This window comes from Lycorma delicatula, chromosome 3 (assembly GCF_047948215.1).
Source record: "Lycorma delicatula isolate Av1 chromosome 3, ASM4794821v1, whole genome shotgun sequence".
In the NCBI taxonomy this organism is placed as follows: domain Eukaryota; kingdom Metazoa; phylum Arthropoda; class Insecta; order Hemiptera; family Fulgoridae; genus Lycorma; species Lycorma delicatula.
Window position 1 is genome coordinate 71,722,820 of NC_134457.1, and position 1,153,433 is coordinate 72,876,252.

The 1,153,433-nt window shown below is 30.4% G+C and overlaps 18 protein-coding genes across 24 annotated transcripts; 7 read left to right on the forward strand and 11 right to left on the reverse strand.

The window, feature by feature from the left end:
• Window positions 1-767: 767 nt before the first annotated feature.
• On the reverse strand, window positions 768-75,279 carry S1P (membrane-bound transcription factor site-1 protease). 2 transcript variants are annotated; one of them, XM_075359960.1, is made up of 19 exons: window positions 74,832-75,278; window positions 63,971-64,122; window positions 56,710-56,865; window positions 53,338-53,452; window positions 46,073-46,293; window positions 44,444-44,628; window positions 37,653-37,769; window positions 36,627-36,764; window positions 34,068-34,244; window positions 24,067-24,244; window positions 21,226-21,440; window positions 20,628-20,754; window positions 16,819-17,060; window positions 9,157-9,359; window positions 6,181-6,330; window positions 5,901-6,039; window positions 4,472-4,582; window positions 3,238-3,606; window positions 768-1,899 (listed from the first exon to the last, which is right to left on the reverse strand). In XM_075359960.1, the coding sequence occupies exons 1-18, from the start codon at window positions 75,016-75,018 to the stop codon at window positions 3,264-3,266; spliced, it is 3,156 nt and encodes a 1,051-aa protein (XP_075216075.1). In that variant the 5' UTR covers window positions 75,019-75,278; the 3' UTR covers window positions 768-1,899; window positions 3,238-3,263. The 2 variants fall into 2 exon arrangements, with proteins under 2 accessions (XP_075216075.1, XP_075216076.1); XM_075359961.1 differs by lacking the exon at window positions 3,238-3,606 and having other exon boundaries at window positions 74,832-75,279.
• Window positions 75,280-80,186: 4,907 nt separating this feature from the next.
• On the forward strand, window positions 80,187-124,442 carry Rassf (Ras association family member). 2 transcript variants are annotated; one of them, XM_075358893.1, is made up of 9 exons: window positions 80,187-80,375; window positions 85,624-85,718; window positions 90,524-90,663; window positions 93,050-93,125; window positions 107,620-107,775; window positions 111,177-111,398; window positions 112,607-113,261; window positions 121,713-121,932; window positions 123,819-124,442. In XM_075358893.1, exons 1-9 carry the CDS (start codon window positions 80,336-80,338, stop codon window positions 123,877-123,879), a joined length of 1,665 nt encoding a protein of 554 aa, XP_075215008.1. In that variant the 5' UTR covers window positions 80,187-80,335; the 3' UTR covers window positions 123,880-124,442. The 2 variants fall into 2 exon arrangements, with proteins under 2 accessions (XP_075215008.1, XP_075215009.1); XM_075358894.1 differs by lacking the exon at window positions 111,177-111,398.
• Window positions 124,443-152,373: 27,931 nt separating this feature from the next.
• HSPC300 (haematopoietic stem/progenitor cell protein 300) lies at window positions 152,374-168,226 on the forward strand. The gene is made up of 3 exons (XM_075359962.1): window positions 152,374-152,596; window positions 156,233-156,315; window positions 168,077-168,226. Exons 1-3 carry the CDS (start codon window positions 152,476-152,478, stop codon window positions 168,101-168,103), a joined length of 231 nt encoding a protein of 76 aa, XP_075216077.1. The 5' UTR covers window positions 152,374-152,475; the 3' UTR covers window positions 168,104-168,226.
• Window positions 168,227-194,097: 25,871 nt separating this feature from the next.
• Window positions 194,098-229,222, reverse strand: Not11 (CCR4-NOT transcription complex subunit 11). Its single transcript, XM_075359963.1, has 10 exons — window positions 229,054-229,222; window positions 226,596-226,687; window positions 223,887-224,035; window positions 221,097-221,225; window positions 215,163-215,326; window positions 212,667-212,802; window positions 210,758-210,967; window positions 207,174-207,313; window positions 203,755-203,920; window positions 194,098-195,617 (listed from the first exon to the last, which is right to left on the reverse strand). The coding sequence occupies exons 1-10, from the start codon at window positions 229,089-229,091 to the stop codon at window positions 195,462-195,464; spliced, it is 1,380 nt and encodes a 459-aa protein (XP_075216078.1). The 5' UTR covers window positions 229,092-229,222; the 3' UTR covers window positions 194,098-195,461.
• A 466-nt stretch (window positions 229,223-229,688) lies between these two features.
• On the forward strand, window positions 229,689-284,338 carry dpa (disc proliferation abnormal). The gene is made up of 15 exons (XM_075359964.1): window positions 229,689-229,844; window positions 232,578-232,859; window positions 233,892-234,055; window positions 241,420-241,641; window positions 247,964-248,198; window positions 251,075-251,317; window positions 252,243-252,471; window positions 257,720-257,914; window positions 259,609-259,785; window positions 264,049-264,136; window positions 265,629-265,789; window positions 269,358-269,475; window positions 272,577-272,818; window positions 275,230-275,440; window positions 280,601-284,338. The coding sequence occupies exons 2-15, from the start codon at window positions 232,583-232,585 to the stop codon at window positions 280,694-280,696; spliced, it is 2,658 nt and encodes an 885-aa protein (XP_075216079.1). The 5' UTR covers window positions 229,689-229,844; window positions 232,578-232,582; the 3' UTR covers window positions 280,697-284,338.
• Window positions 284,339-291,399: 7,061 nt separating this feature from the next.
• LOC142321682 (WD repeat-containing protein 3) lies at window positions 291,400-353,082 on the forward strand. 2 transcript variants are annotated; one of them, XM_075359965.1, is made up of 15 exons: window positions 291,400-291,485; window positions 295,469-295,663; window positions 296,930-297,139; window positions 305,697-305,894; window positions 307,577-307,726; window positions 308,541-308,743; window positions 313,451-313,592; window positions 321,535-321,722; window positions 324,538-324,733; window positions 333,929-334,156; window positions 336,310-336,579; window positions 339,248-339,493; window positions 343,770-343,939; window positions 346,813-347,032; window positions 352,835-353,082. In XM_075359965.1, exons 2-15 carry the CDS (start codon window positions 295,493-295,495, stop codon window positions 352,997-352,999), a joined length of 2,757 nt encoding a protein of 918 aa, XP_075216080.1. In that variant the 5' UTR covers window positions 291,400-291,485; window positions 295,469-295,492; the 3' UTR covers window positions 353,000-353,082. The 2 variants fall into 2 exon arrangements, with proteins under 2 accessions (XP_075216080.1, XP_075216081.1); XM_075359966.1 differs by lacking the exon at window positions 291,400-291,485 and adding an exon at window positions 291,548-291,666.
• A 115,910-nt stretch (window positions 353,083-468,992) lies between these two features.
• On the reverse strand, window positions 468,993-469,433 carry LOC142321146 (uncharacterized). The gene has a single exon (XM_075359140.1). It carries the CDS (start codon window positions 469,431-469,433, stop codon window positions 468,993-468,995), a length of 441 nt encoding a protein of 146 aa, XP_075215255.1.
• Window positions 469,434-486,299: 16,866 nt separating this feature from the next.
• mrn (general transcription factor IIH subunit 4 marionette) lies at window positions 486,300-521,878 on the reverse strand. Its single transcript, XM_075359967.1, has 9 exons — window positions 521,705-521,878; window positions 520,760-520,864; window positions 520,520-520,651; window positions 512,177-512,362; window positions 510,248-510,428; window positions 507,604-507,687; window positions 499,714-499,898; window positions 489,987-490,302; window positions 486,300-486,517 (listed from the first exon to the last, which is right to left on the reverse strand). The coding sequence occupies exons 1-9, from the start codon at window positions 521,851-521,853 to the stop codon at window positions 486,446-486,448; spliced, it is 1,410 nt and encodes a 469-aa protein (XP_075216082.1). The 5' UTR covers window positions 521,854-521,878; the 3' UTR covers window positions 486,300-486,445.
• On the forward strand, window positions 492,571-496,302 carry LOC142320754 (sperm-associated antigen 6-like). The gene is made up of 2 exons (XM_075358746.1): window positions 492,571-492,595; window positions 494,729-496,302. Exons 1-2 carry the CDS (start codon window positions 492,571-492,573, stop codon window positions 496,300-496,302), a joined length of 1,599 nt encoding a protein of 532 aa, XP_075214861.1.
• Window positions 521,879-522,114: 236 nt separating the features above from the next.
• On the forward strand, window positions 522,115-965,527 carry LOC142321684 (zinc-regulated GTPase metalloprotein activator 1-like). Its single transcript, XM_075359968.1, has 13 exons — window positions 522,115-522,519; window positions 522,870-522,966; window positions 529,657-529,748; window positions 531,619-531,678; window positions 539,183-539,220; window positions 849,309-849,367; window positions 866,159-866,245; window positions 876,539-876,583; window positions 881,212-881,268; window positions 909,890-909,947; window positions 910,534-910,668; window positions 961,216-961,345; window positions 962,583-965,527. The coding sequence occupies exons 1-13, from the start codon at window positions 522,348-522,350 to the stop codon at window positions 962,660-962,662; spliced, it is 1,110 nt and encodes a 369-aa protein (XP_075216083.1). The 5' UTR covers window positions 522,115-522,347; the 3' UTR covers window positions 962,663-965,527.
• Window positions 545,197-572,511, reverse strand: LOC142321685 (alpha-tocopherol transfer protein-like). Its single transcript, XM_075359969.1, has 7 exons — window positions 572,267-572,511; window positions 564,016-564,169; window positions 558,387-558,546; window positions 555,905-556,166; window positions 553,742-553,855; window positions 551,820-551,925; window positions 545,197-545,549 (listed from the first exon to the last, which is right to left on the reverse strand). Exons 1-7 carry the CDS (start codon window positions 572,321-572,323, stop codon window positions 545,398-545,400), a joined length of 1,005 nt encoding a protein of 334 aa, XP_075216084.1. The 5' UTR covers window positions 572,324-572,511; the 3' UTR covers window positions 545,197-545,397.
• LOC142321691 (alpha-tocopherol transfer protein-like) lies at window positions 651,136-663,946 on the reverse strand. Its single transcript, XM_075359978.1, has 6 exons — window positions 663,781-663,946; window positions 660,456-660,615; window positions 655,597-655,846; window positions 654,224-654,334; window positions 652,187-652,289; window positions 651,136-651,384 (listed from the first exon to the last, which is right to left on the reverse strand). The coding sequence occupies exons 1-6, from the start codon at window positions 663,917-663,919 to the stop codon at window positions 651,230-651,232; spliced, it is 918 nt and encodes a 305-aa protein (XP_075216093.1). The 5' UTR covers window positions 663,920-663,946; the 3' UTR covers window positions 651,136-651,229.
• Window positions 679,158-701,682, reverse strand: LOC142321690 (alpha-tocopherol transfer protein-like). Its single transcript, XM_075359977.1, has 6 exons — window positions 701,478-701,682; window positions 697,437-697,596; window positions 690,078-690,327; window positions 687,141-687,251; window positions 682,043-682,145; window positions 679,158-681,372 (listed from the first exon to the last, which is right to left on the reverse strand). The coding sequence occupies exons 1-6, from the start codon at window positions 701,614-701,616 to the stop codon at window positions 681,218-681,220; spliced, it is 918 nt and encodes a 305-aa protein (XP_075216092.1). The 5' UTR covers window positions 701,617-701,682; the 3' UTR covers window positions 679,158-681,217.
• On the reverse strand, window positions 710,886-719,655 carry LOC142321688 (alpha-tocopherol transfer protein-like). 2 transcript variants are annotated; one of them, XM_075359973.1, is made up of 6 exons: window positions 719,442-719,654; window positions 716,884-717,043; window positions 714,730-714,979; window positions 713,447-713,557; window positions 711,322-711,424; window positions 710,886-711,117 (listed from the first exon to the last, which is right to left on the reverse strand). In XM_075359973.1, exons 1-6 carry the CDS (start codon window positions 719,578-719,580, stop codon window positions 710,963-710,965), a joined length of 918 nt encoding a protein of 305 aa, XP_075216088.1. In that variant the 5' UTR covers window positions 719,581-719,654; the 3' UTR covers window positions 710,886-710,962. The 2 variants fall into 2 exon arrangements, with proteins under 2 accessions (XP_075216088.1, XP_075216089.1); XM_075359974.1 differs by lacking the exon at window positions 713,447-713,557 and having other exon boundaries at window positions 719,442-719,655.
• On the reverse strand, window positions 734,247-745,932 carry LOC142321689 (alpha-tocopherol transfer protein-like). The gene is made up of 6 exons (XM_075359976.1): window positions 745,712-745,932; window positions 743,145-743,304; window positions 740,990-741,239; window positions 738,325-738,435; window positions 736,208-736,310; window positions 734,247-734,587 (listed from the first exon to the last, which is right to left on the reverse strand). Exons 1-6 carry the CDS (start codon window positions 745,848-745,850, stop codon window positions 734,433-734,435), a joined length of 918 nt encoding a protein of 305 aa, XP_075216091.1. The 5' UTR covers window positions 745,851-745,932; the 3' UTR covers window positions 734,247-734,432.
• On the reverse strand, window positions 751,431-780,772 carry LOC142320755 (alpha-tocopherol transfer protein-like). Its single transcript, XM_075358747.1, has 6 exons — window positions 780,675-780,772; window positions 773,534-773,789; window positions 761,723-761,833; window positions 754,083-754,188; window positions 752,304-752,488; window positions 751,431-751,684 (listed from the first exon to the last, which is right to left on the reverse strand). Exons 1-5 carry the CDS (start codon window positions 780,770-780,772, stop codon window positions 752,334-752,336), a joined length of 726 nt encoding a protein of 241 aa, XP_075214862.1. The 3' UTR covers window positions 751,431-751,684; window positions 752,304-752,333.
• LOC142321686 (alpha-tocopherol transfer protein-like) lies at window positions 781,448-824,159 on the reverse strand. 3 transcript variants are annotated; one of them, XM_075359971.1, is made up of 6 exons: window positions 823,904-824,159; window positions 810,824-810,983; window positions 805,599-805,851; window positions 798,386-798,496; window positions 796,111-796,216; window positions 781,448-781,597 (listed from the first exon to the last, which is right to left on the reverse strand). In XM_075359971.1, exons 1-6 carry the CDS (start codon window positions 824,040-824,042, stop codon window positions 781,503-781,505), a joined length of 864 nt encoding a protein of 287 aa, XP_075216086.1. In that variant the 5' UTR covers window positions 824,043-824,159; the 3' UTR covers window positions 781,448-781,502. The 3 variants fall into 3 exon arrangements, with proteins under 3 accessions (XP_075216086.1, XP_075216085.1, XP_075216087.1); XM_075359970.1 differs by lacking the exon at window positions 781,448-781,597 and adding an exon at window positions 791,004-792,416 and having other exon boundaries at window positions 823,904-824,154; XM_075359972.1 differs by lacking the exons at window positions 781,448-781,597; window positions 798,386-798,496 and adding an exon at window positions 791,004-792,416 and having other exon boundaries at window positions 823,904-824,156.
• A 112,679-nt stretch (window positions 965,528-1,078,206) lies between the features above and the next one.
• Window positions 1,078,207-1,098,152, forward strand: LOC142321147 (forkhead box protein D3-A-like; the record flags this gene model as incomplete). Its single annotated transcript, XM_075359141.1, has 2 exons — window positions 1,078,207-1,079,299; window positions 1,098,048-1,098,152. A coding segment is annotated over one exon (1,044 nt), but the record flags the coding sequence as incomplete, so codon positions are not given.
• Window positions 1,098,153-1,153,433: the final 55,281 nt, after the last annotated feature.

Below are 1,153,433 nucleotides of genomic sequence, written 5' to 3' on the forward strand. Positions count from 1 at the left end.
TTGTACAAACTCAGGTTGACCATTCCCTGAGATGTGTGGTTAATTGAAACCCAACCACCAAAGCCCCCAACGATTTTGGCGAGTGGGTATTCCAATTAAGCAGAATTTGGCGCTGAAGACAGTCCGTGCATAAGTTTTTCAATTAGACATTTGGTTCAACAATGGAAAGAAAATCACTTCTACTGTTGTGGGGACAATGGATGAACTGATTACTCAGTTAGGACTTCTAGTGTTTAGTTTAAAACAAAATTCAGGAGTAGGCCTGATGAAATATATAACAACACATGAAAAGGAGCTTTGTAGAATATACAAAGGATTTAAAGGACTGATGGAGTTGTCACCACTGAAATATATGTTTTTCTTGGTGGTATTAACTAAAACAAAAAACATCAGAGATAGAAAAAAGAGGAAGGTACTAAGAAATTATGACCTATCTTCAAGGAAGCCTCTACAAGGTAGGTGCACATCTCTGTTACAACCTCTTGAGAAACAAGAGAATTTTAACCCACATGGAACCAGTGCATCACAACAATTTTGAGCTGTACAACCACTTGACAAATTCAGGGTTCCTAGAAGAACAATCTCACCAACCCCACTCACTACAAGAGTTATATGAAGTGAAAGTAGTCAGCTGAACTACAAACTATTCAGTCACACCCCAGCTGGAGGAAAATTGTTAGAAATATCAGGATTGATGTATGAATGGACAGACAGGGATAATTTGAAGACAAAATATTTGTTTGGCTTATGGATAGCAATGAAAAATTTGTAAAATAATTATAAAATTTTATTTTAAGGTTCAATTTATTTTGTCAATTCTGAAAAAAAAATATGTTGTTATATAGGACAAGCTCTCTTTAACAGCCAGATTTTTCTCCATGAAAATCACATTAGATATTATTATGTAATCATTATAACACTACCTAAAAATACTTCTACAATTTCAATTATCTACAATATTAAATATACACAAAATAGATTATAATCATTTCAGATGAAATAATTATTATATAATAATTAATCTATCTAGAAAATTTAGATTTTCTAGGTTTATTATTAACACCGGTTAAATTTCTTCAGAAACTGATTTTTTAATTAGTTATACTGAATTATGGTGACACTTAAATAAATATAAAAAAAGTTTAACTTATAAGTACTTAAAAACAATCATAAACCAACCAATAATTATTGAAACACAAACGTTTAAATTAATACTTACTATTAGTATTAAAAGAAAAATTAAGCTCAAAAATAGATTACATCTTTTCATTCCATAATGTAGTCAATAAAATAAAGTTCATTTACAGATCACAATATTAACAATTACTGATGCTATGCCTCTTTTTGTTAATTTACACAATATTTACCCATTCATAAAAAGAGAGAATGCTTAATACTAGTATAGAACACTGGCAGTGGTATGCAGAACAGACTAAAGTACATTGCCTTCACCCACCATCAAACAGGAAAGATAATGTATTTTCAAGATGATCCAAAACAGCTTCAATATAGTAACAAGACCAAGTTTCTTCCAGTATAACAAAGATTAATCAGGTTCATCCTGATTATCAAAACTTAAGATGGCAAACTTAAGATGTCTTATCTTGAAAATGACAAAGTAACAAAAGTAATCCATTCTGTCACAGAAATACTTAATAAAAACAGACATTTTACTCTTTAATAATAATCAAATATCAGTATTGGCTAATTTACATAATCTTGAAATGTTCAAAGCCATTTGTAATTTAATCATTCATTTAATTTTTCAACAAACTGAACAAGTAGCTCACTTCTCTTCATGCAATAATAACTGTTTGTTATTCAATTAAATGAACATAGTTAGGATGATCACCAGTTTCATCAGTCAAAAAAATTTGCATTTGAACAACTCAATATTACCTGCAAAAATAAAGTTAACTTTAAAGTTAATTTGCTTACTGCAAAATAAGTATAATTATGAAGTAATCACTGTAACTGAGAGATGGGAAGAAAAATGGGAAAGTACAGAACTGTATTCAATGTTTTACAAGCTATATCAAAGAGAAAGATCAGTAACCTATTAACAAAAAAAGAAGGTTGTCCAACAATACAAGATATTGAGTTTTATAGGACAAATACCGATATAATCTGTAAGAAGTGTAAATACATTACAACCTCTTCATCAGAAACAAAAGAAAATGTAAAAATTAACAAATGTCTATGTTGAAAATTAAATTTTTTCTTTAAAAAAATATTCCACTTTAAAAAAAATTGTACAACTAGACTAACAGAGAAAATTCCTCGTCAAAATAAAAAATCATGGAAATCAGAATATTTAGTGAGGAGTATGGCTTGGAATTTCTTTCCAATAATAAGGTTTGAAAAAATAATACACACAAGCCAAATTGAGAACGTCCTCCTTTTACTGAAGTCCATTAAATCTATAATTTCATTCCATCATTCTAATTATTCCCATATTCAATACATATGAATCACAATATGATGGCTACTAACAAACTAGCTGCATTAAATACTTTTAATCTATATTTTTTTATTGACTGATTAATCTCATAAAAGTGCATACCTAAACGGATAAACTGATTTTTATAATTAAGTTAATAAACTCTTATCTACATAATTTAATAGCATCTACTTTATATTAACACCAAATAATGTCAATCTAAAAAAATAAAAAATATTAAAACACTTAATATTTTTAAAGCCCTTAAATCCACTTCTGTTCAACCAGCTCCTATCAGCTCTGGTCATGTGGTTTCTTCTTTATAAATTTATATAAATTAGTAATGAGTGATGGCAGTGAATAAATTTTCTTTAAAAAAAAAGAATGATCAGTGTAAAGAGTTTAAACTCAAAAATTAAGTTAAATAATAAATTTAAACACCTCTTATATACTGTATTTAAGTAGTACTTTAAAATCATTACACACTTCTAATCAACTGTTCAATTTAAAAATTTAATTGATCATTTTAAACTAATCTAAGTTTTATTTTGATATGTTTTAAAAAACTGAATTGCTCCAGTTCTTTACTGCCATGGTCTATAGACATCTAAGTAAAATGAGATTGTTAGACATGATATCACCTTATACATAGTTTCTTTGCAGGCTGTTGGCAGCTATTAGGGGCTAATGAGTATAGCAGTAGTTCATCCTTCTTAAAAGGTAATAAAATAAAAGATAACATTTTTTAATAACCACCAACCTTAAATAACATAACATTGAATTAAAACTGAACTTACCAATGACAGTACTGATAAATAATAAATTAAACAACTGGTGCTCTAAGAACAGACATGATACGCCGTAATCGAGCGGCGCGCCTTCTTCTTGGACGATTGTCAACACGAACACAACGATACACACCAAATAAAACAATAACTGCAAGAATCAACAACACCATAACAGGCAATGAATCTAGTTCTTCTTCGTTTACATAGTCTGAAGTACTAGCACTATCCCCTACCACACTATCCCATAACATGGCTCCCCCTCCACCAATAACTCCTGAACCTAGACCCCCTGCAACATCTTTATTAGAACCTCCTTTCCAAATCGGTAAATCACCCTCAATATTAATTGAAAGTAACTTTTGCGACTTATACAAATTCCTGTAAACAAATATTAAAAAAATCAATGTGATAAAGAAAGAAATGATATAAAAATGAAAGAAATAATAGAAAATGGGAGAAGGGAAAATAGTACACTCTGCTTTTATATGCTTCTGTTCTATAAAAATTAATTCTTATTATTCTTAGAATAATTTTTTTTTCTATTAGCAAAGATCCTATGTAAACACTAACAATAATTTTTTGCAACAACATAATTAGTTAATATTGTCAAATACATAATAAATTTCCAGAGAAATAAAGTAAAAAAGATTTATATTTTTTAAATATTATATACCCTGTATTGTGGACATTTTTTTAAAGTGAAACATATTAACCAAGATATAATCAGACAAAGACATTTGTCTGATTATAGACAAATACAAAACAACTCAGCATAAAATACAAATACAAAACAACTGTATGTGCCATTTTCACACAAACCCTAATAGTCTATAAAATATTTACTGCTTTCCAAGAAATATTATAGCAAGAAACCTGTATTTTGATAAAAAAAAAAAAATTGTTTGGAAAAATAATGTCAACAGTTGCAAGCTACTGAATGTGAGCTAAGCCTTTTAAACTCTTTCAAATTTTATACAGGTAATAAAAATATAAACATTTGTTAACATTATAATTTAAACAAGTACAGAAGATAAAACCAACATGAAAATTTAGCATTTATCAGTTTATATCATGAGCCAAAACTGATTTCAAGACAAAAACTGGTACATTCCATAAGTAATAGGAAATACTAATCTGACCTAGTCTGATCAACCAGTAAAAGACACATGCATACAAGCAAACATTAAAACATTAATACTTTCATTCACACAAACTGATAAACCGAATGGGTAGAGTCACTTACGTTGGTGCTGATTGATTTAATGGATTTGGAAGGCTCCAAATAAGATGTGGACACGGTGGCAATGGTCTAGTCTGAAGTGAACCCATTCTGTTTTCTAAAACTTTTGAATACCTGAAATTACAGATAAAGTAGTTACATTTGGGTTTTTTAGCATGGATAATACTGAAATTGTAATCTATAATTACTATTAAAAAAAACTGCTTAAGTTGTGGGTAAAAACAAATAATTGTAATAAAGAAAGCCTGATGACAAAAAAAAATTTGGAAATCTTCTCATCTTAAGCCATGCTTTAGGTTCACATGATGAATTTCAATCAAAATGGCATTTATTTATAACATTTTTTTCTTTTAATTCTTTTTTCTTATTGATTTTGTTTCACATTAATTAAATTACTAATATTAATTATAATTAACTATAAAAACAAATTATGCCAACACAATAGAGCTTTAAATGGAATGTTATATACAAATGCCTATTTCAATCTCCTGTTTTCATAAGTAATTACATACCTTGTAATATTAAATAATACTATATTTGGAATAACAGTATTACTAGAAGAATATGGAATAACAGGTAATGAATGATAGTTTGGGAGGATAGTTGGCTTGCTTTTATTGAATATCAAATGTTAATCTATCAAATATTCAAATGCCCAACTCATAAAGTAGGACACAAAAATTGTTCTTTTCGAATACAGTATGAATAAATTTTTAATTTTTAAAAGTAAAAATAATTTTGTTTAATTTTAAAACATATCACAAAAGAAAAAAGGGTTGTTTTTACAGTGTTTTATCTTATGAATCACATGAGGGGGAAAAGACTGAGTTTTATACTATATTAAACTTGTTTTGTAGTAAAATATTAAACTTTTGTAGTACTATCAGTATTAAAAAGAAAACATCTGACCAAACGTAAAAAGTCTATTCTATTCTAGGAGATGACAGATTCCCTTCCCAACAATTTTAATGGAAATTCTTCTTTCCTTCAAAAACTATTTTTCATACTGTCATTAACTGAATTTACAAAACTGATAATGTATCATAATAATACTGCTAAACAGGACAGTTCAGTGCAAAAAAAATTCCTACTTATATTGAGGCCAGAAAAACAATATTTTTTTAAATGGCTAGTATATTGAAACAATCATCACTGGAGACATTTTTGTTTAAATTCTTAAAATATAGTTAAAACACTGTTCTTAAATACACTTTAATACTAATATTAGTATACAATCTCTAAACAATCAGGCCTATTAGGAAAATATTAAAAACACACGGGGTACTTTTAAGTACAATAATTAGTACAAGCTTTAAAAATGTAATTCTTTCAATCATGTAGCTCTACAGAAGTAAGTCTTCAAATAAAAGCAGTTTCTTTCATGAAGAAATACTAAAATTACAAATTTAGACATCATTGAACAGGTATTTACCTATATAAATGATTTCCTTCCATTCTTTGAGGTAGATCATTATTCTTACTGGTAAATTTGACTTTATTATCAGCAAACAAACTAATCATATGACCATTTGATGTGAAATCAAGCATTGCACTCAACATCCAAAAACAGTCTGAAAGTAAGAAAAATACTAAAGCATTAATTCATAAGCAACAAATATTTTATTTAATAATCAGGCAAAATTAATTATACATAGAAGATTGTTATTATAAATAACGCATTGCTTGCAAAGTTTTAACTAATTTAAACATACCTTTTTGTAAATGACTATTATCAAGGCAGTTTGAATCTCCATAAACCACTATTCTACCACTAGGTGTTTTATCCAAAGACTGTGTTTGTAGAAGACCTAGTATTGGCACTTTTTCAATATTCTTTACTTCAATTCCTAAAACCTCAGATCCTAAAATGAAAAATATCACATGTCAATTAATAATTGTTTAAACGGTTATACAAAGGGGTAACTAAAAAAACAAAAATTGTTTATTAAAATTTTTGTTATTTAACATAACGTGTTGAAAACATCAATTTCCTTCGAAATACTGTCCATTAGATGTCCATTTTTCATAAAAAACAGGTTAATTTTTAGTTCTGTGCAGCCAGGTGCATTATCATGATGAAACAGCCAGTCCCCCAATCGCCACAATTCACGTCATTTTTTCTCCCTGCCTCACACAATTGCTTCAGAATTCGCAGATAGTAAAAGTTGGTTCACTGTGGTGCCCTGAGGAACAGATTCAAAGTGAACAACTCCTTTGAAGTTGGAAAAACAAACCATCAAAGACTTAACATTTGATTTCACAAAATCAAATCAAAATCAAAAGTAAAAAATTTTCTGTGGTTTTTTTGGTCTTTTTGTGTTTTTTTTTGGTCCACTGGCTGGACTGCCGTTTTATTTCAAGGTATAGCCGTAACACCAAGCAAGATTCATCCCCTGCTATCATTTTTGACAAACAGTCCAGGTCTGTTTGTGCCTGTTCTTTCAATTCCTGGCATACTCTCAGTCAGTTCTCCCTCTGGTTATTGAAAAACAGTTGTGGAACAAACTTTGCATCTCATGTTTAAATCTTCAGTTAGGATTATTTGGCATGAACTCCAGGAAATTCCAGTTATTTCCTCCAATTCGTCAACTGTTCTGTAACAATCAAACATGATGACATCACGCACTTTTTGAACATTTTCGTCTATTCTGGATAATCAGGGGCGACCTGTACAGGGTTAATATTCAAGTGACATTTCACCAATTCTGAACCATCATAAATTCTCACCTGGCTTAAAGCTTCTTCCCATAAGTTTCCTGAATCAATGAAACAGTTTCTGCCACAGTTTTCTTTAACAGGAAACAGAATTTGATGTTGGCATGTTATTCCCTAAATTTTGCCATCACACAATCGCCAAGAGAATTTTGGGAGGGGATTTAAAACAATCACTTTGTCCTCTGCAATGGTTTCTCATGAACATTACCTGGCCAACTGAGCAGGGAGTGTCTAGAAAAACACACCTAGCGAGAAAGGGCAGCACTTCCAACTTACTTGATAACAGAAAACAATTCTTGTTCTTTTTTTTAGCACCACCCTTATTATTTCAAGTATATTAATTATTATTAAAAACATTGTATCAAATTAGGCAGTGATTACTCAAGTCCCATTTTTATTTTAAAATATTATTTAAGAAAGATTTTTTTTTTGTTATAGCTAGGGAAGTGATGAGTAAATAATGTATGATGTGTATATATACATATATGTATATATATAATGAGTATAAATGGTTTGAACTTTTGTTTGTAAAATGGGAATTAATCACAGAAACGTAGGTAGAAGCAGCTTTTTTAATTTTGCATAAAGTTTAAACTGAAAGAGGTAAGGAAGTGAAAGTGATTATATAAGCCAAAAGATTGAGAATTAAGATAATATTGGACTGAAGATCAAAACAACCAGCACGGCCTTCTTTTATTTCTTGAAGCTGGTAGCTGCTTTCCATCACTAAATTTTTAGGGAAGAAGGAGTTACTACTCTCTCTAACCAGTTTGAATTTTTGGAAAAAATATTTTCAATATTTGTTAAAATTTTATTTAAAAATCAAGAATTATTTTTACTGACATCACACTGCACCTCAAACAGAAAATATCCAACAAAATGACTACATTAAAAATAATAACCAGGTTAACTGCATAATGGTTAATTTGTGCTGTTGACCCAATGGCATCACACACAAAAGTCAATTAATTTACTGTAATTCCACCATTACTGAACAGTTATACCATGAGACTGTCTAATAACAAGTCCTGGATTTACACTAGTAAATTCTTTTTACCAGCCAGCATATATCCAAAACAACAGCAAAAGCAAGCAGTAGTGAAAGATTAAACAAGCAAATATAAATTAAATAATCTTAATTGTCTTTATATCTCTACTATATCAATGCAAGTGTTATGAATATTAGTCAAGTCTAAAGACATAATACAAGCTTTTATAAGTCAATTAAGTTATACGGTAGAAAAACATGAAACAATCAGGAGCAGAAAGATGTCGTTGAAAATATAATGTTAACAGGAAAATTTGAGAAATGATAATCTAATGGAATAATAATCCAAACAAAGAAACATCAGATTTATAAGAAAAAGTTTGAGAAAGTGGAGTAAATATCAATAAAAAATTTTTTACGTGAATAAGACAAGGCAAATAATGTTTTACACAGGAAAGTTTAACTATAAAATGAAAAATATTGGTTACAACTTGACATATGCTACATTAAGTAGTCAAATTTAAAATACCAGAGTTAAATATTTTTAGAGTTAATATGAAATGGCAACTTTACTGATAAAAAATTATTCAACGAAAGGGCATTTGATCTCTTAAATGTGACAAAATAGATGTTAACTGCTTTTAAAATTACTTAACACATCATGTTTCACATAGATTTCCAATTAAATTGGTAACTCTTTTTTCATAAAAAATTTATAATAGAATTCCACTGTATTATTGATCTTTAATTTTTTTCAATTTTTTTTTTACAAAATAAAACATAAAAAGAGTACTACAATTAAACAGCAATGACCATTAAAATTAATACAATAATTTCTTAACGGCCATAATAACTATTACAAACTATGACCACATTAGTAATATTTATTTTAAGAGCAATTTAAAAACATAACAAAAGAATAAATGTAACTAATTAGTTTCTAACAGTAAAGTAGTGATAAATAATAAAAAGATAAAACACATACCTTGATCTTTAAGAGGAAATGACAGAACAATACCATTTTCTGGAAACCGAGCAATTGTAGTTCCAGAAGCAAAATAAACAGTATTATCACCAAGAGTAAACTCTCCATCAAATACTCTATCGCCAAGAGCAATACTCCAAGATGACAATAAATCATTTAATGCAGGTACATTAACCCCACCTGTATCCGGCATCCACCATTGTCTGTAATAAATTTATTAAGAACATCACCAAATACCAGTCTTTAATATTACAAAATAAATTTTTTAAGACTACTAAACAACTTAATATTGTTTCATTTATAGCCATTCTGTAACCAAAATTGATGTGAAAAGATTTTATTGTCAATTTTGTTCAGTTTCCTTTAATTTCTTTACAAATTTCACTCTATTCCATGAACTAAACAATTATAACCCCTACAGAATCACAACTCAATTTGGCAACAAGTCAGAGTTTAATTTCTATGTCTTTCATCATATAATGCCAACACACATTAGTGTTGCCACATCTGATACTGTCAAGAGATGTCAGTTAAGGTATTCAGGGCTTTACATCAATTCAATTGTAAATTTTTGTTTGCAGGAGAGGAGCAAGTTAAAAAATATTTTGTTCTTATATTGGAATTTTCCAGTTTCAATTATTATTTTTGTCTTCAAATTAGTATTTACAACAAAAATATTTTATTTTAAGATGGATGACAGTGTAGATTACATATCACGTTTTCTGTGTGAAATAACTATTTAAATAAAATATGCATAAACAGTTTTATCTTCATCATTTCTTACTGGCCATAGATTTAATTTTATACAGAAGCATATTTTCACAAATGGGTTGCTTAATTCTATTAAAACTTTTTACTGAAGAAACTGATTTTTATTTATGTAGTTTACAACATCGTGAAATTACAAAATATGTAGAAACTGAGACAAATTTCAGAAAACCAGCATCTGATTATTCAAAATGCTGAGTATTTAGTACTGTCTGACAAGTAGAGTATTTTAACTTCTTTTCATTTCAATGAATAATGAATATAAATAATATAAATAATTATGTAGAATAACAATGGCATAATGAAATAGGATTTGTGAACATACAAAAGAAGGAATATTTTTGTTAAATTAACTAACTCAATTTTCCTACAAGCTTATTTCATTTGAATAAAAACTGAATACTGTTCAAGAATCAATTATCTTATTAGCTATTATAGAGTTACATACAAAGCATATCTCTTAATTACAAAGTAAGACAGACTCATATTTATTAATATGAGGTGGATCCAGAAAGTAAGTTCCATTTCTAAATATTCCTGCTGCAGCACTACAATTGTAGTGTATGCTGAGTCAGCTGATGAGTTAGGAAGGGTTTGATGCTATTCTTATTCAGTTGTTTAGTCAGTATGATTCTTAATATGCGTTCATACTTAAGAAACTGAGCCACTCACTGTGGCAAGATTAAAGAGAACAGAAAATCTATGATCACATCTCTTTCATACAATTTTCAAAAATTTCACAACTGCTTCTACAGAAAATTGTACCCAGTAACTGAATTATCGGAAATTGTGTGCATACTTGGTGCCTAAGATATTTTTAGAAAATTACAAAATGAAATGATTGTCCAGTGAGTTGGAACTTTTAACTCAGCACAGAGATGATGACTTGTTGAGCTGTATAGTCACTTAGAACAAGACATGGATTTTGCATATAATGCCTGTAAGATATTAACAATCTATGGATTGACATTACACTTGATCATCCAGAAAGACAAAATGCAAGTCAATGTTTTCCACTTGGAAGATCATGTGCAGTGTTTTGGGAGGTAAAAGAAGTTTTGCTTGTCAACTTCTTGCCTCAAGGCTGCACGATCAACAGTGATGTCTACTGCAAAGCACTGAAAAAATTGCATTTTGTGGTCTAGAATAAATGATGTGGTTTTGCTTACTCAGGGCATTGTGTTGATTCACAATAACCTTGCCCGTATGCTGCCACCATGACACAATATTAGACTGGGAATAGTTTGATTATCACCATGCAGTCCAGACCTTGCACCAAGTAACTATAATCTGTTCCTGTATCTTAACACTTTCCTTGCTGGCTGACAGTACTACAATGATAATGAGCTGCTCAAACAAGTTGTTAATATATGGCTTGGGTCACCAGCAGCATCATTCTATGATGAAGGGGTACAACTTCTGGTGCCTCGCTATGTTAAATTGCTCAACAATGGCAAGTACTATGTAGAAAAATATAGTAACATTTGTACTTCAAAAAACATCTTATTAGAGTATGTTCTTTATCCTCTTTAATAGCCCTTCAGAACTTACTTTCTGGATAACCACTTGTATGTTTTAATTTTTTTATAATTACAGTATGGTTGACAAAAGAAGATATCAGAATCTGAACTGTTATAATTTTTAACAAATAAAGAGAAGACATAACTAAAGAGAAATTAAAAAGTCTGGTTGATTTTTCATTATTTTATTAAAAACTCTTTTAAACAGCAACAAATGCATAATTAAGGTTTTCAAATAACTTGACAAAACAATTCTATAAATAAGCAGTTAACATATTTTAAAACGGCCATAAACATCCTCTGCCTTTTATCTTTTCAATCACAAAAATTCAGATCATTTTGGATATTATTGCATGCCAGTTCAATACTAGGATAAAATCAAAACCAAAACCGACAACGATTGTTAATGTCTATATGCCTGCATGCGCCCATGATGATGATAAGGTAGAGTGTGTATACGAAGAGATTGATGAAGCAATTAAACACGTAAAAGGAGTTGAAAATTTAATAATAGTTGGAGATTGGAATGCAAGCATTGGAAAAGGCAAGGAAGGAAATATAGTGGGTGAATACGGGCTGGGCAAAAGGAATGAAAGAGGGAACTGACTTATAGAGTTTTGCACGAAGTATAATTTAGTAATTGCCAACACCCAATTTAAAAATCATAATAGAAGAATATACACTTGGAAAAAGCCAGGCAATACTGCAAGGTATCAGCTAGATTATATCATGGTTAAGCAAAGATTTAGAAATCAACTCGTTGACTGCAAAACTTACCCTGGAGCAGACATTGATAGGACCTTAATTTGGTGATAATGAAATGTAGATTGGGGTTTAAAAACCTGAAGAAAAGGTGTCAGATGAATCGGTGGAATTTAGAGAAGCTTGACGAAGAGGAGGTAAAGAAGATTTTTGAGGAGGACATCGCAAAAGGTCTGAGTAAAAAAGATAAGGTAGAAAATGTAGAAGAAGAATGGGAGAATGTTAAAAAGGAAATTCTTAAATCAGCAGAAGCAAACCTAGGCGGAATAAAGAGAACTGGTAGAAAACCTTGGGTTTCAGACGATATATTGCAGCTGATGGATGAACGTAGAAAATATAAGAATGCTAGTGATGAAGAAAGTAAAAGGAACTATCGGCAATTAAGAAATGCTATAAACAGGAAGTGCAAACTGGCGAAAGAAGAGTGGATTAAAGAAAAGTGTTCAGAAGTGGAAAGAGAAATGAACATTGGTAAAATAGACGGAGCATACAGGAAAGTTAAGGAAAATTTTGGGGTACATAAATTAAAATCTAATAATGTGTTAAACAAAGATGGTACACCAATATATAATACGAAAGGTAAAGTCGATAGATGGGTGGAATATATTGAAGAGTTATATGGAGGAATTGAATTAGAAAATGGTGTTATAGAGGAAGAAGAGGAAGTTGAGGAGGATGAAATGGGAGAAACAATACTGAGATTTGAATTTAAGAGAGCATTAAAAGATTTAAATGGCAGAAAGACTCCTGGAATAGACGGAATACCTGTAGAATTACTGTGCAGTGCAGTTGAGGAAGCGATTGATAGATTATACAAACTGGTGTGTAATATTTATGAAAAAGGGGAATTTCCGTCAGACTTCAAAAAAGTGTTATAGTCATGATACCAAAGAAAGCAGGGGCAGATAAATGTGAAGAATACAGAACAATTAGTTTAACTAGTCATGCATCAAAAATCTTAACTAGAATTCTATACAGAAGAATTGAGAGGAGAGTGGAAGAAGTGTTAGGAGAAAACCAATTTGGTTTCAGGAAAAGTATAGGGACAAGGGAAGCAATTTTAGGCCTCAGATTAATAGTAGAAGGAAGATAAAAGAAAAACAAACCAACATACTTGGCGTTTATAGACCTAGAAAAGGCATTCGATAACGTAGACTGGAAAGAAATGTTCAGAATTTTTAAAAAATTAGGGTTCAAATACAGAGATAGAAGAACAATTGCTAACATGTACAGGAACCAAACAGCAACAGTAACAATTGAAGAACATAAGAAAGAAGCCGTAATAAGAAAGGGGGTCCGACAAGGATGTTCCCTATCTCCGTTACTTTTTAATCTTTACATGGAACTAGCAGTTAATGATGTTAAAGAACAAGATTAGATTAGATTCGGAGTAACAGTACAAGGTGAAAAGATAAAGATGCTATGATTTGCTGATGATATAGTAATTCTAGCAGAGAGTAAAAAGGATTTAGAAGAAACAATGAACGGCATAGATGAAGTCCTACGCAAGAACTATCGCATGAAAATAAACAAGAACAAAACAAAAGTAATGAAATGTAGTAGAAATAACAAACATGGACCACTGAATGTGAAAATAGGAGGAAAAAAGATTATGGAGGTAGAAGAATTTTGTTATTTGGGAAGTAGAATTACTAAAGATGGACGAAGCAGGAGCGATATAAAATGCCGAATAGCACAAGCTAAACGAGCCTTCAGTAAGAAATATAATTTGTTTACATCAAAAATTAATTTAAATCTCAGGAAAAGATTTTTGAAAGTGTATGTTTGGAGTGTCGCTTTATATGGAAGTGAAACTTGGACAATCGGAGTATCTGAGAAGAAAAGATTAGAAGCTTTTGAAATGTGGTGCTATAGGAGAATGTTAAAAATCAGATGGGTGGATAAAGTGACACATGAAGAGGTATTGCGGCAAATAGATGAAGAAAGAAGCATTTGGAAAAATATAGTTAAAAGAAGAGACAGACTTATAGGCCACATACTAAGGCATCCTGGAATAGTCGCTTTAATTTTGGAAGGACAGGTAGAAGGGAAAAATTGTGTAGGCAGGCCACGTTTGGAATATGTAAAACAAATTGTTAGGGATGTAGGATGTAGAGGGTATACTGAAATGAAACGACTAGCACTAGATAGGGAATCTTGGAGAGCTGCATCAAACCAGTCAAATGACTGAAGACAAAAAAAAAATACCAGATATGAAGATTTGAATACATAAAGATACCTATTAATTAATTACCAATCTGTATAATTTTCAATTAGAACTCCCAAAATGACTAGACAGACTCTTAATCTTGGTATTTTAAAAAATGCAACCCACTTCTCTAACAATATAATTAAAGACAATGATTACATCAAAAAATAAAAGCAAAGAAACTAAAATCAGTTACTAGACACAGTATTTTGATTTATTTAGCACACTGCCGATAAGAAATTGAGTTCCCTGAAAGTACACAAGTAGAATTTCCAACCATTAACCCACAATAAAAAAGAGCTTTTCTACCGGCACTATATGACAAAATACAACTCTAAAAATAAAGCAATGATGATGGCTAAAAAAATTCCAATGGTTTTCGTTCAATTTACATGGAGCCGTTCGGAAAATTCTTCTCCTGACATAAAGATGGTGCAAGTATGACCAAATGGCGAATATATTTGTCAAATATTCCCCAGCACGCTGCGAAGTTTCAGACGCGTGCTTTAGTTACTTGTTCATGGCGATCGAATAAAGCAAACAAGTTTTGGTACACTCTGAAAAAAGAATAAAAATGAAGTTCCCGCTGTTATAAAGTAGTTTGTTTTAAAAGATTTAATCCCGACGGACATACAAAAGGAGTTAGATTCCACTTTAAAGGTTTTTCCCTTCGTTTTCGAGAGTAAAGAATTATTGGGCTGCTGAATTTAAACGTGGTCGAAAAGATTGTAGGTGATGAAAGATGAAACGCCCAACCATCACTACGACCGACGAAATCGTCAAAATTCCGTATTTAGTAATAGTTGATTGACGGTAAGCGAGCTAATTCCGCTGAATTTCTTAGACGTTTTATTATAGTCGGACAAAAAAAAAAAAGTTCAATACTTTGATTTATCCAGCGCCATAAAATAACCATCTACGGCAGCAATAACATCATTATTGGTCGATTATCTCTTCCCTCCAAGCCATTTTTTTAAGTCAGGAAACAAGTGATAGTCACTGGGAGCCAGATCACATGAATATGGAGGGTGTTAGAGCAATTCAGACCATAATTCGTTGATTTTTGCTATTGCAATGACTGAAGCGTGAGCTGGATCATTGTCTTGATCAAAAGCCTTTTTTTTCGCCAAATGTGGTTTTTTTCCTTAATTTCATCACAGAGATGCGGCAATAGGGTCGCATAAGATTTTTCAATTACTATTTCACCTTTTTTAAAATAATCAATGAAAATTATTCCATATACATCCAAAAAAAACACTTGCTATAACTTTGTTAACGGATAAAATTGTTTTTGTTTTTTTTGTGCTGGTTGTCCTTTTGCAACATATTTTTTTTAACCGTTGTTTTGTCTCAAGGGTGTAATGATTAACCCATCTCATCAGCTGTCACAAATCGATGTAAAAATTCCTCTGATCATGACAAAAGGGCTTGAGTCAATTGTTTGAAATGTTTTTTCAGCACACTTTTTGGTCGAGCATGACCAAATATGGTACCCATCTAGCGCACAGATTTTTCTTGCCCAAATGTTCATGCAAAATATTGTACACGCGTTCTCTGTTGACAAACCTAACTCTGCTAACTCATTCACTGTAACTCGTCAATCTGCCAAAACAATTTTATGCACTTTTTCTATAATTTCTGGTGTAGTCACTTCAAGGGTATCCACTGCATGGTTCATCACTAATGCGTGTTCAACCAATTTTAAACTCTGCCACCCAGTGTTTAATTGTTATATTTGATGGAGAAGTCTCCTAATGTTGTATCAAGCTCTTCTTTAATTTCCTTTACACTTAAGCCTTTTACAAAAAAGTATAAAATCACTGCACAAATTTCCAGTTTTTCCATCTTCCAAAAAACTCTGTAATTCTCCACTTTAGTGGACTGTAAATACTATATTAAGTGATGCTCAGCAACTAGAAACACTTATAGTAAACTAATGAAGAATGGAATATGTGACACTATCAAGAAGTTAAGCATACTAATGCCATCTCTGTGTGAGGCCCACCAAACTTTTCACTCCACCCTTGTATTAAACATATGTTTTACCTCATAATAATAAACACATTTATTAACAAGTCCTTACTCTTTGTCAAACTATAAAATAAGGGGAAAAATAGGAACTTAAGATTGCACTGAAATTATTAAACTGATAAATAAAATAAGGTTTTAATTCTGATGCCAGCAGGAATTTAACTCAACTTATTAATTTGCCCAAATTTTAATTATGTTCGGCATTATGACCAAGAACTACAAAGTAATTATTACACTAAATGTAATGCAAGCTACAACATATGAGAAAGTAATAAGAAAAGTTAAACATTTTTAAAATCAATTAAAAAAAATAATAATTGAATAAACAAATAAAATACGTATCATAACTAACACTTAAAACATATTTCATACCTTGTATTTTCATCAAAGAATTTCACTTTTCTCATAACTGTAACATTATACCAGTCTGCAAATATTATAACAGATAAACCATTATCAACATCACGTTTCAATTTAGCAACTTCCTCTGGAAAGAATTCTTCTTCCGGATCAACTATAAGTAAAGTTCCATACTGTGATGCATCAAAACAAGTTAATGGAGAACCTAACACTTCAACATAATAACCATTGTTACGGACATGCTGATACATATCCTGTAAAAAAATAAATAATAATCCAATAATTACAGATATATAAAATAAAACATGTAAGCATGATATGTAACTAGGTCATGCATAAACGCATCATTAAGTTCAATGAAAGGCTTTGGTTATTAGTACAGTGCGTTTGGAAAGTTGCTGTGCACTGGAATTATGGAGGTGTAATGAAGAAACTTTCTTAATTATTACTTATATTTTTATTTCATTATTTTATAGAAACGAATATTCTAATAACTGGAAGAGTTTACAAAAGGTGTTCAAAATGACCTCCTCCAACATCAGAAAAACACTGCACACATTTTAATTTGTTTTCAAACACGTAACAAGCTGATGTACTGGAATGTCTTGAACATATGCCATTACTGCATGCCGACCATAAAATGAAATGATTCATCAACCAAAAACATCTGTAAAAAAAGCCATTGATGTGTTAGCTTTATGCACTACGGTGTCAACTTGTTTGGAACCAACTGTGATTGATTTCCACTTCTGTTAACTGATTACTGAAGTTTTTTAAAACAGCACAATAACAATCACACTATTAACTGTACTTTCAAAAAAGATTGGACTCACAATGTGCATTCTACTCATACTGACCCAGACTCCAATTTTTGCAGCGTATAAAGATTATTCGTGTAATTCGTGGGGGTTAGTTGTTGACCACAGTTGTGTATTTTTAAAATTAATATACCTCCCAGATGAAACCATGCTTCATCTGTAAAAAAAAACGTAATATCAAGGAAATCTATAGAATTTTGATCAATAATTTAGTCTTTTGGCATGATCTGTAGGTTTCAGTTCTTAAATACACATCGCTTTGTAGGGAAATAGTTTCAGTTCTTTTCTTAAAGTTTTACATGCAATAGCAAGTCCAATATCTTTTTGTTGTGCTTACTTATGCATTGACTGATGGTATTTTGGCCATAGCGTTCAAAATATCAAGCAGCTTCTGTTCGTTTAGTTTAGGTCTTCCACTTCAATCAGTGTCTTCAGCAGAGACTGTTACCCAAAATTTTTCAAATAAGAATTTGAACTGCATTGTGGTGAGAAACAGGAGTATTTGGAAACTTTTCAGAAAACCTGTGCTTCACTAAATCAGTATACTTGTCATCTTTATGAAAGACGTGTTCAGTAAGAAAAATGCATTCCTCTACCGAAAGAACCATTACATTTTTCGCAACAATTGATTCCGATAAAGAAAACAACAAAACGAAACACATTCAATCAGAACTCAACAAACGACTTTTAAGTTTATTACAGAGCAACACCCAATAAACCCAAAGGGCAACCAACCTAATGCTGAAAGAATAGAATACACCACATAATTCTAAAGCATACTGCACACAACTTTCCAAATGTACTGTATATTAGCTACATATTCATATACATGAAGAATTAATTAGTAATTGTATGCAAAAATTTGTAACAAAGTTTCTAAGCACAAACATTAAGCATGCAACCTGCAACTTTGTTCCACTAAGAATACATTCACACAGTAATTTATTTTCATTTATTAATGTATATTTGCTATAAAATTCATTTCTCATGGGATAAAATGGCAGGTAGACTGAAAAGACAGAAGGTGAGGTCAAATTAGTTTAAAAAAATAATAGAATTGGGTGAAAGTTTTCATACAGAGCATGATTTAAAACAAAAAAAAAACAAATATTTCTCACATAAGATAAATAAATACTTTTGTATAAGATTATTATGAAAAAAGATAGATATAAAGGAATTCATTAAATAATCCAGAGATTAATGATAACTTACTACATTCATGAACAAAGTTCAAAATTTAGCTACCACAAACATAATGTTAAAAAATGTTCACCAAAATATAAAAAATCCAAAGGTCATAATGTGTATATATTTATAAAAAATTAGTTTACTCGGTGTGCAATAATGGGATTGAAAACTAATACCTGAAAAGTCACTGAATTTTCAAGCATTTAATTCAAACCAAGCAATTGATGGTCAATGAGTTCTCAGAAGCTGACAAAAGCAAAAACCATGAATAACAAACAAATGATACATATATTTAAAAACGTACACAGACAAAATAAGAAGTTTAAAAAAGTAGTAAATTTAACAATTTTATTGTGACAAGAAATTAAAATAAACTAGCTGTACTGATGAATGCAGACATATTTCAGAAAAGATAAAAACTAAAATAAGAACATTAATATAAATAAAATATGCTTAAAAGCATGAATACAGGAAAACATTTTTTAATATGAACTTCAATGTTATGATTTAAACATTTCTAAACCATAAACAATATGAAACAGTTTCAACACGTTACTTATTAATTTTAATACAGAAGACTGATTAATTACAGTAAATAATTACTTTTGTATGACTAGAAACGACAGGCTGAAAATCACTGTTAAACATAATAAAAGGATACTAATATAAAAAGACACACTACTTCATTAATAAAAAGTGATAAAAAAAAGGAAATAAAAGAAAAGAGAATTGATTTTTATTCAAGTTCAACAACAATGGCAACCAGATCTACATTGAAAACACAAAGCATTACAGTAATATTCATATCCTTTCATACTGTGGGTTTAAACACAATGGTACTGTAATACTGGGATAAGGTAAATGGCCTAATTATGGTAAATATACCTAATTATTACACACAAGAGATTTACTATTTTATATGGAAGATCAACAAAAAGAGGTTTAACCTTACACTATCAGTTCTTTGAGTGCTTTTCCATTAATTGCTTAATTCTACTTAACGTAAGTAAAGTTTACAAACTGGAAAGAACCATACAACTTTAAATTAAACAGATCTAAGTAACAACTCTAAAGTAAGTAGACCTAAAATACCATGGTCAGGTCATGGAACTTTAGATCAGATTGTTATTTTTAATACTGTTACTTATTTAACTTGTAATCTAGCTTGTTTTTGTTTTGGTCATGAGAATATATCACCATCTTATACACTTCCATTGATACATGGAAGGGCAATCTGACAAAAGTAGTTCTAATTTAATGGATCTAGATATCTTTTTGTACATGTTTTTTAACAACATAGTTATTAAATCATGCACACCCTGTAATGTTTCTTGATACCTGGTCTACTACATTACATGCTTTTTCCAATGAATTACATTTGTATGTAGAATGTAGTTTTTTTTTTGTTAAAATATTCAAAAATGAAATGTAATGTTTGGGTGAATCCAATTTTATTTGCACATAATTATTACAAAAATATTAGTGGCATACATGTATACATAATACTTTTTAAAATCAACTGAAATAATTTCAGAAACATTAAAAATGCAAAAATCAGTCATAAAAATAGTACCGGTATATTTTGCAATTTCTTCACTAATAGAGAAAGATTAGCAGGTGAAAAATTTAATCTGAGTTTTACAAGGTAAGTAAAGCATGAAAATTAGCTAATCTTAAGCATCTCTAAATTAGTTAACCTAAATTTAAAATGAAAAATGCAACAAAAACAAATCTATTTCATTATTAGCCAACTTAATACAAATTAACAACAAAAATGGCATCAAATTTTAAATACCTTAACATTTAAATACTCACTTTGAAATTGGTATGAATGTGATCTCCGTTCCAATCAAGAGGATCATTTTTAGTACGTAAATTGTCACGAGGAAAGTAACCAGGTGGATAACGAAGATTATGATACTGATCCCATAGTATTCGTTTCCTACAGTTCAAAGATATTTTTTGTAATTAAAAAAAGTATTATCATGAAATACACAAACAAAATAATAAAAATGAGAATCATTACACCTTATACCTATTCACTGACATTCAAAAAGTAAAATACTTTTCATAAAATGTACATCAGTGAATGTGCATCTACTAAGTAATATTGCTGGGTAACTTGTGTGATAGTATTGAATGCATTTTATAAACAAAAATTATATTATCATTAAAAATCAATTGAAATCTGGTTTAAACAGATCTTAATGAAAGAATTCCAAAATTATAGACGTTTAAGCATTCTTTTTAAGCTATAAAATGTGGATTAATAAACCCTTCTGCTTGCATCATATATTTCACAAATTTACAATTTCTTATCTCTATTGGTTTGACCACTTATAAATAATTCCACACTACTCATACAACTACAACAATAATCCATGTAATTCAACATTTTGAAGGATATACTGACTGTCTAGGAGGTGTTGGTATAATCTGAACTTTAATAGCAAGTTTAATAGTAGAAGTTCGAGGTTCTGTTTCACCCTCATCAGGTGGAGACTCAACGGTCAACTCAACATGCCCTTGAGCCAGTCCAGTCCATGAAGAAGCTATTCTGGTCACTGATAAACTAACTCCCAACCAACCAGACCATGGCCACAATACCTCACTGTAAGTCAGCGATACCTAAACCAAAAACAAACAATAATGAACATTTATAAATCAATAATTTTTAGAGATCATTATTTAATCAAATGTAAAAAGAATTTTGAAGAAATACAAGATGTCTTATGTTAATAAAAAGAGCCCTATTACCTAGTTTCATTTTGTTGTTATCAGTCAATGTTAAAAATTTAAGTTTCTTTGGCCGGTTACAAATTTATTCAGAAAAATAAGACTAAAATTACTCATATTAAATCTCATTATTTATAAAACAGTGCATAACAGATTAACAGCTAAAACTTGGAAATAGTTCTGATAGCAAATATATTAGCCTCAGCATGTTTTAGCCTGAGACTTACGTTCGATGAGTGGGTACTTCTGTTATTAAAATGGTTTATATCTGTAAAAATAAAATGATATTGTTTAAGAGATAGTAATTTTATAAATATAATACTATACATACAAATACCATTCTCCTGGTTCAACGATGCTTATTATTCAGTTATTTATTAAGCTATTAACAGGCTGCTAAATGGTTTGGAAGACATAACCAACACAAATGTTTAAAAACACAATCATATATAATATATAATTGTATTAAAAGCACTCTACTCTGTTGAAAAGTTTATCTATAAACAGACTGAGACTACATGACCTCATTTTATTTTGAATTATTGATGTTAAATGGGTTTATATTTTAAACACTGCTTATAGATTTTAAAAATTGTTTAAAATTTAAATTTTACTAGAACAAAAATGTTGAATAAAAATAGTTTTTATTCCAATGTAGAGTTCCTTTCTCTTCCAAATAAAACGTGTATTAAGACTTTGATAACTTTTAACTCAACCTAACTTGCTATCTAATTTTAAAATAAAATACCTGACATGTAAAAAAAATCATTCTAAATTCATTCTATATCTCATTTCATTCTAAATTATCATTCCAATAGCTTTCTTTGTTGATTAAGAGCTTTCTTATCTGTTAACAGTCTGCTTTTAACACATTCTCTACTTCATCAATCCTCTAAATAATTTCATTTTTTGAGTAATAAAATTCTGCTACTATCAGTATATTGTAATTTACATGATTTCCTACAACGATAGGAATTAAATTTTTATGACATTTAACTCCTCACTATTCACCTTTCTATTTCATTACTTTTGTTTCACTCTTTACTTTCACACTGAAATCCTACTCCATCAATGAATCTATTCATTACTTTTAACACATTCCTGTTTTCAACTAAATTAAAATCCAAAGCTTATCATTTTTAATTTTTGTCCCAGATTGTTACTCAGCTAACAGGAAAATTAAAAAGCAAAGGGTACACAAATCCCATCCAAGTACATTCCTTTCTGTATTACAGAATACCTTTCACTTTCTACACTTGTTATCAGTACCTGATGGTGTACAAATTTACAAAACCCTTATTTCTCAATATTTCAATTCTATGTTTTACTTCTTAACTTATGACAATCCACTCCATTAAAAATGTTAAAAAATGGTTCTTATATATACATTTTCTGTATAACAGCTTCATCTTCTTTTATCTAGCTTCAAGATAAAAGACTTATATGTAATATACTTGCACAACTGGAGGCTATGTACTTTTAGAATTAATGCATCAGCCATTGAGGTGACTCGCTCACATTTTTTTCTGAGAATTTTCATTTTTTAACCTCACTTAGATTTTAAAAGGAATAGTAAGTTTAGCTTTATTTAATACGTACCTTGGCCCAGGGTTTGGCCTTTTATGCATCCCCTCAGAAAATTTGTTAAAAAAAGAGGCAACTACAATAAACAGACTGGCTACTATTATGTTTCAGCATGGTACCATAGTTGAGCAAACCTCATGGTACTTAAACACAGAAAAAGGTATACAAAGATAATAAAAGGTAAATGGTAGGAAAAGGACTATCAACCCACAGAGGCTGATTGAGGAAGTTCTAATGGATGTCTTGCACAGGATTAGATCCTCATTCACTAATAACTTAATTTAATTTTTAGCATTTTTATAAAAAATAGTAAGATCTATTTACAAAGTTTTCGCCAGTTCATCACACTGCACATCATGCTGTCAGCTTGCTTGCAACATGCTACACCACTAAGGTGTTTAGTAACTAATTTATTTTATAAGTTGTATTATAAACTGGTATGGAGTAATAATGGCGATGAATGTGTTACAATCTTTTATATAATACATTTAACAAATTGGATTTTAAGTACATAACTTTTTATTACGCTTTTGTTGAAACAATAAATGAAAACGGCTTTGAATAATGGTCTTGCACTGTAGAAGATGGACAGGCACAGAAAATGCAAAATATTGCTACACAAGTTTTCTATACAATGAAAATCTGAAATCTGACAAGTTCAGCGTTAGTCTTTGGTCAGCACTACCTTCTAACAAATCCAAGATTAAGTACGTGAGAAATAACATTAAAACGACTTAATTTAAAATCAAGGCACATCACTAAAATTATGCATAAAATACATATAATACAATGTACTAACCAGTTACTGCACGTTACCTTTCACAACAAAAAACTATCCTATGCAGGAATCAGTTATTAAAACAGTTTCCAATTTTACATAAAAACTAATTAACAATTTAAATAATGCAAATTACAATGTAAATTATATAATTACCTCAAGATGTTGACCAAACTGGGGGATGTACGGATACCACTGTGGTTTTCCTAAAATTCTACCAGAAACTCCAAGTCCATTAAGAATAGTAACATTAATAATTGTAGGCATTGCACCATAATATAAAGGTTGTGTGCAATATGGCCACATGTACTGACATTCACTTAGATCAATGTAACTGGAAAAAATATACAAATAAATGTACAGTTAGAAAAAATATGTGAAACAATTTAATTACAAAATCATCTGCAAAGTATCGCTTGCTTGGTGATATGATTGGAATTATGTGAATTATTATGTTTACAAATGTTTTAACTAATACATACATAAACTTCAAATCAATACCGCCATTTGATAGTTAGTTACTACAAAAGCAGTAAATCTGGGTGTAATATTTAAAATAAAAATCAGTTACAAGTATTTAGAACAGTGTTTTAACACCAAACTTAGTAAAAAAATCTGTAAAACTTTAAATGAAACATTGAAGCAGTTGAAAATGGCATATGGTATGAATTTTCCAATAAAATCAAGTGTGTGAGTGGCATAAGAAATTCAAAGATAAGCAAAATGTGAACAACAGCTTCAGAAGGGAGCAAACCAAAACAAAACTGACATATTTGAACAGAGTGTGAGATTTGGTATGGTCCCACAGATGATTAAATATGTAATTAGCAGTTGATGAAAAGATTAATGGGACTGAAAAGATTAAGAGAATCTGTTTACAGGAAGAAATGAATTGTGTTCTGAGAAGTGGATCATCTATCATGGCAATGTACCAAGCTGATCATTGTGAGAGTGTCTAGTCCAAAAATATTATAATAAAATTAGGTTTCCTGCTTATTTACAGATTTAGCTTCTTGTGATTTTTGGCTGTTTTCAAAATTAAAAACTGCACAAAAAGGAAAAAGATATTCTGATATTACTGATATCCAACACAATGTGATAAAGGGATCATGAGTATTCTGGAAAAAGAATTCCAAGCCTGTTTTCACAAATAGGTACACCATCTAAATACAAAGAAAATTCTTCTGAGTAGTATCACTAATGTTCAGTTCCTAACTAATGAAGCACTAATGTTATGCTTCTAACACAACAGTATCACAATGTTCAGTTCTAAACAAGATAGGTATGATCTAGGAATAAACTGTCACACCATACACAAACAAATTGACAATTCAACTTTGAAACCATGAAAACTAATGACAGTGTGTAAAAAAAAATTATATAAATAATAATGTAATATTTTTCTTAAGGAAGAATTAAAGCTCACTGATGTACATTCTGATCACATTTTATTTTAAATGAAAAGAGCAGCTCTACACCTACTCTACTTCCATTTAATAGAACTAAGCCCGTTTATGAATATGTATGTAGTCAACAACACAGAAATGCTGCCCACCAGTAAATACTCTCAACTATTTTTCAGTTTTACATAAAATTTAACACAGAGACTAGTAAGAAACAAGAAATCAAGCAAAATAAAACTGATTTCTGTTTCAATAAACTTACGTTCATGTACAATAACAATCAATTTTTATGATTTTATATATCAAATTCTGCTACAAATGACTAAATACCATCTGAATTACAGGGTGGTGCATGAAATGATCAACATTTAGTTTTGTTAAAAAATAAATCACAATACAGAAAAGTAAAATACATAGTGTTTACTATATAACTGGAGATTATGTTCTGCTTATCACATGTTCAATATGACCACCACCACGTCTAGCAACTTCTTTAACACAAACTCCTATGTTATTAATAACTCAACAATACATATCCTCGGTTATCTCATTGCACACCTCAATGAGCAGCACTTGCAGTTCCATCAGTGTACGAGAATGTTTAGGGAAAATTTCTTCCTTTAGAAATCCCCAAAGAAAATAATCACACAAACTCAAATCAGGACTGTTTGGGGGTCAGTTCTGACCATACGCAAAACGATTAGGAAATCGGTTTGAAATGATGTGTATGTTAAACATTTCATGCAGAAAGTCTAAAACAAGATTAGCTGTATGTGGTCTGGCTCCATCTTGCATGAACCACTCGTTTTCTAATTGAAACCCTTTTGCAAGAAGCTGTGGAACAAAATTATTATGCAGCCTGTTTAGATAACGTTCACTGTTCACTGTCTGTTCAAAAAAGAATGGCCCTATTATCCCATGACTTGAGGTAGTGGCCCATACTGTAATTTTCAGAGTATGATGTACCTTTTCATGAAGTACATGTGGATTTTTGAAAACCCAAACACGCACATTTTGTTTATTAACAACTCTATCTTGGTGAAAATGTGCCTCATCTGTAAAGCAAACATTGTTCAACAATACATCTTGGTTCACAGCCCATTCAGCGAATGACATTCTTTGCTGTTTGTTGTCAACCGTTAATTTAGGCAGCACTGTTATTCTATATGGATACAAATGCAAATCGGTTTTTAAAATTTGCTGCACAGATCACAGAGAAATCCCAAGTAGTGCTGGTGCTTTTCTTGTTGATTTGCCCGGGCTCCTCAGCAACTCTGCTCTGACAGCTTCGACATTCTGTGGAGAACGGACATTGGCAGGCCATTCGCGCTTATTCTCAAATACTGAACTATCACTATTAAATTTTTCTTTAAGTCTACGTATTATTTTAAATGATTGCGACCACCAAGTTTAAAAATGTGCATGAAACCGTCTTTGTGTAAGCACTACACTTTTCGTTTCATTAAAAAACAACACTGTCTTTATGCACTGTTCAACAGTCAGTCTTACTTTGTCAGCCATCTTAGAATGATACACAAACAGTGCACTCAGGAAGAAAACAAACTAATCTTTATGAACTGCTGTCACTTTCGCCAACATAAAACATATAAATAATTATTAACCTAAACAATTATTGCCAAAACATTGTTGGATCATTTCGTGCGCCACGTGTTTATTTATAGAACTGATTAATTAAAGATTTTCTTTCATTGAAACAATATTACTTTGTCAACAAATTTTTAAATAATACTAATTAAAAAATTTTAAAACAAGGCCAAAAATTTCTGCTTCTATTCAACATATATATAATGATGTGGTCAATTATTTTCATTAATTTCTTCTAAATTATGAATTCCTGGCATGATTTACACATGTGTTATTATGTACTAATCACACAAAAGATTGTATACTTATAACTCTTAAAACTAATTTAACAATATACACCTGTGTAAATGTTAGGTCCATAAATTAACAATTACAGGTGATTTGATTAAACACAACTTCCTCCTTCGATATGGTGGCACATCCACCACCTCCTAGATTAACCAACACCCTACATCAAACTTATCAAGGAATGTAAGGAATGAAATAGGTATCCCATTTCTTTATTGAATGTGGCATACCAGCATGCCAATATACTAAAATCCAGGTTTTATACAACCCTACAAGCAATACCTTCACTCTGTTCACCATAGGAACTGCTTGTATAATATGCATCATCATCAAGAGAAAGTATCTCTTGACTAGTGGTAATTTAACTTTAACTAACATACCACAAATGTCTCACAGCAGATATAATCAACAAATTAATGTATTATTAAAAAAAACTGCATTATACGCACTAAGTAGGGTTAAATAATATTATCACTACCTTTTATGTCCACAAGGATCACTTTAGTCAGTCTGTTATCCAAGTCTTTTCAATGGGACTGTTTGGGCCTTGCAGTTCTCCCAGTACTTTTTCATACATTTTGATTTTTGTGCCCTTTCTAGTGTTGAAATTATTCATGGTGTGAGGTTTTTTTTGTGAGTGTGAAGCAAGTGTTTCTGTTCTTCATTTTTTTGTTTAATTTTATCTTATCCATGGTGTCTACTGGTGTAAGGCCAATTTCCTTCAGATCATCTCTTATTTCTCTAATCCATCTGCATCCTGTCTTGTGTTTTTCGAGTTAAGATTGTACTGCACTAGCTGTTTCAGAGTTTTGAATCTTGCATCCTCATGATATGTTCAAAGAATCCTAGACTCCTTGTATGCATGGTATCAGTGATGGGTTCTAATTCTTAGTAGCTGACTTTGTTGGGCACAATCCATCACTGCCCATCTTTCTGATACTTTTTATTGATGCAGGTTTTTCCGATTCTTCTTTTGATTTTCTGGAGTCTTGACTATCTTTGATTGTTCGTTCAGGTGGAATAGTGTTTCTGCTGCATAAGTGGCTTCTGGTTTTATAACTGTTGTAGTCTTATTTTTGAATTTACTGATAAGCATTATTTATTGTATGTGAAACAGATTAATTTTTGAGCTTTAGCTAGTTTGTTTCTTTTTACTTGAACCAAGGTTTTTCAATTAGGTTGTTTGTTACTATTTCTCTGAGATATTTAAATTGGATTACTATTTTGATTTTATTACCTACACTTTATGTTTACTTCTTTTAATTATGTTGGTTTTTGGGGCATAATTTCTGTCTTTTCGAATGATATTTTGAGACCAATTATATTTGCAATGTTTTGAAGTTCTAATATCTATGATTTAACTTCATCAATGTTGTTTGCTAGCAGTGCAAAATATTCAGCAAAACAAGTTTGTTTTAATTTTTCGGCCTATTTTTACTTTTGGGGGCATTTTATGAGCCACTCCCTCATTACCATTTCCAGACTGCAGATGAATAATAGTGAGGAGAACTCATTTGCTTGGCACAGTCCTATTTGGATCTCAAAAGGTTCTGAGGCGAAGCATCGCCTCAAAGCAATCACCTTAACACAGTTTTGATCCCAAAAGATTCTGAGAGCTCACCTCTGAATTTTACCTTTGACTTAGTGTTTGTGACTCCCTCTATGAATCATGAGACCTTGCCAATGGCGAGCGGGCCTGAGTCTCAATGAAACAGAGAAGCTGGACCGAAGGTATACCTTCCTTGGTAAAATATTCCAGAGGTAAACTAGTTCCCCGTTTGGATCTTCGGTTGGGTACTACTAAGGAGGGGTCACCAGAAAAATAAAAAATAACATTCTACGAGTCAGAGTGTGGAATGTTAGCAGTCTAAAAAAGGTTGGTAGCTTAGAAAATTTATAGAGGGGAAATGGATAGGATAAATTTGATGTAGTAGGAATTAGCAAGATTCGGTGGGAAGACGAAAACGACTTTTGGACAGGTGATTTTAGAATAATTAACTAAGCTTCAAATAATGGGCAAGCAGGAGTAGGTTTCGTAATGCACAAGAAGATAGGGAAGAGAGTAAAGTATTTCAAAATACATAGCAATAGAATCATTGTAATAAGGATAAAATCAAAACCAAAACCAATAATGATTGTTAACATCTATATGCCTACAAGCGCCCATGATAATGATGAGGTAGATAGAGTGTGTATAAGAAGAAATTGACAAAACAATTAAACACATAAAAAGGGGATGAAAATTTAATAATGGTTGGAGATTGGAATGCAAGCATTGGAAAAGGCAAGGAAGAAAATATAGTGGGTGAATAGTACCTGAGAAGAAACGATTAGAAGCTTTTAAAAAAGTGGTGCTATAGGAGAACGTTAAAAATCAGATGGGTGGATAGTGACAAATGAAGAGGTATTGCAGCAAATCGATGAAGAAAGAAGCATTTGGAAAAATATAAGAGACAGACTTATAGGCCACATATCAAGGCATCCTGGTATAGTCTCTTTAATATTGGAGGGACAGGTAGAAGAAAAAAATTGTGCAGGTAGGCAACATTTAGAATATGTAAAATAAATTGTTAGGGATGTAGGGGGTATACCGAAATGAAATGACTAGCACTAGTAGGATATCTTGCAGAGCTGCATCAAACCAGTTAAATGACTGAAGACAAAAAAAAAGTGTTTGTAAGGGTCAGTTTTATCATTTTTATTAATTTGATATATAGTTGATATGTCTTAGAATTTTTAGTAGGAATTCTCTGTGGATGCAGTCATAAGTCTTCTTGAAATCTACAAATGTTATCACCAAGTCTCTGTTTCTTTTCCTGTTGTAATTTTTAGCTTGAGACTCATGATCTGGTCTGGACAGCTCCTCCAGGGTCTGAAACCTCCCTGATATTCTCCTAGTTTTTTCTCAAGTTGTGAACCAGTCCTACTGAGGATGATTCTTGAAAGAATTTTGTATGTTGAGTGAGATTCCTCTGTTATTGTTAGGGTCTGTTTTGTCCCCTTTTTTGTGTAGCAGATGGATGAGAGCTGTCATCCAGAATTCTGGATGACAGCCCTCAAGATGAAGATGTTGATGAAGGGAAATTTTTGTTGATCTTCCTGCATGTTTCCAGATCTCTACAAAGTTTAATCTCCTGCTGCTTTGTAATTCTTCATCTCACCCAGTGCTTGGTAGACTTCTTTTGTTATGGAAGGGTTAATGTTTTCTGGTGATGTTATTGGATTGTTGGTGTTGCAGTTTAGATATTCATATTCTGTCGGTTCTTTGCAATTTAGTAGTTTGTTGAAATATTTAGCTACAACTTCCACATTGATTGTTATGGGCTAATTTAGAGTTTTCAATCTTAATTAGCAGGGTTGGGGGTTCATATTTCAAACTGATTTTTAAAGGTTTTGCAGTAGTCTCTCGACTATATTTTAGTGAATTCTTTTTCAATTGACTTCAGTGTGTCTTATTGGTGAAATAGCCATGTTTATGTCTTCCTTCCACTGTTTCATCACATTAGCTGTTCCACCATTGATGTTTTTTACAGGATTTTAATGAGGCCAATTTTTCAGTGATTTGTTTAAGGTAGTTGTTGACTAGATCTTCGACTTTATCCATGATTGTTATTTTTAGGTAGATTTCATAAGAAAGCTGCCAATTGTAATGGGTACCATGATTTGACTTCCAGAAAATTTTGACATACTTCCCGTTTCACATCCCCCAGATCCCAAAACCACCGTCAGTTCAAAATTTATACACATATCATTTTCACTTCCTTGTGAACATGATAATTGCCGTAATTTTGCACCAATCACTTTCAAATTGATTTAAAAATTGATACATAAAAGACCCAAAATCTCAGTCAAGTTCATTAATGGGCAAAATTGGACCATGGGAGTGAAAATGGGAGGGCTTTTTTCAAAAAACAAAATATCACTATAACTTTCTTATTAAGTAAAATATTGAATTCATTTAAAGTTCCTACTATTCTTTGAATAAGGGCCTAAATCTTATCTAAGTAAAGCTTTTTGATATCACCAGGGTGGAAAAATGGGGTTTCAAAGAAAAAAAATCATACCTCCCTTATTAGGCACAGTATCAAATCGGTTTAAGTGCTTGTTAATCCTCTAAACATTACCTAAAACTTTTGTCTGAAACAATTTTTGTTATGACCAATCCTTATGGCAAGGGATAGCCAAAATATTGCTAGAATTGTAAGAAGGTGAGGCTTGTCGTATGCTAAATATGTGAAACTTTTTTTCACATGCAATCATTGTCGTATTGAGTAAATTTGAAGTTTTTGTTAACTTTAAGATGGAAATCTTTATTATTCCCTACTTAGCACCGGTAAAATCTGCCACCACCTTCCAGTGTTCTGAAAGGGATTTTTTCAGTTGCTTTTTGATCATTTTCATTCTTGATTAGTTGGGTAGGGTCCATTTTTCTTTTAGTTTTAGGGGCCTGGTTTTGTTGCTTTCTTTGGATGTACATACACGAGGGATGTTTTTAAAGTAAGTACCATTTTGAAATTCTGCCGTTGCTACGCTGCAGTCAGCATTCCACACATGCGCACTGTGTACCCACACCTATTGGCAAGCCACAGACATCATTACAAAAATATTCAACTGTGTTTACGTTTGATTGTGAGTATTTAAAATGCCTCTGCTGATCGAGAATCCTGTCAACTGTGAAATTCATGGTGCAATTTGTTTTCTTAGTGCTAAAGGCATGAAAGCAGCTGAAATTCATCATCAGATCAGTGAATTGTACGGAGAAAACATTATGAGCGATGGAATGGTATGAAAATGGGTTAGAGCTTTTAAAGATGGCCGCCAGAATGTTCATGATGAGGAACAGAATGAACGACCTTCTGTCATTACTGAAGATTTGGTGCAGAAAGTTGACAAAAAAATGAGAGAGAACAGACGCTTTACCATTTCTTCACTATCTGAAGAGTTTCCTCAAGTTTCAAGAAGTGATGTCTATGAAATTCCGACCAAATGCTTAAATTATTGAAAATTGTGCTCATGCTGGGTACCAAAAATATTGACTGAGGTGTACAAAACCAAACATTTAGGCAGTGCGTTGACTTTTCTTGAGCGGTATGATATACAGGGTGATTTTTTTTAAGCCAAATTGTTACAGGCAATGACACATGGGTGGCTTACATTACATTGGAATCGAAACAGCCAGCAATCCATGGAATGGTGACATTCAACATTGCCCAAGAAAGTGAAGTTTAAGCAGACAATTTAGGCCTGAAAAATCAGGTGTATGGTGTTTTGGGACAGGAGGGGGTGTTGCTGATGAAGTTTTTGCCTTGCGGTGACCCAAACTCTATGACATATTGACTAATATATATAAAAACATGCTGTGTGTGGGTGTGAGCGCATCTATATATATATATATATATTTATTTATAAATTTTATTAATATTTTCCTCTCTCTCTCTCTCTCTCTCTCTCTCTCTCTCTCTCTCTCTCTCTCTCTCTCTCTCTCTCTCCTCTCTCTCTCTCTCTCTCTCTCTCTCTCTCTCTCTCTCTCTCTCTCTCTCTCTCTCTCTCTCTCTCTCTCTCTCTCTCTCTCTCTCTCTCTCTCTCTCTCTCTCTCTCTCTCTCTCTCTCTCTCTCTCTCTCTCTCTCTCTCTCTCTCTCTCTCTCTCTCTCTCTCTCTCTCTCTCTCTCTCTCTCTCTCTCTCTCTCTCTCTCTCTCTCTCTCTCTCTCTCTCTCTCTCTCTCTCTCTCTCTCTCTCTCTCTCTCTCTCTCTCTCTCTCTCTCTCTCTCTCTCTCTCTCTCTCTCTCTCTCTCTCTCTCTCTCTCTCTCTCTCTCTCTCTCTCTCTCTCTCTCTCTCTCTCTCTCTCTCTCTCTCTCTCTCTCTCTCTCTCTCTCTCTCTCTCTCTCTCTCTCTCTCTCTCTCTCTCTCTCTCTCTCTCTCTCTCTCTCTCTCTCTCTCTCTCTCTCTCTCTCTCTCTCTCTCTCTCTGTGTGTGTGTGTGTGTGTGTGTGTGTGTGTGTGTGTGTGTGTGTGTGTGTGTGTGTGTGTGTGTGTGTGTGTGTGTGTGTGTGTGTGTGTGTGTGTGTGTGTGTGAGAGAGAGAGAGAGTGAGAGAGCATCTATATATATATTATATTTATAAGTTTTATTTATATTTCCTAATATAAATAAATATACACAGACTTTTTATTCCATCACCATGGCCACTTCAATTTTCACAGTTCTTTCCTATCAAGGCATTCATAACAAATTCAAATAATTAAGAAATTCCCTCACCCAAAATTTTAATAATTATGGAAACTCCATTTTCTATGATTATCAAATTTTATTTCCTTTTATTTTCTTCTAAATACTTTTCAAAATGTATATAACTTTTTGAGTTTTAAGTACATTTCAAATCTATGTTTTCTTATTTATCTAACTATATATACGTTTGCATTATTTAACTATGCATAGTTTTTACCTAATTAATACATACAATCAACTATTTCAACCGAAATTTTAGTGAATTCAAAAGTTTTCCCTCTTGAAATCCAAATCAATTACTGTGTTTCTGGATAAACAACAAATAAGAATAGGAAAATCAAAATTTAACAAATCACTTTTTACAATTCATTTAAAATAAGAATGATGGTAGTACACAAACCAACTGGTTTTAGCCTGAATGAAATTAGAAGATAAAATTGCTTAGTAAAAACTATACTTATTCAAAACGTATGTCTCCAAAACCAGTACTTTAATAGTTCTTAAACATCATTTTACATTCAAGTATCAGTTATGAATCTAAAAGAACCTCACTTTTACACCTTTTGTATTATCACAATATGGTTCTTAAAAACGGTGTTTTATTACATTAACAAAATATAATAACATAAAATTACCTTGGACTGAAGCTAGCTTGTGGTTTATAGCTATTAAGTATCTGATAAGCTTTCAAAAGGTCTAATTTGCCATGACCCTGCTCAAACATGTTAACACCTGGTAGTCGACGTGCTGATGCCATTAACGCTTGTTTCATACTAGCTGGATTAATGGCATTACCACGATGTAATACACCACTACAGACATTAAAATTTATTTAATTACTACTTAACATATTAATTATAACAGAAAATTAAAAATTGTACTATAAAATTTGAATATATATAATAACATCCTCATAGCACAATAATATCACAATATCTGGGATGTTTCAGCAAGTTACATCCCAGAAAATTAAAGAGAGGAATACGAGTAGAATCCGAATGGTTAAAGTTAATAAATCAGTTGTTTCTTATAGATAACTATAAAAAAACATTGAATGTAGTTCCACCAAATTCTACCGTTCTTTAATACTAATGAAGATATAACAGTAGATGTCTATTAATCTATACTGATGAAACATTTTGTTTATTGTTCATACTGATAGACAGCTGAGTTAACAAAGACATAAGCATAAGCAATAGCATCAAGTCCCTCAAATGGAGATTAATAAATATCGAAGTACAATAAAACTAACTAAATTTTAACAACTTTCAGTTTTAATAAATTTATTCTCTTGAATTGGTCTTTTTTATGAAAAGACCCATCTCAATTAAACACTTTTTCAAGAATATTCTGATACCAGAATATAATATATATAATCTTAGATTCACTTTTTTCACTTCAAAGAAACAATAATGGAACTAAATTGAAGTTTTAAGTGAAATAAAAAATAACAATATTCTTCAACAAAATGCACAAAAATTTAAGTAGGCATTTTAGGTATTAAGCTTGTAAACAACGCTTACAATTCAATGAACATAGAACATGGTGAAATAATTCATATAATCCTTATGATAATTCAAGTAACCCATACAGAATTACAATAACTCCACTATTATGAGATGTTCACAGCAATGTTTTAATAATCAAAAACACTACGTTATGTAAATTTTTAAACTGCTCCAGAGCATATACACCCTCTCCATTAATGAAAGAAGTGTAATCCTCAAACTCACAGAAACACTCATTATATCCATGTATAAACAAACAACAGTTTCTTTGCTTAATTATCTTTAAATTCGCCATTAAACTGGCTTTTTTTTAAAAAATAAGAAATATAAAGAAAAAACAGACAATCACAAATTATATGCTTCTTACTGAAAATTGTAATATCAACTTCAAGACTCAAATTCAAGTGCCTATTTTGAAACAAAGCAGAAATGTTTGCCAAAAAAATCAGAAAATCAGATGATGGAGGTAAACATGTTTTCAAATACCATACTACAGACAACAATCTGAAAACAACAAAAAAGTTAATTAACTTTAAATATATGATTTTCATTGCCACCATAAATAAGTTGAGTGTAAATGTGTTTTATTCATCAGAAACTTTTAAAATACATAATAAATAGAATTTCATCTACTTATTTCACACTTTGACAGGCATTTAATCTGGATGCAAATAATGATTTAACTTGCTAATTAACTGAATTTTTGATTAAATTTACACTTTTCTAACTATATAAGTAAGAATTATATATTATAATAATATAGTAATTAATAGCAAACAACATTATAATAATAGTAAATAATATTAGTAGTTAATATAGTAATCACATAGTATAGTTGGTCACATATTACATTAAAGTTTTTATTTTATTAATTTATACAATATTCCATTGTCCACATATCTAACGTAGTCTTCTTCATTCAAAACACACTGGTGGCTAATCTCTTGTTTGAAAAATGTGTACCAGCAATTTGTTGAATTCATGGAATGCCAGGCCAGTATACGTTACTTAGAACCCAACAACAGTACAGTCTACAGGGCCATGTCAAGGAGAAACATATTTAAATGCAACTGGTTTAGCAACACCTCCCAACTGGAAAGACTAGTGCTTAACCATCTATACCACTACAATATATCTGGTGTAATTGTAATCCCTGCATTACTTTCCATTCCAATTTTTTTTTTCACTTTTTTCTGAATTACTTTTTACTCATTCATCTACAATGTAAATTAAAGTAACACATCTAATAATATTAATTAGAAGAAATAACAAATGAAGCAGAAATCAACTGCAAATGACATAATATTTTATAGACTAAAATAAAATGCTATTGTATAAAATTATAAATCAAATTCTGCTTTTTTAAAAAAAATTATTTTCATTTATACATATATATGAATCTACCATTACTGTTTACACTGAAAATCAAAATCACTAATCTTCAGTTTCACTGAAATGAAAAATGAAAATCTTTCATATCAACTCTGATATTTTTTTAAAAGAATAATAAAAATTTATAAAACTACAAATAAATTTTTTTTTAAATTTTAATATAAAATCCTATTTTCGAAATTTAAGAAAATGATAAAAAAAAGTTAATTTTCTAACATTTAAAACCTTAATTTACTTAATATTAATTAAACAAGGAACTTATTATTGTTCTCAGATGCAAAATTTCTGCCAAACCTTGCAAGAAGTGTAACAGCTCCTGCAACAACTGGTGATGCAACACTTGTTCCAGATAATGTTCTACAACCCCCCTTTATACTGGAACCACGAACTGCTGAACCATAGGTCACAATATCTGGTTTGACACGTCCATATCTAAAACACATGAAAATTCAAAACAAATTTTAATAACACAAATGAAGAGAAATATTACAAAAACCAATGTTCTCTCTCTCTCTCTCTCTCTCGATATATATATATATATATATATATATATATATGTGTGTGTGTGTGTGTGTGTGTGTGTGTGTGTGTGTGTGTGTGTGTGTGTGTGTGTGTGTGTGTGTTATGAAACTAATCAAATTTCTGTTTTATTTTACACTGATATTGGATTACTTCAACAGATTTTATGTACATTATAATTTTTGATATAATACTTCAATATATACCATATACATACACAGTGAAGACTTTGCTAAGCAAAAAACTCCTTAAAATGTACAGTTTCCCAAGTACCAATTTAATCACTTTATTTTTTTACAGGCTATTCTGATTTTTTATTTCCTTTCCATCTTAAGGAATAAATTTAATTTATTCTTTTTAAGGAATAAATTAAAAGTAAAATTCATGTTTCTTTTCCATTTCCATATTATGGAGTTTTCTGTCTTGAAGAGATTAATTTCTACTAAAGTGCTGGGTTTTAGGTACATTTTCAAGGTTAACTAAAACCAGAAATCCACTCTTCTGATGCAATTACTATGACAGAGTTTTTATATGTTGATAGGTCTGGAAAATGTTGTAGTTGATATAATTTGTTCCATACACTTTTTTATGAATGGTGTAATTTAAAACCATTTTCAGTTACTTCAGATAATATAAGCTTTAATTAAGCTAGATTTAGATAATCAGGAATAAACTACACATTGAGGGTGTAATATGAAGACTACAAAAACTAAAACAAAAGTTAATGATGTTTGAAAAATTGATACAGAAATAAATAAAATTTAATCACTAAAATACATTCAAATAAATAAATATATTCACCCTTGAGGAAGTTCCCATGTAGTCATTCCCCTTGAAGAAAATTTAGCAATCTGATCTTCAAAGTTAATTCCTCCAACACCAATGACATCCATCTGATCAGCAGGATTGTTGAGAGTTCTTCACAGAAACAACAATATGGGTAAAATACTTAAGTAAAACAAACACTCGATTCATAATTATGAATCAAATTATACTATATAATACAAATAAAAATATAAAGATAAAATTTTATATTTTTTTACTTATACATCTAATTAATTATTATGAAATTGTGAATACCCAACACAGTAAATTAAAAACTTAGCTCTTATTACATAAAGAAAGTAAGAACCTTCAGAATTCTTGTCATCATCTTCAGTTTTACTGATAAATATGAGTACTGTTAAGTAAAAATGCATATAGCTGTGTAACCAGTTCAAAAACCCCACATTAACTTTGTCAAGGATTAAAATAGCCTGAAATTATTCTGATCTTATGCACCAGCCTGAATTCTTGCACAACTTTATAACAACGCTGCACAAGACAGAAATTCACTTACTGATGAACTAGGTATGAATTATACAGCATATTTTAATCCTAGACATAGTTACCATAGCTTTTTTAAACTACTTATATTTTTGATAGATGTGTGAATCATATTTATCAAAAGAACTTCCTATATGAAAAAAGAGATAAGCGTTTTCAATTCATTTCTTTAAAATGTTAATAATTTTATCATGACAATTACTTTGATTATTCATATTTTTTTACTATATCAGAAAACATTTGATATGGTTTAAACTTATAAAATTTTTCTGCCACATTGAAGTATTTTATTTTACATAAAAGTCAAATCTCTTAATATTTACTTGTTTTAATTGACTTTATATAAATAACTTTTTTCAAAAATTCTTTGTTTATTATTAACAATTTTGCAAAGTTTAACCCAAATCTACCAGAATACCTAAAATTACTAGTATAGAATCAGGATTCATTCTTAATTTACAATGAATAATGAATTTTCATTAGTACATATAATACTGATCCTCTTATTAAATAAACACTAAATTTATAAAATTACATGAATCTGAATAAAAAAATGTGTTATTATACAACTGCCCAAAAAGGAGTGTAATTTTTTTAGGGTGTATGAATGAATGTATGTATGTATGTATGTATGTATGCTTGTTCCCCTGTAGCAGCTCAATGGCTGAACCAATTTAGATGTATAACCCCACGTTGGAATCCTTACGTTACCAGGAGCATCATAGGCTGTATAAATATGTAATATATAAATAAATTTTAAAAAAATGAAAAAATCTATCAGATGAATGAATCATTTTCGAATAACTCACATCTCACGTATGAGATACAAGGTTTCCGAATCATTCAGAATGAAACATTGAGATGCAAGTTATTCAAAAAGACTCATTTATCTGAGAGATTTTTCAAATCTATCATTTGATAGATCAAATGAACAACTTTATTCGCGTAACTACTGTTTTTATACGACTGCCCAAAAGGGAGTGCAATCGTTATTGTTTATATTCAAATGTATGTACATTTGTTTCACCATAGCAGCTCATGGCTGAACCAATTTAGAAGTATGACCACGTGTTGGAATCCTTACATTACCGGGAGTGTCATAGGCTATATAAATATATATATTATATGTTTTAGACATACATATATATATATGTTTAATTAATTTAAAAGATTTTTAAATATATATATACAAAATTGTCACCCGCACATTCTTCAATGATCCTACATTAAAGACCAACATTTGTCAGAAATGTTTTTTAATTTTCAATATTTATCACTTGTTTAATTATTGCTCCTTGAAAGTTTGAATACAATTCCTACTTGAATTTAAAGTTCCTAACTGAATTTTTATAATTCTCCTCACTACACACAGTTTCATAAACTCCTTTGTTTTGCAGATAATATAACAAAACATGTTTAATTATTTTATAAAATTTATTATTATTTTTTTTAACTATCACTTCTAAAAAACTGTTAAATTGTCCCCAAAAAATAAGGGAAACCCCAAAATAAAAAAAAAGTTTTATTTGCAATTTGCAAATTTTGACATTTAAATCTAATTTTGGTAATCATAATCAATAAAAAAAGCCCAGTTGATATGGGGGGCCCCAACATTTTTTAAAATTCAGAAAATTTTGTTTTGTTATTTATATTTAAACATTTTTTATAGAAATAAAAATAAGACTTTTAATGATTGAATTGCAAAGTTTTGCAGTGAAGCCAGAAAGTTTTGCATTGAAAAAGCTGTGTAAGGTACTGTTTACTTGATTGGAACAGCCAGGAAAATCATGCAATATTTGTCAGTCTTTTTCCCTTACAATAGTCAGCAACTTTTCTGATACTACTTTCATTGGATCTATAAGATATATTACATTGTTTATAAAGTACAGATATAGACTTATATAGGCTTCTAAGTGAACATCGCTGCTCTCAGAGATGACTACTCTAACTGTGTCTCTTTAGCCTTGTTTTTACATGCATTATAGTTGTAAAGCACAACTGGGGCATACAGTGCAAAGCTGCAAGTTAATGTGTCCCTTTCTACTTTGAAACAATGGATTATATACAATGCTTCAACTCAGTAGGGAAATTCATGTGCTCATACTGTATAATATTTGGATTTTTTTAGTTGCATAACTAAATAAAGAATATTGATAAAGGATTTTTACTTTTAAATTTTTTTTCTGCATTTTAAAAAAAAATTAAAAATTCAAAAACAAGTTCAAGATCTTAATTAAATATTTTTTAAAGAAGGTAAGTTACTAATAAAATTGAAGACATTTATTTGAACTGGTATGTAACATTATTTGTAATGAAAATATTTTACTTTTCAATATCATGATTAAATTATGTACTACATTTTTTAATAAGTAATTTTATAATTTAGTCAATTTATGTTTAAAAAATCAAGATATTAAAAAAAATATTTAAAATATAATAATAATTCATAGAAATTTGGTTTGTTTATCATTACAAAGTTTAAATTAATATAATTAAAACACTTTAATAGACGAACGGATTTTAATAACACTTTATAGTTATAAAAAGTAGTCAACATTTTGGAATGATAAATTCTTATTAATTTTCTAAATATCACCTTTTAAATGTTTATAAACATCAGGGTTTCATTACTTAAGATTTTTATTTTGTTCTTACCACTAATCTTGGAAAGACTGAAAGTTTTTTTAAATTAAACTAATTTCACTAAATTTCATTCATTTTTCTTCCATATTTTGTTTTTAAATGCGTAAATAATGTTTAAGTTATTTTATTTACAAGTGTTTAGAGAATCCCTGAGATCCATTTTTAAGTATTACTTTTAAGCGAATAATGCTCAATAATTATACACAAAAGCATTTACACAGAAACAAAACTAGTTGAAAAAGGTTTAATCAGTTAATTAGCAACATTTTAAAAAATGCTTTTTTGCTGTTCAAAAGAAAGGTTTTATTAAAACCCAGAGAAACAAGAATTCAGACTTGTAAGGTGTAAATAAACATTTAAAGAACCAAAAGACAATAAATTAAATGATAAATTTATTTTTTGTTTTTTTTTATAAATATTGAAATATTACTTATACAGGAAGCTTTGACTCATTTAAATAATATATTAATTCCAAAAACACTTGTCATCTGAGATTTACTAGGATTTATTTGTAAGCGTCTAACACATTCGTTGTCAAAGTGGACGATAATGCCCCCTTGTGTGTGCTGGAAGCCTTCAGGGGGAGGCGGTAAAGGCCCACAAAAAATTGGGGGCATTCAGGCGGCTAGGAAGGCGATGGCTGATTAAAAAAAAAGAAAAAATTATGTTTTCCTGATATTTCGAACTAAAACTAAATACTTACTACACTAGTACATAAAATTAAAGGGAAACCTATATTTTATAATCAAAAATGATTGTATTCAAACTACATTAACTTTGCAGCCAAGAGGCTTAGATGAATAAAAAAAAATTAAAACTTGAATACTCTACTTTTTGACAGCATACTTCAGATTTCAAAGATCAAATTAAAAAAAAAAAAAATCAGTGAGAAGAAAAGTTTTTCTTAGTGTTTGATCAAACCCATGGGGGAAACAAATTTGTTTTAGTAAACCGCATTAAAATCATTTAAATGCTTAAGACTTTAGCTTTAATTTCTTTTTTTGTATGTCACTATAATTTTTCTGAACCAAAATATTATACTTAAAGAGAAAAGGCCAATTTTGTCTTTAATACTGCATATCTCCCGACCTACGCAACATATTGACACAAATAAATATGGAAATTACAGGGTTTAGATTTAAGGGCAGCAGTTATGCAAACAAAAGGTTCACTCTCTCTAGGCTCATATCTATTTCATAAATACACTAGAGAACCTTGTAGCTCTGGACTATGGCTTGTAATCTTATCAGTATAACACATTATAAAAAGAGCATCATGTTAATAACTTATATTACCACTTTTCATCTATTTTAACCATTCACTTTAAAACAGCATCATTTTAAACACTAAGTCCAGATTAAGGTGTCTACTTATGAATATTAACACATTCTTACCATTCTGGTTAGAATGGTGATTACCATTCTCAAATGAAATGTGAATGAAATCGGTTGATTTCATTCACATTTACTTACAGTTTAGCACTTTTACTTACTTATTTGTCTTACTTACTGTTTAGGACTTGAATCGTAGCATCTGATAAAAATAATCTGATGGAGGAAGAATGTGAAGAAATCCTTGCTATTCTCTTAAATGAAATTTCAGATTATGATAAAATAAACTAAGGTTATATTTAGAAAATAATATCATGTTAGGTAAATTAGACCACATGTAGAAATATGAACAGCCTAAGTATTATGATGGAACAAGGGAAATTGTGGAAGAACCTTGATCAGAATAGAATTACATAATATACAATTAATCGCAGTAAGAAATACATATATTTTTTTCTGGTAATTTTTTATTTTATACTACCTGTCTTCCTTATGGCTTCTACACATCTAAAACACCCATCTGAAGTAAAAAGGCACTAGTCAAGAATTTATTTTTCTGAAAGTCATGATGATCACTATACTACAGCCAGTCCCAGCGATGAACACAATGAAGGTGTCACTTACAGGGGCAGATTATCACTTGCATTTCAGTTGGGTTGACCTATTGATATGCAACTGTATATTTAGTTTGGTAAAGAAGACAACAGGAAAACACGTTGTATCTCATTTTCATTAGCAAGCCCAATATAGGTTGTTTGTTATTCTTGGGAGTGGTTTGGGACTTTAGTCAGATTGACTAAAACTGTTATAGTTATATTACTTAATTTATATACATGTAGGTTGTTAAATTCTACATTAATGCATAAAAATAATCAATACTAGTATATAAAGTAACAGTACCAAATATGTATACTTTAAAAGATAATAAAGAAATTAAAACAGTATAAAAGAAAAACATTACTTAGAAAATTATAATTATAATGATTTAGATTGTGGATAATGGGAAGTGACGTTACAACACATTATTATTATTATTATTATTATTATTATTATTATTATTATTATTATTATTATTATTTGTACACATTAAACAAAAATGACAAAAATTCAGATTTTTAAATAAGCGTTTTAATTACTATTTTTTTAAACTTTTATTTTTTTAATAAAAGATTTTCAACAGTTACGTGGGCTCTATAAAAGAAGATATTTTACTTTAAATAAACTGAATGGAAGTTCTTTATACATAATTAAGTAGATATTAATAAAATAATGATATATGCTTATCTCCATGGTGGAGTAGTAGCATCTCTGCCTTTCATCCTGAAATTCTGGGTTTGAGTTCCAGTAGGCACATCATTTTTCATACACCTAAAAATATTTATAGCCCCAACACAGTAACTGTTACTGGGCATTAGCCTGTTATTGCTGATGAATAAATAAAGAAATTAATAATAAGCCTCTTTCTCAAACAGGAAAGTGTCATGCTTACATAAAAATAGTTATATTACATGATTTTATGGAGATAGAGATTGTTATTTTTTTAGGACTTTTTTCTTTTCGTTCAATTTTTTCACAACTGCCCAAAAAGGAGTGTAATGTATTTAGGGTATGTATGTTTGTTCCACTGCAGCAGCTCAACAGCTGAACTGATTTAGATGTATGACCCTGCATTGTAATCCTTCCATTACCGGAAGCATCATAGACTACATAAAAATGGGTATATATATATATGTATACTTTAAATAAATTTAAAAAATTTGAAAAGATCTATCAGATGAAAAGGTTGTTTTTTTAATAACTCACATCTCAACACTTCATCCTGAACGATTTGGAAACCTCATATCTCATACATTTGAAGTAGTTGCCTTTCTAATATTTTTACACCACTGCCCAAAAAGTATTTACTGCGTATAGAAATATTATAATAATGATAATTTATTTAATATAATTTAAAAATATATATATTACATAAATTATAATTATATATTACATAATATGAAATAACATCATTCCAGTATTGGACAGCAGAATTTGCATATTTGTCAATAATAAATTTCAAAATTTTCAAAAAACAATTTCAACAAATTATAAACAAATATGTTTTAATATAATATAGAATTCAGTACCAACTGAAGATGCAAGATCCTGTGAAAATTGATTATTGGAAATTAATATGGTAAGTTTAGCTTATCTAATTACTGTGTTTTGGTCATTTACATTTCATTAATACAGTGGTCAATATGTTAATGAATTGTTGAAATTTCAAAAAAATATATATATACACATACATACCCATAAAGTGGTCCATCATTGCCAATAGCAGAAACCATAATAACTCTATTTGCAGTTAATTCCCAAACTTTATCTACAAAAGGATGATCCATAAAATCAGGACCACCAATACTTAAATTTAATACACCAATACGCTTAAGAATGGCATAGTTAAACGCATCTAAAAACCATGACGTATAAGAAACCTAAAAAAAGCATTCACACAGTTATAACAACAACACAAATAATGATATCTAAAATAAAAATACATCCACTTTGAGATGGGCTATACACCACATTAACTTTTATAAGAATAAAAAAAAAAAAATATATATATATAAAATGTCATTTATATACAAATAATAAAACATATCTATAATCAGCAATCTAAAACTTTTATTGCAACTGCCTTTCAAAGATTAACTGCATCATAGATGTACAAAAAACTATTACAGAAAAGAATTTATTTGTTTCAACTCAAAAGTTTTAATAAACAGCAAAAATTATCGTTTTCTGCAGTTCATAACTCAGCAAAGTTACATGCTGTGTCAAGAAATACCACGTGATGCAATATTACTTATTAACATTTAGTTTATGTTATTAAAATTGGTTCCTTCAATATTTGTTTTATTTAATTTTATATTCTGATAATTACCAAGACAGTAATACAATTTATTGTTCAATTATAAATTGTGAAAAAGAGTCTTCAACTTATTTAAGAGAAAATTGAGCATTAAAAATATGTATCAATTAAAAGTGGCTAAATTTAGAGAAATATTAAAAATATTGTAAAACATCCCGCTAAACCAAAGCCAATGCCAGCTTAGCAATTCAGCTAACTTATCTGTTTCATAGGTGTTTTCATCCCCTAAAAGACATGGCACAAGCTTATAGCATCCCAAATATTGTTCTTATCAACCAGTGAAAGAATTTCATAAAGCAAAACAGTAATTAATAAAAATATTCAACAACATACATTAAAAATAATAAAGTGATCATTTTTAAGAGTTTATAGAATTTATTTAGAAAGTTTCTAAGTATATCTTTTTAAGAATTGACAATGTTTAATGGAAATCACATTTTGATGGAAAAATTTATAACTGATAATTAAACGAGGATATGACAAAGTACTATGAAATCACTTTTATAGTGATTTATCTTAATTCATGGATTTGGTGGAATAGATTTAAATCTATAGTTTATGCATTTGTACATGCACACACATGCAATGACGACACACATAAATTAACTTTCAAGCACTTAAAAATTAAGGACAAAAAAATAAATATTTTTAACTAATGACAGTTCATTAAAAGAAATAGGTCACATATTACATTTTAGCGATAACAAATCTTATCATAAATAATTATAATTTCTTTTAAAAATCATAATGTATTGAAAATTAGGTTAAACAACTTAAATTAACTTTTTTCAATATAATTTACTGACAGGCATATTATCCAAAACATGAACAATAACTGCCAAACAAAACAAAAGGATAGATTACCAAAACACATAAATCAAAATTTAAATAAAATGTTCATTACAAGAAAACAGTAATCATACAAAGAATGTATCAGTACCTATTAGTTTTTTTTTTTTAGTAACTTATTTAACACAAAAAATAACTACAATACCACTATAACGTACTTGATTATTAGTAAAAACCCTAAAAACATGTATCTCAGCATCTGGAGCAAAACCAAGGCACTCTTTACTAGAACCAATAACACCAGCAACAAATGTTCCATGACCTAACCCATCATCTAATGTTCTTTCATTTGTCCAATCTGTTCGTTCTGCAATACGACGAAAATGAGGATGACTTTTAGACAAGCCTGTATCGAAAACTGCCACTTTCACACCACTACCTGAAATTACATTATAAACATAAGATTAATTCTAAGAATACATAAAATCATTACTAGTACATATTTGCATATGTATAAAATATGTATACATTTAACCAAGCAAATGAATCCATTCTTAATCAACAAAAGGAACAAAAGGTGTTTAGGTTTTTTTTTTCTTTAAATTCAATCTCTACTCTTTAAGAACATGTTTTTTTGATATCTCTTTATAAATCATTCATCTTATAAATAATATGGAATATACAAAAAATTACAAGAGTACATACATATTATTATAAAAATTACAAATTTTAAAAAGTTGATAAATAAAACCTCTATAATTTGAAAGACTCTTCTGTACGGTTCTAGTGCTACTTTAACATAATGAAATCTTTATATTAACCATTTTTTTTTACATTATCCAAATGAAATAGCACAAAAGATTCAAATAGTTTATCTGTAATAATCAAATTTTTTCCACACAAACATTAATAGATCAAAAGCATATCAACAAATGAATTAATTATATCACCAATTTTAACCCCCAATTATATTATATATGCTAGTAACATTAATTTCAATAAATGTGAATATCAAAATAGAAAGTCAACAAAATTTTACCAAACACATTGGCACATGAAATAGTCCTGTATTTGTTTTGTTTTTAAATCTATTTCAGTCACATAAGCATAATACAAAGCAATAATCAAATGGTTACACAGGTCAACAAAATTAAGGGATTTGAAAGTTATTTACAATTTGATAACTGATTTTTATGTAATATTGTGAGCTGATTTCAAATATGGCCACCGTTTATTTTCTATTACGTAAGAATTTTTTACAATACTAAAAAAATTAAATGTAAAAAAGGCATAATGTATATGTATACAAACTTTTAACTTTTGCTTACTAAAAAGTAATACGACCTAAAGAAAGGATTCTTGTACATTTTCTTACCTCTACAAAGACTTGTACTGCCTTTTTCTTCTCCTTTCAGTGCTTCTCAAGCCACCACATTTTCTTTTGTAGTCAGCTTGTGAATTGTCTCTATGGATGCACCAACAGTAGTCTGTAATCATGTTCACATTCCATCTTCCCTGATGTCAGTGTTCCATTTCCTTTATATCTTTGTGAAATCTTTCACCCTGTTCTTCACTTACAGCACCATGAGTTTTGGGGAAGTAATCAGTATGAGAATGCTGAAAATGCACCTTCAAGCTCATCGAACAACCCAAGTCATAGAATTTCATTAGCATGTTTTCCATTATACCTTAAAATTTGGGTCTTTATTGTTCCCAAGGAATTTCTTTACAACTTCTTTAAATGCTATCCATGCTTCTTTTTCAATGTCCTCCATTTTGGTTTGAAGGGCATCATCTTTAAAAAAGTTTATGAATATCTGAACCAGTGAAAATGCCTTCTTTCACTCTGGCTTCTGACAGTTGTAGAAACTTATGGTATATGTATTTAAAACACTCTCCTTCTTTAGTTAAACCCTTTACATATTGTTTCTTCAATCCCAGTTTAATGTGAAGTGGAGGTAGAAGAACTTTCTGTGGATCAACCAAACTTTTCCATATTACATTTTTGCTCCCAGGTTCTAGTAATACCCTACCTGGCCATTCTTTTCTGGTCCAATGTTCTTTCTTGTCCCGGCTATTCCACAAGTCACTCCCGCTATTCCACAAGAAACAAGGATATTTGGTGTATCGTTCCTGCTGCCCAAGAAGCATAGAAATAAAGTAATTTCTATGCTTCTATTTCTATGGTCACTACATATTATCCATTCATGATTGCAATATTTCAGTTTAGACAAAACTAATTCTAAATTCTCGTAGATTCTTTCAGATACATGAAGTGTCCTACTCGCACTGAAGCATATATTTGTTGCCAATATTAAGAATAAAGGCTTTGTGTCTACTTTTGGACGAGTGAATAAACAGCCTTCATTCATTCACATCATACTTTGTGTTCAACTGCTCCATTACATCAGGAACATTGTTAAATTAATCTTCCATCTTCAGAAAAGTACAAAGTAAAGAATTTTCTCTGTATCTGTACCATGAGAAAGAAGGGTCAGGGGGCCATAAGTTTTTTCTTTTAATCTAATTTTATAAGTTCTGCAGAATTTTTAGGAAGACTTAAATCTCTGACCAAGTCATTCAATTCATGCTGTGAAAAAATTTGTGGTTCAAAACTACCTGAGATAAAATCACCATTATCATTGTCATCATCCTGCAACTCTGTTTCAGAGTTGTTCAGTATATCTTCTAGTTTTTCTGAAACTGAAGGTGCAGGTACACTAGGCAGTGAAGTACAGGATGTATTGCCAAATAACAATTTGGGTACACAATTTCTTTCTTATTTTTTTAAATTGAACCCTTGTACATTACAAGAAAAAAAGTAGCAATCATCACTGTGATTTTGTGGTTCTCTCCAGATCATTGCTACTCCAAACCGAAAAGACTTTTTCTTTTCACCTTTTGTCCATTTGCATAGCTCTTCCACACAAATAGAACAAACTGTATGAGGGGCCCATGTTTTATTTTGGTCACTAAGTTTTACCCCAAAATAGGTGTAATACACTTTTTTAACAAAGTTTGTAATATTTCTTTGATGTTTCTTCACCACAAACTACTTGTATTCATTTCATATAACCAAACCAATAATAAATAATAAAGTACCAAAAAAATTCAATGTTTTAAAAGTATAATATATTATTATCGATTTTGAGAATATTTTAATAAATGATTTAGTGAAAAAATGGTATATGATGGAATTTTTTGACTATTTTCCCTGAAACCAGCACACAAAAATCTATAAGAATCTGTTAGTTTTCAAACAACTTTTCCATTGTTGATCTGTGTTATTGGATATTTAGTGAATTACGTGTTCTATATGACCACCATTATGTCTGGGAACTTCTTCAACACAAATTGCGATCTTTGTTGATCGCATACCTACAGTTATCGAATTATAGGCCTGAAAAATTAGTACTCTCAGTTTTATTATTTGTGGCTTTTTCAGGAAAATCATTTCCTTAAAGGGAATCAGGAAATAAATTAACAGAGGTTTAAATTTCGACTATTAGTAGTGGTAATAACCAATTCTGTCTACATGCAAAACGATCAGGAAATTGGTTTGAAATGACTTATTCATTAAATATTTTTGAAGAAATTCCAAAATGTTTGCTAGGTACGGTCTGAGTTTCTAATGCCAAATCTATAACAAGAAGCTAAGGCACAAAAAAACTGTGCAACATGCTTAAAATGTATTCACAATTCAATTTGTTGACATTGACACTATCAGTCCATGATTTGAATGCCAACCCATACCTTAACTGTTGGTGCAGATGAAGTTAATGTGGACTGCATAAAGCTCCAAAACACATATTTTGTTAACTACATTATTCAAGTGAAAGTATGCCTCACCTCCAAAAACTAAGCCTTGTTCAATACAACTTCTTGATTCATACTTCATTCAGAAAATGCTTTCTTTGATGTTTGTTTGAAACTTTAAGTTGGGGCAACATTGTAATTTTGTATGGACACAAATTCAAATTACTTTTTAAAAAAATTTGTTGCACAGATCATCTAGATATTCTTAGTTCACCTGTAGCATTTCTTGTTAATTTACTGGGGATCCTGATGAACTTTAACACCATCAGTATTCTTTACAATATGCACAGGTACAAGCTGTTTATTAAGCCATTCATTACAAAAGATAGACACGGTTCATCTTTCTTTTTTTTTTTCAAGACATATTACGAAAGACAAACCCTGTCTATCACTATATTTGAGCGTGTATCAACTTTCTGTAAATGTAAATATTTACATTTTTCATCATGTACTGATGAAAATGATAAACTGAAAAGAAATTAAACCAATAATAAACTTTTTTTAACAATTTAAAAACACAATTTACACCTAATCAGCACATTTGTGTTGATGAAAGTCTTACTGCTTTCTGGGGAAGGCTGTCTTATACACAGTTCAATCCTTCCAAGCGAGCTCATTTTGCCATAAAGATTTACAAAGGTGTTTATAGTGAAACAGATTGTTATAATTTTAAAATTTATACTGGAAAGGAAAAGTCTGGTACTAGTTATGGCAATGATTTTCTGGCTAATGAAAGCATTGTCCTAAAAATGTGTAGTAATCTTCTAAATGAAAGGAGAATAATATACATTGACAATTGGTACAGCTCTCCTCGTCTGTTTCATGAGCTTCTAAAAAAAATATCTACTGTATTGGAGCAGTTAAAAGTTGCAGGAAAAAAATACCTCCACAAGTAACACAAATAAATTTAAAGAAGAGGGAACTTTCCTTCTTTAGTACAAACAATGTTTTATGCTTGAAATGGAAGGAAAAAGCCTCTGATGTTTTCAACTTTTCAGACAACCAGACTTCATGGAAGTTGTGAGCCAGCGAGAAATTAAAAAATCCTGAAACCTGATATAGTTGTTGGTTATAACAAATAAATGGGAGGGGTAGATAAACAGAACCAAAGGTTGGTATCATTTCCAGTAATGAGAAGGTATGCTATGGGGTATATAAAATTATTTTTTTATCTTTTTGATGTTGCCTTGAATAATGCAAGCATTATTCATAGAAATATAACAAGAAAAATCATAAAATTTAATGATTTTTGGTTAAATTTAAGTGAGCAGATTCTAAATTCAATTCAACTCCAAGATAGGGTCTTCAGTGGTCAACCATCAACTTCAGGGATATCTCCTCTTCAGCTGCAGGGAAAATTTTGGACCCATTTTATAGAAAAAATACTCCCAACTAGTCAGGCTAAACCAACCAAGAGGTGTAAAGTGTGTTCCAGCCAAGGATTAAGAAAAGAAACAATTTATCAGTGTACAAAAAGGAAAATACCATTACATTTAGAAAACTGTTTTGAAATTTACCACACAAGAACAAATATACAAAATTTAGTGTTACTAATAAGCAAGACAAAGAAAATAAGTGTTCAGGATGATATAAAATCAAATTGTAAAGATATTTTCATTAAATTTCTTTTATTTGCATGTTCAGGTAATTGGTTTCATGAAATGACGAATTAAGACAAAAACTTAGTAATAAAACTGCTGATTTAAGTAAATATTCAATAATGGATGGGTAAAACTTTTCATAAAGCATATGTGCTGTGTTTAATGAAGATGAAAATCGCATTTGGAAATGCATACTAAACTGCCTTTGTGTAACCAAAACACCTCATGTTTCATGAAAGAACAAGACTACTGTTTTTCTGTCATGTTCAATTGTCAGCCTCCTTCAACAACAATCTTGGATAAAATGGTGTGAACAGAGAAACAGCATCTTACAAAGCCTCCTTGTAATGGCCTGATAAATGCATATTTACCTTAGTAAATAAAATAGTAAATTCTATGTTCCTCCCCATTACAGTATTCTGAAACTTTCATTGAAATTTCAATAATTGCTTTTATATGAAATTAAAAAATTTTTACATTTTATCATTATTATTTTGAAGGATGAATTTTTTACAGTTATAAAAATAAGAATGTAAGCAAATTTTTTATTATCCACAAGATAAAAAATATTAAAAAGTAACATATTCCACAAATCAAGTGGTTTCCTTCTTAGTAATAATATTATTAACTGTATAAATTTTCATAGTTTATAACGCTTTATTTAAACTGATAATGTTTAATCAAAATTAAAACCCGTAAATAAAATTAAATGTACAAGGTGCTGTCCAAAAGTAAAGGCCAATGAATTATAAATAATAACAACTGATAACATTGACTTGTTCACAAATCCATAGTACCTTTAAATGGTCTGTTTGGCATGTAACCGCCATATTGTCAGTTCATTGTTGTTTGCCTTTGCAAAACAGTGTGTTAAAATGAATGCAGTAATAAAAAATCCTGCCATTTGTGAAGTTCAATCAATGATCAGATTTCTAAATGGAAGAGAAAATAATGCTGCTGAAATTCACTGTCAATTGTGTGAAACTACCATAATGAGTAAAGGAAAAGTGAGGCAATGGCATTGTGAATTTACAGAAGGCCTTCAAATGTTCACGACGAATAGAGAACTAGTAGACCTAATGTCCAGAGTGATGATCTTGTTGAACATGTGAATATAAAAGTGAAAGAAAATCATTGCTTTACGATTAGCAATCCTCTAGAATTTCCAGAATTTTAGAAGACAACATTATAGAATCATGACTGACACTCTAGGCTATCATAAAATGCGTGCATAAGGGCGCCAAAAATTTTAGAAAAGTTCTCACAAAGAATTCAGCGATCTTTGTGATCACAAAGATCACTGAATGACATCTGAATGTGTTTTTCTTGACTGCTTTAACCACGAGGAAGACAAATTTTTTTTCACACATCATCACTGGTGTCAGAACGTGGATTTTGTCAATGCTGAGACGAAACAACAATCTATGCAATGATGTCATTCTGGTTCAACTAAACCAAAAAAAATTCAAACAAGCCTAGTCACAAAGAAAAATCATAGCAAATATATTCTGGGACCAAAAGGGTATTTAGATTGATTTTATTGAACCTGGAACATCCATCTCATAAGTCTATAGTGAGGCACTTACTAAATCGCATTGTGCAAAACCAATGATGGGGAATGCTGAGATCAGGAATAGTTCTTCATGATAACACATGTCCACACAGTACAATAGAACAACTCAAAACTTCAAATGGGATTTTTTTGATCATCCTCCATAGTCCTGATCCTCCACCCAGTAATATCTCTTTCTACACCTCAAAAGCTGGCTTTCATATCAATGATTTCAGGAAAAACAAGAGTTGAAAATTTCAGTACAAAAGTGGTTGCAATCCTAGGCGGTAGAATTTCATGCAGTGTGTTAGAAGCTTGTTTCACAATATCAAAAGTGTTTGGAACAAATGGTAATAATGTACAAAAATAAAGTAAATATGTAAGTATTTGGAACCATTAATACATTTTTTATTTTTTCAACTGCTCTCAGTTTGTTACCAATCAGCCCTTACTTTTGAAATGCGCCTCGTATTTAATTCATTGGATTTGTGAGTCACTAAATAAATAGCTTTACCTGTAATCCCCATGCCCCAGAGAGCATCAGCTTGCATGATTGAAGTAATTTGTCGTGGAATCGCTCTTAAAAGTCTTCTACTTGAATGACGTCCAGTTGAATGCCAAAAATGGCTCTATTAAAATTCAAGAAAATTATTATTAAAAAAAGTATGAAAAAGGAACTATTTCAAATCTACCCATACATGTTTGATTATACAAACTCCTATCTCAGTGATGAAACTTTTTTTTGGCTACTTAAATTTTCTTCTAATGAAAGTGATAATTAACACCAACTAATTGATGTGGAATCAAAGAAGTAATAGTTCTTCTTTAGGTACAAAAAACTACATTTGAAAAATATTTACTTTAACTAGAACATTAGTTTAAGCAGAATTACCGTAATTAATACAGATATGCTTCAGCTGTATAAGCTTTTACCAGTTCTGGGTATTTATTTCACTGATGTAAATAAGTCAAAATACCTTTTTTTAATTTTACACACATTTTTTCACCAATAATATTACTTTTTTCTTATTTATGTAATCTGAACAGTAAACCGTTTTTTCTCTAATAATATTATCATACCATACAGTTAAAAATTACAGGAAATAACAATAAAATATTAGTAATAATGCAGTTGAAACAAATAATATTCATTTTTAACTATACAACAAAATTAATTTTTTTGTAACTGTAATATTACTAAACAATGTATTTTCTACTTAACCAAAAGTTTTTATTGTGCTAAGCAACAATTTAGTAAAATAAATGAGCTTTTTATAGTTACTTAAAAATATTATTCCATTTTATACTCAAGGAACATCACGTCAATTCAGGACTTATGTTAGACTAGAATGTAAATGGAAATTCCTGTACATTCTGTTGGCCGTACACATAAGGTGCAAGTGTCAGCTATTGCTGCATGGTGTGCTGGCGTGAAGCAACATTAAACAAAAACAACAGTCAGTCATAAAGAACATGGAAGTCCAATGCAGTGAATAGATATATGGAACAGTGCATTGTAATGAAATTTTTCGTGAATGAAGTCATAAAACCTCGTGAGATTTATTCGCAACTCCTTGGACAGTATGATGATGAGACTTTTAGTCACAGTAAAACATCTGAGTGGTACAAAAGTTTTAAAGAAGGCCAAACATCAGTGGGTGACAATCCCAGATAAGATGGTTCAGAGCCACCAAAGTCATGACCTCAATTTTTTGGGACAAAAATGGCATCATTCATGTCAATCTTCTACCTCTTGGAGTCAATATTAACAGAGAGTACTACTGAAAAGTTCTCCAAGATGTGCACAATGCTACCAGGAAAAAACGGCCTGGTGTGATCACTAAAGGTGTTCTGTTTCTGCAGAACAACAGAACAACGCACGAATGCTTACTGCCCACCACACAACATACATGCTACAAGATCTCAGCTGGAGTTATTGCCACACAACCCTGGACAGTCTGGACATCGCTCCCAATGAATTTCACCTGTTCAGGCCCTTGAACTTGTTCCTGAGAGGCCAGCATTTCAACAGCAACGATGAGGTGAAGCAGTCAGTCCCATCTTGGTTTCAAGATAATGACAAATTTTTCTACACTGTGGGTATCCAGGCATTAGTGAAACACTGGGATAAAAGTAGCAGGGGATTACATCAAGAAATAAAAGTATTTTTTATTATCATAAGTGTGTTCTACGTTTATTAAAAGTCTGATATGGACACCACATGGACAAGGAAGTCATGCTTCCTTGTACGCATATTAAATTACATATACACATTTTTTTAGCATGAAAAGTACACAAAATTTTACTTTACTAATAACTTCTATTTTTTTTTACTTCCTTGTACAAAGTAAAGGAAATATTGTGATCACAAAAAATTTCAAATTTTCAGATTTTAATGAAAATGTCCATTTCGACCATCTCTCAATCCATTTTGACTAGTTTCGGCATAACATCTGTACATATGAATGTATCTCGCATAACTCAAAAGCGATTAGTCATAGGATGTTGAAATTTTAGATTTTGGCCTTTTTCTTAACTGTAGCAATGCTCTCATTGAAAGCTTTTCAACGATACATCATAAGTGGTACTGATTTTCATTGATTCCAGATGTATAGCCAAATAAAATTTTAATTAATGAAATATTTGGTCTTACAAGGGGAAGGCATATCAGCTCAAATCAGACTTCATTTCCTTTCTTTTTAACTTTTTTTTAAAATTTAAATGTATTAATTTATTAATAATTATTAACCTCTGATTGAAAAAAATTTACAATAAATAATAATTCAATAATAACAATAAAAAAAAATTAAAAAATATCAGAAGTTATTAATAAAATACAATTTTATGTACTTTTCATTTTAAAAAAGTGTATGTAATTTAATAGAAGTACAAGGAAGTCATGAGATGTCTACATCATATTGTTTTTATTATTATTATTTATTGTAAAAATGTTTTTACAATAAATTTTTCAGTTTTCTTATTGTACTGCATCATAATTTTTCCGGTAAACTATATTTAACTTTGTCTTGGGTTTTGATAGACTTATTTTTAGCAGTATACTCTTCAGATAGATTTACAGAAATAGTTTTATAATACAAAAGAATATTAAAAATAATTCAAAAGACATGGGGAACTAGTGGAAGTAAATAGACTTTGTTGTAAAAAAAAAAAATCTGAATAAACACTGATGCACAAATCTCTCTAAACATCAAGTGTAGTTGCAACTATCACTTTTCCAATTAAGGAGGTAAATTTAGCTTTTTTGGGTACCAAAGATGAAGGATCTACAGAATCAACTGATAATTAACTAATTTTTAAGTATTTTTTATATTAAGCATGTCTATTTTGGAGATTTCACAATTGTTCTTATAATCTAGCTTTAAATGATTTGTTTTCCTAAAGATGTTCATGTTCAATTGTCAATTTATTTGGAAAGGAGTATGATTCATCTGCATATTATCACAACACATTCTACCTGATCATGATTTGATCATTGACCAGGGTCAAGAGTTTTGGAATCCAGCTAGCTAAACTTTTTCTCACTACCACACAAAAGTAGTTACTGCCACGAACATGTTATATAAATTTGATTGATTGAGTAATTAGTATCATCATTCAACTACTTTTACATATGCTGCAATATAGATTTAAATGTAACAAAAGCTACAATTATTTTACTAAAACTCATTTAAACGCACAGTCTCCAGATTGATCAGCAAGTGACTGAACAAGACCAACTACCTAACTGAAAGTACAATCTAATTATTCACAATCTAATTAGCACAATCTAATTATTCATTACTATGATAGAACAAACTAATTAAAAAAATAAAATATAAACATGAAAACAAAAAATATATAAATATAAATAAAATTATATACTGACAGATATTGATCTACGACGAGGCCATGTTGTGTTCATGTTTTCGGTCATGGATGTCATTTGCAAATGTCTATGAACAACACGCTGAGGTGTTACTCTACGAACTGCAGGATGCTCTCGCAAAATATCTAAACCGTTTACCCCATCTGGTTCTTCAAGCTTAATTAAAATAAGAAATGAAATCATAAATAGTAAAAATTCAACATGAAAGAATGTTTTGCAAAACTAACACAGAGAATTATATTAATTATACATTGACAACATTTTTTATAGGCTTACTCGTTTGTAAATAACTAACCAAAAGTTAAATTAATGTTGTTGTTTTTTTCAATTTCCCACTACTTTAGAAAAGTCAAAAGAATTAAGCAAGATTACATTTTACCTTTTTTTAACTTTTAAGTATTTTTTACATTACACATATTTATTTTTGAAATTTCTCTATTGTTCTAATAATATAACTTTAAATGATTTGTTTGCTTTCCTAAAAAAAAAAAATATATTTACAGGTAAATGAATGTAATTTTTTTTATACAAGAAAGATTAAGATGTTTCTATTTAATGTTACTAATAAATAATTTATATGACTATTTTTTGGTATAAAACACCAAACATTCAATTTAAAATTATTGTGATAATCTTAAAATATTACAGCAATATTATATTTATTTAGATAAAAATAAGGGAAATTGAGATGTATCACAAATTATATGAGGAACGTGGTCTGTTTATTTTGGCTTCATTGTAAATAAATATCCTGATAGCCTGAGGTAAACTCACCAGTTAGTAGTGTGCTTGAAATTTTCACACGATTAGAAAATACATTAAAAAATACAAATAGGAAAATTTTTTACAGTCACAAAATTGGTTATTTTGTGGTATACCATAAATAACCCCAATATTGTACAATGTTTAGAAAGAAACAAAAACAAGTATTCATTATGTAGAAACCTGGATTTTTTAATAGACCTCTTTATTCATTCTACTTTATGACGTTTGTAAATTACAGGGGATAATCAGAAAGTAACATCTGATTCATTATTAAAAAACACCAAATCATAAAAAAACAATTTATTATATACATCTCTTTGCTACTTCTCTAAATAACTGCTGTCCAAATTAAGGCACTTGTCATTTATGTAAATAAGTTTTTGAATACCCTCATTATAAAACTCTGCTGCCTGTGAATTAAACCAGGTAGTAACACCGTTTTTAACTCCTAGTCATTTTCAAATCACTGTGTCGCTAACCATATCTTCATTTTCAGGAAATGGTGATAATCAGTAGGAGACAAATCAGGGCTTTATGGAGAATGGTTAAACAACTCCCATTTGAAACTGTCAATTTAGCATTGAGTGTATACTGTAGTATAAGGATGAGCATTGTTATTAAGAAAAACAATGCCTGAACACAGCATGCCGTGTCGTATGTTTTGTATGGCCCTTCTCAATTTCTTCAACATCTTGCTGTAAGTTTCAGTGTTATTTCACTCCTAGGCTATTCAAATATTAACTTCCATTGCAATCCTTGGTATTGCAAGTTGTTGAAATACAATGTTACAGGCTTAATTCACAGGCAGTAGAGTTTTATGACGAGAATATTCAAAAACTTGTTTACAGATATGACAGGTGTCTAAATTTGGATGGCAATTATGTAGAAAGTAGCAAGTTGTATATAATAAACTTTTTTTTTATCAATTGCATGTTTTTTAATAATAAATAGGAAGTTACTTTCCAAATAGGCCTCATAATAATGATAAAATGATATAATTAGGTAAAGTATATTTATCAACATATTTGACAAAAATATATAAAATGCTATCTAAGCAAAATTTTGTTCATAATATTATGTAAATTCCAAAAAAAAACTGACAGAGAATACTACTCAGAAAAAAATTCAATGAAAAATGCTTATCATATAACTCAAATATACATAATCATTAAAGCTAAAAGCCCACCAATACACACACCAATACAATAAAAAAAAAATCAATAGAACATACAAGAAAACTCAAAATAAAACTAAAAGAGTAGATCTAACTTATTATAAAAAGAATTACATAACAATGTTACAATACAAATTATATTAACACAGACTGCAAATGTTGGGATTTGCAACATAAATTTACATCTAAGACCAAACAGATGAGAAAATATAAAATTACACAATAAAAATAAAAAAACTCCAAGAGAAAAAACTGTTCAACAGTGAATAAACATTCTTAAAAAAATAAAAATTTTTAAATAATAAAAGGTAATAAATTTCATATATTACTAACTAAAAAAATATATTAATATCATACAACATTATTATTATATTACAATAATATTATTATTATTAAAATCATAAAAGTAAAATTCTAATGTAATACAGCTAAATAACGAACATAAAAATCTGATGTGGACACTACATGACTTCCTTATAAAAACCTATTAAATTACATATACACATTTTTTGCTGCACTTCATTTAAACTTATTACATTTGAAACTAAAATACAATCCTCCAATTCTTTAAAAGAGTGGACAGTTACACAATTGCACTGTGGTGGAGACCACATTGCATCACCTTTTTTTGTAGTTTCCGTATCAGCATTTTACATTAGTTTATATATTAATTTTGTTTCACATCGCTCAAGTAGTTACATGGTGAGAACGTTTCGGATCTGTAACCATGGATACAGACAGCGGTTCAAATCTGACTTCATATACATATTTTTTTAAAAACTTAAATACATTGATTTATTAATAATTATTAGCCCCTGTAAAAATGTTTGAATTAAACTGAAAGTATAAAATTTTATTTCATTAGTAACTTCTGATTTTTTTCATATTTTTCTTTTTATTGATATTACTGAATTATTATTTAGTGTAAAAATCTTTTTACAATCAGAGGCTAATGTTTATTAATAAATCAATATATTTAAATTTAAAAAAAAATATATATGTATATGAAGTTGGATACAAATGGATGTGCCTCCCCTTGTAAAATCAAAATATTTCATTAATTAAAATTTCATTTGGCTAAAACTCGGAACCAATGAAAATCAGTACCACTTATGATATATCATTGAAAAGCTCTCAATGAGGACTTATTATTGCAGTTAAGAAAAAGTCAAAAATCCAAATTCTTTGGATTTTAGGTTTTTTTGGACACTTTTGGTCCCATCTATTGCAATCAAAAGGGGAGGTGCACAACTAGATGTTACTATAATCCTAAATCCAAAATTTCAACATTCTATAGCTAATTGTTTTCGAGTTGCACAAGATACATAAGTACGTATGTATATACAGACATCACACTGAAACTAGCCAAAATGGATCCTGGGATGGTCAAAAGGGATACTTCCGTTGAAATCTGAAAACCAAAATTTTTCGCAATCACAATACTTCCTTTATTTCATACAAAGAAGTAAAAATGACAATGCATAACTGTTCATAATTTAGCTGTACTACATTAAGTATCCACATAATTTATTTTTAAATAATAATATTGTATATATTTGTGTATATTGTATTTTATTATGGCTTTATAATGGATTCTTTATAAAGCTTCATTTGCAATTGTTGATTCATAACAATTTCTTACCTTGAACATAACTCTTACACCCTTAATTAAACTGTATTTATTTTATTCTAACATTACAACTTTGGATGTACTAGACAGTCCATACAAAAGATGAGGTGGATAAAGTAATAGGTAAAAAGATGTAAATTTAAAATATGTTTTAAATACACAGTGAACTAAAAACTTCCTCTGTATAAAGAAGAAGCTTTTTTAATAATAATTAAAAAATTAAAGAATAAACAACAAATACTCAAATTTCATAAATATTTAGTTATTATTATAGGGGATACTTTTAAACAAAGTTATATTGGATTCAAAATACAGTGTTAATGTGTACATAGAACTGGATTACCGAAGGGTTCCAAATGCCTATTGTCATGAATAAAAAAGTATTCAATAAAAGTATGCATTTTTCAGAAAGTTACATAAGGTACATTCCAATTCTCATGCATAAGTTTAAAGTTAGTTATGTGATGAAATAATCATCTAAAAAAAAGTAAATAAAAATAATGAACACATTAATAATTCTAAACAAATTTAATTGTTTCAGAAAAAATTAAAGATTCTCAATTACCTTATTTAAATTGAAAATATACTTCTTAGATGTTAACATAAAAATCAATAATAATCATAATAAAACGTTTGCTTAAAGAAAACTCCCATCAAATATACAGCCATTTATAAGGATTCAAACCAGTCATGGTCACATAAAACTAACACACACACACACGCACAATGAATTGAACAGTATGTAACACACAAAACAAAAACTAGAAAGTAATCAAACAGTTAAAAAAAAAAATTATGCAACATTTAATACAAAGAACAATAAATTACCAATTTATAATCAACAATAAATGATACAATAACAAAAAAAAATTATATAATGTATCCAAAATAAAAATACACAAGCATAATAAAAATATATATATAACAACATTTTCAAATGTACATTCAATACAGACAATCACATTATAAAACATTTTAATAAATTTCTACAAAAAAACATGATAATCTCTCTGGCAAGTTGGCAAGTATAAAATGAAATAAAATAGCTGCAATTGTATTTAAAAACGAAAACAAACACATCATTTAAAGCCAGTTTTTTATACAATATACACAATATTAATTGGTGCTGAACATTTAATAAATAAAAAATAAATATCAAATTTCAAATTATAACCATAACCTAAAAACAAAAGTGAAATTAATAATAATAAAATATAATTAGATAAATATTATAGTTACAAATTTAAAAATAAGGGAAATTTAAGATTTTTTTAAATATTAGAGAATTTTTAAGATTTAAGGGAATTATCAAATTGCATTTAATAAAGACCTTAAATTAATTTTACTGCAATCAAATATTCCATGAGCTAGAAATAAACTGACTAGTTACAAGTATTCTTATATGTTGAATGGTAAGAGATCTTACATTCATTCTGTACACATGGGGAAACATTTTCCTTAGTAAGTAGGTCACATATTACTGTAAAAAGATAGTCACTGAGGTACTTGCCATACAAAAATTTTTTTTCTACATAATTTAAATCAACATTGATATCCATCAACATGGCTTTTCATGCTATATCATTGCTCCAAATTCAGAAACATTTGGAGCTCAGGTAGTTTTTAGCAGACTAGCAAATTAATGTTCCTTAAGGCTAAATTTAAGTTGTAAGGAAAATAATGAAAAAGTCCATGAATTATATCTTGGGTTAACGCAACCACATTAAGTCAGCTGTTGCCATAACAAATAATTCTCCTTTGATCAGTTGGCCTCGACTTTTCTTTTAAGATTGTAGACTGAAACATAATAAAACTTGATAGTGTGATGCAGCATTCACATAAGTTCACTTCAAAAATAGGCTAGCAGCACTCCCAAAACAACATGATCAAAGCCATACCGGCTGAGGATATAGTTGAATTTCTTGTACAATAATGAAGAAATATATTCTGCACTAAATCATGCTTTGATCTATGTTTGTACTTATACAGCTCTAATTCATCCCCACTAACAATCCTGTTAAGCATGTCTACTCCTTCATCAGTGAGCTGAGAGATGTTGCAGAATAGGGTTACTTGATTCCTCAATTTACCTCTTTTCCTTTATTTGATTTTGTATCCTCAGTCAGTTGTCATTGTAACCACCATAAAGAAGCATACTTTTCAGAAATTTAATAATCTATTATGTAGCTGATTGAAATATGAGAACATAACAATAAAGATGCTGTCTACTTGTTACTTGTCTAATAGTTCAAATCATCCCTACACCTGCTGCACTCTTTATTTTATCTAATCTGAAAAGGATAACCAAATTAATCTTTAATAACTTTAAAGCATCCTTTGAGGAATTTATCAACCAAGTTGTGCACCTATACATGATAAACATATAATAAAACATATGTATGATATACATATATATATAAATTAAAGAAATATTTCCAATTTATGACGTTAAATGTTTATCATATATCATACAAACATTTGTATATATATATATATATATATATATATATGTGAATACCCTTTGCACAAAATAACAATATGCTTCTCTTTAATATACTTCTCAAACAGAAATTTGTTTTTATAATTAGTTATATATCCATACATCTCTACCTTTCTTTCTTTTTTTGTTTAGCCTCCGAAACTACCATAAGGTGGTTCCAGATTCAGAGGATGATAGGTATGAATGTAAATGAAGTGTAGTCTACTACAGTCTCAGGTCGACCAACCATTGCTGAGATGTGTGATTACATACAAATCTACTTACCGACAGCTAACTGAATATTATCGATCTGAACTGTGCTGTCATACAATTAAATCTTTAGAAAACTTTCATAACTATTTTCATCTACTTTACTGTGATCTATTTACTGGCCTCCACTCACTTATGATATATTTATGTGTACACAAACACATCCTCAAGCATACACCAAATAAAAATCTAAGCATACAGAAATAAAAATGTAGGATAGAAAGTAATTCCAATCATACCTCAACAAGTAAATGTTAATTATACAAATTTATAGCTAAGATATTCTCCTTTTACTTGGGTTACTGAAATGATAAAAATCAATAATTTTTAGTGATCTATAAATGTGGATAAAAATACAAGACATTAAAAAAAAATTAATAAATTGTGCATTTTACTCATTCAGATATTTTTTTTAAAAATAAGACACAATTGATTTTGTTTGTCTGAAAAGGCTTCTTTTAATATAATTTCATAGTTTTCGTAGCACAATAATATCACACAATGAATTATCATCCCATCATATCCACAATGAACTATAGTACACTAAAACAACAATTAATTGCATCTTATAGAACCACAAAATAAACATAGAGCCAGATAAAATGAAGTATAATATATAAAAACAAAATGTCATTCATTATCTTTACCTAAAAAATACACACTATAATTTATTACAAAAAGTGTACATATAAATGTGTATATGTGCATGGGCATGCACGCGCACAAGGCAAAATGAAAATAATTTTGCTGATAAAAGAATCTTTGAATTCCTAGAAGAAGGTATAAAATTTAAAAAAAAAACACTTTTAAACAACTCTCCAATCAAGAAAATACACTTAAATGAAAAAGAATATTAAAATTATAACCAACACAAAAATAAAACACAATTAATTTAGATAGATAGGTGTACAGGAATATCAAAAATTACAAAACTAATACTCACTGTAACAACATCAAAGTCACTGGGATAATCACTAGCTGCATTATTTCTTTGTAAAATATGCCAGTTGTGTACATTACTGCCATTCAAAGCAGCTGCAACAAACTTTTCTCTTGCTTTCTGTTTATAATACCCTTTGAATGCTACAATATATTCTGGAAAAAAATAGATTGAAAAATAAATCAATGTAAATTAGATATTTAAATAAAGATATTCCAAAATAATCCAAGAAAGTTAGATAAGTTTCATCACCACTCTTTGTATTGCACATAAAATATGAACTGTGAGAAGAAAGACTGAAAGCAGGTTGCAATCCACAAGGATGAAATTCAAGATAAATATCTTAGAAAAACAAGAACAGCCAGAGTTGGTAATAATTTAGCAAGACATATTTAGGACTGGATATCACAGTTGAAAAGTAAAAGATTAAAACTACAGTGGTTCAGATATTTGGGAAAAACAGAAGAGGAAAGCTTACCAAAGAAAATGTTAGTATATTTAAATAAGGAAGATATAAACAAAGATGGATAAGCATGATGATGGGAGAGTATGGGAATACCATTAAACATCACTACTGTTTTACTGAAACAAAATCATCATTTCATTTTAAGTGTACCTATCCATTTGCTTACTCAAATATCAGGTAAATGAAAAGCAAAAGATTTTGCTAATATTTTTTTTTATAAAGGTTAACTAGACATTAGTCCATCTATTTTTTCTAAATAAAAAAGGTAGAATATTTTATTAATTTATAAGAAACTCAAAGAGTAGAATGTTACAATTAAATACTAGCATCAAATGGATATGGGAATTTAATGCATACAGCAGAAAGTGCTTCTTCTTGACTTAGTATTTCAATCCTAATTGATGAAAATGCTGAGGTAGGTTAATAGTTTTCTATTAAAACTTTTGATGCTGTAGTAATTAAAACAACATGATAGTAGTACGCAGAAGAAAGTATAGTCCAAGGTATTAACTTAGAGGCCCCATCACTTAGGTTAGTCTATAAATAATAGCTTACTGGCAAACACATAATAATTTACAGGTGTTGAAAATGACCTACATCCACTTCTATGCACTTGTCAACACATTTGACCTTGTTCCTGGGTACTCTTGTTGGTTACACCAAGTCTACTTCCTGGTTGGCATTGGTAATGTTTGCCTTCAATTCCTGCATGGTGCATGGGTTGCTCCTTAAACAATTTCTTTTAAGTAACCCCACAGAAAGAAGTCTGGACTAGTCAGATCAGGGGATTTTGGTAGCCACAATTCTTTAGAAATGATTCATCTACCAAAAACATCCTGTAGCATCTCCATAGGTAGAGCGAGCTACATGGGCAAGTGGTGCTGTTCTATAGCAACCATCAGCCACACACACTCATTTTATTGCAGTAAGGCTATGAACTGTTGAATAATCTGTTGGTAGACGGCAACATCCACATGTTTTTTTTTTAATTTTAAATAAGGGTTCTATTATTTTCTGTCTTGAAACTGCAGACCAGACACTTATTTTTTATGGGTATAGGGAAGATTCAAAGAAAATGTTCAGGTTTTCAGAACCTGAGGTCCGGTAGTTCTGACTATTAACATAGCCACCAAGGTGAAACCACGCTTTATCTGTGAAAAACACTTGATCTAAAATGCTAATGTTGCCTCTAATGAAGTTCTTGAACCAATGAAAGTAGTGAATCCTTTTAGTATAATCAGCATTAGTTAGCTCATGGAAAACCTGCTTTCCATACGAATAACATTTCAGTATTCTCCTCACTACACTGTGGGCTGAACCAATGAAGTATTCTTTTCCTGGCTTAGTCACTGCAAACATTTATGAGGAAATCTTGTAACTGCCACTTTAATGTCCTGTACAACCTGCGTTGTAAAACTGACCAGTGTCAGGCAACTTCTGATCTAACACGAAACCTGCTTCATGAAATTTTTAACTAACTGCTGAACAACACATTTCACTGGTACTTCCTTTTCAAATTTCTCCCTGAACTTTCACTGACACACAATATGATATTGTATCTCTAAATGTGTTTCAATCACAAACAAACATTTTTCAACAGTTAACTGCATTTTAACAAACAACACACAATTACCCAAACTTGTTCAAAAACCAATGATTAACAGAGTGACACTACTCAAATATGCAGGCAATAAACAGTTCTCCCCACTCCAGCTCTAGTCGAACTAACATCTTCCACATCATTTTACCATCTCACACCAATATATGCATTTAATAGTTATTTCAAACCACTGAGTGATGAACAATCTTTTAAGTTGAACAAACTGTAAAAGTATTGTCTTATGAGATATATTTGATGTTAAACTACTTATGAACAAACCTTTTTATATTTTGATGTTAGGTTCATTACATGCATGACAGAACCTTAATTATTACCACATAACACACAATTAGGTGGCAGAAGGATTTTGAGCCAATGCATATATTTGGCTAGACATTCATGGCTGATGGTTAAACCCATCATTAAATCTGTGTTTGGGTTAAACCCAAACATAGATTTAACTTTAACACAGATTTAATTTTTTTTCTGGATACATCTCTCTTGCCATTTGACACTTCTCTTAATCATTTTTCATTAACAATAACTGTGCAATAGTATAGTTAAATACACTATAGTTGTATTACTATTATGTAATGAAATATTTTACGACCAATAATTCTGCAGTCTACATAAAATAAGTATAATTAAATGATGATCTAAAAGATGTTTGTTTTTTAAAATTAATGCAAATTACACACTCACAACCTTAATTATTATAACAAATAACAGAATTAACATCAGTTAAAAATAAAGGATAATTTAATAACTGATTAAATATCATATAAATGGCACATTAACAGAGAGTAATATATATATTACTCAAAGAAAATGTTCAGGTTTTCAGAACCTGAGGTCCGGTAGTTCTGACTATTAACATAGTCAAAACATATTATAATTAATGAGAAAGGTCATAAAATTTGCTTATATATGAATATTTTATAATTTTAAACCAAAATAGAACAATTTTAAATACTGATTAACAAAACACTTTTCTTGTACTTTTTTAAATGACTTATTAAAAAAACCATTAACATAAAAAAAATAATAATAATAACATTCCTTTATCTTAACAATACTGGGTATCAGCATTTTAAACATGGCTTATCTTTTAAGTTATAGTAAACAAATTCAATAATTTTCAAAACATGCACGATCTTAAAATTTACAAATTAAGAAACTTTAATACATAAACCTCCTGATAAATAACAAAAAATAAAATTAATGACAAAAAGATAGATAAACCACTTTGCAGTTGAATGTGCATATGTGCAAACATCTATTAAAAGAATAAATAAAATGAAGTACTAATACAAAAATATAATTTTAAAAAAACAAACCAAATCTTGTTTTTGGTTATAATAAATAATTTTTAATAAATTACTTAATAACCTTTTTAGTTATGTTTGCAACAAATCTTCAGTGACTATTCTCACCCTCACATCAGCCAATGTTACTACTGGTGGACTTCATTAAATAGATTGATACATATTTGGTATGTGGTCAAACTTGCTGGATTCAAATTGTGTATCATTAAACAAAGACTCAAATAAAATATCACACAAATTAAAAAATCTATTACATTGAGGCCTTCATAACAGCAAAATTAAGAGATCATTACAAACAGAACATAAGCACCAAACAAGCACAATGACACTTGAATAAACTAAACTGTTTTGACTGCACTGTCCCACAGTGGTTAAACAGGATATAGCTTAAATCAACTTTGCAATGAGTCCTTGAACAGCCTCTACACCAAAATAGTCAATATTTATCAACCATTTTAAATAATACTCACAACCTACTAACATTAGTAAGAACCTTAATATTCTACACATATACAAGAATGAAAACTTAACACTCTTAAACATTATGAAATATATAAACACATGATATATTACTAAACAGAAATTATTCGAATCTAACACACTAAGTGTCTGTGTAATTCAAAAACCACTAATAGTAACACCAGGTCAAAACAGGAGAACAAGTTATGTAAGATGGTAGCAAAAACAACTGAAAATGTTTGATATACATTACAAAAAAAAAACTTTAAAAATAAAATCTGGCTAGCTTATCATCGTAAAAGTTAACATTTTAAAAAAATTCTTATCGTCAACCATCACGAACTAAAACTTACTAAATATTTAAAAGAATAAAAGAAAATCATGCTTTCTGTTGGCAGTGTTCAATAAACCAAAAAAAAGGTTTGTTTTAGAATCTCAGATGATTCTGTATTAATTACAAGATGAAAAAAAGTTACAACTTAAATTAATCATAAATTTCCAACCGGCAAAATAACTACTCAGGAGAATTCTGTGGAGTGAAAAAATTCAAGTAAACATTTTTTTGAATATATGTTAGAGGTATTTTGCCAGTTGGTAAATTACTAAATGAACTTTGTTCCTACCACATGGTTTCATACAAATAATACTGTTCTATGGACTTTGACAAAACCAATTTGTTCTATTAAAAATTTATATTTATTTTTATAAAAAATATAATCTCATCTCATTTAGATCAGTCATTCTCAAAGTGGGGATAACGTTGTTATCCCTTAGCATCTAGCGTTCACAACATGAACACTGGAGGCCTACAAGGGGGGGGGGGGTGGGGGGAAGGCCCACAGAAAACTGGGGTATTCAGGCGGTCTAGGAAGACAATGACTGATTAAAAATAGGAAGAAAATTATGTTTTCCTGATATTTCAAACTAAAATTAAATACCTATAACAATAGTACAAAAAATTACAGGGACACCTACATTTTATGATAAAAAATGATTGTATTCAAACTACTTTAACTCTGCAACCAAGAGGCTTGGAGACAAATAAAAAAAATTAAAACTTGAATACTCTACTTTTTGAGAGTAACTTCAGATTTCAAAAATCATCAAATTAAAAAAAACATCAGTGAGAAGAAAAGTTTTAAAAATTTGAAAGTTTTTCTTTGTGAAAATTATGGTCGATTGTTCAACAATTTCTGATAGCATTCCCATCGTCATTTTTGTCTGAACATGGATTTAGTTCTATAACAACACTGCTAACCAAAAAGAGAAATTGGCTGCATGTTACCGAACGCGGCGACTTACAGCTGTTTTTAAATAAATTCGATCCTGATATTAACAAATTCACTAAAGCACATCAGATTCATCCTTCATGTTAATGTAAGTGTAATTTTTTAATTGAAAGCTTTGTTTTAATTATTGTATTGGTATACTGAATATACTCTCACTCTTGTTGTTATATAACTATATAGATAGAATTGTAATTTTTTTGGAAGTAATTTTAATAGATACTTACAAATATGATTAAATATGTGTTTTAATTGATCTCATTTAAAATGTAAGTTTCAACTCAAAAATAGGATATGCCACGTTTAAAAACAATAATTGCAATTGCTGTTTTTAAGAGCCCATCTTAAAAACAGCAATTACAATTATTATTTTTAACAGATGGTAAGTTTAATCATTTAGGGAGGCACTAGAAAATTTTTGATTCTCAATGTGGGCACTAGACGAAAAAATTTGAGAATCAATGATCTAGATGATGAACCCCAGAACTTAGTACTGACCAATGAGTAACAGAAATTATCAATTTACATTACAACTACTCTCATTAATATAACATTTTTTACTGTTATAGTAAAAATGTTTTTTAATTAATTTTTTACAACTATAATGTACATGGTGATTCCCAAAAAGGTTATTATACCACTTAGGTGTAGTGATGATTTGATGATTGTTATTAAGTAATATTAATTAACTTTTTTTCCTATATTCACGTTTAAAGGTAGATTTATTTTAATTTATTACTAAATTACATAACATAAGATCCTGGATTACTGCATATACAGTTGTAGAAGTCTACATAATGTATTTACGTAGGACGTAGGATTTTCAAAGATACACAAAAATATGTTTTTGAAGCTGTTTTAAACATAGTTTTTTTAATCAATATTCCCTCCAGTTACTCACAGATGATTTCATCTTAAAGTAATTCTGATAAATGTAATGTAAAACAATTCACTGAAATTCCATAGAAAATGCTTTATCTTAGTAATGTATTAAGAATAGTATAATATACAATAATAGAAAATTATCACTACTTCTTACTGACTAATTTATTATCATATATTATTTAACAATAAAATTGGTATTTATACATTTACTAGTTCACCTGTTTTTATCTATTAAGCTTAACTAGAAATGAATGTATTCACAATTTGTTTATTATTAAATTTAACCCTTTAATAGTAAAGTTCTTTCAGACCAATAATATTCTTCTGACTGTCTTGAGAAATGGGCATTTCCATTTTTCATTATCATTCGCTTTATCTTCCTAATTTATATCAATGGATATTTTTCTGTAAGTAGAACTAGTTAAATGAGTAATTGCAATGCACAGTTAACTACTATTTTGGTTAAAATTTACAGGTTTGGTTCTACCCATGAAGTGATGCAAAAATTTTTTCAGCTTTTTCAGTCACTCAGTTTTTGTATAGGACCCTGTAAAAAAGTGCAAAAAGCAGGGTTTGGTAACTACAAAATACATTTCTCAGCTCCTATAAGAGGTAAAGTGCTCATTTCGGTATCATTTTAAAGCTCTTGAAATGGGTTTTCATATATGTCACTTGGCAAGGTTTTGTGATATTAACAGTTCAAGGTCACACAAAAAAAAAAAACATTATTTGACTTTGAATATATCCAAGAATCAGGTACAAGTGAGGATGTTTTCATTTTCTAACAACTCAACAGTAGCAAACACAACAAACATTGGGGATGCTCTTGAATTCACAGAAATGGTTGGGTTCTTGATCTGCAGGTATGATGGACACTGGTAGCTGGGGTGTATTCTAGACTCAAATGAGGAAACTCAAACACTGAAGATGAAGTTCTCACATCCACATGGACCTTCACCTTTCCTTCCACTACCTAGACTTTGAGGATGTTCTTAATGTACAAAGGAGTGATGTTACTTCAAAAGTAGATACCAGGATAAATTCAACAGGAAGAGTTTATAACCTCTCAAAGCAAGAAGTGGACAATGCTAACCAGAAATTTTAAAAAGAAGTTTACAGAAGAATTACACTGTGTAATTCTTCTGTAAATATGTTTGGAAGCTATATGAATTACAGTTAAGTGGTGAGTACTCACAAGTTCACTATTTTATTTCACCATGATCACATTGCAATCCCATTATGAAATGTTTACCACATGTATAACACATTCGGAAGCTAAAAATATATTTTTTTAAATTTAAAAAAATACATTTTGGATATATTCAAGGGCAAATAAATTTTTTGGTTACCTTGAAATATTAATATCACAAAATCTTGCCAAGTGATATATCAGATGAAAGCCCATCCCAAGAGCTTTAAAATGACACCAAATTTATCTCTAGCTCTTATAGGAGCTGAGAAAATTGTTTTTTTGTAATTACCTGAACCTTGGTTTTTGGCAATTTTTTCACTTTTTTTACAGGATCCTACACAAAAACCTGAGTGACTGAAAAATCTGAAAATTACATTTTTTCGCATCAGTTTATAGATATGATCAATCCTGTGAATTTTGTTGAAACTGGTGATGGTCAAGTCGTGAGGCTTGTTGATTGGAAATGGAATGACCTATAGATCATTAATATCTGAATGAGTTATCATTTTCTTTGATCATTTGTCACATGAAAAGAAGTACATTTACAAAAATATTTACCATGAACGATGCATTCATGAATAAATTAAATGTTTAAGAACATGAAAAACCAAAAGCTATTTCTAGGAAGCTCTGAGATATAATGTATAATGTAATTCCAAAAATAATATGAAGACTGAATATTACTGAGAAAAATGTAAATCATACTACTGCTCACCAAAATGTTACTGCACTATGCAAAGAAGGTAGAGTTATGGTAAAAAATTTTAAATTAGTAATTTTTCTATTTCATGCTGAATTATTACAACTAAATATTATACTTTAAGAGGCTTAAAAATAACCTAGAAATATTTATAACAAAATATAAATTAAAAAAAAAATTAGAATAATATAATTAATGTTACAAATAAGACAATTATTAATAGGGTTAAATATGACAAAATAAAATAATCAAGATTAATGTAGTACGGATTGATTATGTCACTACAATAGGGGTGCAGTAGAAGAGTATAAACTCAGTGCTTCTTCAAACATTACAATAAATGGGTCAACATCTACTGTGGATTTATATCACATAAACTCCACAAAAAAAACACTTTTTAGAGCCATATTGATTTTTGTTTTTGAATTTCCACACAATTGTTCAATATTTTGTTCATGCACTCAAGTGACCACATCAACAAAACTGAAGCAATAATTAACATTGATATGAGCTAAACTCTCCCACTTTATTCTGAAATTCAGGAACTGATGTTTATTATACCTGCCATTAGGTCAGAGAAAAGAATTAGGTATTGCAGAAAAAATCTTAAGTAGGCAAAAGGTTGCTTTAGTTGCTACTGAAAATAAAGCTTAAAAACCTGTCAAGTGGTATCAGATTCAAAAGCATATTCTATACTGTTGATGAATACCAAGGTTTATTATAGATAAACCGTGAATTAAATATTTTCAAATCAAATCCAGATGAAATTCTTTAGTTTAAGTTGTTGATTTGAGCAATGCAAGAGATGACAAACACAGAAATATGTTTAAATCACTTTCTTATTATAGAAACATAATATAAATATTCCACATACATTAGTTTATGGTAAAAAAAAATTAGTTTATGGTTTATTTTCAAGAATAGAAAAAAAATTTGTTATTAACATACAAGTACCACAATTACTCGTATTAATATTATGTACTGTTTAATATCAGATTACAATTTTCTTTTTTTAAGTTTATACTAAGATTACAACTCAATCACACAGTGCAATGGCCTAGCAAAAAATAAAATCAGACATGCATATAGGTACTAATTGGCTTTGTTCACACTTTATACATGTCTAAGAATATGTTAATAAAACTCAATTCCTATCTTTAAAAAAATAATTTATATCAAACTTCCAACAAAAATTTTTCAACTTAATTTAAAATCTACCTACAACTTGCATCAACTTTAAATTCAACTTAGCCTTGTCATACACTCACTATAGACATTGGTCAAAGTTAGTTTCAAAATTTTTTTAATCAACAAATATTATTTCTTCAATTATTTTTGGAAATAATATGGGATACTATAATGTGTATTTTTTCTTCTGCAATTCACCCATTTATACACTAAACATGCAAATCCTTTTGAAACTTCATTCAATTAATTAACTGAACAAAGGTTTCATACTCTCTGAACTGGCTGATGCAATAAGCATCTTTTGATAATTAAACTAATAAAGAAGAACTAGCAATAAATAATTAAAGAAAAATTATAACCTAAACGGCAATTTTTCAGTAGTATGAATTAGAATGATACAAAAATGTTGGGGCTTGGACTAGAAAAATAAACTAACAAAATTTGCTTTGAAGCAGCTTAACATGTATAAAAAAAAGTAATCATATACAGTTACAGAATCTCCACTGATTTTGATAAAATTTGAAATATAACTTATTACCTAAGTTATTCTTTACAACTGAAATTATTCTTCGGAAACACCTTTCACCTAAATTATGTTCTCATAAGTTACACACTACCTGCACCCAAAATTTCATTATTTTACATATACACAAGTACATACATTATTTGCTGACTAAATAATTTGGTTTTAATTAAATATGGTTAAGAAAATTAAATTTGCTTAGGGTAAAGTTAGGTAAACTTCAGCAGAAGTCTTGAATTGTGATTTCATCAGATAAATGATTTCAGTCAAATTTATAAATTTTTGATAAACAAACCCAATCTAACATAACCTTAAGCTCTAAACTTAATTGAATTTCATTGAAACCAAATTATTTAGTCTGAAAATAAAGTATATTAGTGCTGAATTACAGTAGTTATTACAGACAGAGAATTACACAAGTTTTGGTGAGGGAACTGTATAACTTACAAGGCATGTAACTCAGGTGATAAGTATTTCTGACAAATAATTTCAATTTTAATGAATAACTTATATTACAAATTTCATCAAAATCAGAGGTAGTCCAAAACTGTGTATAATTACTATAAAAAATATAGCAAAGCTTTCCTGTATCTGAAAGCATACCACACAATAACAAGCAACATGAACGGTATTCAAGGGTATGTAAGAACGCCAATGACTACCTATTCGAAAGAATACAGACATTGTATTAAGGTAGTTAGAAAAGCAGCTAATATTTTTATAATTAAAAATAATGTTGCAAATGGGCCATGAAAAGAAGGATGATACTTACTCCATCATGGCCAATTATCTCAATAATTAAAAAAGTGAAAATAATTTTTAAGTTCAAAGGAGTATTCTTTTTCTGGCTGTACCTTTCTGAGAATCTTAATAACATAAAAGGTTAGAACCTTTTATGTAAAATGTTGCTAAAGATTTTCCACTAAAAAAATATACTGTTTCATAAAATTCAAATTTTCTATTATAAGGAAAAGACAGAAATGAATAATATAGCGTGTACAAGGCTAAGATCAATGGAACTCAAGGTACAAAATTAAAATAAATAAAATTGGGCTAAATTACTAAAAAAAAGTTATTTTATTTTATTAACGAAGAAATTAGAAACAATATATCTGTACTCAAATTAACAACAGATACCCAAACAAAAAATTCTTCAACTGAATTTCACATCAGGGCAGAACATACAAAAAAAGTTTTTCATGCACAAGTAAATTTATCAAGCCAACGAGCATAAACTTACCATTTTTAACTATTTGGCTAGAAAACGACACTTTAACTACTTGGGATGAATTGCTATTACAAGGAACTTCAGTAACACTTTCTTCACTTAAATTATCATTAAGTCCCATAGCGTTATGATGCAAAATTAGCAAAAGAAATGGAATCGCTCTGAAGTACCACTGTCGTAAGCGTACTTTTAATTTCATTATTTTCGTTCATAAACAAGTTCATGAGTAAATATAGTGTGTAATAAACATAACCTCAAATTAAATTAGCTACATAACACACAACATGAGATAACAACTAGGTATTTGCACTTTTAAAGCACAGAAACAATCCAATAACACAAATAAGTACATATTTAAAAGGATATTTAATATGTAATAAATCATACACAACATAACTAACTCAACGCAATCAAGTTGATTTCAGACTGCACGCCTCATCTACTACCGAGTATAAGTAGTCAGGCACATTAGACAGGTTAGCCACATTAAAAAATCTCACAGTTTCAGAAACTGTTTTCCATTATTTTATAATAATAAATTTTATCCTTTGTAGATCAACTCTTTTTGTGAAACTTTAATTCCTATAATTAACCAATTAATAACTGCACAAAATGTTTGTTTACGAATATTTCAATCATAAATTTATATTAATCGCAAACAGTAAATAGTTCTCCAGTTTAACACCAGTAACCACATTGAACACTGAAAGCGACGGCATAGCCGTTATTTATACAGTCAACAACTTTTATTGGAAAATTATTTCGGAAGACGATTATATGGGAAATTGAAAATATGATTACATTAAGCTACAAAAACATTTATTTAAAGTAGATTTAGGTCGATTATTAAAAATTAATGATTTAATTCGAATTCCATCCAACAGGTTCCGTTGAATTGTGACCCCCGGAGTCTGTAGATTTACTTTTACAGAATCGTAAATATCATCTAGGTTCTCTTAATTTGACCTGCCCGGCGTGTTCAATTCTTTTACGGAAGTTCCAGAGTTTTTCTTTGTCTCTCTTGTATATTTGTAGTTTCTTCTAGGCCAAAGTTGACCTGCTGCTCAGTTGACCATTACGATAGTGGTTTCTTTGTATTTTTTTAATTTATCATATAGTTACCTACAGTACGAAGCCATCTCTTTATTATGCGAGGATAAAGACCCTTTAACTTCTCACTTTGCTCTCACCTTCTCATTCGTTATTCGGCGTCTCTATTTAAATCTGGCAATTTGGCTCAAAACTTACACATCTTTTCTTCTTTTAGTTAATCACTACTCTCTACAATGAAAAGATAGCATAACTGGTAATTCTACAGTTAAACAAAACCGTGTTTTTAGTTTCATTCCAGTCCTGTAACTTTTTAATTTATTCATTATTGTATATCCTAGCACCATTCTTTCCTGGAGTTCCTCCTAGTAACTATAATAAGAATAAAATATTTATAACTCCTTAACCGTTCCAGTAATTACGAATAACAGAATAGTATTTTTTTTAAATATCCTTTCAATTTTCATAATCTTTGCTTTGAGTTTATGTTAAATTTTAATAGTTCTAGCACATTGCACTGTTGACAGTTTTGTAAAGTAGTACTTCTGCTACTTTTTTTCCAGTATTTTGGAGTTCACTTTTCAACACGCAACTGATTATTGAAGTTAAATATTTTAAGTTAAAGTATTACTTTCTTCCTTTTCTGATACATGATCTATTCATAGTTCCTAGATCCTTGACATGAATATGTTGTAATAGTCAATTTCTTTTTTCCCCATTTTTGGGATTAAAAAAAACCCCTATTCTTAAAGAACGTAACATCAACCCATTGGTGATTTATATATACCTTTTTTTCTTTTTCCTGTTTAGCCTCCGGTAATTACCGTTTAGATAATTCTTCAGAGGATGATATGTAGTATGAGTGCATATGAAGTATAAAGTCTTGTACATTCTCAGTTCGACCATTCCTGAGATGTGTGGTTTAATTGAAACCCAACCACCAAAGAACACCGGTATCCACGATCTAGTATTCAAATCCGTGTAAAAATAACTGGCTTTACTAGGACTTGAACGCTGTAACTCTCGACTTCCAAATCAGCTGATTTGGGAAGACGCGTTAACCGCTAGACCAACCCGGTGGGTGATTATATATACCTATTTTATGATTATATTACATATACCAATGATACGTCTTATGACTACATTATAGTAGCCCCAGAATACGGGCGCCCAAAGAATACATTTATGTTGTTATGTGTTCAATTCTTTCCACTTAAGTTGATTACATGTATAAAAATGCTTAATGACTCAAACTTGTAAACAATAACAGTTCCTAAACGGAATGATTAATGCTCTGATTGGTATTACATACAAGCCTATACAAATTTAAACATGCAGTTAGAAATGATGTCTTTCGTCACGACTATATTTAGATCCGTCATTCGTAGTACACAATGTGTGCGTAAAGAAATAAACAGAATCCAGTTTATATCGTGTTCAGTGAAGGTATTCCGATAACATTTTTGTGCGGTCATATTAATTTATAATTACTCAATGTTATTCGCAAATTTCTTGTAATATATTATTTTGTTGTTTTATTTTTGTTGCTGTATTATTAGTACGGTTTGCTACGGCAGAATTTAAATCCGTAGTTAAGAAAAAAAATTGAGTCAAGCACGTGAAACTACCAATGTTTATGATTTTATGAAAAAAGTAGGTAAATTAACTGACGACAAACATATAATTGGCATTCAAAAATGCGAAGAAAGAACTGCTGCTGCTTGTGGGATATTAAAAAAATCAGTAGAACAGAAGAGAAAAAAACTCAGGTTCAAAAACTCAGAAGAGAAACAAAAAAGACATATTCTTCAGTCAGTATCCCAATCGTGTACTTTCAGCACGCCGAAAAAGTATAAACGACGTTCGAAACCTGTCAGTGGATTGGACAGTTTTGAGTTAGGTGTGGTTAAAAGAACAGTTAATGAATTTCATTCAAAGAAGAATGAATTACCTACTTTAAAAAATAAGATAAGAACTTCATTCATCTATTGATTTTAAAGGCAGTGAATCAACTTTAGCCGTTATTTTGAAAGTTAGGTTTCAAATGGCGTAAAACTGAAAATAACAGAAAACCTTTAATTGAGAAATCCGATATCAGGTGGAAGAGAAATAAATATTTGCAGGCAATGGCTAAGTACAGAAAGCAATGCTACAATTGTTTATTTGAATGAAACGTACGTTTTAAGTTCGCATTATTGGACAGTCATGGTATGATGGTATTGTTGAGGGATTTCATGTGCCGATTAATAAAGGTGACCGTTTAATAGTATAATTCATGCTGGAGGAAAAATCGGTTTTATAGCGAACGCATTACCTACTTAGAAAGCCAATTAGAAAAGCGGCAATTACCATGACAACATGAATACAGAGACTTTCATGAAATGGGCGCGTGAAAATTGATTCCAAATCTTCCACCAATGTCAGTAGTAGTTGTTGATAACGCTCCTTATCACAATTCAGGTTTTGATAAAGCGCTAAATTCTAACTACAGAAGAAAAGATATGACCGATTGGCTGGAGAAAACCCATATTCCGTATAGTCCAAAAATGCTGAAACCACAGTTATATGAATTAGTAACGTTACATAAAACTAAAGTACAAAATATCACTTGGATGAACTTTTGAAAAGACATGGGCATCGTGTTCTTAAACTCCCACCGTACCATCCTTATTTGAATCCGGTCGAGACGGTATGCTCAGCTGTAAAATGTCATAACAACATTTTCTTTCATAAATGTTGAAACATTAACTACGGAGATAATTAATTCCATGAATGAAGATGACTGGAAACTCTATTGTGAAAAAGTAAAAAAGAGTATGTAAAACTGGAACCACTGATAGATGAAATGACAGAACGTTATATTATACGTGTAGACTCTGATAGTGAAAATGAAAGTGATAGTGATTCGTTTAGCGAGGATGGTGAACTTGATAGAAGTTTGAATTTGGAAGATGAAGAAAATTCAAGTAAGCTTTTGTTTATTATTAAAAATTAATAATTTAGTACTAATAAAGGTTATAAAAGAATTAATTACGTATTGTTTATAATTAGTATATGTAAATATGACAGTTATTACCGCGTACAATATGATAATAAGTAATACTTCGAGTTGATATTTACAGGCTGAATAATGATCTATCGGTTAACGTGTCTTCCCAAATCAGTTGATTTGGAAGTCGATAGTTCCAGCGTTCATGTCCTGGTAAAGGCAGTTACTTTTTTACGGATTTAACACTAGATCGTGGATACCGGTGTTCTTTGGTGGTTGGATTTCAATTAACCACACATCTCAGGAATGGTCGAACTGAGAATGTACAAGACTATACTTCATTTACACTCATGCATATCATCCTCTGAAGTAATACCTGAACGGTAATTCCCAGAGGCTAAACAGGAAAAAGAAGTATATATATCTTAGCTATGATTATATAATGTATGAATAAATAGAATTCATTCATTACCTTTTATGTTTTGTTCTTCTTGGTGGTCTACTACTACCAGTTGACTATTCGGCACTGAATTTTTTCAAACATGGCACATAAATTTGTATTGCCTATTTTTGTTATGTCTTCTGAAAGTTACAGATATGACATAGGATATTATATATGAGATAATCATATAAAATATCCTATGATGTAGAATAATCAATATAGGATCTTGTTCCGAGTATACTAGTTTTCTTTTCTAGTAACTACCAGAGCACAATTTCAGGTGTTCAGAACTTACTTGAATCGTGATTTTTATTATTTTACAAAAGTCTAAAATTTTATCACGTTGATTAATAACATCTGGCGTGACCGAATAAAATATAAGTCAGAAATTACTTAAGCTTATCAGACCTGAAACCGATTTGAATATACTTAAGGAATAGAAATCGCTTTTAAAAGGAAAGTATTCTTAGCTATCTCATAATATTTCATCCGGAGGTCTCCAGGAAATCTCGTTGAGACATGGCAATTTCAGACGCTACAAAATTGCCATTTTATCTTGTCCTCTGAAGCAATACCTAAAGGAGGGTTAAATAAATATCTTAAAATATAATATGCACTGAAACAAAATATTGATATTGTCAGCATGGTATCTACCTTTACTATAATGAAATACGCTAAAAAACACCTGATAAAAAACAAATTATTTGTGACCACAAAATTTAACGAAATAAAGTTGATAATAATTTAAAGAAATTTTGTTGCATTTATTACTTATTTTTGAATATTATTATCACTCTCTACCGTAAGAGTGCACCACTAATCTCTAAACCGATGTCCTTAAAATTGGTGGATTTTGTTCGCACTACTAATAAATATCTGTGTAGCGTTGGTGCAATATGATTGAGAGGTGTGTTAGTGTGAGAATTTGAGCTTGAACATAATTGATTGTCATGTTTTGTGATGTTTGTACATAATGATATTGATTTCTAATTTATTTATAGCGTATTTTAAAAATTATAGAATTATTATGTAACTATGTGGAATTGTCATAAGTGTGGAAAACCCGTTTATTTCGGTAAGTATTTGGAAAATCGTGCATTTGACAGATTAATCAAGGTTAATGATCTTACTTAATTATCATGTTTGCTTGTTTGAGATGATAATCTACAGCCCTGTTTTAGAAGTAGGAAGTATTTTTTTTATTTTTAACAAAAACGTTAAATTACAGTACTGGAATAATCTTTTGAATTAATAGCTGCTGCCTTAATACATTTATTTGTTAAAACCTTTTGTTTGTTTTTTGTTAGTATATTATTTTATTTATTGTTAATTCCCAACAAGTTTTTAGAATAACTGAAGTTATTGAAATAATAGAGAATTCTTTTCAAAGAAATAACTTTATTGTTTAATAATAAAGTGTAATTTTACTTAAATAAGTAAAATACAAAATACATTACTTGAGTTTTTGAGGAATGTTGTACATAACAAAAGGTACATGCCTGAGTATAATTTAAATAAGATTTATAATAGCCTAACATTTTGGCTTTCAAGAAAGGTTTTTCATATATTTCCAACAAATATAAACATGCCAGCACTCTTAATGTCCACCCATATCTCTTCCTTCATGTAATTATTCCATTCACCATGCTTCCCAATTATTGAAAGATTCTACCTCCTTTAATGTCGTCCCTACTCCTAAGAGAATCATCAGTATCTCCTTTCCCCTTGCTATCACCATATACTCAGTGCCTTCTTCACCAGGATCCCAACAAACTCTCCCCATTATCCACAAATGCCAGAATTCTCACCATTGCACGAGTTCATACTTCCCTTCCCATTGCTACAACCCTCTTTATTGACTTTTCCAGTACCAGATTAAAGAAATACAATTTTCTTGCTTAACCAGTTTTCTTCTCGTCCACCTTTACTTTACACACTGTTGTCAATGTGCATTCTGACAAGTCTAGCTAATTTATCCGGTATTCCTGCTTCTTCTGTAATCTCAAAAATCCCTTATCTGTACTTTCATATGCTTTCATGAAATCCACAAACACACAGTAAGTCTTTTATTATATTACAAGATCTTCTCAATCATCTGTCTGAGCATGAATATCTGATCCACTATAACTTGTTTGTGCAGAAACCTGCCTGATGTCCTAGGTTTTCCTCAATTTAAGGGCGCAGTTTCTGCTACAACAGTTAGGAGAAGACCTTATATGTACTGCATGGAGTGATATTCCTCTGTAATTCACGCATTCCAACTTCCTTGTATATTGGGCATATTATATATATATCTCTCCACTTCTGGGACACTTTCTCTTACCTCCTCATTTTGATAATCATCCTATACACAGCATCTAAATATGTTTCAGTGGCATATTTTTCTAACTCTATCTTTATGTTATCAGTTCCTCTGCCTTGTTATTTTGAATCCTTTTAAGTACAACCACTATGACTTTTCTCATTGGTTTTTCCATCAGAGATTAAAGTCAAAAATCATTCTTCTGTTCTCAATTCCACAGGATTATTGAGCAGCTCCTGGAGGTAATTTCTCTATAAGTAGAGTTGCTCCCCCACTTCAGTCACCAGCTCGCCCCTTTTGTTCTCCATCATCTTTACAAGTGGTATTAACTTTTTTTAAAGGATCTTATAGCTTTATAAAAGTCACGATAATTGTTTTTACTCCTATTTTTTTGTGCCTTAACCAGGTATTCATTTATAAATTTACATTTCTTTCTTGTGAGTGTATACTGTATGTCTACAGGCTGTTTTTAAATTCCTTTTCATCCTCTTGACCGTTACTTGTCAACACTATCTGCTTGAATTTTTTCCTTTTCATAACAGCTTTCCCCACATTTCTCATTGAATCATGCCTGTTCTATTTCTGACCATCCACTTTTAAATGGCACAACTTCTAATGTACCATCCCTTAAACTTTTCCAATTCCTCATCACAACCATCTCCTGTTGATCATTTAATGTTTGTAAGTTGTTTTTTAGCTGTAGTTTGAAATTTTTCCTCCCCAGCTCATTTCCCAGTAAATTAATATATCTTATTCCACTTTTTCATACCATTTCTTTTGGTAACTAACCAGCAGCTCATCCCCTGTCACTTTAATCAACATTAGCTAATGATCACTACCCTTCTCTGCCCCTCTTATTACGTTCACATTCTCTATTCCACATGCATATCTTCTGCCCACTAATATTAGATGAATTTGATTTACATAACTTCTATCAGAGATCTTCCAAGACCGTAAATGAATACTTTTATGCGAGAACATAGTGCTTATTATTGACGTAATGTTTGCCTCCACAAAACCTTAGGTCATTATTGTTTGTGTTTTCATGCAGGCTGTAGTTCCCCCAGGCGTCTGGTTCCTATCTATTTTTGTATTTGCATCACTTACAACCATCATCATGTCATTTTGTGGTACCCTATTGTAGGCTTGGCCGGCAGTCTCGTAGAATATGCCCTTACCATCTTCCTAATACCTCCTCCCCATCTTCAGTAGAGGCGTGTATTGAAAGAATAGATATGTCTGAACCCCTCCCCACATCCTGAAATAGTATAATCTTTCATTAATTGACTCACATTTGATAACATTCTGAGTTAAAGTGTTTTTAACTGTTATTCCTGTTCCAAACTGTCCTCCTCTTGTTCTCCTGTAGCACTATGAAAGATAGTATAATATTTACACTTATGTATGCCTTATATATGCAATTTTTACTTTTAATTTACACCTAAAAATATTTGAATCTAAGAAAATTTTTATTTTATTTCTGTTTTGATTTAATTGGAAAAGGACTTTTAACAATTTTAAATCTCATGTATAGTATAGGGTTTTTAATTTTAATGTGTAATTTGCAATGAATAATTTGAAAAATTATATAGAGCAACTGATGATGTGAAGTACTTGTGAAAACGCTCTTGCTTGGATTATGGAATAAGGTAGATGTCATCCTATTTTATTTTATTTTATTAATTCTGTACTTGGGTTGGTCTGATTAATATAATTTGTATAGTGCAGAGGAGTTAGATTCCTGAAAGGATCGATTTTGTAAAACAAAATATATATATATATATATATATATATATATATATATATATTTGGATCCGGCAGTACTTCGCTATTGCTGAATAGAGTGTATGAATTAAATAAATTTTGTGTTATATTTAACAAATTATATTTTGAAATTAATAAAATATACAGTATCAATTCAATATTAATTGTATTTCAATTAATTAAATCGAAATCATTGAAATGTTGGGATGTACATTGTTTTTGGTGATTCCTATACGTAACAAACACTGCATGCCAGGCTAACAGATATATGGAACTAATAACATGTAAACACTTCCGGGACAAATAGTAATAAATTGTGTAATTTTCATCGAAATCAGTTAAGTAGTTTTTGAGTTATTAGGGCATTCACAGAATTAAGGTTGTCTTTTATTTGGTCAAAATCCATTATAACAATGAAAAATGCTTCTGTTAGTTATTCTTAGATGGTGCCACCAGAACAATATATTCAAATAAGAAATTATAAGTGTAATCTAACCAAACTTAACCTATGCATACTTCACTCCCTAAACTTGATTAGCAAGTGTAGGTTAGATTATATTTATAATTTTATTTATTTATTTTCTTAATTCAATGTAGCTTTTCAGTAGTGCCATCTAAGAACTAACTACATTAGCGTTGTGGACATATAACAGATTTTGACCTTTATTTATATAGATATATCTATTTAATAGTTACACTTCATTACCTTGTGTTTGACATTCTCAGGTGTTACAGGAAATTTCAATAACTTTTCTTTTTTGTTCTTCTAGTCATTAACAAAACCCATGCATAAATATATTGCAATGTTTAAATTTGTTTTCAGTAATATGAATATGCAATATTACTTTTCTTAATCCTGTAACGCCTTCCAGCTGTTTTCAGTTTTGATCATGGATTATTCTTTTCTGTCTGTTTATATCAAATTTAAAATTTGAGCACAGTTTGCTGAAAATAAGTAATGGGCAATTTGCATAATAAATAGGAAAAACTGAAAAATAATTTATAGTTATCGTAACTTTAAAACCAATAAATTTTCATCACTCACATAATTTTAATTTCTTAAGAGTAGATATAAAACAATAAAAGTTTAGATTTTAGTTATTTGTTGCATACCTTTTGTTGAAACAGTGCAGTTGCCTAACAAACTTGACAGGTTGATGATTAGTACATGCATACCACACCTATATTATTTGCAAGTTATGTAGAGAATACACTACAGTTTACAGTGCATAACATTTAATGGGAAGTTTTAAAATTAAGAAAGTAGCCGAGTCCAATAAACTTAGATTTATACATTTGCTCATACTACACAGTAAATGTAATACAAGTTTACTTTCTTACTTGAGCACAAAAGGAAAAAAATGGGTATAGAATAAATTTATTATTTTTCCTAATTCTTGGTATTAGAACGTCTATATATGGGACATTCAGATATAGGTGGTTTTAGTGTATTAATATAAACAATATTCTCCTTTTATCATGATTTTCTCTTTATTTCCCTTAATTCTTCCATCCTAATGTTGGAGGAATCCCTTTAGTTATTTGCAGTATTTACACCTACTCCTGATATTTTTCATTTGTTATACAGCATAATAAATAACTAGATGCACACTTTTCTATTGAGTTCATATGTATATATATTAACTGATTTCTGCTAGCTTATATTTTCGTCATTAAATTATACTTCTTATAAAAACGAGTTGTTTTTTTGTATGTAATTGTGCTTCTCATTCATGTAGATTAGATTATATTTTGGTTTAAGTTATCTGTTACAATATGGTTACAGAATATATTAAAATATTGTGTATAAGTTGGTTTAAAATTACTTGAATTGATACTTTCAGAAGATCATTTCAGAGCAAAATAAGAAAGTGACTTAGTTATCATTAAAGTTACTTTTGGTGTTATTTGTTAAAGGCACCTGCTTTAAAGCAGCAATTGCTATAAATAACACTTTAAAATGGATGTTATTAACAACCTTTGGTAACTTCACCAATGATGGAGTTGTATATCAAGATTCAACAAGTTCTTTTAAAAGTACAATTTCTTTTTAATTTGAAAATTAGTTGCTAATAATTTATTAACGTTTATTATTATTATGTTTATGTTTAATTGTTTGGCTCTTCTCCAGCACATCTGTTGAAAAGTGAATTTTTCAGTTAAAAAATTAACTGAATTTTTGTTTTACTGTTTTTAATGTCAGATTATTGTAGGTAGATGTGACCTGTTTTTTAACCTAAATTTTTTTTTTTAACAGCAGAAAGAAAGCAGTCACTTGGTTATGATTGGCATCCAGAATGTTTGCGATGTGAGGAGTGTGGTAAACGATTGAATCCTGGTCAGCATGCTGAAGTAAATGAAACAGTTATTATAATAATAATAATTTTGCTAAGCGTGGTCCACTGGTATAAGTGTATAATTAAAGTTAGTGTACAAAAAACTGAACTCGTTAATGTGCCAACAATTGAACTCGAAGCATTCAAGCGCTTTCAAAATTAAATTCCATCTTCAGGAACTCGCATATTTGTCCTATTTGTAATGGTAATATAACTTCACATGTAAATTATAAAATCGTGATATTTTTTTAAAACATAACAGTTGGTTGTCATCTGTTATAAAATTATGTCCTGTAAATTTGGTTGTCTCAACTGTTGTCAACAGGACAACAAGACAGGACATTTACGTTGACATAATTTTATTACATATGATGACCAACTGTTGTTTGGTTGGATGTTTTAAGCAAATATCACGATTTTACAATGTACTTGTGAATATTTATTTACTATTACAAATAAGATGAATATGAGAGTTCCTGAAGTTGGAATTTAATTCCAAAAGTGCTTGAACACTTCGAATTCAATTGTTGGTAAGCTGTTTTTTTGTATGTCAACTTTAATAATAGTTTCTTAAGTACAGCAGTATATTACAAAGAAGTAAATTAAATTATTATTCTTTTAAAATATCACATTTCCAAATCATTTAGTTTATTATGTTAGAATCTATTTATTTATTCATTACAATAATATCTACATAAATACTTTCAATGTTTAGCATTATTCAATGTAAATTCATAAAAATTTATAATAACTTTGGAAAAGGGAAGAAAGAAACAATCGATTAAATGAATATAGCTGCATTATACTAAATATACAAATAATTGTAATGTTTGAATAAAAATCTTCCTGCTAATTCATTCATTAGAAAGAAAACTTTGCAGTTAAAGTGCCTAACAGCTGTACTGAAACAGTTATTGAGGTAAATTAATATGCTGCATTTAAATCATTACATGAAATCTGTTTTTCCCTTTTATTATATAATCACAGTTTATTAAAATAGTATTAGTCTTGAATTTACTCCTTATTTATTAGTGTTAATCTGTTTTATGAATATTTCATCAAAGAAGAATTTTTAAACAAACAAAAGTGAGAAAAGAAAGAGTAAGTGTAGTTTGAACATTGCAGGTAGTGCTTCTAAGGTAGATCTACAATTGTTAATCATGTGGATTGTATTTTGAATTAGGTTCAAGTAAAAAATCCAGAAATCGTTAATACATCCTGTTTGTTGTTGTGAAATCTGAACTATTGATTTTTGATCAGAATTCCATACTACAAGTATTATTATTATCTTTTATGACCGCATAGGATCACTTCAGTCAGCCACCATCAAAGTCTCTTTGATGGGATTGTTTGGGCCTTGTGTTCCTCCCAGTACCCTTTCATATGTTCCAATTTTTGTGCCCTTTCTATTGTTTAAAATGTTTGTGTTGTGAAACGAGTGTCTTTGTTCCTGATTTTCTTGTTTAATTTTACTTTATCTGTGGTATCTTCTGGTGTAAGGCTGATTTCCTTCAGATCCTCTCTTATTCCTCTAATCCATCTGCATCCTGTCTCAGTGTTTTTTGATTTGAGATTGTACTGTATTAGCCATTTCAGAAGTCTTGAATCTTGCATCCTCATGATATGTCCAAAAAAAAATCTAGTTTTCTCTTACACATGGTATCAGTGATGGGTTCTAATTCTTTGTACATAGCTTTGTTGGGTATAGTCGACCTTTGCCTATCTTTCTGGTACTTTTTATTGATCAGGTTCTTCCAATTCTTCTTTTGATTTTCTTCTTTGATCTTTGATTGTTCTTTCAGGTGGAAGAGTTGTTTCTGCTGTATAAGTGGCTTCTGGTTTTATGATTATGTTGTATTGTCTTATTTTTCTGTTTATTGATGGCATTTTTTATTATAAATGTACCAGGTTAATTTTTGAGCTTTAGGTAGTTTGCTTCTTCTTCATTTGGATCGAGGTTTTTTTCATTTAGGTTGATTGTTATTATTTTTCCGAGGTATTTAAATTGGGTTACTATTTTGATTTTATTACTGTTTATGTGTACTTCTTTTAATTGTGTTGGTTTTTGGGACTTAATTTCTGTCTTTTCAAATTATATTTTGAGGCCAATTTTATTTGCAATGGTTTGAGGTTCTAATATCTATGATTTAGCTTTGTCGATGTTGTTTGCCAGCAATGCCAAGTCGTTGGTGAAACAAAGACAGTTTGTTTTGATTTTTTGGCCTATCTTTACTTTAGGGGGGCATTTTTTGAGGCATTCCTTCATTACAATTTCTAGAGTGCAGTTAAACAATAGCAGTGAGAGTCCATTGCCTTGGTGCAGTCCATTTGATCTCAAATGGTTTTGAGAGTTCGCCTCTGAATTTTACCTTTGACTTAGCATTTGTGTGCGTCAGTTTTATCATGTTCATTAATTTGGTTTGTAGCTTGAGCTGTCTTAGAATTTTTAGTAGGGATTTTTGTGGAGAATATATATACTACAAGTTTATGAATAAAAAAATTATTTTTTAAGAATTAGTTTATGAATTTTAATAGATTTGAAATTATAGTTGATTATTTAAATAACAACTTTTTATCAATGTAACGCCTAGAATTATTGCAGTTCTAATCTTAATCTTTTTACATTATTGTGAAGGGAATTGCAAGGAAATTTGAATGAGTTCTTTGACTTTTTTTTTCTTTTTCACCTCATGCAATAGAGCTACTCTTTGTAAACATACTAGCAAAACTGTCCTGTGATTAGTTCTTAGTGTGTGTGTGTGCGTGCACGCGTGTGTGTGTATGAGTTTATTTTAATTACATTTTATTAAATTTTTTCTACACAATTAAAAAATTAATAATAATGAGATAAAATTGTTATTGATAGTTTAAGTAGTAATATAAATATTATGAATGAAATAAAATGTTACTTCAATGACTAAGATAAATATATATAGTTCTATTACCAATTATACTTTTAATCACTTAAAAAAAGTGTCCTTATGAAGCAGAACACTCTGTCAAAGTACTTAACAAAAATAATGAATAAAAACAATAAGTGAACAAAAAATGAATCTTAAAAAGTAATTATATTCTACTGCTAGGATTCAAATTGTAAATTAATAAGTTTGTTACTCTTGAGTAAAAAAAAAATAATGGTGTTCATGTTTTAAATTAGTATCATTATTGTTTTTTATCTTCCTAATGTATTATTGCATGAAGATTAAATTAAAATCAGTATTCTGAATACATACTTTATGTTAATTTCTGAATAAATATTTACATTGTGTTTAAAATGTTAGTAATACAGAGTCCGGCATATAAACCTGATGATTTACGAGGAATAATAATTAAACTATGTTTTGTACTATTAAAACCTTTAATATGTCAAATTAAAGATCAATTTTTGCAATTTATAGTGAATTACTTGCATAGATTTTTTTTTATTTGAATATTATGTCGTCCAAATGTTTTCCATTACTCCTCACACACACACACACTTAACCTCATTCTAAAATTTGACATTGCTCGCTCAATCATCAATTGTGGAACTGCTTCAATTTCTCGTTGAATCGCCTCCTTGAGTTCTGCAATTGACTGTGATCGACTACTGAAAACTTTATGTTTGAGGTACTCCCACCGAAAAAAGTCACAAACAGCCAGATCAAGTGAACGCCAAGGAATGTCGCCAAATCGGAAAATCAAACGTCTAGGAAAGGTTTCTCGCAGAACATCGATTGCGATTCTCGCCATATGGGCGGTGGCACCATCCTGTTGAAACCAAATTTCATGTTCTTGAAAGTCATTCAGTTTCGGTCGCAGAAATTCTTTCAACATGTTTACGTATCGATGAGATTTTACTGTTACTCTGCGATTTAACTTCTCAAAAAAATATGGGCCAATTATGCAGAACTTTGAAACTGCACACCACACTGTAACATATTGACTGTGAAGTGGTTTTCAAGAATATGCCATGAATTATGTGAAGCCCAATAACGGTAATTTTGTTTCACAAATCCCGACAGATGAAAATGTGCCTTGTCACTTAAAAGAATAATGGCATCCTGGTGGACATTTTCAAGGATGACCTCACAAGCTGCTTTGCAAGATACCCAATCATTTGCATTAATTTTCTGCACTAATTAATCCGCATCTTATACGGATGAAATTTCAGGTCGGCTTGAAGAATTCGTCGTACACTTCGATCAGAAATGGCTAGCGCAGCAGCATGTCTCTTTGCTGAACGTCGTGGAGACCGCATAACAGCTAACCTTACAGCGCTAATGTTTTCAGATGTTCTCACTGGCCGTTTTCGTCCTGTTGGTTTCATTTTTAAAGCAGACGATGTGTTCCTAAAATTCTTCACCCACAACAATATCGTATTCCTACAAGGAAGAGATGTGTGTCGATTTAAATTGAAATGTCTGCAAATTAAACGCTGTTACAATAACCGAGTCATTATTTTTAAAATAGGCTTCAATCACAAACGCTCATTGTTCACCCGACCACGACATACTGGCTACTAAAATAGCATGAATAGACCTGTCGATGTACAACACCTTCTCATTGACAATGGTGTCAACATAACAATTACTACAAAATTGTCAGATTTATATTCCAGACCCTGTATTAGGTATTGTTATTAATATTAATAATATATTAATAGTATTTCTCATCAAAATAAATTAACTTTTTTTAATGTTTGAAACTAAACTGGATTATTATGTAGCAAATTATAATGTTGTACATGCTGTGCCATATATTTAATGAATGGATTTTACATTTAGCAAGTTGATTCTTTAATCCTTTAATTCTGATTGTTCATTTTTTGTTTTATAACAGCATAAAGGTGTACCATACTGTCATGTTCCATGTTACGGAGCTCTGTTTGGTCCACAATTATTTGGGCATGGAACAAGAGTGGAGTCACATACTAGCTTTGGAAAAGTTGAAAATAAATCTTGTGGACCAAATATGCCAAGGTATATTTTATCATATGAATTAATTAATTTAAATATTAATTTTAGAAAACTAAAATTAATTTAAATCTTACTGTTCTTGAAGTTTTTTGTTTAATTCTGGATGTCTATTGTTTCATGATGCCTTGCAGTCCAGCTTTAAGGAATTTTTTGCTTCCTTTACCAAAACTGGCTTCATTTATCATCATGTTCATTTTTCCTCTCCAATCTCTCTCAACAACTTGCAACGATCAGTGTTCTGCCCTTCTGCTTTTCTATATCCTCATCATCTTGTTTATCGCAGGTTAGAAATTTCGGAATGCATCTCCACTTCACAGCTATATTTTCATGTTTTTACCCAGTTTATACCTATTAATCCATCTGAAATCCAAGGCATGTTCAGAAGCTTTACAGCAAGTTTTTTTTACTGATGGAATTACAAAAACACTGAACTCGCAACCTGAAGAAATGATGTCTGGTATTTTTATGATCTCCCTAACACTTAAGTGTTGCCAGCTTATATTGCTCAATACTTTTTTATTCCCCTTCTCTTTAGGATATGTTCCTATGAGTATTAAGACTAAAAAGTAGTAATTTCTATTGTGTGTATTGTGTTTTACCTACATTTTACTCATCTTGCAAACCTAAGGGATGAGAAATTACTGTAAGTTTCTTTTGGAGGTAACTAATCCAAAAACCCCCCTCCACCATTTTTTCTTCATTATTTTCAGTATTAATACTGTCTTCACCTTCTCTGTTTTTGTTTATGTCTATCCTAATGTAATAGTATTTCAATTGCAACAAAGTCTTAGTTAATTTGTATAAATAAAATGCTACACCATTGCTACTCAATTTTGAGAAAGCATGTTTTCAGAAACACCCAATTAAGTGAGTTTTTTTTATAAATTCACTAAGTATGTGTGTTCTTGTAGATGTAATTTTACAACTCCCCTTCATTAAAAAAAAAAAGGAAATAAGAATGCTTATTGTGGGAAAAGTAATCAAAAGATGTATCTGATTTTTTGTGTCAACTCGCAGATAAGTATTTTAACTACTTTTTCTTTATCAAGTTTTCTTATTATTCCACAGATTCAGTTTTTATTTAGTTACTGTGGCTTGTGTTTTTTATGTAGTTTATAATTATTTTTGTTTGAAGGATTTCAAAACATAACCTTTGTACCTTTGTTATTTTAATTTTTGGATCTAATGTTATATTACTGAACAAAATTACTTGTAATAACTAATAAGTTTATGATGTATCACATTTTAAATATTAATAGTTTTTGGGTAATTTGATATTGATGTGGATTATTTACATTAAGCAAATGAACTGATGTATCAGCAATTTACTATGAGAGATGATAAGTATCTATCTAAAGACCTTCTAAAGAGTTATTAAATGCGAGAGTATTACCATTCCACTGTAGTGTTACTTACTGGTATGAAGCCACAGATGGAACCAAGTTTGTGACAGACCATGTTTTTCTATAAAATTCACCCATTGAAGAAAGAATCTAGGATTAGAAAAGAAAAAGGAGACAATCAACTTACAGAAAGACTACCTTTGATCAAGGTAGATTGGGATTTTAACTCAGGATTTTTATTTTTTTCTCAAAAGTTTTGGAAATTGCTTTCCTTTTGCAGAAGTAAACCAGACACGTTTGGCTTGCATATAAATAAAACAGACAAACTTGAAATTATTAGGATGATCATCTCTTGAAAATGTTTTATTAGTTAATGGTCTTGTGTACTTTTCTTCTAAGGGAATCTTTTTAAATAAAGATAATTTTTTAAATATTCTGCTATAATACCATTTAAGTATTTATTTCTTAAAAAATGAAGAAATATTCATCTCACTAACACACAGATAGAAAGAGTTGTGATAGAAATTGGGAATTTTTATCCCAACAATCCATATTTGTCATTGGAACTGTTTAAAACAACCCACTTATTTGCTGTGAATTGTTGTTATCTCTACTAGCTAAGGAATATACATTAGTCAGGTCATTTATTTTTTTACTGAAATTAATAATTAAATTAATTTGATTTTAATTTAATTAATAACTTTTTGTTTTGGTTATTTTTTATTAGTCGTGGATTTATATACATTTATATTCTTAAATGATATGTTTATATCTTTATATTTTCTTAAAAAGATTTTTTACTTGAGCCTCTTTTCTTTTAGTTATTTTTGTTGATATTTCATTGCTAAACCTACCTGGAATGCTATAACAGGTTTATTGTTCATCCAATTTATTGAAAGAATAAATAGTATTGTACTATTTATGACTTGTTTTTCATCATGAGAATTTATTATTATGTGCTTTTAATATTGTACATACTTATAAGCGTCAGATGTATTATGTATATTTTTACTAATGTAATTAATTTTTTATATAAAAAATTTCAGATCGCATCTGGAATCAAAATTGAAAGTATTCAATCAGTTCTATGATGGTCGGAGTGGAGAAATAAGAAGTAGGGAGGTGTGTATAGAATTATTTTAAAAGTAATTTAATGTATCATATGCTTTATTATATTTATCAGTTAACTTATTGTTTAAATTTTATTTTTGGTATTATGCTCCCCCATACAGAGAAGACATTTACAAGCGTTCACAGTGGAATAAAAAAAAAACAACAAACAGAATTTTTTTTACAGGATTTAAATTACATTAGTGTAATATTTTAGGATAGTTCATATAATTTTTTCTGTTTACAGTAATTTCTTTAATGAATGTTATTTTATAAAATCATTGATAGTAATACACTAGCAAAAACATAAAATATCTTGGGCATTTTCAGTTGTTAACCTTTCAGATAAATATTAAAAATTAAAAACATTAAAGTCAATATCAAATATTTTAGTTTATGTTTCATCAAAATAAAATTGCTATTTATATAATTGTTGGCACAAGGTTTAATTTTGTTGTTAAATATTTGTGTTAAATCTACAATGGATTGTGGCTTATTAGATAAAATATAATATATTTATTCCTTTCTCCCTATAATTTTAAATAAAACATCTTAGTTATTATTCAGATTGTTTCAAATAACATGTCTGAAACATAAGCTGCAAAGCCTTCCTACTTTAGTTCTGTTTTTTGTATGTGATAATTTTAATACTTTTTATAATATGAAATAAATTATTTATACTAATTATTTGCATTACAAACAAGTAGATCCAACAGTATTTATAATTAATTCTTTTCAATATTTTTACATGCATACTAATATAAGAACATTAGTTTAATGTAACCCACAACATAATACAATAAAGCTCTCTCTTTCTCTGAAAAAATAGAATCATAAAAAATGAATTTTACAAGTAATCCCATTTTAATGTTTTAAATTTCCATCACTGCTGTCCTTGAAGTTTTAGGATTAATCCATTCCAAGTAATTCAGTACTGCTTGCCACACCGTCTCAAAAAAAATTTGTATTTTGTAGGTCCATTCCCTTATGTTTTGGTACTTCAAAACTAATATTTTAAGATTTTTATAGTTTCTGATTCAAAAATGGTGGCCATTTTTTTTTCAAGCCTTGCACTGTTTTTCGTGTTCACAGACATCTACAATTTTCTGAATTACTCAGCACTGGGTTGTCCTAGGCTTTTCAAGTAAACTGCTTTGTGTTCAGTACATTCTGGCCCTACTTACCTACCTAATATGATTTTGTTCATATGCTTTGTAGCCCGAAGTTATTGAATGCAAATAGGAAGTTTCTCATTCTCGTTTGTTTTCTGTGCTTATATAAATGGTTGTAGTTATTTTGTATAAAATATCAATGGTGAGTAGCTTACCCTTTAAAAATTGAATTTTTAAAAATTTTTCAGCTGCAATATCTCTGTTGTGGGACCAGATAAAAATCTGAAAATTGTACATAAAAGATCACTATGGAATTAAACTTCAGTATAAATTTCAACTTTGAGGTTCAACTCAAAGTAAGTATAAGAAAATTGTTAAATCAAGAAAAAATGCTTGATTTACAATTTGGATAAGTGTGCATATGAGTACCCGGTGATTCAAAAAGGATTCCACAACTTTAAAAGTATATAAAAATTTATTGAGATATCATACAGTGAGATCTAATTTCACAGGAAAATACATCAAGTTTGTCACCCAACATTCAGTTTGGTTTCGATATAGCTTCTATTCGTAAAGCGGCATACATCCCACCTAATGTCAATTATATTCCAGACTGTAGCCACCAGGTTGGGCATTACCACTGCAGCTTTGGTCCTAATTTAAAGTCTTAGCTCAACAAGATCAGCAGGCAAAGGTGGTACATAAATCCAATCTTTAACAAAACCCCACAAGAAATAATCTAGTGGGGTCAAATCTGGGGAGTGAGGTGGCTGTGCAATTTGATCCTCACAACCAATCCGCCAACCTGGGAATCAAGTATCAAGAAAATTTCTGACTTTTAGGCAGTAATGAGGTGGTGCCCCATCTTTCTGATAGTATGGTGCCCATCTTGGTCATCATCGTCTAACTGAGGAATTAGAAAATTTTGAAGTATGTCCAGGTAAACGATACCACTTACGGTTGCCTCCTGGAAGAAGAACGGGATATACAATCTTTGTTTGCTTAGGGCTATCACAAATGCGCTGCAAACTTTCATGAGTGTTTTCGGTACCCCATATTCAGCAGTTATAGTTGTTCACCTTGCCACTGATGTGAAATGTTGACTCATCACTAAAAATATATCGTTGTGTGCAATTCTATCCATCATTTCCACACAAAACTGCAATGAGCAACTTTTTCATCATCTGTTATGTATTGAACCATGATTAGTTTGTATTGCTTCAAGTGCAATCATTTACATACTATGTATGCACTAGATAGTCATTTGTGGAATGGCAATCTCACATGATGCACATTGAGTTGATTTCTATGGAGTACATTCAAAGCCTTATCAGAGTCGTTCTACTCAGCTTCAGGGACATATGGGAGTCTTGGTGATTTTGTATGTTAAACAGAACAACCTGTCTCAACAAAGGTTTGGTGCCAAGAGTAAATTATATGCCTACTAGGAGGTTCCCTACCATAATTGCTACAAAAATTACATTGAACTACAGTTGCTGATTGCAAATCATGAAACCAAAACACACAATAAGCATGTTCCACACCAGTTAATGTATTCATTTTTAACAATACTGGTGACAGCACTGGTGGCCAAATTTGGTACTACTGAACATGAGTCAAAATTTTATGTTTTGCTATGAAATAAGACCTCAACCGAATTTGTAAGTTATAAAAATAAATTTTTATACACTTTTAAAGTTATGAATTCCTTTTTGAATCACCCAGTATAATAATTCAATTATTTAAACATGTATCAAACTAAGATAACTATTTTGATAACATTACAGGATGTGCATTAAATTATGTGTGGTAAGTATGCTTGCAATATTATATAATGTTAAATTTAAAGACCATAATGAGAAAATCTTCAAAAACAGAATTAAAATAGCAATCAGGTAAAATAAATAAATTGTTTTTTTTAAACTATTTTTAACTATTTTAACCCTGAAGTAACAGTTAATAAACTGGCAATGATATAGTGTTTCCTTAAAATTAATAAATTGATTTCTTAAACTATTTTAGCCCTGAATTAACAGTTAATAAAATGGCAACAGTATATTGTCTTCTTACCTTTAATCAGTTTTTACTTTAATGTTGATTTAACATCTGTGAGATTTCTTCACAAAGTTTGGGTGTGATGTTAAAAGATGTGCAGACATGGTGGTGATTTCCAGGGGAGTCAGCTTCTTCAATATATTTTTGATTGACACCCAAACTTGGCACTTATTTTTTTTGAATGAAGTTCTTGATCCTGGTGGATGATAAAATATAACATTCACAACTTTTCTTTGATCATCTGCGTTGTTCATTTTCACGATTCACCTCTGACTATCATAAATACTTGTGCCTATTTTGAAGTCAGTGGCACTACTTTTGCAACTTTTCTTTCTTTTTCCTGTTTAGCCTCCGGTAACGGTAGTTACCAGAGGCTAATTTATTGAAACCTAACCACCAAAGAACACCGGTATCCACAATCTAGTATTCAAATCCGTGTAAAAATAACTGGCTTTACTAGGACTTGAACGCTGTAACTCTCGACTTCCAAATCAGCTGATTTGGGAAGACGCGTTAACCACTAGGTGGGTACCCACCTAGTGGTACACTACTTTTGCAACTACCCGGTGGGTACACTACTTTTGCAACTATATGAAGATCACTATCAGATAAGATGTGTACTGAAATTTTAACAAACATTCTGATTGTGGTATAAAACAATGAAATGATCTAGTTAGTGCCTTTAATTTTCTGATAAGTATTATACCTTTCCTCTAAGGTATTGGAACTGAGTTCTTGAAGTTTTTGAAAAACGTACTTGATATTTGATATCAAGTATACTTGAATGCCTTAATATTTTCTTTGCAGAATTTAAATATTTTCTTAGCTGTCAAGATTTGGTCCTTTCAAGGTCACTGTAAACTAGACTTTGTTACAGATCACTTCATACTACCCCCTACATTAACACAGACATTTTTCTCACGACCTGATGCAGAAAGATTCATTCTATGTCAAGTTCAAGATGGGTCAGTCCATATCAAATCATCCAGTCATGAAACACATGGTCTCAGAATGTTATGAAAATGTTTTTATTTGTTCTATTTGTCACCTTTATTAGCCATGTAAAATTTTATTTTGATATCTTAAATACTTTTTAAGTTATTAATTTTTTAAATTTGTTAAAAAATATGTTATTTCTGAGGCTTTTAGTAATTGTGACATTGATTTAGTAAAAAACTCATAACTTTGTCAATTTTGATCATATTACAATGGTTTTTTCACTAAACTTTTCAGAAAAATATACAGAATAAGGTAAAAATGAATTTAGCAACTTATCTCTTAATTTCAGCAGTAAATATAAACTCAAACCTGAATTTCATAATTTTTTTGAAGAAAAAACATAAAATTTAAAAATGCGATTTAAGATAAAAGGCACTACAGTAACCAAAGTATTTTTTTTCTATTTTTTATATAATCCTAAAATTATGAACTAGTAGGTTGTGAAAGAAAATTTGTGGATTTTTGACTGCCAGTATTTTTTAACACTTAAATAACACATTTTACTTCCTGAAAAATGCTTATAATGGTTCATATAAAAGATAGTGAAATTATGTTATGAAACTTTATTTGATCTGAAGTTGTTAAAATATTTATGATACAATCAATTTATCATTGATTTTAGAATTATTATAATTACACTTATTACATTGTGTAAATAAATACAGATAATGCCAGGCAACAAGAAAATGTAAACGATAAAGATTAAGTAGTTGAGTCCTTGTAGGTGTAGGCTTCATTAAAGCATGCTGCTTGTTCTAACATGATTAATTCAGGATTCAACATGAATACCCTCCTCCACCTCCCCAAACTAAAAGCAAATGCCTTCACCTATTAGTTTATTCGGATTGTGATTATTAATGAAAGTTTTTAAAGTGTATTTATTAAAATGTTTGCAAACCAATCTGAACAGTGTAGTGCTGGAAGAGAAAATTGAAATGAATGCCATAAGTTGAGTTATACACAACAGACAAAGCTGGTCAGCTGGTCAGAACAATTAATCTGTGTCTGAGCATCATAGAGCAATTCTCTTAAACTCATTTGAGATTTATCAAAAATTCTGTATGGACCCATTTCAGTCTTACAAGAAAAAAATAGCAAAATCTTTAAGAGTAATAAGTTTGGAACTCTCCCAAAAAATTAACAATTTACAAAAGTGTGTAAAATCAGCTCCTGGGCAGAAAATGTGTGATGTTTGTAGACAAAAAGTTAACAAACATGATACACTATTGCATGATGAAAGTGAAATTGAAGAAATGGTCAGTGATAGTGAAGAGATAAGCAACTTAGAACTATCTATTTCTAAACAACAGAATTTGCAAGAACCAAATTCATCCATGCACAATTTAGGGGAATCCCCATTTAAACTTCATGGAATCCAAATTAAGCTATGCAAAGAGAAAAATTGAATCTGTTACTAAACATTAAAGTCAAAAGTAAGCAAGTTTTTAGAAAAGGAATTTAGCAGATGAATCTTCACTTGCATTGACAAAAGAAATTGAACAAAAAGTAAAGGATATGGACAGAGTAATACACTTACTGCAAGAAAAGCTTAATGTTATCACTTCACAAAGAGAAAAAGCCCAAGGGTATCATTGGACAAGCAACAGCTGTTTTCTTCATCCAGTTGTGATCTACAAATGTCATGAAAACAATAAATACCTAATAGTTTCCAGTTTGTGTGTAGTGTCTGATGACTTGGAGCTTGATGTACCGTTTGTTCATGAAACACAAAAGGTTGTTGTTGAATACTTGAAAAAAAGTTTTCCAAGATGAAAAGTATAATTTATTATTATAGTGATGGATGTGCAGCACAGTATAAAAACTTTCTCAATCTGTGCCTTCATGAAAAGGACTTTGGATTAAAAGCTACAGGTCTTTTATTTGCCACCAGTCATGGGAAGTCACCTTGTGATGGTATTGGTGGCACTGTCAAGTGCATTGTGACAAAAGCAAGCCTCCAACGTAGTCCCGGTAAAGCTGTTGATAATGCCTAAAAATTCTTTGATTTTTGCAAGACAAAATAGAAAACATAAAATTCAGAATGATTAAAAAAGAAACAGTGATATAGGCATGCCAAAAACTAGAGTCTCGTTTCTCCAAAGCCAAGATAGTTCCTGGGAAATGTAGATTTTTCACCACTTTGAACCCAAATCTGAAGACTCAATCGCAGCAAAACATAACAGAAATTCTTTTAGAACAGCTGATACTTCTTACATGATTGGTGTCAACTTGAACTTCAGAAAATTTTGTTTATTCTATTAAACAGGTTTTGTTGTAAGTTTTGATAAAAACTTCGGCACAGTCTTCAATTTTTCTGGAGAACATCCATCAGTAAAGATGTCTGATGTTGGTGTGCACAACTACATTGCCTGCGCTTATGATGCCAGTAAGTTTTTGGATTAGTTTTATCAAAACATGAAGATGAAGGTGACATTAACGTCAAATTTCTGTATCCCCATGGGCCTGCTCCATCTTTTCACTGGCCCTCAAAGAAGATATTTGCTGGATTCCTGTGAGCAACATAATTTCATGTGTTAGCCCCCCAGTCACAAAAGCATCCGGGAGAATGTATTATTTACCTGAGAAGGAAATTAGTTCAGTCAACCTTCAGTGCAACAAGATGTTAAAACAAATAAAAGTCCGTAAATAACAAGGTATTGGTGTTTTGTTCAAAACAGTTTTATTGTAAGAAACATTTCTGTAATTCCACTGACATAACAGCTGTAAATAGTAAATTAGCTTACATCAAGACTTCTAGAAGACTTTGTAAGTTCTTCATTCATTCACTGATTTTATTGAATTCGTTGTATGTTAACTTTTAAAGTTTAGTCAAAATTAAATTATACACTTTCAAGTCTTAATGTTTAAAAAATGGTACCTTGTACACAAACTTATGTATGATTTTATGTGCTAAATTAAATAAATACAGTAGGTAATGTATATTTTAGAAATTAGCCATAAATTGGTTTGTAGGATCTTGATACTATCTCAAGTTGCATCATATTAATGTGAATTATTTGTCAATTGTTTCATGATGTATTAAATGTATTGGCAGTCAAAAAAACACAGATTGTCTTCTAGAACCTATTTGCTCATACTTTTAGAAGTACATGTATAAAAAAAATACTGTGGTTACTGTAATGTCTTTTATCTTAAATCGCATTTTAAAACTTTATGTTTTCTTCCAAAAAATTATGAAATTCAGGTTTGAGCTTATACTTACTGCATCAGTTATGAGATAAGTTGCTAAGTGCATGTTTACCTTATTCTGTATATTTTTCTGAACATTTTAGTGAAAAAACCATTGTGATATGAAAATCAACAAAGTTTTGATTTTTTTACTAAATCAACGTCACAATTTCAAACCCTCAGAAACAACAATAATGTATTTTTTAACAAATTTAAGAAATCAAAATAAAATTTTACATGGTTAATAAGGGTGGAAAATAAAACAAATAAAAGTATTTTGATGCATTTTGAGACCATGGATTTCATTTTAATTTTTAGCTGGATGATTTGAAACGGACTGATCCCTTTGTGATAGCACATATTCATAAAATTCTTGTTATATTTATATTGGCTTGCAACCCCATCAGAGAAATAGATTAATTTTCTTTTATAGAAGGATGTTATTCTTTAATGTAATTAGTTAATTGAAGTTGAAATGCATAGACTGTTGTAGTATTATGTTCTACATGATCACTTATGATACAAAAGCTAAGGATCTTGACTTATTCTAAAACACAAATACTTACTTACTTTAAAACGCAAATGGATGAACTAAATAAAACACAACTGGATGAAATCGCCTGTTTACCACAGTTTACCACTGTGCTTTGTATTGTCCAACAAAGGAATAATTTACTGAAAAGTCAGCCAGAAAATTCATTCATCATCTGACAAGATTTATTTTTGTCTTTAAAAAATTTTTCTTGTGTTTTCTTCAGTCTTCAAATATGTCAACCAAGGCCTGTTTGCCTGGGCATCTTTGACATGTACCCATGATACAGTCATAATTATCTGTTTTGCATACCAAAAGATCTTCATAATCATCTTTAAGATTGGCACCATCAATCATCAACTTTATGCTCTGGGGGTATAAACAGACAAATACATTATGAATACCAGATGCTCCTGCAGCAACACACTATTTTGGTCTTAACTCACAGAATTTTGATCTTCCAATTTTAATATAAGTGTTCTTTTTAAACTTGGAAAATAGCTTATTTAAATTAAAAAGCACTAATAGTTTTGTCTTCGAACCTTAGTACCATTTCTCTTCTATAAAACAATCCTATTTCCCAAGCATCAAACAACTATTTTCGTCATCTTCATAAAAACTTATAACTTTTTTTATTGTGTATTCGCTTATTACATTTGATGCTCTTCTTTTTTTGTAATTCAGGTAAAATACCTTATTCATTTACTAGGTTTCTTAATTTAACCATACATTCTGACACTTTAAATTCATTGCTAAATTTTATCTGGCTCAAAGAATTTGGAAGTAAACTGATAATTTTAATCTTATTCTCTTTGTTGGAAATATGACATTTAGTTTTTAGTTTTCTATCAGATAATCATATTGAGTTTGTAAATTTTAAGGATTGTCATCTGGATCAGAAGTAGGAATTTCCTTTCGAAATGAAACTTCTACATTTTTTTCTGATAGTGGTAGAAATTTGTTCAATATTTGTTTTCAAGGCTACAGATATTTTTTCTTCACAAGTCCTAATTTTACTAGCAGGCAATAAACCAGAGTAGCATAAACTGAATCTACCTTTTTATAGTTTCTGACAAGACGTAAAATTCTTTATCTGAACTTTCACCATCCCTTTCTTTGTCCACAACAAATAATTTAGAGTAACATGTGCTCAATGATATCCCTGATATAGGTTAGAGAGGAATGCGTATATTTGTAGAATAATGATCCGAAGTTATTTCTCTTAAGCCTTTTGTTAAAAGTTTTTCATGTTTTTTGAAAGGATCCAAGCAAAGCCATACAGATGAAGCAATTTTTTCAAGTATTTTTATTTCTTGGTATTTACAAGTAAAATGAGACAAATATTGGTAGAGGGGAAGACAACATAGTGCAGGCTCAGACTTGTACTACTTGCAGATGCTTGAGTGAGCATTTACAATCATGAACCTATGTACAGAGAATTATGACTCATTAACACCATTAAGTAACAAAACTATTAACAATATAAAATGTGTGTATGTATATGTATATAATTATTTATATATATAATTATATGTATATAATTACACAATAGTCATTCATTATAATATTTATTTACTTCTATAATTTAATTGGTTTTCAATTGCTTTACAGATATAGATTAACTTATTGATTAATGACTAAATTAATGTAGGCTTCTTTTTAATAATGACTTAATTTATTATCTTTTATAAACAATTTTTAATATTTAGCTGGCGTATGTCTTGACTTCAGAATTATTTTGATAAAGAGAAACTTTGTATCTAAAATAATTCAAAATTATATATTGGGCAGTCTGCATGCTTATTTATAATAAGATAATAAGTTACTACATTTATTTTTAAGAAAGGTGTTTTTCTTAGTTTAAAATACCTTAGAAATAATAGAATAACTCCTTATGCTCATTTACCCCGGATGTGGAAATTAAGCATTTTTTGCTCGAATTCACAATCTTTTTTATACTTACTTTGAGTTAAATCTCAAAGTTTAAATTTATACTTAAAAGTTTTATGCTATAGAGACCTTTTATGTGTGCTATTTTCAGAATTTTATCTGGTTTCCCAGCAGTGGTATTACAGCTGAAAAATTCAGATTACACTATTGATGTTTTATATAAAGTAAGTGTACTATATATAAAAGCACAGAAAAAAGTTGAGGGTGAGAAACTGTTTTTTCTTTTAAAAATTACCCTACAAAAATTGTATTTTGTTCATTGGCATTTAATAACTTTGGGCTACAAAGCATACATAAACAAAATCATATTAGGTAGATAAATAGGGCTTGATTTGTAGGTCAGGATGTACTCTGAATACATTGCAGTTTATTTGAAAAGTCCAGGACAACCTAATGCTGAGTAATTTAGAAAGTTGTAGGTGCCTGCAAATAGGAAAAACAGCGTGAGGCTTAAAACAAAAAGGGCTGCCATTTTTGAACCAGTTACAAGAAAAATTTTAAAAAGTTAGTTTTGACCAAAACATTAGGGAATGCTCTACAGAATATAAATTCTTTCTTAGATGATCAAGCAACCAATTATTTTTTTTCTGGACTACTTGGACTGGATTACCACCTTATAAAGAAAAATATTTTAGGATATTCAGAGAATAAGTTCCAGTGGGCTGTTTGAAGTACACACTTTGCATTACTTCTCTATTTGGTTTTTACAATTATTTAGGCACTTATTGCTGGGCATCAGGTGTTGGATTTTTTTACGGAACCAAGATATATCTGTGATGTGAAAAACATCAGGTCTATTTGACCTTATCATCATCATGAAACTGCTTCCCACCAAGGAAGCAGGTAAAAATATTAACAGCTGAAAATTACGTGTCTGTTTTCCCTTTAAAAATCTCAGTTGAAAGTGACCAGAATGCATTGCAGTTTTCTAACGACCTCAAAGATATCTTGGAACTTTCTTAATGAAAATAATTAGAGTATTGCCAGTGAAGATACACCTTTTTTGTTTATTTCTGAGCCTATTTTTCAAAGGATGGACACCAACATGGAAGATAATAGTTGAAAAAATTGTGCAAAAAATAAATAAGTAGAATAACATATATTACCATTTATAATGTAAGCAACAAAATTTCTTCAGATGGTAGTATTATATTATATTTCTTCAAATAGCATATTGTCAGTTCAAAAAAGTTATTTTACTTTTTTAATGATTTTAATATAATTTTAATAACCAATTAATTTTTATAGTCTCATTAAGACAAAAGTGGTTTTCAAACAAAATTTCTTTATTTACAAAATATAATTGCTATTAGTTGAAAACATCTCACATATTTTATACATCATTGCTGTCACTTCCATGCAAACTTTTCTCATCATTATTATTGATATTTATATCACTATCTGACATTTTTTCCTCATATCTGACATTTCATTATAATCATTACAAAATAATTTCACTAATACTACAAGGTAGTTGATCGCCAGTGAACCATAAAATTCATATTTATCATCATTATTTAAAACTCATTCGTGCTCTTCTGGTATTAACTGCGATGGAGTGCACTAGTGTCATCTTTGCTAGATACTACAAACATAACGAACTCTTATAATGAGTTGTTCAAATTCAGAATAGCAAGGAATTCGGAACTTTTTGCATCAAGATCTTTTAAATGTTTCTATTTAAATAGTTCATCACTATTTTTTATTTCATTATTTTTCAAAAATAATTTAAATTGAGCTTTATTAATGGTTGTGGATCATTTTGATTCTTACTAGTAATTCCAAACATTGGACAAATAAACTTTTCTTACTTTATCTTCAGCCTGTGACAAATTACTGAACTCTTTAAAGTTTTTTACATTTTTTCAGTCCTGAAGAAATTTAAATGGACACGGTTTTCCCTTTCTATGAAAGTATGGACTATAATCACATCCTGTAAAGGCATGAAATCCTAGTAGTGCTTTGCAGGGAGGTATAGCATTGTCTGCCGAGGGGGGGGATTAACTCATAAATTTTATTAATATTTATTATGTTTCGTTTTCCTGAAACTCCATATTCAATTGAAATATGGATTTAATGTTATGAAAATCTTCTATTAGTTTAACCAAAATATCTGTACCGGAATATTTTATTGAAATATTAGCATTACGATCAGTTTTACAAATATGAAACATTTTCGTATCCGAGTCTTCATGATTAGGACAAGAAAAGTCTTCATCGATTGATGTGAGTTGGCCATTAAGAACTTTGTATGAATAATGCTTATCAAAATTCACAAAAGTAGTTTTATCCTTAATAAATTCAACAAGGTGTTAATTACTCTAGTGATTTATTATAAAATTAATTAATACATTTTTAAATTTACTTTTGTGAAATCACTTGGAAAAATCTGTGAGCCTCGGTTGAGTTTCCCTGAAAATGATGAAGTCACAGTCAGATTAATAGCTTCCTCTTTGTGAACATTCGTAATTTTTAATAGGGTTGAAAGTATCGATCAAAAATTGAATGAATTCCGGATGAACAATTATTAGTGATGGTTTGGAATATCTTTCATAGAATGTAACATATAAAACCCATCCATTATTATTATATCAGGCATTAAAACTCAGCTACTTTCAACCTTTAAACATTTCATCAATTTAGATTTTTGTACTATGAATCGTACCATCTAAATTACAAAAAGATTGTGGAATGGGAGTTAAAAGGGTACATTAAAACCTTCTCAAGGTCAATATTTTGCTGCATTGAAGCCAGAAACAAATGTCCAAGTAAATCTCTCTGCAACCATACTTCTTTTACTTTGTTATTCACGATCATTCTTTTCTTCTGGTTACACAAGACAAAATTAAGAATTTTATTACAAGATGTATTCTCTTCAAACTGAAATTCAGATTCACTACATTGTGAAATTTTTCCTTCAACTCATCGCCTTTTTCTTCTGCACTCAAAAAAAAAATCAGCTACTTCATCTGTAGCAGATCATCCTGTTGCAATTTCATACAGTAATTCATTGCCCATCTCAATACAATCGAAAGGATTCATGTTATTTTGTATAACATATTAGTTTCTTCAAGTGAGTTAAAGTCTGATTGCTTTTATTTTTTCTAATTCTGAAGTAATGTCTTCACTTTCTTTAACCTGGCTTCATTGAAAACATATGAAATTATTTTTTCATCTGATGGCATAACTTCTAGATCATCGTGACGAGCAGATAGTGAATTTGTAAAATGAGTAAAACCAGTAAGTCTTCTAGCAGCATCAGCTTTTATGGTTTGTTCTAAAGTACGATTTACAGGAATTTTCGTAAAAGGTTTTTCTGTTCTTTTTACAGTGAAATCCCTTTTTTTAAATTTGCAGCTAACAATGGATGTGTTTCATTTACTAGCAATAAATTGTAATAATTGCTCAGTAACCATTTAGCATAGGTATAATTATTGAATATAAAAAACAAATTAATGAGTTTTGGAATAATAAATTTATAAAGTTCAAAATCACCAATATGTATACTTCAGGAAAAAATCAAGTAATAATTGAAAAACTCTGTATACTTCATGTAACATTGTGCAGTTTTAACAAACCAACACAGCACCCTGCTGTTTCATTTTGTACTGTTTCAGAAGCAATTTTGGCATCCAGCATGTTCACAACTTCTGATTGGTTTATTTTTTCAGACCAATATTGTGAAAGAAGTGAATGTGAAATTAGGAAAATCCAGGAACAAAGAGGTCATGGTAAATCTTCTGCTGCTTCCACCAAATTGCCATTCTCTAAAAACAGTTACTGCTGTATTTATCATCGTGCATATTTTTGCAACTTTCATTAAAAAGTTGTACCCATCTTCATATCATTAAATCACTTGTATGTTCACCATAAACATCACAAATTTCATAGTGAATTTAGGTGGTTTATGTTCCGTATATTTAAGAAATGATTCACAGACTGAATTTTATACACAGCAGGCTTCTTGATTTGCTTAGACATTACAAATTATGCTTCCCCCCACCCTTGATACAAATCGCAGACCAGAAGTGAATACATTGAAGTGTATACATTATGTACAAGCACTTGTATGTATATGACTTTTGCATCAGTGACTTGCCAACAAATCAACAGACTTGGGCATAAATTAACAACTGCAGGCAATATTTAAAAATTCAGCTTATTTAGAGTAATAATTTCTTCTACTGCTGTGGAAGTGTCATGACACATTATTTCACCACAGAAAGGCTTATATTAATTTATTGCTTTCCCCATCCTCTCTGATGCTTTTGATGGGTATAAAATACCAGAAATACAAGAAGCATCAGTCAGAGTCACTTTCTATATGAGTAATTAAGTTCATGTATACCCGGTGCAATAGATGTCATACTTATAATTTTTTTCTTATATTAGATATCTACAACCATTCTGTTTATTTTACCTAACATATACACAGCATGATTTAAGTAAAAATTCAACGACAAAGTAATATTGTCTCACTTTATATAATGAATATAATGGTTACATTATATACCATAACTATTATTTTTAGCACTTAACATAAAACAGGTACATAAATACTTATGTACAACATAAGTTTATCATATATGTAGTAATTAAGAATGTTTAATCTAATCAACTTGTGCTTGTTATTTTTATTATTTATGTTAAATGAATTTATAAATTTCAGGTAAATGGTCGTCTAGTGTTAGAAGGAGCATTAAGGATCTATTGGGGTGTTACTGGTGTAATTCATCTTAAGGAAGATGATGATCAAAGAACTGTTGTTACTATTCGTAAAAGAAATTCATGTAGGAATTCAGTCTTCAATGGTTTTGATGACAAGGTGCATAGTTTTTTTTTTTTTTTACTGTAAATTGAATTTGTAATTTATTGCTTAAAACTAGTTTTTTTAAATTTATTTTAAATCAATGTCCTGGTTATACAAATTGAATTCACTACTAACATGCAGAATATGTTATTGGACTATTACATTTAAGTTTGGTCTTATAATAGCAAAATACAATTAATTTATTAATGACTAATTTGAGTGTTGCCAATCTCATCTGTTGTTGACATAAAACAACATGCTGATTAATATTTGCTGGTACTGTGAATGTAACAGAAGACTATTGCATACAAGTCTTTCAGAGATATTGTGCATCAGTTTATGATGTAGATTAGGATTGTTCAGTAAGACATAATAGATTATGTAAGTTTTTCTATTAGTCTGTCGGTTTGTTAAAGCCATATCAAATAGCAGTAGTTGATATAACATGAAAATCATATAATTTCAAAAAAATGTTGTTGCCATTCTCAAGAATGAAAATCATCCCACTTCAGGGATTCTGGGAAAAAGTATTAAATTGTTTCCTGTTGTTTTCCTTACCAAGGCAAATTTTCCTTCTCGTATCACTATTCAGAGCACTACAAAATACTGATAGATATTCTTTCTTGTTAGTGACATTGTCCATCTGGCATAAAAAATAGTTATATTGTGAGTCTCGTTACCTTCTAAGAAAACAAACCTATCTAATGTCTCTTTTACTTCAGACCAACTACACATCTCACACATAAGAATGTCTGAAATAAATAGTGTAAAGAAAAATATTTATGTATTACCTTATGAAATAATGCATTATGTAACTACTTTTATTCATTAGAAGAAATTTTTAATCTATATATTTCAAATTAATGTTAAATAAAGCTATCCTTTATATATATTTCTACTTAAGACTGCCATTTTAAATATTTGTGTGAATGTGGAATAATTTCTTCTCAGATTAGGAAGAAAAAGGTATGTTGAGAGGAGTCTCTTGTACCCATCATAACTTGGATGAACAGGTGTTGAATGGATGAAAAATTCATTAAACCGGTAGTTTCTTTTTATTCTGTATTTAAAAATATGCAAAAAAACTTGATAGAAATGCTAATCAAACAATACAGTTTCAAAAACATTTAAATTTACATACCAATTTTTTTTTTTTCTTAACTAATTGTAACTTGTAAAAGTTTTATCACCATGAAATGAATAATTTAAATTATTCTTTTATTATTAGAATTCTTTTTTCTTCTTTTATTATTTGTAGAAACCCTTTAATTACTGCTTTGGATAAACTACCTGATGTGCATTATCCAAAACAGTTTTCTTTAGTTAACAAAAATGTTAAGGAGTTTCAAAGGATACTTAAATCATAAAGTTATCTGTGATTTGTTTGCTTTTCTAATTATTGACCAGTGTTTTACCAAATCTAAGAAGACCTAAATTTGTTTTTACAAACATTTCTTTATCTAATATTTCTACTCTCCTAACTTCTTATCTACTAAAGTCACAACATGTTAATCTTTCTCATTTGTAATTACATACACAATTTAATTGTTAAAATTATGTTAAAAAATTGATAACATTTTACAGTAAATACAGATGCCATAAATAAAAACCAATAAAACTCAATAAAAGATGGATAATAAACGAACTAAGATACTAAATATAAAACAGAAATTTTTACTGGTAACGTAAGTAGAAGGGAGTGAAGAAAATATTGTTTGGCTATAACATGCCAAGAGATTATGGTACTAGCTTAGTCATGATGAAATATATAAGTGTGGGTTTATGGTGCAAGCTTAGTCATGATGAAATATATAAGTGTGGGTATGTACATTGTTAGGATCAGTAAATCAGTGAAAATATAAAATTTAGATAATATCATTTATAAAATTGCACAATACATTTAATCCTTTGCAGTCAGATGGTATATTTAAAATTATTCCACTGGGGTCGGGTGGCCAGTCGTACTGGCCATAGCCATTTTACCTGTCAAGCCAGAATTGTTTGCACAGTCGCGTTCCTTACAGCTCATACGGCTAGTAGTAGTGGCCAGGTTAAAATTCCTTGAACACCCAGATGGCTAGGAATAATGGCTACTCAAAACATATTGCTATAGAAACAGTGTATTTCTTTTGTGTTCTGTGATTAGTACTGTAACTTATCAGACAGTCTTTTAAATAATGTGTATTACATTTCCCAATCTTTTTTCAGTGCAGTTTTTTTTGTTAAAAGACCACTGTTTGCAGTGACAGAAAACCTGGGGAGAAAGCAAACAAAGCAAATTTTTTTGCAAGACCTGTCAGAAACACCCTGGACTATACATGGGCAAATGCTTTGAAAAATACCATTCTGAAAAATAAACCACGGCCTAGCTAGCAAGTTAAACAAATGTGTTGGATAATTTTCTTATACTCAAACATTTAAAAAGTTTCTTTTTAAATATTTTATTTTGTTATATCAGTAAAGTAAAAATTAATCATAACTGTGTTAAGATATTCTTTTTGTGTCAATAAAAAAAAGTTATATTGGCATTGTTTATTTAAAATTAAATGCCTTTGTAAATATTTAGGAATAAATGAAAAACAATTCTGAGCTGGTGGGGCAGAGCAGTCAAGATGGCAGCCAAGCCAAAAATGACAGGTAAGCGGCCAGTCCTGCTTACGGCCTTGGATGGCCGTCCAAGCTGTGAACACTGCTAAGAACTGACTGAGAACAGGCTGTAGCCAGTTATACTGGCTGTCTGATCGCAAAGGGTTAAGAACAGTTTTCTTTTTTTTTAATAATTGTGCAGTAAATTGCATAAAATATTTTACAATTTAATTTAGTTGCGTCAGTACCAAGAGGGTAAGTGTGAGTACAGCAGCTGATCATTTAAGAATAAGTGTCGTGCATATAAATATATATTTCAGAATAACCTTTTATATTATTTACTGTAATTTTATTTTTTTTTTAATTATAAAATGGCTCCTGCCTAATAAAATATAAAATTTTCTCTGACTTTAGATGCTTATTCTCAGCGCAGATGTAGACAAGTTTTGGAGTATTACTGTATTTATTATACTTTCAACTGTAGTGATATTCTTGCAAATTATATTGTTTATTTATTCTAAAATACCATTATAATTACTGTTACATATTTTTACTTTTTTTTATTAAAATAAGAAATCAATTTAAAGAACAAATAAACATCATAGTAATAATTCTGAATATTTCAGGAGTTATGAAAATAATTTATACTCTTTAAACAACTTCAATTTTTTTTATTTATTTTAATGGTGGATCATGAAGGTTAATTTTAAAAAGTAACAGTAGGTTATTTCTTTTTTAACTTTTATATTTTTGATAATTTTCCTGAGAGAGGTCTGATGTAAGCAGATCTTGTAGTATACATTTTATTTATTTGAAGTTATTTATTCTAGGAAGTAGTAGATGATTGTCAGAGTCCTGGAAATGATATTACTGATACTAATACTAATAACCATGATCAGAATGAAGAAGTTGATTCAGAAGGTATTGATATTGATAAGACTGATGTATCATCATCAACAGGTTCGTCTAATCTTTCTGGAAAGTGCCTAACTTTACCTCCTAAATTGGATTTGAGACAGATTGATTGGGATGAACTTGATGAGTTATTACAGGTCAGTATTATTGCTTTTGTTTTTAAATAGACCTCTCTCAATAGTAGGCAGCCATTTTGAATTCTAATTTTGTGGATAATTTTTTTTTTAAGTTTAATAGAGTATAAATCTAAAATTTTAAGTTACAAAGTTAAGTTTTGTCTCAGTTATCTTATATTTTTGTATAATAAATATCTTTGATATTATTATTTCTTCTCAATATATATTTGCAGAAAAATTAATTTTATTTATCTCCTATCTTTCATACAGTCGATATTAAATGAGATTGTGAAAGCTTGGTTTTGTAAAAAATTAGATGGTTAATGTAATTTTTAAAATTACAGTTTTATAATTTATTAGGCAAGGAAATAAAAAATTATGTCATTTTGTATAATTAGTGATTTTTTTTTTTGCATTGTTGTATATGATCATAATTCTTGAAATAGAAATCATATATGCTCTTTAACATCAATATGAATATACCCAGTAATGATGACTTACCAATTTTTCTACTCTTGCAGTTTAATAGGAAAAGATCTTTTCTGCGTAAAACTGTTTATTGAAGTTGGAGCAGGCCATGAACATATACATTGTATAAAGAATAAACTGTGAGTTTAATTTACCAAATTAAAAATTATTTGATTAAAACTGTAACATTAGGTTTTCCTAGCTTTTTATGTCTCTTAATATTTTTTAATTTTCTTTGTTTTTGATATGAAATAGTCATTTTAAATATTGCTATTTTAACAAGGAGTATAAACACTAATAATTTAATGCTGTGTTCCATATTTGTTTACTGATAACATTAGTAAAAAAGTATATAACTTTACTTTTTAAAAAAGTTTGTATTTTTGCTTCCTCATGAGCCATTCATATTATAATTAGAAAAGTTTGTTTGTAGAATTGTTAGTACTTCATGTTAGCAGTACAAACATCATAAGAAAGAAATGTAATTTGTATGATCTCTTATTGTAACAATAAAATTTGCAGAATTACTAACTCTAGAGAACAAAACAAAATTGCTATTATAGCAGATTTGTCTTGCTTGATTCTTAAACTAATAATGTGTATTTTAATTTATATAAAATTAGTTTACAAGAACATTATATTACATTTTATTTTAAAGTTCAGTGTTATTTACCACCTTTGTATTAGAATATAAAAAATTACTCCAGTACTATTTCATGAGTTATTTTTGATAATTTTTTAATAATGTAATATCATTTCAGGTGGAGCGTCATGTCGAAAATAATGAAAAATTATACCAAACAATGCCATGTAATTTAAATTTAAATACGAACTCTTTAAATACAGCTGAATCAAAAAATTGTAAAAATATAGATGATGAAGAAAATGGAAATTTAGTCGTAGATTTAAATGATACAGAAAATGATAAGACTGATCAGCAGCTAAATGATGATAATTCTTTTGTTAATCATGAAAACAAATTAATATCAGATCAAGATTCATATTCACAAAATTTTGAAGAACGTTTAGAAGAAGGAACATCTAATTCAGAAAATACTATTGACAGGTCCCATAGTGTACCTGAAGGATTTGATCTAAGTAGTGATGAGGACATTAATGAAAGGCGATATAGTGAAGATTCAGTAGTAAGAAGAAGAACAGGATCAACAGCCATTAAAAGACGTACTGGTGCTAAGCGGCGTTCTAGAAATGCTAAACTGAAGCGTCGTTGTTCTATAAATGGACATTTTTATAATAGAGAAACAAGTTTTTTTACACCACCTTTTGGAAGTCAGATGTCTGTGTGGGTTACTTCACTTGTTTCTACCCAAGAAGTAATAAATTTAATGTTGGATAAATATAAAGTCGATAGCAAACCAAATAATTTTGCATTATTTGTTGTTCGTGATAATGGTGGTCAGTATTTTTGAATTTTTTGTTTTTGGTTGGTTTTTATTCTTACTGATTTTAATTATAATTATACTTACCAGAATATGTACCTTGAATAGCAGTACCCTTTGAACAAACTTTATAACTTAAATTTTCTCTACTATTTATTGAATTTTTGTCTTCATTTCTAAAAAAAAATCACCAGAATTTCCTAGTCTACTGTATTCTGTAGTTTTTCCTCAGATATATATATTTTTCAATTTATTAGTTTATTGTGACATATAAAAAGCTTTTACACTTGATCATTGTCAGATACTTATTGAAATATTGCCATAACTGAATGGCTGCAGAAAACATGATTAGAATGAATTACTCCAATTAAAATAACCACCACTAGAATAGCAATCATGCTATACTTCTCAGGGAAAATGAATCTTGTTGTTGTTCGCTGTTGTTTTTATCATCGAACTGAATATATTTTTATATCAGCTAGCTAAACTGACAAGATACAGGTGACATCTGAGTTTTCAGTGACACCAGTGATGTTCACTACAGGAATATCTTATACAATGAATATCATTACTCTCTATACAGTAATATCATAAGAAACTTTTGTGCCACTTTTACTTCAATTGCTTTACATACATTACTGCTACAAAAAAGATTTTACCCTGAAACTACAGTTACACTTCTGTATAATAAAATACCATGTGACTGTAAAAAAGTCTATTAAATGGAAAATTTGTAACAGAATATTACAGTAGTAATACTGTAGTAGTGTAATTTTATTTACATAAAGAAATTTTCAAAAAATTTGTACTGTATATAAAAACTGTTATAAATTCTAGATTTAAATACTATATTGTAATTAATTGTCTTTCTTTTTTTTAATAAAAAAATGTACAATATTATATTAATCCAATAGTTTTTTTAATTGACAATAAAATAAAAAAAACAATCAAAAAGTAAAAAAGCAATAAAAAATTAATAAACACGTTAAATTATTGACTACAGTATGTTCAAAGTTGGTAAAACAACTTGCTAGAAAGAAGTATGTAATTTTTGTTTCCAAAGATAATTTTATTTTCAAAAAAAGATTCTAAGTTATTCAAGCAATTAAACATAATATGCAATACATTTTCAAATTAATGAAGAAGCCCATTTCTTATCATATCGAATGATCGCAATAACTCGTCATTTGTAGGTTTAACAGTCATCTATTTCATCTAGTTTATCTTCAATTTATGGGTCTACTAGTTTTTTTGCAACTATGTCTCTGATTATTTCCTCATCATTAGGATGCTCTGCTGCCACTATTCCATCATCTATTATTAGGTATTCATCCGACTGCAGTTCTAATTTCATGTTGCTTTGCAATTTACCTCAGTTATTGGGAAGAAATAACGGAATTTCAAATTCATTTATATCTTCAGTTGTAAAATTATTGTTATTGGTGGCTGTTACTGTCTCATTCTTACTTAACTCAACTTTTTTAAAAGATTTTGAAATTGTTTCAGGGTTACATCATTATATCATGTTTTAGATATTTTAGCAATACTTTTAAAGTTATTAAATTTTTAACCAGAATAGTGCCATTGATACCTTTAAAAAACTTCATTAGAATTCGTTTTCTGTAGTGAACTTTTAAATTTGTAATTATACCCTGGTCCATTGGTTGCAGTTTTGAAGTCTTACCTGGCGGAGAGTAAGCAACAGTTACAGATTTCATGTTTAAATTCACATGGCGGGGGGATGGGCCAGGCAGTTATCAATAAGTTTGAATACTAGTTTAAGAAAATTTGAATACTAGATCGTGGTTTCTGGTGTTCTTTGGTGATTGGGTTTCAATTAACCACCTATCTCAGGAATGGTCGATCTGAGAATGTACAAGACTACACTACATTTACCATTCATACATATCATCCTCATTCATCCTCTGAAGTAATAACTTACAGTGGTTCCAGAGGCTAAACAGTAAAAAGTTATAAGTAAAAGCATTTATGTTTTTGTCTTATCTCATCATCAAGTTTTATTAACCATTTTGTATAAATTTCAGTTGTCATCCAAATTTTTCTGTTGTAATCATAATCTATCTCTAATGATTTGATGCCTTTAAAACAATGAGGACTCTCCGATTACTAGAACTTTGAACTTGTTAGTACCGGTTATCCTGGCAGCTACCATTACAGCAACCCTCTCTTTGCTGTACTTTCCACCAAAACATTTTTTTGTTCTTAAAAGCTAACATTTTGTTGAAGGCATTAATAAAAAAGTAGCCTGGTCTCATCAGCATTAAAAACATTATTTTCATTGCATTTATGCAATGGGTTAAGAAAGATGTTTTCCTTCCATTTTTTATAGATTCTTCTTCTTGTACATGAGCATAAAACTTTTTGTACAAGAGCATTCCATAATTTAAACTTGTCAAGCAAACCAGTACTAGCTTGAAAATCAGAACAATTTAGTGTTTTGGCAGATTCTAAAGCCTTTTCTTTAATAATGGTTTCCAATACCAGTATATTTTTTTCACGAACTACAATTAACCACTTCAATAAACAAAAGCCTCTTCAATAAATAAAAGACTCGATCATAAATAAAAAATTTAAATCACTTTCTATTATTGCCTAAATTTTCTGTTTGTTTTTTAATAGAATCTTTATTTAATATTGTGGAAAGAGAATTTGCTGTTATACCAAAAAGAATTGCTATGTCTTTTTTCTTACCTCCTTTTTCAACTTCATCGATTATCTGCATTTTTTCTTTGACACTCAGACACCTTCTTTTGGAAATTTAAAAAAAATCACATACACAGTATAAGACCAATGCACGGAAAATACAAGTTACACCAGTTCATGGTTCAATACTTTGAAAAAACAACACGGGAAAATATGGTACTCGGAACAACAAAAAATGCATTATACTACTGTATATTCAGTAAGAAAAACATAATCTCCCAAAGATATTGGAACAAAACAAAACCACTAGATCTGATCTGTTTCGTACAGTATGATTAGGATTGAATAGCTATTCATTTACACATTAGGCTTACTTTTGTAGTAGCATAAGACAAATTTAAGAAAGGAATGCGAAAAAATTTTAGTTGCCGATGTTCTGATGCCAGAAAATTCCCGTCGTTCATACAGTACACTAATTGAGAAAAAATAATGTAGGTCTACATAAACACAATACAGTACTTATTCGTTATTTTTATCCAATTTAATTTTTTGCCATTTTCATTTATTATACCCAGTATTTACAACAAAAATCTTCATTATATAGAAATTTGACTTCGCTAAGTAGAGACATTTTGTAATGTAATAATGCCACGTTTTCACCATTCTCCAAAAACTTTCACTAAATGGGAAAATTGGAAAAATTCACAATTTAGACATTTGTTATGAGGGAGTTTGAATGTATATAATATATGAAGAATTTGCTCGTGAATGCTATCTCTTGATCATAAACTGTTTTTTTGTCATTTTCTTACTTGAATGTCATTTTTAGTAAAAAATTAAGATCAAATCCATAAAATTTTGTCATACTTCAACATTTTCTGAATATCAATATTTTTCTATTGTTGCTTCCTTTGGGAAGGTTATTAAATTTTCAAATTTGTCTTAATTAATTTAGTTAATAGATAGTAGGACATACTGAGCCATCAGCTTCTAAACGTGTTCAGTGGATCTGATTTTCATTTTATAAAATGTACTGAATGAAATTATTATGTCCTCATTTCAGTCTTGTCTATACCTGTATATATATATATGTATACATTTTAACTTATAAGGAAAAAATAATCATGGATTTATATGTCAAATTCATGATTTTGTAAATTCATTTTTTCAAAAAAAAAAAGAAGAAACCTCTTCACTGTGAAGAGTAGCATACTACAATTATTCAATTCATTAGAAGTAAGATGATGTGTAAAAATTATAGTTTTTGAAAAGATTTTAAAAATAATTATTGTATGTTATCTGTGTGATACATTTAAATTTATATTAAAGATATATTCAAACCTGTGTATCCAGTCCTTTTTCGCCACATTGCTCCAGCTGTGTCATCAGTATTTGAATCTGATGACACTGACTGAAATGGAAAAAATCATTTCTGATTGCACTTTCTTTAGTATCATATTAAACTGTAAAAACACTAACCTCTCCTTCAGTATATGAAGTGAACAAGACATCACTGACTACAAGGGTGGTTTGAAAAGTCTGTGCAAAAATAAAAGCCGCTAAATAATATGATTGTTCCAACTTGGCAAAATAATCATTTGTTCCTGCAATCACCTCATTTGAATAAAATCTCCGTCCTGCCAGCCATTTTTTCATGTTAGGGAACAAGTAGTAGTCAGAAGGCGCCAAATGTGGAATGAATTTAAACCCTAACTTCATCAATTTTGCAGCTAAAACTATAGAGGAGTGAGCAGGTGGATTATTGTGATGGTAAAGGATCTTTTATGGGCCAATTGTAGACGTTTTTCTTGCAGCTCAATTTTCAGACAGTCTAGTAATGATGTATAGCATTTGCCTGTAATCATTGAACCATTTTCTAAATAGTCAAGAATTATCCATTGTGAATCCCAAAAAAAAGATAGTCATCATAATCTTCCAGCTGAAGGAACAGCCTTTGCCTTTTTTGGTGCAGACTCCTCACTGGAAACCTGTTGTTTGGATTGTTTCTTGATCTCAGGGATGTGGAGGTGTATCCATATTTCATTTACAGTGATGAAGCAACATTTAAAATCCTGTGGATTTCGCTGAAACAGCAGCAAACTGCTTATGGAATACCCCACACAATTTTGTTTTTAGTCAACTGTCAGCAATTGCAGCACCACTTGCAGATAGCTTTTTGTTGCCCAAGTGTTGATACAAAATATTATGTACCCACTCAGTCAAGATGGCTACAGCACTAACAGTTTCATGCACCTTCATTCTTCTATCACCATATCATGAATTTTATCAATCATTTCTGGAATAGTGACCTCAACCAGGTGTCCAGTAAGTTCGGTGTCACTTGTGTTTATATGACCACTTCAGAAACTTTGAGACTACTTATAAACTGTTCTAATTAAAGGTGCAAATTCACCATGATATTTATAAAGTTTCTTTTAGTCTCTAAAGGCAATTTGCCCTTCATAAAATAATGTTTAATCAACACATGAAACTCAACTCCACTTTTTAGAAATCACTCAACTTTCTCAATCCAAATGGATGTCAGACAAAGAGAAATTAACTGATAAGATCAAAATCTGGTGTACATTCTTCCAAAAGATAGTACTAACTGAAAATCCCCTCAATACACATCAATGAAGCCAACTCTCAGACCTTTCAAATCACCCTCATAATTTAGTTTATAATGTTTGATCACTTCAACTTCAACTAGTGCACTGAAGGACCAATTAACACAATATAAGGTAACTGGAGTAAAGATGTCATTCTATCAAGAATGCAAACTATCTCTGTTTTACTTTATTAATGCCTTTTTTTTACACAAACTGTCCACTTGTTTACAGAGACTGTCTGTCACTAACATATTTCTCAATTTTAAAAGAGCATTGGGATGATACTCCTACAACATTTTGCTCAGCAAAAAAACAAAAGTACCTCTGATAGGATGGTAACAAAAAGTTATATTTGAAATAATGCTATGATATAAATTACCATATATCATCAGTATATATAGTTAGATATTAGTTTTTGGAAAGTTAGTTAAGTTTGACAGGTAGGACTGTGGTAAGGAAAGGGTAATATTTTTAATTATCTACATAATTTTATCAATTTTATGTCAGTTACACTAATATAATGATTGCAAGTATGAAAAGCTGATTGTCCCCAGTGTATGTGAAGTTAGCACAGGAAATGAATATAGTGTCAACTCTAGCATATACTGAGATCATAAAGCTGTGTTCTGTATGGAAAATTAATTTTAATCTTTTGTAGAATTATGGGTGTTGTTTTATTTTAATTCTATACAGAAAGTTACCAATAGGCAAGCAGGTAATACGAGTGTATTTTCAAAATATTTGAACAAACTTATGTATATATTTATGTAACAGCATAGAAGGCCAAAATTTACAGATGAACCAAAGTGTAGATTGTTTTTTAAATGCTAGAAATAATAAATAATCGCGTAAATTGCATCCTAGCAGCAAAATATAATTATTAATAAAAATTTATTATTGTGTACATCTTTTTTCTATGATAATTAAAGGCTCTCTCAAAAAATTTCTGCTTCATTAAATTATATAAGATTATACATTTGATTAAAAATAAGTCTTGAAAAATTAAAATACAAAAATGCTTAACATAAAAGTAAAAAAAAGAACAAGAAGCAAGTATATTATAATTGATAATAGCAAACTAAAAATATGTTCTTTGGCTAGATAACTTCATATGTGATTGCAATGCTATGCTTAGATTTGAATACTAAACCATACTTCAAGATTAGCAACAGTAGAAACAGAAGACAAATTAATATTAATATCTAGACTTTTTGAGTATTCCTATCGAGTATACAGTCCATTTCATGGACTGCATTCGCCATCCATTTCAAATAATAATGTTAGATAAGCTCTGAAAGGCCAATTAACACAATATAAGTTAACTGGAGTAACGATGTCATTCTACCAGGAATGCAAACTATCTCTGTTTTACTTTATGAAAGCTTTTTTTTTTACATAAACTGTCCACTTGTTTACAGAGACTGTCTGTCACTAACATATTTCTCAATTTTAAAAGAGCATTGGGATAATACTCCTACAACATTTTGCTCAGTCTAACATTAGGGTGTTATTCACCCATTTTTTCTCTTGTCATCTAACAGTTTCACTAGTTGGTAATTTCTCACTCATTGGAAGAGTTTTTCCTTCAAATAGAAAAAACAATAAAAGTTTTTGCATCTGCAAGTACTTCAAACATGATTAATGATTAATTAATAAACATGATTAATGTTTCTCTTAACTGTAAAGTGTACATAAACAATTTTTATCCTTGATTATGGTAATTGTTGAATCTACTAGCATGTTGAAATAAACAGGATTTAATCAGTAATCCTATTTGCTGCATTGAAAATCATTTTCTTTTTGTAACTGAATTATTTGTCTCCAAAACGTCAGTAATTGTTCCATAAAAAGTACAGTAGACAATGGCAAATATTAGTAATTAGTATTTCATTTTCTCATGGACAGTCCATAACTATCACAAATCAATATAGCCATCCTTTCCTTGACTTTCTTTAAAATGTTCGTATTGGAAGTTGCTTTACTATTTGTATAGCTTTTAATTCTCCCATCTCTGTTGTACAACAAACACTTGCTGGCATCTGCCTTGAATTAAGAAGGCTGTTGCTGTTCTACTTTTGGCAACTTTGTATTCTGCTGCGAAATGATATTCTATTTTCATTATTACTAAGGTTAGTAAGGTTTTGGTATTTAGATAGAACAACTTATCATTTTGGAAAAATTTGTTTATAAATAGTAAATATGAGCTTAAAGAATTAACTGGACAATCAATTGGTCAATATCTTTCTTAGAGCTGTGTGAAGGAGAGGAGCAGTGGAGGGAAATTTCCCATCACCAAGCCATTGTAACTTCAGCTGAATACATGTTCTCTTCTCTAATCTTGAAGCATCATGGTTATTGAGAGCACCCTTCCTTGATTAATAAGAGCACTGCTCATTGCAAGATACCTCACTGCAAAGGTTCTGATTAGGTACCGTTCTTGCTAGCTTCAATTACTCTGCTGTGCTATAGGTAGCAGTAATATTGTCATTCAATTCTGCCTACTCGTAACCTCATTGCTCTATCCTTCTTTTTCCACATAAATAGCTCAGTCATCTAGTCTACTTAGCAGCTTCACATTTATGTTTTATTCCATCTTTACCTCTACTGTTTTTCTCCAAGATAAATTTGAAACTGATATTCAGCTTCGTACCTTTATTAACATACTACTAAATACTTCCTTAAGTCCTGTAGATTTTCATAGTTATTTTTCAACTTTACATTGGTTTTAAGTATAAAATAAGCAAGGTCTGCGATTGATAAAACTACTACTAATAATGATATGTTTATTTCAGCTATTTTTATTGACCCACCGGGTTGGTCTAGTGGTGAACGCGTCTTCCCAAATCACCTGATTTGGAAGTCGAGAGTTCCAGCGTTCAAGTCCTAGTAAAGCCAGCTATTTTTACACGGACTTGAATTCTAGATCATGGATACCGGTGTTCTTTGGTGGTTGGGTTTCAATTAACCACACATCTCAGGAATGGTCGAACTGAGAATGTACAAGACTCATTCACACTCATGTACACTTCATTCACACTCATACATATCATCCTCATTCATCCTCTGAAGTATTATCTAAACGGTAGTTACCAGAGGGTAAACAGGAAAAAGAAAGAAAGGAAGCTATTTTTATTAAAATTTGTTATTTTATTATTTATTTTTCAGTTTTTACATGAAATTTTGACTTATTACAGAACAGAGAAGGTTGCGAGAAGATGAATATCCATTATTAGTGAGAGTAATGCTAGGTCCTCATGAAGATGTAGCTAAGTTATATTTAATGGATCGTCACAGCACAGAAGAAATAAGTTCTGAGGTTGCACAGTTCCTCAATCTTAGCACTACAGAGTGTCGTGCTATACTTGAAAGGTATAATTATGAAGAAGAACGTGAAGCAAAAAGAATTCGTTCTAAGTGAGTGTTTTTTTCATACATTGTGGATTTAGAAATTCAATTTAACTAACCGTGTATTTTTATAAAAATTTATGAAATAAACAAGTTTCATAAATGGATAAGGTGAATAAAAATAGATATTTTTTTATAATGTTCTGCATTTCTTATTAATAACCTTTAAATGAATCCATATCAGTCAATGTGGAATAGGTTAAACTGTATTTTTTCATACTGTTCATGAAGTAGTTTGTAAAGTATAATTTTCCAAATATTTCCTTTTGAAATATGAGTTAAAAATACTTACACTTTAAACTGTTCATTTAGATCTCCATCATCAGATTTTTAGTGCGTTGTGCAAATCTGTCTTCCAAGCTGTTAGCTGTTACACTTCAGTTACCACACATACTGTATGGGAGGCTCATATCCTTCTATCACACTGAATCTCCTATATCTTTATCCTAAAATTATAAATTCATACAAAACTGTTTTTTTCAAATGTGTATGATGCTAATTGAATTTTTTTGTTTTTCATACGTTTCAGCATGCTTAATAATAATGGTTTTTAGCTGTGTGTAATACAAGAAATAAAACAAGGTTAAATTTATTTCATAATACAATTTGATATATTCAATTTTGTCTTAATAGTAAATCATATTCAAATAACTATCAAAACACTTGATACATTATCTGATTTATAATACCTATGTAAAACATTAACTTCTTAGTTTTTTCACAATAATTGGTTTGTTATTCATTGTTTGTAGTGGATTAAAAAAAAACTTACAACACAGAGATATGAGTTTCCAGTCACACTACTTTCTTCTGATGCATGGCTTACACACACAAAACTTAATTTAAAATATTTATAATTTTATTTAAATATAATATTTTTTGTTTATTTAATTCAGTGATTCTAACTAAAGCACAACGCATATGGTATTTCATTCACGTGGGTGTGGCGGTACTAGCAGCCACTTTAAATACTTTATTATCCTTCAAATATTATTCATTTATTTAATTCTACCACTCACCTGTGACAATACAACATAACAGACGATTACAGCAGCTGTACGTCAGTGCTACACTAGCGTTCCTTATGTTGAGAGGGGGTACTAATGATGCACTATGCCCACTTAGCCACTGGTTTATTTAGAGAAATTTTTGGAGTGGCGTTGCGATTTTACAAAAAGATGTTTTTAGAATTATTTTTTAATTGTTAACAAATGTGCCAAAAAAAATTAGATGTATACCTTTTAAGCTGAAAATTTAATGTCATCATTACCCCATATATAGAAGTAATCTGACCAAGTTTGATCAAAATCGGTCGAGTAGTTCTGGAAATACAAGGTATGAAACACTGAACACATACACCTGAACTTTTCCATCTAGTTTTTGTTTTTTTGGGTTCATTAGGTGTCAAAACATAAAGATTCTGTGGAAACGCAGAACAATACGATTACAATACTTCCCTTCTAATGCTATAGCGCTAGGTGGGAAAGTAAAAATTATATACATAATTTATTTTATGATAAAAGTAGTATTTCCTTGTAAGAAATAAATTCATAGATTGTGTGATTTTTAGATGCAGTATTTCGGGTTTTTTTTTATTCTTTCATGCTATGTAACTGCTAATTGATATGTGGTGTCTGCTAGTAAAATCTTTATATTTCTTTCTTCTTTTTTATTTAGTTGTGTGATTCATAAATTATGAGAGCTCAAATACAACTCTGAAAATTTTGATCAGAAACAAACAACAATTAGAAAAAATTGAAATTCCTATTATAAGTTTCTGAACAAATTGATTCAAATTTACAAAAATGTTCTTGCAAATTTTAGGTTAACTGTATTACTTTGTTACCTTTACCTATGTGGCCTAATAATTAATTTTGTTAACTGTTATTTTGCAGGTTTCGAGAGATGCGTAAAAGAATGAAGCAACGTATGGAAGATCTTAAAGTCAGGTTATGATTTAAAATAACATATCTTGTTCCATAATCTTATTTAATTTCCATAATCAAATTAGTTATTAACTACATAGTGAAGTACTTCAAAGTTGTAACTGTTGCAGATTAACTTTTATCTAGATTTCATATAAAATTTGATAATACTTATGAACAAACTAAATTTCATAGTTAACATTTCTTGCAGTTTTAATGATTTTCCTCGTACACATATTTTTTTTATATCATTTTTCCATTCATCATATTTACCCACTGAACAGATTAAAAAATGTTTTTAATGAAATGAAAGCTCAAGTACTTGAACTTTTAAATTAGATAAAAGAATTGTTATAAAAGTTTAAAAATCACATTTTCTTAAATTCATGCAACTGTTTCCCACGCAAATATCATATATGCAATATCATATCTTATGTTTATAGCAGTGTATTTAAAATTATATGCTATCTTAAAAGTTTATCAGCATTAACTATTATTAAGTCTAATCCTGATAGGTACATAGGATTTTTAAATTCACTATTTTTAACCATACCAGGTTACAATTTTATTATATTTAAAAAATATGCTTATGTAATTCGGTACGTTTTAAAATATATTTGCAATAACTAATATATGTATATTTCATTAGAGCCTAAATCAATTATTAATATGTGGTTATTAATAATCATGCCATTGTTATTTCTTATATAAATAATAATTTTATTAGTCTATTTAGTACTAATATTGTACAAATATGTAGTTATATAGTCATTGGTTTTATGAAAGTTTAGTTCAGCGAATTAATTATTTAATTGTCAATTAGGTAGATAGCTAACTTATAAGACTCACTTTTAAGACTTATAGCCAATATAATATTTTCCATGTACAATCATGTATATAAATAGATATACATTCATTTAGAGAATTAGTTATATAAATATTAAGGATTCAGATATCTGTACTGTACCTAAAATTCATTTTATTTACATATATTTTTCATATTCTTTCTGCCAAGACTTTAAAACAAGTATCTTGTCCATTAAAGCAAAATCTTAATAATTATCAACAATTCATATAATTATCAACAATCCAGTTATTCAAATTTAGTGGTATTACATTTGATCTATGTCAGTGTAGCTCTTAATTAACCAGACATTAGCATCTCCAAAACAGTTCTTGAAAAATTGGGTTTTTATTAATAATTAAATTTTTCAAATTTTAATCTGAAATTTGGAGGATTTAAATAAAATTAAAAACAAAGTTTATAATTTTGTCCTAAATAATTTTAATTTGTAAATAACAGTAGTGGAACATTTATAAAGAAGTGGTTATTTTCAGAAGATCCATTATCCTCCTAATCATACACCAAAACACTTGATTCACAAGTGAAAAAAATAAATTGATTGGCAAATTTTATTGTAGTATTTGTTTGGGATATGAATTTAGCACTTGAACTCGTCTCTTACTGATTGAAATCATACCATGTCTCAATTTGATATAAGAACACTCTTAATTAAATGAAAAGCAATTTTTTTGGCATTCTCATTCTCCGTGGACTTAATAAAAAATAAATAAAATAATAAAACCACAAATTAAAAGTCCATACAGTTCGCTACATTTTTTTTTAGAAATATGTTGTTAAATTTTGAACATGAGCCCCAACTATCTTCCAGCAGAAATTTTTTTGTAATTTATTTGCAGAGGATACATCCTCTCTTTTAGGAAAAGATCTTTATGGATATAATTTTATTTATAAACAAAATTAAATTTTCAATTCATATATCATGAAATGCAATTCAGAAAAAAAAACATTTCATATATAGAAATGGAATTAAATTTAAGACTACTTTTACTAAAAATATTTTAATTTTGACTAGAAAATGGGAATTCCAAGCCTTCCTGGCACTTAATACCTTACTCACTGAAGATCTTAGCAGAAAATTCAAGCAAGTATAGTTTTTATACAAATAGTTTTTGAAATTCTAAATGGGACAACCATCCCCTCTTGTGAAGACAATTTCTTTGTTATTTATTTAATAGGAGGAATGCATTTATAAGTCTAAGTAATTTAAAAGTGATTTTCTGTGTGAAGGCAGCAGTTTAGAGTTGCCATTTCACATACTGCAGTAAAAGACAAGCTGTAAAAGAGACGAGTCAGTGAACCAATAAGTCTTAATTTTTGTTATTTTATATTACTATTGATTCACTGTGACAACCTTGAAGTAATGCATAGCAACAATTTTTATTTTTCATTCAACAGAAACTAACCTTTTTTTACATTCGCCCTTCCTTTCTCCTTTGCTCATTTTTACAAGCCGCTAGTGTCAATCACTTTTTTCCTGTTGTGTAAGTTTAGTAATTAAAAAAAGAAAAATTTTGTATGTAATTAATTATTACATAATTTTAAACAAAATTATTCTGGGTAATAAATAAGGACTGGTGTCTGGAAGAAAACTGGTTAATTTAGTTTTTTTAAATATGTATGTGTAAAAAACTTGAATTAACAGTACAGATGCATTTTCCGAAGCTTTTATTATAAGCTACCTTTTTTTAGACTTCTGGCCCTATACTTTTTTTAGAGCTTAGTAAGTTAATCAGTATGCTTAATGAGATATTAAATAACTTAGTAATAAATTTATAGGCAGCACTTATGCTAGTGAATTGTTTTTTCTTAAACTTTCTTCATCGTTATATGCCAATGTTACAATCAATGTCAGGTAGATTTAATGCAATACTGATTATTGCATAACAAAAACAAATACATCAATTCAAGTAGCATGACAACACCCCATCACCTAATATAAAGAAGGCTTTTATTGGAACTATAAAATGACTACTTTTATTAATAAAATAAACAGGAAATATAATGCCAGTATTCTGAAGTCTTACTACAGCCAGTTGTTTACACATGTAGTGGGAGAAGTTTGAGTATACTCATGCTGTTCGGAATGAACTGTTTGGTTAATAATGTTTTTTTTTATAGATTTATATATGTTTTAATCTCATTTTTATTTTTTAATCTCATTATGTTTATTTTATTCCAGTTTAGTAAGCTTTTAGTTACTCTTCTTAGTTTATATGCAGCTTTATTTTATTTTTTTATTGTCTATTCATTATGCATAATGAATCATAACTAGTCTAATTTTTATGTTAAAGAAAATTGCACTGTGGTGTTTGAAGATCATTTTGTAATTTTTGTTTTAAGTATATATTCATAGTAATTTAGCTGATAGTTATATAATGTAATATTCTGTGAAATTTTATTATTCACTAAATAATTGTTATTGAGAATAATATTAATTTTGTTGTACTGAATTAATGCAAGGTTTTATGTATTTCATAAATGTAATTTTGATCTGTTATTTTTTTTTTCATTTGTCATTTTCCCTTTATAAGGGTACATTTCATTTATTTATCTTCCTTTTGTTCTTCTCATTAAGCATTAATTGTAAGGGTAAGCTTTTTGTTATCATTTACCATTAATTTTAATTTATAATTAAGTGTAAATCCCTGTTTATCTAGATAAAATGAGAACCAAATAAATTATATTCTGTGAAGTATGGCTGTATTGTGTAATTTGGTACTGTGCTGTGTTGTCAGTATAATTGTTAATGTAATTATAAAATATATTTGATGCATATTCATCAACATGTTCACTGCTATACAGTCATTAATATGTATATTTTACATAATAAATTTTCGTTTCATTGTCTTGTTCAGATAACGCTGTAATACATGAGCATATTCATTTTATGTGAAAAATGTTCTGTGAGTGAGAAAAAACATAACCACCTGGCTCAGTTGATACACAGTATATAAAATTACAAGCTCAAGCTTATTATATAATTGTGCTTGTCAACCTTTGGTAGAGTGGTAGCATTTCTGTCATTCATCCAGTAAGTTCTGGGTTTTAATCCTGGTCAGGTATGCCATTTTTCACAAATTACAGAATTCATTATTTACTAAAAAAAAAAACGAGTACAGTAATAACTGTAATTGGCAAATTAGGCTGTAGTTGCCAAAGAAAATTAATAAAAAATTTTGCTACTTCGAGCTTCGAGTATTTTTTTTTACTTGCACAAAGCACAAAACATTATAAAACAATTTTATTTCCTATAAAAAAAATAGTATACTTTAAACAATAGGTTATGCAGAGCCTTGGCACTGTGATCTGTTGCTCTGTTTAACTGTACTGCCATATTGTTTATAATCTATTTATGCTAACCTATTATCCTAAGGTACTTGCCTTTAGATTAATATGTTAATCTAAGACATCTTAGATTAACCTAAATTATTCTTTATTCTGCGCTACAAAATTATCTCTAAATATTTTATTTTCTAAATCGACAACATGCAGTCACCTCATAATAATAATAATATGTAAAAATTGTTTTTCCTTGACAATAATAATTATAAAAGATATTTGTTGAAAAATTCTCATTAGTCCTAATCAGTAAGAAATATAAGAAGATATGCATTAGAAAAGGATAACCATGCTTTTAAAAATAAATAGATATAAAAACTTATGATTATTATAGGTATGATAAACTACTGTCATGTTTACCTACACAAATTTAATCCAATTTTATACATCAACTTGCAATAATTGGTGACAGAAAATTAAAGTTGTATCCGCATTTCAGTTTATGAAGTGTAATAATGACATATTGACATATGAGATTTTGACAGTAAAAAAAAGAATTGAAAAAAATTCATCCAGTAGAAATAAACAATTATATATTCCTAAATAATTTTTTTTAAATAATGAAGCAAAAAACACTCATTCGATCAAAAAATGACAATTTTCTTCACTGAAATTTATAATTTAGAAATTGCATATTGAAATTATTTGTATATATTCAGTCTTTCCACAATGAAACAATTTTTTATTTATTTAAAAATGTATGTATAATATTTATTATATTTCTAAATATAAAGTATGGCTTTAAACAATTCTAAGAGTCAAACTTTATAAAAATTAAAATGAAATTAATGTGTTTTTTTTTTTTTTAATTTATAATACATATATTTAATAGTGCAGTATTATAAGTATCATGAAAATCAATTAATTTAGAATTGAATTGTTGTGAACCACATATTTAAAAAAAAATTCTCTAGATGGTATACTTATTTATTTATAAAATTGCTAGTGTAATTTTTAGAAACTTAATCTGTTTATAACATATCAAACAAGTTAAATTTCAATTGCTCACTTTTGCAGAAATAGGTTTACATATTTTATAAATGCTCATATTTTTTTTTTTTTAGTTCAGAATTAAAAACACAAAATTTGAATTTTTTTTATAATACATTAGAAGAGAGATTATATGCTATTTATTAACATGTGACAAAACAATTTTTGGAGCATAAAATATAAGTACTACCATTACCAATAAAGTGTTCTTTACGATCAACAATAAGCAGCTTATTACCCAGAATTGATAAGATAGGTGTGGTGAGAAAGGAGCATGTCCTACACCCGCTAACTGATTTCAAAAGTACTATTATTTGCATAAATTGTAACTGGATAAACAGGGTTTTTCTATATTTTATTTAGAAAATGTTAGTCATCTGTAAGAAAAAATAAATGGAAAATTTCATCAATAATTATTGTATTAAATTTAGTACTTTATCTGGTGTTATAATATTTATTGCTATTTTATCCAGAACGTCTCAATAATATATATTCAATGCACCTTTATTTATTTGAAACTCATTGGTTTATTATATTTATTGATTAGTTCTAACCTAATTATTTATTACACTTTTGTCATTTCACTTTTTATGGTTTGATGTGTAATTAGGTGATTTATAGTTTTTATCAGCTTGACATAATAATAAAGTTTCACTTTGCAGTTTGTGGTCTACTATGTAATTTACTGTACATTAATGTTACATTCTTCTATACTAGTGTGTAGTGCTGCTGCTGCTGCTGAATCCTTTGTAGGCATCAACAAAAAATGACAAATTTTTTAGGATAACTTGAATATTAATATTAAAATGTGAAGGGCATCCCAAAATACTTAAGTCTGATTATGGAAATATTTGCATGGTTTTTTTTTAATATATTACTCTAAAGAAACTTCTACAACATTACATCTAACATACTGCTGTTACATCATTAATATAGAAGGGTTTTGAAAACTTTGACTGCCAGTCACTACACAACTTGTCATATTGATTAGCATAATAGACGCAGTTTTAAGTTATAGTTTCTTCTATTTTTTATAATTTTTAAAAAAATTTTAAGGTGCTGAATTTGCAGAGCATGTTAGTTGCAGAATCAGTTCAAAGAAAACATTATTGAATGCTACAAATGAAGCTCTGGGAATATGTTTTGATGTAACAAGATTCCTTTTTACTTCCTTGTACGAAGTAAAGGAAATATTGTGATCACAAAAAATTTCGGTTTTCAGTTATCAACAGAAATTTCAACGGATTTTGATTAGTTTTGTCGTGACATCTACATAAATTTATATATCTCGCATAACTCAAAAACAATCAGCCATAGGATGTTGAAATTTTAGATTTAGGACTATTGTAATATCTAGTTGTGCATCTCTCCTTCTGATTGCAATCGACTGAACCAAAATTGCCCAAAATTCCAAACAATTTGGATTTTGGACTTTTTTTTAATGGCAGTAATAAGTCTTCATTAAAAGCTTTTCAACGATATAGTGGTACTTATTTTCATTGGTTCCAGAGTTATTGCCAAATAAAATTTTAATTACTGATGTTTTGATCTTACAAGGGAAGACACATATATTCGAATCAACTTCATCTCCTTTTTTTTACCTTTTTTTTTAATTTGTTTTTTCTAACTTTTTTAATTTAAGTAGTAATAATTATTAACCCATGATTGTTAAAAAAAATTACAATAAATAGTTCAATAATAATTATAAAAAGAAATTTTAAATAACATCCAAAGTTATTAGTAAAATAAAATTTTATGTACTTTTAAAAATGTGTGTATATAATTTAATAGGCATTACATATGTGTGTATGTAATAGATTTGGTGAGACTTCTAATTATTTAACATTAATTGAAAATTATAATTTAGAATCGTATTATTTTTTAATTTTCTAGTTTAATTTCGGTTTAATTTTATTTAAATATTCTGAAATTTCTGTTAAATTTTATCTACATTAAAGTTAGTTGCAGAGTAACTGAAAAATAGACCCTCACAAGAACAACATATACACTGAGACATACATGCCCGATCTTTAATAAATTGCAAAAAATTTGTATCTTTTTTAATTCATTACTCCTTTGATATTGTCGGACAATATTCTCCCTAAGTTGAAATTGATCATCATTTCATTTATTTGTTTTTTGTTGTTGCCAATCATTTAATCGCTCTTTGGTTTGATTTAATTCTTCTGATCTTAATTTGTGTACACATTCTTTAGTTTTAAAATTTTCTTTTTCGTTATATTTATCATCTTCTCTTAATCTTTTTATTCTTTCTTTGGTTTTAACATTTTCTTCCTTCTCATATTCATCTACTAGTCGTTTTTTTTAGATATATTTCTTCATGTTATCTTTCTTTTTCCTGTACGATTGTTTCTTTTTCATTTTTGATTATTCACCAAATAATCCAATAATAAAAACTGAATATTTTACACCGTAAAGTCAAAATTAACTTTTATTTATATCACACACCAGAAATCTGAAACTTTTGTTAATCAGCAATTCATGAAGGTATGAATAATACTGATCTAGTAATACAAGTAATAAATATACGTAGTTACTCTATCCTAACATTTCAGCAATTATGTAACTGCCTACTATTAAAGAATTAGAAGATCGTATCTCACTTTCAAATCAAATAAGTTTAAATGAAGTGTGGCAAAAAATGTGTATATGTAATTTAATAGGCGTATAAGGAAGTTATGTGGTGTCCATATCAGTTTTGTTTTTACACTTTGGAATTGCTATGATCCAAACATTCCCCCTCTGATAAACATGGCTATCAGCAAAATTGGTTTTTTGACCTTACAAAATTTTACTGGCATAAAAATGATTTATATGTATTATAAAGTCAATACAATATTATGTAGTCAGGCTTACAATTTTGGGATACTCATCTATTTACTCAAGTATTTTTTCTTTTTTTAATTTTAAGAACTATGAAATTTTCTACAATTAAATAAGTACAAAAGAACCATACCCAACAAAAGAAAATAACTGCTTTGTTGTCTGTGGTATGTTGTTTGATTACTGCCTTCCTTTATCTTATAAGTTTACCTCTTATTAGTTATATATACTAGAAAAAGAGCTCACAAAATAACTTAACTAATATTTTTTTTATAACTTTTGAGTTAGTTTAATACTAATGTTATAATCAATTAAAATTAAAACCATTATTATTATTTTCTTTTTTTTTAATGTTGTGAGGAAATGTATAAGTATAGGAGTGTTGAAAAGTAAAAAAAAAATACTGCTTTATTACAAACTGTTTAAATTTTCATCTCCTTTTCTCCATTTTCAGATACAGGTTAATTTTTGAAAGGAAGAGTAACATTTTCTCAACTAATTTTGTTTGCCTTCCTCAAATGACTTCTCTTGATGAACATTTCCTTCTGACTTCTAATCATGTTATTACAAAACTATAGAAATAATCTTTTAATTTAATTATATTATGCCTATCTAAAAGTTAAAAATTTGGCCTTTAAAATTATATTTTTTTGGTAATTCTAACATTTCCAAGAGAAAGGATAATACAGTATGAGTTTTCTTAAATACAAACTTTATTTCATGCTAGAGATCCAATACTTGTTTTCCAATTTGCCTTTTAATATGAAACAAAACTTTTATAAATGTGTAATATTGAATATGCTATTATAAATGAGTTATTCTTCAAGTTACATTCGTCTCTTTCTTTGTTGTATGTTTTGTAGTAATCGCTGCCAAATTTATAATAATAAACAAAATTTATTGTTTTAGTCTGTTAATAATTTCTTAAAAGATTTTTTAAAGAAAAGATTTTTTTCTGCTGCATTTTATGAATCCTGAATATAGAACTGGATAATATAATGAACATCTTTCTCATTGTACTTAGAAAACTTGTTTCAGACATTAAAAATTCACTTCAGCTGAAGATATCATTTCACTTTAGAAAAATGTATAAACGAACCCTTAATTTTATAACTAAATAATTTTTTTTTTGTCTTCAGTCATTTGACTGGTTTGATGCAGCTCTCCAAGATTCCCTATCTAGTGCTAGTCGTTCCATTTCAGTATACCTTCTACATCCTACATCCCTAACAATTTGTTTTACATATTCCAAACGTGGCCTGACTACACAATTTTTTCCTTCTACCTGTCCTTCCAATATTAAAGAGACTATTCCAGGATGCCTTAGTATGTGGCCTATAAGTCTGTCTCTTCTTTTAACTATATTTTTCCAAATGCTTCTTTCTTTATCTATTTGCCGCAATACCTCTTCATTTGTCACTTTATCCACCCATCTGATTTTTAACATTCTCCTATAGCATCACATTTCAAAAGCTTCTAATCTTTTCTTCTCAGATACTCCGATTGTCCAAGCTTCACTTCCATATAAAGCGACACTCCAAACATATACTTTCAAAAATTTTTTCCTGACATTTAAATTAATTTTTGATGTAAATAAATTACTTCTGACTGAAGGCTCGTTTCGCTTGTGCTATTCAGCATTTTATATCGCTCCTGCTTCGTCTATTTTCAGTAATTCTACTTCCCAAATAACAAAATTCTTCTACCTCCATAATCTTTTCTCCTCCTATTTTCACATTCATTGGTCCATCTTTGTTATTTCTACTACATTTCATTACTTTTGTTTTGTTCTTGTTTATTTTCATGCGATAGTTCTTGCGTAGGACTTCATCTATGCCATTCATTGTTTCTTCTAAATCCTTTTTACTCTCGGCTAGAATTACTATATCATCTGCAAATCATAGCATCTTTATCTTTTCACCTTGTACTGTTACTCCGAATCTAAATTGTTCTTTAACATCATTAACTGCTAGTTCCATGTAAAGATTAAAAAGTAACTTCTTTCTCATGTTCTTCAATTATTACTGTTGCTGTTTGGTTCCTGTACATGTTAGGAATTGTTCTTCTGTCTCTGTATTTGAACCCTAATTTTTTTTTAAATCATGAACATTTTATTCCAGTCTACGTTATCGAATGCCCTTTCTAGGTCTATAAATCCCAAGTATGTTGGTTTGTTTTTCTTTAATCTTCCTTCTACTATTAATCTGAGGCCTAAAATTGCTTCCCTTGTCCCTATACTTTTCCTGAACCCAAATTAGTCTTCTCCTAACACTTCTTCCACTCTCCTCTCAATTCTTCTGTATAGAATTCTAGTTAAGATTTTTGATGCATGACTAGTTAAACTAATTGTTCTGTATTCTTCACATATATTTACCCTTGCTTTCTTTGGTATCATGACTATAACACTCTTTTTGAAGTCTGACGGAACTTCCCCTTTTTCATAAATATTACACACCATTTTGTATAATCTATCAATCGCTTCCTCACCTGCACTGCGCAGTAATTCTACAGGTATTCCGTCTATTCCAGGAGCCTTTCTGGCATTTAAATCTTTTAATGTTCTCTTAAATTCAGATCTCAGTATTGTTTCTCCCATTTCATCCTCCTCAACTTCCTCTTCTTCCTCTATAACATCATTTTCTAATTCATTTCCTCCGTATAACTCTTCAATATATTCCACCCATCTATCGACTTTCCTTTTCATATTATATATGAAAAGGATAATAAACATATTATATACCATCTTTGTTTAACACATTATTAGATTTTAATTTATGTAACCCAAAATTTTCCTTAACTTTCCTGTATGCTCCGTCTATTTTACCAATGTTCATTTCTCTTTCCACTTCTGAACACTTTTCTTTAACTAATTAATATTACCATTTATTTTGTTAGAAAGCAGATGATATCCTGTTAATTTTATTTCTATAATTTAAGAAAGACACTAAAATAATATAAGAATAAGCTCATTAAAAGTGTGTGTGTGTGTGTGTGTGTATGTGAAAAATACCTTATTCGGTAATTCTAATTGATTCAGGATAGAGGTGTGGGTGATGTTCTTAGAGAAGCAAGAATCTTTGAAAATCCATAACTTATGTAAAAACATATATGTACAACTGTAATAATGTATTGATTGATATATCTTACTCATTTATTTAAGTAGATTCAAATTCATTAAAAAAATGCTGATACTAAAAAATTGTTAAAATATTATTACAATATCGTTGTTGATAATAAGTTTATTAGTATATAGAGATTTCTTTGAAAGTAAGATTTTGTATAAGTTAAAATTAAACTTGTTCAAAATAATTTGTGAGCGTCTTTATGTAAATTCTTTGTAATAAATAATTGCAAACTAAGTAACAATATTTTGTCAGTTAATAACTTTCTACCTTGTTCTCCATCTAATCAAGTTAATAAATATTCCGTGTTATTCAATATACAGCAAAATCTTTCTTGATCTTAGTAGTATAACAAGTTTTAGTTTGTTATTTAAGTTTATTTCAGTTATTACAATCATGTTGTGTTTTATATTCAAATCAAATTCAGTCTTGTCTGTAAGTGTACATGTTATGTGTAATTTATCTTAATGCCTTCAATGGCTATAATTGAACAATATAATGTATTCGCTCAAGTTAATTAAACTGGTTACAGTTTGCTTACAATTTAACAATAATTTTCCACATCAAACACCATTAGCAGTTGCAATCCTTGAATGATTCAAGAAAGGTTTTTAACCACCATAGATGTTTTGGTAAAACAAATAAGCAGTGCCTGCATTGGAGGTATAGAATAGCAGACAAAAAGCCGGGGATAAGCAGATGATGTCGTTTTTGCAAAAGATGATGCATCACTCCAGCTTATGTTGAATACAATTGTGAAAGAAGATAAGCCTCTTGGTTTGAGAATTAATGCAGAAAAATGTGTGACTATGGTAGTGAAAAGAACAAATAAAGAATTGCCTGACATAAATTGTAAAGTAAAAATCAAAGGTACCCCAGTAAAAACTGTAGAACATTTTTCCGTTTTGGAAGCTTGATATAACAAATCATGCTTCTTATAACAAAAAAATAAATCTAAAAATGGGCTAAACACAGACAGTATCACTTGCTAACTTAAAGAAAACAGTGTGGAGAACAAGCATCCTCTACTGGAAATGAAAATTAAAGTATTCAAATAAGTCACTCTATCAACCCAATGGTATGGATCTGAAATCTGGATGCTCAAAAACCAAAACAAAGAAATATCAACAGTTTTGCCTCGTGGTGCTTAAAAAAAGTAATGAAAATAAAATGGTGGCATTACTATAAAAACAAGGATCTGTGGATAGAAGCCAATGAAGTGCCACCTACTACAATGGCTCTCTACAGTCGTCTTCATTGGTTTAGTCATATTTCAAGAATGGATAATAACAATACTGTACCAAGTATACAACAGTATTGGCGTTGGGAAGAGATCAAGATGGCGACATCAGTATACTAAATGAAGAATGTAAATTCTCTAAAGTTACAGTTAAAAGTTATATCATAAAATGTATCTGTAATATAAGGTAAATTAGCTTATGGGGTATATCTTAAATCTAAAACAGGTGGACTGATTGTAAAAAATCAGATACAGCAATTTATTGTGATCTAGTTCTGTTCAAGATAACAAAATATTTGTTAGGGGTGTATTATCCCTTTCTGATACGCTAAAAATCTATACAATATAGAAAAACCATTAATAGTTACCAGATGTGAAGGAACTGAATCATGTATACGTATGTTTTCATATCATTAGATTAACTTACATCGTATGTAATATACAAAGAAAAATAAGGCATTAAAAACAGGTCATTGCAACCAGAAGTTTTTGTGTCAAACTTATTGTTTTTTAATCTCCTTTAAAAAGGTATCACAACTCTACCTTTTTCCCATTTAAAATTTTTGAGTTGTCCCCATTTGGGATTGTGACTGCCTCATGCCAGAAAATAGATCACCTGTTGGTAATAAAATTTTTCTAAATCTAATTTTTCTGTTGAAAAGTTATTTAATGGTTCCTGTATTTTATTAACACTGTACATAAGTATATCGAGAGGCCACAAAGTTCCTTTCCATATAAAGAAATAAACATGATTTGTTTTTAAGTAGTTTATTACAATACTAGACATTATTTGCCTGTGTGTATGTTCCCCTTAGCTTAGCACTAGAATGTAACTATCACTATCGGAAAATCCCGATTCATTAGTACATATCTCATGGTGGTCGGGTGTATACTTGTTATATTATTATATATTCTAAATATATATCAAAGTTTTGGGAAAATTTAGTACTTTTTAACTGGATCTCAAAAACGCTTGGTTCAGCTCCCTGAAAATTTTTTCGACCCCCTCTACGATACGCCATCCGCTCCCAGTGGTACCCGTCAGATGATAATATTTTCAGGGGTGCTGTTCAGAAATTGGGGATGGGGTGCCACTGTAATATTTCGGCAACCACTCGTCCGATTTTCACAATTCAAACGGATTATGTATCAGCAGATTGAGCGCTAACTTTTAACGCATTGGGTACACTCTTGATCGACCGGATTTTGATTATTCGGAAATTGACTCGTTTAGCCCTTTGGTTTGGTTGCGCTCACCCACCATAAAATGTACCGATCCAATCTCATTCGCCAAATACACCCAGACCTGTGCGCTAGCACTTATTAAGTTGGTAACTTAATAAGTTTCTAACTTATTAATCATAAGTTAGTATAAACTTAATGAGTGGGGGGGGGGGTTGCAATCACGCAATAGAAAAGATAAACAAAAACATCAAATTTTTAAGTTTAAGCTATGACTTCCCCATAATCTTATATCACTATCAAAGCTTGTTGTCAAATCCATTCTGATATACTGTCCTAAAATTCTTTTATCTTTTGATGCGTTTAATTTATGAGTGGCGTTTTAAAACTTTATACTTATTTTTTATTTATTTATGTGATTGTTTTTCTTCATAAAATAATGAAATATAACCAAAAAGTTAGCACCAGAATGTACCGATCACTAGCGGAGAATTCCAATTTTGACTTATTAAACGTCCACATTTGAAAAAGAGATGATGATGGGAATGACTGTTAGAAAATGTTAAAACTTCCTATACTTTATACTAGCATTTATATATTACTGCATGTATGCACATATGCGCCAAGATAAATAAAATGAAAGAAGATAGCTTTATTTATTATAAATCATGAATTTATACTTGAATAAACAAATTTGTTCATTGATAATTTGTGTAGTAGGAAATGATTTATAGTATTATAAGTTATTCTGTTTATTTTGAAAAATTTTAAATAATATTTTTATAATGAGAGGAAAGTATGAAAAATCTTTCTGTTGAAACAGTAAGGAACCTTATCCTAAGTATCTTAAACATCAGAAACATATTGGCCATAAATGCACAAATACACTAAGAGACGAAATACTAAAATGTCAATTTAAAATAGGACCAGACGTTTAAAAAATATTACATTTAGCTACATCACAATCTTTGCAAATCACCTGATAGAGATTTAAAACAAACGATAAAGGTATTAATCACAGCAAATTTAAAATATAGTGTGTCATTGTAAAAAAGATTGAACAATACAGAAGTTAAAAATGCTCCAAGTTTGACAAAATCAACACATTAAATGAACAAACGTAATATGCGCTAAACAAATTACTTCACCATATGTAAAAGGATTTCAAACTACTTTTAAGATGGTAACTAACTAATCAGTTTACCGTATTTTCCTAGCCAATCACTAATAAGAATACATTTGAGTAATCAAAATGATACTACGATGCACCAGTCACAGTTGTAAAAGGAGTTGAACAATGAATAGGTAGTAAATTTCAACCAATCATCCCATTTTTTTACCAATCCTAAGGTGTGAATAAAACTTATCAGTTAGGATACAAAAAAATTTTCAAGATAAAATACAGACCGCTTCTGAATGCTGCTAACACTATATCATATAAAATAGTCAAACTTTGCATTTTATCCAACACAATGCAGACAGCCATCCAGAATACTATTAATTGTGCCCAAACCAAAGAGGGAGAATTATTATCATCATTACTTTATCCGATTAAACATACCAAAAGTATTTTTAACCAATTCAAATCAATTTATGATACAATATTTATAAATGTATACACAATCGGATGTATACATATATTGTATGATTTCAATTAATTATGAAAAAAACAATGTATTACTATAGATCTAGTAATTTTGACAGATGAAAACAAGAAACTGTTGGTAGGCCATACATAAATGTAAAAGCAGTTTAATTTTCATGTACTTTTAAATGAAAGAGTTATCTTTAGCACTCTTAGGAATGGTATATGGTGTTTGTCGGAATTAGGAATTAAATTTAAAAATTTATAATTTATTTCACATATTTGTTTTAAGAGTCGAATAATCAAACGGCATATACAAGGGTTAAATTTTTTTTGTTCACCTGAAAGGTAAGGTGGTTGATTACACGAGGTCAATTCAAATAAAGTAAATGTTGCAACTTTTACAAAATGATACATCAATGAAAAAAACAGAGAGTATTTAGCTTTTACCCAATAATTGTGAGAGGTCTGCACTGTGCTGCTCCAGAAAATTTTCTTCTGGGCCTTTTCAAGACCATGGTTAAAGTTTTCTGTATCATAAATAATTATGATATATTTCTGGTTGGTGTAAGTTTTCTGTAAATATCTAATTCTACACTTTATCACACTCAAGAATATGGTATACGGTTTTTAAGCACATGTGCTTAAAAACTATGTACCATATTATGGTATTACCATAGTAATACCATAATATGGTATTCGGTATAACCGAATAGTTTATAAAACATCAATACAGATAATATTTGTTAGTATTATTAGATAATAATTTAATAAAATGTTCTGTTAAATGCACAATAGGCCAATGGTGATTAATTTAAATTTATATGTACACAGAAACAAATACTTAAAGTTTTTATTAATTACCTTCTCTTTCGCCCCTCCAGCGTGTTTTTGGTCAGATTTGGCAATCAAAGAACCCTTGCTTTCTACCATCTTCTGATCACTACTGAAAAAACAACTAAACCACTTTCACACTCCTTCCACCGACTAAACTAGAAAAGGAAACGAACAAGGAGCGTTCCATACACACGCAGAGTAAAATTACTTTCTAGTAGCACGCCAGGCCAGGGGCAGCACTGCAAGAGCGACAGTGCTCTCTCTTCCTTGCGTGCAGCTTCCTATATGCGCATGTGCACAACGGCCAACACTACGCCGCAAATTTTTGTATCTTTTTCATTAACTGGTGGATGGCTACTGACATTAAGCTTAACGATTATATATTATACAATTATAAAGAAAGAAAAAAGGACTCATTATATTAAATTTTACTGATAATATCAATGGAAATAGCGAGTGCTGCAATTCCACAGTGCCTATATGTGAGCCACCACTGTTTGGCAGTTTACCAGAATACTAACAGAGAAGTTGTTTTAAAGAATAATGTGTAACCCCTGCTCACTGCTCAATACAGTTCTTAACAAAACTGATTATCCTAGAAATTATTTTCACCTTTCCAGATGTTTCACAATTTTTTTTCAGTAACTTAAAAAACCAAAGTTAAAAATATAAAATTAGATCTGAACCTGTATATCACTACAAGTTAGTTCTTGTGCTAGAAAATGTATACATTTACTGGAGAGAGTTTGCAAATTTTAAAAACCTCCATAGATACTTTACCTGAGAATGGAATTGGAAGTTAATTTGGTTAAAGTTATGTTAATTAACTTAATTTTAATGTTAATAACTTAATGTTAATTAAAGTTAATGTTACAAATTTTTTTTAAATATTCACTTTCATAAAAAATGTCATTAGTTATGAAAAATTGTTTTCTAAATAAAATAGCTCCCTCAGTCATTAGATAAGCTATAAATAACAAATATAAACATTGTTGCCTTATTTTTCATCTTTAAATAATTATGCATTATATAGATCAAATTGCAGGAATAGCCATACCAATTTTATTATCATATAGCAGTTATTCATGACCGTTTATTTTTTAACAATTCATTCTAAAGTAGATCTTAACCTTATTCATTTGTTGACGGTGAACATTTAAAAATAGTAGTAAAATGTGTATTTATTTTTTAACACTTCGGAAATACTCTCATGTCTTGATAAAATGGAAATATTCAGACAAGTATTATTTATATTCCACTATTATGTTGATGACATCCTATGCTTATAATGAGATAAACACCATAAGACAATGTCATGCAGTCTACATTCATTCTTATTACATGTTAACATAGTTCACTGCAGAATATGAACATTGTCTTCCTTAACCTAACCAAAATCAAAATAAACAAGCATACTCGTACTTTCATTATGTATAGACCTGTTATATCCAAATCATATGTAATCATTTACATAAGTATACACATGTTGCATTACTTAATGCATACGCCCATGTCAGCTGTTAACTAAAATGGAAAACAAATAAAAAGAAGCTCATGTTTATGGCTACAGACATGTTCTAAAAGACATGTTATCATTTTTTTGTAAAATAAAGAATAAAGTTTTACCCTTTGAGGTTATTAGTCGTTAATGTTTTGGCTTTTGATGGAAATTATAGATTTGTGATTAATCCACCTCATAAGCTCAAATCATATGTATGGAGATTTTATTTAGTGTACAAAAAATGCCAACCTTTACCAGTTATGAACCAAATACTTTCCAGATGAAGTCCAAGATGCTGCTGTCACTTCAATATTATATAAATAATGTTTTTTTCAAACGAATGAAAAAACTTAAGTGATGCTAAAAAGTGGCCACAAATATTATTTTTTAATAATTTTGTGTTAATTTTTAAATTTTTTATTTAATTGTTTGTTAATTTTCAAAATATATTGCAAGTATGAAACTGATTCAAGCTGAATGCAATAAAACCAAGCCTTCCATTCTTCATGGAATTTCAATCTAAATCAGTAATGTAAATCTTCCCATGAAATCTACTGCATTCGAGGTTTAGAAAATTTAAGTAGTAGTACCTTTCTATAATACTGGACAATAAGTATTAATTTAATTGTGGCCATGTTTTCCAGGGTATGCAGAATTTGTACTGCTATCTCTCTTTAAACTGTTTAAACATCCGTTAATGACATCAAGCTACTGCAGTGGATAATGATGATTATCCATTACAATAATTTGGCACCAAATTATTGCAACAAAAGGTTACAAAACTGCAGTGGTCATTTTCAATCAACCTTGACTCAGTCCAGCGTGATATAAATTGTGATACAACTTTGTATAATCAGTTTTACTTGAAATACAATAAACCATAACATTTTTATATTCAGTAAACTAAGAATACATTAGCAATTAATGCATAAAAAACCATTATGTAAAACCCAGCCAAAACAGTTCTTCAATGAAAGGCCACTCTTTTGTTTTTGACATCCTCCCTCCATATATAAAAATGTTTTCTCAATAATTCTAGATTTATGTACTGGTGTAAGTTACAAACAACAAATAAATATTTAAAAGCAGTCATCACCTGCTCACTGATCTCTAGTTTCATGTAAAAACTGTTTAATATCAACAGTGAAATCAGAGCATTTACAGCCTATTTGTTGCAAGTTAAATCTGCAGTTATTTAAGGTTGAAGAGAAAAAACAGATAATTATTAGTCTTTCATGTTAATAACTGTTATTTTATTAGAATTAGCTAAAGCGCAGTTTTACTAAAATCTAATCAGTCAAATTAGAATTTCATTAATTTTTATTCTAGTACAATATTTTGTATTGAGAAAAGGTGCCAGAATAATTTTTCCTTTATTACAGAGGTTCTTGTATTATTTATCTTTTTTGTGAATTTTTACTTGTGTTATTAAAGAAGATACTGCTAGGTTAATCAATTAAACATGAGATAAAGTCAAGCTAATCATAAATTTAAAAAAAAAAAAAACTAATTGAGAAATGTTTTAACCATTTGAAAGAACTTTAATAAAAGTTTGATAGTTTTTGTAGTATATCACTGGGGAATAAGTATTTCATGCTTTGAGCTATATAGACAAGGCTAGTTTTAGGGATTATTTTTTTAAACTTTTTAGTCAAGTTACAAATATGATAAACAGTTACTTTTAATTGCAAATATTATTCAGCTGGCATCCAGCTACTAATTCAGGAAGAGGTCATCTACCTCTTCCTGATTGAAGCCAGGTCATCTATATTACATTTTTGATAAGGTTCTGCATGATCTGTAAAAAAACTTCACTTGAATATTCCTAATGTTTCAGAGATATTCCAGTATATTAGGAACATTAATGAATAAAAGCCATACTGAGAACTTTCCTTAAGAAATTAAATTACTGTCATTAATCATAATTGTGAGAGAAATAGAGTATAAGCAATAGAAACAGATATTTAATAAATAATTGCCATTGTTTTTTATATATTGTAATATCTGCATTACATAATAGAACATTCATCTAAGTTCTGGAAACCACCATAATAGTACTCATTCACTGACAATATGCTCATGGCACAGTTGACTGAATTTCCTCAACTATTTACAGCTATGTACCTCCTCACCTCAATGTGAAAGCACCACAGTATGAAATTATCATGTGACATAAACTACCATTCTGAGTTCCTCTAAACAGAGACCATTTGCCTGCAATGTTCTTAATAATATATTAAGTGTATACTATAGCTCAGAGCTGAAGCTATCATTTTGAATTTCACCAACCCTTTCTGTTGGTGCCCCAGAACATAGTCTATTGGCCATCCTCTACTCAGCTTGGCCTCTCTTCATCTAAAAAAACATCTTGGCCATTTGATTAGCTTTTTATGGAACCATAAATAAAAAACAAGAGTACTTGGGCAATGCCATAAGTAGTTTCACTGCCCTGGTGGCTGGCTATTAGATGATGCAGCATGACATAATTGGATTTTGCTGACAGCTAACAGAATTTTCACGGTACCTATCTATGAATAAAGAAAAGGAGGTGGTAGAGAGAAGAATGCTATTAACCCATAGCAGAACTACTGGTAATCTGGGTTTTTACTGTCCTGCTCAGGGCAAAGTGGGCAGTTTTGCAGAGGCTAAGAATAATCTATTTCTTACAGCGCTATTATAGATAGTTAATGTTTGATGAAAATTTTATTGTTCTATTTGTTTGGTTTGTTGAACTGTGATATTATTCAATAATGATAATGTGTACAAATGTTTAGTATCATAAATAAATGTCTGTAAATTAAGACATTAAGCCTTTTTAAATTTTGTAATATTTTTGCCCAAAAGATGGAAGCATCTTTATTTAAAAAATGTTTTGGGAAACAACCACCTTGAGCTATTCTGGTAGCTCACCACCTCTTAGTTCCTAGCCCTGAATGGTATTACCTGCAGTCCTCTAAATGCCCTTCTACTTTTTGTGTGACAGTACTTGCCAGGTCTAGATGTCACTCCTCAGCAAAAGCCTCCGGCTTTCTCGGGCGGTGTTTTAAGTCACTGCCCAATGGTAATTCAAATATATCTTAATATATATATATATATATCTATCACCATTCAGCGGTGACTTTATGCTTTGTATGCCCTGCCTACAAAAACCAATCGTAATTTTTAAAAATCAACAACTCAGCAGCTACAAGCCACCCAACCCTAAACAGGGTTCCCGTGAGCTTAAGCAAGAAGAACGACCCAAGGAGCCAATCTTCTCTGGCCCATGGGACTGTCTCTAAATTAAATCTCAGTTCAATTTTTCAGTAAATCCTGTTCTTATTTATAAGCAGGGCATTCGTCCTATCGACCATTGCATTGGGCCGACTCCCCAACCCGAACATAGTTGATTTATGTGGACATCCCTCAGCCTTCTTAATTGAATAGTCCTTAATATAATGTACATTTTTGAGTGTAGCTCCTGCTCCATACAATTTTTTACCACATGTCAAATCTGAACATCTAAAACACCTACTAACTCTCAAATAGTCTCTGACTTTGCACTACAAACGAAAAAGACATAACCCTTTTTCACAAAAACAGTCCTTAGTCGCTTGTCGCACTCGACCACATAGGGTACAATACTATTTTCCCATCAACCAGCTTTAAAAACTACCATAAACAGACCCTTGAATCTAATTTTTAACTGGCAACGGGATGAATCCATTCACCCATCCCGGCTTTAAATCTTTCTGTGTAACTCTGTAATCTATCGGTCTTCTTAACCGTTAAAAATTGCAAATACCGAAGTTTTCGTAATCTGTTTAAAAATCACCGATGAGAATGCCTACTGAATCGGTGGCATCCCAACCGAGTCCTGGCTCATTACTGTGAGGTGTAATATGTTGATGATCAATAAGACGACTCCCGTTAAATCCCATCAGGGATATGTGTGGGGGGGGGGGGTTGTGGCGACCGAAATCATCACAAGGTGGGTGTCTTCTCCTATGGGGGTTGGGATGTACAGGTAGCGTCGCGACGCGAGCTCGGTTAGCTAGTTCAGAGGGTGACGATGTAGGACATTCAAGATGTCCGGACGAGGCCTACAACGAAGGCAATAAGCTGAGTTATTAAATCAGTGATGTAAATCTCTACTGAGGCATTTACATCGGTGGTATCCCAACGAGGCCAGGCTTATTACTATGAGGTGTAAAACGTCAGAGGGCGATAGACGACTCCTGTAAAAGCCAACAGGGCATGAAACGAGTAGAGGTGGTGTGGCGACCGGAACGTCACTAGGCGGGTGTCTTGCCTTACGTACAGGTAGCGAGTTCAACACACGACACGAGTAGGAAAGGTTGAGTTTTTGTGTAGGCTCCGCTATTTGTATATTTATTTGGTGTAACTTTATATTATAGTTTGTTAGTTGATTGTGTTCACTATGGTTTGATTTATGAGTTTGTACTTGTTTTAGAACTTCTGGAGTGTTTTATTAGTCTTTGATATTAATTTGCGATAGCCTATCAGGCTATCTCGGCTAGTATGATGTGTAGTTGAAATTCCCTTTGAAGTGCACAACCGGGGGTGAAACCAACATTTCTACTGTGTTTTGTAGTATATTTGTTTGTTTTTATTGTTTAGAGTTACTTCAGTTTCTGGTATTTATTTATTATTACGTTAGTTGTTATTTTCTCTTTAACTGTTATTGATAGCAACCATCTTTATTTGTACATAGCTTGCTATTGGTCAACTTCATCGGTGTATGTGCTTATTGGCCAATTGTTTTTATGTTTATAGTTTTTAGCAAACATTATTTTGTTTATTTTGTGTTAATTAATTACTAATGTTTAGGATACTGTTTTTGTTGTGTTTATGAAATCAGAAATGTCTGAAACTGAAGTAAAAAAGCATAGTTCCAAGCGGGCTAAACCTCGCGAAGAGATTACGTAGACGATTGAGGTTAGACTCGATGACTGTATTCGTTTCTGTTGGCGAGGGGTTGCGAGTAAGTGCTTCCGGTTCTTTGCGGACTGGGAAGAGTACAAATCAATTAATGATCGAGAAGTTTTCTAAAGGTAGTGGGATGGCTGGAGGTTCAGTCCCGTTAGTGTGAACGTTTGAAGAGAAGTATGACTTATTGATTCAATGTTGAGAACCCAAGAGATGATAAGGCTAATGTGTTAAATAAGAACCTTCCTGGGATCAGGGAACTCAAACCCATTGTTGAGGCCTTGGCTCAAGGCTATGAAAGACTGACTATTAAGCCTTAGGTGAGGGAGATAGTTTCCGCCCCTCCCATGGTTACACAGCAAGGTAAACGCTCCGGGGGGGTGCTGAAAGGGTGGCGGGAGGCTAGTCTGTCCGTAAGTAGTCAGAGAATGTGTTCGTCAACCTATAGGAGGGGGCAACTACTAAAACAACTAAGGAGATGAAGGACGAGTTTCAGGCCGTCCTTCGACATAAGAGGCAGAATCTGAGAATTCGTAATGTTAGTTCGTAAATGAAATTAAATAATTTATCTATGGGTCACTACAATCAGGGAACACGTCATCACAAGGGTTAAAAAGGATTGCATTTACAATATTTTGGCTAACAAAACTGCGATATTTTTGGCAAAAAACAACTGTCTATTGGATTACGTTTCTTTAATGAAAAAGCCAATGAAAACAAAGAAGAATTTTTAGGCTTTGTAGAGTTTGAAAGACTTAATGTTGTGAATAGAATTACCAATATTCTGTCGTTGATTTTGTGACAAGCTTAAACCTAGACACCGAAAATGTGTGGGGTTAGGCTTCGAGTGATGTCCCACCATGTCGGGAAAGGAGATGTGCAAGTGACCTTGAGACAAAAGTGCAAAAAAGTTTTCTACTTTGATTGTTCTTCTCACAAGCTTAACCTTCTCGCGGAACTATCAAGGAGACAATCACATTTTTTAGCGAATCCATTTTATGACCCAAGCTTATTTCTAGTATTCCTAAGTTCCTAAGAAATTCAAGAGCATTTGTGTTTTTAAGGATCATTTTATTGATATTATTAATGCATTAGAGACCTTAGGTGAAAAGGGAAATTCAGCAACAAGAAAAGATGCTTATCAAATACATGCAGATCATTTATTGTGTCAGTAGTATTAATTATTAAGTAATTGCTATACTGGAACCCATAGCAAATGCATTTCAGTTGAAGACACTTGACACAATTAAAGCCAACCAACACATTCAGACTATTCTTGACATGCTACAGGATCATCGGGAAGATGCAGAGAATGTCATGACCAACATTTTAAAAGAAGCAGGCGACATTGCAATTCATTTGAATGTTGATATAGCCACTACTCGCATAGCTGACTGACTATTAATTATAATTTTCATTGGTAAATTTCCAATCGAGTTACATGGTAGGTGTTTCATTGGAGGAATGGAGCGAAAGTACATCATCTTGTGCAACTTTCTACAATTTAGAAGGCATTGAAGGAGAAAGGGAATTGTGGTTTAAAATATGGAATGAGATACAAAAAGCTCCAGACATAATTGAGGTTTTAAAAAAGATTAAATTGTTTTTCCCAGCTATTAGCAAGACTATTGATATTGCTTTCACAACCCTGCTGCACAACAAGTACTATCAAGCATTCATTAAGCTCTCTTCGTTGAATTAAAACATGGCTAAGAAGCATCATTGGTGAAAACAGGTTAAATTGGTTAGCTATGTTAACCATTCACCAACATGAGTTTTCGCTAAAAAGGAGCAATTAGTTGAAGCTGTAGTTGACAGTTTGCACCTAATCTTCATAAACTATTGTTACAAAATTTATTTTTTTTAAATAAATATTTTATTCTTTCTATTTTTGTTGTGTGTTATTGCATATCACTTCATGGACTATCCTTTCCCCATGAAACAAGTTAAATTCAGAACGTCCTCCTTCCGTTTTGAGCTGGATATTGCCCTTTTACTTTCAATGTAATATTTGATAAAATTATATGAATGTATAAAATCATTAAATATAAAATGATAAAATATTCAAATAGTGTGTAATAATTTTTTTTTTTTAATCTAATTATTATTTAATTTTAAATTAATCAAACTAAAGTGAAGAAATTTCAAATTAATGTGTATTCATTTCATTAATATGTATATAGACTTAAACAACTTATTCAATTTAAAAGAGGCTCCATCACTTTGTCTGTAAATAATAGTTTATTGACAAATACATAATAATTTACAGAAGGTGTTGAAAATTATGTTCATTCACTTGTATTCACATTGTATCTGCGTATAAATGAGAGGTTAACCTCGCAAAGATTGTTGATGGAGAATCAGTACGGGTTTTATCTTGGAAACAACCAGTGAAGCCAGTGTTACCTATGGTAACAAAAAGTGAAGCGGAATATGTCCCGGGAATTTTCTTGAACATTTTCAGATCATTTAATAATCTATGGTAGCCTTCTGCTATTTACCAATTCCAAAAAAGTGAATGTACTGTAAATGAATTGCAAGTTATGCAAAGTTACTTCAGTCATCGGGATGTGCTGCTCCGCGAGGGTAGTCATGAGGTTGGCAATCGCTGTCTAAGGGATGTCTCCAGGGCAGTGTATTGGGTCCATTATTGTGGTGGTGTAATTTGATTCTCTTCTGCAGCGGGTGTTGCATGGTGGCTTATGCTGACGATGGGCTTCTGCTGGTTGAAGAGAGCTAGAACTCCGAGCCACTCGGGCTTGCAGGACGCTTGAGCTGTGGGGTTATCAATACAAGATAATGTTTAGCCCGAGAAAGATCACGATCACGCTCCTCAAAGGCCATTTGGCAGTGAGCCGGCATATCCGTGTTTCGATGGCAGGCCAGCGTATAAATTCAAGCTCAATCCTGATTGGGGTCTTAATTTTACTACTAGAGCGAGGCTATTTTACTATCCGCGGCGCCTGTTTGGGCGGATAGGCTAAAATATAAAAGTTATCGGGACATGTTATTAAGGATTCAATGCCTAATATTGTTAACGGTAACGGGTGGTTACCGAACTGTTTCACGGGAGGCAGTCTTGGTGACTGGGTAAGTAAGACTGGTGAAACCGGTAAGTTGGTAGGCGTGAACCGATAGGCTTGATTGCGTCTTGAGATGCAGCAGCGGTACGCTGCTAAGAAGTCCGGTGAGTTGACTTGGATAAAATTCGAGAAATTGATCAACATGGCAATGCCTTGTGGCAGGCTACCGAGGCATTTACATCGGTTGCATCCCAACGAGGCCTGGATATTACTGTGAGATGTAAAAGTTAGAGGGTCAAAAGACGACCTCTATTAAAGCCCATCAGGGCTAAGAACGGGGAGGGGGTGGTGTGGCGACCGAAATCGTCACTAGGCGGGTGTCTTTCCCTACGGGGGTTGGGATCTACATACGTAGCACTTTTCTCTTTCACATTTTATGTGTTCTCCAATAATTTTTCAATTTCAATACAAAGACCATTAAACATTTCAACCAAATTCTTCATAGCTTCAGTAGAAACTAAATCTGAAGAGGCGATCTCAGCCTTCAATTTCTTTAATCTGGCTGTCTCAATCTTTTCGCCTTCATAGGCGTCACAACTTGTTTCGCCCGACCCATGGAGAGACCGAAACGTTCCTCCATCAGCCGAGCATCTGAATCTGTACCAGAATCCCATACTTCTGTTTCACATGACTCTCTCAAATGAGACGGTACCTTTTTCGAACGCTCCCGCTCTTGAAGCAACTTCGGTTATCTACTAGCTTCACAAGCCATACCGACATCTTAATTTGTTTCGTTTGGCTCGTGGAGTGTCCAAAAATTTCCTCCATGAATCGAGTATCAGAATCGGAGTCACGAGCCCACGTCTCACATCGTGACGCCTTCAAAGGAGACGGCTTCTTTTTTAATCGCTCCCACATATATTCTATCTTTTGCGGCTAGACTCACTAGCCGCACTAATGGTATCACCATCGGTAACATCGCTGTTTTCGTCTACAACATCAATTGTCGTCCTCAAGCGAGCCTCCTGTTGTGAAGAGAGCGCTTTACAAAGCAGCAGCTTCTTGGGGAAATTGCATCTTCTTTCTGACTATTCATATCCAAAACTCAAATCCAGAATGCATCCCAACCCCGTAGGGAAAGACACCGCCTTGTGACGCTTCCGGTCGCCACCCTCCCCCGTTCCTGGCCCTGATGGGTTTTAACGGGAGTCGTCTTTCGCCCTCTAACTTTTGCATATCATAGTAATAAGCCAGGCCTCGTTGGGATGCCAGCGATATAAATGCCTTGGTAGACATTTACATCAGTGATTTATAACTCAGCTTTTGCCTTCGCTGCAGGCCTCATTCGATCATCTTGACTGTCCTACATCGTTCCCCTCTGAACTAGCTAACCGAGTTCGCAGAAGCACAAACCTCGCGCCTAGTTCTACACTTTACAGAGAAAATTTGTGCGTAAATGTCTCATAATATTCGAGGCAGTTGAATAAATAACATACCACTACAAAATTTATACGCAACAACGAACAAATAAATTATCAAATTTCAATTTAGAAAAAATTGCAAGTATTGCAAACTCAAAATAATGCTATAGAACTTCAAACATAGTCACCAGTAACGTTGACCCACGCCTTTTCAGAAAGTTAATTTGAAAAATGTGCGCAGGACCATACCGTCTGTGACAAAAATTAATCTACAGACTCACTAACCGACTGTATTATAGAGGTCACTAAACTGAAGTAAACTGCCCCACCTGCCTGTGAGAGATGGGACAACTAGCTCTATATTAACCAGAAAAGGTATACAGTTCACACACTTCCGTCGATGAGCTTTTGTCCAAGATAATGCTGGTGAATCTGCCGGGCGCCGGGCTCGCCATCTGAGTGCATATGGCAGCTCATTACCACAAACCGCAGCAGCGCCTGCTCCAATCAAGTTACAACTGCGGCCGGGGAGAGAAGGACGCCACGATATTGTCGGCTACAAACCTGGCCGAAGCTTAGTACGGAGAATGTACCCTTGTCAACACCCTTTGTATAGGACAGATCTCATCCATCATCATTGCCAATACATTGCTCAAAACCATATCGCACACAGTTTCAATTGACTTTCATCTGTCGTAGTATGCAATCACCATGCTAATGCCTGCCGCATGGAGCCCACTTCTACGCCAATTTGCCCTCTGGTACACACAGAAAGGCATGCCGGGTTCACTCCACCGTAGGTAGAGATCATATCGAGGCTTGTCGCTAAATTAACTCCGACTAAGATAGTATGTTTTTACAACTCCACACAACAGACTCATGACATGGTGGGGAAATAACCAAAAGCTATTAAGTGTCCTACTTGCTTCCCATAGATCCACAACGTAAACAAATAAGAATAACAAAACGTGAAAATTAAACAAGTCAATAAAACAGAATAAACCCGCAAATTAACCCAACAAAATGCCTCAATTAAACAAAGTTTACCCATTAAACAAGAAACAAATTTCAAATTATTCATTTCACAAATCTCAAAGATTACAACAATCAATTAATTTTTGGAAATCACAATTTTACAATTCAGTTAAACCGCAAAGCTCCTGCCGTATCTATCGGTAATATGAATTGCAAATACAAACATTACAGTTTTATCAAACACCCACGCCTGTCGACCAGCATTACAATGATTTAGTAATTTAAAAACCTCAATGTACGGGGCATACGTCAACCGTAATAAGTCAATTACGCCACTACCCTTACGGTGATAACCGCGAAGAGCGCCGCTTCAGAGACACACTACACGCCTAAGCACAAAAGTCGACTTACCAGCGCTCCACGGGTCTACAACAAGGATTCACCAGGACGCTCATCATCTGAATCAACACAAGTAGCAATGCCAGAGTCCCACGGTTTAATTTAAAGATTTCCGCCCCTCGCAGAGACAATGTTTCTTCAAATAAAAATAATTGCATACATTGATCCGTGAGATTTAGTCTGTAAGCGGTTATTACATTGAATAACCCGCCTAATTTATTCAATGTAATTATACATCGATATATCGAGTTGTGTATAATCGCAGTACTCGCATCATAAGTATAGTGCTTACCCATGTTTAGGTTAGGAGATTTAATTTATGTTTAGTTATTGTATGTGTTGTTTTAAATCTTAGGATAAGAAGTAATCACTGCGATGGCTGCTGTTCATCGTGAGGCTATTCAAAAACAAATACAACAGGACTGGGCAAATAGAGAGTATATTGAAGTAATTACGGGAAGTATAAAGAAAATAACAGACTTCCTAAATTCATTTGGTACGTATATTATCAAAACGTATTGGTGTTTGAACTTGGGAATTTTTAATCATTCATGGTTTTTTATTCGTATATCACGATAAGTAACTATTTTAGTACGCCATGGTTATTATATGTAATTACATTAAATACTGTCTATGCATCATACAAGTAGATGATTAATTTGAATACGAAAATTAGTCATGGATAGGAATGTATTATCTATATTGCCATTTTCATTACTACAAGGAAGTAACTGAATTTAATTGAAGTTATATTAACGTAGTTCATCTTACGCTTTGTTTACTGTTTTGAGCATTTTCTGAATGACAAGTCCAGGAATTATGTGTATTAATAAATTTATTTTTTGAAACAGCCGATCTCCGTGGTGGAATGATAGCGTGAAGGCTTCTCAGCCGGAGGTGTAGGTTCGAATCCCGATTAGGTTTGCCATTTTTCGTACGCTATAAATTTCCATCTTCACATTTCCCTCTATAATTTTCTGTGGTGAATTAAATTATCAGTAAAAAAACTAAGAATTTCAGTTTGATAACCTATTCAAATTTTAAGATTGACGAGTGTTTTTCCCAAAATCAAGATGTGTTTATGACGGGTGTCACATATAATATAATATTTATGAAAATCATTATATTAACATAATGAAAAGTATTTGTAAACGGCTGAATAAACAGAAATATGCTTCCTGGTATTTTGTATGTTTAACAATGGTACCATTTGTCTTGAAATTATCTCGGAATTTGTTTTGTAACTAGTGGAGTAGCATACTTAATCCTGTGCTTTGGTTATTGATTTAATATGTTATTTTTGTTGTAATTGTAAGCAATTATTTGTTCATCTTCATTTTTTTCATATATTAATATACCATAGTAGCTATGCTTAGGATCAGGAAAACACAAGATTTAAATGTCAGAAAGCAGGTTTGAGCAGCTAGTGACCCATGCAAGGTCAGAGTTCTGTTCTATTATCAGTACTTTAGTAAACTAGCAATCACGTTTATTATGGCAACCTGTTCAGATGCCAAAGCATTCTGTGGAGAGAGAAAGGATTAAGATTAGAGTTTTGGGGAGATAGGAATAAACCAAAAACTAACCTTAATCATCTGAGTCAGCCATTTATAATGACTGAAAGCACACTTTGTAAGGTTATTATACATCATAAAAATTACTAATAGCACAGAACATGTTTTGTAGTTTCTCTCCATAGTGGCTGTATTTCTGTTAAAACATAAATTCGCCCAGTGTGTACAAGATGGTGTTAATTATTGCCATACCTTTGTAATTTAATCCTAACTCTCTTTCTCCCTCCAACCCTCTCTCACCATGCCACCAACCATCCCTCCAAATCCCTCCACAAAAGTACTTTGTCAACCTAACATCTCGTCAAAAAACAGATTAGAATCTGAACAGGTTCAGATTATAATAATTTTCCAGAAATAATTCACAAAACTGATTGCCAATTGACTAGAGTACTGATATTCCCGTGGAGATTTTTACCTTGCACAAGTCACCCACTTTCCCACATTTACATCTTTTGTTTTCCTGATCCTAAACATATCTTGTGTGGTATATTAAATTATGAACAAAATTGAAGTTGATCAAGTAATTGCTTAGAATTATTACCTTGCATACAGATATCTTTGCAATCCAAATTATGTGATTATTTGCAAAAGTAATGTATGTGATTGGATCATGCGTTTACGTAGTCAGTAATTGAACTTCTATCTAATTTTCCTAATGTAGTAACTGTTTTAGTGCAGTCACTGCAGCCAATTTATACTTATATTTTGCAATGAATATATTTTTGTTCACCAATTATGCATTATGCAAGCAAAAGAAAAATGATTAAATAGTCTTTACTTAGCATAGAAACTGATGCATTAACGCTAAAATAATATTTAATTAATTATCATTAATTATAATGTATTTAATGTATACTTATAGTTGCTGTGTTTATACATGTATGCTTTGTTAGTATGTGATCTTGTTTTTGTTATTGAAAGCAACTTATTTTTTTTTTAAATGTTGATAATTCTGAGTGAATATTATTAGTATCAGCTGTTTTTGAAATTTGTATAATGAAAAAATTCATCACCAAAACAAAAGGATTTTATGGAAGTATTTTTCCAATTTGGTATTTGGAATGCAATTTTCTTTTATGAAAGTTTAAAGTATACTTTATTTTGCTTATCTACTAGTATTATATAAATACTAGCAATTGCTACGTACAATATAATTTTATTTTAAATATTTCAAAAGTTTGTAGGGAAAATTACATATAAATCTGCCAGATGTGGGGGTTCTATTGCAAGAAATTTAGAAATAACATTTTCTCTTAATCAAAGTATTTTTTGGAGTGGCATTATTATGCTGTAATTTATGATGGTAATGTCATCGTTATCATTAGTGACTTTTTTTTATACAAAGGTTTTCATAAAAGTAAGTTTTGTTTGAACATACTTCTTGTGCTTGTGTTCGGCAGCCATATGGAAGTTGTGAAGAGGTAGGGAGGCCAAGATATTTGGGATATGGTTTTGAGCCAGGCCAGTACCGAAGCGGAATGGTGATCGCAATGCACCGGTTCTAAATTTCAAACAGTTGCCCACCTCCCACCTGTGGAGGAGGCTTTACAGCCTCGCGATGGATGCATGGCAGCAAGAATGGCACGCCACATCTAAGGGTAGGTCCTTGTATAGATTTATGCAGGACTTGGGGAAAATGGTAAGCTTTGACAAGCATTCAGTACAATTCTGCAGCAGTTTTCTTTAAATGGTAACAGAGAATCATTGCTGTTCACAGATCGTAGTTTGTAGTTTCGTAGTTTGTAAAACTCGACATGTTCAATACTAATTAAAACTATCCTGTTGTATGAAACTTGTATTGTTGTGAGTTGAAGATCTTTGTCAGCTGTCGAAAGAAAATTGCACCAGTGATGCAGTTTGAAGGTTGACAGGTTGAAATGTTCTAGGTGATTGACAGCTAGAGCCATCTAAGGGCAAATTCCGGTTTCATATTTACACACCTGGTATTAATTTTAACTCCTGATGGCTTCCAGGTAGGATGAAAGATCTAAAGTACATATCAATGTGCTGGGAAGGTTTTTTTACATTAATTGTTAATTTATTCATTTAACATATCAGCAGTACCTTGTTTGAGAAATTGCAAAAAATATTGTAGTGACATAATTTGCTCCATTATTTATTCTAAACTATTGCCTATGACATAAAATATTGATTGTTAAGGATGTTTTTTTAAATTATTTAATTTGTTGTGTCTGGCTGTTCCTACCTCTTATATTCAGTCCTAAATATATCCTCTGATTAAAGTTTCAGTGGTGGCACAGTCCCTTTCAATCAGAAATGTTCCTTTGGTACATCTGAGTAATTTTGTATAATGAATTCAAATTTAGTAATGAAATTTCTTTTACAAATCTATACAACAATGTAAAAATCATTGCTGTAATTGTCATTTTTTTTATGATCATCCTCTAGTAGCCTAAAGCATTGTATGTTTTTTTTGCTGAAATAGTTGTCTGCTATTGAAGAAAGTAACTTTTTTTATATAGAATAAATCTCTAAACTAGCCTTGTTTAGTTATCAGTTTTTTAAATATTTTATTTTTAAAAAAACTGTTTTTTTAGATATGTCTTGTCGTTCACGTTTGGCTGTTTTGAATGAGAAACTTACAACTCTTGAAAGAAGAATTGAATATTTGGAAGCCCGAGTAAGTATTCCTTCCAATACTATTAAAACTTGTAGCAGGGTAGTAGAAACTTTCTGGTATTTATATAGAGCTAAGATTTAATCCTTTTTGAAGTGAAAATTATTATTATTTTACTCTTACAAGTTCCCATAACTCCTTATCAACAAAAAATCTAAACACTTTTAAAATGAACTGTTACATTAGCAAAAATATCACACATTTAATTTTTTGCTCAATTATTCAGTTCTGAAGTACTGTAAAATGCAGTTAAAAACTTCTTAAATGGCAGTACTTTTGGATGTTGGTCCAGTCGATTGCAATCAAAAGAGGAGGTGCACTACTAGATGTTATAACAGTCGTAAATACAAAATTTCAACATTCTACGGGTAATAGTTTTTGACTTATGCAAGATACATACATACATATGTATGTCCAGACATCACACTAAAACTAGTCAAATGAATTCAGGGATGGTCGAAATGGATATTTCCATTGAAATCTGAAAATCAAAATTTTTCAAACAACACAGTGATCAGAATCTTTACATTTCATCGAACTTAACAAGTTGGTTCTTCAGGAAACTTCTATTGGGAAAATTGAACCTTTGTTTCGATGTCATAACCATAACCCATTTTTCATCACCAGTTGTGACTCATTTCAGCAGTTCTGGATCATTTTTCATTTCATTCAACTCCTGAGCATTGTCCATACAACACTGCTTTTGGTCAAGATTCAACAATTATGGAACAAATTTTCTGCCACACATTTCATGTCTAAAACATAAAAAAAAATTGCTTAGCTTGAGCCAAATGATATACCAACATCATCAGCAACCTCTCTGATAGGGATTCAGTGATTGTCCAAAATCATTTTCTTCATTGTTTTGACGTCATGTTGTTGATGTGCTGGGATGTCCAGGGCACTCATCATCTTCAACGTCTTCGTAGTCCTCTTGGAAACATTTATACCACTTGTAAACACTTGTTTTATTCATAGAAGAATTGTCAAAAACAACTTTCAACATTTCCAATGCTGTGCTACACTTTATTACATTCTTCAAGCAAAATTTAGTGCATATTGTTTGTTAAATTTTTTCCACAGATCACCAACCACACCAAAACTCATGCAACCTTTTCAACAGCCAGTAATAAACTAAGCATCCAATATGACAACCAATGTAAATATACGATAAGGACAAGTGCACCAACACAACAACAAAGAAATTGTGACAATTCGACTTATACACCTGGAAAATTAAAAAGTTCTGCATACTTTTTTTTTATCAAACTTCATATGTATAAGTTATGTCAAATTTAATTGGCTCGCTTAAAACTTTTTAATTAATATCTGGCCATTTTCTGTGAAAAAATTTATTATTATGCTTTTTCTAAAATGGTAAACATGACAAGAATTACAGAGGTGCTATGTGAAGCTAGGAATTGTACAATAGTAGGCCTACATATATAATGGTATAACATGGAGATCAAAATGTGTTTCCTTCATTGGTATGTTGGTGTTCCATTTCATTTTCACAGATATTCAAAAGTTAATGCAAGATTAAATACACCAAATAATGGAATCTGAAATTACAGCAGAAACTAACTATTTTTAAATGTTAGAACAAAATAAAACTATTTTAATTAAAGGATGAATGCCAGCCACTACACAAGAAATTAGAATTCCCAAGATTTGTGTCATCAGAATCATAATCATTATCTTCACTGTCACTTTCACTATCTGGTAAAGAAATAATAAATGATTCCATAGTATTGTCAATAATGTGTTCTTGTCCCATACATTCAACTTCTGTTTCCTTAACTTTATCACAATACTCCTTCCAATTTTTTTCATTCATGTTATTCACTTTATTTTCACATAGCCTTTGAACATATTTGATATCAAAAGTTGTGTTATGACTTGCTACATATTATTTAACTTCTGACCAAACCGTCTCAATAGGATTTAATTCCAGCTGGTATGGAGGTAGGCTGAGAATGTCATGCCTTTTTTTTGTACATGTTCGTTAAACACATAGACAGTAAACTCTTTTCTGTTTATAGAATGTGATTAGTTTTCTCAATTCTAAACTTAAATAAAAAGAAACAGAATTTGCACAAATGCTGTTACAGGATCAACAATTGCAGGACAACTAGTTAATTGGATTATACTCAGTCGCTCAATATCAAAGGCATATGGATTGGTAATTATTTATTTTTACATTGGCCTGGCTGTATTTGAAAACTATGAGCACATAGCAAACAATATAGTTTTATTGTTTCTTGATATGATTGTAAGAAAGGTGACTCATTTCTTGAGTTATAATACTTGGCTTGTCTGTGTTTATTTTTACAATAAATAAAATTATAGTAGATTATAATCAATGTTTGTATATGTTAAGACAGTTATAATGTTAATTTATCATTTAGCATTTGTCTAGTTACATAATTATATACTTGTTGAGAATAGGCCTACATTTTTATGACATTTAAAAATATACGATAACATTTTTTTTATGACAAATATTTAATGAAAATATTTAAAAGTAGTCCTTAATACCATCCAGTGACATAAAATAATTGGAAAATAAAATAATTAATGTAAAATAAGTTGTATAAGAAAGCAGTTTGCTTCTGTGCGTGAAAACTAAACTGAATGTTTTCAATTTGGATAACAGGCACTGTACTAGCTGTCATAGTCCAAGCTTCAAGATTCATTGGGGCAGCTCTACTTCTATGAAACAGATCTAAACAGTGGAAGCATATTCCAATCTACATCTAATATATATATATATGTATATAAAACTAAAACATCTAAAAACATATCAATTACAGTTTTAGTTATCTGAAAAATATATTTATGCCAACATTGAATCAAATTCAGTTCCCAAATTTCAGTAATTCATTCCAAATTTTTTTTTCAGTATAAAACATTTTGAAAATTTAGAATTGAAGTTGTTCACCTTTTGACTGTTCAACTAACTCACTAATATCATATTGCAGACATAATAGCATCTGTTTCACCCCTTAGGGCTTGAATATCTTCAGATCTCAGCATACATCAATACCAAAGAACTTTAACCCAAATATATCGTTATAAAAGTTTTTAAAGAACAATTGGTCCCAGGTTTGAACCCGTGGTTACACAAGTTATAGAATATGATTGGAAAAAAAATTAGTAGACCATCTAAAAAACCAAACTGACTCGTCTTTCTGAGGAGCAAAGAATGGGTTACTCTATCAAAACTTTCAGAAAAATTTGTGTGTGGAAAATCAGTCAGTATTACTTTGGAAGCTATCATTCAAACATTCTTAAAATTGCAATAAATTTCTTACAATAAATCTCCCAGTAAAAAAATCTGTGCCTGGTTTTTTTGAAATTTTCAATTTTACCTGCAAAATGATGAAAGCAACAGTTGTTTAAGAATACAGTTGGTCTGTACTTAGAATTATCTAATTTTGTATTTTTTTAAAAAACAGGACAATTTTAGTTAACTTTTGAGACCTTAGGTGAAAAGGGAAATACAGCAACAACAAAAGATGCTTATCAAATACATGCAGATCATTTATTGTGTCAGTAGTATTAATTATTAAGTAATTACTATACTGGAATCCATAGCAAATGCATTTCAGTTGAAGACACTTGACACAATTAAAGCCAACCAACACATTCAAACTATTCTTGACATGCTACAGGATCATCGGGAAGATGCAGAGAATGTCATGACCAACATTTTAAAAGAAGCAGGCGACATTGCAATTCATTTGAATGTTGCTGGCTGGCTGGCTGACAGAAGCAATCTTTCAGCCAAAAATCCATCTGAATTTTGGAGAAGGCTCTAATAATTCCTTACTTGAATTCCATCATATCTTTAGAAGTCAGATTTTCTGCAAACAAATCACCTGCAATTTTTTTTTTGCTTGATTATATTGCCACATAAACTTGAAGCTTGTGCATGGAATATGGAAATTTTCAATCGAGTTACATGGTAGGTGTTTCATTGGAGGAATGGAGTGAAAGTACATCATCTTGTGCAACTTTCTACAATTTAGAAGGCATTGAAGGAGAAAAGGAATTGTGGTTTAAAATATGGAATGAGATACAAGAAGCGCCAGACATAATTGAGGTTTTAAAAAAGATTGAATTGTTTTTCCCAACTATTAGCAAGGCTCTATTGATATTGCTTTCACAACCCTGCTGCACAAGTACTATCAAGCATTCATTTAGCTCCCTTCGTTGAATTAAAACATGGCTAAGAAGCATCATTGGTGAAAACAGGTTAAATGGGTTAGCTATGTTAAGCATTCACTAACAAGGAGCAATTAGTTGAAGCTGTAGTTAGACAGTTTGCACCTAATCTTCGCAAACTATTGTTAGAATTAATTTTTTTTAAATAAATATTTTATTCTTTCTATTTTTGTTGTGTATTATTGCATATCACTTCATTGACTATCCTCTCTCCCCATGAAGCAAGTTAAATTCAGAACATCCTCCTTCCATTTTGAGCTGGATATTCCCCTTTTACTTTCAATATAATATTTGATAAAACTATTTGAATGTATAAAATGATAAAATATTCAAATAGTGTGTAATAATTTTTTTTTTCTAATCTAATTATTATTTAATTTTAAATTAATCAAATTAATGTGTATTCATTTCATTAATATGTATATAAACAACTTATTCAGTTTAAAAGAGTCCCCGTCACTTTGTCTGTAAACAATAGTTTATTGACAAACATAATAATTTAAAGAAGGTGTTGAAAATTATGTTCATTCACTTCTGTGCACTTGTCAACATATTTGACCTTGTTCCTGGCTACTTACACCCTGTCTTGTTTCCTGTATGGCATTGGTAATGTTCATCTTCAATTCCTGCAGAGAATGTGGATTGCTCCTATAAATAATTTGTTTTAAGTAATCTCACAGAAAGAAGTCTTGACTAGTTAGATCAGGGAATCTTGGTAGCCACAATAAAAAAAATCCTGTAAAAAAATCCTGTTGTATCTATCTCCATAATAGATGGCGTTGTCCTGTTGCAACCATTAGCCACACTCATCCTATTGCAGTAAGGCTATAAACTGTTGGATAAATCTCTTGGTAGTTCACACTTCATCTGTGGAAAAATCTTGAACTAAAATGCTAATGTTGCCAATAATGAAGTTCTTGAACTATTGACATGAACTCTTGAAATTTGTGAACTCTTTTAGCATTATCAGCATTAGTTAGTTTATGGAAAACTTACATTCGATAGATAACATTTCAGTATTCTCACTACAGTATAGGCTAAACCAAACAAAATGTCCTTTTCCTGGTCTAGTCTCTCTAGAGGTATATGAGATCTTGTAACTGTCGCTTTAATGTCATGTAAGACCTGTGTCGGTCACATTTCTGGTCTACAACCAAACCTCTTTCATGAAATTTTTTAACACTTCTGAATAATTTTTCACTGGTGTTTTTCTTTTCAGATTTTTTCCTGAACTTTCACGGACACACAACATGAGATTTCATCTTTAAATAAGTTTCCATCACGAATACACATTCCTTCAACAGTTAACTGTATTTTAACAAACAACACATGATTACTCAACCATGTTGAAAAGCCAATGCTTGACACAGACAGGTACTATTCAAATGTGCAGGCAATAAACAGTCCTCCCTACTCCATCACTAGTTGAACCAACAACATCTTCACATTATTTTATCCATTTCACACCAATGTATGCATTTAGTATAAAATACTGTGTAATTGGGGCCTCTTTTAAGTTGAACACCTTGTATAATTGTTCTCTCAAGTTAAATTTGATGTTAAGCTGTTTTTGAACAGTTCTTACAATATCTTAATGTTAGGTTCATTGCGTGTATGACAGATATTTAATTATTACAGACAATTAGATGCAGAAGGATTTTGACCCAATGCAGATGTTTGGATAAACATTCATGTCTGTTGGTTAATCTAAACCCAAACACAGATTCTTTGTAAGATTTGGAATATTTTATGGATGTAATAGCAAATGGCTACATTTCGCTTGCCATTTCACATTTTTCTTAATTATTCACCATTTTGTAATGAAATACTTTAAGAACCAATAATTCTGCAGTCTACATAAAATAAATATAATTTAATGATTTAAAAGATGTTAGTTTTTAAAATTAAAGTAAATTACCCATTTATGAACTTAGCTATTAAAACAAATAGCATAATTAACATCAGTTAAAAATAAAGGATAATCTAATAACTAATTAAATATAATATAAATGGCACATTAACAGGTATATGTTTATCATTCATACAAAACATGTTATAATTAATGAGAAGTCATAAAATTTGCTTTATTAATGAATATTTTGTAATTTTAAACCAAAACAGAAAAATTCTAAATACTCATTAACAAAAACCCTTTTCTTCTAGTTGTATTTATTTTTTAAATGAGATTGATTACATAACTTTAAAATAAAAATAATGAATTGTCTTTATCTTAACATTATTGGATAACAGTGTTTTATACAAGGCTTAACTTAGTTAATATAGTAAAAATATTCTATAACTTTCAGAACATCTTATCTGAAAATTTACAAAATGAGAAACTAATAGATAAACCTCAATTTGGAGTTGAACATAATACCAAAAATCCTGATAAATAACAAAAAAATGAAGTAATTAATGACAAAAAGCCTGATGGATAAACCACTTAGCAGTTGAATATGTATATTTCAGACATCTATCTATTAAAAGAATAAATAAAATACTAATACAAAAATAACATTTTTAAAAACAAACCAAACCAAATTTTATAATAGATCATTTTTATTAGATTACTTAAAAAATTTTTAAATTATGTTTGCAATGAATCTTCATTGACTACGTTATCACCCTATCAGCTGATGTTATTACTAGTTTACTTTAAAAATAGTTTAAAAAAGTTTACTTTTAAAAATAGATAAGTACATATATTATGTGGGCTGGATTCAAATTGTGTCTGTTCATTTTGTGTATCATTAAACAAAGGCTCAAAGAAAATATCTTGCAGATTAAAATCTGGTTATATTGAGACCTTCATAACAAGAAGATGTCACAGATAACAAGTTCAGTGTCACTAGAATAAATAAACTGTTTTGACTGCACTATGTCTGACACTGGTTGAACAGTATACAGCTTAAAACAACTTTGCAATGAGCCCTTGAAAACCCTCTTCAGCAAATGAGTAGATATTTATCAACCATTTTAGATACAATTCACAACCTACCAAAATTGACAACTTTTATATTCTACACATATAAGACAACTTAACACACTTAAACAATATGAAATATATAAATATATAATAATTTACGTAAACAGCAACTATTTTAATAAACACACTTTTCCAACTAAATTATAAACATGTGTCTGTGTAATTCAAAACCACTAACAGTAACATCAATTGACACCAAGGTCAAAACAGTAGATCAAGTTGCTTATATGGTAGAAAAACAACTGAAAATGTTTTGATATATGTTAGTAGAAACATTTTAAATAAAATCTGGGTGGCCTATCACAAAAATTTACATTTTTAAATAATTCTAATTGTCAACCATCTTGAACTAAAACTTACTAAACAGTATTTAAAATATAACTGCACTTTGCTGGTGCTTCCTTTTCAAATTTTTCTTGAACTTTCACCAGCACACAACACTAAATTTCATCTCTGAATATCAGCATAAATTTTTATCTGAGTATTTATTATGGAAATGTATTTAAAGTTTCATTCACAAAAATATGTTCTTTAACAGTTAAACCACAACAAACAAATTATGCAATCTTGTTCAAAAGCCAATAGTCAACACAAACTGGCAATACTCAAAGGTGCAAGCAATAACAATTCCTCCCCACTCCAACTCCAGTTGCACAGTCTCTACATTACTTTACCAATCTCACCAATGTGTGCATTTAGTATAAACTACTGAGACCCAGATTTTAATTTTCTTATGTGGTTGGTTTGTTGTTTTTAGTCAGGCTTCTTTTAAGTTGAACACCCTTTGTTATACTGTTCTTTAATGTAATAATAAAGTGAAAATTATAATTTAATAACAAATTCATTAACATAGAAACCTAATTTACATTAATTTCAAAAGTAACACTAAAATGTATTACTTATTAACCTGTTTACTATTTTTTAACGTGCATGGAAATTTTTTTAAATTAAAATTTCTTCATAAAAAAATATGTTTTCCCCTTTTTATTGATAAATATTGTTCAATTTTTTGTTGTAATGCTACATAGCCTGATTGATGGTAGTGTGATATTCAGTATTTTCACACAAAAAGTTTAAGAATCTTAGGCTAAGAAATAATTTCCTTAATTCCAAAGAAAATTTTGTTCAGTTAAGTAGTAATTTTTTTGTTATTTTGTGTATTCATTTTTTTGTACAGTCAGTGATTTTTTTCACAATTGTTCAAACTTATATTGTAATGTTTTGTTTCCTATAAAATATTAAATTGATTTAAATAAATAAATAAATGCGCGTATAAAGATTATCAATTGAATTATTGATAAAAAGTATAAAATATCTTTGAAAATTTTATCACTTAAAAAATTTTGTATTTATATACATCAGTAAAACTCATTAAAACAAACAAACATATTGTTGATAGCTTTTGAAGTGCAAAAGTATACATGAGACTGTAAAGTTGTTAAGACTTTAACTTACATAACTTAAAAAAAATTTTATACTTATCCTGATTGCAGTTTGGAAAATTGAAAAAGTTCCTTTTTAAATTACTCTCTTATGACATTGTAAATGACACTATTTACATAAATTGAACTTTTTCAATACTGGCTTTTTTATACTGGTCAAAAACTTTCTGTATTTTATCTTCAATTTCTTCTTTGTCAAAATATCATCCATCTTTCAGAACAAATAAAAGCCATAAGGAGCTAAATCAGCACATAGGAGGAATGTGAGATGCCCAGCATTCTATTATGTGCTGAAATTCATATTATAGGCAGTAGTTCAATTACGATCAAGAGCCAGTTATACTTCAACTAGTTTGCACCACAGGTTATTTTTTATTTTTTGCAATGTTGCAATAGAGCGTGGAATTCATTATTCTCATGGGAAGTTGAATTAATGGCAAACAAATTTCTTGAAATAAAAAAAAATGCTAGCTTTGCTTTCAGCTTTGTAAATAATCACTGAATCATAGTCATAAGTCTAACTTTTATTGCCCTAATGAATGAAAGTTAGTTTGATGTTTTATTTCTCAAACCACAGTAAATGTTTTAAAATCCTCTATTAAGATTGCTTGATCTCATCTCTGTTACAGATTGCATGAATGATAGATAACTGTTTTTAGTGATTGTGAAGGCACATGATCCTTCTAAGTGCTGTATCAACTGATTTTGACTATTCTGAAAAGCAAGTTACTTAAACATTTACGCAATGTAAAGTTTGATTTTCAAAAGCCTAACATACATTTAGTTTTCTTGGCATCCTGTTTTCTATTTTTCATTCTTGACAAGTCACCACAGGATCACAGAATATCCCTAGATGAGAAGCTAATCAAAGCATCTACATTATCGAATTCCCAAGCAACTAATTAGATCATTTGCTCTTTTTATACCCCCCTCAATCTTGTTCAGAAATTAGATGAATTTGCCCTTATTACTTCAGTTCAATAATTGTAGAGTCTATATGTTGAAAATGTAAGAGATTTATTTATTGATGGCTCACCTGATTGGATATATGTATACAATTATATAATTTTTCCTCCTAGGTGTTATCCTTTGTACCCTTTAATAAATGGACGAATTTGAATATGGTGTTTAATAGCTAGTTTTTGCTTTCTTACAAAAGAATTCTAGATATTATAATATCTATAAGTAACAGTCATTTTTTACTGTAATTTCCTCCAGTTATGTTTATAGCACTTTTACAATCAAGCCAACACTATTGATAACAGTTCCTCAAAATTTATTTTTATTTTGATAGTTGTTATTTATAGTTTTAGAAATCTGTAATGCTGCATACATTAAATGATGTATGTTTTAAAACATCTAATAGCACATATCCACTTTAAAAGACCTTAAAACTTTTAAAAGACACTTTAAAAGAAAGTTAATTTTTCTGAGAATAATGATATTCTCTATACAGTCAATTTTTGGGGTAGTAGATTAAGAGACTATTACTGGCATTCTGGAGGAGGGATTTGCTAAATTATGCACAAAGTACTCGTAAATTCAGCTCAATGTAGAAGGCAAGGGAAATCTACATAATTCTTCACATTCCCTGATAAGTTTAACATGGGGATATTTTTATTCTAGAGAATTGGTTTCCATATTTTGAGAGCAGTTCATGTTTTATAATAGATTGACTATAACAGCTTTTTTTATTATGAAATTTAACATAATTACATACATATGTGTTGTTCTGTTGTATGTTATATAAATGCAAGCAAGTTAATTGCTTATTATATTTGTATAACTTAAACATGTATATAATACAGAGGATCCAAAAAAATGTACTCGCTGTTTGCTAGTCCATGTATCTTGACAAATTTGACTTGACATTACAATTTATAGCACTGAGAGAGGGTTATGGTATTTGTTCAAAATGACCACCAGCAGCTACTATACAACTGCCATGGCGCCGAACTGCTCATCAAACTACAGCTATTAGTATATCGGGTGGCAGCACATGACTGCAATTTTTTCACATAGCTTGTCCGTTGTTGCTGGTTTTTGTCTATACACGTCATTCTTGACGATCCCCCAGAGATAGAAGTCCAGAGGTGTTAAATCAAGAGACCAAGGAGGGTACTCAACAGCACTTCTTCGACCCATCCATCTTCCAAGTACAGTTTTATCAAGGTTCAACCTTGATAAAACTCCATGGTTCAACCTGACATCTTTGATGGTAGTGAGGCGGGGTTCCATTTTGTTGTATGTAAAAAAGTTCATCACCATACAGGTTTTGGATGGCAGGCAAAATCCTTGTCTGAAGCATATCAAGATACGCCACACCAGTTACAGTCCCCTTGAAGAAGGGACCAATCAAACCATGCACTGATAAAGCACACCACACAGCAACTCCCAGTAAATTCACTGCCCTGTTCACATGAGAGTGAGGATTTTCAGGAGCCCAGTAGACACAACTGTGGCGGTTCATAGTACCATTAAGTTTAAATTGTACCTTGTCTGTCCATACAAACTTCCCTGCAAATTCTTCATCCTCGTCACCATTCACAGTACCTTAACCTTCGATCTGGGTCGTCCTCATTCATAGTGTGTAGCTGTCTTGGAATGTATACTTTCCATTTTGCACTCTTCCAAATGCGTCTTACAATTGACTGGTTCACCCCTTTTTTGCAGTGAATCAGTGAGGTTCACTGATTTTTGCTGTGATCGGGTAAATTGTTAACACCGCAGCACTGGTCACTGAACTTGGTAGCGGTATTCCAAACTCTCTCTGTCACTGCCATTGTACCCTGTGAATGTTCTCATAATTCCAGTACCACTTCAGTACAGCCTTGCGTTCAACAAATGAAAGCGGTTCGCTTTCATGACTGGTTCGTTCTGCCACCAAACCACCTGTACAAGCACAGCATAAATTACCAGCTCCACCTACCATGACAAATTGAAAACCTTATACTATACTGCACATTAGATTAGTGAGTGTAAGTCTTTTTGTTTAGATATTATTTAATTATAAAGAGTGAGTGCAGTTTTTTGGATCCCTCTGTATATTCATGATTTTATAAAATTACTTTTTTGTTACTTATTTTCTACTTCTCATTTTTTTTTGCAGGTTACAAAAGGCGAAACATTAACATGAGAAATGATTACGTTTAAAAAGTGTACTACTAGTAGATTTTTTTATGTAAATATTTATATGTATTATAATTATGTAATTGTATATTTTATTTTATATTAAAATTAAGAAATGTATTGTGCTGTATTGCTGATGTAAGTTTTTCATTAACTCTGAATATGAGAATGATTTGTAACAGAATACAATCCTTTTTTGTACATAATGTAGTTTACTATGCGATGAATTGTTAAGTTATGAGCAATATTCTTGAATTGGTAATTTGCATAATTTTTTCCTTCCTAACAATTTTACTGTAATAACAATGAATTTGGGGCCTATTCCACAAAAGTAAAAGTTACAAATTAAAATTTTACAACTTCAGGTCACTTTACAAGTTAATAGGTGCTACATAAACAATTATAACACTTATTGAATAAAAAGTACAGTTTTACAGGTTGACAGCAAAAGTACAAGTTGTCACATAATTGGATTTGGCCAAAGCCTGGCACTGTCAAGAAAAAGCATACCTGAATGACTTGTGAAGAAAATATTGTTTTGTTCACAGTAAAAAAATTTCAAACAGTTTCTCTCGTTAGTACAATAAAGTTAAGTCATAAAAAAATGTTAGAAAAAAGAAAATTATTGAATAATAAAATCACATACAGAACTATTGGAGAAGGAGAATTATTTGAAAACAATATCAATATTGCAAATGGAAAAAATCTTGGCCTTTCCCCTTAAAAATTACTCAAGACTTTTCAGAATCATCAAGATTAATTGGAGAGAATGTTACATTTACAAATGAATAGATGTAAATAATATTTCTGGAAAATCCACATTTTATGTATAATGAAAAAATTAATATTTTTTATATATATTAAAAAAAAAGCTTTACAATAAAATTTCATTTGTAAAATTTGAATTGTGTTAATTAATTTTAAATCAATTCTCTCATTTACCTTAAATATAGCCTGGTTCAGTCTTTACACACCTGCATCACAATAATAAAATGTTAACATACTTTTGATGACATACAAACTGGTAACTTTTACTGGGAATAATTAAAAACTTGTGTTTTTTTAATGTTTTGATTTTTTTACAGTTGTAGAAAATTCTTGTAACTTGTAAAATTCACACTTGTACTTTATGAAATAGGCCATGCATATAATTTATTACTGTCAAGACTTGTTCCCTGTCAGAATTTTTTTAAGAAAAAAATTGCTGTTTTCTTTATTCCATTTCATGTGACCTTATTTCAGTTTTAGGATACCTCTCTTGAAATTCTTTCTTACCTATATATATATATTATATTTAACATAAGGCCAACCTTTCTTTCATATGTTATAGCATTTAAAACAATTTACTTCTTGGCTAATGTACTAAGCCCTTTATTTTTTTTTTTATTCTTGCTATTATAAGTTATAACTTTAACATTTTGTCATACTTCTTCATTTCATGAATTCACGCTTTTAGTTTGTAATTTAACCAACAAAGTTAAATAGTTCACTTTTTTCAGTTTTATGTACTTAGAATCAACCTGTAGTAGCTGATACAAGCACATTAATTAAATATAGAACCATTAATTTTTCCCTTCAATAAATCTCATATGATGATGATTGAAAAGTCTATGGTCATAAACTGGTAGTACAAACTGAAACCATTTAACTGAATGATACCTCATTTATAAAATTATTTACTATATTTTTCAAGTTTGTCTTCTGAATTTTATTACGATTAAATCCTTAGTGTACGACCTGAAATTCTATTAATTTGTTGTAGCAATAATGAGAAAATGATACTTAATCATACTATGGGCAGCACTATGTAATTTTTTCTACTTAAAAGTAATGAATCAACTTATGCAAATGTAATATTTTCATATTGGACATTGAGTGATTCTTAGTTTCATTTACCTGAGCAAGTTAAGCAAATGAAGCACTATGCAAAGTAGTTATCTGTTACTTCAAGTTAGTCAATAATTATGTTATTTGAAAAAACGTTTTTGTACATAGAGAAATAAAGGGAAAGATAGAAAAAGTTTTACGTCATTTGTCAACAGGGATGTATATGTTAGTTTTCATCTGCAAAATGATGTTATAATGAAGGCTTATAAGGTTAATTTTACTTATTAATAGTGATTAAATATGAAAATTATAATAAATACTGGTATTTTAATACTTATGGTTAAAAAAGAGAAAAATATAAAGTGATCCCAGTGTAATATAAAGAAGTACCAGGAAAATTATTTTTCATTATTAAAATTTTTAATTTCAATTTATTACCTAATATGTATTCAATTTTTAAGACATTTTTAATAAAAATAATTGTAATCAAGTTATTCATCATTATAATTTATAGTAGCTTTAGGGTGTATTTCTTCTCAGTCTGTTTTGCAAAACAAAGTTGTCTCAATGCAAAACAATATTTCTGCATATCACATAGTTCTGGGATGGGTGACTGATTTAATTAAGGTAGGCTTAGTCTATTCTCTAATGACTTCAGTGTCTGAAGGAAAAGCAGTTTGTCACACCATATATTTGACTTCATGCATGACCATAAGTAAGCCTCCCACCGTAGTAAGGTAAAAAAGTAATCTGATCCCCTAAGGGATTGTAGGCAAGATAGATACCCACCGACTGAAGTGGGTCTTTAAGCACTCTGAAGTTATTAATTTTATTTTTAAGTCTTTATAGTAAATAATCATTAATTCACAATTCACCTCTTTTCTTTATTTATCCCTTCTTCTTCAGTTAAATGTGGGGGGTTACAAAGTTGTGGGGATCCATTTTGGGTAACTGTGATTTGGTATGGGTGGCTGTTTTTAAGGACCTATCCTGAAACTCGTCTAAAGGATAAATAGAAAAAACATCCTGAGAAAAATGTGATTGCCTAGCTCTACCCAGGTAAAGCTCCTAAACCTCCTACTGTATGCTTGTGATCAAGTTGCTTTCTTTTAAACAAACACAAGGAACTGTTGAGCTAATCAAAATAATTCTTTTACCAATGTTTTTATTAATACTTCAAAATGGTTAAAAAGGATAAATTTAGATATATAGCTCCATTATTGAATGAAAACCTTAAACATAAAGAATGTCATATTTTAGGGATTATTTATTGTGTAATAATATTTTAAATGCTGACTAAATCATATTCTGTAAAAGATAAAGTATGTAAAATGTGATTCCTTTACATGAAATTTAGATAATTTGATACAATTTTATTTCAGTATTTCATTTATCAATATTTGGTAACTATTTTTTAAAATATCAGCTCTTTAATGGAAGCCTTTACTTAAGATTTTTTAGGAAGGTGATGTAAATTTTCTTCAGCAAGCATTATTACACTTGTAAAGAAAGACATAAGAAAATTATTTTATTATAAATGAATTGAAAAAGGTTTTTTTTTGTGTTTGATGAAATATATATGTTTAATGCATTTGTCTTTGAAATGCTTTACTACCACTACTACATCTTTGTCAAAGAGGAACTTCATAGTAATATATAACAATGTATTATATGTTAAAATAGAATAGTTTGTCAGATTTCCTCACACTTGCATAAACGCAGCAGTTATGGGACTCGCTTTTGAAAGTTTTCTTGGTATTCTGTGAATAATTTTCATTTATGGATTTTATTGTCTCAAATGTTTGTCTTTTTAAATGTTGGTTGTAAAAAACATCAGCAGGGAACTATGTTAAGTGGATGAGGAATGAAACTCATGAATTAGCATCAACTTGAGGACTACACATTGTAATACAGAAGGAATTATAAGTTGTCTAGCCAAAGTTCAGATCTCTCCTCCCTCATATTTTTAAAGACAGATGATTTCTTGATAATAGTAGTTGTTGACTATCGGATATGCAGGAAAAAACTCATGTGGCAATGCCTTTGCTGACAAAAAGACTGCCAACATCACTTATGTGTTTGAATGACTTTTTCATTCCTTTTTTTTATTTCGGTGGTGATTTTCCAAAACTCTATGATGACAGACTTTCTTTTCACATCACATCCACTATTGTCCACAAGGTTTTGTCATCATTTGCATGATTCAAAAGTTCCTGACAGATTGCCAAATGGATTGTCTTTCTGTTTGTGCCAAAGGTTTCAGAACAAACTTGATGGGGGACAAAATGCATTCCTAATTTTTCGGTTAAGATTTTAGGATATGAATCCACCCAAATACCTGTTCCTTCTGTTATCTTGCAAACTTTTGAACATCAGTCTGACTCACCAAATCATTTACTTAGAGAATGTGGGATGAGCATCATCTTTGGTAGATTCTCAACCACTTTTATAATGCTTCTGTCACTCTTAGATGTTAAGTCATATTTTGTTAAAAAAAAAGAATTTTTAAATTTAGGAAAAGAGTAATTGTAATCTATGAAAAAGTAATTATTTTAAAGATATTTACATTAAATTTAATTAAAAGCAATAATATTTTGCCACATTACAATTAAAATACTACTAATTTATTACAGTTAATTATTTTCAAATGAAGAATGTACTGATTAAATGAAAATCAAAATCATTATAGAAATATTTTACTTCCTACCTAAGTTTTAGTAATAAAAGTCAGCATTTAATCTTGAAAATATTAAGAGAATGTCTTTTTTCTTTATTATAATTCCCTTAATTTAAAAAAATTATTCATTCATAACAAATCTCCATAATCAGGAGTGAGTTCAAAGTTTTATGGCTTGTAACCAAATTTTTATAACACTATGGTGTATAGGTGGTATGTACTGTAACATCATAACTTTCTTTTCTGGCACTGAAATTGGTTGAACCTGAGAATACAGTTCATTTTGCACCACTGAAGCAGCAACCTATACTCACCGTCTTACAGAAGATTCCATTAAATTAATACCTTTTTCTACCCCAGCCACAGTTCTGAAAGACCAGTCTCCACAGTCTTCATCAGCAACACCATCATCAATCATTCGACGGAGCTCCGCGCTCCTGACCAGGACGCAGTCCGGTCAAGATAAATGAGAGGGACTGTGAATAGAATTTCTTAATTTATATTGTCAGAGATTCATTTTTAAAAATTGAGCCGGTTTACGTATCTGCCATCAACAGCAAGCTGTCTTGTGGTTCACAGTTAAAAGAAATCTTGATGTTACAATTCAGTAAGCATAAAACAGTTTTTTTTCTACTTGAAAATAAGTCAAATTAAAATCATAAAATAATGGAAAAATATTTTCCATTTTATGTGCATGTTTCTTGATTACACCAAAATCAGAATCATTTGGCAGAAAACTATGCCCTGGCACAAGGAATTTGAAGTCCAAACATTCTGCTGTGCTCTGAAAACTATCCAATAACTTTAATAAGACTTAAAAAGCTTAATATTTATATTTTTCCAGTGCAAAATTCATAAAAGACAACAAAATGCTTACATTTGAGCATTTAAAATTATGTTTTTTAAGCATGCTCTTCTTTGAGACCCTTCAGTCTCAGACCACACATTCATTTATTCCTGATCAGATTTTAAGCAATGGCAACTGTGGTTATAAAGAAAAAGCAATGCACTTATATTAAAGAATAATTTATTGATAAACATCATAGCAGTAGAATATTATAAACTATTAACTAAATAAAGTAAAATATGCACTTACTGCTTTTTCTTTTTTTTAAAAATCCACAAACGTTTTCACACCCTATGTATTGCTTCATCAGTTGAATAATATTAAAATATTAGTTAACTAATATTAAAATTAATTACACTTAGATCGGGTGAATAATATAAAATTGCCTACGTAATTTTATAACATTATTCACCTGATGAAACAACAGTTTGCACTACGAAAATGGTGAATTTAAAAAAAAAGAAAAGTTTTTAAGATTCTCTTTATTTAGTCAATAGTTTATTACACTTATAAAATGCCATGAAGTGGACAATTTAGGATATGGCAGTGCTTTTTGCAAGTCAAATGTAAAAGCATAACTTTCATCACACCTCTATCAGGTTGTAGCTCATTTCTAGCGATTTCTGCTTAAAAAAGATGGAATTCTTTTTTATTCTCTAATATTTTACTTTCTTCTTCATTTTGAGATAACTAGTATTCTGCAGTAACAATCAAAAACCTGCTAAATATCTTTGTTAGGAGGCTTAAAATGAAGAATGAATTTTATAGAAAATACAAGGTAATACATTTTTTCCTTCGCAGGATTTCATCTTTACATTTCTTTGAATGTTTATTTTTTAATTAAAATATATACAGTTAAGATTTTGAGCTCTTGAATAGTGGCTGATATATACTAGAATGATTTTACTTCTATGAGGCTTTGTTCCAGATGATGGGCGATTGCCGACAATGTTTTTAATTTGATATGAGCCTTGTAAAAATATATTCTGTGTTTACAGTTCATACATCTCAAAAAATTCCATTTTCTTTGTTTGGCTGAAATCTTTGAATTACATTTTTGTTTACTGTTAAGAAAATATCTTTAAGTGTTACCTGTACATTTAAGGTACACCACTTACTCGGTTCTTACTTTACCTTTTTTTCCACGTTTTTGAATTTCTGGGCCGTTTTCTCCCTCTTAACAGGTTGTTTATTTTGTTCTAATGACAACTATTAGATCGCTTGGCAACATCATTTTGATGCTCAGACCTACTGCCTGAACAGTCACCCCTATCACTATTGGTAACAGCTACTTCATATAACTTTACAGCTGATATAAAATTAGTGTCTTTATCGATATAAACACTATTGTCTTATTCGCTCATTTTTCTAATTTCTAAATTCAATTGTTCTAAATGTTATTATTAATAAATATGCTAAGTAAACCTTAACTTTACTAAAAATTAGTTTTATTTTTACTAGTTACAATTGCATTCTATAAATAGTCACAACACCTTTTAATTAAATAAGCAACCAGTAATCAGGTGTGAAACAAAATGCAAGTGAATCAGTGTTGCCAGCAATGATTTTTATAAATTAATACAGAAATATTTAAAATAAAGAAATTAACAAGAATAATGTTTTTTACATTTAAAATAAATCATTATTGTACTCTGTTTAACAACAGACAAAATTTTATCTGTCTATGTTTTGTTTGGAGTTAATCAGATAGACAAATAAAAATATTTAATATCTTCAGTTAGAAAGAAAGTGCTGCAATCTGTGATCAAACAATTAAAAGTTAATCAGTATAATTACTGAATATGAATGAATGTGTGTGGTTAATAGCATCCAGTTTTAGCAGCATTTTTTGAAATTGGAGTTAATCACTTTTGAGTATTTCATGTGTAGCTTATATGGAAACTTGTGGAAGAAGGTCATTCAGAGTAATATAAAATATCTAATACAAATATCACATTATAGTTATATGTATAGTGAGCGGCATATTACAGTGCACATAGGCTGATGGCTGGCTTACTGCACTAATGCAACAATAACTATATGACAATGTAATAACTATATGACAATGTATAACTATATAAGTAACGGAGCTGTTTTCATAAAGGGAATGACTATTTAACTGTTCCACCGGTCCTATCAGTCTCTCTCGCATGCAATGTACACAGCTATATGCCACCCGCTATACTGTTACTACTGACTATGAATTTTTTTTTTGTGAGCATCATAGAAACAAATATTTAAATAAATAAAAAAGATACATTTTATTTTTCAATGATAAATACAAATACACATTTATCATTCTTACAACTACAATTTCAGTGCTTATGAACGTAGAACAGCAAATATCACATAAACTCATGAACTGATAAAATAAAATGATAAAAAATTGGCATTTCATAGACATAATTTAATAAGTTAAAAAACCAAGAAAACCATAAAAATAGATATTTTTTGTACATACATCACAAATCGAACTTTGTTTTAAGTTCAAGTAAATATTTATTTAAGAAGTAAATGTGTAAGAAGCAAATGTTTAAAAATGATGTTTAGACTAAATTTTTAAACAATCTTTATTTTTATTTACTAAAATGACTAAGCATAATCTTTACCATGAAATAATATATTGTGAAACAATTACCCTTTCTCTAATTTAAATTTAACTGATTTAATTTATTGTAACTTAACCTTTCAATTTGGGAAAAATATTTAAAAAAAAAATAACAGGTCTGTAAATCTTAAAAATGTCAGAAACATCGCAACTCTTTTGTCACTCATCGCAAAAATCACAATTTCTTTTTACAAAAATTCTCATTTCTATCAGAAAATTTCAAGAACAAAGATATGTTTTTTAAATTATTTTCTAAAAAAACTGTATCAAAACCTCATAATATAATTATTGTTAAATAGAACAAAATAGATAGTTTTTAAAATCAAAGCTATGTAACAGAACCTCATAATAAAATCATTTTTCTTTATATCATGAGACTGAAATTACGCTTCTCAGAATGAATACTATTATGAATAAGTAACATTATATAAATATTTGAGTAATAAAATATGTTGTATAAAAAAAATAAGCATTTTATTCATATTGATATAAAATTATACTTTATATACATCTTGCAGAAAAATATAGATATGCTCTTCTATAAAAAAATGTGAGGTGGAAACTACATGACTTCCTTGTAAGCCTATTAAATTACATACAACATTTTAAAAAAAATGAAAAGTACATAAAATTTTATTTCATTAATAACTTATGATATTTTTCTTTTTTTATTGTTATTATTAATTAAACAATAAATTTAAATTTAAAAAAAGTTAAAAAAACATAAAAAGAGATGAAGTCTGATTCGAATTGATGTGCTTTTCCCTTATAAGATCCAAATATTTATTAACTAAAATTTCATTTAGTTATAAGTCTGGAAGCAATGAAAATAAGTACCACTTATGATTTATCATTGAAAAGCTCTCAATGAGGGTTTATATCTGCAGTTAATAAAAAGTCCAAAATCTAATTTTTTTTTTGATTTTGGGCTTTTTTTGGACACTTTTGGTCCAGATGATTGTAATGAAAATGGGAGGTGCACAATTAGATGTTACAACAGTCCTAAATCCAAAATTTCAACAACCTATGACTAATCATCTTTGAGTTGTGCAAGATACATACGTGCATACATACAGACATCACGCCGAAACTAATCAAAATGGATTCAGGGTGGTCAACATGGATATCTCCATTGAAATCTGGAAACCTAAATTTTTCGCGATCACAATATTTCCATTACTTTGTACAAGGAAGTAAAAAGGAACTTTCACACGATTTGCCTGGACAGATCAAGGGAAACCATGGTAAAACTGTGATCAATATGTATAAATAAAATGTAATCTGATGTAAATGTTTACAATAAACAACATTCTGTATTTCAAACTTGTAGGATCATAGAGTAATTGAATAGAACTGATTGCCACACCTAAGACTTTAGCAAAAAAGAAAAATTACATTCATAATTATATAAATTTTCAATGTATGTTAACCCACATATTATAGTTAAAATGGAAATACTTTTTGTTTTAATAATTTTTCATTTGTGAAATAAGTGTATACAGATGTAAGTAATGGTGGGAGTTACTATGGCACTACACCTACCATGTATAAGTTAAGTTAGCATATACCTGACAATTGATTCTAGACACAAGTCACACATTGAAGTTTAAATGAACTCTTTAAAAGTACAACTGTAAAATACATTTTTTAAATACGTAAATTATTTATGTGAACTATATCATACATTTATTATTTTTACACTACAATATATGAGGTTTGATAAAAAAGTATGTGAAATTTTAGTTCTCAAAAAATCTTTATTTATTGATCAGTATTAATTTTATCACCTTCAAATCTTTTTCAGATAAATACATTTCTGCCAGTGCTTTTTCCAATATCACCTCGGAACGCAATTTTCAGTATGGCGTTTAGCTCCTTCAGCGATTCTGTCTTTATCTCATTAATGTTGGCAAAATGTCATCTTTCATGGTTCTTTTCAGCTTGGGGAATAGGAAAAGTTCACAGGAGGCCATGTCTGGCAAATGCAGAGGCTGAGGCATCATGATTTGTTTCGCCACAAATTCAGGTGTTTTTGTTCGATTGCTATTGGCATAGAACTTCCAGGTAGTAATCCTTATTGACTCTCTGATAGTGATTCAGCATTTGTCCATAATCATTTTCTTCACTTTTTCAATGTTGTCACTGGTTGTTGATGTGCTGGGATATCCAAGGCGCTCATCATATTCAACATCTTCACAATCCTCTTGGAAACATTTGTACCGCTTGTTTTATTCATAAATGAACTGCCACATCAGTTAATGTGTTGGGACGTCCAGGGTGCTCATGATCTTCACAGCTCTCTTGGAGGAATCATTTGTATCACTTGTAAACGCGTTTTATTCTTAGAAGATTTGCCAAAAGCAACATTCAACATTTACAATGCGATGCTGCACTTTATTCCATTCTTACAGCAAAATTTAATGCAAATTCTTTGTTCCATTTTTCCACAAGTTAAAAATCACTAAAACATGTGTAACCTTTTCGACAGCCAACAATAAACTACGCATCCAATATAGCCACCAATGTTAGGGACTATATGTTATAGCCTATATGTTAGGGACAAGTGTACCAACACAACAAAAAAAATTATGATAATTGTACTTATACAGCCTGGAAAATTTAAATATTCCAGTTTTTTTTTATCAAATCTCATATAAAATGACTAAAATGTATCATATTAATATATACTGAATAATAAACAAATTCTGGCATTGTTAGTTAAAAACTGAAATATGTGTGCCTGATCAGTAACATTAATACTAAACCATTTGAACAACAAATACATTGACCAATCCTCCTCAGTTTCCTATTTGGAAAGTCATCATTTTTTTGCCTGTACAAAACAACTAAATATGAACAGATACGAGCATTGGCATTATTAAAGATTTAAATCAAACCTTGTGGTGAACAGGACTGAAAAGAATTAAACATTATAGCAACAGCAAAAATAAAAACTATAAACTATCTAAAATAGACGCCTTTGCTATGTCAAAGGTGTCTATTTTTTAATTTAAAAAAAATGGATTATGATCAAATTAACTTTACTTCATTGTAATTATAATTAAGAATGAAATTTCACAGCAGTTCTGAAGGTAGACCTCACATGACTGAGCTCTCACCTATGTTCCTCATAAATGAAGTCAACACCATAAATGTTGGTTGGGGGTTTTGGATGTTTATGTATTGATAACAGTAATGAAGTTCTTGCATAATAACTTTAAAAGATTCATAAGCCAAGTTCTAACCAATCTTAAATTGAAAGTTTAATAGATTTTATGTACAACTATTATCATGAAACACATTCTTTAAATGTATTAACAATTTGCATACACTACTTCACAAAAGTGCTAAATTTTGCAAAAAAAATACCTTAATTCGTATTTTATAAGTACCTTTATTTTCTGTTTAGCCTCTGGAATCACCATAAGGTATTACTTCAGAGTATGAATATAAATGAAGTGTAAGTCTTGTACAGTCTCAGATCGACCATTCCTGAGATGTGTGGTTAATTGAAACCCAACCACCAAAGAACACCGGTATTCATGATCTAGTATTCAAATCTATATAAAAGTAACTGCCTTTACTAGGATTTGAACTTTAGAATACTTGACTTAAAATAGCTGATTTGTGATGATGAGTTCACCATTAGACCAACCCAATGGGTCATTTTGTAAGTGCCTAAACTGTTTCATTTGTTTACTAAATTAAACAGTTCTTAAACAAAACTTTTTCCCATGAATCTTCTTTTACTATAATCTATACAAACTATGTAAATTTCTGTAATTTAATAATTAAAAAATTACGTTATTTCTTCAAAATAAATACATAAATGTAAAGGCTTATCACAAAAAATGACGAAGTTTCAATAGCTCAAGTCAAGGTATTAAGAACACTAAGAAATTACAATGGTAGCACTCACTGAAAATCTCTAACAAAAGGTTTGTGTAACAGCCATTTTAACCACTGGGTCAGTCTCTGTATTACTGTTGAGGTGCGTTTCTTTGTTTACTATATTTTCTGTTCAAGAAAAAGCACAGTATATTTTGTGGTATGATAAACTGGTCAATAATTTTAATTCAATATGAATTTTGTCATACATATGAAAAGAAGAAGCCTCCACACCAAAACAATATACAATGCTGGTTCAATCAGATAAAAAAATAGGAACTGTTCTCAAATAAGAAATTACATGGAAGGCCTCAAGTATCAAAATAGTGTTAAACAAATTGGACAGTTTGCAGTCAGTAGTCCTAATAAATGCATCACTCATCGAAGCTTTGAAATGCAAATTCCAAAAACAACTGATTATAAAGTTCTACTTGTAAGCAAACAAAATTCAGCTACTTCAAAAAATAAAACCATTGAATACAGAAAAACTTTTTCCGTTAGCTGTTAAATTTTTAGACAAAACTAGTGCACACAAATAATTTTTAAATGATGTCAATTTTTACAGATAAAGCTACTCTTTTCATCTTAATGAATCTGTTAATATAAGCAGTTCATGAATATGATTAGGATCTAACAACAGACATGTAATTTTTTAGAAAACATGTGACACACCTAGTTAATATTTGGTGGGGTTTAATGAAAAATCATGTAATTAGGTCTTTTTTTCTTAGCTGAAAATGCTATTTATGGAAATGTTTATCTTAATATGTTAAATGATCAAATGATTATTACTCTCCTCAAAACAGATGATCTCAATATGTACATTGAATTTATTTCGAACAACTTGGTGCACACTCACCCTTTAATGCGTGTTTTGAATGAAAAACTTCCAGATAGGATAGGATAAGACAGCCCTACACCCTGGTCAAAAGTCCAAACCGCCCCTTCAAATGTAACAGTTTTTTAATAATTAAAATTTCAAAAGGTTTATACATCATAAGAGTGATTAGTATTTCAAATCACCTGTAAACAAGATATTTTAGTAAGTACCATTTTGAAATAAAAAATAAAATTAGGCAAACTTTTTTTTTTTAATTTATATTCACCTGAAAGCCTGGATCTTAATCTACAATTCTATATAATTTCTGCCTACATTAAGGCACTTGTCATATTGTATGAACAGCTTCTGCATTCCAGCTTCATAGAAATCTGCCGTCTGAGAAGATAACCACTGTGAATGGCTTGTTTTGATGCCATGATGCTGACTGCTGAAGTACTGCTTTAAATACTGAACAAGTGGTACTTACTGGGTGCAATGAGCTGTGAGTAGTCAAGCACTGTTGTGAAGCAGCACAATTCCCTTACTGAGCATGCCATGCCTTCTGTTTTGGATTGCAAGACACACCTTAGTCAAGGTCTCATAATAAGTTTCAACATTTTTATAATTTCACCCCAAAGCAAAAAAATCAACAAGGAATGGCTCCTGTCTATCACAAAACACATAATACATGATTTTCTGGACTGACACTGTTTGCTTGAACTTTACTTTCTTGGGAGATGTTGAATGTTTCCATTCCATGGACTGTTGTTTTGATTTCAGCATAATGTGAAATCCGCATGTCTCGTCACTAGTAATAATTCGGCTTAAAATAAAAAAATCGCTTTCATTTCTCCATCTTACTTAAAAACTCAAAACAGTAGCTAAATGTTTGTTTTTTTACAACTCAGTCGGCATTTTTGGCACCCAGCATGAGCATAACTGACACAATTTTATAGGGAACACTTTGTGACATTAAAGAAAATTCATTACATAGTGATGAAATCATAAAGTGTCTATTCTCACAGACTTATCCATTAACTAACTCTATGCACCAGGTCATCAGTAATGACAGACAGTCACCCAATAAATGAATGAAAGGTATAACCATCACATCCAAAGGAAGTGATATTTTAATCTGACTTGTGCTTGTCAGAATATGAACAGACATGTACCTGCTGTTAGTGAAGGTCAATTTCATATTTTTATATAAAAACACCTCAGTTATTAATGCTTAATCATAATAACCTATGTGTGACATGGAACATGTACTTACAGAAAAAAAATTGAATTCCTATATAGCACTCATAACTGGTTTCAGGCAGTAAAAATATCCACCATGAAAAAAAGTTAATTTCTATGAAATAGATCTGCAGTTAGCTTAAAAGTATTTTAATCAACATTAAAAAACACACAACGTAAGCCTTTAAGAGGTACATTATCCAATAGCTATATTTTACTGTGGTTGAAAGTATGATCTGCTAGCTGCTAAAAAGATTTCAAGACACAATATTTATAAATGAGCTTCCATCACTGTGGATAAACCATTTTTCACAATATATACTCAGATAAAACAAAAACTGTGCTAATATCAAAAGAAAAGAGGAGAGATTTTCCTGCCTCAACTCATTCTATTACAATTCCTTTTCACCGATTTCTGTTATAACCTTCTTTCACCTATTCTTTACAGACTGCAAAAAATACTGAAAATAGAAAACAAGAACTTCACCCTCATAATGATCTTATTTTTATACATGTTTAGTTACAATGAACAGAATCTGTGCAACAACAAATACCTTTACGAGTTAATCATTTATTTAATTTTTTTTAGGGAAAAACGGCTGATTTTCAGCAGGTTTATATGTTTTTTATAGACAGTTTAAGCAAAAAGAAAGGTTTAAAGGATACTAATAATTCAACAGTAGATAAGGAATAGCAATTATTTAAAGATAATCAATAGAGGAAGTATAGGCAATCTTGTAAAAACATAATTTTTTTATCAGAAACTTAAAACTGTTTTAAAAAGCTGTTTATTATTAAAAAATTTATCGCACAATAATATTTTTATGAATTTTGAACTTTATTATTATTACTTATTAAATTTACAAGCAATAAAAATACAATACACATATTTTTAATTTGCTTTCTCATAATTTTCAAAAACGTTTAAATTTTGTAATAAAATTTATATTTTAAATTGCAATCTAATTTAGTATCTGGTATAGTAGAATAAAATATTAATCTTCATAAGCAAATAAATTATATATTTCTGTACAGATATAAATTTATCTTTAATGTCAGATATAAATTTTCTTAAACAGATCTCTTATCAGAAAAACATAGCAGTCAGAAAAATTTACAATAATAATAAAAATTACAAGACCTAAGTCAGTGAAAATATTTCAAAAATAATATAAAAACTTTATAAATAATGGAAATACAAATTGGATTATGCATTGACAATAGACAGCAGTCGAGTCAGAACAAAATAAATCATCTGATTTATTAACCCTTTCACTGTCAATGTTCTCTTTTACGAATGTATAGAAAACTCTGTAAAAAGTGGCAATATCCATTTTTACAGATGTAGAGGTTACTGTGTATTAAGTATTAACATCCATTTATAAGGACGACGGGTGTACTATGCATAAAGTGTCAATGTCTGCATAACTAGAAGTCTAGTAAAAATTATATAAAAATACCTAATAAATATTTTTTACACAATATTTGTTATTATTTTATCAGAAAAACTCATATTTCTGTTTTTAATACAATATCATGTAATTGCGTTGTAATGCATTGGATATATCGATTGAAATATCCATTACTTTATTTGCTGTTTTTTGTTTCCTCAACACATGTTTGTTTGTTTGGTTATGTTTTAACTTTAAGTGCGTCTCGTGTTAGTTTGCTTATGGTGTGTTTTGTTCTGGATTTATGATATTTTATCATGCTATATGAACAATGGAATGATCTAGATCTTCAGTTAGTGAAAATGCCTTGAAACAGTTATTAGAAAATAAATATCTGAGCGATAATTCAGTGACTAATTTATTAGATTATGAAGAAAGTGATATTGAAACTAGCGACAGCAGTTCACATCATTCAGTAGTAGATGACACTGACAGTGATCTGAATTATATTCCTCCTGAAGATCGTCCCTCTGCATCAGGAATACGTAATGTAAATGTAACCTTTTCCTCAGCGAATCAGATGATGACATTTGTCCTAATGTTATTAACTCTTCAATTCCTCTATACAACAACCTAAAGGTAGACCTCGTCATAATTTCAGTTTTCAGGAGTTGCCTGGACTGAAATATTATCTCCCTTGCAACTCTCCTCCCATTACTTATTTTCACCTTTTCTTCACGACCACATTACTGGAAAACTTTGTAAAATACACTAACCAATATGCTGATTGGTTCACATCGGCAAATAGGCAGATATAAAAAGTATAGTAGATCAAAGATGTGGAAACCTGTGACAGTGTTAAAAATACAGTCATTTATTTCTATGTTGATAAATAAAAAACTAACACAATTTGCGGTTATTGGTAAGCAGGTTCCAACAGATATATTCTGTGGTTTGGGAGGATGTTTAATCGCAATCGTTTTCAGAACAACCTTCAGTTTTTTCATACAGTAGTACCTGCCCAAACCACATAAACAGAATTACGATCCTTGTGCATGATTCAGCCCTTTAGTTGAACATGATAATCGGTGTTTTAAATTTTACTTTACCACGAGTCAAAATCTTTCAATAGATGATTAGCATAAAGATTCGTTCTCAATTACTTCAAAACATATCAAGGAAGCATCACAGATGGGGAATGAACCTTTGGATGATTTGTGATGCTGTTACCAGTTATTGTTTATCCATAATGGTGCAACAGGAGCGAACAGAAATGAAATAAAACATAATGTCAGGCGTACATTGTTGTACTAAAATTATTATTAAATAAAGGATTTCATGATTTTCTGGATAATTGTTTTATGTCTTTAACCCTTAGAGCCTCAAGGTAACGATATATCATGCATGAGTGCTTGTGCTAAAAGTCTCACCTGTACGATATATTGGTATGTAGTTTTTATGTTCATATATTTCTTTACGTTACTGCTAGATCACTCATATTCTATCTTTTCTTAAAGCTTACAATTCGTAGATATCGATAGTGTAGGTGGTTTTCATTTTACGATACATATTTTAGAGAATAATCGATTTCAAAATTTCGATAATCTCTGATGTAAACAGAAGTTTGTTCCGTGCATTCATGGTTATGTTTTAGTTACTCCGTGTGTTTATAAGGGATTTTTTATAGGTATTATAATATTATTTTATGAAATTAGAGTTTCAATTATAGTGTTAGTTGTAGTTTTAGTTACCATGATCCGTAAAATATTCTGATTTATTCGTTAGTTTGGTGTTTTTTTCTACAATGTCCGGGCCTAGTAGACGTCTTACCGATGCAGAAATTAATAACTTTTTTGTTGATGATACTGACTTTGAATTATCTAGTGACAGTGGGGCTGAAGAAGATGATGAATTAATCACAAGTGATAGTGATAGGGATTCAGAAGAAGATGAAGCATACAGAAACCTCATTGAACCGGAAGATAATGTCCCTCTTCCACATCAATTTTTGGAACTCCCCGGCTCAAAACATATGCCTAATCCAGGTTCCACACCTATAATTTATTTTTATTTATTATTTACACTTAATTTATTTGAACTGATGGTGAAAGAAACCAATAGATCAGCCAATCAATATTTAAATGCAAATAGAGATAAGCTGTCTGAACCATACCGAAAATGGAAAAATATTACCATTTCTGAAATGAAAGGTTTTATAGCTTGCATACTGAATATGGGGATAATTAGAAAGATTAGAGTTACTGGAGTACAGTATAATCACAGGCAACCCCTTGGTTTGGCAAAATGTTTTCAGCGCACCATTTTAGAATTATTTTGAAATTTCAAAGCATAAATGTTACAAAAAAAATGGTAACACAAAAATTTTAATAACTCTGTAAATAATATGAATTTTTAAGTGAAATTTTTTTATTTTGTTCACAAATAAGTTTAGGTTTTAGAAACAGTGATAGATTAGATATAAATAGCAAGGATTTTTTTCAAATAAAGAACAAATTCAGTATTTTTTTTTTAAATGAAAAAAGTTGAATTTTATTTTTTAAATAATTAATCAAGGGTGTAATACCATTTTGGATCGCAGCACCAAATCTACTATGTTTACTGAGTAATTACAATTTTTTTCATAATTTTATCGTGTATATTGTTATTTCTGTGGCATTTCTACCAAACATCTACTTTTTCTGAAAAACATGTTTGAGGCTTTTAACTAGTACTTACAAAATAGGCTTGAGGCCGTAAGGGTTAAAATTAGCCATTTATACTCAAAATCTACATTCTTACCAGGAACTCTTGAAAAAAAAGAAAAGGCATTCCTTCAAGAATGAAAGAAAGGTTTAATGTTGGTGAAACTAAATACATGCGTAAAGGAAGCATGCTCATGCTAGGATACAGACAAAAGAAATCACAGAAAAATCCAGTCTTGGTTCTGTTCACTAATGGTTCTGTAGCAAATGAGAGATCAAAGAAACACGGTAACCAAATGCATATTACAAACAAGCCCAAAATGATTAGGCAATACAATGATTTTATGGGTGGGGTAGATGGCTCAGATCAAATGCTGTACCAGTATTTAGACGTGAGGAAAACAGTTAATCACTGGAAAAAGTAACATTTAACATCTTTGGTCATATGGTTCTTAACTCCTATATAACTTATAAATTAAATACTGATAATTAATCCAGTGTATAGCGGTTTTCCCCTCTAAATTCTTTCCATAAAGATCGAATGAAGTGAAATTTTGACAATTAGTAGGAAATGGCACAAGGAAAATAAGTAATATAGTGCCGATACCTGCTTTTACCCTGGAGGTGGATACCACCCGTTCTAGGTGGTGGACATTTTTTCACTCAAAATATCCCCGGAAATCAATAGAGGGACCAATTTCAAGCAAAAAATGTGGTATGAAGTCTTTTTGATAAATCAATACTTTTTGAGTTATTTGCGGTTGAAAATGTTGATTTTCTACAAAAAAAAGCATGTTTTCGAACGATTTTTTACGAATAACTCAAAAACCTAACATTTTATCAAAAAACGTATAAGCAGCAAAAATGAAGCTAATAAAAACCAATGAAATTAGTTTTTTTATGAGTGCTCTAAGTGCAATACAAAGTGAGTTATGGCTTGTTGAAGGGAATTTATTTTTTGTGAAGGACTTTAGTCGAAGTATTTAACGTCAAATAACAGACAACGGATACATTTTTCAAGAAAAATTCAAAGAACATTTTTTGAAGAGCTTAAAAAGACCTTTAAAATGGGTACTGATAAAAGTCAGAATTCGCTTATATTAAAACTAAGTGAATTATGATGAGAAAAAGATGGGTCGCTCTAATTTTTTAAAAAAAGTGAGCAGTAAAACTAACACCATGTCCACCATAATTAAAATTTATTGTATTACCTCTACGATTCACTTTATTCTTGTATTATTTATGTGATCCAGAAGTTTAACTGGATTAGAAGGCTCAGTTATTTAAAAAATCGATTTAATGAAAAAACTATTTTTTCAATTCTTTGACAAATTCACTTTTTTTCAAAATTACTCAAAAACTAAAGATGTTACGTAAAAAAACACAACAGTAAAAAAATGTATCTTTTTTTAAACAAATATTTTGGTTTATTTTTTTATTTTTCTAGGAAACATTTACCTCAGATATTACTGTTTAAAGTTTATAATCAAGCGCAACCATCAACTTTCTGAAGCACTTTAAACTCAAAACTTTTAAAAACGACGGGTTTAAAGGTTTTTTAATTTAAAGGATCTTGTAGCCCTTAAAATTCCCTGCAAAATGGTTTTTGGATGTTTCAGATAGCTTGAAAATTGACGGAGATAATGCAAAAAACCGATTGTGTTTTTTCAACTACAAATTTTGGACCGTTTTTCTCGTATATATTTTTAGAACAGTGATGTATACCTTTTATATATATATATATATACTGTTATATTGTGTGTGTGTGTGTGTATATATATATATATGTGCATGTGTGTGTGTGTGTGTGTGTGTGTGTGTGTGTGTGTGTGTGTGTGTGTGTGTGTGTGTGTGTGTGTGTGTGTGTGTGTGTGTGTGTGTGTGTGTGTGTGTGTGTGTGTGTGTGTGTGTGTGTGTGTGTGTGTGTGTGTGTAAGCTTCATTGCAAATTATTTTATTTTATATTAATTATATTATATGTTTAATTATAAAAATGTTAAACTTAGCAACTTAATGTTTCAGGATTCGCCCTTTATTAATCATAAGATTACAATTGTTGAATCAGTTTACATTTCGCAATCGATGATAATGGACAATTTACCAAGTTCAAACAGTACCACCCGTGACACTGACATTAATATATGTGGAATTTGCACTTCAACCACCACTGAAAAAGTTTTAAAAGTTACCAATAAAGGTAAATACTCCTTGAAAAAAGTTTCAGTCGAGAGTAAAGATAATTTGTTCGCAAAGCTTATTGAGTGTGTTTCCAAACGGTGTTGAGGTGATAGCTTATGCCGATTGCCGATGACCTCGCGGTTCTCGTGAAAGGCAAGACGATCATGGAGGTGCACGAGAGAGGGAATGCTGCTACTAACATTATATACGAGTGGTTGAGCTCTAGGTTGAGTAGTTGTCTATAGCTGTCTATAGACAAGTGTCGGTGTATCACATTTACGGGCAGAAGAAATTTGGAGCCTATGAACATAAGTATTAATGGTAATATCATAGAGGAAGTTAGTAGCCTGAAATACTTGGGAGTAATACTTCAGAAGAGCTGCCGATACACCGAACATATAGACAGCATTTGCCAGAAAGCAGAGGGTATGATTAAGAGCCTCAACGCAATTATGTCATCACAGAGGGCCCGTAGAGCCTCCAAACGCAGACTACTTGCATCCACTGTTGTGTCCTCGCTAATGTATGCGGTGCCGGCTTGGTGGCATTCCATCTCCATCAGAAGAAACAAGGAAAGATTGGTGAGGACGCACAGAAGAGTGCTCCTGGGTGTGGTAGCAGCATACAGGATCGTTTCTTACGAAGCCCTATGTGTTTTGGCTGGTGTGCCTCCAATAGATTTAATCGCGAGACAACGAGTAGAAAAGTCGCAAGGAAGAGGAGAACAGGAGATCAGAGGTGTTACTATCAACAACTAGCAAGAGAGGTGGGCTGAGGACGGTGTGGCTCGATGGACCAAACCACTAATCCCAGTAATTAAGCCCTGGTTTATGAGAAGACACGGGGACACGGACTACTACTTGACCCAGTTCCTCACAGGACATGCCTGTTTCAACAGTTATTTACACAAAGTGGAAAGGAGGGAAGACCCAAAGTGTATGTACTGTGAGGAACTGGACGACGCAGAGCATACGTTTTTTGCATGGAATAGGTGGGCTACTCTAAGATTCAACGTGGCAATCACCGGGAAAACTCCATCAGAGATAGTAAGATTTATGCTAAGCAGCGAAGCTAACTGGAGAAGAGTTGCAGATTTCGTCAGACAAGTCATCTCTCAAAAAAACACGGATGAGAGAAGCATGGGGTATCAGCTAGGTTAGGGAAGGGTGGACAGCCTTAACGGTGAGGGTTGACATGCCAAGGTGTGTCGGTCTCGATGAGCCGCTGAGGACTCCAGGGGATACATAGGGTTAGGAAGAAATTAACAAAGAAAAGATCCGACACCTCGCCACGACATATCTGGTGTGGCGAGGTGTCTAAAAGGGCAAAAGAAAAAAAGTGTAACTCTCAAAAGAGCTAATCGGTAGGCCGACCTACCATGCCGGTATATAGCCGGTAGGTGGGAAGGCCTATTAGAGGAAATAGACACTCCCCTGGGTGGCGCAATACCACCAAGTCGGACCGGCCCAGGGGAGTGAGATAAAAAAAAAAAAAAAAAGCTTAATGAGTCAGATTCATTGTATGTTCATGCTTCTTGTAGAAGTAAATATATTAATAAAATAAGTGTTAATGCTGCTAAAAGAAATTCTGATCATGAAGAATCAAAGCATAGTCCTACTAAGAAAAAATTGAGAAGATACAGTTCAAATTCTAGTATTGATTTTTTTATCAAATGTATTAAGACTGCTTACCCCATTGACAGATGATTATTATCGAGAAGTATGGAAATGAGTCAGCAATGCAGCAGATCTTATAACTTTGAAAGGAAAGTATCACAAGGAGTGCTATACAAAATTATACGATGCTTATTGAGAGAAAATAAAACAAATAAGTATCAAGTACTCTGATAAAATCGATGAAACAATGGAAAAAAAATCTATGATTTTTTTCTATTTTTAATTCCTAGTGAAGAAACTATTAAGAGTAGTCTCAGACATAGATTTTCAGATTAAATTGTTATTTCAAGTAGAATAGGTGGCACAACATAAGTTTGTTTTTCAAAGAGTTTATATGAGATACTTACAGATTTCTGGTACAATCGAAGAGAAAAAGTATTGAAAAAGAAGAAAATCGATTAATAGATTCTGCTTCAGAGTTGATTCGCCAAAAAATATGAAATACCATTTATCGTACGAATGAGTACCCTGTGAGAGACAAGCTTTTTAATGATATTGATAAAAATATACCATCTCATTTGCACAGATTTTTAAAGAACGTTATATACAAAGATAAAGAGCAAACAGAGAGAAATAAGAAATGTTATTCAAGGAAGATTTCAGCTATCGCTCATGCCATTATGTCTGCTGCTCCGCCTAAAAGTTTTTTATCCCCATTTCAATTGCTACTGGTGGTACATTTTTACAGAAAATTTGGATCAAAAAAAATCATTGATTTACGTTATCAACTTGGATTTTCTTGCAGTTATTCAGAAATTAAATTATATGAAGTTTCTGCAGTGTTTCAAGCAAAGAGAATCCTTAAAATTCCATTTATACAAATTGTATCCGATAAAAGTGATTTCAATATTTGCACTATTGACAGTCGAGGAACCTTCCATAATCTAGGTTCAACTGAGATTATATCTCCATCAGATACTTTGTAGGAGAGAATACCAATTCGGCGTTTCCAACGCTCAGAAATTCCCAAGGAGACACGATTAGTTGAATAAAATAGAGTTGATATACTATTGTATACCAAAAAAGAAGGAAGTGGTTTACAAAACATAATGGTAAAAAGTATTGATGAAACCCCTTCATTCAAGACTACATTAATCGACCGATTAAATAATTTATGGATGTATTATAGGTGTGTAAAAGAGAATATCTTCTTAGGTTGGAACGGATTTATGTCAATGCTAAGTAGTTGTCGATGGAATTATGAAATATCGGTAATAAATTTTTTGCACTTTATAAATGGATCTCCAAGTGATTACAGAACATTATATACCACTTTAAAACACGCTTCTGATAAAAATTTTAAAAGAAAGAATGAAAACTTGCTTCATTACATTTGATCACCCTTATACATTAAGGCACGTGATATTGTCGAAGCAACAATTTTTGACAAAGTTCATTTGGTTGTATGTCTTGGTGGATTTCACCTTTTAATGTCTTATTTAGGAGCCATTGGTGTAATTATGGGAGGAAGTGGAATTAATGAAATTTTATTCATTGTATATGCAGAATTATCTGTAGAAAAAATGTTATCTGGACATTTGTATGCACGTGCAGTACGAGTTCATATTATTTTACAAGAGGCATTATCTCAGTTAATAATGGATGAATTAAAAAAAGAAAATACTGAATTTCAAAAATTTCCCAAAAAGGAAGAGGCTTTTAGTTTCACTATGAATATTGACGACAAGCTTCATTGTATTCTATATTTCAACCAGTTGATATTGCACTAAACAAAGAAACTTCTCATTATATCATCGATGTGGAATACTACTCTACAGGGTTAAATGGCCATCAGATTGCAATTATAACAAAGACTTTGAAGAATATACTGCTTATCTGAAAAGAAATTTTAGAGATCATATAACGATTGTTTTTGACGCTTATGATGGTAAAAGCACTAAAGTAGTGGAAAGAAGCCATACTTCGCGAAAAGTTGCCTCCAAAGAGTATCAATTTGCAAAAGGAATGCCTGTAATAGTTACTCAAGATAAATTTTTATCATATTACAAAAATAAAAGTAGATTTATAAAATTTCTTATGGAGGAATCACAAAAGCAATCTATTAAATGTACTAAAGGTAAAGGCGAAGCAGCCGAACTAATTGTTGAAACAGCCCTGCAGGATAAATCAACTTCACAAAAAGTTATTGTTGTAGAGCATGTAGACATCCTAGTGATTTTGAGTGCTTGAGCTGAAGACAGTGAATCTTGAAATTAGAGAAAAAAAATATTTCTTCTGTTTTGTATTCGTCAACAGGTTTTGAGGTGGAATACCCTAACAGTTCAAAATTGATCCTTTTTGCACATTGCTTCCCTGGGTGGGATACAACGTCTACATTTTATAATAAAGGAAAGAAAAGGTTTTTTGATCTCCTAGAAAAAAGAAATGATTTAAGAGATCAAGTAGAAATCTTTCATAATAAAAATACAGAGCTTAAAGACATTTTAAAAGCCAGTAAATATTGTACGGCTTTATTATATGGAATTGGTAAAGACAAACGGGTGAACAAATTACATTGTATCAAAGATTTTTGAGAAAATGCATTACGAATCCCTTTATCAACGCAACCATGTAATGCAACCAAGTAATGCTGTACAATTATCATCACTTATTCCGACAACTGATGCTATAGATGAGCACGTCAAATGGGTTTACTACCAATCGCAGGTATGGTTGGGAAAAAAAGATATTCGCCTTACTGATTGGAGATGGACCAGTAACAGTGAATCGTTATGCCCAATCAAAATGAAGAAAACGCATGCACCAGAACTTCTGGAAATGATTTTCTGCAATTGCAAAAAAGGATGCAGCGCAGCATGTAATTATTGAAAAGTTGGTCTTTTTTGCAATGCTACGGGACATGTTCCAGCTATAGTTGCAATAACTCCGCTCCCATCACTGATCAAGATGAACAATCGTGTGATGAGAGTGATAATGATGAATGATTCATGTTTTTTATATGATATTTTTGTAATAATATATGATATTTTGTAATAAAAAAAAATGCAGTATTAATCCAGTGCAAGAGATTAAACACCAATTTTTCCCTACATTTCCTTGTAAGGGGTTGTTTTTCAAGGGTGGAAAGGTTACAATAAATCAAATTTCATTGAAAAAACTAAAATAACTTTCTTCAGCATATTTATATATATATATATATATATATATAATAATAAAACATTTAAAACATTTTTTTCTGAATTTTTCTTTATAAGGGGTCCTTTTTAAGGGTTGCAATGTTAAATAACATAACAAATTAAGTTCAAAAACGAAAAAAAAATATTTGTACTACAAAGCTGAGAATTATATTAATGTGTAAATATATTAATGTATAATGTATTAATGTGTTTCAGTTTATTAGTTTTTAATTTTTTTTAATAAGGGGTAGTTTTCACTCTTAAAAAATAAAAATCAGGAATTGGTAATATATAACTTTTGAAGTAGAGGGTCTAATTAGCTTAATTCCAAACTTTCATAAAAATCCATGTTTATGGAAAAAATTGGGAGGTAAGACCCTATTTTTACGCTATACACTGGACTAAATAGACCTCTTTCTCGCTTAGACTATATAGTAAAGTAGTTGAAAAGTTGTCCCAGGGGTGGTTAGCTCTCCAGAAAGATAGATCAATTCTGTATGAACCTACAAACCAACCAAGACGATGGTGGTGGAAACACAGACCCTTCAAAATTTTTCGAAAAGCTCCCAATCAGAAAAGAAAAGAACTGTTGTCTGCACTAAAATGAGCACACAAGCTGGAGGAAAGCGAAAAAATCTACTTTTGTATGCACAAAATGCAAAAGGGGTTTGCATCCAAAATGTCTTCACTTTCATCATTGTTGAATTCTCTTTTCATTACAAAACTGGGCTTAAGATTATAAAAACCTTGATCATTTCATTATTTCTAAAGATAAATGAACAAAGATTGGTATGTATATTTTGAAAAAAAAGTGTCTTTTATATGGTGCGAATAGATTTATGATAGCTATTTTTTATGTGTTTTCTTCCATTGCAAAGTAAACAATTTTGAAAAAACTTTTGACAAAAATGTAAGTAAACTACTTTTTGTAAATATATTCATTGCATAGTTATAAAAAAAAATATTGTATGTAATAAAATAGTTTATTATGAACAAAATAAAAAAAATATAATTTAATTTGGTTAAAAAAACAAAAAATGATGAATTTTTTAAAAAACAGTTGCAAATTAGATAAAAAAGGCAATGTACACTTTAGTGTTACATTCCATTATATACCTGGCATTTTTATGTATATGCATGGAAAAGTAATGGATACTTTTTCTGCATCCTCTTAAAAAATACTCTGGCACTGAAAGGATTAAGCCCACAGAAAAAAAAAAAGGAATGATGCACTTTTTTCTAATTTTTTTTTGCTTCCGTATTTTCAATACTACATATTCTAAAAGTAAGTTTGTACGATAAAAAACAAAATAAATTCTGATGTACAGGTACACTCTTAAAATTTATTACACAGAACAGATATAAAGGCAGTATTCTGGATCCCAATAATATCACACATTTTTAAACTAGTACTTACAAAATATAATACGGGTATCATTGACATATACTGAACAAGTAGGAAGAATTGAAAAGTTCTAATGATACATGAGACCTGCTAGACCCTTATACCAACAACTTTTAAATGAACTAGGATAACATTCTATATTCTGGGTTGCACCATTTTGAAAAGTTACTTTTGAGAACAGACTATGCAAGATAATAAGGGTTGCAAAGGCAAATATTAAGAATTAGATAAGTCAATAAAATTCAAAAATAAGAGGTGCTGAAATGAATGTAGGAACAGAAGTCTGTAGTAGAATTTTTTTAAGAAACAAATTAAATTGAGTGGATATATATTAAGATATCTAGGTTTAATTTTGTTAATAGAGAGATATGTGTAAGAAAAAAACTGTGGAGGGGCTCAAAAATTGGAATATACAAAACAGATAAATGAGAATCAAGGGTGTAATAAATATGCTGAGGTTAAATGATTAGCCCAGAAAAGAAAGCTGGAATACATCAACAATCAATCAAATAGATCAAAAATGTAAAAATATGTTACAATTGGAATTTAACAATTTTTTTTCTCAATTTATCCAAAAAAAAAACATTATAATAATTTTTAAACTCATAGGTAGAATAAAGATGAACATAGTTTTTTTATCATTTTGCAACATGTAATAAGAAAAGAATATGAACTCAAATTTCTTTAGAGTATCACAAAGTGTAACCAATATCTGTTGTTGTACAGGGACCAGCCATGTATTCTACAAGTTGCTTTTACAATTAAGATTAAAATTAGTACAACTATAACTGAGATTAAAGCTAAGAGAATTTTATCTGAACTACTCCCATTATGCTAATTATAAAATATTAATATTATTATTATAAGTATAAAAATAAAAATATTATATTCTGATATTAAATATAATTAATTAATAAATAATTATTATTTAAAACACAATTTTATGCCCTAGTACAAACAAAAGTATAATTTCATGTTTCTAATTTTCCTTTTGCTGGAAGTATACCTGAACTACCTACTCCAGTAGTTTCTCCAGTTTCCAATTGCTTCAATAATCTGAATAATGCAGCTGCTTCTCTTATACGACTGAATTCAATACAAAATGACTGTACTTCAATAAAAAGTTCCTACAACAAACAAAATCATACATAATTCATAAGTGCTACCAGGCTGATATTGACAGAAGGGGAAGGGTACTTATATCACTAAGGTAAACGAAGATGTTGAATGACTTCTGATGAAAAAGGTTAATAACACCAGATCTGTTTTCAAATAGGAAATCCAATCCTGCACTAAGTCTCAATAGACAACATTTGAACCTTATAGGCAAGTACATAAATAATATAGAGTTAAAAAATCACACAAAATGTATAATATACAAAATACACTTATGTATCTTTTATAAAAAAATATAATTAATTTTGCTCTTTCTGTAACAAAAAGGAAAAGTATTTACTTCAATTTAAAGAAAATATTCATTAAAATATAACATAATCCTCAATCTTTAAAAATTACTTTTAAATTTTAAACGGCATCAATTGCTATAGTTAGTTATTAGGCACTAATAGTAAATGTCAGCAGCATGCACGAAAATTATACCTGGAGTTATTAAACTTAAACTTTTGTGATCCGTAGATTCATTTATTAAAATTGATTATGGCTTTTGGTATTTTAAACTTATTTTATAATTTTAAAAATCCTACTCTCTGAACTAATTCAGGTGTTAAAAAACCATTCATTTCAGTGCATTGCTCATTGTCTGAAAACCCAATTACGAGCAAAAATTATTATCAAAGATAAAAATCTTTAATATTAAATTTTAGAATTAACACCAATTTAAAAGTAAGAGGCCTCCCTAACTTTCATTGAAATTTCATTTATTTAATTTAAAAAAAAAGTGTTTCAATAGGTTCATTTCATCAACAAGAAAAAAACCAATGAATGGAATCATGCAACATTAGGAATCTAATTTATTCTTTAAACAAAGAAAGGTCTAAGAAGATATTTTCACTACAGCTGGTTTAATAAAATTGAAGCCAGCTCAAGAAAATTAATGTTTTGTTTTTGATAAGGTAGTTAGTGATAGCACATTTTTGATATAAATATATGAAAAGATGAAAGGGGATTTTTTTAATATTAATTATACTTATTTGACTCTTATTTGTAGTATAAGTTGAATCGGGATTACTTTTTGATTAGGTTTCTTTAAATTGTTTTACAGCTCATTTGGCTGGATTTAACGACACCAACTGAACATAAAATTGCATATGATAACACTATGTGTGTATGGAACAGTGCCAGTGTTGAAGCCAAAAAATTAATGCTGTGTACTTTTAAAAGTACTCTGACACTACAGCAACAACAGCATTCAACAGCAATCCTTTGTTATTAAAAAATAAAGTTTTTGATTTTTAAACATTCACCATGTGTGTGATTTAATGCTCTATTTTGTGGATGGCTTTCATTTTTATTTGTTAACTGTTTACAATTGTTACACTCTTGTGATGGCTAAATTACTTATCATTGCTTAACCATATATTACAATCTCTTTCAAAAAAAAAATAGTGTTTCTTACCACATTTTGTACTCTTAACTAAAAAGGTTATTCATCTTATAAATTTTAAATTTGCATATATATCCAAAATAACATAAATATGTGCAGAAGCACAATTAAAAATAAATAAATAAAAAAATTATTTTATTCCATCAAAAACACGTCTATTTTAAACTCTTTAAATTACGAATACATGTTTAAATACAACTACAACTTTGTATATGAATATCCTATAATGAACTACTGAATTTTAAAATAATAAATTATAATGCAAATAAATAAAAAGATTATTTTATCTCAACTATAGGTTGAATATACTGTATGAACTACTGAATTATAATAAAATAATTGTTTTCAATAAAAAGCCATTTAACTTCTTTCTGTATACTTTTCATTACATAATCTTCTGTTAAAAAAAAAATATATATATATATATTGGAGATATATGAATTACTGTTGGTATATGAGGTCTGTTCAGCAAATAACTGAACTTTAGTTTTTAATCATAATATTAATTTTACAGATTGTTGGTTCTTGTCCCCTTCAAAGTACTTCCCTTTCCTATTCACACATTTTTCAAGCAGTGTTTCCACTTTGCAAAGCAGTCCTGGATAGCTTCATTTGAAATGGCTTTTAAGGTCTGTGGCGCATTTGTTTTAATGTCATTAACAGTCTCAAAACAGCATCCTTTCAACACTGATTTTAATTTTGGAAATAAGCAAAAATTGCCAGGAGCCGGGTCTGGCTAGTAGGGAGGCTGCAATAGGAAAGTCATATGATTTTTGGCACAAAACTGATGAATTGACAAAGCTGTGTGTGCAGGCACATTGTTGTGGTGAAGGGACAGTGAGTTGTCTCGTCACAACTCTGTTCTCTTTTTGTGGATTTTTTCACGTAACCATTGTGAAACGCCTTGATAGTATGCAAGGTTCACTGTTTCACCTTGAGGTAAGAATTCAAAATGCACAATTCCATTACAAAAACAGAGAACATCACTTTGACAATGAATCAAGACTGACCTGCTTTCCTGGGACATGGAATTCCTTTGCCAATCCATTGTGATGACTGAACTTTTGACTCGATGTTGTAGCCATAAACCTAACTTTTTTGTCTCCCATTATGATCCTTTGCATGAATGTTTCATCGTTATTGACTTATTCAAGAAGTTGCTGTTAAACGTCCACTTTATGTTCTTTCTGCTGTCTGATCATCAAACAAGGAACAAATAATGCTGCAACTTGATATATGCTCAATTTTTCAGTCAAAATGTCACAGCATGATTCAATTGAGATGCTAACCTCTTCTGCATGTTCTCCGACTGTCAATCGGTGATTTGCATGTACCAGATCATTGATTTTCTGAATGCGGGTGTCATCAGTTGAAGTCAAAGGCCACCTTTCTGGTCGAGGGTCATTTTCAATTGACTGACGACCACTTTTAAATCATGAAAACCAATCATAATATTGTACACAACCCAGAACATCATCTCTGCATGCTTGTTTCAAAAGTTGAAACGTTTCTGTTAAAGTTTTCCCCAGTTTCACGTATTGTTGCTCCCGAAAATCGCATGTTACAAAAATTGCTACTAACACTTAAACACGTTGCACTCAAATAACAATAACATGAAAACTAAACAAGATATCAACAATCCAAGAACATGAGTTTACAGAGGAGGTTACACGGAACATAATGCTGCCAAACGCATGTCACTAAATATCTCTGTTGGGATGTAATTAAAAAAGTTCAATTATTTTTTGAACAGACCTCGTATATAGATTGGTAAAAAATAAATGGTCTTTTTTTAAGTTTTGTGTCTTAATAAGCCTTTTAACAATAAATAAATAAAAAACAGATTTAAATAAACTGTAAACAATATGCAAAAAAGTTTTTATTCCAATGCTACCAAGTCCAAAAGTTTATTTTGTGTGTATGTCCAATGACCGATTTTCCTAAAATATTGAACCTTCAAGGGGAAAGAATGTGTTAAATTTTCACAAAAATTGGAAAAAGGAATGATAAAGGATGAAAAGGGAGGTGTTATAGCCAAAATAAAAAACAAATGCATGATTCTTTGCATCTTTATGCCATGGGGCACTTCAGCAAAAATATTTTCTTACAAAAGTTTTAAGTTTTTTTATCAAGATCAAAAATTACAAAAATGTTTATTTAATTTTCACTAGCTCAAGAAAAAATAATTTTATATATTTTCTTTTTCATTTTTCTGTAAATAGCTTTAAAAAAGGGGATTAACTAATGGAAGCTTTTTGCATCTACCCTTTCTATACCAATAGGTCTTTAAACAACTACAAAAATGTTTTGCCCATCCCACCCAATGATAATATAAATAATGGTAATAAAAAAATGATTTTTTTTAATTTTAACAAACTTTTTTTAATTTATTTTAAATTTAAATCCTTCTCCATGTTATCTACTGCATCTAAAATGTAAAAATCTTAATTTTTTGATATCCCTTGCTTTTTAGTATTCTTAATAAAAAAAAATCTGATGTGGACACCACATAACTTCCTTATATACCTATTAAATTACATACACATTTTTTTTTTAAAATGAAGTGTATATAAAATTTTATTTCATTAACAAGTTTTGATATTTTCTCTTTTTGTTATTGCCATTATTCAATTATTATTTATTGTAATTTTTTTTTACAATCAGAGGTTAATAAAATTATTAATAAATCAATATTATTAAATTTAAAAAAAAAAGACGATGTTGATTCAAACCGATGTGCCTTCTTCCCTGTCTAAAATCCAAATATTTCATTAATTAAAATTTCATTTGGCTCTAATTCTGGAACCAACGAAAATAAGTACCACTTATGATATATCATTGAAAATCCCTCAATGAGGGCTTATTGCTACAGTTAAGAAAAAGTCCAAAATCCAATTTTGTTTTGATTTTGGGCTTTTTTGGACACTTTTGGTTCAATCAATTGCAATCAAAAAGGAAGGTGCACAACTAGATGTTACAACAGTCTTAAATTCAAAATTTTAACATCCTATGGTTAATCATTTTTGAGTTATGCGAGATACATATGTACGTACATATATAAGTACGTACAGACGTCACCCCGAAACTAGTCAAAATGGATATTTCCATTGAAATCTGAAAACCAAAATTTTCTGGAATCACAATACTTCCTTTACTTCATACAAGGAAGTAAAAATTAGCCAAAAAGTTTCACTACCATCCTAGAAAATTACAACTTTTTTATTTAGAATTATGGCTGTATTTTAAATTGATTGTTCTTTTTTTTAATTTACTATCACTGCTGAAATTATTTTCTTGAAAATTAATTTACCTGAATGCTTGTCTTGAATATCAAAGCCACTACAATGATAAAAACTCTTTTTTGCAATTTCAAATTTTAAGTGCTCAAAAACATTTTGTTAAATAGTCACTAAAATAACTTAATACCGTTTTCTTCATGAGGTTCATTTCTTTTTTGTATTTATCTATTTATTTAACAATGTATTTTTTTTGTCTTCATTTGACTGGTTTGAAGCAGCTCTCCAAGATTCCCTATCTAATGCTAGTCGTTTCATTTCAGTATACCCATGTAGGATGTAACATCCCTAACAATTTGTTTTACATAATCCAAACACTGCCTACCTGCATAATTTTTCCCATCTACAGTCCTTCCAATATCAAAGTAATTATTCTAGGAAGCTTTAAGATGTGGCCTATAGTCTGTCTCTTCTTCTACATTTTTCCAAATGCTTCTTACTTCATCAATTTGCCGCAACATCTCTTCATTTGTCACTTTATCCAGCCATCTGATTTTTAACATTCTCCTACAGGACCACATTTCAAAAGCTTCTAATCTTTTCTTCTAAGGTACTCCAATCATCCAAGTTTCACTTCCATATAAAGCTAAGCTCCAAACACATACTTTCAAAAATCTTTTCCTGGTGTTTATATTAATTTTTGATGTAAGCAAATTATATTTCTGATTGAAAGCTAGTTTCACCTGTTTTACTCAGCATTTTATATCGCTCCTGCTCTGTCCATCTTTAGTGATTCTACTTCCCAAATAACAAAATTCTTCTACCTCCATAGTCTTTTCTCATCCTATTTTTATATTCAGTGGTCCATCTATTTATTTTTACTATCTTTCATTACTTTTATTTTGTTCTTCTTTATTTTCATGTGGTAGTTCTTGCATATGACTTCATCCATGCCATTCATTGTTTCTTCTAAATCTTTTGTACTCTCAGCTAGAATTATTATATCATCAGCAAATCGTAGCATCTTTATCTTTTCACCTTGCACAGTTACTCCGGATCTAAACTGTTCTTTAACATCATTAACTGCTAGTTTAATGTAAAGATTAAAAAATAATGGAGATAGGGAACATACTTGTCTGACTCCCTTTATCACTACTGCTTCTTTCTTATGCTCTTTGATTATTACGCTGCAGTTTGGTTCATGTAAATGTTAGCAATTGTTCTTCTACCCCTATACTTGAACTCTAAATTTTTTTAAATGCTGAACATTTTATTCCATTCTACATTATAAAATGCCTTTTCTAAGTTTACAAATGCCATGTATGTTGGTTTCCTTCTACTATTAATCTGAGCGCTAAAATTGCTTCCCTTGTCCCTGTACTTTTCCTGGAACCAAATTGGTCTTCTCTTAACACTTCTTCCACTCTCCTTTCAATTCTTCTCTACAGAATGCTTGTCAAAATTTTTGACGCATGATTAATTAGGCTAATTGTTCTGTATTATGCACATTTGCTCCTGCTTTCTTTGGTATCATGACAATAACACTCTTTTTGAAGTCTGATGGAACTTCCCCTTTTTCGTAAATATTACCTTTTTTCAAAAGTTTGTATAACCTATCTATCACTTCCTCACCTGCACTGCGCAATAATTCTGCAGATATCCTTCCTATTCCAGGAGCCTTTCTCCCATTCAAATCTTTTAATGCTTTATTAATTTCAGATCTCAGTATTGTATCTCCCTTTTCATCCTCTTCTACTTCCTATTCTTCCTCTATAATACCAGTTTCTAATTCATTTACTTTTCAATCTATTCCACCCATCTATCAACCTTTTCTTTCATGCTATAAATTGGTGTATAATCTCTATTTAACACATTATTAGATTTTAACTTATGTACCACAAAATTCTTCCTAATTTTCCTGCATGCTCTGTCTACTTTACCGATGATCAATGGGAAGGAGAAATGATTATTGGTAAAATAACAATGTTTAGAAATAAATATTTTTATATAAAAATGTGAAAAGAAAGAATTTATAATTTTGGTTATTGTTTTTCAATAAAAAGGAATTATTTTATCATAAAGATCCAAATTGAACTTTAAATGATTGAATTGTTCGATCTTTTTTTAATTTATTGCTATATTATGAACTCAATATTCCACGAATATGAAATCCCTTATATTAATATTTATAAATTTGTAGCTAGTAGTATAAGGCAACAAAAACTGAAAATGTGACTTTTCTAAGCAACAATAAACAAAAATTTAACATGAATAGTTTTTGAGAAATTCAGTTTTGAAAAAATGCAAAGTAGCCCACATTGTGCAGATCTAGGCTTGGTATTTGTCTTAAGACTGTTTAAAATTAATTTTTATCAATTTTACGTGTGAAATTTTCACATGTAAAATGTGAATAAATAAATTATTTATATGTATATTTTTTGCTTTCTTCAAATGTAAGCATATTTTTTACTTTTCTGGTGAATATAAAAAGGAAATTATGGTGATCATGTCAAAAATGAGTATCAGATTTTTTGCAAATCTTTACATTTTAGGGTCCACTAGTTCATCTAGACCAAAAGAAATATATGTATGTAAATACATGTATACGTATGTGTGTCACACTGCTGCTGGCTTTATCTCAGGACTGACCTAACTGATTTTCATCAAATTTGATTCAAATATTTCTATAAATGGAGCATTGTTCATATTAATCTTTTTTTCAAAATTCTTAATGGGAGTGGAGAATATTGTGAAAACCCCAATTTTTATTTTTTCTATATACAGGTAAAAATATGTATTTTACTGAAATTAATCTTTTTAAGATTCATATTATTTCTCTGTACTGTTAAATTATATTTTAAATTCTATTAATAAAAAATACCTAGTACAAAATATCAAGATAAGACATACTTTTTATGAGATCCTGCATCCTCAGTCATGATAGTTAATTAAACTGTAGTTTGAGTTTAATTAAAAATTTCAAATATTTTAATATATGAGTATGACTAATCTAAATATTTCAATCATGACTGAGAACACAGGATCCACGAAAGTACTTTCATGGTAAAATTAAGGTATGATATGTCTTATCTCAATATTTTGTACTAGGTGGTTTATACTAATAGAATTTAAAATATAAAAATACATAATTGCTAATGAATTTGTAATCGAACATCATAGCAGTATAACAAAAAATGATCAATAATAAAAATTATACTTACTGCATTTTGTTTCTTGTGATATGGCCATTTAATTAACTGACCTAGAAGATGAGAAACTTCTTTTCTATTTTAATTTTTTAATAAAAATTTTTTTTATAATATCTGATACAGTAGTGACTATGAAAGCGCTCATATATCACAAGAAACAACATTAAGTGAAATTGATAATTTATATATATATATATAAACTTTGCAATTCAAGCATAATTATAAAATTAAATAAAAATAAGATAGAAAAACATACCTGCACATTGATTATCTTATTTCTAATAAGTGACTGTAGAAATACACAGACCAATCTCACAAGCCTATTTTGCATATAACGATCTTTAATTGTTTCACAAGTTGATATACAGTTTGATATATATAAATGGACAAATTCAGTAGGTAAGTCAACAGTAGTGGTTAACCTTTAACAAAATTATATTATTATAAAAAATTTATAAAACTATTCAATGAAATTGTTTTTTTAAATAATATATAGAAAGAGGTAAATTATAAGTAACAAATATAAGCTTAGTTATCACCTGAAAGCCACAACCAATAATGGAAATATACCTGAATCAATCATCAGTCTATCAATAAGGTAAAATAATAATAACACGAAGCTAACGACTAACTAGTTTTTTCCTAACTGAATGTAGATATTTGTAATTTATTTTTTTAAATTAAAAATAAAAAACAATTAATTCCAAAGTACAATACCAAATCCAAATACAAATTTTATTATTTTTTAAGTAGACTAAAAATAAAGATATCAATAAATCAAAGTAATTTTTGGATGTGAATGACAATATGCAGCTTATATGGTTATTTTTTATTTGAAGTTATTTTATAAATTTTCATTTTCTTTTTAATAGAAGATTAATTTACCGGATAAGCAGTAAGTTTGAGATGGAGCTTGTAAGCGTGGAAATAGCAATAGAAATTTTGTAGCATATAACAATAAACTCATAAAATTATATTAATTCATTTAGAGATATTTTTCTAAAATGAAATGATTTTCTTCTTTTTTCTTTTCAGTTACACAAGCACAATAAATAAAATGAATAGCCTTGGATTAAATGATTACAGTGATTATTTGCTATCCTCATAAATTGTTGTCGAATAATTTACTTCAAGCAGTAATTCATTTCTGGTCAAAGTGTAAGAAAAATTCTCCATGACAACAAGACAAGTTACTACAAGATTCCATAAGTTAAAAATTCCTGCAAGATTCCACTTGTAAGTTTCTAGAAGTTCTCCAGGACAAGTTCCTACATGATTATATTAGTGCAGGAACTCAGTGTAAATGACTGAGTGTCTCATAAAGCAGCATGCAAGTTCATCCTTGAAAATCCACCACGACACCATTATTCTTTCAAGTGATTAGTTACATTTTCATCTCTCTGGATGTGTCAAACAGAATTACTGTAACTGGGCTGCCAATCACCCAAAAGAACTCTAACAACCAGTGACCACTTCACAGTCAGTATGTTACAGCATGGTTTTCAATTTCAATATTCAGCATAATAGGCCCATATTTTTTTGAGGAGTCAAATCACAGAGTAATAATAATGGCTCACTGATATGTAACAAGTTACGCAAAATTTTTCTACCGAAACTGAATGAGCTTGGTGATCGTATTTGGTTCCAGCAAGATGGTACCACCACCCATATGGCGAGTTTACATGGATGTTTTTCTGAGAAACCTTCTGAACGTTTGATTTCACGACACAACATTCCTTGACCAATGCGATCACCTGACCTGGTCATTTGTGACTTTTTCCTTTGAGGCTATCTTAAAGATAAAGTCTTCAGTGGTCGACTGCGTTCAATTACAGAACTCAAGGAAGCCATTCAACAAAAATTGCAGCAGTTCTACAAGTGATGATCGAGCAAGCAATGAAAAATTTTAGAAAGAGGTTAAATAAGTGTATGAGGAAAAACAATAAACATTTGGATGATATAATTATATATACACAACATATATACATAAATAAAAGTAAAATTCAGCTACCCACCAAAGTAGAGAATCCAATAATGTTTCTTATTTTATCTCATTACTTCTTATTCATAATCGAAAGTCCTTTCAAGGGTTACCCTCATTGTCAGTTGATAATAAAATTACAAAACTTAAAATTACACATTAAAAAGTACATCTAGAAATTAAAATTATCACATATATGGTACAATATATGTTGTCAACAATTTAAGAAAAAAATTAAAGATTAATAATTCTTAATAAAATAAAATTTTTTTTTAAATTATTAAATCTCTTAAATATGCTTGTCTAGCCACCACATACAATACTGTACTAATACTTAATGAAATTTACTTAAAATTTACATAAGTGCTGCTGTTTACAGTAGTTTTGATAAGAAAATCATTATCAAACTCTGCAGATTAATGAAGCTGAACTTTTTTCTATATTTGTATGTATAATATTTTTCCAAAATGTCCAATCTTTTATCATTATTAATTATCATATTCTTTTATAATTTCAATTATTCCCAAATTCGTTTCTAAATAAGTAATGGAATGTTTGTTACCTATTAAATGGTCGGCAACATTAGAAAATCCTACCTTATTATTTTTATAATGTCTAAAATGTTTTGCAAGCCTTGCCCTAAATGATCTATTAGTTTTCGCAATATAAATTTTACTACACATTACATGTTATTTTATAGACCCCACATGAATTATTAGAATCATAATTATCATTATGGGATTTTAAATGTTCTATTATATAGTTGTTTGACTTATATATGCTGGTTTATATTTTCATCATTGTAAGCATTAATAAAATTTTCAATAGTATTATTACTATAGAAGTATTTTATATAGATATTGTCATTATAAATATATATATATATATATATATAGATCTTATTTATAGGTTTCAATGGTGTTATATTACTAAATTTTAATTGTTTTTTTATAAATATTATCAACTAATGAAGTACAATATCCATTTTTTACTGCAATACTGTTTATGATATTTATTTCTGTAACTAATTTTTCCCTGTTATTCTGTGTATAATGTATCACTCTACTCAACATATTTGTAAATATATTAATTTTGTGTGACCACGGATGATTTAATCTCCGGTTAACAATTATTTTAATTGTTGTTAGTTTCCTATATGCGAATGTTATAATTTTGTTACTTTTATTAATTTCCATGTCAACATCTAAAAAACCTATTTTATATATATATATATATATATATATATGTGCAGTTTATTCTTGAAGTTCTATGTGTTAATTATTTAGTGTAGTTGTAATTATCAAACTCTGACTTATAGTTAAACATTTATTTGTATTACTTTTTTCTTTCTAGAAAAAAGCAGATGGAGCTGGAACAGACAGATGCTTCTCATTATTGATTTTTATTAGGTTAGAAATACATTTCATTAACCACAATATTTATCAGGTTTTAAAATCACACCCATACACTCTCTCCATGAATATTACATTTCTTTATCCAATTAGAGGAATTGTGAGCAGTCAAGAGAGAGAACATGGTTTATTCCTGTTTTCATTATAATTATAACAACTATTCTTGGGCTAATGACTATAGCTGTTGACGCCCACTCTTTAACAACAGTAACTACTATTCTAATTTTAATAATATGATAATTAATTTTATTATTGTACTTATTTGTTGTTTTATTATCATACCTGTTTACAACTTCCATAGAATGTAATGACATTTCCATGTTAACTAACACACTAAAATATTCAGTTATATGAGATGACTGCATTAACTTTAGTAGTACTTCAATTGCTATGAGTGGGTTATTTTCAACCAGATCAGGTAACTAAAAAAAAAGTAAAACATTAAATAAACAACTGAAAATATCAAATACATGAATGTGCGTTTAATTATCAGCTCATTTTACAACCATGATGAAGTTATATACAAAATGTGGCTATTAAATAACGAGACTAATGCTGCTAACAAGAACTCCACATGTGCCAAATTTGTATGACTAACAGCTGTGTAGTGTGAAACCTTCTCACTCAACTGTTACCACTCCAGTTTCTGTAGACATATTAGTCTGGCCATGGCCTTTGTTTGGTTAACATGTTTTTTTTTTTTTTTTGCTGAAAAATTGATAAGAATTTTATTAGAGCAAAGAATTGTTGTGAAATTTCATATGAAACTTAGAAAAACTGCTACTGAAACTTATCTTTTATTAAAAAAAGTATATGGCAATGAATTTTTATCATGTGCATGGGTTTTTGAGTGCTTTAAGCGTTTCCAAAATGACTGAGAAGACATTGAAGATGATGATCAAAATTCAAAGCGATGATGATTGTTTTTTTCAATATTCATGGGATTGCAAACCTTCACTGGGTTCCTGAAGGTCAAACTGTTAATCAACATTACTACTACCTTGAGGTCCTTGCTCAACTCCATGAAAAAATAAGAAAAAAGCGACCCAAACTGTGGAAAAACAAGTCATGGATTCTTCATCAGGAAGGACAACGCACCGGCTCACACTGCAGTATCTGTCAAGATGTTTCTGGCCAAGTATAACATTCCAGTGTTAGACCATCCACCTTATTTACCTGACCTGGCACTACATGACTTTTATCTGTTCATCATGGTCAAATCTCCATTAAAAGGAACAAGATTTCAGACCGTTGAAGTTGTGAAAGCAAAAGCAGTACGTGCCATGAAAGAGCTCACAGAAGAAGACTTCCAGAACTGTTTTGAACACTGGAAAATTTGCATGGAGCATTGCAGGGTTAAAGGAAGGGTGTATATTAAAGGGGATAATAACTAAATATGTATACATTTAAAATAAGATATTTTACAGCATTAGTTTCATTATTTAACAGCCAAACCTCATATTACAACGAATTAGTTATTTTTCATGTTAATTTATTTAAGTTATGCATCTTTCCTTAATTTTTTTGGTTGTTATTTGTTTGTTTGGAGGGTTTTGATATACTTTACAAATACTATAAAATATACTTGTTTCATATATTAAAACATTTCTATCATGTAAAAACTTAGTTAATAGGATTTTCTGATTGCATGATGTAATTATAACAGTAGTTTTTTTTATACAAAAAGTACTGCTTATACATATTTTCATTGAGGATTTGACTGAAGGGTTTATACAGTTGGCTATTTCCAACTTACAAACTTCCAGAGATAAGCTTAAATCTCTCTCAAGCAAGCAGGGGTATATTCTCGAATAGCCTTTTTAATGTTTAAAGGAATAGCAATTTGTTATAACAAATGTTTGAGATTGTAAACACAAAGTCATTGAACATTATTGTTCAGATTCCACCCTGCATAAAGGTAGTTGGATTTCCAAAACATTGTGTCAGGGATAGATGCCTATGTTTAAGGGAACCTTTTATATCCCCTTCAGGTGTAGTTGTCTGTCTATTAACTTCCTCTGTGGGCATATTTTTCTTTTTTCACTAACCATCCCTTTCTCATCACCTTCCTTCTTCCTGCAAGTTGTTTGTAGATTTTGGCGAAATGTTCACTGGAATAGCGATATGGTCATGGAGACTTTTACTCTACACGTGAGATTTGATGGGGGACTCTCATTTACTCATTTGTATAATTTGATGGAAACTACCCAGCTTTATCACAAACCTATAAGAAACATTGAATCACATTCACTATGACAAAGTTTTGAATATTTCAATCTATAAACCATCTTATTGGATACTTTTTTTTGAGCCGAGTAAAAAATTTACTTATGTATTTATACTAGCCTGATCAGTCAGAATCTTTATTATGAACATGATTCTAGAAGAATGCACATTATAATTCGGATTAGAATACCAAGGTAGAATAATGTGATGAAAAGAATTCAATAACATTTAAATCTCACTTGATCTGTTGGATTTAAAATTTTTATACCAGACTTAAAAAAAAAGCACTGTGCATATGAGAACTTCTTCTGTGTTGAAACTTAGGTTCATGGCTTCAACATCGAGACAAAAGTTCAATCATCACAATAGATTGGCAAAGGAACTCCATGTCCCAGGAAACCATGTCAGTCTCATTCCATTGTCAAAGTGATGCTCTCTGTTTTCTTAATGGAACTGTGCATTTTGAATTATTACCTCAAGGTGAAACAGTGTACCTTGCATACTATCAAGGCGTTTTACAATGATTACATTAAAAAATCCACAAAAAGAGACCAGAGTTGTGGTTTTTGATGTTGGGATAAAATAATTTATTTATTTATTTATTATTTGGGAATTAGAATTACTAAAGATGGACGAAGCAGGAACGATATAAAATGCCGAATAGCACAAGCTAAACGAGCCTTCAGTAAGAAATATAATTTGTTTACATCAAAAATTAATTTAAATGTCAGGAAAAGATTTTTGAAAGTGTATGTTTGGAGTGTCGCTTTATATGGAAGTGAAACTTGGACGATCGGAGTATCTAAGAAGAAAAGATTAGAAGCTTTTGAAATGTGGTGCTATAGGAGAATGTTAAAAATCAGATGGGTGGATAAAGTGACAAATGAAGAGGTATTGCGGCAAATAGATGAAGAAAGAAGCATTTGGAAAAATATAGTTAAAAGAAGAGACAGACTTATAGGCCACATACTAAGGCATCCTGGAATAGTCGCTTTAATATTGGAAGGACAGGTAGAAGGAAAAAATTGTGTAGGCAGGCCAAGTTTGGAATATGTAAAACAAATTGTTAGGGATGTAGGATGTAGAGGGTATACTGAAATGAAACGACTAGCACTAGATAGGGAATCTTGGAGAGTTGCATCAAACCAGTCAAATGACTGAAGACAAAAAAAAAAAATTTATTTATTTTTAATTGTGATTCTGCACATATTTATGTTATTTTGGATATATGCAAATTTCTAAGACGAATAACTTTTTCAGTTACGAGTACAAAATGTGGTATAAAACACTATTTTTTTTTAAAGAGAATGTAATATATGGTTAAGCAATGATAAGTAGTTTAGCCATCACAAGAGTGTAACAATTGTAAACAGTTGACAAATAAAAATGAAAGCCATCCATCAAATAGAGTATTAAATCATACACATGGTGCATGTTTGAAAATCAAAACCCTTATTTTTTAATAACAAAGGATCTGTTGTCTAATTAAATTGCTGCACTCATACCATAATTCTTTTCTTAATGAACTGCAATTTAATTAGTTTAAATATTCATTCAGGGTTAAAATTTAAAAAAAAAAAGGCTATCATTAACGTCAAAAGTTTTCATTAAATCAAATATACAGAAATATGAGTTACTACCTTGTTAGGTGTTAACCCGATATGATATACAAGTTTTGGATCGTTTTCTAGCTCTGCTAACAAATGCTGTTGTTGCTGTAGTGTCAGAGTACTTTTAAAAGCACGGACCATTAATTTTTTGGCTTCAACACTGGCACTGTTCCATACACACATAGTGTTATCATATGCAATTTTATGTTCAGATGGTGTCGTTAAATCCAACCAAATGAGCTGTAAACACAATTTAAAAAAACCTTATCAAAAAATAATCCTGAATCAACTTAAACTACAAACAAGAATCAAATAAGTATAATTAATATTAAAAAAAATTAACCTTTCATCTTTCATACATTTATATTTTTTAAAAATGCTATAACTAGCTAGCTTGTCAATAACAAAATATTAATTTTTTTGAGCTGGCTTCAATTTTATTACATCAACTGTAGTGAAAATGTCTTCTTAGACCTTTCTTTGTTTAAAGAATAAATTAGATTCCAAATGTTGCATGACTCTATTCATTGGTATTTTGCTTGTTGATGAAATAAACCTATTGAAAACACTTCTTTTTTTTTAAATTAAATAAATGAAATTCCAATTTGAGAAAATAAATGAAGTAGATTGAAAGATGTTAAAAATGCACAATTAATTTAAAATTTCAACAAAATTTTAAATATTGAATATTTATTCTCACATGAAAAGAAGGTAGAAACATATATAAAAAATAATATATATTTAATTTTGATAACAAAATTACATGACTGTAAATCAAACATATAAGAATGTGGGTTTTACAAGTAACTGATACACAAAAAAAATAATAACATTGGGTGCAGCAAAATAACTTCTCAGATTTTGCTTCACCACTCTACAGGGGTTATTGTAGTTGAGAATATCAGTGTTCAATATCAGTAGTTTAAGCCTTGCCGTATCAAGTTGCCCTTAGCAAATTGGACGTGTGAGCATAAAGTGTTTGTTGTTTAAACATTTATTAAAAATAACAATTCTGTTATTGCAATACAGAAAAATGTTTAGTGCACACTTCACGCTTGGTCAAAATGTGTACTATATGCTCCACAACTTTCTGGGATCAAAACTCAGAGAGTTCTCGAAAATCCAAATGTGTGGTTTCAGCAAGATGGGGTCATGGCTCACTGCGAGATCAAAGCACTTTTTAAAGAAATGTTACAGGGCAACTAATTTTGTCACAGAGAAGTCGGATGACCTTCATGTTTACCAGCTCTTTCTCCATGTGGCATTTTTCTCAGTAGCTATCTAAAAACTGAAGTCTTCAAACAGCGACCAAGAACTATTGATGACCTGAAAGTTGCTATACACCAAGAAATTAAAAAAATATTGTTGTAAATGACTTAGGTGATGCAAACCTACAGAACTCAATTAGAACTCTGAATAGAAAAAACGGCTACCATTTGAACACTGCAGTTTTTAATGAAACATGAAAAACTATTTTATAATTTTCTTTAAAAAAATAAAATTCTATAGAACATTTACTGTGCATTTTTAATTAAGCTGAAAATTATTAACAGAAGTTATTTTGCCACATCCTATAAATATAAAAAAACATAATAACAGTTTTTTAAAGTTTCCTACAGAAATGAAATAAATAAAAGCAGCTCATATAGTGTATCATTACATATTAAATCCATAACAGAAGACATGGAACAGGATCTTTTATTTTCCTTAGTCTTTCTCCATCTGATAGTTTTAAAGATGCTGCTTATTAAATGTACTTCTTCGGTAACTGCCAATCTGGATGCTTAGCTCAGAGATATGAAAATATCAATTTTAAATTACTATTATAATAATGAGTGAAAAAATCAACTACCAAATAAGAAAAGAATTATCTGAATTAAATTTGAAGTAAAGAATAAATATTACTAATATATAAAATATAATGAAAATTAATACATACTTCATCTTCACAATGATGCAATGGAGGTGCCAATCGGATAACTTCTGGACGATATGTTAAATGAGAAACAGGACTCTGACCACTTAGTAATGATTCTGCAGCTTTCTTAATAAAATTGAGATCACCTGGTGGTACACTAAAAATAAATATTCCTTCAATTAACAGATATATTAAGGCTCCTCAGTATAGGTTCCTGGCCACCATTCAGATAGATTCACAGCACAAACTGGCCTAGTAATCCAGTTACAAAAAGCTCCTGGTACACATACAAGAGCAGTTCAGAAAGTAACCTCTTTTGTAGCATAGTGCTAGTAGTAGTATTAGTGGCACCATCATTGATACATCAGCATACTCTCTGAATCAGTGCACTTCCAGCTGTCAGTGTGAGCCACATAATTTACCCCATTTGCTTGTTATAACCTAGACATGAGCACTGCAATAGAGAATCCCGCGAAATGTGAGGTGCATGCTGTCATAAGATTTCTTGGGGCACAAAATGTTTCGGCAGCAAACTCCATCGTCAGTTGTATACTGTGTTTGGCCCAAACATTATGAGTGATGGTTCAGTGCGACAATGGTCCGATTTTTTAAAAATGGAAGGGCAAATATCCATGAAGAAGAGAAGCGTGGTAGGCCTCCTGTTGTGAGTGATGATCTTGTTAGTGAAATTGACAAAAAAAGTATGTGAAAATTGAAGATTCACCATTCCTGAACTTTCTGAACAATTCCCACAAATTTCCTGTACGGTTTTGTACAAGACTGTCACTGATAAATTAGACTACTGGAAGTTCTGTGCTTGATGGGTTCCAAAAATGCTCACAGAGATCAATCAAATGGGCTCTGCTTTAGGCTTCCTTTCATGCTATGACATGAAAGGAGAATGTTTTTTGAAGAGAATTGTGACTGGGGATGAAACTTGGAAGGCTTATGTGAACATTGAAATGAAACAACAGTTGATGGCCTGGGGCCATACCAGTTCTATGTGCAAGCCAAGGAAATCCTGCCAAACTTTGTCAGCGAGGAAGGTTATGGCTATGGTTATTTGGGATGCCAAGGGAGTTCTAGTCAATGTTATGGAACATGGTACATGGATTTACTTCAGTAGATTACTGTGAAACTGAAGAAACTTAGGCAAGCCATTCAAACAAACATTTCAATATGCTGTCACCTGGTGTTGTTTTTTTGCATGACAACGCTCGTCCTCACAGTGCTCAAAGAACTCAAGAACTTCTGAATAAATTCCAATGGGACATTTTTGATCATCCCCTTTCAACCCGGACTTGGCATCAAGCGATTTTCATCTCTTCACTCATGTGAAGAAATGGCTTGCATTTCAGCAATTTTATGAAGGAGGTATTTGTAAATTAGTGAACGCTATGACAAATTCTTGAATTTAAATGGTGGCTATGTTGAAAAATAGTTAAAAGCTGTAGTTTTAAGTTACATATAATAAATATTTTTATCTATGCAGGTATTTTATTTATAGCCAAACAGAGGTTATTTCCAAACTGCCCTCATATTACATGAACAAGGAATACAACTACATTTAAGCTCAAATCAAGTACCAGTGTATAGCTCCTAAAACCTCTGGAATATCATTAAAATTTATCAATCAAACAATTTTTTTTGTAAACCTCTAAATAACAGGATTTCTACTAGTGGATACTTGGTTAATTTTGAACAACTCAATAATTTTTTATGTTAAGATATATCCAAATAAATATACTACTAATGGTACAGTATTTAATGTATCAATAAATAAAATTAAGAATCCAGGTTATAATTTTTTAATTTAATTTCCAGGTTCTGGAAACTTGACCAAACCCAACTATTTTGGTAAACTTGGTGACTAAATCAGGGTAAAATAATATTACATTACATATATCATAAATACAAATTAATTAATATAATACATTAATATAAATTATTAATACAATACAAATGTTAATAGTATACATCTCTGCCAATTACTAAACCTCTAGGTAATAACATAAAAATAACTTTCATTCTGATCTGTTCATTATGAACATTATACAGATCACAACAGAAGTGGATAGATTTGTTACCATGGTAAAAAAAATGAACTGCGCAGAATTTACCCGGATGGATCAAGGGAAACCTTGATCAGAGCAGCAACACAAAAATACAATTAATTATAAATAAATTAAACATAAGTTAAAATCTTTAATTTTCTAATTATCAATCTACAAGATTCAAACAAATGGGCACCATATAATGATCTGATATCCCATTTTTTCAATGATTATTTACAAGCATTAATGATTGTCTGTTTGGAAGTGTTAATGACTATCATAATTGCATCCATTTAATACAATTAAGTGAAAAATTACTATTTTAATAATTTTATTTAATATCTAAATACCCACACTTTTGGAACATCAATCAATCTTAACAATGATATAATATTTCCTAACGATAATCAATATTAAAATAACATCAGTAAAAAAGGCAAACCAATTTTAAAAAAAAGCTTACGTAGTTCTTGGATCAGGATCTGGCAAAACTACAGGAATAGCAGATTTACCAGTACATGGCAAATCAGCGTTATATTCTGCAACTGCTAACTGTATAGCAGATATATCTGGAATATTGGCAGTTATTTCACTAGCTAGAACTTGTTTTGCTGTCTTTTTTAATACCTGAAAAAAATAATTTGAATTAAGTTACAATTGCAGCATTAATCATAACATTAATATTACAGTTAAAAATCAGACTGAATTAACTGTTTTTACCAGGACCATTTCTATCTAATAGGTCACTTCAGTCATTTGACTGGTTTGATGTAGCTCTCCAAGATTCCCTATCTAGTGCTAGTCGTTTCATTTCAGTATACCTCTTACATCCTACATCCGTAACAATTTGTTTTACATACTCCAAACGTTGCCTGCCTGCATAATTTTTTCCTTCTACCTGTCCCTCCAACATTAAAGCGACTATTCCAGGATCCCTTAATATATGTCTCTTTTTTTAACTATATTTTTCCAAATGCTTCTTTCTTCACATATTTGCCGCAACACCTCTTCATTTGTCACTTTATCCACCCATCTGATTTTTAACATTCTCCTATAACACCACATTTCAAAAGCTTCTAATCTTTTCTTCTCAGGTACTCTGATCGTCCAAGTTTCACTTCCATATTAAGTTACACACCAAACATATACTTTCAAAAATCTTTTCCTGACATTTAAATTAATTTTTGATGTAAATAAATTATACTTCTGACTGAAGGCTCATTTCACCTGTGCTATTCGGCACTTTATATCACTCCTGTTTCATCCATCTATAGTAATTCTACTTTCCAAATAACAAAATTCTTCTACCTCCATAATCTTTTCTCTTCCTATTTTTACATTCCGTGGTCCGCCTTATTATTTCTACTACATTTCATTAGTTTCGTTTTGTTCTTGTTTATTTTCATTTGGTAATTCTTGTGTAGGATTTCAGCCATGCCGTTCATTGTTCCTTCTAAATCCATTTTATTCTCAGCTAGAATTACTATATCATCAGCAAATTGTAGCATCTTTATCTTTTCACCTTGTACTGTTACTCCAGATCTAAATTGTTCCTTAACATCATTAACTGCTAGTTCTATGTAAAGATTACAAAGTAACTGGGATAGGGAACATCCCTGTCGAGCTCCCTTTCTTATTACGGCTCCTTATGTTCTTCAATTATTACTGTTGTTGTTTGGTTCCTGTAAATGTTAGCAATTGTTCTTCTATCTCTGTATTTGAACCCTAATTTTTTTTTAAATCCTGAACATTTTATTCCAGTCTACGTTATCGAATGTCTTTTTTAGGTCTATAAATGCCAAGTAGGTTGGTTTGTTTTTCTTTAATCTTCCTTCTACTATTAATTTGAGCGCTAAAATTGCTTCTCTTGTCCAATAGGTCACTAAGCTTAAAAATATGATAGAACATATGGGAGTTAAAATGGGCTTTTTCCTAATCACTATTATTAATATGCATTTTAGTTTTTTTAAATCCTGTAATACAACATTACAGATTACTCACTTAAGCAGAGTAGAAAAAAAATTATTTCTTTCATAGGAACCTAATGATCTTCTTACCTTGATAATCAAAAGAAGTATTTTTTTTTTTTAGGTGGCTGAAATCCATACATCTTAGCAGCACTGTTCAAGGCATCTGAAGCCAACGTAGAAGTAACAGTTGACAGAAAACATCTCAGAATAATATGTTTTCACCTAGCTTTATAACATTTTTGCTGATAATCATATTAAATGAATAAGATACATAAAACATCATCATACATACAAGGATATTATTGTTTTAATAATAGGCAATATTTAAATATAAAACCACAGCTCATGAAAGAAATTCTTGAAGTTTTTCAACTGATGCAAAGATGAAAGAGATTCCAATTAATCTTACGCTCATTCATCTTGCACAGGAAATGAATGGTATCACATTAATAAGATTAAACTGAATATTGATCATTTAGTCAAATCTGAGGACATTTTAGACAGTAGGCTCTCATCTGGAAAAAGCTAAATGCAAAGTAAGGTGGTCAGTTCCAATTGGCAAATCTTGAACTCTATGGCTGCCAATTATTTCTGTAACTGTAAGAAACAGGGATAAACCACAGCTTGTTTGTGTCAGTTGTCTGTAAGAGAGAGGTCAAAAATGATCAAAACGGAATATTCTATAAATTGTTACTTATCAGCAATTAAATAAAAACATTTACCATTTACAATTATTTAAGGTAGGTGAGGACATAATAATATACTAAACACAGTATAGTATATTCATAGTACATTAAATAAAATTTCAAGCAGATAAATCTTAATCAGATGTATTTTTTTGGGGGGAAACCACCTTAAAAATTTTAATTTAGATAAAAGTTTTTTTACTTACAGTTGAACCTCAACATTAAAAAAACCTCGATTTTACAAATTTTTTGACTGCACCTTAGCATTTTAATAAAACTACATATAAATTTACCTCTATTTAACGTCCTATCCACACCTCTATAACAAAATGGTGACATACTGCACATCAACGTAATAAAGTATATAGTAACATAAAGTAATTTTTACAAAATGTTTTCAAAAAATAATGACATTAAATTTAGTATTTTGGACACCTCTGTGAGTTTAAGGTAGTTATTCTTTCGATTTCTTTACCTAAACTGTACCTGTATATAAAAACAAGTATTCTTGACTGTTGTCTAGTTGACAACAGTCAAGAATAATAGATTATTTTTATTGAACTGGTAAAATGAGACAAAGATTTTTAAACAATTTTCATAGTAAAATTTCAAACTTGGCCTGTCAGTTTCATAAATAAATTTTCCTTGTTATTTACTTCCTTAAGATTAATTTTAGTAAAATATTTTATGGTAACAAAATTAAAACAAAAAAATTCTGAAAAGCTTTCAAACATATTTTTTTTTTTAATTTTGACACAGGATTTAATTAAATCTATAAAAATATTTTAAAATTATTTTATTATAAATAATTAAAAGTAATAATCTTCTACTGAAACTAGGTTGTGAAAATAGGAGTGTGATTTAATAAACGCTACACACGAGCACCCATTGGTTTTCATACCGTATCTTAAGCACGGTATGATGTGTTGAAGAGTAGGTGATGCAAGCATAATTCAAACAGTACTGAACTAAAGAACAAAAAAACGCATCATACATAATCATCAGTAGGCTCCCCGCTTGGTGTTGCTACGGACTCATAGTATATCTAGAATTTTTAAACATCTTTCTTTTAACTACTTTATATGTTTTACCCATGTAAGACAACTATCAAAATGCAAACCTACAAATTTAAAGTCAGGAGAGATTGTAATTGGCTGTGCATTGAGAAGGACTTGTGGAACAAAAGGGTCTCTTAGGTCTTTAAGGGTCTTAGGTCCTACACATTTTGTTTTCTCAGGGGAGAACATGACCTTGGACCAAACTTCACGACAAGATCTATGAACAGTCATACCTCTCACAGAAATAGCCCCCGAGTGTTATTGCCTTTTACTGCAGTAAGTGCGTTTCTTGGAAGCACATTATTAAAGGTTCTTGTGCAGACATCAATATTCTACCACCTTCAATTTGAGACCGAATAGCTCGAATAATCCACTGGATAAAGTTCATAAATGAAGGTAATTGTAGATATAGAATTACAGATACATAAAATTAATTAATGGCAATTGTTTTTCTTTTTAGAATTTCTAATTTTAACAACCTCCTTTGCCCTTGAGTCGGGCGGTTCCTCAACCATATCCTACAGTATATGAGGTGATAGTGGGGGAAATTTTGAAAAATGTGGAAGTTGCAGATGCCAACCAAGAGGGGTTGTCTGTGTGGGGTCCTTAATAGGGAACTGATTGGACAGCTTACTACTAACCGTATTAACTCCTGCCCGTAAAGGCAGAACTTTGGAGGCAGGAGCTTTCGAAGGTATTCTACTAATGTTGTTTTTACTGGCTGCAACTACTGACTTGTTCATCTTAGCTCCGAGATAATGGCTGTGAATGAAGCAACTTGATCAGATAACAGCTGAACAAGCTTTCTACTTCCTTGTACGAAGTAAAGAAAGTATTGTGATGATGAAAAATGTCAGTTTTCAGATTTCAATGGAAATATCCATTTTGATCATCCCTGAATCCATTTTGACTAGTTTCAGCGTGAATTCTGTACATACATATGTATCTCACATAACTCAAAAACTATTAACCGTAGAATGTTGAAGTTGTGAATTTAGGACTGTTGTAACATCTAGTTGTGCACTTCCCCTTTTGATTGCAATCAACTGAACCAAAAGTGTCCAAAAAAAAAACTTTTTTTTAGACTTTTTCTTAAAAAAAACAGCAATAATAAGCCCTCATTGAGAACTTTTCAACGATATACTATAAGTATATCGTTGAAAATTATACTATAAGTATAATAAGTGGTACGTATTTTCACTGGTTCCAGAGTTATAGCCAAATATAATTTTAATTAATGAAATACAAGTATTTGGATCTTACAAGGGCATATCAGTTCGAATCAGACGTCATTTTTTTTTTAACTTTTTTCTTTTTAATTAACTATATTAATTTAATAATTATTAACCTGTGATTGTAAAAAAAGAATACAATAAATAATACTTAAATAACAATAAAAATAAAAAAAATATATGAAAAAAATTGGAAGTTATTAGTAAAATAAAATTTTATATACTTTTAAAAATGTGTATATGTAATTTAATAGGCATTATTACATATGCATATATGTAATAGATGTTGTAAAGCATCTGATTGTTTAATATTAATTGAAAATTATAATTTAGAGTCATACTATTTTTGGATTTTATAGTTTATAATTACAAATCTAATATTTTTAAATATTATTATTTTTGGATAGAATCTGTCACAATTTACATTATCTTCTAAAGAACTGTTATCCTCAACAGAACGCTGATCAAGGCCATTTCATAAGACTATTTTTGGTAGTTTTTTCAGATGGACCACCAACCAGCATGGGGTTTTTTCTGGACTAGCAATTTTGGTCCACGAGTTCCAGAGAAGTACAAGACCACCTCTACAAAGGTGAAACACATACAAAGGCTAGAGCTAAATACAACTGGGTTTGCCTAGGTGCCCAGAGGACATTGTTTGAGACTAACTACATAGAGCCATCCTCCATTGGTATGATAGATTCCACCTTGGGTTATAGTTGCGGTTTCATAGGTGTTGCATCATCACAGAGTGTATATGTATATACAATGTAAAATTTGTTGTGTTGCTGTGTAAGTGTAATGTTGTAATTTGTGTAGTTCTTGTGATGTAGTGTATGTGCATGGTGAAAAAGGTTCTGAACCTCTGTGTGTAGAGGGAAAAAAGATGCATAGGCTAGAGCCAGGGGGACACCAACCCCCAAAGTTTTAAAAAGTAAGATTCTCGATAGGAGTTTTATCGAGGTAGTTCCTCTAGATCCATTATGTTCAGTCAAAACAGGATCACAATTTTCAAATGACTAATGCTTGCTCAAAACAACGTATATCAGTACTGGAAAATGATGCCAACAAAAGTTGAAAATATCAATAGATTTTAAAACTATCAATCAGTTACAAACAAAAAGTGCTTAACAGGGAACAAAGAGAATATTAAAATGTTTCAACCAATGACAAACAGCGATTTTAAGCCATGATGAAGGGTTTAATCATACTGATAAAATCAGCCTTTTCATAAAATGCAGTATTCTCAAAACTTCAGAAAAATCCTTTTCATTACTGGTAAAGTTCCTTGAAAAGTAACAGAAAATAGTAATACATAAAAATTAGATTAAAATGTTGCTTCTTGTTTGAAAACTTGTTTAAGGCAAATATAGTATGGCAGAAATAAAAAGTATATAAAATAAGTCTTAAGAGTAAAAATACAATACAGAAAAAAGTAATTACACACTTACATCTCTTGATCCAGTAATTAAATGTGCTATAAAATGTTTTTCTTGCTTAGTTAAACGAGGTAACTGTCCAGCATATTCCAAAACTTTTCGATTGCCACTAGCGTTTTTTGAAGTACCTTCTGGTGGATGCTGAACAAAAAACATACAAATTTAATATGAATATAAAAAATGTTTTTTAACATTATCAAGTAAATTATATATACTGCTGTTTAACTCTGGTGATCTATGGGAAATGCACTATTAATTAATACACAGGATATTTCTCCCTGAGATATTCTATGTGCTGCAGAACCATCAGGCTGTGAAGGATACAGATTACTGTTTTAACTATAATCTAATGCTACTTTTATTAATCAAAATATATTGTTAAAACCACTATAATGCTCTGACAAAAAGTAAACCAATGCAAAGCACCTTAATTTCATATTTCAGTTTCATTATTAATTATTAAAAGGTAAATAAAAATCCATATGTAGTTTGCTAGTATTTTCATATATTGTAAACAATAAAAACTTCATCTTGGCTATCAGTAATTTACTATCCTCTCTTCATATGTCATCCAAGACTTTGAACTATACATTAAAACAAGGAAATAGTAATTCATGAATATTGTCTGTTTACACTTCATTGGCATTTCCCATAAGTTACATATAATTTTTACATTCTATATAAATCAAAAACAAATAGGCTTTTGCATCAATGGCTTTTTTATTTCAATTTAGACCCATTATCTCAACGAATGTCAATTTACCTGATTATAAGGAATTTCATATGAATGACATATACTGTTTTAACAACACTTGAAGTATAAATTTATTATAACTAGAAAAAGCCATTTACATAACTAAGATCTTAGTAATGTATCTGCTACTTCTCTTTACATAGTTAATATGGATCAATCTCCATGATTAGAAATATACACATTTTTAATTTTATTTTTAAAGATGAACTACAACATGAACCTTAAAAGGGTAAAAGCATTAAATCCTTTCCCTTTTCGGTACAATTTTTTTTTTAATTTGCATGGTCAGGATGCATTTTAGCAAACAGCTTCTTTTGTTGAAAATAAGAGTAAAATAATATTTTCACAGAAATGTTTTTTTAAATTTCAAATGAGGGTCCATAGTTGTTTTGTGATCTACATACTATGTAAACATTTTAAAGGGTGACATGAATTAAATTAAACAAAATTTGAATCCATATACAAATGAAATATACTTTTTTATTTTTACAAAGGACTGAATAATATATTTTGATCTGCTGAATAATGAATAAAATTCTGATACCAAAACAGATAGTTCAACTTGTTATTAATAAAACAAACATGACATCTACATAACAATAATCATGTGGATATTATTAAATAAAATATTTTAATGCATATAGACAATATTTAAAATATATTTGTGTGGTTTAGAGTAAAATAAAAAAATAATAACACCTAAAAATCGAAGTTTGGGTATCATATGACTAGGTCTATTATTCCTAATTAGATTTACCTTCAAACTTCACATAAATCTGATAACATGATGTAAAAATTGTCATAAAAAATTATTTATTATGTAACAAAATTATTTATAATTAAATACTGTTGGTAAGATATTATTACAAGTGTAAAATAATTACATTTTTTTGTTTTTATTTATTTAATATTACTTCCTTGTATGAAGTAATGGAAATATTATAATGGAAAAAAAATTTGATTTTCAGATTTCAACGGAAATATCCATTTTGACTAGTTTCAGCATGATGTCTGTACATACGACCATATGTATCTAAATAACAACCTCGCGTAACTAAAAAACAATTAGATATAGAATGTTGAAATTTTGTATTTAGGACTGTTGTAACATCTAGTTGTGCATCTCCCCTTGTGTATACAGTCAGACCTCAAAATAAATTTGAATTTTAGATTTTTACTGAACTGCAGTAATAAGCCCTTGTTGAGGGCTTTTCAACAATACGCGTAAGTGGTATGTATTTTCATTGGTTCCAGAGTTATAGGCAAATAAAATTTTAATTAATGAAATATTTGGATCTTACAAGGGGAAGGCACATCGATTTGAATCTGACTTCATACACATATTTTTTTTAACTTTTTTTTTTAAATTTAAATATATTGATTTACTAATAATTATTAATCTCTGATTGAATAAAAATTATACAATAAATAATAATTCAATAATAAAATTTAAAAAAAAAAGAATATATATATATTAAAAAGATCAGAAGTTATTAGTGAAATAAAATTTTATATACTTTTCATTTTAATTCAAAAATGTTTACAGTGGTTAATAATTATAAATAAATCAATATATTTAAATTTAAAAAAAATATGTATATGAAGTCAGATTCGAATCGATGTGTACATGGTTACAGATCTGACATGTTCTCACCTACACCGCATAACTACTTGAGAGATGTAAAACAAAATTAATATATTAACTAATATAAAATGCTGATATGGACACACAAAAAATGTGATGCAATGTGGTGTCTACCACAATGTAATTGTGTAACTGTCCACTTTATTAAAGAATTGGAGGATCTTATCTCACTTTCAAATGAAATAAGTTTAAATGAAATGCAGGAAAAAATGTGTATATGTAATTTAATAAGCGTACAAGGAAGTCATGTGCTGTCCACATCGGATTTTTATTTTTAATACAGAAGTTTAATAGATCTTGGGTACTGAATAAAATAAAATCCTTCACTAATAAAATGTTAAACTTATTCTAAATAAATGTCTAATTTAAACACACAATATCACCAGAACAATCAAAACATTACCAGTAAGTGGATGAACACTGAACAGAATGGATTGGTTGCAATTGGATCACCACGATACAATTCATGTAATAAGACAATTGTTACAAGACGTTGCCAAGGTTTTGGTAAAAGATCTGGCTGTTGTAAAAATAGTACCAATGCTGTACCCACTGTAAGGAAAAACAGGCAAACAATTGATAAAAAAAACAAAATCATACATATTTACTTATTTTGCTGCTGTCACCTACGAGGTCTGTAAGTACAGTAATGAGACTGATTCAGAAAAACCTTTTATTTTCAATCCATGTATAATTACATGGACTCTATCACCTTTGAAATAGTACCCTTTAGGAAAACACATAATGCTTCAAACAGTTTTCCCATTCTTCATAGCAGTGCTGGAACTCAGAAACCGGAATATCCTTCAGATGGTCGGTTACATTTTTTTAATGTTTTTTACTGTTCTAAAATGGTGTCCTTTGAGGTGTTTTTTTTAAATCGGGAACAAGAAAAAGTCACAGAGACTCAAGGCAGGTGAATAAGGTGGTCGAGGAACTACTAGTGGAATGTTTTTTCTTTGCCAAAAACTCATTAATTGAGAGTGCAGTATGACAAGGTCATACCAATCTTTGATGATTGGTTTCATGCAAGAAACTCTTTTCCGCAGTCTTTCAAGAATTGAATTTCTCAGTAAACATATTGATTTATAGTCTGTCCTGTAGGCAAAAACTCCTTATGGACATTGCCATTACTATCAAAGAAACAAATTAGCATGGTCTTGATTTTTGATTTGCACATTTTTGCTTTTTTGGGATGTGGTGAATTTGAAGTGTGCCACTCCTTGCTCTGGTATTTTGTTTCTGAGTCGTACTCAAATATTCAAGATTCATCACCAGTACAAACATTTTTTAGAAAATCAGGATCAGTTTCAATTCCCTCTAGAAGATTATGGCATACTTCCACCCTGTTGTTTTTCTGTTCAACAGTGAGGTTTTTTGACACCAATTTTTTCATGTCCAATTTGTTTGTCAAAATTTGATGGACTGTGGTATGGTTCATATTCAATTCCATGCAATCATTCTGACAGTTAATCGCCAATCGTACCGTATCAAGTCTCTGATTCACTAAACATTGTTGTCACGTTTTAATGTTAACGGTCTTCCACAGCATGGATCACACGCAACTGATTCCCAGCCATCTGAAAATGCTTTAAACCACCTAAAAACTTGGGCTCGTGACAGCATCATCTCCACATGCTCTTTTCAATTTTGAAGTTTCAATAGCATTCTCACCAAGTTTAACACAAAACTTGATTGCACAACATTGCTCATAATTAGTATCACTCATTTTTGTTACACACAACAAAAACTCGTTTCACAAAAAGTTTGTTTACGTTTCAGGTGGCAGCAATACACTAAAAATATTAATACCTAATATAAACCAGCTGTTCATATAACCAGTAACTTAATAGTAACTTTACAGTCTCTAGTAACTAGTCTCTACTTTATTTACAAACTTCATATACTGTCAAAAAATGTAAAAATAACCAATTTTTAATAAATATAACTTCTGAAACTTCTATAAATATAACTTTTAATAAACTATAACTTCTATTACTCCTCAAAGCTGGATAGACATTACACAGTTTTTTAAAATTTACACAATCCAATAACCTGAATACTTATGTATTTGTACAGCTGAAAATACCTTTATAATTTATTAACATTTATAAACTAATACAGCATATATAAACACTGTACCATAATAGACACTCCATTGAAACATTAAATATATTTTTAATTTTAAGTGAGAATAAAAAAGTTTAACAATTATAAAAATGTTATTTGAGCTTATAGGAATAAATGAATGGCCAGTACAGAATTAAAAACAGAGTTAACAAAGGTATGATTAATCCAAAAAATCTAAAAACAATTTTTTAAAAGGAACATTAATTTTTTGCTTAAATTATTGTTTACTAACAAAGTTATATTAAATAACTTTAAGCATTCTGAAATTCAGGACATTAAGGAAGAATAGCTTTAGAATGAGAATAGATTCTAAATTTCACACCCTTCCAAAAAGTAACAGTTACAGTATGGACATAAGTGACCATAAAATGATAAAAAAATCCCTGCGAATCCCTGTGATGATAAAAATGACTCCCTGTGAATCTATATTTGGAAGTCTACAGAAGTAAAAAAATTGTCCTTTAAAATGCTGAATGAAGAAAGAGGATACAGCAGGCACGGGAATAGGACTAGATGGCCTTAATAGCTGTAAAAATCCATTCAGTAATAATAATTATAAACAAAATTATTTAAGATTTAACAAACAAGGACTTTGTTGGTATTAATGATAAAAAATTTCAGCAGTTGCTGATCATATTATTTTTTCATTTGAAACAAAAAAACAATGTGAATTTTCAATTTTTTCATTTGAAACAAAAAAACAATGTGAATTTTCAATTTTAGAGTGAATATAAAAAATATTCTATATTTTTTTCTATAAAAAATGAAACAATTTTAACTTAATTGATAATAAACTTAACAATGTTTTGTTTAACCAGCTTTTGTTACATTAAAAATTTTAAAAAATACAATACTTAATCCCTCCAAGGGCAAAATTCATACTTTAACTGATGAAAAAAAAAGCGACTAATAACTATAATTACTGAATCTAAAGCAACACTTAAGACAATTAGAACTTGAATGCAGTTTTTTTAGCTCTCACCTCTGAAGTTATCTTGTTTTGTAAATGATTGAAATAAATGTGTCACAATTGAATCAAATGACTGTGTTTCAGTGTTATCCTCATTTAGTATCCTAAAAATGACAAAAAAAAGGATAAAATTTAATATTTTAAAAGTAATACAAATAGTCACTTAAAGTTTTATAGCAATAACATTTAATAGTTCTCAAATCAATATTTTTATGAAATTCAGAGTTTTAGTGGAATTTCTAGCTTTAATAAAATATATATGCCTCTTAAATTAATGCTTTTAACAACAATAGCAATTTTATAATTTTTAGAAGAGAAGGAAAACATTTTTAAAAATAAGTTCCATAAAAATTTAATTATTAATTACAGAGGTATGAGTTTGTTATATAACTATTTTTCTAGTACTTAACATTAATATAATGAAAATGAAAAAAAAGAGTATAATAAAATTTTTTTAAATGTGCATATGTATACTAAGCCATTGATGGTGATACACCTTATCACCATCAATGGCTCTTTGTAAATTCCTATAGCGCACCCCCAAATATTACGGTACATGATATTATAGGTACCATTCCATTCCAGACTAAATAAGGTTTGATATGTTTTCTTTGTTTCACCCTCATTATCAGGAAGTCTCATACAAAAAATTTTATTTTTCCGAAGTTAACAAAAACTTGGGAAAAATTGAATTCTACATCCAATTACAATCTCATAAGTTAATTCAATACAACTAATATCTTGTTGGAATTAGTAAATTTTGATTCTATATAAGAGAAAGTTCTAAGACAGAGTCTATCTTTTTCTCCTCATTACATCAAGCAACAAACCTCTCCATCAACTTTTTTATTATCTGTGACTGTCTAGAATATTTAGTCCTTTTAAAATCATCAAAACATATCAGTTACAAGTCCCATACAAACAAGTGAAATTAACAATTTATTCACAAAAATGACTAAGTAATTTTCAGGAGCTAGAACAACTTACAAAAAAAAAAGTAAAGGGTTAGAGACCTCATTAACAGTTGAATGTACTATTGCTTATCATAACACTAACATAACCAAAGTAATATATATGATATTCAGCCCTACAAGTGACATATTTTTCTCAAGGAACGTCTATATATATTGGCATATCATTACATTGGAGAAAAAAAAATTCTGATTGATAGTTCTTGTATTAAGGGTCTTTTATTGTGTCAGAAGAATGAAATAAGGCACATACCACAAAGCAGTAATTAATGTATCCTTTACTTACATGACATTATCTAACACATTGTAGGTTGCATTACATATACTTGTACTATACAACTCAATTTCTATTACCCATGAATTCTTTCTTTACTTTATGAATGGAGTTTTCCATCCATCTAGTGCTGAAAATTTTGATTAAATTTCTCTGATACAGTCCCTTAATTTTCTCTGTAATGCATTTCCTATCCATTAAATTATGACTTTTCTTTTCTATATCAAAATATTTCATCAAAATGTTTCTGTTGGTTTACATTATGTATTAATTTTAAATCTCAAGATGATATAATATTTCGCCAATGTAGTCATTTCTACCTATTCCATCTTTGCTGGAAGCCTGAATTCAATTTCCTTTATAAACTTAATCATATATTGTATAGATACAATATCTTTTACTTAAAAATTAGGTAAATACAAATAAAAGCTATAAAATAACTCCACATAAAATTGCCTTTAAGTGAATACATCTAATATTTTATTAGTGACCAAATAAAACTTTGCCTCATTATTCTCTTTGCAGGATTTATAATTCTTAGAAAAACAAACAAAATTAAGATGTTCAAGAACACAAACTCTCTTTCAAAAATACGAACACAAAAAAGTTACTAAATTATAATCCTTTGTGATTATTTTGTACATGGCACTCAGCAGTAAAATTTGATAAAACTATTAATATTTAATAAAAAAATTAATTTATATTTGTCATAATGCTTTCAATTACAACTGCAGCAATCAGAACAATCACTAAAGATGGCCTCATGAGCAAATGAGAACATTACACATTACAGTGTAAATATACAAAATTGTATCTTGAAAAAATAAGTTTTGTTTGTTTAAGTAAACAAAAGCCATGTTCTTCTGGTACATGGCTTGGGTCAATTCATGGAACAATATTAACTTAGCCATCACATAACAGTTGGATTGAATCAAAAAGAAAAATCGGGTTTGGAGAAAATAATCCATAAAGTATTTTAGAGCAGTGAATGTTTTACAAAGATGACAACTGTAAACAACACACAGGTAGGAGTATAACTCCTACAATCAGTGACTACGCTTCAGAAAAAAAACAACATACATCAACATTAAAACATGTTTATTTTAAATAAGTGTTACTACAAAAGTATACAAACGATTACAATATTAAATAAACTGATTATTTTTATTGTATAACCTAGAAAAATCTAATACAAGCCACCTTCATCACAGTTTATAATACTTACCCATACAACGAACCTATTTCTTTAACAGATAAGGCCATTTCCAAAAAAAGATGAATTTATTACAAATAATACAAAAAACATCCTTCAAATTAATACAACAAAATTACTTTTGTCACAATTCATAATTATGACAGCCCGGAATAAAACCGGATTCGACACACGATACTATAGACTGTTTGTATATCATAATCGAAATAGAGAATTTCGATTTTAATCGACAATGAATTCATTCATAATTCAGTCATTTTTGAATGGGATCTTTACCCCAAAAACATTTTCTATGAAATTAATTTTTTCAGCAGTTTTTTAATAAAATATTCTAGAAAAATTCATTAATGATATTAAAAGATGTTAAAGATGTATTGTTAATGATACTTCTTTAAGAGGTTCCATTCATTTCAAAAGTAACTATTTCATAATTTAACTTTTGTTCACATTATGGCAATTGTTTCTTGTTAATACAAATAAAATAAATAATATTTCAACATAATTGTTCATAAGATTGAATATTTAATGGAATAATTTATTTGAAAAACAATATAATAAATATTCAATATAAATGGAAATTTTTGTACAAAAGGTATATTTACAACTATTATGTTAGATATCCTGATCCTAATCCGCGTTCCCGCCTTTCTATACGAGGTTAACTGTTCAGTTTATTGAACTTGGTGTTATGAGTAGTAATTAATTTAATTTCATAAAAATTCGTTACTTTTCTAAAGAGAATTTTCCCTATCAACTTATATTCCATATAATACATTGACTACTTATTGGAAGCTGATAAAAAGGTAAGCGAATTAATACTTTTTATCTAGGAGTGGTCTAAAAAACAATGGTTATTATAAATTATACCTACGTCATGCAAGAAACCTCACTTTAAGGGTTTTTAATTTTGGTTGTCTACATAGTAGGTTTAAATAACGTGGGTCCACAGTTTTTATGTTGACCTTACTTCATTCTAACCAGTTTTTCTGGATGTTTCCTCGTTTCAGGATTTGCAAATAAAAAATGAGTAAAAGCTGGCATTTAATATTTTATATTCACTTTCGAGCCAACACATGAGGGGTTAGTAGTATACTTTAAATAAAAGGAGTGATTACTAGAGTGAAATTTACATTTTCAAAGCCTTGTTAATCCTAACCCTAGCAATTCCTATAGATAACCCAAGTTATATTGCACTGGATTTGGTTTTCATTTGAGCGAATAACTGCTTTGTTGGCATTAGTTTCCTAACATTTAGTGACCAATAAAGTTCTACTGATTTAGAAATAAATCTGTGCTCTAAGATCCATTTTACTCATTAACATTTATAATTGCTGTTAAGGGATCAGATTGTTGCTGCTGAGAAAAATAAATACATTATTCTAAGCATGGGATCTAATTTAATACAGGCATTATAAATGAATCAAGGTGAACTTACTTTATGCCAGCAAAGCATTGTTTCAATATTGCCTTGTACTTCGTGTGACTAGTAATACTAATACAGAATTTAAAAACCTTTTTGACATTTTTAACTTTTCTATCTTTTAATGATTAGAAATGTAAGGTATCAAATTGCCTACTTTTAAATGTGTTTTTGAAGTTCTGAAATCTTGGGTAAAAAAATTGTACAATAAAGATTTAGTATTTTTATTAATTCTGAAACTTAAAAGGGCATTTTTAATTTTGGTAATTATGATCTTTTTTCAACTAGAATTAAATTAGAATAATATTTCAGTAAAAATAAATAAACCATCAGCAGACAACACATTTCTCAGTGTAAATTTGTTTATATAAATTTATACAAGTACAGATAGCATTTAAAAGCCATAAAGCTGTTTAAATATTTGAATTTATTGCTAGTAGCAAAATATAATTTTGTTATTAATACTGCAGTAAAATAAGTAACCTTTTTATTGATTTAAAATCTCAATCTTTTAAATGGAAAGCTAAACAGCCTTGCCATTACATAGTTTGATATATATTTGTATATATGAACAACTAATTCTTCTTAAACTATTTTCCAAGTTCAAATTATTAAGCACTTAGTTTGACTTAGAACATGAAGTAGCAGAATTTAATATAATGTTATTTCTTTCATTAAGTTAAATTAATAAATAAATTATTTTTCAGAATGCTGTAACTTAAAAAAAATTACTTTCCCTATGAGTCAAATATGTTGAAAATTAAGTACCTTTTATAAAGTATGTATTTAATTTGTCAGGGAAAACACAGAAATATATATGGATGATGCTATGTTTATCCCTTTACAAACGGCAGAATGTCAACAAGTCGAGATATTTCAGGAGTAAATCACAGTTGACCACAACATGGATTAATTTTTTTTTTTTAAATTGGAATATCTTGTAAAGTAATATTTGCCTGATCAAGTGACGAAGTTCGTAAAATAACTGAAAGATATAACATTAATATGTTTTAGAATTTAGAAAATCTATAATTACATAACTTGTTAAGCCAAATCCTTTTAATACAGTATATAAATTTAGATATGGTGCTACTAGTCAGCACAATTTAACAGTCGTATGATTGTTTTGATAGAGTTTAGAACAAACAAGGTCTAACCAACATTTTTTCTTATAAAAGTTTATTACTAGCTGGTTATTTAAAATAAATTAGTTGGCATAGTATGCAGTAGCCATCAGTAGTCTTAATCTCATTTCATGCCTGTCTACAATACATTCAATTTAGTGCTAGTAGAAATTACTCGAAGGAAAATTCATATAAATTGTGAAACAACATGATTCACGTTGTATAAGTGGAATAACAAACCAATGTCCACTGAAGATTACACTGTGTATGGTAATAATACAATGAAAGATTGTTGTTCTGAGAGAAGTGCACAGATTTTCAAGAGAGTAAAATATTGATATTTACTGGAGTAGTTGAGATAGAAGATTTTTACCTTCTGCAGTCTGAATTTTGTTACAAGTTATTACTATCTCTTTACCAAAATAAGAACGTTTTGATGAAGTTCTTACTAATAGGTAGTGAAGACCCCTTGAAATCAATAAGGAGCTAATGAACAGGGTTACCAACTGGCTGAATACTGGACAGAGGAATTCTTTAATGATCTACAAATGCTTATGTCATAATACAAGTGCCTGATTGTGAGTGACATCAATTTGGAGAAATAATGTACAAGTGTATGTGGTCAACCTCTGTCATATACAACTTAAAAGTTAATCATCACTTGGTGGTCATTTACAAAATTCGCCATATTTAAGTAAGATGACTTTTTTTTAAAATTATTATGTTAAATTTAAAATGTAATAGTATAACAAATAATGTCACAGAAAAAAATAATTTAGTTCACATTTTCTAAAGAAGCCCCCAATGATTATTTCATGAAATTCCTCAAATGTTAGTGCCAGAAGCATACTAAGCTTTTCCTAAATGTTAGCATTTCTGAACCTGTAATTTAAAAAAAAAATATTAATTGCTATAATATGTTCTACATTGACTACTTAAAGTTCATACGTTAATTAAAATTTTGCTGAACTAATTTTTCTTTCATTTACTAGGAAACATGTCCAGTCCATACCGAAGGAGAAGTTCTAGAACTCCTTCCCGGCAGAGTTCTGAAGCTGATAGAGATCTTCCTCGTACTCCTCGCAGGACACCAACTCGGACACCTAGCCGTAGTTCTCAGTCTACCACTCCAACAACTACTCCCATGCGTTATGGTGGGCAGAGAAGGCAGAATGAAGGTCCAGATTTTATTGTTGAAACATCTGATCCACTATCTATGCCCCCATCATCTCCAGGAGATCCTGTTATTCAACCTACTAGTCCCCTTGGAATTGGTAAGTTATTTTAAAAGACTGTGATGTTACTGTGTTATGTTTTAAGAGAAGAATAAGCATCAGTCTGCCAATGATAACAACAAAAGCCATTAAAGTATTTTAAGTTAAAGGCAGAATAGTGTAGATTATTTGTGCAATTTTCCTCTTTATCTTGAACATCATCAATGATAGGCTGAGAGGTTTCTTTTGTACTATTTTTTTTTTATTCAATTATGAACTTTATCTTAATGTGTGTAAAAACAAAATTAATCTCATTTTGTTCTGTCAATCTGAATTTAATCTTCATGGTATGATTGACAATACTGTTGACAATATTGTTAAGTTTATCAGCTGTTATTTTATTCCCAACAGTAAATCTTGTTTTTACAAATTTTTCACATCACCAAAAGAGAATTTGGTTTTTGTTTACATTAAATAAGTACTTTCTGACAAAGTAGTTATATACTCTTCCTAAATAAAATTAGAATTTTTCTAAGTTTCTTTTATTCAACTTATATAATTTTGTTCAGAATTAAATTCTCTACAAGTTTTATTTAAAAGTTCTATTTATTTATTACTCATTTAATAAAGTTATTAAACTTCAAACACAAGCAGGGTATTTTACTTCAGTTACTGGCACTTACTCCAGATTTCTCAAAAACTGCTGCCGATATGGTTCTGGGACCTCATATATTCGATCTTTTCAGGTCAAAATCTATAAGAAATCACTAATTCTCCTTAATTAATGCCCCAAAAATTTCAGTTCGAAGTCATTTTACCAGGGTAGCTGAAATCCGAGTAAATCTTTCACTAGTCGTAACTTACAAATGAAGCATTTTAGGATATACGTTTTTATTGAATGTTTTCCTTTTTTTAAGAGTAGAATAGGTTATGAAGGCCCCAAGAGAACTTTTTGATATACCTGTACATTATAGATGGATGTTTTTATTTATTTTGAATATAGTGAATTAGAAATTAAAATTAATTTTTAGTTAAAGATTACATTATTGGTAATTATTATTCATAGAAATTATTTGATGATTTGATTTTTAGGAATGAGTGAAATTGACTTGAGTTCACCTCTTAATTATGGTACACCAAGTTCAATGGCTTCAGTTCGTACTCCACGGTCTGGTATTCGTGGTACACCAATTCGTTTGAGACCGGATATTCGTACTGATAGACGAATTCGTCAAGTTAATGTTCAGTCCGATCCAGTAAGCAATGATAATAAAATTTATGTTGAATCTTTATTAATATTTAATTGCAGACATTTAAGATATCAATGAATTTCTCTATTGTACTGTCTATGTTAACAAATTATGCATTAAAAAGTAATATTTTAAAAGACTATTTCTTATGGAAACATTAGGTACAAATGAATATGTTATTAAAATTGATATTAATATGAGATAAAGTATTTTTATTATTTAAACATTATCATAAATATTTGTTACAGTAAATGAAATGAAGCAGTAGATTGGTACAACATGAGCATATGTTATAAATTAATAAGCTGTTGTTTGAAAATCATTGAAAAATATCTGAATTAGTAAAAGAATTAAGAATTCTTTACTGTCTTATTGAGATGCATATTGAAAATATTCAAGTATATTGTTATTCTATTTCTTTTTTCAGTCGTAGACAATTAAAAAATATTTATGTAGCAAATATTTTTGAAAATATATAATTGGAATAATTTTTCTTTGTACTGTGTCCCAATCATCTGATTTTAATTTTTTTTTTCTCAATAAGTCAGAGAAATATCATTTATGTACCCCTCCCCCCCTACGCATAAATAGGGAAGTGTCAGACTTGCACAGTTTCAGCTAGATGTAATTAATTAAGTGCTCATATGTACCTGCACCCGACTGACTAAAACTCTTATCTCACCATTTCTCTCCCCCCCAGGTCAGCCAGCAATTAAGTATTCAATGACCCAGGGGGTGCCTCAGGCTTGGGGGATCAGGAGTCCCCATGCCTCATCACCGACATCCATCCTTCCAATCATGAACGAGCAGCAGCTCAGCATGGAGCTGTCTGTCACCCCTTCGCCCATAAGCTCTTTCGTCATGACTTAGTCACAATAGAGGCATCTTGGAGAGGCCCTTCTGAATCTATGAAGGTATGCACAGAAGCCCCCATGCCCAGACAGGAACTGGGTGAGGTGAAAACCCACCTCACCAAACCCCTGTCTGATTCGAGGGCTCAGTAGTTCCATCTGCCCAGGTTGGTTTTGTCCCATTCGGTTTGAGATTTCCAAAGTAAGAGGGTTCTTGCTTCCTCTGGAACAACACCAGGGTATACCCATTGGAGTTGGGCTGCTCTAAGATGAGCTGGGGGAGACCCAACAATCACATGTACAGCTTCTGATAAGATTGTTTTGTAGGCCGCAGAAATCTGTGTGGCCATCTGTCTTGTTAGGGCTGATATTCCCTAACATTTCTCTGTATCATGGAGGCATCAGCCCACGCCAACACTGCATACAGCAATACCAATGTTGCGGCAGTAAATATCAATCTTCTTACTGGCACGAGGCCCCCGTCTCGGTCCCATCAGCCTACCAAGACTACTAATGATGTTCTCAGTTCTTTCAATCATAGCTTTGATGTGTATTCTTTGACCAACCATAGCAGCAGTGCAGGTTTTATGGGGTGCTAACTTCAACCCTTGTCTCTGTAGCCTGTTACTTATTATCATGGAAATGGCATCCGTCATGTTGGTCTCTACTTCATCTTCCAAATAGCCAGCCGCTAATAGTGCGAGATTGTCTACATAGGTGATAACAGTTGCCTCTCCTAGAAGTTCAAGCCTCAGTAGGGGGTTGGAAACAAGGTCTTATAAGACTGGGCCAACTACTGAGCCTTGTGAAATTCCCCTATGCATCTTAAAATTCACTACTTCATTATCTGTGAGTGTTTGCACTTCCCTATCATGGAGGTAGTCGCTTAGAACTGCTATAATGTAGTCATCCAAATTCTTATCTCTCATTGCATCTAGGATAGTGGACCAGGGAACACTACTGAACACATTTTTAACATCAAGTTATAACATACATGTTATTACTGGAACAATTTGAGTTCTTATTTGCCTTTTTTTTTTACTGGCAATTTATATGCAAGATGAAGCAATCCTTTAAACAATCTTATTCTGACATACAGTATCGATAAGCCGAATTTCAAAGAAACTTCATTAATCTGCTTTGTCATTGTTAAACTGTTAAAATCCTTGGACAAAACTCCACAGATGTAGCATTTCATCATTGATTTAGTGTTCATCTTGGCATTGCATACTTTAGCCTCAACCTCGTTTTTTAGCCTCAGCATCATGACATGTTTTGTTTGTTAGTGTGATTCGAGTTGCTTCCAATGAACTTATTTTATTTTCTACATAACTAACTAATTTCTTCTTTCATGATATCTGCTGTTTCTTTTACAAATCTTATTCAAATTGATCTGCAAAATCGTGTTTTCAAATTTTTGCTTAAATGTTGCTTGCTGAGACCCATCACATCCTCACTTATGCACCAAAGTTTATGTGGTCCTTTCTTCAAAATTCAAATGCTGAACAACTTCAGTCAAGTAGAACAAAAGCCGTGAAGCAGTGTGATTTAAAATATCTTGGAGATTGACGTAGCACAAGTATCTGTAATTCTTAATGATAAGTCTTTTTTTGGCCTGTTGTAGAGCTGTATAGCATGGATAGAATTTTTTAGTGGAGTTCCTTATAATTTCATACTGTTTCCTTGACAGCCCAGCATCAACGAATGTGAACAATGTTAATCGCTGCTTTTGTTCCTTCTTTTTTTAAGTTTCAATGAACGATTTTCTATTTTTTTTGTGCTCGTTGGAGATTGTGTTAAATTTTTTATCACATTTGAAGCATCCATCTTGCCCTCATAGTGTAACTTTATATAAGTGATCACAGTTAACTCTGCAGAGCTCACTTCATTTCAAAGAGCTTCTATTTTTCTTCTTTTGCTTTATTTACTGTCTTCATTAAAAGACTTCTGTGGACGCCTAGGTTGAGTTTTCATTCGTGGTATTTCAAATGTCCCTTGAAGACAATTATCATTTCTTTTAAGAAAAAGCTCTCTGTAATGTGAAGCAATCCATCTATGTTTTATTTCTGATTTTGTGTATGATATATTGTGCTTCATTTCTTTTAGTTGATCTTTTTTGTATTCCTGGGAATCCAACAAAGAAGATTCAGCATGCTGTAATTTTTTTGTTTATATCTTCATCCGGGTGCTCTCTTATTTTGTTGTAGAAACATTTCAGAGTTCTAATTTTGACTCCGGAGGGATCTACAAAGAAAAAGATTATATGCTATAAAAAAAAAAAATTTGTTTATTTTGCTGAGTATGTACTAGTTAGAGCGATTACTTTGGAAGTTGGAAACATTCTGAAGTAGGATGATTATAGCATATCTGTTTCTACATTATGAGATATAAATCATGACCAGGACACAACCAGAAGTATAATAAAACCATTAAAATTTAAAAAGTAAAGGTCAGACAAAAATATTAAAAACTAGTTTTTTAAAAATTGTATCATCTTTCATAATGCATTGTGATGTATTACTACAAAAATTAGTAAAATGTGTTGTTGTATGTACCTGCCTCTGATACATTTATAGTCAATAACTGGTTAACACTTCATTAAGACTTCAAAAATCACTTTGATATATTTGCTATTGCAACAGCCACCGAGAACAGACGCGTATACAATGAGTAACAATTGAATTCCGACTGATAGCGCTGTGAAATGGTGTGGGGGGGGTATGTGTGGTGACGAAAAAGGATCAGCTGCTTATTTACCATCTATTCAAGTATCTGAGGTATAAGGTTATTTTATGATATGGGTAATTCTGTGAAATCCACTTTTGGCCAGGTTTTTGAATCAAATACCCGTACGTGTGGCATGTTCCGAGCCCATGTTAAAACATTGGAGATGCATCCAACGTGGATCTGTTACGTATGAATTCAAATTGCCTCGGTGAAAAACCGCCTCTAGCTTCTATTGCTGCTCAGACTCTCTCTGTGATCAAGGTTTTGTAAAGCTTCCCAATGGTATTTAGCAGGCAAATTGGTCTGAATGTCTCTGTCCTTCTTATGAATTAGAACTAAATGTATCATCTTGCACAGTTTTGAGAACCGGCAAGCAGTAAGAGTACTATTTAAGGAGTTTAGAATCTTTCCTGGGCATCTGGCCAATGTCAGCCCAAGTTCTTCAGTCATGAATCGTTCTTCGTGTATCCAGTCGAATTGTGGGATCCCTTCTTCAGTTAAGTGAACAAGTCCCAGATGGCATAGAATGCACATGATCGAGGTAATGGAGGAAGTTGGTGACCAAACTTTTTCATCAAAGTATGAAAGCAAGCCCCTGTAGGTCACTATTGAGGCCATCCACTAGATGTTCCAGGCTTGCATTTTAGCTCTTTGAATGGCGTAGCTCAGGTGGTTTCTTGCAGTCTTATACTGCTCTTCACCTTTTTTCAATTGTTGAGAGTCTCTTCTCATTCTTTGAAGGAGCTATCTGGCGTGTGTACCACCAGTACACGCTTCGTTTCTTAGGTCCCACTCTGGATTTGAACTGGGAGCATTCTTCCATAATTCAGGAGAAGTCTTCAGGTGTCCAAAATTGCCTGGCATCGAGTCTGTTATCAACAGCTCTGGTAAAAATGTTTATCTGGTGAGCCAACAATTTCCATCTGTAGAAAATATCAGGTGTGGGGTGGTCAGAGTATATACAAAACGTTACACCCTAGTGATCGCTGCCATAGTCTTCATCAATTATGTTCTAACCCATCACATGGGAAATAGATCTCTCAGGAACAGCGATAATGTCTAAAACTGAGCCATGGTCCCTGCCCATGAAAGTAGGGTGGTGAGGGGTGTTTACTACTGCCATGTTGGTCACCCCCAGCATTGTAGCAAGAATGTGGCCTCTTGAATTCAAGTCGCTAGACAAAAAGACAAGTTTGTCTGAGGGATAATCAGATTTTCTAGTTCTATCCTGTCTTAGGTACAGGATAATTCTATCATATCAGTTAGGGGAAATGTAACACCCCGCAAGCAGGTCAGTGGTCAACTCCAACACGAGAAGACCATCTCTTCTATCAGCATGAGTAACGCAAATTTACCAGATACGTTGATGATTGTTACATCTCCATCATGGTCCGTCGGCCAGTCCTGGGAAGCAATTGCTCTCCTGTTAGGTTCTACCGTGATTAGGAAATCTATGTTTCATTCCAGTGGCGCCCTCATATTAGGTCATGAGCGGTGACACTCCTCTTTGTATGTAAAATGACATTCATGATTGAATATGTCGATCGTTAATGTGGTCCTCCTTTCCAAATAGTAAGCACATGGCCGCATTTTTACATTTTGCTCACCAATGGCTGAGTTTATCACAATTGTAACTATTTTGCGTTATATCCACCCCTTTGCAAGTGGACGCAACATGTAAAACACTTGTCTTCGAGCTCCCTGATGACCGCTCTGCAATGAACCCACCTTTTTTTTTTTTTATCCCCTTCTCCCCCCAACCGGATATCCAATTAAGTATAACTCAGTTGTGGGGAGAGTGTCCATTACTCTAAGGAGGCATCCCCCGCCCACCGGTAGTACGCTCGGCACAACAGGTTAGCCTCCCCGGTCTCAGATCTTTACTTCTTTGTTTGCCTGCCTCAAATTCCCCACCTCGGAGATGAGGTCTGGCTACGCTGCCCCCCACCCCCTCAGTAGGGAACCGGGTCTCGGCCTTTTTGCCACGCCTCAAACCGGTGGCACCGACCCCACCAAGTGCCAGGGCACCCACAGGGCTGACACCGCCGGCCGGGACTCGGTCTTTCTTTTACCCAACTTCTTCCCAGGAGTTCCCTCCCTTCTCAGGAACCCGCATACCTCGGCATATGGGCCCTCCACGGAGGGACTGTCCTCCCATCCCTACTACATTCCCCGTCTTCTAGCTTCTTCTTCCTTAGATCGGAGAACTTCACCCGCAAACCTTCTAAACCAATTCCAGTTTACATCACTGAACACCAGCCAGTTGATTAAAATATCCTGTGTTAGCCTGTTTGCAGAGATCTCACTTCTGTTGCGTGCTTATCTGGGACAAACAAAAATAGTATGTTCAGCATTGTCTATCTCTTGGCAGTAATCACACTGCGGTGATTCATCCACCTCTTCTTGTGTCACTGTATTCTTAAGAAATCTCAATAGATTGGCATATGATTTCCCCTCTGCACGTACTATAACTACACTGCTGTTTTGCACCGCAGGGTCGGACCTCCATCTGTCGGGCTTCTTATCACTGTTTAGTTTAGCATCCGTAGGTATGACAAAAGTTTGAACTGGTTCCATAATGTCTCTAAAAGTATATGCAAGTAGTTTCCATGCCAGGCATCTCAGTCTGCCCGTTAACAGTTTGTAGATGGGTGCAGGTGATTCCTCACCTATCTTCCGAATGGCCACGAGAATCTCCTGTGGTGTTTTTTCTTCACTCTCCGAGGAGTCATAATGCACTATGTATTTACTCCTACCAGCCTCCTGGAGTCCTCTCAACCCATGATGGTTGACTGCTCTTTAATTATATCTCCAATCTGAATGTCGCCACAACTGCTCAGTGACCCTTTGGCACGTTCATCGGCTAATTCACGAAAATGGACTACCGCACCAACTTCGGAATTCAGTTCTTTTATCTTTTTCACATTTCTTTTTGCCTCTACAGACCATCTCTGTGTCACTAGATTCACCAACTCGACACTGGGTGTTGGTTCTTTTAAAATCGCAGTCAGATTTTGGTACTCAGTCATCGGTTTGAGTCGCTTGTGTGACGATCATCAATGCCAGCGACATCTCTGATAATTCTTTCGAGGCAGTATGTATCTTAGTAAGTTCCTCCTCATGTTTGAAGATGTACTTCAGATTCGCACTGTAGTTCTGTTGAAGCAGAATAATGAGACCCACTAGTGTATTGGTGATATCTCCCAAACTACCTCACGGAGGTTCCTCTTCTTCTGAAGATAACTGTCTGGATTGCTTTAGCTTCTTATCCTCAGGTTTCCCGGTCGTCTTGTACTCAGACCTGATGCTCGGGTCACCCTAGGTGACCTGGCCGTCTTATCACTCTTTTTAAAAACTCTTCTTTTTCCATTGTTTCATGAGAGTCTGCCATCTATGTAGTTATCCAAATCAAAAAACGGTTACTGGTATTATAAATTCAATAATACCACCACAATAAATAGCTATACTATCAAAGCTACATTAATAGTGATGTTATGTGATATCTTATCAGCTCAAGCTAAAATAAAATTAAAAATGAAATTACCTCATAAATACTTCTATTATCACCGTAGATAACACTAACACTGAAAAACAGAATACAAATAAAAAACCCTGTTCAACACACAAAAATTGTCACACTCAATAATGAGTCTTATTACCACTAGTAATTACCATGTAATTATGGCATTCTATTTTTAATTAGCTTTTCTTATCATCAATTTTATATAAAATGGTGACATAATAATAATTTTATATAAAGTAAAACAATGGTTGTTTTTTTTTTTTTGTTAGGCTGAACCTTCATCAGAAGGAGGTATAGGTTCTGGTGTTTTATCTGGAGAAGATAATTCTGCTCCAAATTTGGTTATATGGGGTACTGATGTGGTTGTATCACGATGCAAGCAGAAATTTAAAAATTTTATTAACAATTTTATTGATCCTAATACTGAAGAAGATGAAAGATTAGAAAATATGGATTCTAATGAGCCACTTTATCTTCAGAAATTAGAAGAGGTAAAATTCTAAATGTATTGTCATTAATAATATTAAGTTTGCTGTAGTTATCATTGAAAATGTATCAATACATACATCTTTCCATTGTTAAATCAAGAAAAGTTAATTTTGAAACTGTGTTTATTAGTCAATCATAAATTTCATATTAATATTAAGAAATGAAATTAAGATATATGTAGACAAAATTACATGTAGTAAAAGTATTAGAAGTTCTTTTTAATTATTAAAAAATTACATTTGTAACAAACTTTAGCAAAAAAATTATTGCTTGGTAGTAAAACTGATATTTTCATTAATCAAATTAATTTTGCATCAACTTCTCAACACTTAATTTTACAGTTTTATTTTTTCATGAAGATCAAAAAATTGAAATTTATGATTAACTTAATTTTACAAATTATATTAACCTTTTGACTTGAAAGAATAAATTAAATGGTTTTTGTTAAGGTCTGTGTCCATCTTGAGTTATAGGATTTCATTGGTAGGAGCATATCTTCAACATAATAATGTGGTTGATTATTGTTCATTTGTCATGTGATGTGTTAAATATAATATGTCTTGTTGTCATTTACTTCTTTCTTTTAACTTAAAATGAACAATCTTCCTTCCACAGCTCCTCTATTGTAATTATACCTGATGGTTTTTTTTTTTCACAGAACTGGTAATTCACAACTTAGTTGTATCGTAACATTTAATTACAAAATGGGTGTATGATGTAATAATTAATAATTTTTAATTAATACTAGTTAAATTATTTGTTATGAAATTTAAAATTACATGCATATCGTAAAAAAAACCTAATGATTAATATAACAGAAATGATTCTATTTCAAAAAGGTTTTAACATATTAAAAAGTATAAAAGTTCATTTTTTAATACTTTTTGTAACACCATGTAGACTTTTTTTATATTTAAATTAAAATAACTGATTGTGTTAATATGTTTCTTATTGAAAAAAATAAATTGTGTGGGTCAGGCGGGAAGTCCCTTTATGCTAGTTATGAAATTATTAGGTTAGGTGTGTTTACTTTCTATGGATCTAAACTCTCTGTGTGGTGGATTCCACCATCTTCAAAGCACAGCTGTATGTGCCTCCATGTCCGGTTGTTCATCTGCAACAGCATACCAGGGTGATCATTTCAAATGCTGACCAAACAGCGACTTGGAGCTGCTCATTGTTGACACATCTTTATTTTCCGACCGCTTCTTTTACAAAACCTCAGAGTGCATTGTCAGGTGTGGTGAGGTCAGGACTTCTTGCCAAGCCAATGGAGCCAGTAACTCATCTGATCCACATCCAATTCAGCGATTCAGAAAAATTTCATCAAGGTGTCTGCAGACATTCAAAACAAAATAAATGCATTGTAACACCATCTTCCTGAAATGTAAGATGTCAGCGATCCTTTTTGCTGTTAATTCTGAAAGCAACCACTAATCAGTCATTCTCAGGTAACTGTTGATTAACTGCACCATCAAAAAAATAAGGACCAAGGAGATGTTCAGCTGTCATCCCAGCCCAAATCATAACACAAAAAGCCCATGAGGTAGTTGGTATTTGAGTTCCTCAAAAAGGTGAGTATTGTCTCTTACCCAGAAAAAAATTTCAGTTACAAGAGCTGTGATAAATCACACACTTGTCTGAGAACACGATATTCTTTTTATCATTTGTTCTCAAAAAGTATTCAAGCAATAACTGACATGCATAACTATATCAATCAAATTCATTGTCATTCAACTCATTAACTGTGGCTGGGCAAAAACATTTAACTTTCAACTCCTTCCACATGTGGTCTTGTATTGTCAGTTTTAGATTGTCTAACTCTGCTGATTGTTTGCACATTGATTTCATCGGTGATCATTGGAATCGATGCCTCTACAGCGGCACACATCTCAGCTCGAGTGCTTGGCCTTCCACTGCGTGGTGCATCAACTTCTCATTGCAAAACCTTCTCCTGTGTCAGTAACATTTGCCATGATAGTGACGATTTTCCAAAACACACAGAAGTCATTTATAACGTTCTCCAATGTTTTACCAATGTGTAGATGTTCATGGACCCGCACACAAGCTAACAAACACTCTTTGATTGTGAACATACTTTTATCTTCTATCGACCCATACTACTATGACTAAGGTCATCCCACCATAAATGAACAACATACTGGACGATCCCTACCACAGCTTATTCACCCCACCTTTTCCAGCAGTGGTGAGAATTGGCAGCAGTAAAGCCCATTTAAATTGGAAAGGAAACATTTTATTACAGTGTAAAGAAACTTCCCGCCCACCCAGTATTTATTTTCTCAATGTATCACTATCTATTTGTGCACTCATGTATGAATGTATACTGGAAATTTTGTGTAGCATAATAAAAAGTGTTCAAAACAACTCTTAAGAAACTAGTTGTGCTTCAAGGAGGAATGCCCAATGTAGATATTCACTAGCTTGAATACTAGATCGTGGATACCGGTGTTCTTTGGTGGTTGGGTTTCAATTAACCACACATCTCAGGATTGGTCGAACTGAGAATGTACAAGACTACACTTCATTCACACCCATACACATCATCCTCATTCATCCTCTGAAGTATTATCTAAACGGTAACTACTGTTACCGGAGGCTAAACAGGAAAAAGAAAGATATTCACTAGCTTGTCTTAAAATAGCCACATTTAAAAAATTAAATGTATTATGAATTAAATCGTATTTGTTAATACATGTACGTTACTGTTCTGAAATCATGTTGAAAATATAATTGAAATTCTTTTCTTATGACAGTTTATATTATTTGTAATTTTCAGTCATGAAATGCTAAACCAAGAGTTGATCATTTAAAAAACACTTGAAAGTATGTCTTTTTTTACTTTCAATTTCTACAGTCATGATTTGCAAACTAAAGTAGAATTTTTGGGAGGCATTTGGAAAATTTAAAACTATTAAATAGCAAAATTAGTAAGGAAAACAACAAAACCTTTTAATTATTAGAGTTTACCAGGTCTGTTCAGAAAATAACTGAACTTTATTTTTTTAAATTAATTTTACAGATTGTTGATTCTTGTCCCCTTCAAACTACTTCCCTCTCCTATTCACACATTTTTCCAGCAGTGTTTCCACTTTGCAAAGTAGTCCTGGATAGCTTCATTTGAAATGGGCTTTAAGGTCCATGAAGAATATGCTTTAATGACATCAATAATCTGAAAACAGTGTCCTTTAATTACTGATTTTAATTTCAGAAATAAAAAAATCACAAGGACCCAGACCAGGCAAATAGGGAGGCTGAGGGAGGACAGTCTTCTGATTTTTGGCACAAAACTGACCAATTGACAAAGCTGAATGTGCAGATGCATTATCATGGCGAAGGAACCATGAGTTGTCTCACCACAACTCTGGTCTCTTTTTGCAGATTTTTTCATGTAACCATTGTAAAACGCCTTGATAGTACGCATGGTTCACAGTTTCAGCTACAGGCAAGAATTCAAAATGCACAATTCCATTAAAATCAAAAAAACAGAGAGCATCACTTTGACATTGAATCAAGACTGACTTGCTTTCTTGAGGCATGAGAATTCTTTGGCAATTCATTGTGATTGAACTTTTGTCTTTATGTCATAGCCATAAACCCAGCTTTTTGTCTCCCATTATGATCCTTTGCATGAATGTATCATTGTCATTGGGTTGTTCAAGAAGTTGATGACAAACATTCATTCACTTGATGTTCATTCTTCTGTTTAGTCATCAAACAAGGAACAAACTTTGCTGCAACTTGAAGCACGTTTAATTTTTTAGTCAAAATGTTATGATTCAGTTAAGATGCCTAACCTCTTCTGCAAGTTCTCTGACAGTTAACCGGCAATTTGCACACACCAAATCATTGATTTTCTGAACGTGGGTGTCGTCAGTTAAAGTCGAAGGCCTTTCTGATCGAGGGTCATCTTCAATTGACTGATGACCATTTTTAAATCATGAAAACCATTCATAATGTTGTGAACGACCTAAGCATCATCTCCACAAGCTTGATTTAAAATGTTATGAATTTCTGTGAAAGTTCCCCAGTTTCACACAAAATTTTACATTGTTTCATTGCTCTCAAAAATCACTAACACTTAAACACATGCAATGAGATATCAACAATCCAAGAACATGTGGTTATAGAGGAAGTTATGTGGGCCATAATGCTGCCAACAGCACATCACTAAATATCTCTGTTGGCGTGTAATTAATAATATTCGGTTACTTTCTGTACAAATCTTGTATTACCCCAGTAATGACATATGTTTCATAGACTTGGCCATTAATAAAGATAATAGATAAAATGCAGAAAACTCAGAGAGCTGACCCCGTAGGGAAAGACACCCTCCACCACCTGCTCTGTTATGAACCCTTATGGGTTTTACCGGAGGTCATCTTTGAAACCTCAGCTTTTGACATATTCCAGTCCACCTTGGCCAGGCTGCCACGAGTGACATTCCCATCAGTGTACTACTAGTTAATGAACTCTAACAAAACACATCTCACCTAGTCTTAAGCAAGACTAAAAGTACCTAACTGACTAAGGAATTGAACTACCTATCTGTAGAAGGTAAAAGTGAGTTCAGCACACAACACAGTAACATTGAAACAAAACACAGGACAAGGACAACAACAAAAACATAATTTATAAAACAAAACATCAACAAAAATTGAATAAAAGAGAAATCCAAGCAGAGCTCTAAATCCCCTCAGCAATCCTTTCCTTTGCTAAGTACACTACAAAACTCTCCATTATTGCCCATTCAGCCTGGCTGCTCCAGTTAACATGGAGATCCCATGCCAACCCAATAAGATCAAGCCGACAGATGGTCTCTGTACATATTAACTCGTATTTTGAGCACTTGTGAAGATCATGTTACGTGCCGTCCAATTGTCCACACTGTTGACACATCCCAGAATCTACCAGGCCAAATTTCTGCAGTGTGTTCCTACACCATGGCTGGAAAGAAATTGTATCACATATTTACCAGGGTGCACCCAAGAGGCATCCCGCAAATCAACAACATATGAAGAGAGATCATGCATATAACGCCCACCATCTGTCTCATCCCATCTGGCCTTCCACAAGGCATTGTCATGTTGTTCAATTTCTTGAACTTTATCCAAAGTCAACTTACCAGACTTCTTAGCAACATACCGCTGCTGTTTCTCAAGACGCAATCAATTCTATCAGTTTCACGCCTGCAATCACCAAGACTGCCCTGCCTCTGAAATAGTACAGTAACCACCTGCTACCGTTACCAATATTAGGCGTTGAGCCCTTAATAATATGTCCCGATAACTTATATTTTAGCCTATCCACCAAAACAGGCGCCGAGTATTGCATAATAGCCTCGCACACACCTTTATACAGGATGCTCATGGTCTTAAAGTTAAGACCCCAATCAGGATTGACCACACATCGAATACTGAAGAAGGCATTGCAGGCCCTCTCCACTACGTATTGAAGGTGCTTCTTAAATTGCAGTTTCTCATCAAGAAATACCCCGAAGTACTTTTGAACCTGAACATATTTTATACGCTGACCTGCCATCGAAACACAGACATGCTGAATGTCATCTTGTGTTGATGACTCCACAGCTCAAGCATACTGTACGCCCGAGTGGCTCAGAGTTCAACCTCCCTCCATGAGCTTCCTTCAACCAGCAGGAGCCCATTGTCACCATATCGTAGAAATAATAACCTAAACCAAATTTAGGAGATGGGTAGACTGATTCCATTCTTAAGAATGCAAAGAGAACTCTCAAATGGTGACAATGTAATTGGAGAGGGGGGGTACATGATGTGAGGAAAGTGGGAGGGAGAAACTGAATGAGGGTGGCACAAAACCACTAGGAATGGAAAAACCATGAAGAGGCCTACTTTACTAATATACTAAGGATCTATAAAGGGTTAAGAAGAAGTAAAAAAGGTTATTAAACTAGATTGTGCATACTACAATCTAGTTTAATAATTTTTTCTGAAGTGATGAAAGAAAGATTTGCTGAGAGTTAAATTTGGGTCAGTTTGAATAAGGTGCCAACTCCACATAAAGTGTTACAAAATTATGATTATATATGTATAGATTTAAAACGTAATATTAAGTATGAAAGTTCATTTTTCGCTGCATGGTGTTATTGTAGGATATTATAACATAATAATATAATAATGATAATATAGGATATCATTATTATGTATGAAAATATTTAATTGTACATTAGGATGCTCAATAATTGTTTTTAGCCAGAATATTAAAATACTGTACCTATGTAATAAACTAAAAAATAAAAACACCATCAATTTATTTATTTTTTAGATTCATATTTTGGAAGAACTGTATTTAAATGTAAATTGTGCTCATCTTGAAACATACGATGCCGAGTTGTATAGACAGTTAATATGCTATCCCCAAGAAGTTATTCCTACATTGGATATGGCTGTTAATGAAATGTTCTTTGATAAGCATCCTGCTGCTGTACTTGCTCATCAGATTCAAGTACGACCGTTCAATGCTCAGAAAACTAAAAACATGCGATCACTTAATCCTGAAGGTAGTGAATGATTTTTGCTTCAGTAACCATACATTTAACTAACCTGATAAGTATAATTTAATACTCATATTATTTTGATTTTTAATCTCCATCTCTTTTTATCCATGAAATCGCATTACATCATTTACTTTAAAAAATGTTTATATTAAGGAGTGAATTTAAAAAAAAAACTATTACAGCATTTAAAAATATTTGGACGTTTTCTGTATGTGTGTGTGTGTGTGTGTATTAATCTGTAAAATATTGAATTTTCAAAACAAAAATTTTTAGAAGTCATATAATATTTTAATAGAGAGTAGAATAGATAAAAAACATACGTCCAGATTGTTTATGCCTGCCTATTAGTAGGTTATACAATTGCTATTCCGATTTTATTACATTGTATTTTAAATTTTAAAAAATATAAATAAGAAAATTATATAATTCAATTATTATTTATTTAAATTAAATTTTTTATAGTCCATATCTACTATGTACTTAAAATCTAGCTAATTATATAATATAAAACTTATTCAGCCACTCCACAAAGTACAGATTTAAAGAACATTCTAACCTTACTTTTTTTTTTTTAGTACTTTTGGGCGTAGCCCATCTTTAGTAATCTTTTTTTATTTTTAGATTTTACTTTTTTTACATTTACACAATAGATAACATGATACATTAAAATTTATAGAATAAGTAGTTTGTTCAGTCAATAAAAAAAAAGTTTTTTTTTAATTTAAAACATTATAATATTAAAATTTCCTTTAACATGCCATCTATATGGTAATACTGTACTGATTATTTAAGTTATTTAAAATTCCTTATCAATTTATTACCAACTTAAAAAATATTTATAAGAATGCCCCCATCAAATTCTGTCTGCAAATTCATTAGGCTGAATTTACGTTTATATTTATAAAAAAAAATGGTTTCTCGAATGTAGCAGACCATTTAATAAGTAAGAAACATAATATAACTAGTTTGAAAAATAATTTAGAAATAATTGAAAAAGTAAACATTGAACAGTAAAAAATTAGAAATTTTAGAAAAATTATATATATATATATATATATATCTTTAAACTATAATCTATAAGCATAAATTCAGCCTAATGACTTTGATGGGAACATTCTTATGAATATTATTTAAGTTGGTAATAAATTGATAAGGAATTTTAAATAAATTAGATAATCAGTACAATGCTGTATTCATATAGATATCACGTTAAAGGAAATTTTTTAATATTATAACATTTTAAATTTAAAAAAATAAATTTTTTTTTTATTGACTGAACAAATACTTGTTTATAAATTTTAATGTATCATGTTATCTATTGTGTAACTGTAAAAAAGTGAAATTTAAAAAATATTACTGAAGATGGGCTTATGCTCGAAAGTACGTTAATGAAAAAAAAGTAACATAAGAATGTTCTTTAATTCTGTGCCACTGTGGAGTGGCTAAATAAGTAAAATTTATATAATTAACCTAATTTAATTATTATGCATATAACATTTTTAAACATAATACTTTTTATTCATTTACTAAAACATGGATCCCACTGGCAGGAAATGTCAGGAAAAATTGCAAAAACTTTCAAAGAATTGCATTTTCAGAGGTGGCTTTTCCATTAACAAATTTCTTGTAGAATTTGTACAAAGAGAATAGTTTATCAATGAAAAGTTTTTGATGCAATTGTAGATGCTGGTGGCAAGGAGAATTTTATTACAAAAAAAAATGCTCACTACAGTGAAAAGCTAAAAGACAATATGAAGAATGTCTTGTAGAAAACAGAAAATACTACTCTCAAGAAGGGCAGAATAGAGCCCTTAAAGGAAAATCCAAACAGAAATTAAAAAACTGGAGGAAGAAAGGAAAAGGTTGAGAGCTGCAATCTTGGCAGGAGAAGAGCTGCTAAAATTAAACTTTTTGGAAAGGGCAACCCATTTTTTTTAGGAGCTTAATATTAAAAAGAAGCTGCCCTGTGATGTATACTTACATAATAAAAAAATACATATATAATGAGATCGCTTGTTTATTTATTTATTTTTTTTTTTTTTTTTGTATATGTTAGAATAATGACAAAATATTTTTCAAATAAATGTTAATAATGTTTGTGTTCTGTACAAAATAATGTGTTTTGTTTTAGTTTTCTTATCTGTATTACTTTTAGTCATTGATTTTAGTTTTCCTTCAGGTTGTGATCATACATATATATTCAAATAATTGTTAAATTGAAATCTGTTTCTTAACATTTTTATGCAGACCAAGTTATTAAATATTGTTTTTTTTTTTTGTTTACGTTGCAAAATAACTTAGGCTAGTTTTTGTGAAAGGTTTTTAAGCAATAGGTGTGAACCAGTTCTTTTTAAAAATTGCTTTAGTTAGTTTTTATTTCTTATGTGATACTTTTAGTTACTATGATGTATCTTTTTATGGAAAAAACTTATTGAATATTGTTTTGTTTTTTTTAATTTTGCAATGTAATTCACTGAAACAATTTATCACAAAAAATAACCTAATTTTAAATGTATATTGTAAAAAAAAAATCATTAAAAAATAAACTTTAAAATGAATATAATAATAATAAAAAAAACGTTGAGTTTGGCAGCTATCGGGTTGGTGGAGGCTGCATAAAAATAAAAAAATGTGTATATATTTTGCAGAGTAAACCGCAGAGGCATAACATTATGAGTCGGGAAAGTTTTACTAAATTGCTCATTAAAAGTCAGGAAAAACTAATGTTAAAGTTCAGTGGAAACTAATGTGGAAGTTCAGCATCAAATGCTCTCTGTGATGCACATGTATATTTATTTTACATATTATGATATTCATTTTGTAATTTATTTTTTAATTGGTTTCTATCATTAAATTATGATATAATTGTTTGATTTTAGATATTGATCAGTTGATTACAATTAGCGGTATGGTTATAAGAACTAGTAATGTAATGCCAGAAATGAGAGAAGCATTCTTCCAGTGTATGGTGTGTGCATTAACTTGTACTGTAGAAATGGATCGCGGTCGTATCGCAGAACCAACACTTTGTTCTAATTGTAATACAAATCATTGTTTTACTCTTATTCATAATAGATCACAGTTCACTGATAAACAGCTCATCAAATTGCAAGAGTCACCAGGTATATTCGTTTTTATAATTTTGTTGTGATACTTAGCGTAAGCTTATTATATTTTTTGGTATTATGTTTGTATTTTATACAGATAATTTGGCTTTGGGCTCACAGGCATCGTAAAATTTACAGTTCTATTCCATGCACAGTGTCTAGATTATCCTCCAATTACTTTAATAGTTCATTAAAAACAGTACTTTTATACATTGACTTTTTAAGATTTGTCAAAATCAGTGTTTTGTCATTTTAAAACTGTAATCCCTATCCTGCATCATTCTGCTACTCCTGTTCAAACATCTCTTCATTGTTTTTTACCCTACTTTTTTTTCTTTTACTTTCCTTTATTTTATCTACCACCTCTTCCATGATCTTCCTCTTACCTTTTCCTCTTTTTTCTCTGTGTAACAGAAAAAAAACATTAAAAAATTGTAAAACTTATTTACTAAATGTCAAAAAAACCTTAATCTAAACATTTTTATTTGTTCATAATATGTTTATTTTTACTTTTTCTTTTATGTATGTATTTCTGATACAATCTCTATGGTGATTGAGATTCTTCTGAGGACATCTTGTTAAATATGATTAATTGATTAGTAGCAGTAGTTAATTATTATTTATTAATGAAAGTAAATTAATACTGAAATCACATTAGATTAGATTTTTTTTTAGGAGCTTCAGCAATAAAATGGCTTCCCTGACAGGGACTGCCACTGTAGTCATTTAAAAAAAAAAAAGGATAAGAAAGAGGAAATATCAAGCTAGAGAAAATCATGTGAGACTTCACTAAAAAAATTTAATTTATTTTTAATATTGTCCTAGAATGTATTAATCGTTGCAGCAGATATAATATGCTCTTATTATTGTGAGAATTATTAATTAAGTTCCCATATTTTCTGTTATTCATCTTTAATTTTATTTCTTATTACTTTGACAGATGATATGCCAGCTGGACAGACTCCTCACACAGTTATTCTGTTTGCACATAATGATCTGGTAGATGCTGTACAACCAGGAGATAGAGTTACAGTTACTGGAATTTATAGGGCTGTTCCAATACAAGTTAATCCTCGTGCTCGTAATGTTCGCAGTGTGTATAAAACACACATTGATGTTGTCCACTTTAGGAGAACAGATTCTAAACGTCTTTATGAACAAGAAGAAGGGTAATACTATTTTCTACAAAATTGTTTACTTTTACTTGATTACTTCATTGTTTTTAACAAACATTAAAACAAGTTTGTTTTTTTTAACAATACTGTATATTTGTTTGTGAATCTACTTTCATGATGGACCCTTTCATTCTGGGTTTTCTTTTTTTAATTCCTTGTTTTGTCATTATTTATCTATAAATTCCCTGTTTGTATGCAGAAATCATATGCTTCATTGTTATCAATAAATTATTTTAAATCTGTCACAATACAGTCATGTTCTTATAACCAAAATAATCACTATTTATAACTGTAAAAATCTGTCATTGATGGAGCTCACTAATCTGTAACAATGGGATCAACAAAATTATCTTTGATAAAGTTTTTTCATTAATATTAATGTTTAATTCTGAAATGTATCTGTACTTAGAAGTCTTGTTCATCACTTTTTTGATTTCTTTAATTTTTCTGGCATTATTTATTTTTCTTATATTTAAGTTATTCATTTTTTTTTAAATTTTTGGAATAAGTTTTCCTTAGTTTTTTTTTAATATATAAATCATCTATTTAAATAGAATAATTGAACAGAATCACTAATGAGATTCTTATGATTCTCATTATTTGTTTATTTTATTACTTCTTTTTCAATTCTTAAATCATCTTCAGTTTGTATTTTTTATTGTAATATACAAATAACAGTTAATTATTATTATTATTGCAGTGGTATGTTTTATAAAATACAAAACACAGAAATTTGTGGTCTGCAAGTACTTTTTTTTTAATATTAAGTTATTAATAAGTAAATTGTATGTATTTCAAGTGCCATTGTGACAGTTGTAGATGGATTTAAAGAAAGAGAAGTGACTAAATAGGAAGTTTATGGTTCATATATATATGTTGAGATCATTATTTCTTTAAATATGCACATTTCTTATATAATTTCTGTTTTTATTTCTTCAAGTTTTGATTGTTCATTGTAATATATATATATATATGGATTAAGCTCCTTTTGTTAAGTGAAGCAGAAGTGTTTTAAATATGCAATTTGGATTTTGTTCTAACATTTCTAAAAAGTTATGTTTCATTTTTATCAATGATCTCAATTTTTCTTCTCAGCAGCTTGCTGTGTCATATGTGATGATGTATGTTATTGGTTAACAACATTCAGAGACTACCTTTTGGTTACTTCACTCGACATGTTTTGGAGATTTAGAGTTAGTACAGAGATTCATCAAGGCAAATCAAATAAACGGGATTTCTTCCTGAGCGTCTACAGTTGGTAGGACAAGGTCTAAGCTTCTAGTATGCTTGGGTGGGGGTCATTAGGAGTGGAGAGAGCCGGCCATTCCACACTCCCAACCAATTCATCAGTAACGCTCACGATGTCAAACCAACAGGTGCACCCCTCTACTGCGCATAATTATAAAATTTCTTGTTCCTGTAGGAGTTCATTGACTGCACAGTTCGGGGACTAAACATTGTCAAGGACTTATCCATTTCCCTGGCATAAAGAGTTCAAGGAGGGACAAGAACGAGTGAAAAATCAGGAACACGATTGCTGTCCTTGGACCAGCATTACAAACAAAAACATTCGTGCGGTTCAAGACATTCTTGATGATTGATGGGTAAGAGTATCCAAATTTGCAGAACAGGTTGAAATAAGTTATGAGAGCTGTCAAGCGATCATCACAAACAACCTACAGTTCCGTAAAGTGTTTGCCAGATGGATCCCTCGCCTTCTGACCGCAGATCTGAAGTGTAGACGTTTGGAGGTCTGTCAAAGGCTTACAACAAGGTTTGCGAAAGAAGGTGATGCATTTTTTAATTGGATCGTCACCTGCAATGAAATGTGGGTCCACCACTACACTCCCCAGTCGAAACAAGCCAGTATGGAGTGGCAGAGGAAAGGGAAGGCAGCCCCAGTGAAAGCCAAGATTTGACTGTTAGTTGGCAAGTTTTCTTTAAACGGGTTTTTTTTCGACCACCGAGGCATATTGCTCATCGATTTTTTGCATGAGCAACATAATCAATGCTGCTTACTACTGTGAGCTGTTGAATGAGTTGAGGGCTGCATATCGCCGCAAAAGATGAGACTAACCAATTCAAGAAGCCATCCTCCACGACGCCAGGCCCCATACTGCAACTCTAACGGTCTTAAAACTAGAAGAAATGCACTGGACTCAACTTGATCATTCTCCCTACAGCCCCAACCTATCACCCTGCAATTTTCATTTGTTTGGGCTGCTTAAAGAAACTCTAGAAGGGCAATGATTTGAAGATGAGGGCGTGGAGGGATTTGTGCGCAATTGTCTCCTGATGCAACCAGCATCATTCTACAATGGTGCTATAAAAAACCTCCCTTCTCACTGGGAAAAATGCATTTCTACAGCAGTAAACTATGTAGAAAAATAGATATTTACCTTTATTTTGTAATAAATAAATGTTTTTTAAAAATAAAATCCCGTTTATATTTGATATACCCTTATATGTGGGGTTCATGCTGTTTGATGATTAGTTTCAGATCATTTTTTATCTCGATGTTGCATCTGCATTTATTTTACATTAACTCAAAAATACAGATGAAATTTGTATTTTACCACATTAATGATATGGTGGTCAGAGGCATTCCTACCAAAACTGTTAACTTATATACTGCAATATTTCTCAAATTACAAGAACAAAAGAGAAAGCCTCCTAAGTTATTTCACATGTATATATCTTAGATAGTTAGATAGTCAAATTGTTTTTGTGTTAATTATTTCATTTTATATTTGTTAAATGCTTATCACTTCTATTGCTGTTTTTTTTTTTTTTCAGTCTCTGATGATTAGATGTTTTAATGTGTAAATTTATTAATTTAAAGAGAGAAATACAATTTTTTCAATTTGCTTTATTTATTGTTATAAGTTTTTTAAAATTCTTTTATCAATGTTTTCAATTAAAAAATTCATTTAAAGGTTTCTTTTTACAATGACATCATTGTTTCTTCCTATCAGTTCTATATGGGACATGTTTAAAGAATTCCTTTCTTATCACCATAATGGCTTTTTTGTCTCTTGTTACTGTTTCATCATTTACAGTAGCATGCAAATTAATTCGAATGCAGATGTTATTTAATAAAAAGTAACTTTATGTAGAAAAAAGATCATACTTATACAATTTGTGAATATCTAGTAATATGTCCTTTATTCTTAATCACTTCATGTATATGATTTCGCATGAATTCAAAAAGTTATGTACTACACAGCTTTTTATTTTATTTCTTCATCATAAAACCATACTGTGTAATTATTGCTTTAATGAGGTAAATTTTTGTGGTACAAATCGTTTTTTGCCTAAACATTTTCAATTGGGTTTAAGTTTGGGGGAGAATTGTCTGGCCATGAGAGCGCTTTAACATTTCATTCTTTGAAAAACGTTTCTACCTTTTTGGCATATGCCATGGTATCATATCTTGTTGGAGCATCCCATTACCTTGTGGGAATTTGTTTTGAAGATGTTACAACCCTTTCCTTCAAAATCTTTATATATTTATCCCTTTTCAACATACCATCTACTGGAAGTAATGAACAAGGACCTTCAAATGTGAAACAAACTCAAAACATTTTTCTCTGGAAATGTTTAACTGATTGTTGAATATGAGCCAGTGATGTGTATTTTCATCTGATGCTTTTCTAACATATGGAACCCCTTACCTCCACTGGCTGCTAATTCTCAATTTATACCCCCAGCAGATAATTTTAAATAAAGTTTATTTTTTCTCATTAATAACCGTCCCTGTGTTCAAGTTGTTTTTCATTTACAACCATATTTGCCTTTCCTTTGAGTTGAAAAGGAATCAGTTTCTTTAAATCCTTTTAAAATAGCATTCACTATCCCTAGTCCAACACCACACTCAGAAGCTATTTGTCGTCATATCGGTATGCTTAGAAAGAGAAGCAATTTTTTAACCCTTTCTTGGAGTTATGTCCATTATTATGTTCTCAAGATATTGTCCAAAAAATTATTTTGTATTAAAAAATTAAATAAACTTTCACAAAACATTTTTTATAACATGAACATTGCTTAATTACCATAGAGCAATAACTTCACATAACACAAACAGCTTAAAGAATGGATGTGATCAAGCAGTGTAGCCACAACAAAGAAATAAGCAAAAAAATTCCTTGTCTTCAGATTAAATAATTATACTTTGTAAATTCTGTTTTAAGAATATCTTATATTAAAATTCCTTAAGTTACTATTAATGTTTCAGAGTGCCTGTTGCTTCGTTCTTCTGTGTTTGCCAATTTTCAGTGATATATTCTTTTATTAAATATCCTTTTTACTTACTTGTACAAAGTAAAGGAAGTATTGTGGTTGTGAAAGATTTTGGGTTTCAGGTTTAACAAATATCCATTTTGACTAGTTTCGGCTTGATGTATGTACATATATATCTCACATAACTTAGTAACTATTAGTCATAGGATGTTGAAATTTTGGATTTAGGACTGTTGTACAATCTAGTTATGCAATTTGATTGCATCTTACTGGACCAAAAGTATCCCAAAAAATTAGGATTTTGGACTTTCTTAATTGCAGTAATAAGCCCTCATTGAGAGCTTTTTCAACTATATATCATAAGTGGTACTTATTTTCATTGGTTCCAGAGTTATGGCCAAATAAAATTATAATTAATGAAATATTTGTATTTTACAAAGGGAAGGCACATGATTTGAATCAACTTCATCTTTTTTTTAATATATTGATTTATTAATAATTAACCTAACCTCTAATTGTAAAAAAAAATTTACGATAAATAATAATAACAACAAAAAAAAAACATATGAAAAAATATCAGAAGTTATTAATGAAATAAAATTTTATTTACTTTTCGTTATAAAAAATTTGTGTATGTAATTTAATAGGTGTACAAGGAAGTTATGTGGTGTCCACATTAAATTTTTTTCTTTGTCAGCTTATTTACGGGTACCTGTCTCTCTACATTTTCCCTCCGTCTGTTTATTTTCCTAAATGTTACGACATTACATCTTACTAACTTTTCTCTGTTTAGTGCAATGATCTGTGAAGCACGATCCTTAGCATTTTTTCCTCTTGCCTCATACTTCTTTTATGTTACTTTCTTACTTTAAGAATTGACTTGATCATTCTTCCTTCAGATGTTTGCAATTTAAATCTGCCCATTTGGTTGCTTTATTGCATTTATACAAATTAGCAGATTTGTTAGTTCAGAATTTCTTAAAATTATTTTTTTTTTACGTAGAAAAGATCACAGATTTTCACCTGAACGTCTTGAGTTGCTTAAATCACTTAGTGAACGGGAAGATTTGTATGAGCGACTTGCTCATGCTATAGCTCCATCTATTTATGAAAATGAAGATATAAAGAAAGGTGTTCTTCTACAGCTTTTTGGTGGCACAAAAAAGACATTTATAACATCTGGACGAGGAAATTTCAGGTAAATATGTATTTATCTTGGGTAATTGTGTTTAAAGGTACACTACTAAGTATTTATTATCAACCTGAAACTGAGAGATATGATATTGAAAAACTGGAATTTGTTGAAAATGCATCCTCTACAATGAATTCATTATTATGAGATGTAATCCTGTATATTACAGTGAAATTTCTCAGTTATTTATTTGATGGGATTATGAAATTTCTTCGTTATAGCAAAATTACATCACAGATAAAGTGAAAAATATTTTTACTTTTAACAGTACCTTAAGAGTAAAAAAAATTTGTTTTCCATTATGGAGTAACTACAGATTGCATGGAATAAAAATAGTTTACATCAAGCTTATATTATTTTTTTGGAGAACTTTCCTCTCGTCTGTGTACCTTTATTACAATATTTTAAGTTTTAAAATTAATTAGATGTTTTATACGTAGTCACCACTAATAACTCCTTTTTTCTGTTTCCCATTACATTTTTGCAAATTATATTGGTTACTCATTCTTTTGACTACTTTCCATCATACTAATTTTCACCTTTAATGAAAAGTAACTTCTCACATTATTGTCTGAAAAATATTATTTTAAATCCTGATTTTTCATTGTTGTTTGAGCCCCTAGATGATAATAGTAATGTCTATTATTTATGCTGAATTTGAGGTGATATTGTTTAAATGTACGCAGTTAGATATCAGAATATATGTAAGTTATATGCTCAGTTTTTCTCCAAAGAATTGTAATTTTATTTTCAACATCTGTCTGTTAACTGGAAACTAAGTTTCATTGTTTCTAAAACCGCTCCAAAACTACCTACTTAACTGGTTGATAGACCAGTAAATTTACCAATGTTCAAATCTTTTTGTATTTTTTTTCTGTTGTTCTGGTGCCTTCATTAATTTTTTTCTGTTGCACCCTGTTATACATACTCTTGTAGGAGTCAGATAAAAATTACAAACAAACCTGTTTATTGTCTATTTTTAATTAATAAATGATTTTAAATTTTCTTTGATGGAAAGTAATGTATGTTTAGTACCCATCATTTTTATATTGTGACACAGTGTAGTGTTTAATCTATAAAAGGTGTTATCTTTTTGTAAGAGGGTAATACTTTTTTAACAGATAGCATTTGATTTTTTATTTACTGTACTTCTTGTACAAAAATTTGAAGCCTTTGTTTCTAGCCTTCACAATAAAAATGTGATTATTGGAAAATATACAACAGTAGCATTGAGTGTAATGAAAGTAGGAGCATCTTCTTGTTACTGAATAGGTGAAGTTATTTTTTAAATGTATAAAGGGAATTAATTAAATCTAATGTGCAAAAGGCAGTGAAACTGGTTTCTATACAAAAAGTTTGAATAATTTTATTATTGACTGATAAGCACCACACCTGTTTCACAAGTGATAACAGAAGATATTATTTGATTATTATATAGAATAATTTTTTTTCAGAATAAAGAAATGATTGTCATAGGATGTCTAATTTAAATTATTGGATAGACAACTCTGCAGATGTATACATATATTTATTTATTTACGGACACATATAAAGACTATTTTCCTACTTCATAACCAATATTATTTTCATTAAGATCATATGGCTGTAATAGATACTTGACAATTATTTATTTGTGAATTAAATGTTATAAAATCTTTGAATGTTTGTTTTATACATTTGTTTTTAATTTTTTTTTAAAGAGCTGAGATCAACATACTATTGTGCGGAGACCCTGGTACAAGTAAATCACAGTTATTGTCTTATGTGTATGACTTGGTCCCAAGAAGTCAGTATACAAATGGCAAGGGTTCTTCTGCAGTAGGTTTGACTGCATATGTCACTAAAGATCCTGAAACACGGCAGTTAGTTTTGCAAACGTAAGTATTGTCTTACAGTTGCTTAGGTGAAACATTTTCTTGCACCAGTTACTCTCATATTTTTGTGTTTTAATTTTATATTTTTATTTTTATATAAAATTGAACTAGCAAATATAAAGTAATTGAACAAAATTTTCTAATTGAGAGGTGCATTTTGTCCAAACCATAACATAGTAGAAAAAAAAAACATTTTAATTACATCAATTAGGCCCTTTTGATTCTAAGCCATTATTATCATCGCCATTGCTGTCAGCCATTAGTGCAGTCATAATATTATAAATTTAAAAAAAAATTGATTATTTCTTTATTTGATTATGTATTGAAGTATAAAGTTAATACAAGCAACATCAGAATTGAAATTTTGTTTAATATAAAACGAAGTTAAATTTTGTTGTTCATAAACTGTTTGTTGGTTCATCAGCTTATATTTTAATGTAAGTTAATTATAAATTATTTTTAAAGCCGTTCAAATCTGATAGTATTCATTATTTTTTCTGTCAGTAATCTAATATTTCTAAATTTCTTAGTATTTCTCAAGCATCTTTTGTATTTCCTTCTTTTTTTATTAATTAAATGTTCAGCTCTGTTAAATGACTTTTTATTCCCAGTTTATATCCCTAAATACATTTTTTTTAAAAAAGACAACATTGAATAATGATTCGGTCTTTTTACAGTTGTTTAATATAATATTTTATGTTATTTATTCCACTTTCATATCTTTCTTAAAGAAATATTTTTTATCCTTTAATTTATTTTCTTTCTTATATTTGTTCTCCCTTAACATGCAGCCGACTCCTACCAATCTAAAGAATCGGGAAAAGTTTTTTATTCTGAGAAAATTTAATATTTAATAATTTTCTCATCTAAATATTTACAGAAATATCTCTTTAAAAAAGTAGATAAAAACATATTTAATCCAAAATATTACACTAATTGAAATAGAAAAAAACATTTGAAAAATTATTACAAATTATGCTGTTTTAATGTGATAATCTGGTGTAATAAATACTCAATTTAATCAGTTTCTTTTAACAAAAAAACATCATAGTAGATAATTCTGTTGTACTGTATAACCCACCGGCCTGGTCTAGTGATGAACTCATCATCCCAAATCAGTTGATTTCAAAGTCGAGAGTTCAAATCCTAGTAAAGGTAATTACTTTTGACTTTTATACTGATTTGAATATTAGATAGTGGATGCCAGTGTTCTTTGGTTGTCGGGTTTCAATTAACCACACATCTCAGGAATGGTCAACCTGAGACTGTACAAGACACTTCATTTACATTCATACATATCATCCTCTGAAGTACTGAAGTAATACCATACGGTATTACTTAACCACCGTAAGGTGGTTCCAGAGGCTAAACAGAAAAAAGAGTATGTACTGTACGTATAGTTGGATGCAGTGCTGTGTTACGATTTTTATAGCTCATAAGTTTTATAAACTGTTGATGACACTTTCATTTCAGTAACAAAATTAGTACACTAATAAATCAGTGCAGTTTTAACTTAATTAAAATCCTATTATAAACATTTTACTCAAGATGATAGAGACAGTTCAGAATTAGATAATATTGTTGGAATAGTTATTATAATTCTGAAACAAATAATTTAAAATAAGTGATAAACTTAATAGAGATGCAGAACACAAATTTCAAATTAAGTCAATGGAATCATTGTCCAAGTATTAAAAATTGTATACAGAGATATTCACAATGATGATTATGTTGAAAATTACATTTTAGGAAGTAAAATTCTAAAATAAGACAATGACAATGCATTTAAAAACGTCAACATATATGTTCACTTGGTGATACTGAACAAGTATTCTGTCTTGGTTTTCAATTATTTTTACTGGTTCAGTTATGAAAATATGCTACATAAAAATCATTAACTAAAAAAAAATGTTAACTTTTTCAAAATAAATAATTTCAGTTTGTATAAAATTATATAAAAATTTACTTCTATGAGTAAATAAATTTATTTTTATAATTTTAGTTTTGTATGGTATTAATTAAAGATGTATAAATATTGATTTCTTAAAATTTATAAACATTAGTTACTGCATTTTTAGTACAACAAGATTAATTTATTTCTACCGTAAATCTTAATTTTTGAATTCCAGAATACTCAACCTCAGAGCATCCAAACTTTAATCTAATTTTAACATACATGTTTTCAACTAATTCAGATTATTGGGAACCTGTTAGGTGAATATTTACCCATTTATTAATGCCACTGTTTGGATAATTATGTTTAATTTACTTAATTTTTTTTTTTAATTAATCAAAGATTAACACAAAAAAAATTTGAAAATATGTGAACTTTCCTGTTGAACCTACAAAATTAAATTATACCTTATTGGAAGTAATGATGCTGTCTATTATTCATAAGTATCCACATTTAGGGGAGATTTTAACTCAGAAAAATAAGATTAAGTAATGTGATTGTTGAATAAAACAAATATTTTATATGGTATACACAGAACCAGAGAGTGTAATTCTTCCGATCTGTGCAGAAATTTTAAAAGAATAAAAAACAGTTAACACTTGAGTTTTACATTCTACCTGTAATCTTTCCAGTAATAAAGTTATATCTCTTAATTCCTGTGAAAAGTGTAATAAAGCTTTACTATATGTAATAAAAACTGTGGTATTAAATGAATAACAACTTTCGAGCTAAATGCATCTCATAGTGGAATGAAAAGCTTAATTTGTTTTAAATTACTGTTAGCAAAATTTGTTACTTGTGTTTCATGATAGAATAATAAAAATAAACGTTTTTAAAAAACAAATGTAAATAAAATATTTAAGATTAAAAAATTAAGTTTTTCTAGTCTTTAGAATTTCAACTTTTAGGTCTTTCTACATTAAAAACCTACAATAGCTTGTTTTCTTTCTTTTGGTGCTGATTTCAAAGAGTTGAATTTTAAGTTGAAAGAGACTTAATATGACCAAAGCTCTCTAGATTGGAGATATATGTAAATCCTAAATTAGCTTGATAGAAAAAAACATTGACTTATTTTTATCCACAAGCACCTGTCAGATGAGAGTGCTAAACAATAACCACATAATCACTGTTTTACAAACACCTAGTTCAGTGAAACTGCTGAACAACATTCTCGTTATATCTTTTTTATAAGCAAAACAAGTGAATTTGTTGAACAAAGTTAGTTGATCACTGCTTATAACGGATGCTACAAATAGAAAATAAAATAGCAGTAGTCAAATGTAAACTACAGGGTGTCCCAAACGTATTGCAGGATTTAAGTTTACAAAATGAACCTTTATGCATGATTTGGGAAAGTTGTGATATACTTTGAAAGAGTAAACACCCTGATTAAATAAGAAAACTAATATTTGGCAAATGTCCTCCATACCTTATACGCAATCTTTTGACAAAATTTGCAATCGCATTTTCACAGACTTGTGGCTCAATTGTTGTGATTTGATCTTGTGAACACAAGATTTTTCTTTTATGTTCAGATTTTTTCTTAAGTTCAGAAATGGTTGGTCTGCATTTGCTGTAAACCTTAGACTTCACAAATTCCCAGAGATAAAAATCACGAAGATTGCATGACCTTGGTAGCCAATTGTGATCACTGTTGTGTGAAATTTCTGCTGTAACAACTCACTGGTTTTGTGTGACATGGCACCATCCTGCTGGAAGAACATCAAAGCCAAATTCCATGACTTCGAACTGAAACCACAAAGATGCTGTTATCTCGTAATAGTGTATACCATTCACAGTTACTGTACTTCTGGACTCGACAGTGATGTTTTCAGCATCCAGTATGAGGATAGCCACTTCTTCTATTGCCCATCACCAAACCTGTTTGTTCAAATTTTTGTACCACTTTTTACAGTCATTCATTTGGCACAATTTTCCACCCAAACATACCATGTAATTTGCATACAGTTTCAGCAAAACACTATATTTGTGATATGTTGACAACAATTATTCTCTCCTGCATCATGTATTTCTCCTTCATGACTAACTCACTAATAACCGGACTATAATTATTACACATGCTTCAGAGAACGCAAAAATAATGGGCCTGCAATTTAAATGCTGTGTTAATTTTGAAATACCTTTTATCAGATGGGACATAACCATTTTATTTCCTTTCAAACCTAGGGAATAAACAGTCAAGCTTTATTTAATTTGAAGTGGAAATAAGAGCTTTATTCTCTGTAATTATGTTGAGGGTAATGGCTATTACAATCCTGTCAACTCATCTTAAGGCATTTGTTATTTTTCAGTGGTGCTTTGGTATTAGCAGATAATGGTATATGCTGCATTGATGAATTTGACAAGATGAATGATTCAACTCGAAGTATACTTCATGAGGTAATTTTTCATTTGTGTTGACTGAATAAAGTTCATTTTATTCTTTATATTTTTCAACAAACGTTTTTTACTGGAAACTTTACATATGCATGTATGATATAGATATTTATGTGTTCTTGATTGCCTATTGTTATCTTCATTCTTTAAGTTCATTTTCAGTGTTTTATAACTTAAAGTGAAATAAGAAAATAATTTACTGCCCATTTGCTATGAGGCTTTAAAAGTATTTTTAACTAATATATAAATGCTGTCTTAATCAAAGGCTGTACCTTTTGAAGAACACATGAGTTATCACTTGGCTACATGTACATATGATATGATATGGCCAGAGTTGTAACCAATGATGTTTAATTTCAACCATCAATTATGATGGCAATTGATGAGATTGACTATGGAGTTATACCTTAGATTATAAATTTTAAAATTTGAAATGACTTGAATCACATTTTTCTACTAGAAAGCCAATACTGAAGTTCTGTCTCAACCCTGAACTGTTAATTTCAAAATTAAAATTTGTATTTTATGTATGAGAAATTTACTTAATTTAATTCTCAATAATTTTATATTTAAATTAAGAAATTAATTTTAATAAAAATAATTTTTATTAATTATTATTATTTGTGCATAGCAGTATAACTTAATGATTTCCTACATCAGAATGGTTAAAACTTTCTAAATTTCCTTTAAAGCATCTAATATTAATTCTATATAATATATCTTGTATTCTGTGTATGTAATCTTATGCATTTAGGGTGTATGTATATATGTATGTTTTCCACCGTAACAGCTCAACGGTTGAACCAATTTAAATGTATTACCCATGTTAGAATACGTGCATTACTGGGAGTGTCACAGACTATATAAATATGTATGTATTGTTTCAAGATTTATCTTTAAATAAATTTAATATTTTGAAGAAAAAGATTTATATTATACGTAAAATAGTCACCCAATACACTCTTTAATTATCCTATATTAAAGAACAGTGTTTGTCAGCAATGTTTTTTTTGCAATCATGTTTTTTAACTTAATATTTTTATATAATTTATAGTTTTTGACAGTCAGTTTTAATTTAGCAGTTGTTTATGTATTAACTCATTTATAATAGTGATGCTAACAATTAAAGAGTGATTTTTGAGAAAGATGCTTTATGGTGAGAAAATAAACATTATCATTATTTGTTTATATATTCATTCATGGAGTTACTACAGGTTGTTACTCATTTAAAGTTATAGATTTTTTATGAGAAATGAATATGTCATAATCTGTTTGTGAGAAGTGAAAATTTTGTGATATTAAAAATACTAGACCTGGTCACGATTTTTAAGTCTGGAATCTTCTGTATGAAAGGATTTAATATTCTTTCATCTGGATGAATTCTTTAACATTCTTTCTTTTGGATTTAATACATTTAAATCCATTTTGGTCATCATGGTGTGGTTTAAATTTTTTATTAAAAAATAATAAAGCACTAAAATCAATTTTTTTGCAGGTTATGGAACAGCAAACATTAAGTATTGCTAAAGCGGGTATTATTTGTCAGTTGAATGCCAGAACTTCAATATTGGCTGCTGCAAATCCTGTTGAGTCTCAATGGAATAAAAATAAAACAATTATAGAAAATATTATGTTGCCACATACTCTTTTATCAAGGTATATTTTATTTTTATTTTTTTATTATAACCAGTATGAAGTATATTTTAATGATAGAATTAAATAAGTGAAATAGTTGGGGTTAAAAATGTTCAATTTAAATGAATATAACTGTAACTGCCTAGTACGAAAGACCACGACTGTATTCTGTTTTTCTTTAGTTTTATCTGCAGTATCTGTTTTATCTGTTAAATATCTATGCTTTGGAAAAATATTGAAAAGGCTGAGAAACTAATGTGCAGTCATCATTATAAAGTAACTTATGTTCTTTACTTCTTCCTTTCCCTTCACATAAAATTTATTGTAATGGTACGATTACTTTAAGATGTCCAAGGATTGAGGCTAATCTAGAAATTGTTTCACTTACATTGTTGCATTAAAAATACTTTTCTTGTTATTGATGATAGCTTACTACCCTTTCAAATTTTCAACTATTCTGATACAAAACTATTTTGAATCTGTTAATAGACATTTTAATTCATGTCTGTTCAAAGAGTAGTCTGCTCATGTTTTTTATATCATTGATTACAGAACATTAATCTGTTTCAATATTTTTGCAGTGGTTTTATGAAATTAATTTTCAGTTAAGTACAATATATATGCTTAATTTCATAACTGTATTTCTTTGGTTGTATGAGATGTGCATGTTTTTGCCATTAGAATGAATGAATGTTAATTGCTAGCTTTTTTTTGTGTTCAGTGAACACAAAATTTGTGGAAGTCTAACCTATGAGTTACAATTTCATACAGCACTGTTCATGATATGTCAGCAAAAAATCTGAATAATTCTGTTATGAAACGATTTTCTCAAATTTTCACTTAACACTTGCAACAAGTTCATCTTTGAGAATTGAGGGTCGACCACTTCTATCACTGTTGTAAATGATTATTTGATCTTTCTGAAACATACAGCACATCATTGCCTTGCTGCACTCTCACTTATGATATTCCCTCCATACACTACACAAAGTTCAAGATGAATTTCAGTAGCTGACAAATTTTTTGCTGAAGGAAACAGATAATGGCACGCACTTCACAGTTGGTGGGATTTTCTATCACAGCAGCTATTTTGAACGAGAGTTTTACAAAAACAAACAATTGAGCGATATTTCTAGTAACACTAATAGAATCGCAATGAACTGGGCTATAACTGTACAAAGATAGAATCGCTACCCCCACTCCTTTGCACAATACCAAGGACCAGAGGTTAATTTCTGAATACCCCTCGTACTATTTACTTCACTAATAATTTTCATTTATTGCCCTAGTTAATGGTTTTTTATAATTATTAGTTGTTGTTTTTTTCATTTCCCTACTTTTTAAATTAAATTTTACAGTTAAAGAATACAACTTAAAGTAAATATGTCTTTAAAAACAGTTATAAAATTCAAATTTTATTTAAATATAATGAGGTCATGTGGTAAATGTTTATTTGCAATTTAAAGATAATAGTGTTTCTTAAGACTAAACAAAGTGCTTGATAACATTGTGACAATATGCAATATCTGCTGTTCTGACATGCAATTTTGTTTATTAATTTTAAAAATTATTTTGTAAATTAATGTTATGTTTCTTATATTTCGGTAGTATTGCATGATTTTTTTTAAGTTTTCTGGCCCCTTGTGCTTTTTTAAGTCAAGAAATTTTTTTTTTAAATTACTCATCTTCAATTAAATCTTAAGATAAATTGAAAAGCAGGGTAATTGGAAATAATTTTAAGCATGGGAGATTGTGTATAAAATTTTAATTACCTCAAATTTAATCATGCTCCTAATTGGAGGAAAACTACAATACTGTTGCCAGCAATCAAACCAGAGCTCAGCTGATCTAGAACCCAGTGTGCTAATGAAAAATAACTGTCAACCATCTATATATCTATGTTAAATAATTTATCCAATCTTCATGACAAAGTTGTAGCATCTTGACCTTTATTTAGAGGTCCCAGATTCAAATTCCAGTCAAGTATGGCATTTTTTTGGACACTACAAAATTCATTATTATCAATCACTGGTAACTAAGTGAGCATAAGCCTGCTGTTATTATACAAATTCAATAATAAAAAGATTGTAACCTAATGGCAGAATTTAATTTTTTTGTCACAATTTAAAAATTTCTTCACTTACTGATTTTTCTGATTTCTGTATCTTGGGAAGTCAGAAATTCACCATGAATTCTAATAATGTAAATTAAATGTTTTCATTTTTGTACACCTGTGTATGTATGTATATATATATATATATATATATATATATATATATATATATATATATATATATATATATATATATATATATATATACATACATGCACACATAAAAATGTATTTTTAAAGTAAAGGTCAATTTTGAAATAAAAACTACTTTTCTAAATAGCTGCCTTCAAATTCAACAAATTTTTCATAGCATTTCATCACCAGTTTCTTCATTCCTTCTTAAAGTAATTTGTCATCATTGTCTAACCTTTTTGATGCAAGCCACTGTTTAAGGTGAAAAAAAAGAAAATAATCGCTAGGAGCTGTCTGGCCTGTAGGGTGGATGACTGAAATTTTTCACTTTCCTCATTGTCTGATTTGTCCTGTGTGGCTGAGCATTATATGCAAAAACAAAATTTGATGTGGTTGGCACCCCATGTTATTTGTTTTATAGCTATAATAAGATTTTTAACAATTTGGAATATGTACCAGCATTCACAGTAGTTGGGCATTCACTAAATTCAACAATCAAGAGGCCCTTTTTGGCCTCAAAAACAGTAGCCATAAGCTTCTTTACCGAACATTCTTTTTTGAATTTCTTTGGTCTAGGAGATGTTAAATGCTGCCATCACCTTGATTGCTGCTTTGTTTCTATCTTCGAATTAGAAATTCAGGTTTCATCTCCAGTAACAATGAGATCAGGCAATTTATACCTTCATTCTCTTAGTACTGCTAAAATTCATGCGCTGCAGCAAGATATTTTTCTTGTATTTGTCAATTAACTGTTTTGGTACCCATCTGGCACAATTTTTTATAGTCCAATTTTTCAGTCAAAACTTTATAACTTTATAGCATGTTTTCTCATATTTTTTCATCAACCTTTTCAATCAAATCATCCGTTATCAGCAGTGGCTGACTGGTACATTTTAAGCATGAAATCACCCTTCCTGAAATGATAGTTACCGTTGTCTTACTTTACCATCACTCATAATATTCGGCCCATAAACATTACTGATTTGCCTGTGAATTCCAGCTGCAGAATTGTTTTTTGCCATCATCAGATTATGCTTGATATTTCACAATTGACAAGATCACAAATTGTAGCACTCACTATAAATGTATGAATATAAATAACTAACAACAGAATAATAGAACTCTTATTCTGAACAGTTGATTATTGATTAAAATAAATGAACTACGCCATCTGTTTACATTGCATACATAAATGGAAAATTAAATAAAAAAAAACCTTACTTGATTGAAAAACACACCTTGTGTGTGTGTGTGTGTTAATTGTGTAATTCTGATTTATTGTTTATATATTCTGTTTAAATGCATTTTTATGAAATAGTTAATATGTTTTGTTTTTTTTTTCAGATTTGACCTTATTTTTCTAATACTTGATCCACAAAGTGAACAGTATGATAGACGTTTGGCCCGACATTTGGTATCATTGTATTACAAAACTAGGAGTGCAGAAGATGATGAACTCATGGTTAATATTAATTTAGTTACTATAATAAGCATGTAATAAACCTGAATCCAAAGGTTACCCTGTTGTCATATTTCTAAACATTAAAATTGTCATATGACACTCCCGTTAGTACTTTTTAAACCAAATATATCTATTTATTTATCAGTTTTATTAGCTTGTGTTGTATGACCATAATTTCAAACTATTTTTGGCTCATATTTATTTTACTAGGTTTTTCACTTAATTTGTATTAATCTACATAATTTTTTACATGACTAAATTGTAGATGTTTATCTTTTTTATCTAAGAAATGGCTTGTGTGATGTCATAGGATTAATGTTCCTGTTCGACAAAGCTGCTTCCTGCACAGGAGAGTGAACTGGCCTAAATTTTTTAATATTCTTTCAGCTAGACTCTGTCTTAGACCGAATTCTGGATGATGTTCACTTGGAGGACCTGGCAGAGAAATTTTCTCTGACATATATTGATGCCATTAAGAATTCAATTCCCCTGTTAGGGAGCAGGGAAATAAAGACCTGCAGAATGTTGTTTATAGAGATCTGGAACATAAAAGAAAGACATTCTTCTGTCAGCTCTCTTGACCCAGGCACGTGTAGTTTTTGACAAAGATCATGTTTTGAATATTTCGTTGAACGATCTCTTGCTAGATGATGTTGAAACCATTGAAACCTTGTATCATCTGCAAGTTCAATAGGAAGTTAATTAACAGAGGACATTTGGTTTACTTGGAATTTCTCCTGCCACCACGCCATTCAGTCGCCCTAAAGCATAAGATCGAATGTCTGTGCCACAAATGGCTACTGAGCCTCGAAACAGTTTAGCGACCAGTGTCCTAACTAGTTCCTAGAGCTCACCTAAAAGCGTGAGCAGAATAAGCATGGTACCATACACCACTTGCTTGCATGTCCCACTGCCCACTTGTCATATATCACTAAAATGGGTAGGCGCACCCCGTCAACTGCTAAAACATATATGACTATCAATAATTAAATTTATCTTTTCAAAGACAGCAATTCGCTGCCACACCTAGGCTGCTGAATGCCAGCAAGTACCTGTCCACCATTAAAGTGCTTGGAGCCTTAATCTGCCTGGTAGTCAGCCATATCTCTCAGTTAGCTTCCTACAGCAGCACAGTAAGAGTCTTTTCCCTTAGGCAAACTACTGATGTCGGTTGAACAAAGCAACCGCATCAAGAAACTCCCACACGGTTTGACAATACAGCTCTCGCCACTTGTGAGTGACCAATTTTTTCCTTGACCTCTAAGTTTCAGGGTGGCCTGAGTTCTGGCCCCCCAAGAGCTGGGCAGTCAAACATCGTGCATTCGTTCGACTGGACCTCCTCGCAGACACACAACTCATCAGTTTCCAGGTGGAACCGAAATAAATATTGGTTTAAATTTACATGGTTGGAGAACACTCACTTTCGTTGCCCTTAAAAACGATGGAGAGGCATACCATCCTCCCAGATCCTCTATAAATTTATACAAGGACCTTCCCTTAGTCATGGCGTGCCATTCTTGCTGCCATGCTTCTATCGCGAGGCTGTAAAGCCTCCACAGGTAAGAGATGGGCAACTATTAGAAATTTAGAATCGGTGCATTGAGATCACCATTCCGCTCTGGTACAGGCCCAACTCAAAACCGCACCCCAAATACCTCGGCCTCCCTGCCTCTTCACAATTTCCACATGGCCACCCAAACTTTCACTACTAAATCGATTGGGAGAACCTTTCTTAATACAGTGGTAGCCTCGGAGGTTGTTTTAATAATACCAGTGCATACAATTAAGGCTCTGTGCTGGGCACTGCTTAAATTTTGAATAAGTGCTCGATTTCTTTCCAACCTATGTGCCCAAATGGACACCACGTAAGAAATCATACTTTCAAAGACACCTTGATACACCATGTACAAATGATGGCCAGACAGCCCGTAATCCTTTCAAGCAATCCTCCTAAGCTTGTGCATCACAGAGACGGCTTCCGCTGCTACTTGCCTAATATGGTTGCTAAACAGCAGCTTCTCATCAAACAAAACACCTAGGTACTTACGAACTCGAACTCAGCTGATTACACAACCTTTATACTTAATATGGGTGTTATGATTGTATGATAATTTGTCTGCACCCTTGAGAAGCATAAACTTTGTCTTGGGCACAGAATTCTTTGTTATTGCCTACAATGAAGGTGATAGCAAAGTTGAGTTAAAACATTGATGGAAATGTCTACTGAGGCATTTGTATCTGCAGCAACCTGACGGAGGCCTCTGATTACTATTATGGAATCAAAGTTAGATGGTCAATAAGATGACTTTTGGTAAAGCCCATCAGAGCTAGAAACGGGGGGATGGTGTAGCGACTGGAATCATCATAAGCTGTCTTCCCCTACGGCAGTCAGGATGTTAAGTTCCATTAACAAACAGTAAGTGATTGACCTGATCTGACAGAAGTCATTAAAAAAAATAACAATGCTATTCCTAAGAATTATGTGTTTCATGTGAAAGTGTGGAACAAATATTGTTATTTAATTGTGATAAACCCCCTTTGTAATGGTGTAAGCTACCTAAAAAGTAATTAAGAAATGTTGATTGATAGTGATTGCTTCTGTTTCAGCCTAACAGTATATACTTTCTTATGTGATTTTTTTATAAATAAAATGTAACTTCTATATCTGCTTTTTATATGATATCAGTTTACTGAAGGATACATTGCACATGCAAAGGAACATGTACATCCTAATTTGACTTACTGACATGTAGGGAAGACACCTCCACCATACCAAGCCCTTATGGGCTTTACCAGAGGTCATCTTCAGAACCTCAGCAAAAAGCATCTCAGCCTTGTTCTTGCCTCAGTCAGGACGCACCGATGCGAATATCCCATATGATATTCCTATTGGTGTATTACTAAGAAATGAACTCAAAAACAAAACTCATCTGTGTTGAGTTTTACAAGACTGAGTGACATGAAGGAACTGAAATTAATGCAACTACCTACCTGATAGATTAGAAGTTGAGTTCAACACGCAACCATAACATAACAAAACAAGAAATAATCTTAATGTTTTTTTATAAATAAAATGTAACCTCTATATCTGCTTTTTATAGGATATGAGTTTACTGAGGGATTACATTGCATATGCAAAGGAACATGTACATCCGAAGTTGACAGATGTTGCCAGCGAAATGTTAGTGAATACTTATGTAGCTATGAGAAAAATGGGTAGTGGACGTGGTCAAATTTCTGCATACCCTCGCCAGTTAGAATCTCTGATTAGACTTTCAGAAGCTCATGCAAAAATGCGACTGTGTGACAAGGTAGAGAAACAAGATGTTGAAGAAGCGTGGAGGTAATTAACATTATTTTTAAATGTTTATATATGTCTGCTTGTTTTACTTTGATACAGTTACAATGAATAGAATTTTATTCAATAAAATATATTTTAGTTTCTGGATTCATCAACGTGTTTCATATCAGGGCTATGCATTTCCAAAATAAGATTAGTAAATCTTTTCTGTTTAACTGATGTGGATATACCAATTAATTGATCATCCTCATACACTTGAAGCCAGTCTATGTACCATTGTAATCATTTTTTCTTTAAATGGGCTGTTCATTTTCACTGATATGGTTTACATTATAAAATGCATATTTTCTTTTAGTCTATAAAATATTAGTTTATAATGTATGTATTGCTTGTTTTAGTGCATGTATTATTAACTACTTTTATAAAAATATATATCTGTGTGTGCCCTTCTGCAATTCTTACATTATTTTTTTAAACATCCCAACCTCGTAGGGGGAAGTACCCACCTTGTAAAGTTACCAGTTGCCACACCACCCCCTCCATTTTGAGCCCTGATGGGCTTTACTAGAGATCTTTAGGCCCTCTTAACTGCGGAAGCGCAGACCCCACACCTAGTCCAAATTTGACACCATCGTTCGTGACTGTGAATGCCTCAGAAAACGTACAGGTTGAAAGTTAATTCAGTGCTACACTCATACCAATCAAAATTATATCTTACGCAACATAGAAATTCAAACCTATGCCCAAATAAGTCAACCAAATTAGGTCATTTAACAAGGGGAACGTAACCTCATACCGGTCCATGCAGAAACCAGGTACAAACCCTGCACCCCCATCTGGTCCCATCATGGTGTCTCGTGCAGCATTACCAAGTCACAATCAGGACCATCACCCGGCGGAATGATGCCATGCCCCCAGTCGCACAGGCTACCATGCCATGTTAGCGTGGCCACCTCCACGAGCTGGAGACCCAAATTAAATCACCAACAATACTAATATAACCATGGCACGATGTCAATGCACCTTCCTCCAACAAATCCAATGCCGAGGCCAAAACCACCTGGGATCTACCACGATCAAATACCTCGATTAAACTCCCTCTGCATATCTACACACCGCAAGGGCGCAAAGAAAACCAGCCACTGCAGACCACTCCTCACGGATCATCCAGTTAATATGGAGATCCAGAAAGGAATGTATTCTCAAAATTTTATTATAATTTGACGTCTAAAAAAAAACCATAACCTTATGAAAATATTTTAAAACAAAAATATGTTTCAATATAAAATCACAGTTTAGTGTAGATTCCTAGATTCATATATTTCATAAAAATAAATTTGGTTAACTTGTATTGACTGAAAAGTCAAACATTTAGTAAAAGGTTAGACCTTATTAAATTTTTCCACTTCTTCGATGAAAACTGCAAGATGAACAAACATTTTTTGTAATCCAATCACAATTTATTGAAAAACTACAAGTTGTGTAGCACTATCTGTTGCACTAGCAATCATGTTGGGTTAATAATATAATTTTTACATTCTTCCATTTTTTATTGTATGAATTAAATTTTTTTAAACAATCAGTTAAAATTCCTTTATGTTCTAAATTTTACAAGATTAAATATTTCGTTCTTGTAATTTTGAAAAATTCAGCATCATATATTATTTCCCACTCACATTGACATATGTTCACAATTTCCCTGCATGAGATCCTGAACATTTTTAACTTAAGTATGATTTTTGGTGGTTATTGGTTTTCAAAGTTGTTCTGTCATAAAAATATTGAATTATAGAATATATTCCTTCAGAAAATTTTTCAAAATGAAACCTTATTGATTTCATTGTTCTACTAGAACAGTTCACAGACATTTAATATTAAAAATCTGATGTACCTATTATCAGGCAATATTGTTTTGTTTCATGATAATGTTCACTGTAACTCTGCTGTAACAACTCATTAAAGCACTTCACAAATTTTGCTGGGATGTATTCAAATGCCCACCATAATCCTGATTTAGCCCAAGTTATTTTCATTTGTTTAAACTAAAAGAGTTATTAGGTGGCATTTAAATTTAGTCTAAGAAGACAACTAGTGTTTGTCAGATATCTTGGAGATGAAACAACTAAACTAGTGACATATGATTATTATTTAACATTAAATGATGATTATCTAGGAACTAAAGTATGTTGTCTCATATTTTCACTACCTTTGTTCAATTTATTATTCCTATATGTTCAGTACTGCTTGGACAACCTTCATAGTATATGTTAAGATCAGTTTAATTACCTTGTATTGTATTTTCAGAACTGAAAGAAACAGTTACTTTTTTCTTGATCTATTTCACATTTATTCATTGTTACTAAGGATTTTCCAATGACTGAAGATAACTTGATTTGTTGTGATTGATTTATTTTGGTTTCAAAGCAGCTTATATTTCTTTCTTTTTTTTTCAGGCTACATCGTGAAGCACTGAAACAGTCAGCAACAGATCCTCTTAGTGGAAAAATTGATGTTGGAATATTAACTACTGGTTTAAGTACTGCTGCACGTAAGAGACGACAAGAATTAACACAATCCATTAAAAAATTATTTACTACCAAAGAAAAAGGAACATCTCTTAATTACCAGAAAGTATTATCTGAAATTCGCGAATCTTCACAACTTGTAAGTATTACTTACTCTGTGGAAACAACATTCAATCATAGATGAGTTTAAAAAAAATTTCCCCAGTTTTACTATAAAAATAATATCAACTCTTACATTTGGTATAGTAATGTATGAACTGTGGCAGATACATTATTTAGTAAACCATTACTCATGCTGTGGAAATTATTAAAATTTTTATTGTTGATTATGTACTAGAAGTTTAGATTATATAATTTGTGTTTTAAAATAACTCTTCTGTGTCAATCTATAACATAATTTTGGGTTAAAATAAAACCATGTAAACATCATTCAGTTTATCTTACAATTTATGTTAATCACTCCTGTAGCAGAAAAAACAATTTTAAATTGATCCTTCTTTTTCTTACAGTGTTTGTAATTAGAGAGAGTGCTGTTTGTAGTATTTGTTTAAAACAGGGGAAAATTTTCCCATCTTGAATTATTAATATGATCAGGATTGTCATAAACATTAACATCTTTTTACACAGTGATTAATTTTGAATGATATTATGTATGTCTTTTCATGTCCATGACATGTTGGAATAGAATCTTTTTTGTTGTAAATGAACACATCTAAGGTAGTAAATGGATATTATTAAGTTGAACCCCTAAACCAAGGAATAAGCATTCCAGTGTATAAAACGGTGTACAATAAAGTTGATAGTTTATTTAAAAGTTATTGAATATTTTGTATAATATCTAAATATATCACCCTGGTTTGTTGTGGTTACTTATCTAATTGTAAAAATTCTGTTCAGAATAATTGGGAAAAAAGTTTAGAAGACAAAATCAAAAAAATAATTAACTCTTTTTAATATAGACTCCCAAATATTGTTAGTTGGAAATTTGCGAAAATGATCAACAGATCAAATATTGACTGTTGGACAAAATATTGTCAGCTGAATATTGGTATGTTTTAGGTACATACTGACCAGAAGAAAATTATTTTGTTAAAATTCAAAATGATGTTTAACAAACGTAATTTTTATCATAAATTAAAAAATGTTTTATAAATTGTAAAATTTCAAAGACTGCATAATGAATCAACTTACAAGCATTACTACCTTATTCCATATGTTCTTACAATTTCTTTTTTACAAAGTTAGATTATTATAGTTCTGCAGTTAATATGGTTATAATTTATTCCCTTTTATGCTTCTTCATCAAGTTATAACCAGTCTGGAATTTATCTAATGCAGGTCACAGTCTGGAAAATGAAAACTATCAGGAAATGATAATGTAAATTTTATTCATAATTTTTTTTTTTTTTGAAAACACTGAAATCTCGTTTCTGTCCCAGCAGGTTCAATTTCAGTTGACTGCTTTAATCTATTTTTCATTTGAAAATATTTTGAATTTAATGATTTGCGAAATAAATTAATATGTTAGATAATATAGCATCATATATGCAGAATATTTCAGCAAAGCATAGGTTAAGTCATTGGTGCCAATTACTATAAGAGAAATAAAGGCTTTTATCATTTTTCTTTTAAATATGGACTTAATAAAAAAAAATCTACATTAAAGTCATTAATCTACAATTGTACACAATCTAAGCCATGATTTAGAAAAATGTTATAAAATTTGAGTCTGACTTTAGCTATTTTCACTTGGTTGATAACCACATTCTTGCCAACTTTAATGAGCCTGAGCATGACTTATTTGCAAGATGGAAGCTGTTAATTGAACATGCCAATCAATTATTCACTTGCTGTCTCACCAATAACTGTTCAATCATTGATGAAAGTTTAATTGGAACAAAATACCACACAAAACTTCTTCAATTCAATATCTACCCAGTAAAAATCACAGTCATTGGGGAATTAAATTTTGTCTATCTGTGACTTTTTCCAATTATTTTCTACAGTTCTGTTGTAAAGGGTCAAAATCAAATCAGTTCATTGTGTTATTTAATTGTTAAAATACAATTTTTTTTTTTTTTTTTAATGTATGATTTAATTAAATTAATTACAAAAGTTAGTTATAAAAAGATCTACAATGTATTGGCAGAATTTTTCAAGCCTCCCACGGCCAATTTGTCTATCAAGGCTTTACTTTCTTTATGATGCTCTAAGAAAAACAAAGGATATACCACAGGTGGCAAAAATCAGCTGAAAGTTGGAGGGAAAGCTTATTTCATAAAAGATCATTAGTTAATGCGTTGCAGAGAAAAAAAGTTGTATAATGCTCTTTTTTTCTTTTAACATATAAACTAAATATTGTGGCATATTATAATTGTTATATGGGTGGTATTGACATCTTACACTTAACATATGTGATGTTTATAGTGTCCCAAGAGGTGATGCCAAACTTAGGGACTGATTACGAACATTAAAATAAACAAAAGAGTTCTTATGGATAAATGACTGGTTTATAAGCTTCATTTTCCCACTATTTGCCGTTTTGTTTTGTTTTGTTTTTCAATAAAAATTTATATATTAAGAACAGATTAAGATATGTGTTTTAATGAAATTTAATGTACATGTATCCAACATCAACAAAATATTTAAATTTGTAATCATTATTAGCCCCATAAATAGTGCTGTTATCAAATTATGTTTTATAAGACGAAATGTGAAGCCTTTTATTATGAACGAAATGACTCCTCATTTGTTCACATTGGTTGATAAACAGGTGAGATATGGGAGAAAAAGTTAAGTGAATCATAAATATTATGCTAACTGACACTTTTATACACATATAAATATATATTTTTTAATTTTATAACCCATACTTATATTTATTTTTATTCTTTATTAAGTTGCACGATGTAATATTTTGTTTTTGCAATTAAAAGTACAAACTTTAAAAAAAATAATGATATTATTTAATGTATGTTTGCTTCATATTAATTGAAAATTTAAATTTATATAGAAAACAAAATTCTAAATAAAACTAAAATTTGGTTTAAAATTTTTTTGTCTTTACTTCCGTGCACAAAGTAAAGTTTTGTGATTATGAAAAAATTTTCTTTTCAGATTTCAATGGAAATAATCATTTTGACTAGTTTCAGCGTGATGTCTGTATAACTTGCATAACTCAAAAAAGACTAGCTGTAGGATGTTAAAATTTTAGATTTAGGACTGCTGTAACATCTAGTTGTGTACCTCCCCTTTTGATTGCAATTGACTGAACCAAAAAAGCCCAAAATCCAAAAAAAAAATTGGATTTGAAGTTTTTCTTAACTGCATTAGTTAATGCAGCCCTCATTGAGATTTTCAATGATATATCATAAATGGTACTTATTTTCATTGGTTTCAGAGTTATAGCCAAATGAAATTTTAATTAATTCTTAAAAGGGAAGACACATCGGTTCAAATCAGACTTAAACTATGATTGTAAAAAAAAAGATGTTTACGATAAATAATAATTCAATAATAAAATAAAAAAATGAAGAAGTTATTAATGAAATAAGATTTTATGTACTTTTCATTTTAAAAAATGTGTATGTGTAATTCAGTTGGCGTACAAGGAAGTCATGTGATGCCCACATCAGATTTTTTTTAAACTTTTATTTGAGATATTAACATATATCTTATGAGAATATATTAGAAATTACAGCCCTTTCTGAGTATAATAAGAATCATGAAAATCCATCAGTATTTAGAGGATTTAAGAATTTTTCCATAACAGCATGCAAAATTCACATTTTGGTTGCATTTTTTTACCCTTTTTTTTTTTACCTCCGGGTCCACCATTAAGTATTGCTTCAGAGATTGAGATGAATAATTTTAGCTTGTGTGAAAATGCCTTGCCTGACTGGGATTCGGACCCAGGACTTTGGATGAAAAGTTGAGATGCTACCACTCACGCCACCGAGGTCAGCTGTAGTCTTTTTACCTAATCTTCCATAATATGTGACAGGTGGTCCCAAAAAAATTTCCATCTTAAAAGAGATAATGTTAAAGCATGAATAATTTAAACTTATTGTTGTTATTATTATTACAATGCTTGCTTCTAACAATTTTGTTTTTATTGTATGATCATTACAGTTGTATAGATACTATTAATTTTTTTATATGTACCGTCAGCTGTATTATCAGATTTTCTTTTACAGAAAATGATATTTTCCCCCTATGATGTGTACAAAAAAGAGAAACTAAACATAAAAGTAGGAATAGTACCACACTTGCATTGCAATAATGTTGTAGAATAGTAATTATAATATTTCAGTATCATTTATTAGTTTTTCACTGATTGTTATTATTACTATTATGTAAGTAGAATTTCATAAATGACAAAAAACTAAATCAAAATTCACATTTTGGCTTTTAAACAATCATTTCAGTAGGATTAGTAAAGATAAATATGAAAACAGACTTTAAATAAAAGAAAGATTTGAAAATTGATCAAATTTTATAGAAAATAAATAGTACTTATGAAATGATATAATAAAATTAAATTAACCCAATCTGCCTATATTTATAAAATACTAAATATTTAGACAGCCCAAGGAAAAAATACATAGTTAACTTAAAAATTATCTAAATTGCTTAAACTCCTGAATCTGATTACGATACTAATGAACAATCCTTAATAGATATAAATTTATCTCACACAGTATTATCAATTAAATAGATGAAAATATATTCTTGTAGATATCTATGAAGTTAAACAAAAAAATAAATAATTTTTTAATGTTCTTGTGTTTCACAAAAAGATTTTTAGTAAATTTAAAAAATGTCAGAAACTGATCGCTTGTGTGGATTAATCACCATTAAATTTTTTCATACTTAATAAATTATGCTATAACTGCCTGTATAACATAGTTTTTTTAAATCTTATTTTAATAAATCTATTTATTGACCATCATGAGCAGTTTCCAGATTAATGTCTACATTAATACTCTTATTCTAAATCTTCATAATCTAAATACTCTTATTCTACTTCCAACATTTCTTTTAGTTTTCTTTGTTAAATTTCAGCATTAGAAAGATTTTTAAATTTACTTTGCTGTGATTTTTAATTTAGAAAGGTTAAATGTGTGTAGGTTAATGCATTTTACACGAGTGTTGGATTTTTAAATAATGTATTATTTTTAATTATAATACTAACTTGTTTTAAATTATATCTAAGTATAATACAGTCTATATTGCATTGCTTAGTAGTGTTTATTTTGATTTTGTTAGCTGTTGATATATCTTCTTTATTTTTTTACAGATGGTGACTAGAGAAATGTTTGAAGACTCTTTGAAAGAACTGCAAGATGAAGGAATTATTACAGTTGTTGGGCGAGCATCTATAAGAATTTGTTGAAGTTAATGCAAAAAGATAAAAAAACATCTGAATGTGCTATGTACTACATCAAAGGATGTGTTACAAGAAATATAATTTAAAAATACTTAAGGTAATGGCACCTATAGATGACACATTAAGGATTTTTTTCTACATCTTGCACCGTGGAAACCACAAATTACAGAATTTTTCATGACTGTTAGTGCTCAAACAGGCTTTGAGTATTTGTCTATCAGCTAGAAAGTTTTCAGCGCCCTACGTTTACATAGATGTAATGGAACTAATTTTTTTTTAATCACTTAATTGGCCCCTATAGATGACATTCAAAATTCATTCGGTTCATAGAGATGACAATGACGGCGCCTAAAGATGACATAGGTTTCTGTGTAAATTAAAAAGCCAAATTAGCAAAAATAATAACACATTTATTTTAATTATAATAAAAAAATTAAAGATTTGCAACTTGGGGCACATCATAAATCTCCCTAGTTGAACTAAATTTGGTGGGCGTTTTTATTTTGCCCACAACATCGTCCCAAGCATAAAATAACCGATCCTCCCTTTGAGGCCATTTCCACAGTCGCCCATGACGCACCATGGCAGTCACGACGACTCCATCTTCTTTGACAACGATTATCCTACCAGGAAAAATATTATTTTCGTATCTTACGGCAACATACTCCCCAACCTCCTTCCTTGGGGCTTGCAGCTCATTATCGGAGGATCCTGAGCTTTTTCATCCTATTCACCTCCAGACGACGATTTCAAACTTCCAGCTTCGTCATTTGATGAAGCATCTGAATCTTCACTTTCTTTAGTTTTTCTAGAATGGGTCAAGAGGCGCCTCGCGGCTTTTTTGCACTTCTCGTCCTCTTTTTCTTGCCTCTTTGTAAGCCTAGCCGCCAATCGTTTTTGTTTCTCCTCATCTTTCTGTTTCTTCAGATCTAACTTTTTCTGGTGATACTCCTGCCACTGAGAGGATGAAATCACCGAAAGGATTTTTTCCTTCGACCTTCTCTTTTTCGGTACCGTACTTTCCTTTGGCCAGAAAAGGCATCTTTTAAAAGGCGACGGGATATAAGATGATGTAGAAGGAATAGGAGTTTCTACAGGAGAAGAAGCTTCTAAAGGAACAGAAACTTCTAAAGAACCCGAAGCCTCTAAAGGAGCAGAAACTTCCAAAGGGACAGGAATTTCCATTCCGTCTTCAACAGAATCTAAAGGAGCAGAAACTTCCAAAGGAGCAGAAATTTCCATTCCATCTTCAACAGGATCTAAAGGAGCAGAAACTTCCAAAGGAGCAGAAATTTCCATTCCGTCTTCAACAGCATTTGCTAAAGGGGCTTCCAAAATAGTCACAGTATTTTTTTCTAATCCTGTTGTCACCTTCTTCCATAGCTCGTACAGGGAATGGTCGGTAACAGGGATGGAATCTTTATCCCCACTAAAAGAAGCAATTTTTTCTGCCCCGATTACTGTCTTCAGCCACGGAATACAATTAGGACAGCACAAATTAGTTTCTGTATTGGGTTCAGTTGCCTTCGGTGGCGCACCAGGCCTAACAGTGACTTCCAAAGGGTTCCAGGGCACTAACCCACATTTTTTGAACCCATTTGTCAAAATTTCTGACCGATACACATCCAATAAAAGTTGATTAAGTAAGGCGCAAAAATTACTTTTTGACACTTCACCACCGCTTAATCGATGTTGTAAAGCTTTCTCCTTCCACGAAGCTTTCAGCGTATGAAATACGGAGACGTCCATCGGTTGCAGCAAATGGGTGGCGTTGGGGTATAACGCCACTAAAACGATGTCATTTTGGCTGCAAAGCTGACTAACCTCCATAGATAGATGGGAGACGTGGCCATCGACAAAAAATAGTACTGGCCGCACTATCTTTTCTTTTTCCAGCCATGGAATGAACTGGTTTCCAATGTACTCATAAAAAATTGCGCAGGTCATCCATCCCTGCTCACTTTTTCCTATAGCCCATGATGTGGGCACATTTACGGTGATATGGAGCGGAATACGCGTATAACAGAAGACTACCAAGGGTGGTGCAAGATCTCCATTAGCATTGCCCGTAAAGAAAACTGTAATGCACTCTTTCTCGTCATTACCAACCGCTTGATAAATATTTTTACAACCGCGTTCAGCCATAACTTTTCCGGCTTTTGGTTGCAAGAAAAATGCTGTCTCATCAGCGTTAAATACGCGTTTGGGGTCATCCAAGACGCTCGCCAATCCGTTTCCCTCTAAATACATATAAACGTCATTCTTCCAGCCGTCTAATTGCTCGTTTGTTATTGAGCTCCTGCTCTTTGTTAAATTTTGGGCAACGCGATTAGAAATCCGAGGGTGTCTACTCATAAAACTGCCATACCACTTTTTGGATGGAACCTTATCACGGAAAATGTCCTTCCCTAATTGAGCGGCTAATCTTTGCATGCTTATTAAAAAGGTTTCTTTCGAAACGGGAAATCCTTTTCTCGCTAATTCAAGGACCCATTCCTCAATTTTCAGTTCCTCATCGGCCGTAAAAGCCGTACGGGCTCCCATTTTTCTTGATATTGGGTTGATCCCTTTGACCTTGCTCCGAAGTGTAGAGCGGGGTATTTTGTACTTCTTAGCAGCCGCGTACACAGGTACCCCGCGCATCACGTCATCCAGGGCTTTTGTCATAACTTCCTCATCATACTGCAGAATTTTTGTGGGAGGCATCGTCTTCATTCACCTAAAAAAATAAAAAGTTAATTAGGGATCGTATGCATAACCTAAAGATGACACGCTAAGAACCTAAGGATGACATAGCTGTCAGCTTAAGGTTCCTGGACAACTATTGCACCGAAATAAAAATCCCACATATTCTTTTTATTTTTTAACTTCTATAGCACTGAAGCATCAATCGGGGCTAAAAAACTTTAAGATGACAATACGATCATCTTTAGGAAACTGCGCCTTTTAAGGAACCTAAACATGACACCGCCTTTGCAACCCCAACCCATAACCAAAATGACTGTGCAAAGCGCTTTGTTGTGAAATTAAGTCTAACAATGACAAAAACTTATTTAGGTATATCTTTGCGATAAATATCGAGATTAAAAAACTTAAATAGTAAATACACTTACCTTAACCAAATCACTAGAATTGAAGCGAAAAACAGCAAATTATACAACCACAAACATAAACAAGACCGTATTATGGAAACCAAAATGGCGTTTGATTGTTTTGTTATGTTGTCTCCAGGGAGAAGAATCAGTGTTGTCAATGCAATAAATAAAATTCCCGCTACTTTTTTAAAACTCTTGTTTTTTGAAAGGTTATGAGACACTGTCATCTTTAGGTGGTATGTCATCTGTAGGTGCCATTACCATATGTATTAACAGATTTTACATGGTTTTGATCATATTAAATCAGTACTTGTAAAAGCAAAATTTTACCATAATTTTTAATAATAGTTTTACTACAGTAATAAAAGTTTGTGTAAATAAAATAGATCTAGATTTATGTTTTTTGTAAACTAATTGTTGCTTTTATATTTACACAAGTAAAGAGAACATTTTATTTTTTACTTATGAATTTTATTTTATTTGTTAAAGGTTTAAATTTTTAACAGCATTTGCAGATTTTAGTGTGTAATTGAAAAAAGCATTAAAATTATACTTTTTGTGACAATTTTTTTTTTGTAATTTAGAATAAACAATTCAATTTCCAAATATACAAATAGGTTACTTTAAATGAAATAGTCTTGCTTTTGTGACATAGCTAGGATTTTAGTCTAAGGTCATTTGGATTCTACTTATTTGTTACCTCCAATCATTTCACATCCTCACCTCTTTCCAGTAGTATAATCTATCACATGTAGTTGTGATGCAACTAAATTAGTAAAGTTGTGTGGAATGTTATGTAATGAAGCTCTCAACACACATTTACAGGACACAACTTCAATCAAAATTACCGTATACACAAGATAAACTCAATTAAATTCACCTTAACTTACATCACAATGATTTTATGTCGCTCTTGAATCTCACTGAAGATGACTACAAGGGCATCTAAGAACATTATAGTGTAAGTTTAAGAAATTTTAATGAAAAGTAAATTTGATTTGCTTTGTCGTAAAAAGTAGTTGTGTATTAATCAAAGTTCTTTAATTATAATTCTGGTTTGGTCTTATTTTTAAAAGGTCTTAACATTTTTGTATTTATAAGTGTATTATTGACCCTCTTAACTAGATTATATATCACAGTTATCAGTTTGACCTCTGTCAGGATACCACTGATGTAAATATCTTTGTAGACATTTCCACTGGTGTTTTAAATCAACTTTGCTGTAGGCTTTACCAAATATTTCCACTCGCCTACTCTAATTTCAGATCCAGATGCAGATTATTGATCAATCATTTTTCATTGATCAGAATGAGTATTTGCTGCCATTAAAAATTGTTTTTCTTTTATTGGTAAATTGGAGCCACCCAAAAATAGTGGAGTTCCTTAAAAGGTATTGCAACTATAAAACCTCTGTGGAAGTGGAAGTACCTCCAAAAAGATGACACAAGAAAATTAATTGTATGATTTTTAAACACTTTTTTAAATATAACATTTGATTAGTAATAACCATATTTTTTTATATTTTAAGATAATTATAAAACTTTTTATCACATTTCATACTGCTGATTAACAAATTTAATCTTGTGAATATCATTAGAATCAAATATTTAAGGATAGTTTTTATAATTTAAGTGATTATTCCTTTATAAAAAAACATATCAGTACTCCGTCTGCAATATTAATTGAGCAGTTTATTTTAATAGCATTTACATAAAAATCAAAAGTCATAAAACCAGATATTGATTTGAGAAGTTAGATTGCATTATATAAACTTGCTTCCTACACTTTATTTTCATATTATTCATAACAATATTGTCAGTTACTTTCACATTGAAATGACCTAATCCTAACTAACAGTTTCAGTATGCTACTTAGTTTATTTGATAGTTCACTGAAGATGTCCTCAATGATTTGGTAAATTGAAAAAAAAAAAAGTTTATGCAGTTATAAAATTATATACTTTAAAAGGGAAAATGGCTATTAAAATAACAAACAAGTTAGTGAGTGTAATCTCATTTAAACTGTTCTAACAGACTGCCAAGTTTTAATATAGTCAAAAGAGCTGTAAAGATGAATGCTTTGGTGGACATCCAAAATTATACCAACCATAGAAATGATTAAAAATACCTTTTTGATAAGTCTTAGATTGAAAGTCAGAGAAACAGCTGAGATGCAAGCACTTCAACTGAATGTGTGGATTACATTCTATATTAATCGAATAATATTTTAATCTACTTCATACAGACTTATAGATTATTTCTAAAAACAATTCTATTTTTGAGTTTTTTATATTTGAGTTAATTATATTTACTTTGAAATTAGAATTTTCAAAAAAAAGTTTATCATTTGTTTGTATTTTATTCATTATATTAATTTCTTCATACCTGATAATAATTGTTTAGCAAATTAAAATTATTATAAATAATCTTTTATATCCATATTACCAGTATCTCTAAATTTGATTACACTTTGACAGATGGTTTTATTCACCATTACATAAATAGACATTTTTATCATTGTTTTCCATGATTTCAGGACAAAATTTAGTACAAAGTATAAACTAGAATCCAAATACCCTCTTAAAAATCTCTCTTCATAATGGTTACAATAAAACCAAACTTATAGACATATCCAGGAGTTTGATTCTGGCCATAATTTAGTAATGAAAAAGTTAAAAAAAAAATTTTGAATAGAATGGGATAGTAAATTATAAGAGAATGGTGTGTTTAAATTTGAGCAACATTTTTTAGAGGCATAGGAGTTAACTAAAAAACTAATTTCAATAGAAAATGAAGGATAATTTAAAAAATATTAACCTTTTGTAAACAAAACAAACAACCATTAACTTTTCATTAGAGAATAACATAAAAATAAATATTAAAAAATCTGTATTTTTACTTCTAATTGCATTTTTCTAAGTTAATTATTTTTGTTTTAATTGAAACATAAGAAATAAGTATTTCTTATTAAATAACAGTTACGATGCAAACTTAATAGATAAATTATATACCAAAATAAAACTAACAAATAATAATACCATAGAACAATACGCTAAAATAGAATATAATATAAATTATAATTAGTTTAATAAAACATTTAAATTAAAAACAGCCGTAATAAATTACGTAAATAATAAGGATCATTTTAAAACAATAAAATATTACAATAAATATGATCTAGAAAAACAAGGAGTATATAGTCTTAAATGTGAAAATTGTGATTTGAAATATATTGGTAAGACAAATCATTCATTCTCAATTAGATTTAGAACACATCAGTTGCATAACTAAAAATAATAAAGATAGATCTCTCTGCTAAACACATTATAGAGAATGGATGTAATTACACTCCAGATGAATTTTTTGAAATATTGGAATACACTAATAACATTCATAAAACTAGTATATTGGAGAATATATATATGAATAATAATAAACTTATAAATGAACAAATGATATTTTATTCAAGCAAGTTGTACAATAATTATTAGGTTGGCTAACTGATTCAATTTTTACTGCATACCAGTTGTAAATATCTTGATAACAAAATGTTTTTCGTTTAATGTTGACTTATTTTAACTATTGACAGTCAACTGTTATGAACATAATAATTTTAAATTTTATTTTCATTTTAATTCTCATTTATAAAAATTTATGTGCACAATTATAAAATTCATAATTAATCCCTGTTGATGCAGTAATAATCCAAAAGCGCTTGGATAGTCAATACAATTGTTGGTAAGTGGATACTCTGTTTTTATATAAATCATAAGAAAATATGAAAAATGTTTGCAACTAGTTCAAAATTTAAGGAACCTTCACTTTTATAAAAGGCTCTCTTTACTTATTTAAATTGAGAAATAATATAAAAAGACTGGCCTAACATAACATGGTTCCCACAGGCATGAAAAATTTCAGAGAATTGCATTTTTGTCACCAATTAAGATTATGTTAGTTATTAATAAAGTACTTTTTAAGTATGCCAAAATATATTTGATATATTATCTGGCGTTGAGAAATGGCGACTCCATCACCCAGCACATTGCAACTACGTGCATCAAGCAGCCACCTAACATGTCCTGTTCTTACATTCCCCAATAAGTTTTTTATATATTAAAGGAGTAATATTCCAAATTGCAGTTAATTTTTTTCACTGGTGAAATTTTAACAAGTAACCATTAAAAAATTTAAAGGTTAATGATTTTCTTGGAATTCTTTCAAACCATAAATTCTTTATGTATTTTAGGTAATTAATTGCTTTTAAATGGCAACAGTCTAAAAAGACTGTTTAATGACCAGTGGTTAGATATAAACTGATACCCAGAATTCAGTTGGTTAAGAAAAGGTAGAGATGTACATAATCCTTTTTATGTGTGTAAAAAACATTTTGGACTGGACAATACAAGCTGAAAGGTAGTGACTTTGCACATAAAGGAAAGAAAGCACCATAATGAAATAATTAAGATAAGGAATTCTCAGCCTTCGCTGAAAACATTTTTATCTCCCAGTGGTATCTAAACTCAGTAGGCTGAAACTTTGATCAACAGTTGTGAGAATGGCTTGTGTGTTCTTTGCCTGGATATCTTCTGTAACTTATAAAATGAATGTATAATAGCATTTCAGCAGCGTGATACATTTGGATCCTCAACTTCATTTACACAAAATGACAGCACAATAACTTCTTTTTGTTATAAAGATGATGTTTCTAAGGCGGAGTTATGTGGGTTCTCAATATTGTACAAAATAAATTATCCTTAACTTTATGTGAAGATATTGGTGCAACTTTTAAAATTATGTTTCCTGATAGTTGAAAAGCATCAAAATTCCAACTTGGACTACTAAATGCTCTTATGTCATTAATGCCTTGCACCATACTTTGATGAAATTCTTCAAATATGCTAGAATTATAATGACAAAATATTTTTCAAGTAAATGTTAACGTTTGTTTTCTGTATAAAATAAGGTGTTCTGTTCAAGTTTTCTTATCTGTATTTCTTTTAGTCACTGATTTTAGTTTTCCTTCAAGTTGTGATGGTAGATATATTGTTTGTTAAATTGAAATCTGTGTTTTTATGTAATTTTATGCATTTTTATGTAAACCAAGTTATTAAATATTGTTTACGTTGTAAACTAATGTAGGCTAGTTTTTGTGAAAAATTTTTAGCAATTTTAGGTGTGAGCAAATTATTTTTAAAAATTGCTTTAGTTTTTATTTTTTATTTATGTTACTTCTAGTTACCATGATGTTCACACAAGAAACACTAAATGTTGTTTTTTATTTGTACTCTGCAATGTAATTTACTGAAAAATGACCTAATTTTAAATGCATATTGTAAAAAAATTATTAAAAATGAATTTAATAATAAAAAAAAAGGGTCTGTTAGACAGCTGTGGGGATGGTGGAGGCTGCAAAAAAATACTATATGTATCTATTTTGCGGAGTATATGGCAGTAGCATAACATTAATCGAGTCAGGAAAAATTAATCTTAAAATTCAGTGGGAACCCTGCATAAGCCATGACTCTATGAAATGGAAGAATGTATTTTTTGTATTAAGTTTATACATGTATATTCATATTTAATACAAGGTAAAAATATTATCCTTTTGTTTTAATTTACTTTAAGGCATATTAACACGAATTATCCAATCAGTTTTGTTGAAAATACGAGGGTTATTTTTTTCAAGGTCCGATCGGTCACAAAATGAAAATAAAAAATTCTTTATTTGTAACAAGTACTTACATAGTTACACTATTTCTCTACATAGTCGCCACTCCAATTTAGACATTTGTTGTAGCTTGGTACCAACTTTCCAATACCCTTGTCATAGAACAGAGCCGCCTGTGTTTTATGCTGGTCTGTGCCAAAATGTTGTCCTCCTAGCCAGCATTTCATGTGAGCAAAGAGGTGAAAATCGGATGGAGCCAAGTCCAGGCTGTATGGTAGGTGATCAAACACTTCCCAACGAAAACGCTGCAGGATCTTCTTTGTTACAGCTGCAGTGTGCGGCCGAGCATCGTCATGGAGAAAGACAATGCCTGATGACAAATTCCTCTCCGCTTATTCTGAATTGCCCTTCGCAGATGTTGAAAAGTTACGCAGTGATGGTCATGCCATGTTCTATGAATTCACCAAGAGAACAACATTCCGCTCCTAGAACACAGTAGCCATACACTTTCTATTGGAGAAGGTTCACTTGAACTTCTTTGGTTTACTGGGAGAATGAGAATGCATCCACTGTTTGGATTGTTCTTCAATTTTGAAATGGACCTGTGTCTCGTCCCTTGTGACAATTTTGTTCAAAAAATCTTCGTTGTGGTAGCGCTGGAGAAACGGTAGGGAGGCACCCATTCTCATTGTTTTGTGATGGTCAGACAGCATCTTGGGAACCCATCTCGCACACAGTTTGGGGTACTGAAGTCTCTCACTCACAATGCTGTAGAGAGCTGACCTTGAAATTTCAGGAAACAAATTACTCAATACAGAAATTGTGAACCGACGATTTTCTCGAATTGTCTCATCCACTCGCTCAACAAGATCATGACTTGACACTCACTTCCTTCCCTGACCGCCTGTATCATGAACATCTGTATATCCTGCTTTAAAGATCCTGTACTTTGCTGTCACTCATTGAAGTTTCACCGTACATATTACTTATTTGTTGATGAATTTCAGCTGCATTACACTCCTCAGCCTGAAGAAATCAAATTACCGCATGCACTTAAAACTTGGCAGGAGATGCTATTGTTGTAGCATGTTTATGTGCTAGCTGCATGTTCAGAAAAACGAAGTGATGCGGCGTGATTGAAGGCCATACTAGAAACGCTGCACAAAGGTTCATCCGATATTTGTGCAGGTTTTTATTCAGGACCGATCGGACCTTGAAAAAATACACTTGTAGTTGAATAATAATGACAATTTAGCAACAAACAAACAAAATATCTTCAAATCCTCCACATAGCCGTAATATTTCATTTTGAAAAATCTTTTACAATTTCTCTGGGAATTATCTAAAAGAAATTCCACCAGATCATCTTACTCTACATAATAGAAGAATTAGAGTATTTGTTAAGTTAAACACAGAATGAAATTCTCCTCTTCTTTAAGTTAATTAAAAATCAAGACTTTGATGGAACGGTAATAGTTGATCAAAACCCCTGAATAATGTGAAATGACAGAAAATTGTATCAACATGTAAGAAAGTAGATTAAAAGAATGTTCAATGTAGCAAATAAAGATTTGTTGTGGAAAAGATTTATAAAAAATAAAGGAAACTGTAACCAAAATATATGGATGGAAACTACTGATAGACAGAGAAGAGTTACCTAATATTTGGCATAGTTCATAGAGAATAAGATTAACAGAAGTGCTTGAGCTGAAAAAAATGTTTTCTTCATTCCACATTTTTGTGCTTTAGCCTTAAACAAGAGGAATTACGTAATTGAACATAATTCTATTATTTTTCAAAGTGATGTTCAACCATATAACATCTATCTAGAAACATAGCATATAAGTTACGTAATTTGTTTGTTAAAAGAAGAATTTGAATTTTCCTCCAATAACAAACTTTAACATAGCTATCGATAGTCGAACCAAATTGCGTGATGTACTTTTCTTTCATTAATTATCGATACTAATGGTATCCGTTGATGCGCAAGAGACGCACGTGTGTGTGGTATATTTGCGAATACAATTTGTTTGGTAAGTAATCTTATTCAATCTGTATAGTTGACAGTTCAATTACTCGTTAAACGACATTAATATCGTCACAAGTTCAATAATTTAAAATTATAGGTTAGTTAACATTCTTAATTGAATTTCAGTTTTGGAAAGTTTTTTCTTGATTTCAACTCAAAGCTTGTGTATGGGGATATAAAGTTAGGTAAACCTTTTTTTCTAATAGTTTTTTCAAAAGTAGTATTTATTTAGGATGTAAAGACAAATAATGTAACGGTGTCAATAATACTGTGTCTATATAGGTACCTTTTAATTGTATTTTAAATAAATTAGCAGAAAGGGTGGATGGATACATGTAAATAGTTTGGTAATTAAAAATTGCAATGGAAGCATTACAAATACCCTTTCTCATTAGCCGAACTAGTACATTGAGTTACAACGAAACAGTTCTGTTATCTGGTATCATAGAAGTGATATTGTTATTTTTTAATAAGCCTGATTATTTCTTTTAGAAAGATTGCACATTCATAAATATTAACACATTAATATTTAACATTTTCTATTTTCTAAACATCTCTGCATGATTCTTGCTCATTGTGCCAAACAAAGGTCTGGCTGCCCATTTTTGTATTTTGAATATTAGTTCTGACTTTTAGGATATTAAACTTTATACTGGAAAATACATAAGCTTTATAAATATTTAATAATTACTAAAAGCTTAGTTGTTTATTAGAACATTTAAAAGCAAAACAATATGTTTTTAAATGAAAGTTTGATTTTACTATCTAACAAAATCAATTTTCATTTAGTAAAACCCAGAAATTTAGCTTTATGGAAACAGAAATATGATAATAAACATTAATAGGAATCAAGAAATAAAGTGAACTAGTAATAATAAAATAAGATTCCTCAGTTCATTTTATTGCACTTGTGCACTTTAGGTGGTACCGCAGTGGCTTACATATTAGCCTGTCGACCAATAAATTGTGAATTTTTGGGTTACTGTTAATATCACCCAATATAACCATTATATTATGATTTTTATGACCATTGATATTTATTTATTTTATAAATTTAACTAAACTTAACGTATGCTCGCAAACCTTGACTAATTAACAATAATGTTAATAATTAGTCGAGGTTAGTGAGCATAGGTTAAGTTTGGTTAATCTATATCTATAATTATAAGCAGCAAACTTTGGGTTATCGTTTGAATAATTATGTTTTTTATTATTGTTTCGACCAAATTGTTTTTAGAGAATTTATTTTTAAATTGTGGTACCACCTAAAGTGCACAAGTGTCTTTATTTCTTCAAATATATTAAGTATGGTCTGTATTATGTTTTTGTTAAGTAATTGTATTTTTTTCAACAGAATTTAAATCTACTACAACTACAGAATACTTTTATTTTAAAATAAAACTTTTAAAAACTATTGCATCTTAGTCAACTTTAGCTTGAAATAAAGCTTCTTCAGAGGCTGCTGTGAGAAGCACTGTGTGTTTTGGTTGCTCCTGTGTGAGGATTTTGTTTTACAGAATCTATGTTATTTATGATTATTATAAAAATATTTAAATTATGTTTGTTTATTTGTTTAGAATGTTTTCTTGTATTTTAATTTACAGAAAATTGTGTGGTTTTTCTTCATTATTGTTTATGTATAAGATTTTTACTTTGTTAAACTTTATTCTTGTGTGATTTGTTTCAATGAGGAGATTTATGAAAGAAAATTAAATGATGGAGTAATGTCACATTGAGTTTTCATTTTATCATTGTAAAAATCTTCACCTTATTTGTCTTTTAGAATTTGTTACAGTTCTAAAAAACTGCATATCCCATAAATCAAATTTTACTTACTTTTATCATTTTTAATTAAAACTATCAACTTTTACTTTCCTGTCTAGCAGTATAGTAGAGTTATAGCTTTAGAAGGGAAAGGATTGTAATCGATCCAATTTAGGCATATACATTATGCCTAAATTATGGGGGTGAGGCTGTAGAGCAAGGTCACCCTCAGTACCTCGAGATTTCGGCTAATTAAGATCTTATTTTTCTTAGGCACCATTTGTTAACAATTAAAAAATAATATTTGCAAAAAATTGTAGCACTGATGTGCAGCTGCTGTAGTCGTTTGCTACGTATTGACGTCACATGTGAGCGGTAGAATTAAATAAATAAATAATATATAAAGTGTAAAAATGTAACTGTTTGGCGGGGATACTCGGTTAGTCGGTACCTGGTGCATTAAGCCTCATGGCTACACCAGTCTGCTGACCATACAAGCGAAATTTGTTCTTTGTAAGTTGTGAAATTACATTAGTGGGATTGGGTTAGTGCCAACCGTCACCGCAAATACCATCACACCCGTGTAGATTAAATAGGTATGCGCACGCACTTTACCTAGAATCATTGAATTAGATTTTTAAAAAAATATTATATTTAAATAAAATGATAAATATTTTAAATAAAGTTGAGTAAGTATGTGTGCTAAGGTGTGCATCAGAAACAATCCACAATTGTAGGACCCCTGGAACACAGCTTTAGCCGTGTGATGGGAAAGTCCTATAACTGTGTTGTTAGCTTTTCTGTAGGAATTTCATTATACACTGTAAATTATTTAAGATAAATATTTTTGCTTATATCTACAAAATTGCAAAGTACAATACTAATGTACTGGACTTTTAGCGCTAATAGCACTTTTGAAGTATCCCTTCCTATTAATCATTTTAAGATTCTTATTATTGCTTTGTACTATTAAATTATATTTTAAATTCCATTAATATAAACCACCTAGTACAGAATATTGAAATAAGACATATCTTACCATGAAAATACTGTAGTGGTTATTGCATCCTCAGTCATGATTGAAATGTTTAGTTAAACTATATATTAAAAATACTAAAATAATGAACATTGCGTATTTATTTATTATATGAGTGCTGCTATCTGTTGCAGTTTTTGTAAAATTGTCAAAGCCTGTATCTAATAATATAACAATCTATAAAAAAATCAAATCACCCTTGGTCTCATAAAATTAACACTCACACAATTACGATGATTATAGAGTAATCAAATACACCCATAGTAACAAAGAAAAGTTAATGAAATAAAACATTGTGAAATGTATAGCGGTTGAAAATAGATATGATGCTTACTGCATTAATTAACAGTGTATCAAAACAAAATAACAACCTTAAAACCAATACATAATAAGACACAAAATATTGAAAAATATACATAAAATATTTATACACTAATAATATCATAAAAACATTACATAAACTTATAATAAAAAAAAATATTTAAACCAGCATGCAAACTGAATAACCACATAAAATATTTAAAAAACAGAAATGTGGTCAATGTCATATCATCACCGCACCATGTAAGAAATCCTTTACAAGCTGCTTACATCCAGCGTCAGACCTATACCAGGTCAGCCGGAATCAGAGCTCGAGAATTGATTGATAAATATGACATCATACTTCCCAGAGTTGTTGAATCAACAGTGTATGAATCACCACTGTGGCTTCTTCAAAATGGCTGCTAGTACTGCTACACTTGCTTGAATGAAATATGGTATGTGCATTAGTTACAATCACTGAATTAAATAAACGTAAAAATATTATATTTAAATAAAATGATAAATATTTTAAATTAAGTTGTGTGTAAACCGTGCATCAGAACAAAGCGGTGACAGGAAAGTCCTACAACTGTGTTGTCAGTTTTTTTAATAATGAACCAAATTAAATTTCCTTACAGAAATTTCTTATTTATCTGAAATCTTCTTCAATCACTTTTGCAGCCTTGTTTATTGAGTATGATTGTCATCCACAAATTAAATTTGATTCATCATAGTCTGTCAAAATGGTGTACAAAAAGAAATAGTTTTGGACAGTTGTGTTGTCAGTCATGAATAATAACATTGTATGTTTTATGTTTTTCACTTTATATTTACAGAATACACATTTTTTCCTTATGAATCTCATAGTAGGAATTTTTTTTCAGAAAATGACAGTTTAAGAGTCTGTAATGGGTTTAACCAAGCAATATTTACGTTATACTCCAGCTAATAAATGTAATATAATTGCCAGTTCTGGATGTAACATTGCCTTTCTTACTTTGAAAGGTGTTGAAGGGCGTTATGTTGCAACTGGTGGTAGTGAAGATGTAATTGTGTGGGATCTTCGCCTAAGTGAAAAGGTGAGGTAATGGAAATTAATTTTTTTTTTCTAATTTATTTAGAAAATTGCCTCAAACGTTTTTTTTTATAGAATTCCCAAATTGATTTTTTTGTCGAATATATAGCACTTTAAAGTAAGTCAGTTGTTTCTAACCCAAATTTTTGCTATTTTCTTCTTTTTGTTATTTTAGTAAAAAAAATTGGCTCGTATTGATTATACAACCATCATTTCTAGTTGACGCATTTTTTTACTGATCTTTTTTACTGCATTTTATCATATATATTTATTCACATTTTAATAGTGTGGATAGTACCATTTTATGCAGGGCATTAACCTTTTTGGTCACCAGGTAACTGGTGTAATTTTTTGGTTTACTACATTAGTTTACTTAGTGATAAATTTTTATTTTTACTCATTTTCTTAATAATTTTTGGTACGTGTTTGTTAAGAAGGAACAGCGTCTTTTTTTCGATTTAAATATTTATCAGTCAACAATATTGTATTAGTTTAATATGATATACTTAAGATATATAGTAATCACTGGTGTGCTGTGTGGCCTGAATCAGATTTTAGCCTCAGGCCAAAATATGATTGAACATGTCTTTATCATGTAATTGTTGCCACCACATGAATTCAACTAAATATTATTCTAGATGATGGCTGTTCCACAATGTGGAACAGGATGCCATTGTTCGAATAACTGTGCCTAAATGCACCTTCCAGTATTCATAACTTATGCCACTGGATCATGTATATGGATGTCTTTCAATAAATACCTTGTTAATGTGATCAATTTATATTTTTATTATATGTAGTTCATAACTTATTTTACATTCTTGATGTTAATTATGATGTATATGTACAATATTTATATTTTAAGAATTATTATATTACTGTATTTTATTTAGATTCACATTTAAGTTACATCTTTAACTGAATTGAATTTTATTAATACATATTTTACTGAATTGAATGACTGAACTGAATTATTAATGCATCTTTAAATGAACTGAATTAATTAACAATAGTATTATAAAGACAAAATATCTATTATAAAACAGCTGCTGAACTCAACTAGATTAATATATTTATATACATTACATACGTAAGAAGAAAAGACTTACATAGTTTGTTTATCATTAATAAGGAGGACATGAAACTAACAGCTACCAGTGTTCTTAATTTTTTTTTTTTTCATTAAATTCATGTTTAGTTTTAATTATTGTGTGAGTATACTATTTTTTAGAATTGATCTTTGATTCTTTATTTTGTTTTTAATTTTTAGGCTTTGGTACTTCCAGGGGAAAAGCATGAAGTTACCTATGTTGCTGTTAATCAATATAGGGAATCAATTGCTGTTGGCTATACTGATGGTACTCTGAAAACTTTTGATCTTGAAAGTGGTGACAATATTAGCATATTTTCTGGTCATAAAACAGCAATAACTACTATTAAATATGATAAACAAGGTCACAGAATGGCTACTGGTGCAAAGGTACTGTTAGTTTTTTGTTTTTATAGTATTACTGTATTTTAAACCAGCTTTAAAAAATGAAGTGATTTCTATGAATCTTTTTTTTTTTTAGGTAACTTTATAATAAGCGGAAGATTTTTTTTAAACAAAAAATTACTTGGTTTATGTAGACAATCTGTGTTTTACTTTTGTGTGTGTGTATATGTAATTTATTTTTTTTAATAATTAAAATAACTCATAAATATTTTAAAAAAAGTATTTGAATTTGTAATCTATATTTGATGTTAGCTTATTTCTTTTCTGCATGATAACTTAGTTGTTTCAGCAACCCCTGTGTTAATAGTTAATTACCAGTATTAATAATTATAATTAATAGTTATCCACATGTTTGTTATTAGTCAATTCCTATTACCTCCCTTTTTTACTATTTCATTACTTTTATTTTTTAAATGAAACTCTCTGCCTGACTTCTAAAATTCATAATTCATGAACCTAAATAAAAATTTTAATCTAAAGATGCAGATGCAGACTATTTTGAGGGAAATAAGAAAAGTAGGATCTCATCCGACTTTGTTATGAAATTAGAAAGTTTATTGTCTTATACAGAACCAGTAATGAATGGATTTTCTACTCTTTAAGAGTAGATGCATAATTATCTCAAAAGATGAACATTGCCTTAGTGTGTAACACTGTTAATTATTAACAGTGTAATAATTAACCAACAGAAAAATGCTATTTCTATTTTCCATAAGTTTGAAAGCTTGCAATAGTGTAATATGCCAAATATATTGTCACGTGTTCGCAACTCAATTAGGATATTAAGAGACTAACAAATACAAATATTTATATAAATACAATGTATTAGTTTAAGAATATAGAAAATAAGCAAATCAATAATAATAATGGCAAAAACAAACAAATAACAACAACAGTAATAATAATAGTGAATAACAACCACAACAATAGTAATAATAATAATAATAATCAATAAATTACATACAAAATAGAATTTTAAATAAGGACAGGATTTATGTAAAGGTAGTTGCATCTTAAAAATCAGAATACAGTCCAATTGAATAAACATTATAATGACCTATAATATTAACACCTTTACAACTAGTATTGTATTAACAACCAGATAAGACTAGATAAGTTTAAGGTTCATACACTTCCATATATGTCCACCCAGAGCTGCAGAACACTACACACACACTAAATTTCAAGTTCACAAACAAATTCTATGATGGTTGGTGGTCCTGCTGATAAAACCACCAACACATGTAAGGCCTCAATCAGCTTTGTCCGATGATGATAACTGTCCCGGAGTAAGTACTGCTGAATTACATCCTATAAAATAAGGCTTTGAATATCTTTAATCCTATGTACTGTCACATCCTTATTTGTAGTGACTCGTGTAGTGCTCAGGCCTTAGAAAATTTTTATTCCTAGTGTCACTGAAGTTTACAATGCAGTCGCTGAGTTAAACCATTGCAACATACAAGTGAGTTTCTGCTGGATCCCTAGTCATGTGGGGATTCTGGGTAATGAACATGCAGATTATGCTGCTAAGGACGCATGTAATCAACCATCCTTCACTACTTGTGTTACTGCATCCGACTTTATTAGCTATGTAAAACTCACTCATTGCGCAAAGTGGCAGGATGACTTGATGGCTACCGTGGGTAACAAACTCTTGTACATTAAAGGTTCTGTGTTGCCATGGGATTCCTCATACAGGAAAATTTGCCATGAGGAAGTGGTCCTCTGCCAATTGCAGATAGGACATACAAGAGCTACTCACAGGTATCTGATGCCAGCAGTGAACACACCAGTGTGTATACGATGCGACTGCCGCTTGACTGTTCGCCACATCCTTGTGGATTGCATGCGTTATTCGGCCTTTTGTCGCAAATTTAAATTGCCCAGTAACATTCATCGAATTCTAGACAATGACAAAGAAGTTTTAAACCGGGTAATTTTATTTCTTTGATGTATTAGTATTTTACATAGTATTTAATGTTATTTTTTTGCAACTATTTATATTTTATGTTATTTATATATATATACTTTTAATATTAGTTATTTTTAAGAATTTTATTTGTGGTAATAGTTATAAGAAATTCTTTAGTTAGCTGTGAGAGGAGTTGTAAGTTTTTCCTTTTTTTATTTTGTTATAAAAATATATTAGTTTAAGTATTTTTTTATTTGTTTTGATTTTTGTGTTTGTTAATTCTATATTTTTGCTTTTTTTACACTTTAAGTTTTTTTATTTTCCAGCCGATGATAATGTGAAAATGTTTTTCACCCTCCCAAAAACAAAAAAAAAAAAACTTCCATTCGTGCAAATATCTTTCCTGTTTACAATAGAACTACTGTAATAATGTATAAATTGATTTAATATTGTCACTTTCACAATTATCTAACAAAATAACTCATCGAACAAAAAAATTAAAGTTAATGTAAACTCTGTTTACATTAACAAATCTTTAAATTTTAAGTCGATAAGTATATCTGCTTTTTGTCCAAATAAAAGAATTTATAACAAAAGTTATAAAGTTGTGTATAGCAAAAAAAAAATTAATTAACTCTCTTTTTACATGAATAAATTTTAATGAACAAAGTTTATTTTTTATGAAAGCTTGAATTATGATATTCAGAAAGGTTTAAAATCTATTTTATTATATTTTTTAAAGGTTAAAATATAAAAACTTAACATACATCTAATAATAATAATAGCAGCCTTTATTGAAATAATATTTACAAACTTAAAATATTTGACAAAAGACAATACTATTTGTTCTACGACCGTCAGAGGAATTGCAGAACTAAAAAAAAAATTAAATTCCTGAATCAAAGAAAATCTATTTTTGCAAGCCATTTTATATTACTTCCTTAATATTGCCCAACCACTTCCAGTAAGATACTGCTGCAGATCTCCATTTCCAAAAATTCCTTGTTAAAAAACTGTAGCCTGATCTCCTGCAGAATAAGACAAAATGCACAATGTCTTTCTCTCTTTGCATATCACACAGAACAAAGCCGAGAGTTAGTCGAAAATGAGTACTTGTTCAGATAAATCAATTCGGCTCTTGTTTTAAAAAACCATATAATTAAATAAAAATTTTCATTACTGTATATGTAATTAAGTGCCAAATCTAGTTCTTTGTAAATTATACGACTGTGACTGATGTTCAGAATACCTATGTAGTCTGATTTCACTTTATTCTTAATCATTTCTATACCAAATTCACTTAGTTTATAGAGTTGAAGTAAACAAACTGCACGTACAAGTGTTCAGCCAGTCGATACATAAGCATCTCCTTTAAAAACTGATGCATATAAAAAAACTACATAACGTTACTATTCAGTAACCATATGCTATTATATCTTACAAAAATATCACATATATTTTAAATTTAAATAAATATATTACACAGTGACATATGAATAATGATTATTGTGTTGTATATAGATACAGCCACGTTGTGAATCGGCACTGATACAAAGGACGTGACTCAGCAGAAACATGACAAAATTACTAATGCAAATGCAATGTTTGTTACTCTTCATTCTACAAACTAACTAAATACAATGTACAATAGAATTCACTTTAAATTCTGGGCAGACATAATTGAGTATAACATAATTGTGTAACACACATACCGTGTGTTACACTTTTGAACAAGCTCTTTCCATTTATCGTAAAAATATATTTTTTTTCTATAATATGCCTTACTGAAACATTTGGATACTTTGTTTCTGGCAGGTTCAAACAATGCTGTACATATTTTAAATGGACTCTAATTGTATGCAAAAAGATAGATTCCAGTCTGGTTTCTAGATACCAACTACAAGCTGGAGTATTTTGGGATAAACAAAACACCGTCTTTAATAAAAAAATCTCTGCAGATTCTCAACCTTATTGTACATCCTAAACCCCCACTTTGGGCAATGTAACAAATTATCAATCCACTCACTGCATTAAAAATAACCAATTTTTTCTCAAATGCAATATTATCGTTGCACAACAGATTACTAAATGTATTCAAGGCCAATTTCACCACTTGTGATTTTTCCTTAAAATGCATTTCTAGAGATAATTTTGATGAAAGTGTTATACCCAAATATTTGTAACTGTATAGAACTTCTATTCGTTCTTTTCCTTACCACCACTTTTCATGTTTTGTTTCTCCCTTTCCAAAAAACCATAATTTTTTATTTACCAGTACTTAACTGTAAATTCCACTTCTGACGGTACAATAGCAATCCACTTATCCTCTGTAACAAAATCAAATCTTCATTAGCATGACAGTATAATCAGTATAAGCTAACACTTTATTAAAATGCCTGCTATAAACTCCCTCTTCCAAAACCATTTCTAGATCATTAACAGAAAGAGAAAAAAAGAAAAGGGCTCAATGAACAACCTTGTTTTAGACCCGTTATTGTTTTAAATTTTTCCGTTAACCCATTAGAACTCCATATTGTCACCTGTGTTCCACTATACATTCTCTTTAGAAACTTAACGATTTGAAATGACATTCCTAGTTCAAACAGTTAATAAAAAAGCGATTGATCTACTCTGTTAATTACAGCAGACAAGTCAATAAAAAGTGCATACAGTTTACGTTTCTGATGCCATTTATTTTTAATGATACTAACTAAATTATGAATATTATATACTGTACTCTAATGTCTTCTGAATCCGACCTGGCATTCCTGCAATATTCCTTGTTCTGCCCAGAGATTAAGCCAATCTAATAACATATTAAAGAATAACTTTCCAATAGTATTTCCGAAAGAAATACCTCTGTTCTCTACGTTACTTAGATCTTCATCTTTATATAATGGGAATATTATTTATTAACATCTTAAAGCATTCATATATTTTAGCAGTTTCATATATTTTATTATAGATATCCAACAATTTATTCGGTAAAACAGTGGGAACATTTTTGAATAACTCATAAGATCTTCAATCTTTTCCCAGCGCTTTATTATTTTTACTTCTTTTGATTATAATATGCACATCTGTTAATTGAGAGGGAACATCCAAGGTTTCATCAGAGAATAAAAGCTCAGAAAAATAATTCTACAAGAAACATTATTTGGATTCAGAGACTTACTAAAATACTACACCCACTCCAAACCTGTAATATCATTCGCAGAGCAAAATATTTTCTGTTTAAGACAGTAGACCAACTTCCAAAACTCTCCAGAGTCTTTCACTTGACTAAATTTAACTATACTGTCCTCCCAATATTTTTTCTCTTTTTTTCACACAGTTCTTGGAGAATTTTATTAAATTCTAGATATTCATGCTTAAAATGTTCTGAATTAGTGCTTTTATGCATTTGCAGAAGTCTAGTCTTTTCTGTGATTTGTGGCACTCGATATCAAACCATTCCTGTTTAAAATTTATCACATTTGTACCTTTTTGACTATCTCCATTATTTATTAATATATCTTTTAAGAATCATGGTCTGGATATCTAAACCAAATACTTTCTCTAATCTGTTGTTTTACTTTGTTTTGGAATACTTTTTCGTTTTCCGTTCTCCACTTCAATTTTGGATGAATTAGTCGTATGTTATATCCAGGATCATTATTGATGATCAACATTTACAGTTATTGGTAAATGATCTGAGAAATATTCCTCCAAAACATGAAAGTTATTTATTATCAACAATAGTTCAACATCCACCACTGCGAGATTAATTATTGAATCACCTTGCGATCCAATAAATGTCATTTCCCCACCAGTATCTCCTCTGAAACAACCATTTAAAACTATTAAACTGACGTCCTCAAACATTTTTATCAGTTGCTTACCATTACCATTTAAAATCTCGTCTTTGGAATTTCTAGACTGGTTCAGTCTCAAAATTCACTAACATGTATTCCATAATTACTTGGTCCAATCACAATCAATTATTGCCACTACGTAATAGACTAAGACCCCCAAGTAGTAGAAACTGTTCATTTTTACACTCCAACAAGAGATTGAATAGCTTTTCAAAGTCTGGGCCCCATGTATTACAATTTAAATAGGCAGGTATATGCACACTATAGGAGGAGAAAGCTATTTTTATAACATCATAATTACCCAGTTTAACAAACTTTAAATTATTTCCATATTTTTTATCCTTTTTAATTCCAATCATACAGCCGTCACTTGCTGTATCAAAGTTGGATGTTTTAATTACAGGAATACACAAAACATTAAAATTATCTAATCTATTTTTAAACATTAACAAATTCTCTCATCCAAGATACAAGTTTCAAACAGAACTAAAACTTCATAATTTCGTAGAAACATTATAAACTCTAAATTATTCATTTTACTTTTTAATCCATATATACTGTATTCTGCAATATTAAAGTTCATGTAACTCGAACTCCCCATTATTAATTATCCTTTGACTTTGATGATGATGCTGAACCAGTTCTTGGATGAAATTACAGCCAACACTACTTCTTTTGAGCTTTTATCTATTTGTTTAACTTTTTCACCTTCCTGACCATCCATATCCTCTCTTTCATCCATAAATTCCCAAATCAATTTGTTGTATCGTCGAAAGTTGCCATTAACAACAATCCATCTCGATGCAACTTTGAATCCTGACCAGTGGAGCACAGAGTTTTCGTAATTGCTAACAAAGCCTTTCTTTTTTCTGTGTTTCCAAGTCATAGTCCTCATTCATGTAGATTCTGCTCCCTTTCAATTAGAAACTATGCCGCAAAATCTTGGTCTTATTAATCCTTGAAACAAAGGAAATTAGCATTGGACTCACCTCCCCCCACCACTGAGCTAAGCCGTCTCACATAATTGAGGTCTGTTGTACACACTTGTACCAACATAATATTGTTAAATATATCTCATTTTATCCTGTAGATTCTCAAAATTCTCCTGTTCTAGTCAACTAACACCATAAAAAATTTAATTATTTTGTCACTGGACAGTTTTCAATATTGCCTGTTATTGTTTAACAGTTCTGTTAAGACCCTCTTTGTGTATGGCTTGCTCTTCAGTTTTCCTATTTTGTTCTTCGAGTATCAAATTGATATTTAACTTTCAAATATCAATTCTTTTATAATATTAAAATTGATATTTTAACTTTTAAAATGTATATATCTAAGTAGTAGTTTTAGCCAAATGTCAAGAATATTCCTACCTCTCTGTCTCATATCTCATGCTTTTACTAAATAAACTAAGAGAAAGTAATTTTATAATACCTCAATCTCTTCTAGTTTAATTGTATGTTATGTCCAAAACCAAAAAATACATAAAATATAACAATAACTTTCACAACTCTTAAAAAATCACAGAACTCATTTAACTAACACTATCATTTAGTTTTTCTTAACATATATTTTTGTTAGCTGTGTGTTAAGAGTAACATGCTCTTCTTTAGAGGCTGAAGTTTTCAAATATCGACTATAGAACACTTTAAGATTAGTTATAAAGTAACTGAACTTTTATCTTTAAAAAGGTGTGCAGAAGTCTGTTTTTAAAAACTTTTTACCAAATGAAAGCATTTAAAGAACATTTTGCAAAAGCATTTTGGCTCAGTTAAAAATATAAGATCAAAAGATTAAAAAACAATGAAACATACAAACTGATCATCATTCTGAATTTTTGCCATACCGCAATTACATCATCGAATTGCTTTATATGTTGAAATAGGTTGGAGTTTTGTTTTTTTTTTGCTTTCTGGACTATGAAGAAAGTCGTGCCTCAGTTCCTATTGGTGATTATCTATAATTCTGTTGTGAAAATGGATGTTTTTAAATTGTAAATCAGTATCTTGATACCATTAGAAAAATATTGGAGTGTTTAATGAAAATCGATTTTGTTGCATAAAAAATGTAAGATATTGCATATCACCGATGAGTTTCAGGCAAACTTATTTAATTTTTTAAGGACTAAATCTGATGTAACACATTGCTTCCCCCAAAAGAAGAGAGGAAATAGAACAAAGTCTTACAAACCTTCTAACCACCCAATCAGGATATTGTTTCTAATGCAGCTTAGCAAATTAAGAGGAAATGATGTCATTGCTAAAAATATAATTAAATTTTCTTGCCTACTGGAGAAGAAAGAATGATGTAGTGAATATAAATTATTCTGAAGATTTATCAAAGGAAAATCATTGCAATACGTACAGATTTTAATATGAGAATGTGATAAAACTGCAATATCAACTTCCATGATTCAGAATAACTGTGTTTAAAGATCACATATAGCTTTTTTTATAGCAGGATGAGTATTAGCTTTCTAATATTTTTTTATACTAGACTCCAGAATTCAGTTCCATTTGCCAAATATGAAAAAAAGTCATGATAAACAATTAACAGAAAAAATGAGAATAAATAATGTTGAAAAATGGGTTACTTCAAAAAATATTGTAAAGTTCGATTTATGATAAAACATTCAAAACGTTTTGGTTTTTATCATTAATATGGTTGATTCTTGTTATATATATATATATATATATATATCTTTAGTAATCATTTTATGATGTACAGTCAGATTTATTGTGATTTGTATAGGTTCTTACATGATTTTTTTTCACAGGACACAGATATTGTTGTTTGGGATGTGGTGGCAGAATGTGGTTTGCAGCGTCTATCTGGTCATAAAGGGATTATAACTCAACTTGAGTTTTATAAAGATCAGAATATACTTATATCAGCATCTAAGGATTCCTTTATAAAATTTTGGAATATTATTGCAGGTCACTGTTTTAAAACGATTGCTGGTCATCTTACAGAGGTAAGGAATAATATAATATTAACTAATTGTAAATGTTAGCAATATTCTAAATATGATTTGTCTCTAAGTTTTCTACTAAGTTGGCTTTTTGCTGGACCATGAATGTAATATTATCTATGGTTTTGTTCATGATGATCAATAATGATATTAATTTAAAAAGCTACACTTTTTCAAAAACAAATTAAATAAAATATTTTTAATAACTTTATTCAAAATGCTTTCAGTAATTTTTTCATCCATTTTTTGTTAACCAAATGGAAACGTTTTGAAATAAATTAAGGTATTTAAAAATTTGATTAAATTTATTGTTGCAAAAGCTTTTATTTTTAGATTTTAATGTTATGTATTTATTCTCATTGATAGTAGCTGTTATTAAGTTAAGTCATTAAGTTTTACTTTATCAGGTAATATATTCAGCCCATCTAGATAACTATTTACATAATACTTATGTTAATAATTTCTCAGGAATCATTCTTTGATCATTTTAGTTTCCTCATATTTTATTTGAGCTGTAATTGTCATTTATTAACTTATTTAAAAACATCTTCCATTGTTCTAGTATGTTTTTAATGTCTCTTGTTTTAATTGTTAAGTTGTAGTACCTAGTAACATACATGTCATACATTTGTCGACAAAATTTTTTATGAGAATGTGCAATCTTTAGCAGTATACTTTGGATGGTGTTTCTCTGCTTTGGTTATCTTCTCTTTTTTATTTCTGTATGACTTCTTTGTTTATCTGAATTTGGATTTACTCTTCTGATTTTTCTTCAGATTGATTCTGATGTTATCCCATCTTTGATTTTCTATTGTCACTCTCTTCTTTTATAGCAAATCATAATTTTTACACATTAAATGCATTTTTATTTGTTTTAGTTTTAGCATTCATGAGTTTTCTTTACTTTCTTCTAGCCTATAATTTTTTTTTAGTTTTAATTCTCTTTTAATTATATGTTGGTGTTTGATCCTTTTTCTTCGTTATCTATAATTCTCAAATTTTGTTGATTCCTTAATGCCCATCCTGTTTAAAGGATTGTATAATTAATTTTCTTCAATAAGTTGTTACAGATTCACATTTTGTTCTACCACATACTGTATACACAAAGTATCTTTTATATACTGTTGATTAGAATATGACTTGTTTGATTCTAGGCAGCATTGACTGAGGTTCAGATTTCTCTTATGTTATTGTGAAGGTAGAAAGTAAAGTAAAAAGTTATTGTGGCCTCAATTTCAGCAATGCTTTTCTACCACATTTATTTATTATTATTCTTTTTTAATTTATTTCCTTTATAGTAAAGTTATGTGTAACTTTTCTAATCTCCTTTGAGTCATTAACAGTCATACAACAACATAACTGTAATTGTTCCTTTTGCTCTTTGATTCTAGCCTTAAATCATACACTTATCAAGAGATATTATAACAAACTAAAACCTAATTTTTTTTTGTATTCCTGGTATTGTACTTGATGTATTAAATATAGTGTATGAAACATGAAATAATCTGCTAACAATAGGAAGAATTCAATATCCTCATTTTGGAAGTTAATCAAGATTGTAAATTTGATTTAACTAAAACGTTCTGTTGAATTTTGTATTAGTACCAAAAATAATATTTACTGAAATTAAAAAAAAAAGTTTTGTAATTAATGTTTTATTTTTTATTCTTGTTTTTCTGTTTTAGGTTTGGGGTTTATGTTTGGTTAGAAATGGAGATTTTGTAATTGCTGGAAGTACAGATTCAGAACTTCGTGTCTGGCAGATAAAACAAAATGATGAGAAAACAGATCACAAAAATTTTAGTTTATTAGGAGAAGATGCACTTGACTTACCAGTAATAATTTTTTCTTTATTATTATTAAGTAATAAATATAAGTAGACAGATTTGATGACAGCTAATTTAGATTGTGTCCAAAGGACTAACTTTGATTTATCTATCTGATATTTTATTTTTTTTATTGAGTTACCTTGTATTTTCTTGCAGCGATAAGAAACCTAGGTGGTAGCAGTTTTATTAAATTTTATTAGTTTTATTAAAAAATATGTGCTGAGAATACAAAAGAAACTGGAAGACCATTAGGTTGTACCACTGGAGCTTACTATGCCACTTTCCTTTATTATTGCTATCAACTGAAAAAAAAAAAAAAATAGTGTTTTTATGTGAACTTATGTACTATTAGTAAAAAACAGAGAAAGGTATAAAGTTGTATATCTTTAAGCTATGTAAAAGGTATCAACGAAAAGTGTAATCTTGTCTTGTTTGTATTTCTGTGTTTGGGCAGTATCATGTAAAAAAAATGTTAGTAATGTATTGTTGGTAGTGCTGGTTGATTGTACATAGACTAATTTAAGTAAATAATTATATTTTTTTGCATATGAATAACATCGCAGAAAAAATCAAGAAAATATAATAAACAGTAAATACTTGCTTTGTTTTCATTATTACAGGTAAATTCATTGAAGTATTTAGTAGCATCATATAATGATGAACAAATATATTTTCAGCAGCTAAAGAATTCATAAAATAAACATAAAAGCAGAAATAATGTTTTTATTAATGAAAGCTTTTCCATTTTAATTATTCAAAGATCTTTAACCAGAATAATTGTAAAGACAGTTTTTAAAAAAGATTGTTTACTTTGTTTCAGTCATCGTTAGAATGTTCAAAGGTGGGTTCAGTGCTGCGTGCAGGTCGTGGCAGAGTTAATTCTATGGTAACTGATACTACAGGTGAAATATTTGCTGTTCATGGTTTAGAAAATAATCTTGAAATATTTCAGTTTCTTTCTGAATCTGAATCAAAGGAAAAATTAAAGAAGCGATTACGTAAAGAAAGGAGTAAAGCTTTGAAGTATGTTTTGTTTTTTTTTTTGTACTGATTACATTTGTTAATGAGTAAAGTATTCTGTAACCAGTGTAAATATTATTAAGTTAATGTTTGTTTTTTGTTTTTTTTAATATACCTTCTAGTTCATAGGAACTGCATAAGTCAGTGATTTTTTCATGGCTGGTGAAAAATACTTTTTGTGTAAGTTGCCAATAAATCATGAACATGGAATATAAAACTTGTATTGTTTTTGTTTTAGGGAAATTTATGTAGATATCTTTTGCTTTTTTAGTCTAACAATATGTTCTTAGATTGAAGTTAAGTAATGGGACAGTTTATTTAAAAATTATACTTTTTTTTACTACTACTTTCAGATTTAGCAGACAGTAAGAGGCAAATTATTTAAATAACTGATTTTAGTGTTTATGGTTAAGCAGGTTATTAATTTAATTTAATTTAGATTCACCCACAAAATATCGAATCCTCATACTTAGACTATCCGAATTTGTTTAGTTGAAGGAGAGAGTAAGTTTTTGTTAAGAAATTCCCATTTAGAAAAAGTTTTATTTCTTAAATAAATAAATATCGCATAAGTTTATTTATATGATAATTGTTTTTTTTTTTTTTTTTTTTTTTTTTTTTTTTTTTTTTTTTTAGTGAATCTCAAATTACTGTAGTATGATAGTATTTATTAATAAAAGTTAATTTTAATTTGAAATTTATTTTTTGAAAACTTTTTCACAGCTCTGTAGAAGGCTGTTTAACTCTTTAACTACCAAACCTTAGTATACTTGTTTTCAGTCAACAATACTGCACATCTAGGTTCATTTTTCACACTCAGTTGCAAGCTTCATTTTTCTGTGTGCTAAATCTGACTATATTCATTGTTTGTAATGACAGTTTGAATACCGAACTGTAAGTGTTGCCTAATATATTTTTTAAACTATGACACAATATGGGTTGAATAATGTTATGTTTTATATCATTGAAATCAAATGAGTTCATAGTGGCTTCATATCTGCAGTGGAGGCGGCAGCTGAAGGCGCCATTCCTAGAGGCACTGGCTGGGAACGTATATCTGGTTGGCAGTCTCTGAATTTGACAGCAATGAAGCAGTTTCTGATTTGACTCAGAAGGGCTGTGCAACGAGAAGGTGATCCCGATTGGCATGCAGCCCTAACTGCAGATTACCGCAGAAGGAGTGCTAGATATTTTCATAGCATTAGGTCCTCCAAGCCTAATTCCTGGCATTCCTTTGTTTAGGAACAAGTGAATAGAGATCCTTGGGGTGTTGTGTATAGAGCTCTTGAACATAAGCACAAGAAAGATGTCTTCTTGTCACCTTTGTCAACCCACGAGGGTGTGGTAATTGATAAGGACCATCTTCTTAATATTTTTCTGAATGATTTGCTCCCGGATGACACTATGGTGGGTGAGATTTCATACCACCGGTGTGTCAGGTGGAAAGTCGTGGTTCTTGAGACTGACTTACAATCTTCCGAGATCACTGAGGCAGAGGTGTCAGGTGATCTGCAGTATGGCATGACACAAGGCCCCCGTATATGATTGTATCACAGTGGATCTCCTTGTCTGAGCGCTTCCAGTAGTTCTTGGTCCTTTAACTAGAATATATAATAGGTTATTTTTTTTTTTTGTCGCCGGCCACTTTCCGGCATGTTTGAAGCATGGAGACTTGGTATTGTTGTTCAAAGGTGGCGACAAAGATCCTACTGTTAGTTCTTTTTGCCCACTAATACTCTTGCCTGTGATTGGTAATGTTTTTGAAAAGGTCTTATATTTGTGTATTAATGTTAGATTGGTTGATCATTTGCTTTTCCAACCAGGCAAGACCACTGAGGATGCCATACTAAAGGTGATGGATGTAGCTTCCTCTAGTTCATGCAAATATGTATTAGGGATTTTTTTGGACATATCCAGGGCATTTAATAACTTACGGTGGCCCTCTGCCCAGTTTCAGATGCAGAAGCGTAAGTGTTCACAAAATGAATTAGAAGTGCTCTCAAGTTATTTCAGCTATCAGACCATTTCCCTGCGTGATGGCTGCTCGGAGGTTCGTAAAACCTTAACTAAAGGATGCCCTCTGGGCAGTGTTCTGAGTCCCCTTCTTTGGATCATAGAATTCGATTCCTTGTTGTGTTTTAGGTTGTTGTGTCCTTGCTTATGCTGACAGCGTCCTGCTACTGATTGAAGGGAATTCACATAACAAGGTAGAGTTCCAAGCTGCTCATGCTTGTGAGATGCTTCAACTTGGAGTCTCAGCCCAGAGAAAACCACAATGATGTTGCTTAAGGGCAGATTGGCTGCTTCCCGACAAATCTGGTTTTGGATGGCTGGTCTCCCCATTCAGTATGTTACAGCTCAAAAATACCTGGGTGTTGTCCTTGATGAGAATTTTTGATTCAAGGAACATCTACAGTATGTAGCAATAAAGGCCGCTCATGTTTTTTATGGACTCTAGTCATTTATCCTGATTGGGGGTTTAATTGCCATACTATGCGTATCCTTTACAAAGGTATCAGTGAGGCTATTATGCTATATGCCGCACCTGTCTGGGCTCTCTGCTTGGCTTTTAGGTATTACGCCGATATTTTGGCTAATGAGTGTAAGGAACACTACATTTCTAAGGTAAATAACCTGTTGAAAACAGAAGATTGAAGACCGGGGCCTTGTGTCTTGGCAGGTCAGGTGGGACGAATTTCCCACAGGTCGCTATACGCTTGGTATATTTCCTGTAGTGTCTGATTTAGGTGTGATTGAATGGATCTCTCTCATTCGGTATATCACACAGTTTCTCCCCAGGCATGGTGCCTTTCGGGTGAGTTTGGCCAGGTTTCATTTGGTGGATTCAAGTCAGTGCCTGGTTGTGGGACTGATTATACAGTGAACCACATCTTCTACTTCTGTCCTCGATATGAGGTCAAATGTTCACAAGCTGTTAGGGAACTTAAGAGAACACATTCCTTTCTGGATCTCTATTAACTGGATGATCCGTGAGGAGTGGTCTATAGTGGTTGGTTTTCTTCATGCCTTGTGTGTAGGTCTGCAGAGTTAGTTTAATCAAGGTATTTGATCATGGTAAGATCCCAGGGGGCTTGGGTTCTGGCCTAGGCATTGGATTGATTGGAGGTAGGCGCATTGGCATCATCCCACGGTTATATTGGTATTGTTTGTGATTCGATCTGAGGCTTCCACTGAAGAGGGTGGCCACGCTGCCGGGGTATGGTAGCCCATGCGATCAGGGGCCTGGATTGTGACTGGGTAATGCCACGCAAGACTACATGATGGGACCGGATGTGGGTGCAGGTTTGTTCCTGGCTCCTGTGTGGACCGGAATGAGGTTACGTTCCCCTTGTTAGATGACCTAAATTGGTCAATTTATTTGGGTGTAGGTCTGAATCTCTATGTTGCGTAAAAAATAATTTTGATTGGTATGAGTGTAGCACCGATTTAACTTTCAACTCGTTTGTTTTCTGAGGCATTCAAAGTCACTAACGATGCTGTCAAATTTAGACTAGGCGCGGAGTTTGCGCTTCCACGGTTTCAGTTAGTTAGTTTGAGGGGATCATGTTAGGTTGGATGTGAAGATGTCTGTTTGAGGCCTACGTGAAGGCAGAATTTGATTTGTATTTTACTGATGCAAATGTCTGTCAAGGCATTTACATCAGTGACATCCCAACCAAGGCCTGGCTGATGACTGTGAGATGTAATCAGTAATCAGTTGGTCTGATGATTACTTCTGGTAAAGCCCCTCAGGGCTTGGAACGGAGGAGGTGGTGTGGTGACCGGTAACATCACAAGATGTCTTCCCCCCTACAGGGTGTCTTCCCCCTACAGGGTTGGGATCTTCATCAGCTATTTAATTTTTGTAAACAGTAAACATAGTTTTATGTAATAGATTGTGTATTAATATTTCAAGTAATGATATCTTTATTTTTTTATTTAAATTCTGATTCAGAATTAAAAGATAGAAAATCAGATTTTTCCTTTTGACTATGATAGTGCTTCTGATTCAGAAAAGTGATTGTGGTGTTCAGGGCCCACTGACAAAATAGTTAAAGAAGGTTAGGATAGTAAATCAAACAGTGCTGACTTAAGGAACAGAATTACTTAGTAAATATATCAAACTTTAAATAAAAAATAATAAAACTTATAAGCTTACTGTAATCATTGAAGCTCCATACAATTTTTAAATTAAATTTTTAAAAATATCCTGGGTTTGGAGATTAACAAGAGGGAATAAGATAATAATCTTTAAGTAAGGATCGATTTTTGTTTGTTATAGAACTCAGTTATACTCTAACCTCATGTAAGTCAAAGTCAATCCAGTTTAAATATTGCTCAGTGTGATGTTTAGTTTTTTCCTCTGTAACTGTAGAACTGATGTATTGATTTGCATGATTAGGTTCATCTCTATTGTTGAGTGATGTGCTTATGTCAATATGGAAAAACAAGAATGGCACAGGTAGACTTAACTTTTTCCAACCTGAAAATCCAAAATTATTTAAAACATATTAAGTAAAATAGTATTTAAAGTGCTATTTTTCTATTATTCAATCACCTTTAGTCTCTATAGTAATGATACTTAACAAAGGGAGTTCATGCCTTTTAAAAAATGAGTACACACTTCATTCAATAGCAGTTATATATGTACCAAAAAAATTTAATTATCAGCTACTATATATAATTTAATGCACATTTAATTATTTTTAGAGCTGGAGAAGAAATAGAGAATAAATCTTCTGATAATATGGCTCCTCTTCTTGTTGACGTTGTACGACGACTGCCTGTCATAAAAGCCACTGGTAAAATTAGATCTGTTGACCTGGTACTTGGAAAAGGCCAAGAATTAAGAGTATGTATACTGTTTAAAGTATTCTATTTGAAATAATATTATATTAAAGGGTTTTTTTTTTGTAAAATGAGTAATTTGTTGGTAACATTTGAATTAGTTTGTAGATTTTATGAATGATGTTATAAACTCTGCCTACTCTCAAAAATTGTTCAATTGAATTTTGTTAAAGAAAATGTACAATGCAGGGATTTTAAGCTTAATTAACATAGTTTCGCTTAACGGTGAACATATAAATTCCAGACTATTTTTGTTTTGTAATTTCTTTTAACTAGATCTTTGTGAATAGTTAACTTATCTTAACATTAGTTATTTCTTTAAAAAGAGGATTTTAAAAGGCACATTTTTTTCCCATTAAACATTTTCTTTGTTTAATAGTCTTTACAAGAAATTGAAAACTTTCTAAAAATTCATTGTTCTTTAAAAAACTTTTTTGCATCTGTTTATAGAAACTATTCAGTTGATTTGCATGAAGGAAATAGAAAGTTATTATGATATAGCACTGATTTAAGGTCCATTTAGTCCTCATTTCATTCTCATCAATGTTTCTTTAGTGTTTCTCTGGTTATATATTGACAATTGTAGGAAGGATTTTGATTTTGTTTCATATACACTTGTTACCATATCACACTTTAAATACTTTAATAATTCTATCTGAAGTTACACGGGTGAAAAAAAGAACCAAAAAATGAAAAATGTTAATCAGATTTTCAATTTAATAAATTCTTAAAGTACAAGATCTGTTTAAAAAAAATAACCAAATCTTTTTTCCATGTTTTGGGACATTCAGCTTGCATCACTGTATAGCATAAGAACCAGTGAATAATCCCCCATCACTCATGTGTGTCTGTGATTAGTTTTTGTTTAGCATTCTTTTGCAGTAAGTGTTGTTTGATTCTTTCAGCAATTTTTGTGATGAATGATTTACATGAAAAAGAATTGCAGTAAAATTTCACATTAAGCTTGGCAAAAATTTAACTGAAACTCAAAATAATTCAAGAAGCTTACGAGGGGATTCTCTGAGCCACATGTATTCCTAGTAAATAGTGGTTCAGCATTTTAAAAGTGATCAAGAATCTACCTAAGGTGGATAATTGTCCAGATAGGCCGTTGATGCCAATGAACATTTCCCACATTGCCCAAATGAATGATTAGATAGTCAAATCAACATTCATGAGCTAGCAGAAAAGAGTGAGATTTTTGTGGGTTCATGTAACAAAATCCTAATTACAACATTAGAATATCATCCTGTCACTACCAATTTCATTCTGAAAATCTTGACACAATACAGCTGATCTCCATGAGAGAGTGGTAGCATCTTGTCCTTTCATTTGGAAGTTCCAGGTTCAAATCAGGCATGGCATTTTTTATACTCTACAAAATTCCATATATGTCAAGTAAAAAAAAAAGAAGCACTTTAGTGAAATCTTTGAAGAACTTTTAAATAATGCAAATGACTGAAACTTTCTAGTCAATGATAACTCTTTGAAGACCACTTAATGATTTTTCATCAGGTTAGTTTTATGCTAAAAAGACCAACTGGCAATTTTTTGTTAATCTCATTTTATGCTAGTAAGATCATTTGGTAAAATTTCATCGTTATCAAAATGAGATTGGTACTGTTCACATGTTTGATTGTCATGGCAGACATGGCTGTCTGCTTATGATAGAGGTTATGTTTGTTATTGTTTAAAATTGCAGATATCATAATTAATATTCAAATGGTAAACAGAAATAATTATTATTTTGAACTTAATGACTGTTTATGTTTTTACTTTTAGAGAATATTTAACTGTGTCCATTGCTTAATACATAAATATCATCCGTTTGTTATTGTTTTGTGTTTGCTATGAAGTCATAGTTTGTTCAGAGTGAAAAGGAATGCAATATTTTATTTATTTAGTTTTTTTTTACAACACTGTATTTATGGATGTGTTGCATAGTACATAGATGAGCCAAGAACATTGTGCATTAATCATTGTTTTTAGTTGTTTGTGATGTTCAGATTGTAACACTTTTAATTTCATCCTAGTCGTTTTATTTTTTCCAGCAATATTTATTAGTGAGTTGCTATGAAATTCAAAATGAGTGATGCATTTTGAATACCGAGTGAAATTGATCAGGAACTTAGGAATGTTCAATCTAATAGTGATTTGTGTACTGACAGTTCTAACCTAAATTTTGATGATACTGATGAAGATCCAAGTTATATTCCTGACTTGCCCCAGTCATTGTCATTTAGAAACTTCATGTTCATTTATAAACATAAGGAATACAGATAGTGAAAATAAAGTTACTGAACGTTTATCAAAACACAAGAACCAATAATTATCACTAGAGCTAGTGATAATGACAAATCTAGGCAAGTTTTGAGTGATGATTCTAAACTGGATGATTGCACAAGTGATAACAATGATTTTGAAAATATGTGAAAAGTTGAAGGTAACTTCACATTTGACCATAATTTTAGTTTTGATGAAAAATCTGGTCCTAAAAATTGCCCTCCAACAGATGCTAAGCTAATTAACTATTTCAAACTTTTTTTACTGCCCCTTTGCTAAAATTATTTGAAAAGAAACTAGTAGATATGCCAGTGATACCACAGCATCAAAAGAAGAGCTTATTTCTCCTTCTAGTGTATTTAGTTCTTCAAAACCAGTGACAGTTAATGAAATCCATGCCTTTATTGTTATTCTAAACATAGGTCTCATAAAAAAACCAACATTAAAATCTAACTGGTCTACATCACCTTCTCGGAGCACTCCGTGGTTCCATAAAATGTTTATTCTAACACATTTTGAATCCAATTCTAACTTTTTTTCATATAGTGAGTAATAGAGTTTTACCAAAACCCAATGAGGTTGATACAATCCTTATCAGAAATTTCAACCTCTACTGGGCCGTGCTAACCATGCTAATAATACTTAAAAAATCTGTACATTTCATGTGAACCAATATCTATTAGATGAGAGTCTAATCGGCCCTAAGAATCATTCATAGTTGATGTAATACCTACCAAACACCATCACAGGTGGGGTATCAAGCTCTGGGTGCTTTGCAATTCTGTTTCTGAATATTACATGAGATTTTTTTGTTACAAAGGATCTAGAATTGAAGCCAGTAAAGATGAAATTAAGAAAAATGGCCTTTGTTTTCATGTAATAAAAAACTTGCTGGCTTTTTGTAATTTTTTGAGCAAAGGGTATCATTTGTTTCGTGATAACTTTTTTCTGGAAAGCAGGTGCTCCTAATTGTGTTAATTGTTTCCATGGTGGGAAGCCTGCGTCTCATGACTGTAGGTCAGATGAATGTCCTGCGTATAGGCGTGCATGGGAGGTGTTGTGTAACAAGACTGATACCTAGATCTAGGTGATTGTACAGGTAGTTCAAATTTCTTTTATATTTATAAAAGAACTTTTATTAACTGTTAGGTTTCTATGTTTTTGTTAATGTGTGTTATCATACTGCTTATTTTGTTTCTGTTTGTATTGTCTCTGTTACTGTCCCTGCTTCTTGCTGTGCGAATTTCCTAATTTTGATATTTTTATAGTTGTTCTCTTGTATGTATACTTTTATAGTTTTGTTATTTTGTTGTAGTTTTTTTCACTTTGTTTGGCTCTTTGTCTTCTTATTAGGGTTTAGTTGGTTTTGTTATTTATTATTTTGTGTTTTAATATTTTTATAGACGTCTCTTGTCTGAATATTTTTATAGTTTTGTTATTTTGTTGTAATTTTATTACTTTGTTTCGCTGCTTGCCTTCTTGTTAGGGTTTAGTTAATTTTGTTACTGTATTTATGTTTTGTTTATTATTTTGTGTTTAGTTGTTTTATTGTTGTCTTTGAATGGTTTTATTGTTCTTGTTTTCTCATTAGTGTCTTCTAATTGTAGGTTTTATGTCTTTTGATTACTTTGTTGTTTTGATTAATGTTTTATTATTGTGGTTTCATGTGTATTAGTTCTTGTTGGTGTTATGTGTTTAACTTATACAATTTAAATAAAAAATAAAAGGCTCAAGATAGGCAATAATCAACTTAAAAGCTAGTCTCCTTTCATATAGGTTGTGAAGCTCAATCGGTGTGATCTCATTGAGACTGATAAATGGTATCAGTTTAGGGTTAGCGTCCATGTTAGATGACATGCACCGATGTGAATGTCACTTGTGGCATTTGTATCGGTGGCATCTTGACAGCAGTTAGACTAAAATATGTCTTGAAGCTATTGAAGTTACCTCTGTTAAAGCCTCTGACTAGATAAGGAGGGGGTGGCGTGGTGGTCAGACCCATCACATGGTGGGTGTCTTTCCCTCAGGGTCAAGTTGGTCTTCCTTAGTAGAATTTTTATATACAAGGAAAACTTTTTTTATGGAACCATTAGAAGAAAAAGGTTTATCCCAGGAGTTAAAGCAGCATCTATCACTCGGCAACAAAATTTACTACACCAAAAATAATGTTGATATGGCATATTTACAGTAAATATCACAGAAACAGCCACTCCTGCTATTATCCAGTAATATAAAACTTGAAGATGAAGTAGTTAAATCTGGAATACATGGAAGGGAGACCATAATGAAAAACCTTGCATTGAGTACAACAAATAGACGGGTGGAATAGATCAGTTCAATATGATGCTGTACATGGATGCTACATGGACGAGTGTAGGACTGACAAATATTGCAAAAATGTAACTTTTAATGAGTTTGCAAAAATGCTGTTAAATGCATTAATTTTATACAAGGAAAATTTTGCCAAAGAAAATTTAAAATTATGTCAAAATACCAGTTTATTATATCCATAATTGAGGAAGTGGCAACACATTAGTTTCAAGAACAGCAGTGTGCAGAGTCTAATGTAACTTGTTCTTGGCCTGTTAGAGGTGGTGGTGGTGATAACTGTGGAGAGGCTAAAACAAGATTACCAGGAAAACAAGAAAAAACATGTGCTGTTTGTTCCACTAAAGGTAAAAGAAGATTCAGGAGAGTCTGTGCAAGGTGTCGTGAAGACTGTCATGGAAAATGTCATTACAGGCATATGTGCAAGTAGTAAATTAGAAAATGTGAAAAAAGTGTACATAAAAACATTGACTTTTATTTAATAATGTGTAAATATAAACTGTTGTATCATTCCTATTGCTTTTATGAAAGGTTTCTGCTAAATTGTTACAAATAGTTATTTTATTATGCAAAGTACTCTAAAGCTTCTAGCACACAAAAAAACTTAATTTTACAAATTTGACTATAATTTTTCAATCTCTTACCAAAAATGATATAATTTTCAGGTTTAATACAAAACAGGACAGCAATTCTAAAAATCATGATTTCTATTGTAAAATTGTTTCTTTATTTTGAGCTAAATAACTGCACTTATTTTTTTGTTTTTTTATTTCTGCTTTTGGGTTCTTTAAATTTTTAGAAAACGTTTTGAATAAGATATGACCACAAAAAGCATTTCTACTTGATAGTGAACTGGTTTTCCTACAATTTAAAAGAAACTGTTAAAAATATTAGTAATAAAAAATGTTATACATTTTTTAGCTCAAGTTTACAAATAGTCACCATACGGCACTGTGCAGTTTTTTTTACCAATAATAATATAAACATAAGATTTTTTTAATCATCCCGTCCTTTTTTAAAAAAGGTCCCGTCCTTAAAAAGGGATAACCAGCAATGAGACAAACGACTATGATGTGAAAACAAAATCTCACTCATTGGAGTGGGTTGGAAAATCATCACCCAAGTTTGAAAAATACATGCAAAAGTCATTCAACAAAGATGATGTTGACAGTCTTTTTGGGATCAAAAGCATTGTCCACTATTATTTTTTACCTGTAGACTGCCCTAGAAGTCATCAGACATCTCCATAAAGAAGAAGAAACATGAGTTTCGGTGTGATAGCCTACGGTTCCTTCATCATGACAATGTGCCGGCCCTTGTAGGGGGCTAATTCATGAGTTCCATATAAAAAATTTGCTCACTATCATCTTTCAGCCGACTAACCCACACTGACTTTATTTCCAAAATTAAAATTAAAAAGGCAAGAGATTTGAGACTGTAGAATCCATAAAATAAAATTCTCAGATGGCTCAGAAAGCTATTTAAAAAGTGTATTCTAAAGCTGCTTTTTGAAGCGAAGGAATATTGAGGAAAAATCTGTGTTTTGAAAGAGATTAATTGCTCAACAAATGTTCTATTGAATAAATACAAAAAATTGCATTTATTACCGTAATTAATGCTTACATTTGAATTTTGTTTTTTTTTTTTTCAATTTAAACTCATGAAACATACTTATTTCAATGGCATGCTTTAACATGGCAATTATCAATTTAAATTTTGAACGTTAAATTATATACACAAAGAAAGGTAAGACATATGCTATATTTTATCAATAAGTACTTTTAATGTCTACTTACCAAATAGAAATCTTTTGTCGTCCAGGTTATTCTGTACCATTTGATATTTTTATTTTAATCAAAAGTTTTTATTTGACTCTTTTCAGTTATCTTTGTTTTAATTATCTATAATAACCTTTTTTCTTTAAACCAGAGGATTTTTCTCATACAACTATGGTTTTAAGCTTTTTATAACATTTCTACAAGTTGTAATAATACAATTCTGTTAGATGCTAAAGCTATAACAGTTGTTGGTAATCTAACGCTAGAAATTCAGTTACTTCTAAAATTCGTATAGCCACCCAGATATAATTTAAATCCCATCCCAGGTGTACAAGGTCTGTTCAAAAAAGATAACTGAATCATTTAATTACACGCCAACAGAGATATTTAGTAATGTGTGGTTGGCAGTATTGTGTTCTGCATAATCTCCTCTGTAACTACATATTCTGGGATTGTTGATATCTTGTTTAGTTTTTGTGTTGTTGTTGTTTGAGTACAACATGTTTAAGTGTTAATAATGATTTTTGTAATGTGTGATTTTTTTTATGATTGAACTTTTGTCTCAATGTCATAGTCATAAATGCAGTTTTCGTCTTCCATCACAATCCTTTGCATGAATGTTTCATCATCATCACCTTGTTCAAGGAGTTGCCAGCAATTGTCCACTCAGTGTTCTTTCTGCTGTTCAGTCATCAGACGAGGAACAAACTTTGCTGCAACTTGATGCATGTTCATTTTTCAATCAAAATGTCATGGCATGATCCAATCAAGATGCTAACCCTTTTTGCAAGTTCTCTGACAGTCAACGGCGATTTTCATGCACCAGTTCGTTGATTTTCTGAACATGTGTCATCAGTTGAAGTCAAAGGCCTTCTTGGTCGAGTGTCATCTTCAATTGACTGACAATCACTTTTAAATAGTGAAAACCATTTGTAGCATTGTGTACAACCTAGAGTATCATCTCTGTAAGTTTGTTTCAAAACCTGAAAAGTTTTGTAAAAGTTTTTCCCAGTTTCATGCAAAATCTTACATTGTATCATTGCTCCTGAAAAATGCACATTACAAAAATTGCTACTAACATTTAAACACGTTGCATTCACATAACAGTAACATGAAAACTAAATGAGAAATCAACAATCCAAGAACATGAGGTTATAGAGGAGGTTATGCGGAACACAGTACTGCCAACAATGTCACTAAATATCTCCGTTGGCAAAGTTCGGTTATTTTTTGAACAGACCTCGTATTCGGGTAATTTAGAAGTGAAGTGGTTTTTCATTGCCTTCTTCACTGAATTCTGTCATAAATTTTGATAGCTTTATCGAAAAGGAATCGTACTACTTGCTGAAAAAAGGAATTATCTGTTTAGTAAATATAAATAGTAAATTACTTTAATTTATATATATATATATATATATATATATATATATATATATATATATATATATATATATATATATATATATTAATATTTAATGCAATTTTTTTGTATAAAAATGTTATTGTGTTATTGTAAAAATAATGTATATTATATTCTGTTCTATTAATTGGTTGTAGGTGGCTGTCTCTTTAAAGACTAATTGTATTGAATTATATTCTATGGTTGTAAAGCAACAAGCCGAGCCGTTGTGTTTACGTAAGATCATTAATCATGGTCATCGTTCTGAAGTTCGAACAGTCGCATTCAGTTCAGACAATCTTGCTTTAGTGTCGGCTAGTTCAGAATCATTAAAGATCTGGAACAGGTATTATTTATATTTTTTTATAAAATTTTATTTGTTTAGGTAGTTTTGATATTATAATAATTAATTCGTTAAACATGTTGTTTTTTCATCATACATATCTGTTTTGCTAAAAAAATTTAACTTTAATTGGTTAAAAATATATTCTAGGACATATCAAAAAAGTGAAAATATTATACTTAATAACATAACATTTATAACCAATTTGCAGTATATCTTTTTTTATAAATTATAGTGTATTATTATTTATAGTGTGCCTTAAAAATGGAATAAAAACATAATAACTTCTTTTTTTATTTCTTTCATCTGCATCCACTGATTTAGATAACAAACTTATATAATGAGAGACTCATTATGTGGTATTAATAGCAAGGTATAACATAAACCCTTAAGGAACTTCAGTTTGAGATAACAGGGACTAGTGATCCTGGAGTCGAATTGGGTCACTTTCTTCATAATACAGTGTGATTCAAAGAAACGGGAAATTTTGAAAGTTGTGTTGGTAGCCGTGGGCAATTGGTACCACTTGATAAGTGGCGCCAGCCTCTCTGACTTAACCTGCCATTTAGTTGTCATGGATCCTTGGAGTGGTGCGCAATGTGCATTTGCTATCAAAGCGTTTTACAAAAACAATGACAGTGTGGAGGGAGCGCGTAGAGAATTTTGCCGTTATTTTAATCTGGGACGGCACAACCGTGTTCCATCAGCACACGCAGTTAAAACATGGATATCTAATTTTGAGGAAACTGGTTCGGCAATGAAAAAGAAACCTCCAGGCCGTGAGCGAACCGTCCGTACACCACAGAATGTTCAAGCTTTACAAGATGCTGTCACACGAAGTCCACATCGGTCAATCCGTCGTCTCTCAGCATCTTTACAATTACATAGTTCAAGTGTTCGAAGAATGTTAGTGAAGGACTTGCAATACCATCCATAAAAGTTGCAGATCGTCCAGGAACTGAAACCGAACGATGCAGTTATGCAAGCACAATTCTGTAATGTAATGCTTCAGCAGATAAATGATAACGAAGAGTTTTTTCATGAACTCTGGATGTCAGACGAAGCGCATTTCCACCTCAGTGAATTTGTTAACAAGCAAAATTTCAGATACTGGGCACAAGAAAATCCTACGCAGCTACACCAGCGTCCATTGCACAGCCAGAAAGTGACCGTGTGGTGTGCTATGTCATCTTACGGTGTTATAGGCCCTTAAATTTTTGAGGATGACAACGGTCTTGCGATTACAGTGACGTCGGCTCGTTACGTAGCCATGCTTGAAACCTTTGTTGTGAAACAACAAAAGAGATTTCCACCAATTCTTAACACAGCCTGGTTTCAACAAGACAGAGCAACGTCACATACTGCACGAATATCGATGGCAGCTGTACGCCGATTGTTTGGACAACGTGTCATTTCACGAAATGGTGACATTAGGTGGCCTCCCAGATAGTCTGATCTCTCAGCTTGCAATTACTTTTTGTGGGGTCACCTTAAAAGCAAAGTGTTCCACAGTAGACCTGCTACAACGGAAGAACTGAAGGCAAAGATCCGAGAAGCAATTGCAGAAATTCCAGTTGAGATGTTACGTCAAACCATGAACAATTTAACGAAGAGACTTCGTGAGTGTTTACGTAGAAGAGGAGGTCACCTGGAATATGTCATCTTTAAAAAATAAACTAAAATGTATGTATCCTAAAATGGCAACATTTGTACAATTACATGAAATAAAATTCATTTTCTAAAAAAAATTTTTTTCATTAACGTTATTTAATTTTTTTAATTTCCCGTTTCTTTGAATCACTCTGTATATGTAAGCCCCTCTGTTCACAGAATACACTTGCTTCTCATACAATAGAAATATTACACGATCACCAACATCAGTGTACATACTAAATTAAAATATGTAATTTTTTTTTATTAAAATATCCCGTCTCATAGGTATCTGCACTGGAATACATAGGTGTTAGCCTCTCTGCTAGGTTAGTAATTAAGAAAGTGCAATTTCATTGAAAATATTTGGAAATATTATTAACAATTGCTATTCCTCATTTTCTTTTCAGCTGTATATAGTTTTGATTTCTTGTACCTCATTGTAATTATATAATTGTAAATAAATTATATGTTTAACTATTTGAGAGTCGGTGTACTTTACATTTATTTAGATTTATCCAAAATGATCAAACTGCTATTAAGAAAACAGCATGGTTTTAATAAACTTAATTTTCATCCTTAAAAATAAATCGTAATTAATAAAATAAGGTATAATTCCGATATATTTTCTAATTTTTGTTTATGGTTTTGATAACATTATTATGAGCCTTCTCTTCTAAATATATTGGCAATTATGTAAGAACGCTTAATATTTATTAGTACTAATTTTTGTGGCTTTTTCCTGTATTTTTCTAATGATAAAAGATTTATATTAATTCAGGTTTTTTTCTTCTGAAAACAAGCACTGTACATTTATCAGAATCAATCTTTGCAAATTGCTCATTAAAAACATAAAAATTTTACGTATAACATGTATAAGTCTGACCTCAACATGCTTGAACACAAAAATGGCTTAGTAAATGGACGGCCAACAAGACTGATCAAATGGGTATAACTTGTTTGGCTGCTTGTAAACAGATTTTCTAACCACTTGGAAGATAAGTGCATTTGTAATGGGGCATCATCTCTCAGCACCAGTGATGAAGGAACTTCGTTATAATTTTTTTAATTTCTTCTAATTAAATAATTATAATAAATTATGCTGTGTTAATTTAATGAATTATTACTTTTACATTTATATGAATTAGTTTTTTTTTTATATTCACAGGCCAACTTTAGCTAGTTTGCGTACAGTGAGTACAGGTTATGCATTGTGTGTAACATTTGTGCCTGGTGATCGCCATGCATTAGTTGGTACCAAGGAAGGTCATTTACAGATTATTGATGTAGCAACTGGTGACATGTTGGAAGATATTCCAGCACATACTTCAGAACTTTGGTCCATTTGCTTTCTTCCTGACCAGGTGTGTTACATTTTTTCTTAAAAAGTGTTTGGTGAAGGAGTTAATCAACAGCCATATAACTGCTTTAAAAAAGTAGATAGCTTTTATACAGGGTCCAGCATATAAACCTGATGATTTTTGAGGGATAATAATTAAACTTTGTTTCGTACTATTAAAACATTTAATATATCAAATTAAGATCAATTTTTGCAATTTATAGTGAATTACTTACATAGATATTTTTTTTTATTTGAATATTATGTCGTCCAAATGTTTTCCATTACTTCTCACACACTCACTTAACCTTATTCTAAAATTTGACATTGCTCGCTCAATCATCACTTGTGGAACTGCTTCAATTTCTTGTTGAATGGCCTCCTTGAGTTCTGCAATTGTCTGTGGTCAATTACTGAAGACTATGTTTGAGATATCCCTACAGAAAAAAATCACAAACAGCCAGATCAGGTGAACACGCTCGCCAAATCAGGAAATCAAACGTCCAGGAAAGGTTTCTCACAGAACATCAATTGCGATTCTCAACCGTATGGGCGGTGGCACCATCCTGTTGAAACAAAATTTTGTATCCTTGAAAGTCATTCAGTTTCGGTCGCAGAAATTCATTCAACATGTTTACGTATCGATGAGATGTTACTGTTTCTCTGCAATTTATCTCCTCAAAAAAATATTGGCCAATTATGCCGAACTTTGAAACCGCACACCACACTGTAACATATTGACTGTGAAGTGGTTTTTCAAGAATTTGCTGTGGATTATGCGAAGCCCAGTAACGGTAATTTTGTTTATTCACAAATCCTGACAGATGAAAATGTGCCTTGTCACTTAAAAGAATAATAGCATCCTGGTGGACATTTTCGAAGATAACCTTGCAAGCTGCTTTGCGAGACGCCCAATCATTTGTATTAAGTTGCTGCACTAACATCATCTTATACAGATGGAATTTCAGGTCGGCATGAAGAATTCGTCGTACACTTCGATCAGAAATTGCTAGCACAGCAGCATGTCTCGCTGCTGAACATCGTGGAGACCGTGTAACAGCTAACTTTACAGCGTTAATGTTTTCAGGTGGTCTCACAGTCCATTTTCGTCCTGTTGATTTTATTTTTAAAGCAGACTATGAGTTCCTAAAATTCTTCACCCACAACAATATCGTATTCCTACTAGGAACAGACGCATGTCAATTTAAATTGAAATGTCTGCAAAATAAACACTGTGTTACAATAACAGAGTCATTATTTTTAAAATAGGCTTCAATCGCAAACACTCGTTGTTCACCCGACCATGACATACTGGCTACTGAAATAGCATGAATAGACCTGTCGATATACAACACTCCCACCTTCACATTGACAGTGGTGCCAACATAACAATTACTACAAAATCGTTAGATTTATATGCCGGATCCTGTGTAACTGCTCCAATATCATGTAAATAGTTATGGAAGAATGTGAATAATTTTTTTTAATGAGAGTAGGCCGCATTCTCATTTTGTACTGACATTAGTTTATTGTTAGTTGATATAGTCTGATCAGTTACTGTGATTTATATTTGAAAAGTTAAAAATTTTTAGTACTGATTTAATGTAATTAAAATTTTATTTTTTAAGAATTAATTTTATAATTCAGTACAATAGTATTTAACATTATTTTAATATTTATTATAAATTATTCTAACTGTTTCTGTTTAATTATTAGACGTTAAATTATTGTTTATTACCTTTGTAACCTTTTATCTTTATTGCTTATAGTATCTTTATACTATAAACATATAAATATTATATGTTATTATATCATATAATATTTATTATCATTTATTTTATATTATACAATATTGTATATTTGTGAAATAGCTTTAATTATAAGAGAGAAGTAATTTTATTTATTGCAAAACATGACTTTTCTTTTAGCAGATACTTTATGTATAACAAACTTAGCCTGTCACACACCTGTTTCCAGGTAAATTCCTGTTGTTTCACTTTATATAGAAAATACCTAAAATGTCTATTACTATAGAAAATATATCTTTTACTTATAAATGGTTTTATTTTTTATTGAAATAAAACTCTTAATTCTTTATAGTCACTAGTACCATTTAGGCAATATAATAAAAAAATTTATTTATTTAAAAATATGTTTCGTAAATAACTGATTTGATAAAAAAACAGATCTCATTAATTTTTTTTAAATATCTTTAAAATCCAAAACTGTTTACTGTTTAAACTAAAAATTTGAGATTCATCTTAAAAAAACAAAATAATTGCTTTTCATTCAGTACAATGTACTAACTGAGAATAAACCAAGAACCATAAGATCTTGTGAAAGGCACTGGGTGTATAATTTTCTATAATAATACAACTTTGTTAGAGTAAAGCATAGCGGCACATCAGTGACCTCCTGTTTAGTTTCAAAGTGCTAGGTAGCCAGCCTAACATTTATCTTGCTGAATAAATACTTCATGTCATAAAGTCCAAGCTGTAGGCAAGTTGTTAGTGCAACTTGCCATTTATTTTGTTAACAGAACAACACTCTTTGTAAACATCCTACAACATTTGTTTTAAATTCATCTCCAGAATTCACTCTAAACTTGTGGTTCCATATTTCATAAATTTTTTCAGTAAAATTCTCTTGAAATCCAAAAACTCTGTAGTTAATGTTTGGTTCAATTGTACATTGATCCTTGGTTTTCTCTATTTCAGTAACTGTTTTAGTACCCACTTTCTTCAGAACTTATAAGATTCAACCAGTCTGTCATAATTTAAAAAAGAATCATTCTCAAAATTGCGGAAATTAATTTAAAAAATTATGGAAGCTATTAATTACACACAATGTGTTAAATTTATATTATTATTTATTTTTTTATAATTTTGCACAAGTTATCTGTTTCAACTTGAGTGCTACCCTTTCAACCCTCATCATGAACATTCATCCACCCTAAATATGAACGAACATCCATATATTTCTTCCTCACATTTTAACATATCTTCTGTTATGATTGCATTGATTAATTCTTTCCTTTAAGTGATTCAGGTCATGTTATTTTTGCAAGTAAACAATATTTTTCATGTATCCCCCACTAGAAAAAATCGCCAGGGGTTAGGTCCAGAGTTCTTTCAGGATGGTATAGAGCCTTCTCACTTATGTATCAATCGGGAAATTTTTCATTCAGTGGATGATAGATGCATGAATGTTTTAAAGTGTAGGGTGCACTATCTTATTAGAATTAAATTCACTGTACACTTTTTACTTCATCTGTTGAAAGTAATTATCATTTAATGTTATAAAAATAAAGATTTCTATTAATAGTTTTTTCAGCAAAAAATAAAAAAAACCAATTATACTAATTTTCACTAAACTACACCAAACATTAGCTTTAGATGTAATATAAGCTTTCTCAAAAATTACACATCAGTTCTCAGATCCCTATATTTATGAATTCTGTCAATTAATACATCCATTAAAGTGAAAAGTAGCTTCATATGTAATAACTTCATTTAAAGAATATCCATTTCATTAATTTTGCCTAAAAGATCAGTAGCCAACTGGAAAACCTTTCTGTATTTGTTTTATTTATTTTAGTAGCTAAATTTTGTATCCATAAAATGCAATCTTTTACATAGAACTTTATGAATATTTGTTTTTGTAATTTTAACTCTAGCCTTCAATGAGAGATGGATTTATTAGGACTGTTGGGTAAAGTTAACAAAAAACACACAGCTTGTATTTGCCAAAAGAAATTGGACTTTAATTGGAAATAAAACAAATGAACTTATGTTAAAATCATAACCTTAAAACATAAAAAGAAATTATGAAATTAACATGACTTAATGATACTTAAAATATCAGCTGAATCAACATATGAACAATGATGTTAAATGAAAAAATACATGAATATACATTTTTTAAATACACAATGTAACAAAGCCTGAAAACAAGAGAACATAAAATACCTTATTTTCAACTATATACTTAGAAAAATAAAACATCAATAAACATAGTCTGACTGGAAAACTATTACGTTACTGACATATGCTGTAATATTGAAAAATTAGCAATGAACAGATGTCATTAACTTAGAAAAATAAATTACAATAATTTCAGTATAAAAAAGAGTTAATTACAATATAATCACATTAAAGTAAGTAATAATATAAATAGAGTTCATTTTGGTAAATAAGCATTCTTGAAAATATAAAATTACAGTCCTAAAACATAACTGCACATCAGGAGTAACTTGCTTTAGGTTAATTTACGAGAAGTATTATGAATACAGTTCATGAGTAGAAAAGGATTAACAAGTTACAAGATTAAATTATAGAGTTAATTATCATAACAACAAATTGCAATAATAAAGCACGTAAAATAGGTTGCAGCTGAACAATGACACAACCTTATATAAGTCACCTGTCGTGACTGTACTTAAGTGAGTAAATGGTTTTTTAAACTAAACTTGAAATTGAAACCTGAAAGGCATAAGGTATGATGAACTGAATGTTCCACAAATTTTAATGATAAAATAACTGTTTAACATAATAAATAATGAAAATTGAACTTGCCTGTAGCACACAAATATTAGCAAGAGACGAACTCGTCTCTTGCTAATAAATAAATAATAAAGGTAAATGAATACATACAGTAATCCTGGGCGTAGCCTGCAGCGGTATATCAGGAATGCAGGGGTGAGTCGTGGTTTAGAGGTTGAACAGGACGTGGCGTCCTAAATATGTAGCAACGAGTTTGGAGAAATTCTGCATTGATGAAATTGTAATCAGCAGCTCGAGAAGATTCAGCGTCGATAGAATTGGCAGCTTGTAGTGATTGAAACACTTTCCACAGAGACGTAATGTAGAATTTGAAGAATAACTTAACGAAGAAACGAGGCAAAACAAAACATGGAGATCGGTGAAATTATAAGACACTGCCGAGTAGAGCTAGAGAACATTTAGACAGAGAAATACCGCAACATTTATAAGAGTATGAAGACGAAGAAAGTATTAACATTATATGAACGAGAGAGAACATCGAAGCCTGGTCCTCCACTGGAGGACCAGGATCCGCACAACGTGAAAGTCAGGACTAGAATGACCAAAGCTGGCGTGGTGAGAGGTAGGGGAAGCGAACAAAGCAATGGACAGAAGAGTGTGTGTGTGTGTGTTGACAACAAGAGTAGTGTCTTAGTGTTAGTATGAGAACGATTAGAGAAAACGTGTGGAATTCGGGAACGAAGACATAACAAAAATAATTTACAAGCAAGCAGACCACTAAAGAATTACATAAGAGTGATAAAATAATTTCTGAATACGCAAGTTGAAGAAATGACATCAGGGCAGACAAAGAGAAATAGACTTCTAGGAACTATGACAATATTGAAATTGGTGAGAAATAAAAAACACTTAAGAGTATTATATATATATTAAGACTAAACAGCAATAAATAATGCGAGATATGAAATGAGCTGACACCAATATTATGATGCAATCAGCAAGTCAAACTGGGGACTGAGAGAAATGATATCGAAAACAAACCCAAACAATCTATTTAAAAATACACGTAGATAAGCCTTAAAAAATGCAAAATAAATTTACCAAGCCTGTAATAATTACAAGACTCAACCATAATCTTGAATTCATTGGAATAAAACAACTTTACGCGTTGGCGTAAACAAGGACTTCTGATTACAGATTGTCTAATTCTAAATCTGATTTGCAGATTTTCCTCTAATACCGGTGCCATTCCATGCAAATTCTCATAAGAACAGATCCTGTTTCTTTGAACTAATTGAATCTTGAATCAGTGTCATATATTGTTTTCATGTGATGGCTCCTTTCCATTTATTTTGTCAAAATGCACATTAAACTTAAATTATTGATTTCAGTTAGGCGTGTTATAAAACTGTGTTTTTCCTGAATAGTAAACAAAGAAATACACCTCAGTAACAATACAGACTAATGCAGTGGTTAGAATGACGTTACCCAAACTTTCTGGGAGGAGGTTTTCAATGTTCCCAACATAATTTCTCAAAATGTCCCTAATGCTAGGCTTACCATATGTTTTGGGTCCAACCCAGGACATATTTTTTAATTTACTTAAAAGTCTTAACAGTTTACTAAAACATTAAACTGTTTATTCAGTTGTCATTTTTACTAGACATGACTTTTTTTAGAAATGGTTTGTTAGTTTGTTTATTTCTTTGTTTTAATTACACCATAAAATTCATAACAAGAAAGTTCCACATTAATTTTAGCATTTAGCATATGTTTAACAGTAGATACTGAAAGTCTACCCCTTTCTGCAGACCATATGTTCCTCGTAATTGAAAAACTCTATCTGCAGCAGATGTCCCAGGCAAAGACGTGGTATTCTCAACCATTTTAGAAATATTGCAACATGAAATATCAGGCTTTTGAAACACCTTAAAAATTGCTTTCCACATCTCTTCAATGGTATCCGGTACTTTTTTTAGAACTTGAACCACAGCCTACTCTTTGGTTTTGAATTACGTGGTTCAACAACGTACATTCATCAAATAGATCACTGATATTTATAAATCAGTTCCTAAATTTATCCACTGAAACTTACTAATTTTATAAAAACTACTTAACAACTCGTATTGGATACTAGAATTACAAAAAATTAACTGTAGAGTACCATATAAAAATTTCAAAACCAGTTCACTTTCTAGATTTTCAATAAAATCAAGTAATTTTGGGCATTTGTCAGAAGACAAGTATGATTTTAGACCATCAAAAGTGAAAGGAATTCTTTCTATTGCAAGTAACAAACTAAGGAACCTTGTGCTACTATGAGATAATACTTTTTTGTAATCTGTTTCCACAAATTCACAAAACTCTTTAAGTTTTGTTACTCTATATGTGAAAATATTTATGAATTTTTATAACAATAACTTCTATTTACAGGGATAGAGAATCACATGCTGTTTGTACTGAATTGTGTACAAAATGGGATGAACAACCAATTCCTAAAATAGGTTTGTCTAAATCACTTTGAACTTTTCTGAATACATTTTCATTCCCCTTTCTCTTCACATCATCAGAATTACTGGTAGTTTTACCAGCAGTGTAACAAACCAACTTTTCTTCAAGTTTGTATTTTTTCACTTACTGCAAAAGATACAGAGTCAAAATTTAAGCAGTTTCACCTCACACTTCATCAAAATTTAAAAATTTAACTTGAATTCCCTCCTCCACACTGAAATATCTTACAACAATCAGAACAAGTTTTACTTCACTTCTGTTTAAGCTATCCATCCATCGTTATTGTTACATAATTAATGTTTTCCAAAGAACGCATCACATTATCAAGTTTAAATGGCGAAATAATGTTAACAATAATTGCCTTGGTTTTGGTTCTAGCAGGAGAAAATTTTGGGTCATATAACTTTTTAATCAGTTTAGATGTGCAGTCTGATGTTTTGAAACCGAGTTCGTGTCTAGCAGTGTGGTATGAAAATGTAGCTTCTTTAGTAGCACTCCAGATTACTGTTATTGTTATTCCCATCTTTGGCTGTAAAAAAATTTCTTATGTTTGCTGAAGCAGTAGCATTAATAGCACTTCTATGTTTAGCTGTTTTCACGTGGTCTTCAATATCACCCGTTCCTTTACGTGCAGCAAAATATTCTCCACTACATAGTGTGCAATAAACAAGTTTATTGTTACTGTCATTACACAATTTTAAAAATTTGTATTCCTGCTGCAGATTAACATTTAACACTCATTTTCTTTTGCCAATTGCTAAACGATGAGATAAAAAACGAATAGAGATAAAATGATCAAAAACGTGTAGACGAGTTACTTCACACACAAAAACAACATAAACATATTGCCCCTGTTGTGTTGCCGAACGACTAAGGAAAACATTGTGGCAAGACCAGTAGCCACGCCTCTGTCAAAATCGACATCAGCACTTGCTCCAAGGTCAGCTGAAAGATGAACGGCCATAAGAGAATGTTTAAAAATGTGATATTGAACATATAGGTTTAAAAAGGAAAAAAAATCCTCGCCAGTCATAAAATTCTCAAACCCTGGACATTTTTGAAACCCTGGAAGCACTAAAAAACCAGGACTGTTCAGGCTAATACGTGCCATTTCTAATATTAGTAAAAATCTCTGTGTGCTTTCTTTCCTTCTTAAAATTTTTCTAAAAAGAGTAAAAAAAGTGTTCATTAATCTTTAACAAGTTTCATCCAGAAAGCTTAATCAAATTTTCAAAATGTGATCTCTGAACCCATCTTGGGTAGCTCAAAAACAGCAGTTTAACATGTAAAAATTATGTGTACAACTTCTTAAGTTCAGGTATTTCATTAAATTTATCTTTCCTATAAATCCTGCTACATTAAAAGGAAATCCTCTTCATTAATTTGTAGTAATTTTCTATTGATTAACACTAAATATTGCTCTTACTATGAGGCGAATATAATTTTGATCACTATTGTGTTAGTTGTACTACATGTTAGTTTTTAGAACAAGACAGAATTGAATAAAAATACATTTAAAAACAATGTTATATAACCATTTAAAAATATATAATGACAAAATGTACATTTTTTACATTTTTTTAGTAATTAAAAAAGATAATTCATTTACACACAGGATTCAAACTATTTAAGCTTTCACTAATTCTATGAAAAATGTAACTATTCATGTATGATTTGAATGGTTGAAATGAAATAGACCTCACGTAATGTCAGTGGTTTTATAATTTCTTCATCCAGCTTATTGAATTGAGGTGACCTCATTTTTATAACCATGGGGACATCCAAGTTAGTTAAATATGTATTAGGAAGTAAAATCTTGAAGGAAGACAAATATTAATATGAATCAATTAAAAAACTGATGACAGAAAATATAGTAAATAATTTAAGTATTTCCACAAACTAGAATAGAACCAGAAGTTCAACAAAGTATCTGAAAATAAGCTCTTTAAAAAACTTTAAATATTCAAAATTTAAATGAAGATTGAAAAATCATATTTTTTTAATGTATTAATCATGCAGTTTAGTTTCAGTTTAATTTATTTAGATCATTGAAGGCAAGAAATTACTTTAATATCTTCAAATCATCTTTGTAGATAATTTAATTTTTCATTTAAACTATTTTCCATTTACGTTATTTGGAAAAATTGTAATTAGACCACCGGATGAAGAGGAACTTAATTTGTACATATTATTTTTTTTATCTGTAGACAGGAGTTGTGTCTGGAGGAGGTGATTCAACAGTAAAATTTTGGAAACTGGAACTAGTTCCAGATACAACCAGTGGTTCTAAAGCTAAAGTTTTATCATTATTACATACTAGAACCCTAAAAGTTGAAGAATCAGTTTTAGCTGTTAAGATTTCACCAAATTCTAAATTTGTTGCTGTTGCTCTGCTTGATACTACTGTAAAAATATTTTTCTTGGATACTTTCAAGGTAAATCTTTTAATTTTTTTATAATCTTCTCCCTTTACATTAACAGCAAATGGTTGATAGTCAAGGAGACTTACATATATTTACTTTGAATGTATGGCAAATATTTTCTTTGTACTATAATGGTTTAGGAATTTTTTTTTAAAAGTTACTACTGAACTAAAAAAATTACTATGCTTTCACAAGTCTAATGACACAATCAAGGAAAGATTTCATGCAAAAACGTCTGTTACTACTAAGTATATCTAACACTAGAGAAGAATATTCCTAAATATACTTGTATGTAGTTTAAATATTTATGGTAGTGAAACATATACAGTAAGAAAAACAGAAAAAAGTAGCATTCTTGAAATTTAAAATACATTGTTTAATATTAACAGAGCCAAAAAAGCAATCAGATATTTAATGATGGTATACTGTCTCTTTTCATAAACTATGAGATGCAATAATGGAAACAAAATTACAAAACACTTCACAAAACAAATAAAAATATATAAGTTTCAATACTTTAAATAAAGAAAACCTCTCAACATATGACTCACCAATACTTACCAAATGTTAGCACTTCACACCAAATATAGTTTTAATAATATAAAAGGGAAAAATAATTTTTTCCTCTATTGGAAGTACTATTTATTATAGTTAAAAAATATTTTGAGATAAAGAATAGAGGAAAATCTACCTCTAAGAAGCTCAGAGATTTAAATTATAATCACTGTTTTAAAAGAAGATTTCAAGACAAATCTTAGAAGTAAGAATCTGGCAGATTCTTACAGAAAAACTAGATCAGTTGGGTTAGTAAATTTTGCAAGGGATTTATAAGAAATAATTAATGATCGAGCATATAATAAATGAATTAAATAAAAAAATAGCATAAAACACTGGAACAGGCTAGTTCATCAAACCAGTCAAGAGATTAATAAAGGTAAAATTAAGAACAAGCAAACAATTATATCTAAATATTACATTTGAGATCCGATCACATGCATTGAAAAAACAAGCCCCATAAAGAAGTTTATAAAAAAGCACAAAGAATTAACCATCAGGTTAACTCTTAAAATTAAAAAAGAGGTTTTGTGTATTTGTGAGATGACCTCCACTGGCAGACTATTTATTATACCTCAGAATATTTTACTGAAGAAACAGTTTTTTACTGTTATAATGTTAATGAAAAGGAGTAAGGAAAAAACATTTCATTAGAAAATACAGCTGTAATTTTCCATTGCAATACTTTACCCTCTAAAATAAGTAAGGATTAATTAATTCTGTTATTAACCTTTTACAAACAACACTTTAATGTACATTATTGCAACAACCTAGTACAACAGTAATGTTTATTTTTCTAATTAATATTGTATTTCATTTTACAAAATTTCAATGGATTATGTGGAAGTTCTTTTTTAATAAATTTTATTGGAATATTTTTGAAAGTAACCAAATTAGAATTAACTAATAACTAATTCCATTTACCTACAATTATTAAGGTAATTTTGACATGATTTTGCCCAATATTATCAGGATTTTAATAAATTTAAGTAAGAAGTGCACATCTATTGATCACTATATTCTTCTGTAATGTATGGTAATGATTACATGTATTTCACAATATTTTCTTTCATTTTTTTGTTACTTGTAATTGTTGAAATTAATGTTACTGACATTTACATTAATCTCCAAAGGTTCCTCACCAGTTGGTTATATTAGGAATTTTGTATAATTCTGCTGCAGTCTTGCCAAGTTTAATGGATACAAAATCTTTAGAAAAATTATATTTTTCACAGAGCTACACTTATAGTTGATTGATAACGCAGACATAAGCAAAGATGTGCTATTTGTTATTAAAATGAGTGGAATTTGCCACTTCCTCAAACATTAACTCAAAAAAATTGTACAAACCTCTAGGACTGTAAATTTATACTACATTTAATTTTCACACACAAAAAAATTATAACTTTTTCGCTGAAACTGTAATCGAATGTTTAAAATATTGATTTTATTGTTTGAAAAATAAATTTATTTTTTCTTATTATTATTTTAAGAAATTACTAATATTTTTTCATTTTAATTATTAAGAATTTTGACTACTATTATAATATTATTTTGTAATTTTTTAATAACAGTAAAGTATTTTCTTTTTGTTTCTTTGTATTTTACAGTTTTTCCTTTCATTATATGGCCATAAGTTACCTGTGCTTTGTATGGATATATCATATGATTCAACTTTAATAGCGACTGGGAGTGCTGATCGTAATATAAAAATCTGGGGCCTTGATTTCGGTGACTGCCATAAATCTATATTTGCACATGATGATTCTGTCACTGGTTTATCATTCATTCCAAAGACACACTATTTTTTTACTTCTGGTAAAGATGGTTGTATAAAACAATGGGATGCTGATAATTTTGAGAAAATAGTAACAATTAAGGTATTTTTTATGAATCAAATTGAAATATATTAAATAAAAAATAAAGTTATTAAATACATATTACTAAGCATTATTTATATTTAATTAATGAAACTATTGTTTACAAATCCTTAATTGCATCATATTCCGTAATATTCAAGTAGCTTCATTTAAAATATTGAGATTTACATAGGTAAATGTATAAGAGGAAAAACATTAATTTTTAGAAGTAATTTAGATTTTACACTTTTTTTGTCTGTGTGAAATGAATTAACCTTTTCAGATCATGTAATCTTGGAACTGGTTATGTGCGGCGTCAGTTTTAAAACGCTGTTACAAAATCATTTTATATTGGATCTAAGTCGGTTATTTTTTTTTTATATTCTTAAAGGAATCAGTTTTAGTACACAATTTGAATGACATTTATACGATGTAAAGTGTTTTATTTAGACTAGAAAGAATATGACCATTTTTTTCTCAGAAATGTGCTTGTGTGTGTGTGACTTGTGTATTATAATTGCTATGAGGATTACGGATTTATTTATTATTTACAAAAATAGCTTATCTTACTAGCAACATATCGATGCATAGAAACACATAATAAATTATGATATACCGCACACAAAAAAAAAGAAGGAATTTGTGGTCATTCGTCACTTTTACTTGAGGTTTATAAATATCTTTTCTGACAAATGATATCGGTAAACATGTATCACACATCGATTCGTAATGAATAACAGTATACAGTAAAAATGGTTTTTGTCAATCTGAATAGCTTTTTGAGTGGTGGGGATTTTTATAAAACATAGTTTTCTGAATCTACTTTCACTTATATTAACATATGTTACTAACTGTGATTTATGACACGGGTTTTTCATCATATTTTGCCCAATTTTCAACCGATTTGCTTGAAAGTATTATTTTTTTAATCAGCAAACTATGTTTCATAAACACAGCAAAAAAAAAATAATTCTGCAATTAAATCATTGTAATTTTTGTACTGTTTCAATTTATTTGTTTTTACAGGCGTAAAAAATATCGGTTAAAAATAAAATAACGGTTTTTTGTCAGAATCTGTGAAATCTCTTTAATATACTGTAATTTTTTGAAATTTTTTTTATAAGAGGGTAGCATAAGACTATGAAGCAAATACCAACATATTTTCGTGGAACGCTAATCAACCGTGGATCATTGTGATTGGAAAAGGTTAAGTAAAAAACAACTTCCTTACTACTTTTTAATTACTTTTATGCAGGCTATTCAACATAAAAGAGGTCCCATTACTCAGTAGTTTATACATATGCATATTTTTTTTGTTAAAATGCGTATATTGGGGTGAGATGGATAAAATAATGTGAAGGATGTTGGTATGACTGGAATTGGAATGAGGAGGAATGTTTATTGCCTGCACATTTGAGTCTGCACATCTTGAGCATTGGCTTTTGAACAAGGTTGCATAATTGTGTATTGTTTGTTAAAATGCTGTTACACATTCTTCAACAATTAACTACACACACCCATAAAAAATGGGTGTCTCTCTCTCTCTCTCTCTCTCTCCTCTGTCTGTCTGTCTGTGTCTCTGTCTGTCTGTCTGTGTCTGTCTGTCTGTCTGTCTGTATTGCTGTATCCCCAACTGATGCTCCAACAGTTGAAACTCCCAAGTACAAACTTCTCCAAAATTGATAGATTCCTCAAAACTGAATTTTTCCCCTGGTGGTTTGTGCACTGATGTTGCTGTACATGGCTGCAATTCAGTTCGTAATATTTTGATATTGTTTTCTGCTGACAAGTGATTCAACTTAACATCAATATCGGATCTGACAAGCACAATGCTTCTATATTATTTATAAGGTCTTTCCAATACCATTCTCATTCCTTCAATCTTTAATCTTCTATCATCTACTTCCTTGTAAGTTTCCTGAATCACTAAAACATCCCATCCGGATTGTCTGCACCTTTCTGCCAGTATCACTTCTTTTTCTCGAGAAACAGTTCTTCAATCTTCATTGAAGTCATACAAAAATTTTGGTCTTGACAAAAACCAAAAGGTCTTGTAGTTTTTTCCAATGACTGAAGATTAGTCATTGGCACAAGGCCACCATTGCACAGGGTATGCCTGAATGCCACTTACATCTTGAGTGTAGTACAGCACCTCTGTGTGGAGGCTCCTTCAACATACCCCATCAAGTGCAATTAATATTTATAAAAAAAGATGAACATCAGAAATTTGACTAATGGTCAGCACAGCTTTAACTCACTACTCAGTAATAAGAGATGCTACTGCTTACAAGTTCTTGTAGCGCTTGTTTTTCTTCACATAGATTGTTATAAAAACATATCATTGCCTTGATAGATTCTCCCACCTACCATTTGTTGATGTGCTGTAATTATTTGTATTGACTTACCAACTCAAATATGTTTTGCAGTTAGTTGTATTAATTAATTTGATGTACAGATGCAATCGTTTTGATGTAATAATTCAATTTAGCTTCACCGTTACAGGAAATTTGAAAAGTATGGTGTCCATCTGTCAGCTGGGTATATTTTTATTTCATAATATCACTTTCAGAGCAGATATTCAACATTATATTTGTATGAAATTCTTATTCTGGTACTTATATTTTAATTTAAACAGTATCTATTTGTATTTATATTAAATATTTATCTTTCTTTTAAAATTTTATATTAGGGACATCATGGAGAAGCATGGAATGTGGCTGTATCACCCAGTGGCCAGTTTGTTGCCAGCTGTGGTCAAGATAGAGTTATCAGATTATATGAACGATCCTCTGAACCATTAGTCCTTGAAGATGAACGTGAACAAGAAAGAGAAGAAGAAGAAGATGCTGCTTTAGCCACTGGACCTGAAACAAGTGTCCCTGGGCATTCTGATCTTAAACTTTCTTCTCGCAAAACTGTAACAGCTGAAAAAGCTGTAAGTTTTTAAATTATCTATGGTTGTATAAAATTTTTTTCAAAAATTTACATACATATATATCTTGTATAACTCAAAAATGATTAGCCATAGGATGTGGAAATTTTGAATATAGGACTGTTGTAACATCTAGATGTGCACTTCCCCTTTTTTGGGTCCAAAAAAGGCCAAAATCTAAAAAAAAAATTGGATTTGGACTCTTTTTAACTGCAGTAATAAGCCCTCATTGAGAGCTTTTCAATGACATATCACAAGTGGTATTTATTAACAGTGGTTCCATAGTTATAGCCAAATAAAATTTTAATTAATGAAATATTTGGATCTTAGAAGGGGAAGGCACATCGGTTCAAATCCGACTGTATACATTTTTTTCTTTTTTAATTTAAATATATTGATTTATTAATAATTATTATTAACCTCTGATTGTAAAAAAAGTTTTACATTAAATAATAATTCAATAATAAATAAAAAAATAATATGAAAAAGATCAGAAGTTATTAATGAAATAAAATTTTATGTACTTTTCATTTTAATTCAAAATTTTTACAGAGGTTAATAATTATTAGTAAATCAGTATATTTAAATTAAAAAATATAATATATATGTATATGAACTCATAACGATTTCATATACATATTCAACCAACAACGATTGTTAACGTCTATATGCCTACAAGCGCCCATGATGATGATGAGGTAGAGTATGTATACGAAGAGATTGATGAAGCAATTAAACACGTAAAAGGAGATGAAAATTTAATAATAGTTGGAGATTGGAATGCAAGCATTAGAAAAGGCAAGGAAGGAGATATAGTGGGTGAATACGGGCTGGGCAAAAGGAATGAAAGAGGGGACCGACTTATAGAGTTTTGCACGAAGTATAATTTAGTAATTGCCAACACCCAATTTAAAAATCATAATAGAAGAATATACACTTGGTAAAAGCCAGGAGATACTGCTAGGTATCAGATAGATTATATCATGGTTAAGCAAAGACTTAGAAATCAACTCGTTGACTGCAAAACTTACCCTGGAGCAGACATTGATAGCGACCATAATTTGGTGATAATGAAATGTAGATTGGGGTTTAAAAACCTGAAGAAAAGGTGTCAGATAAATCGGTGGAATTTAGAGAAGCTTGAGGAAAAGGAGGTTAAGAAGATTTTTGAGGAGGACATCGCAAGAGGTCTGAGTAAAAAAGATAAGGTAGAAAATGTAGAAGAAGAATGGGAGAATGTTAAAAAGGAAATTCTTAAATCAGCAGAAGCAAACTTAGGCGGAATAAAGAGAACTAGTAGAAAACCTTGGGTTTCAGACGATATATTGCAGCTGATGGATGAACGTAGAAAATATAAGAATGCTAGTGATGAAGAAAGTAAAAGGAACTATCGGCAATTAAGAAATGCTATAAACAGGAAGTGCAAACTGGCGAAAGAAGAGTGGATTAAAGAAAAGTGTTCAGAAGTGGAAAGAGAAATGAACATTGGTAAAATAGACGGAGCATACAGGAAAGTTAAGGAAAATTTTGGGGTACATAAATTAAAATTTAACAATGTGTTAAACAAAGATGGTACACCGATATATAATACGAAAGGTAAAGTCGATAGATGGGTGGAATATATTGAAGAGTTATACGGAGGAAATGAATTAGAAAATGGTGTTATAGAGGAAGAAGAGGAAGTTGAGGAGGATGAAATGGGAGAAACAATACTGAGATCTGAATTTAAGAGAGCATTAAAAGATTTAAATGGCAGAAAGGCTCCTGGAATAGACGGAATACCTGTAGAATTACTGCTCAGTGCAGGTGAGGAAGCGATTGATAGATTATACAAACTGGTGTGTAATATTTATGAAAAAGGGGAATTTCCATCAGACTTCAAAAAAAGTGTTATAGTCATGATACCAAAGAAAGCAGGAGCAGATAAATGTGAAGAATACAGAACAATTAGTTTAACTAGTCATGCATCAAAAATCTTAACTAGAATTCTATACAAGAGAATTGAGAGGAGAGTGGAATAAATGTTAGGAGAAGACTAATTTGGTTTCAGGAAAAGTATAGGGACAAGGGAAGCAATTTTAGGCCTCAGATTAATAGTAGAAGGAAGATTAAAGAAAAACAAACCAACATACTTGGCGTTTATATAGACCGAGAAAAGGCATTCGATAACGTAGACTGGAATAAAATGTTCAGCATTTAAAAAAAATTAGGGTTCAAATACAGAGATAGAAGAACAATTGCTAACATGTACAGGAACCAAACAGCAACAGTAATAATTGAAGAACATAAGAAAGAAGCCGTAATAAGAAAGGGAGTCCGACAAGGATGTTCCCTATCTCCGTTACTTTTTAATCTTTTCATCGAACTAACAGTTAATGATGTTAAAGAACAATTTAGATTCGGAGTAACAGTACAAGGTGAAAAGATAAAGATGCTACGATATGTTGATGATATCGTAATTCTAGCCGAGAGTAAAAAGGATTTAGAAGAAACAATGATCGGCATAGATGAAGTCCTACGCAAGAACTATCGCATGAAAATAAACAAGAACAAAACAAAAGTAATGAAATGTAGTAGAAATAACAAAGATGGACCACGGAATGTGAAAATAGGAGGAGAAAAGATTATGGAGGTAGACGAATTTTGTTATTTGGGAAGTAGAATTACTAAAGATGGACGAAGCAGGACCGATATAAAATGCCGAATAGCACAAGCGAAATGAGCCTTCAGTAAGAAATATAATTTGTTTACATCAAAAATTAATTTAAATGTCAGGAAAAGATTTTTGAAAGTATATGTTTGGAGTGTGCTTTATATGGAAGTGAAACTTGGACAATCGGAGTATCTGAGAAGAAAGGATTAGAAGCTTTTGAAATGTGGTGCTATAGGAGAATGTTAAAAATCAGATGGGTGGATAAAGTGACAAATGAAGAGTTATTGCGGCAAATAGATGAAGAAAGAAGCATTTGGAAAAATGTAGTTAAAAGAAGAGACAGACTTATAGGCCACATACTAAGGCATCCTGGAATAGTCAGTCGCTTTAATATTGGAAGGACAGGTAGAAGGAAAAAATTGTGTAGGCAGGCCACGTTTGGAATATGTAAAACAAATTGTTAGTGATGTAGGATGTAGAGGGTATACTGAAATGAAACGACTAGCACTAGATAGGGAATCTTGGAGAGCTGCATCAAACCAGTCAAATGACTGAAGACAAAAAAAAAAAATTAAATCAGATTCGAACTGATGTGTCCATGGGGTTACAGATCCGACACGTTCTCACTTACACCACATAACTACTTGAGCAACGTGAAACAAAATTAATATATAAACTACTATAAAATGCTGATACAGATACCACAAAAAAATGTGATGCATGTGGTGTCCATCACAATGCAATTGTGTGACTGTCCATTTTATTAAAAAACTGGAGGATCATATCTCATTTTCAAATTAAATGTAATTAATAGGCGTACAAGGAAGTACATGTTCTCCACATCATGTGTCCATATCAGATTTTTCTTATTGATTTTAGTTGTAATATAAAACAATCCTGTGTATTGTTGATTAAAAAAAAAATAATTATGTATATAATTTTTTTTATTAATCTTAATATTTTATATTTGTTTATGATCGATAAATACAAAACATATTTCGATGATTAATGTTAACCCATAACTTTTTTTTGTTTACAAACATTTTTTAAATTATTAAAGGATTTATAATGGCATCATGTATGTTAAAGAGATGTTGACAAACTTTAAAAAAATTAAATTAAAATATTTTTCATTCAGTTATTATATATATTTTTTAAATAAGTTTATACACATACTGAATTATACAGGAGTATGCAAGGTATATACAGGAGTGATTATTTCTTTAGACATTTTAATGCTGTTAATATGTCAGAATGGTGAAATAATTATTTGAAAAATAATGTGAATTTAATAACAATAATATACTGTATATATAATTTTATTTATTTAGATTTGGAGTTCAAGGTTTGAGACTTAAAAATATTACTTACATGAGAAACATTTGTAAGTTGATGTAGTAATACTAAAAATAATTATTATTTAATTAAAGGATAATAATAATTATATTATTTAAATTATTTTCTTTATTTAAATTTAAAATTATTAATAATTAATTGTTATTGATAAGTTTATGAAGTGTAATTCTTTTCTGAAATGTTATAGTAAAAGACTTTTGGATTTGACTGAACTATTGTCAATCATTATTATTTGAAAAAATGTCATTGAACAGTCTCATTTTTTTTCAGGCTGAGTTGTTAATAGAATGTCTTGAAGTAGGTGGTGAGTATCTTATTGGTCTTAAAGAAACCCAGAAAATTAATAGACCTGCACCTCCAGTACCAGCAATAATGACTGCCTTCAATGCTACAACACCTGATGAATACCTTCTTCAAGTGTTACTTCGTATTAGAACAAGGTGAAATAAAATACATTATTCTGCTACATTAAAAATTCTCAATTTTACCCTTTAAAAATTAATAGAAGAACTAAACTAATTAAACTAAAATGAAACTAATTAAAACTATTAAAACTAAACTAATTAATAGCAATAAACAAGTGTAACAGCCTAAATCCGTATGTAATTGTATTCTAGTTATAAACTTCACTGTTTATAACTCAAGAAAAATCTTATTTAATTAAGAAATAATAATAGAAATAAATTAGTTTTCAGGAATTCAGCCTTTTATATTGATGACTTGACATTTATTTAATATTTTTATTAAATTTCAAAGAAAGTAGTATATCATCTTTTTAGTATCTTTTTCAGTAAGATTCTCAGTTACAGATTGTCTCACATTCAAAAATATTATCCCAGTTTTTAACAGGTTTTGGCTGCTTCATATCCTCCCAAGCTTTTACAAACCAGTAAATTGTACTTTTTAAATTCTAAAAACTGTCTTTATTTTTTTTAAATCGTACAACAGATGATTCTACAGCTGCTGCAAGTATTTCCATTTGAAATATTCCTGTACATTTATCAAGATACTGAATGGATGGTATGTATAACATCGATAGGTTAGAAAACAGCATAAATATTCTCACTAATCAAGTTAACTTCATCTGGATTAGTCAGAATATTATCCAAAATCAAGAGCATCCTCATATGATATTTGTTTTTTCTGAAAATTGTTTCACATTCTGAACAAAAAGCTTAAGTTTGTTAACCCAGATTTTATTTGAATAAGCCAAAACTATTCATTTTTCTTTGCTTCATTTGTGCTGACCTTTTTTTCTAGAAACAAGAGTTTTGGTTGGCATAATTTTATAATTTAAATATAGATTAATATTTAACTTTTTTCATTCCTAATGTGTAGATTGCAGTCTGTTCAACTAGTAAACAATAAGTAACCCTTCCCATGGCCCAGTAAGATGAGGATGATGTGTATGAAATGTAAATAGGTGTATACTTGTACAGAATCAGGCCAACCATTTCTGAGACATGTGGTTAATTGAACCTCAACTAACAGAGTTCACCAGTATCCAATGTCAAGTATTCAAATCTGTACAAAGGCAACTATCTTTTACTAGGATTTGAACCTCAGAACCTTTGATTTGAAAATCAGCTGTTTAACAGCTGATTGGTAACAACACGGTAACCACTACACCAGCCCAGAAGGATAATATTAAAAAGATAACTTGTAATTATATAAAAATCTTTATAAATTAAGTCTTTAAAAAAAATAATACAATATGAGTCACACTACTAACTGCATGTAAGTGCTGGGTTTCAAGTTTTCATCAACTATTTTTTACACCCCTACATTTTTCCTTTCAACAATCAAGCAAATCCTGTCTGAGGATCTGAGGGTGTTATCTTGTTCTTGTTTTTTCTTTAATCTGTTTATCTTAATTTTGTTCTTTCGTAAAACTGTATATCTATATTCAATTATCTAATACTTATTATAATTTGTTTTCTTAGTATTTTATATTGTGATTTAACTTTTCCTATTTTCCTGTGTTATTCCAGTTTGTTTGTTAATTTATTTTCTCTGTTGTTTAGTTTATATATTGTAAAGTCATTGCTTTTGGGTGCTAATAACAAACCTTTGTTGTGTACAAAAAAAACCAAAACAGTCAGCATTTTAAAGCTTTGGCTGGTAGAATTGGAGACGATACCTTCATCTCATTTGGTTAAATGAAAAAAATAAAGCACATGTTTACATTAATTCTTCCCAATGACGTGTATAAAAATTCTTTTTTCTATTTCTGTTTTATTTCTTTTCCAGTTCCCTTCAGTCACATGATGTATAAATCACTAAAATTTATCCTCCCCTATTCAGCTATTTAATAGCTTCTGATTTTTCTTCTGTGGATAGTATACATGTTCCTTTCTTGGTCACTATGATATTAATGATAAAAACTTGTACCATATATTAACTTGAACTAAAGATTTATAAACAGTAAGAGTTTGACTGTATGGAACAGTATAACATGTAAACTGATGGGTTTGGTGGTGCACTGACAATAACTGTTGCGATAGTCTGCTATGGAAGTTGCTGCATCAGACTTATAATTTAGCAGTAGCCAGCATTTGATCATTTAATCAGTACAGTTAAAAGTCTTTCTCATTCCTAGATCATATAAAAATACTTTTTTTGAATTCCAACTTGTATTTAGTGTTGTATTAGATTTGGCTCAGATAATACAGAACAGATAATTGAGGCTCTGATAATCAGAGTTTTTCTACAAATCTGAAAAAGAGCATGATTTTAATTTTTAAAGCAGATTTTGAATCTAAACTGCAATGTTACGCATTAAAAATGTAATTAGAATTATATTATTATTTCTCAACCTTTTTTTATAAAAATTATTTTGTCCATATTCTTTCGTTTTCTGTTTAGCCTTCAGAACCACCGTAAGGTATTACTTCAGAGGATGAATGAGGATGATATGTATGCATGTAAATGAAGTGTAGTCTTGTACAGTCTCAGGTCAACCATTCCTGAAATGTGTGGTTAATTGAAATTCAACCACCAAAGAACACTGGTATCCACGATCTAGAATTCAGATTTTATCTATATCCTTGTCCATGCTTTTTTGAACGCAACTGTCATATTTACTAGATATTTAATATATGAACTGCTTTCATTGAAATCACAAATAAGGAAATATCACACAGCTTCCCTTAATTCTAAAGGCTTAATATTGCATTAAACAAATTTAAATGTTGTGAGATTTTTTTTTTAAGAATTGTATTTATGATTTTTTGAGTAAATAAATCAATTCAATTATTATAAATACATAATTAAATTACTATAACTGTTTCTTAATTTATTTTGTGGTTTGTAGTGAATTAGAAGAAGTATTATTATTCCTTCCATTTACAAGTGTATGTGATCTACTAACTCGGCTGTCGCCACTCTTTCATACACAACATGTTGATGTTGTATGCAGAATTCTGGTATTCCTTGTTAGAATTCACCGCCAGTCAATAATTGGAAATCAAACACTGTTATCAGTTATTCAGAAACTGTATGCACTTGCTCGTGGTAGCATTACAGAGATTAGAGTAAGTAACTAGGTGTGGTGTATATATATATATATACACACACATTTATTTAAACATTGTATGTATGTATATTTATGATGAAAATATTAATTTATCACTTAAATCATTTATTTTTTATTTTTTCAGACACTTATGATACAGTATTTAAATTTTCTAGATGTGTTACATTTTTCATTACCTTTGTATGTGCCAATGTTCTCTTAAAAATGAAGAAACACTTGGCTGATCTAAATTTTTTTATTGAAGAATTGGGATAGTTTTATATATAAACTAGCTGCAGAGGCATGCCCTCTACAGCTTGGTCCTCAGAGCAGGTTGCCCTGGCGAGTGACATCGCAAAATGGGATTATTCGGTGTCCAAAACTGATTACCTCATGTGTAAAATTTTTTTTTTTAATGGTGAAAATTGATATAACTGAAGTTAAATTAGAAATAACTCTAGAAATTGATACTAACGAATCAGGATTTTCCACTAGTGATCTGTGTATTCCGGTGCCTTCTTGGTTATACTTCATTATTTTATGAAGAAAAACAATCACATAAATTAAAAAAATATATATAATATAATGTAACAAGTATACACCTGACCACCTTGAGACATGTACTAACAAATTGGGATTTTCTGCTAGTGATCAGTACATTTTGGTGCTAAGCTAAGAGGGATGGACACACACAGACAAACAGACACGCATACAAATGCCCTTTAGTAGGGTAGGATATATCATCTTATTAGATGACCTCTTATAACTCTTATTAGACAAGTATTAAATATAAACAGCGAGACTTATTTTAACAGCATAATTTTTTCATATTATATTTTGAGTTTCTATATAACCACATTATGTAAAAGATCTGGTTTTTGGAATGAAATTTCAAAAAGATAGATTTTAGTTTGGTATTTCATTCATTAAAATTGAGTAAACTGTTCTCAAGTTATCATCTGTATAATAGTAAATATTGTACCATGATTTTTGGAAGTAGATGAAAGAGATAGTTTTTCATAGGAATTAAATCAGTGTATTAAATAATTTATTTAAAGAGAAAGTTTATTTACCCATTTAACCATTTCCCTTCACAATTATCCGCGGTTGATTAGCGCTCTGCGAAAATATGTTGGTATCTGCTTCATAGTCTTATGCTACCTCTTGTGAAAAGAATTTCAAAAAATTACAGTATATTAAAGAGATTTAACAGATTCTGACAAAAAAGAACCGTTACGATTGGATATTTTTTATGCCTGTAACAACAAAACAATTGAAACAGTACAAAAATTACGATAATTTAATTGCAGAATTTTTTTTGCGCATTTCTACCTCATTTTTTATTAGCGAAATTTTTTTTTTGCTTTGTGTTTATGAAACATAGTTTGCTGATTTTAAAAATAATACTTTCAAGCAAATCGGTTGAACATTGGGCAAAATATGATGAAAAACCCATGTCATAAATCACAGATTAGTAACATATGTTAGTATAAGTGAAAGTAGATTCAGAAAACTACGTTTTATAAAAATCCCCACCACTCAAAAGGCTATTCAGATTGACAAAAAACCATTTTTACTGTATACAGTTATTCATTACGAATCGATGTGTGTTACATGTTTACCGATATCATTTGTCAGAGAAGATATTTATAGACCTCAAGAAAAAGTGACATATTTATGACCACAAATCCTTCTTTTTTTTTGTGTGCCGTATATCATAATTTATTATGTGTTTCTATACATCAATATGTTGCTAGTAAGATAAGCTATTTTTGTAAATAATAAATAAATCCGTAATCCTCATAGCAATTATAATACACAAGTCACACACACAAGCACATTTCTGAGAAAAAATGGTCATATTCTTTCTAATCTAAATAAAACATTTTACATCGTATAAACGTCATTCAAATTGTGTACTAAAACTGATTCCTTTGTGAATATAAAAAAAAAATAACCGACTTAGATCCCATATAAAATTATTTTGTAACAGCGTTTTAAAACTGAAGCTGCACATAACCAGTTCCAAGGCTACATGATCTGAAAAGCTTAAAGAGAATTTTTACTTCAGTGTTTTATGTATATTTACATTTTGTAACTGTTTTAAATATATTATTAAGAATACTTGCCGAAAGCAGAACTTACTATTTTAGTATGTTTCCAGACATCAAAAAGGATCAGTTGTCTTGGACAGCCGTTTGTTGTAATTTTACTCTCCGAAGGGGATAAACTTAACCCCTTCGGAGAGAAGTTGAGCGTGCAAAGATAGGGTAAAACATTCCAGGCCTGGATAAGAAAACAACATTTTTCTGGGTGTACTTTGATTTATTTATCAACACAGTCACCACTGAAATTTACATACTTAGCCCATCATTCCACAAGAGCACTTATGCCAGTTCCATACATCAATTTATCAAACTCCTTAAAATAACCATCTGTATGGCAGTAATAACTTCATTATTGGTCAAAAGTCTCTTCCCTCCAATCTATTCTTTTAGGTTAGGAAACAAGCGATTGTCACTAGGAGCCAGATCAGGTGAATGTAGATGGTGTTGCAGCAATTTGAACCATATTTGTTGATTTTTGCCATTACAATGAAGTGTGAGCTGGAGCATTGCCTTGATGGAAAAGCATTTTTTTCTGCAAAATGTGATTTATTTTTCCCTAATTTCATCATTGAGATGCTGCAATAGGGTCACATAATATTCACCATTTATGTTTCACCCTTTTTAAGATACCATGTGCATCCAAAAAAACAGTTGCCATAATTTATTTGTGCAAAAAGTCATCTTCAGTTTTTTGGAGCAAATTGACTTTTTTCAACCCATTGTTTTGACTGCTGCTTTGTCTTGGAAGTGTAGTGATGAATCCAAGTCTCATCAACCATCACAAATTGATGTAAAAATTCCTCTGGTTTGCGCGAAAGTGCTCTGAGACAATCGTTTTAAATATTTTTTTGGCCAGGTGTGAGCAAATGCAGCACCCACCTAGCGCTCAGCTTCTTCATGCCCAAACGTTCATGCAAAATATTGCGCACACATTCTGTTGACGTGCTTACAGATTTTGCTAACTTGTTCACTGTCACTTGTTGATCTGCCAAAACAATTTTATATACTTTTTGTTTAATTTTTGGCATAGTCACTTCAGAAGGGCTTCCATTGCATGGTTAATCACTAGTGCGTGTTCAACCCATTTTAAACTCTGCGTTTAACTGTTGCATTTGATAGAGTTGAGTTTCCCAAAATCAAATTAAGCTCTTCTTTAATTTCCTTTGAACTTAAGCCTTTCAGAAAAAAGTATTTAATCAATGAACAAATTTCCAGGTTTTGCCATTTTTTCAAAAAACACCCTAACTCTCCTTTTTGACCGGCTGTAAATACTGTTCTAATTGATTCAGCAACTTTAAACTCTTATAGTAACCTAATGAAGAATGGAATCATGTGATGTCATTGAGAAATCAAGTGTATTAATACCATCTCTGTGTGAGACCCAGAACTCCTCGCCCCTACCCACGTATTTGATCAACCTAGAAAGGCTGTCATTTAACTCACACCTTTATAAAAATGAACGAATGATTTCTAGTTACAATAAATCTTGCTACTTAGTAGGACTTAAGTCTGTTCATATGCTTGTTGTTAAAAATATATTTTATTCAATTTTCAGGTTATTTTTGTGTATTTCGTTCTTTTTGTTTTGATGTAATAGAAAATTATTATATATTTTAAATATATAACTTGGTTACTTATTACATTAAGGTTTATATAAAGTGTACTTCTTTTAAAGCTCTTAAAGACTTCTCTACTAACACTTTGTAGATTTGGTTTAATTATATTATAATGCATGAGTAAAAAAAAAGTTATAAATGTACTCTCCATAATCCACTTATTGGTATTGGTAAGTATTGGTATATATATACAATACCAAATATATATATATTAATATTACATATTAATTATTCTTATTATGAATTACTAGCTGTAATTAATTTTAATTACAATAGGAATATTATATAATTTACAACAGTAAAATCACTATTGGTTTGTGAAGAAAAACGTTTATTCTCCTTGCATAAAAATAAACTTTGAAACATAGCCTTATTGCATGCATCTTAGAAGAAGAAAAATAGAAAATTACATTAGTAATTTATATTTAGTTTTTATGTTGATTGATGAATTTGATGTAGGAAAATCCATTTATTTCACCTTGAAATGCTTGGTTCATTTCAGATCATTGTAATATCCTAAATAAACTAATCTGTTTGGTCCTGTTCTAAATAATAGCCATCTAATCTAAGCATTTCCTCTGTGAGCTGAGTCTCATTTCTGTACCCTCTACCTTCCTTATTACTTCTTTGAATTGGTACTAAATGAATTATAGCCACCTTGACTCCATAGTAGGTCAGTAGATAGTCCATCTAGGTCAATAGATAGCTGTATTTTTATTGGTGCTCAGTGATAGTGATAGTGAACTTTGGTTGGGAGTTACATAAAGTCAGAACTCCAAATATATATAATGACTTATAAACATACGAGGTGTGGCTATTAAATAACAATACTAATGCTGTAAAGCATTATATTTTAAATTAATACATATTTATTATCTCCTTCAATGTACACCCCTCCTCTACCCATACAGCACTCCATGAAATTTTCCATTGTTCAAAACAGTACTGGAAGACTTCTGTGAGCTCTTTCATGACGCGTGCCACTATTTCTTTCACAGCTTCAACAGTCTGAAATCTTGTTCCTTTTAATGCAGATTTGACCTCGGAAAACATATAAAAGTCATATGTTGCCAAATCAGATGAATAAGGCGGATGGTCTAACACTGGGATGTTATACTTCGCTCAAAACGTCTTGACAGATAATGCAGTGTGAGCCAGTGTGTTGTCCTGATGAAGAACCTGTGACTTGTTCTTTTACAATTTGGGTCATTTTTTCTTATTTTTTCACGGAGTTTAGCAAGGACCTCAAGGTAGTAAGTAATATTGATTAATAGTTTTACCTTCAGGAACCCAGTGAAGGTACACAAACCCATGAATATAAAAATAAAACAATCATCATCGCTTTGAATTTTGATTTGCTCATTCAAGCTTTTCTCGGCCATCTTGGAAACACTTAAATCACTCAAAAACCCATGCACGTAATAAAAATTCATTGCCATATACTTTTTTTTTTATAAAAGATAAGTTTCAGTAGCGGTTTTTCCAAGTTTCATATGAAATTTCATGACAATTCTTTGTTCTAATAAAACACCTATTTTTTCAGCAAAACAAAAAAATAGATGTTATCCAAACGTAGGCCACGACCAGACTAATATGTCTACATAAACTGTAGTGATAACAACCGAAAGAGAAAGCTTCATGCTACACACCTGTCAGTCATATGAATTTGGCACATACGCAGTTCTTCTGTAGCAGCATTAGTCTCATTTAATAGCCACACCTTGTTGTTATATTTTTAACACATACATTGTAACTAAATCACACTAGGCTTAGGTATCTAAACATGATCCTCATATTTCTCCTAAAATTTTATCTATCTAAAAATAATCTTTTAATACTGAGGAAATCTTTTAATACTTTTATTACAGTTTTAGAGATTTTTATAAATATCTCTACAATGGATCTTATACCATATACTTTAACTCCTATTTATGATTGATGCTGTCTGTCATTATTTACAGATTAAAATTCATTAATTATTGATCATAGAATTACAACCTTTATTTATAGGATAAAATAATAGATAACTTATGGTACTGTGTGTGATACATCCTGAATCAATAATCTGTTTGCTATTTACTGCATTTTTTTTAATAGGACAGAATGGGAGTCAATTTATATGGTCTTATGTTTCTTCAAAGAGAACAAGAAGAAAAAGAAGGTATACAGTTTTTTATTGATGCAACGCAGCAGAGAAAAGAAAAACAAAGAAAGAAAAGACAAAGAGAAAGAGCTGCTAAAAGAGCTATTCTTAGTATTTGAAAATATATATTTAATTTTATATAATTATGTCTGTATATTTTTGTACAATAAAATTTTTTGTTATAAGATTAATATATATTTAACTGTTGTTTAATATCATTCTTTATTTATTTGTTTTTTCCTCAGAAATGAATTCAATTTTTTTTAAAAACGTGTATATTATAATTTTTAATAATATATTACATCAGTAATCACAAAAATTGCCCACTTAGTAGACTTTTTTTAGTTAATCGTAAGTAAAGATAAAAAATCAATCCTGTATTGTTAATTGGTCCACATGAAATTACTGAGACATCAATTGATGCATCTATATATCTGAGAGTAAATCATTTTGTGTTTTTCATCATTTTTTTGTTCCTGTTCTAGTAAGCGGGTACCATGGTTTTTTTTTTTTTTAAATTAAACAAATAACCCGATACATTTTTTTGTTTATTAATAACCAAATTAACCTTCAAAACATAATTTTTATTAAACTAACCCTTATGTAGTAAAAACTCTTCTTTTTTTCAATATATTTATTAGAAATAAACATAATGTTACTTATTCACATGTCTTTACCATCTAAATAAATTGTTGTCTTTAGTATTTTCTTGCCACAAAAATTCACTTCCGACATGGAATCTTATTCTTTAAGACTTTGATGATTGGCGACTCCATGGCCCTAGCCTCTGCAGCTTTTTTTCCCACTACATACATAGCTGCAGAACACTATATAGATGCACTACACCAAGAACACTACATAAATTACAACACACACCATTACACAACAACATCTTATGAAATGTAACTGTAACCCAAGGTGAAAAAACTATCATGCCAGTGGGTGAATGGTTCTATGTAGCGAGTCTCAATGTCCTCTGAGCACCTGGGTGAACCCAGTTGTATTTAGCTCTAGCTCCAGTATGCATGCGCTCTGATGGAGTGATCCATTATGTCGCTGGGTACTCGTGGGATCAAAATTACTGGGCCACAAAAAACTCATTTAGTGGTTGGTGGTCCATCTGAAAAAACCACCAATTTTAGTCTTGTGAAGTGGCCTCACTCAGCATTGTCTGACAAAGTTTAAACATAGTTCTGAACAAAGTGTCAGTTTAAATGATGACAAATCAAGTCTCCAATATAAGAACATCAGCTTTGTAGTTCTTCAAAATAAACAGGAAGGTAGCTGGTTCCCTGAAGAACAACAGGAAATTGCAAGACAGATCGATTCTGATTGAAACATATAATGATGAGCAGAGTGAATGCAAGCCAAGGGATAATTTTTTGCCATGACCTTGTGGATATAGACATTACAGAAATTACTGATGAGCTTTATCCCCAAGAAGTTGTACATGTTAAGTTAATTAATGAAACAGCAGAGTGGAATGGAAGAACTAACAACTCTAATATAAATATAATATAATATAATAGCAGGACATTCATCCTTCCAGTACCACCAGAAAAAATAAAAGTCGGTTACCTGTCAGTTCGAATATGACCTTTCATTCATCCTTTTTTATTATTATTATTCCTACATCGCTGATGTAGGAAATATCAAGTATATATAGTCTCTCTACAACATCTTGTCTGACAACTGAGATATGTGCTAAGAAAGGTCACAGTGACACTATCTGCCAAGAAGATGAAAAAGCAGTTGATCACATGCAGCTCGCTCCTGAGATTGCCCAAAAAATTTTATGAAGCAGAAACTATCTTTCCCAGCCATACAAAGAGAATATAAAAAGATACAAAACTCTCTAACCTGGTTAAACCAGATGTTTCTTTTGCTGCTGCTACATCAAGTAAAGCCAACAGTGTGGATCCTGCAATTTAGCTGGAAAAGCTTGTTCAGATGTTATCTGATCAGGTTGCTTCCCTTACTACAACTATTTCTGAATTGACAAAGATGAATAAGAAGTCTGTATTGGCAGCTAGTGAAACTAACACTAGTGGGATCCCTCAAAGTTCCTGCCCCCAAAGTTTAACCTGTAGGGACAGAAGTAAATACAGCTGGCGGTAAGCCACCTAATAAAGTCCCTGTTAAGGGAGGCCACACAACCATCTCTTCTGGAATGTCATCTGCGACTTCCCACTTTTCAAAATGTTCCCCTCCATCACTTTATATACTGAAGGATATTGTTGAGGAACCATCTGACCCCAGGCATCAGAGTTTTCTTAAAATCAAAAATTCTAAAAAACAAAAACCGGATTACCTACAACTATTTCTGTATATATTTATCTGTATCTATAACTCTTGTTATTTATGAGCATTATTCAGTGGAACATTAAGAGGTCTTCAGTCTCGCATTGAAGATGTTAGTGTTGATGTGTGCACATGAACCACATTAATAATGTGCTTTTAATAAATTCATTTACTACAAGATGTGGTAACACTTGGAGATTATTTCTGTGAGAAGTACAATTGTCTCATGGATAGTAGAGACTTGTATTTTTTTTTTTTGGCGGAGTTGCTATTTTCACGTGGAATGAGATGTTGGCGACAAGGGTACTAGTTGCCCTCATTCCTGCTGTTGCTGTAAAAATCTCTGTTCTCTTTAAATTGCATATCTGCAATTTTTATCTCTCACTGAACTCAGTTCAATGCTCTAAACATATCAAATCACTTCACCCAGTTCCATTGCCATCGTTAATAGCAGGAGACTTTAATGCCCACCATATATTTTGGGGCTCGTCTTTCTGTTCCTTTTGAGGAAACAGATAAACAGAGCGAGACAAGTCGTAGACCTTTGCGTACTGAATGATGGCTCATACACATTCATGTCCTTATCATCTGGTACACAGTCCAACATTGACCTCTCCTTATGCTCCCCGAGTTTACTCCCTCGTCTTAATGGTCTGTTTGTAACAAACAGCAGTGTCCACGGGCCAATTATTATTGCTTTTGTTACTGACCATGAGGTGAGCAAAAGGCTATGAAGATGACTTGTTGAAAAGGCTGATTGGAACGATTACATAAAGCCTTCCCACCACAGTATGTCAATGGTGTAGACATATCCTTGATCAATTTACCTCTTTTACCCCTATGACACATGAGAATGCTAATAGATATATTCCACAAACATCTGGAAACCTTAGATGTATTCCTTAGTGGAATAATGACTGCCAAAATGCTATTAGGAAACAATGACAAGAAATCACAATTTAATGACAACAACAATGATAATTTAATCACAGGCCTACAAATGAGCAATTACATTTGTGCCGTAAGGCTAGAGCAGTGTGCCTTCAGGTATTCTTGGACATTAAGAGGAAGTCATGGATGAAATACGTGGACACACATATTACTCTTATGTCTACTATGTGGAAGAAACTTCATGCAGTTTGCAGATCACTGAAACAGTCCATTCTCGGACTCATTCATGAAAGAGAACTCCTTTCATCATCTGCAATGGCAGCTACATTAGCGGATTCTCCCTGATCGGTGTCTCATTTCATCATGTAGTAACAAATTTCAGAGGTACAAGATACAGATTGAAGTATTATCGTAAAACATAGGTGATTTGGTCAGTGAATTAAACGCTATATTTTCATTCAATAAGTTGTCACACCCACTTAAAAACTCACGTGACACCTCCGCTGGACCTGACAACATTCGTCTCAGTATGCTTTCACCATCCCAATTCAGCGCTACAAGATCTATTTTATATTTATAAATGTTTATTCTCCTAACAGGTTTTCCAACCGTTCTGGTCAGAAGTCATTGTTGTACCAGTACTTAAACCTGGTAAAGACAAAGCAAGCCTCTGCTCAAGCTTCTGCCCTATCTCCTTGACAAGCGTTTTTTGCAGTGATAGAGAGAATGGTGAACTGCAGGCTTATATGGTACTTAGAGAGACATGACCTTTTATCTCCAACAGTGTGGTTTCCACCAAGGACAATCTTCCATTGACCATTTAGTGTTATTGGAAGCAGCTATTCAAAACCCTTTCCTACTCCGCCAGTGCCTTGTTGCTATCTTACTTGATATTAGGAAGGCATACGATACAGCCCGGTGACCTGGTATTCTAAACACCTTAAAGAATGGGGAATTAAGGGCAGTATGCTTGCTTTTATTAGGGGTTTCTTAGATGACCGAACTTTCCATGTTTGTGTTGGGAATTTTTTATCAGGTAGAATCACCTTTGAGATTGGAGTGCCTCAAGGAAGTGTATTTAAATGCATCTTGTTTGCTATAGCCATCAACAGAGAACAGAGTTACTGAATGTGTCGCATCTACAAAAACTTGCACAAAACACTATATCTCGCCCAGAATTTTGATTCAAGGTTACCCTTTTTCATCTGAGAAAACAAAATGTAGAGCCTTCTCTTGCCTACACTTTTATTTCACAAGTCTTTCTCAACAGAGAGCAGATTGCCATCTCTCCTGATATTAAGTTTCTAGGTGTATTTTTTTATAGCCGTCTTACGTGGATCAAACAACTAGAAACAAAATGTTCAAAACATCTAAATATGCTGCGTGTCCTGAGCAAACACAATTAGGGAACTGCTCGGTCAAGTATGTTGCATTTGTATTATTCCTTAGTTCGTTCCCATTTAGATTATGGTTGTGTCGCCTACTGTTCAGCGCATCATACCATGTTTAAAATGCTGGATGCTGTATATCATACTTTCCTCTGTCTTGCTACAGGTGCCTTTAGATGAAGCATACTTGTTGACTGCGGTGAGCCATCACTTTGGAATAGATGGGACCAGCTTTTAGCATCTTATATTCCCCATCTTAAAGCACACCCAAATTTTAATGCAGTCCTTGCATATCCCATTTACTTAGGATGAGAACCATCCATGTTATACAGCACCTATGGGTATTCATACCCAGTGTTTACTACACCTTTTAAATTGTAACACTCTATTTTTCTGATTTATCCATGTTCACATCTATGGACGATCAACCCTATAGAATTTAATTTTGACCTTACCACAGACAATAAAAAATCAACAGCTCCTCTTGTCTTTTAGCAAATGTTTTACAATTTTCTCGTAAAGACAAATCCCAGACGCAGTAGTATACACAGATGGGTGGTATGAACAGAATAATACTGTAGGATGCATATTTGTAAATGACAGAATCTATATGTTTGGTCTACCTGGTATTACAATTGTCTTTAGTGCTGAACTATACACTATACACTATACAGATGGGTGGTATGAACAGAATAATACTGTAGGATGCATATTTGTAAATGACAGAATCTATATGTTTGGTCTACCTGGTATTACAATTGTCTTTAGTGCTGAACTATACACTATCAGTAAGGCTTTGAATACTACTAACCCAAAACACTGTCATATCCTTATTTGTAGTGACTCACATAGTGCACTCCAAGCTTTAGAAGATTTATACTTTTGACATCCTATTGTCACCAAAATCTGTAATGTAATAGCCAAGTTGAACCATTGCTACACACAAGTGTGTTTCCTCTGGATTCCTACCCATGTTGGATTTCCAGGTAATCAACGTGCAGATTCTGCTGCTAAAGACGTATGTAGTCAACCTCCTTTCACCATTCATGTTACTACTTCTTACTCTCTTAATTGTATAAAACACGCTCTTCGAGCAAAGTGGCAGGTGACTGTACTGCTAACATAGATAACAAACTCCGGTACATGAAAGATTCTGTGTTGCCACAGGATTCCTCATGCAGAAAAATTTGTTGTGAGGAAGTGGCCCTCTCTTGATTGAGGTTAGGACATACCAGAGCCACACACGGTATCTCATGTCAGCAGAAAAAACACCACTGTGAATACAATGCAACTGTCGCTTGACTGTGCTCCATATCCTTGTGGATTGTATATGTTATGCAGCCTTGTGTCAAATTTAAATTGGGCAAAGATAAAGAAGTTTTAGACCGGGTATTTTTATTTCTTTGATGTGTTAGTATTTCACATAACATTTAATGTTATTTTTAAATGTTATATTTTTAAAATGTTATATTTTAATTTTTTTAAATGTTTATTTTTTAAAATAATTTAATAATTAAAAAATTTTTAAATGTTATATTTTTAAATGTTATTTTTAAATGTTCATTCTTTTTATTATCCAAGAAGCAGCAATTTACACTCCACTCAGACGTCGTTAAGTTTAATTTTATTTTAGTTTTATATATATATTTAAATATTAGTTATTTTGTATGTGATGGTAGTTGTATGTTTTTGTTTTTAATATTTTAGTTTAAGTTTTTAATTTTTGTTATATTTTATATTTAAATTTTTTTCCCAGGCGATAACGTGAAAATGTTTTTCATCCCTGAAAAAAAAATTCATTCAAATACAAATCCAACTACTCACGTCTAGTGCCACATTTCTTCTTATTGCAATTTTTAGCTCTCTGCCATAAACTTTCAATTCTTTGGATTTGTGCACCTGTTTTTGGATCAACAAAGTTTTCACTATGATTTGCTGTATCATGTTTGTAATTCATACCTTCTAAATCTTCTATATAATCATATGCTTTCCATAAATCCAATATGATTTTAGTATCTTTTTTTCTGTTAGCCTACAGAACCACCATAAGGTATTACTTCACAGGATGAATGAGGATAGCATGTATGAATGTAAATGAAATTTAGTTTTGTACAGTCTCAGGTCAACCATTTCTGAGATGTGTGGTTAATTGAAACCCAACCACCAAAGAACACTGGTATCCACGATCTAGTACTCAAATCTGTATAAAAGTAACTGCCTTTACTAGGATTTGAACCTTACAACTCTCGATTTTAGTACCTGGTTCGATACATGCAACAATTGTATCAAAATTTAATATATGATGTATTGTACATAATTTTTAATGTTAATTATAGAAGAGGTTAGTGAGCATAGGTTGTGTTTGATTACATTATGTTGATTTCGTGTATTGACGAATCGTACATATATCAACATAACCTACGCTCACTAACCTCATCTAATTAACATTAAATATATAATTTGTATATTTAAAAGTAATTTGTTTAATAAAAGTGATATTTTAAGTAAATAAAATAATGTTTATTACTGTAATTATTTTACATTGATTAAAAAGATATATTTGATTTTTTATTGTTATTTTTGAGAAAAAAAAGTGGTACCATCCTACTGAAAAAGGTAGATTTTTTTTTAGCATGTTAATTTGGTAAAGTGTATTTTCAATAATGAAGTTTAAATTTATGTTTTTCACTATTTATTATGGTAAACATTTTTACTTACAACGTATATGAAACTTCTTAATGGTAAGTAATTCATTGTTTTCCTGTCTATAATAAATTTTTTTAATTATTAATTTTGTTAATTTTTAATCTTATTAATTTATATAATGCTGGGGATTTTAAAATTAATTTTACTGTTTACTTTAATGTCTATAGATTCAAAAATTGTATTCATGTAATTTTTTTTTTGTCTTTTTCTAGTGAATGTAGAGACTGTAAAAATCAAATCTAATCCTTATGTCATGAAACGGTGCAGCAAATTTAAATATGAATTCAGCATGTATGAATTATATCTTAGTAGTTTAGGCTGAATCATTCTGTCACCCCCATGTGTAAGTACAATTATTGTTTTTTGTTTATAATAATGTACTGTAAGCTATCACTTGTCTGACACTGTGGCTTGCCACAGTATAAGCACTTAAAAATTTTCTTGATTCTTTGTTATTGATGTTTAACAATTACATCACTTGTAATACTTCATACCATTATTTAGTTTCAGTCTATCATGTAACTCCATACGATATAATATAGTTGTACAGTTCATTTTTATAACAGTTTTATTCAGTGTTATTTATATTAATTTCAGTTTAGCCTTTGTTTCTTTGCCAGTCAGGTTTTAACAATGAGTGATTCTGTCATGACACATAAACCAGTTAAACCCTTAAGCAGCTGCAAAAAACAAATCAGCAACATATATATAACCTTAAAACAAGATAACCCTGAAACTGCAGTCAGAGACATTACTAAGAAAGCAAACAGTACAAAAGACATTAGCGAAAGAACAATTTTTAATATAATTAATAAATACAGCATTGATCATAAACATGTTAGCCCTAAAAAGACTCGAAAATGATTTTACTAAAACTGCGATCAGAAAAAAGTTCATTAATTTTATTTCAATAAAGAGTTTAGTATCTTTAATAAAATGAATACTGATTGTGAACTGCCAAACTTTCTAGAAGTACATTACATTATGTTTTAAAATCAATGAATTTTGGTTTCATGTCCAGAAAAAATAAGTCCTTATTAATTAACACAAAGATATTATTTTGTGGTATAGTGAATATTTAAGAGGAATTAGATGATTTTGTGAAAAGGGTAAGACAATTTATTATCTAGATGAAACTTGGGTTAATGTGGGACATGTACAGGAAAAGGTATGGGTGTTTAAAGTAATAAAGAGTGCAAAGGATGCTTTTATGAAAGGTTTGTTTACTGGGATGAGAATCTCAGCTGGAAAAGATAAACGATTAATGGTAATGCATGTAGGAAGTGAAAATGGGTATTTGAGTGGTGGTTATGGGTATTTGAATTCAGATCTTCCCAAGAGTATCATAATGAAATGAATATTGACAATTTTATACAGAGCTTTAAAAAAAAATTTCAAAACATTGCTGTCATAGTAATGGATAATGCCTAAAAACTGAAAAAATTCTGAAGACTTCAACTCAAAAAATCAGAAATTGCTGAATGGTTAAAATCAAAGAAGATCACATACACCAAATACATATTAAAAATAGAACTTATAAGATTAGTAAAATCAGTTGAACAAAATATATCCATTCTAGTAGATAAAATAACAAAATTAAAAAATTTTATCATTTTGTGTCTTCCTTCATATCATTCAATTTTAACCCTATAAAATTGATATGGGCACAAGTCAAAGGCTACATTGAGAGAAATAACACAACATATCTTAACTCCCCATGAACAACATGAAACTGTTTCATGTAAGTTAAGTAAAAAAAAAAAAAAAAAAAAACTGTTTATAGAAGGTGTTAATAGAGTAGATGCAAATACTTGGAAAAATTGTATTTAACATGTAATTAAAAAAGAAAAAAGAGCTTCAAAAGTGGATAGTTTGTGTGAAAATATTAAAGATATTGTAATAAATTTGGGAAACCATGACAATAGTTCAACAGACAGCAGCTTATTGGGAATTGAAAAAATACATTGAGGTAAGAAATAACATTTTTTCTATTTTACTGGATAAAACTTTAATACAGCAGTAACATACTATCTTAAAATTTTTAAGATAGTATCACAATCTTGTAATTTTTGTAATACTAGTTATTTTTACTATATTTTTAATTACAAGTAGAGAGAAGTGTTTTTTCTCATAGATTGCACTAAATTAAATTACAATCATAAGACTGTTATATTTTGGTTTGCTGCACACTTTGTGAAACAAATTATAGTTGGATGGCTTCACTCTCAATGATAAACAATATATCGTTTAACTTGTGAATTAATAAGATGATTTTAATGAGTATTAAATGAGTGATGTTATTTAATAAATGGAGTTTAGTGTTAATTAATAGTTTTTGATACTTGCTTTTTGTGTTTACCTAAACATATAATTAAAACACAGTTTTGTAAAATACCATTATAAAATAACACCCAAAAAATTGACACAAGATATATATTCACTGATAATATTATAGAAAAAAAATCATAATCATAAAAAAATTCATAAAAATATTTCAGTCATAAAAATTCATACTGATGAAAATTAATTTTAACCTAGTAAAATCTTGTCATAGAACATTAAAAATAGATTATAAAGAAACAATAATGAGTTCATCATATAAAATCTAATTAGTGCAACCTTATATCTATCAGAGAAACAAATATCTCCAAAACAGATTTTTGGAACACTATAACACTTAATTAATTAAAAATAATAATGAGAAACTTTTTAATGTCATTGACCACTTACTTGACTGAAAGTAAACTAATGAACTATTAGACTACACATGTAAAAGATGTTCTCATTAATTTAGCTACACTCACTTTATTAATACAAAGCATACAACGAACTTTAATACACCACTCTCATTACTGTCATATGTGTATAATTTTAAAAAATATATTGATAAAGGTCTATAACCCCCAATATTTTTTATTATTATCCCTAAGTTTTTAATTATGCAAAAAAAATAGAAATGTAAAAAATTGATGGTTTGGGATGCTGCAAAAATGTTTTTGAAATATAATGTTATCTTCAGTTCGATTGATGTATCAGTAATATGTCTGGAAATGTAGTTGAGGGATGGTTAATGACTTCTATTTTAGTTAACAACTAATTGTATTCAAAACACATGACTGGAAGTGTGTCACACAATTTGCAGCAAGCAACTGATTAGGTCTACCTGAAATATAAGTTTCTTTATCTCTTCCTCTTTCCTGTCACTCTCTCTGTTCCATGATCTCCACTATTCTTCTTTTTTTACTTCAAGTGCTCATCCCCCATCACTCTCTTTTCATTTCCATACCATCTCATCCTACCTCTCTGTTTTCTTGTTGAAGGATACTCAAAACACCAAATCTCTGACAGAATTCTTCTTTCAGAAGAATATTCTGTGCCACAAAAATTATTTTTTTAATTATTAACTATTAAGCTACACAATTACAAAAAAAGATGATTTTCTTATTTATGTTTTTCTGGAATGTTTATACTCCCACTTGGCTGTAACTTCAGTTACAGTTGCCAGTGGCAGTTGGTTATCAAGACTGATCTCAAGCTGCTAATTTGAGCTCAAGATTAATGAAAAAGTAAAATTTTGTATGTAAACCTTTTCTTTTTGTTTAAAGAAATTTTTATTCTATAATGGACAGGAAAGAAGTCAAACAGACTGAAATTTTTATTCTAGTTGAACTATTTTTTTTTTGTGTAAATAATATGTAGTTTTACTACTAAATTTAAAAAATTATATCTTTGAAGACATTATAACCCACAGTTAATTTTTTTTAACTAAATTTATTACTAATTACTTTAAAGTAAACCCTTTTTCTCTCAGATTTATTTGACAGCATTTTAATTTGTGAAGTGTTAAGAGTGGTTCATGAATAATATAAAAAAATATTTTTTTTCATCTATCATCTCACATTTTTTAATCTAACATAATCACAATCCTAATTGTGATTTTCTACAATTTAAAATTTAGAAATTTTAGGATTTCCTCCTCCAGAGATTAATAATTTTATAAAATATTTATAATTTCTTAATATAAACCAGATAAATTTCATTTTCTATTAACAAATTAATTAAGCTAATTAAGATTTTTTTAGTCATTCTGTAGTTAACTTAAATGTAGATAAAATTTAACAGAAATTCCAGAATAATTAAATAAAATTAAACTAGAAAATCCAAAAATAATATGACTGTAAATTATAATTTTCAGTTAATATTGAATAATCAAAAAATGTTTTACAAAATCTATTACATAGACACGTATGTAATAATCCCTATTAAATTACATATACACATTTTTAAAAGTACATAAAATTTTATTTCAGTAATAACTTATCATTTTTTTCATATTTATTTTTTATTATTGAATTATTATTTATTTTAGTTTTTTTTTACAATCAAGGATTAATAATTATTAAGTCAATATATTTAATTTAAAGAAATAAATTTTAAAAAGTGAAGTCTGATTCGAACTGATGTGCCCTCCCTTGTAAGATTCTTATTTCATTAATTAAAATTTAATTTAGCTATAACTCTGGAACCAAAGAAAATAAGTACCACTTATGATATATCGTTGAAAATCTCTCAATGAGGGCTTATTACTGCAATTAAGAAAAAGTTGGGCTTTTTTGGACACTTTTGGCTCAGTTGATTGCAGTCAATAGGGGAGGTGCACAACTAGATGTTACAACAGTCCTAAATCCAAAATTTCAACATACTACGTCTAATAGTTTTTGAGTTATACGCGATACTTATATACAGATGTCACGCCAAAACTAGTCAAAATGTATTCAGGGATGGTGAAAATGGATATTTCTATTGAAATCTAAAAACCAACATTTTTCGCGACCACAATACTTCTTTACTTCGTACAATGAAGTAAAAAGTAACAGAATGGAGGATTTTTCAAGTTTTTGATTCCTTACTTCTTTTGAAAAAATTCACATTTTTTTTATAAATAAAAATGTTAAATGTATATAGAATTTCATCAGAACTGTTTAAAATGCAAAAAATATTACAATATTTTTGTAATAAAAACATTTGACCATGAAATTCCTCCCTACCAAGTTAGATTTAATACTTTTTACAAATCTTTTGTTTTTAATACAATTCCTTTATTTTAAAAATTGCTTTTAAGAATATATTTTCCACTGTTTTTTTATATCAGATATTCTGAAGCTACTGAAATTATAGTTTATTTTACATCATTTTTAAGCTTAAACTGTTATTCCAAAGCATGTGATTATATATTTTTGAGTACAGTAAACCTGGGCTACTTAATTTTACAATAAAATATACAGATAAAAATTATTAATAATATAATTTACATATAAAAATTTACAAACTTGATTATCATGCAGCTTTTCAATCCTGCATTTTCATACAGTTAATTTTATTTCTTAAAAACATGTAGAATAACAAAAATTGTGATTTTGTCATGCACATCCAAGTAGATATTTTAAAGTTGATCTTTCATCTTCTGTTTATGTATTCTTCTGAGTAGTCGCTGTAAATGCAGAAATATTCAAAAATGAAAGGCCAACAGTCAGGACATAATGCTTCTTTTTAAACACAGCAATTATGCTCAACTGTTGGTATTCCCTGATTGAATGATAATAAGGAAATCCACTTCACAAATGCCTCTCAATTTTTACTGATAAGTACATAACACAATTGTTGAATTTTTCAAAAAGAGAAAGCCACTAATCGAGCATAATGCCTATTTACAATATGGCAGTTACACTCAATTGTTGGTATCCCCCTTTCAAATTATTACTTATATATTTTTTCCGTAGTTCTTTATAAAAATGCAGAATTTTTCAGAAAGGAAAGGCCAACAATTGAGCATAATGCCAATATTTTAAATGGCAGTTACACCCAAGTGTTGGTATCCCCTATCTAAAACTTGTTTTAGAAATTTATCCAATTTGATCCTATTTACATTGTTATAGATCTTATGTATTGTTATTGATAGACATTATAGATAAAATTTCCATGATGAAATTCATTAGGTATCAGCTGCTGAAAGTTTCAACAAGAGACTGACTATCTTATCATGTTTAACGCCTGTTAAGCGTTGAAATTATCTTCAGACACTGGTATTCCAGTCTGAATTGTACAAAAATTATAAGATAATTATAAGTGGTATTTCAAAAGACAACCATTGAAATGAGAACATATAACTCGCATAAATACTCAGGAGCACTTGCAGTTGAAATGACCATGTGATCATGTGCTAATATCATTTCAGTATCCATTCCTTCATGTTATGTCATTTTTTGAGGGTATTTGTATTTATTGTAGAGACCAATTTCACAACAATATTTTTAGCTGAAAATAAGGTTTGTGAGACCATGAGTCTTATAAAAGAATAAAAAAAAATAATCAGGCCAATCATCACTTTTACCACAGAAGTTCTTCAGAACATGAAAGAACATTTAGCTTCCTCGCTAGAAAATATGGTATAAAGCTGTGCTCACATATTAATCAAAAGCTATAGCTTTTAGGCAGCCTCAAAAAATGTAAAATTGCATGTTACCATTTCAGTGTTATGATCTGAATCAGACCATAAAAATTACTTTACAAAATTGTGATCAGTTTAAATCTTTTGTTGATGAAAGTATGATTGAGGTATTGTATCATGTTTATTTTAATGATGTATTGATTTTGCCTGAATGGTGTGTGAATAGTCAAATAGTAAAATATGGGCCATTGAAAATCCAAAAAGTATTTCACTGTTAAAAGAAAGCAAGCATGAAGATGGTTTCAACAAGGTGGTGCTACCTATAATACTAATAATGAAGCAAGCATTTTTTTGTCATGTCTTTCTCTAAAGACCGATATCTCCGGATTTTAATAACATTAAATTTTTTCTAGTTATAAAACACAAAACCATACACTGAACTGCTGAAAAGTAACATTGAAAGTTAAATAATCAACAGTGAACAAATATTACAAAAAGTGGCTGCAGATATGTTAAATTTACTATTTAAGTGGATTTAATGAGCATGCTCTGCACCGATGTGCCACTTCATGATGACTGATGAAATTACTCATTTATGCATGCCACCTACTGTGAACGTCAAGAACTAACAGAGTTAGGCAGGAATGAAACTTGAAGATAGATATACTGCATTCAGTGATGCATAAAAAAATTCTGTAAGTTATTATTAAAGGTTATTTTTATATAACTAATTTAGAAATACTGTGTATAATAATACAATAGGTCACATAAAGAGTAAATATACTACACCAACAATGAAGAATTGCCCTAGCAAATGCCTGGATGGATCAAGAGAAACTATTATTAAACCTTGATCAGAATAAAATCACAGAATACACAATGAATTATTAGGTAAAAAATCAATATGAATAAATTTTACATTAATTTCAATTATAAAAATGAAATAATGTTAAGTTAAATTTATAAACATGTTAAATATAAAAAATAATTACTTAATAAACCACAGTACCAAACTATCTTTCACAATTGCATTATTCTAAAAAACTGTTCTATTTGGTTTTTTTACATAATTTTTTTTTAATATTAACTAGAAAATCAACTTTTTTTACTATAATGAAAATATTGAAGTTTTCAAGAAAAGTTGACCTTTTAACAGCCATTCCCACTAATTGTTAGTATCCATCTTTGAAAGAATTGATACATGATGTTTATTTGTATTCATTCATACAGATACCTTTACTTTATCAATATTAATGCTTAATTCTACAATATTTTTATTAAATACGCTTTTTTAGTATCCCACAGTTATTACTGATATTCTGTTTTCAACAATAAGAGTTATCACTTTATTATTTACTCTTTTGTATGTTGTTTTTGTACTAATTTGATATTCTTTTAATGTAGAAATTTCTGGAAAAAGAAAGGCCAACAATTAAACATAATGCCTGTTTAATATATGGCAGTTATGCACAACTGTTGGTAATCCTCTTTCAGACAGTTGCATTGATGTTTAGTCTTTTGTCTAATTTTTTAATAAATTTTTCTTTAATATAGATTTTTTTCACAAAGAGAATGCCAGCAATTGAACATAATGCCTACTTAATGACAAGACAGTTACATTCAAATGTAGGTTCATTACTCCAAATAGTTTTGTAAAAATTTTACCTTTTCTTCTTTGCATATATGTCTTGGATATGATTTTTTCTGAACACTTTCTGAATTATTAAAAAAAAAATTTAATAAACACAATGCCTGTTCATTATTTTATCAGTTATGCTTAAATCCTGATATCACAAATCCAACTAACAAAAGTAAAATATAAAATCTTTTCTTTTTTCATTTATTTAACATTTTATGTACACATAATTCCTTTCTTTTTTCAAATTAAATTATTTTATATTTTTCAGAATGATTTGTGGAAAATTTATATTATTCATCCACATACATAATTTCTGTTATTCACTTAGTTTTTATTTTAACATGAATGCTACTTTGTTTTTAGCAACTGAATCCAGCTAACTAATAAACCAAATTATATAAAGAAAACACAAATATAATTCCTCTTAAGTTATCTCAAACTGTTGACATGGTTAATAACAACAGCTTTTGTTAATAACAATTTCAGCCAATTATTGGTTAATTTAATTTATTCATTCAATTTAATCTATTAACATAATCCTCTAAAAACAATAATTATGAAAACCATTGGAACTAACATGATGTGGTTGGCTAGCTCAGTGAAAGAACACTGGTTTTCCAATTGAAGGGTTCCTGGTGTAGTTCCACATTATATCAGTTCAATTTGTAAACGATTAAATTTCTGCCAAGCAATAGTACGTGACATTAATGGAGGGAGTTGAATGTGGTAGGGCATGGTGACACTATCAGCAACCCCTTAACATGCTAATGTAAAATTAGCTATGAACTTATGCAGCTTTACATCTTCATGTAGGCTGAAGCCTTTGCTTCAGAAGGCAATCAACCAGAGCCAGAGCTAAATTTTTTACTAGTAAGATAGTTCCAAAAAGCCAAACAGATGGCTTTTAAAAGTTAAAAGAAAATCTTCAGAAGTGTTAATAAATGAATTACTTTGCCTATACATTAAAATAAATTTGGTTTCATTCAGTTAATCAAGTGTATTTAACAGGAAGAAGGCCTGGCATTTGTTTTTCGCATAATTTTACCTTATCATTAAAAAGACATCTGGAAGTTCCTAATGTCTATATAATCATAAGTTTTCAATTTTTTTTCCAGCACAGATTATAAAAAAAGGTTTATTTCATAATACAAAATAATTATACTGCAGCTGTTAGTTTTTTTACTCATAGACAGTGGTGGCTCATATATAGCCACTGCAGCATCCCCTATTTCCACTTGATATTATTGATAACATTTAATATAATGAGTCCTTTTTCCTTCAGTTCTTTCTTTATACTTGTACAATAATAATCCTTAAGCTTAATGTCAGTAGCCATCCCCCAGTTTATGAAAAAGATTAAAAAATCTTTATATGGAACTGTGCACTTCACAGTTCCAGCAGCATGGTGTTTGGCTGTTGTGTGCATACGCACGTAGGAGGCTGCAAGGAAGAGAGAGCACTGTCACTCCTGCAGTGCCAACCCTGGCATGCTGGTGGAAGGTAGTTTTTTTTTTACTCCGCATGAGTATGGAATGTCCTTGTTCGTTCCCTTTTCTAGTTTCATCGGTGGAAGGAATATGAAAGTGGTTTAGTTGTTTTTTCAGTAGTGCTCAGAAGATGGTGGAAAGCAAGGGCTCTTTGATTGCAAATCTATCCAAAAACACAATGGAAGAGAGAAAGAGAAGGTAATTAGTAAAAACTAATTATGCATTTGTTTCTGTGTGCATAGAAATTTAAATTAAGCACTAATGGACTATACTTTTTAAGCAGACATTTTATTAAGTAAGTTATTATCTAATAATATTAAAAAATACTATCTGTATTGACATTTTATTATTTATTCGGTCAAACCGAATATGGTAAAGTGTAGAATTAAATTTTATCCTGCATCCAGCTATTCTATTTGATTCATTTTTTTTTTTAGTTCTTTTATTTTACAGAAAACTTTAACCGTGGCCTTGAAAATGTCCAGAAAATAATTTTCTGGAGCAGCACCTCCACTGCTCGTAGAATAGTTAAATAAAGAGATTTTGCTATTTAGTAAGTAATAGTAACTTTTTAAGCAAAAAAGCCCAGTAAAAAGGAATGTTAGTTATGTGCTTGTTTAAAAAATATAAAATTAAAATCATTTTCTAGTTTTCTCACACAAAAATTATAATTTTTTAAAAGACAAGATACAGTAATTAATTGTACACCTAATTAAAGAGGAGTAGGATTTTATATTGAATAAACTTAGAGCAATTTTTTAGATACCCAGTTATTATTACAATAGTATTAAAACAATATTGTAGTAAACTCAAAATGCTGAAAACCACTTAAAAATAATTCTGTAAAGAATTATTTTATATTTAATGTAATTTATGTAATTACATTGTTGCCAAGTTGATAGTTTGTTATAAAAAGGTAACTGTAAAATGTGTTGTCCTAAAATTAATTAATTAAGTGTTGTATGAAATAATAAATTTAATATTATTTGTAATTTAACCTTGATGTTTTGTTGGTTATTATTTACTCAGTTTATTTGAAATGTGTTTACTCTTTTATTTGAATTTGTGTGGCGTTTTTTCTCTATAAAAATATTGATGGAAAAGAATACATTACTGATTCCTACTGTTTCTATTTCTTAAGTTTTTTATTATAATACTGAATTAGTAATTACTGAAATTATATTTTTTAAAGACTATCATTGTAAATCTAATACTATATAAAAATATTTCTTTCCTGGTCCTTCAACTTATCAAAGGATAACAATTCCCAGTCAGACATTACCATTTTTACTATTCAAGAGAAATTGATCACAAGTTAAATTTGTACTTTAGGAAGAATGTGCACCTACCTACACATAGATACATTGCATGTCAATTTTTGCTCCACAAAAAAAAATATGATGTGGACATCACATGACTTGCTTTTATGCCTATTAAATTACATATACACATTTTTAAAAGTACATAAAATGTTATTTCACTAATAACTTACGATTTTTTTTCATATTTTTTTTTTTTTACTGTTATTACTGAATTATTATTTATTGTATTTTTTTTACAATCAGAGGTTAATAATTATTAATACATCAATATATTTAAATTAAAAAAGAATAAAAAGTTTGAGAGGATGATGAAAATAGAGAGAAAATTTCAAATCTACAGAATGTGTATACAAATTAAGATCAGAAGAGTTGTACCAAACCAAAGAGCGATTAAATGATTGACAAAAAAAATACAAATTAACAAAATGATGATCAACCAACTTTGGGAGCATATTGTCCAACAATATCAGAGGAGTAATGAACTAAAAGATAAGAATTTTTTGCAATTTATCAAAAATTGGGTATTATATGCCTCAGTGCATATGTTGTTCTTGTGAGGGTTTATTTTTTAATCACTCTGTAGTTAAATTTAATGTAGATAAAATGAAACAGAAATTCTAGAATAATTAAGGTAGAAAATCCAAACATAATACAATTCTAAATTATAATTTTCAATGAATATTATTAAATAATCAGATGTTTGACCAAATCTATTACATATACATATGTAATAATGCCTATTACATTACATATACACATATTTAAAAGTACAAAATATTTTATTTCACTAATAACTTCTGATTATTTTTATTATTATTGATTGGCTGGAAGATTTCATGACTACTATTATGGTCCCAATTGAAAAGAAGAAGGGTACTTTGAAATATGAGGAATATATAGGACCATTAGCCTTATATTGCATGCAGCTAAGATACTACTAAGAGTGTTGAATGGGAGACTTTGTGAAAGACTAGAGAGATCAATTGGGAAAGAGCAATTTGGGTTTAGAAGGAGGAAGGAAACAAGAGATGCAGTAGGGTTAATAAGAGTGATCCGGAGAAACATATATTGAAAAGCAAAGAGATTTATATGTGTTCTTCATAGACCTGGAGAAGGCATTTGACAGGGTGGAATGGGATAAATTGCCAAGAATCTTAAAGGAAAAAGGAGTTGCCTGGAGGGAAAAGAGATTAATAAGAAATTTGTACTTGTCACAGAAGGTAAAAGTAAAGATTGGGAATGAATTATCGGAGGAAAGCAGACTTGGCAGAGGGGTGTGGCAGGGATATTGCATGTCACCTACTCTGTTCAGCTGTTACCTGGAAGCGATAATTGAAAAGAGTCTAACTGGTAATAAGGGTGTAAATATTGGAGGAGGAGGATAGAGTGCATTAGGTTCGCTGATGACATGACAGTGTTGGCAGAGTGAGTACATGATGAATGAAGTGTTGAGAATAATTCAAGCCTGCGAGGAGTATGGGATGAAGATAAATACAAAGAAAACAAAACGCAAGATAATTAGCAAATCAACCAAAAGGGCAACAATTAGGATTGGGGGAAATGATCAGGAAGTTAAAGTATGAATTATAAGGGCAAAGAAAGCATTGAGCAAAATGAGGAGAGTGCTATGTAGCAAACTAGATCTGCAACTAAGGAAAAAACATGCGAAATGTTTTGTGTGGAGTGTGGCCCATTATGGGGCAGAGACATGGACTATTAGGAAAGGAGAGGAGAGAAGATTGGAGGCCTTTAAAATGTGGATTTGGAGGAGAATGGAAAAGATCAGCTGGACGGAGAAAGTTCGGAGGTGCTTCGTAGAGTGGGAGAAGAGAGGGCGATTATTGAAATATTAAAAACAAGAAAATGCAGTTAGTTGGGACATTGGCTAAGACGTGACTGCCTGTTGGTAAAAGCACTGGAAGGAGTTGTAACGGGGAGGAAAGCAAGAAGTCTGAGACGAATGAAAATGGTAGACAATATAAAAAGAGACAGAAGTTACTATAAAATGATGCGGATGGCACAGAATCAAGCAGAATGGAGGGTGGCCTTGTGAAAACCTACCTTTGGGCAGAACACTTACTATTATTATTATTGAATAATTATTTTTTTACAATCATGGGTTAATAATTATTAATAAATCCCATTTATTTCATTTAAAAAAAAAAAATTAATTAAAAAAAAGTTAAAAAATAAAAAACGAGATGAAGTCTGATTCAAACCAATGTGCCTTTCCCTTATAGATTCAAATATTTTATTTGGCTATAAATCTGGAACCAATGAAAATAAGTACCACTTATGATATATTGTTGAAAAGCTCTCAATGAGGGATTACTACTGCAATTAAGAAAAAATGCAAATTTTGGGGGATTTTGGGCTTTTTTGGACACTATTGGTTCAGTTAATTGCAGTCAAAAGGGATGGTTACAACTACATATTACAACAGTCCTAAATCTGAAATTTCAACATACTACGGCTAATCGTTTTGGTGTTATGCAAGATACATAAGTATGTGCGTATAGACGTCATACCAAAACTAGTTAAAATGGATTCAGGGATGGTCAAAATGGATATTTCTATTGAAATCTTAAAACAAATTTTTTTGCGATCACAATACTTCCTTTACTTTATACAAGGAAGTAAAAAAAATAATGAGATAGAATTGATATATTAATTAATGTTTTATTTTATTTATCATTACTCAATATAAACACATTTATGAAAACTAAAAGCAGATTAGAAAAACCTGCAGGAAAAAACACAGCAAAAGAAATGAGTAAAATATACAAAAATCTTTCTTTTTATATGCAGAGATTCCTGCCATACTTCTCATTGATGTTATTTCTCTGACTAAAGTGATAAAAGAAGTTCAAAAACATTTTTTTTTATATGGAGTCATCTGTGGAAATAATGAATAAAATAAACTTATTCTTACTTAGATAGTATGTTAATAGGGGTACTGAGTTTGAAAACACTATTATTCCAGTGAGTACATATTTAATCAACATACTGAGGATATTGAAGAAAAAAAAGTTATATTTAAAAGCCCTTTATCAACTCCTGATAAAAAAGTATGGTTTTAAGTATGCTTATTATGAGAATGACTGCATAGATTTTCAATCTAGCATACAGTTCCTTATTTTATGTTTTTCCTTCTACCCCTCTCTGCTGTTGTTTTATAGTTGAATGATGCTGTATATTTTTTTTTTAAATAACACATATTATTCTTGATCTGTCATCTAGTTTTGGGTTTTGTCCACTTTACTGTAAAAAGAAAATTGATAAAATAATTTTTAAAAAGTATAAAATTTACGTCTGACACAGTTTTCTTTTTAAGTACTGTACTCTTTTTAATATCTTTCAAATTTGTAAATTAAAAAGGAAGTCAAATAGTCTAACAGAATTTAATTTATTTGAAAATGAAAATTGGTAGTTATTGGAAATGTTTAGGAAAATACAAAAGGAAAAGAAATTATTGCTTGGGACAATCCAATCAATGTGATCGGCAGGGAAATAATTGTACTGAATGACAGAATGGAAGATTGAAACAGTTTATTTCTATTAAATTGGTGTTAATTCTTCTCAAAAACTGTAGAATGTTCAACCGTACTTCCTGTTAACATGTTTGCTACCACCCTGTTGTAAGTCACAAATGTCAAGAAATATAAAAATTAAAAATATAATGTTTGTAAAAACATTCTGTTCTGATTGTAAACCAAACAGCTTGTATTTGGTTTTTATAATTTAAACTATTACCAGCATTTCCAAGAAATGTATTAATCCATCCATCATTTGATGTACGTGTGTGTATAACTAAAACTAGTCAAATAAATCTGATTTAATGTACATTTCAGATATCAATCAGAGACTTAAATTTTAATTTTAAACCAAATTGATCAGCAGCTTAAATTAGAACTTTCAAATTCAATTGTCAAATAAGCAACTTTTAAGAAATTGCATTCTTTCTTAACAAAAGAAAAAAAACGAACGAAACACAATTTCAGGATAGTAATATTTTTAGGCACATTTACTTTTTGTTACAATTCATCAGCCAAACTGAAAATATTCATTAATCCAATCAAATTTTATCATCTGTACTTTTAAATGGATAGAGATACGTAAAGTTGCTGTCACATAATGCAAGGAGAAAACAAATTATAATGCATCATTTTAAATGTGATGTACTGAACACATCTTTCTAATAACATAAGAGGAAATGTTCAAAAGCAATGTTCATATATGCCTAACATTTTTCAATCTATCAACTTTTAATATCTCTGATAACTTTTTTATTCATCACTAAAATAAAAAATTCAGTCCACTGCAATATTAAGATCAATTAAAAGTAATATACATCAGTTTATACTTATAGTAGTAGTCTATAATGAGATATCATTGTTTTTTTTTTATTTTCATAAACAAAGGTTAACATTAGGTATTATATACAATCGGAACAAGACTTTCATATAGAATTTACTGTTTTTGACTTCTTGAAACTATTAAGATTTTATCACAATCCAAATAATTGGCTCATTATAGTTTCAATGAAAGCGAGAAAAACTTGCTACTGAGAATTTATTTGTATTTCACACAGTAAATTGCAACTACCTTATCAGGAAAACCTAAGTTATCCTAGTACACCTTCATGAAAATTAGAACAAATTAGTTTTCTTAATTAGTGGTAATCAAATACCATCGTAAACTACAAATACACTAAAAAAAAAGTTACAAATCTGAACCCAAATTTATCTATCTTATGAGAAATTATTTTATGAATAATAATTTAGCACAACAGAAAAATTTAAAAGGCTTTTATTTTATAATCCCTTTTACAGTTTACTACAAGAAAATTTAATTAACTGCAGAGTTAATTCATTTTTTTCCAATTATCAGTAAGCAGTAGCACTGTATGAAGAAATGTTTGTAAAAGCAGTGACAAGAATACAGTTGTAGGTCCTCACTTCAAGGGGCTCCTTTTTTTATTTATTTACTTAGAATTATTCATTGTACCCTCTTTTCAGATAACATCTGGACATAAAAATAATGATGAAGTTTTGAAAGGACTTTTACATTAGCTGTTCAAAAAATTATTCAATGAATGGATTAACCATGTAACTCAAGTATGGATTAAAATTATTGTATTGATCTTCTTAGCTAGATATAACATTTCTAATCCCACAGAAAGCATCAACGCTAATTCTCTGTATTAACAATACAATACTACCTGTACTACAGGCATTAATACAGCTGTCAATTTCTGGGTATTTATATAATAACCAATTCTCTGGAAGAGCTAAAATTAACTTAATTTGTGATAAAAATCGTACTTTTTACTTTGAGATCTTAATTAAACCTAAGCTTTTCTTTCTTACTGAATACGTATGTATTATGGGTATGTACATTACCAATAGATGTATATTTTCTTATGGCTTTTCTGAAACGTCAGAATAATGAATGTTCAATCTTAGTTTAAAAAAAAAATATTAATATCAATCTCCTTCAGCCAGACAACAGAGTTGTTTTTGTTCAATTCAACATAATACTTCAATGTATGACAAAGGGCATTGTTATGTAAGTAGCTCAATAGCAATAGTTTAATAGTCTCTTAAAACTAATAATTCAATATACGTTATTATATCAACTCTATTATTCTTAGGTAGGAAAAAAGGATGCAAAAATTGTGTTACAGTAGAGTTGACTCTAGATGGAGTTATTTTGCAAATGTTTTTTTATAACCAACAAATTACTTAACAGATAGCAGAACTTTATAGACCTATTGCAGGAGATGCGAGGCCACTCATATACACCTTTTTAGAGCATTAAAGGTACCCCTACGGTATTAACTCTGACTGCAAACCATGCAGCAATGTTGCAATATGGTGCAGTACAGTGGTGCAGTAAAGTGGTCTTTTTTTGTAAAACAGTGCTTGTGTAAAATTCCACTCTCCTTACATAGTTATATTTTTGTTGATTCTACACTTCAATTTGTGTTTATTTCACATCGTTTCAGCGTTCAACCATTTTTTACCAGACCAGACAGTCGATTTCCAAGTGTATATCTCCAAAGTAAGTTTTATCATTTAAAAAAATTATTTTAAGTCTATTATTTTATAATGTATCTATTTTCTTATTGCAGTATCAATTCGTAAGTTCTAGTAGATATGTATATTGTTTTATATGAAAACAATTAATGAAAATCTTTTTTAGACGGTACGTTCATAAAAACATACCACAGTCTGTGCCCATACTTAATATTTTTAAAATGTGCATAAATTTTCATTAATTATCCTCAAATAATATTTTTCATTTTTATATTTAATTCTGAGGTATTTATTATAAGTTCACTACGATGGACAGAAAATTTTTGTATTTTATTATAATACTGACAAATAATTGCCTTTTAGTATTTTATAAAAAATGTTTAGATTTTAACTTTTTAATATGTTTTATTACATAAATATTTTTTATTTTTTAAAAATATTATGTAAATAAATAGACCAGTTGTAAATTATAGTAGTAATCGCAAACAAAACAAAAATTAGTTTCTTATGAACAGCAAAAAGTATTCAGAAAATATGTTATACACTACTTGTTATTACCTTATTTTCACAATATATTATTAAAGACGAATTTACATACATGTGATATATGGTTGCCTACACTACAGGAGTAAAATTAGTTTATGAGTTTGACCACACAACAGGTGCGTGGTGAAGGTTTACCCAGGCTTCCGTCTTTATAATCATTTTTAATGAGAAATCAGTCATCAATACGTAATCAAAAACACTGATTTAACAAGAAAAAACTCCCACCATTAGATTGAAAATTTGATTAAAATTCTCTCAGTCAAAGGGTTAATAGTTTGCTTTTTATTAATTAATGAATGCTTAAATTTTGTACTAAATGCCAATGTCACTTATTAGTTAAAACAAAATTTCCTTGCAGCAGTAAACATTTATATTGAAATATTAACTTTGCAAATAAATTACATGGTAAACTAAGATTGTATTATACATCTTTAAAGCATTATTACAACAGTCCTGTAATTTAACATTTTAAAAACGTTTATAGGTGGATCGATAGATTTATTTATTAGGTTACGTGACTAGATAGGTTGACAATTTATTGCTACAAGTAATATAAAAATGTTATCAGATTATGGTTGTTAATTATATTTAAATAAAGAAGCTAAGAAATTGTTAGTAAGCAACAGATTTTAGAGTACATTAATTGTACACTGAAACTAACCAAGGTTCTAAAAATAACTGGCTATTGAAAAAAAAATGCGATGAAAGGATTAGATCACAGTTAAGGAACATCAAGATCACAACCATTTTTGGGAGATGAATTATGTAATAAGAAAAATGACAGAATCCTACTTAAGATTTTAGTTGTGTCCATATTAAGATGATCTATCACTCCCACTGGATTAACTTCTCAAAAGGGTAATTAAACTAATCTTCTCTTGGTTTGGACCTTGTCTCTAATGACTTATAAATACTTTGTTTTTGCGTGTGCAAAGTATATTTTTAAGTTGTATAATACAAGTAAGGTACCAGGAACTTTACTTAAAAATTGGCTTTAATTAAATTAATAGTTTTCAACAAAAAAATGTGTGTGTGTGAGTATATATGTGTTACTTTGATCTGTGAATTAGAGCATTATACTGATTAGTATCATTGTCAAACTGATTTCATTATGAAATTGTTTTAACTGCATGGGTGGAAATAGTATTATTTTGGAGGAGCAAGTACAGTTTTGTTTAATTGATGTGTTGAAGAATTTAATTTCCAAGAGTTTGATATTGGTCAAGTCTAAAATATATTTGTATTAAATGAAAATCTAGTTTTAATTCTAATTAAAAAAGAATACTATTCCCACTTTCACGAATTGAAATTTAAATTATCAATTCTTAGAATTGCTATTTAAAACATTGACATTTTTAACAAAAAGCTGTAATATCATTTACTAAATCTGGTAATAACCGAACGATTCATAAAAAAAAAGTGTTATCAGTCATTATGGATCAGTTGTCTTACTAGGATGTGATGTCATAGCCCAGAAAAATTCAGAACGGCCTCAAATTATTTTTTACTAAAAATAAGTTATAACTACTGATGAAGTTTTGTCATGTAATACCCTTATCACAAAAATTTATATTAAAAAAATTGACTATGCCCAATTAATTTGGACCACAATAACAGGCAATTCTAAATTTATTTTAACTATAATACTTTAATTTAAAAAATAATAATACAAGTATAGGACCTATACTTGTTTATTTTTAGGAAGAATAGGTTTAAAATTACTATTTTCTCACAAATATCTATTATCCAATAAATTCAAACTCAATTATTTATTTTATTAAATCTCTTCAACATGCCCAGCCTGAATTGTCCCAGCATACACCTAAGCTTCTTTAGTTTAATCTTTTACTGCAATGATCGTTTAATTCGTAGGATAAATATGTTATAACCAATTTATGTTGCCATTGTAAAGTACTCATCCAGGTGAATGGAGGTGGTAATTATTCATTTAAAAACTAATTTCAATGACAAATTCATAGAAAAAACAGGCTTACAAATGGATATGATCTACCCACGAACATTTGTGACAGACACAAAAAGCCAGCAATCCTTAAAAAGTAATTTTTTTGAAACCATTTGCCAATTGTTACATTTCCATATTATAAAAGCTTTTATTTGCAACTTCCAAATGCTTTTGATCAAGTTAAAATTATAATTAATTATATTTAAAAAAAAACCTGATTAATCTAGATTCTTTTATATGAACTAAAATAAAATAAATAACAGTCGATGGATTCAAGTCAAGTCTCACTGAAAGTGTAAACTTGGGCTAATTTACCTTCATCATTTTTTTTTTTTTAATTTTTATCACAAATTAATCAGTACTTTCATTGTCTGCAAAAACTTTTTCAGCATTTATAAGAAAACTTATGCCATACATTTTATTCCACTTGCCTAACTATCTTGGAGCTAACATTAAAAATATATACTCTTTTCCACTAATGTTGATCCAGAAACTGGCCAGAGGTTTTCACAAATGGATGCAAGTAAACCATAAATACCACACATATTTTTCTAAACTTACTTTTCTTCATATGCAATCTGGACAAAACACTTCCTGAAAATTGCTTCTAAAAACTCAAGATTTTTGTTTCTGGGATTATTCAGAAATCTTTGTTCGCTTTGGTAAATCATAAGTTGGTTAGCTGAAATCTGCGTTTCACCTTATCTATGTACAAGTGCATTGAATTGTAACTTAATAGAAAATACTTGCCATTGTTAGTGTTCTGACTGGATGTAACAAACTAATTGTAACAAGATGGACTAATTGTAACAAGATTTTTTGGAATTTTATTCATCATTGTTTACAAAAGGGATAGATCAAACTCACTTCAACATATGGACATGTACAAAGAAACTACATAACAGGATATTATCAGAGCCTTAAATTAAAATTCTATTTTAGATAGTTACACAGCGACTGGGAATTAAGAAAAATTTCTTATTTAAAACCCAGCTGAAATCTGAGCTTACAATTGTTAAGAGATTCAGAAGAGTTCCAGTTAAGTTCATAAAAAATATATATTTGTGCAGGGTATTTATAAAAGAATTCACGTGATTTTTCCCCATGTCAAATTCATAAGACATTTAGCTTAGTGGCTATCTACCATTTTTTATTTTTAACATAAAAAATAGTGAACCTGATATTAAAATTCATTTCAAAATGGCAGTCTGGTGAATGTTTTAGTTGCTAATATCTTTACAACTGCTGGTTTATTTATATGGTATAATGAAAAAAGTTTTATTTCAAAGAAAATGACACATTTATTTTTCACATCAACTCTTAAATAACAAAGTTAAGGCAAAAATTCTACTACCAATAAATTAAAAACCAGTTTTAATTTCTTTCCAAATAAAATTAAATAACTACACAATTTCAACTGGAATAATTTTATTAACGTTCTGCAATTAAAATAGTTTAATATTGAAAATATTAAATAAATATAATTGAAATCATTTAAATATAATAAATAATATTAATGCAGCAAAATAAAACAGATGTAATTAAAAGGTCGTAATGTAAATAAATACTAATATTCAGTTTGTATTTTGCTTACGATGAAGTGATTACATTGATCTGTGGCTGTAAGAGTAAATTAATTTTTTAGAATATTTTATTCACCATGACAGGTAATGTGAATCACACTAACTTAGAAATGGGTTAATATGCACTTAATTACGGTCTAGCACATTGCAACACCTTTGAGGCAAGAAGGCAGGATCAGGAACACTTTCATAATTTAAGTGTTACCTTCTCACATGTTTTCATACACGACTCATTCACAGGAAGCTACAAAGTATGGAAGGTTTTGCATGAGCAGCACAACTCCATGCTTACTACTATCGAAGAGTACAAGCTATTTTACCTCAAGGTTACCACTCACCATGTTCGGCTATGCCAATGACTTATCCAAAAATGTACTAATCCAGATGAAGCCAAATTTACAGGATCGGCCATTCTTAACAAGCACGTCATTTAAAACCAAACCTCATGCAATTTCAGAAGTCGCAAAAAAAATTGGGTCGCCTGCAAGGTCACCTATAATCTTGACTTTCTTATGGGATCTGTTAATAACATGTATGTGGCATCCCCATGGATACCGTAGAACAATTGCACAAAAGAATACTGAATGAAATAAGTGTGGATTTCTCAAGACACCTAGCATATCTTTGAAAGATGCCCATTCAGGGAAAAAAAAATGAATGAATGCATTTTGAAAAAGGGCCACAATTTTTAACAGCTATTGTGGTTTCTTAAGTAATGTTTTTTAATACGACAATTTATAGATAAATTAAAAAAAACCTGTTCATTGAACAAAAAACGTTTAAATGGATTTTTTAATCTACAATTTTTATAATATATAATTTTCTTTTCCATACAACACTTAACATTTTTTGTTACAACACAATTTAAATAAACAAGTGGCTGCAAGGATAACCATTAAAAGGTTTACAAAGATTCCCATGCCATTTTAAAATGGATTTAGAGATACAAGATTTTTTCACAAATAAACCTCAAGTACCCCAGCAGTATATGATTTGGCTAGATACGATTAACAATTCCAAAGTAGATTTCTACATTAAAAATACAAAACAGCAGCAAGGTAAAAAAAATTTCCAGATATGTTGATCTAAAGTATTTACTTCAATGTGGAGAACTACCCACTGAATTCTAGAAACTTTATGTACATACAGTATATTTTTACATTTTCTGCCAAGTCTTTTTAATTTATAACAGATAGTGTGCACATAAAAGCAATTTCGTTTTTAGAAAAGTTGTTATTGATTTAATATACTGCAATCTTATCTAAAATGGCTGTGGTCAGAAAAAGTCTGTACTTACTTTATTGTACGAAATGAATGAGTTTAGTGAGTTTAGAGTACTCTATAATTCAGTTAAATGTTAATTATAGATTGACAAGCATATTATAGTTTGTTTTTTTTTAGTCCAGACTATCGATAACAAATAGTATAAATAACTCTGCATTTGCCGTGGGAAATAAATTTAAATTAACCCAGAGATATTACTTTTCTTTTGCATATTATCTTGAAATTTTCTTGCAGAATGCCCCCTACTAAGTCTTTTAAGGTAAAAGTTTTTCACATTTTCTCATTGAAAATAAATATATTTTCTTTGTTTAATCTAGAATCCGTTTACTTGATTGTGTAAATTACTAGAGCAGTTGCTAATTAACAGGTTGATTGCTGTATTTTAAGTCAAGCTACTGTTGCTATGTGATCTTGTTTTGGATCACAGATCATGCAATCACTGCTGTCATTCCTGGGCCACGGATTGTTTTCTTTTGTTTGGACCGTTTCTTATTTTTGAGTCACAATTATATCTCGTACATTAATCTCATGCAGTTTTTTTATGCTGAACAATTTTATGTATTTAACATTGAAATATATGAATTTTTAGCAAAGTTATAAGGGTTTTTCAATTATTTATTTTTTACATAAGAGCACATGTTTTTTTTTTTATCTTGTGGTTACTACATTTTATTCTTTTTTATTTTTTCATTTAAATTTGCAATGATCCATAAGTTTTTCCACCATACCAGCCATATTTTACCCCAAATATCCATTGTTTACAGTAATATCAGATTGTTTCAGAGTACATATTTTTTAAGAGAGTAGTGTGCGAGTACAGTGTACCTATAAGTATCTGAATTAGTGAAGAATCAGTAAGTGTTTTAAATAGTAATAGTGCAAATAATTTTAATTTTTGTATTGTCTTAGATAAATAATAATGAAAACATTAGAGGACACAATTAAAGAAAACCTTTTGTTATATAAAACCAATTTGTCTTCAGACATATCTATTAGTGATGTCAGTGATTATAATTTAAATAATAATCTAAGTCGGGGGTCGGCAATGCAGCGCATCTGCGGGTGCCACGGCAGCCTCGAAGAGATTTTTATACGTCCTTCACTATATCACTCACCCAGTAAGCCCAATAACTGTATCTGCATCATGCATATATAAGATAATTGTGCAAGCTCAGTATCTGCAAATAGCAATCAAGGTCATACATTACATCGACTCATTACTTAGCACATGTAATATTTTCGCTTTCTGTTAAATTTGGTAGTATGTTACCATATTCTGAAAGTGCTACGTATTTTGAGTATTATTGACTATATTTTATTACTTACGAATTATTAGTAACCATATCACGCAAGATAGTTGCGCTTTTGACTATCAAATACATACTGTACTGGTTAAATTGATTTTATAAATAACCCATCATGAATAACTGTAAAAGAAAAAGAATGTATTTTAATGTTGATTGAGAAGAACAATTTTGTTTTATTGACTTTGAAGTTATCATTGAGGAAGTTCCCTTTATTCTAGCACAGGATGTAGAAAATGCAGCAAATAATCAGGATGCTTATGTTTAAATTTTGATAATACTGTTCTGAGGATCCAAATCATGAAAATATGTGAACATATGGACATTGATGAAGTTATTTCACATTTTTACAGCTGTTGTAATTGCACCGGCTCAAAACCAAGCAAATGTAGGAGCATTACAATTAAGTTGGGGACCTGTTGACGGGAATGTAATCACTTACAATCCTAACAATGAATTGACTGGATAAATCCAGACATTCTGGATTGTTTAGTAGATTGTTCACAGTTTGATTTTTAATTGTAAATTGATGATCCATTATTGAACTGTTAGTTGGAGAAACTAACCTCTGCACTCAACAGAAGATTGCTTACTTGCAACTTTGTCAGGCTTAATACTGTCAGGTTCAATAAATGAGTTGACACAGACTTCCATGAAATGAAAGAATTTAATTATGTTGTGGATGAGTTTAGTTCACATGCCTACAACTGGAGATTATTGGAGTTTGATGACTTTTATATCCCCAAATTATCAGGAATAAGCAAACCGCTTCAAAATATTACTGAATAACTTGCACTTATCTGATAAACAGGCTAGATCAGAGGATTGGCTTCACAAAATTCAACCTCTAGTTGTTGCTCTCATTGTAAAATTCAAACATGGATTATTCCAGATGAAAATATATGCATCGATGAGACAACTGTACCTTTTTTAGGGCGACAATACATTAAAGGAAAAAGACATAAGTACAGCATAAAGTTCTCAAAGTTTGTCTCCTAAGTACACAGCAAATATAAACATATATGCTGGTAAAAAATCTGGCAATATTAAAGATTCTGTTTCATAAAGGACAGTTATGTAGTTAATGAAAAGTTATCTGGACTTTGGCCGGTATTTGCCCACAGAAAACTGGTATACATCACTTCAACTGGCACATAAACTTAACACATCTTTGTACATTGCATATAAATAAGAGGGAATCCAGCAGAGATGGTGAAGAGAAAGTTGAAAAGAGGACATTCCATGCTATGAAAAGTTCTACCAATGTGATTGTATTAAAGTAGATATTATAATGTTAAGTGCCAAATGTGACAAACCCCATAACAAAGGAAAATGGGAAACAAAAGCCTTGTTGTCCCTGATTATAATAAAGATAAATTTTTTATTGATCTGTCAGATCAATTTGCTGCATACAATTCTCCATTGCGCAAATCTTTTAAATGGTAATGGAAAATTGAAATACAGCTGCTTCTTGACTCATCAATGTTTTTTAAGTTCACTTATGTTATTTATGAAAACCACAAGGAACAGCATAAAAACCAGTTTAGAAGATTAGTGTTCTCTCTCTATACACCTTCTGCTCATAATCAAATCAGAGGGACGACATGTTTTAATTAAATGTAAAAATGCAAGATGCATTTTACGCTAAAGAAAACTTGCAACAGAGAAAGGCGTACTTCTGCTGTTGGTCTCGCAGAAAAAATTCTTGCTAAATGTAGTGTTTAAGATAAGGTTGTATGTAACAATTGTTTTAAGGAAAGGTGACGTAATATTCAATAAAATAAACTCGTTTTCAGAATTTTATTTTAAGGTTCTTATTTTAGTTAGAGTACTCTACTACAAAGATAATCTTTACTTTTTATTCAGTTTTCAAAAAATTAATGTCAGTTTTAAATATAAATTTCACTTGCATACTTATATTTCCAATAAGTAATAACGTGTTAAAATTTATAATGAAATATACGGAATATTAACTATGAAATCTGTCTCAGTAAATGTGATACAGAAATGGGTTACAAAAGGAATGAATTTCACATAATTTCATGGATAAAACCAATTCTGCTGTGACCCAAACAAAAATTTATTAATGAAATAAACAAAATATTAAAAAAACTTTGAAAATAACATTCAAATTACCTAATCTGATAAAAATGTAATTCAGCAAAATGAGCAATTTTAAACCAAATTTCTGTTGGTAATGTATCCAAATAATGGTGTGACACACTTTTGTATATTATTATATAAATCAGCAATATATTGTATTTCTATACTTACTACTATATAACAAACCCAAACCCGTTTTAGTTTTTCAACATAAACCATATTGTACTGTCAGTTGAATTTCAAATTAATTTTTTATTTTACCATTGAAACAAATTGTTCACAGTAGAATTAGCTAATAATAAATTAAACTTAATTTTCTGCAACAATAATATTAAATATTCTGAAATAAATAGAATAAAACCCACAATAAAATAGTATGTTTTAATATATGTAATAAAACATTGTATGCTTACACATATATACAAATATCTCTACGTATTCAATATACCAAAAACTTCAATAAAACTATTTGAAAGACATTAAAAATATGATTTTCTATTTTTAATGTATAGTTAATTAAAGTTTACTAGTTTCTTTGAGATTTTATATATATATACACCATTATTTATCAATCCTTTGAAATATGCAACTATAAAATTTAATGTAACTATTGTTGTCGCACAGTACAATAGACAATTTTGTCATAATAGCATTCATTATAATAATAAAAGGGGATATTTTAATTTTGTCAAACTTTTGAAATACTTGTATATATGTACAACTCTCGTAACTATTTGTTAGGTAGTATGGTACACAAAGCAATATACAATTGTAATTATAGCATAAAATACAAAATTTTACAGCTTAAGTTGCATACATTACGTTACTACTCAACATAACCTCATCCAAATTCAAGCATATATTTTATGACATCAGCTTGTCTAAATCACTCTTCAAAGAATGGTGCTGTTGAAGTACCATCCATTTGACTCCATCCATGAATTAATCATTGTTTTTTGAAGTGTCAAGTAAAAAAGTTTTCAAGTTTCAATGTGAAAATTATCTATCCATCAGAGCTGTAAAGGGAATAGTAAAAAAAAATCAGTACAACTTGTATCTAGCTTCTTAAATTTTAGAGAAAAAAATCCTTTACAGTCACAAAACAAAGCAGTTATAATTTTTTTATTCAAATTGGTTTATTTGATTTTTTGGGCTTATTCAGAATGAAGCATTACTGTTTGGACTGTAATTGTGTCTCAATACTGATGAACTGAATGCTAAACTGGCTCCTGCCAGTTTCAAGGACTGTTCAGGACCACCATTAGTATTGCTTCAGAGGATGATAGTAATGGGAAAAATCGTGACCAGTTGTTCCTTCGATTCAATTCTTTATACTAAACGAAAGAATAAAGAATCAGTTTGCAGGAGAAACAGATTCTCAACAATGAATTGAATAAACAATAGGAAACAAAATATTTTTTGGTTACAATTCGATTCTTAGCAATCTTTCTAAAGGAGTTGAAAAGAGAATAATTGAAGACATTTAGTGGCTATGCATCAGTAGAGTCGAACAGGAGTATGGAAGAGATGAACTGCTAAATATGGGTGAAGAAGAGGAAGAGAGCATGCACATTAAGAGTTTACATGACTGGTAGTGGTGGTAAGGAACCCACCGGGTTGGTCTAGTGGTAAGCGCGTCTTTCCAAATCAGCTGATTTGGAAGCCGAGAGTTCCAGTCTTCAAGTCCTAGTAATTATTATTTTTACATAGATTTGAATGCTAGATCGTGGATACCGGTGTTCTTTAGTGGTTGGGTTTCCATTACCACACATCTCAGGATTGGTCGAACTGAGAATGTACAAGACTACACTTCATTTACACTCGTACATATCATCCTCTGAAGTATTACCTAAACGGTAGTTAATGGAGGCTTAACAGGAAAAAGAAAGTGGTGATAAGGAAAAGATCGTTGAATTGGAATTAATGATTCTTTTTTACGAATCCTTTATTAGAATCGAATCGAAAAAATAGATTCCTGAAGAAGAATAATCTATTCCATCACTAATTTGTAGCGTGTGTGAAAATGCCATTCCTAACTGGTATTCGAACCCGGGACCTCCAGATATGAAGCCGAAACACTATCACTCGTGCCTTGAAGACCAGCGACATTTTGTTTCCTGTTTAGCCTCTGGGAATCACCCATCAGGTAGGTATTACTTCAGAGAATGGTATATATCAGTATAAGTGAAGTGTAGTCTTGTACAGCTTGACTTTACTAGGATTTGAACATTGGGAACTCTTGACTTTGAAATCAACTGATTTGTGCAGACACATTCACCACTACACCAACCCAGTGGGAGTTGATGTTAAAAGCTTAGGCAATGACAACTGCGAGTGAAATGTGATGCTAAATTTTTAAATCTTAGATAGATAAAATAAATATAAATTAAGGAAATATTTTATTTAGATTTGGTTAAATAATTCCCCTCCTGTTTTAAAATGCATAATAAAATTCATTTTAAAGTAATTAAATTGAATTTATAATAAAATTTAATTTATAGTTAAACTATTTAGTTTTAATTAATCACAAATAAGACATTACAAATTTTTTTTACTATAATGCAAAAAATAAGTAAAAAATTATGCAGTAACAATATTTCACAATTTTTTTTAATATAAAATAATTCTGTTAGATTACCTTTAAGATTTAATATTATTAATAAGTTTCTTACAAAATGCATTAGATGAATAAATTAGAAAGTAATATTTAAGGCAATGAATGTGAATTATGAATATTAGAGGGAACAAAAATGGATACAGTACATGCAAACAGTTTCTTCTACTTTTTACAAGTATTTAAACAAAAAAAAAATCAACAAAAACATTTTTCTCCATTTAGTAACAGTTCCTTAGGATGCTAACAAGCGGAGTGGATATTTTTTACATTGAAATTACATCAGAAATATTTTCTTCCAAAATTACGGAACAGATGTGGATATAAATAACATTAGAAAACCACACACGTCTTTGTGCCAATAAGTTGCTTCAAATTCCACGAAGTGGTTTAACATGAAATAACTGATCTGTTCACAGATCAATTTCTGTAACATATTAGTAAAGAAATTTCTCTGAAATTCATATAGAAAAGAAATGTTTTTCTTATTGCAAACATCCCCAAAAAAATATATATTAACTAAAAAGTTACCATTTTGCAAGACAGGAATAAGATTCAATAAAAATAAATAAATAAGAAATAATCCTATTTGCTTTATAGCTTCAACATCACATTACTTTCAGCAATTTTGAATTTTTACTTCACAGCAAGTAAAAGGGTTATTAACTAGCATACTTAACTGCTAGTATATCCATATTAATTCTTACATCCTGAAAAAGTAGGAGTGGGAAAGTAATGCCTCAAAGTATGTTTAAGGAACAACAGAATTTACTACTTAAGTTATCTGAAATACATAGAAACACATTGAATTCACAAGATGATCCATACATTACTTGCATCAATATTAAGATTTTTTTTTAATTTGAAGTGCATGTTACTGGGTGATTTCTTGCTTTATTCTGCATCAAATTTATTGTTTTAAACTTTAAATAACAATTATTAAAAACTGTGATGAACTTTTTAGTATTATATTTACATATCTTTAAAAATAAATAAAATTAAAGAAAAGGCAGAATGTTATTCCGGCATTTCTGTATTAATAGAATAGAAAATAAAAAGTAGAAGGTTTGCCAATCACCATTAAGGGAAGAGAAAAATTTCACATTTTTCAAGCATAATGAACAGTCTCTATAAATTATAAACTATTTAAACTTAATTTTTTATTAAATTTAAATACGCCTTTTTGACTCTTCAAAATGAATGAAATAATTGACAAGCATAATTACACAGAAATATAAGCTTGCGTAGTCAGTAAAAATGTTAATTTTTTTCTCATCCTGACCAATTTTAATAATGAAATGAAATTGCATTGCTTAAAAAATATGGGAAACACTGGAGAATACAAAATTAGTGAAGCTTTATATTCACTGATAAAAGCGTAACAAAAATCAGAAAACACATAATTTTAGCCAAGCATATACACATACAAAATTCATTCCTTAAGAAAAAAATATTTTTTACAGAGCGCTATTAAATATTACTAAAAATAAAAAGTCATGATTGTACTAATGTAATAATTTTTTATCAAAATTAAGAATAACTAAAATGAGTCAAATTCCTAATTTCAATTTGTTGTTGCATTTCTTTTTAATGATAGTGGGAACCCTGTAAGTACACCAAAATTAAGTAATAAAATTAGTAAGAACTTTACAAATAAAAGATAACAAATCCACTGATGCCATTGTTAACAACATTAAAATTACAACATATTGATACACATAAACAATAAGTAATAAAATTAGTAAGAACTTTACAAGTAAAAGATAAAAATTCCACTGATGCAATTATTAACAACATTAAAATTACATTATTAATTAGAATTACAGCATACACACATAAACAAAAGTAAAACTTATGATCAATACAACCGGAATTTAATCACTTGTGCATCATTTAATTACTTCCAATAATAAATTAAATTTACAGGCAATTTTAAAAAGGCGGTTTTATCACCTACGTATGCACATGCTGACATACTATAAAGCCTTAGTAATGCTGCAAGCATAGACCACTTGAATATGTATGATAAACAATACCTGGGTTTAGTCATTTGGCTGAGCTGAAACTAAACTTCTGCATATTACATAAATATGTGTATGTGGTGATGTTAAATCTTGTCATAAGCATTTTTTCTTCAATTTTTAAGCTTGATTAAACCATAACCTTAGTAATGTTTAAAATAAAATTATTATGATTCGATTTTATCAACGGTCTAAGCCCAAGGAAACAAGTGCAGGATTTCAACAGAATAGTCATGCCAGGTAGAAAAACTAAAAAATTTTATTTTCTTTAAAATTACACATGAAAGACTGAAACAAACCACTTCATGCTTTAAAAGCAGACTGAAATCATTAATGCTTGATTTTATACTCATGAATACCTAAAAGGGCATGATCAGTGAAAACCAATTGTTATCTACTTAATGACAGATGAATTTGATGATGCTATAAGTAAAAATAATATATAAAATACATACATATAAAATAATAGATGAAACTGATGCGATCTCATCAATGGTTTTTAACCACAACTTTAGTGTTGAAAATATGAATCATTTAATCACAACTACATGCTAAAATGAGAGTTGATATTGTAAAAATAACATTGTGAATGGCAGAATTAAATATTTTTAAACGCTTTTCTATAATCCAGTGACATTGACATACCAGTGGGTTTTTAAAAATTCACTAGCTGTGTTACACAACCTTACAATCATTGGTATTAGAAGCATAAATTATTGAAATAAAAAATTATATGCTGACAACACCACTGTAAAGGGCAGTTAATTTTTCATGATCTGAAAGTGAACCAAACCTTTGCAGTTATTTTTATACAACAAAGTAGAATCAAACAATTTTTTTTTTTTAATGTAAAAACTTAATAACCATAACCTTTTTGGTATTTAGAGCATAAAATCATATTTATGATTTTATGATTTCATATTACATTTTAAACACTGAAAAACAATCAAAATTTTGAACTCAAAAAAAAACATGTGCAGAACAGAAAGTCATCAGGAAGCTGAAACTAATCTATTTTCTTCAAAACTACACCAACAGAAATGAAACCAGAACCTTTGTGGTGTGCGTAAATCATTCATACTTAATTTTCTATTCAATACCGTAAAGGCATGGCCTACCCATGATGAGCAATTTATATAGTGAATGAATATATGATAATCACTTTTAAATTATATTAAATATAAAATCCAATGCTAGTTTTAAACCACAACCTTCATAATGTTGAATGAATAATTTAATTATGTCTATGTTACAAATAGCTAAAGGACAGTTATACTGTCACAATGAACTGGAACCGAGAAGAATTACATGCAACACATTTAGAAGATTTAAGTCATAATGAAATGAATTCAAAAATGCATTTAACTGGCTTACACAACCATAACCTTCATTAGTGTTAGAAGCATAAATCATTTAAATAAGATTAAATGCTGACAACACCATAAAGGGCACAGTTAATTTTTCATGATCTTGAAGCCACAACTCTACAGTTACATATAAACCACTTTTCAAATTATATAATAAATGCACAAGCTGAATTATAACCATAACCATCTTTGTGTTTAGAGCATAAAATCCTGTTTACGAGTTGATTTTATGTGCTTAACACCATGAAGGGCACAGTAAAAATTTTAAAAATAGGTGCAGAACAGCAAATCATACCAGGAACAAAACCACAATTTAATTTTATTAATGCACATCCGCAAATGAAACCAGAAGAACCTTCATGATATTGATAGGTTAAATCAGTTGCTTAATACTACTCTTTAAAGACATTGCCACTATTCTCATTGATGAGAATCACATACTGGCATACTAATATTTCAAATATATATTCAGGCATATAAATTGTAATAAAAAATGACAAAAACCACTTCTGGTTATTAACCACAAGCTTCATTGTGTTAAAAAGCATAAATCATTAATAAAGATTATATGCTGACAATTGTAACCAGCACAGTAATTTAAAAAAAATAATACCTCAAACCAATCTGCAGAATTTAAAATAGGTCAAATTATTTTCAATGCACAAGCTGGATTATAACTGTAACCTTCATGGTGTTTGGAACATAAAATCATACTAATAATTTGATTTTATGTTCCTAACACCTTGGAGGCAGTCAAAATTTTAAACTAGAGGACAACTGTAAAAGAACAGCATGCAGTCATATCAGGAAAACAAATAAATTTTACTTTCTTCATAAATGAATGTTTAAAATGAAACATGTTCATTGTGTTAGAAGCATAAATCACCATAAAGGGCACAGCAGTTACTCTTTCAAGATTTGAAACAAACAAACCCTTGGAGAATTACAAACAAAACAGCATCAAACGGTTTTTTTTTTTAATGTACAACTTTGATTACAACAATAATCTTTTGTGGTGGTGTGCAAGTACAAACAACCTTTGAGGACAAATTTTAAACTCTTAAGACTTAAAGAATAAGAGTACAGAGGAACAGTAGCAATCGCACAAAGAAGACTAACAATAAACTTCACTTATTGTAAAGTGCAAATTTATAAATGAAACCAGAATTTACACAGTGTTAGGTAGATAAAGCTCCACATGATTTCATTATGAAAATGGAGAACTTGAGATAAATAAATTTAAGTTTTAGCAGTTATGGCTTAAAATTTAGGCATATAATTTGGCCTGTCACCAACGGCTGACATTTATCTTATGATAGGAACATGCAATATAAATAAATGAACTACTAATTTCTCATAAATAGAAAATCTAAATGAAACTAGTATGTTTAATGTCAGAGAAACATAAATTATCCAAATGTGAAAATATGCTTACAGTGCATGCAGCTATCATGTCTGTAATTCACATACTGGAAGTGTGAACAACCACTCTGGAACAACAAATTCTACAGAAAAATTATTTTTATAATTTTAATTATGCAGAATCATTCAAGCAGCAACAGGCTTTTAACACTTTGGAGTGCCACGCGAGTCCAACGTGGATTCAGTTACAAATCTAATGGCTGCGCGAGTCGAATGTGTCACTACACGTTAGGTTTAGTTATATGGCCGTGTAACTCTGCTTTGGTTTCATAGTTCCTATGGCAAGTGAAAGAGCATGGCCAGTATGTCACGAAACTGTTATTGACCTGCTGATAGCAAGTCCATACTGGTGTCATATGGCTATTACTGTATGAGAAATGTAATGAAATAATGCAGAATGTCAGTATTATAATATGATGTTATTTTTATTGACAAAAACTATACAAAAGCAACTGTAGAAAATCTGCTTGAAAATAAAATTAGATAATAAAATTTAAACTTTAAAATAAAAAAAATTAACTTTTCAGACAAAATATTTATGTACACCAAAAAAACAGTCCAAAAAGTGTTTTTCACACACCACACATTTATATTTGGTTTAAGTAGTTTTTCGCAAGGCAATCTTCCTGCCTTCGACCTTTTGACTTTTTTCATAACATTTATGACAGCCTTCCTTGTCTGCCAACATCGACAAGGCGGTGAAGTTGGTCTGCTGGTGTCGGAGGAGGAGGAACGGCACTAACGTTGATTCCTGTCAGTTCTTCGACTAATTCTTCTTCGAATGCTACGATTTGAAAGTTTCCATTTGTAAGCCGATTGTATAAGTATAGCGCACTTACTACATCGGTTCCAAGAAGCAATTCTTTCTTTTTCCTGTTTAGCCTCCGGTAACTACAGTTAGCAATTCTACAGCAAGTTTTCTGTACCACTTCACTACACGTCTCAGAGGTAAGCAATAACTCTTGATTTGGTTTTTTTTGGTCAGAATCTGTTAAATCCCTTTATATACTGAAATTTTTAGCCTCCGGTAACTACAGTTAGCAATTCTACAGCAAGTTTTCTGTACCACTTCACTACACGTCTCAGAGGTAAGCAATAACTCTTGATTTGGTTTTTTTTGGTCAGAATCTGTTAAATCCCTTTATATACTGAAATTTTTTCACAAGAGGGTAGCATAAGACTATGAAGGGAGGCAATCAGATACAAACATATTTTCGCAGAGCGCTAATCAACCGCGGATCATTGTGATGGGAAAAGGTTTTAACTGTTACTGGCCGCGTGAAGCCAATGCATCACCACACAAAAAAACAATTGCTAAAAACGTATTTTTTACTCATACTAATACATTTTTTTGTGATACTGAATGAAATTATAAGAGAAAAAAATTGGCCATTAAAATAGTTTTACTTCCTGTATAGGTGGCACTCAAAGTGTTAAAGAATAAATCTAAATAAACAAGGGTAACAGCAATCTGTTAAGATAAAAAAAAAGTAGAGCAAATTAATAAGTAGACAAAAGATAGTTCAAATTCCTTCATCCATAAACCTTTCTTTTTCCTTCTTCTAGCGAGTACTAATGTATCTAAAGATACATTATATAAGCACAATATTATTATCAAGAAAATATGTGAAAAATCGCTTTGGTTAAACTTACAAGCATTTAAATTTACTAACATGCTCTCAAAATGTAAAAAAAAGTGGCAGTTTCTATTTATTTAAGTAAACATTGTGTTATGTGGATTACAAAGTAAAAGCGTAAACCTACTTTGTAACCCATTTATTTATATTAACCCATGTGTAGAATTTTATTTTTACAGCTTAATTTAGAATTCTATTTCAATGTCTGTTGACATTGATATTTCAATTACTGTTCACATAATGTTGACAAAGTAAAGGCATATTATTTTGTTTCAGACTTCAATGTAGTGTTTCAGAAAGTTTTTAAAACAGTACAAAGAAACTTAAATTTTGGTTTTGAAATTTACAGAGCACTTCAATCACATTTGTTAGTGGAAAAGAGATTCACATCCGTAACATTACTTAACATAAAAATTAATGTAGATTTAGTAGACTGACTAAACCATATAAAATTAAGAGCTTCAGCCATAATACAAAATTGCTGAAAAATATTTACTAGATTCTAATTATTAATTAAAATTAAGATTTTTTAATCTTTCTTAAAAAGACAAGCAAAAATATTAATATAAAATTAAAAAGGCCATAACCCCACTAGAATGGACAAACATGTTAACTATGGATAAAATGTTCTTAAAAAAAGGGAGGTAAAAGGTGTCGTTTTTAAAAAAAAAAAAAAGGAGGGAAACTGTAAACTTATAGTATGTTGAGCTCTATGAAAACTACACAGTAGAGAAAGTTGAAAGCAATTATTTGTGCAACAGCCAACCAAATTTAATTAAAAATTTTTAACTTTTTTAATTCCACACCCTTAAAAAAAAATTGTACAATTTTTCATGACATCTCAACCCAGTGAAACTACTAATGCGTTGATAACGCCAGGTATGAAGATGTGGTGTATATTAAGTGTACAAACATAAGCTAACACTTTCCAACTAAGCAGTACCTGCTCCTTATTCAGTCTGCTTTTGTAATATTCAGAGAAAGCCTTAAGTATAAACTTGCATACAATATTTGAAGACTACGTGCTCTAAGCAATGTAAGAGTTTGATTGCAGAACAGCAATTTATAGTTTCAAGATTTTTTTGTCTGATCAAACACGTCAATTCTCCCACAAATTGGATAAATTTGTGAAAAAACTAAGCAAACTTACATCCAGCGATTGGTTTTGTTAAAAGATACTACACAAACATAAATTATGGGAACACCAATGGATGGAAAGCCCTGTTCATAGTTTCAAAAGTCCTTTCCAATGAAAGCATGACCATTAATATGACACTTTGAAATTGAACAGCTGTATCATAAAAGAAACCCTTTGAATTTATCAAAAGAAAATTACATCGAGAAATCAACAAAAAGTACCTTGAAGTATCTTATCTCATAGTATAAGTGTAGCAGATGTCAAAACCCCGTACACAAAATCGCTGCAAAATTTATTCCCTGCTGCAATTAATATGGCAAGTTGTTAATAGGCAAGAAAGGCAAAACATTTTTTTATAAATTCCAGTTCTTCACTGTATAAAATTAAATTATGACGTAGCTGCTGATCAGATGAAGCAAGTTCAAAGTGAATTTTAGTATTCAATTTGATGAATCAACAGATAAGTTCTAGTTTGTAAGAACAAGATAGGGACACATACAGATGAAAAAAAGTTTTTCATATCAGTATGTATATGGTCGTGCAAAAGGATAACATGATCTAAAAGGATAAGATGATCTTTATGAAGCTACTAAAAACTACAACATGAATTAGACAAAATGTACTGAAGTATGTAGCAATTGTGCAAAGACCAAACACTAGTCTCATGAAAAAAATAAAAGTTCCATAAAGTCTTGTATCAAAGTAAGGACCATATACAAGATTCTCCATCAGTGCACAGTCCAGTATAAATTTCATGTAGATAAAATCTTTAAGATAATATCCATAGCATTTATCTAGTATATTGAATTTGACATTCATAAAGTTTGCAAATTGCTTTTGTTTTATCTAGGAATTTTTTTTTTTACCAACCAGTTGCAACAATTAATTTAATTATTGGAATTGTTTCTACACATCAAGGCTGTTTGGAAAATTAATATTGATCCTAGTGACATAGGGCGTTTTAATATTGGGGATAAAATAATATTTGATAAAATTATGTATTTTGTGAAAATTCAGTAAGTATTTTAATAAAAATATTTAGAAACTCAATTTTAATTTATTTTTTTAATTTAAGATATTTCTACAATTTTTGCATTTACCAAATCAAACTACTATCAGTTTGTTGCCCACTTACTACAATTGTTTTTTAAAATTAAATCTTACAGTAATAAATCAAAGAATCAAAAAAAATTAAACCAGGGGAAAAGAATTTTGTTTAGTACCTGAACAGAGAACAGCTTTCTAGCTCACCAAATATATTAATTGCAAATAATTTTATCAAATTTTTTAATTTATATAGAGGGGGGAGAGGAGAATGACATTCCCCCTTAAAGCAAGGATTCCTATGGTGGTTCAGTTCATCAAGCTGCTGCAGTCGAACTTGTAGTCGCTTCTTTTTGAGCAGCCATGTAACAAGCAAATAAAATGTATGACACTGAACACAGTATACTAGTTTCATTTACAAATGTTTAATATGGCTACACTTCATAACACTGCCAAAGTCTTTGTAATTATTCCCTATAACTCCTATGAAGTAAGTATTCGCAACACATCCCAAGCCACAACTCCAGACTTTCCCCTTTAAGCAGAGGAACAAACAACTAAAACCCCATAAAGAGAAGTCTATTGCAGTTCAATCATTTAGTAGAAAATTCTGGTGGCCAGAAAATTGTTCCACCTTGTCATATCTTAAATCTGCACTTTGCTACAGAGAGATAAAAGGTAACTAACTGCACAATGATTATGTGGTAACTCGCAAACTTCCTGGAAAACAAACTGTGCCCATATCCCATTTCATTAATGTCAAAATATATCCAGGTATGATGCACTCGGTTGCAGTACAAAAGAAAGAAAATTAGGTGTAATCCTCTTTCCCCATATCCAAACCTTGGAATTAAATTTGATGGATTAAATTTATCTGTAGTGCAAGAGGTTATTCTAAACAGAACCTTTTAAAAGGTAGTCTCAATTTTGTACGTTTACACACTTTAACATAATTAAAATCACTTTACTCAAAAGAATTGCAATTTGTAGTATTAATAACCTATACACATCATACTCACTAATGTATACCTAGGAATAATTAATTTAAGCTGGCACTTCCAGTTGATTTCTCGCAAATCAATGTCTACACTGAACTTTTTCAAAATTCCTACTTAAATTTAAGGTTGATTCTGATCTGGGGGCATCCTATGCATACACCCATTTCAATGAAAAAATTTTTGTGTTGTCCAAATAACACTTTCTTTGAGTTTGAGGTACTTGCCTGGCATATGTAGTCGTGAATTGTCTTTAAAAGATTTGCAGTAGCAGATTTGGATTCACGAAACCATAAAAACACAGCACACTTTGCACCAGTATACCACAACTGATGGAAATTACTCATTCATTCGTGCATGCATGCAACCTAGTGCGAGAACATGACTTGTTAAAAGACAGGAATAGAACTGTATTTCATCATTGCATTAAACAATTCTAAAAGTTAACTTTTTATTATTTTAGATTACTTCTGTATAGCGAATTTAGAAAATCCTGTAACCAAACTATTGCAGAGCTACCAGTTAACTTATATTTTACACATAGAAAGTTGACAAGCAATATTTACTTAAATTTATTTTTTTTAAATAGCAGATTTAATGCTTTTTTAATTCTAGTGAATAGCCCCATTGAAGTCGCACAGATATAATATAATCAGATTAACATTAGGTCAAACGCTAAAAATAAAAGTTAGTTTAACCCAAGAAGAAAGCATTTAGGGAAAACTTATTACATTATTTAACATTCTGAACATAAATTAAATTATCATGTTTAACATTAATTTCTACATAATGTACTCATGCTAAGAAATGATAGAAACTATCTGTAATTAATCGCTCACTTTCCTGCGAATTATATTCAATGAAACTTTACTTTAGGGGAAAAAACTTCATACAATGCTACGATCAGCTTTTAAACAATGTAATCTCTTATGCAAATCAAGACTACAAAATAAATTTGAAAGGGATTACAGCAATACAGGCAACTAAAAAACTTTTGGTACAATACTGAGAATCAGATAATTGAACATAAAACTGCCAATCGGCCACAAAAAAAAATTTGAATGAAAGCAAGATGGACTTCCAAATGAATCGTCACCAGAATAGAATTAAATCAGAATTTTTCTTGCAGATATTCCACAACCTTAAGACCCAAAAAAAAATGTTAAGTATATAAACACCCAGAAAGCCCTAACACAAACGTAAGATTACAGCTAGTTTTTTTTAACATTTTAAGACTGATGAAAACTATGACCTGACATTCACTTGCAGTAGAGAATTCAGTTTACAAGCAACTCTCAACCCAAATAATGAGGGAAAAAATGAATGTCTTATTGAAAGCCAAAAAAATTGTTAAACCCATAGAAAATTGAAGCAGATGTAAATGACATTCTAAAGAACAGGAAATAAACGAAGTTATATTTACAATTATATTTGCATGATGTTATAGAAAAATATGATGGAAGAGTAAATCTCTTACAACTGATGCATAAGAAAATGTACAGTACTTATCGCATGCTTTAAAAACCCTATAAATAATTCTCAATTATGGCAAATTAGCACAAAACAACTACATTAAAAGATATTTGAACAAAAAAATTTGTAAATTCTTGTTTTCTTGTTTTACTTTACAGAAGTACTCCTGGACATACTTCATCCATGAAATACCACATATGAATGCTGCAATACTGTAGAATATAAACACATGCTAAATCAGTGGGACACCTTTGCAATTGTAGTCTTCACTCTCTTTTTCTGTTCAACTGTCAGAACCACAGAACTACACTTGTGAGGAAGAATGAAAATAATTATGAATGTTAATGAAGTTTAGTCTTAAAACAGTTTCATGTCGACCATTCGACTTGTGGTTAATTGAAACCCAAATAACACCAGTATCTACCATATAGTACTCAAATCAAGTCTTCACTCATAATATTTCTGTCATTGTCCAGAACCAGCTTTGCAATTGCAGTAATTATAAAGATCATACAGTTGTCAGCCTCATTAAAAAAAAAACTACTGCAACAATAAAGGCAGTAGTAGAGGTTCTGTAGATCTTTGACCACTTCTTTTGACATCACCAGTTTCACCACATTCTATAGACATGTTTTCTGGCGACTATTAGACTACTGTCTATAGTCGCCAGAAAACATGACTACTTACAGACTAATTACTATTAGTCTGCACCTCCCTCAGGATATTTAATTTATAATTTCCTCCAAAAACCTGAGTCGCATAACTTTCATTGCTAGAAAAAGATCCTGTTTTTCTATTGTACCTTTTTCAGCCATGGGCAATTACTACCGGGCAATTACTACCTGATGCATGGGTTAGATTAGAAATAGTGAAAACATCACTTTTATTTCTCCTGGTTACAAAATTACAAACGAGTGAAAAAAAAGCTTGAACATTGTTAAATACCCTAAGGCTTTTGGACTAAAAATGGAAAATATGTATAACTTGAATAATTGTCTACAGTATAAATGTCCAGATAAAAGAATTCCTTTTCAGTATTCATGGCAGAATAAAACAAGATGCAGTAGAGTTCCAAGTTTAGCATGTTTAAACTTCTTGTTAACCGTCAGTTTGAAGTGCTTTGAGGGCACTTTCATTTTACCTACCACCTGTCATGGCAATGCAGACTGAAAATTCTGAAAGTAAGCTTCTGTTGCAATGAACGTAAAGGTTATCAATATTGAGTAGCAGCTATTAGTGAACACAGAAGAAACTTGAAATTAATAGAATGCTTATCAAAATTTAAGAGGACTGCTAACAGTTTAAAGGAACTGTCACAATATACTTTGCAGTAACTTGACAAAACTGATTATATCAAATAAATTATTTAAAGCTTCACAATAGTACACTATTACTTCCCTTAGTAGAATACTCATATATGCATTACCACAAATAGAACAATTAAGAAAATGAGCTGCATTTGACAATAATATAGCATGCATGTATATAGATTTATCAAGAAGCATTAGTGTACTGCAATGTTATAAGGGACTTTTTCATCTTAATCTTAAAAATTCATACTTTTAGCTTACAAATAGATCAGAAGATGAATTTCTTACACCCAGAAGCAAAAGTAATTGATCACAGGCATAAGCATGCTATCATTAGAAAATTAAGTGAAAATAATAAACAATCAAGATGAAAATCGAAAAAATGTGTTTGAAACATCATGCATTTCTCAACTTTGGTTATGATAAAACAAGAATACCTTGAATAGTTCTCATGAGGCCTTCATAATCTAGAACTTCATATTTCAACTTTGTGATAAGTTTTAAAATAAAATTTGCAAGGTAATACAAATGCATGAAAATAAACAATAACCTATCTTCATGTAATAGTATCACCTAACAAATTATTCAAATTCATCTGCCTTTCAACTTTCACTATGTTGTACGAACATCAAGTTGATAAAGATTAAGCATGAAAGATTAAATCAACATTCATGCCAAATCCTCACCCACCAAATTGTTGGTATTTAGCACTATCCCCTTAACGAATCTTCTTGTTTTAATAACTTTGTTCACATTAAATCTAATTTTAACGATGTACATGATTAATGCAAGATTAAACAATTGCAAAAGGATTCCTAATTTACTCGTGCAATGGTTATTACCTCACACTAATACATGAGCACAATTCTTTAAAAATTTCACAGATAGTAATTTAATCAGTTCCTTAAATTTAAAAAAGTTAATGAGAATATTTGTCTGATGAAAAGATAGTACTGCCTACAAATGAAAATGGCAGTTCTGATCCTTTCACCAATCAAACATTCATTCTTATTTCCATCCAAAACAGGAAGTTAACCATGAAGATAAGAAAGCAAAATAATAAGCATTGCAACAATTATATGAAATGCTTAGTTATTTCACCTCTTTAACTCCACGACTAAGTACAGCACACGAAGACACGTTTTTTCTGTACAATTACAGAATCTGCTTTACATCTGAAGTTAAAGAATGTAAATTTACCAACACTAAAAACATTTGAACAAAAAAAATGCTTTAGAACAACAATTTTTTACAGTACATATCTAACTTAACTAAAATTAATTTAATTGCAATATTAAGTTTATTGAATTTGTAACAATATGCAAGTGTATAAATATAGTACACAAATTAATATGGTTGAACAGAAATTCTACTCCATGAAGAAATAGTACAAGAGGTGTGGCTATTATATAAAATACTGCAACACAACAGCACATGCACAGAATTAATACAACAGACAGCTGTGTAGCATGAATCCAAACTAAACTAGTTTCTGTAGACATTTGTCTGGCAGTGGCCTTCCTTTGGATAACAGTTTTTACTTTGCCTAAAAAATGACACGAGTACTTTATTGGAGCAAAGAAGTCATGAAATTTCATATGAAACTGAAAAGACACTATGCAACTCTTTATTTAAAAAAAGCACATGACCATGAATGTTCCTGTACAGATTTTTAATAGTTTCAAAGACTAGACAGATTTTCACGTCACCCATCCACATCAAAAATGGATAAAAAAATCTGTTATCTGATCCCATTAGAGTAGTTTTACTATTGGTGCAATTGTTGAAACTAAGTAATGACAAAAACATGAAAGGCAAATTTTACATGATCTCAACGTGCAAACTCATGGGTTCATCAGAAAAGACTGGCTTAAACTGCACAATGCAATGTTTCTAGCAAAGTATGAAATCCCAGTGTTAGATAATCTGCTTTATTCACCTGACCTGGCATCATGCGACTTCAGTTCAGTTCAAACAGTCAAATTTTGCATTAAACAAAATAAACACCATTTCAGACCATTGAATCTGTTAAAAATGCAGCATGCAGCATGAAAGAGCTCAAACTTCCAGCAGTTCCAAGAATAGAAAATTCACATGGAGCGTTATAGAAATACAGGAATGTATATTGAAGGGAATATATATATATACATTTAAAATGAAATATTTTGCAGCATTACTCTCATTAATAGCCACACCACATATATAGGGTTGAAGAAATCTCATCGTACAATTTAAGTAAACTTGCACTGGTCAACCGATTTAGTGAAAAGAATAAATGTTTTGAAAAAATTTGGAAACAAAACAAATTTCATTGTTCCTCCTGGACATTTCGCAGAAAATAAAATTGATCTGTACTAAAAACAATAATTTGCTTACAAAAAAATATGAAGATCTTGTAAGACTTAAGGAAATTTGAAAAGGAACTTATAAAGGTTGAAGGAATTGACAAGATTACAAAAAATTCTGCTCAATTGTCAAAAACTAAGAAAAAATATCTGCAAAACCTAAAGCAAAAAAAATGCAGTTTGAAAATAGAAAAATATATATGTATATTGGCTTGTTGTACATTAATGTTTTTTTCAGATTTCTGGCCTTCATCAAATTCCTTGTTTTTAACAGTTAAGAAATTTAATGGCTTGGAAGATTCACTCAATAGCAATTAGAATTTGCATTTTGTTAGGATAATGTTAAACACCTCTATACAGCATGGAATACTAGCTTCATCATATAGCATCAGTATGACCAACACAATGGCAGAAATTAATTAAAATTTCACTCCTCAAACAAATATTCTGAAGTCTTCATTATTGCCATTAATTATACTTTAATATTGAATGTTTATTAAACAACCTTATAAAAAGTAATTAGTAAAAAAAAAATTGCAGAAAGCAAAAACACCATCTTACTCTACTAAATCATTACTGCTCAATCTGCAATAACGAAAATAAATGCCAGTCACTGCAGTGGCTAATATGCAACATCATTCTAGCATATATATATATATATATATATTTTGAAGCAAACATACACAAAAAAACCCAGTAACCGGTTTGCAAATCAGCAAAATACAATGAGAGATTCAGTCTAGTTACATAATTCTGCTTGGCACGCTGCTTATCCTTAAGACTAATATCTGGTGCAATGGATAGTATGAAATTGTAACTAAGTTTCTACAATGTCTGGTTCACTACACTAAAATCTTATTTCTCTGCAAATTGCACAAACCACATTTGGTGAAGCAACCTCTTCCTATACACCCTCCTATTGAGGTTGTCTATTTTAATATGCATATTAATAGACAAATTACAGATTTAATCAATTGCCCTTACACAAACGTTCTTTAAATCTATGCACATGTTTTGATTCATTCAGTTCTTTAATAATTAACCACACGATTAAATATTTTATAAAACAATCCACTTAAATTGTGCAAAACTAAAAACAAGTTTGCCACCCTTATGGAAAAAAATCAAATATGCCCTTAATTCAAATAGCAATTTCATTATTGTCAATGTGGTAAAAATTAAACCGCTTTGATGAAATGATGATAGCTAAATGATAAAACACATTACAGCAGTGGCGCCACAGTAGCAATGATCACACTGTCACTACATCACAGAGGCCAAATGATAGCAATATCATGCATCACTCCATTCCAGAGGCTGAATTTACAAATTCCTTAAAACAAAGACTTGTCTCAGAAAAGATAACAGTATTCAATTATAAATATGTATAAAAATAAAAATTGAAAAGATTTTTTATGTACATATTAACAAAAGTTGAAAACTTAATACTGTACAAAGGTAATATATTGTAAGAGAAGGGGTAAAATACAAGTAAAGAAAATTTGTTATTTATTACATTTTACATCATAATTAAATCTTAATCAACAAAAAAGTTAACGGAAAAACTTTTAATTCCGGTAACAATTCCAGCAGACATTGTGCGCTTCTGCCAACAGAGTAAAACTTGTAATACAAAAACTTATATGCAAGTAACTGTAATAATACAAAAACAACAGATAAACCTGGTGAAACAAAAACATCACACTACTAGATATACACTGTTCTATCTAGCACAACACAAGATTTTTATACAATTAAGTTATGTAAACTTTCAATTGCTCTACTCTAGTAGGCTTTAAAATTTAAATCATTACTACTTTCATCATATTTTATGATTAACTACGTATTAAAACTTTCTTGTATTCACAAAAAAGAGAAACTAAAAAACCAATTTCAACTATAGAAATAGAAAAATTCTTATGAATACACAAATTTATTCAAGTGTTATTCATAATACACAAGCAACTGAAAATATTAAGAAAATCATGATGAGAAAATTGAAAATGACTACTCCATTGACAATTTGATATTCACAGCATTTTTAACATTACAGGCAAATGACAAAATTTACACAATTTTACACAAATTAAAAATAAATACAAAATGTACATTTACTGAAAAATTTTATAAACAAACATATTTTTATCAATCATACTTAAATAAAATAACTTAACTTATACCTACTTGCCTAGTTAATGCTACTTAGTAATAATCACAACTAATCTACTTAATAGTCAAACATTCAGAAAAGTTTCAGAAAATTAACTTAATTGACTGTTGTAAAGAGACATTACACATGTTGTAAGGGCGAAACATTGTTTTAATTCGTTTTCAGTCATTGCACTGAAATCAAGCAATCACTTATATATTGTTAAGACCAGATTTTATATTAAACAAGTTTGATGTTGGCGTTAATATATTTTATACAATAAAAACAATAAATTTAACAAGACAGCACCCACCTAAATGGAAAAAACCTTTAGTTTGAAGAATCTAAATTACAAAAGTGGGGCAACAGATAACAAGGAATATGTTGAGCCCAATACATAGGCATTTCATCAGGCACTCATTTAAAAATCACCTAATTTTTTTCAAGGTAATTTATTATTAGGGGTTACGTTTGACAAGAAAGTTATTTATTAAAAACCTAGCAGCGCTTTAATGCTTTAATTAATATGCATAGCCTCCAGAAGTTATGAACCAGGATATTTTGTTTACATGATTTAATAACATTACATTAGGCCAAAGCTAATTATTTCCAGGAAAATATGTAGAAACTGAAAAATGTTTAGAAAACAAAATCTAAAATCATTTTTAACATTCTGAACCCCAAAATTAAATTATTATGCACAATTAAAGTTATTGCTTTAGACATGCTTTGAATCGAAGTACTCATGCATAGGTGGTGCTAAGAAATACCTGCAATTAAATTAATTAATCACTGTTGCCAGTAATTACATTGATTGAAGTTCTCAGCAGAAGAACCTTTCATTAATCAAGATACAATCAAACTCTATACAATGAAATTTTACATGTCAATACAAAACAAAAAATTTAAGGTGAATTTTCACTCATATACTAATACTTTAATATAATAACATAGCACCCAACTGAGGATCTACACAAGAGAACAAAATGTTAACTGCCAAAAAGCAATTTGCAAGAGCCATCCACTTACCTCTATGTAATTAACAATAATGGGTCATTTAATAACATTTCATGAACGTTAAGGTGAATCTTTAAAGAAACCCACAAAAAATTTAAAAACCCTACTTCCAGAACCCAGTTTATCAGTCGTCCACAGGGTCAAGGGTGATAGTTGGGAACAAATAATAGAAGTAAAAAAAAAATCAAAACCAAAAGAAAAATTAAATAAGGAAATATTGCAGCATTCCAAAGAACAGGAAATTAAGTTATTTTAATTTTACTTGAATGACAAAGAAGAACATCATTAGACAGAAAAAACAAATGAAAAATTAAATGGGTACTATATTTAATACTGTACAGTAGTTTCTCTGTACAATGGTCCACTACATACTAAACTCTTATTTATGGCCAATTAGAAAAATACAATATTGAGCATCAAAAATTATTGTTAAAAAAGTGTCAAAGAAAATTACAAAAGTAAATAAACAGAAGTTAATTTTATTTACTTTTGTCAATATCACATTCTACTTCAACAGATATTGTAGGCTATGAATTCTCCTCAGCTGTTGAATTCAAACACTTTTAATGCCAAGAACAATAACACTTTTATGCAAAGAACAATAATCAGACTTGCTAAAAAGTATACGGGAGAAAGCCTATTCAGTCTTCCAACAAAATCATCATAGATCAGAACCTGTTAAAATTGTTAGCAGTTACCAGTCATGCAAGAACAAGCACAAGCACAAGCACAAGCACAAGCACAAAGACAATTTACATTGCAGTGTTCAGAATCAGACTAGGCTATAATAGATCTTTGACCACTGCATTTTTTGTGTTCACACTTATTTTTCTGTTGAAATGCTAGTTTTTTTTATACTTTGTTAGTTACTCACTCACAATCATTTGTATGTCATTTTCTCGCAGAATTCTGGGACTTGTAAATATAGCCTAATCAATTGCTAAAAAAATTTCAGCACATTTTTTAAAGGTAGTTTTTTTTAAAATATAATTCCTGTTGTAGCTTTTTTTGTCAAGCTTTATGCTTTTAACACATAGGTTAAGATTAGAGGGGGAAAAAGAGTAGAAATATTACCTTACTCTTTTCGGATTAATTCTTATTTAAACAACTGCATTATCAGAGCTTTAATAAATTTTAGATTTAAAAATTTTTCAAAACAAATTCATTGTATAATCAGTTAAATATATGGTAATTAAGCTGAATCCTGGTCACAATAACAGGCACTGAAGATAAGCTTCAATTTTAACATTAATCAAGACTTTTTGCATTTGAAATTGAAAATAAGTTTCTAACTTCCACTGCCATTGCTTAATAAATGAGTTTATTATTCTATACTTTACAAATAACACTAACTTCCGACCTTTTCTGAAGGAATATTGTATAGTTACCTAGGTTACAATTGGTTTTCTTTAACTTCAATTCTACCACAAATTCGTTCACACCAGGATTAGCAGACTTTCCTCTAAATCAAGAACACAGTAGAATTCCATTGGAGCTTCTTTTCACCCTATGAAGCAGTCAAGAGGTTTCGCTTAGTTTTTTTTTTATAAAGTTGCTTTCCAGTATTATTTTGACTGCATTTTTGGCTTCACATCTACTTTTAAACAGTCAGTGTATGAGCTTCCAGGGCTTTGTTTTCTTTTAAACCCTTAATCATGATAATGCTGATTGCAAATTCTGAAGAGTTTTAATCTCATTTAAGCACTAACAAAGTTTGTTTTACTGACAACACAGGTTTAGTTTTTGGGTTACCATTACAGAATACAAAATAAAAACTAAGATTCAATAGACTATTGTAAATTTTCAGTACAAGAGAAACTATAAATACACCCTGCAATAACAGACAACACCACAATACTGGTCCATATTAAAACAAGATTGTGAAAGTCGACAAGAATGCACAGTAGAACAGTATAACTTCCCACAATAGCATTACTTCACACCTATCACAGTATGACAACCAGCCAAGATTTGACAACCATGCACATACATCAAGCTATAATACTGTAATATGCATCTGATAACCTTAGATATCTTAAAAATTTATCCTCTAACTTGCATATACGTCTTGCACCTAGAAGCAGTCACGATTGAACCACGAAAGATGTGCAAGATAAAGTAATAACCAGCATTCAGGGAAATCACTGGAAAAGGTTTTCCACCAATTACTAGAAACATTTTTATTTTACAAAATTTAGTTTGAAAAAATGTTTAATATGAAAAAGAGACTTACTTTAATAGAATGCTTCAAGTCATTAAATAAGAAGTCTGAAATAAAACTAATGAAAATAAACAATCAAAGCCATAAATAACAAAGAAAACATGCTTGAAATATCCATGCTACTCTTCTAAACTTTTTATTGATAAAAACAATACCTTTAGTAGAATACCTTGCAGTTTCTGAATAGGCCTTCATAATCAAAAACTTCTCAATTTACCTTTCAGTAATAAACGTTTTAAAATATAATTTGGAAGATAATACAAATGCATGAAAATAATAACCTATCTTCACACAATAGTATCACCTAACAAATTATCTTTTTTACAAAACATTAAGTTGAAGATAACCTTAAATTGAATTAACAATCTTATTAAATCCTAACCAACAAAACTGTTATTTAACACTATCCATTAAAGGAGTCTTCTTGTTTTAATAACTTCCTTCCAATTAGAATTTAATTGTCAGAATTTACAACATTAATGTAAGGCGATACAATTACACAAGGATTCCACATTCACTCTCATGCAATTGTTTATCACCTCACACTAATATATGAATACATTCTTAAAAAAAATATCAGATGCAACAGATTGGTAGTAATTTAATCTGTTCCTTGTAAACAAGTTAATGAGAAGATTTGACTGGTGATAAGGATAGTACTGCCTACAAATGAAATTGGCAGTTCTAATCCCTTCACCCATCAACCCTTCTTTTATTTCAATCCAAAACAGGAAGGTAATGCACAAAGATAAGAAAGCAAAATAATAAGCATTGCAATGAAAATGAAATGCTTAGTTATTTCACCTCTTAACTCTGCAAAATATTGCACATCAAAGCCGCTGGTGGTCTACTCTTGTCATTAAAAAATTACTATTTTACAAATATAGTTTCCTAACCTTTTAAAAAATTTCAAAGGTCCCTTATTAAGAATGTACAATTCATTACATTAAACTAAGCCTTATAACAAAAGAGTGCTATATAAGTCAAAATTCTTGCAGTATATAAACCTACAACTATGAAAATTAACCTCATTGTAGTTGTAATTTTGTGATATAAAGAGAACACATTAATTAACATGGCTGAAAAAATGCTACAACCTAAAGGGATAATGTATGGTAGGATTTAAAAGAAACATCACAAAATTTGTTTAAAAAAGTATACTTACAATGTGGTAAACTTAGTGAAAGTGAAAATTAGGATAAAATGACAATTCATGTGGAATGTGCAACTTAAAAAGGTTATAAATTACCGTATCCGTTATAATAGGTTATAAGTATTAAGGTAAGGTTATAAGTATCCGTATACTAAGTATCGTGAACTTAATTGTTCACGATACTTAGCAGTTAGAAGGTTGAATTGAGGATTAACCTTCACAGAGAATAGGGAAATTAAAATTCTGAAAATTGTTAAAACCAAGAAATATGTACAGAACCTAAACAAAAAAAGGTATGCACTCGTCCAATAAAAAAAAAACGGGCAAAAATAAGATAGGGTTACACTAGTCATTCCGAACTTTTCAAACAACCTAGTTTTTGCAAGTGTAAAAACATAAAACATAACCTCTGCCATAGACTAGAATAACATGTAATGCTGACAACACTGCAGTGACTAGCCTGCTGGTAACCACCAGAATATCAGCAATAAAGATTTAGTACTCTTACTGTTAAGTTTCTTTAAATTTAGTGTTCTTTAAATTTTATATTTTTTACAGGCTGGTAAAACTATTAAATAATATATGCTTCTGAATAACCAATATACACTACAGAAAAATGAAAAAAATTGAATAAAAAAAGAAATTAAGGGAAACTACAGAAAATTTTATGCCTATAATACAGAAGAATATTAATGTAGATTTTAGTATGAAGGATATTTGGGAAGCATAAATTCTGCCATACATTCAAGAACTAGTTTCAAATAAATCTTCACTTTTGATACAATTGTCACCACATACTTTCAATAGAATATAATTGAACAAAATTAACCTTGCGTAGAAACTGGATCCGTACCCATTCCACCTGGTGAGATAAGAACAAAGTAAAAGTGTTATGTGTACTGGGAAGACAGACAATCACTATAGCAGATTGCAATTTGCATTAAGATTAAGAAAGAACTCCAAAAACAATTTACATTAAAACAATATTTTTCAAAATACTATATTATTTTATAGCAATTTTTAGTACTTGGTTTTAAATACTGCATTTTAACAGTATTCTATACAAAATCTTTCAGTGTATGAAGAATTTTGTAGATATGTTTAGTGGAAAATGAAAATGACAACTGATATCTGAAGGGGGGGGGGAATCTTTGATAATTTTTAAACACAATTATTTGAAAAAATAATACACAAATAAGAGGAAGGAAGGTAAATTATTTTCTTTCAATCACTTCTGCAGTGGCAAAGCCAAGCCTGGAACTACCAGTTCCTACAGCAATAAAAAAAATAAAATAGAAAGAGGCGGCTATAATTAATCGTTCACACAGGCAACAAGACGCGATAAAAAAATAAATAAGCAAAATGTTAAATTTTCATCAAATTCATCAGCAATGGCTTATTCTGAAAATCGTTCCTTCAAATCTGTCAAGGTTACTCAGTATTAGCCAGACTACACCTCAAGCCTTCCGCACAGTAAATATGCAAGGTTAATTTGACAACAAATATATTGCAAATTGGTTTGCATTTTAAGGTTTATATAATTTTTTACCTTTCCCCTTAATTTTTAACAGTTAAGATAGGATTAGAGAGGACATTTTCAGTTTTAAGTGGTAGCATTTGCATTACACTAGGAATAGTGTAAACACCTTTAAGAGAAGATGAAAGGACTATAAACACATAACTAGTCATAACAGCACCATTATTTACTTACAATATTCTATTTCTCAGAAATCATGTATGTTCACACTGATTAATAATTTATAGAAATTTAACAAATTTGTAAAAGATCAGAAACTCTGAAATTATATTACTATAGAATTTTGATGTTTACAGAAATTTAACTTTTATTGCAAATAAATAACCGTATGAAATTTACATAATTGCTGCAAAAATTTTAAAAATTATAAAAAGTTGTAATAAAAATTATAATTAAATACCGAATCATAGCTAAATCCAAGGCAAAGTCACAAAAAAAGACAAATCAGTGTTCGGAAATATATGCAATAAATACAGTCATTCAGCCTATACAGAGGCGAATTGACAGTCCCGAGAAAACAAATTCCACCAGTTAGTGTGGCTAGGATTGGAAATCAACAAAATGCAACGAGTCTACATATAATGCTGCTGGAGAACCACTGCCTATTCATCTTGCTTAACAGTACAGTGAAGGGTATAATGTATTTGAGTTTCGATGAAATTGTCTGGTTCACCATAAAATATCTTGTTCCTCTGCAAATTTCACAAACCCCACCTTGAAACAATCTCTTGCTCAATTATACTTCCTCTTGATAAAATGTTAGCAAATTCAGTATGCAGATTAGGTCCACAAATTGTTAAGACGATTATTTACTAAATTGACTTTACATCACAAATGCATACAACTGTACCATTTACATAGTTTAAATCATTCAGTTCTTAAAAATGAATTTTGACAAATTTTAAACTCCATTAAATACAAAAATTAATCGACTAGACAATCTATCTCTATTGTTAGGCTAAAAAAGTTACTGAACAAAGTGTACACACCCTTGTTTTGCAAAAGGAGTATAGCAGTTCCATTATTGATGCACATCAAAATTCATATAAGCAAATTTTTTTATGCAATAACAATGAAGGCTTTACCTCTAATGAATAATTTTCAAAGGAATGGAATATTATAAATACAGTACACAGCAGTGGTACTGTGGTGACCATGACACCATGAGACAGTCATTCCATCCCACAAAGAAGTTACTCTATTCCCAAAAACAAAAATGCTGCCACTTAATAGAAGATAAAGACATCCTTTTCGCAATAAAATGAGAAAACTAAAAAAGTTTTTTAACTATATGAAATCAATTAACTAAAATCACAACCTTATTTTATCACTGTTAGCAGGAAAGTAATTAAGTTTGTAAATATATATTTATTCCGTAACATCTAGATAATCTAACTGCTCAAGTATTAAGCAAAATATTATTAATACTTACCAGTACTTGTGTGCAATTCAATCGCACACAACACAAATTGAAAAGTTACACAAATTAAAATATTTAGATGCTCTCTTCTAGATTGCTTTAAAAAATGTACTTCCACTGCTTTCACTAATATTATGAAGTTAAAGTTAAATATTACAACTAACCCAACTTGCTGTATTCACAATTTATGAGAACCTTAAAAATCTAAAAAGCTTACAAGTAAAAAAATTTCTAAAAGAAAATTGAACAGAAAAGATCTTATGAAAAAAATGTTATTCATAATCCACAACAAAATTTTAATTTGTACAAAATAAAAAATTATACACTAGAACAATTTTGATATTTACAGCAATTTAACTTTGAATACAGGAATATGAAATTTACAAAATTGCTGCACAAATTTTAATTAGGAAAAGAAACAATTCATAAACAATCATTCTTTCTATAGATAAAATTAAAAATAAGCGCTGGCTTATTATAGTTAATGCTGCAGTTTAGTTATAAGCACATTAAATCTCGCATACTAAGTGATAAGTAAAATTGAAAAATTCTTTACCACTAGCACTGCAATCTTAATTGACTATATGCAGACATCAAAAATTACAGGAGCAATTTGCAAAAAACACTACTTTTGATTAACGAGATTAACAGTACCACAAACTCTTTAACAGTTACTACTATATATTAGAGAAGTAAAAACAATAATACCAAATTAATATGGCAGCACAACCAATGAACGAATTTTATACAATACAGAATCTCTTGTGAACTATATACAAGATTGTTAAGCTCAATGAATTCTTGCATTCCAGGGTCTCATTTTTACAAGGTTAACTTATTCATGCAAGTTAAATTTCTAAGGTACAGAACACATTGCATTAAACATACAAGATTTATATCTTGTTACACATTGGCTGGAATTTGTACAAATACTGCAGCTAGAAATTGACCTGAAATTAAGTTAGTCATCTTACTGTTCAAAATTGCGATTTTATAATTGCATTAGCAGTCTGCCACTGAAAGGAATAGCCACAAGAGTATTAATACAAACGAGCTAGCAGTATGAACTTAAATACTTAAAAATAGACAAATTTATAATCCTGTTGAAGATTAATAAATATGATGAAATTTAACTTTGCACAATTTCCCATTACTTGTTTTACAATAACCCACTACATCCTACAAAATAAAATTTTAATATTGCTTACAAAGTTTAGCACGTTTATTAGAAATAAAATTACAATTTAAGGAGAAAAATATTACCTGCAGGCAACTGAACTAAGCAAGAAAATTCAAATTCAATTTCTATACTAAGTCCAGTATACCTTCAAGTAATAACCATCTTTAGAGGAAGAACCACAACTCCAGCAGTTAATTTCCTCAGCACACGACACCGTAAGATCGTATGAAACTACAAAAAAAAGTTTCAGACGATCCCCAGTGACATGGGCAGAGGTAAAGCAGCAATATTAAAAAAATCTTGAAGCTGAATCAAATGATACGACTGTTCTGAGATGGCCAACTTTTAAGGAGTGGATGATATTAATCGTGCATTTGAACAAGTTGATATAACAGTTGTTTAAATATAGACTAACATGCAAGTATTAAAATTATGTAAACATTTATAAAAAGGGTTTTCATTAATAAAATAACAGGTGGGGAATGTTTGTAACAATTTACAAACAAAAGTTTATTATTTCAGAACGCAAGTTCATTTAGTAACAAATAGATAAATAAATTATGAAGTTTCCATATCAAGAAAAACAAAACTAAGTATTCTTCATTCATACTTATAACTAGTTAACAATATCACTCATACTTATAACTAGTTAACTTCTAAACTATACACAAAATGAACCCTATTTTGAAGAGGTTGGTAGCAAATTACATTACCTTAAGATATCTACTTAAATAATTTAGTAAGGTACAAGATTGCCTTATTGTGGTTTCGAGTTTTTTTTAACAGTTCAAAAGAAGTTAAAAACCCAAAACCCAGATTTTAAGGTAAGGGGACAAACAGTGGCATATTGCTATGCATACAGCTGGCTTACTGCACTATTAACTATCCGAAGTTCTCTCCAAAAATGTACTGCATACTATACAAGAAAATAGAGCTATCAGATGTTTTCATAAGGAGCGACTAACCATTTTGTCATATTGGTTTATCTCCCGCACACAAGTGCACAGCACCAGTTACACCTGGTAAATAAGACTCACACCTAGAAGCAATAGCCATAAATCGTACTGTACCATTAAAAAGACAACATAAAAAGAGAGGCGACCTTAATGTGAAACACAAAGCTTTTCCAATATCTTATGAATACGTATGAAGTTTTACACGAATTAATAAATTGGCTGCCCTGTGGATAAAATAACTCGTGGTTGAATTTATATTTCCTTATATTTGTAAGACAAAAGGGGATAAGAAATCAGTAACATGGAATTGCTGGAAAAGCAGTAGGTCGAAATAATTTAGATAATGCATATACTGAAGATGAAACTGATGAAAAGGAGCAATTGTAGACCATAAAAAAAATCTGAACAGCAAATGAAAATAAATTTACTACTTAAGACAAAAATGTCACGGGATATATTCAATTTGAAATAGCCCAAGGTTAGTTGCAGACAACCACACACCTAACAAAAATGGCCGCCAGTGCTTAAAAAAGTTTCTTCAAGGTCCTGTAGAAATGTAGGAAACGAAGTGGTAGTTACAATTTTTCATTTAATCGGACAAACAACCAGCTTTTTTGGGACACGACAAATCAACCCCACTTGAATTAAAGAATTTTGGCTTTACAGTAGTGCAAATATACATGGTAAAAAAATTTGGTTATATTCAGCAGTTTAGACAAGTAAATGAGAAGAACTTAGAAATTGATGCTTCAAAAAAATAAACATGGCTATATAAAAATAAACAGTTAACTTAGAAATAGTTTAAAAACATAAAAAAGAACAATTTTGTAGATAATATCACATTTTAAGATTAATTTGTCAAAAACATGAAGCTAAAACCCAGCCTTATAAATAACTGAGCAAGATTTGTTTTTTAATAAAAAAATATAACAAATTTGAATCCAATTAAATACTAAAGACATAGTTAAAATCTAAATATACAAAAACTCACGATCTTCAATAACAATCTAAATTTTTTTTAAGTTTACACACAACTAACACAATTTTGAGCTTTACATAATTTATTGCTATTGTGGAAACTACAACAACAATGTACATCAAATTCAAGATCAACCCTTAATTGAAAATAAAGACAATTATAGTTTACTGCTGCTACTACTACTGCTATTGCTACTACCGCTACAAAACTTGGATTTTTCTTTATACCAAATTACAGGAATTTACTCCAAGCTCCATTAATGTTTTACATTGCAAATAAGAGTACTCACAATTTTCTATTGTCCCCCTGGCGTTCACACCAAACTAATACGGCTCAGCATTCTGGAAAAAACACAAATATATGGCTATAGCATAAGTAGTACGCAATCCACTAACGTATATAAAACAATGTACAAGTTACTAAAGTACATCAAGATAAAATTATCTAACGTATTATCCAATTTGTCAGTTACGTTTCAGCAAAACTATAGTTTACTAGTCCTAAATTTTAGTTTACAAAAAATTGTTTAACTTTTTTTGTATTAACCGTAGAGTCGACCGTCCATACAATACAAATTTATTACTGCGTTTTAAAATCGAATTACTTTCATAAACATAACTCTTAAACAGGGAAATTTACCCTTCAATTGACTAACCAAATGAAAATGTTATACTTAATTACAAATTACATAAAGTAACTTTCCTAATAAATGAATTTCAAAAAAAAATTTATGCATCTTTCTAGAATCATTTTAACAAGTAAGCATTTTACTAGCGGTCTTATTTTAAACAATCTGGTAAAAAAAATTAATAAAATAAAGTTTTGTTATTTGTGGTGTGAAGTTCAAAGTATGGCACCAAATTAAATGCTACCAAGAACATACCCATCCCCACCCTATAGAAAAATTTAAAAGAATGTTGTCAGGTAAGATTTTGAACTATCGTCAGAAACGTATGGCAAGTAATTTCTAAAGGCCCGTCGAACATTTGTAAAGAAAACGTTCACTAATGCCACAACAGAATGTAGACTGCACTCCCATCCGCCACAAACCCATTTGATCGCAAATTAAATTTCGTTCAGTAAAGATATAAATTAACCTTAACGCAACTCATTAACGACAAAAATATCACTGCAAAAAATTAAAGCGCATTAAAATTACCTCAAATTAAACTAAATCCGAACGAATGCATTGGTATTGCCAACTAAGAGCACACTGCTTCGACCTACGATTCACAGATCACTGAACAGAACGAAAATTAATTTTGAATAAAGACTAATAAACTCGCGCAACAGGTCTACAGTACTTGCAAACGACATAACACTAGCACAATTTCGCGCTCTAGCACTTCCTCTAATTTCAGCCAATCTGAAGAAAGGCCGCCCCTTCCCACTACGATCTTAAAACTAAGTGGGAGTAGGATGAAATCCCCACCACAATAACCTAACTTGATAAAATATAATACTGAAAAAAATTCTATATTTTAAACGTGGAAATAAAAAAAAATTACTTTCCTAAACAGACAATTTCCTTTACCAGGGAAATGCTATTTAGATTCAAAATTTTTGTGCACTACGGTTTTGAATTATAGTAAAAATTAAACTACAACTTACAAAAGCTTATTACTAGATTGCACTAGTTACAACTTCAAGACCAATATACCAACTACTTTCATGAAGGTTTTATTTCCAAAAGATTTGCTGTATTAAAAGCATTAAAAGGGAATGATCTACCAGAAAGCATTCACAACTAAACATTTAAAGTAATTCACTTAACTGCATGGATTTTCGAATGTTAGGTCTATAAACTCTAAGAAAATTACATAAGAATATTTAGCAAGAAATACGTTTTATCTCCCACTATTTGTTAACCCAGCACTTAAGCATACAGAAATAAACTTAATAAAGGGCTGCAAATATTATTTCGAGTAACCTACAGAAAATCCGAATTAAGAAAACTTACAATGTTCTATAGTATGTTTTGAAAAGACACCTTTTCAAGACAAATCTCTGTACGAAGTCAAAAAAAAAGTCGAATATACCTATACTAAAACTCCCATTAAAAAAAATCGTATTTCTTATTACAAATATTACAAGCAGCAAAAAAAAAATCTTTACTCAGATAAGACATGAAATATTGCAACTAACTCTGTATTACAAGCTGAAATGCAAAGGGAAAAGCCGCTACGTAAAAACTTTCAATTAAGAAACTAGGACAATCTATAAAAAAAAAAAAGATTGAATAAAGTTTTATTAAAATCAAATTAAAGATCACAAGAAAAACTAACCGCTCCATCCCGCCAAAAAACTTAACTTTTAATCGCAAATTAATTAACATCGCATAATTAAAGCATAGCATATTACCTCGAATTCAACCTGTGTGCAGCATAGAAGCAACCTCAGCCATCCTACAAGAGACGCGTAGTCTGGATGCTTATATAGCCTGCTCTAGTTTCATGCTTTCGCCTACACAATTCCCCTCTAAATTTAACCAATCACAGATGAGAAACCCCCTCTAAAATCCTTCCCCCCCCCCTAAAAAAGGCCCGTACACACACACACACACACCTGTCACTTGAAAATATTAGAAAATTTAACATATATACTTATTAATTCAATTATTAAATTTATTAATATTTAAATTAAATATTACAATTAAATTATGAATCTGTTTACAGGCCAAAAATTGCGTGTATTTTATTCTCTGCCCGAGTAGTTTATTTCCTCGTCGTATTCCACATAAATAATTTTTACATTTCTATTAAGTTTCAGTGGACGTTATTCATGCCATTCAACGCACAATCAAATTCTCTATTAGTTTTTTTTTTTAGTTTTTTTTTTATTACCGATTTTACAAAATTATTTTACGCCAAACGTAAAATTGATACCAATTTTTTTATTTTCATTTCACTCCAAACTTCTCAAAAAAAAAAAAGAAAGAAAAATAATAATAATAAATATACAGTTCTGGAATATTTTTTTTCTAGATCATATTTTTTCATATAAAACCAGTAAATTTGGGATGCAAACTTCGCTGGATTTACTTCCTTAGAATTACATTCTATCTTAATTTTACCGAAGGCGAAGAAATTAGGAAGAAATACTTTGCTAGCCGACATTCGCTAATGAAGCTTTTTCGAATCTATCTTTATATGAACTTTCTTATTTGTTTTCACCAGTAAAACATGTCCCGGAAGTTTGTTACATTCTTCACGAATCACTTGTATATAATATGTGCAATAATATTTATTTATAAAATTTAAAAAAAGATTTAGTTTAATTTAATTAAACTAAAACTTTTAGTTTAAAGATTTTAGTTTTCCTACGTTAAAACATAAAATTATCATTTATTATTAAAATATATTACGCGCCAAATTGTAACTAAAACAGGATGTATTATTTTTTTAATTTATTAATAGCATTATTTCTAATTGACCGTTATAAAATGATAACCGGATGTGATAAGATTGATTCCAAGTAAATGAAAAATGATTATGTAGTAAAAACAAAATATTGGTTACGTGTAAATCTGGTGGTAAAGCAGGACGCAGTAATAAAATACGTTAATAAGGACACAGGAAGTGATTTATGGCGCGATCTAATATACATATTTTTTTAATAGTTATCTATTTATTTATACTTAAATCATAAACGCAAATGTTGCTTCCCCTAATAACAGGGTAACTTATTGAGAAATTTAATAATAATAATAATCGGAAAACACATTTTGACCGTAACTTTATCACAAACGTATTAATAAGCAAAATGACAAAACATCGTATTAAAATAGGACTTTTCATCGATAGGACGTTTCATTCCATCGATTAAAAAAGAGAACACAGTCATTTAAAATAGAAGGAACTTCTGTTTGATATTTCAAAAGAAAATATTTCTTGCAAAAAGTATTACCGATTTGTAAAAAGATTTAAAAGTTCTGTTTGTTAAATAGCTTACAGCATTTTGTCTGTATTAGATTTCGGTCAGAGTAAACCCATATTCATAAGTTATAATACACAAGTTAATTTTTTACGTATATGTATACACAAACAAAATATATGACGTAGCAGTTCATTGAAGATCAACGACTTTTATTTCGACTACAAAGATTTTATGTATTTGCAAAATAATGAATTATTGCAAAACACGGAAAGAAAATCTCCAGAAAAAAGAGAAATGAATGCAAAATGTGTTTCACGAGGGCAAACAAAAGAAGAAAACATAACAAAGGAAATTATTCCCAAATATTTATACATGATACGGTTGGCGGTTAATGCGACCAACAATATGTATACTTATATAAAAACAAGATTTCACCGGGTTCGAATCCCGGTCAGGCATGGCATTTTCACTCGCTACAAATCATTCATCTCATCCTCTGAAGCAATACCTAACGATGGCCCCGGAGGTTAAAAAAAGAAAAGAAAAAAAATGTCACCAACAAAACTGACCTGTTATCTTTTTAGTTTTGAACCGTTTCTTAGCATTAGAATAGTTACCGAGGTTTAGGACTAAATTCCCATGAAATATAGTAATGAAAATGTATCATAGCCTTTCTACGACCAGGTTAATAATGAAAATTCTATTATTTGAAGAAAAACGAATAACAATATAATCATCTGAACTAGTACCGAAAAACACCTAAATATGCCTTCATAATATATTTATGTTAAAAAGTTATTGAATTTGTTGCCATTAAAAATTAATGAACAAGTTGCGTAAGTTTTAAAATGCAATCAATAAATAATAAAAGAATCTGATGTGGACACCACATGACATCCTTGAATTAAATATATATATATATATATATATATTTTAGATGAAAAGTACATAATACATTTATTTCATTAATAACTTCTTATACTTTTTCATATTTTATTTTTTTTTTTGTTATTATTGAATTATTGTTTATCGTAAAAAATATTTTTTTTTTATAATCGGAAGTTAATAATGTATTAATAAATCAATATGTTTAAATTTAAAAAAAAAAAGTTAAAAAATAAAAACGGAATGAAGTCTATCTGAACCTATGTGCCTTCCCCTCGTAAGATCCAAATATTTCACTAATTAATATTTTTATTTTGCTATAACTTTGGAACCAATGAAAATAAGTACCATTAATGATACGTCGTTGAAAACCTCTCAATGAGAGCTAATTATTGCAATTAAAAAAAATTCTAATTCGACATTTTTTTGTATTTTAGGCTTTTTTGTTCACTTTTGGTTAAGTCGATCGCAATCAAAAGGGGAGGTGCACAAATAGATGTTACAACAGTCCTAAATCCAAAATTTCAACATCCTCAGCTAATCGTGTTTTAATTATGCGAGATACGTACGTATGTACAGACCTTACGCCTAACTAGTCAAAATGGATTCAGAGATGGTCAAAATGGATATTTCCGTTGAAATCTGAACTTTTTCGCGATCACAATACTCTATTTACGTCGTATAAGGAAGTAAAAATAATATAGGTAAAAAGACATTATCCTATTATTTATTTTTCAATATATATATATATATATATATATATATATATATATAATATCAATTAAATAATTATAATAGACGAATTGATTATTTATTAGAGCACCACTTTCAAATCTACTTACATGGAATCACAAGTTCACTAGATATCATCTTAATCATAAAAATATTTCACGTAATTTTTTAGTAATTTTTTTTTTTTTGCTTTTTGACTAATTTTCTATAAATCTATTTTTTTACTCATTAGAAAGGTACAGAAAGCCCGATTTTACACGATAAGGTTATCAGTCAGAATATTTTTTTATATTATACTTTTTTATATTTTGTTCAACCACTGAATAGAAAAAAGAGAATCTGGATAGATTTAAGATCATTTCTGCAATCATCAACCATACAATTATAGAAAAATAGTTAAACAAGTTCTACATTCATAATACGGATACAACAGTGAATCTTGCGAAAACACACAAAAATAAAAAAGAGTAAAATAATTAAAGATTAGTGAAAGAAGAGTAGACAGCGATCTGTTTTCAAGAACACCGCGAAATCAGATATACAAAGCAGAGCCTAAACAAAGAAGTCTACTTGTTTTGGTAATGGGGATCCGCCCTAATCCCTCGGAAGATGAGAACAGCATTATCTATGATCAAAACTAGTCCTTATACGAAAAAAATTACAAAATGTGTTTTTAAGTATTTTAAATTAAATATATTTTTGCATGGGAATTTAAATTATACTCTACCCAATTCTCACGTACTTTTTTTGAGGAGGTGACTTTTGTACTTATCTAAATATTTAATCAAACAGGTATCCGAGAATTGTTATTATGATTAATTAAACAAATTGATTTAAGAAAGTGTAAAATTAAAAGTTTAGGGAAGACCAAGTGATTAAAAAATGAAAAGGTATATAAGAAAAGTTTAAATTGAATACTTTGACAGAACAAAAGGAATAAAGAAGCTCATTAAATCAATCCAATAGTCTTAATGACAAAAGAAATAATAAATAACTTTTTTTCATTTTAAAAAAATTACTTTTTTATTTACGGTAAGTTTTTTGTCACACCATCATTAAAGAAAAAAACACAGCTAAAATAAAAATGTCAAAAATTTATAATTCATGTTATTCAAAGTAAACAAACTCGACAAGTCTATTTCCTGACCACTGAATTTTAAATATTCGGGCAAAGAATATTCGATAAAAAAAAACAAATGAAAAAAATATGGATGTAAGAAAATGTTAAAATTAATTGCTTTGTCCGACCAGAAGGAATAAAGACACGCATTAAATCAATCAATAGACTTAATAACAAAGAAAAAGAAAAAGATTAATTAGAACAGTTTCATTATAACAAATTACTTTTTATGTATTAGCATTTTTTTTTTGTCAACTTTAAAGAAAGAACAAATAAAATAAATACGTCAAAAAGTAAGTAAAGATGAAAACATAAAATTGGTCAAAAAAGGCGGGTCCTCCTCGAAAATGCCTCTAACCGGGCCTACGGAAGGACAGCGTGCTATGGTTGTACCAAACGTAAGCCTCCAAATGTATACTTTTGTATTTATAATATTTTTATTTTTTATTCTACCATATACATTTATTTATTTTTGCTATTATTTATTTACATTTATTATTTATTCTACTGTATTTATTTATTTGAGCTACTATATAAATTATTTTGTATGAAATAATTTTTTGCTTTACGTTTATAAAATATAATGCGAATTAACGTTTAATTAATTTTACGTTTGTAATAGTACGAACTTAATATCTCTGCAGTACTCATATTTTTGTTTTAGTATAAATTTAATAACGATTGTAATTATATTACTTTTATTCACGTTTCTTTAAAACTTTATTTATTTATATATTTTTTTTTTTTTTGTTTGTACAATTTAATATCTTTATTTTGTAGTTTTGTAAACATATAATTCGATAAACAGTCAGTAATTATTGATTAAATACTGCTGAATATATATGCTGTTTGTTATTTTCTGATATTTTTGTATTATAAATCTTTCTAATTTTATGTTGACAAGAACCATAACTTATCATATCTTTCAATGTTTTCCTAGAATTTATATAATAATTATTTTTCTTGTTTATAATTTACATTACTGGAATATGTATTAACATTCCACATAATATATACACACCAGTAAACTGATCCTTGTATTTGGAAATGTAAAAATATGTTATACTTGTTCAATTATTAAAAAAATAATAATAAAATTTAAAAATATATATATATATATTTACACACCCACACAAACAGACGAACTATTTATCTTGTGTCAAATAACGGGCATCAAGAATGGATAACAGAGAATTATTACTATATCCATCAGGAGAGATACACTAATTCAGCTTAACAGTGATGATCTTTAACGGAAACGTAATTCAGTTTCTTACAAAAAAGAAAAAAGCTTTAAAATTTCGCAAAATATCGGGTTATGTGACTTACTTTCTTGCTAAAATTTTATCTTTTAATTTGCCTTACATTGATTTTTCTCAAGTATGCTTTTTTAAATCTTTTAAATTTTTATGTTTTTTTAGTGCCTTTACCCTACACGATTTCGTGAATTTTTGTATATAAATTTGTATTTAATAAATAATTGCATAACGTTAGCATAATATCCACGTTTCGCTTGGTTTCTCCGATGATTAACCTTTTTTCCCCCTATTTAGCCTCCGGAATTACCGTTCAGGTATTAAGAGGATGATACGTAGGACTTGAACGCTGGAACTCCCGACTTCCAGATCAGCTGATTTGGGAAGCTGCGTTCACCACTAGACAAACCCGGTGGGCTTCTCCGATCATAAATAAAAATAATAATTATTTAATAAATAATCCTGCGTTTTTTAATATGCAATGTTTATTAAGAATTTTATCACGAAGTTCGACCACCGTGTCGAAATTGTAGCGTCTTCGTCTTTCATCCCGAAAGTTGATAATTTCTAGGTTCGAATATCGATCAACCTTGAACATTTTTCATACATTATAAATTTATTTCTAATTTATATTAATAAAAAAAAGGAATTGCATTAGACAATCAATCTATAATTGTCAAAGTTTCTTTTTACATTATACCCTAATTTGTAAGGTATCCGCTTAACTGAATCTACATAGATAGGTCAACTTAGCCTGCATAATGATTAAGATATTTTTAATTAAAAAAACAATAATAATATTAAATAAAAATAATACGAAAATTAAAATAGAATTAAGGATTTTTTTAAAATTAATAACTGTAAAAGACGAATCATTTAGATCATTCGTTCTCAAATTGGGTGATAACTCTCCCTTTTGGGCGCTGGAGGCCTTCAGGAAAGACGGTAGAAGGCCCACAGAAAATTGCAGGTGTTCAGGCGGTCTAGGAAGGCGATGGCTGATTAAAAAAAAGGCAAAAATTTTGGCTCCAAGAGCCAATACCGCAACTGTACCCTGGATTAAGGTCGTTTCTTCAACGATTTTTGATAGCATTCCATCGTCGTATTTGTCTGAACGTGGATTTAGTGTTGTAACAACGTTGTTAACCAAAAAGAAAAATAGGCTGCATGTTACCAAACGCGGCGATTTACGGCTGTTTTTAAGTAAATTCGAGTCTGATATTAACAAACTCGTTAAAGCCATCAGATTCATCCATCAGATTAATGTAAGTGTAATTTTTCAATTGAAAGCTTTGTTTTAATTGTTGTATTGTTATGTTGAGTATGCTATCTCACTATTGTTGTTATGCAACTATATAGATGCAATTGTAATTTTTTTGTAAGCAATTTTAATAAAAATTCTTCCGTGTATAATTAAATATGCGTTTTAATTGCTCTCATTTAAAATGTAAGTTTCAACTCAGAAATAGGAAATAGCCACGTTTAAAAACAATAATTGCAATGCTGTTTTTAAGATCGATTGCAATTATTATATTTAATAGATGGTAAGTTTAAAAATGTTGGGGCGATAGAAAATTTTAGATTCTTAATTTGGGCGGTGGGCAAAAAGGTTTGACAAAAAATGAATTAGATAATGGAATAGAGGTATTTTGTTTACTTAGAAACAGGCGTTGCCTCTTCCATTATCTGTTACACGAGTAGGCGGTCCTTATGTTATTTGATGGCCGCCATTGAAAACATCCAGTGAATATCCGATGCTATGTACGTAATATGTATATATATTACAATTTTTTCTTTTATTTTTAACTACTGTAAATAATTTATTAAGTAGCAATTTAAAAAAAGTAAACATAATCTTGTATAAAATTTAATATTTCATTTAACTAAAAAAATAAATTTAAACGTAGAAGTTCGAGAGAATAGAATAAGTGTACGTATCCATATTATCGATAACATTTTTTTTGCTTGTAGAAGGCTCAAAATATTTTTTTCTCCCAATGATATCTTAAAACAAACGTATCATTAAAAAACAGCAAAATAAGCCTAACATTTCGATTTTTAAGTGCGCGTTTTTCACTTATTTCGGAAAAATAGAAATACATATTTTTATCAAATGTAAAAAGGAAAGAGATAAAATATATTATAAGAAAGGTAAAATTTGTGTGGGCGATTACAGCGAATAATTTAGTATTATACACAATTCTAAGAATTATAACAAAAAGCGCGCTTATATTTTTACTGAACGGAAAACATTTCCGTCGCTAGACTTAATGAATTATTAAAGATGGTTTCATAAAATTTTGCTTAGAATTCACTTTTGGGTAATATATAAGTATTATACAGTTGAATGCGAGGCAATTTAATTAATTTATTAATAATTATTGTAAAATATTAAACCACTTTGTGAACAAACGATTCGTCATTCTGATGATCGTTTATTTTAAAGAAGTTTGAATTCATTCTCAGTAGTTCATTATTAGAATACCTAAAGAAAAAGAGATTTGTTGTCAGTATATATTTGAGCTAGTCAACGCATAGTTGTCGATTAATTTGTTACCACCGACTCTGAAGATATTACCATCTTCCAAGCTATTGCCAGTGAAGTGATGACCATCACCAGCATCTGGAATCCGAGCTATTTCAGAGGTACTTCGTCAAACGGACTGTTCATTTAATTTTGTAAATTTCCTTATCGATAGAGCTCCCTTTTTTATTATCTACCCTCTACCCATTTCTACCTAGTAACCGGTACGGCCAGTAATTAGCCCATATTCGTAGCAGAATATGCATAATTAGCATATTCTTAGCAGTAAGCGTTCAGCCAAAACTACCAGAGAAGAAGGGATCAAAGTTAATGGAACATTTTATAATTATTAAACTAATTAAAATTTTCCTTTCTTTTAATTCGATGACCGATTTTATTTCCTTGTCGAGTATATACAAAATTATTTAATTAACTTGTTGGCTTTAATAATAGAGCCAAGTGATACGAACTTGCCGGCCTCCGTGGCGCGAGTGGTAGTGTCTCGGCCTTTCATCCGGAGGTCCCGGGTTTCAATCCCGGTCAAGCTTGGCATTTTACACGATACAAATCACCAGATTTGTAGCGTTCATCTCATACTCTGAAGCAATACCTAACGGTGGACCCGAAGTTTAAAAGAAAAAGCGATACGAATTTGGATTGTTGACATGGCGGTTGGAATTGAGCATTTTCAGCATATGACAGTGCTTCGGAAAGCTCCGTAGCTTAGGGATTTGGCCGCTGCTGGCAGAGTGAAGCCTGGCCAGGTCCTTCTTTTGCAGTCCATTACTCGGGACCTCTCCGAAAAGGATAGCAGCTGTGAGGTCGCACTTGGGCGGACCGATTACGCTCTGGTCATCGATTCTGCGGCACGGAATCGATCATCCTCTGAAGTATTATCTGAAAGGTAATTACCGGAGGCTAAACAGGAAAAAGAAAGAAAAGTCATTTACGAGATACGACGGGGTTAGTTAGTTTAGAGCGCCCGAAAACTTAAGTCCAACAGGCAAAATAAGACATGTATATGGTCTATTTTTATGACTTTATTGAATGTATATTTAAGATTATGTAAACTTAAATTAAATGGAAATCGATTGAAATATAAATTTTAACGAGAAAGTGGATTTTTTATATGTTCATTTTCTAAGCTTAATCATTGTGTCTTCAGAATGGAGGGTAAAGCAAAACCGTAGTCCCAGTGGGGGGGATCCCTTTGGGATTCCTCATTAGAGGCATGCCGTGCAATTAAGACCGAGTCCCAGCTATCTGGGGGAAACATTAGTTCTCAACTAGGTAGTTTGAGGTGATGGTACCCCCTGGACCTGAGTAAATGCTTAGTTGCGGGTCCGGCTCCAAGGAGGGGGGATAAAAAATGATAAACTCAACAAAAAAAAATTAAAATAATAAAAACAGTTCGTAAATGATAATTTTATTAATATTAAATAAATCATTATTAAGCATTATAATTGAAAATTTAAAAAAAACCTGTAATTAATAGAAAGAAAGTGATGATTGTCTTCTTCAATTTATTTTTAACTAACATAATATTACTGCCTGTTAGTGGTAGATAATCAACTGCAGTAATATAATACGCTGCCTGTAGATAGACTATATAATATACCTATGTTTTTATAAAAACATCCTGCAACTGATAATTTTATAAATTATCAAGAGATAATACTGAAATAATTAGACAGATAAAATTTATTTAGCGACTTGAAATAATTTAATAATTACATATACTCTAATAAAAAATAATCTGATGTGGATACCACGACTTCCTTGTACGGCGGCTATTAAATTACATTACACATTTTTTGCTGCACTTCATTTAAATTTATTTCATTTGAAAATAGGATACGATCCTCCAATTCTTTAATGAAATGGAGAGTTAAGCAATTGCTGAAATATTAGTGTAATATCAAATAGTTATACAATTATTAATTCAACAATCGTTCATGGAATATTAGGATAAAGTAAAATCCCTTTATTACTCATATTACTAAATCAGTGTTATTCGTATCTTCGTTGCTGATAAACAAAGTTTCAGATTTCTGATGTATAACAAAAGTTAATAATAATTAAACTATTCCGTTTCGTGAACTTCTGTAAACCGGTTACAAATGTTAATTTCGCCTTACGGTGTAAAATATTCAATTTTTATTATTAGATTATTTGGTGAATAATCAAAAATGAAAAAGAAACAATCGTACAAGAAAAAGAAAGATAATATGAAGAAATATATATCAAAAAAACGACAAGAAGATGAATATAAAGAGAAGAAAATTTTAAAAACAAAGAAAGAATACAAATATTAAGAAATTATACGTATAAAGATGAAAACTTTAAGACCAAGGAAAGAATAAAAAGATTAACAAAGGATGATGAATATAAAAAAGAGAAATTTGAAAACTAGGGAACGTGTACACAAAGTCAATAAATAATTCAAACAAAAAAATGTATATAGATATATATATATGTATAAAAATGTGAAGTTATTAAATAAAATTTTATATACTTTTCATTAAAAAAAAAATGTGTATATTAATTTAATAGGCGTACAAGGAAGTCATATGGTGTCCATATCAGATTTTTATTATTAATAGCCGAGTGAGTCATGCTATTTTTTTTTTTTTTTGCTAACCTTTATTTTAAAGACACATTTTAATAATGAAATGAAAATGCTTAGATTAAGTTAAAAATGATTAAGAAGGAATAAGCTCATATCCACCATATTTTATTTTCATTATTGAACGAATTAAGATGTTTCAAACTTGTAAACAAAGATAAAACGCAACTAACGTAGATAGGTCATTAGCATATTAAAGTTATCAGGAGTAATCTTAGTGTAGTCTTACTGAAAATTTAAAATTGCGAGTAAAATTATAATTTATTTGGAAAGTACGTCGTTTAAAAAAGGTATCACACATTGTTTAAATGTTCATGTTGATCGACAAGTTTTACTTATAAATAAATATTACTGTTGAAATTCTTTTTAACTGTTAAGGATTGAATCATTTTCAATGCATGTTTAGCGAAAGCTTTTTCGCATTTGGCGGTTAAATGTCGTTATCAAGACATAAATTATTATATATCGTTTATTTTACAACGTGAAATAAAAATTGCGGGTTTGTTGATAAATTCTTAATTGGTAAACATTTCTTTATAAGTTCTTCAATATGTTATTGACTCGAATGACGTCATGTAATGAAGCAGTCGGCTTCATTTGTTTTTAAATGCAATGACGCATAAAGTAGATTTGTTACTTATTGTATGATTGTCATTTATTACTAAATAAATCTAATAACGAATTCTAATAAATACTATAAGAACGTGATTATATTTTCGGTTTGTTGCTTCTCATATATCAGTTGCTTTTTTTTTTTTTTTAATTAAATGAACATAAATTATTCACATCGATGTTATAAACAATAGAATATAGTTTAAATTCTAGGAGACATTCTAGGTTGCTACGTTTACTGAGCCTAAGTACAGCGGGCACTTATTATTTTTATAATTTATTAACGTGGGAAACAGTTTGTATTTTTTTGTAACATTGAAGGGAGAGTGAATATGAAACTTTTCATTATTTACTTTAAATAAGATTTTAATAATAATTTAGATTTTGTAATGTATACTTTTCGTCATAGTGGACCAGCTTTTTTATTTACACTTTTTTTTAATATCCGGAATCACCGTTATGTATTGCTTCAGATGATGAATGACAAAATAGCTTGTGAAAATGCCATGCCTGACCGGGATTCAAACCCGAGACCTCTAGATGAAAGGCTGAGACGCTACCATTCGCGCCACACTTACATTACGGAAATTATTTCGCCAATCTGTATAAAGGAAATAAAATCATATAACCGAATGTGTTTCCATATTCAGTAAAACATTTTATGTAGACAAATCCTTTTAATAAAAGAGGTTTACTTTTATTTTTCCGATTACAGACCGGTCAAAATATATTTTTTTAAGTTTTCGTCTTACGGAGATTTCTAAAAAATTATTTTTTAACAAAAAATTTAATAAATTAGAAATAATTGCGAATTTTTTTCAATGCTTCCAAGTTCAAAAAACAAAATTTTTGTCAGACAGCCTACGTATTTGATCTTATAACTCTGGATCCTGTTGACCGATTTCCTTCAAACGGGCTAGAAAGTATTATTTTCGGAGAGAAAAATTATATTAAAATTTTGAAAAATTTGGAAGAACGGGTGGGCGTGTTTTAGCCGATATAAAATTTGAAATCTTTACGGGGGCATTTTAGCAAAAACCAAGTTGAAGCTGTTTTTTTATCAAGACCTCCTCCCCCACATTATCAAACCTTTTTATTTAATATTCATCCCCTTCCACCAAAATTGACTTTAATTTTTTTTGCAATATCTTGCTTTAGAAAAATGGGAGTTTTTTTCATCTTTATTTTCTACATCAATATAGGCCTTCAAACCACTTAAAGAAATGTGTTGTCCATCCCACTCCAATGGTCTGTGGTAACAAAAAATAGCTTTTTAATTTTTTTTTTAATTTAAATTCATTTCTTAGGTTATCCACTGCATTTAAAATAAAAAATCTTAAATTTTTGAGTCTGTATATTTCTTTAAAAAAAATTGCCAAAAATGTTCGCCCTCTTACAAAAAATTACAACTTTCTTTGTTTAGAATTATGGCTGTATCTTTGTATTTTTTAAACAATTTATTAAAATTGTTTTAAAATGTATTGTTTCTACTTAGGGATTATTTTCTTATAAATTAATTTTACTCGAATGCTTCCGGTTGGAGTATGAGCCGGCAAAAAAAAATCGCAACTTCAAACTTTTAATGCTAAAAACACTTTGTTAAAACAATAAAGTCACTAAAATACCTCTTCCTTGATAGGAAAGTCCCCAAATTAATATTAAAAAAAAACAACATAATTTCGATTTTAATATTTTTAAAAAAAATTTAGTGAAATAACAGCTTCCCTGATGCATGCTCACAAATTTCCAAAACGTCGAAAACATATTTTTTAGAAATTGCGAAATGTTTCAAAATATTAAAAATGTTGGTAATTATTTTACTTGATCATCTTGGCTTTAAAAATTAAAAGATACAATCAAAAAAGTTATTTTTTGATATGTCGATGAAGAAATAATTGAAGGTGAGTAATTGAACAGTTTTGAATTATTTTATCATAAAAATACAAATAAAGCTTTAAAATTAACTGAGAAAATTATGCATTTCATCGCCAGTTTTTTATTTTTAAAAATAGTTTATAGAAGTATAGTTTAGTTTATAAAGTAGGTTATAAAAAGAGTTTATTTTCTCAATTGACTATTTTACCTTAATTTCTTCTCTTAAGTATTCTAAAAATTTCATTTAACCTGAGAGGCTACAATATTTTTCTGTAATAATTGCACCTGTTCATCGTGTACATAGTACGTAACATAATGAAACAATGGGGGAAAAAACAGATTTATTTTAACAAGCAACCAGACATCTTAAAAATAAAGGAAATAATACAATTATTACGTATTAAGAATTTAATATTTCGTAGAAATAATCTTTTGCTCGTTGTTTTTTTCTTGTACCAAGTAAAGGAAGTATTGTGATCGCGAAAAATCTCGGTTTTCAGATTCCAATAAAAATATCCATTTTGACCATCCCTTAGTCCATTTTGATTAGTTTCGGCGTAACGTCTGTAAGTAGATATGTACGTACGTATATATCTCGCATAACTAAAAACCTATTAGTCGTAGTATGTTGAATTTTTTTATTTTAGGAATGTTGTAATATCTAATTGTGTACCTCCCCTTTTGATTGCAATCGACTGGAACAAGTGTCCAAAAAAGCCCAAAGTCAAAAAAAATTTATTTTGGACTTTTTCTTAACTGTGGTAATATGCCTTCATTGAGAGCTTTCAGCTATATATCATGAGTAGTACTTATTTTTGTTAGTTCCAGAGTTTAACCAAATAAAATTTTAATTAATGAAATATTTGAATGTACAAGGAAAAGGCACATCGGATATAATAATCAGAAATTATTAATGAAATAAAATTTTATATACTTTTCATTTTTTTAAATGTGTTTATGTAATTTAATAGGCGTACAAGTAGTCATGTAGTGTCCATATAAAAGATTTTTATCGAAAGATTTTAACCGGTTTTAATGATTTGAATATGTTTAAAATACTGTATTTTATTTTCTCACGCATGAGTTTGGCTATAACTAAACTGGTGTCATCAAATTTTTATTTCCTGCCAAAAAACAGCTAGATGTATTACAGAGGAAAAGTACGGTGATCACTTAAAAAATGTGGTATCGGGTCTTTTTTCTAATCTTTATGTTTTAAGGTCCAATTAGTTCATCAAGACCAAAAAAATGAAATTATATAGGTATGTGTGCTTATATAGGTATGTGTGCTGTACTGTTTTTGGCCTTATATCTTAGTATTGACCAAACCGATTTTATTTAAATTTGTCTCAAAATTTCTATATTTGGGACCATTGATCATATTAATTTTTTTCAAAATTCTTCAAGGGGTGGAGAATATAGCAAAAAATCAATTTCAATTTTCTTCAAAGGAATTATAGAGAAAATTTTATTAAAGCAAATTTATGTAGAATTCAAATATAGATAACAATAAAAAATCAGCATAATTTTGACAACAGTGACAAGATTTTTCAAGAAAATTTCTTCTATTATCTTTTTTTAGGGAATTAATTATTTTATTTTATTAATTAATTAATTTTTTTATTATTTATCTTATCTATTTTTCCTTACTGATGAAACTGTTATGTATTAAAAGTGAAAAATTATGATAAAAATTGAAGTTAATTTAAGATTTTTAATTAATTCTGTTTTGTAAAGTTACTTAAATTTTTTTTTAAATAAAAAGTAAAAATTCTTATATTATGAATATTTTTCATTTATGAATTTCATTTCAACTTAAGATCTAGAATACCCAGGGATGGAATGGGAAGAGTATGTAATGGATCGGAAAGGATTTACTGCAATTGAAGATTCTACCTGTAGATCTTAACGGTTAAAAAATAATTAAAGACCCTACATTGTAAGAGATAGATAAAGAAGATTCACATTTCATGTTTACTTATATTAATTTATAATATTTTCACGAGTCTTCCAAACGGGCAGTTGACAATGTCAAGTGTATGATATATTATTAAAATACATTTTTTTTAACGCTCATATATCATGAAACTACGCTGGGTAATTTGCTGGATATCTATTTATTTTAATGCGTGTGTAGAGCCACATCGGTTATACGAATTTGTCCTTTATACCTGATAGAAATAAACCATATGTTCAATAATAAGGGTGCTTTTATTATTTAAAAATACTTATCTACCGACAATGTAGGCGGTAAATCGGCAAACTCTTTAAAGTGCAGAAATTATACTTGACAATAAGAAATAAAAATAGTTTATAGTATTTGATACTGTCGGTCAATTTTGCCTGTGGAATTTAGGAACAAAAAAGCGTGAGAAAATATGTATTTCAAGTAACAGAAATTTTTCTTGTAAGCGCGCGCGCGCGTGTGTGTACCTTAAAATTCATAAATGAAAGTTTGTCGATTTCTCTTTGTTTGCAACAGTATCACACGAAAACCAATCTACCGATTGCTTTCAAATTTTCAGAATACATTTCTGTTTTCCCAGGGAAGGTTTTATGACGTAGATCGAGGCCATAGCCATCTTGGGGGGTTAAGATATTGATGATATTCATTAAAAAAAATTTAATTTTTTACTTTATTATATTTCTATCACTGGCAACAGAAACGTAATGAAACAAAGAATTCTTTATTTAATTAATATCTGTAAAATATTTAATATTCTCACAACCATAAGGATAACGAACGCGTCGGGATCCTGGTTAGATGGTGGGGCGAGCGAAGTCTGTTCTGACCGGCTATATATATAAAATAAAAATAAAATTGTTATAATATATATAACATATATGTATAAATTAAATATAATATTATATGTTGTGATATAATTTTATATTTCATCCACAGGTAAAATGATTAACTTCGCAAATTATCTCCATACTAATATGTTTGCTTGGGCTTCGTGCAATAATTTATTTTTAAAAAAAGCTTGCGGAATGAAACACTGACCCTTTTGAAACAATGATAAACCATTTACTCTTTTAAAAACTTATCTGTTTGAACATAAAATAACAGATTGTCGTGGGTTAAGTCACAGTTTCTTGCGTAAAAATATAAAAAAGATTATGTTCACCAAACGAGTTTGTGAATTATTCATTGAAGATAATTTTAATGAAAGATTTCAGAATAAACTGAATCAAAATATTTGTAAAATATTTTATTTAAACAAATTAAACAAGGCGAATGAAGATTTTCCTCGACGAAACTTTTTATTTTCTTGTGACTTATTTACTTGGTATGTATTTTAACAAGCATTTGAATGAAAAAGGATTTAAAGTGTATATAACTTGACCAAAAATTTTGAAGAATGTTCCATTTCCCTTTTGTATTTAAATATTTTAAGAGATAAATAAATTATGATAATTTTTTTAAATTTCATGGGAAAATCTTGGTCTTACTAGTGGAGACAATCTTTTCAAATGATCCCATCCAGGGAGGGATTTATCCACCATCAAAAGTTTTCAAAAGGTAACCATTACAGTAAATAAAAATTTTTCTAGAAAATATTCTTCGAAATTTTCAGTTTTTGTTAACAATCTGGCAACTGAACAAACTCAAATAATTTTGATAGTGCACTTTAAGATCGATTAATCTCACTATAAGTTCGTTACCTAATCAATTTGTTTTAGGTAATAGAATGCATTATATATATTTCTCAAATAGAATCTCCCCATCTTTCATCCGGAGATTCTGGATTTTGGTTACTAGGTACTGCATTATTCAAATTTCCATATTACATTTTAGCGAAAGTAGATTAGCATCAGGAGGCTCTCTTAAACGTAAACCTTCCGCCAAATCCCACCTAACCAAAAAAAGAAAGAAAAGGTCATTAAATAAGTCAGAAAATTGATTTATTTAAATTAAATAATAGAAAATTATTACCTACAGTATTTTAAGAATAACTCTATTGGGGTATCTATTTATTTATTATCGTATCAGAATCATTACTTTAAACTAAATCTAAATTAAATCGATAAATTTCATCGGAAGGTTTAAACCAAATAAAATTAAGTTGACAAAAAATTACATTAAGAATTAAAACTAAGAAAGACATGAAAACAAGTATAAAATATATACACATACTTAACAGGCGGCCACTTATAGTATCGTGTGCCAGAAATTAGCGACCTCAAATGCGTTCTTTGTCGCCTCAAAAGTATTCACAGATGTACTTCTGTTTCGGCAACGTCAAGCCAGTTTTTAGTGATAAAACGAGATAAGGACAGTTTAAATAAGTTAACGGATTTGTTAAATTTCATAATCCTTTAGAAATTACAAAAAAATGAAAAAGAAATACATGTAATTAACAGAATTAGGTAAATGTATAAAGCAAATCAAACGTGATGCAAATAGACAAAATGAAATATGATTTTACATAAGTTACTTTCGAGTTATTCCTGAAAAAAATTCATCTATTAATCCATCAGCTCTTTTAAATGAATTTACTTGCTTACGGTCTTATTTATTTTTTAATTTTACTTTTTACCTTTTCTTCTTTAATTTATTTGTACGATGAACTAAGTACCAATATAAGTAACTGATATATGAATTAATTCGTATGATAATTCATTAACATACTGTGGAAGTTAATGAAATTTCACGGTAGAAGTTGAGAAATTTCAAGTTTTTGAAATACGTTGCGAAACATCCTTATACTTGCTACGTTACATCTTTGCCGATAAGTTTTAATCTTAATTATTCAGTTCATAATAACGGTAAAATAAAATCGAAAGTGGTCTTATTTATTCCCCGAATAACGTTTTTTTTTAATCTGTGTGTTTTCATTTCATTAATGAAAACTTTCTTTAAAAACTAAACAAAAGTAATTTTTTTTTTTTTTACTATTTTGTCATGAGATTTTATGCCCGTGTGAAACGTGCAATAACGTTCCAAAAATATACCGTATTATCTGTCTAACAACTAATTTGTCTTCATTGTTTTCAACCAATTTGGGTATTTTTCGACCGACGGTTTTCCAATTAACTGCTTCTTTCTTTTTTGTTTTAAATGCATACTGCTGTATTAGAAGTTGTGTTCAACTGAGTGAATGGTAGTGCGGTGCTCTCGCTTATCAGCGAATTTGTGTTTCGGGTTGTCAATGGATTCCTTGCAACGATTAATTTAAATTGTGGTTAAGTTAGGAAAGCCGCAGTCTCGAAGAGGAAAACGGGATCGACATTTAGCGGCTTAAACACGGGTGCAAGTCAGCCGCTTTGTTATCATTATTTATCAATGATCTGCCGGATTGCATTGGTGAGGGCGTGTTCTGAACGTTAAAGAATTGTTGTATGCCGATGGTTTGACGGTGGTGGCGTCCTCGCTAAGAGCACTCCAGCTAATGATTAATAATTTAAAAGAATATTGTGAGCAATAGGGATTAATAATTAATATGGAAAAAAAAAGATTACGGTTTTCAGAAGAGAGGGTGGTTAGCGAGACATGAAAGATGGTTTTGGGGAAATGAGCAGATGGAGGTGGTCAATAAATTCAAATACTTGGGTGCTACTTTCACTTCTTTGCTCTTTTGTAGAGCAATAAGGTAACAAGAATCGGTAGCTAAATTTGATTTGAATAATATGGAATATATATTTTTTTGCTAATAATGAAATACCGGTGAAAAGTAAGTGGTACGTTTTTGAAGCGGTAACGAAGTTGGTGGTAACATACAGGTTTGGGATCGTTATATCTTCCATGAATTAGAGGTTTTGTTAATTTTTTTTTTTTATGAAAAATTGTTTTGTTTGCCGCACCCGTAATTATGTAATGTACTTGGAAACGACCAAGATTACTTTATTTCATTTTACTTTCAGTATGAACTATAAAGATATTAACCTTATAAGATCGCTGGCCGCGTAAACTTGCTACTGAAGTTATCTAGTACGATATCGGATGGTATAGGGGGTAGAAGTCAATGGCAAAAAGTTGTATGAGTTTAGTGAGGGTATGGATGGCGCGAGTGATTGGAATATACGAGTAAGCTGAATGTTGTGAGTGAATGCATGAAGAGGGATTTACGGGAGAATCTGAAGGTACGTGCAGAAAGGTCGTATCATAATATTTACAATCCTCTGGATATTGCACATAGGAATCGGGATTATTTTACTGGTAAATTTAACAGGAGCGACATGTCGGTGATATTTAGAACGTGGGATGCACTATGGAGATTAAATAAGTCCGGGCAGGGATGACCGGGAGTGGTTAAGTTAACTTATAGGATGGAGGAAGAACGACATATCGCATTTTATCCGGAAGATGCCCGATTTTAGCGGATACAAGAAACTGCTAAACTGGGGAACAATGTCTTAACGGAGAAATATATATTAATCTACTTATGGAAGGGACTGGAAAAGGCTGATAGGATTTATTAGGTGTGCGTGGTATTATATATGTAGTTTAGTTGCAGAGTATAATACATAGAAATCAAATAGTTAAATGATAATTGTCAAATGATAGTAAGCATTGTGAGGGTGGCGAGGAGGGAGTGTGCCGGTGTAGAAGTATGTGTGTGTGTGTTTAGGTATGCATGCCAGTGTGCTTGCATTTAAGATTGCGTATATAACGCTGAGTTCGTTGCACTAAAATTTATAATTTCAATGTAGGTTGTAATCATGCTACATTATCATTATTTACGATCAATGAATTGGTTAAGGATTCGTGGAAATCTTGTTCACAGTGTACCAATTTTTGTTTTATTTTGGTAGCGTTAATAGCAGAAGGATTTTTGGTATTACTGGGAGTTAGATTATTTAATACTTTGAGATTACTTTTGATATTATATTATCTTGGTAATGTTTATAGTAAAATAAAATCGATTTTTGGACATGTGTATAAAATGTTGATTTTTATTGTTGTAATAGTATTTTATTCAGAAATAAAATTTTATTATATTATTATGACTACTGTATTCGTTTCGGTCTGGAATCTTTGAAAACTTTAAAAAACCTGTTGTTAGTTTTGAGAAGTTGAATGAGAAATTGTAATTAACAAAAAAAATTATTTATGAAATGGACGAAATGGTTTTTGTAACCGTTGTAGAGAAACTAATGTAATAATTATGTTACGATTTGTTGTTTGTAGACATAACAGTTTCAATGCCTCTTAAGACAATGCGCCAACTATTGTTTTTTTTTAAATCTCCCGCTTTGACGCCAAATATTTAATCGCATTTGTGTTTACAACATAATAACGCTTTTTCATTATTACGTATTACTTTATACATTTAACGAATCATTACACACACACACACACACACACACACACACACACACATATATATATATATATATATATATATATATATATATATATATAGTATTTATACTAAGTACGTATTTATTCAGTTGTTTATATTCTGTCTGATTTTAGAAATCATCACGTAGGACAGACAGGAATTACTTAGACAAATCTATAGTTATTACTCGTACATGTTTTTTTTTTTTTTATTTCACAATCTTTGGTGTAATAATGGTACTTCCTTTTGATTCAATACTACAAATAACTATGGATGACATAACACTTGATAAAAGTATACTAAGTAGTAATTAACTTCCTGCTTTATATATATATATTTTTTTATATGGGCATCGACTTCTAAGGTTATTAGTCCTCGTCACATTTTCAAAAGAGTTTTATATTACAATCAGGGTCGTCATATGTAAGGGTGTAAAGGGCCCAAACATTTTATTTAAATACACCAAAATTTACAAAATATTTAACCACAAAACACTAAATAACACTTATGAGGTGTAAAGGGCCCCGATCTTAAAATTAAAGATAAATAAAACACAAATATAAGAATGGAAAAACTTAACATATAACATAACATTAACAATATATAATATTAATATATAATATTGATAATATAATAAAAATATTATATTATAACATTATATGTTATGCATTATTAGTTGGAACATTATTGTGTATTGGCTAGTGCTAGATATTTGGTGATTAAGGGATGCCAGTGAAGCAAATAATCAAAATGTTTGCTTGATTCTGCCAAACAGATTTGTTTCCACCTACCTCACAGTAAAAGATGACTATGTAAATTGTTAAAGGTTATTTAAGGAGGCTCCACAATACCAATATCTCCTTTTTTTTAAGCACTTCTGGGGCAGCCAGAACCGCCGTTAAGCAGCATATCAGTCGCCCTAAGATGCCGTGACAGTTGACTCCTCCCTATAAATAGTTCCGAAAGACGTAACCCATCGGGGTCCCCCCCCCCGCGTTATAAGAGCAATTTGACCACTCTTCAGGACGGCCAAAGAACCCCTCGGCGGGAAGGCTGGATTTTCGTCGATGGTCAAAACAGGACTTTGCTGAGGAATTCTGTTCCTACAAAAGTGTACACAGCACGTTTTTTCTGGTGAAAACTGGACTACATTATTCCTTGCAACTTCATTAAGGGCGTTAATCGCACGTTGTAATTTGTACTTCACCATAGCTGTCTTGTTTCTGGTATACACAATTGCCAGATCAACATAGACACTTTTGCTGATTTCTACTGGAATAGCTAATATTAGTTTATTGATGGCGATCGTAAACAAGGTACCGCCCAACGGCGAACCTTGTGGTATATCATTTTCCAAGCTTTTTTTCTGATGAATATTCATTCTTGACGCGTACTTGGAAAGTACGGTCGTTCATATAGTTGCTGAGTTGCATATACTTGCTAAGTAAAACTGGCAGATTGCCATGAATGCCTCATTCATGTATCTGGAGCATTATTCCATTTCGCCTGGTCATATCGAATGCCTTCTGCAGATCAAAGAAGACTCTGACACGATGTTTTCTTGTAATAAGGCTGTTGTGTATGATGTTCTCTAAGTTGATCATTTGATCAGCTATTGCCGAAAACCTACTTGATGTAAGGATATGAGATTTTCTTTTTCTAAAATCTAAACGAGTTGATTATTTATCATTATTTCAAGTATTTTTTCCGATAGCGCACGTCAAAGAAATAGGACGGTAACTATTGGGATCTGTTAAATTTTTATCTTTCTTTGGCACTGGAACAATACGTGATTTTTTTCCACTGCTGCGGGTACATTCCATCTCGCCACATCTGATTATGTGGTTCTACATTTTTCAGTGGTATTCAGTTGTCCAATCATGTTATAATGAATTTCATCCGGACCAGCAGCTGTGTTGCCGGCTTTCTCCAACGCTTTCACAATTTCTTCTATTTTAAAAGGTACATTATATGAATAACTTATTTCATTTCTGAAATTTAGTAGATCTTCAAGTTCTGCTTGTTTCGTCCTAAAATCTTCATCGTAAATAGCCGTTTTGCTGGCTTTTTCGAAGTGATTGACTAATAACCCTGAAATTTCGTTTGGAGTATGGCAAATTTCATCTTGATATTGAAGGCTAGTTATGGGAGTAAAATCTGTACCCCCATAAATCGTTTTCACTTTCTTCCAAACGTCTGATGCAGTTGTGTTTCTGTCAATGGATGACACGTCTTGCTGCCGGGATCGTTTTTTTAGAGTCTGTCATTAGTTTTTTTGCATACGCTCTGTATTTTTTAAAGGCAATTAAATTTTCTACAGTGGGACATTTCTAAAAAACGTTATACGCTTTTTTCTTTCTTTTAATAGCTTCACTTATTTCATCGTTCCACCACGGAACGGGTCGCTTCTTGAGTTTCCCAAATGTTTTGGGAATGTATTTTGATGCCGAGTCAAGTATGGCATTAGTTATAGCATAGACATTGGCTTCGATAGCTCTAATTGTTTCAGAGATCGTCCCAGCCGTGAAGCTCGTCCAATCTGCTTTATCACACAGCCATCTTTTGAAGATGGGATGTATTTTCTTTGTAACCTCAGTTACAATTTGCACCGGAAAATGATCGCTTCCATGTAGGTCCTCTAAAACACGGAAGGTGTATCTCCGTGCTATCGATTCACTTACAAGTGCCAGATCTATATAGGACGTCGATCCATCTCTGGCACGGAAAAAAGGTTCCTAAACCATCATTTAAGAGAATGAGATCAGAATTCAGGAGGAACCTTTCCAATTATCTCGCCGTAGTTGATCTTGCCGAAATGTATAGAATCTTCTAAATTGGAAATTTTCATTTTGGCAGAAATGTGTTTCTTGCAGGTATATACAAATTGGGTCTACATCATGTACCAAGTGTTGGAGCTCATGGATATTTAACAAACATCCATTAATGTTCTGTAGATAGAATCGACTTGCTAATATTTACTTAATTTATTGCCTGGGTTAGTAATTCTAATTCCCAAATAACAAATTTCTTCTACCTCCATATCTTTTCCTATTTTTACATTCAGTGGTCCACCTTTGTTATTTCTACTACATTTCATTAATTTTGTTTTGTTCTTGTTTGTTTTAATATGGTAGTTCTTGCAAAGGAATTCATCCATGCCGTTCATTGTTTCTTCTAAATTTTTGTTGCTCTCAGCTAGAATTACTATATCAGCAAATCATAGCATCTTTCTCTTTTCACCTTGTACTGTTACTCCGGATCTAAATTGTTCTTCAACATCAACTGCTAGTTCTATGTAAAGATTAAAAAGTAATGCGGATAGGGAACTTTATTGTCTCTGACAAGGGAACATCCCCTTGAAAAAGGGGACTCCCTTTTTTATTACGGCTTCTTTCTTATTATTATTACTGTTGCTGTTTGGTTCCTGTAAATTTCAGCAAATTGTTCTTCTATCTGTGTACTTGAACCCTAATTTTTTAAATGCTGAACATTTTATTCCAGTCTACGTTATCAATGCCTTTTCTAGGTCAATAAATGCCTAGTATGTTGGTTTGTTTTTCTTTAATCTTTCTTCTACTGTTAATCTGAGTGCTAACACTGCTTCCTTGCCCCTATACGTTTCCTGAAACCAAATTGGTTTCTCCTAACACTTCTATTCCCTCTCAATTCTTCTGTACAGAATTCTAGTTAAGATTTTCGATGCATGACCAGTTAAGCTAATTGTTATATATTCTTCACATTTATAACTGCTCCTGCTTTCTTTGATATCATGACTACAACAGTCTTTTTGAAGTCTGATGGAACTTACCCTTTTTCGTAACTATTGCACACCAGTTTGTGATCTATCACTTCCTCATCTGCGCTGCGCAGTAATTCTGCAGATATTCTGGCTATTCCAGGAGCTTTTCTGCCATTCAAATCTTTTAATGCTCTCTTAAATTCAGATCTCGGTATTGTTTCTCCCCTTTCATCCTCTTTGACTTCTTCTTCTTCCTGTATAACACCATTTTCTAATTCATTTCCTCCGTATAACTCTTCAATATATTCCACACATCTATCGACCTTTCCTTTTGTATTATAAAATGATTAATCATCTCTGTTTAACACATTATTAGATTTTAATTTATGTACCAGAAAATTTTCCTTAACTTTCCTGTGTGCTCCGTCTATTTTACCAATGATCATTTTTCTTTTCACTTCTGAACACTTTTCTTTAATCCATTTCTTTCGCTAATTTGCACTTCCCGTTTACAGTATTTCTTAATTGTCAATAGGTTCTTCTTCATCACAAGTCTTTTTATATGTCTAGTGTCTTTTTATACTTTCTACACTCATCCATCGGCTGCAATATATCTTCTGAGATATCCAAGGTTTTCTACCAATTCTCTTTGTTCCGCCTAAGTACATTTCTGCTGATTTAAGAATTTCCTTTTTAACATTTTTCCATTCTTCTTCTACATTTTCTACCTTATCTTTTGTACTCAGACCTCATGCCATGTTCTCTTCAAAAATATTTTTTACCTGCTCTTCCTCAAGCTTTTCTAAATTCCACTGATTCGTCTACATTTTTGAAATGTATTCCACCGATTTTTGAAACCCATTCTACATTTCATTATCACTAAATTTATGGTTGCTATCAATGTCTGCTCCTGAATATGCTTTGCAGTCGACGAGTTGATTTCTAAATTTTTGTTTAACCTTGGTATAATTTATCTGCTACCTTGCACTATTACCTGGCTTTTTCCATGTGCATATTCTTCTATTATGATTTTTAGACTGGGTGTTGGCAATTACTAAATTACACTTTGTGCAAAACTCAACAAGTTGGTCCTCTCTTTCATTCCTTTTGTCCAGCTCGTATTTAACCACAATATTTCCTTCCTTGCCTTTTCCAATGCTTACATTCCAGTCTCCAATTATTATTAAATTTTCATCCTCTTTTATGTATTTAACTGCTTCATCAATTTCTTTGTATACTTATTCTACTTCCTCATCACCATCATCATGGGCACTTGGAGGCATTTAGATGTTAACTATCATTGTTGGCTTAGGTTTTGATTTTATCCTTATTACAATGATTCTATTGCTATGCATTTTGAAATATTCTACTGTCTTCCCTATCTTCTTGTTCATTATGAAACCTAAACCTGCCTGCCCTTTATTTGAAGCTGAGTTAATTATTCAAAAAATCACCTGACCAAAAGTCAATTTCTTCTTTGTACTGAAGCTTGCTAATTCCTACTAAATCTACATTTAACCCATCAATTTTCCTCTGTTTTCTAACCTACCAACCTTTTTTTGACTTCTAACATTCCACGCTCCGACTCATAGAATGTTAGTTATTAATGTTCTGATGATCCCTTCCTAGTTCTCACCTGGAGATCCAAATGGGGGACTAGTTTACCTCCGAAATATTTTACCAAGGAAGGCGCCTCCCATCTTTTTTACATGAAAATGCAGAGAGCTACATTTTCTTGGAAAAAAACAACTGTAGTTTTTCATTGCTTTCAGCTGAGCAGTACTCAGATGATTGAGTGATTATGATATGGCTATCTAAATCCTCCTGACTTACACCCTTAACTACTGAAAGAGCTGCTGTCCTTTTTCAGGAATTATTCGTCATTCGTTAGACTGGCTCTCAACAGAGATATCTCTCAAATATGGTTGCGCCTTTGGTCCAGCTACTCTGTATCACTGAGCACTCAAGTCCCCTCACTATCGACAAGGTCTCATGATTCATAGAGGGAGGCAAACAAATAACATGTAAACTCTTGAATTAATTCATATCCATACTTCCAGGCTATCTGGCAGATCTCAGCCAGTAAATTCCTACTAATACAATTTAATAAATCGATCTCATTTCAACTGCGTACACTTTTAATGAGGATCTCTACACAAATTTCTTTCAACATAAAATAGACAGACACCATCAAATTGTAAATGTTCTCCTCTTCTTTACTCGAACACAATGAACATAATAATGATGTTGATGTGTAATATTTATTTAAATAAATCAGTACTGCTCTACCTTTACATAACCAGTTTATCTATGAACCACCAATATTACTATTTATATTATCCACAGTGAAACTGAGCTCTTTATACAATAACCAATGCTGAATATTTTGAATACCCAATTTATACTTGCATAAAAAATTATTAATTTAACTGAGCATGTTACTGATAATAAAATTCATTGTCTAAAATTTTTTGCATTTCTATCTGAAAACAATTGATTATTTAATAACTTGGAGAAATGAAGGAGATTATAAATTTTTTTTATAACAATAAAAATATTTCTGAGAATGAACAACCAGAATTACAAAAAAAAGTAATTCCAACTCTACCTCAGAAATGGATTTAGATGCCACCAAAATCTTTCTTTAATTGGCAAGGACACTAAATGTTTGGAAGCTATTCATGAAAACTGATAAACTGTAGAAGTATAATCAACATTTTAAACATATTTTTAATGTACTTTAATGTAGTCATTCCCAAAAACACCATGTCTCTACTTTATGAATAACAAACACGTTTGACTTGAGAAGTGTGGTAGCTTTCTATTCCTTTTTCGCTGAGCCTATGGCTTGCTGCTAGCTAGCACTGAAATACAGATTATATTCAGCTTTACAGGAGATAATTTATTTTATTAACCACTAGATTAGTCTAGTAGTTAAATTCATCGCAAAATTAGCTGATTTTCAGTGTGGAGTTCTAAGGTTCGAGTCCTTGTAAAGGCAGTTGCCTTTGTATGTATCTGAAAGATAAACTGTGGATACTGTTGTTCTGTGGTGGTTGGGTTTCAATTAATCACAGATCTCAGGAGTGGTCAACCTGAGTCTTTTCCAAACTACATGTTTACCAGTACATTTACAGTTACATTGCAGCTATGTCAGGCCTGGCAAGCTAGTAGCAGTATTCCATTTGGTTATCACACACACCCAGACATGGCAGGAGCTGGGAAACTGGTTGGAGAAATATATATATAAGTGATAATTTAATTTTTTTTACCAGACAGATGAGTCTGAAATTACATTTTTGAAGTCAGTTTTTAAGGTATTCAATATTCCACCCTTATTATATGAAAAACAATTAACTTAACCATTAACACACCAATCTGAAAAACAAGTAAAAATAACTTCTGATCTGAAAAATCTCAGATTAAAAGTTTTTGTTTTAATATGGTAAATGTAACAGGGAGGTTATTATCCCAAAAGTATGAATAACAATCTGCGTTCTTATAGTGGAAGAAAAACTATCAATATTATTTTAGAAGGGTAGAAAAAGAACTATAGCAAAAAGAACAAACAGTATCTACAGTCCATTTTCCGATTCTGGAAATCGTTTAACTAGTGTCTCATATCAACTGCATGAATTCAGAGCAGTTATTTGGTGATTATAAAGGCATAAAAATAAGCATATTACCAACCTTCTGGCTCTATGGGGTAAGGTTGTAAATTAAATTTAAAAAAATGTTTTCAATTTTTCTCCCACCCTGATGACATCAGTTTTAATAATAGGAAAATCACTTGGTCCTGCTGATTTCTTACAATTACGATTATAATAAATCAAGTTGTAGACTGTACATTGTACTATTAAGTAATAAATAAATGACTATTTAAAAAATAAAACAAGTAATTTAGTTGAATTATTAAAAATTTATTTTAGAAAAATAAAATATTAAAAACAATATAGTGAATGATGTGAGAGATATGTATACAATTTTAGCCATAAAATAGTAGTAATAGTTGCAATTTCAGGAAACCAGTGGAGTTTTATTTCTTTTTCCTGTAAATGAAATGATGTAACAATAAAAATTAAATTATAATATAAATGTGTTTATTGACATAAAATAGAATTATAACAAAATTAATGTACAAAGATTCACATACAACTAACACTACCATGCCCTTGGCATGACTGCAAGACTGTCAGGTTGGCTTCATGATTGCAAAGAAAAAAGAAAAACAATCCATTTTAAACAGTGTTCAATATTAGTTTTGTCAAAACTCAAATCAAAGACAGGCTATGCAAAAAATATTGGCTTTCCTAATTAAAAATTAAACCCTTCTACCTACTGCCTGCTAAATTTTACTGCATCATGGATATAATTAACTAATTTAGTCCAGTCCTCTCCTAATTCATTTTGAACCAGAAGAACCCAATATTTTGAGAATCCAGCATGAATCTAGAAAATTTACTAAGGTGGCTCCCTTCAAAAGGTCTCACCTTTCCTGATTAACAAATGCATCACAGGATGTATTGGTTCTCCGATGAACATTAAGAAATTACGTGATGGAGCAATTCTGGTGAAAACATTTAACGATGAGGAGAGTCATCTGACCAATATGGGCGGCATAAACATATGTACGACATGCTGCCACAAGACCCTAAATACCAGCCGAGGTAAATTTTTACCTCGGCTGGTATTTTTTAATTTTTTGTCGTGACCTTCTGGAAATGAATTTAAGTGAAATTGCTGATGAACTTCGTACTCAAGGTGTTGTAGAAGTGAAACGTATAATGAAACGGCAGAACGGACCAGAAGAAACGACACCGTCTCTTATACTGACATTCAGTCTTCCTGTTCCACCAGAGAAGATTAAAGTGGGTTACCTCTCCCTTCGGGTACGCCCATTCATACCCAACCCGCGGCGGTGTTTCAGATGCCAAAGGTACGGTCACACTACAACAACTTGCTCGAGAACGGAGATCTGTGCTCGATGTGCTAACGGTCACAATGACACTAACTGCGAGGAAAATAAAAAATGTGCGAACTGCAGTGGTTCACATACAGCCCGCTCCCGAGATTGCCCAACCTTTAAGGAAGAAAAGGCAATTCTCAAGATCTGTACTGAGGAGAAACTATCTTTCCCGGCTGCACGCAGGAAATATAGAAAGATAGTTAACTCACAGAACCTCGTAAAACCAGATGTGTCTTTCGCCACCGCTACGTCAAAGCAAACTCCTTCAAATGTTCATAATCAGCAGTGCAGATCCTGCAATAAACTTAAATTCGTTCAGATGCTTTCTGATCAAGTTACTTCGCTTACAGCCACTATTTCAGAGTCAACAAAGATGAATAAAAATTCCTACGTCGCAGTAAATGAATCCAACAGTGTGGTCCATACGAAAGTTCCTGCTCCCAAAGTACTACCGGTTCGGGCAGAGACTACCACAGTTGGCAGTAAGGCAACTAACAAGTTCCCACAAAGGGAACCCACATAACCACCCCCTCTGGGATGTCAATAGCGACATCCCATTCTAATAAATCTCCTCCACCATCATCCCATATATTGGAGGATATGGTTGAAGAACCTCCCCACCCAAAGACGTCTGAGTTATCTAAATTACAGAGCACGAAAAAGAAAACCCCGGAAAAAGGACGGTCTTCCATTGACCATTTAGTGTCAATGGAAACAGCCATACAAAACGCCTTCCTGAACCGCAAACACCTCGTTGCTATCTTCTTCGATATAAAAAAGTCGTACGACACAGTCTGGCGACCTGGTATTCTTAACACCCTCAAGAGATGGGGAATCAAGGACAATATGCTTGTTTTTATTCGGGGATTCTTAAATCACCGAACTTTTCGTGTTCGTGTAGACGATTCACTTTCAGATAGTGTCGTCTAGGAAAATGGAGTACCTCAAGGTAGTGTATTAAGTGCCACCTTGTCTTCTGTAGCCATAAACAGCATTACCAACTGTGTACAGGCTCCTGTCTCATGTTCTCTATTCGTTAACGATTTTGTTATTTACATTGCGAGCCGTTCAACAGCTACAGAACACTGTATTTCGCCTTGAGGCTTGGTCCAGAACTTCTGGTATCACATTTTCATCCGACAAAACGAAATGTGTAGTCTTTTCTCGGCTACGAAACCCTTCTATTCCGCAGGGTTTTCTGAACAAAGAGCTTATTGCTATCTCTCCTTACGTCAAGTTTCTAGGTTTGCTTTTTGATAGCCGTCTTACTTGGGTCAAACATATAAAGGAATTAAGGACAAAATGTTCCAAACTTTTAGATATGATGCGGGTCCTTAGTAACACCAATTCGGGAGCCGATCGGTCATGTATGTTACGTTTTTACTATTCCCTTGTTCGTTTCCGTTTAGATTATGATTGTGTCGCCTACTCTTCAGTTCGTCAAACCGTGCTTAAAATGCTGGACGGTGTACATCTTGCTTTTTTCGGCTTGCTACAGGTGCGTTTAGATCAAGCCCTATCGCAAGCTTACTTGTAGACTGTGGCGAGCCATCACTTTGGGATAGACGAGACCAACTTTTGTTATCTTATTTTGCCCGTCTCAAAGGACAGCCAGATAACTCGGCTTTTGACCCAGTTCTTAGGAATCCTAATTTAAGGATGTATGACGACCGTCCACGCTGTACTACGCCTGTGGGTGTCCGTACCCGACGTCTGCTGCAACATATAGATGTTGACACTCCCTCGTTCTTTCCATCATGTCCGTGCTCATATTCTCCTTGGAGAATAAACCTTGTAAATTTTACATTTGACCTTACAAAATACGATAAACGATCAACACCACCTACTGTTTTCCGGCAAATGTTTCAGTATATTCTCACCAAGACGAACGACGTGGTGATATACACTGATGGATCGAAACAAGACGATACCATTGGTTGTGCTTTTGTTGTCAAGGAAAGAACCCGGTATTACGAGTGTGTTTACCGCTGAACTACTCGCTATAAATAAGGCTCTAAATATCGTTAATTCCAAATATAGAAACATTATTATTTGCAGTGACTCGTGTAGTGCTCTCCAGGCGTTAGAAAACTTATTCCAAACATCCTGTCGTCATTGAAATTTACGATGCAATCGCTGAGTTAGGTAATCGCAACACAGAAGCAAGTTTTTGCTGGGTCCCTAGCCACGTAGGGATTCCAGGTAACGAATAAGCAGATTATGCTGCCAAAGAAGCGTGTATTCAACCTCCTTTCACCACCCGAGTTACTACCTTTGATCGCACCCCTATGCACACGATGCAACTACCGCATGACTGTGCACCACATTCTCGTGGACTGCATATATTATGCGGCGTTGCGTCGTAAGTTTAATCTACCTAGAAACATCCGTGATATCTTGTACAATAATAACGAAATTTTTTGGACCGGATGTTTCTGTTTTTGCATAGTATCAGGTTACTGCAAAAAATTTAATATTATAATATATATTTTTATGCTAGAAGATTTGTTGATAATTTTTAACCTTTACTTTCAATTTTGATTTTTTTGGTTCTATGTCTAATTTTACTATCCGATAACGGAGCCATTTGCACAACCTGTCGGAATTAGGTAAGTTTTATATAGTTTCTTTATTCTATTATTTTAATTTTTATATTTTAAACCCTTTGTCTGCGATATTAGTTTTGAGTTTTATTTCACCTTTTTGACTTCTGTTTTAATAAATTTTTATTATATGATTAATATTAATTTTGCACCTTAAAAGTTTTATTATTTTGGAGTTATTTTACCCTTTTAATAAAAATTCTGGGCGATGATAATGCTCAGGCGTTTTTCGCCCCCTAACCCCCCCAAAAAAATCATTCATCACTGTCATCAATTGGTGTAGGACAATCGAAAATATCAAGCCAGTAACCATCATTTCTTAAAGAAACAATTTTATCATCAGCATTCTCTAAAGGGAAGACAGCAACATCTATTTGCTTCTGTAACATCCATTCAGATGTTAATGATTGTTTAGTGAAGCCTTTGCGGAGTAAGACTTGTAGGTCTGTATTCAGCTTTTTTTGTAGTTGGTTTCTTTAATTCTATATTGCCTGTCTTGGGTGATTTGAGGGTATGTTTTGTCACGACTTGGTTTTTGTAGTACTGTTGTCTGTCTTGGGTACAGCTGAAAGAATATGTTCAGATTTTTTGGTGGGTGGGTCACACCTTGGTTATGTGGTTCTGTATGGTCTGTCTTGGGTAAAGTTGAGGGTAAGTATTAACAAGTTGGTCAAGATGTGGTTCTTGTTCTATATTGTTTGTAATGGGTATAGTCAAGGGTAAGTATTCAGATGTTTAAATAAGTTGGTCATGATCTTTTGTTTCTATATTTTTTATATTGGTTTATCCAATAGTGTGTATTCAGATATTTTTGTATCGTGGTCATAATTTGGGTTATTAGTTTTATATTGTATTTCTTAGAGTTGAAGGAGATTTTTTGGTAGGTTTGTCACGTCTTGATTTTTTTATTTTTATATGCTTTATCTTGGACATAACTGAGGGTAGACATTTAGATATTTTAACAGGCTGTTTGTTACATTTTTCTGTGCTGACTGTCTTGGGTATGATTGAAAGAATATATTCAGATTTTTTGGTAGGTTGGTCATACCTTGCTTCTTCTGGTTCTGCATTATCTGTCTTGCATGTAGTTGAGGTTTGTTCTCAGATGTTTCAGTAAGTCGGTCATGATGCTCTTTTTTTGGTTCTCTGTTGTGTACCATTTCTCTAAATAATCGTAGATAATAAGAGGATCTAAGACGACGCTGATAACTTGGTATTTGTAGTTCTGTACTCTGTGCCTTAGTTGTAGTTGAAGAAACTGAGGTGTTGAGTGTAACTGACGGTAAATGTTCAGGTATTTTGATAGGTTGGATATATCTCGGTAGTATATTATCTGTGTTCTGTGTATTTGAATATTTATGTTCAGGTTGGAAAAATCTTACTTCTTTTGGTTCTGTATTTATCTTGGTTGAAGTTGGGGGAAGGTACTTAGATGTTATAAGTTGGTCATGATATTCATTTGGTTCCTTATTGTTTACAAGCTGTCTAAACAACTGTATATAGTCGGATGATTTCAGACGGCGGTTGTACCTTGGTCTTGGTGGTTCTATGATGTGAGTCTTAGTTATAGTTGAAGGGAGATTTTCAGATTTTATAACAGATTGATCATGTCTTGATTCTTTTAGTTCAAGAATCTCTGTTTCGACCTTATCAAAGAATAAATAGTCAGATATTTTAACAGGTTCTATATTATCTGTGTTTGGTTTATTTGAATATTCATGTTCATCTTTCTCTGAGTGATCTCCTTTTGAGTATTCAGATATTTTAACAGGTTGAGATACGTGTAACTGAATGTTGTCCTCTTGTGGTTGTATTGCATTCAAATCATGAATATCAGAAGGCAACATTTGGTTATTACATTGATTCCTTTGCTTTAATTGATCCTTTGATTCCTTTAATTTATTAACTTCTTCAGAGTCATTACCTCTTACAAAACTTAATTTTTTATTATTGTTTTCTTTAGTAGATTTACCGACGTTACTTTTTTTTACTTCCATAGTATTTGGTTCTTCGATTCTTCAAATTGTGTTGTTTTAAAAATAACTATACTGTTTTGGCAACTGTATTGGTTTCTTATTTTTCTTATTTATCTTCTAAAGGTAGTTTTGAACTATTTCATCTGGGTGCAATGTCCTATAAAAAACAAAACAGAATCCTATTTATTAGATTTCAGGCATTTAAATAGCTTGTCAATGTAGGCCACATCACTTACATATGTGATGTACTGTTGCAAAGGTTATAACAGTGGGATTTAAAGTATCGTCAGACAGCACACAAAATTATCTGCAGATTAATCTCTTATTTAAAGCAATTAACAAAGGATACCAACTTCTTAGGAACTGTCTTGCAATGATGACTTCCTACGCAACACACTGCTTTTAATATAATGCAGCTTTTCAATTGCAACTATCAATTGCTCATATCTTCAAGCTGCCTTCATCACAAGTTTCACAAAGTTTGAGTAAACTGACAAAATGTTTAGCAATAAAACGTAAGGTTTATCTAGGCAAACTGAACGTGTAAGCTTCATGACTGCCTGAATTACCTAATTTAGATTAATTAATGTGAACTATATTGTCTGGATTCAATCAACTCCAAAAACCTTTGTTGATAAATCAAGTGGTTGATGTTTCCTTTCTATAAAAAAAAAGTTAATTATAAATAAAGATTCAAAGGTAGAAATTTCCATGAAAGGAATACATAAAATAAACATATTTTGCATTAAATATCACAAGATATTTAAAAGTGTGAGTTGTAAATATAGTTTTAATAACACCTGGAAATATAAATGCTGAATTTTAATCATGATGTGTAAAATAATATTTTATGGATGATGTGATTTAACAACTAACTTTTATTTTTTAGTATCAGCTGGAATATGCCGCTGTAAGTAGATCAATATCTACTAATATGCAAGTATACATTTAATATGCTGCTCTTACAGCAGCATGTTCCTATGTCCCATATTTGAGTCAAATTTGAAGAAAATCAGTTTGGTCAATCCTTAGATATAAGGTAAAAAAAAAAGTTATGCAACCCCCAAACATATTTTTATTTTTGGTTTAGGTAAACTAGTTGGACCTTAAATTGTAAAAATTTGCTAATTATTTGGTACTCCATTTTTGACAAGAATACCATACTTCCTTCTTTAATATAGCTATTTTAACTATGTTTACCCAGAAATTAATATATATATATATAAATGTATACACACTTCATAATGTGTGGATGGGTCTTCCCTCTACAGAATATGCAACCTATGTCTGACATCACATATCACTTCCCATCTCTCTCAGCAGTTATTATCTCTTTCATGTTCCATGCCTAACTTTAATTCTTATACCTAACTTTTGCCTCAGTGTTCTATTATGAATGTATGTACAACATATGCTTTTTCTACTACATCCTCACTTACTATTAAATTCTTAGTCTTATATTCTTTCATTTAATTTACTTTTTTTGTAGGTTTCCTTTTGAATATTTAATTTACAAAATAAGAAAAGAAAATGGAATAGATATAGTAGAAGAAGTACCTTCTCCAATCAATTAGTGATTCTGGAGTGCCAGGAAATAAAACCTGCGATATTGGTTTTAAATTATTTTTGGAGAATTTTAATTCGATACTGACTTACTTGAAAGTTACCTTAATCCACTATTACCAGTAATTCCAGTTTTTACTTGAAGTTTCACTTATTACGTTGGAGAGAGGTGTAATTTTTTGCTAGTTAATAGTTAATATAAAAACTATAAAAAGAAATCAATCCTAAATAATCAGTACAGTAGTGGATACAAGTATTCAGTTAAATGCACATACAAAAATATTTCTATGCATTTTAGCTAATGGAGGCTGCACACACCTGAAATGATTTTTTACTTTTTAAATTGATTATTTTCAACAAAGTATCATTTCACATAATCTTAAGATTCGTTTTTATCAATCTAATATAAAATTTAGAGTTAAATTAACTTAATTATCATAATTCTATAATAAAATCTACCATGAAAAATACGACTTTCAAAATACTTATCACTTACTTTCCTTGCCACTTACGAAATAAAACTTTTAAAAACTTACCAAGAAAGTTTGATGATGAAGTTAAAAATTAATTTTTTTCTAGAAATTGATATTCATGATTTAAATTTTGAGCCGAAATTTATAATAATGATTTAAATAATAAAATGTCAAATTATGAGTGTAACCATGGTAAAATAAAAGATCACAAATATGTTTCTTTGACCACGAAAAATAGCCAATAGAAATTACAATACTTTCAAACTATTATGGGTGTAAAAATTCATCAATGGAATCTGGCCGTAAAATTATCACCAAAGCAATCGCCCCCTCTTCTAAACTCCATACAAAATGGGTGTATAAGAAGAAAAATAAATAAGAGTTTTATACGACTAACATGGAGTCGGATTGGAAAACTAATCATGTCAATCTACTACCGTAATAAAGTTAGTCAGGTTGCAATTTGTTTAATTAGTAGCATCCTCTATCGCAGCTTCGCTCGCGCTATATGGGTACAGAAGTTCGAAAATTGGAAATAGTTTTTTTAGTAATTACGTGTGGGATTGTGCACTTGAATTATGTTTGTTCACAACTTATAACGTATTTCTGAAATGTTGAACTAGTTTTTGAGCCGAGCGTATACGTTGCTCTTCAAATCTTTGAGAATGCTCTGGCGTTTATTCACGTTGTCTACGATCATAAATTTTAGTAGTCCTAGATGTTCATCTCTGTCTTCATCGACCTGGACAATATGAGAATATTAAAACCAAATAGAAAGTCGAATCCATGCCAATTATGTGTATGGTTTAACCCTGATGGATATTCTTATATCAGGATATAAAAATGCGCACTTTACTCATGTGATGATGATTTATCACGTCTCGTCGCCAGATTAGACAATGAAAAATGTAGTAAAACACATAATTACCTTAAGAAATCGATGTTAAAATAAAATAAACACATTAAATTTAGTAAAATAAGTTCTAGGCTATTTATTTATACTTCTTATCGCAATGATTGGTTCAGTAGTTTTCGCAGTTACGGGGAACAAACGAAAAATACATCTACTTAATATATAGTAGTGACATATAAATTGATGTTTTTTGATTCATTGATCAAAACTAAATAAACAAAAGCAGTACCATACAATAAGACTTAAACAGTCCTTTTTTAAATACAGTTCTCGTTTATGTCAAAACCTTTTCTAAAATATTCGGTTGAGGCTCAATTTAAAAACCAGTGGTTTTTTTATCATTTTTGAGATCTATTATTATATGCCTTTTAGTGCAGTTATGCTAGCTATATTCGCCGAGAGAATAATGTGTAATTACAACTATTTAACTAGTTATTCATTAATTGATTTTTTTTATCTTCTCTAAATGTTTTGGGAAGTATGAAGTAATTTAAAGAAAGTCTTCCATTAAATATTAATCCATTCCATATTAAGGCGAATAACCAGATTAATTTTTTTAACTTTGTGTGTTTGGAGGTATAGGGCATGAATATTTTCTTCAAACTATTATCTAGTAATATTTCTGCGAAAATACAGTATCGTTAAAATATGATTAAGCCTATAATCCACAATGTTCACCCACTCGTCCTACCACACTGTCCGCGTCCACGCATGCGCAATAGCGAGTTCGCGCGCACTCTCATCCAATCTGTAAAAGAAAAAACCGTTACATTTTATGCGCGAAAACTACCACACCCAAATAAATGTATTTATGTGTTAAACACTCCTCATTCCCGGGTGTAATTCGACAACAGATGGCGAATCTGACGTCAGATTATACCGCAGGCCTTAAAAGCTTCATCCAATAATGCCAATCGACTAAATTTTATTTCTTAAAAACAGTCTTACATTACTGTATGGGGGTTCAGAGTGTTGCACTTCCACACCACCCAAGAGGTAGCAACTGCGGCGCGATGAGATTTTTTTTAAAGAGTGATATCTCACCCCAGTAGGCCTACAAAACACTTGTTTAACTAGCTTCAAAAAAACATCTTCATGATTCTTCCTTACCAGACCATGATGTAATAAACAACAAACCCAGATGATGGATAATGATAAACTTGCACAAGAAAACACGTCTATCCGAACAAATTAACTTTCATTCATGTATACGAAACTCGTTTTCACGTGCAAGTTTATCAGTAAACATCATTTATGTTTGTTGTTCATCACATCGTGGTCTTGTAAAGAAGTATCATGAAAATTTTTCTCATACATAAACGGTGTTGTATACTTACATCTACATGTTGACAATCACAAAGCCATAATTTCTAAACCACCAACAATGAACTAACGTATCTAAGGTACCGGTCGACGTGTCGCACTTGTGGTACAAGTGTTTGAAACACCTCTCAATCGGAATTGGACATAACCGCAAGCTAAAAGTTCAACAGTAAATATGAATTATGTTGGAGTTTAATATAGAAAGTTTTATCTAATTATTAAGGTTAAGGCTGGAAAACTGTATTAATGTTATTTAAAAAAAAAAAAAAATGTATAAACTTCAAAAAGGAGGATCCGATTAATTTATGGGGGCTGGAACGCACTCATACAATCCGATAAATTAGTATTTTTTTCACTTTTCTTTCTTAGCAAAAACTTTACTCAGGAATGAAGACATTTATTTCAAATTTTCACCACACTTCTTGTATAAAAATCTTTTAAATACTGCAAATTTTTGAACATATTTTAGGTTCTTTTACAGAAACAAAATCTAAAATGTTTACTATCCAGCTAGAATAGTTAGCTCGATAATAAATATTTCAGGTTTTTTTGTAGTGAGCCTTAATAAGGCTCACTACAAAAAAATTGAGACTGAATAGCAAGTGAAATATTTCCACGCTTCTCTAAGTCAGCCTCAGTCCTTCCGCGAACCAGACGGCAAGATCGTCAGCATATGCAATCGTTTCCGAGCCCGCAGAAAGATTCAAAGCAAGGACATTACCATAAATTATTAGCCATAACAGATACTACGGATTAGCCATAACAGATAATACGGATTCCTGTGGCACTTCCAAATATCTGAATTCTGACAGGGCCGTTCAACGTATCAGAAACTAACCATCGGTCTATAAGGTACTCTTCGATCTGTGGACGAAGATTATCGCTTATACCTTTCCGCCTCAAAGCCTCCATATTTACCGGCCCCGGCAAAGAACCGAAAGCGTTTCGAACGTCGACAGCAATGAGTAACGATATGCCCGGTCCTCCATGTACCCCGGCCCACATCGGTGGGCCGGGGTACATGAAGACTAGTAAATGGCGCAAGCTTTATTTCCAGAGCTTGCGCCATTTTCTAGTCTTTGATCTTTTGATCGCATAATTCAAGGCCCGTCTGCTATCGACTTATAATTGTGCGGCCGCATCATAGGCTGCACCACCAGCTCTTCTCAGTCTGCATACAGCGCCTATGAGGCTGTAGGTCTCGTCTCATCTGAGCGATCTTAGGTGACCACCAGTATGCCGATCGGTGCCTCCGGTCTCTATTGGGATCTGATTGATCTTTTGCCTCACTATATCCTGAAGGATCTCCTGTGTTAGCCGTTATCCGTCCCGAATCTTCGTTGTCAGCCTATCAATCACTATAGCTTCTTGTCTCTGAGTCAGTCTAAAAGGCTTTGGTTGATCGATGTCCTTGAACATAGAGTCCACAATCTCTAGGTAAGTAGCAAAGTGGTTGCTAACCGTTTCATCGTCTACCACACGCCAGCGGCACCGAGAATTCTTCCAACCGCCTTCCAGTAGAGTTAGGTCGAGGACCGACTATGTTTTCTCGCCCCAAAGGTCTGGAAGCCATCGTTTATACAATAAATGCCCGTAGATTGTATAAACTCTGCCAGTATCTCTCCCTGCCTATTTGTGTATAAACTGCCCGCAGAAACTACTTTACAGTTAAAATCTCCCATAATTATCACACACTTAACGGCTTGAGATACGACGTCCTGAAGTCTGACAAAAAAATAATCATCATAGTGTTGTAGGTCTATGTTGGGGCTAATATGTACTCCAACTAACACTGCGCTGGCCAGCTCCACTGCAATTAGTCCACGGCTACGATCAAAAAACTATCCACCAACTCTTCGACTGACATTTTGAACTATCACATCTCCTGATTAATCAGTCCACCACCCATCCTTGGAAACAGTTCTTCGATTAGGCTCAGTCGTTACCAGCCAATCAGCCCCACGTTCTCTCGAAGATACTTTCACGAGATCATGTGAAACTGCGGTTAGCATTGCTTAAAACCAGTTAAGCATTCTTAGTAAGATTATATCCCGGTCCTCCTGTCCGGTGACCATCGCTTCCGCAGTCTAGGCACATCGTGTGTTCCCGACATTGCCTGGCCTGATGCCCGCTACCATCACAATTGAAGCAAAGACTAATACGATTGGGTCCACGACATTCCAAGCTCCTGTGGCCGGAGCCCCAGCATCTAAAACAGCGCTCATAATCCTCGCATATATACCCTCTGCACTGGACCCAACCTATCCGAATCCTAGACTCTACCGGTTTCCGGGCAGCTCGGAGAGTGGTGATTAAATTAATGTTCTTGGTTTCTCCAAAAGCAGATCTAGTGGATGAAACTTTGAAATCTTCGGAATCGCCAAGCCTCTGGTCCAAAGCTTCCTTTAATGTCCTGATCAGTCGTGTCGGTGTCCACATCTTTAACATGAATAACAGTTCTTCTACTAGCGCGGGACTTCAAATCTACCTGCAACTCGCCTGCTTTTTCCCTGAGGACCGCTATAAATTGCTCCGCACTGTGGGCACCTTTTATCCGAACGTTTATTTCCTCGTTATTTTCTTTTCTTACTGACAGGACATCCCCCGCTTCGTCCCGCGTTATGGAAGTCTTCATAACTCTTAGCAAATCTGCGAAAGATTTTCCAGCCGACTCTACGATAACTGTGCGACTCTCGCTAACCGGAGGAGTGGATTGCTTGATGCCCGCCATCCTCGATATTCTACTAGCGGGTTCTCGCGGCGGAACCACAACTTTGACCAGAACCACCGTTTGTCTATGTGAATATACAAGCATCTTCTTAATGGAAATGCCAATTCCACCCGGGGACAGTACAAATACCGGTGTACTTAGTCTACAAGCACCTTTCGCAAAGAATCTAAAATAACTGCAAGTGATGAATTCTCTTCGTCCTTAGAGTTGTAATACACCATAAATCGTTTCTTCTGACCATCTGTGATCTCACTTCCTTCAAATTCCGTATTCTTAGGTTGTTCAGAAGCAGCCCGAGAGGTCTCTTATTCAGCCAGCGAACGTCGTCTTCTCATTTTACTAACTCTCGAGATACTCTGTATGAAGTGAAATAAATTCTGATGTATTTAATAACAACAGATATATCAATAAAATAAAATATTATTGTACCAATAATATGACAATAGCTTTATAAGTAAAGCTATTGTCATTCTTTCTTATCAGACCAGATAAGAATACGAGAAATTAAAGTTAAATTATTAAATCAAAAATTTAATAACAAATTATTATTTACCTTCCGTATAATAAACTACTATCAGTATTAAATTACAACCAGTACATTAAACACAATAAAACAATGTAATCAGAATAGATAACGAAATATTCAGTTTAATAAACAACTGCCCTACTCGGACTAACAACCGGCACAAACTCGTATCACTCGAGAGCAGTCAATTAGTCAATAAGGTCAAACTAAATAAAAAACTTAAATAAAAAATCAGTCCAATGTTTACATTCAATAAAAATATGAAAATACTGTTACAAAAACTTCTACCTTCAATAACCTACTAAATCCGTATAAAAAAGAAAAATCGGAAGAGCGCAGAACGACACGTCTACTCACTTCAACACTCCAAACTCGAATCTCTGCTTTTACAGCCTAAAGATATTTGTTTTCACACTATTCGAATCAGAAAAACTTTAAGGTACATTTACTATAATTTACTATTTATTTATAAAATGTGTATACAAAAAAGAAATGAATTCTGTGTAACGAATATGTATGCAGTTGATGAACAGGATGACGATGATGATGAGGATGAAGTGTGTTACGATTGTGCTAATATCGGTCCTCAATGTCAAACCATGTGGGACTTGGTCCCGGATGAACCTTCTAGTTTATCAGATTTATTCGATGCTTGCGAACGATTATTCCCCGATTATTTGATAGATATGGTTAATGATTGATTGTTTAGATCCGGAGGAATATAAAATGAAGAGGATACAGTGATACCTTCTGCAGTTAGATAATCCCATTCTATTTTCAGAAATATTCCATCTACTAGACTGCGATGGTTGGAGTGGAATTACATATTTTTAACAAATAACTTAAAATTAATTCAATATTAAACATTATTTAATATTTGTTATATCAATTTTAATTGAAATGTTTTTTTCGTTTATTTAATTTTTCATTGAATTTATATAATTTTTGATAATTAATCGTATAATTAAAAATAATTATTCAATATATTGCTTACAAAATAAAATTGTGCGTTTAAATACATAACTTAGAAAAATATTGTTTTACAGATGGAATATACCAAGGCGCTAGTGGGTATATATTTAACTAGTGATAGGGTATTGTTAGTATTAGGAAGTGCGGCTCTTGATTACATTCGATGACCTGATGCTAAAAGTAAAAAAAAAAAAAAATGATGAAGGCTCCAAAAAAGTCATACGCAAAGTTGGCATGACAAATTTAAATAGGTGCAAACGTATCCGATTGGCTCAAATAAGAAGATCAGACCGATTTCAATTGATAGAAAATGTGTTCGCATGTAATCTCCAAACCTGTTATTATAAAAACAGTAATAGTAATGCGATAGATATTTGAATTTTTTAGAAAATTTAAAAAAAGAGTTGATCGAATTACTAACGGAAGCGATAACAGCGTTAGATCCTATTAAATTTAATGTGCAAGTAGAGTGTACATACAGTCGAGAATTACTGAATGAGACCAAAGATATGTTTTAAAACAAAGGCGCTCACCATAGGTAGCGTAGCCGAATTTGTAGATGACTCTGTTTGGTGTATCCTTTATAAGGAAGACGCTTCTGAAGGTAAAGGGAGCGGGTAGACATTGGTGATTATAGACGGTATTCTGATAAGGATTAATAAATATCGTCCGTATTCACCCACAATATTTCCTTCCTGGCTTTTCCGATGCTTGCATTACCAATCTCCAACTACTATTACATTTTCATCTCCGTTTATGTTTTAATTGCTTTGTCAATTTCTTCGTACACACTCTACCTCATCATCATCATCATCACCATGAGCACTTGTAGGCATACAGACGTTAACAATCGTTGTCGGCTTAGGTTTTTATTTTATCCTGATTACAATGTATCTGTCGCTAAGCTTTTTGAAATACTCTACTCTCTTCCTTGTCTTGTTCATTACGAAAACTACTCCTGCCGGCTCTTTATTTGACGCCGAGTTAATTATTCTAAAATCACCTGACCAAAAGTCGTTTTCCTCTTCTCACCGAACCTCGCTAATTCCTACTACATCTACATTTAACCTACCCAATTTCGTCTTTAAATTTTCTAACCTACCAACCTTTTTTCACTTCTAACATTCCACGCTCCGATTCGTAGAATGTTATTTTTTTAGTTTGCTGGCGATCCTTTCCTTAGCAGTCCCCATCCGGAGATCCGAACGGGAGACTAGTTTACCTCCGGAATATTTTACCGAGGATGGCGCCTCCATCTTCGTTACATGAAAATGCAGAGGAACTACATTTTTTTTTTTTTGGTAAAAGTTGACTTACTTCCTTAACAGCTACTGAAAGAGCTGCTGTCCTCTTTCAGAAATCATTCTTTAGTCTGGCTCTAAACAGATACCTCTCCGATATGGTTGCACCTTTGGTCCAGCTATTCTGTATCATATATATATATATATATATATATATATATGTGTGTGTGTGTGTGTGTGTGTGTGTGTGTGTGTGTGTGTGTGTGTGTGTGTGTGTGTTTGTGTGTGTATAATTGCGTTTTAAGAAGTAATAAGCAATTAAGACTTCTAAAAAATGTAACATATCTTTAAATCATCATTGTCAAAAAAAGACTATCTTCTTTTTGTCAAAATAGAATTGTATCTTCACCAGCGGTTTAGGGGAGTTGAGTTTATGCATAATTTAACCTTAATACAAATCCGTAAATAATGACTTATTACGTAATTATAAAAAAAAACACAAAAAACGAACTTTTACAATTTTACAAGGGGCTTTCTTTGTAACTATAAATACTTTATCCGCACATACTTACTGTTTAGTAATAGAAATTAGTTCAATTTTTGTGACCTTACGTTCAGTATGAGTGAATTTTATATTCGACCGATTGAACTACCGGGTACTGTATCAGATAAGAACGAAATGTCGGCCCTGAATTGCAAACAAGTAAGCGAGTGAATATTAACAAAGGATAATTAATGTGCACAGTTAAATAGATCACAATTTGAGAATTGTAATTTTTCACGTTTATTTGTCTAAATATAACAAATTAGTAACTGGGAAAAGGGGGGTATGACAGTTAACGAAAAATTTGAAAATTTAAAGAGTACTTGAAAGATATTGTGAACGATTTTTATGTCTAACGTACATTAAACGGCTCCATTCATAAAAAAGATTACTCGTAAAGAGTTAAATACAATAACTAGTATTAAAGATTTTTTTGTAGATTCTAAAATTCTGATTTTTAAATGACCTGAAGGATAGTTCGATTTTCTTAGAAAATAATTTTGTTTATTCAAGAGTTTGGATTTATTGTGTGTTGGGTAGTGAGGTACATAAACATCTTTTAGCGTTAACCATAAAAAGACAACCTTTTATTTTGTATGACCGGTTTTGGTCATACAAAAACCGTGGGAAAATAAAATAAAACATTTCAATAAACGAAACTGTTATACCTGATGTACGATTAAGCTATAAAGGCTTCAAAATCCATATCTAAACATGCTTATAAGTTTAAAACTTTAAAAACTGCCGAGATGAATTGTAAAAACATTTTATTGCAAACTTAACTAAAGTAATAAATTCATATATATTTATTTATATATTTTTTTCTTTCTTTTCTTTTGACGTAGTTTTGTGGAACCATATGAACTGAAGCAAAATCGAGGTATTCAATCTTCAAATAAATTTAAATATATAAAAAACAATATTTTTACAAATTTTGTAAATAATAATTATATTTTTTTAGATAAAAATTTTCCCTTTGTACAGTAAAGTTTTTCCCTTTGTACAGTATACGTACGAAGAATTAATTTTAGTAGAACATTTAAAGACAAATGAAATAAAATATTTTAACTTGAAAGCTTTTAAAAATTTCGATTAGGGAATTTCCTTTCTCTTACTATAAATTATCTTTTTTATGATATTCGTTTAATAGGCATTTTAACGAAAAATTAAAGCTTACGTAATTTTAAACAAATTTACTAGTACAAGTTTTTGAAATTTCCAAAAAAGGACTCTCCCTTTTTGGGAAAAAGTATTTTATAATTAATTCGATAGGAATATTTGTTGACAATGTGATGCAATTTTGTATTGTTTTTTACGTAATAAAAAGATTATTATTATTATATTTTTATAGTAATATACTGGTATTAATGAGCCAAGTATTAAGAAAAAGAATTTTATCAACTTGTTAGGATGAAATAGATCTTTTCGTAAAGATCTCCTTCTGAGTAATAGATAACGATAAGAATTTAGGTACCCAGAGGATTAGAGATAATTTTTTTGTATCGAAATAAAAGGGAATTTATTCAACTATAAGGGTTATCCGACTATTATATAAGATGAAGTTTCAACTGTGCCGTTTGGAATAAAAACAGCCATTCGATTTTGGTTCTACATACACAGATTTTTTTTTATGTAAGCATTGTCAGGAGCACATATACATTTTACCTTATTTCTATAAACACATTAAATACTTAATCATGTGATCTGGAAACCAAGAGAGATCGCTTTGACAAATAGCTTTCACCGGTTGAAGATATTTTGTAGGTCTTAGGTCATCGATTTTTCTATCCCCTTTTTCGAGATCTTTCTAAATTTGACCTAGCCGATTTAATTCTAATGTTGATTTGGTTTCTGTTCTATTTTATTCAATGCTTCCTTTACCACTATGCATTCTAATGTTGTAAGCGGTATGAATTATTATAAGGATTGATTTACAGGCCCGGCTTTATCCGATAAGTATCTTAGGTCTAGATTGGAATTTTTATAGGCGTCAGATTAGGAAACAGTCCTTAGAAGAAAAATAAAGCTCGTCTTCATCCATATTATTTTGGTTATTAGGTTTTGATAAAAAAACTACTGGATACTCAAATAAAGAAGGGATATAGGATAAGGAAAAAAGAGTCAATGGTGAGAAAGAGAAAATAACGATCTAATACAAGGAACACCAAACAGTTCCGCAACAAGAACTGTTGTGAAAATTCATTCTATTAATTATTTCGTTTTCAGGGTAACGTTATTATTTCGAGGCTTTTAAATATTTATTTATAGTGTTCTTTTTATGGCTTGTAAGGTTTGGTGGTGAAAGAAGTTAATTTTTTTTTTAATTTATTTGGTCATGAAAGACCTTTTCTACCCAAATGTTGTTAATTAGTAAATTTATGGTAGAATAAGGGTCGAGGACGTGTCTAATGGAGTGTTTATGTTGTGTGGGTACTACCACGATGTCACTGTATTCATAATTCTTTTTTGGATCTTTTTCGTTCAGCCGAAACAAAATAAAAAAATTGATCGGTCTTGGTCAACCACGGAAAAAACTTTTCATTCCTGGGTAATGGACGAAATGATTTTTTCATAGTAATGAACAGTTTTATTGCGCCGTAACAGAATATGGATTATACAACACATGTATTTACATTTACTGCCGCCGATAAAAGTACAACGAATTATTTTTTATAAACATGAATTACGTTCTAACAACCTTATAACCATTTTTATTATATTAAGCATCAATATACTTGATTGTCTCTTGCGTACAAACAACCGTGAAAGTAAAAAGTATTTTAAATTATATTTTCAAATTTCTTGATAAACCTGATATTCTATCGGTGACTACAATTTTAAATATTCTTTTTATAACCGTTTAATATTCAGTATATATGAATCCCGAAACCAAGATAGTATTTTTTTTTAAATGCCGTAAATGGACGAAACTACAGAATTTTAAATTTTATGAGGATAAAAATAAAAGTTTATATTTTAAGGTAGTTGTTAACTACATATGTGTATGATTGTTTCATATAAGTTATGAATCATTAAAATCGCACATAAACAAAAATGTGTAAAAGTACAGTCAATTTGTATTTTTATTTGAAAATCCTTACCTACCGATTGATGTTTTTTCCATATGTTAGGGATGATGAGGGAAGCCTAACTCCAGATTTTTAACATCCCTCCCTCCCATAGATTTGTGAAAAACTCAAAAAGTTTTTAAAATGCGTTTTTCTCTGAATCTATGCATTTTAGAGAAAGGTTTTCAAAAAAAAAAAAAATGTAGAGGACATTCTCCTCTACAATTAATGTCTTTGAAGTTATGTCGTATAATTTGAAATTGAAATACTAGGTGGCGCTGAAGTTGTAAAAAACGTGTTTTTTCGGTTTTTTCACCGGAAAAAATTGTTTTTCGTCTGTATTGCATTTGGAAAAGTTGTTAATCTCAAAAAAACAAACAACTTTTATTTAAACAATTTTCTTGTATGACTTACCGTTTTGGAGCTGTAGCTTGTGAAAGTGTGAAAATGTTGTGAATTGAGCACGTGTTCAAAACCGGTCTACTCGTTTACAACGTTTTTTAAAACTTCAGCGCCACCTAGTATTTCGATTTCAAATTATACGGTATAACTTAAAAGACATTAATTGTAGAGGAGAATGTCCTCTACATTTTTTGTTTGAAAAACTTTTCTCTAAAATGCATAGATTCAGAGAAAAACGCATTTCAAAAACTTTTTGAGTATTTCGAGTTTTTAAAAAATCTATGGGAGGGGGGATGTTAAAAATCTGGAGTTAAGCTTCCCTCATCACCCCTAACGCATGGACAAAAGATCAATCGGTAGGTAAGGATTTTCAAATACAGCCTATTTTGATGACCCACCAGGTTGGTCTAGTGGTGAACGCGTCTTCCCAAATCAGCAGATTTGGAAGTCGAGAGTTCCAGCGTTCAAGTCCTAGTAAAGCCAGCTATTTTTACACGGACTCTAATACTAGATTGTGGATACCGGTGTTCTTTGGTGGTTGGGTTTCAATTAACCACACATCTCAGGTATGGTCGAACTGAGAATGTACAAGACTACACTTCATTCACACTCTACATATCATCCTCATTCATCCTCTGAAGAATTATCTAAACGGTAGTTACCGATGGCTAAACAGGAAAAAGAAAGAAGCCTATTCTGATTACAAATTGTCTGTACTGCGTTAAAATCGTTTTCTCTGCATTTTTATAGAAATAAAACAATTCGATTAGTAAAATTTCTTCATTAAATAATGTAGATAAGAACTAGATCTAATTGAATAGTATGATTTTTTCGATTTAAAAGATGATTAGCAGATGACAAAATATATTTTGTCGGTAGACCAAAAATAAATCAAAGAATAATCAAACAATTTTTTTCCGTTTAATGTTACATTAAAAGCGATTATACAGGCAGGCACAGCCAGTTATGTTTTAGTAAGCAGTATGGTATAGGAGTTGGCGCCTACAGCCGAGATAGTTTTGACTTTTAGTCAAAACAATCTCATAGTCCAAACCAGCATGACACTTAGAAAAAATATGCTTAGTTTATACAATAATATTTTAATCTTAATTTTAGCAACACCGGCCTTGACTGGAAATGAATAACGACCGCCTAATATTATTATGCCTTTTTCTTCTATTTATAAGTATTTTGCGTTTATAACCGAAAATGTTACTCTGTTAAAGTGAGATAATAATCCTTTTATCTAATAAAGGCTTATCTTAATCTTTCTTTATTTCATTGGGTGCCAATAGCGGTTGTTGACAGCCTAATATAAGAAACTAAATCTCTTTCAAAAATGTTATAAACCATTCCCAACAGTAACAGATTTCAAGCCAACTAAATAGAGAAATAAACATTAGGCTTACAATTAACTTCTTCAATGAGCCAAATGTACTCGTATATTGTTTTATTTAGCCATCCATATTCTCCGAAATTTCAGTTGTTTTGCCGTAGGTACAACTGTATGATGAACATCATCATTACTCTCAAAGAAATCAGCTATTGCCCAATACTAGCAATCGAGCGAATACTAGCTTTATTCCTAGCCATAAAAAAACTGCCGGTGTAAAGTTAAAGGTTTGTTCATCATTTGCCGTGGGAAAACAGATTTTCATGGAATAGGAGATTTCATTTCATACAACAGAATGGTTTTGTTAAAGAATTTAATTTACCGTTTTTTTTGTTTTTGTTGTAGGACAACTAGATTATGTGAACTAAATCGTTTATGTTTGTTGAACTGAAAACATGATAAATGTTTTATTGGAAAAAAAATTATTTTTATTACAAGCTAATTTAGTCGTAACTTTTATTAAAATATAAAACGTAATTTAATCTTTAGACGTTAGTTTCCTTTAGTGAAGGCAGGTAAAATCTACACTTATAACTGTTATCTTACAGCTAATTTTTACAGTTACGATGACATATGACTAGAATTTTCACTTTTGTTTTGAGGAGTTCAAACTACGCTTTATTTTGTCCTCCATATATTATTTATTAGGAAATTATTTACTATTGATCCTTTTATTTATCATAACATAACATTTTATTTTAATTTGTTTACTTGAACTCATATAAAATTAAAAAAAATTGACGTGGACACCACATGACTTCCTTGAACGCCTTTTAAATTACGTACAAAATTTTTTTTTTTAAAATGAAAAGTATATAAAATTTTATATTTTATAAAAATAATTTATATTTTTCCTTCTATTTATATTTCCAATATTTCCTTCTGATATTTTTTCATTTTTTGTTGTTATTGAATTATTATTCATCGTAATTTTTTTTTATGAGAGGTTAATAATTATTAATAAATTAATGTATCTAAATTAAAAAAAATTAAAAAAAGGAGTTGAAGTCTGATTCGAACCGATTTGCCTTCTCCGAAATCCAAATATTTCATTAGGCCATAACTCTGGAACCAATGAAAATAAGTACCATTTATGATATATCGTTGAAAAGCTCTCAATGTGGCTTATTACTAAGAAAGACTCCAAAATACAATTTGTTTGGGATTTTGGGCTTTTTTTGGACACTTTTGGTTCAGTCGATTGCAATAAAAGCGGAAGTGGACAAGTAGATGTTACAACAGTCTTAAAGCCAACTCATCGGGTTGGTCAAGTGGTGAACGCGCCTTTGCAAAGCAGCTGATTTCGAAGTCGAGAGTTCCAGACTTCAAGTCCTAGTAAAGTCAGTTATTTTTCTACGGATTTGAATACTAGATCGTGAATACCAGTGTTCTTTGGTAGTTGGGTTTCAATTAATCACACATCTCAGGAATGATCGAACTGAGACTGTACAAGACTACACTTCATTTACACTCTTACAATCACCCTCATTCATCCTCTGAAGTAATATCTGAACGGTAATTCCCGGAGGCTAAACAGGAAAAGAAAGACAGTCCTGAATCAAAAATTTCAACGGTTAATTGTTTTTGAGTTATACGAGATACGTACGTACGTTCAGACGTCACGCCGAAACCAGTCAAAATAATGGGTTCAGAAATGGTCAAATGGATATTTCCGTTGAAATCTGAAAACCGAAATTTTTCGCGATTACAATACTTCCTTGTACTTCAAAATTATTCTTTGCAATATTTAAAAATACTGCACAAATTACATGTCTTTCTTTCCAGTCAGTTCTCTTCTTTTCCAATATTAGCACTAATTTATCCCATCTAACTCTGTCAAACGCCCTTTTTTGGTTGACAAATGCAACATATACTCTCCACCTCCTTTCCATGTATCTCTCTCTTATTACTCTAAGTGGCCCCCTATAGTAGTGTCCCTTGTTCCGACACCTCTTCTAAACCCATACTGTTCTTCCTCAATACTGCCATCCAATTTATTGTATATCCTCTTATTTAGAATCCTTGATAGTACCTTTGCTGGATGTGATATTAGGCTGAACGTTCTATGTTCTTCACAGTTTTTTGTGTTTCTTTTCTTTTCTATTGATACCATTATTATATCCTGGAAGTCCTCCGACCACTTTCCTTCTTCAAGTATTCCATTGCATAGATCTAGTAATAACAATTCTCCTGTCTCTCCTAGTGCTTTGAATAGTTTAATTGGTATTTCATCACATCCTTCAGTTTTTCCTTTTCTCAACATTTTAATTCCCTTATTTATTTCACTTTTTGATATACTGTACCCTTTTTGATATTCATGAACTTTGTATTCTTCTTCCACTACCATATCTATTTCTCTCGGTTTTTGTCCTAATATGTATAAATTCGCAATGTGTTCTTCTCATCTCCTTATTATTTCCTTCTTCTCATTAAGTGTTTCTCCATCTTTTGCCTCTATATGATATATTTTCTTCCCCCTGTTTCTCTTTAAAAACTATTTCTGATGCTTCTTTACAAATTAACTCATATTTCCCTTCTTTTTCAAAATTTTCTCACTGCACATTTTTCCTTGATACTTGGCTTTTCTTAACTTTCTCAGTTTCTCTTCTTAGTTCATTATTCACCATTCAATATTTCCTTCTACTTTCCTTTGTTTGTACATTTTTCCACTTTCTCCTTTCATTCACTTCGTCTAACATTTCACTTGTAACCACTCTTTTCATATTCTGTTCCTGTTTTTTAACCCTATCCTCTCTTTTGTTGTTTCTTTTAAACTCTTCTTAATTTTCATCCACTTATTATCTGCACTGTAAGGTTTATCTCCCATTCTCATTTCTCTAGCATCACTTTTTCCATTTTCTGATTTGTTTCCTGTTACCTTAGCTTCTCCAAACCATGGTAATCTCTTCTCCTGCCACTCCAAATTTTCTTGAGCCACTCTTTCCTGCCACTCCTAATATTTACTTCTGCCACAACTAGACTGTGGTCTGAATTTATATCTGCACTCTGGATAAGCCTTAGCACTCTTTAAATAATTTCTAAATCTTTGTTGTATCATAATATAATCAATTTGATATTTTTCTCTGTTCATTAATGATACCTACCGTATATCTTCTTTTATTGTTTTCAAACAGGGTGTTTTCCAACACTAATTCCTTCTCCATGCAGAATATAACAAGTCTTTCTCCTCTTTCATTTCTAATTCCTAGACCATATTTTCCCTCTACCTTATTTCCCTTCCCTCTTCAACCACAGTATTCCAGTCACCTAGTATCACTACACGTGCCCCCTTCTTTTCTTTCCCAATTTTGTTTTCTATCCTTTCGTAACACTGTTCTACTTCCTCATCTGTGAGCTGAGTGGTTGGCATGTACATTTGAATTATAACAATATTTTTATTTTCTCCTTTTATCCTCATCATCATCACCTTTTTATCAACATACTCAACCTTTAATACTTTTCCTACCTGTTTCTTATTTATCAGTATACCTACTTTGTTACTACCACACCTTTCTTTCTTTCTGAAAATTCCCGCTTGATCTCTAAAGGATAGTTGTACTGGGATTTGCCAATAAAGTTTGCAACTTTATCAGTAGTCTTTGTGTCTTAATATAGTATTATGAATCACAGGATCTCATAAGCAATGATTGTTGGATGGTGACTCAGTTATTGTCATCACTGACAACTTAACTGAAGAGCCTTTGATTCCCTAAAAGAATTGTGTTTCATAGCAAGAAAGAGCAATCTTTCTAGCGTTTTTAAAAAAAATTGAGGCATTAAGTTATTTCCTCTTACCTTCTTTACAATCACAATATTGTTGCACATCAGCATATTAAGCTTGTTGAATTTAAGTCTTAGAAAATAATCTAAAAAGTAATGTTCATGCAAATATCAGATCATTTCTTAGAAAAATTTGTTCCAGGTACAAAGCTAGATTACTGCTGGTGTAATTTATAGAGTTGGCAATTTTGGAAAGCCAATGTAAATTGTTAATTTGAAACAGTAAAAATCTTTTGTATTAACAGAATAAATATATTTATTGCAGCCAAAATTGTAAACAAGATTATGTTAATATTCATTAATTATAAGGAAATTTGATGCAGAGGTATGACAACAATTATTATTGATCTGACAGATAACAGTTATGAATAATTTCTATTGTTTAAAATTAAGGTATTAAGTTAATGCTGAAATTATATTATCTCTATTGAAACAATATTATAATGTTATCAAGTAGTGTAACATTACAATAAATGTTATAAAATATTGTTTTTGTTACCTTAGATTACATAAAAAAAGGTATTCTGTCAGTCATAATATGAAATAGTTATTTTACTGTAATAAGAGATAGGTAATTAAAAAAATAGCTTGTCTAAAGGAATATGAGTAACATAGATTTTTAGGCATCAAAAACATTATCTTCAAGTATTTAGTTTCTATTATTTAAAATGTATTAATTTGTTAAATCAAATGTGTGAAGTAAAACCATAAAATAATATTACAGATCTTATAGATCCTATGTGTGTCTTTGGTACATGAGAAGGCACAACTGTCCTCCAAATTTAATCAGCAGTGTCTGTTTTGATATCTTTTTTTTTTCTGTTTTTATTCCTCATAAGCTCTAAAGACATAAATATTCACGGTGATTGGAGATGGAAACCTCTCCTCATTAAAGGTTTTTTTGGTAAAAATTCAATGTATTCATTATTTGAATCCATTATCAAGAAAATTAAATTATGTTTAGCCCCTCTGTGGATCAAAAAAAAAAAATTCAAATGTGGAAGTACTGATGAATTAGGCATTACTCCTCCCGTCTGCATTATTCAAGAAAGCTTCAAGCAATCATTTTATAACAGTAAAAGTAGTTTTTTTATAAACAAATATGTCTTTATTTGTATTTATGCTCTCTAAACTATTTTTGTTAAGAAAATTAAACTGTAATAATTAAAATTCCACTTATTTCCAGATGAACTTAAGTCTAGAATCCATACTTTTAATCCCGATGGGGAGTCATATTATTTAAGACTTTGGGGATTGGCGTTCCTACAGCTCTAGCCTCTGCAGTGTTTCTTCCCACTACACACAGAGCTTCAGAACACTTTACACTATACACATATACTACACCATGAACACTATACAAATTACAACATACACCCTTACACAACTATATAACAACTTCCTATACTCTTTCTTTTTTACACTTACACTCTGTGATGTTGCAACATCTTACGAAATGCAACCATAACCCAAGGTGGAAACTGTCGTGCTGATGGGTGGATGGCTCTGTGTAGTGAGTCTTGAACGATGTCCTCTAGGCACCTAGGTGAACGCAATTGTATTTAGCTCTAGCTCCAGTACATGGGCACTCTGGCGGAGTGGTCCATTATATCGCTGGTACTTGTGGGAACCATATGCCTCTCCCATTAAATTCTTCTTCAGTGGTTGTTGGTCCACTTAAAAAACCAACAAACCTGGAAGCTTAAAAAGACTTCAACTGATGTTTTCAGTTGAAGATATATCTGGTGATGATGGATCGAAGATAAAAATAAAGAATGCAAAAAAATCAGTAATAATAATGTTTCTTGTAGTTACATACAAAGAAGAAAGGAAATCATTTGTGAAGGTTTTTCTCCTTCCCTTATTAACAAATGTGTTGTTACAGCGTGTGGTTCTGCGATGTCAATAAAAAAATTTAGAAGTGGCACCCTGTTGATTGAAGTAAAAGATGACAATCAGGGTAGGAAGCTACTGGCCCTTAGGTTCAAAGAGAAGGACAAGATGATGGTTGAAATCCTAAATTCTAGCAAGGGGGTTATCTTCTACCATGACTTGGCTGATATATATATAATAGGAAATACATTTTTCCTATGGCTACAAATATTACTCAGTGGAATTTTTGGGGTCTCCGTTCTCGCCGTGAGGATTTTGGGTTTACTGGCAGGGATTTCTCCCACCACCATCCTATTCGTTTGCCCTAAAGCATGAGACCAAATGTCCGTGTCTCAAAGGCTACTGTACTTCAAAGCAGTTTATGCGGTCATGTTCCTAATTGCTCCTGGAGCTAACCTAATTATGTGAATGGAATAACCATGAGCTATTCACTAATTGCTTTCATGTCCAGCCATTCACATGTGGTGTAAAACTTATCTAGACAGCAATTCACTGCCACAGGCATATGTTGCATATCCCAGCAAGTGTCTGTTCACTCTTTATAACCATTTGGAGCTATTGATCAGTGGTCAATCGTTACTCAAAGGTAGCTGCTTCCAACAATTTGGTCGGAGTCTTCCCTTAAGTAAACTACTGATACTGGTTGAACAACGCAACTGCATCAAGGAACTCCCACACGGTCTGATAGCGCGGCTCTCGCCAAACCAACTCGCCGCTTATTAGTGGTCAATTTTCCCTTTTACCTCTAAGTTCCAGGGTGGTCTGAGCTCTGGAACCCCAAAAGCGGGGCAGTCGTACATCATATGTACATTTGGCTGGACCTCTCAGCAGTCTAGTATAAAATTATACAGACCTTCGCTTAGTTGTGGTCAATTCATGCTGTCTCTGCCATGCTTCCATCGCAAGGTTTTGAAACCTCGTTCGAAAGGGGGAGATGGGCGATGGGCAATTCTACGAAATTTGGATCCGGTGCATTGTGATCACCGTTCCGTTCCGGTACACGCCCTATTCGAATCCGCATCCCAAATACCTCGACCTCCCGACCTCTTCACAATTTCAGTGACTATTCGAACTTTCACCATTAAATCGATTGGGAGAGCGTTTCTCAATACGATAGTAGCCTCGTAGGAGGTTGTTTTGAAAAAAAAAACAAGTGTATACAATTAGAGCTCTGAGTTGGGCACTTTTAAATTTAGAATAAGTGTTCGATTTTTGTCCAACCTATGCGGTTACACGGGTGCCGCGTTAGTGATCAAGACTCCTCGGTACACCATGTGCAATTGATGGCCCGACAGCAAGCAGTCCTTCCGAGCAATCCTCCTAACTTTGTGCATGACTGAGACGGCGAACCCCGGTACTTGTCTGACATGGTTGCTAAACAGCAACTTTTAATCGAACAATATACCTAGTTACTTATGAACTTGTATTCGGCTGATTATACAGTCTTTATATTTAACGTGGGGTTGTCGACTATGATAATTTGTCTGCACCATTAAGAAGCATATACTTCGTATTGGGCACAGAAATTTTTAAATTTTGATTGTTCATTCAGCCCTTTGGAGCTTACAAGGCTGCTGCGCTCTTTCTTCTAACTGCGGTCATGAATTACCACGAATTGAAAGGAGACAGACATCGGCGAAAGCCTGAGCCGTCAATCCGCGAATTTCAATCTCAGAAATCCGTCAAAAACCAGGTTCCACAGCAGAGGACCGAGAACGGTACCCGGCGGGCTTCCCTGGTCACGGAATTTTCCACAGCTAGGCGCGTGTCCTTAAATAGAGCCGTGCACTTAGACAAATAGTCAAGTACAACGGCCTGTAGGGCTTCGGTAAAATTGCGGCGTTCCAATTCATAGAGAACAGAACTTCAATACAAGGAAAGAAATGCTGTTTCTATGTTGATAAAAATAGCCAAAACATATTTACAGTCAGCGCTTTCCAACTCGGCAAGAGTATTTAAGATGCAATCCTCGGTGCCAACCCCTTCCATGACGCCATACTAGCCTCGATTCAGAAAATCGTTCTGAAAAGAGTCTGATAGGTTGATAACTGCCAACCTCACAAGGATCCTTTTTTTTTAGCCTCCGGTAACTACCGTTCAGATAATACTTCAGAGAATGAATAAGAATGATACGTATGAGTGTAAATTAAGTGTAGTCTTGCACATTCTCAGTTCGACCATTCCTGAGATGTGTGGTTAATTGAAACCCAACCACCAAAGAACACCGGTATCCACGATCTAGTATTCAAATCCGTATAAAAATAACTGGCTTTACTAGGAATTGAACGCTGGAAGTTCACAAGGATCCCTGCCAGGTTTTAAGAGCACCCTCACTAAAGCTGTTTTGCAACAAGTCGGGTAGCAACCCCACCTAACGCATCCCGAGAACAATCTGGCAAGCAGCTCTCTTATGATAGGCGGCACATGATGGAATATGTCCGGGTCAAGTTGGTCAGTACCTGGTACCTTTTTCAGTGCCATTCGAGAAACCACTTGGTCATTGGCTACGGGATCCACAGCTCATACACCAGGGAAAGGTCCGGACGCCGAATTCTGCTTCCCCCCCTCAAGAAGCATCTGGAAACAGAGTATCAAGGATATTTAAAATATTCAAGAATACCTAGTGACGTACGGTTGTCAGTATTATGTTCCGCATAACCTCCTCTGTAATCATATGTTCTCTGATTGTTGAAATCTCGTTTTGTTTTCGTGTTATTGTTATTTGAATGCAACATGTTTAAGTGTTAATAGCGATTTTTATAATGTTAGATTTTCGGTAGCAACGATACAACGTAAAATGTTGCGTGAAACTGGAGAAAACTTTCACAGAAACGTTTCAACTTTTGAAACAAGCTTACAAGGGGGGTCGTTCTCAATGTTTCGAATGATTCACGATTTAAAAGTGATCGTCAGTCAATTGAAGATGAGCCTCGACCATGAAGGCCTTTGACTTCAATTGATGACACCCACGTTCAGAAATTCAACGATCTGGTGCGTGCAAATCGCCGATTGAATGTCAGAGAACTTGTAGAAGAGGTTAGCATCTCAATTGGATCGTGGCATGGCATTTTGACTGAAAAATTGAACATGCATCTAGTCGTAGCAAAGTTTGTCCCTTGTTTGAAAGCAATCAGCAGAAAGAACATCGAGTGGATGTTTCTCGGCAACTTCTTGAACACGTCGATGACGATGAAACATTCATGCAAGGGATCATAATGGGACACGAAAGCTTGGTTTACGGCTACAACGACATAAAAGTTCAATCATCACAATGGATTGGTAAAGGATCTTCACGCTTCAAGAAAGCACGTCAGGCTCAATCCAATGTCAAAATAATGCTCTCTGTTTTTCGATTTTTGATGGAATTCTGTATTTTTAATTCTTTTCTCAAGGTGAAACAGTGAACCGTGCGTACTGTCAAGGAGTTTTACAACGTTACATGAAAAAATCTGCAAAAAGAGACCAGGTTTGTGGCAAGACAACGCTTGGTTTCTTTTCCACGACAATGCGCTCGCACTCAGATTTGTCAATTCGTAAGTTTTGTGCCAAAAATCAGATAATTCTCCTGCCTCAGCCTCTCTACTCGCCAGACCTGGCTCCTTGCAATTTTTTCTTATTTCCGAAATTAAAATCGGTGACGAAAGGATGTCTTTTTGAGATAATATTAAACGAAACTCGTTATGGACCTTAAAGGCCATTTCAAATAAACCTATCCAGAACTGCTTCTTTAAGTGGAAACACCGCTGACTTTCCAGAATCCTTCCTAATTTCACCAGCAAGTCATCGATATTCCATCCAAGTTGGAAGTAACCTGATACCAGTACGGCATCGAGTGCACCCCTCGTGATTTGCACGTGACTTACTTATCAGAAAAATGAGGCATCTAGGAGACACCCAACGAGTCTGAACCGACCACGACCGCGGAGAGAGGCCGTACCCCACGAGAATAAAATTCACTTCATGGAAGCCGACCACTCTATCGCCGACCATGTACGACTTTTGGACCGAAAGGATCTCAAGGTTGTACTCCTTGATAATCCTCATGGTTTCATTGGCAGTCGCTCGGGAATAATGTAGGCCCCAGGAATGATTAACTGCCCCAGAGGCAAGGGTTCAACATGGCGGTGGCTTTCCCCGAAAGCTTCTCCCAATTCAGGCGTCGCTATAGGCTGTATTGTTCACAGCTCTAGCCCGAGCTATGCCGTGTGACCTGCATTGTTTGCCCCTAACGCGGTGTCCAGCGTCGAATCCTTTCACCAAGGCACAGGCAGCGGTCTTTGCAAGCACGGTCTTATTAGGGCAGTTAACTGCCTTATGTCCAGCAAAGGCGCAGTAGCCACACATCTTCGACTGCGTTCTTCAGCAGAAAGAAGGGTGCCGAAAGTCTTGACATTTGTACCGGGCGACTTCGACGTGGTCGACAACTCTACATGAGGTCCATCCAAGAAAAACTGACCACCGGCTACCAAGCTGGATCTAGCTACCTGCTGTATCTTAGGCAAGGTCTCCAACACTCAGTGACTCTTCCGGGCCTCCTTCAACTGCTGGAACATTTTGGTTCTCTTAAGGAAATCCTCTACTGTCATATCTAATGGTGGATTTTGACTGTGTATGGCCCCGACGATTTCGGGCTCCTCGTCCCTCTTTGTTCTTGGCAAATCATACACCAATATCTGAGGCCTACGTTCGGCCAGTAACTGAGCCTTCAGCCGTTCTTTTTCAGAAGTCAGCCTCCAGCAGCCGTTTTTCCTACTGCTTATTTATAACCTCCAGTACTACGCCGTGGTTCCTTATTTTCATAACCCGGGAGACTTTGAACTTTTCTCTCTGCGGGCCCAGGACCTTTTTAAGGGTTAGTTCCGTCATCGCAACGAAGCCTCTGGGTCAGGTTTAGCTGGAACCACCTTGACAGTGGCCTGGTTTGGTCTGCTTCTGGACCGGCCTCAGGGGATTTACTCACTTAGGCTCAGGAGCAGCCGTTCTGCGGCAAAGGAGACAAGGCTTTTTCACCTTCTCCTCCACCCGTTTCAAAGAGGTGTGGATTTCACCAAGGACCTTACCCGTTGGCAGCTTAAAGTCCCTGACTCTTTCCCGACAGTCGAGTCATCACTGTGACTAGGGCTCGCTAAGCCCCCCGAAGGTTTTCACATCACAATGCCAGCTTGGCTATTGTCAAACTCCAATCAGATAAATATGAGTTCATCAACTGGCGGAACTCAACTGAAATGTTTGACTCCTTTTTAGAGTAGACCTTGGCCCAAGCGGACGCATCTCCTCAACCCGCCCCTTACCTTCGGATCCAGAATAAGACCTCCAAGGAAAACCTCGCCCAAATGACGTCGGGCTCAGAGCTGACCACCGCATTGTTGTTTTCTACCATCTTTGACTTTGCAAGGAGACGCCCTTTGGACTTGCTTCACCCGTCACAACCTTGCTTTCCCTGTGCAGTTCCAGCCACCATCTTCATCACACAGCTTGAAGCAGAGGCTTCCACAGGACCGAGAAGCGATGTTGAAATCCTACTAAAGGATGAAAGTTCTTTAATACAGTGTCTGTAGGAGACTACCTCAGTCCCCAGGATGATATGTCCTTTCGCGGATACGTTTGTGAAAGATGCAACTATCAAACTGAGGGCAGAGGATGAGATGTGGCTGTTTTCTTAAAGGAAACAGTGTTAGCCACGTGGATACCACTGCATTCAAACATCCATGTAGTCTCAGTGACAATATTGGCGCCATTGAAAATGAATATCTGCAACTTATTCCTTCCTCCTAATTCGGATATCAGTGAGTATGATCTGTCCAGTCTGATTTCTTGGATTTCTGTAACTTGCTTAATAACTGGTGATTTCAACATCCATACCATTCTTAAGGCTCATCTTCATCTTCCTCCCGAGGCAATATAGTTGACTGACTGAGGCAGAATTTAGATCTCTGGCTTATTGAACAATGGATCGTAGAAGTTTATATCATTCATCTGGTACATTCTTCATGCATCAATCTGTCATTGTGTTCAGCATCCCTATTTCCATGTCTTTACTGGTGCGTTTCCAAAAAAACATTTTTGGATGCGATCACAGACCGACTGTTATCTCGGTCAGTAAGTGATTTGCCTCGGTGTCAGCTAAGCAAATGGGTAGTTGGGAAGGCAGACTGGATCAGTTACAAAGATTAATTTAGCCAATACAATGACAGTGGGGACGCGATCCACCAGCTTTTCATGTTTGTACTTTTGATACTTGTTAGTACAAGTGAATATATCCCCCTAACATCTCTTTTTTCTGCTTAGCTTTTGGAATCACTGTAAGGTATTACTTCAATGGATGAATGAGGATGATCTGTATGAATGTGAATGAAGTGTAGTCTTGTACAGTCTCAGGTTGACCATTCCTTAGATATCTGATTAAATGAAACTCAACCACCTCCTTTACTAGGATTTGAATCTTAGAACTCTCGACTTCAAAATCAGCTGATTTGCGGTGATGAGGTAACCACTAGACAGCCAGGTGGGCTCCCTTAACATCTAGAAAACCAAGACACGCTGCTGTTCCTTGGTGGAATGAAAATGCAGGAGTGCATTAAGGGATCGTAATTTCATTCATAGGCCTATGACAGAAATGCTCTGTGCCTACTGCAGTGCGAGATCTGTATGCCGTAGTTTTAAGCGGAAATCATAACTAAATTATGTCGATACCATTTCTTGGACAACTTCATAATCGGCTGTTTGGAGAAAAGTCTGGGCTATGTGTGGACCAGGACAATCTCCACCACTGATTGGACTAGAAAGTAAAGGCATCCTCGTTACCGCGCTAATTGATGTGGCAAACATGTTTGGTAACTCATTTAGTTCAGTTTCAATAACATCATTCTACTGTCCTGTGTTTATGTGGTATAAGTTGCAGGTAGAAAGTGTTACTTTTACTATCGGAGATTCGCAAAATGAATTAAACATTCTTTTTTCTTTTGAACTAAGGTATGCATTGAAAAATTCCTGTGACACTTCCCCTGGAAATGGTAATGTCAGGGTCAGTATCTCATCTCCTGAATAGTGCATTATGACATCTTTTGTCTATTTACAATAAAATATTCTCTGATCAATTGTTTCCAGATTTCTGGTCAGAAGCATTGGTTAATTCTTCCTACTTCACCAACGCCTGGTTGCGGTATTTTTTTATATGCAAAAGACTTACGACACAGGTTGAAGGAGAGGAATCCTAAATAAATTGCATGAATGGGGTTTACAAAGAAATCTCCTTGCATTTATCAGGGGTTTCCTCAGCAGTTGGTCCTTTTGAGTTCAGGTTGGAATGACGATATCCAAAAGTCTCACACTAGAAAATGGAATACCACAGGGAAGTGTCGTAAGTGTTACCTTATATGTCATAGCTATAAATAGTATAACAATCTGAGTGTGAAAACTTGTTTAGAACTTTGGCTACTAGTGAGAGGCTGCTCCAAAATACAATAACCTGTTTAGAATTGTAGTGTAAAATGATTGGTTTCACATTTTCTCCAGAGAAAACAAAATGCATCTGCTTTTCACACTTGAGGGAAGATACTGACCCACAAGTGTTAACACAGTAACCAGTTGAAGCATACACATGGGTTGGATTTTTAGGAATGTGTTGGTTTGACCAATGTGGGTAACACACTTAAAGGAGCTGAAGATAAAATGTTTAAAAATATTGGACATACTGAAAGTTTTAACTAATCCATACTCAATTGGGAGCTGATCGAGTATGCATTTTGCGCTTCTAAATAGCTCGTCCATTCTCGGTTGAACTACTGCTCTGTTGCATATTCGTCCCCTCGGTCCACTGCTCTTAGAATGCTAGATGCAGTCCATCATTCATTCACCTGTCTTGTTACAGGTGAATTTTGTTCAAGCTCTGTGGTATGTCTACTGGTGGAAAGTGGTGAGCCATCCCATTCAAATAGATGGAATCAAATGATTTGCATTTATGTAGCCTGTATTAAAGTGCAATTAAATCATCTAATCTTTGATGCAGTGTTTTCTAATCAACATCCGATTCAATACCAAGAACAGCCGAGATCTACTGCTCCACTAGCATCAGAGCTTACCACCATTTCTCAGCTCTAAATATAAAATTACCTCCAGTCCTTACTGTTGCTCCATGTTATTACCTCCCCTTGGCGGCCTTCTCTCATTAATTACTGCTTTAATCTTTGTCAGTATAATAAACAGAACACAAATCTGTTATTTTGCAAAACAGATTTCATATGATAAATACCCCTAATCCTGATGATACAGTTTATGGCTCTAAAAATATTAACTCTATGGGTTGTGCTTTTGTAATTGGCAATAGAACATACAAGACATGTTTGGACTCCCCACCATTGTCAGTATTTCCATCGCCGAGCTCTTTTCTATTAATAAGGCCTTAAATATAATTAGCCCAACATTTTGACATGTACTTGTTTGTTCTGATTCCATGAGTGCCTTGCAGGCAATTAGTGATGTGTACTTCTGACACCCTGTTGTCTGTGAGATTCAGCGTGTGATTTGCAAATGAACCACTGTGATACAACTGTGAGCTTCTGCTGGATCTCCAACTATATTGGGAATTCAGGTAATGAGCACACTGATAGTGCGGCAAAGGAGGGTTTTTTCTTCCCTCCTTTCACCAATCGCATTGCTTCGAACGATCTTGTTTGTTTTCTGAAGACAGTGGTTCATGATGGGTGGCAAAGTAATGGAATGCTATCATGAACCTAATTAAGCCTTAGCTTCACCTAATTAAGAACACTGTGTCACCATGTAGCTCCTCAAGCAGAAATAACTGTCAAGAGGAGGTTATTTTCTGCTGTTTAAGAATGGGGCACACTAGGCTCACTTATGAATATCTGATGACTCAAACAGATGCATCAGTTTGTGCTCACTGCAACTGGGAACTAACAGTGCACCAATTCCTTGTGAACTGTATTTGTTATGTGGTACTGTGTTGCAAGTTTAAACTAGGGGCTAACAGGCACACTATTCTAAGGGATAATAAAATTTATCTTATGTATTACAATTTCTTAGAGCCGTTTGTTTATATACAAGTATTTGAAATACTGTAGTGTGTTCCAACTGTTCATGCTATTTGCTGCAAAGGAGATGGTAATTTTATTACTTTAATATATATATCTATATATAATGTTATATATATCTTTGTTTATTATAACAAATATGTTATATTAAGCAATAACAACACAAAAGCATTTTTCACCCACAAATAACATATTTTTAAGTCAAGTAATTTCAGGGTGGTAAGATACAACCCACAGGGTTGGTCTAGTGGTGAACGCGTCTTTCCAAATCAGCTGATTTGGAAGTCGAGAGTTACAGCGTTCAAGTCCTAGTAAAGCCAGTTATTTTTACATGGATTTGAATACTAGATCGTGGATACCGGTGTTCTTTGGCGGTTGGGTTTCAATTTACCACACATCTCAGGAATGGTCGAACTGGGAATGTTCAAGACTACACTTAATTTACACTCATACATATCATCCTCTGAAGAATTATCTAAACGGTAGTTACCGGAGGCTAAACAGGAAAAAGAGAGGAAAAAAAAGAAATCTATGTATATTACTTTAATTCTCTTTTAATATAATTTATGTTATTCTAAGATTGTTTGGCGTGATGGATAAAGAAATTATGTTTTTTACTTGTTTAATCAGCTTTTTTATACATGATCATTTAAAAGTAATCAAAAATTTTTCATTTAAAATAATCATTTACTTTTCTATTGTTGTATGTATTTAAAATAACATATAAGAATTAATATTATGGAATTGTTTATTTATTCTATTTATATAAATTTTATATTTATTTATTATTTTATAAATAATATCTGTTCATCTTTAAAGTTGTAATACAAGGAGTATTTAATAAAACCATGCTAGTCAAGAGATGGTATTTGTAATAACATTGTTTGGGCTCATTCATAGTTTTCTGTATAAGAGCATATACTGAGTTTCAGTCTGATACATTCATAATTCTGTTATAGGTAGCCTTTTGAGTCAATCAGGTATTGTGATTTTTTTTTAATTTATGAGAGATAATAAATTGGTGTGGTGATCAAACATTACTTTTTGAAAGTCTAAACCACATAGAAAACCAAAGCCAAGCTGGATAAATATTGTGGTGAGTCAGTTCCATTGACTAGAACAATTTACAAGAGATTTTTTGGACTGGTGATATAGCACAAATGACATTGAACATTCTGGACAGCCTGTTGAGGACTGCAGATAATATTGAAAAAAGAAAGCTGACATCACACGTGTAGGAATTTCTCATCATGTGTCCCCAACTGTGTTTCTGATCCACCTTAAGTGGTGTGTATAAGAGGCTTACACACACAGCTTAATTTAAAATATTTATGATTTTATTTAAATATAATATTGTTCTGTTTATTTAATTCAATGATTCTACTTAAAGTGCATGGACATACTGTATTTAATTCACGGTGGTGTGGCGGTACTTGTGGTGATGGTTGGCACTAACTAAGTTAATGCAATTTCACAACTTACATAGAACAAATTTCACTTATATGGTCGGCAGACTGGTGTAGCCAGAAAGCTTAACGCACCAGGTACAAGTTAGCTGGGCGATCAAGTTCAACATCCAGCCAGATCGCTTACTTTTTACACTTTTAAATATTATTCATTTATTTAATTCTACCGCTCACTTGTGACATCACAACATAGCAGACAACTAGAAAATTTTTTGGGGTGGGGGTGCAATTTTGAAAACAATGTTTTAATTGTTAAGAAATATGCCTAACAAAAATATCAATTATTAGGCGGATACTGAGGTTGAACTTGATCTACAGCTCACCCCCTAGACCTTTTAAGTTAAAATTTAATGGCATCTATGCCCCATATGTAGAAGTAATCTGACCAAGTTTGGTCAAAATTGGTCCAGTAATTCTGGAGATTTAAAGGCCAACACCGAACACAAACATGTACATACAGGCATTTACATCCAGAAAATTTCCGTCTGGTTTTTTTGGGTTCCTTAGGTGTCAAAAGTCAAGATTTGGTAAAAACTGCATATACCCAAATTGGACTGATTATATAATACTTTCCATTCTAGTGATACCTAGACGTGAAAGTAAAATGCATGATATGGTAATGGGGAAAAGAAGATAGATTTAAAGTCTTATAAGATTGTTAAGACAACAAGCACCTAAAATGTGTATGTGTGTATCATAGTTTACACAAATGTTTACATATGTGAAAATTGCCCACAAAAAGAGTGCTCATAATTAATTTATATCATGAATGAGTAAATATCTTTAAGCAGAGTTTGGGGCTACTTCAACATAATCAAGATGGGACAACAAGGAATAACAGTCAATCAATCTTGGATACATCATTGCTGAACTGTCAAAACAGCAGGTTGCCATCAAGTAACTTACTTCAAAGGTAAATCCATCCCATCAGCAGGAAAGGTGATGGTCACTGTATTTTTGGATGCTCATGATATAATTTTTATAGAATTTCTGGAGAAGGGTTAAACAATAATTGGGCAATATTATGCACCTCTGCTGGCTTATAATAAATAAGTAAATAAAGAAAAAACTACATATTTGGTGAAAAGGAAGGTTGTTTTTCACCAGCTCACTCTTCTGCAATTGTAACAGCAAAATTATTATAGTAAAAACTCTTCCTCATCCTTCCTACTTGCCAGAATTAGCATCTTTGGATTATTAATTTTCAAATATGAAGAAGTGCCTTGCTTTAAAGAGATTTATGTGAAACAATGAAGTTGTTAATGAAACTTTCGCCTGTTTTAGTACTTTGATAAATCATACTATAAGCATGGGGTTGAAAAACTTGAGCGTTGTTGGACTAACTGAATAGTCTTGAAAGAAGATTATGTTAAAAAATGAAAAAGATTTTACCAAAAAATTGTCTTCTTTATTTTTAAATGGATTTATCAAACATCCCTAGTATTTGTAAACACTGGTAATGATAAGATATGAAGTCATAACCCACATTTTTTCTTTGCAATATCATAACAGCTATTAATTAAGTTCTTTTTAAATTTAAACTTCTGTATGATACACAGAACCATACTGGATAATAAAACATTCTTAAAAAACTTACTTCAAAACATTTTCTTTACAACCATCCTCACCGACTGGTGCTGCTGTTTTCACACTAGTATATAAATAATTGTTATGGTAGATATTGTTTTAATTTTTTTATTCTTTTTCTTTATTTGTTTAAGCAAACAAATATTAAGAATGTGGTCAAAAGGTGTGGATAACTCGTTTCTTTTTTTATATTGGAATATTTCATACTGTTCAAGTATATTAAGATGAGCTTGTTTTTTGTTTGTATAGAATATTAAGGTTATTAATCTTGATAAATTTGTGTCATGAGGTGAACAGGAGATGTTGATTGTGTTGCTGTGGAAAGCTTTTAAGTGTTCACTGTATTTTTGTTTAAAACTTTGTCCTGCTAGACCAATGTAGAACTTTACATAATAAGAATAGTTTACATATTTAAGGGTTATTATATTTCTTTGGTGACTGTTCTCTATACACAATGATTTGTTTGTAATTTTCAAAGTTTTTTAATTTATGAGCCATTTTCTCTGAATCTTTATTAATGTGACATATTTTTTGTTTTGTTTATCTTTATTTTGTGTAGTAGTTTATTAGTCATGTCTATTGACTTTGAGCATGAGCTGTTATATTCAATTGTGTGTTAGGAATTTCATAGTGTTGAGTTCTACATGGTCTTCAGGTGACATGCCTAGATTATTTCATAATAATCCATAGATTAATTTCTAAGATAATTAGTCTAATAATATGTAAGAGGAATTTATAAGCGAAAGGTCAGTTTAAAGTATTGAGGTGTTATTAACTGATGAATTATTTTTCTACATGGTTTATGGATAAATAGAGCTCCTGGCAAATATCTAATTTATTTTTATTTCATCTTCATTAATGTAGGTGTATGCAAAAGGATATTTAATGTTTCTTTTGCTTATGTCCTGCACAATCAGATCACTATGGTAATTAATAAGGCATCAACATATTATTAGTGCTATGTAAAATAATCTGAATTTTTTATTTTGTACTGAACTTAACTATAGCAGAATCACAGTTGTCAGCTTGGTTGATAAGTTTATTTACTCAGACAGTTGCACCAATTTTTTGTTATAACATTTACCATTGCTTATATTTAATACAGATTAACTGCAATTAGAGGTTTTTGATTTTCATTAATTTTTAACAACCTCTTTTTGTTTTCTTTTTTCACTATATGTAAGAATGACTCTTCTTACAAATTCAAAGCCAGTTTGTAATAATTGAAGATGTCTTACTTAAACATATGGTGAATCATTAAATATAAGACATACAATTGCTTAACATTGTTTAAACAAACAAGGTTTCACAATTTGTTACTAATAATAATGATAATAACACCTATCCAGGGTAATAAAGACTTATGTATTAGAAATTCTTCATCGAATATGCTTAAACAATTCTTTGAGGGATAAAATAAAATACAAAACAATAACAGAATTAGAAAAAAAATATTTATTATTAAATAATATTTTTATTTACAAATTATTATAAATTTACAAAATTCCAGTATCAATAGTAAAAATTAATACAAATAATAGGTGAAATCTACACAGTAGTATAAAAATAAATTAAGAGTCTTGGAATTATGAACCATTACCTTTGGCATGTCTTTTCCAAAACTTTTTAACCTCATCATGTCCTTGTTTTGTAACTACCTGGAAACAAACAAAATTAAAGCAAAATTAGAGTAAATTAAAGTAAAAAAAGCAACTCAAACTTGTTATTTTCCTTCACAATGCAATTAATGTTATTATGCATGTATTAGGAGGCCTGGCATTAGCTGTATGTCCCTCAGTCTTTATACTGGCTATACAGCTATATTTCTTAGGCAAATCTATAAAGAGAGCACCCAAACCACATAAATATTAAGACCCACATTTTGGGACTGCTGACGTTTTGTTAAGCAAGAGAGTGAGTGATGATCTTACCCATCTCACCCATATTGATGGGTGATTATAATTCATAGTAAAACATAATGATTGTGAAATGAAAATTCTGAGTAAAAAATGGTTAGTAAGATTGAACTATTTGTATCCTCCTAGAGATTACATTAGATAGCAAAATTAGTTCATTGTAGTAATCTTCATAAGTGGTGTATATTTGCCACTGTATATTCCATATACATGAGTATGTCTCGTATACATATGGTTGTATTAGTTAAATAGGCTTCATTTTATAAATATATAATTTTTACATGAAGAAGCAGGTTTTTATAAACAGGACTCGATCCTTAATATTTTTTCTACTACAATGCCTAATGCCCTAGATATATGACACAAAAGAAAGTTATTAGAAATTCTAATAGAAATCTGATAAAAACACAAAAGTCTCCAGATGTATAATAAATGAACACAAATTTTGTGTTTTATATATAAAACATGTAGAGAGTGGAACATAGATTTCAGAAATTAATTCTCAAAGGAATGATGAAGGAAATGTGATGAGAATGTTACTAAAAAAATTGCTCACTTACTTAATCTAAATTATTAGCTATGCTGGAACTCACTTAACTCATCTTTGCACAAACAGATCACATCTTATTAAAATATAATGTATTAAATTTAAACAACATTTTTTACTATTCCAAAAGTGCACTTCACATTTCTTACTGCAATGAACTACAGATCTAAGACATAATATATCTCTTAATAATAATCAATTGATAATATATCTCCTAATTACATAATCATCATACAAATACTTGCAGTCACAGTACTTTACAAATCACCTGTGTTAAGGGTATTAGTATATTTTCAGTATTAATATAATTTGTCTAAATTATGGTTAATTTAGTTTTAACATTTAGAAGAATTTCTCTGTATTTTAATAGAGGTAAGAGAAGAACAAAAACTGAGAACGAACTGTATACTAGGTGATGCTGTATTAATTTACAATGTCAATGTTAATGAATAACAGGACTATTTTTCACAAGAAGCAAACAATAAAAACTTCAAAAAAAAATTGTGTGCGTGAAAAGTCACGCAGTTAAAGTGAAACTCTATGCAATGAATATGGGATACAAGAGGTTATAAGAGCATCTTACTATAAATATAAATAATGAAAAACCTTTTATTTATAATGGGAAAAATAACTTATTTTGTTTCCATATCTTCAGAATTCAAAAATGATAAAAAGGGTTTTGTAATATGTATAATATTGTTATAAACACTCCAGACTGAAGTTGCTCGAGGTATCTTGAAAAAACTGTATCAATAATTTTAGTTTTCGATCTTGTAGTGCTTTGTTAGGGTTGTTATTAATTTTCAGTCTTAGTTTATCTTGAAGGAAATCTAATACTGGTTGTGCTTCTTCTATAGCAAAGTTAATATTGAAGTCACTACCAAGAATCATACGAATTTTGTCTAAATTCTCACCTAAGAGCACAATGGAGAAATTTTGTCCTGATGGTGTTATTAGCTGACATGTAAATTACTACCAATATTTGTAAACTGCTTTTAATGATACAGTCTGCAGAACATACTTCAACGATTGTGCTTTACTAACTAATAAATATACGTTTTGTTTCAATATTAGTGATAAATTAGATGTGATCACATTTGTAATATCACTTATGTGTTGATAAATAGCTACTCCAGCAACTCTGACTCGTGAATGTTTAAATTGAATGATATAATGAAAATTTGGAATTTCTATGCTATTTTCATTATTGAACCAAGTTTCTGAAAGCAATAAAATTTTAGATTTTTGAAGAACAGATCCATGAGTTCTTAAATTTTGGCAATTCAAAAATGTCATTGAAAATTCTTTCCTCTTAGTAATACAATTACTGAATTGTAGGTCTATCATTTTGAGACGTTGATGAAATTCTTCTTGAAGGCGTCACATTGATATTGCTATTCTTAGATAGTGAAAGTTACGAATGATTCTTATGATATTTGTAACCAAATTTATTGAACGTTCCTCCTTGTGATTTATGAATTGCCATAACATTGGTAGAGATAAGTGGAAAATAGTTTTATTTAGGAACAATAGTTTTGTTATTATTTCGTGAAATTGTTGATGTCTTTCATTCTATTGGGATTGCAGGCTAATTAATATTATTTTGTTGCATGTAAACAGCAAACAAATATTGTTGCATGCATATAAGCAGCAGCTTTTCTTCTAGCTTTCTCTAGAATTTATGTTTTTGATTACGAAATCCCAACTACAGATGAGTAACTTCACCTTTACCATTTTGTTAATGACTACACAAACTAAAGTGAAGCAAAGGTACCCACACTACATTCACAATTTCCCCTCTCATATGTTTTGCATGCCTACTGTAATACCCATTCGCCTCTCTTCAAGGCATTACAAATTTTGTAACACTCTCTAACTGTTACCCTCGCTATAGAAGTTTCACTTAAAAAAAATTCAATAAAAAAGAGATGTTAGATTATATTTTATGAGTAACAGGAGGGTGTCTTTATATATCAGGGACCTCAATCTAGTTTGGGTTTTATGCAAATCTTCAGGTAGAAAATAAGGTCCTTGGACAGTTCTATAGGCATAGCCAGATGGTACACTACTACGCCCTAACAAAGTAGCAGCTACCTTGCCAACTGCTATAAGATATTATCATAAAGCATCAGTGGAACTAGCATAGTATGAGTCCCTTGGTACTCTTCATCAAAGAATGAATAAAAAAAGGAAAGTAGGAGAGAAGAGGAACAGGGAATCAACACACAAGGAGACTACCTGTGATCAAACAGGTTAAGATTATTTACTGTTTTGCCCAGGACCTCACCAGCAGTTTATTATAATAATTACAATATTTTACTACATATATTTATGTTGACAAAGCAAGTTCTAAAACTATTACATACAAAAATCAAATGAGAGTGCAAAATAATTTTATTTAATTATTAGTATCTGTAAAAGAGAAGTAGCCACGCAAGAAGTGGCTGTTCATAAAAGTTTGAAACAGATAACAAATGCATGCAAAAAAGTGTCTACTAAAAAGTTTTGACAAAAGATTTCTGAAAGATATTGAACTAATAAAGATACTAGAAAAAATGAAAGGAATGGTCCGAGTTAAACCTGATTTAAAAACTTGAGAAATGTAAATATTAGTGTACATTAAAATAAGATTAAATAATTTTATATAAAAACAAAGGAAACTACCATTGTTCTTCTCCTTTCATTTTGCCATGTTAGTACGCCAAGATCATGAGCATGATCTCTCAGAACTTCAAAATCAGCTTGTGAAAGAAACTGGCTGTATAAAACACCTTCAGTAAATGTGAATCTATCTCTTTCATTTTCCCATAACTGAATTTGATCAACGACTGTAGGAGGTAGCGTAGGTGGTCCAGAAGCAACCATACGGGGATGAGCATGCATTCGAAGAAATCCAACCATTTGCTGAGCAGTAACTCCACTACGCAATGCCATCCTCACTGAATCTCTTGTTAAAATACCAACAGCGAGGTTAGGAAACCTGTTTTTAGAAATAGAAATATTAAATTTTACATAAAAAATTTAATTAATTGATATAAGACTATGCAATCAGTAATAATTTCCACATTTACAGTTCTTTGTCTCTAGTGTTCTATAGAGCATTGTTGAAAAAAATATTAAAATAATTTCAGACCACATGAAAGTTTACATTTTGCAATTATAGTTTGTTATAAGGCATTGAAACAAAGTGTTCTCAGGTAACAGAATAAACTAAAATACTTTACAGTGTTACATGTATTTTAAAGTCAATTCAACATTTGTTTACAACTGATGTAATAAACACTCCATTTGGTTGTTGATGGTCTGTGTCCTTTTGCAGTTACAAAACACAAATAAAATAAATATTGAATTTCACGATGTAATACAAATTCTTTAACCAAAAAAAAAAAACTAATGCTATCTGCCACAAACAAGAAAACAAGATTCTTTTTCACTGGAATCCTAATGAACATATTCTGCCATGGGACATAAGTTAGAGCTAGTTGAAATTCACATACGATTTATATAAAAATAAAGGACAAATAGGTAAAAGTAGTTAGGTAGAAAATGCTAGAAAAACCATACCAAAATTAAAAAAATATTTTTAATTTACATATATATTTTAATCTAGTTAAAATAAAAAAAAAAACCAGAAATTAATACTTTCTGAATAATGCAATTCAAACAAATAGATACTGAAAAATCTAATACAGTCGAGGAATAATTTGTTTTTTACAATGAATTGATTGGAATGATCATTTAGTCATTAGAAAATACAACAGTAGGCACTCCTCAACTGCATTTTATGTTTATAATTTCATTAATTTATAGATAAAATTCATTAAATTTTACCTACTGGCATTTTACCTTAATTCAAACTCATCAATTTCCAATTTACTCTTTGAGACATCCAGTTGTGAAAAGGTTATAAAGAATGTAATTTATAAATTACATTACCAAAGACCTCAAAATTAGGATCATGCTTATTATAACTTCTATATACTTATCTTTAGTAATTTCATTAACTTTAGACATATCTATTTTATACTGTAGGTGTCTTGCCTATCAAATCATCTATAATGAGCTCAGCTTCCATAAAGTCTGTGGCAATGGGTACAAAGACACAGCTCACCACAGCATTCAAACCATCAACAAGTTGTTGAATTTTGAGGTAATGGAAAAACTCCCTACATCCCAGTTCTTGCTTCCTCCGACTTTTATCTGTTTGGATGCTTTGCAACCAACCAAAAACCTTCTTCTTGGAAGGAATGTGTAAGCTTGTGGATTGCTGAACAGAGCATTGACAGGGAAGTTGACTGTGTAGAAAAATGTTGTACAGTTGAACTGCTGCCTTTGTGTAAATAAATTGTATAATTAAAAGTGTAAATAATTTTTGACTCACCCCTCATATGTGATGGAGTCACAATGCCATTATTTTTAAACAGTATTATAATTTCCTTTCCTTATTAATATAAAATTATATAGATATTAAGCACTAATGCTTTGTCTGATAACAAATCTTCATTTAGCTGACGAGCCACTAAATAAATAGTGTGTTAATCTTTCATGGACACTATGCCTACCGGTCAGGCATGGCATTTTAACGTGCTACAAAAACTGTCATTCATCTCATCCTCTGAAGCAATACCTAACAGTGGTCCTGGAGGTTGGCCCTTACTATGCCTACAATTTTTAATTTCACAATAGTTACATTAATCAGTTCATACAACCAGATTTTGGTCAACAAATGTATTTAAATTTACAGGTTTTAATAATATACCTTAACATGTAAATTCAAAATGACAAACACGACTGTTGAAATGTGTATAATTATTAAAAATTGTTTTTACTCAAATCCATTTTTTTAGGGGAGAAGGCTCAGAAGCTAAAATTATGGTTTAATAATGTAAAATTATAATTGATTTTAATGTTAAATTGAGAACAACAGCTGTACAAAAAAGAAAACTAATAAAAAATTAACAAACATTAGCGGATTAACAAGTTTTAAAAATCCTCAAAATATAAAATTATTAAAAATCTACTAACTTATAAAATAAATCAATTTTGCACCAAAACTGTTAATTATATAAAAAGATCTCATAATTTATAAGACAAGTTTCAATTTAGTATAATTCAAACAAAAAGAAAAATAATAATTAGGGAAAACATAACACAAAACCAAAAACAATCCTACAAAAATAAACAGCTGTCTAGTGTTTATCCTTTTGAGGTATATCATTATGGGAATATACAACATCTTAAATCTACAATGACGGCAAGAAGTATTCTTCAGAGTAAGTACTTAATTTATAATAAAAATAGGTAACTTGAAATTTTTTCAAATTTAAAAAAAATTTTAAATTATTAAAATTATTGCACTCCTTTAACCTACAATTTTAAGAGATTACATTTTTTGTATGTATTTTATTCATTATTTTTTAAAGATGAATACTGCAGCACTACTGTTTCTTTAATATTAAGAGAATTAATTATCTGATTAACAATTATTTTGTAACATGTTCATAATAAGTTAAGTTTATTACTGCAATATCTAAGTGTTAACAAATGAATAAATTTTAATTGTTTACAACTACTCCCTTACCACTAACTTTTTTATTGTATTATATGACTGAAAAAATTATAAAATTCTGATTCACAAACTTTGTCATTTCTGGTAAATCTGTTATAATGTACTTAATTAAATTTTTAATAAAACCTTGCACATCTAATGTAAGTTTATATTTGATATAAAACTGAGTGAGTAATATTTTCTTAAACAGCATTACTTTTTTAATTACTGTCATAACAAAACAACTGCAATCAGCAATATTCTGTTAGGTACTGAAATAAATGTACTTATTTATGTTTTAATTGTTTCAAGCAATTTTAAGAAAAGGATATACAAAAATCTGAATAAAAATCAAGACAGATTCAAAATACAATAAACAATACAAAACAAAAACAATATAAAAAAAAACAAACACAAAAAAGAAGTTTTTTTAGACTTTCAACTTCAGAATTGAAGTAAAACTTTTTATTATTCTTCTGGGTGAGTGAGAAAGTGACAGCAAAATTTATTCCAAAATAGTTAAATTTTGACCAAAAATTAGACGGCCAAAAAAACTATTGAGGATATGCCAAGATAAATAAAATCAATAATTATCCAATGAATTATAACTAATAACAAAATGAGGAGAGAAAGTTGTGCAACATCGAAACAAGATTAAATTATCGCAAGGAAGCTCCCGAATGAGTCAAAAAGCCACATCAGTTTAATCAATTATTATTTCTACTGTACAAGTGTTTTTCTTGTATGAAGCTACTCATAATCAAAATAACCATATTTACTCAAGGGCAATATGTAGAAATTGCACCAGCTCAAAAACTACTACTTGATCAGGAATGTTCAAAAATGTGCAACTTAAAATTGTTTTGAATGGGATAACAAGATGATTATATGATTACTGTTTAAATAAATGAAAACTTAATTTTCTAAATAAAACCTTGTACATGTAATGTAAGTTTATATTCGATATAAAACTGAATTGAGTAATTGAATTTTTGTAAATGGCATTACTATTTTAATGTAATTACTTTTTTAATAATCTGTTAGGTACTGAAACAAATGTACTTAATGTTTTAATTGTTTCAAGCAATTTTTAAGAAAATTATCATCCTTTTTAAGAAAAGGATGATAATTTCAGACAATTTTACTGTTATTCGGACTATTTTATTATTAAAGGATGTTATATTACAGTCAATTTTAGTTCTACAGTACCCAAACACTAAATTAATAGTAATTTTAAATGGCTACCTTGAGATATTTTTATATAAAACATTCATTTATCAGCTTCAATGATCATGCTATAGGTAACCTGGTTCCTGCAAGTATACTGAAATGTAGTATACCACTCAATTATTTTTTCCTTTTTGATTTTAAGTTTTTCATTGGCTTTTAAAAGATGATAATAATAATAAAAAAATAAAAAAAAGGGTAAATTGGGTAACAAAAAACACTAATACAAATAAATCATTAAAATCTAAAACTATATGGCGATTTTGATTGTTAAACAATCATTATCAGTAGATACTACAGCATTTTCTGAGTTAAAAAAAAGAAGTATAATGAGGAAATATTAATAATAATAATAGATAACCGATAAGCAATACTTGTGAAGTATAAAAAGTATAAAATATACCATATGAAGTATAAAATTAAAACATGCTCATTTAATTTCTACAAAGATAGAAATACTCAATAGTAGCATTTTTTAACTACAGTTTATTTGTTAACCGATAATTAATTATAACTTTATTATCTTTTTCATATATTTATATTAATTTATATTAATAAGAAAAGTTAAAATAATTATACAATGCTTAAATTTTTTTGTAACAATATCTAATGAGGTATATTATGATTCCAGCTTTTGATGTATACCAGAAAGCAAGAATGGCATTTGTCCAAAAGGTTGCTGACCTTTCAATGAAACCACAGAATACAGAAGTATTAGAAAAATGTGGCGCTTTGGATCTATTACGTCCATTATTATCAGATATTGTACCAAGCATACAGCAAACAGCTGCTGTTGCATTAGGTAGGTTGGCCAATAGTAATGAAAGAATAGCTGAACGTATAATACAAAATGATGCGTTAAAAAAATTACTTAGCTCAGTAGACGGGCAAAGTAAATATTACAAAAGATCGGCACTATTTGCACTCAGAGCTGTTAGCAAACATTCAGCAGAGCTATCAAGTATGGTTGTGGATAGTGGAGGATTACAAATGATGGTTGCTTGTCTAGAAGATTTTGATATAGTGGTAAAGGAAAATGCAGCATGGGCTCTAGGATATGTAGCTAGACATAATCAAAGTTTGGCACAAGCAGTAGTAAATGCTGGTGCACTCCCACCATTGAACTTGTGCATGAGAGAGCCTGAACTGTGGTTAAAACAAGTAGCAGCGTCCACTATCGGTGATATCAGTAAACATTCATTGGAATTGGCTTCTGCAGTCAGAGATGCTGGTTGTATTCCCCAATTAGTTAAATCATTAGACAATACTGATATAAAACTTAAAAGGCAAGTCCTGCTAGCACTTTCTAACATTGCTAAACATTCAGAGTATTTATCTGAATTACTAGTTGAAGCTGAAATATTTCCTACTGTATTGTTATTGCTTGGTCACCCAGATGACATGGTAAAACGTAATGCTGCGATGCTTTTACGTGAAATTGTAAGACATTCAGTACAATTAAGTGAACTGGTAGTCAATTCCGGTGGATTAGGAGCATTAATTGAAATGGTAAATGAAACAAAAGATCAAATAAGGCTGCCTGCAACTCTTGCTCTTGGTTATATAGCAGGCAGTGAAGAACTAGCTCTTAGTATAATAATATCACAAGGAGTTCAACCATTACATGCAGCATTAAATGAAGAAAAAGAAGACCATGTACTTTCAGCAACAGTGTGGGCTATTGGTCAAATAGGAAAGCATACACCAGAACATGCTAAAGCAGTGGCAGAAAATAACATATTTCCTATCATTGTAAAACTATATGTAGATCCAAAAAGTTCAGAAGACTTAAAACAAAAATGTAAAACAACACTAAAACTTTGTTTACAAAAATGTGTGCATCTATCTTCATTAGAACCCTTACTGTATGAGACACCTCCAGAAATACTGAAGTATGTTGTAGCACAATTCAGTAAAGTTTTACCACATGATGCTCGAGCTCGTAGAATATTTGTAACAAGTGGTGGACTCAAGAAGATACAAGAAATTTCTGCTGAATACGGCTCTACTTTAATGGAATATATTTCAATCATAAACTGTTGTTTCCCAGAAGAAATAGTTAGATACTACTCACCAGGTTATTCAGAAGAAATACTTCAAAAAGTTGAGCAATATTCTCCAAACATAGCAACTAATGTTTTAGCAGAACTAACTAAAAATTCATCAGATACTTCAACTTTAATAGAAAACAGAAATTCTTTGTAATCTGCAGTAAATCACTTAAATTTGAGTGAAAAATTCCTACTTATTATTTTTTTATTTTAATTTTTTACTTAATTTTAATTTTTTACTTAAAAAAAAAAACTAAAAAATAACCTTTTAACAAATAAAAAAGAGAAGGAATTGTGCAAAAGAAAACAGAAAATAATTATTGTAATTAATTAAATTAAAAAAATAAATAAATTAGTTTATTTCAATAAAAGTTATTTATGAAAACTGATTCAGAAAAAATGTATAAATAATTTCATTTAAATATAATTTTCATAGCAATCAATAGAGAGAGAGAGAGTGAGAGAGAGAGGGGGGTGAATAAGTGTGTCTTTCAGCTATATATATATATATATATATATATATATATGCAAAAATATAAATAAACCTAAAAGCAAATCTATTAAAAATAAATACTATTTCTTCTAAAGGAAATCTGCAAAGGAATGGACTTTGTCTAAGTTGATGTTCGTTTATCTACTACAAAACAATATAAACTTTTTAAGCAGAAAAAAATCTGATGACTTTTATTGTTTAAAAATTATTTTTTTAAAACTTTTTCCATACTGTTGTCAGCATTACTATTTTTGCAAACTTCCATGATTGTGAGTAATAGCCTTCATATAGCAATAGTGTTGAAATTAACTTCTGTGATTGGCTTAACTGTGCTGTGCATGCATCTTATCTGCCAAAAGAATTTTGTTTAAGGAAATGACAACCATTGATATATCAATGTAGGGATTAATGTGACATTTTAAAGAACTTTGAATTTTTCCCTCACTAAAGAATTACTATACCATTATTTAAAAATTTCACAAGTCATCCAAATTTTTATATGAGAAGATCTTCTTTTCCAATCATGATTAGTCACATTGGACTGTTCTGGTATCCATTTTATCTTCAGCGTAGCAATGTCTCTTCTCTCAGTTGGATTAAATTCCATGGTAAGAAAGGCAGTCTTCTCTAACATTCCCCTTAAGTAATCATTCCAATTTCTTTTATATTTTGTAATAGTACTGCTTAATTTTGTCTTCCTAATCCTGATTTGATTGTATTGTTTCTTATAAAGTGTTTTTTTGTGTAACCTTTAAAGCTCATTGGACATTTCACCTCAGCAGCCTGTACTTTGATCTTTCTATATTTAAGACCTATATCCTGCAAATATTCACAAGTTGTGAATATGTTAATTATGTTGTGAACATGATAAAATTTCAGTTGTATCCTTTCTTTTCTTTAGCACCATATTAATAGTCCCATTTATTTGTGAGAACCTACCTAATTTAATTTCCTTAAATTTTCTTGTCTTATGAGAAATTATAAGTAGTATTTGCACACAAGTAATTGCAATCCAACCACTATTTTGGATATTACAGGATATCTAACCCAAAATTCCATTGTTTTAAATTTATGTGTTGTTGTCTAAAATGTACATCTGATATACATGTTGAACATAAAACATGCACTTTTCTATTTTCAGTTACTGCACCCAAAACCATATATAACCCAAATGTAATATGCATTCTATAAGGGTCTTAAAATACATTTTATAAGATTAGTTATAATAATATGTAATTATTAAATAGGGTGCGGGAAAGACTACATCTGCCACACTTCTTTGTTATTTTCAATGTCATCTAATAATCTAGTTCCAAGATAAATTTTACTATTTATTTCAGATATATACTCAGGTGGTTTTAATTCTATTTTTTTTAGGAATATCCCTTGTTCCACTAACTACAAACTTTCCCTATTAATACTTATCAAATGCTTTGACCAAATCAATGAAAAATTTTACTCATTCTACGGTTTATTTTAGTGTGAAAATTGGATTTGTACAAGAAAGTGATCTCCACAGATAAAAATCAAAAGTTATGGAATAATCTGGAAGATATTACACATTTTAAGAAGCATATATTTTTTTTGTATATTTTGCCATTTGGTGTTGAAAATAAAAACTTCATCATTGTTTTGAAAAATGATAAGTAAATTAGTTTTGTGCAAATCTGAAGCCATCCTGTATTTCTTAAAAATTCAGATATAGTTTTAATTTCCAATTAGGAAAAAAAATTAAAAAAAGATGTTCTTAACTAAAAGTGATCCACAAATTAGCAAATGCGATCCAATGGATTGCTTTTGAACAAACCACTGCAAGTGGGGCTAATCCATCTCTATATTTATGCTTTCTTTATAGTTTTACTAGAAAGTTCTTTTTAAATTGAGGTAGGTATTTCGTAATAGTCATAATCACTTTCTTAACTCAGAAATTTTGATAAAATTATCAATAATTAATTAACTAACTACCTTTATCAACTTAGAAATTATCATTATTGATTTTCATGTGCTGCATTCATCAGGTAATGTTTACTTTTTCCAAAATGTTCAGCTTATCTCAAAAAAGAATAAGCTGAAAAAGCTAAAAGAATCTGAATATTATTATTCAGATTTGTTTCTAACATAATTATCATACTGATAAACAATTAGGCATATATAATCTCTGTAAATAACATTGTACATAATGTTAATATAATATTAGTCATCTAATAATTTAATAGGGAATAAAATGGAATAGTAATTCATTTGAGTTTAACAAACGTATTTGTTTATAGTGAAGTTTGTGTAACCCTTTGGCTTTATATACATTTCCATTTCAGAAGTTAATTTTATGAATAACTAATCCCTATAAATTAAAAAAAAATGATACACAATTATTATCTAGATATTTGTCAGTTTTTAAAAAAAATTATATTTTTAATGTTATGTATATTAATTGGACGCAGGTGGACCTTAGATTCAAATAGACACATTCATCATAACTTACTGTAATTTTCTCCAAAAAGTAGCTGCAGTGATACTCGCACAGAAACAATTGGGGATCTATTAAATGAATAGGCGAACACAAAAGAATCTTTAATGGTTAACTTCTTTTTTTTTAAATGTAAATCAATTGAAGAGTAAATCTTTTACAGCAGATCTAGTCATCATGGAAAATTGTTTTTTCCACCTTGTATTCACACAGATAATTTATAAAAAACAGTTCTAATTTAAAAAGTAAAAAAAATTAAGAAAAAACATGTTTTGAAAATTAAATTACTAGACTATTTATATCAAGGAGGCAAAAGATAACTGCTCCCAAAAATTATTTTTTGACAATTCTTACACACATAAAATAATAAATATTTTAAAATGCATCTTATCTTTACAAAGCATTCAGCAAATTAAAGCTGTCAATTTAGTATCTGTTGACTACTAATTTAACTGGCAACTTTTACGCTAACAATAAGTAGAGTCTTCTCCACATAAAAAAAATTTGCTACAACTCGGTTCCTACATATTTTCTACTAAAAACAACAAATAATTCAAGATCATGAATTTTATATGATTAATTTTATTAACATAAAATATACCTACCGATAAAGCATTTCACAAAATAGTCCAAGCAGAGCAACTTGAAGGTTAGAGTCTGTGTATGCATATACTCTGTAATTAGTTTCAACAATAATATAACCTTCTTGTGCATTATGGCTCAATGCTCGAGTCTCCCCTGAGGCCATGTTTAAAGCAAGCTGAGTAGGATAAAATCTACCAGCTTTTCTCTAAAAGCAAAAAAAAATTATAATTGAAATATTTCTAAAATATACTCAATATAAACATTTTTTTGAAGATAAAAGGTAAAGAAATGCTTTCATCAATTAAATCAATAGATTAATTAGTATACAATTTTAATGCCAGAGAGAAAAATAAATGGCCAAGATGAACTAACTAATCTAATCTTGAATGCAGATAACTACTGTACCAATTCAATCCAGTGGGAGTCTACTACATATTTTATACTTTAGTTAGATACTTCCAGATACCTTGCACCTGTCCTTGGATGACTATTTAATTTGTGCTGTTGGGCAATTTTTATTGAAGTATAAATAGAAGTATAATAAGAAATATAAGAAATAAGAATAATAGAAGTATAAATTGAAGTATAATATAAGGATGAATATTGATTAGCAATGCTGTGTGAAGGATTGTGAGTGAAATTGAAGTTTGCTGCTTAATGGGAGCTTTTCTCTGAATGGGACTGTGGTTCCTCTCAGGATAGTTCATCCTTCATGGGTTCATGGTAAGGATAATAAATACAGTGCAATTCTTTGATTTGATCTGAGGCGAGCTGCTCAAGATGAACAACCCTGGGATTATGCTTCCTATCTGGTAGCTATACAATGAACTGTAATGGTAGGTCATTAGACTGAAGTGCCTGTCAGACAAATTCAAGCCTTCTAATCTCTGCTGGAGTAAAACAACACACACACACACACAGGCAGTAAAAAAATTGAATTAAGGAACTTATCACCTTTTTCTGTGTAGTGCACCAAAAATTCCAAAGCAGATCCCATTCGGATTTTTTTGTAACGTTCCGTTAAGACGTGTGGCACCCACAGTGCACAAACTTTTCTGAAGCCTAAATGGCCATGAACAATGCAACCAATAACAGCTCTTGAAATATCAGGAAAAAGAAGGACCAGACTGGAAATCGTTGAGGGACGATCTTTTTTGATTTCATTATCAATGCGTTTCAACCAGTCCTCGGTGATTATTGAGGACATCCACGAACATTCTTCATCATTCACATTAATTCTGTTATTTCAAAATCTTTCACATCATTTTTGGACGTTTATTTCATCTGTTACATTATCACCACACATGTCACAGTTGGCAGCAACATCGATTACCTATTCATTTTATAATGTAATAACTCATATGTAATCAAAGATACTACAATGCAACAATTTACAGACAACAATGCAGTGTGTACATTACTAGCGTGGCCATAAACGACACAGATTAGCCAACCTTAAGGAGAGAAATTTCCCAGCAGTCTTTACTTTAGAAATATCCCTCTTAGATTGCACATCTAGTTTTAAAAGAATTCAATCAATAAGCAACATCAGTTATGCTTTAGAAGGTTGATTTTTCATTGTGCAAATTAGATGTAGATGCTAACAGCAAATAGTTGGAAGTTATTCTGTATTAAAATAATGTTACTTACTACTATTCCTTTCTATTCACTTTATTACTATTATTTATTCTATTCACTACTATTCCTATCTATTCCTTTCTCTACACTCAACATTCACCTTGCATAACAAACATTTTTATGTCATAATTTATATCTGCAAATATCCTAAAGCCCTCTGCAAAGCCTTAGAGCAGTGGTTCCCAAAGTGTGTGCCTCAGCACCCTGGGGAGTTGCAACTTCCTCACAGGGACACTGAAATATTACCCAATTTTCGTTACTTTATTTCAATTTTCAATTCAATGACATAGAGCATGACATCTAGTGAACCTAGTGGAAACATTTAAATACTGTTTGCAGAAGCCTCTGCAATAATTACTACATGACATGACACTAGTCTCTTGATTATTTCAATAGTTTCTCAAATTTTTTGGTACTTTGTGTTCATTTATAAATAAAAGTCGGTTTCATATGGTTTTAGTATTGAATTAATTTTCAGAGATTCTATTAACTGAATATTGTTATCAGAATCAAGAGATGTTTTTGAAGTATTTTTTTTCATATGCATTTTTAAAAAAGGATCAGTTTAAAAGTAAACAGCAATAAGCATTGTGATATTGAAAATGAAGAGGACACATTGTCAACCATTGACAAGAATGTGAAAATAATAAAAACCAAAGAACAGCTATTTGGACTTCGGTTTTATATTGACAGAAGTTGATGGTGAAGAGATGTCACAATGTGTTTAGTGATGACTTTTTCCTGGTAATGTATTGAATTGCAACAAGAAATTTATATTTTTCTTAAAGAGGAGAGGAGAAACACAAGTATACTGAATATTTTGTGATTCTTTGGTAAAACTAGCAAATTTATGTAAAACTAGCAAAATTTAACATTTTTTAAAAGCTGTATGCTCTGGATCTCTCCCTGAAGGAAAGTGCATCTTTTAAACCCAATTGAGAAAATTGTAGCTTTTATATAAAAAAAAAAAACTATGGAAAAAATGTATGTAGATAGGGACAAAGAATGTGTTTTCCCTTGTAACTTTTGACTTCCAATGGAATTTATTTCTCTTGAGGTATGTAATCCATTTTTGAAGAACACTTATCACATCACCTGATTTGAGAAATAATTTTAAAATGATAATATTGATAAATTTACATAGATTCAAAATCCATTTACAGAACACTTATCACCCGGTTTGAGAAATATGATAATATTAATAAATTTGCAGTAGATTCAAGATCTATTTAATGTCACTAATGCATCTGAATTTAGTGTTGTAGAAGAAGAGAATTTGACTGAGTTGTCTTGTGATAATACTTTCAGAATAAAAATTAGTAGCATGGAATTAACTGCCTCCTCTATGAATCATGAGACCTTGCCGTTGGTGAGGGGGCTTGAGTGCTCAGGGATACAGAGTAACTGGACCGAACGTGCAACCATATCGGAGAGGTATCTGTTGAGAGCCAGACTAAGGAATGATTCCTGAAAGAGGGCAACAGCTCTTTCAGTAGTTGTTAGGGGCGTGAGTCAGGACGACTTAAACGGCCGTATCAACATCACATCACTCAGTCCTCTGAGTACTGCGCAGCTGAAAGCAATGGAAAACTACTGCTGCTTTTTTTCCAAGAAAATGTGGCTCTCTGCATTTTCACATAGCAATAATGGAGGCGCCTTCCTTGGTAAAATATTCCGGAGGTAAAATAGTCCCCCGTTCGGATCTCTGGGTGGGGACTACTAAGGAAGGGGTCACCAGAAAATTAAAAAATAACATTCTACGAGTCGGAGCGTGGAATGTTAGAAGCTTAAAAAAGGTTGGTAGACTAGAAAATTTAAAAAGGGAAATGGGTAGGACAAATGTGGATATAGTAGGAATTAGTGAGGTTCGGTGGGAAGAGGAAGGCGACTTTTGGTCAGGTGATTTTAGAGTAATTAACTCAGCGTCAAATAATGGGCAGGCAGGAGTAGGTTTCGTGATGAACAAGAAGATAGGGAGGAGAGTGGAGTATTTCAAAACGCATAGCGATAGAATCATTGTAATAAGGATAAAATCAAAACCTAAACCGACAACGATTGTTAACGTCTATATGCCTACAAGCGCCCATGATGATGATGAGGTAGAGTGTGTATACGAAGAGATTGATGAAGCAATTAAACACGTAAAAGGAGATGAAAATTTAATAATAGTTGGAGATTGGAATGCAAGCATTGGAGAAGGCAAGGAAGGAAATATAGTGGGTGAATACGGGCTGGGCAAAAGGAATGAAAGAGGGGACCGACTTATAGAGTTTTGCACGAAGTATAATTTAGTAATTGCCAACACCCAACTTAAAAATCATAATAGAAGAATATACACTTGGAAAAAGCCAGGCGATACTGCAAGGTATCAGATAGATTATATCATGGTTAAGCAAAGATTTAGAAATCAACTCGTTGACTGCAAAACTTACCCTGGAGCAGACATTGATAGCGACCATAATTTGGTGATAATGAAATGTAGATTGGGGTTTAAAAACCTGAAGAAAAGGTGTCAGATGAATCGGTGGAATTTAGAGAAGCTTGAGGAAGAGGAGGTAAAGAAGATTTTTGAGGAGGACATCACAAGAGGTCTGAGTAAAAAAGATAAGGTAGAAAATGTAGAAGAAGAATGGGAGAATGTTAAAAAGGAAATTCTTAAATCAGCAGAAGCAAACTTAGGCGGAATAAAGAGAACTGGTAGAAAACCTTGGGTTTCAGACGATATATTGCAGCTGATGGATGAACGTAGAAAATATAAGAATGCTAGTGATGAAGAAAGTAAAAGGAACTATCGGCAATTAAGAAATGCTATAAACAGGAAGTGCAAACTGGTGAAAGAAGAGTGGATTAAAGAAAAGTGTTCAGAAGTGGAAAGAGAAATGAACATTGGTAAAATAGACGGAGCATACAGGAAAGTTAAGGAAAATTTTGGGGTACATAAATTAAAATGTAATAATGTGTTAAACAAAGATGGTACACCAATATATAATACGAAAGGTAAAGTCGATAGATGGGTGGAATATATTGAAGAGTTATACGGAGGAAATGAATTAGAAAATGGTGTTATAGAGGAAGAAGAGGAAGTTAAGGAGGATGAAATGGGAGAAACAATACTGAGATCTGAATTTAAGAGAGCATTAAAAGATTTAAATGGCAGAAAGGCTCCTGGAATAGACGGAATACCTGTAGAATTACTGCGCAGTGCAGGTGAGGAAGCGATTGATAGATTATACAAACGTGTGTAATATTTATGAAAATGGGGAATTTCCATCAGACTTCAAAAAAAGTGTTATAGTTATGATACCAAAGAAAGCAGGGGCAGATAAATGTGAAGAATACAGAACAATTAGTTTAACTAGTCATGCATCAAAAATCTTAACTAGAATTTTATACAGAAGAATTGAAAGGAGAGTGGAAGAAGTGTTAGGAGAAGACCAATTTGGTTTCAGGAAAAGTATAGGGACAAGGGAAGCAATTTTAGGCCTCAGATTAATAGTAGAAGGAAGATTAAAGAAAAACAAACCAACATACTTGGCGTTTATAGACCTAGAAAAGGCTTTCGATAACGTAGACTGGAATAAAATGTTCAGCATTTTAAAAAAATTAGGGTTCAAATACAGTGATAGAAGAACAATTGCTAACATGTACAGGAACCAAACAGCAACAATAACAATTGAAGAACATAAGAAAGAAGCCCTAATAAGAAAGGGAGTCCGACAAGGATGTTCCCTATCTCCGTTACTTTTTAATCTTTACATGGAACTAGCAGTTAATGATGTTAAAGAACAATTTAGATTCGGAGTAACAGTACAAGGTGAAAAGATAAAGATGCTACGATTTGCTGATGATATAGTAATTCTAGCCGAGAGTAAAAAGGATTTAGAAGAAACAATGAACGGCATAGATGAAGTCCTATGCAAAAACTATCGCATGAAAATAAACAAGAACAAAACAAAAGTAATGAAATGTAGTAGAAATAACAAAGATGGACCACTGAATGTGAAAATAGGAGGAGAAAAGATTATGGAGGTAGAAGAATTTTGTTATTTGGGAAGTAAAATTACTAAAGATGGACGAAGCAGGAGCGATATAAAATGCTGAATAGCACAAGCTAAACGAGCCTTCAGTAAGAAATATAATTTGTTTACATAAAAATGAATTTAAATGTCAGGAAAAGATTTTTGAAAGTGTATGTTTGGAGTGTCGCTTTATATGGAAGTGAAACTTGGACAATCGGAGTATCTGAGAAGAAAAGATTAGAAGCTTTTGAAATGTGGTGCTATAGGAGAATGTTAAAAATCAGATGGGTGGATAAAGTAACAAATGAAGAGGTATTGCGGCAAATAGATGAAGAAAGAAGCATTTGGAAAAATATAGTTAAAAGAAGAGACAGACTTATAGGCCACATACTAAGGCATCCTGGAATAGTCGCTTTAATATTGGAAGGACAGGTAGAAGGAAAAAATTGTGTAGGCAGGCCACGTTTGGAGTATGTAAAACAAATTGTTGGGGATGCAGGATGTAGAGGGTATACTGAAATGAAACGACTAGCACTAGATAGGGAATCTTGGAGAGCTGCATCAAACCAGTCAAATGACTGAAGACAAAAAAAAAAAAAAAAAGAAAAAGGAATTAACTGAATTTTGGCTATCAATAAAGATGAATTTATTCCAGAGTGGTAAAGCTAAAATAATTTTAATCCCATTTGGAAATTTTAATTTGTAGGAAATTCGGTTTTTGGCAGTTGGTGTGATAAAATCTAAGTATCAAGCGAAAGTCAATGTAGAGAAGAAAATGAGGGTGGGTGGGTTCAGTCTGATTCCATGGTTTGAGAAGATGTATGACGATCAACAGGTTCATCCATTCCACTAATTATTACAGTTCGTTGAATTTGTTCAATTACTTTTTATGATCTAAAATGTGTTTTATTTATTTTTACCTAACCTTTGCCAAAAAAATGGGTTTTTTCCAAAGTGTATATGTTAGAATTTGACATAGGACATCTTGGGAAAATTTGGAATCAGCAAGGGCACCAAGAATTGAAAAGGATTGGTAACCATAATCCTGAACCACCATATGTCATTTAGAACAATGGGGAATTAGCAATATTTGTCTGTAAAGTATCAAAATTATTTACTCCGGAAAAAATCAAGGTACTCTACATGTAACTCAATTATCTTTTTGTTTATGAAACAAAGTACTAAGTAGCAATGTTAAAAAAGCTCTTAAGTTGCAGAAGGATTACTTTGAATAAGTGTACTGCTTAAACATTTCTAAATAGTAATTTCTGTACTTAATAGAACACAATATCTTGGTTGCTATTAGCTTCATGATTAATTAAAATTTTAGTTTAAGATGAGTTTACATGTGGACCGATTTCTAACAATAGTTTCTCAGAGTATTTAACTTTGAATCTCCTATATTTCATGAAATTAGCTTAAAGTCATTAATAAATAACAGAAATTCTATATTAATTATACTATTAAAGAAAAGGTCATTGTCACAAAGCAGCAAGACAAAGAGAACTGGACTTGAAATATTGCTCTACAGTACTCCTGTGTAACCACAATATACTCAATCTTAACCAGTTTGCTTATACTAAGAATTATACTTACAATGATTAGAATTATACCATACTGATAATTTTGATAGAATACTTGAACAAATAAAATTATTTTAGAGCTTACTACTCCTTCTCCATATAATTTATACCACAAACTAGTATATATCACAGAAACAAAAGCTTGCTTCAATTCCACAAATAATTTTTTCCTATAACTAACTGCCTCTGAATTCCAGCATTTAAAAAATTTCTTTAGAAGAACTTCTCGTGCAGAAACCACACTGTGTTTTAGTGGAAACACTATCAGCCAAATCATTTGATTTGGAAGGTAAAATTGATATGAATATTTTTCTGATGTAAACATACTAGAATGGCTGTATCACAGCTTGGTTCAGGACTACCTGCAAAACTTTGCATTATTTTCTTCTGGATTGTTTCATTAAAAGTAATATGTTCTATAGATAAAATAATGAAGATGTTAAGTTTATTTTACTTTGCTGATGATGCTATAAAGTGTAAGTCTTCACTGTGAGGAACATAGTATGACTATTAAAAATATAATATTATTACAAATTTTAATAAGTAAGTTTTTACTTGCTACCTGCAGATTATTTTAATACCAAAATTGTAGCATTCATATATCTATCCATATTTTTATTAAGTGAGTGAAATCAGAATTAAAAATGTAAAAGAACACAATAATAAATACCTTTCTTTGATAAACTAATCCAAATTCTCTAAGATGTTGAAGAAACATAAGTAAACCTTCACTCATACCATCAGTACTATAATCCTAAAAAAAAGAAGATACAACATAATGTCAGCTGTAAAAATAGTAATTATTTTAGATTAAAAATTGTAAACATACACTTTAAATGATATTATACACAAGCATCCCCATTGTGGTTTTGCCCACGTTATATGGTTATTTGCATTTCCTGTTGTGGTCATTTTTTTATTTTATGCTTTTAAGTCAAGTAACTGGAGGTAGGTGCAGCCAGTTGCATTACACATACAGTAACAGTGGCAGTGATTGTATTGGTTAAGCCACCACGTCATACCCCATTGCACCCTTAAAAAATCAAAATTAAAAAAAATCCAAAAATGGTTTGTAAATATTAATCTGAAGAGTATTTGCAAGCCCAAATCTACTGAATATATCGTTTAGTATAGTCGGAAAAGGTAAAAATTTGCAATCATTGTTTAAATATTTTTACCTTTTGTGTCCCCTTTCAAGGTTAAATTTTGAAAAAAAATAGAAATTGATTTGTAGATATTCACATTAAAATTATACATACCAAAAACAAGTTCATTTGTTACCAAGAAATTAAAAAGATAGTCAGAATTCAAAAAGATTCAAAAATCCATTCTCGAATTTCAAAAAATCTGGAAATTGGTTTTTAGAAGTTCACATGAAGATTTCACAAACGAAAAATCAAATTGATATCTTCAATTGTTATCAAGAAATTAAAAAAAAAAAATTAGCACTGTTACTCCATTTTAACCTTTTAAACTTGGGAATTTCAAAAAATCTTTTTTTAGTGGGCACTTATACTGTGAGAACTGTATACAAATTTTCATCAATTTATCTTCACTAGTTTTTGCTGGGCATTGATTATGAATCACTTGTGATATGTTATTTTATAAATAGATATAAAAATTTATTATAAACTTTCATTTAATATTGTGCAAAAAATGCTTTAACACTCGATTAACACTTTTCTCATCAAATATATTCTATTATAATTAAATATCTGATCACAGAAATATAATCAAATAAATTAATAGTTGTTACAATCACAGTAATGAAAAATTGTATAAAAAACTGTATCTTTCTAAGTAATACATGTGTATGCTATTAATCTTATAAACGATTTTGAATCATAGCAGTAACTGAACGTGTAGATTAATAACTTAGAGTATCACCTTGTTATAGGGCTTGGCTCAAATTATATCGTTGTATTGTTATTACAATTTACCAAAGATGATTGTAATAATTCACTGTTGCACTTAAGGTATAAGTTGAAAAAAAATGATTTCTTATACAGCAGAATCGTATTATGAAGTTTTATTACTAAAACTGAGTATGAACTTTTAAAATAGTTACCAATTAACAATTCAAAAAAAAAGTTAATTATGCTACATATTATGAAATTATTTATGATATTTATTTTAATAATAAAGATGAAATGTATAAGGTTAAGTTTAAAATAAAATACCATAATACATATATACAATTGGATATATTATAAAATTACAGCCTTATTTAAAATAAATACACATTATGTGTAGGACATCAATTCATATGATATTCTGGTAGTCAGTCTCCAGACGTCTGGTGAAGCTGTGTTCATGTGAAATCAATAAATTGCAGATTCTTTTATTTGTAAGGATACTGTAACTTGATATATCCATGAAGCATCGAGCCAGAATGTGTAGTTACTTAGGACCCAACAACAAATGGCATCAGGCAATAGTTTCAAGGAGCCATTAGTTAGAAAACATGTCTTTTTAATGAATTCACCTCATAAGCTCAAAGTTTGTAAGTGAAAATATTGAATGGACATTTTGTAGCACAAGAAAAGTGTCATGTCTGATCGTGATCCCAACCCAGGATCACCAGATCCAAGCCGAGACGTTATCACTCTGTTATGGTCGGTGGGTGGTTGTTATTGTTAAAATATAAAACATCATGCTGGGCCTTTGACTGTTGACTTTATTGCCTTACAACAATCGTTACTTAATTGTTGTAGAGCAGTATCTTTGACAAGATGTGGATCAATTACTTCTGAGATAGTGCTATAAACTGCATAATGTAATTCGGTATTATGAAAACTCATTTTGTTTTTGTGAGTAATCTGATGTGATTTTATTACAGATGAAATCTCTTTGATGTATCATAAGAATTTATCATCTAACATAATAAAAAATGAATTGATGGAGTTTCAACTTGGCTACTTTTCACCATTAGGTTCAAACAATTCTATTTTCTGACTTTTTATTATTGTTACTGTTTCATCATTATTAATATATTATGGAAACAAGAATTAGTTACTTAATAATGTTATACAAAATCTTCCTAATTCCTGAATCTATATCTGGTATAATTAAATATGTTTAATGTATTCAAAATCTAATGGTGGTCTACTTTTGACGCACTCCTTGAACTGTAAAAATTCCAAGTGACTTACAACAAATATTTAATTTTTAATTCTTATAAAAGCATTAAAACTTAAAATCTAAACAGAGTTTGGAACTTTAAGGATAATGTAATAAATACTAAGGAACATTTGTTATTAAGAGAAAATATTTAAATGTATGAAATTAATTTTTAAATATTACTTATTTTATACCTTGCCAAGGGTGCTAAAACTTAATTGGAACAGGAACATTAAACACTCTACTAGATTCAGACCTCTTGATTCGACTGTGTCAAGATATTGAAGTATGAAGTACCAAACCTGTGCAGGAGTGTCCAATAATAAAAATTGAAAACCTTCTCTTGTAATAACAGGACTTCCATCATTTTCATCACTGATGTAAAAAACAAAAACAAAACAAATATAATCATAAATATTAGGATTCATGAATCCTTTATTGGTCTATGTTTTAGTTACATATAAGCAAAGAAAATCTAACATATTACCCTTAAAGCACACAGTTAGTTTACTTCTGAGCAAAAATTTTAAGACTAAATTTTTCTTGAGCATCATCATGATTCTTTCTGAGAGGGATAGAAATAGGAGAAAAAAGTTGGCAATGTTATTGATTAGCTTTCTCAGGATTTGAAAATAACTTAAAATTTAACCTACCCATCAAAAGTTGAAAATTTCTTTTACCTATATAAGTCTTACTGAAAGATAAATATAAATAATAACAAATTCTCTAAATTGATTACTTAAACCTAAAAAATAAGTAAAAATTTAGTCCTGTGCTAATGTGTCAAAATGTAGTAAATAATACTTCAACAATAATTGATAGTACAAATTCCAATAATCTGCATTTGAACAATAATCTTCATAAAAATGAATTGGCTAATTTTTGAGAACTGCAAATATTCACGACAGAAACAACATAAATTTTTGTAAATTAATGATGCTGTAGATAACACTTTTTTAAACATTTAGATATATAGAATATTTTTGATACAGGTGCACAAAAAAATTAAAAATTCATAATCATTAAATTTAAGATTTAACAACATATCCAATGATGGAGATTATGAAAATGTTATAACTTTGAATACCAGGATCGCATTCAACCAGACTGATTTAGCTTGAGACATTTTAAATAGTTACTTTGATTATTATTTTTTAATAAAAACCTAAGAACCCACTTCTTTTGTAATTTTAGCCTGGCTTTTTCATTTCAAACTGGTACAGTATAATAAATTTAAAGTATTAATTTATTTTTAAACTGGAAAATTTAAATTATCATATTTACTTATAAATAAATTAAAGGCTAGAAAGTAAATTCTACAGTTAGATGCATATGTTTACATTCAAATGTAAGGCACTGACGCAATGGCAGACTGAACTTTACAATCTCTTATTCAAAGAAGTGTGACAAATTATAAATAGTCCTACAAAATGTAGTATATACATATATATGTATAACTAATAATTTATTATATATTCATACATAAAAACTGTTTCAAATAAGTTTCTGTATTTTACACTTCACACTTTTTGCAATCTCAGAAGGGATATGACATTTCCGGATTAACATATTTTACTTTCTTCAGACCATGGCCAGACCTGATGATTGGGATTGCACTGTAATATTTTACTTTCCATAAATAAACTAAACTGGCTAATTTCAATAATTACTGAATAAAGAGTGCATATTACATGTTGTTTCATAACATAAAGGAGTACAATAATTTTCTGTTTTAAATTTTCCTAGTCTTTTGTATGACTGTGACAACTATGAAGAACTATGGCAAGAGATACTAGTAGCTTTCTCTAAAGTAATGATGATTATTACATAGAACCTAACATGAAAGGCATTAAGGCATCACATACAAAGGTAAATGTCAATTTGTGGGTTTGGAAAGCTGATGCACAACAGTATACTTGGCTCAGTAGAAACATTATTAAAAACTAACTTTCCTAGTAAGCTGACCCAGGATGAAGTAAGCATCCTGGATTGGGATGCTTATTATAGAGAATATCTTACCTTATGTTAAACTGCCTGTAACTATTTAGTTAGGTTACAAAACAGTAGATTTTTTATTAAAGTTTATAGTAATTGCTTTGATATATAAGAAACAGAACACTTACCGTTTCATTAATCCAGCATGTAAAAGAATTCGAACAGCATCAGCTGAAATTCCTTCTTGTTGCTGTGAACCAACCATATAATGAAGAACACACTCCCACCTTTCCATAGCATATTTATCTAAGAAGCTGACATCTCGAGGCTTCACATCTGCTTCAAGTTGTGCTGACATGGTCCACGCTTTGCCACTACACATTAAAGATATTGTCAATTTTTTAAAAATACCATCAATAAGAGTTTAACACATTCAGTGTTGACAACACCACAGTGGTATCATCGATGGGGAATTGCTCCATGTGTGTGACAATGTCTTTGCATCAAGGGTAAGGCATTCTTTTATCCTTTCCTACTCTTTGTCAGTATTCAGAGGGTTTCAATTTTGTGTATTGTATGGAGAAACGATTTGTCAGATTGGTTGTGTATTTGTTTTTACTTTTTTGTTGTTCATACTTATACAGCTTTGTTCAACATAGATTTTTACAACTTTTTGCAGACTTTCACTGAAAATCAGTTTAGTACATTTAAAAAAAAATTCTATTCATCTTTTTTATTAATTTATTTTTAAAATGTTTAATATTAACTTAATAGTAAAAAATTTAGAAAATTTTTTCTTTTTTAAAAATTCTTTGAAAATAAATGAAACTAAAAAAATTAATTTTTTTAGTATTGGAATTGTATCATAGTAAAGTATAAAAAATACTAATTTACTTATAAAATTATGCAATCATAGTTTTATGAAATTTATTTTTGATGTGATTTTGTTTTGGGCAATATTAAAAAAAAATGCAAGCTACCATTTATCTTGAAGAAAATTTTGTGAAGTGTAATACAATCCCTTCATTTTTTAGGTCTAATTTATTTAATTTTTCATTTTATACTGCAATATGCTTATACTTATATTCTAATTTGGTTTCTTTACATTTGAGAAATATTAAATTAAATTAGATTTAACTAAAATATATTATTACATCTTACAATATTACATCTTTTTACTTTAGTTTTTTGATTTTTGTTTCAGAATGGAATCACAGTCTTCCACTTCTGGAACCAGCAGCTTACGCAAAAGAAAATTAGATAAATTTGAATCTGAAAAAGAACTGGTGTGTATATTAGATTAAGTACTTCTTCCAACTATTTCTTTCAAAATATGTTATATAATTTAAATATATAATTTGTGATCATTTCTTACAATTTAAGTCTAAAAATTATGTATGAAAGGCAATATTTTTTTTGATAACCTGAAGAATAATTGTAAGAATATAGTAAATTAATTTACTATTTTTATAATAAAATACAGGCTACTTGTGACGCTGTAATCTTTATAATCATAGTTACGTGTTCTAATAAAAGTTATCTTTTCATAACTAATAGTAAGCCTATATATATTGTAAACGATGAAAATTAATTACCATTTATCTTCTAACATTTTAGAATTTTTATTGTAACTCAGAAAACTATTACTTAGAAAACGAAAAATTTCAATGCAAATTTATAGAAATCTTTTTTATAATTATAAGATGATTATAATTATAATTGTATTTATATGATGGTTAATGTGTTAACCATCATTATTTAACCATTAAAACGTAGTATTGGAAGGACAGTTTCACACACTAATTTCATGTTTTTTGAACTAAACATAAAAATATAATATGAGCAGGAAATCACATAACAAGAATCATACAATCAAAATTAATAATTTCTTTTTATTTCTGTATTAATAAAATATCTTTTAAATTGTCGGCCTCTGTGGCACAAGTGGTAGTGTCTCGACCTTTCATCCAGAGGTCCTGGGTTCGAATCCTGGTCAGGCATGGCATATTTCATGCTACATTTTTCATATCCCACGCACAAGCTTCAGGCTTATGTGGCGATATGAAGCAAAAAAAAATTAAATTGCTTTATTATTTTAAATTAAAAGGGTCATCCAGATTAAACACAAGTAATTAAACTCAGAGCATGTGAATTAATCCTGTTTATCTCTTTTTCTATATATGTGTGCATGTGTGTGAATGCAATTTTTTTTAATGGAAGTATAGTTTCCAAACACATTATGAAGTAAGGTACCAAAACTGTTTCTAAAAAACTAGGTTGCTTATAAACATAGTCCTAAAAATGTTGACTAACAAAAATTTTCTTATGACAATTATATAAAAACAACAATCCATGCTGTGCTATCATTCAACTTAACTAAATGCAAAAATTAAATCCTCTTTGAAACCAAAAAAATGGTATTCTGGTTGATTCCATGAAGGTAGGAATAACAATCACAGTGAAACTCTGAAAAAGTTTCAAAAACTTTGTTCTGGAATTTAGAACTGGAGATGAGCCGTACTGGTAACAGGAATCATTCTCATTCAATTGTTTTGTGGACACTGTTCAGAAATTTCAGCAATCTCAACAGAACTTTGTGATTACTTTCTTACAGCCCAGACCCAGTTTACATATTGTAGTTTAAAAAGTGTCATGATTTTCAATGGTACAAAAATATAAGGAGTTAACAAAAACAGTGCAAAACTATTTTGATTGTTCTTCAGATGATGAGGAATGGACACAGTGGGGACGTGTGTCTTCTACACACATCGACCCCAGGGTGAGTTTGGCAACTTTTGTGCCGCACAGTTGAACATTTCAGTCAATGGGTCAGGAAGAAACACTTTGTGCACCTGCTAGTGTCGATGCAGAAGGATGTTGGCAGAAAACGGCTGGTAGACCCACCGACAACGACAGCAGTAGTCAAAACGGAGGGGAAAGCTTACCATCCTCCTCATCCTTACTGACATCCTCTGCACAGTGAAAAAAGCTGTGTCGCAAGGTGAAGTCGAGGTCCTCTCTGCACGTAAGGGACAGGATGAGGACTGTGTGAGTAGGTTCAAGTCGGTATTTTGGGCCTTCTCGTAGTCATAAGCTCTGTCTTGTGCAAGATCTGAGATGATTTCATATTTTGTCATGAATTGATTTCTTTCATCTTCCTCACCAACTACCCTACAGTCAGATTGAAAAACATCAATGTTTTTCAGCAGTTGTATGCTGAAGATCTTTTAATTCCTCGTCTACTGTCAATTCCACATACAGATTTAACAAACTGTCTTGTTCCGGGTTTTTTCTTTCATTAAAAAATTTTCTTTGGTTTTTTTAAATGCCTCCAGGAGTGGAAGGGTGGGCCATAATTTCCACATGAAAAAATGAATGTTTTTTTATCCACACTGTCCCATGCATTAGCTAAATTAAAAGCATCATTTTTACTTACTTGTATGAAGTAAAGGAAGTATTGTGATCAAGAAAAAAATTTGTTTTCAGATTTCAATGGAAATATCCATTTTGACCATACCTGAATCCATCTTGACTAGTTTCGGTGTTACATATGTATGTATCTGGAATAACTGAAAAACAATTGGCCATAGAATGTTGAAATTTTGGATTTAAAACTGTTGTAACATCTAGTTGTGCACCTTCCCTTTTGATTGCAATTGACTGGGCCAAAACTGTTCAAAATCCCCAAAAAATTTGATTTTGGACTTTTTCTTAATTGCAGTAATCAGCTCTCATTGACAGCTTTTCAACAATATAATATAAGTGGTACTTATTTTCATTGGTTCCAGAGTTGTAGCCAAATAAAATTTTAATTAATGAAATATTTGGTTTGTATAATGGGAAGGCACATCGGTTTAAATCTGATTTCATTTCCTTTTTTTAACTGTTTTTTTTTTTTTTAATTTAAAAATATTGATTTATTAATAATTATTAACCTCTGATTGTAAAAAATGTGTATATGTAATTTAATAGGCGTACAAGGAAGTCATGTGGTGTCCACATCAGATTTTATAAATTTGTATCTTTTTTGTTATTGACAATGTTTTTTCTTTAGGTAGAATACTAAACAAGAGACTTTTTTTTGTAGATTTTTCACAGTCTGAATAATGTTTTGTTCCATCGGCTGCAAAAGGGGGTTGAAAAATTAAGTGGATAGAATCATCTTTATTCCAATTCACTTTCATGTTGGTAAGAAGGGTAGTTATCAGTACCTCTTTTGAAGGTAAGTTCTTTTTCTTCACAAATTTTCTCACAGATTAAACAAAAGTTATTAGATCCTTCAGCAAAAACAGATTTGTTCATACAGCCTTTCCCTTCATTTTTATAAATGACAGGGACATTCACATTCTTAAATGCCTTAGGAATTTTAACTTTCCTTACAACTAACAGTTTGAGTTTGCATAGCATAAAGGTAATTCTACCCAGGAACATTGGCTTCAATACAGTGAAATAAGAGCAGGTTTGCTTTGCTCTTGGAGAAACCAGGTGTAGAGGCTTTCAACTTGGGGGAACTACCACTTTTAAAGGTTTTCTGTTAATGGACAATCTATCATTGATACAACACAGCAATGAAATAAAAGGCTAAAGTAAAGAATAGCACAATTATATTAATCTAATAACACTGGAAATAAAAAAAAAACAATGATTTATTTTGCACTACTGAACTTGAATGACACCCTAATCATACTGCTCTAAGACACAGAAAAACACTGACAGATTGCTTTACTTTGTTGAGAGTAATACTTGTGACATGAAGCTCCTACCACTACACCAGTCTATTTATAAGTTGTAGGTGGTGGGGCAAAAATGCCAGGTTACTGGCCATGGCAGGATTACAGACACTTGACTGTATTTTATAGTAACACCTCATTTGGTATAAGTGCAATTAAAAACAACTGACTAATGGTACAAATCATTTGAGTGAGTAAGTTTGAATTATGTACCATTTTTCATTTCATCTATTAAGAAACAAATAACAGTAAAAAAAAGAAAGTTACAAATATTGAATGTTACAGAAGAAAAATTGATATTTTATTTGAAAATAACATTATAAAATACTAGGTTACAAATACTGTACTTAATACCAGTGTTAGTAAACATGTGCCTCCCGGCAGATGCCAACATCCCCGCTGGAGCAGCAGGTCTGGCTGGCCCATCAAGGGAGCCGCTGGACATGGATGCTACCTTCCTGCTTCTGCTCGCTGGGCTTCAATCGCCCTGGCCGGCGGACTTAGCAGCATTAGTCAGCCCAGCGTGGGATAGCTCAGGGAGAACAGCCTCAGCCGTGCTGGTGAAGGATGACCGATGCTCACCCGACACTGTGAGGACCCAACTACCACTGAGGGGAAGCCTGGTCTGACTTCAATGGATGAGCCACAACTCCCTGACTTTGTCGGATACCAAGCTTCTGGACCCAACAGCTCTTCTTACAGCTAACGCAAAAAACAGCCCTTTTCAGGGCCACCTAAGGTTAGCAATTACAACAAGCTGTCGAAGCCAATTGACAACAAAAACAGCCCTTTTCAGGGCTACCATAAGGTTAGTAAGTGCCATGTGCTGTTGAAGCCATTTGGCGACAGTATTTAAGGGATAATCTGGATATATATATAAAAACTAATGATTTAGTATAACATCATGGTAATAAAGAATGAAACTTTACATTTTATTAAAGTTAGTGCGGTTTGTATTTTCTAATTTATAAATAAAATATTGTTATTATATATAATATAAACTGCTTACCAATATATTATTTGTTTCCCTCAAGTGTTTTTGGGTATTCTGCCACCTTCAGGAGTGATTATAATATATGATTAACATATATTACACATTTAAATTATTTACATAACAATTGATCATCATTTTGTAAAAGTTAGTCTTAAGTCAAAGTAACAATGTGCATATTGTAATACTGTTTATTATTTGCTTATATAAACTATCATATTAATTTATTAATTTGTTATGATTATTATATATAAGGAATTTTTTAAGATTAAAATATTATAATAATTATTAGAGTAATCCAATACTTGCATGAATTTATTTGGATCATAATTATGTTTAGTTTCCAAAATATGTTTAGCAAAATTTGAACGGTCTTTATATATCTTTATTATACAATTCATATGTTCTTTAGTTCTAATTAAAAATGATCAATTAGTCATACCAATATATCGTAATTCATAATATTCACATTTTAAACTGTATATGGCCTGCTGGTTAAAATTATATTTATTATGGTTTTAGTTGGATTTCTATTATTACTATAATTTATGATCTTATTATTAGCTCTATGCTGTTTTTAAATTAAATGATTTATATATTTTATTAAATTTTCTATAGTTTACATTATATTCCATTTTACATAATTGTTTCCTGAGTTATTATGTTTTAGTTTTATTTTTTCTCTTGCATATAATTTATTTTTTAATTTGAGGTATAATTTATCTATTAAATTATTATTATATCCATTTGATGCAGGAATGTATTTAATATTATAGTATTGTGTTTGAGATATTTAATTGCTAAGTAAATTAATGAATTGAAAGTGGTATTTTCTGGTTCTATGGATGAAAATAATTACAGTGAATTATGGTATCTTGTTGGGTTGGTTTCCTATATATATATATTTATGTTCAATTTATTATTATTGAAATTTTTATTAATTGTTATATGTAAATAATCAATTCGATTGTTAATTTCTTAATTTGTAGTGAAATGAATATTTTCATCCAATTAGCTGATTTCATTAACTATTATATTTTCTTCATTATTAGTTTTCTGATTAAATATGATTAAAATGTCATCCACATATCTTTTGTATAGCATGATTTGATGTTTATTAATTATTGATGGTAAAATTGTATTTTCAAAATTATTCATAAAAATGTCTGCAGAATTGTCGAAAGTGGTGATCCCATAGCAAGTCCTTCTCCTGTTAAAATAATATCAAAAAAGAAACTGCTCTAATGATTAAAAAATGTAAACATATTTTCAAATACAATTACACTAAACAAAATTTTAACTTCACTAATATTGTAGCCAATATATTAAAAGCATTACCAAAAATTCACAAAACCGATAGAAGAGAAAGTTGATACTACTTGAACTAACTCAGTGATGGGTCGTTTTCACACAATTTCAAGAGAATTATCAGAAGAGGTATGACAGCTGTTGGTTAACAACACTAAATAATTAATTTTCATTGCTACAAAAACAGGTTACTTCACTGAAGAATAATTAAAATTTTCCTACAATTTATTTTTTCTTCAATAGTGTTTACAAAAATAAACCAACATAAAAATAAGAATGAATTCTTGAAAAAAGATGTAGGCTAATCATTGAAATCATTGAAATTTGGGTAAGTTTTACAAGCATTTTTGAATCAAAATTATATTACGTTAATGGTATTGGTTTTATTAAATTACGACCTATCATTAATAATTAAAAAAAACTATTTTAAAAATATTGAAAATGTCAACTCCAACAACAAAGGGGCTAAATATAAGAAATGTAAAGCACAAAGAGGACATGAAACCCCCTTGGAGTATTTATTTAGGGAGTTAAAATGGTATTTCTTTTAACAGGATTTTCATGATTTTTGAAAAGTTATAACTTTCTTATTAGTAAAATAGGCAAGAAAATTTTCTATTTGCCATAAACATCTACAAAAACACTGCAAATTGTGCAAATTTGAGATTTTTACCACCGGCCCCATCAGAGTTATTTGAAGCCAAAATTTTAATCTTTTTAAAAAAATTAGTTTTCAAAAATTCATAAATATTTAGGAGTAAGAAGTATATCACCATTAATATTATTTATTGTAAAACTACTAACATATATCTACACATAAAACATAATTCAAACTGTGTATGCCAACCCTGCCTCTTGAAAAACATTACCACAGTGAAATTTTGGTTTTTCATGTTCAACTTTATCGGTAATTTTCTCATAGAAAGGATAGATAAATAAACCACTCAATTGATCTTTTACCTTGAAAAAGTACAATTAAATTGCTTTTTGTTTCATCCTTCCAGAACCAATAGTTTTTTAGTTATGATTTTTTCCATAAACCCTTACAATCATAAAAATAGGTATGCACACTGCAATAAAAATGGCCACCACAGTAAAATGCTTAAATAAAAAATTAAAAAAAAAAAACATTTGTAAGGTCCTGAGACATGTAGGAAGCAAGTGGGTAAGTTTCAATTCTTTTTGAATTTGTCAAGCAACCGCTTATGTTTTTTTGGGACACTTCAAATGGACCCTATTACATTTTTTTTTTTTTGGTTTGATGATATCACATAAGCGGAAGAGGAATTTTGTAGTGTATGAAAAATGCCATGCCTGACCGGGATAAAAAGTTTAAACTTTAGATATAAAATTTTAATACTCATAAAATCAAAGAATTTTATTTTGTGCAAAATAAAATCTAAGAGAACCAAAATTTATTATAACCAAAAATAACAGTAAATATTCATTATTTTATTTATGAAAGAGAATGTATGTAATATGTATTCATTTTAAATACAAACCCTCCTAGAAGAGCAATTTTTGCATTTTTTTTGAATGTTGGATTTAGAATCCAACCAGCTAAACCACCAGGAATTGAGGCTTCCTGCCAAACTCTTAATTCACTCAGAACTTTAGCTATATCTTTATGTTCTCTGAAATAAAAAGAAACATTATTATTTATAAAACAATATCAATTTACTACTTAATGGTAATTTTCAATAATAATAAAATATAATTATTCAACCCAAAAGAATACTTACTGGGCATTTGGTTGTGATACCCACGAAGCAATAACAGCTTGAGGAACTGGCTGCTCAACAAATAACAATCTGATAACATAATGTTTTGCAATATCTGGAAGTTCCCTGGAAGAATAAAGAAAATCAAATTGGATTTTATTAAATTAAACTTGTTACAAATAATTAAAAACATAAAACATTGTAAAAAGAATGGAGAATTTCAGCAAACATCTTTTGGATATTTATCACCCCACAAAGTCACAAAACTAAATTTAAAAGATAAAAAGAGATCAATATAATTTATTTAGATGGCACATCTTACTTTTTTAATTTTAAAACAAAGAAGGATGTGTAGAAATGCAATTTATTAAATATTTGATGTATACACATCTAATTATCGTATGAACCAACATTAAATGAAAAGCTGGACAAAATTCAGAAAACAGGTCTTTAGAAAACTAAACATTTCAACAATGCAAAATGATTGCTGTGTTGTAATTCATTTATAAAATAACCACATTTCGGTCCAGATGAAACCATGTCCAATAAAAATTCTACTACAGGAACAACTTGTAAATAAGGATTTCAATTAACATAAACTAATGTTTTAATATCTCTGAAAAGTGGTCGTGATATCTGAAGATCCAGAAAAAAATATTCTGGCACAGTTGTCATCTAAGAAGTGAAAGTAAATTTCATGACAGATGAAATTTGTTGTCAGTTTCATGAGATGGTGGTATATCACAAAATTCATGCAACTACTATAAATTAACATTTGTTTTTGAAATTAAACAAATTATTAATCTCTAACAATGTAATTTAAAAAAAAGCAGAATACATTTTTTTATGACATGAAGTTATTCAAATAATAATCAAATAAATAATAGTAAAAACTGCAAATATTAGTTCCCAGCATGTTATGTTTAAAACAACATAACCTTAAAGGTAAATACATGCGATTCTTACTTGTAAACGGCTAAACATGTAGTAGGATGATTGTATAAACGGTCAAGAACGCTAGAAGATAATGTTTTCAAATAATCATGCAAGTTTTTGCACTGCAGAGACTTATTTTTTAAATTGTACTTCGGAGTAATTTTACTGTGCTCCGCCATTAACACTGTTTACATTACCCTTCTGATCATTAGCGTAGATCAGCTGTACCGATACCGCATATAAAATATCCCACTTTATATGTGTGGATCTAATAAACGTGTTTTAGTTATTTACAAATTCTTATACGGAGGATTGTACTTTATTTTTTCTTGTATTTAGCTGATAAAGATAAATCGTTAGAGTTAATCAATTATTTCGTTAAAAGAAATATTTTTATCGAAATAAGTATAACTTGCCTGGTCTTACATTCTGTTTTCTTTTCAATCTACCATTATATTTTGTGTCCAATGTTGGAAGCAACTACTCTTGTAAACATGTGTAAATCAGCTGCTTAGTGTATAGTAAATTTAAATGCCAGTTCGGTGCGGGTCTTTCATAATTTAGTTTGTTTATTATAACTGAGCGAGAGATTGAAAATTGATGCCATACAACAGATATTAAAATCTCTATAATTTTATTAAACTTTATTTATTGGTTTATTTTTTACGTAATAATGGATTCTTCAGATGAAGACGTTCCTAACCTTGTACCTGCAGTTTTTAATCTGGTGCCTGTTACTATAATAACTGGATGCTTGGGGGCTGGGAAAACTACACTGTTAAATTATATTTTGAATGAACAGCATGGAAAAAAAATTGCTGTCATTGTAAACGAGTTCGGAGAAGGTATGCAACAGTTTTTTTGAAAGAATAGTATAAAATTTAATTTAAAAAAAATTAAAAATTTCTATTTAAAAAATAGAACTTTTATTTATCAAAATAATTATAAAATTCGTGAAACCATACAAATAGTTTTATGTAATTTGAATTATTGATTCTAAACAGTGTGAGTTAATCAGTTTGTTATAAGAGGTTTAATTGGAGTAATTACTCATCTGGCGGTTAACCATCGTGTCATCATCTATTATGATAATCAGTAAAATATGTTTGAAGAGAAAAAAATAATTTTTCTACATTTTTAATGTCTCATTTCTATATTTTCTACATTTCTAATGTCTTTTTTTTTTATTTATTAGGTAGTGCTGTGGAGAAAAGTGTGGCAGTTGGTCAAGAGGGGAAGTTATATGAAGAATGGATGGAATTACGTAATGGCTGTCTTTGTTGTTCAGTGAAGTAAGTTCTTAATGCCTTTTTTTAGCATAGTTTAATTTCTTTTTAATTTTTATATTGCTTGTTCTTGTTTTTATTTCTGACTCTCTTATTCTTTACTTATGTTGATCTTTACTTTTAAACCTTATGTCTGATATTATTTACACTAATTAAACTAATCTGAAAAACAAATTTTATCTTTTAGAAGTTGGTTAAATTTAATACTAATAATCCTGAATGTGTTTTTAGTGGTTTCAGTATCATCAGAGATACAATTTTAAAATAAACATAAGAAATATACAAAAGAATAGAATTTATCTTTAATTAGATAAATTGAGAATGAATGTCTACTACATGCTTGTTGTTTAATAGATATTATAATCTTTCTCTCTCCACAGAAGGCAGCAATAGTATTTATTAAATTATCATTTTTTAACTGAATCTTTCATTTATAATATTATCTCTTTAAATTTAAATGAGCATGTATGTGTAATATTAAAATTTTTCAGCTCAAAATAAATTTTTATTATCATGCTTAAAACACATGCCTGGGAAGATAAATGAGGTTTATCTTACAGGAATCAATCAGATTCATTTTCAAGAAATGTAAGAAAAGACTGACCATTGTGAAGACTGTATCACTCAGCCCAGGAGTGGGTGTTTGATAATTGATAATAACCTTTCTTGTAAAGCACAATTCATCATTAACCAAAATACGATTAAGAAAGTTGTATGCACAGTTGTCATTTATCACTGAAAGAATTTTATACATTTATTATGATCTGATGGTAATATGTCTTGTACATGCATTATATGGAATGGTTAGATTTGTTGCTCCCATATCTGCTTGGTTTGAAATATTTAAATGATGTGACAACCTTCTAATGTTTGTAGTATGAGGTAATTATACAGCATCAAGTATTTCTTTTTCAGTTCTTGCATTTCTTACAAACTACTGTTTCAGCATACTTGTTTCTAAGTTATCTCTCCACAGCTTCAAATGTTTTATGATTTGATATTCAATCTGGATATTAATTGTGATATTATTGAGGTGCAGCCTTTCTAAAGGGTCTTTCATTTTCAGCGCAAAAAGTAAAATTGCATTAAAAAGGAAAATGTGTAAAATTAACCAAATTTTTTGTTTTGAAGCTTGTAATATTGCATTTTGTTTGAAAATAATATCATTCATATGACTTCCATGGCTTTGCTTGACATAACCAAATCTATCAAAAAAATTTTTCATGACTTTTTCACACAAATCAGCTTGAATTCCAGCTTGAAATAATGAGTCAGATATTTGCTTTAAAGTCATCAGATGTTAGCGATTTATTGCTATAGATTTGTTACTTAACATAACTCCAGAGAAAAAAGTATAAGGGAGTCAAATCACATGATCTTGGTGGCCAGTTGACATACCATTTTGTGAGATTATCGTATCACCAAATTTTTGATGGAATAACTGAATTGTTTCTGTAATTATGTGGCACCATTCTGTTCAAACAACTTATTAAAATCAAAATTTGTAAACAAAAATTATGAATCATAACTCAGTAGTATTTACTGTTTACTGCAACAGATCTTGTCATTAAAAAAAAAAAAAAAAAATGGTCCAATGATGCCACCAGCCCATAATACATACCAAACAGTGATTTTTTTTTTCAGATGGTTGCTGTTGATTTATTTTTGGATTGTAATTATCCTAAATACAGCAATTTTGCTTGTCTACAAACCCAGAAAGCCAAAAATGAGCCTCATCTGAAAAGATGATTTTTTGATAAAAATTTGTATTTACTTTGTTGGGGCTTTAATTTGGAACGAAGTGGAACACAAGGATAGCGGGAGATTTATGTATCTCCCTACTAATCGCAGAATCTGGACAAAAGTCCCTTGCTGCTGTGTATTGCTTTTATTGGGCGGGTATTTATTTACTGGCAGTTATATTTAGTTTGTTTATTTGGATGGAATTATATATTGTGTTTCAATCCTTTAGACCAGATTGAAATATTAATCGAGGCTGAACTTGAGAAACTAACTGCATATGTGCTTTATTCTCTCAGTAGTGTGTATTCACCTCAGTCCATTCCCTGAAGTCCTTTTGGTGATAAAGCTTTCTGGCCTAGCAGGAATGTGCCTTTTGGGGACCCTAGTGTTTGGAGGATGCAATGCACTCTCCTTGCTGTAGGGAGTCGCATGTACTGGCAGTGACAGATTTAATTCTTGAGTTAGTTGAATGGGGGTAGACCAAGATCTTGGGACAAGATTTACCTACCATGTTGTTGAAGAAACACCCAATTCTTGTGGACAGTGTGAAGCTGATAAATTTCAATTTTCACAAACACTTGCACTTACAGCAGCAATATTTTCTTGATTGCTTGCATTTATTTTGTGAATTGCTGTTTCAGCATCAGATAGAGAAAATTCTCTTTGAATGCTTTAACCAGATGATGAATTGTGCTTTTGTTGGTCAGTTATGCACACTATAATTATCACAATATGTAGCTAGCTGTAACCAATTCTGTATTTCAGTAATAAATTTGTATGATTTGTAAACTTTGTTGAAGCTTGTAGTTTTCCATGATGATTTGTTTATAAACTACTGAAAACAAATGATGCTTGAAAAATTAAAAAAAAAAAATCAATGTTGCCATCACAATCTGTCAATTTTTTGCACTCAGTTTGAAATATTCCTTATTTATTTTATCTTAATTTAACAGCACATCCATCAACTCTCCAAATGTATATAAATTTGCATTTTCTCCCATTATGTAACAGAAGATTAAACTATTTTTTAAATTGTCAACAGCAGTACAGAATTGCTTCCAAAATTATTTCTGTTTTATTATACAAATCCAGTTGTTGATTAGCCATTTTTGCAACTTGAGAAATAACAAATTCCTTAAATAATTTAATTTGCTTACAATTTCTTTATTATTTTTTTGGAATTTTTAAGATTTTTGTTATTATCTCTAAAATTTTAATGTTTTTCTGAGAAATTTTGGCCTGTTTTGTTTATTTCTGAAACTTGTATTATTTTTTGTTTCCTTAATTTACAACAATTTCTTCATTAATTTCTTAGTTAGAATTTTTAAGAATTTTTTAATTTGTTTATTAGCATTTGGATAATAAAATTAATTTATAGTAAACCTAAAAACTTATTTTCTACTCCAGCTTTTGTGATTAACCAAAATTTCATCATAAATAGGAGATAAAGTTCTAGGACTGGTTTATCTATTTTTCAGGATAAAAACATTCAAAACCACTAGTTTTGGCTCAAGTTCAAGTTCCAAGAATTTCATTGTGACTTCATTTTACCCTTAGAGCAGAAATCAGAATAAAATACTTTGCTATCTATGTCGTGAAAACAAAGCATTTTTAGACATATATTGGTTGGAAGTTGTATTGCTTTAAAAAATCCATTTCAAAGAATGTGCTTCATTATCAGTTACATCAGTTACACATTAAAAACTAAACAAAAATGGTGAAAATAAAAAGATTCTTTTATTAAATTTTTTCCCTATGTAATGATGCAAGAAGATCATGGATTATTTCATTGTTATGGATTTGGTTCTGTAACTTCATTATGTGAATGTACAAGCCAGTCAACATCAATAGACAATCTTTGTATTTTTATATTTATTTCTCTTGTAAATTTTAACGTAAATGTTGAAATTCATTCTTTGAAATAAATTTTAGCAATTTAGACCAATAGAATGGTCACAGCACCATTTTGGCCAGCCAAAATTATTTAGTGGTAAGTTTCCTGGCTTCTAGATATTTCATTTTGGGTTTGATTCCTGGCAAGGGTTTGGCATTTTCTCACTCATCAGCTCATCATCCTTGTTAATATACATGGTAAAGCATGCTGAGGTCTTAGAATATAAAAAAAAAGTCTAAATGCTCTTCATATGTGTATTAAAATTTTATAGCCTAGATTATAAGTTACTGAAGGTATTGTTGGTTGAATGATCAAAGTTATTTTAATGGAGTCTGTTGTCATAGTGTTATACCAAATCTGAAATATTTTATTTTTATACTTTCCCATTTATACGCTTTTCATGAAGGTGTAATATCTTTAGAAACATATTACTGTGAGTGTTGTAAATTTAATGTAATAAATAAAATATTAATCTGAAGTGTTGTTCAGCAAATTTTTTTTATTACAGTTTTTACATTTTGTTATTATCTAATGCATTGGTTGCTTGCAGCTAGGTTCTAAACGTTGATCACCCAAAGCAAAATGAAAGTGTTGTATTCCCTTCCTTATTATGTCCACTAGTAGTATTAAATCTTAGAAACTAATCACTTCATGAAAATTTCACTTTAATGTCTAATTTTTATTGCCTTGCATGAAGTAATAAGGTGTAGTTGCAAAGATATCATGTCCTTAAAGCTAAAAAAATGCAAAATATAAATGGTATTAATTCCAAATTTGGTAGATCTATTTAAAACATGATGAGGAATAATTCTTACAAATTTTAAATTATCTGACTATAAATTTCACAATCTATAATAAAGTAATGCCTATGAAACCTCAGTCCTCCAAAAAGGTTCTTTTTGGATTTACTTTTTGTAAAAACCAATCAATAAAAAGTTTTTTTTTTTAATGCAACCTATACATATAAAACTGAAAGGATAAATTTTGAAGTAAACTTTATAATAAACTGATTGTCCATTTCTGACCTGTTTATTCTTAACTCGAATGCACACAGTGGATTTAATTTCTTAGTTAAACAATTTTCTACCTGCTGAACTACTACATCCTTCAGAAAAAATAAATTTATAATCGACACGAATTAATGTTAATATGACTTCATTAATTAATGTTATTTATTTATTATTAATGTGAATTAATGTTTCAAAAACACACACATTTATTAGAGAGAGAGACATAGTTATTTCTCACTTCAATGTACATCTAATGTTTCCTACCTTGACATCATTTGGGATAAAATCAAACTGCAAAAGATTTAAGCAAATTTTTAAACATAAACAGATTTGCTAGTGATTATAATTTCTACAACTATGCACATTTAGCTTTTATTAGTGACTAGTGCTTTTGTGATGTATCCCAGTTGATATTACATCTATTATGAATGATTTCACCTGAAGACCGTCAACACGTTGTGGTAGATTTTAGAGCGAGGTTGGACTGTATGTTCATAGGTGATAAATTGAAACAATGCCTTGTTGCTTATTGAATTGTTATTACTTGTCATCTTGACATTGCGATAACATGTAACTGAATATTTAATACATAACTTTACACATATAATTAAACTTAATAACATATACTTATACTAATAAACTAAGCGTTTATCTGAAGATGTCCATCCGGACTGAAAGTGCATATGACCGTTCTGGGTCAGATTCGAGCACCGAATGAATAGAAGTTGGTATGTCATAATGTGACCACTCCTTGCGGTATTATGACGTAGGATATCGCATGATCAGATTACCTGATCAAGCCCTCGCTAGGTAGCAGCACCCGACTGCACAAGTGGAACAACAAATTAAAGAAAAATAATGTACCTCACCTAACCGTCTTTTCTTTTTCTAATTCATTTATATTCAAGAATCTGTACATGTGTGAAGTATTCAAAGATGGTTCAGGTGGATATTTTCACGTTCAAACCAATTTTGTGGATGGCAAGAATTTTCCTTAAAGAAGTCTAAATCGGTTCTCAGGTAACTGTTTATTTGAACTATTTGTACTATATATTTATCTGAGTGACACAAAGTTGTTGTTCAGTAGTCATTTAATTGTTGGTCTCATATTTGGTAAAAATAATTTTTTTTTGTGATCTCACCACATAAACTTTTCCGTGAGAGGTGGGAATGAAATTTTTTAGCATATGAAAAATACCATGCCTGACTGGGATTTGAACCCGGAACCTTTGGATGAAAGATACCACTCTGCCACAGAGATCAGCGAAGTGTAACTGTAAGAGGAATGATGTCTTCTCCTTGGAGGGAGTTTTGAAGCCATTTTCCACGTGGTAGGTAATCCAAGACACTGGTTGTATCATTTCATAGTTCTTCTGTGTGGAGATTATCCATTCTCATCCAGAAAACCCAATCTAGGGGTGAAAAACGTTTTACATAGCTGGGGGCGTCCAATTCCACTGTTTGCTGTGCAGTACAGTTCCCTTGTATGGTATCAAAAAAAAGGAAATGTTTTTGTATTTTAGTGGGGATAAATTAGATCATAGAATAAACATGTTATTCTGTGAATTAGTAGAATTCATAATTTAACATGCATATTGTTTCTAGTTTATATTGCACATAAAGAGGAAACTACCCAAATACATATTTTCCTTTTATAATTAAAGGTAAAGAATCACTTTATTTTTGTTACTATTATTGTACTTTTGATTGGGCATTTTATGATTTTCTTTTTGATTTTTTTACCAATACAGATATTTTTTACCAATTCTTAATTTTGTTAGTAGTATTTAAATGACAGTAACTATTATTTTTTATTTGTTCTTCATTATGCTTTGTTCTGTATTTCATTATAGTTAATATTTTTCTTACTTATTTTGTGTGTGTAGAAGAAATGTTTTGTTTGACAAAGTAGCCAAATGATTTGATTCTTTTTAAAGTGAATTTTGAATAAATGAAGATTTTGATATTCAATTTTTTATTTTGTTAGAATGCCTCTCATGTTTAGTTTAAATTAACATGTTATTAATATAACAATTATTGTATATTTAGGGATAATGGAGTTAAGGCTATTGAAAATTTAATGACCAGAAAAGGAAAATTTGATTACATCCTTCTGGAAACTACTGGACTTGCAGATCCAGGTAAATTGATACTTATTTATGTTTTAAATAGGAAATGTAATTTTTTTCTTTTGCTCTAGGAAAATCCAATTTAGTGTTAATTTTATAATTATTGGCAGTGAAACAATTATTATATTGTACCATCATTAAAATATTAATTTTATTTTTCTTACTTGTGATAAAAATTTTAGTTCTAAATTTAATTTCAATAATTAAATGGTCCCTATCCAAATACTGTGATAATAAGGTTCCTCTGAACAGATTCTGGATATCATTTGGTGACTCAGAGGGAGGTTGTAAAAGAAATGTCAATTAACCAATTATAATTATGTTTTCTACTCTAGTGAATCAGTTTATTTTTGTTTTCATTCCTTTGTTTTGCATTTTACATTACTATCACATCCTGTAGCTGGTGGTTTTGCAGTGTTGATATTATACTGCAGCAGTTAGTTTTGTCCAGTATACAGTTGATCTACCGGGTTGGTCTAGTGGTAAATGCATCTTCCCAAATCAGCTGATTTGGAAGTTGAGAGTTCTAGCGTTCAAGTCCTAGTAAATGTAGTTACTTTTATATGAATTTGAATACTAGATCATGGATACCGGTGTTCTTTGGTGATTGGATTCCAATTAACCACACATTTCAGGAATGGTCGAACTGAGACTGTACAAGACTACACTTCATTTACACTCATACATACCATCCTCATTCATCCTCTGAAGTAATACCTGGATGGTAATTCCTGGAGACTAAACAGGAAGAAAAGAAATATATAGTTGATCTGGCTCAAAACAGTACCATTATTTGAATATGGATGACATAAATTCAGCTGTAACATAGATATTAAAATTGGTTGTAGATTTTATTGAATTTGATCACGAGTTCTACACTATTACTGAATAGCTGTTTAGTGGTTGTGTTAGTAATTTACTAATTAGGTGAGCAAGATTAGTCAAGACTAGGTTGAGTGAAAAGAAATTACCATGTTTCTATTATTAACATTTTGTAACTTAAGACTTGAAATGATTTAAATTTTGAGATTGAAATGATATAAAATATTCTCTTATTGCTGGTTTTTCTACATCATGTTATAACATGTGATTCCCGAAGATTTAGAAAAAAATTAGGGTTTTGTGATGCTTTTTGCATTCTTATACTGCCATTAACATTTCTTTGAATGTATATTATTGCAGAGTATTAAAAGTTAAATGAGTATAGGTTATAAGTGTTTGTTTATTACCTAAAATTTTTCTCATTTTTTTATTTTTGTGCTGTTATATTATACAAATTACTTTTTAGTGTCTTCTGTTGAAACACTCCTGTTGATTTATTTGTAACAGATACACTGTAAAGGTATTCTTGGTTAAAGTTTAACAGTAGTGGCTGGTTCTGTTCTTCCTTCAAAAGCACATGTTACCCTTTGGTTCATAGTTAGAAAATATGTTCCTCCATTGTATTATGTTTAAAGTTAACATAGAGTAAGGATAGGTTAACTTAGAATAGTTAACCAATGCTATGCATAGGTTTAGAGCTGGAGGAAATGATTGTTCTTTATAATTCTATATACGTTAACAATTGGCACACTATAAATTTGTCTTCATGGTTTACTGTTTTGTTTTAAGTTGTAACAGTATTACCTATTTTAAAAGTGTTTCTTTTTTGTTTGAATTTCCTACTTTAAAGGATTATTTTACTTTTCGGAATTAGAGATAGTGGAGATGAGCAAAGTAAGGTATACACCTCAGAAAAACCATCTAATGATGATGATGATGATAACGGCAATTGATGTTTGATTATGATGATATTTTACTTTTATATTAATTGATACCTATAAATAAATGCTGTTCATTTAATTACTTCTTGTAATGAGAATAAGTGTGTGTCTTGTTTTAGGACCAATTGCAACAGTATTTTGGCTTGATGAGGAACTTGGAAGTGACATATACTTAGATGGTAATTATTACTTAGTATAACTAATATATATATATATATATATATATATATATATATATATATATATATATATATATATATATATATATATATATATATAGTAATATCTCTGTTAGTATCAGCGGTAAACATATGGTTATTCTATCTTGCTAGTTTGCTGAAATGGTATGTGGTCACCAATTATATCATAAATACTTAACCTTATGAGATTGAGAGTATGGGGATTAGTGAACCCAGACATCTGAGCTGGTTGCATACATTCTTCTTACCATACATGTTCAAATTTAATAATTCTTCTACAAACACTACATTACCCACCATACCATGTAAACACACATAACATTTCTTTTCTTTTTCTCTGTACAATCATACTAAATCTTCTCACAGCATGCTGATTCTAAAACATTTGGGACATTTCAGGAAGTAGCTGTGTATAATTTCTGGTCAGGTATATAAAAAACAGAAGCAAATTAAAAAAAGAATCAGGAAAGTAAGTGATATTAAGTGAAGTGGTAGGGATTGCTTTGATGGGAATTAGGAACCAAATAAAGGTGACTTTGGTCAGGGATAAATGGAGGCATAAGCTGAAGTTGATTAGACGTGTGCTGGGTTGTAGTGTATACAAAGAAGTGATTGTTCACCTATGATAGAAGAAATTGACTGTGATTTACAGCTGTGTATTGTAGTAGCATAATGACAGAAAAATGTGCAGTATAAAAAAAATTGATCATGGTAAAAAATTATGTAACTTAAGTTACAAACATTTTTCTGTCGCCTACAATTTTTTTTAATTCTAAGATCTAATTAGGTTCTCTAAAAATAATGCCATATAATATAATTTGGTTTCATTGTTATTTATTGATGTTAGGTTGTAGGAAGAATTAGAGGTTGACTTTACACAATATGCTTCTGAAGCTCTTTGTTTATCTTAATGAATCCAGTAGTAGGAAATAAAGACATGAGGCATGTCGTAAAGCAAAAACCCTTACCAATGGAGATTGTATTATGGCTAACCGGATTTCTATGGTACATGTGCATTGAAGAAGAAATAAGATTGAAGAGAAGGTGCTATTCTGGTGATGTGGAGGAGAAGGTGACATCTATGAAGATGAACAATTTTCATAGGGATTCAAACTCTTCAGTAAATTGAAGATGTATTAGTGTCCTCCCTTTCATCCAGAAGATTGGTATGATTCCTAGCAAATAACTTCTTGTTTTTTGCTGAAAAACAAAAAGGATAATATGAAATACATCTAAGAATAAGAAAGAAATTTTTAAAAATATATGTGTATAGAGTGTAGTAGTACTCTGTGGTAGTAAAACATGTGCAGAAGGAAAAACAGAAAGCATGAGAGTAGAGAGAGACCTTTGGATTTTAATATAACATTAGGATATTGAAAGTTTGGTTGGTTGATAAAATTCAAAATGATGTTAGCCTTAAGGTAAGTTGGAGAGAAGAAATTTGGGACAGAATCTTATAAAGAGATGAGTTAATGTTGAGGGACCACGAATTACACATCTAGATTTCCTTAATTTAGTGATAGGAGGGATGCATAAAAGATAAATCTGTAGAGGGAGACAAAAATTAGGATATATATAAAGCAGATAATTGGGAAAGTAGGATTTAATTTATTATTTTGAGATTTAAAGATCATAAAAAAAAACAGAAAGGAATAGCGAATATCATCAAACCAGTCAGCTGACTGATTACTTATAAAACTTTTGTCTTACTTTTAATTACTTTTACTTTTTTTGTTTTACTTACTTTTCTTACTTTTTTGTCTATATTACTTTTTAAGCTGCTTGTAATTCTAGCTGTTCTAATTAATTTTATTTGTATTGATTATAACATAAATACTTAACATAAATAATATACATTATAATACAGGATGTCCCATATAAAACGCAACCCAATCTTATATTGGTAGGTATTGAAATAATAAAAAGGCATGTGTAAATGTAAATGTAATTTTTATTATTACCATCCATTACCTTACATTTAGAGTAAATGTTGGAAGGGGCCGCCATCTTCTTGAATACAAGCTTCAATTCTTTTTACAGCGTTTCTTGCAACTTTTTTCAAAGTTTGTGGCTGGATATTTAATACAGCTTGTTCAATATTGACTTTCAATTGTTCAAGTGTTCGTGGTTTGTTGCTATAGGCTTTTTCTTTGAGGTAACCCCATAGAAAAAAAAACGCCGCAATCAAATCTGAAGATCTTGGTGGCCACAAGCCTCGACCGATAACACTATTACCAAAGAATTCCTCAACGAAATCAGAAGTTGAACCTGCGTAGTGCAATGTTGCACCGTCATGTTGTAGCCAGCAGTGTCTGTCTTCCTCTTCCAAGACTGCAATGAACTGAAATAAAATATCCTGATATCGTTCTGCATTAATGGTGTACTCAAAAAAAATAGGACCGATTATTTTCTTCCGCGATATCACGCACCACATGCTCAACTTCTGCGGGTGTAATTGTTTTTCGTGATAAACGTGGGGATTTTCAGCACTCCAAATTCTACTGTTTTGGCTGTTTACGTAGCCATCCAAATGAAACCGTCCTTCATCTGTGAAAAATAACGAATCCATAACATTAATTCCCTCACGCAGAAATCGACGGAACCATTGGCAATATTGTAACAGTTTTTCTTTGTCAGGCTCAAGAAGTTGATGAACCGTTTGAATGCGATAAGGTTGTAATTCTAATTGTTTGGTCTGCCGATGAACAGTTGATTTAGACAAATTAATTTCAGCAGACAAACGTCTGATCGATTTATTTGGCGAGGCGAGTAATCGGTCTTTGATTTCAGTGACTGTATCTGTATTCAACACTGACGCAGGTCTTTTGTGTTCCTTGTTATTAACAGAACCAGTCTCTCTAAATTTTGCAACTAACCTTAATACTGATGTTTTGTTAGGAGCTGGTTTATCTGGGTACTTATGGCGAACAAATTTTGCACTGCAACCACTGATTTCGTACTGAAGTATGACTCAACAATGAAAACACGTTCATCTAGCGAAAACACCATCTTGTCTCTTGCAGTACACTGAACGTTATGATTGCATTGTTGTTACTATCGGTAGTGTTCTACTGCGTCGCCGCAATGTTCAGATGTTGTACGAGTCCATTTCAGTAACTTGTATGGGAGTAAGCTTGACTTTTGAAATTTCATGGATGAGTGATTGATGGGTTGCGTTTTATATGGGACACCCTGTATAAGTAAATAAATAATTTAAACTATTATGTACTTTAAGTAATTCATTTATATTTAAGTCAAAACAATAGTAAATGGCTGTAAATTCAGTTATATTCAAAGAAAGTGGCCTTGACAATGTGGTATGTTAGCAAAGTAATGCAATTAGTGTAGAATTTGCAACATACATAACAATAATGATTTAAGTAATGCATTGAATGTATAACAATAGGAAAAGCTTTTGTAACATAATAGGAGTTATTGTGGTATCTGGAATCTTAATAGGGCTCCATATTTGTGAATAAGCTGCTTTAATGAGAACTTGGTTTTATCCTCAATGTATTTATATTTTTATTATGACTTTTTCATTAGAAATTTTGTTACATTTGTATTCTGAGTGTGGGCTTCTTTGACAACTTCCTTTATATAATAATTTTTTATTATTTCTTGTGTAAATTATTTTTATGTAACGTTTACTTTTATGTTAGTGTTGAGTTCATTTTTTTGTTTCCTTGTATGAAGTAAAGGAAGTATTGTGATTGCAAAACATTGCCGTTTTCATATTTCAACGGATATATCCATTTTGACTAGTTTCAGCATGACGTCTGTATGTAATTAACATCTATGAAGATGTTAATTACATACAGACATACAGACATGCATAACTCAAAAACGATTAGTCGTAGGATATTGAGATTTTGGATTTAGCACTGTTGTAACATCTAGTTGTGCATGTCCCTTGTTGATTGCAATCAAAAGTAAAATTACAATTTTAGTTAAAGAAATATTTGCATCTTAAAGGAAAGGCACATTGGTTCAAATCAGACTTCATCTCCTTTTGTTTTTATATTTATTTTTTTAACTTTTCCTTTTTTAATTTAAATGCATTAATTTAATAATTATTAACCCTTGATTGTAAAAAACTTTTGACGGTAAATAATAATTCAATGATAATAAAAAAAAGAAAAATATGATTAGAGAAATAAAATTTTATGTACTTTTAAAAATGTGTAAATGTAATTTAATAGAATTATGTATATAATATATTTGGTGAAATATCTGATTATTTAATATTAATTGAAAATTATAATTTAGAGTCATATTATTTTTGGATTTTTTTAGCAAATTCCTATAAAATTGTATATTTATTTTAAAAAAATAATTTTATTTATTTATTTGACAGTAAAATAAAATACATTTTTGAATTTATGAATACATTTAGTGATTGTTGAAAACTTTTTTCACTTGTGTTCAGTATGCACAAGATTTCAGGTCTGTTTTTCAGATTTCTGTCATATAAATAAAAGTTAATAACACTGATAAACATAATTTTTGTTTCTTAACAAGTGATACATGATTTTAATCTGTTACTGAAAACGAATATGAACTCAGAATCTTTCTATCACCTACCATTTTTGAAAAATTTTTAAATTTAAATTAAAGGATTTTTTCATTTTTCAATGTATAGTTAGCATTCTAAGCTCCTATATTGTATTTTGTTTGCTCATTTTTTATTGTTTAAGTTAACATAATTTGTAAGCTATAAATAAACAATACTAGACAAAAAATTAAATCATATAGTCATATTATGAAATCATATCTAATAAAAAAGAGTGAGCCTTCATGGACAAGATTAATCATGTCTGTGCAGGTCAAAATATGTAGATGAAAACACAGCTGTGTTGTTTGAATTAAGCACTAGATTTAGGAATGAATTAATTTTGTTCACTCTTATTGCTATCTTAAGTTTGTTAACAATGCAGTGTCATAATGCCTCGAAATTGTGTAAATGATGTGGGTGGATGCCTTTTGTTATGTATGTGTTGAGTTTACTGTAAAATCAAACAGAAAAAAACATTATACCTTTAATTAAAAAAGCATATCATTTGTACTTTCAGTGTAAAATTAGTGGTTAGGATAAGACGTGGCCTCGTTATATAGTATGTATTAATTGTTCTGTATATTTAAGAGGATGGCTGAAAGTTACACGGAAGGCTTTGCCATTTGGTGTACCTATGGTTTGGTGTGAACCAAAGAATCATGTAACCAATTGTTACTTTTGTTTAACAAGTATGTCTGGAGTTTCTAAAAAATCTAAACGTACTGTAAAATATCCTTCATTGCAATCTGCAGTAAGGCCTGTATCTCATAGTAAAATTATTCCAGTTCCTGAGGCACCTGAGAATGTATGTTTCAAAAGCAGCGATGAAGAATCAGGCAGTAAAGAAGACAACAATGATTCTGATTTTGAATTATCTTCCAATAGCCATATTTTATATCACAAGCGAATTAAATGACTTGCTTAGGGATTTAAATTTATCAAAAAATCAAGCTGAACTGTTAGGATCAAGACTGCAGGTCTGCAGGTTTGGAATTTATTTCAAAGAGGTACAAAAATTTTCAGCTTTCGAAGCCGACAAAAAGAACTTTCTCAGTACTTTTTTGATGAAAATAATATGGTTTATTGCACAAATATTGATGAGCTTATGTTGCACTTAGGACAAGTTCATAAATCTGAGGACTGGCGTCTTTTCATAGATTCGTCCAAGTATAGTTTAAAAGTGGTTTTACTACATGATGGTAACAAATATCCTTCGATACCAATCGCTTGCGGTATTAATTTGAAAGAGACATACGATGTGATGAAAGACGTTCTTGAAAAAATAAATTTTAAAAACCTTAGTTGGCACATAGGAGGTGATTTGAAAGTTATAGCTATTTTGTTAGGCATGTAGTTAGTCTATACTAAGTACACATGTTTTCTTTGTGAATGGGAAAGCCGAGCTAGGGATAAACATTATGTTACCAAAGAGTGAAAGAAACGAGACAACTTAACTCCAAATGGGAAAAATATTATTCATGACGCCGTAGTTGAACCAAAAAAAAATATTTTTACCCCCTCTGCATATCAAGCTAGGACTAATGAAAAATTTTGTAAAAGCAATTAAGAAGGATAGTTGTGGATTTTTGTAAAGCAGAAATTTCCGAATATGAGTGAAGGAAAGATTAAAGAAGGAATATTTGTTGGTCCTCAAATAAAAGAGTTGGTCAGAGATGATGTATTTAACTCAATGTTAAATAATGTAGAAAGTGCAGCTTGGGCTTCATTTAAAGATATTTGCAAAAGTTTTCTCAACAAACAAAAATCCGACAATTACCGCAATATTGTTAATCAACTTCATACAGAGCTATGGGATGTAATATGTCTTTGAAAATACATTTCCTCCACTCATATCTGGATTATTTCCTGGACAACCTTGGAGACGTAAATGACGAACACGGTGAAGTTTCTACCAAGACATTTGGTGATGGAAAGCTGCTATAAAGGAAAATGGAATTCTAACATGCTAGCCGATTACTGTAGGATATTAATTTGGGATGTGTCTAAGGCTATTGATAAAAGAAAAGCATCAGTGAAATCATTTTAACACAGGTGTGGCCATGCAAAATTTTAAATTTTACGGATTTTAACTATATTTTCCCTTAATTTTTTTTTAAGTGTAATTTATTTAAAACTAAGGGTAATAGAAAAATTGTATTTAAAGATGTGTAACGTACGCAAAAAAGCAATTCAAGAAATGATATCACACTTAGAGAAACATTAAACAAATTTTTTTTGTCAGTATAATAAATAATTAAGTATTCCATTTAGTGACTCGTGTACTGGTTGCAAATATTAATTTTGATCTTATGGTGTAGAATAATCAGTTTTTATTATTGGATTGTGTGGTAAACAATTTATTTAAAGAGAAATCAAGAAATTTTTCTCTAATCTAATTTCAGGTAAGGTTGTTGAATTAATAATTGTATAAATATTTTATGTTAATAAAAACTAATATTTTAGCAGTTGTATAACTGTCCTCTTTTTAAAGAATTGGAGGATCGTACCTCACTTGCAAATGAAATAAGTTTAAATGAAGTGCAGCAAAGATGTGTATATGTAATTTATTAGATGTACAAGGAAGTTATGTGGTGTCCACATCAGATTTTTTTTAAAATTAAGTTATAGCAGTAATTTAAAGTAGAGTTTGGTTGACCACGCATATAAAATAAAACAACTCTCACCTGCATTTCTGAAGAATTTAAAGATAATTGGTTATTGTACTTTATCAGTTCAATCTGTAGCAAAATGAGGTTTACATGAATAATGTAATCATTTGTCTACCTGTATCCCTATGACCAACAGAGATTAGTCAGATTAATTTAACTTTTTTCATGAAATATTTAGCCAATTTAGTCATTTTTTGTGTGGTCAAGTTTTTACTGATCAGTTTAATTAAGTTTATTTATCCTTTTTTTTGTGTTTTAGGTGTAATAACTGTTGTGGATGGAAAACATGGTTTTAAGGTAAGGAAAATTCTGTTCTGTGATGTATTTTTTTAATTTAGTTTTTATTGTTTTAATTATTAGGTGATTTTTGTTTTATTGTTCATTTTATATTTTTCTTATAAAATATATTTAGTTATTGTAAGATTGCTGTAAAACTTTATTATTAGTTTATGGGAATTTTATGTTTGTGTAAACGTTATTGGATAATTATTCTCCAGAATCACTAGTTTTTTAGTACGTCACTTTTTATGTAATGTTTTAATGACATTAAGCCATGGAGTTTTAATGAAATTGGAGTTTTGAAATTTGAAGTTTATTTGGTGCCATGAAGTTTGGAATTATATTGAAATTAAATTTTCATCAATGTTCCATTATGCTCTAATCTGTAGTTGTACGGTGATGAACTTTATATTGTTGCCTTTTTAGCTCTTGTCATTACTTCGATGTTGAATTAGCAGAAGTTGAACTTTATGGAGTCGATGTATTTTTGTTATTAATGGTTAGTTTTTTTTATTTACTTAATCTGTGTATTTCATACTTAATTTGTGATTTACTTAATCTGTGTTATTTGTAAATTGATTCATTTGTGAAAAGATTTCACGTAACTAGTTTGTGTATTAATTTTTCTTTATTTTATTTTAATTATTTTGTGAGTGTAAACTGATCAAATTTAATGAAGATTTTTAACATTAAAAAGTTTAGTACTACTGGTAAAATGATGATTATTTACCATCATTCAGAAGGATTCACCGATATACTTGTTTTATTCTGTTTTTATTAATTTTATATATATTAATTATTACATAATATTCAGATATAAATAGGAATTTTTTTACCAGAATTTAAACTCTTTTTTAAAGTCTGATCTTTTAACCTTTTAAGGATTGGTGTTCTAAGATAGCGACTGAATTACCCTTTCTGTAGTTGTTTTCAGATCTTACTGGTTTAGTTGTCATTGTATTAGCTCAACAGAATAATTTTTATATTTTCCTAAATTATACTCTATTGGTTACGTTTTATTTGCAATTGGTGGCATGAAATTATTTTTTCTAATGATTAAAGAGTTGGTTTGAGTAAGAAGTAATCCTTTGATAAAAAAAGAAGAGTAATCCTCTGAGAAGAAGAAAATTCCCAGTAGAAATTGCTTTCTGATTGATACTTAATGAATCACTAAGTTAAACCCTAAAGAATTCATTATGTATCGGGCGTAACAAGTATTTAATCATGGAGATTTATCATAGCTGGGTCAATCCATTTGAATTTTCTCAAAAACACATAAGCTGGTCGGTTGACCAATTAAAAAAAAAGAAGAAACTTACCCACTTGTTTCCTACGTGTTTAAGGCCCTATTTTTTAAAAATATTTTTTAAAAATCTTTTATTTAAGCAGTTTACCTGTGGCAGCCATTTTTGTTACAGTGCGCATGCGTATTTTTGTGATTGCAAGGGTGTATGGAAAAAATCATAACTAAAAAACTATTTGTCCTGGAAGGATGAAACAAAAAACAATTTAATCATATTTTCTCAAGGTAAAAGATTGGTCCACTGGTTTATTTTTTATATGTAGGTATATGTCAGTGGTTTTACCATAGATAATAGTAATAGTGTTATACTCCTCTAAATTTTTATGAATTTTTGAAAACTAATTTTTTTTTTTTAAATTCTTATTTTGGCTTCAAATAACTCTGATTGTGATGAAAATCTCAAATTTTCACAACTTGCAGTGTTTCTGTAGATGTTCACGGCATATAAAAAAGTTTCTTGTGTATTGTTCTAATAAAAAAATCACAACCTCTCAAAAATCATGAAGAACCTGTTAAAAACAATAGCATTTTGACTTGCTAAATAAGTGCTCCAAGGGGATTTCTTTTCTTTGCACTAACATTTCTTATATTTAAAGTTGAAGTTGACATTTCAATATTTTTAAAAAAGTTTTTTTTAAAAATTATTATTGATAGGTCGTAATTTAATGATAACTTAAGCAATACCTGTAATCTAATACAATTTTGATTCAAAAATGCTTGTAAAACTTACCCAAACTGAGATTTCAGTGTGTAGCTTACATCTCATTCAAGTGGTGTGAACTTTCTCAGGACTTTGCAGATCGGTCTCCACACTTTGTCTTGTAGAGACTTTTGAAATATATGTGTGGTCCAGCTGGGTGGAAAAAATGAACCTGCACATCATCATTTTTAAGGCTAATATCTACCACTTCTATCCAACACTGATTGTCATATACACAAGCAATAGAGTCTATTTCCTTAAGTAAAAGTGGTGCAATACTTGACACAGGATGGTCTTCATAGTCCTTGGAGTCTGAAGTAAAGTAACATCTTACAATCTCTTTTACAGAAACATGCTTGTGGTAGCTTCTAGTACCAACTTTTCTATAGCAGTCAAAATGGTTTTTTAGAGTTTCTGAAATCTTAGCTCTCATATGATTTAATAAAAAAATACTTGATGTTATTAGCTTGTAATAACAAAATGAATACGTTTCATCAGCATTTAGTATCTGATTGAAGCTTTTGCAGACTTACCTTTGCCACCTATCATTTTGTTGTTCCTCCCACACCATCATAGGTGTTTTTCCCATGGGATGATCCAAAGAAGTGCCATGGCTTCAAGGTTGAAGTCTTTTTTTTATGACTGCACAAATTAGTAAAACTCTTTATTGACTTGAAGTGCTGTCAGTAAAATAGATGAGTTTTTTAATGTTCTAATGTACTTCCTTGACGTGGTCTGTTAAAAGTTTGTGAAAGCAATAAAATATTGCTGTATTGTGCTTCAAGTGATCCCTTAAAGTAATTTGATACTAATTTACAATATTAGAATTAACAATAAATAAGAACAATTAATATTTAATTGAATTGAATGTAAAGTGGAGGATATGAAAACTGACACAAAATTACATCAATTTTCTGCCATAACTCTGGTATTTGTTAACTTATTTAAAAAAAATAAAATGTTATTTTGTTCAAAATAAAAGGCTTAATATTTTAGCAATAACATACATTTTGATAAAACTTATATATATGGAGATGTAACAGATTGAAAAATAAAAAATGGCCGCCATTTTGTCATTTGCGAAGGTGTTTGAGTCCTGATTTTTAGCTAATTTTAAAACTCTATTACAAAGATGCTTACAAAATATTAATGTGATTCCTCTATCCAAACTTGAGATATAAATTTTTATATAAAAATAACAAAATGGTGGACAGGGGGAGAACAAAGGAGAAATTGCCGTTTTTCCTAAGCATATTTTTTGTTTAGTTTTACAAGTAGAATCTAAAAAAGTATAGCCAGCCCACCATTTTAGAAACACCTGTATATACAGTGCGTATTACTTGAACTTCAGGTATTGATTCAGGACACTAAAATGAGCAAAAATTTCATGTCAATGCAAGTCCTATTTTGCTTTGTTTTCCTTCTGGATGCCATTTTGAGATTTTCAACAAAAAAATTATTTCTCAGGAACGGGTAAACGTATTTTAATTAAATTTGGCAGATCTAAGCCTGTCTTATTCTACAAAATAAAGAATTTTGAAAACGTCACCTTCAAAAATTTCAAAATGGTGGCCATTTTAATTTTTAGTTTTCAGTATCTTCGTATTTACTTGTTTGATCAAATTTTTACTTATAAAATTTATTAAGCATTTTATTTTAAACAAATGACACCTCATTTGTAAAAATCCATTGATAAACAAATTTACACGTGCACTAACATCTTTAGCCGTAGCCAAGAGAGTCAATGCATTTCCTTCAATTTCTTGTAAAATGTATCTTATTAGTTTACTAAGGTAAATAACTTTAACATTCTTTGTTATTCCCATGTCAAGCGATTGAATTAAACTTGTTATATTCGGTGGCAGAAACTCAGTTTGAATATTTTGTAAATCTACATTAGGATGGGCAGCATAGTTATCAACAAACAGGCAAATCTTTCTTGATTTTTTTCTGTAACTCGTCCCAAGCACTTGGCCAATCATAAAAATTTAGACTCGTCATCCAGGCTTTTTTATTAAAATAGTAGAACACAGGTAAACTCCATTCTAACCCGCTTAAATCATTGTGGTTTACCTGTTTTACCAATAAAAAGAAGTTTTAATTTGTCATTGCCAGACATATCCGTGCAACAAAAAGCACAGTAATTTGATCTATTGGTGTTTTAAGCCAGATAATGTGATGTGTTTGTAACAGAGAGACCCAACTGGCATAGCACAATAAAACAGGCCCGTTTCATCTGCGTTATAGATGTCATCGGTTGAATATTTCTTAATTATTTAAGGAAGTTAAGAACTTTTCCACGATTTGGCACTATCTGTATCAGCGTTTGCCTTTTCACCGTGAACGTTTTTCAATTTTATTTCACGTCTTCATTTCCAATGCGACAACCAACCATCTGTTGCCTTGAAATCTCAGTGTCCCAATTTTTCTGCAAGCTCTTCCGCTTTTTGTTTTAACATAGGCCCACTAACACTTACTCATCGTCTAGTGATGGTAGAAAACCATTCATTTAAAGCTTTCTCTATGAACAGGTCCTTTCCTTCACGTTTACTATTTAAGAGGTTCCTTCTCCATGTTTGTTAAACCATTCACTATGAAGAGTTTCTTCTTGTAAAATTCAAGCTATTGTAGTTTTTGATGCTCCTGTAAGTTTACGCTAACCAGTGTTTGGTGGATAACCTTTTATTTTGTCTAACAAAGCAATTCTTTCTGTCAATGTCATGTCTTTATGCGGTATGACTACGAATTGGATAAATTATGAACACCGACTTTTTAAATAAACCAACACTTCAAAGTAAAAAGATAAGTGATTAAAAAAATTAAATGATTAACGAAAGTAAAAAGATAAGAATTATTAAAAATAATTATGGAAAAACGATAACTACAGCACCATACCCAACACCATGAACAACAGAGTCGCAATCAGTTGCTTCATCATAACTGCATGATGTCATCTGTGTCACTACGCGCTACTTACTGTGCAGACCAGTGATAGAAGGAAGTTACATCCCTCAATACAACATTCAAGCGATTTAAATCACTAATAAAATTGTGATATTTTATATGTAAAAAAAAGAAACGAATGAACTAATGGGCCTTATAAGTGGCAATTTGGACTGTTAAATCGGCGTAATTTTACATGAATTGTAACAATATGTTTCTGTTTTAACAAAAATGCCCCAATTAAACAGCTGCTCCGAATAACCGTGGCCTATTAACCGGAATCCACTGTATATGTGTATATATATATATATATATATATATATATATTTTACAAGTAATTAACCAGATAGTTTTGTTGAAAGTTGTTTGGTAAGATTTTTCTAGCTATTGGAAGATTTTAGTTTTCTGTAAAGAATAATTTGTTTAAAAAATGTGGATATTAAAAATTGTTTAACTTTAGTTATTTAAATAAACAATAATTAAATAAGTTATTTAAAAAAAATATTTGCTTCGTGTTTAAGTATTTTTCACATGTGATTTGATATCTGTTTTTATATGTGAACATTAAAACTGCTATTATAATTGTGTAAATCAAGATAAATTAGCAATTATGGATTTTTCTTTAACATTCTAATTGCTCTTGGTAATTAGAATTATTATTATTGTGATTGTAATATTTATTTTATATATTCGAAAGAATTTATTTGTTGATTTTACTTCTAATTCTCTAATCAAGAATAAGTAGAATCTCCATTTAAAAAACATGAAGTTATGGTTTGGTGTTTTAAATATATGATGTCTATCAAACCTCTTTTTCTGGTGTTTGGTATTAAACGATTTACTTTATTAAAATAATATTTAAAGTATAGCTTCTATGGCTTTTTTTAAAAATAATATTGAAATATTTATTTCTCTCTTTGTTGTTATTTTTGTTGACATCGACTGCTGTAGCTGTAAGCTAACAAGTGTTAATTGATGTAAAGCAGACAATTAAACAGTAATAATTAATTAGCCTCTAATGTCATGTTATATTTTAAAGAAAAGTATTTTTATAAACATAGTGTGGAAATTACTTAATAAATAAAATAATGTAAGGAATTTGTAAATAAATCTTTGCTTTGATACTTTTTTAACACCATATTTTTCATGTAAAGTAAAACCAAATTAATACTTTTAAAATGAAATGTGATACATCAGTATTACATAAATGCGTAACAAAAGTAACATTTTTATTTTACTTTTAATGATATTAATCTATTGCAAGTTTTCGAAATGATCCTTCTATTCCAAATTGGCTAGGTTTATGCTGATTGTCACTCGGCCTTTTACTTTCATTTGAACATTGAGTACCTTCATTCATTAACCAATTTCTCCAACTCTCCAGTTTCTTATCCCATAAATCTGTCAGACAAATAATTGTTTTATTTAGCTATATATTTATATAAAGAAATTTAATCTTTAAAAATGTTTGTAAATTATAATTTTGAATTAAATATTTTTCTACAGAAAAAATAAGATACTACTGTATATATTATATTACTTATTACTAAATAAAATCAGTTCCAGCATTGTCATTTTTTTTTTTTTAAATATGTTATTCTATATAACAGTGTGTTAGGTATGATTATTATTCAACTTTTTTCTTTTGGAAATCTTTGTTGATATAAAAATATAAATAAAAATATTTTTTTATTTTCATAAATTTGTGTTAAAAGCAGATTTATGGAATTTTGATTATTTGAAAGTTGAGTAGCTTTAAATAATAATTTTAATAATTGTAAATAATAATAAATAATAACTGTAAGTAGTTTTTTAAAACTTTATCTAATTATAAATCAAAGTGAGATAAAAGTGAAGTATTACTTTTTTTATGTAACTATTTTGAAAAGTACTATATAAAAAATGATCAAATTTAAAACATATTGGGAAAATTAAGGTAGACTAAATTAATTGTAGTTTTGAAAAAAAAATAAAATTTTTATTATTATATATAATAAATATTTTGAATAACAAAATATTCAACAAATTATTAATATAACAAATATTATAACAATATTATATTATTTTTTTCTAATTAATATAACAAAATATATTTTAAATATAATAAATATTTTGTGATTTTGAATAACTAACTGTAATGTTTTATTACTATTTATTAGTTTAATTGGAAATAGTATCGTAAAAAAAATGACAACACAGATGTACGACTTTTTTCTGATGCATGGCTTATACACATACATTCACAACTTAATTAAAAATATTTATCATTTTGTTTAAATATAATATTTTTCTATAACAGCTGTATGTCAGTGCTACACTAGTGATCCTTGTGGTAACAGGGGTACTATTCACACAGTATACCCACTTAGCCACTAGTTTAGAGCATTTTTTTGGATGGGGATGCAATTTTGAAACTTTTTTTTGCAAATATTATCATTTTTTAATCATTAACAAATGTGCCCAAGAAAAATAAGATCTTAATTAGGTGAAATTTTGAGATAATGAGGGTGAACTTGCGCTTTACAGCCTCACCTCCTTGACTTTAATGTTGAAAATTTACTGGCAGCAATGCCCCACATGCAGACGTAATCTGACCAACTTTGGTGAAGTCTTGAGATACTGAGGGTGACCTTGCTCTACAGCTTCACCCCTTGACCTTTTAAGTGAAAATTTAATGACATCAGTGCCCCATATACAGAAGTATTCTGACCAGGTTTGGTCAAAATCAGTCCAGTAGGTCTTAGAGATGTAAGGTGTGAGATACCAAACACACACACTTACATACGAACATCTGGAAAATTTCAATCTGGTTTTTTGGGTTCCTTAGGTATCAAAACTTCAAGATCTGGGGAAAACCACAAATGCCCAAATTAGACCAATTACAATACTTTCAATAATACAGTTATAGTTCTGCTGTAGTGCTAGATGGGAAACTAAAAATCTATATCATAAAATGATCTTATTAAGTTTAACACTGAATTTTATTTAGATTTTTCTGCCAGAATAATTGAGGTATTTAAATAGTTTACTTCAGATAATCTGAAGCAACTGGTTTATTATAACTGGTCCGTGTAATTTTTCTTTCACCTTTGCATGCTGCTGCTGCTTTTGAAAAATGTTTATATATTTTTTTTTAACCATTTTTATTGGAAGTTATTGAAACGTATGAAAATATCATTAACCCATTTACAGTTGAAGTTGTGAGAACGTAGCATAATTTGTTTTGCATTATTATTACATGAAATAATGTTTGTTTATTGTTTTTAAGTAGCCTGTAACAATTTTACAATTAATAACAATCTTGAGTATTATTAAATAATAGAAAAAAAATTTTTGTTGGTTATAAGTATTTTATGTTATTGTTCACTAAATTTAATCATTTTTTTGCTTCTTCTGAGATGACCTATAACCTCTATATTTAAAAGAGAATGTCTTGACTGGCTGACTCATAATCAACGTACAGCTTGAAATTTTCAGGGTACCTTCGTATCTTTAAGTAGGCATGCACTAAGAAAGGATTTTGCAAAATTCTGATTTTAAGGGGTTCAAATGAATAATCGATAGTATTTTCAGTATCAATTTATTTGTGTCTAAAATATTTGTGTTTTAACATTAATCAGTATTGAATGAATGGATTACAGTAGTAAAATTTATTAATAAATTAATTTTTTAATTTAATTTAAATTTATTATTAATGTTGTTATTTATTGTTTATTTCTTCTGGCTCTTATTTGTTGGTGTTGCTTCTTCCTACCGGAAACATTTAAGAAAAAAGAAGTCATATGATTTTTTATGAGTCGACAGGTTAGTGTAGTGTTTCAGAAAGTGAATAAACATGTCAGTTGAAAAGGTAACTATCAACGACATGTTAATAACCCAAACAGTTAAACTTATCAAAGGAGATGGTGCATGCCTGTTCTGAGCACATGCTTTTCACTTATTCAGTGATGAAGAACGATGCCAGGAGGTATGGAACACAATCATTTCATACGTGACTGATCAGTGGGTTGACTTTGTTCATATGTCTTACAAATCTTCAAATGGTGAGAACTTTCCAACTTGTGAGGAATATATACACGAAATGTCAATTCATTCAGTCTACAGTGGTTATTGCAAATTAGTTGCTGCTGGTAAGATTTTTCCATTTTTATTTGAAGTTTATTACAACTGCAATCTTTATTGGAAATTTGGTACTGACTCTTTGTCCGTAAAAAGATTGTGTCTTACTGGGAATATTTATAGTGGTCAATTTCAATGTATATTTGCCTGATTTAGAAGACAACATTTCACAAAATTCTTCTTCAGCTATTCCTGTTAGAAATAATAAAAAGCGTCGTGCGAGGTTTACGGACAGAACAAGAAAGAATCAAGTCAAAAAAGTGGCAAAAAAGTATACACAAATCAGTCCAGAAGGTAATAGAATAACTGTGACAAAGTATCAACAAAATCATTCAGAAGTCCATAGAGCTGCAGTAGTAGCCTATCAAAATAGGCATCCAGAAGTACATAGAGCCGCTGCAGCTACGCATCAAAGCAATCATGCTGAAGTTCATAGAGCATCCCAAAATCGACATGAGTGTAAATTCCAGGGATTTGTACAGAAAATCATTTGCACGCATGGAAAAATAAAAGACTCTGGTTTGGCTTACGATCCTAATATAGATTATAAAAATTACATTGGAGTTATGACTGAAAAATGTCAGACTAGGAGATCTAGGAGACTAGATGTTCAAGCAGATCAACTAGGTAGTCGCGGTTTTGCCATCATCTTTCACAGGAGGTGTATGATATATGCACGAATGAGCTCAGGATAGATTGACATCTGTTCTACATTATGGCAGTTCGAATTTATTCATAACTTTTACATAAATCCCAAATGGAAAGAAATTCAAGAAGCATTATTACCTGGGCAAAAGCATTATCATTGTCCAGATGCCATTGCAAGAGTTTTTAATCGTAAAGTTAAAGAGTTAATGGACTTATTAGTAAAATAACCATTCAAATAACCATTGGTTGAAACCGAGGTTTGCCACATGCTCATATATTACTCTGGTTACAAAATAAAATTAGAGCAGATATGATAGATAAATTTGTGTGTGCTGAAATTCCAAATCCAGATACGGATCCACTATTTCATGTATTACATGTGATAGTGGAAGCTAACATGATACATGAACTGTGTGGGTGTTTGAATAAAAATTTGCCTTGCATGAAAGACTGTGTGTGTACCAAGCGTTATCCAGCAAAGCTACTTCATGAAAATCAAAAAGGCGAGGATGGTTATCCAAAATGTAGAAGATGGAGGTTTTAAAGTAAATATTAATTCAATGGATTTAGACAACAGATTGGTTGTCCCATACAACCCCGTATTGTTACGAACTTGTAACGCACACGTCAATGTTGAAATAACCAGTTCAGTTAAATAATAAGTTTTTAGTATTTATTAGTACCCATCGGGTTGGTCTAGTGGTGTACTTGTCTTCCCAAATCAGCTGATTTGGAAGTCGAGAGTTTAGCGTTCAAGTCCAAGTAGGTCAGTTATTTTTACACGGATTTGAATACTAGATCATGGATACCGGTGTTCTTTGGTGGCTGGGTTTCAATTACCCACACATCTCAGGAATGGTCGAACTGAGACTGTACAAGACCACACTGCATTTACACTCATACATATCATCTTCATTCATCCTCTGAAGTATTATCTGAAAGATGATTACCAGAGGCTAAACAGGAAAAAGAAAAGAAAGTATTTATTAGTAAATTTTTAAAAGCACTGGGCCTGTGATGGCTCAGATGGAAAAAAGGATAGACTTTTTTTTTGGGAGCTCGCAAGAAACTATGATGATGAAAGATGATTATGAGTGATAAGAACAGAAGTTCTATTATCTATTTCTGACATCATCTTTTAAACATAGCAACATAATAAGCAAAAGCATCACTCCAAAACATTCAATTAATACGTTTAAAATTCAAGTATCGCGTGGGCGAGGCCATGATGGGTAACCTGCTAGTAATTTATATAAGAATAAAATCAGACGTACTTTATTATTTTAACCGATTATTATGTACTCAGAAATAGCGATAGTTTTTCTACTTAAAATTATATTATTATCAGTTATTTATTATGTCTATATTTAGACAGAAAAAAATTAATTTTGCGTTTTCACAACTTCAGTAGCAATATTATAAGGAAAGCCATGAAGATCAGCTGTATGGAGATATAAAAAGACACTTACATTTGGTTGACAATGATATGTTAAATACTACAAACAAGTTCTCTAAAATGCAGTATGACATTGATCTTTTGAATAAAAACTTTGGCAAATGCGGTGTTTTAGTTCATCACCTTTCAGTTGATGATCAGATGATACCATACTTGTGTCGCCATTCTTGTAAAATGTTTATGAAAGGAAAACCTGTGTGCTTTGGCTACAAGGTTTGTTGTTTATGTTTTTCACAAGGATATCTTTTCAACTTTTCTCTTTATCAAGGAAAAGAAGCAGAAGTAGATTCTAGCCGTGGATTAGGTACTCAGTTGTTCAAAATTTATTATGCATTGTAGCCAACCCTGGAAAGCACAGCATTTATTCTGATAAATTTTTTAGTTTGTATAAATTATTAAGTTTACTGAAGAAGGAAGGCTTTTTTGCAACTGAAACAGATAATCAAAATAGAATTCAAAACTGTCCTTTGGATTCTTATTCTCATTCTTTCTGAATGAAATTCTTGTTCTTTGTGTAAGGAACCTTGTGGGATGAGCAATTATCAATTTGATACCAGCAATTCAATTTTTATAACAAAATGGAATGACAACACTCGTCTTACTATAACTTCAAATTTTCAGTACATTGAAACTCTAAGTAATGTCAAAAGATATTCTAAGGTGAAAAAAATGAAAATTTCAATCCAACAGCCAGATCTCATCAGACAATACAATCACTATATGGGTGGGGCTGATTCACATGACAATGGTGTCAGCAACTACGAATAACAATGAAAAGAAAAAATGGTGGTGGCCTTTGTTTTCAAACTTTCTTAATGTAGCTTTATCGTTACATCCACAAAGAACAAGTCGAGCAGCTCAAATTTTGATGACTTAGTAATTGCATTATTATCGTCAAGCCAAATAACATGGAAGAAATTGCTATTCCACAATTGCAGAGACTTGGACGACCAAACTGCAACAACTTTGCGACATTCAGTTGACAAGCATCTTGCTGAAAAAAATGTAAACAATAGAAGAATCCGCTGCTGATAATGTAAAAGTACAACGGTATTTTTGTTCAGTAATTGTAAAGTTGGACTTCACTCAAAATGTGTTATTGATTATTTTAAAAAATAAACTTGATATATTCATTGAATGCTGAAATAGATCGTAAACATTTCATTTATATTATATTCTAATTTATGTTCTGTTTAGTTTTTATTTAGATTCACAAAAATAACAGTAAGCTAAATCAGTTTTTGTTAATTTAGACACCTTTTCCTGTAGAAGTTGCGTTTTTGCAACATTTAATAAATTGATAAATAAATATACCTGAGGGTGAACATTCATATACATGATTCAGAAGCATCTATATAAACCTAAGAAATCAATAAGAAATTTTACCACCAGTGGCAAAATATGGGTTAATGATGATTAGTTAGTTATTTAACTTAGAATTTTCTTACCATTTAGTGTTTCATCAGTTTCTTCATCACCTCCTAAATTCTTTGGCAGGATTTTTTGGGGGAAATGTTTTAGTAATACAGTATGATCCTCTGAGTATATGTAAATCTGAAATCGGAAATGAAACTGTTAATATATTTTCTACGTCAAAGTAATAGATGTTACCATCAAATGAATTATATTATCAATAAAAATAACACTTTTGCATAAAAAAGTAATATGTGGTATTTTTACATATTGTCCTTTGTAATTCATGAGATGTTTGAGCTTGTGAGCTTTCAGTTTAAATAATTATTATATTAACATATTTATGATAGAATTGAAATAAATATTTATATTATCAGATTGTATTGTTATTTGGAAGCAGTTATTCAGTGATTACATAAAAGCAGTTATTTCCGTATATTATTTACATCAGGTCTGGTAATTTTGATTTTCATTAGTGTTTTAAATGTAAGGATATTAGAGCTAAGGATATTTAAATCTAAGGATATATAGACTGTAAATAAATAAGTTAAAAAAACATTTTTTAAACAATGGTTTTCTTTTAAAACAAAATTGCTCCAAAAAGTAGAAAATAATTTTTCAGTGATTGTGTTATAATCAAAATAATTTTCAATATTTCTAAAGAGAAAACCATTGTGTGCTCATAAAATATTACTTTGTATATTCATTTTAATTTATGTTCACATTCTTACCTTTATTAATTTTCACAGAACACCTATTCGAATTCTTCAGTATTCTGTTATGTTGTCTAATCATTTTAATTTATGTTCACATTTTTACCTTTATTAATTCTCACATTCTCATATTTGAATTCTTCAGTATTCTGTTACATTGTCTAATCATTTTAATTTATGTTCATATTTTTATCTTTGTGGAACACCTATTCAAATTCTTCAGTTATATTTGATGAGCATACTTTTCTTTTTACAAATGTAGAATATTATTTTGATAATCTTATAATCACTGAAAAATTGTTTTATACTTTTTAGAGCAATCAGTAACAATAGGTTATAATAACAATAACTTACTGTTACAAATCAGTAATGATAAGTTATAGTAACAAATCCATTTTGTTATCATAATAAAATCATTTTGCTACCACAACAAACCCTTAGTTACCTAAACATATTATTTGTTATCCGTATGTAAATAAGTATGTTTTCACAATATTCGCCATATTGGATTTAGAACGATAGTAAAATATGCTATATTACATTGTCATCAGAACCAAAGCTGTATGCCAAATTTCAGCTTGATTGGATAATGGGAAGTGTGTCAGATTTCAATTACTAAATTTGACCTATTCAAAAAAATTTTATTTAACAGGATTTTGAACATAAGAAAACCATTGAAACTGAAGATGTGTAGTGGAGTTGTATTATCCTTACTTTAAACCTTTAGATCATTAATCCATTTTGTCAATAATAAAATATATAGTGAACTAGATTTTGACTGTGATTGAATATACTGCAAACAATTTTTATGTTACTTATATTAATGAATTTTAGTTGTAAATTGTTTTAAATGCTTTCTTGTTTTCCAATTTATTTCAATAATGATTTAGAACAGCTCTGTCTTTATACTGTGAAATAAATATTCTACAAGTTTTTACAAAATTGTTGGGAATTAGCACTCTAATCATGGTTAGTTTAAAAAAACCAGTCAAGTAATTCATGCTGAGGAAACCATTACTCTGTTGAACCAGAGAGTATCATGTACAACATTTTTTTTTATTGTATACATTCGTACCAGGAATTAATTATAGGGCCTCCGCCAGTGTATTAATTATTTGTGCTAATAATGTCATTGGTAGTCTAGCAAGGGGTTTTTCCTGCTACTTTCTTTGAGAGTGTATAATTTAAGATTACTATTCCTGTGTTATTTATACTTTTTTTATAACACTTATGATAATGCTTACCCTATCTGCTATTTTCTTCTTTAAAAATGGCTTCACTACATTATTTGCTGTCTTTTCTAAAAGTGGAGGAGCATTGTAAAAAAGTATCCCTTTAATTCGTAGAGGTAAGACATCCTGTAAAAAAAATTGACATATAAAAATTATTATTTCAGTGATGCTAGTAAAAATTTAAATTAAATAATAATTATAAAATATAAAGTTAAAAAAAGCTAATAATAATAATAATAATAATTATAAGTGAACATTTTTACCTTAAAAAGAATTTGATTTTCCATGATATCTGCATTTCACAAAAAAGTGCTAATCTTCACAAAAGTTAAAGCAAACTTTCTAATTATCTCAATTTGTTTTTTTATGTTTTATTATGGAAGAACATACAGACTGATTTTAATAAAACTTGAATGTTGAACTTATGTTAAACTTATTGAAATTATGAGTGTACTCTAAGCGAAAAATATGCAGGAGTCCTGGCCTCTCTTGATGATTACTATTTTTTCCAGTCTATTATTTGAATGAACATTTAAAAAAAAAATATATATAAGGTATAAAAAATATTTAATTGAAAGTTTCTGGAAAGAATTCTTTTGATGAATTGATTAATATTCTATATAAAAAATATTATTGTTTATTGAGTATTATTTGGGAATATTAAATAATTTATGTGGCATGTTAGGTATATAAATTCCATATATCAATTGACATTGATGTATTTTTAATAACACAAGTCTACTAGTAAACTAGTTACTAATGAAAATTTTGCTAGTGCTAGTAATATTTTATGTTGCTTTTTCTTAAACAAATTTACTAAGCAAAACAAAGCCAACAAACTTTTTGAATAAATGTAAATATATAAATTTAATATTTATATAAACGTGTGTGTATGTGTCTGTTTGCACATGTGTATGTGCATGCGCACATGTGCTTGAGAGAGAGTGCATGTGCACGTGTGGATGGGTATGAGTGTGAGCATGTGCACATGTACTTTTGAACTAGTAAATAAATACAAATTACTAGGGCTGAAAAGAAAAGTGAAATGTCATTAACAGGACTTAAGTAAAGGAAAAAAAATCAGTATCTTAACTTTACTGCTGAATTGTTTATCAGCATATTCCTTTATTCTCTGAGAGTAGTTCTCTCCTTCCATTATTAATCAATATTTTATCAGTCTGAATGTGATCAACATCAATTTCACTGGTTCAACTACATCTTCCTCATTCCTCCTCAGGCCTTCATGAAAAGTTACACAGGTAACATAGGAATAAAAGACATGCAAGGTTATTAAAGCAAGGAAATTTCTCCTTGAGACTGCTGTGGAGTTTTTAATCAGCCTGTGAGTAACTTTGTGTGCACTTAAGAAACATTAGCAGTGTCTTCTGCATTCTTTATTAAAGGAGGTGCAATCCAGTCGTTCAATGAGTCACCAGATTTTGCAGGAAGACTTCTTAGAATTTAGGCATATATACTACCTGACCAATTAGTGTAAGACTAGTGGAACTGCGAGTCTGGGCCAGATACTATCAAGCAGTTAATGGAATTTTTTCCACACCTGTCCAGAAACATGGTTCCAAATTTTTTTGACACTTTAATCTTGATCAGTGTATAGATAGATAGATGACTGTATCACCTGTACATATTGTGGGCTAAAAATATTATTTGCAGTCTGCTCCACATTTTCAAGTTGTCTTACCCACCCGTAAACATTATGCCATTAACAATCTTCCCAAAATCATGTATGGCATTACTTTGACACTACATGCACATCACCTACAGAGTGGTAGTGAATCCCAGTTCCAAGTCATTGTAAGCCAATCTCTAGCACTTCCCTACTTGACAAGGCATTCTTTTTTTTTATTGCTCTTGAATATTAGGTCCAAGATAGGACCTAATATTCAGCTTTGGCTACTGAAACTTACAAGCCATCATCAAGATTCAGTCGATGTAATCAGTTTATCAACAGTGGTGGCTTGGCAATGGAAACTTCTCTTTTTATACTTCTCTTTAACTTCTCTCTAAGAAACATAGTTACTGTCATCTTGAAATGGAATATTTTTTAATCTAACTATTTCAAAACTTAATACAACTAAACTTTTTTTCTAAGAATACAATTGAATTTCTTTTGCCTGAATTTACTAATTGTTATTTTGTTTTCTGTGTTTAAGTTACCTGTACGCAATATAGAAAATCCTTCATTATTGTAGGTGTTAGCCTTAAGGCATGACCAACTGTGAACAACTTTGCATCACAGATCATAAAATCGCCTGCATAAAATCCTTCTGATTCTTCGTGCATTCTTATATCTATCAATGCTAATATGCGTCTTAAATTTTCTTTTGGATTATAAGGTGATGGATCTGAAGTTCTGAATGATGTACTTATTATTCTGTAACCTTGTCTAGGATCCAATTTTGGTAGCAAATATTCTCTCCTGAAAATAAAAATAGTTTGTCAGATTAAATTTTATCTTAATAAATGTAGTTATGTATATAAATTAAAAGAAAAAAAATTAAATTATTCATTTCCTTTTTTAAATACAAATTATTTCTGATCTTTTCTAATGTATTATTATTATTATTACTATTTCAGTTAGAATAGATTACTCACACTCATATATATATATATATATATATATATATATATATATATATATATATATTTATTACATACATACATATAGGTTGTTTGAGCTAAAGTATCCAAAAGTACCATCTTATTTTAAGAGAACTAGTTAATATAATTTAATATTTTTTTTTAATAGACACAGCAACTCACCAAGTTTTAGTGTTGGTTAGTCAAATTCAATGTGTCCACCTTTTGTAGCTTGACAGACATCTAGATGATAATGTAACTCTTGTTAGGTGTTTAGGAGCATCTGTGATATTATTAGACCAATAGCTTCAAAAATTCTGTTTTAAACTGTCCAAATCTCAAACTTTTTATTGGTACACACAACTTTTAATAAATCCACAAGCAAAAAAGTCCAAAGGAGTGATATTTGGAGATCTAGGTGGCCATACAGTTGAACCTCATCGTCCAATCCTACATCCAGTGAAAGTGTTGTTCAAGAACATGGTAACATCTCGATGAAAGTGTGGTGTAGCACTGTCTTGTTGGAAAGTGAAGCCTGCAGGAATTTGAGGAACAGCAAAGTTCTCAAGCATGTTGAGGTATGTGTGTCCTGCCACAATGGGGTCTATGAAAAAAATGGACTGATGATGCAATTTTTGTGCAGTCGTAACCAGATATTGACTTTCAGTGAGTCCCTTTCATTTTCGATTTCTGTATAAGGGTTTTCAGTACCCCAAATTAACAATTGTGTCTGTTAATTTTCCCACACATATGAAAGGTTGCCTGATCATTAAATAACAGTGTATCAAGATAATTAGGAATGTTTTCGACATGGTCTACCTTTGCAGCAAACTGAAATTGTAGGAGACAATCATTTGGCTTAATATGATGACGGTGTTGTAACATGTATGCTTGCAAACAGAGCTGTTTATGAACAATATCTTGAAAAAAAGAACAAGAAATTTGCAGTTTGTAACTAGCCTGCCTAATTGACTTCTAGGACTGGCTCATGACTGGCTTAAGACTGTGGATCATGTACATGATGCATTCACTATGCATCATGTACATGATGCACAGTCTCGTCACTGACTGTAACTTTTAGGTGATTTCTTGTTTTTGAAACCAAGTTTCCAGTCTCTTAAAGTTGTATACCATACCACTGATATAGACTTGGATGCAGGAGAATCAATATTCCATTCAGTTTGTACACGCCATTAACACATGTAACTGATTGAAACTCCGCTAATCAAGTGCATACTGAACCTTCTGTTGTGGGGGGTCTGCATCTCGACTGACTGACTAAAATTGCATTTTGAACTCAAAAATGCAATTTGAGTCAATTTTGCGGACTACGCAGAATTAAGAGATTTAAGTTTAAGTTAAGAGATTTTGACGACTGGTTACTATTGGATATCTTTAGCGTGGACATTTAAAAAATTAATAATAATAAAAGAATAGATAGGTATACAATAATAAATAATCATATAATAATAGGTAGTTTGGTAACATTAGTTTGACTTCTAATCTTAATTATTTCAGAAATGCAATTAAAAAAGCACTGATTGCCAGGGACTGATATAAATAGCAATTATGTGCTTCTGGCACCAGAAAAGAGTTATTAAAGAGAATCGTAAAAAAAATAAAATAAATAAATGGAACCTGAAAAAATAAAAAAATGTAAAAGAGGTAGCAGGGGAGAAATTAGGTGAAGTATTAAAAGAAATAAATAATTAAATATTAGTTACCATTATTTTGTCTGAATATGAAAGATGTCATACAAACAGCGCAAGACAGAAAAATTGGTTTATTTAAGGGAAAAGCGTAAAGAAGCCACAGGTTACCACACATTTGACTGGAAAAATGAAAGAGAAAAGAAAATACAAGAACAGGATAGGACAGGAAGGATAAGGAATGTAAGAGGTAGTACAGAAAATTAACTAATGAATTAAGAAAAGTAACACAAAAAACAAAGGAAAAATAACTTCCAGATGAATATAAAAATTTTAGAAATAAAATTATGAATAAATTATTATATGAATAAACTTGAGTATAACAAAAAAAAATTAATTTTAACACTTACACTGGTATCCCTGCATTTTTGGCATCTTCAGTAAGTGGATCTCTGTTTTCAAAAAACTGTGGCATCTGTCCTCTTACTGTGTAGTAAGCATCAAGTTTCTGTTTTGTCCTCTGGATACTATTTTTACAACCAATTAAAAAACTGGCTATCAATGTGTCAGCTAAATTAAATAAAGATATAATATTAGAATTTGTTTATTGTTGAATCTTATTAAAAAAAAAAAAAAAAAAAAAAAAAAAAAAATATAGAACATGCAAATAGTTCAGATCGTATTTTTAAAACAAATATTCTAATTATTGATAGGTGAAGTTTGAATTTTATGGATTTTATGCATCAAGTACATAAAAGCAGGTTTACTCCTGTTCTGAGATGTTCAGAAATTAGTTACTGAAGTGGTTGGTTAAAGAATTTTTGTTAAACTTTTAAAGAAATGTAAACCATGTTCTCAGTGGAGCTGTTTCTATTGTTCCAGAAAATGAATTATTAGTTTAATAATTTTACGCAGTGGTGTGGGATAATGAAATTCAAATTTTTCAATATGAGAGTCAATCAAATATTATTCAAACTACTGTTTTTACTTCAGAATAAATGAACGTATATGCTAAGGTTGATTGGGTATTTACTTGGGAGAATGTGTCTTCACTCTTCCTTCACTACCCACATTGCCTTGAATATTACTGTAATAGCAATAATATATACACTATAAATTAATATAATGAGTGGATAAGCAATAACACTTGAAAACACCTCACTCTCTTCTTGAGACTAATGCTCTCAATCTCTCGGAAACAACTTATGATTTTCATAACTGTTAAGTTGTCAGGGCACAGAAGAATACTTTAGACAATATTGTTCCCTCATATCTGTCTGAAAATACACTTTCACAATAAATACTCACTTTGCCATGGAAGATTGCATTTTTTAATGTTAGTAACACAATTACAAAAACCAGTGATCTTCAGTAGATGTGCGACTCAACTAACCATGTACATACACTATCTACTTCAGGGGGTATTGTGATGCTACCTTCTGGCACGTTTCTGAGCTACACCAACTTACTCTAAATAATTAATCGTTGAAATTGTTTATTATAATTTATCTATTTTATTAAATAACCATTTATAAATCACCCTTGGAGTCCATTAAATGACTGAAACCATTGGTTTCAGTACAATAAAGATAATAAGTTAAAAATTATGTTAGTGAGTGGGTTAAATTTAAATTTAATTTGTTTAATAAAAATAATAAAAATTTGTTTAAAAAATAAATTTGCTTTGATAAAACAAATTACATGGCATATTCACATTTAAAAATGGCAAGTCCGTGGGAAAGTTAGATACTTGTGCTATTAATTTGTATTCTGATGTTATTAACTGCTGCTAAGAAATGAAAATAGCATGCCAAGAAGCTGTACCCATCTTCAGGAAATATAATCATGACTTTCATTATAGTATTTTGTCTGTACTTAGCATCCTTAATTTAAACTATTATTTTAATTTTAATTTAAACTAGTTATTTTCATTGGCCCTGAAGTTTGCGGATTCTATGGCTGTCAGATTCTGGGATACTCGGCTCAGCAGACTCAAAACCTCTCTATAGTCATGTCAAAGGAATGCGAATTGATAAAACTGAAAAGTGGACTTTCAATGGGGGAAAGTATATTGGTGGAATAGCAATATTGCTAACCTGAGATCAGCTGTCCAACAAGTAAGAAGGCGCTTACAGAAGGTGAGAGGAAGACGCCAAGTGCAGACTGTGAAAGAGGAGCTAGAATACAAGGCCTCAAGGAATAGATTAAGTGCCAAAATTAAGTGTGCAAAAAAGGCTGCATGAAAAAAATTAGTAGACGACCTAGAGGTGGACCCATGGGGGAAAGCCTACACGCTGATAATCATGAGGTTTGGTAGGGCCCTGCAACCTTTATCCAGAGCACAGATCCTGAGGATGGGGCTTCAGTTATTCCCACAAATAGAGACAGACTATGAAGATATTGCAAGTGAAGGGGATAGACGATTTACAAACAAAGAGCTTAATTGGGCAGCGGGAAGGATAAGCGTTAACAAGAGTCCAGGTCCGGATGGGTTGGTGGGGTCACTAATGAAGAAGCAAGTGACCAGCATCCATGACTGGTACTTGAGGTGCTAAATATGGCAATGAGCCAAGGTGGTTTCCTGGGCCCTTGGAAAGAGGCCAGACTGCTGTCCAAACAAGGAGCAGATGATCAGGAAAAGAAATACAGGCCTATCTGTCTGTTAAATCCACTAGGGAAACTGTATGAAAGACTATTGGTGGGATAGGTTTGGAAAGAGATAAACGAAGCTGGAGGACTATTGTCCAACCAATAGCAACAAAGCTCATGGGTAATAGATGAGAGCCTAGGGCAGATAAACGAAGGTTGATACTATCAGCTGCCACCTCAGTGTTATTATATGCTATACTGGCCTGGAATGAGGCACTTTCGGCACAACGGAAAAGGATCGTTGAGGGACTAGCCTTTCTCCAAAGGGCAGCACGAAAAATTACATCTGCATATAAAACAGTTTCAATGGAGGTAGAGGTAGTGATATAGGCAGCTGTACACCTCAGAGCTAACCAGCTAGTCAGAACTCATGAAGGCAAAAGCAGAAGCGTATGAGCTATTTGTCACCGAATGGCAGGCCGAATAGGAAGCCTCAAATAAAGGTATGTGGAAAAAGAGGCTAATACCCAGTATAAAGCCATGGTGAAGTGAGCTTTCACTTGACACAATTCTTGACTGGACATGGTAAATTGGTACATACCTTCACCAGTTCAGGGTAAGGGATTCTCCGTGGGGTGTATTCTGTGGGGAAGAAGATTCTCCTAAGCACACCTTTACCTGCTTGAGATTGATTCAGATGAGAGCAGAACTAGGATTTGACTGGTTAAACCTGGAGACTGTCAATTGCATGCTCACTGGGCAAAAACAATGGGATGCTGTCGAGAAATATATTGTGAAGATAGTGAAAAGCAAGGAGATAGATCACCCTGAATGGGGTGAAGACTAGATCTTGGACAGGCGACAAAGTCCTGAAGAACACTCCCTCCGACCACTGCGAGAGGAAGGAGGACAGCTCCCTGCAGAGCTGTTGTTGGTCTGCGCTTGTGTGGATTGGCGAAGGTGATGGTGCATAGAGACTCTGAATCCCCTGTGCCCGATGACACCTCGGAGTGGCGCGATGCTTAACAACCAGTTCGGCCACAGGAGTGGAGGATTGGTGAGAGAGGAGGTTTTAGGGCATAGGCACACACGTACTCTTAATAACATCTTGCGGAACCTGTTAGTGAGTCTGACACTCAATATATAAATGGCATTCCTCCGACTCACAGAAAAAAAAAATGGTGTGTCATGACACACTAGTGTGCCACACAGTCCCATGGGTGAGTCGCAAAATTTTAAAATAGATTTTACGCCATTCAGAAAGTTCTTACCACATTGTTCTTACCATGAAACCTTTAATTTGGTAAAATTTAAAACTTTGTAATTCGGTAAAAGACAAACTGTACAAGTCAACACCTGCAACAATGCTTATTTATTCTTCCCACTTGGTAATTAATTGAGTGTTCAGTTTTGCCACATTGAGGGATTTTTTTGCTGAAAAAACTTGTTCATTAGAGTCATCAGAACATATTAGCCAATTTCAGTTTATGTGTGACATAAGTAGCTAGTAGTGCAACTATTTTATGAAAGTATTTTTATATCAATCTTATCACAGATAAATTTCTCATATGAAAAAGAATAATTGAATCAAATTCTGGGACTTGTGACAGCAATCATGGCAATGGTAGTTCAAGTAATGTGAGCAGAAATTATTATTCCCTTTAGGATTTTCAAAAATGAAGTGTGGAGATGAACATAAACACATATCTTAGTGCCTTACATGTAGAAGTGTTTAGTCAGTCAGTGGTGCCAAATAAACTTAAAAGCCATTTAGAAAGTTCTCAAGTAGCTTCAAAACCAAGAGAATATTTTGAACATTTTTTGAAGTCACAAAATAAAATCTCTGGTGCATTAATAGAATGCATTTCCATTTCTGATAAAATTTTGCATGGTTCATATGGAATATCTAAATTAATAGGCCAACAGAAAAAACCTCATATTGTAGTCGAGGAACTAATATTATTAACTGCAAAAATAAAACTGTGAAAATAATGTTTGGCAATGCTGCAGAAGAAGAAATATCCAAAATTCCATTATCCAGTAATACTGTCAGCTGTAGAATAAAGTAATGACTTATAACATTGAAATTAATGTGAACAGTGAATTGGTGTGGGATATTGTGTTTGCTCTACAGTTGGATGAAAGTACTGACGCAAGTGGTAAATGCTAGTTAATAAGCTTCATTAGATTCAAATATAATTTAGATATTATTGAACAATTTTTATTTTGCCAAGAAATTTAAACCACTACTTCAGACAAAGATGTTTATGATTATATTAATAATTACTTTGTATAACATAATATTGCCTGGAAAATAATATATCCTGGGAAAATTGCATCTCTCTTTGTACTGACTGAATAGCAGCATTAACAGGGAAAATCAAAGGTTTTATAATTTTCATCAGGAAGTGAACGACTATAGTGACCACTCAATGTTTTTCCATAGAGAGGCATTAATTATGAGAACTGTTGATGGGGGATCTGTAGAACGGGATTAAGAATACCATAAATGTTTGCCCTCACAAGAGGGCCAATTTCATTTGGTGGTGTTCTCAAATAAGAATGACTATTGGAATGCACAATTATTTAAAAACAGGACCAGTTAAGTGAAGACTGTTTGAAAAGCTTTCAGACTTTATGGGAGCCAAGCATACCAATTTATTGCTGCAGTTGGAAACGCATTGGGTTTCTAGGGATAAAGCTTTGATGTGAGTGGTAGAACTTAAAGAGTTCTTATTTTTTTTTGAAGACGAAATGGCAGGATATGAAAGACTTTTGGAAGACAATTTTTGGTGTGTCAAACAAGTATATCTTGCTGAAATTTTTGACAGATTGAACTCTTTAAATGCAAACATGCAACTCAAAACAGAAAATATTATTTCAGCTGCAAACAAAGTGGAAAGATTTTGCAAAGAGTTGACATTTTGGTGGTCTTCAGTTATAGTAGGTAAGTTTCTTGCTTTCCTCTAGTTGAAAGTTTTGAAAATCAGCTTACACAAAATAACAAAGAATACCTGAAGAAGTTAATGTAAGAACACCTAAATACGTTATAAACTTCAGTAACAAAATACTTCCCTATCTTGTCCGTTTCAGAATTAGAGTTAGTAATTTCTCCTTTTGGTACATCTTATGTGATTAATAGACAGAACTAACTTTAGCTATCAATGAAAAAAATGAGTTGTTAGATATTTTCATGCCATGAAAACAAAATTTTGGGATACTTCAGCACAGTCTTTGAGATTTATGTGTGATTTCAGTTTCCCTTAATCATAAAGAGGGCCAGAAACATTTTGCTGCCATTTAGCTTTTGAAAAAAAGCAGTAATATGAAATGAAAAAAAATTTCATTGGACGTTACATTTTTACTCTTTGGATACTAGAGCTATTTTATTATGATATTTTACCATATTTTCCTAATTTTTTGTTAAAGTATCTTATCATGATTTATTACTTGCTGTTTGTGGTAGATGAGGTTGAAGGGAGAGCCATTCTCTAATAGTTTTTATGTCTTCTTTTAACTGTTTTGGACTTGTTTCTAACTCTTGATAAAGTTTCTTCCACTGTTCTTCTGTCGGTGCTTCTAATAATTTTTTGGTTTTGAATAGCTGTTGAAACAAATAAAATGAGAGAATTAAGTTTCATTAGTGTAGTTTTTTTTATTGTTGTTTATTAGAGTAAAAATCTGTTATTTATAAGGAAGCACAAATTGGTTGAAGTGGTTCCGAAATGTTTATCATATCTTTGAAAGGCCAATACCTATAATATTTCTTCACTTATTACAGATATACTGGGTGTTTGATAATTATCTGAACAACTTTGATATCTTATTAGAAAAAAAGTAATAGTCCTAGTAATGAATGGTTGGGCTGTCTTTAACAGGAGTTTCCTCATGGCAAATACTAGATAGTGCTGTGATTGCATACATAACTGCATATGTCAATTGCCATGAATTCACAGATGAAAGCAGTATGTAGAATGGTTTATTGAAACAAAATCAGACACACAAGTTCGACGCAATTTTGGAACTCTGAGCCCCTCTAGAACAAGTATTTGTTCATGTTATGATATATTTAAAGAAACTGGCAGTGTTGAACATAAGAACGGTGAAGGCAGGCCTAGAACATCAGATCAAGAAATGGTGATCATTTGTCAGTGTTTGTTCACAGCCCTGGAAGTCAACTCAGAGTGCAGTACACAAGTTAAATCTTCTGCAGTCTACTTTTCACAATGTTTTCAAGAAATTATTAAAATTGCGTTTTTATAAATTACAAATATTGCATCATATTATACTATATCAGAATGCTAGAAATGAATTTGTTGTGGAAATGATTGAAAGAATTGAAAATTATGATAGTTACTGAAAAAAGTTTTGTTCTCAGCGAGGCTACATTCATGTCTCTGGAAAAGTGAACAGTCAGAACGCTCGAATATGGAGGTCAGAGAACCCACATATTACACTTGACTGATTTAGAGATGGTCCAAATATTTATGTTTGTTCTGGACTGCTTCACGATTGTGTGATTGCACCGTTTTTCTTTGTGGAAACGGCAGTTAACACGAATTTATGTCTGGACTTGTTAGAAGGGTTTGTTTATTTTCAACTTTAAGAGTTAGAATCTAAAATCTTATTCCAACTAGGAGTGCCGTGGCGGCATTCCTTCTGGCTGGCATTGGAGTTTATTATTGCGTGAATCCCACAACAACACATTCCCAAATTGCTGGATTGGACATGATTGACCGATCAGTTGGTCACCTCAATCACCGGATATAACTTATGTGATTTTTTCCTATCGGTTTCATCAAGGGTAGTGTATAAAAAACTTGTAGTGAATTTTTGATGACCTTAGGAGAGGAATGAACATGGCATGAAATTGATTACCGGTTGGATATTTTGCGAATTACTAATGGTACATACATTGAATGTCTTTGTTTACAAGTAAAAAAATTTTTCAGTTTTAATGTTTCTGAATTCATAAAACCCATTTTTGTATTTTAATAAATAAATTATTTTTACTCAATATCAAAGTTCAGATAATTCTCAGATACCCGGTATATTCATATAATGCATACATAAGTATTCTTTAGAATCTAGTTGTAAAATGATGTAGTGTTGTAGATTAATGTGGTTAAGATATGACATATAGATTACTGCTGGAAGTTTCTTATAATTATCAAGGGTTAGATTTGTGTATGAATATTAAATGACATAAATGAATGGTTGTAGGCAACTTAGTGTGAAGTACGTGTTACTCTTAAAAATAGGATAGCCATTCTGAAGAATGATTATCAGCTCATGTCATGCTCAATAAGAAAAGTGAGAAGTGTGAATCATTTCTTCACTGAATCAAACATACTGTTATGTGTCAACTCATTGAAGTATGCCTTACAAGTGATTGACACCTTTACTCGGTTCATCTGTTTTACCATAGAAATAATAAACATTGTTATTCTCATATACAGCCATTATGAACAGTGTTTATTGTGCTACAAGTGCTTTACATGCATCTAGGTTATGAGAAAAAATTGGTAATGATAATGTAACCTTAACAAATTAATGTAAATATTTCTTTTGAAAAAATGCATTTTGTTCAAATTTACTCTGTCTCATCAGTATTTAAACATATATATTTAATAAGATTAGGACGTCAAAAATTCATTCACCTTAATAAAATGTTATTGCTAACTATGTTGCAATAACGTGACCAAAATGTTTCTGTAATTAAAAATTATCGTTAATTGAAATATCACTTTTTTATTTGCTTGTTATAGTGTTAATGATTTATCTTAATGCTGTTTTTTTTTGTCTGGTTATTAAACTATGATTTTTATTATTATTGCTGCAAACAATTTTTATATTTTTAATTCTGATTTTATCATATCACATCAGTAAATGTTTCTTCTTTTTTGTAAGTAAATTTTTGTGAGATTAATTAAATTATTATATATGGTATATTTTATGAATGGATAACCACAGAAACACAGTTCAGAGAAAGCAGTTATTACTGACTAATATTTGTTGCTATTTATTTTAGTAAGATAGAAAAAAAAAGTTACATTATCTCACATTTCTCTTCACCTTAGAATAAACGAATCATGTGATAATCCTATAACTTTCAGAATACTTAATTTAGCATCATTAATTTGGAGTTTGTAATTATAAATAGCTGCATCCTTTATTTATCAACTGATAGCGTATGTTACCTTTGCTACATCATAGCTAGCCTATGCTAGGATTTGTTATTAATTAGAAACTATTATAAATAGCTGGTTAAACTAATGAAGTTGATATAATTAAAATATAACAACAAAACCTTTTTCAACTTTTCACCAAAAATGGAACAAAAAAACAGACCACAAAATTTTGTATTAGCTTCTCTATTAATAATTTTTTTTATCTGAACTAGGATTTAACAGCAAACTAACAGAAATTATATTAATCCGTAATTAAATAATTTTTAGGATTTTTTCTATTTGATATATAATTTTATTTTTTGTTGTTTATCTTTGCTAAGAAATATTAATTTTTAATGACAGGAAGGAGATAAGTTTTATTAGAGTTGGGCAAAGTTTAATATATGTTTTGCAAAGTGTTTGTTAATTGGAGTTATTTATAATAGGTAGTATAAAAACTAGTGAGCCTTTTGCGCTAACAGTATCTCGCTGTTAGCATATTGTGGCAAAAGTTGAGCAAGACCATCATATAAGCATTCATGGGATTGGCAGTGACCTAGACATCTATTACCAAACCATTTGGAGAAAGCTGGCTACAAAAAGAAGTTCGACTTTTGGGTGCCACATGATCTGACTGAAAAATTTACTCAATCAAATTTTTATCTATAAATCTCTACTGAAACGTAATAAAATCAAGTCGTTTCTGAAGCGGTTGATCACAAATGATAAAAAGTGGATAACCTATGATAACAATGTGTAGAAAGGATCGTGATTGAAGCTCCACAATCTGTGGCAAAGCCCACACTGGCGCCCAGGGTGGTTATGCTGTGCGTTTGGTGGGATTGGAAGGTCATTGTGCATCACACCTAGCAGTAAAGAAACAGCCTCAACTGACCAGCAGAAAGGATGTCACTACCTCAAAGACAATGCCAGATTGCATATATCTTTAACGACCTGTCAGAAATTGAGAGAACTTGATTGGAAGGTTTTAATTCATCCACCACATAGGCCTGGACTTGACACTGTTAGACTATAATTTGTTTCAGTCTCTGTAGAAATCCCTGAATGGTGTTAAGTTAGTTTCAAAAGAGGCCTGTAAAAACCACGTGTCACAGTTTTTTGATCAGAAACCACAGAAGTTCTATAGTGACAGGATTGTGGTGTCCCTGGAAAAACAAGGTTATAAAAAAAAAAATGGTGCATATGTGGTCTCATAATGTTATTTTCTAATAGCAATAAATGTATTCTCAATTTTAACCTATAAAGACTCAATACTTTTTAGGCAACATATTTAGGTCTCTGTAAATATGTTTTGTTTAAGAATAATAGAAATTTATATTAATAATTTGTTGTTTTATGCTGTCTTTCCCAGTGTATCATATGGTTGTAATAAATGTAAAACACCTGAGATAGAGAAGGTATCAGTCAAGAGGTGTTTTCTCTGAGAGGAGTGCTGTTCACAATATATCTAGTGAACAAAGTGAAAGTATCACTTTCACTCAGTGGATGTTTTTGTAAGTAATTTTTTTAATTTTGATGCTTGATGTTATTACATTGTGGTGTCTGAATTAAGGCTGTAGCCGATTAGGGTTGTAGCGCCCCACTTAATTTGGTAATGCAAAAGGCAAAAACTGGAATATATAAAATGGGTGAATATCATCAACCTTTTTATGTATTCATGTCGTCTTTTAATGCACATGTAATATTAATAGTAGCTTTGCAAGTGATGCTCAGAATTTGCTATCTGCATTCTGTCAACAAGATTCTTAAATGTAACAGTAGAAAGCTTGATAAATTAAACAATAAAATGATAACACTACACCTCTTAAATATTACATGTTTTTTCCTTCTGTTTAAATATTGATTTTTTATCAGGAAATGTAAAGTTTGATTAACTACTTAATAAAATGTTGATACTTATTAAATTACATGTTGTAAATATTGTTATTTATATTCACATAAATATCTGCAAATTTATTTATTGAATTACGAACCGCATAAACTTAAAGCTGAGTGTATATGGAATTGCGAAATGAATTTTTGTAATGAATGAAAAAAAAATGGCAATCGTTACTTGTATTCATACCCAAAATGTTTTGGATAAAAGGCTGAGGTGCTATCACTCCCACCGTGAGGTCGGCTAAATACAAGTAAATAAATTTTTTCTTTCCACATTTCTGATATATGGAATGAAAATTTTAAAATAATAAATATTTTACTTTAGGATGTAATGTTGTCTTTGAATTAATGTATTTTTTATACTTTTATTTTCTTTAAATCTACTTGTAGACTAGGTTTATGTGCTATTTACATTTTTTATTACACCTAGATGTTTTTTTTTTGTTTCTAATATCTGTATTTGAAGAATTACACCCATAATAAACTATTAAGCAAATAATTTAGAAGCCTCCTGCAATAAGATGTGATTGTGCAAAGTATATATGCTCTACTACTCTTTTGTTTTTAATATAAATAGACTAAAATTTTAATACGACTAAAGTAAATTGCATTTTAGTTGATAAGTCAACGTATGATGTACTGATTTTTTGGTTCATTAGTTTAGTGTAATTTCAGTAAAATATGATGAGAGTGTTGTGATGGGACTTCATGTTCTTGAGTCTAATAAAAAATAATAACTAACAACTATATTTAAAACAACTACAGCTGTATTTAAATATACTAAAAATTAAATGACTAGGTTTTTTTTTGTTAGACTTAACTCAAAATGTCAAAAAAGGCAGAAAAAATCGGCTGCTTAAACTTTTTACAGATTACAACAATACTTTTCCTTGTTATAATTATTCTATAAAATGTATTCTGCAATTGTATGGTTCAAGTGTTAATTTTTTGCATAGAAAAGGGTACACTACATTGCCGATGCCAATGTTTCTTATGACTATGACAAGAGACACTTATTGTACGTCTGAATATTGCTTGGATTTTTATGGTTTAACCTGCTAATATGCAATAATAAATTTTGGTTCAGCGTAGCAGAAAATGGGAAATCATTTATTTCCTCTATCTCTTTCGTATGTATGTAGCATGGGATGATTGTTATTAGTAGAAATGGATTTTTAGGAGTGACTTTGTCTCCTACCAGGTATCTTATGGCACCTAAATTACAGAATGTTATAACGATAATTGCAGAATATTTTAGGAAATTGCAAAATTATTAAAAAAGTGTTTGCTACATTTGATTTTTTGATAAACATAACCAACCACTTTGATTAATAAGCACTTCAACAAAAGTCATGTTACTTGTTATTTTAAAAAGAATGATTATTTTGAATGAAATTAAACAAACTTTATTGACAGCGGCAGTTTTTTTTTTTAGTTTGGAAAATATCTACACACATTCAAATCAAATAAATTTAAGAGCAGTTGAAATATTCTCTTAAGAATTTTTTTTAAAAATTAAGTCGAAAGCATTTTGAAAAAATTGTAACATATTTCTGTAATTTGTAGTGATCTATAAGCAAAAAATGGGGTAGATATTTTATCTAATTATCTCGATATCGTAATTCTGGAGAATGACAAGAGAAATCATTCATACTCCTAATAATTTAAGTGGAAGAAGTAAATGAAAAATTATATTGTTTTCATGGTTGATTTGAAAAAAAAAAATATTTTTTTCTTTATCATTGGTTAAATATTGGATTATTGAAATAATTTTTTTATAGAAAAATAGTAATTTACTCATTCTTATACTCAAAAGATTTTTAAGAGAAAATTCAAGAAAATTCCTTTTTGCATTGTCTGCATTTTTTTTATTGTAAAAATGCAGGTTTCTCGCCTTTGTAGTTGACTGGATTTCTTTTTTTATTAATACTATTTTTGTATGTCTGTTAAAATATTATACAAACAAATTTCAAATGTAAAATATGATAACAGAAGAACTGTAAAACGCTTCAATAAAAAGTAAAAAAAAAAAATGTTTAATGTGTTCTGAAATCAGTGATTGTTATTATTGTTAAGTTTGTTATCGACTCAGTTACATTCTGTCATAATGTTGCACTATATTATAAAGCGACCGATAAGTTTGAAGTATAATAAGTAACTTCATAATAATGGTCAAATATCGAGGATGGTCTTATTTATTTTTCCTTTAAAATTTGGATTTTCCATTTTATTACTGAAATTCGTATAAAACTTTAAGAAAAATAATGGAAATATTATTTTCAATATTTTTTAACCAGATTCGATTTTACATCTGCGTAAAACGCGCCAAAAATTTCTGAAACGTGCTCTGTTTAGTGCTAGATAACCGACAGTATTCATCATAATAAAAAGTAATTATTGTTACATGATGAAGTATTTGAAATTTAAATAAAAAATCGTTTAAAATAAGTATATTTCTGCGTCGTTACAGCTGCTATTGCTGGGACGGATCTTTACTTTTAAAAGTGATTTTTAAAACTATGAAGGGCTTTCAGTAATCTCGCGGGCTGAGTTGGCGCCATTCATAAAGTTATACACGTCCTATAAGTTATCGTGTCACGAAATTATTTTGTTGATCTTTTCTGTAAAAAATGATTGAAAACATAGTTTAATTTATGTTTACTCATTATATTAATTATAAATATTTTAAAATTAAAGTTAAGAATAATTTAAAATGATGGTGTTCACATCGCCGTGTTAGGACAATGTTCACAGTATGCGTAATGTAGTAGTTTTAAAATGTCCTTTTACCGAAAAGTGGTTGTTTAACATTTTGTTGTGAGGTTGCTACACATCGACAGTACTGAGGAGATATTTTATTTACACGTATCATTTCGTTGTATTAAAAATTATTCATTTAACAGGACATATATAAATAGTTTTTTCGGTTAACATAGGCATAAAATTGAGTGATATTTAAAAGTTTGTGAATTGTAAATTTTTGTATAGTTTTGAAGGTATGTTTCAGTATTAAAAGTAACGGAGTGTAGCAGTAAAATTATGAAGTAAATACTACAGAAATTTATTTCTTTACTATGAACTTTGATGAATTTTTTTTGTACAGAATCCTTTTATTTGAAGTTATGAAGATTTAAGAATTTTTTTATAGAAAGGAATAATACTATTTCCCCTCTAAATATTTGTGTCTAGCTTTGTTTCAAATTTGTAAAACAATGTATATTTATAAACGAGAAAAGATTTTTTTTTTAATTATGAAAATTAATCAACTTAAGAATTTTTATTTTCTGTATTTGTAGTAACTGAATTTGAAAAAAAACTTTTCAATAAATGAGTGTATATTTATTGATAAACTAATTACACTACTAATTGTTATGTCATTACAGTCGCCTTGTGTCTTGTATTAATTTCATTCTAATTGATATGCGGAGATTGATTTGAAGAAATAAACAGATTATATTGTAATAAGTACACTGTAATAATTCGTGTGTGGATTATCTTTGATTACAGAAATATTTTTGACGTCTGGATTTATTTAAATTATTTACGTTTTCACAATGAAAATTTTTGTATCGTTTGGTATTGAAAAAATATTTTTTGTTTATATGAAAATGTTTTAATTAATTGTTACTTACCAAATCTATATCTTTTGTATTATTTGTGTTGTCGATGGCATCGTTTGTCGGTGACATTTTGCGGTTGGTTGTTTCTTTTGAAACAACGTTAATAATTTATTAAGCGATCCGATGTATAGTATAATAAAACCGAATGATATTTTATTCCGAATAGTTACGGTTTACAGCATTGAATGATAGACTACGCGGACGAGATAATAACGTAGATTGTAATAGTCGGCATTTAACCTTGCATAACGAACTTCCTTGTGTTACTTACCATTATTTTCCCCTTTGATGATTGAAAAAATTCCCTTTTATTCGTTAATATTCCCTTTGTTTTTTATTATTAACGTAATCCATTTTAAAATCTTTTTAAAGTGATGTACAGTTTATATCTAAAATGTCTCTGTTGATAAAACTTCTTATTGAAATAGATATTCGTAGTGTAGATTTCTGTTTAATTGTAATTATATTGCAATACTTCCATATTAGCTGGGAATTGATTCCTGCGATTTACAATGAATAACGGGATCTTATTGTTTATAGATTAATGGAAGCATTGTATTTCCAATAATAAAACATGAAAAATATCTTCCAATTCTGTACTTAATAAATGTTAATTCTTAAACGGTGCCAAATTAATAGTTCAAATCTAAAAAATTGAACTCTTTTTTGTTGGGTTTTAATATATATATTTTATAGATTATTTAATTATGTGGACCATTGTTTCCTAATGCTTTCAAAAAATAACTACTTTTAAAGTTGTTTGAACGTTCTCTAATGTAATTTGTTACAGTACTTTTTACTGAAATTTTGGCCGACCAGTTCAGCTAAAATCTTAACCGAGATTTTCTTATTGAAGAGAAGCTTCTTAACGCAGGCTTCGGGATGGGGAGTCAACTGCGAAAAAACGAGCATCACGAAAAAGCTTCTCGATTTTTCTTGATACGAGGTTCCTGAATCATTCAGAATGAAGCGTTGAGATACGAGTTATTCAAAAACGATTCATTCATCTGATAGTTTTTTAAATTGATTTAAAAGTTGCAGCGGCGGGCATGGAGGAACCTGGAATACGTCGAGCTGAAGCCGAGTACATTGAACGGTTCAGACAATCTTTCGATACACGACATACAATGTATCAGATGTAGCAACCACCCCCTCCGAGACTGAAATCGAGAAAGGGATTTTTGAACTATACATCTATCGAGCCCCCTCCATGGTTCCCAAAAAGGGCTCCAACACCACCAGGACATGACCTGGACTGGCAAACGTGGGTAACTTTAAACCGGCTTTGAACTGGGGTTGCACCAACCAGAGTTAACCGCGCTAGATGGCGTCAAATAGAGCCTAACGACCTGAACTGCGAGTGCGGTGAGATTCAGGACTCTGAACATCTCCTAAAATGCACCCTCTGCCCAACCAAATGCACACTAGAAGATCTGTGGCAAGGAAATGCTTCTGGTGTTTCGGTGGCACAATACTGGTCGCAAAGGTTTTAATGTCTCATCGCTCGGACACGGAAAAATAAAAGTAAAGTAAGTAAATTGATTTAACACACACACACACACACACACACATATATATATATATATATATGTGTGTGTGTGTGTGTGTGTGTGTATGTGTGTGATATTTACTTATCAATTATGTATATTGCGTATACGTTATTTTCCTTCATTAATAATTCAAGGGGATTAGCAAAGCGGAAGAATTGACGACGGCCCTACGGGTTAGAGCGCCGGGCCTGCAAGTTGCATTTGGGTTTAGGGACGCTAGGCGGACTTTTGTACACATTAAGGATGTCGACATCGACACGTCTGACCAGGAAATTCATACAGCAGTGATTGGAGCGGTGGATAATTGCCGGATTACGTTCATTCGCCCTGCGTATGGGGAGACCAAAAATGCCACAGTTATTACGACGTACCGTGCCGCCAAACGATTGAAAGACGACAAGATCAGGATAGGATGGGTCCACTGTTGGGCGGCCATCCGAGAGCGGGACGACAGGTGTTTACGGTGCTGGGCCGTCGGGCACGTCTCGGGGACCAGTACTAGGGAAGACAGATCGAAATATTGTTTTCACTGTGGGAGGCCGGGGCATCAGCGGAGGGACTATATGGAACTTGCGTAATTTACGGTATGTGGCGGGGTGGGTCACCGGACCGAGGGATGTTTGTCATCTCGGTGAGCTGCTTGCGATTCGTCATCACTTGTGAGGAGCGTTGCATTGCCGCATGCTGAGGGATAGCGAGAGGGTGATGGATAGCCCCTTGCGGAGCTGCCGTTCGTCGGTGCTTGCGGGGATGGGCCGTGGGGATGAGGCAAGGGACTCTTGAGCCCCTGAGCTTGAAAAAGACCGACACCCGGCGGAGACGCCCCCTTCGTTTGAGGCGAAGGCGTAAAGACTGAGTCTCGGTTTCTGGGACGACATAGTCGGGTCTGGTTACTTCACTCTGGAGTTTAGAGACAGGCGTTGAAAGGAAAAGATCATGAAGGAAGGCATGACGGGCGGGCCGACCCGTCATGCCGGATATATATCCGGGAGACCGGGAGGCCTGTTTGAGTATATGGACACTCCCCTGAGCTGCGTAATACTTAATTGTGTGTCCGGATCTGGGAAGAGGGAACCAAAATAAAAAAAATCTAGTGTATGTTTGATTTTCGCTCGAATTATGTAGAATCTTAGCGTTTCCGATTTCTTTTTTAAAGATTTCTTTGAACAATTACTGAAGTTTAAAGTACTAAACTAAATTTTAAGTTTATTCTATGAATGGCTCTAACTTAACAGACTGCTGCCTTGTTAAATAGAAAACGTTTACCGAATTAATTGTAGATTTAGGTTTTCATTTGTATTCATGTCTTCGTTATCGTAGTATTAGAATTCTGCAATTTTAATTCTTTTAAAGAATTTTCTATCGGCTACTTATTATAATATCTAAACAAAGTTTTTAATGAATTTAAAATAGAAAAAATTGGTTAAGCATAATTTCAATTGGATATTCTTTATTTTCTTTTTAGAAACAGTTACGAACGTGATAAATCATAACCAGGAAGTAATGAGGGATTAACGAGTTTAATTATTTTTCAGTAGGCTTGTATTATCATAACAATTGTATGAGAAAGCTCATTTAATGAGTTTCTAGTTCATTGACCGGGAAAACTAATAATTTTATTTTAACATTTACATTATATTTATTTTTTTTATACCTAACGTAAACGTTACAGTTTGTTTAACTTATGAACAATAAGCAACCCCACGGTCCAATGACATCAGGACGATACGTATGACATGTAAATAAGGTGTATTCTTATACAGCCTCAGGCCGACAATTCCTTAGATGTGTGGTTAATTGAATCCCAACCACTAAAGTACACAGGTATCTACTACCTAATCAAATCTGTATAAAAATAACTTCGAATTTCAGAACCTTCGACTTCGAAAATCAGATGTTAAACAGATTTGAGAGACGATTTTACCACTAGACCAACTCGGCGGGTTGGGTTTGTATTAATCATAAAACATTAACTGTTATGATAATCGGTTACAGTATGACATTATCTGTCTCGAGATGAAAATTGTAAAAAAGAGGTAATATTTTGTGATAATATTTCTGCCATAGAACCGGAAGTTTATATGTTCGAATACCTGTTAGAGTTGATATTTTTTATATTATACAAAAATGTTTCGTTACAAAAAAATAGGTATGTAGCTGTTATTGTGTATCTGAGTGTAGTTAATAAAGTGAATGATTAAATAAGGAATTAACAAATTATTAATCTTGACGACTAATTTAGGTGTCGAATATCAAACTTTAATTTCGTACGCTATTCTTCGGTGATATCAAATAAATTTATTATTTTTTAACTTCGTTTATTTACTTCTAAAAATATTTTTCATTATTATTATTACTGTTTTTATAACATTTAAAGTAAAACTCATGTAGAAGAGAGAGAGAGAGAGAGAGAGAGAGAGAGAGAGAGAGAGAGAGAGAGAGAGAGACATATATATGTATGTATATATATATATATATATATTCTATAACCATTATAAAAAATGATATTAGAATTATTTATTTTTATCTATTTTTACCGTATTATTATAATTATAAAAAATTAGTCATAGAGTAGTACAATTTAAATATTATCTTTTATACTTCGAGATAGCTATGACGTATCCATCGCAACTTCAGTGGGTATCATAACGTCATCACTATTCCAGCAAAACCGCATTTCGTTTGAAATTTAAAAAGAAATTGCAAAAAGGGTTCATCGATGAATAAATTTTCTTTTTAATTAAAATAAACTATACGAACCCGTTATACGAACTATATTACCCCGGACCGCTAAACAAGGGTTCCTGGGTAATATGAAAGATTGACCGAGTCCATTATCAGTCTGAGCTTTTAGATACTTTACATTTTTACTTTCCCATTTAGGTAGAGCTAAAGCAGGGCTATAGCTCTAGAAGGGAAAGCATTGTAATCGGTCAGATTTCGGCATATGCGGTTTTCACCGGATTTTGACGTTTTTACACCTACGGAACCCAAAAAACCGGATGGAAATTTTCCGAATGTTAATGTCCGTACGTACGCGCGTGCGCGTGTGTTCGGTTTTGGCCTCTAAATCACCTTATATCTTCAAAACTACTGGATCGATTATGACCAAACTTGGTCAGATTTCTTTGTTAGATTGATGCCATTATATTTTCAACTTAAAAGATCAAGGGGGTGAGGCTGTAGAGCATGGTCACCTTCAGTATCTCCAGATTTCGCCTAATTAAGGTCATATTTTCTTAGGCGTATTTATTAACGATTAAAAAATACAATATCTGCAGTTTTTCAAAATCGCACCCCTCCACCTTAAAAAATGCTATTGTAGTCATTTGCTATGTTGTGACATCGCAGGTGAGTGGTGGAATTAAATAAATGAATAATATTTAAAGTGTAAAAAAGTCATGGTCTGGCTGGGTGTCGAACTCGATCGCCCTGTTGACTGGATACCTGACGCGTTAAGCCTCGCGGCTACGACTGCCGACTGCACGAGCAAAATTTGTTCTGTGTAAATTGAGAAATTACACTAGTTTTAGTTAGTGCTGACCGTCGCCGCTAGTACCGCCACACCCATGCGAATTAAATACGGTATGCGCGCGCGCTTTATTTAAAATCATTGAATTAAATAAACGAAAAAGTATTATAGTTAAATAAAATGATAAATATTTTAAATTAAGTGTTTGTGTAAGCCGTGCATCAGAAACAACCTACAGTTGACAGCTTTTTAATAGTGCATTGCATTAAAGTAACAGTAGTATATTAAAATGTTAATTTTTTTTGGTTGAAAATAGGTCGAATTCTCGAATCCTTAGATGAGAAGATAGGCATATGGTAAACTTTAAGTAAAGTTTTCTTCTTTAGAATTTGACATATACTGTATTTACAGTAAATCTACAGCAGTTGTTATATCCTGGAACATTATTCACTTTGTACTAGCTGCACTGGGTTTTTCCCGATGAGTTTCAAGCTAAATACGATAAAACGTGAAGAATGATCTTGTTTTATTTCCTAATCACTTTTCTGTATAACCTATACAGTTTCATATCAATATTTATTTTAAGAAATACTGAAGAAAAGCGAAATAAAAACAGTTTTTTTTTATTACTCTTAAATCTAACCGGACTTTAAGTCGATCTAAAACTGTGACCTATTATCACCTGATCTTTATTCATTCTTTTCGTCTGTTTGGTTGTTTTGAGACGTTCAGACAGGAAGAAAATATATAGAAATATCTTCTACGTTGTATATAACTTATCAGTTTGTTTTATATTTTGCTAGTTCAGTTGTAATTTTGCGTTCTATTCTATGATCTAATTATTCTCACACCAATCGTAGTCCTGATTTCTGACCGATGAGTTTCTATTATACTCGTATGAATAAGAAATGTGTGTTTTTTCATCTTAATTTATTTATTTTTCTGCTACTAATTATCGTTTAGTTTTGTATGTTTTTTATACTTACTTAATGTTTTCGATGGATATCGTTTGTTATCAGAAGGAATAAAAAAAATTAAAATTAAAATGAACATGCAAAATGAAATATAATTGGTTTTTTTTTAAAGTTAATTTGTCTACAAAACAGGCATTACGTTAAATTAAGTAATTATAGGATTTTTGTCTTTATAAAATTAAATTTTGTTGATGGATGAATAAAAAGCGTTTTTTTTTCGACTTTTATTGTCGATTATAGCTTTGAAGATAAGATGCCGATAACTTACTTTCATGTATGAGTTATATAATGAAAGTACTTTTGCAAAATATCGAATCGCATTTTCACTTTTTAATATCGCTACATTCAAAAAGGTAATAATGGTTAAATTCTGTAACTATACACTCTATATTATTCAGACTATTTAAACAAATCAATTCTAATTTTTTAAAATTTTAATTTAAAATCAACCGTTCCTGGTTAAATTCTTACTTGAAAAATGTTGGAAAATTGCTATTTTAAAAACGTTTAAATTGAGAATAGGTAATGAGAAAATACGATTGTTACTTAATAAAAATATGATTCGATTTTTGTGCGTTTTACAGGGCGCGAAGTCGTGTTAGATTAAAATATTCTAAAAGGCTGTTTTTCATTAGTTTATCTTTTATATTTTGAAGAAATAAAAGCTACTAGGAATAAATTAAGTTGACCGTCGATTTTTACCGTTTTTTTGAAACCAGTTATCAAGCTTCAAATTTATTAACAAAGTTATAACATTATTTAAATTTGACATTATTTAAATTTGACTGTACTACCCATTATATAGCTATCTGTAGCACTGTAAAAGCAGAACCATTACAGTTTCCTATGTCAAGAAATAAGTGAGTAAGAAGCCACTTATGTATGTTTACATTAGTTTTTTCTTCTTTTTTAAATATACCTTACACGCCTACTTTTATTATATTCCTATAGATTTGTTAAAAAAAAAAAAAAAAAATACAATTGTGTGATAAAATAACGAGCCTTTATTGTAGATAAAGATTAGAAGTGTCGAATATTTGTCGATTATATGTCCAATTAATTAAGATTAAGGTTATTTTTTTATCTGCCATATATGACTAATAAAAAATTTAATTAAGTCATGTTTGTACTACCAGATTTTAAATCTCTCTGTTGGATTATTTAGAATTTTAATGTTAACTGTTACTGTTAACTGTTACGCCAACAATTTTGAAGCTTGTCGAATTCGCAACACTACCCTTATAATAACGTAATTTTATGTCTTCTGAGCAATTCTGTGTAAAACTACGGTGTGTCCCATAAGTTTCCATACGTAGAAAAAATAAAATTTTTTATGAAAACCATTTTTATTTATCTTTTTATTACCTGCATAACTCCAGTTGTGCTTAAACGTATCCTTCAGCAATGTAGGACACGCATCGAAATGTGTTTTCAAAATGATGGTAGATATGTAGAACATATTATACAGTTCATCCCACGAAGAAACTTTTAGAACATGATCTACTGGTGAAAATAAAGAAAATCGTTAATACAAACATAGGTCTGGAAACGCTTTGTTTTCGAGTTGCGGCTAGCGAAAGATTTCGCCCGGATTTCAGCTCTTCTAATAAAAAGAAGTCTTACTGTAATTTTTTGGATACAAAAATATCAAACATACGACGTCTGACAAACGTCGCTACATCAGACATAAAACACAAAATTCGGTGTCGAAGAACAAGTTTTTTTTTAAGTTTGTACTACAATAGCTCTGTTAAATGACTAAAAATAGGGGATAATGTAGTTACGAAACTTGTAAAGAATTTAATTCTGAGAAAATTAATGTAAATACAGCCAATAAAAAGTAAATAAAAACGTTTAAAAATCGATTTTTACTTCGTTGTACGAAATAAAGGAAATATTGTGATCGGGAAAAGTTTAGGTTTCAACGGAAATATCCATTTTGATTATCCTTGAATCCATTTTGACTAGTTTCGACGTGACATCTGTACGTACCTATGCATCTCGCAAAACAGGTATCCTATGTATCTCGCAAAACTCAAAAACGATTAGCCATAGGATATTGAAATTTTGGATTTAGGACTGTTGTAATATCTAGTTGTGCACCTGTCCTTTTGATTGCAATCTACTAAATCGAAAGTGTCCAAATAAGCCCAACATCCAAAAACATTTGGATTCTGAACTTCTTTAACTGCAATAAGAGAAGCCCTCATTGAGAGCTTTTCAACGATATATCTCAAGTGGTACTTATTTTTATTGATTCCAGAGTTATAGTCAAATAGCACTTTAATTAATGAAATTTTTGGATCTTAGAAGGGGAAGGCACATCGGTTCGAATGAGACATCATACCTTTTTTTTAATTTAATTAAATTGATTTATTAATAATTATTAACCTCTAATTTAAAAAAAAAAATACCTTAAATAATAATTCAGTAATAACAATGAAATTTTCAAAGAAAAAATGTGAAAAATATCAGAAGTTATTAATTAAATAAAATTTTATGTATTTTTCATTTAAAAAAATGTGTATGTGTAATTTAATAGGCGTACAAGCAAGTTATGCGATGTCCACATGAGATTTTTTTATTGAAGCAAAGTAGACGAAAAATAGATAGAAATCGTATTATTCTTTCTGTACCTAATAAAAATGTTTTTTTTTTTTTTTTAAAGAAAAACGGTAATACCTGAAAATGATTTTGAAAGAAATACCAAACTTATAAAACAATATTTTACCTTTGTATATTGAAGAATTTACACAGGTAGAACGAAATAATTACGTAAAACACTAAATTGAAATGTATGTTACTTTAGAAATATTTAAAAAAATGTTATTGCATAGGTTGGTGAACAGACTTATCAGGTGGTCAACAGACTGCTGTGTAAATGTGAAGGAGGGAGTCTCGAACAGTTAACTATAACTGAGGTTTGTTATTTTGTTACCACTTATCATTTTATGCATTTTATTTTTTTGTTTTGTTATATGAAGCAGTTTATTAAGTATAGAGAGAATAATACGATTCTCTGTCTTATTTTTCGTCTGTTTTGCTTCAATAAAAACCCGATTTTTAAAAGTTTTTATTTACTTTTTATTGGCTGTATTTACATTAACTTTTTCAGAAATAGATTCTCTTTAAGTTTTTTTACAAAATCTTCCGTATTTATTAATCATTTAACATAGCTATTGTACTACAAATATAATTAAAAAAAAAACACATTTTTACAACACGGAATTTTGTGTTTTACGTCTGATATAACGACGTTTATCAGACGTCGTATGTTTGATATTTTTGGGTTCAAAAAATTACAGTAGGGCTTCTTTTTATTAGAAGAGCTGAAATCCGGGCGAAACCTTCGCTAGCCATAACTCGAAAACAAAGCGTTTCCAGACTTATCTTTATACTTAATCAAACATTTTCATTATTGTAACGAGTAGAACATGTTCTGAAAGTTTCTGTCTTTCTTCGTGGGATACTCTGTTTAAATAAAAATGGTTTTTATAAAACAAATTTTCTTTTTTTCTTTATGGAAACTTTGGAACATCTGTAGATTGAATTTTACTTGTTTGATATTTTAAAATGTTTATTTCAAACAGATATTTAGTTTAATATGTCAAAAAGATTATATATCGCATAACGAGTATTTATATCTACTATATATGATAAAATAAGAAGAGTAATCATCAATTTAATTTTGGCATACTTAATTTTCTTGTTTATACTGTATAATAATATTACTTATCGGCTGATGTACCGGTTTTTGTACTTTTAATCTTAGGAATTCCCTTATAAACTTTTTAAGGATTGAATTTCGCGACCTTCCAGCCCTAACCCAATGAAACCTAGTTAAAAATATTTAGCTGCGTTGATAGCGGCGGATTTGAAAATGTATATAAGAAGTGTACACACATGAGCAATTTACAAGTTCCAACTTGATGTATACGTGCTCCTTCTAATTTGGTCTGCTTGCATAATATTCGCTGTGAGAACGTCTTGTTTGAACATGCATATGATACGTTTGAACACGTCGTGCTCTCGGCAGTATAAATGAGGCATAAGTGATTGCAGAATGTTTAGTTGTTTAGAATGCAAATCGTGCATCTAGTGTCTTTATTTAAGTTTTTGAAAGCGTAATAAGTTCATTGAAAATAATAATAATTTCGGTATTGGTTTTGACGTGACAACGTCTTATAAATCGATGAACGCCGGCAGCACGCACGAAAAAGCATGACTCATTGTCCCGTTCCGCCTGAGCCGAGCATACGAGCGAGAGCGCGGCACGAGCAAGAGAGAGGCACGATCGGCCTAAGTGTTTGGTTTGTGCCGCATCTGTCTCTCTTCCACTCGATTGGCCCATGCGTCCGAGTATAAGAGAGACAGCCGCAGCACACAACTTACACCTACACGTGAACTGTTTTCGTCAATCGTTAATAAAGTAAATTGAAAAGTTTATGTGGTTTTCATTGTTTATAACACAACAATTGCGGCAATAAAGGTAAATAATTGATTGTGCGTAAATGATTGTTATTAATGTAAGATTAAAAATTAATTTTTAACCTCACACATGTCATAACAATGTGTCTAAAATGACAATGTGAACCGGCCAACCGCCGTGCGAGGAAATCTACTATTTTATCAAACAGGTTAGAGCGGGCTTTTCAAAAGCAGCAATTTCATAAATTTGATTTAAATTTTCAATTTCGTCATTTCAAATTAACAATTTATTGTCATTGATTTGATTTCAGTTTATTTCTATAATTAATTTATTCATGATTATATTTAAACAAATTATTTAAGTTAAACTTGCAAAAACTATAAATAATATTTAAAAATTGAATATTAATGTTTTTTACCAGAATTTCGATTTACTTAACACGAGTTTTAAAAATATTTAGAAGTTTTAATGACAAGTTGAACCGCCTAACCGTCATGCAATGGAATATACTATCATGTCAAGCAGGTTTTGGTGGGCTTTTCAAAAACAGCAATTTCATGAATTTGATTTATGATTTCAGTTTCATCGTTTTAAATTGACACTTTTCAACATTGATTTGATTAAAGTTTATTTCTATAACAAATTGTTCATAATTATTTTTGAACAAATCATTATTAAACTTGCAAAAATTATTAATATTAATTATTATTATTAAATGAAATGAAAAATGGAATATTAACGTGTTTCATTAGCTAATTAAACAATCACTTCGATTCAATTTATTTGTTTAAACAAGTAATTTTTTAAAACATCCAAATCATGGATGAATTTAATTAATTGGTATTTTCATCTAGCCCAACGCCAGTTTCTCAAAAAACATGTGTTTACTTCATAAGGATAACAAGTTTTTTTTTTGTGACATTACCATCAAAGGTAGACGAATATCGCGGGCGCAAAGCTCCCGCGACATTGTCGGCCTTTGCAAGACGTTGTCACGCTCAAATCTCGTGCGTAGTTCCACACAAACCAATTTTTTTTAGTTTGCGGTCAAATGGTGTAACTGTGTTTTTTTAAATTAAATTCTTATCCAAAATTGATAAATTTGTGAAAAAACGAAGTGAGTCATCTACATCCAGTGAATCGATGGGTAAAAGGACAAGATTGTACAAATACAGTTATTTAAATTATGGTATTACCTCGTGGATGAAAAGACACAGTGTGCTTACAAATCCTCTCTGATGAAAGTATGAAGTTATCAAAATTAATTCGAGACTTGGAAACTAAACATCCAGGTCATAAAAGCAAACCCTTGGAATTTTTCGAAAGAAAATTACATACTTTGAGAAATCAACGAGCTTCTATTTGTAAATCAAGCCAAACTGATAAAAACAACCCTGGACGCATCTTATCTCGTAGCATTAAGGGCAGCTAAGATGTTTAAACCGCATACAAACGCAGCAGAAAACCTCATATTGCCTGCTGCTCAACTGCAGGCAATAAATGCTGGTTGCTGCTCAATCATGTCAATTTATGGTCAGTGTTTTAATAGGCGTGGAAGAAGCAAAAACTTGAAAACATCCGCCTTTCAAACGATACAGTATCAAGGCGAATCGATGACATGACTGCCGATGTGCGCGATCACATAATTCAGCGAGTTCAACTAATATTTTAGTATTCAATTTGATAAATCAAAAGATGTGGCAAATATTTCTCAATTCTTATGTTTTGTGAGATATGAATGCGATAGGAACAGATCAATCAAAGAAAATGTGGTGTTATGCAAATGAGTACATATTAATGCAGCAGGATGTCTTTTTGATATGAAGCTACTAAAAACTATAACATAGATTGGACAAAATCTATTGCAGAATGTAGTGATTGTGCAAAGGCGGTAACAAGAAAGAAGAGTGGTTTTTTGAAAAAAAATTTAAAAGTTTGTCTATACCAAGGGCAGAATGGACGCACTGCCTCCTTCATAGATATGCTCTTGCCATAAAAAATATGCCAGAAAATCTCAAACAGATTTTTTGTAAAGCTGTAAAAAGGGTTCATTATATTGAAAGTAGATCGTTACAGAATATGCTGTTTGCTACACTACGCGATGAAATGGGTCTAAAGAAAAATATTTCTTCTTTTCCATACAGAAGTGAGATCGTTATCGTGGGGAAAAGTGTTAACCCGGTTCTTGAAATTGCGAGATGAATTAATAATATTTTTCTAGGTAAACAAACGCCTTATTGTAGTATGTAATATTTTGTATTTACTCCATTCCGTGAGAATTAGCTGTTGGCTGCAGATTTCTACTGCTGTTCCAATATATGCATTTATTTGTGTTGATCGTGTAATATTTATAAATGTTTCATTTTAGACGTATTTTTTATGTACTTGCTGGATTGGTTTTGATAATTTATTTTATATGATGTTTATATTGTTGTGAGACTTGATGTTATCTGAGTTTTTTTTCTCTTGTATTTGTATATGTTACATTATTTCTTGTGTTTTCTGTGTATTTCTTACGTATTTTTTGCTGTATTTTGCATCTTGCACTATGTTTGGTGGACATTTTTCTTTGTATGTAGTTTCATAATCTGTTTTCTGTATCTTGATGTATTGTGATGTATGATGCTTGCTGTTGGTTTGCTGTGACTGATGTGTTTTTTTTTTTTTGTTGATATTCCTATAGTGATGCGATTGCATTATGACCTATGAATGTGTGAGTGGGCATATCACCCCCCCCACCCTTTCAGAAGCAATGCTTCACTAGCGGTACCAGAAAGGGTGGTGATTTAGTCGGTAGTGCTCAGGTGTACGTACGCAAATTAATAACATCTTGCGGGACCTGTTAGCGAACCCAACATTGCTTACGCGTCCGTAAATGGGATTCCTCACCTTTTTAACAAAAAAAAAAAGGAAAAAAGGGATAAACAAACGCCATTATGGCTTTTTTTTTTACAAAATAATGAGTAAATGTTGGTTTAGCTAATATATTTTCGCGTTTAAACGATTTGAATGTGAATTTAAAGGACTTGATAAAAACATTTTATTAATGACAAACAAAGTTCATGCTTTCATTAAGAATCTGAATTATTTGCCTTCAAAGCACAAAACTTTCATATGTTTCCACTTGCTTCCGATTATATTGAGAAAAATTTGGATGAAGACGACACTATCATTCATCACAGTTTAGATAGCATGAAGATGAATTTGCATGAGCCAAAAATTCAGTTAGCGGAGTATTTCTCGGAAGATAAAAATGATTTCTCGAAGAGATGAATTCATTTAGTGAAAACGTTGTTGCAGCTGCTAAGTTGCAGGTTGACATTCACGACCAGCTAATCGAAATGCATGCCGATAAAACGTTACAACTGCAATTCACATCTGAAGATTTAGATAAGTTTAGGCTTGCTTGTCGAAGTGAATATGGAAATTTAGTTACAGAAACATTGAAATTATTAATCCCTTTCGCCACGTCTTACCTCTGTGAAAAGGGATTTTCGTCTGTGGTTTCGGTAAAAACTAAATGTAAGAATCGTCTTTTATCACTTGAGAACAATTTGCTTTGTGTGTTTCTAACATATCCACCTATGGAGAAACTTTTAAATGAAAAACAAACGCAACGTTCTCATTAATTCATTTTCTGTACATGTGTAATTATAAATGTAAGTAAAATGTTTATAATAAATTATCTTTTATCATAAAATGATTTCATTATTGTTTACGTGTAAAGTTGTAGGCTAATTTCGCGACCCCCCCCCCCCCCATTCATATCACCGCGATCTCCAGGTTGAGAAATGCAGAATTATATAATAACTTTTCTTTGTAGACTATGAATAATTTTGTTATCGACTTTAAATTTACGTTGCAGTAGTTATAGTTTTCTACTGACCTTGAAAGAAACCACGGTCGTTATAGTCCAAAGCGTTTATTACATAATTATTTGGCTGAGTAATTATGTAGATAATTTCGTATTACGTAATAACCGGTTTATGCTTGTTTATATATATATATATATATATATATATTTATTTAACAAAAAAGTAATATTTATTGCTTATGTTTTATCAGTTATTAAATTATATTAGTCGCTTTTATTTATTATTTTTAATTTGATTTGTCTCACATTGGTTAGGCTTTCGCCTTTCACACCCTGGTATCTTTGAAATTTATTTTTTTTTTTGTCTTCAGTCACTTGACTGGTTTGATGCAGCTCTCCAAGATTCCCTATCTAGTGCTAGTCGTTTCATTTCAGTATACCCTCTACATCCTACATCCCTAACAATTTGTTTTACATATTCCAAACGTGGCCTGCCTACACAATTTTTCCCTTCTACCTGTCCTTCCAAAATTAAAGCGACTATTCCAGGATGCCTTAGTATGTGGCCTATAAGTCTGTCTCTTCTTTTAACTATATTTTTCCAAATGCTTCTTTCTTCATCTATTTGCCGCAATACCTCCTCATTTGTCACTTTATCCACCCATCTGATTTTTAACATTCTCCTATAGCACCACATTTCAAAAGCTTCTAACCTTTTCTTCTCAGATACTCCGATTGTCCAAGTTTCACTTCCATATAAAGCGACACTCCAAACATACACTTTCAAAAATCTTTTCCTGCCATTTAAATTAATTTTTGATGTAAACAACTTATATTTCTTACTGAAGGCTCGTTTAGCTTGTGCTATTCGGCATTTTATATCGCTCCTGCTTCGTCCATCTTTAGTAATTCTACTTCCCAAATAACAAAATTCTTCTACCTCCATAATCTTTTCTCCTCCTATTTTCACATTCAGTGGTCCATCTTTGTTATTTCTACTACATTTCATTACTTTTGTTTTGTTCTTGTTTATTTTCATGCGATAGTTCTTGCGTAGGACTTCATCTATGCCGTTCATTGTTTCTTCTAAATCCTTTTTATTCTCGGCTAGAATTACTATATCATCAGCAAATCGTAGCATCTTTATCTTTTCACCTTGTACTGTTACTCCGAATCTAAATTGTTCTTTAACATCATTAACTGCTAGTTCCATGTAAAGATTAAAAAGTAACGGAGATAGAGAACATCCTTGTCGGACTCCCTTTCTTATTATGGCTTCTTTCTTATGTTCTTCAATTGCTACTGTTGCTGTTTGGTTCCTGTACATGTTAGCAATTGTTCTTCTATCTCTGTATTTGAACCCTAATTTTTTTAAAATGCTGAACATTTTATTCCAGTCTACGTTATCGAATGCCTTTTCTAGGTCTATAAACGCCAAGTATGTTGGTTTGTTTTTCTTTAATCTTCCTTCTACTATTAATCTGAGGCCTAAAATTGCTTCCCGTGTCCCTATACTTTTCCTGAAACCAAATTGGTCTTCTCCTAACACTTCCTCCACTCTCCTCTCAATTCTTCTGTATAGAATTCTAGTTAAGATTTTTGATGCATGACTAGTTAAACTAATTGTTCTGTATTCTTCACATTTATCTGCTCCTGATTTCTTTGGTATCATTACTATAACACTTTTTTTGAAGTCTGACGGAAATTCCCCTTTTTCATAAATATTACACACCAGTTTGTATAATCTATCAATCGCCTCCTCCCCTGCACTGCGCAGTAATTCTACAGGTATTCCGTCTATTCCAGGAGCCTTCCTGCCATTTAAATCTTTTAATGCTCTCTTAAATTCAGATCTCAGTATTGTTTCTCCCATTTCATCCTCCTCAACTTCCTCTTCTTCCTCTATAAAACCATTTTCTAATTCATTTCCTCCGTATAACTCTTCAATATATTCCACCCATCTATCGACTTTACCTTTCGTATTATATATAGGTGTACCATCTTTGTTTAACACATTATTAGATTTTAATTTATGTACCTCAAAATTTTCCTTAACTTTCCTGTATGCTCCGTCTATTTTACCAATGTTCATTTCTCTTTCCACTTCTGAACACTTTTCTTTAATCCACTCTTCTTTCGAAATTTTGAAATTTATATCACATAATAATGACATACATTTTTTTTTGTCATTTATTTATTTTTCTAAGTTTTTATTTAATTTATTGTGTACCTATCATGTGTACCATCAAGTTCCGTCCGGTACTACGCAATTTGTAGTCTACCTTCGAGTATTATAAACCGTGTTCTCTGCCAGCACCAAACTTGCTTATACAGTGTCACTATCATAGCTCTGAATATAGTCGTGGATACCGGTGTTCTTTGGTGGCTGGGTTTCAATTAACCACGCGTCTTAGGAATGGTCGACCTGGGACTGTACAGTACAAGACTACAGCTCATTTTTACATTCATACATATCATCCTCATTCATTGTCTGAAGTAATACTTTACGTTGGTTCCGGAGGCTAAACAGAAAAAGATATATAGTAATTACCAGGCTATACTCCTGCTACTTCGTGTTGCCGTAGGTGTGAAATAAGATTTAGTGTTATTCACTCACTGGCAATTTCTAGTTGTGATTATATCTTGTGCGCACTCAACATATACAGCCGCGGTACACGCGAATCAATCTTTTCCGTTTCACACACGAGTAATATTTCAGGTATATTCATTCAGTAATATGATGTTAATTAACGTAAAAATTGTTCTGTTTTGTTTTTTTTACTCTACTTCTACTGTACACAAAATAAGAGTAAAATATAAATAACAAAAATAGAGTGCACAAAAATAGAGCTCACAAAATTTCCAAAAAGCAATTATTTCTTTGCCTGTGCACACGTTTTACACTTCCGTAGACTTGTTTTTACGACGAATCAATCTTTCCTGTTTCACACACCAGTAATATTTCAAGTATATTCATTCAGTAATATGATGTTAATTAACGTAAAAATTGTTCTGTTTTGTTTTTTTTTTTTACTCTACTTCTATTGTACACAAAATAAGAATAAAATATAAATAAAAAAAAAAAAAAAAAAAAAAATAGAGTGCACAAAAAATAGAACTCACAAAATTTCCAAAAAGCAATTATTTTTTCCCCTGTCACACGTTTTACACTTCCGTAGACTTGTTTTTACGAAATTTGTAGAAAATAAAATACTTTTCTCCAGAAAATTGAGGATATGTTAAGGTCATTTGTTTCTAACCTTTTGTTTAGTTAGAAGGTTGTTTTTTACTGTTAAAGGAAGTTTCCTTTACAAATACTCTGGGCAAGGATGTACAAGCTCTCACAATATTCGGTATTGACCCAGTAGGGTCAGAACAGAACATCTACAGAATCGAAAATGAAGAAGCGATCAAAGGTATGATACAGAAGGGGTTGAAAGAAAGAAAGCATGATTCCTCCATGCAGAAACCGTCCAGTCAGAGAATATCTCGGGGTCCTATTAACATACAACATACACTCACTCTGCTCATAATGTTCTGTTAAGTCAGTGTTTTTTTTTTTATTATTATTTAGATTAGCTAGCTTAGTATTACTAAATAATGATTTTTTTTTGTTTACCAGTTTAAATATATGCTGAAAAAAATTTCACAATCACAGAATCTAAAAAAAAATACGGAAATCAGAATCTATTTAAAATCGTAGAAACTGTCTGAATGTCTTCCTAGCTTTAGTTTAAATCTTTGCTTAATTTTAGTCGAAAAATATGATGAAAAGGCAGCTTTTTTGGAGGGATGTATACGGACAAAACAGAGTGTATGGAGTAGTCTGTGACGATGACGTGCTTTACTATATTTATTAAACTAGTTGTTGTCCTTAGCTTCGTTCGCGAGGATTTTAGATTTGAACTTAGTATAAATTTTTAAAATAAACATTAAATTTTTGTTAAAATCTTACCATAATTTAAAGGTTGGTGTTTTAATGGACATATTGACAAATAATCGTTTTACTTTCGAGGATTTTGGTCATTCTTCGTCTTCATATAGCTCATGAAAAGATTCCCTCTACTATTACCAACCCCAAATTGGATTTAAAAAAAAAATAGTGAAATAAGTGTAATTTTATTTTCAAAGGGTTGTCTAAATACTAATTTTTAAGGTTGTCATTTTCGGTTTCGATGTAGAATTTTAATTATAATATTTGTCCTCTTTTTTCACCTTTCATAGGGGGAGTTTTCCAAAATCCTTCCTTATTTGACGCCTAAACCTTGTCTTACGAAACCTTGCAGCAAACCAAAATGCAACATTATAATAATTGTAATTTAATTTAGCGCAGTCCATTCCCAAATGTTGTAATTTGCGGGACGCCTCTTGCGTACACCCGAACAAGTATGTGTCACACTTTCTTTCAGGGCATGGCGCTTTTCGGGACAGATTACAGAAATTCGATCTAGCGGATTCTGGTTTGTGTTCGCAATGCGGATTGTTGACTTATCATGTGATATAGGTACGACTTAATGCGCACGGAGACATTTGTCGGCTTGGTAGTATCGGGTCGACGCTTGAACTCCGTGTCATTTGGAAAAGTCGGGCCGAATGGGTGATCGTCGAAAGTTTTATTGCATATTTGGCGAAAGAAAGGATCGCTGAAGGGGTGTGATGTTCTCTTGGACTTTCCTTCTTTGTGTTTATGTTTGGTTTTATTGTTATTTTATAGTTGTTTTTATTTCTGTTTGGTTATAGATCTTATTTTTAGTCGGTTATGGTTTTATGTTTTTGTTATGTTACATAAACAATCAGAAACAAACAGTTGAGGTTTATTGTTATTGTTATGTTTTATTAGTGTTTTTGTTTGTATGATCCGTTGTGTCAAACTCATTTTTACCTTTCCGGTAGGTAGAGTTCAGTTCCTTCGTTCTTAGAAAGTCATTCAGTGTTGTTTGAGACTTGGCTAGATGTGTTTTGTTTAGAGTTTATCTTTATTAGTAGTACACCAATGGGAATGTCGCTTGTGGTATTCGCATCGGTGGCATCTTGGCTGAGGTTTGACTGCAAGATGTCATTGCCTAGGTACTGAAGATGACTTCCGGAAAAGCCCATAAAAGCTAGTACGGAGGGGTGGCGTGTTGACCGAAACCGTCACATGGAGGGTGTCTTCCCTTATCGGGTCAGTCCATCCGAAAAAAAAACTTCTCTTGTAACGTAAAGATTAAGTAGATATATTTTGTAAAATTAGAAAATTTTGTTAAAATGATATATTTATTTACCTCAAAAATAAAAATTTTAAGAAAGTACCTTACTGCTTTATTAAAATTTCATCCTCAATGTATTTCTTTAATCCCTGATAAGTTGCTGCTGTCTGTTGAACTACTCATAATTTCTCAAATTTATCACAATATATTTAGTAATATTTTCTCACAAACTATCCGCTTTCCATGCTATTTTTCTTCTGTAATTACACGTTGAGTACATTTTTTTAGGCATTTCCATCTGCTTTATTTTAACAAACAACAACACACGATTACGGGACCTGCAGTTTCAGGGTTATCTTATTTTAAAGGTCAGCATTAGTAAACTCCTTCTATTAATAAATTATTTACATCACATAACCTAAATGTTGTGTTATTATTTCCAATGTAGCCTTTGACTTGTGCTCACATCAATTCTATCGGGTTAAAATTGCAATGGTATGGAGGAAGACGCAGCCCGACACGATTTTTTGATCTTGCGATTTAATCTACTTGATAGTGAATTTATTTTTTCCATGTTGAGTACTGCTTACCTTTCTTTGCTTCATTCTTTTATCACTTGTGACGCGTTTCGGAACCACTCCCTTTTCAAAACATATTGTACGCGGTACATTAACTTAAAAAAAAAACCTTACAATAATAAAATTTGTTTTACGAAGTACAATAAGTTTTGGCAGTGGAGTAGTTCCGAAACGCGTCAACAAGTGATAAAAAAATGAAGCTAAGAAAAAGGTAAGCAGTACTCAACATAGAAACTACAGTGATCATAGCAGAAAAGATCTTAATAACAACAATTTTAACGAATATTTGTTTAATTGATTTTACTATTTTTAAATGTTCTACTTTTAACATGTCTTCGGTGTACGCAATTTTCTTCGATTTTAACCATTCGGCAGTTTCCGAATTTCGAGTCGAAGCGTTTGGAATTTTCAGACAATGGTACGGCACATTATCCAAGAGTATTACGGATCCTTCAGCAACTATTTCGACAATGTTTTTAAAAAACTGCTGTGGCGGCTCGCGTATAGGCGCTGTGAAACTGCAGTACCCCCTATTTCCACTTGATATTATCGATAACATATAATATAATGATTCCTTTTTTCTTTAATCCTTTCTTTATAGTTGTACAATATATAATCCTTAAGCTTAATGTCAGTAGTCATCCCCCAGTTTATGAAAAAGATAAAAAAAATCTTTGTATGGAACTGTGCTCTTCACAGTTCTGCCGGCGTGAAATTTGGCTGGTGTGCGCACGCGCACAAAGGAGGCTGCACACGAGACTACGAGGGATAGAGCACTGTCGTTACCGCAGTGCTGACCCTGGAATTTTGGTGGAAGGCAGTATTTTTTTATTCCGCATGTATATGGAACGTTCCTTGTTTGTTCCCTTTTCTAGTTTAGTTGATAGAAGAATGTGAAAATGGTTTAGTTGTTTTTTCAGTAGTGATCAGAAGATGACGGATTAATTGTCAGAAGCATTAATTGCCAAATCGGTCCAAAAACACACTGGAAGGGTGAAAGAGAAGTTAATTAGTAAAAAGTAATTATGTATTTGTTTCTGTGTACATAGAAATTTAAATAAAGCACAATTGGACTATAGTGTTTTTAAGCGGACATTTTATTGAGTTATTTAATAATACTAAAAAATATTATTTGTTTTGATATTTTAGTATTTATTCTGTTAAACCGAATACGGTTTTTAAGCATAATGTGTTTAAAATGTACCGTATTCTTGAATGAGATAAATTGTAGAATTAGATTATTATCCTGCTTCTAGCTATTCTATTTGATTCTTTTTTTTCCAGTTCTTTTATTTCATAGAAAATTTTAACCATGGCCTTGAAAAGGCCCATAAAAAATTTCTGGAGCAGCACCCCCACTAATTTTTAGCTACGAGCCGCCACTGTACCGTAGGAAATGTCGTGAAGATGTACAGCTGAAGAAAGACGCATGGCTCGAACAGATAAATCTAGACTATTCCACTGTATTGTTGGAGTTATCGAAATGACAGGTATTACTTTTTATGAGAGGGAGTTGAACATTTTAAATACAACAGTGGTAGACTGGAATAACTTTTTACAAGAGGCGTGCGCGGCGGAATTGCTTAGGAATCCAACTGAAATTGGTGGTCCTAATATGAATGTTGAAATAGATGAATCGTTTTTTAAAAAAGGAAATATAACCGCGGGCGTTGACACTTCAGTCAATGGGTTTTCGGTAGCGTATGTCACGAAATAAACGAATGCTTCTTGTATGCCGTTCCCGTCAGTAACGAAGGTACTCTGTTACCCATAATTGTTGAAAACAAGGCCAGGAACGATTATCCATTCCGATCAATGGGCTGCGTATAACGGCATAATAATTGCCTACCGCAACTACACTCAATTATAAATCACTCGCATAACTTAATTGACCCAATTATTGGTTCTCATACACAACGTATTATTTTAATATTTCAATTTTTTTGTGCTTCCATTGAATTTATATTGCAATCAAAATTATTAACCAACAATTGCATAGACCTACAGGTTATTTTCCTTTGTAATAAAGAAACCTGCAACCAACGGGAGTCATCTGAAAAATCGGTGGCGGGCATCTTCTGGAAAGTACCCAATTTGTAGCTGCTGCACGGTTTCGTGTAACAAGGTTTACGCTTTAAAATCAATGTACCCTCCAAAATTCACCTATCTAGATTAAGCGGTTTCCGTTGTGCGTTGATAAGTCAGTCAGTCAAGACACTTTGCTTTATATGTATAAATTTTAATAAATCCCTAAGATATTTACGTATTTATTTTCAACTTCTGAAAAATAAATTGTTGTAAAGAAATGTTTAGGATAAAAAAAATGTTGTTTAAACCCGCGTATTTCTTGAAGAAATTATACGGATCTAAATATATTCAAAATAATTGTTGTATGCCTAGTTGGAAACAATTCTGAATTAAATTAATTTTCAGTGACTTTGAACACTATTATTTTGTGATTAGTTTGTTATTATGTTATGATTATGCTCTTTTTAACTGGATGAGATTCGCCAGTTGATTTATTATCCGTATTCAAACTTGATTATCTTTTTCACACCTATTAACAAATCTGTTATGTACGAGTATACTTTTTATTTATTTTAAACACTTTGACACTTAACACAAGTTTTACGTAAGGAATTATGAATAGTAAATTTGTAAGTTTATCACAAATCTCGTATAAAAATGAAACTAAGAGTTATATACGGATTTTTAATTCCTTTATTATTTTCTTTTGTGTGTGTGTGCGCGCGCGCGCACGCGTGTTATTTTAATTAGTTTTAAAGTAATTTGTGAATTTTACTTTGTATTATTGAGGTCTTTAAACCTGCATAACAGATTAGTAAATCCCTATGGATAAAAATGCTAGGTCGTCTATTATATTTTGTACTCCTAACCTTCATAGACCCATTACTTATTATTATGTTGTGGGAAATATAAACTGTTGTTCTCAAGAACGTTATTTTAAACATTTTTTTTTTAATAGACAAACGCATCCATTATACGATGACGAACTATCCAGTTAGAATGAAACAGCGAAGACCTATTTTCTCTCTATATAGTTGATTAATGTTAAATTAGTAAGTTACAGCATGATAAAGGTATATTAAATTTATGTAGGTTACATTTAAATTTTATCTGTTTAAAGCAATAGATCATAGTTTGCTAGTAAACGCTTCTGAACATTAAAGTAATTATCTTTTATCTATAAAAACTCATGTTATTATTAGAGAGAACCAGTTTCCGGGCTGATGGTTACATTAACAAATACGTATCAGCATAGTTTATTTCTGAATCTAAATTGTGGTTACATAAAAATGTTTACTTGAAGTTACAACCTTTGGCTTCTTTAAAACAAAAATAAATTTGGTTGAGATTCGTTAAATCTGTATCGGTTTTGAAATACAATCTTTTGAATGAAATTAAAAAATCGCTGACAACAAAGTTGTTATATTTTTCTGGGATTGACTATTTATTCTTATATAGTGGAAAATAATTATACATGAAAAAAGTTTAAAAAATAAAAAAAAAACGATATTTTTTTTCTGTTCCCAGCTCCAAAATCATCTCCCTAAGAAAAATTTTTGATTTTTCTATGTTTACTTTATTTAATAGAAGAAACTCAAGTTGGCTTGATTTGGTATGTTATTCAACAAGGCTAAAATAAATTATAGTTTGCTAAAAAAGGAATAGGGTTTTCGTGATGCCCCCTTGTCCGATGGGATCTAAAATCAGACCAAAGCTGGAATATATGTAACCCAATATTTGTGCCAAATTTCTACATTTTTTGTCAAAGTTTTTTTGAGATATGAGGTAAAAATAGTTTGGAAAAATGTTGAGAACATTATTTAGTTTAATAATCCTCCCACTCAAAAATCTAATTAACTGAACAAAGTACTTTTATCGTTCTAAAGCTCAATTTTTATTCGTCTACTGTACAAAATGTAAAAAATTAAAATGGGAAAAACTATCCCTCCCCTTTTTTAATTTTGTCAAGAATTTAATGCCATCAGTGAGTACACCATGCATATCAGCCATTTTTGAAGAATTTATGTCGAGCCAGTGCGGAAATACTAATTAATACGCGTACGTACAAACTTCTTCCGGAAATCTCTGTATCTCTTTGTGATTTTTGGACTACGAGAGCCTTGAAAAGTCGTCAATTGCAAAAACCCTGGGAGCCAAATTTTTGGCCGATCCTGCTGAAACAGCCGCACAGCTTTTTTTCTGTTTTAGCCTCTGGAAACACCGTAAGATATTACTTCAGAGGGTGATGTGTGTAAATGTAAATGAAGTGCAGTCTTGTACAGTCTCAGGTCGACCGTTCCTTAAAGGTATGGCTAATTAAAACTCAACCACCAAAGAACACCGATATCCACAATCTAATATTCAAATCCGTATAAAAGTAACTGCCATTACTAGGATTTGAACCTTAGAACTCTTGACTTTGAAATCAGCTGATTTGCGATGACTAGTTCACCACTGGACCAACCCAGTACGTTAGCCGTACAGCTACAGCGGTAGCTATATTACGTACTTCCTCATATAAATTTTTAATTACATTCATAATTTGAAAGATAGATACAGAATAACAAATTATAAAAAAATTCTTAAGTCGGATACCATAGGACCCTCTTTTTAAATAAAATGTTCCCTTGTCTACATTAATACTAGACAAACTCGGATTTTCAGTCTTTTTAATGAAATTTAAAAAAATGATTTTTAAGTATGAGTACCGTTCAGCTTTTTTGTATTTTGAGCCTTGAAAATCTATTTATTGAAGTAGTTTAATTATTTACTTCAAAAGGTTGGCCCAACTTGGGCTGATGTTATTCAACAAGGATAAAAAATTTGTTTACTAAAAAAAAATATGGTATCGTGGTTCCTTTGTTCGATGAGGTAAAAAAATCACTTCAAAGCTGGGATATATATGTATGGCCTCATATTTGTGTCAAATTTTAACATTTTTGGTCAAGGGTTTTCGAGATATGAAACTAAAAATGTTTAGAAATAGTGTTGAATATCTTCCCACCCCTCAATCTGATTTACTTAAAACGTTTGTATTTTTCATTTACTTTTAATAAGTACTTTCATTATACTAAGCTCAATTTTCTACGATACTACAAGGGTTATTTTTTTTCAAGGTTCGATCGGTCACGAAATTAAAACCACAGTGAAAATAAAAATTTTTTTATTTGTAACAAGTACTTACATAGTTACGCTATTTCTATTCATAGTCGCCACTCCGATTTAGGCATTTGTCGTAGCGTGGTACCAACTTTCCAATACCTTCGTCATAGAACGGAGCCGCCTGTGTTTTCAGCCATGTTTCTACGCTGGTCTGCAGCTCGATGTCTGTGCCAAAATGTTGTCCTCCTAGCCAGCGTTTCATGTGAGCAAAGAGGTGAAAATCGGATGGAGCCAAGTCCGGGCTGTACGGTGGGTGATCAAACACTTCCCAACGAAAATGCTGCAGGAGCTTCTTTGTTACAGCTGCAGTGTGCGGCCGAGCATTGTCATGGAGAAAGACAATGCCTGATGACAACATTCCTCTCCGCTTATTCTGAATTGCCCTTCGTGGTCGAAATTGTGAAATTCGTGGCCCTTCGAAATTGTGAACCGACGATTTTCTCGAATTGCCTTATCCACTCACTCAACGAGATCAGCGGTTGACACTCGCTTTCTTCCCTGACCGCTTGCATCATGAACATTTGTACGTCCTGCTTTAAAGGTCCTGCACCATTGTCGCACTTTGCTGTCACTTATTGAAGTTTCACCGTACAGATTTACTTATTCGTCGATGAATTTCAGCTGCATTACACCCCTCAGCCTGAAGAAATCGAATTACCGCACGCACTTCACACTTGGCGGGAGATGCTATTGTTGTAGACATGTTTACGTGCTAGTTGCGTGTTCAGAACTAAACGAAGTGACTTGGCGTAGTTGAAGGCCATACTAGAGACGCTGCGCCACACATATGCGCAAAGGTTCATCCGATTTTTGCGCGGGTTTTTATTTCGCGACAGATCGGACCTTGAAAAAAAATAACCCTCGTATATAAAAAGTAGAACATTAAAAATGACGAAATCTTAACCCCTTCCTACAATTTAATTTTGTCCAAAATTTAATTCCACCAATACCACTTGTATAGAAATTTCTTGAGCAATTTTCGTAGAATTTGTGTTGAGCTAGTCTGGAGATATTAATAAAAAAAAAATCCCTTTCTGCACGCCGGAAGGGGGAGGTAGATTTCACTGGTGCTAAGTAGGGGATAAAAAAGATTTCCACCTTAAAGTTAAGAAAAATTCTAAATTGATTGCATATGAAAAAGGTTTCGCATGTTTAGCATACAACAAGTCTCATCTTCTTACAATTCCGGCAACATTTTGGTCACCTCTTGCCGTAAGGGTTGGTCATATAAAAAAATTGTTACAGACAAAAGTTTTAGGTAATGTTTAGAGGACTAACGACCTCTTTAAACCGATTCGATACTGTGCCTATTAAGGGAGTTATGATTTTTTTTTGTATTTCAAACCCCATTTTTTCCATCACCTGGGCCAATAGTTGGTGGTATCAAAAAACTTTATTTAGTTAGGTTTCAGGTTCTTATCCAAAGAATAGTAGGAACTTTAAACGAATACGATAATTTACTTAACAAGAAAGTTATAGCGATATTTTTTTTTAGAAAAAGCCCCCCATTTTCAACCTCATGGTTTGATTTTTCCCATTAACGAACTCGACTGAGATTTTGGGTAGTTATATTTTATGTATCAATTTGGAAGTGATTGGCGTAAAATTACGGCAGTTATTCTATCCACAAGAAAGTGAAATATATATATATACAAAGTGTATATATAAACATTTGAACTGACAGTGTTTTTGGGGTCCGGGGGTTGTGAAACGCGAAGATATGTCGAAATTTTCCGGAGGTCGAATCATGATACCCATTACAATAGGTAGCTTTCTTATGAAATCTACCATTACAATTCAACACATGTACATATATTTTCCGAGAATTATAACTTTTTTCTACAACTTTTTTGTGTTTTTTTGGACTAAGGGGCTTCTTGAAAGGTCGAAATTTTTAAATAAACCGATAAAAATGTTGGCGATCGCTACCTTTACTCTTTATAGTTATGATTCTGCAGCAGCAATACAGCTACAGCCGGGAACATAAAATTATCAGTTTTGGCCGAAAACCCAAAACCTTCCGGTTGAAAGACGAAGATGCTACCACTCTACCGTGGAGATCAGAACTTCATTTTCTCTCTTTTTTATATCGTTTAAAGCCTATTTTCTACCTGGTTGAATTATCTCTTTTTCACATATTAAGAATCTGTTTTTCATTTCCTTTGGATTATTAATTAAATTAATGTTTGCTTAGTTTCCTAAGTACTTCTTTAGAAATATCTATGTCAAATTTTACTTTCTACCTATTCATTAACGTAAGTAAAGTAAAGGTCTTACTGTTATTCCAATCTGAATTAATATAAAGCCTAAAACCATCCTTATAGTTTAACAAACAGTCAAATAATAATTTTTACTTCAGTCCCTTGGTTCTTAAGTATTAAGTGAACATCTATACACGCGAACTAACAAACAAATATACATACATTTGGAAATTCTAATTTTTTTTCGAACTATCCCTTTTATAAAGATGTAGGTATTTTGTAATATATTACCATCCATTTACAATCGACTAATAGTAATAATAATAATAATAATAATAAAATAAAAATATCTTTCTTTTTAAGGATGTTCTATGACTGGAACGATTTTGTTTTTATTTCAATGTTCAACTCTGTGTGTATGTAGATTTTTCACATATATTCCATTAAACAGTTAAAGAAGGCCACTTAAACAATTTCTTTTTTCCTTTTTCGGAACATACACGCACATTTTTTATTTAAGCACGTACCAAAAAATAAATAAATAAAAAATTATTATTAAAAAAAAACAATTAATCGAACTTCACTTACTTGAAGGTGAAGGTAAATTAGCTTCGTCGTGTACCTATTATGTTGTTAACCTTGATTTTTCATTTTTATATAATCAGTTTTTGTAATATGTGAATGAGTCTAAGCTGCTATCCATCATTTACTGACTGTTTAAAGGGACGTTAAACATCTTTGCAAGTTCAGAACTTCGACTGGTTGTTTACTGAAATTTATTTTTGTTACATTGTTCAATACATTTGGTAACACTGGGAATTTTTCATTATATAGAATGGTTACATTAAATGTTGATAAGATTTATAATATTAAGTTTAAATTATTCTTACAAAAATAAACAGTATATAAAAAAGCTGACAACACAGTTGTAGGAGTTTCCTGTCACGCGGCTTTTTTCTGATGCACGGCTTACATACACAACTTAATTTAAAATATAATTCTATTTAAACATAATGTTTTTTGTTATTTAATTCAATTATTCTAGTTAAAGCGCACGCCCGCGCATACCGTATTTCATTGGCACGGGTGTGGCGGTACTAGCGACTTATACTTTTTTGTTCTTTAAGTATTCATTTTTTTAATTCTACTGCTCACCTGTGACATCACAACGTAGCAGACGGCTCTACGTCAGTGATACACTAGCGCTCCTTGTGGTGAGAGAGGATACTAATGACGTAGCATACTCACTTAGCCGCTAGTTTATTTAAAACATTTTTTTTGGGGTGGCGGTGCGATGTTGCAAAAATATTTTTTTTTGAAATATTATTTTTTAATTGTTAAAAAATGTGCCTAAGAAAAATAAGACCTTAATTAGGCGAAATCTCGAGATACCTTGCTCTATAGCATTCAAATTATTAATAATTAACAATAATTACAATCAGTTAATCACTGATTGTAAAAAAAATTACAATAAATAATAATTCAGTAATAACAATAAAAAATAAATAAAAAATACATGAACCATCATGTATTTGTTGTAAATTCAAATACATGAATTTAAAATATGACCAACCATCTATAGTTCTAGTTTTCAAGTTTTTGCCAAACATTTCCTCCATGCTTTGTTGTAAGATCTCTTCGTACTGTAATTTATGACTTAAACATTCTCCTGTAAGAGTACATTTTTTTAAGGATATCTACTTTTTCTTCCTGTTTTTCTTATTAGGATTCACTATCATCAATTGTAATTCATACAGTTTTTTAAGAATATTTTTTATTTACATTCATGTGTGTGATGTGAGTAGATTCCTTTCTGGCATGACATCTTGCTTTGCTTGTACCAGGGTAGTTTTGATCACCCTGGTACAAGCAAATTATAATTACATGGAATGATTATAATTATAAGGATGATTAACATAATTGTAATTATGATTATAAATATAATTATTATATTTTTATGGATGTTTCCTATCCAGGGAAAATTATTTTTTACTTCCTTCATCCTTTGTAATTTTATTATTTAGGTAAGAGAATTTTTTGACTTTTTTTGTATATTACGATTTCCTTTAATAATGTTTAATTTTTAATTATCATCTTTTCTATCACATTTGATAATGTTTGTTGTATGGTTATTTGTTTACAAATTGAATTTTTTCCTAGGAATAAAATACATGCCTTTCATAATCTATCCTTACCCATTTTTTATTTCTGTCAAAAGAACAATCATCAGTGAATCTCAACATTTTTATTCTTTCCCCATGATTTTTATCATTACTCTACTCTCACAGTTATCAGAACCTGCTTTTCTTCATTATTTATTAAGTGTTACTTAATGTACAGAATGTGCATTTCTTCTTTCTTTCTGTATAATTTCCATTCAGTTTTTTAAAATGTTAATATTTTACTTCATTCTGTGTTGTTAAATGCCTTCTGCAGATCTAAAACCAGATGATTTATTCTTCCTTCTAAGATTAATTTGAAGACCAGAACAGCCTCTCTTATACTGATACTCTTTCTGAAAACCAAACTGATCATCATCCAATACACTGTTCATGACATATTCTCTTCACCTGCGGACTATTCTTATGAGTATTGTTGGTCCCTGAGATGTTAGCATGATAGTGTGTGGTAGTATGAGTATTTACCTGTTCAACATTTTTTGTTGTGGTAATAATTACGCTATATTATTAAATAAAATATATTCAGGAAACTGTAATTTTAAACACATAATATGATTTAAATATTGAATTTAATAGTGTGTATTTAGTGTATATTTAATAGTATATTGATGTATTAATAGTATCTAAACTCTTTATGTGTAGTATTTTACTTAATTTACCTTTTATTTTAGGGAAAATAACTTTTACTTATTTTAGAATTCATTTTGTGTCAGATTATCACAGATTAATATTAAAAAAAGAAAAAAGAATTACATCTGAGTATATATGTGGTAATTTTAACAGGATTTTAATACTGAAATCAAAATTTTCAAATTTTTGTGAGTGATATCATATGATGTTGTAGGTGATTCATTTTACAAGTTTCCTGTCAGTGGGAAAATTATATTAACACAAATTGGCTTTCCTCTAAACTACTCATTAATTTTAAAACATTCCCCTTAAAGTTTTTCTGTTCATGAAAACTTTCTTCCACAATGTCATGAATCACAGTCATAATTCTGGGACTCAGTGAAAGTCTATTTCTGATTGCGATAGAAAAAAAATTTCTTATGCTTCAAGATTATGCTTTAAATATTTAATTAGTTTGTTTCTAATTATTTTAAAATGTTATTAAAAATTTCTCAGGTAGAAATATTTGATTATTGGCAAAATCACATTCGGTTACAGATGTTGATAGTGTCCGTGAATAAATGAAAACCAGATTTTACTTCATCGATTCTTTAAATTCTGAAAAAATCTTTTTTACGTTTCTGCTTGCTTCGTTGATCCTTATGAGAAAAATTTTTTAAATCTTTTGTTTCTTTAAATAAAACCCAGTAAACCAGTAAATTTTTATTGCTTTAGTTTAAGAGGAAAACTAACGTTTAAGTGAATAAATTTTTTTAATAAAAAAGTTGCAAATTGTTACACTGATCTAACGATTCTAAAGCTGGACAGAAAGCAAGATGTTTTTTCAAGTTTTATTTAGGTATGCCTTCTTCGCTGCCTACAGTTAATGCAAATCATTTCTAAGTAAACTACATCATAAGTTTTGGTGCAATGCAAAAAAAGAAAAAAATTAGTAAAAATATATCGCAAAGATAATTGCACTATTGCAATTAGTAGAACAAGATGTACTCAAGTTTACCTATGGTAACTAAACTCTTGTAACTGCTTGTTAGTTGCCATAACCATAACGACTGTAGGCTTGACCTGAGCCACAAGTCATAGATGAAAATGCCATTGTCATTCTCTAGAATAAAAAATGTCCACATCAAGCTTATTAAGGAAAATGAGGTGTAAATTAATTTCCCAATATCTTCTTCATGAGCTTAATATATTGGTACTTATGAACATACAAATTTCATTGGAAAGCACCCCTGCAAGTGATACTTTCATTCTATTCATTACAGGGACTAGGTGTTTAGTGCACATCATTACTCTCAGAAAAAAATAACTTCATTTATGCCTCTTGTACCTAAGTCTCATTAAAAATAAAGACTAGAATAGGTAATATAAATTAGTAAATTAATACACCCTTTTATCTTGTGAAACAGAAACACATCTCAGTAATAGGAGAAACAGCTCTTCTATAAAACGACATTTAAAATTCATTAAAACTGATTATTTTAATCATATAAAAAAATTATTAGAAGCTTTATGAGACATTACTTGTACAACACAGTTTTGCATTTATGTTTGAAATATTGAACATTTTTTAATAAACATTTTTTTAATGTTAATCTATTACAAGCTACCTAAGACTTTCTTCTACTGCAAGTAGGTATGGATGTTTGTATGAATTTTTCTGATCATTTTATTTCATCTGTAAGTATTGATCCTTCATTTATGAACAATTATTTTTATAATTTCAAAGCTTTTTGTCAATTAACTAGAAAAAATTCATTATTAGTTAGTATTTATTTTTTACAATTATTTTGTATTTTATTGTAATGACTTATCGTAGTTACATTTCACAATGTATTGTGAGAGTAAAACATGTGAATATAAATACCAAGAAAATAAATTAAATAATGATAGATAAAAAGAATCGATAAGTGAATTAAAATAGACTGTACTGTGTTAAACCGGGGGGAAGAATTTTGTGTAATAATAAATGACAATAAATTTCTCAGTGACATTAAGAAAATAGAATAGTTAATCAAGCATTTCAGAATAGAAGGAATCTCATAATATTGTAACGAGGAGATAGTTCATCACAGTCATAAAAGTGGAGTGTGCTGTTATATGAGAGTAAGTTGTGAGTTCTTGTTATGCCACAAAATACGAATTAATACTTTACTGCTATGGATTTGGAGAAGGATAAAGAGAACCAGTTGGATTGGACAAGGAAGTAATGAGCAAATGCTAGTAGAAATAAATAAGTGTAAAAAGCTCTCTGCTCATGATAATGGAGGATAGGCTAGCTGATATTATCTGTAATTCAACATAATAAAAATGGCAGAAGGAAAATTCTTAAGAAAAAATCCAGTAAATGACCCAGAGCTTCTTCCACTGGGTGGTTAGTGTAATGGACTTATGAAATAGAAAAATTTCCAGTTCAAACAGAACAAAATGTCCAATTCAAATTGTTGGATGGCATTCAGTAGTCATACTCATGCTCACAACACATAATGTATTTTACGCATAAGCTTAAAAATACACTACCATGTAACGTGTTAATAGTACATGAAAAGGTGAACATTTTCCATTGAGATTTTTTTAATTTGTATAAGCAAGTAATTAAGTGTTCTGAAAAATTTCAGCCTGTTAGGTTTTCTGGAAGTTATTATTATCATTATGCTCTATGTTTATCCAATTGTTATTGGGTAAGACTGCAGATCATGGACTTTCATTTATGTCCATTTCTCCATTATTTCTCTTCAAAAACTTTTTTCACCTCTGTTCTCTTTTTCAGGCCTTTCTTTACAGAGGCTAATTTTTTTCTTGCTCTTTCTGTGGGGTTTCTTCCTTTTAACATTTAAATTAAAAATTTATTTTGCAGTTTTTCAATATGAGATTCTCTTTTAGTGATCAAATGATGTTGCTCAACTTAGTTCAATTCTTATGTGCAGTGTAGAGCTTCTCTGATTGCAGTGTCCATTATTCTGACTTCTCATCTTTTCTACCATGTTTCTTAAAAATTCTGTTTGTCATCTCTATTCTTATTTTATATTAAACTTCTCTAATTTTGGTAAATCCTCCTATCATTTCCCCTCTATTAATTTCCTAATTGATATTCCCAAGCACAGGTATTTTGTACTCTTCTAAATAATAGCTTTTATCAGTTTCTGGAACATTTCCTTGTGTGAAGTAGATTACCACTTCCATTCCTTTCAGCCCTTGCCATTATCACTTTTTATTTTTATGTATGTTTGCATTGTCACTTTCTGTTTCTTCCATTCAAGAAGTTAGTAATTTTGGACTATATTGTAATTTTCTTCTAAAATAATAGTGTCATAAGAAAATAAATACTTCCTCTTTTGTGAAAAATTGAATTAAATTTTTAGAAAGTACAGTACAGGAGATTGTGAAAATGAGACAAGAACAGGAATAACAATAGCTAAGGAATCTTTAAATAGGAAAAAACCGTTATTGCATAACAAGATGGATTTAGATTTGAACAGTCTCTTATGAAGGTTATGTCTGGAGCTACCAATAATTTAATGTTCAGAAGGAAAAAGAAAAATAGAGAGGGTACCATAGCTAGATAATCACATGATGGTACTTATTTACATGTAATTAGTAATTACAATATTGCATATAATTTGATGACATGAAATTTAAAATGCAGTTAAATTTATGTATTTAAATTCATTTACAATGATAACTGATACATACCATAACATAATAACATAGTGTATTGTGTTTTTTTTTTTGTATTATTTTTGTGTGTGTTATTATGTTGTTACTTACCTTAAGTTAGTCATATATATCATAGTAAGAGAATGATTGTTGTAGAATGTAATATTATTTCTGACTGTATTATAATGTTTGAATTACATGGCTGGAACCTTAGTCATAATGTGGGTCATTATGAAAGAAATTTTCATTATGATACAAGTGTACAACCAATTAAAAGCCTACTCTCTTCAACCACTGACCAATCATAAGCAGGTATTGTTTAATGTAACAACTGTTTTTTTACTTTGATTTTAATCCGATTTAGTAGTTATCAAACAATGGTTAATTTGAATACACCAATAAGTAACTAAGTTTCTATATTACAGTGTTTATCCTTTTGTTAATTGTGTTGGATTATAAGGAAGAAATGTTTTTTATATCGATCATTATTAAAGAAAAGGCAGAACTTATGATTAATAACCTATTTTGCCACATAAATGTATATAATTTAATGTATTTTTTGAAAAAAAAATCTCTAAAGAATGTATTCAATTATTGATTTAAATCATTAATCCCAGTATTTTCTGTCAGAAAAAATATGGTATGCAACTCTATAATGGCCATTAATGCACTATTGTGAAGTTTACTACACTTGCCAAGGTTTATGTCATAATTTACTTTGCAATCTTGCATCAATGGCTACATCCCCGACGGGGAGTCTTATTCTTTAAGACTTTGGGGGTTGGCGTCCCCACCGGCCTAGCCTCTGCAGCTATTCTTCCCACTATACAGTGAGCTGCAGAACACTTTACATCATACACATATACTACACCAAGAACACTACATAAATTACAACATACACACTTACTCAATTACACAACAACATCCTACACTGATATTTCTTACATTAACACTCGGTGGTGTTGCGACATCTTACGAAACGCAACCATAACCCAAGGTGGGAACAAATCGTGCCGATGGGTGAATGGCTCTACGTAGTGAGTCTCGAACGATGTCCTCTGGGCACCAGGGTGAACCCAGTTGTACTTAGCACTAGCTCCAGTACGCGTGCGCTCTGCTGGAGTGGTCCATTTTTCGCCGGTACTCGTGGGACCAAAATTTCTGTTCCTATATTAAATTCCAAGATGGTGGTCCATCTGAAAAAACCACCAAATTAAGTCTTGTGAAGAGACCTCGATCAGCTTTGTCTGACGAGGATAAAAGTCCTACCGAAGAGAACTACAAATCTTTAGACTTGAACTCTAAAAATATTAGATTCGTTGTTCTCCGAAATAGTCAGGAAGGTGGCTCCCTCCAAAAGGTTTCACCTTTCTTAATAAACAAAACTGTAACAGGTGCAAGTGGCTCCCCGAAGAACATCAGGAAATTACGTGACGGATCGATTCTGATCGAAACATTCAACGACGAACAGAGTCGATCTATCTTACGTCTCCGTAATATGGGTGGTATAAATATAAGTGAAGAAAGCCACAAAACTTTAAATACGATCCGGGGTGTAATTTTTTGTCGAAACCTTTTAGATATAGATATCACTGAAATAGTTGACGAGCTTTGCCACCAAGATGTTGTTGAAGTGAAACGTATTATGAAACGGCAGAACGGAACAGAAGAACCGACACCATCTCTTATACTAACATTCAATCTCCCTGTTCCACCAGAGAAGATTAAAGTGGGTTACCTCTCGGTTCGGGTACGACCATTCATACCCAACCCACGGCGATGTTTCAGATGCCAAGGTTTTGGTCACACTACAACATCTTGCACGAAAACTGAGATCTGTGCTCGATGTGCTAAAGAAGGTCACAATGACACTTAACTGCGAAGAAAGTGAAAAATGTGCAAACTGCAGTGGTCCACATACAGCCCGCTCCCGAGATTGCACAATCTTTAAAGAAGAAAAGGCAATTCTCAAAATCTGTACGGAGCAAACGCTATCGTTCCCGGCCGCACGAAGAGAATACAAAAAGTTAAATAATTCACGGAACCTGGTTAAACCAGATGTATCTTTTGCCACCGCTACATCGAAACAAACTCTTACAAACGTTAATAATCAGCAGTGCGGATCCTGCAATGAACTTAAAAAACTTGTTCAGATACTTTCTGATCAAGTAGCTTCACTTACAGCCACTATCTCAGAGCTGACAAAGATGAATAAAAAGTCTTTCGTCGCAGTTAGTGAATCCAACAGTGTGATACATACGAAAGTTCCTGTTCCCAAAGTCGTGCCGGCACGAGTAGCGACTATCACAGCTGGCAGTAAGCCACCTAATAAGCTCCCCGTAAAGGGAACCCACTTAACCACCCCCTCTGGGATGTTAACTGCAGCATCCCATTCAAATAAATCTCCTCCACCATCACCTCATATACTGGAGGATATGTTTGAAGAACCACCCGAGCCTAGGGCATCGGAGTTCTTTAAAATAAAAAATACAAAAAAGAAAAACCGAATCACGTACAGCTAATTTTTATATAATTTCCAAAATTTAATTATTTAATTTTTTTATTTATTTTTTTACACTTATGAACATTATTCAGTGGAATGTTAGAGGTATTCGGTCCCGCATTGAAGATATTAGAGTACTAGCGCACGCACATGATCCACTAATCATGTGTTTCCAAGAAACTCACCTTCTACAACATGACCCAATCACACTCAGAGGATACTTCTGTGAGAGATACGACTGCCTAGTAGACAGTAGGGAGAGTGGTGGAGTAGCGATTTTCATGAAGAATGGGGTGTCAGCTACAAGAATTCAACTAACCACTTTCATTCCTGCTATTGCAGTAAAGGTCTTTATTCCCTTCAAATTGCATATCTGCAATCTGTATCTCTCACCGAACACTGAATTCAGTGCATTAGATGTCTCAAATCTCCTCACGCAGATACCATCTCCATCGTTAATAGTAGGAGACTTCAATGCCCATCATATTTCCTGGGGCTCAACCTTCTACTCTACTCGAGGAAATATGATAAACAGATTGAGATAAGACTTTGACCTTTGCCTACTGAATAATGAATCACACACATTCATGTCCTTATCATCTGGTACTGTGTCTAACCTTGATCTCTCCATGTGCTCACCGAATGTGCTCCCTCATTTTAATTGGTCTGTTTGTGATGACTTTCACGGCAGTGATCATAGACCAATTATTATTGGTTTCGGTGTAGACTGCGAGATTAAAAGAAGGCCACGGAGATGGATTGTTGAAAAGGCAGATTGGAACGGATACCATAAAGCATTCCAATCGCAGTATGACGATGGAGCGAACATCCTCGACCAATATTCTTCTTTTACGTCCATGATACTTGAGAATGCCAACAGATATATCCCACAAACATCGGGTAATCCTAGACGTCCTTTCGTTCCATGGTGGAACGATGATTGCAAATATGCTATTAGGAATCGACGGTAGGAAAATTGGTCACCTACTATTTTAGATTGTAGCAAAAACGTAATCTTACAATTCATAGACTGAAATACATTTTTCATAGTATTTTTAAATACTTTCCCTTTAAATAATTCCAAAATCCAGAAGGTTTTAGGTTCAGTACTTAATTTTGATCAAACTTTATGTATTTTTAGATCTGAAACATTTCCAAACCATATTTTCATATGCAAGCTTCAATATGATCTTCTATAATCCTATAATAACGATTTTCTAAGGTACAAGATACAAATAGAAGTATTATCGTTAAACATTGGTGATTCGGTTGGTGAATTAAACACTCCATTCGTATTTAAGGAATTGTAATATGCACTTAAAAACTCACGGGACAGTTCCCCTGGACCGGACAACATTCGCCTTTCCATGCTTTCACACCTTCATAATTCGGGACTACAACAACTTTTGAATATTTTCAACGGTTTATTCTCCGAACAAGTCTTCCCACCCGGCTGGTCAGAAGCATTTATTATACCAGTACTAAAACCTGGTAAAGACCAAACCAACCCCTCAAGCTGCCGCCCTATTTCATTAACAAGCGTTTTGAGTAAAATAATGGAGAGAATGGTCAACCGCAGGCTTACATGGTACTTGGAGAAACATGGCTTTCTATCGCCAGAGTAGTGTGGTTTCCGACAAGGACGATCTTCCATTGATCATTTAGTGTCAATAGAAACAGCCATACAAAACGCTTTCCTAAATCGCCAGCACCTCGTCGCTATCTTCTTCGATATAAAAAAGGCGTATGACACAGCCTGGCGACGTGGTATTCTTAACACTCTCAAAGAATGGGGAATCAAGGGCAATATGCCTGCTTTCATCCGGGGATTCTTAAATCACCGAACGGCTCGTGTTCGTGTGGATGATTCGCTCTCAGATAGTGTCATGTTGGAGAATGGAGTGCCCCAAGGTAGTGTATTAAGTGCCACCTTATTTTCTGTAGCCATAAACGGTATTACCAAATGTGTGCATGCTCCTGTCTCATGTTCTCTATTTGCTGACGATTTTGCTATTTACATTGCAAGCCGTTCAACACCTACAGCAGAGAGACTACTGCAGAACACTATATCTCACCTTGAAGCTTGGTCCAGGATTACTGGTTTCACATTTTCATCCGAAAAAACAAAATGTGTAGTTTTTTCTCGGCTACGAAACCCTTCTATTCCGCAAGTTTTTCTGAACGGAGAGACTATTACTATTTCTACCTACGTCAAGTTTTTAGGTTTATTTTTTGATAGCCGACTTACTTGGGTCAAACATGTAAAAGAATTAAAAACAAAATGTTCCAAACTTCTAGATATGATGCGAGTCCTTACTAACACCAACTGGGGAGCCGATAGGTCATGTATGATATGTTTTTACTATTCCTTTGTTCGCTCCCGTTTAGATTATGGTTGTGTCGCCTACTCTTCAGCTCGTCAAACCGTTCTTAAAATGCTGGATAGTGTACATCATGCTTTCCTTCGGCTTGCCACAGGCGCGTTTAGATCAAGTCTTGTCGCAAGCTTACTTGTAGACTGTGATGAACCATCACTTTGGGATAGACGAGACCAGCTTTTATTATCTTATTTTGCTCGTCTCAGAGGACAGCCAAATCACCCGGTTCTTGAGTCAGTCTTTAGAAATCCTAATCTAGGAAAGTATGAGGACCATCCACGTGGTACTGCACCTGTAGGTGTCCGTACCCAGCGTCTGCTGCAGCATATAAACGTTGACACACCGTCATTCTTCCCTACCTATCCTTGCTCATATCCTCCATGGAGAATAAACCTTATAAATTTTACTTTTGACCTTACGACATACAATAAACAATCAACACTACCTATTGTCTTCCAGCAAATGTTTCAGTGTGTTCTCTCCAAGATGAAACCAGACGCGGTTGTATACACTGATGGATCGAAACAAGACGATACCGTTGGTTGTGCTTTTGTTGTCAAGGAAAGAACTTATATGTTTGGCCTACCCGGTATTACGAGTGTGTTTACCGCTGAACTACTCGCTATAAATAAGGCTCTAAATATCGTTAATTCCAAATATAGAAACATTCTTATTTGCAGTGACTCGTGTAGTGCTCTCCAAGCCTTAAAAAACTTTTATTCCACACATCCTATCGTCATTGAAATTTACAACGCAATCGCTGAGTTTAATAATCGCAACACAGAAGTAAGTTTTTGTTGGGTCCCAAGCCACGTAGGGATTTTAGGTAATGAACATGCAGATTCCGCTGCCAAAGAAGCATGTAACCAGCCTCCTTTCACCACCCGAGTTGCTACTTCTGATTTTATTAATTATGTAAAACAATCACTAAGAGCAAACTGGACGGCTACTGTAGATAATAAACTCCGGCAGATTAAAAATTCTGTGTTGCCATGGGACTCCTCATGTAGAAAATCTCGGCGTGACGAAGGCGTCCTCTGTCGGTTGCGGATAGGACACACCAGGGTCACACACGGGCACCTGATGACAAGAGAACAAGCACCCCTATGCACACGATGCAACTGCTGCATGACTGTGCACCACATACTCGTGGACTGCATATGTTATGTGGCGTAGCGTCGTAAGTTTAAATTACCCAGAAACATCCGTGGTGTCTTGTGCAACGACAATGAAGTTTTAAATCGGATGTTCCTTTTTCTGCGTAGTGTAGGGTTAACCCAAAAAATTTAACATTGTCGGGTATATAACTTATTCTAGAAACGTTTTTAATAGATTTGATTTTGTTAACCGAGGAGGGAGCCTTTTACACTCCCTATCCGAATCTGTTAAATTTTATTTTTTATATAGTTTTTTATTTATTATTTTAGCTTTTATGTTTTAATGACTCAGTCTGTGATATTAGTTTTAAGTTTTATTTTTTTAACTTAGTTTTAAGTTTTATTTAATTTCCTTATTCTAGTTTTAACCTAGTTCTATGTTTTATGTTTGTTGCTTATTTCTTTTAAACTTTTTTGTATCATTTTTGTGCTCTTGTTATCCGAGAATGGGCCTTTTACACCCATCTCGGACTTTGTTTAATTGTTTTGCTTTTATTTTTTATTTTTATTTTAAGTTTTAGTTTTACGAACTAGTTTTAATTACTTTTAATTATATTTTTTCATAAAAAAAAAAAAATACCCGGACGATGATAATGTACAGACGTTTTTCGCCCTCCACAAAAAAAAAAAAATCAATGGCTACAATTATAGGTTTTTTATATAATGTACTATTATGTATATATTAAAAAAAAAACATTTCTTATTAATTAAAATTTAACTAAAATAACACCATAATGATTCATATGATCTTAATAAATTGAAATGTTTTGAAAGTAAACAAGTTTATTATGTAAAAAATAAAGCTCTATTAATGAAAACTAAAAAATAAACTCTTAAATACTTTTGTAAGCCTTTTGAGAAATACTGAATAAATCCTCTAGAATATTAAGCTGTTTTAGAGTTATGTGCACAATTGTCAGTGAGCAAAATTGTGGAAGTATGATTTGTGTAACATATATGTGTAATTTATATGATGTATGTTATTACTCTAGAAGTTTATGAAGTTGTTAGTTGTTATCTATTGAAAAATAGTAGTTAAATATAAAGTAAAAATATATATGAAAATATTTTTTTAAAGTTTATGACATTTTTTAGGTAATAAATGCTCTTGAGATTATTGAATTGATTTCGTTTATAACATCAATGGTACAAATCAAACCATACTGTTTAGTTTTGAAGTGTTAGAATAAAATTTAAATCTGCTATCATTATTAAATATTTTTCATGCTTATATATACTCTCAAATGACATATATCTTTTCTTGGTGCTTCCTTAAAAACCCATAGCAAGTTTCATGATAAAAAAATCTGATCATTATTTGGCATTCATAAATATGAATCATGTATACTAATATTTAGAAAATTAGAATTGTTTATTTTTCAAAGTGTTTGTGTTTATAAATGTGCAATCTTTCCTAAAAAGAATAGGTCACTTATTCTTAAAAGTAACAATATCACATCAATCAAACTTGTTTTCGTGTTACTTAACAAAATATTTAATTTTAGAAGAATGAGCCCTATTATGTTTTTGTTGCCATTTTTAATAAATTCATTTAAACAGTTTTTTCCTCCAATTTATTTAAAATAAAATTAAAATACTATTTTATAGGAAATGTATTACATTGTTCATGAATTTTTAAATAATACTACCAAAATATTAAAGATCCCTTAATTTTCTGCATCTCCATTCAGTGTGAACTTAGATATATGCTGAAATAATTTTCATTAATACCCTCTGAATTGTGATTATTTTTTAATTATGTCTAAGATCTTGTTTTATTTACCTTAATATTATTTCATGTTTTAAATTTTAAATATCTAATATGAATTTTAGTTATTTTATATTTTATATTTTATAATTAATTGTGCATTTTTTATGCTGCTCTGATCAAGGTTTTACCATCATTTACCATGATCCATCAAGACAATGCTGGAGCAGTTCCTTTTTTTGTTTGTGGCATAGTATACTTATCCATTTTTGAAGCGATCTGTATAAGTTATTATACAGTACTGATCAAAGATTTACTTAATTATACATAAATACACAAAGTACAATAACAATAAATGTATTTGTATAAGTACTAGTGAATAAATGTAACTCTGATACAATTGTCAAATTTTGAATTCAGATTTACTCGTTTTATCAATTGGTAAAAATAAAGTTGGTTGCACCACACTGGTGTTCTTGATAGTTGTAATGATTTTTGTTTCTTAAAAGCTTGTACCATGAATAATAGATTTTTTATTTAACTTTTTTATTTAGTTAATAAATATCAATTTAAATGTCTCCATATTTTGCATCCCCTTGTTTTTAAGATTTAATTATCTGTTTGATTTTAGGAAAAAAATACGTATTAAATGTTTCAAGAAATTTGACAAATATTCTAATATATTTTATGTATATTTTTTTTCCATGTTTGTTTGTTTCATGATATTCATTTCCATAAAAATAACTACACAAAGTCTAACACTATTTAGGTTTCTGGATGAGACAGCGAACTATCCTGTTCTACTCTGACTGACAGACTCTTGCTCTACTGGGATGAGATGGGATGGTGTTCATCCTTTTTTACTACCAATACTTTTAACATATCCTTTGTGACCTTTCCCATTGTCAATTTTGTAGGTATAGGTCCTGATTGTATATGAAACACCACGCTGAAATGCTGGCCTTAATAGAGCCACAACTTTGGTGGGATTAGGATGTAATATTTGCGATGTTATTTGATAAGAGGCAGCCTGTGAATTGATTTGGGACTCAATTTCCCATCTGTGGTTATGTGATAAACCAAATAGCTATAATATCTATTGGATAAAGCTGGGCCTACTAATCTTTAAAAAGTAATAAATAAAAAAATAAAATTAAAAGTTTTAAAAACCCTATGACGAAAAAATCTTTAAAAAACGTGAAATAATTAAATAACTGTATTTTTATCTTTTGATCCTCTGTGACATTGTTTTTAAGACAATAAAATTTAATATTTTGATTGATCGTGCATACAGATAAGCTTCACACTTATCTGCATAGATATGCTTTAGTTATCATCAGTCACGCATGACGGTTAATCAAAATCTTAAATTTTATTGTCTTAAAAATAATACCACAGAGGATAATAAGGTAAAAATAGTTATTTAATCATTTCACATTTTTTAAGTTTTTTCGTCGTGGGTTTTTAAACATTTTTAATTTAATTTTTTTTCCATACACTACGATTTTTTTAAAATTAAAATAATACTCCGTATCAGTAATATCAGATGATCTAGGTACCCACTCCTTAGCTCCTCTTCTTCCAATTACTTTTCCAGGAAGGTTGCATCAAGAACTTATTGATTGAGTTGTAATGTGATTGAGCTCTGTCTTTTCAAAAAGCTGTTTTAAAAACAAAACATTGAAGTTCTAGAGTGATAAGATTATTCAATGTTTCTCAGTAAATGTCATCAGATCTAAACTTGGGTCACTTTCTCTGTTCATGTCATGATATAGTTAATTGTGAGTGAAGATCAAAATTGAAGAAAACTTACATTGATATCTAAAAATTTGCATATGTTTTACATTCACACACACACACACACACACACTCACTCTCTCTCTCTCTCTCTCTTTCTTTCTTTCTCTCTTTTCAGCTTCTCCATGATTTTCGATACCATCGAACAACTGAGCATCATGGTACCCATTTTTTCAGTCTCAAAAAACAAGGGGCTGAAATATTAATTTTTTTAAAGTTAAGTTTTCAAGATTGAAAATATAACTGTGTCTAGTTTTAATGTAGACGACATTGGAACGTTTTTTATTTAAATGAGTCCCATGGGACCCGACTTAGAAATTTAAAAAAAATGTTTTGAGTCTTTCATAATTTCTGGCATTCTTTATTTTTCAATTCGTAACAATTATTATAAATATTATATTAGATAGCAGTCGAGCAAGGGGTTCAAATTGGATCCAAATAAAATAAATTTTTTAGCAAGTATACTTCAAATATATCATTAATATCATTAATTATCATTAATATCATTACTTCATTAATATCATTAATCGTAACAAAGAAAATTTGTTTTTCTCTAACAATTTAGATTCGATTATTGCCTGCTGTCAGCTTTCAAGTGAAGATTAACCAAATAAATTCCATCCACCTTTTATTGCAAAAAAAATTCAACTAATATAAAAAAAAAAATGCCTATATTTCACTAACATCGTGCCGTATTCTTGCCCGAGTGTAATGAAATATAAGATACTGATCGGGGAATATTTTGCTCTCCGTTGACTTGGAGAAACCATTTCGGATTTATAAAATGTTATTATTAAGGCTTATTTACTTTCTGCACATGTTTACTTGGAATACTCATGGTTTTCCGATATAATCTTCTAGCGGTTGAGTTTCTTTATTAAAACAGAGAAACAGAATGCACAGAAAATTTAAAATTCTGGCTTGTTCGCGCGTTAATTTATGTTTTCTCGCTTGCGAAGACAGATTAAGAAAGCTATAATTAAAGCGAATTGCTTTTATGCAAAGAGCTCTGAAAGGGACCTTCGTCACTAACCAAACATTTTTGGAAGTATGTCTCCGTATGTAACTTTTTTTTTGAATTGGTGTTGGTTCCAATTGCTTACGTAATGGCTATCGTCGATCCAAAGACGATTTTTCATCGTTTCGGAAAGTACTTTGAATCTATTTATAAAAAATACCATCAAATATATCTATTTTCAATAATTTTTTCTCAATCGGTTTCAAGATAGACACTCCTACCGTCATCGTTACGGTTAAAGAGAAAGCTGTCCATCTCTTGAACACAAAATCTGTTATTTCAACAGACGAAATTCCGTCCTTTGTAATCCATTGTATAAATGAAATTATTTCCTACTCCTTCTTTTATCTTAGTGTCTCCAGATCTCATCTTCCCGGTATACTGGTAAAAAGCAATAGTTATTCCTAATCGTAAACTTATCATCCCTCTTTTAAATAATTTTCGTTCAGTTTTGATCTTAATTATATTCTATTATAGAATTCTTAATAGAATGTTTACACAAGAATTTCTAATCGGCATTCTTCCCCCCTCCTCCGGGAAGATATTGAAAAATCGTAGAATGTATGTAATTCCCGTCAACTCAACAGTTGTGCAGATACAAAGTGTAGCTGTTAAGCATCAAAGTAGATTTAATTTTGAAAAATCGACAAAGGAAAATTAGAAAAAAATCTTGTAGGGAGTGATTTCTGTTTCTCATATCAGCGAATCCCATCTGATTCGTTACCTAAACCTATTCTGTATGGTTAAATTTTCTGCAGTAGCATTATACCGATGCCATATTTGGGTGTCTAGTGTCGTAAAAAAAAAATATATATAAAAAAATGTGCAGATTCTGTTTGAACTGATATAATTAGTTCTTTCTGACAAAAATATCCTTTTCAATATATTCTAACCAGTAATTATTGTATCACTAGCATCCGCCGTCTCGGCTTTGCTTGTGTAATGTGTGTATAAAACTTCAAAAAATGTAAATCTTTTTTTTTTATTAATTATGTGCGGGCTGTTGCTCTCAAAGTTATCGCTATCATAAATTATCGGATAAATTAAAATGTTTAGTTAAAGAATGTGTTCCCAAAATAACATTTTCAATGAAATCAGGAGGATAGTAAAGTTGTAATTATTTACCTAAGTTAAGTTAGTTTTTTAATTAATTATTTCACGTATATTTAGTCTTATTGAATATAAGTGTTAATAATAACTCAGAAATTTTCAGCAATTTTTATAGAATAAGGGAAATGAATTAAATTATAATTGACTGCGAATTATTATTCCACTTGTAACTAGTTTCTTTGTATGTGAATTAGAGGAAAATATTCATACATCTTGATTTAATTACTATGTAGTAAATCAAGCGTGTAGAAATTTTTATAATGCATCTGATAAGAATATTTTGCGTAAAACTCTGCTTACGCCCAACATACGTGCTTCTCTATATGTACTCTGCTATTATATGTATAACTCTGTTTCTTAAAAATTGATAAGATGGGATGATAAGAACTCAGTATGGTGGAGCTGGATTAAAGAAATAATTATTACACAAGCCTGCGATGGTTGTGTTATTTAGTTTTTGATGTATGATTCTTATGTATTTTTTTAGTGCTTCGAAAATAACCATCTTTTTTCCGTCACGTCAGGTGACGGAATCGTCAATTTAAAAATTTGTATAAAATTGAAAAATTGGGAAAATGTGATTCAATAAAATATATATAAAACTTTTTTTTTTAAATAAATGAATGTAATATATCCACTTTTTTGGCTTGTAGTATGTGTTTTTTTATAGCTAAACAGTTGAGTGGTCTGAAGTGGTTTGTCGGTGGGGGGGGGGAGGTCGTTGACCCCTTAATTTCTAATGAAAATTGCCACAAAATAAGCTTAATTTCTACAGGGTCATTCACGGGAACCGGATGTTTTTAAAATAATCATAAAAAATTGAATATTTACTTTAAAAAAGTTTTATTGGTACTGAAACACTTGTTAAATCAAAGAATTTGTTACTTACTCATGAACGAAAAATTATGTCTGGCAAGTGATGTCCATTTAGGGCAATACATTGTTGTAGCCTTTCACGGTAACTGGCCTCAATTCTTTGCAGCATGTCTACATCAATCTGGGTGACGTGATGACGAATTGCGATCTTTAGGTCCTCCAATGTACGCGGTTTATTGCCGTACACACGCGATTTCAGAAACCCCCACAGAAAAAAAATCACAACTACTCAAGTCGGGGGACCGAGGGGGCCAAGGAATGTCGCCGAATCTGGAAACGATCCGTCCAAGAAACAAGTTACGGAGAACAGCCATCGTTGCCCTCGCTGTGTGCGCTGTAGTTCCATCCTGCTGGAACAACACATTTTGAAAATCGATTCCCCGGTTTCGTAACTCAGGGATGAAAAACGTATTCAACATCGCAATGTAACGATCAGCTGTTACAGTTACGACAGCGTCATTTTCTTCAAAAAAATATGGTCCATTAACACCGACCTTTCCTATTGCACACCAGACAGTCACCTTTGGGCTATGAAGTGGTCTCTCGTGAAGCTGATGTGGGTTTCTTTCTGCCCAATACCGGCAATTCTGTTTGTTGATGAAGCCATTCAGATGGAAATGGGCTTCGTCAATCATTAACAATAACAAATTTTCATTTTCTTCAAAAATGGTAAGCATTTGTCGACAAAATTGTAATCACTGCGTGAAATCTTGCTCGTTTAACTGCTGCACGACGGCTATCTTGTAAGGATGGAAATGCAGGTCTGTATGCAGAATTCGTCTTACCGTACTTGTGCTCATTTGAAGCGCTGCTGAATGCCTCTGAATAGAGCGGCGTGGGCTTCTGACAATGGCGTCCCTTACTCGTTCGATGTTCTCCGGAGTGCTAGCAGTTCGTCGCGGACCCGGTGGTTTTTTCTTCAATATTCAACCACTTGTTCGAAGGTTGTTTACCCATCGCAATATTGTGTTACGAGAAGGGACACTTGAATTACGATGGGTATTAAACTGACGGCGGAAATCTCGCTGAACAGCAATTACGGATTCGTCATTTCGCACAAAACTGTCATACGCGTACAGGCATTAGTCTAGCGTCCACGGCTCCATCTCAAAGACTAAAATGTAAATGCTATGAACAAAGGAAACGTCAGACACCAGCCACGTGCCCCTCCCAGCACGAACGCCCAAGTACAACCCACTTCAAAAACATCCGGTTCCCGTGAATGACCCTGTATTATAGTGCGTTTTTAAATTAATTAATTTAATTAATTTTTATGAGGTACGTCATGCCTTTGGAAACCACTCCCCTTCACCCAACCCTTAATGGCGAAGTATGTAAAATACTTAAAATTTCATTCCATGTGTCGAAGTTTCTTTGGATTGCTTATACTCTGCTGCTTCTATGTTCTTTATAGGTTTCATGTCGGTGTAACATCCAACAATAGTCTGCCATCATCATAGTAGTCCATTTTCCTTGATACCTCCTTTCCATTTCTTTCATGTCCTGATGAAATCTCTCACCTATCTCTTCGCTAACGGCACCGATTTTCAAGAAAATAGTACACATGTGAATTTTAGAAGTGAACCTTCAAGCTCATGGAACAGAGCTTGAAAAAAAATTGTACTTCTGCAGCTTATTCTCAGCGATTGATTTGAGGTTCAGATACTTTTTATTGCCCAGAAATTTGGTTACTACGTTTTTAAAGGGTCCCTAAGCTCCTTTTTCTGCAACTTCCATTTGTTCCTCAAAATTACCATCTTTGAGAAATTTTCTAATGTCGGAACCAGTAAAGACACCCTCTTTTATTTTGGCGGTTGATAAGATTGGAAATTTGTCACAGATGTATTTAAAACATTTACCTTCTTTTGGTAAGGCTTTGTCACATTGCTTCATCTAGCCTAATTTGATTTGCAGAGGTGGAAGGAGAACATGAGAGCTTTTCGGGGCACATTTTTGGTTCAAGGTTATAATGGAGCTCTTTTTGGCCAATTTCTCCTTATCCAATGACTTTGTTTGTTTCTGCTATCCCATTCGCACAAAAAAACAAGGGAACTTTATGTATCCTACTTGCTGTCCTAGGAGCATTGATATTATTTTGAGATCGCCACACGTAATCCACTTATGATTGATTTAATTTTATCGAGAACGAATGCCAAATTATCATAACCCTCTTTTAAATGGATAGAATCTCCAACGGATATTGATGGATACGTATTCTCATTGTGAAGGACAACTTTGAGGTTTCTTTAAAGGTAAAAATAAGTACAAAATAATTTGCCATTCATAAGGTGGTAATGCAAATTATTTGAATGTGTACTTATGTACACATTTATGTGATGCAGAAAATTCTGCTTTTTTAATTTTTTGATTATTATTATTATTAAAGATTCGTCAACAGAGTAGTATTATTTTCCTAAAAGAAAAACATTTATTGTATTCTAAGTGAATTGTTTAATAAATAAATAATAAAAGATAAAATATCTAGATAGTAATAGATAGTAAAAGATAAAGTATTTATCTGGTTTGGTATATTTTTTTAAATAAATGACTATCTTTTTAACTAAGTTAATTTAACACCTACAGAAATAAAGTTTATCTGCCTGCTTGTAACTATTAAAATGTAAAAAAAGCATAAGTAAAAAATATTTTTTTCTTGGAAACTTTAATGTAGTAATTATCAAGATAATTCCTTATTGTGGTTAGTCAAAATTTTCTGTTCTAAATGGCTATGTGCAACAAAATCCATGTGACTGATATAAAAGTTGGTTTTATGATCAGTGGGGGGGGGGGGGGTATACGGTGTTAATTTAATCTCAGTGCTGTCAATAATCAAAGAGTTAGATTTGGTGACGGTCAAAATTTGTTGCATTTTTAATATTCAAATTTATCTCACTCTTGTGGTTGATTAGAAAACAAGGAATCTTAATTAGTTGTAATTTAATGCATTCTAATAGGTCAGTTCCTTTCATTGTTGTGATTGGTGTAAATATCAGTTTTTCAGAGGGGTCAAATTTATTTGTACTTATAAAAAAGAAATGGTATTCTAATCTGTTAGAAATTGGTTATCTGATTTTTCTGAAAGAATATGTATTTGATTATTCTGAAGAGTTCCGTGTTTGGGAGGTGAAAGTGTCTGTAACATACTATTGTTGTGATTAATTAATTAACAGTTAATGTTTAACTGGTTGTGAAGGTTAAAAAAATCTGTCAGGATTGGATAATATTTGTCTGTTTCTACACTCTAATTTGCTGTTGTAAGAAAACGAAAATTCAATGTATTTACAATGAAATTTTTATAATTTAATTTTTAATGCAGTAATTTTTTTTGTAATGTGCAGCCAGTAATCACAATTTTTATTAAGAAATAATAATTAAAATATCCCGACAGGCAAGAGGAAAAATGAAAATAAAAATCCGCATGTTATTGAGTAAGAGTCACTCAAATATATATTTAATTAAAACACTTTTTTACCATTTAAGCTGGTAATTTTTTAACAGTTAATACATTTTCTAAAACTCCTGTATTAAAATAATACATGGAATAATTTCTTTCATATCCTACAGTTAATTAAAGTATAACTACTTTATTTGAAATTTTCAACTCTCTTCAGATTTTGTGTTTTTCGTGCAAACTTGATATATTGCTTATTTCTGTACAAGGTATTACGATTAAATTTTGGTCTACAAAAAGGTAAATAGTTGGAGTAGGAAAATATAAAAATGATAGTTAAAATGTATGGAGAGGGGTTGAAACATTTGCCAAGAAAGTTTATTAGCACTGATTTTTTTAAGAATGCTTTAATTTCTATATTCAATACTTGATGCTACATATAAATACATAAAAGGAATAGAATTCACATGCAAAAGTTGCATAAATATTTTTTAATAATTTCATTAAATGCAGGAAATACGTAATTTATTTCGTTTAGTTAAAAAATAATTATGTCATATTAATCTATTGTTAACTGTCTGAAACTTCCTTCTACTCCAAAGAAATCTGAATATGTGTATTTACTTTTTTCTGGACGTTTACTCTCATCAGTAAGGTGTGATCCTTCATTCATGAGCCAATCCTTAAATGATTCTATAGTTTTTTCCCAGGCATCTGAAAAAAATTCCTTATTACTTCTTGTCTGAAAGCAGGAACTTAATAAAGATAAACAAAATTAATCCCTTTTTTACAATTTCAACTAATATGCCCCTACATAGATATGGATTTGTAAATCCATAATTTTGTTTTTACAACTACTTTTTTTTATTATTACTGTCTTCCTGTGATGTTAATGTAGCTTATTCTTTTTTGAGTAGTTGTTTATCTAGTCCGCCATTGGGGATGATCAACCTGAGTAATTATAACTTTCAACCTTTTTTTTCCTTTTCCTGTTTGGCCTCTGGAAATTAACATTCATTATTACTTCAGAGGATGAATGAGGATGATATGTATGAGTGTAAATGAAGTGTAGTCTTGTACAGTCTCAGTTTGACCAGTACTGAGATGTTAATTGAAACCAAACCACCAAAGAATACCGGTATCCACGATCTTGTATTCAAATCTGTATAAAAGTAATTTTCTTTAGTAAGACTTGAATGCTGGAACTCTTGACTTCCAAATCAGCTGATTTGGGAAGACGCATTCATCACTAGACCAACCTGGTGGGTTTATAACTTTCAACCTACTTTCCTTTTACTTCACCATCCCCTCCTGCTTTTATCATAGTACTCTTTCATGTGTTAACTTTTATTGCTATTTTTCTATTCTACTGCCTGTTCCAAGATGGCTTATTGTCATTTTGGTTTCTCATTAACTAAAACAATAACATCTGCAAATATGAGCACGTCAACCACATCCCAGCCGTGTAGGGGAAGACACCTTGTGATGCTTTTGGTCACCACACCACTTCCCCCATTCCTAGCCCTGATGGGCTTTAACAGGAGTTGTCTTTCACTCTTTTTACATCTCACAGTAATAAACCAGGCCTCGTTAGGATGCCACTGATATAATTGCCTCGGTAGACATTCACATCAGTGATTTTTAAATTCAGCTTTTGCCTTCGCTGCAGTCCTCGTCTGGACATCTTGAATGTCATACATCGTTGCCCTCTGAACTAGCGAACCGAGTTTGCAGAAGCATGAAACCTGTGCCTAGTTCTACATTTATTGAGCCACTTTCTGCCTCAACCACATCCCAACCTTGTAGGGGAAGACACCCGCCTTGTGACACTTCCAGTCGCCATACCCCCCCATTCTGAACCCTGATGGGCTATAATGGGAGTCATCTATCGCCCTCTGATATTTTACATCTCATAGTACACCTCAACCACATCTCAATTCCCCCCCGAGGGGAGAAGAGTTGAAATACACAACTAATATTGGTATTAAGTTGTGTATTTCTTACTTTTTTGAGTATGTTAAGCACTTAAAACTTAATAACTGAGCCGTACATTTATATTAAACAGAGGAGGACACAGGCTCCCATCGCTTCACATTCTTGTCCATTTTGAATGAGAGTGGTCCATCTTTAAGTTGACAAACAATTTTTTCGAATAACTGTGCCTAAATGCACCTTCCAGTATTCAGAACTTTGTCGCTGGATCATTAATGTCTTTCTATAAATTCCTTCTTATTGTGATTAATTATATTTTTTATATGTAAATCATAACAGATTTAGATACATTTCATTTACTTGAATATTATATTATTAGTAACTTATTTCACATTGTTGAGATTAATTACAATTTACATGTACAATATTTATATTTTAAGTCTTATTATATGTATTTTATTTAGCTTCACATTTTACGTTACATTTTTAACAGAACTGAATTAATCTTTAATACATCTTTATTGAGCTGATTTAACTTAACAACATCTTTAACTGAATTCAACTAATTAACAATAGTGTTAAAAACAAAATATTTATTATAAAATAGCAGTAGAATTCAACTTAGATTAACATATTTATATGGCTTACATAAGTGAGAAGAAAAGAGTTACATAGTTTGTTTATCATTAATAAGGAGGACATGAAACTGAACACAGTTTTATACTTTTTTTTTCTTTCTAAAAAGTTCATTTCTCTGAGTGTTGGATTTTTACTCTCATCTTGTTTTTATTCATTCTTTATTTTTGTTGGGTTCTTTTACAGTCCCTTATTGCATTTCCCATCTATCTATATGCTGCTGCTTTCAAAGTTTGTTTTGTGTGATTTTATTGCTCTTTCAGTTTTTCCTTCAAAATTAAATAATTTTTCCAAAATTTGTGCAGTTTGCATTTATCAGCTGATAATTATGACTTTGATTATTTACATACAAAATAAAGACGGATAGGTAAATTGGAGGCTTATAGGCCTATAGAGCCACTATTTTGGTCTATTTTCAACCCTTTGCATGGAAACAGTGTTTTTTGGTTCTGAAAAGCCAGTCTTCAATATGGTGAGGATCAATAAAGAATCACCTTCACCTTTGGTTACTAGAAATTGCCAGCTCGGTAATGAAAAATGCATTTGTGAAGTGGCTAGCACAGTTCCATTAATTTGAAGAAGAAGGAGTGAAGTTGTGGAATGTGGTGATCAACAAACAAAGGAGTTGCCTTTGGTTGGGTATATTATAAATCTTATAATAACAGTGTAAATTATTTCTTATTATAATCACTTTTTTATGTGTTGTTTTAATTGTTCCCCGTTGACTACCTGTGCAGTGATCAATGCTTCTTTAGAACTGTTTATTCTGTATTCCAAATCAATAAAAAAAGATAATACAATTATAGACAATTATAGATTGTTGTTTACTATCCCAGTCACTGAAATAAAATAAATTATTCTACTGCAATTAGTCTGCTGGTTGGTAGTGAACCTATTATTTGGTATCATATCTAAATTTCATTCTGAAGAAGCGTTGGTTTCGGCAAGATGGGAACAATAGGGAAAAGTGCTGTTAAGTAATAGAATGTTTTAATTAATTTTAATAAATTAAATAAAGTTATTTCTATTTCTGAAATTATTTCTTTTTTTAACTTAGATTATATTATTAATTTATTTTTTCTAAAAATATGAGGTCAGATTAAGTAAAAAAAAAAACAGATTAGGTAATCTCTTTTGTTATGATTAATTACAATTGTCTTATAGTGCTCTATATCATACATTTTTGCCATAGTTACCATTTAATTCATCAATACTTGCTTCCTCTCCACCATATTCTTTTGGTAATATTTCCTTATTTATGTACTTGTATAGTACTGTATGATCACCAGTAAAATGATGGATCTGTTAAACAAAAGTATTTTATTAACAAAAAGTAGTAGATTATAAAATAATTTAAAAAAGAAGGATATGGACAAGTCTCTCATTGTTGCATTTTTATAGTAAAATAAAAATATAGGGAGCATGGTGTTACAACCTTTTTCTTTTTAATAACTTTTACTGTTGAAAAAAATAATTTAGGCCAATACTCTTTGTTATTACTCTGAAATTCTTTACATATTTTTCTTTATAATTAGCTATTTTGGTTGGTTACTTTGGTGAAAAGTGATTATTTGATAACTTTAATCCAATAAAATTGAATAGAAAAATAGCAATGCAAATTATTGTAATACTATTTATATAATAATAATAATAATTAGAGAACATAATAACAATTATCTCTCTTTCTTTTTAATACAAAAAAAGAAGATAATCCCATTCTCTGAAAATAGCAATGATTCTTTCATACTTCCATACCCTGAAAATATATATGATTAAATTATATACTTTATATTTATAGTTAGTGATTTTTATTGGTATCACAATGGTTACATCTTTACAGCAGTAATGGCATCTCTGAGTAGCCAGCAGGGAAGTTACTTCTTTATTGGTGCTCAGTGTGGTGAAGACCCTCTGTACATATGAAACTGTGTGAGGACTTGGTTTCTTATCTGGAGAATGAAGTAAAATTCATACTTAGTTGCTGAAGTGCTTACTGATCCTTTAGATCTCTAAAATCTTGCTTACACACTATTCAAATTAGTTACAAAATAATTGTAACTAATAAGTCACAATGAGATGAATGATTTCTTTTAAAATCATGCATTTTGTTTTTTATATCCAGACATAATTGTAAATTATTAAGAGGGTTATTTTTTTTCAAGGTCCGATCGGTCGCGAAATAAAAACCCGCGCGAAAATCGGATGAACCTTTGTGCATATGTGTTGCGCAGCGTCTCTAGTATGGCCTTCAATCACGCCGCGTCACTTCGTTTAGTAATGAACACACAGCTAGCACGTAAACATGTCTAAAACAATAGCATCTCCCGTCAACTGTGAAGTGCGTGTGGTAATTCGATTTCTTCAGGCTGAGGGGGTGTATTACAGCTGAAATTCATAGACGAATAAATAATGTGTATGGTGAAACTTCAGTGAGTGACAGCAAAGTGCGACAATGGTGCAGGAACTTTAAAGCAGGACGTACAGATGTTCATGATGCAGGCGATCAGGGAAGGAAGCGAGTGTCAACCGATGATCTCGAGCAAGTGGATGAGGCAATTCGAGAAAATCGTCGGTTCACAATTTCTGTATTGAGTGATTCGTTTCCTGAAATTTCAAGGTCAGCTCTCTACACCATTGTGAGTGAGAGACTTCAGTACCGCAAACTGTGTGCGAGATGGGTTCCCAAGATGCTGTCTGACCATCACAAAACAATGAGAATGGACGCCTCCCTAACGTTTCTCCAGTGCTACCACAATGAAGGAGAAGATTTTTTGAACAAAATTGTCACAGGAGACTAGACATGGGTCCATTTTGAAACTGAAGAAACAAAAGAACAATCCAAACAGTGGATGCATTCTCATTCTCTCAGTAAACCAAAGAAGTTCAAGCGAACCTTCTCCAACAGAAAGTGTACGGCTACTGTGTTCTGGGGCCAGAATGGAGTTCTCTTTGTGGAATTCTTGGAATGTGGCACGACCAACACTGCAGCCTTATACTGCGTGACTCTCCAACGTCTATGAAGGGCAATTCAGAATAAGCAGAGAGGAATGTTGTCATCAGGCATTGTCTTTCTCCATGACAATGCTCGGCCGCACACTGCAGCTGTAACAAAGAAGCTCCTGCAGTGTTTTTGTTGGGAAGTGTTTGATCACCCACCATATAGCCCGGACTTTGCTCCATCCGATTTTCACCTCTTTGCTCACATGAAACGCTGGCTAGGAGGACAATATTTTGGCACAGACATCTAGCTGCAGATCAGCGTAGAAACATGGCTGAAAACACAGGCAGCTTGGTTCTATGATGAGAGTATTGGAAAGTTGGTACCACTCTACAACAAATGTCTAATTCGGAGTGGCGACTATGTAGTGAAATAGTGTAACTATGTAAGTACTTGTTACAAATAAAACATTTTTTATTTTCACTGTGGTTTTAATTTCGTGACCGATCGGACCTTGAAAAAAAAATAACCCTCGTATTTTTTTATAGTTTATAATGATGGAAGCATTTAACTGATTTACTTCACTTTTTTAAACGTTGTTCTCCCGAAGTTCTTACTTTGTAAATTTTTCATTTGGGATTTTTTTATCTCCATATTTGATCATTTGCAGTAATGATCAATTGCAATTAATAATTGAGCCAAAATGTGAAAATCTCTAAAGTTTATCTGATTAACTCCAAATGTTAAAATATTTAAATTGCTTTTGCTCCATGTAATAAGTTCTTTTATTTATGTCTATGTTTGGTGAAGATTAAAGAGTGAAATAAGAAGGTTATTCAGAATTCGTAGAAAAAAATTCTTTTTTTTATTTATAGAAAATTAATTTACTAAATAACTTTGAAATTTATTCATGAGAATGTAGTGTGGAAATTTTATAGCATATGAAAAATGTTATTTCTGATTGGAATTTAAACTGAAGATCTTCTGAAAGAAAGGCCGAGTCACTTACACTATGCCAAACACACCAGTATAAGTCAAAATTTAAGACTGGTATAGTGGGGATCAAGATACTTGATGTTTTTGCCTAAGAGAAAACGCCATATTACAACTGATCTTTATTAAATTAGTACTTCTATTGATATAGATAATAGTTTATGAAGAAAGTGTAATAAGAGAAAACCACGGTAGATTTTTACAGTTAATTTCAAATCTTTTGCCTAAACAGTTTTGAGTAATGCTATTTCCTCTGCGACTACAAAACAGAAGAGTACAGTATATGTATGTAATACTAAAAAAATGTTACTTAATGCTTCTGTTCATTTACTGAAGAGGTTGATGCACAAAAATGGAAAAATTTATCCTACAAGTAGCACTCCTATCGTACTAGTGGGAACCTAGGGAACTAGGGAACCTTGTTGCAGCATAAATAGTATTGACAAGATCAGAGAGTGAAAAGCCACTCTGGTAAATAACTCGTGCAATGTAGAATAGTAGAGTGGTAAGTGAGAGAAGGAGATGTGGTTCACTGAAATAGATCCTGGTCTTCATTTGAGGAAAGGATAAGATAATGGGATAAAATTATGGACCACTGAATTGCTATTACAATATTTGTATTGTTTAGAATGGATGATTTTAATTCTCTGTGCAAGACAGTCTTGCATTGTAAATTAAAAATGAGAATTTAACTTACTTGCTTTTGAATTTTGTTTGGTAAAAGTGAAAAAACTAATGTTAGAATGAAGTTTAAGTGTGATGAATAGTTAAAGATAATAATCTTCGTAAAACGTAGTGGTGCTGTCTCCTGAAACAAATTTTTTTGTGTAGTTAAATAAATAAATAAATATGTACATTAGTTATATAGCAGAAAATATTCTGCCATTAAATATGTATGAGAATATATATTTATTTATATAGCTATAAATTGCCATTATTAAATAAATAATTAATATGTTTATTTAATTTTAAATTTAACATGATTTCAGGCATACTGCTCAACATTATTAAGTTATTAAAGATGAATTTTGTAGAATAAAAAATACCAGGCTTCAAACCCAGAAACTTTGGATGAAAGTCAGATATACTACCACTCTGCCACAGAGGTCTTGAATAAATGTATTAATTTTACTGAAGTAAATATTTTTATAAATATAAAGCATTTACAATACGGGGTCGTCAAAAAAAGGTTGCAGCCATAAAAGAAATCATATCTCCCTATGTAATTGTGATAAAGTATTAATTAGAACTGCAAAATAATCATGATATCGAGTTTTTTTAGATGTGACTGGCCATGAACTTGAGCTGATGCACACAATGCACAACACCTCCCCACACCACTGTCAGTCTGGAATGGTGACAGTTCAGCAGTGCATTTTGTGGTTAGCAGAGTGTAAATCAGTTATAACTGTTCAACAATCTTTCCTGCGTGTTTATGACAATGATCCCCTTCATGCGAATGGCCCTAGACAGTGGTAGAGCAGGCAGTGTGGAAGTGAAAAATTTCCCTGGATGACCCTAAACGAGTGATGAAACAGTTGAGTGTGCATGACAAATTGAACCAAATTAAATCAGATAGACGAAATTGAACAAGAAAGTAACGTTGCTGTAATGTTTCAACAAGATAGTGGTACGCTTCTACTCTTTAGCTTAGGTGTTCGACGCACTCTCAATGAAAGATTCCCTAATGGTTGGATTGGTAGGGCTGGTCCTACGCTTTGGCCTCTGAGAAGCCCAGATTTGACACCCCCTATACATTATTCTGTAGGGATACGTTTAAAAACATTGTCTTTAGTGGAAGAATCAGGCCTATACAACACTTAATATAATACGCTTTCGATGATCCTGCGGACCTGGACAAAAGTAGATTATTGGCTGGATCTTTGGAGAGCGACCAATGGAGCTCATATTGAAACATTCTAACCTACGTAAAAAAACATTTGAGTTTGTGAATTTAAAAAAAATCCTCTTTCCATTATCTCTACTAGTTTCTGAGATAAGTTTTTTTTTAAATTACTGCAACCTTTTTTGATGACTCTGTACAATCATCGTTTGGAGGAAATGATAAGCAGAACTTAACATTTCTATTTCATGGAATACTCAGTGCTCTGAAAATGATGTAATGATTATCAATTTATATGTAATTATTGGATGTGAATTTTGAGTAAAATGCAACTGAAAATGCTTGTATCTCCTATAAGGAACAGACTCAAGCAGTGTGTGTTGCAGTAAGAGTTGTCTATTTCGCATACAAACATAACGGTTTGTTTCATATTATGTTCGGTTTGTTTGTATATTATTCTCTGAAAGCAAAAAAAAAAAAAAGAAGCGATTAGAAAGGTTTTTTCTTGCCAAATTGGTAGTGTTATTTATAATGATGGTAATAATTGTTTATAATGGTACTAGCATTACTGTAGTTACTGCAGAACAATATTTACACACACTGGTTGATATGAATAAAACGAAGTGGTAACTTCTATTCAAATCTTTTCTAGTAAATACTAGTTTTTAATCTTTGATAATTTAAATAACTACAGAACACCAGAGGAAAGAAAACTTTTTGAACCAAGTCTAACATCACTTGAATACTGGCTTCTAGACCTTAGTGGGAGCCGTTATTTCAGCTCTTCAAAGGATTTTTCTATTAAAACTATTTCCTTTGAGTGTATTAAATCAAAATTTTTTCTTTGTTATGAACTGATGAACAACCAGAGTGAAATTCCTTAGCCCAAATCTCCCAACATGCAAACCTCCTGTAATAGCATGAAATTATATCTCTTACTGACCATTTCCAAATCCTGACATTGTGAATGCAACTGAGCCACTTGGCAATGTTACTAAAACATCTTTCATTAGTATTGTATATAGCATTTCTGTTAATTTTAGTGTATTCTTTTTTGTTTAACTACTCATTTCCATACAGGTTGGTTTTCCTCATGAGTATAGTCTAATGCACATACAACTGTCAGCATCCAAAAACAGATTTGCCAGAAAAACCTTAGTTTCATTCTTTTCCTTGTGTTATGAAAATGGATTTACTTTTTTATTTTTCACTGGTAAATCTGTTTCATAATTTAGTCGTACATACATGGGAGCATTGAACTCTGATGTCTTCAGCTATATCAGACTGGAATCCTTTATCACTGACAAAAAAGTAGAACAACAAAATTTTTTCCTTGGCCAAAACGCCTCTTTGTTCATCATTTTTTATCAAAAACTCACTGGTATTTTCACTGAGAAACTGATATTTTCACTCTCAAAACACAGTAGTTATTTGTGGTTGTTAAATTTTCTTTGTTTTTTTATACACCTTGCTTTCATGAACTTGAAAATAGGTAGCCACTGTTGTAACTAAACATAATATAAGGATGCAACATTACAGACTTAAAACACAATGAAGTACTTAATTGTTGTTTCAAAATTACTTTATTCACATATAATCTAAGTAGTTGTTCATAATTCCTGATAACCCTTCTGATTACTACCCAGAGTATGTATTTGTTATTTTTTTCATCCGAAACATAGTATTTACTTGAAAAAAGTTAAATATAAATAATTACTCTGTTTTATTCATATCACTTAGTATATTGCATATTATTTATGAAAATAAAATCAATATGAAATGTAACCTGAAACATAGTAAGTTTATGTTTTAAATTGTTAATCGGTCTTAATTGTAATGTTTGAATAATATGTGTTTTTTTGTTCATATATTTTTATTGTTTTTCTATTGTTATGTATAAGATAACAATAATAATAATAATAATAATAATAATAATAAATAAAGAGAAAACTAAGGAACAAAATCTACAAGTGAAACATAAACGGTCAGTTAATGTGCATTTCTGAGCAGGTAGCAGACTGGATAACTACTCATACGTTAGTATATAAAAGCCCTACTTGTGCTTTATATGAGTATATGCTGCAGATTTTAATTCTAGAGAAATTAAGACTTACCTTTGGCTACATAATTGTGTAAAAACATTATACATACATTATGTAATTTTACCATCTTCTTCAACAACGCTACTTGTAAATTTTTTGCATACATTGGGGTCAGTGATTTTACATCACATATAATGTATGTTCCATTTGACAAAGTTTCATTTGCCATCAAATAATCAGCCACCTTAACTAAACTTCTGCAATTAGTAAGTTGGTTGTAGTCACTGGCTGAAGAAGTAGGTGAAACTCGGGAATAAATAACTCTGCAACCATCTTTTGTTAGTCTTGGGAGTGGAAAGATATTTCTGCAACAGCAAATGTAATATATATAGTAATATATATATATATTATTGAAATTAATCTTTCTTTTTAAGATTCATATTATTCCTCTTTCCTGCTAAATTATATCTAAATTCTGTTAATTAAACCACTTAGTACAGAATATTGAGATAAGATAACCTTACCTTAATTTTTCATGAAAGTACTTTTACGAAGTATGAGAAGGATGCAGGATCTTATGGAAGTTTTTTCATGAAAAATTAAGGTAAGACATGCCTTATTTCAATATGCTAGGTGTTTATTTAATAAAATTTAAATATATATGTGCAACAACTGAAACTAACATGTTCACTTGTGTATACACACAATGAAATCTAATCTAACTTTGGATTCTTCTAATTATAAACAAAGAAAAAATAAAAATTTTAACAACAGATTCCAAATAAAATTAATTGCAGTGTTAAACAAAATCATTTAGAAATTAAGGAAAAGATTTAATGTTAAAAAAATCTGATGTGGACACCACATGACTTCCTTACACGCGTATTAAAATACATATATATTTTATTACATATTTAAAATTTTTTTTTCTTATTGAATTATTTATAAATTATTACAATTTACTGTATTTTTTTATTTACAATCACACGTTAATAATTATTAATAAATCAATATATTTAAATTAAAAAAAAAAAATTAAAAAAAGGAAATTAAGTCTGATTCTCGCTGATGTGCCCTCCTCTTATAAGATACAAATATTTCATTAATTAAAATTTTATTGTGCTATAACTCTGGAACCAATTAAAATAACTACCACTTGTGATATACCGTTGAAAAGCTCTCAATGAGGGCTTGTTACTGTATTTAAGAAAAAGTCCAAAATCCAAATATTTTGGATTCTGGGCTGTTTTTGGATACTTTTGGTCTAGTCGATTGCAATCAAAAGGGGAGATGGACACCTAGATGTTACGACAGTCCTAAAAACAAAATTTCAACATTATACGGCTAATCACATGTCAATAATAACACTGGGCAACAAAATTTAATTTTTTGTTTGTTAAATGAGAGTGAATGGCCAATTCTTATAGTATTTTTTATGTTGATTTCATATATGTTGATAGATTTTTTCTATTGAGCTCAGTTTTTTTGTAATTGAAATTTCTTTTGAAACAAAAAATGTTTGTTGAATGTAATATGACACTATATTACATGCATTTTGTACTCACCTAAAATCTGTTTCTTTGCTGTAGATAGACCCTCTTTATATTCCAACAGTAGTTATTTAACATTTTTGGGTTCCATTTTTCCTGGTGTCATGTTTCCATTATAGATATTTCCTGGTGAAAGTGTTCTCCATGCTCATTACTGATAGCACTGAGATTGTTAGGGAAAAATTCCAAATGTGAATGTAAGAAATAGATTTTGAGTGACATGTTACACCCAAGTTCTTTGTAGTTTTGAAGGAGTTCACTTACAAGTTCTCTGTAGTTACTGGCCTTATAGTTTCAAGGAAGTTGTATACCACATTTTGAAATGACTTCCATGCAGCAACCTCCAAGTCATTCAAACATTCTTCAAACGCCGAATCGCTCATTAGTTTTCTTATCTGTAGTTCAACAAATATATCTTCCTTTATTTTAATATCACTTATATTGGGAAATTGTTTTTTGGAAACTGAAACGCTGCACCATTATGATCCATTGCTTTAACAAATTTTTGAATAAACATATTTTAATATGTAGTAGCGGAAGATAAACTTTTTCTAGTTTTATTAATGCCTGACTAACAACATTCTTCTGCACTACAGTCATTACCTCTCTTTTGGGCTACTGCTCTTGTATGTAATGGTTTTTCCTATCCCTGCTGCCCCACTCGCACAAAAAGTAACAGAATGTAGTGTAAAAGCGCTGTAACTTTCAGATCTTACAAATATGTCATAAATATTTCTCATATTGAATCCTGCTCAATACAAGTTTCATATTTTCTTAAGACTCCTTCATGTGAACAGTGTATACTAATGGTATTGATGGGTATTTATTTCTGATGTGAAGTAGAACAGCTTTCAAACTAAGCTTTGACAAGTCAATAAAAAGTCGCCATTCATCAGGATGGTGCATATGTCCCAAAGCTTCCAGTAAAGAGTCCAGATCAGTACAGTATACTACGCTCGTACTGAGAGAAGAAATGTTAAAATTCTGACCGTCTGTCACAAAAAGCACTTATTTTAGTGTTTGGTTGTAAAAGATGCCATCCTTTCAATCTTGATACCTGTATTTATGCTTGATTCTTTGATAAATTTAGATTACAAACCAGATCATTTAATCCTGACTGATTAATTAAATGGGGTTCAGTATATCTGAGAAAAATCTAAAAAGTTTGGATCTCTTTCTTCATCTTCGCCTGATAAGTTAGCACAAGATTCAACATTTTCATCTTCATCCAAATTCTAGGTTTCTGGTGGTACTGGAATTGGAAGCTCTTGGCTACGTGGAACTGGCCGCATGGCAGAGGGAATATCAGGGTATTTAACAGTACGTCTAGTTTTAGCTGTTGACCCAGTTATCTTTATTACACAAAAATAACGGTCTGTGGTATGATCCTTTGGTTCTCTCAAAACCATCTGAATTGCAAGTGGTATGTGACGAGATCCATTTAGTCAACAATGTTGCACAAGAAGCACAGTAAATATGAGGAGCCCAAGATTTGTCCTGATCACCTAATTTACATCCAAAATACGGTTAATAGGACTTTTTTATCAGTGGAGTTAAATTTCTTTTCTGAGACTTCAATGTTACCTCAGAAAGCATTTATGATAATTAATGTAACTGCGAGTCATTACAATAACTAATATTGTTTATAAAGAAATACTTTATAAACACACCAATTTAATAAACATACACTCATTTTACCAAACAACATATTCGCAAATATGAAAGCTAGCTACAAAACTGAATGTTACACCCACAAGAACTTACACTTGAATGAGAATTAAAAATATTTCTCTAGCCTGCACGACAGTTTATATGTAACTATAATAACGATAGAAATAACTAATGAGTGGATGATATGTTTATACTAAAATGAAAATAGGAAGAATGAGTCATATTCTTGTTCATTTTAATTACTATGTAAATAGTAAACATGATGACTATGTCTAACAAATCAGTGTGACAACAATTAAGGGACTGTAATAAATAAAGAAAAGCTATTTAGTTGATAAATAATATAATAAAATATGTTCACAAAATGCTATGCTTATGGAGTTCATGCAAGATGTACTACCTGAAAATAAGAATTGTAGTTACAAAAAAAACTAAGCCTGACAGATCAATTCTGATTTCATATTTGAAATCATTATGAAAAATTCTATAAGAATCGGTTATTCACTCCCATTTAACAAAATCATTGTTGATTAGTATAATCTTATCGGTTTTTTCTGATGCACAGCTTACACACACAACTTAATTTAAAATATTTATAATTTTATTTAAATATAGTATTTTGTACAGCTGTACATCAATGCTACACTAGCATTTCTTGTGGTGACAGGGTATATTATTGAAGCAGTATACCCACTTAGCAATTAGTTTAGTGCATGTTTTGGGGTAGAGGTGCGATTTTGAAAAAAAAACATATTTTGAATAATAAGATCTTAATTAAGTTAAATCTTGAGATACTGAGGGTGACCTTGCTCTACATCCTCATCACCCCCTTGACCTTTTAAATTCAAAATTTAATGACATCACTGACCCATATACAGAAGTAATCTCACCAAGTTTGGTCAAAATTGACACTGAACACACATGTACACATGAACATCTGGAAAATTTCCATTCGGTTTTTTGGGTTCCATAGGTGTCAAAACGTCAAAATAAGGTAAACACCGCATATGCCCAAATTGGACCAATTGCAATACTTTCCCTTCAACAGTTATAGTTTTGGTGAAGCACTAGATGGGAAAGTAAACATATATAAAGAGAAGAAATGTGGAGTATCTGAACTAGTAGAAAAATAATAAAATACTTGTGTAATTACACACCACTTGTTTGAGTTACCATCACTGTGATCTCAAAAGTAAACCTAATGGTTTCACATAAATGAAGACACTGTGGCTTGAGTTTTCATTCAAAAACAATACTATCACAAGAAGTTACTGTCTAATATATGATCTATTTTAATATATACCAGTAGTAATCAAACCAGTTTATTTATCATGGCCCTTAAGGAATAAGTTGCAGTTATAAGAATTGCAATAAATCATAATTAGTAATATAATGACTAAAACAGATTTCACTAAAATATAGCATACATTTATTTTCCAAAGATTGTATAAAAAGATCACTGAATCACAAATATTAATTATTGCACTGCTTAAAAAAAATATCTTTGCATTTATGTGAGCTATTTATTATCATCTTCACTTTTAATATCATCATCTGTTTTACTTTCCTTCTATGAAATCTCAATTGATAACTTTTCCCTTGCATAATATTATTAACATTATTATTTCTCCTCTGTCCAACATATAATATTAAATTTAATGAATAATTTATTCAGTCACACCCTATTAGGTGAACATTATAATTTTACATAACAATTCTTATTGTCACTATTTTGATGGTTAATTTTTCAATGAGTCTAGATAATGTAAGTATTGGTCTATAGTTGAATACAGTATTAAAAAAACATTACTGTTTTAAACTTTTTTTAAATGATAGACTGGTTCATCCTTTTAGTCTTTCTTTCTTTTTCCTGTTTAGCCTCTGGTAATTACCATTCAGATAATACTTCAGAGGATGAATGAGGATGATATGTATGAGTGTAAATGAAGGTATAGTCTTGTACAGTCTCAGTTTGACCATTCCTGAGATGTGTGGTTAATTGAAACCCAACCACCAAAGAACACCGGTATCCATGATCTAGTATTCAAATCCGTGCAAAAATAACTGACTTTGCTAGGACTTGAATGCTGGAGCTCTCGACTTCCAAATCAGCTGATTTGGGAAGACGTGTTCACCACTAGACCAACCCGGTGGGTTTATCCATTTAATCTGTCTTTAATATATATATTTGTTGTCCAATATAGTACTGATTACCTGAATGTACCCAAGGTATACCAAGAATACATAGCAAGAAAATTTTACTACTTTGTTTATTAAATTTTTTATGTTATGCTTACATAGTTTTTCTATCCAACATCATCTCTTTGGTACATGGATCTCGATTAGCAAAAACTTCAGGGATCAGATCTCTCATTGTAAAATAAGCATCCAATTTTTGTTTGGTTTTTTCCAAGCTACATTTATTGCTCCACAAATAACATTGTAATTGTTGCTCATCTGTAAATTAAAGGAAAAAAACAATTTCATATTTGTAACAATGTTTACATATATATTTTGTTAATGTGGTCAAATTATAATGATTGTATTTTTTTACCTTCCTTATTCCTGAATGTTGGATTCATGCAATCTCTGATTTACTACTGATGTACATTATTGTGTAGAAATATTTTATATTTAAATTGATTTAATTTAAAGTTAATATAAATGAAATACATAAAGTATAAAAGTGCAAAGATAAAGAATGGAAAAATCGGTATTAATGTAAAAGAAGTGAAATTAATTTAAAATATAAAATAACAAAGGAAAAACGGTTTAAGTAGAGATGTAATGAGGTCAAAAAATGTGATTGTCAGTATATGCTAGTGTATCATATAGAAAAATATGAAAAAATTTGAGAAAATGATCTGAAATGCATTAGTATCAAAGGTGGAAATGGTAAACCATTATTATAAAAAGAAGAAATATCTAATATATGGTAGATATACATAGAAGGTGTGTGATTGTAGGATAAAAGTTAGATGTTAAATGATTAAAGAAAAAAAATAATTTACTGGATGGTTAAATGTATGACTGATTAAGCTTTAAAAACTGCCATGAAAAATTTTAAACTGAGATTCTTAGACTTTTAAAAAAAGTGTAATTTTATTACCAAAGAAAACAGAAACAGATAAATATTTGGACGATTAATCACCAGTTTAATGTCTTTAGCACTGAAAATTGAAAATATTTGCTAGGATAGTTTATAGATGAGTAAAATGTTTGCTGGAAGATTTGTCAGCGCAGATTGATTCAATTTTATAAAGAGCATGGGTAACAAGTGAGGCTGTTCTGGCTTTCAGCTAATTTTAGCAGGCAGATTTAAGAATAATCCACAGTTGGTATTTGTAGATCTGGGAAAGAATTTGATAATATAGAATGGAGTAAAGTATATTTAAAATGCATTTTACATTTAAATATTTATAATATGTTAAAAAAAACAAAAAACAAAAGAAGTCTTATAATATTACAAAAGTTGATCAAATTAACCTACAGTCATAGCTTATGTTTTACACATTACATTTTAAATATATAAAATTTTAACTGTTGCCTGCAGGTTTATAATACTCTTTTATATGTATACACCAATTCAAAATTGATATTTATTCATTGTTAAAGTATTTATTATTAAATCATATAATTCTTAACATTTTTTATTACTGTTTCATCTGGATAGTAAAAGTCAGGTGAATCCATTTTATCCCTTAATCAGTATTATTATTTTTTAAAAAAATGAGTTTTATTATATTTATATAATGTTGTTATAGAAGTTTTTATTATAGAATTATTATATGTACTATATTTATTTATAAACATTTAAAAAAACATTTTCAATACTCTATAATCTTTACCCTATTTATCCTTACAAGCCCTTTTTGAAAAAAAAAAATTTATTTACTAAGTCCTACTTTAGAGAGCTTTTATTGTTACTCTTACAATATATTGTTATAAAATATTCTTTATCATTTATCATTTAAATTAGATTTTGATAAAGTTTAGATACTGGAATTTTGTGTGCTTCCCCCTCTCTCTCTCTGCTCGCATGTGAGTATATTCATAGGTGTACTTGTTATTTATTTTAATATTTTTTTGTAAATCAACAGTGGTTCTGTAAACACATATATGTGTACCTATCTATCCTCTTTTAATTTATAAAAAAAATTATTCTCTGATATTGAAAGCATCCATATTATTTGTAATATATTCTTAATCTTGTATTTATATTAATTAAAAAAAAAAATGATTGAGTTACTTACTTTACACTCAGTTAAATTTACACTGAGGTAAATGAGGTTGTTTTTCCAGCCAACTTTTGTTGTTTGTTTCTTTTAACTTAATTCAGATATACTCATTTCATGTTCATTTAGTGATTTTTGAATTTGTTCTTCATCCATTGTTTTTATAAACATTTTAGTTTACTTACTTATTTAGTACTGTTTCTTTTGTAATTTATCAAGAAAATGCTTTTAAATTTTTTTGGTGGTAATGTATTCTGTTTCAATTGATTTTATAATTTTAATATTAAGTATCAGTATAATTTTTGTTGAATATGTTATCATCTTGGGAAAAATAATGAATTTTAACCACAACTTTGGATTAATACCTAATGCAAATGTATTGTTACGGGATCAAAAATTCCATTGTTTTATAATAATTAAAGTAAAAATAAGTTGTTATATAATTATGATCTATTATTTTGCATAAGTTATGACTAATCATAATTTATATAAAAGTGTAATTGCTTAAGGTAATGGTGTATTCTAGTACATACATATATACACGTATTTAATGTATGTAAATTATTTAAAAAAATTCAGTTTTATAGTTTTGAAAATTTTTTTTTGAACATGATTTGGAATTAACTTTAAGGTAATTTTAAACGCTGATGCAAATGTTTTTCATATCAAAAGTATCACTATTTTTTTTTTTTTTTAATTAATATTTCTGAAAAATTACTGTATACTTTCTTAGAGCGCAGCATTTTTGTATTTCACAGTTAGCTGTGTAAAATTTCTTTCATTTCTCAAGGGGAGTTATGAATTAGTGTTAAATAAAAAACAACTTACATTTATTTTTATCGTTGTTAGTCATTTGACTATTTCATTATTATTTTTTCATTTTTTTTTACATAATTTTATTCTTTTAATTGTAAATACAACCTACATCATCTTTATATTTTTTTTTATTCCAAATTTTACAGTTGTTACTTTGCATGATATTTTTATTACTAAATTAACTCAATGAATGTCTTAATATGTGGCTCATAAACATTTTTATAAGATTCTGCTCCAAACTTCACTCTGGTAAAAAATATTAAATACGTGTTTAATCATTTGGATACCAGTTTTTATATATTACTTGGAAGTGAATCCTCTAATCCGTTAAAATATTTTCTAAATGAAGCCAACACAAGTAGATTACATAAAATAAAGTTCAAGATAAAATTTAAGAAGTTATTCTACAAAAGTTGTTAGAAATCATTTCAGCTTTAATTTAACTCCTATTCTTGTCAATTAAACTTCCTGTAATTTTTTGCTAAGTACTTTCTCTGAGTAAAACACTAAAAACAATTGTTGAACAAAAACATTTGAAAATAAATAAAAAAATAAAACTGAAAAAAGATCATTTAATTGTGACAAGAAGGAAGATAATGAAAAAAATCAATATTAAGGTAGAAGTTCATAAAATACCCAAAGTTCTGGAATTTTGCTAATGAGTGAGTAAAATTATAAAGTCTGGGCAATGGGCAAGATAAGGTATGAAGTGTATTAACACTGAATATCGATCTAAGAATTTAGAAAAAATAAAAACAAATATATATTTATGTTGAGTATAATACTTTATGGTTGCAGAACTTAAGAAAAACACATAATAAGAAAAAAAAAACAAAAAAGCCTTGAGAATCTACATAGTGTTATAGAGGAGGTAAATTTTATTGTTGTAATGATGTTACAGAAGAATGTTTAATGTTAGGTGAATAAACAAAATTTGAAATTAAGAGGTCTGAAGATGAATTGAAGAGGAAAGAAATTTATGGTAGAATCTTATAAAGACAGGACTGTTCAGTAATAAGAAATGTGAGTTAACTTAATTTGATTATAAATGGATTTTGAATAGGTAAAAACTATGGAGGAAGATGAAGATAGAATCTAACCAGTCAACTAACTGTAAACTACAAAAAAAAAAAATGTGTTTAATGTTTATAAATTCATTGTCATTTTGCTGTTTATATCAAGTTTCTTAATTCAGGATTTTTTATTTTCCATTTTTCAGAATCTATATTTGTGCTTTATAAATCATGCTGTGCAATTACTGCTTTTTGTAACTGTAGGTGGATGATTCATAATGGATTTTATATTGCAATCAATAAGTTTCTTGGAACATGGGGTAGGGTTTTTTTATAGTTTATATTTCTTATACGTAGGATTGTAATGATTCTATTATTTTTCAGTTTGGTAAAGTGTAGTTAGTCAAAAATTAAATTTATTCAATATTTTTTACTTATTATAATGTGGTTGTTTTGTGCAGTATTTATATTTCAATACATGTAGCACTAAAATAGTAGGCTGAATGGAATATTTTTATTAAGTTAGAGCTGTGTAGTATTATAATTTAATTACTTACTCATGTACTGAGGTAAATGGTGTTGTTGTTTTAGCCACTCCTTAAGTATTAAGACCATGGATTTTAATTCAGCTGCACTTATTCCATGCTCTTCTAGTGTGTTTTGAATTTGTTCTTCAGTCATTGTTTTTAAATACATTTTAGTAGATTTATTTGATACACTTGGTAATGAATCTTAAGAGAATAATTATTCTTTTAACTGTTCACAGGTGTAATAATTTAAATTTTGTTTAAAATTACTTTTTAAACTTTTTTATGTGAATATTCAAGGACATCCATCTGATCTGGTAATAATTATTACTGATTTTTTTTTTTGTTAAATTGGTTATGTTATGGGAAAATAAACTCAGTAATCTCATTAAGTAAATGATAAAATGTGTTAAAAAGGTTTCAACAAACAATATATATTAGTACAAGTATCAAATTTTTTATCAAAATTATCAAATGTTAACCTGTTATTTTACAAGGAAAAAATAACTGCTTTATGTTTTCACTGTTTAATTAAATAAGATAACTACTGTTTTAAAATATATAATGATTATATTAAATAGCATGATTGGCTTTTTTCACTTGCTATAAAAGTAATTTCTTAAAATAAATATGTATGATGATTTCAGGTGGGAATAAATTGATAATTTACAATAACGAATATTTAAAATTTCATTTTAAAAATAACTCTTCATACTGCTTTTATAATTTTTATATCTGGTGTAACTGTACAGTATACAGTACAATGTGTACTGTAATTAAATATAGTACAGTATTACTGTGATATTATCTCATAAACTTCACTAACAGTACATTTAGAACTTGCAGTCTAGCTGTATTTTAAGGTTTCAACTTTTCATGAATTTATAATGGCGTATTTATGTCAAGATTGTTTGAAGACTAGTAGTAGAAAAAAATGCCCAAAAGAAAGAGAATTGAATGCAAAATAATGCTTCACGTGGACCTCATTTGGCCAAACTAAAAAAAAAGTTATCAAAAATTAATAAACCGCTTAGATATTCATCTCTAGTTGCCTGTATGAATAAATATCATGCATTTTATTTTTAAGTTTCCACTCTTAATATAATTTATTTCAATAAAAAGAATTTCTTACAAAAATTAATATGGCAATAACATTAATATTACTATTTTATTTGATGAGTTTTAATTATTTCATTTTATTTAGTTTGATTTTACATTAGTAATAAATAATATTTTAAGTTTTCATTCCATGTTCTTTATGTCATGAATTCCTTCCTCCCTTATTGCTTTTTAAATTCATTTCAGTAGACTACCAGATACAATTTCTTTACCTTTAATTTTTTTAAAGAAAATAGTTAATATTCTTTTACTATTGTTATTATGCATAACGATTTAAGTATTTTTTTAACAGGGAATGTTAAGTTTTGGCTATGCAAATACCTTATGTATATGCATTTATCAGCATTTATATTTATTGTTTAATTGCAGTGGATTTATAAATGATAAACTAAGGTTAATTATATAATTAAATAACCAATAAAACATATAAGGACTTGTATAATTCATATTCATATATTTTCAAAGTTTTTTCAATATGCATCACTATATCAGAATGTTTGGCTATTCATCATGAGCCCTTAGTTTTGGGCATCTTGTTTCATTAAAAATCATCTCCTGTGTTTTAGATAAACATTTAAAAAAAATACAGAATCATAGGAAAACATGTATACATATAAAAACTGTATTGGTAAAACCTGACCATGCTTTCCTTTCTATGGGGATCATTGTTGCTGTTCCATGACAATGAAGTATTTGGTATTCTTTGGGAAGCTATGTTAGTACTATATTATTTTCTGAAAGTAGGGAATACTTGGAGTGTTGCCATTTTATTCATAATGTGTTATGTATTGTTTTACATTGTCAGCTTCATGTATCTAATAAGATTTAAATTTATGAAATATTATAGTTTAATTACTTTTTTATGTGCTGAGGTAAATGATATTGTAGCCATTCCTTAATTTTTAATGCCTTGAATTTTAATTCAGCTTCTTTCACCTGTATGTTACTTTAATAGCCGTGAGTTTTTTGTGCACTCATTCTTTTTAATAAAATTTTATTATACTTATCTGGTGTAACCTTTAATTTATTGCAAGAAAATAATTATTATAACTTTTCTCATTCTGATTGGTAGAATAATGAAATCTCTGAAAAGATTCTGTAGATTTTGGTTTTACATTTATCCTTATTTGTATGTTTTCATTAGTAATTTTACTGACTAATTATTTATAATGGATTCATGCATCAGAAGATAAAAATAATTATAGTAATAAGTGAAAATGTGAAAAAATAAAGATGAAAAAACAAAATAAATGAATGTTATTGTGATGAAACTATGATGAAACAAATAATTTATATATTTGTTAATTACTGTATTTCAGGAATAAAAGATTTAATTTATTACATATTTAATACACTTTTATTTTTACACATAATTTATTCAGCTCAAGAAGCTCTAGATCTATACTTGGGAATGATTGCAAATGAGATTTGTAACATGGGAAAAAAGGCAAGCTTGACTGAGATTCAAAGCTCGACTTATTATTGTTTTTATGCAAAATGATAGTTTTTTTTTTTTTCATATTATGGAATTATTATTAAAAAAACAAAGTAGGGTAATTTTAATTGGGTGTTAAACTTTTGAGATTTTATAATTTAATTACCTCTCATGCATTGAGAGAAATGATGTAGCCATTATTTAACCATTAAAACTGTGGATTTTAATTAATTTGAACTTAAAGTCCTACAATACATTTTAAACTGTTTCTTATTGATTGCTTTTATGCTAATTTTAATACACTTACTTGTTACAGCTTCTTCATTCTTAAGAAATTAACATTTACGGTTTTGGTAAATACAATGATGTAAACTTTGTTTCAGTTGTTTTTGCTAACTTTTTTATGTAGACTTCCTTCCTACATACACCTTTTTCTTTAAGCTGAGAAATGTATGAATAAATCTACATTTGCTACATGTACTACAAAAACTTTTTAGATAAGTAAATTTCATTATTTTTGGTGAAGGCTATCTGACTTGTTTTATTTCCAAATGTGCATTGACTTTTTATAACTCCTCCTTAGTTTTCACTTTATTGTTTGAATTAGAATTATTTTCATTAGGTATTGTTTTAGTGATATGAATAAATTTTTCATAAATTGGATATAGACAAGTTTTTGTTAATGTTTCTTGGACATTCATTAAATTAGGTCTTGCAATTATTAATCCATGAGTTTTTAATTTTATGACATGCTACTCAGCCATGGAGTATGCCTTAGTTTGCCATGGAAATTGGCTTAGTTCTGCTTACCCAAACTAAGTGATAGTTCATTCATCATGAGATTAGAAGTTTCTAGAAAGTATAAGGGTAGAGTTTTCTAGGAAGTTTCTAAAAACCACAGCAAACTGTGACATCAGTTTATTACGAATTTAAAAAATAGTGTTGTGAAAAGACTTCAAAAGAAGCAAAATAAGATTATTAATTACTATCAAAGTTGACTTTAGACCTTGAATTGCACATTTTTCAAACCTTACACTTTTTGTGAACACATCAGCTTAAAAAGTAGCCTTTAACAAAAATTGATGTTCCATTTTTTATACAGTTATATAAAAAAACGTAAGATAACTTGAATCTGCATAGTTTAGAAAATTCTGTATTGATCAGCGTATATTCTGACAATACATTGCGGTGATAATCTGTTGATTCTTTGGAAAGAAATATTTAACTTCTTTAGTTTGATTTCTTACTCTTGGGCACTTCTATTGGAAATCCTAACTTTAGTGTAGTAATTGTTTTATAGGTAGGAAGAATTGGAGTTTGATACTTTAAGAAGTTAGGATCATTTAAACTGCAGATTTTTATTATTAAAATCGAGTTCATTTTTAGGAATAGAGTTTATTTAGAATTATAAGAGTTATTTTTATTATATTTGAGATAATTGGAATACTGTCAAAGAAGGTATGTGAGAAGGTTAAGAAGGGAGTAGTTAGTTATGACTGTCCAGTTTCCATTGAATTGCATCAAAACCGCAGTGTTAGCTTACAGTTGTGTATGGTCCAACTTCTTGGTTTTTGCTGCAAAGCTGTACCAGCAGCCAGTTTATTCATGGCATTCATACTGTTGATGACAACAAATCATATGGTCCTGAGAATTAACTCTTAGCTAGAAAACTATTTCTGTAGAAGTGGAAATCACTTATTAATTCAACCTCAGTGATGCTGCATAAAGCTGACCAAGTTTCTTACATGGTTGTCATCAAGCAAAAAGCTTTTCTGGGACTTATCAACTCATCAGTTCATCAGTGGCTCTTATTTTAAAATAATGTTTATCATCATCAAGGTGTTTCCTTTTTTAAATTGGAAGCACAAGAGTTAGGAAATGTAGTCATAACCGAATTACACTGTCTTATCCCAGTTTGATAACTGGTGGAAGCTCTTGCAAGCAGGTCATACCTGTTGACACTCTGAAGTGTGTTAATCACAGTATATTTAGTTATCTGAATGGTAGTGATAAAATTAATATCCTTAATTTTCAAGTCCTTACCAAGAATGAGAAATGTGTTGGTCAATATTTTACAAACATTATTTGGCTGTAATAATCACACGTTATTTCTTAATTAGACAATTTATTTCATCAATAATGAACTAACTGTTAAGAAAATATTTTACTCATACATTCCACAGTTTAAATAAATTGTCAGTTTTATTTAAAGTAATATGTTGTATTACAATTAATTTTTATCCTCTTTTAACTTTTGGGGTTATCTTTTGTGGCAACAGTGATGATACACACATTTTTTTTATGTAGAAAAAGTGTTTTTATGTTAAAATCTTCTATATCATTTCTCTTAGAGAAATATTAATTTCAATTTCTTTTTTAATGAAAAATTTATTCTTCCTTTATATACTTATTTGTTTATTCTCTGCAGTTTGTGAAATTTCATTTAATTTTTAAAATGTGCTATATAGTAATGCTTGTATACAAGAAATAAACATAAATATAATTATCCTGAACTAATAACATATAACCCATAAAAATCAACTTTATTATATTAATATTAGTTTTTTTAATCATTTTTGCAATGGTTTAAGGTTAAAAATATTGCCAAAGTTAATCAACAGTTTTATAAATCTTCTAACAACTGCTGCAGAGTACAAATAGCTCAAGTCATGAATTATTTATTATCTTGCATTAGAGTATATATATATTTTATGCTTGATGATATCACCATATAAGATTGAAGCTTGTGTGTGGGATATGGAAATGGAATTTTATAGCATACGAAAAACATCATGCATGACCAGGATTTGAACCCAGGATCTCTGGATGAAGGGCCAAGATGCTGCTACTCCCTGCCATGGAGATTGGAAAGTGTATATATAGCTGAAAGTTTGTCTGTCTATTTTTCTAGCATCCTGTTGAGAACCAACCGATCAATTGCTATTAAATTTGCAGGATACATTTGTCTTTTCCAGGGAACATTTTAAGCCACAATCGAGGCTCCAATTCCCTTGGGGATGATGGTATCAATTATAGACTTATTAAAGAGAAAAAAATTAATCTTTTTACTTCATTCTTGTATTTCTGTCATCATGGCAACAAATATTGATGAGGAAAACCTAAGTTGAATGATAGTTAATACCGTCTTTCGTAATTTTGTTTCTTTTTCAGGTTTCTATAATGCCTGAAAGATTGTTATTTATTAGTATTATTTTCACAACCATGTGAGAACCCACAGGGTAATGAACCGTTGGAGAGTTCAGGGCTTAGAGCCCTCTTGCTTGGTTATGTGGCAAAGTGAACTTTTTTGGGAGTTCAGGGGCTCGCAGGACCTCTCAAGGCCCCTGGAGTTTCAGCGGGTGGACCTCTTTGGCTAGACAGTTGAGCAAGCGATGTCAGCCCTGACTTAGCTAGTATATATATATATATATACGTTTATATTTACGTATATATGTATATATATAGGACTATTTAAAAGTCAATCTCTTTCTTTCTTTTTCCTGTTTAGCCTCCAGTAATTACCTTTCAGATAATACTTGTTCAGATAATACTCATCCTCTTTCAGAGGATGATATGTGTGAGTGTAAATGAAGTGTAGTCTTGTTCAGACTCAGTTCGACCATTCCTGAGATGTGTGGTTAATTGAAACCTAACCACCAAAGAACCACCGGTATCCATGATCTAGTATTCAAATCCGTGTAAAAATAACTGATTTTACTAGGACTTGAGTGCTGGAACTCTTGATTTCCAAATCGGTTGATGTAGGAAAATGTGTTCACCACTAGACCAACCCGGTGGGTTTAAAAGTTAATCTCTAGTTTAGTAATAAAAAGTAACAAAATAATTGAAAAAAATTTACTATGCACCAAAGTATACAGAAGTTAGTATATACATACTTACATTACTTCCCAACATACTCCCTGCAAACATTCAAGAACTTGTATCATGACAGCTTGTCCATTACCTTTTCAGAGAATGCCAAATTACCCATCCATTCGTTGACTCTATCCATGAGTTCATCATTGCTTTGAAAGTGTTGAGTAGCCAGCCAGTTTTTTTCAATTTTGTGAACAAATTACAATCAGATGGTGCCAAATCATGAATGTTAAAAAAAAATTGGTCTTTTATTCTTGTCCTCAGTGCTAGCGGCAGTATAAGTCTATACATGTCTTGGAAAAAATGTGCCCCGTCGTTAGCAGTCCTTGCTGTTTGTTCTGTGCAGCTCTTCTAAGCATTCCTCATTGTTTTACAATTAATGTCTGTGTTTATTATCATAACTGGCCTCATAAAATCTGGCAATAAAATCCCTTTATGGTTTCAAAATATGATTTTTGTGTGAATTGGTTTGTTTGAATTTTTGGCTTGTTTGATGAGTGTGTGTGTGTGTGTGTGTGTGTGCGCGCGCACGCATCCACTTTTTGGACTGTTACTCTTTTTGAATATTGATGAACTGAAACCATGTCTTGTTACCATTAACAATACTGTCAAGAAATTAGCTTCATTTTCTTTTTTTAAAGAGAAGTTAGTATCGCTCCCATTTTTAGCTTTGTGATATCTGTAAGTTGTTTTGGTACCCACTGTGTAAAATAGTTATGAAAACATATTCTGTTAGTAACAGTTCAGAAAAATTATGTCTTTAAATTTGAGGAAATATTCACTAAGTTCAGTAACTGTGAAGCAATATATTATTACAAATATCATGTTCAATTTTTTCAACAAGTTCATTACTCACAATCGAATGTTGCCCTTGTCATGCACCTTATTTTGCCCTTCTGTGATTTCCTGTACCATTCTCTCAGTACCATCACTTGTTACTTTATTACTTTAAACTACAATCAGCTGACAGTGGATTTTGGCCGTAGCTGTTCCTTCAGGTTACAAATAAATGAATGATGTTATGTTTCTTGCAATTGGTAGGAGCCACAACAATCGCCTCCATATTTCACCATGTACTAGTTGAGCAGTATCAAAGAAAATGGGACTTGACTGTAAATGTGATGATATTTAAGCTTAGCTGATGTTCACTGCACATGCACTGATTAAGAAAAAAAAAAAAATTATTATGTTCAATTTTTTTTTTTGAAGATTGTTGGGAACAGTAATGAAGTTACACTTATTAATGGAGAAATGTTAATGTTAATAGAGAAATCTTTAACATGATCAAATCTGGAATCTGTTTCTTGAGTGTGTGTGTGTGTTCTAGATTTGTAGATGTTGTAAGTACTGTGTATTGAGTGATACAATTAAATTTTGACCAAGATAAATTGTACAGTTGGAAAAGAGAACACTGGTTAAATAAGAAGTTGCTCAAGAATATTGTGCAGTACAAAAAGATGAAGCAAGTCATAGTATTTTGATTAAGATTTAGATTCATTAACCATATTGAGTTGATGACAAAATATATATCCGTTAATATTCATCACCTCTTACATTCATTCATTCATTCATTAAGCAGGCATGTTTAAATGAAAAAAGTATGTTTGTTTTGATTTAATTAGAAATACATCAAGGGAAGAGAAAAGAGAGGTAATTCTCATTGTCCTCTTCAACAAACAGAACATACAGTTGCATGTCAGCAAACTAAGCCACCCACTAAAATGCCAGTTATAATATTCAGCTCTAAAAATGATTCATTCCGTATAATTTACTGAACACAACTCAATGAAATCAAATCTGATTAGGTACATATATGTTTTACATTCATGGCGTATGAAAAAGATTAGGAAAACAAAAATTGTCTGAATAAAAAAAGTTAATTTCTGATGCAAAACATTGCAGTATATATATGCAGTCTTTATTAAATTAACCTTTTTTTATATATATAGAAGTAACTTTTTCCAGTGTTAATTGTTGATTGGTTATCAAAACTACTGAGAAATTTATATCAGTAATATATTTATGAATAAATTATGTAAAGCTGTGTCAGAACGAACCAAATTCCTTAAATATGTCTGATAAAGTCATGTCATAACACTTTTAGGATGTTCTTTGGTCACCTTCAGTAAATTGTGCTGTTATTTTCTCCTGGTGCCAGCTATCATTATTTCTGGCAGTTTCTTGAATTACTAGACTTCTATTTTACTATGAGATATTTGACACGAGAAAATTGATGCAAAAATAAATAAAAATGTTGGCAAAGTTTTTTAAACTATTTTTTAAAAATTTGGTTTGTTTCATTGTAGAAAAATTAGTATTTTTATGTAAAGGCATAAGAATGAATAATAAAACCGAAAGAAGTGATTTGCAGTAACCACTAATTGAAGGAATAAATGATTAACTAAACTAGTAGGCGCTTATTTTCTTGTTTTTAAACCTTTAGTATGTATTTATAATGACTTACATATTTGAATTTTTTATCATAATCTTTAATATATTCTAAATTACACTCGTAAGTGTTGAAAAAGTCAGTTAATCGAGATTGTTGAATTAGTCTATCTGTAGTTGTCTGAAACTTCCTTCTACTCCAAACAAATCTGAATACTTGTATTTACATTGTTTTGGACGTTTGCTCTCATCAGTTAGCAGGGATCCTTCAGTCATGACCCATTCCTTAAAAGATTCTATAGTTTTTTGCCAGACATCTGAAAGAAATAGATTTGTTGTTACCATTTATTAGTTTACTGAAAAGTTTTATTAGATTTATATTAATTTGAAACTAATTTCTAGTATGCCATTTTAATGGGAGCCCTTGTGAGTAATGCATATTATTTATAAGCAAAAGAGTTTAAAATCATTTTGGCAGTTTAAAATCATGACTGAGTTTTAAATAGGCATGCGCGAATTAGCAAGTTGATCATGCAACTCGAACTGAAATAAAATTCTGATGTGTTGTGCCCATCACTATTTTTTATTTTATTTATTAAATGGTCTTGATTTTTTTTTAATATGATATAATTTACTGGTTTTCTATTTTCTACAGAAATATCTTGCTTTCTGTAGTAATTGTGATGATTTGTTATATTTAAAAATTTGCATTGGTTCCTTTGAAGTACCATTGCTGGGTATATTCATTGGCTGTTGACTAAAAATAGTATGAAGTAACTCATACAAAGATTAAGTGTGGCTAAAAATGGTTGAATTGTAGTGGTGTTCAGTAATTTGCAAATTAAATTTGATATTTACCATAGCATTTATATTTATAAATTTTCAGGAAGATATTATTGTATGGAATATTCAGGATGTTACAGAACTGTGAATATCTACGGAATGCAGTTTACATTCATATCTAAGATTCTTTATATTTATTAATCACCTTTGTTACCATTTCATCTGTTCACTAATAAAAATAATAAATTGCATATCTTAGAGATAGAGTAGTGTGTTTATGATTAATTGTATGTGTGTTGTAGAACTATGTAATATAAATTTTTTTGTCATAGTTACCATTTAATTCATCAATGCTTGCTTCTTCTCCGCCATAATCACGTGGTAATATCTTCTTATCAATAAATTTATACAGTTCTGTATGACCACTGAAATGATGTACCTAGTAAACAAATAATTTTATATTAAAATAATGTATATCTTAAAACCGTTTAATTAAAAAATAGCAAATACATTTGAAATACAGCTTTTTGTGAGGTGAAAATTTTATGTAAATTAAAGTTTAAGTTATAATAATGTAATGTACTTCACTTGTTGGTCAGTAAAGTTCTCTAATATGAAATACATATCCATAATATCAAGAATAATATTTCTTGTTTAGAAATTAAGAATTTTTTTCACATCCACTAAAACAAGGGCATTATTTTAATATTTATATCTTGGTTATTAGATGCATTAACACGAGATATAATGTATTATATCATCTTCTGTTTAGTTTTGAAATCAGTCAAAGACAAGTCAACTGCCTCCAGTTTCCATTCTTTATCTCTAATGAGTGCTGATGAAGAGAATGGAGAACCATACATAAGTTGCAGTATTGTTTTATACTTCAAAAGTATAACATCTGAGAATTTTCTTATTACACTAGAGAAATGTGGATTCAAATGAGGTAGATTTCATTTATTACCAAATTTCCCTTATAACTGTTATATGGAGTGTTTTTATGAGTTGGCACCTAGTTGCTGTTTTCTTTGACTTAGTGAAAGAGTAGACTACACAATTAAGTGTAGAGGTCTATTAAATACCCTGAAGAAGTGGAGTAGAGATGGAAATATGCTAAGCTTTATCTGTGGATTACTCAGAAAGTGAAGGACTAATCAAGACACCAGTTTTCATTTCATTCAGCTCAGAAAATTGTGTACTTCAGTAGTGTTTTGTACCTCAAATGCGATATTATTTGGTGTGGCAAGAAATAATGTGTAAAATTTCTGAATATACATTATATACTGATGATTTTATAATTTACGTCATCTTGCTGTTTGGCTACTGTTGTTACCTCAAAATTCAGTATATATTACAGATGAGCAAAAAATACAGGATTAAAATTTTCAGTTAATAAAACTTATGTGTGCTTTTCTAGTTTACGAACATACAGTTACCGAATTTATCAGAAATCTTATGTCATAAACCGTGTAAAATTTTCAGTTCTGAACTTTGATAAAAATAATGTAGAATAAACATTTAAAAGTACCCAAAAATTTATGTTTGAACATACTAAATATATTGCATATGATTAATAACGTGAATTGGGTAGGGAATCAAACATGTATGCCAAGAATTCCATTAACTACAACAAGATCTCGGCTAGATTATGGTGTTTCATTCTGCAATTTCCGATTAAATGGATGATTAAGAAATGTTGGATTCCATCCTTTAGTTTTTTCTGATTTTATAGATGAATTTTGATCTTGTCTTGTAAGAAGCATTTTGGCAGAGTGTTTATTATTATTATTTTTTATAATTATCATTAATAAATAAAACAATATAAGAAATAAACTATAATGCTTATATAATTAATAAAATTACGTTAAGTAATAATTATTTATAATATTACATTATATCTAGTTAATTTTTCATATTAACTGAGTTAAATATGAATAAAGGTTAAGCAATAAATATAAACATATGTAATAGGACGTGTATAACAAAATAAAGATAAATACAGATGAAGATGTATTTCATTAAAATTCTTGTATGAACTTAACGTAAATATGTCTTTTTGTTGGTTTGTTTATGATATAATCTTAGCTGTAATTTTTAATTAGTAATTTTAAGGTGTAGTTTATAAGGATATGGATGTGATGCTGTTATTAAAATAATAATTGTGTATTTTTTTTATTGGTTAGAGTATTAGTTGTATTTTGAAATTTGTGTAGTTCATTGTTGCATTTTGATGTTTGCACAATTGTGTATGCAATTAAAAAAAAAAATTGTTGAGAGATTTGTAAGAGATGGTGGGAACATGGAGCAAGAATGAATAAAACACAGATGTGTTTTGTATTTAGAATAAAATAATAAAATCAGAACTTAACTTACTCGTTCTCGTATTTTCTTTGATAAAAGTGGAAAAAAAATTGCAGTAATGTAATCAAAAACTGGTGGAGTATTAATGACAAAGACTCCTTTCAGGCGCAATGGTAATACTTCCTGAAACAAACTTTCATTTCTTCAGCAAATGTATGTTTACTCTATTATTAATGTAGATTTTTTATAAAAAATAGTTTTTATTAAGATTTTACTGCCTTAATGTAAAATTTTAAATAAATAATGAATATTTTATTTGATTATTTATTTTTATATGAAATAAATAATTTATATCAATATTGTTTAAGATATGAACAATATGAACATATTGTTTGAGATACACTTAGCTACGTTGTGGTGTGAGGAAAACAAGAGCATACAATCATATGATCTGATTATGATGTGTGGTAGGATTTTGAACTCAGGCTGTCAATTTGTAATATTAAATGTATATTGATTTACATAAAGAAATGATGGTAGCCATTTTAATTTGAAATTTATGTGGTATATATCAAATGTGGTAAGACGTGGTTGGTGACCACTATTGCTGATATTCACTTACCAGATCATAATGTAAATTCATATGTATACACATTTTTTTATTTAGATCCAAAATGTACATTCTATTGAATTTTTATGTTTATATAAGTTAAAAATCTTAGAGTCCTGTGCTATAATTGCTTAAACAGTAGCTCTTTGTCTTATTTTTTGTATTAATACATTTTTATTTAAATAGAATATTTTGTTGCATAGCACTGATTTGTCGTTTTATATATGAGTAAATTTGTGTTCTTTATTAGATTAATTTTTGGCAAATGTAAATATTTTTGTATTTGCAACATTTTTCTTGCTACTAGAGATACAGTTCTGGGACCTGCTTTATTCGATTTTTCAGGTCAAAACACTCTAAAACCACAGATTTCTCTATAATTTGGCTCCCAAGAATTTCAGTATGGCTTTATTTTATCCATAGAGCTGACATCAGGGGGAAATAATATTGTTTAAAAAAAAAAAAAATACTTCTATCATAAGTTATTTAGAATTTTTTTTACCTGTAATTATCTTTCAAATCAGCTCCTAAAATATTCCCATGCAATTTTGCAATTGTACAATTCCGTGTAACAGTTTTAGTGTTTTTAAATTTTAGAAAATTTGTACCATGTATAGTATATATGATATAAATTTGCTTTAGTATTTCATGGATAATTTTTTTTAAAATAAATTATTTGATAAATTTGAATTCATATTTATTTTTACATTTAATAAAAACAATAAAAAAATCTTTTAAACTTTTTCATTCTTTTTGTTTATGATGTTGGCAGTGACTGACATAGAGCCAAACTTGTTATTACATTTATGTGTGTATTTATATACATTATACATACAGTAACATAAGATAGTGCTTTCAGGAACTGTGTCGTTGGGACTTGTTTTACGTGTTTATAAGTTATATGTTTTCCATCAATTATTATGTATGTTCCATTTGTTAAAGAATCATTTATCATACAATAATCACTCATGTTTACTACACTTCTGCAGTGAGTTAAGTTACAAAAATTAATGGCTGAAGAATAAAGTCCACTGTAAAATACTCGGTAGCCATCTTTTGTTAATCGTGGAAGTGGAAAAACATTCCTGCAACAAGAAATTTTCCATAAAATCATTCAACCTACACTTACATATTTAAATTTCACACACACACACACACACACACGCACGCACGCACGCGCGAGGGTAAATCAAATGTAAACAGGATTTTTGTTCGTGAGCGTCTACGGTTGATAGGACTTAGCTCGCGCTTCTAGTATACTTGGGTCCCCACCCAAGTATACTAGAAGGAGTGGGAAGAGCCGGCCGTTTCACACTCCCAACCAATTTATCAGTAACGTTCACGATACTGGAGTAATAGGTGTACTCTTTCACTGTGGAACGCATAATTATAAAATTTCTTGCCCATGAAGGTCCGAATAAGTTATGGGAGCTGTCAAGCGATCATCACCCCATATGTATATACTTATACAGGAATAGCAAGATTCGCATCTAACGAAAAATTTAAACCAAACATAAAAGTAATACCAATATGAATAATTGTAATAGTATTAATACTACTAATAAATAAATTAGATCCAATTATAGAAACCCTATCAAAAATTAATGAAGTAAAATTTAACACAACAGAACTAACTAAAGAAAAAACAACATACAAATTCTTTAGAATATACAAAAAAACATTACAATAATAATAATAATTTTAACAATAATTTCAGTAACAAATATCTCAAGAACATTTGAAGGACCATTAAAAAAAACTTATGCTTAAACCAGTACGAAAGACAACCCCAATTAATTCATTCCTAATTGACCTTCCAAGACCATCAAATATTTCTTTAATGAAACTTTGGATCACTCTTAGGAATATGCCTAATAATCCAAATTATTTCAGGTCTATTCCTAGCCATACACTACTCATCAAACATTAATCAATCATTTAAAAGAATTATTCACATTACTCGAGATGTAAATTATGGAAGAATAATCTGAAATATCACGCAAATGGGGCATCGATATTCTTCATCTTAATTTTTATACACACAGGCTGAAGGATATACTATGGATCATACAAACTAAAGAAAAAAATGAATATCAAGATCCATAATTATACTAATATTAATAACAACAGTGTTCATAGGTTATGTACTACCCTGAGGACAAATATCTTTCTGAGGAGCAATATAAACTTAATCTCAGCTATCCTCTATGCAGGAGAAATAATTGTTCAATGAATCTGAGGTGGATTTGCTGTAGATAATCCAACACTAAACTTATTCTTTACATTTCACTTTATTTTACTCTTCATTTTAGCTGCAATAATCATAATACTCTTAGTATGAAACAGATCATTAAATCCAGTTGGAATAAAAACTAACATTGATAAAATCCTATTCCACTCATATTTTACCATTAAAGACATTATAGGAATAACAATTACACTAATAATACTTACAATAATAATTAACATAAATCCATCCCTAACTATAGATCCAGAAAACTTTACATCTGCAAATCTACACCCCTACCCATATTCAACCAGAATAATATTTTTTAATTACCTATGCAATTTTACGATCAATCCTCAGGAAATTAGGAGGAGTAATCACACTGATATATTGATTATAATCATTATATCAATACCTTCCTAATAAAAAACAAATTTCAAACAAACTCATTTTATCCAATAAATAAAATATTATTCTGAATTATAGTAAATATATTTATCCTATTAACATGAATTGGAGCACGACCAGTTGAAGAACCATATATCTTTACAGATCAAATCCTAACATGCTTCAATATAAACCCAATAATAACTAAAATATGAGATAAAATCTAAGTTAATAAGCTTTAAGTAATATAACTTGAAATTATACTAAAGCACAATCAATTAACTTCAAAATTAAACCAGACAAAATCAAAAAACCTTAAAATAATGAAAAATATAAACACCTTAAAAAACAAAAAAAAAACAAAATATAATTTAAAACAACAGGCAAATAACTTCTCCAACACAAATATATTAACGTATCTTAATGATAATAAGAAAAAGAACCACTAACTCACACAAAAAAATAAATAAAAACAACCTTAAAAAAATAAAAACTTATACAATCACCACCAAAAAAAAAATAAACATGACAAATATCTTGTAAATATTATATTACTATACTCTGACAAAAAAAACCAAAGAAAAACTAAAAGATCTATTCTCAACATTAAATCCAGAAACCAATTCTGACTCACCCTCAGAAAAATCAAAAGGAGAACTTTTAGTTTCAGCCAAAATACAAGAAAGAAAAAGAAAAAATAAAGGAAAAGAAAAAATCAAACATCCAACTGAAAATAATATAATTCAACCAAATTAAAAGACTCACAATGTAAAATAATTAAAAAAAAAAAAACTTCATAAGAAATTCTTTGAGAAATTCTACATATACAACCTTTCTTTTTCCTGTTTAGCCTCCGGTAACTACCGTTTAGATAATTCTACATATACAACCTAATCAAGAATAAACAGCACTTGATAACCAACTACCAATTATAAAAAAATAAACCACAAAATCAGAACAAAAACAAAAAAAAAAACGTAAATAAAACCAACATAATTTAAACTAAAAGGAAATAACAACCAAAATAATAAAGAAATAACAAAACCTAAAATAGGAACCAAAAAATAAATCAAATAATTCCCAAAAGAAAAAAAAAGCAATACTAAAACGCAGAAATAAACCAAAAACACAACCCTATAAGGACCCCTTCGAAGCTGAATATATCGTAATACCTTATGCTTAAATAAAGTAAAAAAAACACACCTAAAAGAATAAATACTAATAAAAATAAGTACTAAAAACCATTTACTAACTGTAAAAAATACATTATTAAATTCTAAATTTTGACTTAATTAAATCTGCCAAATTAGTAAAAAAAATTATTAGATTACTAACAATCCCTTCATACCAATTAGAATTAATTAAAAGAAGTTAGAAACCAATCTGTCTCATGCCAGCTTGAACTCAGATCATGTAAAATTTTAAATTTCGAACAGACCCTAAACTGTAAAACCTCCCGCACAGAAATTTATAATTCAACATTAAGGTCGCAAACAAATTTATCAATAAGAATTCTCCAGATTTATAATGCTGTTAACCCTAAGGTAACTTATTATTATAATTAAAAAAAATATAAAAAAAACATTAATAAATGTAAAAAAAAAAAAATAGGATTAAAATTTTATCTGTCACCCCAACAAAATTTATTAACAAAAAAATGTATAACAAAAATCAAAAATAAAGATCTATAGGGTCTTATCATCCCTCTTCAACACTTCAAACCACACCTCAATTAAAACACTAATTATTATGCTACCTTAGCACAATCAAATTACTGCGGCTATTTAAAATCATTGAGCAGGTCAAATCTTTATTAAAAACTAAAGGACATGTTTTTGATTAATAGGTGAAAATATTTTTTGCTTAATTCATATTAAGAATTTTTAACTACTAATTCAATCATTATTAAAAATAAAATAATTAAAATAAAACCCAGTAAAAAAATAAATAAACAAAAAATTTTTGTTCTACAACGAACTTAAAATGATAAAAGATTAATCCAAAAAAAGAAGTAAATAAATAAATTATATTTAAAAAACTAAAATTATTTAAAAAAATAAATTTATATTTAATAAAAATTATTAACCTTAATTTTAAATTTCAAAATGAAAAAAAATCAACAAAAAGAAATTCTTGATTAAATCAATTTACCAGGTAACCAGATAAATAAAAAAATGAATTTCATTTCACAATGACTCAAAATTCATAAATAATTTTTCAACAATAAATACAATTAAAGGTAAATCTTTACTATTTGGGGAAAAAACCCTGTTACAAAAGGTACTAAAAAAAAATTATTCTTACATAAAATTTAATTATCCTTACAGTACAATAACTAAATTTAAAAAAATCAAATAAAAAAAGAAAGGATAAAAGAGAAACCTAGAAAAAACCTATCAGATTCAACTGATTTGAACAGTAAACTTAGTTACTGTAAATAAATAAAACCCAAAATCTGTTTCTAGATACACTTTCCAGTACATCTGCTTTGTTACAACTTATCTCAGTTTATGAGATTGACAGGTGATATGTACATAATTTAAAAGCTAAATTCAAAAAAATTACTATTAAATCCAAATTTAAGTAATAACCAAAATAAAAAATCCAAAAACAAGAATTAATATAACCTTTAAATAACTGCATCTTGACCTAACATAAATTAAAAAAAAAAAGAAAATGAACATATAATTTTTACTACATTCAATGACCATGTATATGGAAGAAAATTGTTGCAATGTAAATTATTGTTTTTGTATTATATGTATCTTTTTTTTTATCCTTAATTTGTTCATAGTCATTTCTTGAAGACAGTAAGTATTGATGAAAGTATTGATGCTCTTTGCATGTTCCGTCCTGCCATTATGTTGTATGTTTCCTATTATTTGGAATTACTTCTCAAAACAAATCTCTTCAGTATTTTCATAAATTTCTGTTTCCAGTTTACCAATGTTTAGAAGAAAAACCATCTGCTTATTTTTGTAATTAAAATTTAATCATAATTTTACAATGCATAAATAATAATCGTAAAATAAATAAATTTAATTAATAATTTTTACTGATTTGGCTTATGTTATACTTACAATGATTTTCTATAAAGCATCATTTGATCAGTACATGGATCTCTATTAGAAAAAAACTCAGGGATCAGATGTCTCATTGTAAAATAAGCATCTAATTTTTGTTTAGTTCTTTCCAAACTACATTTACTGCCCCACAAATAATATTTTAATTCTTGTTCACCTGTAAATTAATAATTTTAAATTAAATTAATTTAATAACATTAAATTAATTAATTTTAACTTTTTTTGGTTTACTCAATTTTTTTCTTTTAACCTCTGGGGCCACTGTTAGGTATTGCTTCAGAGGATGAGATGAATGATAAGTAGAATGTGAAAATGCCATGCCCAATGCCAATGCCAAAAAATGCCATGCTGAGTTGAACCCAGGACCTCTGGATGAAAGGCTGAGACACTACCACTCGTGCCACGGAGGCCAGCTTTACTCAGTGTTTGAAAAAAATTTATCCTGCATTAGATCAAAATAAGTGAATCAAGTTGCAGTATGACATGTCTGTAATGTGATGTGAACTTAAATTTATTATTTTATGATTCGGTACTTTCATAATTATTAATGATTGCAATTCATGGCAACAAGCTTATTTTAGTGCAGCAGCTTCTTTGTTTAGTCTCAGCCAGCCAATTTGTCCCTAGACAATGTCATTATGAGAACTAAATGTAAGAAATTGTTTGTGTTTATTCTCTATTTGTCATTAAATTTCCTGCAATTTATTACATTTTGGTTTATATGCTTTTGTAATTCTGAGATTTTTCCCACTACCCTCTACTTATAAAAGTATTAAATGTAACAGCCTCCTTATTTTACAAAATTTATTGTCAATTCTGATTATTCTGTTTTTGAACTGTTATATATTTTGTGTTGCCTTTTTGTACTATTTTGAGTATATAACACCACTAGTAAAATTAGGCAGATTTTTTACTTATATTTTTTAGTTTTTACTTATACACTTGGGAATTTTTTTCCAATGCTTATTAGTTTTGTTAAAATAAATCTTAGTATTTATTTTGAGTGTTTACCTATTTACATATAAGAGTGTAATAAATAAAAGAGGATGGTTAGGACTGAGATTATCTTACTGTCTGGTACGCTGTCAATCTCTAAACATTACATTTGTTTAGTTGAATTTGTACATTCTAATTAAACAGATTTTCATGTTGTCTGTTAATGCTGTGTTATGTTTTCTTTATATGAATTAATATATATAAGCGGTTCAAGATGTCAACAAGATACATAAATTCTAACTTTTCATAAAAATTCTAACTTTTACATGATTCTAAATTTAAAAAATGTATAAATTTACATGAAAAATTATAACTATAAAGCATAGAACTAATCTACTTGTATAAAAATGGAAATCTACATGTGAATCATAGTTGAAGAATCATCTGGCTTTAATGAAATTCTCATGTCTATTTAGTTTTGATCTTAGTAATATTCAGTCTTATGGTATATATTATTTATCTCCAGGGCTGCACAGCATTTCCTTCATGGTCTGAACAATTTTTCCCTGTGGTTTCTATTTGAATGTTATTTTATTAAAAAATTAACGACAGTACAATTTATTGTTCACTTTGATAAACTTTTATTAATCATTTTACAATCATTTTTTAGTAATTAGTAGTCAACTTTGGCAATCATAATTATTGCATTATGATAAGAAGATTCTATCTACAAAAGTTGTATTTATTATTATATAACAGGAAATAGAAAATTAACTAAATTCTGATGGGTGATTATCTAGTCTGATAATTCACTAGATTCTCTAGAAAATTTACAAATATTAAATAATAAATGGAAAAATTTGACTCAAATCCTGATATATGTTACATACGTCACACTTGGAATTTAGAACATTTTTGTAATTTGCAACATTGTTCATCTAATTCAAAGTTTTTATTTTTCTTACAAATATTTTCTTAGTTAAAAAAAAAAAAAATAATTATTGAGCTACAACTTTGAGCTTAACTTTTTAAAATTTCCTATTAAAATGTTCCAAAAATAGTAGAATTTTCCCCAAAATTTTGTGCCAATAAAAATATAACAAGGTATTTATTTATACTATAACAACAGGTTTAGTCTAATGCCCACTTACTGATTCTGATGAATGGTTATGAATTTTTTTTTGCGTGTGAACAATGCCGTGCCTGACTGGGATTTGTACCCAGACCTCTAGATGAAATGAAAGGCTGAGATGTTACCACTCTGCCATAGAATCAGTATTGTAGTAGTAACTTTGAAAAAATATTTCCTTCACTCATAATTGATGGAAAACTAAATGATTTTGATTTTGTATTCATATGAACCTTTTCTTTTATTTCATTTATAGGGTGGTGGATTCCTAAGTATATGCTATTTCCTCATAGCCTGAAGTATGCCCGTTTCCTCTTGGAATAGCCTGTATATTTAATTCAAATCACTGAATCCACCTAACCAATAAAATACAGTAAATATATTTTTAGCTTTATTTTTCATCGAATAGTGCTTTTTGGAATTACCTCCACCGTGAATTTCTATTTAATGTTACACTAAGATTTTAAAAACATGTATGTCAAGAAAATGAAAATTAAATCTAAAATTAAAAAGAGCCTACTATTTGTTTAATTTCTTCCATGTAATTGAGTTGTACAATTTAAACAATTAAAACAACATAACATATTATTACTAATTATCTAAACAGCGGTAACAAATAAAGATGTATATATATAAATAAAATAATAAAAAAAATTATCTTTAATTTATGACATTCTTAAGTGGTAAATACTAAAAATAAAACTTGGATGCACAAAAACTCAACTAACAAACATGAACTAAAAAATTATTATTAATATCTATGCAAAAACTAAATCGTGTTTTCTTTTCTGCCAGCTGAACACTTAGCTCTTAATGTGGCAGTGAAATGTTTAACTTTGCTCTAACAAATAATCTTTGAAAATAACATTGTTTTGTCAAAAGGTAATGAGAAATTATCTGCATTTTAAGTTTATATTGATCGGACATAAAAAGAAATAAGTTAGAAATTTTTTGTCTTTATCGGTTGTATTCTTGGTAACTTTGGTTTGTCTGATTAGATTTAATAAACTGTTGTAATATTTCTAGAACTCTAAAAAAGTATGTAAATCATACTTGTAGAAAAATTGGTTGAGACTTTAGCCATTTCACTGATAAATAAATGTTTAATTGTGCTTTAAAATTTTTTTACATTTATCCACCAATTGTAAATTGACCCAATGAAATATTTTAATTAGCAAATCAGTTAAATATTCCTGTACATCATATAATAATTAGATATTAGATGAATGTTTTTTTTTTAATAATTTAATTACTTACTCATGTACTGAGGTAAATGTTGTTGTTGTTGGAGCCATTCTTTAAGTGCTAAAACCATAGATTTTAATTCAACTGCAGTCATTCCATTTTCTGTTAATTTGTTTTGAATTTGTTCTTCAGTCATTGTTTCTAAATACATTTTAGAACACTTTTTTAGTGTACTTTTAATAATCCTTAAGAAAATTATTCTGAACAGTTTGCAGGATAGTTTAGCAATATTTATATAATCTCTGATGATATGATCTTATAACTGTTTTTACTAAATTTTTTTTGTATTATATCCAAGTGTGGGAACTAAAATTTAATTGCCTCATTAAATAAACAGCATAACATTCAAAATTCTAGATTAGAGGAAAATTTCCTTTCACATTTGTAGAAATTAACGATTGTTTAAAGATTGAATTTAATGTAAAAAATGTTATCCAGTGTATTTCATAAGAAATACACTTATGCTTTATGCTTTCAGTATTTAATTAAAGAAATATAAATATAATATTTATTTCACTAAAACAGCAAGTTTGGTATTTTCATTTGCCAAAAAAAATAATTTATCATTGTAAAAATAAATTTCTGCAAGACACTCCTTTAATTACAACAAAATAAATTTAATATTAACTTAATTAAAGTTATTTTATTTAACTCATCTTGCGTCTTTTTGTATATTTGTGTATAGTTCTTTAATACAGATAGTTCTTTTTATAAAACTGCATCTATTTCTGTATCTATATATATTTTTCAGTATATTAGGCACTGTAATTGTATTACAGTACTACTGTAAGTACCGTATTTATTCGAGTACCCCCCGCCCCAGAATAAGCTCCGCACCTCAATTTTCCGGACCGAAAATCTAAAAAAAAAAGTCGAGTATATACTGGTATTTTAAAGTGCAACGGATATGTTAAAAAATACGTAAATACGAAAATATTCAGATAGTAAAGCATTTAATTCGTTCATTTAAATTGCAGTATTATTATTACATTAATAATTAATTGCCGTAAGTACTAGTTTGGTTCAGAATCAGTAGGCCAGTAAGACGAAAAGAAAGTATCATGTTGAAAAGGATCATTTCAATACACTTTTTAATATGGGATTTTATTTTTAATTAATGACTGTCACTGTCAATGTCTGTAGAAGAGTTACCGGTAGTCTCCACGTCGCTCTGCCAAAGGTGATCGTCTTCACTACCATGAAGTTCATTAGATATTCCACATTTTTTTAAACTTTTCCTTACCAATTCCGTGGAAATACCTTTGCAAGCATCTTTTATCCAAACACAAATCTGGTTAAACTCTGGGCGTTTGATTCTTCCTGTAGGCGTGAGAAAGAAATTTTCATCAGCCATCCAATTACTGTACAGTTGTTTTAATGCAGATTTGAACGGTTTATTAATGCAGACATATAGTGGTTGCAATAAAGATGTCAATCCGCCTGGAGTTATTACATGGTCTGTCATACCCTTTTTTAAAATGACTTTCACTTTATCAGTTGTATGCCCCCGATAACTATCCATTACTAGCATACCGGTATTTTTTTTATTAAGTAAATCTTCTGATCGCTTTTGCCGTACACACCTGATCCAATCTAAAATTAAGGTTTCGTCCATCCAACCTGATTCCTGTGCTCTGATAATAACTCCATTTACCTGTACGGTAGGAAGTTAGTTTTTCTTTTAAAAACATTGTACGGAGGTAATTTTGATCCATCAGAAGTAATGTAAAGTAACACTACACCTTTGTTGTTCATCACCAGTGCGAATCGTAATATTTTTTTCACCTTTTTTGTTTACGGTTTTGTCAAATGATATTTCAACATATATGGGGGTTTGATCAGCATTTCCTATTTGAGAAGCCTTTATCTTTTCTAAGATTTATTATGTATTTGTGAAAATGTAATATTTTTTTGTTCACAAGCGTCTGGAAGTCGTTGAAAATGGTCGTCTTATTGACAAATCATTTCGTGCAAAAAATCGTGTTCTCCATCCACGGCTTGCTTTAAAATCAACTTTATTCAATGATTTAGCGATTTCACGAGCATGTGATTGACACATTTCTGTCGTGACAGCATAACCGCATTTCCTTTTTTCCATAACAAAGTCATACAATTTTTTTTCTATGTCTGTGTATTTTGGTTTTAAGCCACGAAAAGTCCTTTTATTACCAGTGCCTTTCACCAGAAGTTGTTTCTTCTTACACTAGTCCGGAATGCAACTTTCATCTACGTCAAATTTTCTTCGTGCCGCCCGTTTTCCCATTTTTTCAGCCTCTTCTATAACGCGCAGTTTTTCATTTACTGTAAAAGATCGTAGACGCTGTTCTTTTGTACTCATTTTATTGCCGTAATTAAAATAAATCACCGTATTAAACTTTACAACATAAACTAAACAATAAAATGCACAAAACCTTCCACATATACAAACAGTCCAATGACTGGCGAATAGACAAGACGACGATGGGTAACTGATACTGTAGTGTCATTAGAACCGGATGCAGCCATACAGAATGAATCAGATTTATAAAAATACCGTAATTTCGTTCCTATCGATAATATGAAGAGGATGTTAATCATTAAGGATGTATTCTGTATAAGCGGCATCCGGTATTGATAAACGAAAGCCTAATGTAACTATATTTATGTGATTGAATTTAGGTACTTCTAAGAAAACGTTTACTTTTCATAAATTGTCCTGGCTGAAGGCTCTGTTTCAAGTAAGCCCCTCACCCTTATTTTTTTCTCTCCAATTCCAAGAAAAAAAGTGCGGGGTACTCAAATAAATACGGTATGTTTTTTTAACTATTTCCGTAACAGTAAATTCAGTTACAATCCTTGTGCTTGTTTTGAACTTTCATCATTTTAATCATTCATAAAAATATATTTAAAAAATAATAAACATTTTTTTGCAGGATTTAAAATGCTGTTTTGAAATGAATAATAAGAGGTCGTTTCTGTATTGCTTATTTCTGTTCTTAAAAAAAAAAACTTTTGTTCTTTATTTAATTACATAAACTTTTGTAAAAACAGAATGGACCAATGTTGTACATTTCTGGTGTATTTAATTTTTTATTTGATTATTTATCTCTTTGCATATGTATACATTTTTTAATTGTATAATGACGTAATTAATTACTTTTCTAATATATTAAGCTTCAGAAATTTGTAGTTTAAAAATATCTAGACATTAGAACTTTGTCGGTATGAGTCCGCAGAACTGGACGGCACGCGAAGTCAACGAACTATGTATTCAGTTATAAACATGATCTAACCTAAAATTGAAATAAAAATAGGAAAAAGAAGATTAAAAAATAATCATGAAAACATTATATTTCCGTTCAGTTAGATTTATAATAAAGAATTTTCAAAAATACCTCGAATTTTATTGGCGTTTTTTCTTCCATTTGATGAACCGCGGTTCTCGATTGTTACTTTTTTCTCAAAAAGGTGGTTTACGAATCGTGCCGCTAAGTAGCAGTACTTAACGGCGCCTTTTTTTTTAATTTATGAATGATCTCGTAAATCCCATCACTTTATTAAAAAAATAAAAGTATTAGTTTACAAGAGATTATAGCTGCTAATAAAACAAAAAACACGAACAGTAAGGAAATGAAAACGTAGCAACAAAGATTGTTACATAAAATAGAAATAAACTCGATTGGTAAAATGTTATTCTACAATTAGAAATATTTGAACTAAGCGATGGAGAAATAAAAAAAGTTCTTTTAGTTATAATAATGTATAAAGTGTGTTCACAGTAAAAATCGAGGGTTGCACTTAACAAGTAATAAGTGCAATGTTGTATCATGGATCTTCGATTCGTGAAGGTCTTATACTAGTTTTATTAAAAAAGGAAAACATTGTATGAAGTGATTGATATGACTATCAACAAAAAAAAAAAAAATTGCCGAGAAATTCAAAATATGTATATTTGTTTGTTCTAGAAAGGCAATAAATTTTAATAATAAATCCATAAGATAACAATCAGTAATTAATAAAAAAAATAATTAACAAAACGCAGTGATATCCAAAAAAATTACAATGAAATTGTAAACAGTACGGTAAGAGTCTTGCAGATATCATTTCTTCCGCTCAAAAAACAAAAATTTCTGTAGCATAAATAAAACTGTTTTTAACAAAATGATGCGATATCAAAAAAAGTAAGACACTACATTTCTGTTATTAATCTAGAATTTTGTTTAAAATAAATACATGATAAATATATGTAATAGATAATAGATTTACAATAATAGAAAATAAACAATGTTTAAGCGTTCCATAAATAAGCAAAAAATAGAAAAAATTGTTACAAAACAATTACCGGCCTGATCTCATTTATTAAACAAAGAATAATCAAAAGAATTTTATTCTTTCTGTAAATGTGATTTATATTACATAAAAATAGATAGAAATATTTTTGAGCGGATGATATCTGCGAGTCTCTTACCGTACGGTTTACAATTTTATTGTCATTTTTTTGGATTTCAATCAAAAGTTTTACTTTTGATTGAAATCCAATGTTGATTGAAATTTGTGATTGTAAAAAAATTACAATAGATAATAATTCAATAACAAAAAAAAAAAAATTGTAATAAAAAATATAAATATATAAAATATATATGTATTTTAATAGGGGGAGGAAGTCGTGTGGTGTCCGGATCAGATTTTTTTAATATCTTTTAAACAATGTATTTGTCTAATATCTTTTTTGCATAATTTTGAATAAAAACATGTTAATGATTTTTTTCTTTCTTTTATAGGTAAGAAGAAATTTTTTTATTGTACTTCTCAATAAATTCGGAGTGGTAAGTAATTAAATCTAACATGCTTCAATAAATAAATAGATAAAAAATTGATGTTAACCGATCTAACTAAATTACATTCAATAATGATTATCTTTTTATCATATTGTCTTAATCGTAACTTCATATTTTAACAAAAAATAAACTACAATATTTGATGCTCATGTTGAAGTGTAGTTGTAGGACTTGTATGTAAGAGTAGTAATATGTTGTTACCACATATATGCATAGCGTAATATCGGCGAACACAAGAACACAACGCTAGGAGCCAGATGTCAGCGGGAGTACAGTATACGTACGCGCTTGCACAGCGTCACTCCCACCACGTAGATGACCGCGCAGATCTCCCACCATAGCGGCGCTGGGGCCCCACCACTCGCAAGCTCCAGTAAAAGGGCATACACGAGAATGAATTTTCAATAATCACTGACCGTTCGGAATAATTTTATATATAGGGCGGATACGGATAGGCCAGTACCACCCGGAGGCCGTGCCAGCGGCGGAACCGCTCGTTTAGTCCATAGACGCTGTTTGCATGTGCGAGTCGATCTCCACACCAATGTAATGGAGCAGACTTGTGTACATATGGAGCATCTAGGCACGGAATACAGGCTAGTCTCGGCGTATAATAGGCTGAACACAGCGGTTCCCGATGCTGATCTCGATGCCGTGTTAGAAGATTGGGAAGGGCCCATGGCAATCATGGGTGACCTCAATTCTAAGTACACGTCTTGGAATAGCAGTCTGACAAATGAAAATAGCAGTTTGTTATACGAAAAGGCAAGGGCCCGTAGGTTAATCGTCATAGGTCTCGAAGTGTCCACCTTCGTGCATCGAACTGGTCGGTTGAGACCTGATGCGCTCGACATCACGATTATAAGAGCTGGAGACCAGTTTCCGGATCCAACAGCTCTTCTCAGAGCTAACGCAAAAAACGGCCCTTTTCAGGGCCACCACTCTGAAACCTCAAACAGCCCTTTTCAGGGCTACCATTTCGTTTTAAGGTGCCACGTGCCGTCGAAGCCATTCGGCGACAACGTGTAATATATAAGAGTAATACGCGGTAGAAAAGTAATCACAGTCTATATTATGTGTAAGTGCATAATGCATATAGATTTTAAATGAGATTAGTAACAAATTAATTAACACTTACTTATTAAGAAAACACAAATAGAATACATAAAAAGCACTTAATTATTTTGTAAATCAGAAAACGCTTAGTATGTATACACATCATATACAAAATGTCACTTTATAACAAATATTTTGCTACTGAATAAAAAAAATATTTTCCATTGTAAAAACTACATATATAAATGTGGCATTTAAGGTTAATTTTTAGCTTTGATAACTTGATTTTTAATTTAATTTCTTTTTTTTATCTTTTGGTAATATTTATATGTGGTTGTAAGTTGTAACATTTTACAGTCAGCCTTATTAAAATGAAAAATCACCCTAAAAATCAGTCATCTTATATTAAAACTTTAAAATTAGTAGCGTATTAGTGAATTACTATCTAACTGTTTTCAAAATATTAGGATAAAAACTGTCATGCCCACTTAAGTAATATGTGATGATTCATTTATTTTAAAATTTCTTATAAATGTGTTGGAGGACGAATAAAAATTTAATTTAAGATTTTTTTATTATTTATACAAAATACAATTAGTGCAACAACTATTTAACATTTCTTCTATGCAATTATGAGACCAGACTTAGTGTTTAACTAACTTTTTTGGATCAAAAAATAGTTACACCCTTGCCGTGTTCTTGAACTGAAAGGGATATATTAATGTCTTGTAGTGGCAGCACTGGTTGTGTTGTCTATATGCTTTCCCAGCAGCAATTCTGTATGATATTCAGTACGTGTCATTGTCAATATGGCGTTTCTTCTAGGGGTTTCGTCCAGATTAGAAGTGTATTCAGCAGTCCAATTTTTATGGGCAAAAAATTACAATTGTTGTGAAATTCATCGCCAAGTTGTTGATGTGTATGGTGAGAATGCAATGTCACGCCCCATGATCACAAAATGGAGCCAAATGTTCAGAAACGGAAAAATAAATGTGAGTGACGAACTGCGTGCTGGGCGTCTTTCAATTACAAACACAACGGATAACGCGGAACGAGTGAATGAAACGCGTCTTGAGTGACCTGCGCATTAAAATTAGAGGGATTGCAAGTCAACTTAACATCAGTTATAGTAGTTTGTTTGCGATTATTCACGATCAGCTTGGTTACCGTAAGATGTGTGCACGATGGGTGCCACATCTGTTGACCGACAACCACAAACATAACGTTTTGCGTCTGCTCTTTTTTCTCTTCAACGTTATTCCAGGACTGGTCCACAGTTTTTCAAACAAATCATCACAGGGTATGAGAGCTGGCTGCTTCATTTCACCTCTGAGAGAAAACGAGCATCACGTGAACGGAGATACAAAAATAGCCAAAATAAGTGAAAACATTCCTACATGTTCAAAAGGTTATGCTGATAGTCTTTTTCGATTCTGAGGGAGTTGTTTACAGTGAATTTATGCCCCGAGGAACAACAATCAATGCCGAATCGTACTGTGAAACGTTAAAAAAATTGCTTAAAGCCACTAAAGAATTGCTAAAGCGATGGGGTCGTTTTTCTTCGAGACAACGCTATTCCTCATTCAGCTCATGTGACAAAGGAGTTACTGCAAAAATTCTAGTAGGAAGTGTGGTCTCATCCGCCTTACGGCCTTGACATAGCACTCTGCGACTACCACCTGTTTGGTCCTCTCAAGGACCTCTCACCTGAGAGGAGAGCGTTTTGCTAATGATGAACTGAAGGAAGCGGTCCTTAAATGGTTGAAGGAAATTGGACGAAATTTTTATAAGAGTGAAACTGAAAAAGTTTTCACAAGGTATGAAAAGTGTTTGGAAAAACTTTGTGATTATGTCGGAAAATAGATTAAAATATGTAGTTTTTTGTTCAATAAAAAAAAATTGTCTTATAAATATGAATTTGTTTCATAGAGGGGGTGTAACGTACTTTCTGATCGTCCCTCGTACTTTACATTAATTTTACTTTACATTTTTTTCTTTTTAACAAGTTGGCACAAAACTCTTATATATTCTACTCTTTAAGCAACATTTTCAATCTTCCTTTGGAGTTATAAGGATGAGAACGAATTTTGACATTTTCAGTAGATTTAATTATTAATAATAATTATTTAATAAATATTGCACTTAAATATTAACATTTCCACCAACCATGAGTAAAACTGACTCACTAACCTTGCATAAATTGATTTACATAACACAGGTGTGTGGATCTTCATATTTAAGAGAAAAAAAAAATTCAATTTTAAATTTCACTACTTTTCAAACACAGCCAAATACTGTAAAGAAGCTAGAAGGACCAACTGATATTGTCGCATGCCGATAGTGAATAAAGAGAATTTTTGGTTAGTAATTAAAGGTTAATGACGTACATTGGCCTGATTTTAATTAAATATAATTAAACATATTAAAGTTGAAATGTATAGAGTGTTAAATTATTATTAATAAACCAGTTGTAAAATTTAATGATAAAATATGTTCAAAAGTAAATTTAATAAGTTTAATTTAGTAACTGGATAAGTTACATAAGAATTTACTGGAAATTGAATTTTTTATTTATTTGTTTAATCTCTTACATAAAATTATATGTTGACAATGAATTAAATTGGATACTGTTAATTATGATTTTGTTCTTTACTAAACAAAGAATTTTAGAAAGTGATGCAGTGCCAATTATGTATTTAATCCCCTGTAAATTTATGTTTAAAGAGTTTCATTCTTAACGATATCTTATAAATACCTCGTTCGAATCCCTGTTAGGCATGGAATTTTTCATACGTTACAGAATTCTATTTCCTTATATTCCATGTACAAGCTTCAAAAGCTTCTGTTCTGGTGAATTAATTTAACAAGCCTCTCCCCAAAAACAGTTACTTAAATTTATTTATATTCAGTTTAATTAAATTTATATTGGCCGCACATTACAAACAAAAAGTACTGTATTAAAAATCATACAAATTTCATTGATAATACATTGAATTTTTTCCCTTCACTAGCAAATTAGTACGCAAAATCAGACTGAAATGTTATCCGACCCCGATAAATCATTCTAATCTTGGTAATCTGTTAAACATTAATACTTAATTAATTAATCACATAGTAGTATGTTACAGATTCACCTTCCCAACACGGAACTATTCTGAATAATCAAATGTGTACTTCTTCAGAAAAATCAGATAATCGATTTCTAACCTATTAGAATACCTTATCTTTTCTTAAAGATAAATTCAAGTATAAATACATTTGACCACTCCGAAAAACCAATATTTATACCAATCACAACAATGAATGGAACTGACCGATTAGAATGCATTAAATTACAACTAATTACAAATCCTTGTTTTCTAATCAACCACAAGGGTGAAAAAAATTAGAATATTATGATTGTACCATATTTTGATCTTCATCAAACCTCTACTCCTTTGACCAATGGCAAACTAAGACCTTTTTTGGGAGTTTTTGTGATGTGATGCTCGTAGACTAACTGGAAAAAACAGGGTCATCCCGGGAAGTAATACTCTTCACTACTGGACCAATAGAAGGGTACTAGTAAAGCTAAATGCTCACAGGGGAAAAATAACGTGCTCTTTCACTACGATAATAGGTCTGTCTCTTCCCAAACCTGAATAGATGTCTCGCTGGACGAAAATTCACTTCAAATGATGAGGTCAAAGCTGAGACAACAGCGTATTTTACAGATGTGGACAAATCGCATTATGCTGAGGATATTAAACAGTTGGAAAGTCAGTGGTCTAAATGTATTGAATTTGCAAGATGGCAATGTAAAAAAAAAAACATTTCTGAAAAATCTTTTGTTTTCTTTGTCAGACCGACAACTTTCTGAACGACCCTTGTAAGACTTTTTAAGTTTAAAAAGTTGTGTCGCTTCCAAGACGGGATAATTTCTTTACTGTTGAAATAATAATACTTTTTTGTAAAACTGATCCTTTGCGAGAGACGCTGAAAAAAACCTTTTGCTAAGTAGGAGTAGAGAGTATTACCTGAATTTCAAAGATAAAAGTGTAAGCCGACCGGGGTTCGATATATTCTAAGTTAAAACATCCGAAAAGCGTGGTCAGTATTTTGCGTCTCTGGAACAGCTTTCTTAAAATGTAGCTAAGTGAAAGTAAGGGTGCATTTGTGAGAAATCGTTTGTAATTGTACGAAGCATAAATTTAGCAATTACACAAAAATCTTTAAATACTTTTTATCTATTTCCCTAGGAGAATCATTTATGACAAATTTTTATAAAAAGAAAATCAATGTTAAAGATTTGTTGAAACATCCCCATTAGTTAAGTGTAAAAGAAAAACTGTAAAGAAGGGTAAAGACTGGAACGTGTGGAAGTTGATCAGGATTGTTGATGTGGAATAGGATTACATGGAATTGTCACGTACCAGTCAAATAAATTACGACAAAAAAAGTAAATAATTATTATTTCTTTAATTCATTTCCATACTGATTTCTTTTTAAACTATCTTATCAATTTTTAAGAAGCAGTTATACATTAAGTAGCGGTGTACATATGAATAGCACTTATATTGTGCGTAAGCAGTAGAGTTTTACGTAAAATACTCTTATCAAATGCCTTCTGTATTTCTCTTAACATAGCAATTATTACAGTAATTAAGTAACGCTGTGTGAATTTTCCTCTTAATTTGCATACAATTAATCTAAGTATATGTGAAACAATAGGTAACTCATTTCTCATACTCAATAAAAATAGCTGGAAATTTCTGAATTATTAACAATTTGTATTTAATAAGTGTAAATATAAGTGAAATAATTAATTATAAAAATATCTAAGCAAATAATTATGGAAATTTTTAGTGGTGAACAATAATAATTATTTTTTTAATTTAATCTCACTATTACGTAGAGAGACGTCCTTTCCGTTTGTTCCCGATAACCCCCAAAACTACTGAACCAATCATCACGCAGTTTAACAGAAGCTTTCTTATGTTCCCGGAATGTTTACCACAGTTTAAATCTCATCAATCTCACTATTATATAAATCGTAAATAAAAAAATTATAAATAAATAACCCAAAGCTTCTTTTACTAAATTTAATGTCGTTGTATTCATCGATTGGCAAAATCGATATAGGCAATATATCGATCATATTCTATGTCAATATGACTTCTTCAGACAGTTATTACGTCTTCTTCTTCCTTGATCCCTAGCTGGCCAGTGGAAGGGGCGGCTGGCCGCGTAACCAATACGCTGCTGTGAGTGCCGTAGGATTCCAAACTTTGCTCACAACGCTTTTCCACGCTTTACGGTCTATAGCGATGATCCTGGTCTGGTCGAGGTTAATTCGCTGATTACTTAGTTTATCTGCAACTTGTTTTATCCAAGTTTTCTTTGGCGCAGATCTTTGAATTTTCTACTGAGTAGGACGTCGCCTACTTGGAGTCTGTGCGGCAAGCGATCCGGGTCCATCCGGCACACATGACCAAACCATCTTCGCCTGCGCGTTTATATCTGCTGTTAAACTATTGGTTGTTCCCCGCATCTTGATCTGATGACTTCATTTCGAATATGGTCATAAAGTGAGACCTGTATGATCTGGCATTGGCATCGTATTTGGAAAATCTCTAGCTGATTCAAATCTGTTTGGAGAAGGGACTAAGTTTCTGAGCCATAGAAGAGAAATAAGTTAAATTCTATTAAAGCTAGTTCTAACACTAAATGATAGTTGTTTTTTTGTATATGTATATATGTATATATATATATATTGAAAAAACATTTTTTTGTACATTTTATTTATTTTTTATTTACAATAAATTTTTTAATTTATTCAAAAGGTTATATTAATTAAAAAAAAAAAAAAAACTATGGATGGGTTTGTTTTTCATGCTTCTGTTCTTTTTTTTAATTCACTGTAGTGTTGCTTAGTTAATGTCTTTAACTGTGAGAGGATTCATGGATTAAGTGTCACAGGCTGTTACCTTGTTAAACTTGTTAATTTTTTGGTTCTGGTTGTTCTCTCTCTCTCTTTTACCAATTATTTGTTGTTTAATTCTAAATAATTATAATCAATATGTCATTTGTAGAGCTGAGTATTGTCTACATTTCAGTGGGTTTAGCATATCATACTTTAACTATGTGTTCAGCTTAGTTAAATTATTATTCATAAATTATTCATTCTTATGGTTTTTTGTACATGATGATTAGTGGTGAAAAACAATCACAAAAATAACTGCAGCTGACACCAACATGAAAACACCAGCACCAGTTACTGAAGATGAATGGAAGAGAATCTAAAAGTGCTATAACAGGACTCTTTCAAACGTTTATTTAAAAAATTTTATTCCCTTTGACATAGTTTATATAATTTATTCATAAATATATTTCAGAGAATAACATGTTCACATATAGTCAATCTTTATAATGAGCTGATTCTGTGACTTAATATTGCTGAAAATAGTGTTGTTCAATAAAATCAGTCAACCCTATTGTGAAAAATATAGAAAGCCTTGACAAATACAACAAAATTATTGCATAATATATAAAAAAGTAAATTAAGAAAAAGAAGAAAAATGGCTCGGAATTCCTGCACTGAGTAATAAAAACAATAAAATAAATAATAAATATATTAGTTCTTTATTTCAAATTTTATAATATAGAAAATAATAGATAATTAATTGACATATTCAATAATATACATCAATATACAGATAATTGAGGGGCATCACTAGCCCCCCTCCCTGGCAAGTATGATAACTTGACAGAGAGGAGGCGGTGTTACCTATACAATCTTTTAAATGAGGGTTTTTGACACCTTCCATACCATCAAATTAATTTTATTAAATAAATAAGAATTACGTGTTTATGAATGATTGTATTTAGGAATCCTGAATAAAAATGTAATTTTATGTGTAAAACAGTTTTTCGATAACTTTCTTGTTTTTTATTGGTGTGCATTAAAGTCCCACAGTAACTACTATAAAAATATTCAGACTTTAAAAGTGGTCCAAGATCGGCTGATACTGATCGGTCAAGAACTACTCAACCAATTTACATCAAATTTTAACATGCATATTTATTCATTCAATGAAACTGATGTAGTAGTTTGGAGATTTCTGAGCCTCAAAATTTTATACATAGTTATATAAGTATATAAAACACATCCTGTCAAGTATTTTTCATGATATATTTAATATTTATATTGAACATTGTTCATGCATATGACCACCCTTCAAAACTGAAATTGTCTCCGAATTTATTTTCAAAATTAGTGATCATTCTTTTTTTTACAAAAAAAGATTTTTTAGGATCAAGTATGACTTTATCTACATAGAACTCTATGAGCAATTCCATCTTCAACTCTATGCAAAAAATTGTCAAGCTTAAACTTTCATTTGATCATTTTCCTACTACATGAAGTTTCCTTTATATTTCAATATAAGGCATGTCTTTCTACATACAAAAGATTATGTCGAAGCATAATATTTGCCTATGCCTAAACATTTTTATGTTAAGCTAATGTTTTTGCAAACCATTTATATACTAGATCTCAACAAAAGAGATATGAAGAAAGTGTATCACAACTTATTTTTAAATAGTATTCTAAATAGTGTTTCGTATCTTACTGAATTTATCCTGTAGAAATACTTGTAGATTAAAAATCTATGTGTCATATTAAAAGAGGATCCCTATAGAAAAATGGAATCGGTCAAGTAAACCACATCATTACTTGATTTATTTTCAGTTGAAAACACACATGACTTTGACCATATTTGACCAGTCCGCCAAAAGAGATTAAATCATCTACTAAAAAATATAAGTTTTTTAGTCCAGATATAATTTTTTTGTGGTACTGCATGTTAATATATTCGAGTGAACTTAAGTTTATAAGTTTATTTTTAATGGAATTCGTAATTTTATCAGAATCAAAAGAGCCATACTAAAAGAGATTAAAGCCACATCATACTCCTATCTTAACTCCTTCCCTATATCAAAAGACATCTCTTTCTTTAAAAAAAATCTTGGGATATCCATTTGGTGGCAGCATGTAACATCTTTAAGTGTAAATTAAAAAATTGGCTCTATTTTAATTATCATATATAAAATATATTCTGAAGAATTCTTTGGCAGAGAAAAGATTTTCTTTACAAAAACTTCTACTGCTTCTGTCGTCATACAGCCTCACTTTCTGTACTTGTGAACGATAAGAAACAGCTGATTTGCATACTGTATTAAATATGAATAATTTGATCAAAATCAGTATTATTAAACTTGTCGTTAAGAAGCAGATTGTTAAGTGAACTTATTTCAGATTTAGCCATCATCACAGTTTCACACAAATTACTATTGACAGCCAGTGAAGACATTTGTATGTTCAAATACTTATCAGCACCTACCAATCACTATTTATTGTGATTCGCTGAACTGCCCCCAATTTGAAATACTATGATTTTAAATTTTGATAACTTGTCTTTAATTCCATGGAGTACAATAGACTTCAAAGTTACTAATTATTTTTTGAAATGATAATTTGTTCATTGCTACCAGAACAATATCATTTCTTAAGCCAATATTTCCACATTCACACCTCTATTAGTCAGCATCCTCCAAATAGAACTCATCATCAAAGTAGAGAACAAAAAGCAGCAGGCTCAGTAAATGTCCTTGTTTAATGCATGGTGTGGCTCAAAACTCACAGATACATTTACTATATTCCACACTGTGTCAATACTCTTCTCATTAAGATTTTTCCGGGTATTCACAACTTTTGTCGACCCATCCTAGTTTATATAATGTACAGAAGGAAGGAGGATGTCTGTCAACTTGCCAAACACTGCACATGAGAAATACAAACTTTTTTACCATCTGACAAATCAATTTTATTATCCTAATTAATGTAAAAATGTTATCTATCACAGAATATGACTTGATAAAATCCACCTAAAAGATTCTTCCCTTATGTCTGCCAGTCCACAATGTTATTCTATCTTATAATAATTTGCTAAATACCTTACAGAAAGAATTATCAAAAGATACATGATACAGTTAGAAGCCTCACTTGAATTACCCCTCTTGAAACTTTGCAAGTGGGAAAAACATAAGCTCATTTTAAATTAGCTAATTTGATGCTCATATTAAAAAAAATGTACTAAAATAAATATATCTGCTATTGAAAACTTCCAAGAGCATTCCTATAAAATTCATGTGGAACTCTATTTCCTTCTGGGTGCTTTATCCTCATTACCATGACCCCAATTGAGGTGACTTAACATAAGTACTGAGTAATAATAATAATTATTGAAAAGTAACTGAGCGTAACCCCAAAGTTCCCAAAATCAGTTTTTTACGAGGAGGAAAGAAAACTAAAAGTTTTTAGTCAATTTTTTCTCTTAAAAACAAAATAAATAACGCAAAAAAACCAAAACAACCTTTCTTTAAACATTTTTTTTATTTTCCCTATAATTTTAGAATTTTTGAAAAAATTTGCAAATATTATGAATACAAATAAAACAAAACATTAAAATATTCTTTTTATTTTATATTAACCTGATTTTTCACTTTAATAATGTACATAATTTTGTGTAATTATATATTATAATTTATAACAATTATTAATAATTTGAAATGGAAAAATTTCACATTTTAGTTTAAGTTGAATTAACATTTAATAATAGTTAAACAGGGCGTTAATTGATCAGATTTGATGAATGCATTCAGTATTAGTTCACTTTTAGTTGTACAGATATTTTATTTTTTTTTTTAGTCGGTTTGTATATATTTATAAAGGTATAAAACAACTTTATTTTTATTTAGGCTAGATGAAGGGTATGTTAGTGAAACGGGGAAAAAATTTAAAACTCCTGTGTTTACCTAAGATTTTATTTTAACATGAATGATTTTCCAGTTTTATTTATGTTAAGTAATCATACCTTTTTATTTTTTAAAAAATAATACTTGACAGGTGGGCACCATTATGATACCCCTCTTGCAGTCTTAAACAAAAATTTTCCACAACTCTCTATAACATAGCCGATGTAATGCGTGCAACTCTTGAATTTTTAATTTTTGTTCTGCTAATGTTTGCAGTTTCTCAACATACACCTTGTTCTTCATCTAATCCCAAAGAAAAAAGTTGCGGACTAATCAGGAGATCTAGCTAGCTAAACAGTGTTACCATATTTTGATATGATGTGCTTCTGTAAGCGTTCTCTTAAAGCAGTAATAGACACACACAAGCGGTATAACTTGTAGCAATGTCATGCTGGAAAATTGTAATTTGTGAAAATTGAACTAATTAATTCTTATCTTAAAAATGTTGTGACCATGATTGTGTAACGCACTGCATTAATGATGTAGCATTTCCTCGATTGTCTTTAAAAAAAATGATCCAATACACCATACTATAACCTTCGGACTATGCAACAGTTTCTGATGTAGCTGAAGCAGGTTTTCAGTGCTCCAGTATCAACTATTCAACTTATTTACGCCGTAGCTTTCATGAAAATGAACTTAAACTGACATAAACATTAAGTTTTGATCATCATCCATAAGTTTTGCTGCAACATTTCTGTTTTATGTGAGCAACCGAATCAGCATCTTTTAGTTTCTGAACAATTTGAATTCTATATAGAACCATTTGAATTTTGTATTTTTTTTAAAGGGTTAAAACTTAAGTTCTTGTCCAAGATTCAACGGATTGATGGCTCACTAATATTCAGTGCATGTTAATCGCAGAACGTTTTGGACTTCGTGTTATGATATTTTGAAAGCTATTATTATTTGCTGGGTATCTGACAGTTTTTGCGATACTTTATGATTTTAATTTAATATGGACCAACTTTTCTCAACTTTTTTTATCCATAAATTAATTGCATGAGCAGATTGTACCTTCTCATTATTGAATGATAATGAAAATGGAATCTTGAACAGATTGCAAAATAACCTTCTTACGTAACCTATTCATTATTGACCATTATTCCACTTGGATGATTATTGAATGATAATGAAAATGGAATATTGAAGCGATTGCAAAATAACCTTCTTACATTTGTCACCAGTTTCTTGAAACTATTGACACAGAAAGTATGATGTGCATCTAGCCACTGTATCATGTTTATTAAACGAGTGACAATATGTATAATCAAGTTCAGTGCCCTCACCTAAATATTAAATGAATAATTAAGCTTTTAAATGTTTCCACTTGACTGACGTGCCCTTTGTTAAAGATACTGAAAAAAGTTTAATTAAATTATTATTGATGGGTGAAATGTTTACTTTTTAGTTAAAGTTTTATATATAAGAGAAATGTGTTTATTTTTCTATATTAAATAAAACTTACTCAAATTTGTGTTTTTGTTGAAGAAAGAAGAACTGGTTTATAATAACCAATAATTGAATATAAATGGTTAACTAAAACTAATTGTTGTTTACTTTTTTGAATTTAAAGCTGTGCAATACAGTTACAATCTGAAAAAAGTGCTGTTACAAACTTAAGTGAATTTAATACCGTAAACTTTAATGATTAATACCATAAACTTTATACCACACACATGATTGTTTAGAAAGTAGATTCATCATGGTTGCTGATTTAGTTAGTCTATTTGTAATTGTCTGAAACTTCCTTCTGCTCCGAAAAAATCTGAATATTTGTATTTACATTTTTCTGGACGTTTGCTCTCATCAGTTAGCAGGGATCCTTCAGTCATGATCCATTCCTTAAAAGATTCCATAGTTTTTTGCCAGGCATCTGAAATAAATAGAATTGTTGTTACCATTTATTAATTTGCTGAATGAACTGTAGATATACATTACATTTCAATCAGTTTGAATTATTTTTGAAAATAAGCGTGAACTTATTTCTATGGTGGCATTTGTGCAAGTGTTTTAAGTATTTGTGCAAGTGCCTTTATAAGTATTGAATATTCTTTGTGAAAAAATAAAAAGATTTAAAATTATTTGATCACAATTCAATAGAATGTGCTGGTTAGTGGGCTGAGGTTAAAATTGAAGTAAAATCCTAATGCAGCTTGCAGGTGACTTTGAAAAGCTAATTTTATATTTGTGTGTTATAACATGTTGATTTCTTTAATTTCTTCTTATGTACATTTTGTGGTTAATTATGTGTAGTTTGTGGTTATTCATTGTAGGATTTATTTTTACAAGTTTGCAGGAAGAGTTCTATGGAATATTTAAGATGGAGATTGGTGAATATCTTAGGGGTGTAGTTTACTTTTATGTATATGACTTTATATTTATTAACCAAATTTTTTTACCATTTCATCAGTAATATAATCATGATGTAGCATATTTTAGAAGTAGCAAGTTGTTACGATTAATTACAATTGTCATACAGTGCTACTATATACTGTATATTTCTACTTTTTGCTTTTACTGTATATTTTTGTCATATTACCTACCATTTAGTTCATCAATACTTGCTTCTTCTCCTCCATACTCTTTTGGTAATACTTCTTTACCAATTAATTTGTACAGTTCTTCATAATCATTAAGTAGATGTACCTAGTAAATAAATAATGTAATATTAGGAAAACATAATAAATCCTAAAGCTATAAAATCAAAACACATTTAAACACAGGTTTTCCTCAGTTGAAGACTTTCTGTAAAATGAAGATGATGTCCTAGTAAAGTTAGTTATTTTTACACGGATTTGAATACTAGATCGTGGATAATGGTGTTCTTTGGTGGTTGGGTTTCAATTAACCACACATCTCAGGAATGGTCGAACTGAGACTGCACAAGACTACACTTCATTTACACTCATACATATCATCCTCATTCATCCTTTGAAGTATTATCTGAACAGTAATTACTGGAGGCTAAACAGGAAAAAGAAAGAAACGCTTCACCACTCTGCCAATCTGTGTGGTTAAGTAGTAGTGTCTCAGCTTTTCATCTGGAGGACCTGTGTTCGAATGCCAGTCAAACATGGCATTTTTCATACGCTACAAAATTTTCATTTAAGAGGTGTGTGAGAAAAGTAATGAGACTGACTTTTTACTTACAAAAGTTCTAATTTTTTTCAAATAACAATATTATCCCCTTCAAAGTAGTTCCCTTGGGCAGCTACACACCAGCGGAGTCGTTGTTACCACTCCTGATAGCAGCGCTGGAAGGTTTCAACTGATAGGGCTTTTAACTGGTCGGTCACAGTCTTTTGTATGTTCTCCAGAGTTCCAAAATGACGTGCTTTTAAGACATGTTTCAATTTTGGGAAAAGGAAAAAGTCACAAGGACTCAAATCAGGTGAATAGGGGGTTGAGGAACTGTAGGAATGCGTTTTGAGGTCAAAAATTCCCTGATGGAAATGGCCGTATGAAACAGGGCATTGTCATGATGAAGCATCCACTTGTCTGCAATGTCTGCTCTCACACGAATCACTCTTTTCCTGAGCCTTTCAAGTACACCTTTGTAAAACATTTGGTTGACAGTTTGTCCTGGAGGAACAAATTCTTTATGGACGATATTCCTACTGTCAAAAAAGGAAATCAGCATGGTTTTGATCTTTGATTTGCTCATTCGACATTTTTTCGGTCGAGGAGATGATGGAATGTGCCACTCTTCGTTTTGTCGCTTTGTTTCAGGATCGTACTCAAATATCCAGGATTCATTACCTGTGATCACGCGATTGAAGAATTGTTGGTCATTGTCAATCCTCTTAAGAAGATCAACGCACAAGTTTCTTCGATTGTTCTTCTGTTCCGTTGTGAGGTTTTCCGGCACCAATTTCGCACAAACTTTTCGCATTCCAAATCGTCTGTCAAAATTTGATGTACGGTGAAAGTGTTTAAATTTAACTGTTCATCATCCTTATTGTTAAGCGACGGTCTGATCTCATAAGAATCCTCACACGCTCAACGTTTTCGTCAGATTTTGAAGTTGAAGGTCTTCCTGAACGAGGTTGATCTTCAACGTGTTCTTGGCCTTCCAAAAATGATTTGTGGCAGCGGAAAACTTGTTCTCTTGATAAGCAATGTTCCTCATAGACCTGTTTCAACTTTTCAAAGGTCACACTCGCGGATTCCCCAAGTTTAACACAAAACTTGTTTGTACAACATTGCTCTAAATTCCGATGCTCCATTTTCGTAACACACGACAAAAACATAACTTCACTGATAGCGGTGTCAAAAATAATGTGTTGGCTGATCGGAGTTGAAACTCGTACTGAGCATGTGGAAGGGATGAACAAACCGATCTAGCACAGACCGGTAGACACAGCGTTGCCAGATCGCTCGCAGTGTTACCAATCTCATTACTTTTCTCACACACCTCGTATATTCCCATGCTAGTGGTTGTACATAAATATAACAATTTAAAGTATACATATAAGTTTTTATACAAATTGGATTATATAATTGTAACATTTCAATTAGGATCACCAGCAGAAGAGAACTTGAGCACAATGTTGTTGCTATCAAGTGAATGCAATTCGAGTTATTTTATAATTACCACTCATGATTAATAAATTACCCCCCTGAGGGGAGTCTTATTCTTTAAGACTTTGGGGCTTGGTATCCCCATGGGCCTAGCCTCTGCAGCTTTCTTTCCACTACACACTGAGCTGCACAACACTTTATACTATACACATACAATACACCAAGAACACTACACAATTTGCAACATGTAACTTTACACAACTACATTACAATATTCTACACTATTTCTTCCTAAATGTACACTCGGTGATGTTGCAACACCTTACGAAGCGCAACCGTAACCCAGGGTGGAAACTATTGTGCTGATGGATGAATGGCTATACGTAGTGAGTCTGGAATGATGTCCTCTGGGCACATGAGCAAACCCAGTTGTATTTAGTTCTAGCTCGTACGCGTGTACTCTGCTGGAGTGGTTCGCTATATCGCCGGTACTCATGGGACCAAAATTACAAGCCTACAAGAAACCCCTACAGTGATTGTTGGTCTATCTGAAAAAAAACCACCAAATCCAATCTTGTGAAAAGGCCTCAGTCAACTTTGTCTGACGAGGATATCAGTAATGAAGTAAACAATGTGAATTGTGAAACACCCCATCCACATCTCGATTCCCCCCCGAGGGGAGAAGATCCCACCTCGTAGCGTGTCCGGTCGCTACACCACCCTCTCCGTTCCTAGCCAGCAGTGACTTTAACGGAGGAAGCATCCCATCCACAGCTTAAAAACATTAAATCTAGCGCCGACTTGGAGAATGTAGGTACCTCAAGGAAGTGTATTAAGTGCTACTTTATTTTCTGTACCCATCAACGGTATAACTTCATGTGTGCAGATGCCTATTTCATGTTCTTTGTGTGTTGATGATTTTGCTGTGTATATTGTGTCCCGTTCAACAACCACAACCAAGAGGCTACTACAGAACACTATATCTCGCCTTGAAGCCTGATCCAAGTTTTCATATTTTTACCTGAGAAAACAAAATGTGTAGCCTTTTCTCGCCTGTGTAGTCTTTCTCAGTTAAGAGTTAATTGCTACCTCTCCTTCTGTCAGATTTTTAGGTTTATTTTGTTATAGCCGCCTTACGTGGGTCAAACATATCAAAGAATTGAAAACAGGTGTTCCAAACTTTTAGATATGCTGCTAGTCCCTAGCAATACCAATTGCTAGATGCAATACCAAAATGTTAGATGATGTACATCATGCTTTCCTTCGGCTTGCTACAAGTGCCTTTAAATCAAGCCTTGTCGTAAGCATCCATGTTGACTGCGGGTAGCGTTACTTTGGGATAGACGGAGCCAGGTATTAGCAACTTATTTTACCCGCCTTAAGGGACAGCCAAATCACCCGGCTTTTGACGCAGTTCTTGGAAATCCTTACCTTCGAAGATATGAGGACCATCCACTTTATACTGCACCTGTAGGCATTCGTACCCGGCGTTTACTACACCTTATAAATCTTGACGTACCTTCCATTTTTCCGATTTATCCGTGTTCGTATCCTCCGTGGAGAATCAACCTTATTAATTTTATGTTTGACCTCACGATATACAATAAAGAATCATACCATCTATTTTCTTTCAGCAATTGTTTTACTATATTCTCTCCAAGGCAAACCCGGACGCAGTGCTATTCACAGATGGGTCGAAACAGAACGATACCGTTGGATGCGCGTTTGTTGTTAATGACCGACCCAACATGTTTGGTCAACCCAGTCTTACGAGTGTGTTTACTGCTGAACGATACGCTATACATAAGGCTTTTAATATCATTAATCCTATGTACCGTCGTATCCATATTTGTAGCGACACATGTAGTGTGCTCTTCGAGCCTTAGAAAAGCTCTATTCCAGACATCCTATCGTCACAAAAAAAATCTACAATGCAATCGCTGAATTGAACCATCGCAACACAGAAGTTAGTTTCTGCTGGATCCCTAGTCACGTGGGGATTCAGGGTAATGAACGTGCAGATTCTGCTGCTAAAGACAATTGTAGTCAACCATTTTATTAACTGTGTGAAACTCACTCTTCGCGCAAAGTGGCAAGACGACTGGCCGGCTATAGTAGATAACAAACTCCGGCACATTAAAGGCTCTGTGTTGCCGTGGGACTCCTCATACAGGAAAATTCGTCGTGGGGAAGTGGTCATCTGCCGATTGCGGATAGGAGACAGTGCTACTCACGGGTATCTGATGTCAGCAGTAAACTTACCAGTAATGCATGCGATGCAACTGCCGCTTGACTGTGCGCCACATTCTTATGGAATGAATTCATTATGCGGCCTTGCGTCGTAAATTTAAATTGCCCAGTAATTTTCGTCAAATCCTGGGCAATAATAAAAAGGTTTTGACTAGGTGTTTTTATTTCTTCTGGATTTTTTTTTCTTTCAGACTGGTCCATTTACCCTATACATTAATTACGTTGTTACATTAACACAACACCAGTTGTTATAATTAATAATTGTATTGTTAATACACCTTCTGTTGCAATTATGTCATTTGTAACTTTTATCACATGCAGCTGCTCTTCCCAGTTTAATTTTTCTCAGTGGTACTTCAGTTTAACTTAATAAATCCCTCTTTTTTCAGAATAAAATTGTTTTTTCTTTTGACGTATGGGATCATCTGCTTTAGTCAATCAGCGGCTGTCGAAAAAATTGCTCCAGATTAATGCCTCAGTGGAAGCTGCTGCTTTTACTCAAGACATACTATTTATTAAAATAAACTTTGTGATTATCATATTTTGTACTTATACCTAACATAATCATGTTCTTCACAATTTAAGCTTTTCTTTTGGCCATTTTTTCTTCTTTTATGCATCACTCTTCATTCCCTGTACTGAATATTATCTATATACTGGTCATTATCTATACTGAATATTTAGGGAGATTTCAGTACAATAGAGTTTAGTAGAAAGATTTGAGATGGGAATGGCAAATTATATTAATGGTAAATTATGTTGAGTAAAATACTGTTTTATTTATGAGATAAAATATACTCTTTGTATTCATTCTTATTAATTTCATCTTATATGTATATTCTTATTCAACATATTAAGAACTTAACTTACTCGTTCTCTGATTTTCTTTGAAATAAATGGAAAAAATATTGCAGTTACATACTTAAAAGTTGATGAATTATTAAAGTAAAATATTCCTTTCAGGCGTGATGGTAATATCTCCTGCAACAAATTTTCATAACTCCAATAAATAAATAAATTATATATATATTTTATAATTAGTGATTATTAAGTTTTTACTTTCTAAGAATAGTATGCAATGGAATTCTGTAATTTTCATGAAAATGTGGAAATATTAATTTATTGCTTAGAAAGTGGAGTGTCCTGTCATATGTACTTCTAATTCCCTATGAGATGCCTAGCATATGCATATTTCTGTGCATAAGAAGTGTGGCAAGATTTTGAATTCAGGCTAACAAGTCTTCGCTAGTGTTATTATTGAAATATGATAAATATGATAAGTAATAAAAAGCTACAGGCTACAGTGATCAGATCACCTATCTAAAAATTTATGCAGATGTGTTTTTTATTTACATCTAAATTTGTATACTGATGAAAGTTTTGCGTTTAAGTCAATTAAGTTGTAAAAATCCATCCAGTGCTTGTTTAAACAGCATTTGTCTTAAATGTAATATCAATGAGTTTTTATTTTAATATAGATTTTTATTGACTAATATTGATTTATTTTAATGTACTAAAATAGTTGTATAAAATAATGATAATTACTCTGATATACAAAATAAAACTTTTTAAATATTTTTCTAAGTGTGATACTTTTTCTGCATTGTACTTTTTTGCGTAGATTACAGATATGTAAATGCAATCTTTCCACCACCCTCATTTGTTTTTTTAAAACAAATGACACATTAAAAGTCTGTAGAAGATGAAAAATGGTATGGGATATTATATACTTATATTAAAACTTCTTAACAGATTCTGTCCTTTTGTAGGTAGCTTTAGGGGAATCTCGAATTAAATTCTAACAGTAATCAACTTACACATTAACTCTCCATTTGCCTTTGTAATGGTTTTCCAATACTGAAATATCTTGGTGGAAACGTTCATCATGGAACCTGTTTTATCCTATTACCTAGCTCAAATTACATAAGAAATCACCAACTTTACTCCTTAATTTAGGTCCCAAAAATTACAGTAGAGCTTCCTTTTATTAGAAGAGCTAAAATCCGAGCGAAATCTTTCGCTAGCCGTAAGTTGAAATGAAAGTGTTCCCAGACCTGTTTTTTTTTAAGGCCGCAAAAGACAACTTCAGTCAGAATAATTCAATTCTTTTTTGCCGATCTTTTGGCCTTTAAGTTCTTAGCTTTTACTTTCTCCCAATATTTAGTCATTCTTAATGATCTTGCTTTACGATCTTCTTCTGAATAAACCCTTTTTGTATAATTAAAAGTTCTTACTTTAAAGTCGGTATTCGAATCTTTAATAACAAATTTTAATTTTTCGGATTTATTAAGTAAATCTTCGTAAGTCAAATTTAATTCTTGCTTGTCTTCTTTAATTTCTTTGATCCATAATGGCGGATTTTTTAAAGACCAAAACTGATCGATAAGTCTCTTAGTAATCCTATCCTGGGGTAATCTTAACAAGTGTGCACAGAAAGAAATTCGCTTCTTTTTCATAGTATCAATTAAGAATTCCAAGTTTTCGTACAGAAATTTATTAGGCAATTATCTGTACTGATTTTCGTGTTTATATTTTTTGTTTATGCAGGCTCTAAGAATCCTGCATTCAACTTTAAGCAAAGGTTTAGTCCTATTTTTCTGATTTAATCTAAATAAAGTCTCACTCGCGTAGTAATTACTAGTTTATATGAACGTTTTTCATTATTTTCACTGAAAATTTCTCTGGTTCTTCGTGGAACATTCTGTATATTATGAGTACATACATACGTATATATGAGGTCTGTTCAGAAAATAACCAGAAATTTTTAATTGCGCACCAACGAAGATATTTAGTGACGTGCCGTTGGCGGTATTGTGTTCCGCATGACAATTGTAACCACTTGTTCTTGTATTGCTGATATCTCGTTTAGTTTTCGTATTATTGTTATTTGAGTGCAACGTGTTTTAGTAGCAATTTCTGTAATGTGCGATTTTCGGGAGCAACGATATTACGTAAAGTTTTGCGTGAAACTGAGGAAAACTTTCACAGAAACGTTTTGACTTTTGAAAAAGTTTACGGAGATGATGCTCTGGGTCGTAAGCAATGTTACGAATGCTTTTCATTATTTAAAAATGGTCGTCAGTCAACTGAAGATGATCCTGTTTTTCAACCTGACACCCACGTTCAGAAAATCAACGATCTGGCGCGTGCAAATCGCCGATTGACTGTCTGAGAACTTGCAGAAGACGTTAGCGTTTCAATTGGATCATGCTATGACATTTTGACTGAAAACTTGAACATACATTGATATGTAGCAAAGTTTGTTCTTCGTTTGATGACCGGGCAGCAGAAAGGACATCGAGTGGACGTTTGTTGGCATTTTCTTGAAAAAGCCAATGACGATGAAACATTCATGCAAAGGATCATAACAGGAAAGGAAAGCTGGGTTTATTGCTACGACATCGAGATAAAAGTATTGTCATAAAAAAATCGCATATTACAAAAACCGCTACTAACACTTAAATATTTGCACTAAAATAGCAATAACATGAAAACTAAAGAAGATATCAATAATCCAAGAACATGTGGTTACAAAGGAATTTATGCGGAACACAATGATGTCACCGTACGTCACTAAATATCTCCGTTGGCGCGGAATTAAAAATGTTCGATTATTTTCGGAACAGATCTTGTACATGGATAGTTAGAAAACATATTCTCATAAGTTTTTAAGTACCCATTTTTAAAAATAACGTGGACCATTTTTAAAAATTTAAACTTGTTTGATGAAATATTAATTTGTATTTACATTACTTTCAAACCTATCTTGTACAGATAACATACATAATTTGTATAAATTATACATACGGTAACACAAGATATAAGTTTCTGCAGTTCTGTAATATTGAATTTTTGCATGAAGTTTAAAGTAAAATTTTTCCCATCAATTAATAAGTATGTTCCATTTGTTAAATAATCGTTTGTTATACAATAATCCGTCATGTTAATTGCACTTATGCAATGAGTGAGAAAGCAGAAATCTTTGTCTGAAGAATTAAATTTAAAATAAATTACTCTGAAGCCATCTTTTGTTAATCTTGGAAATGGGAAAAGATATCTGCAACAAAAACTTTTATGCTTATTCTTTCAACATACATTTACATTTTACATTGTTTACATGAAAGTAAAATTGTATTTTATAATTGTATTGTGTGTTTGTGTGTTCTCTATCTTTTTTTTGTTCTGATTATTTCTCCTTTCATTCTCTAATCAGTAAGTTTTGTGCTTGTAGTCATACATAGCTGAAATAGTATTCATTGATCCATTCTCTATTAAAGTTATATTTAAAGGTGGAATGCTTTTACTTTTACTTGTTGAAAATTTTGAAGGGATGGCAGAACTGGAAAAAATTATAATATACGGCGTACTGACTTTTAATGACTGGCTTTTTTTAAATTTAAATTTTGAGTATAAAAATTCAAATTTTTTCAAAACCCTGAACTAACCATGATTGATCTAACTTGTAACTCAAACTTACATATATGTTGATCATTATTGAATAATTACTTTAAAGCTTTGAAAATAAATAATAAATTGAATAAAAAATAAATAAGTTAGTTTTTATTAAATATGTATTCTTTTTCTTTAAATAGGGACTTTCAGCAAAATTAGCCAGATCAGAGTTTACTAAAATATGTGCAAGTTTTTTGTAATAAATGTGCCTAATGACTTGTTTGAGTCGTTAATTATAAAACATACTTTCCATTCAGTCTACTATATTAGACTAATATAACCTTCCAGAAGTTGTAGTAGTACTACCTATATACAGGTATATATATATAAATAAAACTTGGCAGTTCATTCTACTTGCAGAAATAAAGTTAAAAGTACATATGAACATAGGTCCGGAAACGCTTCGTTAACGAGTTACGGTTGGCGAAAAAATTCGCCCAGATTTCATCTCCTCCAATGAAATGATGCCATACAGAAATTCTTGAGAAGCAAAAATGTAAGCTAATTTGATGGTTTCATGTGAAATTCGATCTGACAAATTGAAAAAAATGGGCCCGAGGAATGTAACTTCTGTCGTTTTTTAGAAAACCGGGCTGAAAGGGCGCTTTGCTACGTTTGACTTGTAATAACTTTGTTTATTTCCCAATAAACAGATAAAACTCTTAAATAAAATTTGTAGGAAGTTTAATTCTAAATAGAATAGTATAAATAAAGTAAACAGAAAGTGAATAACAGTTAAATAAAATGAAATTTTATTTAGAGCAGTACAAAGCTAAATTTAACTGGAAAATGATTTTTATCGTTAACCGATTTATTTTTCAAAACTGGGGAAAAATGATAAACAGAAATTTATTGTATTCAAAATTAATAAAAGAAGTTCAAAATTAATTATTTCATAGGGATAATAGTGAATCAACGATGGTAACGGTGTATTTAAGTTCTGTTAAAAAACTATGATTTTTGTTTAAATCAAATTAAAATGAAGAATAATTTTTTTTTAAAGAAATTTTTATTTCATAAATTGGCGATACAATAACAGCTGTCCAACAGTTAAGATTTTTGAATTGTAATTGTGTTGTTTTGTAAGCTTACAGTCGAGTTTCAGTTCATTAGTGCAATTTTCTTGTTAATACAAATAGACAGCTGTAATGCATAACATTTTGAATCTGGTTGGTTATTGAATTAATAATGCCATACTAATTTTAGAATTAAGACAGGCAATATGGTGTTTATTTATGGTGTGTGTGAAGGCAGTGCTCTGGGCGCTGTTGAAGAATACCGACAGTGTAATCCTAATCGCAAGATTCTAAATCCAGGAATTATAAGTGCAGCATTTTGTATGTTAAGGGAAACAGGATCTTTTCCTAGAAGTAATCATATCCCTTATGACTGTTCTCTCCAACTTGATGTTAATGTCGATGAAAACATTATTGCTGCTGTTCAACATAGGTCCCGCTTTCACTACAAGACGTCTTTCTAACCGGTTGAAAGTTTCACAAAGAAGTTTGAAGGAACTTAAGAATAACAACCTTTATCCGTATCATAAACAAAAAGTAAAACATCTACACGCCGGCGACCATGCCCTTCGCTTGACGTTCTACAATCGGTTAAATACTCATCCATAACTCTTCAAGTGCATTTTATATACCGATGAGTCACAGTTCAATCGTGATAGCTTAAACAAAATGAGAACCAACACTCTTGGGCAAAAAGTGGGAGAAGATTGGCAGAATCCTAATGCAGCGGTAGAATGCAACTTTCAACAGCGATTTGCCATTAATGTATGATGTGGGATTATAATCTGTTGATCGGGCCGTTATTTTTCAAGGGCGCTTAACAAGCGTGTACTTACAGTTTCTTCAAGAAAAATTTTATCCATTTCTTGAAGATGTTTCTCTTGCAACACGACGCCGGATCTACTTCCAGCACGACGGCACGTCTCCACATTTCTCTCATACTTTTCCGTCTAGCTAAATCAGCAATTTTGCTTTGTATTGCTGCAAATAAAAGTCCATTTTATTTAACTGTTGTTCACTTTCCACATACTTTATGTTAAGAGTTAAATTTTCTACAAGTTTTATTAAAGAGGTTTATCTGTTAATTTGACTGTTACTCAAACGTAAAAATACGTGCGTTTTTCGACTACCGTTTTTTTGCGTTTTTCGCCGGTTTTCTAAAAAACTACTGAAGTTACAATTCTCTGACTCGAATTTTTTCAATTTGCCAGATCGAATTTCATATGAAACCATCAAATTAGCTTACATTTTTGCATCCCAAGAATTTCTGTATGGTTCATTTCACTGGAGAAGATAAAATCCGGGCGAAATTTTCGCCAGCCGTAACTCGTTAACAAAGCATTTCCGGACTTAAGTTTATATGTACTTTTTTCTTTATTTTTGCATATAGAAAGAACTGCCAAATTATCTGCCTAACGTGGTAAATCTGTGTATGTGTATGTGTGTGTTTTTTTTTTTTGTCTTCAGTCCTTTGACTGGTTTGATGCAGCTCTCCAAAATTCCCTATCTAGTGCTAGTCGTTTCATTTCAGTATACCCTCTACATCCTACATCCCTAACAATTTGTTTTACATATTCCAAACGTGGCCTGCCTACACAATTTTTCCCTTCTACCTGTCCTTCCAAAATTAAAGCGTCTATTCCAGGATGCCTTAGTATGTGGCCTATAAGTCTGTCTCTTCTTTTAACTATATTTTTCAAAATGCTTCTTTCTTCATCTATTTGCCGCAATACCTCCTCATTTGTCACTTTATCCACCCATCTGATTTTTAACATTCTCCTATAGCACCACATTTCAAAAGCTTCTAACCTTTTCTTCTCAGATACTCCGATTGTCCAAGTTTCACTTCCATATAAAGCGGCACTCCAAACATACACTTTCAAAAATCTTTTCCTGACATTTAAATTAATTTTTGATGTAAACAACTTATATTTCTTACTGAAGGCTCGTTTAGCTTGTGCTATTCGGCATTTTATATCGCTCCTGCTTCGTCCATCTTTAGTAATTCTACTTCCCAAATAACAAAATTCTTCTACCTCCATAATCTTTTCTCCTCCTATTTTCACATTCAGTGGTCCATCTTTGTTATTTCTACTACATTTCATTACTTTTGTTTTGTTCTTGTTTATTTTCATGCGATAGTTCTTGCGTAGGACTTCATCTATGCCGTTCATTGTTTCTTCTAAATCCTTTTTATTCTCGGCTAGAATTACTATATCATCAGCAAATCGTAGCATCTTTATCTTTTCACCTTGTACTGTTACTCCGAATCTAAATTGTTCTTTAACATCATTAACTGCTAGTTCCATGTAAAGATTAAAAAGTAACGGAGATAGAGAACATCCTTGTCGGACTCCCTTTCTTATTATGGCTTCTTTCTTATGTTCTTCAATTGCTACTGTTGCTGTTTGGTTCCTGTACATGTTAGCAATTGTTCTTCTATCTCTGTATTTGAACCCTAATTTTTTTAAAATGCTGAACATTTTATTCCAGTCTACGTTATCGAATGCCTTTTCTAGGTCTATAAACGCCAAGTATGTTGGTTTGTTTTTCTTTAATCTTCCTTCTACTATTAATCTGAGGCCTAAAATTGCTTCCCTTGTCCCTATACTTTTCCTGAAACCAAATTTGTCTTCTCCTAACACTTCCTCCACTCTCCTCTCAATTCTTCTGTATAGAATTCTAGTTAAGATTTTTGATGCATGACTAGTTAAACTAATTGTTCTGTATTCTTCACATTTATCTGCCCCTGATTTCTTTGGTAACATTACTATAACACTTTTTTTGAAGTCTGACGGAAATTCCCCTTTTTCATAAATATTACACACCAGTTTGTATAATCTATCAATCGCCTCCTCCCCTGCACTGCGAAGTAATTCTACAGGTATTCCGTCTATTCCAGGAGCCTTTCTGCCATTTAAATCTTTTAATGCTCTCTTAAATTCAGATCTCAGTATTGTTTCTCCCATTTCATCCTCCTCAACTTCCTCTTCTTCCTCTATAAAACCATTTTCTAATTCATTTCCTCCGTATAACTCTTCAATATATTCCACCCATCTATCGACTTTACCTTTCGTATTATATATAGGTGTACCATCTTTGTTTAACACATTATTAGATTTTAATTTATGTACTCCAAAATTTTCCTTAACTTTCCTGTATGCTCCGTCTATTTTACCAATGTTCATTTCTCTTTCTACTTCTGAACACTTTTCTTTAATCCACTCTTCTTTCGCCAGTTTGCACTTCCTGTTTATAGCATTTCTTAATTGCCGATAGTTCCTTTTACTTTCTTCATCACTAGCATTCTTATATTTTCTACGTTCATCCATCAGCTGCAATATATCGTCTGAAACCCAAGGTTTTCTACCAGTTCTCTTTATTCCGCCTAAGTTTGCTTCTGCTGATTTAAGAATTTCCTTTTTAACATTCTCCCATTCTTCTTCTACATTTTCTATCTTATCTTTTTTACTCAGACCTCTTGCGATGTCCTCCTCAAAAATCTTCTTTACCTCCTCTTCCTCAAGCTTCTCTAAATTCCACCGATTCATCTGACACCTTTTCTTCAGGTTTTTAAACCCCAATCTACATTTTATTATCACCAAATTATGGTCGCTATCAATGTCTGCTCCAGGGTAAGTTTTGCAGTCCACGAGTTGATTTCTAAATCTTTGCTTAACCATGATATAATCTATCTGATACCTTGCAGTATCGCCTGGCTTTTTCCAAGTGTATATTCTTCTATTATGATTTTTAAATTGGGTGTTGGCAATTACTAAATTATACTTTGTGCAAAACTCTATAAGTCTGTCCCTTTAACCCAGCCTTTCATTCATTCCTTTAACCCAGCCTGTATTCACCTACTATATTTCCTTCCTTGCCCTTTCCAATGCTTGCATTCCAATCTCCAACTATTATTAAATTTTCATCTCCTTTTACTTGTTTAATTGCTTCATCAATCTCTTCGTATACACACTCTATCTCATCATCATCATGGGCGCTTGTAGGCATATAGACGTTAACAATCGTTGTCGGTTTAGGTTTTGAATTTATCCTTATTACAATGACTCTATCGCTATGCGTCTTGAAATACTCCACTCTCCTCCCTATTTTCTTGTTCATCACGAAACCTACTCCTGCCTGCCCATTATTTGACTCTGAGTTAATTACTCTAAAGTCACCCGACCAAAAGTCTCCTTCCTCTTCCCACCGAACCTCACTAATTCCTACTATATCCACGTTTACCCTATCCATTTCCCTTTTTAAATTCTCTAGCCTACCAACCTTTTTTAAGCTTCTAACATTCCACGCTCCGACTCGTAGAATGTTATTTTTTACTTTTCTGGTGACCCCTTCCTTAGTAGTCCCCACCCGGAGATCCGAACGGGGGACTATTTTACCTCCGGAATATTTTACCAAGGAAGGCGCCTCCATTATTGCTTTTGAAAATGCAGAGCCACATTTTCTTGGAAAAAAAAACAGCTGTAGTTTTCCATTGCTTTCAGCTGCGCAGTACTCAGAGGACTGAGTGATGTTGATATGGCCGTTTAAGTCATTGTGACTTACGCCCCTAACAACTACTGAAAGAGCTGCTGCCCTCTTTCAGGAATCATTCCTTAGTCTGGCTCTCAACAGATACCTCTCCGATATGGTTGCACCTTCGGTCCAGCTACTCTGTATCCCTGAGCACTCAAGCCCCCTCACCAACGGCAAGGTCTCATGATTCATAGAGGAGGTGTATGTGTGTGTCTATATATATATATATATATATATATATATTTATAGAGAGAGAGAGAGAGAGAGAGAGAGAGAGTGAGAGAGAGAGTGTGATTCAGGAGGGGAGGAAAATAATTTAGAAACTGATTCTAGAGCTTGAAATAAGGAAAAATGTTCATACAAATATATGTTCGAAAACGCTTTGTTATCGAGTTACGGCTAGCGAAAGATTTCATTTGGATTTCAGTTCCTCTGGTGAAATAAGGTCTTACTGAAATATTTAAGGTGATATAAAAGAGGTAAACTTTATTAGTACTTCAAACTTAAAAAACCTGTTTTTTTAGTCACTGAATTTTTCTGTTTTAAATTGGATATAATGTAAACTATGAGAGATGCAGTTCTGGAACTTGTTTTATTTTATTTTCCTGTTCAAAACACAGTTCAGAAACCATCAAGTTTTCCCTTATATAACGTTTAAAAATTTCAGTATGAACTTATTACACAGGGGGAACTGAAATTTGAATGAAATTTTTCGCTAGCTATAACTCAATAGCAATGTGTTTTTGAACATTAATTTGTATGAACTGTTTTCCTTATTTCAACTTTTGGAATCACTTCTCAAATTATTACCTTTTCCTCCTGAATAACTCTGTGTCATTTACATCTTAAATTCGTTAAGTCATTACTTGAAGACAGTACTCTGTAGATGGCCAACTAGAGTGCAGAAGTGTAGGTGCATAGCTACATACCCTGTTGCTCACGAAGACAGGTTTCCTATTATGTCTACTGATATCTGAAAGGGAATCTCCTCAGTTTCTTAAAGTAAATATTTGTTTTCAGTTCATTAATATTTAGAAGAAACCCTGTATGCTTCTATTTGTAATAAAATAATTATTTAATAATTTAACATTAAATAAATGGTAGCTGAAAAATGAGTAAATTAATTAATTATTTGTAATGTAGTAGTTTATATTATACTTACGATGTTTTTCTGTAAAGCACCATTTCTTCAGTACATGGATCTCGATTAGAAAACACATGAGGAAGTAGAGATCTCATTGTAAAATAAGCATCTAATTTTTGTTTAACCCTTTCCAAGCTACGTTTACTGCTCCACAAATAAAATTGTAGTGCTTGTTCACCTACAAATTTCAACATAACTTCAACATAACTTCAACTTATATTTGTTTACACATTGTTTAGAAGTGTATGTTATTCTTTGGTAGTTAATTAAATAGAGCATATCATACATATATTTTATTTTTGTATGATAGATGATTTTCATTATTTTTAACAATTGCACTTCATGATAACACGATGCTACTTTAGTAGCTTGTTTTGTTTAGCCTTACCCCGCAATTTCCAAGATGTCATTAAGTGAAATAACTCCAATGTGTGCATGTATTTATTTTCTGTTTATTATTTAATATACTGCTTGATATTACTAATATTAGTCATCTGATGGTTTTCTTATTTTTTTTAGAGGTTGAGGTTTTTATTACAATCTTATTTAAGTTATGAAACAAAAAGATATTAAAATTATCACTATTAATTTCACAATTTATCAACCATCAGTTACATTGTTTTATCAGTTTAATTATTTAAAACCACCAACAAAATCAGTAGAGGCTTTGGGTGTACCTTGTTGCAGGATATCACTGAGGATTGTTATCAGTTATATATATATAATTATCTGACTGTCTATCTTTTAAATATAACTGTTAGAAAACACACACGCAGGAATTTCTAAATTACCTTTGTGTGGTGATAAAGTAAAGATAATATTAAATTAAGAAAATTTTATTTTGAAAAATTGTAGATGTAATTTAATTGTATTAAGACTTACAGACTTCTGTTGTTAATCCCTTCCTTAAGAAAAGTTGTGCAAATAATTAAAAAAACTTAAGTTTGTTATTTTCTGTTTAAATATTAAAAAAATATATGATAGACTTTTAACATCTCTTGAAAAGCATATGTATTTATAAAGTTTTGGGAAATAATTGTGTACTCACACAACTGTTCCTCTGTTCTTAGAAAATATCTTAAATAGTGTTGAGTAAAAAATACTCCATTATCAATTTTTTGTAATCACATTAAAGCATTAGATTTAGTTGACATTTCTACTGATGGAAAACTTTAAATCTGTGGTATCAGAGGCACTGCTTGTGTCTGGTTAAAGGTCATATCTTACCAACCCTTAATAATCATTTGAAGTTTCATCATTTTATAAGAATATACATTTAAAATGTACAATGAAATGTCTTCATTTCAGTATTATAACGCCAAATGCCACATGAAAATATTTTCAGTTCCCTTGCTTTTCTTATAATTTAGTCTGGCTCAAAATCTTGAACCATTCATTGATACCCTCTTTGCAGATGACAACTCTATCTGTATCTGAAGATGATTATTTAGAAGGGCATGAAAAATTTTATTCCTTTTAATCAGCAGTTCAAAAAATTGTTTGCTTAATGTGTTGTAACCATCAAACTTTAAATATAGATTGTGCTGAGATAACTGTGAATAGATTGGATACAGTTGGATTGTGCTTTTCAGGTAGATGTATTCGTTGCTAATCACATGGATAGAATACTCGTTAATGATAATGGTTGTGTTTCTGTATCTCATAAAGTAGAATTTCTGGGTATTGTAATAGATGAAAATTCTCTTGAGGTAATTAAATTAGTCTTGTTTGGAACAAAATCAAACCATATTGTTTTACTTTAAAGTGCCTAAATTAAGATCTAAGTTTTGTCATAATTATTCAGTATATATTATGACTACACATTTGTCTAAAATGTATCACCTCCTGGGGGCTCCCTCAAAATGTCATAACGAGTTTTCAAGTTTGGCTTTCAAATCATTTTTTGATGCCTTAATTAAAAATTAATAATTTTAACTTACCCATATGTTTATATTTATGGATTTTTGCTAAAAATAATATTCTCTTGCTCTTTAAAAATAACAAAAATTCAAGAATATTTATTTTTTAAAATAACAGTATCCTCATCATTCAAACCAGACAGTTAATTGTTAACCGAGTACAATTCTTTGGCTTATCAGAAGGGTCTTATTATGCTTCTGTTGTCAGTTTGAATAAATTTCCAAACCATTCAAAAACTTTTTTCAAAAAATTTTCAATATGATTAAAATCGAATTAAAAATATAATTTTTAATCATATTTAAAACATGATTTAAAAATCTTCTTTAAAAAAAATAATGTTGATTTTGTTGATCAATTTTTATGTAATATAATTAAACATTAAAAAACTCTGTTATTTTGTTTTTTTTCCATGCAACGTGTACATATGTATGTGCTGAAATAAGCTCCATTAATAAATTTTGAGTAGTGATTTATTTTGTAGTTGTACTTTATACTTAATATCTTGAAGTTTTTACTTTGATATTATTTCATGTTTGTATTTAAATTAATTAATAAAGAATTTAATCACAATTATAATTTATTTTGTAATTAACTGAGTATTTTGTGATGCTGTTGTGATCAAGGTTTTACTGTGGCTTTTCTTTGATCCATCCAGGAAGTATTGGAGCAACTCTCTTTTATATTGATATGATCTAGGAATGTAGTATTATGTGTTTATCAGAATAAAGGATTTATTTATTTTTTTATTTATCATTCATACCCGTTAGCCAGGACTATATTAATCATGATAATTTCTATCATAATAAGATCTGTTTTTTCTTCTCTGCTAATTTAAATAAATTGAGCTTATTTTAGTCTGAAGTCTTATTTAACTTATTTTTAGTCATTAACCACCCTTAATTTTGAAATCTATAAATGTAATACTTTTCTAATCGCTCTGTTTCATTAATGTTAATATTTACGTTTAAAATTTACTTATTTTTCATGTAATTATGGTTGTTTTTTTATAAGGTGATATCTGGATGATCTAGCTATCTGGATTTTTTTCTGTAAATGCCCAAACATTGGAAAATCTTGTCTTAAGTGATTTTTCATGCTCAAGATGGTGTATTTTTAGGAAAGAAATTCATTTTGAAAATAAATAAATCTGAAACAATGATAATTCAGTTGTGACAAGAAGGAAGATAATGAAAAAATAACTAACTTTTGTTCATAAAATACCCAAAGTTTCAGAATTTTGCTGAGTGAGTAAAATTATAAAGTCTGGGTAATGGGCAAGGTAAGGAATGAAGTGTATTAACACTGAATAGTGATCTAAGAATTTAGAAAGAATTAAAAATATATATATTTGTGTAGAGTATAACACTTTATAGTTGCAGAACATAATAAAAATACACAGTAGGAAAAATAAAAAAGATATATGCCTTGAGAAAGTGATGTTACAGCAGGATGTTGAAAATTAGGTGGGTAAATAAAAGTTGATATGAAGATGCGTGAAGATAAAGAGGAAAGAAATTTATGGTAGAATCTTATAAATACAGGACTGTTCAGTAATAAGAAATCTGAGTTAACTTAATTTGATTATAAATGGATATGGAGTAGGTAAAAACTATATGGAGGAAGATGAAAATGGAATCACGCCAGTCAACTAACTGAAGACTAGAAAAAAATGTGTTTATTGTAAAAGTTCATTGTCATTTATCTGTTACTTTCATCATGTCTTGATTATCATTTATCATGTTTCTTAATTCAGGTTTCGTTATTTTACATCTTTCAGGAACTATATTTGTGCTTTATAAATCATGCTGTGCAATTACTGCTTTTTGTAACTATAGATGGATGAATTGTAATGAATTTTATATTGCGATCAATAAGTTTTTTGAAACATGGGGTGGTTTTTTTAATAGTTAATATTTCTGATACATATGATTTTAATGATTCTGTTAATTTTAGTCTGGTAAAATGTAGTTAATCAAAAATTAAATTTATTCAATATTTTTTACTTATTATTATTATTATTATAATGTGGTTGTTTTGTGCAGTATTTATATTTCAATACATGTAGCATTAAAGTAGTAGACTGAATGGAATATTTTTATTACGTTTAGAGCTGTGTAGTATTATAAGTTATTTACTTACTCATGTACTGAGGTAAATGGTGTTGTTGTTTTAGCCATTCCTTAAGTATTAAGACCATGGATTTTAATTCAGCTGCACTCATCCCATATTCTTTTAGTGTGTTTTGAATTTGTTCTTCAGTCATTGTTTTTAAATACATTTTAGTACACTTATTTGATACACTAGGTAATGAATCTTAAGAGAATTCTTTTAACTCTTCACAAGTGTAATAGTTTAAATTTTTTAAAAAATTACTTTTTAAACTTTTTATATGAATATCCAAGGACATCCATCTGATCTAGTCATAATTATTACTGATTTTTTTTGTTAGATTGGTTGTGTTGGGAAAATAAAGTTATAATCTCATTAAGTATATAATAAAATATTTTAATAAAGAATATATATTGTTACAAGTATTGAATTTATTATCTGAATTATCAAATGTTATCTGTTGTATTTTATGAGAAAAAAATAACTACTTTATGCTTTCAATATTTAATTAAATAAAATAACTATTGTTTCAAAGTATATAATGATTATATTAAATAGCATGATTGGCTTTTTTCACTTGCTAAAAAGTCATTTCTTAAAATAAATATGTGTGGTGATTTCACGTGTAAATAAAATGATAATTTACAATTACAAATATTTAATATTTCATGTAATAGTTAAATATTTTTGATTTTAAAAATAACTCTTCATACTGTTTTTGTAATTTTGATGTCTGGTATAACTGTGCAATATACAATATAATATGTACTGTAATTAGGTACAGTACAGTATTACTGTAATATTATCTCATAAACTTCCCTAACAGTACATTTAGTACTTACAGTCCAGCTGTATTTTAAGGTTTCAACTTTTCATGAATTTATAATGTGTATTTATGTCAATATTGTTTGAAGACTAGTTCAGTTCAGTCCATGAAACTCTTTTGCACTAATCTGAAAATATAAACATTTGAAATTCTGTATGTGTGTTTTAATAATAAATCTCTAAAGAATTTAAAAGAGGAACTTCTTCTCTAGTATGATTTTTAACTTTTTGAATGGTCATTTCATTTAAAAAAGAATTAAAAATTAAATATCGCAATACTTCTTTATACTTCTGTTAATTTAGTAATATAAATGGTAGATGCCCAAGGGATAGGTACCAGGAAAATCTTGAGCTCCATTATGTAATTTAATATATATTTCTTATGAAAAAAAAATTGTTTGAATTTCATATTTCTAATTTTACGAATTTACTGTAAACAAAAAAAGGGTATGAACCCTTTGATGGGTAAGAAGGTGTGAACCTCTTTGATTATTTCAATTTTTTTTAATGTAGAGGCCTGGGATTTAGTGGCCCAAACCTCTCCTTTTTGAGTTATTTTTATATTTTCTAGAAGTAGAATGTGAATTAGAAAATAAAAATTTGAACATGGAGTAATTCATTTTTTTTAAGGGAAAAAATTGGGTGTGGTCCAAGCAGGGTTAAGGGTGTTTAAAATCTTTCCAACCTTTATTTCTGGTTCAGATGACTTTTCAGTTTGGAGGGGATGTGATATGTGAGCTTTTTTCACCATCAAACTTTATTTTTATCTCTACATTTTTAATCTTACTATGAAGCGATACCGTAGGAAATGAAATTGGGAAGATGCCCAGCTTTCTTTTTGTAACCCGCTATTTGTAGACACACAATGGTTACTTGATTATTATTCTGTCCATGACACTCGTGAAAGAGTTATTTTTAAAGTAGTTTAAAAATTTTTCATATTGGTTCAGTAGCTCTTGTGGTTGCATGAGTTATATTGTGTGAGTGTGTATTACCATGAATGTTCACAGTATGGAAAAAAAATTCCTGTGTTTTTTCCTTGTTGTGATGTGTGCGTGATTTGTTACTCTTTGTGTTGGTGTTATCCTTGGTGTTACATTAGTTGTGTTGCGTGAGTGTATGTTTGGATGTTTCAGTTGTGACTGATTGTGTGTGCGGGCGTTCCTGAAGTAATGCTGCAAAGCAATTCCCAGGGGTGAAGGTTTAGTTGGTAGTGCGCAGGAACACATATGCACTTAATAACATCTTGCACAATCTGTTAGCGAGTCTGACACTACTTTGGTGCCCATAAATGGGGTTCCTCCACTTCTATAACAAAAAAAAAGCTCTTGACTACTCCACACAAGTAGTCAAATATATAAACATGTAAATATACTAATATAAATACACACATATAAATATATAAACATATATATTTTTTTATAAACATGCTGCATACAGACGACCTCTATTTCATGTGTAGGTTGGTTTTATTTGTCAGTCTTGTTTTTTTGTTATAAATATATCAATTTTTAAGTGATCTAACATTTTATATTTTAGTAGGCTTTTAATTGCTTGAATCTGTGAAATATCCATTTCTTAATCAACTTTGAATGTGTTATTTTTTTTATAAAGGAAATTTGATACACAGCTATTATGAAAATTGAAATCAATATCGTAAGAATGTGTCAAATATGTATAGTATCAATATCATAAGAATTTCCATCCTGGGAACTATCTACAATAACTTCCCTCAAAAAAAAAAAGAAAGAATGTTAGTTAATATCTTAATTATATTTTATATTCTGATAATCTAACACTGCTATTAATCATAGATGATGTAGTATAAATTTTGCTTTTATAAAATTTTTTTATTATGTAATTTTTGAGAATGAAACATTAATAACTGCATAAAGATATATAATACCTTTTGTTAAATTAGTATTATTGATTAAGCTCGTCAAATAATGGTCACAATTTAGTTATTTTGGTTCACAGTATCTGTATCTATTGTGAATCTTTTGGATCTGATAGATTTAATGAAACCTTGTAAATGTAAATTCTCTGAACCAGGGAAGAAGTACCTAAATCGTTTTTGATAAAAAATTGGCCGAAACCTTTACCTACATATTAAACCTACTTTTACACTGCATATTAAATGAAATATTTCAACCATTACACCTGTTAAACAATGTTACAGATGTTCTTTAATTTAATTAAATTCTTTATTCTTTTAATTTATTTAATTTTTGTTACTGAATTATTATTCATTGTAAATTTTTTTTACAATGAGAGGTTAATAATATATTAATACATCAATATATCAATATATATAAACTAAAAAAAGAAGATAAGTCTGACTCGAACCGATGTACCTTCCCCTTGTAAGATTCAAATTTTCATTAATTAAAAGTTTATTTGGCTATATCTCTGGAACCAAAGAAAATAAGTACCACGTATGATATATCGTTGAAAAGCTCCCAATGAGGGCTTATAACTACAGTTAAAAAAAGTCCAAATTTGTTTGGATTTTCGGCTTTTTTGGACACTTTTGGTTAAGTTGATTGCAATCAAAAGGGGAGGTGCACAACTAGATGTTACAGCAGTCCTAAATTTAAAATTTCATCATCCTAGCTATTCATTTTTGAGTTATATGAGATACATATGTATATATAGACGTCATGTCGAAACTAGTCAAAATGGATTCAGGGATGTTAAAATGGATATTTCCGTTGAAATCTGAAAACCGAAATTTTTCATAATTCTTGCTTTACTTTGTACACGGAAGTAAAAAGCTAATATCTGGTCAGAGGAGAGAACATAAAAAAAAAACAAAAGAATGATCAACTATTGAAAGATCAGGAAATAAACACTGAAAAGAAAGAGAAATGCAAAATATTGCTTCACGTGGACCTCAGTCGGCCAAACTAAAATAAACATAAAAAAAAAAATAAACTGCTTAGATATTCTTCTCTAGTTGACAGTATGAATAAATATCATGCATTTTCTTTTTAAGTTTCCACTCTTAACACAAATTAATGTAATAAAATAATTCATACAAAAATTAAGGCAGTTATATTAAATGAGTGTAGTTGTGTAATTATATAATCAGTTAAGCATTTATATTGGACATTTATTAATAAATAAAACATCAAAAGAGAAAAAACAAATGAATATTACTGTGATGAAACTAATTATTTAGTTATTTATTATGCATTATATTTCACGGATAAAAAAATAAATTTATTACATATAAAATATGTATATAAATATTACTTTTGTTTTTACATGTACTTAATTCAGCACAAGAAGCTCTAGAGCTGTACTTGGGAGTGATTGCAAATGATATGTAAATTTTAATAGACTTATGTGTTACAGTTTCTTTATTCTTAAGAAAATAATAATTATTAGCTATTGCTCAGTGTTGGTATATGTAGTGATGTAAATTTTGTTTCAGCTGTTTTTGCTAAATTTTATGTGGACTTCCTTTCCAACTCTTTTTCTTGAAGTATATAGATACCTTTGCTACAGGTACTACAAGAACTGTTTAGATAACTAAATTTCATTATTTTTGGTGAAGGCATTCTGACTTGTTTTATTTCCAAATGTGCTTTCACTTTTTATAACTCCCCCTTAGTTGTCAACTTATTGTTTGAATTAGAATTATTTTCATTAGGTATTATCTTTTAGCAATGTGAATAAATTTTGCAAACATTTGATGTAACTAGTTATTTTTTAATTTTTTATTAACATTCCTTAAGTAGTTAGATTTTATAGTTGTTAATGCTTGTGGTTTTAATTTTGTGTTTAAACTTTTCTTTTTTACTAAAGGGTAAAGCTAGAAAACGTTCTGCTGAAAACTATAAGAAAATTGTTAGATTATTAATTAAAGTTAATTGTTTATTATTTTTCCAATGCATTTTGACCATAAGGTTCTCAGATTTCAAACAGAATTATTATTGATTACCCTTTTAAAAGAATGAATGAAATCAATCATGTCTTACATTTTCACAAATAAATGATGCTCTGGCAGTTTGATTATTGTGATGTGAAAATAATTTGAATAAATTATATGTAGGGAAATTTGTAAAAGTATTGTCAGTGCAAGTGACAAAATTAATACATCACAATAAAATACAAATAACAATATTAATTAAAAGTACTCTAATTCTATTTTTCTTGGGAAATATTTATCTTCTTTTTTTTGGAGGAGGGGGTGATTCACCATATTAGCTTGAAGCTTGTGTAAGGGAATATGAAATGGAAATGTTATAGCATATAATAAGTGCTATGCCTGACTGGGATTTGATCCTGGAATTTCCAGATGAAAGGCCAAGACACTGCTACTCTACTCTACCAAGACACTGCCAGCATATATATTGGAACAAGATTAGTGTAACGGACTTAGATTCCTTTCAGTTAAGAAGAAAGTATGATAAAATAATAATGAAAGGAATCCAGAAGGGAACTAAAAGGAATTCGTTTCTCAGGCTAACAGGTCTGTTTAAGAGTCTGTTCTTTGTAATAATTTTAATAGCACACTCCTACAACTGTTGTTTGACGAATGTTACCAGACTGAAATAGGAATTCATGGAAAAATGTAAGGGTATAGATAAAGAGAATTCTCACGCTTCAACAGGGTTCTGGTTCTGCAGGTCAAGAGGATATAAGTACTCCAGAACCAGCAAGTTAAAGAGTCAGTATTAAGTGATTAAGTGAGTGCTGTGATTGCGAGATGGCGTGATCAGTCAACATTTAGTGACATGATTAAAATTTATTTCACAAGCATTCCAGTGTGGACAGTGGAATGCAGAAAGTTGTTTAGTGAGTTATTAGTCGACAATAGTAAATTGATTGCATTGAATTCATTAATAAAATATAGGGTAATTTACAAGTAAACAGCAAAGGTACATGCAGAGAATGGAATTAAATGAAGTTTAGACATGTCTAACCTTATCTTGTTGTTAATGCAATATTAGGTGTTAATATTCACGGTCATTATCATGTCTTTAGTCAATTGGACTGTATTCTGGATTTTATGATTGAACTGCCTTTAAACAAATCCTGTCCTTATTGGAAATATTATTTTGTATGTCATTTATTTACTATTATTATTATTTTCATTTATTATTTATTTATTTTTCTTATTTCTTGAGTTCTTATAGCAGCAAATCATATTTATATAAAACTTTTTAATTGTTAATATAGTATGTATAAATGTACATATATATATATATATATATATATATATATTTAAGCCATGATTGAGACCCAAGTCCCCTTGAGAGTGAAGTTGTCAATTAAAGCTACTCATTAAAGAAAAAAAAAGATTAATCTTTTTACTTCATTGTCATATTTCTGTCATAATGGTAACATAAATTAGTCGTGAAGTTTTCCTCATCAAAGGTTTGTTACCAAAGTTGTCATAGTTACTACTATTCTTTCTTTTGTAATTTAGTCTCTTTTTCAGGTTTCTATAAAGCCTGAATATTTTGATTGCTATTTATCTATATTATTTTCACAATGTTGGTAATGAACCCTGGGGGATCCAGGGAGTGGAGCACTCTGGCTAGACGAGAATGCAAACAAAGTGAGCTCTGTGGGGGACCAGGAGCTTGGGGGTCCCTCAGGGGCCCTGGGGGTTCAGTGGGCAGACCTGCTTGGCTAAATATGTTTACTTTATACAAAAGTAAATTTGAAATTTACTGTTTATAAATGCTAGTACTATTACTAATAATTACTTATATTACTTATTATACTTAATTACTTATAATGTTAGCACTATTTGGACGTACTTCTCAACACACTTTCTACATACAACTTCTCAATATACTCCCTGCAGAGATTAAACAACTTTTATCATGACATCAGCTTGTCCATTTCCTTTTCAGCGAATGCCAAATTAATCATCAATGAGTTCATCATTACTTTCAAAATATTGAGTAGCCAGTGAATTCTTTAAAAATCAGACTGTGCCAAATCAGGGGTGGTAAAAAATCTGTCATTTAAATCTGGGCTTAATTGAGTTCATTTAAATCTGTTAATAAGTGTGTGCATGTGCATGTGGGTATGAGTGCGTGAGATTGTGTGTGTGTGTGTGTGTGTGTGTGTGTGTGTGTGTGTGCGCGCGTGTGTGTGTGTGTGTGTGCGCGCGCGCGCGTGCACATGTGCATCCACTATTTGGACCTTTCTTTTGTCTAATGTTGATGAGCTGAATCCACATCTTGTTTCCAGTAAAAATACTCTCAAGAAATTCTCTTCCCTTTTTCTTTCCTAGAAAAGTCAGTGGCGTTCCCATTTTTTTAGGTTTGTATTATCTGTAAGTTGTTTTGGTACTATCGTGCACAATATTTATGAAAATAAATTCTGTCTGTAAGAATTCTATAAAATAGATCTTGTAATTTGAAGAAAGATTTACCAAGTTCAACTTGGTAAATATTTTCTTGAATGTGAATTGATGTTTGCCACAAATTGCATGTTCAATTTTTTCAACAACTTCATCACCCACAATGGAATGCACATTAATTTTCCCTTTTCTGATTTTTTGTACCATTCTCTCACAATACCATCACTTTTTACATTATTATTTTAAACTAACCTCAGCTGACAGTGGATCTCAGCTTCCTTCTGCTTCCAAATAAAAATGAGTAATGCTACGTATCTGGCATCTAGTAGGAGCCGAAACAATCGCCTCCACATTTCACCATGTACTGATCAAGCAGTATCAAACAAAATGGGGTTTGACTGTATGTGTGATGATATTTAAGTTTAGCTGATATTCATTGCATGTGCAATAAATGAAATAAATTATTACGATCTTCTTGTTTTTTTGGGTGAAGATTGTTGGGAACAGTAATGAAGTTACACTTATATACTTATTTGAACACGTTAATGAAGAAATTATTAACATGCTCAAATCTGGAATCTGTTTGTTGAATGTTATGTACTAGATCTTGTAAACGTTGTTGGTACTGTGTACTGAGAGATAGGATGAAATATTGACAAAAAAATCTGCACAGATGGAATAGCAGAGCACTGGTTAAGGAGTTGCTCAAGATTATTGACAAACTCTCCAAACAAAAATAGGAAGTGAGTCATAGTATTTTGATTAAGTTTTAGATTCGTTGCACTATTGAGTTGATGACACAATATATATCTATTAATACTCATCATCTTATGCATTCATTCATGAAGCAGGTATGCTTAAATGAAAAAAGTATGTTTGCTGAGGTTTAATTGAAAATATATCATGAAAGTGAAAAGAGAAGTGTCCTCTTCAACAAGCAGAACATACAGTTGAATATAAGTAAACTAAGCTATCCATTAAAATGCTGGTTATATTCAGTCCTAAAAATGACTCCACTCAATTATGCAATAGTTTACTGAATACTGAACACAATTTAGAGAAGTCAATTCTGACTAGCACCTCTTATACATTGTATGTTTTACATTCATGACATATGAAAAAGATTAGGAAAACAAACATTATTGGAATAAAATAAAAGTTAATTTATCCATTTCTAATGCAAAACATGAAGTATTTATGCACTGTTTTTTTAACTTTTTTATGTTTTTTTTTTTTAACATATAAGTTTTTACAATTTTAAATTTTGAATGGTTATCATAACTACTGAGAACTTTATATTAACGACGTGTTTATGAATAAATTATGTAAAATTGTTCAAAGTGAACCAAATCTACTAAATATGTTTGAAAAAGTCATGTCACATCATTTTCTGGCTGTTTTTGGTCACCTTCAGTAATTTGTGATGTTATTTTCATCCTGGTGGCAGCTATATTATTATTTCTGGGAGTTTCTTTAATTACTTTACTATACTTTTAATTACTTTACTATACTTATACTAAAATATTAGTTGACAGCAGGATGAAAACTGCAGCATCAGTTGCTGAAGATGAGTGCAAAAGTAAATAAAAATGTTATGACATAGTTTCTTAAATATTTTTTAAAAACTTGACATTCTTTTTGTTAAAAAATTAATATTTTTATGTAATTTTTCACCACTGATCATTATGCACAAAAGCCATAAGAATGAGTAATAAAACCAAAAGAAGTGGTTTGCAGTAACCAGTGATTGAAGAATTTAATGATTAATTAAACTAATTGGTGTTTATTTTGTTGATATTAAATCTTTAGTATATATTTATAATGACATACATTTATGAATAAATTATGTAAAACTGTGTCAGAATGAACCAAATTCCTTAAATATGTCTGATAAAGTCATGTCATAACACTTTCAGGATGTTTTTTGGTCATCTTCAGTAAGTAAATTGTGCTGTTATTTTCTCCTGGTGCCAGCTATCATTATTTCTGGCAGTTTCTTGAATTACTAGACTTTTATTTTACTATGAGATATTTGACACGAGAAAGTCGATGCAAAAATAAATAAAAATGTTGACAAAGTTTTTTAAACTATTTTTGAAAAATTTGGTTTGTTTCATTGTAGAAAAATTAGTATTTTTATGTAAAGGCATAAGAATGAATAATAAAACCGAAAGAAGTGATTTGCAGTAACCACTAATTGAAGGAATAAATGATTAACTTAACTAGTAGGTGCATATTTTCTTGTTTTTAAACCTTAGTATGTATTTATAATGACTTACATATTTGAATTTTTTATCATAATCTTTAATATATTCTAAATTACACTCATAAGTGTTGACAAAGTCTATTTATCAAGATTGTTGAATTAGTCTATTTGTATTTTTCTGAAACTTCCTTCTACTCCAAACAAATCTGAATACTTAGATTTACTTTTTTCTGGACGTTTGCTCTCATCAGGTTGCAGGGATCCTTCATTCATGAGCCATTCCTTAAAAGATTCTATATTTTTTTGCCAGACATCTGAAAGAAATAGATTTTTTGTTACAATTTATTCATTTACTGAAAAGTTTTATTAGATTTATATTAAATTGAAACTTATTTCTAGTCATGCCATTTTTATGGGAGCCCTTGTAAGTAATGCATAGTATTTACAAACAAATCATGTTTATGATTAATTATGTTTGGGTATGGTGCTATGTAATATATATTTTTTGTTACAGTTACCATTTAATTCTTCAATGCTTGCTTCTTCTCCACCAAATTCTTGCGGTAATATCTTCTTATCAATGAATTTGTACAGTTCTGTATGATCAGTAAATTGATGTATCTAGTAAACAAATAATTTTATTTTAACAAAATGTAAAGCTTAAAAGTTTTTAATAAAAAAAATATTAAATACATTTGAATACATTTTTTTTGTGAGGTGAAGATTTCTTTCTAAAACTGATATAATTAAAAACTTTAAAATCTACGAAGCTGTTTTGAAGAAATATATTTACTGCAGCGTCCCCTGGCAGCTTATAACTGTAAAACTAATCTAAGAACATGCTCAGGTGATACCCATGTGATGTAAAAAACCAGATCAAAATCGGCCCGGCTGTTTTAGAGAAACACATCTACTGCAGCATCTGGTGGCTTACAACCATAAAATTTGTCTAAGAACCTGCTCTGAAGTGATACTTATGTAATGCATAAAACTGCATCGAAATTGGCCCAGTATTGTTTAAGGAAAATGGTAGCAGACATGCGCCCGCACACACACAAAAAAAACCTCTTACCCCCAAACACATAAAACATCTCTGTTCTATCATGGGTAAAAAAAAAATTGAGTTACATTAATTTTCTAAACATAATAATAATAATAATAATATAATTTACTATATTTGTAGGTCAATGAATGTTCCCTAATATGGAATTCATATCCATAATATCAAGAATAATACTTCTTGTTGAGAGTTTAATCACTCTTTTCATATCCATGAAAACATTGGTATTATTTTAATATTTTTATCTTGGTTATTAGATGCATTAATACTAGATGTAATATAATATAATATCCTTCTGTTTAGTTTTGAAATCAGCCAAAGACAAGTCTAGTGCCTTCAGTTTCCATCTTTATCTGTAATGAGTGCTGATGTAGAGAATAGTGAACTGTGCTTAAGTTGCAATATTATGTTACATCTGAACAGTATAACATCTGAGAATTTTCTTATTACACGAGAGAAATGTGAATTCGAATTAGGTAGATTTCATTTATCACCAAAACATTTATCCTTAAAACTGTTACATGGAATGTTTTTATCAGTTATCAGCTTTTTCAGAAGTCTTTTTTTGTAAACCATATAAAATTTTTATTATTTTGATGAAAATAATGTGGAGTAAACAATTAAAATTACTCAAACGTTTGTGTTTGAACTTACTGAATATATTGAATATGATTAGTAATATGAATTGGGGTGGGAATCAAACATGAATATGATTCTATCAACTTTAGCAAGAATCTCTGCTAGATTATTGTTTGATTGTGTACTTTTCTATTAGATGGATGATTAAGAAATGCTGGATTCCATCCTTTAGATTTTGCTGTCTACAGATGCATTTTGATCTTGTCTTATAAGAAGCATTTTGGCAGAATGTTTATTATTATTATTTGTTACAATTATCATTGTTAAACAAAACAGTGTAAGAAGTAAATCATAATGTTTTTAATATTATCAATAAAATTAAGTTAGGTGATAAGTTATTTATAATGCTACATTACATCTAGCTAATTTTTCATATTAACTTAGTTAATTGTAAATATAGGTTAAGGAGTAAATATAATATCTGTAAGAGGATATATATTAAAAAAATGAAGATAAATTCAGTTAAAAACATATTTTGTCAAAATTCTTGGATAAACTTAATGTAAATATATGTTTATGTTCATTAGTTTATAATATAATCTTAACTGTACTTTGTAATTAGTAATTTTAAGGTATAGTTTATAAGGATATGGACGTGATGCTAATAAATGTCACTGTTATTAAAATAATAATTGTGTATTTTTTTTTACCGGTTAGATTATTCGTTGAATTTTGAAATTTGTATAGTTCATTTCACACATAGAGTTGGTATTTGATGCATTTTGATGTTTACACAGTTGTGTAGTTGAGGTTTATGAAAATGATTGATCATTGTCAATATAAAAATTTAGGAAGAACACAGTGCAATGAAAATAAAAGATAGTTGAAAGATTTGTAAGTGATAGAAACACGGAGCAAGAATGAATAAAACACAGATGTTTTGTTGTGAAAAATATGTTGTTTTGTATTAAGTTTTAACGACATAAAATTAGAAATTAACTTACTCGTTCTCGTATTTTCTGTGATAAAAATGGAAAAAAAATTGCAGTAATGTAATCAAAAACTGATGGCGTATTAATGAAAAAGATTCCTTTCAGGCGCAATGGTAATACCTCCTGAAAAACTTTCATAAATTCAGTAAACATATACTTACTGTGATATTTTTATATATTTTTTATTACAAATAGTTTTTATTAAGTTTTTACGTCTTAATGTATTATCTGAAATAAATGCATAATTGATATGAGTATTGTTTAATATATGTACAATATGAACATATTAAGATACACTTTTATGCTAAGTGAGAGCATGCAATCATATGATCTGTGTATGATTTGTGGTGGGATTTTGAACTCAGACTATTTGTGATATTAAATGAATTTGATTTAAATAAAGTAATATGGTAGGCCATTTTATTTGAAATTTATTTAGTATAAATCCAAAGTGGTAAGAAGTGACTGGTGGCCTCTGTTGCGCTAATATTCACTAATCAAATCATAATGTAAATGCATATGCATTCATATTTTTTGAATTACATCCAAAGTGTACATTCTGTTAATGTTTTATGTTAATATAAGCTAAAAATTGTAAAATCCTATGCAATGATTGCTTAAACAGTAACTATTTGTCTTATTTTGTTTATTGATAAATTTTTATTTAAAGAATATTTTGTTACATAGTACTGATTTTTTGCTTTATATATGAGTAATTTATGTTCTTTATTACGCTAATTTATAACAGTTGTAAAAAGTGTTCTTTTTACTTGAAATTTTTTATCTTTGGAATAGTTTTCTGGCTACTTGATATACAGTTCTGGGACCTACTTTATTTAAAATTTCAGGTCACACATCTAAAACCACAGATTTCTGCGATTTTAAAAGAAAATAATTATAAAAAAGAAAATACTTCTGACATATGTTATTTGTAATTTTTTTGCTTATATATAATTAATTATGTCCCAAATCAGCCACTGAGATATTACCATGCAATTATGCAATGTTAAAAATTCTGTGTAACCTTTTTAGTATTTTACTGTTATATAATATACAAATTTCCTGTAGTATTTCGTGGATAATTGTTTTTAATATGACTTGTTTGATAAAATAAATTTCATTAATAAATTATTTGGTGAATTCATATTTACTTTTACATTTAACAAAAACAATAAAAATATCTTTTAATAGCTTTTAAACTCTTTCATTGGTTTTGTTTATGAGGTAGATAGTGATTGACATAGAGCCAGACTTGTAATTATATATACATATGTATTTATATGCATTATACATACAGTGACATAAGATGATGCTTTCAGGAACTGTGATGTTGGGAATTGTTTTAAGAGTTTAAAAGTTATATTTTTTCCATCTATTATTATGTATGTTCCATTTGTTATAGAATCATTTGATACACAATAATCAGTCAAGTTTACTAAACTTCTGCAATGAGTTAAGTGGCAGAAATTACTGGCCGAAGGATGTAATCCACTGTAAAATACTCGGTAGCCATCTGCTGTTAGCCGTGGAAGTGGAAAAAGATGCCTGCAACAACAAATTTTCCACAAAATCATTCAACATACACTTGCTTACATGTCACAAATTTTATAGAAAAATAAATTTTTTATATGTGCATGTGTGTGCTCGCACATGTGTTCTCATCCTTCTTTTTCTCAATTTTTATCTCACTTTCTTATTAGTTAGTTTTATTTCTAATAAGTGAAACAGTTTTCTTTGATTAGTTTTTCTATTGATATTATATTTAAAGGTATACATTTTTACTAATATTAGTTTATATTTTAAAAGCAGAACAAAAATGATAATTGTCTATAACATATTGGCTTTTTAATATACTTTAATTGAAGCAAATTTTGATGTAAATTTATGCCTCTCTAAACTTTGAGCATTTTCAGATATATACAAAAAAACTCATGACAACTTTCTCAAAAAAGTGACTTAAACTTTCACTTCAGCAGAAAGTTAGGGATTTTCGATTCATCATCCATAGGTTTATTTTACCTGGAACAGATATCAGCAAGAAATATTTATCTATCGTAAATGATTTTTTGGATGGATTTTTTAGTGGGTAAAATATGTCATTCTAACTGGGGCTCAAACCTGGCACATCCTAATGAAAGATTACTATAAATCTAGGTAACCTTCAAGTACTATAAATAACTCTAAAAACAATTAAATAATTAAAATAAATCATTTTACAGTATTTTCAGTTAGGAAATGAACAGGTTAGAGATTTTATTTTTACTGTATGTAAACTAAATTATTATAATTCTAAAAATTATTAATATATTTTAATTAAAAAAAAAAAAAATATAAAATGATTATTAAAATGACATAACGTTAGCATAATGTTATGCCTTTATTTCAGATAGTAACTGCGTTTGCGATGATTTGAACCTTAGAACTCTTTGAAATTGAGAGTACTAAGGTTCAAATCCTAGTAAAGACAGTAACTTTTATACGGATTTAAATACTAGATAATGGATACTGGTGTTCTATGGTGGTTGTGTTTTAATTAACCACACATCTCAGGAATGATTGACCTGAGACTGTACAAGAATACACTTGTTTACATTCATACATATGATTTTCATTCATACTCTGAAATAATACCTTACAGTGGTTCCAGAGGCTAAACAGAAAAGGCTAAAGAAAGATACGTATAACATATTTAGATTTAACATATCTTATGAATTACTTACAACTTAGCAATGAGTATTTACTATTAAGCAACAGAAGTTTTTTTAAATTGTGGAACGTAAACTAGAAAAAATTAGAAAGGAAAAACTTAAAACTAAATCTTTTAGTTTTCAAAAAGAGAAACGTTTCAATGTGATAATTTAATAAGTAGCCCTGGTATGTTATATCCTGCTTTGCAGAATGAAATGAATAGGGACAGGTCTTTCTTTGCAGAACATAATACTTCACAAGAAATTTTCTAGGAAATAACAATTTTATTAATGACAACATCTCGTAATAATGATGTCAGAGTATAAATAATAACAGAAGTCGAGGATCATGTAACCGAACGTTGGACTGTCCAAGTAACAAGATTGTTGTGACTATGCATAGGTATAATATATATAATGGAAGAGAATTGCTGCAATATAAATTATTTTGTTTGTATTATACATATCATTTTTATCTTAAATTTGTTAATAGTCATTTCATAAAGACAGTATCCTACTGATAGACTGTTCTCAGCATCTTCACTCCTGCAGTTATGTTGTAGGTTTCCTATTATGTGGAATTATATCTCAAAAGAATCTCTTCAGTTTCTTCATAAATCTGTTTCCAGTTTAGAAAAAATGTCACTTATTTTTGTAATAAAAATAATTTTTTAATTATAATTTTACAATTCATAAATGATAATTGTAAAATAAGTAAATTTAATTAATTATTTTCACTGAATTGGCTTATATTATACTTACACTGTTCTTCTATGAAGCACCATTTTTTCCGTACATGGATCTCTATTGGAAAAAAACTCAGGTATCAGATATCTCATTGTAAAATAAGCATCTAATTTTTGTTTACTTTTTTCCAAACTACATTTACTGCCCCACAAAAAATACTGTAATTCTTGTTCACCTGTAATTAGTTATAATTTTAAGTTACACTTTTTATAATTTTTTTTGTTTACTTAGTGTTTGAAAATAATTTATTGTGTATTAGATTAAAATAAGTGAATCAAGTTGCAATATGACATGTCTGTGATGTATTGTAAACTTAAATTTATTTATTTTTGATGAGGTAAATTTCTTCATTTTTAATGAATGAACTTCATGGCAACAAGCTTATTTTAGTGCAGCAGCTTCTTTGTTTAGTTTCAGCTGGCCAATGTGTCCCTAGACAATGTCATTATGAGAACTAAATATAAGAAATTTTTTGTTTTTATTCTCAATTTGTCATTAAATTTCCTGCAATTTATTAAGTTTTAGTTTATATGCTTTTGTAAATCTGAGATTTTTCCCATTACCCTCTAGATTTATGCACTTACCAAGGTATTAAATGTAACAGCCTCCGTATTTCACAATTAAGAATTCTGATTATTCTATTTTTGAACTGTTTTCTATTTTGTGTTGCCTTTACACTTTTTGAGAATATAAAACCACTAGTAAAATTAGACAAATTTTTGACTTACATGAGAATTTTTTTGTCCATATTTATTAGTTGAATTTTATATGTAATGATGTCATAAATAAAAGAATGATTATGAGTGAGATCATCACAATTTTTGGTATACTGTCAATCTGTAAACATTAAATTTGTTTAGCTGAATTTGTACATTCTAATTAAATGGATTTTGGTTTTATCTGTTGATGCTGTTTTGCTTTGTTATGCTTCCTTTATATGAAGTAATACTTTTAAGTTTTTCAAGAAGATAACAAGATATATAAATTCTAACTTTTCATAACAATTGTAAATTCCAAATGACTCTGAATTAAACAATGTGTAAATTTATATGAAGCATTATAACTGCAAACTGTAGAACCAATCTACTTATATAAATATGAAAACCTTTGTGCCAATCATAGTTGAAGAGTCATATAGCTTTAATGAAATTCCCAGATCTATTTGGTTTTTATCTTACTAATATTCAGACTTAAGCTATATAGTATTTTTTTAAATCTGCAGGGTTGAACAGCATTTCCTTCTTGGCCTGGATAATTTTTCCCTGTGCTCTCTATTTGAATATTATTTTATTAAAAAATTGACAACAGCACAATTTATTGTTCACTTTGATAAACTTTTATTAATTATTTTTTAGTAAATAGTAGTCATCTTTGTTATCATTATTACATTACGATAAGAAAATTTTACCTTAAACAAGTGTATGTATTATTACATAATAGGAAGTAAAAAATTAACTTGTTTCTGGTGGGTGATTATCTAGACTGATAATAGCTTAAGAAAATTCACAAATATTAAATAATAAATGGAAAACCTTTGCTCTAATATGGATTAGATATATTATATCATATATATATGGATGTAAGCTACATATGCCACATGTGGAATTAAGAAAAGTTTTAATTTGTAACATTCAAGTAATTCAAAGTTTTTTTTTGACAGTTATTTTCCAAGTTAAAAAAATAATTATTGAGGTACAGCTTTGGGGCCCAAATTTAAAAAAAATTCTATTAAAATGCTCCTAAAATAGGAGAATTTGCCCTAATATTTGGTTCTCACAGAAATATAACAAAGTATTTATTTATACAGTAACAACAGGCTTATTCCCACTTTCAGTTACTGATGGATGGTTATGAATTTTTTTAGCGTGCAAAAATACCGTCCTGACTGGGATTCAAAACTGTGATCTCTGGATGAAAGACTGAGATACTACCTCTCTTCCATAGAGATTGGTATTGTAGAAACTTTGAAAAAAAATTTTCCTTCAGTCGTAAGTGGTGGAAAATGAAATGTTTTTGGATTTTATTTTCATATGGATTTTTTCTTGTATTTCATTTGTAGGACGGATTCGTGAAGTATGGCCATTTCCTCATGGAATATTCTGTATATTTATTTCAAATCATTGAATCCAAGTAAGCAATAAAATACAATAAAGATACCATTACCTCTATTTTTCATTGAATACTGCTTTTTGATATTACCTTCACCTATTAAAAAAGTTAAATATTTTAACCAAGTTATATTGGCATAAAGGCTTCACAAATCTATTGGCGATGGTCTGAAATTTAGGGGCTTTGAACTTTTACACTATCATGTAATGATCTGTACTGGCTGGACATCCAATTTTTTTATTTATTTTTTTGTGGCAGTCATTTTTTGTAATGTTTAACAGATTTAAAACTTGTTTATTAAACTTTTCTGTATAGTTGTATTGTACAATATAAATAATTAAAACAACATAAAATATTATGATTTATTTATAAATCGATTCACGAATAAAGATGAACATAAATAAAATAACATAAATTATCTTTATACGTGATAGATTTAAAAAAAAAATAATTTAATTACTCACTCATGTATTGAGGTAAATGATGTTGTTGTTGTAGCCATTCTTTAAGTATTAAGATTATGGATTTTAATTCAACTGCAGTCATTCCATTTTCTTTTAATGTGTTTATAATTCGTTCTTCAGTCATTGTTTCTAAATACATTTTAGAATACTTATTTTGTACTTACTTGTTAGTCCTTAAGAAGATAATTCTGAACTGTTTGCAGGATGGTGTAGGCATAATTATTTAATTTCTGTTTAAAGTTAAAATTGATATGATCTAATCATTATTTTTACTGGATTTTTTTATATTGTATTCATGTATGGGAAAATAAATTTAATTTCCTCATTAAATAAACTTCATTAACACGTACAAGTTTTTAGATTTGAATCAAACTTTTCTTTTACATATTTGTGGATATTAAAATTACTATTAAAATATTAAAATTATACTAAAATTAATTTAATGTAGAAAACGTCATATTTCATAATAGAAAACAACTAACTACTTTATATTTTTAATATGTAATTACCAAAATATAAATACAATGTCTATTTCATAAAAACAACAAGGTTGCCATTTTCACATGCCAAGAAAAGTAATTTCTCATTGTTAAAATATATGATATCTGCAACTGATTCCTTTAATTACAGTAATATAGATTTTATATTAATTTAAAGTTACATTATTTAATAAGAAATCATGTTACGTCTTTCTGTATGTTTGTACATAATTCTTTAATACCATTATATTTCTTTTCATATAACTGTAACTGTTTCTATATTAATTTGTAAAATTAAGTATATTAGGTACTGCAGTTGTATTACAGTAGTACTGTAACTATATTTTTTTAACTATTTCCAAAACGGTAAATATAATCACATTTAGGTACTTGTTTTGAATTTCTATCTTTTTAACCATACATAAAAATATATTTTAAAAAAATTATAATTTTTTTCTCATATGATTTAAAATGCTGTATTGAAATGAATAATAAGACGTCCTGTGTGGATTACTTTAGTTATGTTCTTTAAAAAAAAAGATTTTTCATTATTTGATTAATCTTTTCTTTCTTTTACAGGTAAGAAGAAAATTTTTACTATGTACTTCTAAATAAATTCACAGCTGTAAGTAAACATATTTCTATAAAGAAATGGGGGTAAAAAATTGATGTTCATCAATCTAACTACATTATTTTCAGTAATAACTATTTTAACATACTGTCTTAAATTAATTAATAACTTCATATGTTAAACAAAACATAGATGACGCTATTTGATGAATAGAATATATTGGAAGTATAGTTGTAGAATTATATAAGAATATGAAATAATAATCATGCTCCATATCGTATGAATGTATACCGGGTGATCATTTGAAAGATTACCACATTTGTTATTTATTGACCATCAATCCCATCATATTTCTGTTTGCAGGCATGTATACCATTCTGGGGTGGGGGGAAACCTTTTTAAAATTATTTTCAAATGGGGGGAACCCACCTACTCTACTACACTAACCACAACCAAAATTTTAAACGGCAATGGTAACATTTAATTACATTAATTGACAACCTGAAAAAGTTATGAATTTTGGTGAAAAGAAAATTAAAATTCGGCCACCCCTTCGTTTGGTATGCGAGAAAAACCATTTGGGTAGTATTTTTTTAAATTTCAGTCTCACAAAAATAACTATAAAAATTATGTGATATTATTTTTTAAACTATTTGCAATTATCATAATCTGTGGATTAAACTGTGAAAATAATTTTATAAATTACCAACACAAGATTTTGCTGTTAGATATTTTCTAAATTTTCAAGGGTTGAAAACTTATTATTTTTTTTAAATGATGCTATGTAGCTTGTGATACCTCATTGGAAGGCCCTTTGAATGAAAAGTAACTTTGTACAAAAAAAAAATAAAAATTGGTTCACCAGTGTTGAAGTGATTAAAATATGATTTTTTTGGGATACAGTGTTACTGACCCAAAGCATTAGATCTGAAATCGTCCGTTCTTGTTAAATATATGGGTTTCCAGTGGTAAAATCATACCAGTAAACATGGCATTATAACATCAGTTATACATACAAAAACCAATAAAGTTCCTACTTCTTTGCTGGTAACATGCTTTACCAGCATCTGTTTTTAATTAAATAAAAACTAATTCATAAATGAATAATTGTTAATAAAAAAATAAAGTTTAAAACATTCATTATTTGAAACACATTTTTAAAAAATATGTTTCATAAAAGGTAAAATAAAAGTACCAATTTTTAAATCATTTGTTCAAAATGATTCCCATTTTCCTATAAACAATAATAAAGTTTTTGTTGAAATTCACTACTTTTATTAAAGTTTCTTTAGTTACATCCTTACGTGCTCTTACAATTTTATTTTTCAACTCTTGTATGAGCATGAATTTCTTTATAAATTATTGATTTTAAATGACCCAATAGAAAAACGTCCAGTGGTGTAAGATCAGCAGATCTAACTTTTCCTCTTTTACTTATCCATGCCCAGCAAACATTCGGTCCAACCAGTGTGGAACTGGAAGAGAACAGTGAGCAGGTGCTCCATCTTGCTGAAGCATGTGCTCTTTAAGTAACATGTTTCCATTGTCATCTAACTGATTTTCTAAGGCATGTACTATTAGTGGGTGAATAACTTCATCCCGCAACTGCAATTACTTTTCACCTGTCAAATTCCTATCGATAAAGACTGGACCGATTATTTTATCACCGAAAATCCCGGCCAACACATTTATTTTTTCAGGATGTTGCGTGTTTCCAACATTGAAAACATGAGTATTTACATCGCTTGTTAAAAATATGAGTTTTACGTTTGTCTAGCATTGAAAAAACGTAACTATGTAATAAGTCCTCAGTGAGAGCTTTTCAACAATATATCATAAATGGCACTTATTTTCATTGATTCCAAAGTTATAGCCAAATAAAATTTTAATTAATGAAATATTTGGAACTTTGAAAATATAAAAGTTATCAGTGAAATAAAATTTTATGTACTTTTAAAAATTGTACATAAAATTTACTAGGTGTACAAGGAAGTCATGTGGTTTCCACATCAGATTTTTTTTTTTGTAAAGTTCGTCAAACACATAGACGAACTTTTCCCTACTTGCTTTTACCAATTCGTATAACTGTGATTTCAGCAACGCGGAAGAATTAGGAACAGAATGCTTCTGCTGCCACTTTATCGTATATTCTTTTCTTGAATTGAAAATTGATGATTTTTCTAAATCACGATTGTGACAGGGTGCGATTTCATAAATTATCAGGAAGGTTTGTAATTAATATTTCTTCTTTCCCTTTTAAGTAATTTACTGCTTTCATTTGACCTCAGCTACGCCACTTTTAAACTTACTTGCCAAGTTAGTAAGGCGTTTGGTATAAAACCCGTTTCTCCTGCGGTGTGCACTGTAAGGCTGCTGTCTTTTGAAATAGGAACTTTTAGCCCGTCAACTGAGTCACTATGCTACGATTTATTAGTAGTGTGACTAATATGTAGTAATAGGTATGACTCATCGAGGTGCACTATCGGCCTATTTTTGGTTCTAACATTTTTTCCAGCATCAGATTATGAATGCGCTTAAACTTTGTCATGTTGCTCAGTGATAACCTTCATGTTATTTTCGGTTTTTATCCAGCGTAATCCCAATTCTTTTATCGGTTTTTCGTGTCTCTTTTCCCGATCAACTAATGCCATCTTTAAGTCATCTTTTTCACCGTCGACAGTTGTTTATGAATTTCGTTTACAGTCCGTCTCACCACGCATTTGTCAAAGTCATCTAGCCCTAGTACAGGCATTCCACGGGGATTGTATTTTATTGGCTAATTTTTCTAGCAACCGCTTTTTTTCTTTACTCACTGTTTGGACTTGGGATTGCGACACCCCACACTCAGCTGCTGTTCTTTCTTTACATTCTTTAATGTGAACCAGGTGTTTATCTTTTTTTTCGATTTTGGAAATCGATCATCTTCTTGTTTCATAAACTCAAACATACTAGTTATTATTTGCCGTGCCTACTTGTTGAGAGTAGGCCCACATTTTTATAACATTTAAAAATATACCATAACATTACTTTTTTATGGCAAAATAAAAAATCATTTATATTGGTATGTATCATGTATATTATATATATATATATATATATTTCTTCTTTGCATGTGTATGTGACTGAACTCCTCCTAAACGGCTGGACTGATTTTGATGACATTTTGTGTGTGATTAAGTTGATTCGAGAATGGTTTAGATTGACAATTTGATCCGATCGAAAATGTTTTTTTTTTTTTTAATTAATTTATTTGTTTATGTGTTGTTGAACTTGGGATGGTTAAGGTTCACAATTGGATTCGGTATTTTAGAATTTTTTTTAATTTTTGGCATATCAGTCAGAACCGGTAGTTCGTGGTGCGATCGGATTCTAGGAAACTTTTTATTTTGTTGCTTTTTCGCATATCATTTACTTAGGTCGTAGCTTAGTGTTGTTATTGCATTAAAATTCGTATTTTTAACGGTCTACTGTGTTTAGAGAGTAGTTTGAATTAAATCCGATAGGTAGTACTGTTCTGACAATTGGATTTATTTACATTCTTACTTTTATAAAGTGAAAGGTTAAATTTTATGAAGTTCCATAATGTTTTGTAAGTTTCTTAATGTTGAGTATTAATTGTAATGATTTTGCAGCCACAACCCTTTTCGTTAAAAAATTATTTTCCACCGAATACTGTGATTAGAGAGTGGTGTGAATTAAATCCGATAGGTAGTGCTTTTGTTTTGCCATTTGGATTTATTTATATTCTGACTTTTATAAAGTGAAAGGTTATATTTTTTGAAGTTCCTAATGTTCAGTTTTTTTAAGGTTTTCTGAAAATTTCAATTGTGTTCATTTAATCTGTATGTATACTCAAATCTGGCAATAGCGAAGCATTGCCGAGTGTGCTAGAATTGCGCGCTTATTGAGAATATTATATTATTATTTATTGAAATAACGTTTTAAAGCGTGATTAAAAAATATACATTTTGCAAATTTGTAAGATATATTTTTGAAGTGAGTATTTTGCATGAATTTTAATGATGTATACACGTGCAATCAATAACAATCAACTTAACCTACAAATTTAAATTGTCAGTTCTCATTTGATTCTATGCAACTTTGAAGTATTGAACGGCTCTTTGAAAATAAAAATGTCAGTTTGTAAAATAAATTATAACATTTATAAAATTAAAATATTATTTACGTATAATAGTTATAGTTTAAAGTATATTTAAAAAATTAAAGTTATAATTTTTGTAGCTGATTAATTTTATAAAAAAAATTCTAAAATTGTTTTTAATTTACAATTATCTAAAATTTGGTAAAATAGATGTTAAAATAAATAATGAGAAAAATGATAAAAATTTCTACTAAAATTTCAACTACGTTGTTTTTTTTTTACAGTGCTTTAATTTTTTATTAATTGATTAATTAAGCTATCACATGGTTATGAAAATTCAAAATTATTAAATTAAAAAAAAATGCAGGAGGTACTTTTTTAAAATGATGTAAGTGAAAATTAGAAGTAACGTGGATGAAAATTTAGGTACTTACGTATTAACGCCACCGCAGCTACAGTTTTATCTAAAAACAAAGTAGTCAATCGGATTTCGGTTGAAATGAACAGTCTCTTTATTAATTTTAATAAATGGTTATTTATATTTATTAATTTTATAAATATAATTTTACCAATCTTATTCTACGCTCGCTTCGCCGCTAACCTTGAAAAATTAACACAGTGTTTTTTTGAGTATTTATTTAATAAATTCAGTAATTATTGCAATTATTAATTATTTAAATAATCAAAACACTCCTGTTAATTAGTCAAGGTTAGCGAGCGTAGGTTAAGTTTGGTTAAATTATATTAATAAAACAAATAAATATAAATAACCATTATTAAAATTAATAAAGAAACTGTTTTGAATCTATGTTAAACTCTATATCGGCCCATTTTCCAACGAAATCCGATTGATAGCTGCGGTGGCGTTAATACGTAAGTACCCAAGATTGTTTGAAGACTAGTTCAGTTCAGTCCATGAAACTCTTTTGTACTAATCTGAAAATATAAACATTTGAAATTCTGTGTGTGTGTTTTAATAATAAATTTGTAAAGAATTTAAAAGACGAACTTCTTCTCTAGTATGATTTTTAATTTTTTGAAAAGTCAATTCATTTAAAAAAAGAATTAAATATTAAATATTGCAATACTTCTTTATACTTCTGTTAATTTAATAATTTAAATGGTAGATGCCCAAGGGATAGGGACCAGGAAAATCTTGAGCACCATTATGTAATTTAATATATATTTCTTATGAAAAAAAAATTGTTTGAATGTCATATTTCTAATTTTACGAATTTACTGTAAATAAAAAAGGGTATGAACCCTTTGACGGGTAAGAAGGTGTGAACCTCTTTGATTATTTCAAATATTTTAATGTAGAGGCCTGGGATTAATAGTAGCCCAAACCTCTCCTTTTTTATGTGATATTTTTATATTTTCCAGAAGTAGAATGTGAATTAGAAAATAAAAATTTGAACATGGAGTAATTCATTTTTTTTAAGAGAAAAAATTGGGTGTGGTCCAAGCAGGGTTAAGGGTGTTTAAAATCTTTCCAACCTTTATTTCTGGTTCAGATGACTTTTCAGTTTGGTGGGTATGTGATATGTGTGTTTTTTTCACCATCAGACTTTATTTTTATCTCTACATTTTTAATCTTACTACGAAGCGATACTATAGGAAATGAAATTGGGAAGATGCCCAGTTTTCTTTTTGTAACCCGCTATTTGTAGACACACAATGGTTACTTGATTATTATTCTGTCCATGACACTCGTGAAAGAGTGATTTTTAAAATAGTTTAAAAATCTTTTCATATTGGTTCAGTAACTCTTGTGGTTGCGTGAGTTATATTGTGTGAGTGTGTATTACCATGAGTGTTCACAGTATGGAAAAAAGATTTCCTGTGTTTTTTCCTGGTTTTGATGTGTGAGTGATTTGGTATTCCTTGTGTTGGTGTTATCCTTGGTGTTACATGAGTTGTGTTGCATGAGTGTGTGTTTGGATTTTTCAGTTGTGATTGTGGTGACCGATTGTGTGTGCAGGCGTTTCTCCCCGTTCCTGAAGTAATGCTGCAAAGCAATTCCCAGGGGCGGAGGTTTAGTCAGTAGTGCACACGAATACATATACACTTGAGAACCTGTTATTGAGTCTGACACTACTTTCGTGCCCATAAATGCTGTTCCTCCACTTCTATAACAAAAAAAACCTCTTGAGATTACTTTACACAAGTAGTCAAATATATAAATATACTAATATAAATACACACATATAAATATATAAACATATATATTTTTTTATAAACATGCATCATACAGACCTCTATTTCATGTGTAGGTTAGTTTTATTTGTTAGGCATGATTTTTTTGTTATAAATATATCAATTTTTTAGTGATCTAACATTTTATATTGTAGTAGGCTTTTAATTGCTTGAATCTGTGAAATATCCATTTCTTAATCAACTCTGAATGTGTAATTTTTTTATAAAGGAATTTGATACAAAGCTATTATGAAAATTGAAATCAATATCGTAAGAATGTGTCAAATATGTATAGTATCAATATCATAAGAATTTCCATCCTGGGAACTATCTACAATAACCCCCCTCAAAAAAAAAAAAAGAAAGAATGTTAGTTAATATCTTAATTATATTTTATATTCTGATAATCTAACACTGCTATTAATCACAGATGATGTAGTATAAATTTTACTTTTATAAAAATTTTTTATTATGTAATTTTTGTGAATGAAACATTAATAACTTTCTTTTCCCTGTTTAGCCTCCGGTAACTACCGTTTAGATAATTCTTCAGAGGATGAAGAATTATCATTAATAACATTAATGATAATTTATTATGTTTAATTTAATGTTTAATTCATTAAGAATTAAACATTAATAATTGCATAAAGATATATAATAACTTTTGTTAAATTAGTATTATTGATTAAGCTCGTCCAATAATGGTGACAATTTAGTTATTTTGGTTCACAGTATCTGTATCTATTGTGAATCTTTTGGATCTGATAGATTTAATGAAACCTTGTAAATGTAAATTCTCTGAACCAGGGAAGAAGTACCTAAATCGTTTTTGATAAACAATTGGCCAAAATTTTTACCTACATATTAAACCTACTTTTACAGTACATATTAAATGAAATATTTCAACCATTACACCTGTTAAACAATGTTGCAGATGTTCTTTAATTTAATTAAATTCTTTATTCTTTTAATTTATTTAATTTTTGTTATTGAATTATTATTCATGAGAGGTTAATAATATATTAATACATCAATATATCTAAACTAAAAAAAAAAGGATATGAAGTCTGATTTGAACCGATGTACCTTCCCCTTGTAACATCCAAATATTTCATTAATTAAAATTTTATTTGGCTATATTTCTGGAACCAATGAAAATAAGTACCACTTATGATATATCGTAAGTTTGTTTTTAACTACAGTTAAAAAAAGTCCAAATTCCAAATTTGTTTGGATTTTCCGATTTTTTGGACATTTTTGGTTCAGTCAATTGCAATCAAAAGGAGAGTAGTACACCAAATGTTACAGCAATCCTAAATTTAAAATTTCAACATCCTACAGCTAGCCATGTTTGAGTTATATGAGATACATACGTACATACAAATGTCACGTCGAAACTAGTCAAAATGGATTCAGGGTTGTTCAAAATGGATATTTCTGTTGATATCTGAAAAAAAATTTTCATAATTCTTGCTTTACTTTGTACAAGGAAGTGAAAAGCTAATATCTGGTCAGAGGAGGAACGTAAAAAAAACAAAAGAAGATGAACTATTGAAAGATCAGGAAATAAACACTGAAAAGGAAGAGAAATTCAAAATATTGCTTCACGTGGACCTCAGTCGGCCAAACTAAAACAAACATAAAAAAAAATAAACTGCTTTTAGATATTCATCTCTAGTTGCCAGTATGAATAAATATCATGCACTTTCTTTTAAAGTTTCCACTCTTGACATAATTTATTGTAATAAAAAAAATTCATACAAAAATTAAGGCAGTTATATTAATGCTTAAAGTTTTATTTAATGAATATTTTTTTTTTTGGAATAAAATAATTCTTTTGTAAATATTAAAGGTATTAAAATAAGTTCCACGCTTACTTTTCTAATAAGTAATATTTTAAGTTAATTTTTTGCCTTAAATTGTTAACTGTCATAGAGATATGTTATGATTATTTTTTGTAGAATAAAATATACTCAAATGTGCTAAGACTTTAGTCACAATCTGAGATACGTATAACATTTTAAAAAGTGTGTTAATTGAAATATTTTAATATCAAATCAGGTAAATATTATCTGAACATTGAATGAATTAGATAAAATTTATAATTTGTTTGGTTATTCATGTCAAGGTAATTGCAGTTGTTGTAAACATATATTTTAACATTAATAAGTAATTACTGTTCATTTTGACAATAATGATTTATTTTAATTCAGTGTATTCATTTCACATTCCTTGAATGTGAATTTCTTTTTTGGTCATTGCTTTTTAAATTCATTTCAGTGGACTTATGTGATAAAATTTCTTTATCTTCAATTTTTTCTTAAGAAAATAGTTAATATCCTTTTACTATTGTTGATATTTATAATAACTTAAATTCCCTTTGAAGCGATTCTATTTATTGTTTCATTTCTGAAGATTTATAAATCATAAAACAAGATTACTTATATAATTAAGTAAGCAATAAAACATCTAAGTACTTGTATCATATATTTTCAAAGTTTTATTCAACATAGACCAGTATACCTGGATGTTTGTGTATTCATCTTGAGTCCTTAGTTTTGGGCATCGTGTTTCATTAAAAAAACATCTGTGTTTTAGATAAACGTATAAAATATACAAAAGCACAGGATAACAAGTATACATGTAAAAACTGTTCTGTATTGATAAAACTAACTGTGCTTTCCTTTCTACAGAGATCATTGATGCTGTTCCATGACAATGTAGTATTTGGGAGCGATATAAAATGCCGAATAGCACAGGGGAAACAAGCTCCCAGTCAGAAATGTAATTTGCTTACATTAAAAATTATTTTAAATGACAGGAAAGCATTTTTGAAAGTGTATGTTTGGAGTGAAGCTTTATATGGAAGTGAAACTTGGATGAAACTTTGGATGAACTTGAATACCTGAGAAGAAAAATCTAGAAGCTTTTAAAATGTGGTGCTATAGGAGAATGTTAAAAGTCAGATGGTTGGATAAAGTGACAAATGAAGAGCTATTGCGGCAAATTGAGGCAGAAAGAAGCATTTGGAAAAATATAGTTGAAAAAAAAGTTGAAAGAAGAGACAAACTTACAGGTCATATATTAAGGCACCCTGGAATAGTTGCTTTGATATTGGAGGGACAGGTAGATGGTTAAAGTTATGCAGGCAGGCAATGTTTGGAATATGTAAAACAAATTGTTAGGGATGTAGGATGTAGGGAATATACTGAAATGAAACGGGGCTAGTTAGGGTATCTTGGAGAGCTGCATCAAACCAGTCAAATGACTGAAGACAAAAAAACCCTAATTTAATTATGTTCTTATGTGCTGAGATAAATGATGTAGCCTTTTTAAGTTTTAAAAATTTTAATTTTAATTTGGCTTCATTCACCTACATATTCTTTTAATAGTCTTGAGTTTTTTATGCACTCATTGTTTCTAAGTAAATTTTTATATACTTATCTGGTATTACCTCTTTAATATATGAGAAAATGACCTATAATAACTGAATATAACCTCGTATTACAAGAAAATGAATATTTAAATAACATAACGTAATAATTACAGATTAATATTATTAATTATATCTGATTTACTATCCTATTATTATACAATGTTAATTATTTTATCCTTGTTAATTCTGATTTGTAGAATAATTTAATTCTGTTGAAAAACTTCTGTAGGTTTCGGCTTTACAATAATCCTTAACTCTATGTTTTAATTAGTAATTTTATTGGCTGCTTTATTACACTGGATTCATTCATCAGGAGATAAAAATAATAGAGAAATGAGTATAGTTGTGTAATTATGTAATCAGTTAAGCATTTATATTGGATATTTATTAATAAATAAAACATCAGAGGAGAAAAAAACAAATGAATATTACTGTGATGAAACTAATTAATTATTTAGATATTTGTTATGCATTGTATTTCAGGGATAAAGAAATAAATTTATTATATATAAAATATGTATATAAATATTACTTTTGTTTTTACATGTAATTAATTCAGCGCAAGAAGCTCTAGAGTTGTACTTGGGAGTGATTGGAAATTAAATTTGTACTTGTGAAAAAGGGCAAGCTTGACTGAGATTCAAAGCCAGGCTTATTGTTGTTTTAACACATAATTGTTTGTTATTTTGTTCATATTATGGAATTCATCTACTGTTATTAAAAAACAAAGTAGGGTAATTTTAATTGTGTGTTAACCTTCCAAGATTTTACAAAATATAATTTAATTACTTTCTCAAGCAGTGAGATAAATGATGTAGCCATTATTTAAGCATTCAGTGTGGTCAGAGGGTGAATGCAGAAAGTTGTTTAGTGAGTTATTAGTAGACAATAGTGAATTGATTGTATTGAATTCATTAATAAAATATAGGGTAATTTACAAGTAAACAGCAAAGGTACATGTAGAAAATGGAATTAAATGAAGTTTATACTTGTCTAACCTCATCTTGTTAATGCAATATTAGGTGTTAATATTCGTGGTCATTATCATGTCTTTAGTCAATTGGACTGTATTCAGGATTTTATGATTGAACTTCCTTTAAACAAATCCTGCCCTTATTTGAAATATTATTTTGTATGTAATTTATTCACTATTATTATTATTGTTTATTGTTTTCATTTATTATCATTATTGTTCTTATTATTTATTTATTTTTCTTATTTGCTAAGTTCTTATAGCAGCAAATAATATTTATATAAACATTTTTAGTTGTTAATATAGTATGTATATATAGTATGTAAAGTTGAAAGTTTGTCTGCTTTTTCTCACATCATGCGAGAACCAACTGACCAATTGCTTTCAAATTTGTAGGATACATTCATGTTATCTCAAGGAAGGTTTTAGGCCATGATTGAGACCCAAGCCCTCTTGAGAGTGAAGTTGTCAATTAAAGGTACTCATTAAAGAAAAAAAAAAGATTAATCTTTTTACTTCATTGTTATATTTCTGTCATCATGGTAACATAAATTAGTTGTGAAGTTTACTCATCAAAGGTTTGTGTACGAAAGTTGTCATAGTTACAGGGAGTGGAGTGCTCTGGCTAGACGAGAATCCAAACAAAGTGAGTTCTGTTAGGGGCCAGGAGCTTGTGGAGTCCCTCAGGGGCCCTGGGGGGTTCAGTGGGTGACCTCCTTGGCTAAATGGTTAGCTGACTAGCTAGTGTATATATATATATATATATATACAGAAGATTTTTTGAAATTAAACATCCAGTCGAGTAATAAAATTAACAAAAGAATTGAAAAATGTTTACTGTATACAAAAGTAAATTTGAAATGTAAAAGTTAGTATATACATACTTCTAAACACATTCAACTTCTCAATATACTCCCTGCAGAGATTAAACAACTTGTATCATGACATCAGCTTGTCCATTTCCTTTTCAGCGAACGCCAGATTAGTCATCAATGAGTTCATCATTGCTTTTAAAATATTGAGTAGCCAGTGAATTCTTTAAAAATCAGACTGTGCCAAATCAGGGATGGTAAAAAATCTGTCATTTAAATGTGGGCTTAATTGAGTTCATTTAAATCTGTTAATAAGTGTGTGCATGTGTTTGTGCCTGCGCACGCGCATCCACTATTTGAACCTTTCTTTTGTCTAAATATTGATGAGCTGAATCCACATCTCGTTCCCAGTAACAATACTCTCAAGAAATTCTCTTGCCTTTTTTTTTAGAAAAGTCAGTCGCATTCCCATTTTATTAGGCTTGTATGATCTGTAAGTTGTTTTGGTACCATCATGCACAATATTTATGACAACAAATTCTGTCTGTAAGAATTCTATAAAATAGATTTTGAAATTTGAAGAAAGATTTACCTCGAATGTGAAGTGATGTTTCACAAATTGCATGTTCAGTTTTTTCAACAACTTCATCACTCACAATAGAATGCACATTAATTTGCCCTTCTCTGATTTCTTGTACCATTCTCTCACAATACCATCACTTGTTACATTATTATTTTAAACTAAACTCAGCTGACAGTGGATCTCAACTTCCTTCTGCTTCTAAATAAATGAATAATGCTATGTATCTTGCATCTGGTAGGAGCCGGAACAATCGCCTCCACATTTCACCATGTACTAATCGAGCAGTATCAAACAAAATGGGGTTTGACTGTATGTTTGATGATATTTAAGTTTAGCTGATGTTCACTGCATGTGCAATAAATGATAAAAAATGAAATAAATTATTACGATCTTCCTGTTTTTTTGTGTGAAGATTGTTGGGAACAGTAATGAAGTTACACGTATATGCTTATTTGAACACGTTAATGAAGAAATTATTAACATGCTCAAATCTGAAATCTGTTTGTTGAATGTTATGTTTTAGATCTTGTAAATGTTGTTGGTACCGTGTACTGAGAGATAGGATTAAATATTTACAAAAAAATCTGCACAGATGGAATAGCTGAGCACTGGTTAAGGAGTTGCTCAAGATTATTGACAAACTCTCCAAACAAAAATAGGAAGTGAGTCATAGTATTTAGATTAAGTTTTAGATTCATTGCAATATTGAGTTGATGACACAATATATGTCCATTAATACTCATCATCTTTTGCATTCATTCATGAAGCAGATATGCTTAAATGAAAAAAAGTATATTTGCTGTGGTTTAATTGAAAATATATCAAGAAAGAGAAAAGAGAAATGTCCTCTTCAACAAGGAGAACATACAGTTGAATATAAGTAAACTAAGCTATCCATTAAAATGCTGGTTATATTCAGCCCTAAAAATGACTCCACTCAATTATGCAATAGTTTACTGAATACTGAACACAATTTAGAGAAGTCAATTCTGACTAGCACTTCTTGTACATTGTATGTATTACATTCATGACATGAAAAAGATTAGGAAAACAAAAATTATTGGAATAAAAAAAGTTAATTTATCCCTTTCTGATGCAAAACATTGAAGTATTTATGTGCTGTTTTGTTAACTTTTTATGTTGTTTTTTTTTTTACATATAAGGTTTTACAATTTTAAATTTTGAATGGTTATCATAACTACTGAGAAATTTATATTAGCAAAGTGTTTATGAATAAATTATGTAAAACTGTTCAAAATGAACCAAATCTACTAAATATGTCTGAAAAAGTCATGTCACATCATTTTCTGGCTGTTTTTGGTCACCTTCAGTAATTTGTGCTGTTATTTTCATCATGGTGTCAGCTATATTATTATTTCTGGGAGTTTCTTTAATTACTTTACTATACTTTGTTGAGATGTTTGACTCAAGAGAATCAACTAAAATATCAGTTGACAGCAGGATGAAAACTGCAGCATCAGTTGCTGAAGATGAGTGCAAAAGTAAATAAAAATGTTATGACATAGTTTCTTAAATATTTTTTAAAAATTTGATATTTTTGTTGTTAAAAAATTAATATTTTTATGTAATTTTTCACCACTGATCATTATGCACAAAAGCCATAAGAATGAGTAATAAAACCAAAAGAAGTGGTTTGCAGTAACCAGTGATTGAAGAATTTAATGATTAATTAAACTAATTGGTGTTTATTTTGTTGATATTAAATTTTTAGTATATATTTATAATGACATACATATTTGAATTTTCTCTAATAATCTTTAATATATTCTAAATTACACTCATAAGTGTTGAAAAAGTCAATTTATCAAGATTGTTGAATTAGTCTATTTGTATTTTTCTGAAACTTCCTTCTACTCCAAACAAATCTGAATACTTGGATTTACTTTTTTCTGGACGTTTGCTCTCATCAGGTTGCAGGGATCCTTCATTTATGAGCCATTCCTTAAAAGATTCTATAGTTTTTTCCCAGACATCTGGAAGAAATAGATTTTTTGTTACAATTTATTCATTTACTGAAAAGTTTTATTAGATTTATATTAATTTGAAACTTATTTCTAGTAATGCCATTTTAAGGGGAACCCTTGCAAGTAATGCATAGTATTTACAAACAAATGAGAAGAGTTTAAAATCATTTGATCACTATTGAATAGGAATAGTGGTGCTAGTTAGCAAGTTGATCATACAAGTTTTACTGAAATAAAATTCTGAAGTGTTGTGCTCATTACTATATTTATTTTATTTATTAAATGGTCTTGATTTTTTATCTTTTATCTTTTTTATACAGGATATCTTTCTTTCTGTAATAATTGAATAGGTTTGTCATATTCAAAAATTTGCATTGTTTCCTTTGTAGTATCACTGAGTGTACTGGGTGATCATTTGAAAAGTTAACACATTTATTTTTCAACATCTATCAGTCGTATTGTGTTTTTGTTTGCAGGTATGTATATCATTTTGAGGGGGAATCTTTTTAAAATTGTTTTCAAAAGGGTGGAACCCACCCTCGCTGCTACACCTATGCCAACTCAAAAACTTTAAATATCAATGTTACATTTAATTTTATTAATTGACAACCTGAAAAAATAATGAGTTTTGGTTAAAAGAAAATTAAAATCCGCCCACCCCTACGTTTGGTATGTGAGAAAAATCATTTTGAGTAGTATTTTTTTTTTAATTTCAGTTTCACAAAAATAATAACATTAAGCCATTATTAAGAGGGCTTCCAATGAAGTATCACAAACTACATTGTTTCACCTAAAAAAAAAAAAAGGTTTCAACTCTTGAAAATTTAGGAAACATGTAAGGGTGAAATCTTGTTGTGTTGGTAATTTAAAAAATAATTTTCACAGTTCAAATGGTTTAAAAAGTAGTATCATGTAATTTTATAGTTATGTTTGTGAGACTGAAATTTAAAAAAATACTACCCCAAATGGTTTTTCTCACATACTGAGTGAAGGGGTCGGCGGATTTTAATTTTCTTTTCACCTAAGTTCATTATTTTTTTGGGTTGTCAATTAATTTAATTAACTGTTTTCATTGCCATTTAAGATCTCTGAGTTGGGTCGGTGTAATAAAGGGGGAAGGTTGCACTTCTTTGAAAATACTTTTAAAAAGGTTACCCCCCTGAGACTGGTATACATGCCTGCAAACAGAAATATGGCGGGACTGATAGCTCTTGAATAATAAATGTGGTAATGTTTCATATGATCACCCCGTATTCATTTGCTGTTGATTAAAAATAGCATGAAGTAACTCATTCAAATGTTAAATGTGGCTAAAAATGGTTTAATTTTAATGTTGTGCAGTAATTTGCAAATTAAACTTGACATTCACCATAGGATTTATTCTTATAATTTTCAAGAGATATAATATGGCACAATGAGGGTGCTACTGAACTGAAAATATCTAAGGGATCCATTTATGTTCATAATTTAAGATTCTTTATAATAGTTATTAACCAACTTTTGTTTAATATTTCATCTATTCAGTAATAAGAATAATAAATTTCATTTCCTAGAGTTAAAATCATGTGTTTGTGATTAATTATTTTTGGGTTATGGTGCTATGTAATGTATATTTTTTGTTATAGTTACCATTTAATTCATCAATGCTTGCTTCTTCACCACCGAATTCTTGTGGTAATATCTTCTTATCAATGAATTTGTACAGTTCTGTATGATCAGTAAATTGATGTACCTAGTAAACAAATAATTTTATTTTAACAAAATGTAAAGCTTAAAACTTTTTAATAAAAAAATAGTAAATACATTTGAATACAGTTTTTTGTGAGGTGAAGATTTCTTTGTAAAACTGATAAAAGTAAAAATTTATAAAATCCACGAATCTGTTTTGAAGAAATATATTTACTGCAGCGTCCCCTGGCAGTTTATAACCGTAAAACTAATCTAAGAACATGCTGGGGTGAAACCTATGTAATGTAAAAAACCAGATCAAAATCCGCCTGACTGTTTTAGAGAAACACATCTACTGCAGCATAGAAATGCTGCAACCATAAAATGTGTCTAAGAACCTGCTCTGAAGTGATACTTATGTAATGCATATAAGTGCATCAAAATTGGCCCAGTATTTTTTAAGGAAAATGGAGCAGACATGCTCATGCGCGCGCACACACACACACACACACACACACATACACACGCAAAAAAAACCTCCTACCCCCAAACACATATGACATCTCTATTCCATCATTGGTAAAAAAAAATTGAGTAATTTTAATTTTCTAAACATAATAATAATAATATAATTTACTTTTTTTGTTAGTCAGTGAATGTTCTCTAATATGGAATCCATATCTATAAAATCAAGAATAATACTTCTTGTTGAGAGTTTAATCACTCTTTTCATATCCATTAAAACATGGGTATTATTTTAATATTTTTATCTTGGTTATTAGATGCATTAATACTAGATGTAATATAATATAATATCCTTCTGTTTAATTTTGAAATCAGCCAAAGACAAGTCTAGTGCCTTCAGTTTCCATCTTTATCTGTAATGAGTGCTGATGTAGAGAATAGTGAACTGTGCTTAAGTTGCAATATTATGTTACACCTGACCAGTATAGAATCTGAGAATTTTCTTATTACACCAGAGTAATGTGAATTCTAATTATATAATCTCATTTATCATCAAAACATTTGTCCTTAAAACTGTTATATGGAATGTTTTATCTGCTTTTCTATTTTGCGAACATAGAGTTATCAGCTTTCTCAGAAGTTTTTTTTCATAAACCACATAACATTTTTTGGTATTTTGATGAAAATAATGTGGAGTAAACAATTAAAATTACCCAAACGTTTATGTTTGAACGTACTGAATAGATTGCATATGATTAGTAATATGAATTGTTGGGAGGGGGAGGAATCAAACATGAATATGATTCTATCAACTTTAGCAAGAATCTCCGCTAGATTATTGTCTGATTGTGCATTTTTCTAATAGATGGATGATTAAGAAATGCTCGATTCCATCTTTAGTTTTTGCTGTCTCTAAAGATGCAGTGTTTATTATTATTATTTTTTATAGTTTATAATATTATCAATAAAACTAAGTTAGCTAAGTTATTTACAATGCTACATTACATCTAGTTAATTTTTGATATTAACTTAGTTAATTATAAATATAGGTTAAGCAGTAAATATAAATATCTGTAAGAGGATATTTATAAAAAAAAAGAAGATAAATACAGTTAAAAACATATTTTGTCAAAATTCTTGGATAAACTTAATGTAAATATGTGTTTATGTTCATTAGTTTATAATATAATCTTAACTGTAATTTGTAATTAGTAATTTTAAGGTATAGTTTATAAGGATATGGACGTGATGCTAATAAATGTCACTGTTATTAAAATAATAATTGTGTATTTTTTTTTCCGGTTAGATGTATGGTTAGATTTTGTACCGGTTAGTTGTATTTTGAAATTTGTATAGTTCATTTCACTCATAGAGTCGGTGTTTGATGCATTTTGATGTTTACACAATTGTGTAGTTGAAGTTTATGAAAATGATTGATCATTGTCAATATAAAAATTTAGGAAGAACACAGTGCAATGAAAATAATAGATAGTTGAAAGATTTGTAAGTGATGGAAACACGGAGCAAGAATGAATAAAAGACAGATGTTTTGTTGTGAAAAATATGTTGTTTTGTATTTAGTTTTAACAACATAAAATTAGAAATTAACTTACTCGTTCTCGTATTTTTTGTGATAAAAATGGAAAAAAAATTGCAGTAATGTAATCAAAAACTGATCGTGTGTTAATGAAAAAGATTCCTTTCAGGCGCAATGGTAATACCTCCTGAAAAACTTTCATAAATTCAGTAAACATATACTTACTGTGATATTAATACATATTTTTTATTAAAAATAGTTTTTATTAAGTTTCTACGTCGTACTGTATTATCTGAAACAAATGCATAATTGATATGAGTAATGTTTAAGATATGTACAATATGAACATATTAAGATACACTTTTATGCTAAGTGAAAGCATGCAATCATATGATCTGTGTATGATTTAGAATTCAGACCATTTGTGTTATTAAATGAATTTGATTTAAATAAAGTAATGATGGTAGGTCCTTTAATTTGAAATTTATTTAGTATAAATCCAAAGTGGTAAGAAGTGACTGGTGGCCTCTGTTGCTAATATTCACTAATCAAATCATAATGTAAATGCATCTGCATTCATATTTTTTTAATTACATCCAAAGTGTACATTCTGTTACTGTTTATATAAGCTAAAAATTGTAAAATCCTATGCAATGATTACTTAAACAGTAACTATTTGTCTTATTTTGTTTATTAATAATTTTTTATTTAAATAGAATATTTTGTTACATAGTATTGATTTTTTGCTTTATATACAGGCTGATTCAAAGAAACGGGAAATTTTGAATGCTGCGTTGGAAGCGGTGGGCGATTGGTACCACTTGATAAGTGGCTCCAGCCTCTCTAACCTAACCTGCCATTTAGTTATCATAGATCCTTGGAGTGGTGCGCAACGTGCATTTGCTATCAAAGCGTTTTAGAAAAAACAATGACAGTGTGGAGGGATCGCGTAGAGAATTTCAACGTCTTTTTAATCTGGGACGGCACGACCGTGTTCCACCAGCACATGCAATTAAAAAATGAATATCTAATTTTGAGGAAACTGGTTCGGCAATGAAAAAGAACCTCCAGGCAGTGAGCGAACCGTCCGTACGCCACAGAATGTCCAAGGTTTACAAGATGCTGTCACACGAAGTCCACATCGGTCCGTCGTCTCTCAGCATTTTTACAATTGCATAGTTCAAGTGTTCGAAGAATGTTAGTGAAGGACTTGCAATACCATCCATACAAGTTGCAGATCGTCCAGGAACTGAAACCGAACGATGCAGTTGTGCGAGCACAATTCTGTAATGTAATGCTTCAGAAGATAAATGATAACGAAGAGTTTGTTCACGAACTATGGATGTCAGACGAAGCGCATTTCCACCTCAGTGGATTTGTTAATAAGCAAAATTTCAGATACTGGGCAGAAGAAAATCCTACGCAGCTACACCAGCGTCCGTTGCACAGCCAGAAAGTGACCGTGTGGTGTGCTATGTCATGTTACGGTGTTATAGGCCCTATAACCCTTTTTTGAGGATGACAACGGTCTTGTGATTAGTGACGTCGACTCGTTACGTAGCCATGCTTGAAACCTTTGTTGTGGAACAACAAAAGAGATTTCCACCAATTTTTAACACAGCCTGGTTTCAACAAGACGAAGCAACATCACATACTGCACGAATATCGATTGCAGCTGTACGCCGATTGTTTGGACAACGTGTCATTTCACGAAATGGTGACATTAGATGGCCTCCCAGATCGCCTGATCTCTCAGCTTGCGATTACTTTTTGTGGGGTCACCTTAAAAGTAAAGTGTTCCACAGTAGACCTGCTACAACGGAAGACCTGAAGGCAAAGATCCGAGAAGCAATTGCGGAAATTCCAGTTGAGATCTTACGTCAAACCATGAACAATTTAACGAAGAGACTTCGTGAGTGTTTACGTAGAACAGGAGGGCACCTGGAAGATGTCATCTTTAAAAAATAAACTGAAATGTATGTATCCTAAAATGGCAACATTTGTACAATTACATGAAATAAAATTCGTTTACTAAAAAAAATTTTTCATTAACGTTATTTAATTTTTTAAATTTCCCGTTTCTTCGAATCATTCTGTATGAGTAATTTATGTTCTTTATTAGGCTAATTTATAACGGTTGTAAAAAGGGTTCATTTTACTTGAAATTTTTTTGCCTTAGGAATAGTTTTCTGGCTACTTGAGATACAGTTCTGGAACCTGCTTTATTCAATTTTTCTGGTCAAAACACATTTAAAACCACAGATTTCTCTGTAATTTTTCTCCTAAGGACTTCAGTATGACTTTATTTCATTCATAGAACTGACATCAGGGGGAAGCAATAGTATTGTTTTCAAAAAAGAAAATACTTCTCACATATGTTATTTGTAACTTTTTTGCTTTTAATTAATTATGTCCCAAATCAGCCACTGGGATATCACCATGCATTTTGCAATGTTAACAATTCTGTGTAACATTTTTAGTATTTTACTGTTATATGTTATACAAATTTCCTGTAGTATTTCCTGGATAATTGTTTTTAATATAACTTGTTTGATAAAATAAATTTCATTAATAAACTATTTGACGAATTCATATTTACTTTTACATTTAAAAAACAATAAAAAGATTTTTTAATAGCTTTTAAACTCTCTCATTGTTTTTGTTTATGAGGTAGGTAGTGATTGACATAGAGCCAAACTTGTAATTATATATACATGTGTATTTATATGCATTATACATACAGTGACATAAGATGATGCTTTCAGGAACTGTGATGTTGGGAATTGTTTTAAGAGTTTAAAAGTTATATTTTTTCCATCTATTATTATGTATGTTCCATTTGTTATAGAATCATTTGATAGACAATAATCAATCAAGTTTACTAAACTTCTGAAATGAGTTAAGTGGCAGAAATTACTGGCCGAAGGATGAAATCCAAAGTAAAATACTCGGTAGCCATCTGCTGTTAGTTGTGGAAGTGGAAAAAGATACCTGCAACAACAAATTTTCCACAAAATCATTCAAGATACACTTGCTTACATGTCACAAATTTTATAGAAAATTAAGTTTTTATATGTGTATGTGTGTGCTGGTGCGCCCATGTGTTCTCATCCTTCTTTTTCTCACTTTCTTATTAGTTAGTTTGGTTTCTAATTAGTGAAACCGTTTTCTTTGATTAGTTTTTTTGTTGATATTAAATTTAAAGGTATACATTTTTACTAATCTTAGTTGAATATTTTAAAAGCAGAATAAAAATGAGAATTGTCTATAACGTATTGGCTTTTAATATACTTTAGTTGAAGCAAATTTTGAAGTAAATTTATGCCTCTATATTTTGACCATTTTCAGAAATATACTAAAAAGCTCATGACAACTTTCTCAAAAAAAGGGACTTAAAGATTCACTTCAGCTGAAAGTTAGGGATTTTCAGTTCATCATCCATATGCTTCTTTTACCTTGAACAGATATCAGCAAGAAATATTTATCTATCTTAAATGATTTTTTGGATGGATTTTTTAGCGGGTAAAATATGTCATCCTAACTGGGGCTCAAACCTGGCACATCCTAATGAATGATTACTATAAATCTAGGTAACCTTCAAGTACTATAAATAACCTAAAGACAATTAAATAATTAAAAACAAATCATTTTACAGTATTTTCAGTTAGGAAATGAACAGGTTACAGATTTTGTTTTTACTATATGTAAACTAAATTATTATAATTCTAAAAATTATGAATATATATTATTATTTTTTTAAATATAAAATGATTATTAAAATGACATAACTTAAAACAGTTCAGATACGTTATGCCTTCACTTCAGATAGTAACTGCTTTTACTAGGATTTGAACCTTAGAACTCTAGACTTTGAAATTGAGAGTTCTAAGGTTCAAAGCCTAGTAAAGACAGTAACTTTTATACAGATTTGAATACTAGATCATGGATACTGGTGTTCTTTGGTAGTTGCGTTTTAATTAACCATACTTCTCAGGAATGATTGACCTGAGAGTGTACAAGAATACACTTGTTTACATTCATACATATGATTTTCATTCATCTCTGAAATAATACCTTACAGTGGTTCCAGAGGCTAAACAGAAAAGGCTAAAGAAAGATATACGTATAACGTATCTAGATTTAACATATCTTATGAATTACCTACAACAACTTGCAATGAGTATATACTATTAAACAACAGAAGTTTATTAAATTGTAAAATGTAAACTAGAAAAAAATAAAAGGAAAAACTTAAACCTAAATCGTTTAGTTTTCAAAAAGAGAAACGTTTCAATGTGACAATTTAATAAGTAGCCCTGGTATGTTATATCCTGCTTTGCAGAATGAAATGAATAGGGACAGGTCTTTCTTTGCAGAACATAATACTTCACAAGAAATTTTCTAGGAAATAACAGTTTTATTAATGACAACATCTCGTAATAATGATGTCAGAGTATAAATAATAACAGAAGTCGAGGATCATGTAACCGAATCTTGAACTGTTCAAGTAACAAGATTCTTGTCTGTGCATATATATAATATATAATGCAAGAGAATTGCTGCAATATAAATTGTCTTGTTTGTATTATACATATCATTTTTATCTTAAATTTGTTAATAGTCTTTTCGTAAAAACAGTATCCTACTGATAGCCTGTTCTCAGCATGTTCACTCCTGCAGCTATGTTGTAGGTTTCCTATTATGTGGAATTATATCTCAAAAAAATCTCTTCAGTTTCTTCATCAATTTCTGTTTCCAGTTTAGATAAAAAACTGTCTACTTATTTTTGTAATAAAAATAATTATTTAATTATAATTTTACAATTCATAAATGGTAATTTTAAAATAAGTAAATTTAATTAATTATTTTCACTGAATTGGCTTATATTATACTTACACTATTCTTCTATGAAGCACCATTTCTTCCGTACATGGATCTCTATTGGAAAAAAACTCAGGTATCAGATATCTCATTGTAAAATAAGCATCTAATTTTTGTTTACTTTTTTCCAAGCTACATTTACTGCCCCACAAAAAATACTGTAATCCTTGTTCACCTGTAAATTAGTTATAATTTTAAGTTACCACTTTTTATAATTTTATTTGTTTACTTAGTGTTTGAAAGTAATTTATTGTGTATTAGATTAAAATAAGTGAATCAATTTGCAATATGACATGTCTGTGATTGTGATGTATTGTAAACTTAAATTTATTTATTTTTGATGAGGTAACTTTCTTCATTTTTAATGAATGCACTTCATGGCAAGAAGCTTAATTTAGTGCAGCAGCTTCTTTGTTTAGTTTCAGCTGGCCAATGTCATTATGAGAACTAAATATAAGAAATTGTTTGTGTGTTTATTCTCTATTTGTCATTAAATTTCCTGCAATTTATTACGTTTTAGTTTATATGTTTTTGTAATTCTGAGATTTTTCCCATTACCCTCTAGATTTATGCACTTAACAAGGTATTAAATGAAACAGCCTCCGTATTTCACAATCAAGAATTCTGATTATTCTATTTTTGAACTGTTTTCTATTTTGTGTTGCCTTTACCCCTTTTGAGAATATAACCACTAGTAAAATTAGACAAATTTTTGACTAACATTTTTCAGTTTTTACTTATAAACATGAGAATTTATTGTCCATGTTTATTAGTTGAATTTTATATGTAATGATGTCATAAATAAAAGAATGATTATGAGTGAGATCATCACAATTTTTGGTATGCTGTCAATCTGTAAACATTAAATTTGTTTAGCTGATTTTGTACATTCTAATTAAATGGATTTTGGTTTTATCTGTTGATGCTGTTTTGCTTTGTTATGCTTCCTTTATATGAAGCAATACATTTAAGTGTTTCAAGAAGTCAACAAGATATATAAATTCTAACTTTTCATAACAATTGTAAATTCCAAATGACTCTAAATTAAACAATTTGTAAATTTATATGAATAATTATAACTGCAAACTGTAGAACCAATCTACTTATGTAAATTTGAAAACCTGTGTGTGAATCATAGTTGAAGAGTCATATAGCTTTAATGAAATTCCCAGATCGATTTGGTCTTTATCCTACTAATATTCAGACTTGAGCTATATAGTTTTTTTTTTAAATCTGCAGGGTTGCACAGCATTTCCTTCTTGGCCTGGATAATTTTTCCCCGTGCTCTCTATTTGAATATGATTTTATTAAAAAATTGACAACAGCACAATTTCTTGTTCACTTTGATAAACTTTTATTAATTATTTTTTAGTAAATAGTAGTCATCGTTGTCATCATTATTACATTACGATAAGAAGATTTTACCTTCAACAAGTGTATTTATTATTACATAATAGGAAGTAGAAAATTAGCTTATTTCTGGAGGGTGATTACCTAGACTGATAGTAGCTTAAGAATATTAACAAATATTAAATGGAAAACCTTTCCCCTAATATGGATTAGATATAAATATATCATATATATGGATGTAAGCTACATATGCCACATGTGGAATTAAGGAAAGTTTTAATTTGTAACATTCAAAGTTTTTATTTTTTTGATACAGTTATTTTCCAAGTTAAAAAAATATATATTGAGGTACAGGTTTGGGACCCAAATATAACAAAAATTTCTATTAAAATGCTCCTAAAATAGCAGAAGTTGCCCTAAAATTTGGTGCTCATAGAAATATAACAAGGAGTTTATTTATACAGTAACAACAGGCTTATTTCCACTTTCAGTTACTGATGGATGGTTATGAATTTTTTTAGCGTGCAGGAATACCATCCTGACTGGGGATTCAAAACTGTGATCTCTGGATGAAAGACTGAGATACTACCTCTCTGCCATAGAGATTGGTATTGTAGAAACTTTGAAAAAAAAATTTTCCTTCAGTCGTAAGTGGTGGAAAATGAAATGTTTTTTGATTTTATATTCATATGGATCTTTTTTTGTATTTCATTTGTAGGATGGATTCCTGAAGTATGGCCATTTCCTCATGGAGTATTCTGTATATTTATTTCAAATCAATGAATCCACCTAAGCAATAAAATACAATAAGGATATCATTACCTCTATTTTTCATTGAATACTGCTTTTTGATATTACCTTCACCTATTAAAAAGTTAAATATTTTAACCAAGTTATATTGGCATAAAGCCTTCACAGATCTAATGGCAATGGTGTGAAATTTAGGGGCTTTGCTCTTCTACACCATCATGTAATGATCTGTACTGGCTGGACATCCAATTTTTTTATTTTTTTTTTTGTGGCAGTCATGTTTTTTAATTTTTAACAGATTTAAAACTTGTTTATTAAACTCTTCTGTAAAATTGTATTGTACAATATAAATAATTAAAACAACATAAAATATTATGATTTATTTATAAACCGTGTTCATGAATAAAGATGAACATAAATAAAATAACATAAATTATCTTTATAGGTGATAGATTTAAAAAAAAAATAATTTAATTACTCACTCATGTATTGAGGTAAATGATGTTGTTGTTGTAGCCATTCTTTAAGTATTAAGATTATGGATTTTAATTCAACTGCAGTCATTCCATTTTCTTTTAATGTGTTTATAATTCGTTCTTCAGTCATTGTTTCTAAATACATTTTAGAATACTTATTTTGTACTTACTTGTTAGTCCTTAAGTAGATAATTCTGAACTGTTTGCAGGATGGTGTAGGCATAATTATTTAATCTCTGTTTGAAATTAAAATTTTGGTTTAGTAATTATCCTTATTGATATGATTTAATCATTATTTTTACTCGATTTTTTTTATATTGTATTCATGTATGCGAAAATAAAGTTAATTTCCTTATGAAATGAACTTCATTAACATGTACAAGATTTTAGATTAGAATTTTTTTTTTACACATTTGTGGAAAAGGTCATATTTCATAAGAGAAAATAACTAACTACTTTATGCTTTTAATATGTAATTACCAATATATAAATACAATGTCTATTTCATAAAAACAGCAAGGTTGCCATTTTCACATGTCAATAAAAGTAATTTTACATAACAATATATTTTAAAAAAATTATAAATATTTTTCTCATATGATTTAAAATGCTGTATTGAAATGAATAACAAGATATCCTGTGTGGATTACTTTAGTTATATTCTTTTTAAAAAAAAGGCTTTTTCATTATTAGATAAATCTTTTCTTTCTTTTACAGGTAAGAAGAAAATTTTTACTATGTACTTCTCAATAAATTCACAGCTGTAAGTAATTAAATTTAACATATTTCTATAAAGAGACGGGGGTAAAAATTGATGTTGACCAATCTATATGTTAAACAAAAAATAGATGACGCTATTTGATGAACACAATATATTTGAAGTATAGTTGTAGAATTATGTAAGAATATGAAATAATAATCATGCTCCATATCAATGTATGTATACCAGGTGATCATTTGAAAGATTACCACATATCTTATTTAACGACTATCAGTCCCATCGTATTTCTGTTTGCAGGCATGTATACCATTCTTTTTAAAATTATTTTCAAAGGGGTGGAACCCACCCTCTCCACTACACTAACCACAACCAAAATTTTAACAGCAATGGTAACATTGTTGTTACCATTAATTGACAACCTGAAAAAAATTATGAATTTTGGTGAAAAGAAAATAAAACTTCGCCCATCCCTTCGTTCGGTATATGAGAAAAAACATTTGGTTAGTATTTTTTAAAATTTCAGTCTCACAAAAATAACTATAAAAATTATGTGATATTATTTTTTAAACCATTTGAAATAATCATAATCTATGGATTAAACTGTGAAAATAATTATAACTGATTAAAAATGTGATTTTTTTGGTTTTATTGGGATACAGTGTTACTGACCCAAAGCATTAGATCTGAAATCGTCCGTTCTTGGTAAAAATAAGAGTTTCCAGTGTTGAAAAACGCACCAGTAAACATGGTATTATAACAACAGTTATACATACAAAAATCAATACCTACTTCTTCAAAGTAGGTAAAAATCAAAGAAGTAGGTACCTACTTCTTTGCTGGTAACATGCTGAAAATTTTATTTCCAGATAAACTTAATGATTAAATAAAAACTAATTCATAAATGAATAATTGTTAATTAAAAAATAAAGCTTAAATCATTCATTATTTAATTTTGTTGTGAAGGTTTTTAACAATGTTTTCAGTTTGAATAACAAGCACCTTACTAGCCGTTGTAATCAAAGCTTCAAGATTCATTGGGGCAGCTATAAATAATAGTTGAAATTTCATAATTTGATAAAAATACATATCGAAAATGTAGTCTTCTCTTAGAGATGTAAATTATTAAAATTTTCATCAAAGCTAATTTTGTTATTATTTTCCAAATCTGTTTCTGACAATAAATTACATACTGTCATTATTAAAAAGAAAGATTTTCAAAACACACTGTTTCTGCTAAACAATATATTTTGAGTTCACAATCATATTCCTGAGTTGACATGCTCAGGAGTACTTTAAGATAAGTTTGTTTTTATAAAAGTTAGAACGCCAAGAAACTTTCATTAATTCTTTTGTAATAATCATTAAAAATAATAAAAGAAGTAATATTACATGATTAGTAATATTACTTTTTTCCACATCAGATTCTAAAGAAATTTTTATTATATTTGTTGAATGTAAAATAAAAGCTGTTTGTTTAATTATTATCATACATGATGCTCATCGGTGTACTTCGTTGACCGTGCATTATTTAAACACATTCTTCGTTTCACAAAATAGTATGCTGCTGTAACTTCTGATACGAGGATTCAATATACTTGCTTGACAGTTCCATCTGTATCCATTTAATTAGTTAGATCAACAGCAATTTCCAATTTGCTTGAAAATGACGTTGAAACTGTATACTAATTACTAATTATAATGTATACTAATCCTGTATACTAATTATAATGTTTGTTTTTCAGGATTGTGGCCTAAATTTTCAACCATATCTTTACCGTGAATTTTCTAACAAAACCATCGTGTAAACTAACTTTTGAATCAAATTCTTCTCGATGTTTACGTTGAAAGCGAAATCATTAACCAGTCGTCTCGGCAGCTGATTTACCTTGTTGTCACACCTGGCACATCTCTAACTTGACCGACTATACCATAGTTGCCCCTCATTGTAGTCAGGTGGTTAATGGGTCAAAATGGTGAACTCATCTCCACTTTTTAGAACCTTTTTTTATATATTCTTTTAAATATAATTACCTTTTTTATACAATCACTCAAATTATATAAAATAGTGGTTTGGAAACAAAAAAAAAAACAAAAAAAACATTATTTTGTATATTGTTTCAAAAATTGTTATAAATAAATAGATTCTCCTGATTATTTTCTTGGAAACCTTTGTCTACGATATCTGTCCAAAAAATAACCAAACTTTTTTAATTTCGCGCCAGCGGAGATATTTAGTGATGTGCGGTTGGCAGCATTGTGTTCCAAATAACCTCTGTAACCACATGCTCTTGGATTGTTATATCTCGTTTATTTTTCGTGTCATTGTTATTTGAGTTCAACGTGTTTAAATATTAGTAGCGATTTTTGTAATATACCTTTTTCGGGAGCAACGATACAACGTAAAAATGGGTAAAACTTTCACCGAAACTTTTCAAGTTTTAAAACAAGTTTACGGCGATGATGCTCTGGGTCGTGTGTAATGCTGCGAATGGTTTTCACAATTTAAAAGGGGTCGTCAGTCATTTGAAGATGAACCTCGACCAAGAAGGCCTTTGACTTCAATTGATGACACACACGTTCAGAAAATCAACGATCTGGTGCGTGCAAATCGCCGATTGATTGTCAGAGAACTTGCAGAAAGGTTTAGCATGTCAATTACGTAATGCTATGACATTCTGACTGACAAATTGAACATGCATCGAGTTGCAGCAAAGTTTGTTCCTCGTTTGATGACCGAACAGCAGAAAGAACATAGAGTGAACAATTTCCGGCAACTCCTTGAAGAAGCCGATGACGGTGAAACATTCATGAAAAGGATCGTAAGCTGGGATTACGGCTGACATTGAGACAAAAAGTTCAATCAACAAAAAATCGCTACTTACACAAACATGTTGTACTCAAACAATATCAAAAGAACTGAACGAGACATCAAGAATCCAAGAACATGTGGTTACAGAGGAGTTTATGCGGAACACAATACTTCCAACCGCACGTCACTAAATATCTCTGTTGGCGCGTAATTAAAAAAGTTGGGTTCTTTTTTAAACAGAACTCCTATTGATAACAAACATTCGATTTAAAAGGTTTTATAAGTGGGGATGAGTTCACCATTTTAACCGTTACAGCCCGCCTATTGCCTAGTCGTCGTATGTGAATGAATATTTTTGAAGATAGATTTTCTTTTTAAATGGATCCAGCAATCCTTGTGGTTTTGTTGGCTATTAAAAACCATTTGTTTTCGTCAACGGAGGAATTTTCTTATTACAAAACGCTTGCCTGTTAGTTGAACATAAGTCAAAAGTCGGTTACATCTTGATTTAGAAATACTTCTGCTAAAAAAACAATGCAAACGAGTATGTTATCTTTTGACATCTTAGACGATGAACATCGCGTGACTGGCCGAATTAATTTTCGAAATGACATATTTTCGAAATGTTTGTTACTGTGAGACCGTTTAATATTAAACTCATGTTCTTGATAGGTTTTCGTTACATTGGCTTATGTAGGCAAATGTAATGTTTCTAGATAATTTTCTTGACTATTTCTGTTAAAAAAAAACCAGAAATATATATATCTGTGCGAGACGTACTTGGCCCAGCGCTCATACTCAGGAGCAAGCAGATTTTTACGCTAGCTCGTTCAATTGTTGGTAACACTACTCGATTCGTGTTTCTGTGGTGTGTTCTGCTATGGCCGTTTTCATGATTTTATTTTTCATTGATTATTGCGTGGATCGCCACATTCTAATTTGTTGACGTTAGGACCAAACAGAGAATGATGGAAATTAACTTTAAACCTTCGATCGAATAATTAATAAAATTCAACTGGAATTTAGTAAGTTAGTTAGTTAGTAAGTGAGTTAAGTTTTCTTCATCTACTGTCTGGTAATATTATGTTTTGACCAAAACGCTTGACGGAAGCGTTCGACAAGCGTTGTTCGTGTTCTTTCTGGAAATATCTTCCTTCCCATTCACATCGTTACCTTTTTGTCATTTAAAAATATGAGATTATTACATTTAGGGTTTTGATTAGTGCTTTCTGTTGGCTCAATCTGATTTTGTTTGCGATGTCATGCTCTCAATTTTTCTTTTAGCCATTGGTGTACTGTGGCTTTATCGTATTAGTTTCTTCTGAAGAGAAAAACAGGTAGTGATTAGTCATAAAGCTGTTTAGTAGCTATGAGTACTTATACTACGTGTTAAGAAGAGTATTTAGGTGATGTATAATCTCTTTCAACCAATGTCACTAGTGACTAGAGGTAAATTGGCAAACTACTTCACTGTGTGTGTGTGTGTGTGTGTGTGTGTGTGTCACACACATGCACACATTTATGTGTCTTGTCTTCCTAAAGTCGACAAGTTCAGTTAGGAAAGGAGAAATACAGTATTATAGTAAATTACAATCATCTAGGTATGTGCCATCCCATCATATTAGGCAGCCGTTTGTTCGCTGCAATTGAATCCACTTTACTACCAGCTCTCTGTTTTCATCTGCAATGGTGATGTAACTCTTAACCCAATTTCAATTTGCTATGTATGGGATTTTCCTCCAAATTGTTTTAATTATAAATTTAGGCAATATCAAATACCAGATTTGTAACCAGTTCACCTGTTCATCTATTTTAAAAAATCCAGTTTGATTGGTGCAAAGAAATAAAATAATATATGTTTTGTCATCAGTTTATATGAATTTTTATATATTTATTATTTTATGACCAAAATAAGTATATTTAAAACTACATTACATTAATATACATTATTACGTTTATAACTGTATAATTATTTTATGAACAAAAGTATAAATGTTTTGCTGGGAAAATTAGTAGGCCTATTAATAGGTTTAATTTATGTCTTGCTGGATGGAGAAGTCATCTGCCGATTAGTTCTGTCATTTACTAATTACTTTGTATTTTTAAGGGAAATCCACAATTATTTGAGGGAGTCTCCCTTCTATTTACTGTTGAAAGGACTCAATAAAGTTTCATGACATCTAAAGGTTATGTTTACATAATATGATGTTGAAAGCTTTACTGTGATGAGCATTTATACATATATTTGTACTTCAGTCAGGTCCTTGTGGTAACTACCAGTATTTAATATTTTTATGCCTTTATTTTTTTTTTTTTGTTGCTTATTGTACTTTTTAGAATTTAATGGTTTGTCTTTCATATTTTGGCAAAATTAAATTAAGTAAACTATAGTGCTGTGTTACTTTCTTTGTGGTGGTGATCAGCCAATAATAATGTTTTGGAAGTTCACCTGTTGACAAAAAACAAACTATTTTTCAAAAAGTGTATTGACACAATATACAGTACAAACTGAAAAATTTGGTTGTGTCTCTCAACACTGTAATATATATATGTATATATATATATGTAATTAATAAATATTGAAGAAAAAACCCATTCAACACTCCAAAATAGCAATCCTGTTTACCGATCTACATAATATTATTTTTGAACCTTGGATTCATTATCAATTACAAAATATTGCAATATCAGCTAATAAATTACTGTCATTGTGTGATAAATCTAATAATTGTCATAACTGATTCTTTATTCAGGGACAGGAGTGATCATGAACAGCAATAGTCACCTAATATTTTAGATACCTGATATCTGTATTGATATTTTATTTATGATGATGAATCAATGAAAATTGATGATGAAATCAGAAAATTTAACTTTTAAGTTTATTTTAAACTTGCTATTTTAGCATGTTTGTGGATTTTTCATAATTGATAATAAGAGTACGCTAGACATGTTAAAAAATCTTTTAAAGACACTTTATTACCTTATTAAATTTTAAACTCATTGGTATGAATGTTCATATTAATCTGTTGAATTGCTTATTTAAGTAAATCACATGAGCTTCTTACCAAGTAAAAGAATATCGGTTAGAAATTCAGTTAGTCTATTTCTAATTGTCGGAAACTTCCTTCTGGACCAAAGAGTTCTGTACATTTGTTTTCACTTTTTTCTGGACGTTTGCTTTCATCAACAAGTAATGATCCTCTACTTATTAGCCATTCATTAAAGGATTCTATAGTTTTCTCCCAGGCATCTGGAAAAAAGTATTATACACTGTATAAATATATGCAGGTCAGGAAATGCATTACTTTTTAGATTGTGGCTAATGAAAGACATCAGCTCTAAAGAACAAATAATGCTAGATTAAATTGATGTGGGCACAAATTATTGGGCAAAATTAGTGATTTTATATGCAAGCTTAATGAAAAATTGACAATTTAACCAAGTATATTTACATCAAAATTAAAAAAGAAGTGTGCTTTTCAACTTTAAATTTTATGGTTTTAAAACAATTTTCTTGGAAACCACTGAAGACACCATTCTAGAACCCATTACTACCCCCAAATTTGTTATGTATTTTAAAACCAAGAATTTTGCTCAATAATTTTTGTTTGAACTATTTCAATATAGTATTATTTGATCTTTAGAGTTCAAATTTAAGCAAAATCCTTGTAACCTAAAAACAAAACATTTTCAAACATATGTTTATATATAGACTTTTATCATTATTTTGATGAGAAGAGTACAATTATATAAGTTTGGGAGAAACTTATTGAAACATTCTGCATATTTCTTATTGAAATTAGTATTATTCTATATTTACCTTAATTGTGTTGACATGAATATTTAATAAGTACTACTTTAATAAGTACTTTGTCTATTTTAATAAGTACCTTTTTAATTGTAATAATGATAATTACATATAGTATTCATGAAAGTGTGAGAGAAACACATGTTATAATTTAATTAAAGCATGAATGTAATTTGTTTAACATGAGAAAAAAGCTTAAATTTGAGTTGTAATTTTTTAAATGCTATTTACATTAAATGTTATTAATATTCTTATTTTTTCACATTTATTTAATTTTTGTTGTTTTAATGGATTGATTGCTGTAATGATTAGCTTATACAAAATAAAACAGGATTCTGTGAAATTTTGCTGCCATTGTTTGATTTTGATAATCTGTAAGAACCAGTTCATTAAACCGTGACCTTGATTGTTGATGTATTATCTTTAGTTCATTTCTCCTTCAGTTTCCAGGATGCTATTCTTTGAGATGTAAAGGTGTTTTAACTACCATCAAGTTATACAGAATGCTTTTTTCTATCTTATTCAGGGCTTATTTCTAATTACTTTATTTTATCAATTTATTTCTTTTTTCATAAAATAAAAGAGATGGTTTTTATTTTGGGGGCCAAAAGATACTTGTCTTTACCTGGTTAAATGCACTTTAACCACTGCATTTAATTTGCACCCATTAGGCAAGAAATAAACCTCAAATAGGTCCATAGCAAATCCCCTATCAGATATTCTAGATATATTGGCTGTTTATGGTCCTTGAATTTTCAGCATGAAGATCTTAGAATGGTCAAACTTACATTCAGAGAACTAACTGATAATGGTGAGTTAATTGAGGATAAATAAGGGAAAGAGGATCTGAGAAAGGATAATCTACCCATCAGAGTTGGTCGGTGTACAAGAAGTTCATTGCTGAGTACCGAAAATTTAATTCTAACTAAATTAAAGATAAATAAATAGATTAATACATGAAGTAAGTTTCTGTGATATGGTTCATTAATTTTATCTTAAGTGCTAGTATATGTTATACATTGTCTGCCATAGTTACCACTTAGTTCATCAATACTTGCTTCTTCTCCGCCGTAATCTCTTGGTAATATTTTCTTATCAAAGAACTTATACAGTTCTGTGTGATCTCCACTAATTATATGTATCTAGTGAATAATAATAAAACAAATAAATAAAAAAATAGATTTGTAGTGACTGAATTAAATAGTACAACACAGGTATCAATAAAAAATCTTTTCAAACTTGATTATAGAATATTTATTATACCTATAATTACTTATACCTATCTATCTACCATACCTACTTATGATTATGATTCTTCCACACTAAGATAAATTCTTACTTTAACGTTGCTTTTGGTGTGAAATCCACAAGTATTTAACATGAGCTTCAATTGGTAGTATGTACACTGTCTAGGTGGTAATCTAACTCTTACCGAGTACAATGCAAATCACCATCTATTTTAATATATTACTTTTTGATGTTAATTGTATTGTTGATTCTTCCTTTCAAATCTCTTCCATGTTATCAGCCTGAGAGATATAGATCGATCTGTGTGGAACTCCATATAAAGAAATCACAAGCGTTTAAGACCAGTGATCTCTATGATATTATGGTCAGTTTGATATTTTTTTATTTATTTAAATTTATATGGATATGGTTTATAAAGACTTTTCAATTAATAATATACACCAAGGTTGTGAAGAAATTTTCATGTTATTTTTTATTTTGCAAAGTTGCCTCTGTGAAATTGTGGTGTAGAGGTAGATAGATCAATACCAAGATTGTACTGGATTAGAAAGATTATTATTATTCAAGATGGATTTTATGTTTGTTGTAATCAGATTTTTATGTAGAATTAATAAATTTGCAATAATATTTTGTGAGTTTTTTTCACTAAGTTTTTGAATTGGGGGTTACAGTGTAAGTAGATCGATTCATTGTAGTAAGTAATAAAAAGTTTTCTTGAAACCTGAAAGATATGAATCTTGATTTTTTATATTTTTTCAGTTATAATAATAGCAAGTACATATAATTATTAGGAATTTTTATTTTTTTTCTACTTTGAGGTCATAGTGAATTAAGGTAATAATCGGATCATCCGAAGTCCAAGTCTATGAAGTATGCTACATGATATATGAAAATTCTAATTTTTCAACAGCAAAATCAACTGTTGAAAAAGGAAAATCACAAAAAAATGAAATTAACAAAAAGAAAATTGAAATTAACAAAAGTATCGGTTTGATTTCAAGAAAAGAAATATTTAAATCATTATTGAAAACTGACTTGGTTCAATACTTTTTTTTTGGCAGGGGGAGCAGATTTTTTTGTGATTTTTCACTACATGCAATTATGAAATTGAAGGAAATTCCAAAAAAAAAATTCTCACTGGTAAAAAGATGGAGATACCCATCAAAATGCCTAGTGTTCTACATAAAACCTTTATAGAGATTATGAAATTGTTTTTCCTATTGTTAAAAATATTTGCATACTTTGCTCAAATCTACTCAAATTAACGATTCATATGAAAGAATGTGTTGTAAAATTACAATAATCTAGTACTGAATTCGAACAAATCTAAAGCCGTGTGAGAAATTTAATCCTTTCTTTTCTAATATTTCATTTTAGGAAAAATACCCAGATATTACCCAGATAATCTTACCCAGATATTTTACTATCTCAGTAAAGCATTCAATTTAGTTGCAAATATTTTACTGATAAAAAACTTAGTAGCTATGTTATCAGAGGAGCTGGTTACAATTGGTTAAAGTCATACCCTTAGCAACCATAAACTAGTAGTTGAAGTTTCATCTTTTGATAAGAATACACATATAATACTAAGTCCTCATTTCAAGATGTTGAACATGGAAAGTGTTTTCTGTCCTTTGTGATTTTTTTTGTTGTTTATTAATTACCTGCCTCAAAATCTTGAGCCATTCATTGTAACCCTTTTCGCAGACTACACAACTGTATCTGTGTCTGAAAATAATTATTTAAAACTAGCAGACCTGTCAATGCTTCACTATTGCTAGATTTCAGTATATATATATATATATATATAGATTAAATGAACACAATTGAAAGTTTGATAAAACATTAACAAAATGAACATAACAAACTTCACAAAATTTAACCTTTCTCTTTTACCCTTTCACTTGTGTCCCCTCCCCCTTTTTCCTTTCCATATCCTTTTTTACCGTTTTCCCATTTTCACCTTCTTCTTTTTTACCTTTTTCAATTTTTCCCTTTTTCCCTTTTTCTCCGTGTGTAAATCAGTCCAGTAGCTTTTTAACTTATAGCAGACACATATCAGAAATAGTGAAGTAGAATCGTAAAATATTTAGTATAGTGTGTGTTGTTTTTACATCCAACAGATAGCGCTGTTTTTTAAAAAAACTTGTTTTTACCTGTGACATCTTAGGCATATAAATAATAGGTATATAAAGGAACCACTCACATATTCAAATGCAACTTTGTGTCAAAATTATAGAAGATTAATTGAGAATTGTATGATAACAGCTCAAAAAATATTCACTGGATAGATTGTACCATCTAACTTTAAATATGGGTAAAACCATTACATTAGGCTTCTCAAGTAGCTGTAACATTGCATTAAATATCCCATTTATGTAAAGGCAGTTTGAATTTTGGCTCAGTGAATAGAATCTCTCTCTGAAGTTTATTCCTTCACATGTTACTTTTGTTAAATGTTTTCAATAATTTTGGAATATACAGTATACTAGAAATCCAGTTTTGCCATCTTAAGGTTGATTTTAATGGGAAATCCCAAAATATGTTTTCATGAAAATTAAGTTGTTAAACTAAATTTAAATGTATCAGACTTTTAAATTTTATTATGCTATTTAATCACATTAAAAATTTACCATTTGACAAAAAAAAATATGTGCATGATACTTATTCAGAATGTAAATAAAAATGTAATAGGGCAAAATATTAAATCTGCTCTCCGTTTGATAAAATTATTTTTAATTTACATTTTCAGGATGAATTTTAGAAAAAAAAAAGGTTAAGTGATGAAAATTAAAGCAAGTAGAAATATATATAACTCCAAGAAAATTTTGAAATTTCAACCCAAAATTTTCTTCCCCCAACTTGGTGTACAATATATTATTTTGTAATTTACATGTGATGAATGAATTTTAGTTAAAGATTTCACGGCAGAAGAATTAAAATAAGAAATATTTGAAACTCTTTGTACAAATTGTTTGTTGAAATTGTTATTGAACCTTTTTTTCCAGGTGATAAATAAGATCTAATATTTGGACGAAAACCAATAGTTCAGCTTGAGTGAATACATAATCTTATACACTAGGTGGCTGAAAAGTAACTTACATCCCCTCTAACTTTTTTAATAGAGATTTTAATGGCATTTATGGTCATGTGATACATAGTTTTAAAAATCTTTGTGAGGCAAGCAAAATGGTGTCAAAAAAATTAAATTCTGACTGTTTAAACCAAAATAGTGACTATAATTTAGAAATACATAATAATACATAATAAATGTGTGTGAGAAAAGTAATGAGATTGGTAACACTGCGAGCGATCTGGCAACACTGTGTCTACCGGTCTGTGCTAGTCCGGTTTGTTCATCCCTTCCACATGCTCAGCACGAGTTTCAACTTCGTTCAGCCAACACATTATTTTTGACAGCGCCATCAGTGAAGTTGTATGTTACAAAAATGGAGCATCGGAATTTAGAGCAACATTGTGCAATCAAGTTTTATGTTAAACTTGGGGAATCCGCGAGTGTGACCTTTGAAAAGTTGAAACAGACCTATGGGGAAGATTGTTTATCAAGAGCACAAGTTTTCCGCTGGCACAAATCATTTTTGGAAGGCCGAGAACACGTTGAAGATAAACCTCGCTCAGGGAGACCTTAAACTTCAAAATCTGACGAAAACGTTGAGTGTGTGAGGGTTCTTGTGAGATCAGACTGTCGTTTAACAAAGATGATGAGTGAACAGTTAAATTTAAACACTTTCACCATACATCAAATTTTGACAGACGATTTGGACATGCGAAATTGGTGCTGAAAAAGCTCACAACGGAATAGAAGGACAGTCGAAGAAATGTGTGCGTTGATCTTCTGAGAGGGTTGACAATGATCAAGAATTCTTCAATCATGTGATCACAGGTGCTGAATCCTGGATATTTGAGTATGATCCTGAAAGAAAGCAAAGAGTGGCACATTCTGTCATCTCCTCAATCGAAAAAATGTTGAATGAGCAAATCAAAGATCAAAACCATGCTGATTTGCTTTTTTGACAGTGGGGTATCATGCAAAAAGAATTTTTTCCTCCAGGACAAACTGTCAACCAAGTGTTTTACAAAGGTGTACTTGAAAGGCTCAGGAAAAGAGTGATTCGTGTGAGAGCAGACATTGCAGACAAGTGGATGCTTCATCATGACAATGCCCTGTTTCATACGGCCATTTCCATCAGGGAATTTTTGACCTCAAAACGCATTCCTACAGTTCCTCAACCCCCTATTCACCTGATTTGAGTCCTTGTGACTTTTTCTTTTCCTGAAATTGAAACATGTCTTAAAAGGACGTCATTTTGGAACTCTGGAGAACATTCAAAAGACTGTGACCGACCAGTTAAAAGCCCTACCAGTTGAAGCCTTCTAGCGCTGCTACCAGGATTGGGAACAATGACTTCGCCGGTGTATAGCTGCCCAAGGGAACTACTTTGAAGGGGATAATATTGTTGTTTGAAAAAAATAAAAACTTTGGTAAGTGAAAAGTTAGTCTCATTACTTTTCTCACACACCTTGTAATAAAGAAATAGGTACCATTAATTACAAATTGCAAAAATTAATTATTAAAAAGTTTCAAATACTTTGTTTAATTAAACTTACAGTCTTGAAGAATTTTATTTTAATTTAACTAAATAACAGTTTGCAGTTATTTTTTCATGTGTAATTAATTTTATCTTTTGTTTTAAAAAATCCTGTAATCAATCTCATGAATTAAAAATATTAACAAATAAAATTATTTCAATTAAAAAATGTTATTGCTTCTCACCTTATATTAAATGTTCAAACTGCCCTCCCTGTTCGTCCATGCCGTAATACATATACTGCTTAAAGGGTTCTCTCCACATTGTGAAAAGTTTCTGGTGAAATTTTCCTACATTCTATCTCAATGCGTTTCCTTAATTATTTGAAAGAAGATGGCTGTGAGCTATAAACAATGGATTTTAAAATTTTCACAGGAAGAAATCAAGGGGTTCAGGTCAGAGGATCTTGTAGGCCATTTAATACTGCCACGTCAATATCTAATAATTTGGAAACTGCTGCTTCAATGCATATTTCACATTGCAGGTGTAGCACAGAGAAGCACAATCTTAAGTGGAAAAACACATCTTCTGTCATGAATGGTGTATGTAAGAGGTATCTCAATGACATTGTTGAGAGCTGGGATTATCTGCTTGTTCAGCCAAGCATTGTACACCATCTAAGTTACCATTAATGACAATTGGTCCAAGAAGTGTATCATCTATTATTCCAGTCCGTACATTTAACTACCCTAGATGCTGGATTTGATTTTACGATACCAGTGACGATTTTCTTTTGACCAGTAACCTACTATTATATCTGTTAACAGCTATATATAAAGTAAATGAAGCTTTGTCAGTGAACAATATGTTGAAGAGAAAAATAGTTCTTGCTGTTAATCTCTGTGTCAAAATTTCACTGAATTCACCTTTCTTAGCAAAATCATCTTCAATAAGTTTTTGTACAAATTGAATCTCATATTGATGGTATATTTTTTATACCGACCACCTAGATAAATTATTATTTTGTACAGTCGCTGTTGCCGATTGTTGATTATTATTGCTAATTATAACAGAAATTATTGCTAATATTCCTTCTTCAATAACTTCATCCATACTGGGTCAGTTAGGCCTTTTATCATATAAAATGCTACTATGGTGTTTTAGAAATTTTCTCTTAGATTTGTGACTGTGATCCTGAAGATTATATGATTAAAATGCTGCACATAAAATGCATTCATTAGCTATTCCTTTGTATGTTTTTATTTCCCCAAATAAAAATACTATTTCTATTCTTTCTTGAATTGGAAAAAAAAACATTGTTTTTTACATAAGAGACTCATAATTTTTAGTAGATTATGGTTCTTTAACTAAGGTAAAAATCAAAAATAGGTTTCAGGTTAAACTTTTTTTGTAGAAATTAAGGTTTTTTTTTTTAATTTTGATTTCTAAATCTTTTTCCCTTTTTTTATTTTTACCTTTGTAATTTAAACTCTTTAAGCTTTAAGTTTTTAAAAAAAGCGCAAAAGTTCATCCAAGAACAATACTAATGCAATTACACTTTGAGCTACTTATTAAAAAATCAACAATGAATATAAATTTTGAAAAATGTAACTTATCTTTGTTTAACTGTTGATCAGAATGTGACATTGACAAGTTATGAAATAAAAAATGTTTTCTTAAAGGTTTCTTATGAAATAAAATTTTAATGTTAAAAAATGAGTAAATTAATTATTATCTGATTATTTAATAATTTTTAAATTCAAGATTAAAAGTTTAATTAAAATAAATATTTGAAAAAAATTAATAATTAATTTTTTCAATTTTTAATTTACACAATGACATTTATTGTTTCATTTTGGTTTTAACAGTCAGAGTTTAATTAGTTTAATTTTTTTGATATCATTTTGCTTGCTTAGAAAAGACAAAGACCTTAAAACATTGTATCAGATGATCATATATCCCATTTAAAGTTTTTGAGCCACCCCTACCAAAGAAGATTCCCAGAGAAAGAATTGGGGTACCTCAAATAACAAAAAAATTAAGTAAAGCTTACAACAAGCAATAACAAATAAATTAAAGTAAAATACAACCATTGTTGTAGTTATGTGAAACAGACACACTGTTGGCTGCCATTTTGGATTGGGTGATCAGAATTTAGTTTTAACTGTATTATTTTTTTGTCTCATTGTGCTCTTTAAAATGATATATGAGATGATCATTGGTCCCATTTGAAGTATTTGAGTTGCCTCCCACACCCTGCTGTCCCAAAATTCAGAAAGAGTGAAATAAATGCCAATTAAAGTAGCCCCTTGGTACAAGAAAGAATGCTGGAAACTGCATTCAGTTATCTCAATTATAAAAAAGGTTAGAGGGGATGTAAGTTATTTTTCAGTCACCTAGAAGGCCTATAATTCTGAAGGTTTGTCTGTATTTCTGTCAGCTTGGCATCAGAAATATAATGAAGTAAAATGATTAATACTTTTTTCTTTAATAAATATGTGTAAACTATTTAATATTATCACAACTTTGAGGATGATGAACACATCAGTGGTCTAGTATATAAAATATAATTTCTAATATAAAATATGAAAGTTTAAATAAAAATCCATCTTTAAAATTGAAAAATATAAAGTAATAGAATAATTAAAATAGTAATAAAACAATTTATTTTGTATATATTCCCATAATTTTTTTTTATAAAGCTGAAGGTTAAAATTTTATGATTTATCACAATCAGTAATTATTGAATAAAGTATAATTAATTAATAAAATCTTTTAGAATGTATCTTTCTTGTAGTGATTTCCGATTTTAAGAAACAGATGAAATATTTAAATAATTTGCTTCAGTATAATTATTTTGAATAACAAGTCAACTTACTCTCTCTTTTATTTTCTTTGATAGAAGAGGAAATACAATTGCAGTGAAGGTATGTATTGTTGATGGACAGTTAAAGAACAACATTCCTTTAAGTTGACATGGAAATACCTCCTGAAAAATATTTTTTCTTTAGTTAATAATACACATTCTGTAAAACAGTTTTTGATGCAGTTTATATAATTTTGAATCTTAATCACTAACCTATTACTTGTTATTAACCGTGCATAAAATTTACCATCATACTTTGTAGGATAACTTAAAAGTAATAAAATGTTTAATTTTTTAATTAATAACTATTGTTATTATCTTAAATGAATTAGTTAAAAATTAGAAATTTACAGATTACTCCACTGAAAATAATGTAATCTGTTTTTAATTTACTGCTCGAATTTATACTTTGTATCTGTTGAAGATTGTTAGTGTTATACATTTCATATCGAAAATTCTGAATTCAAATTCTAGTCAGGTTTGGCATTTTTCCTATGTTAAAAATACATTATTAGGAACTTGTGTAAATGTTAACATATTTAAAAAAAGATAAGACCTTTTTAAACATGTAATTTTATTACTTTTTTTTACTTTATTAATATCATCGACTGTTATTAGTGGGAAAAATAATAAGTTATGATAGATTCTACTGAAAGATTTAAAGTGATTTTTATTTATGATTTTAAAAATTTATGCAAATTATTTACAAGATTTACTGTTAAGTACAGTTTTTATGCATTCAGATTTAATGAAGTTTTTTTATGAAGTACTTTTTTTTTAGTTTAATTATTGTCTTTTAGACATTTTTGTTTAGTACTTATTTGAAAAATATGTAAGTATAATATGTTTTTCTTAAAGAGATTACTAAATTTGTACATGAAATATATATGTATTTAGTAGTTTTATGGAAGAAAATGTATTTTTTATGTCAATTTTGCAGAATTTTATTTAGTATGATTTTTTTTTTATTAATATGAATTAATTGTTTCAAAAAGATTTTGTCATTACTGCAGTAAAAATATTACTTAGAAGACTAAAAACTGTAAAGTTCTCTTAGACAAACTAAATTTCTGATTGAATTTTGTAACATTATCAATTTTTTATATGAAACCTAATCGAACTTAATAAATATAATTTAAAAAAAATCATAACTATTTAAGTTGTGTTTCCATCTTCACTTCTAGTGCTATTGGTATTATTAGCTAACATTTTTTTTAGTTAGGAAGGACAACTTAGAATATGATAAAAAGTGAGATCACATTACTAAAATCATCGCTATAAAATAACATACAACACTCATGTTGAAAGCTACTGTTCGATGTTATAGAAGTGTGATTGACTCCAAAAACAAAAAAAAATACCAAATTAATATATATATATATATATATATTAATTCTGTATATATATATATGTATATATATATATATATATAATACAAACTATCCTGACTGACTGGTTCATCAGTACACTAAAACTATTTAACTATAGTGAATTTTGGATGATACATTATTTTTATAATGTAGGGATCAACCAAAGAAGAATTCTGGTAAAATCTGTCTGTAAGAGGGAGAAAACGGGGGTGCAATTTTTTTAATGAAAAATTTATATTTCAGGATCCAAAGGTGTTAAAGTTGTGAAAATTGGTATTTAGGAACTTATATAAAAAGAAATTGACTCTTTTTTCACCATTTTTCAACACTTCAATTTGAAGGGAGTGGGAAAGATTTTTACAATCGTGAAAATTCATGTTTGGATTTTTCTCTGAAAACAAAAAGGCACATAGTCGGATTTGGAAGGCAAGAGGTGAAAAAAATTGGGTATGAAAATTCTAACTCTCAATATGTACTGAATAATGATGCATTCTAGGAAATGACTTCAGTGTTTACACAAGTGTATGAAAACAAATTGTATTTGATATGTTAAATGGTGTGGCATCTATTGACAAATTCAAAAACTAAAATATCGAATGATACAATGTAATTTTTAGTAAATTTAATTTTGTGTATATGATTAAAGTGTTCTTGTTTTTGTTTGTTAAATCTGTAATCATATCACATGATTCAATTAATTTATTAAATTTAGTGTCTATATTTAATATAGAGATAATTATTATTATTCATCATTAATTAGTTATTATTAGTTCACTGATTATAATTTTTTTTTTATTCAAAAGAAAATAATTTGGCAATATCTAAATCATAAAGTATCCCTAGAATTTACAAACTCAACTGATCTGATTGCATGCAGTAGATTAATTGGACATGCTTCAAACTAAAACATAACTTAAAAGGCCTCCAAATAATATAATGTCAGTGTTTACCATATATAGATGAAAATCATAAATCTATTCAACCTTAACAACCTTATTATTTTACACATTGTAATACAATTGAACATCATGAGATGCACAATATTTCACAAAGTAAAATTTATTAAACCGGGTGTACAAAAAGAATATTGGGGTTTTAATTTGTTATATCTCTTGGACTGAGGTGTATAATGTTGATTTAAGGCTAGAATCAAAGAGCAAAAAGGACATTTTTAGTTAAGTGCATGGTGGTAGATTGATTCCATATTTCTCAACTTGACAGGCCACTAGCAGAGTTGGCTCCTGAACAGAAAATGCCCTGTGTTTTTTCAGTTTGTTAAATAAAAGGTGTAATCATTGATTGCATAATCAGTTCAAAATGACTGGATGTCTTTGTAAAGGGAAGAGTACGGGATGACCAAGGGTGCCTGAAAAAAGTTGATAATGTCAGGGCCTCCTCTATGAATCATGAGACCTTGCCGTTGGTGAGAGGGGGCTTGAGTACTCAGTGATACAGAGTAGCTGGACCGAAGGTGCAACCATATCGGAGAGGTATCTGTTGAGAGCCAGACTAAGGAATGATTCCTGAAAGTGGGCAGCAGCTCTTTCAGTAGTTGTTAGGGGAGTGAGTCAGGACGACTTAAACGGTCATATCCACATCACTCAGTCCTCTGAGTACTGCGCAGCTGAAAGCAATGGAAAACTACAGCTGCTTTTTTTCCAAGAAAATGTGGCTCTCTACAATTTCATATAGCAATGATGGAGGAGGCGCCTTCCTTGGTAAAATATTCCAGAGGTAAACTAGTCCCCCGTTCGGATCTCCGGGTGGGGACTACTAAGGAGGGGGTCGCCAGAAAATTAAAAATAACATTTTACGAGTCGGAGCGTGGAATATTAGAAGTTTAAAAAAGGTTGGTAGGCTGGAAAATTTAAAAAGAGAAATGGATAGGATAAATGTGGATGTAGTAGGAATTAGTGAGGTTCGGTGGGAAGAGGAAGGCGACTTTTGGTCAGGTGATTTTAGAATAATAAACTCAGCTTCAAATAATGGGCAGGCAGGAGTAGGTTTCATAATGAACAAGAAGATAGGGAAGAGAGTAGAATATTTCAAAACGCATAGCAATAGAATCATTGTAACGTCTATATGCCTACAAGCGCCCATGATGATGATGAGGTAGAGTGTGTATACGAAGAGATTGATGAAGCAATTAAACAAGTAAAAGGAGATGAAAATTTAATAATAGTTGGAGATTGGAATGCAAGCATTGGAAAGGGCAAGGAAGGAAATATAGTAGGTGAATACGGGCTGGGTTAAAGGAATGAAAGAGGGGACAGACTTATAGAGTTTTGCACAAAGTATAATTTAGTAATTGCCAACACCCAATTTAAAAATCATAATAGAAGAATATACACTTCGAAAAAGCCAGGCGATACTGAAAGGTATCAGATAGATTATATCATGGTTAAGCAAAGATTTAGGAATCAACTGGTTGACTGCAATAATTACCCTGGAGTAGACATTGATAGCGACCCTAATTTGGTGATAATGAAATGTAAATTGGGATTTAAAAACCTGAAGAAAAGGTGTCAGATGAATCGGTGGAATTTAGAGAAGCTTGAGGAAGAGGAGGTAAAGAAGATTTTTGAGGAGGACATCGCAAGAGGTCTGTGTAAAAAAGATAAGGTAGAAAATATAGAAGAAGAATGGGAGAATGTTAAAAAGGAAATTCTTAAATCAGCAGAAGCAAACTTAGACGGAACAAAGAGAACTGGTAGAAATCCTTGGGTTTCAGACGATATATTGCAGCTGATGGATGAACGTAGAAAATATAAGAATGCTAGTGATGAAGAAAGTAAAAGGAACTACCGAAATTAAGAAATGCTATAAACAGGAAGTGCAAACTAGTGAAAGAAGAGTGGATTAAAGAAAAGTGTTCAGAAATGGAAAGAGAAATGAACATTGGTAAAATAGACCATAAATAGATCATACAGGAAAGTTAAGGAAAATTTTGGGGTACATAAATTAAAATCTAATAATGTGTTAAACATAGATGGTACACCAATATGTAATATGAAAGGTAAAGTCGATAGATGGGTGGAATATATTGAAGAGTTATACGGAGGAAATGAATTAGAAAATGGTGTTATAGAGGAAGAAGAGGAAGTTGAGGAGTTTGAAATGGGAGAAACAATACTGAGATCTGAATTTAAGAGAGCATTAAAAGATTTAAATGGCAGAAAGGCTCCTGGAATAGACGAAATACCTGTAGAATTACTGCACAGTGCAGGTGAGGAAGCGATTGATAGGTTATACAAGCTGGTGTGTAATAGTTATGAAAAAGGGGAAGTTCCGTCAGACTTCAAAAAAAGTGTTATAGTCATGATACCAAAGAAAGCAGAGGTAGATAAATGTGAAGAATACAGAACAATTAGTTTAACTAGTCATGCATAAAAAATCTTAACTAGAATTCTATACAGAAGAATTGAGAGGAGAGTGGAAGAATTGTTAGGAGAAGACCAATTTGGTTTCAGGAAAAGTATAGGGACAAGGGAAGCAATTTTAGGCCTCAGATTAATAGTAGAAGAAAGATTAAAGAAAAACAAACCAACATACTTGGCGTTTATAGACCTAGAAAAGGCATTCGATAACGTAGACTGGAATAAAATGTTCAGCATTTTAAAAAAATTAGGGTTCAAATACAGAGATAGAAGAACAATTGCTAACATGTACAGGAACCAAACAGCAACAGTAATAATCGAAGAACATAAGAAAGAAGCCGTAATAAGAAAGGGAGTCCGACAAGGATGTTCCCTATCCCCGTTACTTTTTAATCTTTACATGGAACTAGCAGTTAATGATGTTAAAGAACAATTTAGATTTGGAGTAACAGTATAAGGTGAAAAGATAAAGATGCTACGATTTGCTGATGATATAGTAATTCTAGCCGAGAATAAAAAGGATTTAGAAGAAACAATGAACGGCATAGATGAAGTCCTACGCAAGAACTATCGCATGAAAATAAACAAGAACAAAACAAAAGTAATGAAATGTAGTAGAAATAACAAAGATGGACCACTGAATGTGAAAATAGGAGGAGGAAAGATAATGGAGGTAGAAGAATTTTGTTATTTGGGAAGTAGAATTACTAAAGATGGACGAAGCAGGAGCGATATAAAATGCCGAATAGCACAAGCTAAACGAGCCTTCAGTAAGAAATATAAGTTGTTTACATCAAAAATTAATTTAAATGTCAGGAAAAGATTTTTGAAAGTGTATGTTTGGAGTGCCGCTTTATATGGAAGTGAAACTTGGACAATCGGAGTATCTGAGAAGAAAAGGTTAGAAGCTTTTGAAATGTGGTGCTATAGGAGAATGTTAAAAATCAGATGGGTGGATAAAGTGACAAATGAAGAGGTATTGCGGCAAGTAGATGAAAAAAGAAGCATTTGAAAAAAATATAGTTAAAAGAAGAGACATACTTATAGGCCACATACTAAGGCATCCTGGAATAGTCGCTTTAATATTGGAAGGACAGGTAGAAGGAAAAAATTGTGTAGGCAGGCCACATTTGGAATATGTAAAACAAATTGTTAGGGATGTAGGATGTAGGGGGTATACTGAAATGAAACGACTAGCACTAGATAGGGAATTTTTGAGAGCTGCATTAAACCAGTCAAATGACTGAAGACAACAAAAAAAATGTCAGGGAGTCTTTCTTATGCAGTTCTAAAACATTTTTTAGAAAGGCTAGCTGTGAACTAGAAATGCCTATAATGACAGGTGGAATATTTAAAAAAAATTGTTATATACGGGTTCATACTGTTTACAGGTGATAACAGACTTTGAATCCTACCAACTACATTGTGTGTGTCGATCTTACAATCAAAATGTTGAATGAAGATTACATTTCTTTGATCTTATTGTGTTTAATGATGAATCAACATTTCATTCTAGTGGAAAAGTTAATACACATAAGGTCAGTTTTGGGGGGGGGGGTCAGAAAATCCCCATGAACTCGTGCAATGCGAGGATTCCTAAAATTAAATATTTTCAGTGGGATTTCTGGACCACAAGTGTTCTTTTTTGCTGAAGCAAGAATAACAGGAATTACTTATTTGCAGATGCTCCATACCTGGCTCTTTTCTTAACTACTAGATGGACCAGTGAATTTTATTTGGCAACGAAATGGTGTGCCTTCATTAGTACAATTCAACTGTGTTAAACTCTGTATGGGATCAGTGGAGTGACGTTTTCCCCACCGCTGGATCTATAGGCATGGATCCAATGACGATCTTGTTTTCAGTTGCCTTCAATGTCACCAGATCTGATCCCATGATTTTTTCTTTGGGTTTTTACAGAAGATATTATGTATGAATCTTTGCTACCTACTGATCTACATAATTTGAGGCATCTTTTGCTTTCATTACTACAGATATGCTGGTTAAAGTATAGGATGAACTCTTCTATTGGTTGTATGTATGCTGGGTGATGAAAAGTGCTGCTCATATTGAACACTTATAGAGAAAAATTGTAAGTGTTACTCTTTCTCATTTTATTTGTGATTCATTACTGTAAGTTAAAGTTAAGAGATATTAAATTGCTTTAAAAGCCCAGTATTTTTTTTTTTTGTATATCCTTATTTTAACAAAATTGCAGTATATGTGTATTAAATGAACATCTCGATTCCCCCCCGAGGGGAGACGATCCCACCTCGTAGCGTGTCCGGTCGCTACACCACCCCCTCCGTTCCTAGCCAGTAGTGGCTTTAACGGAGACATCTTCTCGCCCTCAAACTGATTGCGCACCACAGCTTTCAGTTCAGGCCCCGCAGAAATGCCACCGATGCAGATGCCCCGAGGGACATCTGCATCGGTAAAGTTTACCCCGAGATAGTTTTTGTGTTTATGCCTTCAGAAAGAAGACAACGGACACCTGCAGCTACCACGTCGCCCTCAGGAACTAAGCTAGAAGCCTAACCGCGGAACGAAGACCCCGCGCCTAGCACTAACTTTATTGAGCCAATTATCGAATGTCTCAGATCCGAGCAAACTACCACTATAACAAACTTATAGTTTGTTATAGTGGTGCCACTAAAGTTTAACACAGCGAAATTTAGACCTTGTTCCTTTAAGAACCCCGCTTATTACTCAAAATGAGTTTAATACTGACTCCGCTCCGGTCTGCCCGGAAGAGGAGAATTAACGCCTACTCCCACACAGCTCCATCGCGGAGTACCGCGTGACATTCACCATCTTTCGTTATCGCCGCCGAAACGCCGCTGCATACCGCCGAAGCGGCACCCAGAAACGCCCCGCCGACTGTGTCGTTAGCTCACAAAATGCCCTCGTCGAAGCGCGACCGCACCCTCCGGGACAAGGATAACCATGCCCGTTGGCAGCGGCCGCAACTCCGCCGACAGCTTTACTCCAACAAAATAACACCAATTATTCTAACCGAGGCACGCTGCCTTAAGCGCCTACCTTCGGCCAGTCAACTGCCCAGGCGGTCCCTAGCCACCCAGGCCCCTATCACCTACTAAATCCCTTCGGCAGTCCTGCTCAGGGCGAGGAAGCGAAGGAAGCCAGCAACTATAGTCCACTCTCTACGAGTCCTCCAGTTGACTCGTTGATCCAAAACAGAGTTTACTCTCTCGAGTTCCCTAGTAACTCTGGTACGCTCAGCTTCGTACCGGGAACATATGTGAAGGACATGATCCACGGTGTCATCGACTATACAGTCCGGACAGAAGCCGGAATCAACCAACCTGAACCTAGCCAATTTATCCCTAAAGGCACCATGTCCAGAGAGGAACTGTGTCGTGTGCCGATTAGGGGATACCCAGCTAACCGCTCGCAACTCTCTAACATTGGGGAATATACCATGCGTATAACGACCTAAGAAGTGTTCCACCTATCTTGCCAAGAGTCAAAATCTTGGTCTTCGATCTCACGCATACGCCCAGAAGTGAGAAGGCCTCCCTTCTTTGCAACATACCGCTGGCTACGTTCCGTAGCCGAAATATCCACAGGTTTGATGCCCGCGATCACAGTTACTACCTCTCGCGAGACAGTCCTGTAACCGCCGACATCCGCTAATAAAAGAAGACGCTGGGCTCGTAATAGAATGTCCCTATAACATGCAAATGATGAGCCCAGACGGGCGCAGCGTACAACATAATGGCCTCGCAAACACCCTTGTAAAGAATCCGCATGGTACGGAAATTCAACCCCCAATCGGGATGGACCACTCTACGGACGCCGAAGAAAGCATCAACTGCCTTCTTCGCCACATACTGCAGGTGCTCCGTGAAGAAAAGCCTCTCATCAAGGATAACACCTAGATACTTTTGAAGAGTGACATACCTAATTGAACGACCGTCCATCACAACCCGCGGATGGCAAGTTGCAGCTAGACGACCCTTCAAAAACATGATAGTGGTTTTCTCCGCACTGAAAACCATCTTATGCTGAAGACTCCACAACCGCAAAACCCTACATGCCTGTGCCGCTCTGAGCTTAATCTCAGCACGCGAACCACCCTCAACCAGCAGCAGCCCGTCGTCGGCATAAGCCACAACACGACAGCCACCGGGCAAACGTAGCCGCATGAGAGAGTCAAACTCGATGGTCCAGACGAGTGGACCTAATACACTGCCCTGTGGACATCCTTTTGACAGGTCTTTCCTGCTTGCGAACTGCCGTAACGAAGGACAACAGTTCTGTCGCTGAAGTAACTCGAGAGAGTCCTAATTTCATCCCGCGTGCAACCACGCTTCTGCAATTGAAACAAGGCAGAGGGCCACCACAAGTTATTAAATGCCCCGGATATGTCCAAGAAGACACCGAGTACATATTTGTACTCACTGCCTGAAGCCAGATTCAGGACCCTAAGAATCGCGTCCTCTGTACTCTTACCGGGTCTAAAGCCATACTGGTCGTCCATCAGCATGTGATTCGAAGTCACCCTACTGACTATTGATGCGGAGGTAAAGTACCTTCTCGAAAACCTTTCCAACAACTGGCAAGAGCGTCAGAGGACGGTAAGAAGAACTGACGTTGGGGTCCTTGTCGCCACTTTTGAACAATAACTTCAAAATACCACGCTTCCAGCAAGCCGGGAAATACCCGGCGAATAAACACCTATTGAACACCCTAGTCAATGGGCCAAGAATTACAGGCAGGGTGCGAACAAAGAGCTCCACCGTAATACCATCATATCCGGGGGCTTTGTTCCTAGCCAGGCTACAGATTACTTGGCGGACTTCCGCTTCAGTAATCTCCGAAGACACAGAGTCTGTGTTGAAACCCACAACCGCCGCTCGAACTCTCCGGTGATACGAGGTCTCACCAACCTCGATATCATCGGGGAGCAGATCGTCCATCAGAAGAGATAGAACACGATCTTTCTCAACTACAACGCCGTTTTGGGTCGAGAGAGCCGACAGAAGACTGTCCTTTTTCCGCTTGTGACCACGTACTCGATAAACAACACCCCAAGGGTCCTTATTCCCTTGCTCTTGAATAAAAGAGCGCCAGGAATCTCGCTTAGAAGTCCTAATTCCATGAAAATACTCGTTCCTTTTCTGACGATACTCCGCAAACACGGCCTCGCGCCGGTCAGGATCACGCGCACGCTGTGCGGCTCTCCTGAGTCGGCCGACGGCCTGCTTTATCCCAGTCAAGTCCCGAGACCACCAACCAGCTACTCTCTCTCGACCCGTACTCTGAGGGATTGAGAGTTCTGCGGCTTCAACCACCGCAGAAGAGAAATTCTCTGCCAGGTTATCTAGAGGGACCTCGTCCAGGGTACGAGTGAACACCCGCATCCTGGCCGCAAGAATGTTAGAAAACTTGGGCCAATCCGCCCGCCTGTGCAAGAAGCGCCCCTGCTGATCAGGGGCGTCCGCCCTAAAGACATCGCGCAGCCCACCTATCCAATCAAAAACTATGAGCCGATGATCGCTTTCGCAATCATCGACTACAGACCAGTTCAGAATCCTACCAGGGATATCCTTACATATGGTAACATCAATGTTGGTACCAAGGAAGGTCCTTCGCAATCCCACCGCGCCGGCGAAGGTAGCCAACTCGCCGGTAACATTGAACACCTCAAATTGGTGCTGCCCGATGAAGCCTTCTAGTAGTTCACCGCTGTCATCTGTGATCCCACTGTGCCAAAGAAGCGATTTGGCGTTCGCATCAACTCCTATAAGAATAGGACGACCCGTAATCAGCCTGATAATTTTATCCCATCTTTCCAAGTGTAAGTCAGTGGGATCTCTGTACTGAAAGTACGAACTAACCACAACTAGGTCGAAACCATCCACAGCAAGCTTAACAACGACGTGATGCGTGTCAGAGGCTAGCCGTATAAAGACACTATGTATAGATTTCCTGCACAGTACGGCGGATTTACTTTCACCAACATAAATTTTATTCCAGCCTGAAAAACCTGGCAGGTCACCCTTGACAATGTACGGGTGTTGCAGAAGTAAAACATCGAGCCTCCGCTTTTCAACGACGTTACCTAACTCTACTTGGACCGCATAGGCACCCTGGGCATTGAGTTGACCGAACCTAACCATCGAGCGAGTTGAAGTAGACCTCAACCGCTCTCAAATAACTACCACAATCCCTACTATTGATGGAATGCCTATGATTCTTGCGTAACCGCTTGCAGTTAACGCAAGTCGGAGCCTCCTTCTTTTGCGGACAATCATCACGCTTGTGGCCCTCCTCACCACAATGCGCGCAGACCGACGCACACTTACAAAACTTGGCCCTGTGGCCAAACCTACAACATTTGAAGCACCTCTGCACGTCAAGGTATTCCTTGACGCGGCAAGAGGCAAAATCAACGAAGACTCTATCCTTCTAAAGACAAAAACTTCTGGTGGAGACCAGCACCTAATTCAAAAACTCCGTGATACCGAGAGGCATCACGCTTTCCAGTCTTGAAGACTAGCCTACACTGCTCCTTGAACGTGGCCGCATCCAAATCAGTATTCTGCTCCCGAATGAGAGACAGAACTTCCTCATCAGAGAGGCTCCGCTCGATGTCATATATAATGACTCGGGGCTTTCTCAACAGCTTGGGGTCCACCTTAACCTCAAGTTTCCGCACCACTGGAGAGTCCTTGATGACTTGGACCGTCTCCTTATTATCCGCAACAACGACTAAACCTTTGCTGGTCTCCTGTGTATTAAATGAACAAACATAATTTAAATCCAACACACCTTTTAACTTTGTTCTAAATGAATATCTTCAAGTTAAAAAAAAACTGTCAGCTATATACTAGCTGATCCCAGAAAGAAGACAGCAACATCTGAAGATGGTTGCTAAGTGGCATTGTTATGTTACTATCACATTTTATTTATGTTGAATGTTCTTAGTAGTAAGGTTTTCTACTCTTGCCTTGTTACATGTAATATTTATTACTGGTTGACTTCAAACTTGTCTGTATACATTTATAAAAATATATATTTATTTATATATTTGCATCCATTAGACTTACCAAGTTATAGATCACCATCTTCTTTATTATTGTTGGTTGTATTTGCTTTGCATGTTTAAAATTCAGTGTTTTTCCATCAATTATTATAAATATTCCATTTACTGTAGTTTCATTTGTTATCAAATAATCACCTTCATTAACAGTGGCTCTGCAGTTAACAAGGTGGTCAAAATCAGAAGGAGAAGAATTAGGTGTAAATCTAAAATAAATCACTCTGTAGCCCTCTTTAGTAAGTCTTAAAAGTGGGAAAAGATTCCTGTAACAACAAACTATAAGCTTTTAAATGGTAAAAGACAATAAATGTTTGAATGTACAGATCCTAACATTTTAGAAATTGATTAAATTTTTGTCTAAATGTGTTTTTTTTTTGTTACTAATTAGTTAGAAGTATTTTAAGATCTCATTAGTACCACTTTTTATCAATATGAAGGATGATTATTAATTTTTTACATCTCCCACTTAAGATGGAGTTAATCCCATTTGTTCATATATAAACATGAAAGTGAAAATGCTACCTTTTTGGGTTAAAATTAACAAAACGTTTGTCCTTATTTCTGTTCTACATATTCCAATAATAATATACTAAAATTATTAGGAGACAAATTATGGAGCAAAATTAATAATTTTGTACATTATTTGACTTAAAAAAATTGGCTTAAAAATTGTACTTCAAGCACTTTTCTACTCTGTTTTCAGTTCATCAAAGCTGAGTGGATGATGTGGAAGCACTTTTTAAAAAGTTTTATCTAAAGAATTTGCATACAGATAGGTTAATAAACTCAGACGAATTAAATCATATTCCTGGAAGTGATTCCTGTTTTTCTTCTTTTTTTTTACTGTAAGGACAGTTAACATTCTGTTTTCATGCTGTATTGAAACCATGTTGAATAATCATTGAAAATTTGTGTAAGTGAAGATTTCTGGTTCATATTTACACATTTTGTTGTAGGAAGTATTTATGTTGACTATTTTTATTCGGTAAAAATTTGTGGTTCAGTGATTCCATCCGATAATTTTACACTTTAAGCAGTGAATGTTTTCTCTTACAGGAGTCAGTAGAGTAAAGGAAGGGGATTTTTCCTGGACAAATAATATTCTGTTCATTAATAACAAAAAGTTCCATTGAAATGGAAATTTACTTTATCAGTCATCAAAAACCTTTTATTTTCCTTCTCTTTTTGCAGAAATTATTCTTTAAAAATGATTCTATTGTTTAGATGATTGGATTAAAATTATAAAAAAAACATTTCAGTCCTGTGGAGATGAAAATCATTAAACCATGTCTTGCCAAAAGAGTGCCGGGAACATAATGCCTATCAACCATAGTGCCTTGGCACAGAAGGTATCAGAATCTGGATGAAAGGCTCCCTGATTTCTTCATTGATTGTTTATGTATACGTTATCTTTTCCAGTCCTACAGAATTTTTTCCGTTGGTCTTTTTAATTTCTACAGTGATTTTCAGTTCTAAATTTTTTTTTAGTGCTAAACCTTTTGTCTTAAAAAATATTAAATGATGTTCTGAAAAAAACAGAACAGATGCTGATGAAGTTGGCAATTATTCTGGTATTTACACTTGAAAAATTTTACACAACCATTAGTTTTACGAAATTATGTTTTATTATTGAAGGCATAATTTTTTCCTGACTACAGTTTAATGGTAGCTGAATAGTGTTGTTCTTAGATTTAATTGATAAAATTAATAACCTTATAACACTAAATACGAGGAGTAGTCCAAATTCGTTCATAACTCTCAAATAATGGGCAGGCAGGAGTAGGTTTTGTAATGACCAAGAAGATAGGGAAGAAAGTAGAGTATTTAAAAAGGAATAGCAATAGAATCATTGTAATAAGGATAAAATTGAAACCTAATCCGACAAAAATTGTTAACGTCTACATGCCTACAAGCACCCATGATGATGTTGATGATGAGGTAGTGTGTATATGATGAAATTGATGAAGCAATTAAACACATAAAAGGAGATCAAAATTTAATAGTAGTTGGAGATTGGAATGAAAGCATTGGAAAAGGCAAGGAAAAAATATAGTGGGTGAATATGGGCTGGGCAAAAAGAATGAAAGAGAGGACCGACTTATAGAGTTTTGCTTGAAATATAATTTAGTAATTGCCAACACCCAGTTTAAAAATTATAATAGAAGAATATACACATGGAAAAAGCCAGGTGATACTGTAAGGTAACAGATAGATTATATCATGGTTGATTTAGAAATCAACTTGTCAACTGCAAAACTTAGCCTGGAGCAGACATTAATAGCGACCATAATATAATGATAATGAAATGTAGATTGGGTTATAAAAACCTGAAGAAAAGGTGTCAGATGAATCTATGGAATTTAGAGAAGCTTGAGGAAGAGAAGGTAAAGAAGATTTTTGAGGAGGACATCGCAAAAGCTTTGAGTAAAAAAGATAAAATGTAGAAGAGGAATGGGAGGATGTTAAAAAGGAAATTCTTAAATCAGCAGATGCGAACTTAGGCGGAACAAAGAGAACTGGTAGAAAACCTTGGATATCAGAGGATATATTGCAGTTGATGGATGAGCATAGAAAGTATAAGAATGCTAGTGATGAAGAAGGTAAAAGTGGACCTATCAACAATAAAGAAATACTATAAACAGGAAGGGCAAACTAGCAAAAGAAGAGGAAAGAGAAATGAACATTGGTAAAATAGACGAAGCATACAGGAAAGTTAATGAAAATTTTAGTGTACATAAATTAAAATCTAATAATGTGTTAAGCAAAGATGGTACACCAATTTATAATATGAAAGACAAAGTTGATAGGTGGGTGGAATATATTGAAAAGTTATACAGAGGAAATTAATTAGAAAATGGTGTTATAGAGGAAGTCAAAGAGGATGAAAGGGGAGAAACAATACTGAGATCTGGATTTAAGAGAGCATTAACAGATTTGAATGGTAGAAAGGCTACTGGAATAGACGGAATACATGTAGGATTACTGCGCAGTGCAGGTGAGGAAGCGATTGATAGATTATACGAACTGGTGTGTAATATTTATGAAAAAGGGGAAGTTCTGTCAGACTTCAAAAAGAGTGTTGTAGTCATGATACCAAAGAAAGCAGGAACAGATAAATGTGAAAAATACAGAACAGTTAGCTTAACTAGCCACGGATCAAAAATCTTAACTAGAATTCTGTACAGAAAAATTGAGAGGAGAGTGGAAGAAGTGTTAGGGAAAGACCAATTTGGTTTCAGGAAAAGTATAGGGACTAGGGACAAGGGAAGCAATTTTATGGCTCAGATTATTAGTAGAAGGAAGATTGAAGAAAAACAAACCAACATACTTGGCATTTATAGATCTAGAAAAGGTATTCTATAACGTAGACTGGAATAAAATGTTAAGTATTTTTAAAAAAATTAGGGTTCAAATACAGAGATAGAACGAATGCTAACATTTAGCAGCAGTAATAATTGAAGAGCATAAGAAAGAAGCCATAATTAGAAAGGGAGTCCAATAAGGATGTTTCCTATCTCCGTTACATTTTAATCTTTACATAGAACTAGCAGTTAATGATGTTAAAGAACAATTTAGATCCAGAGTAACAGTACAATGAAAAGATAAAGTTGCTATGATTTGCTGATGATATAGTAATTCTAGCTGAGAGTAAAAAGGATTTAGAAGGAACAATGAATGGCATGGATGAAGTCTTACACAAGAACTACCGCAAGGAAATAAACAAGAACAAAATGAAAGTAATGAAATGTAGTACAAATAACGAAGTTGGACCACTGAATATAAAAATAGGAAGAGAAAAGATTATGGAGGTAGAAAAATTTTGTTATTTGGGAAGTAGAATTACTAAAGATGGACAAAGCAGAGTGATATAAAATGCCGAATAGCACAGGCAAAATGAGCCTTCAGTCAGAAATATAACTTGTTTACATCAAAAATTAATTTAAATGTCAGGAAAAGATTTTTGAAAGTATATGGAGCGTAGATTTATATGGAAGTGAAACTTGGACAATCGGAGTACCTGAGAAGAAAAGATGAGAAGGTTTTGAAATGTGGTGCTGTAGGAGAATGTTAAAAATCACAGAGGTGGATAAAGTAACAAATGAAGAGGCGTTGCGGCAAATCGATGAAAAAAGAAGCATTTGGAAAAATATAGTTAAAAAAAGAAACAGACTTATAGGCCACATATTAAGGCATCCTGGAATAGTTGCTTTAATATTGGAGGGCAGATAGAAAGAAAAAATTGTGCAGGCAGGCAACATTTGGAATATGTAAAACAAATTGTTAAGGATGTAGGATATAAGGGGTATACCGAAATGAAACGACTAGCACTAGATAGGGAATCTTGGAGAGCTGCAAACCAGTCAAATGACTGAAGAAAAAAGAAACTCTTAAATGAAATAAATATAGCATAAAAATTCATTTATTTATTATAAAGACTTACATTTATTTTTCCACAGATACACCTTGCTTCCAACAATGATTCAGTTTTCTCATTGAAGCAATGAAGAATGCTGATGGTCTTTCTTGAACCTAAACCTCACTGCATCCTTTAATTTATCATGGTAGTGAAATGAATACCACCTCTAAAATATCCTTCTTTAATGGCAAATGAAAAGGGAAATTTCAGGGCACCAAACCTGCTGATTATGGAGGATGTGAAATAGGTTCAAATTTCAACTTCACAAGATCCTTGACGATTGTAGGAGATGTATGTGTGGCTTACCATAATCGTGTTGCAGAATTATATTTATGGTAAAATAGCTCTACAATAATTAGGCGTACCATATTTTTTTGGGTCCTACTCAGGACATATTTTTGAAATTACTTAAAAGTCTTAACAGTTTACTGAAACATTAAACTATTTATGGAGTTGTATTTTTCACTAGACATGGACTTTTTTCAGAAATGGTTTGTTTGTCTTAATTACATCATAAAATTCACAACGAGAACGTTCTGAATTAATTTTAACACTTAGCAGATGTTTAACACCTAGATACTGAAAGTGTACCCCTTTCTGCAAACCCAATTTTTCCCCATAATTGAAAAAATCTCTCAACTGGAGCAGATGTTCCAGGCAAAGACTGCTAACTGAACCATTTTAGAAATATTGCAACATAAAATATCAGTATTTTGAAACACCTTAAAGATTGCTTTCCACTTCTCTTAAATAGTATTTGGTACTTTTTCAGAATTTGAACCACAACCTACTCTTTGGTTTTGAATTGCCTGGTTCAACAATGTACATTCATCAGTATTTATGAAATCTTTTATAATTTCATTGACAACTTGTGCACTCTTCTAAATCAGACCAGGTAATTTCAGTTTGTAAATTTATCCAGTGAAACTTACTAACTTTATCAAAATTGGTTCTCCACAACTCAAAGTACTGGATACTAGAGTTATAAAGATTGTCTACACTTGAGAATTTTTGTTCCTGAACATCATTCATTATTTTCTTTCAGAGTGTATATTAATTCTTTGGCAGAAGATGGTATAAATAATGTAGGTTTTTCTTTCCTGAAGTTGACATATTAATTTAGAATATGTCTGAAATGCTTCTGTTGTGATAGAATTAGCTTCCAATTTCAGAACCACATTATTAAATAACTGTAGAGTAAGAAGAAAAAAAAGTCATAGGAAAAAAACAAAAATTTCAAAAACGGTTCAGTTTCTAGATTTTCAAAAAAATCATATAATAATTTTGGGCATTTGTCACAAGATAAGGAGTATCATATTTGGCCATCAAAAAATAGAAAGAATTCTTTCTATTGCAGATAACAAACTAAGGAACCTTGTGTTGTTATGAGATAAATGTTTCTACAAATTCACAGAACTAAGTTTCGCTACTCTTACTGTTTGTATGTGAAAATATTTATAAATTTTTATAACAATAACTTATATGTGCAGGCGTAGAGAATCACATGCTGTTTGTATTGAATTATGCACAATGTGAGCTGAATAACCATTGTCTAAAATATATCTATCTAAATCACTTTGAACTCTTCTGAACACATTTTCATTCCCCTTACTCTTTGCGCCACCAAAATTACTGTTAGTGTTATCAGCAGTATAACAAATCAATTTTTCTTCAAGTTTGTATTTCTTCATACACTGCAAAAGATCCCGAGTCAAAATTTGAGCAGTTTCACCTCACACTTCATCGAAATTTAAAAGTTTAACTTTAATTCTCTCCTCCAGACTGAAATATCTTACAACAATCGGAACAAGTTTTACTTCACTTCTGTTTGAACTATCCATCATTACTATTACATAATTAATGTTTTCCAAAGAACGCAACACATTATCAAGTATAAATGGCGTTATATAAAGTATTTGGGTCATATAACTTTTTAACCAGTCTAGATGTGCAGTCCGATGTTTTGAAACTGAGTTCGCGTCTAACAGAGTGATATGAAAATGTAGCTTCTTTAGCAGCACACTCCAGATCGCTGTTGTTATTCCCATCTTTGGCTTTAAAATTATCTCTTATGTTTGCTGAAGCAGTAGCATTAATAGCACTCCTATGTTTAGCTGTTTTCATGTGGTCTTCAATATTACCCTTTCCTTTATGTGCAACAGAAAATTTTCTGGTACATAGTGTGCAATAAACACGTTCATTGTTACTGTCATTAAACAATTTAAAAAATTTGTATTCCTGTTGTAGGTTAACATTAAACAAACATTTTCTTTTACCCATTGCCAAACGATGAGATAAAAAACCAATAGAGATAAAATGATCAAAAACGTGTAGACGAGTTACTTAATACACGAAAACAACATAAACACATTGCCCCTGTTGTGCTGCCGAATGACTAAGTAAAACGTTGTGGCGAGACCAGTAGCTACGCCTCCGTCAAAATCGACGTCATCGCTTGTTTCATGGTCGGCTGAGAGATGCACGGTCATAGAGAATGTTTAAAAACGCGATGTCGAACATATAGGTCTAAAATTAAAAAAAAAAACTCGCCAGTCATAAAATTCTCAAACCCCGGACATTTTTTCAACCCCCCACTAAAAAACCAGGACTGTCCGAGCTAATCCCGAACGTACGGTAAGCCTAACAGCAATGTATCCTCGTTCTTTCGATATGCGTATCTGGATGACAGTGTGATGTGTATTGATGTTACATTTTGAATCAAAACAAACACCTGCTTTGGTGCTTCTCAAAAGAAACAGGAAACGATCGGCCACTACGAGATTCATCCTTAGAATTCGCTTTAACAAATTCTGATGCACGAAATTTCATTGCTCATCTATTCACAGTACTTCTGTCAACAGTTTCATCATTATAAACGTGTTTTAGACGTCGATGGATTGACTAGAAGTGAATTTCCTCTGTTAAAAATGTAATTACTGCCCATTGTTTTAGATGCGTTAACATAGCAGGCGTTCTCGGTTTCATAACAATTGAGACCAACAGAAAATAAGACTGCGAGGGTCAGCGAGCTTTGGAATGTTAGTAGTACAGGAATGAAACTACAATATAGTAGCAGTTGTGGGACATTTTGTTCTGTTTCGTTCCATGTGCATTAGATTTCAGCCATCTTTCTTAATACCTACGATTTACAATTAAAGATTTACTGTATCCACATGTCATCACGTATTTGTAATTTTTACTGTATATTTTAACACTTTGTCATTAATCTATGTAACAATTTGAGGAAGCAACTTGTTTTTAAAAAGCTGTGTACATTTTATTAGCTTATGAAATATTGTATAACACTGTTGGTATCAGGCTATTTTTTTGGCATTTTACACTTCAATTATAATTAATTGAATATAAATTCAATTATAATTACATTATTGCATATCAGTACTTTTTGAAGTTGTTTAATTAGTTATAATAAATAGGGGATGTATTAAAAAGTAAATATTTAATTAATTGTTTTGGTCTATATTAATTATACTTACACATTTTTTTCTATCGAGTACCATCTCCTCGGAACATGAATTTCGATTACTAAATAATTCAGGCATCAAATTTCTAGTTGTAAAATATACATCCAGTTTTTGTTTGGTTTTTCCATACTAAATTTACAGCTCCACAAATAATATCGTAATTCATGTTCATCTGTAAATTTAAAAACACTTTCACTTTACACCGACTAATTTGATGCTTGAAAAAGTCTGTAAAGGGTTGTATAACTTTCCCGGATTTGCCCTTGACAGATTTTAAGTAGTCCATAGGGTTTTTAAATATTACTGGCTGTTTTTTTATTATTATAACTTAAAACCTATCAAAGCAATTTTGACAACCAACTGTTATGTTTTAAGCAAATATCACGATTTTCTTATAATTTTACATGTTAAGTTTTAATTAATGTTATAAGTAGGATGAATATTAGAATTCCTGAAGATTGAATTTAATTACAAAAGCGCTTGAACGCGTCGAATTCAATTGTTGATAAGCGGTTTTTTTATGCAAATTGCAATTAAATTTAAGTAAAATAAAAACTATTTAGATAGTTGTAAGAAGTAAGACTGATTTAAAATATAGTTGTTTATGCATTACGCACACCAAGGGCGTATATTAAATAGCACCGATGCATGTTCAAACATGTTCATCAGACGCTGTTAGTTAATCCTCTGTCCGTAAATTAGTGTGTAGAACTGCGTTTTGAAGATTGCGTCCGCGCGACTTTAATTACAATATTGAGGTTAGATCACTGGTTCTGTTGCACGCGGTTTGCTTGTTATGTGGACATATTTTAATTGTTATTAATTAATAAAAATGTGCTTCGGTAAACTTATTTCTCGCTATTCGTACTGAATATTTAACGATACTTAACTTTGGTACCGGTACGTATTTTAATAGTAATATTTTTTAATTAATTTTTTAGTATTGACTGTTAACGTAATTAGTTATGAAACTGAGAATAATGTATTCTATTTTAATTGACTACCTTTTAAATATTATATAAGAACAGTCAGATGCATAACGTTCATCATTAGTATCATTTGGATTATAAATAAACAATCAATTTTAGGTGGTAGATTTTGTTAGATAATTAAGAAAATGCGATACGATAACGTTATATTATTTTTCACGCTTTATGCAGAGCATAGAATTGTGCCTAAAACTTTTAATTGTGAATTAGTACAGTAATTATATTGGCGTCAGTAATTTTGTAATCTCACAAATTCAAGACCAATTCGTAGTATATAAATTCCCGAATCTTTTTGTTAATCCGGATTATAACTGCTTTTTATTCCAATAAACGGGATTGTATTCAATATTATTAATTAAATTAAAATGCCTTATCTAGAAAAAGTTTTATCTGCTATCATTATTTATTAATTTTCTAATTTGTCCGTAGAGTGGCGTATAACAGAATCCTTTGACAAAATCACTTTTAACATGAATTGATTACAATTTACCGCAGATATATTGAAAACAGAAATTTTATATTGATAAAAATAAGAACTAAATAAACATGGGTACTGTTATTACTTCTTTCAATTAGCGGTTGCAGTTTTGATTGTATTGTTTGATATTGTGATTTTATTTTGTGTAAAATTGTGTTTGTGAGTGCTATTATATCTGCTTTTGCGGACAAGGTATTTTTGTAGTATTGTGATAGGTTGTTTGGTTTTGTTTCTATTTTCAAAAATGTAAGACAACTTGTGACACAAGATCTAAAACATGATTCATGCTTACAACCATGTAAAATAACTTCCAAAATTTGAAACTCTGCATATAAGAAATTAAAACAAATTAACATCTCTAGTCAGATCAGACAAGAATAATACAACAGTTATCAACTAGTGACAAATAAAATAATATTATGGTTTACATTTATAAAAAGATTACTTACTGCCCTTGTACACTCTCTTTTCTGTTTATCCTCTGGAACCACCTTAAGGTATTATTACAGAGGATGATATGTATGAATGTAAATTAAATGTAGTCTGGTACAATCTCAGGTCAACCGTTCCTGAGATGTGTGGTTAATTGAAACCCAACCATCAAAGAACACCAGTATCCAAATCCATATAAAAGTAATTGCTTTTACTAGGACTTGAACCTTAGCATTCTTGACTTCAAAATCAACTGATTTGTAGTGGCGAGTTAACCACTAGAACAACCCAGTGGGTTGAGTCTTACTTAGCTGCCTAAGAAAAGTTTTTTGAAAATTTTCCTATCTTTTTTTAGCCTTTATTTAAGGGCATGCTAGATTTAGATATAACTTTACTTAAACTAATTTGTTAAGCTTAACCTATTTATGAATATTTTAGAAAATATTTTCTTAAAATTTATTCCCTCTAAAAGATAGATATTCTATTTAAAACAAATTTTTTTTTGCTCTGAACTCCTTTATTTATGCGCTGCCCAAAAGAGTGTAATATATTTATGGTGTATGAATGTATCTTTATTCCATTGTAACAGCTCAACGGCTGAATTGATTTAGATGTTTGACCTCACGTTGGAATCCTTACATTACCAGGAACGCTAAAGGCTATATATATAGATATATGTTTATATAATAGTGGAAATTTGCGGTTGAAGCTCAAACTTAATGAATTGAATTAGTGAACTAGATCAAATAATTTTTAATTGGTGAACTACTTCAAATAATTTTAGTGAGCCTCTATCACTGTGTGAACTGATTCAGTCAAATGAATAATATTACAAAAATAACATTTTTAGTAAAATTTGAAAAATATATCATATACAAATACTATATACAAAATTGTCAATCGCATGCTCTTTAGTTATCCTATATTAAAGAGCAATGTTTGTCAGCAGTTTTTCTTGTAGTTGTGTTTTTTAATTTTTCATATTTATTGCATGTTTGTATTATTAATTGCCAGAAAAGTCATCCATTACTTTGTTAGATTTTATAGATTACTTACCCATGTACTGAGGTAAATGTTTTTGTTGTTGTAGCCATTCTTTAAGCATTAAGATCATGGATTTCAATTCAGCTTCACCCTTTCCTCTTTCTTTTAGTGTTCTTTTCATTTCTTCTTCATTCATTGTTTTTAAGAACATTTTAATTTACTTCTGTAGCTTTGGTAATTTATAAAAAAATGCTGATTTACTTGTTTGTTGTATTTTGATATATATAATTATGATCAGTGTTATGTTGAATCAATTTATTTAACTTCTGTTTATGCAAATACCCCCTAATTAGTATGTGGTAATCAATATTTCTATGGAAAATCCTAATAGAAAATGCATTTTATAGAAGTAGGTATATGCATATATTATGTAAATAAAATAAAATAGATTTATTATTATAGAATTTTTCCTTATTATTAATAGAAGACAAAAAAGAATAGAATTTTAAATAGTAATTATCTTTAAAAATATTTATTGTATGTTAATTATGAATATTCACATAGTAGGTTTTGACATCAGTCATAAACCTTATTGTAATTATTAATGAGTCATGTATTGTTTATTAAATGTTCATAAATACCAACTTATGTTAAACTAATATGTAATATTATAACGTAGATTGGTTAATAAAGTGGGGACAAGTTTCTAGGATAAAAAAAAATTTTCAAGTCATGTTTGGGTTCAGAAAACATTAACTACCCAGAGTATTGTTTTGGTTAAATGCTTTTAAAATATTCTGAGATATGATACCCGACGATGATAACGTATTTAGCCTATGTTGTTGCTTAACCTTATAACACTACCAAAGAGGTACATTAGCCTACAGTTTCCTCTTCCCTGTCTGAGAACTGCCCTTATTCCTCATGATTTTGCTGAGCGCCTGCACCACATTTTCACCCTTTCTCGCCACCTTCTCAACATGTATAGTAAAGGATTGGTGCTTGTCCAGCCACACACCTAAATACTTCGCAACTGGGCTAGAATGGTCCATCGTGTTTTTCACTTTAAAATTTGTCAAGGCTTCCAGCCATAATAACCACTTTCACCTTGTCCTCAGTGACCCGAAGATCATTAGCTATTAGCAACCTCCTAACCATGTCAGCCATTTCTTCACCATGTGAAGAAATGGCTGCCATCTTATTGGCATCTTATTGAAGATACATATGTATCTTCAATTGAATGGTCATTGGAACTGAACAGATTTAATATAGAGAGCTGCTGGTTTATACTTATATATTGATTTATAACTTTAGATAAGTTTCATTTGAAAGATTTGATATAATGCTTGGGGACGAGACATTAGAGGTCATGTTTGTAGGAAGTCAGATACATTATATTTCTAGTTTTATAAATATTTGCCATATTTATTTCTTACCTATTTATTATTAAGTTTTGTATTTGATATAAATTAGACTTTTATTTATTTTTTTGTGTGGTATCGTTAGCAGTCATTTTTGTTTAATAAATTTTTAGTAAAAACATTTATAGATAATGAATTTTTAACACTAGCATCACTATTGGGTAAATACAAGTAGTATAACATTTTGAAAATAATTAGTTTCATTTGTAGTTATGTTATAAGCTATGATGTGAATAACAAGAGGCATATTTCCCCTGACATAATACTTAGACATTCAGATGCGTTGGATAAATCATCAGAGTATAGAGATGGCAAACTGCAACTTATCTACTACAGTTGAAACATTATTGAAAATTGCCTTGCTTATTTTTTACCCTTACAAAAATCTTAATTGTGCTTTATAAAAAAATCATTGCATTCTAAATGATAGTGTTATTTGTTAAATATTACCTTCTCAAATATTTTGGAGGTAGAAGGAAACACACAACTGAACTGTCAGTAGTTATTTAAATATTTGCAAATAGTCTGAGAAAACACCTTCATTGGTAAGTACATTAGCAGTTGAAAAATATTTCATAAATACAACTTTTAACAAAAAACATTATAAGCTCTTCAACACATCCTACAGGTGTATATGAACTGAGAGAGGATATAATTTTTAACAGACCACATCTGTAGATGTGATATTGTATTTAACTGTAATGTACGTTTGATTGTTCCCTTCTGTAACTTCACAAATTCAATTAATTACAATCAACATTTGGGTAGTAACAGGTCTGAATTCATTTTGACTAGTTTCGGCTTGACGTCTGTACATACTTATGTATGTATCTCAAAAACAGATAGCTGTAGGATGTTGAAATTTTAGATTTAGGACTGTTGTAACATCTAGTTGTGCCCTTTTGACTGCAATCATCGACTGAACCAAAAGTGTCCAAAAAAGCCCAAAGTCCAAAAAACATTTGGATTTTGGACTTTTTCTTAACTGAAGTATTAAGCCCTCATTGAGAGCTTTTCAGCAATATATCATAAGTGGTACTTATTTTCATTGGTTCTAGAATTATAGCCAAATAAACTTTTAATTAATGAAATATTTGGATCTTAGGGGAAGGCACATCGGTTCGAATCAGACTTTATCAACTTTTTTTTTGTTAACTTTTTTTTTAATCATTGATTTATTTATTAATCTCTTGTAAAAAAAATTTACAGTGAATAATAATAAAAAAAAATCAGAAGTTTTTGATAAAATATAATTTTATGTACTTTTCATTTAAAAAAAAAAAATGTAAATGTAATTTAATAGCTATACTAGGAAGTCATGTGTTGTCCACATCAGATTTCTTTTTTTAATTTGCCTTAACTGCTGTGATCATTAATAATTAATAAATGCTCACACATGCAGTAAAATTGTTTCACTGACATGAAACTTGTTTGCTTAATTTAACTCATGTTTTAAAACTGGTGTATTAAATGTGACTTAAGCCATTGGCATTTTATCCTTACATCTCCTTTTAGTTAAGAGATTGCTACTTCATGAGATTTTGTAGAAGTTTGTTGATCATATTCTGTTTGCTTATTGTTTATTAAATAGGATAATTTTTATTAGTCTACATTAAATGTTAAATATATTAGATTTATTTAATACTGAATGAAATTCTATTTGCAAAAGGCAATGGGCATTGGCAACTTTTCAAAAAACAAAAATTACAGTAAATAAAAACAATAGTGTTGCAGTTAAAACAATAGTACAGTATAAGAAGGCATTTATAAAAATAAAAAAAAATGATAAAACAGAAGAAAAAATAAAAATGTCATACACTTCTTTAAAAATATACGAAGCAAATATATGAAGCTATATAAATCATAATATAATAAAAAAAGAACTTAAGGATTATTATAAAATCATTAAAATACTTCTGATAAATATTCATTAGTTGATTAAAACTTTTTTTGTTAAAAAAAAAAAGTATTAACATTCATTTGAAACTTAATTTTTCATGGATGGATGATTTTTTTTAATGTGGATTAGTTGCTTATTCTATTGTGTTTAATCATGGAACCATATTTCCGTGACCACAAATACAAATGCAAACACACAGACAAACATTCACTTCTATTCACATTCACATAGAAACATTCATTATAAAATTATAACAAAAATTATTTAGTTTTAAAATTTATTACAAAGTTGTTGCATAAGCATAAAAGGCGTTTGCAGACTCATTAGCCTCTGTAGCTTGTTTCAACTTATATTTAATTAAGCAATTGCTGAATCTTTTACATATAGACTTTTATAAACATTGTTAGGTATAACAGAGAATTAGCTTATTGACAACACTAGTGAAAGGTTTCACTAATTAGGATCCCTGCTGAATTCTGTTTTTCAATATCCTACTGGTAAGTGAAGAATTTGAAATGTACCTGGAGAATACAGTTTAGTTATAATATAGTTGCCAATTAGAGTTGGTAACTCACATCTAAATCCCTTGTGTACAATTGATGTACTATGCTATGTCTACAGCTCATGTCAAAAGGCTCTTTCTACATCAAAGAAAGACGTTAGTGTTGCATAAAGATGTTCAAAATTCTATTTTCTAGATTGGTCATTTTGATGATCTTTGAAATCAAATTCTCATTAGCAGTTTCAATCATATGATCTTGAATCATCCGATTCAATTAGCCACAATCATCCGATTCAATTATTGAGTCCAAATTTTGCATGTTATGTTGACAATAATTTTGGAAAGTATTCACTTTTCTTTTGCATTAATGTGAAGCCAATCAGTATGAAAATTTCTGTACAAGTGCAGCTCCAAAAAGCAATATGATCTGCCATTAAAAATGCTTATTATGTAATTTGTAATTTATAGTTTTAATGTTTCTATTTTCGTCATGCTTTCTGGCAAGTCATATTTGTTTGGTATAATATCTGTCATATTATTTATGTACTTCAACCCTTAATAAGTGTTGCAAAGACCACTAACAACACATGAGGCTAAACTCTTGCTTGATATGTTATTCTAAATAGCTCTATCGGTAGTGTAATCATCAGTTGAATCAGAATGCTGTGATTTGGAGTGTGTTTGATTACAGATTCAGCTGAGGTACCTGGTAGGATTGTGGTTGTTATTGAAGTATGATTTCTGGAATACAAATTAATATATTTGGCCAGTTGTGGTCTTCTGACTATACAAAATAAATCAACTTCAAATTCTTTGTAACTAATGCTTCACCTTCCAATTTATTAAAGTTAAAAAAAAGTTAAATAAAAGATAAGTTCCATTTTTTTTCATTACTATTTTCAGTCACAAATTCGGTGTTTGACCAGTGATAGGATTGGATGAAATTCATTACTATCAGTTTTTACCTATTTAACTCTGTTATTTTTCCACTTAATGTATCAAGTTGACTTCTGCACGCTTCACAATAATTACACTTATTGAATATAAGATCAAGACCAGTTAACTATATATCACAGTCTGAATATGTTATTTATAAAATTAACTTTTTGTACTGATTTTGTTTGTTTACTTTAGTGTTAATTACTTTTACTAAGATGTTTTTTACTTAAGAAAATTTTTTATATGATGTTGACTACTTTAGTTATTGATATAAAATGAAATATATTCTGTTGTTATTGTGCTCTGCTGGTAGATAATGAAAATATTGTTTTTGATGCCATAAATTAAACATATATTTTTTCTAATCTAATAATTATTTTCAAATTTTACCCATTCATTGAACAAATTTTTGTATTGTGTAGTGTAAATTGGATTTAATTTTGACCTAGATTTTATTTTTTTACTTCCTTGTATGAATTAAAGGAATTATATGGTAGTGAAAAATTTTGGTTTTCAGACTTCAATGTAAATATACATTTTGAACATCCCTGAATACAGTTTGACTAGTTTTAGCAAGACATCTGTATGTATGTATGTATGTATCTCGCATAACGTGAAAATGATTAGCAGTTGGATGTTGAAATTTTGGATTTATGACTGTTGTAACATCTAGTTTTATCTCCTGTTTTGATTGTAATCAACTGGACCAGAAGTGTCCAAAAAAGCCCAAAATCAAAAAAAAAAATTTGGTTTGTGGACTTTTTCCTAATTGCAGTAATAGCCCTCACTGAGAACTTTTCAATGATATATCATAAGTGGTACTTATTTTCATTGGTTCCAGAGTTATAGCCAAATAAATTTTTAATTATTGAAATATTTGGATCCTACAAGGGGAAGGCACATCGGTTCAATTTCGACTTCATATTAAATTTCTTCATATTCCGACTTCATTTTTAAAATTTAAATATATTAACTTATTAATAATTATTAACCTTTGATTGTAAAAAAAAAAGTTTACAATAAATAATAATTCAATAATAAAAAAAAAGGAAAAAATATCAGAAATTATTAATGAGAAATAAATTTTATGTACTTCTCATTTAAAAAAAATGTGTATTTGTAATTTAATAGGCGTACAAGGAAATAATGTGGTGTCCACATCAGATTTTTTTTAGAGGCTCACACAGTTTGACAAGAATTTCAGATTGTTCTTTACCATGTTCCAAATCTGTATAATTTATTTTGAACCATCCCTAGCAGAATCCTAAGTTTTAGTTACATTTTTCCCACTTACACAGAGGTTAAATTTTTTTCCCAATTTAATGAAATAATTTTAAGTTATTAATTACCTATATTTTCCAACTATTAAGAATTCATTTAATTTGTATTAAGCAGCTAAAAGAAGCTTAATTACCCATTTTAATTTTATTACATGTTTAATTATGGAAATCACCCCATAAAGCTTTCAAGACAGCTTGTGATAGAGTAAAAGAAGCTCATGTTTGATAAGTTAATTAACTGGAATTCTGGGGAGGGAAGAAGAATATACTTATATATATGAATTTTTGTGATTGAAGATATATTATCATCTTGTACTGTGTGTAATAATTTTCAGGTTTCCTTTTTTTTATGTAATTTGAAAATAACAAAATATCTTTTTTAATTTTAATCTTAGAATTTAGCTTTATAAATTCATTATTGCGCTCTACGAGAAATAAGAAATTTTATTGAAATCAATATGTTACTGATAATACTTTGTAGAATTATTGAAGGTTCTGGCAGAGTTATACAAATTCATTTAGTGAAGATTAAATTTTTAAAATAAGATAATGCTATGTAGTTAACTTATAAATGCAGGTAACAAAACGTTATTACACAGGATTAAATAAAAAGTGTTTAATTAGATTTCTTTAAAAAAAAAAGTTGGCAATACTACTACTACTACTCATATTTTATTTAAGAAAAGAAAGTAAAATATAAAATGTCACACATCTTAAATACTTAAGGATATACTTCCAAAAGATATTTCCAGAGCTGTGGTGTACTTCCATTTACGGTAGATTGTAGATTGTGATTGCCTAGAAAGAATTGTTTGGAGACCTATTTAGTGCAAAGTATAATAGTGTATTATATTTGTGTTGAGTTTGTGTAGCATGTAATTTTTATCAAATTTAGTGTATTTATAATGCTAGTGTTAATGTTAATAACTTTTACATGATATGTGTAAAATTTGCAAGTTGTGGAATCTTTGTATGTATTTTCAGTTTTTATGAAGTGATTTACGAAGAGATTCTGATTTTATATGTATTGTTTGTAACTACTGGGAAAAGGGTACTTACGTATTAACGCCACCACAGCTACAGCTTTATTTAAAAACAAAGTAGTCAATCGGATTTCGGTGGAAAATGGGCCGATATAGAGTTTAACATAGATTCAAAACAGTCTCTTTATTAATTTTAATAATTTATATTTATTTATTTTATAAATATAATTTAACCAAACTTAACCTACTTTCGCTTCGCTCGCTAACCTTGACTAATTAACAGGAGTGTTTTGATTATTTAAATAATAAATAATTGCAGTAATTACTGAATTTATTAAATAAATACTTAAAAAATTATGGTGTTAATTAATCAAGGTTAGCGAGCGTAGGTTAAGTTTGGTTAAATTATATTTATAAAATAAATAAATATAAATAACCATTTATTAAAATTAATAAAGAGACTGTTCATTTTCCACTGAAATCCGATCGACTACTTTGTTTTTAAATAAAGCTGTAGTTGCGGTGGCGTTAATAAGTAAGTAAGTACCGGGAAAAGTCTAGCTAGTTCAGTTGGATGTGCATTATATATATATATATATATATATATATGTATATATTATTTATTTATTATATGTAGTACCATCATTGCAATTTATTTTGTGTAATCCCGGCTTCTGTTGTTTATGTGAATTTTGTTGTTATGTGTTCATTGTTAATACACAAGACCACAAGCGATTTTGTATACTTTACATATCATATTAACAATGCAACTCACTAATAATATTTAATTGAATTGCAGAGATCATACGAAATCCTTTAATGTATTTTGAGGAATTGTTTTAAATTTAAAAGCAAAATTAATATATCAATGTTTATTTCAGTGAATGTATTTATCAAATGATCTAATGTATGTTGATTGAAAATTTAGTTAGTCTATTTGTAATTGTGTAAAACTTCCTTCTACTCCAAACAAATCTGAATTCTTGTATTTGCTTTTCTCTGGACGTTTGCTTTCATCAGTGACTAGTGATCCTTCTGTCATAAGCCATTCCTTAAAAGATTCCATAGTTTCTTGCCAGGCATCTGAAAAACACAGAATTTTAGTAAATGCATGGTGTGATGTAATTCTGTGTTTTGTTTAACTTAATTTTAAATGCCTTGAAAGTAATATTTAGTAGAAACTTGTTTCAGTGATCAGCTTAATGCAGATTTCTAATAGAAGCATTACATGTATGATAGTTGTGTTTTTTATGCGTTCTTGAATCTCATTGTTGGCTTTCTTATAACTCAATCTTCTCCTGTTTATTTATTCTTTGTTACTTTGTAAATTAATTATTTCACTCTTGTTAGTTTTATAATTGCAATCTTTTAAAAATTTTACAAGTGCTTGGGCCATAAGCAAGTGCCTTTTTTTACCAAAGTATAACACCAACTACCTATTTGTTTAAATTTGTACAGAATACAAAAAAGCTGTACTACAAGGTAACTAAAATACAATTTTAAGAGAAAGTGGTAAAAGTCATTCATTCTTCTTAATTTTTTATGAATATTTATGAGTGTCTTCTTTTTATGATGTTATTGTTTAGCTTTGATGGGTTTTAAGGTATAGATTTAATAAAAAATATGGCTTTGACCACTAGAATTTTATTCTTACTTGTCATGATTTCTTTTAAAGGAAACTAATTCTTGAGGTGTTGAATTTATTTTGAGCCATAATGTTGTGAGATTTGCAGTTTACGTTATAATAAAGAACTTTTAATATTAATTTTTTTAATATCAATATTGATGTATGTAGCTGAAATGCTTGTAAGCATGACATTAGCAGAGTGCTTTATATAAATTTATTGGAATTAATACAATTTTAATAAGAAAATATGCAGACAAATTATATTCATGTTTATATAATCATTTTTTAAAGCCTCAATGAAATATCAATTACATAACCTCATTACTCAAGGCAAAAGTATAGCCGCTTTTAAATTCATTAAATAGCCTATTCATAACCATTTTTGGAATCTAATTTCTCATGTACATTAAAATAAAAATTTTTATGACATTGTTAATATACATTCACAAAATATGCATAAGTCCATGATTTTTTGTATATATACAACACAAAAGTAATGTTGATTTACACAGTAACAAAGCTTTTGAAATATTCATCTAATTTATGTAGACTTTTCTAAACCAGTTTCAGGTTTAGAAGGCTCTTTGTAGTAAATTTGAATATTCGTAGCTCTTTCGTAAAAACTTTAAGCAGTTGTTTTAGGTTAGGTTAGGTACATGTGTAAGTTGTTTCACAAAGTCCAAGTTGTTTAAAAATATCATAAAAACAACCCAGACAATCTGTATTCCCTGAAAAACCAGTAATGAATTGCATAACTAGCTATACCAGTCAAGTTACTGCAATTCATTTTTTAAATAATTTGAAAATTACTTGTTTGATAATATTTAAATTTTAATTTTTGAAGCAAAGATAGCTGGATGAAGCAATAACCAGAATGTTTATTATTAATGTTACAATGTTTTATAGTACTATAATGATATGACTTCTTGAAAATTTGGGCATCAGGGTTTTTTTATTATTAAAGTATTCACTAAAATTGGTTTTAAATAAATTAAAATTAAAAAAAGAAAGTTTTTTTTTAAAAAAGTTTTTTCTTCTTTTTAATTTGGGATATCTGTCATTGGGAGGGGTATAAAGTTATTTTAGTGACTTAATTATTTAACAAAATATGTTTTGAGTATTAAAAATTAGAAATTGCAAAAAAAAAATTTCATTTTTGGAACTCCCATACTCAAGGGGAAACATTTGGGTAAAATTAATTTTTATGAAAATAATCCATAAGTAATGATAATAAATTAAAAAAAAAATAATTTTTAAAATTGTTTAAAATGTACAAAGATTTAGCTATAATTCTGAAAAAAATAAAGTTGTAATTTTCTAGGAAGGGGGTAAATATTTTTGTGTTATTTTAGGTCGATTTCATAAGAAAGCTACCTACTGTAATGGGTACCATGATTCGACTTCTGGAAAATTTTGACGTATCTTCGCGTTTCACATCCTTCAGACCCCAAAACCACCGTCAGTTCAAAAGTTTATATATATATATATATATATATATATATTTCACTTTCCTGTGGACATGTTAACTACCGTAATTTTGCGCCAATCATTTTTAAATTGGTACATAAAATATAATGACCCAAAATCTCGGTCGAGTTTGTTAATGGGCTAAATTGGACCATGGGGTGAAAATGGTGGGGGGGCTTTTTCAAAAAAACAAAATATAATAACTTTCTTATTAAGTAAAATATCGAATTTGTTTAAAGTTCCTGCTATTCTTTGGATAAGGGCCTAAAACATATATAAATAATGTTTTTATATCCCCAACCACTGGCCCAGAGGGTAAAAATCTGGGGTTTTGTTGACAAAAAAAAAATCATACCTCCCTTATTGGCACAGTATCAAATCTGTTTAAAGTGGTCATTAGTCCTGTAAACATTATCTAAAACTTTTGTCTGAAACAATTTTTGATATGACCAACCCTTACGGCAAGGGATAACCAAAATTTTGCTGGAATTGAAAAAGATGGGGATTGTATGGTAAACATGTGAAACTTTTTTTCACATGTAATCATTGTCATATTGAGTAAATCTGAAGTTTTTTTTTTAACTTTAAGGTGGAAATCTTTTTTATCCCCTACATAGCACTACCTCTCCTTAAATCTATCTCTGCCTTCCAATGTGCCGAAAGGGATTTCTTTTTAGAAAAAAGAACTAAAGAGCAAGGGCTATAACAAAATTAAGATTTTTACATTTTAAATGCAATAATAATGATAACTTGTGAGATGGATTTAAATTTAAAATAAATTTAAAAAAATTAAAATGTATTATTTCTTATCACAGACCATTGCAGTAGGATGTGCGAACAAATTTTATAGTGGTTTGATTGAAGGCTATTAATGTAAAAAATAAAGATGCAAAAAATTCTGAAGAAAAATATAGCTAAATAAGAATATATACAGTCATTTTTGAGGGAGGGGGTGAATATTAAATAAAAATTGTTGGTAATTTGTGATCTTTATAAAAAAAACATCAACTTTTGTAAGAATAGTTTTTGCCAAGTGGCCCAGTAAAAATTTAAATTCTGTTTTAGCCAAAACATCCCCACCACTTTTTCCAATTTTTACAAAGATTTACAATTTTTTCCTGAAGGTAGTTTTGTGTGCCAAGTTTGAAGAAAATCAGTCAACGGGATCCAGCGTTACATGAGTAACACCAAATATAGGCCAACATACATGTATACACATGTCTGTCTTGATAAAAATACATTTTTGGATTTGGGAGCATTAGAGTAAACATTTTTTTTCTAGAATATTTAGACTGTTTAAATTTATTTTTTCTGTTTATCTATTTTCTATTTTATTTAAATCTATTTTTTTATTTAATTTTATTTTTTTTAAATGTTTCCTTAAGACACAAAACTTAAGATCAATTTTTTAGATTCTTATTTTAACTAGTTTTTATACTTTTCCATTTTAGACTATTGCTATAGTCAGGAAAATAAAAATCTACCTTATCAAACTCTTCATTAATGAATTTTTATACATTACGGTATTTTACTTTTTAATTTTTAAAATAATTTCCGATACATTTTCTTTTTATTTTTATTTATTTCATTTGCTTTTCTAAAAATGAATTATAAACACAAAATTTGGTATGTTGTAGCTGACTAGATTTTTCTTAAATATATTTTATAATTTGTTGTAGTTACCTCTTAATTCATCAATGCTTGCCTCTTCTCCTCCATATTCTTTAGGTAGTATCTCTTTATCTATGTACTTGTATAGTTCTGTATGATCACCAGTAAGTGGATGGATCTAATAAATAACAAAAAAAAATTATTATGAGATGTAAATAATAGTTATTATTTGTAAACCTAATAGAAAACCCTTGCCCCCCCCCATTATTGCACTTCTACCTTTGGGTAGGGCATGTAAGCAGCTTCACCTGTGACATGAAGATGCAGTGCCTGCTCAGTGCTGATGGGTGTCTGTGGGGGACTGCCCTGTCCAGGAGGGATGGGAGGCTCTAATGTTCCACCATCAATGATTGGATGGAGACTCCTTTGCAGCGCCTTTGGGGAAGGAAATGTAAGACCGTAATCCCAGTGGGGAATCCCTTGAGGGTTCCCCATTAGGGGCAGGGCATTAAGACCGGAGTCCCAGTGAGGGTTCTCCTTTGGAGTCCCCTCATTAGAGGTGTGGTATGTACTGCAAGACTGAGTCCCGGAGCTGAGTTATGCTTAGATGCTTGTTCCGGATCTGGGGTCAATGAAGATGAACAAAAAAAAAAAAAAAAAAATAGAAAATAATGAGAACAAAGGCTTTGTAAAGATAACAAAATAAGTTTTGCTGAGAGATAAAAAATAGAAGACTAGTAGTAACAAATGTTTTTACTTATTTATTGAAAACAATATTGTATTCTATTTAACTCTATATATTTATCACTGAATGTGTTTAAATAGGAAATGTGAAAATATATCTTCTTTAAAAGTAAAAAATGAAATGTTTTAATATTTTAATTTTTAATATTAATATTTGAATTAATATTTTTATTAATATTATTTTAATATTTTAGAGGTGAATTAGTACTGGATTTTTTTCTTTTGAGATAAAGTCAAAGTTGAATATTTCCTGTGAATCCCAAAGTAAAACTGTAATTATTTTCCCTGTTGAAAATTATGTTTTTGGTTTGCTTGTTGGCGGGTGAGGAGTTGGATGTTACTTACTATTTACTTGTTTTGATTCTGGTATGAAGTACTTATGTTTTTTCACTGGTAAATACATGGTATAGATTAGTAGAAAGCTATCTTACATTCATGCTACAAAATGAAGTAACCTCACTGCGTTCAGCCCTCAGTTTGCTGGATCGTAGATAATCTAAAACTAAGCACCATTAAACAAGATAACTCGCTTAGTAATTTGGCAGTTTCCTCAAATATATGTTTTAACTTCGCTGTGATCGTATTCATTGATTGATATTCTTGGCTGACAAGTGGAAGTTCATTTACAACTTTTCCCTACTATCTCTGAATGACTTATACCAGTCATTGAATGAGTTAAAACTCATTCGTAGACTTATTCATATCTTATGTAAATCTGAGTTAGAGCAATCCTTCCTGATCAGTTATCTTAATCACAACTGATATGAAGGACAAAAAGAGCTACCAACTTTGCTGAAGACAAGTTCAGTGATGCAAGTACTTTTGAGATTACTCACGTCTGTTTGTACTTCTTATAAGAGGATTGCATGAACATTTCTGGTGATATTTAAAAACTCCTCTTTAAATGTAACATGAGATGAGATTTAATTGAATACTGAAACTTGTAACTTTGTTAAGGTGGTAAAGTATGAAGGGTTTGCATTGAGATCCTGTAAAAAGACAGAAATAATAAACAAGTTTTAGGTAATGAGGCCCAATTAATGTGATATAATATTGTAAGTGAACAAAGGAGGTAAAAAGATATCAAGAAGTTTAATGGGAGTATTAGGATAGAAGAGTCTTTGTGTTTGAAAAGAAGTTTGGAGGTTTGGTGTAAATGCAAAGAGATAATACATGCTCCATAGATGGAGATGCTGAGAAAGTTGCAGGATTCAATGCAACCTAGCTGAAGAAGAAATACATATGAGTCGGCATGAATACATCAACAATTTGTGATTTGATTATGGAGTGAACATTTTAGTTTGTGAATAATGTAATTTACTAGAAAAATGAAGTCTTATTTTAGAGAAGATATGGAAAGATACTGTATAAAAAAAAATGTGACTGAATTTGCTGTTGATTCAGAAATAAAGAATGAATAAGACAAAGCCAGCCAACTTTTATACAATTGACCAGCAAATTTGTTCCAAGAATTATGTAATTTAGAAAGTTATAAATATGCTTGAGGTATTTCTTATTTTATTTAATGACAACAATTAAAACAAGTTATGTTGGTAATTAAATCTTATGTACTTCAATGAAATGAAGTGAGAATTTAACTTACTCGCTGTTGCATTTTCTTTGATAGAAGTGGATATATAAGCACTCTAAAGTAGTTATATATTGGTGGACTGTTAAAGACAAATGTTCCTTTTATACGCATTGGTAATACCTCCTGAAACAATTCATGGATTATTTTACTATGTTAAGATTAATCTGAATTAGTTTTTATACATTTTTTATAAACTTTTTATAGAGTTTTAGTATTTCTAAGTCATTACAGATATTCATAAAATTGAATTCCTCCATATAATTAAGAAAATAGATGAAACAGGTAACTTTAAGAATATGTTTAGATTTCATTGTAATTTAGAATTGAGATTTAAATCATTTAAATCTGGATTTTGCTATCCTGATGCACTTTCTTCAGTGTAGCATGTGCTAATTGTATTGTTACATATAATCCATTGCTTGATTTAGCTGGGAGTGGATGTTTAATATAACATTGGTGAATATTTTGTATAAGTACATGACATTTAAAGCTATTATATATCTAAAATAATTAAAAATATTTGATATTTTTGTTTTAAATTGCATAGATAACAAGATTTCGTTTTCAATTTTTTGAAATCTCAGTAAAGCATTTGATTTAGTTTCAAATTTTTTTAGTGATGGAAAAATTTGGTAGTAATTGTATCAGAGGATTTGCTTTCCTTAGAGGAGGTGGTTAAAGTCATACCTTACTGATCATAAACAAATAATTGATATTTCATTTGTTGATAAAAATATACATGTAAAATTTAGATCCTCACTTCAATATGTAAATGTATAGATTGCCCCTGGGAAGTGTCCTTGGTACTTTGCTTTTCTTATAGTATATTAATAACCTGCCTCAAAATCTTGAACTATTCATTGTTACCTTCTTTCCATATAACTCTGTCTATTTCTGGTTATATTTAAGAATTGAAAATTCTGTGGTTGCAGTTCAAAAGATTATTCATTGGAGGGATTGTAACCATCTAACTTTAATTGCGGTTAAAACCATACCCTTCTGCTTTTTTTTTTCTCTCGCCTACATCCCTGGGCCGGACATCCAATTAAGTCAACTCGGCCCAGAGACGTGTCTTTTGCCTCGTAAGGCCGTCTTCCCGCCCACCGGTTTTACACCCGGCACGGCAGGTCAACCGCCCCGTTACTAGATCTTTTCTTGCCTGCCTCTAATTCCCGCCGACGAGGGCAAAGCCCGGGTATGCCGTTCCCCACCCCCGCCGACAGAAACCGGGTCTCGGTCTTTATGCCATTTGCTTCAAACCGGTGCGACCAGCACAAGGAGCGCGCGCACCCCCAAAACCAGCCACACCGGCCGGGTCTAGCTAGGTCTTTTAATTTTATCCCCGCGAAATCTCCCCGAAGTCCCCGTCCGCTCACCGAAACCTGCACGCCAGGGCATACAGGCTCTCAGAGACGGGGCTGTCCACCTATCCCTATTTACGATTGAACCTAACGATTCCTTCGTCGCGCCTCCTCTTCCTTAGTGCGAAGAACAGTACCGGCGAAATTGTTAAAAACGTTCCAGTTCTGCTCCCTCCTTAGCGACCACTCTACGATGTTATTCGCGTTCAGGTTATTGACTGCTATGAATTGTCTGTATTATGCCCATCTCCGGCATCCGAACATCGTATGCTCTGCGTCGTCCAACTCCTGGTAGTAGTCGCAGTTGGGTGTGTCTCTCTTGCCGAATCTTTTTAAATAGTAACCAAAACATCCATGACCCGACATCATCTGTGTTATGTAAAAGTTCACCTCGCCATGTTGGCGATCCAGCCATGCGTCTAAATCACTTATTAACCTTCTGGTCCAGGCCGCAGCGTTAGTTTCTGCCCATACTTCCTTCCACCACTGTCGGGTCATCGCCTCGGTCTCAGCTCTACTACATCCTTCCGCTCTCACTTTTCTGCTCTTGATCTGAAATTCTATCGGCGGGACCGACGCAAGCACACATATAGCTTCATATGAAAGGGTACGATACCCTGCCACCACTCCCAACAATGCCGTTCTGTGCATTATTCGCATTTTATCCTTGTTTCTTTGTATCCTGACTGCATCAGCCCAAACCGGCGCCGTGTATAACGCCGCAGACACCGCCGCCGACGCAATCAGTTTCCGTTTGGAGGCCCCCGGTACTGTGTGTTCCACGAATAATCTCCTGATGGTTTTTATGGTGAGCCCTACTTTTTTACACACATTTTCTATATGCCCACCAAACTTGAGATTTTTATTTATTGTCACCCCTTGGTATTTTGTATCCTTAACCTCAGTTATAACCTCTCCATGGATCACGACCCGAACGCCGCTCAGTCTTTTCCTACCCGTGAAGAGGATACACTTGCTTTTTGCCGGGGACACCTCCATGTTGTTGTTTATTAGCCAGTTGTCTATGAGTTGGAGGGAGCGATTTGCTTTATCCTCTGCATCATCAATTTCCTTATCTTCCACCAATAGTGCAATGTCGTCAGCGTAAGTGACTACGCTGACTCCTTCCGGATAAGGCAACCGGAGCACCCGGTCGTAAAAGATGTTCCATAGCAAGGGGCCTAACACAGAGCCCTGCGGAACTCCACCGAAGACCGGAAATCTCACCACCCCCTCCAAAGTGCGAACCTCCGTCCACCTATCAGATAGGTAGCAGTCAACCTGGTTTAGCAAGTAGTCACTAACATTCATTTCTCTGAGCGCCGCTACAATGGCCGTCCACGGTACCGAGCCAAACGCATTTTTGATATCTAACTGGACCATCAATGGGATCCTTCTGGTCCTCCAAGTACCGCTCCGTACCTCCGCCGCCCAGCTAACCACCCTGTTTATCGCATCCAGTGTCGAACGGCCCTTACGGATTCCATATTGCCCCAAATGTAGGCTTCCGCTTTCCTCTTGGATCCTGGTAGCATGAAGCCTCTCAGCAGCCTTACCCATATTATTTATGAGGCTGATAGGACGGTACTCGCAAACGCCTGGGCTTGTATTAGGTTTGGGAAGAAAAACCGTTCTGGCCTCCTTCCAGCATTGAGGGAAAGTGCGGTGTTGCACCCCATAACTCAAAATGTCCGTTATCTCCCACGGTACTATTCTATCCCGGCCTTTAATGATCGCTGCCGGAACTCCATCTGGGCCCGGGCTCTTCTTGTTATTTAACTTGTTAATTGCGGCAATCACCTCATCCTGTGCGAACCTGCCACGTTCGCACAAGATTGCCTCCCGTCTTATCTTCTCCTCCCGTGGGAAAAGTACGGACATCTGGCGCGCTGCTTCGTCCTCATTCAGCGCAGGCACTCGCCTCCCCAATCGCTTCATTACTATTTGGAAGGCTCGCCCCCCACGGGTCAGCATCGAGCTCACCACACAGTTCCCTCCACTTAGATCTCTTGGCGTTCTTAATCAGGTAGTTCAACGTTTTCCGAGCCGTCCTACAGGCCTCCATAGTTTGTTCAATCTGAGCCTCAGATCCCTGTCTAGCTCTTAATCTTTGGGCCGTTCGTTTATTTCGCTGAAGTATGATTCTTTGTTCGGCGATCTCCTGGTTCCACCAGTACACAGGGTGGTATCTATGCTCCATTTCCGGTATGCTGGAAATTTCGTTTGAGATTATTTCTTGGAGGACCTCCGGATCCAACCTTCTGCCGTCGGAGGTTTTGCGTGCCGCTCTCTCCACAATTATGTTCACCTGTCTGCTAGTGAGTCTTCTTGCCGGGTTCCGTACAGCATTGGTCGCCGAACAGACGTGTATTATCAAGGAGACCGCAAGGTGATCACTCCCGGTCTCCTCTTCCAAAACTCGGAATTCGGTTCTATCAGTGACCATTCTCCCATCCACGATCACCAGATCGAGGATGGATTCATGGCCCCTTGCTCGATAAGTCGGAGTTCCGTCGTTCAGGCATGTGGTACCGGTAGCTGCAAGGAAGTCCTCCAGGACACTTCCTCTGTTATTCGTGGTCCCAGCGCCCGCCGCCACAGTCCTACAGTTGAAGTCCCCCAAAATAATAGCTCTCTTGGGGGACTGCATAACCAAGCGTTGCGACTGTATCATCCGGTGTTGGTACTCTTCAACGGACACATTAGGGCTAATGTAGACACCGTACATAATATGCTCTTCCAGTTCCACGGCTACCACACCCTGCACTCTGTGATACAGACTAAAGTCCCTACTGCCTGTTGCTCGCTTCACCGCCATGTCCCCCGCCGTATCAGACACCCACTGCGAATGAGCGGCTGCGAGGACATTTGGCTCGGTAGCCACAATAAAATCAAAACTCCCACTGTTGGCAATCTCCTCCACCAGATAATTGGCGAGGAGACTGCGGTTGTGATTCGATAACAGGATCCTTAATATGTCTTACAACAATCGGAGCTGCCGGTCCTGTGCGTCGAGCTGTTACAGTCTAGGTACCTAGTGGCCTCTCGACATTCTCGAATAAGGTGCCCCGCACCGCCACAGTTGTAGCATAAGCTACCACGGTCAGGACCCTTGCAATTTCTGCTACCGTGCCCATTAGCCCAGCATCGATAGTAGTGCTCATTTTCTGTTCTGATATACGTCCGACAGTGGACCCACCCCACCCGAAGCCTGGAGGCAACCAGCTTGGTCGCCCCTCTGTGAGTAGTGTTGATCGTAGCATTTTTTGTTTCTCCATATGCACCTCTTAGAGATGTTATTCTATAGCTTTCCTCTTTGCCAAGGACCCTGTCTAGCGCTTCCTTTATTTCGTTTTCCGTGGTGTCATACTCCAGATCTTTAATATGCATCACGGTTCTTCTGTCGCCTCTCGTACGAAGATCCACCTGTAGATCTGCCGCTCGGTCTCTTAACATATTAGTAAATTCGCCGGCCTTTTTGGTTCCTTGGATTCGGACCTCCATATCCTGGTTGCGGCCCTTTCTAATTGAGAGGACTTCTTCTGCTTCCTCCCTGGAGACTCTGTCCTTGACTGTTTTTAAGAGGTCAGCATACGACCACCACTGTCTTACTCTCCGTCACCGGTGGGGCGGCCCTACGCACAGAAGCCGATCGCGATCTGGCTCGTGTTTGATCCCCCGAATTAGGAAGGATCATTTTTGGAGGCGATTTTTCTCCCGTGACAGGTAAATAACTATTTTCCTTATAAATATACCCTCCGGTCCAGGCGGTATGACGAATACCACTTCCTCGGGTTTACTGACGACCCTCCTCATGGTCTTAATCATGAGGCTGCCTTTTCTCCTTCTTCGGTGCTGTACACCACCGTGTACCTTGTACCCCTCGAGGTAACACACTTATCCTCCAATACGGTGGAGTCCTGGATGATCATGGCCCCTGATTTAGTGCCATGAAACTAGCTGCCGGGTCTCGTCTTGGTCAAGTTAACATAATGGCAGCTGTCCTCCCCAGGCGTTAAGTTGGTCACCTGGGTAAGCCTGTTCATCGCCCAGGTTGACCATCTGCCTAGGCAGTCTCTCTAATAGTTGGTCATCAGTAAGGTCTTGTTCTAGAATATCGTCCTCCCTGTGGGGTCTATCTGTTTGTGTCCCCTGCGTATTTGTGTCAACACCAGCCGCTTCCTTCTCTACCAGTTGAAGCTCCTTGTAAATCTCAGATAACTCCTGCTCATGTGCTTTCATAAAAGCCGGGCTAGATTTACCTAGGCCTTGACGTAATTGTAGTAGGGCATGTCCCAGTCTACATGCAACATTCTTAAGAGTTAGCGGGGCATCCTCCTTCTCGGATGAGCCCGCCCTGGCCCGTTTAACGCTCTTTGTCTCCATAATCCTCCAAGTTTTCTTTTCCTGGGTCCTTGAAGATTCTGAGGCACGTACCTCCATCCGCTCCTCCATGGGGTTCATGGATATCAACTATTTTGGTGTTTTTGGGCTCTCCGCCCAATTCCTATTACTGTAAGACCCCCCAAGGGGGGGTTCAAAATTTTCAAATTTGGGGGCCAAAAATTGGGCAAATATTTTATGGGGCGCCAAAAGATGCACAAACTCGTGATTCGCCTAGATCAGAAAGGATTTCGTTCTAAACGCACCCGTTCAAAAGTTATTAAGGTTTGAAGTTTCCCTAATAACTGAGCAGTTTGACTTAGAAAAAATTTTTCACTTCTCTCACAGCAAACAACAAAATATTTTCTAAGTTGTTGTTTACTTCTATTGACAGGCCTGTATTGTCCTGCCAATCGACTTAGAAAATTTTCAGCTGTATATCTTACAGCTATAACCAATGTTTCTGAATGTTTTATTAGATGAGAGAGAAGTTCTCTTGGGATAATCAAATTTATTTTGTTTGAAACAAAACCTTAAACCACAATGTTTTGCTTTGAAGTGTCTTAATAAAACTAAGCTTGTCACCATTATTAAATATTTATTAAGTTTATGTAAATTCATGTGTCTTACTATGACAAACAAATGCCATACATACTCTAAAAAAATTTCAAACAAATGATGTCACTTGAAAACCTAATTCAAACATCAACACTATGTCCAACAGTATAACACTTATGCATATATATATTTTTTTGGTACTTACGTATTAACTTTACCGCAGCTACAGCTTTATTTAAAAACAAAGTAGTCAATCAGATTTCGGTGGAAAATGGGCCGATATAGAGTTTAACATAGATTCAATACAGTCTCTGTATTAATTTTAATAATTTATATTTATTTATTTTATAAATATAATTTAACCAAACTTAACCTACGCTCGCTTCGCTCGCTAACCTTGGCTAATTAACAGGAGGGTTTTGATTATTTAAATAATAAATAATTGCAATAATTACCGAATTTATTAAATAAATACTCAAAAAATTACGGTGTTAATTAGTCAAGGTTAGCGAGGGAAGCGAGCGTAGGTTAAATTTGGTTAAATTGTATTTATAAAATAAATAAATATAAATAACCATTTATTAAAATTAATAAAGAGACTGTTTACTTTTCACCGAAATCCGAATGACTTCTTTGTTATTAAATAAAGCTGTAGCTGCGGTGGCGTTAATACGTAAGTACCATTTTTTTAATAGTCTGGGTTACCAAGTAATTCATCACATTTCTAATATACTCTTAATAATAATTCACTGAATCTTATTACTCAGTAATTGGTAAATCCTGTATACAAAGTATTTCATGATTATTACAATATTTGCATACTATTGTGACTTTAGATTCTTGGCAGATGTTTTTATTCTTTACTGTTTAGACATGTTTGCACATATATCTACATAATATTTGTCAAAAAGAAATTGACGTACGTATAAGTAGGGTAGAAACTTCCGTAATACTGATGGATGAAGTTGTTTCAAAAGTCCTAATGTCAGTGACTTTCCTTCAACTATTATGTACAGTCCTTTTGATAATGATTCATTTTTTATTAAATAATCTGTCAAGTTAGCTGTAAATTTTGCACTAGTGAGATTATCATAATCATTTGAACAGCTAGGTGCAAATTTTATGTACATCACTCTGTAACCTGCTTTAGTTAGTTTTGGAAGTGGGAAGAAATATCTGAAACAATAAATATTATGCCAAAAGATAACGAGCATTATTGAAAAAAAACACACATATACACTTACACAAACACTAAAAATAGGTAAATCATTAAAATTTTAATTTCTATTTTTTGTTCGAAAATGGACTCTTTTCATTCTCATCTGTTTTACCTTTCCTTTTTGTTTATTTATATTGTTATCTATATATTCAAGTTCTCACAGTTTATTCTTCAAACCCCAAAAGGGGGAATATTTATAAGCAAAATCTAAAGTTTAAACAGGGTAACTCATTAAGCAAGTTTGTTTAAAATAAATAAGTTTTGAAAACTAATTTAGATGTAAGAAGGAACAGAGAGAAGTCTGAGTGATAGCCGTAAAGAGATGCTTAACTTTTTTTTTAATTGTTTTAATTAATGCAACTTGTTGATTTGAGGCCTGTGGACTACTGTATCTCTTGTTGCTGTAATGGGTGTATCTGTTGCTTTTTGCATGTCCAGTGCCCAGGTTTGGATGGATAACAGAATGGTAGCCAAGAGACAGTATTAATGAACTGTTTGTGCTAAATTATAAGTGATATAGTTACGCTTTGATTGTCCATAGTTATGTACACATGTAGATGTATTATCCATAAACATACAAGTAATTTTTATATATGTGAAATTGTGACTTTTCTAATACATCTTGGTAGTTAATGCAGTATATTTAAAGAGCCTTTTTCAGAAATGGATTATTTCATCAGAATACTTAAAAATAAATAAATAGTAGATTAAACTGATATTTCACATATTGTATATTAAACATATGGTAAATAATGTATTTTTACTTAGGAACATTTCCAAATTAACATAACAAATATGCTTTTAAAATAAAAATGGTACTGTGTCGTCACTGATTACGTGAGCAATCAATGAACACAACTAATACAGTACAAGGATTGAAGGTAGCATTTTAAGTAATTTTAGAATACTGTAGCAGTGTACATTTATGTTATTTAAGAGGGTGGCAGTTGTTTAGGGAAGAGAGTTGAGGTATTGAAATATATTTTAGACAAAAGTTGTTAAAAATTCTTTGTAATTAATTTTTTTAGATTAATACAATTCACAAGCATGAAGCTTGCGTATGGAAATAACAGAGATTTTTTAGAACATGAAAACACTAAATTTAACCAGGATTTGAATCTAGGACCCAGAAGGTTGTTTGTTTGAACTGATGATAGGTGAGTTGGTACTGCTCTACTGAGGTGACTGACAAATCTTGTGCAGTTTGTATACAAAAGACATGCATTTGAATCCCAGGACAGAACACTCTTCTTCTATCTGCAATCTTTTTTTCTTTAAATTGGTGATACTGTAATTATCCAAATTAACTGAGTCAACGTAGAATTTGTTTTGTAATGATTTTTAATTATTTACTTTCATATAAGAAAAACACATTAAATTTTAAAATAATCAAGTTTGATACTTTTATAATTTTTTTTAACTTACTGAGATATTCCTGAAAATTTTTTTTAAGGAATTGATGAGTTCTTACTAACTTATCTGTAATTAAATCAGTTTTGAAGGTACAGTAAAAAAAGAAGAATGGATTGTGGAGAAACAAATCTTCTAAACACTCATTAAAGTTTTTTATTATTAGATCTTTAATTTTCAAAATAACCTCTAAAAATTAAAATGGAAAGCACCTTTATTCTTCTATAAAGAAAATTAAAAAAAAACAAACAATTTTTACTTGTTTTTTTATTGTAATGTATAAAAAAGTTTAGACTGCAGGATAATGAAGTGTGGTTTAAACATGATTTTATTACAGTTTTCTCTAAAATCAAGTCTAAAATCACAGTTGCCCAGATATTTAAATAAAACTATTTATCTCTCGTAGCTCCATTCTAACAGTGCGTATTGACCATCCTATTTTGTTGGAGTCTGTACATCTTAATATTAAATAATGTTTAACATGTAATATTTGTAATGTAAAATGCAACATTTTTTTCATTTCTTAAGAATTCTGTTTGAATCTGAATACTGAATTTTATATACATATCTTACTTTGTTCTTAAAGTATGAATTTATGTTAAAAAAAAAAAGAAAAAAAAAAGTAGATTCAGATGGCAAACTTTACGATATAAAGACTTGTATATTTCTATTATTATTTTATTGATGTGAGAATCATATTATGGTGTGGTTTCAGTATTATTTTATATATAATTATACATACTGAACATTAAAATGTTCTCTAAGAAAAAGCGATTGCACAGATTTTTTATGTGTTTGGTGTAAGTCAATATGGCTTATTTGTTGCCCTGTAGACATTAAGTGTGTCAATTTTTTTTTTCTTACATTCAAAGCACATTAAGTGTGACCAATTAAAATGCATTTATGATTTTTCCTTTCAGATGGTCAATATTGATTATATGAACACTTTTCCTTATTAATTTGATGTGATTAGAGGTAACTGGAAAGTCATGTGATATAGAAATCATTACTGTCATACTTTTTACCAACCTCTTCCTATTCAGGACTATGGAAGTATCTCACCCAGACACTTCAACATACAAACAATTTTGCCAAAGTTTAGAGAAGCCAAACCACCATTTTGTTGAAATGATATTTAACATTTATTACTCCTATAATTTTGGGCAGTATTTATAATTTTAACTTACAAAGTTGTAGTGTACCGATTTTTTTACTTGTATAAAATGAACTGTGTAATGAAATAACAATTGCCTGAAACAACAACTGTTAAAAAAAAACTGTTGCCTGAAATAACAGTTTATTTTCTTCAAAGTATGGACCTAGGGAAGTTACATAGCAGTTCCAATATGATTTCTATTGATTATTGAAAGTTTGCGCAGTTCATTGGTTACTATTCTTATTACACATTTTTGCAGTCCTGAAGTGATGACCTTAAACTTGAAGTGATTTAAACTAAGAAATCACATGGAGCAAGATCTGAATTGCAGGGAAAATTTGGAAGTATGGGAATGTCTTTACTAAAAATTATTGAATTGAAAGGAAGTATGTGTCGGTGTATTGTTGTGTTTCATTACTCAATAATTGTCTGCATTGCCTCTTCGAATTCATTTGACCCGATTTTGAAGTCATTCCAAGACATCTTTGAAGAAAGTGATTAACTTTCTGCCTTGTAGGCACAAATTTTTTATGCATAATTCCATGGCTATCATAAAAAAATAATAATTATTTTCACACTGGATCTGCTCATGCATGATTTCTTTCGACGAGCAGAATTTTTTCAAGTACCATTCCAACTTTGCTACTATAACACCCATGATTAATTTACTTTTATTAATTTATCCAAGAACTTAGTCTTAATTTTGAGTTGTTTCAGAAATTTATGACAAATTCTAACTGGTTCAGTTATTGTTTCACAAACAGATATTTAGGCACTAGTTTTGCACAAATTGTACGCAAGTGTTTGTAAGAATTCCGTGAATTGCATTTTATCCAGGCCTGTTTTTCTGTAAATCATTATGAAACTCCATCAGTGGCCTTCTGCCATCACAGCTGGCACCACTTCCACATTTTGATCATTTGTTAATTTTTCAGAAAAAAGTTTATGTTAACATGTTGTCGGCCTTCTTTGTAAGCTTTGTGTTACTTGAAAGCTGTACTTCTTAAAAGAATGGGATCTCTATAAGTTTGTTTAGAGTCAAATGTCTTAGTTGCATGACTGCATAAGTAGCAGCAACTCTTTATCAACTCGCCTACAAAAATCAGTGAAGTATTTTTTTTTTTACCATAGCTATACATAGAAAAGTCAGTATATTTACTTTTGGGGTAAACCTTATATGTTGCAGTTTTGTGTTACCACAGTAGGTTAAAAAAAAAAAAAATAAAATACACCATTCATACATTTTGGGGCTGTCATGTTCATCGTTTATAAAGACATATGATTGTTCATTAGCTCATATCCTGACATTATTTTGATCAAAAATGGCCCAACACATGAAGCATCTTTGCTGGTTTATTCTGATTTCTTTCCTTATGTTGCTCTTGCATACATCTTCAATGAATTTATTACTAACAAATGTACTATTTCAATGATTCCCAAACTGTGTGTCGCGGCACCTGGGGGAACTGCAGCTTCTCTTCACAGGGGGGCCGTGAGATATTGTAAAAGCTTCATAATTAATTGAACCAAGATATCGATAATTATTAATTTAATGTTAATAAAGTAAAAAAATAATGAATATATACAAGCTTTATTTATTTTTGTCTCTTACTTATGAGTAGTCATACTTTTACTTAGGATAGGGCAGCACAGAACATTTTTAATTGAAAAAGGGTGCCGTGACTTGTAAAAGTTTGGGAACCACTGTACTACTTTAATGTTTTGTATCTAACTGCCAATTTCCTTATCCAATGATCCAAAATTTTATTTTCAAATGGTAGCTGCTTTAAAAAAACACAACCTCAAGCTGAAAAATAGCTCCAATTCAAATGAAATTTAGGAGAGTATTCAGATTTAAGTCTATTTCATTGTCTAAAACTGTTCAAGTTAAATCCAGTCATGAATTTACAGATAGACACTTAATACAGGCCTGTATACATGATTGATTATAAGTGATGTTGACACTGAAAATCACAGATACTTTTATAAAGGGAATACTTTTATAATAGAATATTTTCTTTTGTAAAGTTTTGTAAGCATTCTTTTTGAAAAAAAGAAAACTAATAAATGTAATAAAAGTTGTCTTTGTGCTCTTATCAAGTCTGGAATACCTATACCTTAATAAACAATTAAAATTTAAGATTTTACAAGCTAGTTAATATAACATAATAAATGAAATCTTTTACTGATCTTTTATTTTTTTACTAATCTTTACTAGTTCTTTTGCTGACAGTAATTAGCGAATACTTATTTGATTCGATTAAAATCAATCATAATAAATAAATTATAACAAGAAAAAGTTAGTTTTATTTATGTATCTCTTTTATACTTTGGTTACTAATTCTGAGTTATTTAATACTTACATAGTGTCTTTATGAAGGAGCATTTGTTCAGTGCATGGATCTCTGTGAGAAAAAAATTCAGGTATCAAACTTCTCATTGTAAAATAAGAATCCAATTTTTGTTTGGCTTTTTCCAAGCTAAATTTACAGTTCCACACAAAGAATTGTAATTCACTTTCAGCTGTAAATTAAAAAATACTATCATTTCTCAGTGGTGTTAGAACATTAAGAAAAAGCACGGGAAAACATTTTTGTTGCAAACAATGACATATGTAACAGCTCTCTGATCTAGTCCATCAGGTATAATTTTAATGTTGATAAAAATAATTTTTATAATTTAGTAATACAAATGGATACACTTACATTTTGATTTTTTTATCACTGTTGCAATCGGTGAAATGGCAAAAAAGCCAACTAACTATGTAACTAATATATAATAATAGTTTGACAAACTTTCTGAAGATTTTATCAATGAGTAAATCAGTTTTATGATAGAACATACTGAAAAAATATATCAAGTTTGTAGAGCTAAAACATAAGAACTTGCAAGGAAAGAATTAGTTCGTAACTTTTGTTTAATCACAGGTCATGACAAAAATATACTCAGAATTAAAACATTATTCTACTTTGTAAACAACCAGTAGCAAAATATCTAAAATCTGGTTTATAATACAGTAGACATTGTAAACAAATTAGGAAGGATGTTTCTAGGCATTCTTAGTTAGATTAAAGTTGACATAGACAATTTGAGTATTAAAAACATTTGAAATAGCATCAAGTTGTGTTTAATATTTTATGCTGAATTATTTATCTAGCTGTTATATTAATATAGTTCCATTCATTTAATTTGTTGCTTTACAGTCACCCATTATAACAGTTGCAAAACTAATTTAATTCTAGCAGTTGACTTATTTAGTCTTGGGCTATCAGTAATCTTTTACATATGATACTGTATTATAATTTAAATGGCCTTAATAAAAACATTAAGATTGTCATCATTGTAAAATATGTTTCTGTAAATTATGTGTATGTAGATATTTATTGTTGTATTATTTAGTGGCCATAAAACATAAGAATAAGCTTTCAAAATAAAAACTGGATTGTCAGATAAAAGCATGCAAAATAATAAAGAACAACAATAACAATACACAAAACTAATAATTTGCAACATTACTACATATTAAATGGCTAGGTCAACTGATATTACACTGGTCAACATGATTTTTATCTTATGAATACCAATAAGTCTACTTAATGCAGTTTTTTCCTGTTTTCAAAAATTTATTCGAAATTTCTCCATCACCCACAGTTTTTTTTGTTATTTTAATTTTTTTATGTATTTTAAAACATTTTTTTTTGTCTATTTATCCATTGTCAAGTAAAAGCTCCTAGAGCATTGTAAATATGATGGAACCAAATGAGCTAACTCAAAGGGTAGCATTTCTGCTGTTGTGCAGGTTCAGATGTGTGTAGACATGTAAAACGTATTCTAGTGTAGCACACATTCATCAGAACGATGTCAGTTGTGAGATAGTAGTAAACACATCATTGTGAGTGCTTTATGTGCCTAAATTATTGTGTATTGCAAATTTACAACTTTATTTCTTCTAATTAGTTGTTAGTTATAAAATGCCTAGAATTTGTTTAAATCATCCTAACAATTTTTGTTGTGTATGTGGTGAAGTAATGCTGAAGTCCCAAAGGCAAAACTGGGGACCAAACAAGGGCCTGGGCCCCACATATCTGTTGTTTATCGTGTTCTAAGCTTCTCACTGCATGGAAAAATGGCACATGCCATTTGCTATCCCTATGATTTGGAGGGAACCCAAAGATCACACTTTTGACTGTTATTTCTGCTTAACAAACATTAAAGGGATTATGTCAAAATCAAAACATACAGTGGTGTACCGTAATAACTTGAATTATGCATTGAGACCAGTTCCACACTGCAAAGAATTGCCCATATTAAATCCTTCAGAACATGTGACATTAGATGAAGAAAGCTCAGAGTCTGATGGAAGTAAAAGAAAAAGAAACAAAATCTGGTGATACAACCTTTGAACAAAGCAGTTCATCTGAGTATCATTTACTGACTCAAGAAATCTTAATGGCCTCATACAAGATTTAAAGTTATCCAAAAAACAGTTTGAAATGCTTGCTTCCCAGCTAAAAGGATAGAACTTCTTCAAAGAATACAAAGATGTGTATTTATTGTAATTATCATCCTGAATTTAAAGACTATTATTCTGAAGAAAACTGCTTAGTATTTTGTAATGACATTCCTTCTCTTGTGGTCACACTTTGTAATGAGCATAACCCAACAGAATAGTGCTTGTTCATTGATTTCTCTAAAGTTAATTTAAAAGTTGTGCTTCTGCATAATGGCAATAAATTCTCATTCGTACCTGCGGCTCGCTCAGTATGAAGAAACAACTGCTAGTATGAAAGAAACATATAAAAACTTTAAATTTTTATTGGAAAAGCTTCAATATGCAGTGTATGAGTGGAATATTTGTGGCGATTTGTAGGTAATTGCACTTATTCTGGGACTGCAGTTTGGTTACACTAAGTACTGCCGTTTTTTGTGTGAATAGGATGATAGGGACAGAAAAAACCATTTCATTAGAAAAGAATGGCCTAAACGCGAATCACTCTTTCCTGAACAGGAAAATGTGAAACATGACCATTGTGTAATCCTAAAAATATGTATCTACCTCCGTTACATATCAAACTAGGATTAATGAAGAATTTCGAAAAGGCCATGGACAATACATCTGATTTCATGTACTTAAAACAGAAGTTTCCTAAAATTAGTGATGCAAAAATTAAAGAAGGAATATTTGTGGGTCCACAAATACGATAACTAATGCATGATGAAAAGTTTGAGGAACTATTGAATCCACTTACGAAAGCAGCTGGGCAAGCATTCAAAATTGTTACGCAGAGTTTTTTTGGAAATCGAAAGGCGGAAAATTACCGTGATTATAATATCGTTGTCAACGATGTTATAACGTTTTACAAACATTTGGGTTTTAATATGTTCTTAAAAGTACACTTCCTGCACTCGTATCTAGATTTCTTCCCGAAAAATCTTGACGCGATGAGCACGGAGAACACTGTCATCAGGAGATTTCAGTTATAGAAAAGGCAAATGGAATCCTAATATGCTGGCCGATTATTGTTGGACCATTAAGAGGAATGCTCCACAGGTGAAATATAGCAGAAATTCGTCATTTCTTATTTTCTAGGTGAGACAAATGTTTGAATATTGTGTAGTTAAGAATGCAGAAAATATTAAAATGTTTAAATTCTAAACAAGCATTTATGTTTAAAATAATAAATGCTTGTCTCCCGAAAACCTTGCGTAATGTGGAAAACCCGATATCATATTTGAATTCAGGAGGAAGAATACCACCAAAATCGCATATTTTTCTTCCCGAGAAAAAATAAAACAATGAAACGAGAACAAAAAAAAGAAGAATTTCTCTTTTGTTCCCCAGTGTTATTTACTTTCAAATCGTTTAAATCACAGTATTTAATTTTAACATTTAGTTAAAAGTTTTAAGTCCTCACTTATTTAATACATTAAATATGGAAAGCATACCATTCTACAAGAAATGTTGAAAATGCTTCCTTCCCCTTTACAGCTTGGCAATGTGCTAACCTTAAGTAATATTCGTTTACAACTTGTATCATGTTTGATGATACACGTGCAGATTCGTCAATTATGCGCCTTTGCAAGTCGTCAATGTTTACAAGTTTTGTTCGTATATATTATGTTTTAAGTAACTCCAAAAATAATCCAGAGGCGACAGGTCTTTAAACCTGGCAGGCCAATTTTTGATTCCTTTGCGACCTAACCGATGATTTGAAAAAGTTCCATTTAAAATTTTCCTTGCCTTTAGATAATAGTGAGATGGTGTCCCATCTTTTTGAAACCATAAGTTATCTAATTGGTATCCAAAACTATTACTTATTATTATTGTTTATATTTTGAAGGCTGTTATTAGTGTTTGTGCCATTAATTTCAACATTAACTATCTAAAGTTTGTTACTGGATGTAATTCTGAAGCTAATACGAAATAAAAATCTTACTTAGGAGCGTTTTACCTCATTTAATCACTACCGCAATTTTTCAGTTTTTGCAAATTTGATTGCTTAAATCTCGAAAACGAAAGCATTTATTAAGAAACAGTTTTGGCCATCTTTTTTTATGTAAAATCTTAGATTGAAGTCATGTATAACATGTCCCGTTGCTTTTTTAAAAAAAACTTATTCAATATGGCAGATCTAAGATGGCAGACAAAAATTTAAAAAACACCAAACGTTAGTTATTTTGTAACTATGTACTCGTACATCCTCACTTGTTTCTACCTCCTAGTATTCCTCAGGTGTGTAATATGAAGCCGTTTCTATATTTTAATATCACCCTATGTGTATCCTACTCTATTAAAGGGCATTTGTATGTGTGTTTTATTTTTTATTACATTTTTTTTTTAACCTCCGGACCACCGTTAGGTATTGCTTCAGAGGATGAGATGAATGATTTTTAGCGTGTGAAAATGCCATGCCTGACCGGGATTCGAACCCGGACCTCCGGGTCTGTGTGTGTGCACCCTTAGCTTAGCACTGGAATGTAACAATCATTAGCGGAATACCCCGACTCGTTAGTACATGTCTCGTGCTAGTCATATAGGTATACTTGTTATATTATTATATATCGATATATCGCATATATATATTATTAATATATTTTTTTATTTATGTCATTTTTTTCTTAATAAAATAATAAACTATAACCAAAAAGAAGTCACCGGAATATACCGATCACTAGCGGAAAATCCCGACTCGTTAGTACCAATTTCTAGAGTTAAATTTCTAATTTAATTTTCGTTATATCAATTTTCATCATTCAAAAAAAAAAATTTACTTAAGACGTAATCAGTTTTGGACACCTAATAATCCCATTCCCCGACGCCGCCCGCTAGGGGCTAGCTGCACAGGGTATGACTGTGGCACGCCTCTGCAGCTAGTATATATATATATATATATATATATATGTGTGAATATAAAGCTTCCTTCCCTGACTCATGTCCCTTTCGCCAGTTCATTTCCATTCTCCGTTATTCCCAGCTAAATTATTGAGTTTCTAACAGTACCCTCTTACACCTTTTAGATAACTACAATTATTACTCATCAACGATCTTTCTTTTTCAAACATTGTATTGATTCTTCTAAAACTATTTAAGCTAGCCCCTCTCCTCTCATAGTACATCAAACCCAATTAGCTTCCCTATTTTGATTTTTGCTTAATTCTTATTTGCTTTCCTCATTACTTCATTTTTCTCTCTGGCTATCCATTTAATCTTCTAAAATCTTCTCTGTTTACAATTCAAATTCCCCCCCGCCTTTCTTTTTTTTTCCAATTTTTTTTTTTTTAAATGACGAGCATCGGTTGCTTTTTGTTGATCATTTTGCCTTATCAGAATGGAAATTTGTGGCGTATGAAAAATGCCATGGGTGACCGGGATTTGAAACCAAAGACCTCAGATGAAAAGTTAAGATGCTACCATTCCGCCATAGAAATCGGCTTAGTAATAGCCCGGTATTTTAATGGTATTCATCTTTCACATTCATACTAGAAATATTACATTCTGATCAAAAACCTTCACAGAATAAAAAATCTAAAATTAAAACGACTTAGAATATTGTACATTATAATGAATTTATATAACTGGAATAATTAATTTTTGACAAAAAAAAATATTTAAACATAAAATTTAAACTTGCACTTTTTTGTTAATTAATTATAAATAAATACAAAACTAAACCCATTTTTTGAAGTTTTAAAAAAGAAATAATTTGTACATAAAGCGTTTGTTTTTAATGAATGACGTGCATGTAAGATATATCAGTTCTATATGATACGCATATGTCAATCCGAATTTTGTATAAAATTAATGTTAGGATATGTTAAAGAAGATAAGCTGTTAAAATGATCATTGGAATGTCAAGTATAACAGACTGGATTAAAAAATAAGTGTTATTAATTAATGTTTTTATATTAAATTGAAAATTTAGAATAAATATAAAACAAGCTAAGTTAGGAGATCCAGGTTAAGCTGGATAATTTAAATTTTAACGTATTGTTTTCTGGGTTTTATGATCCGAGACATATTTTACTTGGTTTTAATTAACAATATAACCTGGCTTGATCAGGCGTTACCGAAGATGACGCACAGTATTCTGTCACTGCAAGATTACAGCAGTTATGTACAGAATAAATAGAATTTGCTAAAATAAATAGATAGAAATAAAATACTACATTAGAGGGTTAAAGAAAAAGATTAAAAAACAAAATTATTAACTCTGATAAACCTCCAATTATTTTCTTGTTTTTTGAACAGAATGAGCAACATTATTACGTATTACTGACTTTTATATTGGATTATAGATTATATATATATATGACTGATACTAAAGTAAATATTATTATTATGTGTTTCATTTTTACAGTAACTGCTACTACTGCTTGCGTATACTGGATATGTATGAAAACTGTTTAACTGAAATTAAATTAGTTCATTAATTAAAAAATTAACAATTAAACAATTTTTTCCCAAGCATTTTTTTGTATTTTTCAATTTTTTTTATTAAATAAGGTGTTCTATGGTAATCTGATAAAAATAAATTTATTTAAACATTGATTGTTTATTAGTGCATAGAGTAAGATATAAAGCTATACAGTACTAGGAAAACAGTCTCACAGACATTTTACAGCTAAAAATGGGGTTATATGACAAGGATTGAAGTATATAACAATTAGATACTGGAAGAAAGCCCACCGATTTTACAAGAAAATTTGTGTTGATAGTTCTAATCTTTTATGCCCATAAAAAAAAATTCTTCATGGTTTCAAAGTATGCTATTTTATTTTGCCTCAAAATATTTTATTCAACGATCGCTTTGTTTTTGACAATCATAGTTGAAATCTTTTGTTACAACCTTCAAATTAGTTACAATACTTGGTTAATTTATAAAATAAACTGTATTAAATGAAAATTCTAAATCAATTTAAAAAAAAAAGAATTAAAGTTTATATAACTTTTTAAAGAATTCTTCTGTAAATTTTGTCTTTTTTAAGTCATCACAAATTAAAAAATACAAGCAACAATTTAGAGAACCAAACTAAACCAACCAATTGGACAAAAAAGTAACCCAAAACCTGGTAAGTGTTTATCTAGGAAAAAAATAAAAGTTAAAAAACGACATGGTGATCCAAACCTGAAACCTCTCAATTATGATATTGTATGCTTGCTACTCAGATGGTGCCACGTGTGTGACTGTACATTAAATATAAGCAACTACTTAAAAATTTTTAAATCAAGTTTACTCGGAAATCGGGCCAGTTTGGAAGCTGCCATTTTGGATTTAAATCGGTACTCTCTCCTATTACCCTTCAAAAGGACATCAATAAACATTGTTGTAAGCTGACAGCCTATCTTGTTAGCTTTAATGTAACTTTTAATGTGCAGTATAGTTTTATTGTTTATATACTGTCAAAATGTCTAAATGATGAAGTGAGACTTTTTTTAAAATGTTTGTTTTGCTATTGAGTTGCGTTTATAGATTTATTTTATCATTTTTGCCATATTTATGTTTTTTAAGTGATCTATTGTATCTAACCCAGACCCACTTATTCCTGCAACTTATTAGAATAAGTATAGAATACTTATACTTACACTTATTACTTATAATTATACTTCTATTTTTACTTATACTTATACTTATTAGAATAAGTAGCTCCATAGTACTGACAGTACTATGGAGCTTACTCCAATGCAATCCTTTTTTATCCCTGGAATCCCACACATACCCATTCCTGATTTATATCTATATTTATTTATTTAGCGTATGGTACTAAAACATAACACCAATTACAGTCAAAATTATAAACAAAGATTTAACAAACTAATATATGCTATCGATTCTGGAGTCGCCATCAGGAAATCTTCAGGATTCCCTCCATAAGCTGTCCTAGGGAAAACTTCTGTGATGTGTCTGATAGTTTGATTTTCACCATACTCACAAAGGGGCGTCGGTGTTTTACCCCATTTATACAGGAAATAGGTGCACCTACCATACTGAGTCCGTTTAGTGTTGACCATGTCTTACGTGGCAAGTCAAAACCTGGCGGCCTTTGAGTAATACATGGGATTTGGTTATTCTGCTTTGTGGTCCATTCTCGAAGATAACTAAGTTCCAGAATCTAAAAAAATGGATGCTATACAAAACGTGCCCAAATATGTAGCAGCCTACTCATTTCAACAGTGAAAAACATAAAAATGATATGAAAATCAGACTGTTAGGTCTGTTAGATCTTGTAGAAAAGCTTACCTTGAAAACTACTGTATTGAATCTTAATTATGCGAGGAAATAGTTGTTAGTATTTTGTAAATGACCCTGTTTAGGAGGAACATTATCAAAAACGAATTAACGATTAAATTCAATATCATAATTTTTTTTTTAATTAGTGCTTTTTATAAGTCCTTAAAAAAATGGACTAACAACATTACGTGATAGTATTTTTAATTCTGTGAGATTAATAATGTACGTAAATAGATTTAGATATGTTTTTTGTCTTCAGTCATTTGACTGGTTTGATACAGCTCTCCAAGATTCCCTATCTAATGCCAGTTGTTTCATTTCAGTATACCTCTTTCATCCTACATCCCTAACAATCTGTTTTACATATTCCAAACACTGCCTGCCTGCACCATTTTTCCCACTTATCTTTCCCTCCAATATAAAAGTGACTATTCCAGGATGCCTTAAGATGTGGCCTATAAGTCTGTCTTTTCTTTTAGCTATATTTTTCCAAATGCTTCTTTCTTCATCAGTTTGCCACAACACCTCTTCATTTGTCACTTACATTTCATTATCACAAAATTATGGTCGCTATCAATGTCTGCTCCTGTATATGCTTTGCAGTCGATGAATTAATTTCTAAATCTTTGCTTAACTATGATATAATCTATCTGATACCTTGCAGTATTGCCTGGGTTTTTCCATGTGCATATTCTTCTATTATGACTTTTTTTATTCACCCATCTAATTTTTAACATTCTCTTATAGCACCACATTTCAAAAGCTTATAATCTTTTCTTCTGAGGTACTCCGATTGTCCAAGTTTCACTTACATATAAAGCTATGTTCCAAACAAATACTTTAAAAAATGTTTTCCTTTGGTTTAAATTAATTTTTGATGTAAACAATTTATATTTCTGACTGAAAGCTCATTTTACCTGTGCTATTCAGCATTTTATATCACTCCTGCTTTGTCCATGTATAGTGGACATGTATAATTCTACCCAAATAACAACATTCTTCTACCACCATAATCTTTTCTCTTCCTATTTTTGTATTCAGTGGTTCATCTACATTATTTCTACTACATTTCATTACTTTCGTTTTGTTCTTATTTATTTTCATGGGGTAGTTATTGTGTAGGACTTCATCCATGCCATTCATTGTTCTAAATCTTTTACTCTTAGCTGAATTACTATATCATCAGCAAATCATAGCATCTTTATCTTTTCAAGTTGTACTGGTACCCCCAGATCTAAACTGTTCTTTAATATCATTAACTACTAGCTCTATGTAAAGATTAAAAAGTAACGGGGATAGGGAACATCTTTGTTTGACTCCCTTTTTTTATTACAATCTTATACTCTTATATTATTATTGTTGCAGTTTGGTTCCTGTAAATGTTAGCAATTGTTGTTCTTCTATCTCTATACTTGAACCCTACATTTTTTAAAATGCTGAACATTTTATTCCAGTCTATGTTATCAAATGCCTTTTCTAAGTCTATAAATGTCATGTATGTTGGTTTGCTTTTCTTTAATCTTCCTTCTACTATTAATCTGTGCTCTAAAACTGCTTTCCTTGTCCCTATGTTTTCCTGAAATCAAATTGGTCTTCCCCTAACACTTCTTCCACTCTCCTCTCATTTTGTCTGTACAGGATTCCAGTTAAAATTGTTGATTGAATAGTTAAGCTAATTGTTCTGTATTCTTCACCTTTATCTACTCCTGCTTTCTTTGGTATCATGACAATAACACTTTTTTTGAAGTTTGATAGAACTTCTCCTTTTTCATAAATATTACAGACTAGTTTGTATAATCCTATCCATCGCTTCCTCATCTGCACTGCGCAGTAATTCTGCAGGTATCCCATCTATCCCAAGAGCCTTTCTGTCATTCAAATCCTTTAATACTCTATTAAATTCAGATCTCAATATTGTATCTCCCTTTCATCCTCTTTGACTTCCTCTTCTTCCTCTGTAACACCAGTTTCTAATTCATTTCCTCCGCATAACTATTCAATATATTCCATCCACCTATCAACCTTTTCTTTTGTATTATAAATCTGTGTAGCATCATTAAATAACTCATTATTAGATTTTAACTTGTGTACCACAAAATTTTCCTTAACTTTCTTGTATGCTGTATCTGTTTTACCAATGATAATTTCTTTTTCCACTTCTGAACAGTTTTCTTTAATTTACTCATATTTCGCTAACTTGCCCTTCCTGTTTATAGTATTTCTTTATTGTTGATAGGTCCTTTTTTCCTTCTTCATGACTAGCATTCTTATACTTTCTATGCTCATCCATCAGCTGGAATATATCCTCTGATATCTAAGGTTTTCTACCAGTTGTTTTTTTCCACCTAAGTTTACTTCTACTGATTTAAGAATTTCTTTTTTAACATTCTCCCATTTTTCTATATTTTCTACCTCATCTATTTTGTTCAGATCTCTTGCAATGTCCTGCTCAAAAACCTTCTTTATCTTCTCTTCCTCAAGCTTCTCTAAATTCCACCGATTCACCGACACCTTTTCTTCAGGTTTTTAAACCCCAATCTACATTTCATTATCACAAAATTATGGTCGCTATCAATGTTTGCTCCTGGATATGCTTTGGAGTCGATGAGTTGATTTCTAAATCTTTACTTAACCATGATATAATCTATCTGATACCTTGCAGTATTGCCTGGGTTTTCCATGTGTATATTCTTCTATTCTGATATTTAAACTGGATGTTAGCAATTACTAAATTAAACTTCATGCAAAACTCAATAAGTCGGTCTCCTTGTTCATTTCTTTTGCCTAGCCCATATTTACCCACAATATTTACTTCCTTGCCTTTTCTGACGCTTGCATTCCAGTCTTCAACTGTTATTAAATTTTCATCCCCTTTCATGTTTAATTGTTTTGTCAATTTCTTTGTATACACACTCTACCTCATCAACATCATGGGCAGTTGTAGGCTGGCTTAGGTTTTGATTTTATCCTGTTTACAAAGATTCTATTGCTAAGTTTTTGAAATCTACTTTCTTCCCTACCTTCTTGTTCATTACAAAAACTACACCTTCCTGCCCTTTATTTGACACAAAGTTAATTATTCTAAAATCACGTGACCAAAAGTCATTTTCCTCTCCTTACCGAACGCTTCTAATTCCTACTTATTATATCTACATTTAATTACCCATTTCCCTCTTTAAATTTTCTAACCTACCAACATTTTTTAGATTTCTAACATTCCATACTCCGATTTGTAGAATGTTATTTTTTAATTTTCTGTTGACCCTTTCCTTAGCAGTCCCCACCTGGAAATCTGAACGGGAGACTAGTTTACCTCTGGAATATTTTACCAAGGAAGATCCTACATCTTTTTTACATGAAAATGCAGAATGCTACATTTTCTTGGAAAAAAAATGGCTGTTGTTTTCCATTGCTTTCAGCTGCACAGTACTCAGAAGATTGAGTGAAGTTGATATGGCTGTTTAAGTCTTCCTGACTTATGCTTTTAACAGCTACTGAAAGAGCTGCTGCCCTCTTTTAGGAATCATTCCTTAATCTGGCTCTCAACAGATACCAGTTCAATATGATTGCACCTTTGGTCCAGCTATTCTGTATCATAGAGCACTCCAACCCTCACACCATTGGCGAGGACTCATGTTTCATAGAGGGGGTTAGATATGTACTTAATGGATTTTTTAAAACCTAGACTTAGTGAAAATGAAATAAAATTTTAACTCTTAAAGACAATGGATAAAAGCTATGTTTTCTGTTTCATTTCACGTTGCATTTGCAATATTTTTGTCCTCGTCTTATATTAAAGCCACAACAATTTTTAAGATGTTGGGTATGACATATTTGGTAGAACACCCTTACATTTTGAACTCTTATCCAATGAAGATTGCTTTTAGAGCAAATAATGATATTCAAAGGAACAGGAAGAACTGGTTGATGGGTAAAAAGTAAGGTACAGTTTGCCTATCGGTGGGTTGTAACAAACAATGTTCCTGTTTCATAACAGTATGGTAATATTAATATTTGGTTACAAAGATTATTCAACTAGAAGAAACTGTTCAGGTTATTGTACATAATGACACAATCACTTGATGCAAAATCTGTTATAGTTTTCATTAATAGTTGGTTTCTTTGGCATTTCTATTGATTGATCAAAAGATTAGAGTAAAAGATGAAAAAGAACAAGAGGTAATGAATTATGTAGTGGGCAATATTTTTTAAGAAATAAGAGAAAGAGATTTTATTCTGAGAACAATTATGAAGGACAGGAGAAACTGAAATAACTGGATAACAACTTTTTCATAAGAGTTTTTACTAGGCATCTGAGGAACAGAAAGAAATCATAAACTATTGAAAATTGAGGTCCAAATAATTTATTGTATAAATTACAATTCATTTCATCTTTTTGATTAAGAAAAATTTATTATACCATGCTTTAGGAGTACTCTTGAAAACATTTCTTTAACTATAACTATCTACATATTAATTTTTATTTGAATCTGGTTCATAGAGTATTTCTGTATATATCTGTAGTGATCATTTTGTGTAATATTCTTTTACTTTTTTAAAAGTTAATAAAATGATAACATGATGTAAATAAACAATAATACTAAAATCAGTAATAATTCATCAAATTTTTTTTTGTAATCATGGACAATTCAGAAAGAAACTACTTGTATTACTTATTTTTATAAATTAATTTGTATATGTATCATTACTTACTCATGTACTGAGGTAAATGGGTTTGTTGCTGTAGCCATTCTTTTAATAACAAAACTTTGGATTTTAATTCACACATATCTGTTTTTTCTTCTTTTAATATTTCTTTCATTTGTTCTTCATTTATTGTTTTTAAGAACATTTTAATGTAAATTTATTTGACACAACTTTTTTGATAGTATTAAGAAAATGATAATTTTTAATTGTTTTCTAGATGGATGTCGGTTGGTGTTGTAATTGAAATTCACTGTTTGAATTCTTTATACATAATTTCTTTAAGTAAAATACTCTTATCAGTTCATGGTGATCAGTAATTTTTCATGGCTATGCAATTTTCATGGCTATTTTAATTATATAATTATATTAATTATACATATTCGCAAAATAATTTTTTATCGCTTTCCTTATTTAATGCTTATAAAGAATTAAGTGTAATATTTAAAAATATGAATTTAATATTCTATATTTATATTAGTATTTAATAATAATGATGTTCCGGTATTACAAAATAATTCTTCTCATGTTACTTTACACTGTGTTTATTCTACTGGAAATTATTGAAAAAATTTTCATAGCATATCTAATTGCTAAACTTTGTGCAGAGTGATAGCATCACAACCTTCAGTGCATTTAGTACCAGGTTTGAATCTCAGTGAGGCATGACATAATTTTTTTGCTATAAAAATTATCATTTCATATTTTCATACACAAGCTTCCAGCTTACATCTGAGAAAAACATTAAGATGTAAAACAAAAAAAAAATTATTTTCATCATTCATATTCTAGTTTACATATTCACCATAATTTGAAAAATATAAATATTAAAGAAGAAATTTTTTATTTTAATTATTTAAATGATATTGAATTTTTTACTTGATAATGTTATATTGTATACATAATACTTTATTATATTACATATAATAACATTATATATGTTATTTTAAAATATTTATTACATTTTTACATACTATAATTATTCCTTGGGCTAAGAAAAACATAAGAATGCTTGATTACATGCACGAGTATTACCAGCATAACATATTAACTCACCTGGTTGGTCTAGTGGTGAACTTGTCATACTAAATCAGCTGATTTTGAAGTCAAGAATTCTAAGGTTCAAGTCCTAGTAAAGGCAGTTAGTTACTTTTATATGGATTTGAATTGTAGATCATGGATACAACTGTTCTCTTTGGTGGTTGAGTTTCAGTTAACCACATATCTCAGCAATGGTCAACCTGAGACTGTACAAGACTACACACTTCATTTGCATCCATACATATCATCCTCTTTCATCCTCTGAAGTAATACCTTACGGTGGTTCCAGAGGCTAAACAGAAAAAAGAAAAGAAAGCACAATATATTAAGAAACTCCTACCAAAGCACTCTTACAAGGCCAAGAGTGACTCTCTTGACATCACAAGAGCAGGACAGGATTGCACAAATTAAACTATAATGACTACATTAAATATTGTAATGAAGAATTCATAAGAAACGTTAAATAAAAGTTAGAAAACAAATAAATAGAAGTATTATAAACAAAATCAGAATCTACCGGGGATTTTAATTAATCCACGCAGAAATAAAGAAGACAATTTTTCTAAGTTCTTTGTATTTTTTAACATAATCTCCTTTCAAGTCTTTACACTTTATGCAGTGATGCTCAATTTTTTTTATTTAAACCTTATTATGTGATTTGTTCAAGACTTCAACATAGGCAGATGTTTCAGCATTAATTTCATCAATTTGCGCTAATATCTTTCTGGCAAACCTCTTCATATTTGAAAATAGATAAAGTGCAAATTATTAAGTCTGGCAAGTAGAGGAGATTTCATATTGTAATTCAAACAATTTTGCTGTTGCAATCACAGAGAGTGAGCTGATTTATTGTTTGTCTAAATGAATTTCTTTATCGTCAAATGTAGTCATTTTTTGTTTACTTCCTCGTTTAGATAATCCAGCAATGATGCATAATATTGCATGATTAATGTTTTATTCTTCTCCTGAAAATCATAAAGCCATGATCATCTCAAAAGACAATATCCATCATCTTTTCTCCTGATAGAATGGTTTTTACCTTCACTGGAGAAAATTCCTGGATTGGAGCCCATTGTTTTTACTGTTCCTTGGGTTCAAGACAGTAGTGATGTATTCAGATTTCTTCAACTGTTATGAAATTGCACAAAAATTCCTGTTGATTATGTTGAAACATGCTTATAAATGTTTACTTGCTTTCATGTTTTTGATTGGTTTTGAACAAACATAGCTTTGATCTTGTGAACAGTTTTCAGAAATGTAAAAATTATGTTAAGTATGACAGATATATCTGTTCGTTTGAAATGCCTGTTGTCTTAGCAACCTCACACACTTCCAATCATCTATCCTCCATCACTATATCATTGAGTTTTCAATGTTTTCTGTAGTTTGGTTTTTAACAAGCCGTTTGAAATGTTCAGCATCATTTTTTCTAATTTAATCACTCCAAAAATAACAAACCAGTTGTAAATTGTTTTAATTGATCGAGCTGACTCACTATAATATTTATCCAGTCTATACATACATACATTCATAACCCCCTCTCTCTTGGCATGTGCGCGTGCATGTGTAATTTAATATTAAACCTAAAAACATATAAATATAGCCTTTCTGAGAGGATTTTATTTAATTTAAGCAAGATCAAAAGTTAAATTTATTTAACAATAAGAGTACTAAGAAAATGTTATAAATATTTTTTTCATGTAAATATAAAACGATACATATTCTTAATTGGCCATTAACATTATTATAAAGTGCTTTGCCAACCATTTCAGATTAATTTTAAAGTATTGTTTAGCTCATTCACTGGTTAATATAAGCTGTAGGTTAAACATTCTTTTACCAACAATAAATGAAATTAATTTGTTGTGACCAATGTACTCATGGAGATATCTTAAATTTCCCTTTTATCTATTTAAATTTCTCATTCAAAATACATCTGATTCCATGTAATATTTTAGGATATATAAGAATGAAAAGACTTTCTTGTATTATATAGAATCATATAGATTAATATAAACCATAAGTTATTCTAATATTGTGTTTGGAAATATAACAAATGAAATATAAATGAGGAGAGTGAATAAAATTGATCAGAGGTTTAATCAGAACAATTGAAAACAAGGATGTTTGGGACATAGGTGTGGAGAAAGTTGATTAAAACAATGCTAGAAAAATAATTTGGTGTGGAAAAGAGTAAACAATTATAACCTTAAAAAGAATGGGAATTATCAGGAACTCTAAAATATAGCAGGAGTGAAAGAGAATATGGTGCAATGAACTCTGTGTTAACATACAAAATTTCGTAGAATAACTTTTCCTGAGATATATTGTCAGTAGATGATAACTTTCATATGTATTCTGTACACATAGGACTTAATACCAACATATAAGACTTAATTACCAAAATTTTTGTATTTTTAGAAAGTGAAACTACATAACATCAGGAATTAATAAAATCCAACAGGGTAGAGTTCATTTATTTACCAGCAATAATTATAGCCCTTGATTATTTTCCCCTCTGTAATATATTAAAAAATCATACCCTGAAATTAGATGAAACAAATATTTCATTCTGGTGATAACCCCAAAAGTCACACTTTGCCGTGGATATATTTAGTGAGATAGACAGTGAACAGTTATTTTTTAATAAGATCCCCTACTAAGAGAGGCAATGAATACATAATAACCACCGTTAGTAATTATTTTCTATTGTTTCAGTGTATTATTGCTTCTCTTCTATAGAGAGGGAATTCTATTACATATATAATGATTTATTTATTGACACTTAATTTATTAATTTACACTGTATGTCCCCTGTCTTTCTTATAATTACCCTGTCTTTTATAATTTTGATATATGTAAAGCACTTGAGTAACAAGAGGTACTAGTCAAGAGTTGTTTTCTCCGAAAGTAATGATGTTCTATGTAACCGATTCCTGTGAACAGAGTTTAGGCATCACTTTTGAGGCTGAACATTTCTTGAATTTTTAATGGGCATTGGGAAGTTGATGTTTTTGACTCGGTGAAAAAAGCAACAAGAAACACTTCTCATTTTCCTTAGTAAGCCTGAATTGAAAATTTGTATGTCAGTTTCAGGAATGACTTATGATTCATCTCAGGTTGCCTATTTTTTTTTTTTTTTCTATATTACATACTGTAACAAAAACAAGTTGTAATTCTAAAGTAGTTATGGTGCATATGATGTATATGGTCATGTTACTTGAAATGGTGTCAAGAACAAGATGTACTTTGAGAGAACCTCACAGTTACCTCATTTAAATGCAGAAGTAGTTATTGATTAGAATTGTTAGATTGTATAAAGGCATTTAGAGATCTGATTTCTATTTTAAGTAGATTTAAAAGAAGATATTGTTTGTGTTTTTGAATAAACCATTATCTAATTGACTGTTGGATTTAAAGTTATACATAATGGATTAAGAATCACCCTTTTGTTTACATTGATAATATTGATATTAGTTGTTCAACAGCTGGTTTTTGAAGTCGAAGGTTCTGAGGTTCAAATCATAGTAAAAGTTAGTTCCTTTTATATGGATTTCAATATTGTATATTGAATACCGGCATAATTTGGTGGTTGGAGTTCAATTAACCACACATTTCTGGAATGGTCAGCCTGAGTCTGTATAAGACTACAGCTCATTTATATATCACCCTTATATCATTGACCCAGGGGGGGGGGTTTGCATATTTTCACTTATTGAACAGATTGAAACATACACATTAGTAGGAAAATAAATAAAATAAAATGTATGTTGATAGTAATACGTTTTTATACGAGTATTGTACTGTGACTAAATTGAATTATGGCTTCTGGTGAAGAATTTCTATCAGGTGACGATAGATAGCGTTACAGTAGCGATGTAGCCGTCACTAATGGATACAGTACAACACAGTACACGTAATTTATATTCCTGTGTAGGCCTATCGAATTTATCAGTTTAAGCCTGCATTTTTTCTTGAACATTTTTAAAATTATAGTTATAAAATTTTGTTGGAAAAATTTACCTTTAACGCTAACTGAAATCTAGAATTTACGATAAATATTATAATATATAACAATATTAGGAATTCCAATATTATTAAATTATTAAAATTTATAGGAATGTCTTTTGTTGCAAACATTTTACAATTTTATCTAAAAAATTCATCTCTCCTGGTTGGAACTACAGTTATTGTCAGGAACTACTATTATTAATTGGAGGTTACAGAGTGAAATGTTTTAGGGCACAACTTGAAATTATGATTCTGTGTTTTGATATCATAATTTATTTTTTTTATAGATAATGACAAAATAATTATATTAAATATTTAATAATTTTCAATATTAGTCCTAGCATTTCATGTAAGAGGTTACGGGTTCGAATCCTGGTCAATCCATGAAATTTTCATTACTAAATACTTTCCATCCCATATTCACACGGATAAGCTTATAAGATGAATTAAACACCTATAAAAAATCTGATGTGAACACTACATGACTTCCTTGTACGCCTATTAAATTTCTACATATATAAATTTTTTTAAATGAAAAGTACATAAAATTTTATTTCATTAATAACTTCTGATATTATTTCATTTTTTTTTATTGTTATTATTGAATTATTATTTATCGTAATATTTTTTTACAGTCGGAGGTTAACAATTAATAAATAATATATTTTCAATTAAAAAAAAAAGTTAAAAAAAAAGGAGATGAAGTCTGATTCGAACCGATGGCCTTCCCTTTGATCCAAATATTTCATTAATACAAATTTTATTTAGCTGTAACTCTGGAACCAATAAAAATAAGTACCACTTATTATGATATATCGTTGAAAAGCGGGCTCAATGAGGGCTTATTACTGCAGTTAAGAAGAAGCCCAAAATCCAAATTTTTTTGGATTTTGGGCTTTTTTGGACACTTTTGATTCAGTCGATTGCAATCAAAAGGGGAGGTGCATAAATAGATTTTTCAACAGTCCTAAATCCAAAATTTCAATATCCTACGGCTAATCGTTTTTGAGTTATGCGAAATAAATACGTACGTACAGACGTCGCCGAAACTAGTCAAAATGGATTCAGGAATGATCAAAATGGATATTTCCGTTGAAATCTAAAAACCAAAATATTTCGCGATCACAATACTTTCTTTAATTGGTTCAAGGAAGCAAAAATAATTAATTATTGTTCTTAAATTGTTATTATTCTGACTATTTATTTTCCGAAGATATTTTTTTCCGCTATAATAATTTTTTTACGCAGTCAGTTGTTTTGATAAATACAGTTAAGATGTCATTTATAGTGCTAAAAATCATCTGTATTTTGTTGGATTTAGGACGTTTATATACATACATTTGGATCGATTTTTTTTTAGGGAATTTTAACCCGTTCAATATACCGGTCAGTATAGCTGTTGAGTAGAGTGCCGTGTGTTAGTCTTTACTGAGTGTTCTGTGTATATATCGCTTTTTAAATATCAATTAACAAGCGAGATTGTAAAATATTGCCTTGCATTATTATATTTTTGTCATTTTTAGTTGTTTTCAACTAATAAAAGGCGGTTATAGTCTTGTGATTTTTGTTTGTCCGCCGTCATTTTTTTTTCAAAAATATCTCGTAAAATTGTTTATATTTCAAAGTTGTTATTCTTTAAGGATTAATATTTCTTAAAACGTTTTTTGTTAATCCGTTAGTAAATCGTTATATCTAAAGAACTGTTATATCCATTACATTTGTAGAAATTATAACCTTTCGTATTCATATTGTTAGACAATTGACAACATCCGGTATATAATTAATAATAATTTTATTAATTTATTTATTAAGCATGCATTCAAATTGTAACGGCCAATGAAGGTTTACTTTATGATGGTTGAGCTTTGTAGAGTACGAAATATGCCAAACCTGATCGGAATTCTCATTGAATTCTTTCTAAATCCTTTGTAATTTCTTATTTGATCAACATTTGTTTTTAGTTCAAAATGCCAATATGCTGTTATGAAAAGGAAAAAAATATTCCAACTTTAATGATTATTTTTTGTTCTGATTTAACCGCCGTTGTTTTGATTACTTTTGTGAACATTTTCCTCTGTTTCCTCTTTGAAAAGGGGAAAAGATGGTTTCTTCTTGTTTAGTATACTGCCGAATCTTTACAACTGAAGATATTTTTAATGATTCGATTCCTTTTAAAGTTTAGATTTTATGACATCACGGCCTGTTATGAGTATCTAAATACTGTACGGAGTCAACGGTTATACCCGATTATAGGTTAACGGCATTATTTCGAAGATAAAGTGATAAACGAAAAAAATGCGATTGAGTTAATATTGTAACATAATTAAAATAATACGAATGCTACAGTTAAAATTTAGAATATTATGGGATAAAATAAAATGTAGAAGAATAAAACTACAGTACTGAATGTGTATTGTACAGTGCTTAAATTGTTCTAGTTGGATTTCATTTTTGCATTGTTTTTTTCGGAACGATTATTACGGTAATTATAGTCTTTTAAGCACTTTCCCATATACCTAATTGACAATGCAGTACTGCAGTAACCGATTTGAATTCAAAACACTGTAAAGTAATATACAGTGTTACTTTATTAGAAGACATTACTATATTAATACAACACAGCTTAAGATAAGGGAAATGATTAAGTTTAAACAAATTTTTGATGTGGTTATTTTATTATTTTTGCCTTTCTGTTTATTCAGTACAGCTACGTGTAATTTCGCAGAGCTAAATGTATTAACGTATTTATTTATTTTGATCTCTTTATTATTAAATATGAATACGAAGTTGAGTTTCTGTATAGCTACTAAAATATAGAAAATGTTTCTTTTATATCAGATAACATTAAATCGTAAATAAAAATCATGATTTTCTTTTTTGGGGAACATCATTCTATACGGGTTATTTTGAATCGCGTTATAGCATGGTCGTACTGTAATTGATTTTAGTCATAATCTTGAAACTAGGTAGTAAGTCTATTTAATAAAACAAATTGGCATAAATCTTTAAAATATTTTGTCTTGAAAATATTAATTTATTCATTGACATTAAAGTTATTTATAAACAGAAAATGTTTACAATTTTTATGACCGATTAAAATTTCTATTTTAACTCTTCTTCAGTTTAAAATTAGCTAAGAATATAAAAACAAAGAAATGGTTAATTTTTTTTATTACTAAATATTTTTGTTATTTAAAAAGTTGGTGAAAGATGCTTGTAGTTGTATAAGTAATTTTGTGTAAAAACAGAATAAAAATAGTTTCATTAAATAGAATATTTCAAAATAATAAAACCACTTAGGGATTTCCGGTCTTGATAAGTTTGATCATATAAATAAGTGGCAAAACTGCGCTTTAAATACCTAAATGTAATATGTAACGAAGTGACTTGACTGTTGTTTTTTTTCTATGTAACCGTTCCTTTCAAATAGTAAGCGCGAATCTATGGTCCCTTCATCGAACATTTCTTTAATCTGCTCCCATAAATTTCTATCTTCCTTGCTCTCAGTCTGCCTACGGTCACAGAATAAGACGTTTTTTTCCTATAGGCAGGACACCACTTATTTCTTGTAATTTGAGAACCGGGAACTTTTCGTTCCCGGTTCTCAAAATTTGTTGAGATTTTATAGATGGCGACATATAGATGTATAGTTAAAAGAAGAGACAGACTTATAGGCCACATACTAAGGCATCCTGGAATAGTCGCTTTAATTTTGGAAGGACAGGTAGAAGGGAAAAATTGTGTAGGCAGGCCACGTTTGGAATATGTAAAACAAATTGTTAGGGATGTAGGATGTAGAGGGTATACTGAAATGAAACGACTAGCACTAGATAGGGAATCTTGGAGAGCTGCATCAAACCAGTCAAAGGACTGAAGACAAAAAAAAAACCGTATTATAATTGAAATATCTCTGATTTAAGGTTCTAACTAACCTGTTCATTCCCTTCAATCTTGCTACAGTTGATAAATCATTCTGCTACGACAATTCATACGTAGCCATGCATCCAGAATTCTTGGCCTGTCGAAGTCAAAGACTAGTGGAGATAGGTTCTTACTGGTAGAACTGACAGACCATAAAAGAGATGGTTTTGTCCCATTCGACATCATAGTAGTCATTGACCAACATTTATTGGAGGATCTTATTCTCTTGGCGTTGCCTTTCGTTTACTTTAATATCCGGCAGTGAAGTCTGGTACTGTTAGGCAATGGAGAGGGAAGTAGGTAGCTGGGATGCTCTTCGTGAGAGCGGTTAAGGAATGTTTGTGATTAGACAGAATTCCTAGAGAGGAACTGCATATTTCCCCAATTAACGAAAAAATAAAATACAAGTATTATAAGAAGTCCTAGAAGTCTTATAAGAACATATTGAAGGAACGGGAAAAAGAGAATACCTACAGTTTTTTCATTATGAGCCGGTTGGTAAGCGCTGTTGAGTGATGTCGGTCGGTCGCTGATAGATGGATTTATTCTATTTTTAACAGTTTATAGACCGGGATGTGATATAAGCGTATGCCATGATTGAAGAAGAAATGATTTGTAATTTTTAATCTAGGTTATGTAGTGCATCGACTTTGTCGCAGTTTTTCAGGTTTGAATTCTTCCGTTCATAAATGTATATACATTGTTTAGAGAAGTAGTAAAATATTGGTAAACACGTTATTATACTCTCATACAGTTAAGTACTGAAAAATTAATTTTTTTTTGTGGTGGGAAAAGATGCAATGCTCATAAACCTTTCATCACTCGTCAGAGTAAACTTCATATGGGTTATAGTATTTACTCCCTTGACATGCAGGGGTTGAGAATAATGTGCAAGTAACATTCTGGTCAAAAAAGTGATTTTTAGGACATCATTTACTGGACCCTAGTCAAACTGTTAAGTTAGCAGGATACTGTTTCTAACAACGGGTTTTCGCTGAAGTTAAAAAAAATTTCAACTCCTAAATAAACTTAACTGGTTTCTTATTTAAAAATCTACGTAAAATCAGTAATTTTTCTCTTAAAGTTTGTTGGAAACGTTTTGGAAAATATATCGGTTTTCTTACTGGATGCCGTTGTTCAATAATCGTTTGAAAGTTATAGGATTAAAAAAAAAAAAAAAAATACCTTCTATAAATAATCTATATAATATACTATCAGTATAATGATAATTGTAGGTATCTACTCCTGAAATGCGAGATGCTCCAAAACCAAAGAAATAATAAAATTTCTGTTTTATTTTTTTCTGATAGAAGTTTTGATTTTGTAGGTTAATTCTGCGTCTTACAAAGGATATAGAAATAATTTAATGTAATGAGAAAGACAGGAGTGCACAGAAATTCTTTTAAGATGCAGGGCTGCATCCCGCTCCTTGTGAAAACTTAAGTCGCCTTAATTTCATCGTTGCTGGAAGTTAATTGTAATAATTAAAAATTAGAATGTCTGAAAATATATTTGTTTATTAAATAAAAGTTGTAGGCTGATAAATGCTCTAACGGAGAAAACATAATTCTACTACCTCAAATTTAGACAAAAAATTTGAACAAACTGTGTATAAAGTTGATGCGGTAAATTTCTAATAATTTATTGTTTCCATTCATGCGTATATGTGTAGTTTAAATAGTGAATTTAAAAAAAATTATTATATGTAATATAATGAAAATTGTAACCGGAGAACTGATATGAGGTAATGTGAAATTTTTAAATCTTTAATGAGATAAGTTTGAACGAAGTTATATAAGATTTATCTACAGTATGGTCGGGAATGAAAATAATACGGCGGTGATATTATGTCGGCATTATTAAACACAGTGAAATACGACTAAAGTAAATATGATATACTGCGAGATCAAGGCGAAGAGAAAGAGAGATGTCGAGATCGACAGTAGCGAGGACAAACGAGCACGACAAGAATAAGAAGGAGACAGTAAAATGTATTGGAGTGAGTAGAACAAAGGGAGAAGAGTAAACAAATAGAAAGCGAAGCGATGTGAAATTGGAAGTTGAAGTGAAGACAACTCTTTGCAGAGGCTGACACAAGTTTCATTAGATGAGATGCGAGACAAAATGAGCTTTACATGTTGACACTGGCCCCCAGACATAACCTCAAACCGACCTCTGTGCTGTGACAATGCTATGTTATTGAGGAAATCCCGCCCGCCAACTTACCGCCCCTGTCCTTCCTTTCGTACCACTCCCTCTTACAACCGACCCGACAGCAAACTCAAACTTAGGTAAGCACTCCTCTCTCTCCGCCCCTTATAGACACACACACATATAAATGCACACTCACAAATGTACACACTGAGGATCTGTTTCCGTTTGCATGAGTTGACATTATATTGTTATATAAGTATTTTCTGTGTGAGTGTATGTATATGACATTTTAGCTACAGCTAAGACATTTTGATGTAATATTAGTTATAGAAATATAACAGCGGATCATATAATCGGCACATATTTATGAACTGAAGAAATTCAACAATCAGTCATAATTTAAATGCACTTACTTATAAGTAAATTTTATTCATTTCTATTCACTCTCTTAAAAAATATAAATGGTAATCTTTTGTCATCACATCACTTGATCTTATATATTAGTGATAGATGAAGTTTCAATTTCTGTTTTTTTAAAAAAAATTTTTACCTTGGGGCAACTGATCTAGAATAGCGGGTTAGCGGGTTTTTATAAATAGTCGTTAAAGCCGCTATTTATTAAAAATAAACTATGCAAAATTTCTTTATAATGAACATTTGAAGACTTTTAAATGGTGTATGTCGTATTTATTTTAAGGTTTAATTCTATACTTGCTCGTGAAATGTATGTATCTTATTGTTAAATTAAGAAATGAAGAAAATAGATGGTAATGTCTTGAGAACAAATTTAATAAATTAAATTTTAATTGATTTGGTGAATTGAATCGTGAATATCTTTGCTAGTATTATCTGTTATCCGCCTTAACAACGGCCTTAAGTAAAAAGCGTGGTTGAGATAACTTATTTGTTTGTTAACTTATTAATCTGTAATTAATTACTATAGAATATTTTAGTAAAAAATCAGTCTTTAAGTCCTAGATCGGTACGCTGCGATCACTTACCATCTGCTTAGAGATTCCCTTGTTTATTTCACGATGATGTCTAGTGAATACGTACAGTGTCAATCGAACAATCATCTGTTTGAGCCAACAACAGTTTCTTGGTACGATGTCTCGCTTGTCGCTAGATATTTTCTATAACTTATGTATGCGCCCTAGTATCTACAAGACTATATGAATATATTTCACTTTGTAAAATGATCATAGTTTTGCAACAGATTCTGAATCGTATTATACGCTCAACTATTTAATATAATTATTGTTAAGCCTGGATTTTATCTATTAGTCAATTATTTATAAATTCTGATTTAAAATGCAAGTAAAAACTACGTGCACGCATTGAATCCATTATTAAAATATTAAACGAAACATGATTTTTTGTTTTCAAGACAGATAACGGATAATATTTTATTTTCACTTACCATTTATTTAATAAATTGCGTAATTTTTCTATTCGCGCGCCCGCGCGTGTATACACACACATACACACACACAACCGTACATACATACATACGTATCTACGTGTACATACATACATACAAACGTACATACTAACCCCGGTCCGCCTAGCCAGAACCTTAACCCTCTGGGCCCAGTTGAACTCTGGAGCTTACTTAGGGGTTCCCCGGGTTCTTCCCAAGGACCGCAGAGCTTGCTTCGCTCGCAATTCCCGTGTTGTAGAGGGACGGCGCTTTGAACATCCGCTGAGGTCACTTCGGTAACCATTCCCGCCTACCCAGATAGCCCCGCCCCCTGGACTCCCGCATTGTTCGTTATCCTCATGATTGAGAATAATATTGATAAATAAAAATTAAAGCATTCGGGCTTTATAGAAACTTGAAAAATAAACTAAATTACAAAGGACAGAATAGTAATAATAGTTATGGTAACTGAAGTACACACACCTTTGACGATGAAAAATTCATAACTTAATTTTTAGCCTTGGAGGCAGAAATATAATAATGAAATAAAAGGATTAATCTATTTTTCCTTAATGAATATTTTTAATTTACAACTTCACCCTACTTGGGGGTGAAGAAATAATTAATATATTTAACCTTCAAGGGAGCTAGGGCCTGGGTCTGTGGCTTAAAACCTTTCATTGTATAATACAAATGTATCCTGAAAATTTTAAAGCGATCGATCGGTTGGTTCTTTGAGATGAAATATATCAAAAAACTTTCTCAGTTATGCCAAGAAATATGGATAAAATTTGGTTGCTATTGATCGAGTTGTTTTTTTTTTTGTTTTCCCGAACAAACAAAAACCCTCTTCCTCTTTATATAATAGTATGCATATATATATTTATTACTTTCCCGGCGAATATAGCTAGAATAACCATTAAAGAGGAAAAGTATGGTGATTATGTTTAAAAATGGGGCAAAGGATTTTTTGGAAATCTTTACGTTTTAGGGTCCAATTAATTCATCTTTACAAAAAAAAAAAACTTACGCATGTATATTCATATATGTGCCGCAATAATCTTGAAGCTAGGACTACGACAGCTACTACGGTGCCTGTTATGCAGACTGAAAACATTTAATTTAGTTTCACGCACAGAAGCAAACTCCTTTCATCTAAATACAACTTACTATTTTATGTTACTAGACGGTATTATGGATTACTTTTAAATATTTTCTAATTTTGTTGTTTATACTTTAAAAATGATTAAATATTTTGCCATAAAAAGAAATTTTATGAATATATTCTTAAATTTATAAAAATGTTATTCTCAACAAATATAATTATGTGAGCAGACTAACGCTAAATAATAGATTAGCTAATATTATAATTGTCTGATATATTTAACTATAGTGTATAATCTATTGTGATTTTATTTATCGTAAAAATGAACACGGACAATCCAAATATTATAACTCAGGGAATGAGTCAAAATCATATCAAGAAACAGTTTTGTTATATTGTATGCAAGGTACTCGTAGATTTCAAAAACAGCCAGGCCAATGTAAAAATAAATAATTACTCACAAGACTACGTTATTGAATGCTTGAGTATAATTCAATTAACTAGTCGTCTTGCATTCGTGATCGATTTTCGAAGTCGGAAAAGGAAGATAAATACCTAATTCACATTAAAAAAATGTGAAGAAAAACAGCAGCTGCGTGTGGGGTGTCGCGATCCTAGGTTCAGAGTGAACCCACCTGGTTGGTCTTGTCGTGAACGCGTAAGTCAGCTGATTTGAAAGTTGAGAGTTTCAGCGTTCAAGTTCTAGTAAATGCAGTTATTTTTATACGGATTTGAATACTAGGTCGTGAATACGGGTGTTCTTTGGTGGTTGGGTTTCAATTAACCACACATCTCTAAAATGGTCGACCAGAGACTGTACAAGACTACACTTTCACTTACACTCAAACGTATCATCCTCTGAAGTGATACATGACTGTAATTTCCGGAGACTAAATAGGAAAAGGAAGGTCCAAAGAGTGATAAAAAAGGAAAAGTGGCTGCTAGAAAAATTAGCCGAAAATTCGGCGGAGACTTGCTTCTTTACACCAATAAAATACAAACCCCGTGAAAAGCCTGCGACGGGACTAGATGACTTGGACAAATATGTGGTAAAACGAACTGTAAAATAATTTAATTAGGTTCATAAACAACTGCCGACGGTGAAAAAAAAAATGTTAGCTCTTAAATATGTCATTGGTTATTCAGAAAAAGAGACGAGTTGGAGAAAAATAATGAAAGAATATTGGGCTTTAGGTGGAGGAAAAACCGAAAATAACAGGAATTTCTTACGTGAGACATGACGGTTTAAGCGTATTCAATATCTGACTTCCGTAAAAAAATTTATACCTGAAATAGGCCGACAGTGTACCTCGACAAGTTATAAATATTATCTTCTCGCACTACAAACAAATCGTAGTGATTCATGTGACTGAAAAGGTGAGTAAAAGTTCCTATTTTTAAAGGCAGCAGCCTTACAGTGCACACCGGAGGAGAAATGAGGTTTATACCAAATTCCTTACTAACTTGGCAAGCAACTTCAAAAAGTGACGATTGCAAAGGTCAAATGAAAGCGGAAAATTACTTAAAATGGGCTGAATAGATATTTATTCCAAACCAAGCGTGTAATAGGTACTTTAAGTATTGTTTTCCATCTAAGCCGACTATATATTCAGATTTCGCGGGTCGAGTTAGCCCAAAATGAAAAAAAAGATTATTAGAATCGTTTTGATAGCTGCTTAGATAATGCATTGTAATGATAGATAAAATGCATGCCGCGCGCTTCTGTTACTATATATATTCAACTTCGCCGCTATCACTCGACTACTTTCAGCCGCTAGAACGAATATGCTCATGTTTAGATGCATATTTCACTATTTCGACGCATTTTAACGACTTAGGTAAATTGACAATTTGTAGTAAATTTTATCTTGTTTTCAAATCTTTTAAAAAATGTCAATCGGACCATTTCTGGAGAAAATGCACACTATGCAAGGTAAGTACATAATAATGTGTACAAAATTCAAAATAGAATTGTGCAAAAATTATTTATTCGATAGAATCCAGATTTTGCACACGTAATATTTATATCATTGACTACAATTTGAAAACAGCTATTGCTACAGCTTCAAAATTGACCAAGCTACGAAGTTATGAAAAAACGCCTTTTAAGGACTTTTTAGATTTTTTTTTTAGTTTTTCTGGTAAAAAAATGGACCAGTCAAGTCGTTCAAGGGCTCATTTTAAAGATATTATTTCTCTTATTGAAATACTATAAATGCTCCATTACTTTTCAATTTAGAAGCAAAGAAAAAAGAAGATTTTTTGTCTTATTTTGTTTAAATAATAACAACAAAAATATTAGGAGTTGGAAACATATACATGTTGATTTACCAGCCATCTTACCTACTGTGGTACAATTGGTTTCCTGTGATTTTTTTTTAACATAAAAGCAGGTTTTTATTTCTCTGTGTCTTGGTCTATATGTGAAAATAAAGTCGCCGACATGAATGAAAAAAATTGGGAGGTTTATTGTGATAAAATTAAGAAAACAGAAGATAAATATATGCGTCGTACGGATTTGAGTACTAGATCGTGGATACTGGTGTTCTTTGGTGGTTGGGTTTCAATTAACCATATGTCTCAGGAACGGTCGACCTGAGACTGTACAAGACTGCACTTCATTTACATTCATATATCATTCCCATTCATCCTTTGAAGTCATACCTTACGGTGATTCCGAAGGCTAAACAGAAAAAGAAAAGAATATATGCGACAAGAACGCATTATTGACAATACTATGGAATAATTTATTATTTCTTTTCAAGAAGATACTGAAAGTAACAGTCGTGATTACGATGATGGTTCTGATGACAGTAACCTCGGAAATTTTTATACTTCTTACCAAGTGGGTGGCGTTACTCTCTTTGATTAAAATAGTTTTATGTATTCTAACATTTAAAAATAATTTGTTTCTGCTATAATTTCCGATTCCATTATTTAGTGTATTTAATCGTCATCTTACTTTAACTTTTGAATATCCGTTTGAAAATAAAATGGACCACCAGAACTCAATGAAGGTAATACATTATAATTTGCACAAGTTATACCATTTTATGTGCAACTGTACTAGCGTACAGTTCACAGCTTCACATAAGCTCTTTCGTAATTCTTGTCATGTTTACCATGTTTAAAAATGCATAATAACATTTTTTTTTCGCAGAAAATGATTGGATGTTAATATCCTTACTCTTAATGCAATATGCGCACCTAATTTGATTTAATTGAAGCTCTTCGGATAATAATATTTATTTAATCGGTAGTTTTGGGAGTAATCTGGTTCAAGTTTAATTTCCTTAATTACAGAAACATTTTGTTTAACAATAGTCTTCGTTACATTTAAATCTATTAAAAAATAAACGTTTGATTATTTGTGACTAGAGCGATTTTATTACTACATTTAATAAAATTTTAAAACTCCTATTCTATTTTATATATATATATATATATATATATATATATACACATATACATATACATATACATACATACTACAAGCCGGTCAGGGTTCTCTTCGCTCGCCCTCCCCATCTAGCTGGACCCCCACTGGGTTCTTTATCCTCATGGTTGAGGATAATACCGATAAATAACAAAACCTGAAAATTTCTCTTTCCCCAACGTTTCCCTCGTTCTTGACATTGAAGTTCCTGCGGAAGACGAACTTATTACTTTTGATTCCTCTTTCAATTACCCTAGAATGTCCTACATCTCGGGAAGGGGGTCAAGATAGAGAGATGAAAAGCGGATATGTTATAAAATGAGTAGTCTATTATTTTTACGTCGAAAAACGAAATAAAAAACGATATTAAGTTATTATCACAATGAAAAATTCACAATTTTACCCGCAAGGGGGCTAGGGCCTCAATCTATGGCTTAAAACCTTCTCTGGAATTATATGAATGCATTGTGAAAATTTGAAAGCAGTCGGTCAGTTGGTTCTCTCGTGATTCTGTTGCAAACGGACAGAACCGCCACAAACTTTCGAATTTGTGTGTTTGTATGTTTGTGTGTGTGTGTGTGTATATATATATATATATATATATATAATTATTGATTATTATTATTGTAATATATTATTCCATGTCCAACGGTTACACAGGAAGGATACAGACTGAGATCTAACAAAATCAAGAAGACCTAGAAACAGCAAGGAAAAGAAGGTTAAATTTCTTGGAGCATGTGATCAGGATGGACCCAAATAGATTAAATAAACAAATAGAATTAGTTGAAACATATGGAAAAGGACCTCCAAAGGCTAGGCTTGAAGGAAGACTCTTGTGATAGAGATAACTTAATAATTTCCAACATAAAAGTTCGTGTTGCGGATTAAAGGGCAGGAAGAAAATGGACAGATGAGCAAAAACAAAGCGTGCCGGAAAATTGAGAAACTAATGAAAGAGAAAAGAAGCTAAAAAGAAATGATATTTGCGTGGTCCTAAATTGGCCTTTTCTCATAAAAATGTAATGACATTTAAAATATTTCAAAGGCAGAATGGCACCAGCCGGCATAACTTTTATGCAGAATAACATTCTTCCGTTATAAAAATATAGATTTAGGATGTAGAAATGTTTCAGATTTTGGAAATGTAATTTTTTTAAGTGTTTTCTACGTAAAAAATTGTTCTTAAGATAATAATTACTATTATACGTACTGCAGTAGATTCTTGAAATATATTTTACAGATTTTACGAGATACGTCATGGATACCAAAATGTAAACTAATATTGAGATATATGAAAAAGGTAATTGAGGATGTTGGATTATAGAGGTTTGTTGAGCACAAAAAGAATTTTCACAGAATAAATAGTGATGGGGAAGCGCATCCAACCAGTCGAACTACTGACGTAAAAAAAGTCTTTTTTCAATTCATTTTATTACTTTCCCTGCTTTAATAATATTGGAATAAAAGAAAAAGTATTGCTGTCGGTCTAGAAAAAATTGATCCCTCCTCGGTATTTTTTTATATCACTTTTTTATTCAGGTTCCCTGGGTTCAAAGTACTAAAATGTATGTTACAAAATTCTGTATATATTCTCGCGTGCGCCTGTGTATTTGGCTTCTTTGACCCATACTCTGTTTTTATCTCTGGGATTGTTTACTTACAATCGTTCAATTTTGTCTTGTAGTTAGTGATTGAAAGGGAATTGATTCTACGGGAGTTTCATATACATTTAAAAATAAATTTAACATGTCTCTTTTTTATTATCTAAAAAACACCGGTACCGGGTGATTGAAAAAGAACTTCACAAATTTTAGAGCATATAGAAATTTATTGAGGTAACTTACAGATTCGGTTGTGGTCTCGTTTTATAGAAAAACACATCAAATTTGTCACCCAAAATAAACTTTGTTTCGATATGGCTTCGATTTGTAATGCGAAGATTTGTACATGCTTAACACCTGAAGTCGATTTCATTCCAGAATGTAGCCAGCAAGTCGGGCGTTATCTCTGCAGCTCCGGCGTTAATTCGAAGTCTTAGCTCAACAAGATTAGCAGGCAAAGGTTGTACATAAAACTGTAGATACCGGTATTCTTTGGTGGTTGGGTTTCAATTAACTACATATCAAGGGAATAGTCTACCCACCCGAGAGTGAACAAGTCTCACTTCATTTACATTCATACCATCCTCATTCATCCTCTGAAGTAATACCTTACGGTGGTTCCAGAAGCAAAACAGAAAAAAAAGAAAGTATATAAACCGGATGTTTAAAGAAACCCCACAAGAAATAATCTAGCGGGGGGCACATGCGGTGAGCGAGGTGGCTAAGCAATTGGATCTTCACGAGACCAATCTAGTATCAAGAAAATCTCGGACCTCTAGGCGGTAATGAGGTAGTACTCCGTCTTGCTGATAGTAATGGCGTCCATCTTGGTCATAATTGGTTTGAGGAATTAGAAAATTTTGAAACATGCCCAGATAAATGATACCGTTTACGATTGCCTCCTGGAAGAAAAAAGGGCCGAACAGTCTTTATTTGCTTAGGGTACAAAAACCATTGATCTTAGGGCTATAACGAATGTGTTGCAAAGTTTCACGAGGGTTTTCGCTACACCATATTCGGCAGTTATGGGTGTTCACCTTGCCGCTGATGTGGAACGTTGATTCATTATTAAAAATTACTTTGTCTAAAAATGATCGTTGTCCGGTAATTCTTCCATAGATTCCATATAAAACTATAGCCGAGCAATTTTGTCGTCTTATGTAATGTGTTGAACCACGGTTAGTTTGTGTGGCTCAAGTTCCATCGTTTATATAATACGCGCCAAACAGTCGTTTGTGGAATGCCAGTCTCACATGACGCACGTCGAGTTGATTTTTTCGGACTACGTGCAAAATTTTCGCTGAGTTGTTCCACAGCAGCTTCAGGGGCGCGTGGGCGTCTTGGTGATATTGTATGTTTAACAGAACAACCTGTCTCAACAAAGGTCTGGTGCCAAAAGTAAATTGTATGCCTTCTAGGAGGCTCCCTACTGTACTCTCTACGAAAATACTGTTGAACTGCAGTTGTTGACTACAAAATCGTGAAACAAAAAAAAAAAAACACAGCGAGTACGTTTCGCACCAGTAATTGCATCCATTTTTAAGAATACTGGCGACAGCGCTGGTGGCCGAATTCGGTACTGATGAACTACGTGAGGCAAAATTTGATGTGTTTTGATATGAAATGAGACCTCAACCTAATCTGTAAGTTATCTAAATAAATTTTTATATGTTTTTAAAGTTGTGTAGTCAGCCGGTGTATAAAATATTTCCAAGATAGAAAAATGCTGTAGAAATATGTAAAAATAGTGAATATATTAATAAAAAAGAGGGTTCATAAATCCCCACTCCTATGAGCTCGCATTGCCAAAAATTTGAGTTCTGTACATTACAAAATCTTGGAATTAATTTGTTTAATTTTTAATGTTTTTGCCGTCGACTTTCTATTGTTGTATGATATTTTCCTTTATGAGACATTATCGTGTAAAAAAAAATTCCTATCAGGGAATTAGACCAGCAATGGTGCATCTATACAAATAGGAATTTTAATTACTTTTTATCGTTTTAATCTTGTAATTTGAATTGTTTTAACCTTTGTGAACCTACTTCAAAATTAGTAAAGTTTTTTCGTTAAATGAATCATACTAGTAAGAAAAACCCGTTTTTAAAACTTGAAGAGGTAAGGGTTAATAAACTACCTGTTATTAAACATTTCAGTACTGCAAAATTTTGTAACGTTTTATTTTTAGAAACCGCCAACTTATTAAAAACATCGGACGATCGAACGAAGTTATGTTGATCATTTTTAATATATGCTGCAAGAAATATTGGTTTTCATCCAGAAATTAAATAGGACTGTTAAAAGATTGCTAAAAGAGTAACTTCGACTATCCTTAACGAGGTGGAATTACGTGAAAGTATTCGGGTTATGCCGTTTGTAATTATAATTGTTACAAACCAGTACTACAAATTACTTAATCACTAATAAAATTATATCTCCCCGTTTTTTAAGTTTCTTTATTCAAATGTATTTTGTAACCCCAAACCTTTAGGTTGAACTGAAAAATAAAATTACCTTTACATTTATTATCAAATAAATGCAATTCCTCCGGGTTTTATATACTGAACTGCTCCGACATAACATTGTTCTACGTGTATATAGGACAAACTGAACGCAGTTTTAAGGAAATTTGTTTAAAAGATTTTCAGTTTACATAGCGTCATCATTTGCTAAATATATCGTAGTGAAACTCATAAATCTACTAACGTTCGCTATAATCTTTATATCTAATCATACCATACGTCAAAAAAAGGACTATTCCTTTACTCACTGGTAGATTATGAGCTATATAAACTCAACAATATACTAAGTAAGATATATTTCAAATCCATTACATTTTTCGGCCATATTCTACGTCGTCGCCTTGTCTTACAAAATAGAATATTTAATAATATCACTGATGCCAGTGAGATCAGCAGCAAAATTACTAAGATGGTTTAGAGTGACTGAAAACTTTATGACGTATATTTAATTAAATTTGGTTCATTTTATCGTTTTAATGTTTTAAATAATTTTCATCACCGACAGTCATGGACAAAAACATAATCAAGTGTAATAATAATTATTTAAAAAAAGAATTTATTTATACGAGTAATATGTAAAATGTACTAAAGTACTTGGCTATGTATTATAATAATAACTAACGAGGCTTTTGACTGGAATTCATTTGTTTATTGAAAGTAGTGTTCGTAGATATAATGGGAGTTGGTGCCGTATGTTTTATTACTATTGAAGACAAAGCTCTATTGGTGAGTGAGTGTTAGCGCTAGGTTGGCATGTGCTTTGAGGGGGGTGGCGAGAATGAAATAGCGCTGTGGATTATCTCCATTGTACGATACAAAGGATGGTTGTTTGGACTGCAAACGCATCATTAGATTGTGACTCAATATTGCAAATTGTATATTACTCTTTGTAGTGATCGTTACAATGAATTATTGTGCTGTGGAATGTTGGTGCGTTTCTGTGTATGTGTGTGTGTGTGTGTGTGTGTGTGTGTGTGTGTGTGTGTATGTGTATGTGCGTGCGCGCGTGTAGTACATTTACTGTACTTGTTACCTTGTGTTTATTTCTCAGTGTATTTACATTTGAATATGATGATTTCATATTAGTATGAACATTTCTAGCTCATCCAGTTTCACTCTTCCTGTGTCTCACTTTAAATGTCTGTATATGTTTTTCTACGCAGATATGTTTACCTTCGTTGTTTAGATCTAATGTATATCAACAATATTTTAATCTTAATTTACTCCTTAAGTAGAACACACCTAGAATAGACCTACTGATTAATTAATCGATTAAACAGTAAAATGTACCAAATTTTGTAAAATGTTAAGCAGTAAAATGTACCACATTTTTTGAGCGCTTTAAAAATTTACATATCTCGATCGAAAATATCGCTGAAATTTTCTAACGTTCATATTTTTTTATTAATTTATAATTTTTGCATTTTTATGATTTGAGTGGTAATTAATTTTGTAGCGTATCCTTTCTTGATTGGAATAAGTCTTATATATAACTCGCAATGTATCTTTGTCAGTCGGAAAAATTAATCTTATTGCTTACACTATTCATATCAGGCGTTTTACGCTTGTGTCTTATGTAAAGCGTCTGAATTAAAATAATCATTAATTTCTCTGAAAGTAATGATTAATTATTATTCAGTTTCTGTGGTGAACATATTTTGAAGGGAGGAATATCATTTACGTTTTGGTATGCGCTTGGTATGCCAACGTACAGCAATATATTTTTCCGAATAAAGAATACCATTTTATTCTTTGAACTTTTCCTAATAAGCTTGGTATGGGGAGTTTTTCAGTGTTTTAAATTGCTATACCATTTTGGAAAGTGACTTCTCATTACAAATATTTCGGTTATGGTACAATATTCATTAACTTACTACGATGTAGCGAAAGGTTGAGATTCCTAACACACAAATCAGATTGCTGATTCATTGTATCAGATTGCTAAATAAGTAACCTTTAATCTTAGAAAAAAAGTCTTTTTTTTTGGCTTGAAATATGTGTAAATGTCGCCTTTTAAGACGTGTTTGAGCTTAATGCTTTCTGATTCACGAAAAAACTTTTTTTTTAACATTTTTTTTTGTTTTGTAAATATTAGTTGTCTACTAACTACATCCTAAAGATTGAACATATAGGTTAGTTTTATAATTCTATAAAAAAATCTCAACATAAATTAATATTGCTCGTATTTTCTTCGATTATATAAAACTTCCTGCACTTTTTGGCTACATCTTTGATGCATAACGGCTTTTTCAATCTAAAGAAGCGTACTCGTGGACTAAATGTACTCTGATACTTTTTTAAGAACTATATTATTTTATTATTTTTAATCCTTAGATATATGAAGTTTTCTATCGATTAATTTATTTCCTTACCACAAAATATTTTTCATCATTGGCAATTTTTTGATTGTGTCAATCAACTCTTTACGGATTTCCTATACTTATTTATTTTTATTTATTGTTCTTTCTGTTACGATAATTTACAAATAGTAGGGAATAACTCGGTTTAAACATTTGATACAAAAAAAAAAAAAAAAAAAAAACAGTTAAATTTGAAATTAAAAGTAACATTAATAAATTTAAAAAATATATTAAATTAAAAATGATAGTGATAAATTTATAGTGCTCATTTATACAGTATTAATGCTCCTCCAACAAAAAAAATTTCAATACAAAATAATTAGACAATCTTTTTAAATGTACTTTTTTCTTATGTTGGTGTTTGAAGGTTTTTTGTGTTTAAAGAATCGTGCGTATTAAGTTTTTATGCATATCTCCTTGATAAAATTTATCGATGTAATTATAATTTTTGATTTAATTTCGCTAAAAAAACAATAATAAATAAAAATTTTAGAGATGAGGTTTTGAGTCTTACTTTTATTACAGAGATTCTGTTTCTGTTTAGCCTCCGGAACTACTGTAAGGTATTACTTCAGAGGATGAATGAGAATGATATGTATGAACGTAAATGAAGTTTAGTCCTGTGCAATCTCAGGTCGACCACTTCTGAGAAGTGTGGATAATTGAAACCCAACCACCAAAGAAAACCGAAATCCACGATCTAGTATTCAAATCCGTATAAAGGTAACTAACTGTCTTTATTAGGATTTGAACCTTAGAACTCTCGATTTCGAAATCAGCTGATTTGCGATGACGAGTTAACCACTAGACCAGCCCTGTGGGCTTTATTACAAAGATTCAACTCGGACTTCCCTTATTATTTCGGGCCTATATCCCACTTTTTCTCTGTCAAATTGGAGGTTATGTTGAGAATTTGAATCTTTAGATATAGTAGAAAATAAGTTCGATATTAAATGTATTTCCTGTTTTAGAAAAGTTTCTTTTTGCGATGTCAGTAACAAATTTCGATATTTTCATAGCGGGTCCGATAAACTTAAAAAGATTCTGATAATTTTTTAAGGTTAATTATATTTATTATATAATTTTATTATGTAATATTAGTGAGTTTAAAAATAAAAAAGACTATTTTATTTAAATATAGTTTTTTTAATTTACTGTATTCGTGGAACTTATCGTACCAGCATCCATAATGCTATTTCTTCTTTTTTTTTTTTAATTTACATCTATCATTGATTTTGTTTAAAAATAAGAGCCCTTTTCAACAATAATCGACGGCACTGTTTTAAAAATACTGGAGTTGTATTTACAGGTACTTTTTTTTACCGAAAAAGATATTTAAAATGGAAAATTACTACTGCTTTTTTTACACTACGGACTTGTTATTATGACTTTTTAATTGAGCCTTATTATTTTTTTTATGCGGAAATTCTTTATTATTTGTAATTAAGTTGTGATTTGATATTTTTTTAAATGTTAGTAAAAAAATTGAAATATTTTCTGATTGAAACGTTTTTATTACATAAAAAACTTCGATTAATCTCTGTATATTTTTGTCTTGTTTAGAATTTTATTTACATGGTAAAAATTTTTAATTTTTATTAAGCTTTTATTCATTTAATTGAGTCGTATTTGTTTACTTAAAAAATATTGAATGATATATATATATATATATATATAATGATATATATATATATATATATATATATATATATATATATATATATGTACACGTGTATATATAAATCCGTGTCTGTGTTTCTGTGGACATAAATTGTATTCTATGAATGTTGTGATATTTTATAAATGTTGCTGTATTTCTGAAAGTATTAATTTTTTTCAGCAACTGAAGGAACAAGGTGAAAATATTAGCGAAGGACCATCCCTTAATTATGCTGTCAGGTGAGTTTCAATGATAATATATCCTATTATTTCTTAATATATGAAATCATGAATAACGATAAGCTGATGTTAATTTTTTTCTGAGCAAAAATATTGTAGTATTGTTATTCAGAATTTTTAGAGATAGGTGATGTCATAAGCCGGTTTTTACTTTGGGCAGTAGGCTAACTTCGTATCGTGATATCAAGCTGAGACTCTCTATGCATAAGTAGATACATTTATTAATACAAACCGATATATATAAAATTTTGTTGTTGCTGGATAAGACCAAACAGACAATCAGAGAACACAAACTAACGATCACAGAAACGAAGCAGTACCTGCATACTTAAACCTTTGTTTAAAAATCAAAGTGTATGACTTCAATAAATAGTAGAATTACTCACAGATTCTAGAAACATATAAAAGGAGTACTACTACAGAATTAACCTTTGTAAATAATCTCGTAGAAACAAAACGTTCACGTAAAGAAAATAAATGTAAAAATTTTTACACGCATTATCATAAACAAGATCTCAAAGCGCTCGAGCAGTATAACATTAATAAATACGCTAATTTTGAAAAAAAAACTACCCTACTACATTCTTACCCTTTTATGATGAGTGTAATTAACTATAGTGTTGCCGGTAATATTGCTGAGAAAGGGTCTGTATCATTGACTTCGAAAAGACCTGGTAGAATATTTTACACGTAATTTGGAAGTGGGTCGTTAACTTGATAATTTTTAAAAATTGTTTCCACATACATCATCCTGATAAATAAATCAAAAGTGTTACATTATTAATCTGTAATACGAGTATAAATTAATTAACTGCCATAAAAACAACACTGTTTAGGGTTTATTTTTCTAAACAAATAGTATCCCATGCTGGTAAATGAGACAAAAGGTTTTTATTAAAAAATTTAGTGGCACCTTTATAAGAAAAATAAATAGTTCATGTAAACTAACAATGTTTTCTCGGTTGTTTAAGTAGTTATAAAACAAATATTTAGTTTTAAGAATTTTTAGTAATTTGAACAGCTTGGAGCGAGTTAAATCTTTAGTGGGTAAGAATTTAAGTACTTTTTATTGGTTAGGTGCGTATTTTAATTGTCCGAATAAAATTAAAATTGTGATGAATTTTTTCACTGTTTATTTATTTGATCTTTTTTCTTGGAATTATGGTTTTATAGTATTATTTTTATTTCTTACTGAATTATTGAAAAAACAGTGTAAATTTATATTATTTTCTTATATTTTGTTTAATTTGTAGACATAAATAATTAAAACAGAAAAATGCATTTAAATTGTAATTTGTGTAACTGCATTACAATTGGAAAAAAAAATAGCAAAACAATTTTAATGATGTAGTTCAAAATACAAATACATGAAGTACAACTTTAATGCAATGTGATACACCAAAAAATATTAAATTTATTGTTAAATCGATAATAAATGTGATGTTTTCTTTAAAGATTGTTCGTAAATACTAAAATAATAATAATGTTTTGAGTTCACATTTTCATATCTCTTCTGCAGATTACCGGTTAAATTATTTTCAATTCAAATTATAATTCTTCATCCATAATTTTTTTTTAATCATAAAAACAATTATTTTCTTTTACTAAGATGACCAAATCATATTTAACGCATTATGAATGAAATTAGCTTATCTTTTTCATTAAATTTTGAATAGCCTTATCAAACGGTTACTTTAAAAGAAAGCATTTAATTATGCGTAAGATATTTGTCATATAAATATTTCATAATAGATATTTAAAACAAACTGTTTGCACGATATTTCCTTAATAATGTATACACTTTTAACGTTTTAAATACAGATATAAAGATAAAATCCAAATATTCGCCTAAAAATGATCCTTCTAAGAAATTAAAATTGTATAAGAAAAAAGAGCTTAATAAAAAATTTGAAAAATTGACTTAAAACAGGTGTAGAATTAAATAAAAATAGTACTATATCGATTCATCCTTAAAATTTTACTTCAGATTTCGAAGTCAAATTAAAAACAATCATCAACTATCTACACCTTAATTTAGCTCTGACGGAGTCTAAAGAATTACTAAAAGATCATGTATTATTTTTTAGATTTTAGTAAAGTTTTTAATGTGTTATACATTTTTATATTGTTTTGTATAAGTTTATTTTTTACACTGTTTATTTAATTATTATTAATTGAAATTATTACGCTTATAAAAATTGCTGATTATATTTGAAAAAAAGTGTTCGCAAAAAATACAAGGGCAAAAAAGTTACGCATTCATAAAAAGAAGAAAAGGAACGCATAATAAAAGACGTAGAGAGGCTCCTACCGAATGTGAACTAAGAGTCTGCCGTGCGAGAATACGTGTACTTTTTACTGTTTCATGAGAAAAATAAACAATGTAGAGAAGTAAAAAAGGAAATTGCTACTGAGAATTAGTTGAGGCTCTGAAGTGTGGAAATATATGCATTATTTCTTCACTTTAACTCTTTCAGATAATTTTCTTGAATTTTTCACCTTTAAATGTATATTTTACTTTGTGTATTAGAGAATATTAGCTCTATAAATGCGCATGTTTTTGTTATTTGAAATTATGCTGCTGTATACTATTTACCAATGATAGAATAAAGTGAAAAATCGTTGAGTCTTCTTTAGAGTATGTACAATTTTTCTTTAAGAAGTCTTCTAATTAAGCCGTATTGATAAATCTTATAGATTTACTCCATAAAATTCGTCTGAAGAGTGGGTTTGAATCTCAGACACCGTTGGCATTTTACATTAGTTACAAAATTAATCATTTCTATAAATGAGTGTTAGCTTTTTGTAAAAATCATCAAAGTCCATCTGGTTAAGAGGACTTAAATTGAAATACTGCTTAAATAAAATAAATACTGGTAATTGGTTAAATATAAATATAATACCATCTTTTTACTATTCTACTTCAGCAGTCTAGGCATGAATAAATAACAAAAAACGTAATGAGACTTAATTTGGCACAACTTCAAACTATCGAACTTTTAAAAAAGGTCAAAAATATTTTTTTAAATTATATTTTTTGTTCAGTTTATATTAAAATAATCAGTTTTTCCTTTTTTATAATTTGTTTTTATTTTTATTCTCAATCCAAATAAGTATACAAAATGAAAGTTGCTCGTATGGATAAAAACTGTTTGTAAAAATCTGAAAGGAGAGAAAACTTATTCATTTTAATAAAAGTAAATGAAGAAATTCAAAAAATTGTATCCGTTATCGAGCGTGAGCTTAGACTATTTGGAATGCAAAAGTATATATTATTTTTTTTAGCGTAAGTTTTCTTATTACTTTTCTTAAATTTTCGCCCGAAAATGTTTAGAATATCAAAATCACATCAGGGTACGAATATTATTACGTTAAAATAATATTAATTTATATTTAAAATTTTCAGTTTAAGTTATTTGGAAAACCTAATGGTACCATATTTACGGGAATTTTCTTTTCAAAATAAAGAAGGAATCTTCGGAATCGGTCGATTACGTATAAAGTAAAACTTTATTTAAAAAAAGAAAGAAAAACATACGGGTCGATTAGGAACCTCATCCTCCTTTTTTTATAATCTGTTAAAAATCCCACCAGAGAAAACTTCTTTGAAATAAATTTTTATAAATTATATTAAATGTGAAAGGAAACAAAATTTTTGTGAAAGAAAAATGAGAGAAAATTTATCTTTACTGATAGTGACACTCAGAACCGGAAATATTTCTTGTATCGTGAATGCAAGATTGAGAAGATAAATCTGATACTGTATATTTGAATGTATATCAAGCAGTTTTGATGTTATATTATCAAACATACATACAGAATGAAAGACTGATAAACACAGCATTCTGTTAAAGTTGAAAAATAAAACTTACTAAAGTAATTTAAAATTATTTCGCTAGATTAAACTACCTATTTTCCCAAGCAATTATCATACATTGAAAGAAAAATAATCAGTAATTACATAAAAATTAAAGAAAAACGAGTAAACATATTTTTCGTACTACAGATATTCATAATAGAAATAATCGGGAAGAAATAAAAAGAATCTTACAAAAATCTCAATAAGAAAAAGCTGAACTTAAGAATATTTACTGTAGACAAGTTATGAGGTTATAGCAAATCCATAGAAGCAGCACAGATCGCAGCGGATCCGGTATGTATGAGATTGGTAGAACATGTGTGACTACCGTGTTTGTTATCCACTCAAAACCGTCTCCCTGTAGAGATATTACTGGCTTACACATACACACACACCCACACACACATATATATACGTACATAGAAGCGTTCACGTACAAACACAAACCAATAAAGACTGTTTATTGGGTTAGTCAGCAACTCGGCAGCAGGAAAACCTGATTATGAATTATCCTCCGACTTACGTAATTCAGATATCGAATAATCAGTACAATGGGTTCTAGTTGAATGAATTAGATAAAAGGAATTTGTGCATAATTAATTTAAAAAAACAAATAAAGTATGTACTTTAATTAGGAGGGGGATATTACATTTAAAAACAATAACAAACAGACATCGAATGATTTTTATTTATAAACGAACAGAAATATTACTGCCCAAATATGGCACTTTTGACTCTAAAAATTAACAAAATCCTCTTATTATAGTCGACCGTTACAAAAATTGGTTCAACAGTTACATCAACAAGTTAAGTCTCTAAAAAAACATATCATCGAATATTTTAAAAGATGCGAAAAAGGAGAAACTGTGTTTATCCCTAGAATTACAATCATACATAATAATTCTCCGTCTCGATTTAAAAGACCCCAGTTTCCAGTTAATATATGTTTCGCAATAACCATCAATAAGTCACAAAGTCAAACTTTACGTACTACTGGTGAAAATTTACGAGCTGCTTGCTATTCTCATGGGTAATTGTAAGTGGCAGTTCTGGAGTAAGCAACGGCAGTGAGTTTTTTGTCGTGGTAACGGAAGAACCAAAAATGTAGTTTATAATGAGGCGCTGGTGTAAAAATGTATATAAAACACTATTTTCATTATTCTACAGAAATAAAGGTTTCATTTATCTATCTATTTATATGAATCGTGCTACTGCATGCTTAAAAATATTTCAATTTATCACATATTGATTTTACTTATCGAGGACACGAATGATGAATCTATTACTTCATTCTTTGGATATTCATAAATCAAATAAGAAATATTTTACTAGTATTGTTATCGATTTATAAACTCGACAATTGCTACAACAATCATAGTGCGCGTGCGAAGCCGCGGGCACCTGATAGTTAATAATAAAAGTTAATTTTTGTTTGTTTTTCATATACTTTATTACTTCAATTTTCACAGAATTAAATTCTCTCAAGTTTTGATACTAAAATTTATACATTTATAAATCAGTTAATAAAATTATAGTTTAATCCTTAAAAAACGTGTTTTTTATCACCGAATTTTTCTGCTTTACAATGGATGTGAAAAGTATGTGAGATACAGTTCTGGGACTTCTTTTATTCGATTTTCAGGTCAGAACACATAAGAAACTATCAACTTTACTCCTTTAAACGCCGTTAAAAATCTCAGTATGACCTCATTTCACCGGGAGTACTAAAATCCGGGCGAAATTTTTCGCTAGGATTTAGATATATGTTTGTATGAATTTTTTCTTTATTTCAAACTATAGAACCGGTTCCCAAATTATTTCCGTTTCCTCCTGAAGCTTAATATTATTTTAATATTAATTTTTTCATGCAGAACTTTAATAAAATTTAGCAGGAATACCGAAGGTATACGAATTCCCGTATTCCAGAAAGAATCATTAATTGATTTATTTATTTACAATTTAAAACTTACATGATCATCCGTCAGACCTAAGTCTGTCGACAGATACTAAAGATACTAAAGAATTATTATTAAATTATTAAATGGTTAACGCAATAACCAATTTTATGTAACAACTAAAGATATTATTAGTTTTTCTAATAGTTATAATAGTTACAATAGTTATAATAGTAGTACAATTATAAAAATTAATTTAACAAAATTAAACTATATATTTAAAAACTAATGAACAAATAATTTCTTTAATATTTGTTATGTATTAGATTTAGTAACTAAAACTATATTCAAGAAACAAAACTATACTTAATTACAACTAATTACACAATTAATATCTTGTTGCAACAATTACATAAAGAAAATAAATAACTAAGCTTTAACCATTCAACAATACATTATTTATTGATTTATAATAATTATTAACATTAAAATAATAACTATAATCATGTTATAATTGTCTGGACTGCCAGTATAAATCCAACATGAATCCTGTTAGTACCTATTACGTTATAGTTAATGCCCACTCAATGAGAAGTTTTTTAAATCATTTTTTCTCATTTTTACATTATTGAGGTGATTCGGTAAAGAATTAAGTAATGCAGGAACATACTTCTTTAATCGTTTACCATAAGTATTATTATATCTATCTGTAATAAAGCTAATTGCTCTCAAATTGTATCCACTTTGATTCGGCCTAAAGGGGCTCATTTACATCGTTTCTCTGTTCCCCTTTTTTTATAAAAAAAATAGAGGTTTCTCACCTTGTGTACTGTTTTGTTTTGTACTTAAAAACGTTTTTTTATTAGGAAGGCGGTTTTTTTGAATTTCCATTTTTAAAAAAATTAAAGTATTACTATAAAGTTTAAAATAAGTTAACAAAAAAACGAAATAAAATCGATTTAAAAAAACGCTTAAAAGGTATTAGTTTTCCGAAAAAAATCACAACATTCAGCAGTCTAATAACTTTTCATTCAACGGAATTAGAAAGTGATTGTTGTAATTCAAAGAAATTATGTATATAATTTCATTAACAGTAGATAATTATAAACTTTGTTGTTCAGGCTATATGTAAATTATTCGCGTATCGCCATTTAATTGTTGTTAAGAAGATGTAATCGAAATGTACAATCGCAACACTATTAAAAAAATGAATGAAATCTTGCTATAAATCTAAATCTCTTACGTATGTATTATACAGATTTTATCACGAATTTCTCCCGGGACTTTCATAACCTATTGTATTCGTGAAAAAATAAACGAAAAGTTCATACAAACATCTGTTTTAAAATGCTTCGTTTGCGAATTATGGCTAGTGAAATATTTCGCTCGGATTTCAGCTACCCCGGTGAAATGAGGTCGTGCTCATATTTTTAGAACGTTAATTAAGGGGCAGAATTAAAGATTTCTTATGGTTTTAACCTGAAAATCTAATAAAATTGGTCCCAGAACCTTATCTGCTGTTGTTGTTTAGAAATCTGGGGTGAAAACCAATAAATTGGGGTAAAAAGACCCTGTTTTTTATGTTTGACATACGATAACTTTGTTAAATGATTATTAAGCTCGTAAAAATTCTAAACAAAACCTGTAGAGAGTTTAATTATGAACAAATTGGTGTAAGATCAGTAGAATAATACAAAGAAAAGTTAGAAATATTTGAATTTTGTTTAGAAACAGTACATTACTACATTTCTCAGAAATGTACTTATTTAATGTAAAAAGAAACAACTTCTTTTTTGGTGAGGTGAAAAATTTGAAAAAAACAAAATTTACCGTTAAAAAATTGGAAATTAAACAAGTTTAAAATTATAATAAATAAATAATAATTATTTACACAATAATTTTTTTTTAATGAAATACAATAAATTACGCGTATTTGAAAGATTATTATTTCAGTGTTGCCAATAAAATAACCAAAGCTGATGAACAATGTGCAATAGTTTTTAAATCATTCTGTAAAGTACATAAGTATGTTGGGTACTGTGAACTGTGTGACACCATTAGCAAATGATTTTTGTGAATTTTTGTTTAAACGTGATCGGTTTGCCAGTGAAGTAATGCTACTCATTTATCGCGTACTTATTTACAACAGAGGAATACACTGATATCGTATTCATTTTCGTTGTGTGTACTACAGCTGCTGCAGTCGAATATGAAATCGTTTTCCAAATCGCAGGATTCTAGATCCCAAAACAGTTAGCGCGACTTTTCGAATCTTCGCGAACAGGTTCACTACTTAGAGTTCGTACTAGCTAGGAACGATCTGTTCAATACGACACTATTACTGATGAAATTATTATCGATGTAGTTCAGCGCAGTCCAGGTGTCAGAACACAACGTCCTTCTAAACGGATCTGAGTTTCGTTTTCGATGGTTTGGTGGACATTTAAACAAAACAAGTTTTATCGTTAACAGGATAAAACAGTTATCGTAAACAATTCCAATATCTACACCTAGCAAACGATCCGCTTCGCTTGGAGTTCTGCAACTGATGGAGTACAAATGAACAACTCTTAAGTATGTTCTGTTTACCGACGAGGCAAATTTCACTCGAGATGGCGTCAAAAACCTACGCAATGAATATACATAGGGAGAAGTAAATCCTCATGAAACGGTTGAAGGCAATTTTCAATACCGATTTAGCGTCAATATATGGTGCGGCCTTCTTCACAATCAGCTGTTTGAACCGTTCATATTACCATATTTTATTTGCTACTTGCAAATAAAAAATTGTCTTTTCTAATTCTATAAAATTGTCACCTGCACGCTCTTTAATTATTCTATTTTAGTAATCGCAGATTAAGAGTAATGTTTGTCAGCAATGTTTTTTTTTTGTAGTCGTGTTTTTTTAAATTTTTAATATTTATTTCTTCTTTTTCTTCTTCTAATATTTCAAACTGTTTCTCTAAAAACATTTAAAAAACTTTCTAATGAAACAATTGAAATTCATTATGAGCTACCTATTAATAATTATTAATTCTTTTCTGTGTATCATTATGTATTAGATAATCTGACCACGCTTAAGTATTATTTATGGATGGCAGATATATATATATATTTTAACTATTACCACAATTTGGTTTGCAATTTAGTATTACGAAATAACAGTATACCATATACATTAAATTACACGTATTTTTTTTTTATAAAACGTATGAAGCAGAATGTTTTTTTAAAATTATACATTATATAAAATTAAAGTACTTAAAAACACATTTTGGTACACACGCGTTATCGTGAGTTGTATTAAAACAAAACTAATTAAAATAATTTTAAAAATGAACTGATATCTGTTTAAAATAGAATAGTTATTGATAACTTTAATTGACTTGTAGCCAGTCAGAAAGTTACAATTAATTGTAAAAAAAAATTATTTTGATTAGTTTTTTATTACGATTGATTATGATGCATGCGTTAAGACGCATTTAAAGAAAAAATTAAAAGTAGACAACAGTTGAATCTACGAGTTTACATTCAACAAATACTTTCTTTTTTCAAATACTTTTTGATACTTCATTTGAATTTTGTTTTTTTTTTAAATTCAAAAAATATTTTTTTTCAGACTGATTTGCTAATACTCGGATGATTGAGATGAATCGTTTAATGTTTATTTTATTTATAGAATTTCTGGAGTTACAAGGGCACAAACAAATAAAGCGTACCACCTAACCTCTGGTTCAAAACGAGTAAGACTATAATTTTTAATAGCATTAAAATGATCATCTTTACTTTTCAGGTTTAATTAAAGGCACTGTCAACTGTCTGCGATGGGTGTGAAATTTAGCAAGATCTGATTATTGAATTTTAATTTGTATTGTAGTTAAATTTCATTATTAAAAAGAAAAAAAAATTGTGAAGTGCGTTCTAGCCTTGGCGAAGCTGGATTTATGGGCTAATATAACAAACGGATTAAAGGTTTATATAATACAAATATACATAGAAATCTTTATTCTTTTTCTTATCCCTTCTTTGGATCTCTTGATTGGTTTTTATATTTTAAAACAAAAATAATTATGTATGTACGCAATTTAAACATTTGTGTCCGTATAATTTTTAGACATTTCGAATGTGATTAATTAAATAATAGAAACATTAATTTTTGTTAGTGTTCATTTTCATTCGAGTTCATAATTTTTCACTAATTTTGTTTTTTTCTGAAGGTTATTTATCGAGCACGCTTTTTAAAATTTAACGCTTTAATAAATTTTTATAAAAGTAGTGTATATAGGAAAGGGCTATGTACATTATGGAGCGGTTTTTTTTTATCTGAATATTTCTTCATGGAAATATTTGTAAGCTGTAGGAGGTGTTTTTTTGCTCGTTGCGGGAGAGTGGATATATTATAATGGGATAAGATTAGGTTAAAAACAGCGATATTGTTTAGCGTTGAATTCAACAACGGGACGGGGACGTATACTCGTAACTGCTCGTGATGGAATTAGATGTAATTGTTTTATAACGTGTAGCTGGATGGGCGGCGCATGCGCGTTTACAAATTGAATCAGGGACTGACTCTGGATCGCGTTACGTCAATCTACATCCCCGGGTAACTGGATTACAGCGACCGCTCTTCCTAAACTCGGTTACCATATCATTTGTTCGGCTGGAACACAGCAACTCAGCAGAAACAAAGAGAACAAGACTATGACGACAACGTCTCTCTGTTTAAACTCGTTATGGAATAAACCTCTCCCCCCGTTCTCCGTTACGCAAAACCTTTATTCCTTTCCTTACCCTTCTTTGGATCTCTTGCTTGGCTTATAATTATACCGAAAACATTGTTTCATCAAAACCCATTATTATACGTTATAAAACATTTTTATATCTTATTTTTTTTCAAATCCTTTTCTTTTGGTTTCATCGAAATAATATTATGTATACCGAAAGAAGCATCTACTGTAACTAAGTACGTTCCTTTTATAAAAGCACTATTACGTTAGATGTCATATTTGTATTACAATTTATTATCGTACTTTTATTTTTTTAAATCTTTTTTTATTTACTTTTTATTAAATAAGTCGCACGTGATTGCAAAGAAATTTAACTGTTCACCGTAGCTTGAATAGAATAAAGGAAAATAATAAACATAAAAAGTTAGAATAATTTAAAAGTTTTGATTTAATGGTGTACCTGGTGGCTGAATGTCAGTTTCCGTAGTTATTAGTAATAAAAAGGTTTAAGAAAAATTATTATTAAACGCTTAATACATAAAAAATTGTTCAAAGTCCTTAATTGTTCAATATCCTTCTGCTGTTATGCGTTCATGACCACAAGCGTTTAACCACAAAAATATATATTATTAACAATAAAATTTTGTTCCTGCTTATAAAATCAATTGAGTTTTCGATAACTTGAGGCGCGGTTCAGGCTGTTTGGAATTTAAAAAAATACCACCTCTTGGAGATTCTCCAAAACAAAAATCCTGCAGCGTCATAACACATGAACTTGGTAGTCATTTCCACCACGGTATATTATCCACTCATGAAAAATTTGATCGAGGTAGTTTCTAACATGAAGAGCATAGCAAGGAGGTGTCCTCTTGCTGACAAATACAGCGACGACCGATTCAAATACCTGGTTGTTAAATAGCTCGGTAATTTATATGTCAAAACCACCTATTACTCTCCTGTTGAAGAAATAAGGTCCCGATGTTCCTTTTTCGATTCCTCACCAAAATGAATTTTAGGTACATAAAGTTTTCTTTTATAATTACGCAAGGATTTTCATCAGACCAATAAATAAAATATCCCACTTCATAGACCATCTTTATGAAATAATCTTGGCATTTTAACATTTAAATCTCAATTTCTACAGAATCTTTCATAAACTTGTTCTGGGTATTTCTAATGCAATACAATTTCTAGTAATATCACACATGACCTCAAAGAAAAACTAAACTGGAAAGAAAGAAAACAAAAGCTCAGTTATGAACAAAACCCCCAAAACAATATATAACAAAAGATGCATCTCATTAGATACCAAACACAAAAACATTACAAAACTGTAATCTGACCTATAATATCATACGGAGGCGAACACTCTTCAAACTAAGATCCAACATTTCCTACTCAACAGAGATGCAAAGAATAGAAAGAAGAATTCTAAGAACATGGGTAAATAAAAGACGACTTGCAGATGGGGAGTATGGAGACTCATACCAAACCAAGAGGTACATAAAGACATAGAACCGGCTCTAGACTACTTTAGAAAGAAAATAATCTCCTTCTTTGGACACATAATAAGAACAGAACCGAACAGGCTCACGGGAAACTGGTCGAGAAATACTGGAAAATGTCCAAAACACCGACCTGGATCACCGAAATTAAACAAGATATGCAAGAACTAGAAATCACAATAGGAGATTTACGAAACAAACTGACAGTGGAAAAGTACTAAAAGAAGCAAACTCCAGATTTAAAATTAAGGAAGAGAAAACAACAACGAGGGTTTGTTCCGAAGAACTCAAAAAAGCAAGGTCTGACAGAATGAAGAAGTATTGGGAAGCAATCAAGAAGAAAAAAGAAAAGACGAACCAGAGTTGACTAAAGAGGTCCACTTTGACCTCAAAATCCTCAAAAAAAAGAAAAAAAGCCTTTCCCACCGACGTTTGAGCATTTTTTTTAATGTTGCCGCAACAAGTCGCTTTTTTCTAGAATTCAACTACTTGTAGGCTTACCTGATCGAGGAACAACTCTAGTGATGTCAATATTTTCAAGTTTTATTTTCAGGTTTTATTTTCAAATGTTAACCGGTTGATAGGGAAGAATTATAAGATCTCCCATTTTTCTCCGAAAAGGAATAGTGCCATTATTTTATCATCAAATTTTGTTCTTGTTTGTGTATATCAACTCGTTTATTATTACAAAAAAAAAATTAACTATCGAATAGTAATTGTGTTCTTCGATTCCAACCAAATGCTAAATCAAAATTTACCACCAGTTACAGAATTTAAATCTGCATATGGAGTAAATTAACTTTTAGTCCCTTGTAAATTTTAATTCAGTGATTTAACAGATTATATAATTGTTGAAAAAATAATTTAATGCATTTTAATCTTATACTTTATTTCATGTACACATCTATGATCTACTAACAGAAAAATAAGCAGATTTACGTATTATTTAAATTATGTCTTGGAGAGGTAACTTCCAGTTAGTATCCTCAAAATATTACCAAATTATTAAATTAATACATTGTTTCTGCAATTTTAATGAACAAGTGGTTTGTTTACTATGTAGAAGAAATATTTGTTTTTAACATCTAAGTTATTAAAATAAGCCCACTAGATGCTATCATTTTTATTTTCTTACTATGTTATTTTTTATAGTAGCGTTTAATTTTGAAATTCTTTGACTGAGGGAATATATTGATCTGTATGAATATGTTTGTTTTTACGGTACTACTGTCATTGTTCGAAGGACTTGCAAATTAAAATGCTGTACGATTTCGATATTCGAATTGCTTCATTTACTCCGTAATTGAATGCCATATATCAAAATTGGTTAGATGTCAGTTTTATTTATTGTAAGTTCGTTGCTGAAAGTTAATTTTAGATTTTCTTCCGAGTTCCGATCTTTTGAATTGTTTAAAATTTTCTTTGTGTATTTTGCGCTTATTTCGAATTAGATTTCTTTCAAGTTTGGGTTGGATAGTATTGAAAGTTATCCAAGCTACTTGGTGGTTTCTTTTTTCAGAATTTGTACATTATTAAACGTCATTTGCAGACAATTACCGTGAGGTGGTGTGTCTGTTATATGCGTACTTGTTTTGTGTTCGTAAACCATTTTTCCTCCCGGTGTGAAATGAAATTTGAATGGTATTATTAAGATAAGATGCATTTGCAAGAAATTGTATCGGAAGGATAGCGGTGTCGTAGGTGAAAGTTACTAAGCGAAGTTATTAAGTATAATCAATCTGTGGGAGGTCAAAAGTAAATAAGGCGTTCAAAATTGGTTCTGGCATACCACCCTAAGGAACTCCTGCTTCTGTTAGATGTAAGTTTGACTGTTAAGATTGAGATTTAACAGTAAAGTAAAGTTTAGAAAGAAATCGTGTTAAATCTTACAAAATTAATGAGATTATAATTTTTATATTTTATTCACATTCTTAGTTTCTTTGAATTTTTCTAGATCTTTTCGGAGATACCAATACTTTTTTGAATTTCAGCAACAAATAATCCGAAATATAACTTAAAAAATAAATTCGCAAACTGTGTTATTAAATTTTAATTGTTTTTGATCACAGTTAACAAATTTCATTTTTACAATTACCGTCCGTCTAATATACGTACGGTAGGTTTGCATTATTATCAGTTTCGGGACAGGTGTTTTATAATGTTCTGAGATTCATATACATTTAATGGTATAATTTCGTTTAAATAATTTTAATTTTTTCTTTTGCCAGTGTTTTTTGATTTAAAAAAAAAATCTAAGCAGCTGTGTGGTGGCTATACAGATAAAAGTAGAATGACGATTGCATGCCAGGATAAAGAACATCTTCGAGTGCTTGACTTCATGATTTTTTTTGGTTTTAGAGAATCTTTTCGTTGAAACATAATTATTCAATAATTGTCCACAAAAATGAAATATAATGATGTATGATTATCAATAGAATTATCTTGTAGTCAGTGTATTGTTATTTTTAAAAAAAAATCGTAGTGGAGGCACACACACACACACACACACACACACACACACTGTATACACACACACTATATATATATATATATATATATAAATTGTCGTCGAATGGTTTCGACGACACATGGCCTTTCCAGGGTTACCACAAAAGGTTGCCCTACCAAAAGGGCTGTTTGCGATTTTGTATTGGTGATCCTGAAAAGGGCCGTTTGTGTGTTGATGAGATAGCCCTGATAAGAGCTGTTGAGTCCGGTCGCTCGTCTCCGGCGAATTCGGCTCGGCTTTCCGGTTGGTTGTAGGGGTGTTGCAGCTCGTCCATTGGAACCAGTCCGATGAAGTCCTAATCAGTCGGGAAGTTCGGACAGTATGCGATTTCTTTCACATTTTTAGCTTAGCCAAAATGTTGTGGATTTTTTTTTTAGTGTTTTTGTGTTAGTGTAGGGTGGCTCCCAGAGCCCTTCAGTGTCGGTCGTCTCCGATCGACTTAAATAAAAAAATAATTTTTTTTAAAGAATTTTTGTAGCAATAATTGTAGCAAAACATTTATTGTAAAATTAAACAAAAATTTCGTAGTGTACTTTTTTTTATTATTGCATAGCCTCAAAGTTACCGAACTTCAGTTCTTGTAGAAATTCCTTCTAATGGTATCTCTAAGATATTTGAAAAAAAAGTACTCTAAATGCCCGAAATTATCAATTTTATCTCAAAAACGTACACGGGGGTGTATTTGCGTTCCGTTATTTGACTTCATGTCTGTAACTACCCGTAACGTCAGGTTTAATTTATCTCTCCATTGCTATCTAAGGTTTGTATAACAGTAACGATACGATTCAAACCTGTTTTTGATGTAGTTCAGCCTGCGTTCTCTTTTATTTATTTGTAAGTTTTAAAAATGGTTGGAATTTTTTAGAAACCTGACTATGCAATCGTACGGCGCAGGTTATAGGCAACACATCATACTTAACTGTTATAAATATTGTATATTGTAGAATTCTAAATGCAGTATTTTGTTCTGTTATTTTTTAGATAATGTATAAATAGACGTAATCCAATTATTTACTCCAATATAAATACCCAAACTAACGAATTTTTTTGAAACTGATACAATTTCCTTAAATTTGTTTTTTATTTGGTTCGTTTACAATAAAATTTAAATGATATAATATATTTAACCCACCTTTTAGTAAACTTAATACACGGTTTAGTTGTAAACAAAAGTACAGATTTATAAAAATTGTTTGTAATAAAGGTTTTATTGTGTAAAGTAAACTTTAATTTGGTCAGTCCCATTAATATTCAACGAAATGAAGTCAAATATAATAAAAAGTTTTTTTATTATTTAAACATTTTGTTTATCGGTACAAAAATTCCATTCATGCTTAAAAAAAAAATTTAAGTCAATAAATAAAAATAGAGGTTTAAATATTAAAAGTAATTGGTATTTCAGAACGTCAGTTTTTGCTTTACAGTGAACAAACAAAAACCAAAATTTATACGGTTTAAAACGGCTACTTTGTCTTATTTTTATTAAAAACTTATTCTATGTTTTTTTTAAAATCCGATATCCCCTAAATAACCCTTAAATTACTGTTTACATTGATTATGGTATAATTTCTTTGATTCTTTCAAGAGTAATAAAACATGTATGTATTTGCACATTTTCATCGCTCCTCTTTTTTTTCCTTCTTATTTATAATTTTAACTCAATACGTTTTACCGTATGTAAATTTACTACTTGTACAACAACTTCTTAGTTCATGAAACGTAAATTATGTTAAAAAAAAAATGATTCGTAGTGTGTTTGGCAGTTTTAACTAGTGACGGCCATGACAATATTACAAATTCAGTTCAGCTCAATATCAAATATTCTGATGTTTTATACATTAAATCACATTAAAATTTAGCGTTGTAAGCTGTTATTTTAAATTAAGAGCACTGTAATAATAGCCGTACGAAAATCATTTAATTAAAGGTCGACGAATTTTTTTCAAAATGTAGTACAGTTACATTTAGATGATTTGATTAATTTTTAATTCGTATATTTGGTTTAGAATAATCTTAGTATTGTAATGCTTGTAATTTTTTTTTATGCAGGCAAAGTGAGGAGGGCTGTTGTATTATGCATTATGCCTGTTTTTTTGGTTTTATTTATTTGTTTTTTCCTTGAATTTCGTAAGTGATTATTATTAGATCAAATTATGGAAAAATGTAATCCATTCATTGATAGTTTGGCAAATGATAGCCCCTATCTATATATACACCCGCAAACACACATTTAAAACATATTTTAAATTACTATTTTTTATAACTGATTAATTTTGTACAATTTTATATGTTTCAGACAAGTGGCTTTGGCGGATCTTATAATTTTAAATAAGGTGGATTTAGCTTCGGTTGAAGAAATTAATATTCTTAAATCGGAAATAAGGTAAATAATAAATTTAAATTTATTTATTTATTTTATTTACATATCGTCACCTTAGAATTACAAGTTTCTATGTGAAAAATTTGTGGTTATGAGTTATGAGTTAAACCTATTCAAATCGTGGATACCGGTGTTCTTTGGTGGTTGGGTTTCAGTTAAGCACACTTCTCAGGAATGGTCGACTTGAGGCTGTACACGATTACACTTCATTTACATTTATACATATCATCCTCATTCATCCTCTGAAGTAATACCTTACGGTGGTTTCGGAAGCTAAAACAGAAATAGAGAGAGAAAGAACACGGTTCTATGTAGAAGTACTTACTATTTGAGCTAATCCGCTACGTCGCAGCATAAACGTAGCTTTTTATATTGATGTGATTATAATGTTTTTTTTTTCTGTCGGGAGTTACGGAGTTCTATGTATTAAGGTTTTATGTATTACATAAAACGCTATTGTTTTAATATTTTATATGGAGCTGAGAAATAACAGGGTTCTATGCTTTAGAGTAGCACAAAACTTGATAGGAGTCTGTCCGGAATAAAATTGTACCTGTTCAGCAAATAGTTAGTCAAAAAAAAAAAAAACAAAAGATGAGTAAACTCTTATAAATTTTTTTGCCAACAAAAAATTGCTGAACAAAGACAATTCATTTTTGAATCATTCTACTCTCTTAATACTGTTCAGAAAAAGAATCTTTTAATATCCACTAGTGAACAGTCAAAACCTGTATTTCATCGCTAAGGAAAAGATTTACTTAATTGTAAAAAAATCTCTTTTAATTTTTATTTCAGTGTAATGAACAACAGTTCCCAGGTATGTAATTTTTTTATTTGACAACATTAGCTATTAGTCAAAAGAAAATTTATACATTATATGCCAAAATAAATCCTGAGTAGTGCGCCAGAGAAAGTTTTACAGGGTAAACATATTAAGAAATCTGTACGTGAAGAATACAAAGTAGAGGTAAGGGCACATATTCAGTCATTTCCAAAGGTAGAAAGCCACTACTGTAGGCAAAATTCAAAACAAGAATATTTTGACTCTTAACTCTATAAAGAAAAACGAGCTTTTGAAAATAAACCTGTTGTTGAATCTCACATGTATACGCATATATTTGTATCTGAATTCAATTTGTATCTCCATAAGCCTATAAAAGACCAGTGCGATTTGTGTGAAGACACTAAACTAGCTAAGAAAGAAGGTACACTATCTTCTGAAAAAGAATCACTTTTCCAGAAGCATACAGTCAATAAGAGTGCTTTGAGGGTAGAACGAATAAAGACAAAGAAGATAAGAAGAATAAGGATGTATTTTTTGTCTTCTAAAGGTACATCCCCTGAAGCTGAAATTAACATTTTTTTTTATCACAGTAAATTAAATATGTACAACATAATCGCCCATTTATATACATCAAAACGTGTATACTGTTCATTGTGGAGAGAAGCATTGATGGGGAGATTTGGCAATAACTTAGTACGTATGCAAAATTCTTGAAAAAGTTTTGGAAAATCACACCAATATTAGTGAGCTTACACTTTGGTGTTACAGCTGCGTTCCGCAGAATCGCAACTCGCATCATATGTCTTGATTTACTTTCTCAGTTTACATTTAAACATGGAAAAAGTTATCTTAAAATTCTCTGCCCTCGGGCATTCATGTATCCAAGAAATTTATTCTGTCCGCAGTTGTATCAAAGGAGTTTTGTCGAAAAGTGAGTTCTGTTCACCTTTATCAGTATTGAGATTCTTATTAAAGGTCGATTCTTAAAAATCGTATACAGTCATTTAGACGAAGAAAGATGATTTTAAAGATCTCCATAATTGTTCAATAAATTATAATTTTCAAAAAGTCCCATATTTTCGGTAGCAGCTTTGATGTTCAAAAGATCTTCTCTCGCAGAAGTTTCTTATTAATTATCACATGTAGATGACAAATAGGTCACAGTGAATACAAGGAAAAGTTTTATGATTTTACAAAAACCAAGAACTTCTTCGCTGACAACACAATTTTTGCAGAAAATGAAGAAATCTTTCTTAAAAATGATGGAATGGCTCTCACTAACTGACAAATTATATTTTAAAACTATTATGGGCAATAATATAAGTGCGTGGCTCTTGTTTTCACACTATATTTTTGTCATGATAATTTCAGAAAGTAGGCTTTTTATTTTCAGTGTTTTGGATCATTTTTTTACTGTCTATTTTTATCCGATTAGTTTTGTTCTTAAAAATTTAAAAATAGCTTAGCATTTTTTGTTCATTCAGTTTTATTAAATAACTTAACTTGAAAGACAAACTCTGTATTTCAATAATATTACTTTTTATTTAATTTTTTTTAAAATTAAATTTGGTAGCTGGTTTTAGTATAATTTTCTTGACTGTCGTTAAGAAAACAGATTAGGCAGTTTATATTGATTTTTTTTATAACTTGATGTATTTCGTAATCTACTCTAATAATATTGTAGTAATAAACTACTATAATGTTATTCTACTCGTCTCCATGTTTTATAACAAGCCCTTATGTGTACATAGAACCATGTAATTTTATCAGTTTATTTTAATTTAGCAGTTACAAATTTCTATGTAGTAATCTTAATACGAATTAAGATTTAAAAAAAATATATTAATTCTGTCTAAATTAGAAGTAAGGAATTCATATTAAAGTAAAATGTGCGTCTTTATTAGTGGTTTAGCTACAAACTTCCGAAACCTTAAATTTTTAAGTATATTGATGTCTGTACTTTGAATGTGATTTACTCAAAATTAATTTTTCTATATAGAACTTTATAATTCAAGGGTGACGATATAGTAATATACTTACAAATATATCTATGAAAAATGCATAAAATGTAAAATTTTTGATTTGGAAGGTGAATTTATATTATCGTTGCCTGTACTTTATTAAATAATCATACTACTTATAGCTAAAGAAAATTCTTGATTCTCCTTTTTGCCTTATAAGAAATATTGAAAACGAAAAACCTGATTTCGGAAAAAGTACATAACTTTTTAATGGCATTTTTAAAGGTTTGTACATCGTACAAAATGTTATATAGTAAGTAGAAAAAATGTGATCCACTGCTATGATGTTCTGTTTGCGTCAGCAGTATTTTTAGTATAAAATCTTTAATGAAAATTGATTATTTTTCACTCTACCCTTTATATTGTACAATTTATTTTAATACGTTTAGTTTTTTTTAATTAGTACAGTATAGTTTAGTTGTTTAAATTTTACAATTAATTTTAATTTCCCTTCATATAATATTTTATTCATACTTAAAGAAATATTCGAATTATCGATTTTGGTTGAATGGTTGATTAGTGGAAGCGTAATCAGTATTTACAACGTTCTAAATAGTTTTTATGAAACTATTATCTTAGCCTATAGGACAATGTCCTTCGCTATAAAGCTATAAACAGCCTTTATAGTACAATTTTATTTTTTTCAAAAATATCTCCGAATTCATTAAAAAAAAAAGGCAAGAAATTTCTTGTCCTTAGCAAATCTTCTTTTCTGGATATAACATGTACTTTTTCGTTTATTTTATGTACCTTATTATTTCTGATTTCTAACAAAAAAGAAAGAATTATATATATTTTGTACAAAGAGGTCTAACTGAGAAACTCTCTCTCACTGTCGACATATATATCTGTACCTATCAAACAACTTGTCCTGACTGAGTGACTGACTGATTCATCAATGCCTACCAAAAACTACTGAAGATAATTTGATGACAGTTTTTATGTATGTTTTTCTTACATAAAAAATAAAGGGTTAAAATATTTTAACCCTTTAAATCCATTGTTACTCTATAGTAACAATGAAATTTACTTCCTTTTTATTTAAATTTTCGGTAACAAATGAAGATATCAACTTGATTTTTGGTGTGTGAAATCTTCATGTGAGCATCTAAAAACTAGTTTCAAATATTTTTGAAACTTCGAGTTTAAAGGGTTAAAGTTGAAGTTTTAATTTTGAAGTTTTTTGAAACTCAGCTTTTTTTAAATCTTTCGGAAACAAATGGAGATATCAACTTGATTTTTTGTAAAATAATTTTCATGTAAATATCTGAAAACTAGTTTCTGGATTTCTCGAAATTCGATCTTGAAACTGGTGAAGAAAAGTAAAAAAAATTGAAGAATAGTTGTAAGTTTTTCCCCGTTTCCGACTATACTAAACGATATATTGATTTGATTGGGGCTTGCAAATAGTCTTCAGATAAATATATAAAAACCATTTTAGGGATTTTTGAATTTCGATTTTTTAAGGGATGCGATGGTGTATAACGCGGCCGTTCAACTAACGCATCCTCTACCACTGTTATTGTATGTGCGACGCGACTGCAAAACTGTCGATAATAGAGCGATAAGAATTTCAGATGGATGTTAGAAGTTATACGTAACACGCTTAGAAAGTGAACGTCCGGGCGGGAATCATTGGGCCTTTTATTTTAGATGACAGTCTTATAGGAGATGCTTACTGCAACTTGTTTGCCGTTTGGATTTTACCAAATAACCGGGAAAATGTTGAACAAGAATTAAATAACGTATGGTTTCAGCAAGATGGGGTAGTACTTCATCATTATTTAAGGGCACGGCAAATTTTAAATGAACAATTTCCAAATCGCTGGATAAGTCGTAGAGGAGCCATAGAATTGCCTGTCAGGTCTCCCCTGGATTACTTTTTGGGAGTCCCTGAAACATAAATTTTTCAAAACAAGACCTGCGGACATTGGCGAATTGAAAAGAATAATAATTGACGAATCTGCTCATGAAATACAAGTTATAAACGAGTATTGAGGTTAGCATACTGCCAAGCAGTAGAGGAGAAGCATTTTTAACATTTATTGTCGAATGGTATGCTTTCAAAATTTATTTAATTAGTAATTCACGATCAAAAACATTTATTTAAAATTTGTAAATAAATACTGCAATATTTAAAGTAAATAATTTCAGTTGCTTGATATATCTGTTTAATTTGTATATATATATTTGTATATATGTATATATATATATATATATATATATATATATACATATTTTTTCTCGATTTAGGCCATCTATGGACCGCGTGAACAACTTTACGAGGTTTTTACTCGCAGTAATTTTTCATTTTAGTGGATGCAGCTCTTTTCAGTCCTCAGACTACGCCAAACTACTGACTTGTTTTGTAAGTTTTGGATACCCACTGAAATTGTTGATCTTGTCTCGAAACGTGTCCCGTTCTTGTGATTCTTCATCGATGATGTTTATTTCTTGCATTCTTTACGGATATCGTCGATCCATCTGTTTTCTTTTGAGTTTTGATGTACGTGATGATGCTGTTTGTAAGTTTTATGTTAGTCCTGCGAGAAATGTGGCCGTAGAATTGGCTCTTGGGTTTTCGGATTATATCGGTGAGTTTTTCACAGTGAGTGTACAGTTTCTTGTTTTTTGGGAGTTTGTAGAGTTATCATCAATTTTCTTTTTGCCTAGAATTTTCCTAAAGATCTTTCTTTCTTTGCGTTCAAGTACTGTATAAATTTTTTATTTAATGAATATTTTGGAAAGTATAAAGGAACCCTCTTATCTACTACACAGGTCAACAAAAATAAAAAAAAAATAATAATTTGAAGGTTAAGTAAAAGTAGGTGAATTAGATTGTACGTTTTCTGCTGAATCGTAAAATGCAATCAGTTTTTCTTCATCACTTTCCGATTTTTAGTTACTAACTTCTTAAATAATAGTATACAAAAATAATATTAATAATTACAATTAAAATTCCTGCCTTTATTTTATAGACATTTACGTTTATCGTAATTTTTTTCTTATTTTCTTTTGTGCTCGGTGAAGTCTTCTCTTTTTATCATCCAGCAGTAATCATCATAGATTCATCTCATCTGCCTGACAATGTTATTCCATCTACAAAATATCTTGGTGGAACCTTTCTCCTTGTTCGTCGCTGCAGTTATCCAAGTTTAAAAGGTAACGGTCTAAATGAGAATGTAAAAAATGAATTTCAGTGACATTCTGCAGCCTAAATTTTTATCAGTTAATAAAACACAGCGCAAAACACTCACAAATAAATACTTAATAAATCTTGATGTTCAATAAAATAATAACAAAAGTTGTTCTCTCATAAAACTCTTTCACTAAATTTATGGAATCACTTATGAAACAGTCAATATGTATTTGATAAAACCACTACCACATCTAAAGATCGCAGTAAGTCATAACAAGAGCTGAACTCATACTGAACAAAATTTCATCTCGTTAAATTACTCATTATTTGACTCGCTGACATGTCTGGCTTGACATGAAATGACATCATTCGACTGTTATGTATCAAATATAGTCTACAGCAGGAACCACAATATAAATCAGATGTGATAAAGCAAACGTACAGACGTAACTTTTTTGTATTGTTTGTTCCACAAATGATAGAACAAATAAGTTTAAGGGGTTCTAACGTAAGAACCTTACGTGATGGGTTGTTTCGGAACAATATTCAGATTCAGCATATAAAATACTATATAGAACACCTACTCTACTCTCTTCTCCGTTCAAAATTTTATGTTGACTAGTGTTATTAATTAAAATAAAGATTTGTTGCACATTTGAGACAAACTACCTACATTATTTTCTCGTTTCTATAAAATTTCCCGTTTTAAATTCTCATAGTTGTGTAATTCTGGATTACAATAATACAAATTTTTACCGGAAGTCCCGAATTTCTGTGATTAAAAACATCTATGTAAATAGGTTGTAAAAAATGTGAACATTTTTTATTATGTCATACGAATAAATTAATAACACGGTTTTGATCCGATATATATTTTACTGAAATAACTTTTAATATTTTGTACTCGAATGGAAAATTTAATTTCCGTTTAGTATTAAAATTAAAAAATAAAATCCGATGGATTTTTTCAAAGATTATAAGGTTTTATTTTTATTTCTTTATATTTATTAGAATCTTTTTACAAATATGTTGTTGGTCATTACATATTTTGTGTAGGATGAAAATAAATTGTTATAAAGCTCATATTATTTGAAATCCCTTTAAAATTCCATTCGCTATTTTCACGTTTGATTATTAGATGTTGCTACATAAAGGACTTGTATTGAATTTTGACATAATAATAGCGATGGAAAATATGAAACATTATTTATTAAGTCGTTAAAAAATATCCTTTTATCCAAGACATTTGATTTGGTATCAAAAGCGATTATTAACGGTGAATGGAAACAAAATGAGGATCTTTGTCGCCGATTTTATTACGTACTGTTCAGCGTATAGGAAGACACGAGCCGGGCTCAGGATCACGGGAACTAGCAATAGAAGGTGATATATTCTGTAGATGGAAACTGGCTGCGCATTGCTGATCCTGCTTATCGGATGAACGGATCTGGACAATGCTCAGGAATCTCAATAACGCACGTTGCTCCTCTCGCTAGCTTCTCTGTATTCTACCTTTGAACACCGTACGAAACAATATTATTAACTGGTCTTTCTTTATCGCTTGTGTATTGTGCACTTTATATTACAATGATACTTTATATAATAATGATACTGCTACATAATATTGTATCGGTTGACTGATTCAATTGTTAACGGCAAACAGCCGATGTTACTATACATTGGTGTCTTAAGAGTGTAAATCAAAGCCACGTTTCTTCCTCTCCTGCTGTACTCTCTCTTCCTTTCTCACTCTCTCTCTTATTCTGTCTGGATTAATAAATGAAATTAGTTACATTATGGAAGAGAAATTAATAAACAAGAATTCCTCAAACACGAGGTTGTTAATTAAACTTTAGATATCTAATATTATTTACACCTCACACCTACATTTCAGATTTGAATTCCTTATTCATCTATTTAATATATCTCTTTAAACAATTTTATTTAAATTTAGTTCGGGTAAAACATACAAATGAAAATTAATTTATTTCCACCCCCGATTGTAGGGTTAATTGGGAACTAATCAATAATATTAACATTTAAATATTAAATTTATATTTAAACGTATTAATATTATATTATATTATATTTGGGAATTTTTGGGTTTGCGATTTTTACGAACATTCGGATTTAAAATATTTTATAAAACAAATAGAGATTTAGCGTATAGAATATTTAAATATTTTGATCTATCGGTTTAACTTTTTCACCAATTTCTATTCAATTGATCTCTCTTAGATGTTAGTAATTTTTTTATTTTTTTGTACATTAATCTTGACGATCCTGAAGTAAAGAAGACCACCAACTTAAAATCGCTAATCACCAAATTACTAAATACGATTCTGAGCAGGGGAAACATATCTGGAAGGCATCTACAAAATTCTGATACTCCACTTACTTTAATTTTTCACGACTGCCCAAAAAGGAATGTTATGTTTTTATGATGTATGTGTGTATGTTCCACCGTAGCAGCTCAAAGGCCGAACCGATTTAGATGTATGACGCCGTAATGAATCTTTACGTTACCGGGAATGTCATAAGCTATATATACGAGGTGTGTGAGAAAAGAAATGAGATTGGTAACACTGCGACCGCTGATCTGGCAACGCTGTGTCTACCGGTCTTTGCTAGATCGGTTTGTTCATCCCTTCCATATGCTCAGTACCAGTTTCAACTCCGTTCAGCCAACACACTATTTTTGATAGCGCCATTATTGAAGTTGTGTTTTTGTTGTGCGTTACGAAAATTGAGCATCGGAATTTAGAGTGACGTTTTGCAATCAAGTTTTGTGTTGAACTTGGGAAATCCGCGAGTGTGACCTTTGAAAAGTTGAAACAGGCCTATGGCGAACATTGCTTATCAATAGCACAGGTTTTCCGCTGGTACAAATCATTTTTGGATGGCCGAGAACATGTTGTAGATCAACCTCGCTCAGGGAGACCTTCAACTTCAAAATCTGACGAAAACGTTGAGCGTGTGAGGGTTCTTGTGAGATCAGAACGTCCTTTAACAATAAGGATGTTAAAGGACAGTTAAATTTAAACACTTTTTTTGTACATCAACTTTTGACAGACAATTTGGACATGCGAAAGGTTTGTGCAAAATTGGTGCCGAAAATGCAGACAAGTGGATGCTTCATCATGACAATGCCCTGTGTCATTCGGCCATTTCCATCAGGGAATTTTTGACCTCAAAACACATTCCTATAGTTCCTCAACCCCTTATTCACCTCATTTGAGTCCTTGTGACTTTTTCTTATCGCGAAATTGAAACATGTCGTAAAAGGACGTCATTTTGAAACTATGGAGAACATTCAAAAGACTGTGACCGACCAGTTAAAAGCTACCAGTTGAAGTCTTCCAGTGCTGCTACCAGGAGTGGGAACGACTCCATCGGTGTATAGCTGCTCAAGGAAACTATTTTGAAGGGAATAATATTGTTGTTTGAAAAAATAAAAACTTTGGTAAGTAAAACGTCAGTCTCATTACTTTTCTCTCTCACCTCGTATATATTTATATATGTTTAAAAAGATTTAAAAAATTAGAAAAACGATGCACTATATACAAATATTATATAAAAAATGTCACTCGCACGCCAATTATCCTATATTAGTAAATTATCCTACATTAAAGAGCAAGGGGTTCTTTTTTGGCAGTTGTGTATTTTTAATTTTTACTTCCGTGTACGAAGTAAAGGAAGTATTATGATGGCGAAAAATTTAGGTTTTCAAATTTCAACGGAAATATCCTTTTTGACAATCCCTGAATCCATCTTGACTAGTTTCGGCGTGATGTCTGTACATACGTACGTGCGTATGTAACTCAAAAACAATTAGCCGTAGGATGTTAAAATTTTGGATTTAGGACTGTTGCATCATCTAGTTGTGCACCTTCCCTTTTGATTGCAATCAACTGAACCAAAAGGTTCAAAGAAAAAATTGGATCTAGCGACCACTGGATTTCCGACCACTGAAACGTATGTCTTTAATCGTTGTTCCTTTTAGTTTAAAGAATTTTTAATGGTTTTAGGAACTCAAAAATCATTATGAGGATATGCTATGCTTTTTTGTTATAATCCTTTTTTTTTATAATTAAATTTAATTACTTAGAATAACTGTTAACTAAGTTATTTGTGGTTATTCTCTATCTTTTTATGGCTATTGTTTTCTTTGCTTGCTCTAGCATGTCAAGCTTGATAATATAATGTCTAAGATAATATCAATTTTATTTGATTAAAAATCCATTTCTTCCTAGTGGGAAAAAATGATACCGCATCTCACTTATTGTATATAAAATTATACAAATAGTTTACATGAATTAAGTACGTAAATTTTAAATTGTTTATTTTTCTAGGTCTATCAATGGTACAGGTCGACTGATTGAAACTACTCGTTGCACGTAAGTATTTTATCTATATTTATGTCTATCTATATTTACTTTGTGTTAATATAATAAAAATGTATGATATAATGTTATACAACGTATTGCGTTGAATAAAAGATTTTATTTGTGAATCAGATTATTTTGATATTAATTAATATTGTTTTTATTTTCCTGAGGTCACAATTCTAGAGCTATGCTGCAAGAAGGAAATTATGGTAATCAGTCAAAAAGTGAAGAATAGATTTTTCCATTACATGACGTTTCATAACCCAGAGACCCGCAAAACCAACAAAAAAAATTAAGGGTAATGTTCATACGTACTTGTATGTACGTTCGTTGGCGTGTTAGAAGCTTAATAACTGTTGACTGGGTAAATCAATTTTGATGAGATTTTGTTCAGACACTCGTGTATAAGGGGCAAATAGTTGAAATAACTTTTGGAGTTAATATCTTCAGGTGTTTGGCGGAGTTTTTTGGGGGTCAGTTTTTTCAAAATTTTGCAAACATGAAAGCCCACTTATATTAAGCTCTGTGTTGCATGCTTATCTTACCATTTTTTTTTTTAAATTTGCTCCAAAATTCCCATCTTCCCAAAAATCAATAATGCTATCTTTTTATTTATTCCGTATTTTTTAACCGATATTTTAAAATGTCTTTTAATATCTCATAGTTACCATGCAAGCAACCAAAAAAAAAAAAAAAAAAAAAAAAAAAAACAATAAAAAGTACTTTGGGGGCAATATTGGGGTTGTAGGAGCCGATCAAAATTTTAAAATATCGATTTTTAGTATTTTTCAAAAGCTTTTCTGATTTATTTAAACTTTTTAATATTATTAAATGTTTAAATAATAAACTATTAGTAATAATATTGGTCTAAGATTTCATCATAATTCACCATCATCAAAAACTAACTTTTTATTGGTTGTGCATTTTTTACTGAGATCTTTTTTAGTTTCTTCCATTTAACATAGTAAACGTAGAAAATTCAAAAAAATAATTTTTGAAGGTGATTTTTGAGGTGGATGATCAGAAAAAAATTAAAAAAAACCGATTTTTTTTAATTATTTAATTTTTTAGGTTTATTTAAACATATAATGAAAATTTTACAATAAAAATTTATAATAAAGTACTCTCACTCCGAAAAAGAAATCTTGGGTAACTTTTTCATTTATAATTATTTTTTCACTATATAAGAATAAATAATTAATGCCAGGAAAATATTACTACTTTATTATAATACTTTTTCTTGTTTATTTTAATTCTACGATTTAATTCATCGCAATATTCGTATCGATAGTGTTGGTGATAAGCCTATATTTAAGCTTAGCTATATTTTATTTGTGCTATGATTATTTTTTGTTATTTCTGTATAAAATGCCTAACATTCATTAGTTATATTAGAAAGGTATGGCTATTAAAATATTATATATCTGTCGACCTCCGTGGGTGAGTAGGTAGGGCTCCGGGTTCGAATTCCAGTCAGGCATGGCATCTTTTCATATGCTGCCAATTTCCCCTGGGCTAATGGTCAGTTACAGCTGTTTATGTCCGCTCTCAGCTCTTTTATTAAAAAGAAAATCTTATTTCTGTTTTTTATATTTTGTAGGTTGTTATTGTATTATTTTTGTTTGCGCTTTTTAGATTTTTTAATTAAACTTTTCACGATTAATCATTATTTATAAAATGTTATACTTTTAAGGTAATTTTTATTCCTTTTAATTCTGATTACCTTATTCTTTTAATAATGTTTTCTATTGAAATTAGTTTGTGAAAACTAGAAATTACAAAATGTTATAATAAAGTTCATATCAAATTTTAACATGTTACATTTCTACTCAAAATAAAAGTTAAGTTTTCAATTTGCATTTAAGGTAGAGTTCGTAATATACTCCTAATTTTTATGTTGATTGAACTGGATTGTTTGAGTATCTTAGAACGTAAAAATTATATTTTCATCAACTTGTTCAAAATTATTTTGAATTGTATTTTTTTAAGTAGAAAAATTAATAACATTGCCTCAAGAACGGTCGGGTTTAGTTTAGCCCCAGATGTATGTTATGTACAGAGTTTCCCATAACTTTTTGTTTCGGTATTGTCAATAAATTGGACACCATGCGAAGTTCAGCTAACTCTCTAACCCTTCGTACATATTATTTACTTTAGTATGTCCACTGTTGTTTTCCCGATCAATACGCAGTCGTTTCGTATAGAACGTAACTAATATTCAGAAACTTCAGTAACCCGTTGGATATCAGTAGTCTTTTGTAGGCTGTTTTGAGAATTCTGGTTAATGTCGCGTTTATAATCATCAAACACTCAACAGTATCGTTGAGAAAAGTCTCATAGCTACCTTCAAATTGTAAATCCGCCTGATCATTTAGTATCTCCAAAGATGTTAGTGTCACTGTTCCACAACAGTTTTTGCGTTGAATTTACCTACAAGTATGGAGCTTTATCATGGCGATAAACACTTTTTTCATGTCGGTAATACTACATTATTGGGATTTTATAAAAATAGAATTACTCCTACTTTACCTTGCAAAAGACATCTTCGTATTATGCACTTAATGATTCATTTTCTACGATCCGATCTATGAATTTCCTTTTAATGATCCACAAAATTTATAACAAAATAAATATTTCGTCCTACCCATCTTTTAATATTTCTGGTAACGTTTAATGTCCGAAATGTTTTATAATCGTTTGTAGTTTTAGCTGTTGACATTTTTTGGTTTCCTAATTCAGTTTCTTTATTTTTTCAAACAATTCATTAATTGGTGGGATATACAAAATCCTCTTCGCAGTGTTACTCATAGCTAAAAAAAAGTGGGGGTGCTGCTCCAGAAAATTCTTTTCTGGGCCTTTTCAAGGCCGTGGTTAAAGTTTTCTGTAAAATAAAGGACTCGAAAAAACTGAATCAAATAGAGTAGCTGGAAGCAGGATAATAATCTAATTCTATACTTTATCAAATTCAAGAATATTGTACACGGTTTTTAAGTACGTTGTGTTTAAAAACCGTATTCGGTTTAACCGAATAAATAATAAAATGTCAACAAAGATAATATTTTTTAGTATTATTAGATAATAACTTAATAAAATGCCCGCTTAAAAATACTATTGTCCAATGGTGCTTAATTTAAATTTCTTTGTACACAGAAACAAATACATAATTAGTTTTTACTAATTACATTCTCTTTCGCCCTTCCAATCTGTTTTTTGACCGATTTGGCAATCAAAGAGCCTTTGCTTTCCGCCATCTGATCACTACTGAAAAAAACAACTAAACCACTTTCATATTGCTTCCACCGACTAAACTAGAAAAGGGAACGATCGAAGGAACGTTCCATACATACGTAGAGTAAAAAAAAACTACCTTCCACCAGCACGCCAGCGTCGGCACTGCGGCAGCGACAGTTCTCTCTCACTCGCCCTCTTTTGCAGCTTCCTATGTGCGCATGCGCATAACAGCCGAACACCACGCCGCTGGAACTGTGAAGCGCACAGTTCCATACAAAGATTTTTGTATCTTTTTCATAATTTTTTCCCCTACACCCTTGGATCGGATCTGCAGTCAAGCATGACTCAGTCCAGGGGCGTGTTCTTTCGACTCAGACAGGTCTTCCTGCCTGCCGGCAGTAGGTCCGGTATGGCAGGTCGGCCCGCCGGTTCTGGATCTTCTTATTTTAATTAGCCCGTCCCAGTTTCATAAACTAGGGGATGGATACTGACATTAAGCTTAAGGATTATATGCTGTACAAGAATAAAGAAAAAAGGACTCATATTAAATGTTATCGATAAGTGGAAATAGGGGGTTCTGCAGTGCCACAGTGCCTATATGCGACCCGCCACTGCCTCTTCGTCATAGTTTTAAAATTATTTTAAAATCACAATCGATCTTTTGCATATAATGGGATTTTATGGAATTGGGGATAATATGCAAAACATTATCCTTACTTGGGTGCGGTATCAAATAAAGTTAACGTTTTGTCATTAATTGTTTAGTTTCTCCTTGTTTAACATCTTCGATGCTATTTATTCTTACTTCAGCGATTCAGTTTTTATCCTGTGAAACTTTTGTCGGGACAAATTTACTTTTGTTTTTTTTTTTTTTAAATTCTTTTGTAATTTATCGACTGAACCTTAAAGCATTCCAACTACAACCAAAAAGTTTCGCTACTGCTTCCGCCACCTAATTAAGCGCATTAGTTTTCATTCCGTCGATCAATGGTTGATCATCGACATTCAATACATTTGTGTCAAGGATTGTATCGCATAAAAATTTGGCTCCAGAGTAATTTTAATAGTTCGAAATTTTCCCTTCTGTTTTCCAGACCCGAAGACAAATGTTATCGATAAGCGTACAAATTGTGTAATTAATCCTTCCATTGAGTACTTAAAATATACACGATATACACGATCCTGTTTGCTAGAAAAATAAACAAAAAATTAAAATGTATTTCTTGTAAATACGTGATAATAAATATTGTGTGAATTTTTATTGTATTCAAAGGTTTTTCCTTTTTTAATGGTAGTCCTCCTATATGCCTTTTACACAACGAATAATTATTTTAAAATTCTTATTGTGTTTTTTATTTTCAAAAAAATAAAATTTAAATTATATCCTTCATGTATTTTTTTTTCAGTGCTATTTTGGATGATATTTTGGACTTGAAGGCTTATACTGGAACCGGAAAAGAAAGGTCAGATTTTTTATTTACTTATTTTTTCAATTTGATAAAAATCGTGAATTAAATTTTTGAAAATATTATTTTATTAAATAAAAGCTATGTATGTAAAAATGAAATTTTGGGTTTCGTTGCAGATGTCATTTGTAAACGTCTTATACGACTTTGATAAAAACTCGGAGTTGTACGTAAACAAATTAAGCTATATTGCATTTTCAAAAATAATGTAAAGGGCACTTTTATATTTTTTAAATGCACACTCACGTAATCAGAGATGACTGTTATTTTAGTTATGTAAAAAAAAAAACAACATTTAATTTTAATAGAAATTTGAACGTACTTTGAAAGGGTTGATGAGTGGATCTAGAGCCCTGCTTGAATTTCTCTTGAATTCTGTTTTTGTTGATTTTTTTTATAAATTATGTTTTTTCCTTTTTTTGTTCCATTGTTACCGGGTTGTTATTATTCCGCGTAATATTTTTATGTTTTGTGTTGTATGTTGAACTCACTTTTACCTTCTACGGGTAAGTAGTTCAGTTCCTTTGTTTAATTCAGTCCTTTCATTCTTACTTAAGACTCGGTAAGATGGTTTTGTTTTGAGGTCATTAAATAGTAATACACTGATGGGAATATCACTGGTGGCATTCGCGTCGGTGGAATCCTGACTCAGGGGGACTGGAATATGTCAAAAGCTGAGGTTTCGAAGATGACCTCCGGTAAAGCCCTAAGGGCTAGGAACGAAGGGGGAAGGCGGAGGGTGTCTTCCCCTACGGAGGTCAGGATACTTCCTTTATAATATTTTTTGATATTTTAATGGTACATTATGGAACCGGCCTATAATGATAGCCATGCGAAATAAGTTACGACACTAGCCTTGATGAGTGTCGAAAACTTCGCAAGAGTGTATTAATGACCATTATAGAGAGTTGCATAATGTGTTTTTTCTACGACTGAGAATATATATATATATGGATTATTGTTTTAAATCACTGGTAGAATGTGTTGTTTACGAACTATTTTTTTTAAATTTTTCAAAAAATACATAAAACAATACATTTTTGTGGCATTAGTCATAAGTTCTGCCTTTTCTTTAATATTGACGGTGTTCGATCGGATTCTTCCTTAGAATCCGACGTAATTAACAAAAGGATAAACATTGTAATTTAGAAACTTAGTTACCTATTGGTGTACTTTCAAATTTAACCTCCGCTTGCTAACTACTAAATCGGATTAAAGTCAAACAGATGATACATTAAACAGTACTTGCTTCTGATTGGTCAGTGATTAAAAAGAGTAGGCTTTTGGTTGGTTGTACTCTGTATCACATTGAAAATCTGTTTCATAATGACCCTCATTATGATACAGGTTCTAGTCGCGTAATTCAAACGTTATAATGCAGCCGTAGGAAAAATAATTTTTTGGTTCTTAGTATATTTTTAAGATTGAAAGGATACGCTTACAAAATTCTCAGCCATCATGAAAATTGTAAATCCATCGTTTTGCTTGTTTTAATGGTTAATTCGGTCTATCAGTATAATGCGAAATTTGTTGAATCATGCTACTGTTAGCTTGATCTAAATTTCAGTTAAGTTTGAATTGATGTATTAAACGATTTTTGTTGGGAGTGGGTTCTATTTCAGGGAATAAATTGCGACTACTACTAAACCGGGTATTCAGCTAATATTGTAATAATTGATATATGTGGGCTTACCTAGATAATTATATTGCTTTGCCTTCTACTTTTTTTTTTTTTATAAAAAGTAATATTTCAGCGTTCTCTAAATCTATTAGTGTAGCGATTTTTGTGTAACATGGAAAATGAGATAACGAGTTAAATAATACTAAATGTTCATTTTTAAACTTTGTGTTAAAATGTATTATCTTTAACACAATATTTTATTTTTATCTTTAGTACATATTTAATGATAAAATCCTTTTATGAAACTGTTTTCTAATGGATTACAATGATTTTTCCAATTGAATAAAATTTTTTCACGATAAATAACTGAAAAAAGAAAAATGTTTTTCTTAATTTTCCTTCCAACAAAATGAAGTTCGGCGAAAGTTTATTATAAACTGCTATTACTTTGATTTTGCAACCCCTTAATGCTAGCATATGTGTTCAATGAACTTCCGACCGCAAATATATATATATGTATATATATATATATATATATATAAGCATGTAAACACATTTTTGGGGTTATTATTTTAAATACACATATATCAAACAAGGAATTGCGGATTTAAATATAATATTTCTTTTCTTCTAGAATCGGTAAATGTTTTTTTTACTCTTCTGTCTTTATGTTATGTTACAAGAGTTTTTAGTATTATTAAAAGTTTATTTCAGTTTCTCGTTTGCTAGTTTAGTGAGTTCACTAACGATACTCACTAACGAGAATTCCTCTCGTTAGTGTAATCAACTTTTGTCTTTAACGAGAGAAATTCTCGTTAATGAGTTGGTGTCTTAGTATTGCTGTTTATTATAGTGAAATATTAAGTTATTTATATGGAAATAAAGTGTAAAAGACATGTAATTCTGTTTGTTAAATAACTTTTTTTTAATATTAATTATTCTATTTGTACTAAATATTTATTATATTGTACTTAACAAAGGTTTTTAAGAATCTTGCTAAATCTATGACTTAGAAAGTGGTTACTCGTGTGTATTATTATATCAGTAGAAAAAACCACATTGTTAACAGCTCCTTTCATCATCTGTGGATCCAGTTGTTTTGAAAAATTGTTTTGGTAGTTTATCTCTAATCTAGATTCTGATGATACTTAATTAATCGGCTTTTCAAAATTGATATTTTGTGGTCGTTTCTTATTCGGGGAGTTGAGTTGTAAAGGATCCTTTATGTAGTTTCCAACACAAAAAAGAAGAATCGTTATGTACCGGCACATCAGTGAAGCGGGAAAATTTAAAAGCTTAGTTATTCATTTGGCGTTTGTGTGAGGGCGATGAATTTTGGTATATTTTCAGCTCATGTAATACTGATTGTTAAACATGGAACAGTGGTCAGGTGCACATCGCGTGTCCATGTTAAATCGTTTTGTAAAAATGGTGGCCTCGCGACAACTGTACGAAGATTTTTCTCGTCACGGGTTGGTACCGTCTGTTCATCCACTAATTTATGGGTTAAAAGATTTGAGGAGACTGGGTCCACAGTAAATTAAAAATACAAAAGAGCTGCAAAAAGTGTTAGAATGCCAGAAAATATTGATAAGTTCGAGCTGCCATAACACGCACCCCAAAACGTTCTAAAATTAAATATGCATTAGCATTGAACATAAGGATTCGACGGTCCTTATGTTCGATCCGTAAAATCATAAAATTTTTTACTCTTAAATTCAAATTTTTAGGAATTAAAAAATGTCAATTTGGTTGCTCGCATGAATTTTTGTCAAGAGATGTTGCGGAGTTTGCATGGTGATGGAAATTTAATCCACTGTGTGTTGATGTCAGATGAAGCGTATTTTCACCTGAATGGCTAAGTAGATAAGCAGAATAGTTGATACACGAGCCATGTAAACCCACTTAAGTTACGTGAACCGTAAAATTTCAGTTGCGTAGACCGAAGGTTACAGTGTGGTGTGTACTTTCGTCATCTGGCATTACTGGACCGTTATTTTTTCAAGACGATCGGAAGAAACACTACAACGTTATTGCAGCGCGTTACACAAGCACGGTCACAGCATCTTTGATGCAAGAATTAGTTCGATTTCTACGTATTACGTAGATCCAGGAAGACGGTGCTTTAAATGATACTGCTCGTGTGTCTTATTATAAATTGTTAAGGCCGGCTAGATCTCCTGATTTGACTGCATGTGACTTTTTTTTTGGAATTTGCTCAAGAAGTGGAGCGACCGCAAACATTACAGGAACTAAAATTAAAAAAAAAATCAAGAATAAATTGCACGCTTTATACCGGCCATTTTACGGCGCTTAATAGAAAACATTTTCCATAAAGACTACAAGAGTGAGTAAGATAACAATAGTGCCTAGTTGACAAAGGTTATACTGTGGTGCACCCTGTATTTCTCATTGTTATTTATTGTATCGGGTAAATTTTCATCTTAACGCTGTTTTTGGAAATTCGCTATTTTGCGCAGTTTAGGATTTGCCGAAAACAAAACATAAGTAATTCCTTTAGTGGCATCCTGCTCGAAAATATTTATTTCACATTCTGTGATATAATTCGAGTTGGATATCGTATGGGAAATCCTTTCAAAAAAATTTAATCATCAGAAGTTTATTTTGTTTCGTTTCTTTATCCTATTACTTAAATATTAAAACTAAATTAAAAAAAAAAAAAAATATAGTGCTTAAAATTTAGATATTGGGAAAAAATCCCAATAAATTTATAAGAAAACTAATATATATTCTGAATTCCTGATATTTACATAAAAATAGCTATTACTCGGTAAATATGTATAGAAAATCTTAGAAATTGAAAGTTAAAGTAACATTGATTATTGGGGGTTTGTAGATATTTATGTAATTTGAATTTATAGTAAATGTGGGATAACGACTTTGTGAGCATAAATTTGTTGACTTAATTCATAATATTACCCGGATATTTAATAGATTCGTATGAGTTCGTGCGATTGTGTATGCACGCGGGCGCGTATAACCTATAATTCTAAGAATTTATATATTGATGATGAGTTTGCAGATAGGGTTTAGCTTGGTGCGAAGGGTTCTATGATCTATTCAACCGGCGTTGTAAATAAATCATTTAGAAGGAGATAATATTGGGGGTTGGAAGTCTAATAAGCCCCTAGTGAATTGATTAAACGTTAATAAATTGAGCAAATAACTCCTCTCCTCTCTCCCCCTTTATTTTATACCGCTCTCCTTCATCTTGGTTAATGCAAATCTGCGGCGGGTGCACTAATGAAATACTTCAACGACTGGGTTACTTCTTGATTTACGACCGACGGGTCTTAGTTATAATATAAGGTTATAAGGTACTTGCATATTGCTCTTTTCTCTTTTACCTCCAGATGTATGGTTTTAACTCCCTCTTTTATTACTAGTAGCCACTGTCCTTTTGTCCCTGATCCTGTTATAAGTATTATTGTTATTATTAACAACGCCTATTATATTAAATTATAACAACACTTTACCGAAAAATTGAATTTTACCAGCTTACTGGTAATTCTATGAACCGTAGACCACCCTCATTTTGTGAAATTTTACTGAATTTAACAAATTGAACTCTATTAGGAAATGTAAATTAAAGTAAAATATAGAACGAAAATTTCAATCGCAATTGATTTTAAAGGATTAGCCATTTCAAAAAATAATCTTATTGTATTAATAATATTAGAAACAATGATACACTGGACATCACTAACTTTAGATGAGGTACTTCCACTATATTGACTTGTATTTTTCAAACTTTTTTAAATAAGTTGTCAAAAACGTGTTTAGTTGTTCAGTTTGTTACGGATTCTTCTTGTTCACATACGTTGGAATAAACACCAATTTTAAGCTGGTTTTCGTCGAAGCAGTCACAATCTGTAATTTTTGTGAGATTGCTGCCGTGGGATTTAAGAACACGCTTTCCTGTATTCTTATCCAAAAACCATCGTACGATTTATATTTAATTAATTATTGAGAAATGAACAATGTTATAGAAGAAGAATGGTCGCAGAGACAAATATTAGGCTTAAAGATGGAGTAAAATTTGATTAATTGAACGCGTAGCCGTTCAGAGAGATGGACCAAGAAATGGTCTATTATGTAGGACTGTGTTATGTGATCAGTTTTTGATAGGCGGCTTAGCGCAGGGCCGGTTTAACCAACAGACCAGTAAGGCAGTTATCTAGGGGTTTTTAATTCGGAAGATTCAGTACAGGAAAATATAAAAATAAATAATAATAGATTTAAAAAATAATTTTTTTTTAAATTTTATTATTAATAATATTGTATTGTATTGTTGATTATTGTTGTGTTGTGTTGTATAATAGTTGACGAACTAATAAAATCAGATTAGCGCCACTGGCGAACCCTTGGAAGTTATCATAGTGTGCTTTTAAAAAGATAAAAATAAGTAATACCTTTAAAATTTTTAAAATGCAAAAAACAATAAAAAAAACATTTTTTCTTTTAAAAATCAATTAAAAATATGAGAAGATGGTCTTTTTGTTTTATTTTTTTTATGCTGAAAAGAAAATTTCCCGACTATCCTTCAATAATTGTTTGAAGTTGTCCGCAACTTATATAAATGGGGAACCAAATTTAAATTTTGTCTATGGCCCGGTAAAGGCTTGGCGAAGTAAGCACTTTCCATCTGCACTTTCCTTTACCCCTGTAAGAACGGTAGCTGTAGCGATGGAAAATTTTAAGTATAATCGTAACTGATTTTTCTCTCGTATAAAAAGAAACCTGTCTTAAAAATAAAATAGCAGAGGAAATGCGTTTGCGTTTTCCATCTGTAATTGCGTCATAGAGGCATAAAAGTGTAAAAATCAAATTAGGACCTAGCTTCGTTCAGTCAGTTATATTATGTTTTATTTTCATCCGAAGATTTTTAATCTGTATCTACTTTTGAGAAATGGATTTACACGAATATATAATATATCAAAGCCCCTTGACGATTCATAGGCAGCCGCCATCGACTAGATCTTTCCACGGACAAATCGGCTTTATGTTTACGCCTTTAGGAGGCTCGTCTCATGATGGACCTCCATCATCGTACCAATAAGTAATACGATAAGAAAACGTTAACCTTACCCGAAGAAAATATTCAAAACTTTTCTAGGTAGCGGGCATCCATTTCGCCTTTAAGCTTTCCGGAGAAAATACATTTTTAAACAGGATAGGAACAACACATAAGTAATAAACGATTTTGACCTACGTAATACTACAATATAAATTACTTTTCTTTCAGAATTTAAATTTATAATATTAACTTCCTGAAGGTATTAACTTGTAAAACCACTAAATTCCGTAGCTTGTGAACTATTCGTCCGATTGATTGTTCATTACATATTGATTTGGCCTAGTCTTAATTTAATGTAACAAGAAGTAAATTTATTAAGAGGTTAATTTCTAAATTGTTAAAATTGTTTTATTGTTAAAAAATTATATTTATCTTTCTACTTTTGTCACTAATTGTCCACCTGCCACTTTTTAATTCAATGCGTTTCTCCATTCGTTTATGATCTGCATCAGTCTCAAAATATCTTCTACTTCTCTGTTATTATCTCAGTAACAAATAGGTTCTGATCGTTTATTCCGGATCTGATTTATATGATATTCTGGAAGTATACAAATAACTGCAATAACGTATATTGTAAATGGGCTCGAAGATTCATGGGTTCCTTGTTTGTGTAGTGAGAATATTAATTAATACTCAAAATAGTATTAATTAATTATTATTAATTAATACTATTTCTTATTACTATTCTAGAATCGATAGTCTTGGTATTGATAAATGAAACTTGAAATTATTGATGACTGAAATTGTGATCTGGTCACACTTCGAATACTCGTCTACCGTCATAAGAATGGAAGTGATATTTTTACTTTTTGCTGCATCATAAATCTCTTCCTATAAATATTTTTATGCTAAACACTTAATTCTCCAATGAAATTTATTAATCCTGGATATTTTTAATATACGGCCAGACTATCCTTTGTACCTTTTTACAAGATTCTGCCACAAAGTTATCTCTTTTTTATTTTGTCGTTTCAATTTCAGCGTTTTTCAATAAAACTTATCTTAAAATCCTCTTTTCTCTACAGAATGATTTACTAGTTTTCATGTAGTCTATGTCTGGTTGCTATAAGGCTCCTACATCCAATAAATATTTTAAAGAGTTTGTTTCTGTCTTAATTCTATGATTTCGCCAAAAGTTCTTCCGGTTTGTGGTTGTTTGGTTTTACAACTTTAATGTCCTTTTAATTTTATTGCTTAAGTAATAAAATTCTACAACTTTTGGCATATTATGATCAATATAAGAGCTCTTCCTCATTATTTTACTTTTTTCTGCTGAATTTTATAATCTTTGAGAAGAGTAAAAAAGTTAATTTCAAAATTTTTTTCTGGACGCACAACGAACTGCCGTCATCAGCGCCCGGATAGATATTTATATAGTAAACTTATAAATATTAAAGAGAAACAACTAAAAATTTATTTAAAAACCTCAACAACAGTAATATAAAAACACAGCATAGATAGAAAAAAGCCCATGACATCTGTTAAAACAAAAATAAAACCACAGTGAATATAACATTAAAATGTTACTTAAAAGAACAGAATTACCATCCAGATACGTCAAGTGTATAAACAGATGAGAAAGATTGTATAATAATCAGATTTTGAATCAAGATTTATTCCCTTTACAAATCGTAACATATTCGGTAACATCATTACATTATTCCCTTACATATTTCGCATGTTATCCTCTAGTTTATACTTGCGATGCAATGCCGCATAACAGACACAATACACAAGGGTGTGGTGTACGGTTAGTTGGCAGTCGCAGCGAGCACAAACGGCTGCATCTGTTATCCATGAGTGAGCCTAATGTGTACTATTCGCAAACGGCAAATAATAACCTCTTGACGGTTATTCCTGCTTGAGGAGCTCCAGGTGACACAGTATTCTTAACTGGATGAAGTTTATTGTTGATGGAAGCATTCCATTCACTTTGCCACTTATCGTGAACCACACTCTTCAGAAAACAGACAAGATCATTCGAAACAACGCGATTAGTGAAATGAGGCTGGAAAAAGCTTCTTTTGCCGTACTATCAGCGCGCTCATTGCCTGAAATCCCAATTTGACTGGTGACTGGGGAAGCTCAGAGTTGTGTTACGTTGAGTCATTTGAGAAATAAGACACTGAATCTCACAGACAATAGGGTGTCTGGAGTGCATGTCACTCACTAATCGCCTGTAAGGCACTCATGGAATCTGAACAGACAAACCCGTATCGAAATGTTCGGCTTATTTAAGGCCTTATTAATAGCATACAACTCCGTAACGAAAATTACTGACCATGCTGGGAAGGCCAAACATGTATGTTCTTTTGCCAACCGTGCAAGTATAACCAACAGAATTAACATTTTTATAGCTGTCCGTATAAACTATAAAATCTGGATTCAAGGTATTTATAAGATTATAGAATTTTTCTCGTTATTTAACCACGGATTGTGTTCTTTTTATGATACTTTTTATAATTTCAAACTGAATATCCTTCCAATAATGAATCCATACCTTTCATTACTCCTTTTTAAATCATTCTTAATTTTAGTATAATAACAATTTTTGTGAAATATTAACTCTTTTATTTTTTGACGGTAGCTTGTTTTACCAGCTTTAATGTGGTATTTAAATTCCTTTATTGGTTCTGCTATTTAAATATTAAAAAATAACAGGGATTGTGTATATTCCTGTCTCATTTATTTTTGTAGTGCAGATAGCCTTTTCCGTTTTTTAATGTAACAGTATTATAGAAACTTGATTCTTTTACAAGTTGTAAACAACCCTTTTTCTCTATACTTCAACCCTAATTTTCTCAAAATATGAAACATTCTATGTAATAATTATCTAATGGTATTTTAAGTTGTAAAAATATAACGTAGTGTTAGTAGGGTTTTATTCAGTTTTCTCCTAAAAAAAAAATCGCTTTGAGGAAGAACGCGAACAAATTGAAGCCATCTAATCAGGATCCGCACGCTTCTCAGTCGTTGGTACTCCCTAATGGTTTTATGGTCCTAGAAGCTGGGAGCAATTTTGTTTGAGAAGCGCCAGCAACTGGCGATTTCTTAACAAGTTTTTCTTTCTTGCTCACATTCCTTTTTACTTGTCGTACTAGTCAGCGGTGTGCCTACACTCTTCTTCAGAGCAAGATTTTTAAAACCTTCATTCAATAAATTTATCGATCACAAAAAATAGTTATTGCCTTACAGTTCTCACTTACGAGTGAGTAGAACTCGTAAGTTCTACTTACGAGACGATTTAATCGTAGAGATTTTATCCCGAAACGTACACAACATGTTTGTCTTTGCAGCAGACATAGTGGATGAGGCGTTTTCTCATCTCTTGCGGTGAACTGCACCGAAGACAAAACAACAAGGCTTCTCGCTATCTCCCATACCTAATTCGACAATGAAAAAAGTAAGGGATATTTAGTTGTAGACGAATCAGATGATCGTTAGCGATAAGCTTGTCTTATGCTTAGCCGAAGCAACGCCCGAGACGCTTTTGATACGTAGATTTCATCTCGTCGTAACGGACTGTTCTCGAACTTCAGGTTCTTCTTTTCTAACGCTACAGATCACCGTGCCCTATTTACACGCAGAAATTGTCATCTAGACTAAAAAACATGTATGTACAGATCGTACAATAAAATTAAGAGCTTGTGTTGGAGAAGGTCGTGACTGCATTACTAATGAACCTGAAAACATCTACACACGTCTAATAGGACAACAATAATAATCGTTGCACTTTTATTTTTGCACGTTTAATTTATTACCGTTTTCTGTTTTATAATTATAATTCATTATTACGTAATTAATATTAATTATTCAATAAATAAATATTGCAATAACAGAATTTTAATTTAGGTGTATTTTTAAACTAAAAAAATCGTAACTGTGCTTGAATGTATATTGTATCCGTAATTAGGTGTACACTTCTTTTTTGTACAATATTCAGAATTTTTTATTAGTTACAATTTTCAATTTCTTTTTTTATATGATTGTTTTCATTGTTGATTGTACTGTTGTTATTATTATTATCATGATAACACTTTAAATTTGCATTATACGTCCAATTCCCGTGCAAGTTCGCTATCTTCTCTGTCTTCATCGGAACAGTCACTTTCCGAACAGTCTTTCACTGCTACTGTCTAGATGGATGGTTAATTTATCCATTATTCGTCGATTGATTAGCGGTCCCATCTTCTTATTCTTGGTGTCAGCTTTTTTTACATGTTAGCAGTATGGGTTCCAATCATCCTTATTCATTTCATTAATTTTTTTCTTCAGGTAATTTTTTAATTCTGACATTAAAAATGTGTTTTTACTACTAACATATCTTTTCAGACCGACCATACCATCTCGATCGGATCTAAATCAGGATGGTAAGGTGGAAGTCGCAGGACCAGATGCCCGTGTTTTTTTTTAATAGGTCAACAAAATGGTACTTTATTTTTTAATTTCTTTGTGATTTAATTATGTCATACAATTGTGGTTTTAAGATTGCTTTATTAAGTGGAATGTTGGTCTTTTCTAACCAATTAATCATGCCACTTTTCCCATCATTTGAATTTGGAGGTTTATTTAACAGTAAATAGTGGTATGTTGCATTATCGATAATAACCACGTTCTGTGTGGGAGGGGGGAAGACGAGGAATTAATTTTTCAGATATCCACTTCATGAAATTATTGTTGACGCTGTTGTGATAGTCACTGTTTTTTGAACTCGTTTTCCAAGTTAACATCGCGTTCGGAATGAACCCCACTTCTCCTCCAAAGTAGGTTTATGATTAACTGGTTACCTTTATTAATCGGCACTTTTTTACTTCTGTACCATTGTGATCCGACCACGAAGTTTTCGTCGAATGGGGCTTTAAAATGTACGATTCATCCAAATAAACAATGGAAGAATTTTACTTTCTGCTATCGGTAATTTTTCTTAAACATTCTATCCTCTTTCACCGGATGTCTTCTTTCTCAATAAAAAGTTTCCTATTATTGTCAGTTTTACAACACCACACAGCCTAACTCTTTTAGGATAGCTACTAGTGTAGTTCTAGAATCTTTAAATTGAAGTTCTTTTAAAGTTCGCGTAATTTATTTAATGTAGGCAGTTCATTATGTTTTGCGTGTAACTGGTTTTGAACATGGTTTATATTTTTTGGTGTGCTGAATGAGCACGACTGTGATTTAGATATAATTCTAAATTAAATTCTCTTTTGGAGTTTTTGAACTTGCGATTTTGAAATCTCACTAGCTGCAGCTGTAGCGGTTCTTTCTTCACATTTTTGAATGCGTATTAAATGTTTATCGTCTTCTAATTTTCCTAACTTTATAGCTTCTTTCTTCATAAAATCGTGTACATTATTAACTATTTCATATGCTTTACTACGGAGTGTTTTATTCTCATCATTAACAACGCGTACAATAAATATCATCTTAAAGTTATTCAGGGCTTCCACCCACTCGCCACTCAAAATCCGCCTACTTTCCACCCTCCCTCCACCACTAACAGAAAACATTTTTTACGCCACACATTACAGACGGAAAGAATTTTACCATTTCTGCCGAGTCACTCCAAGAATTAAACTAAATTAGTTTATTGAAATTGAAAAGTAAACATTAGTATTGAATATTAGTCAACATTGCGATACAAAAGTTACTAGCTATTTTATGAATACGTATAAAATGCTAAGCTATTAATAAATTATTACAGTTTGTAGGGTGTAGTCCTATTATTTAATGGTGATGTTTATTACTATAATCATCATCAATACTAATACCTATTACAACGAATGCATATAAATAAAACTTAAATAAAATATTTTTATTACTCTTATTCGTGTAAAGTAGTTCATTTATGACTCAGTTGATCGAGGGAGTATAATAATAATCTATTAATAAAAGTGTAAACTATTCGTGTTTGTACGAAGTTCCAGTAAGAAATATTTATAAGTATGCTAAATATTTTTAAAGAAATTATTGTCTGAAATTAATTAATACAGTGGAAATAATTTTTCCACTGTATTGCAGAATACTCGTTTTCTGAATGAGCCTAATGCTATGAGAAAGAGTAATGTAATGCCCTGCACATCGACCGTCTGCCTTGTAAGATAAAATCCTTATCTCTTAAAATTGCAATGTATGTTTTTTGTTAAAGAAATATCTACACGTTTTAAAAACATTATAGACACCGGACCTTAATTGCAGAAATTTTTTTTTGAAAATTGCCTTTATCTTATTTTAGCCTTGAAGAGGGTGTAGAGAACTTTTTACGCCGGCAAATTTTTTACATTTTACCTATATATGAATATTTAAAAAAAAAGTTTTCTCAAAATTTATTCTCCACCTGTAAAAAAAATGTGATCTCTTTTTTGGATCAACACTTTCAAATCTTTTATTATTACTTTTTTTTTTGTATTTTCTTCATCACTTAAAGGGCTATTAAAATTAAAGTAACTTTGGACCCAATGTCTTATATTGTTATATTCTGGACCCAGAATGAGAAGCAGTTTTTCATTATTCATAAAAGTTATACTTTATCTTTTTCAGTATTTTTATACAGCTAATTCTCTTTCTAAATTATATTTCTTTTTTTGTTAAAGATAACTTCTATATAAAATTTTTTTTTCTTAAATTTTCTCCTCAGAATAAGAAAGCCCATCGAATGAAACATTTTTAATTCGAAATTTGGAAATTTGATGCTTAAATTTTATTTTTGTAATCATGAATTTACCAGCATTTTCTCATATCAGCTTAAAAGTTATCTTTCTACGTAGACGGTGCAAAATATAAACAAATTAATTAATTTAGTTAATTCCAAACATTAATGAAGTATTTTTTAAAATAATTAGCATTTTGATAGATTATTTTATCTTGAACTCTACATCTTTTAAATTATTGAAAATCTATTTAATTATTTGATTTTACAGAGGCAAAACTTGAAAATAATACAAAAATATATATATATCTGCATTTATGAATAATTATTAAATTAATTTGATGAAATTTAGTTTTGTAATTTTACTATTGTTGAATTTCACGAAAATACAAACAGATAGGTCGGGCGTAATAGTTAAAGCGATGAATAAAATGAAAAAGTTAAACGGTAAACAGAAATGACAGAGAGTTATAAACTGGAAAATAGTAGTATATATTCATCACATATACACAAGTTATAGATATATCTATTTATATGACGACACGAGCACACGTATTTCTGTTATATGTGGCAAAGAGGGTAAAGTAAGCGTAGGTAAACTCATATATATATATATATATATATATATATATATAAAATCTAGCATGTAAATTTGACTTTCGTGTTTGTAATGAACGTTTAATTAGCTAACCGACTCTAGATAATATGACCACAACAAATAAAATTAATCATAAACGGTAGCATTATTAAAACCATATTAAACTTGCTGAATTACAATAAAATGAAGTTTGAAAGCTTATTAAAATTATTTTACCCTGTTCTGTTTGTCAGTAATATAATTGCCAGTAATTAAAATATGAAAAGTATCCTCGCCTGTATTAAAAAAAATTTACCTTCAATATGAAATTAATATTTATTATAGGAAAAAAAACCCTCTACGAAAAGATAATATTATTTAGTTTATGACAGGTTAACACAATGTAAGTATAACCTGTCAATGCTATTTATGACTTTAATTAAAAATCCTTTTAAAAGACTTATTAATAAATTAAAAAATTAATTATTTTCTAAAAATCTATAATTTGATATATAACATTAGTACTCTATATTTTACAAAGGATATATACGCTTATTTCATGTTAATTAATGTTTTTATTATGCGGAGTGACATTAAAAATTTGTAGTTTATCTAGAAAATTTATGTCTTAAATTATTTCATGTAAAATAATTTAAAAAAAATTATGAAATTACGTAAACGATTTATCATTTTGTTTCACTGAAAAAAATCGAATTACACGAAGTAAATTAATCTATCTTATATTATTATAGTATGTTTTAATTAAGGGTTTAAAATTAGTAACAGAAGAAACTACGTAAACGAAACTTTTTTTTTTAATATTATTTGACCATTTCTTTCGTTGCATAAACGATTTAAAAGTAGTAAAAATTAAAAAAACAGAAATTTAATTAAACATTTTGTAGGATTTTTATTACAGAGATATACAAACATATTTGGCGGAAAATTTAATTGTAACAACAAAAACTCCAGTTTATTCACAAATCATAAATTTATTTATGAAAGTAATTATAATATTTAGCTATTAGAAGTTTAAATGGAATAGCTGAAAAGTTTTCAGGGAAGTTGTGGAATTCGTAAACTACTATACAGAACAAGAAACAAATCCAGTTTTTGTATTTGAAATTATAATTACAAATTAAATTAAAAAAATATTCACATTTTTTAATTATCGTTTTCTGTGTTGCAGGAACACTTTTAAAATTTTTTTTCTAATTAAAACATATAAAAAAATAAAATTAAAAAACACGTTTCGGTGGATTCGTAATCCATATTAATATATATAAAAAAAAAAACAAAGTGAAATATTAATGACATAATTTACAATAATTTAAAATAATTATCCCGTTTAAGATTTATATTACAGAAATTAAAAAAAATGTATGAAGCTTGAAAAACAAAACTTTATAACAAAATTAATTATACATGGATAAAATACAAGATTAAATAATTATTTATATAAAAATGAAATAACTAAAATAAAGTTTATAATAGTATAAAAAAATTAATAAAAATTTTAATTAAAAGATATAGAAAACGAACCTTGTTTATTTAATACTTGTGCTTTGATACTAAAAATAATTTAAAGTAATATATTTATATATTTTAAAAACACGTGCATAAAATATATGTAATACAAGAATAAATAATAGTTTATATACAAATGAAATAACTAAAATAAAGTTTAAAATACAGTGTTCGGTAAGTTGCTGTGCACTGGAATTGTGGAAGTGTAATGACGAAACTTTCTTAATTATTACTTTGTATTTTTATTTCTTTATTTTATAGAAATCTATATTAAAATAATGCAATAGATTATAAAAGGACTTGTACATGAACCTCTCCAACATTAATACAACATTGGACACGTTTGAATTTGTTTTCAAAGACTTTTTCAATGTCTTGTACGTTTGCCTTTATTGCGGTTTTTAGTTCGTCAATCGTGCGTGGTCTCTTGAGATACACTCCTTGTTTCGCTGCCCACTATAGAAAAGTAATCTGGGAAGTCAAATCGTGCAGGCCACAAACATCTCGAATTGATTCGTTCACCAAATACATTTTATAAAAAAAGTAATTGATCTGTCAGCTGTGTGCGCAGTGTCGCCATCTGGTTGGAACCGACCGTAATTGATTTCTACTTCTGTTAACCGACTAATGAAATTTGTTAAAATAGCACATAATGATCATTATTAACAGTATTTTCAGAAAAGATTGAACCCACAATGCGCGTTCAACTTACACGGACTCAGACTCCAATTTTCGCTTCGTATAAAGATTGTTCATGAATTCATGGTGTATTAATTCATAAAATACACGATAACAATCGTGTATTTTATGAATTAATACACACTTCTACATGTAACCACGCTTCATCTGTAAGATAGGCAGTATCGAGGATACCTACGGAAATTTGGTCGATAAAACATTTAAACCGTTGACAATAATTTAGTCTCTTGGTATGAATTATAGGTTTCAGTCCTTGAACACACAGTACGTAGTAGGGGAAAAGTTTCAGTTCTCTTCTTACAGTTTTATGTCTGTAGCAAGTACGATATCTTGCTGCTGTGGTAACTTAAGCATTGACTTTGATGAACTTCCGGCTATAGCATTCCAAATATCAAGCAGCTTCTGTTCGTTTATCTTAGGTGGTTTCTCGCTTCGATCAGCGTCTTCAGCAGAGCCTGTTGCCCGAAACTTTTCGATAAGAGTTCAAACTGCATTGCGGCGAGGAACCGGAGTGTTTGGAAACTTCTCAGAAAACTTGTGCTTCACTAAATCAGTCTACTTGTCACCTTCACGAAAGACGGGTTCAACGAGAAAAATGCGTACCTCTATCGAAAGAACCATTACTTTTTTCGCAGCTATTGATTCCGATAAACGAAACAACACGAAAAGAAGTACGTTCAATCGCAACTCAACTGACGTCTTGGTTAATTACTCGGCAACGCCCAACGAACCCATAGGGCAACCAACCTAACTCATAAAACAACAGAATGTACCACATAATTATAAAGCATACTGCACCGGCTCTTTCCGAACGCACTGTAGTATAAAAAAATTGTAATTAAGTTATTGAAAAACAAACCTTTTTTGGTTAATATTTTATTTTCTTTAATCAAATTTATGATGCCAAAGAAAGCAGGAACAAATAACTGTGAAGAATACAGAACAATTAGCTTAACTAGCCGTGCATCAAAAATCTTAACTAGAATTCTGTATAGAAGAATTGAGAGGAGAGTGGAAAAAGTGTTAGGAGAAGACCAATTTGGTTTCAGAAAAAGTATAGGGACAAGGGGAGCAATTTTAGGCCTCAGATTAATATTAGAAGGAAGATTAAAGAAAAACAAACCAACACACTTGGCATGTATAGATTTAGAAAAGGCATTCGATGACGTAGACTGGAATAAAATGTTCAGCATTTAAAAAAACATTAATGCTCAAATACAGAGATAGAAGAACGATTGCTAACTTTTACAGGAACCAAACAGCAACAGTAATAATTTAAGAACATAAGAAAGAAGCCGTAATAAGAAAGGGAGTCCGACAAGGATGTTTCCTATCCCCGTTACTTTTTAATCTTTACATAAAACTAGCAGTTAATGATGTTAAAGAACAATTTAGATCCGGAGTAACAGTACAAGGTTAAAAGATAAAGATGCTACGATTTGCTGGTGATATAGTAATTCTAGCTGAGAGTAAAACGGATCTAGAAGAAACAATGAACGACATGGATGAACTCCTACGCAAGAAATACCGCATGAAAATAAACAAGAACAAAACGAAGGTAATGAAATGTAGTAGAAATAATGATGATGTACCACTAAATGTGAAAATAGGAAGAGAAAAGATTATGGAGGTAGAAGAATTTTGGGAAGTAGAATTACTAAAGATGGACGAAGCAGGAAGGATATAAAATGCCGAATAGCACAGGCAAAACGAGCATTCAGTCAGAAATATAATTTGTTTACATCAAAAATCAATTTAAACGCCATGAAAACAGTTTTGAAAGTATATGTTAGGAGTGTAGCTTTATATGGAAGTGAAACTTGGACGATCGGAGTACCTGAGAAGAAAAGATTAGAAGCTTTTGAAATGTGGTGCTATAGGAGAATGTTAAAAATCAGTTGGGTGGATAAAGTGACAAATGAAGAGGTGTTGCGGCAAATCGATGAAGAAAGAAGCATTTGGAAAAATATAGATAAAAGAAGAGACAGACTTATAAGCCACATATTAAGGCATCCTGGAAAGTCGCTTTAATATTAGAGGGTCCGGTAGAACGAAAAAATTGTGCAGGCAGGCAACTTTTGGAATATGTAAAACAAATTGTTAGGGATGTGAATTTAAAATTTGTTTATATGCTTTAAAAACATGTGTTCAGTATTAGTTTAAAGTTAATAAGATGTTAAAATATATATTTTTTGAATTACCCCTTTGAAAAAATACAGTCCCTAGTAATAGTTTAGAATTTTAGAGACAAAATGTAACGGTTGCGATTACACTGTATATTATACATTGCATATAACACTGTCGATATTGTAATATTGCCGTGTTTTCATTTTTTATTCTAAAAGTCCGATTTAAAGATGACCATAATTTTATTCTGTCACATAGTAACATTGTAAAACCTTCGAAATGCAGATGATATTCAGTCCTGTAATTTAGCACTCGGTTTACCACAGGAACTGTCTGCATAATTTACATCATTACTCTCAGAGAAAGAAATTCTGACTATTTTTTTTTTTCTTTTATTCTGTACTAATATAAATAAACTGAACTGACAGAGGTTATAGCCGGTTTTTTTAAAAAAACTCATTTCTCTTAACACATAACAGGCACAGTTTTTGTTACAGTCATTTGTACAAGTTTGACGGCCCGGAATGTGAGTGTAATTCATTTATTGCTCATATTCGCTACTATATAAAGATTCGATTAGATGATGTTTCATAACGTCACCGTGTTAACGTCTGGGTGAAATAAGAATAAATAGGTTTAATGCTTCTTGTGTTTCACATTTTTTATATAAGTAATATCTATAAAACAAAAAAGGTTGGGAAAACGAAGTTAAATTACCTCTTTTTGTTGAAATTTTACTTTTAATTTCATTCAACTTTCAAGTACAAGAAACAATAGAGCAAAGCTACATTTTTGATAAAAATAGATTGTTTAAAAACTAACGAATGTACTAGTTGGTCTTGATTGTATTTTAATGTTATCTGGCAACATGAAAATATATGATAAACTTTTTATGAAGCTGGGTTAGTCCTGTCAAAACATAAAAGTTAGATTTTTTCTGCTTACAAAAAGTACTTCGCTGCAAAAAATATTTCATTTTCTTTATATAAAAACGTATGTGTAATGATAAGATAAATTACTAGTATACTGCCGGTGATTTTTATTAAATTGTAAATTATACTTCAGATAGGGTTAATTTTTAGGTATCTGTACGCGTAATTTGAAAGATCGTAAACAATGTATACGCTAATCACTGGTCGATCAGAGAATAGACCAAGACGCTACTCGTTTAAATCTCGATAAAATAATAATCTTTAATTTTAAATATGTACATTGTGCGTTAGTGACAGGATAAAAATTTCATTTTTACGAAAAATTTTTCTAAAAGCAACCTTTTTGTAAGTTTTCTGAAGACAAAATTTAAAAGAACCGTTTAATTTTAGTTATAAAGGTTGATTTTAGTTAAAAATAATTTACGATTTGTGGCTTTACGCCCTTGTAATAATATTAGATCTTAGTTGTATCGCCGTTTTATTAAACGTTTGGTTATATGTAGTTCTCAATTAGGGGTAAGCTTGCAGTTAATGGTCGGATGTCAGTATCTTGACACCGCACTGGCAGATGCGGCTCTTCTATAACATTATTTATAGGTGGTTTGAAAAGCCGTCGAGCGTTTACGGGCCCTTGATCAATAATGTGATCCACCATCCTTTCCATTGTTCACCGTTTAAATCGCCCTGACCGTCATGAATACGGGGATCAGTCTCTCCCCTTCGATTGCGGCTCATCACTCCCCTTGTCTATATGTACTTTTATATTTCATCCGAGCCCTGTTCACAACATAGCGCAATGCTTTGTAGTATTTTACGTTTATTTCATTGCTGGTTCGTAGAACAAGTTTTAATTACATTTTTATTGTTTATGATGCTTCTTAAAAATGAAAACTATTATTACGAGAAATAGATGAAAAAAAACCAGAAAAAAAAACAACGTTTATTTAATATACTAAAATTATCCAAATAACTAACGACATTATTTTATCAATTACATATATATTTTTTTAAATTCACTTTTTTTTAAAACATATGTGATTTAATTTTTGTTTTCGGTATATCATATTGTAAGAATTTTAATGATTTCATCGCCTTGTAAGAAAGAAAAACTTGTCGGCCGAATTTCTTAGCTTTGATAAATGAAACATATCGATAATCAATCTGTTATCTTAAACACAATTAAACATTTAATAATTTAGATTTTTTTGCTTAATGGGTAGCTAAATTCTTCAAAGAGTTAAACCTCAAATTAAAATCATCTGAGTTGAAAATTTACACGAAAGTAGAACTGGAAAATAATTAATTGAATAAAAAAAAAAACTTTTACTGGTTATTATTTTAAAGGCAGGAGATAAAAAGTTAAGTTTTTAAAAAAATATCTCCCAATAAGGATTTGATTTTTAATTATCAAATTTAACGAGGAAATTTTTTTGTGGAAATGTTTGCCCAGTAAAGTGAAAAAGTTATGATAATCATTTGTTAGTCTTGCGTATCGTATATGATTTATATTCGTTAGTATTAGTGAATGTAAAAAATTAACGTTTCGTTTTATTATAATATACTAAATTTAAGTTTACAATTGTGAAAAACCAGTTGCTGTTTTTATAATTTCATTTTTTGTGCCTTCTTGTACTTAATTGTAGGTCTACATATTATTTATCTTCATAAACGAAAAAAGTTCCGAATTCGAATTTTGAATAAATTTTGTTTTGTATAGCAGGCTCAACCCTTACTCTGGATTGCTCATCCTTATTATGAACTTACTTCGATAACTATTTTTACTTTCCTGGTATTACAGCTCTAGAGATGTGCTCAAAGAAGGAAAGGTTTTTTTTCATTGCTCGACATTTCATGACCAGCGACACCACAAAACAAAAACAAAGTGGGGGATAATGTTCGTCGTATGTACGTTCGTATGCATGTGTGTTGGCTACTTATGTATGTGTGTTGGCGTATTTGATTCTTAACCAACTGGATGAACCAATTTTGATGAAATTTTGTACAGAGACTCGTGTGTAAGGCAATTTGTCGCTGAAAATTTGAGGTCATTATCTCCAACGGCCCAGGGGGTGGGGTGGGGAGATTGTATGGGGTCAGTTTTTCAAAATTTTGTCAACATAACTCTACCTTATATTAAGCTCATTATATAAATAAATCTTTGACACAGTCGTGTTCGACCCTTGGCGATTCCAGTTCCTTGGTATTTTCTGGCAGGTTTTACGGGTGATTTTTGCCATTGCCTTTCCAATATGGTTAATTGAAACTGGACCACAAAAGATCACCGGTATCTAGTGTTCAGACCATATAAAAGTCTTTACAAGTACTCGTACCTTAGAACTCTCGACTTCGAAAATCAGCTGATTTTGTGATGACGAGTTTAACCACTAGACTTATCCGGCAGGTTAAGCGCTCAGTATGTTCGTACATGCATGTAGTACCATTTTTAAAAAAATCTTGCCCCCCAAGTTCCCTCTTCCCCAAAGTCGGAAAAAGCTATCATTTTATTTATTGAGTTAACCCAACCTTTTTTTTCTTCCTAGGCACAGTAGTAGTGCAAACGACCCAAAAAAATACTCTGGGGACAATATCGAGGGTAGGGAAACCGATCAAAGTTTAAAAATATCGAATTTTGAAATGTTTTAAAACTTTTTTCGGTTTATTAAATTTTATAATAATATAACAATAAAATTTCATCACAATTCACCCCATCCCCAAAAAAGAAATCTTAGCTAAGTTTTATTGATTGAACATATTCCAGTGGATTTTTTTTAGTTTCTTCCATTTAAGTAGTAAACTAAATTTTTCTTAGGAGGTGATTCTGGAGGGGAAGCAGAAAAAAAAACGATATTCTACATTTTTTTAACGTTTTTCATGCATCATTACTTTTACTTTTGTGTAGGAATAAATAAAACATTATCAGGAAATTATAATTGCTCTCTTTTCAGCCTTTTTAACTTAATTTAGTAGAACCTCCTACTTGTTTTATATCTCCATTAAAGAAGGAGGTTCCCAATTCGACCTGTGTATAATTTTTGATTTGTACTGCACGTTCAACCCTTATTCTTCATTGCTTAACCATGTTATAAATTAGTTTCGATAGCTGTTTTTTATTTTGTAGAGAATGTTATTCTGGTAGTACCGTTGTACATTTTTTCCCCGTATAACTTAACTGGACGATTTTTTAAACAAAAAATTATGGTATTTGCACAGTCGTAATCGATTTGAAAAGTTATTTGTTTTTACCTTCGTTGTATTAGATTACATTATATTGCACAACAACAGACAGTAATTCTTATATTCAGTTAACTTTATACGAATTTAAATATTAGAACGTGGATACTGGTGTTCTTTGGTGAGTGGGTTTCAATTAACTACACATCTCAGGAATGGTCAATCTGAGACTGTACAAGGCTACACTTGATTTGCATTCATACATATCATCCTCATTCATCCTCTAAAGTAGTACCTTACGGTTGTTTCTTTGGCTAGATGGAACCAAAGAAAGAAAAATTGTTATTCAACGTACTTTCACGAAAAAATCTAGTTGGAAAACTTTGTGTAAAAAAAAATAATTCACTTTGGGTAAAAATATATTTCTACATTTCGGAGACCCTTAGCCATATTCAGTAGCAGCGGTGTGGCTAAGCTTCTTTTTCATACAGAATTTTTTCCTCTCAAAATTATAGATCTAAATAGAAATAAAAAAGTAAAATAAAAATTAAAAAAGAATAAAATCTGTTTTTAAAGAAATCTACATCTTAAAAACTAAAAAAAAAAAAATTTATATTTTTTTAGTTATTTCCTTTTCGATTTTTTGAGCATTGGCTAAATTAAGATTTAGTAAACTTTTAATTTGTAACAAACTTTTAAAATAGAAATTCAAAGAATTAAAAATTCAAAGTAATTAGTTTTATGTCCATGTTTTTCTGAAGTTTTTTTTTAAGATACTTCAATAAATTTTGAAATAATTTTTTTTTGCTATAGTATTTTTATCCTTGAAGTATCCGTTCTAATTATACAAATTAATTTTTAAATTAAGGCCTGTAACATTTTACATACATGCAAATATTTCAGCTCTAACATTTATAGTATGAGGTTTTAATCAGTAATTTAATTTTAACGAATGGTGGTGTTAAATTATAATTTTCAGTCCACTTGTAAAAGATGGTATTTTTATACCGGGTGTAATACGAATTTCTCCCGGGACTTTCATAACCTATTCTACTCGTGAAAATATTGAAAAAAGTTAATATAATCATATGTTGTAAAATGTTTCGTTTGCTAATGAAGTAAAAACCCTGCTTTTTTATGTTTGATGTACAATAAATTTGTTAAATGGGTAATAAACAAGTAAAACTTTTTTGAAAAAAAAACTTGTAGAGAATTTAATTCTGAAGAAAATGGTTTAAGATAATTTAAATAAAACAAAGAAAAGTTAGAAAAATTCGAATTTTATTAGAAAGCACATTAGACCAGAGTACATTACACGTACCAGTTTACAATAAATGTTCAAAAATGAGCCCGCCATTTTCAACACATTCCTTGATTAGCTTCTGTCCTGCTTATTTTTCTCTTTTTAGTTCTTCAGGGCTGTCCTTAAGTTGCTCAGCCGCATCCACAATACGGACAATTAATTTCTCTCGAGAATGTTTTTTTTTTATTGTGTACAATATTTTTCATCGATCCCCAGTCGCAAAAATTTAAAGTAATAGATCAGGCGATCTTGGCGGCCAGAAATGTGAACCTCCACGACCGATCCATTTCATTTCTCAGAGAAATGATGATTTAAGTGAGTGGAAACGGCACAAGAGAAGATGTCGAGGCGCGCCATCGTGCTGAAAGTATACTTTGTGTCGGGGTAGCTGAAATCCGAGCGAAAGTTTGCACTAACTGGAACTTACAAACGAAACATTTATCACATACGTTTATTTGAACTTTTTTCATTATTTTTACGAGTAGAATAGATTATGAAAGTCTCGGAAGAACTTCGTGATACACTCTGTAAATCTAAGAAAAAACCAGTTTCATGAAAATTTCATGAATTTGTAATCGTGAAATTGAATTTAATGGTGGCTTAGCAATGAGGAAAATATTAATTTAAGGAGTAGTAGAATAGAAATTATCAATTAAATGTATTGAGGTGCTGCCTTATCCAAATACCTTACATATTTACTTTTCTCGTGAACAGCCGTTTAATGTTTAAGATTTTTATTATGATTTACCACTTATTATGATACACTTATGTAAATTTTGGTTCGCTTAAAACAATATTTTCTGAAAAATATCGGTTTATGTTATGATTAAGTTGTATCAGTAAATCCCTTTATTCAATAAATGTTTGTTTGCTATGTTTGTAGGAAAACTGGTTGTTATACATTTTACAAGTTGGTTTAGTTTGTAGGAAGCGATTTTATAGCTTTAAGGCCTATTTTTTACGATCAAGGTTTTATCTTTTTTTTCTTGAATTTTGATCGAGTTCGCCTTTATATCACAAAACAGCAACATATTGTACTTTCAGTGAATTGACATCGCGCACGCCTGTTCTATCGACCTTGGAAAGTACACAGTTTGAATAGAACAGGATTAGTTGCGACAATAAAGTTTGGTGACACATCTACTATTTAGGTTTTACAAAAAAAAAATACCGTTTAAAAATACAAAGTGTTTAATCTTATGTGAAATAGATGATTAAACCGCTTAGTTGGTTTTTAGGAATTTTTTTCTAATATAATTTCTAGGAAAAGAATTATTTTCTATACATAAAGCCAGATTAAATTGTAAATAGAAGAAAATAAAAATGTATTAATAAAACTGTGTTTAACATACATTTTTTGTCGGTTTTATTCATATGTTTGTAAACAATTTTTAAAGTTAAAAATTATTACACATTTTTTATCTAAACCTTATTATTGTTATATAACATTTTGGCATGATCTTGGTTTTTTCAGAATGTTATTTATATTATGTTTCTTGAACATTTTGCATTCAGTAACGTTTTCAATAAATTTGCAGTTTCATGTAAAAACCTTGTTTCTATCGAATTTCTTTCTGCTTTAATCTCAATAATTTAACCGTATTTTATATCTATTTTACGTTAAGGTTTAGGTTTCCTTCCTAAAGATTATCCAGGAAAATGACCAATTTACATATAAACTAATAATGTATTTATTTGCAGAGATACATTGCTTATCGTCAAAATATGTTCTTACAAGTTTCGAAATAATTTGTATCTGTACAATTTTGGCAAATAATTTTACGCACCATAATATAGTCTACACTAAGGTAAGCTGAGTCTTCGGAAATGTAATTGAATTTGTTTTCTTTACAATGAATTTTAGGTAGAGTACGTCCATCTGAAATGACAGCACAGTTGTTATCAAAAGTTATCAAAATTAAAACGGTGCGTTCGAAAAGTTATTGTGTGCTGGACTTATGGAAGTGTAGTGACGAAACTCTTAATTATTAATTTGTATTTTTATTTCATAATTTTATAGAAACGGGCATTAAAATACTGCAGTTGTTGTTTATAAACGTTTTTGAAAACGACCTCCTCCTACATCAGTATAACACTACACAGGTTTCAATTTGTTTTCAAACACTTTAACCGACTGATGTACTGAAATGACTCTACGTATGTCGTTATTGCGGTTTTTAGTTCGTCAATCGTGCGTGATCTTTTGAGATACACTAATTATATCGCTGCCCCCCTTACAAAGTAAACTGGATAGTCAAGTCGTGCAGACCCACAAACCTGTCGAATTGATTCGTTCATCAAAGAGATTTCGTAAAAACGTCGTCGATCTGTCAGCTGTTCGCGCAGTGGCGCCCTCTTGTAAGAACCAACCGATTAATTTCCGCTTCTGTTAACTGACTAATGAAGTTTGTTAAAACACCACATAACGATCATTATTAACTGTACTCTCAAAAAAGGATTGAACCCACAATGCGCGTTCAACTCACACTGACTCAAACTTCAATTTTCGGTTCGTGTAAATATTGTTCGTGAAATTAATGGTGGGGGGGGGGGTTAGTTGTCGATAACAGTCGTGAATTTTGTGAATTAATATACTCTCCCAGATGAAACCATGCTTCATCAGTAATAAATCTAATATCGCGGATACCTACCGAAATTTGGTCGATAAAACGTTTGTTTAAACATTGTCAATAATTTAGTCTTTTGACATGATCTGTAGGTTTCAGTTCTTGAAAACAAAGTACTTTGTAGGGGAAAAGGTTCAGTTCTTTTCTTACAGCTTTATGTCGGTAGCAAGTCCGATATCTTGCTGCTGTGCCAACTTAAGCGTTCACTTTTGATGGACATTCCGCCACAGCATCCGAAATATCAAGCAGCTTCTGTTTGTTTAGCTTACTACCAGCGTTTTCAACGAAGCCTGTTGCCCGAAATTTTTTGATAAAAGTTCGAACTGCATTGCGATGAGGAATAGGAATATATAGAAACCTTTTTGAAAAGTTCTGCTTCACTAAATCAGTATACTTGCCACATTCAGGAAAGAAGTGTTCAACGAGAAAAAGGCGTTCCTCCACCGAAAGACCCATTACTTTTTCGCAACTATGGATTCCGATAAACGAAACAACTCGAAACGAAACGAAGCACCTTCAATCGCTACTCAACAACTGACATCTTGGTTTATTAGTGAGCAAGGTCCAACGAACCCACAGGGCAGCCAACCTAACGCCGAAAGAAAATAATAGTTTAGTAGTTGTATTTTGTAGTTTATTTGCTTCTGCGTAAACCGTATAACGAACAGTGTAGTTTATTTTATTATAGTGAACAACGTATTTTATCTACAATAAAAAATGCTTATCAGCATTTGTTTAACTCTGGCTTTGCAAATATAAAAAAAATTACTTAAAATTTATGAAAATTACCTCAAAAATCTAGGAAAGTCAGAAATGGTTAGAGATTAAAAAAACACTTTCATCATATCAAAAAACTTTACTTAGATAAGTTTTAGTCCCTTATCCAAAGAATAGTAGGAACTTTAAACGAATTCGATATTTTACTTAATAAGAAAGTTATAGCGATATTTTGTTTTTTCGAAAAGACCCGCCCCCATTTCTACCCCGTTGATCCGATTTTTCCCATTAACGAACTCGACCGAGATTTTGGTTCGTTATGTTTTATGTAAAAAAATTTTAAAAGCGATTGGCGCAAAATTACGGCTGTTATTGTGTCCACAAGTGAAATATGTGTATGCATATATATATATATATATATATATATATATATACACACGTTTGAACTGACGGTGGTTTTGGGGTCTGGGGGATGTGAAATGCGAAGATATGTCGAAATTTTCCGGAAGTCGAATCATGGTACCCATTAAAATTAGGTAGCTTTCTTATGAAATCTACCTAAAATATATAACTGTTTTTTTTTTATATTTTTATTTTTTATTTAAAATTTATATTAAATAAACTGTTTGCATGTAATAAAAGACCGTTCGCAAGAAACGATAGGTGGGGATTCTGCGTCGTGATTATGATTAGTAAAGGAATACCGTAGGACTGCTACCGATGTTAAGCTAGCATTCCTTATAACGCGAAAATACTTATTGTTTATTTCCCCCAAGTTTCTCAATAGTTTCTTTGAATATTCACGTTAAATATTGTTTAATACGAGAATTACATCAGACGTTATTATTATTATGTTACACTTTATTATTATATAAAGACGATAAAACATTTAAAAAACTTAAGTCGTTTATTTAGGTTACAATTTTTTCGATTAAAAAACATCAGAAGTAAGTTATCTGGAAATATTTACAACGTTGCATCCACAGGAACATCCTCTGTAAAATGAAAAAGAATCGTCGAAATTGGTCTATTTAGTAAAAAGGTTTAAGGCTCTCTTTTGCATATTTCGATTATAAGAAAATCATACAGCCATTGATTTGGTAATATCACAAATATTCCTTTAAAAAATAACTTTTTACACTTAATGTGAGCTATAGTTATGTATATTATGTTATAGTTAATAGGTTTACTCTCCTATAACTCCTTTACTCTCCTATAGGTTTACATCCTTTGTAAAATGAAAAAGAATCGTCGAAATTGGTCTATTTAATAAAAAGGTTTAAGGCTCTCTTTTGCATATTTCGATTATAAGAAAATCATACAGCCTTTGATTTGGTAATATCACAAAAATTCCTTTAAAAAATAACTTTTTACACTTATTGTGAGCTATAGTTATGTATATTATGTTATAGTTAATAGGTTTACTCTGAAACCGGTTCATGCATGGAACATTAATGTTCTGTAGATTTTGTTTCTTTCGTTATTTTTTTTTAATCTTATATACATTACATTGTATGTGAAAACTTGTTCTAAAATCTATTTCGATTTAATTTTTTTTTTTAAATTGTTTCAGAATTAATAATATTGTAAGAGAAATTCGGCTGAATGAATCCAAACAACATATCAGCAAGGTAATTTGAAAAAAAAATCTATGTATTACATAAACTATAATTACGTAAATTACGTGAACAAAAATCTACTGTATATATTTATTTTATAGATATAACAAATATCATTTGGTATTATATTTTTAATTAGATTGTTTTAGGGTAATAGCTAAATTGGTATATGGATACAATTTTTGAATCACCTAGCCTAATTGGATTTTTTTAGTAAATGTTAATAGCAAGCAGTTGATCTGCACCCAACTTTAGTTAAGTTTGGTAACTTACAAGAACCGGTTGACAAAATAAATGGCTTTGCTTGTTGTATTTTTTGGTATTTTATACTTCATACTCTTCAGTTTCCAGAATAGTATTCTCTTGACACATTCCGGATGTTTTAGAAACATCAAGTTGTAAGAGAGTTTACCGTCTTGGGTAGAAACCCGTTTGGTTACTTAAAAAAAAATTACAGTAATTAGTTATTATTATTATTATTGACATCTGAAAACGTTTGTAAAAATGTATATATTAAGTATGTACGTGTTAAGTACCGATTACGCACGCTAAAATTTTATGTTATTTCATTTGACTATCATGTTTTATTATTTTGCAGGATATTGGAACAGTAACAATTGAACTTAAAAATCCTATAAAGCGGTCGAGTTTGGAACAATTTCTTCAGAAACTGTTATGGGAGAAAACTTTAAAAAACGCTGATGGAAAAACTTGTGAAATTGTGCGATTAAAAGTAAGTACAATTAAGTTTTTGATTGTGATTTTTCTTTTGAATTTCACTTAAAAATTTAGCATTTTCCTATTAATAATAGGTGGTTTCTTTAATATTTTTTACTGACATATGTAATATTTATTAATTAATGTTTTTTTATTCTAAGGAATTTAAAAGTAATTACAGCAATTACTAAAATTGCTGTAATTGGCAATTATAAATAATTACGTAGGAAGAAATTGCTGTGTATTTTTTTTGCTCTAGTTATAAATTAAAAGCTATTATTTGTATTTAGTTGTTAGTAGATAAGTTATTTGTAGTAACTTATAGTCTAATAATTTCGTTGTTGTATCTGGTTTTATATCGTAGCAGTGGTTTATTATTATTTTTTAATTATAAACGGCACATGTATGTGTAACAGGTGATGAATTTCAATTTTTATATTTTCTTCATATTTTTAGCCTACAGGGCTGGTCTACTGGTTAACTCGTCTCAAATCAGTTGCTTAAAAGCTGATTTTCGAAGTCGAAGGTTCTGAAATTCAAATCCTATTAAAAGTTAGTTGCTTTTATCGGATTTGAATGCTATACAGTGCATACCGGTGTTCTTTGGTGGTTGGGATTCAATTAACCGCACGTCTCAGGAGTGTCGGCATGAGTCTGTACAAGACTACACCTCATTTCATGCCATACATATCAGCCTCATCTCATTGGGCTGTAGGGTTTATGCTTATAGTTCATTAGTTGAACAGATTGCAAAGTACATATTAGGAGGAAAATATATGTTTTTTTTTTTTTTTTTTAGTTGCAATCGTTATATTTTTCTTTATTGTTCAACATTTAATGTAATTTTCTGTAGCTGTAACATAATTATTAATTTCGGTTTATTAAATCATTGCAAACATTACACTATTCAACGGTATATTTTACCGTTGAATTTAATTCTAGAATCTTATTTCAGGATGTGAAGAAAAATAGTATTGTATTATAATTTGATATGTACTGTTTTTATAATTCCTGTTTATATTATTTTTTATTAATTTTTTATCATATTGACACATATTTATTTCAAGATTATAATCCCAATTTATTACTGCTATTGAAATGTTAGTTTATTATCTACTAGAAGTTCGTTAGAGCAGTTAAAGCGCAGTTGATGTTCCTTATGAAAATTGATAAAAAAAAATATAAATTTGTATGTAAATTTACATTTTATTTCATTTTTATCTTTTAATGCTTTTCTGTTATCGTTTTATTTAATATTTAACTGTTACTGACTGACCGGCGAGGTTGTGTTGAGGCGGTAGGCATGCTCGATGCTAATAAGGTGGTGAAGGAGATGGTTCAAGGAGAACGGCAGTTTGGCATAACAGTTTTCATAACAAACACGATACGGGAAAAAGAGAGGGTAGCGAGGGGTTGACGGACAGCCCCCTGTGGAAATGCTGTTTGCCGGGTGCTTGCACGGGTGGACAGTGACTATGAGGCACGAGGACTCTAGAGCCCCTGATCTCTAGGGCCTAAAAGAGGGACTCTAGGGCCTAAAAGATCGCAGCCCCGGTGGGGACGCCTCCTCCTGGGGTGTCTCCTCGAGAGGCGAACGCATAAAGACCGAGTCCCGGCTTCTGGAGTGGGGGAATAGGGACAACATAGTCGCGCCCGGTAACTCCTCTCCAGAAGTTAGAGGCAGAGCAAAAAAGAAAAAAGACAAGATTTTACCGGCGAGCCGACCTGTCCTGCCGGACGGACAACCGACAGACGGGAAAGGTTGTTAGAGTATTGGACACTGCCCCGGGCTGTTAACTGTGGGTCCGGCTCGGGGAAAAAAAAACATTTAACTGTTGCAAAGCATTATTAGAATAATATTCTAATAATGCCTCTTAGAATAATATTCTAAGTTTATAATTTAAATATACCTAATTTTGTATATATATGTATAATTAATGTACCTTTTTATAAATTATTATTTATTTATTTGTTGTATATTTTTTTATAAACAAACCGAATTAAAAAATTTGTTGATTTTAATTTTTTTAATGATGCGATTGTTTGATGCGGTACAAGATTAATGGTAAAATTTTACAATTTCATTTACTGTTCGAGTAAATTTATTAAATTGTAATTTTAGTTGCGTATTTCGAAGTTAAATTTATTACAAAAAAATAAAAAAAAGTTCATATTAGATAAAATTAATGACTACAATACGACGAACAATAAAAAAATTTTAGGGTTTAGTCGTAAAATCTTACGTCGCTAAAGGAGTATCTATTTTATCATTTATTCATTTTTTCCGAATGATTAATATTAATATTTCTAATAATATTCTTAATATTTTTTTTTAAAGAAAATATCATTTTTAAAAATAAATTATATACTTTTACCTTATTTATGTTTAAAAAGTGGCGATTACCGTGAAAGTATGAATACTGAAAATTATTTGAAGTAGGCTGAAGAAAAATTAGTTCCTAACCTTTCTCCTGAGTCTGTAGTAGTTATTGACAATGGTCCGTATCTTAATATCCTTTCTGAAAAACTTCCAGTGTCATCAAGCAAGAAACGAGACACGACTGTTTGGCTACAGAAACATCATATTCCATTTTCGTCTAATAATTCCTTATTCGCATTTTCAAGTGCTTAAACCACAATGTATGAACCGATTAAGTTGAAAAAAGTAATAGGAAACGATACCTATTTGACGACTTGTTGGAAAGAAGCGGGCATCAAGTTCTGCGGCTTCTATTTTACCATCCTGATTTAAGCCCAATCGAGATGATATGGTCAGAGGTAAAACGACGTCTTTCCAGCCACAACACAAAGTGCAGAAACTGTGTGAGAATAAAGTGAATTCGATGAACGACAAAACATTGGAAACCTTACTGTGAAAAGGTTAAAAAAATTGAAGGTGATTATTGGGGCCAAGAATCGTTAATAGATTCTCTGACAGAATCTTGCATTTTATCTTTATGTAGAGACAGTGATACTAGTGACATTTATACTGAAGACAGTAATAACAACGAGGAGAGCGTTCTTGCTGAGGAATTGAACGGATAATTACTTTTTCACTAAGTAATTAAATTTACCGTAATACTATCTATCGCAATATTTACCGTGTAATTAGTAATAGGTAATATTCTGTCATACGTTATTACGTTTCATTATGTACAATACAGAATTAGCCGACTATATTTCATTTCAGAATTGTTAGATCCATTTGTTAAAAATAGAACAATTATTTGGTAAGGGAGAAAACTAAGAGCCAGGAACATGTCTTTCCGTTGGATAGTAATCGTCGCCATTCCAAGCTCGCCGTTACTTGGCGGCGACTTTACAACGGAATTAACGAATTCTCCTTCACATATAGACTAGTTAATCAACCGACGAAGTTTTGTAAGTACAATATAGCTTGTATAATAAATGTATTTTTTAAATAAATTTGGGTTAAAAAAAATTCTTGTCCGTGATTTTAAACGATTATTTAAAATCGGCAGTCATTACATTTTAATTTTAATTAATCTGTTTAGTTAGGTTATAAAAAAGACGAAGTACCATAACAGATACTATCTTTGTTATGTAAATTATGTTTCTTTTAATTTATTTTCATAACCGAAGGGTTAATTTTTCCACGGGGAACATCGATAAACAGTAAATAAAATGTGACAAGTGTCAGTGTATTTCTTCGTCGCTATTATATAACCGAACTAAATGCGTTTATGAAGAGCATCGGGCTCAATAACGAGAGAGAGAGAAAGTAGAAGAAATAAAGCGAAAGAAAAGGATGAACTAAGGAGGGGAATCGGGGTGACGGGAGGGAGGGCTGGGTGCTGACAGATTGATCTATTTTTACCTGAGGCGACTGTCGTATAGTGTGGATAGACCCTTAAAGGGAGTTTATAAATAAATCTAGGGGTGAAAACATCATGAATTGAATAGGAAGTTTAAAGGTACCCCTGTTGCCCGACTCCTTCCCGCTCCGGTTCGAGTCATTTGAAAAACAGGATTACCGTCAAAATGGCCGCGGCAAGCCTTATGTCCACAATTATCATAGCCCGACTAAATGTTGTACCTTCACTCTATCCCTCTCTTTTATTATTACTACCCGACTAACTCCCTTTCTAAAATCCCCCCTCGAATCATAACTGACAAACAACCCGCCCTATCTACGCAAGATGTTCTTTTTTTTACCTTTTTCGTTCTTTCATTCACCGTTAGCCTAGTTTTCATTTACAATAGCGACAACGGTAACCTCTGTCATGCTAATCAACCTCTCTAATAATATACTCAATTTTTTTTTTGTGCAAACACCGAGGTGTTTTTCGTTTTGCTGTCATAGTAAAGCAGATGTCAAAACGTTATTCTTGTTCGTTATACTAGCTTTTATAATATTAGTCCCTGTAAAATAAAATGTTATTTCTTTTTATCCCTTTAGAAATTATGATCTAATTAATTATTTCTAATTTTTTTTAGTTTATCTTATTAATTTTTGTTCTATTTGCTTATCTTCATTTACCTTGCCTTAATAGTTTGGATTTTATTTTGCTTTATTTGGTTGGGGATTATAAGTAAATAGTTGAGCTTGATGGATTTTAAATGATTTTGAAATTTCAAAAAAATGTATTTGTGTATTTTAATGACCAGAGGAAAAGCTGTTTTTTCTCACATCATAGTTTTTAAAGTATATAAATCGATGATTTAATCATAAACGTATTAATTTTACTTTTTTACGGATCTGTTCTATAAAAAAAAAAAAAAAAAAAAAAAAAAAAAAATTATGTGTGTATATATATATATATATATAATAATAATTAGTTATAGTAATTATATTTAACATTGTGAATACACATTTCAGTAAAATATTCAAATCCTTCTGAGAAATAAATATAAATAATTTTGATAAAGTTTATGTGAAATGAGTTACCTTTTTTTATCAGGAAAGGGAGTTTACTAGAATTACTTAACAAAAAAGCGGAATTTAAAATATAAATATTTAGGGTTTAAATGGTTTGAGATAGGCCACCATCTTCTGAAAATGGTCTTTATTTATTTATACGAATAACCTCTTATTGAATCAATTGAATAATTATTTTTATTGTGTTAATATGGCTGGTTCAAAAAAGGAGAACGGCTTTAAAAAAAAAAAATGGCAAATTGAATATTAAAAAAAAATTATAAAAATGAACTATTGTAAAGATGAACTATAAAAATTAATCTAAAATCTGGATTAAAAAGAAGTTCTTGAAAAATATTTATGCAAAGTTCAGCACTTATGATAACGAAAAGTGGATATAGGGAAAATAGAAACGAATGAAGGAAAAATGGAGATTTTCAGATTCTAGTATTATGCGAGGATCTTGATAAAGTTTAAAATGAAGATGTTTGGGACGTTCAGGTTAGGAGAGAAATTTATGACAGTCTTGTAGAGACGAACAGGTCGGTAAATCTTATAATAATATATTCAGGGATCATTCTGTTTTAGTTAATTAAATAATTGAAGGATGTGTGGAAAGTACAAACTGTAGACGAGGAAAAGATTGAAATTCATAAGACAGATAATTAAGAAAGTAGGATGCAGTAAAAGTGTTAAGGTTAAACGTCTAGCACAGATAGGCATGGGGAATAACATTAAAACGGTTTACTGTTGTCGGCCAAAAAAAAAAAAATATATGTATCATTAAAAATATATTACTGAAACTCCTGGCATAAAAAAATTGCTTGCTTTTTTAGGCCTGTATTTATTCAATAAGTTTCAATCGTTAGCCGTTTTGGATTTACCGTGCTGTAATCATACGTTCTATATACATACGAAGTATTGTATCCAGTAACATAAACCAAGTGTCTCGGTTCTTAGAATTAAATTTAATTTTGTTTTCTGGATCTCTTGATCGTTGAGCCTGTCTGTCTACTTTTGCATTTATATCACGCACTGCGGTCTCAGTTCTTTAATTTTTACCTAAGTAAATTTTATCCGAAAAAAATTGACTAAGATGCAACTCCGTATCCGTGAGACAAGGAATTTCCGTGCGAAGCCGGGTGGATATTCTGACTAGTATGATATAAATTAAGAAAAATTAGACGTTTCATTGTACATTAAAATAATTTAATTTTAAGTAACTGAATAATATTTTCAATTGATTCAGATTGAAATTACCATTTATGTAACAACTACTCCTAACGAAAGATAATGACAATGCTAAATTGTTATAAATAAGGAGAAAAGTAATACATAATTTTTTAAAAGTAATAATATATATATATTATAATATAATATATTTATATATATACACCATATATCTGGTTATCTCTGTGTATTAAAACGCAAAACTGAAGAGTTTTTCTTTTGCCTCGTTTTCGTTTATTTTACTAAATTAATTTATTTTGATAAATAAGTCAAGTTTTAACGAAAACTATTTGGAAAAAACGTAAAGTGTAAATGTAAAATATATTCCTGTTATGTGACATTTATCTGTTAATGCGCCAAACGGTTGTAAGTGACTTGATATAGGGCACATCGGTTAAAAAACGATAGTCAGTATCAAAAATAAAAAGCTCCCGTGAGAAAATTATTTTGTAAATGAGCGGATTGCTTTATTATCTTCTTATATTTTTTATATAAGAAATATGTTTTCCTATATCAGCATGCTAATCGTAGTGGTGGTAATAATAATTCAGCTCAACTGATATCTGTTCTGTTCGCCGTATTCTGGTTTTATAACGAACATAGTTGCAAATATTAATGAAGTATTACCTGATTTTTTTAAAAATAATTATTATTCCGTAATTTTAATTTTTTCTTGTGATAACCGTACTAACAAACGACAAACCGCATCGGTTTTTTACCTTGTTGAAATTTTAATTTTGATTCTGTTTGATAGGTGACGTTCCATCTATTTATATGTAATAATATTTCAATTTTTATTTTATTAGGTGGAATGAAATTTCTTAAAGAAAACCTGGATTAGTAAGTAATAAGTATCTCATTCATGGATTAATTAATTAAAGCTAAAAAAAAAAAAATTAACTTTTATGTCGTTATTATAATCCGTTCTTAAAAAAAAGGTTATTAATAGATTTAATTTTTTATTGCGGTTAAGGTTCAAAAGGTTTACGTGTATTTCTTCTGTATGTAGTTCCTTTTTAGTTCGATAACAGTTTTATATAACTCTTTTCTTACCTTGGATTTAGGGTTTTTTTTTGGCAATTGCATATCAATTTATTAATTCAAATACAAAAAGATTTTGCTGGTTTTATTTATAATTTTATTTTATTCATTAATTCTAAACAATTTTGTTAATTAAAAGGATGTGTATATTATGTTGCTAATCTTTTAGATAATTTTATTATTCATGCCAACAGTGGTACAACTTTAAGCAAAGTTACGTAAAAATATATTTAATTTTTTTATAAAAGTATTTATTTGTTTAATATCATATTAAAATAATTGCCCTTTCTAATAATTTACTTTGAAAAAAATATATAAGCGATTTTATTATATTATATTGTTTTTGTTAAACTAATGTTTATGTAAGAAATAAACAAAAAAATTCTGTCATTTTATAGTGAACAATTTGGTATTACATTTTTTAATATTTGCACATAACGATCGGTGTAAATGCTTATTTAGCTTATTATTTAACTTTTTTGAAATAATTAAGTGTTATTTAAATTTATAGAAATATGATTCAGAAATTTGTAGCAAGTAAAAATTTTATATTTTATAATTTTAATTTTTTATTTATAATTCTATTCGAACCCGGAACCTTCTTGATATAGGTTTCAATTTTAATTATTTTAGAGCGTCGTTAATTTGTATTATTAATATTTAATATTAGTTAATTTTTTTTTTATTGCAATAACACAGTTATTATTCTATGCTACCAGTATTTTTTGTATAAAATTCACAAAGAAGTATAAGATTATATATAATTGCAGGGATTAAAGGAGATCAACCGTTTTCTTTTTACGATATTGTGATGAATAGCGTAGTCGTTGATCCCTTTTGTTAGAGGTAACTAATTGTTATAATTATAGACGATAGGCCTCATAAGGGAGTTGAAAGATTGTCGGGGGAGGTTCGGTAGAAGAGGAATAAGCGTGATGTTTCATGCAATGGTTGTAATATGGATGAAATGAAATGATATAATAAAAGTAGAGAGGATCATCGGTGTACTGTATTCGCGCGATCTGGCGGGAAAATGTTTTTATGAGGCTGCTTTCCATTGAGTTCGCCAAAGCTGGAATATCCGCCTTTTCCGGTCGATCAAACTGCAACAGTGCTTCGAGTAATCCCCCTCCAGGGCCGCGTCGCGCCCAATAGCTGGCCCCGCTTTCAAATTTACTCTGCTTGAAATGGCAGCTGAGGCTGACCCCTCTCTTTTTCATCCGCTCTCTCTTTCTTTCTCCCTACCGTGTACTACCCTCCTACACTACAACATTCTCCTTCACTGACTAGACCGATATCCCCTACTCCCCTTAATATTCATTATAATAAAAACACATACACACACACATCCATCCATTTACTTATAATTACACCAATTGATTGCTCATTCGTTCCGGATACTTGTCTGATATTATACTTGAGGTCTACCGTGGACTTGTATTTATTGTTGTTACCCTATTGAGAGATTTCTTAACAAAGCTTTTTCCTATAGTTATATACAAGTTTGTTTGTTTGGTTTTGTATCTATATTATTAATACTATCTACTTGGTTTTCACGCGTATATTTTATTATGCTTTTTTAAATAGTTTCTTCACGCTTTGATTTTACACTCTTAATTTCGGACATACAGATGGGTCTTTTTCTCATAAATCATTACGTACTAATTTTATATTATATATTTTTATGCTTTAAGATTACACTTCATAAAACTCAGTTACATTAAAGCCTGTGACATTTAGGATTGTTAAAATATTAGTGGCTTTTTTTAAAAAGCCACTAGTATTTTAACAAATATGGTCCAATGAGGAGTAATATTGTTTCTTATTTATTCCGGTTTTGTAATAAATGAAATGATTATGAAATTTATAAACAATTTTTGACACGAATTACCATCCAACTGCTTCCCCTCAATAATAAAAATTGAGAAAAAAATCCGTTTTAAACTTTTTATACCTTATGTAGCGGTGTTCGAGAATTATCTGAACAACTTTGAGCCTTATTAGAAAAAAATTAATAGTCCTCTTTATAAATGGTTGGGTTCTCTTTAACAGGTAACTCATAAAGATTTCCTCAGCAAATAGTAGTTATGGCTGTGGTTGTACACGTAATCGCATACAGCAGTCGCTATGAATCCACAGATGAAAGCAAAATGCGTAGTGGTTTATTGAAAAAAAATCAGACACTAGTTCGGCTTGATCTAGGGATGAACGCATCTTCCCAAATCAGTCGATTTGGAAGTCGAGAGTTCCAGCGTTCAAGTGCTAGTAAATTCAGTTATTTTTACACGGATTTGAATACTAGATCGTGGATACCGTATTCTTTGGTAGTTGGGTTTCAATTAACCACACATCTCAGGAATGGTCGAACTGAGATTGTACAAGGCTACACTGCAGTTATCCTCATACATTATCTGAAAGGTAATTACCGGAGGATAAACAGGAAAAAGAAAGACAGAAGTTCGACGCTATTTTAGAACTGTGTTTAAGTTAGAGCCACCCTATTTTTTCCTGTTTAGCCTCCTGGAATCACCATCAGGTATTACTTCAGAGGATGAATGAGGATGATATGTATGAGTGACGTGTAATCTTGTACAGTCTCAGGTCGACCGTTTCTGAGTTTGTGGTTACTTGAAACCCAACCACCAAAGAACACCGGTATCCACGATCTAGAGTCACCCTCTAGAACAAGTTTTCGTTCACGATACGATAAATTTAAAGAAACGGCAGTGTTAACATAAGGTTACAGGCAGGCCTAGAACATCAGATGAAAAAATGGAGATCATTCGTCAGTCTTTTGTTCGCAGGCCTGGGAAGTCAACTCGGAGTGCAGCGTGTGAGTTAATCTTCCGCGATCTACCATTCACAATGTTTTGAAGAAACGATTAAAATTGCGTCCTTGTAAATTACAAATATTGCAGCACATTACACTACAAGATCGCACTACTAGAAAGGAATTTATCGTGGAAATGATTGAAAGAATCGAAAATGATTATTCTTACCTTGAAAAAGTTATATAATCACAGGATGCTAAATTTCACGTGTCTGGAAATTGAACACTCAGAACGTTAATAAATACGGGGAACAAAGAATCCAAACATTACACTTGACTGTATTAGAGATAGTCCAAAAATTAATGTTTGGTGCGGACTGCTTAACGATCTTGTGATTGGTTTTTTTTTGCGGGAACAGCAGTTAACGCGAGTATCTACTTGGATTTGTTAGAAGGGTTTATTTACCCTCAGCTTAAAGAGCTTAAACCCGAAATCATATGTGATTATGATGTAATCGTGTTGTGGATGTAATTCGTGTCAAAATTGTTATTGTTATGGTGGCGCTACATCATATATGAAGTAGCGTCGGCGTATTGGGGTATATTAGTGCGTGAATCCAACAACACATTCCCAAATCGTTGGATTGGACGTGATGGATCAATAGCTTGGCCACCTTGATCACCGGATATAACTGCACGTGATTTTTTTTCTTGTGGGGTTTCATCAAAGATAATGTATACAAAACTCGTGTAGTGAATATTGATGACGTTAAGGAGAGGATTGTTAACGCATTCCGTCTGATAGATGTGGATATGTTACAACGAACATTGCATGAAGTTGATTACCGGCTGGTATTTTGCGAATTACTAACGGTGATTACATTGAATGTCTTTGATTATAGGTAAAAAACTTACACTCTTAATGTTTCTAAAGTCTTACAACCCGTTTTTATATCTTAATAAATAATTTCTTCAATATCAAAGTCCTTCAGGTAATTTTCGGACACTCGGTGTCTACTGGTATTTATGTTTAGTTCATCACCTAATATTATAGGTTGGAATATTTTACCAAAATATATTAATTATTGTAGCAAATCTCTCCTACACATCTTTTCAGTCTTTGTGGAAGATTACTTTGGAACAAACTGTAGCTCTGACAAATGAAGTTTTATGTTTTCCTAATTTAGATGCGATTTTTCAAAACAATTGCTTCATTTACGTACAATATTTTACGGTCACGATGAATATTATTATTTTCCGTTTACCAATCTGTTGTTATAAATATTAGGATCTTGAAACGATCATATTGAATGCGGCTAGTGTTATCAGTTTGTGCCGATCCGAAGACTTTGCATCCGTATAGCATGATCGGTTTAAGAAAATATTTTTATATCGTATGTTTTGTAAATTTTTTAGACTTTCAAAAGATTGCTTTATGTTGTACTGTCACGCTGTTGTCCCAAATGTAGAAGCATTTATTTATAGAATAAGACGTGAATGAATTACAGACGACAATATACAAGTTATTGATATACTTGCACGTCACTTGTGTAAATTTAGAGAAGGTAGGATAGAACCCTGTGGAATTGAATAATATTTTTCCATTTTCCATTAGTTTTGAAGTATCTAAAAAACTGGTATCTATAAAATAAACTATAGAGAGTATTGTAAAAAGACCGGTATAGCGGACCTGAATAACGGATTCCTACCAATTAAGTGAAAGTAGTAGAAAATATAATAATGGGAGGAATCCAGAAAGGGGCTAAAAGAAACCCTTTTAGTAAAGGTAACAGGTCCGTTTAACAATCTTCTTTTATAATAATACCCACTGACATACTAAACACACGTCGTTCCGTGAGAAAAGTTATCGGACCAAGTTTTGGAATTTCATGGGAAAATGTGAGGGCGGTCGATCATTCTAACGCTTCGAGGTTGGTACGGTCCGGCAGGTAAAGAGGACTGGAGTATAAATACTCCGGGGAAGACCAGTTAAAAATCAGTTTCGCGAGGAGAGTCTGCGAGATGAGTTCCGCGACATGAGTATAAGCGAGATGTTATGATGTCAAATCAGCGAGAGTATTCTGCGAGGAGGTCAGTGAATTAGGGAATTTCTAATTTAGGTTCGACCGAATTACGGTGACGTTACAAGTACATCCAGTACATGAAAACAAAAAATGATTCGGTGAGTTACTGTAAGAGTATAAGTGAAGGAGATAATTTTCTAAATTTCATTCCTAATTTTTAGTGTAATTTATTTGTGAATACCAAAGGTATTTGCAGTAAAAGAACTTTAGACTGAATTCTGGTTTTCATTATTTATCTAACTGTGAATAAACCCTGATGGTTACTCTAAATTCTGTTTTGTATGCATTCTCTGTCTATTATTATTATTATTGACATTTATGATTATTTGTTATTGCCATTTAATATTATTATTGTTTACTGTTGCCATTATTGTCATTATTCTAATTATTATTGTGAGTTTTTTTTAAATGGTTTATTATTATTATTATTACAAATCATTATTATTGATTTGTCTTGTTTTACTTATGTTTTTTAACTAATGAAGTGTAATTGTATAAACATCTTCAGTTATCAATTTTCAATATTCTAATAGAGCCGCGAATACGCGGCAGTATATTAAATTAAATGGGAGTGATTGAACTACCTATTCAATAAGGCTAATTATCTTATGAACAACTGAAATATCGAGATGAAAAAATGAATGCGCATTAAAACAGAAAGGTGAAATTTATTTTTATTTTAAGTCCGTGTGAAACATCGAAGTGATTTCCTTATATATGGAAAGTGATATGCAGTAATACAAGCTGTATAGTTTGATAGCTATATATTATGAATCATTCAGTGAATCAACTACATCTACCATTAGTGTTAACAGTTTCACCTTTTTTATTAAAAAATTATTTAATTGTTTATTTAGTTTAAAAAATATTTATTTTAATATTTTACTCTAAAATAAAGAGGTACAGAGAAAATTATCGGTAATGAATTACGATTTTTGAAGATAATGAAGTTATATGCGTTATAGATTAAGTTATATGCGCATTTTTCTTAATTCTACATCCATCATTACAAAAGTGATTTTCTGTACTTTGATAGCAGAAAATCCGATTATGATGAATTACAAGTTAAAATAACATTTTTTATTCTAAATTTCATTATTTCATTGATTACGATGATTTAGAAGGCGATTAACAGAACACAATTCATTGATAAATGTCGTATATGAGTAGCAAGAAATTGTGTTCAAAAATGTCGCCGAGAATAGAATCTTTTGGTGGTAAAGAAAACTGAAATGAATATTTTTTTAAAGAAAAAAATACATTTACGGGAAATTTCATGTAGTTTTTCCCGTTCAATTAGCTAGAGACCTTGTTAAATGATCAGTCTGTTTTATTAATAGATTCCTATTACTGCTTGGATATTTGTGCTTTGCAAAGTTGTTGAATCTTTTTTTTTAATAGAGGCTGAGAAATTATTTGTTCTTATAATAGTAAGTTACTTTGGTTTTTAGTTACAGGGAATAACTTTCTTATTCTTTCTATCTAACCTTTTAAATAAGATGTAACTAATTTAAAAAATTATTTTGTCAAATATTCCTTCCAATATTCAAGCTTTCTTTATAGAATTTAAACAGGAATTACCAGTCCTTTTAATCAGATCTTGATCGCATTAATGATTTTAGAGTTTAGTTAAAGGAATTACATTTTCTATGAATTTTAAGTTTGATTCAAACTGATAGAATTATTATTTGGACCTAATTTCTAGTTTATATTCAAGAAATTCGGAATATTGCGAGAAATTACGGAATTCGTTTTACCGTGAGGACCCTAATTATGTCTAATTTTCAGCCATTCTCCAGGAATAGTGTTAAGAAATGCTGGAGTTGATCACATTTTGAAGTTTTGATTGATTTCAAGCTAAATAATATTAGGTCTATTGGTTCGAATGATGTATGGAAATTAGGAATTCATAATTATTTATTATATTTTTAATTTTTAGAAAATGATGTATATATTCCTCCTTATTTATTTGATAGTTAAATTTCAATGTGTGTGAAAGACGTTCAGAAAATCGTTAACGCTTCAGAAATCGCATTAGCGAATTTTCACCGGATTAGCGGTTAGTGGACAAAAACGTCCTAAGTTTGATTCTACTAATTAAGGGGATATTTTTGCGAGGTTTAAATGTGCAGTTTTTCGGGTTTGATGTGAGTGTTAATAATTTAGTGGTTTGAATATAAAATGATTTATTACCAATAATAGAACATATCTAAGGCTCTGGTAAATGAATGAGTGCAGCAGGAGTTTAAAATTGAAGTCTTTTTTAAATGATGTACGTTTGGTATGATTTCTTTAATTATTTTGTTTTATACGATTTCTTACAAAAAAAAAACGGAAAATAATATCAGTTTATTTTCTACTCGTGAAAATAAAGGAAGAATTTTGCATAAAAATTGATCAAAAATGCTGTTTTTGAGTTAGGGCAAAGAATGTTTCGCTCTGATTCTTATTTCAACGGTAAAGTGAAATCTCTACTAAAATTTACGGGGTGCAACTACCGGAAAAGATTTCTGGTTGTTTAAAAGATTTTTAAACAAATTTGTTAGACCTCTATATTGCAAGTAGTTTCCAGAAACTTGTGAAGTCTAAAAATCTATTTCCTTATTTTTTTTTTGTTTGTTGGTTCGAAAGATATACTTTTATTTGTTTTAGCATAAATTTAGCTTTGCTATTGTTAATAAACACGTAAAATTTCTCATCAAATTTTGTAATTTTAATGTGAAATTAAAGTCAACTGAAAGAAAATGAAAGTTTAATCTTCCTTTATTAAATAAATATAGACCAATAATGAAGATATAATCACTTTAAAGCAAACCAAAATTTTGTTAATGTATGATATGCATTCATTGTATTTTATCACTGGTGTATGCTAACAATTATTCAGGTACAATATACAAAATTTAAACTTGTTGATGAGCTATTAAATATTGCAGGTTTTTGGAATAAAAAATATTTAAATTATTAAATTCCTGTTTGATAAACAAATTTTATAAATTGTTTTACTTAATTGATATTAAATTGTTCTCTTGCTTAATCTTTAATTATTATTATTATTTTTTATTTATTTTAAGTATGTAATTTTGTTGCTACAATTTTTCTTTTTCAATATCAAAAAAATGTTTGATATTTTGGTCACGTTTTGTTTTGAAGAAAGTCGAATTGCTTGAATTTTTTTTAACTTAATATTTAACTGTCTGAATTAATTAATTTAATTTTCTCTAAATCAAATATTGTTTCAAAATTTTATTTGTTTGTTGACATACAATAAGTAAGTAAGTTAATTTATGTTTATATTAAAAACCACTAAAAAACCAATTCATTATAAAAGTGTTAATGAATCTCCTTACAACAAAAAACATTATGAAATCTAAAAGAAAGTATTGAATTATACAAAGCCCTCGAAAAATACTTAGTGTGAAGGAAATCATAAAAAAAACAAAAACAAAAAAAAACAGTTATTTGTCCCGAATCCTAAAAAAAAAATGGTAATTTTAAAATTACAATAGTTCACTTGTCATGAGGCTGTTTTAATTATAAAATAATAAATAGCAAAATAATGTTACTCTAAATAGATGTTGCTCTAAACAAATGAGTAGCGTGTTTGTTTTTTCGTTTTTCTTCTGAATCAGTTTTTTGTTGCATCTTGAAACAGTCCTGTGGCAAGTGAACTTTTGTAATTTTAAAAATATCAATTTTTTTTGGATTCGGGACAAACAGTTGTTTTTTTTAGGGACACCTTCACACTGTAAGTGTTTTTCGGTGGTTTGCATTATTCACATTTTTATTTTGATTTCATAATGTTTTTGTCATAAGGAGATTCACTATCACTTTTACAATAAAATTGTGTCTTAGAATAAAATTGTCTTACAATAAAATTGGTGGTTGTGTTATCAGTTATTTTGGTTTTATCATTCATCGTGATGTATAAAACATAAAATAAATGAAAAACAAATGGATCATTTTATCTTTAGATTATAGTTATCGATTTTCGCGGCAAAAAAAATTATTTCATATATGTGTATTATTTATTAATTTTTATTTGTTATTTGCTAATAATAAATATATCATATGCGTATTACGTCCGTTTACGTGGTAATTACCTCATCATAGACCAGCTAGCTGATCGTAGATCAGCTGTAATTTCAATCTTACCCTTCATCATTATAATACACAATTTTTTTTATTTTTATTATTAATAATAATAATAATAATAATTTATTAACTCTATTTTAATTGTATTTAATAAATCTAATATTAATTATTATATTTAATTTTATATACAGTAATTTTTTATTAATTTTATTTTCGTATTTATGTAATTTAAAAAAATAATTCATATTCTACTACAAGTATTTGTATAATTTATTAAAATGTTTGTTCATAATAATCTTTTGATACATTGTAGTATTTCCTGAACCCTTATAGCTTGCGGAATCTGATGAAATACCGATCTCCGTGACGCGAGTGGTAAGCGTCTTGGCTTTTCATCCAGAGGTCTCGGGTTTGAATCCCTGGTAGACACGGCATTTTCACACGCTATAAAATCGTCATTTTAATCTCATACTCTAAAGCAATACTTAATGGTGGTCCTGGAGGCTAAAAAGAATTAATGGAATATACTCGTACAAGGAAAAACGGAGGTTACAGTTTTTCTTGATAAAACATGTGATTATAGCTTGCGCCATCTGACTAAATATAGACGAAGCGAAGTTTATTTTTTATTTACTTTATTATCATGTTTTTTGAAAACATAATCTATTTTTTATTTTTATAAAGTATGTTGACTTGCTGTCGGAGAATAACAAAAAGGGCTGATTTATTTTGCGTGATGAGAAAAGAGTAAAAACATGTAAACGTGTAAACGTGTTAATGAGTATTTAATAGTGAAAATAGCTTTTATATAAAGACAAATACATAATAAAGCTGTCATATCACATTAGAGTAAGATTTTTTTAGTGAACGAAAAGTCGCGCCTTTCATAAAAAGCTACACCGTTACGATGAATAACACAATTTTGTCGTTTTTTTGTGTTATTTTTTCACTCTTGTTTTTTGGCGGAAATTCAGTCTACCACCGAACGGAGTCTTGAAATGTACATCTTTCTATTATAATTTTTTATTTATTTTCTAACGACTTTTCAAAAACTGCTTGAGACACAGGTCTGAAATCCAGTTTACTTTAAAAATTTCAGGTCAAAAACCATAATTTTTCCCTATAATGTGTGTTCATATAGGTCTCATTTTACTGTTAGAACAAATCATAGAGAAAATTTTCTCTAGCCGTAACTTGAAAAGGAAACGTTTCGAAAACTATGTTTATAAGAACTTACATATTAGGTTTCGATTTTCGCGACTACAACGTATTCTGATATTACTTTCGTTTGTTTGTGAAACACTATATTATAGTAGAATTTAATATTTTCTTTAATAATATCTTCTACTCAACAAATTTTCATTAACACACAATATAATGCAAGTCATTTCAGTAGAGAAAAACAAAATTTATTTAAATCAGGAGTGATTATCTATCTACGGTTTGAAGTTCCGGTTACAGTTAATTCCAAGTTCATTTTTTTAATCTTATGGAACCAACCTTGGTCGCGTAATAGTAGTGTTTCTGTCGATCATCTTAATGGTTCTGGATTCGAATCCTTGTCATTCATGGCATTTTTCATACATTAGTAAACGTTTCATGTCATAATATCACTCACAAGTTTTAAGAATCTTAAAAAATCATTTGAATTAGATAAATAAAACCGAGTTAGTCATCTTAAAAAAATCCTATGTTCAGAATATCAGGTACCATTCCAAAACATGCGACTAGCAGGTACCATGTAACATACGATCCAGTGGAATTAAAACTAATTGTTGGTACCTTTAGTTAATTGAGATTGAATTTGGATCTTCTTGCATTACAGATAATAGCTAATGTGTCGTTTTAATAACCTGTGTAACAAAATGTGATTCTGTCTGAGAAATTGTTAAGGTCGGGAGCAAAACACATTTTATGACAAACGGAAGTAGTCAGAATTTTTAAAAAAATTAATATTAATGATATATATTTGTCCATTTCAGCTTATCTGGTTTATATAATTTTAAATCATTTTATTGATTATAATGATCTAAAACATCATATCTATAATGATTATATTGATTTTAGATCATTTTTATATTGATTATTTTTATGTACGACCTTAGATATTACATGTCAAGAGTTATAATTTTACGTAAATCTATTATTAAAGCCATGATAATTGTGTGAAAATAAGTATAAACAAGTATAAGTTTAAGTATTTTTATACGTTCTTATTAATGAAATGATTACAACCGGTTATTGCTTTAATCCATTACCTGTCAGTGTAATACTGGCGGCTCCGGCGTAAATCCTCGTGTATACTGTCGGGCACATTTTTCTTGGTTAAATAATGTATTAGAACTCATTCTGTTGTTAGTTGTTTGGGTGTCATTCTATATTAGGCTGTTAGGATTAAAGGAGAATACAAGTTAAGAAAATCGGTTTTTAATTAATTTTATAAAGATTTCAATCTAATGTAGTTTTAAATATTGCTTAAATTGTTTATTTTTATTAATGGATATTTGTTATAAATGTTTTATTTGGATTATAAGTTTAACGAATTATAAATTTTTTATTTGGATTATAAATTTAAAGAATGTAAGAGACATCGTTATTATGGGGTTAAACGATTTTGATTACATTCAGCATGTTTAAATTATACATTATTATTTAAAAATAGTTTTAGAATTTTTGTCAACACTGTAAAAAATATTCACTTTTTTACATTTATGAAAACTGTTGCCATTAGTTTAAAATTAATAATAATGTTGAAAAATATAAAGACGTTAAAAAGCTTTGAATTTGGTTGAATTATTCATTTAATATGAATTTTTTTTTTGTTTTAATTAACCGTTTTAATTTAATTTCAAGTCTACGAAAATAAAGCGTTTAAGAAAATATTAATAATTATAATAGTTTAGTTATTTCAACGGCCGGTAGTTATATTTACATTTTATTTTCAGTTAGAAAATATATTTATTTTTATTATCGCGATACAAAATATTTTTTAATATGAATTCTTTTTTATAGGAAGCGCTTTGAAGTAATAAAATGAGGCCGAAATAATAAAAGAAATGTTATAATAATTAAAAATTATTTTCCAGCGGCGAACACTCGAACGAGCGATAAAATGGCAGGAGTTGAACAACGGAATACGGTTGTGGAATTTTGGTTTATAAATATGAATTGTGTTGGCAAAGCAAACTAGACGATGATGGTGGTAGGGTTGACGGTGTGTGTGCGATAACTGTCGGGGGGAAAACGATGGAGGGGATGAGTCAGGGATGCCGCGGCGTCGCGGCGTAAAGTGGTGTGAGCCGAACCGTCCCATAACGGCGCTCTAATAACAGGCCGTGTCCTGGGACATAACACCGTGTCAGGAATTCATATTGGACCTTCCTACACTCATCTCAACTATTTGTTTACTCCGAGACAGCTATAATAAAAATAATATTCTCGTGACAGCTAACCAAGTTCATAATCAACAACAACCAACAGTCATTATTATGGCATTGTTTTCTGTTTAGTTTTTATAATATTACATTCTGTTAAAAAAAAATATATATATATTTTTTTACGCAAAACAATTTTTACATTCCATAAACAAATACGGTATTTTTTCGTAGCGTTTAGCTTTTGTAAAATTAATTTTTCTTTTTATTTTTGGTTTTACTAGAACGATCCCATGTAAGAGCTTACATTCAGATAATAGAGCTGTTGATAATAAGACCACAACTGGTTGCAGTCATTTCTAATAACAGAAGTTGTAAATCATACCTATATAATACACTTAGATTATTTATAAAAATATTGTACACTCTTAATATTTATATTTTTATTAAATAACACTTAATTCTAGATTCTTTACATAAACAATGTTCTTAATTACCATGTGTGCCTGGTTGTATTGGTGATGACAGCTAAATAATAAATATATTTATGTTCTTTGAAGTAATTTTCCAAGAATTCGAGTTAAACATAGTCGTATACTAACAGATAGAATAGTGGACAGTAGTTGAATAAAATTTTCGTAATCTCTGAACGATGAATGGAGAAATGATTAAGTGTTAATTAATATTTTGGTATTTTACTAAGTAAAGGGCGATCTAAAGTGTAAAATGAACCTCTCCTTTTTATCCTATAAATTTGTATGCCTACGAATAAATACCGGTTCGTTTATCTACTGCTCTTGTACGTGAGAAAAAGTACATTTTGTAATTACAGCTTCGTTGAAATTAAAATTTGACTTACACGTAGTCCTTGATCCAGATAGGTGTAAAAACTAGAAAACACGTTGGTTTTTTTATTAAAGATCAAAATATTCGGGGTTCAAAATTCTTTCAAGTCATACTTATTTTAAGTTCCGTACAATTAGAATTTTGTTTTTGAATATGTATTATTTTTTAAATATATATTTATATTTCTATGAAATAAGAAATTTTTATAAAGTAAAAGAATCACACCGCAAGAGAATAAGCCAAAATCAGGCATTACTATACTAGATCGGCATTTGAATACTAGATCGTGGATACCGGTGTTCTTTGGTGGTTGGCTTTCAGTTAACCACACATCTCAGGAGTGGTCGACCTGAGATTATACAAAACTACTCTTCGTTTCCATATCATCCTCCTTCATTCTCTGACCTAATACCGTATGGAGGTTCCGGAGGCTGAACAGAAAAAAGAGATGTGCTTTTTTTTGGTCGATTACAATACGGTGATCAAACCAGCACACATCGGAATGCATTTTCAGTTTGAAATTAGGTGAAGTAAGTACAATAGAGAAAAAAGGAAAATCTTCAAATAAAATCCTAGGACCAGTAGCTCAGAAAATAAATACAGATTTACAAGTAATAAAAATATTTTTATGAATATAATGAAACGGAAAATATGTAAAATTCTATCTGTAAAAGAAGAGCCAAGTTCTTCGCACACCTTATGAGAACGAATGACAATTGGCTCATCTAACAGATATTCAACCGTATTCACAGTGGAATCAATGACACAGACCGAAATCAATGGACCTCAGTGGCTTAAAAAGATTTAAAAGAAATGAAAATATCTGAAAAAACAATAAACTATGAAACAACGTTCAGAAAACTGGTATAAGAATTTAAGGGTTTCAGAGATGGAGAAATAATAAGAAACTAATATCTGGTCAGAATGGAGAAGGAAAAACAAAGAAAAAGACTGAAGAACTGTTAGGAGAGCCTAAAAAAAAAGCCCAGAAAAAAGAGAAATGGATGCAAAATATTGTTTCAAGTGGTCCTTTCAACCGTTAACAAAACAAAATTATGAATTTTAAAATTATCAGTAGTTAAAGCAGAAGTATTTTTTCATAAATAGATTTATACTTTTCCTCTAATAAATTTTTATATATATATACAGTCCGTCCGACAGGAAAGATGACTGATATTATATTCGCATAACTACTAATGCGATCTGTGAACGGATGCATGAATTAACTAGCATGGTATTCAGACTACCTTCTGTTTTAAATTTAACAGCGCTGGCATCACAGACTGCTCCTCTGTGATAACTAAAACTTTAACAGTATGTTTTGAACTTCTGTCGTGAAAGGAGCAATGGAGCAACGTGCAAACATTAAATTTTGTTTTAAACTGGGTAAAAGTGCCACAGACACTTTTAAACTGATCAAACTGTTTATGGTAGTGAAGCAATGACTCGTAAAAACGTTTTTAAGTGGTATACAAGGCTTCGTGATGATAGAGAGAACATTGAAGATGATCCACGTCCAGGAGAATCATCGACAGTTCGAGTAGAACAAAATGTTCAAAAAGTGGCTGAAATTCTTCAAAATTATCGTTGTGCATCTACTGGTTAATTGAGGAGATCACTGGGAATTCCTAAAAAAAACTGTGCATCGCATTCTAACTGAAAATTTGGGCAAAAAGATCTGTTGTCGCTTTGCGTCCCTGTCATTCATTGACGACCAAATAGATTGCAGAATGGAACACTGCAGAGACATGAAAAGATCTGCCGCAAGGGACCCAGAATTCATGTCCTGCATCGTAACAGGTGATGAAACATAGTGTTTTCAGTATTTCGAGTGTTTTCATCTTTTTGACACGATTTCAGATATCCAGAGGGCTACGACCATGGTACTGCAGTAAATTTGAAAGGTTGAATATCAGAAATGTTTCGAACAATTTTTCCAACGCTTCGAGTTGTGTATTGACTCAGAAAGAGCCTATTTAAAAAGTCATATGAACTAAAAACAAACAACTTCTTGTATTTTATTTCACATGACTCACTATTCCTATGGGGGTGGACTGTGTATTACTTGTATGGAGATTCAGTGATTACATAAATTACATTTTTATTAAAAAAAAATATGTAAGCAAATTTTTCTCCGATATTTCCCAAATGGATATAATGCTATAAATAAATGTAAATATTTACCAAAAACTATTTAGTACATCTGTTTATTGCCTTAACCGTGTGGTTTTTGGCGATGTGTCATAAAACGTAATCATCTTCGAAAATTGCAACATATCATGCTCAAAGAAAACAAATTTTTCATATAAGGAATATTAAAGAAAGTCACGAGCAAAATGGTGTCGCTTTTCGCCTTTTTTCACTTACCCGTGCCAATGAATGTCAACATTACAATCGAAATTCAGGTAAAATATACGTTAAATTTTCTTTGTTCAGTACGAATATTTAAAAAAAAGTTTTATAATAAACATTATTATTTTCAAAGAAAACTATTCTGAGCGGTGCATTTCCCACTTCCATTACAGCTACAGTAAAGCCTGGTGTTGATAGGTATGTTGGATTAAATTAACCTCTTCTGTAGATGAAAATTTTTAGCTGTAAATGAGATTAAAAGGAAGAAAAATAATTCCGTGAAATATATATTCAAATAATACTTCATATTAAAATTCGACACAGACCATTAAGATCGATTCATCACAATTCGACAAACACAATTTATTATTATCGAAACGAAAAAGTCGAAGTAAAATATAAATTAAAGTAACACTTTAAATAAAATGAACTTTCTAATAAACGTGGCTCCAAAAACTCAGTGAAAAATAAGATATAATAATATTTGTTTTTATTAGTCTTAAAATGATGACCTTTTGAAGTCGATGTCAAATTAGAAGTAAGTGTTTGTTTTACTTTCCCGGTAAATGGAGAAAGTATGGTGATCGTGCCAAAAATAGGGTATCGGGTCTTTTGCAAATCTTACGTTTTAGGGTGCACTAGTTTATCTAAACAAAAAAAAAAAGAAGTATTTATGTATGTATTTGTTTCGTACTGCTTTTGGCCTTATATCTCAGGTTTGGCCGAACCTGATTTTCTTTTTGGTTCATGGTTCAGATAACTCATGTATGGTGCAATATTAATTTTTTTTTTAAATTCGTTAAGGGAGTGGGCGATATCGCGAAAAAAACAATTTCGATTTTCTTCAGAGGCATTTTAGAGAAATCTATTAAAACAGATTTGTTACCTACAATGCATATATATAAATAATCCAAAAAATGTTTTAAAAAAAAAATATTCCCCTTCTCTTAAAATTGAAGTATATATTGAAATATACATATATTTAATTGAAGTATATATTTGTTTGTACACAGGTTATCAAAAAATATCTACAGTTTTCCAAAATTATAAATCCCTGTTCTTAAACACAAAAAAAAAAATTTTAAAGATATTTACTTTCTTGTTTTATCCTTTATTGGAGGGTGTATTCGATTTAGAGAAACTTTATTTAAGCTGATTTATTAAGCTTATAAGCTATGTGTAAATATTTTTAGAAAATTTAAAAAAATTATTTCCCTTTTATTCAATTTATTTAAGTAATAGTTACCAGGTTACATAGTAAAACAACATAATGAGAGTACTCTGCAGAGTACTTTCTTTTTCCTATTTAGCCTCCGGTAATTACCTTACAGATAATACTTCAGAGGATGAATGAGGATGATATGTACGAGTGTAAAGGAAGTGTAGTCTTGTACATTCTCAGTTCGACCATTCCTGAGATGTGTGGTTAATTGAAACCCAACCACCAAAGAACACCGGTATCCACGATCTAGTATTCAAATCCGTGTAAAAATAACTTGGGACTTTACTAGGACTTGAACGCTGGAACTCCCGATTTCCAAATCAGCTGATTTGGGAAGACGCGTTCACCACTAGACCAACCCGGTGGGTTAATCTGCAGAATACTGCAGAAGTGATGCCTAGGCATCTGTTCGAAGTCTGGCGTGTAAATCTTCCGGTAAATGTGCATTCTTGAACAGTTCAGGCCGACCATTCCTGAGACATGTGGTTAATTGAAACCCAACCACCAAAGAACACCGGTATTTACAGTCTAGCATTCAGATTCATATAAAAGCAACTGGTCTTTACAAAGACTCGAACCTTAGAAATTTCGACTTCGTAAATCAGCTGATTTTGCGATGACGAATTTAACCCGGCGATGATAAGTTTGCTAGACTAACTCGGGGGGTGACATGGATGTTTACTGTTATTGTAATCATTTTCTGTTTATTTTCGTTGGGGGGGTTCATCATTGAATGGTCCTCTCTCACGTGATATTTTCATATATTATTTACTTATTGATTTTTCAGGAGTAAATTTTTGTTCTAGAGCAAAAAAAATTCTCTCTTCTAATAAATGTAATATTCTGTTTTTTTTTGCTATAACTCTTTTTAATTTTTATTTTTGAAAAGTTTGTTCTTTTGTTGTCATTTTAAGGGCATTTAAAATGTAGTTCTGGCTCCTACAATGTATCCCAAATCAAAAGTAAGAAGACATTTTTTTCATTACTATCATAAAAGTTATACTTTATTTTTGTTCAATATTTTTAACAATATTTTTTTTAAATTTATTTCTTCTGTTAAGGATCACTTCTTTATAAAAACTATTTTACTGAATTGTCCCCATTTAAGTAAGGGAGTTCCGAAATACACAATTTTTTTATTTGAAATTTGGAAATCACTATAATCAATAAAAAAACCCATATCAATTGGGCTACCAAAATTTGAGGTTTACAAATTTGATAAATTCGGGAATCCTTTTTTGTTATTGATATTTAAACGTTTGTTATGAAATTAAAAATAAGAATTTTATTGAATTGCATAGGTTTGACAAAGAAATAACCGTGCAGAGTATTGTATGATTTGACCTGCTAAGACGAGAAATTCATATAATACTATTTTGCCAGCTTTTTAATTTAGCGTTCTTTTCAAAAAGTCGTAATTTAAAGAAACATTTGAGATTAATTTTTTTAAAATTTTTTAGTGTTTCTAAAAATCGTTTTTTATTTATTTTAATATTATTTTTATTATTACTATAAAAAAAAAGTTTTTTGTAAGAAAGCAAAGCCGAGAAGTCAATGTTCATCCATTGTCTAAGGCTCTATAGAACTATTTAATATTTAGTATTTCCCGGTTATATACATAAACTTATGTAAATGTATTTTTTTCAAATGATTTAAAAGTTTGCTTTACAGTGTATTATATATAGCAAGCGTTAAAATCAATTTCCTGAAATTATTAATAACTTTTTTTTTAATATCAGAATGATAATACTCGTAGGTTGTGTAATAAATAGGTTATTACGTACTACATATATAAGAATTAAATAAAATCTCTATTTAATTTGTTTTGAAGAATTTCGGAAGTAGATTTTTGCGGTGGTTAATCGTAAAATATATTGAAATAAGAAAATTGAAATCAATATACTGAGGTACGGTAAATTTTTTTCAAGTGCATTTTGGAAGGTCATGAAATGAATTTTAAAATTTTTTTGGTGAAACTATGTTTCATAAACCGTTATAAGTATTATAATAGGTTTAATACCGTTATAGATATTACGAAAAGTTATCGTATAAACCAGAAAAAGTTTAATATAAATATTTCTGGAAGCAGTATTCGTATTTTGGAATTCCTTAAAATTTATTTATACAAATTTTTATTTATTTACTAATAAACATATTTTATTAATTACCTTATTTTTGTAAAATAAAATTGATTATTGCCGATGTATAAAGTAATTCACCATTCACGGGAATTAAAATCAATGTACATTATGACCGTTGTTTGGAAGAGAGGAAGAAGGACGGAGATTTAAAAAAGAGAGAGTGGAGGGAGATTAAAATGAAGATAGTGTTTGGTGTTTTATTCAATTCAAATAAACAGTTCAGTAAATGCAGTAAACTTCAATACATCAGGTTTAGATTCTGTATATAAGGGATTAACAAGCAAGCGATACGGTACGATACGGGGTAGGTTCGTTGTTGAAGAAACCGTATAAAGAGCTCACTGAATCTGAGCAATACTGACAAAGAGACTTCAAATATTGATTGAACGAAATAGAGGGCACTTTTTTCCACAATAGGGAGGAATGCTCCCTTGGGATGTTCAAACCGATCGCTTTTATGAGAATTTCTAGTCTAAATTGTATTTTAAATCCACTTTTTTATTTTATTTATCGGTACATAAATAAACCCATAAAAATAATAATAATATTATTATTGTTGCTAAAAAAAAACCGTTTTACGAGTAATGTTTTGTTGAAGATTTTTATTTAGCTATGGTGTATTAAAAATTAATCCATTTTATTCGGCAGAAAATTATTATGTCTAGTAGTAAAATTAAATCTGTATAAGTTGTAAAAATGAACTTGTTTTTTACCGTAATACCTCAAACCCTTCGGATTATTTAATTGTATCCCCACGATATTTTACTTGTATTTATTTCGCTTGTATGCTTTTCTTTTCGACGTAGTGTTTTTACTTTCCCGTCTAGATAGCGCTATAGCAAAGCTATAGCTCTAGGAGGGAAAGTATTGTAATCGGTCCAGTTAAGGCATATGTGATTTTTTCACCAGATCTTGACTTTTGACACCAAAGGAATCCAAAAAGCTGGATGAAAATCCTCCGGATGTTAATTTTCGTATGTACGTGTGTGTGTGTTAGATGTTGGCCTCTAAATCACCTCCAGAGCTACTGGATCGATTTTGACCAGACATTGTAAGATTATTTCTATATATGGGGCATTGATGTCATTAAATTTACAACTTAAAGATCAAAGGGTTGAGGCTGTAGAGCAAGGTCACACTCAATATATCTAGATTTCGTCTAATTAAGGTCATATTTTTCTGAGATAGATTTGTTAACAGTTAAAAAATAACATTTGCAAAATAGAACCCCTACCCCTAAAATGCTGTTGTAGTCGTCTACTATGTTTTGACGTCACACGTTAGCGGTAGAATTAAATAAATGAATAAAATTAGTGTGTAAAAATGTAACACGCTCTGGCTGGGTCTTGAACTCGATTGCCCTGTCGACTCGGTACCTAGTGTGTTCAGCCTCGCGGCTACACCAGTATGTCGACCGTACAAGGGAAATTTGTTATAAATAAGTTGTGAAATAACATTAGTTAGTGTCGACCGTCACCGCTAGTACCTCCATACCCGCGCGAATAAAATAGGTATGCGCGAGCGATTTAGTTAGAATCATTGAATTGAATAAACGAAAAAATGGTAAATATACCATTAAAAATGGTTTAAATAAAATGGTAAATATTTTAAATGAAGTTGTGTGTGTGTGTGTGTGTGTGTGTGTGTGTGTGTGTGTGTGTGTGTGTGTGTGTGTGTGTGTGTGTGTGTGTGTGTGTGTGTGTGTGTGTGTGTGTGTGTGTGTGTGTGTGTGTGTGTGTGTGTGTGTGTGTGTGTGTGTGTGTGTGTGTGTGTGTGTGTGTGTGTGTGTGTGTGTGTGTGTGTGTGTGTGTGTGTGTGTGTGTGTGTGTGTGTGTGTGTGTGTGTGTGTGTGTGTGTGTGTAAGTCGTGCATCAGAACAACCCACAGTTGTAGAACTTTCCCGGAACTCGTCTTCCGGGGTAGTCCTACAAGTTTGTTGTCAGCTTTTTCCATATTAAGTTGAATATGAATTGTTTTTAAATTCGGTAGGCGTGATATTTTCCCTAACGTCGTGGATGAAATTGTGATTTATTTTTTTTTACTATTTGGTAGTCATTTAACTATATTTTTAATCAACTGAAAACAATTGGAACAAAATTAAATTTTTAATATTAATGAATTAAGTAATAATAATAATGTAGTTTAATCATTATTGAATTAATTTGTAAGATAATTATCGCACGGAAAAATAGATTTAAAAGAAATTATGAAATTATATTTTAAATTATTTTGTTTAAGTTTACATGTTGATGATTAAAATCTTGTTAATATTTCGAAACTTAGAAGCCTGGTATATTTTCTTAATTTTTGTTTAATGTTCTCTAGTTATGACATAAACTTTGTTTTATTCAAAGAATATTTAATTATTCTTTTAATAAAACAAAGGAAATTACTACGCAGAAAGTAATAATGCGTAGTAATTTTCTTAAAATCGGTCTTTTTATACTCGAGGTTTGAAAAAGAAGAAAAATTCGAAATAAAAGATTTTATGGCTTAATACATACATAAAACACGGACTTATTTGTTGCACAACTTTCCGTGGCCTAATCTACCGCGACTTAAACTTTTACTGTTGATACTGATACGTCATTATTGTGTAGAATTAATGTGATATATATATATTTTTAAATAAGTTCATGATCTATCTTATAAATGCGAATGTTTGTCTATTTGCTTGCAGTAGCATCATGCGAGAACCAACCGACCGATTGTTTTCAAATTTTCAGGATACATTCATATTATTCCAGGGAGGGATTTAAACATAGATCGAGGCCCTATCCCCCTTGGGGGTTAAGATGTTAATATATTCATTAAAAAAAACAGAAATTAATCCTTTTACTTCATTATATTTCTCTTACGAAGGCAACAGAATTATAATTAGGTAAAATGATTAATTTTTTTTTTTTTTTTTAATGAGCATCTGTAAAATATTCTGCAACCATGAAAATAACGAACTCGTTGGAGGTCTATGGTCGGGCGAGCGATGCGTATCCTCACTGGCTAGTTAACCCTTATAAATAAATTGGAAAATATTAAGAAAAATATAAATTTATGAAAACTATTAAGAAAATGAAATTCTTAATTTATTATTTATATAAACCAATTTAATTAGAAATTTTACCAGTTATTCTGGTGACCAAAACATTATAATGTCGTGCAAAACTTGAAATAATTATATATAATACATTTCCAGATAATACGGGAAAATGTAATAATGTCAAAAAAATTGTAACATCCATCACTATTAGAAAAAATCTGATGTGGACACCACATAACTTCCTTGTACGGCCATTAAATTACGATGCACATATTTTTAAAATGAAAAGTACATAGAATTGTATTTCATTAATAACATTTGATATTTTCATTTTTTGTTGTTATTGAATTATTATTTATCATAAATATTTTTTTTTTGCAATCAGAGATTAATAATATTATTAAATCAATATATTTAAATTTAAAAAAAAATTACAAAAAAAAAAGATGGAGTCGGATTTGAACCGATGTGCCTCCCCTTGTCAGATCAAAATATTTCATTAATTGAAATTTTATTTGGCTATAACTCTGGAACCAATGAAAATAAGTACCGCTTATGATGATATATCGTTGAAAATCTCTCAATGAGGGCTTATTACTGTTAAGAAAAAGACCAAAAACCAAAAAATTTGGATTTTTGGCTTTTTTGGTCAAGTGGATTGTAATGAAAAGTGGAGGTACACAATTATATGTTACATCAGTCCTAAATCCAAAATTTCAACTTCCTACGGCTAATCGTTTTTGATTTATGTGAGATACATACGTACGTAGACGTCACACCGAAACTAGTGAAAACGGAATCAGGGATGGTCAAAATGGATATTTCCGTTGAAATCTGAAAACCGAAATTTTTCGCGATCACAACACTTTCTTTACTTCGTACAAGGAAGTAAAAACTATACACGATAGATTGAAGTGAAGTGTAATGTGGGTCGGTGAAAAAAATGCATCAGCCAGGGTGGTTTTACGACCAATAACACTCTAAATATAGGTAAAGGCCTATAAAATTGTTGAATTTACAACATATAAAAAAAAGTAAAAAAACTAAAAACTGGAGCAAACCGCTCTGTAATTTATAATTTGCTAATTTTATACAGTCAGTCTTGTACTCATGTCTTGTAAATGTTCTTTAAGAAAGGGAAGAACAGTAAACAAGTCTTTTGTTGTTAGTTTTGTTTAATTATAATTTAACTATTTTTGGAATATCGTTATTCTATTCGTTACAAAATACGTCGTTTGATACATGTGAGGCTCGTGTTCTTACAGTCGGTCGTTTTTTAACTCGAACATTGTTTTGTATAATTTATCCTATCGCTTAACATTTTTTGTCGTGCAATCAAATTACAACCGTACAAAGAGTGTACACATTAATTTTCTCAAATAAGCGGAAACCTACATTTTTAAAATTACTAAATAATGAAAAAAATTATTACATTGAGATAATTAAGTTTAAATAATTCAGTAATAATAATGTATAAAAAAAAATGAATATATATATATATATATATATATATGTGATGTGTTTAGAGGATGATAAATCATTTTTTGTGTTTGGTAAAATTATCTTCGAAACCCAATGCAGTTTTATGATGCATTGTTATGTAGCATATTACCAAAATCTTTCCAAAAGCATCGTAATAGTTTCAGAAGTTTTTTTATAAGCTGTAGGTAAATTTAAAACTTTGCCAGAAGAAATATCTTTATAAGTAAACCTTATCAATTAAAAAATTTCGTTAAGCAATATCTTCATCATTTTTTTTCTTATTTATTGTTGATGGTTTTGATTTATTGGCCTGAAACGTAAGACGATTTTCTTTTTAGTTGTGCTCTTTAATGAAACACCATATCTCGTTACCGGTTACAATTGTTCTTTAAATATTACTGTTGAATCACGATACGATTTATTTCTATTTCTTTCTTATTAAAATTAAAAATCGAAATGAAGGCAAATTTTCCTGAGTTTCATGTATTTTAAATAATTGTTGAAACTGTTTATTTGGTGATAATTAAGAGTCCCAGTTATCAGGTTAAGGATTAATGAAAATTAAGCACCCTGTAGGTGTGGTTTTATCGTATCGGAGGTTAAGCACTTCTACCCTTACGTCTCTTATAAATATCCGCCCAAATTTCATTTCTCCAAAGTTTTGTCGCATTTTTCCGAACTTTCCCAACACTTTTGATGTTCAACGGTTTACCATCAAAAAAACGTAACCGTCGAAAATGCGAAAGCCAAAACGCACAGCAATTCTTATTTACTAGTTGGTAATAATCATGTTCCGACGAAGCAGCCGGTAGCAATGGCCCTAATTTTTTGTCTGGATTTTTCACAAAAGTTTTTTTCACGGTCCTAATTTTTTTTTCACAAGTAATCGGGAGGGTTTACTGACTTTGCGTGTACATCGTTACGCGTTCATCATCTGATGAACGATTGAATTAACATACAGTGTAAATTTTATTCATGTTTGTTGTTATGCAGCCGTGCATTAATACTTGCTGAAAGTCGAATTTTGTATCAGTCCAGTCTGAGAAGACTGGTACAAAATTCGACTTTCAGATCTTTATAAAATTCTGTGAAAATTCAACAAATTTTTAAAGGTTGAAAAAAATTTTTAAAGGAAATAATCGTTTCTAAAATGTTTATTTTTTAAGTACCTAAGAAGTTTGATGCTAATTACATAGCGTTTTTCGTTTTACCTCTGTACAGTTATATAAGATTAGAGAATCGATTACGATGAATATTTTGCGTCAACTTCTGAGCTCTTCTTCCGAGTTTTCTCAGATCAGATCTTCAACTATCCTCTTATCATCGCTTTTCTTACGTGTCACCTCTCAATTCTCCTAACATCGTGTCCTTTCATTTACGTTCGGTGTATGCTTTTGATTTTCTATCCTTCTGTTCTAAGAACAGCTATTTTTAAAGAACTTTTTATTTTCCCATTCTATTAAAATATTTAGGTTTATACCTATTTCCGAGTTCTTTCGAACGGACTATTTCCAGTTTTCCTCTGTTATTTTCCGAAGTCTGTCCCCTTTAATTTTTCTTAAAATAAATTCTTTTTAATTCCATCTCAGCAGTTTGAACCCTTCTTTCTGTTCTTCTTTTCCCTGTTTGTAAGTATCAGGATGTACAGCTGGATAAGGCCTCATGATTATCTTCTTTTTCATTTTTTCAACTTTTTTCAGTCGCCAAACTCTAAAAAGATAATTTCTAAATAGGTCTACATATTTACTCGGTAATGGTTTTTTTTTTTGGACGTTAACTTAACCATTTAAGTTCGAAGCTTGTGCTTGGGAATGTGAAATTGAAATTTTGTAGCGTATTAAAAATGCCATGTCTGACCAGGATTCGAACTCGGGACCTCCCGATGAAAGATCGAGACGTTACCATTCTTGTTTATTTGAATCTAATTAAAAACTTTGAAAATCCGAGTTTTTTGTTATAGCTGCTTTGAAATTTATTTATTTATTATTATTATTAATTTTTTTCCTTAAGGACAGTGTTTGAACTTAAATGTTTCATTATGCGATTGTAAGTTGTTTTCTCCTTTTTCTCTTTTCAAAATCTCTTCATTCATTGACTGTGTTTCTGTTTCCTTTGTTCTGCCCACTTTGTTTCTGTTTTCTTTCACTTCAAATTTCGTGTTCATAATTTTTTGTTCTAAGTTTTCTTCTTTCTCCTATAATTTCCCTGTTCCTGCTTATCTATTTCGTGATACTAATTTGTATTAGTATTATTCTATAATAATATCGCTTTTATTCTATTTATTTATCTTTTTTTGTTGTATAAAATTTTGTTTAGTGACGGTTGTTTTATGTTTATATGAGATATTAACATCTCAGATATTAATACCTGGTATTTGATGAAATTTAATAATCCGTATTTTTTTCCTTTTTTTTGTGATTGTTATTGATGTAGATTCCTGAAACGTAATATAAATATTATATATAGAGTTGGCTTAATATTTACTGTGTATATAATAAATATTTGTTTGTATTTTTAATTAATTTTACTGAAAATCATCGCTTTAAAAGGAATCTTGTCAATAAATTTGGATCGGATTTTAGAGCAGTTTTAATATGTTTAAAAAAAAGGACGTAATTTCATTGTGAACGAAGATGGATGAACACAGAAAGTGAATTGTTTTACGTCGCTTGTTTTCTGTTTGGAACGCAACCAACAAGCCGTGATCAATTAGGGTTTATTGCGATGTGGGGAATTCAATATTATCACCTCGAGTGTGTTCTTGTTATTAGTAGACACGGTGGCGCTTGCTGCTGCGGAATTCAACGCGCGTGCAGGTACTTGCGCGGAAACGTCAGAGTGTGTCGGTGTGTGCATTAATATTATTATTGTTTTTATTATTAAACGTCATACTGTGCTGTCTATCTTACTGGTGGACCTCTTCATCCCTCTTTCTTTTCCTCCCCGACTTTTCACGCGGTGTCACCATTCAACTCATATTATGCAGATATTACAGCTCTCCCCTTTTCGTAATATCTACTCCCCCTTTTCCAAAGAGTTCAATAAACATTAATACTACTAATAGTAAAAACAATTCCTTTTACTATAACCTCCTGGAACCTGCCGATGTATGAACCTACGTTATGATAAAGTAATTCTGTTATTCATGTTTATTCTGGAACATAATACTCTGTTGTATTTTCATAATGATCTTACATTTATTAATGGAAAAAGTCGCTTTAATTAAATTATGGTCATAATTTTAAAATACCTTAAAAAAATCATTTACGAAATTAGCTTTGTTTCTGTATATATAAATTTGTTTATTATATATTATATATATTTTTTAACGCAGGAAATCATTTTTTACGTCCTATTTTATGGTACATGATCTTCAAGTTTCAAACTCAGCTCACTTTTAAATAAATCCCTTAAATGTTTAGTATTTTTTTGGATTTTGAAGGTTACTTGATCACTTATTGTGAACGGTTTCTCCCAACGTCCCAGGAGTTTCGATATCGTCCGTGTTTTACTTTATTTTCGAACATTCTCTTTTTTCCTTTCGTTTCTACATGTTGTAAATTGCTAAATGTAATTTTTTTTATATTTCCTTTCTATTTAATAGAATAGGTGTTTGTTTAAGACTTTAACTGTTATCAACAATAATTTGTATGCTGTCAGTCTTAGTCTACCCAAGAGGTGAACGTACAGTTCGTAGAAGCCGGGAATCTCTACTTGCTTAGCGAGGCAGAACAACCACCGACTTTTCTCTTCCGAACTGGGGAAAGTTACATCGACGTCACCTTGGTGACGGGCGATCTGTTTAGGAGTACAAGAAGTTGGATTGGCTGGCCTGAGGCCAGTGTGAGTGATCGTAGGCTTATAACCTATGAGATCGCTTACGGAGGCGGTATAAGAGCTCCAATTCGGGTTGCTATAACCTAAGGAGCCAGGATCAGGACAGGCTGTGGCGCGAATGCGGCTGCCTTACAGGGCTTGGAATGGCGCACGGAGCACAAGAAGGAGGTGGAATTGAAGGCTGAACGACTTGGCCGGGCCATCAAGACTGGCTGCGATAGGGTCCTACGGTATCCTAGGCCAGTGGACGGACCCTTGAGTAGTAGCCAGTCTGCTGATCTGCGAGTGCCTGGAGCCGTCATGACCTTCGCTTCCGGGGAGCCGTCTATTAGAAGCAGGCAGAAACCCGGGAAAAAGTGGTATTCCTCTGACCTGAGCATGCTGCGCACAAGATTTAGAACCGCGCGTAGAAGATACCAGTGTCGCCCTCTAACGGGGATTATCGTTGACGACATGCGCGCTGAGGGTCTGCGGATCTACCGACGCGCCCGTAGTGAGTACGTTCTTGCTACCAAGGAAGCCAAACTCAAATTTTTGGGACCACAATAACATCTGCGGCAACTTACCAGGCGTTCCTTGATACTCTGTTTCCAGATGCTCCGGAGGGTGAAGCAGAAGTCGGCGTCAGGGCGGATGAGACACCATTCCCTGGCTTACAGGTTGTGGATCCTGTAAATATAGACCGAGTGGTTTCCCAAATGGCACTGAGTAAGGCAGCGGGGATTGACCAGCTTGACCCGGATATATTCTATCATCTGCTGTCTGTCATAATAGAGTCGCTTGGCAGACTGTTCTTGGGGTGCCTTAGCTAGGGTTGTTTTCCGACTTGTTGGAAGGTGGCTTTGATGAGGGTGGTCTTAAAATCAGGAAAGGATCCGAGTGATTTGTCGGAGTTTATTATCCACTGTAGCAGTCCAGACACCTTGCCACTTTCTTCGAAAAGTATGTTTAATGGAATTAATAAAATCTGTAGTAGTAATTCGAGCGGTGAAAGACGGTCGGCTACATGCATCTTTAGCAGCGGAATCCGCACGTTCGTTACCCAGGATTCCCAATTGGTTAGAAATACGGCAGAAATTTACTTTTGTATTATGACTATTCAACTGAGCGATTGTATTATGAATTTCATTGACGATAGGATGTAAAGAATGCAAATCTTTTAAAGCTTGGAGAGCACTACACGAATCTCTACAGATAAGGATGTGACGATTTTTTTGACTGAAGGATGTTCAAAGCCATACTGATGCCGTACAGTTCAGCATTGTAGACTCTTGTTGTAACAGCAGGTAGACCAAACACTTAGGTTCTATCATTTACAACAAAAGCGCATGCACCGGCATCAATCTGCATTAACCCATCTGTGTATATTATTAAGTTGTAAAATGTTTGTTGAAAGACGAGAGGAGTTGCTAACTTTTTATTATGTATGGTGAGGTCATAATTAAGATTTATGGGGTCGAGTCTGAGCTGGTGATGGTATCAAAAATGGGGTATCTGGTTTTTTTTCAAATCTTTACGGAAAAAAAAAACATGTTTCTAGTGCGTACAATGAAAATAAAAGCTTGTGTTGGAGAAATCAATTAAGGCAACAATAATAATCGTTGTAGTTTTATTTATGCATGTTTAATTTATTACTGTTTTCATGTTATATAATTACAATTCATTATTTATTTTAATCATTAATTTAAATTTTTTTCTTTTAGAATAAAAAACACTCTTACATAGCGGAAAAAATAAAATTTAAAAATTACTGCATTCGAATATCTTTTTAAAAAACCGAGCATTGAAAAGATCAATTTTTACAGAAAGTTTGACCGGCTCGCGGAAAAAATTTAATTTTGGTTTTTGTGTTTGGTATGTTTTTTAAAAAAATAATATAGAATGACCATTTTTTAACGTAACGAAAACTTAGAATACATTTTATTTTTATATTAATTTGTTTATAAAATTAATAATTGTGCTTATAAAATGATATTAAAATATAATTAAGAGAAAACTTTCTCCATATTGTAGTTAAAAATCAATGAGCGACAGGTAACAGTGGTCGGTAAAATAATTCTGCTACCGTTGAAAATAGGGTTTGAGTTATTTTCAACAAATGGAATTGAATAGAATATAGAGAGTTTAGAGCGGAATCGGCGTGACCCAAGTTTACATCGAAGGGGAAGTTTAATGAGGAAAGTACTGTAGTAAAGGGCTGGGATGCTTTGGGGGAGGAGTATTAAACATTCCTGAGACACCCGCCCGGTTAGGGGTGTGTATATTTTACACTTCCTCATGCGCCACCTTTTATTATCCCTAATATTAAACACATTGGGGGAGGATCTGTATTACGTATTTGTCATTGTTATCGTTATTATTTTAATGATGATTCTAATCTCTTATTATTTGATTCTTATCGTGTCTTTATCTTTTGTTTCGTACTTTACCGTCATTCTAAACCTAAGACATGAATGCCTAAGTTTAATATAATCAATTTTTTCGTATCTAAGAATCATTTTATTCAAGATTCTTTAAGGCAAATTGATTCTATTGATGCGGCCAAAGTTTGTTTTAGAATGAGTACAAAGTGCTATTTTTATCAATAAAGATGATAAATAAAATAAAGGTTAATAGTTAAGCGTGAAAATTTTAGCAAATATTAAATATAAGTATGATTTTATGTGTGTGTGAAAAAACGATATCATAGATATTTAAAAATAAAAATACCCGAATTGTTTTGTATTTTCTTTGCATTCTTTAAGAGCAAAATTAGTGAAAATATTACTTAAGGGTATACTTAAGGGTATTACTATAAGGGTATATATAGATATATATATATAACAGATTTGAATGTTGTGGTACAGTTGGATACCGAGAGAGAAATCTACAATAATATTTAGATTGATTCATTCATTCATTTATAGTGTTCTACCATTATCCTTTGCTAACCTCCTATCCTTTGCTACCTTTATTTCAGCATATTTTCTCTTTTCTATCGTCGGATACGAACCGATGTGTGCATGGTTACGGATCCGATTCGTTCTCACTTACACCACATAACTACTTGAGCGACATGAAACAAAATTATTATAAATTAATATAAAATGCTGAGGAGATTTTTAGGGCCATTTTTCTTGAGTATAATTGAATATTGTGTGTTAGTTTTTGTGATGAAGACATGTAAAAAGTGTACTATTCACACACGCAATATGGTTTAAGTCTCACCCTATTGATTTCGAACGAAACAAAAAACTTTTTGATGCTTTAAAAGAAAGTTTCTCAGTAGTAAAAACAGAAGGTAATGGATGATGGAAGGTGAAGATGATGGATCATGTGTATTCCGTTCGTTATCGTTATGTTTATTTGGGATAAAGCATTACATAAATGCAATAGAATGTTCTGTTGTTATTTTTTTTTTTTTTACAAAAACTGGTGGTTATATTTTGAACACCTTGATAGAATGACTTTTTTGTTCGTAGTGCAAATGCAATACATTTAACAAATAATACTGCGAACATTAAAACTTGAGGAAATGCACATATAAAAGCGATTGCAACTGAAGTTTCAAAAGATAATTATGTTTATGTAGAAATAAAAAGTGACGACATGAATATAAGAAAGACTTTAAGGGAATTACAAGATAGATGTGATTCAGAGCTATCGAATAAAAAGCATTTATTGTTAACAAAAAATACTTTCAACAATGACAATGATTCAGTGATCTGTATCCATACAGTGATTCAGTGGTCAGTAATCTGTATCTATACTATATACTGATGATGGAACAAACATTGCTCATTATTCTGCAATTTTACCTAAACGTTTGAATGTCATTCTTTTGAAACCAAAGTATAGACGAGATGTGAGACCTACTGAAAATTCACATACTGTAGTAACAAATGTTATAAATTCAGAATAAATATACAAAGACAAAAACCCTACAACACCATACTCATTTTAAACCCTGTAAAACATGTTTAAAATGTAAACTAAAAATTTATTAACATTTTCCAGTTTTATTTTTATTTTCATTGAATTTAATGAAAAAAAAAAATATATATATATAAAATGATGAAATATGATATGCGTGAATAGGTAACACTTACTTGGTTCTCCATTTCTCCTGTATAAATACATCATTTTTTTTTATTTATGCATTTGTTTCAGTCTACTTGATAATAAATATTGCTATAAAATTTAGTAACCTTCTCCCGTTTCGTTTTTGTTTTCATTCTGTTGATGGTTGCATCATAATAATTTAAAGGATATAATATTTGATAGATATAAGACTTAGATTTATTTAAAGACTAATAAAGGGACTTTTACTCTATCCTACTATTTCAGATGAAATTTTTGAATTAATAATTGTATAATTATTTGATGTTAATAAAAACTAATATTTTACAATTGTGTAACTGTCCATTTTATTAAAGAATTGGAGGATAGTATCTCACTTTCAAATGAAATAATTTTTAATGAAGTGCAGCAAAAAAATGTGTATGCAATCTAATAGGCGTACAAGGAGGTAATGTGGTGTCCACATCAGATTTTTAAAGCATGGTAGTTGTCTTGGCCATGTTAAAGCACGAGCAGATTGGTATTAGAGAACTGGGAGGGTCGATTCAAAATGAAACTGGATAAGGCCAGGGCAGAGAATAAGAAGATTATTCTAAAATATATTTTTGTTTGCTTTTTTAATTTTAGCATTTTTATTGTTTGTATAATTTGTAACGTCACGAAGAGCAAACTATAAACGATTTTATTTCTTTTATTTTTTAACTTACAGGTTGTTAAAAGATACCTATAAAAGTTTTATATTATTTTTGTACTTTATTAAATTTAATTGAAATGTGAAAAGGTTGGCAACAATTTAAAAATATTAGTTTACTATAAAAACTCTCTTATAAAAAAAATTGTTAAGATGAAAAACGTTATTTCTTCTAGGAAAAAAGTAAAATGAATGTCTTTTACTTATTAGACTATGAGATTAAGATCCTGATTGAACGAAACGAAGTCTTTGAAGAAAGAATTATTTCTGGTAAACAGAATGGACAAAGTAGGCGGCTTTTGTTGGAAAGGGTGAAGCGAAGATATCTACAACAGTAGCAACAATTCCTTTGTGTTTTCCACTTTAGGGATATATTAAAAGCAAAGTTTATACTTTAGGTTTCTTAAAGGGACTTAAATAATTCTTAAAAAAGACCATCGTGAAATAACATTAATGTCTTAAAGATTATCTTTTTTTATCCCTTTTACTATTTCTTATTTTCATTCATAGAATAAAAATGCTTAACATGATAAACATTTATATAGTAAATATATGTTTGTATATCTTTTATACATTCATCTTTTTTTGAAAAAAAAAAAAAATTAACGTAATAGCTTAGTTTATTTATCAATTTAACTTTTGTAAATACTAACATCTTAATTAATGATGATTCATCGGCTTAGTATTTTCTGCGCTTGTGGATTAATTTGTACTGCCTTTTCCATTTTCCGATAATTTCCCAAATATTACTTTCACGGTATATAGTTTGCTTCTGTTATATATTCCGACCGGCCTGACGAATCTGCGGAGAATGGAACATGAAAATTTGTATCGATCAACTGCTTGAAAGAAATCCGCAAGATATGGGAATCGGCATTTGGAATGGAATCTGAGAATATTTTCTTAAAGAAGGCGAACATTTGAACATTTAAAAAGAGACAAGAACATAAATTCGAACTGGAAAGCAACTCGTTTGGGACGTACGTGAGAGAAGAAGAATTGATTAAAATAGTGTTAGGTGGTTTAGATTACGGTGCAAAGAAAATAGACGAGAGGAATAAAAATTGTAGACAATTCAATTGGAAATAGGAAGTATCAAGACTTTAACAGTGTAGCTGGAAACAGAAGATCTGAGAAGCAAGTGGTGCAAGGGACCTGCCTCAGAGGAACCGTATGATGATGAGGATTTTAATTAAGATACTGTAACATTCGTAAATCAGCAGAAGCGAACTTAAGCGGAACAAAGAGAACTGGTAGAAAACCTTGGATGAAGAAAGAAAACCTTGATGAAGAAAGTATAAGGAACTATTGATAATTAAGAAATACTATAAACAGGAACTGCAAACTAGCGAAAGAAGAGTGGATTAAAAAGAAGTATTCACATGTGGAAAGAGAACTGAACATTGGTAAAATAGACGGAGCACACAGGAATGTTAAGGAAAAGGTTGGGATACATAAATAAAAATGTAATAATGTGATAAATATGGTACACCAATTTGTAATACGAAAGGAAAAGTCGATAGCTGGGTGGAATATATTGAAGAAATATACGGAGGAATTAGAAAATGGTATTATAGAGGAAGAAGAGAAAGTCGAAGAGGATGAAAGGGGTGAAACAGTACTGAGATCTGAATTTAAGAGAACGTTAAAAGATTTGAACGGCAGAAAGGCTTCTGGAATAGACGGAATACTTGCAAATTACTGCGCAGTACAGGTGAGGAAGCGATTGATAGATTATACAAACTGGTGTGCAATATTTATGAAAAAGGAGAACTTCTGTCAGACTTAAAAAAGAGTGTTATTGTCATGATACTAAAGAAAGCAGGAGCACATAAATGTGAAGAATACAGAACAATTAGCTTAACTAGTCATGCATCAAAAATCTTAACTAGAATTCTGTACAGAAAAATTGACAGGAGAGTGGAAGAAGTGTTAGGAGAAGACCAATTTGGTTTCAGGAAAAGTATAGGGACAAGGGAAGCAATTTTAGGCCTCAGATTAATAGTAAAAGGAAGATTAAAGAAAAACAAACCAACATACTTGGCGTTTACAGACCTAGAAAAGGCATTCGATCTCGTAGACTGGAATAAAATTTTCAGCATTTAAAAAAATTTAGGGTTCAAGTGTAGGGATACAAGAACAGTTGCTAACATTTACAGGAACCAAACTGCAGCATTAATAATGGAAGAACATAAATAAAAGTAACCGTAATAAAAAAGGGAATCCGACAAGGATGTTCCCTGTCCCCGTTACTTTTAATCTATACATAGAACTAGCCGTTAATGATGTTAAAGAACTGTTCGGAGTAACAGTGCAAGGTGAAAAGATAACGATGCTACGATTTGCGATATAGTAATTCTAGCCGAGAGTAAAAATGATTTAGAAGACATAATGAACGGTATAAATAATGTAGTCCTACGCAAGAACTACCATATGAAAATAAACAAGAATAAATCTAAAGTAATGAATTGTAATAAAAATAAAGAAGATGGACCACTGAATGTAAAAGTAGGAAGAGATTATGGGAGGTAGAATAATTTTGTTATTTGTGAAGTATAATTACTAAAGATGGACGAAACAGGAGCGATGTAAAATGCGAATAAAACAGGCAAAACGAGCCTTCAGTCAGAAATATAATTTGCTTGCATCAAAAATTAATTTAAATGTCAGGAAAACATGTTTGAATGTATTCTTTAAGTAATATGTTTGGAGCGTAACTGAATACGGAAGTGATACTTGGACGATCGGAGTACCTGAGAAGAAAAGATTAGAAGCTTTTGAAATGTGGTGCTATATGAAAATGTTAAAAATCAGGTGGGTGGATAAAGTGACATGATGAGGTGTTGCGGCAAATTGATGAAGAAAGAAACATTTGGAAAAATATAGTCAGAAGAAGAGACAGACTTGTAAATTGGAATTAAACTTGGAAAAAATTGTGCAGGCAGACAACGTTTGGAATATGTAATTGTTAGTTATGTAGGTTGTAGGAGGTATACCGAAATGAAACGACTGGCACTAGATAGGGAATCTTAGAGAGCAGCATCAAACCAGTCAAATGACAGAAGACAAAAGATAAATATATAAAATTATTTATCTGTTTATGTTTCATGATAGTTATTATTTATTGGATGAAATATCGTTCTTTGTTGTACCATTTATCAGTTGATTGATATCTATTTTGTAAAATTCTCTTTCAGATGGCAACTCTTTAGAGAATATATATATAGTGTTGTGTACACCACTCATTCGACGCGAACTCAATGCTAGGGTGCGCGATAACAATGCGCCCGCTAAACCTTTGATCTTTTAATTAAAATGTGATCAATATTGTTTGGCGCGGCGAGAAAAGGGCGCTAATTCCGTTCCTGTTGACTCCATTCAACCTCCCTCCCGTGTAACTCCTCTACACCCTGTCCTACTCTTACTCTAATTGAATCTTAGTTTTTGCTATGCGGGCCGCCTAATCAAGGAATTTCCCTTCGTATTACAATCATGATTATAAGCCTATAAATAAAACCCGATCGGTTTTTTTTTCTTTTTTGAACATTATTTAGTTTGTATTACGTTTGATGAAATCTTTTTTATCACTGTCATCGAAGTTTGTTGTGATTTTTTGGTACTAAAAATTTAAGTAATTTTAATCTTTATGATATAGCTTTTTGTTTAACTTAATTTCCCACGGTATATAAAATGAGGCGTATATTTACCTACAACTTTTTAAACTTAATTTAAAGTTATGGAAATATTGATAGTTATAGGCCATTAGAAATTTTTGTTGTAGGGAATACAGTTATATGTAATACGTATTTGGTTTTGGTAAATAAATTGTAACCTACGTGTTGTCATGGGCTGTCAGATAATCGATTAATCTAAAATATATTCTTGTAATCTCTGGATATTTTTTGTAGCTTTTGTAGGTTTTAGTAGGTAGCGGCATCTCTTGTTCACGTAATGAATGTACTTACTGCATTTCTGTTGCTGGAGAATTTGTTGATATTCTACTGCACTTTAGGATTGAGCCTTATTAGTGATGGTCTCCGGAGGTAGATTTACTAGATAAGCACTTTAGTGATCATGCTTATTGTGCAGCTAGAATATTGTTTTAAACGTTTCCGCTCAATTTTATTCGATTATTAAAATACCTCAATTCGAGTGAAAGTCGTGCAGCTTTTTTAAATATATTTATGTACATGTTCTTGCGATTATAATAATTTATTAAAAAAACGAAAACCGATGAAACGCTATACTGGAAATGTGAACTTTATTATGTTATAGTGATGTGATAAGATATAATTTTTACTTTCCTGGCGAGTGTTGCTAGAATTGCTATATTGAAGAGGGAAAAGAATGATGAACGTATCAAAAATGGATTATCGGGCTTTAAGCAAATCTTTACGTTTTAGATTCCAACTAGTTCATCTAGGCCAATGAAAAACATATGTATTTGGGTGCGTACATATGTACGAGTACTAAGGGTGATGACTTGAAACATTTTTTATTTTTTCACTCTGAATTTACTTAAAATAATTTTTAACTTCAAAAGAGTTCAAAAACACAATAAAAAAGTGACTTTTAATTTCGGCTACTACCTTTTAAAGAGAAAACATCGTAAAAAACGATCAGAAAATCAATTTCAGCTACCGTGCCAAATTACACTGTATTCCTGTTCATTTTAGTTTTAAGTTTCCGATCTCTATTTTAAAATAAGAACATGTAAATAAAAATAAGCTAAAACGTAATGGAAAAAATTCTTTGTAAAAAGAACATTTTCTAATTAATCTATTTAGAAAATAAAATATTATAAAACTGAGATTAGCTCTGTTTAGAGATAAACAGTAAGATAAATGGTTTATCTAAACTGTTTCTAAAAAATAAAAATGGTAGCCGAAAACTAATTTACTTATAAAAAACGACCAAACTTTTTCCATTCTTGTTAAAAAAATTCTTTTTTCGTATATAATACCCCAAAAATAATAAACAACTTAATAAAAATAAGAGAAACCACTAAAACCGCAGAACAAAACAAAAAACAATTAAACGACATCATAAGAAAATTAAAAGATTACTGCTATAAAAAATAAAGAAGATGTAGCGAAACTTGCACCAAAAAACGAGTTAAAAATTTTAAATCTCTAGTATTTTACAGAAAATTTACAAAAACTTAGAAGATAAAATAAAAGAAATAATTTTAAAATCTAATCTTCTAAATGACAATTTAATAACAAATACTGGAAAAATAAATTATTGCAAAGGAGAAAAGAGAATAGAAGCATTTAAACATAATGTTTCTGATATTTTTAAAGATAATATAATGTTAATGAAAGTTTTTCCTGAAATATGCGGAGAAAAAGATACAAAAAATTATAAAATTACAATTAATAAAAATTATTTAGATATTACTAATTTTCTTGTTAGAAAGGAATAAACGCACCATTGTTAAATGTTTTAATCCATTTTCCTTGGATCCAAAACCAATCAAAACAACAAATAACGACGAAAAATAGACAATAATTTCCAGGAAATTAGAGCTTTTATAGATAAAGAGATTTCTTCGCAAAGGATGAGAATACAAATTTAATGGGAACTAAAAGACAAAAATTAGAATAAAAATATATAATTTAAATTGCCCTTATTACCAATTGAGATTAGTTGATTGTTCTTTCGAGGGACTTTATGTATTTTTACGAGAAAATAAGGGAGAGTTAGAAGAAGAAAATATTTACCAATGGACACGGATGTAACAATATTTTTCTGGAATTTTTTCCAAAAGAGAAATGGAACAATGTTTGTATTTAAAAGGATTTAGACTCGGAAGAAATATAAACAATAATAGAGAATTTATAAGCGAAAATGATTACGAACTATTTGACCTAACTTCTTCGCCTTATATTTGTGATAACGATGATTCTGTCAGGCAAAGACTATCTTTTTTGGCTCTATAATAATATTAAAACAAAAGTTTACAACAAATTAATTTGCCAATTTTCTTCCGCTTCTGTTACACCTATTGGGAACCATATTATGGATTTTATCGATCGTCCGGATAAAAACCTGGAAAAAGTATTTAGAAATAAACATCCGATAGAACCTGGAATAACAAGATTAGAAACAAAAAATTATTTAGAAAAAGATGGCTAATACAGCCATGTGGAAAATTTAAGAGAATCATTAGATTTTTGGAAAATTTTTTTTAAGCGAAATTGAACGCCACTTTATTCTGTGTGAATAAATAATAAATAATTGGTGAACATTTTTAACTCTATAACAAGCATTTGTATTTTTTGTTATATTGAAGAAATTATTTTAGCATATTAGTGAAATCTTTTATCTAAGAAAATAGCATCATAAACTTTACAATATAATAACGAAACGGAAAGAAAAAATGTATTAAAATTTGCCATTAAGCATTTGCTTATAATAATAATATGTACATATGTAGTAGAAATTACAAATGTAGATAAAGAAGAATTAAAATACAATTTAGTTGTCGGATAAAAAATGAAATTCTTATTTACAAGAGAAAAATAAAACCAGAAAAGAAAGATTTAAATTTAAGCGATGCCAACAACAAAACATGATAAACCACAAGATTTTTGAAAACTATCAACTATAATTATGCATTAGATATTTTTATAGAGAGTGCCAGTACCAGTTAATAAAAATGTAAATATTTTACAATTAAACGCGGTATTTTACAAGAAATTGAAAAGTTAAAGAAAGTTTAGAAATTTTGCTTGGAAAGAAGTGTTGGAAAAGTACAAAGAACTAGTTAATTTACTACGAGAAATCACCATACGAAAGATATGTAATAAATTCTATAAGCGACAGACAAGAACAAGAAATTCGCTTAGATAAATGTAAAAATTTTATACTTATATTATTAGTAATATTAGTAATAAATTTAGAGACAAAGTATCCTTATGTTCTAGACCATTTACAAAAAGAGAAAAATAACAGAAGAAATCAAAGGCGAATATAAGAATAAAATAATATCTTAGGTTTATTTAAATTCAGAAGAACCAGACATTTTTGCAGAAGAGAGAAAGAGTGGAATATGCAAAGAAAATGCAAAAAGAGGCGTTTTAAAGAAAATCGTTTAACAGTTCTTAGACCGAATTATAAGTTACGATTTAGAGAAAAGAAGAAGTTTTGGATAATTTGTAGAAATTTTAGCAGCGACCTTATTATATCACAGATATAACAGTAAACGAAGCACGGTTCAAAAATTACAAATATAGTAAAGTTCACCACAAATAATGAAAAGATTTTCGCTAAATTAGAATTAAACAAAGAACTGGAAACTCAAGAAAAAACATTAAAATTATTATCCGCTAAACGAAGACGAACTACCTAAACCTGTAATTTGCACAAAATTTGATTTTTTAGACCATTAGTTCAAGTGAGCGATAATGCCCTCTTGTGGTCGCTGAAGGCGTTCGGGGGGGGGGGGGCGATAGAAGATCCACAGAAAATTGGGGGCGTTCAGGCGGTCTAGGAAGATGATGGCTTCCTAAAAAGGTAAAAATTATTTTTTCCTGATGTTTCAAAGTAAAATGTAAGTTTCAATTCAGAATAGGATAGGCCACTTCTAAAAACAATAATTGCAATTGTTGTTTTTAAGAGCGCATTTTAAAAACAGCAATTGCAATTATTATTTTTAAGAAATGGTAAGTTTAACAATTTTGGGAGGGCGCTAGAAAATTTTTGAATCACAATGTGGGTGGTGGCGTAAAATTTTGAGCTTTAGAAGAATATAGAACTTATACAATTACTTTTCATTTACCTTAGATTATAGGAAAGAAAAAGATACATTTTTAAAATAGAAGAAAGAAAAGAAGATTTTTCTGTTTCTGATTATTGGTTTGAAAAAGAAATGAAAAAATTAAACGATATAGAAAAAGAAGAAATATAATATTTAAATTTAAAATTAAAACACTTACACCAAAAACGACTACAACAAAAAAGAAAAATTTAAATGCAATTTAATATTATGTGAGTATTTTTTAAATCCAAGTTGGATTTAAAATGCACAACAGAAAAAACCTCTCGTTAACGTTTTTGTTAGGTGTTATTTTTTGTAGTACTTTTTAACACTTTTTTTTAGTACATTTTTTAGCTTATTTAGAAATAAAAATATTAAAACATTCACAATTTTCCTTCATTTCCTCGAATTCTTCTGGTTTTAATATGATAAACATTGACTTTGCATAACCACTGTTACATTCGTCGGAATGTTCTAACCTTTTTCGTAAATTTTTCCCTCTATACAGTCGCAAGATAAAAAGTTCTTTCTATTTTTTTTTCCATTTGTCTAAAACAAGAACAATTTTCCACGAGTTCTTCTAACGGCGTAATTCCTTCTAATGAAATTTTATCCATTACTTTATCGTAATTTATATTTTTATTTTTCCATTTGTAGATATTTCAAACATTTTTTTGTTATTTATATCTAATCCCATGTTATTTATCTCGTTTCTTAACCAATTACAAACCATGTGAAACCATTTTTTCTTTTGTTTGTTTTTCCGGAGGGTTTATATACATATCGCCCAAAACTTGGGAAATTAATCCATAAAATTCAAAGATTCTTCCTTCTAATTTTCCTTTCCATATTTTTATAAGGATACTCGGTAAGTTACTCCATAAATTGTTTGCTTCTTCCAAGGATATCATTTTATTTTAAACAAATTAATTATTTAACAAGGTTCATATTTAACAGATTTTAATGGTTACACTTTGGCCGTTAAAGAAATTTTTAATCGACTTATTTTTGGGGAATCTTTCTATAAGAACGCAATTATTTTACCACGTAATTTAACGAATTAATTAGGCAACAAGGAACATGACAAATTTCTAATTTAAAAATTTATTTCTAGCGGGGAAAAATAGTTTGCTATTATTAGGATCACTTAGTAATCTCGTGTAATAATGCATTATATAAAATCTATTTTTAGTGGCTATCTATTCATATTTTCCGTTTATGCAATTGTTTTTTCTAGAAATTAATGTTACATGTTAGTAGAATTTTCCTAATTAAATCACGTTTTACCGAAGTTATAAATACTGCTTGTAAGCAAATTCCTTTTATTTTCTCTCTTTTAATTCGACATTGTGCAGATGTTTTGCGCTAAGATTATGTTTCAATTTGTTTTTCCAATTCAGATTTGGAAAACAAATGGTGTTAAAAAACGCGACTCAATAAAAGATCTTGTATAATTTTGAAATCTTGGCTTATGTACTTTAAGTCGAGTCTTTACATAATCTTAAGTATATTAAAATGCACCATATATATATATATATATATATATATATATATATATATATATATATATGCACCATATATTTCTTTAAATATGTATGAGGAGGAAAATCTATCTTTTCCCAAGTGTTCTATTTTTTAGAACGTACTTTTAGTTACATATTTAATTTTTACATAATTATTTTCTCGTGCTGTTGCGCAATTGATTTGCAGAAAATTAAGTCTTTTTAATTATTTAATGATTGCTTATTTATCTCGATAAAAAAATGTTGAGATTAAAGTGTTTTATAATGGTTTATTATTTTTTATTGAGAGGAATGTGTGTAATTATTTCAGATAAGATGACACTAGCTACTTTTAATACCTTGTTTTTCCTCTGTAAAACAGCGTTTAACTTTTCTTTGTACTGATAAGTGCAATAACGATTTTTGCAATTCAAGTCATTTTGATCAAAATACTTATTTCAGACATTGAATATTTTAGTTATGTTTATTCTATTCTGCTTTATTGGCAACTCATTTGTAAGTGTTTATATTAATTTCCATTACATTTTATTAATTTTCTTATTTTTAAAGTTTTCGAGTTATTTTAACTACAAAATCCTATAGAGTTTCTTATGGTAACAGTGCGCAAGAAAAATTGTGGAAAACTACTTTAACTGAAATTGAGCTGTTACTACGTGGTATAACAAAAAAAAAGTTGCAGTATTGCATTTACATTGAATTTTTTAAGTCAAACAGAAGAGATTCTACAGTTGGAATCCATTGAAGATAAGTACTACACTTTCTAGAATAAAAAGTCGGATTAAAAAGGTACCTTTATGTATACCACGAGCAAATATAAAATATATTCATTGTTTAAAAAATGTGTAAAACCCATAAGCATATGTGGAAACCCACATAAACAAATTAAAGAAAGAAACAAACAAACAAACTTACATAAGGACATTGCTTAGAAACACCACCCGTAAATCGAATATCTTGACTCCCCCAAAAAAATGAATAAAAATACCAAAATACAGAAAATTATTTTAGTTTAAAATTTCATGTTTAAAATATTCATTGTCATCGACTGTTTAAGTCGTAAACATATTTAATGGAATCGTTAAAAAGATGATTCCTTTCTTTAAAAAAAAGAAAGAGTTTTTTGAGCGTTTCTTCCAAGTTATTATTCAAGGCCAAAAATATATTTCATTATCTAAAACGAACTATTGTTTTCTGGTGTTAGAATGTCAAAGTTTGCTGATATTTAAGGTATACAATATAAAGGAAGTTAACAATTTAGGAGGTTTTCTGAATGCAGGAAATTTTCCAATAATATACGCACTGCATTTTTTGTCATTATCTGAGTAAAAGTTTATTAAATGTTTAATTTTAGTAGCTGTCTTCTTATTAATAAAGATACCGTATAATAATTTGATGACGTTTGCACATTTACTCTTTGTTTACTTTGTCTTACTCTTTGTTTTAGGGTAAATGGTATTGAAAAAATTCAAGTACAGCTACTAGCGATTTTGCAAGAATCGTGAAAACCTTGTATTATGTCGATACATGTAGGTATCGACATAAAGGAATTTTTTGCACATTAGTCGTGAAATATTTTTGTAACAGCGCTTCGGAAAAATTGTCAGTATGGACATGATTCGTCGGCTTGCTGAATTGAGTGTTGACGGCAATGAAAAACGAATGACAAAGAGAAAACGGACAATTTTAAAGTTTCTTCTATGATTTACAATTAAACTGGGAAATATGAACACTTGGATATATAAAAAGATGCAAAAATTTCCAATTTTTTTAACGATTCATTTGGGGATTGTCCAGTTATATATTTAGATTTTAAACAGTTAAGTGGAAGAAGTTGGGAGTCCTTTATAAATAGTTTTAGAGATATGGTGGAAATAACATATTCTTCGCACAAATTCTTACTGAAGACTATTTGTTTTGATGAAAAAGAAAGAACTACATTTAACCGTTATTATAACCCGATCGAAGTGTTTATTTTAATTCTCTCCGATTAAAACGTATGGTAATGTATAAACTTTTTATCAGAGTTTTTTTACTTGTATTTCCAAAAAAAGGGTGATTGTGTTCATAGACGATTTTTCTTCTGCGATTTATTATTATTATTTTATCTGTATATGTTTTACTTGTTTTTTTCACTTTTTTAGGCTTTTTTATGGCTGAGTGGAGAGAATAATAAGGCAGTCCTTGTTCAAGCAGTTTACGACACTTATGATATAATTCCTGTGCCTTCGCCGCCTTTAGATGATCATATACCTTCAGCATTTGTATTTATTGGTACGGTTATTATAAATTAAATGGTCTTTTCATTACGTTTCAGTTTATCATAATAATTAGTTGTATGCTTCTGATGTACTGCATATCACACTCTTGATTATTATGCTCCGTCATTTTAGTCTTTATTATTTTTCATTTTTCTCTTTCACCTTCTTTGTCATTTTTTATTTCTTCTTCATTTCAATTAACCTTACAATATATGTTGTTTTTTTTTTTAATCATAATATGATTTATTTAATTTTGTATAGTCATCAGTTCATCAAATCAGATCTGAAACCTGATCAAACAAACCTTTTTTACTGATAAAAATCTCTAATGTGTCAGATCTCTAATATGTCGTCTCTAAAATTAAGAAAAGTGATTTTACACGAGGTTTCGTATTTATCCCCCATTCTTTTCTTATGTTTTTTTCTTTTCTCTTTAATATTCCCTCTTCATCACTTATGTTTTGTTACTCTCTCTCTCTCTCTCTCTCTCTTTATATATATATATATATATATATATAGAAAATATAGATATAAATTTTCGAAAAACAAACAAAGTCCTTATACTGGTTTATATTCCATGTAATAGTACTATTAAGGACAACTTCAAGGTATCTTCGTTTGCGTTCGTTCTTGTTCGTACGTGGTAGGTAAACCGACATTAAAAATTTTTATTTTCTAATAGTAAAAATCAACTCTTAAATTTTTATTTCTTAAAAAAAACGTATTGTTTTTAATTCTAGTTTAGAGTATACCCAAGGGTAATTTAAGTATGACTGCGTGGTCAAGTTAACTTAGTCTTTTTGATAGATCGGTAGCGACTCAGCCTTTTATTGAAAAAACCCCTTGTTCGAATCCCGATCAGATATGTAATATTTTATACGCTACAGTGAAAACATTTTCACACTGTATTTTCACGCACAAGATTTGAGGTAGTATTTGTGAAATACGCATGTAAAGTAAGTCGATTTCCGTTTTACCAGATTTTTCTTAATAATTTAGATCACGTTAATATCAAATTAATAGACAAATTATCTGTCTACCTATTTGTACGCCCTTGTAGTTTAGTTTTATCTTAAAATTCGGTTGAAAATTTATTTTTCGATAATTTAAACTCTTATACTTTTATACTTGTAATACATTACTATATTTGTTGCTCATAGTTTATAATGTTCTTAAAAATAATTTAAATGAATTATAATAATATTTTCAGTTTTTGCTATAATAATCTTTTTTTGTGTTTGTTTCTTTAGGTAAATTTTTAGAACGTCACTCTCTGGAGACTCTATTGGATTCATGCAATTATCAAAGGAGCATTGACAACCAGCACTGATATTTACACATTTTAGGTACATACTGAAAAAATGAACGTCACATGTACGAAAGGCATTTATAATGTTAATAAATGTGAAACATATTACGAGCGTGGAGATTGTGTTTTAGTAATAAGTTCTTAAAGTTTTTACTTAATATTCTTTAACTGATTAGTTTGTGTTACTAATATCAGTTGATATTCATTTGATTTATTTTACAGTAAAAGAAATTAAATTACGAGTGTTTATCTTCTATCCAAACGATCCTTAATTGGTATAATTAGAACTCTAATTATTATTCTATTACGTGATTAATCGTCGCGATACTATAGAAAAATAATTTATCATACGACATTGCTTTTTGAGTTGCCTGTCGCTGCCTTTGGTAGATAAAATATGAAGTACTCAGGAGATATCCATATCAAAAAATTAGCATAAATACTTTTGAGTAGCCGTTTGAAAATTAAATAAATCGCCAAAACTTAAAACTTATTTAAGTATCTTAAAATTCAGCGTATTAAATAAGAAAATGAGCAAATGAATGCTCTGATCTGACGTAACACGAAATCTATTTTACTGAATGTTTTAATAGACTTTTTACATAGAGATAAACACACGACCTGTGAAATAAACATAGGAGGAGTACGTAAACACGTACCACATGCGTGGTTTAAACGAATAAATTATTTGCTGTTTTGAAAAAAAAAAAGATCACGTCTGTGTTCTTACCTTACTTTGGCTTCATTTCTTTCCTTACTATTTAATTTAATACTTATGCAGATTTTCCTCATCGTGATGAAGATGTGTAAATATCAAGACAAAACGATCGTCTGCATGTAAAAATAACAGTTTTTGTCAATCGTAAATTTTTCATACCGTACGAGTAGAATAGTATACGGGTTACTGTTTATTTAGTAATTTTTGTTTCCATCTATAAATGATGTTATTGTTCGGTTTGCTGTATATTGAATTGCGTGTTTGTTCCTCTGTATTATTACATCGAATTTCTAGTAATTCGACAATATAGATGTAGTAGACCTACTGTAAGATAGGGATGTTCTCCGGATCAATAAGCGTAGATGTGACACATCGGGTGGTAACCGAGTGGGTGGTAGTAACCGGACGTTGTCGAATATAGTGTTTGCCGTGTGTAAGGTGCGGTGAAGTGTAGATGCTGGTAGGTGAAGTCGTCAAGTATGTGGAATGAACAGCGGCGTTGCTCGGCACACGAGGTCCGAGTTGGAATTGAGCGCATTCCACTTCCTCTTGGTTAACTCGCTGCAATTGCTAATGTACACAAAGGCTCGCTCTGACGATCCTCCCTGTGGAAAGTTTACGTTCAATCAGTATCCGTTCTGAAAACATCGGATACTTTACCGTATCACTCGATTTTTCATGCTTTTATTTAAAATTTGTTTTTACCATAAGCCTAGAAATTACTGTTCACTTTATTAAGTTATTATTATCAGTTTTAATTTATATTTTTGTCAGATTTATTTTGCGCAGATATGATAATTGAAAAAAATCATATCTTACTTAAGATTAAATAACATGTGATGATTGTTAATTAGGCTAGATATAATCTTCTTATCGATTGAGTTATACATTAGCTGATCGTTTTATATAGTATTTATAGCTCACCAGGAAAAGCGATTTGTGTAGAGGAGAAACGAAGAACTGTCACGAGAAAAGTCGCGGGAGTCAATAAGTGACAACGCATCTGGCTTTCTTCACCACACACCAATTAGCAATCCATATGAGAAGCAGAGGAATAAGTGTTTGATTCTCGTTATCTTATCGAATCCTTTCGGGGGACCGTATTTAACAGATGAACTTTATGATCGTATGATGCAGCTTAAACGAGCAAATTTCTTCGTATAATCTGCATCATACAGTTTATTTTCTTTTCTCTTCTAGAAGCAGTGGGGGAACTTAAGAAGGTGAAGATTTTTAGCCTTACAAAAAAAAAACCTTTCCATATTAATGACTAGAATGACGAATGGGGTTTTGGAATATGTTATTAATATATACTTTTTATATTGATACTAAAAGTGAAGACATTCATCAAAGAGGAATCTGGTTGAACAATTTGTAATTTAGTTTGATAATTACCTACTTTAAAAATGTGATACGTAAATTTTTTTCCTTAACCTTTCCCGGACCCTGTTCTCTAATGAAATATATTTGCAGGAGAATAATTTGTTACAGGAAAAAATATTTATTAATCAATTATCTGCTGCTCTTATCGTCAATAAAAACAACTTTTTCGAGGAATCATAGACAGGACCGGTGCCTATTGATTTAATAAATCTTTAAAGCACTCTTTTGGGTAGGTTATCTCCATTTTATAGTCCGTATGTCGATAGACTTTCTCATTAACTATTGCTTTCCTTATCATTGATACCATCTTTGGTAGTATTCTTTGGTTTTGTTTAAGCGTTCACTGAATCTATAGGTCTAATAAAAGTGGGATACGGAAATTTTTAATGATGTATTTTGGTATTTGTGTGATTCTGTGAAGAACCAATCCTTTAAGTTTCCTATCGTTAACCGTAGAAAAGCTAATTGTAGAGCTGAGATGCTTATCCGTTAAGTACAGTGCTGTTAATCTCTCCTAATGCTTATTTACATACAGGTTCACAGTATGTCGTATCCCTCTTTTAAATTTAATTCTGGGTCAATAATATCGTTGTTCTTTGATACCATAACGTTTATTATATGAAACTGTTACTTTTTGATATCGTGAAAAATACACGAAACTTAGATGCGTATGTCGTTTTCTCTTAATTTATAATATAAAGTAGTTCGTTACCTTTTGTGAAATATATTTATTATGTTGTTTTTTTAATGTCTATTCTGGCATTTTATGTGATTTCTGTTGTATAATTTAGTAAATTATTAATTGTATTTAAAAAAAAGATTTTGAAAAATGTTTGGTTTAATTTTACTTTTGTTTGTTTTTCCTTTGAAATATAAAAAGAAAAATTATGTATATTTTTAAATAGAGTAAGTTAAATCGAGTTAAAAAAAGTGTTTTGAATAGCTTAAGCTCGCAGCATTTAATTTGAATGTTTAAACGAATTTTTTTTTACATTGTAGTTTCTATTTTTATTATGATCAGAAAGAGATGTGTTTGTTCGGTGAGTAGCGAGTATATTCAGCGAGCGGATCGTTGCAATGCGTCCTGTTATTACTACGGGGCTGTCGTCGCGACGCTTCAGTGAACGTTGCCTGGGCGCCGCCGTGGTCTCCTCTTAATGCCTGTATTATTCCAGCAACAGACGAGTTTATGTGCCTTCCATAAACTTCCCCGGTCGGGTGGTTTTATGGAAATGTTCGCATCGTTGAACGCCAACCTTGATAAAACAGTTCCTTCTATTATTATTATTGCAATCCTTCCTCCCTTCCTACCCGTACTATCTCGCTCTGAATATTATTATTGTTGTCGCTGCGTTATGTTGTCATTCCGTTGTCAGAGGAATCTCTATATTGGATTTCTGCGCTCTAGTTGCTATTACACAGGTAGGCACACTGTTATCTCTCAACGTTTCCCTGAATGTATATACATAAATTCGTCCTGTATATAAAGTTTTCTCTATTGATATTACACTTTCTCTTTATACACTTGTCGCCTGTTTTTGAACATAATTTAATGTAATGAAAACATCCATCATGTTTTTACTTCCCTTTTGTGTCATATTACTGTTATTATTTTATAGCTATTCTTTTTTTTTTTAATTTTACATCAAAACATATTTTCTAACAATAATATTATTTATAAACGCCATGGATAATAAATAAAAAATTGGGTAGTATTCTTTATGATGGTATTATAGACCGTTTTGTTTTGTTTTCGACATAATAGGAGTAGCAATGTTTTGGTTACTGTGTAAAAGAAGTTTTTTCATAGAATAAAGGTAACTGCTTAGTTAAAATATATAATTTTTAGTTTAAACTTGTATTAATTGTAACATTTTCATTTTATCGGTTTTTATTAAATGTATTCCTTTGTTTTTTCCGATTATGTGTTTTATAACAATTCGATCTAAGCTGACCAGTTTTAATGAAATTCTTGTACCTTATTTAGATTATTTTTGATTTATCAATTTCCGGAAAATATACGAGAAAATACCTAACAGATTTATCTTGAGAAGAAGGGTATCATTTTTTAGGAATAATTCTTTATTTTATTGGTTTTAAACCTAAATAAATTTATAATTAGTATTTTAAACTTTTAACGGTGCTGACATATATAGAAAAACAGAATTATTGACTTATTGGTCATTTCTGATTTAATTGTATTCTAAATTATTTAAAAGGACGATTGCAAAGAAACTGGGGATATATTAAGCCCTTTTGAGAAGGATATCTATACCGCTTAGATTATCTATATATATTCAAGAGAAGACAGATACCCACGTACAGGATAGCTTCATCTGTAATTCAACCACCCCTATCTATTTGGTTTCTGACCGTAATGTAGTTGTATATCTTCAATGCAATGTCTATTTCCCTTTTTCTTTGTAATTTTAAGCCGGTAGCTAGTTATAGATAGAACCGTCTGCCGGTAACTAGATATTAACTGAGATTCATTTCTAAAATGTTGGACGAACATGAAGGAATGAATCCATTAAAAACACCTACGGGATTTCAAAATGTAAAACTATAAAAATAGAACCAAAATAAAAAATGCATTACTTCCTGACTATTATAATCTTTCGTCCTGCCTTTTTTTGTAATTAGATATTTCGCTTTATGGTATACTTGAAGAATTTTACAACAAACATTAACTATATACCCTACTCTTAATCAAATATGTATGAAAGAGCGTCAAATGTTCAATCTTTCCCTACTATTGAATATTTAATTTAATTTTTATGCGTTATCGTAGGCATTTCAAACTTAATTTTTTTTCTGAGAAGCCTTTAGAAAATCAGAGTAGCATTTCGAGATTTACCTTCACGATCCCTGATTTTCACAGAGCCTACATGAAGATCGTAGAGAATATTTTTTTAGCCTGTAACCGATGATTTTCCTTGAACTGTTAACGAACGGGCTGTGACCCTCCACATTAATTCACACAGAAATAAGGCGGAGTATCAATTTGGAGTTTCCGTTTCTCTGAGAAATGGAGAAATGTCTGCATCGAGATCTACTGACCATGATCCACGGACCATGTCGTATCTTCACCGCAGTGCTTCTATCATTTTTTGTTTTGCGAAGCTAGCAAGGAAGGAGATTATTATTTCTCCTAACGTAGATGTATCTCCTAACATAAGTTAGATAGTATATCTCCCATCTTCTGTTTAAATTTGTAAGAGAGCCTTCAGATCAAGTGTGGTATATCCCGACAAAGCATAGAGTGTAACGAGAGTATTCACTATAGAATCTAAAAACCAAACTTAGCGTTATCCTTTAAACACGAAGGAGAATCCTGTTACAATCAGCGCAACTTAGCTTATCGGTTAAAAGGTAAACTCCATGCCGATTCGTTAAAACTTGATGTAATCTTCTGGTAAAATGTAGATCCTTACTTCAAGACATTAAATGCGAAGTACCACAGAGTATACTGTCCTTGGTCCCTCGCTTTTCTTTATTAATGACCTGGCTTAAAATCTTGAACCACTCATTGTTACCCTTCTCTTCAGATCACACAACTGTACCTATAATTCGAAAATAATTATTCCAAAGAACTTGAAAATTCTACGATTGTAAAATAATTTTAATTACTATAAGACTGTGACATCTTATTTTAAATCTGGATAAACTGTTGCTTTCCCAGGTCGATCTAAGATTGTTAATGCCATGGATAGTATTTCCGTAAATGATGATGATGATAATAATAATACTTGTCTCGCCCATAAAATGAAGTTTTAGGGTTTTACTTGATGACAAATTCTTGGGATTTAAAATTATTTAACAGCTCTTTTCACCAGTTTATTATTATTTTCTTTTAAATTAAACTATTTTGTTTTACAGAAACTATATTATTTTTTGATTAAAAAAGAATCAGTCAGAATTTACAGAGAGTAAAATTTTCTCAAAATAGAATAATTTAGATTCTTAAACCGAACTGAAGATTTTTTTCTAAAACAATAGGGTAAATAAAATTAAATATATGCCAACCAACAATTTCATCCAGGCAATTCTATTATGATTTCACTATTGAAACTTTAAAGAAATAAATTATTGTATTTAAACTATTTTATTATTAAAATATTAACATTTGCTTTTAGTAGCTATTACGTTCTATTTTTATTTATTTTTTCTAAAGGTTTTTATAATGGCCACAGTGGAACTATTGAAAAACGTAAACAATATTCTTGTATTACTATTCCTTGTGATGGATGTTTAAAATATTGTGTTGATTTTGTTTTTATTATTATTTTTTTTAGTAATCTTATTTCAAGATGTTTCATGTTGAGTTATGATATTTGTTTTTTGTACAAATAACACGAGGTAAATCTTGTGTTAATAAGTTTCCCGGTGTTGAATCGAAGATTGTTTGCTTGCTTTCTCATGTAGGTTGCTCTCCTCATATTGTGTTTGTGTTGGGTGGGTTTAGACACCGTTTATTAATATGTTTTGCCAAGAGTAATAATGCGCCCTCATTAGCCGGATTGTTTAACTTGGCCGCTCGGTAGACATAAGACACCCGTTTCTCTTACACTAAAACTAACTCTCTAACGTATTTCCGACTGCCGCATTGCAGTTGAATATTGTCTAACACCTGATGCAGTTGTCAATACTTTTACAGTTTGATTAAGAAAAGAAAAAAAAACTTTGGAACTATTTCATTATTTATAGTTTGTAAATCTAAGATTTTATCTTTCCATCGGTCTGACCATTTTTTTCACATTGTACGTTTGGGTTTCATTCGCAACTGAAATAAATTTGCTCATCATCTCGATTTGCTTCTCTGATGACAAATCATGCAAAAATGACTGAAAATAAAAGAAAAATGTGGATGATTATCTTATCTGTTACTGAAATTGTAGCCATATTTTAAGAAAAATAAATCGCAAATAGCCTTTCGGAACTCATAAAGAAATAGTTTTATTACATTAATTTTATTACATTTATTACATTAATTATTGTATTGAATACAAGGAAAATTATTTAAGGATTAAAATTTTGGATACCCGGTTCTTTTTAACATTTAATTCCGATTTGTTAAATAACGCTGTATACTTAAAACAGCAAATATAATAATTGCAGTTTTGGTTCATTTAATGTAAATCGACGGTAAATACAGTTAAAATTTTTTTTGTTAATTTTTTTTAACGGTTGTTATTTCAAATCTTATTGAGAAAACATATTGTGTCTATAACAAAAAAATTAATTTAATTTTCAGAAAACTGATGTAGTAAAGTCTATGAAAAATAAAATAAATCAAATTTTTATTATAAAAACAAAACAGAACTTAAAAAAATGTATGAATTTATAAAACTTAAAAACGGCTGTTTTTAGTACAACAAATTTAGGCCTTTGAGAAATTAGGTTGAAATTATTACCATACAAAATTAATTTTGAAGCATTAATTTTGTATGTTTCAAAATTAATTTGAATATTATTCATTTTTGCTGTACAATTGTTAGTACGTGTTAATAGTAAACGTTACTAGATTTATTTGTTTTTGATAACATTTAGATTGTAATTATTGTTGAGGATAAAGTTATGTAATATTTTTGTACTCTTTCTTAGTGTACCTACATTTTCCCGGTTGAATTTGAATTTAAAAACGTGATATTCCGTTTTGAACTATATTTTCTCTTTTTGTTTAACCCGGGGCCTTTCATCCGGAGGTCCCGAGTTCGAATCCCGGCCAGGCATGGCATTTTTCACAGTCGCTACAAATAATTTATTTCATCCTCTGAATAATTTATTTCAACCGTTTAACCTCCGGTACCACCGTTAAAAAAAAGAAACTGTATTTATTTTTTTTTAACAAAAAAAATTTTTTTAACAAAAAAAATAAATATAGTTAAATTCAAAATGGAATTTCACGTTTTTAAATTCAGATTCAACTGGAAAAATGTAGGTATACTAACAGTACAAAAATACTACATAACTTTATTCTCAAAAATAATTAAACATACATTCTAAATGTTATGAAAAACAAATAAATCTAGTAACCTTTATTACACGTAATCACAATTGCACGACAAAAATGAATAATATTCAAATTAATTTTGAAGAAAACAGAATTAATACTTCAAAATTAATTTGAATGGTAGTGATTTCAACCTAATTTTTCAAAGGTATAAATTTATTGTACTATAAAAATTTTAAGTTATATAAACTCAAATTGTTTTATTAAGTTCTGTTTTGTTTTTATAATAAAAATTTAATTTTTTTCTTATTTTTTTGTTTTTCATAGACTTTACTGCATTAGGTTTTTTTAAATTAAATTAATTTTTTGTTACAGAAAAAATATGTTTTCCCAATAAGATTTTAAATAACAGCCGTTAAAAAAATTAACAAAAAAAACCTTGAATTTTCTGTATCTATGTGTATAAAAATATGTGCTCAAAAAATTTCCATTAAGTCCTAAATTTGTTTTCTGTATTGAAATAATTTTATTTATTTAGTATCGTTAGACATTTAATATTTTTTTTGTTTTATTCATATTTATTTTAAAAATCGTCTACTTTATGACACTTCTCTTAAGAGATTTCTTTGGATCATCCTGACAAAATCCGGTGCAGGTTTTAGATAATAACAACAGCGTTATCATCGTATGTTGTTATTTGCAAAAATTTATATGTTGATCTAGTTTGATTTCGCTAGGTTGATCTAGCGAAATCTAACACTTAATTTTAATATGTTTAGAAATTTATTTTATTGTTCTCTTTTGAGCTGTACGTTTTGTCATATGTAATAATAATTTAATAGAAATTGCTTATCAATGGAGATTATTTTTCACTCATTAGCAAGGTCGATTATAAATTTGTTCGGCACAGTTCCTTCCGAACCGTACATTCTGAACGATGAATTGTTAAACCTCACATCTGCCTCTATTTATTAATTTAATTGTCTTTTACTTGTTAGTATTTTAAGTTTGAAGTTTTGGAGTTCCAGTATTGTTCTTGCTGAATGAAATTTCTTAATAATTTTTAGAATTATGAGCAAAATTTTAAAATACTGTTTTACTGTCAGTAAAACGTTTAATTTATTTTTCATCTAATAATTTTGAATTTTTAAAATTAATTCAAGCACTTATCAACGTATATATTCCTATATATTGAATATTAAAAGTTAGTAGTTTTAAATTTGAAAAAAATCGATCATAGGTTTATCGAATGCTTTTCGATATCTACCTTTCTTTAAATGATATGTTACTATGATATGTGATATTATATATTGATTTGAATAAAATATATATTTATTTATAATCATCTTAAAATACAATCTGAAGATTAGCCTGATCGATTTCATTAATCGGTACATTTTTCTAGTACCGTGTTTTATCAGGGAATAAGGTTGTATTACGAATTCAAATCATTTCGTATTTCCATATACATATATATTCAACAATTTTACATGTATAAATCAAACAATTTTACTTAGCAGGCCAATGAATACTGTTCATATTTAGTGTAATAATTTAACTGAGACTGCCAATTATCATCACTTTCTGCTTACAGCCTACAAGATCATCAAAGCATTCGAATCAAAAATTAAAACTCGTCGATGATTAGATAACTGCTATCTATTACTACAAATCAAAGAGCAGATATACAAACATAAAATCAAAAGACATTAATTCTCAAAGAAAAATACGAGTAAATCCTCTAAACAAGTTTACCGAATAAGATATCAAGTAGACTATTTTCTGTTATAATCAGAATCAAAAATATCTGAATCGTTATAATTTAAATAAATATGAATTAACTGTTTTATTTTTTCTTGCAGAAACCCGGAATTAAAAAGTTTTAATAGAAATTACTTTTTTCTTTCTCTACCGTTTTTCCTTTCTTTCATTAAGTGATATTATTCATTTATCATACGTAATATTATTATTCTTAAAATGTTTAAAGTTCATGAAAAAACTAAAAAAAAAAATGATCTACCGAAAGTAGAAATATTTTTTTTAAGGGTTACAACTTGAAACCGATCATTGGAAAATCTTTTTACACCTTTAAACGACAAACATTTTTTAAATAAACTTAAATATTAATTTCTTGGATAACCTGTTAACGAAATTACGGAAAGTTGAAAATTACTTTATAAAAAGAAAACAAGCGAAAATTAGTACTTTTTTTATGTAGTACGCAATTTGCGGTAATTCCTAGTGTTTCCTTTAGGTAAATGTGAACTCACCAAGCATAAAGAAGAAAAGAACAAGGTTTAATATGGTAAAAAATTCAATTCTTTCCATCAAATAGTTATAAGTTGTCGCTTATCAAAAACAAGATTATATTTTATGACGACAAATACAATGCGTTCGGAAAGTCGCTTTGCAGTATCTACAGAATTTTGGGGTGGATTCTGTTCTTTCGGCATTAGGTTGGTTGCCCTGTGGAGTTCATTATAACAGCAACATATCGGACTTGCCACCGTACATAAAGCTGTAAGAAAAGAACAAACTTGCCTCCTACAAAGTAATGTGAGTTCAAGAACTGAAACCTACAGATCATGCCAAAAGACAATGTCAATAGTTTAAAAGAGTTATTGACCGAAATTGCGTAGTTATCCTCGACGTAAAATTTGTTACAGATGAAGCGTAATTTCATCTGGGAGGTTATATTAATTCACAAAATACGACTGTGGTTGACAACTAACCCCCGTGAATTACACGAAAATTGGAGTCTGCGTCGGTGTGAGTAGAACGCGGATTGTGGGTCCAGTCTTTTTTAAAAATACAGTTAATAGTGATCGTTATTTAGCCGTTTTAACAAACTTTATTAGTCGGTTAACAAGTTGAAAACAATCACGATTGGTTCCAACAAGATGACACCACAGCACGCACAGATAATAGGTCCACACGATATTATGAGATCTCTTTGGTGAATGGATCGTTTCGAGGGATTTGTGGGCTATATGATTGCCCGACTGACTTCCACAGATTATTTTCAATAGGGGGCAGCGAACCGAGGAGTTTATCGCAACAGACCACGCGCACGATTGACAAAAACTGCGTACGTAGAGATATTCCAGTACATCAGTTGTGCCGGTCTCCGTGGCAGGAGTGGTAGTGGCTCGGGCTTTCATCCGGAAGTCGCTAGTTCGAATCCCGGTCAGTCATGACAGTTTCACACATGCTCCAAATCATTTATTTCATCCTCTGAAGCAATACCTAACGGTGGTTAAAGGCGCAAAAAAGTACATCAGCAGGTTAAAGTATTTGAAAACATATTGAAACTAGTGCAGTGTTATATTAATGTTGGAGGAGGTCATTTTCAACCCTTTTTATAAATGATCCAGTTATTATAACATCCGTTTCCATAAAATACTGAAATTAAAATACAAAGTAATAATTAAGAAAGTTTGGTCATTACAATCCCATGATTGCAGTCACAACAACTTTCCGAACGCGCTGTATATTGTTAATAATTTTGATTTCTATTTTTACCATCATTTTATGTTGTGATCACTTAACCATTTTATTTTTACTACTATTTTATTATTATCGTTGTTCTGTATCTAGCGTACATAACTGATTATGGCGTGTCGTTATTTCTTGTATATATATATATATATATTTAAATTTTTATTTAGTGTATTGTAAAATTATTTATTTTTTCTAATTAAGTATATTAATTTGTTTTTTCTGATATAAGTTTTCGCTTTTATTTCAATTTTTCTACATGCGGTATCATGTTTTGTACTAGTGAGCTTGTATTATATTGTTTATTTTTATCTAACTGTTTACGTTATGCATATGCTACCACTGTATTCATATATGATGAGTTTATATTCGACCGAGGTCGAGTTCATTGTTGTATGCAAGTTTTAAATTGTGTTATTTTTAAAGTTTTTGTTGTTGTTGTTAATTGTAGGTAAACAGTTTAAACAGTAACTGTGAATGAAATGAATAGTGGGGTGCTGAGTTTAGTTTTGTCGCGTCTGCTCGGAGGGAAGTTATACACCCGCTTCGGAATCAGAAAGAAAAGAGGGGAACGGTTGCGGAGACCACCCTGTCCCGTACCAAATGTTCCTCTTCTTCTTAAAAACAACAGAAAAGTCCGACCGGTTGGAATAATAAATTAGCCGAGATGGTGTTGGCGGAACCTCAAAGGCCGGAGGCCACTTATTTGTAAACGGATAGCAACTGTTTGCCTTGCTCGCTTCGGTGTTTGTTTTCATTTTCTTCGATCCATAATTTTTGCCTTTTGATGTGTAAAACGTAATTTTTTTATAATCATGCCAGGAATTAGAGCCGTTGAAAACAATAATTGTACGTGTTGCCAAGAGGCTTAAGAGTGACGCGTGCAGGCTGGGAACGAGCTTTGATCTCCAGTCGGATGACACTCATCTCAATGTACGTCCAAACAGGATCTTTTAACCTAAACAAACAGAAGATTATTTTGCCAGTAAACTATAGTTTCTTACAGACAGGAATACATACATCAACTTCAGTTACTATTTCTACTGTTATTATTATTATTATTCTTTTATAAAGATCAGCTGAGCGCTGTAGAAATAATTATATATACATTAACTGTTTTGATTATATTATCTTTATACACAAATTTGTATAATAAATCACAACTTTCTTTTGAAGTCGCCGTTCGTTCCTCTAACCAGTTATTGTTAGCCGTAAAATAATCGATAAAGATAAGTGTAAATAATACTAAATCTAATAAACTAATTTCTGCTCAATTTATTCAAGAAGTTTTTTTTAAAATTGTTGATTCATTAATTTTATTTTACCGATTTAGTTCAGTTAAACAATGCACTCTTTATACAAACGAAATTCACTTTACTTAAAAATTGTAAATTACCGAACAGAATAATACTGTATATTAAAAAATATAATCGTTTTAAGTTTTTTCTTTTGTTGTTTACGAATACATAGAAAAGCTATACAGCTCGAAATAGTATTCCATTACACATTGCACATTACGAAACAAAACAACTTATTGTTACGTAAATTTTCGGTGTTTCGTAATTAGGTAGGTATTTAACATCTCTTAAAATATTTTTCTTTAAATTTAAATTGTAAAGGGTAAAAATAAGGATTATATTACTGCTCTTAATTCTTGCATTTTCTTAATAAAAATTCTAGATTTTAATTTATCTCAGTTATTTAGTAGAAACTTAAAAAACTGACCCTACGAAATTAAAAGGTAATTGAACACTCCAAATAAAATCTTTGCGTTTCATAACTTTTCCTTTAATATTGAAATTTAGGGAAGATTTTTCTCAGAGGGTACTGAGAAATATTAATCAGAACTTTTTCGTAATAACCTCCTGAAGATTTAACTCTAAATCTATTTATGTGCTAACTATCATTCGTTTTTTACATGTTGTAAAATGTAGTTTTTTACTACATTTTTCATCAGAATCATTTCTGGAACTTATTTTTATCTAACATCGAAATTTTTTAACGATTTTCAATTAAATTTTTGATACCTGATAAAAAAATTGCTTCCTTAAAGGATAACCATTCTGAATAATACATTCATCCTGCTGCCTTAATGACGTACATCTTCCGTTCTTATTTAGAATGATTTTATTGAAATTTAAGAATGAATATGGCTTTCTCCAGATATAATCATTTATTATTGATGTGTTTAAAAAACCGTGACGTCGGGTAATATTTTATGTTAGTACATTTATTTTATCTTTGCCGACGAGTTTGATTTTAATAGCTTGCTTGTTCGTGATAACGATGAAAATTCGGCGTTGGAATCTTTTTATTTTTTAATAGATTTTTATTAATTATATTACGGAAATTTATTTTAAATAAAAACTGAAAAATATACACCTTTTGACCTAACCTAACATTGCTACACTTTTTTCGACTTGAAAATAGTTTTTAATAAAATATTATATTCATTTCAAATTGCTAAATCTTTCCTTAATGTCCTTTCCCGATTTGATATTTTTTCATCATTGGTATTCCAGTTGTCGGAAATTAATAAAGTTATAATTACTTTAGTCAAGTGTAGCAATAAAAAAACCACTAGTACATTCGTTTCAGTTAGTAAAATAAGAAAATTAGTATTTATTTATTTGTATTTACACAGAAATAACAGGCTGATGCCCAGTAACAGTTAAAAAAAATATTATTACAATGGATAATAATGGATTTTGGAGCTTATGAAAAATATCATGTAATCGACGTAATTCTATTGGAATAAAAGTATTATTAATAGAAGTTTTTTTTTAGATACATTTATAAGAACTCTTTATTTTTTTACTAGAACGCTTTCTTAAACTATTTCAGAACATTGTGAATCAGTGTATATATTGATAAGTGTAATCGAAGATTATGAATAAGAAAGCTTTATTACATTACTTGTATCACTAAATATATCATTTAACGGTTAATATCAAGTGTATCCCATCAAAGTAGACCAGTATATATGATCTGTAAGGGTAAGATTTGGATGGAATCTTTAGCAAATGGATTACAATAGAAAAGTCTTTCATAAGAGTTGATTTGTAAGCGTTGATTATAATAATTAGTTAATTTTATACAAAAAGTGCTAAAGGATGTTGTTGTAACTTTATTTTTTTCCGTATTTCCGTCATACATTAATATCTGGAAGGTCAAATTTAGATATTTATATATATATTTTTTCACGCATGTATATATTTAATTAAATAAATATAGTTAATATTACTTATTAAGTAGTTTTTAATTTATAAATAGTTATTTTTAATTATATATGAATATTAATCTGGCAGATGGCCAATAAAGTGTGCCAAGAAATCAATTTATTATAAATAGTTGGCCAAAATTATAGCTTTTTATTTTTATAACTTAAGAAAATATTTAAATTGTAATAAATTTATGGGATATAGAATTTTCTTTGTTTAATATTTTGTCATGGTAAATAAATTTTAAAGTGATAATAGTAGATATTTGTAGGTTTAATTATAAATGTGATAAATATGACAAAAGCAGTCTTCAATTTTGTTTGTAATATTTTGTAAGTATTTATACAAATTAACAATCGTTTGATTCGTGAGAGACAGTTGCAACTTATTAATTTCTTTAAGTATTTTTGCATATTATTATGAAGATTTTTAACGTAGAATATTCGGACTTCTATTGGGAGGTCACATGTAGATAGTACTACATTTATATCTGCATCCATTTAGTAAGCATTACACACTTAATCGAAAGCATCAAATCGAAAGCAACACATGTAGCATCAGAATGTTCATAACAGTTCTGAATTATAAAAAAAAAAAAAACTACAGAAAAATAACTAAAAGTTATAATGTATCATTTTAGAAAGTTAAAATCGAAAGCGTAAAGCTAGCATTAAATATTTTAAATCAATAGGGGACTACCAATTCAGACTTTCTACCATTGCATAACACGCCCCTTATACTCAGCTGGATAAGATATATAATTAATGTTAAGTTAGACATAGTTCGAAATTTAAGCCGATCTAAAAAAAAATTTCCTTCCTATAACAAAATTTAAAAGGGATAGAAAATTTTACATAAAGATTATTATAAATTTAAAATTCGTAAAAAGCTATTAGAAATTGATCCTCTCGTATCTTTATTCAGCATTGAAGTTGCTCAATTATTATTAACTAGCCGGCCCACCAAGCCAGAACCTGAACCCTTGGAGTCCGGGCGCACCCCGGAGCTAACTCAGGAGCGCCACGGGGCTTACCCCAGGGTCGCAGAGCTCGCTTCGCTCGCCATTCCCGTGTTGCCAGGGGGACCGGCGCCCTGGATACCTGCAGAGCTCGCTTAGGTGGCTATTCCTGTCTGCCCAGAGGGCTCCAACCTTTGGACCCCCGCATTGTCTGTTATCCTCATGGTTGAGAGAATAATACTGATAAATAACAATTAAAGTAATCAGGTTTTATAGAGACTTGAAAAAGAAACTAAATTACAAAAGACAGAATATTAGTAGCTATTGTAACTGAAGTACAAACACCTTTAATGACGAAAAATTCATAAATTTTTTTTCGTGGAGGCAAATATATAACAATGAAATAAAAGGATTAATCTTTTTTTTCCTTAATGAATATCTTTTTTCACAATTTCACCCTCTTCGGGGATGAAGAAATAATGAATATTTTAAATTTCCTAACCTTCAAAGGAGCTAGGGCCTCGGTATACAACTTAAAACGTTCCCTGGGATGACATTAATATTCCTGCAGATTTGAAAACAATCGGTCAGTCGATTCTCGCGTGGTGCGAGAACAAACAGAAAAACTTTATATATATATATACATACAAATACCCTGTTTGAATTTTGAAAATCGGACGATTTTTTGCAGATATATTATAAGAGCATCCCATTGCAACTCCCAAAACAGCGTGCCAGGGACAACTCGTTTGTTACCAGTTGATGGTGATTGATCTAGCCTCCCACGAGGTTCTAGCATATCTTACCACTTTAGACTCACACGCAGTCCCCACGGGAAGCCCATTGTTATTAAATAGAAAATTAAAAAAAAAAATTAATTTAATATTATTTTATTTAACGTAAATTTATTTCTATTTTTGTAATATTATTCATTCGCTTGACTCGAATCATTCAGTTAAACCCAGTTTACACCGCACACACACACAGTTCATAGTTCATTAATTCAATTCATTAAAGTTCGTGTTTCAACCGGCATATCTCCACTGCTACTTTTTTTTCGAGATGAACTATATCTAAAAACCTTCTCACTTATGCCAGTACTTTTTTTGTTTATCCCGAACAAAAAAAACCCTCTTTCTCTTTAAAATATTGATAAATCAGTTATTCTGCCAATCCTTTAAGTTGCGCTATTGCGTCCGATTCCTGTTTATTATGGACAATTCTAATACTTCCGTTTCTAAAAACTAATCGATGATGTAAACAATTTTCTATCAATGTATTTGATCGTTCTCTGGACTTTTATATTTATAATTAGCCAACTGCTACATCGTTTAATCTATTTTCAGTTTTTCTTTTAGTTTGACCTGCATGACCTACATTCTCATTATTGTGTTTACAGATTAATTTGTAAATTATTCTTTCGAACGGTTTTATTTTGTCTTTAGTATGTTTGATAACGGACGCCAATTCCTAGTCGTAGCCAACCACGGTATCATTAAAGTTGTAATTTTTTAAGATCTTTTTACATTATCGCTATAAGGAGAGCAAATTTTCCATACTTTATGTAATCCTTCTTTTTAGTACTGAATTAAGGTTGTTTTTTTGCGTTTGATAAATTTTCTGTACGATTTCTCCTCTTTTTTTTTTTCATTCAGCCCCCGGGGCTGGATCCTCAACAAAACAAAGCACAGCCCAGGGTCTTGTCTACTCAGACGGGCCTCCCCGTCCGCCGGCCATAAGTCTACTCCGACAGGTCAGTTCGCCGGTTAGATCTTTTCATTGTCGGCCTCTAACCCTTAGAGCGTGGTATCCAAGTCGGACTATGTTTCTGAACTCCACCCGAGAAGCCAGGACTCGGTCTTGACGCCAATGCCTCGAGTGAGAGCACTCAGTATTGAGAACTCACACCGGGTCTCGGTCTTTTTCGCAAGGTATGAGGGAATTCCAGTGCCTCATCACTGCCACCCATCCGTGCCAGCAGCTCCGCAAGGGGCCGTCCCTTAACTCTTTGCCGCCCCATCCTGCCTGGCTTTGTGCTGGAGTATCATTGTCGCAAAGTCAGTTACCGCACGAAGCCTCTCTGCCCCTGATAACATACAGTCTATGATTGTGCTAATTGTAAGGAGCCCAGTCGCCACCTCACAGCAGCGACGTTCAGCAGCCCACGTCCTGCAGTCGAACACGACGGTTTCCGGTGTATCTAGCTCTCCGTAAGAAAGACAAAAGGGTTTGTCGGCTTTCCACCTGGCATGTAAGTATATCCGAAACTCGCCGTGGCCAGATTAAAATTGGGTCAACCAGTAGATGACCTCATCAAATCTGCGGTTGACCCAAGGCTCGACCTGCCGGATCAGACGATATGTCCATCGTCCCGTGAAGGAGAGGTTCCAGCGGACCTGCCATTCTCGGAACAACCTCCTGTAGATATCATTCCTGTCAGCTCCTCCAATAATTCGGTTTCTCCTGATAAAATTCAACTGTATTTCTAATAAGATTCATTTACCTACGATAAATATATACACCGATTTATAACCGGTTTATTCTTCATATCATCTCATTAAAGCTGAATTTTTTTATATAGGAAAAAATAATCGTTAGTGCTATGTTTATCTTTACTGCAAATATCAAAAGTAATTTTAAAACCTTTATGAATTAATTATCATTTAAAAAATGTTAACGTGTGTTTTTTAATAGTTTCACAGGTAAATTCTATATTGTAATTTGATTTAAATAATTGGAAATTTGCTAAGAAGAATCAAAAACAGGAAAAAAATATCATCCACGTATCTTAATAAAAATTGTGTGAATTATTAAAATACTATTTTCACTCCCATTTCTAAATAATCAATGAAAATGAAAGCAACGAATCTAGAGAATTGGTTGCAGGTTATTGTTCCATCGGTTTGTTCATAAAAGTTTTTATTGAATTGTAAGTGGTTCTGTTTCATTTATAAAATTCTTAACCTTACTTATTTCTTTATTTTAACTGAATCAATTAATTAAACGATCAAATAATTTTTTCAAAATGAAAATTCTTTCAAAATTTTCATTTTTTTCTTGATCGAAATGCAGGAATAAAGTACACAAAATAAAAAAAAGAAGATATAATTTATACCATTTTGTAAAATCACATTGTTTTTAGATTAATTTGATAAATCTATTTTTAAAGAAAAATTTATTATTGGCTGTAATTTACTAAATTTTTTTAGTAGGCATTTTGCTAAGTGAGAAGTTAAAAGTTTGCGCATTTATTCCGGAGATTGGGTTTGATTACTTGATTTTTGGTTTGTTTGGAAGTAATGTTAATTTGGTATGAGCGGGTTAAAAATAATTAGGCCGCGTTTGATAAATATTAATGTGATAAGAATCATTTTCTTAGTTTCACTGTAAAAACTGATAATTGGCATTTGTATAGATTCAGGAGAAATGTAGGTTTGATATTTTGTTAACTAATATTTATATTGTTAATAACATATACTTAGATTACTACTACAATCAATTAGCCCTTTTTTAACAGACAAAAAAGTGACGTATTCTATAGAATATTTAAAAAAAATTGTTTTGTTTTAAAAAGAAAATTGGAAATTCCCGGTCAAAGAAAAGTTATAAAAGGAAAAAATGAGCCTGGCACACATTATTTTACATCTTAGACACAGTCATTTATTGAAATTTTATGAACTGTCTATCGCCTGATACACCTTGTATTGTGTTGAATTGGATAATGTTGTATGTAATATGTATCTTTCTAATTTAAGCCGATAAAACTGCTATAAATAAATGTTAAAATCATGATTTATAAATAAAGCTGTAAGCAAACTAATTTCTTTTAAAAGAACAAAATTTAATTAGAATTTTAATTATGTTAGACTAAATTTCGTAATTATTCACGTAAAATTTTTATTTTTAGTTATAATTTTTTTAAAGTACCCGTTTACCCAGAGTGATTTACATTTCAGAATCTGTTCTACTGGTGAAAATAAAGAAGAAAAATCCTATAAACATAAGTTTGAAAAGTTCGTTAGCGAGTGTCGGCTGGGGAAAGATTTCGCCCTGATGTTTGTGCCTTCGGTAAAATTAAGTAAAATTAATAGAAAATAATAGGTTTCAGAACTGTATCTTTACAACTTAATTATTACAGAGTGATTTGTCTACCTTTTACGTTGAAATTAAATTTTTTTTCAGTATTAATTTCTTTATGAAATAAAAGAGCAATTTAAACATTGAACGCAAGATAAATTAGAGATATAAAAGGGAAGAATTCTTAGTAGCTAAAATTTTTATTTACTCTTAACAGCTTGATTTTTAAGGGTCATCTGATATTTTCTTCCTGTTAGGTCCTTTTTTGTTAGCAGGTGCCAAGGTTTAAATGAAAAATTAATTAAAAAAAATAATAATTTTACGATAAAATCATCCCAATAGGGGTTTATTTTATAGAGGTCGGGTTTATAAAGGTTTAGAGGCTTTATAGAGAGAGGTTTACTTCAACAAAATGTAAGTAGACAAATAATAAAAAAATGTGAAATTTGTCTTTTCATCTGATAAATTAATTTGCGTTTATATTATTGCAAGCATCATGGAGAGAGAATTATAGTTAAGGTAAATTAAAAGACGATACCGTTAGTGTTGTCACGTTACATTATATCCCGATCATAAAAATTCTAATGAATGCAAGATATGAAGTAGTTGAACACATAATTTTCATTAATGTAACTTACATTTTTAATTTCTCATCTAGCTCTATAGCTTTAGAGAGGAGAATATTGTAATCGGTCCAGTTTGAGCATATGCGGTTTTCACCGGATCTTTACGTTTTAATATTTAAGGAATCCAAAAACCGGATGGAAATTTTCCGGATGTTCGTATATACCTGTGTATGTTCGGTGTCGCCCTCTAAATCACCTTATATTTCCGGAACTACTGGACCGATTTTAACCTAACTTTGTCAGATTACTTCTATAATGGAGCATTGATGCCATTAAATTTTCAACTTAAAAGGTTAAGGGGGTGAGGCTTTAGACCAAGATCACCCTCAGTATCTCGAGACTTTAATGTCTAATCAAGGTCTTATTTTTCTTAGGAACATTTATTAACGACTAAAAAAAATAATATTTCCAAAAAAAATTGCAAAATCACATCCCCACCCCAAAAAAATGCTCTAAATAAACTACTGACTAAGTAGGTATGCTGCGTCATTAGTACCCCCTCTCATCACAAGGAGCGCTAGTGCAGCACTGGCGTACTGCTACTGTAGTCGTCCGCTATGTTGTGACGTCACAGGCGAGCGGTAGAAGAATTACATAAATTAGTAATATTTAAAGTGTAAAAAATAGTATTTAAAGTGGCCGCTAGTACGCTATGAACACACCACACCAGCGTGAATGAAATATGGTATGCGCGCGCCCTTTAGTTAGAATCATTAAATTAAATAAACGAAAGATATTATATTTAAATAAAATGGTAAATATTTAAATTAAGTTGTTCGTGGATGTGTGTGTAAGCTGTGCATCAGTAAAAAACCGCGTGACGGGAAAATCTTGCAACTGTGTTGTCAACTTTCTTTAAATCTAACTCGCAAAGATTAAAAGGGGAGATAGTATGATGTAGTTGTACATCATATTATGTACTGTAGTTTTTTATGGTAAAAATCAGAAAATAGGTCTATGAATTAATTTTCTTAAATTTTTTCCAAAATCATTTATGTGATCGACGTCGTATACGTTCAGCTGTCTCAGGGAATAAATGCAGAAAGTTATACTTAAAAAAATATCCCTTTTGGCACGCTGGAAGGCGGAGGTAGATTTCACCGGTACTAAGTAGGGCATAAAAAATATTTCCACCTTAAATTTAAGAAAAACTTTAAACTTACTCAATACGACAACGGTTACATGTGAAAAAAGTTTCACATGTTTAGCGTATGACATGCTCCATCTTCTTACAATTCCAGCAATATTTTGGTCAACCCTTACCATAAGGGTTGGTCATGTAAAAAATTATTTCAGACAAAATGTTTTAGGTAATGTTAAGAGGATTAACGACCACTTTAAACCGATTCGATCCTGTGCCTATTAAGGAGAATTTTTCTTATCTTTCAAACCCCCTTTCTTATATCCCCCTGGGCCAGTGGTTGATGATATAAAAAAATTTACTCACATACGTTTTAGGTCCTTACGCAAAGAACAGAAGGAACTTTAAACGAATTCGATATTTTACTTAATAAGAAAGCTATAGCGATATTTTGCTTTTTCGAAAACGCCTCCCCCCCATTTCCACACCCATGGTTAGATTTTGGCCGTTAACGAACTCGACCGAGATTTTAGGACGAGTTATTTTTAAGGAACAATTTGAAAGTGATTGGAGCAAAATTACGGCAGTTATCGTGTCCACAAGAAAGTGAAATATATATATATATATATAAACTTTTGAACTGACGGTAGTTTTGGGATACGGAGGATGTGAATCGGTAAGATATCCAGAACTCAAATCATGGTACCCATTACAAAAGGTAGCTTTCGTATGAAATCAACCTAAAATTCGTTAAAATAAGATCATTTCGATCTTATTGAACATCGTTCATACTTGATTTATTATATTAAGTAATTAAGATTTTTAATTATATTCTTTAAAAGTTTTGAGGATAATCTAAAATTTAAATAAATTATTTGTATAAAAAGAAAATTATTTTCATTTAATTAAAAATATTAATAAAGCACACGCTGTGAGAGAAAATGACATGAAAGTAACAACGTGTATTTTAAAAAGAGTAAAAAATTATGGATTTTACCAATTTAAGTATACAGTTCTTTGAGGTACTGGGATTAAGTCGAAATTAAAGCGCCCGATGAAGAATTGTTTGATTAATCAGGGAACAGTTTTTCTTTTACGAGCTAATAAATAATAATTTACATAATTCTAATTAGACTGAAATCAAATTAACTGTACTATTATAAATGTGCTTTGCAAAGATTTAATTTTTATTTCATTATATTATTTATATATCAAAGAAGTAAAATAATTAAAAGGAATTAATCGATCAAAAAACAAATTATTAATAAAACGTATTACGTTTAATAATTTATATTAATAAAATTCAACAAAGTTTGTTATTTGTTATGACAATTAATTCGCAGCTGTATTTAATGTATTTTAAGTTAACTTCTTTAGCTTCCTTTGTGTATTTTGTACGTCAATGGCAATTCGTGGCCACTGAAATGGAATTAAAAGGAAATGTTTTCAAGCTTTTCACTGAATACTTTTCTCAGAGATGAATGCCGCGGAACATTGAAATTGTATATTAATTCTTCGGTCGGTAGGACTGAGCTACCGTTTTGTTTATTAAATATTCTAGCATAAAGCTGACTTTTAGTTTAACTTAAATGAAAACTTACTTTCTTGGAAGGAAAACAATAAAGTTGAAGCAATAAAAGGAGAAAAACAGAGTACTTTTAATAACATTTCAGCTCGACGAATCGAAATTGTAGATTCAAGAATAAAAATTAAATAATATTTTCATAAAAGAGGTCCGTTGAGCTCTCGCTTATAGAAAAGCAATCTAAATGTTTCTTTTCAGTTTTGAAGAAAATTTTACAGCGGTGTGTGCGAGCGCAGTGACGCGTCTTCTTAGAGGATGAGCTAAAAGTAAAAAAAGAAATTCTTTTTTCATTATTTTATTCATTTGATTGTTTTATTTATTTTATTATTATTTTCTTTACATATTTTCATTCCGCATCAAAAATAATAAATATTTTATTTATCGTAAGAAGTAATATAAATTTATTATTAAATTTATTACGAAGATAATAAACTAACCTACTTTAAATTTTATAGTGAGTTTTCTGTATTGAGAATAAATAACGCGCACAAAAGTTTTTTTTTATTTAAGTAATTAGTAATTTAGGTAAATAATGGTCTCCGTTATTATTTTTATTTTAGTTACATCAAGTTATTCAAGACGTACGAGATTTTATTCCTCCTATGAGGTGATATTGTCACACTGAAGCATTTCGAAAAATATATATTTTATTTTTTATTTAGTTTTGTACGGTTGAATGTAAAATTTTGTGATAAGTTGTACTTTATGAGTTGTACCTCTGATTTTGATGTAATAAAATTACATGTAATACAATTATATCAGAATCAGAAGTGAATAGAATAGTTTATTCATTAGCTTTAGTGTTCTTACGTAATTTTTGCAAAAAAGTGATATAATTTTATAAAATTACGAACGAAAATTAGCCCTATCCCGACCGACCTTCGTATAGTTGGAATACATGATACAATTCCCTACTCATAATTCGGTAAACATTACTTCTATGAAAAAGTTTCTTCATCAAATGTAAACAAAATACAATTTTTAAGGAGGATCATGTAGTTAGAATAAAAAAAAAGAAATCAAAAAAAGAAATAACTGGAAATCCAGTGAATCTGTCGAAAAACAAGAGCGAAAAATCCCAAGAAAACGACAAACCGGTGTTAATTCTTAGTAACGGTGCATAGCTTCTTATGAAAGGTCGCGACTTTTCGTTTACTAAAAAAACTTACTCTAATATGATAGCAAAAAATACAGCTTTTTCAATATTAAATGACACGTTTTTTTTTTGTTTTTAATATTTCTCATCACTCAAAGTAAATCCGTCGTTTTTATCCTTTTCCGACAGCAGGAGAACACGTTGGTTTTATAAAAAAATAAGTTGTGTATTGTCTACATTTAGTCAAATGGCTTAGGTTACAAGCACACGTTTTTTTCTCATCAAGAAAATTGAAATCTACATTTTTCTGTGTATATTCCGTCAGATGGCCCAGGGTTTAGAAAGTACTAGCATGTGTCAAAAGGTTATCATGAAAAAATTCTTTTCATAAATTGTACATGTAAATATAATAGAATATGAATTAAAATATAAAAAATAAAATTAAATATATATATATATATATATATATATATATATATATATGTAATGAAATGTAATTAATATTTAATTAATTAAATTAGAAATAATGAAAAATTATTAATTTTTGCGTATTATTACGGTGAAGGGTAAACACAGTGTATAATTACAGCTGAATTACGATCGGCTGGTCTGTAATAAGGTTACAGTTACCAGTTAAATGGAAAAATACAAAATTTGATATTTATTATTAGTAAATAATAAATAATAGAGATTAATAAATAATACACATATATGAAATAAGTATTTTTGCAAGAAAATCGACAACTACAGTCTAAAGAGAAAGTAGCCCATTTGTTTTTTTATTTATTTATTTTATGTCATCATACGAGTCATCATACATGAAAGATATAATCAGGATAACACAACCACCAAAAAAAAACAGTTTCATTGTAAAAGTGTTAGTGAACCTCCTTATCACCATTATGAAATAAAAAAATAAAAAAATGGTGAATAATACAAATCGCGTAAAAAGGGATTTGTGTTATTTCAAAATATAATTATACGAAATGTGTGTAATAAATAATGTATACCAGTATAATAATATTATAAAATAATAATAATGATAATGGTAATATGTAATTATTATAAACAAGTGATAAAATTAAAAATTTTTAAAAACCACGAAGCTGTTTTGAAGAAACATCTACTGCAACGCCCTCTGGCGGCTTATAACCGTAAAACTAATCTAAGAACCTCCTCTGAGGTGATACCAGTGCAATGCAGTGAGATGTTACCTTTGTAATGAAAAAACCCATCAAAATCGGCCCAACCGTTTTAGAGAAAGACAACTATTACAGTGCTCCCTGGTGGCTTATTACCGCAAAAATAATCCAAGAACCTGCTCTGAAGTGATACCCTAGTAATGCAAAAAACCGTATCGAGATAGGTTCAGTAGTTTTTTAAGTAAAATGATAACACACACATACACACACACAAACTTTTACCTCAAACGCACATACCGTTTCCATATCGGCATGGGTAAAAGTATTCGTATATTTTGTATTATCTGTTTCAAAATATAACAAACAATTGGTTTAGAAAAAACAGGTAAAAACAAGTAAGCTACTCATTCGTTAAGAGCAACATCTGTTAGGGTAACATTATTTTGCTGTTTATTATTTTGTAATTGGAACAATCCCGTGGTGGGTGAACCTTTGTAAATTTAAAAATATCAATTTTTTTCGGATTCAGAACAAACAATTGTTTTTTTACGCATACCTTCTTCACATTATAAGTGTTTTTCGGGGTTAGTATTATTTACCAGTTCTTTTGATTTTATAATGTTTTTGTCTTAAGGACATTCGCTAATACTTTTTAATTGAAATTATTTTTTGGTGGTTGTGATAAAAGCTTTCAAAAATTGTTAAAATTTCTATATCCTTTAATCTTTTTTTATCAACCGTTTTTGTAAAATTAATCTTGAGGAAAGGAAATCATGGAAAAATAGTTTTACTAAAAGGAGGGCGCATAGTTTCATTTCAAAATTTTAAAAAAATGTCTAGCTTTACTGAAAGTTTTGTTCGTTTCATTGTCGTTCTTTTTTTAAGAATGATCAAGAACTCCTATAAGTGAGTTGTGTAGAACTAAGCCCAAAAGTGTATGATCTGTAGGGAAACTGTTTCTTTTTTGTCTCCGAAATTATAATGCGTTATTATAGAAAAAGATTTAAAATCGCAGTATTTGAATTTAATTGAGGGATGTTGAATTTTTGATGTAAAGAGGACTGAAACTTTTTAATATCACTAGTTTTTTTTATTTTTCTTGAAGGTCGTACGTACATACGTACGTAAAGACGTCACGCCGAAACGTGTCAAAGTGGATTCACAGGGATGGTCAAAATGGATATTTTCGTTGAAATCTGAAAACCGAAATTTTTTGCGATCACAATACTTTCTTTACTTCGTACAAGGATGTAAAAAATGTTATAAAGATTGTAAAAAAAAAATATATCGTAGTAAAATAATGAGAAATAAACTACATATTCGTCAACCAGCTGCTATAGTAGTTGGCACAGGCATAATGTCTTCTAAATCAGTTGGTCTCGGATTCGATTCCCGGCAAGCATCAAACGTTTTTTTCATTTATTTCACACATTTCACCTTTGTCGTAAAAACACACGCGAAAAAATTTTAGGGGCTGTAAAAAAATTATTGATACAAATAACAGATTAAATTAAAAAAATAAAGCAGAAGTGTGGTAAAAAAGATGGTGTATTGTAGACGCAGGAAGACCGATTAAGAATTTACTAAAAATGCCGAAGATACTTATAATAAAATGTGGCTTAGACTAGACTGGTTTTTTATATGATTATGAGTAAAATATCTTCTTAATATAAGTTTTAAATAAATATAGTTGGCAGGGACCAGAAATACTAGCTCCAGTTGTCATTCATTCACCAGTTCACAAGTTCCAGTCCTACTTACGTTGAGCCCTTACACTACTAGGTCGTTAGGCAATTTCTCGGCCTCACACAGAGATGGCTCAAGCATAAACAAATGAATATGATATTTTTAAGATATATTCCGTTAATGGCGTGCTATGAAATTTCAGAGGCGTTCGTGCGTTTTGTTTCTTGTTTGTGGAAATCAAGTGAAGGAAAAAGGTTTTTCTGAAAAAATGGGAAAGATTTAAGTTCAAGTTGTTGTAAGTATATTGTTTTTAAAGTTTGATCCCGGTGGATACACAAAAACAGTTAGATTCCATTTTAAAGGGTTCTTTCCCTTCATGTTCGACGGTAAATAGGGAGGGGGCTGCTGAATTTAAACGTCCTTATACAGTGAACACTCAAAAAATGCTACGCCCGACAAAATCGTCACAAAAATAAACAATGTCATGTTACATGATTGCTGAAATATGTCAGCTTGTTAACATTGCAAACATCAAGTTCGTGTACACTACATTTTACATAATGCTTTATGTATGAAAAAGCTTTCCGCTGATGGGTGCTGCGTATGTTAACAGTCGACCAAAAACACATTCCTTTGAAGATGTTTACTTCTCAAAGGTATTTTAAATGCAATTCCGCTGAATTTCTTTAACGTTTTATAACAGCAGATTAAATCTTGCCGGTCTTCATGGCGCGAGTGGTAGCGTCTCGGCCTTTTATCCGGAGGTCCCCGGTTCGAATCCCGGTCAGGCATGACATTTTCATACGCTACAAATCATTCATCTCTTCCTCTGAAGCAATACCTAACGGTGGTCCTGGAGGTTAAAAAAAAAGATTAATCGTGGATTCAGCATTACACTTTAGAGACCAAACAGCATTTGGGAGCCGTTGAAAGTGAACCAAAGAAAGCGAAAACAATGCCGTTTGGAAGAAAAGTCACGGCTACGTTCTTTTGTTGGGATTTTTGAGGCGTGGTGCTCATAGACTACCTGGAAAAACCAGGACCATCATCGGGTGTATTAAGCTTCACTACTGGAACGATTTAATGACGCATTCAGGCTAAACTTCCACATCTGGTAAAAAAGTGTTTTTTCACCGATTATGCGCTTGCACGCATACCACAGGTTTTTTCTGCTTAACTCCGTTACCTAAGCTCCGAGGTGCTTCCACATGAGCCTTATTCGCCGGATTTGGCTCTTAGCAATTACTTCCTCTTCCCAGACTTGAAGAAATAAATGGCTCACTGGACGATAATTCACTTCATATAATGAAGTCAAAGCTTATTTTGCGGAGTTGGATAAACGTCTTTAAATCGAAGGTATTAAAAAGTTGAAAAGTGTTGGTGTAACACTTTTCAACTTGCAAAATGACACGTTGAAAAATAAAATAAAAATTCAGAAAAATTTTCTTTGTCACGCCAGAAATTAAAATTAAAAATGCTCATGTTCTAAATGTCTCACTGTTAATTTGCATTAAGACAGGTTCAAATGAATCTCACACTTACACACACACGCGCGCACACATATATAAAATATTCATTTTTCACTTCCCTAGTTTTATGTGAAACAAAAATTTCTTCACAACAGAAACAGGTGCATCAAATGTTTGCTTTTTGCGTTTCTCTAACTTTCTCAGAAAAGATTCTTATCTGACTGATAAGAATATTTATCAATCTTTCCTACTTTTGAGGCGCATACACTACCTTAAGCATAAGAGGCACTAATCAGAGAAAATTACTTTAAGAGAATAAATACCTTAGAAAAAGGTAAAGTATGTTGAGTTGAATACTCAACATACTCTGGAGTACTGAATGTACTCCAGAATAACAGTTAATAGTTCAACCAATCCCGACGGTGAATTGAGTGAAGGTACCACTTGCAGGGCCAAACATAAGTTGCTTTTCTGTAAACTTGACATGCAGCCATACATTTCGTAAAGAAAGCAAAGAGGGAAACTGTTTCATTCCTAGAATGACTGGCATGAGGAGGGGTTTGTTATTCTTGAAGCTGGTTGTCTGATTTCTGGGAGATATTTGGGGTTCATTTCAAGCACCCTATAACCATTACGGTTTTGCCATTTACATCTATTTTTTTATTAATTCACCATATAATCTCAAAGCTTGCGCATGGTAATATGAAACGTAAATTTTGTAACGTATGAAAAATGCCATGTTTGATCGAGATTGGAACCCTGGACCTCCGGATGAAAGTCCGAGACGCTAACACTACGCCAGAGAGATCGGCAAATTTGTTTACAGGTTCTCATTTGATAAATTTAGCAGAGTTGTAGTGAATTATGAATATTTATGATTTAAACTTAAATACTTGCAGATTATTTAGTAGATATATAATTTAAATTTGATTTATAAATTTAGAACGCGTATCCAGTATTACTAATTTTTTGTTATAGTTAATTCCATGTGTTTTATTATTATTTATTAAGAATTATACAGAATTTCATTTACATTTTTTTTTAATAAAGATAAATATACATAAGATGTGTGTATATTAACGAATTACCACCCAAGTGATACGATGCAATAAAAATTTGTGGGGAAGAGTGAAAAGGAGTGGGCGTTTTTAAAGAGCGGTCGGTGTAAATACTTTGATCACCATATGCTTTTGCGGTCGTCCCTGTTCTTCTTCTTTTTAGATTCCTGTTTTAAAAATGGTCTTGAAAATGTTGTTTTATAGTGAACAAACAGCTGCAAGACTTCCCACTTCAGTAAACACTGTTTTAATGTGTCTTCTTCCTGCATCTTCTTTACTTAATTTAACTCGTTCCATTACTTTTATTTTTTACTTTTTTCTTCTTTTTTAAACAATGAGTAATTTTGTTAAATTGTGTAATTTTACTTTACTATAAATTGCATTATCATTAATTTAATTTCAACGAAGATGTATTATTTTTTATTGCGTTAATATTTGTGTTTATATATTTGTTTTATTTCTTTTGATTTGTTTTACATTTTACACTTAATATTTAGTACATTTATGAATTTGCAACGTACAAATGAGTAATACGTGATATTCTACTGTGATTATAAACATTATTTTGATGAAAAAAATTAAATTAATTACGTATTTAGCAAAGTATACGTTTGCACTAAATCGTATAATAAACTAACAAAATAATGTTCCCATTAGAGCATTGGACTGTTAAAACAATATACGAGAGGTTATCTCTAAAGTAAAGACCGTTTCATTGTAAAAAATCTATTCTGAAAACTTTATAAATATTTTTTATTTCTCTTAAACTACATACCTTATACTACTTCTCTATATGATCGTCATATGAATTAAGACATTTATCGTAGCGATACACCAGCTTAAATATACCCTCGTCGTATTCTTCTGCCGCCAGTTCATTTAGCCACTAATTAACGTCATTTTTAAGTTCCATCATCACCCGCGAATTTCTCCGCTCAAAATTTCTTTCAATTTCCCAAACAAGTAGTAATCAGAAGGAGCTACGTCCGGACTATATGGTGGGTGATCGTAAATTTCCCATCCAAATGTTCTCAGTAAATCACGTATCGGACCCGCAACGTGTGAACGTGCATTATCGTGAAGCAGGACGACGCCGTCGGTCAACCGCCCACGACACCGATTTTGAATGGCCCGCCGTAAGTTAAGTAGAGTTTCGCAGTAGTCTTCTGAATTTATAGTCGTTCTATGCGGTATGAAATCAATCAGCAGTATGTCAAACCGATCGCAAAAGACTTTGACCATCAGTTTGCGTCCAAATGGCTGTGGCTTGACCTTTGTCAGTCTGGTTGGTGATTGAGGATGACGCCATTCACTTGAATGTCATTTTCTCTCTGGCATGTAATACTAACTTCATGTTTCATCGCCGGTAACAGTTGAATTAAGGAACTCATCGCCTTTTTCTGTACAGCGCATTAAAAAATCCAAATCAGATCCCATTCGGATTTTTTTGTGACGTTCCGTTAAGACGTGCGGCACCCAACGTGCACAAACCTTTCTGAAGCCTAAATTGTCCAACAATCCTATCAATAACAGCTCTTGAAACATTAGGAAAAAGAAGGGCGAAGTCGGAAATCTTTGAGGGACGACCTTTTCTGATTTAATCATCGACGCGTTTCAACAAGACCTAAGTGATTGTCGAGGGCCTCCCCGAACGTTCTTCATCGTGTACATTAATTTTGTTATTTCTAAATCTTTCACACCATTTTCGGACGTTTCTTTCATTCATTACATTATTACCGTACACAGCGACCAACTGCCTATGAATTTCAGCCGGCTTAACGTTTTGATGGCTTAAAAACGTATCACTGTACGTATTTCACAGTCGGCGGCAACATCGATTTTCCTATTCATTTTGTAACATAATAAATCACACGTAATTAAAGAAACTTCAACGCGACAACTTACAGACAACAATGCAGTGTCTATATTACTTGCGTGGCTATGAACGACAGGGGTTCGCCAACCTTAAGTAGAGAAGTTACACAGAGAGAAATTATTATTTTAGAGATATCCCTCGTATAAATTTGATTTAAAATATACAGTAAAAACTTAACGGTTAATAAATATCTAAAATGGTTACATTTATTGTTCACCCGTGATCCCTTCTCTCATGTTTGACAGCTGGTAACCCGATTCATATCCCGCTGACAATTTCCCTAGTGCTTAAACTTCTTGGAGGATTTCCTTCATTTCAACTACAGATCTTGTAAACAGGTCGTATATCGTCAGCATATCTTAAGTTGATTATACGCCGGCCTCCTATTCGTATATCGCCATGGCAGTTTTTCAGGCTCTTCTGCATGATATATTCGCTGTAAAGTTGAATAGTGGATAGAATACATCCCTGTCGTACTCCTCTCGTTGGGTAAAAGCGTTCTGTTGTGTAATTTTCCAGTCTAACCACCGCGCTGTTCTTTACGTATGGGGTCTGAACGAGGGTAATAAGATGATCAGGAACGTCCATCTCCTTCAATACTCACCACAGATCTTTCCACCTGACCGAGATGAAGGCCTTGGCGTAATCTAGGAAGCATATTGTAAGAGGAATGTTAAAATTTCTCTCTAGACTTTCTCTATCAGTCGACTAATATTTAGAATTTTCTCAAGTGAACTCCTTTGATTGACGGATCCGACTTGCTTTGCAAGAATATTTCTGTCCACATGGTATCGTAGACGTTCATGGAGAATATACCACAAAATTTTACTCGCAAACGAAATCAGAGAAATAGATTTATAATTTTCGCTACGCTGTGTACGGCCTTGTTTTATTATTATTAACAAAAATAAAAACTATACCGTGCAAATTATATACTCGGGCTAAAACATTAAATAGTAAAATGAAATACATTTGTATTAAATTAGTACAAATAAATATAAAAACATAAAACGTATAATTTAAAAATAATGCTGACTTACACTTACTAATAAACCAAACTTAATTTTGACATAATGAAAGGGTCATTAAATTACTGAGACAAAAATCGATAGAAAAAGTTAAAAAAATAAGTATGATGTTTTAAAACGTATCAGTTTAAAATAGCTGATTGACACTTATCTTAGTATACATAACTTCTACCATTTAATAAACTCATCTTAAAAAGTGAATTTAAGATTTTTTGCGGTTAGAAGGCACAAAAAGACCTGTCATTTATTCCGGAATGCTCAAGGAGTACAGTAAATGTTGTATAGTGTTTAAATTTTTGCAAGTCGGTTAAAAGTTCGAAATTGGCCGAATAAATGTAGAATTATTGATACAATTTAATCAAATATGTATTTTTTTAATCGGTTTATTGGTTTGAAAATATTACAATTCCTTTCTCTTGTACGGATATCGTTTAACTTTAAAATATTTACTATATCCTACATTCTGAATTATGTGTCATATATTCCATTCCGTACCTTAATCCACAGGTCTCATCTTCTACACGCCTCTTTATCACCTAGCTAATTAAACCTGGATGTTTTAGTACTAGGTTCACTGATATAGTCTTTATACAATTCTATCATAAATTTCACTCGTCTTAAGATTTCTTCATTTCGAATTTTATTTACCCACCTAATTTTTAATATCCTTTTGTCACATTACCTTTAAAAGGCCTTTATTTTTTCCTTTCGTTTTTCCTATTTTTATCTTTTACTCCCTTAAAGCGCTACACTTAATTATTATTTACAATTATTCATAACAAAAAAAACTACCCTAAAATGATTTATAAGATGAATCCCAGAATGGTTTACCGACAGCAGTAAAAAATTCAGGCTTTGATTTTATAGAAAGTTCAAAGAACGCTATTGTTGTGAAGGTATAATTCTTTTGAAGGAATAATTACTTGTACTGAGATCTGTATCCTTTCTAAGCCGAAACTCAAGTTACAAAGCATCGAATGGATGTTTTGTAGCTCTTATGATGCTTTGTATTCAAGATTTTTCAATAAGGAAAAATTCAGATTCAAAACTCACATGATACGATAATTTTAATAACATTTTTTTGAAAGCTATATACCAATTTCTGTGTTGTTTTGAAGGATTGTCAATAATCAGTACTACAAAGACGTGCTAGAAAATAAATCAAGTTTGCAAAACTGAATTCATAGAGAAAAGGAATTCTTCTGTTTCAAAATAATAGTTATCTGTAAACAAAACAATAAATCTTTCTCTATATCAGACTTCTCTTTGGTATCTTCAAGAAGTCATTATTCGGAATCAAGTGATATAAATTATTCGGAACAATGATATAAAACATTATGTACAACAAAATGTGGTTCAGCTTACAAGACAATCTTCTGATGCTTGTATAAAAATCTCTAGGAATATAATGAAAACAGGTATTAAATTTTTTAAGTAAACTATTACAATCCATTCGATTATGTATTTACTTATTTAGTAATCCTCGTAATTTTTAAGTTTTTAAAAAATTAGTTGATTTGACCCTGAGGACAAAAACATATTTGGGCTTTTTAACCTGAAGATGAAGATCAGAACTGAGGACACGAAACGCTACTTGTTAATTTTATTATACTTTTTAAGGGAAAATTTTAACAAAAAATGTTTAAGTTTACTTTTTATTTACCAATAATCTTGCTTTTAATATTTATTTATTATATAATGTAAAGATTTTCTTTTGTTAGTTTTATAATTTGGATCTAATAGAATGAAAACGGAATTTAATAAATTTGTTGCAGCTGTTTAATAATTTTTTTTATTGTACATTTCCAATATTCAGAAGTGAACATTGGCTCTTTAATTGGCCATTTCTCATATTAATACGTAAATTCCGCTTAAGGACAATCGAATTAAGTCCATCTCAGTCCAAAATGCTTTTTTCTTCAAGCTGCTAATTTTGTGATTCTTCTAGTCCAACACTGTGTCCTCAAAAAAGTTGCAGAATTTGGCATATTATAATCTATATATCCTGTAAATTCGTATAATTTTAGATCATCACACATTTCAGAAGAGAAATAAATGCGTATAGGTTTATTTATTTTGTTGATATAATGCACTTAAGAAATTAATCGCCTTATCAAGAGTTTAACAGAGTTAACTATTTAGAGTGAGTTTAGATTTTCAAGGTTTTTTAATACTTATAAACAGCCAATAAATTTCATTTAGTTTCTAGTTTTCCAGTTATTACTTATTTCCCAAAGAATTCTAGTACTGCGGTACTAATTCCTCATTCCTCAAATTAGGACTGAATAAATGATCTATTAGAACCATTTTTGGCCAGAAAATCAGTTCATTCATTTAATCAGTTCAATAATTGGATCACTCATTTACACATTTATTTTTTAGTAGGCTATTGTTCGGCAGGACATCCATCGTAAAACTCTGGTCAAAATACAGAAAACCTGGGGAAAATGAAAACAAATGTTAAAAGAGCCGTAGTCTAAAGCAGGGGTCGGCAACACGGTGCCCGCGGGTGCCGTGGCGCCCTCGATGAGATTTTTATACGCCCTCACTATATTATACATCTACTAAGCCCAATAACTGTATCGGCGTCGCGCATATATAAGACCATATAATTGCGCAAGCTCAGTGTTAGCAAATAGCAATCAAGATCACACACTGACACACTGGTTACTTAGCACGTTGGAATATTCTCGCTTCTGCTAAGTTTGGTAGTACGTTGCCGTATTCTGAGTGTTATGTATTTTGAGTGTTATTATTATTATTGCCTATATTATATTATTTACTTATTATTAGTAACCATATCACGCAACATAGTTGGGCTCTTCACTATCAGATACGTATCGTACTGGCTAAACGGATTCTATAAATAACCCATCATGAATAATTGTAAAAGAAAAAGAATTTATTGTTTTAATGTTGTCTGGGAAGAACAATTTTGTTTTATTGACTTTAAAGGAAAATGTATCTGCTTACTGTGTAATAATAGTGTGGCGCCCCCAATAACTTTTCATGCGCACCCAAAAACGTTTGAATTTATATTGCGCCTTTTCAGATAAAAAGGTTCCGACCTCTGGTCTAAAGGACTGCAAGTATGAAAGATTTTACTTTTTCATTGCGCTTGTGTATTTATACTGTTTTCTTTATGTACGGGATTAACATAGTTTTTTCCTTTTAAAAGTTTAAAATATAAGATCTTGTTGGAAACGGATCTGATTTAGATATGAAAAAACTGTTTACCAAATAAGTTACCCAAATGTTTATACAAAAAATAAACTGTACGTCAGTTACGTTTATAAATAACATTGAATGTCGCAGGTATGTACAATTTCAGAAGAATTTTAAGTTATACCTTCATTTCCTAAAAAAATATTTTTAGAGCTTTTATGTTCATTATATTACGAATTGCAACAGAATCGTGTTTAAACACGTTCAAATACAATTATAATAAACATTTTCCTTAAACTCAGATCTTTTTGTATGTACCTAAGCGGAATAAGTTTTACTTTTATGCAGATGACCCGTAAACAAGTGGCATAGTTTCTTTTACAAGTCAGAACTAATTTTTGCCCACCTTTATGTTAAATAATGCTCTTATCAAGTATGATAATAAATATAAAAATTAAAGTTTTCATATTTAAAAAAATAGAACGGTTGGTATAACATAAATACCTAATAAACATTTAAAATAAAGATAACTTTTTGTTCAGCTATTCGACGATCAACATTATTGTTGGTTGGATAAACCCAATTGGAGAGATACGTTTGAGAGAGCAATTTATGGTATGAAAGAGCTACATACAAACACACCCCCGTACGCACAAACACGACGTGTAGTATATACACGATGATATTGCATGGGAACGGAAGCACAGATTGTTAGGTTTGCTCAAACAAAATCCCCCTACCTCTTTACCGAGGTTCATTCAGTTTTCCGATATTCTTTAATAGTTATCTACTGATGTGTAATTATTGCAGGCATAATATGATAGTTTCAACAAATCATAAAATGAATTAAAATAGTAGCCATATATTCATTCAGTTTTATTATAGCTTATTATTGTTTTATTCTCTCTTATAGTTTTATTATCATTTACTGCTCCTAAATGATAGAAATTCTTTTAAAATAAATACCAATAAAATATTAGGTTGTACGAATCAAATTGTTATAATATAAACTCTACGTAAATGACGGGCAATTCAGCAACAATTTTGTTAACGTTTTTTATTCCTCTAATAAAAATTACACTACTTTTGATCCTTCAAACTGTCTACAATGATTTTAAAGTAAATTTCGACTAAGTCGGATATTTTTATATAAGTTCCAAACTACATCTTTTATCAAATTGGAGCTTAGTAAAAGGCTTTATAGTAATAGTAAAAAATTGCAGGTGGTCTTATTTTACTTCGCAATAAAATTTCTGTAAAATTTTAAGAAATTTAATTTTATTATTATTAAATTTTTATTTAAATAACTTTAAATTTTTTCTTATAAGACTTTACGTTTGTAAGAAAAGAAAAATCTAAAAATATATCCTGTTAATTATATAATAATCTTTTCAAATTTTCTGATTAATTGTTTATAATTTGCGTGTGTTTTAAAAAATAGCAAATTTTAATAAATGATTATCTAAAAAAAAATCTGACAGCAAAGTTGTAATACTTGCCTGGCATTGGTTATTTATTCTTGGAACGGAACGCAAGGATGTCGGAAGGTGCAATCCCACTTATCGAAATATACGGACTTGCGTCCTTTGTTGCTGGATGATTCTAATTGACTGGCGGGTTATAAATAGAAAAATGGCGTTGATTTGTTTGGTGAAGTGTGGACTGCGTTCCGATCCAATGGAGGTTTTAGCGATAGGGAACCGAAGGAACGATGTGCTAGTGAGCTTATCTTCCGCGACCCGCTATCTTTCTGCCCAAAGTGGGCAGAAATCCTTTTAAGTGGTCGTCCTTCCCTAAGGGGAGGACACCGGAGGCGATTCTGGGCCCTGTCCATTGATTACATTTTTGTTTATTTGTAAAAATTTGTTTTGGTTGAGCAGTTCTAGGGCGTTGGCCGAAGAGCTAGCCCAGTTTGTGGAAAATTGGATTGGGATGTCGGATAAGAAATCTTGTAGGATGTTTTGGTGTCTGCCTCTCATATTTTCTTGACGACCTTATAAAAAACACGCTAGTTCTGAAAAGAGCTAAGCGGGCGAGGGAACAGACTATCATCCTTGGATCTACTTTCTTCTTTTCTTCTTTCGGTTATCATCTTTCTTTTTAAGGATGGAAGGAAGGCGAAGATATGATGCTTGGGTTTTTGACACCAGCGGTTTTTAGCGCGATGTTAGTACTTTAACGGTAGATTTAATCTGATGTATGCGCGACAGATCTCTGAGAAGAGTTAGGATCCTGTTTGCCTGAAGGGCAGGCAGGAGGGATGTGTTTATACGCAGTGTAATTTCGGGCGTCTGGGTACAGGGGTGGTGACAATTTTGAAAGAAACGCCCCCTCATTAAAAAGTGACTTTCTTGATGCGACTATTTATTCTTACCAAGGAGAAAAATAATTATACATGAGAGAAGTTACTTAAGATTTCTTTTATGTAGGGGGGGGGGGTGATTTATGATGAAGTTTTATTGTAAAATTATCAGTAAATGTTTAAATAAACCAAAGAATAAAAAAAATTGAATTTTTAATTTTTTTTCTCTCCCAATTCCAAAATCACCTTCAGAGATTTTTTAAGTTTTCTACGTTAGTATGTTAAATGGACAAAATTAAAAAAAAAATCCACTAAAAAGTGTACAACCAATAAAAGGTTGAGTTGGGGTTAATTATGATGAAATGTTTCCCGGGTTCGATTCCCGGTTAGGATGGCATTTTTTATACGCTAAAAATTTTCATTTCCATATCCCGAGCACAAACTTCAAGCTTATCTGGTGATATCATCAAGCATAAAAAAAATTGTTGTGATATTATAACTAAAAGTTTAGTATTTAAACTTTTAATAGTATTAAAGTTTAAATAAACCCAAAAAGTTTTGAAAAAATCTTTAAAATATCGATATTTTTAAGCTTGATTGGCTTCTCCACCACAATATTGCCCTTAAAGTTTTTTTCTTTTTGATCTCTTGCACCACTATTGCTATGCCTTAGAAGGCATTAAAAAAAAAAAAAACAGTTTAAAATATGCAATAAATAAAAAGGTAGCTTTTTTCGATTTTTTGGAAAGAAAATGATTAACCCGGCATATTGTCTTTTGAACAACTATCCATAATTTTTATCAATAATATTTGTAATATTTTATGTTTTTATGTGACAGGCATCAGTTATTTTAGAATAACTTTTCATTTCAAATACTAATCAGTGCCGTCCAGATTGCAGTAACACTTGGAAGTGGAGAGTTCTAATGTTCAGATGTTAGTAAAGTCTCTTATACGGTTTTGAGTACTAGATCGGATTTGAATACTTTTATACGGATTTCAATACTAGATCGTGGATACCGGTGTTCTTTGATGGTTGTGTTCCAATTAAACGCATATCTCAGGAATGGTCGACCTGAGGACTGTGCAAGAATACACTTCATTTACAGTCGTACATATCATCCTCATTCATCCTCTGAAGTAATAACCTAACGATGATTACGGAGGCTACACAGAAAAAGAAAGAAGATTGTAATAATCACTTCTTTTTTTTCGAATTATCCACTTTTGGGTAGACTGATCCATTATTTTTTATGTTTTCGCTGATTTCCATTTTATTCATTATTACTTCATTCCTTCTGAGGCTTTATTCTGAAACTTTTGACCCTCTTTTGGATTTTGGTTTTTTATTGAATCTTTAATTTTCGTCGTTTAATATTTCTCTGAGATAGGTTCTATTTTCAATCATTTCAACTTTAATATTTAATTTATTAAAGTCTTCTTGGATTTGTTTGAATCACTTGCTCTTAAATTTTATATTTTGAAGAATTCAAATATTTGTTCTGGTTAGTCTTTTATTATTCATTCTAAAGATTTGACTATAGAAATTGATTTTTTTTTCTTATAATGTCTGAGAGTTTTTAGATTTTTATATGCAGTTTTTTTATTTTTTGGAGAATTAATAGGATATTATTATTTTGAAATTTTCCTTATTATTTTTCTTTCTTTTCTAAAATACCTAAAATCCCTTTATTGCTTAGTGTTAGTGTTTCAGCTACGTATAGGGTTTCTGGTTTTATTTCTGTTTTATATGTGTAGTCTTTGTAGGCCACGATGTGACTTCTTTTTATATGTATTTATGGTTAATTGGAATCCTAGTTTCCTTATTTACGTTGTAGATTCTATTGTTTTCTTTTCTAATGCTTTCCAACCGATTCATTCACCTTGAAGTGTTCTACACGTTTTGATTTTTTGATTAGTAATTTTCAGGTTTTTGGGTGAGTTTTTAATGCTGCTGGTTTTTTCGAAGGCGATATTTAGTCCTATTATGGTTGACTGTTTTTGTAATTTTTTATTTGTATTTCTGCTTCGGACTAGTCTTAAGCTAAAATAGTCTATAAATGCTAGGCTGTTACATTTTTGTTGCTATTTTAATTCCATTATTTTCAATTAGGTTTTTGTTTCAGTCTCTGACTACTTTTTTTAGTGCGCAGTTAAATAATGGTGTTAATTCTTTCTAACTCCGGTTTTTTTAAGTAATTTTCCCGTTAATTTTAGTTTAGAATACGTGTCTGTTAGGTAATTTTGATTATATTTAATAAAAATCACTTTTTATTATTATTTAAATTTTATTATACAGCATATCAAAAGAAACAATTTTTGTTTAATTTTTAAAAGTAATCGTTCATTAGTGAAGATTATTATTACTTGAAAAAGAAATACGGTTGATAACTGTAAAACTGTTGTTAAAAATCACCAAAATTGTGAGAAAAATGAAATCAGATTATTTATTAGACAATAATAGGGTGATTTTAGCATTTGTACGTGTGCTTCATACGAAAATAATGTTTGACGAATCAGAAAACGTATTATATTCTAATTATATTTATTTATTCTTGTGAAAGAAACATTTTAGTAATGAAGTAAAATTGCATAATTTTATAACAAAAATTATTGTTATAAAACAAAACGTCAGTTACTTTTATTATTTTACGAATTGACATATATTAAGGTTCAAACTCATCAACAAAGATAAAAGCCGCAAATATAACGGTATTTTATAGAAACGATTTTTGTTTTTATTAGAAACATACAATTAACAAGTAATTTAAAAATTATATTATAATTCTGTATGGAGAATATTTGTGGTATGAAAATTTATTGGGCGGGGTATTACGCAACATAATGATACTCCGTTAATTTTTATCGTATTCGTTTAGTTTTAATTAATAGCGGTTTCGACTGTATTTGATTCGTACAATTTTTGATTAAGATTTGTTTAAAGAAATTTGTTTGATTAAAATTTTACACAAAAATAAATTTTGCATTTTTTCTTTGATTATAATCATTTATATATATGTGGAAAAAACGTTTTTTCATATATATTAAGAATATAGTAATTTTTTTATATCCTCCTATATTAAAACGTAGACTATATAAAGAGTTTAAATAACTTCTTTTTAAAATTTATATGTTTACCTAAAGGAAGTTGGTTTGAGTAGTTCTCAGTTGTTATTATATTATTATTACTTTATTATGAATGGTAAATTAGGATACTGTGAGTAATGAGATGTGTTCCCTTTTCATTCAAAAAAAGGCAACGGATGGATACGGAGGGAGAGCGGCATCGGACAATTGTTGCAGGTAAAGAAATGATTTGCACAGGTGTACGTTTATGATGATTTTGGCAACAGAAACGCGTGTTTACCGACAAACAAGCTACTGTTCCAATCGTCCGCACACAAGTTACACACCGATGAACAAGCGGCTCCTCTTTACTTTTCCGACATCCGGATTTTAACTATGACCACCCATTCAAGAATAGTCTTTTCTCACTAGATTATCCTTCCGGCAAAACTATTTACGTTTACATCTTTTGTGACAAAGAAAATAAGCTTTATAACTAATTTATATATTTATGTAGTTAATATAACAGTATAGACATAATTTTCTTATTTTATTTATCGGTTCTATATTTATTTTTAGTGGTAAGGTTATGAAATTTAAATTGGCTTTCTGGCTAATTAATAATATGCTTATTAAAAATAACTTATGCAGAAATTAAAAAAAAAAAAAAAATACTGATAGCGTATTGACAGTTTTTAATTTTATTATCTTTTTAATTTTCTTTTTTATAGATAGATATGTCCTAATTAATATAAATGTAATATTTATTACATTATATTATATATTTTATGTTTAATATAATTTATATTTTACTATGCAATCAGTAAAATAATAATATAACAAAATAGTTGCAAATTAAAAGTGATAACGCATTTTAAATTATCCTTTTAATTATCAAATTATGTATTTTGATCTTTCTGAGATCATCTTTATTGTTCCAGCCGTATTTACAACAAAAAATCGTAATTGTTAAAGTAATACATCAATATTTAACAAATACTAATAAAAAAATATAATTAATACTTTGATTTATTGACCGAGCGAAGCGAACTTTCGGCACTTGTCTGTTTGTAACATATTTCAAATAAAATCGTTTATCGATTATTATAAAATTTTTGCGTAAGATTTCTTTCCTATTAGGTAGAACAGAATATATGTAACGAATTAAAAAAAAACAAAAACAAATCTTCTGTTTCAATGTGGAAACTACTACTTTCTTAGTCAGTGGATGGTTAGGAGATATGTAATGGAGGGATGTTTTCGTCGCAAACTACAGATTTTAATAGCTGAATGTATGATTTCCCTTTCATTCCTTAAGCTACCTACTCCTAAATTCACCATTTCCGGTCCATCTCTCAAAAGATACGTGTAAGGCACTTCATTCTTTCACATTTTACTTTGTCCTTAAGATTTGTCTCTTGAGATTGTTTTTCTATTACTTTATAGAATTGTGCTTTTCTTAGTGCACTGCAAGATTAAATAGGCTATTTAAGCTTACATTGGTTTTTAATGAACTTATCCTCACGTTTTCCTTTCGGACACCCAATTTAAATTTAAAAAAAGGAACTGTTGTGGAAGTACCATTTTTTCAATAATTAGTTAGTGATCTCCGATGTTTCTGGAAAAAGTGTTTACGATATCGTTAGCAGTAAATACTGGGTAAAGCTTGCACAAATAATTACGTTCGAAAAATCAATTTTTTACTTTATTTTGATTTTATTTTTATTAAATTATTTTTTTTTTGTTGAGCTCAATCGGTTTATCATTTGAAAAAAGATAATCGAGATTTTCTGTTTGCAGAACTCTTAGTTTAATTCATTAATGGAATTGAAATGACTAGATTAAATAAAATTGGTTTTGGTCATTGGTTTTTTGCGTCAAATTTATTCATTGAGATTGTTGGTTTAAATCAGGGGCGTTTTTTATTAAGAATAGTTAAAATTTAATATTTATATATTTACTTGTGTTTATACAAATAAAAAGTTTTCAACTTAGATTTGGGTCTATCACTTTATGTTACGTAGAGACGTATTTTCAACGACTTCTATTTCCTTTTGCCAATCCAGTTTTGATGTGTTACTATTTTCTATTCCTTTTTCTATATTTTATCGTACTATTTTCTAAAAGGTGGACGAAAAATCCTAGTTATTTAAAATTCCTGGATACTGTAGAAAGTTATTTGATTTTAGTCTTTTTTTCTTCCCTGTTTTAAATTTAAATTGTAAAATTACATAGGTACCATAATAGTATTGTAAAAACTTATGATTAAATATAAACATTTCCTATTAGGTAGATTTCATAAGAAAGCTACCTATTGTAATGAGTACCATGATTGCACTTCAGAAAATTTTTGACATCCCTTCGTGTTTCACATCACCCAGATCTCAAAACCAACGTCAGCTCAAAAGTTTATATATATATATATATATATTTCGCTTTCTTGTGGACACGAATTTTGCGCCAGTCACTTTGAAATTGTTTCTTAAAACAACTCTTTTCTGTTTGGAAAAATAACTCTTTCAAAATCTCGGTCGAGTTTGGTAACGGCCAAAATCGGACCATGGGGGTGGAAATTGTGGGGGGGGGGTTTCCGAAAAAACAAAATATCGCTATAACTTTCTTATTAAGTTAAATATCGAATTCATTTAAAATTCCTACTATTCTTTGCATAAGGACCTAAAACTTATGTAAGTAACGTTTTTGGACATCACCAACCATTGGCTCTTCGGGTGGAAAAAATGCGGTTTGGAAGACAAAAAAATCATACCTTTCTTAATAGGCACAGTATCGAATCGATTTAAAGGGGTCGTTAGTCCTCTAAACATTACCTAAAACTTCTGTCTGAAAGAATTTTTGACATGACCAACTCTTACGGCAAGACCAAAATATTTCTGGAATTGTAACATGGGGGCTTTTCGTATGCTAAACATGACACTTTTTTCACGTGCAACCATTGTCGTATTGAGTAAATTTGAAGTTTTTTTAACTTTAAGGTGGAAATATTTTTTATCCCCTACTTAGCAACGGTGAAATCTACCTCAGCCTAACGGCGTGCGAAAGGGATTTTGTTTACTAAGATAAGAAATACGGTTTTTGAAGATTGATATCATATTGTAACTGACTGTCGTAAGTTTTTTTATATACTTCAATTATAGATAAAATATTTTTCTTAAATGTATTTTACGAGTTAAATGCATCTTTTGCAAGTTTCACATATACTTTTTACAAGTTTTACTACATTCTCTACACTCAAAAAATTAACCTGTAACTTTAAAAAAGTAGAATCTAAAGAGCTGAAAATTTCAAGTCTTCTCCAAAGTCATAAATATATGTGGTGAATCACAGTTTTATTTAAAATAAACAATTAAAAAAATGTTGATCTAAATCCACGTGGAAAACACAGTGCGAGTCAAAATTATACATTCATATGATTCCTAGATGTTTAAAGTATCAGATGTTTAAACATCACTGTTAAACTGATTTTCTTAGGGTTAATTGATTGAAGTTTAAATGATTTTTTGAATTAGGAAGTATTCTTTATCTCTTCTTTTATATAATTATGGTTTTATAATTTGCTATTTAGAAAATATTTTTAATATACCAATTAAGTAAATAAAAAAATAAATAATAATTATAATTATTCATAATGTGTACTTTGCAGTCTGTTCTAATGAATAATAAGCAACTATGCCTCGGCCCATTGAATGAGGGTGATACGTATGAAATGTAAATGAGGTGTAGTCTTGTAGAGACCCAGGCTCACCGTTCCTGAGATGTGTGGTTAATTGAACCCTAACCACCAAATTTCACCGGTATCCATTGTCTAGTATTCAAATCCGTATAAAGGTAACTAAACTTTTACTAGGATCTGAACCCTGGACTTGCAAAAATTAGCTGTTAAACAAGTCATTTGCGATGACGAGTTTACCACTATTCCACACGGTGGAATAATATTAATAATAATGAAATTATTAAAAAGTAAAGGTTTTTTGTTAAAATATATTGGAATTAAATGCACTTAAATGGCAGTTGATTTATTTTCATAAAAATGTCGTGAGAGGTACCATAAGTGGAATTAAACGAATCTTAATTCCACTTGCGGAATAAAATTTGTCATAAATTATCTTATTGTGGTTTTGCATTTATTGTGCAATGTATTATTGTGAAAATTAGTAATCATAAAAATACGAGTTAGATTTTGAAAATGCTTTAATGTACCTTAAGGAACCTAACCGAACGCAATAGAACTAGAGAGAAATTAAGAGAAAATCAAAATATTCAAAGCTGTCATCAACATTTTATTCGACGTAGAGATACTCAATTAGGATACTATGTTTTGGAATTTGGAAAAGTTCAATATAATCTTAATTTTGAATCATACGGTGTTTGTAAACGTTGTTGTTTTTATTTAAAGATGTGGGAAAATCGACTGTGCACAAATTGTCGTTAACTTTCTAATGGAGATAGATTATTAATTTCATCACTATAAACAAAATAGATTTTGTTCCATTACCAGATATTATGAAACTTAAAATTTAACTTTGATAGAAGAACCCTAAAATTCATCTAGTTATTTCAGTGATCAACTTTCTTCGCGATTTATTGTGTTTTGTTTAATTTATTTCACATTCAATTGATCGTATTTCAAGTTTTTTCCTTTTTTTAAGGTGATAGACAAAGTAAATTCATCATTGATAGAAGTCTCAAATAAATTTCATCATTCGTAAAAATTTGTGAATAATCTTTGAAATGTTCTTGATATCGACGTTAAGATAACCTGCATTCACGAAATTTCTATTATTTAAAATAAATTATAAGTATTATATTGCATAAGAAAATTAAGGACCGATCTCAATAGACTTATTTACAAAATAAACCAATCAATTTCTTAGAGATTACATTCTATAAACGAAGACAATGACGAATAAAAAAAAAATGTCTAATGTAGTATTTTTCTACTAAAAATTCAAATTATGACTAATTTTTGTATTATGATTTATTTAAAATCGTAATTTTTAAAAAAATAGTTTTGAATTTTGAATTTTTATTATTCTAACATTTTTATTTATTTATTTATTATCATCGGCGTAATTGAAGGAATCTTTTCAAAGTCCAGTTTTAGTAATGAAGTTTTTAAGTTAAAGGAAGTCATGAAAAATTGAAAATAAACTTCTGGGAAAACAGACAAAAACTGGTTACATATTTTTATAATTTTCGATTATTTAACGTATCTTAAGAAAAGTTGTAACTCATAGAGATAACAAAATTTAAAAATTCTTGCGCAAGAACACCGACTTAATTTTATTTTGGTCAGTATATTTGGTGTATAATTATTTTCTATAATGTTTTCGCAAAATTTATACATAAATTAAATGAGAAAACTAAAAGAGGTATAATTTGTTATTTATTTAATATTAAAATACATATTCTGTGTATTAGAAAATTAAATTATTATTATCATAATTTGATGAAATAATTAGTAATATTGAGTAGACCCTACATACAAGCATCAAGTTTAAACTCAGCTCACCTCTGACTCACTGCATAAGTACATAAGAAAAATACACCATTACAAAGTTAACATTTGAGGTAATGTTATCTTTTTTTTTGTTTAACCTCCGGGACCACTATTAGGTACTAATTCAGAGGATGAGATGAATGATAATTTGTAACGTGTGAAAATGCCTGACGGGATTCGAACCCGGGACCTCCGGATGAAAGGCCGAGACGCTATTATGTTGTCTCACTTAAATTGAACGTAACTGAAGAACTACTCAACCAATCTTCATCAAATTTCCACATGCCCAGTTTCAGGTACACTACTATAGCATATTTAAATTTCACTGTAAATGATATAGTAATTTAGGAAATTTTGATGTTTTCTTCTTTCGGGGGGTTTTTGGGGACGCACTATGAAGGTTCATTATTAGTTCCCGAAAACAATGCTTTTACAATATACAAACTAATTCTATGACAAACAACGCTAAATATTACGGATATATAAACAAAATAACAGTAATATGAAAAATAAAATTAACAAACAAAACGCACAGAAACACGGGAAAAAGAGTAAAAAACAAAAACAAAATATAGAAAAAAAAACATATTACAATAATTATTAAATATTCGAATAAACATGGACGGCTTTAAAAAACAACAAGATATTCGATAACATCGTTATATTGTTTTGTAGAAATTATTTAAAATTTTCGAGCCACAAGATTCTATGTATGAGTGGTATTTTCGTAATTCACATACCTCAAGATGTAAAGAAAATTCATTTTCATTTCCCAATCACAATAAACGACCGAAAAAATGTCTCATATTGAGGTTATGTTGTCTGTGCTCGACATTAAATTGAGCGCAACTGAAGAATGACTCAATCAATCTTCATCAAATTTTCACATTCGCAACTTCAGGTAAACAACTGCAGCAGGTAAACAACTACAGCATATCCAAATTTCAGTGAAATTGAACAAGTAGTTTTGGAGGTTTTTGAGCCATAAATCTTATACATAGGCCTATGTAATTAACAGAAATGGATTTGTTTTAGATTTCAGTTTTTGTAAAAATGTAAAATATAATACAATTTTATCGTGTTTAATTAATTTTTTTTTTTGTAGTACTAAATCATTGTTCAAATTATTTTGTAAAAGAACAATAAGAGATTGTGAGATAGCTATTTACTAGTAGTAGTTTCATTGATAAATACAAAACTTTCTTAGTAAATCCAAAAGTTAAGATTTTAATTAACATGTGATTGGATACATTGTACCCAGTGATATTGACATCATCAAAAAAGAAAAAAAAATATATATATACTAGCTCTACCCGCCACGCTTCGCTGTGACACATGATGCATGGATGAGAAATGAGAAACAAAACAAAGCATACGTTTCATAGAAGTTTAATTTTGCAATACTTGCGAATATACAATATTTTTTGTTTTTCCACTGTCTGCGTAGATATAAAGGCTATCTGGTTTGCCGACTCGGGAACACGCAACATACATGTGAGAAGCGATCCGCATCTAAATCTAAACCACACAATTCTAAAGATTGACCTTGAGCTTTATTGATTGTGATTGCAAATGCCAGTCGAATTGGGAATTGCAATCTTTTAAATTAAAATGGTGTATCGGTCGGGATTATGGGTTTTCGAGGAATGAGGACATCTTCACCTTTCAAAGGCCCCGTTAAAATCTTTGCTTCCACTACGTTATTCATCAATTTCTTAACTGTAAGTCGCGTGCTGTTGTAGAGGTTTGGCTGATTAATATTCCGCAACAGGATAATTGTCATTTTTTGATCGAACCGATGCTAGAATCAATCTAATGAGGAATGTTTTCCCAGTTCCTCCTGGCGCATCCAAGAAGAAGGTCCCCCCAACTCCGTCATTTATCATTTGCATTATGCGATCATAAATGCCTTTCTGTTCATGCGTTAATTTGGGAATGTTTGATCGGACATATGACTGAAGATCACCAATGTTGTAACTCTGTTCAAGGTGTAAATCCACATCAAATGAAGCAATCGCAGCTCGGGTGGGTGCTGGCATTCCCAATTGACTAAGAACTTTATTTGCAATAGCTAAGCACTTGTCTTCAATATTTATCAATGCTTCGATGTAAATGCCTTCTGTAAATTCTGGTCATATTGGTATTTTCTAGGTGTACTCTATGCAAAATATCCTCAGCCATATGCGATCGATATCTTTCCCATAACTCTGTGGGAGATGAAGGGAAGCATGCGGTCAATATAATTGCGAATAATGCTCGAATTTGTTTTGGATGTGCAGTGTTGCACGCGTCATTAATACATATATCCTGGTCGTTAGCTTATAAATTCATAGCTTGGTGAAAGGCACAGCTCAATCACGACACATCACACAAAAGTACCTCGATTAAAGTGAATATTTAATTCAGATTGTATAATAATCTGAATCAGATGCAAGTGGATACGTTTTTTTTTTGTTAATAAACAATATAATTGAGAACAGGTATTGTTTCACATGTGACTGCGGTTGTCGTTAGCTAGTATGGCGTGTGTTCACCTCGCTTCCGGCAGATGGCGCGGTCACTGGTACACAGCTGACTGTTAAAAAAACTGTTTTCTTGCGGTCGCGGGTATGTGACTGACGCGAAAAATAGATAAAAACAATCTTTGATGTGGGTTATATATCGTGCTAAAATTTGAGCTCAATCGGTGCAGAACATTTTGAAGCGTACACAAACGAACTTAACATTTTTATATATAACGATTTGTGGGCTGCGAAAAAAGCCCTTAAGTCGTGCGAAAAAACACATCATTTTAAATGCTAACAAAAGCAGAGTTATGCTTACAAATTACAGAATAATCAAACGGCGTTGATTTCAGATGTTAATAAACTGCTAACGTAAGTAGAAGTTGTGCTGCTTCAGTGTACAACGTGATTCTCGAGTATGAATCTATTAATGAATTATGGTCTCCAAAGAAAACAAAACCCCGCAGGTCAATTGAGAAAAAGGTGAGTTTTTGATAAAAACGCGATTCGTAAAAAAATTACACGAATTTGAATTATTTAGAAATAGTTTAGCGGTGTATTATGTCCTTTGGAAGAGAATTCGGTTATTGTCTTCAACAACGCTTCTTATCATTAAACGAAAAGAATTCCAGCAGTGTTATAGAAAAACAATGATATCAAAATGTGCCTTAGTTCAAAAAGAATAATTTTTGAAGAGGTTTAAGTTAATGTTCAATCATTCCAAAGGGTTTCGTGTATTAAAAGTAATTATAGTCCGTATAAAATTGGTTTGACACACAACGCCATATTGGTAAGTCGTGTTTTTATTCGGCTCCTAACGAATATATTTGCCGGCCTCCGTGGCGCGAGTGGTAACGTCTCGGACTTTAATCCGGTGGTTCCGAGTTGGAATCCCGGTCAGGCATGGCATTTTCATACGCTATAAATCATTCATATCTTCATCTGAAACAATGCATAACGGTGGTTTCGGAGGTTAGAAAAAACAAAAAAAAAAAACGAATATTTAGTTGTGTGGTTTCAGTGTTACTATTTGTGAATTTTGTTCTTTGCTTTTACATAGCAAAGAACGCTAAATGACCAAAAAACGATTGTTTGGTCATATATATGTAAAAAAATAACCTAACAAAGGATTTTTTGTCCATTATGTAGGGATATTATTTTCTGTGTATTTGGTTATTTCGACTTTTTTTGTTTGCATAGTCTTAAGTCTATCTGGGGTATGAGAAAGTTGGGTGTTTTAATTTATTTACTGTAAGTCATCCTTCTTGGTGGCTTTTATTTTTGTTTTGGTGTTTTTTTTTTTTTTTTTTTTTTTTTTTAATAAAATACAAATGTTTTAGCTGTTAAATATAATTCAAAGAAATTTGTTACTTAATCAGTTGTGATTTTGTTTACTTTGGCAACGGCCATACGGGCTCTTTGTGATTGGTCGTTGTGTTTGACAGCGGCCATCTTGCATTGACCTGATAAGTTTTCCTTTTTTTACATTTCCATCTGATTTTAAAACCATCTTATTCCATCTTATTTATTTAAAAACTGTACAAATTAAAAATAGATAGATAGATTTATTAAAAATAGATGAAAACAATCTTTGATGCGGGTTATAAATCGTGCAAAAAATTTTTTTATCGTGTTTTTAAAAAAATAAAATACAGATGTTTTAGCTGTTAAATATAATTCAAAGAAATTTGGTCGTTCTGTTTGACAGCGGCCATCTTGCATTGATCTGATTGGTTTTCCTTTGTTTAAATTTCCAAATTAAAAATGTACAAATTAAAAATAGGTAGATAGATTTATTAAAAATAGATGAAAACAATCTTTGATGCGGGTTATATATCGTGCTAAAATTTGAGCTCAATCGGTGCAGAAGATTTTGAGTTTTTGAAGCGTACACAAACGAACTTAACATTTATATATATATATATATATATATATATATATATATATACTGCTAAGTGCTAAGTGAATGATATTTTCGTAAAAACGTAAAGAAAATTTAATTTCATCCCCAATCTCACCGTGCGACCGAAAGTAATAACGTACTTTTCTTCGGAAAGTCTGTAAAAAAATAAGTCTTAAATGCGACATAAAAGTTAATTATTTTATCTTTAGATAATATGATATAACTTTTAAAAAATACCATTTTTTTGTGACGTTAATTGAAGGTGAAATTTAACATCATAACTGTATGTTTTTGTTTTGTACGTTTAGTTTAAAAACATAGGATACATGTACTCTACTAATTGGTTAGCTTATAATTAAATAATTTATTTTTATTTTGGTATAGGGTGATCCTTAAATAATGTGTTTTTATACATATATCCTAATTTGTATAAGTTTTACAGGATGTTGGTCCATCTGTGGAAGCAGTTTACAGGAGGACACCCTTTGTCGACGGTCGGCTTCTTTTCGACCTTTCCAGATGTGTGGTCTCTGGTCTTTCTTTCAGACAGTTTTTAAAGCTCACATATATTGTAGTGCGCACGCATCTATACACACCCGTACATAAACTCATTCATTTACACACACACACACACACATACACATGTGTGCGCGCGCACTGGTTTTTGATAATCCCGAATGGGTTTTCTCGTATCTTTATTATTCATTTCTCATATGTTTGCCATTTTATGATGAAATATGAAACCCGCCTAATATTTTATCTTTCGCCTGTAGTAATATTATGAAATGTTTATTACCCTTGTCTTGACGTCTAAAAAATAAATTAACATGGCTTATACAATTTTGATACCTGATAAAACCATATTTTAAATATTACCTAATTTTTATGGTTGTTCTAAAGACAAATACGAATCGAGTCAAAAAAATATTAAATTATCTAAACGTAGTTGAGCTGATCCTGGTTTCTACGAAGATTAGATTAGTTTTATTACTCGGAGGGGTTTTCTGAATCAGAAATTTAAAAAAGAAAATTAAAAAAATCCTATAAGTAATTAAAAACTTATTTGGCTTAGTTTTTCCGCTGAAACCTTTTGTTAAAATTTGTCCATAAATTGTAAAACACAAAAAAATGCAACATGGAGAAGGAACTACCGTTTTACATTTTAAAAAACCTATGAAATTTAAAAAACCTATAAAATTTGTTAAATTTGTTAATAATTAAAACCTGTAAAATTTGTTCATAGATTGTAAAACACAAAAACTGACCTCGTAACATAGAGAAGAAATACCTTCTCTATGTTGCACAGGATTAAAAAACCTGTGAAAATATTATACAATTTTATTCGAATTATCAGCTAAAATTCTTGTTAAAAAAATTTTAATGAAAGGGTATTTATTTTTTTTTTTTAATCCTTTTTTGTAAGTTCTTTCTGAATGAGTAAATGCTAAAAAAATATTTTTCTTCAAGAGAAGCCCATTGATAAATATTTTAATTGAAAAAATATTAGTTAAATTACCTATTTAAATGCGATTAAGTACACTCTTCATTTTGGTTAAAAGAGATTATTTCGTTAAACAAATTAATAGTAAAACAAATCGAGATAAATGGCACAACTAGAAAAAAGTAAAAAATCACCTCATTGTTAGGAACTTGAAAAGTAAACGCCTTTTAGCAATTACTTATAGAAGTAAGTTTAATTATACACCGGATACACAAAACTCTGTTCAAAAAATTACTTCAGTAGGGTATACGAAAATAGTAATACAGTAAAGTTTTCTATTAATTCGCTGATATATCTTAATAACAACATTTAACCCTATTTTTAATAATTAAATCCCAAAAAGAAGTTCAGTCACTCTAAATTTAACTTGTTGGAACCGTGTAATAGCTCTAAAAGAAATTGATTTAATTAACAATTTAAAAATATTACTGCGAGAACGTTACTTTTTAAAATACAGTGCGCTTTATATTTAAGCTTTCTTCTTCTTTAGGTGCAATTTCCTTTAACATTGGCAATCATCACTGCTATTGTATTTTGACTTTTGATGTTGCAGCTCTAAACAATTTCACAAAATCACAGTTTACCAATATCTTAAGTTGTCATCCAAGACGTACGTCTTCTACATCTGTGCTTCTTTTACCTCGTACTTTTTCTAGTATAATTGGTTGTGAATACATGTACCTTTTTCCTCTAATTATATGGCCCAGATATTGATATTTTCTTAATTTATTAACATTAATCATTGCTTTCTTTTTCTTCATTCTTCTGGCACTTCATTGTTTGTTACTTTATCTACCAAAATCGAAGTTTGTTACTTTTCAAAATCCATCTATATGTTCGTATTTCAACCAATGTAAGAGTGTTCGCACACGAACTCTCTGTGTTAGTTAAAGTATTTTGGGTTCTTCCCTCAATAATCACATTCCACAGAGGGTCGCAACGTCCGCGTGGACAGGTATGCTTTAAAATTCTCATTACCGTTAAGGAAGTAGGTTAATTCGTATCTCAGTTCTTCGTGTTTGCGATCCAGACATCTCTATCTGCCCTCGTCGACTAATCCCATTTCTCATTTTATTATACAATCCTTATCTTGTCCAGTTTGACCTAATTTTTTCTGTACCCATACTCATATTCCTTGTACTAATTCATCCACGATTTACAGATTTTTCCATTTTTGAGACTGTTAAAAATGTAGTCTCTTCGACATTTAGTGTTAATCAGTTTAAGGTTTAAGTCACTTCATACCAAATAATGGCATTATCTCTGTAAATTTACACCTAAAACAACCATTTTTTAAAGTTCATTAAAAATACTGATAAGAGAATTTTTAGATCGGCTCAGTGGTTTCTAAATTTTAAGTAGATATCGGTTCAGAAATATATCCGAATATCGTGATCTATGTAAAATGATATTATTATGGTAGTATAGTTAAAGTTTATCTTATTGTTTTTCCTCTTTCAAATGAATTTTTGTTCTATTACATAGTCTGTAATAAGTGATAATATGTAAGATAAATATTATATAATAAAACCTTGAATTTAATAGTGATCTCAACCAATAAACTAGTATTACATAATGTTTTTATCACATTTATAAAACAGTAATTATAGCCCTACTTCATATAATTATACTAACTGACATTTAAAATGTTTTGTTGTTAGTTTGTATATGTTATTTGTCTCTAAAAATACAAATATCTTGGATTTCATTTAATATTGTGCATGTTTTATTTTTAAATAAATAAGTAGAACTTTGTTTGTAAATGTCCTGGGTTAATAATATCAATAAATCTGAAGGCCCGAGTCTGAATCCCGATAAAGCAAGTTTTATGCGCTGAAAACTTTTTGTTCCATATTTCCTTCTCGGAGTTCAAGCTTATATGGTGAATTAATTATCAACAAAATAAAAGATTAAAAAAGAAATTGACGTAGATTTTGTAAAATTTACTTTTAATATATCTCACTTTCAGAGCATTGTTATCAATTTGTATTCCATCCTACATTGCTGTATATAAATTTGTTTTTATAACATTGTAGTAAATAGGTCATGCAGTCTTGTATGAAAATTTACGACAAATTAGATTTGGCAGTCTGTCTTATAGAAATTTACATAGCATTATGAAATTCAAAAAAGACTGGTCTGTTTTTAAGTCTTGTGCCTTGAGACATTAAAAAGATAGATTTAAATTGATTAAAAATAATCTGCGAACAAAATTTATTTCATTACGTCCATGTTGAAATGATGTTAAACTCCGACTTAAGGAGAACATTGACCGACAATATCAGAGGAGTAATGAACTAAAAGAAAAGAATATTTTGGAATTTATTAAAGATCGGGCATGTATGTCTCAGTGTACATGTTGTTTTTGTGAAGGTCTATTTTTCAATCTCTCTGTGGTTAACTTTTATGTAGATAAAATTAAACAGAAACTACAGAATAATTAAATAAAATTAAACTAGAAAATCCAAAAATAATACGATTCTAAATTATAATTTTCAGTTAATATTAATCAGATGTTTCACCAAATTCATTACATATACACATATTATAAAATTACATATACACATTTCTAAAAGTTCATAAAATTTTATTTCACTAATAACTATTGATTTTTTTTCATATATTTTTTTATTATTATTGAATAATTATTTATTGTAAAACTTTTTTTTACAATCACGGGTTAATAATTATTAATAAATCAATATATTTAAATAAAAAAAAAAATTTTTTAAAAAAGAAAGGAGATGGGAGATGAAGTCCGGTTTGAACCGACTTCAAGATGACCTGACACGAGACACAAGTCACTCCTCGAAAACAGCGCAGCTGTTCTTAACTGTAAAATACATAATTTTTTACGATCAAGTGAGGATAGAAATGATTTCTGTTATCCTTGTTCACAGAGCTTTATGTGCTGCCTGTCATACGTTATCATTAACGATGGGTTTGCTCATGCAAACCATCGAAATGAATAAATGACATCTTCAAAGTTTCTTATCATATTTTTTTAATAAACATCATTATTCTGCGAGCAAGAAATTCTAATAATTGATTATTGTATCCTGATTGTTTATAGCGGTAAGTCGTAATTTACTGTATTTTCTTTCTGCCGAGAAATATTGCTGTAAAACTGTAATAATTAGTTAGAGATACTAACGGTATTTTGGAAGTCATAATACTCATTCCTTTAAACCTGTGTTGTCTAAATTATTTTCAGCTTCTATTGTAAGTGTTCTGTTATAATCACTTGAATTTTATATACGTAAGTTAATAGTTTTAATATATATTAAAACTTGTATGTTTATATATTAACTTTGTGTGTACATTAGTATTCTGTGTTACCTGTGTTGATTGTACAATGCACCAAGACTTAAATAGCTGTTTTATTGAGCAAAATAAAATTTAAATTTAAAAAAAAAATTTAAAAATAATTTTACTACTATACACCAACAATTATAATAGATTTTTTTTAATCATCAGACATTTGACTGGTTTTATGCGGTTCTTTATTCCTTTCTTATCTGTACTAATACAACAACATAATTAACTACACTTCTCAACATAATTACTATATACTACATTCTCAGTTTTAACATTGCAATCCTTTGTTTTTCTCTTTAGTTTTTAGAAACATTCAACATACCTTTAACGGCCAACGAATTTAATTTCGTTGACCGAATATGTTTCCAATTAATCTCATCCATCTATTTAAAAAATTCGAGCACAAATTTCTCTCTCCAACTATTTGTCCTAAGACTTCTCCATTTCATACTGTACAACTCATGTAAAATTTTTAACACGTTTCTGGAAATATATCTCGGTATAGACATGATTATTAACTGCATTTCATTGAGAGCTACTCGGCATATTATATGAAAAAATATTCTGGTTTCAGTTAACAAATTACTTTTTTAACATCTTTCGATAGTAAACCTGAGCTAATATTTATTTTCTTTCTCACTCCTTTTCTTTTCTTTCTTTACACTATTTCCGTCTTTGTTTATCTAAACATTATATATATAAACTAATAACTAACATCGTAGGTGTTATGATATTAATTAGAGACAAGTGTTGTTAAATCTTTAAAAACTACCGAGCGTTTGGAATGCAGGATGTGGGTGTGGTTAAGTTTAGTTTACTAGATTCTAGTAGACCGCCTGTCGCCTAAAAGAAAGCCATTTGTGTTTCGCATTAGTCCTGACACACATGCCGCCGACACATCTGTTAATATGACACCCTAGTAGAAAAAGAGGGAAGCTATTTTTGCGGAAACTTGTAAATTAACAAAATTGTTTTATCACTATTACTAAATTATTCTTTGAATGCTTATGTAAATTTAGTAATTTATTCTTTAACTTTGGTTAAAATTGCAGTTTTCATTTTTGGATTAAAATGTGACTTAAATAAGATTGTATTCATTGTTTTTATGAATGGGATTTGTAAACATTTTTTTCATAACTGATCTTTTTAAACACAACTGCTTTAGGTACTGCTATAATACCTATACATATAGATGACCAAGTTTAATATTTTTAAACTTGCTGTAATAACAACTTTCACCGTGGGCATTTAATGTAATTATTTAACCAGGAAAAATAAAATGTAATAGAATAAAATAAAAAATTATTTGTGTTATATAATATTAATAAATTATTTAACTCATTTGAGAATTTCAAGGAAAAAAAAATTCAAAATATTTTCAATTGGACTCTCTGTATACTACTATACAATTTTCATAAATTTCTGCCCGTCGATTTGATCCAGTTACTATCTTACTGTTAAAACCATGTTTGCTCTTTCAGTTCGTCCCATGGTGTTTGTTTTTCATATTGATAAATTCTGTCCTTTAAATATCCCCAGGAATATGTTTTGCCATATCTCAATTACTAGTAATAATATCCAAATAAAAAACGCCAGAATCAGTTCACAAGATATTAACTTTTTTTTTTTTTTTAATGATAATATGTAATTTTCTAAGTTGAAAATTATCGAAGTATTAATGATTTAAAAATTAAAATGGGCACTAATTTAAAATTATAAAATGTCATGTTTTGTTATAGGTTGTTTGCGTAAATACGTGTATCAAATATTATTAAAATATCTTAATTTTTCTTATATTATAAATTTTTATTTAAACAAAATAAAAAACACGACTGCTGACAAAAAAAACATTGCTCTTTATTATAGGATAATTATTAATATAGATTAATTAAAGAGCGTACATACATATATATACATACATATATATATATATATATATATATATATATATATATATATATATATACACATGCTTATAAAGCCTATGACATTCCCGGTAACAAAGGATTCCTACGCAGGGGTCATACATCTAAATCGGTTCAACCGTTGAGTTGCTACGGTGGAAAAACATTTTTTATATACATACTCGTACATACACCCTAATTACATTACATTCCTTTTTGGGCAGTCGAGTAAAAACACTGGTAAGACAATAACTTCACACGAATGAGATACAAAGTTTCCGAATCGCTTAGAATGAAGCTTTGAGATGCGAGCTATTCAAAACTGACTCATTCATCTGATAGACTTTTCAATTTTCTAAAAATATTTAAACATATTTATCTCTCTGATATATATATATATATATATATATATATACAGAGTGTTTCACGAAGAAACAAAGAAATTTTCATTACATGTTCTACTGCTGAAAATAAAGAAAAAAGTTCATAATGAACATAGGTTTAGAAACGCTTTATTTTCGAATTATACGGCTGGCGAAAGATTTGGCCCGGATTTCAGCTCTTTTAAAAAAAAGAAGCTCTACTGTAATTTTTGGGATCCAAATTAAGGAACAAAATTGATTTCGGTTTCTTACGTAATTTGAGCTGGGAGGTAGGATAAAACAGATCCCAGAACTGTTAACTAAAGTAGTCTAATCCGACGTAAAACACAAAATTCGGTGTCGAATAAACTGTTTTTTTTAGGTCTGTAATACAATAACTTTATTAAATGACTCATAAATGCAGAAGATTTAGTAACAAAACTTGCAGAGAATTTAAATCTGTGAAAAATAATTTAAATACAGCCAATAAAAAGTAAATAAAAACTTTTAAAGCTCTAATTTTTATTTAAGAAAAAAAGACGAAAAATAGACAGAAATTTGGGCCCCAGTAATTACAGTAGGGGTTGTTTTTATAAAAGAACGGAAATCTGGGCGAAATATTTGGCTAGCTATCTCGGAAACAAAGCGTTTCCAGACCTATGTTTATATTAATGTTTTTCATTATTTTCATCAGTAGAACATGTCCTGAAACATTTTCCATTTCTTCGTGGGACACTCTATATATACATATTTATATAGCCTGTGACACTCCCGTTAACATAAGGAATCCAACCGAGGTCATATATCTGAATCGGTTCTGCCATTGAGGTGCTACGGTGAAATAAACATACATACTTTCTTTTTTTTTCCTGTTTAGTCTCTGGGAATTATCGTTCAGGTATTACTTCAGAGGATGATTGAGGATGATATGTATGAGTGTAAATGAAGTGTAGTCTCGTAGAGTCTCAGTTCGACCATTCGAATTAATTGAAACCCAACCACCAAAGAACACCGGTCACGATCCAGAAAAACACGATCTAGTATTCAAATCCGTATTAAAGTAACTGAAACTGCCTTTACTAGGACTTGAACGCTGAAACTCTCGACTTCTAAATCAGTTGATTTGGGAAGACGAGTTCAACCTAAAATACGGGGTAAAATACGACATACTTATACCATAAATACATTACGCTCCTTTTTGGGCAGCCGTATAAAAAGAACACAGAGACGGAAAGCAATTTAAGATGTTCATATGAATGTTTTTGTTTGCTTTTATGACTTGAATAGTTTTCTTAAGTTTGAGCATTTCCTCCCACGTCACGCTATGTACTGCATTTTTTCTTAACAGGAAGGACACTACTTTTCTTAACTTGTTATCTTCCTTCCAAAATTTCTTCCGCTGAGAGTAACATACAATTATTTTTCCCTATACAATCAATCCCTGTAGTAATTATAGTAAGTGTGTCGTAAACATGAATACCATTTGAATTTTAGTGGGCTTGAAACGCGGATGTATAAAATTATAAATTGGACTCTGTAAAGAAGGCAAATGGAAACTAATTCACGTTTCAGATTTATAACAAAACTGGCATCGGCCGTTTATTATTTTTAAGAATGGTTATGCTAATTTTGGGAGTTAACTGAATCTTATATTAAATCGCTCAGATCGTTTATGATCTTTGATACAATCAACAGAACATATGAAATATGTGTAAGATGCTAACTCACATTTTGTATGTACAAAAATTTAAAAATCTACCGAGCAATAAACACATTAAACTTTTATCAAGATTTTATGACTTTTCTGAGAAATACGTTTTTGAAATTTTGCAAAACTGTAATTTTGCTTGCATTGCAAAACTATTAGCTTTTATGTACTGTTTGAACTGGCTGTAATTATAAATATAATTTTTTGTTGACTATAATCTAATATTACTGAATATAAAGCAGTATAACGTAAAGAGTTATTATAAGGGCCATTAGTTATTCACCCAAGTTTTAAGAATATAGAGGAAATCAGGTTCGTTAGTCACTTTTAGAAGAGCAGAGCAAACTTAGAGGGAGTTGTTAACCGAGGTAATTGATATTCTAGTGGTTTTGATTCGGTGCTGATAAAGCCACTATTGATTATAACGGGGTGGAAACATTTACATAATGCTGATAATATAGTACGTGTAATTAAACACATATCGTTCCATTTATAATATTTTAACAATACACAGTATAGTTGTCTGTATTTTTTAAATTAATTTAAAACTGGTTATTCAAATTAAACGGTATTAGTTGGGAGCAAAACATAGATACATAATACACGTATAAACACAAATTTTTTCTACACCAATTAAATTTTATATTGTTAAAATTAAGCATGATTTTAAAGTATTTCTAACAAGTTTATCTAAAATCTTTACTTGTACTACTAGATTAGCGAGGACTAATTTCAGTATGTCCCTGATTGTATTTTATTCATTTTTAAAATATTTATTTAAATTTCGATGGAATTTTTTAAATGATTGGTTGGCTGTAGTTGTGTTTATTGTCTCTTTTCTTTTTTTCCAGTTTTATGAGCTTAAACCCTACTTAAGATATTTGGCAAGATTTTCACTACGGGTTATTTTTATATAGCTCTACAGATAATTTTAAAAAATCTGATATGAACGCCACATGACTTCCTTGTGCGTCTATTTTACTACATGAACACATTTGTTTCTAAAATGAAAAGAACATAACATTTTATTTAATTAATAACTTCTGATATTTTTTCATATTTATTTTTTTTATTGAATTATTATTTATTGTAAAATGTTTTTACAATTAGGGGTTAATAATTACTAATAAATCAATATATTTAAAAAAAAAAATGTAAAAAAAGAAAGAAAGAAGTTGAAGTTGGATTTGAACCAATGTGCTTTCCCCTTGTAAGATACAAATATATAAATTAAAATTTTATTTGGCTATAACTCTGGAACCAATGAAAATAATTACTACATATGATATATCGTTGAAAAACTCTCAATGAGCGTTTATTACTGCAGTATATAAAAAGTCCAAAATCCAATTTTTTTTTTATTTCGGCTTTTTTTGGACACTTTTGGTCCAGTCGATTGCAATTAAAAGGGGAGGTTCACAACTAGATGTTACAGCAGTCCTAAATCTAGAATTTCAACATTCTCCAGCTTATCGTTTTTGAGCTATGCGAGATAGATACGCACATACGTACGTACGTACAGACGTAACGCCAAAACTATTAAAAATGGATTCAGGGATGATCAAATTGGATTTTGAAATCTGAAAAACCGAAATCTTTCGCGATCATAGTACTTCCTTTACTTCGTACAAGGAAGTAAAAACTAAAAATGATGTTAGATTTTACTGGACTGGATCCTAGTCTTTCCAGTACATTTGATAAAAGTGGTTTATAAATAATTAATTTACAGCTTCTGTTTTGAGTATTAATATAATGAGTTATTGATTATAATACGTATTTGATCTAATTTTAAATTAAAAATACAAAAAAAATTTCGTCAAATCTCTTTCGATTGTAAAATGAAGTTTTTTATTTTTGAGAGTGTACGCAAATCCCCCCGCAATAAATATAAGCTTTGAACTGTTATTATAACTGATTTTCTGGTTCTGTTCAGAATAATTATAAAAAATGGTATTATACCTGATTAAATTTATGTAAGTTTACTTTTTAAAAAAAACAAAATACTTATGTAATAAGTTCAATAATATAAATTATATATCTTTTAGGTTTTTATATATTTAATTATTTGACTATGTTTCAAAAAAGCTGGCAAAGTATTGCATACAATTTTTGGCTATACCGTCGACTCATGATGACCAAAATTAGACTTAATCTTAATAAATCCCAAATTTCGAATAAAAGATGTTTGATTTTTGGGCCTTTCTTACACTGTGGAAAAATCTAGAAAAAATTATTTACAAAGAAGTGATCCCTAACAAAAAATATAATAAGTTTAAAAGAGAATTGTTTAAAGTATTGAAAAAATAAAGTGTAACTTTTATGAAGGCAATAAAAAAAATTGGTTCTAACTTTGGGTTCAGAATATAATACATTGGTGCCAAAACTACTTTAAATTATGAACAAAAAATATATATATATATATAAAAATAAAATTAAAAATTAAAAGATTTAACATTAAAAAAAAAACAGAATATGTATTTTTTAGAGGTGGGGAATAAATTTTAAAACTGATTTTCCTAAAGCTATTCATATATAGTTTAAGCTTAACAAATTTACTTAAGCTTTTCTCTAAATATAACACCCCTTCAATAGAGGTTAAAATAAGAAAAATGAAATTTGAAAAAAAACCTTTTTTATATTTTAGGTCCGGGGTTTGTAATTTAAAAAAAATAATGTAGGCATTTCTTATTAGCTCTATACATGAAGTATAACCTTCAAAAAGTTTTGAAAAATATTTTAACCGAAGGGAGGTAGAGCAAAGAAAAGAACACATATATTTCAATTTTAAGACAAAAGGCAAACGGTGACAAAAGGTTACAAACGGTGATATGAGAGCGGGGTCACGAAATTAGCCTACAACTTTACATGTAAACAATAATGAAATAATCTTATGAAAAAAGAATAGTTTATTATAAACGTTTTACTTAAATTTATAGGATTTTTAATTTATAAGTATAACGAAAATGAAATAATGAGATGGTTGCAGTGAGTTTTCATTTCAAAGTTTCTCTATACGTGGATCTATGTTAGAAACACATTAAAGAAAATCGTTTTCGAGTGATAGAAGAGGATTCCTATATTTAGTTTTTAGCACAGCTATAGACGAAAAGCCCTTTTCACAAAGGAAAGCCGTAAAAAGGGATTAATATTTTCAATGCTTTTATTACTAAATTTCCATATTCACTTCGACGAGCACGCCACAACGTATATAACTGCTGTAAATCTCAATAGCTAGCAGCCGCAATAACGTTTTCACTTAATGGTTCAGTATCTATCTCTTCGAGAAATCATTTTTATCTTCGGGAAATACTCCGCCAACTGAACTTTTAGCTCACGCAGATGCATCTTCATGCTATCCAACCTGTGGTGAATAATAATAAATGGTGTTTTTTCATCCAAATTTTTTTCAATATAATCCGAAGTGATTATACATATCAAAATTTTTGCTTTGAAAGCGAATAATCCAGATATCATCAAACTTCTTAATAAAAGCATGAACTTAGTTTTTCATTAATAAAATATTTTTATCATGTCCTTGTAAATTGACGTTTAAATGAAGTCGTTTAAATGCGAAAATAAAAGAACTAAGTAAGTCAACAGCAGCATATATTCATTACTCTATAAAAATACTGATAACAGCGTTTGTTTACCTGGAAAAATATAATTACTTCATCTTGCGATTCCAATAACCGGGTCAGCATCCTCCCCGCGCGATAACCAACCATCTGACTAGTCTATGGAAAAAATACATTTTTTGTTTTCGCCCATTTCATCGCACAGTTTAGCATACAGCTTGTTCTGTAATGGTCGATTTTTAATAACATTAACCATCTTTACAGCTTTACAAAGAATTTCTTTGATTCCGGCATATCTTTTGTGGCAAGAACATGTCCGTGAAGAAGCTGTGCATCCATTCCGCCCTTGGTATAAGATCTTTTTATTTTTTCAGAAATCCACTGTTCTTTCCTGTTATCGCACCATTACTACATACTGCAATACATTTTGTCCAATTTATGTAACAGTTTTTAGTAGCTTCTTAAAAATCATCAAAAAGATATTGTCCTGCTGCATGACCAGGTATTGATTTGCAAAACATTTTTTTTTTTTGACTGATCTGCCACCATCTCATTCATATCTCACAAAACATAGGAACAGAGAAATGTTTGCCATATCTGTTGATTCATCGAATTGAATACTGAAAACTTCACTTGAACTCACTGAATTATCTGATCGCGAACGTCGGCAGCCATGTCATAGATTCGCCTTGGTACTGTGTCTTTAGAGAGCGGAATTTTTTCAGTTTTTTTGCTTCTTCCACGCCTATTAAAACACTGACCACATCATTGCAGCAGGCAGTGTGAGGTTTTCTGCAATTGTATGGGGTTTGGACATCTTAGTTACTCTTAATTGTACGAGATAAGATGCTTCAAGTATATTTTTATCAATATGGCTTGATTTACAAATAGAAGGGGTTGTTGATTTCTCAAAGTACGCAATTTTCTGTCGAAAAATTCCAAGGGTTTGCTTTTATGATCCGGATGTTTAATTTCCAAGTGTCAAATTAATTTTAATGGTTTCATGCTTTCATCGGAGAGAACTTAAAAGCAAACAACGCACTGTGACTTATCATCCAATGAGGTAAACCACAATTTAAGTAACTGTCATTTTAAAATCTTGTCTTTTTACCAATCGATTCACTGGATGTAGATGAATCACTTTGTTTTTTTCACAAATTTATTCATTTTGTATAAGAATCTAATTGAAAAAAATAGTTATACAGTTTCACCGCGTACTAAAAAACCACAAACCTCAATTATTATCATTTTCAATGAAACTACGATTTAAAAAAAAATAAAGGTACCAGATGCACGCTTCGCATTCGAAATTAAATTGACGTTCTGCAACCTTACGCCTCTTTTATACTACTGAGAGCACGATGTGTTCAAACGTATCAAATGGCTGTTCGAATATGACCCTCTCACAGCAAATATTATGCAAGCAGTTCAAATTATAAGAAGCACATGCACATCAATTTCGAATCTGTAAATTGCTCATGTTTGTACAGTTCATACATCCATGTTCGTACTCGTTGCTATCAACGCAGCTAAATAGTTTTAACTAGGTTTCATTGGGTTATGGTTGGGGGGGGGGGTCGAGAAATATTCATTATATATATTTTTACGTTTTGGAGGCTGTAGAACAAAAAAGATTGAGAATCACTGGTCTAGATGAAATAGTTCGATCCTAAAACGAAAAGGTTTGCAAAAAAACCCATTTTCTGATATGATCCCATATCTTCCCCTTTAATTTAGTTATTCGCCTAGAAAGTAAAATACAAATAATTTATAAATTACATTTATAAATTTTTTAAAATTTGTGTTACAAATTTTGTTTTACATTTTTTTTTATAGGATGATGAGTTTTCGCAGTGAATGTTTTCACATTTACGAGTCTGCCATTATCATTTCAGCTAGAGGATATTATACAGTGTGACAATCGTTGTAATGAAGGTATGCATGAATATTTATTTATTAATTTTTAAAATGTAGGAAATCTTCGGTTTAATGGTAACACAAATTATTTTTATGTTTATCTACCTTTTCATATTTTCATTTACTTCAAGAGATATTAGAAGCAAATAATCTTTATAGAGAAATGACCTTAAAATAAATCTACTGTTTTTAAGTAAAAGAATGTCAGTTGGTTAATATGTAAGTAAATTTCTTAGATATAAAAAAAATATATGTATTTAAAACATTAATTCGAAAAAATTTATCAAAGGGTTAGAAACCTGTAGTAATTTTCAAAAAATGGATTATAATATAGGTTTAAATGTTTATTTAATATAGGAATATAAACCTATATTATAATCCATATTTTTGAGTTAGTTACTGAAACTACTCAAATTAAAAAAATAAATTGATGTTTATACCTTTTCAACTTATGCATTACTCATAGCATATTTTCAAAAAAGAATCTAATTGAAATCGGGAATCTAGAGTAAAAAAGATGATCAGGTAGGGATAAATATGCGATTATGAATTTTATAAAATAGATGTCAAGAAAAATACACAATTGAAAATACTGCAGAGGTATAAAAAAAATAATTTGAATTACAATTTTATTAATAAGGTGTTTTTGATTAATCTTTTTACTTTTGTCTCATTCTTTCTCTGCTTCACTCTCAGTCTCTCTCTCTCCTCTGTGTGTGTGTGTGCGCGCGCGCGAGATATACTAAGTTTTCCAGATTTTCCTAAAATTGAGTTCTTTATACAAAACAATTCAGAAATTTGTGTTATTTCCCACAAAAATACTGTCGTAACTCATATCTATCTATTGAAATTGAGTAAAGGTATGCATTTTATTTTGCAGTTTTAAAACTTTAACAGAATTTTTCTCAAAACAGTTATTTTAGACTTACGAAACTATTTTACTCGGTGTGCGATATTATAATTTTTATAATTAGAAATAGATATGCGATATTAGAAATCTTCAAAACAGTGTTCATATCAATAAATTTAACTTTAAACGATTTCCACAGAATCAAGATTATACTGCAACTTAACTTACCATAATTAATTGTTTTCTATTTGGATAACGTGGCTTGATTATCGTCGATGATTTTCGTAATGTAACGAAAATTGTAAATGAGGAGATAATGTATTACATTATTACTTTATATTAATATATTTTAAATATAATATTTATTTTTGTCTTGGTAATATAATCTGTATTCTCTAAATGCTTTTAAATATTAAAAAATAATCCTTTTTTATTACAATAATTATTATTTTTGAAGTTCTATTTAACGATTCTTAATATGTATAAAAGTAGCACTGGCCTTTACTGTATAAATGTAAATATTGGTATTATCGATCCTTCTAGCCGGAGAACAAAGCAAGGTTAATCCTAGATGTTGGCTTTAAGAACTTCAGAATTACGGAGTCGGAAATTAAATCTGGCTATTGAAATTCTATGAAGAGTTTAGAAAGCGGATGGAAGAGGAAACGCAACGAAGTACTCGGGAATAAAAGTTGGTAGGGGGTGTTATTTAGGGGTTGATATGAACGGGCGGTAGACAGCTGGTGAAGTGCACGACCACCCCTAATCTCTACTAAGCGGCGTATAATAACCTCTAACTCAATTATTATTCATCTGAGTTTGATATGCTATTCCCCTCATTTCTAAAACTACGACGCTACCATGTTTTATATATAGTGGTATAGATCTTCACATTTTGTTTTTAACAACTTGTCGGCAGGCACAAGTGTTTCCACTTGTAACGTAACAACTGCTCCGCTTTAATAATATATGTATGTGCAAGAGATCAATTCATCAGCTTCCTCGGGGAATAAAATGGATGTATTAGAGGTCATTTTAAATCCTTATAAAAGCGACTATGTATAAGTTACTACCAGATTAATTCGTTTAAAAGCGATATGTAGTTATGCATATTATAATTTATCTATAACAATAAAACTTTGTTCTATCATTTATTAAATGCATATAGTTCTTCCCTTTAATAATTAAACAGAAAAAAATAATTAAAACCAAAGTTTAAAAGCTATGTACGATTTAGCGACCACTTATCAATTCCAATGGTAGGAAATATAATTTATTCACTATGTCTCTTTGAAACGTAATACTTCAAAATATAGTTTTAAAAAAAAATTGTATTTATGTGATGCTTTTTACCCATAATGATAGGCACTGAAAAAAAAACTTATTAATTTATAACGACAAATCAAAGAAACACTTGTTTGAATTCTTCATGGAAATTATTCAAACTGCAACGATCTAAGGAAAATAGTAATATATGTAAATATCTTTTCAAGGTATTGAAAGAAAAAAATTAACTAAGCGATTTAGCCAAATAAATTCATGGATTAGGATCTAATTGTATGTGAATGTTTACTGCAACAAATCAGTTTCGATTATTCTGTGATGTAACTAATTTCATACTTTTACATAATTTAATATTTTTATAAAATTCGAGAACTAAACTGATGATATGTAAACTTATAAATGAGACAGCAGACAGTGAACTAGCGGTTTTGCGGTCTATAATAGCAGAAATCACTTTATGTCGTGCCATTTATAGAAGCTACCCTGTACTTATAGGTTTAAGTGTAGATGTAGATATATCATAGTATAAAAAAAAATTGATTAGTTGTTCTATTAGATAGATACTAACAAAAAACAAGTATAATTATTTTAAGTTTAATTAACATTAAAAATAGTACAATTTAAATCATAACAATTAAAAAAGATTCAAATTGTCTAAAACCATTTTTATTTTTTAATTTTGAAAATTAAAGGTATTGTAATAAAGTTATAATTGCAATGTGAAAAATACTTTTTTTATTATCTGAAAGTGGTAAACAGCCCAAAGCTTAAATGATTTTTAATTGTGAAAACCACAAACATATAATGCCGCCGGGTCCTTTCTCTTTTACAACTTCTCCATTATTTTCAAGGGAGGCAGTTTGTATTTTTATGACAGTTGAAGTGGAAAGTTATGCTGAAAATATTTTCCGAATTAACTTTCTTTAAAACTTTATGAATTCGACCCCGACAAGTTTTTCCTTCAATATATAATTCTTTTAACTAGTATGAAAAATTGCACGTGCATATGTAATAATCTTAAAAAAAATCAAGTTTATTCATATTTGAAATTATAATTTAAATAGAATTACAAAAAAAATTATTCAAATATTTTTTCTTAATAATATACGAATTGCTCATGAGTGAAGGTGGCTAGGATGAATATTCATGTAAACCTTATATCTACATAGGATTTAAACCTAACTTAACGGGAAATAGATTTTCAGAACTTCTTAATGATGGTTGATATTAGATATACGTATCTTCTATGAAGAAATAAATTTAAAAAAATGTACCATCAGTAATACATATGTGTAGGATGAAGATTAAATAGAAAATAAATAGGGCGATAAAGTAATCTGTAAAGATAATTTAATAAATTTGAAGATTAATAAAACAATTTTATGTACAGTAAATAAGAAACTATTATTAATTTTTCATCTCGTCACCCAAGTAAGAAAGAGAACATACTTAAAATTAATTCTATAAATTTCATTTGATACTATATAGAAAGGACCATTAGCCATTACAGTTCTAGATAATCGGCCGTCGGGATCAACTATATTCTATTTCCTCTTATCTCAAAATTCAAATTTTATTTAATTTTTCTGTAATTTTTATTCAAAATATGCATGAAGTATTTATACTTTGCATTGCATAAATATTACTCAATAATCACTTTTACCAGTCACTTTTTTGTGAAGTGGCTTACAGCACTTGACAAAATAGTATTTTATTATACTTCACAAAAAAATATTTTTTGGTCAAAAGTATTTTATACCATTATTTTCAGTATCAAAAAGCATACTGAATTCATTCAGACAAAGGCATCATATTTCAAAATTGAGGAATAATAGGAGGTAGAGACAACTGTTGATTACATAGTTACAAAGTTAATACATTATAGTGTGTTTGAAATTTGGTCCGCAATCTTGGATCTGCCATACTGAATCAAAGGTTTTTTTTTAAATAGGAAGGTGGGAACATGTGATACAAATGATGATCTTGTGGGTACTTGTGATTGATTTTACTATAAAATTTTAGGAGAAAAAGTTTCGGCGAAAACAGTTTATCGATAAATTTCTTTGTTTTCGAGTTAAAAGTAATCAAATTTACAAAAAGGAAAAGCTTGGTGGTAATAAAACGAGGTAAATCGCTCTGTATTAACTTTTTTATTTTTAATTATATCCAGAATTACATCCAAGAATAAACATCAAATACTTAATGTTGGAATTAATTGCTCAAACAATTAATTAAGGTTGTTATTAATAATAACAACCTTTACAATAATAAATAACACTAGTAATAATAAATAACTAATAATTTGCAACACTACTACAAATTAAATGTCTTGGTGAACTTATATTATTTACTTTAATTATCAGTTAAAATAATTAAATTTAGTTAAATGTTTTTAGTCTTAAATTACTGAATATAATCAATTTTGAAAGCATACCTCCTACAAGATGTGTTCAAAATGCTTCCCTTCTACAGCTTTTTTTTTCTTCCCCGGGCCGGATCCTGCAGTAAAGTTTTACACAGCCCAGGGTAGTGTCCTTTAATCCACTGGGTTGATCTAGTGGTTAACGCGTCTACCCAAATCAGCTGATTTGGAAGTCGAGAGTTACAGCGTTCAAGTCCTAGTAAAGCCAGTTATTTTTACATGGATTTGAATACTAGATCGTGGATACCGGTGTTCTTTGGTGGTTGGGTTTCAATTAACCACACAACTCAGGAATGGTTGAACTGAGAATGTACAAGACTACACTTCATTTACACTCATACATATCATCCTCTGAAGAATTATCTAAACGGTAGTTACCGGAGGCTAAACAGGGAAAAGAAAGAAAAAGGGTAGTGTCCTTTACTCTAACGGGCCTCCATGTCTCGGCCCGCCGGTCGGATCTCACTTTGCGACCGCCTCAAACCCTCAGAGTAGGATCCACCAGGTCCGGCTATGCCGTCCCTGGGTCCCTACTCCGGGAGCCGGGACTCGGTCTTTATGCCATACTTCTAATGCCTTTATGCCCCCTTCTACAGCTTGGCAGCGCGATAACTTTAAGTAATATCCATATTAACTCGTATCATGTTCACATGCAGATACGTACGTCAATTACATGTCTTTTCAAGTCGTCATTATTTACAGATTTTGTTTTGAATAAATTATGTGTTTGTAATTACGTAGATCTGAACTCGTTTCTATTTCCTAGTATTCCTCACTTTTGAAATATGAAGCGGTTTCTTTATCATTCATATGGACATTCAGATATTAATTATCCTATCATTTATGTGTTTAAGTAATCAGATGGATAAATTGCTCAAACACAATTGTCTCGGTGCAAAAAATTACGTTTGATATTTTATGTCGTTTTAAGACAATCCACTCGCTTCTGTTGATCGCTTTGTATCGAAGACGGTACAACTTGGATGAGTTGTTATTTATTTTCAAAAAATATACTTTTTCTTATTACTGCCTTTATACGAACTCACATATTAAGTCTAGTTATTGTTTTTGATTCGTTAATTGTAACATAACATTTTTTCAGTTCTTTCTTTTAATTTTAATCAACAACCTACGGCCATGTACGCAATTAAAACTTTCCTTTTTGCTCTTTAATTGTAGCCTAACTTCAGCACTGCACACCTGATCCAAGAAATATTATAACAAATTAAAAGCCCGATATTCTAATTTCTACATCCGATTTATCATACAGATTTATAAATATCATATTTCAAGTGATTTTTTTAAATAAAATTGTGATAATTTTGCTATTTTATTACTTCTTTTATTTTCCATTGAATAGATCCCTATTAAATACTCTTTTCGATTTTCGTTGATTTTGCCCCTCGATTGGCTGATGTCATCAAATAAAATATTATCATAATCAATAACATTAATATAAAATTTTATTGGTTGACTCTTCTTTATTAGTCCTGGATTTATCAACCAAGGCTGATAAATCAAGTTAGTTATCTTCAGTTACATTTGGATTTCTGGACAGACTTGACACGTTTTAAAAAATCTAATGCGGACACCACATGACTTCCTTGTACGCCTATTAAATTATATATTCACTTTTCTTTTTTTTTTTTTTAATGAAAAGTACGTAAAACTTTATTTCATTAATAACCTCTGATGTTTTTTCATATTTTTTTGTATAGTTATTGAATTATTATTTCTTGTAAAAGTTTTTACAATCAGAGATTAATCAGATTAAATCAATAATTTAAATTAAAAAAAAAATTGAAAAAAAGGAAATGAAGTCGGGTTTGAGTCGATGTGCCTTTCTCTTGTAAGATCTAAATATTTCATTAATTAAAGTTTTATTTGGCTACAACTCTGGAACCAATGAAAATAAGTACCACTTATCGTTGAAAAGCTCTCAATGAGGACGTATTAATGCAATTAAGAAAAAGTTAAAAATCCAAACGTTTTGGGTCTTTTTGGACACTTTTGGTGCAGTCGATTGCAATCAAAAGGGGAAGTGCACAATTAGAAGTAACAACAGTCCTAAATCCAAAATTTCAACATCCTACGGCTGATCGTTTTTGAGTTATGCGAGATACATATGTACGCATATACGTACGTACATACGTACAGACATCACGCCGAAACTAGTCAAAATGGATTCAGGGATGATCAAAATGGATATTTCTGTTGAAATCTGAAAACCGAGATTTTTCGCGATTACAATGCTTCCTTTATGCCGTACAAGGAAGTAAAAAGTAAACTGTGATACAAAATACACGTAAATAGTTGATAATCACAACTTTGTATTACAAAAAAAATAAAAAATAATTTTTTTTGTATTTTACAGGTTGTATAATAAGAACTTTTTTTGTTATAACAAATTATTTAAATGATGTCCGAATCCAGTGATTGACTAGCAAAAGATTGAAAATTTTGAAAATCAAATTATCAAATGATGGTGGATTATTTAATTGTAAAAATTTGATAATCAATCAAATTAATGATGGTTTTGCAGTCTACTACTATTTCGTTCAATCCGTTCAATAATAGCACCTTACAATTTTATTGGTTGGCTGAATTTTATCGAATCTTTCAGTTAAATTTTTTTTTTCTAGTTCGTTACATTTTTATAATTGACAGAGATGAAATATCTGGGTTTGTAGTCAGTTAATCGCCTGTTTAATTGGCATAAATTCATAAATATAAAAGAATTCGCATCCTCCCGTCGCGGCTTCGCCCGCGCTATATGGTTACTTGCGTTTCTCGTCGCGATCACTTTTTTTAATTTTATGTTTTTTAGTCAAGTAATCGGAAGCAGGTACAGTTAGTAACAGAGGCAGTGTCTGTGTTGGTTGAGCCGCCGCGCCGTACACCGTCGCACCCCTTAAAAAATCGAAATTCAAAAACTTCGAAAATTGTTTTTAAATATTTATCTGAAGAATATGTGCACGCCCAAAACGATAGAACATCCTCGTCGCGGCTTCGCCTGCGCTGTATGGTCACTTGCGTTTCCCATCACAATGAGGAAATATTTATCCCGTCATAGCTCAGTTTGCACGCCCTTCCCGTCTAGCCAGAGGCTCTGTCCCTTAGACTCCGCTGTGCTCATTAAACTCATATTGTGGGAATAATAATGATAAATAAAAATTACAGCGTTTTCAATTTATAAAAATATAAGTGTACTTTAATTTTTTCAGAGCAACAGCAGTTTGGTCAGTACAAGACCCAAAAATTTGAGTGATCTAAGAATGTGGGTTGGGTTCAGAACGGTTGGCCTTCATCTTAAAAATGTTAGTTATAACTGGTTACTCCGTACTCCATTCGGGTAAAAATGTATTTTCTCGGTTTTTATCATTTCCCGGCAAACATCACTAGGAGGTGACCCTTTGTTTCTCATTTATTTGTTACTTTGTTTCTCATTTTTAAAAAAAAATTTAATAACGCTTATTTTATTTTTTTTAGTCAGCAACCGGAGGCAGGTAGAGTCATTCGCGTTGCACATATAGTAACAGTGGCTGTGTTTGAGTCGATGCGCGCGCCGTACACCGTTGAACCCTTTAAAAAAAATCGAAATTAAAAAAAATACGAAAATTGTTTTTAGATATTTATCTGAAGAGTATTTGTAACCCCCAATCTAGTGAATATCTCGTTTAGTATAGTCGGAAATGAGGAAAATTTGCAATCATTGTTGTAAGTTTTTTTAGCTGTTTTTCATCCCTTTCAAGATAGAATTTTAAAAAAAATCTAGAAATTGATTTTTAGATATACATATGAAGATTACACATACCAAAAACCAAGTTATCTTCATTTGTTACAGAGAAATTAAAACAAAAATTTTCAATTTTATTGTTACTCAATCTTAACCTTTTAAACTCGAAATATCAAAAACTCCTTCCTTAGTGTGTACTTATACCGTAAGAAGAACATATATGCAAATTTTCATCTTCACTTCAGTTGTCTTTGCTGTATATTGATGATTCAGACAGTCAGGACAAGTTGCTTTATAGGCACATACATGCCGTATTTAATTGAATTAATACAATACTAGGAAAAAGGCGAGCCTAAGGCCCACCGAAAAATTTTTAGATAGTTTAAGTTTCATTACACATGATTCTGTTAAACTTTTGTTGGCAGTTGTAACTAAATAACGCTCAGGAATTTAGTGTACTGACAACAAAAACTTTTACAACGAAAAGTTTCAAAATTCTGAGCATTTTTAGCCGTTTCTTGAGTTGTGATTTGTTAACACATTTCTAACCCCAATGTTTTTTTATCTCCAAAACACAAATATAATTTTAGGTAAATCGTTCGAACGAATGAATCACCTGTCCGTTGCGCGCAGCTGCCCAGCTGCTCGGCGAATCACGTGGTCCACTCTTCACCAATAGGAGCTAAAATAAAATTGTGAGCACATACATCAAACAAACAAATCCATAAAAAAACCATCCTTTTTTATGGGAAAGGATACAGCCGGGAACTAAAATACTCATGAAAATCCCTCACTTTACACTATATTAAAGACAAATAAATAACATTATTTATCTTTGCAGAGTGCTAGTAAAAAAAAAAAAAAAAAAAAAAAACAACGGAATATTATGACAGAGAATGAATTAAAACCGGACAAAATGTTAACGCGTCGGAATTATCCGACAAAGACCCTAATCATGTCGTAATAATCTGTCAGGCGTTAAATATAATACATATATATGTATTATATTCAGTATAGGTATACTACATACCACTAAAAGTTATAAAACAAAATATTTAAAAATAGATAAAAACCACTTCAAAAAATAATAGTTCTAAAATGTTACAAATAATTATATTTCTATTTATTAACTAAAAAAAAGTATTCATAACAAATAGCTACTTTTGAAGTCGGTGCCAGCCAAAACAAATTAAACATAAAGTAAGGTAGAGTTAGTTTCTTCGACCACTAGGCAGCTAAACGGGATTCCCACGTGTAAAATAGGATCTCAAGACTATTTAAGAGAGAGCATCTCACGATCATACCTCATCTTGAGTTTGCTAAGGCATATATACTTGGTGATGATAATATATATACCTAAGCATCAATAAAGTTTTCTTATATCATATTTCTGTATATCGAATTTTATTCTTACATTAGATTTTTGTAGATCTCATTTTATTGCAATAAAACCTCTATTACCAATTTTGCAATATTAGAAGTAGGATTTGTATTATATAGATCATCAAATTTTTTTTAATCTGTTTTTTTAAATTATTTTATTATTTTATAGAAAGAATTTTTTTTTATTGTTCCAGTTACATGTAAAAAAAAGGTACAGTATACATGCAAAAGGAAGTGTGTTAATCTAGTTATATTTTATATGAGGGAATTCCTACAGAGTTTGATATTTTGTTCTTTAACAAAAAACCAACACCAAAAATTAAACACAATTTTTAGCATTCGCATTTTTAAATTACGAACAATATCGATTAAATACGAACTTACGTATGGATTTATATCGGCCTGCTTTTTGCTTGATATCTCCAAACTGGATGGACGATTTTGATAAAATTTGGCATGATGATTTCTGTACATCGAAGCCATTTACTGCGGTCACAATTAAGACGGGCAAGAAGATACAGACCTCATGGGTCCTATGTATTAAGATATTTTATTCAAAAGGATGGTAACTTTTTTCACGTAATTTAATGCACTTTGGATAATAAATATAGTTTCTGATGTTCAAACATCCATAAAGGAGCGGGAGAAAAAAAACTCTTTTTTATTTTTTGGTGGTCGTTTACATCAGTATATAAACTTTTTTGGTGGTGAAATATATTAGTATATCACTTTGGTTATATATTAGGCCAATTTAATTTAGGGATACGGGATAATAAGCATAATTTTTTGCTCTATTTCTTCGTTTATCGTTTTGCTTTAATCTACAGACTGAATCAACCGATTTTTATGAAATTTTGTACGATGACTTTGAAGCATAGGTCATTGACGTCATTTAATTTTGGTTACATGTGGTCAAGGGATGGGGGAGATATGGTTACAATGGATCCTGTAACTAAAGTTTTATTCATAATAACTATTTTTTTTTAACAAAATTCAATATCTCGTGGAGGCTTATACAGTTCTGATTCGTAATAAGTCTCATCGGACTCTAAATTAAAAGAATAAGAGAAAAAAGCTTTTTTTCACTATTTTCATGTATCATAAAATATTCTTATTTATTAGCTAAAATAAATCACTTATCTAAAAGGTTTGTGATGATTTTGCGTTATTGCAGGGAAATTATGCGACTCTTGGCCGAGGTATTTAGAAAAACGTTATTTATAGTTTCCATTGAAAATTATTATAATCATATGAATTTTATATTTAATAGAAAATAAAGAAAATGTATTGATCCAGATATTAACAGGCTGATTCTAACTTATGATTGGTTGGGCGTTATTTTCTAACGTTTTGTTATCATTATCATTAATACTACTTATAATCTTGCTGACTGGCATTATTATTAATAGTTTCCATTATTTTTAATAACATTTGGATTTATTTTAATTTCAATAAAAGGACGAGAAAAAAATATTCTGTATAAGTAGTCTGTCAGTCGTAATTTGGTACCTTTTGAATTCATAAATACCATACAGTAAACTACGTAATTTACTAAAGTTAATTTGTTTTGTCATACCCGATTCCATATTAAACAAACGTAATTAAAATAATGAATTTTATATTATAATGTGAAATTGATATTACGAATAAAACAAATACTATCTGTACCATATGTATTCCTGCATTTCCTCTGATGCTGCTTTTTTTCCTTTTTTAGCCTCCGGTAACTACCGTTCAGATAATACTTCAGGGGATGAATGAGGATGATATGCATGAGTGTAGATGAACTGTAGTAGTCTTGTACAGTCTCAGTTGGACCATTCCTGAGATGTGTGGTTAATTGAAACCCAACCACCAAAGAACACTGGTAACCACGAACTAGTATTCAAATTCGTGTAACATGTCCTCTGATGCTGGAAATTTCAATCTTAACATTACGTCATCAAGCTAAATGATATAAATTTTAAATCTTACTGGTTAGCTGAATTTTATCAGTCTTTGTCGTAATAGTCTTTGTCAGTAATTATTTTTTATGTCAGATTTTAAAAAAAATAGAAAGCGATAAAAAGTTGTGTGTAAGTAATCGGTTGGTCTTAAGTATTTATCGCTTTGATTAATAAGTATTATGAGTTAATCTATGATACAAAACTACTGGAATTTTTTAATTTGCTTTTAATGGGTCTCTATAAATGGGATAGTATAATATAATGGAATTTTTAATTACAATAAAAAGTAACAGTGAGAAATATAGAAGAATGGATTATAAGCAGGTTCTCCTTACTGTACACCTTCCACACGCGAAGTTTAACATTTTCTACAAACCTGAAATTAACATATCAAAGATGCGTTGATATAATTAGTATCGAATAGTTTTTAATACGTATATGTATGCATCAAGCAGGATACAATATCAAAAAAAAGGAAATTTCAAAGATTTTTAAATAGAAATTATTAACAACTTTATATAAATTAAATTTGTTTTTTAATAAATTATACTAAAATGAAATTTAAGTGAGAAAATGTACCTCTTCCCATATCCAGAGAGGTACGGGACCTCAGGTATGTTCAATTTCAAGTTTCATTAATAAAGATAAGTCGTTAAATGCAAAATTGTATTTAAAACGGTATTAATACCTGGACAGGTAGATTTCTACAGTCTGCATTTATTTACTAGTAATGCTTAAAAGACCCCTGTGTGATAATGATAGTACTTGTAAATCACGGCCTAAATACTAAGGTCGTAATTAAAAACTGAGAAAAGTAAACTTTTGAAAACCTAAAGGTTCGTGATCATAAATTTAGTGTTAACTGTTTGCTAAGATACGTGGAAATTACAATGAATATATTAACTAAAGTCATTTCCATTATAGCTTACGGAGTTGGGGTTCGAAATATATAAAAAGGGGGGACTCAGGTAACCAAAAAAACAGAGATGATATTTCTATAGTGATTGAAGCTTACACGAAATTAGAAACTAAGAATATATAAGGAAGGAGGAAATTAGGCATAAAATTAAGTGGCTCTCCGCTTTAATTATAATTCTTTTGCTAATATTCCTTTACTTCTCTCACGTTTTTTCGCTCGATGTAAATATTATTACTCTCTAATCCTATGCAGAAAGAAGAATATGATGTATTTAAGATATGAAATTGTTTTTGAAAACTTTCATTACGGTATTATTATATCGGATATAAAATGAATTGAATTGTGTTTTTAATCTTGGAAGTTAATCTGTTAGCGATTTAATTTAAAAACAGAGGGTTTTTGAAGTCGTAAGGTAGTAATATGTATTAGTATTATTAGTTGCAGGAGTGAGCATCGATAGTATCGGTAACAATGCAAGAGACACACGGCTAACAGCGGGGCTGGGTGAAGCAATCAGGCCGTGTTGTAACGTAATTGAAACGGGGACCCCTACACGGAGCCTTAATCAACACCCTGTTGGCGGGAATGGATAACAATTTGCCCGGGGAGAGACGGAAACCTTAACTCGCGGTGAACAGTTTTTGTCCGCTTCAGCAACTTTGTCTAGTTGGACGTAAATGTTCTTCTTCTCGTTTGCTCTTCACCCCTTCTTCTACTACCCTCCATTCTTCCTGTTATATCACCCATCCCCTTTAACTCCCTTCTCCCGATAACCCTCCTACCACACAATTTATCACTCGACACTTCTCTATTGTCCTCCTTATCGACCAGTCTTTTTCATTCTCTTTCTCCGCTTTATTTCTTGCTATCTTGTCGTTTTATTCTCTTTTCACCTTAAAACTTGCGCAATACAAGCTTGACTTAGCTGAAAAGGACACATTCGTTTACAGCGTAATGTGTAAATATTTTGTTCAGATTTTGAAGTAATCACTATTTGTATGATTACAGACGTTGCTTCCTATTATGTGATTAATAGTATTTTATCTATTTCACAAAATCCCTTATTATTCTTTCGTATATCTTTATTTACCTCTATTTCTTTCTTTAAAAATAGATATTTTTATTAAAACGTACGTTACGAATATAATAAAAAAAAATATCAGAATATATTTATCTTTTTCATTTTAGCTTATAGTAATTTAATAAATTACCTTTCTTTTACTGAAATACTGTACTTATATACATTATACTCTTTTAAGTGTATTTCTTTTTTTAGCGGGAAGTTCTCAATTTGCGTGTATATTTTTTAAATTATGTATATTCAAACCTAAATTATTATTAAGTTTAAAACCTATTTTAATGTCCCCAAATCACAATCGATAAATATTTTAATAGACTATATACGTCTATGAATTTTTTTTATATAGTATTTACTTGCTTTTAAAGCGTTTCGGAACTCTGCTCTTTCTTAAGAAAATCACTCACTGGAGATCATCATCACATCAAGATGAAATGAAAAACTATAAAACAAACACACACGTATACACACTAAGTCATCGAAAACACATAAAACCATGCACGAACGCGACCTGAGCACACCACATAGACGTGTGCACACCACGCTTCATACTGTCGCCCTACGTGTACAACAGTGTGCCCACGCCGCGTTTGTGAGTGTGGTTTGATGTGTTGTTGATTGGTATGACTTTAAGTGAATACGTATGTGTTTTGCTTTTTCGTTTTTCATTTTATCTGATGTAATGACGAACTCCAGAGAGTGATTTTCTCAAGATTGAGAAGAATTCCGAAAGCGTTAAAATTAAGAATATACCGTAGAGAAAGTTCATATTATCGGGTGTAATTTATTAAATTATTATTAAGTAATCTATTTCGATTAGTTTTAAAACGTTCGTGGATGAACTCTTCTAATAATTTTGTAGAAAATTGATTTAAGATAATACAGATGGCATATCATTTAAATCAAAAACCTACATTGTGAACGTAGTTCACTTTAAGATATTTTTCCTTTTCTAATCATTATCATTGGTTAATATTGGATTATAACAGCATAATGATGATGTAGTGTAATGTTATACTAATATATTAAATATCTTACCAAAGAAAATTTAAAAAAATTAATCGGGAATTTTAAGGTTACAAGATTCAAGTATTCTGGAGAGCTTTACATTAACATCATTTCTCTACATACAGTTTTCTTGCTTTTATCAGATAGTTCTCTCGTCTTTTTCATTCTTTACGAACGGCTTCTTTTCTTGTGACAATTTATAGGCTTACCAGCATTTTAAGTAGAACAAAATATAGACAATTTAAAATACAGTGATTTTACAATAGTTGACCAAAAAATACATTAAAATAAAAATATAATACAATTAGATTCTTTAAATTTTTAATAGCACTCAGTTGAAAGATATAAGCTATCACGGTAGGTGTTCAATTTTAATTCGATCCCCGGCTTTAAAATGTCGAAATTTAATGAATTAAAAAATTATAACTTTCTATAATTTAGTTTTTTGAAGTTTTTATGGTTTTCTTTTTAGAGTATATTTTAATATTTTTATTTCGTAGCATTATATAGTGAGAGCGAGTTTCTGTAACGTCAGTCCAATACAATCATAATGTTAAAAATGTAATGTCGATACCATATGACTTGTACGCCTAATAAATTACATATACACATTTTTAAAATCGTATAATTTTATTTCACTAATAACTTCTGATTTTTAAAAATTATTATTGAATTATTATTTATTGTAATTTTTTTTTACAATCAGAGGTTAATAATTATTAATAAATCAATATATTTAAATTAAAAAAAAAAAAAAAGTTAAGAAAGAAATGAAGTCGAATTCGAGCCGATGTGCCTCCCCTTGTCAGATCAAAATATTTCATTAATTGAAATTTTATTTGGCTATAACTCTGGAACCAATGAAAATAAGTACCGCTTATGATGATATATCGTTGAAAATCTCTCAATGAGGGCTTATTACTGTTAAGAAAAAGACCAAAATCCAAAAAATTTGGATTTTTGGCTTTTTTGGTCAAGTGGATTGTAATGAAAAGTGGAGGTACACAATTATATGTTACATCAGTCCTAAATCCAAAATTTCAACATTCTACAAATGATTGTTTTTGAGCTTAGTGAGATACGTTGATACGTACGTACAGACGTCACGTCGAAACTAGTCAAAATGGATTTAGGGTTGGTCAAAATGGATATTTTCGTTGAAATCTAAAATCGAAATTGTTTGCGATCACAATACTTCCTTTACTTTATATAAGGAAGTAAAAATAGAAATATTAATTAATGTTTATTATATGCCTAAATAATCTATCTGTTCATCTTGTACATAAATGCGAAAGTTTGTCTGTTTGCAATTGGATCACGCAAAAACCAACTGACCGATTACTTTCAGATTTTTAGGATACACTCGTGTTATCCCAGGGACGGTTTTAGGTCATAGATCGAGATCTAGCCCCCTTGGGGGTTAAGATATTAAATATACAAAAATTATCCTTTTATTTAATTATATTTCTGTCATCATGATAACAGGGTCATAATGAAGTAAAATTACCGATTCGTTTTTCTTTAATGAATATCTGTAAAGTATTTAATATTATGTCAACCATGATGATAACGAACGCGTCGGGTGTCCAGGGAGTGGAGCCCTCTGGCTAGATGGTCAGGGAGCGAAGCAAGCCCTGATCGGATAGTTATTTTATAGATAACTGTCCTTCACAACCAGGACAAAAATAAAATGGCGATAATCATGACAATTTTCCTAATTTTGCCGGAAATAAAAAAAAGTATATTTAATAAAAATATAAATCGTACAATAAGATTTCTCTCATTTATTACCACTTTTTGTCCGGGAAAATTGTAATTAATTCTTTAAATGGTATAATTGTGCTCTATTTTATGAATATGCAATAAATTATTCTGTATTTATTAGGTTTCTTTTTCATTTATTTTTGTATTTAGATATATAAAAAAGCCAAGCAATATTTAATACCAGGTTCCTTACATCTTCATAAGAAAAGGGTTTGTAAGAAAAAAAAAAAAAACTAGCTCTATCTCCACCCAGTTTTTCATTTTATTTTATAAGACTAAAATTTTTGTAAAAAAAATGTTGGTAATGAAACTTCAATACATTTTAAAACTTCAAATGGATATTACATTAATTGAATTATGGTGGAAGTTGTTAGCGTGTGGATGGTCAAATTAATGCTAGAATTACATGAAATTTTTTTAGAAGATTTTGACTCAAATAATAGTAAATGACTAATTAACGTTAATTTAAAAACTTTAATCGTAATAATTTGTAACGAAATGGTAATAATATATTTAAGATATTAAAAATAATAATATTATTATTAAATGGGAGTAGGCCTACCGGAGACCGCGCAGCAAATTGTTTTTCATATTTATTTTATTTTCTAAGGTTGTTCTTCTACCTTCTGCCATTTTTTCCGATGTTCGATCGTTAGTTTTCTTTTGTTTTTTTTCTTAGCCCCTGGAATTGCTTAAATTTAGTTATTATTTTTCTGTATTTGCTTCTATCTAGCAGATCCATTTCTGAGAGTCCAATTTCGGTTAAGTCTTTTTTGATTTCTTCTAACCTTGGATTGGGAGAATTTCTTTCGCGTTTAATTAAAAAAAAAAAAATTTTTGTAAGCCTTTTGTCGTTCATTTAATCAAGTGTCCAAAGAACATAGCCTTCATTTTGTTATTTCTGTTGTTATTGATTTAATGTGTTGATTGACCTTTTCGTTACTTTTAACTCATTTGCCGCCACATTTCTTGTTTCTTCCTAGAATTTTCCTTACGATCACTATTTCTTTCTTTTCAAGTTTCACAACTAGTCCCTGTTTTTGAAGTAGAGTGTTTCTGCTTCTAATTGTAGTGTCAAAATTTTGCGTTTCTAGAGATACACTCTGTCTTTTATATTTCTGTGTTAAGATTTCTGCCCTCTTTAATTTATCTATTCGAAGTTAATCGCTTCCTTCTCCATTCCAGTGTCCGTTATTGTTCCTCCTATATATTTGAAATGTTTTACTCTCTCTATAATTCCTACCTTTGTGTACTTTCTTTAGTGTATTACTTTCTATATATTGGTCGGACATGAATTTAGTTTTCTCCATCGGTATCTGTAAACCGAATTTAGCTGTACGTTTTTCTGGGATTCAGTTTGTTTAATCGCATTTTTATGCTTGTGGATAGAATAAAAATCATCTGCAAAAGCTAATGTATCATTTGTCCTTTAACTGAGCCACTAAAAGAAATCCCTTTGATTTTTTTTTTGTTTATATTCTCCCAATGTCTCTTCATTTTTTTAGAATTATGCTGAAGACAATCAGGCAGAATCCCTTCACCTTTTCTCAAGCTGTTATTGATTTCAAACGGTTGGGGGAGATTGCCTCAAATTTCACTCTGGATTTAGTGTCCATAAGTGTTTTTTAAGATTTTCTAGTTTTGCTGTTAATTCAAAATTATTCCATGGTTTTGATTAAGCGTACTCTGACTATAAAGGTATACGCTTTTTTAAATCAATAAATGTTGTTTATGTGCGGTTGGGCATTTCGTGTTCTGATTATATTTTTAAGGTTACTAATTTGATCTGAACAACTTCTTCTCTTCCTAAATCCTCCTTGATATTCCCTTATTTGAACATCAAGAAACCATTTTATCCTATTTAGTAATGTCTTGGATAAGACTTTGTATGAGACTGATAGTAAGAAAATTCCTCATTAATCACATTTGATCTGTCCCCTTTCTTGTGAAGGGGGTGTATTAGGACTATTAGTCTTTTGGGATCCTTTCTGTATTCCAAATTTCCTTCATAATTGCGTGGAGATTTGTTATTTTTTTCCCACAAGTTTTAGGAATTCAGCTGCAATCTCGACTTCTCCAGAAGAATTATTGTTTTTGAGGGGTTTAACGGTTTGTCGGTCTTCTTCTGTAGTTGAAGAATTTTATTCTGGAGGAATTTTTAATTCTGTTTTTTTTGGGGGGGATTTTCACAGTTAAGAAGCTCTTCAAAGTATTGTGCCAAAATTGTGCAGTTCTTTTGGTCATTCCTACCTAATTTTCCTGATTTATATAGGAACAAGAGAGAAAAAATACTTCCTCTCTTATCAGAATTTCTCTTGGTTGGTTTTCATCAGATTTTATTTGAGGTTTTTTCTCTATCTATTTTCTAATGATTCATTACATTTGGCACTCCACCAGACATTTCACCATATATTCTGCTGAAATTGGAAATTATTAATGGAGATCGTTTTTTTTAAATTTAAAATAAAATTTGTTAAAGAAATTTATTATCCTTTCTTTTTTTGATCATATGTTTTCATATCTAATTAAGTCTAAAAGATAACGAACGATATGGTCTTTGTTCGGGATGAATTATTTTTAGCCATTGTAAGATAGTGATTAGAGTCTATTTTGGCTCCCTTTTGAACTTCAACGTTCTACTATTTTCAACTTTCTTCTGCAGACGCCGATGTGAAACTCTCAATTTGAAACTCTCCAATTACATGATTTGTTAATTTCCATGTTTTGGTCTGTTAGATGTTTTTATGAAGTGTACAGTCGTAGTTTTGAGGTTAAACATTTGGCAAAGTTTCACAAGTTTGACTCCATTGTTGTTTATTCTCTTGTGAACCGGGAATTATCCAATAATGTTTTTATATCTCTTTTCTTTCTCAGTTGTGCATTGAAATCCCCTAGGAAATAATTATGTGCTTTTCTGGAATTTGCAGATCATGTCCTCTAGTTCTTCACAGAAACTTTGATCATTAACCCGGTTTTTTTTATTGTCAACATTTTTTGGTACATGTGCGTTAACTGGAGTATGTGCTTCGTTCTTGTATTTAACTGTCAAGGTTGAAAGTCTGTTAGATGTAGAGTTGAAGTTTGACTGACTCTGTTATTTCCATTTTTAATAAAAAAGCACTTTACCTTTTAAGGGGCACTTTCCAGAAATGTATTCTGCTGGTTTTCCTTTATAAACTCTGTAGTTGTCTGTTTCAAAAGTGCGTTTCATCAATGCAGTGCGTTTCTTCAAGAATTTCACCTCATAACTTCCTTTTATTTACATTTACTATATGAAATGTCATTTGGAAGAACGCGGAGCATCATCACCTATTAACATTACACAATTAATGATTACACTGATAAACATAATTTTTGTTTCCTAAGTTGTGATACAAGATTTTTATCTGTTTTTTTTATGCTGAAAACGAATATGAATTCAGAATCTTTCTATCATCCACCATTTTAATTACAGGATTTTTTTTTAATTTTTCATCGTATCGTTAGCATTTTAAGTTCCTATATTGTAATTTGTTAGCTCATTTTTTATTGTTTAACTTTGTTAACATAATTTGTAACCTATAAACAAACAATAATAGTAATAATAATTTTTAACAATATTAGACAAAGAATTAAATCATAGTCCATAGTCACATATTATGACATCTATCTAATACTGATTAGTGAGCGAGCCTTCGTGTACAAGATTAATCAAATCTGTGCAGGTCAAAACATGTAGCTGAAAACACAACTCTTTTGTTTGTATTAGATTTATGAATGAATTAATTTTGTTCAGTCTTATTGTTGTTTTAAGTTTATTAACAGTGCAGTGTCATAATGCCTCAAAATTGTGTAAATGACGTTGATGCCTTTTGTTATACACGAGTGAGTTTACCGTAAAATCAAATAGAAAATACATTACACCTTTAATTAAAAAAGCATATCATTTGTATTTTCAGTGCAAAATTGGTGATCAGGAAAAGATGTGGGCTCCTCGTATAGTATGCAATAATTATTTTGTGTATTTAAGAGGATGGCTGAAAGGTACATGGAAGGCTTTGCCATTTGGTGTACCTATGGTTTGGCGTGAACCAAAGGATCATGTAACCGATTGTTACTTTTGTTTAACAATTGTGTCTGAAATTTCTAAATAATCTAAACATACTGCAAAATATTCTCCATTGCAATCTGCAATCAGGCCTGTACCTCACAGTGAAATTATCCAGTTCCTGAGCCACCTGTGAGTGTATGTTTGAAAGCAGCGATGCAGAATCAGACGGTACTGAAGAAGACAACAATGATTTTGATTTTGAATTATTTTCCAATAAGCCACGCCTTATATCGCAAGGTGAATTAAACGACTTGGTTAGGGATTTAAATCTATCAAAAAAATCAAGTTGGAACTGTTAGGATGAAGACAGCAAGGATGGAATTTACTTAAAAAAAACAAAACTTTCGGGCTTTAGAAGCCGGCAAAAAGAACTTTCTTGGTACTTTATTGATGAAAATAATTTGGTTTATTGCACTAATATTGATGACCTTATGTTGCACTTAGGACAAGTTCATAAACCTGAGGACTGGCGCCTTTTCATCAAAGTAGCGTTTAAATGTGGTTCTACTACACAACGGTAAAAAATAGCTTTCGGTACCAATAGTTAGTTTATGGTATTAATTTGAAAGAGATATACCATGTGATGAAAGACGTTCTTGAAAAAATAAATTATAACATGTGTTATAACATTTTATAATATGTATTATAACATGTGTGGTGATTTGAATGTTATAGCTATTTTGTTAGGCATGCAGTTAGGCTATACTAAGTACATGTGTTTTCTTTGCGAATGGGACAGCCGAGCTACGGATAAACATTATGTTACCAAAGAGTGGAAGAAACGAGACCACTTAACTCCAAATGGGAAAAATATTATTCATCAGCCCTTAGTTGAAACTAAAAAAAATATTTTTACCCCCTCTCCATATCAAGCTAGGACTAATCAAAAATTTTGCAAAAGCAATGAAGAAGGATAATCCCGGATTTTTTGTACATCAGGCAAATTCTGAATGTAAGTGAAGGAAAAATTAACAAGGAATATTTTTTTGTCCTCAAATAAGAGAGTTGGTCAAACATGATGTATTTAAATCAATGTTAAATAATTCAGAAAGTGCAGCTTCGACTTCATTTAAAGACGTTTGCATGCATTTCCACGGCAAACAAAAATCCGGCAATTACCACGATATTTTTAATCAACTTCTTACTTCATACAGAGCTATGGGATGTAATATGTCTTTGAAAATACATTTCTTCCACTCACATCTGGATTTTTTCCCGGACAACCTTAGAGACATAAGTGACGAACACGGTGAAAGTTTCCACCAAGACATTTCGGTGATGGAAAGCCGCTGTAAAGGGAAACGGAATATTAACATACTAGCCGATTACTGCTGGACATTAATTTGGGATGTGTCTGAGGCTATTTATAAAAGAAAAGCATCAGCGGAATCGTTTTAACACAGGTATGGCCATACAAAATTATTAATTCTACAGATTTTAACTATATTTTTCCTTAACTTTTTATGAAGCGTAATTTATTTAAAACTAAGGGTGATAGAAAAATTGTATTTACAGATCTGTAATGTACGCAATAAAGCAATTCAAGAAATGGTATCACACCTAGAGAAACATTAATAAAATTTTTTTTGTCTATCTGTATTATTATTTATTAATAACACACTGCGTGTTGGCCTACGTGGCGCGAGTGGTAGCGTCTCGGCCTTTCATCCGAAAGTCCCGGGTTCGAATCCAGGTCAAGGCATGGCATTTTCACACACGCTACAAATCATTCATCTCATCCTCTGAAGCTATACCTAACAGTAGTTCCAGAGGTTAAACAAACAAACAAAAAAATAACACACTGCGTGCTACTACACCAATATTCCACGGCACTATTAGTCGATAATAATTTAACGCGTTGTTTTTTTATCTACAAAGTATAGGATATATAATTTAGTACAAAATCATTTATTCCAACTGAATTATTTTTTCTTATAGAAAAAGTATTTTATAATTTTTTTTTAAGCTGTAGGTTTTTTTTTTAGGCAATTATACTTCTAAAGTAAAGCCTATTATTTCTGTTAATAAATTTAACAAAAAGGTAAGTCTACATTACTTAGTTTATTCAGTGATTAACATTTTTTATGGCTTTATGATTTTATTACATTTGTATTACTTTAACAAACAATGTGTTAATTTTGTTGTTTTCTAAGGTAATTGTTAAGGTTTCATATTATTAACGGAGATTGCTTTTTTTTGTTTAAAATAAAATTTATTAAAGAGATTTATTATCGTTTCTTTTTATGACAATTATGTTTTCATATCTAATTAAGTCTAAAAGATAACGTTATGGTATGTTGTAAAGGGCTAAATAAAACGCTCGTGTGTACTCATTCCTTGATATAGATAATTACAGATTCATGAAATATTTTTTTTAGAAAGTTACATGTATATCATGATTTAATGTTATAACGTACAGAAAGTATTCGACAAAATTTATAAAACTTATCGATTAATTTTTTTTTATGAAAATACTTTTTTTTAATAAAAAACTAGTCTAAATGAAGATTAGTTCTTACTGCAAATCACGTACCAAGTTAAATTATTACCAAATGCACGATGCATTTCTAACTAATCAGCATTTTAACATTAATCAGCATATTAACATTAAGCAGGTAACTTTCTTAAAAATCATACTGTCATTCACGTTTCTTGACTTATTAAGCCACATAACCTGTCAGCTACTTCTATGACAGAGAGAAAGTTAAAATTTTCCCCATTTTCAAATTATACAAATTTCAATTGAATATTCATTCATTCAGAGACACAATGGAATGGGATGCTTTTAATTTAATTAATTTTAAGAAATGAAACGAATTTCAAGGTTTTTTTTAATAATCTTATTACACTAAATGGGGCTTGTTACAAAATTCCAAATTGAAATTTATTGGTAAGTTGAAAATACCCGTTTTTTTTGTTGTTGCGGCATCGTAGTAACTTTTTCTTTACACCATTTTTTTCGTCTTGATAACAGCTTTAAAATGAATTACTATGTGATGGCTATTACATTTAAAAAGCAGTTGACCCTAAATCCTCCTGAACTTTTCAAATCTCCAGCTGATACAGCTTTAATATTATAAATGGGTTAATACACTTTTGTCTACCAAATTTTTTTGAGATTAAGTGATAGGATAACGGAAGAATGTGTTTTTAGAAATGCGCAAAATAAAGATCGATACACCTAAAGATCGCACCTAATGGGGGTCACCTTACATTTTCTTAAAAGTAAATATTTATGATAAATAATGATAAAACTAAGTTGGTTACCATGTTGCTAAAATATTACCGTGTTTGAGTAGATATTAAAGTTTAATTATTTCTTCCCAGTGGTGAAATAAAAAATTATAATTATCTTACCGATTTTTCTCTTCTTCTTATTATTATTATTAAAATAAAATAAGAAAAAAGTATTATCCAGGATTATTTGTTAAATTAACAAAAAATATAAATGTTCACGCAAGTTTGTAACCCTAACTATAAACTTGGGCTAACTGTAAACTAACCCCATACTAAGATAAAAGAAAAACTCAAATGTCAGTATTTTAACTATTTGAACAACGATTTTAAAAATAATAAAATTTCTTTTCCCCTTCTTTTGATGACTGATTTAAAACAACATACACATAACCGTTTATTTATTGAAAAATAATAACACAATTAAAGTTCAAAAGTAAAAAGAATTATATTTAATTATATTTTTAGGAGTAGAGTTTGAGACCCTTTTATAAAAGGTTTTTCAATTTTGTTATTTCCATTGGTATTCTCTGATGATATATATATATAATTTTTTTTTTAGTTATTAAAATATGACAAGTAATTTTAAGTTAAACGACCTTAAAACACAGATAAATATAAAAAATCCGGATGAGGGATCAGATTTTGATTATAGCAAACAAAATATAGAGAAAAAAAATTAATAATACTGTATAGATTATAAGTATAATTTCAGTTTTATCGGTTAATATTAATTAAATGCTAAAAAAAGTACTATTTACTAGTTTTATGCTCCATTTTATAAAATCTGGTAACGGAATTCTCAAAATTTTTCAGCTTCATCATATTTAAATCATTAATATATAATATTCAATTTTTTGTATTTAATATTTTTAATATATCTAACATATTTAATTTATTCTTGTTTTAGAGAAACACTTCTTAAGTTCGTAGTTTTTATTAATATTCATATCCAGTATAATTTTTGTACATTTTCATTTGTCCTAACGTAATATTTTACTTCCGTTACAATTGCTAAAGCTTTTTCTTTTTGTTCTTCATCATTTTGTTTTCTCTTTTGTATTATTTTTGAAGTTATTTTTTTCTCAGTTGGTTCTTCGTCTGTCATTGATGACACATCTCAATTGATTACGCTTTTCTTTTCTTTTTTTATGTTTGTTGGTCACATTGGACCAGTTGAGTCGTTTAATGTTCACTCTTTCTTTGAAGGTTGTACAATCTGATTCTTCCGATCGACTCAGTACTTTTTCATCCGTTCCGATCGTAATTTTCTCAATTTATCTGAAATATCTGTAGCCATTCTACGTGTGATTTCTGCTGTAAATTTGTGAGTAATAAGGCGGGTGTTAATTTTATCTTTGTTTTCTGCATCTGTAATTTCAAGCCCGATTTCTTTGAGATCTTGTTTAATTTCTTGGATACATTTTTCTCCGGTCTTCTTTTCAAGATTTCTTAGGACTAGTTGTTTTAAATCCCGTTTTCTGGTTGTCGTAGCATGTGAAAAAGGTATGAGATTCTTTTCTTTTTCATTGTGCTAGTTATTGGTTCGATCTCTCGGTAAACGGTTTTATTGAGGAAAATTCGCCAGATTCCTTAAACCTGTTATTTTTTATTTATGTAAGTCGTGATAATTCTAGTTTCATGACGATTGCGCTTTACTATTTAAATTAGTGTGATAATCAGACCAAGGGGTTAAGAAATATAGACCCATAAAGCAAGCATCTCCAACATGATAACTTCGAGACTTTATTGATAATTTATTTTTTATTACTTTTTCATGTTATTATTAAATCTTATTTAAAATCGGATCTTCCATTCCGGAGATATAAAACAAAATGAATATGTTTGGAAGCATATGTAATTCTTTAAGCAATTATTTTCTTTCAAATATCGTTTCATAATTCTCTGATTCCAAACCTATAATTATTTTTATGGGGGTTTAAATCTGTGATGTCACATATTTTCCCTAAATTTTATATGTAATATCCGGGAAAGTAAAAATTACAGGTATTGATTTTATTATTTTCACATTTTACTGAACTTAAATTTAAAATTGTTATTGTTTTGTTTAGGAGTAAATAAATAAATTCCAATTCCTTTTATGGAAAACAGGGAATAAAGAGAGTTGTATTAAACAGAGATGAGTCTCTTATGAATCGACTTTTAAAGATATATTGGCTATAAATATTTTGAAAATGTTGAATAAAAGTTAAGAGCCGGAGGGATAACCATTGCGATACCCGAGAACTTGTTTACATACAGAATATCAAAGAATATCCGAGTCGTCTCTACGAGTTATTATGCAAATAAGTTCTTTTCTCATGATCTTCTGTTAGTTCATGAGGTGTATATAAATAAAGTACAATGACGTCACTTTTGTATTCAACCAATCCGAAACTATTATACGAACGCGCATGGTTCTGATTCCCTTCTGTGTATCGCTTCATTGTGCAATCATTTACTCTGTACGGTTTAATCACATATATTATTACTGTCTCTGTTTGCTTAAAAAAAGAGAAACAAAGAAAAACTATTATTCATTTATATGTGTACTCTTCTTTGTATATTCTTTTATAGCCTTTGATTATTTAAAATGAGTTGTAATTTATTTTGTTATTAATCTTTTAAAAATAATCTTGTGTACTTTATTCCATTTTATAGGTTTATTTAATGAGAAAAGTATTAATTTTTATTTTTAATTTTTAGAAACATTAGTTTAGTTATATACAAATATTAAAAAAAATATTAAAAGTTTTTTCTCTTTATTTTATAACTTAAAATAAGATTTTAAGCTTTTTAAAATTATCTAGCATGAAATTTTTATTAAAGTTTATATTATAAAGAATCGTAAAGATATATGTCTCAAAAACTATTTATGCAAAATGAAAAACCAGTACTACATAGGTGCATAGCGATTGTTAAACAGATGACAAAAAAAAAAAACAGGCAGAATGGTCGTCTACTTTTGTCGTTTCATAATTACTGTTTTGTTTATTTACGTTATTGTTAATACTTATTTTATCTACTTTATTTATTTTGTTGTGATTTTTATATTACTATTTAGTTTTACTATTACTGAAATGAGTATTTAGTTTTAGATTTTTATTTTTTATTATATGACTTTTTGTTAAACATCAAGAGGGTTTTCTACTAACAAAGAGGCCAACTTAAGTTTACTCCACTTACCCTACGTACATTAAAAAAATATTTTCCGTACATTAAAACACGCATTTGGTATTTACCGTTGTAGACATTGGCTAAAAATAAATCGGTAGTTACATTTTTTGTTTACTTAAATTGTAGATAAGTTTAGAAAAAAAACCATGCTGTGCATGTAATAAACAGCTGTTTGTAAGAAACGCTAATGTGAGAAATAGCATTTAAATAACTGGTGGTTGCAAAGATATTAAAAATTAAAAGGTTTATATGGCCGCCATTTTGAAATCGATTGATAGATCAGGTTCACTTTTTATATAAGTAAACCTTTAGGTACTCTAGCAGTATACGAAATTTCAGCTCGATAGAATTAACTATTCCTGAGAAATAAATTTTTATGTTAAAAATACAAAGCGGCGAATACCCGGGTAACATATGATGATGACATAAATTATGTCACATATAATGATGATGGACATATGATGATGATGATATAAAGTTTTTTCTTTTTTTCGATGTAGGGGACGATCCCCTGAATTTTTGAAACTGTTTTTATAAACTCCCTGTAAAAAATTTCGTACCCTATCTGGTCAGTACCAAATTAAATATTTACAGCTCTTTCGAAGATAAATAATAATAATTGATACGAAAACCAATTTGAGGCGAAATCACATAAAAAACCTATTAACTAGTAATTTAAAATCATAATTGGTTATTAGCAGGTTATTTAAAAGTAGAATACTCGGAGTGTTTTTATTTATAAATTTCGATTTAAAAATATCGATTTATAAAGTTTAATTTAGGAAGATTCAAAATATTTTTAAATTAACGGTAATATAGGAGTGCATTTGTTTGAGGTTCACTATATTACGTATATCTGTAATTACTGATAAGGAAGAACTCACTGGTTGTTGTGTGTTCACTAAGGATGCTTCTGTTTATGTGCATCTATTTGAACATAATGCAGCATAATTTATTATCTATATATGTAAGCACATCCTTATTTTATATATATTTGAATTAGAATACTCATAACAATTTATTTCAACTATTATCTTTCATCTTTATATTTTTCGATAAACCAAGCACGGGGGTGTTTCATTTCCATTCACCTTCTGTTTAATTCACTCTCTGAATTATTTGTTTCAGAGTTGTTGCAGAAAATGTATTTATGAATTAATTATTGTTTTATTCGTCTATATTCTTTGTATTTCATACTGAAATTAAAATTTTGCAGATAGGAAAAAATAAATAAATTTTATCTTTTATAAACAAATTAAACTATGTAGGCGAGTTTCAATGAATATTGCGGAAGAAATGTTATATTGAAGTAGATTTTTTTTTAATCAGTGACATTTATAAGCGGATATTCATTAAAATCTGTTTGAAATTCAATAAACTGCTGATGGTTACTGCTTATATTCTTTTGGGTACCGTATAAACTTAATATTACGCGGCCTTTACAAAGGAGCGGTGTCTGTTTATTTCTTTTGATTTTTGCGCTCTTATAACTTGGTTAAGATAGAGATGGTACTATAAGATTACGTATGGGTCTACAGTTCCTACTGTATCTTCCTCTAAAGGAAATAAGCGGCTCTGTTTTTTAGTACGTTTTGTAAAAAGTAGTTCTTTATAACCGACTTAATAGAAAAAAAAACATTTTTATTTTTTATTTTTAAATATTTGATAAAATTATTGAATTTTGTTTTATTTAAATCGTTTATTTATGTTTAAACAAACGTAATGAAATGAAGATTTTTTTATTATAGGGTTTAAGGTTGTCATATTTGTTATGGACGGGATGTGAACTCGTATATTAAACTGGGACAGTTAAATAAGAATAATTTAGTTTGGCTTCACCATGTAAGCAAATTCATTTAAACATATTTTTTACCTTTATTGTCAATCTACTGCACTACAATGAACTACCGTATAAGTGTATAACAAAACTATTAAATACAACATGAAATTACATGAAAATAAAGTCAACAACTGCTAATATCGTTTCACGGATAACATTTTAAAAGAAGAAAATAATAGAATTATATTAAAATTTATTTCTTTAAAAAGGTATTTAAGAATAAAAGAATTATGAAACTATCAGTGATGAGCATTTATTCTTTTAACTTGTATTTTCCTTTATTTGTTTTTAACCAGCCGATAAAATATGTGAATTTATCTGATTTCTGACATCTGATTGATTCTTATGAACAAGTAATTTGGAGTAACATTTAAGTAAAATTTTTTTATAAAATCTTCAATGAAAATAACTTCTAGATCAGAATGCATTATACGATTAGATACGGATATGGAAAAATGATTGTACGAAGTAACTGCGAATGATAATCTGAATTCCAAGTCCAAATTGGTTTAAAAGTAATAACTTTTGTTTTGTACAAAGTGCTTCTTGCTGAAACCTGCTTGTTATTCGAAACGTTTAATTCTAATCCGATATTTTTAGATTGATCTGGAGTTGAAGACCGATGTAGCAAAAAATGGTTTTGTAAAATTTGTTACAAATGCTCTAATTTTGATAGAAAATCATTAATTTCCCTACTCGCGGACATATCTTTTTAACAGACATGCCTTTAAAATGTTTAGAATGACATTCATTCACATGCTCCCAATTCATAACACTGTTTTTCGCTTTGTAGATAACACGCGGGTAGTTGTTATTGGCGTAAAATAACTTTTTTAAATGGGTAATAAACAAAAATTTGGTCGATTTCAATTATTATGTTTTATTTTTAATAAACATCAAAATTCTTACGTTTGTATTTAGTTTATGTGGCTTTATTCTTGCAATTATAACCAGAATTGAATTCTCTACAAGTCTTTTTTTTTAACTTATGTGTTCATTACCCATTTGACAAAGTTATTTTGTGAGAAATATAAGGTAGTGTATTTTCGACTCTCATTCTTTATTGTCCCCAGATTTCTCGAAAACTACTAAACATATTGTTCTGGGACCTACTTTTTTAATTTTTTTAGATTAGACTTCATATAAATAACTAAATCTACCTATTACTTTGGGTTTCAAGAATTACAGTCTTGGTTAATTTTATCGAAGATACAGAAATCATAACTAAATCTTTCGCTAGCCGACACTTGCTAACAAAGCGTCTGCGAACCTATGTTTATATGAATTTTCTTAAACCAAAAAATAATAATCATAAATAAAAAATCCCATTAAAATAATAATACAAAAAAATGAATATAATAAATAATCCAAAACCAAAAGACACAACAAAATCTTTATTTTCACCAGTATAACGTGATCTTACAGTTGTTAATTCTCTTCGTGAACCTGTGTGCCTTTATAGACTTCTAAACCTTTATACTCTGTATAAAGGTTTAGAAGTCATACAAGACGATACACCATTCACAGGCTTTGGAAAAGACGAGACTATTTTTATTTCGTATTAGAATATTTTTGCCTTGTAGTTCCCGAAAAAATTAAAAGATAATTTATAAATCATTTTTTCTTATTTAAATTAAATATTCAAAGTTGAATTTTAAAAAAAAACCAAAAACAGTTCGTTGGATTTGTTAATTTTTTTTTAATATTCTCATTCGTACAGTCCCATCAACAATTAAAGTCATTAGCGCCTTATAAATGTTATGTAACTGTACCGGTAAACGTGTAGTTTTGAACAAACTCAGGCCGACCGTTACTGAAACGTTTGGTTAATTGAAACCCAACCACCAAAGATCACCGGTATTCACAATCTAGTTTTAAAATCCGTATAAAACCAACTATATTTATTAGGATTTAAAATTGAGAAACTGAAAATCAACTGATTTCAAACGACTAGTTTACCACTAGACCAACACGGTGGGTTTCTTAAAGTTTTAATAAGCTATATTTTTAGAAAAAAAGTTAAAAGAAATTTTTACAAGAAAATTTGATTAAAAATAGTCTAGGTTTATAATTTCTTTAAAACAGTGAATATCAAATTTTAATTTATCAAAAATGGTTCATATAACAGTTCTGTTTTTTTTTAAAGAATTTAAGAGATTTGTTATGGTAGTTCTTAAAAATTTATAAACTAATTTACATACATATAATTCAAGTATGTAAATTATAAGGCTCAGATAGGTTCATAGATTTGATCATATAAAATAATCTTGATTTTTTTTGGGTGATTTTTTTTTTAACAATATTCTAGCTTGCAAAATTTTGCATTTCAAAAATCAGCTTCCACAAATTTTTGTAAGAATTGTTGTTGTTTCTGTTTATTTTAATTAAATATCTGTTTTAAGTGATTCAGTATTATTAAAGATATTGAAAATTTCTAAAAACTGTTCTATCATTTTTGAGAAAGGATTTTAAAAACATCTTAATGGATATTTAAAAAATATTTAAGAACTGTAAGAATATTTTTATGAAATAAAAAGTTTCAACTGCATATCTAAAATATCTTTAATTATCATTCAACAAAGATTAAATAACCTGTCTGTGTAACTAATAAGTTTGTTCGCAAAATATGCCTGTAAATATCTTTTTAAAAACTCATCAATTAATTTCAATAAAAAACCGGTAAAATATTGCGTTATAGCAATTATTAGCTATCCAACGGAGGACTCACTCAATAGTTTGTAGTCAGTAAAATGTTTTTTACTGAACTTTCCATATGCCACAATTTCCGTGATGGGGAAGGTAGTTTTCTTTAGAAATTCTGAACCTGTTCTCGAGTAGCTGTTTAATTTTACTTTCTCGTCTACATAGCGCTAGTATTTACATAGGTTTGCTATATAGCGCTAAGTATTTCTCTAGAAGGGAAAATATTGTAATCGGTCCAATTTGTGCTTATGCGGTTTTCACTGGAGTGTGATGTTTTGACACCTAAGCAATCCAAAAAAAACCGGATGGAAATTTTCCGGATGTTAATGTTCGTACGGACGTGTGTGTTCGGTGTCGGCCTCTAAATCACCTTATATCTCCCAAACTACTGGACCGATTTTGACTGAACTTGGCCAGATTACTTCTACATATAGGGCATTGATGACATTAAATTTTCAGCTTAAAAGGTCATGAGGCTGTAGAGCGGGGTCATTCTCAGTATCTCGAGATTTCGCTTAACTAAAGTCATATTTTTCTCAAGACATTTGTTAATAATTAAAAAATAACAGTATTTAACAAAAAAAATTTTTGTAAAATCGCACCGCCATCCCAAAAATGCAATAAATTGTAAACTAATAAACTTGTGACGTCACAGGTGAGCGGTAGAATAAAAAAATGAATAATATTTGAAGCGTAAAAAAGTAACTCGGTCTGGCTGGGTCTCGAATTTGATCGCCCGGTCTACTCGGAGGTACCTGTTGCGTTAAACCTCGCGGCTATACCAGTTTGCCGACCGTACAAGCGAAATTTGTTCAATGTAAGTTGTAAAATTACATTAGTTTAGTAGCTGACCGTCACCGCTAGTACCGCAACACCCGCGCGAATTAAATACGGAATTCACTCGCGCTTTAGTTAGAAACATTGAAATAAATAAACGAAAAAATATTATTTTAAAATAAAATGATAAATATTTGGGACTAAGTTGTGTGTGTATGTGTGTAAGCCGTGCATCAGATATAACCCATAGTTGTAGGACTCTCCCGGAACGCGGATTTAGTCGCGTAACTGTAGGGAAGTCCTTCAGGCATGAAAAGGGTGTTTGACTGTGGTTCTTTGTGGAGTAAATTGTCGTCTCTTTTCTTTATTCTTGATCCTTCTAAACCATTCTAGATTGTTTGTATTTAGATCAAACATCTCTAAATTAATAACGAGAATTCTGGGACTGTAAAGCTAATGCAACCTTGTATGTGGTTTAGGGAGAGGTTGGTTTTCAAAGGACCTATTCAAACACCTTATTTTCTATCGGATGGCTACATAATATTTTTAATAATAGAGATATCTGTTTATAAAGATTTATACTAACCTTAACCTTCTTAAAAAAAATAAAATGTCATTCTTCGTGTCAATAATTAAAAATCTGGTGTACTTATTTTCCGTTTCACAGTTAGAACAATGTAAATATTTCTGTAAAGTTAAATCATCAAAAAAACTAATATAAATCGACTTAAAAAAAATTTAATTTGCCATCAGATTCACTAAAAATATTTTTAAATTTATGAAAATGAAATTTTTTTTAAACCATGTGATTTTTTTCGTGGTAAATCTAGAGAAATTTTGGAATAAATTTAATGAAAAAATAATGAAAAATAGTTCCTACCTAAAAAACGATTTATACGTACTTTAAATTTGATGGAAGTCAACTGATGGAAAATTCTGGGCTTTGTAATTTTTTTATAGTCACATCATCGTAAATATTTGATTGATATTAATAATATTTATTTGTTACATTCAAGTGGTTTAATACAAATTTGACCCTGTTATAAAGACTCTTTTACTCGGTGTTCGTAAAAACAGGTTTCAATTCGTTTTTAAAAAAAAAAAATAATTAAAGCAATATTTATTTATTTCATAAAGGAACAAATACGAAGAACGGTCAGTTACCTGTATGGTGGAGTCAGCTCGATTGGTTCTGGCTTAGAACCCCAACCTTTTGTTTCTGTGGCTCTCAAGGGTGGGTAGGACTCCACCTCCATAAGATGGCCGAGTATATGGCTCGGAAGAACTTTAAGTACGTTCCGGGTACACGTAGACGTGACTTCGTTGGCTGTTACGGGGAGTCGGGTCCCGGTGGGCTCCTCAACCGTGACAGTCGTGGTGAAGGCGATGGAACGGTCGTACGCGTATCTTCTCCGGACAGTGAGGGATACCGTGTCACCGGGAGAGGTTCTGTCGGCACGCAGGGGTCAGGGAGAGGACCTCCACATAAGAGTTCAGGATACTGGTGACGTAGCTGTTAAGTTGAGACAGCAAATATTGGACAAGGTGGAAGACTGTCACAGCTGGTAGGGACGTTTGACCAGTCCATTTGCTGATAAAGGACGTCGACCGGCCGCACTTCAGAGGATGAATTGTTACGTGACGTGAGGAAGACTGCTGGGGATTCGGTCACTATTGATGTCCTCTCCCTGCGGCCGTCGTATGGGGAAACTAAGGTGGCGACGGTGGCGTTTCCGCCACTGCTGGCCGAGGAACTACTAACGGTTGGCCGACTTCGTGTGGGATGAGTATCTTGTTGGATTTCGAGGAGGTCCGTCGAGGAACGATGCTGTCGGTGCTGGGTTTTAGGACGCCGGGCAGAGTCCTACACTGGCCCCGAAAAAAGGGGGGTGGTTTAAATTGTGGAGCTGAGGCATCTCCGGAAGGACTGCCAACGGAGGCTAAATGTTCGCTATGCACAGTCGCTGCATTCACTTGGGGATCGGGGTCAGCAGCAAAATATGAGTCCCGTCGCCTTTGCTTGTAGAGGACCTAAGGTTGGGACAGCCCCGTTTAGGAGGTTTGGGCCGCTTAGGTGTCTCACTCTCGTTGATTGGAAGGAGGCTCCCTTGTGTCTTCAACAAAGACACAAAGGCCGTAGGGGGGGGGGGGGTGGCAAAGTAAGACCGTAGTTCCGGTGGAGGATCCCTTTGAGGTTCCCAAATTGAGGCGTGGCAGCATGACCGGAGTTCCGATTAGGGGATCTCTTGGGGTCCCCTCATTAGGGGCAATTAAAAGACCGGGTTCCGACTACTGGGGGGAACTTTAGTTCCCGACGAGTTAGTTTGAGGCGATGGCACCCTCTGGAGCTGAGTAAATTCTTAATTGTGGATCCAGGAGGAGATAAAACAATGATATGCTCAAATATATATATATATATATATATATATAAATAAACAAATAAGGAATTAATTAATATAGAAAGAAGACTTTTAACAAATATTAATAAATTAATAATAAGAGAAGGAAAAATAAATTAATTCCTAACTAGCCATCAGCGTCTCTGAACATTTTACGCTAAATATTTTTTTTAATTATAAAAAAAAATATTTTTATAATTATTTATTTCATTTCTTAGTTTGATGATGTTAAAAAGAGTTATATTTAGAATTAAATTATTCTGAATTCTTGATAAATAAAAAAGTGTTTCTGTTTATTGGTCAAAGAGAAAACTGATAAAAAGGTGAAGATTAGAACGTGGTTTTTCAGAGACCAAAATCGAAAATAAGTAGATGAAAACAAAGTTTCTGATTAGTGAAACGTAAAAATTTAATCCACTCAAAAGATATTCATCGTTAATTGGCCGTGCACCATTTTATATAATAAAGGGAAAAATTATCCGTAGTCTATGATATGTTACATTAATAAAAGTGAGTGAAAATTTTGTTTTTCTTTTCTGAATAACTTTTTATCTAACGTATACTTAATTAATAAAGTAACACGTTGATATATATTTTACTGTGAAAAAAATATAAAGATGGTTAATTTAATTTTTTTTACGTGTAATATAGATTATATTTTAGTTATATTTGAAACAACGGGCTTAAGTATGTTTGTTTGTTCGTTGAATCAACTTCGAGATAAAAATTTTAAATATCAGTTGACTCAAGTAAAACTTGGTACCGTATGATTTTAAATATATTGCACTAAATTAGTGGGTTTTAAGTAGAGTCGGTTTGTTTGTACAAGATAACACAACCTTTGCTTCTATTCCTTATTAAGTTATAATAATTATAACTACTACGTTGTCTCCGATTAAAACAATAGTTTGCTCTCTTCTAGACAAATATTATAAAACACTCACAACAGTTTACGATTAAAAAATAAATAAAATATTATCTCTACTATGGAAAACAGTAATTTTAATCATATAATTTTATTATTTTATTATCTATACCTTGTCTTATTTTAGGTTCAGTATATATGTACACAAAAGTGATATATTTATTTAGAAAATGCATGGAATTAAGAATATTTTATTATCTGCGTCGTTATAGTCATATAGTGTTTGCTTTTCCATTTTTTAGTTAATAGCTAATTACACTGTTTACTGTTGGCCTATTATGTTTGGCTATGTAACGTTGTTTATCTTTAATGAATTACTTTTAGGAATAATTAAATAATATTTAGTTTTAGGATAATTTAAAACTTGTAATTTCTAAGAGAAGAATAATTTTAAAAAAATCAAATGAACTATTAAAATATTTATTTTTAATTTGTATAAACATTTATACCAGAGTTAATGGTACTTTTTCGTTTCTCTCACCCAAAACTTTGCAAAATTTTCACCTGGAAATAACTCAAAATAGCAGGAAATACTGATATTAACAATAACCAGGTTGTAGAAATAACCCGATAACACACAATTGTGATATTTTATACCGGTCATTTTAAACATTCTCCATATTAACATATTTTATATATGAAAAATATAAGCATTATTAATATAGTATATAAATTATAATTATAAATATAATCTAACCAAACTTAATTCTACGCTCGCTTCGCTCACTAACCTTGACTAATTAAAGTAATATTTTGATTATTAAGTAATAAATAATCTCAATAAATACTGAATCTATTATTTGAATATTCAAAACATTACTATTGATTAGTCAAGGTTAGTGAGCGAAGCGAGCGTAGGTTAAGTTTGGTTAGATTATATTTATAAAATAAAAAAAATATAAATGGTTATAAAATATGGTAATATAAATCGTTATATCGAGTTATTTCTCCAACCTGGTTATTGTTAGTATCAATATTTCCTGCTATTTTGAGTTACTTCCAGGTAAAAAACTTGTGAACATCTGGGAGGGGGAAACGAAAAAGTACCGCTATTGTAATAAATAGAGAAAATAAGCATAAAACTGTAATCTTTTTTGAAGAAAAATTGGACCTTGCTTATTATTCCCTTTCCCCTATCAAAAAAAATCATCGAAAATTAAATATACTTGATTCGTTTAAAATTATTAATCCTGATATGTCCTTATAACGCTAATTATCTGCTTATTGTCATTAAGTAATTATTTATAAAAAACTAGAAAAAGGCGAGCATAAGGCTCGCCGAGAAAATTTTATATGGCTTATCTTTCATTACACATGATTTTGTTAAATGTGTTTGCCAGTTATAACTAAATAACGTTCATGAATTTAGCGTACTAACAACAACAAAACGTTTACAACGAAAAGCTTCAAAAGCCTGAACATTTTTGGCTGTTTCTTGAGTTATGATTTTTTAACACAGCTCCAACCCGAAATTTTCCTTTTTTATCTCCAAAACACAAATATAATTTTAAATAAATTGTTCGTATAAAGAAGTATAAATCGTTCGAACGAATTAATCGTTCGTGCGCTGCGCACAGGCATCCGGTGCACCACGGGGTTCGCTCTGCGCCAATAGTAGCTAAAATAAAAATGTGACCACATACATCATTCAAACAAACTAAACCACATACCATCCTTTTTTATGAGAAAGAAGATTATTAATTAAATTGTAATTATTAATAATATTTTTACATTTTAATACTTTACGATAAATTAAAAAATAATCCTGTTGATAACATATTATATATATTGATAGGAGATTATTATAAATATTAGTTAATAAACCATAACTTAATGTTTTTTAATGAAATAAAAATAACATAAGGCAATAAAAATTAATAAATACTCATTGTTGGAGTAGCCTAGATGATGTGCAGTTTACATTTTCTTTAATATAAAAAATTTATCACAAATAATCAAAAGATTATAAAAGTATTTTTATTAATCACTATTTATGATATACAAATAAAAAAAAGCCTACACATGATTTTCATTGATTTTTTTGAGGGAAAATTTAACTTAAAAGTCCTGAAAAACACAACCAAAATGTCTAAATAAAATAGGTTTCAGTCGAGAAAACATTTTTGGTAGGTACAGTTTAAGTATTATAAAATAGTTATCAGAGGTATATGTAAAGTTTTTAAATGTATAAAAGGATTATATTAAAAACATCTTCCGTTGTGTCCAAAATTTAGTTCTTTACTGAAAATAATGGTAATAATAATCACTTTTTGCAGTTTTCACTATAAAATTGATAAATAAATTATAGAGGGCTTAAATCTTTAGAGGCATTTAATTCTATTACGAGATATACTTCCAAAATATTTTGCATTTTTGAGCTATAAATGAATTGTTAAATAGCACGGATTTAGAATAACTTGAAAATAAATTAAAGTAAGAAAACAAAGATATTTAAATGTAACAAAAAATAGAAGCAAACGATGTATTAAATTTTATAGTAATTCAGTTTATGGTCTTATATGTTAGAGAATAAAAAACTTTATTATGTAATAATAAAATTAAGGATGGAATATTCAAACGTAAATAAGAAGAACAAGGAAGGATATATAAAAGAAATAGACTATTGAGTTTCTGTAGTTCAGGGTCAAACGAATTTAGAAATTACAATAAACGGAAAAAGTATTTCTATAAAGTAGATGCAGCATTGTAAGACAGTAAAAAATAAACAACAGGAGGGGCGAGTAAGAAAAATAGTTTAGGTTTTCGAATGGTGTAGAAAAATTTAAATGAAGAGGTTTTTAGAGTCGAGGTCACGGTATAAGGTAACTAATATTTAGTATAAAATTATGTTGCCTATGTTAACAGTATAACAAAAATGTTATTTTAATGTTTTTATAACAATATTAACTAAGGAATTACTTTCATTAATCTTTTGGTTTAGAGAAATCATATCTAATGTCTCGAAGTATGAAACATTTATTTTAGTAAAATGTTAAAGTTTTTTTTTAATAAATCTTTATAATTATTTATAAAATATATAATTTAGTAAAAAACGTAAAACATGTTTTTTCTTCATAAAATTTTTAATTAATTTTCACTTAATTTCAATTTAATTTGTAATTTATATAAATTACAATATATTTTCAGAAAGTCAGTTAATGTTGATAGAAATAATTTATATTTTTACTTTCCTGACAGCATAGCACTAGAACTGTGTTACAAAAAAGAAAGTATGGTAATTAATCAAAAAATGGGAGAGTTTAGGGTTTTTCATTTTTCACATTTCATGACCCGAAGATCCCAAAAAACTTTGATAAACTGGAGTGAGGTAATGTTTATATTATGTACATATGTGTGTATATATATATATATATATATATATATATATATATATAGGCGTGTTTGAAGTTTAATAAATCTTGACTGGATTAACGTATTTTGATGAAATTTGGCATAGAGATTTGTGTGTACGGGATAATTCGTTAAAAGTTTGTGATCAGTATCTCCAGATGATGGACTAAATAGTTTCTTTGTGGTCATTTTCTCAAAAGTTTGCCTACATATAATTCCACTTTATATTAAGCTCAGTACATACGTACATGCTTACTTCAAAAAAAAAATTTTCCCAAAATTCCCTTCTTTCTAAAAAAAAAAATCGATTTTTTTTTTGTCTTCCTAGGCGTAGTAGTAGTTATAAAAATGATCAAAAAAGAATACTATGTGTGGGGGAAACGATCACAGTTTAAAAATATAGATTTTTAAAAAGCCTTTTTTTTGAAATTTTTTTCTTGTATCATTATTTTTCCATTGCATAGGAATAACCAGACTCAAGAAAGTAAACACTTTTGATGTGAGCTTTTTTTTTTTTTTTTAAAATCATACCCTTAATGCTTTCCTAGATTTAAGCTATTATTATTAGGTAGTTTTTCCGCTTAAGATGAATCGATAAAAAAACGTGTGGCAAATTTTTATTTAAAGAAGTAAAGTTTTCATAAATTTTTTATTAAAACAAACTGTTTTAATTAATTTTAGTAAGGGAAGGTACTGTAGATATAAAGTGATATGTTAAGAGAGAGAGAGAGAGAGAGAGAGAGAGAGAGAGAGAGAGAGAGAGCGAGATAGATAGATAGAGAGAGAGAGAGAGTGAGAGAGAGAGAGAGAGAGAGAGAGAGAGAGAGAGAGAAATTAGGGTGAATTATATTAATAACTTTTGACTCGATAAACCGATTTTGATGAAATTTAGCACAGAGACCCCCAACATAACCCCACATTAACCCCGGGTAATCCCATTTTATCATCAGTAAAGACGTCTAAAAGAAACTATTTTAAGATCAGAGTCTGATAGAACTTATGAGACTTAAACAGAAGTGAGAAAACAGGGATCTGATGATGATATACCATCAGAATTATTGTCTTGCTAGAGGAGAAGAACTGAATAGACTAAAAGTTTAGTATTAGAATGTACGAGACTGGAGGAGTACCCACAAATTTTATAAAAAAATTTAATATTTTCTATTAAAAAAAAAATTGGAGCAGATAAGTGTGAGCACTACTAAACTATCAGGCTAATAAGCATAAAAATCCACAGGATAAATTACAGGAGAATAGAATTCATAATGATAGATATACTAAATACCGATTTAGTTTTAGAAAGATCGTAGTTACAAAACTAGTAATTTTAGGGCTCAGGCTAACCTTAGAATATGATTGAGAAGGAGAACTACCTACATGGTATTCACAGATTTGGAAAAGGATTTAATGACGCTAGATGGAATAAAAAAATTAAAATAAAATAACTGAAATATAGGGAATGAGAACTTTAAAATCCTGTTCAAAATCAAACTATACTACTATTTACATCTTTTAGGTTCTAAATGTAGATTAAAAAATTATTTCATTCTTCAGACTGTAGTTTCAGAAACTGTTCAAATCTTCAGAATATAAATTCCTTTCATTTTATACTTTATATCACTATAGAAAATAACCAACCCCAGTAGTACCTGGGAGCGAAGCAGTTACAACACGAGCAAGAAGTATGGACCAGCTTCCTCCAGCTGATTCAAAATTACCAACTTCTACTCATAATAATAATAACAATCAGAAAGTCCTAGCAAATCGAAAACAGAACATAGCACGCGCAGTGGCAATCCAATGAACGATTCGATGACTTCATCATCTTCAATAAATTTATACCGACAGAGCTTCCCAAGAAGTGCAATAGCCTACTTACGTTACTCATCTACGCCCATTTTCGGTGGATATGTAAGAGGATATGTTACTTCGAATATAACGGGGAATGGACTTACAGATTTGAGTATGAAACCGACAAAGTCATTATTAAATCACAGATTAATTCCAGCAGAAATGACTTGCCTTATGTAAACTTATAACTAGATACTGAGAATCTGATGAATCTCTTTTGAGGTCTTCTGATGAATTAGAACAACTACTTTTACAGCATCCATAACAAGGTAGGTATGGTGAAGTATAGGTAGTGCTTTATTGAACGATAAAGCGTGAAAAAGAGTAGAAAATGAAGAAAGACAAGCTACGATTAAGAAAAGAATAAAGTTATTTTTTAAACTATAAGTAAAGAAATTGAAAGTCAAATTTGAGAGTAGAGATAGTACTCGATATATTGAAATTTGCTGATGAGATTGTTTGTCTGGTAAAAAAAGAATTAATTTCTGTAATAAACTAAGAGAAATTATGAATGGCATGTATTTTTACCGAGGAGAAATTAAGTTTGAAAATAAATAAATGTTTAAAAACATAAAGTAACTTTATAGATAGGATAATAATAATAAATCTAATATTAAGGTAGAGAAAACAAAATGTAGCAGATGTGGTAGAATTTATTTTTTGTCGGTAGTAAAATTACAGAAGGTGGAAATAATAATTCATATATCAAAAGTTTACTAATAGAAGTAAAAAAAGTTAAAATAAAAAAGAAGTTTCCTATCATCGATTACAGTTCTAAGAATTAAAAAGATATTCTTGAAAATATTTTTGTGAAGTAAATTTACGTATGAGAAATATTGACAAAAGGAGAAGAAGAAAGCAAAAGAATAAAGGTTTTTTTACATTTTTTGATCCTCCCAACAATGAAAGATGTTGAAAATAAAAAGTACGTTGAAATAAAGTACAAAATAAAGAGGTCTAAGACGGAAAGTTGAGAAGATAGATTTATGGCAAAATCTTATCAAGAGATGACCTGATAGATAAGCCAAATATTAAAATAATCAATTTTAATTAATTAGATAATAAAAGGATAAGTGTAGGAGATAAAAACTGAAGAGAAGAAAAAGATAGAATTAATAAAAGAAATAATTGAGAATGTAGAATATAATTATTATTTTAAGGTTAACAGATTAACACAGAACAGAAAGAAATATAAAGAAACGCACCAAATTATGCCAAATAAATTATAATAAAAGAAGTAAATAATACTCGTAATCTTATTACTATAAACAATAATCGTAGATTTGTATTTTATTTACCACTAATTAAACTCAAATTTATTCCAATAATTATTTATAAATAGATATACCATTCTGTGGAATACGTAGAGCACATAAAAGCTCCAGTGCCAAAGGTAGTAATACATAAATGGGTCTTAAAATATAGCCTAATATAAATATACACGTAATTAATCTAAAGTTTGTCATATCGAGTCTATTTCATGTTACTAATCATTACATACAAGGCGGTGTGTGGTTCGATTGACAACAGTAGTACAATTTGATCATATTGTAAATTTTGAACATCATTTTAATTTTATTTGTTCTACGTTAAATTTATTCATTATAATTTAAAAAACAAAACACAATTATCCTGAATACTAGCAATTCATTTCTTCACCTCTTTAATGAAAATATTTTCAATATAGTTATACGCTTTATACTAATTGTCTAGCATGTTATAAATTGTAAGTCGTAAATAAACAAATGATTTTCGAAATCGTTCTTTAAATACAGCTGGGATTCGTGTATTTTCTGCATCCATACTTCTTTTATTGTACACATTGTTTATTTTATAATCTTTACAACTATTGAAAAATACTTTTAATACTTTGTATATGTATAGATTCTTTACGGGTAAAATATTCAGTTTTTGAAAATCTCAAGGGATAGGTTAAAACTGCTATTGAAATCCATAATTCTAATTATTTTATTTTATTTTTTTTTCTAATTATTCTTTTTTGTGCTATTTCCGCACTTGTCAAGTGAAATTTATAAAAAGCCTGCCCAACATTCGATTCCAAATTCAAGTCTAGATTTAATAAGCGCATTATATTTATATAAACCAACCGCTTTCGATTGCAATAATTTCGTAATTTGTAACATTTTTATGAGTATAATAATAATAATAATTCTTTCCTTAATTTCAATGCGTGTGTCTTCCAACTTAATTTAGAATCTATAATTAGGCCTAAATATTTAATGGAATTAGTTTTCTTTGTACATTCACATACACAAATAGTGTTTCTCGAGCAAGAATATTTATGATACTTTACAGAAAATGTCGCTCGCACCTTCTTATCCAGAAAATTAACAAAATTAGATTTATTTGTGTTAAGAACTAATTATTTTTACTTAATGATTTTGCCACAAGCTTGAAGCTTATCCGTAGGATGTGGAAATGGAATTTTGTAGCGTATGAAAAATACTATGCCTGACCGGGTTTCGAACCCAGGACCTCCGGATGAAAAGCCGAGACGCTACCATTCCGCCACGGAAATTGGCGGAATGATAGACTAATTGTCTAGTATACGTTAAATGAAGTAGTTCTGGATACATATCCTGACTCTTTCTTTGTAATCTGTGTTAATTTATTTATAAAAATTTAAACGCGATTAATTTTAACAGAACGAATATTTTACCGATAGGTTTCCTCTTCTGTCATCTTTCTCAGACCTCTACCGTCTATGAAACTGAACAGAATAATAGAAGTTTTAAAATATTTGCAGTAATAAAAAAGAACATATACGTTAATCATGTATAATAGCATAAAAAAATGAAGATTAAAATAAACAACCGGTATTTTATTAAAGGAGATAAATAAAATAAAGAGCAAAACAAGTTGCCTGATAACGGTTTTAAATTTAATCCCTGTATACCGGACTTGGAATTGTGTGATTTGATCCGTTGCAGGCAATATGGGGGAGATTTTCCGTATAGAAAATCTACTTTGATTAAACCATTTGCGGCCTCCCTTTTACCATTGCTAAACAGATAGTCGTCATTGAGATGGCAAGAGGTTAGCTGTCCCTTTTAATAGTAGTATCACTTACATCGTTAGGGGGAAAAATCTCTGCTCTTTACTTGTATCCCACACTTACATTTTATAAATAGGTGTATAAATCTAAGCCTGTACTATTTACATTTATATATTTAAAGTTAACTTTCATTTTTCTTTAGTTAGTCACATTTAAAGTTTCAAAATCTAAAAAAAGGAGAATTTGTGATTTTTAAAAGGTCGTACAGTATAACTGAAACAGAAAAATCAATAATACCGATTATATATATATATATATATATATATATATATATATATAACCGATTTAAAACGCACTGCTATTTTTTTTTTCAATTATACTTAATATTTGATTTTTATAAGTCGGCATCATATAATCAACTAGCCTCTAATTTAGTTCAAATTTCAAACAGTTAAAATTAAAAAAAAAATTGTAAAAGTATTTTTTTATATTTTTATTTTATTTTTCAGTTTTACTTTTTTCATTTTTAAAATCTGTCTACAAAAACATCTTTCTCTTATGGTAAAAAATCGTTTGAAAAAACTTAAAAGGCCGGAAAACATACGTCTTAATAAAAATATGATAAGTACTGCATAGAAACGGTCACTGGTACTGTGCATGTAGACTACGGTTTTCTGTAAAGCGAGAATTGCTTTTTAATTTAATTTTGTAAAACTTTTTCGTATTATACTTTGAAAAACAAACTGACATAAGCATTATCGTTTGAATAATGACGATTTCATTAGAAATAATTTCACTAGAATAAAATTGAGGTGGACACCACATGACTTCCTTGTACGCCTACATATACACATTTTTTAAAATGAAAAGTACATAAAATTTTAGTTCATTAATAAATTCTGATATTTTTCATATTTTTTTATGTTGTTATTGAATTATTAAAAACTAAAAATCCACCTTACCAACAAATTAAGTGTGACTTGAGATCTTTCGTTTTATTTCAAAACCATCATCAGGAGTTAAAATATTATAATTATGTTAAAAAATTAAAATAATGTCAATGGGTAAAATATTTATACATTATGTATTTGGTATACTGTTAGAATGCAAACAGTATAAGTACTGCTTACGTATAATTGAAAAGCTCTCAATGAGGGCTTATTACTGCAGTTAACAAAAAGTCCAACTGTATAAGTATTTTAACCTTTGACATTAAAAATTTTATTTTTTTGACTTTCTTGTAATATTTTATCTCTTGGTTTTGAAATAAACCGAAGGATCTCGAGTCACACTTAATTTTCTGGTAAGGTGAATTTTCATCTTTCTATAATTTATTAAATTTATCAGCGGTACCCATGTTTCTGAAATTGAATTATTATTTATTGTAAATTTTTTTTTACAATCAGAGTTTAATAATTCTTAATAAATCAATACATTTAAATTAAAAAAAAAAGTTAAAAAAAGGGAGATGAAGTCGGATTTGAACCGACGTGCCTTTCCCTTGTAAGATCAAAATACATCATTAATTAAAATTTTATTTGGCTATAACTCTAAAAGCAATGAAAATAAGTACTGCTTATGTATCATTGAAAAGCTCTCAATGAGAGCTTATTACTGCATTTAACAAAAAGTCCAAAATCCAACTTTTTTGGGTACTTTTAGTCCATTTGATTGCTATCAAAAGGAAACGTTCACAACTAGATGTCACAATGGCCCTAAATCAAAAATTTCAACATCCTACGGCTAATCGTTTTTGGGTTATGCGAGATACATACGTACGTACGTACGTACAGACGTCACATAGAAACTAGTCAAAATGGATCAGGGATTGTCAAAATGGATATTTCCGTTGAAATCTGAAAATCGAAATCTTTCGCGATCATAATACTTCTTTTACTTCGTACAAGGAAGCAAAAAAGAAAAAAAATAGTTATAAAATTTTTATTAGCTTGCACATTCATGGAAATACCAACCACGATACGAGTTTAATTAAGAATCTCGTTATTTGAGTAAAGAAAAGAAAACTCTAAAAGAAAATTCATTTGTGTACTTTTCTTCTTAGAAACTCTAATCCTGTTCAGTTGTTATTTGTTATTATACGAGTAGATATAGTTTTATTCTTAATTTGTTAGTAATTAGTTTTTAGATTTTTTTAGAATTTTAAGATTAGATTACTAACTAGAACATATGAAAAGATAAATTTTTTGTTATACTATTGGCTTGAAAATTTAAAATAACTGAGTAATACGGATATACTCTCCAGGTTAAATACTTTCCAGGTTAAAATCTTACAGAAGTTAAAAATTAAATAAAAATATTATAGTATAGTAAGAATTTTTTATAAACATAATGGTATAAAGAAAAATCGTATAAAAACATACAATTTTAGTTAAAAATGTTATAATTTTTTTTGTGTGGGTTTCAAATAGTTGTGGTTCCTATAATATTTTAGTTGATCATTTCCACTAATATTTCTATCGAATCGATCTACGGGCAGAAACTCGAACCAGAATTCTACCGTTGTCATAGTGGTTTAACTGAAGTTAAGAACGGCCAGTTGGTTTAGTAGCTTTTAAATCATTTGGTCTTGAGAATTTTCCCGAATAAAATCTGGAATTTTTATTATCTACCGTTTCATCACCTTATGGTTTGTTAAAACATATATAGAGTGTAGATATATTGAAATTCTAAGCTTATATTTAATAAATACTGAAACTGACAAAAAACTACGTAAACGGCTTAATGGTTAATATTATTTATCAAATGTGTTAATTTTAAAATTAATTGTTCTGCTTGGACCAGACTGTTACCACTTTTTCTACGTACCGTCTGAAAGTTTTTAAATAATTATTTTCTTTGTGTCCATCTTAATCCGGGATTTTTTTTGCACGATACAGTAGCTTTGAAGCTTGTACGTGGGAACGTGAAAATATAATTTTCCACCGTATAAGAAACGCCATAACTGACCGGGATACGAATCCGCGCCCCTCGGATTAAAGACCCAGACACTACCATTCCGCCACGAAGATCAGGAAAATTATGACAAAATTAATCAGTTTAAATATATATTGTGTAAAAGTGCAGATATTTATAATAATCTGCTTAAAAAAATCTTTTGCTGTTACCTATCACAATAAATAATAACTGTAAAACATTCTTATAAGAACCAAAATGACAGATGTTGAGATGTAACAAATTATATACAATACCTATATGTTTTTTTAAACTTTTTTTTACAGTGTTAACTGATGATACCATTGTTTTCAATAAACAAGTATAATGCGTAATCTTCTTCGTAAAAAATAAGATAAAATATTCAGGGACGAACTAAAAATTAAAGTAACGAATAAAATTACAAAACAGTAATAACATCTTTTACTTCGCCATTGAGAAAATCCATCATATACGATCTAGATAATAGGTAAATGGTATTCTGGGAAAGATTTCTTACCCTAAAAGTTTTATATATCATTTTCCACTTCATACTACGGAAGATGAATTATTGATAATAAAAAAAATACAGAGAAATAAAAGAAAACTACAAATGGGGTTATAAAAATAATAATTAATAAATGTTACCGTTTATTTTGATTTTACAGGTAAAAAAAATATTATTTTTCATGAGTAATGTACAAAATTTGTTAGATACATCTGGAAATGTGAAAACAATTTAAAAATATTATTTTATACTCGTGAAACCCTTATAGCAGCTTCTGGTGTAGTCCATTGTATCATCAGTACGCATGTGGTTTTCATTCCTTTCATTTTATAATAAATATTTTATTTTGAATTATATTCTTTTTTATGTAATTATGATGGGGTAATTTTTATTTATTCTGCCATAGTGAAACGATTTTACCCGTAAAAACATAAAATTAATCAAAAATGTTTTAGATAAGACATTCAAACTTTTATGAAAATTAAATACAATTAATATTTGTTTTTTTTTTAACATTTATTAGTGATAATGAAACAAAATTGTTATATTAACTAGAATAGGTTCTGTGCTCCTTTACACATATTTTAAATACAACATAATCCTTATTTGGAACAGGGTCAAGATCAAATCACATATTTCAAAAAAAATTATTCAGTATTCGTGCTCAAACACTTTTATCTGTATTTATAACTTATATACGGGTATGTATTTGAAATCTACTTTTCACGCCATTCTTTTGTTTCATACCCCACTCGGAAACCATTTAAACCATTTCGTTTAAAGCCATTTTGTTTTCTTTCAACTGACAAATTTTCATATACATTTTCATTTGCGTGTAAGATTCTCTCTACATTGGATTGGTGATTGAGTTTGAAGATTGTTCGCTACATATTTTATTCATACTTGTTTTTTGTAAAGCATTTAATCGACTTTGGTTTGTTTCATGAGTATTTAAACTATAGTAAAAATCCATTTATTTTTTATTAAAAACTCAAGATTTCTTGAGAAATACAAAAACCTTATTAAAACTTATTTTATTATAAATCCTTGAATCTTGTACTCACGAGTTTATTCCATACGTGGAATGATTTATATAATAATGATAATTATTTTCAGCAGAACTCAGTAAACTTTCATTAATTATTTCTCATGCGTTTTTAACCAACTTTAACTTAATTATAAAATTTTAAATCTTTTGAAACGCATACAATTTTACTTTAAGGTTTTATTATTTTTTTTAAGAAGCTACTAATCAGTTAAAAGAAAAACTTACCGTTTTTTGAGTAAAAAAATGTTTTCCTCTTTTAATTCACTTTTATTTATGAAATGGAAAAAAAATTATATTTTGGAACCGAAATTTAAATTCTCACACCATTCATTGAAATTCATGACAAAAATTAATGTAGGATTTTTTTCAGTAAAAAAATATAACGTAAAAATGAAGTATATAATCTTTGAAATTTATGAAAATTCAGACTTTCAGGACGGTAAAAAATACAATTAGTTTTTAAATCATTAATGCATTAATGATTTATTATTAAAAATAGTGTTTTCGTTTGGCGTTAATTATGGGAAACTAGAAATTGGAAACGCGATAGTTACATAGATTTTTAATTTCCTTCCTTCGCTATACCATGATCTTGGAACCAATTTGTACAAATTAGTTTAATAGCAATGCCCTAAAGGAAATCTTAAAAAATATTAGTTTGAAAAAACAGCTTGATCGTATACGAATGTATTTAAATGAAGATGTGAGATCTGTCACAGTTAATAAATTTGTTTTACTTTAATTTTTAAAGACAAATATTATAGTAAAAAAATTGATTGTATTTCATTTTAAACTATTTTTTCTTCTAAATGGTCTTATGAGTTTGGCCTATTACTATTATTATTTGCAATTATAAGATTTATTAAAATTTTTCAGTTAATTGAAAATTAGTGTAAATTTAAAACGAATAAACTTGTTTAATTTTAATAGAATTTACGCATTTTGGTTTTGAAAGAACCGTTTGATAAAGGGAGTGAACAAACGTATAGGATTCTATAACAGAAATAAAAGCTAATAAATCCATTCCAAAAAATCATTTTGTTTAGAACAAAAGTTTTTAAATTATTTCGACTGTTTATTTTTGTAAACGCGCACGAATTACGTTTTTAATTTATTTTTTACGATGATATAAATGGAAAATAATAGAATTTCTTTATAAAATTTTACATTGTGGTAATGGATTAATTTTAATCTAATTAAATTACTTTTAAATCAATTCCGATGGAAATGTATTTAGCTATCTGCTTTTTGTGTATTAGATCTATTTGGGTCTTATAAATAAATATTGAATTTTAATTCGATTTATGATACGTTTTAGGTATTGAAGATACTAAATAAATAGGATTAAAGATCGTAATAGGATTAAAATGAATATAATTGTACCTACACCCAAGATCAGAGTAAAGCATGATAAGGGTAGAACGATTAAAGTATGGCTTATCTTATAAAATTAAAAATAATAGACTTATTTAAATAAAATAATAATCTGATATTTTGTTATTTCCTAGGTTTCGTGCTAATCGATTTCGATTTAGCTTTTAAAGTAATTACGCATTAAATAAGTATTTATTACAAAAATGTAAGTTGATCATAAATTTTCTAAAAAAATATTCTTTTAATAACAAAGTTTTCAATTACTTAAAAAATTTCAATCCAGTTTAGTGTATGAACAATTTTATGTAAGCTGCAGGTTTTAAGTACTGAAAGAAATTTTTTTATTGATTCTTTTTAATCGTAGAGTGATTATGTGATAAGCTGTAAAATTCAGGCAATTTAGGCAATGGTATAAAAAGGCTTTTTAATTTAAAAAAAATTCTTTAATAAAACTTGTTCTGAAAAAAAATCCAGTGAAGGGATTATATACTTATAATAAACAAGTTAAGTAATACGATGGAGAAGCGAGGATGTTAGCGACCGCGAGTGGGCAAAGTTAAAAGGAAGGAGATTTTCGTATGACAGAATTTACAGTGGAAATAAATAAACCGGCGATGACAAATAGATTTCAATTTATTTGAGAAGGGTTGCTCTACGTTCCTTGGTGGGGTGGCGAACGGTGATTGGTGGAAGGGAGGGTAGCGGGCGGTGCTATGGGAGGAGGAGCTCCGCCCCGAGTACGGTTCAGTCGCTCCCATGTGTTTGGCGATGCAGGACCACCACTGCTACGAGGCGTCGGGCCCGCTTGATCTGCGGCCCGCGCCGCTGCCTTCGCCCGAAGACGATGAGGATTCCGATATAAATGTGGATTCGGACGATCCGGATACGACGGCCGCACTTATGCGTTCACGTCCTGCGGGAATTTTCGATTTTCACCGTCATTTTACATCGTCCGTTCCTTTAGAAAATTCTCGGCCGGAAAGTTCTCCCAGTCCTCCGGCTTCACGAGACGAACACTGCACCGATAAGAAGTCGTCTTCTTTGGTAAAACCACCTTATTCTTATATCGCGCTTATTACGATGGCCATACTGCAGTCGCCGCACAAAAAATTAACTCTGAGTGGTATATGTGAGTTTATTATGTCACGTTTTCCATACTATCGTGAAAAGTTTCCCGCTTGGCAGAATTCCATCAGGCATAATTTGTCCTTGAACGACTGCTTCATTAAAATTCCTAGAGAACCTGGAAATCCCGGTAAGGGTAACTACTGGACTCTCGACCCGATGGCCGAAGACATGTTCGATAACGGAAGCTTTCTACGTCGCCGTAAGCGATACAAACGTCAACCTCCTGATTTCTTACTCCGCGATCCGCACGCCGCAGCAGCGATGGCTTCGTTTTTAAGTCCGGCCGATCATTACCATCCTTTACATCCTCCTGGACTACCGTACCCGTACTTATCACCGTTACCGCCCGCAGTGCCGCTGTTACCTCCTGCAGAGTTGGCCCGACTATCGCTCGGACTGAATCTTTTGACGGCCAGCACGCACGCATCTACTCTTCCTTGTAAACCGGTACCGGTACAGGCTTCTTCAGCGCCTCAGCAGACTACTACCCACAACAACCACCGTGCCGGTTTCAGCATAGATTCGCTTATCGGTAAGACCGCTTCGTCGACAAGACCTACCAAGCCTCCGGCGATGAAAACTTCCACGGAACTACCGTCGTCACCGGTCGCTGTTTCTCGGAGTTTGGACTCGGCGTTCACACCTCTCGCCGCGGCTTGGGCCAGATGAACCGAGGATACTCAGTATTATCAAACGTTACACTGTCTACTACCATCAGGTCAGTTGCTACGCCTTTTGCAACAAACATTCTAATATTCCATAAAATCGCATTTTACTAATCGTAAATTAATATTTTTTAAGGATAATACTGTATCATTATTAAAAATGTAAATATTTCATGTAAAATAACAATGTTTTTCCGTAACGGAAAAAAAATTCATAGTACTGTTTTTGTAGGTTTCCTTGAAACAGTTATCTAAAGTATTAATTTATAATCGTTCAATAATGTAAATATTACAGAAAAAAGTAGTTGGTGTATGATTACTGAGTATTCAAAAATTAATGTGTTGTAGACAATATAATATTTTAAGTTTAAATTCTTCCAGATTTTTTTTTGGAAAATATTTTCGTACCCGCGATAATATTTAGCACAAAATTTGGTATATACTTTTATGCTTTAATGAAATTCTAATGTTACAAATTATTTTGAAATATATATGATATTATTGATTGTGTAATGTAGATTACTCTTAGTTATTATTGCTTTTCATTTTTTTAAATTTAAAATATTTATTTCTTGGCGTATATACTTTTTATTACTAATTATTAATTTCATTCGTCGTTAGCGACATATGAAATTAAGTATTTTTAGTAATTTGCAAAAATATTATACTACAAAAAAAATTTGTAATAAAATCTTAGAATGATTTTTTTTTGAATTCATAATTTTTTAATAGCAAATTGATGATGAAAATTTAATTTATTGAAATATAAATACAAGAAAACTTGACTACCGTGCAAAATATCATACCCTTTTTATTAATATATCAAGGTTAAGTTATAGGTGAGATAATTTTATAATAAATTGTAAAAATAATGCAATATTATTAAAATTATATTACATTTTAATTTAAAAAAAATAATTTATTTATTGCTGTAGTATAAAGTTAATTATTAATAATTACATCATGATCCTTTTTAATCTATCTGTATTTAAAAAAAATATTTCACACAACAAAGTAACGTATACTTTAACAAATTAAATTTATCCTTTTTTTTATTATTAAACTGCTTGCAGAATTAACTGTGTTCAAATTTATGTTAGGCTATTTGAATTACATATATAAAAATACGTAAAGCGGTAATTTATAAATTACTTTCCTAACAGATTAAAAATATTGTATCCATTTTAAGTAAATTTTAATTTTTTTTTGTTTTAGAAAATCATTTGTAGTACTTTAAAATTGGGTAGTATTTAAGAAAAATATACCTTCAAAAAATCAAATATTTATTAGTGATTATATCTAATTTTTTGTTAAGTTCCAATCTTCCGTTTTCATTTGATAATTTACAGTAATATGAAATTTATTTTTTGACATTACATATGTGATCTAATTAATTAATTACTTAAAACAATGGACTATCAACTTTATTTTGAGTTTTAACTACACGTTTGTTTGACTTACTCAGTATTAGGCAGTTATTATAAAAAGCTTAGACAATATAATGAGGTGTATTGATATCATATTCGTATGAAATTTCATCAATTTTATCTTTATATTAATAAGAATATATAGTAAACTAATCAATGATTTTTCATGACAAAAATTAATTTCATGTTCTATTATTACAAATTATTCATAAGTCAGGAACTGTTTACTTTAGTTACGTATTGTGTTTATTATAATACTGTTAACAAACAGATTTGTTATTTATAACAATAATAATAATAATAATAATAATAAAAACTATTCCTGAATTAATTAGATTACCCATGTAAAATATACCTTAAATTTTGCTCATCAATTAGTTTCATATTACCAGTTCCACAAAATTCTTGTAAACAGTATTTTTCTAAACAAGCTAAATCCAAACAAAATTTTAATTTACCCTTTAAAGAAATATAATGTTTCCTTTAAGAAAAATCAATATTACATTTAATCTTTCAATCATATTTTTATGAAAATGTGTTTTATAATTAATAATTTATTTTTTAAACGAAGCTAACTTTTTTTAAAATTAATTTTATTTTTAATTTATGAGGGTCATAATAACGAGGGTGCATTAACTTAATGTTCTGTTCTTAATTTTTTGAACATAAAATTCTTAAGTTTTTTGTACCTCAGTTTACGAAAAACTTTGCTAACAATTTTTTTTTTAATTAAAGAAATTCACAAGCATGTTATGGATAAATTAGTTAATTAAAACTTTAGCAGAAATTTAAATTTAATCTTTAAAACTTATCTAAAATTCTACTTTCTCGAGTCTTTAAAACACAAATTTAACTTTAACCTTTTTTCAAAAGCATTTTTCATTTCTAGAGGCTCGAAATCAAAAAATCTTAATCTTAATTTGAGCTTAAAAGGAGAGAGTTTGTTCCTTTAATGAACATTTTTTTGTAATTCAGATTAATTCAAGCAGTTTTATTAATATCAATCAATCCAAAATACAAAATAATATTACATTAATGTTTCGACGTAGAATATTTTTCATGTTTATAACGGTATTTTGTCATAGTTTAATTCTTCGAACAATTTATAATTATAATTTGCCAAATCTTTTAAAATTTATCGGAATTTAGCAAGGACTCAAAATAAATATGTAATCTTGTAAAACATTTAATTATTAATAAATTTAATATCCTTCCAAAAAAATAAAAAACGTTGAGATTTCAGATACGTTTAACTTGTTATATATATGTTATACTACATCAGTCATCATGATTTCCGTACGACTATATTACCTTGCCTGTTTTGTTTTTGTTTTTGAAAATTAAACACAAATGAGGCATTTCACTGTACTCAAAAAAATATTTGTTTAATTTCAAAAGATTTTATGTGTAATTTTTTAATTGTGTTTAGATTTTTACAAAATAACGTTATTATTCTTGTTTTAGTAATTAATTGTATGTTTACAAAAAACATTTCTAAAAGAAATGAAAAGAATTGTAATAATCTATTATACTGTTTACTTTTTTTTTATCTACCTTTGAAATAAATTTCATTTATATATATATATTAATAGAAATATGAGTATATAAATATATAACTTTTTTTTTAATTTTCTTTCGTTTTAATCTGAAAAACAATTATAGAGTTATTGGTTTTACCACGAAAATACAGTCTAATCTCTGGTAGCCTAAGCGATAACGCCGCGAAATTACATATTTAAATATTTTTATAATTTAAACTTTTTTAATATTGTAATATTTTCAAAGTCGTTAATAAATAACTTTATTAGATGTACACAATTTGTTGTTTACAAAGAGGAAAGTTTTTTTCATTACGAAACTTTCTTTAGTTTAATTTCATGTTACAAAGAAAATAACTTAACGTTGAAATATATTGAATTTTGAAATAAATTATTAATTTTAGTGACTTAAATGGTGTCATATTATGCCGTAAAGATTAATGATTTAAAATATGAGTTAACTAGAAAATGAGTTAATGAGAAAAATAAAACATATCAAGTTATCATTTTTTTTGGTAATACAATGCTGAATAACAAAGCTTTTGCTCCAAGAAGGTTATTTTTTATTTATTTTGTATGTTATTAATAAATTTCTTTTTTTATTATTTTATGCTACGTAATAATGTTAATAATAATAGTAATAATAATAATAAAAAAAAGAAATAATAATAATTTTATTATTCTTTACTTCTTTAAAAGTTTAACAATTTTAGGCTGTAAGCTGTGTCACGTATCGTGATTGAGATTAAATGAAAAAATTGATTAGTTTAGTTGTATCTTTAATTATGTACATCGGAAGCATGATTTTTTAAGAAAAATGAGGTAGATAAAAAATACCTAGAATTGTATTCCAGTTCCAATATATAGGCTTGAATTTTTTAGCATAGAAATTAAGCCATAATTGTTGTATAGTTTTTCTCATAGTAATACAATAATTTTTACGTTTCTCATCAATTTGCTTTTAAAAAAAACTTTATTAGTATATATTTTTTGAAACATATATAACAACTTCTTAAATAATCGATATAAAAGAAGTTTACCTGTTTTATAAAATATATATAGTAAATAAGTTACATTTGCTGTGTTAAATATAATTTGATTTTTCGTTGGTTTATTGAGACATAATAAATAGATAATCTTACTATTCTACTAATTATTTTCATAATAGATTCTTTTATATAAAAAAAAATTGCTTAGTTCTGTCTCTGGTAAGTATTGTTTATTGATATCACTCGAAATTTTTAAACAAAATTATTGAATTTTACAACCCATTATGAATATATTATCAAATTATCAATATATCAGAATAAAAGTATTATCATTTTAATTTATATTAAAAGAGAATGAAATTATTGTAATAATTATTACATATTTTAAAATAATTATCAAAATTTACGTGGAAAACGTTAATTAACTGATAAATTAGATCGGTTTTCTGATGTATACGCGGTCTCATTCTGTAAATATTTATATTGTTAATATTATATAATGTAATTCTAGTTTTAGTTTGCGGACCATATTATATAAACTTACGTTGTACAAAGTATTTTGTTGTAATTAGGGTTAGTGCAAGTAGTTTTATTATTACTATTATTGTGTTATATTGTGACTGTTTTCAGCCAAAGATATGAATTATTAGTTGTAATAATTATTATAATTTAAAATAATCGAGTATATAATATTGTACACGTATTTTCTTACTCTTATAAGTAAATTGTACATTTCTATATCGTAAATGGATATTATATATAATACTAAAGCCCAAGTAAACTGACGGTAAATAAAATTAAACGTATTGAATTTAATGCAGTACGTGTAAGTTTCACCTTATCTGTAAATCGCCTTTGTTCCATAACCTATATTTTTTCATTACCTTTTAATAATAATTAAGGGTTAATTTTAAAAGTTGTAAAGATTTACTTTAATACTAGAAATATTTTGTTGTTTTCAAAACTGAAAATGATTAGTTCTTTGTTCGGTTTGTTACACTGAATAATTAGAAAGATATTTTAATATATCATAACTAATGAGAGAAACCCCGTTTTTTGCGATTACTTTCAGTTTAGATGGGCTTTAGTTTAAAATTTATAATTAGTATTTTATTATACGACTAGCATACTCGTACCATGATACTATGTAAGAGCATTAATAATATTTTTTTTGATTTTTATTTGCATTTGCTTATAAAAAACTTAATTTTAAATTCGTTTGTCATCTCTTCAGATTTATTTATAATTATTTTATTTTATAATTATGATATTATTAGATAACAAAATTATTTATTTTTTTAAAAAATATATTTGATTTTCAGATAAATAACAATTATTACAAAAAAAAAAATTGTTTCAGGCTATAGAAGTTTCAGGCCTATAATAATATTATGGTTTATATTAGATAGGTAAAGTTCATATTTAAAATAAATTTAACATTTTTGAACTCTTCAGATTCGAAGAAAGTTTTATGTCAAATTATAAGTAAAATATAATTGAAATATTCTTCAATTACTGTTTAATTTTTTGGTGATTATTAAATTTAATAAAAATTAGATCAGTCAATACATGTAATATTATAGCTCAGATAGCGGAAAAACGTATTTGAGTTTGAGTTGTCAGTATCACTGTGTAGTTACAATGAAGGTTGTTACGCTGTTAAGGTATTGGCTCGTTTAAAAAAAAACCGTATTAAAAAGTAATTTTAGATAAAAAATAAGTCTGTTATTTATTAATAATTCATTTAAGCAATAAAAATTTTATTGTTTATATTTTTATAAAAAAAAAAAATTGAAAAACTCAATCTTTTCACTGGTACGATTTGCCAGATTTTTAAATTCATTGAAACTTCTATTCAATTACTAAAAAAAAAACAAAAAAACAAAAATAACATGTAATAGTTAAAATATCTTCATAAAATTACATGCTACTCTATCTGTAATTTCGAAAATGTAGAATATTTAAAAAACGAATCTTTCTTTCCCTTTTTTAATGTCTATTTTAACTATATTTTCTTAATAAACAGTTATAACGATGTAATTTTAAAATGTATTCATTGATTGATAGTTGAAAGAAAAAAGAAAATTTATTAAAAAATAACTTATTTAAAAAAATTCAGTCAACTGTAACAAAAAACAATGTATTATCGTGTTAGATAAAATCAGTACCTAATGATAAAAATTCTTGTAAATAGGTATTAGTGATCTGCTGCTGTAATACCTACCTGATTTTCTATTACGGCAAATGTATTTCTATTTTTTACCCGTAACTACATTTTTTAATCTTTCGTGTAAAACTATTATTACTATAAATATAAATCGTTAAGCGAAAAGTTTTAAAGTCGTAATAAAATTGGTATTACTAAACGACATTTTATGAAACTTAGTTAACGAAGTTCAAGATGAAGTCAATTATCTATGTTAAAACACATATTACAAAGTTGCTGTACCAAACAAATGAAGGTTGGAGATTGAATATAACTTGAAAAAAGAGAAAAAATAAGGCATTTATTTATTTTTTTTTTATCTATACAAAACATTTCTTTTTGTAAAATTTGATTTCTTAAAAAACTACCGCAGAAAATAATGGTCTTTATTTAGTATATAATATTACAATTTCATTTACAATTTTACAATTTCATTTTTACGAATTTCTGAGTTTAAACTAAGGTGTTTTCTTTCATTTCATGTAGTAGGGGGCTCTTGATTTTCATCAATGGTTAGGATAAAGATGAAAAGTGAAAAATCTAAATGAGAAAATGAGAAGAAATTCCTTTATCAGAATATTATATTTAGAATTGAAAAAAAAAATTCATTAAGTATTTAAATTTCACATAAATAAGGGATCAAATTATAGTAAAATAAAAAATTAATTAAAACGGTATATAATTTTCATTTAATATAAAATCCCCAACATACCCTGGTACATAATTAATAGCCTTATATAAGTTGCGAACCGTACGGTAAGAAATTTCTCTGGTCAGCCTACGGTATCAAAATCGTTTGGATCGGCACCCGAGTTATTTGGCGGTCAATTTATTAGGTAACACGATCACTAATTTTTCAAGATTGCTGAGGAACAATATTCTTGGTTTGCCTTATCGTTTCAATTAGGTAACTTTATGGTCTTGCCGTACGGAGTGCTCTTCTATTTCTGTATAAGTCACAAGCAGCTGGGTATGTGGCAACTTAATGTTAGTTCAAATACATTATGTTTACTTATTGTTCAATTATCTTGCTGAACAGATTGTAAAGTTGCGTTGTTACAAAAAAATAATAAATAAATAAATAAAATTTAATATAATTTAACTGTTTACATTTTGAGAAGTGATAAATATATTTTTTAAACATAAAATCACCCGTTAGTGTATTTTATGAACCCAGTTATTCATTCAATTTATTATCGTAATAAATTATCAGTATTTAACCAACTGTTGACCGAAAATAATGAAATTTGACGCAATCAAGAATAGATAAACTCTGTTAACAATAAATCAGGAAATTATTAGAATTAACACGTAATACATAAGTTTTATGATTTCAAAGAATTTTCTGCAGTTTTTGCTACTGAAATTATACAATTTTTTAATTTATATTAGATTTTTTCTCTTTTTAATCACTGCTTGTGATTATGATTCAGTGATTGTGAAATTGTTCCTTTTATAATTTAATGAATTTATCTTCATTTATTTATACTGTGAATTTTTTCTGAAAAAAATAAACCTCTCGATAAAAATTTATTACTGATTATGAATTCTTTGAAAGTTCCATCTTGATCAGAGATGCCTTTTATTTTATTTCTTAATTATAAAACTTGGATGATAAAAATAATTCTTAAAATATGATTATAGTAGTATTAGGCTAAAAACTAAAATCAAAAATTTCATGGTTAAGGGAAAGAGATGATCAACTGGATTACGGATTACTAATTAAACTTATACTGTTGCTTTAATTGTGGTTCTTTCGTAAACTGTATCAGGTTAAAGATTAAAATACAACTGTCTGATTTATACAGAATTATTAGAACTCACAAAAGTAACGGAAAAACTAGATACATTCATTTGTTACGTTCTAAATATTTCTATTGCGGTATGTTAAGAAGTAGTATTTGGCTAACGGGTCCAAAGATACGTCGCAATGTGATTATTTTGATTTTATATTATAAAATATAATATGAGGCGGATTATACAGTCTAAAAACGTGTGGTAATAATTTAATGCGAGAAAGATTTTTATTTTTATCAAAGCATTTCTTAAAAATTTAACCATTGTTCATTACTTTTTTCCTCTTAAAATATTACAATCATTAAAGACTTCAATTATCATTTTTATTTATTTTAAAATGATCCATGTAATATATTACCAAAATACTTTAATTTTGGATAAAAAATGAAAAAAAAGACACTTTATTTTATTTATGATTAATACAACATCTTATATACATGGGTGTTTGTTGTTATATCTTTACTACTAAAAATTAGAATTGATAATTTTACCGCCAAAGTTTTTTATTGATATTTTATTCAATTACGTATTTTAAATGTTAGTTTTCCAAGTGTAAACATAAAATAAATATTTCATAACTGATCGATAAGTAATACTTAACAATAACGTTTCATCAGTCATCAATTAACTAGCATCCTGTCGCGGTTTCGCCTGCTCTATATGGAAACTTGCGTTTCCCATCCCGATCGATTTTTTTATTTTATGTTTTTTTGTCAAGTAACCGGGGAGGCAGGTGCAGCCAGTCGCGTCGCACATACAGTAACAGTGGCAGTGGCTGTTTTGTTGAGCCGCCGCGCCGTACAACGTCGTACTCCCTTAAAAAATCGTAATTCAAAATACCGGAAAATGGTTTTTTAGATATTTATTTGAAGAGTACATGCAAGCCCAAATCTAATGAATATCTTGTTTAGTATAGTCGGAAGTGGGGAAAATTTGCAATCGTTTTTCAAAATTATTTTACTTTTTCAAAAGTCGAATTTCAGAAAATCTAGAAATCGGTTTTTAGATATTCTCATGAAAATTACACACACAAAAAAATCAAGTTGATATCTTCGTTTGTTACCGAGAAATTGAAAATTTGTTACATTTCATTGTTACTCTATTTTAATCCTCTAAATTCGAAATTTCAAAAAAATTATTTCTTAGTGTGCAATTACACCATAAGCAGAACGTGTATACAAATCATCTTCAGTAGGTTTTGCTGGATTTTCATTATTGATGACTCTGAGATGTTATTTTTTATTTATAGATTTTTATACATATAGATTTAGATAATGTATTCTCTACCTAAAAATCTGTATTAAGTCTTGATCTTTAAAGATTTAAACAAAAACTGTACTAAGCAACTAATCTTTTTTAATTAAAAATAACTGGTAATTAAGTTACACACAGAAATAAAATAAAAATGTTTGAGCCATTGCTTTTGCAAGAATATAAAAAAAATTTATGATTTTTTTAAATCCAGCTTTGTGAAAATTTCATTGAAGATCACATGCTCAATTAGTTGTATTTTCATTTTTTTTCCTTTATTTTTAACGGTAAATTTGATTTAGATCTTCTTAAGTTGTATCTTTTCATTGATAAATGAACTTCTCTTCTTTTGCCTGCACAGTTTTTGATGATTTTGTTTTTCACTAATTGTATTTTATTCTGTAAATACGCCTTCTTAACCATTATTTACAATCATTCTATGCTTACCATTTGCCAGTTTAATTTTTAAAATTCTTACTATTTTCGGTTTAGAGAAATTATTCTTTTAAGAAAATAAATTTTTTCCACTTGTATAAGCTTGTCCAGAAATTTTATTATTACATCGTCTGCACTTGAGTTCTATATTACAAAATAAACGTACAAATTGATTATCATAAAGAAAACATTAACGATTAATTATGAAAATCAAACTAATTTTTCTTAAATTATTAAAGAAAAATAACAATTAAAGCTGAACATTTAAATTCACTTAATAAGAAAATTATTAAATAATTCACAAATTGAATTAATCTACCGGTGGATTGTAGCAAGTCGATAATCCATTTTTTAATAAATTAAATCAAAAAATTAATCAATTTATTTTTTACTTTATTAATCCAAGAAAATGAAAAGATATTTGTATCCCGTGTAATTCCAGAACAATAATTTAGAAAAATGTTAGAATAACTGTTTGATTTATAGTTAGAATTAGAATTAAATTGTATAAAGTTACTTTTTTTATCCACTGGGTTGGTCTAGTGGTGAACGGGTCTTCGCAAATCAGCTGATTTCAAAGGCGAGAGTTCCAACGTTCAAATCCTAGTAAAAACAGTTAGTTACTTTTATACAGATGTGAATACTAGATCGTGGATACCGTTGTTCTTTGGTGGTTGGGTTTCAATTATAATCACACATCTCAGAAATGGTCGACCTGAGATTTTACAAGACTGCAGTTAACTTAATACACTCATACATATCCTCATTCATCCTGACGGTGATTCCTGGAGGCTAAACAGGAAAAAACTTTATTAAAATAAATAAAATAGTTAATCAAATTATAGTAGTTAAAATTCAATTATTGATGTGTACCGTTTAACTATTTTATTAAGATGAAATTATTTTCTTTTCATTTAATTGCATGACGTTACCAACGTAAATAAATAAATACAAATGTATTAAATATTAGGTGTGATTAATCTAATACATATTCAACACGCTTCCTTAAATTTGTATTTTCCTTTATTTTCTTTCAAAAATCCAATTTTACATCAATAACTTTTTATCTTTTGAGTTTTCAACCGGTTTAAAAATCCTATTCTTATTTACGTTTTCTATTCTTTTCTCTATAAATAGATTTTTTTTTAATTTTCAGCTTTACTTCTTAGCATTACTATTACTATTTGGTTTAGTTACATCGCAACATTTATAAAATTAGTTATAAAATCATCATTTACCTTACCTACTGATTAGCTTTCTTACTCTCACTGACAATCTAGATTTTATTTCATTATTTTCATTATTAGTTTTATTTTCTTCCGACTCAATACGTGAGTCAGATTTTTTACATTGGTTCGATTCATTTTTATTATTATCAATTATATTGTGTTTATTAAAACCAAAACGTGTTATATTCTTTTCTGTTACTTTAACAAGTCTTGCATTTATTATTTTGTTGTTTACTAGAATTCGGTAGCCTAATTCTGTTTATCCTAATAATATTCCTAATATAGCTTCGCTTTATTATCCCGTTTGGATTTTCTTAATCGATTTGATATTCTCACAAAAACTCGATTGCCATACAATTTTAAAACTTGGCGCTAGTTTTTCACCAAAAATTATCTCTTAAGTTGTTTTATATTCAAAACGTCTTAGCTAGAGTTCTATTTTCCAAGTAAGCTGCTGTTTTAATTACTTCTGGGCAATAAATATTAAATTTTACTTCGGCCAACAAACATCTAGACATATCCATATTGTTTCTGTTGTATATTTCCGCTACACCATATAACTCATGATTATAAGGTGGGTGTATACTCTTCTTTCTAACAAACGTATACATTTGCATTCAAATATTCTTTACCATTATTATATATTACTTTTTATTTATCCCTTTACCAAAGTTTTTACTACATTGACGTAATCTATGAAGCAATTACAAACTTCAGAATTAGATTTAATATCTTAAAATAATTAACATTAATAATATTAATTATATAATGTTTATTTAATATATAATTTAATATTTGTCTTAATTAATTATTTAAATTTTGCTAGTTTATATAATCATCTATGAATTTAAAATAAATATTTTTCACTATAATTGTCTACTGTTGCATGATATCCATTTAGATCAGTATGAATCATTTATAAACTTTTTTTGGCTCGTTTTTTCTTATTTTCAAAAGGTATGTTAGGGATTTTATTTTTTTTTACATATTGCGCATTTCATGTATCCTGATTCTATTTTGGTACACCGATTAATAATTTATTTTCGCAAAAACTATTTAAATAAATACATTTTTATGTCTTAACCTACAATGCCATTTATCTTTTAAAGACATTTTACTTTTACCTTCATTATTTATTAAACTTACATCCATTCTTTAATTCTGCTCATAAATAACATAAATCGTCATAGATATAAATTAGCTTTCTTTATAACAATAGCTATTAATTTCCTATTTTCGTAATAAATTTTAGAAACATTGCCACGCGATACTATTTTAATTTTTTAAAAAATAGGGTCACGTCACTATTATTCCATAACATTTAAATGCTACTTTTATTTTGCCTATTTTCGTGGCAGTTAACATACAACCTTCTCCTAATTTTTCCCGAACTATGTATTCATCAAAATTTTTATAATTTTCTACGCTGAATTAAGTTCACCGATATATTCCAGAAGTTTATTCGAATTGGGACTTTAGATATAGTTCGTAGCTTTAATATAGCTACTTTCCAAAAAAAAAAAAATATTTCGCAACATTTTTTTCTCTTGTAGAAACGTCTTTACAATTTTTAGTAAAAAAATTTGAGAATTCTTTTTTCTAATTTAAGTACACATTCCCATCGATAAACGGTATCACAGCATCATCTATTCTCATGTACGCCAGACATGAAAAAAGATAAAGCTCTTGCTTAGCTTTTAATAATCGAAAAATAGGACTTTTCTTCTTTTACAAGTTTGTTTTACAACTTTTCAATAGCCATTTAATATTTATCTTGACAATTTTTATTTAAACAACCATGTTCTGCTACCGTATTAAAATAACCGTTAGAATTAGATTATGTAAACTTACCGTATTAAAATAACCACAAACATTAAAATAGTAATCAAATTAAAATTCAGTTATTGATGTGTTGAAATGTATCTACTATTTTATTAAGACTAAAATTTTTTCTCATCTGTTGCATGGCATTACCAACATAAATAAATGCAAATTAATTAAATATTAGGTATGATTAATTTATTACATACGTATTCAACATAAAGATCGATTTACAAAACATCGATCAGTGTGAATGTGATTTTTGGCGTAATTGAATTTTTTTGCTTAGTTTTAACTGCTAACTTGTTAAAATTTGGGTCTTACGTAGTAAACAAATATTAGCGTGATTAAATTAACTCAATATTTATGATTTAATCTCATTTTATTTCAATTTGACACCTTGAAAGAAAAATAAATTAAAATACGTATTACCGAGATAATATTAAATAATAGTTAACAAATACATGGTTTATTAATTTGTTTTTTTTAATGAAAATGTAAACGAAGAATAATCTAAAAAATTAAGGTATAAATATAGAAGTATAGATGTAAGTCTATTATGATTTTATATATATATATATATTGATTAAATTCCATTTATTTGTTCAATTATTAAATTTGCTATTTAACTTTTACATAGGAAAATCTTTTAAGATTTATTCATGTTTATAATGTTTCAGTTTCAATTACTTATTAGTTTGGACATAAAATAAATTCATATTTAAATATCTAATATTTAAATCGACCTCATACTAATATTATTAAGATAATTTATTAGTTTTACAAAAGGTCTAAACTTAATAATAATAATAAAAATTAAAAAAACACTAAAAATATTTCTGAAAGTCAAAATCAAATTTTTTTAATTTGGTAATAATTCAATTTAATGTTTTTATTCGAGTCCTAAATGAAATATAATCCTAAATATAGTGCGCAATTCCAGTTAATGTTGAACAGCCAATGACTAATCGGGATTACAGTAGGGAGGCGAATTTACTCATGCGCTGTAGGTGTATCAAATTCATTACTGCGCATCAGATAAAAAGTTTATTTTACTAAAATGTAACTTCGTATATTTATGAACATTCTATAAGCTCTTAAATATGACTTTTATTAATATTAGAAATTTTAAAGTGTAAATAGACATTTTACATTTTAAAAACTCACTATTCAAGAACATTAATTTTATAAAAGGCTTAAAATATATAAATGTGTTTATAACTATTATCATAATATGTCTGTTACTATGCTTTTTATGTAAAAAAAAGACAACATATTTTTGCAATTACGTAATCACTAGAGGGTACAAGTTTTAAACACTATTAACGTCAAAAACTTCTTTCTGAAAATTATTTCATAAATTCATGAGTCTTTAGATCTATAGTCGCTAATTTGAAAAAAAGGTACGAGTATTGTTTCTATAAGGTATTTGAATTTATACAGTCTCGTTCTTACGTATTAAGTTCTTTACTATGATAGTAAAGGTGTTCGTTACACAGCTAATCCCTATTGTGAATATATTGAAGATTATCACTTGTAAGACTGCGTCTTATCCCTTATCTTGATAGGCTTAAATTTATAAGAGTATATTTGGCTTAATGAAAAAAGGCAATGGGAAACCACTTTACGTCTCATTTTTTTTTTTTTGAGAAAAGTTATGCACTTTTAAGGAGTTAATTGTGTAGAATATCTTTATCCATCCGTTTAAGGAACATAATATAGAGTTAATATATTATTAAAAATATATATATATATATATTTCTTATAAAAAGATAACTATGAAAATTAATTATTGGAGTTTTTTTTTCATTTATATATCATTTTTTTTTTTTTTTTAATTTGTCTGTATAACAAAGTCAAAGTGTAATTATTTTTTCAAGTGGAAAAACAATTGTTTCGTCCTGTAAATTTGCAACAAACGTTTACAAGATATTATTGATTAATTGATTACCATTTTTATTTTTTAGTTTTGTGTTCCTTTTATTTTATAAATATATTTTTCATTAGTTATACAAAAGTTCAAATTGTGAATTTAGTTCCTAAACGCTAGTCTTTGAATAATAATATTTATTACTTACATAAAATTAGATTAGGTTACATTTTACAATTTTTTTTTTTTTAAATTGATTCATGTGTTCGAAAATTAAAAAATCAGGTACACTACTTAAATAATTTAATTATATTTTATGTTTTTTAATTATTTTTCAAGATGTAATAATTATAGTAAAAAAATGTTCAATTTGATGAATAAAAGTTCCTTTTTTGTAGATGTAATCACTTTTAAGTTCTTTTTTCAAAACGAAGTGGGTTATGCTAATTACTCAGATAAAAATTTACGTTTCAAATGGTTTACTTATGACTTAACTTTGATATAATGTATAATTATTATATTTTGGTTAATAAAACACCACTAAGTTGAATAATCCATTACAATAATATGTCCTGAATACTGAAATTATTATTTTTTTAATAGGTCCTGGTAATGTAATAACAATAATAACGTTAACTATGTAAAAAAAAATTATTTTATTTTCTAGTCGTCATTATTATTCTTTTATAAGGATATTTATTTGAAAAATTTTAATTTTTTTTTTTAAATTACAATTTCCTGTTTTCCAAAATTACATTTATCCTAAAAATTTATAATTTATGAATTTATTTATTGCTTACAAATTTTCTACTAAAAAAATAATTCTTTTTAAATACTTTTTTATCTCATCCTTTTTTTCAGTTTTATGATTCTAGTGCATTTAACTAGTGTAAATGATGTTTTTGTATAAAGCGCAATGATTTATATATGTATGTAATGTATATAATAGACTAATTATTAATAATTATTATTATTAAACGGTTGGTATGTAATAAAATGTATTTGTATGTAAGTTATGTACGTATGTATGTATGTATGTATGTATGTATGTATGTATTGTATTATGTATTATAATAAATAATTAATTGTAATTATGTAATAAACTAGCTCAAGAAGAAATGTACCAAATTATTAATTATTATGTATAGATACATGTGATAAATAAATATATATATATATATATGACTGATTATATAATTACGTCTATTTTGTTGTATTTAATTATATCTTCCTTTTATGGTTTAAATGGCGAAAGAAATATATTTTATATATTTCGGCTTCTGTAATTATCGATTAAAAATTAGTATTTTTTATCTCATTTTAATAATATTAAACTGAGGATAGATGCGAGATATTTTTGATAATCTTGTATGTATGTTTTATGTGACTTTACAACACCAAATGACCACATAGATTTTCAAGAATGCGATTATCTTACGTAGTAAGTGATACTGGGTATATGTTAATAGTACGGGGATGCCACAGATATATATATATATCTGTAGCATATATATATATATATATATATATATATATCTGTCGCTTCGCCTTTTGTATGGTTACTTGCGTTTCCCGTTGCGTTCAAATTTTTTTTATTTTATGTATTTTAATTAACTAACCCAAGGGGTTGCAGCCAGTCGTGTCGCTCATACAGTAAGAGTCGCAGGAACTGTGTTGGTTGAGCCGCCGCGCTGTACACCGTCCCATCCCTTAAAAAATTGAAATTAAAAAAACCCGAATATAGTTTTTAAGATCTATTTGAAGAATATTTGAAAGCTCAGATCGAGTGAATATCATTTTTAATGTTGTAGGAAATGGGAAAATGTGCAATCAATGTTCAAAATCTTTTTACCTCTCTTCACTTCATTTAATGTCGAATTTCGTGAATAGATTTTTTAGATATTCACAAGAAGATATACACATAAAAAATAAAGCTGATATCTTCTTTTGATACCGAGAAATAGCTGGGTTTCAAACATAATTCAAATATCCATTTTAATCCTTTAGATTCGAAATTTCAAAGAATCCTTTCTTAGTCTGCTTTTACACTGTAAAAACGTGTATACAAATGTTCAAAAATTTATCTTTAATAGGTTTTGCTGAGCGTTAATTATTAATGACTCACAACATTTTAATTTTTACATACATCAAATGTATAATATATACACGTTCTGACTCCATAGGGGAAGACACCTTTCATGTGACGGTTTCGGTAGCCATGCCACTCCCTCCTACCTCCGTACCTAGCCATTATGGGTTTTACCGGAGTTCATCTTCAGTATTTCGGCAATGACATCTTTCAGTCAAGCCTAAGCCAGAATGCTATCGATGTGAATGCCACTAGCGACATTCCCACCGGTGTACTAGTAACATAAACTCCAAACAGAACACATCCCATCTGGCCTGCCACAGGGTGACATCATGCTGTTCTATCTCCTTTATTTTCTCCGAAGTCGGTTCTCCTGACTTCTTTGCAACATAACGCGGTTGCCTCTCAGACGCAATCAAGTCCATCGGTTTCACGCCTGCGATCACCAACATCGCCTCCCGTGAAATTCTACGGTAACCACCGTTACTGTTAGCAATATAAGGCGTTGAGCCCGTAACAGAATATCCCGATAGCTTTTAAATTTTAGCCTACTCTCCCAGGCGCCGCGTATAGCATAAATTGCTTCGCAGACGCCCTTATACAAGATACTCATAGTCTTAAATTTAAGACCCCGATCAGAATTGACCACACGTCAAATTCCGAAGAAGGTATTACAGGCCTTCCCCGCGACGTATACAGTAGTGATTCACGAAGAACATAACAAACTTTCAGTACAAAAGATATTAAATCTGTTATAAAAAAATTTTATTCAATTGTAGAGCTTATAGCCTGTATCAAGAGGTTGTTACTATAGGTTTTACGTACGAAGGTAGTGTTTACGCGTACATGCTTATTTTATTCAATCTACCTCAAAATCTCTCTTTTTTTCATAAATTTGGATAGTATATTATAGTTACAAAAAAAGTGGCTTAATTAAAAATAAACAAAAGTGTAATAAAAGGAACAAAAATGTTAACAAAAAGATAAAAATGTATGAATATCATTACAGGAGAATTATGTGAGAACAAAAGAGAGTTCAAACATCCTGCTTTTGAGTGTTGCCGACTGTTAGAATGATGTAAATGCTACCTCTATCTTCTTTTTAACAAGTTGTAAGTACTGTAGGCTACTGATAAAATAAGCATAAAGATACGTTAATTAAATTTCAAATTACGTAAAAATGTTATCAAATAAAATAGAAAGGATTACTACTAGATATCCTGTCATTAAGACATCTTACATGACAGATATAAAACAATAAATGTGTTTACTCTTTGAAAATACAAACTAGTTACAGATTCCAACTAAAGCCGTTCATAGTTAATTATAATTAAAAATGAATCTATTCGGTAAGTTTCGTTTCATATTTAAATCAATAAAATTCTGATATATCATTAACATGATAATGTTTACTGCAAAGTCGTGATTATCTCGATCTAAAAATCCTTATTTTTATTAGATGATTATTTTAAACTACGAACTTTAGAATTTAATTACTAATTTAAACTTAAATTAATCTAGATTTTAACTACACTTATTTAATTTAAAATTTAAATAATTTTACCGCTTTTGTTATGTATTTCGTAATAAAATTGTATTGAAAACGTATTTATATTACAAATAAGTGCAATAGTTTCGATTTTATTTTGTGGATTAAAATTGAGGCCAGAATTACAAATAAATTTTTTCAATAGCTTTTTTTAATAATATAAACTTTAAAAAACATAGTTTTTTATTCCCAATGTGTACGTTGACATTTGTTCCAGTTCTGAACATTAAACAACTCTTTGGCCCAATGAGACGAGGACCATATGTATGATGTGAAAATGAGGTGTACGTCTTGTATAGGCCCAGGACCATATCTGAGATGTAGGGTTAATTGAACCCCAACCGCCAAAGTACACCGCTATCAACTGTCTAGTATTCAAATCCGTATAAAAGTAACTTACCTTTACTAGGATTTGAACCTCAAATCCTTTGAAACAGCTGATTTGCGATGAGTTTTAACGCTAGACCGACCCGGTAGGTTCATAATGATTATAATTCGAGAATATTGTAATTCAAAAATTAGTTAAAATATTATTTTATTTTCTGTAGTTTTAAAATAACATAAAAATCGTTCACTTGATTATTTTATTTTTTAATCTAGAAAACCATACACGTTATGAAAACGACATATAGAATTATCAAAGCTTTTGAGAGCTAATGGAAATGACGTAATGAAATGCAGTGCTGTAAAAGTGTTAGTTAAGGTAAGTTATACTTTACAATTTTTTCTTATTTTAGATTTATTTTACTTTATCTTTAAAAAAATGTAATTTTTTAAATAATAATATATTCAAAAAAAGAAGAAAGCAATTCCAGACAACCCGAAATTTTTTCAAAAATATTTTACGGAGTAATACGATTGAGTGTTTTGTTTATATATATATATATATATATATATATATATAACAAATCTATCTAAATAAACTAATCTAAATCTGTGTATATATATATATATATACACAGAGCGTTTGGAAAGTTGCTGTACACTGGAATTATGGACGTGTAATGACGAATTTTTCTTAATTATTATTGTTTTGTACTTTTATTTAATTATTTTATAGAAACGGATATTACAATAAATGGGATAGTTTATGAAAGGTGTTGAAAATGACTTCTTTCAACGTTAATACAACACTACACACGTTTCAATTTTGTTTTCAAAAACTTTAACCAGATGGTGTACTGGAATGTCTGGTACGTGTGCCATTATTGCGGTTTTTATTTCGTCTATTGCGAGTGGTGTGTTGCAATACACTGCTTGTTTCAGTGTCCCCCATAGAAAGTAATTTGGTGGAGTTAAATTGAGCGATCGTGCAGGCCACAAACCCGTCGAAATGATTCGTTCACCAAAGATATTTCGTAAAAAATTCATTGACCTGTTGGCTGTATAAGCTGTGTCACCATCTTGTTGGACCAATCGTGATTGATTTCAACTTTTGTTAATTGACTAATGAATTTTGTTAAAACGGCACATAACTACCACTATTAACTGTATTTTCAAAAATGATTGGACCTACAATGCGCGTTCTACTCACACCAACATTTTCGCTTCGTATAAAGATTGTTCGTGTAATTCATGGGGGTTAGTTGTCGTTCACAGTCCTGTATTTTGTGAATTAATATACCCACCCAGATGAAACCACTCTTCATCTGTCAAAACCGTAATGTCGAGGATACTTACGGAACTTTGGTCAGTAAAATATTTAAACCATTGACAATAATTTAGTTTTTTGACATGTTATGCAGGTTTCAGTTCTTGAACACACATTACTTTGTAAGGAAAAGTTTCGGTCCTTTGCGTACAGCTTTATATGCGGTATCAATTCCAATATTTTGCTGCTGCGTTAACTTACGCATTGACTTGGTGAACTTTCGGCCATAGCATCCGAAATATCAAGTAGCTTCTGTTAGTTTAGTTTAGGTGGTCTTCCGCTTCGATCAGCGTTTTCAATAGAGCCTGCTGCTCGAAATTCTTTGATAAGAATTCAAATTGTATTGCGGCGAGGAGCAGGAGTATTTGGAAACTTTCCAGAAAACTTGTGTTTCATTAAATCGGTATAGTTGTCACATTCACGAAAGAAGTATTCAACAAGAAAAATGCATTCTTCTACCTAAAGAATCATTACGTTTCTCACAATTATTGATTTCGAAACGGAAACGAAGCACGATTAAACACAACTCAAAGTGACGTCTTGGTTTATTACTCAGCGACTCCCAAAGAATGCACCATAACTCTAATGCATACTGCATAACTACTTTCCATTTTTATCATTATAATAATTTTCATATAATATATATATATATATATATATATATTATATATATATATATATATATATACATATGTAAAACACACAAACGTACGTCCACACTTAACAGTGATTTTGAATCGATTCCGATAAGGGTGTTTTTTAAAATAAATATTTGTAATAATAACTCAATATTGTACCAATAGCCCATAAAGTCCTTCCGATTACAATTTCTGTAACGACAATATAATTTATTTATTTTTTGGCTCCCAACGTTATTGCAAAATAAAAATTTATAATTTTACAAAATATAACGTTAAATTTCTAGAAAACACATTTTATTTTAAAATACATTTTAATATAAAATAAAATATATCTAAAAATGAGATCAAATAAACACTTAATAATAACGAAATCGTATATATATATATATATATATATATATATATATATATATTTATAGATATATTAGATTAGATATTTTTATAGATATATTAGATATATATTTTATAGATAATTTTTTTTTTTTTTTTGAAGAGGTACGATTAGCATAAGGAAGACTTGCACGTTAGATATACTATTCAGTAAAATACATGATGCAGTTAATAAAGTTTACTATCAGTTTAATCAAAAGAAAATTCGGTTAAAATATATTGATAATGAAATATTAAAAATCATAAATAATTTTTAAAAAGTAAGATATAAAATAGGATAGTTCGAACAGAAAAAGAAGAAATTATCTTTTAGCCAATTTTCAAATGTTCGAGTATAATATTTTCTTAAAAAGTATTGTAATATTTTAATTGTGATAACATTTATTAATTTACTGCTTCAATATAATAGTCGTCTTCTAGAAATTGTCAGATTAATTGTAGGGATTTTGCACGTGGTAGTAGAAAATTGTCGAAGACTGATCCAATAATATTTTTTTAATTAAATTAAATATTATTTTTTTTATATAATTCTCTTTAGTACATTATTTCTGCTAGTGTATTAGAAGTTTCAAAAAGGTTTTTTTTTCTGAAAAATAATCGGGGTTTACCAAAAGCTGCTTTTAATGTTTATTTATGAATATCAAACTACTTCTGAACATGAGTGTTCCATGCTTCTCCCCAGACAGTTATAGGATATAACATTAATGACTGAGCATGTATACAGTATATTTAATATAATTATACTATAATATACTATTTTTAATTTTATAGAATTTCTCAGTAAAATATTTTAATTTTGCACATACACAGTAAATCTGTGATTTTTATTATTATTAATTATAACATCAAATATTTGGTAGTTCAAACTCTTTCCAAAGGTGGATAGACGTCAGTTGTATGGAAAACTTTCAATTGAAATAAAGTTTTTTTTTTGTTTTAGGGGGGAGTCTAAAACAAATTCTATCTCTCAGTACTCCTCATTTAAGACAAAGGCATTTCAAGACCATAATCCCGGTGGGGAACTTCCTTCTGGATTCCTCACTTGAGGCAAGGCAGAATTAAGACCGAAACTCGGCTTCTGGGGTAGGGACTAGGTTTAGCATAGCTGGACCTGGCACCCTGCATCAGAGGCTTGAGGCAGGCATAAATAGAAGATCGACCGGCGGGCTGAGCTGTCATGCCGGTTGACGGGGAGGCCCGTTAGAATATTGGACACTATTCTGGGCTGAATTATACTTTATTGTGGGTCCGACCCAGGGGAGAGGGAATAAAAAAAAGAGTATAAAATTATTTTAATAAATTTATATCCCACACAAAAATAAGAATATTAAAAAAAATATATTAATTAATATCGTACCGATGGTTTTTAATTAATAATATAACTCTTTATGAGAAATAATGAACAATAAAATTTAAAAAGATTCTCTTTAGGAGTGAAATTTTTGCTTGTAAATTAGCACGATTGATTTCACTATGAAATCTTACATTATCACTGAAATTTACTACATACGCTTTCTGTATTATACTTCTATCATATTTTAATAAAAATTCGTTAAGGTTTTTTCTATTTTATAACTCATATAAGATAAATCTTAAGTTTTGTAACTAACAGGAAGTCAGACTTAGTATTTGGTCTGATAAAAATTGATAAAAGAATACAATGGATAAAAATTACGATCAGCGGTCAAATAAGTTATTAGCATCTCTGATGGATTAATACATAACACGACTCACTCTAATGAATGAATACCCAATGAGGGTAAAACTATGAGTAACAAATATGTCGATTCTTTCTTTCAAAAATCAATGTAGAAAGTAAAAACAATATTTTCTTCTAGAAACGTGAAAAATGTCAAAGCGTTTATATTTTTTAACATGTAATCTTATGAACGATATAAATATATAATTGTAATAGTATATATAATATACATACGGTTTGGTAAAAAATATTTTATATCAACCTAAAAAAAAGTTTGTTGATTATATTAATATTTAATTATTATTTATTAATATCCTTATAAATAAAAATAAATATCCTTCAAATAAATATGTAGTTCAACATAGAATTTATTCGGAAATTAACAAACTAATTTAAAATATGGATTATTATTTAAATTAAGTCAGTTCTTTTGCAAAAAAAAAAAACAAAAAAGACACGTATTCATCTTTTAAATTTTATATACAATGAGCGTATTAGAACAATTATGTAAATTTCAATGATTCAGTTTTATGTATTAATAGTTTAGTTTGACAAATTACAGGGACCTTTTCGTTAATTTACGTGGTTTGGTAGAATTAATCTACAAATATAGTAACGTAAGTATTTTATAATTCTGATATTAAATTTATTTTACTACTGAGAGCTACATTATTACTATTAGATAATTATTTGACGTTTAAGGTACAAAGATATAAAATTACAAAGAGATACAAAGAGACAAACAATGTTTTACTTCAGTTGCCCGCATATGATTTAATTTGACTTCCTAAAAGGATGATATTCATACAAATAATTCATTAAATGAGGGTTAAATTTTTTATAATAAGAATTGATTTGACTAGTTTAAAAAAAAAAAAAAAATCAAATTTGATTTCATTTATCTTAATGACGCAAGTAGTTATTTCTAAATTAGATTTATGTTTAAGCATGCTTTGTGTGTATATATTAGGGCGCATACAGATTTTATATAATTTAATATTGCATTTCTATAAATATTTTCATTAATGTATGTAATCTTTTTTCTTTACTAATGTGTACGTTGCAATCTGTTCAACACTAGTGAACAATAAACAACCTCTCCACGGCCCAATTTGATAATATGAATGGCGTATAAATGAGGCGTAGTCAGGTTTTGTGTTTGTTTTTTTTTAAGTTGAACTTCTAAAATTTGTATTTAATATTAATAGAGGTTATTTTCATCAATTTTCACATAATTAAATTTTCTATAATGTTAACTAGAAATTTTTATTTATTTTTTAGTAAATTGACAAAGCTATTTTATTCCAAACGTAAAAAATACATTTTTCGAAAAAAAATCTGTTCGTGTTTTATCCTGTTTTTCTTAAAATCTAAGTAAAATAGAGATCTGGGATCATATTTATGCGATTTCTTAGACCAAAAACCATAAGGAAGCAGTAAATTTGCCCTCGATTTCTATCAAGAATTTTCGTACGGTTTAATTTCACAAAAACATTTAGGAGGGCTAAATGTTTCGGGAGCTGAAACCCGCTAACGAACCGTATTCTGTAAAACGTAACTTTTTTTTCTTATTTTTGACTATAGGATCATCAACCGAGAGATTTCCGTGCAATTCGGAATTATTCTTTATATATATTTATCGGTGTCCCTTCCCATCCCTTCTAAAATTGAAGGAAGTGATTTTTCTGGAAAATGCAAAAATATTTATTACCAAGTCGGGGGCGCTCTACATTTTGGTCGTATTGTTACCTTCCGGTTTCGACAGGAACTTGGCTAACTAGATCGGAAATTCGTTTTTTTAAATGGGACACATTTTTCACCGCTAATTTGGATTCTAGGAAATAATACGGAAGTCTTGACCGAAACATTTTTCCATAAAGAGCCATATTTAACCGCTAAAAGACCTTCGAATATTAACTAGCCCTGAATTCCTTTCAAAAACTCTTTTAAGCGCCAAAAACTTGATTTTTACAAAACAAAACAAATTACAATAGTAAACTACATATGCCTTTTCGCGTTTAGTGATATTATCAGCTTACTCCGGTTCTGACCGGAAGTGGGTTAGCGAGACCGGATCTTAATTTTTCTAAACGGAATTTTTTTACCACGGATTTGCATTATACGCACAAAAGTATGTAAGTCTTAAGAAAAATTTTTCCCAAAATTGCCTTCTTTGTTCCTAAAAATGAACTTTAAAACTCTAACTTGTTCTTAATTCTTTCTAACTCTTTTCAACTCCTCGGTAATAATAAAAAGAAAAGAAAACAGTTTTGTTCTAAACCATGTGTATCCTATCGAACGGTGAGCTCATTAATTTCCAGTCTCGACCAGACCTAGATTATTTTGACAGGTTCTTTATTTCTTTTAGGTGGAACGTAGTACTCATTATTACAGAACCGGAAGCTGTACTATTATAAATTTTTGTTTGTTTTTGAAAAATCAAGTTTATTAGCGTTTAAAAGAGTTTATGAAAGGAATTCAGAACTAGGTAAAGTTCGAAGGTCATTTAAAGGTTAAAGATGGCACTTTATGGAAAAATGTTTAGGACAAGACTTGAGAATATTTGACCCTAGAATCCAAATTTACGGTGAAAATATGTGTGTCCCATTTAAAAATTTAACTGCCGGTTTAGTTAGCCCACTTCCGGTAAAAACCGGAACTTGGCAATATTACCAAAAGGTAAAAATGTCAAATGATGGTTTTATCTAGTAGATTGTCTAAAACGTATAGAGCGTTTGAAGGCCAAAATTGAGATTACATTTATTGTTATTGGAAAATAACATTATGAGATCACATATGTACCTACTATTTCGATGACCTACCATTTTTCCCACTTCACCGTAATCTCGTCGCTACAGAACTTCTGTGGTTTCTGGTCAAAAAATTGTGACACTTGGTTTTCACAGGCCTCTTTTGAAACTCACTTGGCACTATTCATATCAGGGAGTTCTGCAGAGACCGAAACAAATGATAGCCTGACGGTGCCAGGTCCGGGCTATACGTTGAATACATTAAAACCTCCTAATCAAGTTTTCTCAATTTCTGACAGTTCATTAATTATGTATGTGGTTTGGCGTTATCAGTGTGGTATACGACACTGACACTCTGTTGACCAGTTCAGGTCGTTTCTTTTGAATTGCTAGATACAATTGCGCTAATTGTCAACAATACAGTTCTGAGTCTGTCGTTCTGCCTGGCGACAGACAGCATTTTGTGAAGCACGATACCCTTCCAATCACACCAAACCCGCAAATAAACTTCCTGGGCTTCAGTGTGAGTTTTGTCACAGACAGTGGAGCTTCTCCTCGCTCTGACCACGATTTTTTACACACACTGCTGTGTCGTAGGTTATCCATTTTTCATTACTCGTGATCAACCGCTTCAGAAATGGTTTGATTTCGTTACTTTTCAGTAGAGATGTAGATCAAAATTCGAACAAGTAAATTTTTCTGAGTCAGTTCATATGGCGCCCAAATATTGAGCTTTTTTATTTTGTAACCAGCTTTCTCCAAATGATTTAATACTGTTTTGTAACTTAGGTCATTGGTGATGCCATGACTGCTTACATGCCGGTCTTCCTCGATTTTCCCAGAATACGCTCACGCTATCTTGTGCGAAAAAGGCTCACTACTTTTTAGACTACCTATTATTATTTTTGAAAATTATTTATTTTTCATTTTACAAGTTACAGTGCATTTTAGAAAAAAAAATCTTAACGGGCAGTAATAAAATTTGTAACAAAGCAATTTTCCTAAGAATTTTTAAAATTTAAAGTGGCATTCTACTCCGCTTTCGATAAAATAATGTTTTTAATATTTATTCGTTGAGGTTATATTCTATAAAAAATAAGTCTGTGGAATACTGAAAAATATTAAATAAATTTCTATAAAAAAAATTTTGGGAATTTTCAAATAAGATTACCATCTCATTTCTTTGAGAAACACTCTTATGTGATCTACAAATTGACGTAACATTGCAATAAAAAATTCAAGGATCGAAATTTGATAGTAATGAAATCTGTAAAAGTTTTCGTATGGAATAAGTATTTTGATCGAGATTTTTTTATTTCATTAAAATAATTTTGTTGTTAATTAATAGGCGCGTACGTTTTACATATACATCTTTCACTACTCAAAAAAAGAAGATATATGTCAACTGTCGTGTAATTATCCTTTTGACAACATTTATTTATTTGTTACATATTTATTTTATTTTTGGAAAAATAAAATATATAAAACAGGTATTTTTTTAACTTTTTACTTTTTCTTATACTCTTTTCAACATGTAAAATTAATAATAATAAAAATTATTTTCCCTTTTTTGTTACTATTAAAAATAGAAATATTTACCTTAAAAATATCAACACGGCCCCCGATTTGTGCACATACTAGTATTTTGTTATGTGTCATCCAATATAGAAATGTTATGGCAACAAAATGTTGTATTTTAACAATAATGATAATAATAATAACAGTGAATGAGCATGCATTGCTGTCAGAGTTAATCACATCGTTCTAACCGAGTTCAGCTGTTTGTAAGAGAGGGTATATTAGAGTAGAGGGTCTTTAGAAGCAGTTCAGGGTCTGATGTGATAGGGAAATCTACCCTTTTCTATTCATTTTTTCTTTTAATTTTAGAATTGTATGAGAATGAAACGCTTCATATAAAAATAAATTAATATATATATATTTTTTGTAACTATGGTTTATTATTATTATTATTATTAAAATATATTCTGTACTCGCAAACGAAAAATGTGTTCTAAACCTTTCATTACATTTAAATTCAAAACTGAAATCTAAACCATTCCATTAAATTAAATTTTACAAGGATTTTAAAATTAAAATCAGTTATAAAAATTGGACTTCTACGAACTTGAAAAAAATCGCTTATTCAGAGATGTCAGATTCGGTATTCCGGATAAATTGAACATTTTTGTTTAATTTCGTATTATATGTAATATCTTACATTTTTCTCTCCATAAAAATACTGTCACCTCAGATCAGATAAAATCACGGCTAAAACTACTGACTCCGGTATTTAAATTAAAAAAAAACAAATTATACGTAAATTCTTAGCAGTTTATGTCAGAATCAAAATAATTGTTTTGTGTTTGACTTAATTTAGATTTGAATTTATGTATTTTAATAAATAATTTCAAATTTTGAGTTAAAACTTCTTGAGTAGGATAATTCTGAATCCTGGAGAAATAATAGAAATTATAATTAATTAAAAAGTTATTCACGATTAAATTTTGAGAAAATATGATATTTTATTTGATTTTCATTTAATCAAACTAAAAGTTTCTATGATTGAGATATTGGAAATTGATTTGTATAACATTTTTGCATAATGCAAAAATTTATGTTTCTGCTGTAGTGTGATTGTTCTTTGTTTTATGGGGAAAAGTCTTCAACAAACATTATATATATATATATATATATATATATATATATAAAAACACTTAAAAAATTCATATATCAGTAGTCTTTATAATGGGCGTTATACATCACTTTTTTACGAGTGGCTGTATATTAATTCATCTTAGGTAAAAAATAATAAATAATTTGAAACAAAATAAATATTTCTACGTAAAGGTTTATTTTGCACTTCGTTTTGCTAATACGATGAAAATTTTATAAAATAAGATCTGAAGAATTGGACTGCGTAAGCGCTATCGGCAGATGTTTTATAAATGATGTATACATGATGTACAGTACACCTTGTCTGTGAACTCTTCGACTTTTCTAAGCAATTTGTAGTTGAAATGTATATTTTAGTTTTTATTATATATATATATATATATATATTTAAAAAAACAGCAAAATTACAATCTATTCTTAATATAAAATAAATATAATAATAAGTAATTAATTTAACAAAGACGTTACAAAATGAAAACATTATTAATCTATTGACCAATAATGAATAAAATTTAAATTTCCTACAATTATTAGATAACTATAAAACATTGTATCCTTTCAGCCTTGTAAGTATTTTGTCATTGTTCTCAAACGATTTTGCTCTAAATAATTTCGATGGTTGTTAGGTCGTTTTTTAATAGTTTTTAAAAATTTCTTGCTTAATTCTAAGTCGAATATTATTATTCAGAAGTGAATTTTTATGTACCAAATATCTAAGATGCCTTTGAATATTCTGTTTGAAAATTATTAATTGTACCTCAAAGTTAAATTGACTTGTACACAGCCATTCAATTGATAGTTGAACTTGAACAAATTTTTCATCTATAAATGTAATTAATTGGTTTTGTTTCATTTTTATGAACTTTTTCTAAGCGAGATTACAATCCAAACACATTCGTACATACTTGCCATTCTCTTACAGTAACCTTATGTTATTCAGGGTCTGTGATCTGTATTTTATTTTATTCAGGGAATTTTTTTTTGCAGAAAGGTTAGTTTTCTTGAGTTTCAATCTTTAATTTACTAAAAAACAAAATGTTTGTTCGTATTTATCAATTCCAAGAAAAGGTCTGGTCTGTTTCTTTAAGCATCTTTAAAGTATACTATTATATTTTAGACGATATTGAATCTAATTAGATGAAATACTTTATAATAATGACGATTGATTAAAATTCTTCAAAATAAATCAGTTTGGTTTGGTCTTGTTTTAAATAAAATCAATTTGATTTCATACTAGGAAGATAAGAAGTAAATAAAATCAATTTTACAATAAAAATAAATTTACTTAGGGAGGGAAGGAGGGTTAAATTTTCAACTCTAACAATATTTTGTGTAAAATGTATCACTGATAACGGCATATATAATGGTTTTAATCAAATATACGTTGAAAACTGATGAACTGGAAAAACAGTAATTCCAACAAACAATTGAGTTTACTCAATTTTTTACTAGTGAATAAAATTGTTTAATGTACGAAAATTTCCCAATGACCGATGTTTCCCAGCACAATTGGATTTTCCTTGAAATATCCTTTTTTATTATAATCAGTTATTAATTATATTAAGTTCATTAGAATAGTTTAGAAATTCATTAGAAATTAGAATAATATTTTTGTAAAAATAATTATTATTAAATATATTTAATATCTACTACTATAACTAAAGGAGTTTTATCCTTTCCAGAGATAAGAGTAATGCGTAGTGATTGAAAGTTAAAGTAAACATAAATCTTCTTTGTTCTATTTTGTGGTATTACAAGTTGTATGCCGTGAAATGGTGATAAGTGGAAGGGCATGGCGTTATGTAACAAACAATGAAGGGCGACACACCGTGAAATTAAACCGGGCTAGGATTTGTTGAGTAAACTTAGACACGTGACCCTATAACCCTACAAACCATCAACGTACTACAAGTATTGGATATGTATTTAAATTTAATTACATCATTCTTACTTGTTCTGTTTTCCCACTCTTTTGAAACCGAGAGCGTAATTTTTTTTTAGGTTTTTTAACAAACTATATTACTTTTTAGGCTTTTATAGGGAGTATAACGCTAGGAAATGATTGCTATGGGGGCAAGAATTCCCTATTGTGTTTAGCCACTGTGTTAATGTATTGATTTACGATAGAAACAGAAATATTATTTCTCTCTTTCTTGATATATGTTTGATACATGTAAAGCACCTGACGTACAAGACGATAAATAGTAGAGTTTCTTTTTCTAATATTAGCGATGTATACTGTACAGCCAGACCCTTTGGTGAATACATTTAAAATCTAACTTATATGGCTGAATATCACCTGTATTTTGGTAGGCTGTGCATCCTCTTATGTGACACAATGAAGAAGACAATGAAGAAGACTGCAGGAAATTACTTTATATCTCGTTTTCTTTTGTAATCCTGAGACGAGAGGTGGAATCATTACTTTTGAGAATATTGTGTCATTTTCGAAAGTGACTTGTAACTTACAACTTACGTACAACCATTACGGTTATGGCACGTAACAAATGTACAGCGGTTAAAAAATTATTCCTTCGGTTTATCGTTTGGTATTTATAAAGTTTTGATATTTCTGAACCAAAAAAAAAAATAATAAAAACTCAAACTTCGCTACAAAGTTAAATTTGTATGCATGAGAATCTCCCTCTGTGTGTATGCGCGCGCGCACGTAGTTCTAGTAATTAATTGTGTATTCAAGCTTATGTATTTGTTGAACTGCTTTCAATAAAAGTTTCAAAATATCCATTGTAAGGGCAAGGAGGTAGTGAGGAGATGCTGCAACTCGAATGGAGTTGGAATATTTTTAAATTTTCATGGTTCATGACATAACTATCAAAATTGATTCTAAAAAATATTTTCGTTTTACAGAGTAGTATACAATAAGTTTACAAATTTGAATTTTGGATTACATATTTATTTTTAAATTTAATATGATTACAACTTTACATACCAAATACGGTATTTGTGGAAAAAGTTTTTCCTGCATGACGTGTTCAATATGGCCGCCGTTACGCCTGAAAACCTCTTCAAGGCAAATGTGTACGTTTCTGATGACTCTGTGACACAATTTCACTTGAATCTCTTCACACAACTGAACTATCCGCGCACCTATTTCGAGAAGAATGGCAGGTTTTTTTATGGGAAAAGTTTCTCTTTTCAATATCCCCATAAAAGTCTCAAGATTTAATTTAGGGCTCAAAGGTGGAAAAAAGAAACCTCCACTTTGGCAGCGATTTGAAATTACGCGAATAACAAAAACTGAATTGTAAAAATCCAACACAACATTAGCTCTAGGGGGGGGGGGGTCACACCATCTTTCATAAACCGTTCAATATCTATAGGCAACTCAGTCGCAAGCAGTTTGGATCATTCCTTTAAATATCCAAATAGCGTTGAGAATTAATTGTATTGTTGAAAAATACTGGCCCATCAATCCGTGATTGGATAAAGTTGTCCATATGGTTACTTTAAGTTCATGCTTGTTTTTCATGCACGATTTGTGGTACTGCTGTCGTCCAAAAGCGGACATTTTGTTTGTTAACCGTCCCCTAAACATGAAAATAGGCTTGTCTGAAAACCAAGTTTCGAACAGAATATCATCTTTCCCTTCCGACCACTGTGCAATCTTTTTTTGCTTGTTCGGTTGTGTTAACTTACGTGGGACAGTAAATTTGCATGGAAACAGCTTGATATCAATGTGTAACATTTTTTGTACTGTACGACGAGATATTCCCATTTCTCGTGAAACGCGTCGTGTAGTAGACCTATCCGGACTACTTTGCATGGGAGACGAAGTGCTTCAATATTTTCCAACCAACGGGAGCTGCTTTAGAACGTTTCTCTTCTTTTATGCTGCATTCTCCCTCAAATTTACGGTATAAACGGAGAATGGCAATCATTTTGTGAAAATTAATTCGAAATTGTCGCTGAGTCTGTAACACTTCTGATTCAGCATAAAGAAGCAAATCTTTAGCGCGGTGTGAATTAGAAAAACGTCAGTGACCGGCTATGGCTCAACAATAAGTTACTTGTTGCGGAATCAGAAACGAATTGAAAGACTAGGCGACATCTGTCGATATTTCTAAGAAATAGTGATTACGCATACACAAGTAAAAAACATTTATTTATAATCGGATTTATAAATGTGTCAACTTATCGTGGGCCACTCTGTATACCAAGCCCTTGTGGTTAACAAAATGAAAGTTTCTCTAGTAACAAAAGAAGAAATTGTTAGTAAAAAAAAAATGTTGGTAGGAAATTAATCATTAATAAGAAACAAGCTGACAACAAAGTTGTAATGCTTTCCTGGCATTGGTTATTTTTATATAGAGGAAATATAATAATACATGAAAATAAATCAAAAAAGAGTTTTAAAAATCGATGTTTTTAAACTTTGGCTCTTTCACCCTCAATATTGCCTCAAAGTATTTTTTTTTTTGGTTACTTTCACTACTACTGTACCTAGAAAGACATGAATAAATACGCAATAAATAAAAAGATAGATTTTTTCGATTTTTGGGATACGGAGAGAATTTTTGGACAATTTTTTTTTTAATAGTAAGATAAGCATATTTGCATGTACTGAACTTAATATAACGTGAGGTTATGATCGCAAAATGTTAAGAAAATTGTCCCCAAAGAAACTATCTACCGCATCCCCTGGAGATATTGACTCCTAAATTTTACCAACAAATTGCACGAGTCTGTACAAAATGTCATCAAAATCGGTTTATCCTGTCAAAAGTTATTAAACTTCAAATACGTTAAAACACGTATATATGTATGTACTTACGAAAATTACCCCTTATTTGTTTTTTGGGGTCCCTGGGGTCAATGTGAAAAATGAAAAAAAATTCTTCCGCACTTCTGCGAAAGAAGACCGATTTTTCGTTATTTTATTTTGTATCCTTTTTGAAAAAATATGAACTAATTTTAATCTAAAATTTTACAAAATAACATTTGATCCATAAAAAATAGTTACACGTAAACAAAGCACTAGAATAGAGCAAAATGTAAAAAGAAAACAAGCAAGTTTTAACTTGCTCATCACTGTGACTCTGGGTAAGCGCGTATGAAAAATACATCACTACTCAGTCAACGTAACCCAAATTTTTTCGATCTTAAATTGAGCGTAACTCATGAATGACTGAACCAATCTTCATCATCTTCTTACGTGTACAACTTCAGATAGACTACTAGAGCATATCTAAATATCAGACTAATTGAGCTCGTATTTTTGGAAATTTTCGAGCCAAAAACTTTTATACATAAGCCTATATATATATATAAGAAATTTCGATTTTAGGTGAATGGTATTTTCGTATTTCTCACACCTCAAAACTAAAGAAAATTAATTTTCATCTCCCACTCTCACCATGTAATCAAAAGTAATATCGTATTTTTCTTAGAAAACTCGGTAAAAAACCCATACCCCATTTTTTGACAGATTTTCATACTTTTGTCTTCCAGTTATGATCCCAGGAAAGTAAGAATTAAGTTAATCTGTTTTTATAACAGTTTTGCATCTTTATTATGTTCTACTAAGTTGTTTCTACGTAATACTAATAATAATTAATAGTAACGTTTTTCATATTGGTAGGATGGTTAACAGTTTTAAATATTTATTTTTGTTGTTAAAACTCAGATGTTGCAACTAAATCGTGTGAAAGCAATCAAAATAAATGTAATAATATCAAACTGGTTTATAAAATGTATCATTAATACCTTGACAATTAAAATACTCACTGAAATTTACTAAAAATGTCTCAAATTAATTGTAACTACCAATTATTTTTTTTTAGTGAATAATTAATTCATTACACAAGCTAATAAAGAAACTTTTTTGTGAGAGTATGAAAATAGAGAGATTTGTAGTGTTAGAAAAATGCTAAGCCTCACTGAAATTCAAACCCCGGGATCTTTGGATGACAAGCCGAAATGCTATCACTCCACCACGGAGAGATCGGCATTATTTGTTTGTACAAGTAAGTAATAATTTAGTTAAAAATGAACCTGATTATGAAGACATTTTTAATTCAGAATAGGATTTCGGAAGAATTTATTTAGGTAATATTAATTAACATAATATTTATATGTACAAATACGTACCCTCAAATTCACACGCGCGAACATACACAAAAAATACTCACTCGCCCACAAGTAAATTCCTGGTACAATGATCTTTTATTTACATTTGTCTTATGGATACCAAACGTTATGTAAATAAAACAGAAATAAAATACAAAAATTATTTTCTAAAATAAATTGTTTTTTGTTTTAAAGTAAAAATCTTAAATAAACTTTTAGTTCAGTTGACTTTTTTTTTTTATATCCGGCGGTCTGTTGCACGAAAGCCAAGCTGTTGGTTGAAAGTGGAGACGTCTTTCCAATTTGTCAACATTAGGATTATCCTGTCAGCTCTACTCCATTATACGAACTCACGTTCACACACAAACTCGCTTGAAAACTAACTCGGTTAACACTTAGGCAGATACGTGTGTGTGTTCATGTCCGTTCCAATTCGATTATACATCTCTTCTATTTAGACTTTATTACATACTTAAATGAGAATGCAAATTACCAGCCGGCATGTCATTTTTGTCATTGTTATTATGGCATTCTCTTACTGTTCGAAAATTATAATTAAATCAACCATTCAGTTAAAAAAGATTGTCAATCACTTTTATAATATTGCAAAGAGATGGTTGGAGAGGTGTTTAAAAAAATTAAAAATCTGTCACCAGATATGAATTTCGATTTTTCACAGTCATCATCAGTAAAAATATGTAAAAATAAATATAAAGAAAAAAACAAAGCGTAAAAAGTAATACAAAACACAATACACAAAGCCCAAAAGGATCTTTAAAGTTAAAACAAAAAAAGAGAACTAATAACATTACCCAACAAAAAATGTTTTTTTAATGTTTCTTTCACTTCTTGAATCAAATCTTACTTATTTTGAATTGAGAAAAACGAATATGACAAAGAAATATTTTTATTAGCTCTAGTTTCTGTGCTATACAATAGGTGGAAATATTTTATTTTAAAGGATTAAGAGAAAACTATACATTTTAATTACATATACCAACATAAAAAGTCCATTTGACATTTTTTTAATGACAGTTACATTCTAAAAGTTCTTAATTGGTGGAAGAATATCTGGCAGTTGGTTGGGTCTGAAGGGAATCATGTGGTGGCTTCATGAGAACGCTGTTTTTTGGCTTTCCTCTTGTAAGTAAGTTCCGGATCATCCCTACACACAGACTGGCAGTAATCCGCAAGCATTGCTCCTTCCATTCCAAATCTTTGGAAAAAATCAAAAAAAAAAATCAAAATTTCAAATCTTTGAAATCTTTGTTCCATTAAACAAATATCTGGATGGAATTTTTCTCCGTAATCATCACTGACAACTCTACAACTAGGAGGGAAAAAGTCCAGATGTGAGTGGAGAAAATTGATTTTAAGGGACATGTTGCATCCGAGTTAATGGTATTTTTTCAGAAGTACTGACACCAACTGACTGTAGTTTTCATCTCTTTTTTTGCCTAAAAATCCGTGAATGACTCCCTTTAAGGCTCCAAAATTCGGTCAAATGTAGGATCCTTTGCAAGTTGTTGAATTTGTAGCCCAACAAAATTACCTTCCTTAACTTCTGCATCACTTAATGTAGGAAATTTGACTCTTAAATATTTGATGGTCTGTCCTTCTCAGTTCATACTTTTGACAAAATTTTTCTTCAAACCCAGCTTTATAAGAAGTGGTGAAGAAGTACATCTTTTGGGTTCACGAGAGGGTCGGCAAAGACATTTTTCTCGCTAGAGTTATGATTTCTTGCAGGATAGTCTGCTTGAATATAATATGATTTCCTTTCCCTACTGTCCCACATACAAAAACGTAGCAGTATTAAGTGCACCCCAGTTGCATTCCTAAGAGTACAGCGATGATTTTGAGATCGTCACAGATTTTCCACTTGTGTTCAACATGGTTGATTTGTCAATCAAATATGTCTGATAGACTAGGAGAATTGTCATGTTTGCATAAGTCTCCTTCATGTGAACTGCATGATCAACAGAAATAGAAGGAAGGCAGACGGTTGCCGTTGTGAAGTGATACAGCTTTCAAATTAAATTTGGAGGAGTCTATGATAATATAATAGCCTCCAATCACTTGGATCATGATTCAAATTCAAACATTTCAACAAAACATTAACGTCGCAGCAAACAACAAGATTGTTTTTCTTCTCAAAAAAAAAGAAAAGAAGAAAGCAGATCCCTATGACGATGTCTGTACTGTAAGATCCTGACTTCACGTTGGAGAAGATTCTATTGCTGTAGTCTTGACTCTAGCAGTTCTGCCTTCTGTTTCGACAGATCAAGGCCTCGAATGAGATCACTCAATTCCGCTTGACTCAGTCTGTGCGGTTTATCATATTTTTCGTCAAAATCTGAATTATGGGATTCTTCCTCCACACTGTCTTCATTTTCTACTTCAAGCTCATAATTTTGGGGTGGAGTAGGAACTGATAAACTATCTGAATGTGGAATAGGTTGAATAGCAGATGGAAAATTAGGGTATTGAACTGTGTCTCTTCTCTTCATTGACAATCCTGCCTTTATAAGTGAAGTCAAGTAGAAATAGCAGTTATCTGTATGGTTTGTAGGCTCCTGTCAAACCATAGGCACAACAAAAGCCATAGATTGTTTTTTATTTTTCAGCCATTGTTGTAGTATAACTGAACAAGGGTTGAAACATAAATGTGGAGCCCATGACTTATCCTGGTCCCCTACCTTCATACCAAAATAATGATGATAGGCAGTCTTCACAAGAGGTGTCAGATTGCATTTGTGATGTGACGAAAACGCTATTTCACCACAGATATAACAAAAATTATTCACTGAACTTACACATTTTCGTGGCATTTTGATTTAATAAATTTTTCACTTCAAAAGCACTCGAGAACCAGAAATTTTGCAGTAATTACAACACAAACAATATGAAAGTAACAGACACAGCAACAGTAATAATGTTTATAACCTACAAACAGCTGGAGAACGTTGTGTTTTGTCATTTGACAGGTGCGACAAATCCAAAAACAAAATTATTCCCAAAACTAAAAATATAGATCTGGTAAAAAAATGACATGTCATTGTATCTCCAAAGCAAGAGCAAATCGGTAATTTTTATGGTGATTTTTGAATTCAGCAGATAGAAATACATAAGAATAAGCTATTTTTGAGCCCGAAACATTTTCATTGTTGGGCATTGTAATTAATATAATCTCGCGGTGAACAGCTCAAGTTGAAGCAAAAATTTTGTTTCAAAATACGTTTCCTACAATTTAAACTTTCCATCTAGACTATCTGCTACGTCCTTTTCGATTTCCTTTATATAAAGTAAGATAAAGTTTTGATTCAGAAAACCTTCAAAAATAATTTCAGACTTCATATAAATGAAGCCACACTTTCGTTTTTATGAAAATCTTCGTTGTCTGCCTTTTTCTGCTTTTGATTTTTACCTTATTTCATCCATTCCTTTGAATCTTTATTACCTAAATAGCTAAGCTTACAACTTCGGGTTTATTTGATCTCTTATTTTAATTTTAATTTCTTTTTATCCTTCTTTATTTCACACTTCTTTACCATTACTTTATTCCTATTTATTTTAATCGTAACTGAATGTTTCTCTAATCTTTCTATCCGTATAATTCAAAATTTATGTCAAAGTCAGTTTTTATTTCTGTCAAAAGAATAATATAATATTACGAGCAAATTTTATCTTCCTATTTTCTTTCCTTGGATAGTTGTTATACTATCAAATTTCTCTTCCAATTTCTTAATTCCTTCCTCTGTATACAAATTATAAAGCAACTTTATCTTTGTATTACTCCTTTCTGAAACAGAGCTTGCGTTTCTTTATTGCTGGACAAGATTGAATATAATGTTTCTTTTTCTACGTTTTAGATTCCGTTAAAATTTTTAATATCTACTACCTTCTTCAGAGTTAAAAATGCTATTTCACTGATTTTATTTTTCTTCCTACCATAAAAACTAGATAAGGCCAGAAGGCTTTCTTTGTACCTATGCTCCTTTTCAAACCGAATCAGTATCCAACTGGAACATTTTCTACTTCACTTCCTATTTGCCCTAATGATTATATTTAATGTATGAAATGATAGATTGGTAATGATGTGTTAATTTTCACAACCATCTTTTGCTTTTCTTCTTATTGTAAGAATTATATCTGTCTTTTTGACTCTAATATCCCTAACTCATAAACTGCATATTAATCTATATAGTTTTTCACTTCTGTTTCCAAACACTGTAATAATTTGTAATTTTGTAACACTGTAATAATTGTAATTTTCCCCTGCATAGTTACTCTATATTTTTTTATGAATGTGCGAAATAAAAAACAAAAAATTCTTAATAATAATAATATTATTATTTTAAAAAATTACCTTTTTTTCAAAATCAGAAATAAGAAATTAAATTTTTTTCTTATTAAAAAAATAAAAAAGTAGTCTTACGAATATTATTAAGAATTAACAGATTTTATATCAGAGAATTAAGAAAAATAAAATGAAAAGTAGCTATTCATTCATTCATCTTTCATTTTCAACAGCCTAAAAAAAAAAAAACAACATTGAGCCGATTTTCTTAAAATTTGACTAAAATATTTCTATATATGGGACATTGTTAATGTTATCTTTGTTTTCAAAATTCGTTCAGGTGGTGAGGGGATATCGCGAAAAAACCGATTTCGATTTTCTTCAGAAGCATTTTAAGAAAACTTTATTAAATCAAACTTGTTACATACAATGCATATATAAATAATTCAAATGTAAAAAAAAAAATCTTCAACAAATCAACTTCCTTCTCATAAAATAGAAATATATGTTTTTCGTTCTTCATACTTTCGGTTTAAATATTTTTCAAAAAAATCTTTGAAAGTTTATACTTCATATATAGAGCTGTTCAAGAAATGGCTACAGTTTAAAAAAAAAATTATAGACCCCCATTTAGATAAGTTTTTGAAAATGTTTTTTTTTTCTTACTCTGTAGTCTCTATTGAAGGGGATGTTTGATTTGGAGAAAACTTTCAACCGGTTTGGTGTATGAATATTCTTAGCAGAATTTTTCTTAAAACTTATTCTCCATCTGTTTTTTTTTTTGGATCTAACTCTTATTATTAAAAAAAAAAGTCTTCATAAATTAAAGAGGTATTAAAATTAGATTAGGTTTAGTACATATATTATATCCCGAATTCAAAATGAGAAGCAAATTTTCATTACTTTCATAAAATTTATACTTAACTTTTTCAATAGTTTTAAACAATTCTCCTTTAAATTAACTTTTTTGTTAGAGATTACATCTTTAAAAATAGACTAGCCGGCTCGCCTAGTCAGAACCTGGACCCTCAGGGCCAAGGTGATCTCCGGGGATAACTCAGAGACTGCTCGGGGCCTTCCGGGTCATACCCCAGGGCCACAGAGCTCGCTTTGCTCGTCATTTGCGTGTTGCAGAGGGACGGCGCCTTGGACATCCGCAGAGCTCGCTTCGGTCACCATCACCGTCTACCCAGAGAGATCCTTCCCCTGGACCCCCGTTATCATCTTGATTGTTAGAATAATATTTGTAAATAACAATTAAAGTATTCAGGTTTTATAGAAACCTGAAAAAGAGACTAAATTACAAAAAACTATGGTAACTAAAATACACACACTTTTGACGACGAAAAATTCATAAATTATTACTTTGCCATGAAGGCAGAAATATAATAATGGAATAAAAGGATTAATCTTTTTTTCCTTAATGAATATCTCCTTGGAGGTGAAGAGATAATGAATATTTTTATTTTTTTAACTTTAAAGGGAGCTAGAGCCACTGTCTGTGGCTTAAAACTTTCTGTCCTATAAAACGAATGTATGCTGAAAATTTGAAAGCAACCAATCGGTTGGTTCTTCAAGATTTTTTCAGATGAAATATATCTAAAAACCTTCTCAGTTATTCCAAGAAACATGGGTAAAAATCTGGTTGCGATTGATCGAATAGTTTTTTGTTTATCCGGAATAAATAAAAACTCTCTTCTTTATATAATAGTATAGATTTTTCATAAATTTTACCACAGGGTAAGGAAGCCTCTAAAATAAAAAAATTCTTTTATTCGAAATTTGGGAATTTTTATATTTAAATATTTTTTTAAAACTCTTTTCTTAGACAATAAAAAAGCCCCTTTGATACTTGGTTCCTTAATTTTTTAAAATTCGAAAAATTAAAAAAAAATTCGTTCAACGTTTACAAAAACTATTTTTGGTGAATATTAGTTATTAGTGTTTTAATACGGCAAAATTGTACAAGAATGTATTATGACTTTTTAAGGTTATTTTACTTTACAATTTCGTTTAAATTTTACGTTTTTATATTTTTACAAGTTTGTTTTAATTTTTTTATTATTATTTTTTTTTAATAAGTTGTGGAATTTTTTATTTTACAATAATTTACGATTTACAATACTATTCTTTGACTGGTGTAGCCGGAAAAGTCATGCAATATTTTTCCAGCTTTTATATATATATATATATATAAAAGCAATTCTTTTAATTCGTTATATGGTTTACTTATTAAACATATTATAAACAGTAGTGTTTGAATATTTAAAACTTTGAGGGTGATGTGAGTAAAAAATGAGTTAAAGCAACAGCTGAGAACAAGGGTGTAGAAGATAACGAGCAATAATAAAAAGGATTGAGAAGAAAATATCTATAATAAAAGAGAAATATATAGAGTTGTATAGGATGAAGAAATGGTTGGCGTTGCCACGTATATTTTGTGTCCCGCTAACTCGAGCTGACGTTTATTAGGATGGTATATTTAGTGTTGTCTGCAGACTAGCGTTTTACTAATATTTTTAATACTTCCAAACATTTAGCTTGAACACATTAAAAACTTAAGATGAGTTAAGAATGTTCTGACAAATGACTGGTCCCTACAGACACGCCTGGAAGCATGTATCACTTTTATGTCAACAGTATAAGTCAAAAACCTTTGATTGCACAATTCTTTAACTCATCTGAGCTAAGCAACAAAGTTTTTAATGAAACAAATTTGTATAACATTTTCTTTTTACCTTTTGACAACAATTATTTCATAATTTATTGAAACATATATTTTTACGACTTCTGAGTAATGTGTACATATGTAGTAGAAGAAACATTGTACACATTTATATAAGTTATTTATATTTTATTTCTGATGCTGTACTTTATTGTCTTGTATTTGTTTCAATATATTTTTTTTAATTTAATTAATATGAATACGAGAAAGGCTTATACTTATAAATACAAAATTTAGCAAAATAAATACATAAAAATTCTTCAAATATACCTATCAAAAATATGAATATTTTTTTAACTTTATTAATAATTAATAATTTTTTAGCCTTTTTTCAATATTTTATGATTGTTGTTTAGTAATTTTTATCATGTTAAAATTAATTTAAACTTATTTTACTTGATGCTTTGCCTTTTCATCGTTGAGTATTTTCGTAAAAAAGACATCAGCTTCTTCATAACAGATTTTTTTTTTAATTTAAAGATAATTAAAGCATAATTAACATTTTATGTTATTTACATTAAACGTAATTAACATTTTATGTTATTTACATCTTAATTAAAAATATAATTAATATTTTAAAATTGTAGAAGTTAATAATTAACAGTTATAGAGATTATGTATAAATAAAGAATATATTTTAATAGATATTTCCTACCTAAATCATTGAAATGAAATGAATTATTCTGTTACTATTACAATGTTTTTTTTTTTAAATATAAACTTTTTAAATTAAATTTATTATTTTTCTAATAGAGTTATCGTATTTAATTTTCTTCCTCTTTTATTATATTTTGTGTATTTTTACTTCCTTGTACAAAGTAAAGGAAGTATTGTGATCACGAAAAATTTCGCTTTTCAGATTTCAATGGAAATATTCATTTTGACTAGTTTCCGGCGTGACGTCTGTACGGACGTACGTACAGACGCATATATATTACTCGTAACTCAAAAACTATTAGCCGTAGGATGTTGAAATTTTGGATTTATTACTTTAGTAATACCTAGTTGTACATCTTCCTCCCCTTTTGATTGCAATCGACTGCAAAAGTGTCCAAAAAAGCTCAAAATCCAAAAAAATTGAATTTCAGATTTTTTCTTAATTGCAGTAATAATTCCTTATTGAGAGCTTTTCAACGATATATCATAAGTGGTACTTATTTTCATTGATTCCATAGTTATAGCCAAATAAAGTTTTAATTAATGAAATATTTGGATCTTACAAGGCGAAGGTACATCGGTTCGAATCAGACTTTATCTCCTTTTTTTATTTAAATATATTGATTTATTAATAATAATGAGTATATGTAATTTAATAGGCGTACAAGGAAGTCATGTGGTGTCTACATCAGATTTTTTCCAGGCGTATTGGTTTCGAAAAATAATAGTTTCATTATCTGCCAACAGATTGTAATAAGAGCAGAATGATTAAATTTATTTTACTTCAATTTTTAAGATATGAACATCTATCTTCATATTTTGAAAGATTTAATTAATAATCTTTCATAAAAAAAGATCCGTTCTAAGAATCAGCTATAATGTATATTTCTGTAAACGGAGATTATAAAATTAAAATCCAAAAAAGAAAAAGAAAAAAGAAAATTAAATTAGATTCTAGTTAAAACGTTATACTGTATTTATAAAGATGAAGGTAAATTAATATTGAACCGAAGGAATGGCCGGGCGACCTCGATTTACGATTGGATGGAATCGTTTATTTTAATCCCCTTAAAAATATATCTTAAATTTCTGTAAACGTTTATTAGTTTGTTATATTTTGTCAGTCACGTCAACTTGTTTTTTAATATATCTTTTATTTAAAGCTTTTTACCAGTTCGTTCGTTTTATCAAGAAATATGTAAATGACCAAGTTCTGATGACGCTCTAAATTAACGAGATAATAATTTATTATTTTATTTATCTTAACTTATCTTATTAAACAATCTTACCTCATCAATTTATCTAAATATTTTGAAAAAAATGTTACACCTCATCTGATTCTATTTACTTACAGAAAATATAATTTAATATAATGCTTTTTTCACTTAAGCCGTAAGATAAAGTAATACAGTTTACAGCGTTCCTATACGATTATTCGAGTATTAATGACCTTGTATCCATAACTTTATGGATAAGATGAAACAAATGAAACTAATAGATTTTATTAAATCAATCGATGTGCTATTGATTAGAATTGTGTTTATCAGATATCTTTTTTACTTATTTTTTTTTTTAAGTTTCATAACGGTAATTATTTTAGATTACCTGACAGTAATCGCAAGTCACTTCTAATAGATCCATTTTCAAGAATAACTACTATGACAGTTCTCTATGAAATTGAAGTGGTTTTTTGTTGCCTTCTTTAACGAGCTATTTTTTTAATATATCAATATGCCGAACCAATGAAATGCACATAATTTTCGGCCTTAGCAGTAACATCTGCACTCGTTAATCACAGACACTGGCTTTAAGTGCAGTAAATTATTCTTAAAAAAATATAGAACTTAAAATTTAACTTTTGTAAATATCAAGTGAAAATATGCAATAAAATGTTTCTGAATCCTCTTTGCGAAGTGACTGGTGCTGCTGTTTTCACACTGTTGTCAGCTGATATTATTCGTGGCAATTTTTTAATTAATGATACAGACACGTATTAATAGGCTAATGATTAATACGTGTCTATATATTTCAAAATACGTGAGATTATAATTGTTTGTTTATATCGTTGTTATATATTTCAAGAGTAAATATTAAAAAAAAACCTTAATGAATATATATAATTTAAAATCACAAGGTTGGTCAATTGGTTTGCAAATTAATAGATTTTTGAAGTCGAAAGTTCTGAGTTTAAAATCCTAGTAAATTTTAATTACTTTTATAAGGATTTGAATACTAGACAGCGAATATTGGTGTATTTTGTTGATTGGGATTCAATTAACACCGTCTCAAGAATGGTCGGCCTGAGTCTGTACAAGACTACACCTCATTTACATGTCATACCTTTCATTCTTATCTCATTGTGTCGTGAGGAATAGGTTCCAAGTTGAACAGATTTTAATGTATGCATTAGGAAAATAAATAACAAACACCTTTCGTCTATATTCTTCATATATGTTGCTTAACTAAAACACAAAAAATTGACACCAGTGTGAAAAACAGCACCACTGGTCATTGAGAGTGATCGAAAAGACGACTAAGAAAGTCTAGAAATGAAAAAAACGTTTATAATACACTTGGGTTTATTGTGTCGCTACAAAAAGTTTAAACTTCAAATTAATATCATAGCTGACGTCATGAATAAAAAAACAAAATAAACTATATTTTGTTTGTTTTCATTTATGGGTGAGAAATGATGAATTTTCGCAGTTTATATTAAGATTCAGAAGGTGTGATCAAGTAACGATATAGGATTCTTTTATGGACAGTTTAATTCTAATAGGATTTAACTGAAGATGAAGTCTAGATTTTGGTTTTCGAGAGACCTGTAAAATTAGCTGTTTTATTTTTCCGTTTATTTATTTAATCTTGCCGGATTTTTATAAATTATATGTTAAAAGATTTTAAATACTTTTAATTATATTTAAAAAAACTTAAGAGAAGAGTATAAAATATATATTTGGTTTTTTACGAAGTATAAAATCTGTATGTTGAGATTCCACCGCTTATGTTATCATTTGCTCTCTTGCATATTATTGCTGGATAAATTATTCTGCAGACAAGAAAAGAAGGGTTGTGATCGTTAGATCGTTCGGTGTATTATATAAATGCATTGTTATCTGAATTTTGCTTCAGGGAGTTATTTTTTTCTTTATTCACCCACACTTTCACCTGCTAGATAATCTGATAGGATAAAGATTAACTAAACATTTCGTGGGAATGTTCGTGTTCCTTTTATCAGCAACAATTGAGTACCAGGTAAGAAAATATTGATACTACTACTATTACTAATACGACTACTCCTGATTCAGAATACTTCCACCGACTGAACTGAAGATTAAAAAAAAAAAAAACAAAAAACTGAGCGATTTTCTTTTGGTTTTACTGATACTGTGACACAATTGAGCATAAATATAAAAGAATTCTGGTGTAGGACAAAAAAACCATTTCAACAGCAAACTACTGTAGAGATTGATTCATTTATTACAGGTAGAAAGTAAACATCTAGGGGGAAACGAAGCCATTTAATGTTATAATATTAAGACTACAGAAAGGAGGTAGAAAGAAAAATAATCTAAACGTTATTTTTAGTATCCGTATATATCCATTTACATTTATTAGCTGACTTACGTTGTACAGATTTACTTACGTAATGTATAATAGATTTATTTTCTTTACGATTAGTGTTTTAAGAATTTTTTATTGTAGGTGGAAAACTTGTAACATTGTCGTTAAGTCTTATCTAAGCGTCTTTTCATAATAATCAATTTTATATTATAGGATTCATCTGCAATATTTTTCATCTTTGTAATTTACTTATTTTTCGTACTGAAAAATAAATATGAACTTAAATAAAAGTCGTTAAAAATTTTTTATTCATTGTGAGTAGGTAACGCAATCGACTGTTTACCAGTCCTTATTATAAAACGATTCATCAAACATATTTTTTATATGGTATAAATAATAATATCATAATAATATAATACCAGTAATATAATATATTACTGGCTTTTATGTACTTTTGAATTGGATACAACGTAAAGGATTCCATTCATACTACTTGCTAATTAAGAGAAGCGGGTGACGATCTGCTTCTCACGATTTAGGCATTTTCACTTTTATTTGGAATTTAAACAGAGAATTAATTTCAATATAATAAATTAATACATTTGTAATACTTAGTGATTAATACTTAGAATATTTAGTAATTGATTTGTGGTTTTATATTTATCATATATCCATAACGGTTTGAAGCAATTAATTAGAAAAACAAATTACTTCAATGGCGTATGAGGTTAAAAGATTACTAAATATTAATTACCAGGAAGCAAGAGGTAGGTAGGAAGTGATCTCCCTTCATCTTCTTCATTAAATAAGATTTAACTGTTGAACAACTATATCAGCCTACAAATGACACCTTCCTTTATTCACTATATACAAAGGATATAATTTCTTCAAAGAAACTCTTGTATGCAATCAGTATTTCTGTTATACTTCAATTTCTTTATTTTCTTCACAGCTATAAGATCGGTAGGGACAGATAATATTAAACAAATAATTAACGTATTTTTTTATTTTGGGAAAATGTATTATATATTTTTTTTGAACCAATTCAGCATATAAATTATGTTTATTGTAATCCTTTAATGATAAATGGATAAACGGTTTGTATTTCTCTTAAATATTTTTACATACCGCAAAATTTTGTGCCATGGATTTTCTTAAGGAAGGCGAAAATCAAACTTGTTTTTGAATAATTTCTTAGAACCTGAAAGAGAAGTTGCAGCATATATTTAAAATTATTTTCGCAAATTTTTTGACTGCTAATAATGACCTGCTTCCACCCTAAATAAAGATGCCACGATATCCCAAAAATTTTCGAAAATTGTTTATAACCTTTTACTAGATAGACCTTCACCATTAGAACATACAGAGTGATTCAGGACGGAAAGGAAATAATTTGGGAACTAATTCTAGAGCTTGAAATAAGGAAAAACGTTCATACAAACAAATATATGTCCGAAAACGATTTATGAGTTACGGCTAGCGAAAAATTTCGCCCGGAGTTCACTCTCCGCGGTAAAATGAGGTCATAGTGAAATTTTTATGGCGATATATAAGGGGTAACCCGTGGGTTTTGTGATAATCAACGAAAACAGAAAAAAATTGGTGTCGAAAAACACGTTTTTTTTGGTTTGAAGTTCATTAACTTTGTTAAATTACTAATAGATGCGTAAATTTTATTATCAAAGCTTGTAAAGAATTTAATTCTGAGAAAACTGATGTTATAATAACACTTAATTATTCAAAACAGAACAAAACTTAACAAAAAAATGTTACAAAGAGTTTTTAGACATATGTTTATATGAAATTTTTTCCTTATTTATAGTTCTAGAATCAGTTCGCAAATTATTTCCTCGCCTCCTGAATCGCTCTTATCAGGTATTTCCTTATCTTCTAATCACTCATAATAAGTACACATTGTAAGGGTGACTAAAAATTACACTTTCATCTACTATACTAAACTAAGAGTCATACAACTTGGTGGATGACTTTATTGTGTTGCCAAAAAAAATCGTAGAAATAATTTAGTTACTCCGTTAAAAAAACATTTAACGGTGTTAATAATATGGCCTAATAGATAATACAGCCTAATTGAAATATATTATACAGCTACAATTAGTCATCATTAATTTGTTTACAAATTGGTCAAGACTTATAGAATTGTTCAGTTGAAACCAAATGAGAGAAGAACTTATTGTTCCATGCCCCTTTCTAATTAATAAAATAGTTTCAAATCTATATCCACTAAGAATCTCCATTATTTCTATTTCAAATTATTATATTCGAATTTATGTTGCAGTAATGGTTTCAAAAATACTAGATTTTTGCAAATCCTTCAGAACACAGAATGCACTTCATCTAAAAAAATTTATGAACGTTTTAGAAATCGTTCAAGCAAACTAGTACTCTGCAAAGTGATAAATAAAAATCAGGTGAACAACATATTACAATGTAAAATTTTTATCGCTATCAATTATTTTTTATAGCTATCTAAATTTTACTTTTTCAAAAATCTCCTGAAAAAAATTATTTTTTTTTTTCAATTTTCACGCCAAAACAAGATAACGACTTGCAAAATTTATGGTTTCATCAATTTTATCTAGAAAAATAGATGAATTTAATGGGGTAATTACGTTTTTTTGTTCAATTTCTTTTTTTGACGAAGTCATCCGCCAACTTAATGTCGCTTAATATAGCAGTTACTATGTATTTTTTTTATATCATTGGATTGCCTAAACATTTTGTTATATTTATGATTTTTGGGTTTGAATTTATTTCTAGTGATTAAAATTTTGTAGATAACCTTTTATAAAAAAAATATAATGTAGTTTATATTTTTTATTCGTGATTTTATTGACATTTTTAATACGACTGTTAAAATAATAGTAATTTATTCATAAGCTTATATGTAAATTATTCTACAATGCTATTAGTTCTTACTTCAAACCCGGTTGAAGGTATTAACTAGTTTTAAATACTCAGTAGATCAGTTTTATTAGCTACAAAATCTAAAAAGGTATATCAAAATTATTTTCCGCCAAAGCTAAAAAAAGTCTGTTTTTCAATTGAATTTATTTCTTTATTACACACTATTTCGTAGAAAATAATGGTGATACAGTTCTGCGACGATTTTTTTAATTTTTCCTGGTCAGTAACCATAAGAAACTACTAAATTCGGTCCTTAATTTACCTTCCCAGAATTTCAGTAGGGCTTTATTTCAGCGGAGGAGCAGAAATCGAAGCAAAATCTTTTACTAGTCGTAACTCGCTAACGAATCGTTTTCGGACGGAGGTTTACTATGAACTTTTTTCATTATTTTAATGAGAGTAATACGCCTATGAAGTTTAGCAGTTTCCTCTCGGAACATTCAATATATTTAATTAAATTAATTTAGTGGCTTAGTTCTAACTATGATAATTCATAAATCTTTGGGATACCAGATGAAGCTTTATTTCGTTGGGATCCATATGAAGCGCCCTATTACGTGTAAATGTAATATGTATTATGTCTATAACAAGTAGTGTAATAGTAAAGTAAACAAGTAATGTAAAGTAATGTAATTACTTGTTAAATGTATTTAAATATTTGTTATGTTGGGCCAGTTCTACTTTTAATGGGCCAAGATCTACTGTCTAATGGGGATTGAGAGAATTGATTACATTAAAATTTAATTGATACAACTAAACCTTAATTTTTCTACTTCCATCTTAGATAGATGAAAAAAAATTAAAAAAAAAATTAAAGATTGATTCGGGTCTATGGTTTTTTTATTTAAAAAAATAATAATTGTAGGAAAGATAAAGGTGATGATGTAAAAGTTTGTTTTGTTTCATCATCAGTGGGTTCTGTTAAGTACTGTACTTAATGTACGTTTTGAAAGTAGGCTTGCCTACCTGAGGAAAGTTTTGATTGCATTCTGTTGTTGATTTTCAAGTTACATACAACTTCAGTACATTAACTCCAAACTAACATTTGCATTATTTTACCCGGTATATTGTTCAAAGTTTGTTTGTGAATTAATTTCCTTCTGTTATATTATCTATTTCAGGAATAAATAAATTTTATTATTAAAAATTTAATTATTTAAAAAGAAAATTAGAATTCATTATAATAAAAAAAAAAATTAGTTTCATTATATAGATTTTAAAAATTAGTTTTTGTCTGTTAAATCTTAACCGTGAGAATGGATAAAACTGTTAAAACGAATTAAAATACTATATATATATTACGTCAAAATAACGTTAAAAAATCTCGTGTTTTTCAATAAGTTTTTTGTTAACATAATGAAATTTCATTAACTGTAGAAAAATCGAAAAAAGTACAATTAAAAAAATTAATTTTAACCTAAAAGGAATTTAAATCCATATGAAACGCTCAAAAGAAAATTATAAAAAGTATTATCAACCATCTAATAATAAACTTTCAACGTCTTGATTTTATCTACGACTGATTAATATTGGCCATTTTTCTAATTAATCAACACATCAGATAGGAATAATTACTTTTTAAAAATTTAAAAGAATTACGTTTTGGTAATTTTCATAAGCTGAATAAAAAAAGGGTGTATATTTATATATACAAAATAACCATTCTCATTCGTCATGGATAAATTGATATCTCTTAATAAATATTTCATGTTTACAAGGTGATAGATTTATAAAATCTCAATAAAAAATGATTAGCTGGCATATTGCCTGATGGGTAATATTTTAAAACAGTTTGTTGAAGTGTTAGATATGAGGTGACCATTAAAATACTTTTAATACTTTTACTCCCCCTCATCAGTTGTATTACAAGTTATTCTAAAAAAATATTTATAATTTTTAAATATCACATGATCACTGTCGTTATTAGATGTTTCTTGGAAAATGGTCTTTTTACTAGAAAACTGCTTGTCAAAAAAATGAACTGGCCAAGGAAAGGTTCGTAATTAGGCAGAAGCAAGTATATATTATTTGCGTTATTTCATATGAGTTTAAAATTGTGTAAATTTATAAATTACTCAATAAAAGATTTAAAAAATTTTTTTTAGTTTTTTCAATTTTTTTAAACAAATATTGCGTAGGTCTGACTGTAGTACAATCTAACTGATTATAGTATACGACCAAGGATTTTTACCTTTATTACGAAAAAGTTGTTAAGGCATAGAACACATCGGTAAAACTATATATAGTATCATTTATAATATACCAATATAATCTGTTTAAGCATTTGTCAATATAAGCATTTCCGAATGCTTATATTGGTTCTCAATTTGGATTCGGAATATAATATAGGTGCCAAAGCTCCTTTAATTTTAATAGCCCTTTAAATGATAAAGAAACATGCAAAAAATGTAATAATAAAAAGTAAGTGAGACAAAACACAAGATTTTGTGTAAAGATTTTTAGAGGTTGTGAATAAATATATATTTTTTTAATTTTCTAAAAATACTCATATATAGGTTGAGCTTAATAAATTTACTTAAGCTTAACGTTTTCTCTAAATTTGGAGAACTGAGGTAATGATAATGAACTCGAGATAACTGATTCTTATGTATTTTTTAGCGCTGAACCCGAAAATAATCTTCATTTTTCCGCTAAGAATACATAGGAATCAATTAAAAAAAGTTAAAAAATATTCCACAACCCAAATTTTACAGGATTGTGTTAATTTTTATATATAAATGCATTGAAGGTAACAAATTTTCTTTAATAAAGTTTTCTCTATAATACCTCTGAAGAAAATCAAAATTGGGTTTTTTGCTACATTCCCCACCACTAACGAATTAAAATAAATGAATATGGTTTATATATATATATATATATACATAGAAATATTTGAGCCAAAATTGAAGAAAATCGGTTAGTTCAATTCTCAGATAAAATTCCAGAAGCAGTACGACACATATACGTACATTTACAAGATTTACAAAATACCAATACCCCGTTTTTGACATGATCACTATACTTAATATAGCTTTTTTAACTAAATTCGCCAGGAATGTAATAAAAACCAGTTTAAAAAAATACAGCAAAATAAAGTAAAGTAATAACTTTTTTTTTTCTATAAATTTGAATTTTTTTAAATTGACACCAATTAAAAATTAGTATGTTGGAGGTAGTGGTTTCTTTTTTTTTAAATTTGTTTTATCGCAAACTTCAAAAAGTAAAAATTTAGAGAATTGAAGAATGAAATTTTTTACACAGTGGTTATTTTGAAGTTGTGAATAATAACTAATAATAATAATGTAGATGTTCAATATCTACATAAATTCTGAAAATATGAAAAAGGTTTTGATGCAAAATGGAAATGATAGCTTTAAGATTAAACATTTTTTTTAAATTTAGTTTATTTTTTTAAAGTTTATATTATTAAATTTACTTAAATAGTTATTATATATAATTTTTTCAGTGGTATTATTGTTTTGTAATTTTTATAAAATTAATTTATAAAACATACGTATTTATTATCTTATACACATGCACGTAATTAATAAATACGTTTAACTTTTTATTTACGTTCATTGCAAATTGATTTTATGCCCAATGATAGCACAGAAATCCGGAGACAAATACGAAACTATTCTCGCAAAATGTATTAAATTTCTAATTTCACTGTAGGTCTGAAAGTGTTTAATTCTACTGTTCTGATTATTGAAAATCCTAATTTACTCACATTATCTTCATTATTTTCCCTTTCTATCGAATATTATAAACCTATATAGGTGCATTAATTAATTTTAATTAATATTTATTAATATTAATTTATAAATTACGTAATAATAGTCCTGAAGCTTAAATTTTATATTGTTTGAGTTTCACAAATGAAAAGTTGGTTTCTATTTATCGTATTGTACAGCCAGATCAATCAATAATTCCATTCTTATTCCGTTATTCTGTTTCTGTTTAAAACATTCTGTCTATTCACGTTGCCTATCAGTCGTCCATGCAACCACAGTAAATTAAAATTTTAAAAAACTTTTGGAAAATAGCGTTATACTGGATACATTGAAAGAGCTGTTTTTTATTACTAATTTTTGGTTCATATATTAAAATAAATAATATTGACGAGTTATTTTTTTTCCCGATCAGAGTTTCTCAGGAATATTATCTTTAGCAATTAAAAAAACAATCTTGAAAAAAAAAATAGTAATAAATAAAAGGAAAAAATGGACTCAAGTTAATTTTAGTGTCAGGTACTTGACTAAAAAAAAATACTTTATTAAATTATAACCCCTTAAGTAGGAGATCGTTGAACGGTTCTGTTTTGAAATTAAAATTTATTCCTTTAAAAAAGAAAAGTAAAATAACATCTTAATGCAATGAAAGTTTAATACGTCCATTTATCACATTAAAAAAATCATCCGCAATGGTTTTAAGTGGATATTTCTATTTTATTTAATAATTTGGATGTTAATTTGTGTTTCTTTTTATTTTATTGGAAAGTTAGAGAATTAAAGAATATTGTACGATTTATGATTTTTAATGGGTGTATATACTCCTCCGAAATGAAACGTCTGGTACTAGATAGGGAATCTTGTAAAGCTGCATCAAACCAGTCAAATGACTGAAGACAAAAAAAAATAACTCCCATTTATTTATGGGTAAAATCTGTACTTATAAACTTATTTAAAATAAAATTTATTACTTAAAATAAGTAAAATCTTTATTTTATTAGTGTACGGACAGATTTCATTCCTAGGTGGTAATTAATTTGCCGCTAATTGAATAATATAAGAGGATGTAAATTTTTATACTTATTGTAAAAAAAACTTGCTTCGTGTTAATGAAGTATTTTAAAAATAATTTAACTTTAACTTCATGTACAACCTGTTACATCATATTCTTGGGATAATCTGAAATTTAAGAAAATCTGAGAATTTAAGAAAACCTCGCATCAAGAGATTCTTTAATATTTAAAGAAAAGTAATATGTTGCACATATTTAAGCTGATCTACGCATAATTGTCCTCAATAACGAGCTTTTATCATTCTGGGTAAACACCAATTTCCTAAGGGATTGCAAGCAGAATAAAGTTTTAGTGCCAGGAGGGAGTCTGAGGTACTTCTTTAGGTCGGATTATTCGTTTCGTTTTGCGCCCCCTACTCGGTTAGATTTTTTCTTATCACCCACCTGTTTCCTTTATTGTCTCCCAGATAGTTTTTTTTTATTTTGGGGAGATTTGTCATACGCCTATCGGATCCTGTCAGAATTTTTTTTTAATGATCTCCGGAAAATGGAATTAAATTAAATTTTGATTTTTGAAACCTCTTTGAGTTACCGCATAATTGGTATTTGTGTGATTTAATTTATAGCTTAGCCAATAGACATATTCAGAGACTCCGCTTCCTAATCGATAGCTATTAAAAATCAGAACTTGCTTCTGACTGAGAAACGTGTCGAAGAAAAGATAAATCGTCTATTTTGTAATTCTACAGTACAATTGAAAATAAATTTAGACGATAAATAATAAGATAATTATTATTATTATTATTTCAAAGAAAATTACAGCCTTCATTGCTACTACAAATGTTCACATACTTTTAATGAAAATTATAAAACTATAAAAATCTGTTACGAAGTACAAGGAACTATTGTAATCGCGAAAAATTTCGGTTTTCAGATTTCAACGGAAATATCCATTTTGTCTAATTTCGGCGTGACCTCTGTACGTATGTGCGTATGTATCTCGTACAACTCAAAAACGATTAGTCGTAGAATGTTGAAATTTTGGTTTTAGAACTGTTGTAACATCTAGTTGTGCACCTCCTCTTTTGATTGCGATCGACTGGACCAAAAGTGTCCAAAAAACACCAAAATCCAAAAAAAATTGGATTTTGGACTTTTTCTTAACTGCAGTAATAAGCCCTCTTTGAGAAATTTTCAACAAAACATGATAAGTGATACTTATTTTCACTGGTTCCAGAGTTATTGCAAAATAAAATTTTAATTAATGAAATATTTAGATCTTACAAGGGGAAAGCACATTGGTTCGAATGAGACTTCATTTCCTTTTTTTAACTTATTTTTATTTAAATATTTTGATTAATTAATAATTATTAACCTCCGAGTGTAAAAAAAATAATTACAATAAATAATAATTCAATAATAAAAAAAATATGAAAAAATATCAGAAGTTATTAATGAAATAAAATTTTATGTACTTTTCATTTAAAAAAAAAATGTGTATATGTAATTTAATAGGCGTAAAAGGAAGTCATGTGGTGTCCACATCAGATTTTTACTTTACAAATTATTGTAAAAAAAAAAGTGTGAAATTATTATGTAGTCCCATCAAGATTCATGGAGGTGTAAGTATTTTCTGATTCAGAAAACTATGATGAAAGTTCGTAATGCAACAACAAATGGTTTTAAAAAATATATAAGTGAATTTTTCTGTGTGCTTATGTATTGGTTTCTAGTTTACTAAAATCTTAAAAACCAGTTGAATTAGAAACTTGAAATTTTATAGGATGACTTCTGTGCATGGAACATTGATTCAAATAATTTTTTCGAAGGATAAATGTTTCGTTTACCTTTTTTTAGACATTTATATATTAATTATGTTTGCAAATTTTTTTTCAAAAACTAAAAATATCAAATTTTTAAATATGTGAATCTCAATCAGTGCCGGTTTTTATAATAATTTTATTCTGATTTAATAGTTAATTAACTAGAGAAAATGCGTTTTAGGGATGCTTAAGTCTCATTTTGATGAATTTAAAAAAAAATAATGTTTATGGTAAAGAAATTCAGTTAAATGTAGTTTTTTATAAACTCTTGACATCTGGTAGAATGGTAAATATGGTACATTGGTGCTATTAAACTTAAAAAAAATTCCTTCTAGGAGGTTGACAAATTAGAAATACTGGGATATTATATAGCAATAAAAACCTCAGAGGAGAAATATGTTTACTTATTTAATTGTTGTCTCTTCGATAATATTTGTTAAAAAAATAAATAACTTACAAAAATATTTGTAAATAAATAATGTGTTTGTAAATAATTTGTAAAAAAAACTGTAAATACTTTATTTTGACTATTTCTCTATTTTTGTTGTTTCTTCGACAGTATTTGTAAAAAATCAGGGTTACAGAAAACCACTCCTGCCCAAATTCTTTCAAATATACTAATTTCATGGACAACTAGTTTTGGTAATTTACAATTCTGTTGTAAATTAATTGGTAAATAATACAATTTGTAGGTGTTGATTTGGAGAATATTTTGAAAGAAATAGGTAATGAATGAATTTCTAATATTTCTCTTGCCTCCGAACTCCGTTAACTGAAAAAATTCAAATTTGGTAATGGGATTATGTAAATGATACTTATAATAAATTTTTTATTTAAATACAATCCTATGATGGGTACTATAATATCGAGAAAGTTATACAACTCGTTGCATTTTTATTGCAATTTTTTAAACGATAAAAATAAAAAAACTTACTCAGTTCATCTTTTATTATTATATAAATATACTATACGCAGTTTTATTGTAATAAAATGAAAATTTTAGTCGACGAAGTGCATTAAGAGTGAAAGAAAAAAAATTAAAATAAACCAAAAAATTCAGTATACAAGGATATATAGTAAGTTGTAATAAAGTTTTGAAGTGTTAAAAAAATAAATACATTAAATGTATTTTGTCGTATAGCAAAGAACCCTGGGAAATGGCAGCCTGTACATTGTTTGAGTGTGAGTAAACCGGTTAGAAGGGACGGGGACGGTATAGAACCGGGACACACATGTTTCCACTACTGAACAAAGTTTTCCGTTCTACGAATAATGTATGATGATGGGAAAATAACTTTTTCTGCTTGCAGGAGAGTGAATTTCTGTGTTGCGCGTGCTACAACCGTCTAGTCTAAAACCGCACGGTACATTCCCGTCCGACGTTCTGTTACTAACTCACACTATATACTCTTTTATTACCTCAGTAGAATACAACCTTATTCTCACTTAATAACATAAATTAATATCCGACCAAAACTCTTGCTAACGGGTGTAGGTAAATTTATCTAAAATTACCATGTCATCTTTTTTCCTTCTCTTTAATCCTATAATTTATATACGTATTAATGAAATTTACAGTACATGTCAAAATAATTTTCTCAATAACTTCTCCCATACGTAGAATAAATGTAGCCTGTGTGTAATAGTGTACATCATGCATTGTTTCATGTGGAAAGGGGTGTTTTAATATCTTACTTTATACTACCTTCTCTTCCTACATTTCTTGTTACTGTAACACTGTAACATATGTTTGCCCGTTAGACAGAAAACTATTTTTTTTCTGAAAGTAATGATGTTTACATTGAAGTCAGTTTCTACGGTAAGCAAGTGTAAAGTCATTTATAGGGTTTGAATGCCAGCTGCATATCTTGGTGGGTTTGGTATATAGCTTTGTAAAAATTTATTAAATTAAGTAAAGAGATAATAGAGAAAGTAGTAATAATTCATCACCAGAATAACTATTTATCTTCCGCAAAGACAGCATTTTATGCTTACATATTCTTGAAAATTGCATGGTATTTTCACGTACCTACTTTCTATAACTAATGAGATAAATAATAATTATAGTAATTAGTTGGGTAATTAATTACGTGTAACTGGCCAAGGTGTAAGATGGAGGCAAGTAAAATATGTATGGATAAACACACACACACACACACACACACACACACACACACACACATTGTCTATTACACACATTTAACATGAATGTTTTTTTTTAAACAAAATTCTAAATTAATAACAGATTTTGATAATAGAAATATAGTGTCACCTTTTTTGATATCAGTATCATTTTGTTAAAAACAGTTTTATTTATATTACAAAAATATTTTTTGAGCGGAAGAAATGATATCTGCGAGACTCTTACCATACGGTTTACAATTTCATTGCAATTTTTTTGGATATCACTGCGTTTTGTTAGATAATTGTTTTATTTTTTTTATGAATTACTGATTTTTATCTTATGGATTTATTATTAAAATGTAATGCCTTTGTAGAACAAACAAACATACATTTTTTTAATTTCTTGGCCAATTTTTTTTGTTGATAGTCATCATTCACTTCATACCATACTTTCCTTTTTTATTAAAACTAGTATAATGAACCTCACGAATCTAATATCCGAGTTGTAATATTGCACTTATTACTTTGTAAGTGTAACCCTCGATTTCTATCGTATCCGTGGACACTCTTTTTATATTATTATTAAATAACCTTTTTTTTTATTTATTTCTCTATCAATTAGTTCAAATAGTTCTAATTGTAGAATAAAAATTTTACCAAATTTATTTCTGTTTTATGTAACAAGTCTTTGTTGCCACATTTGCAACACTTTCCTACCATTAGTGTTTTTTTTGTGTTTTATTAGCATCTATAATCTCTTGTAAACTAATATTTTTATTTTTTTTAATGTAGTGATGGGAATTTAAAAAATTGTTTCATCTTCAGTACTTTCATTTACATAAGAGCATTTACTACTAAAACAAGCTGTAGTATATATTCTTTTGAATTTTATTGTTTCAAGTACATTATCAAGTTTTTGTACGCTACTTGGTACTATCAAGTACTGCTACCTAACAGCGCGATTCGTAAAGTCACCTTTAAAAAAAGAAAGAGTGACACATTCGAGTCTCGGGGTTCATCAAATGGAAAAATTTATTCAATTTGACACTTTAACAAATTAGTGAGTTTCATCCTATAGTATAATTATCGTTTAGTAAAATAAGTATCGATTATGCTTATAAAAATAATTGAAATTATGATTTTTAATATATCTTATATTTAGAAAATCTGATGTGGACACTACATGACTTCCGTGTACGCCTATTAAATTACATATACACTTTTTTTTTTAAATGAAAAGTACATAAAAGTTTATTTCAATAATAACTTCTGATATTTTTTCATATTTTTTTTATTGTTATTATTGAATTATTATTTATTGTAAAACTTTTTTTACAATCAGAAGTTAATAAATAAATGTATTTAAATTAAAAAAAGTAGTTAAAAAAAGGAGATGAAGTAGGATTCGAACCGATGTGTCTTCTTCCCATTGTTAGATCCAAATATTTTATTAATTAAAAGTTTATTTGGCTATAACTCTGGAACCAATGAATATAAGTACCATTTATGATATATCGTTGAAAAGCTCTCAATACGGGCTTATTACTGCAGTTGAGAAAAAGTTCAAAAGCCAAAGATTTGGATTTTGGGCTTTTTTGGACACTTTTGGTTCAGTCGATTTCAATCAAAGGAGAGCTGCACAGATAGATGTGTGAACAGTCCTAAATACAAAATTTCAACATCCTATGGCTAATCGTTTTTGAGTTATGCGAGATACATATGCACATATGTACGTACCGACGTCACGTCGAAACTAGTCAAAATGGATTCACAAATGGTCAAAATGGATATTTCTATTGAAATCTGAAAACCGACATTTTTCGCGATCACAAAATTTCCTTTACTTCGTACCAGGAAGTAAAAATATACGAATTTGTAATTATACTCTCGTTTCTCCAAAAAAAATTTCACCTAATCATTAAAATACTCATTTCTAATTAATTATGTTATTGCACAATATCCAAGTATATATCTTTCAAAAAAATAGCAGAATATTAGGGGGAAAATTCCGATACAGTAGTCAGGAAGTTTTTGTTTTACAAATATCTTCTTAAGTTTTTCTTTAGTTTGATGAAGCATGTAAAGTAACCGAGTTAAAAGGATCATCAATCAAAGATATATTCTCTATGAGTAGTGATGTTCACCGCAGACCAGTCGTTGTGTCGAAACCCACCGGGTTGGTCTAGTGGTTAACGCGTCTTCCCAAATCAGCTGATTTTGAAGTCGAGAGTTACAGCGTTCAAGTCCTAGTAAAGCCAGTTATTTTTACATGGATTTGAATACTAGATCGTGGATACCGGTGTTCTTTGGTGGTTGGGTTTCAATTAACCACACATCTCAGGAATGGTCGAACTGAGAATGTACAAGACTACACTTCATCTACACTCATACATATCATCCTCATTCATCCTCTGAAGAATTATCTAAATGGTAGTAACCTGAGTTTAAACAGGAAAAGTACTGTAGTCGTTGTGTCGAATAGAGTGGCTTAATTACTTGCAGAGTTATCAACCGCATTTTGGTGGACTTTTTTCTCTTTTTCTTCTTCTCGTCCGGGCCGGATCCTGAAGTTAAGTATTATACAGCCCAGGGGACCTGTCCTTACTCTAACGGGTCTCCACGTTTCGGTCGGTTGGCTTGGATACTGACATGTAACTGTATATTTAGCTCTATTGAAAAATACAATGGGAAGTATCATTCCTTTATCTTCCTTCTTCCTTTTCATAATAAATTTACGAAAATTATAGATGAAAAATTTTGGCTTAGAAAAATTATTTGTTTTTTATTACTGAAAATTGCTTTTTTATGTATTAACAACATACTTGCAATGATATGCAGCCAAATATAATTCTGATATTCAAAACAATTTCCAATGAAAATTAAATCTAAAACTTAGGATAAAAAACAATATAATGTTCCGTGTACAAAGAACGTTAATTTATGTCCGTTAGCAGCCTCTGCACTTAGTTTCTCTATGTTTTTTTCTTATTTTTATCAAGATAACAGCTTATCTCCTTTGTATCTTTTGTTTAGGGAATTTTTCCTTAAAGCAGCGTTAATTTTTTCAGGTTCAAAAATAACAGTTTAAAAAAGTAACTATCTTAAAAAGATGATAAACTAAAAATAACATTTTTTCATTAAATCTATGATGAATTTAAAAGAAACAACGCTACCGACTTACTAACCCTTAATTCATCGCCGATTTCAAAACATCAAATTTTAAAGAATAATAAAGAAAGTATTATTTTTTAGTTCATAATCAGTATTTAAATTTTATTTTATGCATAATAAGTTTGTTAATTTTAATTCGGTGTGAGTAAGAGGGGGGAAATATGTTAGTACCGTTTACTTACATTAAGGAAGTTGTTTTAAGTTTATAGATAAATATAAACTTTATAGAGAATAAAGCGAATGTGGACTACGTTTTCACCTACGCACGTACACGCAAAATGAACATACAACCTATTGTATAAACATACAAGTACGAATACGTATGCCAACTTCATATTCATAATCAAAGGGATTCCATTACTTGCTAGAATATAATATTTGTTTCTTTTGATTATGAAGCAGAATACCACAACTTATCCTACGCATATGTATACTCCCCAACAGATTTCGCTCGGGTTTATACCGTAAATATAAACACCTTATTCGTATACGTCGTTTGTTGTTTATTGACTATTTATAATACCTGTTTATCTGCTAGTATTAACTATATTTAAAATTTAAATGTACTTGTTTATTTAAAGTTTTTTACTTATGTTTTTGTTATTATTACAATTTGCACATCTGCGAATAGCTTATGTATGTTTATCGATTCAGTTTAGAGGAATTATTGAATATAATTATAGGTATATTAACAAATGATTCTGTAAACTATTATATCTATGTCACACATAAAGTATCGTGAATTAGTTCACACGGCCTATCATTATTTATTGGTAGCATTATCTAATTCGCTGTACAATCTATAAATACGTAATAATTGGTAAATATTCATCTATATATCTGAATAGTTTATATATATATAAATGTTTGTATAATACACAGATTTTAATTTAAATAAATTATGATTCTATAAAATAAAACACGGTAGCCTTGTCGATTGAATATTAATCACCGCCATATGTAATTGGTAAAACTACATTTAATTTGATTTTAATTCCCTTGTTTAAGTTTTATTTGTTGTTGGTGTACAGTTAACGGCACTAATTCTTGATTATTCACTCTGAGAATGGACGATTTAACTGCTTAACAATCTTAAGTGTAATTGTTTTGCAACATTAACAATTGCTTTGTACTTGAGTTAAAGCCTATTAAGAAGCGATGAAATCACGAATTATAAAAAAAATTTTTTTTATCAAATTCCATAAATAGCGTTAGGTATTTATTACAGAGATTGTGTTCACCTGTCTTTTCACATATTAATTACACATATATTATATTAATATTAATTAACATATTAATTTTATATTATATTAATTCACATATTATATTTCAAATATATTAATTACATCGTAAAGTCAATAAATAAGTAAGAAAAAGTTTACCTTCCAGTAATTTTTATGTATTTACCTCCCCTAACTGTCGATGAATATAAAAAAAATTAGAATCAATACTTCATACAAAAAAAAAGATCATACCACATCATGTTTCTATGTCAACCTTTTCTTAGATATTAACTGAACGATGCCAACACACATATATACATAAACATACGTACTCACATAATTTTCTAAACGATTTATTTGCCAGATACTGTCGCTTGGCGGTTCTCTGAATAAGAAAAATATTATACATCGCAACGGGCTATATTTGACACGATAGCAATACTTTTCCTCTATTGTAGAAAAAACTTATAGAAAAACATGAATAAACGTTTTGTGAATAACGCAATCTTTATAAAAAAAAAACTACAGCATCGATTTAGTTCAGTGAAGTTTTCTCTAAATTTTTTATTTACAGAGATAATACGTTATTAAACGAATTACAGTTTTAATTATGTAATGAATTTGAGAAAATTATTTTCTGATTTCTTCTTATATAATGTATGTATATAATATTATACAGAGGATATTATACCTCGAAGAAAGGAAAAAACTTTCAGCACATATTTTACTCGTAAAAATATTGAAAATAATTCATATAAACATAGGTTTGAAAACGCTTTGTATTCGAGTTACGGCTAATTAAATATTTCGCCCGGATTTCAGCTGTTCTGATAAAAAGAAGCCCTACTGTAATTTTTCGGACCGAAATTAAAGTTGGTGGTTTCTTATGTAATTTGAGCTGGGAAATAGGATAAAACAGGTCCCAGAACTGTAACTCCAGTAATTTTAAGATAACCAATGTAAAACATAAAATTCGGTGTCGAAAAGCAAATTTTTTGGACGTAAATATCCCGTAAGGTTTTCATTGAAAAGAAATGGCCCAGAATTTTGTCATACCAAACATTTATGTGAAATCTATGTTAGAAACTAGATTCCACCAGTACCATGTGGATTGTCTTCGCTCCATAAATTACAATTTTAAAAATCTAAGATTCCTTTTCTCGTAAAAGTGGCTTCTTTAAATAAAATTTAATTTACCTTATCAGCGTTATCTAGAAGCGAATGAAAAAAATTTAACCGTTGGGGATAATCTGTTGGCCGCAAATTTTGAACTTTTGCTGGCAGAAAGGATAAAAATTTTCATTCTTTAGGATGACCACACTTGTTTTTTGATAACCAGTGCGACATGAAATTTGCTTGTACTAGTGTCTGGGCTGTTCTGAATATGTTGAATCACACGATGTTCATCATTAACACGATGATTAACGTTGACGTTAAACAGAAAACGAACATGTTAGAAATGACTCTATCGTTCGTAAATACTGATCCACCGAAGAAAAATTTTTCGTAATTGGAATTCGCCTTTCAGGAAATCTCTCCTGATATTCACGTCGTGCAGCTTAGAATTTGCGTTACAGAATCCATAAAGAAAAATTATACCGGCATATGCCTCGTTAGAAAATTGAAAAGGCATTTTTACCTTAGTATAATCGGTGTCACTGACACACGTTAGTGTATTATACGTTGAAAATGTATTACGATTACTCGTATAATTGTATTTTCTATACTTCTCCCGTTTTATTAATTTATACTCAATAATTCAGTTGATAGTACGGATAAAAAATCTAGTGAGGTCATATTTTATTTTCCATCCTTTTACTCTTAACGTAACCAATTTGTATTCAAATAAAAAACCAAAGAAATTTACATTTCTTCTTACTACTTTTTAAAGCTACTTTAAAACCATATGAAACGAATAAAAAATAAATGTAAATATGCTCCATAAAGTTTCTAATAACCTAAATTTCTTAAAACCTTTCTCATTTTCCACTGTAAGTTTACAAATTTTTTTTGGATTAACGTTTTTCAATTATCTAACATTTTTTTTTTTTTTTAAATTAATAACTTTCTCATTTTAGTAGATACTTTTAAAAATTAAGAAAACGTGTATTCTACCGATAAGTTACATAAGAAAAATTACAGCACATTACAGAAAGATGTGTATAAATAATCTGTAATCAATTTTTAAATTGATTAAGTAACAGTAACAGTAGATATGTGTATAGTATACTATCGACAAAAATATTCTGACTTGTAAGTTTTCTTTTACGAGCAAACAGCTATGATAACATTTCTTTTTCCACGATAACAGCTATGCATTCTGTTTATTACATGATCGTTAAAACGTTCTGCGACTGCTAATGTAGCAGTAGAATCTTTCTATTTCAAATAGTATTATATTTATGTCGTAACAACGCTATTATAATCCATTTTTTAGCTTATTAAAAAAACTTTTTTATAAGTTTTTTTTTATAATCATTACTAACTGTAACGATATTACTTATAAACAAAAGTGTATGGTGAACGGGAAAACGTTACTGTAAAATATTCAAAGTTGGGTGAAGGCAGTGAGAAAATATCCGGTTATTTGACAGTTCATGGTGTATATGTTTAGAATTGAATTTTAAGTTTAACAAGGGTATGAATTTTAGTAGAATAAAAAGCGGACAAAAATACAAAATTAGATTTTCTTCAGCTTAATAAATGTAGTTACGAAATTGTATAAGTTACCATAAAAAAGAATGAGGTATTAATTAAGATCATCTTTCATTTTCACAGTTTTTATACAATATAAAATAACGTATATGTTGTTAGATTATTATATTGGTAATTATAGGTTAAATTATAAGTTTCAAACTCATCGGCGTAGACATAATATCAATATTATTAACGTTAACTTTTGTTTTATGTTATATAAAACAAAACTTTTTTTAGTGGCTTAGGTGCTGAAATTTATATTTTATACGGCACAAAAAAGATTGTTGTAAAATTTTTAGAATAGGCACTAGAAATCATTTAAACCTGTTCTGTATAAACTTTCTTTTACTCTCTTTTTCTGTTTAGCCTTCGGAACCACCGTAAGGTATTACTTCAGATAATAAATGAGGATGATATGTATGAATATAAATGAAGTGTAATCTTGTACAATCTCAGGTCGACCATTCCTGAGATATATGGGTTAATTGAAACCCAACCACCAAAGAACACCGTTATCCACGATCTAGTTTTCAAATCTGTTATTATTATTATTTTGAATTTTAACAAAAAAGAAAACTCAAACAAAAGATCACACATCACTGATATTTCTTCTCTCACTAAGGAATAGAGCTTGAAAAAAATTGTCTTCAACAACTGTTAAGCAACTCACTTCTAAGGGATTAATATATACATTATTTTTATTATAAGGCATCTCTTTTTCAGATAGTTATAATAATTAAATTAGATGAAAGTTTTTTGTTACATATCAAGATATATAAAAATGAATGACTGGAAAATTTATGAGAAATAGTAATTTTTTAGTTATGTTTTTTTTTTGTCGTGGACGGCATAGCCGAGCACGCCAAGAGACCCTGAGTAGTTAGAGGCGAGGCACCTCCCAGGACCACGTGATATTTGATTGCAAGTCCAGTCCTGGGAGGCTGGGGAAAAAGAAAAAGGAAAATAAGAAAGTATTCAAATCCATATAAAGTGTACAGCTGTATAAACCAGGAGAACTTTATCTTACGGTTAAGTAAATACTTGTATCTTTGTAAAATATTTCTAAAATAGTACTTATATCAAGGGGCGTCGCTAGCGCTCGCTCGGCAAGAATGGGAGGTATGATATATGTCAGAGAAGTGGCGATATTATCTCTATAATTTTTAAAATAGGGTTTTTCGATACTTTTCTACCTTCAAATTCATTTTCTTAATTAAATAAGATTGATTTTGGATGTATGAATTGTGTTAAAGAATTCTGAATAAAAATATAGTCTTATGCGCAAAACAGTTTTTCGATTAGCATTTTTTTTTTATTGAAACACATCAAAATCCCACAGTAACAATTACTCTAAAAATATTCGAACTTCAGAAGTGGTCGGACCGAGATCAGCTGATACTAATCGGTCAAGAACGGCTCAGGAACGACTCAACTGATTTTCATAAAATTTTAATATGCATATCAAAATTTCAATGAAACTGATGTAGTAGTTTGGAGATTTTTGAGCTTCAAAGTTTTAAAACATAGGCTTATATGTACATATAAAACACATTCCGGTAAGTATTTTTCATGATTTATTTAATATTTATATTAAAAACTAATCATGCGTGTGTTTGTATACATTTCCAAAACAGAAATTCATCTCTGAATATATTTTAAAATAAGTGATCATTCTTTTTTTTTTTCAAAAAAGATTATTTATGAGCAAGTATGACTCTCTATGCTCCGCACTACTTTGTGGATTAAACTTTCATTAGATTATTTGCTTACTACATAAAGTTTCTTTTTCATTTTAATACAAGACATTTTTATTAATTCTACATGAGATTCTATGGACAGTCCCATATTCATCTCTATGCAAAAATGAAATCAAAACACATTCCGTCAAGTATTTTTCATGATTTAATTAATATTTATATTGAACACTCTTCACTTATACAACCATGCTTTTTCAAAACAGAGATTCATCTCCGAATTTATTTTTCAAAATAAGTAATCATTTTTTTTTTCAAAAAGGTTATGAGTAAGTATTACTTTATGATTACGACTTTCTGATCCATTACTTTGTGGATTAAACTTTCATGCTATAGTTCGACAATTCTATCTTCAAACGTTTGCAAAAAATGAAATCAAGACACATTCTATCAAGCTTAAACTTTCATTCGATCATTTCCCTACTATATGAAGTTTCTTTAATATTTCAATGTAAAACTTTTTTTCTACATACTTCTATGTCTGAACATATTTATGTTGAGCGAATGTTTTTTGCAAACTATTTATTTACTAGATCTCAACGAAAGAGATGTAATGAAAAGAATGTATCACAAATTATTTTTCAATAATATTCTTAATAATGTTTTGTGTCTTACTGAATTCATCCTGTAGAATTCGTTGCAGGATAAAAACAATATATCTCATATTGAAATGGGATCCCTATAAAAAAAATGGAATCTACCAAGTAGCCCACATCGTTACTCGATTTATTTTCAATCGAAAACACACGGGATTTTGACCATACTTGACCGGTCCGCCAAAAGAGACTGAAGCATCTAAACAGTATAACTTTATCCAAATATGCTAAGCGTTTTTTAATGAATTACTAATTTTTACTTTTGTCTTTTCGTTTGGGTAGTTTAAATTTCATGCGATGGTGAAATAAAAATGAAACTATGTAGAAAGATCAAATAAAATTTTAGCTTGACAGAATGTATGAAGCTTAAATACATAATAAATTTATTATTTTTAAAACAGGCAACTAAAAATTAAAAACCTGTGCTGTATAAACTTCTCTTTTCCTGTTTAGCCTCCGGCAATTACCGTTCAGGTATTACTTCAGAGGATGAATGTGGATGATATGTATGAGTGTAAATGAAGTGCAGTCTCGTAGAGTCTCAGTTCGACCATTCGAATTAATTGAAACCCAACCACCAAAGAACATCGGTATCCACGATCTAGTATTCAAATCCGTATAAAAGTAACTGCCTTTACTAGGTCTTAAACGCTGGAACTCTCGATTTCCAAATCAGCTGACTTGGAAAGATGCGTTCACCACTACACCAATCCGGTAGGTTTGTGCTTTATAAACTGGGAGAACTTCATCGTACGGTTAAGCAAATATCTTCGGTAAGTATTTCTAGAATAGCATTTATATAATATACAATATACAGAAGTATGTAATATACATATACTATCCTGTACGAGTATTACTAAATATAATTGTAATATACACATATAGTATATAAAATATATTTTATATAAAAGGATTAAAATAATTTTTTTAAGTAATAAGAATATCTTATTATTACAACAATGTAATTATTTATTATTATAATTTACGTGTCTTATTTAGTTATGTAAAGAAATTATTTTTTATTTTTTTATTTTTTATTTTTTTTTTTTAGTCGCATCAACAATTATAGTCATTAGTGACTGCAGTATCACTATCATGTAGTATTATATAAAACAACATAAATCATAAAGAACAAAAATAAACAATAAAGAAATAGGAACAATAAATAACAAACATAGACAAGTGACAACAATAAATACAAAATAAAATACATAAATCAGACAAAAATCGTATTCTTCATTCCACTGTAGGAGAGGAACCGCAACAAACGTTTTACACCTTCGTTCTGGTTTAATAGAAATTTCATATCCGAACCCAGGTCTAAGTTTTGTCAGATGGTTCCAAATTTTTTTTTTTTGTTTAACTTCGAAACCACCGTTAGGTATTCCTTCAGAGGATGAGATGAATGATTTGTAGCGTGTGAAAATGCCATTCCTGACCGGGATTCGAACCCGGGACCTCCGGAAGAAAGAAGGTTCCGGGTTCGAATCCCGGTAAATTTATTCCTTTTATAAAACTTGGACGTCGCTCAAGCATTAAACTGTAATAAATAAAATTATTTTTAAAAATATTAATTTTAATAATTTGAATAAATTATAATTATAGATTTACTTTCCAACTAATCTATCTTTTTTATTTATTTGGTGTATAATAATTTTTTAGATTTTATCACAGTAAAAAAATTATTCTTTCATCCACATAAATAATAATTTGCTTCCAAAAGAAAAAATTGAACAAAAATAATTCTGCGTTCTCTTTTTTTTTATTTTTCAAAACTTTTTTATTATGACGGTGAACAAATGCGGGTATATTGCCCGTGCTTAGTGGGGTGTGTTGAGGCTGGACAATTATTTTTACCATGGAAAACAACTACTCGCATCATTTCAGTTCTTAATATACTGTTATTCAGTATTTACTATTTCATGCGATAAATTTATTTACAGCATATATGTTATCGAGTACTGGTATATACTATATGTTATAACGTGATTACTAACAAAAATAAAGACGATAATTGTATTTTAACTGTTAGCTAATTTAGAGATAAAATGCAAAATTTAATGTAAAAATTAAATGCAAAATTAATTTAATTTTTCATCGCTTTTTTCTTTGAAAAACGCCATTTTCATCACACCATTAATAATTTATAAGTTTATTTTATCTTATTGTTAATCGGAGCAAATATTTCTTTCTTCGTGAAACATTTAAAAGATATATTAATGCAAACAAATCATATATATATATATATATATATATATATAAATCTTCATTTACATAAGTAAAATAATAAGTTAAATATCGCAAAAAGAATATTATGATATTATGTGCAAAACAAATTCAATAAATTTAAAAAATGTTATAAACTTTTCTCTCACTCCACATTTTTATGAAGAGCAAAACAAAAATCACTTGAAGTTAATATAATTTTAGTCAAGGACTACATAAATAAAAATAAATTTATAAGATTATTTCAGTTTCAACCGAGTAAATTTTATTTTTGTTGATATTGTCACTGATTAAAAGTTTTTTTATACGTTAAAGTTTGGTTTCGATTCTGTTATTTTTAAAAACAACGGGTAAAATGAGAAGTTCTTTTCGTTTATTAAGTATTTGATTTGTATAATTTTCTGTATCGTTCATAATTTAATTAGTTGTTTCAAATTTATGAGTAAAGGATGGTGTTTAATAGTAAAAGCCTGCGTCGTTCCAGTGGTTAGTATAATGAATTCTAGTTCAACTAGCCTCGGTTTCTATTGCTGGCAAGGGATTGATACAATTTTATCAGTTTCATCCTTCTTGCAACATACGAGATATCCAGTTTTATCTATGTACATGTACGAAGTTGTAAAATTAAAATAAAATATATGTATAGGTTTTAATGAGGTTTTAATTAATGTATAGGTTTCCCAAGAGGAACTGTAAACATTTCCTGACATGTTCTATAAGTGTTATGTAAATAAAGAAGTTGTTTAAATATGATTCCACATTGATCTATTAATGTTATAACTCGCAAAATATTTCGTCCCGATTTCTTCTCCAAGGGTAAAATAAAACCATACTGAAATTTTTGAAATGATATGAAAAGTTGAGGTGTTTAGCAAAGATTTTAACCAAGTTATTCGTAGAAAGATTTTTATAATCCCACTTCCAAAAAAAGTATTTTTTGTTTTTTATTTCATTAATTATGTTTAGATTCAAGGTACAGGACGTACAGATATGTAAGTTATATTCGAAAGAAGAACCAAAAATTATGGTTCCATGTGAAACGATTAATATAACATTGAAAATGTTTTGAAATTCAAATTAAGAAAAAAAAATTATCCTTTTTTATTGTTAATTTTAAAAGCTGATTTATTAAAAGCTTATTAAAAGCTGATTATCAGTTACAAATATATTAATTGAAATCTTTTATTTACATAATTATTTTTTAAAGATATTTTTAAACTATTAGCGTTATAAGGGAAAAATAAGATATGTATGCAGTTGTAGTAGAGAGTAGATTATTACCTTAACCTACGTAGGATTAATAAAGTTTAGGCTAAACAAATAAATGGATTTAAAAGTTTATTTTCATTTTACTTCCTTGTACGAAATAAAGGAGGTATTGTCATCGCGAAAAATCTCGATTTTCAGATTTCAACGGAAATATCCATTTTGCCCATCGCTAAATCCATTTTTACTAGTTTCTGCGTGATCTACGTACGTACGTACGTATCTCGTATAACTCAAAAACAGTTAGCCGTAGAATGTTAAAATTTTGAATTTAGGACTGTTGTAACATCTAGTTGTGCACTTTTCCTTTAGATTGCAAACGACTGGACCAAGAGTATCCAAAAAATACCAAAATCCAAAGATTTTGGATTTTGGACTTTTCTTAACTGCAGTAATAAGCCCTTATTGAGAGCTTTTCAACCGTATATCATAAGTGGTACTTATTTTCGTTGGTTCCATAGTTATACCCAAATAAAATTTTAATGAAATATTTGGATCTTACCAGGGGTAGGCACATCGGTTCCGAATCCGACTTTATATACATATATTTTTTGAACATTTTTTTTTATGTATTTAAATATATTGATTTATTAATAATTATTTACCTCTGATTGTAAAAAACTTTCACAATAAATAATAATTCAATAATCACAATAAAAAAAAGTATGAAAAAATCAAAAAGTTATTAATGAAATAATATTTTAGTACTTTTCATTTTAATTCAAAAGTTTTTACAGAGTTTAATAGTTATTAATAAATCAATATATTTAAATTAACAAAGACGAGTTAAAAAAGAATATATGTACAAGAAGTCGGATTCGAACTGATGTGTCCATGGTTACAGATCCGACACATTCTCAGACGACATTACTTGAGAGTCGTGAAACAAAATTAATGTATATACTAATATAAAATGATGATAAGGACACCACAAAAAAAATGTAATGCAATGTGGTGTCCACTACAATGCAGTTGTGTAACTGTCCACTTTCTTAAAAAATTGGAAAATCGTATCTCACTTTCAAATGAAATGAGTTTAAATGAAGTGCAGCAAAAAATGTGTATGTGTAATTTAATAGGCGTACAAGGAAGTCGTTTGGTGTCCATATCAGATTTCTAATTTTTTATGTAGTGATTAAATAAAATATATTATTAGATATTACTGTCAATATCGCTTCAAACATTTTAAAATACTGTTAAAGATTTACTTTTTACACAACTGCCCAAAAAGGAGTGTAATGTATGTGGGTGTATGCATGTTAGTTCCATCGTAGCAGCTGAACGGCTGAACCGATTTAGATGTATGACCCCGCGTTGGAATCATTACATTGCCGGGCGTGTCATAGGCTGTGTATATATATATATATTTTTTAAACAATAAAAAAAAATTATTTACATAAAATTGTCACACGCACGCTCTTAAATTATCGCATATTAAAGAGTAATATTTGACAGTAATGTTTTTTTTTTTTTGGCAGTTATGTTTATTAATTTTTAATATTTATCTTTTGTTTTTCATCTCGTTATTTAACAATTTTATATTCATCGACTATGCGGTGTGAAGACAACATTTTTAATTTTATTATTACATCTTAATAGAAATCCCATAATTGTTTTAGATAAACCACAACCAGAGTGCAACATCCAAAAACTATAAAAGCGCACCGCGGGAATGTACAGAAACCTCACAAGGTACATAAACGGGATAGGCTAAAATTCTTCGTTTGTAAATTTCAGTCGTTATTTCAACAATTATTAAATCAATTGCTTTTTCACCAACATATCTTTCTTTACCCATATCTTTATAAGTCTTCAGCTTGACTAATAAAATCACATTATTTAATTTTCTCGCGAATAATTATATTACACGATTTATTCCCAAGAGATATATAAAAAGATAAATTTCGTGTAATGGTATAACTTTCATAAATTTTTGAAGTCGAATATCGTCGACTTCAAAAAATTCAGTAGATTTTGTAGGAATACCTCCTTTTTGAGCGTTAAATTAAAAAAAACACAAAAAAAAAAAAAACATTTTATTGGGACGAGTAATGGTTAAAAACAAAAATAGTCCGTAATTTATCATTATTATTATTGAAAACAATTTTTAATAAAATATAAAGGAAGTTTGTTCCAACTCTATATAGTAATTTCAATAATAATTATCCCTTCTTTAAAAACAATGGTTCTTCGTTAATCATCAAGAACTTTAAGACAATTAGTAAGATATTTTAACTGATATAGATGCACTGTTTCTACGAATAATTCAAAAATCTCTATTTATTTTACTATTAGATTATGTTCTGTTTCATTCAGAACCGTCGATTAGATAACGAAGAATAAAATAACATAATTTAAATTAATTGAAAATAAGTAAAAGAAAAGAAAAGAAAAATGACAACAGAAAGAAAGATCATTAGAAAACGAAAAGGAATTTCTTCGGTATTTAGATTGGAAAACTTTACCATTCTTTTTCAGGCAGACACCTCTCATCCCTCTTTTACTAAAGCTTTAATTAAGTCTTGAAATATTCTCCGAGTAATTGCGGTGGACTTCAAACAACTTTTAGATCCTTTCATCGAAAAGCTCCAAGTCGTTGGTGTTAAAGCGACTCGGATAGATATATTTCCATAGTTTGAACCGAATAAGAATTTCTTTAGAAATTAATGGATTATTTAATCTCACCTTACTTCTAAACAATACTATTTTTAAGAAGAAGAGGAATAAATGATTATTTATTTATTTAAAATTTATGTTTTGTTTGTTTGGTTATTTTATAGGTGTAAAAAAAAAAAATTAGTTATTGTTTATCAAAAAACAGATCATTTTTGTGCTTTGTTTATTCCCAAATATGTCGAGAACCATTTATGTGATTCAACAATTTTCGTTCACTTATTGTGGATTACATCTTTAGTTGAACGTACGAAATCTTCATCTATCGATATACACGTGATTTTTCTTAAAAACTAATGCTAAACAAAGTTTTAGACAACTACTGACTAAATTTCATAATTAGAGAATCAAATTAAACCAGAATTATTGTCTGAATTTCTCAAATGGATTTCTCAATTACAAATCATTTTTCACAAGTTTTAATTATTTTTTTCAATATTGTTTGTCAATCCTCAATATCTATTAATTCGTAAATAGAATATATATATATATATATATATATGTTTGTTGTTTTTTAATTATTGTACCAGACATATCTCTTGTTTCTAAATTTCTGTTTCTAAAAAAAAAAAATCAAATTTTTCTAACTTTTCTTTGGTTAATTCAACTTTTCTTACATAATTTTTTCTGAATTTAATTCTCTACTTTTTGTTTAAAAGTTTTATGTGTTTTATCACTCATTTAACAGATTTGTTGTACGTCAAACGTAAAAAAACAGGTTTTTACCCTCAATTTATTTGTTTTCATCCCAGATCTTTCAAAACCAACTGCAGACACGGCTTGGACCTATTTTATTCAATTTTTCAGGTCAAAAATCACTAATCACTAATTTTGCCCCTTAAATCATCAATTTTCTTCTTGATTAACGTCCTAAAAATTTCAGAAAGGGAAAGCTGAAATCCGAGCAAATTCTTTCACTAGCCGTTACTTGCAAACGAAGCATTTTAGGACATTTGATTTTATGAACTTTTTCCATTATTTTCATGAGTAGAATAGGTTATGAAAGTACCGGGAGAAATTCGTGATACATTCTGAATATTATACGAAGATGATTGCAAAAATTATCACTACATATTGTACAAAATCATTCAGCACAAGATAGGGTGTAAAATTTCAGTTGGCATTTTTGAGTGAAGTCAAAAGGGTGGAGCCCGATTATCGAATGAAACATCTACTTTAATAATTATGTTTAATAAAGTTATAAGAAATATCTTCATTAACTACTGTAATCTACTAAATTTTACTTGAATTAAGTGTATTTACTGAAAACAGTTTATAAATATGAAGATTTGGATGTTCATGCGAGTATGTTATTTTCTATACCGTTATCTTAATAAAAAGCTTATAATTTATAATTTAAAAAAAAAATGAAGGAATAATTTATCTAGTATTATTAAGTAATTTATTAACTTTTAACGAGTAAGAAACAATTGTATATGCAGAAAATTAATGTGAAACAGATTGGAATTTTAAGCTCCGTTGTAATGGAGAACAATTTATTGAGTTGAGATGTTAAATGATGAGTGGAGAGGGAGTTTGCACTGGCGGTGACGTGGAATCCGAGTTAGTAGCAATAATTAATTAAGTGAAAACGCAGGTGTTGAACATTCCTAGTTATATACCCCTTA

Coding starts and splice junctions, on each gene's coding strand:
- S1P (XM_075359960.1), bottom strand. CDS start 75,018: ATGAAATTAAAAGTACGCTTACGACAGTGGTACTTCAGAGCGATTCCA. Junction 36,765..37,652: donor ACATGGGAACTTCCTCAAGG/GTGAATATATTT, acceptor CATGTGTTTTAG/ATATGGACGTGTCAAACCAG. Junction 17,061..20,627: donor ACATTCATACCAATTTCAAA/GTGAGTATTTAA, acceptor ATTTTTTTACAG/GATATGTATCAGCATGTCCG.
- Rassf (XM_075358893.1), top strand. CDS start 80,336: ATGTGGAATTGTCATAAGTGTGGAAAACCCGTTTATTTCG. Junction 93,126..107,619: donor GAGAAATAAGAAGTAGGGAG/GTGTGTATAGAA, acceptor TATAAATTTCAG/GTAAATGGTCGTCTAGTGTT. Junction 107,776..111,176: donor TCAATGGTTTTGATGACAAG/GTGCATAGTTTT, acceptor TATTTATTCTAG/GAAGTAGTAGATGATTGTCA.
- HSPC300 (XM_075359962.1), top strand. CDS start 152,476: ATGGCTGCTGTTCATCGTGAGGCTATTCAAAAACAAATACAACAGGAC. Junction 152,597..156,232: donor AGACTTCCTAAATTCATTTG/GTACGTATATTA, acceptor CTGTTTTTTTAG/ATATGTCTTGTCGTTCACGT. Junction 156,316..168,076: donor TTGAATATTTGGAAGCCCGA/GTAAGTATTCCT, acceptor TTTTTTTTGCAG/GTTACAAAAGGCGAAACATT.
- Not11 (XM_075359963.1), bottom strand. CDS start 229,091: ATGGCCTTATCTGTTAAAGAAATAGGTTCGTTGTATGG. Junction 212,803..215,162: donor GATCCTGATCCAAGAACTAC/GTAAGCTTTTTT, acceptor ATTTATTTTTAG/TGTACCACCAGGTGATCTCA. Junction 207,314..210,757: donor TCGGGTTAACACCTAACAAG/GTAGTAACTCAT, acceptor CTTTTTTTTTAG/TTACCTGATCTGGTTGAAAA.
- dpa (XM_075359964.1), top strand. CDS start 232,583: ATGTCCAGTCCATACCGAAGGAGAAGTTCTAGAACTCCTTCCCGGCAG. Junction 248,199..251,074: donor GCGATCACTTAATCCTGAAG/GTAGTGAATGAT, acceptor GTTTGATTTTAG/ATATTGATCAGTTGATTACA. Junction 251,318..252,242: donor CAAATTGCAAGAGTCACCAG/GTATATTCGTTT, acceptor TTACTTTGACAG/ATGATATGCCAGCTGGACAG.
- LOC142321682 (XM_075359965.1), top strand. CDS start 295,493: ATGGGTTTAACCAAGCAATATTTACGTTATACTCCAGCTAATAAATGT. Junction 324,734..333,928: donor TTTGCTTTCTTCCTGACCAG/GTGTGTTACATT, acceptor TTTTATCTGTAG/ACAGGAGTTGTGTCTGGAGG. Junction 339,494..343,769: donor CTGTAACAGCTGAAAAAGCT/GTAAGTTTTTAA, acceptor ATTTTTTTTCAG/GCTGAGTTGTTAATAGAATG.
- LOC142321146 (XM_075359140.1), bottom strand. CDS start 469,433: ATGGTAGTGGAAGAAGAATACAAAGTTCATGAATATCAAAAAGGGTAC.
- LOC142320754 (XM_075358746.1), top strand. CDS start 492,571: ATGACGGCAAGAAGTATTCTTCAGA. Junction 492,596..494,728: donor GGCAAGAAGTATTCTTCAGA/GTAAGTACTTAA, acceptor TTATGATTCCAG/CTTTTGATGTATACCAGAAA.
- mrn (XM_075359967.1), bottom strand. CDS start 521,853: ATGGCGGAGCACAGTAAAATTACTCCGAAGTACAATTTAAAAAATAAG. Junction 520,865..521,704: donor ACATGTTTAGCCGTTTACAA/GTAAGAATCGCA, acceptor TTATTCTTCCAG/GGAACTTCCAGATATTGCAA. Junction 499,899..507,603: donor GATTAGTTTATCAAAGAAAG/GTATTTATTATT, acceptor TTTTGCTTTTAG/AGAAAAGCTGGTAGATTTTA.
- LOC142321684 (XM_075359968.1), top strand. CDS start 522,348: ATGGATTCTTCAGATGAAGACGTTCCTAACCTTGTACCTGCAGTTTTT. Junction 522,520..522,869: donor TGTAAACGAGTTCGGAGAAG/GTATGCAACAGT, acceptor TTTATTTATTAG/GTAGTGCTGTGGAGAAAAGT. Junction 910,669..961,215: donor GTGAAATTGTGCGATTAAAA/GTAAGTACAATT, acceptor TCACTTTTTTAG/GCTTTTTTATGGCTGAGTGG.
- LOC142321685 (XM_075359969.1), bottom strand. CDS start 572,323: ATGTCACCGACAAACGATGCCATCGACAACACAAATAATACAAAAGAT. Junction 564,170..572,266: donor ATACAAAAGATATAGATTTG/GTAAGTAACAAT, acceptor TTGTTTCAACAG/CTATTCAAAACCAAAAAATT. Junction 556,167..558,386: donor AAAAATGCAGGGATACCAGT/GTAAGTGTTAAA, acceptor TTTTATTTTCAG/GAGAGAATATTTGCTACCAA.
- LOC142321691 (XM_075359978.1), bottom strand. CDS start 663,919: ATGTATTTAGAAACAATGACTGAAGAACAAATTCAAAACAAATTAACA. Junction 660,616..663,780: donor ACATTTACCTCAGTACATGA/GTAAGTAATTAA, acceptor ATTAATTTACAG/GTGAACAAGAATTAAAATAT. Junction 651,385..652,186: donor AAGCATTGATGAATTAAATG/GTAACTATGACA, acceptor TATTTCTTTCAG/ATGTCTGGCAAAAAACTATA.
- LOC142321690 (XM_075359977.1), bottom strand. CDS start 701,616: ATGTATTTAAAAACAATGACTGAAGAACAAATTCAAAACACACTAAAA. Junction 697,597..701,477: donor CCATTTACCTCAGTACATGA/GTAAGTAAATAA, acceptor TGAAATTTGTAG/GTGAACAAGCACTACAATTT. Junction 681,373..682,042: donor AAGTATTGATGAACTAAATG/GTAGGTAATATG, acceptor TATTTATTTCAG/ATGCCTGGCAAAAAACTATG.
- LOC142321688 (XM_075359973.1), bottom strand. CDS start 719,580: ATGTATTTAGAAACAATGACTGAAGAACGAATTATAAACACATTAAAA. Junction 713,558..714,729: donor AAGCATCATCTTATGTCACT/GTATGTATAATG, acceptor AAAGTTTTTCAG/GAGGTATTACCATTGCGCCT. Junction 711,118..711,321: donor AAGCATTGAAGAATTAAATG/GTAACTGTAACA, acceptor TATTTCTTTCAG/ATGTCTGGCAAAAAAATATA.
- LOC142321689 (XM_075359976.1), bottom strand. CDS start 745,850: ATGTATTTAGAAACAATGACTGAAGAACGAATTATAAACACATTAAAA. Junction 741,240..743,144: donor GTGCTTCATAGAAGAATAGT/GTAAGTATAATA, acceptor TTGTTGTTGCAG/GTATCTTTTTCCACTTCCAC. Junction 734,588..736,207: donor AAGCATTGATGAATTAAATG/GTAACTATAACA, acceptor TATTTCTTCCAG/ATGTCTGGGAAAAAACTATA.
- LOC142320755 (XM_075358747.1), bottom strand. CDS start 780,772: ATGAAATTTCGTGCATCAGAATTTGTTAAAGCGAATTCTAAGGATGAA. Junction 754,189..761,722: donor CAAAGAAAATAAAAGAGAGA/GTAAGTTGACTT, acceptor ATTATTCACTAG/ATACATATAATTAGTGGAGA. Junction 752,489..754,082: donor AAGTATTGATGAACTAAGTG/GTAACTATGGCA, acceptor ACTTTTTTCCAG/ATGCCTGGGAGAAAACTATA.
- LOC142321686 (XM_075359970.1), bottom strand. CDS start 824,042: ATGTTCTTAAAAACAATAAATGAAGAACAAATGAAAGAAATATTAAAA. Junction 796,217..798,385: donor CAAAGAAAATGCAACAGCGA/GTAAGTTAAATT, acceptor GTTATTTATTAG/ATCCATCCACTTACTGGTGA. Junction 792,417..796,110: donor AAGCATTGATGAATTAAGAG/GTAACTACAACA, acceptor TGTGTTTTTCAG/ATGCCTGGCAAGAAACTATG.